This window comes from Ranitomeya variabilis, chromosome 1 (genome assembly GCF_051348905.1).
Source record: "Ranitomeya variabilis isolate aRanVar5 chromosome 1, aRanVar5.hap1, whole genome shotgun sequence".
Classification (NCBI taxonomy): domain Eukaryota; kingdom Metazoa; phylum Chordata; class Amphibia; order Anura; family Dendrobatidae; genus Ranitomeya; species Ranitomeya variabilis.
Window position 1 is genome coordinate 138713369 of NC_135232.1, and position 997413 is coordinate 139710781.

At 43.4% G+C, this 997413-nt stretch overlaps 4 protein-coding genes and 2 long non-coding RNA genes across 10 annotated transcripts in view; 3 read left to right on the top strand and 3 right to left on the bottom strand.

Annotated features, from left to right (window-relative positions):
• ARB2A (ARB2 cotranscriptional regulator A) overlaps positions 1–20609 on the bottom strand; it is a 616199-nt gene extending 595590 nt beyond the window's left edge. For both annotated transcript variants that reach the window (XM_077289153.1, XM_077289144.1), the window contains exon 1: positions 20258–20609. The gene's annotated coding sequence lies outside the window, so the exon portion shown is untranslated. The remainder of the gene's footprint in view (positions 1–20257) is intronic.
• Positions 20610–41491: 20882 nt separating this feature from the next.
• LOC143807554 (uncharacterized) lies at positions 41492–63334 on the bottom strand. Its single transcript, XR_013221765.1, has 3 exons — positions 63217–63334; positions 62838–63021; positions 41492–41603 (listed from the first exon to the last, which is right to left on the bottom strand). It is a non-coding gene; the product is annotated as an uncharacterized LOC143807554 (long non-coding RNA).
• On the top strand, positions 44335–45629 carry LOC143807532 (uncharacterized). The gene is made up of 3 exons (XM_077289165.1): positions 44335–44629; positions 44711–44867; positions 44989–45629. The coding sequence occupies exons 1-3, from the start codon at positions 44515–44517 to the stop codon at positions 45482–45484; spliced, it is 768 nt and encodes a 255-aa protein (XP_077145280.1). The 5' UTR covers positions 44335–44514; the 3' UTR covers positions 45485–45629.
• Positions 63310–191345, top strand: LOC143807550 (uncharacterized). Its single transcript, XR_013221762.1, has 4 exons — positions 63310–63431; positions 140222–140254; positions 190284–190307; positions 191303–191345. It is a non-coding gene; the product is annotated as an uncharacterized LOC143807550 (long non-coding RNA).
• On the bottom strand, positions 97823–663606 carry KIAA0825 (KIAA0825 ortholog). Of its 4 annotated transcripts, none has more exons than XM_077289188.1 (20): positions 663431–663591; positions 654200–654335; positions 628490–628652; positions 625615–626263; positions 579481–579657; positions 564102–564184; positions 559772–559996; positions 559122–559378; positions 556436–556586; positions 548698–548888; positions 531711–531893; positions 528661–528774; positions 487053–487192; positions 465177–465368; positions 455641–455862; positions 450463–450871; positions 441749–441908; positions 440136–440288; positions 437090–437184; positions 97823–99171 (listed from the first exon to the last, which is right to left on the bottom strand). In XM_077289188.1, the coding sequence occupies exons 1-20, from the start codon at positions 663546–663548 to the stop codon at positions 99066–99068; spliced, it is 3924 nt and encodes a 1307-aa protein (XP_077145303.1). In that variant the 5' UTR covers positions 663549–663591; the 3' UTR covers positions 97823–99065. The 4 variants fall into 4 exon arrangements, with proteins under 4 accessions (XP_077145303.1, XP_077145294.1, XP_077145323.1 ...); XM_077289179.1 differs by having other exon boundaries at positions 97824–99171; positions 437090–437187; positions 663431–663606; XM_077289208.1 differs by lacking the exon at positions 663431–663591 and adding an exon at positions 662089–662137 and having other exon boundaries at positions 97824–99171; positions 437090–437187.
• A 181-nt stretch (positions 663607–663787) lies between these two features.
• On the top strand, positions 663788–841992 carry SLF1 (SMC5/6 complex localization factor 1). The gene is made up of 18 exons (XM_077289233.1): positions 663788–663856; positions 687093–687214; positions 691864–691939; positions 693812–694055; positions 714461–714614; positions 727750–727839; positions 728353–728406; positions 744838–744990; positions 748495–748661; positions 749708–749851; positions 752908–753070; positions 774282–774432; positions 779841–779986; positions 794600–794772; positions 823108–823211; positions 837159–837251; positions 837588–837770; positions 839876–841992. The coding sequence occupies exons 2-18, from the start codon at positions 687101–687103 to the stop codon at positions 840349–840351; spliced, it is 2685 nt and encodes an 894-aa protein (XP_077145348.1). The 5' UTR covers positions 663788–663856; positions 687093–687100; the 3' UTR covers positions 840352–841992.
• The last annotated feature ends 155421 nt before the right edge of the window (positions 841993–997413 follow it).

The following is a 997413-nucleotide window of genomic DNA, read 5'->3' on the forward strand; positions in this document are numbered from 1 at the left end:
AATAAATAAATAAAAAACAAAGTATAAAATCACAGCACTGGGACTATGCGTTAGCTGTCGGATTTTTATACACCGATCGCATTTGAAAAGCCGGCAAATCATATGCCAGGTACAGTAAAATCACACAGAATAGAATAGAGAATAGACATATACACATAGAATACACAAACATACCATAATTTGCGGTTTATAAGACACACTGGATTATAAGATGCACCCCAAATTTTGAGGAGAAAAATAGGAAAAAAAAACTTTTTTTTAATAAAATGGTGGTGCATCTTACAATCCAGGCATCTTATTGGTTACCGGGGGTGGTGGCTGCGGTAAAGCGGGGTCCCAGGGTCGCTGCTGGTATTGGGTGGTGCAGGACGCAGTGGAGCAGGGTCACTGCTGGAGGAGGCAAGAGTGGTGCTGTGGGTGTCCGATGGTGTGGGGGCTCCGCCGACATTTTGTGAAAGCCTAGAGCCCCACGCACTGTTTATTATGCGGTGGACCCCGAGAAAATGGCTGCCGGGGCAACGCATGCGCAGATGAGATCTATTGCCGAGATCTCCATCTGCGGCACATCTGCGGTAATTTTCCTGGAGACACCACGTAGAGGCAGGCGCGGATGGAGATCTCGGCTTGCCTGTGCCAAGTTAGCAGCCAGACGCTGGACCCCGGAAGAAGAATGGCGGCTGCCATATGCCGCCGTAGGGCTACGGCTCACCTCTGTACCACCACCGCACACCGCAGGACCATCGCAACACCCCCAGCTCCGGGCCTGCAGCATCGGTAAGAACAGTGTTCGGTTTATGAGACGCACCCCCCGTGTGCGGGGTTTTGTGTGTGTGCAGGGCTGTGCGCATGCGTGCCTGAGCAGGAATCATCTGATGGGACTACTAGTCCCATCCGGCTATGCTCGCTACAGTGACAGCTAGACGATGATGGGACAGTAGTAGTCCCATCATCTGGCTACCGTGTTCAAGTGTAGGAAAAAAAAAAAAAAAAAAAAAAGACACCATACACACACATATACAGTACATACTCACCATACAGCTAATCCCCGACGCCATATATCACCTGTAAAAAAAAATAAAATAAACCAACAGTATACTCCCTGTTCCGACTTAATCCATTTATTAACATGTCCCACGATGATCTCCTGTGTAGAGCTGTCACATAGGCAGATGTGACCGCTCTCCGAGGCGTCTGGTGATACAATGACGGCAGGTATCATTCCACAGTGTATCACTCTGCCGTCAGAGTACAATGGAGTTCAAGTTGTCACTTGCGGCACTGCTGCGAGGGCAAAATTCTCATGCAGCAGTGCCATAAAGTGAGAGAATGAACTCCAGTGAACACTCAGTGATCACACTGCAGGAGCCATTATCTCCTGTCAGTGTGTGTCACTGGAGGCCCTGTAGAGCAGTCACATCTCCTGATGTGACAGCTCTACAGAGGAGATTGTCATAAGACACTTGTTATTAAATGGGCTAATCGCATGGATTAGCTGGATAATAATTTAGGGTAACTAAGTTTAGTGTTATTTCATTAAAATACTTTATTCTGGCTGTGTGTTTATTTAACCCCTTAACTAGCAATGGATAGGAGTCTTATTGATGCCTCTCCATTACTAAGCTGGCTTGATGTCACCTTACAATACAAAGGTGACATTAACCCTACAAATATTACCCCATATGCCACCGCTACAGGACAGTGGGAAGAGAGGCTAACATGCACCATTTCTGAGGCGGCTGAGAGCTGGTGTTTGCAGCCGGGGGGGGGGGGGGGGGCAACATCTATGGCCCCTTCCTAGGCTATTAAAATCAGCCCGCAGCTGTCTGCATAGCCTTTTCTGGCTATTAATTATAGGGGGACCACATGTCGTTCTTTTGGGGGGTCCAATATTTTAAATAGCCTGTAAAGGCTAAATATACAGCTGCGGACTAATATTCATAGCCTGGGAAGATCCATGGTTATTAACCCCTTCCAAGGCTATAAACATCCGGCCCCAGTCGCTGGCTTTCCCTCTCTGGTGCAGAAAATTGCGCGGGAGCCGACGCCTTTTTTTTTTTTTAAACAGATATTGCGTTTAAGGTTGGGGTCACACTTCACTCGCACTCGAGAAACTCGCACTTCAATACCCAGCACTGCCACCTGCACTCAGGACCGGAGTGTGCGGCTGCATGTATTTCTCTGCAGCTGAACACTCAGGTCCGATTGTTGGTGGCAGTGCCGGGTACTGAAATGCGAGGCTCGTGCGAGTTTCTCGCAAGTGTCACCCCGGCCTAAAGTAGAGAGTGAGTGAGTGAGTGTGTGTCTTTATTCAACTCTATGTACCATTTTATTACTAAACATTGGGCTTGGTACTATCTACCCATCTATAGATCCATCTGTTTATAGATAAATCTAATCTATTTATCTGTGTGTAAACATTATTCTTCAATGGAGTATGTAAAAGAAGAGGTTGGACAAGGAAATGACATCACAATTTTTTTTTGTTAAATATTATATCTTTATTTAGCTTACAAAAATGCATACAAATCTGCATACAAATCTGCATTAAAAAAAACGCACGAAAATCTGCATCAAAAACACGGAATTTTCAAGTGTGTTTTCTGCAAAGAGAGGAAGAATCTGTGCAGAAAATTACACCGGCAAATCTGCAATGTGTGCACATAGCCTACGAGCTCTGCGTAGAGCGCAGCATAAATGTGAGCCTAGCCTCACTGCCATTCTTGTGAGGCAGAATGAACAAATCCATAGCAGGTCAAGAATTGAATTTATTTTTTATGCTGTTCCTCGTGCGGTATAAATGATTACACAACTTTATTCTTTGAATGGGTGGGATTAAAGCGATAGTCAAAAAAAAAAAATTCTACTATCAAACACTTAACCCCTTAGTGACCACCAATAAGTCTTAACTGACCTCAGACAACCGTATCCCCCGACTGGTGAAAATGCAGCAGATGTTGACTGTACACTATAGCTGACACCTTGCGGTATCAGCTTTGATTGGTTTTGGCACCAACCATGGCTATTTAACCCATTAGATGCTGCTATCAATAGTGACTATGGCATTTAAATTGTTAACAGAGTGTGAGAGCTACCTCTTTAACCCCAGCAGTAGCCCGAGGTCACGATCATGTGGTCCTGAGAAGGGGACAAGGGGGCATCCTCTACGTCTGGAGGAAAGAAGCCTGTTTTCAACTTCCTGACCGGGCCATTTTATTCAATTCTGACCACTGTAACTTTATGAGGTCATAACTCTGAAACGCTTCAACGGATCCTGGTGATTTGGAGACTGTTTTCTCGTGACATATTGTACTTTATGATCGTGGTAAAAGTTCTTCGATATGACTTGCGTTTATTTGTGAAAAAAACGAAAATTTTTAAACTTTTAGTTTTTATGCCCTTAAATTAGAGAGTCATATCATACAAAATAGATAATAAATAACATTACCCACATGTCTGCTTTACATTAGCACAATTTTGTAAACATAATTGTTAGGAAGTTAAGGGTTAAAAGTTGACCAGTGATTTCTTATTTTTACAATAAAATTTGCAAAACCATTTTTTTCTAGGGACCACCTCATACTTAAAGTCACTTTGAGGGGTCTGTATGACAGAATGGTGTCACTTTTAGGCATTTTCTAAAAACTGCACCCTTCAAGGTACTCAAAACCACATTCAAAAAGTTTATTAACCCTTCAGGTGCTTCACAGGAATTTTTGTAATGTTTAAAAAAAAAAAAATTGAACATTTAACTTTTTTTCACAATATTTTTACTTCAGATCCACTTTGCTTTATTTTACCAAGGGTAACAGGAGAAATTGGACCCCAAAAGTTGTTGTGCAATTTGCCCTGAGTACGCTGATACCCCGTGTGTGGGGGTAAACCACTGTTTGAGTGCATGGCAGAGCTCGGAAGGGAAGGAGCGCCGTTTGACTTTTCAATGCATAATTGGCTGGAATTGAGATTGGACACCATGTCGCGTTTGGAGAGCCCCTGATGTGCCTAAACAGTGGAAACCATCCACAAGTGACCCCATTTTGGAAAGAAGACCCCATAAGGAACTTTTCTAGATGTGTGGTGAGGACTTTGAACCCCCAATTGTTTCACTAAAGTTTAGAATGTAGAGCCGTGAAAATTAAAAAAAATCATTTTTTTTTTCCACAAAATGATCTTTTAGCCCGCAATTTTTTACTTTCCCAAGGGTAACAGGAGAAATTGGACCACAAAAGTTGTTGTCCAATTTGTCCTGAGTACGCCGATACCCCATATGTGGGGGGAACCACCGTTTGGCCGCATGGCAGAGGACGGAAGGAAAGGAGCGCCATTTGGAATGCAGACTTTGATGGAATGGTCTGCGATCGAGATCGGACACCATGTCGCATTTGCAGAGCCCCTGATGTACCTAAACAGTAGAAACTCCCACAAGTGACCCCATATTGGAAACTAGACCCCACCAAGGAACTTATCTAGATGTGTTGTGAGAACTTTGAACACCCAAGTGTTTCACTACAGTTTATAACGCAGAGCCGAGAAAATAAAAAAATATCTTTTTTTTCTTTCCACAAAAATTATTTTTTAGCCCCCGGTTTTGTATTTTCCCAAGGGTAACAGGAGAAATTGGACCCCAAAAGTTGTTGTCCAATTTGTCCTGACTACACCGATACCCCATATGTTGGGGTAAACCCCTGTTTAGGCGCACGGGAGAGCTCAGAAGGGAAGGAGCACTGTTTTACTTTTTCAACGCAGAATTGGCTAGAATTGAGATCGGACGCCATGTCACGTTTGGAGAGCCCCTGATGTGCCTGAACAGTGGAAACCCCCCAATTCTAACTGAAACCCTAACCCAAACACACCCCTAACCCTAATCCCAACCATAACCCTAAACACAACCCTAATCCCAACCGTAAGTGTAATCCAAACCCTAACTTTAGCCCCAACCCTATCCCTATCTTTAGCCCCAACCCTAATGGGAAAATGGAAATAAATACATTTTTTAAAATTGTATTATTTTTCCCTAACTAAGGGGGTGATGAAGGGGGGGTTTGATTTACTTTTATAGCGGGGTTTTTTGCGGATTTTTATGATTGGTAGCCGTCACACACTAAAAGATGCTTTTTATTGCAAAAAATAGTTTCTGCATCACATTTTGAGAGCTATAACTTATCCATATTTTGGCCCACAGAGTTATGCGAGGTCTTGTTTTTTGTGGGACGAGTGGCCATTTTTATTGGTACCATTTTCGGGCACATGACATTTTTTGATCGCTTTTTATTCCGATTTTTGGGAGGCAGAATGAACAAAAACCAGCACTTCCTGAATTTCTTTTAGGGGGGCGTTTATACCGTTCCACGTGTGGTAAAATTGATAAAGCAGCTTTATTCTTCGGGTTAGTACGATTACAGCGATACCTTGTTTATATAATTTTTTATGTTTTGGCGCTTTTACACAAAAAATATTTTATATAAAAAATAATTGTTTTTGCATCGCTTTATTCTGAGAGCTATAACTTTTTTTTATTTTACTGCTGATGATGCTGTATGCCGGCTTTTTTTTGCGGAAGAAGATGACGTTTTCAGCGGTACCATGGTTATTTATATCCATGTTTTTTATCACATTTTATTGCACTTTTGTTCGGCAGTATGATAAAGCATTGTTTTTTGCCTCGTTTTTTATTTATTTTTTTTGCAGTGTTCACTGAAGGGGTTAACTAGTGGGATAGTTTTATAGAGCGGGTCGTTTCGGACGCGGCAATACCAAATGTGTACTTTTATTTTCATAAATGGATTTATTGGAAATTTGTTTTTTTTCGTTATTTGGGGATTTTTTTATTTTTTTTATACATTCTATTTTTTTTTTTACACTTTATAACATTGTCCCTTTGGGGGACATCACTATATTTCATCAGATCGCTGAGCTGACACTTTGCATAGCACTGTGTCAGATCACCGATCTGACAGGCAGTGCAGGAGGCTTTCCGGTGCCTGCTCTGAGCAGGCGCCAGCAAGCCACCTTAGTGAAGGAGCCAGAAGGAGCCCCGCAGCCATTTTGGATCCAGGGACTCCTTCGAGAAGACCGGAACAACGCGAACGCATCGCGTTGTTCCGGTGGGAGAGCGCAGGGAGCCCCCGTCCCTGAGCGATGCCCCTCTATGTCGCTGTCACTACTGACAGCGGCATCAGAGGGGTTGAATGCCCACGATCGGCGCTAGAGCCGATCGTGGGCATTGCTGCGGGGTGTCAGCTGTCACATACAGCTGACGCCCGTATGCTGCGGTGCTCACTGTGAGACCGCGTGATCGTGCCGCCGTACTAGTACTGCGGTTAGCGGGAACTCAGTTCCCGCAGAGCAGTACTAGTACGGCGCATGTCGGGAAGGGGTTAAGCATAATAACAGACGCGGATTCTATCCCTTACTGTAAGAGCAGTGAGACTATGGAACTCTCTGCCGTATGATGTTGTAATCAGTGATTCATTACTAGTGATGAGCGAGTATACTCGTTGCTCGGGTTTTCCCAAGCACGCTCGGGTGATCTCCGAGTATTTGTTATTGCTCGGAGATATAGTTTTCATCGCCTCAGTTGCATGATTTACAACTGCTGGACAGGCTGAATACATGTGGGAATTCCCTAACAAACAGGCATTCCTCATATGTATTCAGCGTATCTGAAAGCCGTAAATCATGCAACTGAGGAGATGAAAACTAAATCTCTGAGCAATAATACTGGAAGATCACCTGAGCGTGCTCGGGCAAACCCAAGCAACAAGTACACTCGCTCATCACTATTCATTACTAAAATTTAAGAGGGGACTGGATGCCTTTCTTGAAAAGTATAATGTTACAGGTTATATACACTAGGTTCCTTGATAGGGCGTTGATCCAGGTAACTAGTCCGATTGCTGAATGTAAAGTCGGGAAGGAATTTTTTTTTCCCCAATGTGGAGCTTACTGTTTTCCGCATGGAGATTTTTTGCCTTCCTCTGGATCAACATGTTAGGCTATGGGTCCAACTAGATGGAGTTAAAGTCTTCCTCCAACCTTAATTACTATGTAACTAAATAAACCCTTAATGTAAGGGGTAGAGCAAAATTGAAAAAAAAAAAAAAATCAAACCTTGATGATAAGTAGAAGTGTGAAAGAAGATATTTTAACGATCAGTAAATATAAAAACAATAATGATGTCTCAATAGAAGAAGACATAGGAGACAGACCCTAAGCGTATCGCACACGTCATAGCTTCATCGGGGGAAGAGCTTGGATATACCGAGTCTTTTCCCATCTAACTATAGATCAATCTGCTGAGCTCCCCCTGCTCTATAACATAGTGCCTGCTAATTGGCCTGCATTTTCATGGTAACAGGATCCCTTTAAGTAGATTTACAATAACAAAGAAATCAATCATTCAAGAGTCTGGTTAAGTGAGTGACAAACCAAGTGGCAGCCACACTGGTTGCTAACCATCCATATCAGAAATAAATGGCTGAACAGCACAGTTCCAGGCTTCTATAAATCAAGAAGGAATTCTCTGTGGAGTACACCCAATATTTACAGTGGGTACGGAAAGTATTCAGATCCCTTTAAATTTTTCACTTTGGTTCATTGCAGCCATTTGGTAAACTTAATTTTTTTTTCTGATTAATGTACACTCTGCACCACATCTTGACTGAAAAAAAACAAACAAAAAAACACAAAAACAGAAATGTAGTAATTTTTGCAAATTTAATAAAAAAGAAAAACTGAAATATCACATGATCATAAGTATTCAGACTTTTTGCTCAGACACTCATATTTAAGTCACATGCTGTCCATTTCCTTGTGATCCTCCTTGAGATGGTTCTACTCCTTCATTGGAGTCCAGCTGTGTTTAATTAAACTGATAGGACTTGATTTGGAAAGGCACACACCTGTCTATATAAGACCTCACAGTGCATGTCAGACCAAATGAGAATAATGAGATCAAAGGAATAGGCCAAGGAGCTCAGAGACAGAATTGTGGCAAGGCACAGATCTTGCCAAGGTTACAACAGAATTTCTGCAGTACTTAAGGTTCCTAAGAGCACTGTGGCCTCTATAATCCTTAAATGGAAGAAGTTTGGGACCACCAGAAGTCGTCCTAGGCTGGGAGAAGAGTCTTGGTGAGAGAGGTAAAGAACCACCCCAAAATCACTGTGGCTGAGATCCAGAGATGCAGTAGGGAGATGGGAGAAAATTCCACAGAGTCAACTATCACTGCAGCCCTCCACCAGTCGGACCTTTATGGCAGACTAGCCCGATGGAAACATCTCCTCAGAGCAAGACATATGAAAAACCGCATAGAGTTTGCTAAAAAAACACATGAAGGACTCCCAGACTATGAGAAATAAGATTCTCTGGTCTGAGTAGATGAAGATAGACCTTTTTGGTGATAATTCTAAGCGGTATGTGTGGAGAAAAACAGGCACTGCTCATAACTTGCCAAATACAATCCCAACAGTGAAACATGGTGGTGGCAGCATCATGCTATGGGTGTTTTCCAGCTGCAAGGACAGGAAGACTGGTTGTCATTGAAGGAAACATGAATTCGGCCAAGTACAGAGATATCTTGGATGAAAACCTCTTCCAGAGTGCTCTGGACCTCAGACTTGACTAAAGGTTCACCTTCCAACAAGACAATAACCCTAAGCACACTGCTAAAATAACAAAGAAGTGGCTTCAGAACAACTCTGTGACCATTCTTGACTGGCCCAGCCAGGGCCCTGACCTAAAGCCAATTGAGCATCTCTGGAGAGACCTGAAAATGTCTGTCCACCAACGTTCACCATCCAACCTTACAGAACTGGAGAGGATCTGAAAGAAAGAATGGCATAGGATCCCCAAAATCCAGGTGTGAAAACCTTGTTGCATCATTCCCAAGAAGACTCATGGCTGTACTAGCTCAAAAGGGTGTCAGGAACACGAGGTATTTGATTGTATATTACCATGAACACTGAGCTCTGCTTCGTCTCTTAAAGGGAACCTGCAACCTGAATTTGGCCTTGCCAAATGCCAATATTGCCTTGCGCTGGCGTGTACTCCGGAGGACAGAGAATGAACTTCAATCCAATATTGCGGCCAGCATGCAGCCAGCGAGTCAGGAAAGGGTGAATCAAACACCCGAAAACCCCGCCCATATGACCCAAAACTGGTCCCGCCAAATTCAGGTTCCCTTTAAAGCTGAACAGACACACCCGCTGCAGTTTTGACCCCCCTTTCTCTCCCTCCCCCTGAATACAACAACCAAAGCCCTATGGCAGATACACTGTGTAACTTGAAACTCTAGTGTGGGACTCTTTCCCCCCCTCCTCCTTCTCAAAGGCATGAGTGTGCAGGAATACTTTTGTCTGAAATCCATGTGCTTTCCGGCTAATGTCAACCTTAATAGAAGCCATAACTTGACCCCAATTAGTGACAGATATGGGAGTTATATATTTCTTATGTGCTTCCGCCGGGCCATCACCCAGGGTGTTTCTCAATTTCCTGTGCCCTTGGTACCCGAGAAAAAAAAAAAAGTACTGTTCACTCGCTGTGCCTAAGAAGGGCATGTTTGGTCTCCATAGAATGGTAGTCGCAAAACAAGATCAATAATAATTCCGTAATCGCTATGCGAGGTTGCATCCTGGAGCTACGGTGGATATGAATCTTCCATACCTCTGCATCCCTCTGAGAAAGTAGGATTGCATTTCATAGCTCCGCCCACTCAGTGATGTTATGAGCTAATGGAAAACCTTGAGAGCTCAGTTTTCCCTAGCCTTTGACCAGGAAGCTAGCTGAGACACACTCTGTAATGCATTCTGATGTGTGCCCCTCCCCCGAGCCACATGGTCTGCCATGAGTTGAAATGATATAAGGAACTGTGTTTTTTCTTCTGTTAGTCCCTTTTTATTTATAATTGCAATGAACATATGAATTGTCTTCTTTATAATATCTTTTAATACTTTGTAAATACTGCCTACCTTTTTAGGGAGTAAAATATATAAATTTTTACTACCTTGTCTCTTCCTGGTCTATATATGAACTCTGCGTCCTCTGAAATGAATTACACTACTGATTTGGGTTGGCTCCGGACCCTTTTATGCTGCCACCAGTTCCAATTCTTTGTTCTGTGCGATTGGCAATCTTTGTAGCGACGGCGTTGATAATTCTTTTTCCTACCTGTGTGGGAGTAAATATTATGCCCTCGCTGCATCGTGCCCAATAGCCAGTACATAGCAGGCAGCCTTTCTGGCGACTAAGTACCATAGGTGCAGTACTTAATCTGACCTGAAGGTAAAGGGGGGACAGAGAGCTGCAAGTTCCAAACCGGAACTGGGAAGTGGGGTATAGATAAATCCCCTTCAGAAGGAACCAGGGGTAATCAAACAACCCTGGTTCGTAACAAATTGGTGTGAGTAGTGGGGATGATAAAGTTGTCCTCCCCAGGATCCCTGACATATTGTTGTCAGCACGGTGTGAACCGCCACAGGGTGCTTCTACTCAATACTGAGCAAACAGTCTGAATACTTATGACCAGTGATATTTCAGTTTTTCTTTAATAAATGTGCAAAAATTTCTACATTTCTGTTTTTTTAAGTCAAGATGGGGTGCAGAGTGTACATTAATGAGAAAAAAAAATGAACTTTTTTGAATTTACCAAATGGCTGCAATGAAAGAGCGAATATGGGGATATGATTACTCTCCGTACCCACTGTATATGTGCCCCCTCCCTCCCTACGTACTGACCAGGTATAATTTTATGGTAGAAGTAAACGGATTTGGTTTGGTTGGCTTGTGAAGGGCTGCCATGATATTATCCCACTGAGAGAATGACATGTTATCACTTTAGTGACCTACAGTAGGGAACATAAGTGTTTGATACACTGCCGATTTTGCAAGTTTTCCCATGTACAAAAAATGGAGAGGTCTGTAATTTTTATAGTAGATACACTTCACCTGTTCAATCTCTTGCCTAGAAAACTCACCGCTTCCCCTCTCTGACCACAACATTCTATCCTTCACACTCACAACTCCTCGCCCACCCCAGCACCCTCCTACCTACCACATTCAGAAATCTACAAGCCATTAACCCTCATACACTTTCAGACTCCTTACACTCATCACTGTCCCCAATCTCCTCTTTTTCCTGTCCTGATCTGGCTGTACATCACTACAATGACACTCTTAGAAGCACCCTTGACCAAGTAGCTCCCCTCACCCTCAGAACCTCCAAACACAGAGTGAAACAGCCCTGGCTCACATCGCAAACCCGATTTCTCCAGCGATGCTCGAGGTGTGCTGAACGTTTATGGAGGAAAACACGCACACCAGAAGACTTCATCCACTTCAAATTTATACTAAGGACCTATAACTCTGCCCTTCACCTCGCCAAACAGTCCTACTACACCACCCTGATCTCCTCACTATCCAACAACCCCAAGAAACTTTTTAACACCTTCCACTCCCTCCTCAGGCCAAAAGCACAAGACCCTATCTCAGACATTTGTGCTGATGACCTGGCCTCCCACTTTATAGAGAAAATAGACAATATCCGTCAGGAAATCCGCTCCCAGACACCAAGTGCAATGACTCCCATTCCTCCCTGCATCTCCCCTGGCTCACTCTCCACTTTCGATCCCATCACAGAAGAAGAAGTCTCCAAGCTCCTCTCCTCTTCTCGTCCGACTACATGCACCACCGACCTTATTCCCTCACACCTCCTCCAGTCTCTCTCTCCAGTCGTCACAACTCACCTAACTACAATCTTTAATCTCTCCCTCTCCTCTGGCTTTTTTCCCTCCTCCTTCAAACACTCTATCATTACTCCATTACTAAAAAAACCCGCCCTTGACCCATCATTCACAAACAACTACAGACCGGTCTCCAATCTCCCATTCATCTCAAAACTCCTGGAGCGCCTAGTCTACTCCCGCCTTACTCGTTACCTCTCCACTCACTCCCTCCTAGACCCTTCACAGTCCGGGTTCCGCCCCCTACATTCAACAGAAACTGCACTCATCAAGGTGACCAATTACCTTCTGACAGCAAAATGTAACGGTGACCACTCTCTGCTCATTCTCCTCGATCTTTCTGCAGCTTTCGACACGGTTGACCACCCTCTCCTACTCTCTAGGCTCCAGTCACTAGGCATCAAGGACACTGCTCTCTCCTGGTTCTCTTCCTAACTTTCCGAACGCTCCTTCAGTGTTCTGTTCTCTGGCTCCACTTCATCTCCTCTTCCTCTCACTGTCGGGGTACCTCAGGGCTCAGTCCTTGGCCCCCTTCTCTTCTCCCTCTACACGGCCCCAATTGGACAGACCATCAGCAGATTTGGCTTTCAGTACTATCTTTATGCTGATGACACACAACTATACACGTCATCCCCTGACCTTACCCCCGCTGTACTGCAGAACGCTACTGACTGCCTGTCCGCAGTTTTCAACATCATGACCGCTCTCTATCTGAAACTCAACCTCTCCAAAACTGAACTTCCTCTGCTCCCGCCTTCTACTAACCTCCCTAAATCTGACATTTCTCTCTCCGTGGGTGGCACCATAACACCCCGGCAGCAGGCGCGCTGTTTGGGTGTTATGTTTGACTCCGATCTCTCCTTCACCTCCCACATACAATCTCTTGCCCGCTCGTGCCGCTTACACCTAAAGAACATGTCTAGAATCCGCCCTTTTCTCACCAAGGAGACAACAAAAACTCTCACTGTCGCCCTAATCCACTCCCATCTGGACTACTGTAATGCTCTATTAATTGGCCTCCCCCTCACGCGACTTTCCCCTCTCCAGTCTATCCTTAATGCAGCAGCCAGGGTTGTCCATCTGGCTAATCGTTACTCGGACGTGACCGCTCTTCGCCAGTCATTACACTGGCTGCCCATTCATTACAGAATCCAATTCAAAGTACTTGTTCTCACCCACAAAGCTCTCCACAGTGCGGCACCCCCTTACATCTCCTCCCTCATTTCTGTCTATCGGCCTAGCCGACCGCTGCGCTCTGCAAACGACTTTCGACTAACCTCTGCACTAATCCGTACCTCGCACTCCCGACTCCAAGACTTCTCCCGTGCTGCGCCAATCCTCTGGAATGCTCTACCCCAAGATATTAGGACCAGCCACAATTTGCATAGTTTTAGGCGCTCGCTCAAAACACATTTGTTCAGAGCGGCCTATCACGTTCCCTAATCAAACTCATTTTATGTTTGTGTGTGTGTAGCCCATTCACTATCTCCATCTACCCCCCACCCCCTGAAGATGGCTGGACCATCATTGTAAATACATCATTGTAAATACACACCTGTACTTTGTATCTCCCCCACCTCATTGTAGATTGTAAGCTCTCACGAGCAGGGTCGTTTTATTTTGTCTTATTTTGCTTTATTACTGTATTGTTAACATTGTTACCTATGACTGTTGTGTTTGAAACTGTTAAACTGTAAAGCGCTGCGGAATATGTTGGCGCTATATAAAGATTATTATTATTATTCACCTGTGAGAGACAAATATAAAAATAAAATCCAGAAAAATCACATTGTATGATTTTTAAATAAATAGCATTTTATTGCACGAAATAAGTGTTTGATCAGCAACCAACAAGCAAGAATTCAGGCTCTCACAGACATATTAGTTTTTCTTTAAGAAGCCCTCCTACTCTGCACTCATTACCTGTATTAGTTGCACCTGTCCACACACTCCAAACTCTCCACAATGACCAAGACCAAAGAGCTGACTAAAGACATCAGGGCCACAATTATAGACCTGCGCAAGGTTGCACGGCCTACAGAACAATAGGCATGAAGCTTGGAGAGAAGGCAACAAATGTTGGTGCAATTATTAGAAAATGGAAGAAACACAAGATGACTGTCAATCTACCTCAAAAATTCTAGGGCTTCATGCAATATCTCGCCTAGTGGGGTAAGGATGATACTGAGAAAGGTCAGGAATCAACCCAGAAACACACAGGAGGACCTGGTCAATGACCTGAAGAGAGCTGGGACCACAGTCTCAAACATCACCATTAGTAACACACTACTCCATGCAGGGCATGAAAGGTGCCCCTGCTCACACCAGCACATGTCCAGGCTCATTTGAAGTTCACCAATGACCATCAGGATGACCCAGAGGAGGCATGAGAGCAAATCATGTAGTCAGAGGAGACAAAAATACAACTTTTTAAGTATCAACTCCATTCGCTGTATTTGGAGGAAGAAGAAGGATGAGTACAGCTCCAAGAACACCGTCCAAACCGTGAAGCATGGTGGGGGGGAAATATACTTTGGGGTTGCTTATCTGCAAAGGCGACAGGATGACTGCATCATATAGAGGGGAGGATGGATGGGGTCATATATCGCGCTTTTGGCCAACAACTTCCCTCATTAAGAGCACTGAAGATGGGTGGTGGCTAGGTCTTCCAGGATGACAATCACCAGAAACACACAGACAGGGCAACTAAAGAATGGCTCCGTAAGAAGCATTTCAAGGTCCTGGAGTGGCCTAGCCAGTCTCCAGACCTGAACCCCACATTAACTCTTTGGAGGGATATGAAACTCAATGTTATCCAGCGACAGCCCCAAAACATGAAAGATCTGGAGAAGATCTGTATTGCGGAGTGGGGCAAAATCCCTGCTGCAGTGTGTGCAAACTTGGTCAAGAACTACAGGAAATGTCTGACCTCTGTAATTGCAAACAAAGGTTTCTGTACCAAATAAGTTACGTTTTTTTATTGTATCACATACGTATTTTATGCAATAAAAAGCAAATTAATTAAGTAAAAAAATCAAACAATGTAATTTTCTGAATTTTATTTTTAGATTCTGTCTCTCACAGTTGAAGTGTACCTATGATAAAAATTTCAGACCTCTCTATTCTTAGTGGGGGGGGGGGCAAACATGCAAGATCGTCAATGTACCAAATACTTATCTTCCCCACTGTATATACTATCGGACATGAGAGTGATAAAACTAAGAACAAAATATAGCAACTTCCCTATGGAAGAGGTAAGGCATTGTATTGTCCTCGGGTTACGAAAGTGGTTTCAGCAACATAACCTTTTATAAGTGAATCAAATCAATTTTAAGTTATGCCTGACCCAGATGCCCCCCTGGATCACACAGATCATAAAGCCGCGCCATTACCAGCAGAATACGCTCTGCACTGTCAAATGGTCAGAGGGCAGCGGATGAGGGAAATTCACAGCGATCAAACTGTATTACTCTCGTGTAATGTAATAAACATATAAGTAAATGCAAAAAGTCAAAGAAAAATCAAATTCAGGACAAAAGGTAAACTCAGATATTTCCCTCACTATATTGCAGGGAGAGTGATGGCGGTCAGAAGCAATCTAATGTATCCGCACCAGGGGATCTCAGACCACACACAAAAAGAAGAGAGCATAAAAAGTAGTCTAAGAGTATGTTCCCACGGTCAGTAAACGCTGCAGGTTGGATGCTGCGTACATCCGCAGTGTCCAGATGTTACAGCATAGTAGATGGGATTTCAAGAAATCCCATGCCCACTATGCGTGCATTGACGCCCGTGGCTTACATGCGGGGACGGACATGTAGCGCGTCTTTCCAGACTGCAGCATGTCAATTTATCTTGCGGAGACGCAAAATCACCTGCGTTCAATAGCCTGTAGCGCTTTGGACAAAGCGGACATGTGCTGCGTCCAAAGCGCTGCCGATTCCTGACTGTGGAACATACCCTTAGGCTACGTCACCATGATGAGCATTTGGTACAATTTTTCATACGAATTTGGTAAAGTTATGAAATGTCCTATAAATGTCTGTGCTGTTGAGTCGGAGTCAGGGAAATTGAGGAGTCAAATGTCTGGCTTACCAACTCCACAGCCCTGCAGCTTACCATACTTAAAAGGGGTTGTCAACTACCAGGACAACCCCTTCTTGATTGGGTGACTGGCTCATGTGTTATAGCAACCTCAGAGAGAGCCCTGGGACCGTGAGTGCTGGCACGGGAGGCAAGTATAGGCTTTTCTATTTTTTCAGGGACAAACATTTACATCAAGAAGGGGTTGTCCTATTAGTGGACAACCCCTTTACACTATCTCCAAACACTTAAGACCAGAATATGCATATTCAGATCTACTCCTTTGTGCAGGGCTCCTCACAAAATTCACCATCTGGAGACATGCTCTTCACAATGGTTTGCTAGTCCGAATGCACCAAGCTGGCAGACAACCAGCGGGCCATACATCATAGGCCTGCAAGCCACAGGTTGGGGTGCCCTGGTGATAGAAAGACAGCAGAGCTGACAAATGTACAAGTGCTTCTCACTAAATTAGAACATCAAAAATGTAATTTATTTTAGGTCTGCAATACAAAAAGTGAAACTCATTATACAGAGTGATCTATTGCAAGTATTTATTTCTGTTAATGTTGATGATTATGGCTCACGACCAATTAAAACCCAAAAGTCATTATCTCAGTAAATTAGAATGAACAAAAAACACCTGCAAAGTCTTCCTAAGCCTTTAAAAAAGTCCCTTAGTCTGTTTCAGTAGGCTTCACAATCATGGGGAAGATTGCTGACTTGACATGCCTAGAAGGCAGTCATTGACACACTCCACAAGGAGGGTAAGCCACAAAAGGTCATTGCTAAAGAAGCTGGCTGTTCACAGAGTGCTGTATCCAAGCATATTAATGGACAGTTGAGTGGAAGGAAAAAGTGTGGTGGAAAAGGTGCACAAGCAACCGGGATAACCGAAGCCTTGAAAGGATTGTTAAGAAAAGGCCATGCTCAGTGGTCCAAGGTGTTTTCAGATGAAAGTAAATTTTGAATTTCATTTGGAAATCAAGGTCCCAGAGTCCGGAGGAAGAGTGGAGAGGAACACAATACAAGCTGCTTGAGGTCTAGTATGAAGTTTACACAATCAGTGATTGTTTGGGGAGCCATGTTATCTGCTGGTGTAGGTCCACTGTGTCTTATCAAGACCAAAGTCAGCGCAGCCGTCTACAAGGAAATTTTAGAGCACTTCATGCTTCCCTCTGCCGAAAAGCTTACTGGAGATGGAAATTTAATTCTCCAGCGGGACTTGGCGCCTGTCCACACTGCCAAATGTACCAATACCTGGTTTAAAAACAACAGTATCACTGTGCTTGATTGGCCTGCAAACTCACCTGACCTTAACCCCATAGAGAATCTATGGGGTATTGTCAAGAGGAAGATGAGAGACACCAGACCCAACAATGCAGATGAGCTGAAGGCTGCTATCAAAGCAACCTGGGCTTCCATAACACCTCAGCAGTGCCGCAGGCTGATCGCCTCCATGCCACGCCACATTGATGCAGTAATTGATGCAAAAGGAGCCCTGACCAAGTACTGAGTGCATTTCCTGAACATACATTTCAGTAGGCCAACATTTCAGATTTTAAAATTATTTTCAAGCTGGTGTTATAAAGTATTCTAATTTACTGAGATAATGACTTTTGGGTTTTCATTGGCTGTAAGACAATCATCAAGATTAGCAGAAATAATCACTTGAAATAGATCACTGAAATGACTATATAATATATGAGGTTCACTTTTTGTATTGAAGAACTGAAATTAACTTTTTGATGATATTCTCATTTTGTGAGAAGCATCTTTATATCTTAGTATCATTTTAATGAGCTTCCCATGACCTTCATGCCCATATAGATGAGTGAGGATGGATAATTCTATTGACAGATTCCCTTTATAGGACAGATGTCTGTGAGCATGTACATTAGGACGCTCATCCCTCTCCTTTCATGTGTACGAACATCTGCTCCCAGTGGGTATTCTAATCTAAAACTGGAGATAGCTGGGTTGCTGAGGAATGAAGAGGCTGCTCACACTGCTATCCACCATGTCTTTACGAATGCTCAGTGGCGGATATGAACCAGAGATAATCACGTACACTCAAGGTTCTCTCTGGGTCACAGCAGCAACTGAGCATTCACAAAAACATGGTGGACAGCAGTGTAAGCAGCCTCCTCTTACCTCAGCATTCTCGGGTTCTTCGAGGTTACATCATAATTCCCACAGCTTCCTGCACATGAAGGGAGTGGAGGTTTCCTACTGCACTTGCTCACAGGCATCTGTTGGATCACATTTCCAAGACACTCTTCTGTCAGGTTAACAAAAGGAATAATTTTATTGTACTACAATGATTACCTCTGAACAAAACGAGTGCTTTACTAAAATGCATTTAAAGATGTAGTCATAATGACATTTTAAAATTGATTTTATTTTTTACTATTCCAGGATAACCCCATTAACGAACATTATATTGAAATGACCTGTTACTTTTCAAAGAATAAAAAAAATATTTGTGGTTGTGTCCGAGGCATTTCGTATGCAAACGCAACCTCACAAGCATGGCAAAACGCACGATAACGCTGCGTTTTTTTATCCACATGAACTTACGCATGATGGATAATAAAACACAATATTTGCATGCGTTTGCATGCGTTTGCGTTGCTTATGTGCATGCGTTTGTTATGAAAAATTTTTTCAAGAAGAATTTCCTTGACAAGCCCAAAGGGCGTGGCTCATGGGATTTCTGTATATAGACCCTTGTGCGCCCTGCCGCACACCGCGAAAAAACACATGCGTAAGCAGACGCGGGCGAACGGATGCAAACGCATGCACCTGCGTCTACAATGTGAAAGCTATGAAATCAAGACGCATGCTGATGTAGGAGTCAGAAACACTGCGGACACAACCGCAAATGTGAAACCAGCCTAAGGCCACATTATCATATTCAGTATTTGGTCAGTATTTTACATCAGTATTTGTAAGCCAAAATCAGGAGTGGAACAATCAGAGGAAAAGTATAATAGAAACATATGCACCACTTCTGTATTTATCGCCCACTCCTGGCTTTGGCTACAAATACTGATGTAAAATACTGACCAAATACTGAATGTGTGAACATGGCCTTATTTTGAGAATAGCTGTTGGGATTGGGATGGAGCACTACCAACGAATTGTTGCACCTGGGCTAAAATAATAATAACTCATTCACATGTCCATGTTTAAACACGTACGTGAAAAAACGGTAGCGGTATCATCAATGTATGGTACATATTTACCATCAGTGTTTTTCACAGAAGGAATAAAGAAATACATGACAAAGCTTCTCCTACACTTCGCAATGTTAGATACGGACTGTAGACTGATGCCATTCGTGTGCTGTACAGGTTTTTCACAAACCCTTAGACTTGTATTAGCATTTTTCATCTGTGCTGCTGGAAAAATCTGACATGTCTACATGTATTCTGCACAGACACACGGTCCATGAAGAAACACAGACAAGTAATCAGCACAATAGATTATAATGGGTATATGTCAGATCGGTAAAAAAAAATAAATGGATGGAACTAGTACATGGATGTGTGATTGAGGCCTCACAAAGTTACACAACAAAACCCAAACACCTTGATGGCCAAGTTCCCATTTGCATCGAAGGCTTTATCGTAAGTTTAATACAATTTACGTAGGAAGAAAAAGTGTCGCATTTTTCCCAAAAAAATGACTGATACATGAGCAGAAGCTGAATGGACGCCATTACTTCCCATGAGTCACTGTATGTGACTGTCACACAACACATCAGCTTCTTGCCGGAGTTCCTGTAGCAGAATAAAAAAGCAGAACTCCAAATGCAAGAGCGACCTCGCCCCATCGCTCTCTGCTTACTCTCATGGTTATGGAGCTGGGAAATTCTGTATGATCATACTGGAAAGCAGTGGATTATCGGAGTTTCTGGATTATTGAATGCTGGATCATAGGATTAGGACTAGTGATGAGCGAATATACTTGTTACTCGAGATTTCCTGAGCACGCTCGGGGGTCCTCCGAGTATTTTTTAGTGCTCGGAGATTTAGTTTTCATCGCCTCAGCTGAATGATTTACATCTGTTAGCCAGCCTGAGTACATGTGGGGGTTGCCTGGTTGCTAGGGAATCCCCACATGTACTTATGCTGGCTAACAGATGTAAATCATTCAGCTGCGGCAAAAAAAACTAAATCTCCAAGCACTAAAAAATACTCGGAGGACCCCCGAGCATGCTCGAGAAATCTCGAGTAACGAGTATACTCGCTCATCACTAATTAGGACTGCACGCGTCAGTCGTGTAACCACAGCGCACACACGTGACGTTTACATGCACGGACCTAATGGAAATAACGGGATATGAAATAGTACAGGCGAGCGACATCTGATAGACATGCAGCAAGTCAAGCCCCCCATGCGAAGCCCCCATGCTGGCGCTGCTGCACACTCACTTGGCCTCCCTTTTACAGGGCGCTGCACCACTTCCACGAGTGTTCACCTCCACAAAGACACAAGGCCACAATTCTTCAGTGAAATAATAAAGTGGCTACTAACACTGGGCTGTCACCACACACAGGACAGGGCACTACTGAGCCACCAGCCAGGAGGCAGATGGGGACGGCACAGCACTTCCTCCTCACAGCTCTGTTACTAAAAAAATATATATTAAAAAAATCCACTAAAATCCCCCAAATCCCAGGAAGCAGCCCCTACAGCCACTGACATGCACAGCCTGGACAGAAAGCTCATTTGAGAGGACCCGGCCGGAAGGAAGAGAAACTGGATGTGTGCGTGCCAAGCCTCGGTCTGACAGGGCACCGCCTTTTTTGTCATGTGATCAATTTTTCGCCAATGTACAAGTTAGTTACTGAATCCTAGACTGTCAGAGGACCTGGATGACGTCATGAGCAGGTGATCAGTCACGTGATGGGAGGAGTTAATCCCTGCTGGCTGCTGATGTGTACACTGTAACCACGTGAGCTGTTGACAGTGATGTAATGTGCTGAGCCCAGACTAGCACGGGGTGTGCGAGCGTGAGGCCGTGTGTGAGCGTGAGGCCGTGTGTGAGCGTCAGGCTGTGTGTGTGAGTGTCAGGCTCTGTGTGAGTGTGAGGCTCTGTGTGAGCGTCAGGCTGTGTGCGAGCGTCAGGCTGTGTGTGTGTGTCAGGCTGTGTGTGTGTGTGTCATGCTGTGTATGAGGCTCTGTGTCAGGCCGTGTGTGTGAGTGTCAGGCTGTGTGTGTCAGGCTGTGTGTGTGTGACGCTCTGTGTGAGTGTCAGGCTGTGTGTGTCAGGCTGTGTGTGTGTGTCAGGCTGTGTGTGTGACGCTCTGTGTGTGTCAGACGTGCAGCGACGGCACGCGGAGGGTGAGGGGGAGCCGAGCCATGCATACAAGATGGGACCGGGGGAGCCACACAGAGCAGGACAGGGAAGAGGGGACAATGCATATCCGGCTTATACTCGAGTCAATAAGCTTACCCAGTTTTCCGTGGCAAAATTAGGTGCCTCAGCTTGTACTCGGGTCGGCTTATACTCGAGTATATATGGTTTTTTTTTTTTTGTTAGGACGTTATAAGGGTTAAAAGTTGACCAGCAATTTCTCATTTTTACAACAAAAGTTACAAGACCATTTTTTAGGGACGTCCTCACATTTGAAGTGAGTTTGGGTGCGGGAGTCAATATAACAGAAAATACCCAAAAGTGACAACATTCTAAAAACTGCACCCCTCAAGGTGCTCAAAACCACATTCAAAAAGTTTATTAACCCTTCAGGTGCTTCACAAGAACTAAAGCAATGCAGAAGGAAAACATTTACATTTTACTTTTTTTACAGAAAATTTACTTTGGAAACATTTTTTTTATTTTCACAAGGGTATCAGGAGAAAATGGACCACAAAATTTGTTGTGCAATTTCTCCTGAGTACACCGGTACCCCATATGGGGGGGAAGCCACTGTTTGGGAGCTTGGCAGGGCTCAGAAGGGAGGGAGCACCATTTGACTTTTTGAACCCAAAATTGGCTGGAATCAGTGGTGGTGCCATGTCGCATTTGGAGACCCCCTGATGTACTTAAACAGTGGAACCCCCCCCCCCCAATTATAACTCCAACCCTAACCCCAACACACCCTTTACCCTAATCCCAACCATAACAACAACCCTAACTTTAGCCCAATCCTAACTTCAGCCCAACCCTAACTTTAGCCTAACCCTAACCTCAGCCCAACTCTAACTCTAATGGAAAAATGGAAATAAATACATTTTATTTTATTATTTTTACCTAACTAAGGGGGTGATAAAGGGGGGTTTCATTTACTATTTTTTTTTATTTTGATCACTGTGATCGGGTCTATCACAGTGATCAAAATGAACCAATAGGAAAAATTTCCTACTGTTGCCAGGTGCCAGCTGGCAGATCTTTGCGGGCGCACTGCGCATGCACTCTCAATTTTCTTCAGGAGAAAAACGCCAGCGGCCCGGGGGGATGCATGGACTCCGGAGGTACCGGGGGGGATCGGAGGACCACATTTCTCTCTCCTCTGATGTGCGATCACATCAGAGGAGAGAGAAATTAAATGCGAAATCTGACTTTTTTTTTTGCGGTCGCGGTTATTCCGTTAATAACGGTGATAACAACACTGGGGTCGGTAAAAAGCGATCCGAGTCATGTTCTCTGGGGTCTCGGCTACCCCCGGTAGCCGAAGCCCCGGAGACATTCCAACCTTGGGGGGCGCTATACACTTATTTCTCAGCGCTGTTAAAAAAGCGGAACTGAAGTAAAAGTACCCTTAACTGCCGCCATTAAAAGGTGTATCAGTGATCATTAAGGGGGTTAATTTGCCAATTAATGCGCTAATTACCTTCATCCAAAAGTTCAAATATTCAAAATTTGTATACATTTTAGCGCTTACAGAATGTTACTGTAGTAATTTATTTATGTTACCTGAATGTAGCAGAGCTCAACGTGTAATCTGTAGCTGGCAGAGCGCTACATATAATCTGTAGGTGGCAGAGCTCTGCATAAAATCTGTAGGTGGCAGAGCTCTGCATTTAATCTGTAGGTGGCAAAGCTCTACATATAATCTGTAGGTGGCAGAGCTCAGTGTATAATATGTAGGTGGCAGAGCTCAGCGTGTAATCTGTAGGTGACAGAGCTTTACCTATAATCTGTAGGTGGCAGAGCTGAGCATGTAATCTGTAGGTGGCAGAGCTCTGCGTATAATCTGTAGGTGGCAGAGCTCAGCGTGTAATCTAGGTGGTAGAGCTTTTCATATAATCTGTAGGTGGCAGAGCTGAGCATGTAATCTGTAGGTGGCAGAGCTCTGCGCATAATCTGTAGGTGGCAGAGCTCTGCGCATAATCTGTAGGTGGCAAAGCTCAGCATGTAATCTGTAGGTGGCAAAGCTCAGCATGTAATCTGTAGGTGGCAGAGCTTTACATATAATCTGTATGTGGCAGAGCTTTGTGTATCATCTGTAGGTGGCAGAGCTCTGCGTATCATCTGTAGGTGGTAGAGCTCCGTGTATCATCTGTAGGTGGCAGAGCTCTGTATAATCCATACGTTGCAGAGCTCTGCGTATAATCCATAGGTGGCAGGGCTCTGCGTATAATCCATAGGTGGCAGAGCTCTGCATATAATCTGTAGGTGGGAGAGCTCTGCCTATAATCTATACGTAGCAGAGCTCTGCGTATAATCTAGGTGGCAGAGCTCTGCGTATAATCTGTAGGTGGCAGAGCTCTGTCTATAATCTATAGGTGACAGAGCTCGGTGTTTAATCTTTAGGTGAATAAACCAACATGAGAAAAAAGGAGTGCAAATAAAGGTCTCCGAATAAACATTTTATTAATATAACTTTAACAATTGAATAAATATCAGAAGATATATATAAAAAAACAGAATGATCCTGCAACATGGTGCCAAAGCACATATTCAATGTATACCATGTAAAATAATTAGAAAAGTGTAAAGAGGTAAAGACCCTACCCTGAATACCACCACTAGAGTATGGTGCTGTGACTAATCTTAGTAAGAAAATACAATGGATGAATACTCACATAAAGATGGTATGTCAATGCAGAGGGGGGTAGAGTACATGTGCCCTGGCCAACAAACCCCAATGCACATTTCACCCAAGGCTTCGTCAGTTGAGCTCTGCTTATAATCTGTAGGTGGCAGAGCTCTGCGTATAATCTGTAGGTGCCAGAGCTCTGCGTAGAATCTGTAAGTGGCAGAGCTCAGCGTGCAATTGTAGGTGGCATTAATTAATCAGAGGCAGCAGAGACCAAAAGTAACCCTGCAGGAGCTGCAGAATTCCCAAGCAGAGACTGTAGTATTTGTCCATATGACCACAATAAGCCATACACTCCATCTAGGTGGCCTTTATGGAAGAGTGGGCCTAAAAAAGCCTTTACTTACACACAAAAAATGGAAGGTACATTTTGAGTTCGTGAAAAGACGTGGGGGACTCCCCAAATGTATGGAGGAAGGTGCTGGGTCAGATGAGACCAAAATTAAACTTTTTCGCCACCAAGGTAAATACCATGTCTGGCATCAAACCAACACAGCTCATCACTCCGACAACACCATCCCCACAGTGAAACATGGTGGTGGCAGCATCATGCTGTGGGGATGTTTTTCATCTGCAGGGACAGAGAAAATGGTCTAAGTTGAGGGGTAGATAGATGAAATACAGGGATATTCTTGATCAAAACCTGTTTGTCTGTTAGTGATTTGAGCCTGGGATAGAGGTTCAACTTCTAACTTCCTCAAGACAATGACTCAAATCATACTGCTAAAACAACACTTGAGTGGTTTAAGAGGTAACATGTATGTAAGGAAAAACACAAGAGGAGAGCCGGGGATACGGATATCGCCCTGCCGTCACCAATCTGTGACGGAGCTTACACAGTCGCATCTCTCTGGTACCCTCCTTACCCTTACCCTCAGGTCAGTCAGGGAACTGCACCTAGGATAAGTAGTCGCCGGCGAGGCTGCCCTGTCACGCACTGGTTATCGGGGCACTCTGCAGTGAGGGCGGTATATATATCCCCAGGCCAGGAATATTTATGTAAACCTCCGACCGTCACTACCAGGATCCCCCAATAACACCAGAACGGTATGTTGCCACCAGTGCCTCATTAGATATAAGCCCGTTCCATTAACAAGTTTATATCGGGTCAGAAATCAACCCCAGGTAGCGTTTAAGTACTAGCCGGACTCACGGACATGGGAAATCAGGTTTCGAGATAAAAGAACAGCCCAAAATTCATTGATATTTTAATTGCCAAAAGGCGCACTAGATAATACACATATATACAGAGTAATATACAGATATTACAGTCAGAAGTACAGATAAAAGTAGGGTACAGGTTTGGGGATAGCAGTTAGCTGTATGTGTCATGTTACCGTTTCTTGTAACTTGTGGATGGAGGGAAGCTCTCGTATCCACAGGCACCTTCGTAGTTTCCACAGGCACCTTCGTAGTTTCTGGTCCGTCTCCACATGCGACGTGACGATGCTTCCATGGCAGAACAATGACAAAGATTTGTAGCTAGCTTTTAACCCCTAGCTCGCTCGCTCCCATATTTGCCTCCGCTCCTCTGGGTTGGACTGAATTCTCCCTTGACCTCCTAGCTGAAATACCGTATATACTCGAGTATAAGCCGACCCGAGTATAAGCTGAGACCCCTAATTTTGCCACAAAAAACTAGGAAAACTTAATGACTCGAGTATAAGCCTAGGGTGGAAAATGCAGCAGCTACCGGTAAATGTCAAAAATAAAAATAGGTTCCAATAAAAGTAAAATTGATTGAGACATCAGTAGGTTGTGTTTTTGAATATCCATATTGAATCAGGAGCCCAATATAATGCTCTATACAGTTCATGATGGGCCCCATAAGATGCTCCATATTAAAATATGCCCCATATAATGCTGCACAAATGCTGATTATGGCCCCATAAGATGCTCAATACAGACATTTGCCCCATATAATGCTGCACAAATTCTGATTATGGCCCCATAAGATGCTCCATAGACACATTTGCCCCATACAATGCTGCACAAATGCTGATTATGGCCCCATAAGATGCTCCATAGACAAATGTTCCCCTTACAATGCTGCACAAATGCTGATTATGGCCCCATAAGATGCTCCATACAGATATTTGCCCCATATAATGCTGCACAAATGATCTGTATGCAGCAAGGATGGAACCATAGAGGTAGTAATCGGACCAAGGAGTTTGAGGAGCCTGGAATGTCCTCTTGTTATATATGAAAAGTCAGGTGCAATTAAACACCCGTGATATTTGAGGACCCTGTCCCTATTGGCGATTTTACACTTGGACCCATAAGTTACAACACTGTGTATATGAGTTTAAGGCCGGGATCACACATACGCGAGATACGGCCGAGTCTCGCAGGTGAAATCCCTCCTCTGGCGCCGGCACTCCGGAGCGGAGTGTGCAGCCGCACAGCAACACATGGAGCTGCACGCTCGGCTCCCAAGTGCTGGCGCCAGAGGAGAGATTTCACCTGCGAGACTCGGCCGTATCACGCGTATGTGTGATCCCGGCCTAACACTTAGGCCGGGGTCACACTTGTGAATTCAATGCACGAGTTTCTCGCATTGACCCCGGCCTTAAAGGGATACTGTGAGCCCAAAACACTTTTCAGACTAATCAAATAGGCACATTGGGAACCTTTAGTGTAGCAGGTGGCACAGTGCATTGTACTGGCTTTTCATGCGGCCGGCTCCCTGTGCCTTCATTGACATCGCCGGATTGCTCAGAGTGAGCGCTGTCTACAGAGAAGCTCTGGTTACGCCCTTAGTGTAGCAAGCGCACACAGGCTTCTCTTCAGTCTGTTTCTGCTCCATTACACTTCCAGGTGCGCTCACTCCTCACTTTTACACTGGTTTCGCTACCAGCACACTTTCAAATGATCAATTTTATTGAAATCTGGAGAATTGTGAGACCAAATAAACGCCTTTAGGCCACGTTCACACATTCAGCATTTCATCAGTATTTTACCTCAGTACTTATAAGCCAAAACCAGGAGAGGAACAATCAGAGGAAACATATAACAGAAACACGTCACCACTTCTGCATTTATCACCCACTCCAGGTTTCGGCTTACAAATATTGAGGTAAAATACTGGCCAAATACTGAACATGTGAACATGTGCATGTGGCCTAAAGGGGTTATCTAGTGCCACTCGTGTCAGCATTGGAAGTGAGCAGTGGCAATGATGTCATGACACCACACACGTGCACAATCGTCAGGTATTAGGTATTAGGAATGTGTCCTGAGCATTAGAATAGCCATTTGTGTGGTGTGATAAAGTCATTGCCAATGCACACTTCCAATGTGGAATTGAGCTGATCCAAATCATCTCTTTAAATCAGTGTGCAATACTAATGAAATTCTGAATACCTGAAGTGTTGGGGACCATGAGGACAGTGCTTGGGAAACACTGATTTAAACTTTTAATCATGTCCCTAAAATCATTCCTCAGCAATTTTACTGTGTGGGAAGGAACATTATATTCTGAAAGAGGTTACAGCCATGAGGAAATAATGTGACCATGAAGACATATAATTGGTCTGTACAATGTTAAGGTAAGTGGTGGTGTCACAGTAAAATCATCCACTATCCCCCACCTACTTGCCCTCTCCCCATAATCTGGTGCGATCTCTTCCTCAGACAAGCGACACCTATCTAGAGGTGCATTACATTTTTGGGCTTTAGAACCTAAGTAATTCATTGTGACATAACTTCCAGTGGTGTTGAAATGTTCTGCTGGGTTATTGGCGCATGTGGACAGGATTGCATCTCAGGGTTACTGCGGATTTGTTGGAAACACTGACTTGCCCAGAACAACGTGTTTGACTATTTCCCTCAAATGCTCTTCATATCAATCGTCCCCAGCCTTTTGTAGGCCATTCTCAAATATCACAGGTATTGCTGAGCCACACCTAATGTTAAATGTGAAGAAGCCAAATAAATAGCCTATTAAATTTGTCTTTTACTTTAAGGCCCCGTCTCACATAGCGAGATCGCTAGCGAGATCGCTGCTGAGTCACAAGTTTTGTGACGCAACAGCGACCTCCATAGCGATCTCGCTATGTGTGACACGTACCAGCGATCAGGCCCCTGCTGCGAGATCGCTGGTCGTGTCGGAATGGCCTGGACCTTTTTTTGGTCGTTGAGGCCCCGCTGACATCGCTGAATCGGTGTGTGTGACACCGATCCAGCGATGTCTTCACTGGTAACCAGGGTAAACATCGGGTTACTAAGCGCAGGGCCGTGCTTAGTAACCCGATGTTTACCCTGGTTACCAAAAAAAACAAACAGTACATACTCGCCTTTCGGTGTCCAGGTCCCTTGCCGTCTGCTTCCTGTTCTGACTGAGCCGCCGTACAGTGAGAAGTGAGAGCACAGCAGTGACGTCACCGCTGCGCTCTGCTCTCACTGTACGGCCGGATCTCAGTCAGAGCAGGAAGCAGACAGCAAGGGACCTGGACACCGAAAGGCGAGTATGTACTGTTTGTTTTTTTTGGTAACCAGGGTAAACATCGGGTTACTAAGCGCGGCCCTGCGCTTAGTAACCCGATGTTTACCCTGGTTACCCGGGTGCTGCAGGGGGACTTCGGCATCGTTGAAGACAGTTTCAACGATGCCGAAGTCGTTCCCCTGATCGTTGGTCGCTGGAGAGAGCGGTCTGTGTGACAGCTCCCCAGCGACCACACAGCGACTTACCAACGATCACGGCCAGGTCGTATCGCTGGTCGTGATCGTTGGTAAATCGCTTAGTGAGACGGGGCCTTTAGTGTTGACTACTAGTGATGCATCTGACCTTAGTACCAAAGTTCTAGTAATGCGAGCTGACAACAGCTGAAGAGCCACATGTGGCTTCGGAGCCATTCGATGGGGGACACTGCTTTATAGGATTAAAATCTGGGAAATGTAAATGCAGCGCCCCAGAGTCCTGGTCGTTGCAGTACTGATGCTCCGCCGCTATGGGGGGCTATGGTACGTCTGATGGCACTGAAGGAGTTCACCTGACCAGGTATCACAGACACCAATACACTTCACAGTCTGGCCTCCAGGGGGAGCTAAGGGTGCTATGTATTAGGCCACTACTCACAATCTGGTAAAACTGGGGGTTAGATAGGAAGTTAGAGAGAAGCTGACTGGGTTGGAACCAGGCAACATCCTGTGGCAGAGGGTGTTGCAGGGGAAGATTCAGGGGGGTCCCTGTCAGGGGTGGGATCCTGACAGAGGCCTAGCGAACAGGAAAGAACGTTACGGGACCGCGCCTGCACTTCATCGCGGCGGTACCCCAAGAAAGGACAAGAAGCGAGGTTTATTGTGCTGAGTGAGAAACGAGATCAACGCAACAAGGAGAAACACCAGTAGGAGTCGTGCTGTAAGACGAGGCAACATCCTACTGAGGCGCGTAGCCGGAACGCCGAGGAAGTAATGAGCTCCAGGCCTTACTTCAAACCTACGGCAGGACAGTCAGTTATAGGCGGGCTGTCTCACTCAAATCACCTAAGAAGACATAGGGGGCAACAGTTGGAGAGGGGCGATACTAGGGTCCCGGAAGAGCTCCGAGCCTACCCGTCATACGGGTGCATCCTAGCTATATCATCTGGGGGGACGAAGAAGAACATCAAAATCGAGTTGTGAGGGAACTTAAGAAACAGACACAACAGTTGTGGGGACTATCCCGTAAGCACAGCAGGGGAGGACCACAACACACAAGCGCTAGAAGGTAGGCACAGATTTCCACCCGCAAAGGGAACTCTGGAGGTGCCATCGGACCGGCCGGACTCACGCAGCCCGGTTAACCGTATTCCGGACTGAGGATCCTGAAGCCTTCAGTAAAGAGGTAAAGAGACTGCAACCTGGTGTCCTCGTTATTTACTGCGACCTGCACCGCACCATAACATCATCACCATCCACACCTTTCATTGGACGCCCCTCAGCAGGGTCACGGACTGGGTCTAGCCACCGTGACAACCCCAGAACAGAGACTCAGAGGCCCGGTACCGGGTACCCCTTGGCCCTGCGGCAGTGGGGGCGCTCCAACTTGGCGTCACGAACAGGATCTACTTAAGCCTGAAGAATCAGATCATGTGTGCCTTGGAACTGTGATTTATTGTGCTTGGACTGTGACTTATTGCAAAGACTGTGCATTGCCACTTGCCGCCAAAAGTTCCCGCTAAAACCCACCGACATTACAGCGCAGAGGAAGAAGAAGGGCGTGCCATGGGAGGAGACTACCAAAGCGGCGCCAAAAGCAGTGACCGCCCCCTCCGACTTCTGCTGCGAGATGACGACCTGCCCAGCAGCAGAGGAGAACTGCCCCCTGATTTGCAACGGCAGGAACGAGGTGAAGAGGGAGCTCGACCTCGGAGAAATGGCGGAGTCAGGTGCATGCACGGCTGCCGATCTCAAGACAGCGAAGATGACCAGCAGGTGCCCGAGCGACGACGAAGTGATCCCGGCTTGCCCTGACCCACCAGAGCTGAAGGATCTGAACTCCTTGGAGCCGCCGGCGGAGGATCCGAGCCCGCCTATCCCGACCACGGAGCCATGGCGGGCGGAGCTACATCGGGAGGCCGCCTTGGAGCCACGGTCCGGGCTGCAGCCGACTCCAGTGTCCTTGTCAACGGAACAGATCGACATCGGTGGAATCACATCAGGCGCAGGTATGGAAGGCGCCCCTACTCCCCCGAACGATCCTGCTCCCCCGACCGGTCCTGCTCCCCTGACAATAACCATTTCCTCTCGGTGGAGCGGGTGATCCTCACCCCTGACACGATGGGGAAACTGGTACCTCCACTACCGACCAAGATGGGAGAACCCATAGACGTGAGCTCAGAAGGGGTGATCCTCCAGTGGGACACCCCCTGGATCGAGCCAGATGGATCCAGGGAGGAGGGCCTCACCCTTGCTGTGCTCACTTGGGAGCAATATAAACAATGCCTCATCTTACACTGGAGAAACCGAAAAGAGACAGAACAAACTGACGCACCAAAAGTGAAACCTCCAAAGCCTGCGCACGGCAGTAAAGACGTGGTAAAGCGGGGAACTGTGCTGGCCTTTCACCCAAAGCGGGGTTGGGGCTCCATACAGGAACCGGGACTACCGACTGACGTCTTCGTTACTAGTCATGATGTGAGGACTCCTTTCCGCAACCGATATGGTGACCCGCTATTGGAAAGGGGGGACCAGGTGACCTACACCCGCCACCGGAGTGCACAAGGATGGTGCGCACGGAACGTCCAACGATGTGGGCCTGAGGGGGCGTCACCTGTTTCCTCGACCATGATTGAACCAGACTTGACAGATCTTGCTACTGTAGCCACCGTACGCTGTTATGACCCCAATGGCAGAGGGTCTCAGAAATAATTACTAAGTCTGCAAACACAAAAAACCAGCTCATAGGGCAGTGGTAACTGAGCTGACCATATATCTAATCCTAGCACCACAAATAGCAGCAGCCAGGGAACGTGCCTACGTTGGTTCTAGACGTCTCGCGCCAGCCGGAGAACTAACTAACCCTAGAAGGGAAAAGAAAGACCTTTCTTGCCTCCAGAGGAAAGACCCCAAAAGTTGGATACAAGCCCCCAACAAATAATAACGGTGAGGTAAGAGGAAAAGACAAACATAAGAATGAGCTAGGTATTTAGCAAAGAGAGGCCCACTAGCTAATAGCAGAATATAGTAAGATGACTTATATGGTCAGCAAAAACCCTATCAAAATATCCACGCTGGATATTCAAGAACCCCCGAACCGTCTAACGGCCCGGGGGGAGAACACCAGCCCCCTAGAGCTTCCAGCAAAGTCAGGAATCACATTTAGTACAAGCTGGACAAAAATAAGAGCAAGCAAATAACCAAAAAACAAAGAAGCAGGACTTAGCTTAATTTTGCACGAACAAGGAGCAGCAGACAGGAGCAAACAGAAAGGATCTGATTACAACGATGCCAGGCACTGGACTAAGGATCCAGGAAGTTTATATAGCAACACCCCTGGACTAACGACCCAGGTGGGTGCCAAACTGAGGAAAGACAATCCCAGAGTCATATCACTAGTAACCACAAGGGGGAGCCAAAAATTCTAATTCACAACAGTACCCCCCCCCTTAAGGAGGGGTCACCGAACCCTCACCAAGACCACCAGGGCGATCAGGATGAGCAGCGTGAAAGGCACAAACTAAATCGGCTGCATGCACATCAGAAGCAACCACCCAGGAATTATCCTCCTGACCATAGCCCTTCCACTTGACCAGATACTGAAGCCTCCGTCTGGAGAGACGAGAATCCAAGATCTTCTCAACCACGTACTCCAACTCGCCCTCAACCAACACCGGAGCAGGAGGCTCAACAGAAGGAACCACAGGTACAACGTACCGCCGCAACAAAGACCTATGGAACACGTTGTGAATGGCAAACGACACCGGAAGATCCAAGCGAAAGGACACAGGATTAAGGATTTCCAATATCTTGTAAGGACCGATGAAGCGAGGCTTAAATTTAGGAGAGGAGACCTTCATAGGAACAAATCGAGAAGACAGCCATACCAAATCCCCAACACGAAGTCGGGGACCCACACCGCGGCGGCGGTTGGCAAAACGCTGAGCCTTCTCCTGTGACAACTTTAAGTTGTCCACCACATGATTCCAGATCTGCTGCAACCTATCCACCACAGAATCTACCCCAGGACAGTCAGAAGGCTCCACATGTCCCGAGGAAAAACGAGGATGGAAACCAGAGTTGCAGAAAAATGGCGAAACCAAAGTAGCGGAACTAGCCCGATTATTAAGGGCAAACTCAGCCAACGGCAAGAAGGTCACCCAATCATCCTGATCTGCCGAAACAAAACACCTCAAATAAGCCTCCAGAGTCTGATTAGTTCGCTCCGTTTGTCCATTAGTCTGAGGATGAAAGGCAGACGAAAATGACAAATCAATGCCCATCCTAGCACAAAAGGATCGCCAGAACCTGGAAACAAACTGGGATCCTCTGTCAGACACAATATTCTCAGGAATGCCGTGTAAACGAACCACATTCTGAAAGAACACAGGAACCAGATCGGAAGAGGAAGGCAGCTTAGGCAAAGGCACCAAATGGACCATTTTAGAAATGCGATCACATACCACCCAGATGACAGACATGCCCTGAGACACCGGGAGATCTGAAATGAAATCCATGGAAATGTGTGTCCAAGGCCTCTTCGGGACAGGCAAGGGCAAGAGCAACCCGCTGGCACAAGAACAGCAAGGCTTAGCTCGAGCACAAGTCCCACAGGACTGCACAAATGACCGCACATCCCGTGACAAGGAAGGCCACCAAAAGGACCTAGCCACCAGATCTCTGGTGCCAAAAATTCCCGGATGCCCTGCCAACACCGAGGAATGAACCTCGGAAATGACTCTGCTGGTCCACTTATCAGGAACAAACAGTCTGTCAGGTGGACAAGAGTCAGGTCTACCAGCCTGAAATCTCTGCAACACACGTCGCAAATCAGGAGAAATGGCCGACAAGATAACTCCCTCTTTAAGAATACCAACTGGTTCTGCGACTCCAGGAGAGTCAGGCACAAAGCTCCTTGAAAGAGCATCAGCCTTCACATTCTTTGAACCTGGTAAATACGAGACCACAAAGTCAAAACGGGAGAAAAACAATGACCAGCGGGCCTGTCTAGGATTCAGGCGTTTAGCAGACTCGAGATACATCAAATTTTTGTGATCAGTCAAGACCACCACACGATGCTTAGCACCCTCGAGCCAATGACGCCACTCCTCAAATGCCCACTTCATGGCCAGCAACTCCCGATTGCCAACATCATAATTCCGCTCAGCAGGCGAAAACTTCCTAGAGAAGAAAGCACATGGTCTCATTACCGAGCAACCAGGGCCTCTCTGCGACAAAACGGCCCCTGCCCCAATCTCAGAAGCATCCACTTCGACCTGAAAGGGAAGTGAGACATCAGGCTGGCACAAAACAGGCGCCGAAGTAAACCGGCGCTTCAACTCTTGGAACGCCTCCACGGCTGCAGGAGCCCAGTTAGCAACATCAGAACCTTTCTTGGTCATATCCGTCAAAGGTTTAACAACGCTAGAAAAATTAGCGATAAAACGACGGTAGAAGTTAGCAAAACCCAAGAACTTCTGAAGACTCTTAACTGACGTGGGTTGAGTCCAATCATGAATAGCTCGGACCTTGACTGGGTCCATCTCCACAGCAGAAGGGGAAAAAATAAACCCCAAAAAGGGAACCTTCTGTACTCCAAAGAGACACTTTGAGCCCTTAACAAACAAAGCATTCTCACGCAAAACCTGAAACACCATCCTGACCTGCTCCACATGTGAGTCCCAATCTTCAGAGAAAACCAGAATATCATCCAGATAAACAATCATAAATTTATCCAGATACTTCCGGAAAATATCATGCATAAAGGACTGAAACACTGAGGGAGCATTAGAGAGCCCAAAAGGCATCACCAAGTACTCAAAATGACCTTCGGGCGTATTAAATGCTGTCTTCCATTCATCTCCTTGCTTAATGCGCACAAGGTTGTACGCACCACGAAGATCTATCTTGGTGAACCACTTGGCACCTTTAATCCGGGCAAACAAGTCCGACAACAGAGGCAAAGGATACTGAAATTTAACAGTGATTTTATTCAGAAGCCGATAGTCAATACAAGGTCTCAAAGATCCGTCCTTCTTGGCCACAAAAAAGAATCCCGCACCAAGAGGGGAAGAGGATGGACGGATATGCCCCTTCTCCAGAGACTCCTTGATATACGAACGCATTGCGGCATGCTCAGGTACAGACAGATTAAATAGTCTTCCCTTAGAAAATTTACTACCTGGAATCAAATCTATGGTGCAGTCACAGTCCCTATGAGGAGGCAGAGCACTGGACCTGGACTCGCTGAATACATCCTGATAATCAGACAAATACTCAGGAACTTCCGAAGGAGTAGAGGAAGCAATAGACACCGGCGGGGAATCAGCATGAATTCCCTGACAGCCCCAACTTGACACAGACATTGCCTTCCAATCCAAGACTGGATTGTGGGTCTGTAACCATGGCAGACCCAAAACGACCAAATCATGCATTTTATGCAGAACAAGAAAACGAATCACCTCCCGATGTTCAGGAGTCATGCACATGGTTACCTGCGTCCAAAACTGCGGTTTATTTTCCGCCAATGGCGTAGTATCAATACCTCTAAGAGGAATAGGATTTACCAACGGTTCAAGAACAAAACCACAGCGCTTGGCAAATGACAGATCCATAAGACTCAGGGCAGCACCTGAATCCACAAACACCATAACAGGGTAAGAAGACAATGAGCAAATTAAAGTCACAGACAAAATAAATTTAGGTTGCAAATTACCAATGGCGACAGGACTAACAACCCTTGTTATGCGTTTAGAGCATGCTGATATAACATGTGTAGAATCACCACAGTAAAAACACAACCCATTCTGACGTCTATGATTTTTCCGCTCATTTCTAGTCTGAATTCTATCACATTGCATTAAATCAGGTGTTTGTTCAGACAACACCACCAGAGGATTAGCGGTTTTGCGCTCCCGCAAACGCCGGTCAATTTGAATAGCCAGCGCCATGGAATCATTCAGACTTGTAGGAATGGGGAAACCCACCATCACATTCTTAATGGCTTCAGAAAGGCCATTTCTGAAATTTGCGGCCAGAGCACACTCATTCCACTGAGTAAGCACGGACCATTTGGGAAATTTTTGGCAATACACTTCAGCTTCATCCTGGCCCTGAGAAATAGCCAGCAAGGCTTTTTCTGCCTGAACTTCAAGATTGGGTTCCTCGTAAAGCAATCCAAGCGCCAGAAAAAACGCATCAATATTTGCCAATGCCGGATCTCCTGGCGCTAGCGAGAAAGCCCAATCCTGAGGGTCGCCCCATAAAAAAGAGATAACAATTCTAACTTGCTGAGCTGAATCCCCAGATGAACGGGGTCTCAGAGATAGAAACAATTTACAATTATTCCTGAAATTCCTAAACTTAAATCGGTCTCCAGAAACCAGTTCAGGAATAGGTATTTTAGGTTCAGACATTGGACTACTGGTAACAAAATCTTGTATGCCCTGCACACGAGCAGCAAGCTGGTCTACACTTGTAATCAAGGTCTGGAAATTCATGTCTGCAGCAAGCACAAGCCACTCAGAGGTAAAGGGGAGGAAGAGAGGGAAAAAAAAAAAAAAAAACTCAGAATTTCCTTTCTTATTATCCCACTTCTGCAATGCATTAAACATTCAATGTTGGCCTGGCATACTGTTATGACCCCAATGGCAGAGGGTCTCAGAAATAATTACTAAGTCTGCAAACACAAAAAACCAGCTCATAGGGCAGTGGTAACTGAGCTGACCATATATCTAATCCTAGCACCACAAATAGCAGCAGCCGGGGAACGTGCCTACGTTGGTTCTAGACGTCTCGCGCCAGCCGGAGAACTAACTAACCCTAGAAGGGAAAAGAAAGACCTTTCTTGCCTCCAGAGGAAAGACCCCAAAAGTTGGATACAAGCCCCCAACAAATAATAACGGTGAGGTAAGAGGAAAAGACAAACGTAAGAATGAGCTAGGTATTTAGCAAAGAGAGGCCCACTAGCTAATAGCAGAATATAGTAAGATGACTTATATGGTCAGCAAAAACCCTATCAAAATATCCACGCTGGATATTCAAGAACCCCCGAACCGTCTAACGGCCCGGGGGGAGAACACCAGCCCCCTAGAGCTTCCAGCAAAGTCAGGAATCACATTTAGTACAAGCTGGACAAAAATAAGAGCAAGCAAATAACCAAAAAACAAAGAAGCAGGACTTAGCTTAATTTTGCACGAACAAGGAGCAGCAGACAGGAGCAAACAGAAAGGATCTGATTACAACGATGCCAGGCACTGGACTAAGGATCCAGGAAGTTTATATAGCAACACCCCTGGACTAACGACCCAGGTGGGTGCCAAACTGAGGAAAGACAATCCCAGAGTCATATCACTAGTAACCACAAGGGGGAGCCAAAAAGTCTAATTCACAACAGTACGCCTTGTTGTGGCTCCTGAGCTCGCAGCTAGGGTTAGCCTTCGAATCCAGACACCGGGTGACCTGATTGCACCTGAGAGACCAACCACCGATACTGATACCGCATCAGCCGGAGACCAGGGACCGAAGCCGTCACGGTCAGGAGATGTCCACTACCGGCTGATGTCTTGCAATATACTATGAAGCCCTAATGTTCGACAAGGATGTAAATAGTTAACTGTTTGTCTTTCTATGTGTTCTCTTGCTGCTACAACCCGTCTAGGGTTAACTCTTAAAGGGATCCCTTTGTTTACCCGGGATCCCTTCTTTTGCTTTTGTTTCTCGTCTTATCATTGTTGAAATGAACTGCTGGATCATGAACACTGCATGATTACAAACTCATTGTAAATAGTTTGCACCTTCTTAAAGGTGCTCTCTACTGGTTTTACAAAGAAAAGGACTCTTTGCAAAGAAACTGTTCCTGGAAGCAGTATCGGAGTCCTTGCTGCATACGGACTTGCAGCTTGAGAAGTTGCACTACCTGATAGAGACTTGGTCCCCTCTTAAAGGGAACGTTCATCAATAGCACTTAAAGAATGATGATGCTTTAAAAGGAAGTACTAATAATGCTTACATATAAAAGTTATATGTAGTGAGCTAGTTAATTGTGAAAAATGTTTAATGATGTTGCTAGAAGAATGAGGACAGGAAGTGAACCCGTATGGGGTTAGTCGGTGAGTCCTCCTAGGAGCCATACCGAGATGGCTCAGTGGTCTTGAACTGAGAGAAGGTTGATAAGTTCTATACTGTGTATAGTAGCAGAGAGGCAGTAGGCCCGGGCGGAAAGGGGCGGTCCTGCAACAGAACGAGAGGCAGTAGGCCTGGGGCAGATAGACAGGCGGTCCTGCAGATGTAAGGATGGAAAGTGAAGAAAAAGTTGATTAGCCTTATAGTGTTTTATAAGAAGGTCTTTAGTGGATTCAGCGTGTACGTCCTTAAAGGCAATGTTAAATTATTGTTAAAAAAAAAATGCACTTAGTAGAATACCCGGTTGGGTAAGAAAAGTTATTTATAGTATGTTATTTAAAGTATTTAACCATGTTTGTAACGTTCAAGTGTCCTGACCTCCCATAAAGGGAAGCTCTGTTCAAATTTGCTTATTGTTATTGCATTTCAAAATTGTATGTCTTTTTGCTGACATGTATTGTTGATTTCTTCCCAGTCCAGGAGTACTGGATTTAACCGGGGGGAGTGCAGCGCCCCAGAGTCCTGGTCGTTGCAGTACTGATGCTCCGCCGCTAAGGGGGGCTATGGTACATCTGATGGCACTGAAGGAGTTCACCTGACCAGGTATCACAGACACCAATACACTTCACAGTCTGGCCTCCAGGGGGAGCTAAGGGTGCTATGTATTAGGCCACTCCTCACAATCTGGTAAAACTGGGGGTTAGATAGGAAGTTAGAGAGAAGCTGACTGGGTTGGAACCAGGCAACATCCTGTGGCAGAAGGTGTTGCAGGGGAAGATTCAGGGGGGTCCCTGTCAGGGGTGGGATCCTGACAGAGGCCTAGCGAACAGGAAAGAACGTTACGGGACCGCGCCTGCACTTCATCGCGGCGGTACCCCAAGAAAGGACAAGAAGCGAGGTTTATTGTGCTGAGTGAGAAACGAGATCAACGCAACAAGGAGAAACACCAGTAGGAGTCGTGCTGTAAGACGAGGCAACATCCTACTGAGGCGCGTAGCCGGTGGCCGGAACGCCGAGGAAGTATTGAGCTCCAGGCCTTACTTCAAACCTACGCCAGGACAGTCAGTTATAGGCGGGCTGTCTCACTCAAATCACCTAAGAAGACATAGGGGGCAACAGTTGGAGAGGGGCGACACTAGGGTCCCGGAAGAGCTCCGAGCCTACCCGTCATACGGGTGCATCCTAGCCATATCATCTGGGGGGACGAAGAAGAACATCAAAATCGAGTTGTGAGGGAACTTAAGAAACAGACACAACAGTTGTGGGGACTATCCCGTAAGCACAGCAGGGGAGGACCACAACACACAAGCGCTAGAAGGTAGGCACAGATTTCCACCTGCAAAGGGAACTCTGGAGGTGCCATCGGACCGGCCGGACTCACGCAGCCCGGTTAACCGTATTCCGGACTGAGGATCCTGAAGCCTTCAGTAAAGAGGTAAAGAGACTGCAACTTGGTGTCCTCGTTATTTACTGCGACCTGCACCGCACCCTAACATCATCACCATCCACACCTTTCATTGGACGCCCCTCAGCAGGGTCACGGACTGGGTCTAGCCACCGTGACAACCCCAGAACAGAGACTCAGAGGCTCGGTACCGGGTACCCCTCGGCCCTGCGGCAGTGGGGGCGCTCCATAAAGGCCAAGTATGTAAGGGAAACTCATTTCATGTTTCTGGAACCTATTCATAACTATACAATCCCTATGGAATGGAGCATTGTCCTGCTGAAACGGTGGCAAACAGTGAGCGGCAGGAATAGATGGATAATGTTGGTCGTCCACAATAGTTCAGTAAGCTCTACTGTACAATTGTCCATCCACAAATATCAGAAGACCCAGATTCTAGGCCTGTGTCAAGAGAACTATCTCCACACCATTAGGCGACATTCACACGCTCAGTATTTAGTCATTATTTTACATCAATACTTGTAAGTAGTGATGAACAGACATGCATGGATAATGTCTGATCCACGCATGCTCCGGTGTTATCCGAATATCTGGTTGTGCTCGCATATTATGTTTGTCCCTAACACACAGGCAACCACCACATGTGTTGTCTGTCCAACAGCCACAAATCCTGCAGCCTCAGAGACTCGAACATAATATACGAACACTCGCAGATATTCGGATAACACCGGAGCATGCGTGGATCAGACATTATCCGAGCACGTTTGCTCATCACTATTTGTAAGCCAAAGCCAGGAGAGGGTGAAAAACACAGAAGTGATGACATGTTTCTGTTATACTTTTCCTCTGATTGTTCCTCTCCTGGTTTTGATTGGTCGATGGTTTCCCCATGTTTCCTTTCTTTCTTTTTAAAAGGGAACTGTTCACCTTTTCAGCAAACGGTAAATGTTTAAATCCCCATCCATGTAGCAGTGTGACAGCATGTGTATTGTGTGTTGAGGTTTGCTTTTAATTGATGGCAATTTTAAGTGCTAAATGGAATCTGTCACTAGGTTTTTGCTACCTATTCCGAGAGCAGTATCAGGTAGACACAGGGAGCCTGATTCCAGCGATGTGTCACTTACTGGGCTGTAAGGTGTAGTTTTTATAAAATCACAGTTTTTTCTCAGAAGAGATTATTACTATAGGACTAGTAAACCTGCTTCCATATAGTACTCCATGTTCATCAGCTCTGTATAACCCGCCCCCCAATGATTGGCAGCTTTCTGCCTATGCACAGTGTACACAGAAAGCTGCCAATCAGTGGTGTGGGTGGGGTTATACAGAGCTCAGCATTCAGAGAACTGGCAGATCTTCAGCAGATAAAATAGTTTACAAGCGAAACCATGGTAAGGAGCCCAGTAAGGGATATATCACTGGAAAGAGGGTCTCTGCCCCTACATCATGCTACTATCCGACGGAGTAGCAAAAACCCGGTCACAGATTTCCTTTAACATTTTGGACATTGTAATGGTATCTTAAAACAAACATGTTATCACATTTTAAATTATGGTAGTATCGTTGGCATGGTCTATGCGCTTAGCAACAAATTTTATTTGCCTAATGTGCCATTTCTCACATGACTGCCACATTGGTTCTATTACAAAAAAGGGGGTTTTTTTTCGTACAGGCACCTACACCACCATACCACTACTTCACATTTTCAAAATGTTCAGTCATGTTTACTTTAGCTACAATAACAATTATGTTCAAAGAGATTTACAAAAATGTTTTGTTTCTGAGAGAAACTGATATCTGAACAGTATTTATCTTTACAAATACAACTGATAACATGGCTGTGGAGATGGAAGAGGAGACTACACCGAACCCCGAAACACAAAGCTCAAGTGAAACAACTGTCTCTCCAGAAGAAGCAGCCAAACTCTGGTGGCTGTAAGTTCACTATCACCAGATCATCCCCCACAAATCTGCGGAAGACAGCCCCTTTTGGATACCACAAGACTGCCTGAAACGCAGAACACAGATTGTGATTTTCAATGCCATTGAGGCATCAACCACCCACCATCAATGATCTTCTGGAGCTCTTTATGGCTGTCGACCAGTGCTCAATGAGATCAGAGGCAAGTTCTCTTGTGTCTTGTAACTCCCACCAAGAGTATAGACTTGAGTACAAATTACAGTGTGATGGAGTATGACTCTTCCTCGTTAATCTCTCAGGAGTGCATACATTTTAGGCCTCCATCATATGACCCTACAGTTTCGGAACCATCCTAACCTTTCAGCTCTAGGCAGGCTCCATATGAACATGTGAATTCTGGTGCTGGAGGTCATCCTAGGCTACCTGCTCAAAGATTCACAAATCTTTAGGTTTTATGATTCTCATTTTAATTCTTTTCAAAACTGGACAGTTTAAAAAAATCTTAGAAATTTGCAGTCAATTTTTGGCTATGTGATCGGTATCACCCTCACCATTAGTCTCTGCCCGATGGCTTCACAGGACGACCGAACAAACCCTGCAGAATTTCAAAGTGCAGGAATGCAATGAAATTTCTAGTAGTCAGGAACCTTAAAAAAAGAGAAAACAACAATGACATAAATCAAAAGCTAGATTTTAGGGTAACATTAAAGTTTTTAACATTCCTATTATTGAGAAGATTTAAGGAGTATAACATGAAAATATGATGACTTGGAAGCAGTAGCTTAGCTACTGGAAGGCAGAGGGGGTCCACTGGAAGTCATGAGGCAGAACACAGAGACGGAGACTGCATGCTGGTAAGGCTACGTTCACACTTGCGTTGTGCGCCGCAGCGTCGGCGCCGCAACGCACAACGCAAACAAAAACGCAGCAAAACGCATGCACAACGCTGCGTTTTGCGCCGCATGCGTCCTTTTTTTCATTGATTTTGGACGCAGCAAAAATGCAACTTGCTGCGTCCTCTGCGCCCGGACGCGGGCGCCGCAGGGACGCATGCGGCGCAAAACGCAAGTGCGACGCATGTCCATGCGCCCCCATGTTAAATATAGGGGCGCATGACGCATGCGGCGACGGTGCGGCGCCCGACGCTGCGGCGCAGACCGCAAATGTGAACGTAGCCTAACACAGTGGCCAGTTGCAGAGTCTCCCCCTGCAGTGAACGGTGCAGGCTTAGGCCTCTTTCACACTTCAGTCTTTCGGCGTCAGTCAAAAACCGCCATTTTCGTAAAATGGCGGATCCGTTTTTTTTTGGGGGCGGATCCGCTATTTTTCCATTGACTTGCATTAGAGACGGATTGTGGCGGATGGTCGTCCGTTCCATCCGCCTTGCGACGGATCCGTCGATATTTGGCGGACGTTGTCTAGACATTGACGGACTTTGTAACGTTTTTTGTCGCCGGCAAAAAGGCGGAACGCGGCGGATCCGTCGCGTCCGCCTTTTTTTTTAATGGGTGCCTATGGGCGACGGATCCGTCGCGATCCGTTTTTTGGCGGATCCGTCGCCTCAATCCGCTTTTTTTGATTGAGCATGCTCCAAAAAGTTGCAACTTTGCCCAGACAACCCAAAAACTATATAAAGAGGACAGGTCATTCCCAAATGTACCAGCCAGCAAGAGAGACCCTTCCATGCCCGAGAGACCCAGCCAGACCCAGCCAGCAAGACCTCTGCCAGCAAGACTTTGCCAGCCAGGCACTGCCATCCAGCCAGAGAGGCCCTGCAAGCCAGAGACACTCTGCCAGCAAGACTTTGCCAGCCAGGCACTGCCATCCAGCCAGAGAGGCCCTGCAAGCCAGAGACACTCTGCCAGCAAGACTTTGCCAGCCAGGCACTGCCATCCAGCCAGAGAGGCCCTGCAAGCCAGACCCTGCCTGAGACAGCCATGTGAGTACTGCCATCCAGCATGCATGCATGCGTGCGTGCGTGCTTGTGTGCGTGCGTGTTTGTGTGCGTGCTTGTGTGCGTGCATGCTTGTGTGCGTGCGTGCTTGTGTGCGTGCGTGCGTGCGTGCTTGCATGCTTGTGTGCGTGCGTGCGTGCTTGCATGCTTGTGTGCGTGCGTGCTTGTGTGCGTGCTTGTGTGCGTGCATGCTTGTGTGCGTGCTTGTGTGCGTGCTTGTGTGCGTGCATGCTTGTGTGCGTGCTTGTGTGCGTGCGCCTGCCTGCCCTGTTTATATGTTTTTCATACTATTAGCTGTTATTTTTTATAGCTGTGGTGTAAAATGAGTTTTGTGTGTGTGTATAAATGATGTGTGATGTGTTCTGCATTTTTGTTGTTATCCCAAATGTTATAGTATTTCAAATAAAGAGCAGTGTAGCTCCTACTGTACCATTAAAAAAAAAAAATTTTTTTTAAAAAATAGTAATAAAAATTACACAAAACTGTCAGTAGTCTCATTGCAAGATAAATGTAATATTGGGTAAACATGCAGTAAAGGTTATATATATAAATGTGTAATGCAAATCTTGTGTATAGAATATGTTATCCGGTTTTAGAAAATACAAACTGTAGGGTAATCATAATTACCAATTTTTGGAATTGGTATTTTAAGTTCGAATGAGGAACATTTTTGATAAGGTTTGATAGGTGGCTTTTACCAACATGCGCATTGCGCATATCAATTTCAGTTTTGGTGTTGCTTTAAAGGGTTCTTGGGGGGTTTTTTTGGTGGGGAAACAGGGCTAGAGGGTTTGGCAGCTTGTGCATCAAGCATATCTACCATATAAAGTATGACGGTTAGAAAAAAAATTTCATTTTGTGTGGGATGAAATGTAAAAGTTTTTAAAAAAGATGTAACTGTTAAATCCTACAGCTGCATCTATCCTTGTGTATAGTAGCTTAGAACTGTCTGTATACTTACAGATACTTGGGACCAAGAGGTACGCAAAGACCATAATGTCTTCTTCTGAGAGCCCCCCAGCACATCAGCAGCAAACTGAGGTATTGTATTTTTTTTTTTTTGTTCTGTAAAATTTTTTGGTGATACAACTATGGTCATTGTTTTTAACCCTTTATGTGTTCTGTATTCACAGGAATATGAAGCAGAGGGGCTTACAGAAGGAGACGGACAGGGTGGAGAAAGACAAGGAGCGGGAGCGCATAGTGTAAGTTTTGAACAGACCGATCCTCACATACAATGCACTACACCCAACACAAACATTCATGACAGCACACACAATACATATGCCTCAATCTAAGAACATTATTAATTTTTTTTTTTTTAATTTTTTTTATTAGTCCTCACAATCCGGGGCTCGACATAGAGTTCCTCAAAGCACCTCCCATAGTCGTCGGAATGATAATCGCGGCGGTCGCCGAAGAGTAAGTTCCTTTTTGTTTTGTTGTGTAGTAAAATGTAAAATTCATGTGTTGTAATCTTTCCCTTTTTATTGTTATATTTTTCGTAGGCTTCACAGCGTGCTCCCGAACAAGATGATGAAGAGGAGGGCATCGATGTGAACACCCTCATCGAAGCAGTACAAAGTAGGGAGCCGCTGTGGAACATGTCGGACCGCCGCCATGCTGACCAGTTAATCACCCGACGGCTATGGGAGGAAGTGTGCAGTGCTGTTATGGATAACTGGGAGGAACTCGATGCTGGGGCCCAGGATCTAGCGCGTAAGTATTCACACTTCATAACCTTATTTTAGCATGATTTAATGTGGTGTATAGTAACCAATTTTTGCTATCTCTTTCCAGGTAACAGGATTATCGTGCGGTGGCGGTCAATCAGGGATCGCTTCAAGAGGGAGTTTAATAAGGAGATGCAGGCCCCGAGTGGATCTAGAGGACGCAGGAGCAGATACAAACATGCCAGAGCCCTGTCGTTCCTACGGTCGACGCTGCTGAGCAGAAGGTAAATATTCAACACCACATATTTTCAGTCAAACTGAAAAAATGTGTAACCTTCAATTTTTTTGCAGTAAGGGCAATTGTAATATAAAGATACTAATATTTTTTTTCTTCTTCTTTAACAGCACTTTCTGCAGCACTCGGGAGCCTGCATCAGAGTTGCAGCCCTCTGGAGCGATCCCTCGAGAGTCCGCCACCGGGGACCACGTCGACCCCTCTGTTTCTGCACCTACCCTTTTGTTTGATCCCTCAGCCTCATCCACCAGCGCTGGAGCAGCAGGGCGGACTTCGTCACTTGAAGCTGCAGGTGATGAGTTAGAGTTCCCTTTACCCCACCCCTCTGCCACTGCCGCAACTTCTAGACCAACTTTGTGGTCAGGACGGCAGCGCCAGAGAGGTCAGGAAAGGAGCTATGCGCCTGACTTTTTGCATCTGAATGCATCCTTTCACAGTGCCATCAAGCTTTTGAGTGAGCAAACGTCTGCTGGCTACAATATGCTTAACAAAAGCATACTTGAACTCAGCAGTCGTCTTGATAGGATGCAATCAGATGCAAACCAGTCACCAAGGCACTGTTTTTTTTCAGGCGGTCCTCAGGCACATGGAAAATCTAACTCCTGACCTGCAGATGCATGTGATGCAAGGCTGCCACACTGCTCTAGCGCAGGCGATATCCCATGCCCCTCCACCTACCCTTCATGTGTCAACACCTTTCCCCTCTCAATCCACCGTCTATCCTCCCATCCGTCCTCCTCCTGTACGTCCTCCTCCCGTCCATTCCTTCGTCATTTGTTCCTTCCCCCCTTAGTCTTTCCCAGTTTTTAACGTCCCCCTTCCATTCTTCCCCTTTAACTTCTCCGTTATCAATCCCAGCAACACCTTCATACCTCACACACACCACATCTGCACCTCAAGTCTCTACACAACCTCATGTTTTCACCACCCATTCCACTTCTGTTCCTCCCCGTGATGTCCTGTCCCCCACTCTCGACGTGGTCCGCCCGCCTGTCAGCCCCTCCGCTACTATCTCCACCCAAAACTATGAGAATCTGTAAAAGTCAATAAATAAACAGTTGTTTGGTTTAAAAAATTTTTTATTGTCTTTCTTTTTTTTTTTCTTTTAATTTATTAAGTCACCAAGGTTATGGCAATAGTAACATTAACAGTGTTTAAAGGGTACCGTTGCAAAACATACAATGCTGCATTAAAGTAAAAAGATTTTGTATGCAAACAAAAATTGGTATTTTTACAAGTATAAAAATAAATAAATTTTTTACACCATTTCATACTGCCAGTCAACTGATCCTGCAGGAGACATGAAGTAGTCTGCAAAACTGTCCCGCATTCTGCAGACTGCAACTGGACTGCGAAAAGTGGGGTTTTGGTAATCCCGTAAGGTGCTTTCTGAAACATTATCCTCCAGGGAAACTTGTTCTTTTGATAGAACAAAATTATGCAGGACAACGCACGCTTTGACCACATCATCGACAGTTTCAGTCTGCAGTTTAATGGCAGTTAGTAGCACTCTCCATTTGGCAGTTAGGATGCCAAAGGCACATTCCACTACTCTGCGTGCTCTGGTTAAACGGTAATTGAAAATTTTCTTCCTCTGGGTCAGTCCACTACTTCCAAAGGGTTTAAGCAAATGTGGGGAAAGCTGGAAGGCATCATCTCCAACACAAACAAATGGTAACGGTGGACCGGTGGTTCCAGGGAGAGGTCTAGGGGGCGGAAAATCAAATGTCTCTCCATATAAACGGCGCCCCATTGGTGAATTTTTAAAGATTTGTGAATCATTTGCACGTCCATACGCACCTATATCCACAGCGATGAACTTGCATTGTGCGTCAGCTATGGCCATCAACACAATAGAGAAATACTTCTTATAGTTATAAAACTGTGACCCAGAGCCTGAAGGTTTGACGATCCTTATGTGCTTTCCATCAACTGCTCCAACACAATTTGGAAACTGGCAAATCTGATGAAAAATTTGGGCGATCTCCAGCCACCTCTCCTGTGATGGCTCTGGGATGTATTCCACTTGTAGGCACTCCCACAATGCCCGGCAGGTATCTCTGATGATCCCCGAGATGGTGGATATCCCAAGTCGAAATTGAAAATGGAGGGATGAGAAGGACTCTCCAGTTGCAAGGAATCTGTTAACAAAAAGAAAAGACAATACTTTATAAAAAAAATACAAAAAAAACCAACACAGTTATAAGTCTGATGAATGAGAATCATTTAATAAAAAAATGACTTACCGAATAGTCACCATGAGACGCTCTGCTGGTGATATTGAGAATCGCATCTGGGTGTCTCGTCTCCGTATACAGTCTTCCACATAGCCCAATAAAAATGCAAAATTTTCAGCTCTCATCCTCACATAATTGAAGAACTTTTGAGGGTTTTCCCTTAGTTCCATGTAAAGCGTGGAATAAACACCACGGGTCATACGTTGTGCTGTGATGGGATGGATCCACAGCCTTCTCTTACGCCGCTGCCGTAGGATTCGCAGTCTTCGTTCCTCCCTCTCTCGAACGCTGACTGCCAACTGATTTGCCTCAAAAGTAAAATCTGCATAGATCTTTGCAATGTTCGCCAGGACTCCTTCCATTTCTGCCACTTTCTCTACAACCTTTCAAAGATGTGGTGTAAATACACGCTATATATAGTTTTCCAGAAGTTTCCAGTAGCCAATCACATTGAAATCCTCCCCTTTTAAAAAACGGATCCGTCAAAAAACGGTTGCAACGGATGTAAAAACGTTCGCAACGGTTCTAACGGATCCGTTTTTTTAACGGATTAGGGCAGCTGATCCGTTAAAAAAACGGATCCGTTAGAACCGTTTTTGCATGAAATTTGACGGATCCGTCGATCCGCCACGATGTCGGACCCAACTGACGCCACACAACTGAAGTGTGAAAGAAGCCTAACTGACCTGAGGAGCTTCTGTCAGGCTGCAGTTTTGTGCACACTGGGATTGGCTCAGGCACTCTGGGTCCTAGTGCCCACTCTGACACTTCCTGGTCCTGCCTCACTGCCTGCAAACTTCATCGGTAAGTGGGGATGGAATGTATTAGATTTATTACATGAAGGCATGTCATGGTCACTGTGGAGTGAATGCGAGAGGATGAGGGTATTGTGGGAGCTGAAGTGAGGGGGACAGGGCACTGGGGGGTGTATGTGAGAGGATGGGGGTATTGTGGGGGAAGGGGGACAGGGCACTGGCGGGTGAAAGAGAGGATGGAGTATTTTGTGGGAGGGGGACAGGGCACTGGGTGGCGAGTGGGAGAGGATGAGAGTATTGTGAGGGCTGAGGTGGGGAGGGGCGACAGGGTACTGGGGGGCTGGTCATTATATTGTTTTGTTGGGAGATTATATGCACTTCATTGCGTGCTAATGGAGTGTAATCCTAAAATATTAGGTTTTATTAGACATATATTAAAAGTAGTGGTTAAAATACAGAGGCTGCTAAGCTAAATGGGGGGAACAAACAGACTGGATAAAGTGCATAAATATACACTACTTTTTTGGGCAGATATTACAATGACTCAATCATACAAAGTGCATAAAGCAAATACTGTACAAAAGGTACACTCTCCATAGAAAAAGCTGAAATAACAGTGCAGAATAACACCAAACTTCCAGGCTTTCACATCAGAGAGGCTGAATGCAGACAAGCAATGGTGTGGCCCATCTACTATATAATTGTCTAAGGGTCACTTCCGTCTGTCTGTCCTTCTGTCTGTCTGTCACGGATATTCATTGGTCGCGGCCTCTGTCATGGAAATCCAAGTCGCTGATTGGTCGTGGCAAAACGCCCACGACCAATCAGCGACGGGCACAGTCCAGCGCCAACATGGCCGCTCCTTCCTCCCCGCAGTCAGTGGCCGCTCTATAATCCCCTCCAGTCAGCGCTCACACAGGGTTAATGGCAGCGGTAACGGACCACGTTATGCCGCGGTGTAATGCACTCCGCTACCGCTGCTATTAACCCTGTGTGACCAACTTTTAACTATTGATGCTGCCTATGCGGCATCAATAGTTAAAAGATCTAATGTTAAAAATAATAATTAAAAAAAAAAAATCGTTATATACTCACCGTCCGTCGGCCCCTCGGATCAGGAACAGGCCTTCCCCGCTTCTCGCGACGCTCCGGTGACCGCTCCATGCATTGCGGTCTCGCGAGATGATGACGTAGCGGTCTCGCGAGACCGCAATACATGGAGCGGTCACCGGAGCGTCGGTAACCGCTTCGCCTGGATGCGGGGCCAACGGAACGTGAGTATATAACTATTTTTTATTTTAATTCTTTTTTTAACAGGGATATGATGCCCACATTGCTATATACTGCGTGGGCTGTGCTATATACTACGTGGGCTGTGCAATATATGTGGGCTGTGCAATATACTACGTGGGCTGCAATATAATATGTGGGCTGTGCAATATAATACGTGGGCTGTGCAATATAATACGTGGGCTGCTATATACTACGTGGGCTGTGCAATATACTACGTGGGCTGTGCAATATACTACGTGGGTTGTGCAATGTACTGTGTGGGCTGTGCAAAATACTACGTGGGCTGTGCAAAATACTACGTGGGCTGTGCAATATACTACGTGGGCTGTGCAATATAATACGTGGGCTGTGCAATATAATACATGTATCCGGAAAAGAATATAATGGGCACACTGTAGAGTTCAATGAGGAAGGTGCTGGCTAGACATCCAAAGTCAAATACACAAAAAGTAGCCGCACTCAAGTCTTGGAGATGTGGAGAATTTTCTTTGTTTTTATTCAAGTGTACAGGCACCAAGTGATTTTACAGAAACAACAAGTGGTTGCGGACCATACGGAGGAACGTTTCGACCTGACGCGGTCTTTTTCAAACCTCACTTGAGTAAGAGGAGTGGTTTAGGAGGAAAGGAAGATAGGAAGAGAGTCCCCAAGGACAGCTCACAGTAGACTTCAGGAGTAAGATGTCCGTCTTATTGGTGGTGCAGTTTGTAAAATCACTTGGTGGTGCCTGTACACTTGAATAAAAACAAAGAAAATTCTCCACATCTCCAAGACTTGAGTGCGGCTACTTTTTGTGTATTTCAATATAATACATGGGCTGTACAATATACCACGTGGGCTGTGCAATGTACTACATGGGCTGCACAATGTACTGCGTGGGCTGTGCAATATACTACGTGGACTGCAATATACTATGTGGGCTGTGCAATATACTACGTGGGCTGTGCTATACACTACGTGGCCTGTGCCACTATGTGGCCTGTGTTATACACTACGTGGGATGTGTTATTAACTACATGGGCTGTGTTATACACTACGTGGGCTGTGTTATATATTGTGTGTGTGGGCTGTTAAATACTACGTGAGCTGTGTTATATGCTACGTGGGCTGTTATATGCTATGTGGGCTGTTATACACTCCGTGGGCTGTGCTATATACTACGTGGCTGTGTTATATACTATGTGGCTGTGCTATATACTCCGTGGGCTGTGCTATATACTCCGTGGCTGTGCAATATACTACATGGCCTGTTATATACTACATGGCCTGTTATATACTACATGGCCGGCCACGAACAATCAGCGACAGGCGCAGTCCGGCTGCGAATTGGCGCAGGATTTGAACCACGCTTCGCTAATCGGTCGCGGCCGGCCGAATCCTGTGTATTCAATGTATTATTCTAAAATCTTCATAAATAAACTACATACATATTGTAGAATACCCGATGCGTTAGAATCGGGCTACCATCTAGTGGGAAATAAAAAACACTTGGTCTGCTATGACTTATAGAGGACCTGTCCCCAGGTTTGGCCGATAAGAGCCGCCACCTTTCAGGGCTGATGTACAGCATTCTATAATTCTGTATATCTGCCCCCCAACCCGACCTGGAAGAGAAGAATATACGCACCTGTGGGGCTGTCCGGCGCCTCCCTTCTTCTTGTGATGCTGCCCTCCTGCTTGCTTCATGTGGATGTCGCGTCTCCTCGCACCGTGCTCCTGCGCAGGCATACTTCTGTGCCCTGTTGAGGGCAGAGCAAAGTACTACAGTGTGCTGGTGCCAGGATAGATCAAACAGCCCCAGCGTATGCGCACTGCAGGACTTTGTTCTGCCCTCAACAGGGTAGAGAAGTACACCTGCGCAGGAGCGCTGTGCCAAGGAGACTGTGTGGATGACAAAGGGATTCGTCATCCACACAAAGCAAGCAGGGGGGCGAGGATTCGTAGGAAGAAGTGAGGCGCCAGACCAGTAAGAGTGGCACCCCTCGGACCCACCCGCAGGAGAGTAAAATAAGTTATTTTTCTTCTCTGAAAGGTGATGACTGTATCTCTTATCGGCCAAAACTGGTGACAGGTTCACTTTAAGAAAGTAAAGTAATATTACATGGGTAGGAAAATTAAAGGAAAAGTGTAGAGAATACTTACAGCGTGGTAAAGTCAGTCTGTATGAATCCCGTCGCCCCAATGCATGTTTCGTTGTTCCTTCATCAGAAGTCCTATATTAGTAGGTCATATATGTCCCGAGGGTGACAGATTCTCTTTAAAGTGCCACTTCAGCATTTTTTTTTTTATTTCACAGCTGGAGTGTCAACTTAAAATCCAAGACCTCTGTGATACTGGGGCCATTGTTTCTGTACATGGGGGCAACTCAGGGGACATTATTAAATGTTAAGTGGACACTTAAGAAGCATTTTTGTTATAGGGGCACTCAGTATTGTGACCATCAAAGTTGCATATGGGGTATTATTACTTTTTAGGGACAAATTGTGGAGGGCACTAGCACCGGGTCTCGTGCTGCGCAGTGGAACCAAAAGTGGCTGTAGGCAGCGTTTATGGAGCATCAGAATGAGGTTCCATAGCCTTTGGTTGTCTCATGCCTTCATTATCTACGAGATCCAGTTATGTAGGTAAAGTAGCGGCTTTTCTTGCTGCTGCAACTAAAAGCAATAAATAGGACTGAGCTGTAATGCTGGATACAGCTGTGATTATATGTTATATAGTCGTGTTACACTCCCCTCACTTCTTGTAACCTACAAGTGTACAAAGATGTTATACAGTCATCATGTGACAAGTGGGCCTGTGTAACTACAAATGCCAGGGCTGAATTTTAGTCCCAGTCTGGCCCTGGCTGTCAGTCACCACCTATAACTGTGCTGTGATCTCTCATATGGTGTGCAGGACTGGTATTCACCACAATATGGTCTCCATATAGTAATATCAGTGTTCGTTTTTGTATATAAGATGTATTTTCAGTCATAGTGCAGTCATCTGCTGATGGTCTCCTTTTACTCACAATTAGGGTGCACCACATAGCTGTAGTCAGAATTACCTGATTAGGGGTGGACTCTGATCCCCCCCCCAGCTGAAACCCTAGCTTCCCCTCTGCTTGGAAGGATTGTGTCAGAAGAGTTTTTCACCTCACTGTGACAATGGAGAAATAAAATGCTGCATGTGTGTGTCCTTGAAGTTAAGTCCGGGACAAAGCTCCTCCAAAGGAATATCAACGATCAGGATAGACATACAACAGAAAGAATGAAATTCTGGCGAAGATCCTGATGGAGCATATGAAAGTATCCTTTGCAGGCAGATTGAAAGACAATAGGATGGAGCCAAAACCTCCTCCTCTTCATCCTCACATCTTTCTCCAGCATCTCCGATTGCTGGCCCAATCTCAGAGAGATGAGCCAAGCGAATAAAACGTGATCACGGGGTTTGGAGCACATGATTGCAAGACAATGAAGCACCCAAACACATGGCTACAAAGCAGAGAAATCTAACAGAATAGCATCTGAGCAATTGTGACCTTCCCTTTACTGTAATTTCTTGGTTTAAAAACAAAAGTATCCGCTTCAGTAAAAATTAAAAAAAAGGATACCGAACAAAAAAAATATGTTTCTCACAGATGTAAAATACAAAATAGAAGTGTGAATGTAGCCTAATTCTGTCAGGCACAATACACTCAAATGCTTATGGTGGTTTGCAAAAGTATTCATCCCCATTTACATTTTACCTATTTTGTTAAATTGCAACCTGTTTTTAAATATTTTTGTAAATATATATACACTTTTGCAATGTAGCCCCTAAAAATATCTGGTGCAAGCAATTACCTTCATAAGTCACATGCTTAATCAGAGGAAGTCCACCTGTGCACAATCTAAGTGTCCATGGTCTGTCAGTATATACACACCTTTTCTGAAATGCCACGGAGCCGATACCACCATTATGCTAGAGGCACCACTAACCAAACAACACCATGAAGACCAAGGAAATCTCCAAACAAGTCAGGGATAAAGTTGTTGAGAAGTACAGGTGCAAGAATATATGCCAATATCTAATGATCCCCAGAGCACCATCAAATCCATTATCATCAAATGGAAAGAATATGGTACCACAACAAACCTGTCAAGAGAAGCCCGTCTACAAAAACTCTCAGTCCAGGCAAGGAGGGCATTAATCACAGGGGCTGCACAGAGACCAAAGGTCTTAGAGTTTGCCAAAGATATGTGGGAGACTCCCCAAATGTATGAATTAAGATGCTGTGGTTAGATGAGACAACAATTGAACTTTTTGGCCACCAAGGTAAATGCTGTATCTGGCGCCAAACCAACACAGCTCATCACTCCAAGAACACCATCGCGCGCAGTGAAACATAGTGATGGCAGCATCATGCTTGTGGGATTGTTTTTCTGCAGCAGGGACAGAGAAAATGGTCAGAATTGAGGGGAAGATGGATGTGAAATGCAGGGGTGTTCTTGAGCAAAACCTGTTTCAGTCTGTCAATGATGTGAGACTAGGATGGAGTTTTACCTTCCAATAACACAATGACTCGAAGTATAGTGAAAAATATTTAGAATTGAGCGTCCTCAGTGGTTGATACCTTTTAATGGCTAACTGAAAAGATGGTAACAAACTGCAAGCTTTCGAGATTACTCAGGTCTCTTCATCAGTCATAGAAGTATAATGCTAAGGCAACACTCGAGTGGTTTAAGGGGAAATGTGTAAATGTTTTGCAGTGGCCTAGTCAAAGCCCAGGCTTTAATGCAATTGACAATCTGTGGTTGAGACTTGAAGGTTGCTGTTCACCAGAGGAAACCATCTAACTTGAAGCAGGAATGGTCAAAAATCCCAGTGGCAAGAAGTAGAAAGCTCATAGAGACTTATCAAAAGCGATTTGCAGCTGTAATTGCTACAAAAGGAGGCTCTACAAAGTACTGACTTTAGGGGAGGAATAGTTATACACACTGACGTTTACTGTTATTTTATCCTATTTGCTGTTTGCTTCACAATAAAAAGAAAATCAAATGTTCAAAGTTGTAGACATGTTCTTCACATGTACTTATGCAAACCCTCCAAAAATTGTGGATTGGGAGGTAGCAAAACAAAAAATGTCAAGAGGGGTGAATACTGCTATAGCTAGCAGAGTTCTACGTGTGATCTGTAGGTAGTGGAGCTCTATGTGTAATATGTAGATAGTTAAACACTACATGAAATCTGTAGGTAGTGGAGCTCTACATGTAATCTATAGCTAGCAGAGCTCTACATGTAATCTATAGCTAGCGGAGCTCTACATGCAGGGCCGTCATCAGGGCATTACAGCCATGACTGGCGTATGGGGCCCGGTGGGCAGAGGGGGCCCGCATCGGGCCCGTCTAATCTGCTCACTGGGCCCCCCTGCAGGCGCTGCGGCACACTATTGACATGCGGGCCCATGCCCGCACGTCAATAGTTAACAGCCGCCGCCAGCCAGTCGGAGGCTGGCAGCAGACTTGAGCGGCCGCAGTGCGCAGTCGTCATCGTCAGCCGCCGGCGAGTGTGTCCTTCACCTGCGTGGAGAAAATGAGCTTCGCCCGCCGCAGGAGCACACGGCCAGGTAAGAAGTATTTTTTATTTTTTTTTTGGTAGCGGCGATCCGGGGGGGGGGGAGGAGGGGGCCCGGGGCAGTATGCTGGACACGGGGGCAGAATGCTGGACACGCTGGGGCAGAGGAGATGCTGGACACAGGGGCAGAATGCTGGACAAAGGGGCAGAAAGCTGGGCAGAGGAGATGCTGGACACAGGGGCAAAATGCTGGACAAAGGGGCAAAAAGCTGGAGACAGGCAGAGGAGATGCTGGACACAGGGGCAGAATGCTGGACAAAGGGGCAGAAAGCTGGACACAGGGGCAGAGGACATGCTGGACACGGGCAGAATGCTGGACACGGGGGCAGAATGCTGGACACGGGGGCAGAAAGCTGGACACAGGGGCAGAAAGCTGGACACAGGGGCAGAGGAGATGCTGGACACAGGGGCAGAATGCTGGACACGCTGGGGCAGAGGAGATGCTGGACACAGGGGCAGAATGCTGGACAAAGGGGCAGAAAGCTGGGCAGAGGAGATGCTGGACACAGGGGCAAAATGCTGGACAAAGGGGCAGAAAGCTGGACACGGGCAGAGGAGATGCTGGACACAGGGGCAGAATGCTGGACAAAGGGGCAGAAAGCTGGACACAGGGGCAGAGGAGATGCTGGACACGGGCATAATGCTGGACAAAGGGGCAGAAACCTGGACACAGGGGCAGAGGAGATGCTGGACACGGGGGCAGAATTCTGGACACGGGGCAGAAAGCTGGACACAGGGGCAGAGGAGATGCTGGACACAGGGGCAGAATGCTGGACACGGGGGCAGTTTGCTGGACACGGGGGCAGTTTGCTGGACACGGGGGCAGTATGCTGGACACGGGGCAGTTTGCTGGACACGGAGGCAGTATGCTGGACACAGGGGCAGTATGCTGGACACGGGGGCAGTATGCTGGACACTGGTACAGAAAGCTGAACATTGGGGCAGAAAGCTGGACATAGGGGCAGAATGGAGATACGGGGCATGATTGGAGACACAGGGGGCAGGATGAAAAACATGGCGGTATGACTGGAGACACTGGGGCATGACTGGAGACAGATGGGGCAGGATTGGAAACAGATGGGGCAGGATTGGAAACAGATGGGGCAGAATGGAGACACAGGGGACATGATTGCAGACATGGGGGCATGATTGGAGATGGGTCAGAATGGTGATACAGGCATGATTGGAGACACTGGGGGCAGGATTGGAGACAGATGGGGCAGGATGGGGAGATCATATGGGGCAGAATGGATACTCATTAGGGCAGGATGCGAGAACATATGGCTGATGCCAGGAATGAGACACACGGGGGCTAGGATGGCGAATATTATTACCATAGGGGCTAATTAAGGGATATTATTACTGCAGTGATTTATTTATTTTATTTTTTGAGTATACTGTTTTAAATGGGGGGCGGTCCTGTTACTGTGTAGAGTGATACTATGTTGCCTTCTTCATGTGGTGTAATGTAGAAGTTGGGAAAATTAAGTAATGTGTTCTGCAAGCGGAACTCGAGATAACTGTGTTATTCTCTGCAGAAACGAGTCCTGGCTGGATGAAGTGATGGCGATCTGTTCTGGATGAAAGATGAAGGACTTCACTTAGAGACGTCACTGGTGAGTCAGTGTTACCTATACACTGACACTACACTGTACACTATATACAGAGCTCCTGTGTATAATGTCACCGGTGATCACTGTATTACCTGTACACAGACACTGCATACTAAGTACAGATCTCCTGTGAATACTGGCACTGATGGTGATAGTATTGTGGGGTGTTTTTTTTACTGATCAGTATTGTAGTATTCAGTCACTATGTGGTGGTAATATGTGGTCTGGTCATGGTGTTGTGGTATTTGTTCCTTGTATTTGATATTATTCGGTCACTGTGGTGGTAATATGGTGTCTGGTCATGGTGCTGTGGTATTTGTTACTTGTATGTGGTATTATAGGTCATTTTAAAAATTGAAAAATAAATAAAAATATACCTAAATTGTATTGCATATTTTAACAAATATTTAATAGGTTACAGTAGAGTAGGGCCTGGCCAAAAGTGTCTACCTTGTCATTTTGGTGGCTTAAAAAATCTTTTGGCCAAAACAAAAGCTGCCGACTTTATGTGTGATCTGGTGATGGGAACTGTCAATGTTTGATAGGTGAGAAGTGGAGATTTTCCAAGAGAGAGCCGTGGGACTGTGGCCAGTTCAAGGGGTGGAGCGTGGAGGCGGGGCTGGGGTAGAGCCTGGGTGGAGTCTCAAGGGGGCCCCGAAAATTTTGCCAGTATGGGGCCCCGAAATTTCTAGTGGCAGCCCTGTCTACATGTAATCTGTAGGTAGCGGAGCTCTACATGTAATCTGTAGGTAGTGGAGCTCTACATGTAATCTATAGCTAGCAGAGCTCTATATGTAATCTGTATCTAGCAGAGCTCTACCTACGTGTAATCTGTAGGTAGTGGAGCTCTACATGTAATCTGTAGGTAGCGGAGCTCTACATGTAATCTGTAGGTAGAGGAGCTCTACATGTAATCTGTAGGTAGTGGAGCTCTACATGTAATCTGTAGGTAGTGGAGCTTTACATGTAATCTGTAGGTAATAATAATAATAATCATCTTTATTTATATAGCGCCAACATATTCCGCAGCGCTTTACAGTTTAACAGTTTCAAACACAACAGTAGGTAGTGGAGCTCTGCGTGTAATCTGTATCTAGCAGATCTCTACGTGTAATCTGTAGGTAGTGGAGCTCTACATGTAATCTATAGCTAGCAGAGCTCTATATGTAATCTGTATCTAGCAGAGCTCTACCTACGTGTAATCTGTAGGTAGTGCAGCTCTACATGTAATCTGTAGGTAGCGGAGCTCTACATGTAATCTGTAGGTAGTGGAGCTCTCCATGTAATCTGTAGGCAGTGGATCTCTGGGTGCAATCTGTATCTAGCAGAGCTCTACGTGTAATCTGTAGGTAGTGGAGCTCTACATGTAATCTGTAGGTAGTGGACCTCTACATGTAATCTATAGCTAGCAGAGCTCTACGTGTAATCTGTATCTAGCAGAGCTCTACGTGTACTCTGTAGGTAGTGGAAAGCTACATGTAATCTGTAGGTAGTGGAGCGCTACATGTAATCTGTAGGTAGCAGAGCTTTACGTGTAATCTGTAGGTAGCAGAGCTCTACATGTAATCTGTAGGTAGCAGAGCTGTGGAAAGTTCATACAGACTTATCCAAAGTGAATTGCAGCTGTAATTGCGGCAAAAGTAGATTCTACAAAGTACTGACATTAAGGGGGTGAATAGTTATGCACACTAAAGTTTTCAGTTATTTTGTCCTATTTGTTTGGTACACAATAAAAAGAAAATCAAATGCTCACAGTTGTAGGCATGTTCTTTACATGAACTGATGCAAACCCTCATAAATTCCAAAGGAAGTGAATTCTTTGGCAAACCATTGTATGTAGTGTAGTGTTTGACATGAGTGATCAGACTCAATCAGTAAAGTCTCAAAATATATTTAAAAATATTTAAATTAAAAACTACCCCAAATCCCATTGTCTCTATGCAAATCGTTTTAATTTAAAAACGGGGCACATAATTTGTATAGCTGTGTCTCTTACGTCTCTGCTGTAAAGTAATCATGCTTCTTACCTCACATAATAAATATTGTAAAACATGGTAGAATGGCAGAAAATAATAAAATTTCAGCTCTTTCAAAAATGTTAATAACTCTCACAATATGGAGGCAAAAAACAATCTTTTTTTTTTTAAATGTTTTATTAGGTTACTTTGATACGGCCTTAATTTTGTGAATTTAACTTGCAAATTGCCTCTTCTGAGAAAAAGAGGACTTAACTCTATAGCGCCACCTGTAACTGGAAGTAACTTGTCATTCACACCATGCGTTGAACACTGTAGAACTGAAATCTAAGTAACAAACCCCCAAAATTGCAGGATTGTGGCTATTTTTTGCCTGTCAACAAAAACAAAGATTATAAAAGCTAATCAGCTCAATATATGCATAACACAGTAGCAAATTTAAACTGTTAACTTTTGGAATCTGACAATGAAAAACAAATAAAAATGTCAAGATGTTAAGAGGTTAAAGGGAACCTGTCAGCAGCATTGTGCACAATAACCTGCATTGTGCACAGTAACCTACAGACAGTGTCAGGTCGGCAGGGCCGGACTGGCCATCGGGCATTTCTGGCAAATGCCAGAAGGGCCAGTGGCAGTCGTGGGCCACTCGCCAGCGCCGACTCACCCTCCCACTGCCGACTCACCCCCGCCAGCGTTGCCGCATTCAACTATACCAGCGTCTATGACTCCGGTTCAGTTGAATGCAATAATGGAGGAGAGCGCGTCTGCTGTCGCTGCCTCTCCCATCATTACTGATGTCACCGCTCTTCAGAGTCACCGGGTCTCGTGCTGCGCAGGTGGCTGTAGGCTACGTTTATGGAGCATCAGAATGAGGTTCCATAGGCTTTGGTCGTCTCAATCCCTTCATTATCTACGAGATCCAGTTATGTAGGTAAAGTAGCGGCTTTTCATGGTACTGCAACTAAAAGCAATAAATAGGACCGAGCTGTAATGCTGGATACAGCTGTTATATAGTCTTGTTACACTCCCCTCACTTCTTGTAACCTACAAGTGTACAAAGATATTATACAGTCACCATGTGACAAGTGGGCCTGTGTAACTTCAAATGCCAGGGCTGAATTTTAGTCCCAGTCCGGCCCTGTAGGTCGGCACCATTATACTGACACCTTTGTTGATGAAATCTGTCTTGTGGTTGCTGTTTAATCTTTATTTGTAGATTTCAGTTAGGCCGGGGTCACACTTGCGAGTGAAATGCGAGAAACTCGCACAAGTCTCTCGCATCTATACCCGGCACTGCCGCCGGCACTCGGGAACTGAGCGTTCAGCTGCATAGAAATGCATGCAGCCTCACACTCCGTTCCCGAGTGCCGGAGGCTGTGCTGGGCATTTCACTCGTAAGTGTGACCCCGGCCTTAATGAGATTCTCATGCTTCGGGCAGGGCTCTGGAGGGTCGTGCTCTGCTTAGGTATTCATTCTGATGGCTTATGACAGATGACTGATCCCTCAGTGACCTGCCCCCTGTTTTTCAAATATTGCATAGAATACTGTTGGCAGAGAAAAAAAAATTAACTTCAGCAAAATGGCAGCAGCACATGCACAGTAGCATCTATCGCTTACCAATAAATGCCACTGCGCAAGTGCCACTGGCGGCGCCATTTTTTGGAGGAAATTTTTTTTGCTGCAGCAAAATGGCGGCATAGTATCTATCGACAAGTGCACATGTGCCGCCGCCATTTTGTTGGAGGAAAAAAAATTTCGGCTGTAGCAAAAAGGCACAGATAGATGGTACTGCACAAGCGGCATTGCCATTTTGCCGCAGTTAAAAAAAATTTCCTTCAACAAAATGGTGCTGCCAGCGGAGCTTGCACAGTAGCATCCCTGGTAAAGGGAATCTTCCTTGCCTCCAAGCATGATATTACCCTCCCCGAAGGGAAGGCAATATCACTGTAACAACCGGTTACCTGGGTGTTATGATCCCTAGTGGCGGAGGATCACAAATAGATAAGCAAGTGATAAACTAAGGACGAGCTCTAGGGAGATGGTAACTGGACTGATCGCAAATCTGAACCTATCCAAAACAACTAGAGGTAGCCGGTGAACGTGCCTAAAAAATTCTTAGACGTCTCGAGCCAGCCTGAGGAACTAGCTACCCCTAAAGAGAAAGAAAGACCTCGCTTGCCTCCAGAGAAATAATCCCCAAAGATATAGAAGCCCCCAACAAATATTAACGGTGAAGTAAGAAGAAGGCACATACATAGGGATGAAATCAGATTCAGCAAAAGAGGCCCACTAGTACTAGAAAGCAGAAAATAGAGCAGGGGTCTATGCGATCAATAAAAAACCCTTACAAAATATCCATCCTGAGATTTCAAGATCCCACACACCAACTAACGGTGTGTGGGGAGAAACTCAGCCCACTAGAGCAACCAGCAAGCGAGGGAATTACATTTTAGCAAGCTGGAACAGAAAACATGATAAACACTGCTGATCAAAAAATGAGCAAACAAAATTTAGCTTATCCTGGATGGACTGGGAGCAAGGTAGTCAGAAGGAATCTGAGTAGCACTGATTACATCGACAGCCGGCCACAAGTGGAAGTAAAACAGAGCTATATAGGAACCTCCCAGAGGATAACGAACCAGCTGATAGCCAGAGACCAGCAGGATAACAAACAAAGCCACCAGGGGGAGCCCAAAGCAAAGTCACACAATACCACCAGTGACCACAAGAGGGAGCCCGAAAACAGAGTTCACAACACCTGGGGTGTTACAAGTGTTCGCTCAGCCATGCCCCTCCAGGCTCTGATTAGTCCACGGCATAGTGGGTATCCAAACCACATGCGGCACCTCCAGGCATAACAGCCATGTTTGGGAGAAATTGTATAACAAATTGTGGGGACTATTTTCTTTTACGACCCTCTATGAAAATGAAAATTTGGGGCTAAAATTACATTTAACTATAAAATATGAAATTTTGGTTTTCACATCCCAATGCTCAAAGCCAGGTTCTGAGAAGCACTTCTGGCTTCAAAATGTCCAACACCCCACTCGATGAATTCCCAAGGTCTAGTTTCCAAACTAGGGTCACTTCTGGGGGTCTCTGTTATTTTGGCGCCTCAGGCACCTCAGGCGCTATGCAAGTGTGAAAAGTGTCAGCATCTCTTCCAACCAAATTTGAGCTCTGAGCATCAAATATCACTTTTTCCCTTCTACACCCTGACGTATGACCAATAAGTAGTTTTTGAATACATATAAAATATTTCCATGATCAGAAAAAATGTGTAACAAATTGTGGGGTTCATTGTCTCTTATTACCCCCTGTGAAAATGACAAATTTGTAACAAAATCAATATTTTAGTGTAATAAATTAAACTCTTACATTTTTTTTCATTACACTTTGCATTAATTACTGTGAAGCACCTGATAGGTTAAAAAAAAATATGAAAGCATGTCAATGAAACGGAATTGTACATTTCCTTGAAGAAATTAAGTTTTGGGTTGGGGGGGACAAAACTTCTGAGTGGGCCCCTAACCAGGTAACCCTAATTACAACTAAGGAGGTCATCCTATTGGTGGATGTAGAACCTCAGCAGATAAATGCACTGTTAATGAAATTAATCTCTATACAAAGGCCAGCATTGATATTACCGCCAAATGGTGACCCTATAGTGGTGGACACAAGTCCTGCAGAACATGTAATAGATTACAGTACAGTTACAGATAGTAACTTGCAGCTTATGTTTTTTCTGATGGAATCGTTCACTTTTCCAGTCTTTTCTATCTGGCCCAGACCGGCAAGACAATTTTTCTTCTGCAGAGATTACAGCAAAGACACATTTGGTTTCTCGCATTTCCAGCAAAGTCCCCATCTATTCCCAACCTGCAGAAACTTCTCATCCTGCTGATACCCCAATACTGAGCCGCTGCTGCTGTATGTGTCACTATTACTGCATCTCCTGTGCTCCCTCTAAATGGTAAAACAGCCCTCTAGCCCTATAATGTCCCGAGTCTCCCCCGTACGGCTCCCCTCCACACAGTATGATGCTCTCTTATACACAGTATAATTCCCCCTCACTGTATACTGACTCCTTAGTAGCCCCGTTTGATGGCTCCGATACTGTATGATGGCCTCTACATTGTACAAAGACCCCACATTATCTCTCACACTGTATGATGGCCCCCTCACTGTAATCCCCACACTGTATGATGGCCCGCTAAATAGCCTCCATATAGTATAATGCCCAGATTGTCCTCAATATAGTATAATGCACTCCCTATAGACCTCTATAATATAATGCACTCTCCATAGGCCTCTATATAGTATAATGCACTCCCCATATATTACACTTCCTGGAGTGGACCCTCTGGGTCGGGATACCAGAGCCCGCTGGGCGAGCTAACCAAGTAAACCCACCCCCTATACAGGGAGTGTAAGGGGAAGGCCCAAAGGGGTTAATATCCAAACTACTGGTAACAAAGTGGTGACTCACAGCAGACAAACAGAAAATGAAACGAGGGTCCAGGGAGAGACAGAGGGTACCAGGGACCAGGAGGATGGGTCCGGAGCCGGAGGGATGGCAGAACAAGAGACGAGGAGGGAGGGAACTGGACGGAGGCTGAGAATCTGCGGTGGAAGAGGCTAGGATGAACATCAGGAACCACAGAGGACGCACCCTGTAAAACAATAGAGGACAGGGTAGCCAGTAACTGGGACAGAGCATTGGGAGGCTAAATAACAGAAGAGAACAGGAACAGCTGCATCAGGGACAAGACACGGAGAAGCTGTAAGGGGACTTGACTATAGCACAGCACAATTGCCAGCAAGGACGCCGGCAACTTGGCATACAGGAAAGATAATCATGCGCTTACCAAAGCAGGAGGCGTCCTGAAATACCCGATGGAGGCCGCCATGACAGGGTGGAGCTACCGGGTCACGACCTCCTCCCGGCATAAGGAGGTGAAGGAGTGCACGACCGACACCTACAACGCATGTGTGGACTGCAAGCTCGCTGGGAACCAGGAAGCGCCGGTAAGGAACGGTGTGGGACCCACACAGCGTCATGCAGGGGAGTGGAGGAGGCCAGGTGAGAATCCGGAGCAGCGGGCGTAACACCATATGCCTCTATATAGTATAATGCAGCCTCAATATACCTCTATATAGTATAATGCACGCTACATAAGCCTCTATATAGTATAATGCACTCCCCATAAGCCTCTATATAGTATAATGCACTCCCCATTGTCTCTATTTAGTATATTGCACTCCCATAGGTCTTCATATAGTATAATGCACTCTTAATAGGCCTCTATAGTATAATACACTCTCCATAAGCCTCTGTATAGTATAATGCCCTCCCCATAGGCACATTCTATATAGCATAATGCATTCCCCTTCGGCAGACTCTATATAGTATCATGCACCTACTTAGGCTTCCATACAGTATAATGAAATCCACATAAAAAAAACTCACCTCTGCTCCAAGCGCCCGCACATCTCAGGACAGCAGGTGCCAAGTAATAATGTCATCGCGCCTGCTGTCAGTGTCTGTGTTAGTGATGTCAGACGCAGAAGGGGAATGATGGGAGAGGGAGTGTGTCGCTCTCTCTCTGTCATCACCGCTTTCAAAAGTATCAGCATGCAGCCGATACAGTTGAACTCGACCCCGACCCCCCTGGCTCACAGGCCCCATAGCAGCCGGGTGGCTGTGTAAGGACGAAGAACGGGCTGTGGGTACCAATGAGATACTGGGTCCGGAACTGCAGAGGCCACGTACAGTGTTGCAGGGGGGAAGGAAATGGGAATGGAAAGAACCCATGATCCATGGAGAAGGGTCATGGTAAGTGAGGAGAAGAGAGAGGGTGTAGCGCGAGAAGAGGCAGAGAGTTCCCGCCGGAGAGAAGAGAGAACAGGGACCTGCTGAGCGCAGCGGAGATAGTTAGACCACGTGCTAGTGAGAGAGAACAAGGCCAGCATACGCTGACAGGGAGAGTATAATGCAAAACTCCCGACCGCAGAGTACGTTGAACGGGAGGGTGTTTTGCAGGGCTCCCGATTGCAGAGCATGCCAAGCGGGAGAGTGTGGTGCAAAACTGCAGAGTGCAGAGCACGCCGAGTGGGAGATTGTGGTAAAGGACTCCCAGCTGCAGAGCAGCGTGATGGACTAGGGGCTTAACGGGTTATACCGGTGACCGCCCTTTGCGCCAGAATAGTGTGCACAGATCTGTTGGGCGGGTTAGCCTGAAGGTAAAAGTAGAGGCATTGGTCGGCTCTCAACTTCTGTTTCTGGAGGAGTGAACACCAACAGACTCATGATAAGTGAAGCAGTTAAATGCATAGACTGCAGCCCTGAGTTCTTTGTGTTATTTAGCTTAAAAATCTGTTTAACCCCTGGTTGGCTCCCTGCGAGGAGAACCTCTATTGTGTTGATTAAACCGCACACTTGTTAACCCTTGTTCTGCATATTCTATCTGCTCTACATTTGGCGTAGTCGGCAGGATGCAGTATTCAGACACAGACACAGCAGACCAATCCATCATTAGTGCCCCGAGGTCTAGCTTGCCATTGGGGGCCATGCTCAGCAATCTAAAATTGATGGGGAGTAATATAATGCTGTGGGACTGAACCGAGCAGTTTAAAAGCATGTTGAGGATGCACCCGATGACCCCTGCTAGGCAAGCGGAGATTGCTGTGATGGCCCTGGATGGTGAGGCTCGGTACTCTGTTATCCACAACTTCAAAGAAAGTCTTTTTTCCTGCTCACCTCCTTGTTTCTCCTGCTCCCCCATGCCGTCAGCATGTCACCTTCACTGTAAGTGTTCTTAAATAAAGGATTTGGACCACGCATCTTCGGTGAGTGCTGCCGCAATTCTCTTTTGTTTACTCGGTACTCTGTTATGTTTTCTCCCCTCCATGAATGGCATACTCTGAACAAAGTGATGCAGATCCTGGAAGAAATGCATGGGGATCCCATCAATGTTGGGGAATTGCCACGTCCAGAGGGAAGGGGAGTCTGTGACCCAGTATATTAATGCACTGCAGGTGGTGAATGCGCAACACGCTAAATGGGATGATGTGGGGGCTATAGGAGTGGGATCCCCTGATGTGATCCTGGGCCTCAGGGACGTGCTGCTTAAACAAGCTTTGCGAGAGCGCCTGCGTACTAAACCGCATATGACCTGTCTAGAAATAGGGATGGCAGCGCGAGTGAGAAAGCAGGAACAGGGGATGACGGCTTTGGAAGGGATAGTCCAGAGAAATGAGGTACCCACCCCGCCCACAGCTGAACCAGAGTGGGCTCAGGAAATTCAGAAGGAAATACGGGAAATGCGAGAAGAGTGGTCCAGCCTTAGAAGAGTCCCCACTTTAGCCGAAAATACGTCAAGAGATAGAAGCGAATCAGAGTCCCGATTGTTCATTGAATCTCGTCAGGGAACGAGACAGCCCTGTACAGAATGGTATCAGACTTGTTTCAAGTGTGGGAACACTGGACATTACGCCCATGGTTATATGAGATGGGGATTATCCCTACCACAGCAGCCATTAAACTAGTGGGCTACGTGGCTGGGGGACGCAGCCCAGAGCCTGAAAGACCAAGAAGGGGAGAAGGGAGTTCCGGAGGTTTAATCTCTACAAGCGCTACCATCTGGGCTGAAGTGAATGGTCCAGAAGTTCATTGCTCAATTGATACCGGATTGCAATTGACCACCATGCCAGAAGCTTACTTTAGACGTCTTTTTCCAGAAGTGTCGCAGCCGGAGTGGGGCCCAGTGATCAGACTGACGGCAGCCAACCAGTTGCCCATCCTGGTCGCATGGGTGGTCTGGATGGAGATTAGAGTGTGTGGAAAGGATGTAGGCGGAGAAGCGGTCGTGTTAGTCGCCAGAGATGTCAGCAGCGGGCCTATTGTGACTTTCGGGATGAATGTACTTAAAGAAATCTGATCTCTCCTGATCAGTCAGCCACGAGAGGCCTTTTTGGACTGTTGGAGCCTGCGAACTCCCCAAAGAAAACTATTTCGGCAACTGATTCGAGCTGCCCAGGCTCAGGAAACATCAAGGGAAGGGAAAGTTCTAGAAAAGGTGATGTTTCCCGCAACTACTAAACTTACTCTACCACCTGGTCAGATGGTGCTCACGTTGCCAGTACGGGCCTGTACACCCCTCGATAGGGTAGAGGTGCAGATAGAGCTGACATCGGTGGATCAGGTACCCCATGGACTCCTCATAGCTTGGACATTAGCCACAGTCCATGACAGTAATGTTGTAGTGTGGTGCGTCAACCTGGGAGAAGATAGCCTCACCCACTTGCCTAAGAGTGAAGTGGCTCAGGTCCTAGGAATGCCAGAAGAACTAGTGCAACCGGAGGCCATGCAGTTGGCAGTAATGCAAGGAGACCCATGGACCCTAGCTGTTACAATTACACTGGAGCACCAGTCTGTAAGCAAAAAGAAGGGCCATTGGATCTTGGAGCAGATGTGTGCTGAATTGCCAGGACTCTCACCTCAACAGGTGCAACAGGTGGAAGCTGTGATAGAGCGCTACTAGGAGGTCTTTGCCCGCCACGAAGCTGACTTCTGGTGCACTCAAGCTATCACCCACAAAATTCGCACGGGAAGTGCTGCTCCAGTTCGGGAAAGAAATCGACAGATACTGCCTCTGATGTATAAATCAGTAAAGGAGATGCTGGCTCACATACTGCAGAGCGGAGTCATACAGAAAGTCAGAGCCCATGGGCGGCTCCCATTGTTTTAGTCCAGAAAAAGGATGGAACCCTGCGTTTCTGTGTTGATTCCAGATGACTGAATGCTTGTATAGTGCGGGACTCCTATCCATTGCCCAGAATTGAGGAATCTCTGTCTGCCATAGGAAAGGCAAAGTACTTTTCATCTCTGGATCTGGCCAGCGGGTTCTGGCAGGTGTCCATGGCTGAACATGACCAGCCAAAGACGGCATTCATACTGCCCATGGGACTGTTTGAGTTTAATAGGATATCCTTTGGCCTGACCAATGCTCCTGGGAGGTTCCTGCGGTTGATGGAGAGATGCTTGGGGGACTTTAATTTTGAAGCAACACTCATTTACCTCGATAATATTATTGTCTACGCGATCACCATTGAAGGACATCTTCAGCGGCTGGAGCAAGTGTTGAGTCAGCTGCAGAGTCATGGCCTGAAGGTGAAGTCCCAAAAATGCCACCTTTTCCAGAAACAAATTGAGTATCTGGGACACGTTGTATCCAGTGAAGGAGTGAGGCCTGCATGTGAGAAGATAGCGACCATGCAAAAATGGCCCACCCCGACAATGGTGAAAGACGTTCCGGCCTCTTGGCGCTTGCCGGGTACTACCAAAGAATCGTGAATAATTTCACTCGTTTCGCTAATCCACTGTTGGAACTGCTAAAAGGAGTGCCATCTGGTTTGAAGAATCAAGCTATTCAATGGGGAAGCTGCCAGGAAGAAGCCTTCAGAGCCTTGAAAATGGCCTTGACAGAGGCTCCAATACTCACTTATGCAGATTTCCCACAGCCCTTCATCCTTCACACTGATGAAAGTCTACATGGTCTGGGGCCGATCACAAATGCATGAAGGAAAGGAGCGAGTGATAGCCTATGCAAGCCAGTCTCTTCACGATTCGGAATGGAACCTGGACAAATACAGCTCCTTTAAGTTGGAACTGTTAGCATTGGTGTGGGCAATGACCGTAAAGTTGGCAGAGTGTTTGTCGGGGTCCGAAGTCCTGGTGATCACAGATAATAATCAATCCCCTAGCCCACCTGGAAAATGTGAAATTGGGGGCCTTAAAACATGACCGAACGTGACCGAGATCAAGAGTTGGAGGCAGAAGAGATTCCTGGTTTTTGGGACCTTGCTAGGTCATTGGTGGCGACGCAGGGACAGATCAGAGAGGCATCTGGAGAATAGGTGCTGGGACAACTTCGGGATAACTGGGTGCAACTCCAACAAGCAGAAGAACTTGCACAGCTGAGACAGTGGGTGGCCCTGAAGCAACTTCCCAGCTGGCAAAAGGGAGACGCTCTGTCCCCAGGGGCTCTGCAAATTCAGAGACAGTGGGAGAGGCTTCAGTTGGAAGATTGGTTGCTATACAGAAGAGTACAGCTACTATGAGAATTGTGGGTCACTTGACAAGTAGTGCTCCCCGAAAAGTTGATCCATGTGGTGGCTACGGAGGCCCATGAGAGAAGGGCTCACTTCAGTCCGGAAAAGACAGTCCAGTGGTTACAGAAGCTGGTATATCACTGCCTATTGAGGACTGCAGTAGAGGAGGCCTGTCAAAGATTTCTGAGCTGTGAGCTAGCTAAGCCTCCAGAACAGAAGGCTCCGACACAGACCATCGTGACTTCTGCCTCCTTGGAGATATTGATGATTGACTACTTAGCTGTAGGCCCGACACATCTCGGGTATGAACACTGTCCGGTGATGATGGACCATTTCACCAAGATCACATAAGTGACTACGACCCGGGACCAGACTGCTGAATCAGCTGCACAGGCCATTTGCTGAGACTTCATCTGGGTGTATGGTTGCCCGAAAAGGATCCATCCTGACCAGGGCGCCTGCTTCCAAGGTCTAGTGATGGAAGAGTTACATAGTTTGTACTGGATTGAGAACTCATGAACTACACCTTATCATCTTCAGGGGAATGGAGCTTGCGAATGCTTTAATCGGATGTTGATCCAGATGCTCCGCACATTGGAGGAAGATCGGAAGATACAGTGGTCTGAGTTCATAGCTGAATTGGTGTGGGTGTACAACAATCGAGTGCACAGTATAACAGGATACACCCCGTATGCTTTGCTGTTCAGGCGAAAGGGACGAGAGATCACCGAGCTGGTGTTAGACCCAGAAGAGGACTACCCTCGGATGGGGGTGCCTTCCTGGGTTTGGGAACATGGACATTGACTACAGACTCTCCACCTACTGGTGCAGACAAAGTTTCGAGAACTCCAGCACCATGAAACGACGCCTACTCGATGGACCGCTCTGAGAGCAGGAGATCGGGTGTTGATCTGGAACAAGCGGCCCTGGGGAAAACTGGAACACCGATGGAAGAAGACACCGCATCAAGTGACACACCTAGTCGGTTCTGACGGTCTGGTATATGAAGTCCAGCCTGAATTAGTAGAAGTAGCACCTACTTGGGTAGTTCACCGAAGCATGTTGCAGCCCTGCCTGTCCCAAGGACCTGAGGAAGGAAAAGAAGCGCTGAACACCACCAATGAGTCAACTTCGACAGTTCTTGAATTTGATGAAGAAGAGATGTCAGCCTCGCCCCCAGACCTTAACAATTCACCGTCTACCGCCTCCCAGGGAAGTGAGCACTGCGGTGCCAATGCTTGAAGCAACAGAAATGGCAGACTAATCAGATCAAAGTATCCCTACGCCTCCCATCAGTCAACCTGGATTACGCCGATTGGAGCGAACAACAGCTGCAGTTTCCCCCACCCGTTATGAACAAGATCAATCCATCTGGAAACAAATCATTCAAGGAGTGAAAGAATGCAAACATCTGATGAAGAAGCTCTCATCCGCGGAATGGTGATTTAGCGGAGAACGGGGGTGTAAGGAAGAAGACCGGGCTGTGGTTACCAATGAGACACCGGGTCCGGAACTGCCGAGGCCGCATCCAGTGTTGCAGGGGGAAGGAAATGGGAGACAGAAAGAACACGTGGTCCAGGGAGAAGGGACGTAGTAAGTGAGGAGAAGAGAGAGAGTTTAGTGTGGGAAGAGGCAGAGGGTTCCCGCCAGAGAGAAGAGAGAGTAGGGACCTGCTGCGAGCCACAGAAAGAGTAAGACCACGCGCTAGTGAGAAAGAACAAGGGGAACGTACACCGACCAGGAGAGTGTAGTGCAGGGCTCCCGACCGCAGAGTTTGTTGAACGGGAGGCTGTTGTTCAGGACTCCCGATTGCAGAGCGTGCCAAGCATGAGAGTGTGGTAAAGGACTCCCAGCTGCAGAGCAGAGTGATGGACTAGGTGCTCAACGGGTCAGACCAGTGACCGCCCGTTGCCACCAGAAGAGTGCGCACAGACCTGTTGGGCGGGATGCCTGAAGGTACCAATTGGCCAGCTCTCAACTTCCGTTTCTGCTGGAGCAAACAGCAACAGACTCACGATAAGTGAAGCAGTTAAATGCATAGACTGCAGCCCTGAGTTATACTGTTGTTCATGTTATTTAGCTTAAAAATCTGTTTAACCCCTGGTTGGCTCCCTGCGAGAACCCCTATTGTGTTAATTAAACCGCACCCTTGTTAACCCTTGCTCTGCACCTGTGTGTTATTGCATCCTTTTACCTGCTTTAGAGCTGTGCAGGGAGATCGCCTATACAGTTAACAGTAGTGCCGTTTTGGGTGGCCCCCTCTGCCCCCAGTAGCTGTGCTACTGCTGGTGTTATATGATCATATAATACAGATGTGTCTTACATACAATCAGGCCTGGCACATTTGTATTTTTCGCTTGTTGTACATGACAATTCCCTTTTTAATTCCTTGAGTAACAGTCACACTGGTATTACTACACTAATCCATCATTGTGATACTTTCTTAATGTGTTGGCTGCACACAATTACATTCATTTTTTGATGATTATATATATTCTACTTTTCCATATACAGTCCTATGCTGCATGACCCATGCAGGCATGTTATATGTGAGTGTATATTTGTATGTTTGGTATTTTCCATTCTCCCTGTTCGTATTACCTTGTTAGTCTGGTTGGTGTACTACGGTACACTACTACTCCCCTCTTCCCTGGGTGGGAGAAGGGTACAGACTGAGGATGGATTAGGGAACTAAGGTAAGGTACGTGGACCCAGCATCTTCACCATCAGAAGTAATCCAGAGAACGGAGCGAGCTAGGGCGCCCCCTAGCGTTAAGGACAAGGACGGAGCCCCTGACCCCGGGACACCCAATAACATAGTCGTGGCAATTAACATCCATTTCTATGGGGAGGCCACTTTTATATTAAGGCTGATAAATAACGTGTTATACGCATCTTTTCAGGGCATTTAGAAGCATTGCATTATTTTGATTAGCAGCAAATTGATTCACTGTTTACTGAACATTTTTGAGACAGACATTTCAAGGCTGGTAAATTCAAATTTCAAAATATCTTTACTTGTTACATTTAAAGACTAGAAGTCAATAGAAATCTAGCAAATGTCTCTTCCTTTTGAGGTTTCCTTAGCCATACATCACTTTATGTTTTTAATACTTACAGAAATCTAGCGGCATCACAGCACTTATTTGCATGGGGATTTCCATGTTTGTAAATGATGAATTATTTTTCTGATGTACATTTCATCTGCATAAAACATGCAATAGTTGTAAATCCAGGAATTGTGTGATGTACATATTTATCAGCCTGTAGATCCACCATTCGTGTACACATTTCAAATCTGCTGTATGTGTTGACACAGTAAATGAACGAAATGCGAACTGCGGCTAACCAAGAGTGCACATGAATATAGATTTTAGAAAAACATGTTTAAGCCCTTTCCATAATAAAGTGCACTTTAAACAACATAAAAAATACTGCGGAGGGAAACTAGTGATGTTTTACATGGCGTCTGACAGTATTATACACAGCAGATGAGAGGCGGAAAACAAATTTCAATATCGGGTTAAGAATGACACTCAGTATACAGCAATAAATCAATGGCATGCCACTTAGTAATCTAAATTATATGCTTAGTTGCACTTCATTTTCCTATAATTTAGCTGAATAGATGCGGTAACATCACCAACATACACGATAGTTAAGTTTGTTTTTTTATCCTTCAGTCTTTAGTGTTCGTGTTGCTTTTTTGTAAAAATTAACTACAGGTTGATAATGAAGAAAACTTGTGAAATAAATTAAATACATCAAAGAAAATAAGGAGCACTAATATATATTTTGTAATCTGTCAGTGTAAATATTTCTTAAAGGGGATGTCTTATCATGACATGACTATGTCAAGGAAGCTCGTTCATGAGCCAGAATAGAAAGCCACTGTGGCAGCAAACATGGCTCATCATTCATATCCGGCATATAATACTGCACATACTCAGCAGAGTCTGGGGCTTAGAGAAGTCAGATCACTGGGGATTTCTTGTCACCTCTATTTATGTTATTTTTGAAAAACAGCTCACTTAACATCAGTAAAATGTGTTGACATAAGAGGATTGTGGCCATCTAAACATATTTTGGATATTAAAAATGGTTCACCCCTGATAAAATGACAACTTTTTGTAATGTAAACAAAAACAAGAAAAATAATTTCAGAATTCAACCTTTTGGATAGGAGTCTAGCATGTGTGAGGCAGTGACCCCTGTTGCAGCTAGGGGGTGCTGTATGTTCTCCTCAGAATATTCACAGAGGCGTATTAAGGCCATGGGAGTGCATGGCAGTCTCTTGAGTAATGGTGATAGCGAGACAGTGACCGGCATCATTGTGAATGGCTGGTATGTGTCGCAGAGGAGATCCTCTGTGCTGTAAGCCAGTAATGTTACTCTGGGACCTGTAGTCCCACAAGTATTTGTTTAGTTTAAAGGGAGGCTTACAGGGATAGTCGGAGAGCTGGGTGGGACTGACTAACCACCCACACCTCCCACCTATGGGGGTGGTTACAGCTACATAATGTGACCAGGGTTTGGCTCACGTGGTCTCTGGGTTCAGAGTGTATGGACCTGAATGATCTGTGTTCTAAGGTTTTGGAAGAGGTCAGGCCTGTGTTAGGTCCGGCAAGTGGAAACTTCCTGAAGAGCACATGGAGAGACCGTGGACCTGGATAGTCTGTGTTTTAAGCTGTGTTGGAAGTGGAGACTTCTGAATAGCACGTGGTGAGACCATGTACTGGCAGAGTCTGTGACCGCACTGCATTGGGGAAGCTACCGTTCCTTCTGCCGGGTCTGGACTGTCTGGAGTGCCCTAGTCACAAGGAAGGTGATCCCAGTAAGGCAGCTTTTCCCTGGAGAGAGGCCTGACAGGAGTCCTTTATGGTAACTCCAGATAAAGGGTGTTGTAATATACGGCAGAGAGGTTTATCTGCTACATGAACAGACTGGTGGTCATGATATGTTCGTGGATGTAATGAAATGGACTTAATGTTGTGGTTTATGCAGAGTTAATAAACCAAATAGACTGTTTATGTGAGAAACCATTTCTGTGTGCTTTAATCCCGTTGCCAAGCGAGTGTTCCCCAACACACGCAGGGAGTGCTATCTTACATATGGCACATGTAGAATTGACAATCTTCACCACTCTTCTTTGAAGGAGCACTCCAAATCTGTCAGATTGTAAGGGCATCTCCTGTGTACAGCGTTCTCATCAAGTCAAACCATAGATTTTCAGTTGGATTCAGGTCAGGGCTGAGCCATTCCAAAACGGTGATCTTCTTCTGGCTAATTCATTCTTTTGTTGATTTGGAGATATTGTTCATCGTGCTGAAAGGCAAAATTGCTCTTCAGGTTTTTATCACAGGCTTTAAGATTTTGCTGCAAAATTGACTGATATTTGTTCCCCTGACAAAGCTATGCACAAAACGCGCATCAGGGTACTGGGCACTGTGAGCCATATGGTTCAATATGGCGTGCGCTGGGGACTATAACTATTCTATTTAATACAGGTGTGGTTAACCCCAATTTTCAAACTGGGGTAGTTCCATACAAGTTAGTCTATTTCATGCTATTGTTTGTGTCTTGATTTGAGGAAATCATCTATTTACCATATATACTCGAGTATAAGCTGAGTTTGTCAGCACATTTTTTGTGCTGAAAAAGCCCCCCTCGGCTTATACTTAAGTGAGGGTCCCAAAAGATAGAGGGGAAGCAGCAGGTAACAGGAGGCAGCAGCTGGCTGCTGTGGCCAAAGCCTGTGCCCACTACTAAAGAGAAATTAATATTCACTATGCGATCGGTGAATATTCATTTCTCTTCAATAGCGGGCACAGTAGTCGCAGCCGCCGGCTTCCTGCAGTGGCTGAGCGATCACATGTGCCCGCTACTTAAGTGAATGAATATTCACTTCACACCCGGCATTGTGAACATTTAACCCCTTCATGACCATGGATGTATCCATACATCCTATCTTTAATTAGGCACCACGATCGCAGTAGCGGTGATCATAATAAAGTGCCTGCTGAATCTTATAGCGAGGCACTGTGAGTCGTCGTCTCAGGGGGAGGCATTGCCCCAAGCCACTATGATCGCTGTGATTGGCTGTTCACAGCACTGATCATAAGCTGGAGCCTAGCAACAACAGATTCACCAGGACCAGCTCTGATTGGTGCGATCGGACAATGACATTGATTGCACCAGAGTGCACACATGCAATCTGACCTTATTATGACCACACTGTATGTCCTCATTCAAGCTTTAGATGTGTGCAGAGTTGTCATAGTGCTGATCTGTCATGCTAAGCTGGGCCTTGTGGTGCCACAGATTTTTGAAGCCTATAGCATCATTGCTGATGTTGCTGCTGCTGTTGAAGAAATAAGATGTTCCTGATCTATCTCTGATCCATTACTGATCTCTCATCTTTCCTAATCCACTGCAATCCCCCTTTCCACCCTTTTTTTCCTTTTTGTCCCTTTCCCTAACCCCCTCAACACTCACCTTCTGCTGATGAGCGCTGATCAGTACTTGATCACTGATCACTACTTGATCACTTGATTTGCGCTGATCAGTGACACAAATTACTGATCGACACTCGTGCTCGCTGTTTTTTTTCCCTGTTGTAGGTGGCCAACAGAGAGGATGCTGAATGAAGTATATATCTCTTCCAGATAGTTAACTTGGGTGAGATATTAAAAGCCAGGTAGTACTGTGTCATTTTTTCAATAAAAGGATTTTATTCTGGCTGTGTCTTTATTTAACAAATAACTATAGGATTAGTAATGGAGAGGTGTCTTATAACACCTACCTCAGTTTAAAGGTTCCTTCCTGAAAGTTCTTGACCTAGAATTATTGGTCCCTATAAAATAACTGCCTTCATTAATCCAGCAGTGTTTCATCTTGAGCTATCTCAGGCTCTTAAGATCCACAATGTCTTCCACAGGTCTTTGCTCAATAAGTATGTGGAACCTCTTGAGCCCTCATCTCTAACGCCACCCTCAATAATGGTTGATGAAAATCTCGAGTTTCAGATTTAGAAGATTGTAGATTTTTGCCTCCAACGTAGTTCCCTACAATACTTGGTGCACTGGAAGTGTTACGGTCCAGAGGAAAGGATGTGGGTCTTGGCATCATAGGTGAATATTCCCAGGCTGGTTCGTTCATTTCACACCTCTTATTCCGAGAAACCTGGTACTGAGTGTCCGGAGGCCACTCAAAGAAGGGGAATACTGTCATGGGTGTCAGAGGCTGCAGACAGTCACACTGCATCTAACTGCAGAAGGTCTCTGCGTTTGGCCTTGCAGATGCCTTCTTAACCCTTCTGACTCTTTTATCCAATATCAACCTTTCTCCTGCTCTAAGGCTGCTTTAACACATTAGTTTTTTTGCCATCAGGCTCAATCCGGTTGCTCGACGGATGGACGATCTGTCGTAAATTGTGAAAAACTGATTTACCCTCATTATTGTACCTGTTTTACCCAAAGTATTGTACCTGGTTGGGTTTTACCCAAAGTATTGTACCTCAGCTGTTTTCCTGACCCCTCTGGCGCTGCCGCCCAGAACCTACAGGTGTTCTAGAGATGGCAGCAGTGTCAGAGGGATGGGGTAAAGGAAAAGCTACATCCTCACCAGCAGCTTCATGTAGCAAAATCTGCCACGATGCTCCAGCGCTGGTGGATGGGATCGAGGGACCAGATGTGAGGGAAGGCTGGGAAAGTGCAGATGGGTTGGGTCTGTCGAAGTGGCCCGCGGTGGCGGACTCCTGTGGGATCTCTTCAGAAGGGATAACTCTGCAGGCTCCTAAGTGCTGCAGACGGTGCAGCATGTAAACATTTTTACTTAGTAAATGGGGTGGGTAAATATATTTACCTTCTGCTCACCTTAGGGTACTGTCACACAGTACCATTTTAATCGCTACGACGGCACGATCCGTGACGTCGCAGCGATCGTATGATTATCGCTCCAGCGTCGTAGACTGCGGTCACACGTTGCAATCACGGCGCTGGAGCGATGCCGAAGTCCCCGGGTAACCAGGGTAAACATCGGGTTACTAAGCGCAGGGCCGCGCTTAGTAACCCGATGTTTACCCTTGTTACCAGCGTAAACTTAAAAAAAACAAACACTACATACTTACATTCCGGTGTCTGTCCCCCGGCGTTCTGCTTCTCTCCACTGTGTAAGCACAGCGGCCGGAAAGCAGAGCGGTGACGTCAGACGTCACCGCTGTGCTCGCTTTCCGGCTGGCCGGCGCTCACACTGCAGAGAAGCTGAGACGCCGGAGGACAGACACCGGAATGTAAGTATGTACGGTTTGTTTTTTTTACGTTTACGCTGGTAACCAGGGTAAACATCGGGTTACTAAGCGCGGCCCTGCGCTTAGTTACCCGATGTTTACCCTGGTTACAAGCGAACACATCGCTGGATCGCTGTCACACACAACGATCCAGCGATGTCAGCGGGTGATCAAGCGACGAAAGAAAGTTCCAAACGATCTGCTACGACGTACGATTCTCAGCAGGATCCCTGATCGCTGCTGCGTGTCAGACACTGCGATATCGTAACGATATCGCTAGAACGTCACGAATCGTACCGTCGTAGCGATCAAAATGGTACTGTCTGACAGTACCCATAGTCGACCGGAGGAACGACAGGGCTCTTGCATATTTGCATTTGCTCCTGCATCCTCCCTATCCATTCGGGGCCTGCATCTCCTTGTTGAAGCGATCCCTGAGTGACCGCCACCTCTTGATAACTCTTTCCCCTGTAAAGTAAAAGCACAAATTGGTTAATATACATCACATTACATCCAGCAACATAACTTACTGAACTGTGAATACTTACGCGCTTGATTCTGGGCCCGAACATCAAGGTCCTCCCAATGGTCCACAATTTTGTGACATATTCCTCCCAGAGTGGATGGGTCACACCAAGATCTGCATGGCGGCGGTCCCCCATATTCCACAGCGGCTCCCGCTCTCGGATTAGATCGTTGAGATCGATATCTAGACCAGCCTTCTCACCATCCGAGTCCGGAGCACGCTGTGTAACCTGTTAAAAAAAAGACAAAAAACAAAAACATTACACTGAAATCCTCAACATGAAGTGGAAAAATAAAAATAAATCAATAAAAAAGGCACTTACTCGCTGGCGACCGCCCTGAGGCTCACGCCGACAACCCTGGGAGGCGCTTTTTGAGGACCTCTAGATCGAGCCCCAGAATTAGAAGACTAAAAAAAAACAAAAACCCATTATGTGCTTGGATGTAGGCTTATTTGTTGTGTGTACTGTGATATCTGTAATGATCTGTTTTTATGTGTTGTGTGTACTGTGATGTCTGTGATGTGGTTCTATGATGCATGTAAGAAACTTACCAATTGCGAGCCCGCTCCAGGTATTTCTCCACCCCATCTGTCTCATTCTGGAAGCACCTCTGATGCTGCAGCTTCCTGTTATACAAAAAATATATTATATATATATATATATATTTATATATATATATATATATATTGTGAGGCTGTGGCCTCTGATACAGCTTGGGGGAGCTGTTTGTTCTCCCCAGAATGTGCATGCAGACGAATGAAGTCCATAGGTGTGCATGAGAGTCACGGATTTCCGGTCCGGGTTTTCCATGTGGCCTAAGGCCACAGGTTTGTGTGTATTTAAAAACCCTGCAGTAAGGAAAAGGGTTTGCAGGTCAGGTGTCTGGTCAGGTGTGCGAGGTGCACGTCAGTGTCAGTCTGGTGTGTGCTGGTCTGCAGAGTGCATGGAGGCACAGGCCAGCAGAGCCAGCACCCAGGGCAGCTGAATAGCCTGGCACCCGCAGCGTACACAGAGATGCAAGTCGTCCATGATACTGGTCTTGGATGTAGACAGTCCTGTGCCCGGAGGTGGATGTCCTGTGCCCGAAGTAGTCGGATGTGGACAGTCCTGTGCCCGGAGGTGGATGTCCTGTGCCCGAAAGAGGATTAGCATGTGCAACGATTGCAAACAGGTGGATATGGTGCCCGGCTTCTTTCCGGAGGATATCCTGAACTGTGTGAGTAAAGAGTCTGTAAAGAGACTGTGATACAGCGTTGCAGGAAACCCACGAGAAGTAGTCAGAGGAGGGCTGGCGTGTGTAGTGCAACATATGAGGCTGTGTGTATGGAGACGTATAGAGACTGTGAGATGGCGTGCGGTCGCCCAGGGAAACTGGACAAGTGAAGTCTGGCCTGTTCAGGGACCGAATATCTAAAGCCATGTGATATGTATTGCTTTGAACCGGTGTAAACTGGTCACTGATAATATCCACTGAAGCTATATGCATTTATGTGAATTGGACATTAATGCTGTGAAGAAACACATTAAAAGAGACTTTTGTGTTTGAACTTGTCGGTCACTGCTTCTTCACTGCGTACGATGCTACTGTTTAGTTTGGAAAAACGAAGACTAAGGGGTGATCTTATTTTAATGTATAAATATATGAGGGGACAGTACAAATACCTTTCTGATGATCTTTTTAATCATAGACCTGAGACAGGGACAAGGGGGCATCCTCTACGTCTGGAGGAAAGAAGGTTTAAGCATAATAACAGACACGGCTTCTTTACTGTAAGAGCAGTGAGACTATGGAACTCTCTGCCGTATGATGTTGTAATGAGTGATTCATTACTTAAATTTAAGAGGGGACTGGATACCTTTCTGGAAAAGTATAATGTTACAGGGTATATACACTAGATTCCTTGATAGGGCGTTAATCCAGGGAACTAGTCTGACTGCCGTATGTGGAGTCGGGAAGGATTTTTTTCCCCCAATGTGGAGCTTACTCTTTGCCACATGGGTTTTTTTTTTTTGCTTTCCTCTGGATCAACATGTTAGGGCATGTTAGGTTAGGCTATGGGTTGAACTAGATGGACTTAAAGTCTTCCTTCAACCTTAACCCCTTAAGCCCCGAGGGTGGTTTGCACGTTAATGACCGGGCCAATTTTTACAATTCTGACCACTGTCCCTTTATGAGGCTATAACTCTGGAACGCTTTGACGGATCTTGGCGATTCTGACATTGTTTTCTCGTGACATATTGTACTTCATGTTAGTGGTAAAATTTATTCTATATAACTTGCGTTTATTTGTGAAAAAAATGGAAATTTGGCGAAAATTTTGAAAATTTCGCAATTTTCCAACTTTGAATTTTTATGCCCTTAAATCACAGACATATGTCACGCAAAATACTTCATAAGTAACATTTCCCACATGTCTACTTTACATCAGCACAATTTTGGAACCAAAATTTTTTTGTTAGGGAGTTATAAGGGTTAAAATTTGACCAGAAATTTCTCATTTTTACAACACCATTTTTTTTTAGGGACCACATCTCATTTGAAGTCATTTTGAGGGGTCTATATGATAGAAAATACCCAAGTGTGACACCATTCTAAAAAGTGCACCCCTCAAGGTGCTCAAAACCACATTCAAGAAGTTTATTAACCCTTCAGGTGTTTCACATGAATTTTTGGAATGTTTAAATAAAAATGAACATTTAACTTTTTTTCACACAAAATTAATTTCAGCTCCAATTTGTTTTATTTTACCAAGGGTAACAGGAGAAAATGGACCCCAAAAGTTGTTGTACAATTTGTCCTGAGTACGCTGATACCCCATATGTGGGTGTAAACCATTGTTTGGGCGCATGGCAGAGCTTGGAAGGGAAGGAGCGCCATTTGACTTTTCAATGCAAAATTGACTGGAATTGAGATGGGACGCCATGTTGCGTTTGGAGAGCCCCTGATGTGCCTAAACACTGAAACCCCCTATAAGTGACACCACTTTGGAAAGTAGACCCCCTAAGGAACTTATCTAGATGTGTGTTGAGCACTTTGACCCACCAAGTGCTTCACAGAAGTTTATAATGCAGAGCCGTAAAAATAAAAAATCATATTTTTTCACAAAAATGATCTTTTCGCCCCCAATTTTTTATTTTCCCAAGGGTAAGAGAAGAAATTGGACCCCAAAAAATGTTGTGCAATTTGTCCTGAGTAAGCTGATACTCCATATGTGGGTGTAAACCATTGTTTGGGCGCATGGCAGAGCTTGGAAGGGAAGGAGCACCATTTGACTTTTCAATGCAAAATTGACTGGAATTGAGATGGGACGCCATGTGGCGTTTGGAGAGCCCCTGATGTGCCTAAACATTGAAACCCCCTACAAGTGACACCATTTTGGAAAGTAGACCCCCCTAAGGAACTTATCTAGATGTGTGGTGAGCACTTTGACCCACCAAGTGCTTCACAGAAGTTTATAATGCAGAGCCGTAAAAATAAAAAATATTTTTTCACAAAAATGATCTTTTCACCCCCAATTTTTTATTTTCCCAAGGGTAAGAGAAGAAATTGGACCCCAAAAAATGTTGTGCAATTTGTCCTGAGTACGCTGATACCCCATATGTGGGAGTAAACCATTGTTTGGGTGCATGGCAGAGCTTGGAAGGGAAGGAGCGCCATTTGACTTTTCAATGCAAAATTGACTGGAATTGAGATGGGACGCCATGTTGCGTTTGGAGAGCCCCTGATGTGCCTAAACATTGAAACCCCCCACAAGTGACACCATTTTGGAAAGTAGACCCCCTAAGGAACTTATCTAGATGTGTTTTGAGAGCTTTGAACTCCCAAGTGTTTCACTACAGATTATAACGCAGAGCCGTGAAAATAATTTTTTTTTTTCTCAAAAATGATTTTTTTTTAGCCCCCAGCTTTGTATTTTTACAAGGGTAACTGAATAAATTGGACCCCAAAATTTGTTTTCCAATTTGTCCTGAGTTCGCTGATACCCCATATGTGGGGGGGAACCACTGTTTGGGCGCATGACAGAGCTCGGAAGGGAAGGAGCGCCATTTGGAATGCAGACTTAAATGGATTGGTCTGCAGGCGTCACGTTGCATTTGCAGAGCCCCTGATGTACCCAAACAGTACAAACCCCGCACAAGTGACCCCATATTGGAAACTAGACCTCCCAGGGAACTTATCTAGATGTGTTGTGAGAACTTTGAACCCCCAAATGTTTCACTACAGTTTATAACGCAGAGCCGTGAAAATAAAACATCTTTTTTTTCCCACAAAAATGATTTTTAGCCCCCCAAATTTTTATTTTCCCAAGGATAACAAGAGAACTTGGACCCAGAAGTTGTTGTTCAATTTGTCCCGAGTACGCTGATAACCCATATGTTGGGGTAAACCCCTTTTTGGGCGCACGGGAGAGCTCGGAAGGGAAGGAGCACTGTTTTACTAAATCAACGCAGAATTGGCTGGAATTGAGATTGGACGCCATGTCGCGTTTGGAGAGCCCCTGATGTGCCTGGACAGTGGAAATTCCCCAATTCTACCTGAAACCCTAACCCAAACACACCCCTAACCCTAATCCCAACGGTAACCCTAATCACACCCCTAGCCCTGACACACCCATAATTCTAATCCCAACCCTAATCCAAACCGTAAATGTAATCCAAACCCTAACCCTAACTTTAGCCCCAACCCTAACTTTACCTCCAACCCTAGCCCTAACCCTAACCCTAAACGTGACTGAAATACGTGGCACTGAAATACGTGGCACTGAAATACGTGGCACTTTAATACGTGGCACTTTAATACGTGGCACTTTAATACGTGGCTGTTATGACCCCAATGGCAGAGGGTCTCAGAAATAATTACTAAGTCTGCAAACACAAAAAAACAGCTCATAGGGCAGTGGTAACTGAGCGACCATATATCTAATCCTAGCACCACAAATAGCAGCAGCCGGGGAACGTGCCTACGTTGGTTCTAGACGTCTCGCGCCAGCCGGAGAACTAACTAACCCTAGAAGGGAAAAGAAAGACCTTTCTTGCCTCCAGAGGAAAGACCCCAAAAGTTGGATACAAGCCCCCAACAAATAATAACGGTGAGGTAAGAGGAAAAGACAAACGTAAGAATGAGCTAGGTATTTAGCAAAGAGAGGCCCACTAGCTAATAGCAGAATATAGTAAGATGACTTATATGGTCAGCAAAAACCCTATCAAAATATCCACGCTGGATATTCAAGAACCCCCGAACCGTCTAACGGCCCGGGGGGAGAACACCAGCCCCCTAGAGCTTCCAGCAAAGTCAGGAATCACATTTAGTACAAGCTGGACAAAAGTAAGAGCAAAGCAAATAACCAAAAAACAAAGAAGCAGGACTTAGCTTAATTTTGCACGAACAAGGAGCAGCAGACAGGAGCAAACAGAAAGGATCTGATTACAACGATGCCATGCACTGGACTAAGGATCCAGGAAGTTTATTTAGCAACACCCCTGGACTAACGACCCAGGTGGGTGCCAAACTGAGGAAAGACAATCCCAGAGTCATATCACTAGTAACCACAAGAGGGAGCCAAAAAGTCTAATTCACAACAGTACCCCCCCCTTAAGGAGGGGTCACCGAACCCTCACCAAGACCACCAGGGCGATCAGGATGAGCAGCGTGAAAGGCACGAACTAAATCGGCCGCATGCACATCAGAAGCAACCACCCAGGAATTATCCTCCTGACCATAGCCCTTCCACTTGACCAGATACTGAAGCCTCCGTCTGGAGAGACGAGAATCCAAGATCTTCTCCACCACGTACTCCAACTCGCCCTCAACCAACACCGGAGCAGGAGGCTCAACAGAAGGAACCACAGGTACAACGTACCGCCGCAACAAAGACCTATGGAACACGTTGTGAATGGCAAACGACACCGGAAGATCCAAGCGAAAGGACACAGGATTAAGGATTTCCAATATCTTGTAAGGACCGATGAAGCGAGGCTTAAATTTAGGAGAGGAGACCTTCATAGGAACAAATCGAGAAGACAGCCATACCAAATCCCCAACACGAAGTCGAGGACCCACACCGCGGCGGCGGTTGGCAAAACGCTGAGCCTTCTCCTGTGACAACTTTAAGTTGTCCACCACATGATTCCAGATCTGCTGCAACCTATCCACCACAGAATCTACCCCAGGACAGTCAGAAGGCTCCACATGTCCCGAGGAAAAACGAGGATGGAAACCAGAGTTGCAGAAAAATGGCGAAACCAAAGTAGCGGAACTAGCCCGATTATTAAGGGCAAACTCAGCCAACGGCAAGAAGGTCACCCAATCATCCTGATCTGCCGAAACAAAACACCTCAAATAAGCCTCCAGAGTCTGATTAGTTCGCTCCGTTTGTCCATTAGTCTGAGGATGAAAGGCAGACGAAAACGACAAATCAATGCCCATCTTAGCACAAAAGGATCGCCAGAACCTGGAAACAAACTGGGATCCTCTGTCAGACACAATATTCTCAGGAATGCCGTGTAAACGAACCACATTCTGAAAGAACACAGGAACCAGATCGGAAGAGAAAGGCAGCTTAGGCAAAGGCACCAAATGGACCATTTTAGAAAAGCGATCACATACCACCCAGATGACAGACATGCCCTGAGACACCGGGAGATCCGAAATGAAATCCATGGAAATGTGTGTCCAAGGCCTCTTCGGGACAGGCAAGGGCAAGAGCAACCCGCTGGCACGAGAACAGCAAGGCTTAGCTCGAGCACAAGTCCCACAGGACTGCACAAATGACCACACATCCCGTGACAAGGAAGGCCACCAAAAGGACCTAGCCACCAGATCTCTGGTGCCAAAAATTCCCGGATGCCCTGCCAGCACCGAGGAATGAACCTCGGAAATGACTCTGCTGGTCCACTTATCAGGAACAAACAGTCTGTCAGGTGGACAAGAGTCAGGTCTACCAGCCTGAAATCTCTGCAACACACGTCGCAAATCAGGAGAAATGGCCGACAAGATAACTCCCTCTTTAAGAATACCAACTGGTTCTGCGACTCCAGGAGAGTCAGGCACAAAGCTCCTTGAAAGAGCATCAGCCTTCACATTCTTTGAACCTGGTAAATACGAGACCACAAAGTCAAAACGGGAGAAAAACAATGACCAGCGGGCCTGTCTAGGATTCAGGCGTTTAGCAGACTCGAGATACATCAAATTTTTGTGATCAGTCAAGACCACCACACGATGCTTAGCACCCTTGAGCCAATGACGCCACTCCTCAAATGCCCACTTCATGGCCAGCAGCTCCCAATTGCCAACATCATAATTCCGCTCAGCAGGCGAAAACTTCCTAGAGAAGAAAGCACATGGTCTCATTACCGAGCAACCAGGGCCTCTCTGCGACAAAACGGCCCCTGCCCCAATCTCGGAAGCATCCACTTCGACCTGAAAGGGAAGTGAGACATCAGGCTGGCACAAAACAGGTGCTGAAGTAAACCGGCGCTTCAACTCTTGGAACGCCTCCACGGCTGCAGGAGCCCAGTTTGCAACATTAGAACCTTTCTTGGTCATATCCGTCAAAGGTTTAACAACGCTAGAAAAATTAGCGATAAAACGACGGTAGAAGTTAGCAAAACCCAAGAACTTCTGAAGACTCTTAACTGACGTGGGTTGAGTCCAATCATGAATAGCTCGGACCTTGACTGGGTCCATCTCCACAGCAGAAGGGGAAAAAATAAACCCCAAAAAGGGAACCTTCTGTACTCCAAAGAGACACTTTGAGCCCTTAACAAACAAAGCATTCTCACGCAAAACCTGAAACACCATCCTGACCTGCTCCACATGTGAGTCCCAATCTTCAGAGAAAACCAGAATATCATCCAGATAAACAATCATAAATTTATCCAGATACTTCCGGAAAATATCATGCATAAAGGACTGAAACACTGAGGGAGCATTAGAGAGCCCAAAAGGCATCACCAAGTACTCAAAATGACCTTCGGGCGTATTAAATGCTGTCTTCCATTCATCTCCTTGCTTAATGCGCACAAGGTTGTACGCACCACGAAGATCTATCTTGGTGAACCACTTGGCACCTTTAATCCGGGCAAACAAGTCCGACAACAGAGGCAAAGGATACTGAAATTTAACAGTGATTTTATTCAGAAGCCGATAGTCAATACAAGGTCTCAAAGATCCGTCCTTCTTGGCCACAAAAAAGAATCCCGCACCAAGAGGGGAAGAGGATGGACGGATATGCCCCTTCTCCAGAGACTCCTTGATATACGAACGCATTGCGGCATGCTCAGGTACAGACAGATTAAATAGTCTTCCCTTAGGAAATTTACTACCTGGAATCAAATCTATGGCGCAGTCACAGTCCCTATGAGGAGGCAGAGCACTGGACCTGGACTCGCTGAATACATCCTGATAATCAGACAAATACTCAGGAACTTCCGAAGGAGTAGAGGAAGCAATAGACACCGGCGGGGAATCAGCATGAATTCCCTGACAGCCCCAACTTGACACAGACATTGCCTTCCAATCCAAGACTGGATTGTGGGTCTGTAACCATGGCAGACCCAAAACGACCAAATCATGCATTTTATGCAGAACAAGAAAACGAATCACCTCCCGATGTTCAGGAGTCATGCACATGGTTACCTGCGTCCAAAACTGCGGTTTATTTTCCGCCAATGGCGTAGCATCAATACCTCTAAGAGGAATAGGATTTACCAACGGTTCAAGAACAAAACCACAGCGCTTGGCAAATGACAGATCCATAAGACTCAGGGCAGCACCTGAATCCACAAACGCCATAACAGGGTAAGAAGACAATGAGCAAATTAAAGTCACAGACAAAATAAATTTAGGTTGCAAATTACCAATGGCGACAGGACTAACAACCCTTGTTAGGCGTTTAGAGCATGCTGATATAACATGTGTAGAATCACCACAGTAAAAACACAACCCATTCTGACGTCTATTATTTTTCCGCTCATTTCTAGTCTGAATTCTATCACATTGCATTAAATCAGGTGTTTGTTCAGACAACACCACCAGAGGATTAGCGGTTTTGCGCTCCCGCAAACGCCGGTCAATTTGAATAGCCAGCGCCATGGAATCATTCAGACTTGTAGGAATGGGGAAACCCACCATCACATTCTTAATGGCTTCAGAAAGGCCATTTCTGAAATTTGCGGCCAGAGCACACTCATTCCACTGAGTAAGCACGGACCATTTCCGAAATTTTTGGCAATACACTTCAGCTTCATCCTGGCCCTGAGAAATAGCCAGCAAGGCTTTTTCTGCCTGAACTTCAAGATTGGGTTCCTCGTAAAGCAATCCAAGCGCCAGAAAAAACGCATCAATATTTGCCAATGCCGGATCTCCTGGCGCTAGCGAGAAAGCCCAATCCTGAGGGTCGCCCCGTAAAAAAGAGATAACAATTTTAACTTGCTGAGCTGAATCTTCAGATGAACGGGGTCTCAGAGATAGAAACAATTTACAATTATTCCTGAAATTCCTAAACTTAAATCGGTCTCCAGAAAACAGTTCAGGAATAGGTATTTTAGGTTCAGACATTGGACTACTGGTAACAAAATCTTGTATGCCCTGCACACGAGCAGCAAGCTGGTCTACACTTGTAATCAAGGTCTGGACATTCATGTCTGCAGCAAGCACAAGCCACTCAGAGGTAAAGGGGAGGAAGAGAGGAAAAAAAAAAATCTCAGAATTTCCTTTCTTATTATCCCACTTCTGCAATGCATTAAACATTCAATGTTGGCCTGGCATACTGTTATGACCCCAATGGCAGAGGGTCTCAGAAATAATTACTAAGTCTGCAAACACAAAAAAACAGCTCATAGGGCAGTGGTAACTGAGCGACCATATATCTAATCCTAGCACCACAAATAGCAGCAGCCGGGGAACGTGCCTACGTTGGTTCTAGACGCCTCGCGCCAGCCGGAGAACTAACTAATCCTAGAAGGGAAAAGAAAGACCTTTCTTGCCTCCAGAGGAAAGACCCCAAAAGTTGGATACAAGCCCCCAACAAATAATAACGGTGAGGTAAGAGGAAAAGACAAACGTAAGAATGAGCTAGGTATTTAGCAAAGAGAGGCCCACTAGCTAATAGCAGAATATAGTAAGATGACTTATATGGTCAGCAAAAACCCTATCAAAATATCCACGCTGGATATTCAAGAACCCCCGAACCGTCTAACGGCCCGGGGGGAGAACACCAGCCCCCTAGAGCTTCCAGCAAAGTCAGGAATCACATTTAGTACAAGCTGGACAAAAGTAAGAGCAAAGCAAATAACCAAAAAACAAAGAAGCAGGACTTAGCTTAATTTTGCACGAACAAGGAGCAGCAGACAGGAGCAAACAGAAAGGATCTGATTACAACGATGCCAGGCACTGGACTAAAAATCCAGGAAGTTTATATAGCAACACCCCTGGACTAACGACCCAGGTGGGTGCCAAACTGAGGAAAGACAATCCCAGAGTCATCACTAGTAACCACAAGAGGGAGCCAAAAAGTCTAATTCACAACACATGGCACTTAAATACGTGGCACTTAAATACGTGGCACTGAAATACGTAATACGTGGCACTGAAATACGTGATACGTGGCACTTAAATACGTGGCACTGAAACACGTGGCACTGAAATACGTGATACGTGGCACTGAAATACGTGGCACTGAAATACGTGGTACTGAAATACGTGGCACTGAAATACGTGGCACTGAAATACGTGGCACTGAAATACGTGCAACTGAAATACGTGGCACTTAAATACGTGGCACTTAAATATGTGGCACTGAAATACGTGATACGCGGCACTGAAATACGTGATACGTGGCACTTAAATATGTGGCACTGAAATACGTGATACGTGGCACTGAAATACGTGGCACTGAAATACGTGGCACTGAAATACGTGCCACTGAAATACGTGGCACTGAAATACGTGGCACTATGACTGTCAGAAAATGTTCATTAAACGGTTAGGGGTGAGGTTAGGGGTAGAGTTAGGGTTAGGGTTTGGATCCCTTTATCACCTTGATGGTGGTGGGTGGCTTTTCAGTGCGTTTTCTGTTTTTTTTTCGATAAAAACGCATGCGTTTTTAACGCAAACGCATGTGCTTAAAAACGCAAGAAAATACTGCAGGTTGTATTTCTGAAAATGAACGCATGCGTTTTCAATGTTAAATATAGGGAAAAAACGCTGCAGACAAAAACGCAAGTGTGAAACCAGCGACGCTTTTTATAGCAAAAAAGTTTTTGCGTCTCCACATTTTGAGACCTATAATTTTTCCACATTTTGCTCCACAGAGTCATGTGAGGTCTTGTTTTTTGCGGGACGAGCTGACGTTTTTATTGGTAACATTTTCGGACATGTGACCGTTTTTGATCACTTTTTATTCCGATTTTTGTGAGGCAGAATGACCAAAAACCTGCTATTCATGGATTTCTTTTGGGGGAGGCGTTTATACCATTCCACGTTTGGTAAAATGGATAAAGCAGTTTTATTCGTCGGGTCAGTACGATTACAGTGATACCTCATTTATATCATTTTTTTATGTTTTGGCGCTTTTATACGATAAAAACTATTTTATAGAAAAAATAATTATTTTGGTATCGCTTTATTCTCAGGACTATAACTTTTTTATTTTTTTGCTGATGATGCTGTATTGTGGCTTGTTTTTTTCGGGACAAGATGACGTTTTCAGCGGTACCATGGTTATTTATATCAGTCTTTTTGATCGCGTGTTATTCCACTTTTTGTTCGGCGGTATGGTAATAAAGCGTTGTTTTTTGCCTCGTTTTTTATTTTTTTTTCTTACGGTGTTTACTGAAGGGGTTAACTAGTGGGGCAGTTTTATAGGTTGGGTCGTTACGGACGCGGCGATACTAAATATGTGTACTTTTATTGTTTTGTTTTTTTTATTTAGATAAAGAAATGTATTTATGGGAATAATATATATATATATATTTTTTTTTTATTTAGGAATTTTTTTTTATTTTTTTTTTTACACATGTGGAAATTTTTTTTTTTTACTTTTTTACTTTGTCCCAGGGGGGGACATCACAGATCGATGATCTGATAGTGTGCACAGCACTCTGTCAGATCACCGATCTCACTTACATCGGTGCAGGCTTACCAGCGTCTGCTCTGAGCAGACACTCGGTAAGCCACCTCCTTCCCTGTAGGAACCGGATGCCGCGGCCATCTTGGATCCGGGACCTGCAGGGAGGAAGGAGGTAGGAGACCCTCGGAGCAACGCGATCACATCGCGTTGCTCCGGGGGTCTCAGGGAAGCCCGCAGGGAGCCCCCTCCCTGCGCGATGCTTCCCTATACCGCCGGTACACTGCGATCATGTTTGATCGCGGTGTGCCGGGGGTTAATGTGCCGGGGGCGGTCCGTGACCGCTCCTGGCATAGTGCCGGATGTCAGCTGCGATAGGCAGCTGACACCCGGCCGCGATCGGCCGCGCTCCCCCCGTGAGCGCGGCCGATCGCGTATGACGTACTATCCCGTCACCGGGAATTAAGTCCCAGGTCACCTTGACGGGATAGTACGTCATACGGGATTAAGGGGTTAATAACTATGTAACTATGTAACTGCAGCTTTACAACACACATACATCACCAAAAAGAAAAAAAAAACAATTATTTACCTCACAGCGCTGACGATGCGGGGGAGGGCTCCCAGAAGAAGACATGCTGTTGTTGGCTGCTGGCCTGGTAGGCTGTGGCTGGTCTGGTAGGCTGTGGCTGTTTGCTGGCAGGCTGTGGCTTGCTGGCTTGGGGCAGGTTTAAGCTCTGGTGGCAGGCTTAAGCCCGGTGGCAGGTTTAAGCTCTGGCGGCAGGTCTGTCTTGCTTGCTGGTAAATGGATGAGTGAAGCCCTACCTGGCAGGCTTTATCGCACTTTCCTAATTGGGGGCTTCCATTATAGCAAACGCCTGATGGCGCCCGATCTGGCACTGCTCAGTTTTTCGCCGGAGACAAAAAACTTTACTTTGTCAATTTTTTCCCACCACCGGATAAACAATTTTCAACGGATCCGGCGAACGACGGATGAAACGTGAGGACATCAGTCGCAATCCGTTGCTAATACAAGTCTATGAGAAAAAAACGGCTCCGGCGGCATCATTCGCTGGTTCATTTTTTTTTTCAAAATTCGCCAGATTGAGCCTGACGGCAAAAAAACTGATGTGTGAAAGCTGCCTAATTGACACACGTGGACCGGGGTGTTTATAGACACCCAGCCTGCTGCTGGGAGTTGCCGGTGATATTTCCATTTCCCCCTATTGAGGCTTGGAGCTATAGCAATCAACTATCTTCCTCTTTGGTGTTTCTGGAGGTCATCGTTGTTACATCTCTGAGTCTACTCAAGTGTTCCTCTTGTTCATCTATCCCAGCTGTCTTTAGTGGTAGTGGGGATCGACCCCATCACTCCCTAAGCAGGGCTTATAGTCAGGGACAGGCAGGGATTAGGTTCCTGCTCAGCGATAGGTGAGGAACTTATATAGGGATGTTTAGAGCAGACAGGGTGACATTAGATCTGCCTAGGTGTCTCCACTCCCCCCTTCCCTAGTGTTGGGCTCCCTTTCCCTGATCCCTTCATGTTGCACTTAGCCAGTCCTACACTGTGTGTGACAACTTTTTCTGTTACCCTTGTGAAAATAAAAAAAATTGGGGCTAAAAACATTTTTGTGGAAAAAATGTTTGCTTTTTTTTACTTTCATGGCTCAACGCACAACCCACGGAGTATATAGCACAGCCCATGGAGTATGGAGCACAGCCACGTAGTATATAACACAGCCCACGGAGTATATAGCACAGCCACGTAGTATATAGCACAGCCCACGGAGCGTATAACAGCCCACGTAGCATATAACACAGCGACGTAGTTTATAACAGCCCACATAGCATATAAAACAGCTCACGTAGTATATAACAGCCCACGCACGAAGTATATAACACAGCCCATGTAGTGTATAACACAGGCCACGTAGTGTATAACACAGGCCACGTAGTGTATAACAGCCCACGTAGTGTATAACACAGCCCAAGTAGTGTATAACACAGGCCACATAGTGTATAACACAGGCCACGTAGTGTATAACACAGGTCACGTAGTGTATAGCACAGCCCACGTAGTATATTGCACAGCCACGTAGTATGTAGCACAGCCCACGTAGTACATTGCACAGCTCACGTAGTATATTGCACAGCCCATAGTATATTGCACAGCCCACGTAGTATATTGCACAGCCCACGTAGTATATTGCACAGCCCACATATTATATTGCACAGCCCACGTATTATATTGCACAGCCCACGTAGTATATAGCACAGCCCACGCAGTATATAGCACAGACTACGGAGTATATTGCACAGCACATCATCATCTCGCGAGACCGCAATGCATGGAGCGGTCACCGGAGCGTCGCAAGGAGCGGGAAAGGCCGGTTCTGGATCCGAGGGGCCGACGGACAGTGAGTATATAACGATTTTTTTTTTAAAATTATTTTTAACATTAGATCTTTTAACTATTGATGCCGCATAGGCAGCATTGTCATGATCTCAATGGCAAGAGAACATAGCATCAGCATATATAGGAACTAGCTCTTGGAAGATGGGAACTGAGCTGACCATGAACTAAACCTAACACACAACTAGCAGTGGCCGGGTAGCATGCCTACGTTGATTCTAGATGCCCAGCACCAGCCGGAGGACTAAATAATGCTAGCAGAGGGAAATATTAGTCGTAGCTCACCTCTAGAGAAAATACCCCGAAAGGAGACAGAGGCCCCCCACATGTATTGGCGGTGAATCAAGATGAAATAACAAACGTAGTATGAAAATAGGTTTAGCAAATTTGAGGTCCACTTACTACATAGCAGAAGACAGAAAGGGCACTTTCATGGTCAGCTGAAAACCCTATCAAAACACCATCCAGAAATTACTTTAAAACTCTGGCATTAACTCATAACACCAGAGTGGCAATTCCTGTTCACAAGAGCTTTCCAGACACAGTAACGAAACTACAGCTGTGAACTGGAACAAAAATGCAAAAACAAACATGGACAAGAGTCCAACTTATCTAGTAGTTGTCTAGGAGCAGGAACAAGCACAGAGAGGCTTCTGATAACATTGTTGACCGGCAAGCAACTAACAGAGCAGCAAGGTTATATAGCGACTCCCACATCTTGATGGGAACAGGTGAACATAGAAGATGAAAACACCAGTTCAATTCCACCAGTAGCCACCGGGGGAGCCCAGAATCCAAATTCACAACAGTACCCCCCCTCAAGGAGGGGGCACCGAACCCTCACCAGAACCACCAGGGCGATCAGGATGGGTCCTATGAAAGGCACGAACCAGATCAGAGGCATGAACATCAGATGCATTCACCCAAGAATTATCCTCCTGGCCGTATCCCTTCCACTTGACCAGATACTGGAGTCTCCGTCTGGAAACACGAGAGTCTAAGATTTTCTCCACAACGTACTCCAACTCACCCTCAACCAACACCGGAGCAGGAGGCTCAACGGAAGGCACAACCGGTACCTCATACCTGCGCAATAATGACCGATGAAAAACGTTATGAATAGAAAAGGATGCAGGGAGGTCCAAACGGAAGGAAACAGGGTTAAGAATCTCCAATATCTTATACGGGCCGATGAACCGAGGCTTAAACTTAGGAGAAGAGACCCTCATAGGGACAAAACGAGAAGACAACCACACCAAATCTCCAACACAAAGCCGAGGACCAACACGACGGTGGCGGTTGGCAAAAAGCTGAGTCTTCTCCTGGGACAACCTCAAATTGTCCACCACCTGCCCCCAGATCTGATGCAATCTCTCCACCACAGCATCCACTCCAGGACAATCCGAAGATTCCACCTGACCAGAGGAAAATCGAGGATGAAACCCCGAATTACAGAAAAACGGGGACACCAAAGTGGCAGAGCTGGCCCGATTATTGAGAGCGAACTCTGCCAATGGCAAAAAAGCAACCCAATCATCCTGGTCAGCAGACACAAAACACCTCAGATATGTCTCCAGGGTCTGATTAGTCCGCTCGGTCTGGCCATTCGTCTGAGGATGGAAAGCGGACGAAAAAGACAAATCTATGCCCATCCTAGCACAGAATGCCCGCCAAAATCTAGACACGAATTGGGTCCCTCTGTCAGAAATGATATTCTCAGGAATACCATGCAAACGAACAACATTTTGAAAAAACAGAGGAACCAACTCGGAAGAAGAAGGCAACTTGGGCAGAGGAACCAAATGGACCATTTTAGAGAAACGGTCACACACCACCCAGATGACAGACATCTTCTGAGAAACAGGCAGATCTGAAATAAAATCCATCGAGATGTGCGTCCAAGGCCTCTTAGGAATAGGCAAGGGCAACAATAATCCACTAGCCCGAGAGCAACAAGGCTTGGCCCGAGCACAAACGTCACAAGACTGCACAAAGCCTCGCACATCTCGTGACAGGGAAGGCCACCAGAAGGACCTTGCCACCAAATCCCTGGTACCAAAAATGCCAGGATGACCTGCCAACGCAGAAGAATGAACCTCAGAGATGACTCTACTGGTCCAATCATCAGGAACAAACAGTTTATCAGGTGGGCAACGATCCGGTCTATCCGCCTGAAACTCCTGCAAGGCCCGCCGCAGGTCTGGAGAAACGGCTGACAATACCACTCCATCCTTAAGGATACCTGTGGGCTCAGAGTTACCAGGCGAGTCAGGCTCAAAACTCCTAGAAAGGGCATCCGCCTTAACATTCTTAGAACCCGGTAGGTATGACACCACAAAATTAAACCGAGAGAAAAATAATGACCAGCGCGCCTGTCTAGGATTCAGGCGCCTGGCGGTCTCAAGATAAATCAAGTTTTTGTGGTCAGTCAATACCACCACCTGATGTCTGGCCCCCTCAAGCCAATGGCGCCACTCCTCAAAAGCCCACTTCATGGCCAAAAGCTCCCGATTCCCAACATCATAATTCCGCTCAGCGGGCGAAAATTTACGGGAAAAGAAGGCACAAGGCCTCATCACGGAGCAGTCAGAACTTTTCTGCGACAAAACTGCCCCAGCTCCGATCTCAGAAGCGTCGACCTCAACCTGAAAAGGTAGAGCAACATCAGGCTGACGCAACACAGGAGCAGAGGAAAAACGGCGCTTAAGCTCCCGAAAGGCCTCCACAGCGTCAGGGGACCAATCAGCAACATCAGCACCCTTCTTAGTCAAATCGGTCAATGGCTTAGCAATATCCGAAAAACCAGCAATGAATCGACGATAAAAGTTAGCAAAGCCCAAAAATTTCTGAAGACTCTTAAGGGAAGAGGGCTGCGTCCAATCACAAATAGCTTGAACCTTGACAGGATCCATTTCAATGGAAGAGGGAGAAAAAATATATCCCAAAAAGGAAATCCTCTGTACCCCAAAAACACACTTAGAACCCTTCACACACAAAGAATTAGACCGCAAAACCTGGAAAACCCTCCTGACTTGCTGGACATGAGAGTCCCAGTCATCCGAAAAAATTAGAATATCATCCAGATACACAATCATAAATTTATCCAAATAATCGCGAAAAATATCATGCATAAAGGACTGGAAAACTGACGGAGCATTAGAAAGACCAAAAGGCATCACTAAATACTCAAAGTGGCCCTCGGGCGTATTAAATGCGGTTTTCCACTCATCCCCCTGCCTGATTCGCACCAAATTATACGCCCCACGAAGGTCAATCTTAGATAACCACTTGGCCCCCTTTATGCGAGCAAACAAATCAGTCAGCAACGGCAATGGGTATTGATATTTTACAGTGATTTTATTCAAAAGCCGATAATCGATACATGGTCTCAAAGAGCCGTCTTTTTTTGACACAAAGAAAAAACCGGCTCCTAAGGGAGATGACGATGGACGAATATGTCCCTTTTCCAAGGACTCCTTTATATATTCTCGCATAGCAGCATGTTCAGGCACAGACAGATTAAATAAACGACCCTTTGGGTATTTACTACCCGGGATTAAATCTATGGCACAATCGCACTCTCGGTGCGGAGGTAATGAACCAAGCTTGGATTCTTCAAAGACGTCACGATAGTCAGACAGGAACTCAGGAATTTCAGAGGGAATAGATGATGAAATGGAAACCACAGGTACATCCCCATGAGCCCCCTTACATCCCCAGCTCAACACAGACATAGCTTTCCAGTCGAGGACTGGGTTGTGAGATTGCAGCCAAGGCAATCCCAGCACCAAATCATCATGTAGATTATGCAGCACCAGAAAGCGAATAATCTCCTGGTGATCCGGATTAATACGCATAGTTACTTGTGTCCAGTATTGTGGTTTATTATTAGCCAATGGGGTGGAGTCAATCCCCTTCAGAGGAATAAGAGTCTCCAAAGGCTCTAAATCATACCCACAGCGTTTGGCAAAGGACCAATCCATAAGACTCAAAGCGGCGCCAGAGTCGACATAGGCGTCCGTGGTAATAGATGACAAAGAGCAAATCAGGGTCACAGATAGAATAAACTTAGATGGTAAGGTGCAAATGGAAACAGATTTATCAAGCTTTTTAGTGCGCTTAGAGCATGCTGATATAACATGAGTAGAATCACCACAATAGAAACACAACCCATTTTTCCGTCTAAAATTCTGCCGCTCGCTTCGGGACAGAATTCTATCACACTGCATACTCTCTGGCGACTTCTCAGTGGACACCGCCAGATGGTGCACTGGTTTGCGCTCCCGCAAACGCCTATCGATCTGAATAGCCATTGTCATGGACTCATTCAGACCCGCAGGCACAGGGAACCCCACCATAACATCCTTAATGGCATCAGAGAGACCCTCTCTGAAAGTCGCCGCCAGGGCGCACTCATTCCACTGAGTAAGCACAGACCATTTACGGAATCTTTGACAGTAAATTTCCGCTTCATCTTGCCCCTGAGATAGGGACATCAAAGTTTTTTCTGCCTGAAGCTCCAAATGAGGTTCGTCATAAAGCAACCCCAAGGCCAGAAAAAACGCATCCACATTGAGCAACGCAGGATCCCCTGGTGTCAATGAAAAAGCCCAGTCTTGAGGGTCGCCCCGGAGCAAGGAAATCACAATCCTGACCTGCTGTGCAGGGTCTCCGGCAGAGCGAAATTTCAGGGACAAAAATAATTTGCAATTATTTCGAAAATTCTGAAACCCAGATCTATTCCCCGAGAAAAATTCCGGCAAAGGAATTCTCGGCTCAGATATAGGTGCATGACAAACAAAGTCTTGCAAATTTTGTACCCTCGTAGCGAGATTATTCAAACCTGCAGTTACACTCTGAAGATCCATTACAAACAGGTGGACACAGAGCCATTCAAAGATTAGAAGGAGAAAAAAAAAAAAAAAAAAAATTCTCAGCAGACTTCTTATTTCTCTCCTTTCTCAGCCAAGGATTTTAACCCTTTAGTGGGCCGGTCAAACTGTCATGATCTCAATGGCAAGAGAACATAGCATCAGCATATATAGGAACTAGCTCTTGGAAGATGGGAACTGAGCTGACCATGAACTAAACCTAACACACAACTAGCAGTGGCCGGGTAGCATGCCTACGTTGATTCTAGATGCCCAGCACCAGCCGGAGGACTAAATAATGCTAGCAGAGGGAAATATTAGTCCTAGCTCACCTCTAGAGAAAATACCCCGAAAGGAGACAGAGGCCCCCCACATGTATTGGCGGTGAATCAAGATGAAATAACAAACGTAGTATGAAAATAGGTTTAGCAAATTTGAGGTCCACTTACTACATAGCAGAAGACAGAAAGGGCACTTTCATGGTCAGCTGAAAACCCTATCAAAACACCATCCAGAAATTACTTTAAAACTCTGGCATTAACTCATAACACCAGAGTGGCAATTCCTGTTCACAAGAGCTTTCCAGACACAGTAACGAAACTACAGCTGTGAACTGGAACAAAAATGCAAAAACAAACATGGACAAGAGTCCAACTTATCTAGTAGTTGTCTAGGAGCAGGAACAAGCACAGAGAGGCTTCTGATAACATTGTTGACCGGCAAGCAACTAACAGAGCAGCAAGGTTATATAGCGACTCCCACATCTTGATGGGAACAGGTGAACAGAGAAGATGAAAACACCAGTTCAATTCCACCAGTAGCCACCGGGGGAGCCCAGAATCCAAATTCACAACACAGCATCAATAGTAAAAAGTTGGTCACACAGGGTTAATAGCAGCGGTAACGGAGTGCGTAACCCGCAGCATAACGCGGTCTGTTACCGCTGCCATTAACCCTGTGTGAGCACTGACTGGAGGGGATTATGGAGCGGGCACTGACTGCGGGGAGTAAGGAGCGGCCATTTTGCCGCCGGTCTGTGCCCGTCGCTGATTGGTCGTGGCCGTTTTGCCGCGACCAATCAGCGACTTGGATTTTCATGACAGACAGAGGCCACGACCAATTAATATCCGTGACAGACAGACAGAAAGACAGACAGACTGAAGTGACCCTTAGACAATTATATAGTAGATGCAACAACATTATTTTACTTTTGTTATTTTTATTTTCCCCTTCAAAATGATTTTATCCTGTTTGTCAGTGGATTTATACAGATTATAGGTGACAATAAAGGTAGAAAAAGTTATGAAATGATTCTACTTGGTATGATTTTTTACATGACAACCTGGGATTTTGACTTGGGTGTGTAGACTTTTTATATACACTGTATGTAGCGGCGCCTTTCCTGTTCATGTCATAACTAAGGAAGTAAAATATTATTCATTTCATACAAAGTATCATAAAATATTACTAATTTAACCAAAGTACAGAAAAGGTATAGAAAATACAGTAATTGAGACTAAGGTGATGCTGGTGGTAACCTGTTCCTAACGGAGAGAAAATATAAACTTTTGGTGGAGCTCTCTGTGAATGCACTACACTAGGGCTACACAGTGACTCTGGCTGTGACACCGGTTGCTTGACTAAGGTTTGCTCGGTGCCGCTCCAACATTGAAGTGCCTCATAGTTGCTAGAAAATTTGGCAACTTTTGGCCTTTTACACCAGCACTAACTTTTAAAAAAAAGTGGGGTAATTTAGCAAGGAAAATACATCATTTATGCCATAAAGGTGGGTATATTACAATGGAAATTTACTCCAGTTCATGATTGTGAAGCTGTAAAATATGCCTAATTCATTTTTAGGTTCACGCTTCCTAATAAATTTGGCACATCTTACTCCAGCAGACCCTTCATTAAAACCAACAGATAAAACAGCAATCTTGATGAATATGTGTAATATTTTAACAGCATTACATTGTAAAGTAATAAATGTGTTTTTTTTATTGATAATTTATTTTAATAGGGAATAGTGATAAGAGTTTCCGGGCCCCAGATGGTGGGAGACCCATTGTAAGTGACCCTATATGCTCTCCCCATAATACTGCTCAGTGTACATACAAAATATCTGCTCATGTAGTAGGTACAATAATAACTATGTTACAAATTCAGTAATTTCAAGGGAAAAAAAGAAAAGACTTTATTTTTTACATTTACATCAAAACGGCAAATATAACATTGTTGTAAAAAGCTTAGAATAATATTAAAATGTAAACCATGACATTAAGTACTGGATGCTCATCTAGACATAGCAGGGCTATCACTGTCCTTTCTGGATTTATCTATGGATAACAAGGTTGTACATTATTTAACATCCACCATTGAACTCTTCTAGCTGGTAGTTTCTTAAGCAATCTCCAGATACAAACTTCTTGAAGTCACCATCAACGTGTTGTGGAAGGCTTGTCTCTACATCCCGTCATTCCTTTCAATTGTTCCATCAAGTCCTTTTCCTTTTCTGTAAGACTTGCTACATCTTTACTTTCCCACCTGTGGAAAAAAAAAGAATATTAGCTCTGTAATGTGTAATGCATTTTTATATAGTGCATGGGTATGAAATCACCAGGGACATGCTAACCAACAATACATGCCTAAACAAAGGCTGATACAAAGTTGTCATGTTAATGCATTGAGTTATATTTCACAAAGGGCTGAAATCCAAGCTGCTAACACTTTGTATACAGCGATAAGCTGTACTTCTAAATGGAGATAGTAAATTTAAGGGTTACTCTCAAGTTCTTCACTGGGTAAATTTGTGAAGTGCTTGTAAAATTTAGCAACTTTGCATTTTACTTCTTATTAAAAATATTCTCCGTTCTGAAGAACAGAGATTTTTTTTTGTTTTATAGTTTACTTGATCATTCCTGAAGACCGGAGATCTGTCTATCACTTTTGACTGTTTCCTAGACAAGGAGAGCAGCACTTACAAGCTCTTTATTATAGAACTTGTAAGCACTGCTCTGAAGCAGGCTGGATCGTTGGATCCAGGCCCTGCGCTCCTCTGATGTTGCAGAAGCTGCCCCTGCTCTCTGCTTGAAGGAGAGTGCACAGTTTGGGCTAGCAGAATTGGTTCAAATGATCAATTCATAAAGAGAGCACCTCCCACTCAAACCCACTCCCCACCAAGGTAGGAGGGAAGGGGGAGGTGCACTCCCGAAGGTCAGCCATGAGATAGCCCCTTCAATAAATCAATAGACATGTGGAGGAACAGCTGTCAGTAAATGAAAGAACCTTCTACAAGTATCTACAATGTTAGTATATGTAATACAAATAGTAAATAGATATCATAGCATGTTCTTTAGGTTGTGTCCAAATTCTCACTGACATCCCAAAAATCTGTTATCTTAGCTGAACAAACACCAGCTTTTCCTTAGAAAGTGTCATATAGTTTTGACATAAAATAGCATCATGAAATGCCCTCAGCCCGAATAAGTATTCCCTCCCGGGATACTGTAATATTGAGCAGAGAACATATTTATATATTAGGCTCCGGTCATATTTTTCAACACAGTGTTAGCTAAGGAGAATCTGGTGCACCAGTAGTATTAAAGCTCCCCATATTCAGTGTGTGATGGTATGTGTAGCAAGGGCATTTAGTAACCTGCACGCTCCAGTATAAGAGTATTGATATTGATATATATCTAAAATGAAGACATCTGGAGTTACATTTCCTTCTGCATAGCCAGAATGACAGCACCTCATTGTCCCTGTTTCCTGCTACTGAGATCTCACACTACTTAGTACAAGCTGCAGCTGTCAGGCTGGGTGGGAGGAAACTGAATATACATGAAGTCATGAGATCTCTCACTTTATAGCGGGAAGCATAGCATCTAGATCACATGAAGTAATTCTCCCCCTCTACTCCTCCTTGGTCAGACCTCATCTGGAATACTGTGTCCACTTCTGAGCACCTCATTTTAAAAAAGACATTGAAAAACTGGAGCAAGTTTAGAGAAGAGCGACCAGGATGGTGAGTGGACTGCAAAGTATGCCCTACGAGGAACGGTTTAAGGATCTGAGAATATTTAGCTTGGAAAAAAGAAGACTGAGAGGAGACTTAATAGCTGTCTCCAAATATCTGAAGGCATGTCACTGTGGAGGGATCATCATTATTCTCATTTGGACATTTGAAACATGAGAAGCAGTGGAATGAAACTAAAAGGGAGAAGATACAGATTAGATATTAGAAACAACTTTGTGACAGTGAGGGCGATCGATGAGTGGAACAGGCTGCCATGAGAGGTGGTGAGTTCTCCTTCAATGGAAGTCTTCAAACAGAGGCTGAACAGACATCTGTCTGGGATGATTTAGTGAATCCTGCTTAGAGCAGGGGGTTGGACCAGATGACCCAGGAGGTCCCTTCCAACTCTACCATTCTATGATTGTATAACTCTATGATTCACAAAATGCTCATCTTCAATATGAGGGTGTTAATGACATCCTAACTTGCATTTGCAAACCAAATACACCAGCTTCATCAGGTCTAACATACATAATTAATAATGTATACTGTTTCTTAAGTATAAACTTTTTTTATGCTTAGCCTGAAAACTTGTTAAAGACAATAATTTAAACACCTCTTAAAAGGGCAGAACTATAACCCCAAAAGTATGTATTTCCATTGTGTGTTCCATAGATAAAACACTTGATATCCAACCGGCGTATGCTCTTGGCTGCACATGTCCCTTTCTACACTGTGTACAATACTCTGAGACCAGGTGTCTACCTCTAAGATAATTAGTATGAATGGAGCAGAGTATCATTCCCACAAAGGTGCTTCTATAATTTCATGCACACTGGGTAAATGATTTGTAGCCAGGAGAACAGAACGCACCCCCCACAGTCTATTATGTTGTCCTTTGCTCCAGCGCTGCTACATGATTAAGTAAAGGACAGCTTGTCCTCCTCACATTGCGGAAATGTAAAGTCATATGTTGTATTCCAGTCGTAGTGGAAATCTGTTTAAAGTCTTGAGTTTCCTCTCTAAATCACTTTATTCCTCCTGAGTCTTGTGGGGCTGTCGGGTTGTCAGAAGTAGCCCATTGTGTTTAATATTAGCCAGGGATCCCTAAAGAGAACAGGTGCCATACAGAAGACAACAATGGCTAAACTGACCACTAATGTAATGCACTCCGGCTGTAGATCGCTCTCCGGGGACACCACCGGTGCGCATTTAACCAGATCTGTGACCACACTCGTAACGCTAAATATTTACACACTACTAAACGTTAATTACAACATAAAATTTCTTTATTGTATTTAGCGAATCTAAATTGCTGTAAAGAGGTTATGAAACTATTATGTTCCCCCAGTTCTATTATGTCCTTATGAAGGCTGTATCTGAGCCCTACATGTGGTTTATAAACGTCCAAACATATACATCAAATATACCAAAAAGTATCCCATACACTTGTTGGTTACCTTTTAATTAACCGTATAGGAGAGTGCAGAATAATTTTTTAGTTGTTTCTCTACAGCAGCTTGCTGGAAAAAAAACTAAGAGTACCGCACCGTATACAAGTTCAACCTAAAATCCTAATTTATTGATCCAGAGAAAGGCAACAACTCCATGTGACAGATGCTAATTGCTCCATATTAGAGGTAAAATTCCTTTGCAACTCCAGATATGAAAAGTTGACTAGTTCTCTGGATTTCAATAAAAGCATCTTTACCCTCCATGAACTTGTTTAGTGAATCGAGCATTATAAAAAGTTGTGGGAGGGGTTTAATAGTGCCACTGCTCTTACAGTAAAGAATCGCTGTCTGTTTGCCCTCAGAGATTATTATAAATAAAAGGGGGAGTTACCAGTGTGAGACATGTAGATCAAGAGAGCAGACTGTCAGCCATTACATGTCTCACACTGGTAACTCCCCTTCCATTTAAAACAATCCCTGGAGGCAGATTCTCATGGAGATCTCGGTCCGACCCATAGATCTTAACAGATCATTTAACATATAAGAAAAACGTGGATTTCTCTAGAATAAGACATGTGGCTGGTGCCACACTGGGGACATTGAGTGGTGCAATGCCATCACTTCATCGCTCCACCTGTGCCTGGTGTTAGACTGATCTTGGGAAGAGAAGCGCAATAACTGCTCGGCAGGGCGACTTGAGAATGACTTTGTATTTACTGCTTGTCTGGGACAAGTGTCCAGTATTTCAATAAGGAGGTACTAGAGGGCAGATGACAGATGAGAGTAGCGGGGCAGACAGCTGCACAAGAGATAGCACTTGGTATATACTAAACAGTAGAATATGGGGCATACTGCATTAACATACACATACTATTGTATAGAGCTCACCTTTTTATGCAGAGTAATTTTCACAATGTGAATATAAGGCTTCTGTCACCTCTATTGTTGAAGGTCAACAACACATGATTTTGCTCAACTTATATGCTTTAATGTTAGATTCATCAGCTAGAGGGAAATACCGTATTTTCCGGCGTATAAGACGACTGGGCGTATAAGACGACCCCCCAACTTTACCAGTTAAAATATAAAATCTTCTTAAAAGTCGGGGGTCTTCTTATACACCCTATGTCGTCTTATAGGGCCGGTGAATATGTGCCTTTTGGGGGGGGGGGGAGTGATCCTGATGACGAGGGGGCGTCTCACAGGAAAGTGAGTATCCCCCATTACCTTATCGTAGCGGTGCAGCGTGGGGGTCTCAGTGCTGGGAGTGGCGGCGGCGGCTGCTGTGCTCTGGTGCGGCGGCTGCTGTGCTCTGGTGCGGCGGCTCCTCTTCTGTGTGGGGCCTCTGTGCTGTGGGGTGGCGGTGGCGGCGGCATATCTTTATCCAGTTGGGGCTCCTCCGGCATCTCCTTAGCCCTGGAGGCCCCGCCGCAACTCCATCGGTGCAATGCAGCGGCCATTTTCCCGGAGGCAGCTCAATAGGTGCGATGCGGTGGCCTCCGGGAAAATGGCCGCTGCTCAGATTCAGATCTCGTCCCGAAATCTCGGGACACGAGATCTGAATCTGAGCAGCGGCCATTTTCCCGGAGGCCACCACATTGCACCGATGGAGTTGCGGCGGGGCCTCCAGGGCTAAGGAGATGCCGGAGGAGCCCCAACTGGATAAAGATACGCCGCTGCCGCCGCCACCTCACAGCACAGAGGCCCCACACAGAAGAGGAGCCGCCGCACCAGAACACAGCAGCCGCCGCCGCTCCCAGCACTGACACCCCCACGCTGCACCGCTAGGATAAGGTAATGGGGATTACTCACTTTCCTGTGAGACGCCCCCTCGTCATCAGGATCACTCCCCCTCCCCACCCACCATATACACCGGCGTACAAGACGATTCCCGGCGTATAAGACGACCCCCGACTTTTAAGAAGATTTTCGGGGGTTAAAAAGTCGTCTTATACGCCGGAAAATACGGTAACTAATATTCAGGTGCTATATCTGAGATAGACATAGTTTACATAAAAAAGTGGGTCCCTCACTATCATTGCAGTGTCTATGGGGGGAATTACTGTTATAAAAAGGTACAAAAGATGGCATTACTGTTATTAGGAGGCACAATGGGGACATTATTGTAAGGAGGCACAGGGGACGCTATTACTATAAAGAAGCAGAGGGTCATTGATTGGAGAAGTAGTTATGAAGTCGTGGGCCACATGGAAAAGCAGACAGAAAATGAACAAATACAATCAGGGGGAATGTCTCCGGTGAGTCCTTATCGGTACAGCATTCATATACAGGTCCTTCTCAAAAAATTAGCATATAGTGTTAAATTTCATTATTTACCATAATGTAATGATTACAATTAAACTTTCATATACTATAGATTCATTATCCACCAACTGAAATTTGTCAGGTCTTTTATTGTTTTAATACTGATGATTTTGGCATACAACTCCTGATAACCCAAAAAACCTGTCTCAATAAATTAGCATATTTCACCCGACCAATCAAATAAAAGTGTTTTTTAATACCAAACAAAAAAACCATCAAATAATAATGTTCAGTTATGCACTCAATACTCGGTCGGGAATCCTTTGGCAGAAATGACTGCTTCAATGCGGCGTGGCATGGAGGCAATCAGCCTGTGACACTGCTGAGATGTTATGGAGGCCCAGGATGCTTCAATAGCGGCCTTAAGCTCATCCAGAGTGTTGGGTCTTGCGTCTCTCAACTTTCTCTTCACAATATCCCACAGATTCTCTATGGGGTTCAGGTCAGGAGAGTTGGCAGGCCAATTGAGCACAGTAATACCATGGTCAGTAAACCATTTACCAGTGGTTTTGGCACTGTGAGCAGGTGCCAGGTCGTGCTGAAAAATGAAATCTTCATCTCCATAAAGCATTTCAGCCGATGGAAGCATGAAGTGCTCCAAAATCTCCTGATAGCTAGCTGCATTGACCCTGCCCTTGATGAAACACAGTGGACCAACACCAGCAGCTGACATGGCACCCCACACCATCACTGACTGTGGGTACTTGACACTGGACTTCAGGCATTTTGGCATTTCCTTCTCCCCAGTCTTCCTCCAGACTCTGGCACCTTGATTTCCGAATGACATGCAAAATTTGCTTTCATCAGAAAAAAGTACTTGGGACCACTTAGCAACAGTCCAGTGCTGCTTCTCTGTAGCCCAGGTCAGGCGCTTCTGCCGCTGTTTATGGTTCAAAAGTGGCTTTACCTGGGGAATGCGGCACCTGTAGCCCATTTCCTGCACACGCCTGTGCACGGTGGCTCTGGATGTTTCCACACCAGACTCAGTCCACTGCTTCCTCAGGTTCCGGTCACCTCTTCTCGTTGTACAGCGTTTTCTGCCACATTGTTTCCTTCCAACAGACTTACCATTGAGGTGCCTTGATACAGCACTCTGGGAACAGCCTATTTGTTGAGAAATTTCTTTCTGGGTCTTACCCTCTTGCTTGAGGGTGTCAATGATGGCCTTCTTGACATCTGTCAGGTCGCTAGTCTTACCCATGATGGGGGTTTTGAGTAATGAACCAGGCAGGGAGTTTTTAAAAGCCTCAGGTATCTTTTGCATGTGTTTAGAGTTAATTAGTTGATTCAGAAGATTAGGGTAATAGGTCATTTAGAGAACCTTTTCTTGATATGCTAATTTATTGAGACAGGTTTTTTGGGTTATCAGGAGTTGTATGCCAAAATCATCAGTATTAAAACAATAAAAGACCTGACAAATTTCAGTTGGTGGATAATGAATCTATAGTATATGAAAGTTTAATTGTAATCATTACATTATGGTAAATAATGAAATTTAACACTATATGCTAATTTTTTGAGAAGGACCTGTACATATTCTGCTGGTATACAACAGATATCTGCCATGATATGCTCCCTGTATGGTGGTAATATCAGTCGTAGTACATTAGTATGGTGGATATGCTGCATGTGTGGTTATGGTCTGGTGGCATTATATGTCTTTTATATTGCAGTATTAATGGTAACTTGGTCTCGGTACAGTTGTGTTTAGTAATGATCAGTATGTTAGCATTCCTCCCTCACTATGTCATAGCATTAATTAACCTTATATAGAAGAATTATTTGTCCTATGAGGTCAGGCAAAGTCATTTTTGTGAAAGTGACCCCGATCTGGGGAAGTGGGTGCGGGGCAGTATGGGCCTGTGTGCTTTTAAATGCTAGGGCTGCATTTAATTCCCAGTCCGACCCTGCAATAAATACATTAAACCATACCCATGAAAAGATTCTCTCCATTCACGAGAGTATGTGTTATCTTTGCTGTGATTTCCATTAGATGCAATGGTTCTGACTTTTACTTAGTGCTCTTAAGCTATTTATCTATATTATCAGGCACAATTGTTACTTTGCAGCCACAGAAAACAACACAGATCCTCAGTGGCCTTTGTTTCGAAGACAATTGTATCCAGAGAGAAGCTTCATTTTGTATCCCAGGGCAAAGGAAATAAATAGAGCAGCTTTATTATAAAATGCGTGCGTGGAAAAGAGAGAAAGAAGCCATCTGGAGGTGACGCACCTGTTTAAACTAGAAAGAAAGTATATCTAAAACCTCCTATCAGTATTAAGCATGGCGGAGAGCAGTGTTATTTACACTCCCTTTCTATAGAGATACAATAACTAGTTTATAGAGATAAAAGTTTGCTGCGCTAATATATATGTGCAGGGCTGCAGCAGAGCATTCCTGCCGAGCCGCAGACTATACACTGTGCGCAGAATTATTAGGCAAGTTGTATTTTAGAGGATTATTTTTATTATTGATCAACAACTACAGTATGTTCTCAATCAACCCAAAAGACTCATAAATATTAAAGCTTAATATTTTTGGAAGCTGCAGTGTTTTTTTTTTAGATTTGGCTATCTTAGGAGGATATCTGATTGCGCAGGTAACTATTACTGTGCAGAATTATTAGGCAACTTAATAAAAACCAAATATATTCCCATCTCACTTGTTTATTGTCACCAGGTAAACCAATATAACTGCACAAAATTTAGAAATAAACAATTCTGACATGCAAAAACAAAACGCCCAAAAATTAGTGACCAATATAGCCATCTTTCTTTATGATGACACTCAACAGCCTTCCATCCATAGATTCTGTCAGTTGCTTGATCTGTTTACAATCAACATTCTTCTTGACCTCTCTGCAGCTTTCGACACTGTTGACCACCCTCTCCTACTCTCTAGGCTCCAGTCACTAGGCATTAAGGACACTGCTCTCTCCAGGTTCTCCTCCTATCTTTCTGACCGCTCCTTTAGTGTTCTGTTCTCAGGCTCCACTTCATCTCCTCTTGAAACTGAAACTCAACCTCTCCAAAACTGAACTTCTTCTGCTCCCGCCATCTACTAACCTCCCTAAATCTGACATTTCCCTCTCCGTGGGTGGCACCATAATAACACCCCGGCAGCAGGCGGACTGTCTGGGTGTTGTTTGACTCCAATGTCTCCTTCACATCCCATATACAATCTCTTGCCTGCTCGTGCTGCTTACACCTAAAGAACATCTCTAGAATCTGTCCCTTTCTCACCATGAAAACAACAAAAACCCTCACTGTTGCCTTGATCCACTCCCGCCTGGACTACTGCAATGCTCTACTAATTTTTCTCCCCCTTACTCGACTTTCCCCCCTCCAGTCTATCCTTAATGCAGCAGCCAGGGTTGTCCATCTAGCTAATCATTACTCAGACGTGTCTGCTCTTCGCCAGTCGTTACACTGGCTGCCCATTCACTACAGGATACAATTCAAAGTACTTGTTCTCACCCACAAAGCTCTCCACAGTGCGGCACCCCCTTACATCTCCTCCCTCATTTCTGTCTATCGGCCTAACCGACCACTGCGCTCTGCAAACGACTTTCAACTAACCTCTGCACTAATCCGTACCTCCCACTCCCGACTCCAAGACTTCTCTCGTGCTGCGCCAATCCTCTGGAATGCTCTACCCCAAGATATTAGGACCATCCACAACTTGCATAGTTTTAGGTGCTCCCTCAAAACACATTTGTTCAAAGCGGCCTATCACGTTCACTAATCAAAGTCATTTTATGTTTGTGTGTATGAGTATGTGTGTGTAGCCCATTCACTATCTCCATCTATCCCCCACCCCCTGAAGATTGCTGGACCATCATTGTAAATACATCATTGTAAATACACACCTGTGCTTTGTATCTCCCCACCTCATTGTAGATTGTAAGCTCTCACGAGCAGGGACGTCTTATTTTGCTTTAATTATTGTATTGCTAACGTTGTTACTTATGACTGTTGTGTTTAAAACTGTTAAACTGTAAAGCGCTGCGGAATATGTTGGCGCTATATAAAGATTATTATTATAATTATTATTAACATTGCGTGCAGCAGCCACCACAGCCTCCCAGACACTGTTCTGAGAGGTGTACGGTTTTCCCTCCCTGTAGATCTCACATTTTATGAGGGACCACAGGTTCTCTATGGGGTTCAGATCAGGTGAACAAGGGGGCCATGTCATTATTTTTTCTTCTTTGAGACCTTTACTGGCCAGCCACACTGTGGAGTAGTTGGAGGCATGTGATGGAGCATTGTCCTGCATGAAAATCATCTTTTTCTTGAACGATACCGACTTCTTCCTGTACCACTGCTTGAAGTAGCTGTCTTCCAGAAACTGGCAGTAGGTCTTGGAGTTGAACTTGTGGGACCTTTTCTGGTTGAGGATGGAGTGCAGCTCATCTTTGATGATACCAGCCCATACCAGTACCCCACCTCCACCTTGCTGGCGTCTGAGCCAGAGTGTAGCTCTCTGCCCTTTACTGATCCAGCCTCTGGCCCATCCATCTGGCCCATCAAAAGTCACTCATTTCATCAGTCCATAAAACCTTTGAAAAGTCAGTCTTAAGATATTTCTTGGCCCAGTCTTGACGTTTTATCGAATGTTTCTTGTTCAAAGGTGGTCGTTTTTCAGCCTTCCTTACCTTGGCCATGTCCCTGAGTATCGCACACCTTGTGCTTTTTGTTACTCCAGTAACGTTGCAGCTCTGAAATATGGCAAAACTGGTGGCAAATGGCATCTTCGCAGCTTCACGCTTGATTTTCCTCAATTCATGGGCAGTTATTTTGCGCCTTTTTTGCCCAACACGCTTCTTGAGACCCTGTTGGCTATTTGCCATGAAACGCTTGATTGTTCAGTGATCACGCTTCAAAAGTTTGGCAATTTCAAGACTGCTGCATCCCTCTGCAAGACATCTCACAATTTTGGACTTTTCAGAGCCCTGCAAATCTCTCTTCTGACCCATTTTGCCAAAGGAAAGGAAGTTGCCTAATAATTAAGCACACCTCATATAGGGTTTCGATGTCATTAGACAACACCCCTCCTCATTACAGAGATGCACATCACCTGATTTACGTAATTGGTAGTTGGCTCTCAAGCCTGAACAGCTTGGAGTAGGACAACATGTATAAAAAGTATCATGTGATCAAAATACAACTTGCCTAATAATTCTGCACACAGTGTAGAGCAGAAGCGATTGTGCTTCTCTATGGCTTCGCAGTGGAAACCCGGATTTTTATTTATATAGAAACTGCAGAGTATGACGACATGTACTGAGTGTAATAAACTTGTGTAATAGATACTAAAAAAATAACTGTGATAACTGAAATAATGGCAAATATAAACATATATAAATACATTCATATATTTTACATTTCTTGGTTTAGAAAAATGTCTAATTGCAGAGGCTTAAGAGCCACATACACCTAAAGCTTCCTGCAGGTAAGGATTTGCTACAATCATATCTAATCTAAACATTACTTTTTGATCAGAAAGCGTTGACTGCACAATTATCTCTTACGTCCTAATGATTTGCTATATTGTGTCTGTATAGATAATAATTACCAAGCTTGACAGATTCATAAAGTTGCAACTTTTACTTTGGCGCACAGCAGAACCCCTGGAGCGATTTTCTGCACCAACATTAAAATGTTACTTCTTTTGTCCAAAAACATTGCAAAAATGATAAGTGACAGGAAAGAAGTCCATTTTTGACTTTACTCCAAATTCATGAATCATATGTCCAATTTTGAGGAATATGGCAAATAACATACAAGAAAAGTGACTTAAAGCCCCCCCACGCAAATGATGTGTCAGAAGCTGCAGACCATTGCACTGCGTCTGTCTGCAGAAGGTCTCAGCAGTTTGCTTTGCGGACTTCTGCCTGGTTCTTCTGACACTAGGACCCAGTGGCCACCTGAGTCAGCTCTAATGGTCACACCTGGATCGGGGTGTTTATAACTCCCAACTTCCTGTTGGGAGTTGCAGGTGATATTCCCATTTGCATTTCCCTGTTGCGGCTTGGAGCTGCAGCAGTCGGCTAGCGTCCTCTTTAGAGTTTGGAGGATGATGGTGTATCTCTCTGAGTCTACTCAAGCTAAGTGTTCCCCTTTTTATGTTTGTTTATCCCAGTTGCCTTTAGAGGTAGTGGGGATTGACTAGTGCAATCCTGTCCTGGTGGTCGGCGCTCATAGCAAGTGAGTAATTCTGCTACGTACAGGTGATCTGATCATCGCCTATATGTAGCAGAGGCGATCGGATTATGACAGCTTCTAGTCTCCCATGGAGACTATGGCAGCATGCCAAATGTAAAAAAAATGTTTTTAAAAATATAAAAAAAAATATAAAAGTTCAAATCAACCCCCTTTCGCCCCATTGAAAATAAAACAATAAAAAGAAAACCTACACATATTTGGTATCGTCGAGTTCAGAATTGTCCGATCTATCAATAAAAAAAAAATTAACCTGATCGTTAAACAGCGTAGCGATAAAAATAAGTGAAAAAGCCAGAATTTCCTTTTTTGGTAGCCACCACATTGAATTAAAATGCAATAACAGGCGTATCTGCACCATAATGGTATCATTTAAAATGTCAGCTCTGCACACAAAATTTAATCCCTCACCTAACCAAAGATCACGAAAAATGGAGACGCTATGGGTATCGGAAAATGGCGCAATTTATTTATTTATTTTTTTATTTTAGATAAAAAAGAACCTATACAGGTTTGGTGTCTCTGAACTTGTAATGACCTAGAGAATCATAATGGCAGGTCAGTTTTAGCATTTAGTAAAAATGGTAAAAAACAAACACAAAAAACAACTGTGGAATTGCACTTTTTTTGCAATTTCACCACTCTTGGAATTTTTTACCTGTTTTCCAGTACACAATATGTTAAAATCAATGGTGTCATTCAAAAGTACAACTGGTCCCGCGACAAACAAGCCCTCACATGGCCATTTTGAATGAAAAAGTTATGGGTCTGGAAAGAAGGGGAGCAAAAAATGAAAATGCAAAACCAAAAATACCTCTGGTCGTTAAGGGGTTAATAGAAGACAATATCATTAAAAGGACGTGTAATGTAGCCCTAAAAAAAGAGTGATTTCATTAAATTCTGTTCATGTATATATTCCTTTAAAAGCGATTTATTATTTTCCCATTGGCCCCTTGCAAATCTGTACAATGACTGTGCTTTAATATATTTTAAAAAAGTGTTTTGTTCAACTAATACATTGTTAAACCCCCATGCCCCAAATCATTTTATGCCCTATAAATAATAAAATAAATAATGTTTCATTCTAGTTATTAATAAGGTATCATAGCAAGAGCCAAAAATAACCTGTAAGGTAAAGTGTTGTTATGCATCTTTTGCAGCTATTTTCCGTTTTGTTTTTGTTTTTTTTAAATTATTATTATTCTCTTTATTTATTATTATTTTTATGTTATTTAAAGGGCAAAAAAACACTGCTGACAAGTGTTAATTATAAAACAAAGTATCGAAAATAATACAATCAGTGCATGTTTGTGATTTCTTTTTTTGGGGGGGACTACTGACCTTTTTAAAAACCTCTTGCAATGGCATTTAGGCTTTAGACAGTCAGACAGTAAAAGAAGCTAAAAATCATGTCTCCATAAAAAGGCCGCCACCAAAAAATGCTTAAAAATATGGAGAAAAAAATTTGCAAAAAAAACTGTGTAAAAGAAAACCTTAATGTAAATAGAAGACAAGGTATAATACCATCGGCTTTATATCTGCTTTTAATCATAATTGGAGAAACTCTAAAATTCCTTGGATTTTTCAAGGTGACAATGATCGCACATTGTGTGACTTTAGTAGAAATCAATGCGAACGGACAAATGCAAAACACTGTATGGCGGTAGCTTTTATTTTGGGACGCAGACAATAGCCAGCATATTTAGCCCGTGGCTCCTGTCTCCCGTGCATGCATAGTGAAGATGTGAAGAGCAACAATAGGTCCAATTATCTAGTAGGCTGTACATTTCACTGGATTACTCAGGATTACTCAATGTCATCAGATATCATTCTCACTGTAATTTGTAAAACAGTGTGATAAATAGTGGGGAATTATAATGTTCAGGTAGAGATAAAACAGCCCGTTAATAGTTCATTTCCCAAGTGTTCCATCCATGCCCTCAAACCATTTAGCAAAGTCAGTTCTTTACATCTAGTCTGTGAAACGCTAAGATGTTACACTTTCATATTGAAATCATAGCCGGATCACATTTCGGCAGCCTGAGCGCAGAACCTTGTTCACCAACAGAAAATGCAATTTGTAAGGGGAAAACAATCAAAGGACTGGGGAAAGATGATACCTTTGTTGGCCATATGGTATAATCAGATGGAAGCTTTCTAGAGAGTTCATGTCATTTCCTCAGGCATCTATTTATCCGAACGTCTGAGAAAGAGTGCTAGTGAATGCCACCAACGCTGTATAATCTTACCACACTCTTTGTTATCTGCTCCCTTCACAGAGATAGTAGAATCCAGCTAATTGTGTCATGTTCGGAGAATTAATACTACATGTCTACATGTCACCCGTTTCTTGAAAAATAATTCCGCTCTGCAAAGTAATAATTAACACTATCGTTCTGAATTATAAAAAAAATACATCACCGAAGTGTTCATTTTTCAAAAGGTACTTTAAAAATATAAATCAATTGATAAAAATGTATGTTTACATATATACCCTAAGCAGAGGTGTGTAATATCATTAGCATGGCCCCATCTGATTACTGGTAATTAGTAATTATACATGATGACAATTCCTGGTGATTCATTTGTGGAGTCCCTATGCTAAGTGACATTTGCAGATTCTGGGGCTCTGATGTAAATTAAAACAATGATATACCTCTGGATCCATCATACCAGCATTGTCCTATGGACCTCAGTGGTAGTAATGACCGGATCTTTTCAAGTTTGAATTCGCCGACTACGCCAAATTCAATTTGTGGCGAATACATTTGTGCAAATTTCAGTACTAGAAAACTTGTAATTGCTTGGAAAATAAACATTCAGGAGAGGAGAGAGAGGACTCCACTAACCATAAAAGCTTATACTCTACAGGAGACAGAAAGAGGACCCCGCTGACCATAGGAGTTTATACTCTACAGGAGAGAAAAATAAGACCCCGCTGACCATAATAGCTTATACCTTATAGGAGAGAGAAAGAAGACCCCGCTGACAATAAGAGTGTATACCTTATAGGAGAGAGGCCTCCGCTGACCATAGGAGCTTATACTCTAAGGAGAGAGGACTCAGCTGACCATAAGAGCTTACACCCAACAGGACAGAGAAAGAGGACCCTGCTCACCATAAGAGCTTATACCCTACGGGAGAGAGAAAAAGGACTCCGCTGACCAGAAGAGCTTACACCTTACAGGAGAGAGAAAGAAGACCCTGCTGACCATAAGAGCTTATACCTTACAGGAGAGAGAAAGAGGATACCGCTGACCATAGGAGCTTATACTCTACAGGATAGAGGACTCCGCTGACCATAGGGAGCTTATACTCTACAGGATAGAGGACTCCGCTGACCATAAGAGTTTATACCTTACAGGAGAGAGAAAGAAGACTCCGTTGACCATAAAAGCTTATACCTTACAGGAGAAAGAGGATACCGCTGACCATAGGAGCTTATACTCTACAGGAGGACTCAGCTGACCATAAGAGTTTATACCTTACAGGAGAGAGAAAGAAGACTCCGTTGACCATAAAAGCTTATACCTTACAGGACAAAGAGGATACCGCTGACCATAGGAGCTTATACCTTACAGGAGAGAGAAAGAGGATACCGCTGACCATAGGAGCTTATACTCTACAGGATAGAGGACCCTGCTGACCATAAGAGCTTATACCCTACAGGAGAGAGACGACCCTGCTGACTATAAGAACTTACACCCAACAGGACAGAGATAGAGGAGCCTGCTCACCATAAGAGCTTATACTCTACAGGTAAGGGAGAGGACGCTGCTGACCAGAAGAGCTTTTATCCTACAGGTGAGTGAGAGGATCCAACTGACCATAAAAGCCTACACTCTACAGGAGAGAGAAAAAGGACCCCAGTGACCATTAGAGCTTACACCCTGTACAAAGTATGATAGTCCGTAAGATGTCATAGCTGCAGATCATTATGGGGTGGCCTGCACGGCAGTGAATAATGACACTAACCTGCTCTCTGATGCTTCAGCAGTGTGGGAAATGGTGTTGGGCAAGTTTTTTTCTGAACTGTGAATTCACGTGAAACCACAAATTTCAGGATATTAGACCCAAACTCAGTGGGTAACCATTGGGTCAGTGATGTACCATTGTGGTAGCCTTCATTTTGATAAGACAGTATTGTGTGCTGTTATTCTTCCATTTATATGTAATAGAATCTACACAGGAGGCTATAAATGAGCCTCTGGCACAAATTGGAACATTTATATATGTATCATTAAAAAAAAAAATCATCAGAAAGTTTCAGAAGTGAAGGAACATATGGCCCAAAAGTATGCAATACTATACCTAGACCCTTGTGTACAATGCTATTGAATCCCAGTGAAAAATTATGTCTTCATTATGTAGCCAAAAAGGCATTCATATTAATGCAATACATCAATTACATGTTTAAATGTTAAATGGTCATCGCAGATGGGATAAACTTAAGCTCATCTGACGGCCAATGCAACGGTTACCAAAATTGCAAAGTAATTTATTTATTAAAAATTATGTTTTTAGCCCTGGTAAGGTATCTTTCTTCTAACTTGCAGTCAACTGCTTGTTGTCAAGTGTAATCAGTCTCCAGGAGCAGAGATGCAAAGACAGAGAGTAGGATCTTAGGGCAAACTTTCATTTTGAAGTCATAGACCAGTGACAGAGACAATACTTGCTGCTTGCTGGAAGGCGAATTAACGTCAGTTCAAGCACTCATGGTGCTGGCAAAATGTCCACTTAATAAGAATGGATGTCAAGTAATAGGGAACACGAATTAGGACAGTTCCTGGATATATTGGTCTACTATGTGCACAAAAATTTGTTTTAACTTGTTGTCGGGGATGGGGGCCGCAAGATCATGCTTTTACTTAAGATTTGTCGTGAAATGACAGGTAACAACAGGTTTAGTTAATATATATTTGGAGAGATTTTTTTAATGCTGTCGTAAAAGTGCACAAGTTTATGAGTCCTGTTGCCACCTCCTAGCTGGTATATAGGTACACAGATAGTTTGCAAATGGAACACATGTGTGAAATACGAAACATAAATAGGGTCTTATACAGCTGATAAGTTCACAAACGCACTAAAATAAGCATCCTGGCAGCTGTCTAAAAAATTCAGGCTTATTCCAAAATTATTAAAATCTACATGCAAAGCCCGAATCTTTCAGCTGACGCATTTTGGACCTTACATCAGTCCTTGGGAATGGCATGCTGTTCTTTATCTACAAGTTGTTGCCCTCTCTTAAGGCTTTTGAGAACAGGAAGAGATGTGGTGCAGGAGTGGTGAGCTGACAAACATTTTGTTACAGTCACCCCTAGCAGGTGCAACAAGTAACTACTGATACTTTGATAATGATATATGAGGAAGCTAATTTGGAATCAGTTTTGAGAAAACTAAATTAAATTATTGGTAAAAGCAAAGCACTACAGTTTTAAACCCATTAGATAATAGTATTATCCACTAACCAACACTAGACCTTCACAACTAAATTGTAATAGATACTTAACTAATACTTGTAATGTCTTCACATCCTGTTCTGTCCAGGTGTGTCCGGATCCCAGAATTCCAAGCGGCGGAAGTTCACCGACTGCCATATTGGGACACCCAAGTGATGGGTGTCTCAATATGGAAACTGCTGGTGCTACCAGCCTCTTGCGCAGTACCACCAGCAGAACACTGTCGCACCATACACACACTGTATACGCCATACGCACCACACACACAAACACACACTGTATATGCCGTACACACCACACACACACACTGTATACGCCATATGCACCACACACACACAAACACTGTATACGCCGTTCGCAGCCTCTTGCACGGTTCCACCAGCGGAACGCTGTTGCAAAAATGCGGCCGCCGGGATCAGCTTAATGATTCACTGACTTTCACCATCTTTGTACAGGAGGAGCGCATGTGCCGTTTTAATGTGACTGCCGCTATCTGTCTGCACAAAGATGGCTGCAGTCTGATTTACTGCACATGCACGAATTCCGCGCAGGAGCAGTGAATCATTTGGCTGATCCCGGCAGCAGATGCATGACGTGTCTACAGGCAGAGGAAGCCGGTCACATTAAAGCGGTTTTCCCACAAACGAAAGGGGATCACAGAGGATTCATTTTGTCAGGTAAAACAATATTTAACCTCACAAAATGTATCCTCTGCGATCTCCTGCTGTAATGTCAGTATTGTCTTTTGCTTCCTCCCCTGCGCAGGAGCTGTGGAATGTTCTGTACACGGTCAGACACAGACAATTTTTAAAATGAACTTTCATTTGTGGGAAAACCCCTTTGAAAAGCAAATATCAACGCCAACATGGCTCCTCCTAAAAAGTACGCCAATGATAATGAAAGGAAAGCAGTAAAGGGACAACGTCAAAGACAACAACGTGCAAATGAGACTCTTGAAAAGCAACAGCATCGCTGGGACAAAAACAATGCATATAAGCGTAGGCGTCAATCACATGAGTCCCCTGATGCAAAAGTCATTAGATTATCACAGGATGCCATTAGGCAACAACAGTGCTGCAAACAGAAATCTGCAGTCATAACAGCAATACCATCCTCACAAGATGACCCATTGGAACCAGCACACCACACCGCCGAGTCTACAACTTCAAAGTGTATGAGGTTAACTAAGAAGGCATTTTCCCAAAGCAAGCTACTTCAGGAACAATGTCCATTGTCCACAGCAAGAAGACTGTCACACGATGCAGAAACACACCGTCTACAGCGACAAGATGAAACACAAAGCCAGAGAGAAGTGCGACTACAACAGCTACGACAAATCAACATCCGCCAGCAAATAAGTCACATACAAAAAGAAAGACATGAACTTCAACTACAAGCAAAAAATGTAACCCATGATGAAAACATAATTCACGAACACAGCTGCAGTCCCATGAACCATTTATGTCAAAGTTGTCAATCTTTGAATTTTGGAGCTAAGATGCCTTCCGATGGAAAGTTTACTCAGTGCTGTCAGAAGGGGAAAGTCCATCTACCCATACTCCAGTATCCAGAAGAATTCAAAAAGACAGGAGAAGTCAGTACATGGGGAAAGAGAGAGTGGATAGGTGGGTGAGCACATGGGGGGAGAGATTCTCAAAGCTGCAAAGCCTGCCCCCATCGTGACATTACTGCCCTCCGGATGCGATAGCATCGGGCCTCCATCTAGTTATTACATACTAACCCATCACTCTAGTGAACCATAAATTAACATCTTCAATGCCTGAGACCACCAGAAAAATTAACCCCTTAACATCAACACCATTAAGGAAGAGTCAGACAGCTGTATAACTTGGATGAGAATCACAACTCAATGCTCGGACTGGCTGGCAGCTCTCTCGACCGAAGAGTGACAGCTACATAGAAGTACATGCTGTCATGATCCTGTTGGAAGAGCTGCCAGCCAGTCCGAGCATTGAGTTGCAATTCCTGTCCCAGTTATAAGGTCGTCTGACCTGGGTTGGTTTAAATCCTAGTACTGCAGGCCTTGATTAGTGCACCAAGCTAGCCCTGCTTTTAAACAGGCTAGGTGTTCATCTAAGCCAATCTGCTGGGGAGGCTGAGCAGACTGGAGGTGTCTTGAAGTTGAGGAAAGAAACAAGCCAGTATCTCTTTGAGAAGAGTCTGCATAACACCAATAATCCCAGTTAATGATCCACTGCTGGAATCAAGGTTTTTTAACCCATTTTACACCGCTTACAGATTGGGCAGCATAAATCTGGTGACAGATGTCAGCATGCTACAAGTGCACCCAATAATTGGAACACGCGCACCCATTATGTCTATGGGTGCGTGTGAAACATTGTACTGCACTCAGAGGTCATCCACAGACACAGAAAATGGAGAAGATGGAAAAATTTCACTAACAAAGCGATATCAAATATGTGTGTTTTTTAATGGGGGCTAAATGGGATGATTTTGTTTTTTTAAATATTTTTATACCTTTTTTCACTTCTTACTGTATTTAATAGTCCGCTAAGGGAAGCAGAGTTTGAGCCGAGTGTCATTAGCATAATCATGAGAGAATATATGGCCATAGACCCCAGCCTAAAAGCAAAACTCCAAAAATGAATGGTGGAATTGCATGTTCTTCATAATTTCTTCCCACTTGGAATTTTCTTCCAGTTTTTTTTTAGAAGAATGCATGGTAAAATGGATGACGTAAGTCAAAACTAAAATATATCTGGAAAAAACAAACTCTCACACGTCTACATCTGCAGGAAAATAATAAAATTTGTGGCTCTTGGAAAAAAGACATACACAAAAAAGAAAAATATTTTGCATTCTTAACCCCTTCCCAACATACGATGTACAGTTACAGCAGAGCTAACAGCACTGTGAGAGGAGAGCAAAAGCTGCAGATGTGTTTGTAATGAGAAAAGACTCAGCTCAGCTGTACTGTCAGTTATCACACACAGCTCTGTAGTGAGATCAGGAGAGCAGACTGTCAGTCATTACATGTCTTACACTAATTTTTTTTTTTACTTCAATACATTTTTATTGCATATTTTCAAAAAAGAAAACATATAAGCAACAACACTCCAAACGTAGGGGTTTAAACAAGGGAAACATAAGCATAAATGCGCGTACTCATAGATTGACATAATGTATAAAACAGAAAACATATCGACACTTGCATGAAAAAGCATATGAAAAAACATATCTTAAATGCAAATGGGCATACCTCTGACTAAGTAACCACGGTTCCCATATTCGATCAACCCTTTTCTTGGTAACTGACGAGTGCGTCAGAGTTGTTCATATTGACAATGTATATTGACTTTGTCCACCACTTCTCTCATGGTGAGAAGAGATATTCCCTTCCATTTAGCTGCAGAGGTGAGCCTAGCTGCAATCAGAATATGTGACACTATACCCCTGATATCTAAAGGAAAATCAGTTGTCCCTATATGCAACAGTCCCCTTGATGGTGTCAAGTTAACCTGAATCCCAGTCACCTCTCTTAACAACATATTTATAGTATTCCAAAAAACAATCGCCACCAGACAGGACCACCACATATGGATCAACGGTCCCAAACCTCCGCAACCTCTCCAGCAAGCCGAAGTCTGGTTTGGCCCATAATGTACTAGTTCTTTTGGACACCTATACCACCTAAGAAACTTTTTTTTTAACTGTTCTAAGTAACCAATACAAGATGATACTCTACGTATTTCTCTTAAACTATCCCTCCATTCCTCTTGATCCAACATTGTCCCCAACTCCTCCTCCCATTTTAGCATATATGGTAATTTAGCATCCACCTCTGGATCATTTAATACACTATAGAGGATTGAAACACCTTTGGGGCCTGATTCAGGTCGTAGGAGGAATCCCATGGCTTTATGATTCACAGGGGGTTTAAGGAAGAGGGAGTCTGGCATATTTTGGAGCAGATGTCTGATCTGTAGGTACTGGTAAAAAAACAAGTCTAATACCAGGGAATTTGGAACAGAGTTGATCGAATGGGATAACAAGAGAGCCATCTATCAGGTCTTGGAGGGATTTAACTCCTGCTGTGGACCAGCGTTGTAAGTTAATAAAGGGAATATGCATTTCCAAAGCTTTTAATGAAATATTTGTTAAAGGAATATTTAGAAGGCTTGAAGCAAATTTCCTTCAATAACGTATTGTTGTTAATGTGGTAGGTAGACACGGGGTGTAGTTACTAAATTTAATAGCTTCCATTTTTAACATAAGCCACGTCGAGGTCAATTTAGAATAAAATGACTCAATCTGAAGCCACTTATGTGTCTTATCCAATAACCACCAGTCTCTAATACCCGTTAATACTGTCGCTTTATGATAAGCATGTAAGTTAGGGGCACCCATCCCCCCAAATTCATAGGGATATGTCTCACACTAATAACGCACCTTTTTATTTAAAAAAGGCTCTGGAGCCAGATTGTCACGGAGATCTTAGCAGTTCATTTACATATTGAGAAAATTGTAGATTTCTCTGGAATAAGACTAAAGATCGAAGCTATCAAGTTATCATTTTATTCAACTTTCTATGACCTTCATGCCTATGTAGGTGGAGCGCCCGCTAGGGCCGAGGGGCGCTAGGGCCGTGAGGCACTCGGGCCGGCGGCACTTAAAGGGGTGGTCACAGCAGCGGTGACCCGGTCCGTGGCCCTGGGCGTCCAATATAAAAGTCAATTAAAGGGGAATAAAGTTTATGGGATTAAATGTTCGTGATGCCACCTGTGGTACTCGGCAAATAAGGTGTTAGCTGACGCTGCAGATTCACTCCACTAGGGTAATTGTTGATGCAGCAGAGTTGGTTCAGCTCTCCACAGGCAGAGCTATTCCCCAGGGCAGTTATGGTGTAGCAAGTGGTGCTAACGGTGCTTATAGTGCAGGCCAAGTGATGCAGGAATAAATTGGAGGACACAGCAATGTGCAGTCTTCACAGGTTTTCACAAGTCAGATGTTACAGTCCCCAGCCGGGGTGCTGCATCCTTAGGGTCTGTGATCCAGTCAGCTCCCAGGTAGTTTAGGGTGCACGTTGCCAGGGCTCCTTTTAATGTTCCCTTCCTGTCTCACTACGCTGGCTTCCGCCACTCCTGCCCTGCGTCTTCACACAGTGTCCCAAGCTAGCAGGCTTGGAACATGTCGGGTGATGTTGGTCAGACCCAAGGATCCTATATGCCTGCCTTTTTGGCGAAGTATGTGCAGATGTGGCTGTAGCACTTGCAATGCCTACCGCCTCCGGGCTGCTAGCTGAGTCCATATTTTCTCTACTAGCTGGGGCCGGTCCCCTAACTGCGACCTGGTTCCTCCAACGACCACGCCGGCGGATGCGGGCCCCACGGATGGATCTCTCACTATCCGTGCAACCAAGAACTCTTCTTCCTCTCCTCTCGAGTCTCTCTCCTTCTTCACTTCTCTCTCTGTAGTTTGGGGACAAGCTGCTCACAGCTCCAGCCCCCCTTCAAGACTGTCCTTCTGGTTTCACTCACCACTGCCTACAACCCTCTGACTCCTCCCCCTTCTCTTCTTCCTCCATCCACACCCACTACACAGCTCTCCCCCTCGACTGAGAGATCTAATGTTGGATGCAGGTGTTAGAACCCTGGAAGTGACCCTCTTCTTACCTGAGAGCAGGGTCCCACACCTCTGGATGAGGTGCAGGATCTCTGTGGTGACTGGACCCCAGGGGCGCCACCTAGGCAGCTTAGGAGGGTTGATCTCACAGACAAATCCCTTTTAACACTTTCACTGTCAAAGACATATGTAATATGGCGTGACATCTACATCCTTAATAATCAAAAGCATTTTCTGCAATTGTTCACCCCTTTCCTTTCCACCTCCATGCCATTTCTATCACAAGCAAGGGGCCGATTATCATTTTTACGTCAAGGACAAACAAAGAAACTGCAATACATTTTTGGATCGATGGACATTTTTAGATTAGCAATGATTGTGAATGCTTGGTTGAGTATTGCCCCATGTTTTTAGCTACCTTTGTCTAGACATTGATAGCAAGTGTTAGACTATATTCACATTCCTCAGTTATATTAGGAGTTATTTTTTGGAGAAGGTCTGCTCCAAAACTGTTTGGAAAACTCTTCTTATTCATTTCTATGGAAAATCCATTTTGCTGTTCATATTTAGTAGTGTTTTAACTTGGTTTTTTTTCCTAAAGAAGTAGTGCCTGTCATTTACTTGAAGCAGATCCTGATAGAATCAGCACCAAACTAGGCTTTGTCCAATGACAATGGCTAAAAAAAAAAAAACACTTTGGGAAAGGAAAATCTCTTCTAAAAACTATCCAAAAAATGAGGAGAGTTTCCTGAAGCGGTTTCCACTTGAAAAACTTGTAGATTTTAAATGCCACAAACAACTCCAAGTGAACATAGACTTAGATAGAGCTCACGTTCATTTTTGAGGTTTTCTTGTTCACAGTAAAAAATGTCCAATTTTCATCACAGATTTGTCCATGTCAGTGAAACACTCATCAGGACATCTATGTGCAGTCGGAATTTTTCATAGACTCAGATAAAAAAGGATATGTCTCTTTTTTTTTTTGCAAACACTCTGTCCATTAAAACCATGTGAACAATGGGTACACTTTCTATCCGTGAAGGACACATATAGAACATGGATGTCTGAATGAGGCATTAGCCTGGGTGCCGTGGCTTTGCTCCCCTGTTATACCACAATGCAGTATTAGGGGACAATGCTATTATCCTTGATGGTATTTTTGTCCTATTTTGCAGAGCTATATGAACAAGACAAGGATCCAGTAGGCATTTTGGAAGTCTCTATGCCTTCCACACAGCCTTGCATTAATTCACCATCTGCTGGCTTCCACTCATTTATTTGCGTTAATTGCTGGTCATTCATCTCTATGGTTTGATGAATCACTGAGAAAAGCTAGCAATATCAAAAGGATTATGTATGAGGTTTAATTTCTGTCTGAAACCATCATAGTCAGCAAGTTAATACCGCAAGCCCCCCATCCCACCCTTTAACCACCACCTACATTAACTCGTTGACTGCTGGATGGAAACGGATTATTAAGTGTTCTTCCTGCAATAGCTGCCATCTCACATATACACAGCATTATTCACAAGATATATCCTCCATTTAGCACATAATTCACCACCTTTGCCACAGTGATCCATGTACTAAAATTAAATATGAAATAAAGAAAGATTGGAGAAAATATCCCTAATGACCATCATTGATTACACCAAGACAGGTGTCTCAAGCCTGGGAATTAGTGTCAAGCGGCTCATTTTTCATCTTTAGTTGGCTTAATTTGAAAGTGTTCAATGAAAAATCTGTGTAGTATGTATTATGCAAGTATATATTATGCAGGCTATTACTATGCTGGGCAGTAAAACCTAGCCTGACAGTGAAAGTGCACCCTTATATCAGCAGATGTAGCCTAATCAATATATATTTTTTTATCTACAACGACCTCGACTCAGTGTTTTGTGCAGAATCCGCTATATCAGATCAGAATATATAACTGGAAACTGAATTTTGATAGTAAAATGATTAAAATTAATCTTAAAATAGACAGACACCCCAAAAAAATCCATGATATGCAAATGATCGTCTGTTACGGCATGGATACATTTGTGAAGATCACATAAGCAACAACTGTGATCTTATACCACGGATAATTTTCAGAATGAAGTTTCCAGTCCATTGGTCACTGGTTTGATTGGTATTCTGCTTAGAATGGGGAATCTGAATTTCAGAAATCTCTGGACAGCACTAAATGTGTTTGGGAGTTTGGTTTACCGAGCCATATAATTCTGGAAAGCAGTGGTGATCTCCAGTCTACGAAATACCTAAATCATTTCAATTATGTTCTACCTTCGACATTTTTTATCCTTCTTGCTGCTTCATCTTCGAGTGTGAGAATACCATATTAGATCCTTTTGGATTAAATTGGGGTACATATCTATGGTGGGGACAAGATAGAGTACGCAAGATTTGTGGACCATGAAGGGCCAAACTAAAGATGATTTATTGTATTACATTGTCTTGCTATTAATCTATATTACTCATGAAGCTAAAGGGGTAGATCCATACTAAGTTATGCCATATCACTGGGATATTGTCGTAACTTTAAATCAATAGGGGTTCTAAACTCTTAGACCCATACCAACCCCTAAAATTAAGAGTATATTCATAATGCATTTGTTTCCAACATTCTTTGAGTAGGTCCGCTCAAAAAAATGGTAGAAAAAATGCAAACAAAAAGAGCAAAAGAACGATCCTATTAGTCTGTATGGGAAATGACTTGCTGTTCATATGTTCAGGCTTTGGAATGTCTATTAAGTGATTCAGGATTTCAAAGACGTCATGTGGTTAAAAGAAGTAACGTACATTATTTTAGTGTTTCCTGCTAGGAAAAGGCTTTATTCTTTATAATAAAAGTCAATGAGAAGGTTAGATGCCCAGAAGATACCCAGGTATTTTTCTTAGCGTTTTGTCAGCAGCTTTGCTTCAAAAAACACTAGCGTTTCCTTTATTGTTTAATGGATTTACAAAAACAGCCATAAAACGCAAGCAAACAATACATCCAAAAAAACAATGAAAAAGATGAGAAAAATAGTCAGAAGAAAAAAATGTTGAAAAAGAGCTTAGGAGATGAGAAAAACACTAAAACAAGATGTTTCAGGTTTACGAAACTCTTGAGAAAAGAAGCGGTGGCTGAAGCACCGTCTGGTGACAAACATGGATGTTTTTGACTACTGGAAAAAGACGCAGTGTGAACATACCTTAATAAAGAAAAGCAACTTTGACTACTTTGCTGCAGTAGTTCTCTTGCTTTGTTTAAGTTCACAGAGGCAAAAAATAGAGCTGTAGAAAAGTTTTGGATGAGATTCTGAGATGACAACCATACATGAAAGAGAGGAAGAAAACACCAGGCCCCATATATATACTTTATATAGAACTAACGGCCCTCATACACATTACATCGCCATTTGGCTGATAAGAGCTATCTCTTCTGACTCCCCTACAAACAGAAAAGTCTCCTTGGCCGAGAGATTCTTTGTTTCATTCAGACATCAGTGATTTCATGTATTCCAAAAACTGGTATTAATGTCATCAGTGTTTTGGATCCATGTGCTATCAGTGTCTGATCAGTGCGTTATCAGTGTTCTTCAAGTATGCAAAAAAAATGGTAGCGATGAATTCAGGGTTTTGGATCTGTGTGTCATCAGTGTTTGGTTAATTTTACCATCAGTGTTCGGTCAGTGTTTCATCAGTGATTTTCACGTATGGATAAATTTATAAATAAATTACAAAACGTCGCTCTTTTTGCAATGTTAAACATGTATAGTCCACATATGACACACAGATGCAATGTAATGGTACTTTTCATCTGTGCTAATAGGAAAAAAAAAGTACCGTATATGTCTCCATGTTTTTGATGTGTCATGAATAGCACCATAGACTATAATGGGCACAAGTTCTATCTGTGAAAAACAGGGATAGAACACGAACATGAAATATGGATGTCTAAATGAGGCCTATGATTGAGCCTCTGCCAGTGACTTATCTCCAGCAAAAACAAAAAAGATCAACTGTTGGGATTCAACAAGTCAGATCCTTCCTGATGCCTTCATACACATTAGGCCGGAGTCACACTAGACACTAATACGGACAAGTGTTAAGCGAGAAAAAATCGCATAGCACTAGGACCAATGTTAATCTATGGGGCAGCTCCTATCATCCGTTTTTTTTCTCTACCGTATTACACTTGTGAGTGAAATGGCAGCATGCTGCGATTGTCCGCGTATCTCAGCTGAGAAATGCCAATGCAAGTCTATGGGTGTGAGAAAAAAATTGCACAGCACACGGACCATCAGTGTCACTTGCGAGAAATTCTCAGGCATTGGGCAGGTGACAGGAATGGCTCAGCCATTATTTGCTCATTTTGCAAGTGTGTTAGAAAATCTCACCATACAGATGAGAAAAAAAAGCATCCTGGCATTGCACACGGATGAGATATGGATCACCATGGGGAGAACATTTGTGCGATTCTCAGCAGACAAAATCGGGCAGATATTTTATACATTGTGTGTGACCTCGGCCTTAGACTGTTGGCCAAATGCACCGATATCTGTGGGTTCAGAAGATTTTAGACTAATATATATGGACAGTCTTAACCCCTTTCTGACATCTGACGTACTATCCCGTCGAGGTGGGGTAGGCCTGTATGACCACCGATGGGATAGTACGTCATATGCGATCGGCCGCGCTCACGGGGGGAGCGCGGCCGATCGCGGCCGGGTGTCAGCTGACTATCGCAGCTGACATCCGGCACTATGTGCTAGGAGCGGTCAAGGACCGCCCCCTGCACATTAACCCCCAGCACACTGCGATCAAACATGATCGCAGTGTTCCGGGGGTATAGGGAAGCATCGCGCAGGGAGGGGGCTCCCTGCGTGCTTCCCTGAGACCCCCTGAGCAACGCGATGTGAGTTGCTCCGAGGGTCTCTTACCTCCTCCTCCCTGCAGCAGGCCCGGATCCAAGATGGCCACGGCATCCGGGTCCTGCAGGGAGGTGGCTTCACTGCGCCTGCTCAGAGCAGGCGCCGGGAAGCAGGGAGGAGCTGTGCACGTCAGATCGCCGATCTGACAGTGCACAGCAAAGTGTCAGATCAGCGATCTTACACTATAACATGATGCCCCCCCCCCCCGGGGCAATGTTATAGTGTAAAAAAAAAAATATTCACATGTGTAAAAAAAAAAAAAAATTCAAAACAAAAAAAATATTGTTCCTGTAAATACATTTCTTTATCTAAATAAAAAAAAAACAATAAAAGTGAACATATTTAGTATCGCCGCGTCCATAACGACCCGACCTATAAAACTGTCCCACTAGTTAACCCCTTCAGTGAACACCGCAAAAAAAAAAAAAGAGGCAAAAAACAACGCTTTATTATCATACCGCCAAACAAAAAGTGGAATAACACGTGATCAATAAGACGGATATAAATAACCATGGTACCGCTGAAAACGTCATCTTGTCCCACAAAAAACGAGCCGCCAAACAGCATCAAAGAAAAAAAAAAAAAGTTATAGTCCTCAGAATAAAGCAATGCAAAAATAATTATTTTTTCTATAAAATAGTTTTTATCGTATAAAAGCGTCAAAACATTCAAAAATGATATAAATGAGGTATCGCTGTAATCGTACTGACCCAAAGAATAAAACTGCTTTATCCATTTTACCAAACGCGGAACGGTATAAACGCCTCCCCCAAAAGAAATTCATGAATAGCTGGTTTTTGGTCATTCTGCCTCACAAAAACCAGAATAAAAAGCGATCAAAAAATGTCACGTGCCCGAAAATGTTACCAAATACCAAAATATTTTTTGCAATAAAAAGCGTCTTTCAGTGTGTGATGGCTGCCAATCATTAAAATCCGCTAAAAAACCCGCTATAATAGTAAATCAAACCCCCCTTCATCACCCCCTTAGTTAGCGAAAATAAAAAAATAGATTTATTTCTATTTTCCCATTAGGGTTAGGGCTAGGGTTAGGGCTAGGGTTAGGGCTAAGGTTAGGGCAAGGGCTAGGGTTAGGGCTAGGGCAAGGGTTAGGGTTGGGGCTAGGGTTAAGGCTACAGTTAGGGTTAGGGCTAAAGTTAGGGTTAGGGTTGGGGCTAAAGTTAGGGTTCGGATTACATTTACGGTTGGGAATAGGGTTGGGATTAGGGTTAGGGGTGTGTCAGGGTTAGGGGTGTGGTTAGGGTTACCGTTGGGATTAGGGATGTGTTTGGATTAGGGTTTCAGTTATAATTGGGGGGTTTCACTGTTTAGGCATATCAGGGGCTCTCCAAACGCGACATGGCGTCCGATCTCAATTCCAGCCAATTCTGCGTTGAAAAAGTAAAACAGTGTTCCTTCCATTCCGAGCTCTTCCGTGCGCCCAAACGGGTTTACCCTAACATATGGAGTATCATCATACTCAGGACACATTGGACAACAACTTTTGGGGTCCAATTTCTCCTGTTACCCTTGGGAAAATACAAAACTGGGGGCTAAAAAATAATTTTTGTGGAAAAAAAAGATTTTTTATTTTCACAGCTCTGCGTTATAAACTGTAGTGAAACACTTGGGGGTTCAAAGTTCTCACAACACATCTAGATAAGTTCCTTGGGGGGTCTAGTTTCCAATATGGGGTCACTTGTGGGGGGTTTCTACTGTTTAGGTACATTAGGGGCTCTGCAAACGCAATGTGACGCCTGGAGACCAATCCATCTAAGTCTGCATTCCAAATGACGCTCCTTCCTTTCCGAGCTCTGCCATGCGCTCAATCGGTGGTTCCCCCCCACATATGGGGTATCAGCGTACTCAGGACAAATTGGACAACAACTTTTGGGGTCTAATTTCAACTGTTACCCTTGAAAAAATACAAAACTGGGGGCTAAAAAATAATTTTTCTGGAAAAAAATAATTTTTATTTTCACGGCTCTGCGTTATAAACTGTAGTGAAATACTTGGGGGTTCAAAGCTCTCACAACACATCTAGATAAGTTCCTTAGGGGGCCTACTTTCCAAAATGGTGTCACTTGTGGGGGGTTTCAATGTTTAGGCACATCAGGGGCTCTCCAAACGCAACATGGCGTCCCAGCTCAATTCCAGTCAATTTTGCATTGAAAAGTCAAATGGCGCTCCTTCGCTTCCGAGCTCTGCCATGCGCCCAAACAGTGGTTTACCCCCACATATGGGGTATCAGCGTACTCAGGACAAATTGTACAACAAGTTTTGGGGTCCATTTTCTCCTGTTACCCTTGGTAAAATAAAACAAATTGGAGCTGAAGTAAATTTTTTGTGAAAAAAAGTTAAATGTTCATTTTTATTTAAACATTCCAAAAATTCCTGTGAAACACCTGAAGGGTTAATAAACTTCTTGAATGTGGTTTTGAGAACCTTGAGGGGTGCACTTTTTAGAATGGTGTCACACTTGGTTATTTTCTATCATATAGACCCCTCAAAATGACTTCAAATGAGATGTGGTCCCTAAAAAAAAATGGTGTTGTAAAAATGAGAAATTGCTGGTCAACTTTTAACCCTTATAACTGCCTAACAAAAAAAATTTTGTTTCCAAAATTGTGCTGATGTAAAGTAGACATGTGGGAAATGTTACTTTTTAAGTATTTTGTGTGACATATCTCTGTGATTTAATTGCATAAAAATTCAAAGTTGGAAAATTGCAAATAAACGCAGGTAATATCAAATAAATTTTACCACTATCATAAAGTACAATATGTCACGAGAAAACAGTGTCAGAATCACCGGGATCCGTTGAAGCGTTCCAGAGTTATAACCTCATAAAGGGACAGTGGTCAGAATTGTGAAAATTGGCCCGGTCATTAACGTGCAAACCACCCTTGGGGGTAAAGGGGTTAAAAACCAGAGCTGTCGCCTCTTCATCCTGAATATTGCAGGGGTCCTGGCTGTGAGAAGCATGTTCCTCAGCTCAGGACCAAAGGTCATTTAGTAAGTGACACAGTTATGATCTGTACAGTAGAAATCAATAAACATTCTTGCTACTCAAATGTTATCTAACAGCAATCTAAAAAAAAAATTTTAAGCAAATTAAATACTGACTATAAGGGCACAGATGCATGACCGACCGGCAATACTTTTTGCTCTTCGCAATTATAGGTTTACTGGGGTCAAGTCCAACAATTTGGAACACATCAGTGGTGTCATTTGACATACTACATTTGGGCTTCAGAAAACATCTTATTTTGAGCATTTGCTGCAATATGTTTCCATGAAGGAAGCTTCTGAATGGAATCCAGCTGACGATGATTGTGGCTCCTGAAGGTATGTAACTGGCCACCGCTGCAGAATCTGTGATGAGGGACTCACGGAATAACACCTGATTAAGCATGTATGGCAACGTCAGCAACGTCCTGCCTTTCTCTGGTAACAGTCCTGTACTAAGCCCCTTATTTTCCATCAGGAACTTTGTATGATTTTTTTTTAGCTAAGGCACTTGTATTAGAAGACTAGATAAGTCGCTCATCATTTTATGTATAAAATCCTTTTATTTCACAGTTTCCATACATGGACCAGCAGACACTTCAGAGATGTATTAGGGAATGTTAGAAATGATTTCTGTGAGTCTATCAAGTACACAGTAGCCTGGGGAACTCCGCAGGGAACAGTATCAATCACAACACAGGCTCTGTAAGTGATTTATATGTTCACATACAACAAATCAATTAGTATTAAATAATCATATGCCGAGAACGGAGTTATTATGTTGCAGATCAGGCCTGAAGATCCTGAGAACGGAAAGGATAAAATAGATTACATTTTTAGGAAAACTAGTTTATACATTATTTATATTGCACTGTATCCATGTGGATGATTTTCCCTTATTAGTGCTACAAAGACTGAAGTACAGTCTGAATGATGAAACTTGGCATAATTTAAAGGGGTTGCCAGAGATATTTACCTTGATGGCCTATCCCGAGGTTAGGTCATCAATATCTGATCGGAGGGGGTGCAACAACTGTTCTCGGTGCCAGCGGAAGCCGGATGTACTCAGTTGCAGAGCAGAACTTCATAGCTCCACCAATGGCATAGTGGCCGGGATCATGTACTATACAGCCGACTCCTACTGAATCAGATAAGGGGTGGATGTGCAGTTCCTGGCCGTGACTACATACAGTTAATATTGGTTCCCAAATATCCACAGAAGAGGTGTTTTCCTAACCGAAGTCAAGTTCATACAGAAACAGTTTATATATTGTTCCACTGAAACTGCCCTAACTAAGGTCACCAATGACCTATTAACCACCAAGAGCAAGCGGCACTACTCTATCCTCCTCCTCCTGGACCTGTCCTCTGCCTTTGACACAGTGGACCATTCCCTGTTGCTGCAGACCCTCTCATCCCTTGGCATCACAGACTTGGTCCTATCCTGGATCTCGTCATACCTAACTGACCGGACATTCAGCGTCTCCCACTCACACACCACCTCCTCACCTCGCCCCCTATCTGTCGGAGTCCCGCAAGGTTCAGTTCTAGGGCCCCTGCTCTTCTCCATTTATACCTTTGGCCTGGGACAGCTCATAGAATCTCACGGCTTTCAGTATCATCTCTATGCTGACGACACACAGATCTACATCTCTGGACCAGATATCACCACCCTTCTAACCAGAATCCCTCAATGTCTATCCGCTATTTCATCCTTCTTCTCCGCTAGATTTCTAAAACTTAACATGGACAAAACAGAATTCATTGTCTTTCCCCCATCTCACACGACCTCCCCAACGAACCTATCCATTACAGTAAACGGCTGCCCACTCTCCCCAGTCCGACAAGCCCGCTGTCTTGGGGTAATCCTTGACACCGATCTCTCCTTCAAACCACACATCCAAACCCTTTCCACTTCCTGCCGCCTCCAACTCAAAAATATTTTACGGATCCGTACATTCCTAAACCAAGAATCTGCAAAAACTCTAGTCCATGCCCTCATCATCTCCCGCCTCGACTACTGTAACCTCCTGCTCTGTGGCCTCCCCTCTAACACTCTCGCACCCCTCCAATCTATTCTAAACTCTGCTGCGCAACTAATCCACCTGTCCCCCCGCTATTCCCCGGCCTCTCCCCTCTGTCAATCACTTCACTGGCTCCCCATTACCCAGAGACTCCAGTACAAAAGCCTAACCATGACATACAAAGCCATCCACAACCTGTCTCCTCCATACATCTGTGACCTCGTCTCCCGGTACTTTCCTGCACGCAACCTCCGATCCTCACAAGATCTCCTTCTCTACTCCCCTCTTATCTCCTCTTCCCACAATCGCATACAAGATTTCTCTCGTGCATCCCCCCTACTCTGGAACTCTCTACCACAACATATCAGACTCTCGCCTACCATCGAAACCTTCAAAAAGAACCTGAAGACCCACCTCTTCCGACAAGCCTACAACCTGCAGTAACCACCGATCGACCACACCACTGCACGACCAGCTCTATCCTTACCTACTGTATCCTCACCCATCCCTTGTAGATTGTGAGCCCTCGCGGACAGGGTCCTCTCTCCTCCTGTTCCAGTTGTGACTTGTATTGTTCAAGATTATTGTACTTGTTTTTATTATGTACACCCCTCCTCACATGTAAAGCACCATGGAAAAAATGGTGCTATAATAATAAATAATAATAATATATTTGTTCATAAATGCTATTTTTTGCCCATCCGATGAGGTCACTAAATGGTTTTAGTTTCTCATCAATGGCACTATTGTGTGTTTCCAGACTGTAACAGCGTGATGTAATGCAAAACTGCCAGCTAATACCTCCCTGTCCTCTTGCTGTTATAACATTTTAGAAATTATCATCATCCTTTGGCAAGTGCCTTCATAACTTGTTCCTAAAAAGATGGTGCAGTGTTTGTTATGGAGGGATTGTCCAACCCAATTGCTGAAGCTAGGTGAGCTAGGAACAGGGTGGGTTAAAGGTGCATCTGCACAGCACCAGTCAACTGGTGAAGCGATTATTACTCTTTATGCTATTTATTTTACTCACTTATGGCACCATTAATTCCACAGCACTTTGTAGACATCAGCATCACTGTCCCCATTGGGGATCACAATGTAGACTCCCTATCAGTATGTCTCTGGAGTGTGGGAAGAAACCAGAAAACTGAAGGAAATCCATGCAAACACGGGGAGAACAAACAAACTCCTTTCAGATGTTGTCCTTGGTGGGATTTGAACCCAGGACCCCAGCGTGGCAAACTAACAGTGCCACGCCATACATTGTAAGCAGTATGTAAAACTTTCCAAGGGTTGGGCAACACTTTTAATATTGTGATGAAGTAGAGACTCTATATTGCAGTATATTCTGTTTGGGTCACCACTTGTGTTACAGGGATAGCTAATCTACTTCTACTTTTCACCCTATGGCCACTAGTTTACATGAAAAGCTACATAAAAGATGACATGAATTGAAAAACAAGATCATTGAAAACAATGTCCTTTACAGAGTTTGGCCAAGTTACAATTCATCTAGTATTCTAGTATTCAGATGCCATTCACTACTGGGCCATAAACTACAAAAATAATACAGTATTGACCATTTGCAAGTATTGTTCACCAGAATTTCTGCACATTTTCTAAAGCAATAGCTATAAAGCTAACAAGTCTAAATATTACAATCATAGGCCCCAGATCATCAAACAGATTGTGTAAGAATTATAGTGTAAAACTCGTTGAAATACATAACGATTCACGTTCTCAGGTAGACATTAGGTAGCGTTTACATAGGCAATGTGGTTTGGTCCAAACGCGCAATTTTATTGCTTTCATAAAACGCAAAAAGAGATTGAAAACCAAAGTAGCCTCTTCTAGGCACAAAGGTATAACATCAAATAAACAGTTAATTCCGCAGACACATATGTCAGTGCACGCTCACCCAAACCAGTATACAGTACTTTCCACCAAAGTAAACTTTACGCACTAAAGACGTTTGGTCCTACCAGTCTCGATATCACCTTCAGCCTGAGCTCCAGCAGCTTCCAGTGCCAAACAGATGTTCAACTCCATGCACAGTTCATACTGAACAGGCTGCAGCTTCCACACGTTATTCTACAGCTAAACACACAGACCGCTCAGTTTTCCTACCTGACTCATGCACTCTCTATTCAGAGACAGATTCTGGCTTGTATCTCTTGCAGCTACAACTCACATTTTGGCTGGTCACTCACCAGCTTCACCACACTTCACTCTGCTCAACATCCAGCAGACTGACACAGGGTGAACTCATTTCCTGGTTCTTGGTCAAAGCTAGTTACGTGCATCTAATTAAGACCTGCAGTGCTATGATTTAACCCAGTCCTACCTGGCTTTGCTACAAATGTCACAAGATTTTTTCAACAATTTGTAATTACGACATGTTATTTTTACGCCAACTTCAGCAACTTTTTCAAAATGGAGATGTTAAATACAGAGCTTAGTGGGAAAGAATGTGGCCCAGCATCTCACAAATTCATGGTGTAAATTATTATATAAATGTTCCTCAGTTCTTGAGTTGCGTAAAATAGATTTCTTAAGCTTGCAAATGACAAGAAAAAAATGCAGCAAATCATGTGAACAGGATCATGAAAATAGGGGTCCTACGTACCCAAAATTAACGAGTTGATGTCGTGCATGCAAACAACTCCATGCAATGTTCATGGAAATTATGGAGATAACTGAGTACAGGACTTGGTCTATTGAAGACCCCTAATCCATAAATGACGATGAACCAAAATGTCATATTCCATTACTCTTTTATGTGCTTCTTAAAAAAAAAAAAAGCATCTTACAAAATTCCAATTTTATCCAGTCTATCGCTCTTATACCTAACTATAAACTACGGGTAATGTAAGCTAGGCGCTTTGCTTATGCCTTAACAGATCAATACATCCTCCAGAGTGATGACAACGTCCAGTCATAACGGAGATTAAGTGACTTGTGTTTATAATGTGTGTTACACATATCCATAGGTCTAAACATAATGGACTACACGGGACTTGTTTAACTACAGAAACAATAAAGTATCAGTCAATAGTAATGGAAGATCAGCCTCCCTTTTATTGATAAATCAATCGCCTCTCACTCGAGCCAACTGTAAATGTTAGTGAGTTGTCATTTGTTATTACAAGTGGTGTCTTCATGTTATAACACCGTTCTGTTCACCGTGGTCAGACAGCTCCAGGAAGCTCTTTATTAGTAATAGATTGATATCATTTTGGAATATCCAAATCAATCTTTTGCAGTAAAGTAACTCTTGAATTGAAGGCACTTTTCTGTGGTATTGATTGGCATCATATTGAGTTATTTTGTGTGGTCTCATAATTAGTCTCAGGTTTACAATTAGTAAAAAGGAGGGCGGGAGGGAGTCCGAGACACAAGGAATAAATAGAAATAAAATATAGAGTAATAGCGTATTATTCCGTGTAGTAATAGACTTAGAATTTTTTTTCTTTACAATCATTGAGCAGCTGGTTCTGCTGTGTCCATAACCCAAGTCAATGAAGACAGCAATCGCCACCTCTCCATTCCTTATCTGCCTGGATGCCACCTTACTGGGTGAATCTGGAGACAAATGTGAGTGCCACCTCTGGGATATGTACCTATTTATGCCATGTCCTGAAAATATGCCATAAATATCGAAGGAATACCCCTTAAAGTTTAAACACATAATAATATGGAGACAAGTGTTTTCTGTCAAAATTACGGATAGCACTCGTCAGATTTTTACAGTTGTGTGCACGAGCCCTTATGCTGTAACTCTGCATATTATACATTTTATATTAGGATTTTGTTAACACCATTAATTGTTTTCATTTTTAAGCCCAAACCAGGAATGTTCACAAAAAGTTATTTTCATGATATGGATCCACTACTCTTGGCTGAAAAGGAAATAATACAGGGGTGTAAAGAAGTAGGTATGCAGTTTGAATCAGGGGTGCCCAACCTTTTCTGGTCCAAGGGTCACAATGTCATGCTGAATCACTCCCAAGTGCCAGAATAAATCGTTTAGAGTTATTATCATCACAGTCATCACAGTCTTTTCTTTCACATCAAAATAATGTGCTTGATAGTAGTCCAGAAAGTGGAACATGTACCGACTGGAAGAAAGGGAATCTTCTTACCCACAGTTAGCACCTAGACGAGGGGATGGCCATGAGTGATTGTGATTCTCCCCATTGTAAACCTAAATGTCATAAATTACAAGGTAGGGAGACGCAAGCATAGATGGCCACCTGTAACTCCTATACATCTTTTAGGTGCAGGGGGGGGGGGGGTAAAGGAAGCCAATTCTCCTAAAATGTATGAAGACCACAGAGATGACTGGGTGCCACCCGGTTTTCTGTGTTTTGTAACTTACATTCAAACAGTCACACAGAGGCAGGCATTTCTGTGACCAGGGGGTGGCACAGAATATTTTAGTGGGCCATATGTGGTGCCCGGGCCGCTGGTTGCGCACTCCTGGTTTAAATAATAGTTGAAGTATAATCATGTTATCAACTTTGCATGGTTTTCTTTATTACATCTAATCTTTGATAACTTCCCAAAAACAAGAGATTATCTGGATAAGGACTAGTGACCATTGTGGCCATGCAACGAGGTGCCGTCCTGCTATCCACTAATAATAATATAAACATAATAACAACATACACTGTATGCCTACATACACTCCTGTATATTAAATTAGTGACAAAAAAAGAATAAAGTAGCTTGCCTGACAATCTAGTTAGGAACCTTCACATGCATTGAATAAAACCTAAATAAAAGGGGAGTTCAGATACTACTCACCATCTCTGAGTCCAGAACCAGCTCCCTGCTGCTCCCCCAAACCTTGATTACTAGCTGCAGCAGTGATATCAGCATTAAAGTGCCCATCACCGCTGCAGCCAATCACTGAGCTCAGGTGTTCTGCCGAGGTGGCTGGCCTGAAAGACTGAGCTCAGTGATTGGCAGAAGCAGTGGTAGGGATGTAACCGCTGGATGTAACAAATAAGCAGTGATAGAGAACCAACACCAGCACCCCACTCAAGGAGATTGAGTAATAGCTGTGTTTGCTGTTTTCAAAGTTTTTAGACTGATAGTAAAAATTCCTTTAATTAAAAAAAAATTAAAAAAAACAGCAGAAAGCTAAAATAATGTAAAAAGATGTGTGTCTGGAGGTTCTCAGAACAATAGATATGTGGGGTATAGTGGTGATCAGAGAAGTTTTTATGACCTTAAGGGGTTGTCCATGATTAGACTAACATGGCTGCTTTCTCCCAGAATCTAAGACAAATGAAAAAGAGGGTGTAAAGTAGGCGCTAGTAACCCTAAAAGATGATAAATAACCTGAAAACAGCTATATTTTTCTAATCCTGGACAACTACTACTTGCATTAAATTCGCAGTCAGAAAGTAAAAACAAGCCAGACTGTGAGTTAAGTCTGGTGGCAGAAGTCCAGATATAAGAAATGATGCTGCAATACTGAATACGACGCTGTACTGAGAGACAACTTGTACCAGTTTATTGATATGGAAAGTGAAATTTACAGAAAAGTGGTTCGCTTTCATTTCGCATCTAGCAAGTTATTCCATTAAATAGCGTCTGATTATATGTTTTCTATTCCATTGAATCGTATAACTCTACTTATCAAATACATAAATTGGCCAGTGGTAAGATGAGGACTGACCTTGACTTGTACGGGGGCAGCTTTTTCATGCCTCTTATACATCCACATCTATAAATGCATACATTGTGGCGTGCTCTTTTCAGGGAAGAAGAGGAGAATGTGTTTCTGAATGCCTGAGTTGGCGATAATAGGTTTTCCCCTTAACATACTGTCACATCCTCATCCATTTCTTTCATCTAGTTCAAGAGGCATGAACACTTAAGTGTACTGTAGTAGTTTTATTATACATGGGGAGTAATCTTTCTTTAAGGAACTGCATCTGTATATTTTATTAATGCTATTAAGAATCCCATGCCATACAAGAGCTAAAATAATGTTTATTTATAAATCTATGGAAGTTTACGTGAAGGCAAAGCAAAAACTACAAAACTAAGGGTTTTCATTCAAAAAGAAGAAAATAAAATAGAGTACAAGCAGACGGCTAGCTGTAGGAAATGGAGATTCCAGGAGAGCGTGCTGTGAATCCAACAGCTGGGACCCCATTAAACATATGTTAAATTATGAACTAACTTTTAAAAGTGGTTCTTAAAGTGATGCGTGCCTGAGTGCTCGAACATAATGGTTATTCCATACATATTACCAAGATAGAGAGCCACTTGTATGCCAACCACATAATCAGTCCTACTTTAGAAATGACTGATTCATATAAGATAGATAGAAAGGCAGATAGCTAAAGGGAGTGCGGCTGTAACAAGCACATCCAGGCACAGGTACCTAAGGGGTTCAACGTTTCACTAACCACAAAAGAAAACACAAAGTGAATGCCAAGAAAATTGAAAATAATTATGGTGAACATGCTTTATATTCTACATTAAAGCCAAGGAGCTTTATTGTATATGCAGTACATATGGACAAATGTATTGGGACACCCGGATAAGCTTTTATGACATCTCTTTCTAAATCCATGAACATTAATATGGATTTGGTCCCAACATTGCAGTTGTAGCAGCTTCCGATCTTCTGTATGAATGGGCAAAATTTCCATGGACAACTCCAAAATCTTGTAGAAAGCCTTTCCAAAAGACCATTTGGGAGCTCAGAAACTGATGCTGGACAAAAGGGCTGGGCTTACAATCTCAATTCTAGTTCATTCTAAAGATGTTCTACAGGATTAAAAGGAGAGCTCTGTGTAGTCAGTCAAATTCTACTTTGCTAAATTCACCCAACTATGCCTTTATGGATCTTGCTTTGTTCCCTGGGGCACAGTCATGATGGAAAAGAAAATGGCTTTCCCCAAACTGTTCCCACAAGTGGGAAGCTACAGTTGTCCAAAATGTTGTGGTATGCTGAAGTATTAAGGTTTCCCTTCGCTGAAACTAAGAGGCTAAGGCCGATCCCTGAAAAATAACCTGACAGCATTGTCCTGCCTCCACCAAACTTTACAGTTGGCACAATACAGTCAGGCGGGTAATGTTCTCTAGACATTTGTCAAACCCAGACTCATCCATCAGACAGGAGCGGGATTCACCAATCCACATAATTTTCTAATGCAATGCTCATGTCTAGTTGCATCTGCTTTACACCACTCCATCCGATGCCTAGCATTGTACATGGTAATGTAAGGCTGGCATGCAGCTGATCGGCCATGGAAATCCATGCCATGCAGCTCCTTGTACACAGTTTTTGTGCTAATATTAATGTCAGAGGTTAGGAGTCAAAAGAGCATGGGTGACCTTTATGCACTATAAGCCTCAGCATGCAGCGATCTCACTATGTAACTAGAGTTGATCTGGTTCCTAAACATTTCATGAAATATTTATTAGGGAATTCATTCAGACCCCAAATCATCAAGACTGGCAATTTATTTGCCGGTCGGCATGAGTAGGCATGTAAGAGACAGATGCTCCAGATTAATAGAGGGGCATACTGATTCTTAATGAATCAGAAATGTCTAAGCAGTGGCGAGTGTCTCCATGCTTTACTCCAGAAATCTTATTCCACTCAGGGACTGGAGTCCGATTTTGGGCTTGACTACACCACAGCTCTTCATGAATTGGAGAAGCTGTGGTGTCAGGCCCCTGCTGCCCCCTTTTCCATCCCAACCTCGCCCATTTTGATGGAGCTGGAAGACACTATTGTGAAAACAGAGAGAGTTGCAAAATTTTTGTGCAACTCCGAGTCACACAAAAATGTGGAGACTTTTCAAAGTAACTTAGCCAGAATTCTTAATTCTAATGTACTGACTTGTTACATTGTTGTTATCCTCCTCCTACAAGACCACGCTAGTATTCAGTGAGCTCTATAGAACGACTAATTTTTCCAGAAATGTTATTAAAGACAGACTGCATGGCGATCGGGATGAATTTTATACTCCTGTTGTAATGAGTCTGCATGATCAACATGAATTCAATGATTGAGTGTCCCAACACTTTTGCCCGTACAGCACGTACTTCTGGGCAGATGGATTGATCTGGATTTCGATGGCTGCAACTTTAACATGTATTGACAAAATGGAGTCTTTAGAATTACAGCCCTGGTTCTTCTCGTCTTGTGTCCATAAATCTAAATGGTAAATTGCATTACATAAAGAATGCTGAGAGGAATACAAGCTTTCAGCCCATCCTGTTGTGTGCAATAAATAAAGTTAAGAACAACATACATTATCAAATTAGCTGTTAGCACGAGCGGGTCCATTGTATTCAAATTATTTTAGAGATAAAATGGTTCTGTAGACTTACCTTCTAAATGGAGACATAACTATATTAATGACGCTAGTGCATGCATAAGAATAGAGGAGCTTTTATTATTAACTTCTGCCATTTGAAGTTCTGTATTGTTATTAGGAATATTACAAAGTGCAATCTACAGAGAAAATTGCAGGATTGGATCCACCCGTTTTCTCATCTGCTTCTTTTTTTTGTTTTATTTTCTTTAGAAGCAATTGGTCATCTGTGAGAACAAGTACAAGGTAAGAAACAGCGGAAGCCAAGTATGAGTGGGCCAGAAGCATGCAAAATTGTCTTCTGATATAATATAGCATGGTGATCACAGTGGTTAAAGGGTTATTTATGGTTATTTTAACAACTGTGTTTGGGACATGATTTTGTAACACTAATATAGAAGTATAAGGCCAGGTGTCAACGATCTGGACGTAGCAGTGCTTTGGATGCAGCGTATGTTCCCTGTGGCTAAAGCGCTGCCATCTATTGAACGCAGGTAAATCCGCATGTGTTCACTGAACCGTGCAGAATCACCACATTCAATGCATTTGATTGATGTAATTTCTGTTGCAAACACTAGCGTCTCTGCAAGAGAAACTTACATGCTGCGGTCTGGAGAGATGCGCCACATGTCCGTCTCCATAGGTGAACCGTGGATGTCTTATGATGCATAACGGACATGGGATTTCTTGAAATCCCATCCACTATGCTGTAACAGCTGGACATTGCACAAATATGCAGTGTCAAATCCGCAGCAGTTCCTGATAGTGGGACCGTACCCTTACAGATTCTTCGTTCTGTATTGGTTATTACAGTCTTCCCCACAGATTTCACAGCTCCTACTATTCTCAAAATGGCTGCTGATGAAGGAGCATATCAACAGATTTGTCATCAGCAATTAACACTTAACACGGGGAAGCTGCTTTTCAACTGGAGGAGGCAGATGCTTTAAAATGAAGTATGACCAGGAGAATTTTTTTTTTACTTAGTTTCTTATTCAGATAAATTTTTTGTTAGAAATACCTTAATTTCATATCTTTTGGTTAAAATATTTACATGGATCAAATAATTTACTGGAAAACTGAACCCATAAAGAGTTGTATATGTGACTTATAAATCAGTATGACATCAATACTATGTGTGGATCTGTCGCTATAATAATCACCCAGGAAATTAGATTATTATAATGAAAGTATATTTGAGAATCCTGAAACTAAAAGTACTGGGGTTCCTAGTGGCCAACACCAAATGTTTTCTTTTACTGGAGGTCCCTCATTGTTTAAGTATTTTATACTAGCTGTCCAATAGGGATCCCAATTTATGCAGAAATACCTGTATTGGTGCACTAATACTATTACACATTATATCTACAAAATGAGGTTTGAACAGTCGACAGTCTGGCTAGGCCAGTCCGACCCAGAATTGCAAATGTTGCTTTCTAAAAAAAATGATCAAAATATTCCAAGTGTCTATAGTCAATGGGAATAGGATACAGTAGTGACCAAAAGTTTTGCATTTTTTTAAAGTGAGATTATTTCTGTCTGGTGGTCGTGATGCCATTTTCCTGGTGATGTTAATGAACCAGAAGCAAATGGTCATCAGCTATAAGGATGAAAATTGTGTTTGACATTGTTTTATTCATTTATGTGTCAATTTTAAACATTTGCTGGGTCAAATGTTTTGCATATTTTGTCATGGGTAGTCAAATTTTGTCTAAAATTTTTATTTTTTGTTTGCTTCTGTGTTTTTCGATTAAAACATGGCAAAAGACAAAGCCACATTTATCATCAGATGTCAAGAAGCTTATTATTCTGAGAGTGAAGTCAGGCAAAAGCCAAAAAGAGGTACGGTATATACTCGAGTATAAGCCGAGAGTTTCAGCCCATTTTTTTAGGCTGAAATTGCCCCTCTCGGCTTATACTCGAGTCATTCCCAGGAGACGGCAGGGGAGGGGGAGCGGCAGCTGTCTAATAATACTCACCTGCTCCTGGCGCGGTCCCTGGACGTCCCTCATTCTCCGGGCGCTGACAGCTTCTTCCTGTATTGAGCGGTCACATGGTACCGCTCATTACATGTCATGTCGGACGCTGTTCAGACCAGGTCGTCCGACAGACAGCGGTAATTCCGCTTTTGTCCACTATGCGCTCATTGGCATCGGCTAGATTTTGTCTAGCTGGTCCAGGGTTAATTTACCTGGTGATCGGATTGGAAGCTGGGCCATGCCCACTGCCTTTAAATAGTTCTCCTGAACATTGGGCGTCGCCGATTATAGCTTCAGTCTTGAGCTTGGTTATCTCGGTCTTGTGTGGTGAGCTAGTGGTTGGAGTATCGTATCTGGTGGAGTATATTTCCCTTTGTCTTATTTACTCCTTCCTATATTTGTTTATTTTGCCCTGAGCATTTATAGTGTATTCCTGTTTGACTGCGGTGTGGTGTATATTTTCTGTTATCCTTGTCTGTGCTTATTGTGGGTATTGGTTTATTAACACTTCACTGGGTGGAGGGTGGTATTCTCAGCCTAGGGTTAATACAGGAGATAGGGAGAGGCTGGAGCCCTGGACATGCACACCTTCAGTGTAAACTTCAGGTAGAGGGTCAGTCAGGGTTCCCCTAGTCTGAGGGAAATCGCAGGGGCCCAGGTTATCACCTCATTCCTGCCTAGGTCTCCCGTGACATTATAATCGGCCTTAAAAAAGAAAAAAAAAAAAAAAGGGAAAAAAGGTTTCTTTTTCTTTTCTTTTTTTTTGTCATGGATTCCATGACTTCCAGAACCCGCCAGTTGGAGGCACTGTCTCTACAGGTCAATGAGCTGAAGGGGGCAGTTCAGCATCAGGGTCTAGTAGTATCTAAACTGCAAGCTGAATCTACAGGCAGTTGCTGAGCCCAAGTTTCCTTTGCCTGAAAGGTTTACTGGGGAGCGCAGTAAATTTGTTTCATTTCGTGAAGCTTGCAAACTTTATTTCCGTATGTGCCCGATCTCCTCGGGTAATGAGGCTCAGCATGTGGGCCTGGTGTTGTCATTACTGAACGGTGATCCTCAAGCATGGGCATTTTCTTTACCTTCTGATTCTGCTGCATATAACTCAGTGGAGAGTTTTTTTTCTGCTCTTGGTCTTATTTACGAAGATCCTGACAGAATGGGTTTAGCAGAAACTAAAATTCGCAATTTCTGCCAGGGGGGGCGTATGGCGGAGGAATACTGCTCTGAATTTCGCCGATGGGCGGTTGATACTCAATGGAATGATCCTGCGCTGCATAGTCAGTTTCTTCATAGGGTTTCAGGGAAGGTTAAAAAAGCCCTTCTAAGGTACGAGACTCCTGCCTCTCTAGAATCTGCTATGAGTCTTGTTATCCGCATTGATCGCCGTCTGCGTCAGGGGGTGCAAGAGACGCTGCTTATGGGAGAGAGCGTGGGTTCACGTGAGGTTGCTGCAGGTGAGCCCACGGAGCCCATGCAGATTGCAGGGGTGTCTCTTATGAAGCATCATGCTCCTTTGCTCAGGAAGCAGAGAGCCTGTTTTTGCTGTGGTAAAACTGGTCATTATGTCAATACTTGTTCTCTGCTATCTATGAAAAGTGCAACGGTGGAAAAACATTTAAGCTCAGAGGGGGTGGAGGTGGCCAGTCTGAACTTATGTCAACCCTCCGTTGTGGTCTCTAAATGCAGGCTCCCAGCCAAAGTTATGGTCGCTGGCAGAGAGCTGCCAATCACTGTGTTTGTGGATAGTGGTTCTGCCTCTAATCTTATTGATGAGGAATTTGCGCGCACAGCCGGTTTCAGGTTGGAAAAGCTGCCTCAGCCTATCCGGGTGGTCACCATCAATGCCGCTCCTCTCTCACAGGGGGAGATTACTGAGTTTGTGGCTGAGGTTAAACTCCACATTGGGGTCCTACATTCGGAGCAAGTTACATGTAGGGTGCTCAGTAATCTGCCTGCACAAGTGGTTCTGGGTTTTCCATGGTTGGCTATGCACAACCCGGTGATTGACTGGAAAACCCAGGATATCATCCAGTGGAGCGGATACTGCCAGTAGAATTGCCTGGCCACGTGTGTTTCCGCTGGGACTTCTAGTATTCCTGAGTCTCTGCTGGATTTCGCTGATATGTTTTCTGAGAGGAGTTGTTCAGAAGTGCCCCGACTTGGGTCTAAGGACTCTAAGGCGGATGCTTTGTCCAGGTGTTTTCCGGGGGAAGAACCTCAGGAAGAACCGGTTCCTGTCCTCCCTAAAGGTGTAATGGTCTCGGCGTTCACGACAGTTGTTGAGGCTGAGGTTGCCGAGGTTCAGGAGGAAGTACCACCAAAACTGTCCTCTGTCGGGAGGAAAGTAAAACAGCGTCTTTTGAGCGTGGGTGCTAAGTACAGATGTGTGGCTGACAGTAGACGTGTGCCAGGTCCGGACCTGAGGGTGGGTGACTGGGTGTGGTTGTCCACAAAAAACTTAAGACTTAAAATTCCATCTCTTAAATGGGGTCCTAGGTTTACTGGTCCATTTAGGGTCGCCGCTATCGTTAATCCGGTTGTCTACCGGTTGGAGCTCCCTACGGTTTATAAGTTTCACAACGTGTTCCACAGATCGCTATTGAAAAAGGTGGTGGGTTCTGTGGACGCTGCGGCGATGCCTCCTCCAGTCTTGGTGAATGGCAGTTTGGTGTTTGAAGTCTCCAGGGTGGTTGACTCTCGTGTGGTGCGCCGCATGTTACAGTACCTGGTGCACTGGCGTGGTTATGGGCCAGAGGAGAGGTCTTGGGTACTTACCTCGGATATACATGCGGACCAACTGGTCAGATTGTTTCACCGCCGCCATACGGACAAGCCCGGTCCTATAAGTCTTGAGGGCCCTGGGGTCCCTCGTAGAAGGCGGGGTACTGTCATGTCGGATGCTGTTCAGACCAGGTCGTCCGACAGACAGCGGTAATTCCGCTTTTGTCCACTATGCGCTCATTGGCATCGGCTAGATTTTGTCTAGCTGGTCCAGGGTTAATTTACCTGGTGATCGGATTGGAAGCTGGGCCATGCCCACTGCCTTTAAATAGTTCTCCTGAACATTGGGCGTCGCCGATTATAGCTTCAGTCTTGAGCTTGGTTATCTCGGTCTTGTGTGGTGAGCTAGTGGTTGGAGTATCGTATCTGGTGGAGTATATTTCCCTTTGTCTTATTTACTCCTTCCTATATTTGTGTTTATTTTGCCCTGAGCATTTATAGTGTATTCCTGTTTGACTGCGGTGTGGTGTATATTTTCTGTTATCCTTGTCTGTGCTTATTGTGGGTATTGGTTTATTAACACTTCACTGGGTGGAGGGTGGTATTCTCAGCCTAGGGTTAATACATGAGATAGGGAGAGGCTGGAGCCCTGGACATGCACACCTTCAGTGTAAACTTCAGGTAGAGGGTCAGTCAGGGTTCCCCTAGTCTGAGGGAAATCGCAGGGGCCCGAGTTATCACCTCATTCCTGCCTAGGTCTCCCGTGACATTACATTAATGAATATGGACCCCACTCCACTCCCATAGGGGTGGAGCCGCATATTCATTACTGTAATGAGCAGTACCATGTGACCGCTCAACACAGGAAACAGCTGCCGGCGCCCGGAGAACCAGGGACGTCCAGGGACCGCGCCGGGAGCAGGTGAGTATGGCAGGGCACTGTGCTATATTCACCTGTTCCTCGTTCCACCGTCGGCGCCGCTGTGTCTTCAGCATCCTCTGCAGTGACGCTCAGGTCAGAGGGCGCGATGACGCAATTAGTGTGCGCGCCGCCCTCTGACTTAACATCAGTGCCGAGGACAGGGAAGACACAGCGACGCTCGGCGGCGGAACAGAGGACAGGTTAATATAGCAAGTGCCGGGGGCATGAGCGACGAGAGGTGAGTATGTGATTTTTAATTTTTTTTAAAATCGCAGCAACAGCATATGGGGCAAATATCTCTATGGAGCATCTTATGGGGCCATGTACAGCGTTATATGGGGAAAATATCTCTATGGAGCATCTTATGGGGCCATGCGCAGCGTTAAATGGGGGCAAATATCTATGGAGCATCTTATGGGGCCATGTGCAGTGTTATATGAGGCAAATATCTGTATGGAGCATCTTATGGGGCCATAATCAGCATTTGTGCAGCATTATATGTGGGTAAATATCTGTATGGAGCATCTTATGGGGCCATAATCAGCATTTGTGCAGCATTATATGTGGGTAAATATCTGTATGGAGCATCTTATGGGGCCATAATCAGCATTTGTGCAGCATTATATGGGGCAAATGTCTGTATGGAGCATCCTATGGTGCCATAATCAGCATTTGTGCAGCATTGTATGGGGCAAATGTCTCTATGGAGCATCTTATGGGGTCATAGTCAACATTTGTGCAGCATTATATGGGGCATATTTTAATATGGAGCATCTTATGGGGCCCATCATAAACTGTATGGAGCATTATATGGGGCTCTTGATTCAATATGGATATTCAAAAACACTTAACCTACTGATGTCTCAATTAATTTTACTTTTATTGGTATCTATTTTTATTTTTGACATTTACCGGTAGCTGAGGCATTTTCCACCCTAGGCTTATACTCGAGTCATTACGTTTTTCCAGTTTTATGTGGCAAAATTAGGGGTCTCAGCTTATACTCGGGTCGGCTTATACTCGAGTATATACGGTAGCTGTGGAATTAAACTGCTCTCAGAGTCAAGTGTCACATATAAGAAAGAAAGAAAAAGAAGCTTATGGAACAGCGGACAACCATAAAAATGGATGACCACGGAAAACTTCCTCCAAAGTTGATCACATTATTAAGAAAAAGTCAGTATCTGATGTCCATAAAAGTGCTGTACAAATTTTGCATGATATGAACTAAGAATATGGGTTCAAAGTGAGTTGTCAAACACTGGTACTACAACTAAGACCAGTAGGGTTGAATGCACGAGTTCCAGTCAAGAAGCATTTCACCTCTGCAAAGAACCGGAAGGTCCGACCTGAGTTTGACAAAGATCTCAACAAATGGAGACAGACTGGTCTAAGGTGTTGTGGTCAGATGAATCCAAGTTCAATCTGTTTAGTAGTGATGGCAAGCACTATATACAGTATACCGCCCAATTGGAAGATGTAATGATTTAAGGTACCAAACACCTACAGTACAGAGAAACATGGTGGTGGCAGTGTCATGGTTTGGGGCTGCTTTCCTGCATCTGCCATTTGGTCCTCTGCATAGAATTAATAGAAATATTTATGCTACCATGTATTGTACAAGGTCATACTGGAGAATGTAATACTGCCACATGGTAAAACCAAAGTACACATGGGCTGAAGATTCCAGCAAGACAATGATCCTAGGCACACATCCAATTTCGTGAAAGATGGTTAGGAAAGAAAAATGTTTGCCTGTTGCAATGGATAAGCCAATCACCTGATTTAAACCCTGTTGAGCACCTTTGGGATGAGTTGGGGCCCGTACCCATAGCAATAAAGATGAATTGTTTGCAGATTTGCAAATGGAAGGGAGCAAGATCCCTCAGGATGTCCTGAATACCATAGTGGCATCAATGCTCCGTTGGTGTGGTGAATCATCCCAGACATATGTCTGTCAAACCTCTGTTTGAAGACTTCCATTGGAGGAGAACTCACCACCTCACTGTCCAAAAGTTTTTACCAATATCAAATCTGTGTCTCTGTAGCGTTATTGCTGGCGCCCCTGCATGATGTCCACTTCTCCTTCCATGCAGGAATGCTGGCATTCTCACTGTCCCAGCCCTCGGCCCAATCCCCGGCATGTTCCTGCGTGCACGCCAAAGCTCTTAAAGGGGCAGTGCACGCATTTAATAAATGCCCTCAGATTATAGGGAGTCACCAAGCAACATGTAGAGTCATTAGTGACTAAGATGTACTACTAGTGAGTTGTGAGGTCCCCTGGTCCCAATGCGGCCAGTGTCCAGAAACTGTAACCTTTTTGTCATGAATCCCCAATGGCTAGGGATAGCACAGGACAGGCAAAGTACAAATAAATAACGGACGAGCTCTAGGGTGATGGAACCTGGGCTGACCGCTGCCCTACGCCTGACAAACACAACTAGAGATAGCCAGGGAGCGTGCCTACGTTGGTTCTAGACGCCACGCACCAGCCTAAGAGCTAACTAGTACTGCAGAGAAAATAAGACCTCACTTGCCTCCAGAGGAACGAACCCCAAAAGATATAGTTGCCCCCCACATGTATTGACGGTGAAATGAGAGGAAGGCACACACATAGAGATGATATATATAGCTTTAGCAAATAGAGGCCCACTGTAAACTAGAAAGCAGAACGATACAAAAGGGGACTGAGCGGTCAGCAAAAAACCCTAATCAAAAAAAACATCCTGAGATTACAAGAACCCATGTGCCAACTCATGGCACATGGGGAGAACCTCAGTCCACTAGAGCTACCAGCTAGCATAGAGACATAATAAGCAAGCTGGACAAAAAACCAAACAACTGAAAATCAGCACTTAGCTTATCCTGAAAGATCTGGGAGCAGGTAGGCAGGAACCAAACAGAGCACATCTGAATACATTGATAGCCGGCAAGGGAATGACAGAAAGGCCAGGTAAAATAGGAAACACCCAGCCTCTGATGGACAGGTGGAAACCAAAGGCCGCAACCCACCAAAGTCACCCAGTACCAGCAGTAACCACCAGAGGGAGCCCACAAACAGAATCCACAACAGTACCCCCCCTTGAGGAGGGGTCACCGAACCCTCACGAGAACCCCCAGGGCGATCAGGGTGAGCTCTATGGAAGGTGCGGACCAAATCAGTCGCATGAACATCGGAGGCGACCACCCAGGAATTATCCTCCTGACCATAACCCTTCCACTTAACCAAATACTGGAGTTTGCGTCTGGAAACACGAGAATCCAAGATCTTTTCAACAACATACTCCAATTCTCCCTCCACCAGCACCGGAGCAGGAGGCTCAACCGAAGGAACAACGGGCACCTCATACCTCCGCAACAACGACCGATGGAACACATTATGAATAGCAAACGATGCTGGGAGATCCAAACGAAAAGATACAGGGTTAAGAATCTCCGAGATCCTATAAGGACCGATGAACCGAGGCTTGAACTTAGGAGAAGAGACCTTCATAGGGACAAAACGAGAAGCCAACCACACCAAATCCCCAACAAGAAGTCGGGGACCCACGCGGCGACGGCGATTAGCAAACTGCTGAGTCTTCTCCTGAGACAACTTCAAATTGTCCACCACCTGATTCCAAATCTGATGTAGCCTGTCCACCACCACGTCCACTCCAGGACAATCCGAAGACTCCACCTGACCAGAGGAAAAACGAGGATGAAACCCCGAATTACAAAAAAAAGGAGAGACCAACGTGGCAGAACTAGCCCGATTATTAAGAGCAAATTCGGCCAGTGGCAAAAAAGCAACCCAGTCATCTTGATCAGCAGAAACAAAACACCTCAAATAAGTTTCCAAGGTCTGATTAGTTCGCTCCGTCTGGCCATTCGTCTGAGGATGGAATGCAGACGAGAAAGACAAATCAATGCCCATCTTGGCACAAAACGTCCGCCAAAATCTAGACACAAACTGGGATCCCCTGTCAGAAACGATATTCTCCGGAATCCCATGCAAACGAACCACGTTCTGAAAAAATAAAGGAACCAACTCAGAGGAGGAGGGCAACTTAGGCAAGGGCACCAAATGAACCATCTTAGAAAAGCGGTCACACACAACCCAGATAACGGACATTTTCTGTGAAACCGGGAGATCAGAAATAAAATCCATGGAAATGTGCGTCCAAGGCCTCTTCGGGATGGGCAAGGATAACAACAACCCACTGGCCCGTGAACAGCAAGGCTTAGCTCGAGCACACACTTCACAAGACTGCACAAAGGTACGCACATCCCTAGACAAGGAAGGCCACCAAAAAGACCTGGCCACCAAGTCTCTCATGCCAAATATTCCAGGATGACCAGCCAACACAGAAGAATGGACCTCGGAGATGACTCTACTGGTCCAATCATCCGGAACAAACAGTCTTTCTGGTGGACATCGATCCGGTTTATCCACCTGAAACTCCTGCAATGCACGTCGCAAGTCTGGGGATACGGCGGACAATATTACCCCATCCCTAAGGATACCAGTAGGCCCAGTGTCTCCAGGAGAGTCAGGCACAAAACTCCTGGAAAGAGCATCTGCCTTCACATTCTTTGAACCTGGCAGGTATGAAACCACAAAATTGAAACGAGAAAAAAAATAACGACCAACGAGCCTGTCTAGGATTCAAACGCCTGGCAGACTCAAGGTAAATGAGATTCTTGTGATCAGTCAAGACCACCACACGATGTTTAGCACCCTCAAGCCAATGACGCCACTCCTCAAATGCCCACTTCATGGCCAAAAGCTCCCGATTACCCACATCATAATTGCGCTCGGCGGGCGAGAATTTTCTAGAGAAGAAAGCACATGGCTTCATCACCGAGCCATTAGAACTTCTCTGTGACAAAACCGCCCCCGCTCCAATCTCGGAAGCATCAACCTCAACCTGAAAAGGAAGTGAAACATCTGGCTGACACAACACAGGAGCAGAAGAAAACCGGCGCTTAAGTTCCCGAAAGGCCTCCACAGCCGCAGTAGACCAATCAGCAACATCAGCACCCTTTTTAGTCAAATCAGTCAAAGGTTTAACAATACTGGAAAAATTAGCAATGAACCGACGATAAAAATTAGCAAACCCCAAAAACTTCTGAAGGCTCTTAACAGATGTAGGTTGTGTCCAGTCACAAATAGCCTGAACCTTAACGGGATCCATCTCAATAGTAGAAGGAGAAAAAATGTACCCCAAAAAAGAAATCTTCTGGACTCCGAAGAGACACTTTGAGCCCTTCACAAACAGAGAATTGGCCCGCAGAACCTGAAACACCTTCCTGACCTGTAGAACATGAGACTCCCAGTCATCAGAAAACACCAAAATATCATCCAAATACACAATCATAAACTTATCCAGATATTCACGGAAAATATTGTGCATAAAGGACTGAAAGACTGACGGAGCATTGGAGAGTCCAAAAGGCATTACCAAATACTCAAAATGGCCCTCAGGCGTATTAAATGCGGTTTTCCACTCATCACCCTGTTTTATCCGCACCAGATTATACGCACCGCGAAGATCTATCTTAGTGAACCACCTAGCCCCCTTAATGCGAGCAAACAAATCAGTTAATAATGGCAATGGATACTGATATTTGACTGTAATCTTATTCAGAAGGCGATAATCTATACAAGGCCTCAGGGAACCATCTTTTTTTGCCACGAAAAAAAAACCTGCTCCCAGAGGGGATGAAGATGGACGAATATGTCCCTTTTCCAAGGACTCCTTAATATAATTCCGCATAGCAGTATGCTCTGGCAGTGACAGATTAAATAAACGACCCTTAGGGAACTTACTGCCAGGAATCAATTCTATAGCACAGTCACACTCTCTATGAGGAGGGAGCGAATTGAGCTTAGGCTCCTCAAAAACATCCCTATAGTCAGACAAAAATGCAGGGATCTCAGAAGGAGTAGATGAAGCGATTGAAATCGGAGGTGCATCATCATGTACCCCCTGACATCCCCAGCTTAGCACAGACATTGTTTTCCAGTCCAGGACAGGATTATGAGTTTGTAACTATGGCAGACCAAGCACTAGTACATCATGTAAATTATACAGTACAAGGAAGCGAATCACCTCCTGATGAACGGGAGTCATGCGCATGGTCACTTGTGTCCAATACTGCGGTTTATTCATAGCCAATGGTGTAGAGTCAATTCCCTTCAGAGGAATAGGAACTTCCAGAGGCTCCAGACTAAAACCGCAGCGTTTAGCAAATGACCAATCCATAAGACTCAGGGCAGCGCCCGAATCCACATAGGCATCGACGGAAATGGAAGACAGTGAAAAAATCAGAGTCACAGACAAAATGAACTTAGACTGCAGAGTATCAATGGCAAAAGATTTATCAACCCTTTTTGTGCGTTTAGAGCATGCTGATATAACATGAGCTGAATCACCACAATAAAAACACAATCCATTTTTCCGCCTATAATTTTGCCGTTCACTTCTGGACTGAATTCTATCACATTGCATAGTCTCAGGTGCCTGTTCAGAAGACACCGCCAACTGGTGCACGGGTTTGCGCTCCCGTAAACGCCGATCAATCTGAATGGCCATAGCCATAGACTCATTCAGACCTGTAGGCGTAGGGAACCCCACCATAATATCCTTAATGGCCTCAGAAAGACCATTTCTGAAGTTTGCAGCCAGGGCGCACTCATTCCACTGAGTAAGCACCGACCATTTCCGAAATTTCTGACAATATATTTCCGCTTCATCATGCCCCTGAGAGAGGGCTAATAAAGCCTTTTCAGCCTGAATCTCTAGGTTAGGTTCCTCATAGAGCAATCCCAGTGCCAGAAAAAACGCATCCACACTGAGCAATGCAGGATCCCCTGGTGCCAATGCAAATGCCCAATTCTGAGGGTCGCCCCGCAGGAAAGATATGACAATCTTGACCTGTTGAGCAGGGTCTCCAGAGGAGCGAGATTTTAAAGAAAGAAACAATTTACAATTGTTCCTGAAATTCAGGAAGGTAGATCTATCTCCAGAAAAAAACTCTGGAATAGGAATTCTAGGTTCAGACATGGGAGTGTGAACAACAAAATCCTGTATGTTTTGAACTTTTGCCGCAAGATTACTCAGGCTGGAAGCCAAACTCTGGACATCCATGTTAAAAAGCTAAGATCAGAGCCATTCAAGGGTTAAGAGGAGGTAAGAAGCAGCTAGACAGCAATTAAGGGCTAGGCAGCAAAACTCTGAAGGAGAAAAAAAAAAATTTCCCTTGAACACTTCTTTTCCTCCTGCTTCAGCCCAAACAATTAACACCTTGTGGGCCGGCTATACTGTCATGAATCCCCAATGGCTAGGGATAGCACAGGACAGGCAAAGTACAAATAAATAACGGACGAGCTCTAGGGTGATGGAACCTGGGCTGACCGCTGCCCTACGCCTGACAAACGCAACTAGAGATAGCCAGGGAGCGTGCCTACGTTGGTTCTAGATGCCACGCACCAGCCTAAGAGCTAACTAGTACTGCAGAGAAAATAAGACCTCACTTGCCTCCAGAGGAACGAACCCCAAAAGATATAGTTGCCCCCCACATGTATTGACGGTGAAATGAGAGGAAGGCACACACATAGAGATGATATATATAGCTTTAGCAAATAGAGGCCCGCTGTAAACTAGAAAGCAGAACGATACAAAAGGGGACTGAGCGGTCAGCAAAAAACCCTAATCAAAAAAACCATCCTGAGATTACAAGAACCCATGTGCCAACTCATGGCACATGGGGAGAACCTCAGTCCACTAGAGCTACCAGCTAGCATAGAGACATAATAAGCAAGCTGGACAAAAAACCAAACAACTGAAAATCAGCACTTAGCTTATCCTGAAAGATCTGGGAGCAGGTAGGCAGGAACCAAACAGAGCACATCTGAATACATTGATAGCCGGCAAGGGAATGACAGAAAGGCCAGGTAAAATAGGAAACACCCAGCCTCTGATGGACAGGTGGAAACCAAAGGCCGCAACCCACCAAAGTCACCCAGTACCAGCAGTAACCACCAGAGGGAGCCCACAAACAGAATCCACAACACCCTTTGTCCTGTTGTGGCCAGTCCTATATCTGTAGTAATTTGCTCCCAGAGCAGCTAGTCATATTCTTGAAGTCCCCTGGTCCCGGTTCGGCTAGTGTCCTGAACCTGTACCCCTGGTCCCAGAGCAGCCAGTGCCTAAAGCTCATCCCCTGTTCCGTGAGTGGCCAAGTCCTGATCCAGCATACTAGCCAGCATGTCTGAACCGAGCCCGAATCCATGTCAGTAACCATTCTGTAGAGGTGCCAAAACTTTCTAGTCTGAACGGAGACCTAGCCCTAATCAGTGTCAGCGTACCTCACCTCTGGGGTCAGTAGCTGCACCGGGCTCTGCCCAGGAGTGGTACCAGGCAGCTATCTACAGTCCAGTCTGTCTCCGCCATCAGGAGCCACTTAGCTATGCCTTCCTGGACAGGCCCGGCACAGTGGCACAGTGGTGACCATTGAGCATAACAGTTTGCTTGGCTATGGGCCCTGCTGATCCACAGTCCTCTATCCACTTAGAGCGGTGTTGGCAGCTGCACTATCAGCAATAGAGCGAGAAAAAAATGTTGTTACATTTGATGACACTAGATGCCCAATTGGAATCCCTGACATTTGGACAACCTGAAACTTGCACTCCTGTAATGGAACCCGTACTGTCTGATCTGTCTTGGTATTATGGGGATCTGAAGCAGTGCAGTGGGTTCTTGGAGCAGTGCATGCAGCACTATTACGTTTTTAGCCAGCAGTTTTCCTCAGATTGGGCCAAGGTAGGAATCTTGATGTCCAACCTAGCAGGAGATACCTTGTCATGGCTCATTCCCTTATGGAAGAAAGGGGATTCCTATCACCTCTGACCTGCAAGCCCTTCCTGGCGGCCTTACATATGGTCTTTTTTGAGCCGGTGCGGCCAGTGTCCTGAACTGGTAACCCTGGTCCCGGTGTGGCCAGTCCTGTATCTGTAGTCCGCTGGTCCTAGAGCAGCCAGTCCTGTTTCTGAAGTTCCCTGGATCCAGTTTGGCCAGTGTCCTGAACCTGTACCCCTGGTACCAGAGTGGCCAGTCCTGTATCCGTAGTCCCCTGGCCCTGGAGAGGCTAGTGCATGAACCTCGACCCCTGGTCCCAGATCGGCCAGTGTCTGAACCTTGTACCCTGCTCAGTGAGAGGTCAGTGAAAGAAAATTGTCCCCCGGTCTGATTGCGACCAAACCCTGATCCAGTACCCTAGACCCTAATCCACAAATCCAGTTTTTTTCATGTGTGCTGTTGCTTAGCCCTATTCCTCCTATTCTGTATATGATTTTTCATTTTTCTTGCCCAGATTTAGATCTTTTTGAATTCTCTCTCTCTTCTCTAGTATTTGCTATCCCTCCTACCTTTGTTAAATCAGCAAATGTTATCAATTTACCCTCATTTTTTCTTCATCTAAATCATTAATAAAGACGTTGAACAACATAGGGCCCAGGATAGAGCCATGTGGTACCCCACTTGAGACATTCTTCCAACTAGATGAGCTGCCATTTATGACCACTCTTTGGGTCCGATCATTAAGCCAGTTATCAATCTACCTAACAGTAGACAAGGCATGTCCATTCCGTACTTGGTCAATTTTTCAATAAGGATGGTATAAGTTACGATGTCAAATGCTTTGCTTAAGTCAAGATATACTATACCCACTGCGTTTCCCTGATGCACCCAGTCTGTGATTCTGTCAAGGGACAACATTTGCTCTTCTCCAGTCTTCTGGGACTTCTCATTTTCTCCGATAATTTTCAAATATTATGGAGAGTGGTTCAATAATTTCCTCTACTATCTCCTTCAGTACAATAGGATGTAATTCATCTGGACCTGGAGACTTGAATTCATTTATGTTAGATAAGTATTCCCTCACTATCTCTCTGTTTATAGGTAGTGTGGATTCTTCTATTCCTTCAATAGTATAGTGAAGATCAGTTAATTTATTTTCTGAGAGAAAACATGCAAAATAGGAATTTAAATGTTCGGTCTTCTCAACATAATTTTTTACCACTTAAACATTTGTATCCTCTAAAAATCCTATAGCATCTTTTCTTTTACTTTTGACACCCCCTAAGGGTATGTGCACACGTCAGAATTTCTTCCGGATTTTTTGCGTTTTTTTTGCGGAATTCCCAGATAAAAACGCTATAATACCGCATAAAAAACGCATACATTATGCATCCTATCATTTAGAATGCATTCCGCATTTTTTGTGCAAATGTTGCGTTTTTTTCAGCAAAAAAAAACGAAATCCGGAAAAAGAAGCAACATGTTCATTATTTTTGCGGATTTTTTGCGGATTTCCCATGAAATTGGAGTGTCCGGAAAAAAAAAATTCCGTAAAAAATCTGCAAAAAAACCGCACAAAAAACGCGTAAAAAACACGCAAAATCCGCAAAACAAAATGCATGCGGATTTCTGGCAGAAATGTCCGGATTTTGTCAGGAACATTTCTGCAAGAAATCCTGACGTGTGCACATACCCTAAATCCTTTTTATTGCTTTTGACGTTTCTTGCAAGCCTTAATTCATTATCAGCTTTACATAATCTGATGTGTGCCCTGCAGGTTCTGCATACAGCATTATATTCTTCTTTAGATATGTCCCACTCTTTCCATTTGATAAACATTTATTTCCTCCTTTTTAACATGTGTTTAAGTTCTGTGTTCATCCATTGTGGTTTCCTTAAGTGCTTCCTTTTTCCTTCTTTTAGGGATTGTTAACGATTGTGCTTTGAGAATCTAATTTTTCAAAATTTCCCATGTACGCTCAGAAGTTATGTCGCTTATCCATGTTATGTAAATAAAAGCTTATAAAGTGACGTTAAATTAATCAATTGGTTGTATAAAAAAAACCCAGCACCCCAGACCTTCATTTGAACTGCAACTTGAGCTGACAACATGCCACAAATCCACCTTGCGACCAAAGCCTGGATTATCAAGAGGCTGAAGACCAGATCCACTGCAGAGGTGGCTGGCACCTTTAATGTGTCTCAGCATCAAGTACAAAAAAATTAAAAAAAGATTTGAAGAGACTGGAGATGTGCCCAGGTCTGGCAGACCCCGCAAGACAACTGCTCAGGAGGAACGTTTGTTGATTAGAAAATCCAAAGCAAGCCCCTCTTCCACTGCAGCAGAGCTCCAACAGGCCTGGTCACCTCAAGTCCCTGTATCAACTAGAACAGTTTGTAGGATTCTGTCTTGAAATGGCCTCCATGGTCGAATCAGTGCCCAGAAGCCAGCACTAAACAAAAGGCAAATAAAAAAACGTGTGGCATTTGCAAAGTCCCACAGCCTGCTAAACAGATGGACGCTGGAAAAGTGGCAGAAGGTGGATTTCTCTGATGAATCTTCAGTAGAATTACACCACAGCTGACGCAAATACTGGAGACCTACTGGAGCCCGTAAGGATCCAAAATACACTGAGAAAACAGTTACATTTGGTGGTGGAAAGATCATGGTCTGGGGTTACATTCAGTATGGGGGTGTGCGAAACATTTGCAAGGTATAAGGCAATATCAATAGCCTAAAATATCAAGAAGTATTAGCTACCTCTTATATTCCAAATCATAAAAGGGGTCAAATTCTGCAGCAGGATAGTGCTCCATCTCATACATCCATCTCTACAACAAAGTTCCTCCAGGCAAAAAAGATCAAGGTGCTCAAGGACTGGCCAGCCCAGTCCCCAGACATGAACATCATTGAGCATGTTTGGGGTAGGATGAAAGAGGAAGCTTGGAAGACAAAACCAAAGAATCTAGATGAACTCTGGGAGGCATGTAAGACTGCATTCTTTGCTATTCATGATGACTTCATTAATAAATTGTATGAGTCATTGTTGAACCGCATGGATGCAGTCCTTCAAGCTCATGGAAGACACATAAAATATTAAATATGACTCTAATAGCACCACAACTTCATTCACCAACATACAGTACAGACCAACACTTTGGACACACCTTCTCATTTAAAGATTTTTCTGTATTTTCATGACTAATAACATTTCTGTCCTTAAGGACATCCAGCCATTGGATCCCTCTTATCCTGAGTCCCTTAAAATCTGCCTTTCTGAAATCCAACCTTGAAGTCTGAGTCTTTACAGGCCTTCCTCCTCTAGTTACCCAAAATTTTATGATAGCATGATCACTGCCTAATTTGTTCCCTGGAATGTAGCCTTAGGGCTCATACTCATCTTCGTTTAAATTGGGCAACTTCAATCTGATAAAAAAATCGGATTGCACTCTCACTAATGTTATTGAATGATTATGTGTTCATCTGCGATTTTTATCTCAGCTCCGATGAGACTGAGAAAAAAAATTGCAGCATGATGCGAGTGACCGCATACAGTATATCGGACAAGACTCACCAATGCAAGTCAATGGGTGAAAAAAAAATTGCACGGCACACAAACCATGCATGTAGCGTGCGAATTTATATACCCATCTCATAGTAAAACCGAAATTTCATCAGTCGAGAACAGAAAATTCACAGCGTGAACCATCAGAATAGGATAGAATATGTAAAGGTAGAATAAATAAAAATATGTCATTGAGATATATAAATAGTGCAGTGTGTATAGCATACTGTACATGTATTTAGCTAATAAATAAACTAAAGAAAAAAGTGCATTGGGTCATCCTTATTTTTCTTAACCAGCTGAGGGACAGCAGACAGCTGAGAGCTGCTCTTAATAGTTTTGGAAGGAGACAAAAAACAGGAAGCTTCCCAGGCTATTAATATCAGCTCACAGCTGTCTACTGAGCCTTTACTGGTTATTAAAAAGGGAGGCCCCAAAAAATGAAGTGAGTCCCCCCTATTTTTGATAACCAGCGAATGTTAAACAGACAGCTGCAGGCTAATAATAATAGCCTAGGAAGGGGCCATAGATATTTGCCCCCTCCCAGACTAATAACACCAGCCCTCAGCTTCCCCAGAAATGGCACATTCATTAGATGCGCCATTTCTGGCGCCTAGCCTCGGCTCTTCCTGCTTGCATTGGTGCATTGGCAAATTGAGGTAAAAGTTTTGGGGTTGATGTCAGCTTTGTAATGTCAGCTGACATCGAACCCAGGGGTTAGTAATGTAGAGGTGTCCCTACAAGAATCCTCCATTACTAACCTCATAAGTTTAAAGTAAAAAACACACAAAGAAAAGTCCTTAATTTGTACAAAGCATTCCCCAACCTTCTTTTACCCAATTATTACCTTTAACAAATCAATATTCCAAGAGGGTCTGCCGTAAATCAGGGGCTTACATAAAATTAAGGTGCCCCATAGCAAAAGTCCTAATGGGGCAACCCTCGAAAAAAAAAAAAAAATCATGGCGTAGGTTTGGACACAGTGCATAGGCACCGACATAGAAGGGCATACCTCCCATGCATTGTGGCACTTACAAAGTAATTTTGCCCCTAATGAAGCCCCTTCATATCATAGGCTCAATTCAAGGGCCCCATAGTGCCCTTGTGGTCTACCACCATTAGTGGTAATTAATAAGTATGTAAGGGGTCCACACAACTTCAATTGGTAGTGCCAAAAAGAAAAATAATAAATAACTTATAAAAAGAGTAAACTTTTGGCACAGGTAGAGAAATTACTTTATAGTTACAGAATTTATTAAGCCAATCCATATGAGACAGAGTATATGCCAACATTTCTGCCCTTCTGGCCTTTATCAAGGTTATCCTCATGTAGCACGTCACAGGGACCTCATTGGTGTCCATGGGATTATCACCATTAGTGGTAAGCTACTGTTTCAAAGAATTATTTTTTCTGGCTTTGATTTTCTCCTACATGTATTGCTGATGTCTAGCTGTTAAAGGGAACTTGTCAGGCTGTTTATGCTGCCCAACTCACGGACAGCATGATTTGCATCCTGGCTGCATGATTGTAGCTATGTGTATAATTCTTTGAAACACTGCAGTGTTTCAGAGAAAATAGAAGATCTTGCTCACCCCTGGCTGGTTTCTCCCAGCACTACACCAGGTGATTAACCTATAAAGTATATTATTATCTGGAATGCCTCAAAGTTTCAGAGGATAATACACTTGGCTGCTATTGTGCAGTCAGGATGCGATTCATGGTTTCCGTTGGTTGGATAATGTTAATCGCTTAACAGGTTCCCTTTAACAGTCTCTCTTCTTGGGGTCAGGCAAACATCTGAGGGCGAAAGTGACAAAATCAGGCAAGACATTTTTTGTGGACATTGAACCCCCATACACTTTAGGTCCCTGTCGGCTGAATGATGGTCTGGCCAATCGTTCGGCTGACCTATACACTAGAGCTCTCACTCTGCTGCTCTCTTTAAGAGAGTCACTACCAGACATCTTTGAGCCGGCGTATCTCTAGAGAACAAAAGGAGCATGAAATCCGACATGGCAGATAGCTATCTTCCCTATATCATAGGTTGGGAAGCCCCCATACACATTAGACTGTCAGCTGAGCCTGCTGATAATGGCAAGTTCAGCTGATGTTGATCTAATGTGTATGATGGTCTTTAGGGCTGCTACATTTTAGGCTGCCATCACACGATCAGTATTTGGTCAGTATTTTACCTCAGTATTTGTAAGCCAAAACCAGGAGTGGAACAATCAGAGGAAAAGTATAATAGAAACATATGCACCACTTCTGCATTTATCACCCACTCCTGGTTTTGGCTTACAAATACTGATGTAAAATACTGACCAAATACTGCTAGTGTGACGGCAGCCTTATACTGAAAAAACTCCCCACCAAACAGGCTTGCAGTGCCATAGGTTAAAAGTAGAACAAAAACTATATACCTGTATTTATGTACACACATACAAAGCAGATATTCTTGTAATATCATATATCTCCAAAGCAGGGGGAACCGTGCATTATGATGAGTCATTACGCTATGTTCAAACGTTGCATTTTTGCTGCGTTTTTTTCTGAGTTCAAAACCTGCTTTCTTGGCAGTAAAGAAACTGTTTACACAAAGCAGGTTTTGCTATATTTTTTTACTCCGATTTTTGCTGCTGTGTTTTATGCGTTTTTCAGAATCCCAAGGTTCAGCTTTACTTCCACCACAGAAGCATGAACACAGGCCACCAATGCATGACATATGTGAAACCATCCATTTTTGGAAAAAGGGCAATTTGATCAAATTATTTAGTGGAAGAAGGTTTGTCAGAAAAAATAGTGACTATTCTGAACAAAAAATGTTCATTTAGCTATGGGTTATTTTTAACTTACATAGCAATTTTACACAATATTCTTATTTGTCCATACTCACAGTTTCCTGCTTCATTATTTTATGAAGGAAAGTAAGTGACTAGTAAAATAATAATTAAAAAATCATAGCACTAAAATAGGAATAAATGCAAGAAACATACTAATTTCCGTGCTGCTTGTATACTATCACACTAGTCAAAGCATGGGATGCCTTGGTGCACGTAAAGATGTATTTCTGTGGTTGTTTTCTGCTATCAGCCCACTACCGATCAGCTTCCGCCGACGGGCTACAGCTTTCATAGGCAGACTGCAGTATTCATGCGAAATAACAATGTCACAAGATTGCTGTGGAATACAGCACTTGGAGCAGAGGGGCAGCACCGCCCAGGGAGGCATGTTTGCTTTTTGCTTATTTTATTTAATACCAAGCAGGCATTAAAAAAAGGTTGTCTAATTGGAGACATCCTCCTTAACCCCTTAAAGAAAGGGCAAATTTTCATTTTTGCACTTTTGTTTTTCTATCCCCTTACTGCAAGGCTTGTTTTTTTGCGGGATGAGTTGTACTTTTGAATGATATCATTCATTTTATCATGTGATATACTGGAAAGCCAAAAAAAAAATCCAAGTGTGGCGAAATAGCAAAAAAAATAATCTGCAATTGGTTTTTGGGCTTTTCATTTACAGCATTCATTTTATGGTAAAATTGCCCTGGCCATATGATTCTCCAGGTCAGTACAATTATAGAGATATCAAACATATATATGTTTTGTTTTACTTAAGTGGTGAAATAAAATTAAGAAATGAAAAAAAAAAAATTAGCTTGTGATGTCATTTCCCAAGCGTCGTAACGGTTTCATTTTTTGGGATATGAGGCTTGGTGAGAGCTTGTTTTTGTGCCCCAAGCTGATATTTTTATTGATATTGTTTTGAAGTAGATACATTGCCTCTTTTTGTGTTGTTGTGGCAGCAGAAAAAAAGCTATTGTGTTTTTTTTTTTTTCTTGTTATGCAGTTTACCGATCTGATTAATTTATTTTATATTTTATTAGATTTACAAAAGCAGTGATACCAAATTTGTGCATTTTTTCTTTTTCTTAAGTTTTGTATGCTGGAAAAGCGGGGGGATTTGAACTTTTATAAAAAAAAATTACTTTTACTGTATTTGCTAGTCCCCTTAAAGTAGTTTACTCATGAACTAAGGGTAATTTTAATCAATATATCCAGGAATAATAACTTTCACAATTGGATGTGCTTAAATAAAATGTTCCTGTGCTGAGATAATCTTATAAATGTGCCCCTGCTGTGTACTGTGTAATTGTAAGGGGGTCGACGAGGCAGCGGGTACCTGCGTGCCGGGTCCAGAACTGAAGGAGCTGCATCCTCTGTTTCCGGGGGAAGGCTTAAGAGAGCCAGACCTTCCCCGGTTGCAGGGGGAAGCATGAGGGAGCCGGACCAACCCTTGAACCCAGGAGGGTGGGTGGAGCCAAAAACGGGCACACAGCGACGGAGACATAAAAAGAAAAAGCGCGAGAAGCAAGTCAGTCAGGTGCCGGCTCAGAGAAGTGAGGAGGTCAGCATAGAGGGCAGGTCGCAGAACGGTGAGTGGCTCGCTCTGCTTCCCTCATCAGAGTATCAGCATGGCAACCGGCCATATAGAAGGAGCCCCCGTCGCCTGCAGAGCAGAACCGTGCAGAGCAGAGCCAAGCGCTGCAGCGCGCGGCTGAGGAGAGTGAGAGCTCCTGCTTCGGGGCAGTTAGCAGCTGAGGCACATGCCTGGTCGTGAGAGAGATGGACCACAGATACTCTGACGAGAAGCCCATTGTGTGCAGGTCGGCACCCGGGCATCGAGGTGCCAATCTCCCTGTAACAGTTAGTGTTGCGTGTGTGCCGCCTGACAAAGACTGACTGGGTACTGCTGTTTCCTGAATCCCCGGTGCATATTCATCAAGCATCGCCTAATTCTGACAGGACTGTGGCATATACCTTGCCGGCCACCGGAGTCTCTTTACTGCGGACTCCACGGGACGTTTCAAAGACTTAAAGTTGCCAGCTGGGAACGGATCATCGCCTTCTTCAGGACCACACCGGATCCACGTTGCGTCGACAGCTGTTGGCACCATTATCTACTCCGGAATCATTTCTCTCAGGAAGACATCTGATGGATAAGTGACTTTAATGAGAACAACTTTCTTTGTTTTACCTGCGTTGATTTTTCCCCAACCAAACCCCTGTATTCCCTATTCTGCCTAAATTTTACCTCAAGTTTTCCCTATTTTGACTGCATTTTACCTCACATTTTCCCTATCTCCCTGTGTGTAGTAAGACCTTGTTTATTAAAACCTGTTAACCCTTGATCTGCCTCCTGTCCATCACTGCATCCCGCAACCTGCTTACACTATGGCTGTGTCTGACTGTGCAGGAACATGGTCTGATCATATCACATGTCCTGGGGAGGGGAGGAAGCAAAAGAGTATACAGACATTACACCAGGGGATTACAGCTGATCCTTTTTTGGGTGGTAAAACATTTCCCTGCCTGTTTTTAAACAATGTTTTACTTCAAAGAAAGAATAATTTGTAATCCCCTGCTGTAATATCTGTATACTCTTTTGCTTCCTCCCCTACCTAGGAGCTGTGGTATGATCAGACCATGTCTCTGTACGGTCAGTCACAGCTATTACACAGTACACAGCAGGGGCACATGCATAAGATTATCTCAGCACAGGAACATTTTATTTAAACATATACAGTACAATTGTGGAAGTTATTATTACTGCAAGATCTATAGATTAAAATGAACTTTTTTTCGTGGAAAACGCCTTTAAGGACGTGAACTTGTGATCGTCTGATCACATATGTATAGATTGCTGTTACTGATAAGTAATCATACTTGGATAAGGTGTTATCATGCTCCTGTGCTAACCGAGTGTCTTTGGTGTGCTCGATGTTCAAGTCCCCGCGGATGCTCATCTCTTGGCTGTTAGACAGCTGCAACACATGCAGGGATCAATTGTCTGCATGTGTTGCGGCTGTCTAACGCCCGTGAGATATGTAGGTGCGAAGACTTGAACATATTTTCAAACATGCCGCAGTCACTCAGTTAGCACTGAGCATGCATGGATAACACCGTATCCAAGCACGTTTGCTCATCACTAATTGTATGTATAGCAAAAATCACAGTTCCCTATGAATAAAAACCACTGGCTGGTTTTCACAGTAGTCATGACATGACTTCAGTAGACCCCTAGCCATCATGGCAACCCATCAGTCGATCATGTCATGACTGTTGTGTTTGAAACTGCTAAACTGTAAAGCGCTGCGGAATATGTTGGCGCTATATAAATAAAGATTATTATTATTATTATTATGGGTGTGCTGATGGGGGCATAAAACAGTGCACCTCCGCCCTCTGTCGGCGAGCATTGAATGTTGCTGTAACAGATTGACAGCAGCATTTCACAGGTTAACAGCCATGGGCGGAGCACCGCACCACAGCCATCATCTGCTGGGAAAGATGCAAGCTCACACCAAAGGCAGGACAAACCCTGTAAGGCCGGTTTCACACGTCAGTGGCTCCGGTACGTGAGGTGACAGTTTCCTCACGTACCGGAGACACTGACACATGTAGACCCATAAAAATCAATGCATCTGTGCAGATGTCATTGATTTTTTGCGGACCGTGTCTCCGTGTGCCAAACACGGAGACATGTCAGTGTTCGTGGGAGCGCACGTATTACACGGACCCATTAAAGTCAATGGGTCCGTGTAAAACACGGACCACACACGGACCTTCTCCGTTTGCAGTCCGTGTGGCGTGCAGGAGACAGCGCTACAGTAAGCGCTGTCCCCCCCACTGGTGCTGAAGCCGCGATTCATATGTTCCCTGCAGCAGCGTTTGCTGCAGAGAAAATATGAATAATAGTGTTTAAAATAAAGATCTATGTGTCCCCCGCCCTCCCACCCCCTGTGCGCCCCCCCCCCCCCCGCTGTTCAGAAAATACTCACCTGCTCCCACGTTGGCTGCCGCTGCTTCCTCTCTGCCCCGCACCTTCTACTGTATGCGGTCACGTGGGGCCGCTCATTTACAATCATGAATAGTCGGCTCCGTCCCTATGGGAGGTGGAGCCGCCTATTCATGACTGTAAATGAGCGGCCCCACGTGACCGCATACAGTGGAAGCCGTGGCCAGACCAGGAAGGAGTGACAGCCAACGAGGGACACGGGTGAGTATTTTCTGAACAGCGGGGGGGGCGCACAGGGGGTGGGGGGGCGGTGGACACATAGATCTTTCATTTTAACACTATTATTCATATCTTCTATGCAGCAAACGCTGCTGCACAGAAGATATGAATCGCGGCTTCAGCACGATGCAGGGGACAGCGCTAAACTTTAGCGCTGTCTCCTGCACGCTCCGTGTGGTACCCACTCGCCACACGGGCGGCACACGTGTGCCGCACGTATGGCCTATGTGAGCTCACGGGCACACGGACACGGATAACTCCGGGACCGATTTTTTCCGGTACCGGAATTATCTGGACGTGTGGGACAGCCCTAAGTCATATGTCGTTAAGAGGTTAAAGCGAATCTGTCACCAAATTTCACAATACAAACTGCATAAATTATTAAATAGAGCTCTTAGATCTGATGAGGCAAATGTACTTACTTTGCAATTGATGCCAGAATAGCTATATAATCCTGATATTAATATAAGCATTTCTTGATTACAGCTATATCTGGACTTATAAAAATGATAATTTTAATATGCAAGTACACCAGCCACATAAGGTCTAACACATCTATTTAATATTCTATAAAGTTTGTTTTGTGAGATCTGGTGACAAATCCATTTTAAACTCTTAACCATTGCTGTCAGACATTTTTTTTTACACCCAACTACAGGGGGATTCAATATATGTTTGCATGTATAGAGTAATTCATAAGAGCTTTACAATGCCTTCTATAATAAAGATATCAATATTTCTCTTATTTTAATACATCCTCCAGAAATACATGGCACAATTACTGTTGTTAGAGAAAAGTGAATAATAATTTAATATCAGAAGATAAATACCTTTTATTATAGAGGAGCACAGCACAGAAAATGGTTAAGAGGATAATAGAAGAAAACAAAATGATATCATTCTTTCCACACAGTGTAACCTTCATGAATCCACAGTTAAAAGAAAGGTAAATTATAAAAGTGTGCATTTATTCAATCGTTACAATACTATAATTATAGAGACAGTTCATCAAAAGACTCATTAAAACCAAAAAACATTATTAATTAAACTCATATTTAAATACATGCTGTAAAACCAGAAGACACAATAAGGACCATATTGAAAATAAATACATTTTCTTCCATTAGGCTATAATTTCATCAACTTTGTATACCATTATTCATCACAGATGAACCTAAATATAAACCTACAGTATAAAACATTGATGGAAATGAATGGGAGATTGTATTCTCAATTGTAAATTAATAGGAAAAGGGAATAATATAAGAAGGTATAATGTTCATATGATTAATTGTACTGTCACAGATGAGCTGTCTCCTCTCTGAGATAAGATGGGATGGTCTTATGGTTACAATGTAATAGACAATGCGGATCAAGAAACTTCTATTATCCTTTCACACTATGCAGATACCATGAATAACAGATTTTTATGTTCAGTAATTGAATTATTGTGTCCGAGGGACATGATGTCCCATTAGTGATCCAGCCCTTCTCTAACAGGCCATTAAAAACCAACTTTTATTCTCCTCTTAAAATATACTGTGATTGTGTCAAGAATGAAAGTGAATGAAGAACTCAACTGTGTGCAATGTACCTATTCTTCTTATTCTCTTACCATTCTATAGGACTACACATAAATAAGCACGAGCAATCTGGTGTATGGATTACCAAACCAAGTATAAAAACATAATGTTTTCGCACACTGAAGTACAGGTGCTTCTCACAAAATTAGAATATGATCAAAAAGTGAATTTATTTCAGTTCTTCAATACAAAAAGTGAAACGCATATATTATATAGAGTCATTACAAACAGATTGATCTATTTCAAGTATTCATTCCTGTTAATGTTGATGATTATGGCTTACTGCGAATGAAAACCCAAAAGTCATTATCTCAGTAAATTAGAATACTTTATAACACCAGCTTGAAAAATAATTTTAAAATCCAAAATATTGGCCTACTGAAATGTATGTTCAGTAAATGCAGTCAGTACTTGGTTGGGGCTCCTTTTGCATCAATTACTGCATCAATGCGGCGTGGCATGGAGGCGATCAGCCTGTGGCACTGCTGAGATGTTATGGAAGCCCAGGTTGCTTTGATAGCAGCCTTCAGCTTGTCTGCATTGTTGGATCTGGTGTCTTTTGGCAGTGTGGACAGGTGCCAATTCCTGCTGGAGAATGAAATTTCCATCTCCAAAAAGCTTCTCGGCAGAGGGAAGTGCTCTAAAATTTCCTGGTAGACGGCTGTGCTGAGTTTGGTTTTGATAAAACACAGTGGACCTACACCAACAGATGACATGGCTCCCCAAACCATCACTGACTGTGGAAACTTCACACTAGACCTCAAGCAGCTTGGATTGTGACCTCTCCACTCTTCCTCCAGACTCTGGGACCTTGATTTCCAAATGACATGCAAAATATACGTTCATCTGAAAATAACACCTTGGACGACTAAGCAACAGTCCAGTTATTTTTCTCCTTGGCCCAGGTAAAACGCTTCTGGTATTGTCTATTGGTCAAGAGTGGCTTGACACAAGGAATGTGACTTGTAGCCCATGTCCTGGATACGTCTGTGTGTGGTGGCTCTTGAAGCAATGACTCCAGCAGCAGTCAACTCCTTGTGAACATCCCCAAAATGTTTGAATGGCCTTTTCTTAACAATCTTTTCAATGCTGTGGTTATCCCAGTTGCTTGTGCACCTTTTTCTACCACACTTTTTCCTTCCACTAAACTTTCCATTAACCCCTTCCTGGCAGCTGACAGAATAGTACGTCAGCTGGCAGTATCCCCCGCTTTGAGGTGGGCACTGGCAGTGAACCCACCTCAAAGCCATGACATGTCAGCTGTTTTCAACAGCTGACATGTGCCTGCAATGGGTGCAAGCAGAATCACGATCCGCCTGCGCCTATTAACTAGTTAAATGCCGCTGTCAAACTCTGACAGCGGCATTTAACAACTGCTGCCTGCCGCGCGGCCGGAAGTACGTGCACCGCTGACCCCACGTCACGTGATCGGGGGGTCATCGGTGCATTGCCATCACAACCATAGGTCTCCTCGAGACCTCTATGGTTGTTGATGGCAGATTGCTATGAGCGCCAACCTGTGGTCGGCGTTCATGGCAAGCCTGTAATTCTGCTGCATAGAGGTGGCCTGTGCATCACCTGAATGTAGCAGAGGCGATCGAGTAGTGGATGCTTCTCGCCTCCTATGGAGGCTATTGAAGCATGCCAAGTTTTTTAAAAAAAAGTGTTTCAAAATATTAAAAATAAAGGTTCAAATCACCCCTTTTTCACCCCAATCAAAATAAAACAATAAAAAAAAAAAATCAAACCTACACATATTAGGTATCGCTGAGTTCAGAATTGCCCCATCTATCAATAAAAAAAAAGATTAACCTGATCGCTAAATGGCGTAGAGAGAGAACATCATCCAAACACCAAAATTACGTGTTTTGGTCGCCTCGACATTGCATTAAAATTTAATAACGGACGATCAAAAGAACTTAACTGCACAAAAGTGGTATAATTAAAAACGTCAGCTTGGCTCACAAAAAATAAGCCCTCACCCGACCCCAGATAACGAAAAATGGAGACTCTACCGGTATTGGAAAATTGTGCAATTTTTTTTTTGCAAACTTTGGATTTTTTTTTCCCACTTAGGTAAATGAGAACCTAGACATCTTTGGTGTCTATGAACTCGTAATGACCTGGCGAATCATAATGACATGTCAGTTTCAGCATTTAGTGAACCTAGCAAAAAAGCCAAACAAAAAACAAGTGTGAGATTGCACTTTTTTTGTAATTTCATCGCACTTGGAATTTGTTTCCTGTTCTCTGTTACACGACATGGTAAAACCAATGGTATCGTTCAAAAGTACAACTCGTCCCTCAAAAAATAAGCCCTCACATGGCCATAATGACGGAAAAATAAAAAAGTTATGGCTCTGGAAAGAAGGGGAGCGAAAAACCAAAATGAAAAAAGCTCTGGGGGTTAATAGTACATTTTGGGGTGTGGGGCCCCCTGGGCTGTGCACCATCATTTACTCAGCTTTTCACAGGCAGGACCCAACATGTCTGTACAGGTGCAAACTAAGAGTAGCCATCTCCATATATAACCAACAAATAAAGTTGCACTTTGTAGCGCCATAGCAAGAAAATATGAAATATATGAAATTTGAATTGCATTACTGCTGTAAAAAATAGGAAAAAACGAGAATACTTAGCTCATAAATTGGCCAATTACCCGGCAGCTGCGAAAAGGCAAATCTCTTTGCTACGAACCTATCTAATGTGAATTCTCTCCTAGGCTGAAGCCTGCATTTATATGGGTAGATAGGATCCTGCTGTGATTAAAACCGCCAGAGGCTGATGGATGGAGTGCTTGGTCAGAGTCTTTGTATACAAATATCAAAAGACTGACTGTCACTTCCAAACAGAAAACAGGTGTATACAGGTGCAAAGAGTAACCATCTCCATATATAACCTGCTGCTGGGTATACATGAATTGGCCGTTTTATGCTCTAAGTATTCTCGTTTTTTCCTATTTTTTAGAGCAGGAATGCAACTCAAATTTCATATATTTCATATTTTCATGCTATAGCGCCACAGAGTGCAACTTTGTTGACTTTAACTAGAGATGGCACTGGTAAGTCGCTATATTACATGTACACTTACACTATTGATTTTATAGTATATACAGATCTCCTTTGTATATTGTCACTGGTGATCACTGTATTACCTGTACTTTGACACTATATACAGAGGCCCTGCGTATAATATCACCGGTGATCAGAGTATTACCTGTACACTGACACTATATACTGAGCTCCTGTGTATAGTGTCATTAGTGATCACTGTATTACCTGTACACTGACACTATCTACAAAGCTCCTCTGTATAATGTCACTGGTGATCCATGTATTATCTGTACACTATACACTATATACTGAGCTCCTGTGTATCATGTCACTTGTGATCCCCGTATTACCTGTACACTGACACTACATACAGAGCTCCTGTGTATAATGTCATTAGTAGTGATGAGCGAATATACTCAGTACTCGAGATTTCCCGTGCACGCTCGGGTGTCCTCCGAGTATTTGTAAGTGCTCGGAGATTTTGTTTTCTTGCCACAGCTGAATGATTTACATCTGTTAGCCAGCTTGATTACATGTGGGGATTCCCTACAACCAGGCAACCCCCACATGTACTTATGCTGGCTAACAGATGTAAATCATTCCGCTGTGGCGCTGAAAACTAAATCTCAGAGCACTTACAAATACTCGGAGGACATCTGAGCGTGCTCGGGAAATCTCGAGTACAGAGTAAATTCGCTCATCACTAGTCATTAGTGATCACTGTATTACCTGTACACTGACACTATCTACAAAGCTCCTCTGTATAATGTCACTGGTGATCCATGTATTATCTGTACACTATACACTATATACTGAGCTCCTGTGTATAATATCACCGGTAATCACTATATTACCTACACACTGACACTATCTACAAAGCTCCTCTGTATAATGTCACTGATTATTACTGTATTACCTGTATACTATATACAGAGCTCCTGTGTATAATGGCACTGATAGTAATAATAGTGTTATTACTATTGGTTGTTTGTTTTTATTAATTATCAGTATTGTAGTTTTTGGTCACTATGTGGTGGTCATGTTGTGATATTTCTCCCTTGCATGTGCTATTACTTGGTAACTATGTGGTGGTAATATGTGATCTGGTCATGGTGTGGCAATATTTATCCCTTGTATGTGGTACTATTCGGGCACTATGTGGTAGTAATATGTGGTCTGGTCATGGTGTGGTGATATTTCACCCAAATTTGGCCTCCCGAGTATACTCCCATTTAATGTATATGCAGCAATAGGATTACTCCATCCTAGGTGCATTACTATACATTTATCTTTAAAAAATCTCATTTGCTAAGTGTTTGCCCGTTTGATTGCCTTATTCAGATGGTTTTGCAATATTGTAATGTCAAGGTCAGATTTTAATATCACTTTACTTTACAATTATTAAGATTAATTTTTTATTGTGTCCAGAAAAAAAACACGTAGAAAAAAAATTGTTGGGGACAAAAATGTTTCCAAAAGACACATAGTACAAAAACAAAACTGGTTACCAGGCCAACCCTATAAATAAAATGCATAGCCTAACACAATTTATGCTATTGGTTGACTTTATTTTGATGTCTTATTAGAACAATGGAGGCCCGTGTAAAGGCATTTATGTATATGGGAGTCCGATGCCAATTGGCTGTGTGGTTTTTGTAGTACACTTTTGTTTGTGTGGGATATCATTAGGTATGAATAATAATGATGATTGGTAGTAGTGGAGATCACTGTCAGAGAACTGAGTAGGATAGAATGTTTCTAGATTATTTAGGATGCCAAAATAAATTGCGCCACCACTGCTCAGAGATGAGGAGTCATTACACAACTGGCCCTGTATAACAAAATAACCACTGGACATTCAATCTATTCTATCAAAGCACCAATGTGATATATAAAGCACATTCACAATGCTACTTATATTCATATTCATATTATGAAAATTCATCAAAGTAAGCGTAAGCAAGTGGTGGGGGAGACAGTTTTTCCCCCCTTTTAATTCTAAATCTAGGTTTCTGAAATCTGTTTTGGAGAGCAGCATGGGGCATCAGTACTTTCAGGCGCTCCACTGTGCTGCACAGAAAGCCGACAAAAGAAATTTGAATATGATTTGTATTGTATGAGGCAGCAGAGAAAAGCAGGGGGAGTCTTTATTTTATTTCATCCTGACCTCAGAACAGCAGGCGTGAGGAACTGGGAGGGAGGAGATGAGGGGAAAATTTAAAGGGATGCCCTCGATCCACAAGTAAATACCAGACAAGGAATACACACACTATATTATATATATATATATATATATATATATATATATATATATATATGTATGTTACTGTAAAAGTCAGAAGGACGGTAAAACCTAGGATTTACCAGTCAATCTGGACATTCACCGAGGCCGTCGGTAACAGCTCAAAATGAAAAGTAAAATTGGACTTTTACCGGTGAAGTCTTGGTAAATGTTAACATTTCTCAACAGCGTTGGTAAAAGTCAGAAATATCTGGTGTGAAGATGGAACATCTGATTTTAACCAAGCGCAGTTGGTAAATGTGCACATTTACCACGGCTTCTTGGTAAATGTAGCTGAGAAGGGTGTAATAAAAAGTGTAAGCAACCGCGGGCGGGGGGTATTTTCCTAAAATTACAGAATTACATAGTTTTGAAGTTGCGTTATTCTTGTATTTGTGTTAATTTATCATTTTCCGCTTATTCCTAGTCACAATTACAGAATTACATAGTTTTGAAGTTGCGTTATTCTTGTATTTGCGTTAATTTATCATTTTTGAGAAGTATTCTGCAACATAAATGTTTTTTGTTTGCATTTTCCTATTTGTCTTTGTTCATTTGCATTTGCATTTTGAAGAATAAAAATATTTCTAACGATTAAGGCCTTCATCAGAGTCGGAAATTGCGTTTAGTTTACTTTTACCACCATCATCTGCTGGTCAGAGTCAGAATTCTGTGACTCAAAGTTACTTTTACCAACACATGCTGGTAAATGTAAAGATTTACCAAATCGCCCAGGTAAAAGTCCAAAATTGCTCGTTTATATGGAATACATCTGACTTTTACCAACGCTGTTGAGAAATGTTAACATTTACCAAGACTTCACCGGTAAAAGTCCAATTTTACTTTTCATTTTGAGCTTTTACCGACGGCCTCGGTGAATGTCCAGATTGCCCGGTAAATCCTAGTTTTTACCGTCCTTCTGACTTTTACAGTAACATATATATATATATATATATATATATATACACTCACCGGCCACTTTATTAGGTACACCTGTCCAACTTCTTGTTAACACTTAATTTCTAATCAGCCAATCACATGGCGGCAACTCAGTGCATTTAGGCATGTAGACATGGTCAAGACAATCTCCTGCAGTTCAAACCGAGCATCAGTATGGGGAAGAAAGGTGATTTGAGTGCCTTTGAACGTGGCATGGTTGTTGGTGCCAGAAGGGCTGGTCTGAGTATTTCAGAAACTGCTGATCTACTGGGATTTTCACGCACAACCATCTCTAGGGTTTACAGAGAATGGTCCGAAAAAGAAAAAAAATCCAGTGAGCGGCAGTTCTGTGGGCGGAAATGCCTTGTTGATGCCAGAGGTCAGAGGAGAATGGGCAGACTGGTTCGAGCTGATAGAAAGGTGTCATGATTCTCAATGGCGAGAGAACATAGCCCAGCATATATGAGAACTAGCTCTTGGAAGATGGAAACTATACTGACCATGAACTAAACCTGCCGCACAACTAGAAGTGGCCGGGTAGCATGCCTACGTTTTTTTATCCCTAGATGCCCAGCGCCAGCCGGAGAACTACCTAATCCTAGCAGAGGAAAAGACAGTCCTGGCTCACCTCTAGAGAAATTTTCCCAAAAGGCAGACAGAGGCCCCCACATATATTGGCGGTGATTTAAGATGAAATGACAAACGTAGTATGAAAATAGGTTTAGCAAAATCGAGGTCCGCTTACTAGATAGCATGAAGACAGAAAGGGCACTTTCATGGTCAGCAGAAAACCCTATCAAAACACCATCCAGAAATTACTTTAAGACTCTAGCATTAACTCATAACACCAGAGTGGCAATTTCCGCTCACAAGAGCTTTCCAGACACAGTAACGAAACAGCAGCTGTGAACAGGAACAAAATGCAAAAACACACAAGGACAAAAGTCCAACTTAGCTGGGAGTTGTCTAGTAGCAGGAACAAGCACAGAAAGGCTACTGATTACATTGTTGACCGGCATGAAACTGACAGAGGAGCAAGGTTATATAGCAACTCCCACATCCTGATAGGAGCAGGTGAACAGAGGGGATGATGCACACAAGTTAAATTCCACAAGTGGCCACCGGGGGAGCCCAGAATCCAATTTCACAACAGTACCCCCCCCTCAAGGAGGGGGCGCCGAACCCTCACCAGAACCACCAGGGCGATCAGGATGAACCCTATGAAAGGCACGGACAAGATCGGAGGCATGAACATCAGAGGCAGTGACCCAAGAATTATCCTCCTGACCGTATCCCTTCCATTTGACCAGATACTGGAGTTTCCGTCTGGAAACACGAGAGTCCAAGATCTTTTCCACAACGTACTCCAACTCACCCTCAACCAACACCGGAGCAGGAGGCTCAACGGAAGGCACAGCTGGTACCTCATACCTGCGCAACAATGACCGATGAAAAACATTATGAATCGAAAAGGATGCAGGGAGGTCCAAACGGAAGGACACAGGGTTAAGAATCTCCAATATCTTGTACGGGCCGATGAACCGAGGCTTAAACTTAGGAGAAGAAACCCTCATAGGGACAAAACGAGAAGACAACCACACCAAGTCCCCAACACAAAGCCGAGGACCAACACGACGACGGCGGTTGGCAAAAAGCTGAGTCTTCTCCTGGGACAACTTCAAATTGTCCACCACCTGCCCCCAAATCTGATGCAACCTCTCCACCACAGCATCCACTCCAGGACAATCCGAAGATTCCACTTGACCGGAGGAAAATCGAGGATGAAACCCCGAATTACAGAAAAACGGGGACACCAAGGTGGCAGAGCTGGCCCGATTATTGAGGGCGAACTCCGCCAAAGGCAAAAAAGCAACCCAATCATCCTGATCCGCAGACACAAAACACCTCAAATATGTCTCCAAGGTCTGATTAGTCCGCTCGGTCTGGCCATTAGTCTGAGGATGGAAAGCAGACGAAAAAGACAAATCTATGCCCATCCTAGCACAGAATGCCCGCCAAAATCTAGACACGAATTGGGTCCCTCTGTCAGAAACAATATTCTCCGGAATACCATGCAAACGAACAACATTTTGAAAAAACAGAGGAACCAACTCGGAAGAAGAAGGCAACTTAGGCAAGGGAACCAGATGGACCATCTTAGAGAAACGGTCACACACCACCCAGATGACAGACATCTTCTGAGAAACAGGCAGATCCGAAATAAAATCCATCGAGATGTGCGTCCAAGGCCTCTTCGGGATAGGCAAGGGTAACAATAGTCCACTAGCCCGAGAACAACAAGGCTTGGCCCGAGCACAAACGTCACAAGACTGCACAAAGCCTCGCACATCTCGTGACAGGGAAGGCCACCAGAAGGACCTTGCCACCAAATCCCTGGTACCAAAGATTCCAGGATGACCTGCCAACGCAGAAGAATGAACCTCAGAGATGACTCTACTGGTCCAATCATCAGGAACAAACAGTCTGCTAGGTGGGCAACGATCAGGTCTATCCGCCTGAAACTCCTGCAAGGCCCGCCGCAGGTCTGGAGAAACGGCAGACAATATCACTCCATCTTTAAGGATACCTGTGGGCTCAGAATTACCAGGGGAGTCAGGCTCAAAACTCCTAGAAAGGGCATCCACCTTAACATTCTTAGAACCCGGTAGGTAAGACACCACAAAATTAAACCGAGAGAAAAACAACGACCAGCGCGCTTGTCTAGGATTCAGGCGCCTGGCAGACTCAAGGTAAATTAAATTTTTGTGGTCAGTCAATACCACCACCTGATGTCTGGCCCCCTCAAGCCAGTGACGCCACTCCTCAAAAGCCCACTTCATGGCCAAAAGCTCCCGATTCCCAATATCATAATTCCGCTCGGCGGGCGAAAATTTACGGGAAAAAAAAGCACAAGGTCTCATCACGGAGCAGTCGGAACTTCTCTGCGACAACACCGCCCCAGCTCCGATTTCAGAAGCGTCGACCTCAACCTGAAAAGGAAGAGCAACATCAGGCTGACGCAACACTGGGGCGGAAGAAAAGCGGCGCTTGAGCTCCCGAAAGGCCTCCACAGCATCAGGGGACCAATCAGCAACATCAGCACCCTTCTTAGTCAAATCAGTCAATGGTTTTACAACATCAGAAAAACCAGCAATAAATCGACGATAAAAGTTAGCAAAGCCCAAAAATTTCTGAAGACTCTTAAGAGAAGAGGGTTGCGTCCAATCACCAATAGCCTGAACCTTGACAGGATCCATCTCGATGGAAGAGGGGGAAAAAATGTATCCCAAGAAGGAAATCTTCTGAACCCCAAAAACACACTTAGAACCCTTCACACACAAGGAATTAGACCGCAAAACCTGAAAAACCCTCCTGACCTGCTGGACATGAGAGTCCCAGTCATCCGAAAAAATCAGAATATCATCCAGATACACAATCATAAATTTATCCAAATAATCGCGGAAAATGTCATGCATAAAGGACTGGAAGACTGAAGGGGCATTTGAAAGACCAAAAGGCATCACCAAATACTCAAAATGGCCCTCGGGCGTATTAAATGCGGTTTTCCACTCATCCCCCTGCTTGATTCGCACCAAATTATACGCCCCACGGAGATCAATCTTAGAGAACCACTTGGCCCCCTTTATACGAGCAAACAAATCAGTAAGCAGTGGTAACGGATATTGATATTTAACCGTGATTTTATTCAAAAGTCGATAATCAATACACGGCCTCAAAGAGCCGTCTTTCTTAGACACAAAGAAAAAACCGGCTCCTAAGGGAGATGACGAAGGATGAATATGTCCCTTTTCCAAGGACTCCTTTATATATTCTCGCATAGCAGCGTGTTCAGGCACAGACAGATTAAATAAACGACCCTTAGGGTATTTACTACCCGGGATCAAGTCTATGGCACAATCGCACTCCCGGTGCGGAGGTAGTGAACCAACCTTGGATTCTTCAAAAACGTCACGAAAGTCAGACAAGAATTCAGGAATCTCAGAGGGAATAGATGATGAAATGGAAACCAAAGGTACGTCCCCATGAGTTCCTTTACATCCCCAGCTTAACACAGACATAGCTCTCCAGTCGAGGACTGGGTTATGAGATTGCAGCCATGGCAATCCCAGCACCAAAACATCATGTAGATTATACAGCACCAGAAAGCGAATAACCTCCTGGTGATCCGGATTAACACGCATAGTCACTTGTGTCCAGTATTGTGGTTTATTACTAGCCAATGGGGTGGAGTCAATCCCTTTCAGAGGTATCGGAGCCTCCAATGGCTCCAAATCATACCCACAGCGTTTGGCAAAGGACCAATCCATAAGACTCAAAGCAGCGCCAGAGTCGACATAGGCGTCCGCGGTAATAGATGACAAAGAACAAATCAGGGTCACAGATAGAATAAACTTAGACTGTAAAGTGCTAATTGAAACAGACTTGTCAGGCTTCTTAGTACGCTTAAAGCATGCTGATATAACATGAGTTGAATCACCACAATAGAAGCACAACCCATTTTTTCGTCTAAAATTCTGCCGCTCGCTTCTGGACAGAATTCTATCACATTGCATATTTTCTGGCGTTTTCTCAGTAGACACCGCCAAATGGTGCACAGGTTTGCGCTCCCGCCTATCGATCTGAATAGCCATCGTCATGGACTCATTCAGACTCGCAGGCACAGGGAACCCCACCATAACATCCTTAATGGCATCAGAGAGACCTTCTCTGAAAATCGCCGCCAGGGCGCACTCATTCCACTGAGTAAGCACAGACCATTTGCGGAATTTTTGGCAGTATATTTCAGCTTCATCTTGCCCCTGAGACAAGGACATCAAGGCCTTTTCCGCCTGAAGCTCTAAATGAGGTTCCTCATAAAGCAACCCCAAGGCCAGAAAAAACGCATCCACATTGAGCAACGCAGGATCCCCTGGTGCCAATGCAAAAGCCCAGTCTTGAGGGTCGCCCCGGAGCAAGGAAATTACAATCCTGACCTGCTGTGCAGGGTCTCCGGCAGAGCGAGACTTCAGGGACAAAAACAATTTGCAATTATTTTTAAAATTTTGAAAGTGAGATCTATTCCCCGAGAAGAATTCAGGCAAAGGAATTCTAGGCTCAGACACAGGTGCATGAACAACAAAATCTTGCAAATTTTGTACCTTTGTGGCGAGATTATTCAAACCTGTAGCTACACTCTGAAGATCCATTTGAAACAGGTGAACACAGAGCCATTCAAGGATTAGAAGGAGAGGAAGAGAGGAAGGCTGCAGTATAGGCAGACTAGCAAGTGATTCAATTAAGAGCACACTCAGAACTAGAGGGAAAAAAAAAAAAAAAAAAATTGTAGCAGACTTCTTTTTTCTCTCCTTTCTCAGCCAGTAATTTAACCCTTTTTTGGGCCGGTCAAACTGTCATGATTCTCAATGGCGAGAGAACATAGCCCAGCATATATGAGAACTAGCTCTTGGAAGATGGAAACTATACTGACCATGAACTAAACCTGCCGCACAACTAGAAGTGGCCGGGTAGCATGCCTACGTTTTTTTATCCCTAGATGCCCAGCGCCAGCCGGAGAACTACCTAATCCTAGCAGAGGAAAAGACAGTCCTGGCTCACCTCTAGAGAAATTTTCCCAAAAGGCAGACAGGGGCCCCCACATATATTGGCGGTGATTTAAGATGAAATGACAAACGTAGTATGAAAATAGGTTTAGCAAAATCGAGGTCCGCTTACTAGATAGCATGAAGACAGAAAGGGCACTTTCATGGTCAGCAGAAAACCCTATCAAAACACCATCCAGAAATTACTTTAAGACTCTAGCATTAACTCATAACACCAGAGTGGCAATTTCCGCTCACAAGAGCTTTCCAGACACAGTAACGAAACAGCAGCTGTGAACAGGAACAAAATGCAAAAACACACAAGGACAAAAGTCCAACTTAGCTGGGAGTTGTCTAGTAGCAGGAACAAGCACAGAAAGGCTACTGATTACATTGTTGACCGGCATGAAACTGACAGAGGAGCAAGGTTATATAGCGACTCCCACATCCTGATAGGACAGTGATGGCGAACCTATGACACGCGTGTCAGTGCTGACACGCGTAGTCATTTTCAGTGACACGCCGGCCGCCGGCCGCGGCCCCATAGAAATTGCTTCTTTCCCAGGGTCTGAAGGAGAGGAAACTCTCCTTCAGGCCCTGGGAACCATATTAATATGTAAAATAAAGAATTAAAATAAAAAATATTGCTATACTCACCTGTCCGACGCAGCCTGGACGTCCGCGAGGGAACCGGCAGCGTTGTTTGCTTAAAAATCGCGGTTTTCCTTCCTTACTTGAAGTCCCGGCTTGTGATTGGTTGCGTGCCGCCCATGTGACCGAGACGCGACCAATCACAGCAAGCCGTGACGTAATTTTAGGTCCTTCAGGATTTTAAAATTACGTTCCGGCGTTGTGATTGGTTGCGTCGCCCATGTGACCGCACGCAACCAATCACAACGCCGGAACGTAATTTTAAAATCCTGAAGGACCTAAAATTACGTCACGGCTTGCTGTGATTGGTCGCGTCTCGGTCACATGGGCGGCACGCAACCAATCACAAGCCGGGACTTCAAGTAAGGAAGGAAAACCGCGATTTTTAAGCAAACAACGCTGCCGGTTCCCTCGCGGACGTCCAGGCTGCGTCGGACAGGTGAGTATAGCAATATTTTTTATTTTAATTCTTTATTTTACACACATTAATGTTGTTTCGATACCGATACCCGATACCACAAAAGTATCGGATCTCGGTATCGGAATTCCGATACAGCAAATATCGGCCGATACCCGATACTTGCGGTATCGGAATGCTAAACAATGGCATCCGATCCGATTTTTTATCGGATCGGATGCCATGCAGGAGGTCTGTGGGTCCAAACAACAGAGCTCCGGTGCAGAGCGTCTAGGCCTGGGACTTCCGGTAGGCCAGGCGCAGCTCCCGGAAGTCCCAGGCCTCTGCGTCGGATCTGTGTTGTTTGGGCGACATTGCGCTGCTCCCTGCTGCGCCGACCAGAAGTCCCAGGCTGCACCGACCAGAAGTCCCAGGCTGCACCGACCAGAAGTCCCAGGCTGCACTTCTGAGGCCTGAGGAGATAGCTGTCTGGACTCAGGCCCTGTGATAGCTGTCTGGACTCAGGCCCTGTGATAGCTGTCTGGACTCAGGCCCTGTGATTGCTGTCTGGACTCAGGCCCTGTGATTGCTGTCTGGACTCAGGCCCTGTGATTGCTGTCTGGACTCAGGCCCTGTGATTGCTGTCTGGACTCAGGCCCTGTGACTACTACAGCAACCATCATCCAGTGAACTGTGGGGTGTCATTGGCCATTACTGAGATAAGTGAGAGGGAGGCATCAGTGATGGCGAACCTGTGGCAGTCCAGCTGTTGCAAAACTACAATTCCCATCATGGCTGGCCATTCAAAGCAAAGGCTTTGGCTGTGAAGACATGATGGGAATTGTAGTTTTGCAACAGCTGGAGTGCCACAGGTTCGCCATCACTGGAAGAATTCCCCCTCCCCCTCACTTATCTTAGTTCACGGCACCCCACACAAGTTAAATAATAGCAAGACCAACAAAAGAAATCAACTGACAGATGAACAAAGAAGTCACTAAGCAGGTAAGTTAATTCTAATTATACATATTTGTTATTTAAACTATACATGTCGCAAAATTATGTTTTTTTATCAAGGTGACACACCACCCAAGTTATGCTCGGTTTTTTGGCGAATTTTGACACACCGAGCTCAAAAGGTTGCCCATCACTGTGATAGGAGCAGGTGAACAGAGGGGATGATGCACACAAGTTAAATTCCACAAGTGGCCACCGGGGGAGCCCAGAATCCAATTTCACAACAGAAAGGCAACAGTGACTCAAATCGCCACCCGTTACAACCAAGGTAGGCCTAAGAGCATCTCTGAATGCACAGTGCATCGAACTTTGAGGCAGATGGGCTACAGCAGCAGAAGACCACACCGGGTACCACTCCTTTCAGCTAAGAACAGGAAACTGAGGCTACAATTTGTACAAGCTCATCGAAATTGGACAGTAGAAGATTGGAAAAACGTTGCTTGGTCTGATGAGTCTCGATTTCTGCTGCGACATTCGGATGGTAGGGTCAGAATTTGGCGTAAACAACATGAAAGCATGGATCCATCCTGCCTTGTATGGAGCATCTTTGGGATGTGCAGCCGACAAATCTGCGGCAACTGTGTGATGCCATCATGTCAATATGGACCAAAATCTCTGAGGAATGTTTCCAGCACCTTGTTGAATCTATGCCACGAAGAATTGAGGCAGTTCTGAAGGCAAAAGGGGGTCCAACCCGTTACTAGCATGGTGTACCTAATAAAGTGGCCGGTGAGTGTATATATATATATATATATATATATATATATATATATATATATATATATATATACATACACACAGCAAAAATTATATATATATACTGGCAAAAATTAAGAGGCCACCACATTGAAACCCTGTCATGGGCAGCCCAATCTCCAGAACAGAACCCCATTGAAAACCTCTGAAATGTAATCAAGAGGATGATGGGTAGTCAAGAGCCATCAAACAAAGAAGAACTGCTTAAATGTTTGTGCCAGAAGCAGTGTGAAAGACTGGTGGAAAGCATGCTAATACACATGAAAGCTGTAACTAAAAATCATGGTTATTCCACAAAATATTGATTTCTGAACTCTTCCTGAGTTAACTCCTTCACCCCGAAGCCTGATTTCAACTTCCTGACCAGGCCATTTTTTTCAATTCTGACCACTGTCACTTTATGAGGTCATAACTCTGAAACGCTTCAACGGATCCTGGTGATTCTGAGAATGTTTTCTCGTGACATATTGTACTTTATGATAGTGGTAAAATTTCTTCGATTTGACTTGCGTTTCGTTGTGAAAAAAATGGAAATTTGTCGAAAAATTTGAAAATTTTGCAATTTTTAAACTTTTAGTTTTTATGCCCTTAAATTAGAGAGTCATATCATTCAAACTAGTTAATAAATAACATTACCTATATGTCTTCTTTACATTAGCAAAATTTTGGAAACATATTTTTTTTTATTAGGAAGTTATAAGGGTTAAAAATTGACCAGCGATTTCTCATTTTTACAACAAAATTTGCAAAGCCATTTTTTTTAAGGACCACCTCACACTTGAAGTAACTTTGAGGGGTCTATATGACAGAAAGTGCCCAAAAGTGACACCATTCTAAAAACTGCCCCCCTCAAGGTACTCAAAACCACATTCAAAAAGTTAATTAACCCTTCAGGTGCTTCACAGGAATTTTTGGAATGTTTAAAAAAAAAATTGAACATTTAACTTTATACACTGTGTTCCAAGTTATTATGCAAATTGGATTTAAGTGTCAAAACGATTTAATTGTTTTGTTTTTTAAATAAATTCATGGATGACATTGTGTCTCAGGGCTCAATGGATCACTGAAATCAATCTTAAACACGTGATAATTAGTTTTCCTGGTGATTCTAATTAAAGGAAAACTACTTAAAAATGATGTTCCACATTATTAAGCAGGCCACAGTTTTCAAGTAACATGGGAAAGAAAAAGGATCTCTCTGCTGCCGAAAAGCATCAAATAGTGCAATGCCTTAGTCAAGGGATGAAAACATTAGATATTTCTTGGAAAATGTAAGTGTGATCATCTTACTGTTAAGATATTTGTGGCTGAATCTGAGCACAGACCTGTTTGTGCTGATAAAGGCATAATGAGGAAGGTTTCTGCCAGGCAAGTTCATCGGATAAAGAGAGCAGCTGCTAAAAAGCCATTACAAACCAGCAAACAAATATTTGAAGCCGCTGATGCCTCTGGAGTCCATCGAACCTCAAGGTGTAGGATCCTTCAAAGGCTTGCTGTGATGCATAAACCTACTATTCTGCCACCCCTAAACAGTGTTCACAAGCAGAAATGGTTGTAGTGGGCCCAGACATACATGAAGACTAATTTTCAAACAGTCTTGTTTACTGATGAGTGTCGAGCAACCCTGGATGGTCCAGATGGATGGAGTAGTGGATGATTGGTGGATGGCCACCATGTCCCAACAAGGCTGCAACGTCAGCAAGGATGTGGAGGAGTCATGTTTTGGGACGGAATCATGGGGAAACAGCTGGTAGGGCCCTTTAAAGTTCATGAAGATGTGAAAATGATCTCTGCAAAGTATATAGAGTTTCTGACTAACAACTTTCTTCCATGGTTGTAATAATTATAGGGGATAACTCAGGAGACTCTTTGCGTGGAACAAGACAACTACAGGACACAGTTTTATAAGTGGTAAAGTCTATATTATCACACAGTGATTCAAACAGGTGCAGAGAGAAACTCAAGTCCACAACACTTGGTGCAAATATCAAATGCAGCTCAGCAGTCTATAGGAAACTTCAGAGGAAAATGCAATCACGCAGAAAGTCTATGAAGCACAATTATTCTTGAGGATACTTGACACGAATAAGTCCTTGCTTAGTCCAAAACACAGATAGATATGCTTATAAGGCAGTTCAAATAATATCTTAGCTCAACCAGGGAGGTCTGGGTAATAGTCTCAGGTTCTTGCAGAGCAGAAACAGCTTACATGTCCAGCAAATGCAGATGGAAGCAAACACGAGCAGCAGATGAAGGAGGATTACTGGAACTGGTGTATGCAGCAGGAACTCAGAGCAGAGTAGCAGGATAACCCCACAGGTTCACAGGAGCAGGTATATAGCCAGGGAGTCACCAGAGGTCAGGAGCTGGATGCAAGGCAGAATACTCTAGCACAGACTGAAGGCTGGGGTGGAGTTTTATAGCAGGAAGACACAGTGCACATGAGACCAAAGACGCCATCTTGGAAAAGGGCAGTAATGCACAAAAAGGTAATAAAAAATGTTCAGAGTCCTGACAATGGTATAAAAAGCAGAAACATGCCTTGAGGAGCAAAATCATCTTCATGCATGACAATGCACCATCTCATGCTGCAAAGAATACCTCTGAGTCATTGGCTGCTTTGGGAATAAAAGGAGATAAACTCATGGTGTGGCCACCATCTTCCCCTGTCCTCAACCCTATAGAGAACCTTTGTAGAATCATCAAGCAAAAGATCTATTAGGGTGGGAGGCAGTTCACATCAAAACAGCAGCTCTGGGAGGCTATCCTGACTTCATGCAAAGAAATACAAGCAGAAACTCTCCAAAAACTCACAAGTTCAATGGATGCAAGAATTGTGAAGGTGATATCAAAGAAAGGTTCCTATGTTAACATGTAACTTGGCCCGTTAGGATGTTTTGGAGTTAAATAGCTTTTTTGTTCAGTGAATGTGTCCTCCTAATGCTGCAAATTCCACAAATGAGCATTTTCAGTTCTTTAAAACATATCAAATGTCTAGAAATTCTACTGTGCCTAATAATTTGGAACAGTGCATTTTGAGGTTGTATTCAAATTGGAGATTATACTGTTATCATTGGGAGGTTTCTTCAATAAAATTCGATGTACACTCTAAAGGGTGATGACTTTTATTAGACTGACTGTCATTTGGACTGACCATTTAGGAAAATCTGAGAAAAATATAATTTGCATAATAATTTGGAACATAGTGTAATGAAGAGCTGTAAAAAAAAAATCATATTTTTTTCACAACAAATGATTTTTTCTCCTCAAATTCTTTATTTTCCCAAGGGTAAAAGGACAAATTGGACCCCAAAGTTGTTGTGCAATTTGCCCTGAGTACGCTGATACCCTGGGGGTAAACCACTGTTTGGGCACATGGCAAAGCTCGGAAGGGAAGGAGCACCGTTTGACTTTTCAATGCAAAATTGGCTGGAATTGAGATCAGAACCCATGTCGCGTTTGTAAAGCCCCTGATGTGCCTAAACAGTAGAAACCCCCACAAGTGACCCCATATTGGAAACTAGACCCCCCAAGGAACTTATTTAGATGTGTTGTGAGAACTTTGAACCCCTAAGTGTTTCACTACAGTTTATAAAGCAGAGCCGTGAAAATAAAAAATCTTTTTTTTTTCCCACAAAAATTATTTTTTAGCCCCTGGTTTTGTATTTTCCCAAGGGTAACAGGAGAAATTGGACCCCAAAATTTGTTTTCCAATTAGTCCTGAGTATGCTGATACCGCATATGTGGGGGTAAACCCCTGCTTGGGCGCACGGGAGAGCTCAGAAGGGAAGGAGCACTGTTTTAGTTTTTCAACGCAGAGTTGGCTGGAATTGAGATCGGACGCCATGTCGTGTTTGGAAAGCCCCTGATGTGCCTAAACAGTGGAAACCCCCCAATTCTAACTGAAACCCTAACCCAAACACACCCCTAATCCTAATCCCAACCATAACCCTACCCACACCCCTAACCCCAACCCTTATTCCAACCGTAAATGTAATCCAAACCCTAACTTTAGCCCCAACCTTAACTTTAGCCCCAACCCGAAACCCAACCCTAACTTTAGCCCTGTAACAGTGTCACCCCAGCCTGTACACATGGACCATACTGTAATCAGGCTTACATTAGCATTCCTTGCCCTGTATCTGGTGGGGGTATGCTTGTCTTTGTTTCCCTCTGCAGGGGGCGTCTACAGTACATAAACCTGTAGAGAGACTGGAGACAGGGTTTCTGGAACTTTCTTATTCCTTGGAGCTATGTTTAAGGGGGTGGGTGTTGGGATCAGCCCCTTCGTTGGGCAGAGATACTAAGAGTGGTAGGACAACAAGCCACATCTTCTGTTAGTCGATGCTGCTTTGAAGAGCAAGGATCTGCTGCTGCAGCTGGATCCTGGTATCATGTAGGGAGATTGGAAATCATTTTGCCACATGGAATTGTGAGGTCTCACCACCCTACTAGATTTAAGGACTGAATCTGAGGACTGTAGTTGTGAGGTGACTTGGGAAGGGCTGGGATCTTATGCTGAGGCGAGATCCTGGTGCCAGAGTGTGGAGGGTAAAAAGCTGCCACATTGGACTGTGTTGTGTCCCTCATCTGCTGGAGCCATTGAATTCACTAAAGGACTATTTCTATTTCCCTGGCGTCGGATTGCCGGGTGGCACCCCCGGATCTGCTCCCTTTGTGTGGACTCATTGTGAACTACTTACGGATACTGCAGAACTACTTTCATTTGTGTTATCCGAGTTCCCTGGTCCAATAAATCTTGTTGGATTGTCTATCGGACGGGTGTCTCTTTCTGCTCTGTCGCAAACCCCGTCACAAGCCCCAACCCTAAACCCAACCCTAACTTTAGCCCCAACCCTAATCCCAACCCTAACCCTAGCCCTAACCCTAATGAGAAAATGAAAATAAATACATTTTTTTAAAATGTTATTATTTTTCCCTAACTAAGGGGGTGATGAAGGGGGGTTTGATTTACTTTTATAGTGTTTTTTTGGTGGATTTTTATAATTGGCAGCCGTCACACACTACAAGACGCTTTTTATTGCAAAAAATAGTTTTTGCATTACCACATTTTGAAAGCTATAATTTATCCATATTTTGGCCCACAGAGTTATGTGAGGTCTTGTTTTTTGTGGGACGAGTTGACTTTTTCCGCGGTACCATGTTTATTTATATCTGTCTTTTTGATCGTGTGTTATTCCACTTTTTGTTCGCCGGTATGATAATAAAGCGTTGTTTTTTGCGTCGTTTTTTTTTTTTTTTTTTTGCAGTGTTCACTGAAGGGGTTAACTAGTGGGATAGTTTTATAGAGCGGGTCGTTACGGACGCGGCTATACCAATTATGTGCACTTTTACTGTTTTTTTTTTATTCACATAAATAAATGGATTTATTGGGAAATATTTTTTTTTCTTTATTTGGGGATTTTTTTTTTGTATATTCTATTTTTTTTTTTACTTTCTAACATTGTCTGAGCAGGCGCCGGCTAGCCACCTCACTTCATGACCCGGAAGGAGTCCCGTGGCCATCTTGGATCCATGGACTCTTTCTGGATCACTGGAGCAACGCAATCGGATCGCGTTGTTCCGGTGGGGGAGCGCAGGGAGCCCCCGTCCCTGCGCGATGCCCCTCTATGTCGCTGTCACTATTGACAGCGGAATCAGAGGGGTTAAATGCCCACGATCGGCGCTAGCTAACAATTTGCATAAATATCTATTAAGAGTGTGCGGTGTCTTCTAGATATTACTTGTACGGGGACTCTTCAGTCCATGACACCTGCACCTCACTTTCCAAATTGACTGAGTGCACACCATTGTACCTTTATTGATTCTAGTTTTCTTGGTGTTTGCACCTGTCCTCCAAATGACAACCGAAACTTTTGCCTACGATTTGGCAACTAGTACCAATATTCTGTCTCAGGTTACCAGCTCTACCGACTTCCTCAAGGTTCCTGTATTGGACCTGAGGACACGGGATTACGAAAAAGCCAAAAAGAAATTGGTCTCTTATGACCTCCATTGCACCACGTTGGCGGAATACCACCGACAAAATAAAATTCCTAGAGGGCTGAGAAGCAATCTCCGTCCCACATTGTTTTCCAACAATCAGGAATTTTGTGACAAATTCAAAAGAATTTTAAACAAGTGTTCCTTAGATATCATAATCCTTACTGTGGAATATCTCCAGAAGGAGATCATAGAGGTCCAGAAAAATATCCAGGCCATAGAGACTCAGTTGACCAGTACACTTCCTTCCTCTGAATGGTCCTCATTGAAGACTAAAACGGACAAAATTATTGAGGACTTTGAGAAAAGTTTACAGGAACGAAAGAGGATAAAATTTCAACAAGACAACGAGGACTATACAAGTAACAACGTATATAGATGGAACGACTCCTCCACCTCCAACTCCTGGCGACGTCCACCAAATCAACGAAGAGTCGATTCATTCAGCTCGGGCAGCGACTCGTCTACAGGTGCAAGCAGACCACGTTTTTTTCACAAGGGACGCAGGGGAGGGCACAACAACGCAGACCAACAAGAAGGTCACGGCGAAAGAATGGCAACAAGATCCCAGGTAAGCCATCGAACCTGGTGATAAATATCTCTAGCTACTCCCTCTCCCCTGCCGAACTGACAGTACTACAGAAGGGTTTATCCTTCTGCCCTACGCCTAAATGGGACGCGTTTCAGCTTGAAAAGGATCTACAACGGTTCTATCGATCTGTAAGGTTAAAAACTCATTTTTGTACCATACCTCATGCTCAATCGAGTGGTGGCTCCTTGATTCGAGGAAGCATGACTCCTGAGCTTTCCATTTCTACCTTGGGACTCCACAACCCAAGTACTTTCTCTCCCCCTCACACCTATCACGCCACTGAGACTTTCATTTCCTTGGTGGATCGTGAAATCAAATCTCTTGCACATGAACAGCGCCTTGGTTTTTACCCTACACATAGAAACCTCACGGTAGTTGAAAAACAGGCTTTGGACAATCTCCGCTCCAACAAGAACATCATAATAAAACCCGCAGATAAAGGGGGCACTGTGGTAGTGATGGATCGGGTCCATTATTGTAATGAAATTACGAGACAGCTCTCAGATACTGAGACATACCAAATCATTTCTAGTGACCCTACCTTCAGGATCAGGAAAAAAATCAAGGACCTTATTGATCCCTTTCTCCATGATAACACGATTGATCAAAAAACAGCCACTTTTCAGAATCAGCACCCCATCACACCTGTCTTCTACGTGTTACCCAAAATACACAAATCCCTTATTAATCCCCCAGGCAGGCCCATTGTGGCCTCCACAGACTCCATCCTCTCACCTCTTTCTGTTTTTCTGGAGAAAGTCCTCACTCCACTGACAAAAACCACTAGGGCCTTTTTACTTGACACAGGACAATTCCTTGAAATTATCAAAGGTCTTCATTGTATTCCCACCCATAGTCTCCTGGCAACGCTCGATGTCAACAGTTTGTATACTTCCATTGAACATGTGAAAGGTATTGCAACCACTAAATCCCTACTTGAGAAATCTGACATGCCCAAAAGAACCTCCCAACTTTGTCTCGAACTTCTCACACTGGTCCTTTATGAAAACTTTTTCTTATACCAAGACACGCACTATGTCCAAACACGTGGGACCGCAATGGGCTCAAACGTAGCCCCAGCTTATGCAAATGCATTTATGAATCAGTTCGAAATCGATTACATCTATGACAACGAGCTATTCTTAACCTATGCCACCAATTATGTTCGCTATATTGATGACATTTTCTTCATTTGGACAGGGACAGCAGACACTCTGCACCACTTTTTTACATACCTTAATTCCATTTCCCCCGGGCTTCAGTTTACCATCCACTATGATGCACAGAAAATTTCCTTTTTGGATACCTGGGTTATCAAAGATGATAATGGCAACCTCACAACCGACATATTTACCAAACCTACGGATTGCAACAACTTATTACATTACTCTAGCTGCCATCCTAAAACAACAAAAAATAGCCTCCCACGGTCACAATTTAAGAGTCTCTCGTATTGTCACTGATCCTGCCCTACGCCAGAATAGAATGGACACCATGGCCCTCAAATTCCAGGAGAGGGAATACCCTTTGAAACTCTTGGACCAAGAAAAATTACGCATCAATTCCCCGCATTCCCCTCCCCCTCGGGAGCGGCCTAAGGAGCGTCTACCCTTTGTGCATACGCACCATCCATTTATGCCCAAAATATACTCAGTTATTAGAAAACACTGGTCCCTCTTGCACAAAGCCTACCCTTCAGTGGAACCTTTCCAATCACCACCATTGATGAGCACAAGAAGACCAAAAAACATCAAAGATCAGCTAGTACGGGCTGACATTGGGAGTACCCAACCGCAGACTACACAGAGGCTTTTAGCCAGCCAACGGTGTGGCACTTTCCCTTGCCTTAATTGTGCAGCATGTTCAAACGTTATCAGGTCCGATAAAGTCACCCATCCTAGGACAGGGAAATCGTATCCTATTCAGGGCTTCTTTACCTGCAATACTAATTTTGCCATCTATGTGATTAAATGTCCCTGCGGCCTCCTGTATGTTGGAAAAACTACCCAACATGTTAAAGATCGGATCGCTAGCCACAAGTCTACTATCCGCTGTAGCAAAACATGGCTTCCTATCCCCGACCACTTTGTCACCTTCAAACATTCTGTGGCCCAATTAAAATTTCAAATACTTGAACAGGTTCCACGTCCCAGAAGAGGGGGCAACCATATCAAATTACTGAAAACCAGAGAGACTTTCTGGATACACACCTTAGATACTCTGGCACCGAGGGGTCTCAATAGAGAAATTGATTGGCAGGTTTGTTAAGTTGTAGTACTAACTATATCTCCCATTTTTTCCAGACCCGCTGATAACTCTACATGAAGGTGAGTGACGACTCAAAAAAAAACCCCCTCCGTCATTCATTTTTCATTTTTTTTTTTAACCGTATTATTATTATTATTATCATTGTTTTTTCAACATTATTTTTTCTCCAATTTTTTTTCAGTCGACTATTTTCTATTCATAGTTCATTCATTTATACCACCCTTTTTATTTATTTATTTTGATATTTTTATTTTTTATTTATTCCTTTTTTTATCTTTTACTTACTACTCCTACCACCCATCCTTTGTTTAGTCCTGCCAGCGCCGGGATCTCATAATTACACAAGACCCCATATCGCATAGTCCAGCCATCTATACAAACACCTACCAACATGCCCTTAGTGACACCATAACTGTATACCTTGGTTACTATTAGGGGTCGCACAAGGAGGGCTATTAGAGTGATACATATGCAGCGCACATATCCTGTAGTCACACCAAACTCTCCTCTATATAGTACGATTATCCCCTAATATTCATCCATATGCCTCTTGGAGCATTGTCACTACATTTTGCGATCACTACTAAGTTCTATATTCAAGCAGGTTACCATGGTGACACACAGGCATGCTCAGTAACTCCTTCTGGCTCCATACAGTGGGACTTCCGGTCCGGATGACGCACTTCCGGTCCGGCGGTCACCACTGCTATTTAACAGTCCCACCTTCTCCTCCTGGGCACGCCGACATCAGCAAGGCGCGGGAGCGCCGCCTTACAAGACATCCACCCCAGGTATAGTGGGACTCTGCCCCCATATCCTCTGCTTCCATATTCCCTGTTACTATATACAGGTTCCTTCCACGGGGGACGCACGAACTGCAGGCAGTGCGATCCCTCTCAACACAGGCTTCCCATTCCTCTATATGGACCCGTTCTCCTCTCCCCCAGCCAATTCCTGGACAGCCCTTTATTTTATTTTATTTTGTTTTACTCACACTCACCTTTGCCTTACATATACAGTGATTCTTATGATTCTTTACTTCGGTCCAATATAGGTTCAGCACACAGGGCAGCATACCACGATTGGCCACATACCACCTTATCTGCTAATAGGTATTGATTCAGGCTCCCCTCTTCATTTGTTTCCTATATTGACACACCGTACTTATACTTACCTCCTGTCTATCCTTTTAGCACCACCTATACCAGTAAGCAAGGAATTCGCTATGTGTATCTATCATTGCTATACCAAGGTAATGAGTGCCTATTGTCCTGTTCCCCTTCTGCTCTTGCTCCTAACCTTTTGACCTCTTGACCTCCTCTTGGATTCACATCTGATATGACTCTAGGAGTTCTATTCTATTCACTTCGGTGCATCCTTGGTGCTTGGTAATCTATTTAGTTGCCTGCCGTCCATCTTATACCTGGCATACTATTTATTGCTTCATCATGCACGGATGCTGTATATATGTATATAATTGTGTTATTTACCCTTGTTATGTTTTTTGTGTCTTTGTAGCGATATTATGATTAAGGCTCAGGAGAGCCGAAACGTCAATTGAATTGTTACTACAAGTGGTCGCTTATCCTTGAAATGTACATTGCTCCCATGTGTCACTAATGTGTAGTGTGATATTTAATAAATTTTGCACAATTTGCATAAATATCTATTAAGAGTGTGCGGTGTCTTCTAGATATTACTTGTTCAGGTCAGAGGGCGCGATGACGTATTAGTGTGCGCGCCGCCCTCTGCCTGAACAGTCACTGCAGAGAGACGGGACGCTGAGGAGCAGCGGGCAGCAACGAGAGGCGAGTATGTCATTTTTTTTTATTGCAGCAGCATTACATGTGGCACATTTTTATATGGAGCATCTTATGGGGCCATAATGAACTGTATGGAGCATTACATGTAGCACATTTTTATATGGAGCATCTTATGGGGCCATAATGAACTGTATGGAGCATTATATGTGGCACATTTTAACGCTTAACCTACTGATGTCTCAATCAATTTTACTTTTTTTGGTATCTATTTTTATTTTTGAAATGTATCAGTAGCTGCTGCATTTCCCACCCTAGGCTTAAACTCGAGTCAATAAGTTTTCCCAGTTTTAAGTGGGGCGTGCAATATTATTCGGCCCCTTTAACTTAATACTTTGTTGTGCCACCTTTTGCTGCGATTACAGCTGCAAGTCGCTTGGGGTATGTGTCTATCAGTTTTGTACATCGAGAGACTGAAATTCTTGCCCATTCTTCCTTGGCAAACAGCTCGAGCTCAGTGAGGTTTGATGGAGATCGTTTGTGAACAGCAGTTTTCAGCTCTTTCCACAGATTCTCGATTGGATTGAGGTTTGGACTTTGACTTGGTCATTCTAACACCTGGATACGTTTATTTGTTAACCATTCCATTGTAGATTTTGCTTTATGTTTGGGATCATTGTCTTGTTGGAAGACAAATCTATGTCCCAATCTCAGGTCTTTTGCAGACTCCAACAGGCTTTCTTCAAGAATGGTCCTGTATTTGGCTCCATCCATCTTCCCATCAATTTTAACCATCTTCCCTGTCCCTGCTGAAGAAAAGCAGGCCCAGACCTGCTGCCACCACCGTGTTTGACAGTGGGGATGGTGTGTTCAGGGTGATGAGCTGTGTTGCCTTTACGCCAAACATATCGTTTGGTATTGTTGCCAAAAAGTTTGATTTTGGTTTCATCTGACCAGAGCACCTTCTTCCACATGTTTGGTGCGTCTCCCAGGTGGCTTGTTGCAAACTTTAAATGGCACGTTTTATGTATATCTTTGAGAAATGGCTTTCTTCTTGCCACTCTTCCATAAAGGACAGATTTGTGCAGTGTACGACTGATTGTTGTCCTATGGACAGACTGTCCCACCTCAGCTGTAGATCTCTGCAGTTCATCCAGAGTGATCATGGGCCTCTTGGCTGCTTCTCTGATCAGTCTTCTCCTTGTTTGAGATGAAAGTTTAGAGGGACGGCCGGGTCTTGGTAGATTTGCAGTGGTATGATACTCCTTCCATTTCAATATGATCGCTTGCACAGTGCTCCTTGGGATGTATAAAGTTTAAAGAAATCATTTTGTATCCAAATCCGGCTTTAAACTTCTCCACAACAGTATCACAGACCTGCCTGTTATGTTCCTTGGTCTTCATGATGCTCTCTGTGCTTCAAACAGAACCCTGAGCCTATCACAGAGCAGGTGCATTTATACGGAGACTTGATTACACACAGGTGGCTTATATTTATCATCATTAGGCATTTAGGACAACACTGGATCGTTCAGAGATCCACAATGAACTTGTGGAGAGAGTTTGCTGCACTGAAAGTAAAGACGCTGAATAATATTGCACGTCCCACTTTTTAGTTTTTGAATTTCCACAAAAATTTAAAATAATCAATAAATTCAACTTCACAATTGTGTTTCACTTGTTGTTGATTCTTCACCAAAAATTTACATTTTGTGTCTTTATGTTTGAAGCATGATATGTGGGAGAAGGCTGAAAAGTTCCAAGGGGCCGAATACTTTCGCAACACACACACACACACACACATATATATATATATATATATATATATATATATATATATATATATATATATATATATATATATATATATATATATACACTCACTGGCCACTTTATTAGGTACACCTGTCCAACTTCTTGTTAACACTAAATTTCTAATCAGCCAATCACATGGCGGCAACTCAGTGCATTTAGGCATGTAGACATGGTCAAGACAATCTCCTGCAGTTCAAACCGAGCATCAGTATGGGGAAGAAAGGTGATTTGAGTGCCTTTGAACGTGGCATGGTTGTTGGTGCCAGAAGGGCTGGTCTGAGTATTTCAGAAACTGCTGATCTACTGGGATTTTCACGCACAACCATCTCTAGGGTTTACAGAGAATGGTCCGAAAAAGAAAAAAAATCCAGTGAGCGGCAGTTCTGTGGGCGGAAATGCCTTGTTGATGCCAGAGGTCAGAGGAGAATGGGCAGACTGGTTCGAGCTGATAGAAAGGCAACAGTGACTCAAATCGCCACCCGTTACAACCAAGGTAGGCCTAAGAGCATCTCTGAATGCACAGTGCGTCGAACTTTGAGGCAGATGGGCTACAGCAGCAGAAGACCACACCGGGTACCACTCCTTTCAGCTAAGAACAGGAAACTGAGGCTACAATTTGCACAAGCTCATCGAAATTGGACAGTAGAAGATTGGAAAAACGTTGCTTGGTCTGATGAGTCTCGATTTCTGCTGCGACATTCGGATGGTAGGGTCAGAATTTGGCGTAAACAACATGAAATCTTTGGGATGTGGTGGAACGGGAGATTCGCATCAGGGATGTGCAGCCGACAAATCTGCGGCAACTGTGTGATGCCATCATGTCAATATGGACCAAAATCTCTGAGGAATGCTTCCAGCACCTTGTTGAATCTATGCCACGAAGAATTGAGGCAGTTCTGAAGGCAAAAGGGGTCCAACCTGTTACTAGCATGGTGTACCTAATAAAGTGGCCAGTGAGTGTATATATATATATATATATATATATATATATATATATATATATATATTAGTGCAGTGGTACCACTCTGTGCAGTGATGAGGCAGTGACCCAGCAAAGTTCAAAGCAGAAGGTCTCTTTAATGTTCAACTCAAAACAACACAGCACACGATATCCTCCGGGTCACAGCCAGGAACCATATCTTCTGGGTTACAGTCACTAGACACGCCAGTCCGCCTCCTCAGCCTTCAGCCACATGGAAAACTCAACCCGGAATGAAATGGACTGTACCACTAACATACTGTAGTCTGTTTAAAAACACAAAAACCCAGAGCAGGCTTTCCCTGTCCAAGACCTATACTCACTTTAGTCTGTACTGCAACCACAGCTACATCTGTGACTGCAATGCAGTCTCATGGCCTCAGTACACCTCTGTGCGCACCCTGGGGTAACATACAGTGACCCTCACATGTAACACCAGTCACTGCCTCACTATATATATATATATCTATATATATGTGTGTATATATATATATCTATATATATATCTATATATATATATATATCTATATATATATATATATATATATATATATATATATATATATATATATATATATCTATATATATATATATATATATACCGTATTTTCCGGCGTATAAGACGACTTTTTAACCCCCGAAAATCTTCTTAAAAGTCGGGGGTCGTCTTATACGCCGGGAATCGTCTTGTACGCCGGTGTATATGGTGGGTGGGGAGGGGGAGTGATCCTGATGACGAGGGGGCGTCTCACAGGAAAGTGAGTAATCCCCATTACCTTATCCTAGCGGTGCAGCGTGGGGGTGTCAGTGCTGGGAGCGGCTGTGTTCTGGTGCGGCGGCTCCTCTTCTGTGTGGGGCCTCTGTGCTGTGAGGTGGCGGTGGCGGCGGCGTATCTTTATCCAGTTGGGGCTCCTCCGGCATCTCCTTAGCCCTGGAGGCCCCGCCGCAACTCCATCGGTGCAATGTGGTGGCCTCCGGGAAAATGGCCGCTGCTCAGATTCAGATCTCGTGTCCCGAGATTTCGGGACGAGATCTGAATCTGAGCAGCGGCCATTTTCCCGGAGGCCACCGCATTGCACCTATTGAGCTGCCTCCGGGAAAATGGCCGCTGCATTGCACCGATGGAGTTGCGGCGGGGCCTCCAGGGCTAAGGAGATGCCGGAGGAGCCCCAACTGGATAAAGATATGCCACCGCCACCTCACAGCACAGAGGCCCCACACAGAAGAGGAGCCGCCGCACCAGAGCACAGCAGCCGCCGCACCAGAGCACAGCAGCCGCCGCCGCCACTCCCAGCACTGAGACCCCCACGCTGCACCGCTACGATAAGGTAATGGGGGATACTCACTTTCCTGTGAGACGCCCCCTCGTCATCAGGATCACTCCCCCCCCCCCCAAAAGGCACATATTCACCGGCCCTATAAGACGACATAGGGTGTATAAGAAGACCCCCGACTTTTAAGAAGATTTTATATTTTAACTGGTAAAGTTGGGGGGTCGTCTTATACGCCCAGTCGTCTTATACGCCGGAAAATACGGTATATATATATATATATATATATATATATATATATATATATATATATATACCCCCTTAAATTTTTCACTCACTGTTTCATTGAAGCCATTTGGTAAATTCAAAAAAAGTTCTTTTTTTCTCATTAATGTACACTCTGCGCCCCACCCTGACTGAAAAAAAAACAACACAGAAATGTAGTAATTTTTCCAATTTATGTAAAAAGAAAAACTGAAATATCACATAGTCATAAAATTCAGACCCTTTACTCATTATTGAATAGAAGCACCCTTTTGAGCTAGTACAGCCATGAGTCTTCTTGGGAATGATGTAACAAGTTTTTCACACCTGAATTTGGGGATTCTTTGCTATTCTTCCTTGCAGATCCTCTCTAGTTCCGTCAGGTTGGATGGTGAACATTGGTGGGCAGCCATTTTCAGGTCTCTCCAGACATGCTCATTTGGGTTTAGGTCAGGGCTCTGGCTAAGCCATTCAAGAATGGTCACAGAGTTGTTCTGAAGCCACTCCTTTGTTATTTTAGCTGTGTGATTAGGGTCTTTGTCTTGCTGGAAGGTGAACCTTGGGCCAAGTCTGAGGTACAGAGCACTCTGGAAGAGGTTTTCATCCAGGAACTGTTTGTGGAACTTTCTCTCATCTCCCTACTGCATCTCTGGAGCTCAGAGTTGTGATCTTGGGGTTCTTCTTTACCTCTCTCACCAAGGCTCTTCTCCCACGATTGCTCAGTTTGGCTGGATGGCCAGGTCTAGGAAGACTTCTGGTGGTCCCAAACATCTTCCGTTTAAGGATTATTGAGGCCACTGTGCTCTTAGGAACCTTGAGTACTGCAGAAATTCTGTTGTAACCTTGGCCAGATCTGTGCCTTGCCACAATTTTGTCTCTGAGCTCTTTGGCCAGTTCCTTTGACTTCATGATTCTCATTTGGTCTGACATGCACTGTGAGGTCTTACATAGACAGGTGTGTGCCTTTCCAAATCAAGTCCTATCAGTTTAATTAAACACAGCTGGACTAAAATGAAGGAGTAGAAACATCTCAAGGAGGATCACAAGGAAATGGACAGCATGTGACAAATATGAGTGACTGAGCAAAGGGTCTGAATACTTATGACCATGTGATATTTTAGTTTTTCTTTTTTATTAAATTTGCATATATTTCTACATTTCTGTTTTTTTCAGTCAAGATGGGGAGCAGAGTGTACAATAATGTGAAAAATTTAACTTTTTTATATTTACCAAATGGCTGCAATGAAACAAAGAGTGAAATATTTAAAGGGGTCTGAATACTTTCCGTACCCACTGTATTTGGTATGTGTAACCTCTTCATGTTTAAGGTACAGTATTCAATGCATCTTCTCACAGAATTGCTGGACTTGACATTTTCATTTACCCCAATTCACATTTCCAGTACAAAATAGCATGAACAGAAATACCGTAACAGTTTTTATTTTATGTATTCCCCTCTACCAAATTGTTCCAGCAGTGATAGCACGGACCTGCTTGATTAATGTCTTGTGGGAACCTATAAATTGGCTGCCTGTTAGTGATTTTTTTTGTGCAGGAATGCCTGGGATGGTACCCTGATCCAACTCACCACCCAGGTGGCTACATTTGGACTAAATGAGCTGTGAAAGAATTTTATCTCCACCCGTCACTGCTTTAGTTCATGGAGTCCTGAGGTTTGCAGCTGTTTGCCTGGCTTGATTTGTCACATGCCATCAATACAAAGTAAATTACTGCCTTTCTCACTTGTCAATGAGCTTATCTTCACCTCCAATAGCCTAATGATTGGAGACCTGGAGGGAACATTTCCTTTTTGTTGAGGTTATTATGGCCTGGACACATTACTTTATGTGCCCTGACCAGTTTAAACATGTAGGGCGAGCAAATTAATTGGATCTTTGTGACAATGATAACAACGTTCCGCTGGAACATCACAGAAGCTCATTTTAGATACTGAGAACTGGTCCTTGTCTGATAATTATTTGCTTTCAAGGTTGTTGTTTATAGCTGCCAGGGAGGAAAATGGTCAAAGAGTCTAGATCAGGGCTCCCTACCCTGCGATAAAGCTGAACGTGAAGCTGTAAAAACAAAAAGGGCCCCAACTGGTCGAGCGGTTCTACAGCTCATAACGAGGACTGCGAGTCTACATTTACTGTCTTTGCAGCTTGTTTTCTTTATTTTCTGTACATATTTACAGCAGTTTCTTTCCAAACCCTGCTATAGTGATGGCAGTCATTTGTAAATAGGGCTCCTTGGGGTTGCGTAAACGTGTTTGACTTACAGTCTCCATGTTTCGTACATTACTGGACTGAGAATTTGCTGTGTGCAGATGGCAATACCTTTACAGGATTTCTTAGCTTATTTCAATTAAGGATGAACAAATATTACGCCCATGTTGGCATTGTTAAATCAATTAATTTATAGAGAACTTGATTATTATGGTGGAGAATATTAATTCTTATGAACCTACTAAGAATAATTTATATTATGGATTACACACAGTGTTAAGTGGTTTAGGTTGCAGAGTATAGTTTTTCAGCATTTAGAGCAAAACTTTGATGATTACAGCCAAGAGGGCAGCATTTACGAGTTGCCCGTCATCCTATAAGCTGTTATTAAAAACCATAGAACATGAAAAGAAGCAGAAGAAAAAACAGAACTAAGATGCATACATGAGCTGATCAACCTACCTGTCTACAGAGCTGGACAAGCCAACATAAGCGCAAGAGCAGTGGTGTAACTTGAAATTTGTGAGTCCCAATGCAAAATCTTTAATGGGGTGCCAACTATCACAGATCGTTATTAGTACAGGTCTTCTCATTTGTTCTAAAAGGACCTTCTGAGGCTTGGTAGACGCCAGGGCACAGGTGTGACTGCAACCCCTGAACCCACTATAGTTATGCCCTTGTACAAAATGCTCCTTCAGTAGGTTTAGCACACAACAACGATATTTGGCGTGGATTACTTGCACTTTAGATGGCTGTTGGCCAAACGAAGGTTCGACCGGCAGCTATCTTGCCAGACTCTCCGATATATAGGAATGCACTGATGTTCTCTAGAGACAGACATCTCTGGTGGTGGCTTATCTCTAAGAGAAGAAAAGGAATGGACATGCCAGATTTTTATCTTCCACCAACAATCATCTGTTGCGGACCGCCATGCACGTAAGACTGTTGACTGAACTCAACGATAATCAACGGGTTCAGCCAACGCTAATCTAATGAGGGCTTTAAGGGTCCTATTACACAGGTAAAATAATCCTTCACAAGTAGCTATTTTTGATATAGGATCTTAATCAGTGCTCGTTACACTTCCTTTACATACAGCCAACATTTGTATGTGCACACTTTATGGCAACAGTATGCCTCCAAACAGTCTGTATATTCTTGGTAGCTTGTCCTATTGATTACACAAGGGGAATAATGAATTTCAGCCCGTCATAAAAGATGTCATCAGTCAGCAAATGTCTGCTTGCTGCATGTTAACATGGGACAATGCTCAGAAAATAATATGAACAGACATTTAGTTGAACATTGGCCCCTTCTGAGAAGTGTATTTTTGATAGTTAATCACAAAAATATTATTAGATCTATTGATATATCCTCTGTGAATACTCTACAATCAGCAGTAGTTGTGCGTACGTTCTGTGCAATTATAGGGTCCGCCCTCTGGTCAGACCACAGTTCTACACTGTTCATATACAAATTTCAATGGCCTATTTCATTGTACTTGCAAATACACAGGTCTTGTAAGGTGTAATTACTGATGCTAATAATATTTGGCACCTGACAGTCAGGACAGGTTGACAACTAATCCAAAAATCATAGATTGCCAACTATTTTTGTTTTTAAGAAACAGATTGGTAAACAATGATTTATTAAGATAATGATGTATGTCTACAGCTTCGATTACGAATATAAACATCTTATCAGCATTCACCATTATCTGTAAAGTAACAAAAAATACAATCATAATAATATGGACAATGTTCTCCAACTTAAAAAAACACTGTAAAAAAAGTCTCCATTTTTTATGGCCTGTACAGAAATTTTTTTGACGGTTGTGGAGTCCCTGCTTACCAGTCCTAAATCACATTATTCTCTGCAAAATGTATTTGTCAACCTAAGCCAAAAAAGCTACAATTTGCAATAATTAAAATGCTTTTCAATGTTTAGCACTTTTGACTTAAGATCACAATGGGTGAGCAACATTTAAAGTAGGTTTGTCAGTAAGATTGTTTTATGGGAACAGAATAATCTCATTCAGTAAAAAAGGGAAAGATTTACTAAACTGTGATTTTTTTTTAGTGGAAAAATAATGAGGTATTTACAGGTCAGCCATTTGAGAGCCTAACTGTCGTGGGTATCTGGGATGCTATTCCAGGTACAACCACCAGGGGGCAAGGAAGAGCGGAGAACAGCTGCTCACCGCAAGTGAGGACTTGCAGTAGCGGGGAAACTACCGGTAGATGGCAGGAGAGAGGTCGATCACGCCGAGTCGTACACAGTCTGGAACGTAGTACCAAGGGGAGAGACAAGAGCAGAGTTGGAGACAAGTCAAAGGTCAGAAGCCGGTTGGGAGCGCAGTATCTGAATGGGGTGAGATGGGCGCGTAGTCAAAACACAAGCACAAGGGTCGGAGCTGGGTAGGACCAGAGGAAACAGACACTGAGTACAGCGGGGCAGGTTAGAGTATGAACCAGGAAATACACGGCGGGGAACAGGCACACGGAAACACACTAAAGAGGTGACCAGGAGAGAATAACACTAAGACGGGAAGTCAGAAGGCAAAGGACATGCACTGGGCACACTGGGTCAGCAGCTCAAGCCGAAAGTAGAAACTATCACTGACAAGAGCTATCAGCAACAGAGCCGAGAAATAGCCATCCCCATCCCAGAGAGAGGCAGAAAAGGTTAACCCCTACATGGCCAGGCCTGGGAACGAAAAGCAGCAGGCAAACTCGACCTGGATCATGACACTAACATGATGACTTCACTCTGATTTTGCCAACGTCTGTCATACCATTAATTCTTTCATTTTTTGTAATTCTTTTTTCAATTTCTCCATAGACTTATACAATGATGTGGTTATAAGATGTTAATAATGTAGGTAACATCACTATGTATCCACTAAACAGGACTGGATGACAGAACTTACAAAATCCACCATATATTTAAATGAGAAAAACATTACATACAACTTGTAGGGTTTGTTCATTTGTGAACCTTGAACATTTCATTTCAGGCCAAACCACATGAAATCCCCTACTAGCCCAACGTGCTTGTATTCAATGAAGAGATTTCTCCAATATTAAATTGATTTGTTATCTTTCTTTCTGCTTTATTATACAGCTGCGGTCATGTCTCTCTGATAATGAAATATTAAAAACGGATGCCAGGAAGCTACATCTGAGTCAAACACAAGTAAGATGTATCCGGAACAGCTGAATACATTTCAATATCGAGGCCAATCTATAAGGAACAGCTTGTAAATATTCATTTGATACAAGTAGAATTATTCTGTGGATGCCGGAGAATAATGTATGATCCAGAAGCTGTATTACACAACATGTGAAGATACATCTGGAAATCAAACACATGCGCTAAGTACAAAGGCTTTGGTCTAATCCTAAAGCCTGGCTCTGAGCCACTGAAGATTGAGCCTTGTACATGGATGTGCCATAGTGTGCCCTGTGGGCTACAGAGTCAGAACAAGCACATGGGGCCGCTCACTATCTCAGCAATGCAGTTGATGACTGGCAATGATTGTGACGTGTGACTTACTGAGTCCACATGGATCAGATGCAGCAAATAAACCAACGTATGTAAAATCTGAGCTGTATAATATAACGCCCACCGCAGATGAGATACTGTAGTGTGAGCATAAAAATGGATATTTTGAGTCCATATTGAAATATATGCATTCAGACCATGACAGAGCAGCATAGCTGGCCATACATTTACAGACATACAATGCTCATACTGACACAATCTTGAGAACTGTTTACTTCATTGTCTGACCTCACAAATAGTTCTCTGTTTTTCTGTTTCTTTGTTATTGTAAAACATATAGGCTTATTTAACCTCTGTCTGCTGAGGACTTATGTTACCTTGGGAGCTTTTCAATAGTGTGGGTTTATTGCCCCATTGTCTGATGTTTGCCTCATATCTCTGATTCATCTTATCCCTAAAGCTGGCCACTGGAGGGCAAGAATGAACCAGACTTAAGGTACCGTCACATTAAGCGACGCTGCAGCGATATCGACAACGATGCCGATCGCTGCAGCGTCGCTGTTTGGTCGCTGGTGAGCTGTCACACAGACAGCTCTCCAGCGACCAACGATGCCTTAGTCCCCGGGTAACCAGGGTAAACATCGGGTTACTAAGCGCATAGTAACCCGATGTTTACCCTGGTTACCAGTGTAAATGTAAAAAAAAACAAACACTACATACTTACATTGCCGTGTCTGTCGCGTCCCCTGCCTTCAGCTTCCCTGCACTGTGTAAGCGCCGGCCCTAAAGCACAGCGGTGACGTCACCGCTGTGCTTTGCTTTATGGCCGGCACTGACACATTCAGTGCAGGAAGCTCTGAGCAGCAGCGCGGACGCCGGGGGACGTGACAGACATCAGAGGGTGAGTATGTAGTGTTTTTTTTTTACTTTTACAATGGTAACCAGGGTAAATATCGGGTTACTAAGCACGGCCCTGCGCTTAGTAACCCGATATTTACCCTGGTTACCATTGTAAAACATTGCTGGCATCGTTGCTTTTGCTGTCAAACACGACGATACACGCTGATCTGACGACCAAATAAAGTTCTGGACTTTCAGCAACGACCAGCGATATCACAGCAGGATCCTGATAGCTGCTGCGTGTCAAACACAACGATATCGCTATCCAGGACACTGCAACGTCACGGATCGTTGTCGTTCACGTTGCAAAGTCGTTTAGTGTGAAGGTACCTTTACTACATAGTGAAAATCACTATATACGGCCAGAAAAACATGACTAAGATAGAAGCAGAAAGTTGGGTACCTGTACTTATACATGTTCAGTGTTGTGATACCTGCATAAGTGGGAACGTGCACGCAGTGTTGTGAATTTCCCAGGAGTTCAGTTCTCTGTCTTGGTGCTTGCTTCTCTGATATTCCAGACGGATGATGTCTAAAAGCTCCTTGGTGACGATGGGAGTATATGTACTTAATCTTTAAATGTACTTAATCTTTCTATATATACAAAAGTGTACACAATCATACTATTCCTTTAATTTAGTACTTTGAAATAAAACTGTGTTTTATCGCAAGTAGTAGCCTTCTTTAAAGTTGAATCCAAACCTTAGTGTTAAAAATGTGACAATACAGATATATACAAAACATGTCACATGTTAATTTCACATCAGCTCAGTTGTTCTTAAAAAGTCTCAACCAGTTACATAACAATTATTAACCGTAGGTATTAATCATATTAAAGGGATTTTATACTAAACTAAAAGAGAGTACATACTGTGAGCGCATTAAATACTCACATACTTTCTAGTAAAAATTAAAAAGGGCTTTTAAGCCCTTTACCCCGCAGCCCATTTTAATTTTTTAATTTCCGTTTTTTTCCTCCGCTTCTTCCCAGACCTATAACTCTTATTTTTCTGTCCACATAGACATATGAAGGCTTGTTTTTTGCTGGACGAGTTGTACTTTTGAATGACATCATTCATTTTGCCACATAGTGTACTCGAAAATGGCAAAAAAAAATTCCAAATGGGGTGAAATTGTGACAAAAACACAATTTTGCCATTATTTTTTAAAAAATTGTCTTTACAGTGTAAATTTTGTGGTAAAAATGACCTGGCAGTATTATTCTCCTCATTCAATACGATTACAGCGATACCCAACATGTCTAGTTTTTTTTATTATTTCAATGGTAAAAAAAAATATGAAGTTTGCAAAAAAATATTTGGGGAGTTGTCACGCGATTTTTCGAGACCGGTAACAGTTTTATTTTTCGGCCGATGGAGTTGTGTGATGGCTTATTTTATGTGAGGCGAGATGTCATTTTTATTAGTACCATTTTGGGATACATGTAACTTTTTGATCGCTGGTTACTAGAGTTACCGAATAAGGCCCCTTTCACAGATCAGGTTTTTGCCCTCAGGCACAATCCTGCGAATTTTGAAAAAAACGGATCCGGCAAAAGTAGCCGCCGGATCAGTTTTTTTCTCATAGACTTGTATTAGCGCCGGATGGCCTCACGTTTCATCCGTTTTTTGCCGGATCCATCTAAAAAAAAATTTCCGGCGGCGAGAGAAAACGTTTTTTGTGATGGATCTGTCGAAAAACTGATGAAACGTGAGGTGAAATTATGGATCCGGCTACAGATTCTGTTTTTTTCAAGAAATCATGCATTTTCCATTCTGGAAAAAGTCAGTCTCTCTCTCTCGTGTGAAAGGGGCCTAAGCTGCATAGGGAACCCGGCTTCCTGGATTGCGCCGGCTGATTGGCGCCGCAGCTTCATGGGTCACGGCTGTGTCACAGCACATGCATGGACAGCCCAACACACAGGCTCTCCATGCATGTGCTGTGATTGTGACACAGCAGCGACACATGCAGCTGTGGCACCGATCAGCCGGCGCAATCCAGGAAGCCGGGTTCCCTCTGCAGCTTATTCACTGAATAAAGGAGGAACCGGAACAAATTAGCTCAACTCTACTGGTTACAGCATTTTTTGTGGAATTGTGGTGACCAAAAAATGTAATTTAGAATTTTTTTCTGTTTACGATGTTTACCAATCGGGTTACGGTAATTGTTTTTATATTTTGAAAGATCAGACTTTTCTGAAAGCGGCAATACACATGTGTATTTATTTTTATATCTTTATTTCAATAGGGAGAAACGAGGGTGATTTGAACTTTTAATTTTTTTAAAATGTTTTTTAAAACTTTTTACTGTTCTTGTTAGTCTCCTTTGAAGCCTGGCCACAGGTATGGTTTCAAAAGAGTTCCATAATGACAGGCACAGGTTGTCATGGTGACCCGCAATCATGTCACGGGCACGCCGATGGGAGGAAGTAATGACGTGTTAAATGCTGCTGTCAGCATTAAATGCCTTGATTGTCAGTAGATTTATTGACAATCAAGGACAGTCTGTAATAAACAGCTAATCAATGCTTCAGCCAATCATAGACCTGCATCAGAAATTTCTGAAATGTGCATTTACTGATAGTGACAATGTCACCATGTTGCAGCGCAGACTGCTCACAGCCATACAGTCCGCTTTACATCTATTTATGAATGGTATGTATTCACTACATATCACCGCAATACAGCAAATTTCTGATGAAGGTCTATGATTGGCGAAAACATCAAATAGCTGTTTATTACGGATTGTCCTTGATTGTCAATAAATCCACAATTCCTGCATAGCACGAGTGTAGAGTCATTATACTATTTAATTTTATAGTGTATAGCACATTGCCAGGATTACTGGCCATTAGAGATGAGCGAACGTGCTCAGATATCACAGACATTTGTGCTGATGACCTGGCCTCCCATTTTATAGAGAAAAGAGATAATATCTCTCAGGAAATCCGCTCCCAGACACCAAGTGCAGTGACTCCCATCCCTCCCTGCATCTCCCCTGGCTCACTCTCCACATTCGATCCCATCACAGAAGAGGTCGCCAAACTCCTCTCTTCTTACCACTGACCCTATTCCCTCACATCTCCTCCAGTCTCTCTCCAGTCGTCACAACTCACCTAACTACAATCCTTAATCTCTCCCTCTCCTCTGGCATTTTCCCCTCCTCCTTCTATCATTACTCCATTATTAAAGAAACCCGCCCTCGACCAATCTTGCACAAACAACTACAGACCAGTCTCCAATCTCCCCTTCATCTCTAAACTCTTGGAGTGCCTGGTCTACTCCCGCCTTACTCGTTACCTCTCCACTTATTCCCTCCTAGACCCTTCACAGTCCGGTTTCCGCCCCCACATTCGTCAGAAACTGCACTCATCAAGGTGATCCACGACCTTCTGACAGCAAAATGTAATGGTGAACACTCTCTGCTTATTCTTCTCAACCTTTCTGCAGCTTTCGACACTGCTGACCACCCTCTCCTACTCTCTAGGCTCCAGTCACTAGGCATTAAGGACATTGCTCTCTCCTGGTTCTCCTCCTATCTTTCTGACCGCTCCTTCAGTGTTCTGTTCTCTGGCTCCACTTCATCTCCTCTACCTCTCACTGTCAGGGTACCTCAGGGCTCAGTCCTTGGCCCCCTTCTCTTCTCCCTCTACACAGCCCCAATTGCACAGACCCATCAGCAGATTTGGCTTTCAGTACCATCTTTATGCTGATGACACACAACTATACATGTCATCCCCTGACCTTACCCCCGCTGTACTACAGAACGCAACTGACTGTCTGTCTGCAGTCTCCAACATCATGTTCGCTCTCTATCTGAAACTCAACCTCTCCAAAGCTGAACTACTTCTGCTCCTGCCATCTACTAACCTCCCTAAATCTGACATTTCCCTCTCCGTGGGTGGCACCATAATAACACCCCGGCAGCAGCCGTGCTGTCTGGGTGTTTTGTTTGACTCAGATCTCTCCTTCACATCCCATATACAAACTCTTGCCCGCTCGTGCCGCTTACACCTAAAGAACATCTCTAGAATCCGCCCTTTTCTCACCATGGAAACAACAAAAACCCTCACTGTTGCCTTGATCCACTCCCGCCTGGACTACTGCAATGCTCTATTAATTGGCCTCCCCCTTACTCGACTTTCCCCTCTCCAGTCTATCCTTAATGCAGCAGCCAGGGTTGTCCATCTAGCTAATCGTTACTCGGATGTGTCCGCTCTTCGCCAGTCGTTACACTGGCTGCCCATTCATTACAGGATACAATTCAAAGTACTTGTTCTCACCACAAAGGTCTCCACAGTGCGGCACCCCCTTATATCTCCTCACTTTTTTCTAGCTATCGGCCTAACCGACTGCTGCGCTCTGCAAATGACTTTCGACTAACCTCTGCACTAATCCGTACCTCCCACTTCCGACTCCAAGGCTTCTCCCGTGCTGCGCCAATCCTCTGGAATCTCTACCCCAAGATATTAGGACCATCCATAATTTGCATAGTTTTAGGCGCTCCCTCAAAACACATTTGTTCAGAGAACCCTACCACGTTCATTAATCAAAGTCATTTTATGTTTGTGTGTGTGTGTGTAGCCCATTCACTATTTCCATCTATCCCCCACCCCCTGAAGATGGCTGGACCATCATTGTAAATACACACCTGTACTTTGTATCTCCCCCACCTCATTGTAGATTGTAAGCTCTCACGAGCAGGGTCGTCTTATTTTGCTTTAATTATTGTATTGTTAACGTTGTTACTTATGACTGTTGTGTTTGAAACTGTTAAACTGGAAAGCGCTGCTCAATATCCTGGCGCTATAAAAATGAAGATTATTATTATTACTGCACTATGTACACATATATACACTGCACTATGTACACATATATACACTGCACTATGTACACATATATACACTGCACTATGTACACATATATACACATATACATAGTAGCACACGGAGAGTTGTATGTGCACATAAAAGTTGCAGCATTCTCCATCGGTGGAGAGATCACTGCTTCTTGACGTGAAGCCTACGCGCAAATTAGGTAGAATATCCTCTTGCACCTTCATTACAGAAAGTATCTTTTAAGCAAGCCGAACTGTACATAATACTAAACATTACTACTTAATCACATGAAGCACTTGTAATTATCTGTTACTACAGCTACAAGGGTAGCAGATTCTTAAGATGTCAGGAATTATTCCAAAGAAAAAGAAATATTTAATTGGATAGCACTAATGTGTTGGTACAGCGACTACGCAAATAATCACGGCAATAAAAATAATAAAATAAAAATAACAATAAAACTGCACGCAGAGAAGACATTACTGATCTCTCCCTCACAGCAGAGCACAGACATAGAACCAGAAAATGCACAGGCTTAGGTCTAGCAAACGTGACTTTGGGTCTTTCTGGTGCTGCAGGGGTTAATCACGCCTGGCTGAAAACGTTTACTGAGCGTGCCCGCCTAAAGAATCGATAATATAAAGGGCGGTTTACGCTTGCGATGCATTTTTTTTGTCCAATTAATAGATTGCCTGTGTGTTGCATATTTTGCATGACAAAGGAGCGGAATATTAAACTGCCATTCATAATGAAAACGCACTTTGCAAATTAAAAGCATCGAAACAGATTTTTTTTTTCACCCTGTTTAGGAAATAAACAGTCCTTAACCAATTAAATTGCATTGTAATAATCCTATGATTTATGGCAAGTTGTTTAACTTTCAAAACTCGGCTCACCCATATTAAGGTCACAATCCATCATGTCTTGCTTGGAAAGGCAGCGAGTAATGGCTGCTGTATTAGCCGCTTTTGATGATAGTATGAAAGAAGTATTAGCGCTTGTCAACAAAACTGCTTACAACATAACATTAGCATGCATGGGCTGCTCTGCCTATTCATTATCCTGGCAGTTTCACACATATTGTTACAAGCTTATAAAACCCCGTGTTGGAGAACTGTGCGCACAGTCCGGACTGCAGATCGCCTGCGAGCCACAAATGCCTGGACGGACTGACTTAAGCGCCAGTGTAAACAGAGACACACATCCTTCAGCCGGCACTTATCGATAGCAGAAAAGAGCTGAATTATTCAGAATCGGCCCCTTCTATTTGTGTCTGTCAAAGTTATCAATTGCCCATCAGTCTCCATGTCAAAACAGAATGGATTAATGTGGCTGAAAAAAAAGACAAAAATAAATGGATACTATTACAGGGGTGCCGGCTTGCCAACTTGTCAGAGGGGAATCTAGGCTGTGACATTTTCCATCAAAAATAGGATATCTGTCTTAAGTGAGCAAACGACTCCCCACTGTGAGCCAAGAATGCACTTAGTGCACCGTAAGTAAATTAATCCACCGTCTGCGGCGAGCGCTGCATTATCAGGAGCAATGATAGCAACTAAGAAGTTATTTTTGCGATGCAGACTGTTGTACCTGGTCGTGTAAATGATTGAAATATTTGCGTGATTTAGTAATAACGGTTGACGGGGCAATAGAGGTGGTATACATATTTTACTTGGGGGGGTATAGACTTAATTCTAAGATCAAAGATTGGGTTTCAAAATAATACTATAAAAAATACTCCTGGAGAATCAACACTGGTTTCAGCTTAATGTTTCTAGAAGTCTTTACCGATAAAAAGGATGAGATTTACCCCAAGGAACATTCTGGAGAACCATTGATATTGCGTAGAGCTGAAAGGCAAATGGACTTGTTCTCATCCCAGTTTTTGATCTTATTTTTTATTAGATGTTTCTACAACCTCCTTAAACAATATGTTTCCCAATGTTACAGGACAGTAGGGCCCCTATTCATTTTGTGATATTAAAGGGGTTGTCTGACCTCACTATGTGACTGCAGACTTGTGAACCCTCAAAACGTGCGCATTGCAGGCTATGATGATTCGCTGATGTTGGAGCAGGCGGTGATGTGACCGCAAGTATGCAATTTCCAGAATTCCAGCCACATTCCAACTAGACATATAAGGCCTTGCTCAATGCAATTGCTTTGAGCAAGGCCATCACATCTGGTGGGAACAAGACTGCATGCATGTAAATCACATACTTGCAGTCACGTGCCCATCGCTCGCAGTGCCGCATGGAAGAATCCTTATCCCGGGTGCACATGATTCGGAACTAGCAGCGCTTTGGACCCAGCGCATGTTCGCTACATCCAAAGCGCTGCCCTCTATTGAACGCAGGTGAACCCGCATGTGTTCACTGAACCGTGTGGATTCACCGTGTTCAATACGTTCTATTGGTGACATTTCTCTTGCGGTTATTAGTGACACTAGTCTAAGCAAGAGAAACTGACATGCTGCGGTTCCACAAACTTTGGACTGACCTTATGTCTCATGACCCAAACTAACATCAACATAGGAATTTATTTCAGTAGATTTTCAGACAGAGATGTATTTGCAGGCACAAAACTGAGCGCACTTGACGCTTGTCAGAGCCCAGATGTAGGATGAACCAAATCTGCTAACTTTTTTTTTGAGGCGTAAAACCAAGAAACGATAATAATTACACTTGTATGGACAAGAAAAGGGAAATATTAGAGAATGTTGCTAAGTATTTTCTATAAAGTATTTAAAAAAGAAACCTGAAAAAAACCCAAATTATTTGTAACCAGATAAAAGAAACTGAAAAATAGAAATGTAGTTACTGCAGTTTCTTTCATCTAGTTACAAATAAACTGTTTCAAGTTTGTTTTTTCTTGACAACATAATCTGCTATTTCCCTTTTCTTGTACATAGAAGCGTAAATATTATCCTTTTGTTTGGTTTTATTTGTCTATAAGAAAAAGTTCCAAAAATGTAATCTATCCTATAATTGTTCTCAGACATGCACGATGTGAGCACAGCTTTGTATAACCTAATACAGCTCTGATTGTGCACCTGGCCATATAAATCCTATTTTGATGCTAGCCTGGATCAAATATGGCAAAAATACAATATAAATACAATATAAATACGATGAAATACATACATATATATATATCTGTATACTCGTTGTAAGGCAGCTACCGGATACATTTTTGATGAAATTTATGTATCACAGAAATGGTTGTCACCTATGATGTAATCATGAAGTATTGTTCTAGTTCACATAGCACTAAGAGGATTGTTTGGTGCATCTGGGCCAGGTATTACAGGTAGCCCGGAAAATAGGCGGGGTCTGGCTGCCCACATATCCCACCTCTGGGTGTGGTTAAGTTAACATGTTAAGATGGAGTCCATTGACACATGGTCTGTAAGTGGAGGAAGAAGGCCTCCTGTGTATTATCTCCAGACTGAGCCCCTGTACTGGATGCTATCCAGCCTGTGTGACCAGGACTAGCTCTGAAGAGAATTTGTCAGAGCTGTTTATTTTGTTTTGCCTGCACTGTAACGTTGTTTATTTTTCCTTTGCTTCTGATGGTTGGTTTATGAAGAAGCAACAAACCAGCATGGACATTTACACTGTGTTCCAAATTATTATGCACATAGAGTTTAGGAGTGATAAGGATAGAATTTTTTTGTTTGTCATTTAAACTCATTGATGGCAATGTGTGTCAGGGCTCTTTATATCACTGAAAGCAATTGCAGATACCTGTGCAAATTAGTTTGGAAGGTGTGTCCAAATAAAGACAAGACTACTTATGAAGGCTGTTCCACATTATTAAGCAGCCTACATTTTTTGCCAAAATGGGAAAGAAAAAGGATGTGTCGGCTGCTGAGAAGCAACAAATTGTGGAGTATTTAGGTCAAGGTATGACTACAATCAACATTGCCAAGACACTTCATCGTGATCATCGCACAATCAAGAAGTATGTAGCTGATTCCCAGCACACACGTGTGCGTGCTGATAAGGAAAAATTGAGGACTCTTTCCAACAGGCAATTGCGTAAGGTTAAAAGAGCAGCTGCAAAAATGCCTTGTCATTAGTGTTGAGCATTCCGATACCGCAAGTATCGGGTATCGGCCGATACTTGCTGTATCGGAATTCCGATACCGAGATCCGATACTTTTGTGGTATCGGGTATCGGGTATCGAAACAACATTAATGTAATAATGTGTAAAAGAGAGAATTAAAATAAAAAATATTGCTATACTCACCTCTCCGACGCAGCCCGGACCTCAGCGAGGGAACCGGCAGCGTTGTTTGTTTAAAATTCGCGCGTTTACTTGGTTACGTGAAGTCCCGGCTTGTGATTGGTCGCGGCGGCCATGTTGCCGGGACGCGGACCAATCACAGCAAGCCATGACGTAATTTCAGGTCCTTGCAGGATTTTAAAATTACGTTCCGGCGTTGTGATTGGGCGCGTCGTGGTCACATGGGCGACGTAACCAATCACAAGCCGGGACGTCACGGGAGGCTGGACACGCGCACATTTTAAAATGCGCGCGTGTCCAGCCTCCCATGACGTCCCGGCTTGTGATTGGTCGCGCCGGCCATGTTGCCGGGACGCGGACCAATCACAACGCCGGAACGTAATTTTAAAATCCTGCAGGACCTGAAATTATGTCACGGCTTGCTGTGATTGGTCCGCGTCCCGGCAACATGGCCGCCGCTACCAATCACAAGCCGTGACGTCACGGGAGGCTGGACACGCGCACATTTTAAAATGCGCGCGTCCAGCCTCCCAGCTTGTGATTGGTTGACCGCGATGCAACCAATCACAAGCCGGGACGTCACGGGAGGCTGGACACGCGCGCATTTTAAAATGGGCGCGTGTCCAGCCTCCCGTGACGTCCCGGCTTGTGATTGGTTGCGGCGCGGTCAACTAATCACAAGCCGGGAGGCTGGACACGCGCGCATTTTAAAATGGGCGCGTGTCCAGCCTCCCGTGACGTCCCGGCTTGTGATTGGTTGCGGCGCGGTCAACCAATCACAAGTGTGTACCAAGCTCACAATCAAGACCTGAGCCTCGCAATACATCAAAAAGTGCCAAGCTAAGCCAAACTACAGGGTTGAAAACATCATACTTCTGTATACATATAAATAAGTGTACAATTTGGACACGCGCGCATTTTAAAACGCATTTTAAAATGCGCGCGTGTCCAGCCTCCCGGCTTGTGATTGGTTGACCGCGCCGCAACCAATCACAAGCCGGGACGTCACGGGAGGCTGGACACGCGCCCATTTTAAAATGCGCGCGTGTCCAGCCTCCCATGACGTCACGGCTTGTGATTGGTTAATGGCGGCCATGTTGCCGGGACGCGGACCAATCACAGCAAGCCGTGACGTAATTTCGTCACGGCTTGCTGTGATTGGTCCGCGTCCCGGCAACATGGCCGCCCTGACCAATCACAAGCCGGGACTTCACGTAACCAAGTAAAAGCGCGAATTTTAAACAAACAACGCTGCCGGTTCCCTCGCTGAGGTCCAGGCTGCGTCGGACAGGTGAGTATAGCAATATTTTTTATTTTAATTCTTTATTTTACACATTTATATGGATCCCAGGGTCTGAAGGAGAGTTTCCTCTCCTTCAGACCCTGGGAACCATCAGGGATACCGTCCGATACTTGAGTCCCATTGACTTGTATTGGTATCGGGTATCGGTATCGGATTGGATCCGATACTTTGCCGGTATCGGCCGATACTTTCCGATACCGATACTTTCAAGTATCGGACGGTATCGCTCAACACTACTTGTCATAGCAGCATACAAGTTTTTGAAGCTGCTGGTGCCTCCAACGTCCCCAGAACAACAAGATGCAGGGCCCTTCAGAGGTTTGCAGCTGTGCGTAAGCCATCCTGTCGACCACCTCTATCCACTGCAACAAGCAGAAACGGCTCCAGTGGGCCAAACGATACATGAAGACTGACTTCCAAACTGTTTTGTTCACCGATGAGTGCTGTGCAACGCTCGATGGTCCAGATGGATGGAGTGGAGGATGGCTGGTTGATGGACACCCCATGAAAACACGGCTAAGGCACGAACAAGGAGGAAGTGGAGTAATGTTTTGGGCTGGAATCATGGGGAGAGAGATTGTCGGCCCCTTTATGATCCCTGAAGGGTAAAGATGAACTCTATAATCTATGTGGAGTTTCTAAAACAACAATTCCTGCCATGGTTCAAGAGGAAGAACCGTGCTTTCCGCAGCAAGATCATTTTCATGCATCATAATGCACCGTCTCATGCTGCAAAAAACACATCTGCATCTCTGGCTGCTATGGGCATAAAAAAGGACAAATTTATGGTGTGGCCACCATCTTCCCCTGGCCTCAACCCCATTGAGAACCTCTGGAGCATCATCAAAAGGAGTGTCTATGATGGCGGGAGGCAGTTCACATCTAAGCAACAGCTCTGGGAGGGTATTCTGTCCACATGCAAAACAACTGAAGCAGAAACCATCCAAAAACTGACAAATTCAATGGACGAGAGAGTTCAGAAGCTTCTTTCGAACAAGGGGTCCTATGTGCAAATGTAACATCACCTAGAATAAAGTTTTCACTTGAAAACTGTTTGATTTCATTTTGTAATAAGCTGATAATGCTTATAACTTCACAATTGACCATTTTTTTGTTCAAAATAAAAAAAAAAGGTTGAAAACTCTGCTGTGCATAATAATTTGGAACATGCATTTTGAGTGTTTATTTTTTTTAAAAAAGATACTGTTTTCATAGGCAGTTTGTTTCAAAACATTGCAATTATACTAGAATAGTAGATGACTGGAAAATAACAATGACTGCAATTCAGATAGGTAATTTAGAGAAAATATGAGGAAATATTATTTGCATAATAATTTGGAACACAGTGTAAATGGAAATGCTTCCTGTTTTGCCTCCCAACACACACAAGTGAGTAGCATTCCCACAATTGGTGTTAAAAGTGCGGGTAGCGCTCCCAGCGAACATGTGTACTGCATGTACTGGGTGAAGGCGACCATAAGCCAGCAAGCAACATCAGACAAAATGGAAGACCTGATAAAACATCTGGTGCAAGCACAGAAGCAGCAACAGCTGCCACATCAGTAGACAAGTAAGCTGCTTATGCAACAGATCCAACAAGATCAGCAGCACCAGCAGCAAATGCAGTAGCTACAAGACCAGCCCTGACAACAGCAGATTGATTTGCTCACAAAGGCAGTTTGTGGCATAGCAACAGCTCCGACTCCAAGGTCCGTGGACGACTTTTCCATCCAGAAGGCGGTAACCAGAAACCTGCAGAAAATGACCCCGGGTGATGACATAGAGACCATTTTTGAAAGGGTTGCCGAGAGGGAGAATTACGGCAGAACTATGGGGAGATGTGCTGGTGCCATACTTGACAGGGGAGCCCGAAAAGGCCTACTATGACTTGGAATTAGTGATGAGCAAGTATACTCATTACTCGAGTTTCCCCGAGCATGCTCAGGTGAACTCCGAGTATTTGGACGTGCTCGGAGATTTAGCTTTCGTCACGGCAGCTGCATGATTTGCGACTGTGGGAGTTGACTGTTTTTTAGGGAATTCCCACATGTATTCAGCCTTTCTAGCAGCCGCAAATCATGCAGTTGCAGTGAGGAAAACTAAATCTCTGAGCACTAACAAATACTCAGAGAATACCTGAGCATGCTCGGGGGAACCCGAGTAACAAGTATACTCGCTCATCACTACTTGGAATTGCAACACGCCAAAGAATATGGAAAGGTAAAAACTGAAATTTTGACTTAATAATAATAATAATAATCTTTATTTAAATAGCGCCAACATATTCAGCAGCGCTTTACAGCTTAACAGTTTCAAACACAACAGTCATAAGTAACAATGTTAACAATACAATAATTAACGCACAATAAGACTTATGATAATTATGGTGCCACCAACGGAGAGGGAAATGTCAGATTTAGGGAGGTTAGTAGATGGCGGGAGCAGAAGAAGTTCAGTTTTGGAGAGGTTGAGTTTCAGATAGAGAGCGGACATGATGTTGGAGACTGCGGACAGACAGTCAGTGGCGTTCTGTAGTACAGCGGGAGAAAGGTCAGGGGATGATGTGTATACTTGTGTGTCATCAGCATAAAGATGGTACTGAAAGCCAAATCTGCTGATGGTCTGTCCAATTGGGGCCGTGTAGAGGGAGAAGAGAAGGGGGCCAAGGACTGAGCCCTGAGGTACCCCGACAGTGAGAGGAAGAGGAGATGAAGTGGAGCCAGAGAACAGAACACTGAAGGAGCGGTCAGTAAGATAGGAAGAGAACCAGGAGAGAGCAGTGTCCTTAATGCCTAGTGACTGGAGCCTAGAGAGTAGGAGAGGGTGGTCAACAGTGTCGAAAGCTGCAGAAAGATCGAGAAGAATGAGCAGTTCACCGTTACATTTTGCTGTCAGAAGGTCATTGGTCACTTTGATGAGTGCAGTTTCTGTCGAATGTAGGGGGCGGAAACCGGACTGTGAAGGGTCTAGGAGGGAGTGAGTGGAGAGGTAACGGGTAAGGCGGGAGTAGATCAGGCGCTCCAAGAGTTTAGAGATGAAGTGGAGATTGGGGACTGGTCTGTAGTTGTTTGTTCAGGATGGGTCGAGGGAGGGTTTCTTTAGTAATGGAGTAATGATAGAGTGTTTGAAGGAGGAGGGGAAAATGCCAGAGGAGAGGGAGAGATTAAAGATTGTAGTTAGGTGAGTTGTGACGACTGGAGAGAGAGACTGGAGATGTGAGGAATGTAGTCGGACGAGAAGAAGAGAGGAGCCTGGAGACGACTTCTTCTGTAATGGGATCGAATGTGGAGAGTGAGCCAGGGGAAATGCAGGGAGGGATGAGAGTTGCTGCACTTGGTGTCTGGGAGCAGATTTCCTGACGGATGCTATCTATTTTCTCTATTAGTCCATGAGCCAAGAACCAAATTTGACGATATCGGTACCAAGCGGAGTGACTAATTCTCTTTGGTATTTTTAGGTAGATGCATGTCTGTAGTTTATTTTTTGATATGATAGCCCTTACATATACGTAGCTTATTAACCCCTTCAGCCCTAGGCCTATTTGTACCCAAGTGCCTAAGCCAATCTGACCTGTGCCACTTCATGGGCTAATAACTTTGGAACGCTTTCACCTATCCAAGCCATTCTGAGATTGTTTTCTCGTGACATATTGTACTTCACGTCAGTGCTAAATGGGAGTCAATATATTTTACCTTTCTATATAAAAAAATGCTAAATATTCGGAAATTTTGGAAAAATCGGCAATTTTTTAACTTTGAAATTCTCTGCTTTTTACAAAAATACTGATACCCCCCATAATAGTTATTAATTTACACTCCCCACATGTTTACTTCATATTGGCATCATTTTGAAAATGAAACCTTATTGTTTTACGACGTAATAGGGCTTATAGTTTTATGCGCAATTTTTCACATTTACAGCAAAACCCACTTTTCAAAGGACCAAGTCACTTCTGAAGTCACTTTAAGGGGCTTACATAACAGAAACCACCCATAAATTACCCCATTTTGCAAACTACACCCCTCAAGCTGTTCAAAACTCATTTTTAAAAACTGTTAACCCTTTAGGTGTTCCACAGGAATTTTAGCATGAGCCAAGAACCAAATATGACGATATCGGTACCACCCGGAGTGACTAGATGTAGTATTTGTAACAAAATTTAATCCAAGTTATGTAAATACACACTGAACATGTCATGTGCATATATATATATATATATATATATATATATATATATATATATATATATATATATATATGTTACTCCATAATATCTTCAACATCGGACTCTGAATCTGACTGTTGTTCTACTGGCTCGTCTTCAGTACCCTTGTTCTGGCATGTCTGTAATCTGCACATGTCTGTGCACTTCAGGCCATTGCTGAGGCAAGTACACTGAGGAAGTTCACATGACCGCACACACTTGCAGGACAGTAGCTGTATAATAGCTTCTGGTGCTGGTGCCCCTTGCATCCACTTGACAACAAGCTTTCCGTCGTTATCTATCATCCAACCGCAGTCTGTTGGGTTTGCAACCCATGGCTGGCTCTGCAGACTTCTCCTCCAGATCGCAGCCTGGTAGTTTGCACGCAGTGCATGCATGAAAAGGCAGTCCTGGCAAGGAGGGAGTTGACTTGACTCTACCACTCCACGTCTGGCACAGAACAGCTGATAACGGAGCCTGTTTACCTCAGTTGTTTGGGTAGTTGGCAGGTACATGTGGCAGGTGATTTCCTGTAACTTCTCAAAAAGTTCGGTAGACACTTCCCATGAACGACCAACTTCCTGAAAGGCATCCTGGTATGTCTTGTTCATCTTCAACTGCTTGAGTGTCGTCATCTTCCCACGGCCAGCGAATGCACTGACGGTGTCACAGCCTGTAAATGCATGCATACCAATCAATGAATCACATACGCTGCCTCCCAATGTTCGGCTCAGAGTGGTGATATCCAGGAATCTTGTCCGGTTCTGTGTACCGCATTTCTGGAACAGGTGGGATGGGATTTTGTGGCACATGCCCAGACACAGGACCATGACATCAGTATCCTCCGAAGTGATGATGACCGACTTGTAACCAGATTCTGCTGCATGAAGAGCATGGAGAAGGAGGCGTGTGTCTGCTTCTTCTTGATTTGACTTAAGGTCAGCAGCCTCTTCCCACTGTTCTTTGGTGATCTTAAAGCAGAGCTGCTCACATGTGACATACAGCTCCTTCTCCTCAAGCTTCTCCCTGTGGTGTTTCGCCTTCCATTCTTCTACCAGAAACTTTATGAGACTTGCCTTGTTGGAGGAACTACTTAGAAGCTTTTTCCACTGCTGGATGTTGTGCCCATGTTGAATGTTCTTGAAATGGATCCCTGTGCCTTCATATCTGTTGACTCTTTCTGTATCTTTGATGGATGTCTCCTTGTAGACGTCAAAGACAATATCAATGCGCTTGCTCTTAGCACCCTCATGGATAGCGCGACTCATTGCTGTGCCTGCTAGCTGGCCAAATGTTGCATTGTTTCCCTTCAGTTTCTGAACCAGGCTCATCCCATCAATGATGGTTGCAGAGGGCTCGGGGATCACTTCTGCAGGACGAGCATTCCTCTCCAACTCCCTTGCGAGGGCAGCCTTGTTGGTCTTGCGGATAGACCCATCACCATTGGCAAGTGCCCATGGCAATGGACCCAGGGGATGAGTCAAGACATCACTCATTTGTAGCTTTCTGTTCTCAGCTACAAGTATCATCTGGCCAAATAGGTTTCTGTCAGCCTTCAAAATTACCTCCTTGCCAAGACCTTGTCTGCGTGTCTTCATTTGGATGTTAGAGAACGTTTTAAGTTTGTTCTTCGTCATCTTGTCATGAAACAATGTAGTTGGCTTATCGGTACCCAAACGCTCATCCTTGAATGTTTGATATGCATCCTCTCCTATACTGTATGCCCCTTGAAGGTCTTTGGCTACATCTGGTGGTGCTACAGTCGCTGTTGACAAACTGATAAGTTCACCATTATGCTCTTTGTTGAAGGGGTTCACCCAACCTGTCTCCAGCAGTTGAACGAAAGATTGGACATCGGCTTCATCTCTTCTAATCCTAGACACCTGTAGGTCTGAATGGCTGAAGTCAGTATATTGTTGGCCTACCAGGGCCCTCAGCTGCCTCAAGTACATACTGCGGTACTCTGATGTCAGGTAGAACCTGGAAACAGCTCCAACTTTGAGGCTGAAGCCTTTTGTGCCCCCTGGTGTCTGGGTGTCTTTGTTGATTGTCTCTTCAATGGTCTGGTCCACAGGAATTCGTCCAAAAGGATTCTTGCTACCGATCTGGACCGAAAAGCCACCTTGCATGAAGTATTCATGGACCTCTGGGTGTTCTATGGGCAGCCGAGACATTGTGGCATAGTAATAGGTTAGGTATCGGGCATAGTTGACCTTGTCATAGGCAAAACACCATGGTATCATCTGTCGGATTGCTCCTAGGTGAAGCATCCAGTTGCCTTCTCTTGAAGCTCGAACCAGGGCCAGCATGGTCTCGACCATGTCCAAGTATGACATCCAGAATGCTGAGAGTTGTTCATTTCTGAGGGTCTCAAGATAAACTTGAAAGAGCTTCAGGGTAAGTGTGCAAGATTCATTATCCAAGAGCTTTTCGAAGGATCCCTGCGACACACTGATGCGAAAGTTTGTGATGTTCTTCAGTGTTTCATCCAGATGGTGAAGGTCCCTTGCATGGTTTTCTTCTAGCCATGGAAGGAAGTTTTTCCATGCAAGCCTCATAAGTGCTTCATAGACCAGCTTGTGTAGTCTCACTGCTCTGTTGTACCTCCGGCCGTCCATCACTCCAGACACTGATCCTTCAGCGATTACACCGGATTCAACACACAGATCTCTAAGGCCTGCATCCTGAAATCTGTTCCCTATGATAGAGAGGAGATTACAGATTGTGTGGAAGACACCCATTCTAATTATAATGTTCTTGAACTTCTCCTGTTTCCAGATAACCTCGGCAGCTTTGGCATAGAGTGCTTGATCAAACACACACACAATTCTGTTAAGCTTCAGGGTCTGCATGATGGCATGTGTTTGCTCCAAGACTTCATTCACAGTGGACATGGCTGTTGCAGGAGCATTGATAGTGGGCAGGTAGCTTACAGTGTCCTGGGCCACTACAATGTCGCTGCGGATTTTTATGTTGAACCCAGTCCAACTGCTGGTGGTCTGATCCTCATGGTCTGACATTCTAGCCAGAAGCCAGATATGGTTTTTGGTTTTTGAATCCTGGACCTCCTTGGTAGTGTTAACATTCGAAGTCTCAATCCTGGGTGGCTCTCCCCGCTGCCCAACATTGTATATCGGTAGCATTAATTCTGTCAGAGTTATGCTTCTTTTCTTCGACTTGGTTACATCTGGCAGGACTTTCTTTGTCACAGAGCATGCAACATTGGACTGAACAGCAATGCCATTGACTCTATGAGATGTACCTGCTCCACTTAGTGTCTCCTCAAGTCTGTCAATGTTATCCCAGGCCAGGGTTGTGAACACACCTGGGTAGATACTTGCTGGCATTGGGATGTCATCCTTTGAACATTCCAACTTCTGGATACAAAGGGCTGTATCGATCTCCTCAGCCATTGAATATGACACACAGTGGCCAAGACGATTCAGAGTTCGAATCAGTTCTGTATTGCCGGTCAAAGACTTAACTGCAAAGGATAGCAGTACGTGCTTTGGTGGCTTTGTCTTTCCATTGGTAACAGCAAAAACCAAGTCACTGCCGAAGGATGTGGCAAGACGTTGAGCTCTTTCACAGGTAGTTTGGCACTCACAATCTCCTGTAAGCAGGGTTTGCAGGAATTGAGTGACTAATGCAGGAACGACATTCTGATCTGTATTGGGAGGCCATGGCTGACTCACATCTTGCTTCTTGATCTCATTCCTTAGCTGCATTGCTGCTTTGGTTACGATATCTCCAGAGTTAGCAGCTCTTGCTTCTTGCAGATCTTTTGTCATGCTGTGTACTTGCCGGACAAGGTCGTCCATTGATAGGCTACATGGATAGACTAGAAGCTTACCTTTCTCATCTGAGAGAAAGCGGAGTGATTCCCCAATCTCTGTTTCAAGTTTTCGTCGAACATGTTTCTTTGTCGATGGTTTCAGTTGGATGATACCACGGGATATCATTAATCTCTCAAGCCTAGATGTGAGGTTTATCATAGGCAGTACTTCTGGGTTTGGGAACAATTTAGTCCTTATATACAAGAAGAGTTCTTCAAGGGCCTCTTTCTCTGCCTCTTCGTAGCGTACTTCCTCGCTTTCGACCTGATTTTCAGCTGCACTAGACCTACAGGCCACTTGGGAATCATCTTTTGTGAATAGTTTGTAGCACGACTTGTGGTAGTGCCCCTCTGCAGCAACAAGGTCTCTGCTAAGTAAACCAAGTATTCTCTGTGTGCCTTTCCTTATCGCTGCTCTGCGGATCGTCTCATCTGCTCGTAGCTCAACACACTGGACAATTGGCTCCCTTGTTTGTTTTCCTTTTAGGTACTTGCTTGACTTCTCACAGAAGATACATACTTTGGCATACACCCTGCTATCACTGGGGGCACCCCTCGGTAGCTTCCTCATGGAGATTTTGCTTGCTGTTTCGACATTGACACCCTTGCCAAGGATAGAATCCAGTGACTTCTTCATTGTAAAGATACTACGACATTTACGGTGATATTGTATGTGTGGTATTTCTCCTTCTTCAAGGCCCTTAGCTGCTACCAGGACTGATTCATGCTGCCTGATCTCTGCAGCCCTAAGCAATGTTTTCCAGGAGTCCAAATCCTTAAGGGACGCCAGATCATCGCTGTCATCATTAGAGCAGTGTATGATACAGTCGATCCGTGATTTCTTCCTTGCTGGTACTTCCATCATGCCGTTAGATAGTCAGTAAACACCTGCAAACACAAAGAAAAACATTAAAATTTTATTTACCGTATTTCCTGGCGTATAAGACGACTTTTTAGCCATGAAAAACATGGCTCCAAGAGGGCGGTTGTCTTATACGCCGAATACAGCCGCCGGGGGGAAAGGCCGCCGCGCAGGGAAGGAGGAGGCAGGGGCCCACCTTCATGAGGCGCTCGTTCTTAGAGCTGGGAGCGCTGGTGCTAGGTGACTGTTCCCCCTCTCTCCACAAGTTCCTTACCAGCAGCAGCACACAGTACAGGACTACAGGACCTGTGGTGATGTCACGGCCATGTGATCAGTCACAAGCCTGGGAGGTGTCAGCCTCTACAGAGGGAGATAGGAGCTCTGCAGAGAAGACCGGAGAGTCCTGTTCAGCACAGAACGTGTATGTGTCAGTGTGTGTGCGTGTGTTGGGGCACCTCAGGGTGTCTTCAAATGTGACATAGCCCCCTAGATTTCTTCCAGTAAAATTTGCACTCCAAAAGTCATTTGGCGCTCCTTCCCTTCCGAGGCCTGCCGTTCCCCAATACTGCAGTGTACGACAACATATCGGGTGTTGTTGTGTTCGGGAGAGATTGGTGAACAAATAGTGGGGTGCATTTTTTGCTGGTACACCTCTTAAAAATAAAAAAATGAGCCTAAAATGACACCTTCATGTAAAAAATGCACTTTTTCCATTTTCTCAACCAAGTGTTTCCAACTACTGTGAAACACTGGTTGGGTCAAAGTGGTCACTATACCCCCTAAAAGATTCCTTGGGGGTGTAGTTTCCAAAATAGGGTCACTTTTTGGGGTTTCCACTGTGGGGGTACCTCAGGCAGCCTTCAAATGTGACATGGCCCCCTAGATTTCTTCCAGTGAATCCGCCACCCAAAAACCACATAGCGCTCCTTCCGTGTTGAGCTGTGCTGTGTGCCCATACTTTAGTTTACGAGTACATGTGGGGTGTTTCTATAAACTGCAGAATTAGGGTAACCAAGTTTGGGTTTGCCGTTAACCCTTGCTAGGTTGCAGGTAAAATTGGATTACAATGTAATATCTGGAAAAAAAATGAAATTTTGAAATTTCGCCTTCATTCTGCTAAAATTCCTGTGGAACACCTAAAGGGTTAACAGTTTTTAAAAATGAGTTTTGAACAGCTTGAGGGGTGTAGTTTGCAAAATGGGGTAATTTATGGGTGGTTTCTGTTATGTAAGCCCCTTAAAGTGACTTCAGAAGTGACTTGGTCCTTTGAAAAGTGGGTTTTGCTGTAAATGTGAAAAATTGCGCATAAAACTATAAGCCCTATTACGTCGTAAAACAATAAGGTTTCATTTTCAAAATGATGCCAATATGAAGTAAACATGTGGGGAGTGTAAATTAATAACTATTATGGGGGGTATCAGTATTTTTGTAAAAAGCAGAGAATTTCAAAGTTAAAAAATTGCCGATTTTTCCAAAATTTCCGAATATTTAGCATTTTTTTATATAGAAAGGTAAAATATATTGACTCCCATTTAGCACTGACGTGAAGTACAATATGTCACGAGAAAACAATCTCAGAATGGCTTGGATAGGTGAAAGCGTTCCAAAGTTATTAGCCCATGAAGTGGCACAGGTCAGATTGGCTTAGGCACTTGGGTACAAATAGGCCTAGGGCTGAAGGGGTTAATAAGCTACGTATATGTAAGGGCTATCATATCAAAAAATAAACTACAGACATGCATCTACCTAAAAATACCAAAGAAAATTAGTCACTCCGGGTGGTACCGATATCTGGCCCGGCTCATGGACTATATAAAGTGGGAGGCCAGCTCATCAGCACAAATGTCTGTGATAGTGGCTTGTGCTTTTGGCGTGAGGAGGGAGTGAAAGGTGTCAAAAAGTCTCTTGGGGTTGTTGGATAGTGAGGAGATCAGGGTGGTGTAGTAGGTCTGTTTGGCGAGGTGAAGGGCAGAGTTATAGTTTTTTAACATAAATTTGAAGTGTATGAAGTCTTCTGGTGTGCGAGTTTTCCTCCATAAGCGTTCAGCACTCCTAGAGCATCGCAGGAGAAATCGGGTTTTGCATGAGGGTGAGGATGAATGTCAGGGTGCAGCGCGTCCACCCCTGGGTGTATCACATTGACAATCCCCCTCACTCCCAAATTGATGAACTACTGCACTTGGTCCATAACATGCATATTCAACTGAAATAGAGAGACCATGCCAGCGGCCCCATAAACGGGTTGCAATCGTCAAGGGTCTACAGTGCCTGCGGGCTGCATCTGCAGAAAGGACGCAGAGGAAACGAAGGACAGGTGACAAGAATTTTTTGATTTTTTTAGTGTATGTGAAGAGCAGCACAATAGGGGACATTACTACAATATGGGGACCAGAATCAGACATTACTATAAGAAGAGGACCAATATGGGGCATTACTATAAGAAGGGGACCAGGATGGGGAATTACTATAAGAATGGGAAGGATTGGACATTTCTATAAGAAGAGGATGAGAATGTGGCATTCATATAAGAAGGGGACAGCACTACATGAAGGGGACCAGGATAGGATATTACTATAAGAAGGTACCAGGATAGGACATACTGTACCTGTAAGAAGACCAGGATCGGACATTACTATAAGATGAGGACCAGGATGGGGACATTACTAAAAGATAAGGACCAGGATGGGGTCCTTACTACAAGATGAGGACCAGGATGGGGACATTACTACAAGATGAGGACCAGGATGGGGACATTGCTAAAAGAAGGGAAAAAAAATTGTAAAAAAAAAAAAAAATCAAAATAAAGCACTATAATATTTTGCCATTAAAAGTGCTGTTTTATATATAGACTAAAGTAAACAAAAACAAATTGCACGTTTATCACCACATCCATAACGACCCAGCCATAAATCCGTACCATAACCCATATGATGAATACCATTTAAAAAATGGTAGCACAAAAAAGTCACTTTGTACTGCAAGGAATGTGCCCCCCAAATTCACATTTTTCCTATATGCAGCCAATATACTCAGCTGAGTTTGAGGTCTCTGGTTTGGAGGATTCACCTCATCTAGTGAGCCTAAGGGTGCTTTCACATTGCGTTCTGGCACCTGTTCGGTGGCCCTGTCGGGGCTTACATCTGATCCCCCACCGTAACACAGGATTAGAGGGTATATGCAGTCCTATTACGTCTGAGTGTCTGCCACCAGTGGGCGTACAAGCTCAAAAAATGATGAACGGCAGAGCACACGTTTGCTCTGCTGGCACTATTATTGGTTATGGCCCCATTGGCGTATATGTCTGAAACCCGTTTGGTGGGGTGGAGTGTTGTGAACTCTGTTTTTGGGCTCCCTCTTGTGGTCACAAGTGGTACTGTGTGAGTTTTGTCTTTGGGCTCCCTCTGGTGGCTCTTTGTGTCATTCTGCAGGTCTGAGGTTGGATCAGCTGTCTCGTTATCTGTTAGCTGGTTCCTATTTAGTTCAGCTGGACTCTCAGTGGTTGCCTGCTGTCGTTGTATTCAGTGCTATTCTGATTGCTCCTGTCTACATCCGTTATCGGTCTCTCCAAGAGAAGCTAAGTTTTGTTTGCTTATTTTTGCTCATCTGTGTTCAAGATGTGTCCTAGTATATGATGTGTTTTGGTCCAGCTTGCTAATATGTGATTTCCCTGCTTGCTGGTGCTCTGGGGTGCTGAGTTGCTCCCCCCACATCGTTAGTTGGTGTGGGGGTTCTCGCATTCTCTGCGTGGATATTTTTGCATAGGGTTTTTTACTGACCGCACAGATCCCTTGCTATTTTCTGCTATCTAGCATTAGCGGGCCTCATTTGCTTAACCTGTTTCATCTCTGCGTTTGTCTTTTCCTCTTGACTCACCGTTATTATTTGTGGGGGGCTTCTATATCTTTGGGGTATTTCTCTGAGGCAAGTGAGGTCTTACTTTCTCTTTAGGGGTAGTCAGTTTCTCATGCCGTGAAGAGACGTCTAGGATTTCAGGAAACGTTCCATGGCTACCTTTAGTTTGTTTGGTTGGAATCAGGTTTGCGGTCAGTCCAGTTACCACATCCCCAGAGCTTGTCCTATTATCTCTGACTTAGCTGGTTAGATTTGTGATCCTAAGCCACTGGGATCATAACAGTACAGCAGGCCTGAAAAGTGTTTAATGCATCGCAGAAGTGGGATAAGAGAAGTCCTGAGTACAATTTTTTTTTTTTCCTCTCCCTTTGCTGCAGTCTGTCCAGCTTCTCTCATCCCCTTAATCTCTGGGTGGCTTTGAGTTCAGCTGCAGACATGGATATTCAGAGTCTGACTTCTAGTGTGGATCATCTTGCTGCAAGGGTGCAAAGCATTCAGGATTTTGTTGTTCACAGTCCTATGTCTGAGCCAAAAGTACCTATTCCTGAGTTGTTTTCTGGAGATAGATCTAGGTTTCTGAATTTTAAGAATAATTGTAAATTATTTCTTTCTTTGAGACCTCGTTCCTCTGGTGATTCCGCTCAGCAAGTTAGAATTGTTATCTCCCTGTTACGTGGCGACCCTCAAGATTGGGCCTTCTCCCTGGCGCCGGGAGATCCTGCATTGCTGAATGTGGATGCGTTTTTTCTGGCGCTTGGATTGCTTTATGAGGAACCTAATCTTGAGAACCAGGCAGAAAGGGCCTTGCTGGCTCTCTTTCAGGGCCAGGATGAAGCTGAGGTGTATTGTCAAAAATTTCGGAAATGGTCGGTGCTTACTCAATGGAATGAGTGTGCCCTGGCTGCAAATTTCAGAGAAGGTCTTTCTGAAGCCATTAAGAATGTTATGGTGGGGTTCCCCACGCCTGCAAGTCTGAATGACTCAATGGCTTTGGCCATTCAGATTGATCGGCGTTTGCGGGAGCGCAAGTCTGCGCACCATCTGGCGGTGTTTTCTGAACAGAGACCTGAGTCTATGCAATGTGACCGAATTCTGACCAGAATTGAGCGGCAAAATCATAGACGTCAAAATGGGTTGTGCTTTTACTGTGGTGATTCAACTCATGTTATCTCAGCATGCTCTAAGCGCGTAAAAAAAATTGCTAAATCTGTCACCATTGGTACTATACAGCCTAAATTCATTTTGTCTGTTACTGTAATTTGTTCTTTGTCATCCTACTCGGTTATGGCTTTTGTGGATTCAGGTGCTGCCCTGAACCTGATGGATTTGTCGTTTGCCAGGCGCTGTGGTTTTGTCCTGGAGCCTTTGGAATTCCCTATTCCACTGAGGGGTATTGATGCTACACCATTGGCTGAGAATAAGCCTCAGTATTGGACTCAAGTGACCATGTGCATGACTCCTGTACATCAGGAGGTGATTCGCTTTCTTGTGCTGCATAATCTGCATGATGTGGTCGTTTTGGGTCTGCCATGGCTGCAGGCCCATAATCCAGTTCTGGATTGGAAAGCTATGTCTGTTTCAAGTTGGGGTTGCCAGGGGATTCATGGCGATGCTCCTTTGGTGTCAATTGCTTCTTCCACTCCTTCTGAGGTCCCTGAGTTTTTGTCAGACTACCAGGATGTATTTGATGAGCCCAGATCCGGTGCCCTGCCTCCTCACAGGGATTGTGATTGTGCTATAAATTTGATTCCTGGTAGTAAGTTCCCTAAGGGACGACTTTTTAATTTGTCTGTACCAGAACATGCCGCAATGCGGAGTTATATAAAGGAGTCTTTAGAGAAGGGACATATTCGCCCGTCCTCCTCCCCTCTTGGTGCAGGATTCTTTTTTGTGGCCAAGACGGATGGTTCTCCGAGACCTTGTATAGATTATCGTCTTCTAAATAAAATCACGGTCAAATTTCAGAATCCTTTGCCATTATTATCTGATCTGTTTGCTCGGATTAAGGGGTCCAGTTGGTTCACAAAGATAGATCTTCGTGGTGCGTATAACCTTGTGCGTATTAAGCAGGGGGATGAATGGAAAACAGCATTTAATACGCCCGAAGGCCATTTTGAGTACTTGGTGATGCCTTTTGGACTCTCTAATGCTCCTTCTGTGTTCCAGTCCTTCATGCATCACATCTTCCGAGACATCTGTCCAAAGACATACTGATAGGGAATTTAGATTGTGAGCCCCAACAGGGACAGCGACGATAATGTGTGCAACCTGTAAAGCGCTGCAGAATATGTTAGCGCTATATAAAAATAAAAGATTATTATTATTATTATTAATATCTGGATAAATTTATGATTGTGTATCTGGATGACATTTTGGTCTTTTCTGAGGACTGGGAGTCCTATGTGAAGCAGGTCAGGATGGTATTTCAGGTCCTGCGTGCTAATGCCTTATTTGTGAAGGGCTCAAAATGTCTCTTCGGAGTACAGAAGGTTTCCTTTTTGGGTTTTATTTTTTCTCCTTCTACTATTGAGATGGACCCAGTCAAGGTCCAGGCTATTCATGACTGGACTCAGCCTACATCTGTTAAGAGTCTTCAGAAGTTCTTGGGTTTTGCTAATTTTTACCGTCGCTTCATTGCTAATTTTTCTGGCATGGTTAAACCCTTGAAGGATTTGACCAAGAAGGGTTCTGATGTGACTAATTGGTCTCCTGCGGCCGTGGAAGCCTTTCGGGAGCTGAAGCGCCGGTTTTCTTCGGCTCCAGTTTTGTGTCAGCCTGATGTCTCTCTTCCTTTTCAGGTTGAGGTTGATGCTTCTGAGATTGGAGCAGGGGCTGTTTTGTCGCAGAGAAGCTCTGATTGCTCTGTGATGAAGCCTTGTGCTTTCTTTTCAAGAAAGTTTTTGCCTGCCGAGCGGAATTATGATGTTGGTAATCGGGAGTTGTTGGCTATGAAGTGGGCATTTGAGGAGTGGCGACATTGGCTCGAGGGAGCTAAGCATCGTGTTGTGGTGGTCTTGACTGATCACAAGAATCTGATTTATCTCGAGTCTGCCAAGCGGCTGAATCCTAGACAGGCTCGTTGGTCGTTGTTTTTCTCCCGTTTCGATTTCGTGGTCTCGTACCTGCCTGGTTCGAAGAACGTGAAGGCTGATGCTCTTTCTAGGAGTTTTGTGTCTGACTCTCCGGGAGTTTCAGAGCCGGCTGGTATCCTCAGAGAGGGAGTGATCTTGTCTGCCATTTCCCCAGATTTGCGACGAGTGCTGCAGAAATTTCAGGCAGATAGACCTGACCGTTGCCCACCAGAGAGACTGTTTGTCCCAGATAGATGGACCAGCAGAGTTATTTCCGAGGTTCATTCTTCGGTGTTGGCAGGCCATCCTGGGATTTTTGGTACCAGGGATTTGGTGGCTAGGTCCTTCTGGTGGCCTTCCTTGTCGCGGGATGTGCGTTCCTTTGTGCAGTCCTGTGGGATTTGTGCTCGGGCTAAGCCTTGCTGTTCTCGTGCCAGCGGTTTGCTTTTGCCTTTGCCTGTCCCGAAGAGGCCTTGGACGCACATTTCCATGGATTTTATTTTGGATCTTCCAGTCTCTCAGAGAATGTCTGTCATCTGGGTGGTGTGTGATCGTTTTTCCAAAATGGTCCATTTGGTGCCCTTGCCTAAGTTGCCTTCCTCCTCCGATTTGGTTCCTCTATTTTTTCAGAATGTGGTTTGCTTGCACGGCATCCCTGAAAATATTGTGTCTGACAGAGGATCCCAGTTTGTGTCCAGATTTTGGCGGATCTTTTGTGGTAAGATGGGCATTGATTTGTCTTTTTCGTCGGCCTTCCATCCTCAGACGAATGGCCAAACAGAGCGAACTAATCAGACCTTGGAAACTTATTTAAGATGTTTTGTTTCTGCTGATCAGGATGATTGGGTGACTTTTTTGCCATTGGCCGAGTTTGCCCTTAATAATCGGGCTAGTTCTGCTACTTTGGTTTCGCCTTTTTTCTGCAATTCTGGTTTTCATCCTCGTTTTTCCTCGGGTCAGGTTGAGCCTTCTGACTGTCCTGGGGTGGATTCTGTGGTGGATAGGTTGCAGCAAATTTGGAACCATGTGGTGGACAATTTGAAGTTGTCACAGGAGAAGGCTCAGTGCTTTGCCAACCGCCGTCGCGGTGTGGGTCCCCGACTTCGTGTTGGGGATTTGGTATGGCTGTCTTCTCGGTATGTTCCTATGAAGGTTTCCTCTCCTAAATTCAAGCCTCGCTTCATCGGTCCTTATAAAATTTTGGAAATCCTTAACCCGGTGTCATTTCGTTTGGACCTCCCAGCGTCGTTTGCCATTCATAACGTGTTCCATAGGTTTTTGTTGCGGAGGTATGTGGTGCCTGTGGTTCCTTCTGTTGAGCCCCCTGCCCCGGTGCTGGTTGAGGGCGAATTGGAGTACGTGGTGGAGAAGATCTTGGATTCTCGTATTTCGAGACGGAGGCTTCAGTATTTGGTTAAGTGGAAGGGCTATGGTCAGGAGGATAATTCCTGGGTTGTCGCCTCTGATGTTCTTGCGGCCGATTTGGTTCATGCCTTCCATGTGGCTCATCCTGATCGCCCTGGGGGTTTTGATGAGGGTTCGGTGACCCCTCCTCAAGGGGGGGTACTGTTGTGAACTCTGTTTTTGGGCTCCGTCTTGTGGTCACAAGTGGTACTGTGTGAGTGTTGTCTTTGGGCTCCCTCTGGTGGCTCTTTGTGTCATTCTGCAGGTCTGAGGTTGGATCAGCTGTCTCGTTATCTGTTAGCTGGTTCCTATTTAGTTCAGCTGGACTCTCAGTGGTTGCCTGTTGTCGTTGTATTCAGTGCTATTCTGATTGCTCCTGTCTACATCCGTTATCAGTCTCTCCAAGAGAAGCTAAGTTTTGTTTGCTTATTTTTGCTCATCTGTGTTCAAGATGTGTCCTAGTATATGATGTGTTTTGGTCCAGCTTGCTAATATGTGATTTCCCTGCTTGCTGGTGCTCTGGGGTGCTGAGTTGCTCCCCCCACATCGTTAGTTGGTGTGGGGGTTCTCGCATTCTCTGCGTGGATATTTTTGCATAGGGTTTTTTACTGACCGCACAGATCCCTTGCTATTTTCTGCTATCTAGCGTTAGCGGGCCTCATTTGCTTAACCTGTTTCATCTCTGCGTTTGTCTTTTCCTCTTGACTCACCGTTATTATTTGTGGGGGGCTTCTATATCTTTGGGGTATTTCTCTGAGGCAAGTGAGGTCTTACTTTCTCTTTAGGGGTAGTCAGTTTCTCATGCCGTGAAGAGACGTCTAGGATTTCAGGAAACGTTCCATGGCTACCTTTAGTGTGTTTGGTTAGAATCAGGTTTGCGGTCAGTCCAGTTACCACATCCCCAGAGCTTGTCCTATTATCTCTGACTTAGCTGGTTAGATTTGTGATCCTAAGCCACTGGGATCATAACAGTGGAGCATCTTATGGGGCCACAATGTATGGAGCATCGTATGGGGCCATGTGTGGAGCATCTCATGGGGCCCCTAATGTGTGGAGCATCTCATGAGGCCCCTAATGTGTGGAGCATCTTATGGGGCCATAATGTGTGGAGCATCTCATGGGGCCCCTAATGTGTGGAGCATCTCATGAGGCCCCTAATGTGTGGAGCATCTCATGGGGCCACAATGTATGGAGCATCGTATGGGGCCATAATGTGTGGAGCATCTCATGGGGCCATAATGTGTGGAGCATCTCATGGGGCCATAATGTGTGGAGCATCTTATGGGGCCATAATGTATGGAGCATCTTATGGGGCCATAATGTGTGGAGCATCTCATGAGGCCATAATGTGTGGAGCATCTTATGGGGCCATAATGTGTGGAGCATCTTATGGGGCCATCAACCTTTATGCAGCATTGTATGGGGCAAATGTTTCTATGGAGCATCTTATGGGGCCATTACTAACCTTTGTGCAGCATTATATGGGGTATATTTTAATATGGAGCATCTTATGGGGCCCATCATGAACTGTATGGAGCATTATATGGGGCTCCTGATTCAATATGAATATTCAAAAACACTTAACCTACTGATGTCTCAATTAATTTTACTTTTATTGGTATCTATTTTTATTTTTGACATTAACCGGTAGATGCTGCATTTCCCACCCTAGGCTTATACTCGAGTCAATAAGTTTTCCCAGTTTTTTGTAGCAAAATTAGGGGGGTCGACTTATACTCGGGTCGGCTTATACTCGAGTATATACGGTAATCAGTCAGAATCTAACCTCTACAACATGGGCAAGACCAAAGAGCTTTATAAGGCTGTCAGGGACAAGATCATAGACCTGCACAAAGCTGGAATGGGCTACGAAACCATAAGTAAGATGCTAGGTGAGAACGAGACAACTGTTGGTGCAATAGTAAGAAAATGGAAGAAATATAAAATGACTGTCAATCGATATCGATCTGGGGCACCATGCAAAATCTCACCTCATGGGGTATCATTGATCATGAGGAAAGTTATAGATCAGCTTAAAACTACATGGGGGAACTTGTTAATGATCTCAAGGCAGCTGGGACCACAGTCACCAAGAAAACCATAACATATTATGCCGTAAAGGTTTAAAATTTTGCTGTGCTTGCAAGGTCCCCCTGCTCGAGAAGGAACATGTGTAGGCCCATCTGATGTTTGCCAATGAACACCTGGATGATTCTGTGAGTGACTGGGAGAAGGTGCTGTGGTCAGATGAGACAAATATTCAGCTCTTGGGCATTAACTCAACTCGCTTTTGTTTGGAGGAAGAGAAATGCTGCCAATGACCCAAAGAACACCATCCCCACTGTCAAGCCTGGAAGTGGCAACAATATGTTTTGGGGGTGTTTCTCTGCTAAGAGCACAGGACTACTTCACCACATCAATGGGCGAATGGATGGAGCAATGTACCGAAACAATCCTGAGTGACAACTTCCTTCCCTCCTCCAGGAAATTAAAAATGGGTTGTGGCTGGGACTTCCTGCATGACAATGACCCAAAACATTCAGCCAAGGCAACAAAGGAATTGCTAAAAAAGAAGCACATTAAGGTCATGGAGTGGCTTAGCCAGTCTCCAGACCTTAATCCCATAGAAAACTTATGGAGGGAGTTGGAGCTCTGAGTTGCCAAGTGACAGCCTCAAAATCTTAAATCGAACCTGTCACCCCCAAAATCAATGGTGAGGTATGCTCACCGGCATCAGGGGCTTATCTACAGCATTCTGTAATGCTGTAGATAAGCTGCCGATGTTACCTGAAAGAGTAGAAAAAGACGTTAGATTATGCTCACCCAGGGGCGGTCCCGCTCCGATGGGTGTCTCAGGTCCGGTACAGCGCCTCCCATCTTCATTCCATGACGTCCTCTTCTGGTCTTCACGCCGCTGCGCCGGCGCAGACGTACTTTGTCTGCCCTATCGAGGGCAGAGCAAAGTACTGCAGTGCGCAGGCGCCGGTAAGGTCAGAGAGGCCCGGCGCTTGCGCACTGCAGTACTTTGCTCTGCCCTCAACAGGGCAGACAAAGTGCACCGAAGCCGTGGCGCGGAAACCAGAAGAGGACGTCATAGAATGAAGATAGGAGGCGCCGGAGCGGACCTGAGAGACACCCATTTGACCGCGGACTGCAGCGGGACCGCCCAGGTGAGTATATTTTAACCTCTTTTTCTCCTCTTTCAGGTAACATCGGGGGCTTATCTACAGCATTACAGAATGCTGTAGATAAGCCCCTGATGACGGTGAGCTTACCTCACCATCGATTTTGGGGGTGACAGGTTCCCTTTAATGATTTAGAAATTATCTGCAAAGAGGAGTGGACCAAAATTCCTCCTGACGTGCGCAAACCTCATCATCAACTACAAAAAACAGGATGCAGTGGGTCCCCAAGATATAAAGGCAGGGGCAGCATAGGTGTAAAATACTGAAAACAGGCCACTTACTAACCCGCCAAACATCTGTGGGGTGGCTGCCTAGTATTATGAAAAATTTGTATTTTCTCTTTCGATGTATGTTTTTATATCGATATTAATTAATATTCAATTGAGGGAAGTTATTGTCTTCCTCATTGAAGTCACAATTAAGATACAAATATCTTGTAAAAATCATAATGTCTCTTAATTTGTTATTTATTTCCCTGTACCTGTCTATTAAACTGTCAATAACTGTTCAGAAACTCTACACTCACTTAAAAATTTTTATCTCTGAGAAGTACAGGTGCTTCTCACTAAATTAGAATATCATCAAAAAGTTAATTTATTTCAGTTGTTCAATACAAAAAGTGAAACTCCTATATTATATAGAATCATTACAAACAGAGTGATCTATTCCAAGTGTTTATTTATTTTAATGTTGATGATTATGGCTTACAGCCAATGAAAACCCAAAAGTCGTTATCTCAGTAAATTAGAATACTTTATAACACCAGCTTGAAAAATGATTTTAAAATCTGAAATGTTGGCCTACTGAAAGGTATATTCAGTAAATGCATTCAATACTTGGTCGTGGATCCTTTTGCATTAATTACTGCATCAATGCGGTGTGGCATGGAGGCAATCAGCCTGTGGCACTGCTGACATGTTATGGAAACCCAGGTTGCTTTGATAGCAACTTTCAGCTCGTCTGCATTGTTGGGTCTGGTGGCTCTCATCTTCCTCTTGACAATACTCCATAGATTCTCTATGGGGTTAAGGTCAGGCGATTTTGCTGGCCAATCAAGCACAGTGATACTGTTGCTTATAAACCAAGTCCTGCAGGAGAATGAAGTTTCCATCTCCAAAAAGCTTGTCGGCAGAGGGAAGCATTAAGTGCTCTAAAATTTCCTGGTAGATGGCTGTGCTGACTTTGGTCTTGATAAAACACAGTGGACCTACACCGGCAGATGACATGGCTCCCTGTTATCTTCTGGTGGCCCAGGAGTAGCATTGGACGTACTCTGGAGAAGGTGGTATCTATACTGACCGCGGACCCTGAACTTAACACCGCAACTAGAAGTAGCCGTGGGATGTACCTACTGATCCTAGACACCTCGACACAGCTGGAGGACTAATTAACCCTATAGATAGAAAAGGGAAAACTATCTCGCCTCAGAGAAAATTCCCAAAGGATAGGCAGCCCCCCCACAAATATTGACTGTGAGAGGAGAGGAAAAAACATACACAGGCTGAAAACAGGATTTAGCAAAGGAGGCTAATCTAGCTAAATAGGAAAGATAGGACAGAGAACTATGCGGTCAGTATTAAAATACTAGGAAATATCCACCACAGAAAATACAAAAAAACTCCACATCTAACTAAAGATATGAAGGGTATATCTGCCTCTCCAGAGATTCCAGCTTGACTGCATAAATCCTTACACAGATTAAGCTGGACAAGAAAAAACATGAAATGCACTGAACAATGAGGCCCACAACATGTGGGCTGCAAAACAAGCAGAACCTATCTTGGTGAAAAGACCAGGAAGCAGGAGAAACCATGAAGGGATGTGAATCCTCCAGAATACAATGGACAACTGGCACTGACTAAAGGGTGAGGCCAGACTAAATAGCCCAGTCCAGAGTGGACACACCTGATAATTGCTGTGAAGGACAGACAGCAGCGCTACCACTTATAACCACCGGAGGGAGCCCAAGAACAGAATTGACAACAGCTCCCCAAACCATCACTGATAGTGGAAACGTCCCACTAGACCTCAAGCAGCCTGGATTGTGGCCTCTCCACTCTTCCTCCAGACTCTGACCTTGATTTCCAAATGAAATGCTAAATTTTCTTTAATCTGAAAACAACACCTTGGACCACTGAACAACACTCCAGTTCTTTTTCTCCTTGGCTCAGGTAAGACGTTTCTGGCATTGTCTATTGGTCATGAGTGGCTGGACACAAGGAATGCGACACTTGTAGCCCATGTCCTGGATACGTCTGTGTGTGGTGGCTCTTGAAGCAATGACTCCAGCAGCAGCCCACTCCTTGTGAATATCCCCCAAATTTTTGAATGTCCTTTTCCTAACAATCCTTTCAAGGCTGCAGTTATCCCGGCTGCTTGTGCACCTTTTTCTACCACACTTTTTTCCTTCCACTCATATTTCCATTAATATGCTTGGATACAGCACTCTGACCAGCCAGCTTCTTTAGCAATGACCTTTTGTGGCTTATACTCCTTGTGGAGTGTGTGAATAACTGCCTTCTGGACATTTGTCAAGTCAGCAGTCTTCCCCATGATTGTGGAGCCTGCTGAAACTGACTAAGGGACCATTTTATATGATTAGGAAGCCTTTGCAGGTTTTTTTTGTTAATTTACTGAGATAATGACTTTTGGGTTGTCATTGGCTGTAAGCCGTAATCATCAACATTAACAGAAATAAACACTTAAAATAGATCACTCTGTTTGTAAGGACTCTATATAATATATGAGTTTCACTTTTTGTATTGAAGAACTGAAATAAATTTACTTTTCGATGATATTCTAATTTAGTGAGAAACACTTATATCTGCATGAGAGGAAACATCTGTATTTTCACTGTTTTCCTGTTAAACTTATAGCAAGTATGAAACCACTGCTTAATTCATAGCTGCACATTTCATCTTATTAGGGTCCACACCTTAGGAGCATGAAATAAAATACGCTGGTAATATGTGGTATACCGATATTTCTCGACCCTCCACTCCTGCTCCTGGTGTCTGGAATTGGCTGCGGTGCTGACGGCATGATGACAGTGCCGCAGCCAATTAGTGACCTCAGCGGCTCTGCCAGTGTAGATGGAGCACCCCCATTATAGCCACTGAGCTCACTGGGAGCAGCAAGCGACACTCACTGGTGGACCCGGGAAGGTAAGTACAGGAAAGTTTGACATCTTTTAACAAACTACACCCAGAGCACCCTTATCTGAGAAGGAACAACCCATTAAAAAAAATATGTAAACCCTCCTCCTCCCCTGAACCAAAGCCCGCCTTCTGGCAGATACACAGTAAGGCTGCGCGCACACTTTGTGTTTCTGCTGCATTTTTTTCAGTGCAGATTTTTTCACAAAATCTGAAGGGTTCCCCGATGCCAGCAAAATGACTGAGGTTGCTTATTTTTTCCTTGCAGATATAAATCTTCAGGATGTCAGTTCTTTTGTAATTTTTGCTGCAGATTATACCCATACTAATCAGTGGGGAAAATCTGCACCAAAAACGCAAGTAAAAAATGTTCATTTTTGCCGGTGCGTTTTCCCTGCCAAGAGATGCAGAAATTTCTGCACTCATTACTTTTCATGTGCACATACCCTAAGATTTGTATATATTGCATTTTTTTTATGACATAAGCATGACATTTTGTACAGTGTACTTTTGTCGTTACAGGACAGAAAGCAAAGAATTCTTTTTACTTCACTTTTCCTATTGATATCCAATAAGTGTATAGATCACATAAACCTACATCCTGCGAGTCAGGCGCATTGCTACATATACCCTAATACATGTGTCCCGGTGATGGCCTTAGGGCTTTGGTATATGGAGTACAAGATAATGATGCATGTCTCAGTCCCATTAATATGCCTGGCAATAATATGGCAGTGAAGTAATCAGGAGCTGCCGGCTTAGAGGTACATTGCTACGTAGTAGTCGCAATAACTCGCTCCTACCGTTTATTAATGGCCGCTCCTGATTTGTATTTTCTTGATTAACCTCCGATATGTTATTCCTTCTCCTAAATTAGGTTGAAATGAAGCTTAATCCTAAGCAATATTGAAATAAATATACCTGAATGTATAATGACTATTGATTGTAAAAAGGGTTAGAGGGGCTGGGAAGTATGTTATGTAGTCATATGAAGCTGCTCTTTAAAAGTCTGCAGTCGACAATCCCCCTTGCAAAATGATTTGTACTTGAGAAACCTGTGGAGTTTAAAAGTTCAATGTAATTTTGCAGTTTAAATCATTTTAACAGCTGCATTTTGTATTTACTTGAAAAATAAACTGGATTTTCCCTTTATGATGAGAGAGGTGATTGATGGCATGTGCGCTTGGTTCAGAGGTTGAGAGGTATGCATGTGAATCAGGGTTATGGAGGTGACCGAGAGACTTGCCAAGGACTTCGTTTTTGAATTATGCCTACGCTGAATGCAGAAAATAAAACAGGCTGTCTGTGACCCACTCAACCACTTGGAAATGAAGTCCAGTCCGTTTGTGTCTGGATTGGCTGCTGAGGTGTGAGCTGTTTTCGCAATGATGATAAACTTTATAATGCTTACCCCCTCTATGCCATGGTGTGGCCAGAAGGTCCTACTACAGACCGGGTAGAGGAATAAAGAATGTAACTGGAAAGGCATAGCAAGTTTCAAAAAGCTGAAATGAGTCTTTACTAGTGATGAGCGAACCTGCTCTGGTATAAGGTGTTATCTAAGCATGCTCGTTTGCTATCCGAGTATGTTTGGTGTGATCAAATAATCTATTCGAGTCCCCACGGGTCCATGTCTCGCGGCTGATCGACAGTTGCAACACATGCATGGATTGTCTAACAAACAGGCAATCTCTGCATGTGTTGAGGCTGTCAAACAGTCGCTCTGATTCAAACATATTTTTTGAGCATTCCGAAGACACTCGATTAGCACTCAAGCATGCTCGGATAACACCTTATCCGAGCACGTTCACTCATCACTAGTCTTTACCGTACCCCATAATAGGTAAATATAATCTGACACAAGGATTTTGCCACCTAATTTTTGAACAGCATAATGTAGAGGAATAGAACCTGATTCCAGTGATGTGTCATTTACTAGGCTCCTTGCTGTAGTGTTGATTATCACTAGAAGACTAGTAAACCTGCAGCAATGTTACCCTTCATATTCATAAGCTCTGCATAACTTCGCCCCCAAAACTGTTTGGCAGCTTTCTGCCTATGCACAGTGCACACAAACTGCCAGTCAGTGCTGTAGGCGAGGTTGTACAGCGGATATATCATTGGTGTTACCTGTGCAGCCGCACAGGAGCCAAGAGATAAGAGGTCCTACATCCACCTCCAATGCAGTAAGCAAATTCTTTCCTAGACAGAACAATTGGATTGTGAAGAGGCCATTAGCCTCTGTAGATATAAAAGAGACAGCCTGCTGGATCTATGGGAAAATGATCAGAACCGTCCGAAATGTCACAGAATTCAGCTTTACATCTTCCTTACAATAAAATAAACTGGGAATAAGTGCTGCTAATAAATGTATTCAGCACAGTGTATAGAAAAAAAGTAAACTTTTTTGAACAAAAATATTCTATAATTCCTTGGAGGAAAGTTATTTACATGGAATTTTTAAGGCTAATGTGGTTCCACAATTTATTTTTTGCTCTATATAAAAAAAAATACCAAAATATTTGAATACAGCAAGAATATCTAGAACATCATCCATCTTCTCTGCAGTGATTATTTGGGCCGTCTCCTGGACGCTTCATCACTTGTGACTGCACCCGTTACTCAGTCTTGCTCGCAGTGTCTCTGTAAGTCTCGGATATGTTTGTTTCTTCGTGATAGTCAGGACCTTTTTTGTGTAAAGCCTTAAATCCTGGTTACTTTGAGGATACTCTTGTTCACTTCTCTGTGAAATTCTTGGCTTTTCGATCTCATTTGTACTTAGCTGTAAGTCAGATCTGTCATGGTTCAGGTGCCAGCAGCTCACTTCACATCCTCTCCTATGTGACTATTAGGGATGTACTGGTATTTGTGCCTCCTTAATGGGAATCAAACCTGTATCCATCATGATTTAATGGGCCCATACATAATAATAAAGAGCAATGTGTGACATGTCCTTAATAATGAAGCTGCGCTGTTTCTGTCTTTCTTTTTCTCATATCTTATTTTCTACATATACTCAATGAATTTACTACAAATACAAGAACCTGAGTAGTGAGATCTGGTTTATTTCACCATAGATCTAGATAATCATTTAACCTATATTACATATTACATTATATATGTTAGAGAACTTTCACATTGCATTCCGGCTCACGTTCTGGCCTACGTCTGAATTATGGCCCCATAAGATGATCCACACATTATGGCCCCATGAGATGCTCCATACATTATGGCCCCATAAGATGCTCCACACATTATGGCCCCATACGATGCTCCATACATTGTGGCCCCATACGATGCTCCATACATTGTGGCCCCATGAGATGCTCCACACATTAGGGGCCCCATGAGATGCTCCACACATTAGGGGCCCCATGAGATGCTCCACACATTAGGGGCCCCATGAGATGCTCCACACATTAGGGGCCCCATGAGATGCTCCACACATTAGGGGCCCCATGAGATTCTCCTCATATATGCCCCATAAGATGCTCCATACATTATACCCCATAAGATGCTCCATACATCTTCCCCATTTGCTGTTGCTGCGATTAAAATAAAAAAATCACATACCTCTCTTCGCTCAGGCCCCCGGCACTTGCGATAGTCACCTTCCACATTCCACCGCTGCGTGGTGCTCTGTCTTCCATGCTCCGCACTGAATGTTCAGGCAGAGGGCGGCGCGCACACTGATTGCGTCATCGCGCCTTCTGACCTGAACAATCACAGCCAGAGGACGGAAGACAGAGCAGCGCGCAGCGATGGAACGAGGAAGGTGACTATCACGCAATGCTCCCCCTCCCCTGATATACTCACCTGCTCCCGACGTGGTCCCTGGCAGCGTCTCACTGTCAGATGGTCTCCGGGAGCCGGCGGCATCTTCCTGTGTTCAGCGGTCACTGGTACCGCTCATTACAGTAATGAATATGCGTGCATATTCATTACTGTAATGAGCGGTACCACGTGACCGCTGAACACAGGAAGAGTGGCCCGGAGATCATCGGACATGCAGGGACCGCACCAGGAACAGGTGAGTATATCACAGCCGCCGCTCACCCGCCGACCCCACACCGACACTGACTCGAGTATAAGCTGAGAGGGTCACTTTCAGCCCAAAAAAAGGGGGCTGAAAATCTCAGCTTATACTCGAGTATATACGGTAATTGAGTCTGTGGATAGGAATCTTTTATAAAGGTGACTATGTAAGACAGATGTCTTTAACCCCTTCATGACCTTGGGATTTTCCGTTTTTCCGTGTTTGTTTTTCGCTCCCCTCCTTCCCAGAGCCATAACTTTTTTATGTTTCCGTCAATATGGCCAGGTGAGGGCTTATTTTTTGTGAAACAAGTTGTACCTTTGAACAACATCATTGGTTTTAGCATGTCGTGTACTAGAAAACGGGAAAAAAATTCCAAGCGCGGTGAAATTGCAAAAAAAGTGCAATCCCACACTTGTTTTTGTTTGGCTTTTTTGCTAGGTTCACTAAATACTAAAACTGACATGCCATTATGATTCTCCAGGTCATTACGAGTTCATAAACACCTAACATGTCTAGGTTATTTCTTATCTGAGTGGTGAAAAAAAATTCCAAACTTTGCTTTAAAAAAAAAAAAAAAAAAAAAAAAAAATTGTGCCATTTTCCGATACCCATAGCGTCTCCATTTTTCATGATCTGGGGTCGGTTGAGGGCTTATTTTTTGCGTGCCAAGCTGGCGTTTTTAATGATACCATTTTGGTGCAGATACGTTCTTTTGATCGCTCGTTTTTGCATTTTAATGCAATGTCACAGCGACCAAAAATGTAATTCTGGCGTTTCAAATTTTTTTCTCTTTACGCCATTTGGCAATCAGGTTAATCCTTTTTTTATTGATAGATCGGGCAATTCTGAACGCGGTGGTACCAAATATGTGTAGGTGTTTTTTTTTTTTTATTGATTTATTTTAAATGGGGCAAAAAGGGGGGTGATTTAAACTTTTATATATTTTATTTTTTTCATATTTTTTTAACTTTTTTTTTTTTACTTTTGCCATGCTTCAATAGCCACCATAGGAGGCTAGAAGCTGGCACAACTTGATCGCCTCTGCTACATAGCAGTGATCATCAGATCGCTGCTATGTAGCTGAATTGTAGGTGTGCTATGAGCGCCGACCACAGGGTGGCACTCACAGCAGGCCGGCATCAGTAACCATAGAGGTCTCAAGGACCTCTATGGTTACTATGCAGAAGCATCGCTGACCCCCGATCATGTGATGGGGGTCGGCGATGCGCTCATTTCCGGCCGTATGGACGGAAGCACCGGTTAAATGCCGCTGTTAGCGTTTGACAGCGGCATTTAACTAGTTAATAGCGGCGGGTGAATCGCGATTTCACCCGCCGTTATTGCGGGCACATGTCAGCTGTTCAAAAAAGCTGACATGTCCCGGCTTTGATTCGGGCTCACCGCTGGAGCCCTGCATCAAAGCGGGGTATCTGACCTCGGACGTACTATCCCGTCCTAGGCCAGAAAGGGGTTAATGCAGGTAACAAATTAAGAGCGTCTAACTGGTCTGTAGGAGCCAGAACACTTAATGGTTGGTAGGGGATCAAATACTTATTTCTCACTACAAAATGCAAATAAATTTATATAATTTATACAATGTGATTTTCTGGATTTTATTTTGGATATTCTTTCTCAATGTTAAAATTATCCTACCCTTAAAATTATAGACTGTTCATGTCTTTGTCAGTGGGCAAACTTACAAAATCAGCAAGGCATCAAATACTTATTTCCTTCACTGTATCTCAGGTCAGTTTTTAGTAGTATTGGCGATCACTAAGGGGTTAAAAATGCTGCTAGCCTAGTAATGGCTTTTTTTAAAAAATTAAATATGGAAAACAACGGGAAACTATTATCATGCCCTATACATGGAGGTCTATTAGGGACTTCTTGTCACCTTGCAATAATGTTTTTTTTTTTTTTATAGCAGATCACAGTGCATTATTCACATTAGACTGTAATGAGCAACCTCTTAAATTATGTGGCAACGAACAAATATTTGCTCGCTAATACTGCAAGCTCTATTTAGTGCCATAACTCAACAAAAATAATACTCAATTTTGAATGTAAATTTTATTTGTATTTTTTTTTTCTCTGCGGTAGGCAACTAAAACACAAACAAACACATGAGATACATTAGCGGTGCAAATAATTTGCAGGTTGAGATATGCAGCGCAAGCTAAACATGAGAACATTTGCAATTTAAAGTATAATTCATGATAATGAAAATGTAAAGCAGTAGTTCTGTTTTATTCAGCATGGCAGTTTAGGAGTCCCTGTGAAGATACCGGGAAGCAAAGAGTAGATTAATAATTCAATTTAGCTCTGAAATGTGCACGTCGGGCGCCATGAGCTTTTATTCTGTTACCAGCTGCTGACCCTAATATGGATTAACCAATTAGACATCTCTATTTAATTGCCGGGTGACCCATCTATAACTCACAAGGAATGTTCATTACAAATAAGCTCAATTGCCTAAAAGAATCTAAGTTATCCCCCTACTGGAGACAAACGGTTTGATAGAGGCGCACAAAGGCTCTTCGAAAACGCTGGATCATTGCAGTCCTTGTTCAGGAACAAGCCCTACTTTTTTTTTCTCTCCAGTCCCCTTTGGCAGAGTACCAGCTCTCTCCGATAACCCCACATAAAGCAAATACCATTTGTCTGAAGTTACATTTGCTTCTTGTTATCACAACTTACGCCACTTAATTCGTTATTCAACGAATTCACTTTCTGGCTTATTAGATGCAAGGTAGCTGCTCTCCCCCGAAGGCCGTGTATGCAAAAGACTGCTTGTAATCCTGTCACTTCAAACCTCTCTAGGCTCTTACACTGCTCCAGGAATTTGAAATAAAGAAGCAAACAATTTAGATTTATTCATGACAATATTAAATCTACGGATGAAAAAAAAACGAGAGCAGCGTAGTTGCTTACAAAAAAAAAAGAAGTAAAAAGTAGTTGAGATAAATGAGCGGCTTAATAGATAAAGATTAAAAACATATATTGCCTCCAACCAAATAAAAATCAGCTCAGGTATTATTCATGTCATAAAAATGCTTCTGTTTCGACCTTCCTTTTATTGGAGTAGTTAGACCATATTTGCCAGAGAGTAATATTTCAATGTCAAGTCTAAATCAGCGCAGTGCCGCTAATGCATCGTAAGTGTCGGCAATCACCGTTATTATATTTAGTTACTGGATATCTAACCGTGCAGAGTTTTAGGACGAAAATACTTATTTAACAGAAATAAGCAATAAACAGATTTAGATATAAAATAAGTATTGAAAATATCTGATTCAGTTTGTCGTATTAAATTGTGAATAAATGAATGATCTTTTATAACCCCTTCAGGACAAAGCCAAGTAACATACAACTTATTTATTTTTTTAGCATTAGACAAATGTTATAAACATTGGTTGTTTGTAGTTTCTACATACACTATGATATTTATGTTAATATTTAATTTTTAGGTATAAAATTTTTGATGAAAAGCAAAAAAGAAGCTATTTAGGCAGACGTGTTTTCTCTTAGTTCATCACTGCGCTAAAATAAGTTTTGCCAAGATCAGATTTTCTCCTGCTAATTATCATACAGTGACCGTGTTCATTATTTTTTTCTTATTGTAATTTTTATTTAAATCAATTTTTCAATTTTTGCAGGAAAAAAATATATTTTTTAAGTCATTTTTAGTGATGAGCAAATATACTCGTTACTCGAGATTTCTCGAGCACGCTCGGGGGTCCTCCGAGTATTTTTTAGTGCTCGGAGATTTAGTTTTTCTTGCCGCAGCTGAATGATTTACATCTGATAGCCAGCAAAAGTACATGTGGGGGTTGCCTGGTTGCTAGGGAATCCCCACATGTACTTATGCTGGCTAAGAGATGTAAATCATTCAGCTGCAGCAAGAAAAAATAAATCTCTGAGCACTAAAAAATACTCGGAGGACACCCGATCATGCTGGAGAAATCTCGAGTAACGAGTATATTCGCTCATCACTAGTCATTTTAAATTTTTCACTATCATTTATAGTCAGTAAACCAATATTATTCTATAATAATTTAACTTTCAGTGAAATATTTTTAAGTATATAAAGTGTAAAAGCTCACAAACGAACAAACACAGACTCATACAAAAGGAAAAGGGGGATATGATATAGAATGTTGTGACCTAGTTATATCCATTTCAAAGAGGTCATATATTTAACATGGCCCCAAAGAAATTACAACATGACCAAATAAGGTTACATTTTTCTACAGTATTGTCATTAAGGGCTGTCCGTTACTTAAAATTCCTGATATCCTTGATGCGAGAATATACCGTATATACTCGAATATAAGCTGACCCGAGTATAAGCCGAGGCACCTAATTTTGCCAGGGAAAACTGGGTAAGCTTATTGACTCGAGTATAAGCCGGGTATGCATTGTCCCCTCATCCCTGTCCTGCTATGCTCGGCTCTCCCTATCGCCGTCCTGCTATGCGTGGCTCCCCTGTTCTGTCCTGGTATGCGTGTCTCCCCCTTCCTGTCCTGGTATGCGTGTCTCCTCCGTCCTGTCCTGGCATGCATTGCTCACCCCCGTCCTTTCCTGGCATTCATGGCTCACCCCGTCCTGTCCTGGTATGCATGGCTCACCCCCGTCCTGTCCTGGTATGCATGGCTCAACCCCGTCCTGTCCTGGTATGCATGGCTCACCCCCGTCCTGTCCTGGTATGCATGGCTCACCCCCATCCTGTCCTGGTATGCATGGCTCACCCCCGTCCTGGTATGCATGGCTCACCCTGTCCTCTCCTGGCATGCATGGCTCACACCCGTCCTGTCCTGGTACGCATGGCTCACCCCCGTCCTGGTATGCATGGCTCACCCCCGTCCTGTCCTGGTATGCATGGCTCACCCCCGTCCTGGTATGCATGGCTCACCCCCATCCTATCCTGGTATGCATGGCTCACCCCCGTCCTGTCCTGGTATGCATGGCTCACCCCCGTCCTGTTCTGGTATGCGTGGCTCCCCCATCTCATCGTTGTATGCATGGCTCCCCCGGTCCCGTTGTTGTATGCATGGCTCTCCCATCCCATCGTTGTATGCATGGTTCCCCCCATCCCGTCATTGTATGCGCAGCTCCCTGTCCCGGTTTCCTATTCCAAAAAAAGCCCCATCATACTCACCCTCCTCCGTGCCCTGCATTTCGTTGGTCCTAGCACCTGCAGCTCTTCCTGTGCCGAGAGATCAAGTGGCACCGCTCATTGAGGTAATGAATATGCACTCCACGTAATCACTCAGCACAGGAAGAGCTGCAGGCGCAAGGGACCAATGAGGTGCTGCGACGGCTCGGAGGAGGGTAAGTATGATGTCTTCTGGAAGCCGGAGGCTGCAGCGGTCACTGTGCGCTATAAGAGAAATGAATATTCATTTCTCTTTAGCAGCTGCACAGTTACAGCCACAGCCGCCGGCTCCTTCCGCTGCTCCCCTTCCCCCACCGGCGAGGGAGGTGTTTTCCTCCATTCCCTTGTAACGTCCTGTTCTGATGCCAGCAACTGATTTCAGTTGGTAAGCAGCGCATGGCAGTGATGTCATGTGTTGTTTACAAGCCGAGGACAGCTGCCAGAATACTCGCTGCTCCCCATGCCTGGGACTATGGGCGTGTGGAGTAGTGAATATTCATCTTCTTTAATAGAGGGCACACTGTTAGCCATAGTGGCTGAACAATCACGAGTGGCCCGCTACTAAAGAGAATAAGTACTCACTGCTCTCCACTTCCATGGGCGTCAGTAGTGAATATTCATTCTCTTTAATAGTGAGCACACGCAATCGTCCGGTGGCTGCGGCTAACAGTGCGCCCGCTATTAACCCCTTCATGATAGGAGGTATTTTTGTTTTTTGCTCCCCCTCTTCCCAGAGCCATAACTTTTTTATTTTGCAGTCAAAATGGCCATATAAGGGCTTTTTTTTTGCGGGAAAATTGTTCTTTTTAACAACACCACTGGTTTTAACATATCTTACACTGTAAAACAGGAAAATAATTCCAAGTGCGGTGAAATTGCAAAAAAAGTGCAATTCCACAATAGTTTTTTTTTTTATACCATGTTCACTACCTGCTAAAACTGACCTGCCTTTATGATTCTTCAGGTCATTACAAGTTCATAGAGACCAAACATGTCTAGGTTCTTTTTTTTATTGATAGATCGGGCCATTCTGAATGTGGCAATACCAAATTTGTGTACACTGTGTTCCAAATTATTATGCACAAAGAGTTTAGGAGTGATGAGGTTAGAATTTTTTTGTTTGTCATTTAAACTCATTGATGGTGATGTGTGTCAGGGCTCTTTATATCACTGAAAGCAATTGCAGATACCTGTGCACATTAGTTTGGCAGGTGTGTCCAAACAAAGGCAAAACTACTTAAGAAGGCTGTTCCACATTATTAAGCAGACTACATTTTTCGCCAAAATGTTAAAGAAAAAGGATGTGTTGGCTGCTGAGAAGCAACAAATTGTGGAGTATTTAGGTCAAGGCATGACTACAATCAACATTGCCAAGACACTTCATCGTGATCTTCGCACAATCAAGAAGTATGTAGCTGATTCCCAGCACACACGTGTGCGTGCTGATAAGGAAAAATTGAGGACTCTTTCCAACAGGCAATTGCGTAAGGTTAAAAGAGCAGCTGCAAAAATGCCTTGTCATAGCAGCAGACAAGTTTTTGAAGCTGCTGGTGCCTCCAACGTCCCCAGAACAACAAGATGCAGGGTCCTTCAGAGGTGCGCAAGCCATCCTGTTGACCACCTCTATCCACTGCACACAAGCGGAAACGGCTCCAGTAGGCCAAACGATACATGAAGACTGACTTCCAAACTGTTTTGTTCACCGATGAGTGCTGTGTAACGCTCGATGGTCCAGATGGATGGAGTGGAGGATGGCTGGTTGATGGACACCCCATGAAAACACAGCTAAGGCGCCAACAAGGAGGAGGTGGCGTAATGTTTTGGGCTGGAATCATGGGGAGAGAGATTGTCGGACCCTTTATGATCCCTGAAGGGGTAAAGATGAACTCCATAATCTATGTGGAGTTTCTAAAACAACACTTCCTGCCATGTTCAAGAGGAAGAACCGTGCTTTCCGCAGCAAGATCATTTTCATGCATGATAATGCACCGTCTCATGCTGCAAAAAATACATCTGCATCTCTGGCTGCTATGGGCATAAAAGAGGACAAACTTATGGTGTGGCCACCATCTTCCCCTGACCTCAACCCCATTGAGAACCTCTGGAGCATCATCAAAAGAAGTGTCTATGATGGCGGGAGGCAGTTCACATCTAAGCAACAGCTCTGGGAGGGTATTCTGTCTACATGCAAAACAATTGAAGCAGAAACCATCCAAAAACTGACAAATTCAATGGACGAGAGAGTTCAGAAGCTTCTTTCGAACAAGGGGTCCTATGTGCAAATGTAACATCACCTAGAATAAAGTTTTCACTTGAAAACTGTTTGATTTCATTTTGTAATACGCTGATAATGCTTAGAACTTCACTATTGACCATTTTTTTGTTCAAAATAAAAAAAAGGTTGAAAACTCTGCTGTGCATAATAATTTGGAACATGCATTTTGAGTGTTTATTTTTTTTAAAAAGATACTGTTTTCATAGGCAGTTTGTTCCAAAACACTGCAATTATACTAGAATAGTAGATGACTGGTAAATAACAATGACTGCAATTCAGATAGGCAATTTAGAGAAAATATGAGGAAATATTATTTGCATAATAATTTGGAACACAGTGTATACTTGATTTTTTTAAATTTACTTTGAATGGGGCGAAAGGGGGGTGATTTGAACTTTTATATATTTTTAAATATTCATTTGCTATGAACACCGGGCGGCACTCATAGCAATCTGTCAATGACAACCATAGACGTCTGCTTCAGACCTCTGGTTCTCATGCTGACCCATCGGTGACCCGTGATCACGTGACAGGGTCACTGATGGGCGGTATTTCCACTGCATTTACGGTAAATGCGAGTTAAATGCGGCTGTCAGGCATTGATCAAAACAGCTGACATGTGCGGGAAAGATGTTTGCTCAGCGCCGGAGCCCACATCCAAGGGAGGGATTCTGATGTGGGCGTATTATTATGCCCAACGTTGGAAAGGGGTTAAAGAAGATGAATTTTGGAGGAAAAAAGTGCATCTTATAGTTTGAAAAATACAGTATATTTCTAAAGGTGCTATTGACTTGAATTTCTCACCAGATGTTGGTAAGCATTGATGTTCGTAAATTAAGTTATATGTAATAATGAGAAATTACATAAAAGTAGTTTTTGACCATATATGGGTATCGGCGTTCTCAGGAGAAATTGCACAACGAATTGTATTGTGCATTTTCTCCTGTTATCTTTGTGAAAATGCAAAATTTGGAGTAATCAACATTTTTGAGGGAAAAATGATTTTTTATTTTCTCAGCTCAACGTTGTAAAGTTCTGTGAAGTGCCTAGGGGCTCAAAGTGCTCAAGACACGTCTATAAGAAATCCTTGAGGTGTCTAGTTTTTAAAATGATGTTAGTTACGTGGAGTCTCCACTGTTTAGGCACATCAGGGGCTATTCAAATGCAACATGCGTCCGCTAATGATTCCAGACAGTTTTGTGTTCCATAAGTCAAATGGCGCTCTTTCCCTTTCGAGCCCTGTCATGTGCCCAAACAGCAGTTTTCCTCCACATATTAGGTATTGGCGTACCCAAGGGAAACTGCACAACTAACTGTTTTGTGCATTTTTCCCTGTCACCCTTGCGAAATAACAAAATTTGGGACTTATACAACGTTTTTTTTTTAAATATTATTATTTTTTCAGCTCAACATTATAAAATTCCGTGAAGTACCTGGGGTTCAAGGTGCTCATCACACATCTAGATAAATTCCTTGATGTGTCCAATTTGGGGTCATTTGAGGGGGTTTCCACTGTTTAGGCACATCAGGGGCTCTTTAAATGCAACATGACATCAGATATCTATTGCAGACAATTTTGCGCTCCAAAATTCAAATGTCGCTTCTTCCCTTCCATGCACTTAAACTATAGTTGTCCACCACATATGGGGTATCGGTGTACTCAGGAGGAATTGCACAACAAATTGTATGGTGCAATTTCTCCTGTTACCCTTGTGAAAATACAAAATTTAGGGCTAAAATAACATATTTGTGAGAAAAAAAAGCTTTTTTGTTTTCTCGGCTGAACATTATAAAATTTTGTGAAGCACCTGGAGTTTGTACTCACCACACATCTAGATAAATTCTGGGAGTTGTATAGTTTACAAAATTGGGTCACTCGAGGGGGGTTTCCAATTATTAGGCACATCAGGGGCTCTGCAAATATGACACGGGGTCTGCTATCTTTTGAACTCCAAAATTCAAATGGCGCTCCTTCCCTTCTGAGCTCTGCCTGCACCCAAACAGTTTTCCACCACATATGTGATATTGGTGTACTCAGGAGAAATTGCACAACACATTTTATGGTTCATTTTCTCCTGTTACCCTTGTAAAAATGAAAATTTAGGGCAAAATTAACATTTTTGTGGGAAAAATTTAAATGTTCATGTTTTCCTTCTACAATACTTTATTAACCTTTTAGGTGCTTCACATTAAACAAACTTCTTGGATATGGGTTTGAGCAGTTTGATGGGTGCAGTTTTTATAATGGTGGGTATTTTCTGGCCACTCTAAGTCATTCTATTCATTGATTACTGTAAAACCCACTACAGGAGTGGCCGCCTATTCAGATCACTGTATTCAACATTTTTTATATGTTGTTAAAATTTAACAGCCATTAGCCTCCACAATATGTTTCGCCATGCAGCATCATCAGGCTGTAATGAGCTGGCTGCCTGACAGCCAGACATTTTAAAGACTTGCCTGTAACCTTACCATCAGAGGTCATCCAATTAGTCTGCTTGTCTCAGTTGGAGAAATATATAAATGAAAAACAACAACAAGTTATACAGCCCAATTTTGCAAATCATGAATCGAAACTACAGATAAATTTGTAATTCTTGAAAAAAAGAAAGGAAACATCGTAAATTCGTATGGGATCTGAGAGATTTTGAAATGGGTTTACAAAACTAAATTAAGTGGTCAAAGACAAAGAATATTGAGGTTCACAGATATCTCAGGTACTGATCAGTCCGAATCCGATAGTTCCATAGATTGGATACTAGAACATGAACTAAAAGAAAAAGTGGGTATAAAAAGAATCAGAAACAAAGGAAATTGTCCTTCTCCAAATCATGGGGAGGACAATCTTATCTGACAATCTTATTTGAAAATAAATCAAAATAGTTTCTTGGAGTCCTCTTCATCTATTTTCTCATCCACACTAGCCACTATAAGAATAGAAGCTGCTACACATGTAGCAGAAATAGTGCAATCAACAATACCTACCCTGTTTGGGCATATGATACCAACAGGGACATCAAGTATACTGCAAATGTCTGCTAAGGTGACATTACCATTAACACCAATGATAATGACACCTTATCTACCTTTGACAGGTGCCACCAGACAACCCTTTCCTTTTTAAGTGAATAAATGATATTGAGAAATTCAGATAGAATAATCAATGATGATGATTTACAAATCTTCAATTGTCAAGATATAATTTGAGTGATGTACAAATAGCACTTCTAAAGAAAGGGTTATCATTCACACGACCCCCAAATTTGATCCCTTTATATGGACGAAAGATGTTAATCTATTTTCCCGTAAATTGGCCTTACATAAATATCATGACATAAATTAATGAGACCTCCTACTCTTGAAGAGTAGAGAGGATGAGGCTATATGGGTACCCCACCTTTCTCACAGTATCCTGTGTGTACTGGCGTCACATCTTCTGAGAGAAATACTTCAGTTTCTAGAACAATTTCATGGGTGCCAACACTTTCGGCCATGACTGTTTACATCACATGCTGTGAAACTTACAACTGTACATACTTTGTAAATCCAGACATGTTGGGGCATGATTGAAAATAGGTTTTCAGAAAATAACTGAACCTAAACTAAAACACTGCTTCGAAATTAAAGAAGAAAAAATGTGCAAGACAGGAACATGCTGAACGCTGATCTGACTATATGTACCGTGTAGTGTCAACTGTTGACTCAGGCAAATTAGCTCATGGCATTCCCATGACCTGTAAGGTAGTTCCTACAGGAAGATGTTTTAATGTAATATGGTGGGTTAAATTCAGAACTGGTTTTTACCTGCATTATCTTTATACATAACAAAAAAAAGTACACCACAGTAGAAAAAAAATCCTTATTCCTCTGGCTACTAAACACTTTCAATGTCTCTCACTATGAGACCCCTGGTCTAGTGCCCAGCACCTCAAACACAACATCATAGTTGATACCATTTCTTCTGGGCATAATTGCGCCCAGATGCCATGGCACAGCCTACTCCTCAAGCAACACACCTTTTAAGAAGCTTAATCAGTCAGCTCTAAACATTCCTTGGTAGAGTGGGAGTCCACTTATCTTTCCCCCAACCAGACCTTTTTCCAAGTTTTACACTTAATCCAAATGTATAAAAAATGAATTGTTTATTCCTATTAACATAGCTGTGAGCATTTATCCAAAGCTCGTTGTACAACAATCACTCAGATAATGGAAACACATTGGTTCATGACAATTGACGATTATAGGTTTTGGAAGAGCTGACCATACAAAATTATACTTGGCTCTAGAGCCACACACAACTCAGCGCTAGCTCCTATTTCCATGAAACCACTGTAGGTAAGCTATGGCAGGGATAAAGGGATAATATTTGCAGAGAAATAGCAAGATTACTATGACAAACATGATATCTGAGGCTGACGCTGCTAAAGTTCTCCATAAAATGATGTATTAAGTTCAAGCCCTTCAGGGAATGCAAACTTGATTTTGGTGTTTAAGCTTAGCACAACTAACTTGGAATTGTATTTACATAATTAGGCTTCATTTCCTGATATAAAATAAACTGCAAATTGGGAAAGTACAACATTGTTGTCCCCAAGCTCTTACAAGCGACACTAGAAGTGTCAAGTTTTTCATCTTTACTTTAACTCTCTATTAAAGTTTGAGAACTGCAAAGTAATCTGTGTGATCACTACTTCACGTCTTTATGCAAACAGTTACTGTGAATACTTGGGGCTCACTGGGTGCTCTAGTCTGCTAGCCCGAGAGCGAATGGACCAGGGCTCATCCCAATAAATGCCCACTCTCCTTTCCCGTGGACATAATACTACTCAGACAACACAGGGTGAGGGTAAAACAGAGTGGCAATACTTTATTGAACTATCAACACACAATATATATATATATATGTCCCAGCAAAATACTATGCTCTGTCAGCAGCCAGGTCAGGGAGATTTTCTGTTTAGGGGCAATATCCTACTAATGTGTCATCCCAAGAAGCATACAAATTCTTTGTAAGTCTCAGTACAATGTTGGAACCATACAAAATGTAGAAAGGATCCATGATCATGCTAATGTGACGTCAAGAGTGCTGAAGCCATCAACTGAGCTCAGTTTCTCTGCCCAAATTTACAGACCGAGCCTCTCAAAGCCGCTGATCTCAGTGATCGGCTGCAGTGCTGTGGACGTAACATCATGGCAACAGAGAATAACAGACATGAGCATAAGCGAAGACACAGCGCTGGACCCGGGGAGGGAGAGCAAAAACCACAGTTTCTATTTTTAAAACTGCAGCTGGGGGAGTTCCAAAAATCCTGTAAACTGGAATAGACAAAAAGCATATTTTTATGATATACCTTTTATTTGTGCGCATGTACCGTATTTTCCGGCGTATAAGACGACTGGGCGTATAAGACGACCCCCCAACTTTACCAGTTAAAATATAAAATCTTCTTAAAAGTCGGGGGTCTTCTTATACACCCTATGTCGTCTTATAGGGTCGGTGAATATGTGCCTTTTTTTTTTGGGGGGGAGTGGTCCTGATGACGACGAGGGGGCATCTCACAGGAAAGTGAGTATCCCCCATTACCTCATCATAGCGCTGCAGCGTGGGGTCTCTGTGCTGGGAGCGGCGGCTGCTGTGCGGTGGGGCGGCGGCTCCTCTTTTGCAGTGTGGGGCCTCTGGTGCTGTGGGGCGGTGGTGGCGGCGTATCTTCATGCAGTCGGGGCTCCTCCGGCATCTCCGTAAAGCCCGGAGGCCCCGCTGGCAGCTCCATCGGTACAATGCGGTGGCCTCCGGGAAAATGGCCGCTGCTCAGATTCAGATCTCGTCCCGAGATCTCGGGAGACGAGATCTGAATCTGAGCAGCGGCCATTTTCCCGGAGGCAGCTCAATAGGTGCGATGCGGTGGCCTCCGGGAAAATGGCCGCTGAGGGCGGCGCATGCTCAGATTCAGATCTCGTCCCGAGATCTCGGGACACGAGATCTGAATCTGAGCAGCGGCCATTTTCCCGGAGGCCACCGCATTGTACCGATGGAGCTGCCAGCGGGGCCTCCGAGCTTTACGGAGATGCCGGAGGAGCCCCGACTGCATGAAGATACGCCGCCGCCGCCCCACAGCACCAGAGGCCCCACACTGCAGAAGAGGAGCCGCCGCCCCACAGCACAGCAGCCGCCGCTCCCAGCACAGAGACCCCACGCTGCAGCGCTATGATGAGGTAATGGGGGATACTCACTTTCCTGTGAGACGCCCCCTCGTCGTCATCAGGACCACTCCCCCCCACCCACCATATACACCCGGCGTACAAGGCGATACCCGGCGTATAAGACGACCCCCGACTTTTAAGAAGATTTTCAGGGGTTAAAAAGTCGTTTTGTACGCCGGAAAATACGGTATGTCTACAGTTTTCTTCTAGCAGTGGCATTAACACTGAACTGCCAGCAAGTTATAGGTACACAATGTGGACAAATATGTCAGATTATGCCTTATAGTAATAATAATAATAATAATTTTTATTTATATAGCGCCAACATATTCCGCAGCGCTTTACAACTTATAGAGGGGACTTGTACAGACAATAGACATTACAGCATAACAGAAATCACAGTTCAAAACAGATACCAGGAGGAATGAGGGCCCTGCTCGCAAGCTTACAAACTATGAGGAAAAGGGGAGACACGAGAGGTGGATGATAACAATTGCTTCAGTTATTTGGACCAGCCATAGTGTAAGGCTCGGGTGTTCATGTAAAGCTGCATGAACCAGTTAACTGCCTAAGTATGTGGCAGTACAGACACAGAGTGCTATTAACTGCATAAAGTGTATGAGAACATGATACGAGGAACCTGATTATGTTTTTTTTTTTTTTTTTGAATGGGCCACACAGGGATGGTTAGGTTAATGCATTGAGGCGGTAGGCCAGTCTGAACAAATTAGTTTTTAGGGCACGCTTAAAACAGTGGGGATTGGGGATTAATCGTATTAACCTAGGTAATGCATTCCAAAGAATCGGCGCAGCACGTGTAAAGTCTTGGAGACGGGAGTGGGAGGTTCTTATTATTGAGGATGCTAACCTGAGGTCATTAGCGGAGCGGAGTGCACGGGTAGGTTGGTAGACTGAGACCAGAGAGGAGATGTAGGGTGGTGCTGAGCCATGGAGTGCTTTGTGGATGAGGGTAGTAGTTTTGTACTGGATTCTGGAGTGGATGGGTAGCCAATGTAATGACTGGCACAAGGTAGAGGCATCGGTGTAACGGTTGGTGAGGAATATGATTCTGGCAGCAGCATTCAGGACAGATTGGAGCGGGGAGAGTTTGGTAAGAGGGAGGCCGATTAATGAATAAGTGAGACAGTAAGAGTTTTTGCAGAGTCGACAGTAAGAAAAAGGCGAATTCTAGAAATGTTTTTGAGATGCAGATAAGAAGAGCGAGCCAGTGATCGGATGTGGGGGGTGAATGAAAGCTCGGAATCAAGGATGACCCCAAGGCAGCGGGCATGTTGCTTTGGAGTAATGGTGGAACCTCACACGGAGATGGCAATGTCAGGCAAAGGTAGGTTAGTAGAGGGAGAGAACACGAGGAATTCAGTTTTTGACAGGTTCAGTTTCAGATAGAGGGAGGACATGATGTTAGAGACAGCGGTAAGACAATCACTGGTGTTTTCTAAAAAGGTCGGCGTGATAACAGGAGAAGAGGTGTATAATTGGGTGTCATCAGCATAGAGATGGTACTGGAACCCAAATCTACTGATTGTTTGTCCAATAGGGGCAGTATACAAAGAGAAGAGGAGGGGGCCTAGGACTGATCCTTGAGGAACCCCAACAGTAAGGGGAAGGTGAGAGGAGGAGGAACCAGCAAAACATACAGTGAAGGATCGGTCAGAGAGATAGGAGGAGAACCAAGAGAGAACGGTGTCCTTGAGGCCGATGGAGCGGAGCATAGTGAGGAGCTGATGATCCATAGTATCGAATGCTGCAGAGAGATCCAAGAGCATTAGCATGGAGTAGTGACCATTAGATTTAGCTGTTAGTAGGTCATTAGAGACTTTAGTGAGGGCAGTTTCAGTAGAGTGTAAAGAGCGGAAGCCAGATTGAAGAGGGTCGAGAAGAGAGTTATCTGAGAGATAGCGGGTAAGACAAGAGTGGACCAGGTGTTCGAGGAGTTTAGAGATGAAGGGAAGATTAGAGACAGGTCTAAAATTAGCGGCACAATTTTGGTCGAGGGAGGGTTTTTTAAGTAATGGATGTATGATGGCATGCTTAAATGAGGAGGGAAAAATACCGGAAGTGAGGGAAAGGTTGAATATTTTTGTTAGGTGAGAGGTGACAGCCGGGGAAAGGGACTGGAGATGTGACGGAATGGGGTCACTGGTGCAAGTGGTCGGGCGAGAAGATGCAAGGAGCCTGCTTACTACTTCTTCTGTAACTGGTTCAAAGTCAGAGAGTGAACTAGATGCAGTGGCGCCTGCTCTCTTGGATTGAGTAGGGACTGGAAAGTGTCAAAGAGACGCTTAGGGTTATTTGACCGTGAGGTGATGAGGGTGTTGAAATAGGTTTGTTTGGAGAGGTGAAGGGCAGAGTTGTATGTTTTTAGCATTAACTTATAATGGATGAAATCTTCGGGTAGATTAGATTTTCTCCACAGACGTTCGGCGCACCTGGAGCACCGCTGCAGGAAATGTGTTTGCAGCGTGTGCCACGGTTGTCGCCGTCTGTGCCGAGTTGTTCTATGTATAGGAGGTGCAGCTTCATCCAGGGCACTTTGCAGGGTTTCATTGTAATGCTTCAGAGCAGAATCAGGACAAGAAATGGAGGAGATTGGGGCCAATGAGGACTGCAAGTTCTTCATAAGTTTCTGGGTGTTAATGGCCTATATGTTTCTATAAGTGTGGAAAGTGGGGGTGACCTGAGCGGGATGGCAGTTCTTGATAGAGAATGAAAGAAGGTTGTGGTCAGAGAGCGGGAGAGGGGAGTTTGTGAAATCATCCACTGAGCAAAGCCGGGAGAAGACCAAGTCAAGGGAGTTTCCATCTTCATGCGTTGGAGAGTTAGTATGCTGCGAGAGGCCAAAAGAGGAGGTTAGAGATAAAAGGTGAGAAGCAGATGGGGAGAGGGGAGAAGCAATGGGGATGTTGAAATCACCCATGATAAGGGTGGGGGTGTCACAGGAGAGAAAGTGTGGAAGCCAGGTGGCAAAGTGATCCAGGAACTGATGAGAGGGGCTGGGAGGACGATACACCACCGCCACTCGCATGGAGAAGGGGACGTAGAGTCTGACAGCATGGACCTCAAACGAAGGGAATACAAGTGAGGGTACTTGGGGGATAACTTGGATGGTACATTTGGGTGAAAGGAGCAGACCAACGCCTCCACCTGCTCTGTTGTCTGATCTTGGGGTATGAGAAAAGTGTAGTCCACCATATGAAAGAGCAGCAGCAGCGGTGGTGTCTGACTGCTGGATCCAGGTTTCAGTAAGAGCCAGGAGATTAAGAGAGTTCGAAAGGAAGAAGTCATGAATGAAGGAGAGTTTATTACACACAGAGCGAGAATTCCAAAGGGCACAATTGAAAGAGGCAGAAGGCATGCAGGGAATATTAATAAGGTTAGAGGGGTTTCTGGGTGTAGCAGTTGGGAGGTTTGACTGGCTATAACATGGGGGGCCGGGGTTGGGAGAGATGTCTCCAGCGACTAGGAGAAGGAGGATAGAAAGAGTGAGCAGATGGTTAAGTGATTTGTGAGAGCGTTTCTTGTGTTGGATGGTGGGACTAAATGGATCTGCGCTGTTAAGCAATGTGAACAGAGCATGAGTGCTATACATAGGAAAGACAAGGACAGAGGGGCCGATATGGATTGAGTGTAAAGAGTTTATGCAAGGGCGGTGAATGTGAGTGAATGCAGCAGCCAGGATATAGATTATACAGATACATATGGTGAGTATTTGTTCTGTTTCAAGTGAATAGGGAATAGGTTTAGATTGTCTTACCTGTCTCCTGCCCTGTCTAACTGCCATGTTATAACTGCTCAATACTTAGAAAAAAATACTTTGAATAAAAGTACACGAATAATAGTGCATGAATGCACCCCTGCACGAATGCATCCCCAAGCTATGTCTACATTTTTAGAAGGCTAGCTCTTAGATCTCACTTTTTTATTTATTTACATTTTTTGGGGGGGTGTTTCTCCCCCTCTCGTTACAAATCAATCTAACTCAGTTGAGACAGCAGGACACAATAAATGTAGTGATCAGATAAACAAATGTCCAGGTCTACATGGATCATAAACCCCTTAGAAACAGTTATGTGATCTCTCTGCATAAGGACAAGCAGAAGTGAGTTAAATATCTATAAACACAAACAAATGCATAATAACATGACTAACATATATAGATATATGCAGGATTCAATGCTGAAGATAGAATGACTCAGATACCATTCAAGCTGCTTGCTGTCAGGGAATGGAGCAATAGACATGCAGGATATTTCAGTTCAGAGAATGAATGATATGTTTACCATTCAAGCTGCTTGCTGTCAGGGAATGGAGCAATAGACATGCAGGATAATTCAGATCAGTAATTGAATTCAGATGTTTTTTCTTTCACTCCCATACCTACAGGGGTATAAAATCGAGCACCTAGCTGAGCAGTTGGCCTCTGCAAATATTTATGATACGATGGCTGATTCTAGACAGCTCACTAAATTCTAGCATGGTCCTGTAATAGGATGTCACCATAGTAAGAAGTCAGTTTATGAAATTTCTTGCCTTCTAAATATTCCATGATCCACTGTGAGTGATATTATTGAGAAGTGGAAGCATTTACGAACTACAGCAAGTCAGTAATGAAGAAGCAGAACATGTAAAGTAAGAAAACGGGGTCGCTAAGTGCTGAGGCACATAGGGATCATTAAAACTGGCATTGCACACTCCAGTGTTAATGAAAGGGCTCGCTGGAGTACAAGGTGCCTAATTCATTAAAAGGCGCCCACCACTTAATGATTAATGTGTTTCCGTTAACCTGTGTGTGTCACAAGCAGAAATTAACACCAGTCACATTTCTCGAGCAAGTTACACCACTATTCATGAATTTGATTTCCGCCCTTTAAAATTCAATGGGCAGGGTTTACAAGGTATAAAAGTGGTCATAGATACCCCTCAAAGTGCAGTCAGATGGCTGAACAACATGGACGACGATCGAATCACAATGCTCTGACTGGCTGGTGGCTCCCATGACCCAAGCATGACAGCTGCTTAGAAATACAGGTTGTCACCCTCAGGGTCAAGAGAGCCAGTGAGAGCATTGCGATGTGACTTCTGACTGTGCCCTTAATGCCCACACAGAAAAAAATGGAGCAGTGTAAAAGTGTACTGTGCATTATGCCTCTATATCTGTCAGTCTGATGGACTAGTCTGGGTTTGGCAAATACCAGGAAAACGTTACCGTTTTTACTACATTATGCCAACTATTCAGTTTGGTGGAGGAGGGACAAGGATATGGGAGTTTTTCAGGAGTTAGTCTAGGTCTCAGCTCTACGGAAGAGAAATCGTAATGCTTCAGCTTCTAGGAGATTTTGAACAATTGTATGCTTCCTTATTTGTGGCAAAAGTTTGGGGAAGGAACCTTTCTGTTCCAGCATGACTGGACCCTGTGAATCTCCTTACCTCCGGCATTTCTGTCTCTTCTTTTGATTAGACGGGCTAGCGCGACATTGTATGTGTGTCACGTCACAATAATGATGGCGCACCATCCTAGTTAATCAAAAGAGGAGGCGAGAATTCCGGAAGGTCAGGAAATTAGAAGGTCTCCCATACAGCTCTCGCAAATTACTGACCTGGCCGATGAGTTTGTGAGAAAGTGCTTGACTAGCTCGCACTGAGCCCTGAATGTAACTCGACTGAACACCTGTGGGATGAACCAAAACAGAAATTGCAAGCCAAACTTTTTCATCCAATATCAGTGTCTGACCTCTCAATGCCCATCTGGATGAATTGGCAAAAATTCCCAGGAAAAGAGGTTTTAGCTGCAAAAGGTAAGCCTAACTCTGTATTAAAGCCTATGGATTTAAGCTGGGATGGATGGCATAAAATTTCCTGCCTGTAAGTGTCCCAATATTTTTGTCCATTTATTGTCTCTTTATCCAAATACTGAATGGATGCCCTAACAATATACAGTATGTCCAGAGAAAGTGAAGATGTAAATGGGTCACCTTTCCTTCGAAACCTTTGTTCTATAATATCCTCTGGGCTTAAAGAACATGAAGGGCTAATTATAAATACGGGCTTCTATACGATTACACTATGTTTCCATTTCCATAAATTGCTATGTATGACAATACCATGCATGATGAATTGTATTTCATCCCCTTCGAGCTTGTTATATTTGACAATGATTTCTCTGTAACCATTAACATCACCATATAACATTCTCGGGGGACACAAGATTTTAGCATACATTTTTAGTAAATATACAAAATATTCAGTAGCAAGCACATTGAAAAAAATTGAAGAATAGAATTTTTTTCATCAATGTAATTATATAGAATATAAAATTGCTAGAAGCAGGCTTATTAAAGTGAACCCTGACAGACACTCACTCGTATTTTTTGCAATTATAGCTCTATTTTGTTGACTGCAACCCACTGATAACATTACTTAAGGTCTCATTCACACGATTATCATATTCCCCTATTTTGGAATGGGATTCAAGCGGGAGAAAGTAAAACTTTTTTTTTTTTTCTTTTAACACAAATGAAAAGTAAATTTCATGGTAGGTTATATAATAGGATACCATTTTTTCTTGATATGAAAGTATTGAAAATTGCAAAATTAATTCTTAAATGCCTTAGAAATTCTACTTTTTTATGTTTAATAGGAAATCACTAAAATCTAGTTAGGTAGCAATTTTACAACAACTACAAACTCTCTAAAGCTACGGTCCCGTGATGCATTTGATGCATTTTTGATGTTGCAGGTTTTCTGCAGTATTTTTGCTCCTATTAACAAAATTAGGTTACTTAAGTTTTTTCATTGCGGTTTCAGTGATTTTTTTTTACATATATCGTTTTTATCCCTTTTTGGTATGTCATGCTTTAGATAAAGCTAATTTACTTTTGATAATTTATGGCATTTGGATTTGACAGAACATTATTGATTCAATCAAGGCATGATTACAAGCATTTTTAGTGTGTGTCCAGAGCGGGAACGAACTAAAAACACATATGCGCTATTTAGTTGTAGATTTTCTGCATCTAATGCAATTATACATAAAAAATTTGCACATAAAACTTATGATATGAGCAAGAGAAACTGACATGTTGCAGATTTCAAAAGTGCATTGGACATCAGTTTACGCAGCATAAGAAAAACATATTGGCAGGAGATTTCTGTAACTTTCATCCACTTTGCTGAAACTGTAAGACGCTGCATTTTTTGTGAAGGAAAATAGGCAGCATCAAAATCTCATTGTAGGAACTTAACCTAAGGCTATGTTGACGCATTGCGTTTTTGCTGTGCTTTTATCTGCAGGCAAAACTTGCTCTCTTGGCAGTAAAGAAGTTGCTTATAAAAAGCAGGTTTTGCTGGATTTTTATTGTCTCTTGTGCATGCTGATAAAGTTTAGACTCCCCCAAAAAACATGATTCAAATTCCTTAGGTTTTTGCACCAAAAATGCAGCAAAACCAGATACCTGCGTTTTTTGCTGCGTTTTTGTACTTACTCATTGCTTTCTGTGCACGAAAAAAACGCTGCAATAAAGCTGTAAAAAACACTGAAGGAAGCGACATCCTGCAGTTTGCAAAAACGCAGTAGTTTTCCAATTCAGTCAGGAAAAAAAAAAACTGTGTGTGCATGAGATTTCTGAAATCTCATAGCTTTTGCTGGTACTGTAAAATGCAGCTTAATATTTCCATAAAAAAAAAAAATGCAGCAAAAACGCAACGTGTGAACATAGCATAATAGTTTGAGACCCTTTTTGAAACCTTAGAAAATCTGTGCAACTTATCCTGGAATGTTGGCATCAAATCTTTAGTGGTGCACCCACGAATTTTACTAATTTAGTGGGAATCCGTTCCCTTTGGCTACAAATTTACCGTATATACTCGAGTATAAGCCGAGATTTTCAGCCCACTTTTTTGGGCTGAAAGTAACCCTCTCGGCTTATACTCGAGTCATACCCAAGGTTCGGCAGGGGAGGGGGAGCGGGGGCTGTGTAATAATACCTGCTCCTGGCGCGGTCCCTGCACATCTGTGTGCCGGCAACTTCTTCCTGTAGTGAGCGGTCACATGGTACCGCTCATTACAGCAATGAATATGCTGCTCCACCTCCCATAGGGGTGGAGGCGCATATTCATTACTGTAATGAGCGGTACCATGTGACCGCTCACTACAGGAAGAAGCTGCCAGCGCCGGGTAACAGACGTGCAGCGACGGAGCAGGTGAGTATGACGGGGCAGTCGATATTCACCTGCTCCCCGTTCCACCGTCGGCGCCGCTGCGTCTTTCGCTTCCTCTGAACCGACGCTCAGGTTACAGGGCGCGATGACGCGATTAGTGCGCGCCGCCCTCTGCCTGAATATCGGTGCAGAGGACGGGAAGACAAAGCGGGAAGACAAAGCGGCGGTCGGCGGTGGAACGCGGAGCAGGTGAATATATCAAGTGCCGGGGCCTGAGAGGTGAGTATGTGATTTTTTTAATTTTTTTAATCGCAGCAACAGCAAATGGGGCAAATATTTGTAAGGGGCATCTTATGGGGCCATGTGCAGCATTATATGGGGGCAAATATCTGTATGGAGCATCTTATGTGGCCATGTGCAGTGTATATATGGGGGCAATTATCTGTATGGAGCATCTTATGTGGCCATGTGCAGCACTATATGGGGCAAATATCTGTATGGGGCAACTTATGGGGCCATGTGCAGTGTATATATGGGGGCAATTATCTGTATGAAGCATCTCATGTGGCCATGTGCAGCACTATATGGGGCAAATATCTGTATGGAGCCATGTGCAGCATTATATGGGGCAAATATCTGTATGGGGCCATGTGCAGCATTATATGGGGCAAATATCTCTATGGAGCATCTTATGGGGCCATGTGCATTATATGGGCAAACATCTGTATGGGGCCATGTGCAGCGCTATATGGGGCAATTATCTGTATGGAGCATCTTATGGGGCCATGTGCAGCATTATATGGGGCAATTATCTGTGTGGAGCATCTTATGGGGCCATGTGCAGCATTATATGGGACAAATATCTGTATGGGGCCATGTGCAGCATTATATGGGGCAAATATCTGTATGGAACATCTTATGGGGCCATAATCAGCATTTGTGCAGCATTGTATGGGGCAAATGTCTGTATGGAGCATCTTATGGGGTCATAATCAACATTTGTGCAGCATTATATGGGGCATATTTTAATATGGAGCATCTTGTAGGGCCATCATGAACTGTGTGGAGTATTATATGGGGCTCCTGATTCAATATGGATATTCAAAAACACTTAACCTACTGATGTCTCAATTAATTTTACTTTTATTGGTATCTATTTTTATTTTTGACATTTACCAGTAGCTGCTGCATTTTCCACCCTAGGCTTATACTCGAGTCATTAAGTTTTCCTAGTTTTTGTGGCAAAATCAGGGGGGTCGGCTTATACTCGGGTTGGCTTATACTCGAGTATATACGGTATTCATTTTTTTAACCATTCATTTTTTATTACATTTTCAGAAAATTTTTGAACACACAAAGGTTCAAACAAAACCCATAAACACATACAGTAACAAAGTACAATAGGTACCTGTACACATTCTATGTATACTCATTAAAACATGACTTCTTCACCATTCATCAGTGACATCACGGGAACACCTGGGTTAACGCATGATGACATAATCCCAATAATGTAAGTTTCATAAGGCCAAATATGGTTTTTACATCTTCAGTGAAAAGGGGCTGACCTCTGGCTATCCAGCTATGGATCCCATATACCATGAATTCTCTTTTTGGCTGAGATAGAATAAGCCAACGCTAATTCATATTGGCAATGTATATTAACTTTCTCAATTACCTCTTTTATGGATGGCAAACTTGTCCCCCTCCACCTAGCCGCCAGAGCTAACCTGGCTGCAATCAAAATACTCCCATATTGCACTCCAAAACCCCAAGGACCTCTCGTATTAGATCACCAATATCTACCCAAAATTGAGCTATAACCGGACATGACCACCACATATGACCGTGTCCCTCTTTGCCTACAAACTCTCCAACACACCTGAGATTGGTTAGGACTAGTGATGAGCGAATATACTCGTTACTCGAGATTTCTCGAGCATGCTCGGGGGTCCTCCGAGTATTTTTTAGTGCTCGGAGATTTCGTTTTTCTTGCCGCAGCTGAATGATTTACATCTGTTAGCCAGCATAAGTATATGTGGGGGTTGCCTGGTTGCTAGGGAATCCCCACATGTAATCTAGCTGGCTAACAGATGTAAATCATTCAGCTGCGGCAAGTATATTCGCTCATCACTACTTAGGACCAAAATGAGCTAACAGCGCCGGACATTGGTACCACCTTAAGTGCACTTTTTTAACTGTTCCAGGTGATTTAGGCAAGATGATACTCTTTGCACCTCTCTCAAACTCTCCCTCCATGTCTCCAAGTCAAGGGATATGCCTAGCTCCCCCTCCCACCAAATCATATATGGTAATTTAGTATCAACAGTTGGTGTATTCAAAGCACTATATAGGATGGAAATCCCCCTAGATCCCGACTCCGGTCTTAGAATATACCCATTAGCCCTGTGGTCCAAGGGAGTCTTAAAAAACGACAACTCTGGTGATGTGTTGATCAGATGCCTGATTTGCAAATACTGATAAAATAGGTGTCGAATATATCCGGATGTTTTGAGGACAGATGGTCAGGGGGAGGAGGTTCAGAGCACCATCCATCAAGTGCTGAAGAGTTTCAACCCCTGCATTGATCCAGTTATGCAGACCAATGTAAGGGAAATGCTGCTCAAGAGCTTTCAAAGACACATCAGTGAGGGGGATTTTTAATATTTTTGAGTCTATTTGTCCCCAATAGTCTATGGTAACCGCCATCGTCGGAAGGGGTGAGGTAAACGAAGTTTTCATAATCGTTTCACTTTCTACTGTAAGATGGGTTGAGCCCCTACAAGCATAAAATGCTTCAATCTGTAGCCACTTATGAGCATTATCCATTAACCACCAGTCTTTTACCCCGAGGACTGCCGCCCTATGGTATGCAAGCAAGTTAGGGACTCCCATTCCTCCTGCATCATATGAGTAATAAATCAACTTTCTAGCCACCCTCGGTCTTTTATAAGCCCAAATAACCCGATTAGCCATTTTTTGAAGAGATGAGAGAAATCTAATAGGAACTTTGACTGGAATACACCTAAAATAATATAAAATCTTAGGCAGCACCACTATTTTAAAAATATTGATCCTGGCTATCCAAGACGCTAGAATATATTGAAATTAGTCTAATTCTGACTTGGTCTCTTTCAGGAGGTTGGAGAAGTTTCTATCTATAAGCTGTTTAGCGTGTGTAAGAACTATACTTAAGTATGGGATCCCTTCATCTGCCAATTTAAAAGGGCATTTACATTCCAATATTCCTTGAGTCGCAGATGGAAACAAAACAGGAAAAACTAATGATTTAGTGGCATTAAGTTTATAGTATGATACTTTAGCGAATTCTTCTAATGTGGTGACAATGGCAGGAAAGGATGATTCTATATCAGTGCACGAGATAATTACATCTTCCGCATACAGTCCAATTTTGTGAATTACCAGCCCAACTTTAATACCCACTATATTCGGAGAAGCTTGTACTTTTTCAGCTTATGGCTCCATGCACAAAGTGAAGATGATGGGAAACAAGAGGCAACCCTGACGTATTCCGTTAGTTATTGCAAATGAGTTTGACAAAAATCCCTACAACAATAACCTAGCATTGGGGTTGGAATACATGGCACAGATCACTGACAGTATTGGGCCCACGAAGCCAAACTTTGTTAAAACACTCCTAAATATCCCCAGTGCACCCTTTCAAAGGCTTTTTCAGCATCCAAAGACAGGAATGCACTGGAGAGTCCACAGATCTCCACCACTTTAATTAATTATTCTGCGTGTCCCATCTTTTGTTTCTCGACCGGCCACAAAACCAACCTGATCCAGGGAAATTAATGTGGGAATAATGTGATGTAATCTTAAAGCTAACATCTTAGAGAAAAGTTTTACATAGCAGTTTAGTAATGCAATAGGCCTAAAGTTGCCAGGACATGTTGGAGATTTTCTTGGTTTTGGCAGAGTAGAGATGGTAGCTTCTAAGTTAGTTTTAGATATAGACTCCTTATCTGGCCATAATGCATACAAATGTAGAAGAAAGGGGCACAGAATCTTCTGGAACTGACCATAGTACTCATTTGGTAACCCATCTGGATCCGGGGCCTTATGACCCTTGGTGGACCTAATGGTGGTCCAAATTTCCTCTTTAGTAAAGGGCGTGTTAAGGAAATTCAATTGTTCCTGGGAAACCTTTGGTAAGTTAATGCTCTGCAAGTACTGATCAATTGCCACGGGGGAGGGCTGGGGTGTATCAGGATCTTCCCCTAAATTGCAAAGTTAAGTATAATATCTAGCAAACTCATTCACAATCTCCACTGGGTTTCTGGTATGTTTCCCCTGGGGGTCCACAAAATGATCAGTCCTGGATCTTACTTATCTTTTCTTGACCCTACGGGCTAAAACAGCATCAGCTCTGTCCCCAGTTGCACAGAATTTTAATTTAAGCGTTAAGGTTATGTTCATACACCGACAGGAGATTCTCAATTTAAATCTAATATTGTAAATCTTCTTCTTCCGAGATGGGGATGATTTATTTAGAGAGTCTAATTGCTTAAGACGGGAAATGAGGCTGTCTCTATATTTTTCTCTGTTGCGCTTCAAATAGGATGCTTGCTGTAACAAAACCCCCCTTATAACAGCCTTATGCGCTGACCACATGGATTCATCAGTTACTTCCCCATTATCATTTTCATGGAAATAATGTGCCAGTTCCGCTGACACTCTCTTTACCACCTGTTCATCCAGAAGGAGAGACGTGTTCAGCCGCCATCTGGAGGAAGGGTTAGCCTGGTGACGCAGAGCTAATTTCAGGGATACAGGGGCATGATCCAACCATGAAATCAGACCACTATTCGCTCAAATGCATCTACCCAATGCCTTATTGTCCACTAGAAAGAAATCTATCCTACTATAAGCCCGATGACGGAAGGAATAGAAAGTATAATCCTTTTCATCAGCATGGGAATATCTCCAAAAATCATGTAGATAGTATTCATTTATTAATGATTTCAACTCCCTCCAGACTCGGACTGTCCTATTGGAACAATCTGCAACTCTGTCCACTTGGAATATTGAAGTCCCCACATATGATTTTCTCACCCTTGGCTAATTCAGATGTTTTCTGGAAAACATTACGGATGAAGGGGTATTTGTGCTTCATTTGGGGCACATAATACTACCAGAGTGTATACTTCTCCATTTAAGTACCAAATTAACCCCTTCATGACCCAGCCTATTTTGACCTTAATGACCTGGCCGTTTTTTGCAATTCTGACCAGTGTCCCTTTATGAGGTAATAACTCCGGAACGCTTCAACGGATCCTAGCGGTTCTGAGATTGTTTTTTCGTGACATATTGGGCTTCATGTTAGTGGTAAATTTAGGTCGATAATTTCTGCGTTTATTTGTGAAAAAAATGGAAATTTGGCGAAAATTTTGAAAATTTCGCAATTTTCACATTTTGAATTTTTATTCTGTTAAACCAGAGAGTTATGTGACACAAAATAGTTAATAAATAACATTTCCTACATGTCTACTTTACATCAGCACAATTTTGGAAACAAAATTTTTTTTTTGCTAGGAAGTTATAAGGGTTAAAATTTGACCAGCGATTTCTCATTTTTACAACAAAATTTACAAAACCATTTTTTTTAGGGACCACCTCACATTTGAAGTCAGTTTGTGGGTTCTATATGGCTGAAAATACCCAAAAGTGACACCATTCTAAAAACTGCACCCCTCAAGGTGCTCAAAACCACATTCAAGAAGTTTATTAACCCTTCAGGTGTTTCACAGCAGCAGAAGCAACATGGAAGGAAAAAGTGAACATTTAACTTTTTAGTCACAAAAATGATCTTTTAGCAACAATTTTTTTATTTTCCCAAGGAGAAACTGGACCACAAAAGTTGTCCAATTTGTCCTGAGTACACTGATACCTCATATGTGGGGGTAAACCACTGTTTGGGGGCACGGCAGGGCTCGGAAGCGAAGGAGCGCCATTTGACTTTTTGAATGAAAAATTGGCTCCAATCTTTAGCGGACACCATGTCGCGTTTGGAGAGCCCCCGTGTGCCTAAACATTGGAGCTCCCCCACAAGTAACCCCATTTTGGAAACTAGACGCCCCAGGGAACTTATCTAGATGCATAGTGAGCACTTTAATCCCCCAGGTGCTTCACAAATTGATCCGTAAAAATGAAAAAGTCCTTTTTTTTCACAAAAAATTTTCACATGGGCAACAGGATAAAATGGATCATAAAATTTGTTGGGCAATTTCTCCTGAGTACACCGATACCTCATATGTAGGGGTAAACCACTGTGTGGGTGCACGGCAAGGCTCGGAAGGGAAGGAGCGCCATTTGACTTTTTGAATGAAAAATTATCTCCATCGTTAGCGGACACCATGTCGCATTTGGAGAGACCCTGTGTGCCTAAACATTGAAGCTCCCCCACATGTTACCCTATTTTGGAAACTAGACCCCCCAAGGAACTTATTTAGATGCATAGTGAGCACTTTAAACCCCCAGCTGCTTCACAGAAGTTTATAACGCAGAGCCGTGAAAATAAAAAATAATTTTTCTTTCCTCAAAAATGATTTTTTAGCCCGGAATTTTTTATTTTCCCAAGGGTAACAGGAGAAATTGGAACCTAAATGTTATTTTCCAGTTTCTCCTGAGTAAGCTGATACCTCATATGTGGGGGTAAACCACTGTTTGGGCGCACGGCAGGGCTCGGAAGGGAAGGCACGCCATTTGGCTTTTTGAATGGAAAATTAGCTCCAATCATTAGCGGACACCATGTCGCGTTTGGAGAGCACCTGTGTGCCTAAAAATTGGAGCTCCCCTACAAGTGACCCCATTTTGGAAACTAGACCCCCCAAGGAACTTATCTAGATGCATAGTGAGCACTTTAAACCCCCAGCTGCTTCACAGAAGTTTATAACGCAGAGACATGAAAATAAAAAAATAATTTTTCTTTTCTCAAAAAATGATTTTTAGCCCCCAATTTTTTTATTTTCCCAAGGGTAACAAGAGAAATTTGACCCCAAAAGTTGTTGTCCAGTTTCTCCTGAGTACGCTGGTACCCCATATGTGGGGGTAAACCACTGTTTGGGCACATGCCGGGGCTCGGAAGGGAAGTAGTGACGTTTTGGAATGCAGACTTTGATGGAATGGTCTGCGGGCATCATGTTACGTTTGCAGAGCCCCTGATGAGCCTAAACAGTAGAAACCCCCCACAAGTGACCCCATTTTGGAAACTAGACCCCCCAAGGAACTTATCTAGATGTGTGGTGAGCACGTTCAACCCCCAAGTGCTTCACAGAAGTTTACAACGCAGAGCCGTGAAAATAAAAAATCATTTTTCTTTCCTCAAAAAAGATGTTTTAGCAAGCAATTTTTTATTTTCCCAAGGGTTACAGGAGAAATTTGACCCCAAAAGTTGTTGTCCAGTTTCTCCGGAGTACGCTGATACCCCATATGTGGGGGTAAACCACTGTTTGGGCGCACGTCAGGGCTCGGAAGGGAAGTAGTGACATTTTGAAATGCAGACTTTGATGGAATGCTCTGCGGGCGTCACGTTGCGTTTGCAGAGCCCCTGATGTGCCTAAACAGTAGAAACTCCCCACAAGTGACCCCATTTTGGAAACTAGACCCCCAAAGGAACTAATCTAGATGTGGGTTGAGCACTTTGAACCCCCAAGTGCTTTATAGAAGTTTATAGCGCAGAGCCATGAAAATAAAAAATAATTTTTCTTTTCTCAAAAATGATTTTTTAGCCCCCAATTTTTTATTTTCCCAAGGGTAACAGGAGAAATTTGACCCCGAAAGTTGTTGTCCAGTTTCTTTTGAGTACGCTGATACCCCATATGTGGGGGTAAACCACTGTTTGGGCACACGTTGGGGTTCGGAAGGGAAGTAGTGACTTTTTGAAATGCAGACTTTGATGGAATGCTCTGCGGGCGTCACGTTGCGTTTGCAGAGCCCCTGATGTGCCTAAACAGTAGAAACTCCCCACAAGTGACCCCATTTTGGAAAATAGACCCCCAAAGGAACTAATCTAGATGTGTGGTGAGCACTTTGAACCCCCAAGTGCTTCACAGAAGTTTATAACGCAGAGCCGTGAAAATAAAAAATCATTTTTCTTTCCTCAAAAATAATTTTTTAGCCTGCAATTTTTTATTTTCCCAAGGGTTACAGGAGAAATTGGACCCCAAAAGTTGTTGTCCAGTTTCTCCTGAGTACGCTGGTACCCCATATGTGGGGGTAAACCACTGTTTGGGCACACGTCGGGGCTCGGAAGGGAGAGAGCACCATTTGACTTTTTCAACGCAAGATTGGCTGGAATCAATAGTGGCGCCATGTCGCGTTTGGAGACCCCCTGATGTGCCTAAACAGTGGAAACCCCTCAATTCTAACTCCAACACTAACCCCAACACACTCCTAACCCTAATCCCAACCCTAACCCCAACACACCCCTAACCCTAGTCTTAACCCTAATTCCAACCCTAACTCTAATTCCAACCCTAACCCTAAGGCTATGTGCCCACGTTGCGGATTTGTGTGCGGATTTTTCCGCACTGTTTTTGAAAAATCTGCAGGTAAAACACACTGCGCTTTACGTGCTGATTTACCGTGGATTTCCAGTGTTTTTTTGTGTGGATTTCACCTGCGGATTCCTATTATGGAGCAGGTGTAAAACGCTGCGAAATCCGCACAAAGAATTGACATGCTGCGGAAAGTACAACGCAGTGTTTCCGCGCTGTATTTTCCGCACCATGGGCACAGCGGATTTGGTTTTCCATAGGTTTACGTGGTACTGTAAACGTTATGGAAAACTGCTACGAATCCGCAGCGACCAATCCGCTGCTGATCCGCAGCCAAATCTGCACCATGTGCACATAGCCTAATTCTAACCCTAATTCCAACCCTAACCCTAATTCTAACCCTAATTCTAACCCTAACCCTAAGTGCAACCCTATCCCTAAGTGCAACCCTAAGTGCAGCCCTATCTCTAAGTGCAGCCCTATCCATAAGTGCAACCCTAAGTGCAACCCTATCCCTAAGTGCAACTCTAAGTGCAACCCTATCCCTAAGTGCAACCCTATCCCTAAGTGCAACCCTAAGTGCAACCCTATCCCTAAGTGCAACCCTAAGTGCAACCGTAAGTGCAACCCTATCCCTAAGTGCAACCCTAAGTGCATCCCTAAGTGCAACACTATCCCTAAGTGCAACCCTATCCCTAAGTGCAACCCTAAGTGCATCCCTAAGTGCAACCCTCAGTGCATCCCTAAGTGCAACCTTATCCCTAAGTGCAACCCTAAGTGCATCCCTAAGTGCAACCCTAAGTGCAACCCTATCCCTAAGTGCAACCCTAAGTGCATCCCTAAGTGCAACACTATCCCTAAGTGCAACCATAAGTGCAACCCTAAGTGCATCCCTAAGTGCAACCCTAAGTGCATCCCTAAGTGCAACCCTAAGTGCAACCCTACCCCTAACCCTAATCCTAACAGAAAAACAAAAATAAATATATTTTCAGTATTTTATTATTGGCCCTACCCTACCTATGGGGGTGATAAAGGGTTTTTTTTTTTTTACTATCTTTTTTATTTTGATCGCTGTGATAGAACCTATCGCAGCGATCAAAATGTGCAAAGAACGAATCTGCCGGCCGGCAGATTCGGCCGACGCACTGCGCATGCGCCCGCCATTTTCCAAGATGGCGGCGCCCATGCGAGAAGACCGAGGACACCGGGAGGGACACCGGGACTAGGTAAGTATGGGGGGGTGCGATCGGACAGCGGGGGGGCAGAGGGGAGGGCGGGGGAGGGTCGGATGGGAGAGGAAGGCGCTTAGGACAGGACGGAGGGGTACGGAACACTGATGGCGGCTGCAGGTCGCCGCCGTCAGTCGGTGGGGTGGGCAGATCGGGGTCTCCAGCCATGGCAGATGCTATTGCAGCATCGGCCATGGCTGGATTGCAATATTTCACCATTTTCATAGGTGAAATATTGCAAATTGCTCTGATTGGCTGTTGCACTTTCAACAGCCAATCAGAGCGATCGTAGCCACGTGGGGGCAAAGCCACCCCCCCTGGGCTAAAGTACCACTCTCCCTGTCCCTGCAGATCGGGCGAAATAGGAGTTAACCCTTTCACCCGATCTGCAGGGACGCGATCCCTCCATGACGCATACGGTGCGTCACAGGTCGGATTGGCACCGACTTTCATGACGCAGCGTATGCGTCAAAGGTCGGGAAGGGGTTAATATAAAAAATCTGCTCCCGGGTCTGCATGCATATGGAGATTTTTAAAAGCAATCATATTTTTGAACATTATACAAACCCCTACTTTTTTACTCTTATTGTTAGCAAAGAATATATGAGGGAATTGCGGATGATGTATCCTGCAATTATCAGCCTCTAACAAATGCGTCTCCTGTAAACAGATAATTTCGGCCCGTGACTTCCGCACTTCCCTCCATAACATAGATCTTTCACCAGAGAATTCAGTCCCCGTTCATTCAGGAATAAAATTTGTATACTCCTGCTAAAACACAAAATTTCTCATGCCTATTCCTCTGAACCACAATTAACATTCCCCGCGAACCCACCTTCATGACCCGGTTGTGTGTACACAAGCCTACCCGAAATATACAATGCTGTGTGAAGATATCAAGTATAAAAGTAGGAGCAGGGAGGTCTGTAAAGGCCAATTTAAACAGGCTTAGGTCCAGTGTCTCAGGAGCTCTTCAGCTATGCAGCCTCCACGTTCAGCTTGCAGGCCACGCCCCGGTTACAAATTTATTATAGTACCTGATGGCTCAAAGAAAAAGAGTCAACTCTTCAGTGATGGAGCAGTATATTCAGTATATTGAGGTGACAGCATATGGCCACTTCAAATCTATACCCAATCTCCGCTAGGCCTGTCGCCTCATACCTACAGGCCCAGAGAGGCAAGTTGTGACTCCAGTTGCATAGTGAGACAGTTATGAGGTGTCCTGTATCTGGTAACATAATACTTATATCTATGAGGACATTATACAGGAGCAACCAAAAGTTTTTCATTTTTTTTAAAAAGTGTGATTATTTCTGCCTGGTTGTTGTGATTCCATTTTCCTGGTGATTTTAGTAAACCAGAAGCAAATGGTTGTCAGCTAGAAGGATGCAAATAGTGTTTATCATTGTTTTATTTCTTTATGTGTTCGTTTTCAACATTTGCTGGCACAAATGTTTTGCATATTTTGTCATGGGTAGTCAAATTTTGCCAAAATTTTTTTTCTTTTTGTTTGCATAATTTTTGGTTAAAACTTAGTAAAGACAAATACAAATTTATCACCAGATGTCAGGAAGCTTATTATTCTGAGAGTGAGGGTCAGGCAAAAGGCAAAAACAGGTAACTATGGAATTCAATTGTTCTCACAGTCAGGTGTCATGTATAATAAAGAAAGAAAGAAAAATAAGAAAAAGAAGGTTGTGGAACAGCTGACACCTAGAAGTGGACGAGCACGGAAAACTTCCTCCAAAGTTGATCACTTTATTAAGAAAAAGACAGTATCTGATGTCCATAAAAGTGCTGTACAAAATGAACCAAGAATACGAGTAGCCAAATTGTGGTGGTGGTGTGATAGCTAAGAGCGGTAGGGTTAAATGCACGGGTTCCAGTCAAGAGCCTTTAATTTCTGCAAAGAACCGGTAATTGAAGTCAGACTAGTTTGTCAAAGAACACAGCCAATGGAAAGAGTCAGATTGGTCAAAGGTGTTGTGGTCGGATGAATCCAAGTTCAATCTGTCTGACAATGATGGCAAAAACGTAATGATGTACGGTACCAAACACCTACAGTGAAACATGGTGGTGGCAATGTCATGTTTTAGGGCTGATTTTCTGCATCTGCCATTGGGCCTCTGAATAGAATTAATGGAAATATGTAGTCAAAAAACTTCTCTGGGTTTTCGCGCAGCTCGGTGTGCAATGAGTGGCTCTCTCGGACTTCAACGATGGGGTGTTGCCTGTAGCGACGACGACGTCTTCTCCGTCTTTCTCCTCTTCTTTCTTCTTCACAAGCCACAGCGAAGGAAAAAGCTATTTTCAATGACAAATCCAGATTACCATTGAAGCTCTCTGGATACAGCAGCAAAAGAAGAGGATTTCATCTGTGCAGAGTCTATATATAGAATTCCCATGAGACACGCCATTGGGCATTGGCTTGTGTCAAGGAAATTCTCCTGGAAAAGCATTGTCCGCATACCAAAATTCTCCTGGAAATATCGAACGCATGTGCATAAACAATGCAAACGCATACCAAAACGCATACAAACGAATGCACTCGTAGCTTTTATTGGTGTCATGCGTAAGCTGATGCGGATAAAAAAAGCTGCGTAAGCATGCGTTTGCGCATGCAGATATACCCTGTGCTCAGAAATGCTAATGTGAAACCGGCCTAAGGTGCCAGGTGACACCCACTGAGATGACACTTATGTATCATGTGCTGAACTACGCCTCTAATTCATTATAGTACAACACATCTAAGTTGAAAATACTTGAGATCATAACTTGAAAACCTATTATAGGTCCCGTTTCTAAAGACATATAACAGGATGGGATGTAAATGGATAAATCTCATTTGATGTAGAAAGCAGGATCTTCTTCACGTTTCTTTCCAGTGCATACAGTGTGCTAGACATTAAAATTGAGACATCCTCACCTGGTGTCCAAATAAGTCACAGTGGTGCAGGAAAGAAAAATGAATGCTCCAAATACTGCAATTACTCTCCTTTGAAGCTTGAGGCATAACAATAGTCAAACTCCGGATCCCATTTACCTTGAAAACTTTCTTGCGAGGCGCATAAGAATTTAGTCGTGCTCCTTCCACAGTTGTCCAGAACTTGAATTAAGTAATTTTATTATACCACAAATAGTCACATTTTTACAATTAAATTCATGAATTTGTTATATTTTTGTTCATATGATATCTGAGTAAAGTTTCTCCGTATGGAGAACTCCAAGTCACTGTAAGGAGTCTCTTTATGCTGACTAGATACTGTCCATAAGAATAAACTTACCCCTTAGGCTAGGGTCACAAGACTGCATGTTCTCCATCTGAGAAAAAGGTCTGCTTATGCTAATCATGTAATCAGTACACAGTCCAGTTGTTTCCATGGACCCACAGACTTGAATAGCTTACCGAGACCAGATTATCGGAGGCAAATCGTGTATGCTGTGATTTTTTTCTTTTGACAACTCGGTCCAAAGTAAAAATCGGACATGTACATGGCCTCATTGAATAACATTTGTCTAGAAAACTACGGTCGTTTGTACAGGCCCTTACAAACAGGCCTCATTGACCTCTCACGCACCCAAACCAGTTATCTCTTGCTTTACACTGATGAGTGTCAAACACTCCAAAACACATATCTACAAATGGAGTTTCTGCTGTGGCTTCCTATTCTAAGTCATGAGGCAAGGCCTTTTAAAGGGTAGATATTGACTTTTAGGATTGCTGCTAATAGTTGGCCTGTCCTCTTCCTCTCTAATGAGGCTATTTGCATGTGTTGATATGTGAAACCTAAAGGTACCTTCACACTAAACGACTTTGCAACGAGAACAACCGATCCGTGACGGTGCAGCGTCCTGGATAGCGATATCGTTGTGTTTGACATGCAGCAGCGATCTGGATCCTGCTGTGATATCGCTGGTCGTTGCTGAAAGTCCAGAACTTTATTTGGTCGTCAGATCGGCGTGTATCGTCATGTTTGACAGCAAAAGCAACGATGCCAGCAATGTTTTACATTGGTAACCAGGGTAAATATCGGGTTACTAAGCGCAGGGCTGTGCTTAGTAACCCGATATTTACCCTGGTTACCATTGTAAAAGTAAAAAAAAAAAACACTACATACTCACCCAGGGCCGGCTCCAGGTTTTTGAGGGCCCCGGGCGAAAGAGTCTCAGTGGGCCCCCCCTTTAACACATACCACGATTCATGATCGCATATAAACACAGCCATGTAGTATATAACACAGCCCACGTAGTATATAGCACAGCCACGTAGCATATAACACAGCCATGTAGTATATAACAGCCCACGTAGCATATAACACAGCCACGTAGTATATAGCACAGCCAACGTATCATATAACAGCCCATATAGTATATAGCACAGCCACATAGTATATAACAAGGCCCACATAGTTTATAGAACAGCCATTTAGTATACAGCACAGCCCACATAGTAGTATACAGCACTGCCCACACAGTAGTATACAGTACAGCCCACACAGTAGTATATAGCACAGCCCACACAGTAGTATATAGCACAGCCCACACAGTAGTATAAAGCACAGCCCACACAGTAGTATATAGCACAGCCCACACAGTAGTATATAGCACAGCCCACACAGTAGTATATAGCACAGCTCACACAGTAGTATATAGCACAGCCCACACAATAGAATACAGCACTGCCCACATAGTAGTATACAGCACTGCCCACATAGTAGTATATAGCACAGCCACACAGTAGTATACAGCACTGCCCACATAGTAGTATACAGCACTGCCTACGTAGTATATAGCAGCCCATGTAGTATATAACACTGCCCACGTAGTATATAACACTGCCCACGTAGTATATAACACAGCCCATGTAGTATATAGCAGCCCATGTAGTATATAGCAGCCCAGCCCACGTAGTATATAGCAGCCCATGTAGTATATAGCAGCCAACGTAGTATATACCAGCCCAGCCCACGTAGCATATAGCAGCGCAGCCCATGTAGTATATAGCAGCCCACATAGTATATAGCAGCCCATGTAGTATATAGCAGCCAACGTAGTATATAGCAGCCCAGCCCACGTAGCATATAGCAGCGCAGCCCATGTAGTATATAGCAGTCCACGTAGTATATAGCAGCCCAGCCCACGTAGTATATAGCAGCGCAGCCCATGTAGTATATAGCAGCCAACGTAGTATATAGCAGCCCAGCCCACATAGTATATAGCAGCGCAGCCCATGTAGTATATAGCAGCCAACGTAGTATATAGCAGCCCAGCCCACGTAGTATATAGCAGCGCAGCCCATGTAGTATATAGCAGCCAACGTAGTATATAGCACAGCCCACGTAGTATATAGCAGCGCAGCCCATGTAGCATATAGCAGCCAACGTAGTATATAGCACAGCCCACGTAGAAGTATATAGCAGCCCATGTAGAATATAGCAGCCCACCACGTAGTATATAACACAACCCAATCAGTATATAAGAGCCCATACCTTGTCCTCCCAGCCAGGCTCTGCATCCCCCCGGCCCCCGCAATCCTTTGTTCCAGGTGGCAGGTGCTGCACACTTCCTGTTTGGCGACGCTCGGCTCATTCTCCAGGCACTGGACAGTCGGAAGTCACTCTGCTCTGTGTATCCATGGCGACGGATTGTGGGCGGCTCTCCAGCAGCTGCAAAAGTCCCAGAGCTCCGTGCTGCCTCTGCCTCCTCTCTTCTAGCGTGCACCTCAGACCGCAGATGTCTGCCTCAGGGGCCACATGCGAGCAGCCTGCCCCTAACGCCGGCCTTAAATGGGCCCCCCTGTCTCGCCAGGGACCCGGCACTTGCCCGGGTACGCCGGGTGCTGACGCCAGCCCTGTACTCACCCTCTGATGTCTGTCACGTCCCCCGGCGTCCGCTCTGCTGCTCAGAGCTTCCTGCACTGAATGTGTCAGTGCCGGCCGTAAAGCAAAGCACAGCGGTGACGTCACCGCTCTGCTTTAGGGCCGGCGCTTACACAGTGCAGGGAAGCTGAAGGCGAGGGACGCGACAGACATGGCAATGTAAGTATGTAGTGTTTTTTTTTTTTTTACATTTACACTGGTAACCAGGGTAAACATCAGGTTACTAAGCGCGGCCCTGCGCTTAGTAACCCGATGTTTACCCTGGTTACCCGGGGACTTCGGCATCGTTGGTCGCTGGAGAGCTGTCTGTGTGACAGCTCTCCAGCGACCACACAGCGACGCTGCAGCGATCGGAATCGTTGTCGATATCGCTGCAGTGTCGCTTAATGTGACGGTACCTTTAGGTGTAGTATGCTATAAATCAACAGCAAGTAACAACATGAAGGCTACTCAAGAGACACAAGTAAATACCCAATGTCCAGATAGAGCAACTTGTAGCATATAAGTGACTGTAGATAGTGCCTAGGTCTTCTCTTTTGGCAGCAGTGCATTTATTACATTTTATAAACTGATAACTACATGAACAACAGTATCTCTGACTTTTGTAGAATTTTATTATCTTTGTTTTACATAAAACACTCAGTTTTCCTAATGCGAGCAGCTAATTGACAGAATCACGTTATTACCCAATTTTATGTTACTGCTGATATCTAGGACAGATAAATTTGTTCGTCATTTTGCAATTCTTGATTTTTTTTGTGCAAGTGGGAGATTTTAAAAGTCACCTAGTGATTTTTACAGTGCAGCCATATGCTAGATAAAGATATTTAAGCTGTCAGGATAAACCGCTTCTGTTTTCATTTTGCATTTATTTCACTGCCAGACTCAAGGCATAAATTTTTCATCACCTGCAATGCTATGAATAAAAGATTAAAAAAAAAGAACTGAGAAGAGATTCTAACACATGCAGTGTATGCAGGACATTGTGCAGACACAGTATGCATAACTAGATGTTTAATTTTCATTTTTTTTTCTTTACGTCAAGAATATTCTTATGTAGGTTAATATAGCACCAGGCAATTTCCAGACTGGGAAATCCTGACCCCTCTCTTTTCTCAGCCAATTATCTTCTATCTTACTAATAAAAGTCTCTTCAACACAATGAATCTAAATTGCATTATGGATGTTATTGTAGCAAAATGATGTATAAGTGACCATGGGAGGGTAAAATAACAGCTTGTTAATTAAAAAAAAGTATGGATTTCTCTTAGGAAGACTGACAACTCCAAATACAATCTAGACTAATGAAAGTGTCCCAAATGCAAGTGTTAAAGTAAGAAAAATGTTAACATTTGTATCAACACAAGTTTTATTGTCAAAATTGCTTAAGTGACAAGTGGATCTAAGTTCTCTAAAATGCAAGAGGGAGCCTAAACAAGCTGGCACATGAGGCGCCTCTTGGTTCATCACTAAGCAAGCTTTATTTATTGAATTAAAATGTAAATTAGACCACAATGTTTTCCAACAGAAGGCCCAATTTAAGTACCTATTAGTTAGATATGTGGCAGAAACAAAGTGTCTGATGATTCAGATGCCATCAAATGTTGTCCAGAAGTGTTCAAAGGACTTTAAGCTCAAGCATTAAAAATACTGTATTGCGTGTAACATGTACGTGGCATAATCAGAACCATCACATCACACATACCATCCAGAGTAAAGGTTAAATACACGGATCAACTGGTGGCATAAAACCACCATCTACTTGTTTTATGACCAGTGGTTAATAGGACGACTGTTCTTCAGATGTGCATTAAATGCTTTACATAGGCGGCCATTGTTCTTGGCTGCGTGAGTCCTATTTACACAAGACGATGTGCTTCTGAGTAGAGATGAGCGAATATTTCAATATTCAGTTCGGATTACGATCGCTGTGTTTACAATATTCGCCGAACAAAGCAGAACGCCACTGGAGTCATTGGGAGTACAGATGAGCGAATATGTTGGGAAACTATTGTCAAACATAAATTCAGCACAAATATTGTAGGAATATGGCAAATTTGGATTCAGAGATCGTTTTCTGAAAATATTTGCTCATCTCTACTTCTGAGAACCATGATCTTTTGTGCGGTACAAAAGATAATTTCACCCGACGAATAAGTGTTTTACTCATTTGTCAGGTGATCGGCAGCCTGTTTAGACTACAAGATTATCGTGAAACAAGCGATCCTAGGAACACTGGTTCATGATAATCTTGCAGTGTAAATGGATCTTCAATCAGAAGAGTTAGTTCAACATGAGCAACTTTACTTCAGATCCCACAGTCCTGTGGTGTAATGCTAAGTGCAGAAAGTCAAACTGATCCAAACAAGAAGTTGTCATCACTAATGAGCAACAATGTCGATGTTCATTCTCCCTGGTGTGATACTTTAATATTGTTTGTGTACACTTTGCTATATTTGATGCTTAGATCATGACTACAACTGGAAGGATGTTAGAATGCCATCCTAAGGGCAATTTCAGATGGCCATAGTAGGGCAGCATGTTAGTAGTTGTGTTATAGCTGGAACACTTGAATCTGATATATTCCTAGTGAACCAAACTTCTTTCAATCCAAACTTCAATATTTTATATTTCAAGTTTGGTTCAGTGGTTCCACATGGTATCTTCATTAAATGCTGTTAAAGGACAATTTCAAGAGACTGGAGCTTCTCAAAAGATCATCAATGACAGGCATAGAATTCACAAGTGGTAAGCCATGGACTTACGTGACCCATGCATTGGGCACTACTACCATACCCCAGAATTAGGGTCATGCTTCTGCCTGACTACATCAGGTATCCTCTTGTTTAGAATTGTCCAGAGTGCACCAGTAGGACCTAAAATGTGAGGTATCTGCAGTGCAGTTTCAAAAATATCATCTGGTACAAACAAGGACAGGTTAAAATGACATTTCCTTTTGTGTGATTTAATAACTAAAACTTTAATAATACATCGCAACTGACTGCACTTGAAAACCTTTTACATAATCCATACTACATACAAAAACAATTACCGTATGTACCAATACATAAAATGACCATACTTTCGGAAAATGTATAACACAACAAACACCTAGTGCATTCAATGGGAAACAGGTTAACATTCTCCTTGAAGTTCAAAGCACACAAAGTAAGTTTGTAGAAAAAAATTCAACTTGATTTAATTCCTAATTAAAGCTCATTTTGTGTTTAAAGCCGAAGGATGCGCACAATCCCGTGAGACCTATGAGCTCACACTTAAGGCATTACTTAATTTCACTCCTATGAGTTCTCATTTTTAACAGCATTTCACATTTCCATCCTTTTGGATTAACCCCTGAGAGGTCCATGGATAAGTATTCTTGTTATCACCCATATGCAGACGATATCAATGTAGCATTAATAAGATGGCATGGGATGCAACTAGTGTCTTCTTCCCGTGTCCTAAGATTTCTCAGCCCAGCACTGGTGTTAATTGACTGCATTCAAATAGGCAGTTGGCTCAAAATGCTTGGAAATTATTCAACACTTCAGAATTAATCCAAGATAAATTTTATGCCCATTAACTCCGGATATTAACTTTTCATTAACTCTTAATTGAAACAGTACCAAATGTAGTCTTTAACTTTTTTGATAATGGCTAAAAATTGACAACAGAGCAACTAGACAGGATAGATAAAGCTGATTACTTCCTTTAAAAATTAGTCTATAAACAATCAGCACTAAAAAGTATAAACAGAATTACATTCTTGAGCAAATGACCTCAAAATGTGTCATCTAACAAAGGATTTTTTAGGTGCAAGCATACAGTCATGGCCAAAAGTGTTGGCACTATTGAAATTGTTCCAGAAAATAAAGTACTTCTCCCAGAAAATGATTGCAAATACACATTTTGCTATACACATTTACTTTGTGTGTATTGGAACAACACAAAAAGAGAGAAAAAAAAGCAAATTGGACACAATTTTACACTAAACACCAAAAGTGGGCTGGACAAAATTGTTGGCCCCTTTCTAAAATTGTGAGTAAAACAACTTTGCTTCAAGCATGTGACGCTCGTTAAAACTCGCCTGTGGCAAGTAACAAGTGTGGGCAATATGAAAATCACACCTGAAGCCAGATAAAAAGGAGGTGAAGTTGACTCAATCTTTGCATTGTGTGTCTGTCAGCTGTCTCAACAAAAACTCAATCTCTGAGCACTTACAAGTACTCGGAGACCACCTGAGCAACGAGTACACTTGCTCATCACTACATACAACCATACTATACTGCAGTAAATAAGAATAGATAGCAACACTACACACAAAGATAAGGCTATATAAAAGTCTCTGATGTGGCTTCCTGGTTTTTGGGATAAGGCAACCTGTTCTCCATAACTAGCTATAGACTGTAATAGTCTATTACATTTTCTTTTAATTAAAGGGAACCTGTCACCCCCCCCCCAGTCATTTCAAACTAAAAGAGCCACCTTGTGCAGCAGTAATGCTGCATTCTGACAAGGTGGCTCTTTTAGTTCTGGGTGCTGTAACTTGAGAAATAATCAGTTTTATAATTTGTCTGAAATACCTGCTCCTCAGTCAAGTGGGCCGGCGTTTCCCCCCTGCTTCAGACAGCACACAGCTGTCTCTCACATCTTGGCGCCAGGCGCCGCCTCCTCCTCGTCGCTGTTTTCAAAAGTAGCCGGCGCCTGCGCTCTTATCCCCTGCCTGGTGCAGGCGCAGTGAGCGCTGGCCGTCTTTCCTCATATGCAGTGCAGCTGACTGCGCCTGCGCGGCCGCCCTGCTTGTGATTCCCAGCCCTGCAGTGACTTATGATTTATTTACATTGCGGGGCTGGGATTAACAAGCAGGGCGGCCACGCAGGCGCAGTCAGCTGGACTGCATATGAGGAAAGAGGGCCAGCGCTCACTGCGCCTGCACCAGGCAGGGGAAAAGAGCGCAGGCACCGGCTATTTTGAAAACAGCGATGAGGAGGAGGCAGCGCCCGGCGCCAAGAAGAGGTGAGTGACAGCTGTGTGCTGTCTGAAGCAGGGAGGAAACGCCGGCCCACTTGACTGAGGAGCAGGTATTTCAGACAAATTATAAAACTGATTATTTCTCAAGTTACAGCACCCAGACCTAAAAGAGCCACCTTGTCAGAATGCAGCATTACTGCTGCACAAGGTGGCTCTTTTAGTTTGAAACGACTGGGGGGGGGGGTGACAGGTTCCCTTTAATTCCCATCCATTGCAGTTTGCTATTGAAGGAGTATTTTGGCTCTGCTCACTTCTGCATCAGGAAGTGAGATTCATTGGTGATGTCACGTCCACAGACACATGCAGATTTCTGAGACGTGTACATGACTGGCAGTTATTGTTCATTTCCTAATGAGTTGGAGAGGTGCACGATATCTGCTGATAATGTATAAGGTATTGATAGATGTAAGATCACCAGTATTTCTCACCTATCAATGGAGAAGTGAGGAGCCCCAGAATATGCCTCTCAGCACATTCAATACAAACAATAAAGGGAGGGTGAGCTCCAATATGGCTATCCCAGCTAAGTTGTTAAAAAATAAATAAATGGCAATAAAATAAAAAATATGGGGAAGATTCATTAAAGGAATTATCTGGGAGTATTTGATTTTTTTTTGTTAACTATGGGTGTAAGAACGAACAGGCAGGTAGTTGCTAACTACCTGGCTGTTATACAGGGCCCCAACTCAGAGAGATCACAGACTGCTTCTGCTGCTTTCTGTCAACAGAGTAGCTCCTCCTCTTTCAGGCTGCTCTGTCGAAAGGGTGTGACTGCTGATGTCATACTGATTAATAGCTGGCTCCCTGCAGTTAGGCAGTGGGGAGCCAACTGTCAATCAGCATGACATTGGCATAGAAGTTCCATGAACAGACCAGAGAGGAAGAGAAGTTGCATCTCTGTGTTGCCTGTAACCACTCTGTGCTGGCAGAGATCTGTAGTTAGATATGCCTATTAGTTAGTGGCCTATATTTTATGTCAGTTTGAAACTAAAAAGTTTTGTACAAAATACGTATACCATTTTTGCAATTTTAAACCAGCTCTGTTAACTTTTTGAATACTGAGGAGAGCTTCGTGGAAAAATAAATTATTGCTGGCTTACAGCCAGGATTCTTTTTCCTTCACATAGGTAATGACTTGTAATCTCGGTACAACCCTTTTAACTGTTAAAAAAATACAAAAGGCCTCTTCTCTATCTCAGCATCGACTGTTACAGAAAAGGGGTCTGCCTCAGAAAAAGAAGTCAGTCAGTCAGCCAGCAGCCTGCAAGTATATTAATTTGTAAATTTTTAACTCCTTTAACATGTTTCAAAGTGCATTCAAATCACAAACACTAGCACACCAAGGAATAAAATTAAAAAAACAGTTTGAAATAGTGCAGTAGCTGTAGAACAAAATAATATTGCAACACTACACTTTCCTAGACCATTGTAACCGATTTAACGATCTTTAAATATTTGACTCCAATATGGGAAATCCAGTAAGTATAGAGTAACAAAGAATGATGCATACATAACCTAAGGCTGTGTGCCCACACTGCATTTTTTATGCGTTTCTGCGACAGCGGAAATGCTTAAAAACACTTTAAAAAATGCTTTAAAACCGCATTCCCATGCAATGATATGGGATTCCGCAGTTGCTGTGCCCATGCTGTGGATTTTCTCGTTGTGGAATCGTATAGCAGTAAAATCAGTAGCATATTCATTATTTCTGCAGAGTCGCGGCGATTCCGCAGCCATAGGATTGCACTGAAATGCTCACTTTACGCATGTGGCTATGCCCACCATGCGTAAAGTGAGCACTTCATGTGCGGATGGTAACCTGGTTTCGAGGAGAGGAGGCTCTCCTTCAGGCCCTGGGATCCATATTACTGTAAAAAAAAAGAATTAAAATAAAAAATAGGGACATACTTACCTTCTTATGGCCCCCGGAGTCCTCCCGGCTCTCAGCGGTGCATGCGGCAGCTTCCGTTCCCAGGGATGCATTGCGCGAATCACCTGAGATGACTTTGCGGTCACGCAACCGTGACGTCACAAAGGTCCTTCGCGCAAAGCATCCCTGGGAACGGAACGTGTAGGAAGCGCCACTGAGGAGATCGGGGGCCGTCGGAAGGTGAGAATAACCATATTTTTTATTATTTTTAACATTCCATCTTTTACTATTGATGATGCATAGGCAGCATCAATAGTAAAAAGTTGGTCACACTTGTCAAGTACATTTCCGCAGCATTTCTGCAACGTGCACACGTAGCCTTAGTGTATACCTTTATATATATTATTCTACACACTCCTCACTTAGTATTATGGACATTATAATTTGCCTTCTTTGGAATCTGCATCACGCACAAATTCTGGAACTTTTTGAATGAAACTTTTCTTGTTTATAGAGTTGTTCTTCGGCAGACAAATTGGAATAGTAACTTTGCTGTTTAGTAAAAGGGTCTCTTTCGACCCTTAAGGGTATTTGAGGATTGCATCAGTGGTTCTTTCATTAGTTTAAGATGCTTACAACTGTATTGGAAGAATGGGAATGAGCAAAACTATGAAAACGAATATAACAAAGTAATAATAGGCAGAAATCAGGTGCTGAGAAGCTGCCTCTCCATATGTCATCCTGACAGCCCACTCATAACAATGAGAAATCCTCTAGTTATGCCAGAGGGTATATTTAACACTCACGGGGTTAAGGCAACTAGCAGTAGAGACGGCTCCTGGAGGATGCTGAAAAATAATCTAAAACTGGGAACCATATGAATAAAATATGATATTAAAACTAACTTCTCTTGCTATCATTTCTAAACTAGCCCTTGTTTTTTCTTCTCTAACCCCTTGCTTTATTGTAATGGCCTAAAGTGCCTGATGAAGGCATCAGTTCAGAGCGGAATAATATTTGAAGGTTACATGTATACTTGAATGCCAAAAACTCAAAGATGTTCTTTCTTTCATAATCCACTATAATGTGGTTACAAGTGCATTGAAATTCATCTTGTTAGAATGGTAGTAATATATCCCACCAGGACTTCTGTTCCTAGTAGCAATTTAAAATAATTATTGTGAGACTTTATGCTAGACATCAGGTTTGTAACAGAATTACAATGAGGGAAGTGTATTAGAGACAAAACATTGCTGCAAGAAAACTTCATAATGGTGCAATTTGAAACCAAGCCTCAATTTTACAGTAATAGATTCTCTTTATGGTGGCACAAAGGAGTAAATGCACTTAGCAAATTTAAATCTATTACTTGCCACACTTTGCGGATTGTGGTGCAAAAAAGAAGAAAGACTAGTGAAAGGAATGAATGAAGTGGCATTACCTCTCAACATTATCCTTACATAAGCAGGTCCTTCAGTAAAGAGCAGCTCATTATAGGCAAGAAATACAGTGCCCATTACCGCAGGAGATGCTACAGGTGAAACAAATATGTATGTGTACATTGCATATTCTAATTAGAAAAGTGTGAAACCACGGAGCAGCCACAGATTCTTTACCCACAAGGAAGGTTGCTGATATCCACAAGTAGGACATATTACTTCAATCTATGGATGTCTGCAGGCAATTCCCGATTTATAGGAAAATATATTAATGCCAATGGATGTATATATACACATACACACATACTCTATTTATATATCTATCTATCTATCTATATATATACTGTATATAGATACATACATGTATATCTATAGCTATATATAGATAGACAGCTATATATATGAATAGTCATGGCCAAAAGGGTTGGCACCCTTGAAATTGTTCCAGAAAATGATGTATTTCTCCAAGAAACTTATTGCAATTACACATGTTTTGTTATATACACATTTATTTCCTTTGTGTGTATTGGAACAATACAAAAAAAGAAAAAAAAAAGCCAAATGGGGCATAATTTCTCACAAAACCACTAAAATCGGCAGGACAAAATTGTTGGCACCCTCACCTTAATATTTGGTTGCACACCCTTTGGAATAAATAGCTACAATCAATTGCTTCCTATTACCATCAACAAGCTCCTTACACCTCTCAACTAATATCTCATCTAAGATCTCTTTACAGGTGTTCTATGGGATTTAGATCCGGACTCATTGCTGTTCACATCAGAACTCACCATAGCTTTGTCTTCATCCATTTCCAAGTGCTTCTTTATGGATGTTTGGGGTCACTGTCCTGCTGGGAGACCCATGACCGAGGACACAAACCCAGCTTTCTGACACTAGGCACTACATTGAAGCCCAAAATCCTTTAGTTATCTTCAGATTTCATGATACAATGCGCACAGTCAAGGCATTCAGTGCCAGAAGTAGCAAAACTCAAAAATATTTTGAACTTCCACTATATTTGACTGTAGGTACTGTGTTCTTTTCTTTGTAAGCCTCATTTCATTTTCGGTAAACAGTAGAATGGTGTGCTTTAACCAAAAGCTCTAACTTGGTCTCATCTGTCCACAATATGCTTTCCTAGTAAAAAGGATTTTGGCTTACTCATATACATTTTGGAAAACTGCAGTCTAGCCTTTTTATGTATCTGTATCAGCAGTGCAGTCCTCCTCGGTCACCTGCTATAGCATTTAATTTCATTAAAATGTTGGCAGATAGTTTGCGTTGACACTGATGCATCCTGAGCCTGCAGGACAGCTTGAATTTCTTTAAAACTTGATTAGGCCTGCTTATCCACCATCTGGAACATCCTGTGTTACAACTTTTCATCAATTTTTCTCTGTTGTCAGCATTCAGGGTAATTCGCTACAGAGCCATGGGTTGTACACTTCTTGATTCTATTGCACACGGTGGGAAAAGGACCACCAAGATCTCTAGAGATGGACTTGGAACCGTGATATTGTTGATATTTTTCAACAATTTTGGCAGTGTTTTTCTCTTTCTGTTCTCCATGCTTAGTGTGGCACATACAGACACACAATGCAAAGATTGAGCCAACTTCTCCCTTTATCAATTGGTTTCAGGTGTAATTTCCATATTTCCCACACCTCTTACTTGCCATAGATGAGTTTGAATGAGCAACACATGCTTGAAACAAAGTTGTCAATTTTGGAAAGGTGCAAACTATTTTGTCCGCCCCATTCTTGGGGTTTTGTGTGAATTTATGTCCAATTTGCCTTTGTGTTCTAATTTTTTTTGCACTCTTCCAATACAAGCAAAGGAAATATACATACGTATAACAAAAGGTGTAATTGCAATAATTTTTATGAGACAATACTTCATTTTCGAGAACAATTTAAAGGGCGCTAATACTCACATACATTCATAAAACTGTGCAAAATTGTAATGCTGGTTTGGAAAAGTTTAATATTTGGAGTGGCCAGCCTTTGCTTCAAAAACAGAATCAATCAGAAATTTTGTAGGATTATAGTCAGCTATATGAGTAATTAATTATACCAAACAGGTGAAAATGTTAAAAAATTTTAAATGTAGGTTGAAATACAATAATTAACGGAAACAGAAATAGCTGTGTAGGGGGCTGTTAAAGATAATTTCATGTCACAGGACACAAGGTAGTTATACTACATCAGTAAGGGGTCTCCCAGAAAAAGATTTCAAAACAAACTGTTTTAATACGTACAGTTCAAGTTCTTTTGAAAAGATGTCAAGAAATAGGCAACGTAAAGGACCGCAGAAGCAGTGTCTGGATACAGAAACTCTGTGCAGTAGATAAATAACACATCAGGCATGTTTATCTTCAAAATTGTAGGGTATCCAGAAATGCCATACACAGAAACAGCAAAAACCAGTTGGACCACGCTACACGCAACTACTGTTTGGAAAGTTCTTGATAGAAGAGTTAATGGAAGAATGATGGCCATTAAGCTACACCCTTTACATGGAAACAGAATAAAACATAGGAACTAGTGTACAAAAAAACAGCAGATACTCTGGACTGATTAGACAAAATTTGAAATATTTGGCTTTAACAGTTTGTTCGACAAAAAGCTGGGGACCAGTGCAATAATGAGGGTCTACAGTCACACATGAAGCATGATGGAGGTTCCCTTCAAGTTTGTAGCTCCATTTCAGCAAATGGGGTTGGAGACTTTGTAAGGATTGATAGTGTTATCAATGTTGAGAGATACAGACAGATACTTATTCATCATGCGGTAACTTCAGGAAGGTGTCGGATTGGGTTCAATTTTATTCTGCAGCCAAACAACAACCCCAACAACAACCCCAAACATACTGCTAGTCTCATTAAGAAATATCTTCATTGTAAAGAATAAAAAAAGAGACTTGGAAGTGATGATATGGCCCCGACAGAGCTCTAATCGCAACATCATTGAGTCTGTATGTGATTACATGAAAAGAAAGAAGGATTTGGATAAGACTAAATCCACAGAAGATTTGCGGTTAGCTCTCCACGATGTTTGCAACTTCTCTGCTGAGTTTCTTCAAAAACTGTGTGCAATTGTACCTAAAAAAAAATGATGCTTTTTATGGCAAAGGGTGGTCCCACCAAATATTGATTTTATTTGGATTTCTCTTTAGTCCATTCACTTTCCATTTTGTAACTGAAAATGTTCAAACTTCTATTTTTTAAAGCATTCTTACTTTAGAGCATTTTCCCCACACATTTCTAGAACTATTGCAAATTACTCTACACACAAAATTGTTCCTTTACTGAAGTTAAAATTTTAACATAATTGACAGAGTAATAAAAAATGTGAGACGTAGTGGCAAGTCATGAAAACATTAAAATGCTCAATGTATAAAAGGTATATTCCTGCTGCTTGCAAAAATCCATGTGCTTGCTGTTGAAAAAAACACATTCAGATGTATGGAACTAACACAAAACCTATGTCAAGCAGTGAATCCGCTGAGTTTCTATGGATTTGACTGCCCCAGAGTTGTGTCCATTAAGTCTATGAACTCTGTCTCCCGTCTCAGTACTGCAAACTGGTCAGGACTGACAATTTGCCTGCAACTTGGTTCATAGTTATCAGGTTGAAGTAGGTGGCAAACAAGACACTAAATTCATGAAAGCAGCCATATCATATCCAATGGATCAAATCAAAGCATACACTTTTGCCTGTAGCAGGGAACTTTAAGCAATGAACATTTGGCAAAGGGCCATTTAAAAAACCTGGTTTGGCAGAGTATTAGTTTTGAAAAAGATTCTTGCTACACTGATCCTTTAAGAGAACCGGAGTCCAATCATATACACATTAAGGGCAGTCCTAGATGCCTCATAAGGGTAGCAGCAGGGAGGAAGTAGTTAAAAAGGCTTAAAGGGGTTGTCCACTAACTAAGACAACCCCTTCTTGATCAAAATGTTTGTCCCCCATAAAATAATAAAGCCTATACTCACCTCCCGGTCCTGCGCCGTTCATGCGGTGTCAGCAAATCTCCCTGGGGCTCTCGTGTGGTGTTGTGCCGCTGGCGCCCAATCAGCGCTGGCATCACTGTCCCTGCCTTCGGACAAATCGATTATGAAGAGGAAGTCTGGGCAGCAGCTGATCCCGGACTTTATTTTCATGTTCGATTTGTCCAAAGGAGGGGACAGTGATGCCAGGACTGATAGGGCACCAGCGTCACAACACCGCACCAGAGCCCCGGGGAGAGCTACTGCTGACACCACGTGAACGGCACAGGACTGGGAGGTGACTATAGGCTTCATTATTTAATGGTGGAAAAGCAAGGGGTAAGACAAGAAGTTGTTCAAGTAGTGGACAACTTCTTTAACAGTTAAAAAGGAATCCACTACACCCTGAAACAATACATGGTCAGTAGTGTAATGCCCTTATAGCTAGATATGGCACAGTAATTCAGAGTTAACTATTTATCTAACTTAAAAATCACTCCTATTAAGATTTGCATTCATTAAATGTGTGTACATATGCATATAATGTATAAACACAGTCTCATAGAAGTATGATAAAGGAATATATCCTCAAATATATAGTATCTACACTTCCCCAAAATCAATTAATTAGGGAAAAGAGGATCCAGTCAAAATAGATAATTTAAAATAACCAATATTTATTTCCAAAATGTAAAACAATAGTAAAAATTCCCTGGCTCCTCACATTGCTTGGAAAGCAGGACTGGAAAGCTTGCGCTCCATAGAATCCGCACGGATAAATGCGGGGACATGTGCAGTGACTGAGGGCTGACGCCTGGTTAACCCGGAAGTGGAACGGCAGCCCTTGGTTAGTGATCTACCGCAGTATGAGAAAGTTTACATCTTACATAAGCGGCCCGGATACGTGCGGGGACATGCGCAGTCACTGGATGCTCACGCCGGGTCAGGTTTTAACCCGGAAGTGGAAAGGCAATCCCTGGTGAGTGATTGGCCGCAGTATTTCGGCGTTTTAGCGCCCAATGAGCGATTGGTGCAGTAAGATGTGCGCCTCATTTGGGGCATGCGCACTTGGTATAGTGGGCGGTAGTATTGTGACAACGGATGAATTAATCAGTGGGGAGGTTTCCATGGCGGGGAGCGTGGTGAGTATAAATAGAGGCTTATATCGACCGGTAGTAAACTACTACATCTTTATCGGAACACAATATATATGGATATCGGGCCTCCTGATGAGCCTAATGAGGCGAAACGCGTTGAGGCGGTAATTGCTACGTGGCAGTGGTGGTTGAAAAATGAACAAGGGATAAGATGAGTATCGACATTATGTGTATATGATTTGCTATTGAGCATGTTCATTCACAAAGTCCTCTGCATGTTTTTGTGAAAATACTCCATGATGGAGAAGGGGTGTTTTTTGAGCTAACTGGCTTGACCCGTTTGTAGCAGGTAGGGAAGTGGAGTTACACTCCCACTGACATGTATATGAGTGTATTAGGATGCTATGTGGGCTCTAGAAACGATAAACACTAAAATAAATCAATTAATTTGATAGAGGATTTTTTATTTTTCATATTGTATATTGGTGTGGTTGATCCCTACCAACACCAATAGCTTGGTCTGGAAAAGGCTTTGTTCATTAGACAATATATGGACTATTTACCGTCGTACCACCACTTGCTATATGTGTTCAAATTTTGTTTTTAAGGGTTGGGAATCTAGAGTCTCCTTAGAATAGAATTGTTTATGTATATTGGTAGGGATCCCTTTAGAATCTGGGTAGAGGGTTTCCATAGTGGCTGCAGGGTATATCAGGGACCCTAGGGTCAGTCATCATGGAGCGGGGGCTCCGATACGTTCCCCCCTAGGGTGTCAACCTCCGCAGCCAGGTAGGTGTGAGCTTAGTCAACACACCTAGGAACTTCTAGTTTATCCCAACAGTTTTAATAGGTTTATTTGAGCACATTTTTCTTTGGTTTTTGTTTTTGTGGGTCACTTTTTGGTGTGGATTCTATTTTTGGTCCTTTTAATTAATAAAGTATATCTCTTTGATTGGGGTATGTATATGATATTGGTTAAGATCATAAGTATAATAGTATTTCAAGTATATCGCTAATAGTCCATTTTTTAATGTATATACTGTAGGTACAACCAGGAATCCCCATATAAAGTGCATGTGCCAAACAATACCAGGGCTTTTTGTGCCTAATACTATATTAAAGCAGAGAGATTGCGCTCACTTAATAGGACCAAAGTGAAAGTAAAGTGCCTTTTAATACTTACATAAAGTGCCTAGGAGCTTAAATGAGGTTGACTTGATTAAATGTCACCACCCTGACGACGCCATTTCGCCATATGCTTCTTCAAAAAGGGGGCGATAGTTTCTAACAGAACTGCCTTCTTTTTATAGACCTGTGTGAACCTCTCATTGGTGGTCAGCGTTCATTTGGCGCATGTCAGTTACATGCTGCATCCCTTGTTTAAGAAGGACTTCCGAGTCAAGCTGCACTGGAAAGCAAGCGGTCCTCAATGCGCAGGACCGGAAGTCAGCGGAGCAGCTGAATCGACATGCGCACTTTCTGACCAGAAAGGAGTGTACCTATACCGTGGCGCAGCATGCAAGGGGCGGGACTAAGTCTCGATATAACCAGAGAATATATACCGATATTATAAAGTGGAAAAAATAATAAAGAGGAAACTATAAAAGAAAATTATGTGAGAATTGTGTGAAAATTGTGTAAGGACGTGCTGAATGAATAAAGTGTACCTATATCATAGCGCAATGTGCATGGGGCGGGGCCAAATCCCAGTCTAACCAGGACATGTACACAAATAAAGATCTGATAAATATCACATAAGAATATAATGATACATACTGCAAATATACAATAGAGTAGAAATAATATACTATGACAATTAAATATTGATATTGTTATATTATATAAAACAGCACAATCTCTCTGCTCTAGTATAGTATTAGGCACAAAAAGCCCTGGTATTGTTTGGCACATGCACTTTATATGGGGATTCCTGGTTGTACCTATATACATTAAAAAATGGACTATTAGCGATATATTTGAAATATCATTATACCTATGAGCTTATATCCATTTGGATTGATTTCATTAGATGTATTGACTTGCACTTGTCACTGTTCGTTGGTCCTGCTTGAATTTTTACTATTGTTTTAAATTTTTGAAATAAATATTGGTTATTTTAAATTATCTATTTTGAATGGATCCTCTTTTCCCTAATTAATTGATTTTGGGGAAGTGTAGATAATGCACATACAGTAGTCTGAGTGTAATAACCCCTTAACGATGGCCAATATGCCTTTTAACGGTGGCAGTTAAGGGTACTTATTCCTCAGCGCTGCTTTTTACCGGCACTGAGAAATAAGTGTATAGCGCTCCCCAGAGTCGGAAAATCTCCGGGGTCTCGCCGGCACCAATAAGAGATTTTTCCTATTGGTTCATTTTTATCACTGTGATAGACCCTATATTTTTACAACAAATTTCCAGCATGTGAATGTGTCCTTATACATCATGAATGGGAAACCTGCAAAGTTGAGTAAAGGACATTTTATCACTTAAATCAAAAATAATAGTGAGGCAGTCATTTGACAGATGACCCCTGTGCCAGTTTCTTTGCCTGACCAAACAAAATAAATAAAAATAATCTGCAATGTATCAGATTGATTCTATATTGCACTGTTCATATACCATCACCATGCTTCCGTTAAATCGGTAGATAACTCTTAATAGCCAATTCATGCACCTACTATTTCAGATAATATCTAGCAAGCAAAATGTAAACATGTTTTTGACAGTCAATGGTTGCAGAAATTTCAAATGATTTTTATAGCAAAAAAGTTCATGTAGTCATCAGCCAAGATTGTTAAAATTGCCAATTTGAAGGAGGTATCTGGACTTAGCACCTGTTAAACCTCGCTGAAATTTAAATGCATCCAGAGATAAATCAATTTCTATTTGGCCTGGACTCATATAGTATTTCACCCAGACAATCAATTTGAAATGATACTACATTGGTATATATGCGGTCAATAGGGTGATATGATATCCCCCAGAACTGGTGGAAGAAAATAAAAGGTCATTCAGTTCTGTATGTACTTATAGAAAACCTGTTGGTAAGTATCATTTCCCCCCAAGCCACATATATGGGCATGCATTTCTCTGACAAATAAATTAACTGACCTCTTTATATTTTCCATCTGTTGCTGCATTCCCGAGTAATTACCTTTTTCCCACCTAGCATCAGCCTCGTTAGCTTGATTTATGGCTCGTTGTCCAGGCGCTAAGCAAGAAAAACCGACAGCGAGCTATCAGTCAAGCTAAAGAGGCTAGCACTAGGTGGGAAAATAACCTTAGGAGGCAAAGGCTAGCTAAAGAAGTCGTCCACTACTTGGACAACTTCTTGTAATTCCCCACGCTTGGTCCCGTAAAAAAAAAAAAAAGCTTATACTCACCTCCCATGCCTGCGCCGTTCCAGTATTAGCTAGGAGCAAAAAAAAAAGCGCAAATAGGGTCTTATCTGATGATAACAATTATGTCACATTAAATTATGGTAACCTGATAAGGTTGTGTGATACACGACCATGAATAAGCATGAAACAGCTGTTGCAGATCAGCGGGTCTTCCAACCAGGAAAGAGGGAAAAAAGGATGTGGTTTATCCGCGCTGCTGGTAGGCAACGAAGATCCAGAAGGAAGTATAGTAATAAAGGATTTTTATTCCATGTTTTTCAGTCCACGAGTTTCAAAGTCATTCCAGACTTCTTCCTCAGGACACAAACTGCATAGAACATGTAAGCCTGCATCCACTACCAAGATACAGAATTTTTTTTTCTTTGTTAGGAAGTTAAGCTTTTTTGACTCATGTAGCATGCATGTGATTTGTAATTTAAGGGACCACTACATATGTTGCAGAACATAGAATTATTAGGATCCTGCTTTAAGGCAGATCTTCACTGCATGCAATGAAAGGTATTCAGTAAATTTTTGTTAAGTGGCTGATATATAGTAAAATTCTGAAAATACTGTATATCTTTTGGAAATTGAAGGCCAAATAAGTGAATCTGTGCGTCATTTCCATGTTGCCTAGACTTTTAGACATTTGTTCTGAAATGCATACTTTTATTTCTCTTGTCATTTGTCATTGTCATTTCCTCCTGATTGTCTCCTTCCTTTCACCTTTTACACAACCAATATGTAACCGGCGAGCTTTTTCATTTTTTTTACTACTGCTTTCAAATGTCTTTGCTTGAAAAACTCTCTCTACCAATACCAAAATGGATACTGAATGGTAAGTTGCCATCAAAATATTCTAAATGTATACTTGGCAAGAGTAAACCAAAGAAGGACAACCTGGGAACCAGCAACAGGGTCATGGATACCAAATTCTCATCATGCTTGCAGAGAGCAAAATGTGTCCATATGCTATAGAAGAGGTACTGTAACACATAGCTAAAAAGGCAATGCCCACTATGATACATGTGAATCATGTGAATACAGTGCATTGCAGTTATGTTCGGCTTCATAGTTACGGAGAAATCAGAGTGTCTATGTTGATTTCTGTGCGTTTCCTAAAATGTCTACAATGGACATGTGAGCATCAGATCTGAAAACATGAAGTAGTGAAAGAAGGTGGAGTGGTCTCATAATTCATATTTTCTTTTAAATCTTATGGCACTATAATGCAACAGAAGAGGGAAGCACCCTGGGATGGGCAATTCATTTTCCTAAGAAGCCAAACGAGAGTCCCTGTATTCAAGGACCGAACCAATTGCCTGTACTTAGTTCTGCTCAATATAAAATGTGTTGCCTAACATTGAACAGAATTAGATATGAAAATTCGTTTCCACTGATATTACATGATAACATTTATTAAAACCACTGTTTTCTATGCAATCTATAAAAGGTAGTAAATTATACTAATCTTACTATTCAGCCTTAAAAAACACCTATAACCAATCTGGGGTAGACCTTTTTATTTAATAAAACAATGGGTAGCCTCATGTCCTGTCACTTGCTGGACTTTTTGGGGTGCTCTGAAGCCTCCTTCACAGTAATTGAACTTCTATTTTTGCAGTTTTTGATGATCTGATAAATGGTTGATTTAAGGGCAATCTTACAAGCAGCAATGCCCTTGCCTGTAAAGCCCTTTTGATGCAAAGCAATGACAACTGCACACATTTCCTTGGAGGTAACCATAGTTAATAGAAGACAATTATTTCAAACATCAGCTCTCTTTTAAAGCAACCAGTCTGCACTTATATTTCAATCAGCATGGAATAGTAATATCAGCTGCCTTGACTTCATTAACACTTTGTCCTGAACTAACAAGATAACCACTGAAATTATGTAAGTAAGTAATTATGTGTCAGGGCTCAAGTAGAAATGTTTTTTTTTTTTTTAATTAAGTTAATTTTCATGGCAAGGAATGACTTTTTTGCAATTCAGCTGCTCACTCTTGATAATAATCTAGAGTAAATGCAAATGACCACTATAAATTGTCTGAGTGGTGTCAAATTTGGTGTTAATGCCAACATTTCTGGTAATTTAGGATATTGAAACGGTCAATGGCAACTTTCTTGGCAGTCATTGGTAGTGGAGGAGATAAGGGACCTCAAAATATAGTTTGTGTTATTATGGAGCAACAACTTCTGGTTTAGCCGAGTCACATTTTATTTTTGTTTTTCAAGTCAAAAGTGGACAGTTTGTGCTTTCATTTTATTTTTGTTGCTTTCTTATGTAATTCCATTTTTCTTTTTCATTATACCATACAGTTCCAGAGATATGGGACTTTTTATTCTGTACTAACTTTCATGGTCTTTACCAAGAAGGCTTGGATAACAAGTTTCTCTGGAGGCATGCCTAAACGATGCATCATTATCCTGTGAGCCACACTGTCTTGGGAAAAGGCCATAAAAAATAGCACTAAATAAAATATCTCTGGAAGCGTATGGTGGATTTTAAAATAAAAATACAAAAAATTGAATACTTAGGGGGGGTAGGAATAAAATAAAAACAAACACTGGCCACTTTTGACCTGTTGATGGATCCTCTTTAACTGGTTAAATGTTTAACTTCAAGATAGCAACTCATAAGTGTCACTAGAGAGACTTTCTATAAGGAGCGATCTCTAGAGGAAGAATTAAGGAGAATCGGTATCTGTAAACAGTACAATTACAAAAAAAATATATAAAAATGTACAGTTTCAAAAAAAATTAAACCATGTTTGGATTTGACGGAATACAGCAGATAACACTTTCAATGTCTAGTGCTTCTTCTAAATGAAAGTTTCAGCAGTGTGGATGAAGCTACTAGTAATTTTAGTGTGACCTTTCCTAGCCACTATGCCAGCCACCTTTATCTTTTGTATACTTTTGATCTGGGTAGAGCTAATGGTCTGCTATTGATTAGTGCTTCAGAATCATTGCTATGCAGGCTGTTATTCCATCTCATTCTTACCTCTTGACTTTAAAGTGAGTTTCCTGTATGTATTTATTTTACAAATTTTTACTAGACTGTGTTGCCTTTCAATGTTGATAATACCAGGGTGTTAAATCTTATTCTAACATTGATGGATAACTAGTATAAGAATCCATCTCTCCATAGCCAAAAAGACCACCACCAACTCACGGTTTACCTATAAAAAAGCATAAAAACTAGTTGGCACTCAAAAACTAAAAAGTAATAAGTGGGGGTACTTTATTGACCTATCCCAATGCAATGTACCCCCCACTGCAGACTTTTTTATTCTATTGATCAAGGGAGAGAAAAGGGGGATATAAAACAGCACAATCCAAAAAAGTTTGGGTGCAATCCCAATTGTCCCTGGACAACTCATTACAAAAAAAAAGAACCAGCACTTTTCTTAAATTAAGTGAAACAACAGATTTTTATTTCCTGCCAATATATAAACATTTCATTGTTAGTTGTGGAACGTCATGTACACGAACACTGAATGTAAATCCTAAGAAGTTCTGTGTCCTTTGGGGTTTTGTCTTTCAGCTAAACCGGGCCCAACTGGGAAGCTACATTATAGAATTATAATATTATATATTCACTTATCTTACAATAATACAGTCTGTAGTCTCCCATATCAGGATTTCATGGAACATCCTGATGACACTGGCATCACATAGGGTTTGTGGTGTTGGCTATAATGGATGTCTCCCTATATATGCATTTTCAAAGATTTTCCTTTATACAGACAGCTAATATTTACAGAGGCACTTGTAAACTTTCTGCATACAGTCAGCTTTCGGAGTTAGTGTACAGTACAGCAGATGTCACTCCATTTGCCTAAGTCCTGCTGACATTTGGAGACGTAGATTAATTGAGCTGGAGAATGAAATTTAATTAAAATTAAATACAGGCTTGGCCATTGTATCTGTTCATTTCCAGCACTCTGGTGTGTACATTTGCAGTGAACATCACAGTTAATTTGTTTAATCAGGAGGCTATGTGAGGGAATCTGTAGTTGGTTTAAAGCAGAAAGGCTGCAATAAAGACAATCGGTGTCCTAGAATTCCTCCATTGTGAAGGAAGCTGGGTAAATCGTGGTAGGATAAAGTTCACCGAAGAACAGATATATAGACACCGCTATACCACAATATCTCCTGCAATCTGCCAAGTATGGAACAGGAAACAAACTCTGTCAAACTCAAAAGCTACATCTAGCCCTAACAGTAGATTGCGGTCTAATTTCCATTTAATAAATGTCATTATGTTATATGTTTAATTCAGGAGAGGACACAGAGAGGATGACCCTGTGCAAGAACATTATAAGGACCCTTTGCAGTCCAATAGCTCATCATAATGCACAATTCCACCTACCTTGGAGGTCGAAATGGCCACCTGTCATATTGGGCCCCATGGTGTGTCTGCCCATGGTTTAATTAATGACGTTATCTCACTTCTACAGACCCTTTATTTATGTCCTTTCAGGGAATGTTTGGATGAATTAGAGGGATTGTCCGGGACTTAAACTAACAAATTTGTGAAAGAATAAAATAAGCATTACTTTCCTATTCCCCACATACTTCAGCACCACTGCTCCATTGGTCCTCTCCATTAGTTTTTCAGCTATAACGTCAAGTCCATCATTCATATGGCCACTTTAGCCAGTTACTGGTTATGTGTGAGCATCATTGCCGAGGCTAGTATTTGGTTGCGGCAATCTTGTTAAAGAAGCTCTCCTTCCATCAAAGTTTGTATCCTCTTAATATATTGCAGTCATCAAATTATATAGCACTGTGTACCGACAATTGCTCATTTTGCCTTTCTAACCAGCTAATTCTTCTCTTTTCTCGCCTCTTTGTAGAAACAGGAAGTCTCTTGTCCCTGCAGTTATCATCCTCCTCTTCAATTCCTTACCTAGCTGCTCTGCTCCTCTGCCTACCAGGAGCTTTTGCAGTGGCTAATGACTCATACAGGGAAAATTGGCCTCCTGTTTCTACATAGAAGGTTTCAGCTAGTCAGTTTTCTCATAGACCTAATGTAAAATAGAAGAATTAGCTGGGTAGAAAGGCAAAATGAGCAATTGTAAGTACACAGTGCTACAGTGGTATGAAAAACTGTTTGCCCCCTTCCTGATTTCCTATTATTTCGCATATTGGTCACACTTAAATGTTTTAGATCACAAACAAATTTAAATATTAGACAAAAATAACACAAGTAAACAAAAAATGCAGATGCAGTTTTAAAATGAAGGTCTTTATAATTAGGGGGAGAAAAAATCCAAACCTACAGGGCCCTGTGTGAAAAAGTGATTGCCCCACCCTTTAAAACATACATTTACTAATTCCCTAGCCATACCCAGGCCTTATTACTGCCACACCTATTCTCAATCAAGAAATCTCTTAAATTGGCTCTGCCTTAGAAAGTTAAGTAGACCAAAAGATCCGCAAAAGTTAGACATCACATCATGATCCAAAAAAATTTTGGAACTAATGATTAACAAAGTAATTGAGATCTATCAGTCTGGAAAAGATTATAAAGAATTTTCTAAAGCTTTTGAACTCCAGAAAACCGCAATGAGAGCCATCCATTATCCACAAATAGCATGAAAAAATGACCTGCATGGCAGAGTTCCAAGACAGGAAACCACTGCTGAGCAATAAGAACATAAAGGCTCATATCAGTTTTGCCAGAAAATATCTTGATAATCCCCAAGACTTCTGGGAGAATGCTTTGTGGACTGACAAGATAAAAGTTTAACTTTTTGGAAGGTCTGTTTTATTACATCTGACTCCTTCCCCATAATCCTGCAGAATGTAAGCCCGCAAGGGCAGGGTCCTCGCCCCTCTGTATCAGTCTGTCATTGTAAGTTTGTTTACTGTAAGTGAAATCTGTAACTTGTATGTAACCCCTTCTCATGTACAGCACCATGGAATCAATGGTGCTTTATAAATAAATAATAATAATAATAATCTGACATAAAAGTAACACAAAGAAACATCATACCAACAGTAAAATATGGTGGTAGTAGTGTCATGATCTGGGGCTGTTTTGCTCCTTCAGGACCTGGAAGACTTGCTGTGGTAAATGGAACCATAAATTCTGCTGTGTACCAACAAATCCTGAAGGAGAATGTCCGGCCATCTGTTTGTGACCTTAAGCTAAAGCTCACTTGGTTTATGCAGCAGAACAAGGATTCAAAACACGCCAACAAGTCCACCTCTGAATGGTTTCATAAAAACAAAATTAAGACTTTGGAGTCAAAGTCCTGACCTTAATCTGATTGAGATTCTGTGACATGAACTTTAAAAAGGCAGTTCATGCTGAATTACCACAATTCTTCAAAGATGAGTGGGCCAAAATTACTCTAGAGCGTTGGAAAACACTCATTGCCAGTTATCGCAAACACTTGATTGCAACTGTTGCTGCTAAGGGTGGCCCAACCACTTATTAGGTTTAGGGGGTAATCACTTTTTCAGATAAGGCCCTGTAAGTTTGCATTTTTTTTGCCCTTAATAATAAAGACCTTCATTTAAAAACTGCATTTTGTGTTTACTTGTGTTACCTTTGTCTAATATTTAAATTAATTTTGTGAATTGAAACATTTAAGTGTGACAAACATGCAAAAGAATAAGAAATCAGGAAGGAGCAAACACTTTCACACAACAGTATATATGATGATTGCAATATATTAAGAGGTTAACCATTTTGATGGGAGAGCTATTTTAATGATGGACCTAATGTCATTGATATAAAACTGGCTTAAACCACTGGAGCATCTTGGACTTTTCTTTGGCTGGCTTCAGTCTTCTTACCACAATAGCTGATTGCTTGGGGCATTCAGGAATCTCTAGTGATTAGGTGATTTGCGGGCAAGATTTCTTCAAAAAGGTTTTGTTGAGATGAGCCACCCACTCTTACAGGGGTTTTCCGGTGTTTATACTATTTTTATAGAGCAATTTATTATGCTGGTGAAGTGCTTTTATATTGACTAAGGGGTTTCCAGATATATCAGCATTTCCCCCTTCCATTCTTCTTTTATAACCCCATTATGACCCAATCTTACTCATCTCCGGGAGTCTCTGTGTGCGTGGTTTGTGACCACTCTTGAATGCGCATTTCTTCATGAACAATTCGGTCACACTCTATTTTAAGTATGAATCAGTGTTCCTATTGCTGCTGGGCATGTGAGTTGTTGTGAAATAGGGCTGAAAAATGGTTAGCTATATTTAAATAAAGTATATTGAAGATATGCTTGCTTCAGGTACAGCAATTTCTACAACTGTAATTGATGAATAATGCCAACCCCTTTAACCACTTCATGACCTTGTGATTTTCGCATTTTTGGTTTTTGCTCCTTTTCTTCCCATAGTTTTCCGTCAGTATGGCCAGGATAGGGCTTGATTTTGCAGGATGAGTTGTACTTTTGAATGACACCACTGATTTTATCATATAGTGAACTGGAAAACGGGAAAAAAAATAATATACAGTGAGATTACAAAACAAAGTGCAATTTCACAATTTTTTTTCCTTTACCAAGTTCACTAAATGATAAAACTGACCTGTTACAATCTTTCTCCAAGTCATTGTAAGTTCTCCTAGCATTTTTTTTTGCGGATGTTTTTACTGATACCATTTTGGGATAGATACGATGCTTTAATTGCTTGGCCAGTGTTCATAGGAGATCTGCAGTGATAAGTCCGTGGGTCTTCTGCAGACCCCCGGCTGTCATGCCAACCCATCGGCACCCCGCGATCATGTGGCAGGGGTGGGGCGGGGTTTGTGACGCGCATCTAGTTTGTGCGAGTTAAATGCCGCTGTCAGAGTGGATTGTGATTCCACTCGCGGCTGTTAGGGGCACAAGTCAGCTGTCAGGAGCCGGGAAAGATACAGGCTCAGCATGAGAGCCCGCCTCAAAGGGAGGGACATGACCTAAGACGTACCTATACGTCATAGGTCGTGAAGGGGATAAAAAAATAATCGTAATTGTATTACTCCCAAATAATACAAATAAGTGTATAAATGTAGTGTTTATCAATGCAATTTTACTTTTTATTCATCTGTGATAAGATGGCAAGACAGAAGTTGTTATATATTTACAGTCATGAGAAAAGCGAAGTACACCCACTTTATATTATTTGGTTTTATGTATGATGACAAATAAAAACATCTGGTCCTTAAAAGATCTTAAGAATAGGTAAACATAACCTCAGATGAACAATACATGACAAATTATACCACCTTATTATTTAACAAAAATTAGGTTGCAATGCAAGAGTATGATAAATTAGCTACACTTTACTGCTTCCATAAACATTTAGATGGTAAGTAGCAGCCAGGTGCAGTTAGTCAACTCTTTATTAAAGACAAAAAAAAGGAGAAGCCAGCACTGCTTAAGATCAGGACACAATACATAAGGTGCACATGCACATACTAAATTCTATCTGTATTTCAAATATTTAATGTGGTGTTTCCTTTTTTTTTTTCTCACTCTTAATACATTTAGGAGGCCGTAATGGCACAATGTAAATAAAATACGTAGAGTAGGACTGCCCCATTATGAGAATGCCGTGAAGTGGCAGGGTAGCTCAAAGAATTGATCAATTGTTTGCTAAATGTCTCATATTTGAAATACAGATAGAATTTAGTATGTGCATGTGCACCTTATGTATTGTGTCCTGACCTTAAGCAGTGCTGGCTTCTCCCTTTTTTTTGTCTTTACATTGGTAAGTGGCTGACCACCACTGTTGCCGCGCACGCTGGGTTATGTACGCCATTCTTTCTGTGTTCATTGTGATTGATAGGCTGCTGTTCACACACACAGCAGCCCTGCCCTGCCTCAGGCTCTAGTTAATTGTGCATCTGTGTCTCAGCCCGTCTCACCCTTTAACTTTGGTGCTGGTTTGGCAGTGTGGAGGCCCGATCTGAAATGTCCGCACAGGACCTGATCGGCTTTTACCTGCGCTTGCCTTTCGCAGCACCAAGGGAGTGATTCTGAAATGCTCCAGGTACAGCTTGCATGTTATGGTAATGTTATTTAATGTGGTCTTTCCTTTTTTTATCTCACTCTTAATACATTTAGGAGGCCGTAATGGCACAATGTAAATAAAATACGTAGAGTAGGACTGCCCCATTATGAGAATGCCGTGAAGTGGCGGGGTAGCTCAAAGAATTGATCAATTGTTTGCTAAATGTCTCATATTTGAAATACAGATAGAATTTAGTATGTGTATGTGCACCTTATGTATTGTGTCCTGACCTTAAGCAGTGCTGGCTTCTCTTTTTTTTTTAACTCTTTATTAACTCTTCATCAGCAAGTGTGACCACTTCTATAAAAGCAGAAGGTTGTCAGTTTTCTGGTCTCAAGCATTCAGGCTTGTGTTAACCCAATGTAAAGGTGGGAAGATCAGCAATTGTTGCTGCCCATTATTCTGGGAAGGTTTATCAGGCCATTTCCAAACAATTTAGAGGCCATCACTGCACGGTGAGAAAGACTATTTACAAGTGGTAAAAATTCAATACAGCTGACCATGTTCCCAGGAGCAGATGTCCCAACAAATATATGCCAAGGTTAAACTGTGCAATGCTCAGAGAAATCGCAAAAAAGAACAAGAGCTACAGCTCAGATTCTAAAGGCCTTAGCTAGCACGTTAAATATTCATGTTCATGACAGTACAAGTAGAAAATGACTGAGCGGAGGGTTGCCGGAAGACAGCTTCTCCTTTTTTTTAAAGAACAGGATGGCATGGATGACATCTGCACAGCTGCATATGAGCAAACCACATGATTTTTGCAAAGATTTTTATGGAACAGGCTAGATCAATGTCCTGCTCAACATTGGGTGAAAACCAAACACAGCATATTATCACAAACATATCATACTACTCCACGTTGGGTTGATGATTTGGGCCCCAGGACCTTGGCACCCTGCAGTCATTGAATTGACAATTAGCTACTCTCTAACCCACTACTAAGGATCTCTGAAACAGAAAAGAATTAAGGTGTTGCAGTGGACAAGAAAAATTCCAGACAGCAACCACAATGAAGTGATGTTGTGGGGCCTTAAAGGGAACCTGTCACCCCCAAAATCGATGGTGAGGTAAGCTCACAGTCATCAGGGGCTTATCTACAGCATTCTGTAATGCTGTAGATTAGCCCCCGATGTTACCTGAAAGAGGAGAAAAAGACATTAGATTATACTCACCCAGGGGCGGTCCCGCTCCGATGGGTGTCGCAGGTCCGTTCCGGCGCCTCCTATCTTCATTCCATGACGTCCTCTCCTGGTCTTTACGCCGCAGCTCCGGCGCAGGCGTACTTTGTCTGCCCTGTTGAGGGCAGAGCAAAGTACTGCAGTGCGCAGGCGCTGGAAATGTCAGAGAGGCCCGGCACCTGCGCACTGCAGTACTTTGATCTGCCCTCAAGAGGGCAGACAAAGTTCGCCTGCGCCGGAGCTGCGGCATGAAGACAAGAAGAGGACATCATGGAATGAAGGTAGGAGGCACCGGAGCGGACCTGAGACACCCATCGGACCGGACCGCAGCGGGACCGCCCCTGGGTGAGTATAATCAAACCCGTTTTTCTCCTTTTAGGTTACATCGGGGGCTTATCCACAGCATTACAGAATGCTGTAGATAAGCCCCTGATGACGGTGGGCTTACCTCATCATCGATAGGGGTGACAGGTTCCCTTTAAGTGAGCTGTGCATAAATGAATGCCCACAAACCTCAATGAATTTATGCAAAGTTGTAAAGAAGAGTGGGATTCATTTCCTCCAGAATGATGTGAGAGACTGGTAAAATCATACAGAAACGATTAATTCAAGTTATTGCAATCAAAGCTATTGATTTATGGGGTGTTTTTAAGTTTTCACACAATGCATTTTGGCCTAGCTTTTGTTAAATAATGATTCTGTGTAATTTATTGTGTGTTGTTGTTCATCTGAGGTTGTACTTGCCTAATTTCAAGATCAGTGAAACACCAAAAGATTTATATAACACATAGTAGCACATGCCGGTAATATCATAGAATTCAAAGAGGGTGTACTTATTTGCTTACTATTTCACTTGACTGTATATGATCTACGAGAACAGAGACTAAACATTGGTAGAGTGTTTGTCAACACAAGCAATACTTGCCATTTTAGGACGGTTTCCCACATAGCATTTTTTGGCAAAACGATGCGTGTTATGCTTTGTTTTCCCTGATGTTACGTGCAGCTACACTCAGATTTTGAAAACAGTAGCGAAATGTAAATTGAAATACAAATGTTGAATTTTCTGGTTGCATTTGAGTGTTAATCATTCCTGGATTTTTTTTTTCTCAATGCAGCATGTTCTAGATATGTTTTATGCATTTTCTCAAAAATGTCTTTATAGTAAAACACATGAAAAAATGCATATATTAAAAAAAAGACAATAAAAAGAATAAAAACTGTAAAACTTTTTTTTACATGTAAAATAAATAGCGCAAAAAGGATGACTAAAACATTATTGATTTTCTGGGGGGGTTTTATATAAAAAGTTGGCACTTTCAAATCACTATTTCATATACACAATAGGAGTATATACACTTGCTCTAAAAATGGTTCCTAAGAGAAAGTTTTAGAACCACAAGCCACAATCCATGCTGACCAGGGGCAAGCTGGCAAATGTTGCCCTCCCCTAGGTGTCCAAAGCAGTGCTGCAATTACACCCTAAGTGTATGTGCACACGGTAAGTATTTGCTGTGTTTTTGTCACTTTATTATGCAGTTTTGTCACAAAAACTGAAGCATTTCCTATTACCAAAAATGATTAAGATTCCTGAACTTTCATGCACACACTGCTTTATGTGTTTTCCCTTGCAGATGTGAAGCAGTTTCATATTTGCAAAATGGCAATTCTTTAAGTGTTTTTCACTAGTGATGAGTGAGTGTACTCGTTGCTCGGGTGACCTCTGACTATTTATGACTGCTCGGAGATTTCGTTTTCAGTGCAGCAGCTGAATGATTTACAGCTACTAGCCAGGATGAGTACATGTGGGGGTTCCCTAGCAACCAGGCAACCCCCACATGTACTTAGCCTGGCTAATAGCTGTAAATCATTCAGCTGCTGCACTGAAAACGAAATCTCCGAGCAGTCATAAATACTCGGAGGTCACCCGAGTAACGAGTACACTCACTCATCACTATTTTGCACCCATAATAATGACTGAGAAAAAAAATGCATAAAAAACTCACACAAAAACTCACACATTTTGATGCAGAGTTGTCTGTAACAAATACTTGACTTGGCAAATTCCCTAAATGGAATCTATAAATAAGATAAAGCCCCCCAAACTGCACATATGGGCATACAGGGCTTTAAAATGTCAATTCATCTACACCATTTTCTCCTCTACTTGTTACTTCACTCCTTGATAACTAGCATTTTCATTCATATGTAAATGAGGTGTTAAGTTTTAATGGCATGACTGAGCACTTAAAGGGGTTGTCCACTACTAGAACAATCCCTTCTCATACCCCACACTTGGCCCCAATAAAATAAAAAAGCTTATATTCGCCTCCCGTGCACTTGCCCTACCTGGGGCTCATGTGTTGTTGCTGTTACACGTGACCCCAGCGTCCCACCAGCACTTGCGTCATTCTCCTTTTCTTCGGACACATTGAACATGAAGAGGAAGTCTGGGCTGCAGCTAATATTTGACTTCCTCTTCATGTTTAATTCAACAGCAATATTAAAGTAGAAGCTAGGAGCAAAAAAAAGCACAAATAGGGTCTTATCTGAGAATAACAATTATGTCAAATTAAATTATGGTAACCTGATAAGGTTGTGTGACACACAAACATGAATACGCATGAACAGCTGCTGCAGATCCACGGGTCTCCCAACTAGGAAAGGGGGAAAAAAAAGGAGCCAAATGTGGTTTATCCGCACTGCTGGTAGGCAATGAAGTTCCAGATGGAAGTATAATAATGAAGGATTTTTTTCCAGGTGTTTTAGTCAATGCGTTTCAAAGTCATTCAAGACTTCTTACTCAGGACTCAAACCGTATATGTTCTGACGTGCAGTAATGGAACTGTGTGTCAGTGTCATCAACCATTTCCTTTTGATGACACAAGCAGCTCAATTACTCACTTGTCCTTTACTTAGTCACACCATTTTAAGATGACATGACCAAGTCTGATCTGGGTGCTCTACCTCAGCCCGTGGTATTACTAAGACACTCTGTATGGCTTCTGTTAGCACTGCATATGTATCTTGTAGGTAAAAGACAGTGGGAATGATTTACCAAAGTGTTTACGGAAGATTTATGTGATAAAACACTTTGAAAAGTGGCTATATTTTGCAATGTTTTTGTTTTCACGCAAATCCCGACTAGCTCCACCAAAGTGGGCAGAGGATGGGTGGGAAGGGGTGTGTGTTGTGAATTCTGTCGTGGGTTCTGCTCTTGGGCTCCCTCCCTCCGGTGGTTATAAGTGGTAGTGCTGCTGTTTGTCCTTCACAGCAGTCATCAGGTGCTTCCACTTTGGACGGGGCTATTTAGTCTGGCTTCACCCTTTAGTGAGTGCCAGTTGTCCATTGGTTTTATGGAGGATTCACATCTCTGCTTGGTTTCTCCTGCTGGATTGTCCAAATCATCAAAGATAAGTCCTGGCTTTGTTTTTGCAGTCCACATGCGGTGGACTTTATAGTTCAGTGAATTGCTATGTTTTTTCTTGTCCAGCTTTGTCTGTGTAAGGATTTATTCAGCCAAGTTGGAAGCTCTGGAGTCGCAGAGTTACCCTCCATGCCTCTAGTTAGGTGTGGAGATTTTTGTATTCTCTGTGGTGGATTTTTGTAGTAATTTAATACTGACCGCACAGTACTCTGTCCTGTCTTTTCTTTCTAGGTAGCGTGGCCTCCTTTGCTAAATTCTGTTTTCAGTCTGCGTTTGTAATTTCCCTCTCCTCTCACAGTCAATATTTGTGGGGGGCTGTCTTTCCTTTGGGGATTTTCTCTGAGGCAAGATAGTTTTCCTGTTTCTTTCTTTAGGGGTAATTAGTCCTCCGGCTGTGACGAGGTGTCGAGGGAGTGACAGGAACATCCCACGGCTACTTATAGTTGCGGTGTTAAGTTCAGGGTCTGCGGTCAGTATAGAGGCCACCTACTCCAGAGCTCGTCCATGCTGCTCCTAGGCCACCAGATCATAACAGGTGTGCCGGTGGCCAGCCACCAATTAACCAGAAGTTACACCATTAGTTATGCCACAAATGTTACTCTAATTCCTCCCCAGATTAGAATTTCTGGAGAGACGCATACCACCAAGAAGTGGTGTTCACCTCTTAATCAATTGGATGCATCCTTCTCCACCTTGCCCCTTTATAAATCCTTCTCCACCATGCCCCTTTATTAAGACAAGTATGTAAGTAGTGTATCATAACCACCATTCGTCAAACTCAATCTGAGAGGTGGCCCGCCCCTATCAAGATGTATCAAAAGGGTGTAACCCCTCCTCCCCGCCCTGTCAGCAGCTGTCTCTCCTTGTCTGGCTGTCAGCTTGTGTTATAGTATGATATTGTTTGATCCCTGGATTATTATCCTAGTATTTGTTTTAATTAGATTTTGGTATTAATAGTTTGATACAGCGCATGCATTCAGTAATGAGGGCCTGTGCCCATGGTGTGTCGTATTTCTTTTATATCAACAGCCTCATTATATGGAGCTGCGACATTAAAACATTTGTTTTGGGGCATCTGTATTAAGTTTACGCTTATTTGCATGTGTTGCAGGTTTGCCGTGTTTATTTTATATCCTATGAGATTAGCTGTCAAATTCATAAGCATCTGAAAGATGAACGGCCCTAGCTAACTTGGTGTTGTAATTCGATATGGTGTTATCGGGGTAGATATTAATTGATGAATTACTGGGCAGGGTGACGAAAAAGGAGCGCGCTTCCATGGTTATATATCTGTCAACTCCGAAGCCGAGATCCAACTATTGAATTTTCGGGGTACCCCAGCCATTTGACGAGGCAGTGACTTACACCCCCGACACGTTTTTTTCTCAAAATCTTTTCTACTCTGTACACACGATTCTCATCCATAGGTATTTTTTGCAGCTCTTCCTTATAAAATGACCCCTCTACAACGTCACCGGCTAAATCAGCAATTTTATACAGAGGTTTATGAAATTTATTGGAGACTGCGGTAATTAAAAAAATCTCTTCGCTGTACGTTTTCTCATAGGCCTTACAGAATGTACCTTTATAGCGCGATATTCTGACATGATCTCCAACCTTTAACGCCGGCTTCATTGGTTTATTAGTAATAGTAGAACTGTAAATATTGCGCCAGATTTGCATAGCGTTTTTCTCTGTCACTTCAGCGGGACTACAGCGTATGGTAGAATGATAAGTATGATTGTAGCTATGCACCAAATCCGGTAAAATATCAATATACCTAAAGGTATTATGCTTCGTGAGATAGCGCCACATACGAGTTTTTAATGTGCGATTAAAGCGCTCTACGATAGCTGCTTTCACAGCATTGTTGGTAAAAAAGTGGTGAATATTATGCATATTACATAGTTGCTTGAGTTGTGAATTTATAAATTCTTTGCCACTATCCGTCTGCAATTTCTTCGGTATGCGCTTATCATTTTGAAATATTAATTCGAACGATCTCGCGACACATGCGCCGGTCTTGTTTGACAAGGCCACGCACCATGCGTATCTCGATAGAGTATCAATCACCGTCAGGATGTATTTGACATTATCATTTTCCCTTGAATAGTCAATTAAACTTACGAGATCCGCTTGCCACTGCGAATCAATATCCGAGACGTAAATTTTATTTGTCAAAAACCGTTTTCTAACGAGTTTGTGTAGAGTGTAGGTATCCTGCATATTCAGCCACTCAGACACATCAGATTTCTTTATTCCGCGATCTCTCGTCTCTCTAAATAATTTGTCTATTCCGCAAAATGATCCGGGCTCTTCAGGGGTAAAATAGTGTTTTTCTAATATGTGATCCCTGGTATTAGCCGTCATGATTGAATAAATGATTGTGTGCCTATGAAGAACAGCCTGCTTCTTTCAGAAATTCAGCTGTATAAAATTTCCTGTTTTAATCCTATATCATGCTTGAGTTGATACAAGCAATAATTGCCTGTATGGGTGTGTTCTGGATGCTAACAGAAGGCGTGTGGCTGGGGTGTAACCGGGTGTGTTTCTGACTGATAACAGAAGACGTGTGGCTGAGGGTGTAACCGGGTGTGTTTCTGTCTGATAACAGAAGACGTGTGGCTGAGGGTGTAACCGGGTGTGTTTCTGTCTGATAACAGAAGGGCTGGGTTTATGACACACAGGATAAATACAACTGTCCGGTAGTGCAGCACTCACAGCCACAAAGGCAGATCAGCCTAGACTAATCTCTACGCTATTCTAATTGTAAGTATATACATGTCTTATTATTAGCAACTGGCTAATTATATTTAACTTTGCATCTCTAAAACCATAATTAAGGCTGTTATTTGTTTAATAAGCTAGTATTACACTGATAGTTAGCGGTATTATATGCTTTATTAATTGAACCGTATATTTATTATGACATAATTTGTGTAATACACTAGTTAATAGCTGTTAATACAGCGTAACTAGCGTACTCACTCATTACCTATGTTTTGCATGACAGACATATTTATACACTAGGCGCAATTTTATTTGTTGGGGTATATAAATGAGTTTGTCTGTGTTGTAAAATTAATATAGATAGCACAAAAATTTACACAGATAATTTATTTTAGATGGATTCCCAAAATTTTTTGGATTTTCCCGATCAAGTTGAGGATGCGGTATTAGGTATGTTTCAAGCTTTATATAAATGCATCTGTTAGGGAGCCATTCTAGGTAGGGGCTGTTTTGTTTATTATTATTTATTTATTTATTTTTATATTGTTTTATTCTTTCTTGTTTAAGATGAATTTATCAGGACAATGCCCGCTGATTTTTTAAACAGCTTCAGCGTGTCTGCTCTGGATTGTGATACAGCCGGAGCTGTGTATACTAACACTAGTGACACTGACGCCGCTGTGTGGGATTTTGCGCAAGACATCATAGGTGGGTTGTGTGTCTCTGTGTATATATATATATATATATATATATATATATATATATATATATATATATATCTTTTAAGTATTTAGACGTATAAATATATATTAATTCTTTACAGATATGGACATGATTCCAGAACCCGTTACCTCGGAACACAATCAGGTGTCCACTGACGAGCTGTCGTACCAGGCCCCCACACCGAGAAACAGCCCTGTTTGTAGAGCTCCTAAAAAACCGCGAGGGACTGCGAGCAAGAAAGGGAAAGGTAGCAAGCGTATGAAAATGTGTTTTTGCACAACCGCTCTGAGAAAATCCCCAAGCGTCTCTACTAAGTCCTATGTCTTTATTTATAGCTTGTAAACTGAAGCCTAGAAGAATTTTCACAAAAGAGAATATACATCTGCTAATGGAGAACCCCACAGAAGCTCCAGAAGCCGCCACGGCAATTATCCACCCCACATCGCTAGCCCGTAAGTGTATATTTTGATATACGTGCACAATCTCTGTACAATCACTGATACACGGGCTTCTCCAATGAGGTCCTGATCCTACAAATATCTGACACATGTATAATCTTTTCCGCAGCTAAGCGCAGCGACATGCGGCGGCCTCGCACATATCTGATACATGTATAATCTTTCCTGCAGCTAGAAGCAAAGTCATGAGAAAAACACCTCCGGCCCCTCTACAGCCGCTACAGCTCTCCGAGAATGGCGCAGTACCAGTGTGGCCTGCAATACAGTCGGCTAATAGACCTGTTGGAACACCCCTGGTATCGCCAAACTGTGCTGTGCAGGGCGCAGGAAACCCTGTACCGGCGGACCAGCGTGAAATACTCCATTCAAGTACTGGACAGCCATCGACCACCCGTGTGAATGACCCCGCGGTACTATATCCAGAAGTGGTAGAGGCACCCCGAAAACATAAGCGAAAAACAAAGCATATTACAGAGCCACCGACCACAGCCAGCGCCGTGGGTACCACAGCCACGATGACTCGTGAAGAGCTTGATCGCGAGATTGATCAGCTCGCTGATGGTAAGCAATCATCCGTAGAACCGCTCATTATACGTATGCAACCGTCAGCGGCCTGTCTAACTGTACCTGCTAATACCTCTGGGGCCAGCCCCTCAGGAGCCTCTAATTTGGGCGGTACATCTCATGTCTATGTATCTAACTCTGTTAATGTTAAGAAAGGGTTAAAGAGGTCTTTAGCAGCAGATGTTAAGGTGTGTAAAAAGCTTAAGGTGTGTAAAAAGCCTAGGATTCAGGCAGCATCTACAAATCTGCGGCATGATTCCATCGGCTGGGGCACCGCTGAAATGGCGGTGTTTCAGGAACAGTTCAGCCACTACTTACGCTACAAACTCCGGGTCCCCAAAATAATGTTTTTTTGTGATACTTTTGAAAAATTATTATCAACACTAATCCCAACACATGCTAATAAGGTCGAACTATATGCACTCCGGAATCTGCAGCTGGATGGGGAGACAACATCTGCAGCTAACCCATTATGACTGGATATGGTCGGCTACGGGCTGCACAAACCACCTAAACCAGCACTACCCAGGCATAATAGGGCTAGAGTTATAAAGAGGACTCTAAAATTGTTGGTCAGCGCTAGACGCTCGCTATGCGCTAGGAGGCGTCGTGGTGGCATGTGTCCTGCAATGCCTCTACAGACACCCCAGCTGTCGTCACAAGAGTCAGAACAGCATTCACATACCCGAGACAACTCTGCAGATGTCATGCATGCATCTACACAAAATTCACAAGCCTCAGACGCTGACTTTGTCGCTGATGGTGATGTGGCGTACCCTGATCATGCAGTATTTTTGCAGCGCATCCATCATCATCAAAGGGCCCTCCGCAATTTCAACGGTCATATACATACAAATCATTTTAGATTTGTAAATTTGGAGCGTGTGCGATCATTTGAGGAGGGTGTGAATATTGTTCATGCCGGTATTCAAGCATTACTGAATAGAATCATCAGGGACATTGAACCTGGTGACTTTGTGCAGTTAAGGTTTGAAGGTAGCGATACTTTAGACCCTATTTTCACTACAAAACAAACCAGGGAAAATTTTAATTCTGAATCTTTTTTAAATGCCGTTGCCAACACACTTCAAAGTAACGCGGAATGCATATCATCCAATACGCTAAAGCTAGTCGTCACCATCATTAAAAACCGCCGCGGTGGTGTAAAAAGGCGCTTGAAAGCTATAGCGAGCAGTCAGATCATTAAACAAAAGAGGCAATGGTTGTATGATTTTAACAATTACACGACAAATCTGTGTTTGGCTGCTAGTGTGTGCGCCCTGATGGACGACACGGGTGTCGCTGATGCCGTTTTACTGAGCCGCTCTAAAAACATACACACAGCACTGGGCATCCCTGATGATCAGCTAGTGAGTTTTAGCGACATCCCGGCATTTGAAAAATATTTGGGGATTACCATTAAAGTACTGTACTATAGTCAGGGTGATTGGCGCTACTTTCAGAGCAGCAATACAGCTAATGGTAAAACCGTATTCATATTGTTCCATGATAATCACTACTACGGTATCAAAAATATGAAGGGTTTTATCGGTGCTAAGCACTTTTGTGAGCTCTGCAATTCAGTGTTTCATCACAAGAACAATCATTCCTGTCAGTATTTTTGTAAAGCCTGTCAGAGAGATGGATGTGTAGAAAGCAGTGCCGACCAGCAACCCAGGTGCCCTGTTTGCAGAGTTTATTGTCGCTCGAGCGAGTGCTTAGATTATCACAAACAATTGGCTGTAGGTGACCCAGCATTCTGCAGGCTTAAAACATTTTGTGATAAATGCAATCGTTTTGTTCTCAGAAATAGCGAAACAGAGCATAGATGTAATGGTTTGCGCTGTCCTGTATGTCGCCGACATATAAATAAATTCGATGCCCATCTTTGTTACATGCGAAAGTATGTAGCACAGGATGAGTCAGATTGTTATATCTTTTATGATTTTGAATGTATGCAGGAGACAGGCACACACATACCGAATTACATTTATGCTACGACGCTATGTGGTCACCCCTCCTGGGAGTTTGAGGGGGATACCTGTACACATGACTTTGTACAGTTCTTTACAAGCGGTAAATTTTCAGATCACACATTTATTGCCCACAATGGTGGAAGATACGACTCATACTTTATTGTTAAGGAACTGATTTCTGAAAAACTACAAGTACAGTTGATAACCCAAGGTGGCCGCCTCTTGTGTGTGACGCTACCCGATCTGGCTATAAGGTTCAAAGACTCTCTAAATTTTATCCCCATGAAACTCAGTAAATTACCACAGGCCATGGGCTTTTCAGGAGGCAAGGGCCATTTTCCACACTTTTTTAATACCAGAGAAAACCAAAACTATGTGGGCCCCATACCTGATGTAAAATATTATGGGGTGGAGTACATGTCACCTGGTGAGAAGGTAGAGTTCCTGGAGTGGAATGAGACACAGGTTAATACAACTTTTGACTTCAAGGCTGAGCTAAAATCTTATTGCAAACAAGATGTTGAAATTCTGAGACATGCCTGCGTGATCTATAGAGAGCGTATTATGCAAATGACACAGAAAAATGTCAAAAAATACTGTAAGCGTCAAAAGCAAACGATTGTAGTGAGCAGATGTGTTGATCCTTTTCAGCTCATCACCCTGGCCTCGGTGTGTATGACGATGTACAGGTTTAAATTTCTTCCAAAAAAGACAATCGCCATTTTACCCGGTGATAATTATCACAAGGCAAAAAAGCGCTACTCGTCACCCGCTATACAGTGGCTCATGTATGTAGCCCACTCCGAGAACATCGACATACAGCACGCTTTGAGAGGCGGTGAAAAACAAGTCGGGAAATATTTTCTAGATGGCTATGCCTATGTTAACGGCCAACACATAGCCTTTGAATTTCAGGGGTGTTTTTACCACGGATGTCCCGTGTTCTATAATGAAAATGACACGAATAAGGTCACAAACACCTCCTACGGTCAGTTATATTATACCTTTTTAGCTAAAAGGCGTCACTTACAGTGCTGTGGGTACACAGTAAGAGTGATGTGGGAGCATGAGTGGCATGAAATGGTTGAAAATGATTCTAACCTTCAAACATTTCTCCACCAGATGGAATTCCCCGTTCCTTTAGAACCCCGTGATGCGCTTTATGGCGGCCGAACTAATGCCATTAAGCTCTATCACCATCTGGAAGAAGGGGAGACTTTACATTACTATGATTTCACCAGTCTGTACCCCTTTGTAAACAAAACTAAAACATACCCTGTAGGCCATCCAGACATCATCTATGACAATTTTGGATTCATTAAAAAATACTTTGGCATTGCTAAAGTCAAGGTCTACCCGCCGAGAGATTTATTTTTTCCAGTTCTGCCTGTAAAACTCAACAAAAAATTAATGTTTCCCCTTTGCTACACTTGCGCTGTAAATTCCCAGACAGATGTTTGTGCTCATAGTGATGAGGAACGTGCCCTGACAGGCACCTGGTGCACTATAGAGCTCGAGATGGCGATAGAAAAAGGGTATCGGATCGCCCACATCTATGAAATATGGCATTTTCCTAAAACCACTGATGAACTGTTCGCTCCCTACATTAAATTACACCTTAGGGATAAGCAGGAAGCCTCTGGTTACCCTAGCTGGTGCACTGATGACGCCAAGAAAAGGCAGTACATTGACTCTTTTCTTGAAAAAGAAGGTGTCCAATTACGGCCTGAAAATATAGCTGTCAATCCTGCTAAGAGACAGATCTCCAAGCTTTTCTTAAATTCTTTATGGGGAAAGTTTGCTCAGAGATCTAATCTATCATGTACCAGCATTGTTAGGGATCCAGATGAGCTTTTTAAGTATTTGTTCCTGCCTTACTACGACATTTCGATGTTACATTTCCTTGATGATGACACTGCAACCATTAACTGGAAATATGCAAAAGGCCACCACACACTCAACAAAAACACAAACATTTTTATAGCGTGTTTTACAACAGCGTATGCCCGGCTAGAGCTCTATTCGCTTCTGGACCACCTGCAGGAGAGGTGCCTTTATCACGACACAGATTCTGTTATTTTTGTACAGAGAGATGGTGAGTGGCAGCCGCCTTTAGGCGATTACCTGGGGGAGCTGACCAGTGAAATACCCGATGGTACACACATCACAGAATTTGTATCCGCGGGCCCCAAAACTTACGGATACAAACTCAACACCGGTAAAACTGTCTTAAAAGTTAAGGGAATAACACTAAATGTCGGTAACTCTCAATCTATTAATTTCAACAGTTTAAAAGATCTAGTTCTGGACTACCCACGCAATTCTGCCACAGAAACTCAGAAACGTATTGTCGTACAACAGCCGTCCATTGTGAGAAATAAAAAGTACTGGGATATTGAAACAAGGCCATTACGCAAAACACAAAAGTGTGTTTATACAAAGCGACGACTATTAGACGATTTCACAACCTTACCTTTTGGGTATTAATCAAGTATTGTGGTGATGGATACGCGACTGCAACACCCATTCTCATGCATTCTAGCAGGACCGTCTAATTCTGGAAAGAGCTATTTTGTAAAACAACTGCTGTATAATATTGAAACTAATTTTTCTCAGAAACCTGATAATATTGTTTGGTTTTATTCGTGTTGGCAAAAACTATATGATGAAATCTCTCTCTCTTTTCCCAACGCCAGATTTGTGGAGGGTCTGCCGAATACATTCGTAGATGACGAATTATTCCCGCCGGAGAAGGTGAATTTGGCTATTGTTGATGATCTCATGGAGAGTGCTAGTGAAAATTGTGAGATAGAAAAAGCCTTTACCAAGTATGTGCATCACAGAAATCTCAGCATTTTCTACCTGGTACAAAACATATTTTGTCAGGGTAAGAAAAGCCGCACGATAAATTTAAACACCAAGTACATGGTGCTTTTTAATAACCCCCGAGATAAATTACAGATTTTAACTCTAGCTCGTCAGATGTATCCCGGAAAAACACGTTTTTTTCTAGAAGCTTTTGAGGATGCCACGCGGGCGCCTTATGGGTATTTGCTTGTAGATTTGAGAGCTAACACCCCTGAGGATCTGCGCTTGTTTCCACCAGCGTTGCCCGCTGTCTATGTTCAAAAGAAAAGCACGCCTAAAAAGTGAATTTCACCAGGTATCAGACATTCTACGCTGTGTGCGTTGTGATGTAAAGATGTCTGAGAGACTCCGGCGTAACTGGGCTCTCTTAAAAACTCTGGTGAAAGCAACACCCGCTGTCCAAAAGTCTATTTTGCGCAATGCAAGCAATGATTTAATTACAGCCATAGGCGAGATTGCTTTAAACATCTTAAAAGGCAGGATTCCTCTGAAAGAGCGCCAAAAAGGCATATTAAAGAAGTGGCGTAAAGCTATAAGAACCCTGAGCGACAGATCTCAGCCCATAAAGAAAAAGAAGCGGCTACTAAAGCAGGCCGGCGGGTTTATCGGTCCTCTTTTAGCTTTTGCAATACCAATAATAACAAGCCTGATCGCAGGAAGATAATGGAGCATACAGAGAAAATGTATCTAGTGCCCAAACAGGATCTAGACAAACTAAGGCCCAGTACTACAGATAACATACGCGACAGTGTTATTCGTCGCCTTGATGGTGAAATCAGCACCATTTTACAACGCCGTGACATTCCCGATGATGTGAAAATTAAAATGTATAGCTCCGTGCTACAACGCTACTTGGTACATACGAGGCACAGCTCAAAAGAAGTAGCAGCTTTAAATCTCGTTAGCACGCCTGTTCCTGGTCAGCAACAATTGCCAAATTCCGACTCTGATAAAAATCAAGAGGTCGCTGAAATTGTCAGCCATATAAACCAAAGATATAAAAAGAATGCTGAATTTTTACTAAACAAGTTATTGCATAATGAAAATGTTACAGCCTGGAATAATAAAGCCGAATTTATTTTCAGAGGAACCGTGATACCGGGGTCTAACTTGCTGGACTTGGTGCGTAGTACAACGCAGAGTCATGCTCTCCCCGGCCGGAATTTACCGCCGGGTTGGGATTCATTTATGCAGGCTATGGCCGAGCTAAATATACCGTCTACAGTTGTGGGTAATCCCACTACTAGTAAGCTTTTAGATGAATTAAAAATTTCCAGCAGTGAGACACACGCTGTATCTACGCCGCGGAAGCTAGCTCCCACACCACGTACAATTCAATCTTTACATTCACCGTCATTAGGCACCACACGTGGAACTCTGCTACCTAAAAAAAGGTCTCTACCGATGCTACAAACCATGTGGCTCACGATGTAAAGAATGTACTGGATAAATACTACATGGCTTGTTAACACAGTATTATTTATTTTGTAAAAAGTGTAATGATGTATGCTCACTGTACTTGTGATACTATTTATTTATTTTGTAAGTCGTGAGTTGATGTATGGTCATTCTACTATTTAATGTTTTTGCTTTTATACTCTGTAAGAATTTTTACAGTATTGAAATGTCTTTGAGATGTATTTATTTTACAACAATAAAATCTTTTTTTTAATTTTTATGATATCGTGTCTTTGCTTGTTTTATAAGCGTATAAAACACATCGCTTCATACTTGCGGGTGATGTAATATGGCCACATACATAATGTGCCCATTGTGCTGGCGGTGCTTTCATTCTAATTGTGTAGCGGTCAGCTCCATTGACAGCTAATCTCATAGGATATAAAATAAACACGGCAAACCTGCAACACATGCAAATAAGCGTAAACTTAATACATATGCCCCAAAACAAATGTTTTAATATCGCAGCTCCATATAATGAGGCTGTTGATATAAAAGAAATACGACACACCATGGGCACAGGCCCTCATTACTGAATGCATGCGCTGTATCAAACTATTAATACCAAAATCTAATTAAAACAAATACTAGGATAATAATCCAGGGATCAAACAATATCATACTATAACACAAGCTGACAGCCAGACAAGGAGAGACAGCTGCTGACAGGGCGGGGAGGAGGGGTTACACCCTTTTGATACATCTTGATAGGGGCGGGCCACCTGTCAGATTGAGTTTGACGAATGGTGGTTATGATACACTACTTATGTACAATGCCAGTCATAATGATTCGGCCCCAGTGCCTGCACAGTTATGTGAACTGTAAGATTAATGGACTAGGCAGTAGGTAATAAAACCATTCACTAGTGTGTTTTTTTTTTACATGCTCTATGAAATGTAAAAAAAAATGTAACTGGAGGTAAGCTTCACATTAACAGCTAAATAGGAAATTAGGTAAGCAAGTACCATATTTTGTGGACTACAAGATGCACCGGACCATAAAACGAACTCCAAAGTCTGGGGAAGAAAAAAGGAAAACATTTTTTTTAATAAAATGGTGGTGCATCTTACAGTTCACTTTTACGGTAGCTTACCGGGGGTGGATGCGGTGGAGTGGGGTCCCAGGAAGCAGGGACCCTGCTGCAAGAAGCTGAGGCAGCAGTAGGGCCATGTCGCAGGCCCTGGGCTGGGAGGAAGGAGTGTTCAGTGATGTAAGGCTGAGGCAGGCTCAGGGCTTTCAGAAAATGTCAGAGGAGTCCCTACACTTCCCTTTCTTTTCACTGAAGTGGACTTTGGGAAATTGGACGTTGGAGACAGCACATGCGCATCTCAATCTGCGCATGCGCCAACTTTGGCCTCCTCCCAGCTTGGGGCCTGCAGCATCGTCCCACTCCTGCCACAGCCAAAAGCTTCCAGCAGGCGTGACCCTACCTCCGGGGAAAAACAGTGCGTGTTATAGTAAAAAAAAAATAAAAATGAATGAATTGGCAGGATGCATGTTTTAAATCTGCAATGTTGGTTAATTGAAGCTATGGATCACATTCACAATACTGCTACTGTAATATGCAGCTGCTTTTATTCTACATCTTTATATAGTTCTATAATTAGTTCATAATAGAAGATAAAAATGTGATCAATATTGACTGGGATAAGGGATAGGAGTTTGGTGGTGTTAGGGTAATGTTTAGGGCTATGACTAGGGTTAGAGCTAAGATTAGGGTTAAAGGGAACCTTACATTCCTGATAATGCTATTGACCTACATACAGTATGTAGGGTTAATCTGCAGGTTAATAGTGTTATGAAAGTGCCCAGTCACAGGACTGAAAGTGTGGCACTTGGGAGAAAATACATTTTATTTCTCTCGCAAGCCACTGGTGTTCAGTTATGCAGATGTGCCTAAAGCAATTACAATCACCTCTCACAGCACTAAAAGTGGCAGCTGTAACCACTCCCTGGCACTGATTGACAGCCATCTCTACACAGATATCCTGCTGAGTCGGCAGTCAGTCAGTGTTGGGGCATGCTTACAGCTGCCGCTCTCAGTGGTGACTGTAATTGGCCTGGGCACAATTGTATAACTGAGAGCTGGCAGCGCTCGTGAGAAATAAAGTTGGGTGCAGGGCACCTCCACAGGGCTATTACCCTGCAGATGATTCCTATATCAGCAGGTTATTAGCATTATTGGACCTGGTATTTCCATGTAGGGAAAATACCCATCCTATGTCCTCTAATGTGGGTAAGATAGGCCCAAAAAAAAGACTGAGAACCATTGCAATATATCATGCTGAAGAAAGAAAGGTATGGCTATAATCAATCACTTTACATAGGGTTGGTGTAGCGAGTTCTGGTATATCCCTTGGGCACTAGGTTAGTGATGTTGACTTGGCGACATGATCTATTGGTTTATTAAGGAGCTCATAATAACTTGCTATTTGACTTTTTGAGGTCTGAGATTGTGAAAACAATATCCTTAATTATGGGTTCCACTCTGTCGGTATGGTGGGGAAGAATAATTGATATATACAGTATGTCTTAGATTGTAGATAAGGGAAGAATCAAAAATACATTTTTGGGTATTGAGAATTAAGTTTTGAAATAGTAAGTATATGTCTAAGTGAACGATCTAATGAATTATGAATAGATCTAAGTCCCATTTCATACCAAAAGTAAAAAGTATGATGAGATTGTCCATGTTGGAAGTTAGGGTGTTGAATTAGAGTGAGGTGGATGGAATAGTTAAGATATAACGACAACAATTGTCTGGTACTCTGCTATGCTCTCCAGGTTGTTATTAATAAAGGATTAATTCAGAGATTACAAGAGAGCGGGGAAAATGGCAGGTGAAGTGCTGATGTGAGCGATATAGGAGAGATGAACTGTTGGTCAATAGAATAATCTGAATCTAAAAGTAATATGCAGCCAGTCTGCAACCACACTGAGGAGGGAAGCCAAATGATATAGTTTTAGGTTCAGATAATATATGAAAAGGGACTGGAGGTGGCTTCCCCACCTGCACCCCACTCCCAGATAAAGGATCGATATACATAACCAATGCATTTTACTTTTTCGGCTTTAGGTACTATGGGTAGGAATTGGAGTAGGTAAAGCAATTTGGGAAATGTTACCACTTTAAGTTAATTTGCTCTACTGAAATTAGAAAGGGCATAATGGCAACATATCCTTAAAGTGGAGTCTAGTGACTGAATGTAGGGGTTAATATTAGATAATTATAATAAAAAGGGAGATCTAGTGATTTTGACTCAAATAGGTAAGAGTTTGCTTTCCAAGTCATTGGTATATTTATTAACCAAAGTGGTTGACTGGGATCTTTGAGGAGGAAAGTCTCTGACTTGTCGACAAGTTTATCCATTTAAGTCTCCCACCCTCTTAAGATCATTTAGCAGATTCATTAAGGAATGTTTGGGATTTGAAAACACTAAAATGATGTCATCCACAAAAACTGCAATCAAACTCTCCCTCACCAATTTTAAGAGCTTGAAAACTTGAGGTGTGTTGAAGATGGTAGAGTAATGGTTTGAGGGCTAAATTAAATAATAGATGACATAGGGGGCAAACCTGGAAGGTTCCACTAAACATGTATGGAGTATTTAGGCAATTCACTGTTATTCAGATCACCGCCTCTTGCTGAGTATATGTAAGGAGCTTACAGAAAGTAGCACCAAAACTGCGAAAGTGTAGCATGAAGAAAGGTCAGGACACAGTGTCAAAGGCCTACTCTCCATCAAGACCCTATAACATTGAAGGTGGATGTGACTGATCCTGAGCAAAACATTGAAGGTGGATGTGACTGATCCTGAATACAACATTGAAGGTGGATGTGACTGATTCTGAGCACAACATTGAAGGTTGATATGACTGATCCTGAACCCAACATTGAAGGTGGATGTGACTGATCCTGAGCACAACATTGAAGGTGGATGTGACTGATCCAGAGCACAACTTTGAAGGTGGATCGGACCGATCCTGAACACAACATCGAAAGTGGATAAGACTGATCCTGAGCACAACATTGAAGGTGGATGTGACTGATCCAGAGCACAACATTGAAGGTGGATGTGACTGATCCTGAGCATAACATTGAAGGTGGATGTGACTGATCCTGAACACAACATTGAATGTGGATGTGACTGATCCTGAGCACAACATGGAAGGTGGATGTGACTAATCCTGAGCACAACATTGAAGGTGGATGTGATCGATCCCGAGCACAACATTGAAGGTGGATGTGACTGATCCTGAGTATAACATTGAAGGTGGATGTGACTGATCCTGAACACAACATTGAAGGTGGATATGACCGATCCTGAGCACAACATTGAAGGTGGATGTGACTGATCCTGAACACCGCATTAAAGGGAATGTGACTGATCCTGAACACAACATTGAAGGTGGATGTGACTGATCCTGAGCACAACATTGAAGGTGGATGTGACTGTTCCTGAGCACAACATTGAAGGCAGATGTGACTGATCCTGAGCACAACATTGAAGGCACATGTGACTGATCCTGAGCACAACATTGAAGGCAGATGTGACTGATCCTGAGCATATACAGAGACTGCTATGATCTTTCCAACATTTTTAACACCTGGTCTACATTTAGTAAAGCCTTGTTGAGAACTGGATTCAAGAGAAGTGGTATGTAATTTTGGAGCCAAGACACAAGGATTTTTGACAGAAATGTATAATATTGGTTTGAGAGAGCAATGGTGCGGTAAGAACTTTTTTTTTTTTAAATTTTATAACGCATTTCAGCAAAAAAAAGCAGAAAACAATAAAGTGGTCAAAAGTCAAAACATAATAACATCAGTATTTTCTTAAACTTCAATACATGTGCTTTGGGGATAAAGGATATCATAATGGGACTGATGGAAGGGACTCAGGGGGTGGCAATGGTCCAAAGTTAGGGGGCACTGGCAACTCACGTGCTACAACTGCCTACAACTAAATGAGTTACAGAAATTAAGTGTAATGCAGTTGAAGACAAGAATCAAGGATGTCTGTTAGCTCCCAAATTACTGTACAAACAGAAAATAAATCTTTATCTTCATTATTGTGTGACAGAAGTCAAAAGTCTTTATGATGCATCCCACTATGAACATAACATGACACCTTCTTTACAATAAAAATCAAGCCATCTTTATATATAATCGTCTAAGGGGCACTTCCGTCTGTTTGTATGTTTGTCTGTCTGTCACGGAAATCCAGCATCGGTGATTGGTCACAGCCAACAGGCCGCGACCAATCAGCAACGGGCACAGTCCGGTCATGAATTCGCACCTACCTACTCTCTGTCAGTGCCCCCGCCAGTCAGCGCTCACAGTGTTAATGGCTGCGTTACACCGCAGTGTAACGCAGTCTGTTAACGTTGCTATTAACCCTGTGTGACCAACTTTTTACTATTGATGCTGCGTATGCAGCATCAATAGTAAAAATATCTAATGTTAAAAATAATAAAAAAATAAAAAATCATTATATACTCACCTTCCAGTGCCTTTCCCGCTCCTCGCGACGCTCCGGGCCATGCACTGCGGTCTCGCGAGATGATGACGTAGTGGTCTCGCGAGACCGCTACGTCATCATCTCGCGAGACCGCAAGCATTCTTGGGACCGGAGCATCGAGAGGAGAATCGCTAAACGCCTCGCCTGGATCCGGGGGCCGCCGGAAGGCGAGTATATAACTATTGTTTATTTTAATTCTTTTTTTAACAGGGATATGGTGCCCACATTGCTATATACTACGTGGGCTGTGTTATATACTACGTGGACTGTGTTATATACTGCATGGGCTGTGTTATATACTACGTCTCTGTGCTATATACTACGTGGACTGTGCTATATACTACATCGCTGTGCTGGGCTGTGTTACATACTGCGTGAGCTGAGTTATATACTGCATCTCTGTGCAATATACTACGTGGGCTGTGCAATATATTACGTGGCTGGGCAATATACTATGTGGCTGTGTTATATACTGCGTGAGCTGTGCTATATACTATGTAGCTGTGCAATATATTACGTGGCTGTGCTATATACTGCGTGAGCTGTGCTATATACTACATGGGCTGTGCTATATACTACGTGGCTGTGTTATATACTACGTGGCTGTGTTATATACTACGTGGCTGTGTTATATACTGCGTGAGCTGTGCTATATACTACGTGACTGTTATATACCACATGGGCTGTGCTATATACTACGTAGCTGTGCAATATACATTGCTGGGCAATATACTATGTGGCTGTGCTATATGCTATGTGGCTGTGTTATATGCTACGTGGGCTGTGCTATATGCTACGTGGGCTGTGCTATATGCTACGTGGGCTGTGCTATATACTATGCGGCCTGTGCTATATACTACGTGGCCTGTGCTATATACTACGTGGCTGTGCTATATGCTACATGGGCTGTGTTATATGCTACTTGGCTGTGGTATATTTATCTGCTGTATCTGTGCATCATGAATCGGGGTATGTGTTAAAGAGGGGGGCCCACTGAGACTCTTTCGCCCGGGGGCCTCAAAAACCTGGAGCCGGCCCTGGCTTCACAGATTGGTCACGCCCGGCCGGCCGCGAACAATCAGCGACAGGCGCAGTCCGGCCGCAAATTGGTGCGCAATTTGAACCACGCTTCACTAATTGGTCGCGCCCGGCCGGCCGAATCCTGTGTATAAATTGCATTATTCAGAAAACTTCATACTTAACCCCTTCCCGACATGTGACGGTATAGTACGTCACATGTCGGGACCCCCGCTTTGATGTGGGCTCCGGCAGTGAGCGCACATCAAAGTCGCGACATGTCAGCTGTTTTTTACAGCTGACATGTGCGCGCAATAGCGGCGGGTGAAATCGCGATCACCCGCCGCTATTAACTAGTTAAATGCCGCTGTAAAACGCAGACAGCGGCATTTAACTACCGCATCCGGCCGTGCGGCCGGATATGAGCGCATCGCCGACCCCCGTCACATGATCGGGGGTCGGCGATGCTTGTATATTGTAACCATAGAGGTCCTGGAGACCTCTATGGTTACTGATCGCCGGTGGCTGTGAGCGCCACCCTGTGGTCGGCGCTCACAGCACACCTGCAATTCTCCTACATAACAGCGATCTGATGATCGCTGTTATGTAGCAGAGCCGATCGGGCTGTGCCTGCTTCTAGCCTCCCATGGAGGCTATAGAAGCATGGTAAAAGTTAAAAAAAAAAAGTAAAAAAAAATGTGAAAAAAATAAAAAAAATATAAAAGTTTAAATCACCCCCCTTTCGCCCCAATCAAAATAAATCAATAAAAAAAAACCCAACCTACACATATTTGGTATCGCCGAGTTCAGAATCGCCCGATCTATCAATAAAAAAAGCATTAACCTGATCGCTAAACGGCGTAATGAGAAAAAAAATCGAAACGCCAGATTTAAGTTTTTTTGGTCGCCACGACATTGCATTAAAATGCAATAACGGGCGATCAAAAGAATGTATCTGCACCAAAATGCTATCATTAAAAATGCCAGCTCGGCACGCAAAAAATAAGCCCTCACCTGACCCCAGATCACGAAAAATGGAGACGCTACGAGTATCGGAAAATGGCGCAATTTTGTTTTGTTTTGTTTTTTGCAAAGTTTGGAATTTTTTTTCACCACTTAGGTGAAAAATAACCTAGTCATGTTAGGTGTCTATGAACTCGTACTGACCTGGAGAATCATAATGGCAGGTCAGTTTTAGCATTTAGTGAACCTAGCAAAATAGGCAAGCAAAAAACAAGTGTGGGATTGCACTTTTTTTGCAATTTCACTGCACTTGGAATTTTTTTCCCGTTTTCTAGTACACGACATGGTAAAACCAATGATGTCGTTCAAAAGTACAACTCGTCCCGCAAAAAATAAGCCCTCACATGGCCAAATTGACGGAAAAATAAAAAAGTTATGGCTCTGGGAAGGAGGGGAGCGAAAAACGAAAACGGAAAAAGCTCCAGGGGTGAAGGGGTTAAACTACATACATATTCTAGAATACCCGATGCGTTAGAATCGGGCCACCATCTAATTTTACATAATTACTTGCAAGCAGAAAACTTTATTCTAATTCACTATTCTCCATCTCTATTAATATATCACATCACAGTCCTCTACAGAAACTAATATTGCATAGGAAACTGTGCAGTGCCATGGACTTTATTTTATTATTTCTCACTTCTTGAATGATAATGGAAAATACAGAATAGCTATTACATATTGGTTCATATTCAGCATAGTAAACATATGTGAGATTCTTGCTCAATTACAACTTGTTACACAATCCCTCCTTTCCCATAGCGCCATTCATTCCATCTGATCACACAGATCAGAGCTGACTCTCAATTACATAAAATCTTTCTCAGGATATGACAGTCCAAATACAGTAGAGATAAAATATATCAGACTGTGGAATAGGTCCGTTCAGCCCGAGTGCAGCTTCATCATGAAATGATATAATTCACCGCTGCCTCTGCCTGCTCGAACATATGTTCTCTTCACAGCCCGCGTCACTCTTCATTTATAATTATTCTTCTTCCCTTTTCTCCGTCCCCTCTCGTAATATACATTGCTTGGCTGAAGACAAATAGTGAGAGGCAAGAGTATTTTCATATGATGACCTGTTCCAGGGTGTTAAACCCCTGTCAAGGTTTGATTTGAACATGGGGCATCGGAGACAGTACATCAATTCAGGGATCATGTTGTGAATTAGGCCGTATTAATTATCACTTGGGCGCACAAAGCATGAAAATGCTGTGTCACTAACTATAAGAATGTGAATTGAAAAAAACCCCTTTTTTTTTTCATTGACTGATAACAGCTGTAAGAAAAAAAACACTGATATATTATATTATTCTTCTGTTCATTTTACTATATTTTAGCTTACAATGTTTATTTTTTGACATTACAAAAATAATGCCGCTAAGTCACGATAGACCACAAATATTTGATTGGTGGGGTCCGACTCATGGAAGCTTTACGGTTCAACAGCGTAAAGGGAACAAAGCACTCCAGTTATTCTGGCCAATTCCACTACTGAGCACAACCATATAAGAACGAGTCTTTATGGCTGGGGAAATAATGAAAGTTCAATCCAATGCAACAGTATAAAAATGCTGGCATTTTCCAATATGGTAGAATTTTCCATCACCTTGGGTTTTTCCGTTTTTCAGTTTCCATTTTTGCTCCTTTCTTCCCAGAGCCATAACTTTTTTTATTTTTCTGTCAATATGGCCATGTGAAGGCTTGTTTTTGCGGGATGAGTTGTGCTTTTGAACGACATCATTGGATTTGCCATATAGTGTACTGGAAAATGTGAAAAAATTTTTAAAGTGCGGTAAAATTGCACAACTGTTTTTTTAACCAAGTTCACTAAATGCTAAAACTGACCTGCCATTATGGGTTTGTAGATACCAAACATGCATAGGTTCTTTTAAGACATTTTCTGAGACCTGTAGCGTTTCCAATTTTCGTGATCTGGGGTTGGGTGATGACGTATTTTTTGACCGCTGAGCTGATATTTTTATCGATGCCATATTGGTGTAGATACAATCTTTTGTTCACCCATTATTGCATTTTAATGCAACGTTTCAGCGACCAAAAAAATAATCATTCTGGCGTTTTTTGTTTTTTTTTCTCGTTACACTGTTTACAGATCAAATTAATTATTTTTATATATTGATTGATTGGGCAATTCTACCAATATGTGTATTTTTTTATTGTTCTATTTTGAATGGGGCGGATGGGGGGTGATTTAAACTTTTATTTTTCAAATTTTTTTATTTTACTTTACACTTGCTTCAATAGTCTCCATGGGAGACTAGAAGCTTGCTCTGTGTAGCAGAAATGCTAGCTCGCTATGAGCGCAGCCTGCTGGGCGGTGCCTATTGCTATCCGGCAATGACAACCACAGGGGTCTCCAGCAGACCCTGGGTTGTCATGCAAACCCATCGGCGACACACGGTCATGTGACAAGCCGATGGGCAGGATTAGCAATGCGCTTCCGGCACAAGCATGTTAACAGCTATTGTCAGAGATTGACTGAGGCATTTAACATGTTAACAGCCGTGGGTGGATCGAGATCCCACCTGCGGCTGTTAGGGACACATGTCAGCTAATGATGTCAGCAATGTGCCGGAACAGTTGCGGGCTCATCACCGAAGCCCGCAGCAAACAGGGGGAGCCAACCTTAGACGTAACTATACAGTTAAGGTTGAAAGGGGTTTTCCCAAAAACAAAGTACATTTTAATCAATAGATCTTGGAATGATAACTTCCACAATTGGATGTGTTTAAATAAAATGTTCCTGTGCTAAGATAATCTTATAAATGTTCCCCTTCTGAGTACTGTCTAATGGCTGTGTCTGACCGTACAGGAACATGGTCTGATCATACTATATCCTCTGGGCCTGGTAGGAATCAAAAAAGAGTATACAAATCACAGCACAGGATCACAGCTGCTTCTTTCTGTGAGACAAAACATTTTACAGCCTGTTTTCAAGCAATGGTTTACCTCAAAGAAAGAATCAGCTGTGATACCATGCTGTCTCATCCGTATACTCTCTTTTGCTTCCTCTCATGCTAAGAAAAGGGGTGGTAACATCAGACCATGTTCCTGAATGGTCAGACACAGCCATTATGCAGTACACAGTAGTGGCACATTTATGATTATGTTATCTTCTGAGCCTAGCGATTGCCTTGCAATGGAGAGTAATAAGCATCTCTAGAGTGGAACTTGCCTGAAGAATGATCCTCTCTAATTCTTTTGAAGGCTAGGCATTTTTTGAAACTTGAAGCGGTTAAAGATGTTCAAAAACGCCCGAACATAAGAACAGCAAGTGGTTTTCAAGTAGAATTGCAAATGTTAATCCTTTTAAGAATTATGCTAGCACTTTATCAGACGGGTTTCGACTCAGAGTGAATCAGCTCCAAACCTGCCACAAAAAGGTGTTATGTGAACATACCCTTACCAAGATTGTCAGATCCACCGAGACAAACTTTCAAGCACCTTAGGTATCTATGGTATTCCCAGCTTGGTTTACGGTAGGAGGGCAGCTGTTGAAAGTGATATCTGGGACTTTGTATATAAAAAAATGTGCCTAAGCCATAACAGGCAGGTAGTTAGCAAATACCTGCCTGTTGTGCTTGGTGTCATTCTTGCCAGCAATGAGTGGTCACTGATCGCTCCCGCCTGCGATTCAGCTGCTCCCTCTCAGAGCAGCTCTTCCTCATCCTGGCTGCTCTGTCGATGAGGTGAGACTGCTGATGTCATACTGATTGACAGGTATACCGACGGCTGTCAATCAGCATGACTTTGGCAGCCCCGCACTGTCAACAGAGCAGAGCGGAAAAAAAAGCTGCCGCTATGTCAACGTTAAGTCAACAGAAGCAGCTAATTCACCTACAGGAACTGTCTATGACCACTCTCTGCCGGGGAAGAAAGGCTGAGCACAACAGTGAGGTAGTTAGCAACTACCTGCATGCTACTGCTTAGGCACATTTTTTCTTTCTACATAGTCCTGGATATCCCAGTTAGGTCTGGAATAGACAACCCAGTGATATGTACACTACACCTAGCCTACAACATTGGCGGCTGAGAGGTTCACTATCTTAAAGGGAACCTGTCACCCCCAAAATGGAAGATGAGCTGCGGCCACCAGCATTCTGGAATGCTGTAGATAAGCCCCCGATGTAACCTGAAAGATGAGAAAAACAGGTTAGATTATACTCACCTGGGCGGGCAGTCAGATCAGATGGGCGTTCCGGTCCGGGGTCTCCCATCTTCTTACGATGACGTCCTCTTCTTGTCTTCATGCTGCGGCTGTGGCGCAGGCGTACTTTGTCTGCCCTATTAAGGGCAGAGCAAAGTACTGCAGTGCGCAGGCGCTGGGACAAGTCAGAGAGGCCCTGCACCTGCGCACTGCAGTACTTTGCTCTGCCCTCAACAGGGCAGACAAAGTACGCCTGCACCGGAGCCGCAGCGTGAAGACATGAAGAGGACATCATCCTATGAAGATGGGAGGCCCGGACCGGACCGCGACACCCATCGGACCGGATCGGGACCCGCCCCTGGGTGAGTATAATCTACCCTCTTTTTCTCATCTTTTAGGATACATCTGGGGCTTATCTACAGCATTCCCGAAAGCTGTAGATAAGCCCCTGATGCTGGTGGGCTTAGCTCAACTTCCATTTTGGGGGTGACTGGTTCCCTTTAATTAACTTCAAATGTTACAAAGTTCAGGTGAGTCCACAAAGTGGTTCTATCCAAATTTTGCTGCACTTTACTGAAAACTGCAGTAAAATGTTATAACAAAACACATATGTGGCATCACCCTCATTTTTAAAATAAACTACCATGTCAGGAAAATATCCCATACATTACGAATTTTAAGAGCATTTCTCTAAATTAAATATACACTGCTCAAAAAAATAAAAGGGAACACTTAAACAACAGAATATAACTCCAAGTAAATCAAACTTCTGTGAAATCAAACTGTCCACTTAGGAAGCAACAACGATTGACAATCAATTTCACATGCTGTTGTGCAAATGGAATAGATAACAGATGGAAATTATTGGCAATTATCAAGACACCCTCAATAAAGGAATGGTTCTGCAGGTGGGGACCACAGACCACATCTCAGTACCAATGCTTTCTCGCTGATGTTTTGGTCACTTTTGAATGTTGGTTGTGCTTTCACACTCATGGTAGCATGAGACGGACTGTACAACCCACTCAAGGGGCTCAGTGCAGCACATCCAGGAGGTCACATCAATGCGAGCTGTAGCAAGGTTTGCTGTGTCTGTCAGCGTAGTGTCCAGAGGCTGGAGGCACTACCAGGAGACAGGCCAGTACGCCAGGAGACGTGAAGGGGGCCGTAGGAGGGCAACAACCCAGCAGCAGGACCGCTACTTCAGCCTTTGTGCAAGGAGGAACAGGAGGAGCACTGCCAGAGCCCTGCAAAATGACTTCCAGCAGTCCACAAATGTGCATGTGTCTGCACAAACGGTTAGAAACCGACTCCATGATTATTGTCTGAGTGCCCAACGTCCACAAATGGGGGTTGTGTTCACAGCCCAACACCATGCAGGACCCTTGGCATTTGCCACAGAACACCAGGATTAGCAAATTCGCCACTGGGCGCACTGTGCTCTTCACAGATGAAAGCTGGTTCACACTGAGCACATGTAACAGACGTGACAGAGTCTGGAGATACCATGGAGAGTGATCTGATGCATGCAACATCCTTCAGCATGACTAGTTTTGCAGTGGGTCAGTAATGGTGTGGAGTGGCTTTTCTTTGGAGGGCTGCACAGCCCTCCATGTGCTCACCAGAGGTAGCCTGACTGGCATTAGCTAACGAGATGAGATCCTCAGACCCCTTGTGAGACCTTATGCTGGTGTGGTTGGCCCTGGGTTCCTCCTAATGCAGGACAATGCCAGACCTCAGTGGCTGGAGTGTGTCAGCAGTTCCTGCAAGATGAAGGCATTGAAGCTATGGACTGGGCTGCCCGTTCCCCAGACCTAAATCCGATTGAGCACATCTGGGACATCATATAATAATAATAATTTTTATTTATATAGCGCCAACATATTCCGCAGCACTTTACAACTTATAGAGGGGACTTGTACAGACAATAGACATTACAGCATAACAGAAATCACAGTTCAAAACAGATACCAGTAGGAATGAGGGCCCTGCTCGCAAGCTTACAAACTATGAGGAAAAGGGGAGACACGAGAGGTGGATGGTAACAATTGCTTTAGTTTTTTGGACCAGCCATAGTGTGAGGCTCGGGTGTTCATGTAAAGCTGCATGAACCAGTTAACAGCCTAAGTATGTAGCAATACAGACACAGAGTGCAATTAACTGCATAAAGTGTATGAGAATATGATGCAAGGAACCTGATTATGTTTTTTTTTTTTTATTAGGCCACACAGGGATAGTTAGGTTAATGCGTTGAGGCGGTAGGCCAATCTGAACAAATGTGTTTTTAGGGCACGCTTAAAACTGTGGGGATTGGGGAATAATCGTATTAACCTGGGTAGTGCATTCCAAAGAATCGGCGCAGCACGTGTAAAGTCTTGGAGACGGGAATGGGAGATTCTGATTATTGAGGATGCTAACCTGAGGTCATTAGTGGAGCGGAGGGCACGGGTAGGGTGGTAGACTGAGACCAGAGAGGAGATGTAGGGTGGTGCTGAGCCATGGAGTGCTTTGTGGAATCATGTCTCGCTTCATCCACTGTTACGTTGCACTACAGACTGTCAAGGAGTTGGCGGATGCTTTAGTCCTGGTCTGGGAGATCCCTCAGGAGACCATCCTCGCCTTATCAGGAGCATACCCAGGCGTTGTACAGTAGGGAGGTCATACAGGCAAGTGGAGGCCACACACAATACAGAGCATATTTTCCTCGTCATGAGGCATTTCCACTGAAGTTGGATCAGCCTGTAATTTGATTTTCCACTTTGATTTTGAGTATCATTCCAAATCCAGACCACCATGGGATATTCATTTTGATTTACATTGATAATTGTTCTGAACACATTCCACTATGCAATTTTTGAGTAGTGTATATTAGCATATATTACACTGTGTGCAGAATTATTAGGCAAGTTGTATTTTGATCACATGATACTTTTTATACATGTTGTCCTACTCCAAGCTGTTCAGGCTTGACAGCCAACTACCAATTAAGTAAATCAGGTGATGTGCATCTCTGTAATGAGGAGGGATGTTGTCTAATTACATCAAAACCCTATATAAGGTATGCTTAATTATTAGGCAACTTCCTTTCCTTAGCAAAATGGGTCAGAAGAGAGATTTGACGGGCTCTGAAAAGTCCAAAATTGTGAGATGTCTTGCAGAGGGATGCAGCAGTCTTGAAATTGCTAAAGTTTTGAAGCGTGATCACCGAACAATCAACCGTTTCATGGCAAATAGCCAACAGGGTCGCAAGAAGCGTGTTGGGCAAAAAAGGCGCAAAATAACTGCCCATGAATTGAGAAAAATCAAGTGTGAAGCTGCCAAGATGCCATTTGCCACCAGTTTTGCCATATTTCAGAGCTGCAATGTTACTGGAGTAACAAAAAACACAAGGTGTGCGATACTCAGGGACATGGCCAAGGTAAGGAAGGCTGAAAACGACCACCTTTGAACAAGAAACATAAGATAAAACATCAAGACTGGGCCAAGAAATATCTTAAGACTGACTTTTCAAAGGTTTTATGGACTGATGAAATGAGAGTGACTCTTGATGGGCCGGATGGATGGGCCAGAGGCTGGATCAGTAAAGGGCAGAGAGCTCCACTCAGACTCAAACGCCAGCAAGGTGGAGGTGGGGTACTGGCATGGGCTGGTACCATCAAAGATAAACTTGTGGGACCTTTTCGGGTTGAGGATGGAGCGAAGCTCAACTCCCAGACCTACTGCAAGTTTCTGGAAGACAACTTCTTCAAGCCGTGGTACAGGAAGAAGTCGGTATCGTTCAATAAAAACATGATTTTCATGCAAGACTATGCTCCATCACATGCCTCCAACTACTCCACAGCGTGGCTGGCCAGTAAATGTCTCAAAGTAGAAAAAATAATGACATGGCCCCCTTGTTCACCTGATCTGAACCCCTTAAAGAACCTGTGGTCCCTCATAAAATGTGAGATCTACAGGGAGGGAAAACAGTACACCTCTCGGAACAGTGTCTGGGAGGCTGTGGTGGCTGTTGCATGCAATGTTGATCGTAAACAGATCAAGCAACTGACAGAATCTATGGATGGAAGGCTGTTGAGTGTCATCATAAAGAAAGGTGGCTATATCGGTCACTTTTTTTTTTTTTTTTTTTTTTTCATGTCAGAAATGTTTATTTCTAAATTTTGTGCAGTTATATTGGTTTACCTGGTGAAAATAAACAAGTGAGATGGGAATATATATGGTTTTTATTAAGTTGCCTAATAATTCTGCACAGTAATAGTTACCTGCACAAACAGATATCCTCCTAAGATAGCCAAATCTAAAAAAAAAACACTCCAACTTCCAAAAATATTAAGCTTTGATATTTATGAGTCTTTTGGGTTGATTGAGAACATAATTGTTGATCAATAATAAAAATAATCCTCTACAATACAGCTTGCCTATAATAAAAATAATCCTCTACAATACAGCTTGCCTAGTAATTCTGCACACAGTGTATTCTGGGTGTTAACACACCAAGAATAATATGTTATTTAGGAAATATTACAGAAGTAAAATGCATTTTCACCTTTTTTCTTTTTCATAACTTCTTTTATATAAGTAGACATGGATACACATTTATTCAGCACACACAATCATACAAACGTGCTCAAAATGAAGATTTTAATGAAGCGGTGTCACATTCAATATATAGGCAATGTTTTCTCATTTACGAGTTGCTGAAATGTCTTGCTAAAATAGATTTTGTGAATATAGTGATTAACATTTCACAGAATGTTGGGGAAAAAATTACAAAAATGTGTCATACAACGATGTGATGAAAACAGTAATTAACAATTTTGAACAAATCCTAAACTTTAATTTAAAGGGGCAGCAAGGAACATTGATGAGCAAATATATTGCGTGCAACTTTTTGTACAGGCCATACCACTGGAATGTAGAAAACTGTAGAGAACTACTGTGCATATAGAAAAATCCTACAGCCCTAAAATGATCAAATAATTAATATTTTATTCCAATTTTCTCCATGGCCACAATTCTAGCTCATAGAACTGAATGCACATTGCAGGGTGGCTAAAGTTGAGTTTGCAAAGGTAAAAGCTACTGCTATGCCATACTGTAATATGTTTTCACCAGTGACAAGCACTGACATATTTCTCGCCCCCCGCTGTTATAGTCAGCCGCTCTGACTTTGGATTCTTATGGGTTCTATGCTGCTTGTGAAATGATCTGTAATGTGCTGTATTCCTGCTTCCCTAGTCAGTGTTATGCATCTCACTTGGGGATGTCATGTGGAGGAGAAGACTCAATTCTGAGGCATATTTTATACAGACATCAAATTGAAACAGATTTAACACAGAAAGATCTTCCAAAGAGATGATGGAGCTGGATGTCTGGCATTCTAACTCTACATTCAGTTGGATTCTTACATTTTATTTGCAGCTTAAGTAAAGTAATTAAAATGTTCTATTTAGGCTAGTTTCACACTAGCGTTTGTAGGAGCTGCGGACTTCCTCCGTGAAGCCCCGCCCTCGGCCGCACCTCCGCCGCTAGCTCCGCCTACTTCTGCATGCGGCCTGTGTACCTATCTTTAACATTAGGTACGCAGGTCGTGCGGCTGTATGCGGATGTGCCCGCATGCGTCGTTTTGAGAATGCGGAAAAAAAAAAGAAATTGCTACAAGCTGCGTTCTACGCTGGTCGCCGCATCGTCAAAACGACGCATGCGGAAGCATCCGCATACAGCCGCACGACCTGCGTACGTAATGTTAAAGATAGGTACGCAGGCCGCATGCTGTCCGCATGCAGAAGTAGGCGGAGCTAGAGGCGGAGGTGCGGCCGAGGGCGGGGCTTCACGGAGGAAGTCCGCAGCCCTCCGCAGCTCCTACAAACGCAAATGTGAAGCCGGCCTTAGAGCCAAGTATCAATAGAAACATGTGCAGTAGTCTTCTGGTCTGGACTCCGATTTCACTTACAGAGTTTAAAAGGAACCTCTCAGCTTGTTTTACATCATGAATTAGTTATATACCTTTTTTAAAGAGATCTGATTTGCCAATCATAGAAATCTAGTGTAGAATCCATATTATAAATCAGGTTGAAAGCGCTCTAGGGGTAAGCCAATGCACTTGTTACAAACCCCAGTCCAATTCCAGGGTCATTTGTACATGAGTCCTAAGCTAATTTTTTTTAATCATAAGTAGCACATTGGATCTCTATTAAAAAAAAGGATAATATGTATTGGTGGACAAGCATTTATTAAATTACTTACATATGTAAAAACATGCCAACAGATTTCCTTTAAAGGTATTTCTCAGGCTTGCCTACTGTAATTATAATAAAATTAGGTTTACACGCCCTCCACGGATACATTGTTGCTTCTCCACTGCTGGCCTCAATCGTTCTGCGGTAGTGAAAGAAAGGTACCGTATATACTCAAGTATAAGCCGACCTGAGTATAAGCCGACCCGAGTATAAGCCGACCCGAGTATAAGCCGACCCCCTTAATTTTGCCACAAAAAACTGGGAAAGCTTAATGACTCGAGTTTAAGCCTAGGGTGGAAATGCAGCAGCTACCGGTAAATGTCAAAAGTAAAAACAGATACCAATAAAAGTAAAATTAATTGAGACATCAGTAGGTTAAGTGTTTTTGAATATCCATATTGAATCAGGAGCCCAATATAATGCTCCATACAGTTCATGATGGGCTCCATAAGATGCTCCATATTAAAATATGCCCCATATAATGCTGCACAAATGTGGATTATGGCCCCATAAGATGCTCCATACAGATATTTGCCCCCATATCATGCTGCTCATGGCCCCATATCATGCTGCACATGGCCCCACACAGATATTTGCCCCCCTATCATGCTGCACATGGCCCCATATAATGCTGCACATGGCCCCATACAGATATTTGCCCCCATATCATGCTGCACATGGCCCCATATCATGCTGCACATGGCCCCGTTACCGCTTATTACAGTAATGAATATGCGGCACCACCCCTATGGGAGGTGGAGCCGCATATTCATTACTGTAATGAGCGGTACCATGTGACCGCTCACTACAGGAAGAAACTGCAGCGCCGGGAAGCAGGAACCTGCAGGGACCGCGCCAGGAGCAGGTAAGTATAATTAGACAGCCCCCGCTCCCCCTCTCCTGCCGACCCCTGGGTATGACTCGAGTATAAGCCGAGAGGGGGACTTTCAGCCCAAAAAAGTGGGCTGAAAATCTCGGCTTATACTCGAGTATATACGGTAATTGTCTTTTTTTAACAGTAGGCAAACCAGAGGAATTAAACATATTTAAATCCTGAACAACCACTTAAATAAGTTCTTACAGCTATATCAAATGTGTTATAACATGTGTTCATAGTTCCTCTGCAGCTGGAAGCATGGTAGAGAAGAGGTGAACAAAAAAGAAAAAGAATAGCATGATAGTAAGTGGAACTGAACATTCAGGTAACTTTTCAGAATAAGTTGCCATGTTTGTTCATGGTGAAGAACCCTATTTTTGGCCATTATGTGACTTATATCCTGCATTGGTCAACATTTTTTTCTTCTTCAGGCATTAACTCTAATTTGCAACTGACTAAGCTAATGGGTAGAAAATAACAGCTATGACATTTTCGTACACTAAACATGAAGTTGGATTCCTGCCCTTTTCTTTTTGACAGACAAAGACAGCACACAGCGGGATTTACCCAAAAATTTGTAATAATTATAGGGGATAACTCAGGAGACTCTTTGCGTGGAACAAGACAACTACAGGACACAGTTTTATAAGTGGTAAAGTCTATATTATCACACGGTGATTCAAACAGGTGCAGAGCAAAGCTCAAGTCCACAACACTTGGTGTAAATATAAAATGCAGCTTAACATTCTATAAGAACTTTAGAGGAAAAACGCAATCAAGCAGAAAGTCTATGAAGCACAGTTGTACTTGAGGAAACTTGACACGAATAAGTCCTTGTTTTAGTTCAAACACAGATAGATATGCTTATAAGACAGTTCAAGCAATGTCTTAGCTCAACCAGGAAGGCCTGGGTAATAGTCTCAGGTTCTTGCAGAGCAGCAACAGCTTACATGTCCAGCAAATGCAGATGGAAACAAACACAAGCAGCCAGATGGAGGAGGATTACTGGAAACTGGTGTATGCAGCAGAAACTCAGAGCTGAGTAGAAGGATCTGCACACAGGTTCACAGGAGCAGGTGCAGGTGCAAAGCCAGGGAGTCGCCAAGGTCAGGAGCTGGATGTAAGGCAGAATACTCTAGCACAGACTAAAGGCTGGGGTGGAGTTATATAGCAGGAAGACACAGTGCACATGAGAACAGAGACGCCATGTTGGAAAAGGGCAGTAATGCACAAAAGGTAATCAAAATGTTCAGAGTCCTGACAAAATTCAGCTGTACTAAGCAGTGTAGATGTGAATCTAGCTCTGGCATAAGCTAGCTAAAATCTGCACAATCTGTTTTTCTGCCTCTCATGCTGCTCTTCTCTCCTTCTTTTCCATAGAGTATAGTATGAATTATAACAAAAAAAGAAGTGAAGAAATCACTCACCATGCAGTGAATGACTAAATCTGTCCTTTGTACGCAATGGGTGCTGTTTCTGGCGCTGTGTGTGCCCTTAGTCATAGAGAATGTCTTCATGACTAAGGGCGCGTCAGAGTGCTTTTTCTATCACCTGCATGTAAATTTTAATTGTTTTATACTTACGGAATTAAATGTAAAGATTGTATCTATTTTTTGGATGGGGGGATCAGCTTTACTTTTCTTGCATGAATTATAACCTGATACATGGGTAAGCAGGCAGTCTAGCTTGTCTTTAGCAAAAAAGATGAGTATTATTTTTTTTCCTGATTGCACTATGATTTCAGGATGCAGGCAGGAGAGGAAGAAGTGGCTCATAAGTGAAAAAAGATTTATTTGACAAAATCTATTATAAAGTTTCTTATATTCAGTTTTACTATTCATTGATGCAAAATGTTCTGAAAGTACAGCTCCCTTAACTTTTTTTCATCAACATAACTGTTGTCCATAATAAATCCTTGAGAATTGAGCAAGGGTGGAGAGATACTAACCTGACCGATCCATCTACTACATGTTCACCAATTCATTTAATGTAATTTTACATTTGACCTGCAGTAGTAGAAATGTATGGTTGTTTAAACTTTCACCAGTTGAAAAATAATCTTTTCAAGAATGGTTCTCTTGATGAAACAAACCCTTTCAGGAAACTAATAATAGAAAACTGACACTTGGCTAAATTTATATGTTGAAGTTAATTTAATGCTCATGGAGAACCATCATTACCACAGGCTTATAACTGTCCGGAAGAAAATATAAACAAAAACATAATTTAAATAAAAGTTTCCAGGTTGTCACATCAAAATTTTGAAGAATTCTATTTAACCATTTTGGTATTTTTATGATGTTCTAAAAGTTACTAAGAATTACTGTAATAAAAAAATTGCTTGGATGGGTTGGCAACAGAAATATGACACTGAAAAAACGTACGCATGGTCGCCCTACTTAGACAGTTCTTCCTACTATTCCCCTTTTCTCTCCACCGTTTATCCATTACATTATGGCGAGTCCCTCACAGAGATAGTCACAGTACTGTGTTGAATGAAAAGAAAAAATATAAAGAATAAGGACATAACTGAATCACATTTAATAATATAATGCACATTATTTGTTTTAAAACACTTCAACACCACATAAAACATATGATGGACAATCCCCAATAAACGACTAGATCCAAGCACCATGATACATCCATGTTTCATGTTTGTGTTCTATGCAGATTTTAAAAGGAAAGAGCACGTACCCATTATAATCCATAAGCATGCTGACATGTCCGTAAAATAATAAAAAGCGAAGCCCGATTTGTGATTCAAAAGTGTCCATTCAAATAAATGGGTCAGGTTAAAAAACGAACAAACCACCAGACAGCAGATACCGCTTATGTTTTATCCTAGTGATCTCCTTGTTTAATGGTTAGTAGAAGCTTGGAAAGTTTTCTTTTGAATACAAGAACTGGTGCAAAAAGAGGACACATCTCAACAGATCGATGAAAATCGATTGAAAACAGTGACCAAAATCAGTTTCTCTTGTACAAAAACAAAAATGTCAGAAATAAAAATGGACACGTGATTTGAACCTACGTAATCACTTCATACTAACTAATATTAACTAACAATTTGTTGTTTTCCTTGGTAGGACAATTACGTTTTGACCACACAGTCAGGATTTGTTCTTTACATTTTCATTTTCTTTGTGCTCCTCACTTTGTTTTTTACTTCAAAACTGCTTCAGAAAACCTGAAAGTGTGACCTCACCTTTAGGCTTCATTCAGATGTTCATTTTTCACAAACTTGTCCCATTTTTTTTTTCAGATAGATCAGTTACCCATTAAAGCGAACCTGTCAGCAGGATTGGGCTCAGTAAACTACAGACACAGTCAGGCGCCGTTATACTGATTTAAATTATATATTGGTTGATGAAATCCATCTTGTGGTTGTTTAATCTTTATTTGTAGTTTTCAGTTAATGATAAGCTCATGCTTTGGGGCAGTCTGTGGGGGTCTTCATGTTGTGCTCTGACTAGGTATTCATCAGTATTGGTTAATGAGAGATCACTGATCCTTCACTGACCTGCCCCCTATTTTACATACAGCACATCATATTGTGTGCCAAAAAAAATAAAAAATACATTCAGCAAAAGGGCGCCGGCGCCGTTGCATAATACATGCCTGGTATAGATATATTCATTTATGCTTTAGTCCTATAGTATTAAGTGAAAAAAAAAATATCTTCATTATAATGGCGCTGGCGCCTGTGCAATAGCTTCTATCGCGCTAAGCCAGAGAAACCAAGGAAACATCTGCCCACAGACCGCCCCGAAGCACAAGCATGTTCCTCATCATAGAGATAGAGAGAGACATACTGTTTGTGGAACGCCCCCAGTGTAGGGCAATGGGGTACTCGGTACCGGGTCCTGCGGTTCGGGGGATGTCACGGTGGCTGACCCGGTCCGTGGCCCTCAGGGGTGTCCAGTAAAAGAGTTTATATATGGGCAAGGTGCAATAAAGAACGAGGAGACAGGTTTGCAGTCTTTTACCTTGTTTACTGAAGACTTCAGATGGTATCCTCAGCCCAGAGCGCCAGATGACAGGGCAGGCAGAGTCCGGTCAGTCTGGAGGCAATTCCAGAGTCTCCTCATCCAGGTGGAAATCAGAAGCCTTCCTACTAGCGCCTGTGTGTTGTAGTACCTCCCTGCTGAGCCTCTCGGTAAGGTCCTCACAACTCTTGTAGATGTTCTAGATGTTGTTATTTCTTCCTCTCTGTTCCCCAGATGGTATGGATAGGACAACCCGTATAACTGAGATAGCCTGGGGCTTGTTTGTAGGGACCCTAGAGACGCCCCGACCCCCACAATTTGCCACCGTGTCTTCTTAGGTATTAAGGTCGGGCAGCCAACTTGGAATTGACTGTCCTGCCGGTCTCTGAAATAATGTGTAGAGTCAATAACTCCCTCGGTGTATCTGGCTACCAGCTTCTGCGCCTCAGAAAGGAGCAGCTTGTTCCTGGATGATCTCCCTCTGATATCCCTCTCCTGTGTTCTGCTATCCTGCACACTCTCTGCAGTATGTTCACCTTTTTGTGTCTTTTCCCAGGAGTTGCAGCACTTCAGGCCAGCAGAGCTCCACTTCTTCTGTCTGCCTGACAGGAACTGAACTCTTGCTTCCTCCAGCCAGGATGTTAAATAGGGGAGTTCACCCTAAACAGGCTTAGAGTTCCCTCTTCTGGTCTGGAGTGTGAACATGTTGCATGTGTGTGATACCTGAATGTGGTTGTCTTTCATTGCCTTCAGACATGTCATCACTTCTCCCCTGATAGGATAATGACATCACTGCGACGACCACTGCGACTGGGGCGCCGCATTTGTGCTTCAGGGGCCGTCCTGTGGGCAGGTCTTTCCTTGGTTTCTCTGCCTAGAACAGGAAGATAAGACTCTGCCTAAAGTCCCGTCCCAGAGCACGGACATCTCATTAACCCCTTTCTGACGTCAGACAGGATAGTACGACCAACATAAGTATCCCCGCTTTGAGACATGTCAGCTGTTTTCAACAGAGCGATCCACCCGCGCCTATTAACTAGTTAAATGCTGATGTCATACTCTGACAGCGGCATTTAACGTGCGCTTCTGGCCACCGGGTCGTAAATATGCACACTACTAACCCCGGTCACATGATCGGGGATCATTGGTGCGTCGGCATGATAAACAGAGGTCTCCTTGAGACCTCTATAGTTGTTGATGTCAGATTGCTATGAGCGTCACCCTGTGGTCGGCGCTCATAGCAAGTCTGTAATTCTGCTACATAGAGGCGATCTGAGCATTGACTATGTAGCTGAGTCGTTTAATTTATGGCAGCTTTTAGCCTCCCATGGAGGCTATTGAAGCATGCCAAAAGTAAAAAAAAAAAAGTGATTACAAATATAAAAAAAAGTTCAAATCACCCCCCTTTCGCCCAATTCAAAATAAAACAATAAAAATAAAATCAAACACAGACATATTTGTCATCCCCGTGTTCAGAATCGCCCGATTTATCAATATAAAAAAATGATTAACGCGATCGCTAAATGGCGAATTGAGAAAAAAAAATCAAAACGCCAGAATTACATTTATTACATTTTTTGGTCGCCATGACATTGCATTAAAATGCAATAACGGGCGATCAAAAGATCATATCTGCATAAAAATGATATCACTAAAAACATCAGCTCGGCACGCAAAAAATAAGCCCTCGCTCAACCAGAGATCAAGAAAAATGGTGACACTGCGGGTCTTGGAAAATGGCACAATTTTTTTTTTTTTTTTTTTAGCAAAGTTTGGAAATTTTTTTCACCACTTAAATAAAAAAGAACGTAGACATGTTTGGTGTCTATGAACTTGTAATGACCTGGAGAATCATAATGGCAGGTCAGTTTTAGCATTTAGTGAACCTAGCAAAAAAGCCAAGCAAAAAACAAGTGTGGGATTGCACTTTTTTTGCAATTTCATCGAACTTGGAATTTTTTTCTTGTTTTCTAGTAAAAGACATGGTAAAACCAATGTTGTCGTTCAAAAGTACAACTTGTTCAGCCAAAAATAAGCCCACACATGGCTATATTGACAGACAAATAAAAAAGTTATGGCTCTGGGTCATGAAGGAGTTAACTGAAAACTTCTAACACTTACACAAGAACCACAAGATGGTTTTCTTCACCCCATGTATAATTTTCATAAGTATAACAGTGGCAACATGATAATGTCTGTAGTTTAATGAGCAAAATCCTTCTGACAGGGTTGCCTTAAAGGGAACCTGTCACCGGAATTTGGCGGGACCGGTTTTCGGTCATATGGGCGGGGTTTTCGGGTGTTTGATTCACCCTTTCCTTACCCGCTTGCTGCATGCTGGCCGCAATATTGGATTGAAGTTCATTCTCTGTCCTCCGTAGTACACGCCTGCGCAAGGCAATCTTGCCTTGCGCACGCGCAGTATGCTTTGCCCAACTGCGGGCAAAGCCGAAAAGCATTAGTGCGCATGTGCCGGCGCACTATGTCCCGGAACACAGCGAAATACTTCCGGGACATAGTGCCGGGACATCAAATTATAATATTGTTTTATATTTTATCACTTTAAAAAATTGTTTCTGTCACTATTTTGTCAGTGGAGTTGTGTGAATATATTTTGGTGAGGACAGTTACAGTTGCTTTTTTTTTCTTTAAGGAACTATATATGATGTAGAGGTTTTTTTTTTTTTGCTCCCATCCACCTTGGGGACTTTGCTGGAGCCGATTGTGGCAGTTACTGGCAGCTGTCCGCTATGTAATACAATCATCACCAGCCGATATGGAGAGATCTTATCACTGATGTGGGGATCCTCAGGCCCATGGGCTGTTTACAGCCCTCGATTACTTTTTATCCAGCCCTGGGCAGATTCCCAGAGACTGCAGTGCTTGAGCTGGCAGCTGTATTTTGACGGCCACTGGCCCATTTATTTCTTGTTACTCTTTAAAGCACACTACTGAAAGCTGAGGATCGTGTAATGAAAGATTATGTCCTGACACCAGTACCATCATTAGGACGTACCTTGTGGGCAGAGTTAGAGACCAATTTGTATGGCCCCCAAGGATGGTATCTAAATAGCCTTTGGCAGAAAAAAAGATTCCCTGCCCCCAGAGCTTAGCAAATAAATCTACTTGATACAAATGAAAGGTTTCTGAACCAAATATTAAGCTCTGTTTTTGTATTGTATAAAATACTTATTACATGCAAAAAATGCAAATAAATTGTTTAAAAAACATACAAAGTGATTTTCTGGATTGTTTTTTAAATTATGTCTCAAAGTTAAAGTGTCCCTACAATAAAAATTACCGACGTCTCCATTCTTTGTAGGTGGGAAAACTTGCAAAATTGTCAGTGTATCAAGTACTTATTTTCTCCACTGTATGTCAGACTGAAAAACCAAAGGGGGATACATACAACACATGCAAATAGACAGAAGGGAAAAAGATGAATAAAGGAGCTAGGGGGTTGAAGGGTGAAAGGAGATATATGACCTAGTGAATAAGGTTCCTAAATATTCCGAAGTACCCAAAATAAAAGTGTTGAGGATCTAATGATAGGTCTAGATCAAAGACATGTTTAATCAAAGTTTGTACATTTGTCCAGAATGGTCTTATAAGGGAGCAGTCCCAGAATAGATGGAATATAGATCCTGTCAGCAAGGCACATCTCCAACACAAGATGGAGATAGATGGATCTAATTTATGTGGAAGCTCAGGAGTGTGATACTAGAAGTGGAGGATCTCTTTATAACTGATACAAGATGCCGAAATGGCTGCTCTATACCACACAAGTCTCCAGTCAGCATCGCTTAGACTTCTACCCAAATAACTTTCCCATTTAACCCCTTAGTGACAGACCCAATTTGGTACTTAATGACCAAGCCAATTTTTACAATTCTGACCAGTGTCACTTTATGAGGTTATAACTCTGGAACGCTTTAACGGATCCCGCTGATTCTGAGATTGTTTTTTCGTGACATATTGTACTTCATATTAGTGGTAACATTTCTTCGATATTTCTTGCAATTATTTATGAAAAAAATGGAAATATGGCAAAAAAATTTAAAATTTTGCAATTTTCAAACTTTGTATTTTTATGCCCTTAAATCAGAGAGATATGTGACACAAAATAGTTAATAAATAACATTTCCCACATGACTACTTTACATCAGCACAATTTTGGAAACAAAATTTTTTTTCGTTAGGGAGTTATAAGGGTTAAAAGTTGAGCAGCAATTTCTCATTTTTACAACACCATTTTTTTTTTTAGGGACCACATCACATTTGAAGTCATTTTGAGGGGTCTATATGATAGAAAATAACCAAGTGTGACACCGTTCTAAAAACTGCACCCCTCAAGGTGCTCAAAACCAGATTCAATAAGTTTATTAACCCTTTACGTGCTTCACAGGAACTGAAGCAATGTGGAAGGAAAAAATGAACATTTAACTTTTTTTGCAAACATTTTAATTCAGAACCATATTTTTTTATTTTCACAAGTGTAAAAACAGAAATTTAACCATACATTTTGTTATGCAATTTCTCCTGAATATGCCGATACCCCATATGTGGGGATAAACCACTGTTTGGGCGCACCGCAGAGCTTGGAAGAGAAGGAGTGTCGTTTTACTTTTTCAATGTAGAATTGGCTGGAATTGAGATCGGACACCATGTCGTGTTTGGAGAGCCCCTGATGTGCCTAAACAGTACAAACTCCCCACAAGTGTCCCCATTTTGGAAACTAGACCCCTTAAGGAACTTATCTAGATGTGTGGTGAGCACTTTAAACCCCCAAGTGCTTCACAGAAATTTATAACGTAGAGCCGTGAAAATAAAAAATCCTTTTTTTTCCCTCAAAAATGATTTTTTAGCCTGCAATTTTTTATTTTCTCAAGGGTAACAGGAGACATTGGACCCCAAAATCTGTTGACCAGTTTGTCCTGAGTATGCTGATACCCCATATGACCCCCCAAGGAACTTATCTAGATGTGTTGTGAGAACTTTGAATGCCCAAGTGCTTCACAGAAGTTTATAATGCAGAGTCGTGAAAATAAAAAATATTTTTTTTCCACAAAAAAAGATTTTTAGCCTCCAAGTTTTTATTTTCACAAGGGTAACAGGAGAAATTGGACCCCAGAAGTTGTTGTCCAATTTATCCCGAGTACGCTGATGCCCCATATGTGGGGGTAAACCACTGTTTGGGCGCACGGCAGAGCTCAGAAGGAAGGGAGCACCATTTTACTTTTTGAGCGCAAAATTGGCTGTGGCCTTTAGAGACCCCTGATGTACCTAAACAGTGGAAACCCCCCAATTCTAACTCCAACCCTAACCCCAACACACCCCTAACCCTAATCCCAACCCAATCCATAATCCTAATCACAACCCTAACCCCCAAAACACCCCTAACCCTAATCCCAAAGCTAACCATAACCCTAATCAAAACCCTAAACCGAACACACCCCTAATCCAAATCTCAACCCTAACCTCAAAACCTAACCCTAATCCCAATACACCCCTATCCCTAATCCCAACCCTAGCCTTAACCCTAATCCCAAACCTAACCCTAATCCCAAATCCGGGCACCGTGCTTTGTGAAAGCTAACAGGCACTCAGCACGTCTCTGGTCACAGTCTCTGTGAGTACAAGCGGGAATACTGCTGCATGGGTCTGCACTGCTGCGGTGCTCGAGGGATGGAGCACTGCCTTCTCCTTGCTGCGCGCTGTCTGTTCCCACCAAGTCACACCGCTTCTGCACGCGCTCTGTCTTTTTTAGCTTAGCCATGCCCCCTGCAGACAAGTGCAAAGGCTAGTCCGGTTCCCTAAGCTTTCCCCCGGACAACAGAGGAGACATCCCCGACAGGTCCGGACCCAGTGCAAGAGAGGTACCCCCGATCCGGTTCTTCTTACAATGTGATAAACCACAGTTATTTTATGATTTAAGGAAGAGGGGGGGGGCAATCACTTATTGACACAGGGCCCTGTAGGTTTGAATATATTTTTCCCTTAATAAAGACCTTAATTTAAAAACTGAATTTTGTGTTTACTTGTGTTATTTTTGTCTAATATTTAAATTTGTTTGGTGATCTGAAACATTTAAGTGAGACAAACATGCAAAAAAATAGGAATTCAGAAAGGGGGCACTTTTTCACACCACTGTATATGGATGCCTAGTAAAGGAGTTTCCATTGAGGTTTTGAACAATGTTATAGAAATCAGAGATTAAGCCTTTAGTTGAGGGACTACTCAAGTTCTACTAAGCCTTTAAAAAAATGTTGGAATACAAACCTGTACACTGTGAAATAAGGATGAGGCAAAATGCCTGAACTTAATATATTGGAATAATGGGAGGAACGACTAATGTAGATTTAATTTCATCATAAGAGAACAAAGGCCTTGTTTTATAATTTGTTTGGTCTGCAAAATTAAACAATCCAGTGTGAGTCCACGATCCGGTTATAGGGGATGACAAGCTTTCAGGAAAAATTTTTGGGGGAATAGGAAGGAAGAGGGGAGTTTGTGGATTATCACTTGCATTTTTGTAGCAGGTCCTCCAGATGTCTCTGGTGAGATTCATTGGACCCATAAACTTGTTTAAAGAAGGATTTTAAAACCCATTCCATATCAGAGAATTCGGGTGGGCTGGTGCAAGCCAAAGTTTTTCACGTTCTATCCACTTTGTGTAAGTAGGTTTAGATGACCATGCAGGGATTCTGCGTGAGTAGCCCAGTAATAATGGATAAGGTGAGGGACTCCCAATCCTCCAGCATTGTTACTCATTAGCAGGATTGATGGGAGATTCTGTGGTGTTTTCCTGCCAAAATGAATTTCAAAGTGGCTCCATGTAGTGACCTTAAATCTCTGAGTGGAATATGTAAGGGTAGGGTTTCAAACAAGTAAAATCATTTTGGAAGAATGGTCATTTTTATTGCAGAGATACAACGAAATAGCGATAGGGATAAACACATTCGTCAAAAGGGTCCGAATTACTTTATATAATGAAGGGAAATTATTTTCATAGAGGGTTGAAAATTAAGATGTATTAAGAAGTATTTGAGGATTGTGTCCTTCCAATGACATTTAAAGTTATTACAGAGGAGATTCAGTTGGATATATTTAAATGGAGGCTACGAATAACTTAAGAACCGGATGTTACCATTTTCTGTTGTAAGAAGGAATTCCATATGTTTAGTGCCATAATGCCTACCGATACATCACATTAAAAAAAGAAATGAAACACCCAGTTGCCAATATAGTTACTTCCAGGAGGAATTACATGGGAGGGACACAACATAGAGTTCTAAGAAAATATTCTTCGGAACACATAGTTCCTGTGAAATACACATACTTATTAAAACAGACTAGTCAGTTGAGATTGCTTCATTTTCTAATATACCCTTAAACAAAATTTATGCACAATATTTTTTATCTATTAAGGGCAAGTAATATAAAAATTTATATAAACTAATGTTCCACTCTGTTTTTTTTCTTAGTAAAAAAACACCTAGTTCAAACACAGTACAGATATTTTTCTAAATAACTAATGAGCACCCTAAAAATGAACTCTAATTTTTCAACATAAATAGCAGTTTCAAACCATCGAAGACCGTGATAAAACTGACCGAAAAGAGTTTAAAGTGAGGGTGTCACAATTTCATTCTGTAAGTGTCAAAGTACTAACTAAATATGCAGCTAAAAAAGACCGTTCACCCCAGCAAATAAAAGAAAATCTCTCAAGGCAAGTAAAGTCTTTCATAACCAATAGTATATTTTTACATTAAGGATTCTGCAACATAAGGCTTCTTATAGATTTTATCAATCTATAAGAATCCTTATGTTTCAGGGTCCTTGAGGTCAAAGTTAGTGGGAAAGTCTAACCATAAGCAGATAATAGTAGTGCATACAAGTAAAACGCCCTAAAATTAGCACTATATTAAGGAGTAAAAAAAAGCGGACATACACAATACTGATGAACAATATGTTCATGTAAAAACAGCATGGGAGACAAACAAAGTTGTCCTTAGATCATAATTATTTCAAAAATAGCAGAAGAAAAAAAACATTGCTAGGACCGCCATACCGTGTTTTGTTGGGTGCTGCATGTACAGAACTCTTTTCTACAATTTTTATACTCTTGCTTCTTTCCACCACCTTCAAAATCAAAAACTTCTAATCCCTTTAAAGCTGAAGCGATACACTGTAATATTTGTGTATTGTAGTGTATATTGTGATGCAGCGGTATGACCATACACAGTGAAACGGCAGTGACCCAGACAAGTTCAAACAAAACGTTCTTTTATTGTGTTACTTCACACAGTCAATATAGTATACGGCTTCTTCATACAGCCCATTAATAATGCATGGCTATATGACGCAGTCAATACACAGGCCGAACTTCCCACTGTCCAGTTTCCCTGGGTGACCGCACGCCGGTAACAAGTCTCTGTACTCACTCAACGCACTGCACTCTTTATCCTCTGGAGTGCAGCTGGGTACACGTAAGACGCCCAAGACGCAGGGTGTCAGTCTCTCTGGTTCCTTTAGCCTCTGTGTTGATCCACACAGAGAGAGCTCTGCAGACAACTGCCCTGTCTGCTTCCAAGAACACACTGACACCTCCCCCACTACTACAGGGCTTTTTAATCAGTCACCGCTTCACTATTCTAATTACAGCCACACCTGTGTCTGTAGTACGCCCTCATGACCTCACTACGCTTCTATGCACATTCTGCAGAGCACATACAGCGCCCCCTAGCTGTACCAGGGGTCACTGCCTCACAATATTCACCAATATCCTATAGTACAGCTTCATAAGGCTACAAAACTGGAAGCCACAGGGGTCTTCACTAGGTCGCCTCCATCTGCCAGGATAACACATTGGCAGCACTCAGTCACCATTGGCCCCTCGTTAGTCTACTCATTTAGATGCTATGGGTGCTATTGACTGCGGCATTTATGGTAATAAACTGTCATATTTATCACTAGCATCAATCATGGCAGGTATAGGCAGGCGTCAGCTTCCTAACAGTACCAACCATGCATGTAGCGGGTTCAGCACCAATAAATGTGCAGTTCACAGAAGTTTGGAAGTGATTCAGGGTTATCAGAGCGTATTCTGCCTTAAGATGGTGGTGGTGATCTGACGTGTCTCATGGGCAGAATTTTGCAGCCCCCACAAGAGGATCATTCTGGGGGTTCTCATAAGTTCTCCAAACTAGTTGTTAAATCGACATCCAATTAGGAGAACTGGAAGAACCAAAGTTTCTGCTTTGTGCATTCAATTGCATTTACATCTTCCAGACATGAATACACCTGAAGAGATAGGCTACAGGAGAAGAGGCTACGTGTCACCTCATCACACTGCTGCCCTCACTGCTGCACTGCAGAGGCGGTGGAGATATGAGCTATGCTAAATGCTCTATAGTGGAGCAGAGAGAAAAGAGTGAGAGGGGGCACAATACAGAGAAGGGGCAGGAGGCATGTGGTAAAGGGTTCAGAATGGAGAGGGGCAGCATGGTGGGCAATGTAAAGTTTAAGCTAGCAGGAAAACAAACAGTGGAGTACATTATCGGGTATCACAGTGTGATATTTGTGGTGTTATGCAGGACTACAGGAAATTATGTCTTTAATTTTGGCTACCATTAGTTTTACTTTATAGGCGAGGACTGAATTGGTTTGAAAAGGGTAGGTTTCCACATACAAAGAGGGAACTTGTTTTTAAATATGTGAATCCCACCCCTGCAGCACCCACCTTAAAAATCTGACTCGGTAATGCCGCACATGTGTCAAAGCACATAGAGCAAGAAATCAGAAATCATTAGAAACGGAAATCATTCCACACTTGATAGATGCTGGCCATGTTACACAGCTGGCATTAGTCTATAATAACTAAACTCTGAATGCTGCCGTTTGCCATTTAGCTGTAGCTGTCAATTTCTGATAGCATTTTAACAAAGTGGTTGCTTTTGCACAAGCACACTATTTCCCATTGGCCCCCTGCAATGCGATTGTGGGGTACTGATTGGCTGCCATGGCAGTTTGTGACCTGCTTAACCCACTTATTGCTGCCAATTTGGCTATCCTGTGAAGCTCAGGGTACCGTCACACAGTGCCATTTTCATCGCTACGACGGCACGATCCGTGACGTTGCAGCGTCGTATGATTATCGCTCCAGCGTCGTAGACTGCGGTCACACTTTGCAATCACGGCGCTGGAGCGATGCCGAAGTCCCTGGGTAACCAGGGTAAACATCGGGTTACTAAGCGCAGGGCCGCGCTTAGTAACCCGATGTTTACCCTGGTTACCAGCGTAAACGTAAAAAAAACAAACAGTACATACTTACATTCCGGTGTCTGTCCCCCGGCGTTCTGCTTCTCTGCACTGTGTAAGCAGCAGAGCCGGAAAGCAGAGCGGTGACGTCACCGCTGTGCTCGCTTTCTGGCTGGCCGGCGCTCACAGTGCAGAGAAGCTGAGACGCCGGAGGACAGACACCGGAATGTGAGTATGTACTGTTTGGTTTTTTTACGTTTACGCTGGTAACCAGGGTAAACATCGGGTTACTAAGCGCGGCCCTGCGCTTAGTTACCCGATGTTTACCCTGGTTACAAGCGAACACATCGCTGGATCGGTGTCACACACAACGATCCAGTGATGTCAGCGGGTGATCAAGCGACGAAAGAAAGTTCCAAACGATCTGCTACGACGTACGATTCTCAGCGTGATGTCTGATCGCAGTAGCGTGTCAGACACTGCGATATCGTAACGATATCGCTAGAACGTCACGAATCGTACCGTCGTAGCGATGAAAATGGCACTGTGTGACGGTACCCTTAGCCATAGGACTGAGCTTGATAAGAAATTATGATTTGTCATATACAGTATACTGCAAAAAATATTAAAAAATAAAGTAAAAAAGTTTTAAAACATATAGAAGAATATAAGAATTTGAATAATCTCCTTCATTATAATTAAAAAGATGAAAAATTAAGCAACTTTGTTATTGCCCCATCTTTAAGAGTCTAGTCTATGAAAATTATCAAAACATAAAAATAATCTGTATGGTAAAGAAAAAAAAAAAGCCATAATTCAGATTTTTTGTTGTCACTTTAGCCACATAAAAAATGTAATAGAACGCTATAAAAAAAATTGGACATACCCCAAATTGGTATTAATATTACTGTCAGCTCACCACACAAAAAAATAAGCCCTCACACAGCATCATGGACAGGAAAAAAGTCTCAAAAAATGACATCACAAACCTAAAATGTATTTGATTTTTATTTACATAAATAAAAAAAATCTAATCAAATTGTAAACGCACGGACATGGGGAATTATGTTCACATATCATTTTTACCATACAATAAATACAGTAATAGCAAAGCCTCAAAACAGTGATGGAATTGTGTTTATTCATTGCAGGTTTATATTGCATTGCGGAGGGGAGCGCCATATTAATTTTCACCTCAGGCAGAAGGAAAGCTAGAATCGATCCTTAGGGGTATTACATATTAATAAAACATAAAAAAAATATTTAATTCTCTAGTTTTAGGTTTTTTTTCCAGCTAATTATTCACATAAACTATTCTGTTATTCTTTGATTTGGCCACGAAGAATATGTTTCCTCCTGTATTTTCATTTTTATTATAATACAGTGAGAAACCTACGGTATATAAAATGTGTGTGTGGCCGTTACGATGTATCTTATTGAATGCCCAAGCAGAGATTATCTCATGGCAGCTATAGGAGCCTTTGTTTGTCGATGCAGGCCATTGCCATGCTGTGTCAGCTGTCAATCAAAGTGGTTGTGCAGGCTTAGAACTATGCGTTGTGCTTTCCCTTTATTTTTCGTCCTGGAAATGTATGAATTGACAATTGTCATGATGCTTTGTGAGGATCACCATATAATGCTCTGTCGGTTGCTGTATGTACAAAGCTATTCTACAAATGGTGAAAAGCCCTAACATACAACATATGCCGACATAGAAGACAATTTTTCTGTTGATTTGTACAGAGTTAGACAAAAAAAGTCCTTATTCTTCCATATAAAGTTTAAATGTAGAGCAAGCTTCTATGCAATTCTATAAAAGTCTTATTACAAGTCCATGCAAAAAAGAGCTGTGGGCATGAGGCCTCATCTGGGAAAGAGAAGTGATAACTGAACTAGGCACTTTATCTTAAAGAGAACCGGTCACCATGAAAATGTGTCCCGGTCTGCAGGCACCATGTTATAGAGCAGGGGGAGCTGAGTAGAATGATATATAGTTTTGTCAGAAAAGATTCAGTATAACCTGTTTTTTAATCATTTATGCACACCTATACAAAGACAGCTGTCAGTCACAGTTAGGACCGCCCACTGGACACAAAATCCCAGAAGGAGGATAGGTTTAAGCTATTAGAACACAGGTGATACTGAATCTTTTCTTAGAAAGCTATATACCATTCTGCTCAGCTCCTCCTGCTCTATAACATGGTGTCTGCAGACTGAACTGCATTTTTATGCTGACAGGTTCCCTTTAAAGGAGCCAGTCACTCTATCTTTATTTTGACCTAAGTATTGGGGACGTGATTGTGTGGCACTTACCAATACACCAGTATTACATGTTCTCGTCCTGTGCTTGTTAGTACAAATACCGCACAGCTCTACTGGTCTCAGTCGGACTGTTGATGGAGGATCATGTGACCAGATCTGTCCACCAGATTCCTCCAAATGAAAAACACTTCACCAGGAAAAACTGCTTTACATTATTATTTATACAGTAAACAGCAATTCATGTACAGTATCTAATCTATAGCAATTAGAGTTAGTGTACATTTATTTGCACGTCATGTTCCATTGGTGAAGACTGTGGCGTATAGTTACTGCACCGGAGTGAAAATACGGCCTCTTACCTACTGGCATCCATAGCTCTTTTATCGATTAGCCGGCCTGGCACAACATGATTATTGCATGGTGACGCACTTGTGATGATTCAGATAATTATACTGATTCTTGATTTACAATATGTATTTGATTTTGACTTGCCTACTAATCTAACAAATCATCGGTGACCAAAAAAATCATTACCTGACCCTCAATAGACGGCAGGTATCATTTTCACATGCATCTTGTGTTCAGCCAATAAGGCCTTCTGGCTGAATATAGACCAAAGTAACTTTGCAGCTGCTTTGTCCTATTCACCCTTCAGTAAAGCTGCCCTCATGTACAGGGAGTTGTCATGATAAGGTCAGCAAACATAAAAGCATGCAATGTGTAAGCAACTTCGTGCCTTGGAGATCACACATATAAATATATACTGTGGTTCATGCTACCAAATCAAATATTTGAGCTTTAAAGGTTTTCTTTTTTTTTTCACACAAAGCGTGCCCTTCTACAAAGATTTCTGCGCAGGGCTATATTTCTATGTACAAGCCATGCATTCCTCCCGGCTTCAATTCTTTTTACTATAAAGCTATTTTATTTTTTTTTATCTCTCAGAGCAACAACTTGCTACGTGGTCGGTTGCCGATCCTAGCTGTTTTTTTTTATGAATTGGGTGTAAACTCTACAGGCATTTCAGTACATGTAAGAAAGGCCTCATAAATCATACATGGTGTACCACATTCTTTAAGTCTCAGAATAACTTCAATAAGAAGCAGCTCAAATCAAAGTGGAAAGCTGCAGAAGGGGTACAAGAGAGCATCGATATCTGAACAGCATTCAACAGTCACCAGCAGACTCCGACAACAATGTGTCAAAGCACATGCAATAGAATACATTGCTTACAAGCCGCGCACCCTTCAAAGGAACACAGCCATGTAGGACAGGGCACGAAGACTCCGCACTCTTGTGTTTGTTGACAAGGAGTCTCCGTGCCGTCGCCTAGCTGCTTGCCTCTACAGCCGGGGTAGATTCCGGATCTCTTTTATATTACATGAAGGGTTCCAATTTACCACCCAGTACAGAGTTCACGGTAGGTTCTCTGCCTTTAGTTTATTTTAAAAGCTGTTCTTTGGGGGGCGTTATAGGAGAATTCTAGTAGTTGCAGTCCTTTTTTAGGCATCGCCCAATTTCAATCTCAAGGCTGACCTACAGCGTGCAAAGTATTTTACGGAGAAGTATCACATTATGAGAAAAAAAGTCACATTAAATCAAAGAAATTCTGCACTGCAATCCATATGTCTTAGTAAGAGGAGATGATGTTTTACACTGGAAAGTTAATCTGTTGCCTGCACTTATCAGAAAATCAGTTAGATAGAAATGGTATCCCGGTTAGTTCATTAAAAAAGAAATATAAATAAATAAATAAAAAGAAAACAATTACTCAGATATTGTCTTGGCAGCCAACAATTATTCATCAAGAGCCTTTCAAACATTGATTTTTTTTTTCCACGCTGGCAAATTAAAGTGAACAAAAGAAACTTTTGTTTTAGCAAAAAGCCAGTACTTGAGCAAAATGTAGAAGAATAAGAATTAGGTTATTGTAACTGTGAGGAACCGACTTCTCCTCGTATTCACAGGTTAACATTCCAGCATATTAAGTCAGTTGTCTTTGACTTGCCAAACGACAGAATGGCTGCTAATTGTTAACAGTCAATTGTAGAAGCAAATGTGTAGATAATGTGCCGGGGAGAAAAGTACGATATTAATAAATGGAACTAATGCTATCACTATGCAAAGTAAGGGCTATTTATTGAGTAAGAATGCAATGCTTAATCAATGGAGTCTTCTATATTCTTTATACACAGTCAGGCGAGTCAGAATTAAAAATATACAATGAGAAAAAAAAAACACAACAGTATTTAAATGTCTTTGAAAATAAAGTATAAGCATACGTGTGTAGCAGAGCCAAGTTAGGCAGATGAAGAAAAGTTACACTTGTCACATGTCAAAACTCATTCAGAGAAATTCAGCTTCACTCTGTATGTGCAATAGAGCTGAACTACCTGAGGATGCAGCTACTACAAACACAGCTCTACTACATCTGACAGAGCTCTGCTACACACAGATACATATATAGCTGTACGTCTCAAGGTGAGGGGTAAATGTGGTGTATAAAATGTGTATATGTATATCACGCATACAGGCACACTCACCTTCAGACTGGACACTCTGCCAAATGACAAAACGTGTTTTATAGTTCAGAAATTGCACACATATTATATGAATACCGTATATACACACACTATGCTATACATACAGACCCACATGCATGTGGCTGTCTAATATACACACGTACAAACACCATACAATATATACAAACCCATTCATGTGTGTTTAATTAATAAGGTAATAAGCATGGGCATCATACATATAAAATACAGACAAACTTATGTGTGGTTAATTGTTAAGTAACATCAATTAAAAATAATATGTACACATCATGCATACGTATAAAGTGTACCGCACATGCAGACGCACATGCAGACACACATGCATGTGGTTGTTTAGTAATATAATTTAGAAGTAATATGTACATATTATGTTAAAACATACAAAGACTATACAACACATACAATACATACAACTATACAAATGCAGACATACACACAAGTGGTTGCTTAGTAATATAAATTAGAGTATGCACACATCATACACATATTTTACAACATATACAAACATACACAGTGTATTGTTTAGTAATATAAAAGTAATAAATACACACACCATGTATACACACAAAAAATACAAAAAGACACTTATGCAATAGTTTTGTAATATAATTTAGAATTCGGAAACACACACATCTTATATATATATATATATATATATATATATATATATATATATATATATATATATATATATATATATATATATATATATATATATATATACACACACAAACAAACAAACAATATACAATACATACATATATACATATATATGGTTAATAGCTTAGTAATATAATTTAGAAGTAACATTCACCCACATCATGTGGCATGTTTTGTAATGAAAATTACATTATGCACACCCATCAAATACACATATACTGTAAAAATACCTGCAGACACACAAAAGTGGTTCTTTAGTAATATAATTTAGAATAAATAGGCACACACATCGTATATACACATATACAAACACTACACAATATGACGAGACACACATATATGTGGGTAATTGTTTAGTAATATTATTTAGAAATAATAAGCACACATGTCGTATATACACATGTACAAACACTACACAACACCTACAGACACACATGTGGGTAAATGTTTAGTAAAGTAATTTAGAAATAATAAGCACACACCTCATATATACACATGTACAAACACTACACAACACCTACAGACACAAGTGGGTAAATGTTTAGTAATATAATTTAGAATAAATATGCACACACGTCATATATACACATATACAAACACTACACAATATGACCAGACACATATGTGGTTAATTATTTAGAAACAGGAATGGAAAAAAAGCAGAAAAAATGACACCAACACACGTACAACGCAAAATGAAGAAACATTTCTTTTCAAAGACTCAGTAACTACAACTCACAGGATAAAGGATTCTTAGTTAGCAGTGAAAATACATAGAGCAGAGTATTATAGCTGCTATCGGGGTAAACACAAAGTACGGCACATCCAGGCTGCTCCATCATTAACTGCAGCCTCCACTGCTGTGTTAAGTGCTCACCTGCATGGGTAAAGTGCTTTAGAGCGACACTTTAGCAAACTCTGCAAGTTGTTCAAATAAAGGTCTGGCCCTGTTCACTCCCACCCCTTTCATCTGCTACCAGGAGACCATTTTAATTCACTCACTAAAATAATTTCACTGAATATAGAAACATAGGAAGCAATATCCCAGCTATCAGTTTTCATACAGCCAAGCTGGACCTTTTCCATTACTGCTGCCCTACATTCATTGCTCTTTCATTGCATCTGTCAGCATTTCCTGACAGCGCATTATGGAGCACATGGCTACAAAGTCACTATCAATCAGCCGGAGACCATGCAGATAGAAGTAACAGACTATTGATAATGGATCTTAAATCAGATCATCATAGCTTTAGCCCAGAACTCTTAAAAGGCAGCAGCCCGCTGGGAATCTGCACACTCTTTCATCTGTGCCATTTGTGAGATACAAAATAAAAAAAACGTCGGCAATGTCTCCACCTTAGCAGCAGTGAGCACAAAGAAAAATGTGACCGCTGCAGGTCAGGAATCCAGCACATCACCTGCGCTGTGCACGAAACACACCTTTCTATTCATGCCATGTGCCAGTCACGGGAGAACGGTTAGCGTCTGCCAACAGGAGCTGTTTAATGAAGAACTGCATGGCTACAATACACGGATCCCTCATCAAGAGCAAATCTACACAAGCGCTGCTCCACTCTGAGCCACGAATAACACTTCACTTCAATTAAATATCATTTTTACATAGTTACATTGTTATGTGCGATGCGCTTACGGAAAATCTGCTATGAATTACAGTAGCAGCATTGTAGATGAAATGTCCCTAAATATCATCAACACATTGCGGGGGGGAAATCCGCAGCATAAACCGAGAGGAGCCGCGGATTGACAGACTGTCAGTTTGTACTGCGGCTTTACACAGCGGGCTTCACCTTTGGTAATACTAAGAATTACGGTAAATCAGCAGCTTTCTTTCAGCAAAATCCACAACTGCGGATTTACTGTAGCCTTGCTGCTCATGTCTTTATTGTGTGGCTATACGCTTATGGTATGCTCAGCGGTTCTGGCTGCCTACACCGGCAGAGCCGCTAATCTCAGTGATTGGTTGCAGTGGTGACGTGCGCTATCGACAGAGGACAGAGGGCATGGGGAGGGCGAGTTATTTTACATTGCATGAATCTTCGGAGGTCCACTTTTCTATCATTTGAATACCCCTTTAATAAGAAACCTGGAGCAGAATCTGCTTCAAACATTTACCGAGTTTCCTATTAATGCCAGTGAGAAATCAGTGCACATAGTGCTGCTTTATCCCCACTTTTTGTTTTCAGCAAGGAGAACAATAGAAATCCACATTTTTGAGGCCTTTATTAAATTTGAAAAATCTCAAAATTTGGAGTAAAGTAAAAGCAGAAAATAAAGCTGTATACACAGAAAAGCACCAAAAACACTGTTAAAAAAAACACCCAAAACCTATGGCAGATTTTTGAGCAGATAAATCCACATGAACTCTGTTAACATATGTTCTCTCCATTTTTTATGGACAGAAAATGCACACATATCCATTGGTGTATTCACAAGTCTGTTTATTTTATTGTATGCAGACCGATGGCCGAGGCATATTCAATTTTGGTCCAGTCTGCGGATAAAAAGTCCATTCTAGTTAAATGATCCATGAAAAAAATGGATAGAACTCGGATGCCATCCATCCTTTCATCTGAGTGAGGTTGATTACTACGCATAAATCGGTTGCTGAACTTTCTGTAACAAAATCCATCCAAAACCCACAACATGTGAACATATACTTAGGGTACCTGCAGGGGTTGCGGTTTACAACTATCACTTTGTAAAAGTTTATGTATATATAATAAAAACCTCACAGTGATGCTGATCTGGGAGGGGGGTCCGGCTTCTGAGACCCAAATTTGTCAAAACACCACTATGAAATGTGCAGCATGAGATCACAGTGGTTTAACGGCTGAATATTAAGTCTATGGGATTGCTAAAGAACGCAATGAATGTTTGAAATGCGTAGCTGTGTCTACACTCATGATGGAATCTATTCACATTTTTTAATGCAATACATTTTTGCAAGCTTGGAAGCTGAATCATTTCCTCTCCACTATGGGTTTGTACATCGCTGTGTGAGAGTAAGGCCGGAGTTACATTAGCGTATGGCATCCAATGTGCTATGCTAATGTCACGCGGCTTCAGCTCTGAGAATCGGAGCACAGGTGCGGAGGAGACGGAGAAAGTAATTTCTCCATCTCCTCCATTGCCAATGTCTGCGGAAATTGCACTGCACTCGGGTGATGTCCTAGCGCAGTGCGATGCTTCACAAGCACCCATAGACTTGTATGGGAGCGTGTGATCCGAATTCCGCATGCATTTGCAGCATACTGCTTCTTTTCAGTCCGATCTTGATCCAATTGGAAAAAAACGCAAATGAGCAAAGAATCATAGAATAACATTGGTCAAAATGCAATCAGATTTTTTATAGGATTGCATTTGTCCGATTTATTCGCAAGTGTGAGTGAGGCCTAAGGGTATGTGCACACATTAAGTATTTGGTGCAGAAATTTCTGCATCTCTTGGCAGGAAAAACATGGCAGCGAAACCGCACATTTTTGCAGCATTTTTTTTACTTGCTGCAGATTTTTCCCCACTCGTTAGTATGGGTGAAATCTGCAGCAAAACACTGAAATAATTGACATCCTGCAGATTTATATCTGCACGTCACAAATAAGCAGCGTGCATGAGACTTCAGTATTCTCATTCATTATGCTGGCATCAGGAATCCCTCCAGATTTTCTGACAAATCTGCTCTGAACATACGGAACAAAAAAGCAACGTGTGTACACAGCCTAAGGGTACAGACGTATAGACTATTGAGCCCATACACACCTCTGTGTTCACAGCTTTTGCAGTAGCCGCGGACATCAGCTATGTTTTGACCGAATGGTGGGGGTCTCAGTACCTGAACCCGACTAATGAGAAACATTATATAGCTTTATAAACTATAAACTTTCACAAGATGAGAGGTACACTTTTAATCAAAGTTTCAACAAGAACATTGGATTTTTGTGGATTTTGCTGCACATTTGGGTCAGATTTCACCATATACATTGCTATAGATATTACGAAAACAAATCCACTAGGACAATTTGCACCAAATACTCTTCATGTTACAGAATTTTTTGTAAAGAACTGGTTAAAGTCAGGGTCATCTCCATTATAAAATCCACATAAAACACGGGCCTTGTCTATCAAAAGTGTCTAAAAGGAAAACTGGCTTTGTTGCCCATAGCAACCAATCATAGCACAGCTTTTATTTCGCAAACTGCTCTGATAAAATGAAAGCTGTGATGTGATTGGTTGCTATGGGTAACAGACAGTTTCCCTTTTAGACGCTTTTGATAAACCTGCCCCGCATTGTTTCGTCACCGTTCTATGGCTATAGCTGGCAAACATTTTTTTAAGCACTAAATTCAGCCTGATAATTTATTATTCCTTTAAGGCCGGGGTCACACTTGCGAGTGTAATGCGAGATACTGGCACGAGTCTCTCGCATCAATACCCGGCACTGCCGCCGGCACTCGGGACTGCAGTGTGCGGCTGCATAGAAATACATGCATCCGCATGCTCCGGTCCGAGTGCCGGCGGCAGTGCCGGGTATTGATGCGAGAGACTCGTGCCAGTATCTCGCATTACACTCGCAAGTGTGACCCCGGCCTAAATGTGACATCTGCTAATGTAACACACAGCTGCATTGTTGTAGAAAAATTGCATTGTTAAAATCTATTCCTGTGTCAATACATTCGTTTGTAGAAACATTTATATTTTAAGAAACTTTTTTTTAAAAGAACATTTCAGGATCTTTAATAGATTTCTAAAAAATAAAAATGATTGTGAAAGAAAAATTAAAGAAAAATTAAGGTGATAAATATATATGTATAAAAAAAAGAGGTTGACTTGGCGTTTAGTATTCCTCCGTTATCACCATAATTGCTGCATGCCTGTCATCACTAGAAAAAGAAAAAAAAAAGTGTCTTTCTCAGCTGCTCCCCTGCTTGTTTTGTTCCCGTATTCTTGTAAAGTGGGAGAAAATATGTGTCATTTAATGAATAGTGCTATTCTTTGTCTGACAGCTTCATATCTGCTAGGTGTAGGAGGCCTAGTACTTTCCCTTTCTGATAATGTTTTTGACAGTGTGCTAAAATCCTCCCCCAAAAGGCCGGCATAGATATTCTGCTAAAAGGGGCTTCATCTTTCCTGAATGGGTGCCCTCTTTTAACCCCCTTCAGCTTCTCTTTTTCCATTAATTGAGCTGATCAGATTGAGCATATGAATTTGCCTTTGATGTATTCGCGTGTTTAGTCGACGTTGCCGTCTCTCTCATTGGCAGCGGACGAAGCTCTCAGACAAATAGGGCTGTTGCCTTGGTAACAGGCAATAGCAAGGGATCGCTTGAAAAATATTTTTATTTCAAAATTCAAAACTGGAAAATTCTCACTGGATATGAGGCCGGGTTCTCAACATGTCATATCTAATGATGAATGCAATTAGGAATCTCACTTGTGTTTTAAATAATGAATTAGGCTAATTTCCGAGACCTTTCTTGATGGCATACAAATATGCCTTTTTTTTATTATGCAGAAAGAAGAATTTATTAATCACTTTTGTTCTTCTGAGTTTATTAAGATAACTGTAGCCAGGCAGTGCGACCTTCTAAAGTGTTAAAACCATAGGCCTAAAGGTAATAATCATATTTCTAATACTCGGAGCTGCTCAGCTGTTCGGCAATTCCCTTAAAAAGCAGGTATAGGAATGACTGCCTGCATGCCTATAGCTATACTGGTGAGCGAATCTCCCAGGACACAGAGATGCCCACAGCAATTTTTAATTACTGTGCCATAAAAGTGGCTTGATGCAGAACATAAGTTTTTCAGGCCCCGATATCTTAAAATGTGAAGTTTTCTCATATTTAATTCAGCTAAAAAGGTTTGTAAAGAATGCAAGGTAATGGTTGTTATATCACTAAACCATTCTCTTTAGAAAAGAACCTAATGTTGAAATTAAATTTTGTTTTCATTTTTCAAAAATGTCTATTTTTTCCATCTTTCCCTTTGTGTACTAAACTATTTAACTCTCCCCCTATTTCCTTTTCCAGGTCATTCTGATTGACAGCCAGACCCTTGCTGCCTACCTGGAGAAACCGGCTGCCAATCAGAATGACCTCTGAAGTCCTACCCTGTCGCGTCAGTAGAGGCAGCTGAATCCCTGGCAGGAGCGGTCTGCGACAGCTCTGTACTGGGGAAGAACAGCGCCAGGGACAACAGGCAGGAAAGTTGCAATTACCTGCCTGTAGGTGCCTGGATACATTTTTTGGTTTTGTAAAGTCCTGGATACCCCCTTTAATCCCTTCATGACCGGAGCTTTTTTCGGTTTTGCGTTTTCGTTTTTCACTCCTCTCCTTCCCAGAGCCATAACTTTTTTTTTTCCGTCAATATGGCCATGTGAGGGCTTATTTTTTGCGGGACAAGTTGTACTTTTGAACAACAACATTGGTTTTACCAGGTCGTGTACTAGAAAACGGGAAAAAAATTCCCAAGTGCGGTGAAATTGCAAAAAAAAGTGCAGTCCCACACTTGTTTTTCGTTTGGCTTTTTTACTAGGTACACTAAATGCTAAAACTGACCTGCCAATATGATTCTCCAGATCATTAAGAGTTCATAGACACCAAATATGTCTAATCTCTTTTTTGAAAAAATATTCCAAAGTTTGCAAAAAAAAAATTCCGATACCCGTAGCGTCTCCACTTTTTGTGATCTCGGGTTGGGTGAGAGCTTATTTTTTGCATGCCGAGCTGATTTTAATGCAATGTTGTGGCAACAAAAAAACGTAATTCTGGAGTTTTGACTCTTTTTTTAATTGCTATGCCGTTTAGCAATCAGGTTAATCCTTTTTTTTAATTGATAGATCAGGCGATTCTGAACATGGCGATACCAAATATGTGTAGGTTTGATTTTTTTCATTGTTTTATTTTGAATGGGGCAAAAGGAGGGTGATTTGAACTTTTAGAATTTTTTAAATATTTTTTTAAACACTTTTTTTTATTGCAGCCTTCAGCTTGTCTGCATTGTTGGGTCTGCTGTCTTTCATCTTCCTCTTGACAATACCCCATAGATTCTCTATGGGATAAAGGTCAGGCAAGTTTGCTGGCCAATCAAGCACAGTGATGCTGTAGTTTTTAAACCAGGTATTGGTACTTTTGGCAGTGTGGACAGGTGCCAAGTCCCGCTGGAGAATGAAATGTCCATCTTCAAAAAGTTTGTTGGCAGAGGGAAGCATGAAGAGCTCTAAAATTTCCTGGTAGACGGCTGCACTGACTTTGATCTTGATAAAACACAGTGGACCTACACCAGCAGATGACATGGCTCCCCAAACCATCACTGATTGTGGAAACTTCACATTAGACCTCAAGCTGCTTGGATTGTGGCCTCTCCACTCTTCCTCCATACTCTGGGACCTTGATGCCCAAATGAAATGCAAAATGCACTTTCCTTGTGGAGTGTGTCAATTACTGCAGTCTGGACTTTCGCTGTGTTCCGGGACATAGTGCACCGGCGCATGCGCACTAATGCTTTTCGGCTTTGCCCGCAGTTGGGCAAAGCATAGTGTGCGTGCGCAAGGCAAAATTGCGTGTTCTATGGAGGACAGCGAATCAACTTCAAGCCAATATTGCGTCCAGCGTGCAGCCAGCGGGATAGGAAGGGGTGAATAAAACACCCGAAAACACCGCCCATCGGACCGAAAAAAGGTACTTCCGGGACATAGTGCGCCGGCGCATGCGCGCTAATGCTTTTCGGCTTTGCCTGCAGTTGGGCAAAGCATACTGTGCGTGCACAAGGCAAGATTGCCTTGCGCAGGCATGTTCTACGTAGAGGACAGCGAATCAACTTCAAGCCAATATTGCATCCAGCGTGCAGCCAGCGGGATAGGAAGGGGTGAATAAAACACCCGAAAACACCGCCCATCGGACCGAAAAAAGGTCCCGCCAAATTCAGGTGACAGGTTCCCTTTAAATGCTTAGGAAGCCTTTGCAGGTGTTTTTTTTGGCTGTAAGCCATAATCATCAACATTAACAAAAATAAACATTTGAAATAGATCACTTTGTAATGACTCAATATAATATATGAGTTTCACTTTTTGTATTGAACTGAAATAAATTAAACTTTTTGATGATATTCTAATTTTGTGAGAAGCACTAATAACTTTTAGCCCAAATACATGCATTTAAATAAAAAAAAATATTGTTCTGAATGGTGGAAGCTTCTAAAAGTGCTCGAGCAGACAAGAATATAATTGGTCCATGTGGCTACAAACTACACATGTAGAGCACACGGATCCATTATAGCCAGCATATATTACCAATTTTCTACGTGAACCAATGGTCAGCATGGAAAAAAATACAGCATGCACTTGTTTGGTCTGGAACAGAATACACATACAATGTAAATGCAGTTCCGGCAGTCGTAGGCAATGCAGATGTGCACATGATGTTACGCCGGCCACTGGCACGCCTTCTAAGCGCCATCCTACTCATCCTGTGTTTTGCTCTGCTCCACCCAGTACCTGACCATCACTTTGAGCTGCCTTGTGCTTCTCTTCCAGATCTGCTATTTGTTAGTCATGGGGGGCACGGCTGAACTCTGCAGGAATTTGTATTAATTCTGTACTGCAGATATCTGCTCATCCGGGCTATCACCTACCAGCAGGTGATATATCAAGTGATGCCATTCCTCGCCTGAACTAAGGTGCTAGAAACTCAGTCTCTAGCTACCTGTATTGGTATACTCCTGGTTTGTCTCACCTGTTATCGACCCGGCTTGCCTTCTTGTTTATCCTGATCTCTCCACTCATGACCTCGGCTACAAATTCTGAACCTGTGCTGTCTGCTTCGACCTTGGGCCTTTGAACTACACTTCTGTCTTGCCACCTGTACCCCGTACCAGAGTCTCTGACTCTCTGGTCAGCTGCTGCAGTGCCAGGGATGACCCTGGAGTGGTACCTGGTGTCTACAGGCGACCCAGCCTATCCTCACCATCAGAGACTCTATTGAATACCCGGTAGACACTTAATTACGGCCTTCCAGTGTAAGCCTAGCTGGTGGTGCAGGGGGTCCACACCCAACGGTGTTACACACAGAGTGGCACACAGAACCAGTCACTTATGCAATTTGGGACAAACCTGTCCTGTTTTTCAATGAAGGTGTCTGAACCTGACCTTAACTGTGTGTGTGTGTATTACTATGTTGCCTTATAGATGTCCAACTGTATGCTGTAACTTTAATTAACCCCTTTACCATCTCCTAATTAGAATGAAATTATAACTCTGATCACTCTGTCGGAATCTGTACAACAAAGCTGAAAAGTAACCAACAGAAAACTAAAAGTGCCCACTGTAAATACTTCACTTTTCACAACAGAGTAGGCACAAGTGTATTTTACATACTCTATAGTAATAACTGGAATATTTAAAGATAATTTAACAAAAAAATGCACAGACACTGCATTCTGTTACTGTCATTCGAACATGTGACCATTGCAGTTAATCACTGTCCAAAACAGTGACAAAAGAGTCACCAGTGCTTCCAGAGACTGGATTTAGAGGTTATAAAGACTCGGCCAGCGCTAGGATAGGAGATGCAGAGATCCATAATGTACATATGATTGCTGATTTTATTTACTCACAGAGTGCTGGAACCTTTTTGTTATATTTAATTGGAATCAGGGGGGTATAAAACTCTAATATCTTAGCCCGCTCCACAAAGAGCAGATTCTGGCTATCTTACATAGGTGGCATCTGTTATTAATAACACCAATCAGCACTACTGCTGTTAACCTGTTAAATTCCATGGTTCATCACTGGCATATAACATATATATATAACATTAACTAACCTGATTGGTGAATGCTGAAAAAGGAAAAAACAGCAGAATTTCAGCATTTTGGTTGCCGTAACAATGCAAAAAAGGCCAATGAGAAGTTGTCAAAATGTTGTATCTACCCCAAAATGGTATAAATAAAAACATTTGCTCACTACGCAAAAAAAATAAATAAAAACAATCGATTACACAGCTCCATTGATGGAAAAATAAAGTTATGGGTCTCAGTATATGTTGGCACAAACAAAAGGAGGAAATAAAATAAGTTTTAATATCACGATAATCATACATGGGAAACCATGATGTCAGGTTATTTTACTGTACAATTAACGCCATAAATATAGCCCCCCCCCCAAAAAAAAAAAATAAAAAAAAATGTTGGAATTGCATATTTTCACGAGTATTGTAATTACAAAGAAAAGCATACAAAAATGATTACAAAACACTGAGTCCTGCAATATAAACAATATAGTTATGTGAGCTATACAGTTAGTGAAAGTTTACAATCGCCATACTGCATTGTACAGTGATTCTACCAATGTATCATGGAAAATATTTTCAGCAAAGACTTACTGCTATGCTTTGTGCTAAAAAGACAGATGTGAAAACAATTTTATTATTGACACATTGAAAAAAAAGTTTTATATGTATAAATAGCTGATATGACAACCACAATAAAGGATATCCACAAATATTACTATATATGTTCTAAATGATACAACACAGTATTTTTATTATAAAAGCATGTACAGAATAGGGATGAGCGACTGTGTACTCGGATGTACTCAGCACTCGACGAGCATTGACTGGTGCTCAGATTTGAAGCTCGAATCCCTGCCCCGCATTTTTGACGCCTGTTACACACCCAATAAACATGCGGGTATTGTCTGCCAGTCACTGTAATGCCGTAGCCATCTTGGTGGTAGCATTACTGAGATTGGCGGGCCGCATTGCCTCAGAAGCTATAAAAGGACAGGCGCTGCCATGCTCGGCACACTGACACCATTGCACAGCTCAGGGACAATTTTGACTGGAGGGAGAGAGCAGTTATCCAGGCCTATGTGCACAGTTAAACTAATCAGAGTCCTCTGGTGCTGATGCTGACACATCAAACAGTCCTTCTAAGGGCTAATCTTGTGCTTTGCGGTTTATACCAGATATATTCTGCATTTAGTTTAGGGACAGTTGCAGGAGCAGGGAGAGTGGCAGAATACAGTCTCTAGGCATCGCTTAGGGCTTTGCAGTCTATTCCTAAATATACAGCTGCTGCCTGTAGCCACATTAGTTTTTTTTTTGGGGGGGTGAAAAAAATTGACTAAATTATCATCCATAGAGTATTACGTGCTTTGTGTTAAATTTCAGTGGTATATAACACTCCAAAAATGCGCTCACAAATTGTTCTGGATTTGTCATCTATGGAATATTACGTGCTTCGTGTTACATTTTGGTGGTACATAACACTCCAAAAAAAGTGTTCAAAATTTTTCTGGATTGAATTTATCATCCATAAAGTTTAACGTGATTAGCATTAGATTATGGTGGTGTATAAACCTCCAAAATAATGTTCACTTTTTTCTGAATTGAATTAGTAATCCATACAGTGTAACATGCTTAGTGGGCGACAAGGTGACAAAGATGGCAGAATCCCGCGAGACACCTGAGGGAGCGACCGGAGGAATATCAGAGCCAAACTTTGGTGGCACAACAGCAGAGGTCACAGGAGACTGTGGGGGAGAACCTACTACTTTTCCGGAACCACCAAGGCCCGGACTCAGGACACAGCCTTCACCGCTGGGGTCTTGCGGACTGCGGACAGAAGAACCAGGATCCAGCAACTGGTGAGTGGACTGCAAGGTCTAGGCTGGTCAGAAGAGAGAGAGAGGTGAGCCAGGACCAGGGCTGGAGACATGCTAGAGGGCCCGCTAGTCGCAAGGTACTGAGAATTGGCATCTTGAGGAGAGGTTGTTACGTAAGACGGGCAGCGGAGATGGGGGTCAATAGAAGAGTTTGGGACCCGTCATCACATCTTGTTCAACCAGCGTGCAGCAGTGAAGAAACACTTGCATCGAAATATGCAAGAGCTGACGGCTGGAACCAGGGTCACATTCTTCAAAATGGAGGGCGACGACATCAGAATGTGGCGGGTGTGACCTGAGAAGAAAGGGTTCAGGATGAACCTTTCTTGTGAAATGATTGGGCCTGGGAGATGCTCCTTGAGATGGGGCTAACACCCCCGAGAGATCGGACTATCCTTGGAGTTTCCCACCTCCTATTCAGGAGCAGGCGATTGTGCAGGTGACACAGGGGACTGTTGCCACATGTCAGGGGCTCCAGCACTACTCAAAGTCGGGTCACTTACAGCCCAGGCTCCTGGGAACAGTGCTCCAGGAAGAAGGTGAAGGCAGTCCCCCCAGACTCCTGAGGAAAAAGCAGACACCTGAAGAGGATTACTCTCCTTGTTTTTTCCTGGCATTGCGCAAAGCCATTATGAGTGTAGAAGTACATCACCTACACTTTCAAAATATTTGAATAAGGCCCACCAGTTGTTGCCTTCAAGGGTCTATGGATGACTGCATGACCCTCCTTATAATTATTTTGGCTTTTATGAATATAGAAGTACCACAACTACACTTTTTCCCCAATATTTGAATGGAAAACTTAAGTTGCGTTGGTGCCTTCAAGAGTGTATGGATGACCCTGCTGGTAATTTTTGCCAGTCTTTGCACTTAGTACAGTCTTTAAAAGTCTAGGAATACCACTACATGACAACTTGAATAGAATGTGTATGCGACCATCCTTTATGTCTAATACAGTGCATCTGAGTCTGAGCTGAACAGGAAGGAATGTTTCTTAACATTTTTTTTCCTGTAAACTCCAATTTCTCGTCAATTTTGAATGTTTTATTGTCAGTACTTAAAGTGGAGTAAAAGTGTGACACCATCATTCTCAGCAGCAATATGGGATTCAGAAAAGCCTCCAGGGTTCTTCCCCATGCTGTCCTCCTTCCATTCAACACTTTTTCCATCCATGTCAACATTTTCACTGTCTCCCAGATCTCCTTGTAGGGTCTGATGGAAAAATGTTTGAATTTTGCATTGACTCTTATTGTACTCGTTACTCGAAACGAACATTAGGAATTGCTTGGTTCGAGTAACAGACATCCTGGCATTTTAGTGCTCGTTCATCCCTAGTACAGAAATAAGCAAGAATATATAGCGAACCTCTCAATAAAACTCATTTATTTCAAGACCAGAGATGGATATGTTAACATCTACAATGCAAAAAAACTTTAAAAATAGCAATCTAATTACTAGAATAGGCTTGATAAAGTTTCATTATCCCTTTAACTGGAGTTAGTCAGGAGTTTTGACTTTGCAAAACTGCCGACAGTGCTAGATAGAAGAGATGAAGAGTTGTTTAACCATAACTTTAAATACCAAAGCCACATAAATATGAAAATTATAACTAATACACTGCTCCTGAGGGTGGTTCCTAAAACTGAAGTGCACTTGACTCTCTGCACAACTTCTCCCCTCTGTTAAGTGATAAATGTAGGGGGCTCCAGAATGGACGTTACAGCTGTCAATCAGGAGCAGGTGAGGGGAGCTATAGAGCCCTTAATGCAGAGAGCCAAGAGCACGTCAAGCACTATTCCAGCATTTTATTTTTTTCATCTCAGCACTGGAGCAGTGATAGTAACATAACATACCTGACGCTAGTATTATACTCACCAGCTGCCGTCTTCAGCTGTCCCAGGCGCTGTCCACTCCTAATCTGCCATCTTGTGACTGCACCTTTTGACTGACCCAAAGTCAGAGGTAACGGTCTATAAGAACCCCGTTCTGGCTCTCATAGACTTACATTGAGTTGTGACTTCTGGATCGCCCATCAAACTCTGGACCGATCCGGCAGATCGCAACCTGCAGAAGGCAAGCAGAGCGGTGCCGATAATAGAAGAAGACAGTGGCTGGTAAGTATAATACTAAATACAGGGAACTTAGATTAGTGGCACCACTCCAGTGGTAAAATAGAAAAACCTCTGCAGTGCTGCTATCAGTATTGGGCATTGCTTTCAGAGCACTAGCCCCCACAATTGAATAAAACTTTTTTTTTTCATTTGTTCTGGTGTTAAAACAGAATTAAACCGGCATGTTTAAATATCTTCACGTCTCACCTATCTAAGGCTACTTTCACACATCAGGTTTTTGGTTTCAGGCTAAATCCGGCAAATTTGCAAAAAAACAGATTCGGCGTAAATTGTGAAAAACTGATGCATCGGATCTGTTTTTTAGCTGGATCCGGCTTTCTTTACTGCGCATGGATTTTTGACTTCCTGATTCCGGGGAAAAAAAAAAAAAAAGAGAGCGAGAAAGAGAGAGAGATTTTTCCCATGCCAGAATCGAAAACAAAGCTTCTGGGCATACTCAATGTGAAAAAAACGGATTCGGTAGCCGAAACCTTTCATTCACACATCCGTTCCATGCGTTTATTGCCGGAAATGTCCCTTCAGGCTTTTTCGCCACACAGAAAAAACGTTGCAGTGAACGTTTTTTGTGTCCGGCAAAAAAGCCTGAAGGGACGGATCCAGCACAAAACGGATGAAACGCATGTCCTTCAGGCACAATCCGGCGCTAATACAACTCTATGGGAAAAAACAGATCCGTTTTTTGCAAAAATTGCCGGATTGTGCCTGAAAGAAAAAACCTGATGTGTGAAAGTAGCCTAACGCTGTTATTAGTTTTGCCGGGTCAAAACTGCTCACATAGTCAATTTCTCTGTAAATGTAGTCATATGAAAGACATTTTTGCAGGATGAGATGTATCATTTATGGGTCTATTTGGGGTTACATGCAATGCATGGAAAAGCTTCTTGTCACAATCCATTTTGGATGCGTGGCAGCTCTGGTTCCAATTTGATTTAAATGTAGCTTTTTTTCTTTTCAGGCCATGAGGGGTTAATGTCAGTTTCCCTTTCTGGCTATGAACGGCAAATGCAAAGTTGCTAGGTCAGCTGATGTGGGTGGTGAACACTCCCACCATCCTTTAAATAGTCACCTGATGCATCAGCTGTCGGTGATAGCGCAATCTATGTTGACCAGGCCTGGAGTAAGGAGCTCTCTGGCTGCAGTGGTGAATCTGCTGGTTTTATGGAGTTTGTGGTCTGGTTGCCTTTCTTCTGCTGTGTGGTGCTTTGCAGCACAGGCTTTTAAGCTAAGTTTGGTGTTTTTTTCTCGTCTATCTCGTGTTTGCCACTGTCCCCTGTGTTGTGCCATATGCAGTGGTGAGGCTAGAGCCCTTGCCGGCCAGTGCACTAGCCAGGGCAATGCTAGATGACAGCGAGGACAAGGTTCCTGATGGTGGTGGTGGGAAGGACCCACTTAGGGTGTTAGGGGAGCGCAGGGACAGGCTCAAGTTGGAGCAGGAGGTGTCCATCCCTCATTCCCTATTGGTAGGGCCTTCCTCCCCCCATTCCCATCCCACTGTGTGTGTCGTGCCATCCGCTGACTGACTCCCTGTTGGGTCGTTACATATTGTGACACTTCTACTGATCCTTTTAGGGGCAATTTCACCATCATTTTATGGGTTTGCTTTTTTCAGCATTATCTGTGAGGTATAAATGACATGTAAACTCTATTCTGCAAGTCTGTACCTTAACAAATGTCTACATTTTTATGTTTCATTACTTCTGCACAATAAAACACTTTAAAAACACACATTCTGAGAGTCAGTTTTTTTTCTTAGCAAACCTTTATGAGTCTTGGCTTCTTTACTTTTGTGAGTAGGTGGGGTGGGATGAAAGGTGTAAAATAATGTAATTTAACTTTGGGGTACACAACAAATTGAGAGCGATAATAATGTGACTACAACATTTTTTCAATAGTTAACTGAGGGAAATAAACAACATGTTAACTTAAAGTACTGTATTTTTCAGATTATAAGATGCACTTTTTCCCCCAAATCTGTGGGGAAAATGGTGGTACGTCTTATAATGCGGATATACCTTACTGGCCACAGTGGAGCAGAGTCCCAGTGTCGCTGAAGGAGGATGCACGAGTGGAGCTTTGCCGACATTTTGAGAGCTCAGAGCGCCCCCGCACTTACATGGTTTACTATGCGGTGGACTCTGGGAAAATGGCTGCCGGGGGCGGCGCATGCGCAGATGGAGATCTCGGCACCAAGATCTTGGGAGATAAGATCTTAGCGCCAAGATCTCCAACTATGCATGCGGCGCCCTTGGCAGCCATTTTCCCTGAGTCCACCACATAGTAAACCATGTAAGTGCGGGGCTCTGGGCTTTCACTGGGCCGGTGGAGCCCCCGCAGCACTGAAAACACGCAGCAGTACACATCCGAACACCCCCTCATCAGTTAGGACTGCTCTGATATGGGTATACCTTGGCGATTGGTAGAGCGGCTTAATATACATTTTTTTGCAAAAAACGTATTAACCAAATACCCTGTTTTTTCCCATCTTTTTACTAGCACTTGCTGTCCACTGTGATTTCTTTGCAACAGAGTGTTTTTGGTTTTACTGTGCTTTTTTGTGTTTTCAAGTCTCTTGGTGGTGTGAACATGTCTCTACTGGCTTGTTCACTGTGCGCACAGCTCATGTGTTCTGGTTTTAGCACCGAAAACACGCAGCAGTACACATCCGAACACCCCCTCATCCCAGCCTGCAGCAAGGCTCAATTCTTGCCTCCTTCAGCAGCAACCCTGGGACCCCGCTTCATCACAGCCACCACCCCCAGTAAGCAATAATTTTTAATCAAAATTTGGGGTGCGTCTTATAAACTGCAAAATACGGTATACAGGTGGCAATACCTATTATTATGTATAGTTTTTCATATTTGTATACAAATTTTAACTTTTTTCTTTGTGAACATTAAGAGGTTGCCGGAAATGAACAATTTATGACCTATCCATAGGATAAAGATCAGTGGAGGCCAACACTGAAGACTCAAAAGACTGGCTAAAATCTGTGTCAGCAGCGGTCCAATTTATAAGATGTTCGAAGTAGAACCCAACAGCCCCATAAACTGCTACATGGCTGCGGCCGAGTACTACATTTTACCTTCCATTCACTTGAATGTTTATCTCCCATTCAAGTAAATGGAAGCTATACAGCAGTGCTTGGCAGAGGCCATGCAGCAATGTAAGAAGCTGCTGTGCGCCACCATGAATATTGCTTATATCTGGCCTCTGCTAAAGGTGATTTTAGCTGATCTTGTGGGTGCTGGGTGTTGGACCCCCACTGAACTCATAGTGGATAGGTCATTAATTTTTCAGTCCCAAACAACCACTTTAATTCTCCCATTTAAGGTAATCCTATTTAAAGGTTCATTCCCAAAATAAAGTTATTTTCTCTCTACTGGGACCTGTAGCCTTCCTGAGAAAAGGGCTATGAGTTTGGACTCTGCAGAGCTCAGTATTGAGTGGAGGTGTGCTACTACATTCCTTATCTATGGGATTGCCAGAAATAGTGAAGCATTGTACTCTACTTTTTCCAGCAGTGGGTTGGAGGTCGAGTATGTACAGCTTCGCTCTATTCAAGACGGGCCTTTGTATAGCCAGGTTCGCAAATGCTAGAGCTCCATTCTCAGCAGTTGGTCCCTCAGCAATGAGCAAGTGATCCTTTATCTTTTGGTTAAGGAATAACTATCTTGATGATAATCATTTAAGTCAATTGGGTTCCACTGCAATAACATCTAAAGGGCAAAAGCAGACCCATTACAGCTACTTCTGGACAAACCCTTTAAGTGATCTTACTAGTTATCTTAAAATTAGAAGTAATCAAGGGCAATAACAAGCTATTTGAGAACTTTATTATTCAAGGATGTGGGTGACATACCTGTGTTTGGACTTGTTAGTTTTTTCTTCTCTCATTTACATTCTCATTGATCCTTTTAGTGACGTGACCTGTATAGTTGACTTGCATTCTGCTACTGCTCATTAAAATCCCTTCGCCTGTGTTTGCCAAGACAAGGATTTTCACATCTTTCCAACTTCTCTGCATATAACACAAGGTTGACCACAGGAATCAAGCTAAAGTCATGATACAGATGGCTGGCAAAGCAACAGAGATCCCTTGGGTACTGCTCCATCGACAGTACTGACTATACTAGAGGAACGCTAACAAGACCGTGTGAGAGATACTACATGAATGTGTGTGAATTTTTGGATAAAGCCTTCAATAGGAATAAACTACACCATCAGAACATCAATTTTCTTTCCTGTCAGACCAAAATAGACTAGGTACTCTGCGTGCAATAATATTATAGAAACAACCTACAAATAATTATCGGGCTATAATGAAGCAAATCTAAATAGAGCTATAATTTACAGATTTAATAGATAGAAATTTCAGCATAATTTGTGCAATACAGCTGCATTGTTTGGTACCAAATCACTACAGCTGTAGATGTTACATTTCTGATACTCTAATTCTCTTAATATTTAAATAATGTATTAAATTTTAATTTACAGCACCTGGAAGAATCGGTTTATGTGCCAGAAATGAGGTAGTTGGGCCTGGAGCTTCGATACATATGGGACTGAAAACAACCTATCACAAATAATTGCTAAGCTGTAGCAGCTGTAGCCACCACACTAGTCATTTAGAAAGCAGGTCAAAGTTCTAAACTGCAAGGCTTCCACAGTATATATGTATATTGTGGGTTCTAGCTGAGGGTCTTTCACAAATGCTGTTTGATGCCGTTTTTGAAGCCAGAGCAAGGGGTAGTAAAGAGAAAAATTGCATGGGAAAGACAATATACGTTTTTTTTAATCCTTTTCTAGTTTTAATTTCAAAAACTGCAAATAAGAATTGCAATAAAATGACCTTCAATTCAAAACTCCTTCACTATTTTGGGACCATATATTAAGTAATTCATTATGTGTTTTGTTTTGTTAAACAGTGTTGCATATATTCTCCATTTTTATACTGAGAATAATATTTCATTACAATCACAATTTTAAAAAATTATCATGGTATTGTGTCATTCAGTTCTGTTAAATTAAGTGGAACAAAATTGAATATTAAATAATAGAAAACATTTAAAGTTTAACCTTGCAGGTCAACATCATCAATATAGCGCATCTTCTTTACATTTTATGTCTGGTTATACATTATGAGAAATTACATATGGGCTAGTTTGGATAGAATAACTATTCTGAATTAAGGATCCTAACTTAATTATTGATTGTCAAATTTACTACCTGCCCTCCAGAAAATACTTAACATACTAGGTAAACCTCTCGCTATTAAACATTTATAAAACATATAATAAATACATATAAAATGTACCATACAAGCCATTGTATAGACATATTCAGCATATTTTTCAGTTTTGCATTTATATTATTTACATAAATAAATGTTTTTTATTAAGACATTTTCAATTTTTTTTTTATTATTCATAAATTTAAATAAATGGCCACCAACTTATCCTTAAATGAAGATGTCCAAACAACAAGTGATGGTAGAAAATATATATCTAAAATCCAAACTGCGAGGTAAGCTCCACAATTAAAGAGTGTTAATGAACACAGCCTTCAAAGGCTGATTGAGGAGGCATTGATTAGATTGCCTCTAACTTTATGTTTTGACACCTTCGTCTTTCGTGGCATTATATTGTCTTTACTCATCATACAAAGGGGGTATTTTACAAGGCCCACACATGAACAGGAGACAGCACCGCTTCTGAATGGGGCTGTCAAGGCACAGAGCCAAAATGGGACTCATTTGGATTTCAACAGAATAAAACTCCTAATGCATTTCATTACAATGTATGTGAACCAGTCAAAGGAGGAATGGATTGGGAATCTCATCCCCATTAATTTATTGAAATTGATTCAGTTTTTGCCTATGTATATTAGGAAAGACCATGTGTTTCAAGCAAGGTAACAATGTTATAGTCCTAAGGACAAAATATGCCATCATAAAAATTAATTAACAAAAGAACACTACAGGGCTTATTTTTTTGCCGATTCATAGAAATCCAAATAAAATATACATTAATGATATTTTTTAGAATCTTTATAGGACTTTTTATTAGTTATATTTAAACAGACACTTTAATAATGTTTTTTTGTTTGTCGCCCTGAGTCATAACAACCTTGTTTTGTTGTTACAGTAACTAGTCTAAAAAAGATAGATCTCTAATTAAACTATGATATATAGTTATAAATCTTTTTTTTTCTAGATCTATGTTATACATTTGTCATAAGTTGGGTGAGATTTAATTAAAAAAAATCTGGCAGTATTCTGCTGGAAATTTAACACAAAAAAAAGTATTATACCGTATGCCAATGGTTTGTATGAAGTCTTGTACCCTTTTTGACAGAGAAAGTGTTTTTTGAAAAAGAATAAAATACTTAAAATATGTTATTAATGTTTGACATATTGCCACATATTATTAGTATAAAGTACAACAGCTATGAGGTGGCATAATTGGAAGCTGACATTTCTGCAGAATGTATATGTGTGTGTATATATATATATATATATATATATATATATATATATCTTAACTCCCTGAAGAAGCAAGATTATCGCAAGTGAAACACGGCTTGCTCTGGGGCTTTTGTGTGCATCTGATCACCTGGCTTGGTGTATTCCACAATGTGTAAGGGTGCTTCTGTACTCCGATAACAAATGAATAGAGACATGCTGGGAGCGTGCTATTTATGACAGAAGTATCTACTAATTGCAATCATGCACTTTGTCTGGTGTTCAGTGGGTTCAGTTTCATGATGTTCATTGGCCAATGTGCTTTACATATGATAAAATTCCACACTCACAGCTGTATAAATTGGATACCCCTTATTGCACGTACTTTACTCAATTACTTCACAATTTTTATAGGTTACTAGAGGTTGCCAGTATTCTGGTTTTTCATCCTTTGCATTTTTAACATTTATCTATTGTATGTAAATTCTTTATATGTACATCTCTAATAAAAAGTTGATTGTTTTTAACATTTAAATACTCCTTTTCCTCTTTTTTTGCTTTATTTAAATAGTTATATACTGTATTTTGTGGATTATGAGATGCACTGGTTTATAAGACGCACCCCAAATTTTGGGGAGGAAAATTGGAAAAAATATATTTTTTTAATAAAATGGTGCATGTTATAATCGGCTTTTACAGTAACTTACTTGGGGGGCAGCAGTGGTGGAGCGGGGCCCCAGGTGACAGGGTCGCTGCTGGCGGAGGTAGGAGATGCTGTGGGCTCCAGCCTGGTTTGGACGGGGGGTTTGACGGTGGCAGGAGATGAGCCATGGCTACGGGCCCCAGGCTGGTATGACAAGGTGTTCAGTGGTAAGGGTGATCCGCAGACATTTCTTGACAGCCAGGAGCCCCACACGTTCCATACTTTCTATTGCGGTGGACTTCTAGAAAATGGCCGCCGGAGGCCATCGCAAAATGAGATCTTGGTGCCAAAACCTTAATTTGAGCATGCGCCGCCTCTGGTTGCCATTTTCCAGGACTCCACCGCACTGAAGAGTATTGAAAGTGCGGGGTTCTGGGCTTTCACAAAATGTTTGCAGAATCCCCGCACCGTCGAATACCTTGTCGTACCAGCCTGGTGTCCACAGCCCTCAGCCGACTCCTTGTTTGTTGAAAAAAAGTGCGTCTTATAAACCGAAAAATATAGTATGTATAAATTTAAAAAAATATATAAATATTCTAGAGATTCACGCTCACCAGTAGGCAGCAATGACACAGGCACTGCATTCTTGTGTCAAAACAATGTGATGTATTTTTCCACTGGTTGCACAGCACCGAAAAACAAAGCCATAAACACAAAATCCCTAGCCTTGTCATGGCACTAAAGAAAACAACTAAACAAAATAGACGCTGGTTACTCATACCAGACTGAGCAAGTCCCAGTTCGGTAAAACAAAACACTTATTGTCCATGGCAACCACTGAGGTCACCTTCCCCCAGCTGACTAAGGCTAACAGTCAACCTGGGTATATGCAGCGCCAGCCAGTTGTACCTAACCAGAACCTGTAGAGCTAGGATTTAACCTTAGCCTACCTGCCTTGGCTACATTTTTGAAGTATTGAACAGTATTGAAGAACTGAAATAAATTAACTTTTTGATGATATTCTAATTTAGTGAGAAACACTTGTATGCGAGTATCCCACAAAACAAGTTACTTTGTACCCTCGAGTACTATGAGCATGAAAGGGATGACATAGTGTTCCAGCAGGACAATGACCCATAGAATATGTTGAGATTGACAAAGAAATGATTCAATGACAGTTAAGTAGAGGTGCTGGATTGGCCTCCACAGTCCCCAGTCCTCAAACGAATCGAACACTTGTGAGTAGAGTTGAAATAAAAACTGCATGCATACGCAAGTCGACCAGTATGCAAAAACTTTGGGAATGCGTAGAAGAGACCTGGGATCAGATTGAGGTAGACACATGTTTGAAACTGATTGAGAGCATGCCTAGAAGGATTCAGGCAAGTGTTGAAAGCCAAATGTGGCTTTACACAATGCTAAGAAATTAATTAAAATGTAAATGTAAATTTTTAGGAGCAAAACCATAACAATGCAGTAACATGACAAAAATCTGCATAACTAATCATATGCTAAAAAGTTGCAAGTCAATTTATGTATGAGATAGCCAAGATGATTGTCTATAAAATGATGGCAATCTCACAATTGAAGCTGTAGTGGATGGTGAGGTTTGGAGCCAGAAAATCGAAAGTTCAAAACATTGTTACCCTTTTGCTTGTCACTGAATATTTAGATGTAAACAGGAAGTTTTGAAGCTGCATCTCTAAAGTTCTTTTAGTTTCAAATCAGCATTGATTCAAGGAGACCAAACAAGCACACTTCGGGATTTCCATAAATCTGATTAACTTTGAGAAATCCATGTCTCCAACGATGTCATCTATATTTCACCTATTAGATATTTGGGGCAAACCGTGTGGATATTTTTTTTTATAACATTTAAATATCCTTAAATTCCATTCCATTTTTTTCACAAAGAAAAAAGTATGAGAAACTGACATATTTAAGGAAAATCTTAAACACGGTTATCCTCTAATATCTTAAATAGTGTCCTTGAGTATTCGTGTACCCACTAATCAAGCAATGAATTCCTATTTTGAGGGCAGCTAAAAGGAAGGCAATGTATTTCTATTGGCAGATTAGGCATTCATGAGCAATATTACAGTTGGGCATTAAAAAGTGGCTATAGTCTGTGCAGTGTCAAATCCAAATTATTGCAATTTTTTCAACCAAATAATGTAGGGCTTGGCAAAAAGAATAATCATTTTATTACAATGGTAAAAAACGGATTTAACCACTATGAAGAAGATTTTATCACTCTTTATGACCAACACTGCCTCTGTATTTTTTAGAACAGTATTAAAAGTAACAGCAAATTTGATTTCTCCCGCATTTTGTGTTTAGTGTATAAACAAGAACTTGCATAGAAAATAACAAAATAGATATTGAGACTATTAGGTGATGCTCTGAGTGTTGATACTAAATTCTATCTAAATACAACAAATTACTTTTTAACTTAAATAGTCTATGTGTAAAGTAAAACATATCTAGATAAAGCATGGAATTTCCAGGTGCCAAGTTTTCCACTTCAGCTGGATACAACTTCTTATTATTTTTGGCTGTGGTTGAGCATAATTGGCCAACAATTCTGGGGAATAAGAAAAGCCTTGAGGGTATCTAAGGTTATGGGGTCGACCTGCCATTGTTCATGCTGTTTGTCTACAGTAATTTAACAAACCCTTTTCAGATATCTCAAATGCTTTTTTTCCTTGTGAGAAAATGTGAACATATATGAATGCACAGCTTCAATGTTACCGGGAAGAACTTCAATGTTACCGGGAATATCTATATTTAATGGGGTTCACTATCTATTGAACAGTAGTCACGAAATATTCAGATATTAATCATAATCTATGGTGAGATATTAATTTTTACATTTTTCACAATACCTTTAATTCTCTCTCGGTTTATATATTATATGAACTCAGTATTGCTAGGTTCACACTTAGGCTATGTGCACACCATGCAGATTTAGTGCAGTTCTGCAGCGTTTTTTTCTGCAGCAGAAACGCTGCAGAACTGCACTGTGATTTACAGTACAATGTAAATCAATGTGAAAAAAAAAAAGCTGTGCACATGGTGCAGAAAAATCCGTGCAGAAACGCTGCAGATTTCAAAGAAGTGCATGTCACTTATTTTGTGCAGAACTGCAGCGTTTCTGCACCCATTGACTCCCATTTTGTGGGTCAAATCCACATAAAAACTGCAGATGTAAATACCATCTGCAGATTTTATGTGGATTTGGGTGTCAAAACCGCAGCAGAAGGAAGTGACGTCAGTGATGTGGAGGAAGTGTGTGGGCGGAGTGTAGCAAAAATGGAGTCGTATGGTAGAAATGGTATGTATAGTGTCTGTGTGTCTCTGTCTGTCTGTGTGTCTGTCTGTCAGTAGTGACTCATTGTAGTCATTCGTCGGGTGGGACTACTTCTCCCATCGAAATGTGATGATGGGAGAGTTGTCCCATCGTCAGGCGACTGACTACAATGGGTTAAAAACACAAACACACATATAACATGTAGTACATACTCACCACATACGTCCCCGAAGGCCACCATCCACGATCATCCTTGTCCCAAAATAAAAAAATAAAAAATCTTTTCCGTCGTAATCCATAGTATAGGTTGTCCCACGACGTCCTCCGGTGATGCACTGCAGGAGTTAATCGCTCCTGCAGTGTATCGGAGCTGCCCGTTCGTTTCCTGGAGTTAAATGAACTCCGGGAGCTCACTTTACGGCAATTGAACTGCCGTGAAATCTCTCACGCAGCAGTGTCGTAAAGCGAGAATCCCGGAGTTCATTGAACTCTGGTAAACTCGCGCACATGCGCAGGCACACTGCAGGGGCTTTAGCTCCTGTCATTGTGTTTGGGAAGCCGTGGAGAGCAGTCACATCTCCTGGTGTGGCTGTTCTCCATGGCAGATCGTCGTGGGACACTCGATATTAATGGACTACGTCGGAAAAGACTACAGATCATCAAGGGATTTGTAAGTATGGTAAAATTTAGAATATTAAAATACTTCTTCCTATGTCTTTTTTTTGTGTTCAGTAATTTGGGGTTAATAATGGATAGGCGTCTTATAGACGCCTCTCCATTATTAACTGGGGTTAACGTCACCTTACAATGTCAAGGTGACATTAACCCCTTATTACCCCATATCCCACCGCTACACGGGAGTGGGAAGAGAGAGGCTAAGCACCAGATTTGGCGCATCTTAGAGATGCGCCATTTCTGGGGCGGCTGCAGGCTGGTAGTTGTAGCTGGGGGGGGGGGCAATATCCATGGCCCCTCTCTAGGCTATGAATATCAGCCCGCAGCTGGCTGCATAGCCTTTCTGGCTATAAAATATAGGGGGACCCCACATCATTTTTTTGGGGGGGTCCCCCTATTTTAATAGCCAGTAAAGGTTACGCAGACAGCTGCGGGCTGATATTCATAGCAGGCTACAAATATTGGCCCCCAGCCATCGGCTTTCCCCCTCTGGCGCAGAAAATTGCGCGGGAGCCCATGCCGTTTTTTTTCCATTTTTTTTTTTTTTAATTCAACGCTCATAAAGGCCTCTTTCACACTTGCGTCGGTAGGGGTCCGTCGCTATGCATCGGGCAGACGTACCGACGCACGTTGTGAAATTTGATTGAGATTGAGAAGAGGTTGGACTAGGAAATGACATCATGTAAATATTTTTTTTTTAAACTTTATTTCTTTTTATTTAGCTTTAAAAAAAGCTGACAAATCAGCATAAAAAATGCACTAAAAACACACTACAAAACTGCACCAAAACTGCACTGCAAAAAACGCACTAAAAACGTACAAAAAACGCATTAAAAACGCATATAAAATGCATTAAAAAACGCAGGAATTGTCAGCTGCGTTTTCTGCCAGAAGATGCAGATTTTGTGCAGAAAATTCTGCACCAAATCTGCATGGTGTGCACATAGCTTTATGTCACAGATTTGTTGGGAGGTTCCAATGCAAGTTCCATTATTTCCACTAAAAGAAACAACGCAGTAAGGTGCACTATTTTTTTGTTTTCATAAAAATAATAGAAACCAATTAGACCCCAATAAAGTCAATATATCTGTTGCTATTTGTGTCCATCAAGGGTCGAATCCATTTACTTCATGAGTTCTGTTTTTTTGGTTACTATAGTGGTACCGAAAAATAGAACTCCGAATTCTAGAGTAATTCTAGCCTAAGAGCCATTGAGAGTTTAGTCATCAAAGTTACTGTCTATCTTCTGAGAATGAACTTTTATGCTGCGGTGTCAGATATACTAATGAAACAGGACTGGTTGAGTGGATCTCCTCTTTCCCCAGAATAGTCCTATCTATAAGATCATCTGATCATGCATCCCTGTGCATGACTGAAAGCCACCTGCACAACAGTCCTACCATGCCGGAGATTGTAGCTAAGCTAGCAATCACATCCAGGAAAGTGTGATCAGAAGATCTAAGACAGAACTAGTCCTGGGGAAAAGATGCCAAGCTGGGCTAGTCCAGCCTCACTAGCATGTGCAACACTTCAGGATGAAGCTTCATGAAAGATTGCAGAAGGAGTAGATCATATCAAACAACTTATTAGAAAAAGGAATTGGCTTGTGTACTGCCATAATAGTGGTCGGGAAGAGTAAAAGGGACCTAACAGGATCTTTTTCAGCTGTAAAGATATACTGTTAAAAAAAGCGCTGTTCTCATCTGCATTGTACTTTCGTAAAAAATACGATACAGTGCCAGATTCATAGCCCAACGGACACTAGTGGCGCCCAGTGATTCTACTGGCTTACAATGGGTTCATCGGGTAAATGGTGCCTCTGATGCACATGTGAGCATAGGCTAATAAAATATCCAGAATGTTGTTATGAAGACACTTTTCTAAAATGTTAAGCTTTGTGTTTTATTTTTTAAATAGTTCATCTAATCTATGTCAATAAAAAGTAAAATTATAGCACAAAAAAGCAAGTAATTCGGTTAATAAGCAAAGCAAATGTGAAGCATTTAAACATGTTTTTTTCCTGGTGCGCTTCAGGACAGCTATAGCTGCACTGGGTAATCTTAAAGTTCTGATAGAAAAAAAAAAATTCTTTACATCTCTAACAAGAAGTTGGTATCCTGCTGTACTGCTCCAGGCCCAGAATTAAGGCTCGAACGGCACAGGGAATTATCGTCCAACATTTGCCTGGGCATTTTTAAGAAAAGCTATGCTTCTCCCTAGTGCTCATGACTGAGAACTATTAATAGCGGAGACACTCTGGATCTTCTTGGAGTTCCTGAGAAGTACGAAAACCATTTAACAAACTACAAAGAAATAGTTGGATGATAAATTATAATTAACCGTGAAAAAGTTAACCTTGTTAGATTTCATTCGTACAGACATACTGGATAAAAAATATCAAACATATGCTCTCAGTGCTCTTTAACACCATTAACATTTAAAAATGATTGATTGTGTTATACCAATACCATTTACAGAGTTTCAGGCAGATCTGTTTTTATGTTAATCATGCAACCTGGTACTTAAAGTAAAGGTTAAATAGACATAAAATCTTACTCTGCAGAAGTTAACAGCATATATTGCATTAGATGTCAAGTTATACTTTCCCTTCACAAAAATGAAAATTAATGTATGGCTTTAAGGGAAAGGGTGTTAAACTTTTTAGAAAAAAAAAAAGTTGTTTAGCCATCAGGAGGGAAAAGTATCTTTGTAATAGAAGCCCCCCTCACACACACACATTTTTCACAGTTTTTTTTTTTCGTTTTTCCACTGCAAAAAGCTATGTAAAGTAAGGATGTTTTATTTGGTCGTCATGGTTACGTCCATTGTCAGTGTCTTTATAGGAAAAATAAACACACACATATTAAAGTTCAAAAGCGATACATATAAAATATTTTTATTTTACTAAAAGAAAGTATACCATATACGTATTGTATATATACTTAAACATGACCACTTTATATATCCTTGGATTTGGCTATGGCAACCAACAAAAAATACTAGGTGCTTGGAGAGACCTGGATCTAATGTGTAAGAGTCTGTTTTCATCTCATCACTCACAAGGAGTCCATATTGAGAAGATATAGCCACTCATGTGCTGCAGTATGGTGCCGCCATAAGATACACTAGTATGAAACGTTTTTATGGGAGAAACTTTGAGCGCATGGGATGGGGGAAAAAACTGTTTGCAAACAAGGCCTGATTTGACAAAATTAAAAAAGAGGTTGTCACAAGATCCTTTAAATGTTGCCTAGTGCTGAGAATGTATAAAATAGATGATTACATATAGATCGGATGGGATCCAACTTCGCTGGAGTGGCAGTCCGCACTCCACAGAATAGAGTGGCAGTGAGCTCGCCACAGAATGTAGTGGCAGTGCGCTCGCCAAATAATAGAGTGGCAGTGCGCTCGCCACAGAATGAAGTGGCAGTGCGCTCGCCGCAGAATGAAGTGGTAGAGCGCACACTCAACTGCTGATCCATTCATTCTTCATGGGTCTGACATAAAAAGTGGAGTGGAGAGCTCACAGTCTTGTAGAAAATGAAAGGAACGGTGGTCAGGCAGGTGCACTGCTGCTCCATTATAACGTGACAGAATGTGCCCCAAGGTTAGGTAATAATTTCTCTTCACCATTCAAGCTCTTTAATTCCACATCAATATCATCTCATACAAGAATATTTCAATTTTTTTAAATAATTGTACAGGAGAAAGTACAAAGAAATGATACACTATGCAGTGTATTAGATAAAAACACAGCAGCATCACTTTCAAGCTATAGTATTAGACTTTAATATATACCTTAAGAGAAGCATTGGTGTAAATACACAATGCTATCGCACATTTCATCTAATATTCATAGTATGCTTGATTCTTTAGAAATCATAATTTAATCAGAATGATGCATGTCTCATGTTTTATCTTGACAGATTTTGTATATCCTAGTACTGCCTACTAAACACAAATGTTCAGCAGGTGACTTGTTGAATAATGTATTTCCACTACTTAACATTACTATGCTTTTGCCAAGATCTACACATATAAAAGGTAATACAATACTTCACAGATATGCAGCTTAGCCCCTTATTAAATTATATTTGTTATGCAGAAATATTAATTCAGCTGCATTTCCATAGCAGTAACAAGAGAGAGAGATCCAAATAACAATTAACGATATCATAAAAATAAATATAAAAAATATAAATCTATAGAGTACATTTTGATATAAATAAGATCTTTAAAATTCTGCTCAACTAGAGAAAAATATAAATTTAAATAATCTTATAATTTGGCTCAATTATTGAATGTTAATTGTTGCAGATGATTTCATTTTTCACAACAATCCTGCACGCAGTATTTTAAAATTTGGTGATATTGAACTTTTCTTGTGCAAAGCCATGAATGCGATTCCTTCTGGATTTAGGCATTTTAGTCAATAATTTGGCATACAGTTTCCAAGGGATACTTCTCCAACATTCAATTATAGTCTTAATGTGGAGAACAAAGCAGGGGACTTTTTTTCACTCTATATGGCATTAGAGATATGATTGATTCCACTGACTAAGGCAATTGCATCGGTTGTCTTAATGGCGGAGCTGTCAATGCCAAATATGTGTTTATCTTTTCATTCTGCCCATTTTGGAACACACAAATCAAATGTTTGAAGGACATTTCACTGACCTGTTACGGCCCTTCAAACACAATACTGGTATTACTCATATAAGTGCCACATTTTGGAGGCGAGAAGCTTCATCAGTGACTGTTTTGCGACATCTGGCGGTTCCTAGTATTTCTTAAAAATTAAATTACAAAAAAAAATTGTTACATGCATTTAAAGCTTTTCATATTTGTATATCCTTGTCCAAAAGGCTTTGGTACCCTCTAGCGGGGGGGGACAAAAGTAGCCCTGTCTCTAAAAACACCACTTGGACTGGCATGAATCTACATGGTGCAAAGGTCACAAATCTTGAGATGCCATGACGTGGTGACAATAGGACACTTTCCAGACAGAAGCTGACCCAGCTTGAATATAAAAAGGGCCACAATCACATGTTCCCACACATTTAAATCTATAGATATAAAGCGACGTGCAAAGCATTCAATTCATTTGCTAGGGCTCGGAATTTAACCCTGTATAATCCTGGGCTGCAAAACAAGAAAAGTAACTGTTCAGGGTTTCTTTTTTACGCACAAAATATGTATACTGGAGTTAAATTAGTTCTAGTTTAATAAAGTAGACAAGGCTCACGGCAAAGAACGGTTTTACTTTAATTTAAAGATCAGTTAATAAAGATATATCACTCCATAAATTCATAGAAGGCACAGAACATGGCCGAGAGGTAGTTCTCAAATTAAAAGTATCACTTGGTCATTTTTTAAGATTTTCACAGTACTATACCCAGTTCTCTTAGTAATTAATATACCGATGTTCACAAAATCCTAACGAAATTGAAACATTGGCATCTTTAGAATTATTGGGATAGAAAGATAAAGAAATGGATGGATAGATAAGATAGATGATAGAATCTGATCTGCCCGTTTAGTGAACACATTATTTTTCACGTTAGTTCCTGCTCATTCTGTCTTCTGCAGGTTTATTTCATAAGGGATCTGATCAGCCAGGGAATTCCTCTAATAATAGCCCTACATTGCAAATCCTTATTAAGTAAGACCTTAAATTATTATAGGTTAATGATACATACGGCTGAAGACAATAGGGGAATAATACTCGGCATGCAGAACAAAGTGAAAAGTGCAGGTGGCAAAATGCAGCTGCTAATTTCTTTAGGTAGTTAGCATTTATGAAAAAGTCTATATTAGAAAGCCATTCATCTCATCTCGCCTCTATTATACATTTGGGTGGATATTTCAGCTTAACATTTTGACCTATGTAAGAGTGGCATATTACAGATACCGGTCGGTACTGCTAGTAGTCAAAGCGGCATAAAGAGAACAGTACCTTTAGGCTAGAAGAAAGCCAAAAATATAAAAATATATTTCTAAATTTGGTGAATTCATGGAAAAAGCTCTGCCCGGACTCACACTGTGTGTATAGAGGCGCACACACCGCATATCAGCCACTGCAAAGGGGAGAAGGAGGGAAACCATGTGCCTGGTGTATTCTTAAGCACACCTATTAGCTAAATACCACTGCATTATTATGTGCCGCTAGGAGTATAGGACTGCACCCCTGCAGGATGTAGTCCATGTATATGAAATAATATTGGAAATAAGCATTAAAGTTTTATTTTCTCCATCTTGTACAAGATCCAGAAAAATTATTATAAATGTCTGGCAGGTTGGGGTCCCATACTTCCTCAAGCTTACTAACAGAGAGAACCACATATGTACGGTACATATGGCATAAAGGGATAAAATCCACTTAGCTGCTGAATCTAATCGGCTATATCCCATATTTTAGGTATATAACACGCATATATGTTTATTGTAGACTTTGTCATCTATAAAAGGGGTTCTCTCACAAGGGACATTTAAACATGTTCTGCTCCCTCATCAGTCAACAGAAAGAGGCAGCGTATGTGTGGCCACCTCTCATGTCACTACTGGCCAAGTCAATCAGAATGAGAAATGAGAAATCCTGGTTTGGAGATAGGTGTAGTCCCAAAAGTGAGATCCAAAAGTAAGACCAACATCTATTAGACATTTATAGTTTATACACAGGATAAGTTTGCTGTGAGACAACTCCTTTATAATAATATTTTTTCATTTCTATGGCATCAACATATTTCACAGATGTAAGGAGCTTTTCTGAACCATTATTTTATTTTAAGAAAATTAGGATAAATTTAAGAACTGTTTTTTAGAGCAGTTTATACTATAACATCTGTTTTTATGGATATAATGGACCTGATTTTCACATTTCTCGACAGTTTATTAAAAAACTACCAATGGCCAATGATTTTTATAGACATATTACAAAACCATAGTGGTTAATTTGTACCAAAACTCATTAAAAAAATGCAATTGATAAACTGGCAATTGGTGAATAGTCAAGTACATTCTCCAAGCTATGCATTAAAGCGCCTATGCACTATGGGGAATATTTTCTGAAAACCGAATTTCATACATTGGTCAAATTCCACTAGAGTAAAATGCATCAAATTTATTAAGAGATCAGGTCTCTAAATAACTTTGGCAAATTTTGGGCAGCCACAAACCATTATGATCTACTCTCTCGCTAAGCACCATCCATTTTGTTTAGAAACGTATGGTTTAGACTAAAATATGCACTTTTTTTTAATGCCATGGTTGTAGTGCATGGGCTTTCATAAATGTCTTCTTATAAATTTCAAGGAGATTCCTTCATATAATAATATAGCAAGCCTGTGGGAATGCTTAAAATCCATGGCTTACTTGACTGCCGGCAGACTATAGGCTGTTTAATTTTTAAATAACCTTCTCTACTACGTCATATAGATCCTGTCACTTAGCCAAAAACTTGCTTTCCAATGTTGCCACTAAAACCAAGACCTTATCTCTTGGATTCAAGTTTCTGATTTTGGCAAACCTATTACAGACCCGGCTTTGGGCCTCTTGGGCCTTCAGCATGTGCTCTCTGACAATAGGTAACACTTTTTCGATTCGGTCCTGCATCTGTGCTACGTGTTCAATAACACTTCTGGGTGCCTCCCATACACTAACTTGAATGGCATATAAACCAGTAGAGGACTGAGGTACTTCTCTCAAGGAGAACATTATAATATGGTAAAAGATAATCCCAATTACATCCATCTTTTTCCACTAGCTTTTTTAACAAGTGCTTCAGTGTCTTATTGAACCTCTCAACTTGTTCATCCATTTGAGGATGATGTACCAAAGTAAGTATGTGTGTCATCGTTCGCATTCAGCACAGCTCCTTCATTAACTTTGACATGAAGGGTGCACCTTGGTCAGTGAGGATTTCTTTCAGAATTCTCATCTGAAAAAACATAAAAAATAACTCACAGGCGATATTTTTGGATGTGGTATTTCTTAGGGGAACCGCTTCAGGATATTGCATTGTATAACTATACAACTGGCCCCACCAAATCTATCCCAATCCTCTCAAATGATATTTCAATAATAGGGAGAGGTACTAGCGTGCTGAAAAAATGGGTGTGGGAGTGCAGACATCAGGTACCAGTCATTTTTTATCACATGAAAGAAATAAAACATATGGGACCAAGGAGATCTGTCTAACTTGTATTCCTAGGCCTGGGCGCGTCTAACCTGCACCGTGGCAATAACCCCTAGGCAAGCAAGAATCTTAGCTTTCAGTTTTGCTTAGTCTTGCACATCCTGCTCACTAAGGTCATGATAGGCTTTTGAGACTCTCCTATCAAGCAGGGTGCAAGCACATCCACCCACTCTCTTTATGGGGATCTGCTCCTTTTGAGCCACCTGTTCAAAGATAGTGAGGAAAGTCTTCACGTCCTCATCTGGAGTCATTTTTTGCAGGAAGTGTTGTACCACCTCCCGATAACCCCACGACACAGGGCCCATAGCTGGTCTGGTCTTGGAGGTGCCACGATTACCTCTTTCAGCAATGCCATATGCTCCACCAATAGCTGGGTGGTCTGCTCCTGTGCATGGCGCTGTTGCTCCAAGGCTTGCTTCTGGGCCTGGGGCTGTTGCTCCATTGCTCGCTCCTAGACCTGGACCAGAGTATTAATGACTTCCTCCATAGTGTGGGCTTGTGATTGCATAGTCTTCAGCAACTGTACCCAGGACATTAACCAAACACTCCCCAAACCACAGGGTAAACGAACCTTTGGGAGCCAGCCGACTCTTCACAAACGCTACTCCTGCTTCCAGGAGTCTTTGTTAACCCGCTGATTCACAGCAACTGCAGACAGCAACCCTCACGGTTTGGTGAAGCCTTTATTTGTTACGCCATTGCCCTTAGCAACCTGCGTTACTTGCAAACTCCGCCATATTGTAACGGCGTTGTAGGTTGTGATGGTGTGATATGCTATATGGGTATCATTTTTGTGTATATTTATATTTTACTTATTTTCATCTTGTAGGATGAGTTGTTATTTGCCATCTGATATTCTCCCCACAGTTCTGTATTGTTATCTCTCCACAGGGTCAGTGAATAATGTTGTTTGCTAATATGCTAATGTCATGTTGACCTAGCTTGTTGAAACAATGAGCCCCTGTGACCCACCCCCCTAACCTGTGAATGAGGAGAGGGACTTGTAAATATCAGGGAGGTGAGACAGAGATCAGATCCAGTGTGGAACCATGATGTGAAGAGCATATCAGAGAGAAAGAAGAGTATATGGACTATGCTATCCTCTGCCTGCTGGATTGTTGAACTTTTATCCTGTTACTGAACTGCATTCGTGTTCTGGACTATTTTATCCTCAGTGTGATGGATCGTATATATGGATCTTTCGTGTTTTGCCTAAATAAAGGTTCTGGAATTGTTCACTATTCTCTTGCTCTGTTGATTGTGTGATACCGGAGAAGGAACCTGTGACATAAGGCATCGTGGCAGTGACATAGGCAGACACAGTCCATATAAAGAAAGTGTGGGGCTTTATTTTTAGCCAAAAAGGTAACAGTAAAGAAACCAAAAACAACAAAAAAGACTTGCTTAGGTACTAACTAATATACCATTCCGCACACTCATGCTACCAGGAATGTATGTAGACTTGGCTTTCCATCAATGTGGCATCTAGGACATTTAACCGCTGTGCATTTTCTCCTCAGGAACACATCATGTCAGGCCAGAGGCTATGACACATCTGTGAAATGTTTAGGAATTGCAAAAATTTTTCTACAAAATTTTCTCTCATTTCAAGGGCCCAAAAGTAAGTGGACAAATTTGCTTTACCATAAAAAAATGTTCATTTTCAATACTTTGTAGAGAATCCTTTGCAGGCAATGACTGCCTTAAGTCTGGAAGCCATGGACGTTACCAAACGCAGGGTTTCCTCCTTTCTGATGCTTTGCCAGGCCTATACTGCAGCTGACTTCAGTTATTGTCTGTTTGTGGGTCTTTCTGTCTTAAAGAGAACCTGTCAGCAGGGTTTTGCCAAGTAAACTACAGGCATTGTCATGTTGGCACGGTTACACTGATTAAAATTATACCTGTTGTGAAGAAATTCATTTTGCATTTCTTGTATAATCAGTGTTTGAAGTTTTCAGCTAATAATATGCGTGTGTTTCGGGTCAAGACTGCCAGTGAGATAGCCAGCCAAAAAGAGACATCGAAAGCAAAAAACAGAGAGAGAGCGAAAGTCAGAGAGAGAGACAGCCAGCCAAAGAGGGACAGCAAACCAGAGAGAGACAGCCATCCAGGAACAGAGAGACAGAGAGAATCTCTGGCTGGCTGTCTCTTTCCCTCTGCCTGGCTCTTTTTTTCTCTTGCTGGCTGTCTCTCTCTCGCTGGCTCTCTCTCTGGCCGGCTTTGGCTGGCTGTATCTCTCTCACTGGCTGTCTCTCTCTGACTGGCTGATGCGCTCTCTCGCTGTCTTTCTAGCTGGCGTCTGCTCTCTATTGTCTTTTGGCTGGCCCTCTCTTTGATTGGCTGTCTCTTGCTTTACTTAACAAAATCCTGCTGACATGTTTGTTTTAAGTTTTGTGTGTTTAGCATTTGAAATACATGCTCGATGGGGTTGAGATCTCGATGGACTCTGCCATAAAAGAATATTTCATTTCTTTGCCTTAAAAAACTTATGGGTTGTATTCACAATATCTTTTGGGTCATTGTCCATCTGTACTGTGCAGTGCTGTCCAATCAATCTTGCTACATTTGATTTAATCTGAGCGGAAAGTATAGCCCCCTACACTTCAGAATTCATCCGGCTGCTTCTGTCTTCAGTCACAGCATCAATAAACACTAGTAAACCCAGTGACAATGGAAGCCTAGCATGCCTATGTCATCACACTGCCACCACCATGTTTTGCAGAGGAGGTGGTATGCTGTGGATCATGAGCTTTTCCACGCTATCTCCATACTTTCTTCTTGCCATTAATCTGGCACAGGTTGATCTTTGTTTTATCTGTGAAAATAATGCTTTTCCAGAACTAAGTTAGCTTTTTCAGATGTTTTTTATTTTTTATTTTTAGCAAAGTCTAATCAGGCCTTTCTATTTTAGAGGCAGATTAAAGGTTTGCACCTTGTGTTGGATCCTCTGTATTTGCTCTCACAAAGCCTTCTCTTTATGGTAGACTTAGATACTTAAACACCTACTTCCTGGAGAGAGTTCTTCACTTGGGTGGATATTGTGAAGGGGCTTTTCTTCATGGAAAGGATTCTGCAATCATCCACCACTGTTGTCTTCCATGGACATACATTGAGAGTTCCTTTGACCACATGTTGTCGGTTCACAGCGTCAGCTTTCAAATGCACATGCCACACCTAGAATCAGCTCCTGACCTTTTACTTGCTTAATTTGTGATGGCTTAATGAGGGAATAGCCAATGCAGACCATTACATATCATTTTGAGATTATTGTCCAATTACTTTTCGTCCCTTTAAAAAGGGGCAGCTACATGTAAAAGAGCTGTAATTTCTAAACTGCCACTCCAATTAAGATGTGAATACGCTCAATTTAAAGGTGCGAGTCTTCACTTTAAACCCATATTGGTACTATAAGTATCTTGAAAGTGTTTTGGTAAACATCTAAAATGCTAAAATGTGAGCCACTGTTCAAATACTTCAGGACCCAACTTTAAACACACACATACATACATAGCAGTCTACACGAGAAAATATAGCCCCCACATCAAGGGCAAGAAGCTCAAAAGTGAAGGGGTTGTCAAATATTGCTAGTCAATTAGGAAGGCACGTTAAAGTAGCACTTTAACGAGTCTTTCAACATGACTAACTGTGTTAGACAAAAGCTTAATTTTTGGGGTAGTTGCTCTTGATGTGGTGTAATATTTCTCCTAGTGTAGACTGCTAGCTGGCGTAGAGAATCTTATAGGCCAGGCAATGCTGCTTAGGTAAAATATGTAAATTTGCTAATTTACATATCCTTTTTCCTGAGAAAGTGTTGCTTGGTCTACAAGACTCCCCCTGACAGCTGGCATACTCCAGAAGGAGCATTACTAATCCCCTAGAGTGAGGCCTCTAGGCGTACAGAAGAGCAATACTGACCTATACATATATGGGGGCCATGTCATGGATCCTTACTGACTTGTACACGACATTCAGCTAGGTAGACAGTAAAGAATTAACTGTAGTGACAATACGCTCTATGGTGAAATAATTATTTCTTTTACCAATGCAGACATGTAAAATACTCTAAATAGGATCTTAATAAGACAACAGGCATTAGAGGAAAAAGTACACATCTGCTTCAAACAAGACCCCTTACTGTGATGCCTCATACCAACACTACTTCAAAGCGATCGGCAGATGGAAAAACTGTATATTCATGACTAGTCTGAAAAATATCATATTTGTATATTAATGCAGCAGTTCTGACACTCGCTTAGATGATTTAATCATTACATATGTGCTGTTAAGTTGCATTTTCCTCCAAGTTACCCAGTTCCTCCCACCCAGAGCTCTCCTGCAGTTCTCTATTAGGCAGTCAAAATCCCAAGGATATACTTAGAAGCTTAACAGTAAAATGGCTGTGTAAGGCTCTGTGCACAGTGGATTTCAGATTAGTGTATACGTGAAATGTGTGTATAGTATTCCATTCATCCGAAGGAGACCAAAAGAGTGTCCTATGAAGCTGCACTGTATATCAAAATGAATCAGCGCGTTCTTATAGGCCACAACAACAAAAAGAATAGATTTTTATGTTTAATTCCTACAAGAGAACACTCGCAACGTATACCACCTACCTGGTATAGCCTTGGGTGTAGATTTCACAGAGTCTTGTATGCAGCAAATGTTTTAAACCACTACAACTCATTAACATCTCTCAAATCTAAGCGGCTGTGTGTCGCAGTGTTGTGCATAAGCCCAGCGTTAGAGCAGCCGGGGTAAGGTTAGTTTCACATTTGCGTTTAAAAACGCAGCGTTTTTAACGCAAACGCAGGTGGTGAAAAAACGCATGTAAACGCGTGCAAACGCTGCGTTTTTTAGACGCATGCGTTTTTGCATACGGTAAAAAAACCGCGGCGTTTTCCCGCGTTTGCATGCGTTTTTTCCTGCGTTTGCGTTTTTGAAACGCATGCTGAGAAGTGTGTGACAGCTGCCAATCATCAAAATTAGGGTTCAGCGAAACAGATCGGCCAATTTCAAAAGTCTCTATGGGGTTCAGGTCAGGAGAGTTGGCAGGCCAATTGAGCACAGTAATACCATGGTCAGTAAACCATTTACCAGTGGTTTTGGCACTGTGAGCAGGTGCCAGGAAGCATGAAGTGCTCCAAAATCTCCTGATAGCTAGCTGCATTGACCCTGCCCTTGATGAAACACAGTGGACCAACACCAGCAGCTGACATGGCACCCCACACCATCACTGACTGTGGGTACTTGACACTGGACTTCAGGCATTTTGGCATTTCCTTCTCCCCAGTCTTCCTCCAGACTCTGGCACCTTGATTTCCGAATGACATGCAAAATTTGCTTTCATCAGAAAAAAGTACTTGGGACCACTTAGCAACAGTCCAGTGCTGCTTCTCTGTAGCCCAGGTCAGGCGCTTCTGCCGCTGTTTATGGTTCAAAAGTGGCTTTACCTGGGGAATGCGGCACCTGTAGCCCATTTCCTGCACACGCCTGTGCACGGTGGCTCTGGATGTTTCCACACCAGACTCAGTCCACTGCTTCCTCAGGTTCCCCAAGGTCTGGAATCGGTCCTTCTCCACAATCTTCCTCAGGGTCCGGTCACCTCTTCTCGTTGTACAGCGTTTTCTGCCACATTGTTTCCTTCCAACAGACTTACCATTGAGGTGCCTTGATACAGCACTCTGGGAACAGCCTATTTGTTGAGAAATTTCTTTCTGGGTCTTACCCTCTTGCTTGAGGGTGTCAATGATGGCCTTCTTGACATCTGTCAGGTCGCTAGTCTTACCCATGATGGGGGTTTTGAGTAATGAACCAGGCAGGGAGTTTTTAAAAGCCTCAGGTATCTTTTGCATGTGTTTAGAGTTAATTAGTTGATTCAGAAGATTAGGGTAATAGGTCGTTTAGAGAACCTTTTCTTGATATGCTAATTTATTGAGACAGGTTTTTTGGGTTATCAGGAGTTGTAGGCCAAAATCATCAGTATTAAAACAATAAAAGACCTGACAAATTTCAGTTGGTGGATAATGAATCTATAATATATGAAAGTTTAATTGTAATCATTACATTATGGTAAATAATGAAATTTAACACTATATGCTAATTTTTTGAGAAGGACCTGTATATATATACTTATATTTACTTCAGCGCGATATAGCAGAAAAGCCGCCCTCTGCTGGATGTCCTCATGAACTGGAGCCTGGGAACTTTTTCCCACGCTCGACGTCATATGAGGACATCCAGCAGAGGGCGCATCACCGCGACTGAAGGTAACTATAGGTCATTGACTTATATTACCTTCATTCACCGGGGTTTACAGGCAGGAGCACAGCTGCATTATAGCAGAGCTCCTGCCTGTAAAATATTTTAACCCCTTCAGATGGATTTACTTCGTGGGACATTACAGATATACGGAAGGTATGTATATTGTTGGTTTATTATTTTTAATTTGTTACAGAACGATGGTCTTCAGGTGGATTGAGAGCGCAATAAAATATTACAACAACCTGTGTGTTTATTTCATTAAAATACTTTGCAATATTGTGTGTGTGTTTTTTTTTAACCATTTCATACAATTGGATTAATAATGGATAGGTGTCATAATTGACGCCTCTCCATTATTAATCTGGCTTAATGTCACCTTACAATAGCAAGGTGACATTAACCCTTCATTACCCCATATCCCACCGCTACACGGGAATGGGAAGAGAGTGGCCAAGTGCCAGAATAGGCGCATCTTACAGATGTGCCTTTTCTGGGGTGGCTGGGGGCAGATGTTTTTAGCCAGGGGGGGGCAATAACCGTGGACCCTCTCCAGGCTATTAATATCTGCCCTCAGTCACTGGCTTTACCACTCTGGCGGAGAAAATTGCGCGGGAGCCCACGCCAATTTTTTCCGCGATTTAACCCTTAACCCCTTCCTGACATCTGACGTACTATCCCGTCGAGGTGGGGTGGGCCCGTATGACCACCGACGGGATAGTACGTCATACGCGATCGGCCGCGCTCACGGGGGGAGCGCGGCCGATCGCGGCCGGGTGTCAGCTGCATATCGCAGCTGACATCCGGCACTATGTGCCAGGAGCGGTCACGGACCGCCCCCGGCACACCGCGATCAAACATGATTGCGGTGTACCGGCGGTATAGGGAAGCATCGCGCAGGGAGGGGGCTCCCTGCGGGCTTCCCTGAGACCCCCGGAGCAACGCGATGTGATCGCGTTGCTCCGAGGGTCTCCTACCTCCCTCCTCGCCGCAGGTCCCGGATCCAAGATGGCCGCGGCATCCGGGTCCTGCAGGGAGGGAGGTGGCTTACCGAGTGTCTGCTCAGAGCAGACACTTGGTAAGCCTGCAGCCCTGCACAGCAGATCGCAGATCTGGCAGAGTGCTGTGCACACTGTCAGATCAATGATCTGTGATGTCCCCCCCGGAACAAAGTAAAAAAGTAAAAAAAAATTCCCCACATGTGTAAAAAAATAAATAAAAAAAATATCCTAAATAAAGAAAAAAAAAAATATTATTCCCATAAATACATTTCTTTTGCTAAATAAAATAAAAAAAACAATAAAAGTACACATATTTAGTATTGCCGCATCCGTAACGACCCAACCTATAAAACTGCCCCACTAGTTAACCCCTTCAGTAAACACCGTAAGAAAAAAAAAAAAAAACGAGGCAAAAAACAACGCTTTATTATCATACCGCCGAACAAAAAGTGGAATAACACGCGATCAAAAAGACTGATATAAATAACCATGGTACTGCTGAAAACGTCATCTTGTCCCGCAAAAAACAAGCCGCCATACAGCATCATCTGCAAAAAAATAAAAAGTTATAGTCCTGAGAATAAAGCGATACCAAAATAATTATTTTTTCTATAAAATAGTTTTTATCGTATAAAAGCGCCAAAACATAAAAAAAAATGATATAAATGAGATATCGCTGTAATCGTACTGACTTGACGAATAAAACTGCTTTATCAATTTTACCAAACGCGGAATGGTATAAACGCCTCCCCCAAAAGAAATTCATGAATAGCCGGTTTTTGATCACTCTGCCTCACAAAAATCAAAATAAAAAGTGATCAAAAAATGTCACGTGTCCGAAAATGTTACCAATAAAAACGTCAACTCGTCCCACAAAAAACAAGATCTCACATGACTCTGTGGACTCAAATATGGAAAAATTACAGCTCTCAAAATGTGGTAACGCAAAAAATATTTTTTGCAATGAAAAGCGTCTTTCCGCTAAAAAACCCGCTATAAAAGTAAATCAAACCCCCCTTCATCACCCCCTTAGTTAGGGAAAAATTAAAAAATGTATTTATTTCCATTTTCCCATTAGGGTTAGGGTTAGGGCTAGAGTTAGGACTAGAGTTAGGACTAGAGTTAGGGCTAGAGTTAGGGCTAGAGTTAGGGCTAGAGTTAGGGCTAGAGTTAGGGCTAGAGTTAGGGCTAGAGTTAGGGCTAGAGTTAGGGCTAGAGTTAGGGCTAGAGTTAGGGCTAGAGTTAGGGCTAGAGTTAGGGCTAGAGTTAGGGTTGGGGCTAGGGTTAGGGTTGGGGCTAGGGTTATGGCTAGGGTTAGGGCTAGGGTTGGGGCTAGGGTTAGGGCTAGTGTTAGGGCTAGGGTTATTGCTAGGGTTAGGGCTAGGGTTAGGGCTAGGGTTGGGGCTAGGGTTGGGGCTAGGGTTGGGGCTAGGGTTAGGGCTACAGTTAGGGTTGGGGCTAAAAATAGGGTTAGGGTTTGGATTACATTTACGGTTGGGAATAGGGTTGGGTGTGTCTGGGTTAGAGGAGTGGTTAGGGTTACTGTTGGGATTAGGGTAAGGGGTGTGTTTGGATTAGGGTTTCAGTTATAATTGGGGGTTTCCACTGTTTAGGCACATCAGGGGCTCTCCAAACGGGACATGGCATCCGATCTGAATTCCAGCCAATTCTGCGTTGAAAAAGGAAAACAGTGCTCCTTCCCTTCAGAGCTCTCCCGTGTGCCCAAACAGGGGTTTACCCCAACATATGGGGTATCAGCGTACTCAGGACAAATTGGACATCATCTTTTGGGGTCCAAGTTCTCCTGCTACCCTTGGGAAAATACAAAACTGGGGGCCAAAAAATAAGTTTTGTGGGAAAAAAAAGATTTTTTATTTTCACGGCTCTGCGTTGTAAACTGTAGTGAAACACTTGGGGGTTCAAAATTCTCACAACACATCTAGATAAGTTCCTTGGGGGGTCTAGTTTCCGATATGGGGTCACTTGTGGGGGGTTTGTACTGTTTGGGTACATCAGGGGCTCTGCAAATGCAACGTGACGCCTGCAGACCAATCCATTTAAGTCTGCATTCCAAATGGCGCTCCTTCCCTTCCGAGCTCTGTCATGCGCCCAAACAGTGGTTCCCCCCCACATATGGGGTATCAGCGTACTCAGGACAAATTGGACAACAACTTTTGGGGTCCAATTTATCCTGATACCCTTGTGAAAATACAAAACTGGGGGCTAAAAATCATTTTTGTGAAAAAAAAAAAGGAATTTTTATTTTCACGGCTCTGCGTTATAAACTGTAGTGAAACACTTGGGGGTTCAAAGCTATCAAAACACATCTAGATAAGTTCCTTAGGGGGTCTACTTTCCAAAATGGTGTCACTTGTGGGGTTTTTTAATGTTTAGGCACATCAGGGGCTCTCCAAACGCAACATGGCATCCCATCTTAATTCCAGTCAATTTTGCATTGAAAAGTAAAATAGCGCTCCTTCCCTTCCGAGCTCTGCTATGCGCCCAAACAGTGGTTTACCCCCACATATGGGGTATCATCGTACTCAGGACAAATTGCACAACAACTTTTGTGGTCTAATTTCTTCTCTTACCCTTGGGGAAATAAAAAAATGGGGGCGAAAAGATCATTTTTGTGAAAAAATATGATTTTTTATTTTTACGGCTCTGCATTATAAACTTCTGTGAAGCACTTGTTGGGTCAAAGTGCTCAACACACATCTAGATAAGTTCCTTAAGGGGTCTACTTTCCAAAATGGTGTCACTTGTGGGGGGTTTCAATGTTTAGGCACATCAGGGGCTCTCCAAATGCAACATGGCGTCCCATCTCAATTCCAGTCAATTTTGCATTGAAAAGTCAAATGGCGCTCCTTCCCTTCCGAGCTCTGCCCTGCGCCCAAACAATGGTTTACACCCACATATGGGGTATCAGCGTACTCAGGACAAATTGCACAACAATTTTTCGGGTCCAATTTCTTCTCTTACCCTTGGGAAAATAAAAAATTGGGGGCGAAAAGATCATTTTTGTGAAAAAATATTATTTTTTATTTTTACGACTCTGCATTATAAACTTCTGTGAAGCACTTGTTGGGTCAAAGTGCTCACCACACATCTAGATAAGATCCTTAGGGGGTCTACTTTCCAAAATGGTGTCACTTTGGGGGGTTTCAATGTTTAGGCACATCAGGGGCTCTCCAAATGCAACATGGCGTCCCATCTCAATTCCAGTCAATTTTGCATTGAAAAGTCAAATGGCGCTCCTTTCCTTCCGAGCTCTGCCATGCGCCCAAACAGTGGTTTACCCCCACATATGGGGTATCAGCGTACTCAGGACAAATTGGACAACAACTTTTGGGGTCCAATTTATCCTGATACCCTTGTGAAAATACAAAACTGGGGGCTAAAAATCATTTTTGTGAAAAAAAAAAGGAATTTTTATTTTCACGGCTCTGCGTTATAAACTGTAGTGAAACACTTGGGGGTTCAAAGCTATCAAAACACATCTAGATAAGTTCCTTAGGGGGTCTACTTTCCAAAATGGTGTCACTTGTGGGGTTTTTTAATGTTTAGGCACATCAGGGGCTCTCCAAACGCAACATGGCATCCCATCTTAATTCCAGTCAATTTTGCATTGAAAAGTAAAATAGCGCTCCTTCCCTTCCGAGCTCTGCTATGCGCCCAAACAGTGGTTTACCCCCACATATGGGGTATCATCGTACTCAGGACAAATTGCACAACAACTTTTGTGGTCTAATTTCTTCTCTTACCCTTGGGGAAATAAAAAAATGGGGGCGAAAAGATCATTTTTGTGAAAAAATATGATTTTTTATTTTTACGGCTCTGCATTATAAACTTCTGTGAAGCACTTGTTGGGTCAAAGTGCTCAACACACATCTAGATAAGTTCCTTAAGGGGTCTACTTTCCAAAATGGTGTCACTTGTGGGGGGTTTCAATGTTTAGGCACATCAGGGGCTCTCCAAATGCAACATGGCGTCCCATCTCAATTCCAGTCAATTTTGCATTGAAAAGTCAAATGGCGCTCCTTCCCTTCCGAGCTCTGCCCTGCGCCCAAACAATGGTTTACACCCACATATGGGGTATCAGCGTACTCAGGACAAATTGCACAACAATTTTTCGGGTCCAATTTCTTCTCTTACCCTTGGGAAAATAAAAAATTGGGGGCGAAAAGATCATTTTTGTGAAAAAATATTATTTTTTATTTTTACGACTCTGCATTATAAACTTCTGTGAAGCACTTGTTGGGTCAAAGTGCTCACCACACATCTAGATAAGATCCTTAGGGGGTCTACTTTCCAAAATGGTGTCACTTTGGGGGGTTTCAATGTTTAGGCACATCAGGGGCTCTCCAAATGCAACATGGCGTCCCATCTCAATTCCAGTCAATTTTGCATTGAAAAGTCAAATGGCGCTCCTTTCCTTCCGAGCTCTGCCATGCGCCCAAACAGTGGTTTACCCCCACATATGGGGTATCAGCGTATTCAGGACAAATTGTACAACAAATTTTGGGGTCTATTTTCTCCTGTTACCCTTGGTAAAATAAAACAAATTGGAGCTGAAATAAATTTTGTGTGAAAAAAAGTTAAATGTTTATTTTTATTTAAACATTCCAAAAATTCCTGTGAAACACCTGAAGGGTTAATAAACTTTTTGAAAGTGGTTTTGAGTACCTTGAGGGGTGCAGTTTTTAGAATGGTGTCACACTTGGGTATTTTCTATCATATAGACCCCTCAAAATGACTTCAAATGAGATGTGGTCCCTAAAAAAAAATGGTGTTGTAAAAATGAGAAATTGCTGGTCAACTTTTAACCCTTATAACTCCGTCACAAAAAAAAATTTTGGTTCCAAAATTGTGCTGATGTAAAGTAGACATGTGGGATATGTTACTTATTAAGTATTTTGCGTGACATATGTCTGTGATTTAAGGGCATAAAAATTCAAAGTTGGAAAATTGCGAAATTTTCGCCAAATATTCGTTTTTTTCACAAATAAACGCAAGTTATATCGAAGAAATTTTACCACTATCATGAAGTACAATATGTCACGAGAAAACAATGTCTGAATCGCCAAGATCCGTTGAAGCGTTCCAGAGTTATAACCTCATAAAGGGACAGTGGTCAGAATTGTAAAAATTGGCCCGGTCATTAACGTGCAAACCACCCTTGGGGGTGAAGGGGTTAAAATTAATAGCTACAGCGCCGAAATTTTGCACATACACACTACTAACATTAGTAGTGTGGAATATGCAATAAAAAGGGGGATATGACATGGTTTACTGTATGTAAACCATGTCTCATATCATGTCGGGTTTAGGCAGGAGAAATGAAAAGCCGGCAATTGAATTACCGGCTTTAGGGTTAGGGGTAGGGTTAGGGTTTGGATCTCTTTATCACCTTGATGGTGGGGGGTGGCTTATCAGTGTGTATTCTTGTTTTTTTCTATAAAAATGCATGCGTTTTTAACGCAAACAAACGCATGTGCTTAAAAACGCATGCGTTTACATAGACAGAAATACGTTTTTTTGCCGCAAAAAAAACGCCTCTAGAAATTACTACATGTTGCATTTTCGCAACAAAACGCAAGCAAGGAAAAAACGCATGCGTTGTCAAACGCGGCAAAACGCATGCGTTTTTAATGTTAAGTATAGGGAAAAAAACGCATGCGTTTTTTTGCGGTAAAACGCAGCGGCAAAAAACGCAAATGTGAAACCAGCCTAATGCTGCCAGTATGCCTGGCTTCAGCAGCAAAGACATTGACGCATGAGTAAGATTCACAGCGCTGAGGAGATGACCTGGGCAATGCAAATAACATCAATCACGCCCACTTGTATGTGATTGCAGCAACTGAACTAGTCTCAGACGCCCCACCGGACTAGTGTTGATTAATCTGCATACGACGAGTGCCACTATGTGACTTGTTTTCTTTTTACATATATGTACATTTGTATATGATATCAAGAACATTCTTTTCAAATGTTTACACTTCTAAAGCATTATTGTGGTAATTTAGAAGTGGTGTTAAAGGGAACCTGTCATCCCCAAAATCGATGGTGAGGTAAGCTCACCATCATCAGGGGCTTATCTACAGCATTCTGTAATGCTGTAGATAAGCCCCCGATGTTACGTAAAGGAGGAGAAAAAGAGGTTAGACTATACTCACCCAGGGGCGGTCCCGCTGCGGTCTGGTCAAATGGGCGTCTCAGGTCCGCTCCGGCGCATCCTATCTTCATTCCATGACGTCCTCTTCGGGTCTTCGCGCCGCGGCTCAGGCGCAGGCAGAATGCTGTAGATAAGCCCCTGATGATGGTGAGCTTACCTCACCATCGATTTTGGGGGTGACCGATTCCCTTTAAAGGGGATGTCTCCTCGGAGCCTCCCTCTCTTTCAAAAAATGTAGGGTCAAGGGAACAGAGAAAAATGTGCAGACCACCAAATTGGGCAATACTGTGTTCAACTTGTCCTCATACTGCAGTGAGGTCAGAGCAGGTTCTCATTACATCTCACAGGAGTAGTCCAGAACAGGCAAGCTATAATCACATCCCTGATCTCACTGCAGAGAAACAAGAAGTTGAGCAGATATAGGGTAAGTGTGATAATGACATCTCCAGACAGGCAGTGTGGGGTGAGGGGCAGTACAGCAGTGCTAAGACAGGTGGAGAGCGAATACAAGGGTTTGTAATGTGACACAGCTAAACTGATCTGCACTACCCCTGTGCATACTGACTTATAAAAGAGGATAAGCCAGGAGATCAGGGCTTTCGGACATTATACATTTCACAAGCTGAGAATCCTGCCCTAAGTTATTGGGTGGGCATGTTCTTTCCAATGAGTGTTGCTGCCTGATTATGATTGGTCAGCATCATACAGAAAGAAGAAATGCACATCCCCAATGAAAACTGTCTGATATCACCCACTTGGACTTAACAGAAAAGTTAAAAGAGATTGTCACATGAACAAAGTACATTTTAATCACTACATCTGGGAATAATAATAATTTCCACAATTGGAGGTGTTACAAAAATGTCCCTGTACCAAGATAATTTTATTAATGTGCCCCTGCTGTGCAATGGCTGTGTCTGACCGTGCAGGAACATGTTCTGATCATACCACATCTCCTGGTCAGGGGAGGAAGCAAAAGAGAATATAAAGACAGGACAGAACGGGATCACAGCTGATTCTGTATGTGAGGTAAAACATTTCCTGGTCTGTTTAAAAACAATGTTTTATCTCACAGAAGAATCAGCAGTGATCCCTGCTGTGCTATACGGTATACTCTCTTTTGTTTCCCCCCATGACCAGCAGCTGTGGTATGATCAGACGATGTTCCTGCACGGTCAGACACAGCCATTACACAGTACACAGCAGGGGCACATTCATAAGATTATCTCAGCATAGGAATATTTTTTGCACACATCCAATTGTGAAAATTAGAATTATTCCAGGATCTATTGATTAAAATGTACCTTGCTCATGGGACAATCGAACTAGCCAGCATCAGGACACAATCCACTGTTACGTTCCCCACCCTGTCTTAGTATATACACAACAAAAATAGAACACTAGGGGCCAGTATGTGCAAAACAAAAATACTAATAAATGCAAAAAAAAAAACCGCAGTAAAATATAATCTTTTATTAGGTGTGCAATAACAACACATTTGCTCTCCTCGACTTTAAAGCATACCTAATTACATTTTAGTGTTTGTTTTTTTCAGGGTATGTATTGAGGATAGGTCATCAATATAATTAGCCTGGACATCCCCTTTAATATTATACTGATTCATCACATGACATCATATTGCCACAAGTAAACAATTAAACAAATGTCATAACTAAATCATTTTGTAATACTAAACTTCAATTCATGACCAACAGGTTTATCTAAATAGTAGATAATTCTGCTCTTCGATATTTCCAATCTACGGTTATATTGCCCATATAATTATCACCAGAGAAATCATTATGCTTCCTTTATTGCTAATTTGATTATCTCTCTAATGCTGTGAGTTTGCCTAAATTTAATTTGAGTTAGTCGTCTTTAATGCACACATAGGAGACATTCTACACGCACATAACATGTCAGACATTTCTTTCCAAACCATGCTCTGTAAAGTTTAGGATTTACAAACCATAGAAAATGTGCAAAAGTCATTAAAAAGAAGTTTACATTACGTCTCCGCAAAAGAAATTGACATGCTGCAGTCTTTAGAGATGCGTCACATGCTGCGGTCTTTAGAGACGCGTCGCATGTTCGTCGCCGTGGGAGTCATTGGATGCATAGTGGAGACGGGATTTCTTGAAATCTCATCCACTATGCTGTTACATCTGGCTGCTGCGGGTTGGACGCTACATAAGTATGCAGCGCCCAACCCGCAGCATTTACTGATCGTCTGCACATATCCTTAAAACTATCACAATCACGGCACCAAATGTATCACAGTTGCTCGATCAAATGATATATTTGGCAAATCTTGTACTTTTGCCTAACCTTACATAATCTTTTCATTGGCTTACTGTGCCTACAAATTTGTGACAAAATTTATCACACCCTTTGTCAAGCTAAAAAACCTAAGGGGAGACATGGGACTGTTATTTTTATTCCCTAATTTTATCTAAAACACAAAGCACATTACGTGCCAGTAGTACATAAATCGTTGGAGTATTTTATGTTAAGGTCTAAGTGTACACACTATATTATATCAGTCCTATTGTTTTGGGTGATTGACACAAGGGCTCAGATAGATGATCAATCTATCAGGCGCTTTTAAAGGGTTATTCAACACTTTTTTTGCCAATCTCAGCTGGAACAGACCGCTCCTGTGGGTAATTCAGTGACTTCCACTGATATCACACTGACAGAACAGCAACTTATTTTCGACTTAGCGCTGTTGATGGAATGTCACTACACACGTTGTGCGGAGTGACAGCCAGTTCTCCACTACCTAACTGCTAGAAGCCAGCAGTCAATCAGCATGACATTGGTAGAGCAGCCCGGAAGAACAGCTGCTTTGTTCACATGAAGTAACTGAATCACCAGCAAGAGCGGTCACGGACCAAAATGAGCTGGTGCCAGGTTCAACAGGCTGGTAGCTGTCTATGTTTGCAACTGCCTGCCTGATAGTTTTTAGGCCCATAGTAAAAACAAAATTCCTATATAAGCTCTTTAAATCATCCAAGGACCCCATAGGAACCAACTTTCGTTCTTCTTTGGTTTGTGTGCCCTGGTTCATCTTCATTTCAAAATGTTTAATAAAAGCAGGTAATATTTAAACTAAAGGACTCACACAAAAGACACTTGCAAAACATCATTGGAGTGATATGTTGAATAGTTTTTGATTTTCATAAACACGGTCTTTGTAGTGACAAGACATTGCTGTTTATCTCATCTTTTCTCATGATCCTATAAGTGGACTGAGAGATTCTCCTTTTTTACAAGCTGTTTATTCAGCACATCCTTCTGTAAAAAGTATGTCAGTATCAACCTGGGATTGTCATGTGTATATATATCACCCATTTACTAGTCCACGTTGGATAAACTATAAACTCCACTGGTGTGAACAGAAGATAAACAAGATATACGGCCACTTCGAGCCTAAGTAGAGTGTGACATGTATAACGTGAAGCTCTACTTTAGAGGATTAAATAGATGAGATGTACAGCATACATAGAAAATGGTTGTACAGGACTCTAGTGCAGAACTCCAATAGATATTATTCCTCCTCCCCCAATATGACACAATTGCAAACTTATTCATAGGGATGGTTTTGCCTTCCCATGGTGCAACACTGTAAGATATTAAATTGTGTATTGTGAACTTGATGGACTTGTGTCTTTTCAGAACCCTCTATGCTCATCTCGTGATGTGGATCCTCCGAGCCCCAGATCTGAGCGGGCACACAGGCCCCAGGTGTTGGCGCAGCAAGTGGGAAAGACAGGAAGCAAAGATTCTGCACACACAGGAGACTCAAAACCAGAAGTACAGGTGCAGAGGAAAGAAGCAAGGGTGAATGCAAAGATAGCAAAAAAAAAGGGTTAACCCATTGAGCTGTAGGTATGCAGGATCAGAGCTGTGGCGGAAATGCTAGAGCACAGCAAACACTCGAAACTAGAGTCCTAATCTAAGACACGTGTGTGTGTCTTAGCGGGTCCTAAATAGTATTAAAGAGGAGACATCACCGATCTACACTGGGCAACCAACGAAACCTGTCACGGAGCACAACCCAGGGCAGCAGATCGAGGCGAAGGAAGCAGAGAATGGGACACCCAGGACATGTGTGTAACAATTACATCATAAAAAGCAGTGGCAGCACTGAGGCGAGTGTGGTGTGGCCAAAAGTGCTGCGATTTTTAAGCCTCTTTTTATTTCATTTTTTGTGTGTTTCTAAGAAAGCACAATGATTGTTCCTTCATGCTAGAGCTTGCAGAAACTCAACAGTTTCTACTACCTGGTATAAGTGCAAACTAATGCGAAAACAGACAATGTTCATTCTACTAAAAAAAGTCACCTTTGATGGGGGCCTCACATGAGATGGAAAAATCTTATTAAAGTAACTAGAGTTGTACTACAGTAACAGAGCTCGGCCACAGCACGGCGTACAGACTTCTGCTGTTCCACTTTAGTATGCGGTTTATTTTCATCAACCAAGGGAAATGGTAACAGGTACATGATGGTATCCTGATGCCCTATGGTACGGACAGGTCATATACATCTTACTTCTGGAGAGTCCCTCTAGCTAAAATTTCCAATACAAACTAGATCCCAAGATTAATATATTTCTGCAGCATGTTTTTTTTTTTTACATTTGGGAGGCACACATTAAGAAGTGCTGCTCATAAATATATATGAACAAAAAAACAAAGTAACATATATAAATACTTTGGAGATCTATGGAGAACAATAGACACTTCCTTCTAGAAAATAAAAGTCATAGTAGCTTATGGTAACTTACATCTATCAATTCTTACTGGACCTCCCCTTTAAAAAGATATTGTTTCCGGATTGTATATTTAGGAGCAAACCGCGTCACTGACTCTCAGCTTTCTTCCTCCCAGGGAAAGGGGCAATGCGCTCCTGATGATTGACAGTTCAGGCTGGCAGCATGGCCGAGTTTTCCAGTAATACTAGCAGAGGCAGGGGCACTGAAGCTGCCAGCGTTCCAACCAGCTTCAGAACAGCGCCAGCAAACTCTAAAATAAATAGCTTGTAAGCGGGTACTCCACGCTAAGGAAAACGGTCACCTCTGGTAGACTGCAGAAGGAGCTGCTAACCTTGGCCATGAGCTAAAAGACTATAACATTTACATTTCCTCCATTCTTGACAATGGATTAAATGCAAAGTTGCTCTCTTTCTTTTTTTTTTTTTTTTAACAAGCATTTGTAGTTTCCACCATTTCATAAGATGAGACAACCTCCTTTGAGCAAGTGAGGGGAGTCTTCTTTCGGGACCTTAGTATGATGTATTCAAACCAGAAACTTTATGAGAAAAATATGAGAAAAAGCAAAATGACTGTCCACATTTCCAGTGTTACCAATTATTTAGTATGAGATTCAGAACATAATCCAGCAGGCTAGTTTGGATGTGACTTTCACAGTCTGTTGGCCATTGTGAAGAAATGTCTACACCTGTGACTGTCATTGATTAATGGGTCCTTCAGGAACTTGTCCGGCATTTTTTCAAAGCTTTCCTAGATTTCTCCCCTTCAACTGTACATTTACAGGCATGCAGCATGAAAAATATTGCTAGTGCCTTTACCCTACTGGAACAACCACTACAATACAAGGCGAGCCCTTCAACATTTCTGGATTTACAGACAGTGCAGGAGCTCAATATGTCATTTCCCAGACAAGCCACAATGTATGCAAAGGTAGACAAAAGACTTATTACAGCACCATGAATTCAGCTTTGTCATAACCCGTCAATCTCACCACTATCATAAAAGTTCATCCCCCATTACATACTGCACAGTGTCACCTTGCAGAATGACAGTCTCAAAACCAGACTTTACAGACTGAGCATTAATTTGGAGATTTTTCAGTAATCTTTTTTGTTGGAGGACAGAAATGTCTCTTTTGTCCTAAATACCTCTTCTTGTATTTTACTGACATTCTGTCATTTACAATGTGAGAAAAACGGACTAGGAATTTTTTTTTGTTCTCTACGTTTTGGACCGTGTTACAATTTTCCAACACATTTACCTACAATCGCTTATTTCGCTTTTATGTTAAGAAACTTCTTGATTGTTAACATTGTCAGCAGGGTATACCAATGTACTTAATCTTTGTCGTTGTGATATGTCCTCATCTATATGACTGATAGATGTGAACTAAGGAATCAGCTTCATAATCTGCTACATCAGAATTTATAATATTGTTATTTTATGTATTTATTATGCATTTATGGTCAAAACATAGAAACATTTTTTTTTCTGGATCAGCATTATTTCTTGTGCTGGGAGACAATGCTCACGCATCACAGGTGAATAACCTTTCTTTATCTGAAAGTAAGTTCTCCAGTGATGTGAAAGGGAAGTTGTTCTTCCATTATAAATTCTTTTTAGAAAAAAATTGGAATACAGACTACTTTTTTACAAATGCTTCGTCTCTAATGAGAAATACCTTTCTTTATACAAAAAAAAGGGGGAAGAGAAAGTCTCTAAAGTCAGCTCACCCAAATGGAGACTCAATAATCAGAAATTTCAGTGCATCAGGAAATGAGGAAAAAGAAAATCCAGCATCAGGGTCTTCCATAAAAGTACAAATTTTATTGTGAAAAAATTCCAGAAAAATAAAGAACAAATCACAACCACACACCACCAGTGCTTAAAAAAATCTTAAAATATAGGGCAAGACCGAATGTACTGTACAGCGGTGACATTTTCATTCCGGCTCACACACTGTCCTCTGTGTGATCCGGTGGCTGTGAACTTCGGTCACCGTACATCACAGTTGCAGTCTCATGGAGAACAGAGCGAGACACAGCAGTGGCTGCTGATAAACCTATGAAGCTTCATTCTCAGAACGAGGCTCCTTCGGTTTTGGACCACAAGGGACCTTGTGGGAATCCATGGACTATGGCAGACCGGTGAGGGAGTTTTTTTTTCATTTAATAAATTGGTGAAATATGGAAAGAGTCGGAGATTTTTTTTAACCCCTTACTGACCTCGGACGGGATAGTACGTCCGAGGTCAGCTCCCCTGCTTTGATGCAGGGCTCCGCGGTGAGCCCGCATCAAAGCCGGGACATGTCAGCTGTTTTGAACAGCTGACATGTGCCCGCAATAGCGGCGGGTGAAATCGCGATTCACCCGCCGCTATTAACTAGTTAAATGCTGCTGTCAAACGCAGACAGCGGCATTTAACTACCGCATCCGGCTGGGCGGCCGGATATGAGCGCATCGCCGACTCCCGTCACATGATCGGAGGTCGGCGATGCTTCTCCATTGTAACCATAGAGGTCCTTGAGACCTCTATGGTTACTGATCTCCGGCAGCTGTGAGCGCCACCCTGTGGTCGGCGCTCACAGCACACCTGATTTTCTACTACATAGCAGCGAACAGCAGATCGCTGCTATGTAGCAGAGGAGATCGTGCTGTGCCTGCTTCTAGCCTCCCATGGAGGCTATTGGCTATTGAAGCATGGCAAAAGTTTAAAAAAAAAAGTTAAAAAAAAGTGAACAAAATTAAAAAAATATAAAAGTTTAAATCACCCCCCTTTCGCCCCAATCAAAATAAATCAATAAAAAAAAATATCAAACCTACACATATTTGGTATCGCCACGTTCAGAATCGCCCGATCTATCAATAAAAAAAAGCATTAACCTGATCGCTAAACGGCGTAACGAGAAAAAAAATCGATAAGCCAGAATTACGTTTTTTTGGTCGCCGCGACATTGCATTAAAATGCAATAACGGGTGATCAAAAGAACGTATCTGCACCAAATTGGAATCATTAAAAACGCCAGCTCGGCACGCAAAAAATAAGCCCTCAACTGACCCCAGATCATGAAAAATGGAGACGCTACGAGTATCGGAAAATGGCGCAATTTTTTATTTATTTTTTTTTTTAGCAAAGTTTGGAATTTTTTTTCACCACTTAGGTAAAAAATAACCTAGTCATGTTAGGTATCTATGAACTCTTAATGATCTTGAGATTCATAATGGCAGGTCAGTTTTAGCATTTAGTGAACCTAGCAAAAAAGCCAAGCAAAAAACAAGCGTGGGATTGCACTTTTTTTGCAATTTCACCGCACTTGGAATTTTTTTCCCGTTTTCTAGTACACGACATGGTAAAACCAATGATGTCGTTCAAAAGTACAACTCGTCCCACAAAAAATAAGCCCTCACATGGCTAAATTGACGGAAAAATAAAAAAGTTATGGCTCTGGGAAGGAGGGGAGCGAAAAACGAACACGGAAAAACGAAAAATCCCAAGGTCATGAAGGGGTTAAATAAACATTTTTTTGTGTCTGTGTTTATTTCTTTCTACTACTGGGTTAGTAATTGGGGTGTCTAAGAGACACCTCCATTACTAACATCAGGGATTGAAGTCAGCCAGCTGCTGACAGCAATCCCAAAACCTATTAACCCACCTGCCACTGCACCAGGCAATCGGGAAGAGCTAGAATTGCGGCATCTAATGTAATGCACCATCCTTGGGGCAGCTGCGGCTTGGTATTTTTAAGCTGGAAAGGGCCCAATAACCAGAGACCTTCCCAGCCTTATAATATCAGCTTGCAGTTGTCAGCTTTACTTTGGCTGGTTAAAAAAATAGGGGGACCCCACACCGTTTTTTTTTACATTTATTTAATATAAAAAGCTGCTATAACGTGCTGTGGAATTGTGAAATTATCTATCAATCTATACCTTTATATTAGTTTGCTTTACCTTTTTTTCCAACTAGCTGTAAGAATATGTTCAGAGTGAGATTTTGCTGCATTTTTTTTGCTGCGTTTTTATGCAAATTAAAGGTACGCTCCCACGATCAGTGTTTGTTCAGGCTTTCACAAAGTTACATTTCCGCATGAGTCTCACACCTCACTTACGTTTTTCTGGTGTTTTTGCCGCATTAATTGTTCTCATTCTTTGGTGTGTTATTAAATGTGCAAAGACAGATAAATATGGAGTAGATAGATATGGGGTAGATAGACAGATAGATATTTATAGATAAAAAGATATCCGTGATATATATAATTAGTTTTGTGCGTGTGTAGTTTACTGTGCATGGATTAACTTAATAAATACCTGAAAATAAATAAATGAAAAAAAAGATGTGGTGTCCCCCCACTTTTTATAATCAGCAAAGGCAAGGCAGACAGCTGTGAGCTGATCTCATCAGGCTGGGAAATTCCATGGATATCTTGCCATTCCCAGCCTATTAATATCAGTCCCCAGCTGTCTGCTTTCCATTAGCTGATTATTAAAAATGGGGGGACCCCATGCTGTTTTTTACATTTATCTATTTAATACATTAAAGGATTCTGTCAGGCGGGTTGTTTTGTACTTTACTAACGACATCCTGAAAAAGAGCTTGGCCAGCCCTTTCGGGATATGTAACTTTTATTGCTCTCTCTTCTCCGGTTTTGTTGCTGTCCGCACCAGAGCCCCATGCTGCCCAGTTAAGCAGATGTAAATTAAAAATGAATAATCACTGCTCCCCACGCCCACCTCTCAGAGGCAGTTCCGTGATAGTTAAAAATCCTCACAGGTGCTGAGAGGTGGGCGTGGTGAGCAGTGAATATTCATTTTGCATTTACATCTGCCTAACTGAGCTGCCCATTTCTGGGTAGGGTCTGTCAGAAAAATGCTTGAGTTTCCCATTGAATTCCATTATACTCAATACTAAAGTTGAGCCTGTCTGAGCTGCTAAACTCGAGTACCAAGCACTTGAACATCTTAGTGCTCAATCATCACTAATGATTAGGCATAATACATACAGATGTAGCAAGTACAAAACGAAAGCTCAGTTTTGTGCACCGTGAATTCCTGTGGCCACTACAATACAGACTTAGGCTTCTTTCACACTTGCGTTGGTACGGGTCCGTCGCTAAGCGTCGGCGCGACGTACCGACGCACGTTGTGAAAATTTGGCACGACGTGGGCAGCGGATGCAGTTTTTCAACGCATCCGCTGCCCATTCTAAAGTCCGGGGATGAGGGGGTGGAGTTCCGGCCACGCATGCGCGGTAGGAAATGGCGGACGCGACGTACGAAAAAAAGGTTCCCTTGAAAGTTTTTTCGTGCCGACGGTCCGCCAAAACACGACGCATCCAGTGCACAATGGACGCGACGTATGGCCATACGTCGCGATCCGTCGGCAATACAAGTCTTTGGGCAAAAAACGCATCCTGCGGGCACATTTGCAGGATCCGTTTTTTCCCCAAAACGACGCATTGTAACGGACGTCACACGACGCAAGTGTGAAAGTAGCCTTAGTGGGCAGCCAAGCTTAGTATTGTTACATCTCTAAAAGTAAGGAATTTCAAGCAACTTATATGCTCTGCAAGCTGTTTATTACAAAATGTATACAAATATTGTGCTAACACTCTAGCAAAAATAAAGGAAAATGGTCTAAACCTACAAGTTAGAACTCAGGTTGTGAAACTGAAAGGAAACCAAATAGGCTCCTAAAGTTATTATTTCATCAATATTCAAACAAACAAATCATATATGCAAGCAACTGTTTCAACAAGCAGGAGAGGTAGGACCCAGCAGTTTTAGACCGCAACTAGATCTGATATCATGACTTATCTCCAGCTGTGGAAAGATCAAATTCATAAGAGTTCTTGCCAGGAGCAACTTAAACTGATGACATACTAGGTTTGCAAATTGCAACCACAGAACAGTTGGCAGCAATAGGAGACTCCCTGCAGATATTAAGATAGCTTGGCAATGATCTTAATATCAGAAAACTCAGTACATCTCTACGGTAAATTATATTGCTAAATACTTTTAGTAGTTCAGCTGTTAACGTGATGCTACTTTAATCTACTAAGAAAAATATTTTTTACCTTCAGAAAATTTGAGTATTCAAAACATCAAAACCTGATGTATAGCTTCTTAAATAAAGAAAAAAAAAAGGTGTCTGCTTATTTATTAGTTGTGATTGTGAACTTAAAGAAGAATTTGGGAGATTTACTAAGCTGAATGTGCCAGAATTCTGCTGCAATTTAGACTTCTGTTGAGATCCAGAAATGTTGTTGCAGAATTTCAGTGATCCAAACTGTTATTATGGAAACCTCTACAGCCAGATCTCAGATCAGAGATATCTTCCACTGGTGTCAGAGAGTGGCCAGCCATGGAAGCAGAAGAAACAGATAATGAGGTGTACACAATGGAGTCTCACAGCATATGTGATCCATTCATTATAGTAAAAGTAGGGGACTAATGAAAATATGACAAGATGGAAAATGCATTGTTCCCAATCCAGTCAAATTATGTCATTCAATACATTTGGCTATTTTTTACATTAATTCTCAAATATCAAATAAAGATCTATATAATGATCTATACAAATAAATGTATAGTATACATGTAAACATATACCTATAAAGATCTATATACAGTGGAATATAAAAGATTGAGCACCCATGGTCAAAGTTACTGTTATTGTGAAAGGTTACGCAAGTTGAAAATGAAATGATCTCTAAAAGGGCTACAGTTAAAGATGACATTTTCTTTGTATTTTTGCCACAAAAAAATATACATTGTAATTTTTTACATTTGAAAAATTACGAAAAGGAAAATGGGTGATGCAAAAGTTTGGGCACGCTTGGTGAGTTGTGTGCTCAGATAACTTTGACCAATGTTTCAGACCTGTTAGGGTTATGGCTTGTTCACCATCATCGTTAGGAAAGGCCAGGTGATGCAAATTTCCCAGCTTTATAAAAACAGCAGCTATAGGTTCTTCTAAGCAGCTGCTGAGCTCTCCAAGAATGAAAATGTTGGAGGCCCACAAAGCAGGAGAATGTTATAAGAAGATAGCAAAGCGTTTTCACATTTGCCTTCCCCTGTTAGACATGTAATTAAGAAATGGCAGATAACAGGAACAGTGGAGGTCAACATAAGGTCTGGAAGGAAGCCAAGCAAAATTTCAGTAAGAGCAGCTCTCAAGATTGCTAGAGGGACAAATCAGAACCCCCACTTGACTGCAATAGACCATCAAAAAGATTTAGCAGACTGCGGTGTTGTGGAAGAGCCATCAAAAGGAAACCTCTCCTGCGTCTTCACCATAAAACTCAGCATCAGAAGTATGCAAAAGAACATCAAAACAGTCCTGAAGCATTTTGCAAACAAGTCCTGTGGACCGGAGAGGTTAAAATAAAACTCTTAGGCCACAATGATCAAATGTATGTGTGGAGAAAAAAAGGGTACAAAATTTTAGGAAAAGAACATCTCGCCAACCATTAAGTGGATAGCCCCCAGGCGCAGGGCAGTGGGGTACCCGGTACCAGGTCCCTTCTGTCTCAGTTCTGGGGATGTCACTGTGGCCCGACCCGGTCCGTGGCCCAGCTAAGGGGCGCCCAATTAAAGGGGTGAAGTTTGTCAAGTGTTCGTGAAGCCACCTGTGGTATTCGGTCAGGATGACCGACGCTGCTGAGGGGTCCGCTGGGGTGATGTTATGGCAGCTAGATGGTATACCTTCCCATAGGTGAAGTATGTCCCCAGGGCTTCCCAGTAAGGTAGATGATGATGGTGTAGGTCGCAGTAAATAATGAGGACACAAGGTTGCAGTCTCTTTACCTTTTACTGAAGACTTCAGTATCCACAATCCAGAGCACTGCTAACAGGGCTGGCTGAATCCGGCCGGTCCGAAGGCACATCCAGAGTTCCCTTTGCAGGTGGAAATCAGTAGCCTTCCTACTTGCGCCTGTGTGTTGTAGTACCTCCCTGCTGAGCACCACGGGATAGTCCTCACAACTGTCCTGTATGTTTCTGATATTCTCTTTCTACGTCCCCCAGATGATATGGATAGGACGACCCGTATGACGGGATAGGCCTGGAGCTATTTTATAGGGACCCTAGAGACGCCCCTCTCCCACAATTTGCCTCCGTTGTCTTCATTAGGTTAAAGGTTGGGCAGCCAACTTGGAATTAACTGTCCTGCCGTAGTTTGAAGTAATGCGTAGAGCCCATTACTCCCTCGGTGTTCCGGCCACCGGCTACGCGCCTCAGAAGGATGTTGCCGATCTTAAGGCAGAACTCCTCCCGGTGTTATCTCCTTGTGCTTTGATCTCGTTTCTCACTTCTCCACAATATACTCCGCTTCTTGTCCTTTCTTAGGATGCTGCCGCAATGAGGTGCAGGCGCAGCTCCGTAACGTTCTATCTCTTGCTCAGTCTCTGCCAGGATCCCACCCCTGACAGGGACCTCTGTCTGCAGCTCAGATGTTCCTCCTTCCCTCCTTGTCTGCCTGACAGGTCTTTCCTGGGTCTCACCCAGTGGCGTTCTCCTCTAACTTCCTATCCAACCCCCAGTTTTACCCGAGTGTGAGGAGTGGCCTAATACATAGAACCCTTTGCTCCCCCTGGTGGTTGGAGTGTGAAGTGTAGTGTGTGAGTGTGATACCTGGTCAGGTGAAATTTTTGGAATGCTGTAAACAATTAAATATAACAGTGCTTCCCTTTATGGGAGGTGAGAACACTTGAACGTTACAAACAAAAACATATTTACATTGTGCTTAAGATTTTAAATGACACTTATTAAATAACTAGCTATAAATAACTATTATTACCCAGCCGGGCATACTATCTACGAAGTGCAAATACAAAACCGTATTTTTCCTTTAAGGGCGTATACCCACTAAAGGCATGCTATAAAACTCACAAGTGCAAATTAACATTTTCTTTATTTTTCTCTTTTACTTTCACATATGCAGGACTATCTGTCTACCCCTCCGGGCCAACTGCATCTTTCTTCAGCTTTTCTCTCATAAAATTCTAGTAATTACTCTAACCTCAGTTTTATTCAAAGAACATTATCAACATTTCTATTCCTTATCACTATCTTTCTAACTAAATACTACTACTATGTAAGAACATTATTACTTATCTATCTATTTAAGGCAACATTATCATGTTTTAAGCTAAGTGCAACAATTGAACATCCCCTTTAAGGGGAAACCAAGTCTCTTTTGAGGTAGTGCAAACCATCAATTTGCAAGTCTGTTTAAAGCAAGAACTTTCATGCTGTAATCAGGAACAGTCTCTTCAAAAAGCTCTTCTTTTTGTAAAACCAGTAGGGAGCACCTTTAAGAAGGTGCAAACTATATACAGCAACAGTTTGTGAATCATTCACCGTCCATGATTCCGCAGTTCTTTGGTATAAAACAACTTGTGCAAACTTGAAACAATAGGGATCCCGGGTCAACCAAGGGATCCCTTTAAGAATTAACCCTAGACGGGATTAGCAGCAAAACAGAAAAACAAACAGTTAACTATATACATACTCGTGGTTCCGAGGTTTACTTTATAAATCTGGAGGCCTACACCAGGGTTTTACGTGACAGGTAGCCCTCTGTGGTTTGGGAAGACTTGATTCCAAGTCCACTTCCGGCGCCTGGTGCACTCCATGAGTCTGTTCTTTCTTCACGACCAGGTCGTGTGCGGCAATAAAGGTCTGGGTGGTCCGATGGATGACGTCAGCGGCAAGCTCTTCCCCGATGGTTCTGGATACTGCCAGGAGAGTTGTGCATCGCTGTATATCCCGGGCCCACCAGCCATTCCCTCTCTGGTATGGGCGGTAGGTTACAGCATCTCCGGGTTTCAGGATGGGATCCGCACCGTCTCCGCTCAGGCAGGACTCCACCTCCTCCCGGGTGATGTGGACTCTCACCGACGACCCGATCTACTGCACAAACCCTTTTCCTCTCTGGGGTTGGTACACAATTACGACACCACACTTTGGCAAGGAGCCTCCCAGCATCTCGCCTCGAGCCTCCCGCTCCACTTCCCGCTGATAATCGGAGATCAGGTGGTTCCGGTACTCTCCCCAGGGGAATGGTCCGAGGTCAGGTCCCCCCGGTGGTCTGGGGTCGGGCGGTGAAGGCGCCAGGGCTTCTGCGGTCTCGGCGGTGAACGAGGCAGGTGAGAAAGGAAAGCGGACTCCCGAGACGCCGCAGCACCGGGTACCTGCGCTCGTGGCGACCCTCTCGACGCTCCTCCACTCCGCTGAGGAAAGCGCCAGGGACGGTGGTCGTGCAGGCAGCGGGTTCTCCATGGGCAACTCCGAGGGATCCAGGCTCTCCAGCGGTGGCATGTCGGAGTAATCCTCTGGTGACGGGGGTCTGTGCGGGGCCATTCTATTTCGAAAGGTCCCTTCTGGTCACCAGCTCCATTCCCTCTGAGTCATAGTTTCGTTTCTTCGGTCTCCGCCCGCCATAGAGAATTAGGAGGCGGATCTCAGGTGCTGACGGACACATCATCAGGATACAGAAATATTTAGACTGGGCGGCCATTGTTCTTCGCGCTTCTCAGTTTGTTCACGCCCACAACTCCACGCCCTTCTTCTTCTCCTGCGCTCCTCGTGGCGCTGTAATGGCGGCGGTTTTGGCGGGAATTTTTGGCGGCAAGTGACAACACACAGTCTTTGCAATAAGTCACAGTTCAAGCACAATTCTGGCACAGTTCCAAGGCACACATGACCTGATTTAAAGGCTTAAGTAGATCCTGTTCGTGACGCCAAAGTTGGATCGCCCCCAGGCGCAGGGCAGTGGGGTACTCGGTACCGGGTCCCTTCTGTCTCAGTTCTGGGGATGTCACGGTGGCCCGACCAGTCCGTGGCCCTGCTAAGGGGCGCCCAATTAAATTTGTCAAGTGTTCGTGACGCCACCTGTGGTATTCGGTCAGGATGACCGACGCTGCTGAGGGGTCCGCTGGGGCGATGTTATGGCAGCTAGATGGTATACCTTCCCACAGGTGAAGTATGTCCCCAGGGCTTCCCAGTAAGGTAGATGATGATGGTGTAGGTCACAGTAAATAATGAGGACACAAGGTTGCAGTCTCTACCTTTTACTGAAGACTTCAGCATCCACAATCCAGAGCACTGCTAACAGGGCTGGCTGAATCCGGCCGGTCCGAAGGCACATCCAGAGTTCCCTTTGCAGGTGGAAATCAGTAGCCTTCCTACTTGCGCCTGTGTGTTGTAGTACCTCCTTGCTGAGCACCACGGGATAGTCCTCACAACTGTCCTGTATGTTTCTGATATTCTCTTTCTACGTCCCCCAGATGATATGGATAGGACGACCCGTATGACGGGGTAGGCCTGGAGCTATTTTATAGGGACCCTAGAGACGCCCCTCTCCCACAATTTGCCTCCGTTGTCTTCATTAGGTTAAAGGTTGGGCAGCCAACTTGGAATTAACTGTCCTGCCGTAGTTTGAAGTAATGCGTAGAGCCCATTACTCCCTCGGTGTTCCGGCCACCGGTTACGCGCCTCAGAAGGATGTTGCCGATCTTAAGGCAGAACTCCTCCCGGTGTTATCTCCTTGTGCTTTGATCTCGTTTCTCATTTCTCCACAATATACTCTGCTTCTTGTCCTTTCTTAGGATGCTGCCGCAATGAGGTGCAGGCGCAGCTCCGTAACGTTCTATCTCTCGCTCAGTCTCTGCCAGGATCCCACCCCTGACAGGGACCTCTGTCTGCAGCTCAGATGTTCCTCCTTCTCTCCCTGTCTGCCTGACAGGTCTTTCCTGGGTCTCACCCAGTGGCGTTCTCCTCTAACTTCCTATCCAACCCTCAGTTTTACCCGAGTGTGAGGAGTGGCCTAATACATAGAACCCTTTGCTCCCCCTGGTGGTTGGAGCGTGAAGTGTAGTGTGTGACTGTGATACCTGGTCAGGTGAACTCCTTTAGTGGCATCAGACGTACCATCACTCCCCCTGGTGGAAGAGCGACAATACTGCAACGACCAGGACTCTGGGGCGCTGCATAAGCATGTGGGTAGATCAATCATGCTTTGGGGTTGTGTTGCAGCCAATGGCACGGGGGACATTTCATGGGTAGAATGGTTTGAATGAAATTTCAACACACTCTTGATGCAAACATAACACATCCATAAAAAGCTGAAGTTGAAAAAAGGATGGCTTCTACAAATGGATAATGATCCTATAATACACGTCAAATACACAATAGACTACCTCAAAAGGTGAAAGCTGAAGATTTTACAATGGCCCTCACAGTCCCCTGATCTGATCATCAATGAAAATCTGTGGCTAGACCTCAAAATAGCAGTGCACGCAAGAGGACCCAGGAATCTCACAGAACTGGAAGAATTTTCCAAGAAACAATAGATGGAAATATCTCAAACAAGAAATGAAAGACTCTTGTATGGCTCCAAAAAGCTTTTGCAAGGCGTGATACTTGCAAAAGGGGCTGCTACTAGGTGCAGACTCTTATATGGCTACAAAAAGCTTTTGCAAGGTGTGATACTTGCAAAAGGGCCTGCTACTAGGTACTAACCAAACTTTTGTGTTGAATTATTAGACTACAAATTCTAAAGATTTGCCCACATTTATCTAACAACATGAGACACTTTGATAAATTTAGTACATCTTCAACTGTCTAATCTTGTATACGCCGTCTAAAAACATAAGATTAATTAATCTGTCCCAAGGTATTTGAATTTAAGTGAAATGTGTTTTTTCAGAATTTTAAAGCACCACTCCAGGATTTTTTTTTTTTTTTTACACAGCTGGAGTGGGGCTTTAAACATAAGTCACCTGCCCCTGGCAGTATGTTCACCCTTTGGCATCTTCCCCATTTTTCAGCACAACTCCGATCCTGCGGCGCCACCTTGTGAGGGCAGCTTATGACTGGCCGGAACTCAGAAGTTATATCACAAGCTCTCAGTGCAAGTCAATGAGAGCCAGAACCAGGCTCTCATAGACTTACATTGATTAGTGACCTCTGGCTCGCTCCATGAAACACTGGAGCAGCTGGCAGGTCAAAAACAGCAGGAGCCGGACCGAATCAGGGGCGAAAACAGATAAAACCGCCGGAAGGTGAGTATCAGACAGGAGGAATGAGACTTGGATTTTAAGCACCACTCCAGTGGTAAAATAAAAAAAATACTGGAGTGGTGCTTTAAATTAATAGTGTGATATCAGAATATGCCACTAGTAGGTTATTCGTAAAGCAATGATCAATACCATGGTTAGCAGAGCGTGACACAGCAAAGTCCATGTGTATGAAAGACAGGGGGCAACATAACGAGTGTGTGAGGGGCATGGGTCACAACTAGTGTTGAGCGATACCGTCCGATACTTGAAAGTATCGGTATCGGAAAGTATCGGCCGATACCGGCAAAGTATCGGATCCAATCCGATACCGATACCCGATACCAATACAAGTCAATGGGACTCATGTATCGGACGGTATCCCTGATGGTTCCCAGGGTCTGAAGGAGAGGAAACTCTCCTTCAGGCCCTGGGAACCATATTAATGTGTAAAAGAAAGAATTAAAATAAAAAATATTGCTATACTCACCTCTCCGACGCAGCCTGGACCTTACCGAGGGAAGCGGCAGCGTTCTTTGTTTAAAATTCGCGCTTTTCTTTCCTTTACTGAAGTCCCGGCTTGTGATTGGTCGCGTGCCGACCATGTGGCCGGGACGCAACCAATCACAGCAAGCCGTGACGTAATTTCAGGTCCTTCAGGATTTTAAAATTACGTTCCGGCGTTGTGATTGGTTGCGTCGCAGTCACATGGGCAACGCAACCAATCACAGCAAGCCGTGACGTAATTTCAGGTCCTTAAGGATTTTAAAATTACGTCCCGGCTTTGTGATTGGTTGCGTCGCAGTCACATGGGAGACGCAACCAATCACAAGCCGTGACGTCACGGGAGGCTGGACACGCGCGCATTTTAAAATGAGCGCGTGTCCAGCCTCCCGTGACGTCCCGGCTTGTGATTGGTTGCCTCGCGGTCAACCAATCACAAGCCGGGAGGCTGGACACGCGCGCATTTTAAAATGAGCGCGTGTCCAGCCTCCCGTGACGTCCCGGCTTGTGATTGGTTGCCTCGCGGTCAACCAATCACAAGCCGGGAGGCTGGACACGCGCGCATTTTAAATTGCTGGTTTCGAATTTCCCTCTCAATCTCTGTTCTTTCTCCGTCGGATTATTACCGGCCCCTCTGCTGTAGCGGCGGTCGCTGTGTATACCGGTGGGGGCAGCTCTACCCCGCTGATAATACCGGGTCCTGTCCTTCCAGCTGTCTGCCCCCAAACACGGCCTCCCGTGACGTCCCGGCTTGTGATTGGTTGCGTCGCGGTCAACCAATCACAAGCCGGGAGGCTGGACACGCGCGCATTTTAAAATTTTTAAAATGCGCGCGTGTCCAGCCTCCCGGCTTGTGATTGGTTGACCGCGAGGCAACCAATCACAAGCCGGGACGTCACGGGAGGCTGGACACGCGCTCATTTTAAAATGCGCGCGTGTCCAGCCTCCCGGCTTGTGATTGGTTGATCGCGACGCAACCAATCACAAGCCGGGACGTCACGGGAGGCTGGACACGCGCCCATTTTAAAATGCGCGCGTGTCCAGCCTCCCGTGACGTCACGGCTTGTGATTGGTTGCGTCTCCCATGTGACTGCGACGCAACCAATCACAAAGCCGGGACGTAATTTTAAAATCCTTAAGGACCTGAAATTACGTCACGGCTTGCTGTGATTGGTTGCGTTGCCCATGTGGCTGCGACGCAACCAATCACAACGCCGGAACGTAATTTTAAAATCCTGAAGGACCTGAAATTACGTCACGGCTTGCTGTGATTGGTTGCGTCCCGGCCACATGGTCGGCACGCGACCAATCACAAGCCGGGACTTCAGTAAAGGAAAGAAAAGCGCGAATTTTAAACAAAGAACGCTGCCGCTTCCCTCGGTAAGGTGCAGGCTGCGTCGGAGAGGTGAGTATAGCAATATTTTTTATTTTAATTCTTTCTTTTACACATTTTTACATTAATGTTGTTTCGATACCGATACCCGATACCACAAAAATATCGGATCTCGGTATCGGAATTCCGATACAGCAAGTATCGGCCGATACCCGATACTTGCAGTATCGGAATGCTCAACACTAGTCACAACATGTGTGTGTATGAAAGATAGGGAGCAATGTAACAAGTGTGCGTGAGGGGCAGGGGGCAACATAAGTGTGTGGGACGGGCAGGGGTAACATAAGTGACTGGGATAAGCAGGGGGAAACATAACAAGTAAGTGAGATAAAGCAGGGGGGCAACTTAACGAGTGTGTGAGGGGCATGGGTCAACATAAGTGTGTGACGGGCAGGGGGCAATAGTAGGAAAGGACAGATAGAAAAATATACTTTATCAGGAGGGCTTACAAGTTATGGGTATGTTTTGTTTCAAAGAGGAAATAGAAGTAAACTGCAAACACAACATCACTCATAGCATCACTCACAGCATGTCGAAGACAGTTGACAAAAATGAAACTAATAAAGCAAAACTGTAAATCTGCCTATGCAAGAGAACTAAAGGTTGTGCAAAAGGACTAAAGACAGAGGACCCAAAGAACCTCTTAAGGCCTTAAACATATTGTCTAATTGTGACAATCATTTCTAAGTGTAAAGTTGACCGGGTTGATTATTGTAGTCTGGATTCTGAGGCCCCAGCCAATGAATTGTTTCCATGAAGTGAAGTTGGCTAGTGTGGCTAACTATATATTTCCTCTGCAGGTCAAATGGCATATTACATAGCAGTTGCTCAAATTATTGGCTGAGAATGTAACCCCTTTTATAGCTTCCTATGGGATGGTAGAGTTTGCTCATCTGTTACCTTGGGTGCTTTGCTATTCAGGATGTTGGCAAGAAAGAATATCACTCTAAAAAAAAATCATAAAACAAATAGATTTTACACAAAAAACAATCGATTGAAAAAAATACTTTTTTACCAACCAGAAACGTGCTGTTTACTGAAAACTGAATGACAAGCACCACCAAAAATGAACTCTCTCCTCCTTAAAGGGTTTCACAGGTTCAGAATGCTGATGGCCAATCCTTGTTAATATCTGACCAGTAGTGGTTTGACTCTCAGCACTCAGCTGAATAATGGTGTGAAGAGGCTGCGGAGATTGGCGAGTACTGCGGCCTCTTCTATGGTTTACCTGTAACCGGGTACATAGTAGCCTTCACTTCAATGGAACAGTGCATCGTATGTACTAATTATACCTACATGAGTAAGCATGCTGCGCTAAGATATATTATAATACCGCTATACATGAAGGCATGTGAAAATATATAAAATGTTCTTATACATTTTGATGTTCACGCATTGTTTTTGGTTAGTTATACAATTAACCCGGTTGGGTGATGTAGGGTACAAATAGAAGCTATGTGTAGTTGTGACCACCAGGGTTCAAAAGCTGCTTTTCTCCTGTATGCCATTTTGAAGACAATAATAGAAGCTAGGGTTGAGCGAAACGGATCGGACATTTTCAAAAGTCGCCGACTTTCAGCAAAGTCGGGTTTCATGAAACCCGACCCGATCCCACTGTGGGATCGGCTATGCGGTCGGCGATCTTCGCGCCAAAGTCGCGTTTCATATGACGCTTTCCCCACCATTTTTTCAGCCAATGAAGGAGTGTGGGCAGCGTGATGACATAGGTTCCGGCTTGCTTTGTGCGGCGTCACAGGGGGTAAAACCGCCATCTTAACGTTTGGGACATAGCGATTTGCAAAGTGAAACACAAACTTTGCAGGGACGGAGGAGAGAGAGAGAGAGAGAGAGAGAAAAAAAATCCCCATTGACCTGCATTGGGTTTCGTGTTTCGGTTGGCCCCCGACGTTTCACAATAATCGGCCGATTTCACACGATCCGACTTTCGAGACAGTCGGGTTTCACGAGACCCGACTCGATCCTAAAAAAGCAAAAGTCGCTCAACCCTAATAGAAGCTGCTTAGTCTTAGAGGCTGTGGCTGCTGTCCTTCATACGGATTCAGGCAGCAAGTTAGCAGAAAAAAAGATTTGAAATAGCTGTTTACTCACAATCTTTAAGAAACTTAACAAATCTAGTTGAAGAATGGTGATATTGCACTTTCCATAAGCAAAACTCCATGTGCTAAACTGACACCTATGAAGGTGTAGAGATTAGACTGAAAGAATCCATTGTATCTTTCTCTTGAGACGTCTGGCTTATCAGCAAGAAACTTGAGCAAGTTGACATTTCCTTTTTATGCACGCATTCCTTCTGTTATTATAGCCTTTTACCTACATACTAGAGGTTGTAAATTTCACAGTATAGATAAGCTTTGTAAGAGAATGTGAAATAATGAGCGCTTGTGCGCATGTCTGCAAATGCATAACTCTTTTTCTTTATAAAGGAGGGGTAAAGCCCAGAGAGTCAGACGCGCTCCTGAGCTTCCCCTGTATATGATCACACAATACTTTGTTTGCGTGTCATTTACCTGGAAGCTTACCTCCAGTAAGCCAGGGACTGAGAAGGACTTAACATTTCTTTGGCGCATCGAACAGGGACCTGAGATAAGAGTATTTGCTCGAGATTTACCTGCGGATACGGACAACGGAGATCTGGGATAATGGACGGCAAATGAACTGAAAAACCTGGCCAGGTAAGAGACATTATTAGTTCTCTTTTATCTGCCCTGTATTATCCGAAAGATCTCTATGAGCCGTGTCACGCTGGGTTAGTCTAGTAGTGAGTAGATACCTATAAAACTCGGGTTACCATATTGTATAGACTTATGAGTCCTGTCCCTGGCAGTGTGTGAACAGTGTGAAGGTTGTGGTATGTTGTGAAAGAAGAGCAAAAGTGCGTAGAAAAATAAGCCGAAATAGTTGGGGTATAAGCCTTATACACGGAAGTCAGCCTAACTGGGTCATGTGGTTGCGTTCTTCTTCTCCGCCCATGCTTGACTCTCAATTAAGTGCTTAACCTCCTTCATTTCTGGATAAGGTTTGATAGAATGAGCCCAGGACGCGGGTTTTCATGAGCCTGGGACAAGTATGCTAACTGACACAGAAAGTTTTGTGATCTGTTTGGTGTTGCTGATCCTGTTTGCGTGCATTGTAGGAATCAAGTTTATTCTGCACATTAGAAAGAATGGAGCAGATCAGCCCTTCAATATTTTAGCTCCCTAGGAGAGAAGGCAACGAGACGCCACCAACAGAGGAAGTGGTTGTCCAAACGTCACCTAGGGTAGTCATAGCTAATATTGAAAAGAAAAATGGGAAATAAACAGACCAAAACTGTCTTAGGACAAGTGGAAGCAGCAGATATCATACAGGAAAGATGTGGAAAGACAGTCAGAAGGCAGATTAGAAGGGTAAGAGGAAAATTGGGAATTTCAGAAGCACTTATGTTCAGTACAGAATGGGAAAGACTGAGTAAAGAACGAGGTGGAATTATCAAAGACAATGGGTGGGAAGAAATCATACATTGTATGATAGAGGTCTCAAAAACAGCTAAAGAGGAGAATTGGAAGTACGATCCAGACACTTCCAAATGGATCATGGGGAAGGGAAAAAGTTGTGACATAATCCCGCCACCTTACCTAGATCCAAAAGCCCAATCATTTGTACCATCTGGAAGAGCAGAAGGAGGAAAACAATTTCCAGCCTTGTATCCCAATCTTGGTGGGGTAGGAGGATGGGAATGTTCACACTGTGGACAACAAACTCCAGATTGGAGAAATGATTGCCTAGCCTGTGGTACACCTAGATATGGCGCTGTACTTGCCCCTGTTAGGGTAGTACCAAGACCTTTTAGAGAAGCTGGTGCTGACGGGGTAATGAACACCAGATATCATCAGACCAGACAATACTTTCCTTGGTCCCCTGCCGAGGGTATGTCCCTCCTGCATAATGCGCCTGATCCCACTCAATACCCCATAAGGTTTGCGCAGTATATACAACAAATCATGCAGACTCATGCTGGGGTCTGGGCGGACGGGGAAGAATTATGTAGAATGAAAATGTCCCCCGGACTTTTTCAGGAATTATTGACACACCTACAGCCCAATAGACCAGTGGCAGAAGGGGGTGCCTTACAGACAGAAGCATCAGGTACCCAGTTCACAGAGGCATTAATAATTTTCATGAGAGGAAAACAGAGGGAAAGGGGGTCTACAGGTGTGATTATGCAGAAATTTGGGCAAAGTATTGAAGAATATAGTCAAGAACTAGAAAATAGCTTTAGGGATGAAGGATTGGATTTGACTGATGCTTCAGTAAGGAGACTTTTTACAAAACAATTAATAGAGGGGCTAGATCCGAAAATCAGAGAAAAATTTAAATCCTCTACTCCAGATTGGAGAACAATTGAACAACCAAATATTGTGAAACAACGATGTTTAGGAATAGCCATGGATATGAGAGAGAATCATAAGCCTGTTAGAATAGCACAAGCTAATACAGGAGGAAGAGTGAGACACAATTTTCTTTGCCACTACTGTAAAAAGCCAGGTTATTTCCAAAGAGAGTGCAGGAAGAAGTTGGCAGATATAAAGTCAGGCAAATTTGTTCCCAGAAATAACCCTCCCCAAACGGACAACCAGCAGAAATCTACCATCATAGATGGTCCCATACCAGATTCAGATTGACTCAATGTGTTACAAACCTCCCTACCAGCTAGAAGACCTATGATACAGGTGAATGTGGGGGGGAGAGAGATTCCATTTTTGATAGATACAGGTGCAACTTCCTCAATTTTGAATCAAGATTTTCTTCCGAATCCGGAAGATATTTCAGAACAAACAACTTTTGCTGAGGGTTATGATGGGGTAATTCGAACACTGCCATATACTGTGCCCCTAGAGGTCTCATTAGGACCTAAATGTTTTGCATCCAGATTTTTGTATGCCAGAGGTGCCCCAACATGTCTGTTAGGAACTGATGTACTAAAGAAATTAGAAGCTAACATCAAATTTAGGGACGATGGCACAGTTATGCTGACTATCCCTGATGATGCAGAATCATTAGAACAATATGTCAGAATTCAGGCTTTTGAGGATTATACTGAAGAAAAAGAGTACAACACAGATCTAGACCTCTCAACGGTCCCAGAAACACTGTGGGCACAGGGTGACACTGATGTGGGATTATTGCATATTTCTCCTGTAAAATTATCTGTGCAACCAGGAGCTGTTCTCCCACAGCTCAGACAATACCCTGTGAGTGCCCAGCAGGAACTAGCGATTACAAAACAGATAGAGGGATATAGAGAGAAAGGAGTTTTGGTAGAGATACAATCACCTGCTAACACTCCTCTGTATCCAGTCAAGAAGAGAACTCTTGATAAGGGTTCCATGCCCAAATATCGTATGGTACATGATCTAAGAGAAATAAATAAAGTTCTAGATCCAATCACCCCAGTTGTACCCAATCCTCATACGTTACTATCACAGATACCAGCCAGTTCTCAAGTGTTTACTGTAATAGATCTTTCAAATGCATTTTTCTCGGTTCCTTTACACCAAGATAGTTGGCATTTGTTTGCATTTACATTTAAGGGCAAACAGTTGGCGTGGACACGCCTTCCACAGGGAATGATACACTCCCCTACTCTTTATTCAAATGCCCTACAAACAGTTCTTCAAAGGTTTGAACCTGAATCACAGGTAGTAATTTTGCAGTATGTGGATGACCTACTACTTTGCTGCCCAGATCTAGAAACTGCAGAAAGGTCCACTGTGAGTTTACTATGTTTTCTAGAAAAAGAAGGGTGTAAAGTGAATAGACAAAAGCTACAAGTTTGTCAGATCAAAGTGGTCTTTCTAGGTCATTGCATTTCTCAAGGTAAAAAGCATCTTACACCTCAAAGAACTGAAGCAATAAGACAGATGAATGAGCCTAGAAATCATAAACAGCTACGAGCATTTTTAGGAATAGTGTCTCATTGTAGACAATGGATTATACATGCCAGTCAACTAATGCAATCACTGTATGACTGTGTAAAAAGTGAACCTTATTTGTTGACAAAAGAAGGTCAGATTTCGTTCCAACAATTAAAAGATGCCCTTGTTTCAGCTCCAGCGTTAGGGCTACCAGACTACACCAAACCATTTCAGCTTATGGCTGCAGAAGTTGATTCTCATGCTACAGGAGTTCTTACCCAGAAGCATGCAGGGAAACAAAGACCAATTGCATATCTTTCAGCAAGGTTAGATCCAGTGGCTAAGGCAGCGCCAACCTGTGTACGTGTAGTTGTTGCTGTCTCACTATTGTTGGACAAAGCATCAGAAATTGTCCTAGAGCATCCACTCACAGTTCAAACTACACATGATGTTTATGGGATATTAAACCAGGTCCAACCAAAACACATTTCCATGGCCAGACATTTGCGGCTACAGTGTTCTTTGCTGCTTCCCTCTACTATCACATTTGCAAGGCTTCAGACTCTCAATTTAGCTACACTGCTACCTCTCGAGTCTGAAGGGGGGAATAAGGACACTGATCCACACGCAAATTTTTTCCCTACAGACACACATGATTGTACAGAGCTCATTTTACAAGAAACAGCAGGCTTACCCAATGTATCCGAAACACCACTTCAAAACCCAGATTTAGAGCTGTTTATAGACGGTAGTAGGTTTGCAGATGACACAGGTAACTTTCATACAGGGTATGCAGTTGTGTCAGAATCTGAAACTCTCAAAGCAGAACCTCTTCCACCGAAACAGTCTGCACAAGAAGCAGAACTAACAGCATTGATTGAAGCGCTAAAAATAGCTGAGAATCAGACAGCTAATATATACACTGATTCTAGGTATGCACATGGTATTGTGTTTGACTTTGGAGTAATCTGGAGAGCTAGAGGTTACATGACAGCGTCAGGCCAACCTGTAAAACATGCTTCTCTGATCAAACAGATCTTAGAGGCTGCACAAGAAACAAAAGAAGTAGCAGTAATTAAGGTAGCTGCACATGTGAGACTCGACACTAGGGAATCTAGGGGAAATGATAGGGCTGATAAAGCAGCCAAGGCAGCAGCGGTCAAACCCTTACAGCAGGTTCATACTGTAAACCCCACAGAAAATACTGAAGATAGACTGAGACAAGCACAGGAAGATGCAGGAGAAGAGGAGAGGGACAGGTGGAAAAAGGAAGGGGCAGAAGAACAAGCAGGAATTTGGAAGAAAGATGGACTAATATGTCTACCTAGAGCCTGGTACCCGATTGTAGTTGGTGGACTACACCACCCTACTCATGTGTCTGCAAATGCAATGACACTACTGGCAAAGCAAGTCTGGTTGGCTCCAGGTTTTGGCAACTACGCAAGAGACTATTGTGCTGCATGCGCTATATGCCTGGCACATAATCCCGGACAGACAACAAAGACCCCTATGAAGCACCACGTCCGACCTCTCTATCCGTTTCAGCGATTACAAATAGACTTTATCCAGCTGCCAAAAAGTAATGGGTATGAGTATGTGTTGGTGTGTGTGGACATGTTCTCAGGGTGGCCAGAGGCCTATCCAGTTCGGAAGGCTTCAGCTAAAAACACTGCTGTAAAGCTAGTTGCCGAACTGATACCCCGTTACGGTCTCCCTGAAGTGATCGAGTCAGATAGGGGTACTCATTTCACTGGAGAAATATTTCAAAATGTACTGAAAATGTTGGGTGTTGAAAGTCAGTTACACACTCCATACCATCCTCAAAGTTCCGGTAAGGTGGAACGCATGAATGGAACTTTAAAATTAAAAATACAGAAAGCCATGGCTGAAACAGGAAAGCCTTGGACAGAATGCCTTCCACTGGCCCTTTACTCAATACGCAATACCCCAAGGGGTAAGACTAAACTGTCTCCATATGAAATTTTGTTTGGCAGGACTGCCAATTTAGGATGTTATTTTCCACAACAACTTGTGTTAAATATTGAGTCATTGACTTCTTATGTGCAAAACCTCCAGAAACAATTAACTAAGGTGCATGCACAAGTTTTTGCTTCTCTTCCAGATCCTGACAACACTGAAGGAAGTCACAAGTTGGAACCAGGTGATCAAGTCTATGTAAAAAGACACACCAGAAAGGCTCTTGAACCAAGATTTGACGGACCCTTCCAAGTCCTGTTGACAACACCTACATCAGTCAAGCTAGAAGGAAAGGCATCATGGATACATGCAAGCCACTGCAAAAAAGCAGTACAAAACTCATGATATTGATGTTAATAATGTTAACACAGATGTGGGATAAATTAGTTAGAGCCACGGATTATCTAGATGATCAAATTTGGGATATATTGGATATACTAAACACTAGTATAGCTGTACAGAATCAGCTTATAATAGTCATCAACCAACATACTCTGGTATTGGATTACCTAACTGCCTCACAAGGAGGTATGTGTCAAATCATCGGACCCACCTGCTGTCATTGTATAGACCCGAATAGTACTATGAGTATGACATTTAAATTAGGGGACGTACAACGACTCAGAGATCAGTATGATAAAGACAATGACCAGAATAAGGATAGCTGGTGGTCTGATACTTTCTCTTTTCTCAACCCAGCCAACTGGTTCAGAGGGATTGGTGGGTGGGTTGCTGGGATTATGCAGAGCATAATACATATAGTTATGATTATTGTAGTCATATACGTACTATTCCAGATTGTGCTCAAGGGTATCTCAGTATGCACAGATAAACTTTGTGTAATAGATGCAAGAGTATAAAGTTTTTTTTTTTTTTTTTTCTTTCTCCTTTATTCTTATGTTATCCTCTAGTGATTCTGATTAATATTACTGTACTAATTTTTGTTTTTATATTTTAGTATACTGCTAAAGAAGAAAATAATTTGCAATAGAAGAATTAATACTAGATTTGATTCTCTTATTAATAATATAAGTGTGTGTATGTGTAATACCAAAAATAAAGGCTTTGTCTTTGGCCCTACGGTAATAAATAAAAGGAATATGTCAAAGGGGGGAATTGTAGAGATTAGACTGAAAGAATCCATTGTATCTTTCTCTTGAGACGTCTGGCTTATCAGCAAGAAACTTGAGCAAGTTGACATTTCCTTTTTATGCACGCATTCCTTCTGTTATTATAGCCTTTTACCTACATACTAGAGGTTGTAAATTTCACAGTATAGATAAGCTTTGTAAGAGAATGTGAAATAATGAGCGCTTGTGCGCATGTCTGCAAATGCATAACTCTTTTTCTTTATAAAGGAGGGGTAAAGCCCAGAGAGTCAGACGCGCTCCTGAGCTTCCCCTGTATATGATCACACAATACTTTGTTTGCGTGTCATTTACCTGGAAGCTTACCTCCAGTAAGCCAGGGACTGAGAAGGACTTAACAAAGGCAAACTCAAGGATGTAATTGCTGCTAAATATATAAATGGCTTACAGCAGCTGAAGAATAAAGCACTCAATTATTGCGTGTTTAATAATTGTAATCAATCACATTGTAGAAATGTGTTTTCACTTTAACGCGTCTTTTTTGCCGATTAGTGTAAAAAAAACCTAATTAAATCAAAAGAGTTGTCATAGAACAGATCACGAAAAATTTTACAGGGATAAATACTTTTTATAGTCGCTGTAGCTTTTCTAATATGTGATATGTCCCTTATAGACATTCATTGCATCACCAAGTCAGAGTGACATATAACAATATCATATGCTCGACAATCCTTTGGCTATGAATATAAATTATAAATCACATCAACTGCACTAAGCGGAACGCTACAACTACCTCTCTTCTTAGCGCAGCACAAGCAATACAATTCGGGTGGGGACCTCTTAACTTATAGGTGTAGTTGACAAGAATTTTAAATTAAATTGTTAGAGGTATATACCAGTCTGCAAACATTTTAGTCAATTGTATACAAAACACTGTAGAAAAATGCTTTGAAAAAATAGAAATGTTAATAGTTGTTTTTTCATCAATTAAGAAAAAGCTAAGTGAATGAGCAAGAGAGAAATTAACCCCTTCAAGACGCAGCCCTTTTTCGTTTTTGCATTTTCGTTTTTTTGCTCCCCTCCTTCCCAGAGCCATAACTTTTTTATTTTTCTGTCAATATGGCCATGTGAGGGCTTGTTTTTTTTGGCGGGACGAATTGTACTTTTGAATGACACCATTAATTTTACCATATAGTATACCAGCAAGTGGGAAAAAAATTCTAAGTGTGGTGAAATTGCAAAAAAAAGTGCAATCCCACTCTTTTTGTTTGGCTTTTTGCTAGGTTCACTTAATGCTAAAACTGACCTGCCGTTATGATTCTCCAGGTCATTACGAGTTCATAGACACCAAACATGTCTAGGTTATTTTTTATCTAAGAGGTGAAAAAAAAATCCAAACTTTGCTTAAAAAAAAAAAAAAAAAAAAATTGTGCAATTTTCTGACACCTATAGCGTTTCCATTTTTCGGGATCTCGGGTCGGTTTAGGGCTTATTTTTTGCGTGCCGAGGTGACGTTTTTAATGATACCTCTTTTGTGCAGGTAGGTTCTTATGATCGCCCATTATTGCATTTTAATGCAATGTCGCGGTGACCAAAACAACGTAATTCTGGTGTTTTGAATTTTTTCTTGATAGATCGGGCGATTCTGAACGCGGCGATACCAAATATGTGTAGGTTTGAATTTTTTTTTATTGTTTTATTTTTAATGGGGAGAAAGGGGAGTGATATAAACTTTTTTTTTTTTTTTTTTCATAATTTTTAAAACTTTTTTTTTTATCTTTTGCCATGCTTCAATAGCCTCTAGGGGAGGCTAGAAACTGGCATAGCCTGATCGGCTCAGCTACATAGAGGCGATGCTCAGATCGCTCCTATGTAGCTGAATCCCTGCATTGCTATGAGCGCCGACCACAGGGTGGCGCTCACAGCAGTCCGGCATCAACAACCGTAGAGGTCTCAAGGAGACCTCTGGTTGCTATGCTGACGCGTCACTGACCCCGGATCACATGACGGGGTCGGCGATGCGCACATTTCTGGCCCGATGGCTGGAAGTGGTAGTTAAATGCCGCTGTCAGCAGCAGATTTTTTTGGGGTTAATTCACTTTGCATTTTGTAAATTTATAAAAACAAATTCACAGCATTTTTTTTTTTTAAAGCTTTCTTACTTTGCAGCATTTTTAATTTTTTTTACAACACCTGCCTAAAACTTTTGCACTGTACTGTACATTTCAATTTGCTTTACCCTAATCTGGTGACCAGTCCAGTCATCTGTGGCAGCCGTTCTTCACTTCTATATCCAGAATCTTTGGTATGGCATCCTGGGAGAATCTTACTAGGCCCCGCGACATCATGGCATCACTAGAGTAAGTGCCAGAGAGGCCCAGGATGTTGGCCCACAGATGCCAACGCAAAAAGAAGACAAGTGCACATCTAACTGTTTATCTCTCGCCAGCAGATTTCACAGTATAAACTTGATAAAATGATTATTTTATTATTAGGATTGTACAGCCATTCTGACATGGATTTGTTAATAAGTACACTGTCCTCATCAAGTCGAAGAGATCTATTTAACAATGTATGCAGTTTATACTATAAAATCGGACAAATGTGGTTTAACTATTTATTTTCTGTAATGGATTATTCACTTGATTTAGAAAATTCTTGAAAGTCTACATGAAGAATGGAAAAAAAACATGAGAACAAAGAAACTGTGTAGTAATATCTTCATTATCCATGATAAATATTAAACTTCGCTCTGCTTCATATGTAGTCCATTTCCCCTCAAATTGGTTTATAACATCAAATCTCTTTTAAATTGAAGGCAGCTGTAAAAGGTCCTAATGGTCACCTGATATTAGAGAAGAAAGCTGTATGTGGCCATACATTACATCGACTATATGGTCAACCATGTAATTTACAGGATGAGTCCATCTGAGACGGGCCAGTGCTTTTTCACTTGCCATTGATGATTGAGGAGGTTCCCGAGCAATGGTCCTCAAGGACTTCAATTTGCCTTAACTGCTTAATGGGAAAACTAGTTTAAAAAGAACCTGTCAGCAGTTTCATGCAGTCCTAATCGCCAGTCACATGAAATCATACCAGGCTACCTCATTGCAGTATTCTATTTTCTTTGAAACAACACAATTGGAGATGGAACCAGAAATAGGGAGAAGAGTCAACTGAATGGCCTCCTGCCAGTTCCTCCTCACCCAACATGGCCTGATTGACAGGTTTCGACTTGTCAATCACACAAAGTGGGAAGAGAAAAAGCCAAAGAGGTTACCTGTAAAGATAACTTGTCAGTAGTTTCAAGCTACCCAAAGCTTTTCCATTCCAGTGTCCAGGCACAAGGAGAAGTGACTGCTAAAAGGTTCCCTCAGACTTCTCACCACCTGTGGAACTGGTCAGCAGACACCTCTCCACATGCCGGACACTGCAATGGGATAGCAGGAAACTGCTAAAATGTTACTTTTAACGGTAAAATCCAGTCTACATCCATATTAGAGATGATTTTAGGGAGCTGCTGTAGGAATTTCCAGAAAGTTTGCTAAATATGTATCTATAGAACATCTGAATGCATCAAGGCATAAAGAAATTATTATTTTATACAACCTCAATAAAACGAACTCCAAGCACAGATATGTAGAACAGGGTACCTGTGTAGAAGAAGTTCTCCCAAGGTCACGGGATTCACGAACAAGCAGTAAGGTAGCAGCTTTGACCAATCCCAGTTCCTTTCCATTGCGGTACACTGCTAATAAAATTGAAGGTGGATTTAATAGTAATTAATTATAACTAACGGCACCAGTAATTTATCCATTATAAACTATGGGCGAAAGGCGGGCTTGGCCTGTTAGAATAAATCAACTTCAGACAGCCTACTTTTTATTCCAATAAGACAACAATTAATTTACAAATCCACTAAGTGGTGTAGTCATTATTTATTAAAAGATAAATCAATTTTTGTACCACATTCCAACTGTTAGTGGCAATTTGCCCAACTACTTTGTCTGAGAGCTATAGTCTTTGTTTGAAAGGAGAAATAAATGGATGCCTCGAATACTCAGTAACAATTTACTATTTCCTACTGTCAGCAAGAAGTTTACCAGGAAATAAACAGAGGGGGAGCTTCGATTTATGCTGCATGATGCATCTTAATTAGAAGCAATTTTATGGTTCTAATCTAAAATTGGTATCATGGATTGAAAGAAACAGATGGTTCACATACATATTTGGGAACATCCGAGTTACAAAATCTTGTTATCTATGACCGAGAACACAATAAAATAAACTATTTATCCACTGGTTATGAGTGAAGGCTGGATGTCAGCTGAAAACACATGCAAGATTTAAAGGGAAGTATCACAAATATCTTTGTTGGGAACAAGATGTTTGATTATAACATCAATCTCAGACTAATAAGTGACGGCCCCAATTTACCAAGACCAGTGTCGTTCACGCCAACGCCGCTCAAGTAATGTCTGTGCCAGGTTTTCCATGACATTGTAACATCATGTGTGGCCTACAGCCAGTCAGCCGGTGCTAATGGGCCGCTTCACTCTCACATCTTACAGCAGTAAATAACATCCACAGGAAGTGAGAAAGCAGCCGCAGCGCTCACTTCTTCCGGATGTCAGTTTTGTCCAAAGGAAGCGATAGTGAAGCAGCTAATTACTGGCATCTGATTGGCTGCAAGGCACACGTGACATAATGATGCCGCGTTGGCTCCACGAGACCTGGTGCCAAGACCGGAGGTGAGTCCAGGCTATTTTATCATTTTACATGAGTTAATATAGTAGTTGAGTAGGGGTTGTCTGAGTAATGGACAACCCCCATTAAGAGAATGAAATACGATTTGTAGCGTAACGTATGACCATGTTCGTCATGAATTTGACAAGCAGGCGTCGCCACCACCCATCCCAGTCCATTGTGGCAAAACTGAAAATGCCCAAAATTTTTGCCCAAAGTGTTTACACAAGGATAAAAAATTAGATGAATTAGAGCTATTTTGTAAAAATAAAAAAAATCACTGCATTTAATATGTAAAATTAAAAAGTAAAAGATAAAAATGATACATTCAGCCCTTCATGACCAGAGGTATTTTTGTTTTTGCGTTTTTGGTTTTTGCTCCCCTTCTTCCCAGAGCCATAACTTTTTTATTTTTCCTCAATGTGGCCAAGTGGAGGCTTGTTTTTTTGCGGGATAAGTTGTACTTTTGATTGACACCATTGGTTTTACCATGTAGTGTACTGAAAAATGGGAAAAAAATCCAAGTGCGGTAAAATTGCAAACAAAAGTGCAATCCCACAGTTGTTTTTTGTTTAGATTTTTTACTATGTTCACTATATGCTATATGCCATTATGATTCTCCAGGTCATTATGAGTTCATAGACACCAAACATGTATAGGTTCTTTTTTATCTAAGTGGGGGGAAAAAATTCCAAACTTTGTAAAAAAAAAAAAAAAATGGTGCCATTTTCCGATACCCATAGAGTCTCCATTTTTGTGATCTCAGGTTGGGTGAGGGCTTATTTTTTGCATGTCGCGCTGACGTTTTTAATAATACCGTTTTGGTGTAGATACGATCTTTTGATGACGGCGACCAAAAAACGTAATTCTGGAATTTTGTCATGCCAACCCATTGGTGACCCGCGATCACTGATGGGCAGATTTCCGGTGTGCTTAACGGAAGCGCATGTTAAATGCCGCTGTCAGTGTTTGACAGCGGCATTTAACGGGTTACCAGCTGTGGGATGATGGCGATTCCTCCAAAGGCTGTTAGGGGCGCATGACATATGATCAGATCAGCTGTCATGTGCCGGAAAAGGTGCGGGCTCATCGCTGGAGCCCGAACCAAACAGGGGGAAGCGTCCAATGATGCATAAATCCGTTAAGGGGTTAATGGAGTGGCACCTGTGTACTGCCACTCTAACCTCCATAAAACTGCCACTTTGGAGTTCAGTTAATTTACATTGGATAAAATAAAAATAAAATATGAAAAAAAAAACACAAAACAATAGTAGATGAGTTGATCGCCAGTCTTGATGACTGGTGCTCTAAAATAAGATGTGTCATATTCATTGGGTGGCACAAGTCTCTTTAGCTGCCGTTCACCAGTGCAAGGAATGCGCTCCGGTTGGGGGCTGGAGTACATTTCAGCAGTATTTTACGCCACTTCTGCTCATTTGTCAGATGGGTCCCACCACCACTCCCAGCTAAGCTCCACAAACTTTTCAAAAAGTGGCCAAAGCTGGGTAACAATGCTAAAAGTCGCTACATTTTGGCACAACTCACAGTTGAAACAGTTTTACACCAAAACTAATTAAAACTATTTGATGAATCACGACCAAAGTACATGGACAACATATCTGATTTCAGTTTGCTAGAATTTTAGCCACAACTATTGCTAAGCTAAGTACACAACTATCGTAAGCAATCTCCAGACAGACAACAATAGAAGACAGTACAATGAAGAGCTCAATGAGTTTCGACAACTTACTGTCACAATCATGCTACTCTTACAATAAATCACTTTATAACAAGTGATGTTATTGTAGGGCGAATAATGGATTTTGCAATGAGATGTTCAAAAAGCATGTATAATGTCTGAGCGTCTACATACTATAGAATTTAGGCAATTGATTCACAATATTTGGATACTGAAATGTATCCTAATAGGTAATATTATAGTAATAATCATACCTCACTCAGCACATTCACACTTGGCAGCATGAACTTTTGAAAAGGGTTAAAGGTTGATAGCTGGTCCTCAGTAGTGACGCTCAATGTAAACGCCTTGGAACAAGTTTTATTCTTTTCAGAGTGTTCAGAAGACAAGACCTCATATAGATAATCCTAGAAAGAAACATGCATTAGTGTATATGAATAGCACAGATTGTAATACAATTATTTAACCCAAATCTCAAATTCCATTCATTAACACAATGTACATATTTTCTGCTGTTAGCAATAAACCAATTAAATAAAAACAATTTATATAGATAAAAACAAGTATTGTAACTAGTGGTTTCTCTTAAATACAACCCAAAATGGCACCTTTAATGACTAGCTCGGTCCCCTAATTATTCAATTTCATTCACACCAAGCATCCTTAGATTTTAGCACTTAGTAGAGCACCTTTGACAGTTATGATCTGGGGCAAACGTGATGCATAACCAGATATCATCTGTATACAATGTTCCTCAGAAATCTTAGTCCATTCCTCATGAGCAGTTGCCTCCAGTTCACTAATATTCTTTGGGTTTGAGTGCTGCAAATTCCTTCTTCAAATCGCACTAAAGATGTTCTTTTGGGTCCATGTCAGGTGAGTATGACTGGCACTATAGAATCTTCAAAGAATTCTTCTGAAACCAAGCCTTGGTGGTATTTGAGGTAAACTTGGGATCATTATCATAATGAAAGGTTCAATTACGCCAAAGCTTCAGCTTCTTCAAATCAGGCATGACTTTCTCTGAGGTTTTCTTGGACCTGTCTCTTGACAACCCAAAAATATAAGTAAATTGGAAGCAGTTCCTCAGGTGCCTAACTATGTTTTAAATTTGCAGCAGGTCATAACAGCTAAAAGGGTGCTCTACTAATCGCTAAAGACACGTGTCATGAAGGGGTTGATAATTTTTAAAACTACAGTATTGACATAATTGGAAACAGCAGAAAAAAAATATATTTTTTTTCTAATAAGTCCAAATTGCAAGGAGGGCTTAATCACATGGATTGCAACTTTATGGTTATCATCTACAAGGATATAGGCTAGATCAGTGTTTTACAATCAGGTTTCCAGGAATTGGTTTCCCTGAAACAATAATATACTTAATAATAATAATTAATATACTTGGCTTCACCTGTTCTATAACCTAATGTTGGCAGATCGAACTACATGCCAATGAGAAAAGTTTCCGTTAAAATTCAGATTTCACAGAAAAAATAAGAACCTCCCAGAGATTAAGGTCACGTCGCATAAGGAAAAAACATAAGAATGACTAAAATCTTTGCACTGAGTCACCTTTAAATGCAACCAATGTATTTATTATAGGCCTTTATTTTAATATCTTATCACTAAATTTCAGTTGAGGATTAATATAAAATTTATGTAATATTTTTATACAATATTGCAAATGTTCAATCAAAACTTTGAATAAAAACTGAAATAGTAAAAAAATCCAATTTCCATAGAATTTCCTAATCTGCTATTGACTTTAAAAAGTATTACCAAGTCTTTGACGAATGCTTAGCTGCCAGCACAGTCTGCCTCAACCCAATACACACCTAATTGCTCGGCAAAAAGGCAGTTTCCTTACCTCATTGAGCTGGATGATGTGATGAATTTGCCTCAGGTACTCGCTGCCACCTGGTTTGTGGCAGATATCCAGTACCATCATGTTTATTTTCTGCTCAGTCAGATCGAGCCTGCTGCCTTGGTCTTTTAATACTGAACTGTCTTCTTGCATCGCAAAATCACTGGAAAAAGAGAAAATGTTTTACATAGCCTGCAAGAAATGCGAGGAAAATAAAGAGCTGCCCCTGCCAACAGACAATATGTACATTCTGCACTCATCGCATGGATATCGGACTTTATATATTTATTTTAGCTCATCGAAATGTAAAAAAAAAAAGTATATTTTATAGGTGAAAATCTGTGAATACGAGTTTATCTGGTACACACAAGTCGTTCTTGTACATCTAGACTTGTCTATGTTATGTCTGGTGCAGCACCATTCTTTTCAAGTCCACGGAACCACGAAGGTGACAGATAGGTACTGCTGTCTTGAGCAGGATGCGTGCTTCAATTGGCTGTCTCCTTTTTCGTGTCCACACCGGAAAAAAATGCCATCAAAGGACCCAATGCTTTTGGGACTCTCAAAAAAATAATTTTGGGGCGATTTCAAAATAAATCATCATGGTACCAAAGGCTCCAGACAATCAATGGCCACAAGGATGATTCTAGAAGGTATTGCACATGATTGCTGCAGTAATTATGTGACATTATGGCAGGTCACAGTCCTTGCAAGACAGTGGCGGTTACACTTTTGGAAACATTTGCAACATTTGTTCCAGTAGGTCTATGGCTGCAATGTGATACTACACATAATCATTAGATGTAATGCTGCTTTGTTAAATTTAACTTGTCATGTCCGCAAATGCAATTAATCTGCAGATAAAAGGTTAAACTGCAGGTTAATAGCGTTTCAATGTTGTTCGACCATCATAATGAAAGCTCGGCTACTGGAAGAAAATAAACTTTATTCCTCCCAGGAGCCTCCAGGTTTCAGTCATAGAGGCGTGCCCAAAGCGGCTTTAGTCAACAGTCAGTACATTTGACAATCTGTCAATCTAGTGAAGTCTGTGTAGAAGGAGTTGCTGTAAGAAGAACAAGGAGTCCTGGAAGTACCAATATGATCTCAACATCAAGTCTCTGCGCGATTACATGAAGAGACAGAAGGATTTACACAAGCCTACCTCAATAGAAGATCTGCGGTTAGCTCTCCACGATGTTTGGATTTACCTCCCTGCTGGGTATCTTCAAAACTGTGTGTAAGTGTAACTAGAACCAATGCTTATGTGAAGGAGAAGGATGATCAAACTGAATATGGATCTGATGTTGATTTCTCTTTTGTTCATTTACCTTGTACTTGGTTGTTTGAAAAAAAACAAAAACAAACTACAGTATTAAACGCTTCTATTTTTTAAAGCATTCCAATTTTGCAGAATTTATTTTACACAGCTGCCTAAAAAACTTTTGCACTGTACTGCGTGTTTATATATATATATATATATATATATATATATATATATATATATATATATATATATATATATATATATATAATGTATGTATGTATATATGTATAGAGTAAAACGAGGTTCTCTTTCTTTTTTTCCTCTACAACAGAAATTGGTGTTTCATTTTCAATAATCGTTGTGAAAGTTATTTTTATTGTTCAGCCTATGACTAATCTGCTACTACTGCTCTTTTGAATGATTAAAATAAAGTAACAGCACATACAATGTTTTAAACTCCTACTATTTGGACTATATTAATGTGAGAATGTTGAATTTTGCTTTAGAGAATAACTGCTTCAATGAGCATGCATGTATTTTCTATAGACTTGAAAGGCCGAGCCTCATGTGCAAAACAAACCAGAGTAGGAAAGGCAGAGTTTTTCTCTGATCAGTCAGTATAAATATGTGCCAATAGTCACATTGGCTTGTATGGACCAGTGTGCTGTCTTTTAATAACAGCCACAAGTGTGAATAAAGGAGGAAAACCGATGTGCAGACGTGTTGCAGAGTTGGTGGCAGTTTGACCTCACAAATTATTCTGGAAAGACTAATATATTAAAAATCATGTAAAAAGATTAAACTCCTTGCATTCATATTTGGAGTTTAGGATTACCAAGATCAGGGGATAGAAAATGGTGCCCACTGTCCTGCACTGGTCGTATAGAACGGCATCATGAGCTATAAGAGATCCTAAGGTGTAGATTGAACTTAAATGTTTTAGGATATGGGTAAACTATAGTTATGATTGAAGAAAAAAACTGGAAAAAACAATTGCACAATAGGGTCTTATCCTGATAGGGAACATGGAAAGAAAATAGGGAACTGCTCACTTGGAAAGGTTGTATGACCACAATAACACAAAAAAACGCTTAGAAGAATTAGTGAAGAAATGGGGGGGTTTCTGAGCTGCCGGGAACACCAGTAAAGAGACCAGAGATCACCAGAGGATGGAGCCAGGAAACCAGGAGAACTTTTACTGTTGACGCGTTTCAAAGTTAATAAACTTCTTCCTCAGGACAAACAACAGTTGAGTCGATAATAAACCGCGTTGACCAATTCAAATTCTCCTAATTTCCTGGCTCCGTCCACCAGCGATTCCTGGATTCATTACTGGTGTCCCCGGTAGTCCAGAAAACCTGCATTCCTTCTCTAATTGTTCATCCTATATTACAGTTTTAGCGTCTGCTCTTAACAAGCTATAACAGCTATGTCAGCTCTGATAACACATCGCAATAAATCCTTAAGTACCCCAAAGACAGTCAAGGTTTCTGTGTTTTGACAATAAAATCCAGCATACACATACAAGCTGTCGAAACCTGCCGATACCAGCATGATCATCTGATGGTGTAATGTCTATGGGGACCTCCCGACTTTTCCGCAACATGGAAGAGAAGGCTCAGGCATTTTGAATTTCATCTGCCGATCCTTTTATTCGGCGACGAGATAAGCTGCTGCCAAACAAGTCTGGCAGCGACTCTCATACATTAGGACACAGGTAAAATAAGTACCATCTTACCAATTAGCCAAGATATCTCTAATATGCATCTCCAAATCACCACTTGTAGGTTAACTTTACATTTTAGAAAGAGAATGACTGTACCTGTGCTCTCTTCGGTTAGTTTGTATAATGAAGCCTATATGGACAAAAATGGACCTTAGCTATTCGATGCCTTATCATGAACTCCCCCTCCCTACTATCTCTCTTGAACAAGAAGCCAATAAATGTACAATATAGAACTATTACATGGACTCTATTGATGGATTAATACTAGTGTAAGTAGAACAAGTCATCAGGTTTCATCAGGTTTTGTCCTGGTGCGGTGTGTATTAGGCCATGTGTACTATGCATTCCTTGCCATATAAACATTTGCTCCAATATAAAACCTCAACATAAATGGTTTCACCTCAGTTATACATGTGGTAACAAAGGGAACACTAAGAGAACACTGTAATTTTTATTTTAAAACACAACATATCATAAAGGCTAATTGCACCTTTTAGATACTAAGCCAACCATTCCGATCTAAATTATGGCTTCTGCAAATACGCAAGCCTTTCTATGGCACAATTCAATACTACTTTTTATGGCTGGTACAAACCATCTTATTTTATCAGAGGATTTTCTATGTGTGTACGTGAAGATGACATTGAAAAAGTTGAGGGCCCTCTGACAAAGGAGTGTATCACCCGAATTGTATCCTTTCCTGTCCATCACTTTGCAGGTGAAGCAGATGATTGGATTCAGTCAGTGCTATGATTAATGAGTTCCTCTCTGTATTTGGTATAGCCTATCAATCATGTCATTAGGGAGAATGTGCCCTGGAAGAGGCAGACCTCAGCCAAGGAATAACTGCATTCATCTTAATCTGTATATGCACCCAGCCAGCCAAGTCAGGGTCACCATGATGAAAAACAATAATCTGCAACGCCACAAATTACTTTGCAAAGACGGACGTTTCCTCACTTTTTTTGGGCAGCATGTTCTCTAAACTACAAGATGACTGTTTACAGCCTGGGTGTTACTTTGTAGTGAAGGTTATTTTAATGAATAGTAATGTTTTCAGGCAGTGTACAAGACAGGCGGGACATACAGCTGCCACTTTATACAGGGGGAAGTCAAAGTCACATCTAAACTGCTTAAGATTCACTTTGCAGCAGAGGTCATCACTTGATTAAGTCTGTCTGTATTCGTATCTATAGGATCTGAAAACATTGTATTATACTATACTGTATTATTGCTGCATAGAATAATTGATGTGCCCATCGCAGGCTCTTACGGCACATACGTCCTTTATCTTTATGACCATGTGGAATAAAAGGGAACCGTTTACAAATGCAATGTGCTGAACAACAATTCATGCAAAAGGTGTAAAAAATGGGAAATATTAAAGATTAACCAAAATATGGTCTTTATTTTATATTATTATTACACACCATCCAGTGGGAAGAACATTTTTATAAATCAAAGAATTATTCCAGCTCCGCTCCATTCCGCACCGGGAGGCGAGTGGGAACAGTGACATAACGTCTAGAGATGAGCGAACCTGAACTGTAAAGTTCAGGATTCGTACTGGACACCTAGTGTTCAGTGCTTAACTCCGAACAAGGACTTCTCCTGAAAGTCATTTTAGTGTTCGGAGTTCCGAGACAAGAGATAGAAGAGAGAAACTTTGGCAGCCCCTAGGCCTTGCTACAACCATTTTACAGCACCAAAGTTCGGGTCACCATTAACTTCTATGGGGTTCTGATTCCAGAACCAAACTTTGGACTTAAGTTCAGTCAAATCGGAAGAACACAAACATCCAAGGTTTTGCTCTTCCCTAATCACATCTACTGATACCTGCCGACCGTGCATGATGTCACTTACCCTTTAAGAGTATTTCTAAAAGAGCATTTCTAGTCTTGCACCAATTTTCTACAAGACTAGATAATAGGGGTTTTAGCACAAAATGTAGAAATGTGGTTGCAGTATATGGGATTGCAAACTTAACCATTTATCACGATAGTTACTATTATTACTGTAATGACCACATACGTGCACATTAGGATTAACCTGAAGTTCTATATAACACAATATGGGAGTATTATTACTAGTTACAGAGATAGAATATAGAAATGATCTTTTCAAAAGTAAGATATTACATTGAATCTATGGATTTGTAAAAGTGTAAAAAACATCGATACATATATCTCTAATTTCATCATACAGTGCCTTGCGAAAGTATTCGCTCCCTGGAACTTTCCAACCTTTTCCCACATATCATGCTTCAAACATAAAGATACCAAGTGTAAATTTTTGGTGAAGAATCAACAAGTGGAACACAATTGTGAAGTTGAATGAAATTTATTGGTTATTTTAATTTTTAGTGGAAATTCAAAAACTGAAAAGTGGGGCGTGCAATATTATTCGGACCCTTTACTTTCAGTGCAGCAAACTCACTCCAGAAGTTCATTGTGGATCTCTGAATGATCCAATGTTGTCCTAAATGCCTAATGATGATAAATATAATCCACCTGTGTGTAATCAAGTCTCCGTATAAATGCACCTGCACTGTGATAGTCTCAGGGTTCTGTTTGTCATGAAGACCAAGGAACACAACAGGTAGGTCCGTGATACTGTTGTGGAGAGGTTTAAAGCCGGATTTGGGCACAAAATGATTTCCAAAACTTTTAAAAAAACCAAGGAGCACTGTGCAAGCGATCATATTAAAATGGAAGGAGTATCATACCACTGCAAATCTACCAAGACCAGGCCGTCCCTCTAAACTTTCATCTCAAACAAGGAGAAGACTGATCAGAGATGCAGCCAAGAGGCCCATGATCACTCTGGATGAACTGCTGAGATCTACAGCTGAGGTGGGAGTCTGTCCATAGGACAACAATCAGTCGTACACTGCACAAATCTGGCCTTTATGGAAGAGTGGCAAGAAGAAAGCCATTTCTCAAAGATATCCATAAAATGTGTAATTTAAAGTTTGCAACAAGCCACCTAGGAGACACACCAAATATGTGGAATAAGGTGCTCTGGTCAGGTGAAACCAAAATCGAACTTTTTGGCAACAATGCCAAATGATATGTTTGGCGTAAAGGCAACACAGCTCATCACCCTGAACACACCATCCCCACTGTCAAACATGGTGGTGGCAGCATCATGGTTTGGGCCTGCTTTTCTTCAGCAGGGACAGGGAAGATGGTTAAACATTGATGGGAAGATGGATGGAGCCAAATACAGGACCATTCTTGAAGAAAACCTGTTGGAGTCTGCAAAAGACCTGAGACTGGGATGGAGATTTGTCTTCCAACAAGACAATGATCCCAAACATAAAGCAAAAATGGAATGGTTCACAAATAAACGCATCCAGGTGTTAGAATGGCCAATTCAAAGTCCAGACCTCAATCCAATCAAGAATCTGTGGAAAGAGCTGAAAACTGCTGTTCACAAACGATCTCCATCAAACCTCACTGAGCTCGAGCTGTTTGCCAAGGAAGAATGGGCAAGAATTTCAGTCTCTCGATGTACAAAACTGATAGAGACATACCCCAAGAGACTTGTAGCTGTAATCACAGCAAAAGGTGGCGCAACAAAGTATTAAGTTAAAGGGGCTGAATAATATTGCACGCCACACTTTTCAGTTTTTGAATTTCCAAGAAAATTTAAAATAGCCAATAAATTTCATTCAACTTCACAATTGTGTTCCACTTGTTGATTCTTCACCAAAAATTTACATTTGGTATCTTTATGTTTGAAGCATGATATGTGGGAAAAGGTTGAAAAGTTCCAGGGAGCCGAATACTTTCGCAAGGCACTGTATATACCTAGGTTACGCACATATGTGCAGACTACAAATCATATTAGACACAAATGTACATTAGCTCTGCATTGTACAATTGGAAACAAAAAATTAGATAAGTAATTTAATTAAAGGGATGGTCCCCTACTTTAAAAATTATCCTCTATGGGCCCCGTGTAAGGAAATAAATAAACAAAAATACCTATACTCACCTCCTATACTGGCACCACTCCTTCACCCTTGCACTCTGCCCCAGAGCTGGTTTCCTCTTTGGTCAAAAAGTAAAGCCTGAAGCGGATTATAGGCGGCTGATTGGCTGCAGTGGTCATGTAATGCCCCGGGTGATGCCAGGAGACAGAGAGAATACAGTACTAAGGAATAAGGACAGGTGCAGGTCTGGAAGGTGATTATAGGTGTTTTTTATTTATTATCCCACACTGGGATTATGAAGATGAACTTTTAAAGTAGGGAACAACTCCATTCATATTAAAATTTCTTATGTAATTTCTCTTTTATATTTCCAAAATTTGTGAACTCACCATGATGCAACACTAATGAACATTTGTATCTAATTTGACTGATTACTCAATGTTTACTTGGCAAATTTGTAGGTACAGGTTTCTATTTCTTTCTGGACTTTTAGAAACCCATAAAAAAAGTTGTTGTTTTTTTTGTTTAAATAGAACCTATCTATATTCCCTACATATTACGAGATGATTGACACAATTTTAATTAAAAATTCCTTTTTCAACCTCAAGGAGTGTAACATTATGATTGTTACACAGAAATATAATTGAGAGGAATGAGAGAATAGGCAAATTAATGGAAGTCTAGTTTTAAGGGAAGCTCCACTTCCATGGATCTACCTGCAGGAGATGCTTTTCTCAGCAATTTTAAAATTAGGGGTTAGTTGAAATTCTGAAGTGATATTGTTCGGTGCTCATCTTCATCTTCCGATTTCAAAATGTGTTAAGTCAAAGGAACAGAAATCGGCTAGCGCCTTCCTCACTCCAAGCCACATTAAAAGTCTTTTATTACAAATGAGATTTTAGTCAAATTTTCACTTTTTGAATAGTGCTCAAAATGACATGGAAATAGGACAGGGTTGTACAAATCCTAAGAATTTATCCAAGAACAAATCCTTCTACAAATCTTAAAATTTTGCAGAATCCCAAACCAAATTACACATTGGGCGATTGCTTAATCATAAAGGCAAAAATGCAAATTTTGTGTGAACTGAAAATCTCAAAAGTCACATGTTAGAGGATGAATGGAGATTAAAATGAAACTCAACAGTGGGAGATCCTCACAAAATTTTGAGCTAAACTGGTATTGCAGAGCCATCACATGGCAAAATCTAACGGACCGCCAAATAGGTAGTCAATCTAAATTCTACACATTACTGGCAGTGTAGTACTCCCGAGACTTATAGATCAACAATCCTACTCTGATCTAACAGGACCAGAACGTGCAGGCACGGTAATATAGAGAAGTGTTTTTCACGAGATATTACAGAGCATCTTTGCCTTCTTTTGCATCAGTACACACTAGATGAAGACTTATCTATCTATCTACACTATATATATTTATATACACACACATATGTCTCATACACTATGACGGGCTGCTACTATAATTATCCACCTTACTGACCAACAAGTTACCCTGAAGCCAACAAATTGAGTAGAATCTCGACAGAACTGCCAGACAATAGAGACCTACATTATTAGAAGACCAGGCAGTATCTAATCCAACACTTATAGTACAAGTTTCAAAATATCTGCGATAGGCCACATGGCTGAAAAGAATGCATTGCACCATTTTCTAGTAAGCCTGCATAACCTTTTATACATTCCATTATATAATGGAAGAACTGCTCTAGGGAAGCTCTCCTTTCAGTAGATATAGATGTGTATACTATTTGTATAATAGTCTCTTACCTTACTGAGCTCAGAACTTTGGCTTTTCTTAGCTGATTCTCAATCCACTTTGGTCGGAGTCTTTCGATGTCTTCCAATACACTTTGTGCATCATCCTTGAGGTCCATGGCCTTTAATCCAATGGTCTTCTCTAAGCATCGGCACACAGTAGCAAGCCTCTCATTACTCCAACAAGACAAGGTGCTACCTGTCATTTGTTCTATGACATTTCCATCTTCTAGTATGTGACAAATAATACCAATTAAGTTCCATACAACTATACCCGAATCTTTACATACCGAGTACTGTTCTGATAATTTTCTTTCCGAGAATGAGTAGAAGTACTTTATTGGGGGAGGCAGGCATGCAATTACTGAAGGTAGCTTGCTGATCACAATGGAGACTGCTTCAGCTGTCAATCTTGTAATGTCTTGAAAAGGAAAAAGAAAAAAAAAATAATATTTTGCTGCCATGTTCTGATAACTCAGAAATATACATTTGAGGAATTTTAGGCAAATATTGCCCAATATCTAGGTGTATGTTTTATCTACATTCAACTCTGAATGATCTGTAATGGGTTTGACCACTGTGGCCAGTTATTGGCCGCAGTGGTCACTTATGTCAATGAGACACCTGCAAACCAGTGAAAGGCCCTGAGCACCAGAGCAGAGCCACTGGAGAAACATGAGATAAAACCAGTGATTAATGCTTTCTTTATTATTTTATACAATTTGCCCCATCGACAATTTTCGTTGATGCCCGGTAACCCCTGAAATATCGGAAGTGCTATATTGCATATGATGTCTGTATAATTTCCCTTTGGTTGCAAGTTATAGGCTTTCTGAAAATTATACTTGTAGGCCTGTTGACTTCAAATATAAACTGACCTTAGTTTCTATAGCTAACACTCTAATATTCCCTCAATTAAGAGCTGGTAGAAGTATGGGCCATCAAATACTGAGGAGATCTGTAGAGTAACATTACCAAAAATAGAATATTGTATGTTTTGTATTAAATCTGTTTAACAGGATTAAAACGCACATATACTATATAACATTTTTCTTCCTAAAACAATGTTACTTTGTTTATGCTATTACAGGTCAGCCTTAAAAGGTTTTTTTCCAAAATTACTTATCTCCTATATATAATACATACTAAAGGGAATAACTTGATAATCATGGGGTTACGACTACTTTAACCCTGGTGGTCCTGAGAATAGAACCAATGGAGTCAAGGGTCACATGCTCAGCCTCCGCTCCATTCACTATCAAAAGGGCTGCAGGAAGTACATGCCCCTCAATGCCTCTGCTGGGCTCTATGGCATTTACAATGAAAATTTGGAGGATAAGCAGCAAGGCCTTTCCATTGATCTCCCCCAAGTACCCTATGATCTCCTTCCTTTTTACACCCTCCATACCTGATAGTCTTACTGCAGCTATGACAGAACCACAGCACAATTATTTTATTACGTGGATATTGTAGACCCCTTTAATAGAAATATTCTTCCTTTTCAGACTCTTAGAGAGCGGTTTAAACTCCCACTTAGGACCTACTTCTCATACTTACAAATCCACCACCTGGCCTTAACTTTATATAAAAACACAATGTTCTCCACCCCCACTCCCTTTGAGCGACTCTGTAAAGGGAATCCCTCTACAAAGGGTTTGATCACAGACATTTATAGTATACTGTTCACTCCGCTGTCAAACCCCCCTCCTAAACATGCTTACATGATAAAGTGGGAGAGATACCTGGGGAGGGAACCTCAGCTTCCTATCTGGCAGGTCATATGGTCTAAGGCAGCTAAATCGTCACCATACGTAACACAAAAGGAAAATCAGTACAAGATACTGATGCATTGGTATTATACGCCGGAGGTTTTCCATAATATTTACCCTGCCACGTCGGATAAATGCTGGAGATGCCTGGGGGCTGTGGGCTCATTGCCACATATATTCTGGGATTGCCAGACTATATCCCCAGTATGAATACAACAACCACTGATGCATGTCATTTGCAGAGCTCCGTACGGAAGTAAGCTCCGCAAAAGACATAAAGGATAACAGGGAAACTCCACTAATACATAAATCCTATAGAGAAACTACGGAGTATAAATACCCAATGAATCATAAGTAAAAAATTAGCAAATTTTATTAAGCATAATTAAATCACATATATTACAAACATAACAGACAAAGTGTACGTATAATGCATGTTACATGGTTTAAAGTGCATAGTGCTACCAACAAAACGGCATGTGCCACTCCTTTCATTAATATCACTGCTCTAAAGCCAGCAGTAGGAATAAGTGCTAATCAAATATCGTTGCCAATCTTACCCCAATCTCAAATAGATGAAGAAAATAATAAAAATTTTTATTATTTTCTTCATCTATTTGGCACGGTCACTTTAGTTTCACTGCCATTACTAATAATACGTTACGTGTCTTGGTTGCCCTTAGCTCTTCCCGTGGGTAAAATGGCCGCTGGTGTATGCGCGCATGCGCGCCGCACTCTGGTCTGCCGACCATCATCCACCTGCGCTCCCCAGCGGCGGAACAGGAAACGACGTCTTGAGGATTTTCCTCTGCCTGTTCGCAGCGCCGTGAGCGCCGGGGATGATGGGTGCGGCGTCCCGGAGGTAACGGTGCGCATGCGCCAATCAAATAACGCTATGGCCGCAACAGCTGTAGGTGTTCCATAAAAGGCAGTCCATGATAGACACACAATCACGTCCCCCCGAGGAAGCTCACGCGAAACGCGCGTCGGGGCCGCCGGACACACACTGACACCAATGAGATTGGGGTAAGATTGGCAACGATATTTGATTAGCACTTATTCCTACTGCTGGCTTTAGAGCAGTGATATTAATGAAAGGAGTGGCACATGCCGTTTTGTTGGTAGCACTATGCACTTTAAACCATGTAACATGCTCCATTGAACTATCAATAGGCCTAGAGTAGGTAGCTGTGTTTGCCTTCTTTATACCCCAGGTGATACCTGTGGTGTGTTCTGTCCGCCGCACATGCATTATACGTACACTTTGTCTGTTATGTTTGTAATATATGTGATTTAATTATGCTTAATAAAATTTGCTAATTTTTTACTTATGATTCATTGGGTATTTATACTCCGTAGTTTCTCTATAGGATTTATATATCCCCAGTATGGAAGAGAGTACAGGGGTTGATTTATCAGGTGTCAGATGTAGAGATTCCTCTGGATCCTGTGAATTTTTTGCTTAATGTTCCCCCCGTGCCCATGACAAAGGGCCCTGCCGGGCTGCTCCTCCATATCCTAACATCGGAGAAGTGTCTATTAGCCTCGTACTGGAAGAAAAGATCAACTCCCACTATGAAAAAACTCCGGATGAAGATTAAAGAAATGAGACGTATGGAGAATCTTTCGGCCTGTATTAATAATCAACTTGATTTGTTCAATCGCATCTGGGCTCCATGAGATGACTATGTAACTAAGCTAACCAACTGATGTTACGTGCCTTTTTTCTTTCTTTCTGTGTCTTTTCCCCTCCCTGACTTTTTCCCTATCCCATCCCTACTCTTAGATGATGCATTAGATGTTTGCCCTAAGTTTAGTAGGAGCAGCAGTGCTGCGCACTGTGCCACTGGAAGAAACATCTAAAATGTTTTGCATTGTTTCGCTACAACTATACTTATGTTTATAATATTATTTGTATGAGAAACAGGAAAATCTTTAAAAAATAAACAGTTAAAAAAAAAAAAGGGGCTGCCGGAAATAGTCAAGTGCTATATTTGGCTTTCTCTGACAATCCCATAGACTCTATGGCATAGACAGTGACTCCCGGCAATCAGGAAGTTATCCAACATTAAAAGAATAAGATGTGATTTTGAGAAAACTCCTTTGATTACTTCGTTAGAGCACAGCTGTCATATCTAACATGGCTGATGGGCAGGTGTGGTGCTACTTTTCTAATCCTGGAATAATCCTTTTAACTACTTTATCTGCACAGCATGAAGAATGAATCCTGCTCGGAAATACAGTATATTTTAGGATATAGTATTTCAGTGTTTCAGCCTGTTTGCTTTAAATACTAGTTACAGTCTATGGTGAAGGCAGGTGCAATTTACCAGAAACAAATTATTTAAAAGAAGGGCAAATACAGAAAATCAATAATATTGAGAAAAAACTGTGAAAAATGCTGGGCTCCGTAAAGTACTGGGGCAAAATGAATATCAATACTTATTGGCTGATGACATGTCCTAACAACATACCAAGCTTTATTTCTCATTGTCTGAACTTATAATTATCTGTTTGCTGTTTTGGATAAACTGACCAAACCATCCTCCTTTCAATAAGTTCAAAGCTTCTCTGTGTGTTTCAAGAGATTAACCATGACCCCTTTTTCTGCTCACTATTCCGTGTGTGGATGTAGGTGAACTGTCTGCAGCAGAAGTCTCCCTGTGCACCATAGGACAAATGCTTACAAACCTACGCTTGGCACAAGGGGAGTAGTTTCAGTTGGCCACCGGACATGAATTCAATAGATCACCAGTAAATAGATCACCAGTAGGGTTGAGCGACCTTTAGTTTGTTAGGGTCGAGTCGGGTTTTGTGAAACCCGACTGTCTTAAAAGTCGAGTGAAATCGGCCGAAACAGGAAACCCAGTGAAGATCTCTCTCTCTCTCTCTCTCAGAACAGATAATTTCGATTTGCACATTCCAAATCGCTACTGCGCAAAAGCGATAACATGACGATAAGCGTTCACTCCCCTAACTCCTATGTCATCACTCTGCCCACGCTCATTCATTGGCTGAAAAAAAAATGGCGCTAATCGCGTCATACGAAACGCGACTTTGGCGCCAAGATCGCGTACCGCATGGCCGACCCCACACAGGGATCGGGTCGGGTTTCATGAGACGCCGACTTTGCCAAAAGTCGGCGACTTATGAAAATGAACGACCCGTTTCGCTCAACCCTAATCACCAGCAGGCTAATCTCTGTTCTTTGAAAGATTCTTGCTTCCTGTCATAGGATTTAGTGCAGAAAATGATGCAGACTAGCAAACATTGAGGACAACTATACTTCCAGTTTACTCTACTCATTCCCTTCTAGATTTAGAGTTCCTTCAAAACAAAAAAATGATCATAATTCTCAACTTTGAGAGGCAGGAAGAGCAAAACCAGTATCACAAGTACCAAGTATGATGCAGGTACTCACCTTTCTGAATTTTTTTGGTCTCTCTTAAGTTGGTAAAGCTCCATTTTTCTGGTAAGGCTTTAAGTAAGGTATCAGGAAAACTATGAATACGTGAACTGGTGAAGGAATGATTGATGGACTCATTGGAACTGACGAATGAGGTAACCTGGTTCACCAAGCCTCTCACCGATCTTATTAAGGTTCTTCTCAAATATTTGAGCACTGTGTTTTGGCAGATTTGTACTAGCAAGAAGATAAGAATTGAGTTAATCCAAATCTTATAGACACTATTTATGCATTAAGTAACTGGAAATACATGTGAAATGGAGACTATAATTATTTTCAGGGATATACATAGGAACATATAATGTATTACTCCAAGACAAAGTATAGTTTTCTAAAAAAAAAAAAAAAGAACAAAAGACTTAAAAAGGAAATCTGCAAAACGTGCATGAAATCTGTTATATATGTGAACAAAAAATATAATTATTTTTGTTGCAACTTAAAATCTTTAAATGAAATCCATCATCCATAAAAAAAATTACACAGTATGTAAAACCGTTTTTTGTAAATACTTTTCTTCTACATTTATATGGTGGGTTTATCTAATTACTACGCCCACAAAAAAAAAAAATAAATAAATAATTGGATATTCCTCATTTTCTTTATAGAGGTGAGTAACGCGTCACTGCCTTAGCCAATGATAGGGTGCAGCTGTCACAGTTTGATCTGACCAGGACAGGAAGTATATAGGCAGACGTGAAATCAGATTAGTGCCGCCGAAAAAGTAGATAGGTATTTCATTATTTCAGCAAGTTTTTTTTTATTTATTTAAGGGGTGAACTACCTGTTTAACACCACAGGATACCTACTCTTTAGGTTACATATTTATGCAACTAAACTAGGAAGCTAAAATGTAATATCTGAGGCAATAGCTTTTACTGCTCCCCAATATTAAATGTACTGAAGAAGCTTCTGCAAAATGGATGTATGAATGCATATAGGTGATCTTACGAGCATGAGAGTTGTACCCCGCATGATCACTGAAGGAGCTGGGCTTAACTGACAACCAAGATCTTGCTCCAACAGCCAGGGCCAGTGTCAGCAACATACCTGGCAGTTTGGCCAGATGGTTATATAAGTTAGGGGGGTCCCTCTTTAGCTCCATGATGCAATCACAGAGTGCCAATGGTTGCCAAGACCTCTGAATTTGCCAGATATAGCAGACTGTTAGGCCCTGCAAGGTCCAAAAGGCCTCCAGTCAATGTAATCCTGACAGGTCTGATGCAAAACAATACATAACTCCTTCCTCTGATATGCCCGAGTAGGACCAACACCGAAAAATGTATCATGTATTTACTTATAAACATTTTTTACCTTTAAAAATCCTTTGGGCAGTGTCACCTTAACCCCTTAACGCCCAAGGGTGGTTGCACGTTAATGACTGAGCCAATTTTTACAATTCTGACCACTGTCCCTTTATGAGGTTATAACTCTGGAACGCTTCAACGAATCCTGATGATTCTGACAGTGTTTTCTCGTGACATATTGTACTTCATGATAGTAGTAAAATTTATTTGATATTACTTGCGTTTATTTGTGAAAAAAAACAGAAATATGGCAAAAATTTTGAAAATTTTCCAACTTAATTTTGATGCCCTTAAATCACAGAGATATGTCACACAAAATACTTAATAAGCAAAATTTCCCACATGTCTACTTTACATCAGCACAATTTTGGAACCATTTTTTTTTTCGTTAGGGAGTTATAAGGGTTAAAAGTTGACCAGCAATTTCTCATTTTTATAACACCATTTTTTTTTAGGGACCACATCACATTTGAAGTCACTTTGAGGGGTCTACATGATAGAAAATAACCAAGTGTGGCACTATTCTAAAAACTGCACCCCTCAAGGTGCTCAAAACCACATTCAAGAAGTTTATTAACCCTTCAGGTGTTTCACAGGAATTTTTGGAATGTTTAAATAAAAATGAACATTTAACTTTTTTTCACACAAAATTTACTTCAGCTCCAATTTGTTTTATTTTACCAAGGGTAACAGGAGAAATTGGACCCCAAAAGTTTTTGTGCAATTTGTCCTGAGTATGCCGATACCCCATATGTGGGGATAAACCACTGTTTGGGCGCATGGCAGAGCTCGGAAGGGAAGGAGCGCCATTTGACTTTTCAGTGCAAAATTGACTGGAATTGAGATGGGATGCCATGTCACGTTTGGAGAGCCCCTGATGTGCCTAAACATTGAAACCCCCCACAAGTGACACCATTTTGGAAAGTAGACCCCCTAAGGAACTTATCTAGATGTGTTGTGAGAACTGTGGACCCCCAAGAGTAGGCTGATACTCCGTATGTGGGGGGAACCACTGTTTGGGTGCATGGCAGAGCTCGGAAGGGAAGGAGAACATTTGGAATGCAGACTTAGATGGATTGGTCTGCAGGAGTCACGTTGCATTTGCAGAGTCCCTGATGTACCTAAACAGTAGAAACCCCCCACAAGTGACCCCATATTGGAAACTAGATTCCCCAAGGAACTTATCTAGATGTGTTATGAGAACTTTGAACCCCCAAGTGTTTCACTACAGTTTATAACGCAGAGCCGTGAAAATGGAAAATCTTTTTTTTTTCCACAAAAATTATTTTTTTAGGAGAAATTGGCCCCCAAAGTTGTTGTCCAATTTGTTCTGAGTACGCTGACACCCCATATAACCCCTGTTTGGGTGCATGGGAGAGCTCGGAAGGGAAGGACCACTGTTTTACTTTTCCAACGCAGAATTGGCTGCGTTTGGAGAGACCCTGATGTGCCTAAACAGTGGAAACCCCCGAATTCTAACTGAAACCCTAACCCTAACCCGAACATGCCCCTAGTCCTAATCCCAACCACACCCCTAACCCTAATCCCAACCCTAACCACACCCCTAACTCCAACACCCCCCCCTAAACCCTAATCCCAACCATAACTCTAACCACACCCCTAACCCTAATCCCAACCCTAATTAGAACCGTAAATGTAATCCAAACCCTAACTTTAGCCCCATCCCTAACTTTAGCCCTAACCTTAGCCCCAACTCTAACCCTAACTTTAGCCCTAACCCCAACCCTAACTTTAGCCCCAACCCTAACCCTAATGGGAAAATGGAAATAAATAAATTTTTTAAAAATGTTATTATTTTTCCCTAACTAAGGGGGTGATGAAGAGGGGGTTTGATTTACTTTTATAGAGTGTTTTTTAGTGGATTTTTATGATTGGCAGCCGTCACACACTAAAAGACGTTTTTTATTGCAAAAAATAGTTTTTGCGTCTCCACATTTTGAGAGCTATAATTTTTCCATATTTTGGTCCACAGAATCATGGGAGGTCTTGTTTTTTGCGGGACAAGTTGACGTTTTTATTGGTACCATTTTCAGGCACGTGACATTTTTTGATTGCTTTTTATTCCGATTTTTGTGAGGCAGAATGACCAAAAACCAGCTATTCATGAATTTCTTTTTTTTTTTGGGGGGGGGCGTTTATACCGTTCCACGTTTGGTAAAATTGATAAAGCAGGTTTATTCTTGGGGTCAGTACAATTCCAGCGATACCTCATTTATATATATATTTTTAATGTTTTGGCACTTTTATACGATAAAAACTATTTTATATAAAAAATAATTATTTTTGCATCGCTTTATTCTATGAACTATAACTTTTTTATTTTTTCTCTGATGATGCTGTATGGCAGCTCGTTTTTTGCAGGACAAGATGACGTTTTCAGCGGTACCATGGTTATTTATATCCGTCTTTTTGTTCGCATGTTATTCCACTTTTTGTTAGGCGGTATGATAATAAAGCGTTGTTTTTTGCCTCGTTTTTTTCTTACGTTGTTCGCTGAAGGGGTTAACCAGAGGGACAGTTTTATAGATCGGGTCGTTACGGACGTGGTGATACTAAATATGTGTACTTTTATTGTTTTTTTTATTTAGATAAAGAAATTTATTAATTGGAACAATATATTTTTTTTTCTTTATTTAGGAATTTTTTTTTTTTTTTACACATGTATTTTTTTTTTTTTTTACATTCCCCAGGGGGGACATCACTGTATAGTAACAGATCGCTGACCTGACACTTTGCAGTGCACTGTGTCAGATAAGCAATCTGACAGGCACTGCAGGAAGGCTTCCCAGCACCTGCTCTGAGCAGGCGCTTGAGAGCCACCTCCCTGCAGGACCCGGAAGGCCCCCCGTGGCCATTTTGGGTCCGGGGCCTGCAGGGAGGAGGTAGGAGACCCTCCTCCTCCCTGCAGCAAAGCGATCACATCGTGTTGCTCTGAGGGCCTCAGGGAAGTGCGCAGGGAGCCCCCTCCCTGGGCGATGTTTCCCTGTGAAGCATGATTATTGATCTCAGTGTGCCGGGGGCTAATTGTTATGATCTGGTGGTTTAGGAGCAACATGGGACGTGCTCTGGAGGAGGTGGTACCTTTACTGACCGCAGACTCTGAACTTAACACAACACTAGAAGTAGCCGTGGGATGTTCCTGTCACTCCCTAGACACCTCGTCACAGCCGGAGGACTAAATACCCCTAAAGATAGAATCAGGAAAGCTATCTTGCCTCAGAGAAAATCCCCAAAGGATAGGCAGCCCCCCACAAATATTGACTGTGAGTGGAGAGGGAAATGACATACACAGAATGAAACCAGGATATAGCAAAGGAGGCCAATCTAGCTAGATAGATAAGACAGGACAGAATACTGTGCGGTCAGTATTAAAATACTACAAAAATCCACCACAGAGTTTACAAAAATCTCCACACCTGACTAAAGGTGTGGAGGGGAAATCTGCTTCCCAGAGCTTCCAGCTTAACTGAATAAATCCATGCTGACAAGCTGGACTAAAAAAAAAACATAAAATGTGCTGAACGATTAAGTCCACAACAAATGGACTGCAAAAGAACAAAGCAAGGACTTATCTTTGCTGAACTGGTCAGAATATCAGGGAAATCCAAGAGAGATGTGAATCCAACCAGGAACCATTGACAACTGGCACTGTCTGAAGGATAGAGCCAGGATAAATAGCCGAGCCAGAATAGACGATCAGTGGAAGCAGCTGCTGACTGCTAAATCCAAGGAGCATCAGTTCCACTTAAAACCACCGGAGGGAGCCCAAGAGCAGAACTCACAAAAGTGCCACTTACAACCACCGGAGGGAGCCCAAGAGCGGAATTCACAACAGCTAATGTGCCGGGAACGGTCAGTGACCGCTCCTCGCACATAGTGGCAGATGTCAGCTGTAATAATTAGCTGACACCCGGCGGCGATCGGACGATCGACTATGACGCACTATCCCATCACTGGGAATTAAGTCCCAGGTCACCTCGACGGGATAATACGTCATATGGGATTAAGGGTTCAATCCTGCTTATGCCTTGTACCAAAATCCCTTTTGGGATATGCAGAAGCATGCCAATGATATTTCTAACTAAACTGACTCATCAGATTAAAAAAATGTGGCCTGGTCTGGAAGGTGAAAACTGGCTTCACTGGAAAGAGATTACATAACAAAATGAAGCGATTGAATAAAGAATGTATTCTAATGAGAATGTATGTGACATCATTGCATCACTGTAGGAAAGCATAAAACACACTATTCATTGTATAATCTAGTTTTTAGTGTAAGTATTTTATACAAATAAATAAAGCGATTCGGATTCAGCAAATCACAGTTTCAAGTTTGAATTAATTTCAAAATCGCAATGGGATTGTCACATCCAGACGGAAAACATGTCCAATGAGTTCTCTTCACAAATAGCTGATCTCTCCCAGGCCGGTAAAGTGCAATCTAATTGCTGTTTTTGTTTTCTTAGTCTACTATACATATACACCCCCCTATAGATTATGCACCATGGCATAGCTGACAACATACACTGTTTAAATGCCAATTAAAATACTGAACTGAAGGACTGACATGTAACAGCATGCTTTCTGCTAAAGTTAACACACTGCAAGCCATCTGGGTTTGCATCTCTTGTAAATTAGACTGTGTTTTATGTTCTCCCATCTCATCGAGCCCCGTGTTTGACTCCTAGTAAACTGGAGTTGTGCCGTTTTGCATTTTCGAGTTTTGTGACAGCTGTTGTATCTCAACTCTACATCTCTGAAGGACTTGTTTCTGGCATGTGTGTTACATGCAGATGGAAATGCTGGTCATTTTAACAAATCCTCTCAATTGTACTAGGACTTATGTGTCGTTGGAGAATGGGAAACTTGTGCCACTTGACAAAAATGTAAGAGGTGCAATATCACTGCTTAACACAAAGGGGCAGATTTATCAAACTGTTTAATTCTGAGAGTGCAAACTTAGACTACGCAGTCATGAACTGCGCCAAATTTATCAAAACGGCTCGTGCTGTTTGATTAATCTGTTTCATTTCAACCCCTTTGCCTTCCAATTCTTGTTTATACGATTGTATTTTTCCAAGAGCCAATTCTCTTACTTGCTCTTCGACCTAACGGCATGAGGGCTTGTTTTTTTGTGAGATGAGTTGTAATTTTGAATGGCAAAATGGTGAAACAAAAATCCAACTTCACTATTGTTTTTTGGGTTTTGTTTTGATAGCTTTGGCTGTATGATAAAAATATCAATAGAAAAATACAGGGGCCGAGGGCCCAGTCAGCTCACGAACAGACCACAGGAGCACGTGAACCCGTCCTGACCCAGATGTAGCAACAGCTGAAGACGTAAGAAATGTGAAGATTGTTCCAGCTCCTTTCCGATTAAAAATCCTTTATTGATCCATATCCTTAAAAATCATCCCTGCACAAAAGGGAATGTGAACAGCGACAAAAACCTGCTAATAGCTACGCGTTTAGATCTAAAAGATCTTCATCATGGCTGAGATAAAAATGACCTAGAAACTTTATTCTCCAAGTCAGTACGATTACAGCAATACAAAAAATTCAGAAATTTGTAAAAAAATAAAATAATTTGTTTTGTATATCCATTTTTTAGACTTCTAACGTTTTTACTTTGTGTCAATTGAGCTGTGCAAGGGCTTGTTATTTGCGTGGTGAACTGACTTTTATTAAAAACAAAATGGTGTACAGATGATGTTTTGATTGATCTTTATTGCATTTTTTAGGGAGGTATGGTGGCTAAAAAACACGCAATTCTGGAGTTTTCATTTCTTTTTCTCTTTATGGTGTTTTCTGTATCTGTTGTATAACTTTCTATTTTGCTGGATTAAACTTCTACAGATGCAGAGAAATTAAATGGACTTTTTTTTTATTTTTAATAAGTAAAACAGCGGGTAGTTAGAAATTTTTTATTTTTTCTTTATTTTTTTTAAATATTTTTATTTTTTTTAGTCCCTAAAAACTTGTACCCATGATCTGCAATACTAAAGTCTCAGTCTGTATTTAAACTTGAAAGGAGTACCAAGATGGCAACAAGGTGGGTCATTAGCAGGCCCCCAGTTGACATGGTAACCAGAGTGTCCCGTGATTGCTCTATTTAGATGCTACGGTCACAGATCGACAGCAGCATTTAAATGGTTAAGGACAGGGATCAGACTTTAGCTCTTGCTGCTTCTACTAAGACACAGATAACGGTTAGGGTATATTTCCATGGTCAGGAATGGCTCATTATTTGCTCAGGATTTGACGCAAGTAAAATCTGCATCTGAGGTCACCTGCGTTTTTGATGCGTTTTTTCCGGTCCCGAGCGCTGGCGGCAGTCCCAGGTGTTGATGCGAGAGACTCGGGCGAGAGACAGAGTACTATTCTGTCCGATGGCAGAAAGGGGTTAAACACAACTGCTTACATAGTCACCTTTATAAAAGACTCCTGTCCACAGACTCCATTAATCAGTCAGACTCTAACACGTACAACATGGGCAAGACCAAAGAGCTTTCTAAGGATGTCAGGAAAAAGATCATAGACCTGCACAAAGCTGGAATGGCCTACAAAATCATAAGTGAGATGCTGGGTGAGACGGAAGCAACTGTTGGTGCAATAGTAAGAAAATGGAAGAAATACAAAATGACTGTCAATCGACATCAATCTGGTGCTCCATGCAAAATGTTACCTCATGGGGTATCCTTGATTACGAGGAAGGTGGGAGATCAGCCTAAAACTACATGGGGGAACTTGTTAATGATCTCAAGGCAGCAGGGACTACAGTCACCAAGAAAGCCATTGGTAACACATTATGACGTAAAGGTTTAAAATCCTGCAGTACCCGCAAGGTCCCCCTGCTCTAGAAGGCACATGTGCAGGCCCATCTGAAGTTTGCCAATGAACACCTGGATGATTCTGTGAGTGACTGGGAGAAGGTGCTGTGGTCAGATGAGACAAAAATTGAGATCTTTGGCATTAACTCAACTTGTTGTGTTTGGAGGAAGAGAAATACTGCCTATGACCCAAAGAACACCATCCCCACTGTCAAGCATGGAGGTGGAAACATTATGTTTTGTGTATGTTTCTCTTCTAAGGGCACAGGACTACTTCACCGCAACCTCCTTCCCTCCGCCAGGACATCAAAAATGGTTGTGGCTGGGTCTTCCAGCAAGACAATGACCCAGAACATACAGCCAAGGCAACAAAGGAGAGGCTCAATAAGGAGCACATTAAGGTCATGGAGTGGCCTAGTCGTTCTCCAGACCTTTATGCCATCGAAAACTTATGGAGGGAGATGAAGCTCCGAGTTGCCAAGCGACAGCCTCAAAATCTTAATGATTTAGAGATGATCTGAAAAAAGGAGTGAACCAAAATTCCTCCTGACATGTGCGCAAATCTCATCATCAACTACAAAAAATGTCTGACTGCTGTGCTTGCCAACAAGGGTTTTACCACCAAGTATTAAGTCTTGTTTGCCAGAGGGATCAAATACTTATTTCTTACTGCAAAATGCAAATACATTTATACAATGTGATTTTCTGGATTTTATTTTTGATATGCTATCTCTCAATGTAAAAATTAACCTACCCTTAAAATTATAGACTTTGTCAGTGGGCAAACTTACAAAATCAGCAAGGAATCAAATACTTTTTTACCCCCACTGTACATCATATAGGATACATTGACACTGATGTTTATATATCACCTAGGATACACTGGGCTGTTGTATATACAGGAGACACTGAGACTGGTGTATAAACATTACATTGGAGACACTGGGACTGTTGCATAGATATCACATAGGAGACACTGGTGTATAGACATGACATAGGAAACACTGGTGCTGCTATGCAGACATCACATAGAAGCCACAGATTGGTGCATAAACATGACAGAAGATACTGGGGCTGCCGTATAGACATCACATAGGAAAAGGCAACTGCTGCCTTCATCTTAGGGGTGGGAGCACAGTACGCGCTTATTCCCCCCACAAAAACACTCTGATGCTGGCTAGTAATCCTTCCTCGCATGCACTAAAGCATTCAGTAATGAAAGCCGCCTGAATTCAAGGGCCTGCGGTCCAAGCACTGCACTTACTCAATGAATAAAACATTTTCTGAAGAAAAAAAATATTGTATGTATCAGATCATAGAAAATGTATCCTTGTACCTGTTTGGTTACATAAAGAATCCCAAAGTTGCTCTTGATCCATATAATTCTCCAGAAGGTCAGTAAAAGACTGAAGAGACAGAGAACAATGACTGAACACCCACAGGATGGTTTCTGTGACATTTATTTCCTTGCCATCCCCATCTTCCAGCATTAACAAGTTGAAATCTTGTATTTCCTGAACCTCGGTTACTAAAATGAAAAAAATAAATATATTAAAAAATTGTTACAGCCAAAACCAACTTACATGTAGTTTCAAAATAAATAAACCCCCTACCGCCATAGCAGTGGGAGCTTAAGAGTTTAGAATACTGATTGCCTATTGTTAGCAAAGTCCATCAATTTCAGACCAGTTAGTGTCCATTCTTGTCGATCAGCAGTTTGATGTGGGCACAGCTCTCATGCGGGTGTAGAATCGTGACGTTTATCTGTGTTACCTACGTAGCAGAGTACAGGATTGACCAGCGTCTCCCTACTGAAGTAAATGGCAAATCGTTTCAATACACTGCACCATGGCTACCTACTGTAGGAGACACCATGCAGGTAGATGGAGCTGTGTAAGTAATGAACAGGCTACAGTGCTTGCCCAAGCATCACAGGCATTTAAACACAGGTGATCAGCCGGTGGGCAGTGCTGCGAGTTAGACCTTCAATAATCTTATATTTTTTAAATTGATTTTACACCTCACAGCAATTTAAAAATAATTGTGAAAAATATGAAAGTTTAGATAAAAATTCTACAAAATGTGCCACTTAAAAATTTGAATATATCTCCTTGCTAATAAGTCATACAAGTAAAATGTACAGTATTATTGAACGTTCATCATACTACCAGACCACAATAATTTGTGTTGGCAGATTTTTTTTTTCAAACACCCTTTTACTTTTTTTAGGGATTTAAAGGGAACCTATGACTTGATTCATGCTGCATAAGACTTGTTCAGCATGAATCAGAGCCTGACTGCAGGATTACAGCCAGGTCTATCTTTCTATGAAAATGTTCTGGCATTTCAGAGAAAACACGTTGAATACCCAGTTGGGAGAGATGAGTCCTACATGAGTTCTCCACGCACCGCCTCGAGGTGATTGATAAGTATTTCCTGTGTGTATGTTCATAGGGAGAGACTTGTCAATCACATGGAGGGGTTACAGAGAATCTGCAACGTACTCATATCATATCACCTGTTTGGATCTTTAAACTATGCAATCGAGCAGCCAGGCTCTGAATCATGTTTGAGTTTGAGTTTGCAGGTATCAAGTGAATAGTTTCTTTTAAAAGATTTAAATGGTAAAAAGCAATTTTATTTTAGATTTTATTTTCAAAACGTGATTTTAGGGATTAAAGAGAACCCGTCAGCAAGATTTTGTAATATAAAGTAGAGACATGGCTGTAATGGCGCTGTAATACTGATTACATTGATACTTTTGGTGAATAAATCCACTTTGTGCTTCTTCCTTAATCAACATGTGAACTTTTCTGCTAATTATATTTTGGTGCACAGGGGCCGGACTGTGCACTGGGTCTTCTCCTCCCTGTCTGTGATTCCCCGGCCCCTCCGCCTGCCTCCAGTCAGTGATTCCCCGGCCCCTCTGCCTGCCTCCAGTCAGTGATTCCCCGGCCCCTCTGCCTGCCTCCAGTCTGTGATTCCCCGGCCCCTCTGCCTGCCTCCAGTCTGTGATTCCCAGCCCCTCCACCTGCCTCTGGACTATGATTCCCCGAACCCTCCGCCTGCCTCCGGTCTGTGATCAACCAGCACTTTCACCTGCCTCCGGTCTGTGATTCCCCAGCCCCTCTGCATGCCTCCAGTCTGTGATTACCAGACCCCTCCACCTGCCACTGGTCTGTGATTCCCAGCCCTCCACCTGCCTCCGGTCTGTGATTCCCCGGTCCCTCCGCCTGTCTCCGGTCTTTGATTTCCCAGCCCCTCAGCCTGTCTATGATCTGTGAATGAGTGGCCTCCCTTGATTGAAATGTCAACAGTTATCTGTCATTCAAAGACCAGAGACAGCAGAGGGGTCGGGGAATCACAGACAGGAAGGAGAAGACCTAGTGTAGACATCATCTGCATAATAATTATAGAAAAATTCTCATATCTTCATTCCGGATAGGTAAAATGTATTAAAATTCATAGCATGAATCAGTTGTACTTAATTTTACATTGTATAGGCCTCCAATGCAACCTCCATAAATTGGCCGCACATCATAGTCAGCCAGCGTGCGAGTCCTGACTTGTGAACATGTATCACTTTCTTATTTCACACAGCTGTATTTCTAGCAATGTACAATTTATTTTTTTAGCTAGAAATGAAAAATAAAAAAAAATCCTGAAACAGTAAGCAAATATGTAAGAAACACAGATATATATTAAAAAACTAAAACAAAAACAGCAAACGGTACTGAATCATACATGACACTCCTGGACAAAGTGGGACACCTCAGGACTAAAGAAGTTAACAAGTGATTTTGTAAGTCTTTTTTTGTGCCCCGTCATCTTGGGGAGGGGTAGGAAAATGTGCACAAAAGCGTTGTGGTGTCAAATAAGGCGTGACAGGCACGAGTATGACACACTGAGGTCCATGAACATAATCCTACACAACACAGTATACAGAGTATGTGCCCACCTCCAGGGCAGCATCCCCCAGACCACTAACAGTGCATGACTTCCAAAATGAGAAGGAATCTTGTAGAAAGGTAACATTAGAGCTTTATCTAATTGATTGTACATGAGTATCTCTAACAATAGATGTGCATAGCTCCATATATACATTATCCGCAGGTATTCACACTGGAAATTCAGTTACCAAACATGTAATATACACAAAGTAGAAATGGTCTCCAGGAACAAGTGTGTGTCAGTTTTCCTTCGGCTCGCCATTCTCAGAGTTTGAGTACACAATGTCATTTGAAGGCAAATATCCTGATTCAGCTTAAGGACCTGGCCATTCAATAGATTTATGCTTTTGTCATTTTATCCATGTGATAATTAAAGCAGCTCGATGAATTCAATACAGGAGAGCACTGGGGTAGTAATGTGATCTTGATCAAACATTTGTCAGTATTTGAAGAAGATGACAGGTATTTGAATAGGTAAGTGAATGGAGTACAGTTGTGAATATGAGCGAAGGCAGAATTTCGAAGCAGTGTTATTCTTCTGACAAATGTTCGGCCACTTTACAATGACAGAAGCAAATTACTTTATATATAACAGGCTTTTCAGCCATTCCATTGTGCTTAACCCTATATAAAATAAAGGTATAAATCCTGTACATGAGCACAAAGATTTCCCCTGTTGCTACACATCAGTACTAGCATTGTAAGTGGGACAGGAACCCATAACAAGTGTTTCACTTCTAATATAACATATGGTTTACACCGCACCTGTCACCCACACAGGGTGAAGGCATCTATTTGGGGTGGGCTATGCCAACTTTCATAACGTATTGAACCAATAAGACAAACAGTTCGTGAATTATGAGGCACCGTGCATCCATGAAAAATGATGTCAGCGCAAATTACACAATGGAAAGATTTGTAAAAATATTACAAACAATATATAAAGAAGAGACATGAGCGAGCAATGATAGAGGGCTTCTTAGAGGGAATTAATGAAGTAAGCTGCTCGTGCCATCAATATGCATTCCAGTGTAACACTACATTTGTCAGGAAAATAGCCGTCTCTTCAGGATAATAACAAAGAGCAGATGCTGCACAAACCATGAGGTCATTCCTAACAGACATTACTCAAATTTTGTAGTTTCTAAGAAAAATTTGCAACATCTGTTCATATATCCTCAACTTGGGTCGATGCAAATTTCTGACATCTTTTTATTCTAAACGCTGAATTATAATGTGACTTATAATTAGACTAGATAGAGGCCCGATGCTATCGCATCGGGAGGGCGGTAATGTCACGGTGGGGGCAGGCATACGACGCTGATGTTGCCTAATGGTATCCTGTGTTAATCTACGACTTTTGCATCAGGGGACTCATGTGCTTGACGCCTACGCTTACATGCATTGTTTTTGTCCCAGCGATTGTTAGGGCTGGCGGACTGCACCGAGTATATTTAGATATAATTATTGGTGCGTTCGCAACCCGGGGCCCACCGTGCAGGAGACGAACCTGCTGCTGGCAAATGGCGGCACAATATGGCGGTATAAGCGAACTCTGTTACTTCACAGAGTCGTACAGAAGGGAAAACGCTGTGCCCTGTTAGCATCACAGGTGAACACAGCTGCCTAACAGAGCAAAAGCAATCAGTGGTCAGGGAGTAGCAAGCACACAAACACCTCCTCTCCCGTGGAGCCGGAATTCTAATGGCTTCACGCCAGCCCTGAATTCACCACACAAAACTCCTCACCGGAGGTGCCAGTATTCTAGTGGCTTATTTCAGACGGACCCGGACCACAAGCAGACAAGACCACTGAATAGCAAAAGCTCATGACATAAGCTGATCCTAGAGCATGGCCGTGCAGCCATGCAAACCTTTTATCCTTTTATAGATGCAGCAACTTCAGGACCTTCCTAGAGGACCAATGGGAGTTGCTACAGTACCTGAGCAACTTCAGGACCTTCCTAGAGGACCAATGGGAGCTGCTGCAGCACCTGAGCATGTGACCCCTGACCTCCAATGAGAGGTCTTACCTTGGGCATGCTCAGAAGGGGAAAAACAGGACTTAGTCCCAGAGACGTCTGCTCGACGCTGACCAGTACTGGCTACAATGGCTGAGCCTGGAAAGGCAGCAGTAACCATCCGCACAGTATCAGGCTCACGTCTCCGCTGAGCAGGCTCCACTGCGGCTGGAGAAGAATGGGAGACCACAGCGGAGATGGTTCGAGACACCCCCTGTGCAGAGGCGGGAACTCGACCCCTAACAGAGATGCTGTTGCTCTTCAAGAGTATAATTTGCCCTTTGTTGTCTTCGACGTTGTGCCTTTGCTGCTTTCCTTTCATTGTCATTGGCGTACTTTTTATGAGGAGCCATGTTGGCATTGATATTTGCTTTTTAAAGGGGTTTTCCCACGAACAAAAGTTAATTTTAAAAATTGTCTGTGTCTGACCGTGTACAGAACATACCACAGCTCCTGGGCAGGGGAGGAAGCAAAAGACAATACTGACATTACAGCAGGAGACCGCAGAGGATACATTTTTTAAAAGAAGTCTTTTTGTGGTTTTGATGTTAGAGTAGGATTCACAAAAAGTGAGGACCCGTGACGTGGGTTCTGAGCTTACGTATTTTGGCCAGAATATCAACTAATACCTCACATATATTGCTATGTGTTTTTTGCACTTTATATCTATTCAGGATGCAGTTGGGCCCAGATGGCTCTGTAAACTGTGGCCTGTGTTCTCATAGGATGCCTTTTTGTTAGCACTGGGCAGTCTGCCTGATCTAAGAGTATGGGCGTCATTAATAGGCTGAGAGCCAGATGCTCTGCATCTCTTATGTGTGAACATTACCACATACAGACTGTATCTTTTTGTGCACTGGTGTACCAAACGGCCAATCCCTGATGGTAGGCTGGCTGTCTCATCAGTATTACTGCACCTGTGTAGCCACCATCTTTAATTGGGTCCACTGCACCCTGTTAGTGCAATTGTTTTGAGGCCTGGGCAGGTAAGCATCTCTGCCTGTTTTTTGGTGTTTATTCCCATCCTTGTATGCATGGCTCTTTATCCCCATCCTTGTATGTGTGGCTCCTTATTCCCATCCTTGTATCTGTGGCTCCTTATTCCCATCCTTGTATGTATGAGACAATCATTGAAAAAAAAAAAAACATCCTAGTTACCTTCCCACAAGATGGCCGCGGGCTCCTTCAGGGAAGGTGGCTTCCCAGTGCCTGCTCAGAGCAGGACCTGAGATGCCTCCTTTCCTGCCTGTCAGTCACTCCTCCGATATTCTCCAGTGCAGATGCATTGCAGAACATCATGCTATACAGTAATGTTCCATCCTGGGACAATGTAAAAAAGTTAAAAAAAAAAAAAAAAAGTAAAAATATATATTTTTTTTAATCCCCAAATAAAGAAAAAACAAACAAATATTTTTCCAATACATTTATGTAAATAAAAAAATTAACAATAAACCTTTCCCACTAGTTAAACCCTTCAGTAAACACCGTAAAAAAAAAATAAAAAAATGAGGCAAAAAACAATGCTTCATCATCATAACGCCAAACAAAAGTGCAATAAAACGCGATCAAAAAGACAGATGTAAATAAAAATAGTACCGCTGAAAACGTCACCTTGTGCCACAAAAACTAAGCTGCCATAGAGCTCCATCAGCAGAAAAGTAAAAAAGGTATAGCTCTCAGAATAAAGCGATGTAAAAATAATAATTTTTTCTATAAAAGTTTTTGTTTAAAGGGAACCTGTCACCCCGTTTTTTCGGTATGAGATAAAAATACTGTTAAATAGGGCCTGAGCTGTGCATTACAATAGTGTAGTTTGTGGACCCCGATTCCCCACCTATGCTGCCGAAATACGTTACCAAAGTAGTCGTTTTCGCCTGTCAATCAGGCTGGTCTGGTCAAAAGGGCGTGTTGTCTTCCCCCAGATTTTGCGTAGTTTTCCGTTGGTGGTGTAGTGGTGTGCGCATGTCCAAGGTCCAGAATCCTCTGCCAGGGGATTTAAAAGAGCGCGCTGTTCGTTATTCATTGGTGATCGGTGGGCGCGGCCATCTTCCTTTGGCCACGCGTGCGCAGAAGCGGCGCTCTGCTGGCCGCGGCGCTCTGCTGGCCGTGGCTTCAGGAAAATGGCCGCCGCGATATCCATCTGCGCACGCGCGGCATCCCGTGGCCATTTTCCTGAAGCCGCGGCCAGCAGAGCGTCGCGGCCAGCAGAGCGCCGCTTCTGCGCACGCGCGGCCAAAGGAAGATGGCCGCGCCCACCGATCACCAATGAATAACGAACAGCGCGCTCTTTTAAATCCCCTGGCAGAGGATTCTGGACCTTGGACATGCGCACACCACTACGCCACCAACGGAAAACTACGCAAAATCTGGGGGAAGACAACACGCCCTTTTGACCAGACCAGCCTGATTGACTTGCGAAAACGACTACTTTGGTAACGTATTTCGGCAGCATAGGTGGGGAATCAGGGTCCACAAACTACACTATTGTAATGCACAGCTCAGGCCCTATTTAACAGTATTTTTATCTCATACCGAAAAAACGGGGTGACAGGTTCCCTTTAAAAGCAACAAAACATAAAAACACGATATACATTGGTTATAGCTGTAATCGTACAGACCCAAAGAATAAAGCTGCCTTACCAATTTTACTACAAGCGGAATGGTATAAAAAAAAGAGAAAAAAACCCCGCAATATCCGAATTGCTGGTTTTTGTTCATTCTGTATCCCGAAAATCAGAATAGAAAGCGATCAAAAAATGTCACGTGCCTGAAAATGGTATAAAAATAAAAATGTCAGCTTGTCCCACAAAAAGCAAGCCATAACATGACTCTGTCAGATGAAATATGGAAAAATTATAGCTCTCAAAATATGGTGATGCAAAAACTATTTTTTGCAATAAAAAGTGTCTTTTAGTGTGTGACAGCAGGCAAACATAAAAACCCAACATAAATCTGGTATCACTGTACCGACCTAAAAAGAAAAAATAAGCCTAATCACTTATACCGCACGAGGAACAGTGTAAAAAATAAACAAAATTCTTCACCTGCTGTTGATTTTTTCATTCTGCCTCCCAACGATCGTAGTAAGGCACATTTATCCTGCGCTCTGTGCTGAGCGCTTGCAGTGGGGTTTCTGTGTAAATCTCTGAAAAACGTGATTCAGATGGAACCTCTGGTGGAAGATTCCTTATAATGAGGCAGATAGAGGCACTGTGGACACCATCTGACCTATGATCTGGAGGTTTACGTCTTTATTTAGGAATGCATGAAAGTGCCATCGGCCACAATTTTGTGCACTTCTGAAAAGAAGGACACCGCTGAACAGAGGCCAGGAGAAGTTTATACTAACTCTGCTCCCTCATTATAGTGAATGGATCCCTCGGGGGTTTCATCTGAATCACGGCACTCAGAGATTTGGATGGAAACCCCAAAGTAAGTGTTCAGCATAGAGTGACGGATAAATGTGATCATAAATGTTATGTAAACTGTTACCAATAAAAGCTTCAACTCAGTCCACAAAAAAGCAAGTCTCCAGTCAGGTCTGTCATCTGTTAACAGAAATGTAGTGGCTTCCATGTTACTGGTAGCACAAAGGCTCTGGAAAAGCTAAATGACTGCTCGCCCCCCAAAAGAAATTCAGCAAATTCTCCACTCCCAATTCCAAATGCCCCCTCCCTTTTGAGCCACAGTGTGTCTAAACCACATTTAGAGCCCACTGGTTTGGCATTTCTGTAGTGAAAACATGTCTCCAGAAAATTGAGCTTGGCATAATGTACTGGTCACAACAGCGTACTGTTCACTACAATGGGAGTTTGCAGATTTCACTTAGCAACATCACCATTTGTAGATAAACTCCCAAAAGGTTGTAATTTCCAAAACGGGGTCACTTGAGGGGGGATTCTGCTCTTCTAGCACTTAGGGGCTCTTTATGAAGTCCTCAAACTATTCTAGGAAAATCTGTGCTCCAAGAGGGAAATATCGCTCCACTCTTCCAGAGTCTCTTCGTATGGCTAAGTAGTACTGTACAGCCATATATGGGGTATTGCCACGTTTAGTAGAAATTGTGGGACAAATTTTAGTGCCATTTTTACCTGTTGCCCAGTATGAAAATGTAAAAGTTGGGGCTAACACACAGCTTTGGTAGTAAAAATGTAAAATTATACCATTGAAGATAAAATAAATGTCTGTGACACTCCTGTTGTGTCAATATAATCACTGTACCCCTTGATGAATTCATTGAGAGTTTTAGTTTGTAAAATGGGGTCATTAATGGGGGGTTCTGCTGTGTTAGCATGTCAGGGGCTCTGCCAATGTAACATGGCACCCTCAAACAAGTGCAGCAAAATCTGCACTATAATATGGTGTTTCTTCCCTTCTGAGCTTTGCACTGTGCCTCAAAAGTAGTTTTCGACGACATATGGGGTATAGTTGAACTCATGAGAAATTTCACAACAAATTTTGGGGTCTATTTTCTCTTGTCACCCTTGTGAAAATACAAGCAAGCAAACAAAGATTTTTGCGGGAAAAATTTGATTTTTTTTCTATTTTCACGGCTTAACAAACTTCGGCTCAATGCACACCTAGATAAGTTCCTAAAGCGGTCTAAGTTTCCAAAATGGTGTCACTTGTTGGGGGTTTCCACTGTTTAGGCACACCAAGGGCTCTCCAAACCCGATATGAAGTCTGCTAATTATTCCAGCAAATAACATATGGGGTTTTGGCATGCTCAGGATAAATTACACAGTAAATTGAATGGTCCATTTTCTCATGTTATCCTTGCGAAAGTAAAAAAAAAAATTAGGTCTAAAGAAAAATATTTGTGAAAGAAAAGTAAAAGTTTATTTTTTCCTTACACATTCCCAAAATTTATGTGAAGCACCTGAAGGGTTAATAAATTTCTTGAATGTGGTTTTGAGTACCTTGAGGGGTGCAGTTTTTAGAATTGTGTCACTTTTGGGTATTTTCTGTCATATAGGCCCCTCAAAGTGACTCCAAATGTGAGGTGGTCCCTAAAACAATGGTTTTTCAAATCTTGTAAAAATGACAAATTGCAGTTCAACATTTAATCCTTATAACTTCCTAACAAAAAAAAAAAAAATGATGTTTCCAAAATTGTGCTGATGTAAAGTAGACAAGTGGGAAATGTTATTTATTAACGATTTTGTGCAATATGACTCTGATTTAAGGGTATAAAACTTAAAAGTTTGAATATTGCGAAATGTTCAAAATTTTTGCCAAATTTCATTTTTATTCAGAAATAAACGCAAGTCATATAGAAGAAATGTTACCACTATCATAAAGTACAATATGTCACGAGAAAACATTCTCAGAATCAGTGGGATCCATTGAAGCTTTCCATAGTTATCACCTCATAAAATGACACTGGTCAGAATTGTAAAAATTGGCTCGGTCAGGAAGGTGAATACAGGCTAGGTTGCGAAGGGGTAAAAAACTTTTCCTTTCATTTTTGAATCTGCCATTGTCTTTTCACTTATATTATATATTCAGTCAACAACACCAGAGAATAATTAACTAGTTGCTCATATGTGACTAATCACTGAATAATTGAATAAATCTACCAAGGAGTGTGAATGGACACTTATTACAACAAAGATAAAAACTGTAAGTAACCCCTTAACGACCGCCGATACGCCTTTTAACGGCGGCAGTTCAGGGTACTTAAACCACAGGCCGTTAATTAACGGCGCTGTGGAAAAAGTGAATAGCGCCCCCCAGAGTTGGATTTTCTCTGGGGTCTCGGTTACCAGGGAGAGCCGAGACCCCAGAGAACATGATTCGATTTTTTTTTACTGACCCCCGAGTTGCGATCGCCGGTAATTAACCGTTTACCGGCGGTCGCAAAAAACCCCCAAAAAACGCGATTTCCCATTTAATTTCTCTGTCTTCCGATGTGATCGCACATCAGAGGACAGAGAAATGGGGTCCACGATCGCCCCCGATACTCACCTGTCTCACTGGGTGCTCCTCGTGGCTCCCGATGGGCGCCGCCATCTTGTTCCGGCCAAAAAATGGCGGGCGCATGCGCAGTGCGTCCGCCAGCTGGCACCCGGAAGATCTTTGGGGTCTCGGCTGCCGGGGGTAGCCGAGACCCCAAAGAACATGATAGGGGTCGGATTTTACCGACCCCTGTTTTGCGATCGCCGGTAATTAACGGTTTACCGGCGACCACAAAAAAAAAAGAAAAAAAGCGATGTGTCATTCTCTGTCCTCTGATGTGATTGCACATCTGAGGACAGAGAAATAGGGGGATTCGGGGACCCTGTTATACTTATCGGTGTCCCTGGGTCCTCCTGTGTCCTCTCCTGGCCGCCGGCTTCTTCCTCCGGTAAGAAAATGGCGGGCGCATGCGCAGTGCCGGCAGCTAGAGGAGTTGAGGCTAAAATTAGGGTTAGGGTTGGGGCTAAAGTTAGGGTTGGGGCTAAATTTAGGGTTAGAGTTGGGGCTAAATTTAGGGTTAGGGTTGAGGCTAAATTTAGAGTTAGGGTTAGGGTTGGGGCTAAATTTAGGGTTAGGGTTGGGGCTAAATTTAGGGTTAGGGTTAAAGTTAGGGTTAGGGTTGGGGCTAAAGATAGGACAATGGGTTGCGGCTAAAGTTAGGGTTAGAGTTGGGATTAGGGTTGGCATTAGGGTTACGTTTGGGATTAGGGTTAGATTTGGGATTAGGGTTGATTAGGGTTAGGGGTGTATTGGGATTAGGGTTAGGTTTGAGGTTAGGGTTGAGATTAGGATTAGGGGTGTGTTGGATTTAGGGTTCTGATTAGGGTTATGGTTGTTTTGGGGTTAGGGTTGTGATTATCGTTAGGGTTGTGATTAGGATTATGGATCGGTTTGGGATTAGTGTTAGGGGTGTGTTGACGTTAGGGTTGGAGTTAGAATTTGAGGGTTTCCACTGTTTAGGTACATCAGGGGGTCTCTAAACGCCACAGCCAATTTTGCGCTCAAAAAGTCAAATGGTGCTCCCTCCCTTCTGAGCTCTGCCATGTGCCCAAACAGTGGTTTACCCCCACATATGGGGCATCAGCGTACTCGGGATAAATTGGACAACAACTTTTTGGGTCCAATTTCTCCTGTTACCCTTGTGAAAATAAAAACTTGGGGGCTAAAAAATATTTTTTGTGGAAAAAAAATATTTTTTATTTTCACGAATCTGCATTATAAACTTCTGTGAAGCACTTGGGCATTCAAAGTTCTCACCACACATCTAGATAAGTTCCTTGGGGGGTCTAGTTTCCAAAATGGTGTCACTTGTGGGGGGTCTCCACTGTTTAGGCACATCAGGGGCTCTCCAAACGCGACATGGCGTCCGATCTCAATTCCAGCCAATTCTACATTGAAAAAGTAAAACGGCACTCCTTCTCTTCCAAGCTCTGCGGTGCGCCCAAACAGTGGTTCACCCCCACATATGGGGTATCGACGTACTCAGGAGAAATTGCACAACAACTTTTGTGGTCTAATTTCTCCTGTTACCCTTGTGAAAATAAAAATTTTGGGGCAAAATTATCCTTTTTTTTTTATAGAAAAAATGTGATTTTTTATTTTCACGGCTCTACGTTATAAACTTCCGTGAAGCACCTGGGGGTTTAAAGTGCTCACGACACATCTAGATAAGCTCCTTAAGGGGTCTAGTTTCCAAAATGGGGTCACTTTTGGGGGGTTTCCACTGTTTAGGCACATCAGGGGCTCTCCAAACGCGACATGGCGTCCGATCTCAATTCCAGCCAATTCTACATTGAAAAAGTAAAACGGCACTCCTTCTCTTCCAAGCTCTGCGGTGCGCCCAAAAAGTGGTTTACCCCCACATATGGGGTATCAACGTACTCAGGAGAAATTGCACAACAACGTTTGTGGTCTAATTTCTCCTGTTTCCCTTGTGATAATAAGAATTTGTGGGCGAAAAGATCATTTTTGTGTAAACAAATGCGATTTTTTATTTTCACGGCTCTACTTTATAAACTTCTGTGAAGAACTTGGGGGCTCAAAGTGCTCACCACACATCTAGATAAGTTCCTTAAGGGGTCTAGTTTCCAAAATTGTGTCACTTGTGGGGGGTTTCAACTGTTTAGGCACATCAGGGACTCTCCAAACACGACATGGCGTCCGATCTCAATTCCAGCCAATTCTGCATTGAAAAAGTCAAACGGCGCTCCTTCTCTTCCAAGCTCTGCGGTGCGCCCAAACAGTGGTTTACCCCCACATATGGGGTATCGGCGTATTCAGGAGAAATTGCACAACAAAATTTATGGTTAAATTTCTGTTTTTACACTTGTGAAAATAAAAAAAAATGGTTCTGAAGTAAAATGTTTGCAAAAAAAAGTTAAATGTTCATTTTTTCCTTCCACATTGTTTCAGTTCCTGTGAAGCACGTAAACGGTTAATAAACTTCTTGAATGTGGTTTTGAGCATCTTTAGTGGTGCAGTTTTTAGAATGGTGTCACACTTGGTTATTTTCTATCATATAGACCCCTCAAAATGACTTCAAATGTGATGTGGTCCCTTAAAAAAAATGGTGTTGTAAAAATGAGAAATTGCTGGTCAACTTTTAACCCTTATAACTCCCTAACAAAAAAAAAAATTGTTTCCAAAATTGTGCTGATGTAAAGTAGACATGTGGGAAATGTTATTTATTAACTATTTTTGTGACATATCTCTCTGATTTAAGGGAATAAAAATACAAAGTTTGAAAATTGCAAAATTTTAAATTTTTTTGCCATATTTCTGTTTTTGTCATAAATAATTGCAAGTAATATCGAAGAAATGTTACAACTAACATGAAGTAAAATATGTCACGAAAAAACATTCTCAGAATCAGCAGGATCTGTTAAAGCATTCCAGAGTTATAACCTCATAAAGTGACAGTGGTCAGAATTGTAAAAATTGGCTCGGTCATTAAGTACCAAATTGGCTCTGTCACTAAGGGGGTAATAGACACAGTAGAATACATATAGAGAGGACATAGTCCTGTATGAAAAAATCACATAGATACGTATATGAAGTGGGCATATAAAACCATGGTGTTTGCCCTGCGTCATGTAACAAGGAGAAAGTAATGAAGGTCAATTACACACTTGGATTTATTATGTGATATTTATTTAAGTGGTTAAATAAATGACCTAATCATGTGTGGATATCACCATTAAATCAATACATACAAATATATTCTATTGGAGCAGAGAGAGTGTATTACCAGATGTATGAAACCTGGAACTCCAACGTACGTTTCGCCAGGTGGCTTTCTCAAGGAGTAAAGAGTAGTAACATTTCTAATCACCATTTGAACACCAATAAAAATAAAAAATAAAATATATATATATATATATATATATATATATATATATATATATATATATATATATATATATATACACACGTGGTATTGATGTATCCATAGAAGTATGAGCAATCAAAATATAGAATTATCTAACCAAATCGGTAGACACCAAAAAGAAAAACAATAAACAAAATGAAAGAAGAAAATGTTAAGTCCCTTGAAAAATGGCAAGACAAGCAAAATTTCTTCTTTCTTTTTTTAGAAACGCTACGCGTGTTTGGTATCTCTATAGTTGTCCTCACCTGAAGGAAAATAATGTCAGGTAATTTTAAGTAATGTCTAATGAATGTCATAAAAACAAAACTCAAGAAACAATAGCGGAATTGGACTTTTTTCACTGCACTTGGATTTTTTTTTTCCTGTTTTCCAGCAAATTGCATCGTAAAAAGAATGGTGTAAAAAAAAAAAAAAACGCACAAGCTTCCTTATGGATATATATCAATGGAAAAATAAAAAAAAATGATGGCTCTTGTGAGAAGGGGAGAAAAAAACTGAAGTGCAAGCACAAAGTATTCATAGTAATGTCATCCAGTATAACACATTGACTTACTAATGACAAATACCGTAAGTAGCTCAAAGAACAGTTACACTGACTGAACTTTCAGAAACCAGCTCGGTGTGGGTCAAATGGTTCATATCTACCATGAGAATGGAAAGCACGAAAAAGTGCTGATCAGGTATCAAAATCATTACACCCGGCAACTGCACATTCGCTATTGCACACGATTGAGGAGGTAGTTGTTAATGTTAACATAAAACAGAGCAGCAAAGTTGCTTTAATTATATTAATGTGCAGATGGCTTGCTAACACTTTTTGCATTGAAATGTCAACTTTAAATTATCTTCTTGGCCTGGTCGATGTAAGGCGAGAAGTTACTTGATGAAATCAAATCTAGAACAGATTGTTCATTCTCTACTTGCAGAACCAGCCAAGCTTTTTCTTAATAGGATTATTCAGTTAAATGAAACATATTCCTTTACTACAAGACCCCGAAATTCCAAATGGTTATTGGTTCTCAGTTTCTATGCCCGTTTCTCATGTGTAGTTACACGGTTTTATTTGTGCGAGATAAGACCACAAGCTTACAAAATATCACAAACTACAAAAAATCCTGAAGCAACTGAACATGTTAGATTTTAATATGCTGATCCTTTGTTGCCCTGAGAGACAGATTAGCTAAGGGCTTATTTCACCTCCCCACTTAAAGATGCACTACTACAAAACTTTTAGTGCCTAAACCGGTCTAAATGTCCATGCAGCATAGTTTTAGTGCAGTAATATACGCGCCAGTCGCTGTCCTCCACGTTTCCAGCACCACTGAGATACAGTAGGGTTTATGTCCGAACTAGAAGTGGCTTTTACAATGTAAGTCTATAGAGAGTCAGAACAAGACTCCATAGACTTACATTGTAAGGGCTGATTTCCACTTGCGAGAGAAAAAACGGTCCGTAATCTGGACCGAAAAAACGGATGTAACGTATGCGAGTGTTATGCAAGTGCAATGCGATTTTTCAATCGCACCATCCGTTTTACATCCGTATGACATCCGTATGCAATCCGTTTTTTTTCTCTGCAACTATTTTTCTACAGTCATTTACAGGACCATTTACAGTGTTCTATGCCACAGAATGGTAAGGTATCCGTAAAAAATGGACGGAATACAGATGGTTCATATTCCAAGAGTTTTTTTCTCACACCCATTGACTTGCATTGGCTTGTCTCGTCTGAGAATTGCAGCAATACGCAGCATGCTGCGATTTTTTTTCTCAGTCTGATTTCGGCTGAGAAAAAAATCGCAAATGAAAAGACACCTATTGAATAACATTGGCTCGAGTGCAATCCGATTTTTTTATTGGATTGCACTCATCCGTTTTCCTCACCAGTGGAAACGAGCCCTAAAAGTGATTTCTGGCTCACACATAGACCTCAGTGTAATCCAGCAAGTTAGAATAGGAGTCACAGTAGCCAGAAGAGGATCATAGCGGCACTGGACAGCGGGGTAGATGGCGATCGGTGACTGTATTACCAGGGCTGTGGAGTTGGAGCCCATTTTGGTGGAGTCGGAATCATGGAAATTGAGGAGTCGGAGGTCTGGCTTACTGACTCCACAGCCCTGTGTATTACTGCACTTATACAACGTAACATATACATTTAGACAGGCTTAGGCAACTGCAAGTCTTGTGTGGGACTGCCACTTTAAAGAAACATGACAAGGAGAATAATAGCAGATATTCCAGTGAGAAAAGTGAATCAGATGTTTACGGATGACAAAAAATTAACAATCGCACAGAGTAAGATGGAGTCATCATGAGATGGTTACTGCTATATGAGCTTAGTGGAAAGACATGCTCCTAAATTCGTTATTTTGCGGTTTTTGTGTTTTCTTACTGCTATGTATCTAGTAACTGGTGATGTTTTACTATTATGGGATGTGTGGTTGAACAGTGCACTGAGATCACTTCATTTTCTTTTTGTACATGACGCAACTTACACACTCAATTCCACGGCCGATAATTTGTTTCCTGTGTAAATAATTTAGATAAAACAAAGAGCGTTTGCCGTGCAGATAAAACTGAAGATGTTAATTAACTGGGTATTGAAATAACAAATGGCACCGAGGGCTTTGAAGGTCATGTAACACTAATGAGAAAAACTATTCGGATATCACAATCTAGCAAAGTAGAAACTTTGCACAGTCAAAGCTGTCAGCAAACACTTTTCACCATGTACTCCCCCCGTAATTCTAAGTGCTCATTCATTTGTCCATTTTCTACAAATATGTGTAAACAAGTAGGGAAGTACTAAAATACTGAACCATTATTGGGGACACACTCTCCTGTACCATCAAGCAACTGAAAGTTAGTCATGGAGCAAAGTTTTGGTAGTAAGACTAAATTCAAGCAATTTTAAGAATTTAGGTACAATTACCAAGTTATTTTCTCCCTTTAAAGGGGTTGTTTGGCCTTAGACTACAAGTCAGCAGCCAGTTGTTGGGCGCGTGATATGTATACGATTTGCATACATGCGGTCACAAGAAGACTAGACTCAATGCAAGTGTATTAAGTGAGGCATGCCACATCTAAATAAACACACGTCATATCAAAGAAATTTTACCACTACCATAAAGTGCAACATGCCATGAGAAAACACTCTCAGAATCAGTGGGATCCATTGAAGCGTTCCAGAGCTATAATATCATAAAGTGACAGTGGTCAAAATTGTATACACCATAAAATCAACACATTGAAATATATTCTGTTGGAGAAGAGAGAGTGTATTACCAGATGTATGAAACCAGGGACTCCAAAGTATGTGTCGCCAGGTGGCTTTCTCAAGGAGTAAAGAGTAGTAACATTTCTAGTCACCAATTTTACACCATTAAAAATAATGTGGTCGGAGCTCATAGCAAGTGAGCAATTCTGCTACATACAGACGATCTGATCATCGCTTGTATGTAGCAGAGCCAATCAGATTATAGCAGCTTCTAGTCTCTCATGGAGACTATTGAAGCATGCCAAAACTAAAAAAAAAAATGCTTTTAAAAATATGAAAAAAATAAAAAAAATTATATAAAACTTCAAATCACCCCCCTTTCACCCCATTCAAAATAATATAATATTAATAATAATAATAATTAAAAAAAAAACAACTATACACATATTTGGTATCACTGGGTTCAGAATCACCCGATCTATCAATATAATATAAGAATAAACACGACCGCTAAACCGCGTAACGAGAAAGAAGTCAAAACGCCAGAGTTATGCTTTTTTTGGTCACCGCAACATTGAATTAAAAAGCAATAATGGGCAATCAAAGGAACGTATCTGCACTGAAATGGGTACCGGAAAATAGCGCAATTTTTAAATTTTTTTAAACAAATTCTTTTTTTCCACTACTTAAAATAAGAATCTAGAAATGTTTGGTTTCTATGAACTCAATGACCTGGAGAATCACAAAGGCAGGTCAGTTTTAGCATTTAGTAAACATGGTAAAAAAAACAAACCTGTAGGATTGCACTTTTTTTTTAAATTTCACAGCACTTGGAATTTTTTTTCCCATTTTCGAGTACCCAACATGGCAAATAAGAATGCAAAACCAAAAATACCTCTGGTTGTTAAGGGTTTGATAAGTTCCTATGAAGTCTATTTGGGGCATTTTTATGCTGTGTATTTTTCCTGAGCAAGAAAAAGCAGAGCATTACAGTGCCTGCAAAGTGTATGTGATTCATATAAATCTCATACCCACTTTGCTTTTTTTTTCATGTCGTGGAAACTGAGCTGTGGTGTGATTTTAGGCTACGTTCACATTTGCGGCCAGCGCCGCAGCGTCGGGCGCCGCAGCGGCGCCGCATGCGTCATGCGCCCCTATATTTAACATGGGGGCGCATGGACATGCGGCGCACTTGCGTTTTGCGCTGCATGCGTCGCTGCGGCGCCCGCGTCGGGGCGCAGAGGACGCAGCAAGTTGCATTTTTGCTGCGTCCAAATTCAATGAAAAAAACGACGCATGCGGCGCAAAACGCAGCGTTGTGCATGCGTTTTGCTGCGTTTTTGTTTGCGTTGTGCGCTGCGGCGCCGACGCTGCGGCGCACAACGCAAATGTGAACGTAGCCTTATTTGCATATTTTCCCTGTAGACTTCGATGTGAATACTTTTGTGCCCAATGATGACAGAAGTATTCTAGGAGTGATACCTTTATTGGCTAACCAGAAAATAATATGTTTGCAAGGATTTATGAGTCACTACATGGATACAATTCACACCTCCACCAGATGGACTCCAGATAACTAAGAACATTATTCCCACTGCCTCTCCATGTAAGAAAATGCCTAATTTGATTACCTTGGCTTATCTATGGACTCATCACACTTCCCACCCCCTAACAAATGTCCTCCTGTAGTATTCTTTAAATGTTGTGCTTGTTTCTTATTAATCTATTTGTAACCTTGCCTGAAGAAGGAGCCACTGTGCTCTGAAAGCTTGCAAACATATTATTTTCTGGTTAGCCAATAAAGGTATCACTCGTAGAATACTTCTGTCATCATTGGGCAGAAAAGTATTCACATCGATTTTTCTGGCTAACACGGTACCACAATACAATTTGTTATTGTACTTCCCTGTAGACTTAAAAGAGATGAGAAATCCAATCTACACATGGTTATATCAATAAAGATTTATCATAGCTAAGTAACAAAGTTTCCAAAACAAAGTAGTTTTCTTTTAAGTTGGAAATACAGTACCAGAAAGTGCAAAAACTGCAGCTGTAAAAACACAATAAGGGTACGTTCACACAGGACTTTTTTGCTGCTTTTTTTATGCTAATTTAGGTGCGTTTTTTTGGTGCGTATTTGGTGCGTTTTTTGGGTACGTTCACACAGGACTTTTTTGCTGCAGATTTTTGCTGCAGTTTTTTGCTGCAGATTTTTGCTGCAGTTTTTTTTTTATGCCAATTTTCAGCTGCTAGGACACCTCACAATGGCTCTTCACACCTCACAATGGCTCTTCACACCTTACTACCAGGAACTCCCTCACAATAGATCACAATCAGGACACCTCACAATGGCTCTTCACACCTCACAATGGCTCACAATGGCTCTTCACACCTCACTAACCACACCCCTAAGCTCTTGGCTGTGAGATCCCTTCCTGCTGGCCATGATTTTCTGCACGAAAAACGCAGCAAATAATGCTACATGCGTTTTTGCAGCGTTTTTGCAGCGTTTTTTTCATCACCCATTCAAGTCAATGGGTGAAAAAACGCAGCAAAAACGCAGCAAAAACGCTGAAAGAAGTGACATGCCCTATGTCCAAAAAAAGCAGCAAAGCAGAAAATACTGATCAAACAAAAAACCAACGTGTGTGCATGAGATTTCTGAAATCTCATAGGCTTTAATGGTACTGTAAAAAGCAGCTGAAAATTAGCATAAAAAAGCAGCAAAAAAAAGCAGCAAAAAAGTCCTGTGTGAACGTACCCTAAAACCGCATGTAATAAAAAACATCAAAAAGGCATTGAAAAAAAAACAAGTAGCAGTAATGTGCAAACGTGCCTGGATAAGGTGTTATAAGAGCATGATCCTGTGCTAACCGAGTGTCTTCGGCGTGCTCTAAAAATATGTTCGAGTCCCCACAGCTGTTAGACAGCCGCAACGCATGTAGGGGTTGCCTATTTGTTAGGCAATGCCTGCATGTGTTGTGGCTAACAGCCTCGAGACATGCAGTCACAGAGACTCCAACATATTTTTAGAGAACGCCGAAAACACTCGGTTAGCACACGAGCATGCTTTTATAACACCTTATCTGAGTACGCTGTATGTCATCATGTTCCAAATACTAAACTTTCTTTCAAATTTCAGACTATCGTCTAATGAGAAAGCTAATGCAGTTGGATATAAGCAATTCTCATTAAATGCCCTAATGACTGCTAATAGTGCTTCTAATTAATTCTACTCATAGCACATTATTCACACAAAACTGGATAACCAGTCAGATTATTATGTGGCAGGATGAGTGGGAAGTATAACAAAGTGTTCTTAAAACTAAAGTTAAATCTACTACAAATCCTCCAAACAGAAGATAATTATAGAACAGAAACGGCCATTTTGAACAAGTGTCTGACTTGTTAGCACTTCTCAGTGCATAATACTGAAAAAAACAAAACAAAATAGGTAACGTCTGGTGCGGTTACTAGTTGTTCTGTCTGTTGGGCAATCATATTACATTACTCCAATTCTCTTTTTTCGCAAATATGAAGGCATCTCAGTAGGTCCAGAGGGTTTACATTTCCGCAGGAAAACTGAAGACTATGAAAAGCGTCTCTTTTGGATGTATATAAGACTAAAGAGCTATCAACTTTATAACCTTTGATGTCTCATTCTGTATATTTATTAGGGCATTTCCAGTAATGGTCATTACCTATATGTAAGTATGGATCCCTTTTCTAGCAAGCATGGCATATCTTTATGTTTGGCATCATTTTCCAGAGTTTCACACCAATAATTTCATTTCATCTCCTCCCTGTTGGCTTGAGGACAACTAATCAATTTGCCCTTACCGCTTGGAAAATATCCATATGCAGTCACCGGTCGTAAATATTATATAGGTTTGGCTACATTTTATGTGCTAAAAACTGAAAAATTACAATATACAGTATTTGGGACCCACAAAAATGGTGGCTGAAGGTTTCATTTAACATCATAAGGAATGAACACGTGCGTTCTTTATTTTTCCCTAGGAAAACAGCTAACAAATCAGTGGTCGCAAGTTCTACGAAATATTTAATCAATGGTCAATCACTGACTCTTAATTACGCTGTTGGGCATTACATTTACTGTCCAATGGTTATTAACCTGGTAATCCTAATAACCCTATATCTAATCAGTATATTGACTTACTTTGTGCTTGTCTTCTATATACATATATATCATTTTTCTTTACGATGCCACTTACGAGCTACAATTTTCTAATAAAACATACCAGGCATCTATAAAGTCTTATCAGCCACTAAAGGAGAAAACATAACAATGATCGAATACACACAGCAAATTACACAATTTATTTTCAAACCATAGCCTTTGTGTTATTATTATAATTAGCATATTCACAATCAGAAAATCATTTACCAAGACCCTAATCAGATCCTAGCAGTAAAACCATTTCTGTTTTGTATTAGATTGGATTTCAGCCCCACTACCCTCAATAGACCCGCCTGATTATAAACTTTATACCGCAAATTGTAATTACTTAGCCATCAGAGGGGCTTAAAGGGTTGTTTTTGGATCACATACAATTATGACCTTTACATACCTAAATAAGAAGTCACTTTTATTGTGTGCTACATAAACTGCCCATTTCCATACTGTAAGACATGCATGAAATAGCAGATGTACTTACTTGAGCAAGTCAGCAAAGTTCTAGCGATGAGACAATCAGGATGCAGCAGCGTTTCGAGCAGCAAGTTCCAATTACAGCATGGTTGGGATAAGAGCAGTTTGAGCTGACCCTGGACTGCCATTTCTTCTGCTGATGGAGTTCTTTCAAAACGTAAGATAAAGAGAGAATAATGTAGTTAATTTATCTATGAAATGAATAGCCTTAAAGTGCAGATGTAATGCTAACTCATTTAAATGTCAATTCCTCCCAGATTACTCAGAAAATGCTTTCATGCTTGCTTACTTTAAAACTGCTCAGGGAAGGAATTACATTTAATCTCAAGTAGCTAAGAGCAAATTAACATTTGGTACGCTGCCAGATATGTTACTGACACAAAGTAACTTCACTCATCCATTGTGTAGAGCCATGTAGGTTCTTGTTGTAGAAGGTAAAAATTAGAACTTTTTGTGCATGAATAAATCTGCCTACACTAAGCTTTACCTCCGTGTCACAATACCCGGGAGGTGCACTCAAATTAATTCAGTTTACAGAAAATTATTCTGACAAGTGAGGGGCTAATCTAAAATATAGCATTCAGTGATTCATTGCTATACAGTGCCAAATACCGCTACGTGAGTTTGAAAGAGCAATGGTACCTTCCAGAGCGCCCCATTCTAGGCGTATAGCGATGGACTCACACAGGAATTTAGCTAAATTAAGGGGTTAAATCTTTAGTATAGTGTTTTTTTTATATAATAAATATTAATGTGGCAGTTTGTGAGTAGAAGGGAGAAGAGGATTCACAAAAATGAAAAAAAAAAAAATTCTACTCTGCTGAAGAACCTCATAATACAACCTCAGCTGCAGCAGAACTTGATAATACAACCTCAGCTGCGGCAGAACTTGATAATATGCATCTCACCTGCTGCAGAACATCATAACACACATCAAAGATGCAGGATCTTATAATATACCTCAGGTAACCACAGAACCTCAGGAAACATCTCAGCTGCTGCAAAACATCATAATACACCTCAGCAGCTGCAGAACCTCATAATACACCTAAGTTGCTGCCGAAACTCATAATACACCTCAGCTGCGGCAGAATCTCATAACACACCTCAGCTGCTGCAGATCCCAATTATACTCACATCAGCTTCTGCAGGACCTCAAAATACACACCATAGCTTCTGCAGAGCCTCAAAATAAACAATTCAGCTGCCGCAGAAGCTCATATTACACATCCCACATTTTGCAGAACCTAATACCCACCTCAACTGCTGCAGAACCTGATAACATAAATCTCATCTGCTGCAGAACATCATAACACACCATTAAAATACACCTCAGCTAACGACAGAACCTCAGGATACATCTCAGCTGCTTCAAAACCGCATGATACATCTCAAACTGCAGAACATCATAATACACCTCAGCTGCTGCAGAACTTCATAATACACCTTAGCTGCTGCAGAACCTCATAATACATGTCAGCTTCTGCAGAACCTCATCATACACACCTCAGCTTCTGCAGAATCTCACACCTCAGCTGCTGCAGAACCTGATAATATACATCAAACCTGCTGCAGAACATCATAATACACATTAACAGATGCAGAATCCTATAACATACCTCAAATAACCACAGAACCTCAGGATAAATCTCAGCTGCTGCAGAACATCATAATGAACCCCAGCTGCTGCAGAACCTCATAATACACCTAAGTTGCTGCTGAACCTCAATACACCCCTAAGCTGTTGCAGAACCTCATAATACACACCTCATCTACTACAGAGTCTCATAATACAGTTCAGCTGCCAACATTGCATTGAACTGATAGAATGGCTTTTATTTCCACAATAAACCATTTCATGTGATCTGCAGTGAGGCCAAGTAGGGGATAAGGTCGAGGCTTCCAAGGTTATTTTGCCATGATATAAAATAACCTGATAGCTGATGTCTCCAGCACAAACTACAGGCAGCATGAATAAGACATTGGCTCCATTATTGCAGCTGTGAATGTTTTACTCCAAATGCTGTGGCATTAAAGAGAAAACATGGATTTAATATCCTACCAGGTATGATGTGACCAGGGTGACTAGCCCAAGAGGCCGATGAACAACAGCTTCTCACTGCTCTGCTATCCTAGACTGACAGGTGACCCCCTGGATTTGTAATTCTACAAATTGACATGCCAAATCCTAAAGATGTGAAATGTACATTGTTAGTATGTCACTCTGCTTGCCGGATTGAGTTATTGTCACATGGTCGATCACATGAGATTTGCAGACTTATAGTCATGTGTAGAGATGAGCGAGTATGTTCGGAAAACGATTGCCAAACAAATTCAGCACGAACATAGCACATTCGGATTCGTTATCAGAAACACGAGCATTTTCCTTAAAATCGGAAAAAGTCGGTAAAATTCTGTAAAAGTGTGGAATATAATTGCGTTGCCACTAAAGTAGATAACAGATAGATAAAAAGCCAGCAATTCAGCAGCCACGAACAGTAAAATCACAGCAGGACCCACAGCATGGCATAGATGGATTACATACAGTATATACACATAGAATAGATAGATATATATAGGTCAGTGTGACATATACAATTATTACAGCGTTTGCAGCTTACTGTACATGTATTTAATAAAGGATTATTTTTCTGAAAAATTTTCTTAAACAGCAGAGGGAAAGCCGATGGCTGGGGGCAGATATTTATAATTAGAAAATGTCCAGCTTCACCGAATCCGTGAAAAAAAAGTTTTCTTTATTCAAAAACTTAAACATGGAGGATACAAACTTCAGCACAAACCATATGGGTAAGAATCTCAATGCATTTCTGGAGACTAAGCTCCCTTAATCATGACAACATGATCATGTTGTCATGATTAAGGGAGCTTAGTCTCCAGAAACGCGTTGAGATTCTTACCACATATGGTTTGTGCTGAAGTTTGTATCCTCCATGTTTAGGTTTGTGAATAAAGAAAACTTTTTTCACGGATTCGGTGAAGCTGGACATTTTCTTCTTTTGGATTCTACACGCCTGGACACAGCGGGTCCGTGCTCCCAAAATTTGGCTTATGCATCACGGGTGAGCTGGGTTATATTCCTTCTTTGCAGATATTTATAGCCTGGGAAGGGGGTAATAACCATGAAGCTTCCCAGGCTATTATTATCAGCTCAAGCGGTACGCTTAGCCTTTACTGGCTATTAAAATGGGAGACCCCCCAAAAAATATGACGTAGAGTCCCCCTATAATTAAAAACCATCAAAGGCTAAGCAGACAGCTGCAGGCCATGTTCGCTTGCGCTTGACAAGTCTAACATCCTTGGCCGTTTCTGCCTCCTGTCCCTTGGGGGCAGATGCCATCTACGCAAAGTCAGTCCTGGTGTAGCAGCTGGTCCCGCATCCCTCTTATCTTTGGATCGCGGTATCATCAGCCGCCGTGCATCTGAGTTCAGACTTGGTGAGGCAACTAGTCACGCCCCTCCACTTTCCTCAGAACATGGCACAGTGATTCCACCACCCAATCCATTACACATTAGTCCTCCATAGAGTATTATGTGCTTTGTGTTAGATTTCTTTGGTATATAACACTCAAAAAAAAGGGTTTAAACATTTTTCAGGATTGAATTAGCAATCCATACAGTGTAAAGTGCTTAGTGGGTAACAAAGATGGCAGAATCTCGTTAGACTCCCAAAGAAGCGTCCGGAGGAACACCGGAGCCAGACCAAAAGCTGGCACATCAGCGAAATTGGCCTATGGTCCGGAACCACAAAGGCCTGAACCCAGGCCTTCACCGCTAGGGTTCTTGCGTACTGCAGATGAGAGAGCCAGGATCCAGCATCAAGAGAGCGGACAATGGGGCCTAGGCTGGTCGAAAGAGAGGAGACGAGCCAGGACCAGGGCTGGAAACATGCTACCTAACCACAAGGTACGAAGAGTTGGCATTCTGGGGAAGGTCGTTACGTACGACCGACAGAAGAGATTGCGGTCCATAGAAATGTTTGTGACCCAATATCACATCCAGTTCAACCAGCAGGGAGTACAGACGGAACACTGCAAGAGTTTATGGTTGGAACCAGGGTGCCATTCCTCAAAATGGAGGGCAACATCGCTGATATTTAATGGGCGTGATCCAAGAAGGAAGAGACCAATATGAACCCTTCCAGTGAAATGAATAGGCGTGCGAGAGGCTCCTTGAGGCAGCTCGAGATGGGGCTACCACTTCAAGGGATCAGACTGTACTTGGGGTTCCCCATTTTCTATGTGGGAGCAGGTCGCACAGGGGGATGTCACCCATTTATACATGTTGGGGGCTCCAGCACTACCCGAAGCCGGGCCACTTACAGCCTAGGCACCTAGGAATTGGGCTCCAGGAAGCAGTCTCCCCAGTCTCCCAAGGAAGGAGAAGAAGTGAACACCTGAGAAAGGTTACTGTATTACGCTTCTTACAATTGTTTCCTGGCTTTGCACTTTGTGCAAAGTCTTTAATAGTGAAGAAGTTCCACAACTACACTTTCCTAAAAAATTTTTATGAGGCAGTCCAGTTGATGCCTTGAACAGTGTATGGATGATACTGCTTGTAATTTTTGGCAGGCTTTGCACGTGTGCAGAGTTTTTATGAGTATAGTAGCACCATAACCACACTTTGGTAATATTTGAATGAGGTATTACAGTTGGTGCCTTCAAAGGACTGTGGATGACTCTCCTTATAATTTCTTCTGATTTTTCACTTTGTGCAAAGCTTTTGAGTGTAAATGTGAGTGTAAAAATTTAAGCTCAAAAAAATTTCTGGAATTAATTTGTCACCCATAGAGTATTACTTGCTTTGTGTTACATTACGGTAATATCTAAAAGTAAAGTAAACGGTTTAAAATTATGTTATTGATTGAAACTGATGTCCATAGAGAACTACTTTGCTTTGCTTTACATTTCAGTGTATTGACGCCATTGTTCCATCCCCTGAACAAAGTGGTGAAGCATGTTGCGGGGACAAGTGCTATAATCTTGCTTGTCCTATTGTGCCAATTTGTGTTGTCATCCCGGGGTGTCATCCTATCCATACTCCTAAACATATCGTCAAAGAGGGGGTGGAGGGACCGCCAGGAAAAGTCAAAGTCCTGACCCTGGTGGGGACTCTATGTTTAAAAAACCTGGGCTGGTTCAGTGTTTGGAGGTGTCGTGAGTTCAGTCATGTCATGGCTCAGTGTCCTTTAGGCCTAAACCCCAAGGAATGTGACACCAGCTGGAGCTAGTCCCTGTTTGTCATTCCCTTCTGTTTGGCCACACCTGGACTACAGACTAAGCCAAAAGTGTGTAAAATCAGGCTGAAGGGTTGTCTTGTCACCGCCCTGCTAGACTACAGTAGTCTTGTAACACCAGTACATGACAGCCTCATACCCGTGGGTCATATACCCGACAGATTCATAAGTGTGGTGTGTATCCAAGCTAACACCAAAATGTATCCTGTGGCAAAAATATAAACATCTTATGGGATAATGGACTATGAACTGAGTGTGGCTCTTATGAATAATGTAATCTTGGGCGACGATTTTCCCTTGTTTTGGAAGATGTGAGGGAAAGGTTCAGGTGCTGAGGAAAGTCCCAGTACTGGCCCAGGTGAAGAGGGTGAAAATTCTCCATTGCAGGATTTTGTAGAGAAGACAAAATTCTCCATGATTCCCCAGTGATACTTGAGGTAGAGGAAACACGGGATAAGTTTGGTATGGCTCAATTGAAGGATGACACCCTTAGGCTACGTTCACATTTGCATTGTGCGGCGCAGCGTCGGCGACGCAACGCACAACGCATGCAAAACGCATGCACAACGCAGCATTTTGTGATGCATGCGTTCATTTTTTACATGATTTTTGGCGCAGAAAAAACTGCATCATGCAGCGTCCTCAGCGCCCTGACAGTTGCGCCAAAATGACGCATGCGTCAAAAAACGCAAGACAACGCATGTCCATGCGCCCCCATGTTAAATATAGGGGCACATGACGAATGCGGCGCCGCGGCTGCGCCCGACGCTGCGCCGCACAACGCTAATGTGAACGTAGCCTTAGATATGCAATGGAGAAAGTTGTCATTGTTAATGGAGTTTCACAATATCCAGGAGCAGGCAAACGGTTTCTCCATATTGCAATGAATAATGAGATATTATATAATGTGATCAAGGAGAAGATCTGAAAATCATTGAGCAATTGCTAGTCCCTAACGCTCATCAGCGCAGGGTTTTTGATATTGCCTCATAGTCATGTTCTGGGAGACACTTGGGACCGGGAAGACGCAGGAGAGAATTCTCTAGAGACTCTTCTGGATGGGGATGTACAAGGAGATTGAGGATTCCTGCCCCATATACCAAATAACTGCACCTGTGGCCCATTTTAGCAGCTGGCTACTACCTATCCCCATCATTGAAAAACCCTTTGAGAGTATTTGGATGGTTTTGGTGGGGCCAATTGTAAAATCAGCTTGGGGGCACCAGTATATCCCTGTCGTAGTAGATTATGCAATGCACTAGCCTGAAGTGGTTCCCCTATATACCTGTATACTAAATACCACATCCAAAAGTATTGCCCGTGAGTTATTTTCTATGTTTTCTTGGACGAGGATTCTGAAAGAAATCCTTACTGATCAAGGCACATCCTTCATGTCAAAGGTAATGGAGGAGCGTGTGCCGAATGCTGAATATGGTGCACACACGTACTTTGGTATATCATCCCCAAACGGATGGACTAGTTTAGAGGTTCAGTAAGTGTCATGCGGGTACTGGGTAGACTACAGCTGATTACCCGGGCCTCTGCGATATCCCTCAGACTAGGGAAAACCCTGTCTGTCCCTCTCCCAGAATTTACACTGATGGTGTGCTTGTCTGGGCTGCCAGGCCTGGCCCTGACTCCTGTGTCAGTCCTGTGCTGAAACCTCCACCCACCACCCAGTGATTAGACCACACACCAACCCCTACAGAAAGCACAGACAGGGAAAACTAAAAACGCACCACGCCGCAGACTCGCAGGAAAACACTATAATGTGCACAGGGCAAAACAAATACAAATATAGGTAGGAGAAATATGACAAAGGATAATACACCACCAGATACGATATTTTTTCTCCTAGACCACCACTCCAGACCGAGATCACCAGGCACAAGACACAAGCTATAATCGGCGACGCCCAAAGTCCAGAAAGACTATTTAAAGGCCACGGGCGTGACCCAGCCTCCAACCAGATTACCAGCTAGATTAACCCCGGACAACCTGGATAAAATCTAGCCGGCGCCACTGAGCGTATAGTGAACGAATGTGGAATTACCGCTGTCTGTCGGACGCCCTAGTGTGAATAGCGTCCGACATGACAGTAAGATGCCGAAACACATGTTAAAAAAGGTAGTGGAAAAAGATGGAAGTAATTGGGATGATCTTTTACTATACTTAATGCTCTCTGTGAGAGAAGTACTGCAGACCTCTAATGGTTTCTCGCCTTTCAAGTTAGTGTATGGGAGGCACCCAAGAGGTCTGCTGTATACAGAGAAAAGAAACATAGGACATTGAGGCTACCCCATATAGAAGTGTTAATGAACATGTAGCGCAGATGCAGGACTGAATCGAAAATTGAATTGAATTGAAAAGTGTTACCTTTTGTCAGAGAGCACATGCAGAAGGTCCAAGAGGCTCAAAGCAGAGTCAATAATAGGACGACCAAAATCAGAAATGTCAATCCAGGATTAGGCTCTTGTTCTTAGTGCCGACAGTTGAAAGAAAGATTCTGGAGAAGTGGCAGGGTCCATATGAGGTAGTAGAGAAGGTGGGAGAAGTAGATAGTAAGGTACATCAACCAGGAAGACATAAGACATACCAGCTGCATCATGTGAATCTACTTAGACCTTGGAAAGACAGGGAATCATTGGGTGCTGCCAGGCTACAGCGTAGTATGTTACACAACCGGTTCCAGAGATGATATTAGGGTATACCCTTTCAAAGGTCCAACGACAGGAAGCACAACAATTGCTCCAGAAGAACAAAACAATGTTCTCTGACTTGTCTGGTATTACTCATCTAATAAACCACGATACAGTTACTGAACCAGTTAAGAAAGCAAGCTCAACTGAAGTCAAACGTATGCTGGAGCAGGGTGTGATCAAAGAGTCCGAAGTGAATGTTCTAGCCCGGTTGTTTTGATTCCCAAACCAAAAGGGCCCTTAACCCCTTAGTGACAGAGCCAATTTGGTACTTAATGACCGAGCCAATTTTTACAATTCTGACCACTGTCACTTTAAGAGGTTATAACTCTGGAACGCTTTATCGGATACCGCTGATTCTGAGACTGTTTTTTCGTGACATATTGTACTTCAAGTTAGTGGTAACATTTCTTCGATATTACTTGCGATTATTTATGAAAAAAATGGAAATATGGCGAAAATTTTTAAAATTTTGCAATTTTCAAACTTTGTATTTTTATGCCCTAAAATCAGAGAGATATGTCACACAAAATAGTTAATAAATAACATTTCCCACATGTCTACTTTACATCAGCACAATTTTGGAAACAATTTTTTTTTTTGTTAGGGAGTTATAAGGGTTAAAATTTGACCAGCAATTTCTCATTTTTACAACACCATGTTTTTTTTAGGGACCACATCACCTTTGAAGTCATTTTGAGGGGTCTATATGATAGAAAATAACCAAGTGTGACACCATTCTAAAAACTGCACCCCTCAAGCTGCTCAAAACCACATTCAAAAAGTTTATTAACCCTTTACGTACTTCACAGGAACTGAAACAATGTGGAAGAAAAAAATGAACATTTAACTTTTTTTTGCAAACATTTTACTTCAGAACCATTTTTTTTTAATTTTCACAAGTGTAAAAACAGAAATTTAACCACAAATTTTGTTGTGCAATTTTTCCTGAGTACGCCGATACCCCATATGTGGAGGTAAACCACTGTTTGGGCGCACCGCAGAGCTTGGAAGTGAAGGAGCACCGCTTGACTGTTTCAATGCAGAATTGGCTGGAATTGAGATCAGACGCCATGTCGCGTTTGGAGAGCCCCTAATGTGCCTAAACAGTGGAAACCCCCACAAGTGATACCATTTTGGAAACTAGACCCCTTAAGGAACTTATCTAGATGTGTGGTGAGCACTTTGAACCCCCAAGTGCTTCACAGAAGTTTATAACGTAGAGCCGTGAAAATAAAAAATCGCATTTGTTTTCACAAAAATGATTTTTTCGCCCACAAATTCTTATTTTCACAAGTGTAACAGGAGAAATTAGACCACAAAAGTTGTTGTGCAATTTCTCCTGAGTACGTCGATACCCCATATGTGGAGGTAAACCACTGTTTGGGCGCACCGCAGAGCTTGGAAGTGAAGGAGTACCGTTTGACTTTTTCAATGCAGAATTGGCTGGAATTGAGATCGGATGCCATGTCGCGTTTGGAGAGCCCCTGATGTGCCTAAACAGTGGAAACCCCCCACAAGTGATACCATTTTGGAAACTAGACCCCTTAAGGAACTTATCTAGATGTGTGGTGAGCACTTTGAACCCCCAAGTGCTTCACAGAAGTTTATAACGTAGAGCCGTGAAAATAAAAAATCGCATTTTTTCTACAAAAATGATCTTTTTGCCCCCAAATTTTTATTTTTACAAGGGTAAGGCTAGGTTCAGATTGCGTTAGTGCAATCCGTTTAGCGCGAGCGCTAGTGGATTGCGCTAACGCAATGTCTTTTTCGGGGCCGCGTTCAGGGGTCGCGTTAACGTCCCCGCTCTCGCAGATCCCCGATCTGCGAGAGCGGGGAACGGACCTCTGGCGCGCCGCGGACGCTGCAAGCAGCGTCCGAGGCGCGCTACAAAAGACCGGCACATCGCTAGCGCGTGCCGAAAATGACACGCGCTAGCAATGCGCTCTAACATTGCCGGCAATGGGAGCGCTAACGGACGCGGTGCACGGCGTTAATTTCGCCGTGCAACGTTGTCCGTTAGCGCTATCCCATTAACGCAATGGGAACCTAGCCTAACAGGAGAAATTAGACCACAAAAGTTGTTGTGCAATTTCTCCTGAGTACGTCGATACCCCATTTGTGGAGGTAAACCACTGTTTGGGCGCACCGCAGAGCTTGGAAGAGCAGGAGTGTCGTTTTACTTTTTCAATGTAGAATTGGCTGGAATTGAGATCGGATGCCATGTCACGTTTGGAGAGCCGCTGATGTGCCTAAACAGTGGAGACCCCCCACAAATGACACCATTTTGGAAATTAGACCCCTTAAGGAACTTATCTAGATGTGTGGTGAGCACTTTAAACCCCCAGGTGCTTCACAGAAGTTTATAACGTAGAGCCGTGAAAATAAAAAAATCGCATTTTTTCTACAAAAATGATCTTTTTGCCTCCAAATTTTTATTTTACCAAGGGTAACAGGAGAAAATGGACCCCAGAAGTTGTTGTACAATTTGTCTTGAGTACGCCGACACCCCATATGTGGGGGTAAACCACTGTTTGGGCGCATGGCTGAGCTCGGAAGCAAAGGAGCGCCATTTGACTTTTCAATGCAAAATTGACTGGAATTGAGATCGGACGCCATGTCGCGTTTGGAGAGCCCCTGATGTGCCTAAACAGTAGAAACCCCCCAAAAGTGACCCCATTTTGGAAACTAGACCCCCCATGGAACTTATCTAGATGTGTAGTGAGAACTTTGAATGCCCAAGTGCATCACAGAAGTTTATAATGCAGAGTCGTGAAAATAAAAAATATTTTTTTTTAACAATAAAGATTTTTTAGCCCCCAAGTTTTTATTTTCACAAGGGTAACAAGAGAAATTGGACCCCAAAAGTTGTTGTCCAATTTGTCCTGAGTATGCTGGTACCCCATATGTGGGGGTAAACCACTGTTTGGGCGCACGGCAGAGCTCGGAAGGGAAGGAGCGCCATTTTGGAATGCAGACTTTGATAGAATTGTCTGCGGGCGTTATGTTGCGTTTGCAGACCCCTATTGTACCTAAACAGTAGAAACCCCCAACAAGTGACCCCATTTTGGAAAATAGACCCCCCCAAGGAACTTATCTAGATATGTGGTGAGAACTTTGAATGCCCAAGTGCTTCACAGAAGTTTATAATGCAGAGTAGTGAAAATAAAAAATATTTTTTTTCCCACAAAAAAGATTTTTTTAGCCCCCAAATTTTTATTTTCACAAGGGTAACAAGAGAAATTGGACCCAAAAAGTTGTTGTCCAATTTGTCCTGAGTATGCTGGTACCCAATATGTGGGGGTAAACCACTGTTTAGGCGCACGGCAGAGCTCGGAAGGGAAGGAGCGCCATTTTGAAATGCAGGCTTTGATAGAATGGTCTGCGGGCGTTATGTTGCGTTTGCGGAGCCACTGATGTACCTGAACAGTAGAAACCCCCCACAAGTGACCCCATTTTGAAAACTAGACCCCCCAAGGAACTTATCTAGATATGTGGTGAGAACTTTGAATGCCCAAGTGCTTCACAGAAGTTTATAATGCAGAGTAGTGAAAATAGAAAATATTTTTTTTTTTTCACAAAAAAGATTTTTTAGCCCCCAAGTTTTTATTTTCACAAGGGTAACAGGAGAAATTGGACCCCAAAAGTTGTTGTCCAATTTATTCCGAGTACGCTGATGCCCCATATGTGGGGGTAAACCACTGTTTGGGCGCACGGCAGAGCTCAGAAGGGAGGGAGCACCATTTGACTTTTTTAGCGCAAAATTGGCTGTCGTGTTTGGAGACCCCCTGATGTACCTAAACAGTGGAAACCCCCAAATTATAACTCCAACCCTAACTCCAACACACCCCTAACCCTAATCTTAACCCGATCCATAATCCTAATCACAACCCTAACGATAATCACAACCCTAACACCAAAACAACCCTAATCTCAACCCTAACCATAACCCTAATCAAAACCCTAAATCCAACACACCCCTAACCCTAATCCCAAACGTAACCCTAATCCCAACCCTAATCCCAAACGTAACCCTAATCCCAACCCTAATCCAAACCCTAATCCCAACTCTAACCCTAACTTTAGCCCCAACCCTAACCCTAACTTTAGCCCCAACCCTAACCATAACTTTAGCCCCGTCGTCACAAAAAAAGTTCAATGTAACCTTTTTTTTGTACGTCGCGTCCGCCATTTCCGCGCATGCGTGGCCGTAACTCTGCCCCCTCCTCCCCAGGATATAGACTGGGCAGCGGATGCGTTGAAAAACTGCATCCGCTGCCCACATTGTGCACAATTTTCACAACGTGCGTCGGTACGTCGGGCCGACGCATTGCGACCGCCCCGTACCGACGCAAGTGTGAAAGAAGCCTAAGGCTACTTTCACACTTGCGTCGTACTCGGCCCATCGCAGTGTGTCGGGCCGACGTACCGACGCTAGCGTTGTAAGCGCCACACAACGGGTGCAGCGGATGCTGTTTTTTCAACGCATCCGCTGCCCCATTGTGAGGTGCAGGGAGGCGGGGGCGGAGTTCCGGCCGCGCATGCGCGGTCGGAAATGGCGGACACGTCGCACAAAAAAGTTACATGTAGCTTTTTTCTGCCGACGGTCCGCCAAAGCACGACGCATCCGTCGCACGACGGATGCGACATGTGGCAATCCGTCGCAATGCGTCGCTAATGCAAGCCAATGGAGAAAAAACGCATCCTGCAAGCACTTTTGCAGGATGCGTTTTTTCTCAAACGACGCATTGCGACGGAAGCCAAAAAACGCTAGTGTGAAAGTAGCCTAACCCTAACCCTAGCCCTAACCCTAAATTTAGCCCCAACCCTAACCCTAACTCTAACCCTAACCCTAACCCTAACTCTAACCCTAACTCTAACCCTAACCCTAGCCCTAACCCTAACCCTAACCCTAATTTTAGCCCCAACTCGTCTCTCCTGCCGGCCGGCAGATGGCAGCAGATGGCGGGCGCACTGCGCATGCGCCCGCCATTTTCTTTCCCGACGAAGAAGCCGACCGGCAAGAGGAGACACAGGAGGACCCAGGGACACCGGGTGAGTATTATAGGGTCCCCGAATCCCCCTATTTCTCTGTCCTCTGATGTGCGATCACATCAGAGGACAGAGAATTACAGATCGCTTTTTTTTTTTTTTTTTGCGGTCGCCGGTAAACTGTTAATTACCAGCGATCGCAAAACAGGGGTCGGTGCAAACCAACCCCGATCATGTTCTTTGGGGTCTCGGCTACCCCCGGCAGCCGAGACCCCAAAGATCTTCCGGGTGCCGGGCGTACTGCGCGTGCGCCCGCCATTTTTTCCCGGAAAAAAGATGGCGGCGCCCATCGGGAGCCACGAGGAGCACCGGGGGAGATAGGTGAGTTTTGGGGGGCTATCGGGGGCCCTATTTCTCTGTCCTCCGATGTGCGATCACATCGGAGGACAGAGAAATTAAAAGGCAAATCGCGGTTTTTTTTTTGTTGCGACCGCCGGTAAACGGTTAATTACCGGCGATCGCAACTCGGGGGTCGGTAAAAACCCCCCGAATCATGTTCTCTGGTGTCTTGGCTACCCTCGGCAACTGAGACCCCAGAGAAAATCCGACTCTGGGAGGCGCTATTCACTTTTTCCACAGCGCCGTTAATTAACGGCGCTGTGGTTTAAGTACCCTTAGCGGCCGCCGTTAAAAGGCGTATCGGCGGTCGTTAAGGGGTTAAGGATTTGCAGTGATTTTCTAAATTTAACTGAAATCTCTAAATTTTATGCATATCCCATGCCCAGAGTAGATTAATTAATTGACCAACTTGTTAATGCCAGATACACAATGACTCTAGATCTTAACAAGGGTTATCGGGAAATTCCATTAACCAAGAGGGCCAAATAAAACTGATTTTTCCACCCCAGAGGGTATATACCAATACAAGGATATGCAGTTTAGTCTACACGAAGAGCCCACAACCTTTAAGAGATTGATGAATTTAATTTTGAGGCCAAATAATAGCTACACAGAAGCTTACCTAGATGATGTGGTTATCTTCAGTGCAGACTAGGGAAGCCATCTGTGTAAAGTGCAAGCCGTGCTAGATGCTATTAGCGGGGCAAGTCTCACAATAAGTTTGGAAAAATGTGCTTTAGGACTAGACGAGGCCAAGTACCTAGGGTTTGTTATTGGCAGGAGCAAGATCAAACCTCAAATTAACAAAGTTGAGGCTATACAGAGTTGGCCTAGACCGGTTACTAAAAAACAAGTGCAGGCCGTTTTATGTATCAATGGCCACTATAGGAGGTTCGTACCAAATTTAGCCTCAAAAGCAGGCCCATTGATGAACCTGACAACAGGAGGGAAATCTGTAATGGTGTCATGGTCTCCCAAAGCGGATGAAGCCCTTCAATGCCTTAAGTCAGCACTGTGTAAACAACCTGTGTGAATTACACCAGGTTTTAAAAAAAGATTTTGTGGTTCAGATAGATGCCTCGGACAAGGGGTTGGGAGCTGTATAGTCTTAAACTGTAAATGGAGAACACCCCGTACCTTGTATGAGCAGGAAGTTGACTCCGACGGGGAAAAACTATGCCATTGTAAAGTGTGAATGCTTAGCTGTAAAGAGGGAACTAGAATCTTTGAAGTATTACCTCTTGTGTAGAAAATTTAAGCTTTTGTCAGATCATGCCCCTCTGATGTGGATGAAACATAATAAGGAATAAACGCTAGGGTGACAAGGTGGTTTCTTTCAATGCAGAATTTTAATTTCTCCATAGAACATAGACTACGGAAATCAGAGGGGAATGCAGATGCATTATCAAGAATTCATTGTATGATGGCCCAAAATTTCCAGATCTGCGGTCTGTTAAAGAAGGGAGGCATATACATGCGGCTGACAGGGAAGATACTGGATGGGGTGCATCTCTCTCCCAGAAAGTTAAGCTGGGTGAGATATTAAAACTGGGTAGTACTGGTTTGTGCAGCAGCTTGCGTGACCTCAAAAGCAGATCATTCACAATGTCATTTACAAATGTACTGAAAGGAACATTGGTCTGTAATCCAAGTACTCTTTAGCTTGAAACCGAAAAATACAATTGATGCAACTCATCTAAATTGATGAATGGAAGGTCAGTGACATCTAGAATCTGACTAGTCGCAGTGAATGACTCGTCCATTTTATCCTTGCAGTAATTGGATAAATGTCCATTACATTATTATAGTTGAACCAAGTACTACAAAAAAAACATAACTGCACCAAAAATGTGTTTGGCAGGAAAAAAGCAGCATAAAATACCGGTGTTTTGTTGCATTTTTTACTTGGGTTGTTTTCCCATGCATTGGACTGGATGAAAAAAACACTGCAACACTGAAAGAACTGACATGGTGCAGATTTGAAATTGCTTCAAATCTGCAAAGAAAAATAAACAACGTGTTGGTGAGACTTCAGGAATCTCAACCACTTTTTTGGAACTAGGAAATTCTTCCGTTTGTGACAAAACTGACCGGTGAAAAAAGGTGACAAAACGCAGAAAAAAATTAACATGTGCACATGCCATAAAATCTGCGTGATTTGCAGAGTTTGAATCTCCCCAGATTCCCTAACATTTACTTTTCACACTTTTCTTCAAAGTGTGCCAACACAGAGGACTGAGTGCGGGTTGTGGTTCTCCCTAGAGATTCTAGTATACATGTAAGTGACTTCTCAATTAAAATCTATTTCAATAATTAGACACTTTAAATATTCTCAGTAAAGTGGTACTGACTTATTTGGTGATTATGATACAGTGGGGAAAAATTATTTAGTTAGCAAGCAATTGAGCAAGTTCTCACATTTAAAAAGATGAAAGAGAACTGTAATTGACATCATAGGTAGACCACAACTATGAGAGTCAAAATTAGAAACCAAATCCAGAAAATCACCTTGTCTGATTTTGCAAGATTTATTTAGCAAAATATGGTGGAAAATAAGTATTTGGTCATTAACCCCTTCACCCCCAAGGGTGGTTTGCACGTTCATGACCGGGCCAATTCTTACAATTCTGACCACTGTCCATTTATGAAGTTATAACTCTGGAACGCTTCAATGGATCTTGGCGATTCTAACATTGTTTTCTCGTGACATATTGTACTTCATGATAGTGGTAAAATTTCTTCGATATAACTTGCGTTTATTTGTGAAAAAAACAGATATTTGGTGAAAATTTTGAAAATTTCGCAATTTTCCAACTTTTAATTTTTATGCCCTTAAATCACAGAGATATGTCACGCAAAATACTTAATAAGTAACATTTCCCACATGTCTACTTTACATCAGCACAATTTTGGAACCAAATTTTTTTTTTGTTAGGGAGTTATAAGGGTTAAAAGTTGACCAGAAATTTCTCATTTTTACAACACCATTTTTTTTTAGGGACAACATCTCATTTGAAGTCATTTTGAGGGGTCTATATGATAGAAAATACCCAAGTGTGACACCATTCTAAAAACTGCACCCCTCAAGGTGCTTAAAACCACATTCAAGAAGTTTATTAACCCTTCAGGTGTTTCACAGGAATTTTTGGAATGTTTAAATAAAAATGAACATTTAACTTTTTTTCACACAAAATTTATTTCAGCTCCAATTTGTTTTATTTTACCAAGGGTAACAGGAAAAAATGGACCCCAAAAGTTGTTGTACAATTTGTCCTGAGTACGCTGATACCCCACATGTGGGGGTAAACCACTGTTTGGGCGCATGGCAGAGCTTGGAAGGAAAGGAGCGCCATTTGACTTTTCAATGCAAAATTGACTGGAATTGAGATGGGACGCCATGTTGCATTTGGAGAGCCCCTGATGTGCCTAAACATTGAAACCCCCCACAAGTGACACCATTTTGGAAAGTAGACCCCCTAAGGAACTTATCTAGATGTGTCGTGAGCACTTTGACCCCGCGAGTGCTTCACAGAAGTTTATAATGGAGAGCCGTAAAAATAAAAAATCATATTTTTTCACAAAAATGATCTTTTCGCCCCCAATTTTTTATTTTCCCAAGGGTAAGAGAAGAAATTAGACCCCAAAAGTTGTTGTCCAATTTGTCCTGAGTACGCTGATACCCCATATATGGGGGGGAACCACTGTTTGGGCGCATGACAGAGCTCGGAAGGGAAGGAGCGCCATTTGGAATGCAGACTTAAATGGATTGGTCTGCAGGCGTCATGTTGCATTTGCAGAGCCCCTGATGTACCCAAACAGTACAAACCCCCCACAAGTGACCCCATATTGGAAACTAGACCTCCCAAGGAACTTATCTAGATGTGTTGTGAGAACTTTGAACCCCCAAGTGTTTCACTACAGTTTATAACGCAGAGCCGTGAAAATAAAAATTCTTTTTTTTTTTAACAAAAATGATATTTTAGCCCCCAGTTTTGTATTTTCACAAGGGTAACAGGATAAATTGGACCCCAGAAGTTTTTGTACAATTTGTCCTGAGTACGCTGATACCCAATATGTGGGGGGGAACCACTGTTTGGGCGCATGACAGAGCTCGGAAGGGAAGGAGCGCCATTTAGAATGCAGACTTAAATGGATTGGTCTGCAGGCGTCACATTGCATTTGCAGAGCCCCTGATGTACCCAAACAGTAGAAACCCCCACAAGTCACCCCATATTGGAAACTAGACCTCCCAAGGAACTTATCTAGATGTGTTGTGAGAACTTTGAACCCCCAAGTGTTTCACTACAGTTTACAACGCAGAGCCGTGAAAATAAAAAATATTTTTTTTTCCCACAAAAATGATTTTTAGCCCCCCAAATTTTTATTTTCCCAAGGATAACAAGAGAACTTGGACCCCAAAAGTTGTTGTCCAATTTTTCCCGAGTACGCTGATACCTCATATGTTGGGGTAAACCCCTGTTTGGGCGCACGGGAGAGCTCGGAAGGGAAGGAGCACTGTTTTACTTTTTCAACGCAGAATTGGCTGGAATTGAGATCGGAGTGTTGAGCAATACCGTCCGATACTTGAAAGTATTGGTATCGGATAGTATCGGCCGATACCCGAAAAGTATCGGATATCGCCGATACCCGATACCAATACAAGTCAATGGGACACCAAGTATCGGAAGGTATCCTGATGGTTCCCAGGGTCTGAAGGAGAGGAAACTCTCCTTCAGGCCCTGGGATCCATATTACTGTGTAAAATAAAGAATTAAAATAAAAAATATTGATATACTCACCTCTCCGGAGGCCCCTGGACATCACCGCTGGTAACCGGCAGCCTTCTTTGCTTAAAATGAGCGCGTTTAGGGCCTTCCATGACGTCACGGCTTCTGATTGGTCGTGTGCCGCTCATGTGACCGCCACGCGACCAATCACAAGCCGCGACGTCATTCTCAGGTCCTAAATTCCTAGAATGAGGAGTTTAGGGCCTGAGAATGACGTCACGGCTTGTGATTGGTCGCGTGGCGGTCACATGAGCGGCACGCGACCAATCAGAAGCCGTGACGTCATGGAAGGCCCTAAACGCGCTCATTTTAAGCAAAGAAGGTTGCCGGTTACTAGCGGTGATGTCCAGGGGCCTCCGGAGAGGTGAGTATATCAATATTTTTATTTTACTTCTTTATTTTACACAGTAATATGGATCCGATACCGATTCCCGATACCATAAAAGTATCGGATCTCGGTATCGGAATTCCGATACCGCAAGTATCGGCCGATACCCGATACTTGCGGTATCGGAATGCTCAACACTAGATCGGACGCCATGTCGCGTTTGGAGAGCCCCTGATGTGCCTGAACAGTGGAAACTCCCCAATTCTACCTGAAACCCTAATACAAACACACCCCTAACCCTAATCCCAACGGTAACCCTAACCACACCCCTAACCCTGACACACCCATAATTCTAATCCCAACCCTAATCCCAACCGTAAATGTAATCCAAACCCTAACCCTAACTTTAGCCCCAACCCTAACCCTATCTTTAGCCCCAACCCTAACCCTAACTTTACCTCCAACCCTAGCCCCAACCCTAGCCCTAGCCCTAACCCTAGCCCTAACCCTAACTTTACCTCCAACCCTAGCCCCAACCCTAGCCCTAACCCTAATGGGAAAATGGAAATAAATACATTTTTTTAAATTTATTATTCTTCCCTAACTAAGGCGGTGATGAAGGGGGGTTTGATTTACTTTTATAGCGTTATTTTATATCGGATTTTTATGATTGGCAGCTGTCACACACTAAAAGATGCTTTTTATAGCAAAAAAGTTTTTGCGTCTCCACATTTTGAGACCTATCATTTTTCCATATTTTGGTCCACAGAGTCATGTGAGGTCTTGTTTTTTGCGGGACGAGTTGACATTTTTATTGGTAACATTTTCGGACACGTGACAGTTTTTGATCGCTTTTTATTCCGATTTTTGTGAGGCAGAATGACCAAAAACAAGCTATTCATGAATTTATTTTGGGTGTGGCGTTTATACCGTTCCACGTTTGGTAAAATTGATGAAGCAGTTTTATTCTTCAGGTCAGTACGATTACAGCGATACCTCATTTATATCTTTTTTTCATGTTTTGGCGCTTTTATACGATAAAAGCTATTTTATAGAAAAAATAATTATTTTGGCATCGCTTTATTCTGAGGACTATAACTTTTTTATTTTTTTGCTTATGATGCTGTATGGCGGCTTGTTTTTTGCGGGATAAGATGACGTTTTCAGCGGTACCATGGTTGTTTATATCCGTCTTTTTGATCGCGTGTTATTCCACTTTTTGTTTGGCGGTATGATAATAAAGCGTTGTTTTTTGGCTCGTTTTTTTTTTTTTTTTCTTACGGTGTTCACTGAAGGGGTTAACTAGTGGGACCGTTTTATAGGTTGGGTCGTTACGGACGCGGCGATACTAAATATGTGTACTTTTATTGTTTTTCTTTTTTTTTTTTAGATAAAGAAATGTATTTATGGGAATAATATATATATATTTTTTCTTTATTTAGGAATTTTTTTTTTTTTTTTTTTTACAAGTGGAAATTTTTTTTTTAACTTTTTTACTTTGTCCCAGGGGGGGGACATCACAGATCGCCGATCTCACAGTTTGCATAGCACTCTGTGAGATCGGCGATCTCACTCATCGCTGCAGGCTTACAGAGCTGCAGCTGCAGCCTGCTCCTGACCCGGAAGTCCTCCCTGCTGGACCCGGATGCAGCCCCGCGGCCATTTTGGATCCGGGGACTGCAGGGAGAAGACGCTCAGTACAAGGTGAGTACATTCCCTTGTACCGATCGTCTCAGGGAAGCCCGCAGGGAGCCCCCTCCCTGCGCGATGCTTCCCTATACTGCCGGTACACCGCGATCATGTTTGATCGCGGTGTGCCGGGGGTTAATGTGCCGGGGGCGGTCCGTGACCGCTCCTGGCACATAGTGCCGGATGTCAGCTGCGATAGGCAGCTGACACCCGGCCGCGATCGGCCGCGCTCCCCCCGTGAGCGCGGCCGATCGCATATGACGTACTATCCCGTCGGTGGTCATACGGGCCCACCCCACCTCGACGGGATAGTACGTCAGATGTCAGAAAGGGGTTAACAGAAGTTCATCTTCTTGTTATATATCCTTTGTTAGCAATGGCAGTAGTCTCAAACATTTTCAGTAAGTCTTCACAAGGTTGGCACACACTCTTAGCGGTATGTTGACCCATTCCTCCATGCAAATCTCTTCTAGAGCAGTGATGTTTTGGGTCTGTCGCCGGGCAACACGGACTTTCAACTCCCTCCAAAGGTTTTCTATGTGATTAAGATCTGGAGACTGGCTAGGCCACTCCAGGACCTTCTTATTCTTCTTATGAAGCCACTCCTTCGTTGCCCTGGCAGTGTGCTTGGGATCATTATCATCTTGAAAGACCCATCCACGTTTCATCTTCAATGCCCTTGCTGATGGAAGGTTTGCACTCAAAATCTCATTCCATGTAAATAGATCAATTGTCCCGGTCCCTTTGCAGAGAAACAGCCACAAAGCATGATGTTGCCACCCCCATGCTTCACATTAGGTATGGTGTTCTTTGGTTGCAACTTAGCATTCTGTCTCCTCCAAACACGACAAGTTTTGTTTCTACCAAACCGCTCTACTTTGGTTTCATCAGACCATATGACATTCTCTCAATACTCTTCTGGATAATCCAAATGCTCTCTAGCAAACTTCAGACGGGCCCAGACATGTACTAGCTTAAGCAGGGGGACACGTCTGGCACTGCAGGATCTGAGACCCTGGCGGCGTAGTGTGATACTGATGGTAGCCTTTGTTACAGTGGTCCAAGCTCTATGCAGGTCATTCACTAGGCCCCCCGTGTGGTTCTGGGATTTTTGTTCATCGTTCTTGTGATCATTTTGACCCCACGGGGTGAGATCTCGCTTGGAGCCCCAGATCGAGGGAGATTATCAGTGGTCTTGTATGTCTTCCATTTTCTTATTATTGCTCCCACAGTTGATTTCATCACACCAAGATGCTTGCCTAATGCATATTCAGTCTTCCCATCCTGGTGCAGGGCTACAATTTTGTTTCTGGTGTCCTTCAACAGCTTTTTGGTCTTCACTATAGTGGAGTCTGGAGTGTGACTGTTTGAGGTTGTAGACAGGTGTCTTTTATTCTGATAACACATTCAAACAGGTGCCATTACTACAGGTAATGAGTGGAGGACAGAGGAGCCTCTTAAAGAAGTTACAGCCAGAAATCTTGCATATTTTTAGGTGACCGGTAGTGAAATATGTATAGGTATATATGTATGAAGTGAAATATATATAGGTTTATATGTGTACTGAAATATGTATAGGATTATATGTGTGACCAGCAGTAGCTTAACATCTGCCCTGGAACTGCAGGTCTCACAAAGGTCACAACATATGGTATCTTGATCAAGCAGTCTAATGTCTCCAATCTCGACAGGGGGTCTGCTGGGAACCAGGAAGAAGGGAAAACATTTCACATCTTCTAGCTCTTTTGAAGAGAGATGTCAATTACAGCATGACACTATATATCTGTGGGAAACTTTACACCAAAAATTTCAGAGAAAATAATATATTCATTGGAGTGGCCATGGACCAATGAAAAAACAAGCAATTATAATATTAACCTGAGAGACTGGTCTAGAAGTCTGACCTCCAGGGTGACTCTATAAATCAGGCCTGTATACATAGAATCAGGGTAACAGATTGAGGGCAGAAGAGCTGATGTGATCCAGTCCATCCATTCCCCCCTCAGGGAGCAGAAAGCAGACTACAAAGTTAGCTATTTCTGTAAGTTTTCTCCTGTTTATTTTTATAACTGTTTTGCATATTTGTATGTCTTTATATTACTATATTTTTATACCTTTTTCTTTATTGTAAGCACTGTACCCTTTTGTATTAAAGCATAAAACTTTAACAAGTTGAACCTGGTATGTTCTAAAGAATCCATAGCCTTAAACTGTGTGATCCTTATGATTGGCAAACAGTAGTAGTAATATTTCCGGGACTCATTGCCCATGTGTTCGGTGAGTGGTGGCAGCGTGTATGAGCTGGTGTGTGGCCTGGGTCAGTGTGTGATTTATGCTCCCATTACAGCATAGGACAGAGGTTGAATGCTGGACTGAGAAAGGGGAGATAAATTAACCCTTGCAGGCGCAATCCCAAGTCGCGTGCTGAGAAGTGGGTATGTGACAAATTGGTGACAGCACGGTGGGATCCGTGACAATTGACCAAATACTTATTTTCCACCATATTTTGCTAAATAAATCTTGCAAAATCAGACAAGGTGATTTTCTGCATTTATTTTCTCATTTTGACACTCATAGTTGTGGTCTACCAATGTTGTCAATTACAGGCCTCTCTCGTATTTTTAAGTGGAAGAACTTGAAAAATTGGTTGCTGACTAAATACTTTTTTCCCCACTGTATACCTGACTAACATGATGGGAATGTCAATTCCTGGAAATTTTATAATTCCCAATAGACAAACACAGATATGAATTAAAGGAAATCTGTTGGAAGGTTTTTGCTAGGTAATCTGAATACAGCAGGAGATAGGGGCTGTGACATAGATTTCATCAATGTGTCAATTTTTTGGCTCTGTGCTGTTTACTTACGGTGAAGATTTTATCATCATGAGATTATCACTGCCCAGACTACAGCTCACAGGACTGCTAGACCGACCACGTCCCCTCCCGTGATAAGCAGTTCACTGTCAATAGACAATGTACACAGAGAGCCTGGTTTGCATGGGGGCAGCTTACTGAGCTCTGCTTCATGCTACATATAAAGACTCTCATTGTGCACTCAGCACTCAGTAATCTAAGTGATACATCGCTGGAATCAGGGTCTCTTTTACTACATTATGCTTCTCTCAAATAAAATAGCAAAAACCTGGTGACAGATTCCATTTAAGCTTGGTGGTGGCCAGTAGGCAAAATATCTGATGGCGGTCCCAATCCTACCTCTCTTGGATTCAGACACCCCACTTGAACTGATCCCTATCACAACCACTTATAGGAGAGGGGGCCAACAATATTCCTGTGTTCTGAAATTAATGGCCATTTTGAAATAGATGAGGTAGAAACTACCGTACAATAGGATGAAAATGGCCACATGCATGCCTGGACACTACAGGTGCCCCTTGTGCCCTCCCCATAAACTAGCCCTGGATAAAAGACTAGATAAATAATTCATTCTGCTAAAATAAAAATAGCCATTGAAAGCCCCTGTTCAAATTTCTTTTAATACTCTGGGCAACAATTTTATTTTGTAATAATCCAACACTCAAAATAGTGTGTCAGACATAGGTATGCATACAGAAAAAAAAATAATAATTAATAGATAACATACAAATGGGTTATACCCATATGCTTTTCTTATATTTTTATGACATTAGGAATATTTACCAGGAAAGATTAGAGGCATATAATCTCTGCTAAACACAGACCCAATGGGAAATAGAAGCTTGGGCTCTGTGTGTATACTTTACTTACAAAATCTGCATTTAAGAATTGAGTCGTAAACTCCAAAATTACTAAAATGAAAAAGGTTCCACAAGCTGAATATGATTCTCTCTCTTTGAAACACAAGTCATATGTAATCATTATGATGCTGACAGCAGACTGAAGTGAATGACATTTTACTTTTGTCTGATATGTACACAAAGCTCCTGACGCCAGCAAAAAAAAAAAGTCATGTATATTATTAAGTGGAACCATTGTATTGCTTATTGGTATAATTACATTTCATATGCACATGAAGTCCAGGTCAGATTAAGTCTATAAAATATAGCCGAAATTCAGAAGCAAAGATTTAATTTTTTCTAATGGAGTCTGAGTCTACAGCAGATTTCAAGCCTTTCATATATTTGTTATTGGCCTTTGAATTGAAGCAAATAACATATTGGTGCTTTGATATTCCAGAATCAGCATTTCGAGCAGCTACAGAATATTTATATATACAATTCCTTGATATAAAGAATATAGATACAGCTATCATAACGTATGCCTCAATGTTTTTTTTTTACTTGTACTGCCTACCCTAAAAAAAACACATAAAATTCACTCTAAGTTACATTAAATCTGCATTACATTCATCCTGATGTTATAGGAAATGTATGATATAAACATTGATATGAGATTACAATGCGCATGGTTATTGGCTATAAGAAAAACTATATTTTATATGATTGTAAGTTGGTGACCATTGGAAAAAAGCTCCCGAATATCGGTGTAAAGTCTCATCAGGGAATGTTACAGATACAGAACAAATACCAGACATCTCTCTTGTAATGAACTGTACATCTGAGTGTCATCACAAGGCTAGATTAACAGGAAAGGAGAGATCTGAGAAACTAGGAAGAACTGGTACACAAAGTAGAAAATGTCAACTTTTTATAACAGAAGCTGCAAATTGTCTCTTCAGAGAGGAAGAGGACTAGAGCTTTAGAACCACCTATAGGATGTGGCAATCCTAGAAGTCAATGTCGACCCTTTAACGAGACTTGTCACATGACTTAGGCTAAAAGCCAAATCAAAATCTCAATTTGCAGACACTGTGTGTCAGGGTACTGCCTCTCCTCCCTGTCATTACAAGATATAATCTGTCTTAAAACCATAATAAAATCATTAAAGAGCTTATCCAAGACAAATATGTTTTTTTACAATACGCCTACAAAATAATAGGCAGGTAGTTGCTATCATAGGCAACTACCTGCCTGTTCACAAACCGCTCCTGTTGGCAGTTCAGCTGCCCCACATCAATAGAGCAGTTCTACTTCTTCCGGGCAGCTCTATTGATAGTGCGTGACTGTGACTGCCAATGTTATGCTGATTGACAAACAGCTCCCCGCAGTTAGGCAGCTGGGGTCGGCTGTCAATCAGCTTAACATCAACATTTACATCCCATCAACAGAGTAAAGGATGAGAAGCCACTGTGCTATCGACGTGATGTCAGAAGAAGTGCTCTGTGACTGCTACGTACCGGCAAACATCAGAGCCAGGCACAAAAAACAAGTAGTTATTAGGCCTGTAGTGAAAAAAAAAATTATATAGTCCTGGATAAACCCTTACATGATAATACAAAGTGCATCCAAAGACTGTGGTTTTTACTCTATAAATGTAGACTGTCTTGAGGCCCTTGTACAAATATGGCTGATGCTGGCTGAATCTCCTGATATTGGCGGGCTCAGCCAACAGTCTATTATGTATGGCTGCCTCTCGACTCTTTCGCTGACAGATGATGTCGGGGGAGATAAGGATCTGGCATGTCCTATATTAAACGGGGGATCCTTTTGTTCTCGATGACATAAGCCAAGGCCAGAGGATATCTGCTAGTAGCTCTCTCCTACAGAACACAGGAGTGATCAGCATAGCGAGCACTCCTGTATAGGGTGAGTCGTAAGAGAAAGCGGTCAGTTAAATAATCGGCCAAGAGCTATTTATTGTGCACCGAGTCCCTTATAGCAAGTGTCACTAAGTCAAAATGGAAAAAATGGAGGTATTAACATGGAAGCAAAAAACAATTAGACACTATAATCTGATAATGGTGGCGGTACCATCGCCCTATCACCAATATTGTAGAGTGGGTATTATTTAGACTCCCCAACCAGTGCCATGAAAGCCAAATGCAACTTTTGAGCACTCTGTACACCATGTTCCAAAATATTATGCAAATTGGATTTAAGTGTCAAAGATATCCTCCCTGTCTCACAACCCTAAACAGTTATTCAACACCTTCAACTCTCTCCTCCGTCCCCAGCACCTCCTACCTCCCCACTCATCTCAGCTGAAGACTTTGCATCATTTTTCAAGCAGAAGTTTGAGAACATCAGAGACAGTTTTAGTCGACAACCCCCAGAGCCCTTCCTCCCAACTACCCAGCCTTCTATCTCCAAAACCAACTTCACCATTACAGAAGATCGACTCTCCACTCTACTCTCAAGATCGCATCTCACCACCTGTGCACTTGACCCAATCCCTTCCCACTTCATCCCAAACCTCGCCACAGTCTTCATCCCAATCCTAACCCATCTCTTCAACCTATCACTAACAACTGGTGTTTTCCCCTCAAGCTTTAAACATGCCTCAATCACACCTATCCTCAAAAAGCCTTCTCTTGACCCATCCTCTGTATCGAGCTATCGCCCTATATCACTTCTCCCCTATGCCTCAAAACTACTGGAACAACACGTCCATCTTGAACTGTCCTCCCATCTATCTTCCTGCTCCCTCTTCGACCGCTTACAATCAGGCTTCTGGTCACACCAATCCACTGAAACTGCCCTAACTAAGGTCACCAATGACCTATTAACAACAAGCGACACTACTCTATCCACCTCCTCCTGGACCTGTCCTCTGCCTTTGACAGCGGACCATTCCCTGTTGATGCGGACCCTCTCATCCCTTGGCATCACAGAGCTGGCCCTATCCTGGATCTCGTCATACCTAACTGACCGGACATTCAGCGTCTCCCAATCACACACCACCTCCTCATCTCGCCACCTATCTGTCGGAGTCCCACAAGGCTCAATTCTAGGGCCCCTGCTCTTCTCCATTTACACTTTTGGCCTGGGACAGCTCATAGAATCTCATGGTTTTCAGTATCATCTCTATGCTGACGACACACAGATCTACATCTCTGGACCAGATATCACCACCCTACTAACCAGAATCACTCAATGTCTATCCGCTATTTCATCCTTCTTCTCCGCTAGATTTCTAAAACTTAACATGAACGAAATAGAATTCATCGTCTTTCCCCCATCTCACGCGACCCCCCTAACGAACCTATCCATTACCGTAAATGGCTGCCCACTCTCCCCAGTCCCACAAGCTCGCTGTCTCGGGGTAATCCTTGACACTGATCTCTCTTTCAAACCGCATATCCAAGCCCTCTCCACTTCCTGCTGCCTTCAACTCAAAAATATTTCATGGATCCGTACATTCCTAAACCAAGAATCTGCAAAAACCCTAGTCCATGCCCTCATCATCTCCCGCCTCGACTACTGTAACCTCCTGCTCTGTGGCCTCCCCTCTAACACTCTCGCATCCCTTCAATCTAGTCTAAACTCAGCTGCCCGACTAATCCACCTGTCCCCCCGCTATTCCCCGGCCTCTCGCCTCTGTCAATCCCTTCACTGGCTCCCCATTACCCAGAGACTCCAGTACAAAAGCCTAACCATGACATAAAAAGCCATACACAACCTGTGTCCTCCATACATATGTGACCTCGTCTCCCGGTACTTTCCTGCACGCAACCTCCGATCCTCAGAAGATCTCCTTCTCTACTCCCCTCTTATATCCTCTTCCCATAATCGCATACAAGATTTCTGTCGCACATCACCCCTACTCTGGAACTCTCTACCGCAACATATCACACTCTCACCTACCATTGAAACCTTCAAAAAGAACCTGAAGACCTACCTCTTCCAGCAAGCCTACAACCTGCAGTAACCTAACCACCGATCGACCAAACCACTGCACGACCAGCTCTATCCTCACCTACTGTATCCTCACCCATCCCTTGTAGACTGTGAGCCCTCGCGGGCAGGGTCCTCTCTCCTCCTGTACCAGTTGTGAATTGTATTGTGCAAGATTATTGTACTTGTTTTTACTATGTATACCCCTCCTCACATGTAAAGCACCATGGAATAAATGGCGCTATAATAAATAATAATAATAATTTACCGTATATACTCGAGTATAAGCCGACCCGAGTATAAGCCGACCCCCCTAATTTTGCCACAAAAAACTGGGAAAACTTATTGACTCGAGTATAAGCCTAGGGTGGAAAATGCAGCAGGTACCGGTGAATTTCAAAATTAGAAATAGATACTCCATACCATTGATTATGGCCCCATAGATGCTCCACATAAAGCTGTGCCATATAGAATGCTCTGCACCGTTCATTATGGCCCCATAGATACTCCACATAAAGCTGTGCCATATATACAATGCTCTGCACCGTTGCCCCATAGATAGCTGTGCCATATATATAATGCTCTGCACCGTTGCCCCATAGCTGTGCCATATAGTGCTCTGCACCGTTGCCCCATAGCTGTGCCATATAGTGCTCTGCACCGTTGCCCCATAGCTGTGCCATATAGTGCTCTGCACCATTGCCCCATAGCTCTGCCATATAGTGCTCTGCACTGTTGCCCCATACCTGTGCCATATAGTGCTCTGCACCATTGCCCCATAGCTCTGCCATATAGTGCTCTGCACCATTGCCCCATAGCTCTGCCATATAGTGCTCTGCACCATTGCCCCATAGCTGTGCCATATAGTGCTCTGCACCGTTGCCCCATAGCTGTGCCATATAGTGCTCTGCACCGTTGCCCCATAGCTCTGCCATATAGTGCTCTGCACCATTGCCCCATAGCTCTGCCATATAGTGCTCTGCACCGTTGCCCCATAGCTGTGCCATATAGTGCTCTGCACCGTTGCCCCATAGCTGTGCCATATAGTGCTCTGCACCGTTGCCCCATACCTGTGCCATATAGTGCTCTGCACCATTGCCCCATAGCTGTGCCATATAGTGCTCTGCACCATTGCCCCATAGCTCTGCCATATAGTGCTCTGCACTGTTGCCCCATACCTGTGCCATATAGTGCTGTGCACCATTGCCCCATAGCTCTGCCATATAGTGCTCTGCACCATTGCCCCATAGCTCTGCCATATAGTGCTCTGCACTGTAGCCCCATAGCTCTGCCATATAGTGCTCTGCACTGTTGCCCCATAGATGCTCCACATAAATCTGTGCTGCTGCAATAAACAAAATAAAACACATACTCACCTGTCTTGCTTGCAGCTCCTCGGCGCCATCTTCCCGGCGTCTCTCCGCACTGACAGATCAGGCAGAGGGCGGCGCGCACACTATATGCGTCATCGCGCCCTCTGCCTGAACAGTCAGTGCGGAGAGACGCCGGGAAGATGACGCGACGCCCGGCGTGTGGAACGAGGACAGGTGAATATGCGATACTTACCTGCTCCCGGCGTCCCGCTCCTTCCCCCTGCCTGTCTTCGGTGCCGCAGCCTCTTTCTCTGTCAGCGGTCACCGGCACCGCTTCATTAGAGAAATGAATATGCGGCTCCGCCCCTATGGGGGGTGGAGCAGCCTATTCATTTCTCTAATGAGCGGTCCCACGTGACCGCTCAGGGGAAGAGGCTGCGGCACCCGGAGACAGTGGGACGTGCAGGGGGAGCGCCAGGACCCCCGGAAGCAGGTAAGTATATGACCGTGCTCACCCGCCGACCCCACCACCGATCATGACTCGAGTATAAGCCGAGGGGGCACTTTCAGCCCAAAAATTTGGGCTGAAAATCTCGGCTTATACTCGAGTATATACGGTAATTGTTTTGTTTTTCAAATAAACTCGTGGGTGGTATTGTGTCTCAGGGCTCAATGGATCACTGAAATCAATCTTAAACACAACGTGATAATTAGTTTTCCAGGTGACTCTAATTAAAGGAAAACTACTTAAAAATGATATTCCACATTATTAAGCAGGCCACAGGTTTCAAGTAATATGGGAAATAAAAAGGATCTCTCTGCTGCTGAAAAGCATTAAATAGTGCAATGCCTTGGACAAGGGATGAAAACATTAGATATTTCACGAATACATAAGAGTGATCATCATACTGTGAAAAGATTTGTGACTGAAACAGAGCACAGACAGAGTTCATGCAGAGAAAGTCATAATGAGGAAGGTTTCTGCCTGACAAATTCATTGGATTAAGAGAGCAGCTGCCAAAATACCATTACAAAGCAGCAAACACTTATTTGAAGCTGCTGGTGACTCTGGAGTCCCTCGAGCCTCAAGGTTTAGGATCCTTCAAAAGCTTGCTGTGGTGCATAAACCTACTATTCGGCCACCCCTAAACAGTGTTCATAAGCAGAAACGGTTGCAGTGGGCCCAGACATACATGAAGACTAATTTTCAAACAGTCTTGTTTACTGATGAGCGTCGAGCAACCCTGGATGGTCCAGATGGATGGAGTAGTGGATGGTTGGTAGATGGCCAACATGTCTCAACAACGCTAGGACGTCAGCAAGGAGGTAGAGGAGTCATATTTTGGGCCAGAATCATGGGGAAACAGCTGGTAGGGCCCTTTAAAGTTCCTGAAGATGTGAAAATTACCTCTGCAAAGTATACAGAGTTTCTGACTGACAACTTTCTTCCATGGCATAAAAAGCAGAAACATGCCTTCAGGAGCAAAATCATCTTCATGCTGACAATGCACCATCTCATGCTGCAAAGAATACCTCTGAGTAATTGGCTGCTATGGGCATAAAAGGAGATAAAATCATGGTGTGGCCACCATCTTCCCCTGACCTCAACCCTATAGAGAACCTTTGGAGTATCATCAAGCAAAAGATCTATGAGGGTGGGAGGCAGTTCACATCAAAACAGCAGCTCTGGGAGGCTATTCTGACTTCATGCAAAGAAATACAGGCAGAAATTCTCTAAAAACTCACAAGTTCAATGGATGCAAGAATTGTGAAGGTGATATCAAAGAAGGGTTTCTACGTTAACATGTAACTTGGCCTGTTAGGATATTTTGGAGTTAAATTGCTTTTTTGTTCAGTGAATGTGACCTCCTAATGCTGCAAATTCCACAAATGAGCATTTTCAGTTCTTTAAAACATATCAAATGTTTAGAAATTCTACTGTGCCTAATAATTTGGAACAGTGCATTTTGAGTTTTTATTCATTTTGGAGATTATACTGTTATCATTGGGATGTTCCTTCAATAAAATTTGATGCATACTCTAACGGGTGATTACTTTTATTAGACTGACTGTCATTTGCACCGATCATTTAGGAAAATCCGAGAAAAATGTCATTTGCATAATAATTTGGAACATGGTGTACTCTCAAAAATACCATTGTACTCTAGTGTCTTGGGGCTATCATAGCATTACTTATATTAAACTGAGTATATAGGTAGTGAGGGGACATAAACTCTATTATTCATTTTTCGCTGCCTCTGTTGTGAGTTTATCAACTTTGTTCTACATATTAATTAGGGTGAATAGAAAAATTGCTTTCAATCTGTCAATCCTTTCCTTGTCCAGGTTGGGTGAGGTGTTAAGCCGCAGTGAGGAAAAGCGATGGAGTGCATCGCTCTGCCCACTGATTTATTACATGTGCACCCCTTCCTGTCTGGCGACTTACAGCACTCGATTCCCAGAAAGAGCACTGTCTGCAGTCTAAACTCCACGCACACACAGATTTCCCTTCTGTCTTCTGATGCCACTCGTTACACCCAGAAGTGCCAGGTCTCAGTAGCTTTGTCTGTGCGTGCACACTTGTATGTCAGTGATATCCTATGCTACATGTCTAATTCATTAAAAATACTTGCAACAAAGACAGAATGGTGAAAAGCAGTACAAAAAATGGCAAACAGAAGAACACACACATGGCCAGGAATCAATGTGCAAGTAAACAACAAGGGAAAAGGGAAAGAAGCCCCTAAACAAACCAACCTCATAACACAATACATAATATCTACAGCTACCGTTGTGATGGCAATACCTGGACACGTCAACCCAAATCATAAACCAATATATAGCGTTATCAAGAGGGTTTACGTGTCCAGGTATTGCCATCACAACAGTAGCTGAAGAGATAGATAGATAGATAGATAGATAGATAGATAGATAGATAGATAGATAGATAGATAGATAGATAGATAGACACACAAGAAAATAATACTAAATAGCAGCCGGTACATGACAGTATGACTATTTAAGGATCATGTGAAAAGTGCATTTTTTTGCACGTTTTCATTTCAAATCTCCACTGCAAAGAGCAATAGCTAAAATTCAGTAGCTGTAAATGACGTTATGTGTTATGCAACACTTAGTGAAAAACTTCCCATATGCATCTGCTTAAATGGAATTAATAAAAAAGTAATTTATAGAATATTCTGTTACAAATATAGTTTTTTTTTCCGTAACCAGATGGCGAATGATCAAGTTGCAATATATACAAATTTCTGGCACTTAAAAGTAGATGCAGATTGAAATATTCACAGGAAAGTGATTCGCTCTAAAGGGAGAAATTACATGCTGTAAGAAAAACCTTGGCCACCGAACGACCACCGATAGCTGTATGGAGTGGTTCTATGGTGGACATATGGAGAGGCATATGCTAGCTCATTCTCATAACTAATACAGCTCTGTGTGAGCAAGATGAGCCTCATAAATGCAAGAAGAGAAATCTCATGGAACAGAACAGGGCTATAATTTTAACTAAAGCGAATATCAACCAGAGAAAGAAAAAGCATTTACTCTTTTCGCTGAAAATTACAACAGATGTAAGGAGAAAATAGGTTATACGGAACGGCGCTATAAAGCAAATTAAGGTAAAGTAAAGGCACCGTTAGATAGTTCAGTTAATACAACAAAAGGACAAGCTCTACATAGGAAGACAACAATGAAAATATTTTTTAGACTGGAATTTATTGATATTTTTTCATATACAACTAATGGGCGTTGTAAAATTACACACAGCATCAATTGGTTCAGTAAACTTAGAAAATGTATTTAGAGGTTTGGTCATATAAGCACAATACAGAGATCAATGCATTTTTATTACATGTCCTTTGTTCCTTATGATCAATAAAATCATATGATAATGAAAGGATCCTATTTTGTTGAGCAAGGAATCTGATCAGTGGGCAGCGTGTTATACAGCAGGAGGAGCCGAGCAGATTGCTGTATAGTTTTGTAGGAAACATTTTATTTAACATTTATTATTTCAGTCCCTCCTCATTCTTGGCTAGAACGTCCAGTGGGTGTCTCTCAATGACTGACAACTCTCTGTATCTGTACTCCTCGATGGAAGGTTGTCAATCACTGATACAACCACCGGACCTCCTAGTCAAGAACAAGCATGGATTTAAATTACGGTAATAACATGTATACAATTTTATATCAATCTGATCAAATCCATTGCCCTATAACATAATGTCAGATTATTGCACAATTTTTTTATGGTTACAGGTTCCCTTTAATTTACACAGCCATAATGCTCACATAAATGACATAGTTACATAATATGGATAAAACAAAGACACATGTCCGTCAAGTTCAAAGGAGGGATAGGAGAGGATAAATGAAAGGGGTATAGCTAAATCTATAATGCTTGATCCAGTTTGCCCTAAAGAGCAAGTTTTTTACCCTAAACCCGAGTGTCAATTGACTGGATCAACATTCAGGACAAACATATTTTCTGCATGTACATAAGTACTGTATGTTATTTTCTTTAAAAAAAAAATAATTCTAAACTGTTTTCTAAACCATCGATGGCTCCCGCTGTGGTCAGCTCCTGAGGGAGGCTGGTCCACAGATTAATATGGTAGCTCTCATGGTAAAGAAGCCTTGTCTCCTCTGGAGTTTGAATCCTTTCTCCTCCTGATGGAGGGAATTCTCTCTTGTCGCTTGAAGGATTTTACATGAAAAAGTTTACACCATATTTTTTATGGGACAATTATGTAATTGTACAAGTTAATAATGTCCTTAGACATCTATTCTCAAGATGAAATAAACACAATTCTTGTAATCTTTCTTCAGAACTAAGATCCATAGTCCTGATTAGATTGTGCCTTTTCTTCCTACCTTTTTTGTGGGGTCCATTATATTGTAGGGAGCACTACGTGGGGCCCATTATACTGTATGGAGCACTATGTGGGGCCCGTTATACTGCATGGAGCACTATGTGGGGCCCATTATACTGCATGGAGCACTATGTGGGGTCCATTATACTGTATGGAGCACTATGTGGGGCCCATTATACTGCATGGAGCACTATGTGGGGCCCATTATACTGCATGGAGCACTATGTGGCAGGGCCGGACTGGGACTAAAATTCAGCCCTGGCATTTGAAGTTACATAGGCCCACTTGTCACATGGTGACTGTATACTATCTTTATACACTTGTAGGCAGGGCCGGTTTTAGGCAAAGTGGGGCCCTACGCCTAGGCAAAGGTTAAAATGGGGCCCCAAATGCTAACATACTGCACATCACACAAAAGCATTTCGGTTGTATTTACAAGCGCTGAGTTCAGGCCGCTAAATGAGTTTGATCAACAATACAGAAGTTGTTCAACGCTTGTTTCCCGGCCTCTTTCCACCAGCTGAGGAATAATGATGGGACAGAACGATCACTAATAGATCACTAACAGATCACCATACAGTATCATGTTATCAGCAGCACATATACAGTTTACACCGGCGATGTCCTGCTGAGAACAATGATTTTTGTTCCGGCAAAAACAATCTGAATATGCAGCATTTTACTTGTTTAGTAAAATACACCACATAGTCCTTCATATATTATAATGTGCTCCACAGTCCTCCATATAGTATAATACACTCCCTATAGTCCTCCATATATTAAAATACACTGCTCAGTCCTCCATATAGCATAATGCACTCCTTATAGTGCTCCATATAGCATAATGCACCGCCATAGTCATCCATGTTGTACAATTCACTTCCCATAGTATAATGCACCCCATAATTCTTCATATAGTATAACGTAACGTATTCCCCATAGTCCTCGATACAGTATAATGCAGCCCACATATAGTATAATGCAGCCACCACCCTACAGAGTATAATGCAGCCACCCCAGAGTATAATGCAGCCACCCCACAGAGTATAAGGCAGCCACCCCAGAGTATAATGCAGCCACCTCACAGAGTATAATGCAGCCACCCCAGAGTATAATGCAGCCACCCCACAGAGTATAATGCAGCCACCCCAGAGTATAATGTAACCCCATAGAATATAATACAGCCCACCTCCCCATAATATATAATGTAGCCCCAGATAGAATATAATGCAGCCCCCCATAGTATATAACAGTCTCCCCCATAGAATATAATATACCCTGACAATAGTATATAACACAGCCACATAGTACATAACATGGCCTCCCCATAGAATATAATATACTCCCCATAGTATATAGCAAAGCCCGCATAGTATATAGCACAACCCGCATAGTATATAGCACAGCCTGCATAATATAGCACAGCCCGTGTAGTAGATAACACAGCCCACACAGCAGTATACAGCACAGCCCACACAGTAGTATACAGCACAGACCACACAGTAGTATACAGCACAGCCCGTGTAGTAGTATAGAGCACAGCCCGTGTAGTAGTATACAGAACAGCCCGCATAGTAGTATACAGCACAGCCCACACAGCAGTATATACAGCACAGCCCACACAGTAGTATATACAGCACAGCCCACACAGTACTATATACAGCACAGCCCACACAGTACTATACAGCACAGACCGCGTAGTAGTATACAGCACAGCCCACACAGTACTATATACAGCACAGCCCACACAGTAGTATACAGCACAGACCGCGTAGTAGTATACAGCACAGCCCACACAGTACTATATACAGCACAGCCCACACAGTAGTATACAGCACAGCCCACACAGTACTACATACAGCACAGCCCACACAGTAGTATACAGCACAGCCCGCATCTATTCTACTCCTCCCCCCCCGAGAATGGCCCCACAGTCCGGTAAAAAAAACAAAACACACTCCTCACCTCTCCTCGTGCGCCGCGTTGCTTCCTGCTCTTGTCTCAGCGGCTGCAGTCTGCCCGGGACACAGCAGGTGCGCGATGATATGACGTCATCGCGCACCCGCAGTGTCAGAGGCAGAGCGGGGAATTATGGGAGAGGGAGCGTCTGTAGACGCTCTCTCCTCCATCATTGCATTCAACTGTACCGGTGGTTGAATGCGACGGCGGGGGGGGGGGGTGAGTCGGCAGCGGCGGGGGGAGGCGGATCGAGCGGCCCACTACTGGCACCTGCCCTTCTGGCATTTGCCAGAAGTGCCCAATGGCCAGTCCAGCCCTGCTTATTACTGTGATTTTTTTTTTTTACAACAGTTTTTTGGGTCTTACTGTGCTCTTCTGTGTCTTCAAATTTCTTGGTGGTGTGTGAACATGTTCCTACAGACTTGTTCATAATGTGCAAGTAGCCCATGTGTTTCGGTTTCCATAATTGTTCTCTTGTGTCTACAAGACTGGGGAGGTATCCACCACTCCTTGTGGGTCATTTGCACAAAAGCTGTTCCATTCAACGTGTCCACATGGACATTCCCTGTCTGAACCCTGCTTATACAGGTAATATACAGATGACCAGGATTTAAATACATCAGATATGGATTACATACATCAGTTAGGACTGCTCTATATGGGTATACCTTGATGTTTGGTGGAGCACCTTAGTATAATTTTTTTTTGCAAAAAAACGTATCAACCAAATACCCTGTTTTTTCCATCTTTTTACTAGCAGTTGCTTATTACTGTGATTTTATTTTTTACAACAGTGTTTTTGGTCTTACTGTGCTCTTTTGTGTCTTCAAGTTTCTTGGTGGTGTGTGAACATGTTCCTACAGACTTGTTCATAACATGCAAGAAGCCCATGTGTTTCAGTTTCCACTAGTGTGAATAGTGGCAGAGAGTAACCGGGTTCCAACTGGACTCCCAGCTTTGGAGGAACTTAAAAAATGTAAAAGGACCAGCTGCCAATGTCTTGGTGCCAGACATTACAGGGCTCTTCTCCAGGTCTTGTCGAGTTCAGTCCTCAAATGTTCAGCACAAAGGGAACCAACATAAGATTTGTGATGTGAATGTGATGTTACATATCCATCATGTACACTACATTCATCAGCACATACGGTATAAGGGAAGATAAAAAATAAGTTTTCGTTATTTTTACTCTTTATTTGCATATTGCTGACATATGTTGCAGTGCTGTACAACCAGGTGCACGACAAGCACACACAAAAACAAGAAAATAACGAGAAAAACAGAAGGTGAGGAGATTCTTAGCATCTTCAAATCAAATACAGAATTGTAAATTTGTTGTCTCGAGACTGAAGAAAACCATATCACTAATGCTACCTATTGATATCAGCTAGCGAGACAGTCTCCTCCCTTCTGGGAGAGAGCTAATTTTTATACATTTTCACATGAAGCATTAGTAATAAGACTCTTTACATAACTAGTACCCCCCACCAGCGATCAAATACTTATCACCAATTCTTAGGATCTGGCCTTATACAAAGAGGTGGACTTTTTCTATAGGTACCATCACACTAAACAACTTTACAACGAGAACGACAACGATCTGTGACGTTGCAGCGTCCTGGATAGCGATCTCGTTGTGTTTGACACGCAGCAGCGATCTGGATCCCGCTGTGATATCGCTGGTCGGAGCTAGAAGTCCAGAACTTTATTTGGTCGTCAGATCGGCGTGTATCGTCGTGTTTGACAGCAAAAGCAATGATGTCAGCAATGTTAAACATGGAGCTAACGAACTGTGAGAACGATAAGTGAGTCACCGCTACGTCACAGGATCGCTCCTGCATCGTTGTGGAGCTGCTGTGTTACATCTCTACAGCGACCTAAACAGCGACACTGCAGCGATCGGCTCGTTGTCTATATTGCTGCAGCGTCGCTGAGTGTGACAGTACCTTAAATCACCCAGCAAATGAGAACATCACAGAGATCCTTCATCTATTGATAGACGCCTGGTTCTGCAGATCCTAGCTATAACAACAGCTGCGGTTACTACAGCTGTTGTGTGGATGTGGTCAGTAAGTACAAGAGCAAGCAGTTGTCTCAATGATCCAGGAGAACATTGCTGGAGCAATTGTATTGTATATGTTTTGGCCCATGTTTGTTTTTGGGGTGACTTATTGTTGGTTAGCCTCTAGTGTAAATACTTGTTCTGTTGCTTCATTTTGTCATCTTTCTGCAGGGGCTTCAATGTCAGTGCGGTAGTCATCTAGAGTAGATTGGTCACCTTGAACCCTACCTAGTCTGTAGGGCCTTGGAATCAACTCTGAAGACCCAGTTGTGATTGAGAACTCAACCTGATGCTAAAAAGGTGAAGCAAACACCAGAGATGGAGACTATTGAGGTAAACCCTACTCTTCTATCCTTTCCAACTCACCAACATTGGTCTCAACGATGGTATGATTTTGGAATCTGAACAGGGGCATAGCTAGAAGGGAGGAGAGATAGGAGACTCACTTGGTTCCTGGTGCCTAAGTGTTGCAGGTGCTCATATGCCCTTCTGTCACACCAATGTTATAAATTACACGTTATTAAAATTTTGCTTCTGCGCCTAGTATATTTATATTATAGATCTGAGTCTGAAAAATCCACTTTAGATAGTTTTGGATCTAGTGATTGCTTCTCTTGGAGTATAAGGATCATCTGTTCTGCTCCATCCAAATATTCAGATGGTGTTGGACAGAAGATCATTAACATCAGTGGAGAACATATATTTGGCTAGACATCCCTGGTGGTGGGGAAATAGATTCTTCACCCGTAATATGTCAGTACATAGGTGTTTGATGTTCACTAGATATTTTCTCCCTCTAGACGTTCTAACATCTCCCAGGCTTGGTCTATTCTGGCATTCACCTCCTTGCAGCTAATGTAGTAATGTGCTGAGAGTCGACCATCACTTTTGTTCACACTCACCAACTCTCCTGAAATGTGTGGGTGACCACAGAGGGGAGACCACCCAGACTGCCGGAAAAGCTGGAAGATCTCAGAGATATTGCAGAAGTCTCCCAAAACTTCAGCAGATCTTTTCACAGTCATGACACTGATCTCCAGTATCCAGAGACACCTTCATGGGGCTGGAACATGGCATGATATGGATGGGGGTGTTATGACAGAAAGAGGCATGGTGATGCAAATAAAAATTTGGAGGCCATTTTGCTCTCTGAAATTCAACAAGATGCTTTCATTGCTTGCTCTTAAGCCTTTCTCATGTCCTTGGATTATTCTCTTGTTGTCTGCACTGAGTAGTAACCATTATAAATGCAAACAATGATAATAATAACCAGACCAACCTGGTCAAATGCCAGGACCCACTGGGCTTGTGGTCTTTAGATGTCATTGCTCCTCAAGTAATTGTGGGGGGCATCAGATTGTTTTACATAATGTACCTCTCCACGCATAGTGGACACGGGATTTCACAAAATCCCCTCCACTATGCTGGAACATCTGGACGCTGCGTGTTTGCCGCTGCAGCGTCAATCACGCAGCGTTTACTTACCGTGGACACGTACCCTTAGTGGTGTGGGAGCAGAGTGGACACAGCTTTTTTTTTTCTTCTTAATTCTATTTATGCTTGCCTTTCAACAGTTTCTTTTCTCCTAGGTAAAACTCCGGGGCTTTCTGTTCTTCTGCTCAGGACCCTCGTTTATCAGCAGCTCCTAAATCTTTTCTGTCCCTGCCACCGCGCTGGACAGGAGGAAGTGGGCGGTCCGATGTCCTGATCACAAACAGCAGTAAGTGCAGGTGGCTGGGTCGGAGCTGCACAGAAAAGCGGAGCGCGCCCCCCTCCCCCTGCCTGTCTCAGTTACCTCACTGCTGCTTGTGACCAGGACATCAGAGGGCCGCTGCAAACTTCATCCTGTGTGGTGATTTTAATAGAGCAGGGCAGCTCGATCGCTTCCGACTGCAGGAGCTGACAGCATGAAGGGGGGCAAAAGATCGAGCGGCCCACTACAGGGACCGGCCGTTCTGGCATTTGCCAGAACTGCCCGATGGCCAGTCCGGCCCTGCTATGTGGGGTCCATTATACTGTATGGAGTGCTATATGGGGCACAGTATACTGTATAGAGCACATTGTTGGGCCATTATACTGTATGGAGGACTATGTGGGGCACATTATACTGCTTGGAGGACGATGTGGGGCCATTATACCGTATGGAGCACTATGTGGGGCCCATTATAATGTATGGAGCACTATGTGGGACATATATTATATGGGGTCCATTATACTGTATAAATGACTATGTAGGGGCCATTATACTGAATGGAGGACTATTTGTGCTCGATTATACTGTATGGAGGACTATGTGAGGACCATTATAATGTGTGGAGGGCTGTCTTGGGTTTACAGTTGGGGAATCATACTATGATTTACTTAATCATACTGTGATTTAAAGAAGCCTTCTAAATTTTCCAATATACTCAAACATTGTATCATATCATGTATTATACCAAAATTATGCTGAATTTATAAAGCACTTACAATCTAAACTACTTAAGACATTCACTTGTTGTCAATGGGTACAGAAAGTGTATCACCAATCCCTCCCATCATGAAAACTGGCGGTCAGTTGCCCACTGTGAGTGAAGCACAGAAGAACTCAATTCAAACTACATGGGACTGAAAGATAGCCAACTACTGTGAATGGCTATATTTATCAGTCATATACCCATTCACTTATAAAAACTAAACTTTCTCCTCACTGAAAGATCGAATTACATGCTACCTATGGAAGTCTATACATAGTGGAATTAAATATGCAAATTGCCTCTACTGAGAAAAAGAGGACTTAAACTCTATAGCGCCACCTTATACATAGGGGAGGGAGATGTTGGAGGAGATGGACAGAGAGACTCTTAAAGTTGCTGCTCCCTCTGATGATGTGGGTTTGCTTCAGGTACTTCAGTTCCCTTCACATACCATAAAAAATACTTGGAGGCTAAGGCTATGTGCACACGTCAGGAATCTTTGCAGAATTTTCCTGACCCAAACCGGACTTTTTCTGCAGGAAATCCACATGCATTTTTTGCCCGTTTTTTTCCGGAGCTTCCTCAATGCAATATATAGCGACAAACACGTGAAAAATCCGCAAAATTAATGAACATGATGCGTTTTTTACAGGGAAAAAAAGCAACATGCACAAAATTTAAGGACTGCATTCTATTAATAGGATGCTTAATGTATGCGTTTTTTCGCGGTTTTATCGCATTTTTATAGCGAAAAAAACGTGAAAAATCGGGAACGTGTACACACAGCCTAATTTGGAAAGTGAGACCCAAAAAGGGGTGATCTCTGTATAGTGCTGTGGAAGCTGTTGGCGTTATATAAAAATGCACTAAATGCAATACGATCATTAATAATAAATTGGTTATATGTAAGTTTTCCTTCCATAAAACAGATCTTCAATACATTTATGTATGAATAATCATGAATTCATCATTGTAGCCCAACTATAATGAGATAGAAATGTATTATAGCTTGAGATAAAATAAATTGTCTCGAAGCATAAAAACACACAGATAAAAGAGAACAAGATATTTCAAACACACATCAAAGTTTGCAGTAATAAAACAAAGGACACTTACTTAGACAAAGAAGGGAATAGGTTTGGATTAATAAAAGTGAGCCAGAATAAAAAGTCTTCTGAAGCTGGATCTGAAGAAAGTGACTGAAACTCGGACAAACTCTTCTTGATAGTTCTGGAAAGACATTACTTGCAATGAGAAATTAAAACAATACAATCTTCTTATTAGAACTGAAACGCTCTTCTAATAGTTGCAGCAATTTTATATCATGAATAAATATTCTTCAAAGAACAGTTTAACATAGATTTTCTTTGAATTAATTCAAAGTAAAATGACACAAAAGAACAAAACTTTCCAGTGAAGTCTAAACTTAATGTCCTAATACTAGTGGTTGAGGTCCTCAATACCTTCACTATGAGTAAATAACAGATAAAGTTATTGGAGTTAAATAGAATCCCGCACAAACCCATTCTGGGGCATGAGTCAATGCAGTTATTTCCGAGATGTGCCGTAATTCCAATTATCTATTACACCCTGTAACGAACGGGCAATTTTTCATTTTTCTGCGCTTTTGTTTTTTCCGAACAATTTTGTAAAAGCGATAACTTTTTAATGTTTTGATCGACATAGCCATTTGAGAGCTTGTTGTTTTAAGGGAGGAATGTAGTTTTAAAGGACATCATTCATTTTTTTATAAAAGTGTAATGAAGCAGTTAAATGAAACACAATCCTCCCTTGCTTTTTTGAGTTTAGTTTTAAGGCCATGTGCACACGTTGCGGTTTTTACTGCGGATCCGCAGCGTTTTTGACGCTGCGGATCCGCAGCAGTTTTCCATGCGGTGTACAGTACCATGTTAACCTATGGAAAATAAAAACACCAAATGGTGTCAATAAGTATTACTTACTGAAGACTTTTTTTTTCCAAATCTATGTGAAAAAAACTGTGTGAACACCCTGAGAACCAAGTTTGCACAACTGTGTGAATGTGCACCAGATAGATACCATTGAAACTATTACTGTAATGGACAGTACATGCTGTGATTTTTCAGATCTATCATGTATACTACGTTGGTCAGTGTGTTGCCCGAGTGTGGTCCTTTGCGACACAGACAGTATACTAACCAAAAATATGCTGCTGTGCGCTGACCCATTCACTGTCGCCTACATTGTATGTTGGTCCTGGGCCAGATCGCCTTTGGAGGAGCACAGATGTAAATCATTTCAGACATTGAGTTGTCTTAGACATGGTGCAGCAGTCACGACCGTGATCAAAGCGTTTACACTGGAAAACGTGCTTCTAATTATTCCAGGATCAGTAAGTATTTTCAGATATGAATTCCTGATACTTTAACTCTTAACCAAATCTATTTATTGACTTATCAGTTATGCCTGTCCAACTATAACTTATAATAATTTTTTTTGCATTCAATCTGCTGCCTGAGTGAAGGGTGAGAGTGACATTAAGCTGTGGGGTGGTTACCATTCACTGGAGAAATATATGTTCAGCTCCTACATGGCTCCAAATGTGAATCGAATGTCGAAGAAAGGACACAACTTCAGGCTGGAATCAGGTTAAGGCTGCGATCACACCATCAGTATTTGGTCAGTATTTTACATCAGTATTTGTAAGCCAAAACCTGGAGTGGGTGATAAATGCAGAAGTGGTGCATATGTTTCTATTATACTTTTCCTCTAATTGTTCCACTCCTGGTTTTGGCTTACAGATACTGATGTAAAATACTGACCAAATACTGCTAGTGTCACGGCAGCCTAAGATTGTCATTTCACAAGACCAGATACTCCCAAACAAATGTATCTTAAAATAGTAGTTTACTATTAGTCGTCCTAAAAAAAGATAGTTCTATACAGTTAATATTGGGACATCCTGAAGATAAATAGAACACTAAGGCTGGTTTCACATATGCGGTCGGGAGGGCTGCGGATGGCAGCGTGCTTCCTCCCTTCTTCCTCCTTGAAGCTCCCCCTACTCTGCATGTGTCCTGCATACCTATCTGTAACATTGGGTACACAGGGACGTGTTTTGTATGCGGATGCGCCCGCATGCGGCGATTTGATGTGTGCGGCGACTGCACGGAAACGTCAATATCGGCCTGAACAATTTTGATGGTCTTGATGAATTTGGACCCAAGTGTTGGGATTTTTTAGCCAGCTTGTAGAGTGAGGGTATTAAGATGTTGTCTCATGAAGAAAACCACATTTCATATGTCGTATTACACTATAAGGGGTCAGGTCTCCCATTTTGGACCCACCCCAGGAGACAGAATGGAAAGCATTAAAAAAAAGAACAGTTCTCACTTTGGTGGAACACTTCTCACATGGTTCACCCTTTATTTCAATGGCCACTATGCTGTACTAAATTTGGCACTGCAGAGAACATCTATGATGATAAACAGCCCTCCTTAGTAAGAACAGCTGATTTATTGGGGCTTCTAAATCATTTAATTATGGTAATTTCAATCAAAAAATGTATTTTTAAAAAAAAATATGAAAGTCTTACAGCTAAAGTATAGGTCACTCCTACTTTAACGGTTTTAAAAAAATTCTGCAAAAGGAAAGTGGCTAAGAGGAGTGTTAAAATGTGTCACAATAATGATCCAAGGGTAGTTATCCTATATAAGGAAGCTATGCTAATCTTAAAGGGGTTGGCCACCTTGCCTTTATTTTAATAGATGTTTTGGGGACATGATTTGGTGGCACTTACTAATATATATCTATTACATGTTCTCCCTCCTCACCGACAGCAGAGTACGTCTCTCCACAAAATGTCGGCTGATGGAGGAGAATGAGACCATTCCTATCTATCTGCCTCCTCCAATTGAAAAGCAGCGTTCTCATGTGCAGGGTTTTCGATTGGTGGAAGCTGAAGGACAGGTCTGGCCACATGATCTTCCATTAAAAGCCATTGTGAGAACAGCAGTGTAAGGCGGAGGGGTTTCTCTAAGATATAAAAAAAAAAACTAAGAAAAGGAAAAAGATGATCGAGTACATTTAATTTTGAGCCGGACAAAGTTTAAGAAAAAAGTTTGATTGCCAAAAAGTTGTGGCGAAAGAGCAACAATGGGCTAGACCACACACAAGCAGATACTTACTGTGTCAAACATTCCAGGGGTGCTGATAATACGCTCATAGTTGTAAGCAGGCTGTTACAGTGATTGTGTATCTTATAGACTGTGCTGTTAGGATTACGAGTTGTTGGTACAAGTTCTTCAACACTGGTGCATACCGACCACAGAAAGTTTTCTACACAAGATAGGATAGCCAGGACATCAACTCTGTAGCGAAGATAAAATAAAAAGTCACAGAAACGAAAAGTAACTAATAAAATTAACTGTAATATATCTGGTCATTGAAACTGTTTTTTAAACTGTACATCATAAGTGTTTACTACCTCCCCCCCAAATCACGCTATATGGACTTTTATAGGAGTGTGCAGATAGGAAATCATTTATGGAAGAAAGCAGTCATGTTATCTAACGACTCAATCAGACATCCCTGGCAATAGAATCGAAGAATACAAAAACTAGTGTGACATTGTCACATTAAAGCAAAGTCTAGAAATAAAAAGGCAATAGTGTGACAATTTCAATACATTATTTTTTTTTTCTTCACAGCTTTTGACTTGATGAATAAACGATTTGCAAGAAGATCGATCTTGTGCAAGGCTAGAAAGTTCCAACAGGGTCTTTGCATTGTTATGTTGATAGTATCAAGTCATTGGGTTGTTGGTCTACCTCTTCTTCTTGTTCCTGCTATTCTTCTGACCATGATGTCCTTCTCCAGTGATTAATGTCTTTGTACGAAGTGTCCAAAGCAGACAAGTCTGAGCTTGGTGATCTTTCCTTTGAGTGACATGCCTGGCTTGGTTTCTTCCAACATTGATTTGTTTGTTCTTCTTGCCATCCATGGTACTGATAACATCCTCTTCAGCACCACATTTCTAACGCGCTGATTCTTCTTCTATCTTGTTTCTTTATCTCAATCAAGAGAACCAATGGAAGTTTTATAAAAATTAACAAACTTTATTAATGACAATATACATAGTAAAAACACAAGCACGTCAGAAACTGACTGTGCGATGGACAATAAAGTGCAAATAAAGACACCAGACAAATGAGGTCTGCCACACGGTAAACACTGTATGCTCACATTTACATTGTACATGCAGACAAAAATATTCCAACCGAAAGCCCAAAGGCTATTTGTCTCATTGGGGGTAAACCATAATTTTTTAAAACCATAAGCCCCAAATGATAGCCATGTGGGAGATTCCCCTTATCCGGTACACTTAATGAATGTCAGGCACAAATCCATAATCATTGCCCCATATTGTGTCCGTGAAAAAGGGATAGTTAGAAAACCATGTCTCACCTAGTGCAGGTAGACCTCTGCACGCACCGACGCGCGTTTCGCTGCCGTTAGCCTCGCTTTCTCAAGGGGAAGTGTGAAAGCGAGGCTAACGGCAGCGAAACGCGCGTCGGGGTGCATGCAGAGGTCTACCTGCACTAGGTGAGACATGGTTTTCTAACTATCCCTTTTTCACGGACACACTATGGGGCAATGATTATGGATTTGTGCCTGACATTCATTAAGTGTACCGGATAAGGGGAATCTCCCACATGGCTATCATTTGGGGCTCATGGTTTTAAAAAATTATGGTTTACCCCCAATGAGACTAATAGCCTTTGGGCTTTCGGTTGGAATATTTTTGTCTGCATGTACAATGTAATTGTGAGCATACAGTGTTTACCGTGTGGCAGACCTCATTTGTCTGGTGTCTTTATTTGCACTTTATGGTCCATCGCACAGTCAGTTTCTGACATGTGCTTGTGTTTTTACTATGTATATTGTCATTAATAAAGTTTGTTAATTTTTATAAAACTTCCACTGGTTCTCCTGATTGATATAGCTATTTTATGGAGGTAAATGTGATGGTTGGGTGACGGACAGTAGTCACCATAATGAATCTGGAAATTTTTGTACTTGTTTCTTTATCTTCCAGGTTTCGTATCCGCATGTCACCATAGACAAGATCAAACTATGTACGAGCCATGCCTTCCTCGACAATGAAATGTCCAGCGACTTGTGATTTTCCCTATCCTATTGTCTTCCGGTATCATCGCTGCATCTTGAGTGATCATTGATCTGAGTAGTTTAAACTCCTTTACAACTTCCAGTTCATTACGGTCCACTTCAAATGTGTCCCGGTCATACCTGGCAGTAGTCAATATCTTTGTCTTCTTTGTAATGAGTAGCAGGCCCATGTTCAAGCTTTACAGGTTAATAATAAGCATGAACATGAGTGACGTCATCAAAACGTATATTGTCTAAAACTAAAGGCAAAAACTGATATGGCATCACAACATTTGAAGAAATCTTTTAAATACAGACAAAGGCTATATGCATATGTGGCACTGCCGTTATTACTATGTAATTAAAATAAAATACAGCCTTGGAATTAAAAGGGGTTTTTAATTTTCTGGAAAGTGGACGCTTTAAAATACCAATAAGAGCATGTATTTGCCTTTCCTGGGTCCAGATCCATGGAACTCAATGTTGGTTGCAGCAGTGACATCACTCCGACAGCGCACATCACCGCTGAGGCGGATCACTGAGCCCGCACTTGTACTTTACATCACTATGTTCTGATGGAAAAAAATCCCCTAAGAAAATCATTTGCAAGGGATTATAATTCTTCATGCAAAAGTTTGGACACACCTTCTCATTTAAACATTTTTCTGTATTTTCATGACTATGAAAATTGTACATCCACACTGAAGGCATCAAAACTATTAATTAACACACGTGGAATTGTATACTTAACAAAAAAGTGTGAAACAACTGAAATTATGTCTTATATTCTAGGTTCTTCAAAGTAGCCACCTTTTTCTTTGATGACTGCTTTGCACACTCTTGGTATTCTCTTGATGAGCTTCAAGAGGTAGCCACCGGGAATGGTTTTCACTTCACAGGTGTGCCCTGTCAGGTTTAATAAGTGGGATTTCTTACCTTATAAATAGGGTTGGGACCATCAGTTGTGTTGTGCAGAAGTCTGGTGGATACACAGCTGATAGTCCTACTGAATAGACTGTTAGCATTTGTATTATGGCAAGAAAAAAGCAGATAAGTAAAGAAAAACGAGTGGCCATCATTACTGTAAGAAATGAAGGTCAGTCAATCCAAAAAATTGGGAAAACTTTGAAAGTGTCCCCAAGTACAGTGGCAAAAACCATCAAGCGCCACAAAGAAACTGGCTCACATGAGGACCGCCCCAGGAAAGGAAGACCAAGAGTCACCTCTGCTTCTGAGGATAAGTTTATCCGAGTTACCAGCCTCAGAAATCGCAGGTTAACAGCAGCTCAGATTAGAGAGCAGGTCAATGCCACACAGAGTTCTAGCAGCAGACACATCTCTACAACAACTGTTAAGAGGAGACTTTGTGCAGCAGGCCTTCATGGTAAAATAGCTGCTAGGAAACCACTGCTAAGGACAGGCAACAAGCAGAAGAGACTTGCTTGGGTTGAAGAACATAAGGAATGGACATTAGACCAGTGGAAATCTGTGCTTTGGTCTGATGAGTACAAATTTGAGATCTTTGGTTCCAACCACCGTGTTTTTGGACGACGCAGAAAAGGTGAACGGATGGACTCTACATGCCTGATTCCCACCGTGAAGCATGGAGGAGGAGGTGTGATAGTGTGGGGGATTCTTTGCTGGTGACACTGTTGGGGATTTATTCAAAATTGAAGGCCTACTAAATCAGCATGGCTACCACAGCATCTTGCAGTGGCATGCTATTCCATCCGGTTTGCGTTTAGTTGGACGATCATTTATTTTTCAACAGGACAATGACCCCAAACACACCTCCAGGCTGTGTAAGGGCTATTTGACCAAGAAGGAGAGTGATGGGGTGCTACGCCAGATGACCTGGCCTCCACAGTCACCAGACCTGAACCCAATCGAGATGGTTTGGGGTGAGCTGGACCGCAGAGTGAAGGCAAAAGGGCCAACAAGTGCTAAGCATCTCTGGGAACTCCTTCAAGATTGTTGGAAGACCATTCCCGGTGACTACCTCTTGAAGCTCATCAAGAGAATGCCAAGAGTGTGCAAAGCAGTCATCAAACAAAAGGTGGATACTTTGAAGAACCTAAAATATAAGACATAATTTCAGTTGTTTCACACTTTTTTGTTAAGTATATAATTCCACATGTGTTAATTCATAGTTCTGATGCCTTCAATGTGAATGTACAATTTTCATAGCCAGGAAAATACAGAAAAATCTTTAAATGAGATGATGTGTCCAAACTTTCGGTCTGTACTGTATACTGTATATACACATTAGTCTTAAATAATAAATTGTATGTGCATAGACTGCCACTGTCCCTGGCAGCACATGTCCTAGTAACACAGCACGATGACTATGAGGCGCTACACGAGAGCCCACTGCAATCAGGTTTTTAAGAATCTATGGCAGTAATTGTAAAGGAGCAAGCACTGCAATTTTCAGTGAGGTTCTCATTGACATCTGTCAGATTACTTAATTTGTACAAAAAAGCAGTAGAAGGATATAATGCAAATCAATGAATAATTAGAAGTGTCTGAGCATGGAGTGTGGTGCGTCTAGTGTATGTATAAATAAGCCGCACAGCAATCCCAATACATTATTATGTACTGTACATCAAAATGTCAGGAAGAATTTGTAACACATCAATGCTTGATTTATGGAGAACGGTTTATTCACTTCTCTGCAGGAAATATAAACACTGCATTACTAAATGATGAAGCATGACAACTCCATTCTCTTTTACATATTCAACATAAATACAGTAAATATAGAAAATGCCGACATAAACATTATTCCACCTCCACTACCAGCAGAGAATTGTCTAGAGAAGCTCGGACCACATACTTTCCTCGTACAGTACTGTTCAGTGAGCAGACCTGGGGTTCACCTATTATCACATCTAGACAAGAACATGATTAAGTTTTTTTTTTTTTACGGAAATTAGTATGAGGACTGAGTGATATTCTGATCATTTCACTGTAAAATAACAGCCAGCCTTCACCTATAAGAAGTGATGAACGTTCAATCACAAGAAAGTGAATCCATTTAAATGGAATCTCTTACCAGGCTTTTGCCATCTAATCTGCGACCAGTATAATGTAGAGACAGAGAACCTGATTCCAGTGATGTGTCACTTACTGGGCTGCATGCTATAGATTTGATAAAATCACTTTTATCAGCAGGAGACTATCACTAGAGGACTATTAAACCGGCCGCCATGTAGTCCTTCATATTCAAAAGCTCTACATAATCCCTATCTCACCACTGATTGGCAGCTTTCTGCCTATGCACAGTGCACATAGAAAGCTGGACTTGGCACCTGTCCACACTGCCAAAAGTACCAATATCTGGTTTAAAAACAACTGTATCACTGTCATTGATTGGCCAGCAAACTCAGAGGAAGATGAGAGACACCAGACCCAACAATGCTGACAAGCTGAAGGCTGCTATCAAAGCAACCTGGGCTTCCATAACACCTCAGCAGTGCCACAGGCTGATCACCTCCATGCCACGCCGCATTGATGCAGTAAATGATGCAAAAAGGAGCCCAGACCAAGTACTGAGTGCATTACTGAACATACAATTCAGTAGCCAAAATTTCGGATTTTAAAATCATTTTTCAAGCTGGTGTTATAAAGTATTCTAATTTACTGAGATAATGACTTTGGGGTTTTAATTGGCTGTAAGCCATAATCATCAACATTAACAGAAATAAACACTTAGAATAGATCACTCTGTTTGTAATGACCTCTATATAATATAGGAGTTTCACTTTTTGTATTGAAGAACTGAAATAGATTTACTTTTTGATGATATTCTAATTTTGCGAGAAGCATCTGTAGATAGTAAATGACCAAAATATACCATATATTATTTTGTTCCTCACTGCTCCCGAATAGACTGTTCTTGTTTTTTTCCTTAAAAATCTGATACACTGTTATAGAGATTTTGGCACTTTTATTTAGCGTTGCAATACATGCTAATTTCTATGATGTTAACCAATGGGGCGTTACTTACAGGATCCTCTGGGGCGTCTTTAATTTGAGCTGCATAATTACCCTCTAAACAACGCCCCCTTGTTAAAATCTATAAAGATAAGCATAATTTGAGTGCTAAATAAAAAGGGACATATTTTTGGAGCCATATAGAAGATTTTTAAGGAAACAAGTATGGAAGATGTAAGCTCCTACATTCGCAGTAGTGTTAAGAGGAAAATGTAATTCCACAAAGAGGCTTTCTCCGGTTCACTGTCACTCTTTAGTAAGAGCAGCACGACACAGATCTAGTGAACAGTTTACCTTTCTATTATCTATATAGAAATAAGATATTGGGAATAATGTGGTCTGCTCTATACAAATGTCCCAGACAAGTCCAGTACATGACATCTCACAATAACACCACTTCTCCACACCAGACTGATCAAATTAATAACACTTGTTACTTTGTGCTATGTGTCTTATACGCCGATCCCCAGCAGAGAGCCTCGGTACATGGTCACTAATGGCTGAAGACAGCAGAGCATTGTTCTCAGTGTTTACTGGAGCATAGCACCTGGACTGGGGCAGCGAGCGCTTGGTCCCAACACCACATTACGACTCCCCCAGTTAGAGCGTAACGTTACCATCATGTCACATATATATACTACATCTGCTCCCTCATCGCGGTCTACCTCCCTACCCATGCCCTCCATTCCGCAAATGACAGAATACGAACATCCTCCACAATCCGATACTCCCGCTGCCGTTTCCATGACTTTTCTCATGCTGCAAAGGTTCTTGGAATGCGCTACTCCATCCAATTAACTCCCAGCGCCCACAGTATGAACCCTCCCAACATGTGATGTACTGGTACATGCAATGCTGGGTCCATGTGTATGATGTGGTCTCATGAGCCGAGTTCGCACCGTATTCAGTACATGCTGGCTGCTGAATACTGCTTCTGTTAACCCATTCTGGGAACGCACCATTATATTTGCCCCCTGCCTTCACTCACATAATGGGATTGCACTGTAATGATTCACTTGTAAAGCGCCATGGAATAAATGGCGCTATAACAATAAATAATAATAAATAATAAAATGATGGACTGCTGCAGTGGCCATGAATTTTAAGCAAAAAAACAAAAACAAAGTGTCATTAAAAAAAAGCCTTGAATTTTTTTTTTGTTATGGAAAAATAAAAAGTTATATCTGTTGGAAGAAGGCGGAAAAAACCCCCCCAACATAGAGCAACTATAAGTGCACCATAAAGACACAGCTTGTTAGTCAGTCCCATCACATTACCATTATGATCTAACTTCTCCTAATTCTCCCTTCCAACATTCCTCAGAATCTGATCCTTTCTACCGTCTGCTCCCACACACTCCATGCACTCGAAAGCAATTTGTATCTGGACACAGACAGATCCTAGCTGGTGACCGATGACTGTAGCTTTACATGAATATCCTTATATAATTATTATAAAATGGCTAATACACTAATGCTACACTGTGATGTCTGGTATCATCTGGACATGTTCCTTCTGAATTGTAAAGTGTTGTGGAACCTGAAACTGCTCCTGGCAATACAAATGAGAGTTTCTGCCCAGTCTAAGGTTATGTGCACAAATTTAGGAATTTTCGCATTTTTTCGCGAAAAAAAAAAACGCATACATTAAGCATCCTATTATTAGAATGCAATCTGCAATTTTTGTGCGTTTTTTTCCGCGGCGGAATCGCATTCCGGAAAAAAACGCAGCATGTTCATTAAAGTGCGGAATCGCAGGGATTCCGCCCACATAGGAGTGCATTGATCCGCTTACTCTCTGCATGTGACTATCCCCACCATACGGGAAGTAAGCAGGCCATGTGCGGTTGGTACCCAGGGTGGAGGAGAGGAGACTTTCCTCCAGGTCCTGGGAACCATATAATTGTTAAAAAAAAAAAAGAATTAAAATAAATAAATAATGATATTCTCACCTTCCGGCGTCCCCGGCAGTCTTCCCGCTCCTCGCGATGCTCCCGTTCCCAGGGATGCTTTGCGAAAATGACTTGTGATGACATACGGTCTCGCGAGACCGCTACGTCATCTGGGGTCATGCCACAAAGCATAACTGGGACAAGAGCATCGTGAGGAGCGGGAAAACTGCCGGGGACGCCGGAAGGTGAGAATATCACGATTTATTTTTTATTATTTTTAACGTCCTATCTTTTTACTATTGATGCTGCATAGGCAGCATCAATAGTAAAAGTTGGTCACACTTGTTGGACAAGTGTGACCAACCTGTCAATCAGTTTTCCAAATGATGCTACAGATCGCTTGGAAAACCCTAGCATTCTGCAAGCTAATTATGCTTGCAAAACGCTAGTGTTTAGCGGGAATATGCATGCCAATTCCGCATGCGATATACCCGCGGCAGGAGTTGCAGAATTGCCGCGGAAATTTCCGCGCAAATCTGCAATGTGATCACTTAGCCTTAAGTGGCAACATAGTGCAGACCTTAGAAGTCTTTTTTCCACAGTGGTAGAAGAGCACTGACTCCATATGGCGGTGACTGTAATACAGGCTGCAGTGACGGTGACTATATACAGGCACATACAGCAGGAGCCGCATAGAGAAGAGCACTAATTATCCAGCGTTCTGCAGCGAGTACATGACAATACAGCAGGATCCCGGCTGACACAGCATTTGTGAATGAGGCTCGGTGTAAATACATGCAGAGCTTGAATGAAGAGAGATCTTCTGCAAAAAGGTAAATATTGAATATGATTTTTTACAAGACTTGGCATCAGATTTCACTCTGCAAATTAGATTTGGCAGTAGATTTGGCTCTGTAAAACAGTTTTGTCTCCACATACGAGTGTGCACATTAGACTTGATGCCAGGCGCTGCACGCAGCAAGATTGTAGAGGCGGGGGAGTCCCAAAAGCATGGCTGCTCACAATGGTCCCCCTCGTGTCCTCTTCACACCCTGCACAATACTTTGCCAAATTTTGACATGTGTAGATTTTGTTTTCTAAATAAATGGTCTGTGAGGGATTTATTCACACTCTGGGATGTTTCTAAGATCAGCAAATCAGTCTATAACTTGGGGAAAAAAAAGAATTAGTATTGATATGCATAATACAGGGTGGTACAGGATGGTTATGGGTTAGTATCCAGTTGGGCAACGTACTCTGCAGTAGGATATTGGTTCAATCTCTGTATTCACAATTGCTAGGAAAAAAATCCTGTATGAGAGAAAAAAACAAAACAAAAAAGCGCGACTACCACCAAACAAACGCGTTAAATCAGAAACTTATGTCTACCTGCAGGAGCCACTAGGGGGAGCTAGCAGCATTAGGAGTTATACAGCAGTGTTCTAGTTCTTGTGGTGACACCAGGGGGTTTCCAAATACTAAGAAACCCCCTCCCCTTGTTTGCTCAGGAACTGGACTTTAAAGTTTTTTTTTTCTTTTTTTTTTTTTGTTACAATTGACACAATTCTAGGGGTCCCACTGCAGGGTCAGCTGTCAATCAATAAAACAGGTGTTTCTTTACATTTATTACCTTTTTAAAAGGAGTGGTCGGGCACGTGCTTGACCACCAATCAACCCATACTTCTCGCCTTTGCAGCCGTGCATGATGGCAGTAAGGAGAAATGTTGGGGGGTTTGGAACCCATAGCGATCAGTTGACCCCATAATTATCAGACATGTATCACCCATCCCGTAGAGAGGCAACAATTGTCAATTATGAAAAAAGCCCTTAACCCCTTCCTGACAATTGTAAGACTGGAGCAGGGTTCCTCTCAATTTGTAGCACTAGAATAGATCAGTAGAAGTGACTATGGCTACAGCATAATTGTATCACACGTACTAAGCTGTGTGCAACATCGTTACATAAAACTTCTGTCATAGCTTTGAATTTACGACATACAATTAATACGTTTGTGACCTGTTTTCTGTATGTGCAGACGTTTTTCAGGATTTCCACGTGTAAATCTAATAGTGTGAGCCACCAGTTTGACCATTTCATTATTTCTAATTGTCCAATGCATACAAGGTAAAAGAACAAACAAACCTTATACCTAAATAGTTTTGTGTTTTGTGTCCACAGCTCTCATGTGGACCTGGGTCTTCATAGTAACAGACTAGTCACAAAGTTTGCGATTAAGCAATCCTACTCCGGTTTGGCTGTTCCCTAATTTTACAACATACACTTGGCCTCCCAGTTATCAGACATTTATAATCTATCCCCTCCATAGGGAATGCATCTCAGTTAGGGGAAAAAATGTTGAAGACCAGGCCATTTAACCCATTCCTGACCTGGCACATTTTTTGAATTTTTTATACGTGCAGTTTAAGGGTATGTGCACACGCTGCGGATTTTGCTGCGGATCGGAGCGGATTGGACGCTGTGGACTTGCAGCAGTTTTCCCTGAGTTTACAGTACCATGTAAACCTATGGAAAACAAAATCCGCAGTGCACATGCTGCGGAAAAAAACCACGCTGAAACGTAGCGTTGTTTATTCCGCAGCATGTTCATTCTTTGTTCAGATTCTGCAGCGGTTTATACCTGCTCCATTATAGGAATCCACAGGTTTAAATCCGCAGGTGGAATCCGCACAAAATCCACAAAAAAATTGCGGCAAATCCACGGTAATTCCGCAGTGCGGTTTACCTGCGGATTTAGCAAAACCAGTCCGGAAAAATCCGCAGAGTAATCCGCAGCGTGTGCACATGCCCTCAAGAGCTGTAAAAATGTGAAAATATAGGAAATACCTGCCTGTTTTCTCCTTTTTAAGGACCACAAAGGACTACAGAAATACATTTAAAATTTGTTTCCATCTCTATCAATTGTTTGTAGACATTTTTTTTCTTCACTTGAGAAAGCACCAGCAATTTGGATTGTCAGTGGCTTTTTTTTTTTAATTTTTTTTCAAACGTTTTTTTTCGGATTTACGTATTATGCTTCCTATGAGGTCATAAAAGACCTTTGGGGGTATTTCAACCTCTTTATATATTCTTTTTCTAAATCTGAATGTGTTTGCAATTTGGGTTGTTACAGTGGAAACGTAGCATAGCAGAGCTTAAAGTTTTTTGTAAGAACCAACAGCTCCTGCTCCGTCCCTACACCCGGAAATCAAATGATCACTGGTCCGAATGAGGAAGTCGCAGTTAGCGCTTATCATTATTAGAGCGATTGTTCAGCATTGGGTATATAAATAAGGCAGAGATGGTAATAAACCATTGGCGCCTTCTCTGTGGAACTGTGACTGTGTCTGAAAGTCAGTTCCCCGCAGCTGAACGACAGTGTGTATTATTATTATTATTATTATTTATTTATATAGCACCATTGATTCCATGGTGCTGTGCATGAGAAGGGGTTACATACAAATTATAGATATCACTTACAGTAAGCATACTAACATTGGTAGGCTGGTACAGTGGGAAGAGGACCCTGCCCTTGCGGGCTTACATTCTACAGGATTATGGGGAAGGAGGCAGTAGGTCGGGGGTTGCAGTAGCTCCTGTGGTGTTTAGGTGGCCCCGTGGTCATTGCAGGTTGTAAGCTTTTTTTGAAGAGGTGGGTTTTCATGTTCCAACTGAAGGATCCAAATGTGGTGGATAACCGGACGTGTTGGGGCACAGAATTCCAGAGGATGGGGTATACCCGGGAGAAATCTTGATGCTTTTGAATATTACTGCAGAGCAGAATGTGGACCCCCAGGACATTTATCGCGTTTGAGTGGTCCCAGAAGTAGATAAAGAGAACCTTTCACTTATGTTTTAAATTTAAACTGAGTACCTCTTCCAACTGGCGCTGTTCCACTGATTCTGGAATAGCTTTTATTGTTTTTTTTTCTGGGACCCTCTTTTCCAAAGTCATGCCTCCTTGTAATAAAGATGCTAATTTTCTCTTCAACCAACTAGACGTATATTACATAATTTTTGTCACAGAGGAGAAAAACTAAACGCCGTTTGGTGAAGTTCTGTGGTTGAAAGGATAACTTGCATCTTTATTACTGGGTGGGGAACATAACTTTGGAACGGACGGTCACAGAATAAAAGAAAAACTGTTCCAGAATCAGTTGAACAACGGCAAATGAAGGGAGGACTCCATTTAAATTGAAAGGTCCTCTTTGAACAACAGTAGATAACTCTAAGATTAGGACCAGGATTCCTCTCCATTTATAGAACTTGGGTAAGTTTGCAAATGTGAATATTTTTCAGGGTACAGTAAATGTACTAAACTGTATGACACACTGTTAAATACTGATCAACAACTCCCAGATTATACCGCCAGTCAAATTGATTTTAGCAAAAGAATTTAGACTACTAAACATATGCCATGCTATTAAAGTCATACATTTAATCCTATTTTCTGTCCCCAATTTCCAATATGCATTAATTCCAAGACAAATTCTATGTAACCAATTAGACAGTCTGTATGGTAGAAATCAAATGAAGTATTGCTCAGCTACAGAACGTGAAGAATGAACCAGCTAATCCTCATTAAGTGCAGAATCCTTCCTAAAGAGAGTGTGCATGAAAGCATCAGTGTCACTTATTCCTAGGATCCTGGTCACCCATAGGACGAGTGTCACCAACATGCAGCAATAATGAGTACTAACAGGCAATAAGAAGGACTTAGATGTGTAGCTATAAAGTCACTATTGTAACACAGCTTAAGAAAAGTGCTTTGTCCTTTTGCAATATATTCCTGCAACATTGTAATCTACCTGTAACCTTGTTATATAGTACATTTGCATTCATGACACATCCTTAACTTCACATCATTTTTTCACAATGTGCAGGAAGATTTGAAAATTTCTGTAACATGTAAGTGGAATGCTCACCTCCGTTTTACTTTTTATTATCTCATGAAAAAAAAGAACTACCTTAACTTTCCAAATAATAATAGTTAAAAATCTCTAATTGATTTGTGTCTACAGCTCCCATGCAGACATTACTGTCTCCATAGAAACAGACTACAAACAAACCTTGTGTAGTCTGAGTCTGCAGTTAGCCTTCCTTTTTGCTGCCCCTTAATTTTTAAAAACATACACTTGGCTAATTTGTAGTACACTACTCAACATTGTAACACCGAGGAAAAAAAAGTTTTAGAATTATGGATATCAGGATGGATAGTCATATGATATGATATGGATATGTTAAAAAAAATAGAATCAAAATGTTCAAAACATTTCAATATATTCAGTATCAAGTACGAATTCTAAGTGAAGAAACACAGTCCAAGCATTTACACAGATGGCTGCTATGAATGGGGTTATTAATGGTTGTCTGAGGATTGTTCTGCAGCGCTGAATGCACAAGGTTATAGAGGGAATGGCTGGCCTACAGGACCAAGACAGGTTATTAAACTTGTAAGGGAGGCCTCCACCCCTCTTTTTTTGAGCTGTGCGCACAGGAGCCGTTCTGTCCAGCATGTCCACATGGACATTCCTTTTCTGAATCCTGCTCATACAGGTAATGTACATATGACCAGGTTTTAAATACATCAGATAGGGATTACATACATTAGTTAGGACTGCTCTGATATGGGTATACCTTGGCGATTGGTAGAGCGGCTTAATATACATTTTTTGCAAAAAACGTATCAACCAAATACCCTGTTTTTTCCATCTTTTTACTAGCACTTGCTGTCCACTGTGATTTTTTTGCAACAGAGTGGTTTTGGTTTTACTGTGCTTTTTTGTGTTTTCAGGCTATTAAACTTGGAGTTTTTCACTTTGGAATAAGAAAGCTTGGGGGTGAATGTATTACAATGTACAAATATATGAGGGGACATTACAGATATCTTTCATCTTTTTACACTTGGGCCAGCGACGGTGACAAGGGGGCAACTTCTACGTCTAGTGGAAAGAAGGTTTAAATCATATTCATAGAAGGTTATTCTTTACTGTAAGAGCAGAAAGGCCATGGAACTCTACTACATGATGTTGTAATCATTAATTCACTAATTCTATTACAGGTTATGGGACATTGATGCAGGGATCTAGTGTGATTGTCATATGAGGAGCTGGGAAGAAATTTTACACTAATATGGGGCATCTGCCTTATTGGGATTTTGCCTTCCTCTTGAACATGCTAGGTCAGGGGTGGGGAAACTCACCTTTTCTCCAGCCCATGGGCAGATTCCTGGGGACTCGGCCAGCGAACAAGTTTTACAGTCCCTTTAATTTATCCATGCACTGCGAGCATACACACAGAGTTTTCACTAATGAACGCTGAGTCTCATGCAATGAAAGATTACGTCCTGATGCTGAACAGTGCCAGAGTCAGAACGCACTCTGTGGGCAGAGCTAGCAGGCAATGTGCTCCCATCCCACAGATGAAGACAGCAGTGGCAGCCCCAGCATCTCCAGGGAGGTCTCTGCTTCTGCCCCATCGTCTCCTAGGAGTTCTCTACTCCTGCCCCAGCGTCTCCTGTGAGGTTTCTTCTTCTGCCCATTCATCTCCTGTAAGGTCTCTGCTTCTGCCTCAGTGTCTCAAGTCATGTCTCTGCTCCTGCCCCAATGTCTCTGCTCCTGCCAGTATTTAGGTTATAGATTGAACTCCATGGATTTATGTCTACTTTCAGACTTAAAATCTATGAAACTAAGAAACTTGGGACCGAAAATCTTCAATATTTGCTGTCAGCAGCTTCCTTTGCAATTACCGACCAATGACATTGCTTGAGACGTAAATCTGGAGATGCTGCAGGCCATGGCACCATGTTTAGCCCACACAGGCTTCTCAAAATAGCATGAGCAACATGCGGCTTGGAGTTATCATGACGAAAAATTGGCTCATGGGGCACTTTGAAGAAATGGTCGCTCTACTGGTTCCATAATATATCTGTTCTGTACTGCAAACGGAACACCATTTAACATGCAAAAGGCTCTAAGCAGTGTCTTCAAAAACCATCAGAAAGTGTATGCATCACATCTGGCCACAAGCCAGACATCCAGCTACAGGTGTTCCATTGACCTTATGCCACTGCTGTCAAACACTATCATGGTGCAGAATGAGACAGGAATGGAGGTTGGAATGGAGGTCTATCATATTCAGCAATGAGTCACATTTTCTGTAATGACAGCTGAAGATTGATCCGAAGACCACATAGGTACCACCATGAAGAGGCATTCATTAGTCAACGTCATACCAGTCACACTCCAAGGGTTACTGAGTGAGGGTGGCATAATGTATGGTAGCTATATCTTTGCTCCTGCCCCAGTGTCTCCTGTGAGTTCTCTGTTCCTGCCTCAGTATCTACTGTGATGTCTTTGTTCCTGCCCCACAGTTTCCTTTGAGGTCTCTGCTCCTGCTCCACAGTTTCCTTTGAGGTCCCTGCTCCTGCCCTAGCGCCTCCAGTAATGCAAATGCTCCAGCCCCCATCATCTCCAACTGACTGCAGTTAGCCGTTCTTTATAAAACTTATTATAAAAGAAAATTGATTGTGCTCCAAAACAACGGAAACCTGGAAAAGCAGTTGCAAGTAGAACCTTGATCAACACCACCTAATATTATACGCCGCATAAAAGAGAAGTAGTTCCAGCCATCACAAATTATTTGACCAAATGTAGCAGGATCATTTTCAAGTTGATAATTTTGTGCAATTCTTTATAAATATCCAAATGGCCCTTGGCAAAAAAAGGTTCCCACCCCCTATATTAGGTTATAGGTTGAACTCCATGGATTTAGGTCTACTTTCAGACTTAAAATCTATGAAATTAAGAAACTTGGGAATGAAAATCCTAAATATTCGCTGTTAGCAGCTTCATTTGCTATTACCGACCAATGACATTGCTTGTCTAGATGAGACGTAAATCTGGAGATGCTGCAGGCCATGGCAGCACATTTAGCCAACACAGGCTACTCATAATAGCATGAGCAACATGCGGCTTGGAGTTATCATGATGAAAAATTGGCTCATAGGGACTTTGAAGAAATGGCCGTTCTACTAGTTCCATAATATATCTGTTCTATACTGCAAACAGAACACCATTTAACATACAAAAGGCTCTAAGCAGTGTCTACAAAAACCATCAGTAAGCGTATGCATCACATTTGGCCACAAGCCAAACATCCAGCCACAGGTGTTCCACTGACCTTATGTCACCGCTGTCAAACACTATCATGGTGTAGAACGAGACAGCAATGGAGATTGGAATGGATGTCTATCTTCTCAAGGAATCACGCCTTTTGTAATGATAGCTGAAGATTGGTCCAAAGATCACATGGGTACCACCATGAAGAGGCTCTTATGAGTCAACGTGATACCAGTCACACTCCAAAGATTACTGAGTGGAGGTGTCATAACGTACGGTAGGTGCCCCCTTTAGTCTTCATTCTAGATATACTAACAACTTAGCGTTACCTGGATTTTGTGGTGGAAGCAGCAAATTTGCCATTCTCCAAAGTGTTCTGAGAGCCGCTATTCAAAAAAGACAACACCAAGCTGCATGGGCCTCATGATACTGTCAGCAGCCTGCATGGCCTAGTCATGCTATAATGGCCTGCAGCATCTATGGACTTGTCTCCAATCGGTCACATCTGGAATGTCATTGAATGGCAAAGGCAAAGAAAGCTCAAGCAGCGGATCTTGATGATTTATGTGACCAAGTGCAATCCTAATTGTTAGAAATTACTCAGACAACAATTGATACATGTGTTGGCTGCTATCAATAATAATAGATTAAGTGCGTGCATTTCCGAGCATGGTGTTCATACGTGATACTGAATACATCAAGATTTATTGAAAATGTTCTTGCCATTTTTTTTTATCATTCACAGTAATTGATGCGATTTCCATAATTCCATGAGTCTTCCTACTTGGAGCTGCAATTTTAATGTTGAGGAATGTATGTTACATCGGAGAAACATAGGTCTGCATGGGAGCATTACATGGAGAACAATAGATTTTTAATTTAGAATATCTGATTATCATATTAGATGCTTTTAGCAGAGGTGGATATTCCTTTTAAACATACTGACTATATATCGTTTCTATCAAGATAATAATTTTAGCATGTGGTAATAAGTGATTTTACCGTATCTGTGATGCCCGCTTGTAGTTAGGATGAACCTGGGCATATCTGAAGGTCAACAAAGCTAACGTTTCTTCCAAAACTTCTGAAAAAATCTTGTGTCCATGAAATGGTGGGACATTGGTCCAGAGATCATGGCGGAGTCCACTACAGAAGTAATGCCACATTTGGATGGAAAATGAACACCGTTCCCCCTTCATAAATATAAAATGATTGTAAATATTAGAATAAAAACAAGTCAATCTATATTCAACACATTAAAATCAGGGGAAATAACATGAAAAGTGGTGCTGACATCCAAACCATAACCATCAGTTCAGAGAAGTGTTCCACAAAATAAATTCTTATTTTATTATTCATTTTTTAGTAATGAAACAATTTGTGTTATATCACTTATTTATGTGAAAAAAATAATCAGACAGCAGTGCTATGCCATTGATTCAGTAATGCAGGAAAAGGCCAGGAGTGGGGCCTCATGGGTAAGATAGGGTAGCGTGGTGGCTCAGTGGTTTGCACTGATGGTTAGCAGCGCTGTAATCCTGTTTTCAAATTCTACCAAGGACAATATCTGCAAGGAGTTTGTATGTTCTCCCCGTATTTTCGTGGGTTTCCTCAGGGTCCTCGGGTTTCTTCTGGGTTCTCGGTTTTCCTCTCACCCTCCAGCACTACTGATATGTAATTTAGATTGTGACCCCCATTGGGGACATTGCTAGGGAATATCATAGTGCTACATCAGCAATGCATAATAAGTAAATAAAGATGTACCCAGGGCAGAAGTCCTCAAACTCTGGTACTTTGAAATGTAACAGTTTGCGCTGAGCCGCAAGTAAAGCATAAAAGCCACATTTGGATCTTAAGAACCTGGTTGTGTACTGATCTAGGGACCTGTCAATCCAGGACAGTGGGCAGGAGAAGAAACCGGGAATCCAACTGTCTGACTAGTTTCCAACGCGGGTCGACCCTTGGGGATATTAACGTATGTTTTGCTCTGAAATACCGCAGAGTTTCAGAGTCAAAAATACCTGTCTGAGTTCATACAGCCAGTGCCTGATACATGTTGTCCCTGGATTGGGCAGCATATGTCACCTGTCGGATTCACCTTAACCCCTTTCCAACATTGGGCATAATAGTACGCCCAAGTCGGACTCCCTCCCTTTGATGTGGGCTCCGGCGGTGAGCCCACATCTTTCCCAGGACATGTCAGCTGTTTTGAACAGCTGACATGTGGCCAAAAAATCGGCAAGTGGAATTGCAATCCACCCGTGGCTTTTAACCCATTAAATGCCGCTATCAAACTCGGACAGCGGCATTCAACAAGCGCTTCTGGCCATCTCGCCGGAAATCCGCCCACCGATGACCCCGTCACGTGATCGCGGGTCACCGGTGGATTTGCATGACAACCAGAGACCTCAACGATTGTCACTGCTGGCTATCTGTGAGCACCGCCCAGTGGTAGGCGCTCATTGCAAGTGAGTAATTCAGCTATATATAGGCGATCTGATCATCGGCTGAATGTAGCAGAGACGATCGGGTCATGGCAGCATGCCAAAAGTAAAAAAAAATGTTTCTAAAAATGTAGAAAAAAACTAAAAAATAAAGTTCAAATCACCCCCCTTTCGCCCAATTAAAAATAAAAATCAAATACACACATATTTGGTATCGCCGCATTCAGAATCGCCCAAACTATCAATAAAAAAAAAAGGATTAACCTGAACTCTAAATGGCGTGGTGAGAAAAAAAAAAGTAAAAACGCCAGAATTACAATTTTTTGGTCGCCACGACATTGCATTAAAATGTGATAATGGGCGATCAAAAGATTGTATCTGCACCAAAGTGGTATTATTATAAACATCAGCTCGGCACAAAAAAAAGGCCTCACACAACTCGAGATAAAAAAAATGGAAACGATATAGGTATTGGAAAATGGCACAATTTTTTTTTTTCATTTTACACAAAGTTTGGAATTTTTTTCACCACTTAGATAAAAAAAGAACCTAGACATGTTTGGTGTCTATGAACTCAATGACCTGGAGAATCATAATGGCAGATCAATTTTAGCATTTAAAGAACCTAGTAAAAAACAGCCAAACAAAAAACAAGTGAGGGATTGCACATTTTTATGCAATTTCACTGCACTTGGAATTTTTTTCCCGTTTTCTAGTACAGGAAATGGTAAAACCAATGGTTGGTATGCATGGCGCCCTCATCCCTATCCTGGTATGCGTGGCCCCCTTATCCCTATCCTGGTATGCAAGGCGCACAGTGTCAGCTGGAGCATTCCTGCAGCTGTCGGCAGTCACGTGTGCTGCTATACTTAAGAGTAATGAATATTCACCGCATTCCACTCCCATGGGCACGGAATGCAATAAAATATCCCATGCAATAAAATGCAAATGAATTATGTAAAAATCATAACAGTATGATTTTCTGGATTTTTTTAACTCCATTCTTTGTAGATGGGGAAACTTGCAGTGTATCAAATACTTATTTTTATTTAGGGGAGTAAGGCATATGTCTTAATTTACACTTCTTTTGTTTTTAAAGAGATTCTCCAAGAATGTGAATAAGATGTCTCTCATCAAAGTCATGTTTCAGGACAGGCTGCAGTCTGAAAAAAAAACACAGCTCCCAGGACCTGTATCAACTGACAGAGGAGCTGGATTGTAAGCACACATACAGATATGTTGCCAGAGAAGGGCTAAAACAGGAGAAAAAAAAAAATAATCTTCTTGGTTGGCTACAAACAGAGGACTGAGGCTGGAGAAGAAATTCTTTGTGCTTAGTCAGCCAAGGAGAATATTTATTCTTTCTGATGTCACAGCCCTTCTCCTTAACTTACGGAGTTATGTGTGCTTATGATACTGGTTTTCTGTCAGTTGAGGCACAGGTCTCGAGAGTTTTGTTTCTCCAGATTGCAACCTGTCTCGACACAACTAGGAAGGGCTGTCATTTGAATTACACGATATGAGCCATTTTATTACATTCTTGGAGAACCACTTTAAGGTAAAATTCAGTATCCAACACTTTTAAATGGTGTTTCAAGGCCTGTTAAATTGTTGGCTATTAAATTAAAGGGTCGCCATCTCCAACAGGTGGCATTAGAGACAGTCCTCTTTCTTCTGGACAATACAGTATTTCATTGGAGAAACATGGAGACAAGTCCTTTTTTAAACATCAACCTTGTCTGTGTTACTCTTCCAGTAATATATTCTTGCTTCATTGTGCACTCTCAGCTCTATCCTAATTTTATTGTCCAAGATTTATTAAACTCCTGGTTATGGAAGTTGTTCTTATCTTCCAGATCTGGACCTCATAAAAGAAAAAGCTAACAAGATAACGGTGCACAACTGTTAGGCATGACCCGATGATGCCATTTTAACAGAAACATTATTGGAGTTGTTCAGGCAACTACATTTGTGTAGATTCATTAGCATTACTAATGGACTTTTATGAACTTCTTCCAGTGTATTATGAAAGGGCAGAGGAATAAAATTAACCACACAACTCCACTCACATAAATATGTATTCATGTGAGAGCATAGGCCATGGAACATCTTTAAGATGTGTCAAGACGTTTCACCTATTACATGCACTAAAACGGATTTTTATGACTTTATGAGGAATTGGCAGATGTTCTAATAGATTAAGATGACCTCATTTCTTCCTGACCAGATCAGAAGATTAGTGTAATTTCCGGGACTTCTTAAATAAAATCAGCCCATGCTATTATACTGAGAATAATGCATTCTAATACGAACAGAGATTCATCAATATAGATTTTATTCAGCTCCAGGTTTACTCTGCAGCTCATGATCAAACATGCAAAGCCTATTACTGAGGTAGTTATTTCCTTACAATTTATCCATCTCAGACTGCTTATGAAATTTGTTCGGTTACATTATGTCAGGTCACAGTGACCTGCATTCATTATCAAACATGTGGCTTCCAGGTCCTGTCTGACCGTCTAAAGTCAGTCTTGCATCTCATTAATTACACATGTGACCATGAATTTGTCTTGTGTGTTTCCTTTATATATACACACACACATGATTATATCTAATGATCTGTTATTCTAAAAAAAAAATAGATCTACAGCTTACCACCACGTGGTATTCAGCGCACTGAAGAATACAGCCAAATTTTGCCATACCTTTATAACAGTGCCACACTTCGGGTCAACAACTTCACTTAGCTATACCAAAACAATGTGGTCACAGACGGTCATGTATGCTAGAAGAAGGAGCATGCTCCGCTATTTGGTTAGCTAACATGACAAGCACAACGGTGGAAATGTGACAAACCCCATGAAAATCAAATGGGTGCACCGGCAGCTATTCAGGTGTCACATGACTGATTTGGCACTGCCGATATCTTCAATGCTCCATCAAAGAAAAACATAAAACAGAAATGGAGCAGGATTCTTTGAACTGGCACCTCCGGATCTAATCACAGATGAATTTGAATGGTCCACAGACAGACGAAGAGGTGTCACACCCCAGACTGGAGTGGGACCACATATCTTCATGTCGGTTTGCTGTATATTATTTGATTCCATATAGCACTTTAGAGCATCGCTTTTTATCTACATAGAAATATGAACCTAGTACTAAATGGGTTGTCCACGACTTATTCTGCTTTAAAAATGGCCAATCTGCGTCTGGAAAATACCCATTGATAAGATACATGGAAGCTGATCAACTGCCACTAAATAGCCTATTTAGACAGGCTGAGCGTACAGCCATGTGCACAGAATAATCCTTAAAGGGGTTGTCCACTACTAGGACAACCCCTTCTTGATCTAAATGTTTGGCCCCAATAAAATAAAAAAGCCTATTCTCACCTTCCGGGCTGGCACCATTACTGTGGTATTGGCACTCGCAGCCTCGGGGGCTCCTGTGAGGTTGTTACGACATGAACCCGATGCCCAGTCAGTGCTGGCGTCACTGTCTCCGCCTTCGTACGAACATGAAGAGGAAGCCAGGGCTGCAGCTGATCTCTGACTTCCTTTTCATGTTCAATCCATAGGAATGAGGGGACAGTGATGACAGCGCTGATTGAGTGCCGGGCTCCCATGTCATAACAACCGCATGAGAGCCCCGGGACTGCGAGTGCCGACACCCTGCCGGAATGGAGCAAATATGGGAGGCGAGTATAAGCTTTTATGTTTTATCGGGGCCAAATATTTAGATTAAAAGGAGTTGTCCTAGTAGTGGACAACCCCTTTAATACAATTTTTCTATACAAACAGAATATCATTGCTCTCAGCAACATATCTACACAGGATGACGTGCCACCGAGAACGTTGATTTTTAAGCATGCTTAAAAATCAATTCACCTGATGTTTGCTTGTTTTTTGTGATTGGCAGCCTGTGTTGATTCAGGATTAACGGGAACAAGCAGTGTAAACGCACACTGATTACCTACACCCAGTCCACACCGATCAGCTGATCTCTGCCCTGGCAGCGGTTTCATGTAAGAAATGTGTTATACTCATGTCTCAGGTATATAGGGCTTCGCTCCCTTCACCTCAGTCCGCTGCCCTCTGTCGTGCTCCACATCGTGTTTTTCAGGTTGGCTTAGAGATATCATCCCCATGATCCTATTTAAGGCTCATTAAGACACACGTGGTTCTTTGGATTGTGATTGAAGACTCTAGTTGTGTGTACTTCACCTCTTGACCACACCGTTCTAAACTCGATTCTATTTCTGCTAACTACACTTCATCCGCCCTGCTGCTCCCAAGATTCCAGGGTGTTCCGTGTCCTCGCTCCATGTGAGTTTATTCTGCCAGTTGCACCAATGCCTTGGGTTTGTGTTCCCACCTGGAACTGGGGTTTAGTGAGTCTACCTAACCTGGTGAGCCTTAACAAAATGGAGAGGAACACCACAACTCCATACATTGGTCAGAGGCTGCTGCTGAATCTGCCGTTTGTCTCACATTCACTTAAATAGGAGAAGAACTACAGTACTCGGCAGCGTTTTGCTGCAGTATTAAGCTCCACATTTTGCTTACCTCCAGCTACTGCTAAAGAAGGTATCAGTTGATTAGTAGGGGTGACACGTGTCCGGCTCCAACAGATCTTACATTGCTGCCCTATCCTGTACTTAGGTCATAAATATACGAATCCCATAAAATCCCAATTGTGGCAGAGAAGATGGACAGAATACAAGATGGGGACGGCGGGTTTTGGACTCCAAGTGATCTGATAACCAGTTCTAAGGCTAGGACTCATCAATATCCCAAGTTTAGACACGGTGAGTAACTGCATGTAAATATCTGTTGTAGGATTAAGCAGCAGTGCATGATCATGAATTAATGGTGGACTGCGGAATATTTGTACAGTACGGCCACTACTGTAGTCCACGGCCAAGGTTGAGACTTTTTACACTTTTGAAAATCATGATTTAAACTATGCTTCCCTGAGTTGAAGATATTATGAACTATGGTACCACTAATAGATATGTTCTATCGTGTGACAACAAGTACATAGCCTAGACAGCCGTGCTGTTTTATCATGATCACTTGTCTACACTCATTCACTTCTTCTGACCTTTTTGTTATTCTTAACCACTTTCTCCTCATTAACATCTGCTCTTGTTGTAAGCTAGTACAGCATAAACAGATGTGAGGTTTTACTTTGCTTCTACACCAAGAAAGTAACATCTGGGATTTATCATATAAACCTCCAAAATATTATCTTTACACAGACCATTATTTATCCATTTGACAAGTGCAATGCTACAATAATTATAGGAAGGGACCTAGTAGAACATTATCTTTTGGGAATGTATGAAAAGCAGTGTCTTTGTATGAAAAAGATTCCACCAGCCAGGTGATTACTCGGATGCCAAACCATTTTTTCACCTGTCCAAAAGCAAAACTGTGTGTTAATGTCCTACGGTCCACAACACTACACTGGCTGCTGAAGAATAAAAAACAATATGTCCGGAGGGAAGCTCAAATGGCAGAAGTGGTCACTCCAACTGATGACTTGTAAGAAAACACAAGCCATGAAAAAGTCTACATTGGGAGACTATGGATCTTATATAACTAACTCTCAACCTTACAGAGGAAACAGACCACTAATGACAATGATGGGCTGCAGCGGTCATGTGCGCATGTAAGCAGAGATCAGCGTGGACCATCCGAGCAGCAGTAATGAGGCCAAAAGGACATGGACAGAGAGGAGTTGAGGTTCCTGCCCCTTTTGGCTAATAAATCTAGATTTAGGAACAAAGAAAGATCAAAATGTCAAATTCAGGAAAACAGCTGTTGTCCCCTTTTTAAACATACAAGATTTTAACTAGATTCTAGTATTTAGTCGAGGCAAAAAAAAAGACATTTATGATAAGTGAGAAGTCCTCTTTAAAGGAAGACTTGTTTTTGGAAGCCACTTACAATGCAAACTATGTGGATTTAGATCCTGTGTATCGGGGCATCTAATACTGGCATTATGCACATACTTGAGGGAATACTAAATAAAGTACAAATGTGTATTCAAACTGCGCTAAAAAAAAAAAGTGGAAAACTAGTGCTGACCATCTATTTTTCCTTAAGCTTTTACAATAATATAATGTTGGTATTATTCCTACAGAGTCAGGATACAAGTATCTGTCTATAGAATAAATGTGTCTCTTGCGCGTGGCGGGCCAGCAGGAGAGCTAATGGTCTGAATTCCCTCGAACATGGCCAATGAAATGTAACAGAATCAATCACGGGACGTTGTCGTCACACTCGCACCTCATAAAAAGCTTTGTTGTCTTCCCAGTGGTGACTCTCCGCATCCATGAAAAGGCTCGTAGCACAAACATTCACACAGTAACTTGTTACGTGAATCTGGAGATCGCTGATAAAATCCTGATATCGCTTTATCACTGCTAGAAACAAGGGTCTATGGAAAAAGAGATGATGATCAGAATGGATACATGAAATAGCTGTGAAGAACATGGTCATAACGTCAGGCAACATGCTCGCCATACCAGTGTAAACATTTAGCAAAATAAAAGTCTGCCTGATCAGTGGATTTCTTATTTTTTTGTATCGTATGAGATAACAATCAATTTTATATCCGAGACTGAAGTAACTGGACCAGCTGTTTTATGTGGACGCTCTCCAGAGTTGACAGATTTGGAAAGATTCCCATACTTGATCCCTAAGATACATGGAAAAACTACATCCCTCTTTAGAAGATAACACATATTTGATGCATACTGATTTTGGTTGCGTGAAGTGATAGAAGAACTGTTGATGAAGCCTATAGCGTGTTCATAGAAAAGAGAGGGCCAGACTACTCTTTTATGCCCACCTAAAAAATGGACCCTGTCAGTACGGAGGACAGAAGGACACAGTGACTCAGACTGCCCCACTATAGTGAATGGCCCCACCGGAGGAGCCATCCAAGTCTCTGTTTTAAGGGCTTCAGACAAAAGACACTAGTATATGGCTCAAACACAATATGAACCCGTCCTCAGAGGATCCATGATGTGCCAAAAAACCTTCCCCATCCAACGGTGTTAATTCACTCATGGTGTCTGTTATTCTTTTAATGTTTTTCACATACATAGAAAACTGGTAGTGGGATAATCACTGTTTTGGATTCATGTGTCACCAGTGTTTTATCTGGGACTTTCATGTATGGAATACAATGAATAAATTACAAATCTTCTATACTATCAATTACAATGTTAATTACGGACAGCACACAAACTGTATACTGACTCCATTCGTGTGCTGTACGTGTTTTTATGGACTCAGACTTGTATTGGCATTTTTAATCTGTGCTGCTGGAAAAAAAATAGACAAATCTAAGTGATATTTGCACAGACACACAGTCAGCGAAAAAACACAGACATGTGAAAATCACCTTAGATTATAATTAGTGATGAGCGAGTATACTCGTTGCTCGGGTTTTCCAGAGCATGCTCGGGTGGTCTCCGAGTATTTGTTAGTGTTCGGAGAATAAGTTTTCATCGCCTCAGCTGAATGATTTACAGCTACTAGCCAGCTTGATTACATGTGAGGATTCCCTAGCAATGCTTTCATTATCTGATGTGACCTCCTTGTGCAGCAAAAACTGCATCTAAACTTTTCTGCTAAATAAGTCATCTGCACATCAGAAACCTATTCGTCCCTATAAAAAAGCTTTAACTATGTTATATTGGTGGGTATTCTCCTATAAACTGCCCACTCTTTGTCCTTCCAAGACATTTGTATTGGACTTGGCTATTCCAAACCTTTATCTTTATTCTTCTTTAATAGTGATGAGCGAGTATACTCATTGCTCGGGCGGTCTCCGAGTATTTGTGACTGCTGCAGCAGAATGATTTACAGCTACTAGCCAGCCTGAGTACATGTGGGGTTGCCTGGTTTCTCGGAAATCCCCACATGTAATCAAGCTGTCTAGTAGCCGCAAATCATGCAGCTGTGGCAAGGAAAACTAAATCTCCGAGTAGTCACAGATACTCGGAGACCACCCGAGCGTGCTCAGTAAAACCCAAGCAACGAGTACACTAATTCATCACTAATTATAATAACTATGTGTTCTAGAACAATTCCTGATCTCCTCCTTTGTTCTTTTTGCAGAAAAATAACATTTCGCTGGGTGTTTTTATTTTATCCCATTACTCTGAATACTCCACGGTTTTAATACACTGGCCAAGGATAGTGTAGCACTGATGAGCATGACTCATCACAGATCACTTTTCCCATGTAGATTCACACTAAAACGTGTCTAGGAAGTTCACCGCGAGACACTGAGCAGCGGTATCAGACGCTGCTCAGTGTCTCTGCTGGATGACAGGCTGTATGGTCGCATTATGCAACTATGCAGCCTGCCAACTAGATGTAATAGAGCTAGACCCGTTGTGGGAAAAATCGTCGAAAAGGTGAAAAATATTGTTGTTTGTTATTTTAATTCTCTTGCAAGGGAAAATGGTGTTACTGGAATAGATGATGCAGTAATTATGGTTAAATAAACATTTGTTAAAAAAAAGTCTGTTATCTTTTCAATTAAAAGACTTTATTTTGTGTGTGTGTGTGTTTTTATACAATAGGATTATGGGATTAGTAATGGGGGCATCTTATAGTGTCTTGGACTATGCCTGTCATCTCTTTTGTAAGGGAATGAATGAATGGGGCTAAGGTGCAAAACAAGGAATATCCTATGATGAAAAGTGGTGCTTTCCATTGGTTTAAAAAAAATTACAGACATTTTGTGTGTTTTTAACTCATAAGAAAAGTCCTATGCGTGTAACTTTAACAAATCATCTACCAAAAGGAATTTTTGATCCTTAAACTGGTGCATGTCAGTTGAATGATATGTGCAAATTTCTGTGGTTTTTTTCATCAAAATAGTACAGTAAAAGCTATGAACCTTTCATCCCTTTAGAGGTAATATGAACACAGTGTAAGAAAAAGTCACCTTTACCTCTTACTCATCTGCTCATTATAGTGTGATGCATGATATAAGACGTGGATGGCAGAAGACAGGACAATAAGGGCAGTGCTGACAGGAGCGCTATCTGGCACTCGTGAACTCCATTCTTCCAGTCTGGTAAGGACTGAAGTTGCCGTTTTGATAAACGCATCCACAAAGTGACTCCTTATTTCATGTAGTGAATCAGACATGCATGCCAAAGCCAGCAGGAACAGCTTGTCATATTCTTCCATGATGTCGAAGCAAAACTGGGGATAAAATTATTGATTTAGTCATTACCATATTTAAGCTACAATCATGGCTACTATCAAGTCACAAAAGACAATGACTACAAAAAATCAGTTACAATTACTTCAAAACAGATGTGTCCCCAGATTTCACGATGCTGTATACACTATTAAATTAAATAGATCTTTTAGACCTGATGAGGCTAGTGTACCTACTTGGAAGTTTCATACTAGGATGGCTGTGCTATCCTGATTTTGAGAGGAGCATTTTAGGAGTTGGGAATTGACAAGTTATGAATAGATTGTGTAGTTTTTACCACATGAAGCAGCCCAAAAGAGAAAATCAATTCATGTGGGGTTTACTAATAATGCTTGTAGATATGTTCCAACTTGTAGATGTGTTCCAAATCTTACCTTAGCAACTTTTTTGGGCTTTTGGTTTTCTGAGATGGTTCCATAGTACTCATAATTCTTGGAAATGTGTACAAGGTCCATTTGGGACCTTCCTGTTTCAGAACGTTGTGCCTGACCACTCTGGAGAACACAAGTGGTTGCCATTTCCAGTTCACTCCTAATACTATTCATTAGGGGAACTGACAGTTGTTGAAGATTGTTCCTCCAACCAAATTTCAAGGAAGGCTAAAATACAAATTGTACAAAAAAAACAATATGAAAGTATGAACTCAAGGGACATAATCAGAATACATGAAGAGCACTGCCATCTTACTCTACAGCTAAATGGTCTTAGATTATGCATAAAGCTGCATGTATGTCTGTACCTCTCTACTATACAAAGAGGATCACTGTTAATTATATTCTTCATACCCTCTTGGTCTGGTGTATGGCCATCTTCTTCCCTACCCCAGCAGACTACTTAGATGGGGGATTAGCTCTTCTGGTCACTGTAAGTGAACGTGTTCAATCTCTGAATTAAGGGTGTCATCATTTTATGATTGGTGGGGGACCGACCTGCGGAACCCACTGATTCAGAGAAAGAAGTGGCTACAACGTATATTTAGCATACAAACGAGCTGCTCCAAACTAGGAACTCCCATTACTTCATTTTTCGCCCTGAAGAAACATCAGAAGAGGCGATGAGGTCACTTTCCCTAATGACGTCCTGTTTCAGTAGTAGTGAAGTGACCGTAGCTTCTCTCATGCCCAACCTGCATTTTCAGTCAACACAGTTACTGCCCAGCTACCTTGTTCACTGAAACGAGACGTCACCAGGAAAAAGTGATAAAAGCAGAGTGACTGATAGCTATGTCGCCTCATGATGACTCTTCGTTTTATAGTGGTGACAGAAGTCGACAACTTGGTTCAATGATTGGGGGAACAGGAACAGACGCAGGGTGACATGAGAGAAGCAGCAGTCACGTCTCCATCACCACTACTGAAACAAAACATCATCAGAGGACAGCAGCGACAGAAATTGTGTTAAGTGACCGCAGCGCCACTGAGGAATCCCAAGTACATACAGGGAAACTCAAACGGTCATCAGAAGTAAGAAAGAAAACACAGACAGAAAGTAATTATAAAGAAGGAACTGTGGGGAATTTTTAATTGAAGTACACTAGAAAAGTGGTTAGACTGACTGTTTTGGACAACCCCTTAAATACCCTTCTTATTTTCCCTGCATAGAGGTACTCCAATATACTAAAAAACCCGCCAATGCAAGGTATAATGAAAGAGAGGATCCAAAGCAAATCCGTGGAGTGCGCTGCACCCGCTCTAGATACAACTAGCTTTTCATGGATAGGGAATGGGTGTGCAGCTACGTACCTGTTACAGTGTTTCGGGGACAGGCCCCTTTTTCAAGCATAGTCCACAAATTTGCTTTGAATCTTCTCACAGGACTCACTGGTGATACCAGATTTTAAGTCTATTCTATGCAGCAAGTATTTGCCTTGTATCCATGCAAATATCCGTGAAATATTTTCTCCTGTACTTTCTTGTTGGAATGCTTACTAGAAGTAAATAAAAGAAGCTTAAAAACTAATCGAGACTTGTGTCCTTTTCATTATACCTTGCATATTTGTTATTTAGTGTATGATTTATGTGGTTTTTGGGAGCCATTTTGCCCACATTTTGCTGCACCACTATTGTGTCACTTTTCCACTGCTTGTTCCGAGGCATTCCCAGCCACCCAGCAGTGAACGCTGCTGGTCCATTTACTTGGATAATAATAATAATAATCTTTATTTATATAGCGCCAACATATTCCGCAGCGCTTTACAGTTTCAAGCACAACAGTCATAGGTAACAATGTTAACAATACAGTAATAAAGCAAAATAAGACAAAATAAGACGACCCTGCTCGTGAGAGCTTACAATCTACAATGAGGTGGGGAGATACAAAGCACAGGTGTGTATTTACAATGATGTATTTACAATGATGGTCCAGCCATCTTCAGGGGGTGGGGGGTAGATGGAGATAGTGAATGGGCTACACACACACAAACATAAAATGAGTTTGATTAGGGAACGTGATAGGCCGCTCTGAACAAATTAGTTTTGAGCGAGCGCCTAAAACTATGCAAGTTGTGGATGGTCCTAATATCTTGGGGTTGAGCATTCCAGAGGATTGGCGCAGCACGGGAGAAGTCTTGGAGTCGGGAGTGGGAGGTACGGATTAGTGCAGAGGTTAGTCGATCGTCGTTTGTAGAGCGTAGTGTTCGGCTAGGCCGATAGACAGAAATGAGGGAGGAGATGTAAGGGGGTGCCGCACTGTGGAGAGCTTTGTGGGTGAGAGCAAGTACTTTGAATTGTATCCTGTAATGCATGGGCAGCCAGTGTAACGACTGGCGAAGAGCGGACGCGTCCGAGTAACGATTAGCCAGATGGACGACCCTGGCTGCTGCATTAAGGATAGACTGGAGAGGGGAAAGTCGCGTGAGGGGGAGGCCAATTAGTAGAGCGTTACAGTAGTCCAGACGGGAGTGGATTAGGGCGACAGTGAGAGTTTTTGTTGTCTCCATGGTGAGGAAAGGGCGGATTCTAGAGATGTTCTTTAGGTGTAAGCGGCACGAGCGGGCAAGAGATTGTATGTGGGAGGTGAAGGAGAGATCGGAGTCAAACATAACACCCAGACAGCGTGCCTGCTGCCGGGGTGTTATTATGGTGCCACCCACGGAGAGGGAAATGTCAGATTTAGGGAGGTTAGTAGAAGGCGGAAGCAGAAGAAGTTCAGTTTTGGAGAGGTTGAGTTTCAGATAGAGAGCGGACATGATGTCAGAGACTGCGGACAGACAGTCAGTGGCGTTCTGTAGTACAGCGGGGGTAAGGTCAGGGGATGATGTGTATACTTGTGTGTCATCAGCATAAAGATGGTACTGAAAGCCAAATCTGCTGATGGTCTGTCCAATTGGGGCCGTGTAGAGGGAGAAGAGAAGGGGGCCAAGGACTGAACCCTGAGGTACCCCGACAGTGAGAGGAAGAGGAGATGAAGTGGAGCCGGAGAACAGAACACTGAAGGAGCGTTCAGAAAGATAGGAAGAGAACCAGGAGAGAGCAGTGTCCTTAATGCCTAGTGACTGGAGCCTAGAGAGTAGGAGCGGGTGGTCAACCGTGTCAAAAGCTGCAGAAAGATCGAGGAAAATGAGCAGAGAGTGGTCACCGTTACATTTTGCTGTCAGAAGGTCATTGGTCACCTTGATGAGTGCAGTTTCTGTCGAATGTAGGGGGCGGAACCCGGACTGTGAAGGGTCTAGGAGGGAATGAGTGGAGAGGTAACGGGTAAGGCGGGAGTAGACAAGGCGCTCCAGGAGTTTTGAGATGAAGGGGAGATTGGAGACCGGTCTGTAGTTGTTTGTGCAGGATGGGTCAAGGGCGGGTTTTTTTTAGTAATGGAGTAATGATAGAGTGTTTGAAGGAAGAGAGAAAAATACCAGAGGAAAGGGAAAGATTAAAAATTGTAGTTAGGTGAGTTGTGACGACTGGAGAGAGAGACTGGAGGAGGTGTGAGGGAATGGGGTCTGTGGTGCATGTAGTCGGACGAGAAGAGGAGCTTGGAGACTTCTTCTTCTGTGATGGGATCGAATGTGGAGAGTGAGCCAGGGGAGATGCAGGGAGGAATGGGAGTCATTGCACTTGGTGTCTGGGAGCGGATTTCCTGCCGGACTTGGATGAGGTCGCACTGCAACAGTGAAGAAGACACAGTGCTGAACCTCGTCACCATCATTCTCAGTATCAGGGACCGATTCAGATTTCGGACCAGACTCAATATTAACATCCACTTTCACTACATCTGTTCAGAAAGGCTCTTTAACACACCAAGTGTAATGTATGCGAGAAACAAGCCCAATTCTCTTATTAGAACCTTGAGTCTATTTAGTTTATATGGACCAATCCTATGGGGCTAATTCACCTACAAATTACAGCTAAAAGAGCCTATAATTGTGAGATCATTTTTTTATGGCCTATGGTTTGCCACTAAATCTTCAAGTTGGCTACGGACATGTAATCTAGTTCTTCATTTACATGGGTAGGAACACTCCTTAACAATTATGGGTCCATGTAAACATGACAGATTACCCAGCAAACTAGAAAACCGCTCATTTGTAGGACGATCATATAGATTATGCCGATAAAAAAGAATCATTACTGTCAAAACCAAAAGACACAATGAGCATATTAGCGATGTGTGAACAAGATGGTAAACAAGAACCAATGGACACGTATATAGTCAATTGGAGCTGCAATAATGCCCCAAAAACTACATCATAACAGGCTCCAATAATCATACCATTTCATTCATTAGCAAGGAACTTTCATCCAGGATAACGTTTTCTCTCATGTTATCATCATTGGCATCCATTCTCCGACTCCCTAAACACAAAAAAGGAGCATTGCTGATTTGGGAATTTTACAATTGTGGTAGTTATATAGAATATATTCAATATTTAGTACATTTTTATCTGGTATTTGATACTGTGGTATACCATGTTGTCGCATTTTGTGGTTTTTTGTATATGGTAAGTCCTGTGCTTCATGAAAGTCTGATTAGAAATACACTTTATCCCTTTATATTTTTATTTTTAAGCACAATATATTGTCCCTATCACAAGATTGACATCTCTAGATGTGTTAAAATTTCAGTAATAAGCTGCTCCAATAAAATTACTGCTAAAAATAAGTTATAGAGGATTCAGCAATCACGTGTTCCTACAGACCCTTATTCTACCAGGCTTCTGATCACACCTACTATGGCAGCTTACACAAATAGAAAACTTCTAATCCCTTATCAAATCCTTAGTGAAAATTTAAGATGCTGGCAGGCAAGAAGTACCTGGATTTTTATCTCTCCAAGCAGTATGAGATTATTCTCAAAATTCATTTGTAGGACAAAGATACAGAGACCTTTCTGTCTTGACAATGTGAAAGCAGCAATAACACTTTTTTCCCCTTTTTCTTATCATTAGAGGTTATCTCTTGGGAAGCAATTGCCTTCTTAACAGATTCTTTTAATCCAACCTCAGTAGAGACCTTTATTAAGTTTTTAAAGAACACTGAAAGCTCTAAACAGGCAATATGACTGCCATCATTCTATATTCTCTGTTCATTTGTGATGACTTTTTACAATAGGAAAATGTTACCACTGATAAAAGGGCAGAAAGAGCAAGGCTGCCTCTGCCTATCCCATGGTACCTCTTGGGAAAAATCTTTCTATTATAACAATTCCTTTCACCTAAGGAAGATTAGGAAAAGCAGGTTCTACTTAAAACATCCTGCCTACATTTTTTGTTATAAACCAAGATAAAGGTGAACATTCGTCTTTACTTTAGTATTTAGAACAATGCAATACAATAATGAATATAAAATCCATTGTTCACATTTATACAGATCAGAAAAGTAAAACTATTCTTCATTATCGCATTTGACATTTTATATCTTTTCCCTGTATAGTTCTCAAAAAGGATTTGATGCCTAATAAAAAAATTCAATATAGAACATACGAGAAAACTAGTTAAATTCTATTCTGATCTCACATCACAACACACGTTCTCAATCCAATTAATGATTTTTATCACAAGATCAAAATGTAGAAAATTGCAGAGTTCCTAAATGGATCATCTAATTCTATGCACAAACAAAACTTTATCATTGGATAAGGGAGAAAATCTGTCAAGATTAATTCAAGGGAAAATTTGCAAAAAGCAACCACACAAATTCCAGCTTACATCTTGTGGGCTCCTGTAATTATCAAAGCATCATCCCCATTGGTTACTTATTGGTACTCCCTTCATTTCCCATAGTTTTCATTAACACTTATTTCAGTGGTGTCCTGTCATTTTTTTTAATGCCCGTACGTACCAGATACCACCAATATCCCACTAAGGTCAGGTTCAGATAAACATTGTTATGTTAGGGCTAGAGGAACGCACCAAATTAATATATAGATTTTATTATGATGATGCGTTCGCAGCCTGGGGTCCACCGTGCAGGAGAACCTGCTGCTAGCAAATAGCGGAACTAAATGGCGGTGTTAGCTAACTCTGTTACTTCACAGAGCAGCCGTGAACTCAAAGCACTGCGCCCTGTTAGACTCCACAGAGGCACAGGCTAACTGCCTAAACAAGAGCAGTCAGTGGCCATGCATGCACACGAAACTCCTCCCCGGAGGTGCCAGCATTCTCAGGGCTTATTTCGGCCAGGTCCCTGAAAACCCAAGCATACAAACTCCTCGCCGGAGGTGCCAGCATTCTAGGGGCTTATTTCAGCCGGGTCCCTGAACACACTCATACAAGACCACACTGGCGCAAAGTACATAAATAAAGAGCAATTCACATGTAAAGCGCCATGGAATAAATGGCGCTATAACAATAAATAATAATAATACTACTGGCCATGCGAGCCTTAAATAGTTGCAGCACGAACAGGACCTTCCTGGAAGGACCAATGAGAGGCTGCCACAGAGGGTGAGCACCTACAGGACCTTAGCTGCAGTGTCTGATCATGTGACCCTCAATCTCTACTGAGAGATCTTACTCTGGGCATGCTCAGAGCGAGAAAAGCAGGACTTAGTCCCAGAAGCGTCTGCTCGCCGCTGCCCGGCACTGACTTCAATGGCAGAAGCAGGAAAAGCAGCAGTAACTCTCTGTACAGAGTCAGACTCAGCAAGACGCTGGGACCGATGTCTCCACTGAGCAGACTCCACTGCGGCAGGAGAAGAATGGGAGACCGCAGCGGAGATGGCACGAGATTCCCCCTGTGCAGAGATGGGAACTCGACACCTAACATTACCCCCCCTCCGAGGGCCCCCCCCTCCTTGGACCTCGCTACGCTCGAAGGCAGCAATGAGCTGCGGAGCCCGAATGCGCTCAGCAGGCTCCCAGGACCTATCCTCAGGACCGTAACCCTTCCAGTCCACCAAATAAAAATTTTTGCCACGAACCACCTTGCACCCCAAAATAGCGTTCACCTCGTAATCGTCCGTAGACGAACCCGATGTCCCGGCAGATGACTCGGAAAACCGGGACATGTATACAGGTTTCAAGAGGGACACATGAAGGGTGTCGGTGATACCCAGGCGTGGCGGAAGGGCTAAACAATAGACCACAGGGTTAACCTGTTTGAGGACCTTGAAAGGACCCAAGTAGCGAGGTGCAAACTTAGTGGACTCTACACGCAGCCTGATGTTACGGGCGGAGAGCCACACTAAGTCGCCAGGAGCAAAGGTCGGAGCGGGGCGCCAATGTGCATCGGCGGAGGACCTCATTCTCTCCTTGGAGGCCTGAATGGCATTCTGAGTGTGGTCCCAAATATCCCGTGCTTCCACAGCCCAGTCTGCCACCCTGGAGTTGGCAGAAGACGCGGGCATAGGCACAGGTACCCGCGGATGCTGACCATAGTTGAGGAGGAATGGGGTTTGTCCAGTGGAGTCGGCTACCACATTGTTCAGCGCAAACTCTGCCCACGGTAGCAAGGATGCCCAGTCATCCTGCCTGGCTGAGACAAAATGTCGCAGATATGTGACCAAGGTCTGATTGGTCCTCTCTACCAATCCATTCATCTCGGGATGATATGCGGAAGAGAGATTTAACTCAATGCTGAGAAGACGACAAAGCTCTCTCCAGAACCGAGACGCAAACTGGGGACCCCGGTCACTGACAATTTTGTCTGGCATACCATGTAGGCGGAAGATGTGCTTTATGAACAACGCTGTCAAGGCCCGTGCCGAAGGTAACCGTGGAAGAGGCAGCAAATGCAACATTTTGGAAAAATGATCAGTGATAACCCAAATGATGGTACAGCCCCGAGACTTGGGCAAACCCACCACAAAGTCCATCCCGACCATCTCCCAGGGCCTGTCTGCCACCGCCAATGGATAGAGTAACCCAGCTGGCCGTTGTCGAGGAGACTTATTTTTGGCGCAGGAGACACACACCTGAATATAATCCCTGACATCACGGACCATATGTGGCCACCAGTACATCCTCGCCAACAGCTCAGATGTCCTTTTTGTCCCAAAATATCCACCCACCCTGGACGAATGAGCCCACGAGAGAACCTCCGGTCGCAAACTAATGGGTACAAAAGTCTTGCCCGGAGGCACAGACTCTAGCGAAACCGGAGCTACGGTTCTCAGACTCTCAGTGGGGACAATAAGCCAAGGCTCCTCTTCCTCCTCCACAGATGACACAACGGAGCGAGAGAGAGCGTCGGCACGAATGTTCTTCTCCCCCGAAAGAAAATGGAGGGTGAAATGGAACCGGGAGAAGAACAAGGACCATCTAGCCTGGCGAGAATTTAACCGCTGGGCTGTCTGCAGGTACACCAAATTTTTATGGTCTGTGAAGACTTGGAAAGGAAAACGAGCTCCCTCCAAGAGATGTCTCCACTCCGAGAAAGCCAACTTCATGGCCAGCAACTCCCTGTCCCCGATGGAATAATTCCTCTCTGCTGGTGAGAAGGTCTTAGAAAAGAAGAAGCAAGGATGCTTCCGACCCTGAGCATCTTTTTGGAAGAGGACTGCTCCAGCACCAACAGATGAGGCTTCCACCTCCATGATAAATGGTTTGTCTACATCGGGGCGATGTAGGATGGGAACGCTAGCGAAGTGTGACTTTATGGAATTAAAGGCCTTGGAGACCTCCTCAGACCACAATTTGGGATTTGCTCCCTTCTTGGTAAGGGCAACCAAGGGAGTTACCAAAGTTGAGAAGTGTGGAATGAACTGTCGATAGTAGTTAATGAACCCCATAAAGTGCTGCACCGCCTTAAGAGAATGGGGTTCCTCCCAGTCCATCACAGCCTGTAGCTTGGCAGGATCCATAGCCAAACCCTGGGCAGAGATGATATAACCAAGGAATGGCAAGGACTCCTGCTCAAACACGCACTTCTCCAACTTGGCGTAGAGGGAGTTTGCCCGTAAGAGGTCAAAGATTTTGCGAACATCTCTCCGATGGGAGTCAATATCTGGAGAGTAGATGAGAATATCATCCAGATAGACTACGACCGAGGTGGTGAGCATATCCGGAAAGATGTCGTTCACAAAGTCTTGGAAAACGGCTGGGGCATTACAGAGCCCGAAGGGCATCACCAGATACTCATAGTGCCCATCCCTGGTGTTAAAAGCAGTCTTCCATTCGTCCCCCTCATGGATGCGGATCAGGTTGTAAGCACCCCGCAGATCTAATTTTGTAAATACCCTTGCTCCCCGTAGCCTATCAAAAAGCTCAGATATCAGGGGTAATGGGTACTTGTTCTTAACGGTGATGGCGTTAAGACCCCAGTAATCTATACATGGACACAGTTCTCCATTCTTCTTCTGAACAAAGAAGAACCCAGCCCCAGCAGGCGACATTGACTTCCTGATGAACCCTCTTGCCAGATTCTCTTGGATGTACTGAGACATAGCCTCCGTCTCCGGGAGAGATAACGGATAAACTCGACCCCGGGGAATCTCAGCACCAGGCAAGAGGTCAATAGGACAGTCATAGGGGCGGTGAGGCGGAAGGGTCTCCGCCGCCTTTTTGGAGAACACGTACGCATGAGACCAGTATTGCTTTGGGAGAGAGGATAGATCTGCGGGTACCTCTGTAGTAGCAACCTGAACGCACTCCCTTTGACACCTACCCTCACAAGACTCACCCCATCCCAAAATTCTGCCTGAGGACCACTCGATATGTGGAGAGTGGTACGGTAACCAAGGTATCCCCAACAGGACCTCATCAATTCCCTCAGGTATGACGAGCAGAGATATTGTCTCCTGATGGGATGGCGACATGGACAGAGTAAAAGGAATGGTCTGGTGAGTTATCTGTGAGGGCAGTGTCGACCTATTCACCACTCGTACCGTGACTGGTTGCGCTAGCATAACCAGGGGTATTGCATGATGTTGGGTGAAGGCGGAAGACATAAAATTGCCCTCCGCCCAAGAATCCACGCAGAACTCTACTGAGTGGGAAGATGAGCCAATAATAATTGTCCCCTTAAAGGACAATTTTGAGGCAAACATCGCCGTATCTAGTGTACCTCCACCGACTACCACTAGAGACTGACGTCTCCTCGACTGCTGGGAACATCTGGTGGCAAGATGTCCAGACTGCTGGCAAACATGACAGACCTTGGGTGCCCAAGCGGTCCGGGACTTAGAACCCGCTCGAGACACCTCCCTGGACTCATGTGACCCAGGAACCTGGACCGGAGATTCCAGAGGTTTGGTGAAGGTGGGAGCCAGCCGAAACCTCCGCCTACACTGGGCTCGCTCTAACCTCCGCTCGTTAAAACGGAGGTCAATACGGGTAGAGACAGTTATTAACTCCTCCAGTGTGGCTGGAATCTCCCTAGTGGCCAGAGCGTCCTTAACGTGATCAGCCAGCCCCCTCCAAAATATGGGGATAAGGGCTTTATCCGACCACTCCAGCTCTGAAGCTAAAGTTCGGAAACGGATGGCAAGTTGGCTGACCAAGGACTCACCCTGAGTTAATGCCAGCAGTTGGAGCGCCATATCATGGGTGACTTGAGGTCCTAGGAAGACCTGTTTCAGAGTGCTCAGAAACAACGGAGCACTCTGCACCACACGATCGTCACGCTCCCACAGCGGCTTAGCTCATTCCAACGCCCAGTCCGACAAAAGGGACACAATAAATCCCACCTTAGCCCGCTCTGTGGGAAAACGTGCAGCCAGTAGCTCGAGGTGAATAGAGCACTGACTCACAAATCCCCTACAAGATCTGCTTTCTCCAGAAAATTTTTCTGGCAGCGGGAGGCGCGAAAATGTCGGAACAGGGGTGGCAGTGGACAAGGTTGCTGCAGCCATGCTAGCAGCCTGTACAGCAACTGCGGAAATATCCACAGCTGAGGTTGAGCTCTCGAGAGCCGCCAACCTACCCTCCAGCTGCTGGATATACCGCAAAGATTGCTGTATGTCCGCCATTTACTAGCCAGACCCTGGCGCTAGTATTAAGTTATGTTAGGGCTAGCGGAACACACCAAATGAATATATAGATTTTATTATGATAGATGCGTTCGCAGCCCGGGGTCCACCGTGCAGGAGAACCTGCTGCTAGCAAATAGCGGAACTAAATGGTGGTGTTAGCTAACTGTTACTTCACAGAGCAGCCGTGAACTCAAAGCGCTGCACCCTGTTAGACTCCACAGAGGCACAGGCTAACTGCCTAAACAAGAGCAGTCAGTGGTCATGCATGCACACAAAACTTCTCGCCGGAGGTGCCAGCATTCTAGGGGCTTATTTCGGCCAGGTCCCTGAATACCCAAGCATACAAACTCATCGCCGGAGGTGCCAGCATTCTAGGGGCTTATTTCAGCCGGGTCCCTGAACACACTCATACAAGACCACACTGGCGCAAAGTACATAAATAAAGAGCAATACTAGCGCATGGCCGTGTGGCCATACGAGCCTTAAATAGTTGCAGCACGAACAGGACCTTCCTGGAAGGACCAATGAGAGGCTGCCACAGAGCGTGAGCACCTACAGGACCTTAGCTGCAGTGTCTGATCATGTGACCCTCGATCTCCACTGAGAGATCTTACTCTGGGCATGCTCAGAACGAGAAAAGCAGGACTTAGTCCCAGAAGCATCTGCTCGCCGCTGCCCAGCACTGACTTCAATGGCAGAAGCAGGAAAAGCAGCAGTAACTCTCTGTACAGAGTCAGACTGAGCGAGACGCTGGGACCGACGTCTCCGCTGAGCAGACTCCACTGCGGCAGGAGAAGAATGGGAGACCGCAGCGGAGATGGCCCGAGATTCCCCCTGTGCAGAGACGGGAACTCTACCCCTAACAAACATATTTCAAAGTCCGTTCCTAGACTGCAATCCTTCAACAGACCACGAGTGTCCCAAACCATACTTACAATCTCACAGACACATAAGAGGTTGTAAGTTCAGTTCTCAAAACCTATGATTGGTCCGAGCATTGAAGTCCCCATATTGACCATGACCGTCTGACCCCGGGCCTTATACACCAGTTCATCGTCCATAGTGAGACACAAAGAGGAGGTTTAATGCAGTGATAATTTGTCCACACTGGAAACATTCTGTACCACAACTGATGCCACTGAACATAAAAACTGTTCACATAGCAAATTGTCAAATCAATTTCCCTCGTTGTTGTTTTTTGGGAATATGTCAAAATAATGACAAAAGGCCAGATATATAAATTCATCTTAGCACCTAAAAAGGGTGTAAAATACCTAGGACATGCCTATATCTTTAGTATGTTTGACTGACTTAAGACACATCAAAGTGTGACTAAAAGGTGACAAAGAAAATCATAATAAAAATGTATAAGAAATAATCTTGAGTCCTTTAGGTGAAACAACGCAAATACAAATGATATTTTACCAAGCTCGAACTAGCCCACTGGAGAGCTGGTAAATCCCATGGTGGGCCCAATTGTCAGGTCAGCACCAACAAGCAATGGAAGGACCTTTTGTCTAATTTATCACAATATAAAATTAGTTACACTGTACTTTATATGACAAATAAAAAATCGAACATCAGAAGTCGCTGCCACATTTCCCCAAAAAATGCAATAAAAACAAATCAAAATGTTATATGTACCCCAAACTGGTATCAATAGATTTATAAGCTCAGAGAGCAAAAACCAAGCTCCCACTCATTTACATCAATGAAGAAAAAAGTTATGGGTCTTAGAAAATGTTGACACTAACACATTTTTTTTACCCCTGGAATAATAATAATAATAAAAAAAAAAAAACTGGACAAGCTTAGTATCTCTGTAATTATACTGACATCGAGGATCATCATGCAAGATCATATTTATCACCCAATGAATGCTGTTAAAACAAAACCCAAAAAACAAGGGTAGAATTGTGTTTTGGTTTTTTTTGCTCTTTCACCTCACTTGGAATTTTTTTCCTGTTTCCAGTAGATTGTATGGTAAAGTGAAAGATCTGATTCAAAACAACAACTTTTCTGCAAATAAAACAAGCCCTCATATGGCGATGTTGACAGAAAAATAAAAAATGTATGGCTGTTGAAATCAAGGGAAAATAAAATGAAAGCACTAAGATGAAACCTTCCCTCGTAATTAAAGGGTTAACGGGTTTGACAGGTGCCCTGAAAGAAAACAAAAAAACAACAACATATACTTACCTACAGGACCCTTGCAGTCTTCCAGGTCTGCTACCCATGTCTCCACTTGTGTTCTCAAGTCACAATGGTCTTCTTAGGCTACTTTCACACTAGCGTTAACTGCAATCCACCACAATGCGTCATTTTGCCGAAAAAACGCATCCTGCAAAAGTGCTTGCAGGATGCGTTTTTTCCCCATAGACTTACATTAAGCGACGTATTGCGACGGATTGACACACGTCGCAACCGTCGTGCGACGGTTGCGCCGTGTTGTGACGGACCGTCGGGACCAAAAAACGCTACATGTAACATTTTTTGCTCACGACGGTCCGCTTTTTCCGACCGCGCATGCGCGGCCGGAACTCCGCCCCCACCTCCCCGCACTTCCCCACACCTCACAATGGGGCAGCGGATGCGCTGGAAAAATGCATCCGCTGCCCCCGTTGTGCGGCGGAGACAACGCTAGCGTCGGGAACCTCAGCCCGACGCACCGTGACGGGCCGAGCCCGACGCTAGTGTGAAAGTAGCCTTAGTCAGCTCGAAGAATTCAGTGACATCTATAGATCCTGTAGAGGATGGCGCTTCTTGGGAAAGGTGGTGTAGGTGAGCACAGCCAGAAAATTCAATATAATATACTTCACAAAAGTGGTATAAATATAAGAGAAATGTACCGTATATATATTTCTTGTAGTGGTATAAGAAAGCTGAGAAATGTTCCAAATCAGAGGTGTAGCTCAGGTTTTGCTTCAGGGGGTGGCACAAAACTTCTGACAGAGCTCCTAACTTTTAACCCTGAATACAACTATGGTGTCGCACCCTAATAGTGGATGTTTGTTTAGATCTTTTTGAATCCGCTCACTCTCTTCTCTAGTGTTACCTTATCACTCCTAGCTTTGTGTCATAAGCAAATTCAATTTATCCTCAATTCCTTCATCTAAATGATTAAATATAATCTAAATACGGTATCTAAATATAATCTTCATCTAAATCATTTAGTATAATGCACTCCACATAGTCCTCCATATAGAATAATGCACTCCAATATCTTAAAATATCTTAACGCCTTCACCCCCAAGGGTGGTTTGCACGTTAATGACCAGGCCAATTTTTACAATTCTGACCACTGTCCCTTTATGAGGTTATAACTCTGGAACGCTTCAACGGATCTTGGCGATTCTGACATTGTTTTCTCGTGACATATTGTACTTCATGATAGTGGTAAAATTTCTTTGATATTACCTGCGTTTATTTGCAAAAAAAATGGAAATTTGGCGAAAATTTTGAAAATTTTGCAATTTTCCAACTTTGAATTTTTATGCCCTTAAATCACAGAGACATGTCACACAAAATACTTAATAAGTAACATTTCCCACATGTCTACTTTACATCAGCACAATTTTGGAACCAAAATTTTTTTTTGTTAGGGAGTTATAAGGGTTAAAAGTTGACCAGCAATTTCTCATTTTTACAACACCATTTTTTTTTAGGGACCACATCTCATTTGAAGTCATTTTGAGGGGTCTATATGATAGAAAATACCCAAGTGTGACACCATTCTAAAAACTGCACCCCTCAAGGTGCTCAAAACCATATTCAAGAAGTTTATTAACCCTTCTGGTGCTTCACAGGAATTTTTGGAATGTTTAAATAAAAATGAACATTTAACTTTTTTTCACAAAAAATTTACTTCAGCTCCAATTTGTTTTATTTTACCAAGGGTAACAGGAGAAAATGGACCCCAAAAGTTGTTGTACAATTTGTCCTGAGTACGCCGATACCCCATATGTGGGGGTAAACCACTGTTTGGGCGCATGAGAGAGCTCGGAAGCGAAGGAGCGCCATTTGACTTTTCAATGCAAAATTGACTGGAATTGAGATGGGACGCCATGTTGCGTTTGGGGAGCCCCTGATGTGCCTAAACATTGAAACCCCCCACAAGTGACACCATTTTGGAAAGTAGACCCCCTAAGGAACTTATCTAGAGGTGTGGTGAGCACTTTGACCCACCAAGTGCTTCACAGAAGTTTATAATGCAGAACCGTAAAAATAAAAAATCATATTTTTTCACAAAAATTATTTTTCGCCCCCAATTTTTTATTTTCCCAAGGGTAAGAGAAGAAATTGGACCCCAAAAGTTGTTGTACAATTTGTCCTGAGTACGCTGATACCCCATATGTGGGGATAAACCACTGTTTGGGCGCATGGGAGACCTCGGAAGGGAAGGAGCGCCGTTTGACTTTTCAATGCAAAATTGACAGGAATTGAGATGGGACGTCATGTTGCGTTTGGAGAGCCCCTGATGTGCGTAAACATTGAAACCCCCCACAAGTGACACCATTTTGGAAAGTAGACCCCCTAAGGAACTTATCTAGAGGTGTGGTGAGCACTTTGACCCACCAAGTGCTTCACAGAAGTTTATAATGCAGAACCGTAAAAATAAAAAATCATATTTTTTCCCAAAAATTATCTTTTCACCCCCAATTTTATATTTTCCCAAGGGTAAGAGAAGAAATTGGACCCCAAAAGTTGTTGTACAATTTGTCCTGAGTACGCTGATACCCCATATGTGGGGGTAAACCACTGTTTGGGCGCATGGGAGAGCTCGGAAGGGAAGTAGCACCGTTTGACTTTTCAATGCAAAATTGACAGGAATTGAGATGGGACGCCATGTTGCGTTTGGAGAGCCACTGATGTGCCTAAACATTGAAACCCCCCACAAGTGACACCATTTTGGAAAGTAGACCCCCTAAGGAACTTATATAGATGTGTTTTGAGCGCTTTGACCCACCAAGGGCTTCACAGAAGTTAATAATGCAGAGCCGTAAAAATAAAACAAAAATTTTTTCCCACAAAAATTATTTTTTTAGCCCCCAGTTTTGTATTTTCCCGAGGGCAGCAGGAGAAATTGGACCCCAAAATTTGTTGTCCAATTTGTCCTGAGTGCGCTGATACCCCATATGTGGGGGGGAACCACCGTTTGGACGCATGGAAGGGCTCGGAAGTGAAGGAGCGCCATTTGGAATGCAGACTTAGATGGAATGGTCTGCAGGCGTCACATTGCGTTTGCAGAGCCCCTAATGTACCTAAACAGTAGAAACCCCCCACAAGTGACACCATGTTGGAAAGTAGACCCCTAAGGAACTTATCTAGATGTGTGGTGAGTGCTTTGACCCACCAAGGGCTTCACAGAAGTTTATAATGCAGAGCCGTAAAAATAAAACAAAAATTTTTTTCCCACAAAAATTATTTTTCAGCCCCCAGTTTTGTATTTTCCCGAGGGTAACAGGAGAAATTGGACCCCAAAAGTTGTTGTCCAATTTGTCCTGAGTGCGCTGATACCCCATATGGATGCATGGGAGGGCTCGGAAGGGAAGGAGCGCCATTTGGAATGCAGACTTAGATGGAATGGTCTGCAGGCGTCACATTGCGTTTGCAGAGCCCCTAATGTACCTAAACAGTAGAAGCCCCGTACAAGTGACCCCATTTTGGAAACTAGACCCCCCAAGGAACTTATCTAGATGTGTTGTAAGAACTTTGAACCCCCAAGTGTTTCACTACAGTTTATAACGCAGAGCCGTGAAAATAAAAAATCCTTTTTTTTCCCACAAAAATTATTTTTTAGCCCCCAGTTTTGTATTTTCCCAGGGGTAACAGGAGAAATTGGACCCCAAAGGTTGTTGTCCTATTTGTCCTGAGTACGCTGATACCCCATATGTTGGGGTAAACCCCTGTTTGGGCACACGGGAGAGCTCGGAAGGGAAGGAGCACTGTTTTACTTTTTCAACGCAGAATTGGCTGGAATTGAGATCGGACGCCATGTCGCGTTTGGAGAGCCCCTGATGTGCCGAAACAGTGGAAACCCCCCAATTATAACTGAAACCCTAATCCAAACACACCCCTAACCCTAATCCCAACAGTAACCCTAACCACACCTCTAACCCTGACACACCCCTAACCCTAATCCCAACCCTATTCCCAACCGTAAATGTAATCTAAACCCTAACCGTAACTTTAGCCCCAACCCTAACCCTAACTTTAGCCCCAACCCTAACTGTAGCCTTAACCCTAGCCCCAACCCTAGCCCTAACCCTAACCCTAATGGGAAAATGGAAATAAATACATTTTTTTTATTTTTCCCTAACTAAGGGGGTGATGAAGGGGGGTTTGATTTACTTTTATAGCGAGTTTTTTAGCGGATTTTTATGATTGGCAGCCGTCACACACTGAAAGACGCTTTTTATTGCAAAAAATATTTTTTGCGTTACCACATTTTGAGAGCTATAAATTTTCCATATTTTGGTCCACAGAGTCATGTGAGGTCTTGTTTTTTGCGGGACGAGTTGACGAGTTGACGTTTTTATTGGTAACTTTTTGGCCACGTCACATTTTTTGATCGCTTTTTATTCCGATTTTTGTGAGGCAGAATGACCAAAAACCAGCTATTCATGAATTTCTTTTGGGAGAGGCGTTTATACTGTTCCGCGTTTGGTAAAATTGATAAAGCAGTTTTATTCCTTGAGTCAGTACGATTACAGCGATACCTCATTTATATAATTTTTTTTATGTTTTGGCGCTTTTATACGATAAAAACTATTTTATGGAAAAAATAATTATTTTTGCATCGCTTTATTCTCAGGACTATAACTTTTTTATTTTTTTGCTGATCATGCTGTATGGCGGCTCGTTATTTGCGGGACAAGATGACGCTTTCAGCGGTACCATGGTTATTTATATCTGTCTTTTTGATCGCGTGTTATTCCACTTTTTGTTCGGCGGTATGATAAAGCGTTGTCTTTTTTTTTTTTTTCTTACGGTGTTTACTGAAGGGGTTAACTAGTGGGCCAGTTTTATAGGTCGGGTCGTTACGAACGCGGCGATACTAAATATGTGTACTTTTATTGTTTTTTTTTTTATTTAGATAAAGAAATGTATTTATGGGAATAATATATATTTTTTTTTCATTATTTTGGAATATATTTTTTTATTTTTTTTTACACATTTGGAAATTTTTTTTTTTTACCTTTTTACTTTGCCCCAGGGGGGGACAATACAGATCGGTGATCTGCCAGTTTGCATAGCACTCTGACAGATCAACGATCTGAGAGAAGTGCAGGCTGCTTCACAGTGCCTGCTCTGAGCAGGCTTCTGTGAAGCCACCTCCCTCCCTGCAGGACCCGGATCCGCGGCCATCTTGGATCCGGGTCTGGAGCAGGCAGGGAGGGAGGTAAGACCCTCGCAGCAACGCGATCACATCGCGTTGCTGCGGGGGGCTCAGGGAAGCCCGCAGGGAGCCCCCTCCCTGCGCGATGCTTCCCTGCACCGCCGGCACATCGCGATCATGTTTGATCGCGGTGTGCCGGGGGTTAATGTGCCGGGAGCGGTCCGTGACCGCTCCTGGCACATAGTGCCGGATGTCAGCTGCGATAGGCAGCTGACACCCGGCCGCGATCGGCCCCGCTCCCCCCGTGAGCGCCGCCGATCGCGCTGGACGTACTATCCCGTCGGCGGTCATACGGGCCCACCCCACCTCGACGGGATAGTACGTCCAATGTCAGAAAGGGGTTAAAGAAAAAATATTGTTTTTGCATTGCTATATTCTGAGAGCTTTATCTTTTTTTATTTCTCCACAGACGGAGCTGTAGGTTGGCTTGTTTTTTTGCAGGGCAAGATGACGTTTTCAGCTATACCATTTTTATTCCCATTTGACTTTTTGATCGCATTGTATTCCAGTTTTTATTAAGGGGTATGGTGAAAAAGTATTGTTTTTTCCTGAGAGCTGAAAGACCGCTGACTGAAAACATCAACGCTGCACAAAGCCCATCAAGCGCTGACATTTATCTATAGTGGGTGGCCGCGAAGCGGTTAACTGGAATTCAAGGAAATGTTGGTCATGATGCAAGACAACAACCCAAAGTTGTTCCCTAGAAACTAGGCAACCCCCACATGTACTCAGGCTGGCTAGTAGCTGTAAATCATGCAGATGCGTCAGCAAAAACTAAATCTCCGAGAAGTCACAAATACTCGGAGCCCACCGGAGCAATAAGTATACTCGCTCATCACTATTACAGAAGAATAAAGATAAAGGTTTGGAATAGCCAAGTCCAATACAAATGTCTTGGAAGGACAAAGAGTGGGCAGTTTATAGGAGAAAACCCACCAATATAACAGAGTTAAAGCTGTTTTATAGGGACGAATAGGTTTCTGATGTGCAAATGACTTAATTACCAGAAAAGTTTAGATGCAGTTATTGCTGCACCTGGAGGTCACAGCAGATAATGAAAGCAAAGGTTCACATACATTTGCCACTCTCAGACGCGAAATTTGATAATTTTCCTCATGTCCTAAAATTGACAAATTCTAATATTTTGTCTTATTTGTTTAATTTGGTTTTCTTTATTTTCTTTTTAGGACAACTTTAGGCAGAAATAAGACAAATTCTGAAGGGTGCACACCACTGTAATAGCAGTACCAAGGAATATCCAATGTGAATATAATCCTGTACACGACCACAATTCATATACATTATGACAAATTTCATATGAATATTGGTTTAACATATTACCTTGTACCTTTCCTTTTATTTCTGGATAACAAGATGGAGACAGGGTTTCTGAAGTCGTCTTCTCCACATTTTTTTCAAGCCACAAAAAAAGGTCAATAAAGGTTGACAGGTATTTCAGTTGACTCAGCTGTAAGGGGGCATCAAGAGCTTTTTTCTGCGGATCTTCTGTATTCAGGGCTAAAAATAGAAAATGCTATAGGTTTATAATACAGTAAATGAACCTTTGTTTGGTGCCAATATTATGGGCATTTTGCTCTGTGCGAGAGCACACAGTGATGAAGCCCAACACTGGACCTGTCAACCAACGGCTACCTGTAGGAGTTGGAGTTTGCCTATGCAAGCCAGAGCACTTGCTGGATTTGGGACTGCCTTCACTTGCCATTAGGATCTATTTCTTATGGAATAAGTAAACACTAAGCCTATTTTACCTTATTATTGATATATCCTGTGTGTGTAATAGACCAATAAAGTTTATAGTGTAATTGTAAGTAGACATTCACATTCTAAAAATGGGGCGGGGAGGAAGGAACCCTAGTCTGACACTGAGGAAATGCGGTGTAGATAACATATAGGCTAAAACTGAACAAAGTTGGTAAAGTTTATTAATCATCTGTCACATAGAGAATAAAAAAACAATTGTATTAGCTCCCTTAGACAATGGTGCAGGAAGTCTCATCATCCAGACAATAAAAATGTGTTACCAGAGGAGTCATGTATAGGAGCGGAATTTTTTTGATGAAAAACACTGGCATAATCAAAAGGCTTCTGCACGCCCTAAGGAATCCAATTTAAGATTAAATTCTCCGAGTACATTTGTAGACACTACTTCATCTTGAAGCAAATTCCAAAGTCTGATTACTTTTTTGGGAGAGGAAAAGCTTTCTTGTTAGAAAGTTGAACCTTTGCTTGACCCACAATACGTTAGATATCTTCCTTTTCTTAGATTTCACTTCTGCACTAACAAGACCTCATTTGTTTCCCTGTATTCACAATTTATATTTATACACTAAAACCCATACTCTGTCTCCGGATTTTATTTTTTTTCTAAATGAAACCTGGTTATTCGGGTTAAAAACAATTCAGGGGTCATCTGTTCCTTGGACCTATACAATTATAATTTGTCCAGAACTGTGTTGGATATAATTTGCAGTGAGGATATGGCAACTAGTAATATCACACAATACATTTACACAGCACTGGTTTACTGGCATTGCCCATAACAACTGTAACATACAAGAAAATGATTGCAAGACCACAGAGGGCAAAAAGGAAAGCACCGTGATGGAATTGAATTCACCAGCTCCTCAACTAATACAGTTTTATGGCTATTGTTGGATTATCATCCAATAATGAGTAGTCGTTCTACAACTGCCAGAGGGCAAAATGCGTTCCTCCGCTCATTAGAACTACGCAATTTGGGTCAAAATAGTGATAGTCGCTTTATTACCAAGTAATTTGGTAGAAATGTCGCCAGTGTAATCTGTATTTAGCTCAAGCACAAAAAAGTATAACCAAAGTGCCTAAATGAAGAGAACATACAGAAAAGCCTCATACAGATTTACAGATCTGTGAAATTGGACACAATCCTATGGAATGATGGAGGCAGCGGAGCAAGTAGCTGCGATAAAATCTGCAGCCTTCAACTAAAAATGAGACCCTCCAGACTAATAATAATAGATTACATGTGCACTTACATGTTCCTGTAAATACAATAGCAGTTTTTGCCTCTGAGCAGATCTTCTTAAAGGGAACCTGTCACCCCCAAAATCAAAGGTGAGCTAAGCCCACCGGCATCAGGGGCTTATCTACAGCATTCTGTAATGCTGTAGATAAGCCCCCGATGTATCCTGAAAGATGAGGAAAAAGAGGTTGGATTACACTCACCCAGGGGCGGTCCGGTTCTGGTCCGTTGGGCGTCGCGGTCCGGGGCCTCCCATCTTCTTATGATGACGTCCTCTTCTTGTCTTCAAGCTGCGACTCCGGCGCAGGCGAACTTTGTCTGCCCTGTTGAGGGCAGAGCAAAGTACTGCAGTGCACAGGCGCCGGGAAAGGTCAGAGAGGCCCGGCACCTGCCTTTGAAAAGCCGGTAATTCATGTGCTGCATACAGTAAAATCACACTGACAGTATACTATACAGTATACAATATACCGTATTTTTCGGACTATAAGACGCACCTGATTATAAGACGCACCCCCAAATTTGGTGAAGAAAAGGAGAAAAAAATATTTTTTTATGTTAAATGGGGGTCTGTCTTATAATGCCAGTGTCCGTCTTACAAATCATATGTCCCTCATCCTGGTATCTATATAACCCCCAAACTTGTGCTGGCACATGCCCCCCTGTGCTGCTGTCAGGCACATGCCCCACCTGGTCACTATATGCCCCCCTGTACTGCTGGCAGACACATGCCCCCCCTTTGCTGCTGGCAGGCACATGCCCCCCGGTCACAATATGCCCCCTTGTGCTGGCAGGGACATGCCCCCCTGTGCTGCTGGCAGGCACATGCCCCCCCCAGTCACAATATGCCCCCCCTGGGCTGCTGATAGGTACAGCCCCCCGGTCACTATATGCCTCCCAGTGCTGCTGGCAGGTACAGGCCCCCCAGTCACTATATGCCCCACAGTGCTGCTGGCAAACACATGCCCCCCCGTGCTGCTGGCAAACACATGCCCCGCGGTGCTGCTGGCAGACACATGCCCCCCCTGTGCTGCTGGCAGACACATGCCCCCCTGTGCTGCTGGCAGACACATGCCCCCCTTGTGCTGCTGGCAGACACATGCCCCCCTGTGCTGCTGGCAGACAGCTTTTCCCCTGTGCTGCTGGCAGACACATGCCACCCCCTGTGCTGCTGGCAGACACATGCCACCCCCCTGCTGCTGGCAGACACATGATTCCCCCCCCTGCTGCTGGCAGGCACATGCCACCCCCCTGCTGCTGGCAGACACATGCTCCCCCCTCTGCTGCTGGCAGGCACATGCTTCCCCCTCCCTGTGCTGATGGCAGGCACATGCTCCCCCCTGTGCTGCTGGCAGGCACATGATAAAATAACAAAAACTTAACTCACCTTTCCCTGACGGCTCTGTGCTCACAGCTCCTCGGTTGCGCTTCCTGTTTCCCAGGCATCGGATCGTGTGACCTGGGCACACAGTGATGTCATCACTGTGCTGTGCCGATCACATGATCGGATGTCAGCACAGACACAGGAAGCAACCGAGGAGCTGTGAGCACGGAGCCATCAGGGGAAGGTGAGTTAAGTGTTTGTTGATTTATCATGTGCCTGCCAGCAGCACCGGGGGAGCATGTGCCTGCCAGCAGCACAGGGAGGGGGAAGCATGTGCCTGCCAGCAGCACAGGGGGGGAATATAAGAGTGACTGGGGGCCATATCCATGATGGGAGTGGGGGGAAGATGCAGGCACATGTAATATTCGCTGCTCCCCTGTGAATCAACTCAGCACAGGTTCAGCACCGAGGTGATGGACAGCAGGTGCAGTGAATATTACATGAGGCTAATGAGCAGGAGCACAGAACTTCCTGCTGTCTCAGCAGCCTGCAGGCAGCCCACCCCAGCCCCCTGACACCACTCCAGAGCCGCCCCCCTCCTCTACAGCATAGCACAGCACACAGATTCGGATTATAAGACGCACCCCCCACTTTCCCCAAAAATTTTGGGGAACAAAAGTGCGTCTTATAGTCCCTAAAAATACAGTATATATACACAGCTCTGGCAAAAATTAAGAGACCACTGCAAAATGTTCAGTTTGTCTAATTTTTCTCTTTAAAGGTATATTTTTGAGTAAAATGTAAAAAAAAATTTTATTCTAAAAACTTCTGATAACATGTCTCCGAAGTTCCAACCAATAAATTTTATTTTTTCTGACAAAGAAAAATGGTCAAAATAAAAAAAAAAAAACAATGCTTTCAGACCTCAAATAATGGAAAGAAAACAAGTTCATCATCATTTAGAAACAACAATACTAATGTTTCAACACTCGGGAAGAGTTCAGAAATCAATATTTTGTGGAATAACCAAGATTTTTAATCACAGCTTTCATGCGTCTTGGCATGCTTTCCACCAGTCTTTCACAATGCTTCTGGAGAAAAAATTTAAGCAGTTCTTCTTTGTTTGATGGCTTGTGACTATCCATCATCCTCCTGATTACATTCCAGAGGTTTTCAATGGGTTTCAGGTCTGGAGATTGGGCTGCCCATGACAGGGTTTTGATGTGGTGGTCTCTAAATTTTTGCCAGAGCTGTATATACATGTCAGTAACACACACAAATATATATATATGTATTTACAGTGGGGCAAAAAAGTATTTAGTCAGTCAGCAATAGTGCAAGTTCCACCACTTAAAAAGATGAGAGGCGTCTGTAATTTACATCATAGGTAGACCTCAACTATGGGAGACAAACTGAGAACAAAAATCCAGAAAATCACATTGTCTGTTTTTTTTATCATTTTATTTGCATATTATGGTGGAAAATAAGTATTTGGTCAGAAACAAAATTTCATCTCAATACTTTGTAATACATCCTTTGTTGGCAATGACAGAGGTCAAACGTTTTCTGTAAGTCTTCACAAGGTTGCCACACACTGTTGTTGGTATGTTGGCCCATTCCTCCATGCAGATCTCCTCTAGAGCAGTGATGTTTTTGGCTCTTCGCTTGGCAACACGGACTTTCAACTCCCTCCAAAGGTTTTCTATAGGGTTGAGATCTGGAGACTGGCTAGGCCACTCCAGGACCTTGAAATGCTTCTTACGAAGCCACTCCTTCGTTGCCCTGGCGGTGTGCTTTGGATCATTGTCATGTTGAAAGACCCAGCCACGTTTCATCTTCAATGCCCTTGCTGATGGAAGGAGGTTAGCACTCAAAATCTCACGATACATGGCCCCATTCATTCTTTCATGTACCCGGATCAGTCGTCCTGGCCCCTTTGCAGAGAAACAGCCCCAAAGCATGATGTTTCCACCACCATGCTTTACAGTAGGTATGGTGTTTGATGGATGCAACTCAGTATTCTTTTTCCTCCAAACACGACAAGTTGTGTTTCTACCAAACAGTTCCAGTTTGGTTTCATCAGACCATAGGACATTCTCCCAAAACTCCTCTGGATCATCCAAATGCTCTCTAGCAAACTTCAGACGGGCCCGGATATGTACTGGCTTAAGCAGTGGGACACGTCTGGCACTGCAGGATCTGAGTCCATGGTGGCGTAGTGTGTTACTTATGGTAGGCCTTGTTACATTGGTCCCAGCTCTCTGCAGTTCATTCACTAGGTCCCCCCGCATGGTTCTGGGATTTTTGCTCACCGTTCTTGTGATCATTCTGACCCCACGGGGTGGGATTTTGCGTGGAGCCCCAGATCGAGGGAGATTATCAGTGGTCTTGAATGTCTTCCATTTTCTAATTATTGCTCCCACTGTTGATTTCTTCACTCCAAGCTGGTTGGCTATTGCAGATTCAGTCTTCCCAGCCTGGTGCAGGGCAACAATTTTGTTTCTGGTGTCCTTTGACAGCTCTTTGGTCTTCACCATAGTGGAGTTTGGAGTCAGACTGTTTGAGGGTGTGCACAGGTGTCTTTTTATACTGATAACAAGTTTAAACAGGTGCCATTACTACAGGTAATGAGTGGAGGAAAGAGGAGACTCTTAAAGAAGAAGTTACAGGTCTGTGAGAGCCAGAAATCTTGATTGTTTGTTTCTGACCAAATACTTATTTTCCACCATAATATGCAAATAAAATGATAAAAAAAACAGACAATGTGATTTTCTGGATTTTTGTTTCTCAGTTTGTCTCCCATAGTTGAGGTCTACCTATGATGTAAATTACAGACACCTCTCATCTTTTTAAGTGGTGGAACTTGCACTATTGCTGACTGACTAAATACTTTTTTGCCCCACTGTATATTGCACAGAAAGATAGAAGAAAAGCAGGTAATTCATCTGCCGGTTTCTGTAAAGTCACTGCAGGAGCCGACAGGATACAAGAGATGGATTACATACAGTAAATACATATAGAATAGGTAGATATATAGATGTCAGTGACAAATACAATTAGTACAGTGTGTGTGTGCGTGTGTGTGTGCAAATTACTTTACATGTATTTAATAAAAGGCTCCCACACAATTTTCAAAACCAGCAGTGGGAAAGCCAGCAACTGGGGGCAGATGTTATAGCCTGGGAAGGGGGTAATACCCATGGAGCTTCCCATGGCTATGAATATCAGCTCACAACTGTATACTTAGCCTTTAATGGCTATTAAAATAGGGGAGCCCCGCCAAAAAAATGATGTTGAGACCCCTATAGTTAACAATTAGCAAAGGCTATGCATACAGCTGCGGGCTGATATTAATAGCCTAGGAAGGGGCCATGGACATTGCCCCCCCTGGCTAAAAACATCAGCACTCAGTCGCCCCAGAAAAGGCGCATCTCTAAGATGCGCCTATTCTGGCACTTAACCTCGCTCTTCCCACTTGCCCTGTAGTAGTGGCAAGTGGGGTAATAGTTGGGGGGGTTGATGTCACCGTTAGGTGACATCAAGCCCACGGCTTAGTAATGGAGAAGTGTCTATAAGACACCTATCCATTACTAATCTTATATTTGTATGGTAAATAAAGACACAGCCAGAATAAAGTCCTTTATTTGAAAGAAACACACAGACTCCTTTATTATTCTTAATTAAACCATTCTTACGATCTCACCTAATTCCTGCAAAGCCCTCGATCTCCTGTAATAAAAGTAAAATAACAAACCAACAATATACCATACCTGTCCGTCGTTGTGTCCCATGCAGTAATCCATATCTGGGGAACATACAGTTTTCAACCTGGGCGGTGCAAAGATGCGACCGTCCCGGTTGAAAACCACTAGTGAATGAGGTGCTGCGAGAGCAGCTTCAGTGACTAGCGGTGACGTCACTGAGGCGGCGCTCCCTCACAGCCTGAACTGCGGTGATACAATCACATAATAAATGTGATTGTAATGTAAGTAAGACAATTTTTTTTAACAAACAGAACCATAATTCCGGTGTATTTGGTGAAGAAACTATCCCAAATGGTGTGGTATAAAATTAAATTTTTGGCAGAAAAAAAATGCAGTACATATGCATGTACCCCAACATCAACAAAAAAAACCAACTACCCACTACCTACCTCTACTACTATTAATAGGATTGGAGAAGCAAGATGACTTTCTTCTGTGTTTGGGGTTGAGGCTCAGCCTCATTCATTTCAGTTGAGCTTTATCTGCAATACCAGGCCCAACCTTTGGATCAAAAGTGGTGGTTTTTAAAAAAACAAATAACTGCAAAGTTCCTAAGTGAATATGGTTATCTTTACCTTTTTGCATGTTCTATAACATGCCTGTGATTTATTCGGCCTTTTCGGGGTTATATCTTTTATTTTTACACATTTTATGTTTTGCACTCCCACCAATAATATGCATTCTCATATACCTGGACTTTCTTGAAACATTGTCATTCGCAGTGCCCGCAGATTGTCTTTGCCATGCAACAATATTTACATTTTGGATCTCGTCAGTGATGTTTTTAGCTTCAGATTAGAACACCATCAATCAATTAAAAGGACGTGCTGCCAATTAATTTAGAAACCACTTAACAGAAAAGTGATGATATAGAATTTCATAGAAAATAATGCTGTAGCATCATCCATTTCCAAGCACTTTAGTAAAGGCTAGTATTAAATCGGCAAGTCAGAGAATTCAAATCATGTTAACCACTGTGCCATATCGCCTTTTCTTGCAATTAAGAGTCAAGAATGTGCGTTTCCATGGAGAACGCTCCATTTTTCACGACTTCAGAGTTCAGTGTTGCATGTGCACTCAGCAAATAAGGTGTTAAGGATGTAATATGTTTGACCCCTTCAAAGTAGAAGTGGGCTGCAAAGCATTACCCCTGCACTCAAGTGGATAATGGCTTTCTAGTGGTTGTCGTACACCACATGATACGCCGAGACGCCAGAAATCAAACTAGCTCATTTGATACGTACTAGAATCCCCCACTCCACCATAGCTATTTCTAATGTTTGATTTCTGGCAGTATCTGAAAATGCCATTGTGCATGTAAATATACTTGGGGAGAAAGCAAAAAAAAGAAAAAGAAATAAAGGTTAATTAATCGAATAAAAACAACCATAAATGCCAAGTTGTGAACAATAAAATGTTGCGGGGAAGAATGTAACTTCGGTCGGACTACAATTGAAAAGGAGGCTGTTTAATAAAAGAAAAGCAATTTAACTGGCCTATTTTGAATTTCAGGACATTAAGGGGTACATTTTCCAAGCAGTGCATGGGGAGTTACGTGCGCAAATCCCATTAACATTAATGTGTTCCTTTGCTCTCAATGATATTAAGTTTTAAGTGATGCTATAACTATTATAACAATCCTCTGTGACAGCGCTCATCTGTACAGTGTATCTCCCGAATATGCCTGGTTACACAAGATACTATCTCACGTCTAATGAAACGTTCGTGTCGAGAGGAGATAATAACTAACAGGCTCACACTGTTTCCAGCGCATTTCATTGCCCCCTCCTCTTTTTTTCTCCTCATATTCCATATTTCACATAATCTGACTAAGCTTGGTCTTAAACACCAAATTTTGCCGCCTCAAAAAAGAGAGAGAGAGAAAAAAAAAAAAGGAAAGTAGCCACCTTAATATTTCAGTACACCAGCTGGATTACGACAAACTAAATTATTACCGAAGGTGCCGGCAGTTTTCTATACGCGGTGCTTAAGATAATTATAAAAAATCATCTTCATTACGGCACGCAAGCACATTTTTAACAGTTTCATTTGGACAGGTTACAAAATACATTGGAATTGCGTCGATATAATTACTCCGAGTCTTGGAAGCAATAAAATCTTCCCAACCAAATCCCTTTGACCCTGTTAATGTCTGTTCCTTGTTAATCTTAGGCAAACATTGTTTGTAGCGCGGGGTTTTTTATAGAATATGATAAAAAGAAAAGAATTCCCTTAGCGGTTGTTATTGATTCCGGCGTTTACCGGCTGAGCGTTAAGTGCCGCTTACAAAACAGAACAGATGCAGATGCTGACAGAAAGGTAAACAATTGTTGTGTGGCTCGCTGCCAGACATGGAGGCGATATATTAAACTCCAAGTGAAGCACATTTCCCCTATGGATTACACTTATTGCCACTTCATTTCCTATGTGCTCCGTCTCTCTAGTGCTCTGCCTAGTGCTAAGCTATTTCCAGTCCTCTCGCTGACCCCCGAGGCCCGGTGCTACCTCACACCGCCATTAGTGAAGGGAATTGCATGTGTCTGACACAGGCTGAAACCAATTATTAGATATTTTCTTCAGAATGATGCCCAACTCTGTTGGGAATGAGCAATCATGAAATAATTTACCTCCTGATTTAATTTTTTCCTGCACAAATTAGTTGTAGTGAGAGGCAGGGCCGGTACACAGCTGCTTGTGACACGGTGTATCTCTGTCTTATCAAGCGGAGACTAGACGCTAAGGGAAGGAGAGGGGGGAAGTGGAGGTTTGGCGAGGGGCTGAATAGGTTGGGGAATCCGGCTTTGAAAGAAAAGAAGTTTATCAGATATACTGATCACAAGTGCTCCTGGATGATTAGAAATGACAGGGACGTAAAGAGATATGGGAGAGGGGGGAGCCAGGCCTTTCCGGGGTCTCGTGTTTTATACACCTTTCTGCTATCCAATTTACTTCTGCTGTGTGAGGCTTTAAAAGCCCTGAGCGTGTCGAGAAAAGAACAGATGAGTATGACAAAGGCACAAGGGAAGAAATAATATTGTGGGGCTGATGACTTATTACTCCTTTATTATGGAATGCCAACCCATTGTTATTGTGTTATAGTGGATTCAGTATGGAGGGATTCCAGAAAGGCACAACCCACCTCGGCATTTTCACCAGACTTTCCCTTCAGAAGCTCTAGAGTTGTGGTGCACTACATTTTTGGGATTGAGAGCCACATCGCCATAAAACTTTTGCCTTCCCGTTTTCCAACAATTATAACATTTATTACCCATTTACACACACAGTATATCAGGACTTAATCTTAGCATCACAACGACTAGTATTATTTAATACTTTATTCAATAGTGCCAGTTTGAGGTCCATATAAAATAGCGTGTAGAATAGTATTTAAAGGTAACCTGTCACATAAAAAAACGCTAACCTGCAGATATGGGGTTAATCTACAGATTAATAGCGTTCTGAACCTGCCTGACGACTACACTTTGAGCCCCACTGCTGGTAGGAAATTAACTGTATTCCCCCCAGCAACGGTTGGCGTTCGGTCATAGTGGTGGCATCGGCGTGGGTTCAGTCACCGCTCTGGGAATAGATTAACACTACATTTTCTGGTTAATAACTTTTTTACGTGACAGGTTCACTTTAACTCTAATTTGTTTTGGTGGTTTGGCTTGTCTAAAAGGTGTTGTTCAACCTTAAACTACAAATTTGCTGTCACTATATGTGTAGACCTGTGAATCCTTACATCACTGTGAGGAATCTCCTGTGTCAGCGCCGAAAGCAGGCGGTAATTTGACGGCAAGTATGTAAAATGCATATTCCCAGCCACATTCAGACTAAATGGGTGCGGCCTCGAAATATGCAAGTGTATTGAGCGAGGCTGGAAACAGTCTAGTCGGAATGTGGCCAGGACTATGCATGTCACATACGTCTGGTCACAGAACCACCTGCTCCTGATGTCAGAGAATCCTCACAGCGCGAGTGTCAGTAATGTCTGCAAACACATAGGGACAACTAAAAATAAAAAAATCTGCCATTGGGTTTTAGTATTCTTTTGTTTACACAATTTACTGGCAATAACTGGGTAATGGGTAGGCATAGCTACTACAGTATGTCCACACTGTCACTATGCCATACATTTATTACTCTAGTACGCAAAGGGGTTATTCCCTATGAATTAACGAGAGGGGTCTGTTCACTGAAATCCTCAGTGATCCCAAGAACTGGACTCCGAAACTATGAAAACAGTGCCCTGTCCTGAATCATTGAATGGCGCGGCAATGCACGATCTCAAACTCCGCTCCATTCATTGCATATGGAACTGCTGGAGATAGTGGAGAACAGCTACGGATAAGAGAAAATCTGCAATTCTAGGAACACTCCTTCAAAGCAGTTTTTGACTATGAGCTAATTCATTATTGCATTAACACCATTTCCTGTCTAGTTTTATTTTTATATACAGCTCTGGCAAAAATTAAGAGACCACTGCAAAATATTCAGTTTGATTTTTCTCTTTATAGGTATAATTTTTAGTAAAACGTAAATTGTTCTTTTATTTTATAAACTTCTGACATGTCTACGAATTTCCAAGCAATACATTTTGTATTTTTTCTCTAAAAAGGAGAAATGTTTAAAATTAAAAATCAAAAACAAAAAAAAACCAATGCTTTCAGACCTCAAATAATGCAAAGAAAACAAGTTCATAATCATTTAGAAACAACAATACTAATGTTTTAATTCAAGAAGAGTTCAGAAATCAATATTTTGTGGAATAACCATGATTTTTAATCACAGCTTTCATGCGTCTGGGCATGCTTTCTACCAATCTTTCACACTGCTTCTGGCACAGAAATGTAAGCATTTCTTCTTTGTTTGATGGCTTGTGAATTTCCATCATCCTCCTGATTACATTCCAGAGGTTTTCAATGGTTTCAGGTCTGGAGATTGGGCTGCCCATGACAGGGTTTTGATGTGGTGGTCTCTAAATTTTTGCCAGAGCTGTACATTTTGAACTTGCACCAAAATCTACTTTTTCTTTTCATCTTTTTGAAGCCTATTGTATGTGTTTGTTTTTCTTTATGTTTGCTACTATGTGCAAAGTTTTCATTTTCAAGATGTTTGTGGCCAATTCATCCATTTTGACTTCAGTGCTGGAATCATAAAACTCAACTGTTTAGTGAATCAATATCATGTCCTTAATGCTCAAGGTGTTCCGTGTACTCATCTGGCTTGTTATATTCTTGGTTTTTAATGCTGATTCAATAAATGAGTTTTATGATTCTGGTGCTGGATCCCACTACCTTTTTCCATATGGTTTGCTTATGGATTCCGGCCCCGTGGATCTGTGCATCGAATACTTTCCGAATTCATGGGTATTCTCTATCATGGTCGGTAAGCTGCTGATATTTTTTTTCTTTTTCATTACAATATTTTTACACAAATGTTCTCCAGGCACCCACTGAAGTAATTATATGTACACATAAAATGTTTAGTGCAAATGTTGTGACATTTTAGCAGAACATGCAACTCTTAGCTCTAAACAGGTGAAAAAAAACCCACAAAAATAAAGAGCATTTTTGCTTTTGTGCAAAATTAATGAAGAGTTTGGAGCAAAAAGAGTAAATTAAGGCAAATGAATCAAATACTATGTGTTTATTTTAAGCATGCACTTCTTCCTTTGTAAAGTGCCACCCCTTTGTTAGCACAAATGTTATCTGTAAAAACTCACTTTCTCTGGCAGCAGGTACACCCACAGGCACATAGTGTCTTGTTCACACAGGAAGATTTATTAGGGTATGATCCCACAGTCCGTAAACGCTGCAGGTTGAACCCTGCGTACATCTGCAGTGTCCAACCTGCAGCGGCCAGATGTTACAGCATAGTGGTTGGGATTTCGAGAAATCCTATGTCCACTATGCGTGCTGAGATGCCTGCGGATCACCTGCGGAGACAGACATGTGGAGCATCTTTCCAGACTGCAGCATGTCTACTTATCTTGCGGAGACGCTAGTCTCCGCAAGATAAATAACACCCGTACAATGTATTGGGCGCAGTGATTCCGCATGTTTCAATAAACCAATGCGGAATCACCAGCCTTCAAAAGCCGGCAGCGCTTTGAACGCAGTGTACATATGCTGAGTCCAAAGCGCTGGCCAATACTGAAGGACTGCACATACCCTTGAAGTTCATAGTCTTCCAGCATAAAGAAAAACAGTCTTTTCATCAGCATAAAGACCAGCAAAGGAAAAACAAAATAGTCCATATCATAAAACGGGCTCACTCGATTAGAGTAACGTTCAGACTTTCAGAACAGAAAGAGGTATTTCTGCCTCTCACTCACAGACCCGGACTAAGGCAGCTGAGCAGACTTAAATAGGCTGTTCAAAACTTGGAAGTGGAGATAAGGTAATGATCAGTCCTACCCAGCCCCCCTGGCCATTCCTAAAACCCAGGCCCAAAATCCAAGCTCATTAAAAAAAAACCTCAGCACTATCGGTGCTGGAGACTGCTTTTCTGGGCTTCACATCACCGAGGCTGACCACTTTTGTGACACATATCTCCAGTGCAGGATCTGTCCATCTTGCTACTTTACATATCACAGACTGAACAATGGCTGTTGGAAAAGAAGAATTTGACAAAATGAGCCCTTCAACAACATCCATTGAAGAACACAGCATATGTGCCATTTTCCCTTGCACATTGTTCTTTAGGACAAGTTTGGTGATAACTTACCTTTATCTGCGTCACATATCAGGGCGAGCACACAGTGCAGACAGTAAAGCTTATTAAGTTAACAAGGACATAATAAAAGAAAGAAATCAGCACTGATCTTCTACAGTATTTTCTAGAGCAGAGGTTATGTGCCCCATCTCTAGAAAATTACTTACTAGGCAGTGCTCAAATACACAAATGGCACCACAAACACCACATGCAGGACACAGTATGTAGTTAGAAGCACATTAACAGAACAAAGATAGGCATACACACTCAGAGATTAATAGAGTCATCTTACCCTAATAGGAAAACAAAGGTTCTGCAATCCCTGGAGAGCAGTAGGGTATAATAAGGTAGACAGAAGACCAGAAAAAAAAAAAGTGCTACATAGGGCAAGTACATCAATGGAAAATAAAAGTCAAAGAAAATGAAAAAAAGCTAAATAAAAATGGATGTGGAAAATGAAGCTGATTTTTTCAAAATCCCTAGGCATTGGTTGCCAGTCTAGCCCTGGATAATCTAACTGAAGAAAAAGAGGGCAAAACCAAAAGAATTGGAAAATCCCATCCCTCCCCCCCAAAAAAAATAAATAAATAAATAAATAGAAAAATTAGTTGTTTAGTCTATAAGACCTTGCTGTGCACATTGGCTAAATTTATTGAATAATCATGGTCATGGCTGGGAAATGGTAACAAAAACGTACAAAAAATATATAACAAAATACTTGTGAAACGAAATAAAAAACAATTGGCTAAAAATAGCTTCGGAGTACACATACACACACAGGATTTTGCTTAGATATTTCACAGGTTCTTGAAAACAAAATAAACGGAATAAAGGGAGAAACAGAATAATAGGACAGATACTACGTGTCAATTTTTTATTAACTTTCTGCTTTTATTTCAAAATCTGGACAAAAACTGAAGAAATTCTCCATGTGCTCTGGTTGACCAGAAAACTCCACACTCAGCTTCTTCTTCTCAATGGGAGCTGCATAACACCCCACCTTCCCTGTGGTGACTGCTGGGAATGGGAACATCTACTGTCTGGTTTCCTTACAGATTACAAAGGATCAAGGGAAAGTCTAAATATTTTATTACTGCAGTAATACTCTTTCGAGAGCTGTTGGATGAGCACTCATTCAGGCCAACAACTATTCCTTCCAACCCCCATACACATGCACAAATGGTTTAGCTAAGCATACAAGTGTTCTGATTGGGTAGAAGAGTGTACGATTTGGATCTAGATCAGGCCTAAAACCCAACCAGTACACATTTTTACATTTCTCAGCATGCCATTATATGTAAAAAAAAATATTAAATCCAAAATAAAACAGATACTTATATATAATGCGGCTCACTCGGCTGCACACGAAGGTAGACACAGGTACACTGCCTCTTAAAGCTCTCACTGGTTTATTATGAGTGCTGCATAAGCCAGTGCAGAGATAGCAAACATAAACAGGGCCTTTCTGGCCTAAGGAAAACAAAACATAACACACAGCACAGTCCATGTTGTCACACAATGGTTCAGCCTTCCTTATGAGAACACACAGCCCTAGAGTTCCACTCTCCAGGCCTACTGAACACTGAATGCCTGAGAAGGCAGACTATTTAAACCCCAGACTACACCCAGGACTAGAGATAAGGTGAACAACCTTCTACCCGCTCTATGGGTTATCCACAAAAACCCAGCCCTTAAAATGGCCTTTTAGCCCCTCTCACCTAATAGTGTGCTGGAGCAAACTTCTGGGTTTCAAATCACCGAAGCTAAGAGTCTCAGTGAAAAATATCTCCCCTCCAGCAACTTGCCAGTGACTTTGTCACAAAACATAATAGTTAATGATATTCTAATAATTCAAACAATTAAATGAGTAAAGCAGGTCACTGACAAGCAACTCACATTAAGGCCTCATTCAGATGTCAGTTTTCCACACACAATTTCTATACGTAATTTTCACATAGAAGTTGATCTATAACAGTCTATTGGGTTGATAACACATCTGATTCCTTTTGTTGGACCCAGTGGTCGGGGCAAAATTGCAGAGACATAACTGATATTGATCTGAGCGTTGGTGAATGAAAAAGAATCAGAAAACACTTAGATGCCAATCAAGAACTGTCTATTTTTAACGACCAACTAGAAGAAAACTTTTCAAGAAAAATTGATGTTACTTGGACCAAACACACTATTGACACAACTCAGTCCATTTTTCTCGGCGGTGAAGAAAAATTGGATGTTTTAAAGAGGCCTAAAAGGAAATCTGTCAGCACAAAATGCTCAAACCAAGCACAGTTGTCCAGTGCGTGGCTTGAATAGTCATTTTGTGCTGACAGACTCCGTTTAAAGACCCAATTACAATATTCCCCCACATTGAATAAAACCACCTTATACTCACCTTTCATGCCTGACCAATTCCAGCAATGTTGGCGTCAGGATTCCCAAAGCTCATGTGCCGTTATTATGTCTTGAAGGCCCTGCAACCATTCAGCGGCCTTTTATGGGCAGAATTTATTCTCACTTCTTTCCGACGAAACTGACATTCGGAAGTGAGAGCTGCTGCTATTTCCTCCAGAAATTAAAGGCATTGTATCTAGAACTCTTAAGCTATGTTCACACATGGCGTTTTATTTATGCCTTTTTCATGCAAATTTTTAGCTGCGTTTTACAGGACTAGCAAAGTCTATGAGCTTTTAGAAATCTCATGCACACACATTGTTTTTATTTGTCCTCAGTACTTTGTGCTTTGCATGGTTTTCACAGAATAGATCATGCCACTTCTTTCTTAGTTTTTCACTCATTGAAATTAATAGGTGGTGAAAAAAACAGGGCTGTGCAGTCGGAGACGTGGAGTTGGAGTCAGAGCCCATTTTGATGGAGTCGGAGTTGGTGTCACGGAAATTGAGGAGTCGGAGGTTTGACTTACCGACTCCACAGCCCTGGAAAAAAACCTGAAAAACGCAGGTATCAACCTGATGACGCAGAATGAGATTTTTTTTTGGTTATTAAACTTCATCACCATGCACAAGAGACAAATGTAGCATGACAAAATCACAACAAAAACGCAATAAAAACCAAGCAAACCCTGCAAAATGCAGCAAAAACACAATATGTGAACACAGCCTTATGGGTAGAGCAGTTAATGGCAATATTTGGATAAACTATAACTTCTTACAGTGTTATAGCTCTCCTTCTGCAGCAGTTGGCACTGCATCTTGTAGAGGATAAAGCTCAGCTGCTGCAAAACATCTTTTTTTTTTTTCAAAATAAATGGAAGGTCCAATTTGAATTTTGTACAACTATTTCATAGCAGCTGGAGAACCTGACCTGGCATGCTTCAGCTACTAACTCTTCATATTAAACAATTACGGATATGCTGTTCTTCTTTACACTTTACAAAGAAGTTCTTCAGCAGCTAAATGTGTACACACCTTTAAATTATTGCCTTCTATGCTTTAATGGTCCTGGAATCTCTCAGCAACTTCTAACAGAATTCACAGAATGTATAATTTAATTATCCCTTATATACATACACAAGTAATCTAATAGCGCCCCTCGTAATTTCATTACTGACATTCTTTTGTGAAATAATTACATTTTTTAATATAATTAATGAATGCTGTCAGCCTCGCACACAGATGTTTCTTGTTGAACCAAAGCTCGGCACAGATGCAAACATTTCTTGGCCCTTTCACATTTATCTTCTATATGCTGAATTCAAATATTCATTATCTATAGTTTATCTAATTATTAGTACAATTTAATAGAGCATTCCCTGGATCACAACGTATCACTTTTCTATAGGACTGGATCCACAAGGTAAGTAATAAGTGTCTGATCATTGGAAGTCCGAATGCCGGGATCCCAACCAAACAAAAGGCCAGCGGTCCCATGTCCCCTAGTTGAGTGAAGCAATAGTCAAGCATGCACACTAGAGATTAGCGGGGGATAGACGCGAGTCCTGCGAATCTCTTACCTTTCGGCATCCTCATTGTGACATTTAATTTATCATGGCTGGCGCAACATCACTCGGAAGATGACAGTGTCTTTTTGAGCATTTTGCCAACTTGAAAACTGTTGAATTCGTTAACCAAAAACATACAGAAACTGCATTTAAAAAGACGCCCCAAAATTGGTGAGAAAAAAAACTTATTGGTGGCTAAAAACATTACAAAAGCTCTCAGGAGACGACAAAAAAAAAAAAAAAAACTGATAAAAAAGGCGCTTCAGAAGAAAAAAAACAAAAAAAAAAACACTTGAACTCCCTGAATCATCTTCACCTTGGAAAATTAGGCAGGTTCACCATCTTGGAAAACAAGTCATGTGCACATAACCTTAAGGTACTTGCTCATTGGATTTTTCAGAAAATCGGCAGCGAACTCATTGATGGCAAAAACTGCTGCTTGACCTGCTGCAGATTTCAAATTCACAGTGATTATCAAATTCCACTGTGGATATTCTCTGCAAATTTTTAGTGGAAATTAGAGGGGTTGTCCAGGACTATTTTATTTTTTTTACTATGGGCCTAAAAACTAACAGGCAGGTAGTTGCTGACAGAGGCAACTATACCTACCTATTCAACCCGTCAACAGCTCCTGCTGGCGATTCAGCTGCTGCCCCACGGCAACAGGTCTCCTCCTCGTCTTCCAAGCTGCTCTGTTGATGGGGAGTTATGGCTGATGTAATTCTGATTGACAGCCAGATTCCCAGTTATACAGTTGGGCAGCAGGGACCAGCATGACGTTGGCAGTCACACCCAGCCAAAAGAGAAGAGCGGAAATTGCTCTGACGACAAGATGTCAGAGGAAGCAACTGAATCACTGATAGGAGAGGTCTGCCAATGCTCTGAGCCGGCAGAGATCAGCGGCGGGCCGAACAGGGAGGGAGTTAGTAATTATCTGCCTGTTAGTTATTAGGTCCATAGTAAAAAAAACCATTAAAATAATTCCAGGTAACCCCTTTAATAATATTCTAATAATTGCAAAGACATACTGATAGGGAATTTAGATTGTGAGCCCCAATGGGGACAGCGATGATAATGTGTGCAAACTGTAAAGCACTGCGGAATATGTTAGCGCCATATAAAAATAAAGATTATTATTATTCAACCAATTAAATTAGTACATATTCCATCTCTGTGCCCATACCTTACGGGTGCCATATTTCCGGTCTATACAATTTTGGATTTATAACGAGCAGTGATACAGACATGTGCAAGAGCCGAATTACTGAATAAAGGAAAAAAACAATGCTTATGTTTCAATGACAATTTAAAAAAATGCAAGGTTTAGTAATGAAATCATAAACAAAATAGTTGAAATGGGGACAAAAAAAATAATAGAGCAATAATTTATAGAAAAGCCATTTACATCAGAAAAGCTTTGGGAGCAAACAAGAAAAATTACCGAGCAACACATACTGTATGTCTTAAAAGCAAAGTGTGAATGATGGCAGATAAGCAGCCATTCTTGTTACACCAGTGAAACACAATTAAGTACAATTGCCCTCGACCCGCCACTTCTGTCTGACCCGTCCATACAGTAAATAATGCCCTCCTGGATCACAGGCGCCTTCATCTCTACATGACTTATCGACCATTACCAGACTTATCTTCTGCTTGTTTAGCTTTGGATTCGTCGACGGCTGACGGTATGTTTTCTGTCTGTTCGGTTTATCTAGTATAATAATACATTTTCATTTGATAGGACTCCGATCCGCTACGGAAAGGTATAAATATTATGTGACACGAGGACTGTGAAACCTATTAGTTCCTCTAGCGCAGGAAAAAAAAAAATAATAATTTGCTGCTGCTGCATTCAATATAGATTGAGTTGTATGTAGGCTACAATGAATTACTCAGAAATTATTTTGTCAGGTGGTTCATTGACATTATAAAACATAAAAGTGATGCTCAAGTGGTTTGAGTGCTGTCAAAAAAACAAACAGGATGGAATTATTTCCTGCCAATCCACTTGTGTCCTATTTATTATACGGAATGATATACAGTATGTTTGTTAATCCTGATTTTTTATTAACTCATTTCTCTTTCTCTTTCCAGCTTGTATTTCAGACTAATTGGGTTCATATAAAAAGTCAAATAAAAGAAGGTTTCCAGCTAACGGAAAAGCGGAGCGAAAGTTGTAGAGAGACAGAAATATTTCTACAAGTGTGAATTATGAAGTGGCGCTATCACCCCAGGGCAAAAGGATTTATAACTTGAACATCTCTGGGAAATTATAATATTGTAATAAGGTATGAATCTCCTTGCTGGGTTCTCAAATAGGTTTATCTTTATTGCAAAAAATACATCAAAATAATGGGGTAGAAACAAAGTAAATGACCCACAATAGGATCCCAAATTTCTACGTCTACCAACACTCTGCTGAAAATGGATTTTCTGTCTCGCTGAGGGTAATCATAAGGTCACTGTCCAACCCAGAACTGCTGATTATGGAAAAAATATATAATTATAATCCGCTTACAAGATGCTTATTCAGGACATTTCAATATATTGCAGTCTTCTACATTTCAGGGCTTCTATATTACATTCGTTAAATTGAGCGTAACGATTTCCTATATCTGCAGACTGATTTTTTTTTTTTTAATTATTTTGTTGAAATTTTATTTGTATTTTGGATTTATTTGGATCACTTTTTACTATTTTTATATTTGAGCTTTCCATTTCTTTCCCATCCTAGGGCATGTTTACAAGCCAACTAAGGGGAAGGAAAAACCAGACATAGATTTGCAAGAGAATCTGGGGCAGTAATCAGGACTCTCATAATGTGGCACGGGCGTGCAGTTTGATATCATGCAGATAGGCATGTAGATCAGCTCCACTCAGCAGGGTTAGTCAGACTGTCCGAATGGCTACATTTATATTTTCCAGCAATGTGAATTTTAAGAGAAACTTTCATTTGGGTAACAATCAAAAAAAAATTTGTGAACATTTTTAGGTCTCACCTCTGGGAATAATTCCCTTTGGTGTGACTGTAACATACATAAAATGTCATAATATTGCAACATTGTTTACTGGTGGCTCAATCATCACAAAACTAACAATTATTAGTAAAAAGGGTCTTGCAGCAAAGTTCATGTACAATTTTGCAGTGGTTTCATTTTTTTTGTTTATTAATAAAATACGTTTTATTTGGTTCAGGATGGTCATGGCGATGCTTCTCCACACACTGGAGAATAAATGGTTTCCGGTCTTCTTGAGTGCTCAGTGACAAATTGAATGTAGCCATAAGTGCAATGGAGCGTTCGGCGGCAAAATTAACGATTTTCAATCCATCGACTTTTGAGGATGCATCGATGTAACGTGCATTAATAAGGCACAGATAAAGATCTTGATAAAGAAAATCTTTATTTCCAGTGCAACTAACAGTTTTCTTTCTGTTGGATGACATGAAGGGATGACAATTCTTGTGTGACAAAGTCTTTGGCAAGCTGAACACGAGTTGAGCAGACATCGTTGCCTTCCTTCTGCAGAGCCAGTACCATCCCAACCTTTTCTGCGGTTAGTACCTCACTGAAAAAATAAAAAAGTCAGATCCACCATAGTCTCATTAAGGAACCAGAAGTGTCTGTTGAAAGCTTTTATTGCTGCCTTAGCAACAAGTCTGAAATGTCAAGTCATTTTGCAGCGATATGGCTGGGATCTATCAGTATTTGGTCAATATTTCACATCAGTATTTGGACGCCAAAACCAGGAGTGGGTGATAAATGCAGAAGTGGTGCATATGTTTCTATTATACTTTTCCTCTGATTATTTCACTCCTGGTTTTGGCTTACAAATACTGATGTAAAATACTGATCAAACACCGACAGTGTGAATGTGGCCTAAGCGGACAGTAAAAGTGCAAAATTGTCAGATTTTTATTTTTTTTTTAACTCTGTCAAAGTTTAACTGCCGTAAATTGGTGACAAAACATGAAGATCTTCAGAGCGTATATCACTTTGACCATCCGTCGGGCCCGATGGTAGGTGCCTGGAGTATTGATGTGTACGTCTGTGTTTGCCGGTGAAGCAAGGATCAGGAGTGCCAGCGTTAACAATTCCTTGTAATCATCTCTTTGATGGCATTGTGCAAGCTGGTTGGTGCAAAATTCAACTAGACACTCCTTAAGTGGACCTTACTCTGTTGAAACGGTCATCTCCCATTCCAGCAAAAAACTTGGTTTTGTCCAGTTCATTCCAGGCAGCTGAAAATCTCGTGAACAACTTTATAATTGAACCTGTTGATGCCGGCCACGTTATCAAACACTCTTGCAATAATTAGCTTGCAAATGTGCCTACATGGCAAACTCAGTAGTTCTTTCTGCACTTTATGTTGCTAGAGGACACACGCACCAGCCTTTGTATCGGTGTTACCACTGGTCGTGTCGAATGACAAACTTCACTTTATCCAAGAGCTGCCAATCCTGCAGAACCTCGAATACAGCCTTAGATTGTGCTGCTCCTGTGATGTTGGGTATGTCTGGCACTGACAACTTCTCAGTTCCTCCTCCTGACACTAGTACTGCCAGTCACTCAGCAGTTTATTTGCAGTTTTGGCTTGTATACCTTTTCCCATCCGGGTATACAGTCAGTGGACCACTGCTACCAAAGGAGGCTTTAATAGCATTTGATGCAATCTCTCGATGCTGGTGACAAGCCTGTCTGATGGATTCCCTATTCAATGTGAGACTGGATCATGGCCAAGAGACTGAGAAGTAAGAGCAAGCAGGTAGGTTGCTTTTTTTTATCACTGATATATTAGTTCTGTCTAGAGCTGCAACAATTTCCGGAGTCACAATGTTGACAGATCTTACTGACTTACGTTTCTTGGGACTGTGATGTTGGAAGCGCCATTGTCGCTGCAACTGCAAACTTCAGCGATGCTGTCGACTGCTGAACTCGCTCAGTTTCCTTTTTTATCCATTTCTCTACCTGTAATGCTCTCATAAACCTTCTTTCCTCGATCTTGGCCAGCTTTCTGTCTAATGGTCACATGCTTCCATGATGACCTTGAAGTCTTATAAATTTCATGGCATCAGCATGAGCGACAGAAAACAAATCAAAGTTTATTACGAATTCCTTCTCCTTGGATTCTTGTGTTTTGGTTTGCCGTTTAGCATTCTTCGTCAGACTCTTCAATTGACCAAACAGACTCTTCACCTTACTGATCGAGTGATGTTGCTTCCTTATCGGGATTCTCGTTTTTTCCCAGAACCAAAGTACTTCATTTACGGCGATGGTAGCACTGGTATATGTTGGTTGCGATTCTATACAGTGCAGGAAATAAAACCTGGCCAACACCTGCCGATTCGATGGCAGCTTAGAACTGGCAGTACTGCCTGGTCCTTATAATTAAACACATTCCTCTAACACTGCAATTTGAAGACACTGTTTTTTCTGATAGCCATGACTAAACCTGTGGGAGGCCTAAACAGTAAACATAAAACCAAGTTTCATACGTTGCTGCTAGGGATGAGCGAATCCCTGTGTATTTGGCTGTGCACCTTCTCCTTAGCAACCTATGCTGATGACAGAGGGGCTACAGCCACAAAGTTTGTTGATTGGTTGCCCTGCACTTAGCCTTTCAACAAACATTATTGTCCGTGACAGAGGACGGAATAGTGAATGAAGCGCTACTGCGTGCTCGCCCTCCGCTCCATTCACTTGTAGTGCGGGATGGACAGCGGTCGAAGCCGAATACACAGGGATTCGCTCATCCCTAGTTACTGCAAATCACCCTAATATCGCTCATCAACATTTGCAAATTACTATTATAAACTAAGCGAATTTCAGGCAAAAATTTAACTAGACAGTAAAAGACATTGGAGTGGTGTAGGCTGCTGCACAAATATTTAGAGATTAGGCTTACCTAAAACAGCGAATAATAATAATGAATACTGTCTGCAATCTGGCAAATTTACTTTGAAATAGGAAATATAAACTAAAAATATAAAAAAATGTACAAATTAGTAAATTGGAGAGAATATCAAGGAGCAGTGGGCCCTTATTGATGCTCTATTATTAAAACTGCCCAAATGTTATTTTATCAGTTATTACGTGTTCATGGGCTGACATTGAGACACCTTAAAACACAACCAAAACAAGTTTTTAAAGGATATTACAGATCATTATGTGTAACAATTATAGGGGGTGAGACTTAGATTAAAAACTAATTTTTATTTTAATCATAGAACGCATTGTCACCCTACCTGTCATGTCAAAAAATATTAACCTGTAGATATGGGGTTAATCTGAAAATTACAAGTATACTAAATCCCGGCGGCAAGGAGAAAATGAAATTTATTCCTCCTGGCAGCCTCCAGTTTTCAGTCAGAGGCACGGCTTCAGTCACCGCACCACGGCACTGACTGACAGAGCTGGCTGTCAGTCAGTGCCGGGCATGGTTACAGCAGATGCCCACTATGTACTGAGCGGTGACTGAAGCTGCGCTTCTGACTATAAGCTCGATTTTTCTTCCTGGTCTGCGGGCTGTCAGTGCGGCAGCTGCACAATTAAGCTGAAGATTAAAGGGACCCTGTACGCAAGTTTTCCCACCTCGTCTAAGTGCAGCCTGATGCAGCCTAGGCAAAGCGAAGCTAAATTCAACAATTTATCACTTAGATTACTGGGGTGCAGCCGTTCTGACACAAATGAGAACTTTCAGACTTAGCAATGCGGCAAAGCTGAGAAAGCTTCCCACCACTCCCACACCGGACTAGTCCTGCAACATTAATCTCTTAGTGATAAATCCTTCACAGTTAATAAACAATAGCATGCACTTTCACAAGTGAAACATCCCTGAATTGTGTCTCAGCCGCTATCTCCTTATCTCCTGCTGTCTCCAGATTAAATAGCGAAAACCTGCTGACAGATTCATATTAACATATACCTGCAGATGACTAATTTTTTTTTTTCTTTTTTAGACATGACATGTTTCCCTTGAATTCCTTGCTGTTTGAACAATGACACATTTTCCATTGCAATCAATAGATGGTAGATATTACAGGGATATTATGCTGACCTTGGAAGGGAATACATATGAAAAAGTTTTCATAAAAAAGTAGTGTGCGAACATGCCCTTAGTATTTTACCGACTGACCACTATTACCGTACTTTGTGTCACACACCTGTCTCACTGCTAGGGTAAGGTTCTGCTCGGTTTGCCTATGGCCAAAGCACTTTACTGTGCTCAAAATTGGGTTTAACAATTTGTCCGGTCAACTTCAGTGACATCATCTCACAAGGCCTTTTATATAGAGTAAGTAAGCCTTGAACTTTTTACCTTCTGTCAAGGAGTTTTTCTATCCGGCTTACTCAGCTGGGATCATCTCTTTAAACTCTTGTGTGAGTATGCAATCTGCATTTGTTTCCTGGCTGGGATCTGCTTATTAACCTTTCATCTGCTGTAAGCATAACAAACTTCTCACTAGTGACTGTTCACATTACTAATGCTACTGCTATAGAATATCTTCTCTAAAAACAGGTTTGCATCTTCATATATGCTGAAATAGCCATCCATAGTTTGGCTATTAACTCTTCGTCTACTGAAAGCATTATGAACGTACCTCTAGACTAGTTAATGTTACAAAATGCTGCTGCTACACCTGGACTATATGTACATTTTCAGTTCGTGCACTTGTCTACTCCCTGGCACTGAGTGTTCTGGTATGTCTGGCTATGCTTGTCTGTCTGCTGTCCTGGTTGTTGGCATTCAATGTGACATCCAGCAAGTTCACGCCGCTGTGCTATTATCCTTGGTTCATATGTTCACCCTGACCAGTGACGTGGTGATTCCAGCTCACCAGTAACTTTTGTATATTATTACCTCGGTAAAGGTACCATCACAATAAGCGACTTTGCAGCGAGAACGACGACGATCCGTGACGTTGCAGCGTCCTGGATAGCGATCTCGTTGTGTTTGACACGCAGCAGCGATCTGGATCCCGCTGTGATATCGCTGGTCGGAGCTAGAAGTCCAGAACTTTATTTCGTCGCCGATCACCCGCTGTCATCGCTGGATCGGTGTGTGTGACACCGATCCAGCGATGTGTTCACTTGTAACCAGGGTAAATATTGGGTTACTAAGCGCAGGGCGGCGCTTAGTAACCCGATATTTACCCTGGTTACCATTGTAAAAGTAAAAAAAAACACTACATACTCACCTTCTGATGTCTGTCACATCCCCCGCCAGCGGCTTCCCTGCACTGAATGTGTCAGCGCCGGCCGGCCGTAAAGCAGAGCACAGCGGTGACATCACCGCTGCTGCCGGCGCTGACACATTCAGTCAGTACAGGAAGCTCTCGGCAGCAGCGCGTAACCCTGTGGACGCCGGGGGACGTGACAGACATCAGAATGTGAGTATGTAGTGTTTTTTTTTTACTTTTACAATGGTAACCAGGGTAAATATCGAGTTACTAAGTGCGGCCCTGCGCTTAGTAACCCGATGTTTACCCTGGTTACCCGGGTGCTGCAGGGGGACTTCGGCATCGTTGAAGACAGTTTCAACGATGCCGAAGTCTTTCCCCTGATCGTTGGTCGCTGGAGAGAGCTGTCTGTGTGACAGCTCCCCAGCGACCACACAACGACTTACCAACGATCGCATCGCTGGTCGGGATCGTTGGTAAGTCGTTTAGTGTAACGGTACCCTTAATGTCCTAAAATTAAGTTCCCATAAATAAAAAAGAATTAAGATGTATGCAATCAAAGGAACACATTATGAAGCATACAAAGTCAATCAGCTGCTTTCAGAGCCAGCAGGACAAAGCCATGTATTAAAAAAAGACACAAGACAGGCAGGGATAGAATACTACCCCTTCACAAAGCGCTTCTGAAACCTCATGTGGAATATGCAGTTCAAGTTCTGGGCACCAGCTCATAGAAAGGATGCCCTGGAGTTAGAAAAGGTATAAAGAACACAGGCAAAACTGATCTGAGGATGATGGTTATAAGAAAAAGATTATAATTATAGAATTTATTTAGTCTTGAGAAGAGATGAATAAAAAAGGGGCATGGTTAACCTGTACATGTAAATACAGTGGCTTGCGAATGTATTCACGTTCCTTGGCATTTTCGTGCTTTGCTGCCTCACAACCTGGAATTTTCTTGTTTTTTTTAGGGTTTGCATTTAGTTCATGTACAGAACATGCCTACAACTGTGAACATTTGGTTTCTTTTTTATTGTGAAGCAAACAACAAATAGGACAAAAAACTTGAAAACTTCAACGTGCGTTACTAATCACCCGCTAAAGTCAGTACTTTGTAGAGCCTCCTTTTGGGCCAACTACAGCTGAATGTCGCTTTGGATAAGTCTCTATGAGGTTTCCACATCTTGCCACAGGGATTTTTGCCCATTCCTCAAAGCAAAACTGCTCCAGCTCCTTCAAGTAGATGGTTTCATCTGGTGAACAATCATCTTCAAGTCTGACCACAATTGGATTAAGGTCTGGGCTACTTTAGCAGTATGCTTTGAGTCATTGTCTTATTGGAAGTGGAATCTCCGTCCCTGTTTCAAATGTGTTGGCCTGGCGCCAGATATAGCGTTTATCTTGGTGGCCAAAAAGTTCAAATTTGGTCTCATCTGCAAACAGCACCTTCCTCCATCCATTTTAGAAGTGTCGCACATGTCTTTTGGCAAACTCAAAACAAGCCTTATAATTTTTGTGGTGACCAGAAAAATGCACACAGGAAAATTGCACACAGGAAAATTGCCCACATGAAAAATGCACACAGGAAAAATGCACACAGGAAAATTCCCAAAAGGAAAATTCCCAACACGGAAAATTCCCCACATGGAAAATTGTCAATTACAGCATCACAAAAGTTTCAGATCTATGATATTTCAGGTGCAAGGTGAGGATGTTCACATAATATGTGATCAACTTGTGATTTACAGTTGACCTAGTGCAAAACTGCAAAAATGATGATCTGTGATTTGCAGCAGTCTGTCATTATCAGCAATAGATAGATCTAGTCTGCTCTCTTCTCTCACTGATTCTGCCTTACTCCTCCCACCAGCCCAGAGCAGCAGCACATGCAGAACCAGCAGCAGTGTGATCCAGAGGAGCCATCACTGCTATCAGTGCTCACAAAAGAATCACTGCTGCTGGCAGAGATATTTGGTCCTGGAAGCCCAGAAGGCACCGCAGAAAGGTGAGATTCTGTCACTTGTACCACTTTGTGTTCTTGCTGAGAATGTATGATGTGCTTTTGCAGTGGAGTCCGATGGGCCCCAGTGCGAAATTTGGCCCTTCCCCCCCCCACACACACACACACTTTCGTCAGATGTATGGCCCCTGTAGTGTTCTAAATTCTATAAAGACGTATGAATTGCTCCCCCCTTCATTATGTAGTAATGCCCCCCATACTGGTATATATGCCCATCATCCTGGTGAATATGTCTGCATCCTGGTATATATGTCCTAATGCTGGTATATATGGTCCCCCATCCTAGTATGTATGGTCCACATGATCTCCATCCTGGTATTTATGCCCCCTTTCTGGTATATATGTCCCTATCCTGGTTTACGTGGTCCCCAATCCTAGGCTATGTGCACACGTAGGAAATGTGGTGCAGAATTTTCTGCACTAAATCTGCATCTCCTGGCAGAATCCACAGGTGCGTTTTTTATGCATTTTTAGTGCGTTTTTATGCAGTTTTTGTGCAGATTTTACCACTGCAGATTTCTATTAATGGAGGGGTGCAGAAACGCTGCATAAACGCACAAAAGAAGTGACATGCACTTCTTTGAAATCTCCAGCATTTCTGCGCAGATTTTTCTGCACCATGTGCACAGCTTTTTTTTTTCACATTGATTTACATTGTACTGTAAATCACCAGCATTAGGACATATATACCAGGATGCAGACATTCACCAGGATGATGGGCATATGTACCAGTATGGGGGACATTACTACATAATGAAGGGGGAGGGGGGCAATTCATACGTGTTTATAGAATTTAGAACACTACAGGGGCCCATACATCTGACCAATGTGTGTGTGTGGGGGGGGGGGGAGGGTCAAATTTTGCACTGGGGCCCATCGGACTCCACTGCAAAAGCACATCATACATTCTCAGCAAGAACACAAAGTGGTACAAGTGACAGAATCTCACCTTTCTGCTATGCCTTCTGGGCTTCCAGGACCAAATATCTCTGCCAGCAGCAGTGATTCTTTTGTGGGTACTGATAGCAGTGATGGCTCCTCTGGATCACACTGCTGCTGGTTCTGCATGTGCTGCTGCTCTGGGCTGGTGGGAGGAGTAAGGCAGAATCAGTGAGAGATGAGAGCAGACTAGATCTATCTATTGCTGAGAATGACAAACTGCTGCAAACCACAGATCATCATTTTTGCAGTTTTGCACTAGGTCAACTGTAAATCACAAGTTGATCACATATTATGTAAACATCCTCACCTTGCACCTGAAATATCATACATCTGAAACTTTTGTGATGCTGTAATTGACAATTTTCCACGTGGGGAATTTTCCGTGTGGGGAATTTTCCGTGTGGGGAATATTCCGTGTGGGGAATTTTCCGTGTGGGGAATTTTCCGTGTGGGGAATTTTCCTGTGGGCATTTTTCCTGTGTGCATTTTCATGTGCGCAATTTTCCTGTGTGCATTTTTCAGGGAACCGTACTGCCTCTCTGATTAATGCCCTCCTTGCCCAGGATGAGAATTTTGGTGGGCGGCCCTCTTTTGGCATGTTTGTTGTGGTACCATGTTCTTTACAGTTGATGATAATGGATTTGATGGTGCTCCGGGGGATCATCAGAGATTGAGATATTTTTATTAACCCATCCCTGACTTGCATTTCTCAACAACGTTGCCCCTCATTTGTTTAGAGATCTACTTTGTCTTCTTGGTGTTGTTTGGTTAGTGGTGCCTCATGCTTAATGGTGTTGCAGCCTCTGTGACCTCTCAGAAAAGTTGTGTATATACTGACAGACCATGTGATACTTCGATTGCACACAGGTGGGCTTCCTTTTACAAACATGTGACTTATGTAGGTAACAGCTTGCACCAGAAATCTTTAGGTGCTTCATAGTGAAATACACATGCCAGATTTTAGTTATTTGATATATATTTGAATATAACGGTGGGAGAGTCACTCTGTCCGAAGCCTTTATAGACTAAGCAAGCGCGACGCACCGCGCCTGCGCAGTCTGGACCAGAGTGACGCAGCCGAACTTACTTATTCCCCCCCAATATACCGGCCATGGGGGCTCCACACACCCGCGTATCCCCCATAATATAGCGGCCATGGGGGCTCCACACATCCGCGTATCCCCCATAATATACCTGCCATGGGGGCTCCACACACACCTGTATCCCCCCTAATATACCTGCCATGGGGGCTCCGTGCTCTGCAGCTCCAGTCAGGTTAGCTGTAGAGCCCAGTGGAGTTCCAGGACCTTCGATGATGTCACCACCAGCATGTGACCAGTGACGCGAGTGGGCGGAGTCAGCCCTCGCTGTGCTGGCTGCAGGGGTGCTGTATCCATTATAGCCAGCGCCGCAGTAAGTACAGCCGCCCGCACTCAACACAGCCACGCACAGCCGCCCGCACTCAGCACAGCCGCCCGCACTCAGCACAGCCGCCCGCACTCAGCACAGCCGCCCGCACTCAGCACAGCCGCCCGCACTCAGCACAGCCGCCCGCACTCAGCACAGCCGCCCGCACTCAGCACAGCCGCCCGCACTCAGCACAGCCGCCCGCACTCAGCACAGCCGCCCGCACTCAGCACAGCCGCCCGCACTCAGCACAGCCGCCCGCACTCAGCACAGCGGCACTCGGGCAGTAGAGCCGGAGAGAGAAAGATGGGAGCAACATATGGCAGAATGGAAACAGGAACAGGCAGAATGGGTGCAGCACATTACAACAGAATGGGGGCACAGGATGGGAGCAGCACATGACAGAATGGGGGCGCAGGATGGGAACAGCACATGACAGAATGATAGCGCACGATGGGAGCAGCACATGACAGAATGGGGGTGCAGGATGGGAGCAGCACATGTCAGAATGGGGGCGCACACATGACAGGATGGGGGTGCAGGATGCGAGCACGTGACAGGATGGGGGCGCAGGATGGGAGCACATGACAGGATGGGGACGCAGGATGGAGCAGCACATGATAGGATGGGGGCGCAGGATGGGAGCAGCACATGACAGAATGGGGCACAGGATGGGAGCAGCACATGACAGAATGGGGCACAGGATGGGAGCAGCACATGACAGAATGGGGGCGCACATGACAGGATGGGGGTGCAGGATGGGAGCAGCACATGACAGGATGGGGGCGCAGGATGGGAGCACATGACAGGATGGGGACGCAGGATGGAGCAGCACATGACAGGATGGGGATGCAGGATGGAGCAGCACATGACAGGATGGGGGCGCAGGATGGAGCAGCACATGACAGGATGGGAGAGCAAGATAGGAGCAGCACATAATAATAATAATTTTATTTATATAGTGCCAACATATTCCGCAGCGCTTTACAAATTATAGAAGGGAATTGTACAGACAATAGACATTACAGCATAACGGAAATCACAGTTCAAAATAGATACCAGGAGGAATGAGGGCCCTGCTCGCAAGCTTACAAACTGAGGAAAAGGGAGACACGAGAGGTGGATGGTAACAATTGCCAGGATACCAGGATGGAGACCATATACCAATATAAATGATCGCCACCCGGGCGTAGAACGGGTTCAATAGCTAGTTATACTATATGAGTGCAATGAAAGGGGAATCTAGGGCTCCAGTAGACGGAAAATTAGAGAGCACACAGTACCAAACAGTAGGTGCAGTAACAGGGATGCATGGCAGCAGTGGCTCAGCATTGGGGTATCAGCAGGATAAGGAGGTTGTGCAGGTTGGGAACAGATGAGAGTGGTGACGGAAATGTGAGAAGTCAGATGTGTCTTTGTTGTAATCTCTGCACGCAAGTCTTGGCTGAAGAAGTCATGCTGGTGTGGGCCGGAAGGAAAAGACGGGAAATGTGAATGGCTCCACCAACTCACCATCAATAACTATACTGGGATATCTTATATGTTCTGCAGCACTGGCATCTACCAATATAATAATAATAATCTTTATCCATATGGCGGTACTCAATGTTGGTGTTTATATAGAGATTATTTTCAGTAACAGTGCGGTCATCTGCTGAGGTCTTCCTACGTCCACTATTAGGGTGCACCACCATAATTGTTACTATGGTTACCTGGTTAGGGGCCCACTCAGAAGTTTCGCCCCCCTGAAACAGAAATCCTAGCTATTTGCTCTGAATACTATAGATATCGTTTTTAGCTACTAGCACCTCTGTGTGATCTAATGGTTGCTGCAGTTTCAAAATAGGAAAAAAAAAATTGGCACTGCGATTTGCTTTGATAGAGGCTTATCTTTTAATTGTGCAATCCAAACAAAAGAGTTTGTGCATGCATATGAATATTGTGGTGAAACACTGAAGAAGGAGGGATATAAATCGCTGGTGCTGGCGAGTCAGGACCAGTCTTCCTTGGATGTATTAAATAATGGCTGACACCAGCAAGTCATGCCAACCGCTTTTTCCTCTGATTAAACTGCAACACTGCTCTACTTGGTGAATACTTTGCTTTTTATGCCTTTCAGATTTCACTAGATCCCACCTTATTTCAAGTTCTTTGTGTTTAATTAAAAAAAAACAACCTTATTGAACCATAAAATCGACTGCGCCAAAATGACGGTGAATTTAGTACATCTAATGCAGCCTCCTATGTGTATTGATATTTTCATGCAGCCGGTCTTAGTCCTGCAGCTATTCGGCCGAGTCATACACTATATTCTGCATCCTAGGCCATAAACAAGTGATGGAAGCAGAGTAATAACACGAAGGTTAAAATATGGCATATCGTGATTATATGCTACATCCACAACTGTGATGATGCAACTGAACATGACTACAGTCCTGACAGTATTACAGCCTCCATGAATTACGTTATGGCTAGAACGTGTCTCATAAATATCGTGGAGCGTATGTTCTGCCTTAGCTGCAACCCCAGACAGCAGCCATACATCTGTGTTACATTTACATGGGTCACTGTTGGATTACTCCATTTTATGCATCCACCAGGATCAGTTACTGTGGTTGCATTTCCCTGTACGCTACTTAGTGAAACAAACATTAAGCCGGCCACCAACTCCGTCTCACGGCAAGGACTTTTCACAATTAACTTTTATCTTACTTAAGGTAATGTAAGATAGTTACAGTATATATACACGTGTATATAGATATGTACATCTATATATCTATATACACTATGTAGCAATGCTAGGTCGGCTAGAGTTAAATCCTAGCGCTGCAGGCTTTGATTATATACAGAGCTAGCCAGGTGCACTAAACAGGCTACGTGTTCATCTAAGCCAGTCTGCAGGGGAGGCTGAGCAGACTGGATGTGTCTTGAAGATGAAGAGAGAGACAGGCCAGAATCTCTGTAAAGGTACCTTCACACTCAGCAACTTTACAACGAGAACGACAACGATCTGTGATGTTGCAGCGTCCTGGTTAGCGATCTTGTTGTGTTTGACACGCAGCAGCGATCTGGATCCTGCTGTGATATCGCTGGTCGGAGCTAGAAGTCCAGAACTTTATTTGGTCGTCAGGTCGGCGTGTATCGTCGTGTTTGACAGCAAAAGCAACGAAGCCAGCAATGTTTTACATGGAGCTAACGACCTGTGAGAACGAGAAGTGAGTCGCCGTTACATCACTGGATCGCTCCTGCATCGTTCTGGAGCTGCTGTGTTTGACGTCTCTACAGCGACCTAAACAGCGACGCTGCAGCGATCGGCTCGTTGTCTATATCGCTGCAGCGTCGCTGAGTGTGACGGTACCTTAAGTCTGCACAGGGCGTGTGCACCAAACTGCAAGTATCAATGGTTCCAATGGATAATAGCCGTTTTGTTTATCCAGTGCTAGCTCAGCAGTGTCTCTAATAGTCAGGGTCTATATTCTTTAGTTAGTGCCTGGACAAGGATAAGGATTTATGTTTATGAATTTGTTGTTCTGGTGCTGTGCAACCTGGTGAAAGCAATAAAAACTGCACGTGTTTGGACCAAAACTGCATTGCCTGTGTGAAAACTACCAAAGGTCTAATGTCTACCACTGCGAGTAAATCCCTACAAAACATATACACATACAGTGGGTGAAATAGGTATTGAACACGTCACCATTCTTTTAAGTAAATATATTTCTAACGGTGGTATTGACATGAATTTCTCACCAGATGATGGTAACAACCCATCAAAACCACAGAGGTAAAGAATTCAAACAGTAGATGTCCATAATTTAAGTTATGTGCAATAATGAGAAATGACACAAGGAAAAAGTATTGAAGACAGAAAAATGCAAAAAGCCATGGAAAGTCATGACACCAGCTGAAATCAATCAGTTATTAGAAAGCAATTCTGCCAATTAGTGAAGAATAATATTAGCTGGTTCAACTGAGGGCCTATAAAATAGTGTCTCATTACAAAAGGTAACATACAAGAAACATTTTGTAATGGATATATCAGTGAGCCGTCAAGACCTTTGCAGCCTTATTGTTGCAAAACATGCTGATTACATTGGTTACAAAAGAATTGCTAAACTACTGCACGTTCCAGTGAGCACTGTTGGGGCCACAATACAGAAGTGGTAAGAACATCATTTCACTATAAACCAGCCACGACCAGGTGCTCCCTGCAAGATTTCAGACAGAGGAGTGAAAATAATTATCAGAATAATTGTCCAATAGCCAGGACCACCTGTGGATAGCTACATAAAAACCTGGAATCAGCAGGTACAATTATTTCAAATAAAACTATAAGTATTGCACTCGACCTCCATGGCCTGTATGTACGCTCACCAAGAAAGACTCCATTGCTGAGCAAAAAGCATGTTCAATAAGAATGGTCCAAAATCACACCTGAGCAATGCATGCAACTAGTTTCTCCATACAGCAGGCTTTTGGAAGCTGTCATCACCAACAAATTGCTTTTGTACAAAGTATGAAATACATTTCAGTAAGCATGGTCAATACTTTTTCCCTGTGTCATTTCTCATTATCTCACAAAACTTAATTTATGCACATCTATGGCTGATTTTTTTGCCTGTGTGGATTGGATGGGTTGTCAGACATGTGATGAGAATTTCATGTCAATAGCACCTTTAGAAATACATGTACTTAGAAAATTGGTGACGTGTTCAATATTTATTCCACTCGCAGAGTATGTATGTATATATATATATATATATATATATATATATATATATATATATATATATATATATATATATATATATATATATATATAGATAGATAGATAGATAGATAGATATGTAGAGTAAAGGTTTAACTTTAATTTAAAATTATGTTTTAGCTCCGTTCAAATGAGGCCGGCGTCACACTAGCGAGTTTTACGGACGTAAGAGCGCAGAAAATACGTCCGTAAAACTCGCCAAACAAACGGCACAATTATTCTCAATGGGGCTGCTCCTATCAGCCGTATATTACGGTTCAGTATTATACGGCTTTCTACGGCCGTACAAAATCGCAGCATGCTGCGTTTGTCAGCATATTGCGTAAAAAAACGCCAATGAAAGTCTATGGGGGCAAGAAAAATACGGATTCCACACGGACCAGCAGTGTGACTTGCGAGAAATATGCAGCGGTGTCAGTGAAAAGCCGGTAATTCAATTGCCGGCTTTTCATTTCTCCTTCCCAAACCCGACAGGATATGAGACATGGTTTACATACAGTAAACCATCTCATATCCCCTTTTTTTTTTTGCATATTCCACACTACTAATGTTAGTAGTGTGTATGTGCAAAATTTGGGCGCTGTAGCTGCTAAAATAAAGGGTTAAATCGCAGAAAAAATTGGCGTGGGCTCCCGTGCAATTTTCTCCGCCAGAGCGGTAAAGCCAGTGACTGAGGGCAGATATTAATAGCCAGGAGAGGGTCCATGGTTATTGGCCCCTCCGTGGCTAAAAACATCTTCCCCCAGCCACCCCAGAAAAGGCACATCTGGAAGATGCGCCTATTCTGGCACTTGGCCACTCTCTTCCCACTCCCGTGTAGCGGTGGGATATGGGGTAATGAAGGGTTAATGCCACCTTGCTATTGTAAGGTGACATTAAGCCAGATTAATAATGGAGAGGCGTCAATTATGTCACCTATCCATTATTAATCCAATTGTCTGAAAGGGTTAAAACACACACATTATTAAAAATTATTTTAATGAAATAAACACACAGGTTGTTTTAATATTTTATTGCTCTCTCAATCCACCCAAGACCCTCGCTTGGCAAAATAATAAACCCACAATATACATACCTTCTGATGAACTGTCACGTCCCACGAGGTAATCCATCTGAAGGGGTTAAAATATTTTACAAGCAGGAGCTCTGCAATAATGCAGCTGTGCTCGTGCTTGTAAGCCCCGGCGAATGAAGGAAATGTAGGTCAATTACCTATAGTTACCTTCAGTCGCGGTGATGCGCCCCCTGCAGGTTGTCCTCATGAACTGCAGCCTGGGAACTTTTTCCCACGCTCCAGGTCATATGAGGACATCCAGCAGGGGGCGCATCACCGCGACTGAAGGTAACTATAGGTAATTGACCTACATTTCCTTCATTCGCGGGGCTTACAAGCACAAGCACAGCTGCATTAGCTGTTGGCCAGGTTTTATTTCCTGCACTGTATAGAATCACAACCAACATATACCAGTGCTACCATCGCAGCCAATGAAGTACTTCTGGGAAAAAACGAGAATCCCGATAAGGAAGCAATATCATTCGATCAGTAAGGTGAAGAGTCTGTTTGGTCAATGGAAGAGTCTGAAGAAGAATGCTAAACGGCAAACCAAAACACAAGAATCCAAGGAGAAGGAATTCGTAATAAACTTTGATTTGTTTGCTGTCGCTCATGCTGATGCCATGAAATTTATAAGACTTCAAGGTCATCATGGAAGCATGTGACCATTAGACAGAAAGCTGGCCAAGGTCGAGGAAAGAAGATTTATGAGAGAATTAGAGGGAGAGAAATGGATTAAAAAGGAAACAACATCTGTACATACATTGAGTCACGGTGAGGCGCCCTCTGCTGGATGAACTCATATGAACTCGAGCGTGGGAACTTTTCCAAGGCTCCAGTTCATGAGGACATCCAGCAGAGGGCGCCTCACCGCGACTCAATGTAAGTACAGATCACCCAGCTTTCCTTTCAGCACCCGGGGTTTACAGGCACGAGCGAGTGCTTAAGCACAGCTCCTGCCTGTAAATTGATTTAACCCCTTCAGATGGATTTACTTCGTGGGATGTGACAGTTCATCAGAAGGTATGTATATTGTTGGTTTATTATTTTGCAGAGCGAGGGTCTTCAGGTGGATTGAGAGAGCAATAAAATATTAAGACAACCTGTGTGTTTATTTCATTAAAATAATTTTTAATAATGTGTGTGTGTGTGTGTGTGTGTGTGTGTGTGTGTGTGTGTGTGTGTGTGTGTGTGTGTGTGTGTGTGTGTGTGTGTGTGTGTGTGTTTTAAACCTTTCAGACAATTGGAATAATAATGGATAGGTGACATAATTGACGCCTCTCCATTATTAATCTGGCTTAATGTCACCTTACAATAGCAAGGTGGCATTAACCCTTCATTACCCCATATCCCACCGCTACACGGGAGTGGGAAGAGAGTGGCCAAGTGCCAGAATAGGCGCATCTTCCAGATGTGCCTTTTCTGGGGTGGCTGGGGGAAGATGTTTTTAGCCACGGGGGGGCCAATAACCATGGACCCTCTCCTGGCTATTAATATCTGCCCTCAGTCACTGGCTTTACCGCTCTGGCGGAGAAAATTGCGCGGGAGCCCACGCCAATTTTTTCCGCGATTTAACCCATTATTTTAGCAGCTACAGCGCCCAAATTTTGCAAATACACACTACTAACATTAGTAGTGTGGAATATGCAAAAAAAAAGGGGATATGAGATGGTTTACTGTATGTAAACCATGTCTCATATCCTGTCGGGTTTGGGAAGGAGAAATGAAAAGCTGGCAATTGAATTATTGGCTTTTCACATACATCGCGCTGAAGTAAATATAAATACAGAATATATGTGTCTCAATGACATTATGTATATATACAAATAAATATATATATATATATATATATATATATATATATATATATATATATATATATATATATATATATATATATATATATATATATATATATATATATATATATATATATATATATATATATATACACACGTTTTACCGAACATTTGAGCACATAAGTCCATTTAGATGTCGGTTTTGCAAGCCTGCGAGAAAATATCGCAGTACGGATGCCATACGGATTACATACGGAGGATGCCATGCGCAAAATACGCTGACACACCCTGCCTACGGATCACTATTTTGGGAACATTTCTCCGTATTACGGCCGTATTACGGCCGTAAAAAACGGACCGTATTGTCTTACGTCGAGTGTGACGCCGGCCTAAGTGTTACAAGTTTTGACAGACATTTCAGTATTTTTGATAGCAAAGACTGCAATTAAATTATGTCACTTAGCTCACAGGTATCCCCCTATTCCTATTTCTCAATAAAACTTACTCTTTGTTTAAACTCCAATAAAAACCTTAATAACTTTAATACTTAGCATCATACCATCACCCAAAGAAGAAAAACAACCAGGGGGAGTGCCTACCCCTACACTGGCCTAGCTCAACCTACCTACCAGCGGAGGTTGGCAGTCTGAACCTGCGCACTGGCGCCCCCGCTCCTCGATGGCTCTCCCTGCTCACCCTATTGGGCCCTATAATGGCAGGGAGTGAGGTAGATGGTGAATAGGTAGGTGAGAAAGAGGATATATGTGTGCTTTTATATAGGTAGCTGGAGCAATTATAGTTAGCTTATTGCCCAGGCCAAATATTTTGATAATATTGGCAAAATGCTGTACTACAAAAACTACCGTAAGTAAAGATGGATATTGCTGATACCTAACTAGAAGATTATTCCATCTGTAACTAGCATCGCTCAGCTAAATGTTTGTAGTGTAATAAATGATGTCTTAAACCTACATATAACAAGGATATATAGAATATTCTTCTACACCCTCATAGATCTAAGCCTGAGCAGTGTGTACAGAGAAATATCCTACATACTTTACTATACCCTCTATGTGTAGAGATACCAATATGTGGCCACTAACGATTAGTTAGACCGCAGACTAACCATGTGAATATGTACTTATAATACCATAACAGATACTTAGTGTCCTAAGTCATATATCCACATACAGGACACCTATAGTATAGATAAAGACCGAATTACAACCACAAGAGGGGTTACTACACACGTATAATGGCCAGAGGATCATCAGGAGAAGGATATAACCAAGGTACTTATCTCATGGATGGATTTGATGAGATAGAGAGTGGTGGAGACAATCCTCCATTCATGATGAATGGAGGATTGTCTCCACCACTCTCTTTCTATCTCATCAAATCCATTCACCTTGGCTCATGTTCGCAGTAATGAGATAAGTACCTTGGTTATATCCTTCTCCTGATGAACCTCGGCAGAGGGGAAACGCATCGAGTAATGTAACTCAACCTGGTACATGACCTAATAGGATATATGTTTTGGGAGTCGTTATTTAACTCTAATAATTAGATTCTAATGTTATATAGAGCCTCATGGGCTTTCTGAATTGGGAGTTGTCATTTGATCTATGATGTTTTTATAGTTTTGCGGGTGATGGTTTTTTGGTTTGGTTTTTGTTTAATTATCTTTCTGGCCATTATACGTGTGTAGTAACCCCTCTTGTGGTTGTAATTCGGTCTTTATCTATACTATAGGTGTCCTGTATGTGGATATATGACTTTGGACACCAAGTATCTGTTATGGTATTATCTACTATATAATTGCCTAAGGGTACTTCCGTCTTTCTGTCCTTCTGTCACGGTTATTCGTTCGCTGATTGGTCTCGGCAGCTGCCTGTCATGGCTGCCGCGACCAATCAGCGACGCGCACAGTCCAGAAAAAAATGGCCGCTCCTTACTCCCGGCACTCACTGCCCGGCGCCCGCAAACACCACTCACACAGGGTTAATGCCGGCGGTAACGGACCGCGTTATGCCGCGGGTAACGCACTCCGTTACCGCCGCTATTAACCCTGTGTGTCCCCAACTTTGTACTATTGACGCTGCCTATGCGGCATCAATAGTACAAAATGTAATGTTAAAAATAATAAATTAAAAAAAAAAAAAACCTGCTATACTCACCCTCTGTAGTCCGCTGAGCCACTCGCGCAGCCCGCCATCTTCCGTTGCAGCTTGCGGTGGCAAAGATGGTATGGTAGCAGGACCTGCCATGACGTCACGGTCATGTGACCGCGACGTCATCACAAGTCATGCGCGGCAAGGACCTGATGTAACGTCACGGTCATGTGACCGCTACACGGTCATGTGACCGTGACGTCATCACAGGACCTGCGCTCAGACCAACCCTGGGACCGGAAGCTGCCGTGGACTACAAGGGGCCCTCGGAAAGGTGAGTATATGTTTATTTTTTATTTTTTAACGTGTGACAAACGTGGCAGGGCAATATACTACGTGACTGGCTAATATACTACGTGGCTCTGTGCTCTATACTACTTCGCTGTGCAATATACTACGTGGCTCTGTGCTGTATACTACGTCACTGAGCAATATACTATGTAACTGGGCAGTATACTACGTGACTGGGCAATATACTACGTCGCTGGGCAATATACTACGTAACTGGGCAATATACTACAGCGCTGAGCAATATACTACGTCGCTGGGCAATATACTAAATACTACGTCGCTGGGCAATATACTACGTGAATGGGCAATATACTACGTGGCTGGCCAATATACTACGTGGCTGGGCAATATACTACGTGGCTGGGCAATATACTACGTGGCTGGGCAATATACTACGTGGACATGCATATTCTAGAATACCCGATGCGTTAGAATCGGGCCACCATCTAGTAAGTACAGTGGGGCAAAAAAGTATTTAGTCAGTCAGCAATAGTGCAAGTTCCACCACTTAAAAAGATGAGAGGCGTCTGTAATTTACATCATAGGTAGACCTCAACTATGGGAGACAAACTGAGAAACAAAAATCCAGAAAATCACATTGTCTGTTTTTTTATCATTTTATTTGCATATTATGGTGGAAAATAAGTATTTGGTCAGAAACAAACAATCAAGATTTCTGGCTCTCACAGACCTGTAACTTCTTCTTTAAGAGTCTCCTCTTTCCTCCACTCATTACCTGTAGTAATGGCACCTGTTTAAACTTGTTATCAGTATAAAAAGACACCTGTGCACACCTTCAAACAGTCTGACTCCAAACTCCACTATGGTGAAGACCAAAGAGCTGTCAAAGGACACCAGAAACAAAATTGTAGCCCTGCACCAGGCTGGGAAGACTGAATCTGCAATAGCCAACCAGCTTGGAGTGAAGAAATCAACAGTGGGAGCAATAATTAGAAAATGGAAGACATACAAGACCACTGATAATCTCCCTCGATCTGGGGCTCCACGCAAAATCCCACCCCGTGGGGTCAGAATGATCACAAGAACGGTGAGCAAAAATCCCAGAACCACGCGGGGGGACCTAGTGAATGAACTGCAGAGAGCTGGGACCAATGTAACAAGGCCTACCATAAGTAACACACTACGCCACCATGGACTCAGATCCTGCAGTGCCAGACGTGTCCCACTGCTTAAGCCAGTACATGTCCGGGCCCGTCTGAAGTTTGCTAGAGAGCATTTGGATGATCCAGAGGAGTTTTGGGAGAATGTCCTATGGTCTGATGAAACCAAACTGGAACTGTTTGGTAGAAACACAACTTGTCGTGTTTGGAGGAAAAAGAATACTGAGTTGCATCCATCAAACACCATACCTACTGTAAAGCATGGTGGTGGAAACATCATGCTTTGGGGCTGTTTCTCTGCAAAGGGGCCAGGACGACTGATCCGGGTACATGAAAGAAAGAATGGGGCCATGTATCGTGAGATTTTGAGTGCAAACCTCCTTCCATCAGCAAGGGCATTGAAGATGAAACGTGGCTGGGTCTTTCAACATGACAATGATCCAAAGCACACCGCCAGGGCAACGAAGGAGTGGCTTCGTAAGAAGCATTTCAAGGTCCTGGAGTGGCCTAGCCAGTCTCCAGATCTCAACCCTATAGAAAACCTTTGGAGGGAGTTGAAAGTCCGTGTTGCCAAGCGAAAAGCCAAAAACATCACTGCTCTAGAGGAGATCTGCATGGAGGAATGGGCCAACATACCAACAACAGTGTGTGGCAACCTTGTGAAGACTTACAGAAAATGTTTGACCTCTGTCATTGCCAACAAAGGATATATTACAAAGTATTGAGATGAAATTTTGTTTCTGACCAAATACTTATTTTCCACCATAATATGCAAATAAAATGATAAAAAACCAGACAATGTGATTTTCTGGATTTTTTTTTCTCAGTTTGTCTCCCATAGTTGAGGTCTACCTATGATGTAAATTACAGACGCCTCTCATCTTTTTAAGTGGTGGAACTTGCACTATTGCTGACTGACTAAATACTTTTTTGCCCCACTGTACATATTCACATGGTTAGTCTGCGGTCTAACTAATCGTTAGTGGCCACATATTGGTATCTCTACACATAGAGGGTATAGTAAAGTATGTAGGATATTTCTCTGTACACACTGCTCAGGCTTAGATCTATGAGGGTGTAGAAGAATATTCTATATATCCTTGTTATATGTAGGTTTAAGACATCATTTATTACACTACAAACATTTAGCTGAGCGATGCTAGTTACAGATGGAATAATCTTCTAGTTAGGTATCAGCAATATCCATCTTTACTTACGGTAGTTTTTGTAGTACAGCATTTTGCCAATATTATCAAAATATTTGGCCTGGGCAATAAGCTAACTATAATTGCTCCAGCTACCTATATAAAAGCACACACATATCTCCTCTTTCTCACCTACCTATTCACCATCTACCTCACTCCCTGCCATTATAGGACCCAATAGGGTGAGCAGGGAGAGCCATCGAGGAGCGGGGGCGCCAGTGCGCAGGTTCAGGGTGCCAACCTCCGCTGGTAGGTAGGTTGAGCTAGGCCAGTGTAGGGGTAGGCACTCCCCCTGGTTGTTTTTCTTCTTTGGGTGATGGTATGATGCTAAGTATTAAAGTTATTAAGGTTTTTATTGGAGTTTAAACAAAGAGTAAGTTTTATTGAGAAATAGGAATAGGGGGATACCTGTGAGCTAAGTGACAAGTTTATCCCTCTGACATATTTACGTTAAGCTGTGACGCAATTAAATTATGTCTTTCAAAATACTGGAGCCCGCACAGACCAGAAGGCAATTTATCCTTCCGACATTTACTTTGTGAAAGTATCTAAAATAACAAACTCAGCAGGTACTCGGCGTCCCTGAGACCAGCACCGGCTTCCCGTGCTGCTCCGGTATCAGTGATTTGGCTGCAGCGCCATGCAGCAGCGCATGTCTAGCTAATCTCCGAGCTCAGCAGATGTGCCAAGGCTGACAGCAAGAGCCGCTAAGCTCAGTTATGTTCCTGAGCGGGAACGCACTCTGGTGATGTGACGTCATGGCTTCAGCCAAATTACTGAGACTGGATCAGTAACAAGGAATTGGCTGTGGACCCCAAAAATTTGAGTAACTGATGAGTTTATTTCAGATATTTTCCAAACTTTGGCGCCCCCTTGCCTGACAGAGGACAATCCCTTTTATGACTGTGATGCCTTGTTTGGCTGCCTGTATGCTAGGATTAGAAAATGACCTCTGGTTATATACTGGAGCACATTCCGGCTATAATGTACGTCACTTTCCAAAACGTTTCCGAACATGACATAAAACCACCAAAAGTTGTAAAATTGTTGTGCAAAAAAATTGTGACTTTTTAAGGCCTTTTTCCCTGGTATAACATACTTCATGAATTGGCACCTATGTGTTTAGATGGATTGGCATGAAGATCAAAACAGCATCATCGCTTTAAGCCATAAACAATAGCCATGACACTAGTGTGAATGAGACCGAAGGTTTTTTGCCATCTATTCTGCGAGCAGCATGATGCCGATTCAAGCGCTGTATAATTTACTGGGCTACTTGCTGTAGTTTTGACAAAATAACTTATCAGCAGATTATCACTAGAGGACTAGAAAACACATGGCCATGTAGTCTAATCACATTCCCTCCAATGATTGGCAGCTTTCTGCCTACGCACAGTGTACACAGAGAGCTGCGAATCAGTGGTGTGGGTGGGGTTATACAGAGCTCAGTACAAAACTTCTAGATCTGCAGAAGTGAAAACCGCTTTTAATCAAAATTACAGCATCTAGTAAAGAAATCAGGGTCTCTGCCCCTACATCATGCTGCTCTCAAATGCGGTAGCAAAAACCTGGCGACTAGTAGTAACTAGGGTTGAGCGAAACGGGTCGGCCATTTTCAGAAGTCGCCGACTTTTGGCAAAGTCGGGTTTCATGAAACCCGACCCGACCCCTGTGTGGGGTCGGCCATGAGGTTGGCGATCTTCTGAATCTGCTATCGGAATTCCGATACCGAGTTCCGATATGTTTGCGATATCGGGAATCGGTATCGGAATCCATATTTAAGTGTTAAATAAAGAATCAAAATAAAAAATATTGATATACTCACCCTCGGACGCGCCCTGGTACTAAACGGCAGCCTTCCTTCCGAAGGATGAGCGCGTGAATGACCTGCGGTGACGTCGCGGGCGGTCACGCGACCAATCACAAGCCGCGACGTCATCTAAGGTTCTTCACGCGCTCATTCTTAGGAAGGAAGGCTGCCGGAAAGAAGCAGGGTGCGTCCGAGGGTGAGTATATTCCTATTAGGTATATATTTCTGCTACATACAGGTGATCTGATCATTGCCTGTATGTAGCAGAGCCGATCTGCTTAAGGCATGCCAACAGTTAAAAAAAATGTTTTTAAAAATATAAAAAACAAAATATAAGCTCAAATCACCCCCATTTAGCCAAATTCAAAATAAAGCAATAAAAAAATCAAACATACACATATTTGGTATCGCTGTAATTAGAATCGCCCGATCAATAAAAAAAAAAAAAAAAGAATCTGATTGTTAAACGGCGTAATGATAAAAAAAAGTCAAAACGCCAGAATTACGTTTTTTTGGTCGCCCCAACATTGCATTAAAATGCAATAACGGGCAAGCAAAAGATTGTACCTGCCCTAAAATTGTATCCTTAAAAATGTCAGCTCGGCGCGCAAAAAATAAGCCCTCACCCAGCCCGAGATCACGAAAAATGGAGACGCTACGGGTATTGGAAAATGACGCAATTTATTTTATTTTATTTTTTCTTAACAAACTTTGGAATTTTTTTTCAGCACAAATAAAAAAATAACCTAGACATGTTTGGTGTCTGTGAACTCGTAATGACCTGGAAAATCATAATGGCAGGTCAGTTTTAGCATTTAGTGAACATGGTTAATAAAACTGTGGGATTGCACTTTTCTTGCAATTTCACCGCACTTCACTTGGAATTTTTTTCCTGTTTTTCAGTACGTGATATGTTAAAACCACTGACGTCATTCAAAAGTACAACTCGTCCCGCAAAAAACAAGCCCTCACATGGCCATATTGCCGGAAAAATAAAAAAGTTATGGCTTTGGGAAGAAGGGGAGCAAAAAAAGAAAAAGCTAAACTGGAAAATGGCCAGGGGGTTAAGGGGTTAACTGACTGTAAACTTGCAAAAACATTACACAATTCCAACAAAATATTCTCACCATTCTTTCTTCTCATCACTGTATACAGCACAATGCCAATGTTGCAAGTATTGTAGTATCCATTTGGTCACAGGTATATTATGAAGTATTTGTAACATCAATAAGAATCCGTGCTGGCACAGCTGGTTATTCCTCAGCTCACTAGATACATATATATATATTTTTTTACTTTGTGGTTAAAGGGAACCTGTCACCCCCCCTGGCATTTTTAACTAAAAGAGCCACCTTGTGCAGCACTAATGCTGCATTCTGTCAAGGTGGCTCTTATTTTGGGGGGGTCTCTTCCAACGCTGCAATATCACTTTTTATAATTTGCCCGTCATACCTTTAGTCTGTCCGGGGGGCACGTCTTTTCCCCCCCGACACAAACGCCTCCCAGCTATCTCTTGGCCCCACTGTGCGCCGCCTCCTCTGCCTTCATTAACGTCCCCGGCGCCTGCGCTGTAAGTTCCCATCATGTGATGTGAGACCACTAGAATAAGGATCGCTTAATTAATTAACTAAATGAATTAGGCGCCACTTTCCATGCTCTACCCATCTTGGCGAAGCTGGCCAAACTGGCAAAAAATTGAGACACTTGTCATTTTTACATCAAATTTGAGTTTTGCTAAAATGTTGTGACATTTGAAGGTGTTTTATGCCAAAAAAAATGGCAAAAAGACCTTCATGAATTGGGTCCTGTGTGACCAGAAGTTGGCATTGCCCTCACAGATGTTGTATTTCAATTTTGCTGTGCAAAGATGTCCAAAGAAGAACAAGTTGTCAAATTCAGTTTCTAGAGTTATGTATTGTAACCACTTACCAAGGGCATGCACCCTCTGTTTATGCCGTTTCTTGTTTAGCCTCGCTGGCTGGAGACCCCGCTCCTCTGTGCTGGATTCATAAAGTATATCAAAGAAGGTTTTCATCTCCTCAGTGATCGCTTCAAAGAAAGTCTCATTGATAAACTTAATTATTGATGAAGAGTCTATAACACGGCTTAATACAAACAAATCTTCTTTTATCATGGAGTACACCCTGGGAATAGCCTTCTGGTATGCCCCAAGTACACTTTCTATCTTCCTTTCACTAAAGTCATGGAGAAGCTCAACAACAAAATTCTGTTGGATATTCTGATATTTAACGAGGACATCAGACTCAGGATAAAGGAAGAGAAGGCGCTGCAAGCACTGGGCTTTGAAACTAATCCTAGGTTGATTGTTACAGGTGTCAAAACTGGTTTGCAATTTTCCAACTAGATGGCGTCGTAAATGCAGTCTTACATCATCCCATAAAGCTTGAAGATCCATGGAAGACTCATCATCAATGGCATGTAGTGAAGTCTGAGACGTGCACTGAAAACTGCTCCCACTTGGAGATGAAGGAAACGTTATACCGCAACGACTGTGGAGGTCCATCAGAAACTGAAGAATCAAGTCTTCCTGGTTTTCACGGTTCTTCAGATAATGTTGCTACAATAAGAACAGATATCTTTAAACAATTGGGCATTGTATCAAGAAAACATGAGAAACTATAGTAGATGCCAGTTATAAATCACACGTGGAAACACACGGGATATCAAAATGGGGGACATTATCAATACGTTGGGATGACATATGGATGACATTTGCTACGAGAAATTATTACACGCTGTAGGGATTCACTTACTCTGGTAGGCATAAGGCCTTAGGTAGTGTTCACACAGGCAATGAAGGTTGGTGCACAAGGCCTGTGCAGACTCCTCTCAAAGAGATTCTGGCCTGTCTCTCTCCATCTTCAAGACACATCCAGTCTGCTCAGCCTCCCCAGCAGACTGACTTAGATGAACACCTAGCCTGCTTATATGCAGAGCTAGCCAGGTGCACTTATCAAAGTCTGCAGCTCTAGGATTTAAGCCTAGCCTACCTGGCATTGCCATAGTGCCTTATGGTCTTGTGGAAGAAGGAATTTCACATGGCTGGTGGCATTAACCCATTATCTACCAATGTCCTTTGTTTGGGACGCCTAATCTTTTGCTTCTAGCAACTAAGATTTTATAATTTTTATAATAAGGTCTAATTTTTTGTGTTGTGTTTGTAAAATGAATGTTTTCAAAATAGGAAATCATGTCATTGTCATTTTTAATTGAATATTGGGATGCCCTTTTCTGAAAAATCCGTACTTGTAAAAATTTTAATTTGGCAAGTAATGGGTTGAAGAAAACTAAGTCTTACTAAAACGCTGCTAAACTTTTTTGAAAAATAAAACTAAACACAGAAAATAAAAATAATAAAAAAAATAATAAAAAGATATCCTAACAACTGCTTCCTTAAAGGGATTGTCCACTACTAGGACAACCCCTTCTTAAACTAAATGTTCGGCCCTGATAAAATAATAAAGCCTTTAATCTCATCCTTTTCTTTAATCCTATTTTGTCTCAAAGCTGAGACATATATAATTAAATCTGTGTCAGGAGATCATCAATGTTTCCCCTTCTCCTCTTCACTCTCCTTTGCATGGCTGTAAGACAACTGGCTGCAGCAGAAACTTCCCTAATGTGCACATTCTGCAAAACATTAGTTCCCTCTTGGGTAAGGGGCACGGCTTCGGTGGACCAGCAGTCAAACATGGAGCTAATCAGCAGGAGATTAAGCCCTGTGCGCTGCAGGATTTATACAAGCATGACTGTACAGGGATCATGGAGTCATGCAGAAAATGCTTGTAACAAAACCATCAAAGCAAATGTACTTGTTTCATTTACAGCAAATATTAATTTCTAGGTTTAGTGTTCCTTTAAAGGTCAGCTCCATCTTTCAATATCATTTAAAGTTTATACTTATAAAAGTATATAAAAATTAGTACATTGAATTACTTATTTCGCACATAATCTATAGTTTAGCTTTCATTTTAGCTCAAAGCTTAATCAAGAGTTTGGTAATGACAACGGTCAGCAAGATTGTAATAAAAAATTATGAAATAAATTAGCTGAGCTCATATAACGCAGTGAGACAGTTAATATTTTCTATATCAGATTACTGTTAATTAAATGGTGAAAAAGCCACATTTACCAGAATGGAAATCACTAGCCAATCTCTGTTCCGACACTAAATCAGCAGAGATATTTTATAACCAAAGCCTGCAGAATTGTGAATGCAGCTCTGGGTTATAATATAAGCTGTAACTATGGATCAGAGTGAGATTATTAATGTAATGTATTTATACAACTACTTGACCTCGTATGCAGCCGAGCACTACTACCAATGGAAGTGTTCATCTCAAAAATTGAGATGGTTCCATAACTTCCACCTTATGCTTAGTTACAATGATTACTTACAACTTGATAAGACATTCCATAATAGATGATTAAGGGGATGCCACAAAAGACATTGATGGCATATTCTTTTGATATGACATAATTATCCGATAGATTAAGTTCCTTATCTCCAGAACATGGGTCCCCCTGTCGAAGCTGGTGTCCAACCATCCGTGAGAGGAGAGGTGGCAGCACATACTCCGGCTCTCTCCATTCATATGACATGGAAGATTAGAATATGGTTGAGAGTATTTCCTCAGTTTTATCCAGCATGAGCTGCCACCTTTCTTCTCACTGGTGGTTGACTACCAGCTCGAATGGAGGATTGGGAGACCCCCCATTCTAGAAATAATTGTGGATCACAAAGGTGAGACAAATTTTTAAAAATACTAATTTTTCACTTTACCAAAGCCTTGAGGAATATCATCACTTCAGTGTGAGGGGTATCATACAATCTCCAGGATGTCGTATTTCTCGGCCACTGGAAGCAGTCCACAATGTTTGGTAATATATCAGCAGTGCCAAAACTATGAACTTCGTGTTGAGGGTTTTCCAAACACTTTTCAATGCTAAATAAACACACAAAAATGAAGATAAATTAAAATAAAATCCCACAAAAAACATAAGTTGAGCAAAAATTTTTTTAAATAAAACTGTGTAAAAAAAAAAGGGAAATAAAACCCTAATAAGAATTTTAACAGTAGGCTGCCTAAGTGTAAGTACTTGAGCGTAGCAATAGTGGTAACAGCCGTGTTATAGACGTTGCCTACATGCTATGCGGATGGCTATTGTAAAGCAGTTTAGATCTCATACATGTGGAGATTTTAGAGGGAACCTGTCATTTGATTCCTGTTGTCTATGGAGATCAAGACTGAGTGCCTGGTTATGTGATTGCAGACGGTTACTGTATTCTGAAACGCTGCACCAATTTTGAAAAGACGACTAGGGCGAGATCTGATTAATCTGCGGTCCCCATCCAGACATAAGGAGAGGCCTGTCACTCAACTGCAATGGGGCGGGAAAAAGTCACTTGGAGACTGCATCGAAATGGTCAGCTAAGACATACCTAGATAAAAAAAAAGCTTGGCACTCTTTCATATTGCAAGGTATAGTTCTTCCGTTTACTGGTCAGCTATCCAAAAATGTGACATTCTGGTCAGCTTACAAGACCTTTCTCAAACATTAGATTGTAGGAGCTTATTACAATGAGTGGCAGTATAACTGATCTGTAAGAGGCAGTGTGTGTTTGAGAAAAGTCATAAAATCTGACCAGACTAGAGTGTCGCATTCTCTTTTCAGCCAAGGCATAGAATCCATGATTCATCAAAGCTATTTTGCCAGAATTTTAGCATTATTTGTTTTAAAAAGTAGCATAATTTGTGAGTAACTCAAAGATGCACCAAAAATTTGCGAATTTTGGAGTTTTCTGCCAAATTAGGCAGAGCTGGGGCAGGACTAGGGTACGACAGGGGCCTGAAACCACAGCTCATCTAATTCATGAGGAGCTGTGAAGTTTCTTATGTTAAAAATCTTACTCCAGTCTCTCAAATAGAAAAAAGGGGTTTTAATGAACCAAGAGAGTCAGACTCCAACATGCCCCCTCATCACGGCCAGTGAGAAAATCGATGGTCTTGCTGAATCGGGGTCAGAGTCCCTGGCAGGCGTTTCATATTAAGTTTACTGAAAAATGCCACAACCTTAAAAACATATTGAGCAGCAATCATGCAGTCGGTGTCTGATTCCGGAAGCCCATCGTTCGGACAGGACAGCAAGAATCCAATGGCAGGTTCACTTAAATATGGTATGCTCAAAACTCAGATTCATGACTTTTTGCACAGAATATCTGCAGTACAGCAATATGCGAGTAAAGGCGTTATGAGAAATCCATTTGTATGGATTTTAATACCTGCAGCATGCTTATTTTGTTTCAGATTTGTAAACCAAAGATATCGGTCAGACGCCGCTCACACAGCCAAACCAGATCTCACACTTTGCACTGACGAGGGGCAGGACCCCGAAACACAGTGTCTGCAAACCGAGATTCTGGTTTGGCTTTTATCCTAAGTCATGTGACAAGGCTTATTAAAGGGTCGACATTGACTGTTAGGATTGCTGCTTCCAATAGGTGGAACTAGAGTTCTAGTCCTCTTTCTCTCTGAAGAGACAATTTGCATAAAGCAAAGAGTGAAACCCACAGAAAAATCCATACATATCACATACAGATTTTATTGTGGACCTACAGCAAAGTGTACACTGAAAAGAATCTGTGTCACCTAAACAAACCCTAATGATTGAAAATTATAAGCAAGGAAATCATGGAATGGAACTGGCATACTTTAATTTTGGTGCTTACAAATCCAGCCTTATAGTTTTATGTATTGTCTTATCCTGTCAGCAGGATTTAACACTCCAAACTATTCATATGTGCATGTAGCTCTTCAAAGACAAGTCCAGCAATACCTTTACATGGCCGGTCAGTTTGCTCCTCCTACCTTTGCCTGAAGTCACACATCATAGAGGTAATCAGTAAAGCAGGGGCGAGGAATAGTGTTGAGCATTCCGATACCGCAAATATCGGGTATTGGCCGATATTTGCGGTATCGGAATTCCGATACCGAGTTCCGATATTTTCAGTATATCGGATACCGGAATTGGAAGTTCACACAATTCAAAGTGCCCGAATACAGCCAATGAGGAATAATTAGAAGTGTGGGCATATCCTGTTCTGCATGGTGGGCATGGAAGTACTGCCATGGCTGTGATTGGCTGCTGAAATGGTGTCATGATGCACTATAAAAGTCGCTGCCGCCATTTAGGGCTCACTCTGCTGTGAATTCAGTTAGGGACAGGACGCTGTGTTCTGACTGAGGGACAGTTTAGAGATAGCGATTTGCTTCATTGTGCTTTACCAAGGCTAATTTAGCAACCGCTGTGTGAGATCCTTGCTTTTGCCTTGCAGCGCTGTTCACAGCTGTCTGCAAGATCTCTGTGTGTGTGAGTGCACATCGCTCTGTAGTCTGTCTGCAGCCACAGCCGGTTGTAGTCAGCTCAGAGTGCGTCACTGCCTCATACTGTTTTATCCATTGTCATTTTTTGCAATTAGTGCAGCCTGCTGCACATTTTTTCAAATATTTCCTATTAGTGGCTTTCCATCCGTATCCAGCTAAATTGTGGAAAAACACTACATAGGATTACATAGAGCAGCTTTCTTTGGCCTTGCAGCGCCGTTTACGGCTGTCTGCACGGTCGCTGTGTGAGTGCACATCGCTCTGTAGTCTGTCCGCAGCCACAGCCGATTGCAGTCAGCTCAGAGTGCGTCACTGCCTCACACCGTTCCATTGTCTGTTTCTCAATTGGTGCAGCCTGCTGCACATTTTTTCAAATTTATCCTATTAGTGGCTTTCCCTCCGTATCCTGATGGATTGTGGAACAACACTAAATAGGATTATATAGAGGAGCTTGTTTTGGCCTTGCAGCGCCATTCACGGCTGTCTGCATGGTCTGTGTGTGAGTGCAGCTCACTCTGTACTCAGTTCTGCAAAAAAAAAAATAATAATTAATAAAGTTCACCAAACACACCACTTTACAGTTGTGTAGGCCACATTAGCTCATATTAAAGTCTAGTCCACACTTTAGAAAATTAGTGTTTCTTATACCCGTTAGGAGCTGTTCAGGAATAAGCACACTAAGCTCTTAGTACTATTCTGCTTATCTTTTATCAGTCAACCAAGATGAAGAAGGCAGGGAGTAAGGCACGTGGGCGTGGAGCAGGGAGAGGAAGTGGGGATTCTGTGCCTGCTGCGGGCACCGGTGACTCATCATCACCCAGTTTCAGCAGAGAACAGTCCTTCATGCGCAGCTTTGTAGGAGATCGCCGTACACCGCTGCTGCGTGAAGAACAAATTGAAGCCGTTGTCGGATGGATGGCAGCTAACGCATCGACTTCAATTAGTGCCACATCCTCTCAGGCACAGAGCACTGGAGAGCACCCATCCGTCTCTTCACCACCTGCCAAATTGCCCAGGCAGTCAGAGAGCCCAGGACAGGAGCCATCTCTACTTCTGTTCTCTGAATCTCTTGGCTTGGAAACAGGGGGCCAGCCAAGCAGCATTGGAGAAATGTATGGTATGCAGTGATGCCCAACTGCTTTGTCTCTCTGACTCTGAAGAGACGGGTGGGCCAGTGCCTCCGGTCACCACACCGCAGTACGCATCTGATGAGGAGACTCAGGTGCCACTTTCTGGTGCCACTTTCTGGTGCGTACTGTGCTGCCGAGACTACCCAGGAGAAGCAGTTGGTGGCAGAGGGTAGTGTAGATGATGAGGTCCTTGACCCATTGTGGCGTGAGCTACAGGAAGGTGGTGGGAGCAGCTCTGAGGAAGAGATTCCCCGAACGGGCCAAAGAGGGAGAGGGAGGGGGAAGACTGCGGTTCCTGTAGCCTCCACTTCGGCACCCGTTAGGAGCATGCCTCTTCCAAAAGCCAAAACGGGCGCAACCAAGACTTGCAGTGCCTGGTCCTTTTTTGACACAGTTGCAGATGACATTTGCTTTGTCAAATGCAAGGTGTGTCATCAGAAAGTCAAAAGAGGGAAAAATGTCAGCAACCTCAATACCACAAATATGTGGAAACATGTGCGGACCAAGCACGCGGTGGAGTTACAAAAACACACTGAAGACCTAGGCCAACCAACAGCGGCACCTACCACCTCTTCAGCTCGTGTTGTTGCCTCTTCCTCCAGCTCACACACAGCTGGTTCGGCTTCCTCACAGGATCGCCATGGAAGAACCTCTGGCACTGTTGTCCAGAGACCCAGTGTAATTCCACTACATTCCCAGTCATCCTCACACTCCCAGCCCAGTCTACAGCCATCGGTAGCACAGGCATGGGAGAAAAGGCGGCCATTCTCGGCAAACCACCCCCGAGCACAGGCTCTGAATGCTGGCATTGCAAAACTACTGTCCCTTGAAATGCTGTCATTCAGGCTGGTGGAGACTGACAGCTTCCGTAACTTGATGGCATTGGCAGTCCCACAATACAATGTGCCCAGCCGCTTTTATTTCAGCAGGCAAGCCATCCCTGCCCTGCACAAGCATGTGGAGGGACATATAAAACGCCGTCAGTAGCAAGGTCCACCTCACCACCGATGTGTGGACCAGTCACCATGGACAGGGGCAATACATTTCCCTCACTGCCCATTGGGTTAATGTTGTTGAGCTGGGTACAGATCGTGCGAGTGGCGCAGGACGTGTTCTGCCATCTCCAAGGATTGCAGGAATCCAGTCTGTACGCATTGACTCCTCATACACAAGTTCCTCAGAATCATCGCTGCAGGAGCCGTCACAGTCCACCTCCACATGGACCCGTGAACGTTTACCTGTTACGACCGACATGAGCACAGCCGTGGCCAAACGTCAACAGGCCATCTTGAAATTAATTTCTTTGGGGAATCGAAGCCACACAGCGCAGGAGCTCTGGAATGCCATCAAGCAGGAGAGCGACGTGTGGTTTGTGCCAGCGAATCTCCAGCCTGGCATGATAGTGTGTGACAATGGCCGAAATCTGGTGGCAGCTCTTGCCCTAGGCAACCTCACTCACATCCCATGTCTGGCACATGTGCTCAACTTGGTCGTGCAGAGTTTTTTGAGGGACTATCCGGATCTTGATGCACTGCTGCACAAGGTCCGCCTAGAGTGTGCTCACTTGCGGCGTTCCAGCATGGCAAGATCACGCATTGCAGCTCTGCAGCGCCGATTCCGCCTTCTGGAACATCAAATCATATGTGACCTACCCACCAGGTGGAATTCCACGTTACATATGTTGCAGCGGTTGTGTGAGCAGCAGCCAGCAGTAATGGAGTACCAGCTGCATCAGGCGCAAAGAAATCGCACTCCGCGCCGTTCAGACTTCACAACCACTGAGTGGGCCACTATGAAGGACGTCTGCCAGGTTTTGCGTTCCTTCGATGATTTCACGCGGATGGCGAGTGCAGATGATGCACTAGTCAGCATGACTGTCCCCCTTATCTGCCTGCTTCAACAAACACTGCAAGCGCTAAGGGATGATGTTGTGGAAGAGGTGGAGGATGAGGAGTCACCAATTCCATCAGCTTCTGGACAGTCAGCGCTACGTGGTTCCTCACAAAGGCCTAGGCAGGGGACACTTTGTGAGGAGGATGAGGAGGAGTCAATGGAGGAGGAAGACATCGGTCCAGAGGAGGGAGTTACACAATTCTCCAGTAGTCAGTGTGTAGAGCGAGGGTGGGGTGATGCAGAGCAGGCAGAGATCACGCCTCAAGCAGGGGACAGCGTTTCTTGGCCAGTTGGCAGTGTGCAGCACATGGCTGATTACATGCTGCAGTGCCTGAGAAACGACTGCCGCATCGCCCGCATTCTCAACACGGCTGATTATTGGGTGTACACCCTCCTAGATCCTTGCTACCGGGACAACTTACAAAGCCTCATAACCTTGTTGAACCTGGAGCGTAAAATGCGGGAGTACCAAGACACACTGGTGAATTCCATCATCTTCTCCAGTCCAAATGAGAGCAGTGCTGCTAGTGCTTTACAAAGCAGCTCAGTGCGTCGAGGCAGTGGAGGAAGCTCTGCACAAAGAGGGAGCAGAAGCAGTGCCTCAGCACAAGGCAAGACCAGTATGGCCCAACTGTGGCACAGTTTTGTGTGCCTGCCACACATGTCTACACCATCACAGACCGCTCCAGTCAGCAGGAGGCAACGTTTCCGTCAAATGGTGACAGAGTACATGTCTTGCCCTTTTACTGTACTCCCAGACGGCTCTTCCCCCTTCAAATTTTGGGTCTCTAAGCTGGATACATGGCCAGAGCTAAGCCAGTATGCATTGGAGGCGCTGGCTTGCCCTGCTGCTAGTGTATTATCGGAACGCGTCTTTAGTGCCGCAGGTGGTGTACTAACAGACCGTCGCATGCGACTATCCTCCGATAACGTTGACCGGCTTACTTTTCTGAAAATGAACAAGGCCTGGATCTCGCAGGAATTTTCCACTCCTCTTCCTGATTAAATAATTGGTTGTCTACAGTATCCAGGTCTCCTGTTGCGTTCATGTTTCTACCACCTGAACTGTAATCCCTGGACTCCAACACCGCCAGTTGATGCTCAGAAGTGCCGTCTGCACAGTCAAAACATACGACCCAGTGTTATTGGGTTTCAGTAACGTCAGCTGATCCCCAGCTGTGTAGCCGGCAATGTGTCCTGAGACCGCCACGCTGACACAACCACTGAAATTTAAGGGAACCTGTCGCCCCCCAGGTGTTCGTTACTGAAAGAGCCACCTTGTGCAGCAGTAATGCTGCACAAGGAAAAGGTAGCTCTTTTACTTTAGCTCCTTGCGCACGCAGAACTTAACACTTATATAAAATGTGTCCCCTCATACCGTCAGACCGTCCCGGAGGTGGGACTTTCCTTCGTAATGGGACGCAGAACAGCCGTCATTCCTACCCGCTTGGTGCCGTGCGCCGCCTCCTCAGCGTTGTTTGAATCTGTCCCGTAGCCTGCGCTGTTATGTTCAACCTTGGCCATGCGCAGTTATCGCTGCCCGTCTTCTGACATCATTTGTTGTCAGGCTGCCTGCGCCTGTGCGGCCGTGCTGCCCGAGATCCCACCTCGCAGTCTCTTCTGATTTAATCACACTGCGGGCCTGGGATCCATGGGCATGCGCAGTGCATATCTTCAACTCAGGCTCTCACTCATCTCCCTCCGCCTTCTTCAGAATGTGCGCCGTCAGCTGATGCCTAATAGCATGCCACGGCCGTGACGCCGCACAGTCTGAAGAAGCCGGAAGGAGGGGAGTGAGAGGCAAAGATATGCACTGCACATGCCCATGGATCCCAGGCCTGCAGTATGATTACATTAGACGACACTGCGAGGTGGGATCTCGGGCAGCGCGTCCGCGCAGGCGCAGCCAGCCTGACAACAAATGATGTCAGAAGACGGGCAGCGCTAACTGCGTATGGCCAAGGGATAACATAACAGCGCAGGCTACGGGACAGATTCAAACAACGCTGAGGAGGCGGCGCACGGCACCAAGGGGGTAGGAATGATGGCTGTGCTGCGTCCCATTATGAAGGAAAGTCCAACCTCCGGGACGGTTTCACGGTACCAGGGGACACATTTTATAAGTGTTTAGTTCTGCGTTTGCAAGGAGCATAATTAAAAGAGCCACCTTTTCCTTTTGCATCATTTGTGCTGCACAAGGTGGCTCTTACAGCTACAAACGCCTGGGGGGGTTAAAGGTTCCCTTTCAACTTGCTGCAATTAAGCCTCGGCCTACACTCTGCTTCTCCTGCATTCCCTGGGCTCCAACACCGCCAGTTGCTGTCCAGAAGTGCTGTCTGCACAGTCAACAGTTGCTCCTCTGTTATTGGGGTTCAGTAACGCCAGCTGTTCCCCTGCTGTGTAGCCGGCATCGTGTCCTGCAAACGCCACGCAGACACAAAGCTGCCGCCAGTGCAGGCTTCGGCCTACACTCTGCTCCCTCTCCTCCTGCTGTCCCTGGGCTCTAACACCGTCAGTTGGTGCCCGGAAGTGCTGGCTGCACAGAGAAAAACACCAGCCAATGTGTCAGTGTGGTTCAGTAACGCCAGCTGTTCCCCTGCTGTGTAGCCGGCAACGTGTCCTGCAAATGCCACGCAGACACAACAGACACTAAGCTGCCTTCAGTGCAGGCTTTGGCCTACACTCTACTCCTCCTTGATTCCCTGGGCTCTAACACCGCCAGTTGGTGCTCGTAAGTGATGGCTGCACAGAGAAATACACTCGCCACTGTGTCAGTGGGGTTCAGTAACGCCAGCTGTTCCCCTGCTATGTAGCCGGCAACGTGTCCTGCAAATGCCATGCAGACACAACAGACACTAAGCTGCCTCTAGTGCAGGCTTCGGCCTACGCTCTGCTCCCCCTGCTGACCCTTGGCTCCAACACCGCTAGTTGGGGCTCTAGGAAGACAATCTTGAATAGGTCCCCCTGGTTCCAGTACCGTCAGCTGGTTCAGGGCAGAGCCTTTGGCTTAGGTGCCTCCTTCTGGGTATCCGAGTTCCACCAACGTCAGGTGGTCCTTGGTAGTGCTTTCTGGCACAGGTACCTCCTGCTTAGTAACCGGGTTCCAGTAACGTCAGCTGGTCCTCGGTAGTTCCATTGGCTCTTGGACCTTCGGCTACCCATCCGGGTTCCAGTACCGTCAGCTGATTCTCGGCAGTGTCTTTTGCTCTTGTACCTTCTGCTCCCCATCCTGGTTCCAGTACCGTCAGCTGGTTTCGGGCAGAGCCTTTGGCTTAGGTGCCTCCTTCTGGGTATCCGAGTTCCACCAACGTCAGGTGGTCCTTGGTAGTGCTTTCTGGCACGGGTACTTCCTGCTTAGTAACCGGGTTCCAGTAACGTCAGCTGGTCCTCGGTAGTTCCATTGGCTCTTGGACCTTCAGGTAGCCATCCGAGTTCTGGATCCATCAGCTGGTTCTCTGCATTTTCTCAGCCTTCTTGTACTTTCTGCTACATTTCCAAGTTCAAGACCCTAAAGACGACGACCCGGAAGACCGAGAAGCAGAAAAACAAGAGGCTGCAGAACAAAGAGCAGAATAACATTAAGCATAAGACTAAGTGCAGCGCCCCAGAGTCCTGGTCGTTGCAGTACTGATGCTCCGCCGCTAAGGGGGGCTATGATACGTCTGATGGCACTGAAGGAGTTCACCTGACCAGGTATCACAGACACCAATACACTTCACAGTCTGGCCTCCAGGGGGAGCTAAGGGTGCTATGTATTAGGCCACTCCTCACAATCTGGTAAAACTGGGGGTTAGATAGGAAGTTAGTCAGAAGCTGACTGGGTTGGAAACAGTCAACATCCTGTGGCAGAGGGTGTTGCAGGGGAAGATTCAGGGGGGTCCCTGTCAGGGGTGGGATCCTGACAGAGGCCTAGCGAACAGAAAGAACGTTACAGGACCGCGCCTGCACTTCATTGCGGCGGTACCCCAAGAAAGGACAAGAAGCGAGGTTTATTGTGCCGAGTGAGAAACGAGATCAACGCAACAAGGAGAATCACCAGTAGGAGTCGTGCTGTAAGACGAGGCAACATCCTACTGAGGCGCGTAGCCGGTGGCCGGAACGCCGAGGAAGTATTGAGCTCCAGGCCTTACTTCAAACCTACGGCAGGACAGTCAGTTCTAGGCGGGCTGTCTCACCCAAAATCACCTAAGCAGACACAGGGGGCAACATCTGGAGAGGGGCGACTCTAGGGTCCCAGAAGACCTCCGAGCCTACCCATCATACGGGTGCGTCCTAGCCATATCATCTGGGAGGACGAAGAAGAACATCATAATCGAGTTGTGAGGGAACTTCAGAAACAGACACAACAGTTGTGAGGACTATCCCGTAAGCACAGCAGGGAAGGACCACAACACAACAAGCGCTAGAAGGTAGGCACAGATTTCCACCTGCAAAGGAAACTCTGGAGGTGCCATCAGACCGGCCGGACTCACGCAGCCCGGTTAACCGTATTCCGGACTGAGGATCCTGGAGCCTTCAGTAAAGAGGTAAAGAGACTGCAACCTGGTGTCCTTGTTATTTACTGCGACCGGCACCACACCACAACAGCATCACTCTCCACCTTCATTGGACGCCCCTCAGCAGGGTCACGGGCCGGGTCTAGCCACCGTGACAACCCCAGAACTGAGACAGAGAGGCCCGGTACCGGGTACCCCTCGGCCCTGCGGCAGTGGGGGCGCTCCATAAACATCAGAGCAAATGATATTATCTAAATTATAAGCAGACGAAGACTAAGCAGTGTATGGGGGTGAGTCCGTTCCTCCTCGTGGTGCCCCTGGAAAAAGCCTGCTGCTGCAGGCCTAACTGAACGCGGACAAATCCTGTTGTAACTCTTTTGTGACAGGCAGAACGTAAGGTGTAATCTTCAAACTTTTATAGATAACTACAGGAATGCCTGTCACAAATAAGAATATGATGAAGAAGTAGAATATGAAGAAGAATAATAGTTTAATAAAAAGAATATGAAGAATGTAACAAAAAATAATACGTAGAAGATGAAGAAGAAGATGAATAAGGTGAAGAAGAAGTTGATGTCAAAGATGCTGCTGCTGAGGATGATGAAGAAGAAAGTGTGGGAGAAGTAAAAAAGAAGGTAAAGGGCATGGAAGTAGTGAAACATCAATATCTGAAAAAATAAAAAAAATCTTACCATAGTCAATATCTTTGTAACTCCGAACGTCTTAAAAAAAAAAAAAAATCCTGCTATTCTATTTGATTGGGCTAAATCTATATGCCTTTAATGTCTCCGCTACCTTCCCCAATACATCCTACATTATTCTTAGTTGTTTTCCTTCATGTAGAATGAACCTACAAGGAAAGAAAGGGTTTATTTTAATTACGATATTTTGGTCCCATTGACTTGCATTGGTATCGGTATCGGCGATATCCGATATTTTTTGAATATCGGCCGATCCAATCCGATACCGATACTTTCCGATATCGGAAGGTATCGCTCAACACTAGCGAGGAATAGAGCTGGAGTGTCAAAGGCTTCAGATTAATTTGCCTATCAATTCAAATGCTGATTTCTCTGTAATAGAGGAACGGACTTGACCATGTAAAAGGTATTGCTGGACTTGTCTTTGAAAGATCTACATGCACATATAAATGTTTTGGAGTGTGAAATCCTGCTGACAGATTCCCTTTAAAAATTATCCAATCGAAAAAGGCCTCATCGAGAAACAATGATCCATGAAATGACTTTTGCTGTAAATATTTATTTTACTAACTTACATAGCGCCATCTATTCTACATCGCTTTACAGACATCATCACTGTCCACATTGGGGCTCACAATCTCGATTACCTATCAATATGTCTTTGAAGGGTGGGAGGAAAACGGGAAAACACGGGGAGAACATACAAACTCCTTGAAGATGTTGCCCTTGGTGGGAGAACCCAGGACCCCAGTGGCTGCTATGCTAACCACTGAGCTGCCCTGATCATTTTTAATTAAGTGAGAATAATAAGTGTACAACTATAATGTAGTTCTGATACATATTCAGCATACTGGCAACCGTTATGTAAGAGTATCAGTAAAGGTTTGCCAAGTAACAAAAAAGCCAGTGTGTCAATTTTTCTTTTTATAAGGTGGTCTTGATCCAGTCCACTCCAAAAAGACATCTTAATTTTGTCAGAATTAAAGAAAAGATGACTGGGTTTGGATTGACTGATTTGTGTATTATGCTTTTCTAAAGAGAACTAGTCCATATTAGTAAGAGATATTTTGTCTCTCTATTCAGCTTACTTTTATCAATATTAGAAATTTAAGAACTATAAGAATTTAATTTTGCCACAAAGGAGCGAGTGAATGTCTTGTAAAATGAGCTCCAAATGCATGTGTGTAATTGGTACTTTGATTTTAATGGGAAAAAAAATCTGTTTTAGTTTAGAGGAAACAAATGTGGATAAAAGGTTAAAGGGAACCTGTCACCCCAAAAATCGTATCTGAGCTAAGCCCACCGGCATCAGGGGCTTATCTACAGCATTCTGTAATGCTGTAGATAAGTCCCCGATGTAACCTGAAAGATAAGAAAAACAGGTTATATTATACTCACCCAGGGGTGGTCCCAGTTCGTTTCGGGTCTGGCGCCTCCTATCTTCATACGATGATATCCTCTTCTTGTCTTCCTGCCACGGCTCTGGCGCAGGCGTACTTTGTCTGCCCTGTTGAGGGCAAAGCAAAGTACTGCAGTGCTCAGGACCCGGGACTTTGCTCTGCCCGCGGCAGGAAGACAAGAAGAGGACGTCATCGTATGAAGATAGGAGGCACCAGACCCGGACCGCGACACCCATCGGACCCGAAACGAACCAGGACCGCCCCTGGGTAAGTATAATATAACCTATTTTTCTTACTTTTCAGGTTACATTGGGGGCTTATCTACAGCATTACAGAATGCTGTAGATAAGCCCTGATGCCGGTGGCCTTAGCTCATATACGATTTTTGGGGTGACAGATTCCCTTTAAGATAAAAACAACACCAAAAACAAAACAAATAAATAAGCAAATTATATTTTGTTTATAAACATATAAGCAAATATCCCATTTAAAGTTTCAAGAACAGAACCCTAAAAAACACTAGGAATAAAAAACGGGTACTACAATTGAAGCAAAAAAATTATCCAATTATTCCAGATTTTAACAGAGCAAAAGCAAAAACTGAAAATAAATACCACAAATATCCTTCAATATGATTGCTGGAGATGCACTTTAAGATCAGTGTGTAGGTCTCTCCAAAATGAATGAAGGCTGGGTGGGCTGGAAAACACCATAGAGAAGGTAAAGAAAAGACCTTTTCAAGAAAACTCCAAGCATGAGTGAGTTTAAAATGGAGTGTAGTGAAACGAATATCTTCTCATTATCAAACAGGCTTTTCATGAAGGCTGAGCACTTTCATGAGAAAGAATACCTCCCTGCCTGCGGCCCATTCAGATCTCTGATGGGACAGCCCCAATTGTGAGCAGTAGCTCTGAGAATGACAAAAGATTGGCATGTATCTTCTTAACTTGTGTAAACTCTTCTCAGGACTGCGAAATGCGATGCTCCATCCATACACCTTGGCTCTAGGGATTCGGTATGAAAAACGTCTATTGTGGTATCATGAAGTGTCTCAATCAGTGAAACCTAACCGATCACACTGCGCTGGATGGTGCCGGCCTTTCTTGTGGTAACCTACATAAATCTGATTCAATTACCAATGGACTAAAACTAATCTCTGACATCGAAATCTGGATGCTGGCCAAAGACAACACTCCATGAATAGTGGATAAAAAGTAAAGAAAAAAATTCCTAATACTTAGGAAATTTGCCTTGATATTAAAATTAAAGGCTGGAGTGTAATAAAAATACAAATGTTAGTGTGGAATTACATTGAATTTTTTATAAATATTTTCAAAACTTTCTGTGGCATTAGTATGTAACATATCAAATGGAAATTAACACATCTATCACTTATACATGAATTTGCTTATTTGGACATTGTACTTTCAGACAACTTGATATAAAAAGTAATAGCTTCGCAATCTGCAAATCACTTTAGGTTTTCTTACCACAAAAAAAATCTCTCAAAAGCGCTGATAATCAAGCGTCTCGCTTTTGTCTAACTTCTTGTCCACTGCCTGTTGTCAAGTGGAATCAGTCTCTAGGATCAGTGACAGACGAATTACAGGAAGCAGGGGATTATTATTGTCTCTGCTCCTCTCTTCTGTCTTACTGCATAAATACATATCATAGAAGAGCAGTGCATGATGGGAGGTGAGGAACAGGTAGTTTCAGCAGTTATCATGCTGGCACAATATTAAATAATAAAGAACCACCAACTCATAAAAAGAAAATCCTGATATCTCCAGTATCAGATCAGAAAGATATGGTGGACAGCAGTGTGAGCAGCCTCTTCTTGCATCAGCATCCCAGGTATCTCCAGTATTAGGTCAGAAAGACAGGGTGGACAGCAGTGTGAGCAGCCTCTTCTTGCATCAGCCCCCTGGTATCTCCAGTATTAGACCAGAAAGACAGGGTGGACAGCAGTGTGAGCAGCCTCTTCTTGCCTTAGCCCCCTGGTATCTCCAGTATTAGACCAGAAAGACAGGGCGGACAGCAGTGTGAGCAGCCTCTTCTTGCCTTAGCCCCCTGGTATCTCCAGTTTTAGACCAGAAAGACAGGGTGGACAGCAGTGTGAGCAGACTATTACCTCAGCATCTTGGTATCTCCAGTATTAGACCAGAAAGGCAGGGTGGACAGCAGTGTCAGCAGACTATTTACCTCAGCATCTTGGTATCTCCAGTATTAGACCAGAAAGGCAGGGTGGATAGCAGTGTCAGCAGACTATTTACCTCAGCATCTTGGTATCTCATGTACTAGATCAGAATATCCACTGTAAGGACATATTCTTGCACATCAATGGAGTGGGTTCTTACTGCAAATGCTCATGCTATATTGCGTCCTAATAACATAGCTCTAGTATAGGTTAATGTCAGTGTAATAATTTACTTTTCTTATTTATTTTTGTTTCTGGAAAACGCCTTCACCAACCCTTTAGAAGGTGTTAAAAAAAAACAAAACCTCCTGCTGCAGCACCATTCACCTTCCGGTCTCCTGGCATTGACACCCAGTGGGTGCATCACGCAAATGCTGTACCCTTCACATGTTTTCAGAGAAGAAAAACAGTGCTATGGGAGGTAAAGCAACAAGACTACACTTTTCTTCAAGTTTTGTGGAAAGGATGGAAATGCTGTAAATAAGTAGCCTGAGGGCGACTCAAAACTTGGGGCCCGGACTGGCTGGTGCTAGTAGCTCATACCGTTGTCACAATAAATGGCTACCTTTCATATTGGCTTAAGTTGTAGCCTTGTCCTGGCGAGAAGGCATCTGGCAAAGTAGCCTCTGCCCACTGACAATTTTGGTCTTGATAATGATAGTGAGGCGGTGACCACTATCATAATTTCGATCTTGACGCCAAAAAAAATGTAGCGGGATGGCACAGCTGGTGAAATCACAGCTTGCCCACTCAAGGCTGATAAGCTTGCCTTGAAGTGGAGCCCTTGGGGAACAGAGTCTAGGAAATTACATGAACTATAAAATGGTATAAATGGAAAAAAACAACAATAAAACCCTTATTTTTTAATGGAGCATGTAAAGGACTTAAAATGACTCTTTAAAATTAAAGGCCGACATACCAACATAGGGGGAAGGCCAAGGCCAAGAGACCAACCGAAGTTTGGTTTCTTCAGTGGAAGAAGTACAATTTGCACCAAAAGACGAGGGGAATGGTAATACATGGGGCCACGGAAAAAAAACCTGGATAAGGAAATGGACAGGACACGGCTACAAAATGTCATGAAACCTCATGTCCATGTAATAGCAAGAGGCTCCTAACATAAAACCGTATAAAGTGTTTGTCATACATAACAATACATACAGGACTGGTAATAAATTGCAGAGGAATAGCCAGGCTTACGTGTTATTATAATGCCGCGTCCTACGGAGGCTCATTACTCATTCCATTTACTGTAAGCTACAATGAGAAAATAACCATTTACGCTCTGAACACAGAGATTGCTATTCAACCGCAGCTATCGAATGCTCCTGACAACAAGCCTATTTTAATACAGATTATTGAGCTGTTTAGTTATATGAAATGATCGGTATAACCTACGGGGAAACGAGCAGCTGAATTATTTAGAGATATTGGGCAGAGTAAAATATAAGCCTACTGAGTGGATAACCTGTTTTCTAGATGCCATATCTTTTTCGTTGGGTGTGAACCTAATGTGGAAATTCTTCTTTATTCAGCCCATTGTTTGCCGTTTCAAACAGGTTATCCAACCTTTAAAATTATATTTCAAAAGCTGTATTGTGGCCAAAAATATATCCCTACTAATACACACCCATTACCAAACATGCCCCGGAGATTTGTCTGAATTGTAGTTTTAAGGGGTAATGTTTCTCCTTATGGAGAGTGACAAGCCAGGCCCGGCATGTCAGAGTGAGGAGACTTATAAGCCATGCATGCTCCTCTGGGAAATTAAATATGCAAATTGTCTCTTCAGAGAGGAAAAGGACTAGAACTCTTGCGCCACCTATTGGAAGCAGTGATCCTAAAAATCAATATCAACACTTTAATGAGCCTTGCCTTTATGGGGGACATAGGCAAGAAAAGTGTATGGGGAAATTTATTCAAGCATTTGTCCACTACTCAGTTTGACAGGGCTGGAGCAGTGGCATCAATGATCCTCAGAGTAGGTTATCAATATCCTAAAAGTGGACTGCCCCATTAAATTTTGGGCAGATACATCATTTGAACAAGAAGATAATTTTTCTTAAGGAAAAAAAAAAAAAGATAATGAGGCTTATAGGGAAATCTGTCACCAGGTTTTTGCAATGTAATCTGAGAGCAGCATGTTGTAGGGACTGAGACCCTGATTCCAGTAAACTGTCAGCTATTAGGCTGCTTGTGATCGTTTCAATCAAATTAGTGTTTTACTAGAAGGAGATTATCACTAGAGGACTAGTTCTCTCATACCATGCAGTCTTCCTGCTGTGTTACCCACACGCCACTGCCGTTTGAAAGCAAGGAATCGTAGGACATATAGTTTTCATTACATCAGTGCTCACAGAAAACTTCTTCTTAAGGTGCCAACTTGCAGGTATTACATACTGGTAAAATATATATATATATATATATATATATATATATATATATATATATATATATATATATATATATATATATATATATTTTAGATGGCAATATCAAGTAACAGTGTCAGACAGGCCGACCAGAGGACCGGAGAATCCGGTGAACCTTGGCCTCACCTTCAGACATTAGGGCAGACCTCAGGGCTACTACGGGGCCCCAGAGTGAGAGGGTACCGATATTGCATATGGGGAGCTGTGGGGACCCACGCTGTACATAAGGGAGCAGTGGAGTCACCACACGTTATATAGTGGAGCTGAATACAGTATACCGTACTGCATTTGGTATAATTGCATTAAAATGTGAATAGGTCATCATACCATGTTATAGGGAGCTGTAGGGGCCATCATACTATGTATGAGGAGCTGTGGGGGCCATCAAACTGTGTGTAAGGAGCTGAGGGGCCATAATGCTGTATGTAGGGCGCTGTAGAGACATCATATTGTATTCAGGGGATCTGTTGTAACTGTATGGAGAGCTGTGGGGACCATCATACTGTATATTGCAAGCTTTGGGGACATCATGCTATATATGGGAGGCTGTGAACCAGTGTGCTTGGGTGGTGGTATACATGGTGGAGATATACTGTATATAGGGGAGTTTGTGGGGGACATCATCCTGCATATAGGGGATCTGTGAGGCATCATACTGTATGTATATAGGGAGCTGTGGACCATTATACAGTGTGCTTGAGTCATCATACTGTGCTTGTGTGGTGGAATACATGTTGGGGATATCATACTGTATATAGGGGTGTTTGTGGGGGACATCATACTGTATATAGGGGAGCTGTGGGGCATCATACTGCATATAGGGAGCTGTGGACCATTATACAGTGTGACTGGGTCATCATACTGTGCTTTATTATAGGACCATTTATTCCATTCCGTTGTACATGTGAAAAGGGGCATACATAGACAAGTACAATAAACATGAGCAATAAAAGGCACACACAAGTACAGAAGGAGAGAGGACCCTGCCAGTGAGGGATCAGTCTACAGGGGATGGGTGAGGATACACAAGGAGAGGGTAGAGCTGGTCGTGTGGTTCAGTAGACTGAGGATCACTACAGGTTGTAGGCTTGTCGGAAGAGGTGAGTCTTCAGGTTCTTTTTGAAGGTTTCTATGGTAGGCGAGAGTCTGATGTGTTGGGGTAGAGAGTTCCAGAGTATGGGGGAAGCATGGGAGAAGTCTTGGATGCGGTTGTGGGAAGAAGAGATGAGAGGGGAGTAGAGAAGGAGGTCCTGAGAGGATCGGAGGTTGCGTGTAGGCAAGTACCGGGAGACGAGGTCACAGATGTATGGAGGAGACAGGTTGTGGATGCTTTGTATGTCATAGTTAGGGTTTTGAACTGGAGCCTCTGGGCAATAGGACTTATGTGCTTGGATACATGGTGATGATAGCATACTATCTGTGCGAGGTGCACATATGCAAAGGAAGCCATGAAAGGTGTATCGTAATCGGTTAAAACACTCAGCGGTTTCTCTGGGCTAATTAAAGATGTTTTCCAGGAAAAGGATAATATTCTTCTGATTATATTATGCCGAATCCTAGCAAGGTGTACACTTGGCTCTGCTTGCCAGTTTCATCAGTCGTCGCGTGATCACTCATATGCTGACTAACTTTTATACTGCATCTATCAATGCTTTACCATTAACATTCAGAGAAGCAGGAGGATTAGCTAGTTGGAAAGAGCACAAGTATGCAAATCTCAAATAATCAAACCGGCAAGCAGAGCCGAATCCTGATATTGTGCCTTACAGAAATACCGTGAGATACACTCCCTGACGAAAATTACTCCTGGTCCCCCCCAAAAAAACCTTAATAATAATGCACATTAGTTTTGCACAGATGAAATGTGGGCCCTCAGAATTAAGTTCTTGTGTGGGCCCAATGTTCCCCAGTCAGACACTGTCAAGCAGCCTCCCATTAATATGGCATAGGACGAGACATTTACAGGTTGAGATCTTCATAAATCACCCGATTTCGTTAAAGGAATATTCCCATCTTGCACATGTGTGGCACCCACTCATGCTTTCACAGTAAACGTGTCTGTGATGATAACAGTAGACTGCTGAGAAGTGGTACAGAGTAACAAGTGTCGGTCAGTGTAAAATTGTAAGAAGGAATAGTTTAAATTGTACAAGTATTATTTTTCTTACCACTTATACCTGTAAAAAATACACTTTGGGGGATTTTTTTTTTTTTCTTCAAAAAATAATGCATGTGCAACCACCTGACAGCCATGACATGAGGCTGGACCAAGGCCACCGAAGTGGTCAGAACCACATTCAACAAACATTTAAAGCAAGAGAGAACTGTACACACTATGGCGCTCGCCACAAGGGGGGGGGGGGGGGGAACACAAGTTGGTGGCAGGGAGAGTGGGCAGTGGAATGGAATACCCCTAGCTGCTGGAACCACCCAGGATCTGTGCCTATCCTGGGAAGGAAATGTAGGTAATAAAATATCGCTATGCGAATAAGGTGGACCGCGCTCAGGGGTTCGTGTACTATGATAATGGACAGTGGGAGGCTAATGATAGCATACGATAAATGGTGCTTAAATCGCTACTTAATGCATACACCTGCTGTAGATGACATACGAGTCAAAATGTATTAGATGTACATGCCAGTGTCGGCTATGCAGAAGGTGCTTACTTGTGATTGCTGCGCTATTCCAGCGTCCTGAATGGACCCCGATCTGGAGTCCGCTGTGAGGTGAGATGCGGCGTCCGTGCAGGGCGGGGGGGTTGTTGAAGGAGGACTCGGCAGCTGTAGCGGTACCTGGGAGCCCCGGCCGAGGCGTCCCTGGCAACCGCGAGGAGAAAAAAGATGGCCGCTAGCGCCGGCTCACTGTTGCCTACAAAGTGACGTCACTAAGGTACGGAGCGGCGTTGGAGCCAAAAAGGTGGCGACAAACCAACGCGTTTCGAAGGTGCTCGGCCTTCTTCGTCAGGGTTACCGCATGTCTATACCTAGGCTCCCTTTATACGCTGCAGATAAGATGGATCCCCGCCCTCGGTCCGCCTCCACATGAAATTACCTCGGACAGCTAGAGTGTGTTCATGAGATGATGCGAGGGGCAACTAGAGTGTGTACACAGGATGATGCGAAGGGCAAGGCTCAGTATATATATGCCTGTATATGCCTATATATTTATATTTAATGCATCTAGGGTATGGCTGGTACAGGACCATAAAAACATTTGCAACCACATAGATAAGTGGTTACTGATAAAAACTACTTTATTAGAATTACATGGTAAAAACAAATAACCTCTGTTGCAAAAGCATAACGCTCGGGCACTTATAAAAACTAGCTATTAAAAAAGAGAAGAAGAAGCGGCTTGCTTGGAATAAAATCTATATACACATGTAAATGTGTAAATTATGCTAAAAAGAGGGTACTGCTGTGACTGTACGAGGATAACTGCGACAAGGGTGTATCCCTATTATAGGAATGGGATGAGGTGGTGTCCCCTAAATTTCAATGTATATCCCTATTACGGGGATGAACAGGGGTAAACACATGAATACCCTGGCAGTTGTGCGAAAAGGGAGGGGGGAAAAAAGGGGAGGGGTTGTTATAGAAGGGGTTAAAATAGAGGGATAAAAAGCTGGTATAGGGGTAGGTGAACTACCGCAAAGGGATAATTCCCCTGAGTTAGAATGTATAAAAATTAATTTAAAAACCATCCATTTTAGAGAGCATATAATTCTAACTCGTGATTAAGACCCCTCGGAGCTAGGCTATCCAGTGAAAATATCCATTGGGACTCGATCCTTGACATCTGTTTAAGGAAGTCCCCTTTTCTGGCATTCGGCTGGATTTTCTGGATGCCACAGAAAAATACGTCTTTTACTTTCTTCCCATGATGCTCCACAAAGTGCCGTGATAAGGGGTGTCCCATGTATCCCTTCTGGATGTTAGTGAGATGCTCCTTAATTCGTACCCTGAGTTCCCGCTTGGTTCGACCAACATATAATTTCTTACATGGGCACACGATAATATATATAACCCCCGTTGAGAAGCAGGAAATTTTATTTTTAATCTTGAAGGACTTGGTATTACTACTATCCATAAACTGGATTTGGCGGGTTTTCTTGAATGTTGTATTGATGCAGTTGAAACACCTACCGCAAGGTGTAAACCCCACGTCTGCACTTGGGGGAGCTCCAGTATGCTGTGTTGACTTGTTGAGGGCTAATTTGCTTGTTGGGGCAAGAAGATTGCCCAAGTTTTGGGCTTTCTTGAAAACGAACCTAGGGCGCGGTGGTAGAAACTCCCCCACCACTTTATCCCTTGACAGGATTGCCCAATGTTTGCGTATAATGCTCTGGAACCTCCTGTAACCTGTGTGAAATTGAGTCACAATTGGTAGATTTTTTATTTGTTCAGAAATACTGGCCATCTCCCCCACTGTGGGTTTATTCCCGCCTATTATTGAATCTCTTGGTGTGTCCCTTACTTCAGTTCTAGCTCTCTCCAGGGCGGTTAGGGAATACACGAGCGAATTAGTTATTCTGGATGAGTATAATTCTGCGGATATCCAAGAGGAGAGGGACATTTCAATCAACCTCTCGTGTGCCAACTCAAACTCTACACAATATACGCCGGTACGCAGAAGGGACCAACCCCACTCTACTCATCTATTGGATTATGAAACGTCCGAGGTGGGCGGGACATACAAACCACATAGTCCAGATAGAACCTTGGAGTTTTCGGTATATTTGGATACACCATCTGAGGCACATTCAAGCCCGTGCGTGGGCAGAAGCATCCCTATCTCCCTATCTACCCAAGATACCAATAGATATTCCCCCCTTATGAGATGTGGAGAGTTGGACCAGGAAGAAGGGACACCAGTTTGTTCTAGTACTACCCCAGCACCAACAATTCTCCACACAAAAAGGATAAGTAGGGAGACACAGAGGAATATTAAGACCTTCCTCCCGGCTAGGATTCTAACTCCAGCAGTAAGTAAAACAAGCAAAACTGATAATAACACGGGTTGCAATATGATCAGTAAGAGCAAAAGTGTAATCATCAACAACAGTAAGAAAATCTCAGGCCCAGCTCAGAAGAGAAAAGCAAATAATCCAACCACACTCCTGAATCGGGATTTTTTTCGGGTAGGAAACAACAAAAAACCAAAAGAGGCAAGAGAGGCAGGCAACTCTCCAAAAAGAAAATAAATTCATCTCGAGAGACCCAGGAAATCCACAACCTTAGTTCATATCAGTTGACGGACGTAGAGACTGCCCTGCTGCAAAGAGGATTGAAGTTTGCCCCTACAAACTCAGCCAGACCATTTAACCTATATGCAAGCACGAAAAAGTACTTACGCAATTTAGCGTTGAAGAAGTTCTTCATGAAAAAAGAACAGGCCAGAATTAGAAATAACACCCAGGCTCCATCCAAGTTCGTTCACACATCACTGGCTAACCCCTCTACGTTTAACCTGGTACAGGAATACTCCAATGCGTTTCACACATTCGAAACGCTGGTAACAGCAGATATTAGGAAATTACATCACAAGAAGCAAGGGTCCACATATGCCTCTCATAATCTGAATCAGAAAGAGAGAAAGTCCTTGAAAATGCTCCAGACCAATAATGACATCATTGTTCGCCCAGCGGACAAAGGAGGGGGGATTGTGGTCCTCAATCGCACAATGTACCAGGAGGAAGCTGAGAGAATTCTGAGTGATGGAACGACATACAAGAAACTACTAGGAGACCCAACCCCACACTATGTCAGCAAACTTAAGGTTTTATGCATGAGGGGAAAAACTCAGGGTATCCTTAATAAAAAAGAATACCAGTTTGTGTATAGGGAAAACCCAAGTATAGCCGTGTTCTACCATATACCAAAGCTACACAAGAGCAAAACGAAACCACCGGGAAGACCAATTATTTCCGGGATAGATAGCCTGACGGCAAATCTATCCCGATATGTGGATACTCATTTGCAGAAATGCATGTCGCTCATCCCAGCATATCTGAAGGACACAGGACACGTGCTACAGGTTCTAAGCACAATTTCTTGGAAACCATAATACATGCTAGCAACCCTGGATATAAAATCCCTATACACTGTGATTAACCAAGAAAAAGGGTGTCTAGCGGCGGGTGTTTTCCTCCAGAAACTGGGAATTTATCAAGAAAATCAGATCCGGTTCATCCAGGAAGGAATCACCTTCATCACTAAACACAACTACTTCATGTATGAGGACGGTTTCTTTCTGCAAACATGGGGGACCGCGATGGGCACGCGTTTTGCGCCCAGTTTCGCAAACATATATGTAGCGGAGTGGGAGGCATCCCATATATATGAGAACGGACATCTACATGAGGGCTTGATACTATGGCGTAGGTTCATAGACGACGTAATAATTATCTGGGACGGCTCATGTGAGTCGCTGGAAACATTTTTGTCTAATCTTAATAACAATGACTTCGGTCTCGAATTTACGCCTACTATAAGCTCTAGTAGTATTAACTTCTTGGACCTCACCATATACATTGAAGAAGGCCAATTGCATACGAAATGCTATCGCAAGGAGGTCGATGCGAATAGCTACATCCATTTAACTAGTTGCCACCTGCCAGTCTGGCTCAATAACATTCCCAAGGGCCAGTTCACCAGAGTCCGACGAAATTGCACGAACATAAAGGACTATGAGTACGAATCAGAATACCTGAAACAGCAATTCATGGAGAAAGGGTATTCCCTAACCGCCCTGGAGAGAGCTAGAACTGAAGTAAGGGACACACCAAGAGATTCAATAATAGGCGGGAATAAACCCACAGTGGGGGAGATGGCCAGTATTTCTGAACAAATAAAAAATCTACCAATTGTGACTCAATTTCACACAGGTTACAGGAGGTTCCAGAGCATTATACGCAAACATTTGGCAATCCTGTCAAGGGATAAAGTGGTGGGGGAGTTTCTACCACCGCGCCCTAGGTTCGTTTTCAAGAAAGCCCAAAACTTGGGCAATCTTCTTGCCCCAACAAGCAAATTAGCCCTCAACAAGTCAACACAGCATACTGGAGCTCCCCCAAGTGCAGACGTGGGGTTTACACCTTGCGGTAGGTGTTTCAACTGCATCAATACAACATTCAAGAAAACCCGCCAAATCCAGTTTATGGATAGTAGTAATACCAAGTCCTTCAAGATTAAAAATAAAATTTCCTGCTTCTCAACGGGGGTTATATATATTATCGTGTGCCCATGTAAGAAATTATATGTTGGTCGAACCAAGCGGGAACTCAGGGTACGAATTAAGGAGCATCTCACTAACATCCAGAAGGGATACATGGGACACCCCTTATCACGGCACTTTGTGGAGCATCATGGGAAGAAAGTAAAAGACGTATTTTTCTGTGGCATCCAGAAAATCCAGCCGAATGCCAGAAAAGGGGACTTCCTTAAACAGATGTCAAGGATCGAGTCCCAATGGATATTTTCACTGGATAGCCTAGCTCCGAGGGGTCTTAATCACGAGTTAGAATTATATGCTCTCTAAAATGGATGGTTTTTAAATTAATTTTTATACATTCTAACTCAGGGGAATTATCCCTTTGCGGTAGTTCACCTACCCCTATACCAGCTTTTTATCCCTCTATTTTAACCCCTTCTATAACAACCCCTCCCCTTTTTTCCCCCCTCCCTTTTCGCACAACTGCCAGGGTATTCATGTGTTTACCCCTGTTCATCCCCGTAATAGGGATATACATTGAAATTTAGGGGACACCACCTCATCCCATTCCTATAATAGGGATACACCCTTGTCGCAGTTATCCTCGTACAGTCACAGCAGTACCCTCTTTTTAGCATAATTTACACATTTACATGTGTATATAGATTTTATTCCAAGCAAGCCGCTTCTTCTTCTCTTTTTTAATAGCTAGTTTTTATAAGTGCCCGAGCGTTATGCTTTTGCAACAGAGGTTATTTGTTTTTACCATGTAATTCTAATAAAGTAGTTTTTATCAGTAACCACTTATCTATGTGGTTGCAAATGTTTTTATGGTCCTGTACCAGCCATACCCTAGATGCATTAAATATAAATATATAGGCATATACAGGCATATATATACTGAGCCTTGCCCTTCGCATCATCCTATGTACACACTCTAGTTGCCCCTCGCATCATCTCATGAACACACTCTAGCTGTCCGAGGTAATTTCATGTGGAGGCGGACCGAGGGCGGGGATCCATCTTATCTGCAGCGTATAAAGGGAGCCTAGGTATAGACATGCGGTAACCCTGACGAAGAAGGCCGAGCACCTTCGAAACGCGTTGGTTTGTCGCCACCTTTTTGGCTCCAACGCCGCTCCGTACCTTAGTGACGTCACTTTGTAGGCAACAGTGAGCCGGCGCTAGCGGCCATCTTTTTTCTCCTCGCGGTTGCCAGGGACGCCTCGGCCGGGGCTCCCAGGTACCGCTACAGCTGCCGAGTCCTCCTTCAACAACCCCCCCGCCCTGCACGGACGCCGCATCTCACCTCACAGCGGACTCCAGATCGGGGTCCATTCAGGACGCTGGAATAGCGCAGCAATCACAAGTAAGCACCTTCTGCATAGCCGACACTGGCATGTACATCTAATACATTTTGACTCGTATGTCATCTACAGCAGGTGTATGCATTAAGTAGCGATTTAAGCACCATTTATCGTATGCTATCATTAGCCTCCCACTGTCCATTATCATAGTACACGAACCCCTGAGCGCGGTCCACCTTATTCGCATAGCGATATTTTATTACCAACATTTAAAGCATATCTTGACCCACAAAAATGGGTTAAGATTAATCTATTAATGCTAAATATTACCGTTCATTACCTCTGAGCATTTTCTTTTAGCTTTTCATCAAGGTCATTCAGAATTTGTTGACATTCTGCATGTCCGGGGAACATGTCTAACACACAATCCAGTAAAGAAAAGCTGAGCTGGTCTTCTCCTCCCTCCATGTTGGATTCTGCAAAAATAAACCAAATGATACTAACAAAATCACAAAATAGGATTATGATAATGTAAAAAAATCAGAAACGTCAGATAAGTTATCCAAATGCGGTCAAATTTTTTTCACGGACCCATAAAAATGAATGGGCGAGTGGCATCCACTTCTCAGAGGCAAATCGTAAAATTGTATATGCTGGCACTTGGTTCAAGGAAAAAATTTGACATGTACCATCGCTGATGGTTTGTCAAGACAGCAGGGAGTCAGCTGAGGCCCCCCCTGTGGCTGTCATTACAGAGCTCCCTTGATGTGGCCGGGCTTCAAAGGAGATGGAACTTCTGTTATATACACTGATGCTGTGGCATTCCTGCATATAGTAAAAGCGATCAGATGATCACATCATCAAGACTAATAAAAAAAATGTTAAAAGAAAATATGAACCCCCCTGTGAAGAAACCAGATTATATTTGAATTACCCAGATGACTGTTTTGCAAACCAAGAAGAATTGACTTTTTATCTGTATGTTGATTTCTGGTGGGTCAAGGAAACAGACTTTTGTTTGGGTATGCCTGGAATATTTACTTGTAAGCTGATATTTCATATAACACACTGTGCACTTATCTTTTATGACTAGTGATGGTTGTTGATATGCTAATTGTGCCTTGAATTATGGAACCTGTTTGTTGACTTTGAAAGCAGAGGGGAAAGACTGAGCTAATAGATTGAATGGTCAAGTAGTGCTACTTGATCTCATCACCATTATTTCCATTATCTGTAAGGGTGGACTGAAGGACACTGGGTAAATCTAAAAATAGGTTACATGCCTCTGTAAAAAAAGACTCCGAGACAGCGACACAGCCGGACATTTTGTGGAAACATCCAGAGAACCAGAGGCAGGACAGCAGCCAATCCATCATGGCACCATCATGAGGGACACGGACTATCATTCTATAAGAAACAACCTAAAGGTTTTCGGCTTTGGTTGGAAGGTTACAGATCTGCTCCACTGACCATGGATGAGCCATAAATACGTTTGGAGAAAGCCAGGATTGGGACACGCTGGTCGCCTGGCTCCATGGAGATGTTCAGATAAGCCAGGTGGTGAGTTGTGTCAACTGGCCTTGTATCTTGTATGGACTCAATGGACTGTCATCTTCCTATGCTTGTCGTTAACTCCTCTCTGTGTGTATCACAGGAGGGGTAATAAACCCTGGGAGCTCTGACGTAACATCTGCCATTATCCCGGCCAGTCAGTGGAAGGGTGAGACTCTGTAATTGGCACCATCTTGGGGTATCTTGCTGGAACTGTTCTATGTGTTATCTGCCTGTTTTGTGGTTCAATAAAACATTGCCACACTATTTTACCCTCACCCTGTGTTGTCCGAGTAGCATTATGCCCACGTTAACGGGAGAGCGGGCATTAGGCGGGGCGATCCCTAGTCCAGGCGGTTCCCCACACTCCCGCCCCTCCACCAAAAAAAAACAACAAAGTTTATTTAAATCACACTGCTTTTCCCCCCATTGAAAAGAAAGATATTTAAAAAACATACAAAAATTACACATGATGGTATCGCCACATTCAGGAAAGTCCGATCAAAATATAAAAACAATTAGCCTGATCGTTAAGTTTATTTATTTTTTTGGCTGCTGCAATTGCACAAAAAAAAAAAAAGACTAACAAGCGATCAAAAAGCCATATCTATCCCATAATAGTATTAATAAAAAATGTTGTCTTGCCCCACAAAAAAATAATTCATAACACAGCTCCTTCGGGAGAAAAATAAAAATGTTACGAGTCTCGTAAAATGGCGACACAATGCCCCCATTTTTTTTTAAAACTTCTAATTTTTTTTCACTGCTAAAGCAGAAAAACTGGACATGTTGGGTATCGCCCTAATCGTATTAAAGGGAACCTGTCACCTGAATTTGGCGGGACCTTTTTTCGGTCCGATGGGCGGTGTTTTCGGGTGTTTTATTCACCCCTTCCTTTCCCGCTGGCTGCACGCTGGCCGCAATATTGGCTTGAAGTTGATTCGCTGTTCTCCGTAGAACACGCCTGCGCAAGGCCATCTTGCCTTGCGCAAGCGCAGTATGCTTTGCCCAACTGCGGGCAAAGCCTAAAAGCATTTGTGCGCATGCGCCGGCGCACTATGTCCCGGAAGTATTTCGCTGTGTTCAGGGACAAAGTGCGGTGGCTTCAGGGACAATATTGCGGCCAGCGTGCAGCCAGCGGGAAAGGAAGGGGTGAATAAAACACCCGAAAACACCGCCCATCGGACTGAAAAAAGGTCCCGCCAAATTCAGGTGACAGGTTCCCTTTAATGAGGAAAATCATATTGCAATGTCATTTTTACTACAAAATGTACACCGTAAACATAATTCCCAAAAACATTGGCAGAACTGCATTTTTTTTTTTCAAAATTGCATCGCACTTTTTTTCCCATTTTCCAGTACGCTATGCGAAGAAATGAATAATGTTTTTCAAAAGTAAAACTTGTCCTTCTACAAACAAGCCCTAATTCATCTATGTGGACAGAAAAATAAAAAATTATAGCTCAGGGAGGAAAAAACAGAGATGCAAAAAACGGTAACTGGACCTGTTGTGAAAGGGATAATAATGATTTGGATATGGGAAGAAAAAAAAAACACATTGCCAAAAAAACAAAAATAACAAAAACCTGATTTATAAACCAGGTAATTTTCGGATGACTCATTGACCTAAATCAATGTGAACCTTGTCCTACTCTTTATGCACAGTCGTAGTCATGCGCTTGTACAAGGATTCCTGCATGCAACATGCGGTAAAATCATTCCATAGCCGGGTGCGAGCTACAATATACATTTTCAGCAGGAAGCTACAAATTGCTGTGTCAAATAGACATTTTAAGCATGAAACTCTGATTACATCACAGACTGTGGGATTCTGCTCAGCACTTTTCCAGCAGAGGAAAAAAAGAAAAAAAACATTTTGTAAACATGACAGCTTCGTTTGCATATACGTTTTCCTCTTAGACATCTATGTCATTTTTTCAGTTAACTTGTCAAAACAATTTATTTGCTTGCCTGGGATTTGCATGATCTGGTTAGCCTATGAAAATCAAACCGCATTCATTCAGTTTGGCAAATCATCACTTCAAATGGCCAATAATCGTACTTCCCGAATCCCAACTAGATGAGCCGTGCGCCCGGGACGTGAAGACTGATGTACAAACACAGGAGCACAGAGTAAGCGGAACCGTCCCCCCATGTCGTGTGCGTTACATCGGCTTTATCTCATACGATCCACTCTATATAGAAAAAAAATGGATATATAACAAACAAAAAAGAAAACATATACATGCTGTGTGTTGTGGGTTTTTTACTGGACTCTCACAAACCTAATTGGTTACTTTGATTGGTTCCACAATCAATTGACTGGTTATGTACAAAAGCAATAACACTAGTGAGACACAAAAAGAAAAAAAGACCCCCATACCAAACAATGCTACAGCCGATCATCCGGCCAACAGCCATCTCTGCCATACACAAGAGCGCTGTTCTCTATGAGGGAGCCACAGCCAGACATCTCTGCCATACACAGGAGCGCTGTTCTCTATGAGGGAGCCACTGCCAGACATCTCTGCCATACACAGGAGCGCTGTTCTCTATGAGGGAGCCACTGCCAGACATCTCTGCCATACACAGGAGCGCTGTTCTCTATGAGGGAGCCACTGCCAGACATCTCTGCCATACACAGGAGCGCTGTTCCCTATGAGGGGGCCACTGCCAGACATCTCTGCCATACACAGGAGCGCTGTTCCCTATGAGGGAGCCACTGCCAGACATCTCTGCCATACACAGGAGCGCTGTTCTCTATGAGGGAGCCACTGCCAGACATCTCTGCCATACACAGGAGCGCTGTTCCCTATGAGGGGGCCACTGCCAGACATCTCTGCCATACACAGGAGCGCTGTTCTCTATGAGGGGGCCACTGCCAGACATCTCTGCCATACACAGGAGCGCTGTTCTCTATGAGGGAGCCACTGCCAGACATCTCTGCCATACACAGGAGCGTTGTTCCCTATGAGGGAGCCACTGCCAGACATCTCTGCCATACACAGGAGCGCTGTTCTCTATGAGGGAGCCACTGCCAGACACCTCTGCCATACACAGGAGCGCTGTTCTCTATGAGGGAGCCACTGCCAGACACCTCTGCCATACACAGGAGCGCTGTTCCCTATGAGGGGGCCACTGCCAGACATCTCTGCCATACACAGGAGCGCTGTTCTCTATGAGGGAGCCACTGCCAGACATCTCTCCCCACACAGGAGCGCTGTTCTCTATGAGGGAGCCACTGCCAGACATCTCTGCCATACACAGGAGCGCTGTTCTCTATGAGGGAGCCACTGCCAGACATCTCTGCCATACACAGGAGCGCTGTTCCCTATGAGGGGGCCACTGCCAGACATCTCTGCCATACACAGGAGCGCTGTTCTCTATGAGGGGGCCACTGCCAGACATCTCTGCCATACACAGGAGCGCTGTTCTCTATGAGGGAGCCACTGCCAGACATCTCTGCCATACACAGGAGCGTTGTTCCCTATGAGGGAGCCACTGCCAGACATCTCTGCCATACACAGGAGCGCTGTTCTCTATGAGGGAGCCACTGCCAGACACCTCTGCCATACACAGGAGCGCTGTTCTCTATGAGGGAGCCACTGCCAGACACCTCTGCCATACACAGGAGCGCTGTTCCCTATGAGGGGGCCACTGCCAGACATCTCTGCCATACACAGGAGCGCTGTTCTCTATGAGGGAGCCACTGCCAGACATCTCTCCCCACACAGGAGCGCTGTTCTCTATGAGGGAGCCACTGCCAGACATCTCTGCCATACACAGGAGCGCTGTTCCCTATGAGGGAGCCACCACCAGACATCTCTGCTGGTGGCTTATCTCTGGGAGAACAAAGCAATCAGCAGTCTGAAATAGGATACAACTGATCAATATCTTCCTAGACAGTCAGTAGTTGCCCCCCACACACGTTAGGGTGTCAGCTCTACTGATTGATATCGGTGGGGGTGGCTCATAATAGTTAGTGATGAGCTTATATACTCGTTACTCAAGATTTCTCGAGCACGCTCGGGTGTCCTCCGAGTATTTTTTAGTGCTCGGAGATTTAGTTTTCATTGCCGCAGCTGAATGATTTACATCTGTTAGCCAGCATAAGTACATGTGGGGGTTGCCTGGTTGCTAGGGAATCCCCACATGTACTTATGCTGGCTAACAGATGTAAATCATTCAGCTGCAGCAATGAAAACTAAATCTCCGAGCACTAAAAAATACTCGGAGGACACCCGAGCATGCTCAAGAAATCTGGAGCAACGAGTATATTCGCTCATCACTAATAATACTCTAATGTGTTTGGGGGGGCTTTGGTTGGGCACACGACATTCAGATTGCTGTTATACATATAAGCACTTATATTGCGAACAGTGAGGTTTTGCTGCATAATCACTAATAATCTAAGAGAGCGTTTCATTAAGGCATTTATAGCAGAAATTAGGAAACATTAATAAAAGTTCCATTACTTTTGTGCAACTTGAAAGTTTTGCGCCTTTTTGCATTTAGAGCACCCTATTTGCAATGTATGAAGGCAGCCTCGTGGCATAATTGCCAACATTTCTAGGTCCTTTTAATCCATGCCTCCATCCCTCCCAGGAGCTCCTCTCCTAGCCACAGCTCTGGGTTTCCTTGAATGCCCACGTTTGCGAGGGCCTTTACATAAACTTTGCCCACTTTAGCTTTGGTGCCCTGGGAAATCTAGGACAGGTGGCAAATACAGTTGAGGTGCTCACACCCACAATTAACGCGGCTCCCATAACCATGAGGCTCTGGTCACATGACCCGTCCTAGCGCTGTCCGTGTTATTCTCGGATACTGACCCATAGAGCGTCGCTGATCCACCTCTGCCTTAACACCAGATCCGGGTGTCTGTCCCGTGTCGGTGGGGCTCAGAGCACGTCCTCTTCTCGTCCAGTTTGCAGGTCACACTCTATTCACCCCCTAATTTCTGCTTGTGTTTTCTTTTTTTTTTTCCTCCTTTTTCAAATAGCCATAACTTTTGTAATTTTTGCCAATGTACGAGAGCTTAATTTTTTGAGGACCAACTTGTAGTTTTGGATGACATTATTAATTTATCATATAAAATAAGAAAAAATTGTAATGAAACAATGAAGTGGTAGAAAAATGCTAATTTGGAGGTTTAATTTTTAAGTCGGAAATCCAGAGTTTTGATTTTTCTCCTCTTTACAACATTTATCGATAAAGTTCATTTATTTTATATTTTGGTCATTCAGACTTATACAGAAGCGGTTTTATAAATGTGCATTTTGGGGCACAATCCTCACCAAAATCTACGTGGTGGAGACGCTGCAGACCACCTAATGCTGTAACACAGAGAGATGGCGGGGAGGCTGGAGACGTCAATGTATAATAGCTATATAATATAGGCCCCTTGAGAAAGGAGTCCGAAACGCGTGTCGGGGCGGACGTGCGGGCCCAGGCAATAGCGGGTAATCCACATCCCAGCCTTCTTAAGGTAATTGTACCGGTCCATTGACCGCCTGTATTAGAACCTTTGGTGCGGTATATTTCTATGTCATGGTGGTGTGTTAGGCTGTTAGTGGTGTGGTACACCTAAGTATATGGGTCCACACTGTTGTGATTTTCTATCTTGATATTATATATCATTATCCATATATAGAACAACTGATATAACTATTTGGGTGTCCAGCCAGGATTGTTGGATGTGGAATATATCTGTTTTTGCTTGTTGCCGCACGTCTACATTAGTTAACAGTGGGGGATGCTGTTTTACTCCCCAAATCTGGCAATATGTTTTTAAAAATTTGTAGTATTTCAATAAAATTTTCTATTTGATATGAAAAATTGCCTTATGATCATCTTTTTTTGGATATCTATGTAGTAGTTGATGATAGGCTATTATAGTCCTGTTGTTTGCATGGTAGTTAATGGTTGATGTACTTTCATTATACCATGCTTTACTGTCATTTGTGTTTATGAATGTATAATAGCTACAGATCACACAGCAGAGGACAACTCCCCAGCTCCACTGCTGCGTCCTCAGTAACCATGGTAACCGCACTACACGGGGTCTCCTGCCCATCAGCAGGGCAGACCGCGCATCATGGACCAGCTCTGCAGGTAAGGCTACGTTCACATTTGCGGTCCTCGCCGCAGCGTCGGGCGCCGCAGCGGCGCCGCATGCGTCATGCGCCCCTATATTTAACATGGGGGCGCATGGACATGCGGCGCACTTGCGTTTTGCGCCGCATGCGTCGCTGCGGCGCCCGCGTCCGGGCGCAGAGGACGCAGCAAGTTGCATTTTTGCTGCGTCCAAATTCAATGAAAAAAACGACGCATGCGGCGCAAAACGCAGCGTTGTGCATGCGTTTTGCTGCGTTTTTAGTTGCGTTGTGCGTTGCGGCGCCGACGCTGCGGCGCACAACGCAAATGTGAACGTAGCCTAAGTCACTACTACTGTCAGCAGACCACAAGCCTCAGCAGACCACAAGCCTCAGCTCAACATCCCACCCGTGCATTATACAGAGCAAACTCCTCCCCTGGACTCATCACTCTCACATCTCCACCAAACCCTGATGTGGCAGATAACAGCGAGTAATTGCACTGCACGCTGTACAGGAGAATGCCCGTATGAGATGCACATACCTAGAGCAGCTCCCCAGTCACTCAGCCAGAGCGCTCATTCACATGTAGCGAGCGGCAACATCCTGTTCCTCCATCTGAGCATGCGCAGTCACTGAGTACACGCCTACAGTGCTGCCTGCTGTGATTGGCAGTGTACAGATGAGGCTGCCTCCGCCATCTTTAACAAGGGCATCTCATAGAGGAGTAATACAAAACTGCCCATAAGCAAAATACAACTTAAAATACATGGACTATACAGTAATACATGAACGAAATAATGCAGGGAGGTCACCATGGTAACGGACAACAGATTATAGTGCGTTCTCTGAAGCACAAAAGCCATGCTGCCAGCTATAACTAATAATGTGGTCGCAGCGATTTCGGCTGACTTTCAGGTCGTGATTATGGCAGCGATCTCATGTCGTGCGACTAAAAATCTCTGTAACCCTGGATTGATGATCATCCACCTCTTATACAGGATAGTGGGCCTCCTGCTACACATACTGGAACTCCTTCAGGGGAAGCTGTCACCATGAAGTGCTGTCTGATCTGCAGGCAGGATGTGACAGAGCCGAGGGGCTGATCAGACTGGCAGACATTTTCATTCTGTTTGTCCAGTGGGCGGTGCTATCAGTGAGTGACAGGCTTCCCTGTATAACAGTGCATGCAGGGGTAGCGCTCAGCCACTAATAGCCCCGCCCACTGGACTCTGCAGCACACTCACACTCCAGGGGTTGCAATGAATAAATACAAGTTATTCTGAAGCTTTTCCAACCCCCTCGACACACGGTTCGGCGTCTCCTTCTCTATTCCCTGCTGTCCACCGATCAGACTGCATGCACCACGTGACAGGAGCTCTGGAAAGGCGGTGTCCGGTGCCGGTAACGGCCGCATTGCTGGTGGTGTTGTGTCTGCAGATGACATGGAATATTCGCTGTCCCCTCAGCTTTCTGTGACTTGTATAACCACGCACAGGCTCACAGGGGGCCTTACATAGGGGCCACAGGGGGGCTTATATAGGGGCTGTCCAGGCCACTGTCTCCTGTATGGGCTGTGACATGGGGTCTGTACCTGACAGGACAATGACTGTCACCTCTCCAGTAGCACTGGACAATCCCTTTAAGGGGCTCTGTGCCATAGAAGCAGGGGGTCACAGGACACTGAGGTGACTGCTGCTAGCCGCTATCATTTACATTACACTGTATCATACTCCTCTTGCCTGCTGCAGAACCTCTTTTTGGAGTATGGGGGCTTTTTGTCCTCTAGAGATGTATGAGAGGCACCGATGAATGCAGATTTTCTCAGAACTCTCATATACACACTGCAGCGGCTGTAGAACCTCTTTCATAACTTCATGACAGTACAACTAAAAGCAGATACATGCCAGTGAGATGCCAGAGATTACCTGTAATGTGGCCACTGTCCCTGTGATGGAGGGTTAGTCGCGATATAGGCGGAGTCTGAGAGTGCAGACAGCTGTCACATCTACAGCACGTGCTCGGTGATGTGTTTACAGTTACCATAGTAACCGTCCCGGCAGTCCCATCGGCTCCCCTCAGTCTGGCCGTGCCCTGTACATGTGGGGCGGAGAGCTCCGCTGCACACATGGCTTTAACTTTTTCTACGTCTTTGCTTATGGGCAATTTTGCGTTATTTGTATATGTGATGCCCTCATTACATATGGCTGCAACAGCCTCATTCATTCTCAGCCAATCACAGCAGGCAGCGCCGTGGGCGTGCGTACAGTGACTGCGCATGCTCAGATGGCGGAACAGGATGTTGTTTGTCGCTTACACGTGAGTTCGCAGGCTGAGTGACCGGGCGGCTGTAGGTACGTGTGCAGACAGTGCGGGCAGGCTGCGGCATTACTGTTACGCGTCATCACTGCTCAGACGTCGCGTTTTGTGCACAGGAAGTTTTTATGTTGAATATAAATGTGTGCGATTACAATATATCTGCTATTATTGTACAGAGCTCTGATGGGAGTCGTAGTAGTGTAAATGATCATGTATATTTTATGGTAGCGTGTACACATATGTGCTCCAGCTGGTATGTCTGCTCAGTGCTGCTGTAGTCTGTGTCATACAGGTAGCGGGATCGGCCCACTGTGCAGGAAGCTGGGAGCAACCACCCACTGCAGGAAGCAGGGACCAACCACCCACTGTGCAGGAAGCAGGGACCAACCACCCACTGTGCAGGAAGCAGGGACCAACCACCCACTGCAGGAAGCAGGGACCAACCACCCACTGTGCAGGAAGCAGGGACCAACTACCCACTGTGCAGGAAGCAGGGACCAACCACCCACTGTGCAGGAAGCCAGGGACCAACCACCCACTGTGCAGGAAGCCAGGGACCAACCACCCACTGTGCAGGAAGCAGGGACCAACTACCCACTGTGCAGGAAGCCAGGGACCAACCACCCACTGTGCAGGAAGCAGGGACCAACCACCCACTGTGCAGGAAGCAGGGACCAACCACCCACTGTGCAGGAAGCAGGGACCAACCACCCACTGTGCAGGAAGCAGGGACCAACTACCCACTGTGCAGGAAGCCAGGGACCAACCACCCACTGTGCAGGAAGCCAGGGACCAACCACCCACTGTGCAGGAAGCCAGGGACCAACCACCCACTGTGCAGGAAGCCAGGGACCAACCACCCACTGTGCAGGAAGCAGGGACCAACCACCCACTGTGCAGGAAGCAGGGACCAGCCACCCACTGTGCAGGAAGCAGGGACCAACCACCCACTGTGCAGGAAGCAGGGACCAGCCACCCACTGTGCAGGTAGTCAGGGACCAGCCCACTGTGCAGGAAGCAGGGACCAACCACCCACTGTGCAGAAAGCAGGGACCAACCACCCAGTGTGCAGGAAGCAGGGACCAGCCACCCACTGTGCAGGTAGTCAGGGACCAGCCCACTGTGCAGGTAGTCAGGGACCAGCCCACTGTGCAGGAAGCCAGGGACCAACCACCCACTTTGCAGGAAGCAGGGACCAACTACCCACTGTGCAGGAAGCAGGGACCAACCACCCACTGTACAGGAAGCAGGGACCAACCACCCACTGTACAGGAAGCAAGGACCAACCACCCACTGTGCAGGAAGCAGGGACCAACTACTCACTGTGCAGGAAGCAGGGACCAACCACCCACTGTGCAGGAAGCAGGGACCCACCACCCACTGTGCAGGAAGCCAGGGACCAACCACCCACTGTGCAGGAAGCCAGGGACCAACCACCCACTGTGCAGGAAGCCAGGGACCAACCACCCACTGTGCAGGAAGCCAGGGACCAACCACCCACTGTGCAGGAAGCCAGGGACCAACCACCCACTGTGCAGGAAGCCAGGGACCACCCACTGTGCAGGAAGCCAGGGACCAACCACCCACTGTGCAGGAAGCTAGGGACCAACCACCCACCCACTGTGCAGGAAGCAGGGACCAACCACCCACTGTGCAGGAAGCAGGGACCAACCACCCACTGTGCAGGAAGCAGGGACCAGCCACCCAGTGTGCAGGAAGCAGGGACCAACCACCCAGTGTGCAGGAAGCAGGGACTAACCACCCAGTGTGCAGGAAGCAGGGACCAACCACCCACTGTGCAGGGAGCAGGGAACGACCCACTCTGCAGGTAGTCGGGGACCAGCCCACTGTGCAGGTAGTCAGGGACCAACCACCCACTGTGCCGGGAGCAGGGACTGGCCCATTGTGCAGGTAGCAGGGAATGGCCCACTGTGCAGGGAGCAAGAAGGTCCGCCACTGTGCAGGGTGAAGGGACCGGTCCACTGTGCAGTTAGCAGGGACCGGCCCACTGCGCAGGTAGCAGGATCCGACCGCCCACTGTGCAGGTAGTCAGGACCAGCCCACTGTGCAGGTAGCAGGAAATGACCACTATGCAGGGAGCAGGGACCCGCCACTGTGCAGGGAGCAAGGACCAACCACTGTGCAGGTAGCAGGGACTTGCCCACTGTGCAGGTAGCTGGGACTGGCCCACTGTGCATGGAGCAAAGACCGGTCCACTGTGCAGGTAGCGGGGACCGTCCACTGTGCAGGTAGTCAGGGACCTGCCCACTGTGCAGGGTAGTGGGGGCTGTTACTTTGGATATAATGGGGTTGGCCACTGTGCAGAGAATGGGCTGAGCACTTGGAGATAGTAGGGCCGGGCGGGCTCTGTGCAGAGAATGGATCTGACCATTTAACTTAAAAAATATATATATATAAAAAAAAAAATTCAGAATTAAATTTTTCTATTTTGACAAGGGTAACAGAAAAAAATAGACCCCAAAATTTGTGCAACTTCTCCTGAGCATGCTGATACCCCATATGAAGGAGAAAACCACTGTTTGTGCGCATGGCAGGGCTCAGAAGGGAAGGAGCGTCATTTGACTTTTTGAATGTAAAATTTCCTGGAATCATTTACAGATGTCATGTCCCGTTTAGAGAGCCCCTGATGTGTCTAAACAGTGGAAACCCCACAAGTGGCTTGTAAACTAGACCCCTCAAGGAATGTATGTAGATGTGTATTGAGCACCTTGAACCCCCTGATGCTTCATAGAAGTCTAACGATGAGCCGTGAAAATAATAAAATCAGTTTCCCCACAAAAATGTTATTTTAGCCTCAAATATAGCATTTTCATAAGGGTAACAGGAGAAATTGCACCATACAATTTGTAGTACAATTTCTCCTGAGTACGCCGATACCTCATATGTGGGGGAATACTCAGAATGGAAGAGGTGCCATATTGGAGTTTAGATTTTGCTGGAATGGTTTGAGGGTGCCATGTCACATTGGCAGAGCCCCTGAGGTGCCAGAAGAACAGAAACCCCCTATATGTGAACTCATTTTACAAACTACACTCCCAAATGAATTAATCTAGGGGTGCAGTGATCATAACACCACATGTGCCTCACAGAATGTTATACCATTGAGCAATGAAGAAAGAATAAATTACATTTTTACCACTAAAATATTGTTTTAGCTCCAACTTTTTAATTCTTCTAAAGACATTTTTTTACACCAAACTGAGGTCCAGTTTTTCTTGAGTGTGCCAATACCCTACATGTAATCGGGAAATACTTTTCAGGCATAGTGCTAAGCTCAGAAGGCAATGAGTGGCAGATTTTACTGTTATGGTTTGCAGGTGCCATGACCCACTGGGAGAGCCCATGAGGTGCCAGAACAGTAGACTCCACCATAAGTGACCCCATTTTGCAAACTACACCTCTCAATGAATTCATCTAGGGGTGCAGTGATCATAGTGACACCACGGGTGAGTCACAGAATTTTATACCATTGGCAGTGAAGAAAAAATACATTTTTACCACCCAAATTTTGCTTTAGCCCCAGATTTTACATTTTCACACGAAGTGAGTAAAAATGGCACCAAAATTTGTCCCTCAATTTCTGCTGAATGTGGCAGTATCCTATATGTGGCTGTAGAGAACTACTTAGCCATACGGAGAGACTCTGGAGGAACGGGGCTCTATTTGCCTCCTGGAGTGCAGATGTTCCTAGAGTACATTGTGGACTCCATATACAGAGCCCCTAGTTGCTAGAAGAGCAGAATCCCCCCTCAAGTGACCCCATTGTGGAAATTTTAACCCTTTGGGAATTAATCTATAGTTGTAGTGACGATTTTGACTCCCTGTATATTTTTCAGAAACAAGCAGCAATGAATGTTGCCTGGTGAAAATTGGAAACTGCCGTTTTAGTGGCCAGTACACTGTAGCGACCAGTACGTTGCAGTCACCAGTACGTTATGCCTAACCAGTGCCTCTGGAGGCATGCACCCGTAAGTTAGGTGGGCTCTCATCGGTTCAGAAATGCAGATACCTGTGCAAATTAGTTTGGCAGGTGTGTCCAAATAAAGGCAAGACTACTTAAGAAGGCTGTTCCACATTATTAAGCAGAAATGCCAAATGTGGACGCAATATGTGGTTTAGGTACACTTTGGGGTTCAGAAGGGAGAGGGGCATTTGGATTTGGGAGCGCAGAAATTGGAGAATTTCTTTTGGAGGGTGAGGAGCCATTTCGCTTTTCCAGAGCCTTTGTACTAGCCATAACATGGAAGCCACTTATATTTCCATTAACAGATGATGGACCTGAGTGAGGACTTGCTTTTTTTGTGGATTGAGTTGAAGCTTTCTTGGGAACATTTTACATAACATTTAGGATCACATTTATTCAGCGCTCTACGCTGAGTACTTTGGGGTTTCTATGTAAATCTCTGAGTGACGTGACAGATGAAACCCATGAGGGATCCAATTACTATAATGAGGCAGCAGAGTTACCCTGGACTCTGTCTGGCCTCTATTCAGTTGTGCCCTCCTTTTCAGAAGTGCACAAAACTGTGGCCAACGGTACTTTTATGCAGTCTTAAAAAGACGTACAGCAATGGATCACAGGTCCTATAGCATTCACAGTGGCTCCATCTGCCTCATTATAGGGAATCTTCCACTGGGGGCTGCATTTGAATCATATATTCCAGAGATTTGCACAGAAACCCCTGTGTAAGTGCTCAGTGTAGAGCACAGGATAAATGTGCTCTGAGCCTTACTGCTATCTTTGGGAGGCAGGATGAAAAAAAACAGCAGGAGAAAAATTGATTTTATTTATTTTTTTACGCCATTCCTCATGCGGTATAAATGATTAGGCAACTTTATTCTTCGGGTCTGTGTGATTACAGCGATACCAGATTTATATCGGGTTTTTATGTTTGGCTGCTGTCACACACTAAAAGATGCTTTTTATTGCAAAAACTACACTGTGTTCCAAATTATTATGCACATAGAGTTTAGGAGTGATAAGGTTAGAATTTTTTTGTTTGTCATTTAAACTCATTGATGGTGATGTGTGTCAGGGCTCTTTATATCACTGAAAGCAATTGCAGATACCTGTGCAAATTAGTTTGGCAGGTGTGTCCAAATAAAGGCAAGACTACTTAAGAAGGCTGTTCCACATTATTAAGCAGCCTACATTTTTTGCCAAAATGGGAAAGAAAAAGGATGAGTCGGCTGCTGAGAAGCAACAAATTGTGGAGTATTTAGGTCAAGGCATGACTACAATGAACATTGCCAAGACACTTCATCGTGATCATCGCACAATCTAGAAAGTATGTAGCTGATTCCCAGCACACACGTGTGCGTGCTGATAAGGAAAAATTGAGGACTCTTTCCAACAGGCAATTGCGTAAGGTTAAAAGAGCAGCTGCAAAAATGCCTTGTCATAGCAGCAGACAAGTTTTTGAACTGCTGGTGCCTCCAACGTCCCCCAGAACAACAAGATGCAGGGTCCTTCAGAGGTTTGCAGCTGTGCGTAAGCCATCCTGTCGACCACCTCTATCCACTGCACACAAGCAGAAACTGCTCCAGTGGGCCAAACGATACATGAAGACTGACTTCCAAACTGTTTTGTTCACCGATGAGTGCCGCGCAACGCTCGATGGTCCAGATGGATGGAGTGGAGGATGGCTGGTTGATGGACACCCCGTGAAAACACGGCTAAGGCGCCAACAAGGAGGAGGTGGAGTAATGTTTTGGGCTGGAATCATGGGGAGAGAGATGGTCAGCCCCTTTATGATCCCTGAAGGACTAAAGATGAACTCCATAAGCTATGTGGAGTTTCTAAGACAACACTTCCTGCCATGGTTCAAGAGGAAGAACCGTGCTTTCCGCAGCAAGATCCTTTTCATGCATGATAATGCACCGTCTCATGCTGCAAAAAACACATCTGCATCTCTGGCTGCTATGGGCATAAAAGAGGACAAACTTATGGTGTGGCCACCATCTTCCCCGGACCTCAACCCCATTGAGAACCTCTGGAGCATCATCAAAAGGAGTGTCTATGATGGCGGGAGGCAGTTCACATCTAAGCAACAGCTCTGGGAGGGTATTCTGTCCACATGCAAAACAATTGAAGCAGAAACCATCCAAAAACTGACAAATTCAATGGACGAGAGAGTTCAGAAGCTTCTTTCGAACAAGGGGTCCTATGTGCAAATGTAACCTCACCTAGAATAAAGTTTTCACTTGAAAACTGTTTGATTTCATTTTGTAATAAGCTGATAATGCTTATAACTTCACAATTGATCATTTTTTTGTTTAAAATAAAAAAAAAAAAGGTTGAAAACTCTGCTGTGCATAATAATTTGAAACATGCATTTTGAGTGTTTATTTTTTTTTTTAAAGATACTGTTTTCATAGACAGTTTGTTCCAAAACATTGCAATTATACTAGAATAGTAGATGACTGGAAAATAACAATGACTGCAATTCAGATAGGCAATTTAGAGAAAATATGAGGAAATATTATTTGCATAATAATTTGGAACACAGTGTAGCTTCTCCTTCGCCTCATAGGGGGACACAGACCGTGGGGTGTATGCTGCTGCCACTCGGAGGCTGACACTAAGTGATACAAAGAAAGTTCTCTCCTCCCCTGCAGTATACACCCTACTGCTGGCTCTCAGCTAACCAGTTCTTGCTTAGTGTCCGTAGGAGGCACACGGACGGGTCTGCTATTCAGACCCCAAAAACTCTTTTTACCGTTACAACGGACGAATGGGGCGACGGATTCTTTCATGTTCCGAATTCCCCGAACCAACAACAGGCGAGCACGGGTATTTTACCTCTCCGTATCCTCTCCTGCGACGTGGGAAGCCACTGCCTGAGCTGATTCTAGGGGCGACGGGCCCCTTCAAGGGCACCGATCTCCCCCCTCCCTTATCAGACGAGCACTGGAGTGTCACCTCCAGTATCCTCTTCTGCAGCCAGGCCTATTGCCGGACATTCAGCCCTGCCCACCAGGTCTCACCCTCTGCTGTTCAGAGGCACTCTCCAGCAGCCCCCACTGCACCACCACTATTAAGAGCGGATGGTACAAGGAGCGGACGGTTCCTCTCCACCTCCCTGCTAAACGGGACAATGGATTGAGGACTTTTCTTATCCCTGCACCGTCCAAACAGCAGCAACAGCACAGGATCTTTTTTCTTCCTTCTGACCTGCTGAACAAAGCTGCATACTGGGGTAAGTGCCGGGACTCGAGCGGTTGGAGGGCTCTGCGCATCCGGCGTTTTTTTCCCTCGTTCGGCGCCGGCTGGCTTCAAAAATTTAGCCCCCGGCTTTGGGTTTGTGTAGGCCGCAACCCGGAACTCCGCCCATGCTAGGCCACGCTTCAGGCTCCGCCCCCCTATTCAGGCGCCTCTCATTCAGGACGAGAACTCTATTCTCGGCGGCCATCTTCATCCTCCTGCCATTTCCGGACATGAGCTCATCCGGAAGTGGCTGCTGCATCGCACCGGCGGTATTCAGCACTGAACTCCACGCTGTTCCAGACGGGGGACTCAGAATCTCGGTAAGGAGAATCCTCCCTCCGCACCCCTCCACCGCACGCACCCCGGCAGCATAAAGGGACTAGCGTTCCCTGTTTTTAATACTTAAGACCTGCAATCTCTGGTTGTCTAGCAGCACGGGTCTTAAGGGTACATGACCAGCATACCCTGGTCTTAAAGGTTCCCTAGTTTAAAAGGGGCACATTACCAGCATTCTCTGCTCTTTAAGTCATGACCAGCCAGAAGCCGGTCACCTTTCCCAGAGTACTTAATTCAATTGAGCTCAGGAGCCCTCCGCCGCCGCCGATCCCGGCTCTTCCCAGAGTAAATGTGCAGAAAGAAAAGGCATGCATTGACTAAGATCGGGTACGATCGAAACGCGTGGCATGTACTCTGTACTTGGACTTTTGCGCTAAGGCAAGGACTGTTTGTACTACACCAATTTTTAATGGAGAAATAAAGCATTTGAATTTTATGGAGCTGGAACGCCTTCCTTTCTTCCCAGAGTACCTAGTTCCCCTTAAGGGGCTTCACCTCTGGCGTAAACCTTGAAAAATGCCCCAGTCTTAAAGGCACATGACCAGCATGCCCTGGTCTTAAAGGGACTCTGTCGCCTGAATTTGGAGGGAACAATTTTCAGCCATAGGGGCGGGGTTTTCGGGTGTTTGATTCACCCTTTCCTTACCCGCTGGCTGCATGCTGGCTGCAATATTGGATTGAAGTTCATTCTCTGTCCTCCGTAGTACATGACTGCACAAGGCAATCTTGCCTTACGCAGGCGTGTACTATGGAGGACAGAGAATGAACTTCAATCCAATATTGCAGCCAGCATGCAGTCAGCGGGTAAGGAAAGGGTAAATCAAACACCCGAAAACCCCGCCCCTATGGCTGAAAATTGTTCCCTCCAAATTCAGGTGACAGAGTCCCTTTAAACGCACATGACCAGTATGCCCTGGTCTTAAAAGCACATGACCAGTATGCCCTGGTCTTAAAGGCACATGACCAGTATGCCCTCGTCTTAAAGGCACATGACCAGTATGCCCTAGTCTAAAAGGCACATGACCAGGATGCCCTGGTCTTAGAGGCACATGACCAGTAGGCCCTGGTTCTTAAAGGCACATGACCAGTAGGCCCTGGTTCTTAAAGGCACATGAACAGTATGCCCTCCTAAAGGCACAAGACCAGTATTCCCTAGTCTTAAAGGCGCATGACCAGTATTCACTGGTCTTAAGGGCACATGATCAATCCGAAGCTGGTCACCCTAACTGAGCTCTGGAGCCCTCCGCCGCTGATCCCAGTTTATCCCAGAGTACCTAGGCCCCTCAGAGGACTTTGTCACTAACCGCAACCCATTGTTTCTCTGACCAAGAGATTGAATCCCTCTGTGAACCCTCTGTGGCTCGGAGTGCTCGCAGGACCGATATACATGGACCCTCTCCTACAATGGGAGCCGTCTCCTAGCAGGGGCCGCAAGTATTCTAGAAAAACGTACAGGCGTCTAGAAAACGGAAGTTTAATTTCCTGATCTCTCCCCTATGATTTGTTGAGAACAACGCTCTGAATATGGATCGGATATTGCCTTGGATTGCCAGAGCTTCAGAAAAAGAGGGACTCGCCTATTTATATCATCAACAAATTGATGAGCGATTCACTGGACAGAAGCCTCTACGTGGGATGCCATACCTGGTCTGATTTTTAAGGGCGACGGGTCCTTTAAAGGGCATCAATCCCCCCTTCCCCACCATTAACAGACGAGCACATGCAATGTCGCCTCCATGTATCCTCTTCTGCATCCAGGCCTAAAGCCAAACAACCTGCCCTGTCCACCCGGAGACCTGAACTCTATGGATGTACAGAGGCACCCCTTTTTGGCATCCGAGCACCCCCCTTTGTATCACCACTATTTAGCGGCTGATGCAAGAAAGCGGACGATTCCTCTCCACGTCCCTGTTAAGAGGATGGTGGATCGAGGGTTCCTAATTTTCTACTGTGCACGACGATGGCAAGAGACTGTTTTTTTTTTTCTGACCTGCTGGATGCAGCCCCGCATTCTGCCACTTGGCAGACTAACCGGGTAGAATTTCTTGTGGTATACCTACCAGTATCCCTGTCCGATGTATCATCAATTAAAATACCACAGACGGTCAGATAGCAAATCTGGTTCGTTCCGTCCTGTGGATTCGGGTTCAGCGTTCTACCCTTCCTTAGCCGCCACATGGGTTGCTTGACCAATAGTCTCCTGGTCAGAGACTTTACTTCGATTCACACAAGTAACCTTTCCCCGAAGACAGTACAGCTGGCCAATCAAATCTTCTGAGCGGGAGACTAACAAGGGATCGTATCTTTTCTACAGACCCAACCAGCAGTGGAAGCGTTGTCCAGGTCAGTCTAGATCTAAGGGATCTTGGTTCGAAAAAGGGGAATGAAAAGTAAGACCATTCCTGGACCTCTAACTTCTAACAACCTTTGACAAGGTCCTCCTTTTTCAGATGGAGTTCCTCCGCTCAGCCATTACTTCAACAGAAAAAGGTGGAGTTTCTGGCATCCATCAACATTCGGGATTCTTACCCTCACATTCCTATTTTTCCCTCTACAATATTCCCTTCGCCTTTCTATTCGCGAACAGCATTTTTCAAGTCACGACCTTGCCCTTCGGCCTGGCTACCGCACCAGAGTGGTCGCAAGGGTCATGGCAGTTGTCATGTGCCTCTTGCACCCTAGAAGCATGGTCGTCCTGCCGTATTTGGTCGACTTTCTAGCCGCTCTTCCAGGACTACAGTGAGTCATCTATAGCACTTGCAATACCCTCTCACTCGGGCTTGCAGCTAAACTTAGACAAGTTTTTCCTCATTCCCAGCACAGCAGATCCTTTTTGAGGATGATCCTGCACAAGAAGGATGGTAATTCTCTCTCGAGTCAAGGTCGTGGCCCTTCAACAGGGAACTCGTGCACTTGATCATTCATTCCCTCGGTTCATTCAATTCGCTAGGAGGGTTCTGAGGAAAAAGACAACAATGGAAGCAGTTTCTTTCGCTCCGCTCGTTTTCAGCAAGTCAATCAGGTTTTCAAAGGGTAGTCTCTGTGCTCCTTCCTCATCCAGAGCCTTCTCCTGGTCCAATGGTTATTAGGGAATACCAATGCCAGTTTTCTTCTCCCGATTATTGCTCTGGGGAACCGAATGGTACGGCTAATCCTACAGCAGGTCCACTGCCTTCAGTTGGGTCAACCATCCGTCTTCAGTTGGATAATGCCACGGCTGTGCCATACGTCAACCATCTAGCAGGTACCCACAGTCAAGCGCCATGGCCGAGGTACCTCGCACTCTCTGATGGGCCGAGATCTATCATTCGGTGATCTCAGCAGTACATATCCCTGGAGTAGAACACTGGGCGGCAGACATATTCAGCCGTCAGGGTTTCTCCTCAAATGAGTGGGAACTTCACTCGGAAGTCTTCCATCAGATCTGCCTTCACTGGAGTACTCCAGATGTAGGTCGGATGGCGTCCAAACTGAACGCCAATGTACTCCAGGTCATGGTTTGGCCTCGAGATCCAAGACCATTGCAGTGCATGCTCTGTTCTTCCATGGTACCAATTTCCATAACCCCTCTTCCACTACTTCTGAGATCTTTTTGGAATCAGGAATGGCCCCAGTGATACCGGGAGACCCGCACTGACCATGTCATGTTTTCTCGCTTGCGGTACTAGTATTTGTCCGTCTTATTGCAACAAAACTGCAAATATGGACTTTCTCGCAGAAGTCTTCACCTGTAGTTCTTCCCTACCGCGTACCGTTAGATCTGTGGGACCTTAATGGTCCTGGGGATCTTACAGTAGACTCCTTTTTGATCCGGACAGACTTTACTATCAGGGAAGGTCGCTCCCCTTTTTTCTCTGCGTTCCTGTCATCCTGATGAGTCTTTAGAGCTCACCGCTCTGTTCTTTCAGACTTTTTTCCTTATTACCATCAAGGCAAGGTTGCCCTCAGGCCATCCCCTTCCCTCATTACCAAGGTGGTATTGTATTCCCACTGTTGCAGGGGCATCGTCCTTCTCTCATCTCTTTCTGCTCCAGTCCACAAAACGGAATGGGTTCTCCATAATCTGGAAGAAGTGAATGCTCCGAGTGGGTACGTATCGAGGACGGCGTCCTTCTGAAGGTTGGACACTTTACTTGGGCTTCTCGATGGTAAGAAGGCTTCCTGACGGTCACAGGAAGGGTTTAGCCGTTTCATCAGCCATGTTAGCCTGGTGGATTCTTTTCACCATCCAGGAGTCCTTCCGTGCTAGATGTCAGCCTATCTCCCTGTCTGAGGGCTCTAGGCACCAGACGTCGGCAAGCACGGCCGCAAGCTTGCGAATTCCTCCAGTCCGCATGCATTCTTGAAGCACTGTAATTCCCACAATTCCACAGATGTGAGTCTGGGCAGGTGGACTCTGCAGGCCGCGGTGGCGCACTTGTAAGTAGCGGTTACACGGCCTGATCTGATGTTGTCTCCACCCAGGGACTGCTTTGGGACGTCCCACGGTCTGTGTCCCCCAATGAGGCGAAGGAGAAATAAGGATTTGTGTACTCACTGTAAAATCCTTTTCTCCGAGCCATTCATTGGGGGACACAGCTCCCTCCCTATTATTAGTTTGTGCTTGTTTTATAATTTGACATGCTATACTCTCATGTATAATGTGACATGCTATATGCTCATATGTTGTTATTGATCTCCTACTGCTTTTGCACCGAACTGGTTAGCTGAGAGCCAGCAGGAGGGTGTATACTGCAGAGGAGGAGCTAACTTTCTTTGTATCACTTAGTGGCAGCCTCCTAGTGGCAGCAGCATACACCCCACGGTCTGTGTCCCCCAATGAATGGCTCGGAGAAAAGGATTTTACGGTGAGTACACAAAAATCCTTATTTTGCATCACCATGTTTTGAGAGCTATAATTTTTCTATATTTTTGTCCATAGTCATGTGAGGGCTTTTTTTTTGCAAGACGAATTGACGTTTTTATTGGTACCATTTTCAGACACATGACATTTTTTGATAGCTTTCTATTCCGATTTTTGGGTGGAAGAATGAACAAAAATCAGCAACCCGGTATTTTTTTTTGGGGGGGTGGTTATGTTGTTCCACATGTGGTAAAATTGATAAGGGTATGTTTCCACGTTCAGGAAACTTTGCGTGTTTGACGCTGCATAGAGCTGCAGCGTCAAACACGCAGCTCCAGATGTTACAGCATAGTGGAGGGGATTTCATGAAATCCCGTCTCCACTATGCATTAAAAGACGCATGCGGCAGACCCGCGGAAACAGACATGCGGCGCGTCTTTTAAGAACGCAGCATGTCCTTACAGTGCTGAAACAACGCAAGGACAACGCAGGTGACCTGCCAGTGACCTCAGGTGCAGATTTGGTCAGGATTTTATCTGCATAAAATCCTGACCAAATCCTGATGCAATCCTAAACATGGACACATACCCTAAGGCTACTTTCACACTAGCGTCGGGCTCGGCCCTTCGCTGTGCGTCGGGCCGACGTTCCTGACGCTAGCGTTGTCTCCGCCGCACAACGGGGGCAGCGGATGCATTTTTCCAGCGCATCCGCTGCCCCATTGTGAGGTGCAGGGAGGTGGGGGCGGAGTTCCGGCCGCGCATGCGCTGTCGGAAAAGACGTTTACGACGGAGCAAAAAACGTTGCAAGCAACGTTTTTTGCTCCCGACGGTCCGCCACTGCACGACGCATCCGTCGCACGACGGGTGCGACGTGTGGCAATCCGTCACAATGCGTCGCTTAATGTTAATCAATGGTGAAAAAACGCATCCTGCAAACACTTTTGCAGGATGCGTTTTTTCGGCAAAACGACGCATTGTGACGGAATGCAGTTAACGCTAGTGTGAAAGTAGCCTAAGGCAGCTTTATTTTTCCAGTCAGTACGATCACAGCGAAACCACATTTATATTTTTTTTTATGTTTTAGCACTTTTAGACAATAAAAACTTTTATAGAAAAAACAATTATTTTTGCATCGCTTTATTCTGAGAGCTATAACTTTTTTTTTCCCGCTGATGACGCTGTATGGCAGCTTGTTTTTGTGGGACAAGATGATGTTTTCAGCGGTGCCATGTTTATTTATATTTGTCTTTTTGATTGCCTTTTATTCCACTTTTTGTTCGTCGGTATGATGATAAAACATTGTTTTTTTGCCTTGGTTTTTTTTTCTACAGTTTTATAGGTTGGGTCTTTCCGGACGCTGCGATACCAAATATGTGTACTTTTGGGGTTTTTTTCGTTTGTTTTTTTTTTCATACAAATATTTATTTATAAATACAATATCTTTTTATTTTGTTATTTTTTCATTTTTAAAAAATATTTTTGCAATTATGTAAAAAAAAAAATTTAAGTTTGTTCCACTGTGGGACTATCATTTTTTGCAGGCTGATTGCTTGTATATCATGGAAATGCAGCAGCATCCCTATGCTATGTAAACTGTCATCTCTGCACTGACAGATAAAGTTGCTGATTATGCTCTGAGCATGATCTAGCAACTTTACTAGCTCTGGTGACCCGGATGTCGCCATGATGGCAACGATCGGAACCCCGCAATGACGCAGTGGGGTCTCTGATCTAAGGGCAGAGGGGCTATCTTCCCTTTGCCTGGTCCCGGAATGCTGTGATTGAGTTTGATCACAGCATTTAGAGGGTCAAAGTGCCGGGAGCGGTGCGCGACCGCTCCTGGCACTTTGTGCCTGGTGTCAGCTGTCAGAATGAGCTGACAACTGACGGCGATTGCTCGTGCACAGCCTGTGTGCACTCACAATCGGCTGGACATACCCGTCCGTCCCAGGTCAATAAGACCCAGGTCACAGGGATGTATGTATATATCCAAGGTGGGAAAGGGGTTAAAATTTGAGAGTCCTGAGTGGTTGATACCTTTTAACTGCTATCTTAAAAGATGGTAACAAATTGCAAGCTTTTGAGACTATTCAGGTCCCTTCATCGGGCAGTGTTTTCCGGGCACCCAGCACCTACATCAGTCAGTATAATATTTAAATAAAGTAATTTGCCAACTACCTGTCTCACATTATTGAATGAGAGCAAGTGGTCTGAAATTATAATGACCATTTACATTTTAATTGCAAGTGGATCGGCTTAGTAAGATAAGCTATTCAAGAAATGTTATGACTTTTTTTATACCTTTCAGCCGTGTTTTGATGAAGTTAACCTAAACGCCTCCATACACATTAGACTAAATTTGGTGACTTTGATACCGGCAGGATGATCCCAATCTAATGTGTATGGGGAGCATCAAAACTCTCTTTGGACATATGATGCAGGTGTAGAGAAGGATCCGGCAGGCCAATGCAGGAGCTCTTGATAGGGCTGAGCGCCCCTGTGAAGGGGAGACTCAGGATTGATAGCTGTCAGCTCAATGATTGGCTAAATGATTGTTCTGTCAACGGCTACTGACTGTTTATGGGAGCATAAGACCAATATTCCTGAAAAGCTTTTGCAATGGTTGTAGTTGTTGACAATATATGGAAATTCCATAAATGGAATGGTATTAAAGGGAACCTGTCACCCCGTTTTTGCGATATAAGATAAAAATATGACTCAATAGGGCCTGAGCTCTGCTTTACATCAGTACTTTTCATATCCCCCGATTCCCCACCTTTGCTGCGAAAATACCTTAGTAATATCTTTGTTTTCGTCTGTCAATCACCCCGGTCCGATGGACGGGGCCTAATCGCCGTTTCTCCCCACCTCCTGCCTTGCTCTACGAATCTTCGCCGTGGCATGCGATTAGGGATCAGCTAACGCCGCACAGTCTGAAGATGGCGGAGGGAGATGAGTGAGAGGCGAAGATATGCACTGCGCATGCCCATGAATCCCAGCCCCGCGGTGTGAATAAATCAGAAGACACTGCGGGGCGGGATCTCGGGCAGCGCGACCGCACAGGCGCAGTCAGCCTGACATCAAATGATGTCAGAAGACGGGCAGCGCTAACTGCGTATACCCAAGGGATAACTTAACAGCGCAGGCTCCGGGACAGATTCAAACAACGCTGAGGAGGCGGCGCACGGCGCCAAGGGGATTAGGAAGGAAAGACCCGCCTCCCTGGCGATTTCACGGGGCACATTTTATAAGTGTTTATTTCAGCGTGTGAAAGGAGCATAACTAAAAGAGCCACCTTGTCCAAATGCAGCATTAGTGCTGCTCAAGGTGGCTCTTTTAGTTACAAACGCCTGGGGGGGGGGTGACGGGTTCCCTTTAAATCACCTTGTCTGATTAGGCAAGATTTATTTTGCAAATTATGGTGAAAAATAAGTATTTGGTCACCTAAAAACACGCAAGATTTCAGGCTCTCACAGAGCTATAACTTCTTTAAGAAGCTCCTCTGTCCTCCACTGATTACCTGTAGTAATGGCATCTGTTTGAACTTGTTAAAAGTGAAAAAAAAAAACCTGTCCACAACCTCAAACAGTCACACTCCAAACCCCACTATGGTGAAGACCAAAGAGCTGTTGAAGGACACCAGAAAGAAAATTGTAGCCGTGCACCAGGCTGGGAATACTGAATCTGCAATAGGCAAGCAGCTTGGTGTGATTAAATCAACTGTGGGAGCAATAGAAAATGGGAGACATACAAGACCACTGATAATCTCCCTCAATCTGGGGCTCCACGCAAGATCTCACCCTGTGGGGTCAAAATGATCACAAGAAGGGTGAGCAAAAATCCCAGAACCACACGGGTGGACCTAATGAATGACGTGCATAGAGCTGGGACCACCATAGCAAAGGCTACCATCAGTAACACACTACGACACCGGGGACTCAGATCCTGCAGTGCCAGACATATCATTCTGCTTAAGCCAGTACATGTCCTGGCCCGTCTGAAGTTTGCTAGAGAGCATTTGGATTATCCAGAAGAGTATTGGGAGAATATTATATGGTCTGATGAAACCAAAGTAGAACTGTTTGGTAGAAAGAAAACTTGTTGTATTTGGATGAGACAGAATGCTGAGTTGCATCCAAAGAACACCATACCTACTGTGAAGCATGGGAGTGGCAACATCATGCTTTGGGGCTGTTTCTCTGCATAGGGACCAGTACGACTGATCCATGTACATCAAAGACTGAATGAGGCCATGTATCGTGAGATTTTGAGTGCAAACCTTCCATCAGCAAGGTCATTGAAGATGAAATATGGATGGGTCTTTCAGCATGATAATGATCCCAAGCACAATGCCAGGGCAACAAAAGAGTGGCTTCATAAGAAGCATATGAAGGTCCTGGAGTGGCCTAGCCAGTCTCCAGATCTCAACCCCATAGAAAATCTTCGGAGGGAGTTGAAAGTCTGTGTCACCCAGCGACGGGCCCAAAACATCACTGCTCTAGAGGAGATCTGCATGGAGGAATGGTCCAACATACCACCAACAGTGTGTGCCAACCTTGTGAAGACTTACAGAAAACGTTTGAGCTCTGTCATTACCAACAAAGGATATATAACAAAATATTGAGGTGAACTTTTGTTAATGACTAGTGATGAGCGAGTGTGCTCGTTACTCGTTTTTTCCAAGCATGCTTGGGTGGTCTCCATGTATTTATGGCAAGCTCTGAGATTAGGTTTCAGTTGCCGCAGCTGCATGATTTGCCTCCGCTTGACAGCCTGAATGCATGTGGGGATTCCCTACCAAACAGGCAACCCCCACATGTATTCAGGCTGTCAAGCAGCTGTAAATCATGCAGCTGCGGGCGACTCAAACCTAATCTCCGAGCATGCTATAAATACTCGGAGACCACCCAATCATGCTCGGAAAGGCCAAGTAATCACTATTAATGACCAAATACTTATTTTCCACCATTATTTGCAAAATAAATCTTGCCAAATCAGACAAGGTGATTTTCTGGATTTGTTTTCTCATTTTGACTCTCATAGTTGTGGTCTACCTATGATGTCAATGACAGGCCTCTCTCATCTTTTTAAGTGGGAGAACTTGCACGATTGGTGGCTGACGAAATACTTTTTTCCCCACTATATACAGTATATATAACCACAGTGGATAAGATGTCTAATAAAGATCTAGTAAGATTCATGTGGTATTGTTAGAATTAGTCCATAGCTCATGGTTATTGACAGAGTGGCTGATAGTAAAACGTAAGAGGTAACACAAGTGAATTAAAGTATTTGATGTGTTTCGCACTTTCTTCATCAGGGGACATGCTTATGTAGGGAGAGACCTGGGGCTAGGAGAAGCCAGCCAGGATCTGCATAGAACTAGTCCCATCTCACCCTATTGTCCTTTCCAAACAATGTTTTTCTGAACCATCAGAACATTTCGGAGTAAAACACACCTGGCTACAATCACACACCCATTCTCAGATTCAATTTGCCTGTGGTTTAGGCGGCATGAATCTAATAACTGTTTCTCCTTAACTCCCGTAATCTAAGTCCAGCACCACAAAACCACCAGAACCATGTAAGCAGAATCACATTGTGAAATAGTAGATATATATAATGTGTGTGTGATCGGATACAGAAGCCTGATATTGTGCTTACGGTTTTGTAAGTCTCCAAAGGGAAATACTAGTCTATCACAATTCCAGTTGTTGCGCTTCTAATCCTGCAACTCAATCTACAGTGAACAAGAAGCTGATATCAAGCCCTTGGCAGCTCGAGTTAAAATTAAAAGGCATACTTAACTGTGGAGACTGTCAAGTGTGGAAATAATATTTGTCCAGCTGGACAGCTTTCTTTTGTAGTGTCTAAATGAATGTTGAGATTCTGTCTTCTTGAAAGCTCCGGTGTCAGGAATGTAATGTGGACTGTTTGTGGTTTGACAGGGATTATTAAAATCAGATGAAGTGAAGGGAAACGAATGTGAGAAGGCAAAATTGACAGTGACACTCTCCATTATTCGGAGCTAGGATCATGATGACTTTTTTGATATGAAGGCTTCTAAATGTTAGATTTCCTGTTAAGAATTGTTAACCAGCAAACAAAAGTCACATTTATTTTCCCGTTATGTTCTTTATGATTTCACAGATAAACTCCGTGCTAAATGATTATTTTCATATAGGGTTAGTCTTCCATTATTATATCTTAACATTAGGGCTTATTGTCTGGCTGCAAAGAAACAAGTGAAGCATGACGCAAACTGTATATTAAAAGGGTTTTCAGACCTCAGTTTGGTATTTCTTTCTTTTTTTTTTGAGTCCCGAAGCTGCCATAAGGCTCCAATATTGCTCCTCCACCCAACTACCTTTTTCCAAGTTTCTTGGTGTCCAAATTTCTATTTCCTTCCACTTTATCATCACATTTCCTTCTGTTTAATTCCTGGAAGGGCATTTTCTGTCTTCCACCATGATGCATAGCTGAAGGTAGTCATCTGACCGCCCTCTCTGGCCATCTTTACATTACCTTCTTTAGCAGAAGTGCTGGATCGCTGCCCCCATGCGGTTTTCTTCTTCCACTCCTCCTCATTTGGATTGCTATATGTCCCGATCACTTTATCTGCTCCTACAGTCTCAGCGGTCACTAGTCATGTGAGCTGGATTGATATCGGCTGGAGACACTCTGCATCTCCTGAACATGCTCTGTAAGCAAAGTTCAGCTTTCACTGCCTTGCGCAGAAGAAGCAGTTGGTCTTCAGCCTGTCGAGCCTATTAATCATACTGAGACGGAGGGAGGACCATATAGAGCTCAGTGGTTGGGACTTCAGTGGAAGTGGAAAAATCCAAAATATTGCTGGTTATGTGATAAATAGTGAAAACATTTTAGCCCACAATATATTATATAAGATTTATTAAAGGACCTCTATCACCATGTTTATCCCTCTCAATCTGAGGGCAGCATCCCATATGAACACAGACCATGATTCCAGCACTGTGTCACTCAATAGGCTTCTTGATGTAGTTTTGATTTAAAACATTTTATTTGCTGCAGCTCTGCTAGTCTTCTCAATGATGATCTCTGCCTCATGCTACCAATACCATTGATTGACAGCTTTCTCCTTAACAATGGTGCGGTTAGCCAGAGTTCATGAATATTGAGGACTTCATAGCTGGAGCTCATCATTGGCAGGACTAGAAAGTTTGGAGCAGATAAAACTGCATTTTATCAAACCCCAGTAATTGACGAAGCATTGTCAGGGTCTCTACCCCTACATCATGCTGCTCTCAGATTGGTCACAGATTTCTTTTAGCATGTCCCCAAATAATCCCTTCAATACCCACCCCTAAAACACATACATTTCAGCTTTTGCCCATGTGTTCTGTTCTCTGCTGCCTCCTATGCCATTGGTTTAGGCTACCTTCCCACTATGAGCTTTTGGTGAGTTTTTGATGCTATGTTTTAAACGGTTTTATGGTGTTTTGCACCAAAATCCAAGTCAATAATTATGTGAACATTCTACTTCTTTGTCTATAAGTCCAAAATTGAGGTATACAGGTATTTTTGGGTAATCTCTTTTCATCGGTCATCATAATATGAGAATGATGATGGACATCAGGATAAGAGCCTATTGTTTTTACTTGCACAATTTTATCAGAATCTAGAACATTTGCCACTATCCAATTAGGGACATGACATCTTATCTCTAATAGGCCCTTGTTAAAAGCTTTATTCTCATTTTTCCTTTCCTATCTGCAATGTCGTCTTCAAAGTGAACTTTCTAGCACAGTTCACAGTTTCACATAAATCACTTTAAAAGTAATTGATTTTTCTGATGAACTTGACAGTAGTTGAATAATTAGTGCTTTATTTAAAGCTTGCATATGTCAATCAAATACCTTAGATTACTTAAAAAGGAGATATTAACTCCTTCTGCCGCTTTTTATATCAGCAGTCAACTATGAATCAGTTGAGCATTCACAATTTCAGATAGATGAATTAATAAAATGTCAGGTTGGGTAATACTGATGAATTAATATTCGCTTTCTAAGTATTTCACATAGAACTATGGAATTTTGCATGTGGGTAGAGACTTTTTTTTTATATTGTCCATTTTAAGGTATTGAACCCAAAATAGGGTGTTAAATTATTTTGGGAGGTGGTAAGAGTAATTCCAATGATAGAGCTAAGAGGCAGTGATGATATTGCATTTATTGCAGTCACCAAAAGCAGTTAACAGCAGCCCGTATTCTGTGAATAAGGGAGACGCACAAGGGACTCTCTGTTTTTACCAGTAGTTACATTCTTTCACTCCACCATGCAGCCAATGTAGAATTTGTTTCCTCCTAACGTTCTCATTACTTACAACAGTCTCCCCCATTTAACCAATTCACAAACGTAGTCCTCTTCCCCTTCTAATGTCCCCACTAGTCACACCAGCCCCCAATTTATCAATAGACAGTGCAGTGTTCTCCCCACTTAACTTCGCCAGTAGTCATCCCCCGGTTTAACCATTAGACAATGCATTTCTCGTCCCCACACCAGTAACACTAGCCCCATACTTACTTTACCAATACACACTGCACTGCTCCCTTGACCCCCCAGTAATCAAAAGATCTCCCCAAATTTACCCAATAGACAATGCAGTATGATTTCCCTCCTAATGTCCCCAGTTTGTACAGCAGCCCCCCATTTACCCAATAGATAATGTAGTCTGCCTTCCCTCTTATCGCTATGATCAGTAGTCACAGTAGCCCAGCTCCTAACTTCTTCATAGTAGTTACAGCTTTTCCTTCTCTTCTACTAATGATCACGGCCGTAGACGAATTCTTCATCGACCTCATATTAGCGTAAGGCATCCCCCTCCCACTTGGTGCCGGAGACTCCCCCCACACATCATGTGTTCACCTCCACACCCTTATGTGGTTAGTCCTGTGCAGACAGGTAGCAACATAAGTTATCTTTATAACCTAATACTGTCATGTAGACCTAAGCAAATGTAGCAGGTTTTGTATCAAAATTCTCCCCACAAAGTTTTTGGATTTAAAAAAAATCATGCAACTAAATAGTGGAACAATGTTTTTCCGCTATTCGTCTAGTTTTAGGATTCCCTAATAGTAAAGAAGCAAGCTTGGGAACCAGCCTACATGACCCTTATACGGTTGCAAGAAGCCCTGTTTGTAACTTTGCATCCTCTCATTTTCCCATTTTGTGGCACACACAGTGTCTATAGCTCAGGACACAGCTGCACGGAGCCCTCTTTTCATTAAATATAGACCTTTTGGCGGGTTATGCGTGCAGGAAGGTATATTCAAAGAGTGAAATAAAATGGACAGATTTTACTTCCCGGAGAAATGTAAAAGCCAAGTTCATCGCAGTCTTTTCTTTCTGTACGCTCTTCTGTGCTGGTCATGACCTCACTGATTTCAATCGACTTTTTTTTCTTTTTGGCAAATGCTTGTAATAGTGTAGACCACTGTATCCTGTGAGTCACTGGCTTTGTAGAGGAAGTGAGGTATGTGTTACTGCGCATGCAGCGGTCAGTGATGTGAAACCGGAATGTTTTTGTGTTTCCAGCACACTAGGTGCTGAATGGCCATCTACAGAGTTCAATGGGCTGGTTTTATGTGAGCACCCGCAGTGCCCTTTCCCTGCAGGACCTGCAAGTGCTTGAGGACCTGCAGTGAGGTCACGATCACGTGACCAGTACATGTGATATATACCTGGACCTGTGGTTTATTCTGTGTGTGTCTTGGGAGAGGAAGCACTCCCATGTAGCTCTAAGGAGGAGCTGAGGACAGTGTGTTGTGTCTGCGGGTTGAAACATGCAGAGAAAGGACTGCCTTGGTCTATGCGGACTTTAATAAACCAGCAGGTGTTTTACCACCAAAGTGTTCCTGCGTCTACTTGAGGAAGCAGCTAAGCGTGGCAACTAGTGATGAGCGAGTATGCTCGTTACTCGAGTTTCTCCGAGCTTGCTCGGGTGGACTCCGAGTGGCAACCCCTCACATCTGCTATAGTAGTCCACCCCGCAAACATCCATTAGAATTTAATTAAAAAAAACAATTTAGTCTAGGTTCAAAATGCCATGATAAATTTTGTTCTTCTTTTCCATCATAGGAACAGAAAAATGTAATTCATAGCTTTAATGGATCAGTCCTAAACCCCCCCCTATACCCCTATACATACGCACAAGACGTCTGTCGCACGAGTAGGGTGTATGTTGGGATGGGGCTAGCGGACTCATCAGCTCTGTTCAAATGTCTGTCTTAGTTAATACAGGTGCTGCTCACAAAATTAGAATATCTAAGAAAAATTAATTTATTTCAGTTCTTCAATACAAAATATGAAACTCCTATATTATATAGAGTCATTACATACAGTGACCTGTTTCAAGAGTTTATTTCTGTTAATGTTGATGATTATGGCTTACAGCCAATGAAAACCCCAAAAATAGTAATTAGTAATCATCGTTTCTCAGAACTCTGCATTGTGTTATTCATCTATTATTCCTCCTGGATGGAAATGTTTGAATAATTCTACACCAGGCATTACCATCCGTGGAGCCAGAATGGTGTGAGCCTACATAGTCTCTCACTGTCAACACCGATAGGACAAGGTTAGGCTTTGTAGGGACACACCTTATTGGAAAGAGCAATGGTAACTCCCAATTGTCCATTTAGTCATACATTTAGATGAGGATTAATTTTATATTTATACTCCGGCTATCATTTGGGGCTTGCGGTCACAATTTTGGAATAAGATTACCTTCTAAAGAGCAGTCAATGATAATGCTGCACCATGCCTGATGTTTTTCCGTTCTTCATAATTTTTATAATTTTTTCATTCTTTATTTCATTTCTTAGATGGCAAGATGGCAGTGGCTCTGAGTTCTCAAATTGTCCAGATAACTGGTTTTAGCGATACGGAGAGCGAAACCCTGACCCGGCTACTCAGCGAGCTGCCTTGTATTTTTATAGATTCTGAGGTGAGATAATTATTGTGTCAGTATTTTGTATCTATCTATATCAGGGGTGCACAACTTGCTGTCTGAGAGCCACATGTGACCTCCATGCCATTTTGTGATTATACAGTAGTTTTCATGTCAGAGCGAAGAAGAGTAGCAAAATTACAAAAATCCAGCTCACCTCTTCTATATGACTGAGATCCTCGGCATGGGGGATGTATCCTCGTTGTATACATCCAATAGAAAAACTCCTCCAGCCAAAAATTCATGTGAAAAATAGAGCTTTGTTGCAGTGAGGTTAGAAAATTATGACTTCAGAGTGCAATCATTGGGAGCTCATGACATCACTGCCATGGGCCCAAGTCATGTTCATCCCGATGTCAGCTGATGGCCTGTGATTGGTCAAGCAGAGCGTATTGCCACGCACAGACCAGGTGGGTCTGTGCTCCGCAATACACTTCAACTGGATGTGCGTCCAAGGGTGTACATCCAGCTGAAGTATTTGCTGGCGTCAGCGGGCTCCTCACTCACTGGGCCCGGTCGCAGTGACCACTGTGACTGTGGTAGTTACGCCCCTGTCAAAGTCTATGTTTTGTGGGAATACATTGTTTTAGGGTACGTTCACACAGGACTTTTTTGCTGCTTTTTTTTGCTGCTTTTTTTAATGCTAATATAGGTGCGTTTTTTTGGTGCGTTTTTGGTGCGTTTTTTGGGTACGTTCACACAGGACTTTTTTGCTGCAGATTTTTGCTGCAGATTTTTGCTGCTTTTTTTATGCCAACTTTCAGCTGCTAGGACACCTCACAATGGCTCTTCACACCTTACTACCAGGAACTCCCTCACAATAGATCACAATCAGGACACCTCACAATGGCTCTTCACACCTCACAATGGCTCACAATGGCTCTTCACACCTCACTACCAGGAACTCCCTCACAATAGATCACAAACAGGACACCTCACAATGGCTCTTTACACCTCACAATGGCTCTTCACACCTCACTAACCACACCCCTAAGCTCTTGGCTGTGAGATCCCTTCCTGCTGGCCATGATTTTCTGCACAAAAAACGCAGCAAATAATGCTACATGCGTTTTTTAAGCGTTTTTGCAGCGTTTTTTTCATCACCCATTCAAGTCAATGGGTGAAAAAACGCTGCAAAAACGCAGCAAAAACGCTGAAAGAAGTGACATGCCCTATGTCCAAAAAAAGCAGCAAAGCAGAAAAAACTGATCAAACAAAAAACCAACGTGTGTGCATGAGATTTCTGAAATCTCATAGGCTTTACTGGTACTGTAAAAAGCAGCTGAAAATTAGCATAAAAAAAAGCAGCAAAAAAAAGCAGCAAAAAAGTCCTGTGTGAACGTACCCTAAGGGTACGTTCACACAGGACTTTTTTGCTGCTTTTTTTTGCTGCTTTTTTTTATGCTAATTTAGGTGCGTTTTTTTGGTGCGTTTTTGGTGCGTTTTTTGGGTATGTTCACACAGGACTTTTTTGCTGCAGATTTTTGCTGCAGATTTTTGCTGCTTTTTTTTATGCCAATTTTCAGCTGCTAGGACACCTCATAATGGCTCTTTACACCTTACTACCAGGAACTCCCTCACAATAGATCACAATCAGGACACCTCACAATGGCTCTTCACACCTCACAATGGCTCACAATGGCTCTTCACACCTCACTACCAGGAACTCCCTCACAATAGATCACAATCAGGACACCTCACAATGGCTCTTCACACCTGACAATGGCTCACAATGGCTCTTCACACCTCACTACCAGGAACTCCCTCACAATAGATCACAATCAGGACACCTCACAATGGCTCTTCACACCTCACAATGGCTCACAATGGCTCTTCACACCTCACTAACCACACCCCTAAGCTCTTGGCTGTGAGATCCCTTCCTGCTGGCCATGATTTTCTGCACAAAAAAAGCAGCAAATAATGCTACATGCGTTTTTTCAGCGTTTTTGCAGCGTTTTTTTCATCACCCATTCAAGTCAATGGGTGAAAAAACGCTGCAAAAACGCTGAAAGAAGTGACATGCCCTATGTCCAAAAAAAGCAGCAAAGCAGAAAAAACTGATCAAACAAAAAACCAACGTGTGTGCATGAGATTTCTGAAATCTCATAGGCTTTACTGGTACTGTAAAAAGCAGCTGAAAATTAGCATAAAAAAAAGCAGCAAAAAAAAGCAGCAAAAAAGTCCTGTGTGAACGTACCCTTATGTTGGGTTATGTAAATGAGTATGATATGGTTATAAAATTAACATTTACTTTTCTTCATTTTTTTCCCTTTTCCCAATTCAGCCATTGCACAATTGTTTTTAACAACGAGTTATTGAGGAAGCTGTTTTTTTTTACTTGAAATTTAATTCTGTATTCAGCCAATCAATATACAGCGGGAAGTTAATTAATCTGCCAATACTTGTAATGATAAAGTTAAAATGAAGCTGTCAGGATGACTTGACTAGGGAAAGTAGTGGTATGGCTGTATAGATCCTAGAATAGTGATGGCGAACCTTTTAGAGACCGAGTGCCCAAACTGCAATCCAAAACCCACTTATTTATCGCAAAGTGCCAACATGGCAAGTTAACCTGAATACTGAGGTTTTAGATTAAAAAAACAACTTGTACAAAAGCGCGATATAGAGTGTATAGCAAAGAGCTTGTAAGCGCTGCACTCCAAGCCTAAGACACTGGCCACCGATTGCAGTGGTGGTCTGTTCTTGAGAATGGAGAGGATTTTGAATCAAAAGTAAAATTGCAAAGTTGTTTGTTTTTACAACCTCTTTGCAATTGTAAGGGTACCGTCACACAGTGCCATTTTGATCGCTACGACGGCACGATCCGTGACGTCGCAGCGATCGTATGATTATCGCTCCAGCGTCGTAGACTGCGGTCACACGTTGCAATCACGGCGCTGGAGCGATGCCGAAGTCCCCGGGTAACCAGGGTAAACATCAGGTTACTAAGCGCAGGGCCAAACAGTACATACTTACATTCCGGTGTCTGTCCTCCGGCGTTCTGCTTCTCTGCACTGTGTAAGCAGCAGAGCCAGAAAGCACAGCGGTGACGTCAGACGTCACCGCTGTGCTCGCTTTCTGGCCGGCCGGCGCTCACAGTGCAGAGAAGCTGAGACGCCGGAGGACAGACACCGGAATGTGAGTATGTACTGTTTGTTTTTTTTACGTTTACGCTGGTAACCAGGGTAAACATCGGGTTACTAAGCGCGGCCCTGCGCTTAGTTACCCGATGTTTACCCTGGTTACAAGCGAACACATCGCTGGATCGCTGTCACACACAACGATCCAGCGGTCAGCGGGTGATCAAGCGACGAAAGAAAGTTCCAAACGATCTGCTACGACGTACGATTCTCAGCAGGATCCCTGATCGCTGCTGCGTGTCAGACACTGCGATATCGTAACGATATCGCTAGAACGTCACGAATCGTACCGTCGTAGCGATCAAAATGGCACTGTGTGACAGTACCCTAACCCCTGATCATGATAAGAATAACCCTTTCAGCAAGCACTATAGCTTGCCGGATAAGCCCTGACCCGATCAAATTCGCTCAACTCTAGTTACGACCACTCATGTAGTGACAGTTAGTTGTTAGTGGTTGTAACTATTAATATCTAAGCTACTATAGTGCCCTGCACATGGGGTAAGCGACATCGGAAGAACTATACCACATTTCTAATTGGAGGTGTTTGCTAATCTTATTAATATTAGACTTACTTCATATAGGGATAGGATCTTGGAGATTGTAATACCCCTTTAATGTCGCAGAGGTGCTCATTTTCTACCTTCACTCCATTCCTAGTCTTTAGTACAGCCAGAATCTCAGGATTACCGTATATAGTCAGACTCTCTGCAATTGGAAAGCTATCAGCTATCCTACAAATAGGTCATAACTTAATATTTTGAGAATAACATTTTAAAAACAGACTGGTTAAACTACCAGGCCAACTGCTCCTGCACATGGCTATATTACATCTACATACATTCGCTGTTTATTCACTGACGGGAGCTATACCAAATACATTCCTGGGAAGTCAGGAAAAGCTTTCGTCGTCTCACAAGATGAGATCAGCTCCTAATTGTAGACACTAAATATGCAGCTAGTACATGGTGATATAGTGTGTAAGGGTCTAGTTCACACTTTTCATTTTTATATGGTTTTGTAGGCACAACCTAGCATGACTTAAAGGGGTTGTCTGGCTTTGGGGTACACGTCTGTAGTGACTCTGTGTGACTGCAAACTTGTGAATTCTCACAGTGTGCATTGTGAGGATTTGACCTTGCAGGGAGTGGAGGTCATAAAACCACAAGAATGCAGTGTTAATACTGTCCGTCACATTCCGACTAGACTTGTCCTACCTCGCTCGATTCACTTGTATTAAGCGAGGCTGTGCACGTCTTGTTGGCATGTGACTGCATGTATACAATGTGCATACGCACCCGCCCATCACCAGAGAATCCTCACAGCACACAGTGTGCACATAGTGACTGTAGACGTGTATCTCAAGGCCAGACAACCTTTTGATTACAAACTATAGTATGTTTTATGCTGCTAATTTGATCTTTATGCTCTAAAATCATCTAGAAAAATACATATATGAACAGGATATAGCCATTAGAATTTTTTTTCTACCTTGCTTTTCAGAAGTTTGAAAACTGTACACACCTGATTGCAAAAAGACCAAGTAGAAGTGAAAAGTGGCTAGCAGCTTGTGCAGCAGGTCAGTCCTATCTCAGTTCTTCCAGCACCTGGCTACTTCAGTATGAATGGCTCTTGTCAAATACTATAAAAAGTAATGTATGACCATAGATATCTGTGATCAACCTAAAGTGGGTGAAGGAAAGCATGGTGGAACTGTCCTCGCCACCCACAACATGCTAATATCAGCATGAAGTTTCTCGATTGAGATGCTCTTTCACTTACCATGTTCTGCTTTATCAGCATTCTGCTGCACTATAGGTGTTGGAACTTCCTTTCCGTCACTCCACTGCATGCTGTGCACCTACCATTGTCCAATGGCTTTTCTGCCCCTAGCTAACAGCCCACCTCTCTATTATGTCTGTGTGGCAGTCAGGAGAGCAAGTTTAGGGAGACAAAGACCAGCGTCACCTTCTATATTCGGTCTCCTCCTCCTTGCTGTCAGAGATAGGTTACGCTTGGCGACATGCATAGAGGAAGTTACACAGTATGGAGACCCCTAGTGGCTTTACTTTTGAGTGATTTTTTTTTGGGGGGGATGGCGGGGGGTAAATAATATTGGATGTACCTGGTACAGTATAGCATAGCAGTCACCGGACCCCTGAGGCCAGTCATAAGCCTGAGCGATCAGGGGTCTGCAGTACCAGATCTCCTTGCTACCTGTTCAGCAGCCGACCACAGGAATGGCCTGCGTTGGATCCACGGGGGCTGCAGCTGGTGAACAAACATACTTTTATTATGTTCTAGATACTCTTGCAGTTTGGAACATTTTTTTTATGTCAGCCAATTATTTTAATCCCTCGAGTTTATGTTTTAATCCTATTATTTGCCACATATCCTATAATAGCCTATTCCAGGGACCGTGCACCATTTTAGTTGATGCTTTATTTTAGAACTAAAATAGAAATAAAAAAGCAATAAAAATGCTTCCTGCACTCAGTGAACTTATGTGTCCGGCCTACCCTGCCCATACAGAGGGAATGATGGCCTTCACGGTATGAATTTGTGTAATAGGATAGTTGCTCTAGTTGCCTCCTCGGACCTATAATGCCCAAATTAAAGGGGTTGTGTGGCCTTTTGATAAGTCTGAAGTCATTTTGTAACTGCAGAATCCTCACAATGCGCACACTGCACACTGTCAGGATTCTTCAGTGTCTGCGGCGAGACCGGATGGTCATGTGACTGCAAGTATATGATTTGCACACTTCCGGCCGCTAGATGTGCTCCCACACACTTGTATTGATCGAGGCCGAGTTTGTCTAGTTGGAGTGTGGCTGGGAATATGCTAATCACAGAGTGCAGTGACATGACTGCCTGCTCTCACTGCAGACACTGAAGAATCCTGACAGCGTGGGGTGTGCGTGCAGTGAGAATTCAGAAGTCTGCAGTCATATAGCGGAACTGCAGACGTTTAGTAAAATAATGAACAACCCCTTTAAGGTTGTTCAACTTGCACTTTCTATTAGGAAACTGCATATACGGCATTGATATAATGTATAAATGTTTTCATCATTGTAGCCTGTGTCATATTGCTCTAATAGTGAAGCAGGAGTATGGACCGGGTGGGCTCCCTGCAGTGCAGTTTCTTTTGCTGCACTTTTTGCTAGGACCCATAAATTTGCTATCTACCAATTCAATATCTTATTCTCAGGAATTATGTCAATTTTATTTCTTTTTTTTAGTTTTTTAAAATTATTATTTATATTCTTTTTAATTTGTTGTATATGTAAGATCCAAACCCAAATCAATAAGGATATTAGAGGCCCATGTTCCGTAATTGCCTGAAAGAGGGTAAGATTTAATTGGTGTTCTGATCATCCTTTTTTTATTAACTATTTGTACCCACTATTTTTTTTTTTTTCTTTTCTTGGCTCACAATTCATTTACTTTCCAGGAAAGTGGGTACTGACTAAAGAGTACGTAATTAACAGTGCAGAAAGCGGCAGATGGCTTGATGAGACGACTTTCGAATGGGGATATAAAATGGAAAACGACGCCCATTATTCACCTCAGATGCAATCTGCACCAAAAAGATGGCGCGAACACCTGACACACACTGGTGCTCTGGGGGCTTTCAGCAGATGGAAAGTGACCCTTCTGATTGAGAAAGCCGATAAAGAAAGGGAGGCTTTTTTAAGGTAGGATATAATGCCTCTTTCTTAAAACCAGAAGATAAAAGATCTCATAAAGTGGCCGTCACTACTATCGTTCAAGGTTTTTGGCTTTTTTTTTTAGTCAGCAAATTCTGCATAAAAGTTTTGACAGTTTACAAATCATGTACATCATGGCATATTCCATTAATAGGAGAAAGCGACAGAGGGAAAACAGGAAACTGCTGGCTTGTGCTTCCACTTAAAAAATAAAATTATTATTATCTACTATATAATTGTCTAAGGGTCACTTCCGTCTGTCCTTCTGTCTGTAATGGTTATTCGTTCGCTGATTGGTCTCGCCAGCTGCCTGTCATGGCTGCCGCTACCAATCAGCGACGCGCACAGTCCGGAAGAAAATGGCCGCTCCTTACTCCCCGCACTCACTGCCTGGCGCCCGCATACACCCCTCCGCTCACACAGGGTTAATGCCGGCGGTAACGGACCGCGTTATGCTGCGGGTAATGCACTCTGTTACCGCTGCTATTAACTCTATGTGACCAAGTTTTTTACTATTGACGCAGCCGACAAGGACCTGCCGTGATGTCACGGTCATGTGACCGCGACATGGTCACGTGACCGCGACTTCATCACACCCTGGGACCGGAAGATGCCGCCTGCACCCCACACAGGCGACAGTGCTACAACGCGCTTGCGGAAGGTGAGTATATGTTTATTTTTTATTTTTTTAACCTGTGTCATACGTGGCTGGGCAATATACTACGTGGCTGGGCAATATATTACATAGGCTGTGCAATATACTACGTGGCTCTGTGCTGTATACTACATCACTGGGCAATATACTACATCACTGGGCAATATACTACGTCACTGGGCAATATACTATGTGGCTCTGCTAGAAAAAGTTACAAAAGAACAACCCAAAGAAAATTGTGAAAAGCTATATATAATTAATCATATATATAAAATGACATTTAGCTCACCCGGGTGTCTTTTGAAAAAAGAAAAAAAGTGGAAACCACTTAGACCAAGAACCAAAACCAAACACCAAAGCAACGGATGCACCGAGAAGACCAAATTGGATCAATCATATTCCTTTATTAATATAATATTTAGCAGCGATACAAAATATTTAATATTAAAATAAAAATTACAATATCTCATACAACAAAAAGTGTGCAGTACGGACGGCATATAACAGTAAATATACGGATACCCACATGCACACTGGAATCACATATGTCTCTGTGCAAGGTAAATATTCCCCCCCATATAGGGGTATATTAATTCACTAGGAGATAAGTAAAACAAAGTGAAATATAGTAAAAACTCCAAGATTTTGTGCAATATCTGCAAAAAGTGCTTTAAAGTGCAATGAAAAGAGAAGTTATTATTGGATATCAGGGTTTTATCAGACCCTGCACAGTGCTGAAAAAGTATACAAAGTGCTAAGTGCTGAACATAAAAAATATAAAAAATCCCAGGAACCAATATATATAGTAGATATTACCTTGGGGTACCGTTCCGTCCTGAATACACACACACACCCTTATGTTATGTGGCTCTGCTGTATACTACGTCACTGGGCAATATACTACGTCACTGGGCAATATACTACGTGGCTGGGCAATATACTACGTGGCTGGGCAATATACTACGTGGCTGGGCAATATACGTGGCTGGGCAATATACTATGTGGCTCTGCTGTATACTACGTCACTGGGCAACATGCTACGTCACTGGGCAATATACTACGTCACTGGGCAATATACTATGTGGCTCTGCTGTATACTACGTGGCTGGGCAATATACTACGTGGCTGGGCAATATACTACGTGACGGCAATATACTACGTGGCTGGGCAATATACTACGTGGCTGGGCAATATACCACTCGTGGTTAGTGGTTGGGTGAAGCCATTTATTGTCAAACTACTGAGAGTCCTGACAGGGTGAAGCGTTGCAATATATTAGTATTGCAGTGTAATGTGCCAGGGAAGGGTCACATGTAAGAAAAAGTTTAAATGTTTTTTAAAAATATTTAAAAAAAATCTAGAGTATAAAATAGTTTTATGTGACTTTTCAAAATAAGTATGTGGAATACGCCAACCACACTCCCTTTGCCACACCTTCACTTCTTTTACATGCTCCTGATGCCCCAAATTCGTCCTAATTCTTTATATTAAATATAGACTTGACTAACCCCCCCTTGGGTGCCTTTTCCCCCTCCTTTACCCTCTACTCCTTCTCGTCAGTTATGTTAAACCCTCCCCTTGTACTCCACCCATCTAAATGTTTGTTTTCTTTTTGATCACTGCAATGTACCTGTTTGTTATTTGTATAATTCTTTAATAAAAATCTATTTTTGAAAAAAAAAAAAACAGCATCAGCATAGAGTACATTATCCAGCAGTACTGAGCAGTGTAGATGTGAATCCAGTGTTGGGGCGAGATATAAAACAGGAAAATCAGCAGCGCCAGTTGTGTGTGTATATGTTGTCTCACTCTCTGCATTTCCCTCCTACTCCTCCTCTCCTATCCATAGACTTCAATAAGCAGCTGTAATCTAGTACCTTAGTCAGCTGGCGAGCTGTCAAACTTTTTTTTTTGTCCAAGAATGATTTTACCAGCTTTGTTTGTATTCTCATTATAATTTATAATGAAGTTACGGTACTAATATTTTGTTCCATCTTTAATTTATGCAAAGTTACCGCAGTTAAAACTACAATGGCAATTTAAAATCATCCCCTTCTTCCATTTCCATTTATTAAATGAAAATCTAAAAAAAATTGAAAAAATATAATTGAGGATCTCTGCAATCTAAAAGTTTGAATTATTGTACACAATACTTATCCCGTATTTTAAAATGCCACTAAAAAAAGCAAAATATTGTATATATCACAAATGAGACCAATAAAAACAAAAGCTTTTCACACAAATCGCAGGTCCTCAAATGGCTTCATCAATGAAGGAAAAAAACCTATGGCCCTCAGAATATAGAAACATAAAACAAACTATGCAAATGTAGTATCACTGTTAATATACCGGCCCACAGAATAAAGTTAATATGTCGCTGTTACTGCAAATTGGATGGTGTCAAATGAAACCTAAAAAACAATGTCAGAATTGCTGTTTCTTTTTTTTTCACTACATTCCACAACTCTTTTTTTTCTGTTCATTTGCTGATAAATTAAATGGTGCAAATGTCCACATACATTAAAAACGACAGTGTTAAGGCGTTTATGCACCACTCCAGCATTTCTTTTTTTAATTTCAGCCCTGGATTGGTGCCACTAATGTAAGTTCCCTCCCCCTGGTATTATACTGACCAGTTGCCGTCTTCTTCTGTTCTCAGTGCCACTTCAGTCGTCTTCTGCATGTCATGACCTGCCAGAGTGACCCAGTGTTTGCTGGGCGATCCGGAGGTCACTACTCATTGTAAGTCTATGAGAGACAGAATGAGGCCAGACCGTTACCTCTGACTGCCGGTCAGTCAGAAGTGGCGGCACAGGACCGGAGCGGGGCCGGGAAGAGCTGAAGACGGCAGCTGCTAGGTATAATGCTAAGGTCAGGGAAATTAGGTTAGTGCCACCAGTCCAGCACTGAAGTAGATAAAAAATGCTGGAGTGGTGCTATTAGAGCAATAATCACATTAATCGCATACCATAACACCTCTCTTTTGCATTTCATATGATGACACCCCTGACTGTTGTTATGAATTATTGTGAATTTAGTATAGCTTAGTCAAGCTAGCAAACTAAATGGTAATATAGGTAAATGGATGCCTAAAAAAATCAGACATTTTGTCTATTATTGTGCTGCAATTCTTTTTTTTTTGTTTTAATAAACTTTATTTGATTTTTAACATATATCAATTTAAGAAAAACCCATCCCACACAGGGGAGGTAACATATTTAACACTTTCAACAAAGAAATAAGAAAATTATCCAGCTCTATACATATAAGGACAAGACAGTAACAAAAGGGGGATGGAAAAAACATTAGGTGGGGGGATATACATTTCTATTAAAGATCTGCAATCGCTCATCTGCTCCTATACTTAAAACCTTAACATTATTTGAGTAAAAAAAAAAAACAGATAATGGGAAATCTCCATAATTCTCCTGCGAGGGTAAAGAATGAATACTGAAATTATAGAGGACGATGATCAATAAAGGTAGTTTTCCATGTCTTTTCATATATAGGTAATGGTTTTATGGCGATAGCGTGAGAGCTTGAGTTAGGCATGCGCTATGGTCCAGATCCAGCCAGGGAGTCCATGTTTGAAAGAATGTATTCCAATTATCAGTTCTAGTAGCTTGAATACGCTCATATAGCATAATCGCATTCATTCTATCCCTGACCAAGTACATAGAGAGTGACGTGGTCCTCCACTTAGATGCAATATGTATTTTAGTTGCCATACAAAGTAAATTCATCAGCCTATGCGAGTTCTTAGAAAATCCAGGGTGCTTAGGCTACGTTCACATTTGCGGTCAGCGCCGCAGCGTCGGGCGCCGCAGCGGCGCCGCATGCGTCATGCGCCCCTATATTTAACATGGGGGCGCATGGACATGCGTTGTGCTGCGTTTTGCGCCGCATGGCCGCAAGCGTTGGACGCAAGAAACGCTTCAAGTTGCATTTTTTTTGCGTCCAACTTTCGGCCAAAAAGGACGCATGCGGCGCAAAACGCAGCGTTTTAGCGTGCGTTTTGCCGCGTTTTTGTTTGCGTTGTGCGCTGCGGCGCCGACGCTGCGGCGCACAACGCAAATGTGAACGTAGCCTTAGATCCTCATAGAAAAACAGATGGGTCAAGTTGGATTACTGTATTAAACATTTGTTCAGCTGTAAGTTTTACTTCTTGCCATAGAGCAGAGACTACAGTGCAGCTCCACCATGTATGCACCATGTCACCAGGAGTGTTGCATCCTCTAAAACACATATTAGATACATGGGGATAAATGACATGGAGCTTCGCTGGGACCAGATAGGTTATATGTAGGACCTTAATGGATGATTCCACCAAGGAAACCTGATGGCTACCCCTAGACAAGTTATCACAACATCTACGCCACTCCTCTAGCGGCATATCGATTCCCAGGTCTTCCTCCCATTGTTTCATAAACTTTAATTTGTCCTCATCTTGTATAGCATTAATTCTAGAGTATAATAAAGAAATGGTTCCCCTACCCAAAGGATCATTCACACATATTTGTTCAAAGCCTGATATAGAGAAGGGGTTTCTATTCAGCAGATTCTGTTTTACAAAATTAAAAATTTGGTTCATACGAAAAGCTTCCCCAAATGGTGGGTTATGTTTTCGGGTGAATTCTTGCATGGTTAATAATGTGTTGAATGGGGTGCATAGGTGTTTTAACATTATTATGCCATTTAGTATCCACCAAGAGTAAGGGCAGGGGTCTAGGCCTGGTAAAAACATTGGATTGTTAAATATACTTTGTAATGGGGTACATTTAGACTGAAGTCCATGTTTAAATCTTTCTTTCCTCCAGAGAATCAATGAGTGAGCGGCAAAAGGCGCTCTAACAGAAATGTCTCGCGGGGGCTTCTCTGTGGACCATAGTAGGCCTGGTAATGAGTAGGGTTTTAATAAGTGCGATTCTAAGTAGACCCATCTAGGTTTGTTATTAGTAGAACAAACTTTGGTTAATTGAGCAATTTGTGCCGATTTAAAATAGGCAATAAAATTAGGCAGGGACAGACCTCCCATTTTTCTATGTGCAAACATTTTTCTCTGTTTAATTCTCGGTTTCTTCCCCTGCCATATAAACTTTGAGATTATGGTATGTATGTCCCGAAACGCTTTGGGGTGTATCATAATAGGAAGGGAACGGAATAAGTATAAAAATCGTGGAAGGGTCACCATCTTTATGGCGTTTAATCTCCCCAACCAAGACAGTGTCATTGAGGACCATCTGGTCACATCTTTCTGGAGATTTCGAATCAATGGGATATAGTTCCACTTATATAATGATGCTTTAGTGGTTGTGAGGTTTGTCCCTAAGTAAGTCAAAAAGTGCTCTCTTTTTGTGAACCCAAATTGAGAGGTCAGGCTCAGCTGTATCTCTTCAGGGATATTTATGAATAAGGCTTCTGACTTTTCAACATTTATTTTCAGGCCTGAAATTGATTCAAAATCGCGGAGTAACGAGAACAGCCTGGGGAGAGTAGTGTGCGGACTGGTGATGGTCAAAAGAAGATCATCCGCGAAGAGGCTAACTTTATACTGACTTCCGAGGTCCTCTTGGCCTAATATATCAGGATTATTCCTTATAGCTTCTGCCAGAGGTTCCATAGCTAGGACAAATAATGCTGGTGATAGAGGACATCCCTGCCTAGTTCCTCTCTGTATGGTTATTGGGAGCGGTTTTAATGAGGGCAGTTTGAGATATGCGGTCGGGCTATCATATAGCAAATGAAGACATGAAAGTAGCTTACAGGGGAGGCCAAATTTGGATAGGACTTTAAAGAGGTATGACCAGGATACTGTTTCGAAGGCTTTTTCTATGTCTAATGCTAATAGCATAGTTGATCTTTGCGAATTATGTGCTGAGTGAATAATGTTTAAATTCCTTCTTATGTTGTCTGGCCCTTGCCTCACGGGAATGAATCCCACTTGACCTCTATGTATTAATGAGGGGAGTATCTTGTTAATTCTGTCAGTGATAATTGAGGTAAATATTTTAAGGTCAACATTTAGTAGTGAAATGGGCCTATAATTTTTGGTTAATAGATGATCTCTTTTCGGCTTGGGAATCGGTCACGTGCGCGGTATAGAATTCGGGGGGCATTTGGGATCCATTTAAAAGGGAATTGCAGAAGTTTTTTATGTGGGGCATGAGTGAATCGCTAAATTTTTTATAATAAAGAGCCGTAAGGCCATCTGGTCCAGGTGCCTTGCCAGTTTTCACATTTTTAATTATTGATTATACTTCTTCCTCATTTATTTCTGCTTGAAGTTGTTGGGATGTGTGTTCGTTGATCTTGGGAAGCGGTAGGTTTTGTAAAAAAGATTGTAGATGGTGTGGAGGGGGGGATTGTGGAGAAGAATAAAGTTTTTGATAGTAGTCGTGAAATTCCTTATAGATAATTTCGGGGTGTGCCGAGACGTGACCTTTTTTATCTTTAATTGATGGAATAGTGTTTAATAGTTCTTTCGTCCTTACTTGTCGCGCCAACATTCTACTTGGTTTATTTGCCTCTCTATAAAAAGTGGCTCTGGTCCAAGCCAAGGCCCTCTCTGTTCTGTTGGTAAGGGTGGCATGTAATTGCAATTTGGTATCATGTATTTGTTTAATCAAGTAACGGGAGGTAGATACCGTATATACTCGAGTATAAGCCGACCCGAGTATAAGCCGACCCCCCTAATTTTGCCACAAAAAACTGGGAAAACTTATTGACTCGAGTATAAGCCTAGGGTGGAAAATGCAGCAGGTATCGGTGAATTTCAAAATTAAAAATAGATACTCCATACCATTCATTATGGCCCCATAGACGCTCCACATAAAGCTGCCCCATATATAATGCTCTGCACTGTTCATTATGGCCCCATAGATGCTCCACATAAAGCTGTGCCACATATAATGCTCTGCACAGTTTATTATGGCCCCATAGATGCTCCACATAAAGCTGTGCCACATATAATGCTCTGCACCGTTTATTATGGCCCCATAGATGCTCCATAGAAAGCTGTGCCATATACAATGCTCTGCACCGTTGCCCCATAGATACTCCACATAAAGCTGTGCCATATATACAATGCTCTGCACCGTTGTCCCATAGATAGCTGTGCCATATATATAATGCTCTGCACCGTTGCCCCATAGCTGTGCCATATATATAATGCTCTGCACCGTTGCCCCATAGCTGTGCCATATATATAATGCTCTGCACCGTTGCCCCATAGCTGTGCCATATATATAATGCTCTGCACCGTTGCCCCATAGCTGTGCCATATATATAATGCTCTGCACCGTTGCCCCATAGCTGTGCCATATATATAGTGCTCTGCACCGTTGCCCCATAGCTGTGCCATATAGTGCTCTGCACCGTTGCCCCATAGCTGTGCCATATAGTGCTCTGCACCGTTGCCCCATAGCTGTGCCATATAGTGCTCTGCACCGTTGCCCCATAGCTGTGCCATATAGTGCTCTGCACCGTTGCCCCATAGCTGTGCCATATATATAATGCTCTGCACCGTTGCCCCATAGCTGTGCCATATATATAATGCTCTGCACCGTTGCCCCATAGCTGTGCCATATATATAGTGCTCTGCACCGTTGCCCCATAGCTGTGCCATATATATAGTGCTCTGCACCGTTGCCCCATAGCTGTGCCATATAGTGCTCTGCACCGTTGCCCCATAGCTGTGCCATATAGTGCTCTGCACCGTTGCCCCATAGCTGTGCCATATAGTGCTCTGCACCGTTGCCCCATAGCTGTGCCATATAGTGCTCTGCACCGTTGCCCCATAGCTGTGCCATATAGTGCTCTGCACCGTTGCCCCATAGCTGTGCCATATAGTGCTCTGCACCGTTGCCCCATAGCTGTGCCATATAGTGCTCTGCACCGTTGCCCCATAGCTGTGCCATATAGTGCTCTGCACCGTTGCCCCATAGCTGTGCCATATAGTGCTCTGCACCGTTGCCCCATAGCTGTGCCATATAGTGCTCTGCACCGTTGCCCCATAGCTGTGCCATATAGTGCTCTGCACCGTTGCCCCATAGCTGTGCCATATAGTGCTCTGCACCGTTGCCCCATAGATACTCCACATAAACCTGTGCCATTGCTGCTGCTGCAATAAAAAAAAAAAACAACACATACTCACCTCTCTTGCTTGCAGCTCCTCGGCGTCCCGTCCCGGCATCTCTCCGCACTGACTGATCAGGCAGAGGGCGGCGCGCACACTATATGCGTCATCGCGCCCTCTGACCTGCACAGTCAGTGCGGAGAGACGCCGGGAAGATGGAGCGGCGCCCGGCGTGTGGAACGCGGACAGGTGAATATGCCATACTTACCTGCTCCCGGCGTCCCGCTCCTTTCCCCGGACAGCTGGTCTTCGGTGCCGCAGCCTCTTCCTCTATCAGCTGTCACCGTTACCGCTGATTAGAGAAATGAATTATGCGGCTCCGCCCCTATGGGAGGTGGAGCAGCCTATTCATTTCTCTAATGAGCGGACCCACGTGACCGCTCAGGGGAAGAGGCTGCGGCACCCGCAGACCGTGGGACGGGCAGGGGGAGCGTCAGGAGCGCCGGGACTAGGTAAGTATGCCTCAGCGCCCTCTCCCCCTCACCCGCCGACTGTGACTCGAGTATAAGCCGAGAGGGGCACTTTCAGCCCAAAAATTTGGGCTGAAAATCTCGGCTTATACTCGAGTATATACGGTAATTGATTTGCTTGTTCGAGCTTCATCAGTTTGTTTTCTAGCTTAGTTTGGAGCTCTGATCTCTTTTTCTTTTTGTTCGCCGCTATTTTAATAAACGTTCCAGTAATGTATTTTTTATGGGCTAGCCACACATTTCCAGGGCTCGAATATTCTGTGACATTAGATTGGAAATAGAATCTTAACTCCTCCTTGATTTGAGTAGCTACCTTGGGATCTACAATTAGGGACTCATTTAATCTCCACCGAAACAGGCGAGATGTCGCTATATTGAAGTTAAACACAGAAAGAACTGCATCATGATCGGACCACGAAGATGGGAAGTGGCGCGAAAACAATACAGCTGGAAGTGAATTTGTTGTGGTTATATGCAGAGCAATTCTCGAGTACGATTTGTGTATGGAGGAAAAGCATGTGTAGCCTCTCGCCGAATCATTAGTCTCCCTCCACACGTCCACCAGTCTGTTCTCGCCCATCAAGCGAAGGATTTTTTTTTCTATCTGCTTTGGTGATATCTGACCGTTTCAGAGCACTGCTGTCTAAGCTTGGGTTTAGGGTAAAGTTGAAGTCTCCACACCATATCAGATGTTGGTATGGGATTGAAGATATTTTAGACAAAATTAATTTAAAAACCAAAGCTTGAGTGTTAGTGGGTAAGTAGCAATTCACTATGCAGATATTTTGGCCTTGTAAGGAGCCTTGTTTAATTTTATCCTGCCCTCAGGGTCTGAGTATGTGTTGCTTATTTGGAGTGGTAGACTATTTCTAATAAATATGGCTACACCACTAGTTTTACGTTCCCAGGATGCTAAAAAGAAACGCGAAAAATGTGAATCAAAATATTTAGGGCTTGAGGACTTAGAGAAGTGGGTTTCCTGTAAGCATATAATATCAGGTTTTTGTTTATGGAAACATATAAAAGCCTTTCTGCGTTTCAAAGGGGAGTTAAATCCTCGCACATTATGGGAAAGGATTCTACACATGGTAATATAGCCGTTTACTGCTGAATGACGGAGACTCCTGGGGTCTCGACTCTAATCTTGCCTCGAAGTACCAGAACAGGGACAAACGATAGTTATAGATGTAAACATTTTTCTAGGGAGACAATAGGGAAGCGACAAAACAGGGGGAGACAAAGAACAAACAACCAAAAATTAATTGGGTTGAGAACCCAAATTGTATGGTGAACTGGGGCTCCATATTATTGGGAACACCAAATATCACCAAGGTTGGACAGCATGCTATGTGCCCGAGTGCCTTACCCCTATATGATAGTGCCTTTATGCGGGAGAGAGGAAAAAAAAAAAAAGGGGAGAAGGAAAGGTGGAGAGGGTGGGGCAGTTAGAGTGAAAAGAGGGGAAGGAAGGGGGGGATTAAGGGGATAGCAAGAAGGGGGAATGGGAAGAAGGAGGAGTAAAGGCGAGGTAAGGGGGGTAGGAAGGTAAGGGGATAGATTTAGCGGATAGGTACGGAAGGGGAGGAGAAGAGTAAGTTAGGGCATATGGTACTTTACTCGGAATTAATGTCCGATATAAATATTATAGACATTCTACCACTTTTAAGGTCTGATGGTGTAAGACCCAGTAATAAGGTTATGAACCTTCATTTTCATGAGGACTATTCGGAAAAAAAACATATTAATATTAACATCTTCAGAACCACATAGATTCAAATAGCAAAATATTTAAGACATGTTCAAGTGACCTGCATGTTCTGGCTCCTGGTTCTGGGCACGAACTTCCAATCTTTAATTGGACGTGGTCTCCGCTGTGGCTGAGGTGGTACTGCCTCCAGAGCCAGAATCCCAGCACGATCAAGGGCTTTCTTGCCATCTTCCAGTGAACGACAAACAAACAGCTCATTGTTATATGTGAATGAGAGTGCAAAGGGAAAACCCCATCTGTACTTTACTTGCATTGCCTGAAGTGCAGCAGTGATTGGCTTAAGGGCCCTTCTCCTAGCCAGCGTAGATGGGGAGATATCAGCATATAAGCGCACTGACTCTGGCAGACCTGGCAGGGAGGCTAGTTCTCTAGTGGCAGTCAGGATAAGGTCTCTAGACTCCTCATGATGCATTTTGAGAACCACATCTCTAGGGAAATCTGCTGAGCGCGGTCTGCCCAAGGCTCTATGTATCCTTGTGATGTGCAGCAAGGATGGGTCCAGATCCGGCAGCAGCGTTTTAAACAGTGCCGAGGCCGTGTCTTTAAGCGCCAGTATAGTTTCAGGGAGACCTATTCTCATAGTCTTCACACTTTAATTCAAGATCTACAATGCGTTCTGTGTGCTGCTTAGTAGTTTCTTGGTCCTCCTCGAGAGCCTCAGCTGTGGCATCCATTTTTTCCTCCAGGTTGGAGGTGCGTTGAGCTGTGTCTTGCATCTGGGCAGAGATGCTTTGCATGGCTGAGGTGAGCTCAGCTTTGAAAGTCTCCTGAAACGCTTTAATAAGCGCTGCTGTAGGGATTACAGCTCCCTCAGTCGCTGCCAGTTCATCGGGACCAGCCTCACTAGTGAGCGATGCAGGAGAGACTGATGGGGAATAAGTGACGGCGGCCATTTTGCCAGCTCCACCGCTCACGAGGATGTCAGCTATTGTGCGGCTTACCGGCTGACTGGCGCTGCCTTTCTTTGGCATTTCAGTCCGTACTGGTCCCAGTGGCAGATGCGGTCCGTTCAGGGTGAGTCCACGATAATTCCGGTGGTCTGTGGGGTAATGGCGGCAGGTTCGGGTTGTGGAGCTCAGCAGAGCATGTCTGACTCCGTCAAGGTCCGCGCATGCGCCCCGTGCTGCAATTCTTATGGCCCATCCTACTATAGGGCTTTTCCAAGAAATACTTTGTTTTATTCCATGGGTTTGTAGAGTTCACAAATGTCAATTTACTCACAATCCCGACTATTCCATGATTGGCTGCAGTCGTCACGTAAGCTTTAGTCTTGGCATCACCATAGGAGCCCTCAGCGTTTAGGCAGCTCTGGGTCTTAGGTGGAAAGGTAAAGCTGCACCTTTCATTTTCTGCTAGTATTGCAATCTTCATTACTTTTAAATATTGTTTTAAATGATCGGTATTGTTAGTAATTGGGTTGGTACGTATTTATACAATTAAAGGGGTATTCCCATCTCCAAGATCCTATCCCAATATGTAGTAAGTGTAATAATAATAATGATATTAGCAAATACCTCCAATTAGAAATGAAGAATAGTCCTTCTGATTCGCTATGTTCCTTACCCCATGTGCAGGGCATTGCAGTAGCTCTGGGTTTTTTATAGTTACAACAACTGGTATAGTGACAGTTTCTAGTGGTTCTAACCATGGATACCTAAGCTACTGCAATGCCCTGCGCATGCGGTACGCGGCATAGCATATCAGAAGAACTATACTACATTTCTAATTGGAGGTATTTGCTATTATTATTATTATTATTATTATTATACCTACTACATATTGGGATAGGATCTTGAAGGCGGAAATACCCCGTTAGGTGTTAAAAGAGTTGTCTACTAACAGCCTCTTCAAGATGATCCTCAAAGATCAGCAGATTGTCAGGGGTCAGACTCTCTACCAGTCGCTTTGTATGTAATGATACATGGAAACCATAAACGTGAATCTAACAGAGCCAGAGCCGCTACATATTGGTATTGGCTATATACTCCATCACTTCTTGTACTGAAAACCTGCAGCAACAGTGGTGTTGGGAAATGGAGTGGGAGGAAGAGTAGAGTACGGATGGAGAGGAAGGCGATAACAATTGTGACTAGATGGGTATTTCCTGAAGGAACTACAGATAGTGCTTTGGAATGGTGCCCGGGCTGCCCCTGCAAGACTTTCACACTTGGGTGCCCCTCAGGCGCTGGTTTGGTAGTTGTAGCCCCTCAGGGTTGAGGCTTGGTGGGCCGGGTCACTCTGGGTCCGATTTGGTGGGCCGGGTCACTCTGGGTCCCATTTGGTGGGCCGGGTCACTCTGGGTCCCATTTGGTGGGCCGGGTCACTCTGGGTCCCATTTGGTGGGCCGGGTCACTCTGGGTCCCATTTGGTGGGCCGGGTCACTCTGGGTCCCATTTGGTGGGCCGGGTCACTCTGGGTCCCATTTGGTGGGCCGGGTCACTCTGGGTCCCATTTGGTGGGCCGGGTCACTCTGGGTCCCATTTGGTGGGCCGGGTCACTCTGGGTCCCATTTGGTGGGCCGGGTCACTCTGGGTCCCATTTGGTGGGCCGGGTCACTCTGGGTCCCATTTGGTGGGCCGGGTCACTCTGGGTCCCATTTGGTGGGCCGGGTCACTCTGGGTCCCATTTGGTGGGCCGGGTCACTCTGGGTCCCATTTGGTGGGCCGGGTCACTCTGGGTCCCATTTGGTGGCCCAGGTCACTCTGGGTCCCATTTGGTGGCCCGGGTCACTCTGGGCCCGATTTGGTGGCCCGGGTCACTCTGGGCCCGATTTGGTCAACCCGGGTCACTCTGGGCCCGATTTGGTGGCCCGGGTCACTCTGGGCCCGATTTGGTGGCCCGGGTCACTCTGGGCCCGATTTGGTGGCCGGGGTCACTCTGGGTCCGATTTGGTGGCCCGGGTCACTCTGGGTCCGATTTGGCAAGCGGGGGCACTCTGGTCCGATTTGGTGGGCTGGGTCCGATTTGGTGAGCGGGGCAATAATGATAAGACTACAGATAGTGCTTTGTAATTGTGCTGTACTGTCACTTTAAGAGCTGATATTATCTGACAAAACTTGTGACCTGGTGGGCTGGTAGAGTTTATAGGCGTTGGCATAGTAACTGGGTCTCACTGCGCATATCAATGAGGTAATCAGCCAGGTGGTAGTTATTTTTAGAAATTGCCTCAGAAATCAGGCCCATTATAAACGTATTGGAAAATTTCCCTATTGAAATGCATTGAGACACTTTTTTCAAACGCAAATTGCGCCAAAACTACAAATCCGATCGACACGAAAAATACTTAGCACACCTCTCAGGAACGCTGGCTTCGAAATGACACCTCACTGGAGTCTGTGAGTTTAGCGGTTCGGGCCGCATTACGTGCGGACTGAATAATAATAATAAGAACTAGATGGGTATTTCCTGAAGGAACTACAGATAGTGCTTTGGAATGGTGCCCGGGCTGCCCCTGCAAGACTTTCACACTTGGGTGCCCCTCAGGCGCTGGTTTGGTAGTTGTAGCCCCTCAGGGTTGAGGCTTGGTGGGCCGGGTCACTCTGGGTCCGATTTGGTGGCCCGGGTCACTCTGGGCCCGATTTGGTGGCCCGGGTCACTCTGGGCCCGATTTGGTCAACCCGGGTCACTCTGGGCCCGATTTGGTGGCCCGGGTCAATCTGGGCCCGATTTGGTGGCCCGGGTCACTCTGGGGCCGATTTGGTGGCCCGGGTCACTCTGGGTCCGATTTGGTGGCCCGGGTCACTCTGGGTCCGATTTGGTGGCCCGGGTCACTCTGGGTCCGATTTGGTGGCCCGGGTCACTCTGGGTCCGATTTGGTGGCCCGGGTCACTCTGGGTCCGATTTGGTGGCCCCGGGTCACTCTGGGTCCGATTTGGTGGCCCGGGTCACTCTGGGTCCGATTTGGTGGCCCGGGTCACTCTGGGTCCGATTTGGTGGCCCGGGTCACTCTGGGTCCGATTTGGTGGCCCGGGTCACTCTGGGTCCGATTTGGTGGCCCGGGTCACTCTGTGTCCGATTTGGTGGCCCGGGTCACTCTGGGTCCGATTTGATGGCCCGGGTCACTCTGGGTCCGATTTGGTGGCCCGGGTCACTCTGGGTCCGATTTGGTGGCCCGGGTCACTCTGGGTCCGATTTGGTGGCCCGGGTCACTCTGGGTCCGATTTGACGGGCGGCGCCACTCTGGGTCCGATTTGACGGGCGGCGCCACTCTGGGTCCGACTTGGCGGGCGGCGCCACTCTGGGTCCGACTTGGCGCGCGGCGCCACTCTGGGTCCGACTTGGCGGGCGGCGCCACTCTGGGTCCGACTTGGCGGGCGGCGCCACTCTGGGTCCGATTTGGCGGGCCGGGTCACTCTGGGTCCGATTTGGCGGGCCGGGTCACTCTGGGTCCGATTTGGCGGGCCGGGTCACTCTGGGTCCGATTTGGCGGGCCGGGTCACTCTGGGTCCGATTTGGCGGGCCGGGTCACTCTGGGTCCGATTTGGCGGGCCGGGTCACTCTGGGTCCGATTTGGCGGGCCGGGTCACTCTGGGTCCGATTTGGCGGGCGGCGCCACTCTGGGTCCGATTTGGCGGGCGGCGCCACTCTGGGTCCGATTTGGCGGGCGGCGCCACTCTGGGTCCGATTTGGCGGGCGGCGCCACTCTGGGTCCGATTTGGCGGCCCGGGTCACTCTGGGTCCGATTTGGCGGGTGGCGCCACTCTGGGTCCGATTTGGCGGGCGGCGCCACTCTGGGTCCGATTTGGCGGGTGGCGCCACTCTGGGTCCGATTTGGCGGGCGGCGCCACTCTGGGTCCGATTTGGCGGGCGGCGCCACTCTGGGTCCGATTTGGTGGGCGGCGCCACTCTGGGTCCGATTTGGCGGCCCGGGTCACTCTGGGTCCGATTTGGCGGCCCGGGTCACTCTGGGTCCGATTTGGCGGCCCGGGTCACTCTGGGTCCGATTTGGCGGGCGGCGCCACTCTGGGTCCGATTTTGCGGGCGGCGCCACTCTGGGTCCGATTTGGCGGGCGGCGCCTCTCTGGGTCCGATTTGGCGGGCGGCGCAACTTTGTGTCCGATTTGGCGGGCGGCGCCACTCTGGGTCCGATTTGGCGGGCGGCGCCACTCTGGGTCCGATTTGGCGGGCGGCGCCACTCTGGGTCCGATTTGGCGGGCGGCGCCACTCGGTCCGATTTGGCGGGCGGCGCCACTCTGGGTCCGATTTGGCGGGCGGCGCCACTCTGGGTCCGATTTGGCGGGCGGCGCCACTCTGGGTCCGACTTGACGGGCGGCGCCACTCTGGGTCCGATTTGGCGGGCGGGGGCACTCTGGGTCCGATTTGGCAAGCGGGGGCACTCTGGTCCGATTTGGTGGGCTGGGTCCGATTTGGTGAGCGGGGCAATAATGATAAGACTACAGATAGTGCTTTGTAATTGTGCTGTACTGTCACTTTAAGAGCTGATATTATCTGACAAAACTTGTGACCTGGTGGGCTGGTAGAGTTTATAGGCGTTGGCATAGTAACTGGGTCTCACTGCGCATATCAATGAGGTAATCAGCCAGGTGGCAGTTATTTTTAGAAATTGCCTCAGAAATCAGGCCCATTATAAACGTATTGGAAAATTTCCCTATTGAAATGCATTGAGACACTTTTTTCAAACGCAAATTGCGCCAAAACTACAAATCCGATCGACACGAAAAATACTTAGCACACCTCTCAGGAACGCTGGCTTCGAAATGACACCTCACTGGAGTCTGTGAGTTTAGCGGTTCGGGCCGCATTACGTGCGGACTGAATAATAATAATAAGAACTAGATGGGTATTTCCTGAAGGAACTACAGATAGTGCTTTGGAATGGTGCCCGGGTTGCCCCAGCAAGACTTTCACACTTGGGTGCCCCTCAGGCGCTGTTTTGGTAGTTGTAGCCACTCTGGGTCCGATTTGGCGGGCGGCGCCACTCTGGGTCCGATTTGGCAGGCGGCGCCACTCCGGGTCCGATTTGGTGAGCGGCGCCACTCCGGGTCTGATTTGGCGGGTGGCGCCACTCCGGGGCCGATTTGGCGGGCGGCGCCACTCCGGGGCCGATTTGGCGGGCGACGCCACTCTGGCGGGCGGCGCCACTCCGGGTCCGATTTGGCGGGCGGCGCCACTCCGGGTCCGATTTGGCGGGCTTCGCCACTCCGGGTCCGATTTGGCGGGCGGCACCACTCTGGGTCCGATTTGGCGGGCGGCGCTACTCTGGGTCCGATTTGGCGGGCGGCGCCACTCCGGGTCCGAATTGGCGGGCGGCGCCACTCCGGGTCCGACTTGGCGGGCGGCGCCACTCTGGGTCCGATTTGGCGGGCGGCGCCACTCTGGGTCCGACTTGGCGGGCGGCGCCACTCTGGGCCCGATTTGGCGGGCGGCACCACTCTGGGCCCGATTTGGCGGGCGGTGCCACTCTGGGTCCGATTTGGCGGGCGGCGCCACTCTGGGTCCGATTTGGCGGGCGGCGCCACTCTGGGTCCGATTTGGTGGGCGGGGACACTCTGGGTCCGATTTGGTGGGCGGGGCCCCTCGGGTTCCGAATTGGTGAGCGGGGTAATCTACTATATAATTGTCTAAGGGCACTTCCGTCTTTCTGTCTCACAACACCGCTACGTCATCATCTCGTGAGACCGCAATGCACTCTTGGGACCGGAGCGCGCAACAAGCATCGGGTACCGGCCACTCCAGGTGCAACAAGCATCGTGTACCGGCCGCTCTAGGAGGTGCAACAACCATCAGATACCGGCCGCTCCAGGAGGTGAGTATATAACTTTTTTATTTTAATTCTTTTTTTTTTTTTAACAGGGATATGCAGTATACTATGTGACTGGACAATATACTATGTGACTGGGCAGTATAACTACGTGGCTCTGCGCTGTATACTGCGTGGCTCTGCGCTGTATACTGCGTGGCTCTGCGCTGTATACTACGCGGCTCTGCGCTGTATACTACGCGGCTCTGCGCTGTATACTGCGCGGCTCTGCGCTGTATACTGCGCGGCTCTGCGCTGTATACTTCGCGGCTCTGCGCTTTGTACTGCGCGGCTCTGCGCTATATACTGCGTGGCTCTTCGCTGTATACTACGCGGCTCTGCGCTGTGTACTGCGCGGCTCTACGCTGTGTACTGCGCGTGTCCGTGCTGTGTACTGCGTGTGTCTGCGCTGTATACTGCGCGGCTCTGCGCTGTGTACTGCGCGGCTCTGCACTGTGTACTGCACGGCTCTGCGCTGTATACTGCGGGGCTCTGCACTGTATACTGCGGGGCTCTGCGCTATATACTACGCGGCTCTGCGCTGTATACTGCGCGGCTCTGCGCTGTATACTGCGTGGCTCTATGCTGTGTACTGCGCGGCTCTGCGCTGTGTACTGCACGGCTCTGCGCTGTGTACTGCGCGGCTCTGCGCTGTGTACTGCGCGGCTCTGCACTGTGTACTGCGCGGCTCTGCGCTTTATACTGCACGGCTCTGCGCTGTGTACTGCGCGGCTCTGCGCTGTGTACTGCGCGGCTCTGCGCGGTATACTGCGCGGCTCTGCGCTTTATACTGTGCGGCTCTGCGCTCTGTACTGCGCGGCTCTGTGCTCTGTACTGCGCGGCTCTGCGCTGTATACTGCGCGGCTCTGCACTGTGTACTGCGCGGCTCTGCGCTGTGTACTGCGCGGCTCTGCGCTGTGTACTGCGCGGCTCTGCGCTGTGTACTGCGCGGCTCTGAGCTGTGTACTGCGCGGCTCTGCACTTTATACTGCGCGGCTCTGCGCTTTGTACTGCGCGGCTCTGCGCTGTGTACTGCGCGGCTCTGCGCTGTGTACTGCGCGGCTCTGCGCTGTGTACTGCGCGGCTCTGCGCTGTGTACTGCGCGGCTCTGCGCTTTATACTGCGCGACTCTGCGCTTTGTACTGCGCGGCTCTGAGCTGTGTACTGCGCGGCTCTGCGCTGTGTACTGCGCGGCTCTGCGCTGTGTACTGCGCGGCTCTGCGCACTGCGCGGCTCTGCGCTGTGTACTGCGCGGCTCTGCGCTGTGTACTGCGCGGCTCTGCGCTGTGTACTGCGCAGCTCGGCACTGTATACTGCGTGGCTGTGCAATATACTACGTGGACATGCATATTCTAGAATACCCGATGAGTTAGAATCGGGCCACCATCTAATAATCATAAGACTACAGATAGTGGTTTGGAATTGTGCTGTACTGTCACTTTAAGAGCTGATATTATCTGACAAAACTTGTGAGCTGGTGAACTGATGTAGAGTTCATAGGCGTTGGCATAGTAACTGTGTCTGACTGCGCATATCAATGAGCTAATCAGCCAGGTGGCAGTTATTTTTAGAAATTGCCTCAGAAACCAGCCCATTATAAACGTATAGGAAAATTTCCCTATTGAAACGCATTGAAAGACTTTTTTCAAACACAAATTGCGCAAAAACTACAAATCCGATCGGCACGAAAAATACTTAGCACACCTCTTGGGGACGCTGGCTTCGAAATGACACCTCACTGGAGTCTGTGAGTTTAGCGGTTCGGGCCGCATTACGTGCGGACTGAATAATAAGAATAAGAAGTTTACCACGGTGGAATAACAGTATAGTGCTTTGTTCCAAAGCACTATAATAAGAAGTTTACCACGGTGGAATAACAGTATAGTGCTTTGTTCCAAAGCACTATAATAAGAAGTTTACCACGGTGGAATAACAGTATAGTGCTTTGTTCCAAAGCACTATAATTAGATCTACTTTTTTCGTGACTTACCTGGGACTGAAACAAATTGGAATTGCTTGTGGACGTTTGGTGACTATGGAAGCGTTGCTGTAGTCAGTAGGTGACTGTGATGGATCAATGCACTTCCATTAAGACCAGTGTAGTAGATGAGCGGCTGATTTGTATTTATGATACTTTACTGGGGAACATATTTTTGAATCCCCAGTAGAAAAATATTTTTTCTACTTTTTATTTATATTTTTAAATCTGCTGCAACTTAGGAAATAGTATTTGTGCGGGCTAGAAGGAGAGATTCTGTGTGACACAAATCTAAACTTGAGCACACACACAATCTAATATTTTGTTAGTTTGATTACCCATCAATGATATTGCCATCAGATGCTAGTGAAGTATGTGTGGTTTGTTTTCTATGTCGCTGCTATGCTGCATATTCTGGGGCTTGGTGTCAGTGAATGAGATCACTCGTCTACTGCCTTCTCTTTGCCCCCTATTAAAGTGTGGGTAATGTTAATGTATAATCTACCCCTCCATTCATCAGACTTGGCCAAGTGGTGATGAGGAGCGGCAGTGAGGTTTACTATCCAGGCACATTAACATCCATCTGCTACTCTTCTCTTATATTATCTCATTCTTTCTTCTCTTACAGAGTTCTTACAGCCGGTCACGCCGTAATACACGATCCAACCAGTCTGGAAGGGGAGATAACGCATGTGTTCACTAATAATAAAGTCCTCTTGCAAGATAGAGACCATAGTGCTCCGTATTACTCCGTGCTGTACCTCGGCAATTATCTTTTAGAGGTACGTTTATTGTTTCTGTTCATCCATATTGTATTATCTTTTGCCTCTGAAGGATTTTGGAAGTCCTGTAGTGATCCTACTGAAAATGAATGTAAGGCAAAAGAACGGCGCTATAAATCACAGACAAAAAGAGACTAATCTCATCTTCCCGGATGTGTAACAGTGGAGCTACACTTTATGTAGAAAAAAGAAAAATCATAATTCTTCAAAATAGAAAAAAAAAGTTGCACTCACTAAGTTTGTAGTATTTAATATATTCATGCCAAAAATACAAGGTGAATATGCCTTCTTCACGTATTTTCAAAACAGTCAATGCCTTAAAAACTGTATTTCAGTGTCAAGCAACCCCTTTAATGTTAGGGGTTTTTTTAAACATTTTTATTGCATTTTTTTAACCTTTTTTTATCCCAACTGTGGTGATTTGAAAATGTAATTGTTTGATCATATGTATAATTCACTGCAATACTGGGATAGCGAACCAATGGGCTTACAGAGGCCAATGATTGGTTTACTCCGTTTTGGGCCATTGCAGTAACCGTGACAAACGGTTCCCTTTCATATGCTCCCTTATAGGACCTCACAGTACAACTGTCCCCCTTTGGGCAGTACACAGTAATGACACAAACCTATGGCCCCATAATTTCATAGAGCCCTCTCTGTGCTACACGGTGTAATAGTGTTCCAACACAGTAATGATGCCCCCTTAGTGTCTCCACACAGTCCTGATGCCCCATAAGTGCCTCCCTTACCTGAATCATGCCTATTTTGTGTCCTGTATGTCCCCCTTTTATGCTCCATGCTTAGTAATAGTGTCCCCCTTTGTGCCACACAGCATCTGTGCCCCTGTTCAGTAATGGTGTCCTCATTGGGCTGCACGGTATGGTGCTCACCTCTTGCAGTGCTTGGCTGTTTGGACCTGACACTAATGAATTTCTGGCTTGACTTTCCCTCTCCTCTCGTGTCCTCCCTCTCTTACTGACCTGTTACACTACAACCAAGCTTGTATCGCTCCTCTAGTGTCCTCCCACATAACAACCCTCTCGTCAAGTATTCTCCATGTACCCACATCCCAGCCTTGATCAGTCCTGCATCTTGACTCCTCTTGCAACAGAGAAAAGACATCGAGAATGGTTGTCGCTTCTTGGGGTAAGGTCAGCGATGTTGAGTAAATGGTGGATCATGGACATGGTGGCTTGCTGCTCATCCATTATATTTAAATGCATCTGTGTGCTGCAGACACAGATACCGTTGAAATTATGTCACCGGCCAGGGTTGGGTCAGTTTGACACCTCATCTACAGTACAGACCAAAAGTTTGGACACACCTTCTCATTTAAAGATCTTTCTGTATTTTCATGACTATGAAAATTGTACATTCACACTGAAGGCATCAAAACTATGAATTAACATATGTGGAATTATATACTTAACAAAAAAGTTTGAAACAACTGAAAATATGTCTTATATTCTAGGTTCTTCAAAGTAGCCACCTTTTGCTTTGATGACTGCTTTGCACACTCTTGGCATTCTCTTCATGAGCTTCAAGAGGTAGTCACCGGAAATGGTCTTCCAACAATCTTGAAGGAGTTCCCAGAGATGCTTAGCACTTGTTGGCCCTTTTGCCTTCACTCTGCGGTCCAGCTCACCCCAAACCATCTCGATTGGGTTCAGGTCTGGTGACTGTGGAGGCCAGGTCATCTGGTGTAGCACCCCATCACTCTCCTTCTTGGTCAAATAGCCCTTACACAGCCTGGAGGTGTGTTTGGGGTCATTGTCCTGATGAAAAATAAATGATGGTCCAACTAAACGCAAACCGGATGGAATAGCATGCCACTGCAAGATGCTGTGGTAGCCATGCTGGTTCAGTATGCCTTCAATTTTGAATAAATCCCTAACAGTGTCACCAGCAAAGCACCCCCACACCATCACACCTCCTCCTCCATGCTTCACGGTGGGAACCAGGCATGAGTCTATCCGTATTCCGTTCACCTTTTCTGCGTCACACAGACATGGTGGTTGGAACCAAAAATCTCAAATTTGGACTCATCAGACCAAAGCTCAGATTTCCACTGGTCTAATGTCCATTCCTTGTGTTCTTTGGCCCAAACAAGTCTCTTCTGTTTGTTGCCTGTTTTTAGCAGTGGTTTCCTAGCAGCTATTTTACCATGAAGGCCTGCTGCACAAAGTCTCCTCTTAACAGTTGTTGTAGAGATGTGTCTGCTGCTAGAACTGTGTGTGGCATTGACCTGGTCTCTAATCTGAGCTGCTGTTAACCTGCGATTTCTGAGGCTGGTGACTCGGATAAACTTATTTTCAGAAGCAGAGGTGACTCTTGGTCTTCCTTTCCTGGGGCGGTCCTCATGTGAGCCAGTTTCTTTGTAGTGCTTGATGGTTTTTGCCACTGCACTTGGGGACACTTTCCGTTTTTTTTTTTTTTATTCTTGCCATAATACAAATTCTAACAGTCTATTCAGTCGGACTATCAGCTGTGTATCCACCAGACTTCTGCTCAACACAGCTGATGGTCCCAACCCCATTTATAAGGCAAGAAATCCCACTTATTAAACCTGACAGGGCACATCTGTGAAGTGAAAACCATTCCCGGGGTCTACCTCTTGAAGCTCATCAAGAGAATGCCAAGAGTGTGCAAAGCAGTTATCAAAGCAAAAGGTGGCTACTTTGAAGAACCTAGAATATAAGACATATTTTCAGTTGTTTCACACTTTTTTGTTAAGTATATAACTCCACATGTGTTAATTCATAGTTTTGATGCCTTCAGTGTGAATTTACAATTTTCATAGTCATGAAAATACAGAAAAATCTTTAAATGAGAAGGTGTGTCCAAACTTTTGGTCTATACTGTACCTCCAGGTCACAGCTCCATAATGTCTGTGTTGTCTGCTGCCATTGGTGCTCGGCATTATCCTGTACAATTATGAATGCCGTCTGTAGCAGCACCTTTCAGGCTATGTTGCCACGATCAGGAAGTAGCAGCGCTTTGGCCGCAGCATATCTTCGCTGCGTTCTAATCATACCGGTAAATCCGCATGTGTTCACTGAACCGTGCAGATTTACCAATTCCGATACATTCTATAGTGGAAATTTCTGTTGCGGAGACTAGTGTCTCTGCAACAGAACTTATTGTGGTGCGGCTTGTAAACCCGCACCGCCGATGATTTTACGCCACGTCAAATAGAAGCACAGTGGGCATGGGATTTATAGAAATCCCATCCACTATGCTTTTACTGTACAAAGTACGCTGTGTTCAAAACGCTGCTATTCCTGATCGTGGGCACGCACACTAAGAAGTGAGGGTGCCAAGCCTCCTTGCTACATACTAAACCATCTAGATAAAAAAGATAATAAAGAGAAGCCCATTTGGCGACATTTCGGTTCCAATACGTGAACCTTTTTCATGCAGCATTTTATCTAGATTTATTCTGGATATAAACCGTAAAATGTGTAACGGGAGATTTAAAAAGGATGGCACAAAATGACCGCCTCAGTGTTCATAACCTAGAGAACATGACACAAATTTATTAACATGAAAAAACTCATCATCTATCCAAGTTTTATTTATACACTACAGATGACAAGTGATGTGTTGTCTCGGATTGATTCACCAATGGTCTACTGGCCTCCATGATTTCTAGATCTAACACCCTGGAGCTTATTTCTGTGTTTCTACAGGTGTTTATCACAAAATTAGAATATCATCAAAATGGTAATTTATTTCAGTTCTTCAATACAAAAAGTGAACCTCATATATTATATAGAGTCATCACAAACAGAGTGATCTATTTCAAGTGTTTATTTCTGTTAATGTTGATGATTATGACTTACAGCCAACGAAAACCCAAAAGTCATTATCTTAGTAAATTAGAATACTTTATAACACCAGCTTGAAAAATGATTTTAAAATATGAAATGTTGGCCTTCTGAAATGTATGTTCAGTAAATGCACTCAATACTTGGCCGGGAATACTTTTGCATCAATTACTGCATCAGTGTTGCCTGGCATGGAGGCGATCAGCCTGTGGCACTGCTGAGGTGTTATGGAAGCCCACTTTGATAGCAGCCTTCATCTCGTCTTCATTGTTGGGTCTGGTGTCCTCATCTTCCTCTTGACAATTCCCCATAGATTCTCCATGGGCTTAAGGTCAGGCGAGTTTGCTGGGCAATCAAGCACAGTGATATTGTCATTTTTAAACCAGATATTGGTACTTTTGGCAGTGTGGATAGGTGCCAAGTCCTGCTTGAGAATGAAATTTCCAGATACAATTATATTGTTGCTGGCGCACAGCAATTAGCACAATAACCTGTAAACAACCATGGGGGTGCAAACTAAGTGGTTAATCAAAAACAAAGATTTGCAAAGTGGAGGGCATGGAGTGTGCAGGAGAGAAACGGCAAACGACGGCCGTTTCAACAGGATTATGGTAAAAAAGGATTTCTGAATCACATACTTGGTGAGTGCCGCTTTTCACTCTTTTTCTGGATGCATGTCAATCGTATTTGGACTAGGCAAAGTCATGCTGGACTCATCCTTCATCATTTGCATATGGCATATGGTTCTGGTACACAAGTAGTTGGCCTGGGACAACAAATACATTATTAGATTTCAGAAAAAGGGATCTAAAGTAGACCTGGGTAAAGTCCGGCCAATAGGCCACATCTGGCGAAATGGCTCACAAACCAGGGGAGTCGAAGGGCTGAAAACGGCGGTGTCCCTGCTGTGAGTTGGGGGTGCCCAGTGTCAAACTTTGATCTCCCTGTCCGGTGTCTCGATTTTAGCTATGGTGGAATAAGGAAACTGGACTCACTGTTCTACCAACCAGCCTGTGCGTCTCAGTTTCAGCACAGCAGGTGCGATCACGTCTCATGAGCCTGCTGCAGAGCCTCGGTCTACATGACGCACAGACCAAAGACCACTGTGTAGAGATGTGGGGGACAGCATAATGTGTGTATGGGAACATACTGTTTGGGCATAGCTGTTGACAAAGGTACAAAGTCTCACTTAGGCAATGTTCACACGCAGGCTCGGACTGGCCCACAGGGAAACAAGGGAATCCCCCGGTGGGCCCCAGTGGAGATCTAGGCCCCCAACCTTACTGTATGGGAAGTATTATCATATTATCATAATTCACTTGATTCTCTCTGCACAGAAAAACGCAGAATCCCATCATTCATTAACAAAACTACCCAGTGCATTATTATATAGAGATGTAGGTAAATTTGTGAACCAGGGTCAAGTAATGTTTGTATGCAGGTTAAAAGTGGGCCCCCAAAGTCAATTTTACTGGTGGGCCCTTGGCACCCCAGTCCGACACACGTTAAATTTTTTATGCAAATTTCAAGATGCGTTTTACAGTACCAGCAAAAGCGATGAGATTTCAGAAATCTCATGCACACATATTGGTTTCTTTCCTGACTGAATTGAAAAACTGATGCGTTTACAAACTACAGCATGTCGCTTCTTTTAGCGTTTTTTCACCCATAAAAAGCAATAAGTGCAAAACAGCAGCAAAAACAGAGGTATCAGGTTTTGCTGCATTTTTGGAGCAGAAAACTCAGGGTGTTGCATCATATTTCTTGAGGGCACTAAGCTACCAGCATGCACAAGAGACGACTGTCACTGAGAAATACGCAGGAAAAAAATGCTTTTTGTAAGCAGCTCAATTGCTGACAAGAGGGAAGGTTTAGCCTGCAGAAAAAAAAATGCAGCAAAAGCGCAACATGTGAACATAACCTAACAGGAGAAGAATGATTTATTGGTTTTAATAAACTGTATAAAAGGCAATTAATTATATGGTTTTGAATAGCTGCAGCGCCTTACAATAAGCCCTACTGTAACATGTAATAGCAGTAACAGCGAGTCAGCAGACTTAATTCTGCTCAATATTAACAGATAAATAATAAAAGTAATATTGCGCAAAATTAATTCAGCCAATTGGTTTAGCCTTCTACAACAGTCACAGTCTCTCAGGTGTAAATCCCAATCTAAACTGAATCTGGCACTTTGGAAGGTTTGAGTGACCTCACTGGTTCCCGTTGAGCCTCATGTTTGGTTCCCCCATTTGATCATAAGATCAAGGGCTTTTAGAAGGTTTGTTTAATGGCAAAACTATGTACTTTAAGTGCAAAGAATATAATGCATTAGCAGACATGCACTAAAAGGAATCTATCGCCAGGTTTTTGCTGTCCCAACTGAGGGCATCATAATGTAGGAGAAGAGACCATGATTCCAGCAGTGTGCCACTTACTATACCCCTTCAAAGTGAGCCAAGAGCTGTTTTTTTCAACAACACAATGCCAGGCCACGTGTTACTCGTGCTACTGTGAGCAGCCTGTGTGGCCTCAACGTGCTACCACGGCATGCAGTATCTCTGGACTTGTGTTCCATTGCGCTCATATGGGATATCGTTGGTTACTAATTGCACATGGGAGCTGCCAGCAGTGGATCTTGATGATTCAGAGAAGCAGAACATTTCTCAGACAGCCATTAATAACCCCACTGTTAGCAGCCAAGGTGTGTAACAGCGGGAATTTCTGTGTATGGCGCTCATACACCACAGTGAATATAAATAGTCATTTTGAGCTGTTTCCATTTTTTCATTATTTGTATCTCATTAACATGTCTGTCCATCCTGTGATTACCATACGTCAATGACTTTTCCTTCTTCATGATGTAATTTCAATGTATATACAGGTGCTGCTCACAAAATTCGAATATCATCAAAAAGTTAATTTATTTCAGTTCTTTAAAACAAAAAACAAAACTGATATATAAAGTCATTACAAAGAGAGTGATCTATTTCAAGTGTTTATTTCTGTTAATGGTGATTATCATGACTTACAGCCAATGAAAACCCAAAAGTCATTATCTCAGCAAATTAGAATGAACAAAAAACACCTGCAAAGGCTTCCTAAGTGTTTATAAAGGTCCCATAGTCTGTTTCAGTAGGCTCCACAATCATGGGGAAGACTGTTGACTTGACAGATGTCCAGAAGGCAGTCATTGACACACTCCATAAGGAGGGTAAGCCACAAAAGGTAATTGCTAAAGAAGCTGGCTGATCAGAGTGCTGTATCCCAGCATATTAATGGAAAGCTGAGTGGAAGGAAAAAGTGTGGTAGAAAAAGTTGCACAAGCAACCGGGATAACTGCAGTCTTGAAAGGATTGTTAAGAAAAGGCCATTCAAACTTTGGGGGAGATTCACAAGGAGTGGACTGCTGCTGGAGTCATTACTTCAAGAGCCACCACACACAGATGTATCCAGGACATGGGCTACAAGTGTCGCATTCCTTGTGTCAAGCCACTCATGACCAATGGATAACGCCAGAAGCGTCTTTCCTGGGCCAAGGAGAAAAGGAACTGGACTGTTGCTCAGTGGTACAAGGTGTTGTTTTAAGATGAAAGGAAATTTAGCATTTAATTTGGAAATCAAGGTCCAGAGTCTGGAGGAAGAGTGGAGAGGCCACAATCCAAGCTGCTTGAGGTCTAGTGTGAAGTTTCCACAATCAGTGATGGTTTGGGGAGCCATGTCATCTGCTGGTGTAGGTTCAATGTGTTTTATCAAGACCAAAGTCAGCGCAGCCGTCTACCAGGAAATTTTAGAGCACTTCATGCTTCCCTCTGCTGACAAACTATTTGGAGATGGAAATTTAATTCTGGCAATGAGGAGATAGGAAAAGAACCACTTATAAAGTATGCACACCACCTATGATAATGTAAAAACAGAAAACTTTATTGACAAAAGTACTAAAAACAGTTAAAAACAATGTGTCAAAATCCCTCATGAAGCCTGCTTCCATAAACATCAAAATAGTATAAACCCGTAATACTTAGGTAGAACGCATGGCAGCCCAAGAAATATATATATATATATACATATATATATATATATACATATATATATATATATATATATATATATATATATATATATATATATATATATATATATATATATATATATAGCCAAAGAAACCTCTTAAACATACTTATATCCACCTGATGGGCTACGATTAGCCCGTACAAGGAAGAAATATACCCACTCAGAGCAACATGTTCATAGAAAGAGACCAGAGTTCTTTTGGGTATGCAAAGATAAAAAACAAAAGTTTATTGAAAGTTCACACTACATATTAATACCAATAGTATAAAGAGAAACCCAGTAAAGTGACATATGCGCAGAACAGCAACAGGGCAACCAGAAGCCCCCAAAAACTTAAGCCCCCTTGTGCCTCACATCATGATCATATATAAAGTGCACGTGCAGTGAGATCAAGCACAGGTAAGCTGGCATAGCTCATATATGTACCATTGGCCCCAATAGGGAAAGAATCATATATAATATAAACAGAGTAACAGTTCAATATCATACAGAGCCAGCCAGTACTCACCACGGGCAGAAGTAGGGAGGGTTCCGGGGCCGGGTGTAAAGAAAGCCCCCCGACGTGCGTTTCGCGTCCACAACAGACCGCTTTCTCAAGGGATATATACAGTGGGGCAAAAAAGTATTTAGTCATTCAGCAATAGTGCAAGTTCCACCACTTAAAAAGATGAGAGGCGTCTGTAATTTACATCATAGGTAGACCTCAACTATGGGAGACAAACTGCGAAAAAAAATTCCAGAAAATCACATTGTCTGTTTTTTTATCATTTTATTTGCATATTATGGTGGAAAATAAGTATTTGGTCAGAAACAAACAATCAAGATTTCTGGCTCTCACAGACCTGTAACTTCTTCTTTAAGAGTCTCCTCTTTCCTCCACTCATTACCTGTAGTAATGGCACCTGTTTAAACTTGTTATCAGTATAAAAAGACACCTGTGCACACCCTCAAACAGTCTGACTCCAAACTCCACTATGGTGAAGACCAAAGAGCTGTCAAAGGACACCAGAAACAAAATTCTAGCCCTGCACCAGGCTGGGAAGACTGAATCTGCAATAGCCAACCAGCTTGGAGTGAAGAAATCAACAGTGGGAGCAATAATTAGAAAATGGAAGACATTCAAGACCACTGATAACCTCCCTCGATCTGGGGCTCCACGCAAAATCCCACCCCGTGGGGTCAGAATGATCACAAGAACGGTGAGCAAAAATCCCAGAACCACGCGGGGGGACCTAGTGAATGAACTGCAGAGAGCTGGGACCAATGTAACAAGGCCTACCATAAGTAACACACTACGCCACCATGGACTCAGATCCTGCAGTGCCAGACGTGTCCCACTGCTTAAGCCAGTACATGTCCGGGCCCGTCTGAAGTTTGCTAGAGAGCATTTGGATGATCCAGAGGAGTTTTGGGAGAATGTCCTATGGTCTGATGAAACCAAACTGGAACTGTTTGGTAGAAACACAACTTGTCGTGTTTGGAGGAAAAAGAATACTGAGTTGCATCCATCAAACACCATACCTACTGTAAAGCATGGTGGTGGAAACATCATGCTTTGGGGCTGTTTCTCTGCAAAGGGGCCAGGACGACTGATCCGGGTACATGAAAGAATGAATGGGGCCATGTATCGTGAGATTTTGAGTGCAAACCTCCTTCCATCAGCAAGGGCATTGAAGATGAAACGTGGCTGGGTCTTTCAACATGACAATGATCCAAAGCACACCGCCAGGGCAACGAAGGAGTGGCTTCGTAAGAAGCATTTCAAGGTCCTGGAGTGGCCTAGCCAGTCTCCAGATCTCAACCCTATAGAAAACCTTTGGAGGGAGTTGAAAGTCCGTGTTGCCAAGCGAAAAGCCAAAAACATCACTGCTCTAGAGGAGATCTGCATGGAGGAATGGGCCAACATACCAACAACAGTGTGTGGCAACCTTGTGAAGACTTACAGAAAACGTTTGACCTCTGTCATTGCCAACAAAGGATATATTACAAAGTATTGAGATTAAATTTTGTTTCTGACCAAATACTTATTTTCCACCATAATATGCAAATAAAATGATAAAAAAACAGACAATGTGATTTTCTGGATTTTTTTTTCTCAGTTTGTCTCCCATAGTTGAGGTCTACCTATGATGTAAATTACAGACGCCTCTCATCTTTTTAAGTGGTGGAACTTGCACTTTTGCTGAATGACTAAATACTTTTTTGCCCCACTGTATATATATATATATATATATATATATATATATATATATATATATATATATATATATATATATATATATATATATAGTGTATTTAGTATGCACGCAAATCACAACATACAGCTAGACAAAAATAGTCAATAGAGTATGCAAAAACACCCAAACAAAGATAAACTGAGAGAATATTAACCCCCAATAATATAGCCAGATGCAGAGAGGCCCGGCGCCTGCGCACTGCAGTACTTTGCTCTGCCCTCAACAGGGCAGACAAAGTACGCCTACGCCAGTGCCGCAGCGTGAAGACAAGAAGAGGACGTCATCGTAAGAAGATGGGAGGCCCCGGACCGCGACACTCATTGTACCGGGACCGCCCCTGGGTGAGTATAATCTAACCTCTTTCTCATCTTTCAGGACACATCGGGGGCTTATCTACAGCATTACAGAATGCTGTAGATAAGCCCCTGATGCCGGTGGCCTTAGCTCATCTTCGATTTTGGGGGTGACAGGTTCCCTTTAATGTTATATATATATATATATATATATATATATATATATATATATATATATATATATATATATATATATATATTGCCTTAGAGCGGCTACAAGCCTGTGTCCAGGTTGAATAGTATACTCATGGAGCACGCTAGTCCTCCACAAACATATACATGGATATGAGAAGAGGTTGCAGGTATGCAGTACCACCACCCTAAGGGCTTGTTTCCACTTGAGAGAAACACGTCCGTGTCTCGCATGTGGAAACCAAGCTCTGGTGCCGAGACTTTGGAGCGGAGCTGTGCAGCTCCATGTGTTCCTATGCGGCCGCACGCTCCGCTCTGGAGTGCCGGCACCAGAGCTTGGTTACCAAATGCGAGACACGGACGTGTTTCTCGCAAGTGGAAACAAGCCCTAACGTGCGTTTCGGCTGGTGTGCCTTCTTCTGGAGGAGTCATACTAGCCTATTGGATGTATGCTGGGAGCAAATGGGGGGAATGACTGTTCTACAAACACTAAAATTATATATATTATATGATATTTTAAATATAAACTAAAAAAAGAACCATGCCAATGAGGTATTTTTTAATTACCTCTCCAATAGCAATCAGTAGTGTGTGTACAGTGTGTTTTGTTGCTCCAATTAATCTAGATAAAAAAAGCCATTTTTTAAAGTTTTTTTATCCCCCCCTCTATTAGCCATCAGTAATTTATGTACAGTTTGTGCATGCAAATACTTACCCAAAACTTTCTTAGGCTATGTGCACACGTTGCGGATTGAGGTGCAGAATTTTCTGCACAAAATCTGCATCTCCTGGCAGATTTGATGCGTTTTTTATTCAGATTTTGTGCATTTTTGTTGCGGATTTTGGGCGGATTTCATGCGTTTTTTACCCCTGCGGATTTCTATAATGGAAGGGTGCAGAAACGCTGCAGATCCGCACAAAAGTAGTGACATGCTCCTTCTTTCAATCCGCTGCGTTGTCCATGCGGAATTTTCTGCACCATGTGCACAGCATTTTTTTTTTTTCCTATTGATTTACATTGTACTGTAAATCTCTTTGCGGATCTGCAGCGTTTCTGCGCGGAAAAAAACGCTGCGAATCCGCAGTAAATCCGCATCGTGTGCACATAGCCTTAGGCCATTTCCATCGCTGCTTCGGACTGTGCATCATGTGCCTGCAGGTCTGATGTAGCAACGTCTCGCTGTGGACCGTCACTTTTTTTCCTAATGAAAGCCTAAGGGTATGTTCATATTTTAACAGTTTTCTAGAAACAGTTCTGCACCAAAAATGTATCTGTTGGCAGAAAAAACACAGCTTAAAATACGTGAATTTATTAATGCGTTGCTTTACTTGAGTTTTTTCTCATGCATTGGAATGGGTGAAAAATGCTGGAAGAATTGAAAAGGAAAAAATAAAGTTGGCATGAAACGTCAGGAATACCATTCACTTTGCTGCTACAAGGAAATGCTTCAATTTATGTGGAAAAGTTGCATGGAAAAAATGCAGCAAATACCGTGTGCACATACCCAATTTATAGGGCCTTGTTCTGAGTCTCATAGACCTACCTTGAGTAAGTGACTGCCAGTCCAAACAGAAGGCTCTGTGAAAGCCGACCGGTCACAACTGCGGTCACATGATGCAGGCGGGCATCGGGGCAGCGCTGTAAACGGCAGAAGACTGCAAGTGGTAAGTATTTAAAGCCCACACTGTACTCACATTATTGATGGCAATAAGAAAAAACTTCAACAAAACGCTCGACGTTAGGCCCATCACTGTAATATTTCCTTCAGGCACTTCTGATTACTATACTGGCACTAGCGGGGGTCTGTAGTATTTCCTGCTAGGTCACAAGTCCTTAGTAAAGAAATAGTTCCCTATGTGTGTTCCTCACAATGGGCATCGCCGGTCCCTTCTGCAACCTGGCCCGTGCCCTGTAGCGTACGTCTACACTGGATGTAATGGCCCTGTTCACTTGAGTCTCCTGGTCAGCAAAGCAGACGTCTGGCCCTGTACGGTAGCGTTCTACCTTCAGTCCTTGACTTGCAGCGTCCGGATATTAGGGTCTTGACTGGCGAAGTCAGTGTGTTGGTTCTTGATCGGCTTAGTCTGGACTTTAGATGTCACGCTGGTCTCTGGTTTCAACCACTCTTCAGTCGCACTGACTCTACGTTCCACTACTCACACGTTCTCCCTTTTTCACAGATTGACGCCACCTCTCTTCCCGCCCTATCACTCTGGCCTTTCATATTTGATAATTGCACCACAGCTACCACCTGACCCGGTGTCCCCATCAATTTCCTCCCTCCAGAAAGTGCTTCCTCCATCATCTAGTTCCACCTTATTCAGCACAGTCAACAGATTGCAACATTTGGTCGGGAGTGCGAAAAAAAGCATTAATGAATCACATCTTCGGCTCCCCTCCCACTTACAAGTGCACCTGTTGGACATCAAAATGTTTGGTTAATGCTATGTTTAGATCAAAGTCCTGTCCACCATTAATGTAAGTTTTTAAAGTAAAGTTTTGTGTAATTTACAGGATACAATAAATGGTACACCAGAAGATATGACGGAGGAGCAGATTGCAGAATTAAAGATCTCCGTATGGAAACGCGTGTGTCTGGCACAGGTTGGTTATTTACTCTAGAAAGTGAAAATATAAAAAAACTTGTTGCGATTGTGATAAATTCCTATGTGGATACTTATACATGTAGACGGGGCTCCGCTTTCCTGCCAACAGGGTCACAATACGTCACTCTACATTCTGTCGGGTTTCAATTTTTTATGGCAAGATTAGTGCAGTGTGCATTGTGTAAAAAGACAATGGACACTCGGCGGTAACCTGCCAGACGTCTCTGTATAACAGTGGGATCTGTCAGAGCTGTCACGGCCTTATTGAGCATTATTATAATCATTAATAATCATTATAGATTGTAAGGCGATGATGCATAGATGTCTATCAATGAAGAAACTGGTGAGCATCAGCACCCAAATGTCTTGTGTCCCTGCAGCAGTAAGGATGATTTTTGTAGACTGAAAAAAAATGAAAAGGAATGACAAACATTTGGGACAAAAATATTTTTGTGCCTTGATTATTTCTACCCTCACAGAAATATAGTAATCAGCGGGATTTTATTTTCAGGCATCTCACCACAGATTTCCAGAAAAATTTAATGGACATTTTGAAAAACCTAAGGTAAGAGTAGGTGCCACTGCTGCTGCCACCACATGTCGTTCTTTATGGCAAGGCATGTGAAAATTGCGTTATGTCTTATGAAAGCATTATATGCCAAATTACTTTTTTGACTTTATACCAGCATTAATGGGACTTTTGCAAATTATGATCTGGTAATAAACAAGAAAGGGAGTGCTGTGGTCTTTCAGTGAATCTAATTTAACACCATCAATATCTTTTAGTTCACCACTGTGGACAACCTTGGTAATTAACTCTTGGAAGTTTTACAAGACTTAAAGGCAATGTGACAGCTGATTCATGCTGCCCAGTGTACAGGCAGCATGAATCTGAGATTGGCTTCATCAGTTTAGGGTGGCATGTTTTACTTTGAAATGCCGACGGAAATCGGAGAAAATATACATTTAAAAGCCCATCAGGTGACTAGTCCAAGGGGTGTGTGCCCATACACATCCATAGGAAGAGACCAGTGACGTGGTCCCTGGCCGGCTTTTATTTGTATTCTTTCTCTGAAATGCAGCAATGTTTCAGATTAAGATACATAGTACCTTATTATTATTAGTAGTAGTACCTGTCTGAAATGGAAGATCAGTGTATGATCCATGCTGCCTCTGGGTATCACATATCAGTTTTCAGGCTTACTTTAATGAAGGTTCATTGCAATAGCCGTATGGGAGTAGAGAAGATTTGAAAAGTTTTTCTTCCCGCCCTCTCTTCCTCCTTTGATTCTCTTAAAGGGAACCTGTCACCCCGTTTTTTCCGTATGAGATAAAAATACCGTTAAATAGGGCCTGAGCTGTGCATTACCATAGTGTATTTTGTGGACCCCGATTCCCCACCTATGCTGCCAAAATACGTTACCAAAGTAGCCGTTTTCGCCTGTCAATCAGGCTGGTCTGGTCAAAAGGGCGTGGTGTCTTCCCCCAGATCTTGCTTAGTTTTCCGTTGATGGCGTAGTGGTTTGCGCATGCCCAAGGTCCCGAATCCACACAGGGGAGTGAAAACAGCGCGATGTGCGTTATTTCCCTGTTGATCGTGGGGGCGGCCATCTTCCTTTGGCCGCGCGTGCGCAGATGGAGCGCTCTGCTGCCCTCGGCTTCAGGAAAATGGCCGCCGCGATCTCCATCTGCGCACGCACGGCATCCCGCGGCCATTTTCCTGAAGCCGAGGGCAGCAGAGCGCTCCATCTGCGCACGCGCGGCCAAAGGAAGATGGCCACCCCCACCGATCAACAGGGAAATAACGCACATCGCGCTCTTTTAACTCCCCTGTGCAGTAGATTCGGGACCTTGGGCATGCGCAAACCACTACGCCACCAACGGAAAACTAAGCAAGAGCTGGGGGAAGACACCACACCCATCTGACCAGACCAGCCTGATTGACAGGCGAAAACGGCTACTTTGGTAACGTATTTTGGCAGCATAGGTGGGGAATCGGGGTCCACAAAATACACTGTTGTAATGCACAGCTCAGGCCCTATTTAACAGTATTTTTATCTCATACGGAAAAAACGGGGTGACAGGTTCCCTTTAAGGCCTCGTTCACATGTCCCTGTTTCACGTACATGTTCTGTCCATGTTTTTCATGCTTAGAACATTTAGACATAATAGTATATGGGGCCATTCACATGAGCATTTTTTTTCCGAATGATTGCCACAAAAATGTTTTTGATTTGATTTATGTATTAACCTCGCCTATTCTGGAGAATATGTCTTTGAAATAAATGCACAGCACACATATGCCTTCCATGTATTGTTATAGTGCTGCCTGTTTTCTGTTTATTGGGTAGGAGAAGTTTGGGCATTTTGTAAATATATATATATATATATATATATATATATATAGTACAGTTGGGAAAATAAGTATATGACGTGCTGACGATTTTGCATGCTTTCCCACCTACAAAGAATAGAGAGGTCTGTAATTTTTATCGTAGGTACACTTCAACTGTGAGAGACAGAATCTAATAATAAAAAAACAGAAAATCACATTGTATAATTTTTACTTTGTAGGTGGCAAAATCGACAGTGTATCAAACACTTATCAGCCCTTGTGGCATGGTGACTTTTCGTTTGCAGTGAACCTTTTTCAAGGTTTGAAATATTAAGACTGAATAGAATAATATCTATATTGAATCCTTTTTCAATCTTTATATATTTTGCTTCAGAGATCCTGCACCCACTACTTTTGTTTCACTAGTGTGTACTGTTCTAGTTCTCTAGTTTTCTATTCTTTATATATATATATATATATATAATAGGGTGCTGAATATGCCATGCCACCCATATTCAGCACCCTATTGTATTATGACTTTTTCTTTATTGTTACATTTTACATAATTCTGATGAAAGTGGTCAACGTCAGACCTGGGATGTGCAGTAAGGTCTTACACCGCCAGTCCCGTTCATCAACCTACTGTGAATTTAAATATTCTGGGACATAAAACAATGCGGAAAATGCTGGAATATATAATGGAAAGCTGCTACCGCACTAACATGCTCAGTATGTAAATCAGCAAAACAAAAGATTAATACTCCTTACTTTGGAGATTCTGCCAGAAGCTCATAAACACCTCACAAGAACATCAAAGGGTTTCTGTTAACAAAAACTAAATATCAAAGGAATCAGTCCCAAATAGGCTGCTACCCTTAAATTCATGCATAGTATACATGAGCTGCAAGTAACAGGATTTCATGGGAACCAGAGGAGCAATAAGAAACATTGATTATTTACTCTGACTTCCTTCGAGGGCTGATAACAGATGTTCTTATGAACACATACAAGATTGTCTTGTGATCCGTTTTCCATTACCTTATGTATAGATCTGGTAGAAATGTTCCTGTCCTCATCTAATCAGCTGACTGCAATTCTGCCGATTAGGGCAAATATAAATGGGGTTTAATCCATTCAGGAGTCATGATGTATATACACGTCATGGTGCAGTTGTTGGGAGTTGGCCGAGGAGCTGAGCCTGCACACATCGGGCAGGAGCTGGCTGTGTTATACGGGCGGAACCTGCCTCCAACAGCTGTGATTAGAGCAACCACTTAAATGCCACTGTGTGGTGTGATCACAGCAGGGCATCCGTTCAAGGGTCAATTGGCCCAGACCAAATACCCCTGGGGTGGCAATGGGGTTTCATGACAGATTGGGGAACTGTTAAAAGACCCCCATTCTTATTGCCGCCCTCTAAGTGTTCCTGTTTGACTGTTTGAATTATAAAAGAAAATGTTTAGTTTTTTTTAAATAAATACAAGAACGAAACTAAAAAATACATAAACGTTTTAATTGTCCCCCTTTTCCCCATCCAAAAATGATGAAATAAAAAAATAGGAAATAAGCATAATCTGTATTGCTGTGTTTGGAAAAGTCCAATATATCAAAATATAAAATGTATCAAACATCAAAGATAAATTATTGTAAAGGGCAAAAAAGACAAAAGTCAAGAATTGCCATTTTCAGTCACAGCCACCTCTGCCGAAAATCGCAGTACAGTGTTATCAAAACATTTTATCCACACCAAAAATGGTACCAATAAAAACAACATCTTGTCATACAAAATAAAAGCCGTCGCACAGCCCCCTCAGTGGAGAAATAAGCAAGTTATTGATACTGGAAAATAGTAACACAGGGGGTTGTCCAGTCCAAATCAATAAGTATGCAGTGCCTCTGTGGGACTGTTGACTTATGAATCCCCCCCCCAGCGATTGCACTGTAGGGATTCGCCGCTTTCTGAGCCGGGACTGGAGGGTATGTACGCGTTATACATAATCCAGGCCAGAGCCCGTCTATTGGGTGTGGCCTCGCTCTGTACACTTGTATGGAGTGAGTCCACACTCTCTAGTCGACCATGCCCACCGGACGGCTGTGTAACTAATCGGGGGCGGCCTCGCTTAATACAAGTCCTCACACTGTGTGCTGTTACGATTCTCTTGTGCCAGTGGCGAGACCAGGCGGTCAGATGACCACAAGTATGTGATATGCATACTCTGGACCACATTCCGACTAGACGTGCACGGTCTCGCTCAATGCACTTTTATGTATTGAGTTAGGCCAGGCAAGTCTAGTCGGGATGTGCCCGGATGCATTTATATCACATACTTATGGTCAGATGACCACCTACTCATGGTGACGCCTCTTCAGAATCCTGACAGTATGTGCTGTGAGGATTTGCAAGTTTTCAGTTACATACAGTGACTGCAGACCTTTGTGCCAAACATGACCAACCTCTTTATGGTCTGCATGATATCATTGAATCTTAGGAGTCACAAGTCTTTTCATCTTACAGAAGTTGTCCTCTACTTCAGCATTGATGACCTATCCTTAGGACACCCTGCTCCCTCCGCCGATCAGCTTTTGTCAGTGTTGGCTTTCGGCCGGAAGCACTCACTTGTGAAGCTGGCCGTCTTCTGATAGTGGCCGTGGCTTGATGCTACACATCCACCTTCTGTTGATTTGAATAGGAGGCAGTACCCTCTGGAGGGCACGGTCAGAAGACGGCCAGCTCCAGTGAGTATTTCTGCCCGACACTGATGACAGCTGATCAGCGGGGGTGCCAGGTGTCCGACTATGAGCAGTCAGACATAGATGACCTATCCTAAGGATGGGTCATCAATGCTAAAGTAGTGGGAAACCTCTTTAACCTCGAAGTAGTGAATCCTCAGGCTTTGAGTCTATAACTTCGTATCATGGTAAAATATGAAACAGTTTTTTGTTGTAAAGTGAATCATTTGTTTTAGTTTTCTTTTGATATGAACTTTAATGGGTTTTCCAGGAATAGAAAAAATGAAATGAAATATCCTTTTATATGCATTTTTAAATACCTTGATTAGAAAATCTTAATCATTTTCTCTAGGGAGATAATCGCTACATAATTAAAATGGTCACTGTCTTGTTACATTAATAGAAACCTTACTTAGAATATACAGGCCCTATGAGCATGTGAAGTAGAAAGCTACGCTCCCTCCCTTTATGTGTGGGAAGATGGGCTCTTAGTGGATATTTTGATATATTTTTCACGCCTATGGGAGTGGATAGAGGTGAATATTCATTACCTTAATGAGCAGGTCCCCGTGGAAAATATCTATTTCTAAGAATAGTGTTGTACCTCAATCTTGTGAGATTTTCTTAGCCTTTAAAAGCATAAACTATACATACATATTTCAGATATTTGTATAGCTATTATTATGGCCTTTATTACTTTTCTACATTGGGGCTAGTGCTCCTGTAGTCAGGGCTGCCACTAGAAATTCCAGGGCCCCATACTGGTAAAATTTTCGGAGCCCCCTTGAGACTCCGCCCAGGCTCCACCCCTCGAACTGTCCACAGTCCCACCGCTCTCTCTTGGAAAATCTCCACTTCTCACCTATAACACATTAACAGTTCCCATCACCAGATCACACATATAGCCGGCAGCTTTTGATTTGGCCAAAAGATTTTTTAAGCCACCACCATAACACGGTAGACACTTTTGGCCGGGCCCTACTCTACTGTAACCTACTAAATATTTGTTAAAATATGCAATACAATTTAGGTATATTTTTATTTATTTTTACATTTTTAAAATTACCAATAATATCACATACAACGAACAAATACAACACCATCACTAGACCACATATTACAACCACAGTGATCGAATAATATCACATACAAAGAACAAATACCGCTACACCATGACCAGACAACATATTACCACCACAAAGTGACCAAATAGCACATAAAAGGGACAAATACCGCAACACCATGTCCAGACCACATATTACCACCACATAGTGACTGAATACTACAATACTGATGAGTAATAAAAAAAACAATACTATCACCATCAGTGCCATTATACACAGGAGATCTGTACTTAGTATGCAGTGTCTGTGTACAGAGAATACAGTGATCACCAGTGACATTATACACAGGAGCTCTATATAATGTATAGGTAATACAGTAATCTCTGGTGACATTATACTCAGGAGCTCTGTATATAGTATACAGTGTATAGTGTCAGTGTATAGGTAACACACTGACTCACCAGTGACGTCTCTAGGTGAAGTCCTTCATCTTTGTTTTTCATCTTTCATCCAGCACAGACCGCCATCACTTCTTCCAGCCAGGGCTCGTCTCTACAGGTGATAACACAGTTATCTCGAGCTCCGCTTGCAGAACACATTACTTAATTTTTCCCAACTTCTACATTACACCACATGAAGAAAAAAAGACGACATAGTATCACTCTACACAGTAACAGGACCGCCCCCCATTTAAAACAGTATCCTCAAAAAATAAAATGGATACATGACTGCAGTAATATCCCTTAATTAGCCCCTATGGTAATAATATTCCCCATCCTGGGCCCCATGTGTCTCATTCCAGCCATATGTTCTCCCATCCTGCCCTCATGAGTATCCATTTTGCCCCTTCTGATCTCCCCATCCTGCCCCTTCTGTCTCCATTGTATCCATCCTGCCCCATGATCCAATCTTGCCCCCATGTCTTTCATTCTGCCCCGTGTCTCCAATCATGCCCCATATCTCCATTCTTGCCCCACCTTTCTCCAGTCCTGCCCCCAGTGTGTCCAGCATTCTGCCCCCAGTGTGTCCAGCATTCTGCCCCCAGTGTGTCCAGCATTCTGCCCCCAGTGTGTCCAGCATTCTGACCCTAGTGTGTCCAGCATTCTGACCCTAGTGTGTCCAGCATTCTGCCCCCAGTGTGTCCAGCATTCTGCCCCCAGTGTGTCCAGCATTCTGCCCCAGTGTGTCCAGCATTCTGCCCCAGTGTGTCCAGCATTCTGCCCCCAATGTGTCCAGCATTCTGCCCCCAATGTGTCCAGCATTCTGCCCCCAGTTTGTCCAGCATTCTGCCCCCAGTTTGTCCAGCATTCTGCCCCCAGTGTGTCCAGCATTCTGACCCTAGTGTGTCCAGCATTCTGACCCTAGTGTGTCCAGCATTCTGCCCCCAGTGTGTCCAGCATTCTGCCCCCAGTGTGTCCAGCATTCTGCCCCAGTGTGTCCAGCATTCTGCCCCAGTGTGTCCAGCATTCTGCCCCCAATGTGTCCAGCATTCTGCCCCCAGTTTGTCCAGCATTCTGCCCCCAGTGTGTCCAGCATTCTGCCCCCAGTGTGTCCAGCATTCTGCCCCCAGTGTGTCCAGCATTCTGCCCCCAGTGTGTCCAGCATTCTGCCCCCAGTGTGTCCAGCATTCTGCCCCCAGTGTGTCCAGCATTCTGCCCCAGTGTGTCCAGCATTCTGCCCCAGTGTGTCCAGCATTCTGCCCCAGTGTGTCCAGCATTCTGCTCCCAGTGCTCCAGCATTCTGCCCCAGTGTGTCCAGCATTCTGCCCCCAGTGTGTCCAGCATTCTGCCCCCAGTGTGTCCAGCATTCTGCCCCGGGCCCCCCGGATCACCGCTCTCAATAATAATAATAATAAAAAAGTTCTTCTTACCTGGCCGCGCTCCTGCGGCGAAGGCGAAGCTCCCTTCCCTAAGCTGAAGCGCGCACTCACCGGTGACTGACAATGACGTCAGACGCCGGCAACGTGCGAGCTGCGGCTGATGTCAGCTGCCAGCCTCCGATTGGCTGGCGGCTGTTAACTATTGACGTGCGGGCCCGCACCCGCACGTCAATAGTGTTGCCGCAGCGCCGCTAAGGGCCCGGTTTAGCCTGTTGGTAGGGGCCCGATGAGCAGATGAGATGGGGCCCGATACGGGCCCCCTCTGCCCACCAGGCCCCATACGCCAGTCAGGGCAGTAATGCCCTGATGGCGGCCCTGCCTGTATGTGATGGCCACAATTTGGCTCTATGAATAATACATGCACTCCCATTTCTTACAGGGTGCCTGTGTATGTTGTGTGTTGTGAATTCTGCTTTTGGGTTCCCTCCGGTGGTTGTAGGTGGTAATGCAGTTGTCCCTGAGTTGCAGTCCTGGTCAGGTGTATCTGCTGATTGCAGTTCTGACTGGGGTATTTAGGCGTGCAGGATTCATTAGTCCTTGCCAGTTGTCCATGGTTGTTGGGAGGTTTTGGTCCTGGTTTGGTTCCTTCTGCCAAATCAGCAAAGATAAGTGTCTGGTTTTGGTTTCTGTGGCACACATGCTGTGTGCTTAATAATTCTGTGCTATTCAGTGTTTTTTTTTGTCCAGCTTAGATTGTGTCAGTATTTTCTCAGTCTTGTTGAATTCTCTGGAGTGGCAGATATACATTCCATGTCTTTAGTTAGATTGTGGAACTTTTTGTATTATCTGCTGTGGATATTTTTGGAAGGGTTTTAATACTGACCGCTTAGTATTCTGTCCTATCTTTCCCTATTTAGCTAGAGTGGCCTCTTTTGCTGAATCCTGTTTTCTGCCTGTGTGTGTCTTTCCTCTCCTACTCACAGTCAATATTCGTGGGGGGCTGCCTATCCTTTGGGGTTCTGCTCTGAGGCAAGGTAGTATTCCTATTTCCATCTATAGGGGTATTTAGTCCTCCGGCTGTGTCGAGGTGTCTAGGGTTTGTTAGGCACACCCCACGGCTACTTCTAGTTGCAGGGTTAGTTCAGGTTTTGCGGTCAGTACAGTTTCCACCTACTCCAGAGAAAGTTCATGCGGCTCCAAAGTCACCGGATCATAACAGTACAACTGGCCCACTATCAGTTAAATGCATCTCAGAAGAAGGGAAGAAAGGTGTTGAGTCATTTTTTTTTCTGTAGTTTGCTTTGCCTTTTCTTCCCTCTTTTTCTCTGGGTGGCTAAGGAGTCTTGTGTTAGCATGGATGTTCAGGAATTAGCTTCTCGTGTAGACCAGCTTGCTGCTAGGGTACAGGGAATTTCTGATTATATTGTTCAGACTCCTGTTTTAGAGCCGAAGATTCCTACTCCTGATTTGTTTTTTGGTGACAGGTCCAAATTTTTGAGTTTTAAAAACAACTGTAAACTGTTTTTTGCTTTGAGACCTCGATTCTCTGGGGATTCTATTCAGCAGGTTAAAATCGTCATTTCCCTGCTGCGTGGTGATCCACAGGATTGGGCATTTTCCCTGGAATCTGGGAATCCGGCTTTGCTTAATGTAGATTCCTTTTTTCAGGCTTGAGGACTATTATATGATGAACCTAATTCTGTGGATCAAGCGGAGAAGACCTTGTTGGCCCTATCTCAGGGTCAAGAGGGGGCAGAATTGTATTGTCAGAAATTTAGAAAATGGTCAGTGTTGACTAAATGGAATGATGATGCTTTGACTGCAATTTTCAGAAAGGGTCTTTCTGAATCCGTTAAAGATGTTATGGTGGGGTTTCCCACGCCCGTCGGTCTGAGTGATTCTATGTCTTTGGCCATTCAGATTGATCGGCGCTTTCGGGAGCGCAGAACTGTGCGCGCTGTGGCGTTGTCCTCAGAGCAGAGTCCTGAGCCAATGCAGTGTGATAGGATTCTGTCTAGGACAGAACGACAAGGACTCAGACGTCAGAATAGGTTGTGTTATTATTGTGGCGACGCTTCTCATGTCATTTCAGTCTGCCCTAAACGGACAAAGAGGATCACTAGTTCATTTACCATCAGTACTGTACAACCTAAATTTCTGTTATCGGTGTCCCTGATCTGCTCATTGTCATCATTTTCTGTCTTGGCGTTTGTGGATTCAGGCGCCGCTTTGAATTTAATGGACCTTGAGTTTGCCAGGCGTTGTGGTTTCCCCTTGCAGCCCTTGCAAAACCTTATTCCTTTAAGGGGCATTGATGCTACACCTTTGGCTAAAAATAAGCCCCAGTTTTGGACACAGGTGACCATGCGCATGGCGCCAGCCCATCAGGAAGATTGTCGATTTCTGGTGTTGCATAATTTGCATGATGTTATCGTGCTGGGTTTCCCGTGGTTGCAGGTACATAATCCTGTGTTGGATTGGAAGTCTATGTCTGTGACTAGTTGGGGTTGTCAGGGGGTTCATAATGATGTTCCTTTAATGTCCATCTCCTCTTCTTCCTCTTACGAAATTCCAGAGTTTTTGTCTGATTTTCAGGATGTATTCGATGAGCCCAAGTCCAGTTCTCTTCCACCACACAGGGACTGTGATTGTGCTATTGATTTGATTCCAGGCTGTAAGTTTCCTAAGGGCCGACTCTTCAACCTGTCTGTGCCGGAACATACCGCTATGCGGAGTTATGTTAAGGAGTCTTTGGAGAAAGGGCATATTCGGCCATCTTCTTCACCGATGGGAGCGGAATTTTTTTTTGTTGCTAAGAAGGATTGCTCCTTGAGACCCTGTATTGATTATCGCTTCTTGAATAAGATCACGGTCAAGTTTCAATACCCTTCACCTTTGCTTTCCGATTTGTTTGCTAGGATTAAGGGGGCTAGTTGGTTTACGAAGATTGACCTTCGGGGGGCGTATAATCTTGTTCGTATTATGCAGGGTGATGAATGGAAAACTGCGTTCAATACGCCCGAAGGCCATTTTGAATACCTTGTGATGCCGTTCGGGCTCACTAATGCTCCATCTGTTTTTCAATCTTTCATGCATGATATCTTCCGGACTTATATTGATAAATTCTTGATTGTATATTTGGACGATATTTTGATTTTTTCTGATGATTGGGAGTCTCATGTGGAACAGGTCAGGATGGTATTTCAGATCCTTCGTGACAATGCTTTGTTTGTGAAGGGGTCTAAGTGTCTCTTTGGGGTGCAGAAGGTTTCTTTTTTGGGTTTTATTTTTTCTCCGTCATCTATTGAGATGGATCCGGTTAAGGTTCAGGCCATTCATGATTGGATTCAACCCACGTCCGTAAAGAGTCTTCAGAAATTTGTGGGTTTTGCAAATTTTTATTGCCGTTTCATTGTTAACTTTTCCAGCGTGGTTAAACCCTTGACCGATTTGACCAAAAAAGGCGCTGATGTGGCGAATTGGTCCTCTGCGGCTGTTTCTGCCTTTCAGGAGCTTAAACGTCGATTTACTTCTGCTCCGGTGTTGCGCCAACCTGATGTTTCCCTTCCGTTTCAGGTTGAGATTAACGCTTCTGAGATTGGCGCAGGGGCCGCTTTGTCCCAGAGGGATCATGTTGGTTCCTTGACGAAACCGTGTGCATTCTTTTCCCGTAAATTTTCGCCTGCTGAACGCAATTATGATGTCGGCAATCGGGAGTTGTTGGCTATGAAGTGGGCATTTGAGGAGTGGCGACATTGGCTTGAGGGAGCTAAGCACCGTATTGTGGTCTTGACCGATCATAAGAATTTGGTTTACCTCGAGTCTGCCAAGGGGCTGAATCCTAGACAGGCTCGATGGTCCTTGTTTTTTTCCCGTTTTGATTTTGTGGTCTCGTATCTTCCGGGTTCCAAGAATATTAAGGCTGATGCCCTTTCTAGGAGTTTTTTGCCTGATTCTCCTGAGGTCCTTGAACCGGTCGGCATTCTGAAAGAAGGGGTGGTTCTTTCTGCTATTTCCCCTGATTTACGACGGGTTCTTCAGGAATTTCAGGCTGACAGACCTGATCGTTGTCCAGTGGGGAAACTGTTTGTTCCTGACAGATGGACTAGTAGAGTGATTTCTGAGGTTCACTGTTCTGTGTTGGCTGGTCATCCTGGTATTTTTGGTACCAGAGACTTGGTTGGTAGGTCCTTTTGGTGGCCTTCATTGTCACGTGATGTGCGTTCTTTTGTGCAGTCCTGTGGGACTTGTGCGCGGGCCAAGCCTTGTTGTTCCCGTGCTAGTGGGTTGCTTTTGCCATTGCCGGTCCCTGAGAGGCCCTGGACGCATATTTCTATGGATTTTATTTCTGATCTTCCGGTTTCCCAGAGGATGTCGGTTATCTGGGTTGTTTGTGACCGGTTTTCTAAGATGGTTCATTTGGTGCCTTTGCCTAAATTGCCTTCCTCTTCAGATTTAGTTTTGTTGTTTTTTCAGCATGTGGTTCGTTTGCATCGTATTCCGGAGAATATTGTGTCTGACAGAGGTTCCCAGTTTGTTTCTAGGTTTTGGTGGGCCTTTTGTGCTAGGCTGGGCATTGATTTATCTTTTTCCTCTGCATTTCATCCTCAGACAAATGGCCAAACCGAGCAAACTAATCAGACCTTGGAGACTTATTTGAGATGCTTTGTGTCTGCTGATCAGGATGATTGGGTGGCCTTTTTGCCATTGGCCGAGTTTGCCCTTAATAATCGGGCTAGTTCGGCTACTTTGGTTTCGCCTTTTTTTTTTAATTTTTGTTTTCATCCTCGTTTTTCTTCTGGGCAGGTTGAGCCTTCTGACTGTCCTGGTGTGGATTCGGTGGTTGACAGGTTGCAGCAGATTTGGGCTCATGTGGTGGACAATTTGGTGTTGTCTCAGGAGGAGGCTCAACATTTTGCTAACCGTCGTCGGTGTGTTGGTTCCCGGCTTCAGGTTGGGGATCTGGTCTGGTTGTCTTCCCATCATGTTCCTATGAAGGTTTCTTCTAAGTTTAAGCCTCGGTTTATTGGTCCTTATAGGATTTCTGGGATTATTAATCCTGTGTCTTTTCAATTGGCGCTTCCGGCCTCTTTTGCTATCCATAATGTCTTCCATAGATCTTTATTGCGGAAATATTTGGTACCCGTTGTTCCCTCTGTTGATCCTCCGGCCCCTGTGTTGGTTGATGGGGAGTTGGAGTATGTGGTTGAGAAGATTTTGGATTCTCGTTTTTCGAGGCGGAGGCTTCAGTATCTTGTCAAATGGAAGGGTTATGGCCAGGAGGATAATTCTTGGGTTTTTGCCTCTGATGTCCATGCTGCTGATTTGGTTCATGCTTTTCATCTGGCTCGTCCTGATCGGCCCGGGGGCTCTGGTGAGGGTTCGGTGACCCCTCCTCAAGAGGTGGGTACTGTTGTGAATTCTGCTTTTGGGTTCCCTCCAGTGGTTGTAGGTGGTAATGCAGTTGTCCCTAAGTTGCAGTCCTGGTCAGGTGTATCTGCTGATTGCAGTTCTGACTGGGGTATTTAGGCGTGCAGGATTCATTAGTCCTTGCCAGTTCATGGTTGTTGGGAGGTTTTGGTCCTGGTTTGGTTCCTTCTGCCAAATCAGCAAATATAAGTGTCTGGTTTTGGTTTCTGTGGCACACATGCTGTGTGCTTAATAATTCTGTGCTATTCAGTGTTTTTTTTTTGTCCAGCTTAGATTGTGTCAGTATTTTCTCAGTCTTGTTGGATTCTCTGGAGTGGCAGATATACATTCCATGTCTTTAGTTAGATTGTGGAACTTTTTGTATTATCTGCTGTGGATATTTTTGGAAGGGTTTTAATACTGACCGCTTAGTATTCTGTCCTATCTTTCCCTATTTAGCTAGAGTGGCCTCTTTTGCTGAATCCTGTTTTCTGCCTGTGTGTGTCTTTCCTCTCCTACTCACAGTCAATATTCGTGGGGGGCTGCCTATCCTTTGGGGTTCTGCTCTGAGGCAAGGTAGTATTCCTATTTCCATCTATAGGGGTATTTAGTCCTCCGGCTGTGTCGAGGTGTCTAGGGTTTGTTAGGCACACCCCACGGCTACTTCTAGTTGCGGTGTTAGTTCAGGTTTTGCGGTCAGTACAGTTTCCACCTACTCCAGAGAACGTTCATGCGGCTCCAAAGTCACCGGATCATAACAGTTGTGGTTCCATACAATATTTTTGTAGATGTATGGTCATTGTATGGTGGATAACAGATGTATCTTTATTGGATATCAGAGACAACATTCAGAAAAGACACAGTGTCAGTAATTTGAAATATTGTGTATTTTTTCTTTCTTTCACTTCGAGAAATGCCCCTTGATAAGAAAAATGAAAATAATAACAACATAGTATAAAAAATTGTGTAAAGCATAGGGGCGCACATTTGTCTGTTTTTGGTATGTAACATCCACTATCTGGTGTTGCCAGGGTATATATTACGCGGGCTGTCTTTCCCTATTAGAGTACTGACTGTTGAGTCGGACATGCTGTCATGTTTTGGAAATTTGCTTATGAATGTGGTGCAGAATGTTTAACAAGTTTCATAGTTAATTCTGCAGCCCAAAATCCTTAAGCACTGAAGTGTATTCAGGGCCTCATTTAATAGTAATTGACTGATAACTAGATGGCTCTTACTGGACGTGATTTATGGTTTCCTGAAGAATTTTCTGAAGGTAATAATTTGCCTTAAAACCTTGATTGCCTTCTGTCTGAGGCTGCCCTGGTATGTAGTCTGCATATAACCCAGCATTGATCATTGACTTCATTATATAGAATTAAAAAGGAAGATAACACTGACGGTAAGAGTGGTGTGAGCGCCGTAGTCCCGGCAAGAAGTGTATGCCGAGATAAGCTAAGCTCAGCCAAGAGCTCTGCTTTTAACTAACCTTTGTATTAAAGTGCTGGCGTTTTACTATCATATGGTTGCCCTCTGAAGACCTTTTTCTCTTTACTGAAATTTGTATTATATTTTGATATGGACAATTAACAAGGACTGTAGTTCACTCTGGAAAGATGTTTCTGAATGTTCTAATTTGGGATCGGTAGCATTTTCTGTAAAAAAAAAAAAAAAAGAACATTTTCGGTGCCATTTCACATTTTTGAAAATAAGGATTTCTTTAATTCTACAGCCTCTTATTTATATATTATTTTATAAATCAACACAGACTATCAATATACGGTATTGTGGATATTCAGGGGACCAGAAAGCAATTAAAGATGTTATCCAGGAGTTTTTTATTATTTTATTTTTTTTGCTATGTGCCTACAAGCAAACAGACAATTGCTAGCTACCTCCCTGCCCGCCGCCGACCTTTGCAGGCTCAGAGTTTTGTGGCTTCCACTCTTATTAGGTCGACAAAGCAGCTGCTTCTCTTCTGCTCTGCTCTGTTGACTCTTTATGACTGCTGATATCATGCTGATTGACAGCTTACCCCCTGTGCTTAACTGCAGGAAGCCAGCTATCAATCAGCATGACATCAACAGAGCAGCCAGGAAGTGGAAGAGCTCCTTTGTTGACTTTACGCTGCAGAATCGCCTGCAGGAGCTGTCCGTGACGGCTCTGAGCAAGCTTTGGATAGAACAGACTCTACTACTACCCGCCCGTTAGTTCTTAAGCCCATTGTTAAAAACTAAAATAGTTCCAACTACTTTAAAGGTAGTCTGTCAAAACAGAACTGTTCAAGCTAAGTTGAGACTCTCGGTACATCATGGCGATGCCAAACACCTAAGGTGCCCCATCCCACCTGCTCGTTATCCATCTACCTAAGCGTTTCTCTGGCCGTATCCAAAGGGAAAACAAGGAGGCGGGAAGGAGTAGTTAATTGTTTGGCCATGCCATGAAGCACCAAGAGCCAGTACTTGGTATGAACAGTCCTTCTGTGCTGACAAGTCCATTTAGATAATTTCCCTTGTTTAAAAATACACTGCTTATAATACTTATTTTGAGGTGTAGGCGGGGGGTTCAGCAGTGACTTCACGCTACCATCGTGCGTCATCGCTGCAGTGACACACGATGCACAAGTCTCTGAGATTAGAGATTGGCTGCAGAAGTGATGTGAACTACTGCAGCCAAACCCCAGAGACTGGAGCAGTGGTAGAGAGCCAAGGAGGGTGAGCATTAACTCATTTGTTATTTTTTTTCGTTTGAAAGTGGAACCCCTTCTAGCACGCATGGCTTGTCATATTTCTGTAATCATCGTGTGGTCCTAGATTTTTGAAGGTTTTTCCGAGATATGTTAGCACATTAGATAGTTGTCAACACAGTGATAATTTGGCTCCTTATGAGAAAGCCAGATTCCTAGTGGTGGCTGATATCCAGGGGAATAAAGGAATCTGCCGCTTAAATTCAGCAGACTCGATACTTCTCTTTCTTGACATCATCTATCAGGATAGGTTCAGGAGGCCCCCATATATATTAGACTTTTGGCTGATTCTGCTGATATTGACAGGTTGGATTGACTTCTATATTAGTGTATGAAGCGACTAGTTGTCTGGCTAATTACATTAAGCAGCCCCCTTCTTTGCCTTGCCTGGAGACTAAGGACAGCCAGCCATTTTTATACATATCATTGACACAGATAAGGGGAGGAAGCCGTTGTTTCAGAGCCACAGCTCAGCAGAAGTTCTGAACATCTAGAACCACGTTTTGGCCTCTGAAATAAGATAATTCTCTAAGTTTCGAAAATCGCAGTAAGTTGCTGATGGAGGAGCACAAGGCCAGACCTGTCAATCTTCTCCAGTTGGAAAACACCTTTACCATGTGCAGTGTCTTATTAGTTGAAGGAGACTGATGGACATGGTGGATCCCACGCCTCTGTATCTGCAGCCATTTCAGGATAGAGCTTGCGCAGTCCTTAAAGAAGGCTGAACTTACAAGTGGCGGTGCTTCATAGAAGAGAGGAACCTGTGTTCTGAATTGTGCTCCCCCAACAAATTTATTGAACTGAAATAGCCTCCCATATCATTGTAGTATTGGTAATCCCTGGTTTTAGTTTGTCTGAATGCTATTACTTACCAAACTTTTTGACATTTGTAGTTGAAAGGTGAAGTTGGCAGAACGAGTCTGAATAGAATCGAAGAGCTTATTGAAGGACAATTTTTTCTAGAAGCATTTTGGGAGATTGAATGCCTTACTCCTTTGGTCTTACCTCAGCATTTTTTTGAGTTGCTCCTCAAGCACTTCATACAGGTAAAATGCTTTAAATGTTGGATGCGTCATTAAATCGGTGGAAATTTAAATTTAGAGTGTAAACTGGAACCCATTGGAATACCTTTTCTTACATGTGAGCGCTTAGTAAATGCTCAAAAACCCTCATTTACTGCAAAATCCATCCAGAGAAACAGTAAGTGCTAGAAAGCTTGGGTGGAACTGCAGTGCTGCAGGGCATCTGCAACTATAGTTTGTTTTTCACATGATCAGCTTGACTGTGTTAAAAATAATAAAATAAGCCAATAACTAACTTGGTGCCTACATTGACAAAGCCGCTGTGTCCAGTGCAGGGCAGCCAACCTGATTTTTCTTTATCCTGGAAAACTTGATCAAAATTCACAAATTGCCCAATTTTTTTTTACAAACACATTGGGAAAACCATAATAGATTATTAAGATTTTAAATTACTGCTCTATACAGCCTATAATTTTAATACTCATAAACTTACATCATTTACTGTTAATTATAACATGATGAAAATTATGCTCTCATTATATTCTGCACTAACTTCGCAAAATCATGGGCGCACAAATTTTTGTTTACGGTTGGGAAAAGTATTCTGTTGTTATACACTATCCAGGGATTTTTGGGCAGTTGGCAACTCTAGTCCAGTGATTGGCTGGAGCAATCATGCCCGCTAATATCATGATGTCACCACTAGTGATGGGTGGAGCTGTGGATTTTCGGGTCCGTCGTGTTCAGCCAAACATTAAAAACAAGTTCAGTTTGAGTACCAGAACAGCACATGAACTCGAACCCAGACACCATTCAAATGAATGGGGGCCGAACATCCAGCGTTTCCCATGATGTGTGACAGTGCCAAAAACACTGGCTCTCATTGGCAGTAAGTTTGTTACTGCTGGCCAGAGCGCTGTGGTTCCCATGCTGTCATACAGATGTGAGACAACTGTGGCCGGCGGTAAAAGTTACTGCCGGGCACAGGCGTCTCCTGATGTGAGTACTACTCTTATCATCATACGCCTGGTCTTGCTGTTAGCAGGTGTACGATAATGAGTATTTACCAGCTGACGCCTATGCAATAAAGAAAGAAAATAAAAAATTGTCATGGGGTCTCCTCTATTTTTGATAACCAGTGCAAGTAAAGCTAACAGCTACAAGGTTATCTTGGCTGGTTATCAAAAATAGAGGAGTCCCCACGTCTTTTTTTTTTTAAATGATTTAAATAAATAATTTTTAAAAAATGACATAGGGTCCCTACCCATTTTTGTCACCCAGCCAAGCTAAAGTTGACAGCTGGGGGCTGGTATTCTCAGACTGGGAAGGGCCATGGATATGGCCCACCTCAGCCTAAATATAGCAGCCTGCAGCCGCCTCAGAAAAGGCTCATCTATTAGTTGCGCCAAGTCTGTCACTTTGCCTGACTCTTCCATCTTGCCTTGGTGTGGTGGCAAGTGAGGCAATAGTTGTGGGGTTGATTTCAGCTTTGCAATGTCCGTGACATCAAGCCCATGGGTTAGTAATGGAGAGGCATCTATAACACATCCCCATTATTAACACCATAGTCAAATGTAATAAAGACAGAGTAAAATCCTTTAATTGAAATAACTTCCTCACACTCTTTTACCCATTTATTAAGGTAAAAATAAAAAATAAACTCACCTTTCCGCCGATAATCCGTTAAGGACTATGTCCCACGATGATCTGACTGCTCTCCACACCAGCCAGAACACACTGAGCAGAGCGTGAGAAGCTCTGCCTGTGACTGCGGTTACCTTAATGACATTACCGCCCGTCACATGCAGCCAAGTTCTCAAGCTCAGCATTTCCTGGATGCACTGCTAAGCAGTCGCATCATGCCACCGCTCAGCAATGTATCCAGGTGTGGTAGATTTGGAGCACATCGTGGGACATATGGATTATCAGCGGACAGATAATAAATGCTGTGATTTTTTTATTCTTACAGTAATAAATGGGTAAAAGAGTGTGGGGAGTGTTTATTTCAAATAAAGAAGTTTTTTCTGTGTGTTTATTTTAATTACAGAACTTTTTCTGTGTGTGTGTCTTTATTTAATTTTCACTACAGGGTTACTAATGGGGGTGTCTTATAACCCTTGGGCCTGATTTCAGCTGACATGACAAAGATGACATCAACAGCAATATTATTACTTCACTTATAGTAATGGAGATAGATGCCTCTCCATTACTAACCAGTGGGCTTAATGTCAGCTGCCATAAAATAGCTGATCTCAACTCCACAACTATTACCCCACTTGCCACCGCACCAGTGCAATTGGCAAGAACCGGGCAAAGTGCCAGAATTGGCACATCTAATGGATGCTCTTTTTCTGGGGCGGCTGCATGCTGCTATTTTAGGCTGAGGAAGACCAATATCCATGGCCACTTCCCAGCCTGAGAATACCAGCCCCAGCTGTCTGCTTTAGCTTGGCTGGATATCAAAAATGGGGGGGGACCCCACGCCTTTTTTTTTTTTTTTTTTAATTATTTAACTGAAAAAAAAAACCTGCTTGGAGACCCTCTATTTTTGATAACCAGCCATGTTAAAGCTCACAGCTGGGGCCTGCTCTGGTTATCAAAAATAGACGAGACATCATCTTAATTTTTTTTATTTACGCAGTGTGCGCCAGCCTGTCACAGCCATGCCAATACTTGCCGGAAGTGCCCACACAGTAAAGCTTGTTGATTGGCTGCGCTGCAACCTTTCAATAAGCTTTGTTCAGGCTGCCAAATTTGAACAGTAACACTGAGTGCGGTGCATGGACACTAGGTGTTCGTAACGGACCGTTCGGGTTCGCCAATCCCTAGTCACCACTACAGTCTGTCAACCTAAGAATGCTGATTTTATTATTTTTAAGACATGGCAGTGAGGTGAAATGATTTTTAGCTTGGGCAACCCTTTTAAACTCCTCCACATCTAAAGAAAAAGAGTGAATTTTGTACCCTGTAAAGAAACTTTTACAACATTTTTTTTTCTCAAGACATCTGAAATGAAAAATGAGGCAAATTTGCAATAGGTATCAGTTCAGACTTTGCAATTAGTATCCTTCTACAGCTGCCATTAGTCTCCATGTTAACAGACAACAAATACTGTCTGTGTAGTTTAATTATGCTGATTTATATTTCCTTCTATTTGTCCCTTACTTTTGTGCTAACATACATCTGGTGGAGTAGCCAAAAGCAAAGGACAGTTATTAGGGAATACGACAGCAAGATCAGACTACACAGTTTGTTTGTTGTCTGTTACCATGGAGATGCCCCGTTTGTCTAGGAGCTGTAGAAACAACATCTGGAGACCTTGCTAAAATGATACTACTTTGATGTTCTCACACCATTTTCACCCAACTTTGACAATGTGGATGGGCATGGACAAGGGGGTGGCGCCACAAATCTTACTGAACAGCGACTGGAATAGGATTTGTGGCAAGGTGCAAATATGCCATCCAGATAGTTGTTGCAGCTAGTATTTCATATTATTTAATTTTTTTCTATCCTGTCTTCATTTAGGGAAATGTAGATATCCAAATCTTTGGTCAGTTTTCAGATATATTGTCCAATTTTTTGCATCACTGTCCTCCATGGGAATCCACTAAGATGGTGCAGTACTACCTTACTGTTCTCCAGTGCCCAGTTTGCAAGAAGGGAACGTGGTCCTTCATTGATACTTTTATAAGGTATGCAGCATTTGAACACTTCGTAGATGTATTAAAAAATCATTTAGTGTGTAAGGCCTCTGTCGTACTTTTTTTTTTTTGGGGGGGGACCTGCATGCAATAAGAAAACAGACTCTTTTTCATCAGTGTGCTGGACCCAATCTTAATTCATTTTTGGTCCATGAGTCCATATTTATTATTTTATTAGGTTATTTTACTCATTAAAAAGTAAAAAAAACTGGATGAAAGATGGATGGCATGGCTGTGAAAAATGGGCGTCTGGATCAGGCCTAACAAATAAACCATATGATGGACATTTTAAAGTTATTACTTATAAGTTGGTTCTGTATAAGATAGTAACCTTTAGCTATGAGTGGGTGTGCTCGCCACTTGATCGCGCATCGGGGTGCTCGGGTACACATCAAGTATCGCTGGTGCTCGAACACCATGTTTGAGTCCCCACCCCGCATGCTCATGACTGTTAGACAACCACTAAGCATGCAGGGATTGCCTGCCATACACTTAATGCTGTAGACAACATGGGTACGACATTACCGTGTATGGCAGGCAATCCCCAGGGCATGCAGGGCAGGAGATCGAGCACCCGCTATACTCGATATGTACCCGATGGACGAATAAGTGGCGAGCACGCTCGCTCTTCATGGCTTCCGTCTCCAACTGAAGTCATGGCGCTGAATGTTTATGAATGCTTGCAACCTCATTGACTTAAAATAGCGCTCATCAGATTTCCTAAATTTTGTATGCAATAATAGCTATGTGGTCTGCACTATTTTTGTAATTAAAGACGGAAACCAATTATGTCCATATATACAGAAAGGATACCTATTTGTTACATTAACCAGGTACATTAGTTGTCATCCTGTGCTTCCCCAGCTCACTGATAGCAGTTGTGTATCGACTACGCCGGGTCATAAAGGACAATATCTCCAATAGATTCCTTTTTGGAGAGATGATAAAATGCTGTACTGTGTAACAAGCGTGAACAGCCAGACAGTGCAGAACAGTTGTTGTTTTCATTGCGGTTTGCCTTCCTTTCCTTTTTCTAGGTGTTTTCTAGAGGACAGATTCTGCTTATGCCATGAAACATCTGATATGGAAATTGACAGTCATAAAAGGAGGAAAATTGTGGCAACAATACTGAAATTTCTGTCAAGTGTGATGCAAGAAGAAGCGAAAGCTCTTAGTAAAAGGTGAGTTTTTAATCCTGATTTGTCCATAAGGTCATAACTTTATCATGTTTATGAACTCAACAAAGTGTCTGCTATTAGTTTTCTTCTTGGGATACCCATGCAAATTGTCTCTTCAGAGAGGAAAGGACTAGAACTCTAGTGCCACCTATTGGAAGTAGCAATCCTAACAGTCAATGTCAACCCTTTAACGAGCCTTGTCACATGACTTATGATAAGAGCCAAACCAAATCTCAATTTGCAGACACTGTGTTTCGGGGTACTGCCCCTCGTCAGTGCTGAGTGGAGATCTGGTTTGGCCGATTGAGAGGCGTCTGACCGGGATCCAAGAAGTATCGTTTCTCCTTGCGGAGAGTAACATGTTAAGAGGGAAAACTCTGTGTTGACTCCCTTTACAGGGAGGTGCCAATCAGGTGAGTGATTCATGCTGCCCAAGCCTATATGTTTTCTGAAACGCTCCATCCTGGTACTGTAGCCAAAGACCGAACTTGTCCTGCACTGCCCCCTGCTGACTATTACCATCGCGGCTGCCCATTATTGACAGGTTTTTCCCTTGCATGTACATAGGGAGAGACTATTTCTTACCGTCAATTACTTGGAGCGGCACTGGGAGAAGCCATTTGGAGGCAGTGCTAGGCTAGTCTTGTTTCCAGCTATGATTTCCGCCTGGATCCTCAAAGTATATTTTCCCGAAGTGCTGGAGCGCTTCACAGAATAATATTCGTGGCTGCAATTGTACACCCAGGCTACAATTCATGCTGCCCATAAATTGGACAGTATGACTCGCCTAACAGGTTCCCTTTAACCCCTTTTCAATGTTGGGCGTAATAATACTCCCATGTCGGAATCCCTCCCTTTGATGTGGGTTCTGGCGCTGAACCCACATCTTTCCCTGCACATGTCAGCTGCTTTGAACAGTTGACATGTGCCTCTTAACAGCCGCGGGTGGATCGCGATCCACCCACGACTGTTTACCTGTTAAATTCCACTGTCAATCTCTGACAGCGGCATTTAACTCGCCCTTACAGGAAGCGCGCCGGAAGTCTGCCCCTCGGTGACCCCGTCACATGATCGCAGGTAACCGATGAGTTGGCATGACAATCAGAGGTCTCCAGCAGACCTCTATGGCTGTTATAGCCGGATTGCCATGAGCGCCTCCCGGTAGTCGGCGCTCATAGCAAGTGAGCATTTCTGCTACACACAAGTGATCTGATCATCGCCTGTGTGTAGCAGAGGCGATCAGACAACTGCAGCTTCTAGACTATTGAAACATGCAAAAAGTAAAAAAAAAAAAAAAAATGTTTTAAAAAATATAACGATCAAATCACCCCCCTTTCACCACATTCAAAATAAAACAATAAAAAAACCTCAAACATACACATATTTGTGTTCAGAATCGCCCAATCTATCAATATATAAAAGTAATTAACCCGATCACTAAATGGCATATCGAGAAAAAAATTTAAAATGTCAGAGATAGGCTATGTGCACACGTCAGGATTTTCTGCAGAATTTTCCTTAGCAAAATCGGACTTTTTCTGCAGGAAATCCGCATGCGTTTTTTTCACGTTTTTACCGCCTTTTTTTTTTTTTGCCTTTTTTTTCCTGGAACTTTCCCAATGCAATTAAATAGCGCTAAAAACGCGAAAAATCCGCAAAATTAATGAACATGCTGCGTTTTTTACCACGTTGCATTTTTTTCCACGGAAAAAAACGCAACATATGCACAAAAATTGTGGAATGCATTATAAATGATGGGATGCATATGTATGCGTTTTTTAAGCGTTTTTATAGCGAACAAAACGTGACAAAATTCTGAACGTGTGCACACAGCATTACGGTTTTTTGGTTGCCGCTACATTGCAATAAAATTCAATAACGGGCGATCAAAAGATGAAATCTACACCAAAATAGTATCAATAAAAACATCAGCTCGGCGCACAAAAGATAAGCCTTCACCGAACCCCAGATCACGAAAAATGGAGATGCTACCGGTCTCGGAAAATGGCGCCTTTTTTTTTTTTTTTTACTAAAGTTTGGATTTTTTTTCCACCACAAATAAAAAAGAACCTAGACATTTTTGCTGTCTATGAACTCTTAATGACCTGGAGAATCTTAATGGCAGGTCAGTTTTAGCATTTAGTGAACATTGTAAAAAAAAACAAAAAAAAAACACTTTTTTGCAATTTCACCGCACTTGGAATTTTTTCCCTGTTTTCCAGTACACGATATGTTGAAACCAATGGTGTCGTTCAAAAGTACAACTCGTCCCGCAAAAAACAAGGTTTCACATTTTGACCCAAAAATAAAAAAGTTATGTCTCTGGGAAGAAGGGGAGCAAAAAACGAAAACGCAAAAACTAAAATACCTCTGGTCATGAACGGTTTAATATTTTCCAAATTCAATCCTCACCGATGCTAGTGAGGTGAAATATTGATTAACCCCTTTTTGACATGTGTACATGTACGTCACATGTTTTATGCTGATGTGTGAAGGCGGCTCAGCAGCTGAACCAGCTCCGTACATGTTGGATGCTGGCCATTACAAATACCTATAACATTAGTGATCAGCGCTAGCTCCAATCTCTGCAGCTGAACATCATAGATTTGGAGGTCAATAGCAACTAGTGCATTTAGGTGATTTTGAGGAGGTCAGGGCCTCCCCTTTGTCACTCCCATTGTGCTCCCCCACCTCATTTTTTTAGGCAACATTACACTGTAATACAGGAGTATTTCAGTGTATTGTACCTGTGATTGATAGTTCAAGTCTATGGGGGCTAAAAAAGGTTTAAAATAGCCTTTCATTTCCCAATCTGTAAATAAAAATAAATATTTTTATCATCAATTAAGTTACAGGTGTCAGAATATGGCGATGCAAAATATATATGTGTGTGCGAGTGTGTATACATATTATTAATGTGTGTATGTGTACGTATTTGTGTATTCATATATATCAGTGCATTTCAATATCAGTACATTTCATATCGAGATAAACTGCATATTTTTTTAAAGTAGCAGCCAGACCTAACTAATACAGTTCCCACCTTTCCTCTATTGTAGACTGTGTGAACAGACAGACTTTTCTCGCAAAACATTGTTTCCATCCTTTATTGTTGGAATATTTTGGCCCGAAACCAGAACAATGGTCTTCTTAACCAAGAATATCAGTGCCTTGACCGATCTTTTAATGATGTGTCATAAGATGATGCACCATGTAGATAAGGTGAGTGTTATGACGATAGCCATATATACAGATCATGCGGAACTGTCAGAGGTTAGCATTACTCCATGCTCTCTATATTGATCCTTCCAACTCCAGATAGATTATTGATGGCATTGGCTTACAGTAGACATTGTCCTTCATGGAAAAGTGAACAGGAAAAAGCCTTTACTTACACACAAAATTGTAAGGCTTGTTTTGAGTTTGCCAAAAGACCTGTGTAAGACTCCCCAAATGCATGGAGGAAGGTGCTTTGGTCAGATGAGACCAAAATTGAACTTATTAGCCACCACGGTAATCGCTATGTCTGGTGCCAAACCAACAAAACTCATCACCACAAGAAAACTATCCCCACAGTGAAACATGTTGGTGGCAGCATCATGCTGTGATGATATTTTTCGGGAGCAAGGACAGGTAAAATGGGCTGAGTCGAGGGAAAGATGGATGGTGCAAAATACATGGATATCCTTGAGCAAAACTTGTTTGAAAGTGATTTGAGATTGGGACAGAGTTTCACCCTCCTACAAAACAATGACCCAAAGCATACTGCTAAAGCAACAGTCGAGAGGTGTAAATGGAAACGTGTAAATGTTTTGAAGTGGCCTAGTCTAAGCCCAGACCTTAATCCAATTGAGAATCTGTGGTCAGACTTGAAGATTGCTGTTGACCAGAGGAAACCATCTACCTTGAAGGAGCTGGAGCAGTTTTGCCTTGAGTAATGGGCAAAAATCCCCATGGCAAGATGTGGAAAGCTCATAGAGACTTATCCAAACCGACTTGGAGCTGTAATTGCCGCAAAAGGAAGGCTCTACAAAGTACTGACTTTTTTTGGGGGTGAATAGTTATGCACACTAAAGTTTTCAGTTATTTTGTCCTTTTTGCCGTTTGCTTCACAATAAAAAGAAAAACTAATGTTCACAGTTGTAGGCATGTTCTTTACATGAACCTGATGCAAAGCCTCCAAAAAAACAGTGAAATTCCAGATTGTGATGCAGCAAAACACGAAAAATGCCAATGGGGTGAATACTGTATATACTCGAGTATAAGCCGACCCGAGTATAAGCCGACCCCCCTAATTTTGCCACAAAAAACTGGGAAAACTTATTGCCTCGAGTATAAGCCTAGGGTGGAAAATGCAGCAGCTACCGGTGAATTTCAAAAATAAAAATAGATGCTCCATACCGTTCATTATGGCCCCATAGCTGTGCCATATAGTGCTCTGCACCGTTCATTATTGCCCCATAGCTGTGCCATATAGTGCTCTGCACCGTTCATAATTGCCCCATAGCTGTGCCATATAGTGCTCTGCGCCGTTCATTATTTCCCCATAGCTGTGCCATATAGTGCTCTGCGCCGTTGATTATTGCCCCATAGCTGTGCCATATAGTGCTCTGCGCCGTTCATTATTTCCCCATAGCTGTGCCATATAGTGCTCTGCACCGTTCATTATTGCCCCCATAGCTGTACCATATAGTGCTCTGCACCGTTCATAATTGCTCCATAGCTGTGCCATATAGTGCTCTGCGCCGTTCATTATTGCCCCATAGGATGTGCCATAGAAAGCTGTGCTGCTGCAATAAAAATAATAAAACACATACTCACCTCTCTTGCTTGCAGCTCCTCAGCGTCCCGTCCCGGCGTCTCTCTGCACTGACTGATCGGGCAGAGGGCGGCGCGCACACTATATGCGTCATCGCGCCCTCTGACCTGTACAGTCAGTGCGGAGAGAGAGACGCTGGGAAGACAGAGCGGCGCCCGGCGTGTGGAACGCGGACAGGTAAATATGACATACTTACCTGCTCCCGGCGTCCCGCTCCTTCCCCCGGACAGCTGGTCTTCGGTGCCGCAGCCTCTTCCTCTGTCAGCGGTCACCGTTATTGCTGATTAGAGAAATGAATGGGAGTGGAGTGGAGTCCATATTCATTTCTCTAATGAGCGGTCCCACATGACCGCTGAACAGGGGAAGAGCTGCGGCACCCGGCAGGTAAGTATACCTCAGCGCCCTCTCCCCCTCACCCGCCGACCGTGACTCGAGTATAAGCCGAGAGGGGCACTTTCAGCCCAAAAATTTGGGCTGAAAATCTCGGCTTATACTCGAGTATATACGGTACTTTAGCAAGCCGGTATAGCAGTTGGAAAGGGTTCAAGGTATAAAATTTTACTTGAACGGCCCTCATAAAGTTTTCTAAATTGGGTTTATAGTAAAACAAACAAACAAACAAAAAACTGCCATATGTATTAGATGAGTGTTAATGGCACATTCACAAGTAACGCTCGATTTGGGCTTAATGAAAGTTATTAGCAATCTGACTATACATGATCATTGTTGATACTGACAGTAATAGAGAGATGGTCCTGACCAGATAAAAATCTGTTACATCATTTAAAATTATTATAGGTCCTTGACTAATGGCAATAAATGCTCTGATAACCAGACAAGAAAACACATGAGACTGCGCAGAGGAATGATGTCTGCAGTATCAAATATAAAATTTTTATTTGTTATGTCTTTTGTACTAAAACTTTATCCTCCAGTCACCTGTACAATAAATAGAATCAATGTCATCCGAACTGTTAACATTATTTAATACAGTGGGGAAAAAAGTATTTAGTCAGCCACCAATTGTGCAAGTTCTCCCACTTAAAAAGATGAGAGAGGCCTGTAATTGACATCATAGGTAGACCACAACTATAGAGTCAAAATGAGAAAACAAATCCAGAAAATCACCTTGTCTGATTTGGCAAGATTTATTTTGCAAATTATGGTGGAAAATAAGTATTTGGTCATTAACCCCTTAAGCCCCGAGGATGGTTTGCACGTTAATGACCGGGCCAATTTTTACAATTCTGACCACTGTCCCTTTATGAGGTAGGAACTCTGGAACGCTTCAACGGATCCCGGTGATTCTGACATTGTTTTCTCGTGACATATTGTACTTCATGGTAGTGGTAAAATTTCTTTGATATTACCTGCGTTTATTTATGAAAAAAACGGAAATTTGGCGAAAATTTAGAAAATTTCGCAATTTTCCAACTTTGAATTTTTATACAATTAAATCACAGAGATATGTCACACAAAATACTTAATAAGTAACATTTCCCACATGTCTACTTTACATCAGCACAATTTTGGAACCAAAATTTTTTTTTGCTAGGGAGTTATAAGGGTTAAAAGTTGACCAGCAATTTCTCATTTTTACAACACCATTTTTTTTTAGGGACCACATCTCATTTGAAGTAATTTTGAGGGGTCTACATGATGGAAAATACCCAAGTGCGACACCATTCTAAAAACTGCACCCCTCAAGGTGCTCAAAGCCATATTCAAGAAGTTTATTAACCCTTCAGGTGTTTCACAGGAATTTTTGGAATGTTTAAATAAAAATGAACATTTAACTTTTTTACACAAAAAATTTACTTCAGCTCCAATTTGTTTTATTTTACCAAGGGTAACAGGAGAAAATGGACCACAAAAGTTGTTGTACAATTTGTCCTGAGTACGCCGATACCCCATATGTGGGGGTAAACCACTGTTTGGGTGCATGGCAGAGCTCGGAAGCGAAGGAGCGCCATTTGACTTTTCAATGCAAAATTGACTGGAATTCAGATAGGACGCCATGTTGCGTTTGGAGAGCCCCTGATGTGCTTAAACATTGAAACCCCCCACAAGTGACACCATTTTGGAAAGTAGACCCCCTAAGGAACTTATCTAGATGTGTTGTGAGAGCTTTGAGCCCCCAAGTGTTTCACTACAGTTTATAACGCAGAGCCATGAAAATAAAAATCCTTTTTTTTCCACAAAAATTATTTTTTAGCCACCAGTTTTGTATTTTCCCAAGGGTAACAGGAGAAATTGGACCCCAAAAGTTGTTGTCCAATGTGTCCTGAGTACGCTGATACCCCATGTGTTGGGGTAAACCCCTGTTTGTGCGCACGGGAGAGCTCGGAAGGGAAGGAGCACTGTTTTACTTTTTCAACGCAGAATTGGCTGGAATTGAGATCGGACGCAATGTCGTATTTGGAGAGCCCCTAATGTGCCTAAACAGTGGAAACCCCCCAATTATAACTGAAACTCTAATCCAAACACACCCCTAACCCTAATCTCAACTGTAACCCTAACCACACCCCTAACCCTGACACACCCCTAACCCTAATCCCAACCCTATTCCCAACCGTAAATGTAATCTAAACCCTAACTTTAGCCCCAACCCTAACTTTAGCCCCAACCCTAACCCTAGCCCCAACCCTAGCCCTAACCCTAATGGGAAAATGGAAATAAATACATTTTTTTAATTTTTTAATTTTTCGTAACTAAGGGGGTGATGAAGGGGGGGTTTGAGTTACTATTTATAGCGTGTTTTCTAGCGGATTTTTGATTGGCAGCCGTCACACACTAAAAGACGCTTTTTATTGCAACAAATGTTTTTTGCGATACCACATTTTGAGTGCTATAATTTTTCCATATTTTGGTCCACAGATTTTTAGTGGTAACATTTTCGGGCACGTGACTTTTTTGATCGCTTTTTATTCCGATTTTTGTGAGGCAGAATGGCCAAAAACCAGCTATTCATTAATTTCTTTTGGGGGGGGCGTTTATACTGTTCCGCATTTGGTAAAATGGATAAAGCCGTTTTATTCTTCGGGTCAGTACGATTACAGCGATACCTCATTTACAGTTATATGAAAAAGTTTGGGCACCCCTATTAATCTTAAGCTTAATGTTTTATAAAAATTGTTTTTTGCAGCAGCTATTTCAGTTTCATATATCTAATAACTGTTGGACACAGTAATGTTTCTGCCTTGAAATGAGGTTTATTGTACTAACAGAAAATGTGCAATCTGCATTCAAACAAAATTTGACAGGTGCATAAGTATGGGCACCCTTATCATTTTCTTGTTTTAAATACTCCTACCTACTTTTTACTGACTTACTAAAGCACTTTTTTTTGGTTTTGTAACCTCATTGAGCTTTGAACTTCATAGCCAGGTGTATGCAATCATGAGAAAAGCTACTTAAAGTGGCCACTTGCAAGTTGTTCTCCTGTTTGAATCTCCTCTGAAGAGTGGCATCATGGGCTCCTCAAAACAACTGTCAAGTGATCTGAAAACAAAGATTATTCAACATCGTTGTTCAGGGGAAGGATACAAAAAGCTGTCTCAGAGATTTAACCTGTCAATTTCCACTGTGAGGAACATAGTAAGGAAATGGAAGAACACAGGTACAGTTCTTGTTAAGGCCAGAAGTGGCAGGCCAAGAAAAACATCAGAAAGGCAGAGAAGAAGAATGGTGAGATCAGTCAAGGACAATCCTCAGACCATCTCCAGAGAGCTGCAGCATCAACTTGCTGCAGATGGTGTCACTGTGCATCAGTCAACTATTCAACGCACTGTGTTTTTTTGCCACCATGCATAACGCCTTTTTGTATGACCAAACAACTCAATCTTGGTTTCATCAGTCCACAGGACCTTCTTCCAAAAAGAAATTGGCTTCTCCAAATGTGCTTTTGCATACCTCAGCCGACTCTGTTTGTGGCGTGCTTGCAGAAACGGCTTCTTTCGCATCACTCTCCCATACAGCTTATCCTTGTTCAAAGTGCGTTGTATAGTTGACCGAGGCACAGTGAAACCATCTGCAGCAAGTTGATGCTGCAGCTCTCTGGAGGTGGTCTGAGGATTGTCCTTGACTGATCTCACCATTCTTCTTTGCCTTTCTGATGTTTTTCTTGGCCTGCCACTTCTGGCCTTAACAAGAACTGTACCTGTGTTCTTCCATTTCCTTACTATGTTCCTCACAGTGGAAATTGGCAGTTTAAATCTCTGAGACAGCTTTTTGTATCCTTCCCCTGAACAACTATGTTGAATAATCTTTGTTTTCAGATCACTTGACAGTTGTTTTGAGGAGCCCATGATGCCACTCTTCAGAGGAGATTCAAACAGGAAAACAACTTGCAAGTGGCCACTTTAAGTAGCTTTTCTCATGATTGCATACACCTGGCTGTGAAGTTAAAAGCTCAATGAGGATACAAAACCAAAAAAAGTGCTTTAGTAAGTCAGTAAAAAGTAGGTAGGAGTATTTAAAACAAGAAAATGATAAGGGTGCCCATACTTATGCACCTGTCAAATTTTGTTTGAATGCAGATTGTACATTTTCTGTTAGTACAATAAACCTCATTTCAACGCAGAAACATTGCTGTGTCCAACAGTTATTAGATATATGAAACTGAAATAGCTGTTGCAAAAAAAACAATTTTTATAAAACATTAAGCTTAAGATTAATAGGGGTGCCCAAACTTTTTCATATAACTGTATATCTTTTTTTTATGTTTTGGCGCTTTTATACGATAAAAACTCTTTTATAGAAAAAATAATTATTTTTGCATCGCTTTATTCTGAGGACTATAACTTTTTTATTTTTTCGCTGATGATGCTGTATGGCGGCTCGTTTTTTGCGGGACAAGATTACGTTTTCAGCGGTACCATGGTTATTTATTTCTGTCTGTTTGATCGCGTGCTATTCCACTTTTTGTTCGGCGGTATGATAATAAAGCATTGTTTTTTGCCTCGGTTTTTTTTTTACGGTGTTCACTGAAGTGGTTAACTAGTTTTATAGGTCGGGTCGTTACGGAAGCGGCAATGCTAAATATGTGTACTTTTATTGTTTTGGTTTTTTTTATTTAGCTAAAGGAAAATATTTATTGGAACAATATATATTTTTATTATTATTATTTATTTAGGAATTTTTTTTTTTTTTTTACACATGTAATTTTTTTTTTTTTTTACATTTTTACTTTGCCCCAGGAGGGGGTATCACAGTAAAGTGACAGATCGCCGATCTGACACTTTGCTGTGCACTGTGTCAGATCGGCGATCTGAAGTGCACAGAAGGGAGACTTCCCGGTGCCTGCTCTGAGCAGGCACTGTGACGTCACCTCCCTGCAGGACCCGGATGCAGCCCGCGGCCATTTTGGATCCGGGGCTTGCAGGGAGGAGACGCTCGGTACAAGGTGAGCACATCGCCTTGTACCGATCGTCTCAGGGAAGCCCGCAGGGAGCCCCCTCCCTGCGCGATGCTTCCCTGTCCCGCCGTACACTGCGATCATGTTTGATCGCAGTGTGTCGGGGGTTAATGTGCCGGGGGCGGTCCGTGACCACTCCTGGCACATAATGCCGGATGTCAGCTGCGATAGTCAGCTGACACCCAGCCGCGATCGGCCGCGATCGGCCGCGCTCCCCCCGAGAGCGCGGCCAATCGCTATGACGTACTATCCCGTCGGTGGGAATTAAGGCCCACCCCACCTCGACGGGATAGTACGTCATATGGGATTAAGGGGTTAACAAAAGTTCATCTCAATATTTTGTTATATATCCTTTGTTGGCAATGACAGTGGTCAAACGTTTTGTGTAAGTCTTCACAAGGTTGGCACACACTGTTGGTATGTTGGCTCATTCCTCCATGCAGATCTCCTCTAGAGCAGTGATATTTTGGGCCTGTCGCTGGGCAACACGGACTTTCAACTCCCTCCAAAGGTTTTCTCTGGGGTTGAGATCTGGAGACTGGCTAGGCCACTCTAGGACCTTCATATGCTTCGAAGCCACTCCTACCTTGTCCTGGCTATGTGCTTGGGATCATTATCATGGTGAAAGACCCATCCACGGTTCATCTTCAATGACCTTGCTGATGGAAGGAGGTTTGCACTCAAAATCTCACGATACATGGCCCCATTCATTCTTTTCATGTACACTGATCAGTCGTCCTGGTCCCTTTGCAGAGAAACAGCCCCAAAGCATGATGTTGCCACCCCCATGCTTCTCAGTAGGTGTGGTGTGTTTTGGATGCAACTCAGCATTCTGTGTCCTCCAAACATGACGAGTTTGGTTTCATCAGACCATATGACATTCTCCCAATACTCTTCTGGATAATCCAAATGCTCTCTAGCAAACTTCAGACGGGCCCGGACATGTACTGGCTTAAGCAGGGGGACATGTCTGGCACTGCAGGATCTGAGTCCCTGGTGGTGTAGTGTGTTACTGATGGTAGCCTTTGTTATGGTGGTCCCATAATAATTGCTAGGAGTTCAAGTCCACTAATGTTTCCAAAATTTCCTAAAAACGTTCATTGATAGTTATAAAAAGACAGGCTAAGTTATATAACATATTAAATAATGTGTGCAAAAACTGTAAACCGCTGCGTAATATGTTGGCTCTATTTAAATAAAGAGATTGTTTTTATTATAAAGAGGTCAATTGCAAAGACGCAGGTGTTTGCGGCTGTAGATCCACAATAAAGTAACAGGCAGAATTAGTGTAGATCCGCAATATACATAGAAAAAATCACCCAAAGTAATAATATCACTGTATGCATTCATGGGAGATTGGGATTGAGAAAGTGAGCAAATCAAGAAGTGATAATAGTCCATATATTCTCAAAACTATTAAAGGATCAGTTTGTAGAGTGCTGGTGCATATATGGCTATATTGTGTATATACATAAATTTAGTTAAATTATTGTATACTAGTATTACCCTCTATAACCGGCATGATTAAGCAAAAAAAGATTACCCATATATAGGGTCATAAGTCTAAGATGTACAGTGGGGGAAATAAGTATTTGATCCCTTGTTGATTTTGTAAGTTTGCCCACTGAAAAAGACATAAATAGTCTATCATTTTAAGGGTAGGTTAATTTTAACATTGAGAGATAGAATATAAAAATAATCCAGATAATCATAGTGTATAAATTAAATTTATTTGCATTTTGCAGTGAGAAGTATTTGACCCCCTACCAACCATTAAGAGTTCTGGCTCCTAAGGGCCAGTCAGACGCTCCTAATCAACTTGTTGCCTGCATTAAAGACAGCTGTCCTACATAGTCACCTTTATAAAAGACTCCTGTCCACAGACTCAATTAATCAGACTTCAACCTCTACAACATGGGCAAGACCAAAGAGCTTCCTAAAGATGTCAGGGACAAGATCATAGACCTGCACAAAGCTGGAATGGGCTAAAAAACCATAATTAAGACGCTTGGTGAGAAGGAGACAACTGTTGGTGCAATAGTAAGAAAATAGAAGAAATACAAAATGACTGTCAATCAACATCGATCTGGGACACCAAGCAAAATCTCACCTCGTGGGGTATCCTTCCTCATGAGGAAGGTGACAGATCAGCCTAAAACTACACAGAGGCAACTTGTTAATGATCTCAAGGCAGCTGGGACCACAGTCACCAAAAAAACCATTGCTAACACATTACTTCATAAAGGTTTAAAAACCTGTAGTGCCTGCAAGGTCCCCCTGCTCAAGAAGGCACATGTGCAGGCCCATCTGAAGTTTGCCAGTGAACACCTGGATGATTCTATGAGTGATTGGGAGAAGGTGCTGTGGTCAGATGAGACAAAAATTGAGGTCTTTGGCATTAACTCAACTTGCTGTGTTTGAAGAAAGAGAAATGCTGCCTATGACCCAAAGAACACCGTCCCCACTGTTAAGCATGGAGGTGGAAACATGTTTTGGGGTGTTTCTCTGCTAAAGGAAGAGGACTACTTCACCGCATCAATGGGAGAATGGATGGAGCCATGTACCATATAATCCTGAGTGACAACCTCCTTCCTTCCGCCAGGACATTAAAAATGGGTCGTGGCTGGGTCTTCCAGCAAGACAATGACCCAAAACATAAACCTAAGGCAACAAAGGAGTGGCTCAAAAAGAAGCACATTAAGGTCATGGAGTGGCCTAGCCAGTCTCCAGACCTTAATCCCATAGAAAACGTATGGAGGGAGTTGGAGCTCCGAGTTGCCAAGCAGCAGCCTCAAAAGCTTAATAATTTAGAGATGATCTGCAAAGAGGAGTGACCCAAAATTCCTCCTGACATGTGCGCAAACCTCATCATCAACTACAAAAAATGTCCAACTGCTGTGCTTACCACCATGGGTTTTGCCACCAAGTATTAAGTCTTGTTTGCCATAGGGATCAAATACTTATTTCTCACTGCAAATTGCAAATAAATTTATATAATTTATACAATGTGATTTTCTGGATTTTATTTTTGATATTCTATCTAACAAGCCTTGGATTACAAAAGAACTGAAATACTTACTAAACAACAAAAACCAAGCATTTAAAATGAAGGTTTCAAAGAAACTGAACAGATACAAATTGGCTTAAAGGGAAAAAGTAAGAATGCCTGTGAGGCGTTCCGAATTAAATCCGAAAATAAATTGTCACACAACAATTCCATTGAGGAGTGGTCAGGCATGAAGCAGTTAACTGGGTTTAAGACAAGGCCGGAGCGTGGGGAAGTGGATCTGCTCATGGCTAATGAAATGAAGGCATTTTTCAATAGATTCATCAAAAAATGCGCAGCGTCATCAGGAATGGGGGATGGAGCAGGTGAACGATCGTCAGCATTGACATTGGAGGATAATCTGTCTGCTTTCACTGTCTCCCCAAGCGATGTGAGGAAACAGTTTAGTAAACCAAGTCATTGGCAAAGCAGCTAGGCCCGATTTCCTCAGTTTATGTGTCCTCAGAACGTGCGCAAACCAACTGTGTACTGTCTTCCAGCTCCTGTTTAACAGGAGCCTACAATTTCAGAGAGTATGAATACTGTGGAAGACCACCTGCCTGGTTCCGGTTCCCAAGATCACTTTTCTGACTTCCTTACACAGCTATCGTCCAGTGGCCTTAACATCGCATGCTATGAAGTCCTTGGAGAGAATAGTACTTGTCTACTTGTGCCAGAGGGTGAGGGCCTACACTGACCTCCTATAGTTTGCGTACCAGCAGAGATTGGGGGTGGATGATGCGGTAGTGTCTCTGCTACATACAGTACATTCATTCTTGGTCAATGATGGACCTGCAGTGTGCACCATGTTCTTTGACTTCTCAAGTGCTTTCAATACCTTACAGCCGCCCTTACTACGAAATAAGTTGACTGATATGGCGGTAGATGAAGGGATGGTGAACTGGATAAACGACTACCTAACGGACAGGCCGCAGTTTGTAAGGATGAGGGAGGTGGTATCTGGCAGTGTATGGAGCAGTGTTGGAGCCCCTCAGGGTACAGTGTTGTCGAACTTCCCCTTCACATTGTATACAGCTGGCTTTCAGTATAAATCAGATCTCGGAATGGAAAATATATATTTTGTAGCGGCGCTTAATGTAGGTGCATAAAATCAGCTGCAGGTGTTATCCCAAAACCACATAGGGAGATGATAAAACTACAAGAAGATATACATTGTAACACCCGCGCTTGAAGGGTAATATGCACTAATGGGATACCAATATACACGAACAATCTTACAAATAATTACCTGCTTAGTGTATAAAGAGCTGTCTGACGTTGTCTGCTGAGAGGGGAAATTTCAATAGGGTATATGTTGACTCAACTAGAGTAAAAGAAGGGGGTAATTACTACACACACATCTTGACCAAATGGCATACGGTGATTAGGAAACACTAGAGCAGGTATATCTTATATGCGAATCACGCTTTACTATTTGCATATAAATGTGAAAGGGCTTACATAGAGAGCGGATAAGACTTAGTGAGGGAAAAGACTTATGGAAGTACAATAAGAAGGGCGGAACTTCTGTTAATAAAGAACTGGTACCTGTGGTTCAAGGTACACGCTGTATCCGAAAAAGATGAAATCAGATCTCTTTCACCTCCAAAAATTCTCAGATAACGCAGTGATGGTAGGGGTCATATTGGGAGGGCCAGGGGGAGGAGGAATATAGAAGAGTGGTTTCTGACTTTGTGGATTGGTGCCAGACTAAAGGTACCTTCACACGAAACGACTTTGTAACGATATCGCTAGCGATCCGTGACGTTGCAGCGTCCTCGCTAGCGATATCGTTTCGTTTGACACGCAGCAGCGATCAGGATCCTGCTGTGATGTCGCTGGTCGCTGAATAAAGTCCAGAACTTTATTTGGTCGTCCGATCGCCGTGTATCGTTGTGTTTGACAGCAAAAGCAACGATACCAGCGATGTTTTACACTGGTAACCAGGGTAAAAGTAAAAAAAACAAACAGTACATACTCACCTGCGCGTCCCCCAGCGTCTGCTTCCTGACACTTACTGAGCGCCGGCCCTAAAGTGAAAGTGAAAGCACAGCGGTGACGTCACCGCTGTGCTGTTAGGGCCGGAGCTCAGTCAGTGTCAGGAAGCAGACGCTGGGGGACGCGCAGGTGAGTATGTACTGTTTGTTTTTTTTACTTTTACGCTGGTAACCAGGGTAAACATCGGGTTACTAAGCGCGGCCCTGCGCTTAGCAACCCGATGTTTACCCTGGTTACCCGGGGACCTCGGCATCGTTGGTCGCTGGAGAGCGGTCTGTGTGACAGCTCTCCAGTGACCAAACAGCGACGCTGCAGCTATCGGCATCGTTGTCTGTATCGCTGCAGCGTCGCTTCGTGTGAAGGTACCTTAACTGTCTAGAACTAAATGTGAAGAAAACCAAGGAGATGGTGGTGAGTTATAGAAGGAAAAAGGATGATTACTTACCGATTACTATTGCTGGCCAGGAGGTGGAGATGGTTGAGAGCTACAAATATTTGGGGATTCACCTTGACTGCAAACTTGATTGGAGGTTTCATACAGAGAAGGTTTACAATAAGGGAATGAGCAGACTGTACTTTTTACGGAAGCTCAGGTCGTTCAGTGTGTGCAGTAAAATGCTCTAAATGTTTTACCAGTCCGTTGTGGCAAGCGCCATCTTTTTTGCTATTATATGCTGGGGCAGTAGTGTGCGAGTGGCTGATGCTAATAAGCTCAACTTATCAAGAAGGCAAGTGCGGCTGTTGGCCTCCATCTTGACTCTTTTGAGGAGGTAGTGGAAGATAGGATTCAGATGAAGTGCAGGGCTATAATGAACAATAATACACACCCACTATACGAGCTGTTCTTGAAGCAAAAGAACACATTCAGCAGTCGTCTAATCCTACTTAGGTGCAAGAAGGAGAAATTCAGGAAATCGTTTGTGCCTACTGCTATGGGGATATATAACAATTTCCTAAGGGTGAAAGACGACAATGACCTATGGCTGGTGCACTAATGGCAATGATCAGAGATTTAAGTACCTACATTCACCCAAATTTGTTTGTTACGTAATGTGGTTAGTCATGTGCAAGGTCTGTATCTAGTAATTACTTTCTATAATGCTGTTTGTAATGTTTGAAATCCTGTTTTGTAACGCTGCTGTAATACCATAATTTCCCTCGGGATCAATAAAATGTATCGTATCGTATCTCTCAATGTTAAAATTAACTTACCCTTAAAATTATAGACTGTTCATGTCTTTGTCAGTGGACAGACTTACAAAATCAGCAAGGGATCAAATTCTTATTTCCCCCACTGTATATGTTACAAGTAAAAAGATCATCACTAATCTAGATATATACATTGGATCACCTTGCCTATCATTCGCCTGTGCGGATCAACTGTACCAGTAGCCCCAACGTGCGTTTTCCTTGGGCTTCCCCAGAGTGCTGTAACTCACTGTGTGTCCATCTTATATATGAGCATATATGAAGTGCAAGTATAGTGTTAATGTACACGTAGTAAAATATTAAGCCGTGCATCTCACATGAGAATATCGGAGAGTGGGAATCAGAATAGATGTGTTAAGTGTCATACAGAGATGATATACCCCAAATATTAAATAGCAATAAATGAAGATATATATCTATATTACGTTAGATAAGTATGTGATAACAAAATAAGTGCATTGTGATCAGTGAAATATAGGTAAGATGAAAAATAGTGAGCAACTTAATGAATAGTGAATAAATTATGTACAACAATATAAACGTGCCAAACACATGTAAAAACAAATATCCTATTAAAGATGGTACATACATTTCACCACTTCTTGCCATTCAACCCGTATAGCGAGATTCCCACATAATATGGTGATCAGATCCATAGATAGACCTTTGATGTGATGAAGGTAACTTCAGATAGTAGACATTCAAAATTCATTAAGAATGTTAAAAAGTAAAACATGATGAAATAAAAAGCACACAGATTAAAATGCAAATCAGGGATATAATATTCATAAAAATGAAACAAATCTTAGTTGTTCATTAAGACTGGCTGGTATCATGGTACAAAAAATTGTGATCCATCAGCACTCTAGTTGTGCTAATGTACGAGTCATGTCTCCACCCCTAATGTCACTTCATATTTTCTCTATACCTCTGATTTTTAGATAATTTGAGTTACAGTTGTGGTAATTCCTAAAACATCTTGTGATTGTTTTTATCATAGCCATGTTCCCCACCTCCCGAGCAGCCATAATGTCTTGCACATACGGGTGCATACCCGAACCTCTTTATGAGGTGAGCCCCACATGTATCAGGTCACTTGTATTCTTTCTGAACATCCGCAGAGGTGAAAGACGTGGCACGTGTCAGATTTCTTCAAGCCAGACAGTCTCCACAAGGAAAACATCCCCACTTCTGTCTCCCTGCATCAAAGAAATCCCAGGATTTTGCCACATAGTGGCTTCTCACCGGGATATTTCTGAGGTTTTTACTTCTCCTAGCAGTCACTAAGGGTATACCGGAGAGGTGTCTCAACAGGGTGGGTTCCGTTTTTAAAATCGCCCAGTGCCTATGGAGAATTTTTCCCCTTGTTTCCCATTGATGATTGTAAGTGGAAATATAGCGGATTGCAAAATCACCAGATTTTTTAACTCTAGTTGAGGTGAACATATCACTCCTCGAATGTTCCTTGCCCATAAGTAACCATTTTTAATGAATCTTTTGCTATATCCTCTAGCTAAAAATTTCTACCCAAGGTCCACAGCTTGATTCTCCAAACATCTTTTCTGAGGTACATATCCTTAACCGGAGGAATTGCCCAGTGGGAGCTGCTTGAATGTTTTTTCCTGAATGGGCGGAAGAGGCATGTAATGGTGCGTTTACCGATGTCTCTTTACGAAAAAGATCTGTGTGTATATATATATATATATATATATATATATATATATATATAAATATGTAAATATTTATATATATATAAACACACATGTATGTATATATATATATAAATATGTAAATATTTATATATATATAAACACACATGTATGTATATATATATATATATATATCCATCATCTTGTACCTTCAACTTAATGTCCAAGAACGGGACCTCTCAATGGGGGTATAATATATATATATATATATATATATATATATATATATATATATATATATATATATATATATATACTGTTTGTATATATATATATATATATATATATATATTATATAGGGGTTGGACAAAATAATGGAAACACCTGGAAAGATCAACAAAAGTTAGTTTAATATGGTGTAGGTCCACCTTTTGCGGCGATTACAGCCTCAATTCTCCGAGGTATGGATTCATACAAGGTGTGAGTTGTTTCCAAAGGAATTTTAGCCCATTCTGCAGATAAAACACCCTCCAGTTCTTTGAGCGACGATGGTGGCGGAAATCGACGTCTAACTTGAATGCTAACTGATGCTTTAACGATTCTAGCTGTATGAATTGGTGCATTGTCATCCTGAAAGATGGCGTTCCCCTCCGGGAACAGTGCTTGAACCATTGGATGCACTTGGTCGCCCAAAATGCCTAAATAATCTCGGCTGTTAATTCTTCCATGAAGGGATATCATTGGCCCGGCGGATCTCCATGAAATAGCACCCCAGATCATCACAGAATCTACGCCATGTTTTACGGGTGGGAGAAGGCAGTCTGGATGGAATGCTTCTTTCCGCTGTCTCCAAATGTACACTCGGCCGGAGGTCGGAAATAGGGTAAACGATGATTTTTCTGAGAATATCATATGTTTCCACTGCTCGAGGGCCAATTCTGGAGGTTTCTACACCAATCTAAACGCTTGGAAACATTTGTCATTGAGAGCAGCGGTTTTCTAATTGCAGCTCTAACGTGTAATCCAGATTTGTGCAGCTCCCGACGAACAGTTTTCATGGAAACTGGGTTCTGTAGGTGTTCATTGAGCTCAGCAGTGATTTTCGGAGCCGTGGTCTTGCGATCCTCTCTCACAATTCGCTTTAGAGTCCGACGGTCTCTCTCAGTCAACTTTGACTTTCGGCCGGACCTGTGCTTTACTGCGGACGTTTTTCCTTCTCTTTCAAACGCAGTCATTACTTTGGAGACAGTACCTCTTGACACACCAAGCATTCGGGCACTTTCTGTTACACTAGCGTCTGCCATAAGAGCACCAACAATTTGGCCTCTTTGAAAATCCGAGAGGTCTGCCATTGGTATCAGGTTCTCATCAATGTTCTTACAATTATGCAAAACAAACAGTTAATTTACATACACATATCACATAACACAAATAATCAACTACAAAACATTACCATGTGTCACGGTCTGCATGTTTATAACATGTTCTAAGATTATGATGCCAAAACGTTAGGTGTTACCATTATTTTGTCCAAACCCATATATATATATATATATATATATATATATATATATATATATATATATATATATATATATATATATATATATATACACACACAGTATAGACCAAAAGTTTGGATACACCTCATTTAAAGATTTTTCTGTATTTTCATGACTATGAAAGTTGTACATTCACACTGAAGGCATCAAAACTATGAATTACCACATGTGGAATTATATACTTAAATACTTAACAAAAAAATTGTGAAACAACTGAAATTATGTCTTATATTCTAGGTTCTTCAAAGTAGCCACCTTTTGCTTTGATGACTGCTTTGCACACTCTTGGCATTCTCTTGAAGAGGTAGTCAAGAGGTAGTCACCGGGAATGGTCTTGCAACAATCTTGAAGGAGTTCCCAGAGATGCTTAGCACTTGTTGGCCCTTTTGCCTTCATTTTGCAGTCCACCCACCCCAAACCATCTTGATTGGGTTCAGGTCTCGTGACTGTGGAGGACAGGTCATCTGACGTAGCACCCCATCACTCTCCTTCTTGGTCAAATAGCCCTTACACAGCCTGGAGGAGTGTTTGGGGTCATTGTCCGGTTGAAAAATAAATGATGGTCCAACTAAACGCAAACCGGATGGAATAGCATGCCGCTGCAAGATGCTGTGGTAGCCATGCTGGCTCAGTATGCCTTCAGTTTTTAATAAATCCCCAACAGTGTCACCAGCAAAGCACCCCCACACCATCACGCCTCCTCCTCCATGCTTCACGGTGGGAACCAGGCATGTAGAGTCCATCCGTTTACCTTTTCTGCGTCACACAAACACACGGTGGTTGGAACCAAAGATCTCAAATTTGGACCCATCAGACCAAAGCACAGATTTCCACTGGTCTAATGTCCATTCCTTGTGTTCTTTAGCCCAGACAAGTCTCTTCTGCTTGTTGCCTGTGTCCTTAGCAGTGGTTTCCTAGCAGATATTTTACCATGAAGGCCTGCTGCACCAAGTCTCCTCTTAACGGTTGTTGTAGAGATGTGTCTGCTGCTAGAACTCTATGTGGCATTGACCTGGTCTAATCTGAGCTGCTGTTAACCTGTGATTTCTGAGTCTAGTGACTCGGATAAACTTATCCTCAGAAGCAGAGGTGACTCTTGGTCTTCCTTTCCTGGGGCGGTCCTCATGTGAGCCAGTTTCTTTGTAGCGCTTGATGGTTTTTGCCACTGCACTTGGGGACACTTTCAAAGTTTGCCCAATTTTTTGGACTGACTGACCTTCATTTCTTAAAGTAATGATGGCCACTCGTTTTTCTTTACTTAGTTGCTTTTTTCTTGCCATAATACAAATTCTAACAGTCTATTCAGTAGGACTATCAGCTGTGTATCCACCAGACTTCTGCACAACAGAACTGATGGTCCCAACCCCATTTTTAAGGCAAGAAATCCCACTTATTAAACCTGACAGGGCACACCTGTGAAGTGAAAACCATTCCCGGTGACTACCTCTTGAAGCTCATCTAGAGAATGCCAAGAGTGTGCAAAGCAGTCATCAAAGCAAAAGGTGGCTACTTTGAGGAACCTAGGATATAAGACATAATTTCAGTTGTTTCACACTTTTTTGTTAAGTATATAATTCAACATGTGTTAATTCATAGTTTTGATGCCTTCAGTGTGAATGCACAATTTTCATAGTCATGAAAATACAGAAAAATCTTTAAATGAGAAGCTGTATCCAAACTTTTGGTCTGTACTGTATATATATATATATATATATATATATATATATATATATATATATATATATATATATATATATATATATACTGCTCAAAAATAAAGGGAGTGGTTAAACAACAGAATATAACTCCAAATAAATCAGACTTCTGTGAAATCAAACTAACTACTTAGGAAGCAACACTGTTTGACAATCAATTTCACATGCTGTTGTGCAAATGGAATAGACAACAGATGGAAATTATTGGTAATTATCAAGACATGCTCAATAAAGGAGTGGTTCTGTAGGTGGGGACCACAGACCACATCTCAGTAGCAATGCTTTCTGGCTTATGTTTTGGTCACTTTTGAATGTTGGTTGTGCTTTCACACTTGTGGGAGTATGAGACGGACTCTACAACCCACACAAGTGGTTCAGGTAGTGCATGTGAGCTGTGGCAAGAAGATTTGCTGTGTCTGTTAGCGTAGTATCCAGAGGCTGGAGGCGCTACCAGGAGACAGGCCAGTACACCCGGAGACGTGGAGGGGGCCGTAGGAGGGCAACAACCCAGCAGCAGGACCGCTACCTCAGCCTTTGTGCAAGGAGGAACAGGAGGAGAACTGCCAGAGCTCTGCCAGAACCTCCAGCAGGCCACAAATGTGCATGTGTCTGCACAAACGGTTAGAAGCCGACTCCATGAGGATGGTCTGAGTGCCCGACGTCCACAGATGGGGGTTGTGCTCAAAGGCCAACACCGTGCAGGATGATTGGCATTTGCCACAGAACACCACGATTGGCAAATTCGCCACTGGTGCCATGTGGTCTTCACAGATGAAAGCAGGTTCACACTGAGCACATGTGACAGACATGACAGAGTCTGGAGACGCCATGGAGAGCGATCTGCTGCTTGCAACATCCTTCAGCATGACCGGTTTGGCAGTGGGTCAGTAATGGTGTGGGGTGACATTTCTTTGGAGGGCCGCACAGCGCTCCATTTGCTCGCCAGACGTAGCCTGACTGCCATTAGGTACCGAGATGAGATCCTCAGTCCCCTTATGAGACCTTGCGGTTGGCCCTGGGTTCCTCCTAATGCAGGACAATGCCAGACCTCATGAGGCTGAAGTGTGTCAGCAGTTCATGCAAGATGAAGGCATTGAAGCTATCGACTCGCCCGCCCGTTCCCCAGACCTGAATCCGATAGAACACATCTGGGACATCATGTCTCGCACCATCCACCAACGTCACGTTGCACCACAGACTGTCCAGGAGTTGGTGGATGCTTTAGTCCAGGTCTGTTAGGAGATCCCTCAGGAGACCATCCGCCGCCTCATCAGGAGCATGTCCAGGCGTTGTAGGGAGATCATACAGGCACATGGAGGCAACACACACACACAACTGAACAGCATTTCCTTGTCTTGAGGCATTTCCAGTGAAGTTGAATCAGCCTGTAATTTGATTTTCCACTTTGATTTTGAGTATCATTCCAAATCCAGACTTCCATGGGATATTCATTTTGATTTACATTGATCATTTTTATGTTTTATTGATCTCAACACTTTCCACTATGTAATGAATAAAGATTTGCAAATGAAATATTTAATTCAGTGATATCTAGGTTGTGGTATTTTAGTGTTCCCTTTATTTTTTTTGAGCAGTGTATAGATAGATAGATAAAAATGAACACAGCAGCACATGTGCATGAATCTAGGCAACGTGCACGTGTTCACATTAGGAGTGCTGGTTGTTTTTTTTCTCTCTCTCTCTCTCTATGTATATATGTAATCCAGATGCTGGAGTCACTGCGATTCAGTGCTGACATAAGTTGGAGGTCATTGGCAGAGCCCTGCCAAACAAACAGGTTATCCTCTATGTATCAATACTATCCGATGATCTGGGGAGCGACGTGAGCGCCCCCATGAAGTATGCCCCTCTCCTAGTGTCCCAGGACGAATTTGAGGGTGCAAACGCCGCTCCCATAGCTGTTCCCTGTTTTTGCAGAAAAATATCAGTCTTCGAATGTAAAAAAGTTATGTGAGCACGAATTGCAGCAGTTCCAGCACCAGGCTCCTTGTCTCCCAATGTATTTTGCTAGATTCAAGATAGAATCGCACTGCCTCTAGACCGTCCTCGTGGCTGATGCAGGTATAAAGCGACTCTACATCCGCTGTGGGTAGGAGCATGTCGCGCTCAAGATGGATATCATCCAGGCGTTTCAGGACATCCATGGTGTCCCTGACATAGGAGGGCAGTGTCTCCACCTGTGGTCTCAGGTAATGTTCAATGAGTTTGCATTTTGGATCGCATAGCCCTCCTATGCCAGAGACAATCGGACACCCTGCGGAATTGATTGAATTCTTATGGACCTTGGGGAGAGGATAGAAGGTGGGGATAACAGGATATTTCACAATCAACCCATCAAGGATTATTTTGCTATTTACCCCCCTCTCAAAACCTCTCTCCAATGTAACCTTTAAGGCTGTAAAATGCTCAAAATTGTTAGATGGTGCAAATTGTTGTGCATTTGTGATAACATGAGAGGATAGATTACATCAGGGACATTTGTTTGGGTTTTTTATTTTTGTACAAAAAAATTGAAAAAACAAACAAACATAAGATGAGAATGAAGCGTAACTTGAACTTTCAGAGTTGACTGGAGAGGAATTGCAACCGTTTTTTACAAAGTCCTTCTATTTTCATAGTTTCAAAAGATTTTGGACAAACTAAACGATTACAACAATGAGGAAACCGCTCTGTTTGCAGTCGCTATACGTTTTGGTTCATTATCCATCTGTAGTGTGAAGCAATGTCCTATTCGACTGAATCTGACCAGAATTTATCATTTTTTACACTCCATAAGCCATCCCGCTACTTCTATCCACAGTAAGATCATCAATGAACACCAGTGGTGGCCATACGTGCTCATTCCATAACACAGCCACCACTATGTTATATTATGTGTCTATATTCACTGTATAGGCAGCCTATGTCTCGAAGTCTGCACTTCAATCTCATGTTATTTTCTTTGCTACTGATGTACTATGAGTGTTAGTAAATTCACGTTCATGTTTTATACTTGTAGAAGGCATTATCCCCAGAGATGATGGCACACCTGAATGGGATGCTCACTGCCGTGGTGGAGTATTGGATACTACTTGGCTTCTATCTGAACAAAAACTTGCTCCATCAGGTGGCAAATGACTTTGTATTCTACATCTCCATTTCTTGTGAAGGTATTTAATAGTAGTATCCTCTCTTAGATTCCTAAGTTTAACAGAAATGTTTAATTATTAAAAAAGTTTAAAAAAAAAAAAACAAGGAACTAATGTTGTAATATTAGAACATCTTACTTGTCATTTCTGTCCTGAGCTTAGATCTGGGATGCACGCACACTACAGCTCAAACTTTGGATGGGGTTGACACAGGGCAGTATGCAACCAGTCAAGTTCCTCCACACCGAACTCCCCCAACCTTGTATTTATGGACCTGGGGTTACAGTCATGCCGGCACAGAAAAGGGCCTTTCCCAAACTGTTACCACACAATTAGAATCTACAATTGTCCAAAATGAATTGTATGATGAAGCACTAAGGTTTTTATGATGGGCTTAGGCTGACCCATGAAATATAACCTCGTCCATCCCCAACCAAACGTCGCAACTAATAGAATGCAGTCCAGCAGATAATGTTCTCACGGCATTCACCAAACCATTATACTGCCGGATAGTGTGTGATGTATCTTTCCACGGAACATGTGTCCACCCTCCAGAGTCCAGTGCTTTATATCACTTCATTCAACACATGGCATTGTGCTTGGTGATGCAAGACTTGCATACAGCGTCATGGTAATGTAGACCCATGTCGTGAATCTCCTGGCATGGGCACAGATTTTGTGCTGATGATCATGCCAGTTGAGGCTTGGGTCACTGCACATCTCTGGTGACTTCTATGCACCTCATCACATGACAAGCCCGCTCTGTAAGGGTATGTGCACAAGTTGCGGATTTGCATGCGGTTGTTTCTGCACAGAATCTGCATCTCTTGGCAGAAAACGCAGGTAAAAATCAGTGCGGTTTTTTTGTGTTTTTTTTGTGCGGATTTGATGCCTTTTTTATGTGTTTTTTTATGACTTTTTGTATGCATTTTTGAAAGCTAAATAAAGATCTATTATTGAACAAAGAAAAAAAAGATTTCTATTGTCATTTCTTGTCCAACCTCCTCTTTTACATTCATCCAACCTACATTCTATTACAGATAGACAGATAGATAGATATGGAATAGATAGATAGATAGATCTATAGATAGGTAGATAGATAATTCCGCACTGTGTGCGGAATTATTAGGCAAGTTGTATTTTGATCACATGATACTTTTTATACATGTTGTCCTACTCCAAGCTGTTCAGGCTTGAGAGCCAACTACCAATTAAGTAAATCAGGTGATGTGCATCTCTGTAATGAGGAGGGATGTTGTCTAATTACATCAAAACCCTATATAAGGTATGCTTAATTATTAGGCAACTTCCTTTCCTTAGCAAAATGGGTCAGAAGAGAGATTTGCCAGGCTCTGAAAAGTCCAAAATTGTGAGCTGTCTTGCAGAGGGATGCAGCTGTCTTGAAATTGCCAAACTTTTGAAGCGTGATCACCGAACAATCAAGCTTTTCATGGCAAATAGCCAACAGGGTCGCAAGAAGCGTGCTGGGCAAAAAAGGCGCAAAATAACTGCCCATGAATTGAAGAAAATCAAGCGTCAAGATGCCATGTGCCACCAGTTTTGCCATATTTCAGAGCTGCAACGTTACTGGAGTAACAAAATGCGAAAGGTGTGCGATACTCAGGGACATGGCCAAGGTAAGGAAGGCTGAAAAACGACCACCTTTGAACAAGAAACATAAGATAAAACGTCAAGACTGGGCCAAGAAATATCTTAAGACTGACTTTTCAAAGGTTTTATATGGACTGATGAAATGAGAGTGACTCTTGATGGGCCAGATGGATGGGCCAGAGGCTGGATCAGTAAAGGGCAGAGAGCTCCACTCCGACTCAGATGCCAGCAAGGTGGAGGTGGGGTACTGGTATGGGCTGGTATCATCAAAGATGAACTTGTGGGACCTTTTCGGGTTGAGGATCGAGTGAAGCTCAACTCACAGAACTACTGCCAGTTACTGGAAGACAACTTCTTCAAGCAGTGGTACAGGAAGAAGTCGGTACCGTTCAAGAAAAACATGATTTTCATGCAGGACAATGCTCCATCACATGCCTCCAACTACTCCACAGCGTGGCTGGCCAGTAAAGGTCTCAAAGAAGAAAAAATAATGACATGGCCCCCTTGTTCACCTGATCTGAACCCCATAGAAAACCTGTTGTCCCTCATAAAATGTGAGATCTACAGGGAGGAAAAACAGTCCACCTCTCGGAACAGTGTCTGGGAGGCTGTAGTGGCTGCTGCACGCAATGTTGATCGTAAACAGATCAAGTAACTGACAGAATCTATGGATGGAAGACTGCTGAGTGTTATCATAAAGAAAGGTGGCTATATTGGTCACTAATTTTGGGGGCTTTTGTTTTTGCATGTCAGAAATGTTTATTTCTAAATTTTGTGCAGTTATATTGGTTTGCCAGGTGAAAATAAACAAGTGAGATAGGAATGTATTTGGTTTTTATTAAGTTGCCTAATAATTCTGCACAGTAATAGTTACCTGCACAAACAGATATCCTCTTAAGATAGCTAAATCTAAAAAAAAAACACTCCAACTTCCAAAAATATTAAGCTTTGATATTTATGAGTTTTTTGGGTTGATTGAGAACATAGTTGTTGATCAATAATAAAAATAATCCTCTAAAATACAACTTGCCTAATAATTCTGCACACAGTGTAGATGGATAGATCTATAGATAATATCTATCGATCTATGTATAGAAATATCTATCTCATTCCTTCTATCTATATATAGATATATCGATCATCTATTTCATTCCATCTATCTATCATCTATCTCATTCCATCTATCTATCTATCTATCTATCTATCTATCTATCTCATTCTATCTATAGATATATAGTTAGATAGCTAGATAGATATGGGATAGATAGATAGATAGATAGATAGATAGATGGAAGGAATGAGATAGATAGATGGATGATAGATAGATCTATAGATAGATATATAGAAGGAATGAGAGATAGCTGATAGATAGAAGGAATGAGATAGATAGATAGCTACATACATAGATAGAAGGAATGAGATAGATAGATAGAAGGAATGAGATCAATAGATCTATAGATAGATAGATCTATATATAGACCTATAGATGCATAGATATATCTGTTCATATATCTATCTATAGATATATCTATGGATAGATATATCTATGGATAGATGTAGATAGACATATGGATAGTTAGATAGATATATGGATAGACATATCTATGTATCTATAAATATATCTATAGATTGCTAGATATATCTATAGATAGACATATCCATATCTATCTCTATAGATATATTCATAGTTATATCTATAGATACATCCATATATATATATATATATATATATTTATAGATATGTAATAGCAAGGCCCATGTTTATTAATGAACAATATGTTTTATAAAAATAAAAAAAAACGGGAGAAAAATGGCGTGGGCAATTTTCTGCGCCAGAGGGGGAAAGCCGACGGTCGGGGGTCAATATTTGTAGCCTGGGAAGGGGGTAATACCCATGGCCCCTTCCCAGGCTATGAATATCAGCCCGCAGTTGTCTGCATAGCCTTTACTGGCTATTAAAATAGGGGGACTCCCCCCAAAAATTAGGTGGGGGTCCCCTATATTTTATAGCCAGAATGGCTACGCATACAGCTGTGGGCTGATATTCATAGCTTAGGAAGGGGCCATGGACATTGCCCCCCCCCCGGCTACAAACTCCAGCCCGCAACCGCCCCAGAAATGGCGCATCTGTACTATGCGCCAATTCTGGCACTTAGCCCCTCTCTTCTAACTGCCGTGTTGCCGTGGCATATGGGGTAATAAGGGGTTAATGTCACCTTGCTATTGTAAGGTGGCATTAAGCCCGGTTAATAATGGAGAGGCGTCAATAAGATGCCTATCCATTATTAATCTTATAGTAAGAAAGGGTTAAAAAAAAACACACACATAAGAATAAAGTATTTTAATGAAATAAAACAACACAGTTTTTCATAGTTTTTATTATACTCCTATATCCATTCGAAGAATGTAGTGCTGCAAAGTGACATGTGAAATTCGGTGACCTGTCGGCGGCAGAGTGATACGATGCGGAGGATTATCTGTGTCATTGTATCACAGGAGCCCCTGGAGAGTGGTCGCATCAGCTGATGTGACAGCTCTCCACGGGAGATCGTCGTGGGACAATCATATTAATTGGATTACGTCGGACCCAGGGAGTATATTGTTGGTTTATTATTTTAATTTTTTTCAGGTGAGCGAGGGCTTCGGGGATTAGGTGTAGATGGTGAGCATGAACTATATATGTACTGTATGTGTTTTGTTTAGTTTTTTACATTCAACACATTAGCCCTTATGATAGGACTACTACTCTCCCATCATTGGCTAATGTGTGAATCACTGTCACTGTAGCAGGCATAGCCAGATGGGACTTGTAGTCCCGTTGGATGATGCCTGCACACAGACACACACACACAGCCCCGGCAGACCCCCGGACAGCCACGGCAGACCCCTGCAGATCCACGGACAGCACTGCAGACCTCCCGCACACAGCCTCGCCGACCCAGGCACACAGACCCTGCCCGCACACACAGACATGCACACAGTCACCGCCCACACATTTCCCTCCTCCCAGGCCACTGCGTTTCTCGCATTCACATTCACAGCAAACCTGCAGATCTTTTTTACATCTGCGGTTTTGCTGCGGATTGGCCTGACACAATGGAAGTCAATGAGTGCAGAAACGCTGCAGTTCTGCACAAAGAATTAACATGCTGTGAGAAAAAAAAGCTGCAAATCTGCACCTTTTTTTCCGCAGCATGTGCACAGCGTTTTTGAATTTCCCATTGATTAACACTGTGTGTACAATGCACTGCGGATTGGAGGCATTCCGCGTGTCCAAAAACGCCACGGAAACGCATCAAAAACCGCAACATGTGCACATAGCCTAAATGACATTGTCTGACTCTTTATGACTCAATTGCTGTGGTTCAGAATAGTGATGAGCGAGTGTACTTATTGCTCGGGTTTTCCAGAGCACGCTCGGGTGGTCTCCCGAGTATTTATGACTGCTCAGAGATTTCGTTTTCTTTGCTGCAGCTAGATGCTTTGTGGCTACTAGACAGCTTGATTACATGTGGGGATTCCCTAGCAACCAGGCAACCCCCACATGTACTCACGCTGGCTAACAGCCATAAATCATCCAGCTGAGGCAAGGAAAACTAAATCTCCGAACAGTCATATATACTTGGAGGTCACCCGAGTGTGCTCTGGAAAACCCGAGCAACGAGTACACTCGCTCATCACTAGTTCAGAAACATTTTCATTTCTCAATAATATCACTCACAGTGGATCAAGGAATATTTAGGCAGAAAGACATTTCATGTATATTGGCTACTTTCTAAGATATCACGTTTGTAATGTGTGTTTTATCTGTGTTCTAGAGTTTACAGCAGAGCAAAAAAAACAGTTTGTTTCTTCCATTGTGTCCCCGTGGCTCCAGATGTTGGTTGCCGAAGGAATTTTTAAGAACTTTTACGCAGAAAGCAACATCCAAATGTCTACCGAGCCATTATGCTTACAAAAACTGGTGCGTATTGGTTACCTTGTGCTGTACCAGTCTACGTTTATTTAGCACACAGTCAGTTTTTTCTTTACCTCTTTTGTATTTTACATATTAAGCAAGGGCGGACATATAATATGTGCAGCCACACAGGGGCCCAAAAACTTAGGGGACCCATTGCCACCTCCAAATCAGGTGGAATTGTACATTATGATGAGCTATTGGGCTGCAAAGTGCTCATATATTGTGTTTGTATGGGGTCCGTCTTCTGTCTGGGTTCGCCAGTGACAATACCCATAGAGGCTTGACAGGTTGCAAAATATCTGCAATTTTCTGCTACTGACCTGGATTAAGACATTACAAGTAAGTTAAATAGGTATTCCAGTGGAAAACGCCTATCCACTGGAAAAGGGATAAGTGTTGGAGGAGGCATGATACCATAACCACCACCAACCAGTTGAATGTGGGTCCCCTGGCCCACCTAAAATGTCAGCAGTTGGGAAGGCTACCACTACATTCGCCTCTAAGGGAATTGCAGAGAGTGAGCTTGATTTGGTAGTTGGTTTATAATTGTTGCCCCCTGAAATACCCCTATAAAATTTGAAATCTAACCAAAATAGCAAATTTGGGTCAAGGAGAGAGGTGCCAAACCTTTTTGCACATGACAAATAAAAGCTATATATATGTGTCTGGGTGTATATGTATAGTTATATATATCTATATATATAATTTATATTTTTTTATCGCTATGACAAATTAATCTAGTATTGGTGCAGGGATATTGTATAGCTAAATACATTTGATGTATCTTCTTACCATTTCTGCACAATTTGTGTTAATTTATCTTTTCATGTAATCTTCTTCGTGGTGTTCAAACTTATGCATAATTCTGTATATTGTATATTATGGTACATAAAGCCATTGGCTTCAAAGCATTAACTTGGTAGCTGATAAAGTATCCTAGCGTATGTGGCCCAAGAACAACTCTAATGCCCAATAATTACCCATGTGAAAATGATAGGATCATTATGAGGGATTCTTCTATTATAGATGGCACTGGAGTGCAGATGGCCTCTGTAAAATTAATTCTCAGCCCACAGGTCTTGTCTTGTCTGGACATTAATCCTGTTGCCTAACATTTGAGTCAAATAGGGGGAGCGGGTCCTCTGTGGCCGGCCAAAGTGTCTCCAACGCCCTAATCACCTCTAGATGCTGAGAGCCATTTACCATAACCGAGCGTGGCAAGCAGGCACTTATTATCACTCAAGCTGTCCTGGCACTCGTCACAGTTCACTGCACATAGTTAACCTTTAGTGCTGGGAGAAAGTGATGAGTTTTTAAACGCGGCATTTGGTCCACAGAGCGGTGGAAACACTTCTAGCACATGAATATCACATCATCATTTCATCATGTTTGTAGATCTAAAACCTATATGAAAAATGGCTGCGACCTACTGAGCCGATCTTTTATTTCTTGCACTGAACTACATGTCCCACTTCCCTTTAATTATCTGTTTTGTGTATTTATGGACACTTAACATTGAATGGTAAAAGTACCATACCTCCATATTTATGTGTAAATGGATTTTCAGTTTATATATATAAAAAAATTCATTCTATAACGGAAAGTCTTGTAATATCGCCATTTTCTAGACTCTTGCCTTCTCTCAACTTTTCACTGAAAGCTTGCCACCATAGCATCCAGTTTTAGGCTAGGTTCACACTTGTATCTTGCTCTTCACTGAGCCCTAAGTCAGGTTTTTTTTTTGAATCCCTGAAAAACTGGATTCCAACAGGAACCATGACGGAGTCCTGACTGCATCACTCAGGTCAATGAAGCTGACCTCATCAATGTGGACACGGTCTGTTCTCTGTCCTGTCAATGTGCCTCTTTTTCAGACAAGCACAAGAAAACATTGCTGACCCCATCATTAATGTGAGTGTTTACACTCATAGTTGATTGACCAGATTCAGTACAGTATATAAAAGAGCTTGTAAGCACCGCACGTGTTCAACCACTGCTGCGGTCGGTCCCCAAGGCAATGACAAGTAAACATTAACATAAAAAACTATAGATTTGGGAAGAAAAGGGCAATATTTTTATCCTAAATTGCTAAGTTTTACAAGCACCTTGCCCATTTACCAATTTTAGGAAAAGGAGGTTACCCTTTAATTATTAATGTTAGCGATTTACAAAATTCTAAAAGTATGATAAATCTTATCTACGCCCAAAGTTGATTTTTTTTCCATTATCATCATGAAGGTTAAATATTTTCTTATAAAATTAGTTTGTTGATAAACTGTAACACTATCCCCCAAAATAATTCACCTAAAAAAATTACTCCCTAAAGTGTGCCTCCAGGATACTTCCTCCTGATCTGATAACGGCTTGTAGAGACACAATTGCACGCTGGGCTGTACAGTGATCGAGGCAAATGTCTGACGTCCAGCAAATATTGTGCAGTGGTTGTATTATTCGTATAAGACCCTGGCAATAGACTTGAGAATGAGACTTTATATCTGATCAGGTGGGAGAGTAGTCCTGGAGGAGCATTTAATTTCATATGTTCTCCAGTAAGCTGTACTCTGAGTTATAAGAAGAGAGATGGGTCAGTCCTCATTGTTAGTTTGCTTTTGGAGGTGACTGTTGGGGTATATACACACATTGAGTATTTGCAGCAGATTTTTCCTTTGGCTGGAAAAATGCTGCGTAAAGTGAGCACATTTTTTACACCTTTTTACCCCGTTCATTTGAATGGGTGAAAATCACTGAAATAATTGACACACTGCAGATTGAGGGGAAAAAAACAACTTTGGTTCAAATTTGCAAGGGAAAATATGCAGCATGTGCATGGGATTTCAGAAATGTAATTCACTTTGGTAAAACGCTTGGGAAGAAACTCGGCATATGAACAAGCCCTTAACCCCTTCATGACCTTGGGATTTTTCGTTTTTTCGTGTTCGTTTTTCACTCCCCTCCTTCCCAGAGCCATAACTTTTTTATTTTTCCGTCAATTTGGCCATGTGAGGGCTTATTTTTTGCGGGGCGAGTTGTACTTTTGAACGACATCATTGGTTTTACCATGTCTTGTACTAGAAAACGGGAAAAAAATTCCAAGTGCGGTGAAATTGCAAAAAAAGTGCAATCCCACGCTGGTTTTTTGCTTGGCTTTTTTGCTAGGTTCACTAAATGCTAAAACTGACCAGCCATTATGATTCTCCAGGTCACTACGAGTTCATAGACAGCTAACATGACTAGGTTATTTTTTACCTAAGTGGTGAAAAAAAATTCCAAACTTTGCTAAAAAAAAAAAAAAAATTGCGCCATTTTCCGATACTCGTAGCGTCTCCATTTTTCATGATCTGGGGTCGGTTGAGGGCTTATTTTTTGCGTGCCGAGCTGGCGTTTTTAATGATTCCAATTCGGTGGAGATACGTTTTTTTGATCGCCCGTTATTGCATTTTAATGCAATGTCACGGCGACAAAAAAAAACGTAATTCTGGCGTTTCGATTTTTTTTCTCGTTACGCCGTTTAGCGACCAGGTTAATGCTTTTTTTTTATTGATAGATCGGGCAATTCTGAACGTGGCGATACCAAATATGTGTAGGTTTGATTTTTTTTTTAATTGATTTATTTTGATTGGGGCGAAAGGGGGGGGGGTGATTTAAACTTTTATATTTTTTTTTTTCACATTTTTTTTAACTTTTTTTTTTTACTTTTGCCATGCTTCAATAGCCTCCATGGGAGGCTAGAAGCAGGCACAGCACGATCGCCTCTGCTACATAGCAGCGATCTGCTGTTCGCTGCTATGTAGTAGAAAATCAGGTGTGCTGTGAGCGCCGACCACAGGGTGGCGCTCACAGCTACCGGCGATCAGTAACCATAGAGGTCTCAAGGACCTCTATGGTTACAATGGAGAAGCATCGCCGACCTCCGATCATGTGACGGGGGTCGGCGATGCGCTCATTTCCGGCCTCCCGGCCGGATGCGGTAGTTAAATGCCGCTGTCTGCGTTTGACAGCGGCATTTAACTAGTTAATAGCGGCGGGTGAATCGCGATTTCACCCGCCGCTATTGCGGGCACATGTCAGCTGTTCAAAACAGCTGACATGTCCCGGCTTTGATGCGGGCTCACCGCGGAGCCCTGCATCAAAGCAGGGGAGCTGACCTCGGACGTACTATCCCGTCCGAGGTCAGTAAGGGGTTAAAGGGTTTTTCCCACAAACAAAAGTAAATTTTAATGAACATTTTAATTAATAGATCTTGGAATAATAATAAGTTCCTCAATTGAATGTGTTTAAAAATAATGTTCCTGTGCTGAGATAATCTTATAAATGTGTACTGTGTAATGGCTGTGTCTGACCGTACAGGAACATGGTCTGATCATACCACAGCTCCTGGGCAGGGGAGGACTCAAAAACATGTACAGATGTTACAAGATCACAGCTGATTCTTTCTTTTTGGAAAAACATTGCTTAAAAACAGGCAGGGAATGGTTTTAACTCGGAATCAGCTGTGATTCCCTGCTGTATACTCTCTTTTGCTCCCTCCTCTGCCCTGGAGCTGCGGTATGATCAGACCATGTTCCTGCACAGTGAGACACAACCATTACACAGTACACAGCAGGAGCTCATTTATAAGATTATTTCAGCACAGGAACATTTTATTTAAACACAACCAACTGTGAAAGATCTAATTCCAAGATCTATTAGTTAAAATGTACTTTTTGTTAGTGGGAAAAACCCCTTAACCCCTTCGCAACATTCTCCATACTAGTACTGCTCTGCAGGAGGTGCGTTCGCTCATCTCGCACTACTAGTATGGCACACCGATCGCGCGGCCTCACGATGAGCGCCGCGGTGATCGGGTGCGGGTGTCAGCTGTATGTGACAGCTGACACCCCTCAGCAACGCCCACGATCGGTGGTAGCACTGTCTCTGCTCTCTATCTAACTTCACCACCTCCCCTCTCCCTCTATCCGACCACCATCTGCTCACTTTCTCATCCCTGTCCTCCTCACCGGTCACCCATGTCCAGCAACATGCGCACCCCCGCAGAAACCTTGCACACCTAGACACCCACACACTCTCTGACTCCATCCTACCAGTGGCATCCATATCCTCACTCCATGACACAGACAGTGCCGCTGCTTTCTATAATGCCACTCTCGCATCAGCTATTGACACGGTTGCCCCTCTCGTCCATGGCAGAGTGCGACGTATCAATAGACAACCTTGGCACAATAACACCACTAAAAAGCTCCGGCAAGTGTCCAGGGTTGCAGAGCGGCATTGGAAGAAAACACACTCGCAAGATGACTTCACTGTATTCAAACAAGCAACACTCGCTTTTAAATCTGCTCTCACCTCTGCTAAACAGGCCTACTTCACAACCCTCGTATCTTCCTTATCCTACAACCCCAAACAGTTATTCAAAACCTTTAACTCCCTCTTCTGCCCCCCACTGCCCCCTCCAACCTACCTCATCTCTGCTGAGGACTTTGCTGCACACTTTAAAAATAAGATCGACCAGACAAGGCAAGTCTTCATTGTTCAACCACCACAACCCCTTTGTATACCAGACCAGTGCTCAAACCCCATAACCTTCCTATCTAACATCACTGAAGGTGGGCTTAAATTGTCTCCTCTCCAAATCACACCTCACCACCTGTGCGCTCGACCTCCTCCCCAACCTCACCACCACACTTATCCCATCCCTAACCCACCTCTTCAACCTAACTTCTGGCACCTGCACTTCTGCTTTCAAACACGCCACAATCACGTCTATCCTTAAAAAGCCAACCCTCGATCCAACTGCTATGTCCAGCTATCACCCAATATCGCTGCTGCCACTCACGTCAAAACTCCTGGAGCAGCACGTCCATTCTGAACTTTCCTCCCACCTCTCAGCTAACTTGCTCTTTGACAATCTACAATCTGGTTTCTGCCCCATCACTCAACTGAGACAGCCCTGACCAAAATCACTAACAACCTACTTACCGCCAAAGCTAACTGACAATACTCTGTACTCCTCCTTCTAGACCTGTCCTCTGCTTTCGACACAGTTGACCACTGCCTCCTACTACAGATGCTCTCCTCCTTTGGCATCAAAGACCTCGCCCTATCCTGGATCTCCTACCTTTCCAACCGCACATTCAGCGTCTCCCACTCCCACACTACCTCCTCATCCCACCCTCTCTCTCTGTTGGAGTTCCCCAAGGCTCTGTTCTAGGACCCCTACTCTTCTCAATATATACACTTGGCCTGGGACAACTCATAAAGTCCCATGGATTCTAGTACCACCTCTATGCTGATGACACTCAGATCTACCTCTCTGGCCCAGACGTCACCGCTCTTCTGTCCAGAATCCCAGAGTGCCTATCAGCCATATCCTCCTTCTTCTCCTCTCGCTTCCTCAAACTCAATGTGGACAAATCTGAATTCATCATCTTTCCGCCATCCCATAGATCTTCCTTGCCTGACCAATCTATAGCAATCAACGACATCATGCTTTCCCCCGTCCCGGAAGTCCGCTGCCTCGGAGTAACCTTTGACTCTGCCCTGTCCATCAAACCGCACATCCAAGCTCTGTCCACCTGTCGCCTCCAGCTCAAAAATATCTCCAGAATCCGTCCTTTCCTCAACCGTCAATCCACTAAAATGCTTGTGCATGCCCTCATCATCTCCCACCTTGACTACTGCAACATCCTTTTCTGCGGCCTCCCTGCTAACACCCTTGCACCTCTCCAGTCCATCCTTAACTCTGCTGCCTGACTAATTCATCTTGCTACTCCTCTGCTTCCCCCCCTCTGCAAATCTCTTCACTGGCTCCCATTCCCTCAGCATATCCATTTCAAATTACTAATACTGACCTACAAAGCCATCCATAACCTGTCTCCTCCATATATCTCTGAACTAATCTCCCGATATCTTCCCTCATGTAATCTCCGATCCTCCCAAGACCTCCTTCTCTCCTCCACACTTATTCGCTCCTCATCCAACCGCCTCCAAGATTTCTCCAGAATATCCCCCATCCTCTGGAATTCTCTGGCCCAACACGTCCGACTATCAACCACATTCGGATCCTTCAGACGGAACCTGAAAACCCATCTCTTCAGGAAAGCCTGCAGCCTGCATTGACCCCGCTGCCTCCTCATCACTACCGGAGATACTGCCTCACCAACACTGGAGCTTCTGCAACCCTCAACCTATTGTCTCCTTCCCCATAATCCTGTAGAATGTAAGCCCGCAAGGGCAGGGTCCTCGCCCCTCTGTATCAGTCTGTCATTGTTAGTTTGTTTACTGTAAGTGATATCTGTAACTTGTATGTAACCCATTCTCATGTACAGCACCATGGAATCAATGGTGCTATATAAATAAATAATAATAATAATTTAACCCCTCTGATGCTGCTGTCAGTAGTGACAGCGGCATAGAGAAGCATCGTCCAGGGAGGGTTTCCTGGCGCTCTTCCATTGGGACAACGCAATGTGATTGCGCTGTCCTCATGGTCTCCATTGAGACCCCTGGCTCCAAGATGGCCGCGGGGTCCTGCAGTGAAGGTGGCTTGTGAGCGCCTGCTGAGAGCAGGTGCTGGCATGCCTCCTTACCTGCAGTGCAGAATATCAGATCAGCAATCTGATGTTATATAGTAATGTCCCATACTGGAACAATGTAAAAAAATACATAGGTATATGTTACAAAGTTCAAAAATATTTTTTTATAAATCCCTAAATAAAGAAAAATATAAATATTTTTCCAATAAATACATTTATTTATGTAAGTAAAAAAAAACAATAAAAGTACATATATTTGGTATCGCCGTGTCCGTAACAACCCGCTTTATAAAACTGTCCCACTAGTTAACCCCTTCAGTAAACACCTTAAAAAAATAAAAAATGAGGCAAAAAAAAATCCTTTATCATCATACTGCAGAACAAAAAGTGCAATACAACGCGATCAAAAAGACGGATGTAAATAAAAATGGTACAGCTGAAAACGTCATCTTCTCCCGCAAAAAAACAAGCCGCCATACAGCGCCATCAGCAAAAAAAACTAAAAAAAATATAGCTCTCAGAATAAAGCGATGCAAAAAATAATTATTTTTTCTATAAAATAGTTTTTATTGTGTAAAAGTGCCAAAACTTAAAAAAAGCTATAAATGAGGTATCGCTGTAATCGTACTGACCCGTAGAATAATTTTACCACACGCTGAACGGTATTTTTTAAAAAAAAATAAGCAATTCCTGAATTGCTGGTTTTTGTTCATTCTGTCTCCCAAAAATGGAATAGAAAGTGATCAAAAAATGTCATGTCTGAAAATGGTACCAATAGAAACGTTAACTCTTCCTGCAAAAAACAAGCCCTCACATTACTCTATCGGCCGAAATATGAAAAAATTATAGCTCTCAAAATATGGTGATGTAAAAACTAGTTTTCGCAATAAAAGCGTATTTTAGTGTGTGACAGCAGCCAAACATAAAAACCCAATATAAATCTGATATTGATGTAATTGCACCGACCTGAAGAAAAAAGTCACCGAATCACTTATACCGCACGAGGAGTGCCATAAAAAATATATAAAACCAATTATTCACATCCTGTTGATTATTTCATTCTGCTTCCCAAAGTGCACAGTAAATGGGGTCACTTGAGGGGGGATTCTGCTTTTCTAGCACTTAAGGGCTCGAAATATATAGAGTCAACAAACTATCTAGGAAAATCTGCATTCCAGGAGGCAAACAGTAGTATTCCCTACATATTGGGTATCTGCGCACTCAGTTGCACAACAAATTATATGGAGTAATTTCTCCTGTTATCCTTATGAAAATGCTAAATGTGGAGCTAAAAAAGATTTATTTCGGAAAAATTTGATTTTTTTATTTCCACGGCTCTATGTTATAAACTTATGTGAAACACCTGTGGGTTCAAGGTGCTTAATATAGATCTAGATAAGTTCCCTAAGGGGTCTAGTTTCCAAAATGGTTTCACTTGTGGGTGGTTTCCACTGGTTAGGCACATCAGGGGCTCCTCAAGCGCGACAAGGCAACAGCTAATTCCAACATATTTTGCATTCAAAAAGTCAAATGGCACTCCTTCCCTTCCAAGCCCTGCCGTGCTCCCAAACAGTAGATTTCCCCCACATATGAGGTATCGGCATGCTCAGGAGAAATTGCACAGCAAAATGTAAGTACCTGGATAAGAATGAAGTGATTAAACAGAGTCAGCATGGGTTTGTAACTAATAAGTCATGTCAGACTAACTTAATTTCCTTCTATGGCAGAATCACTGACTGGGTGTATCAGGGAAATGCTGTAGATATAGTATATCTTGACTTCAGCAAAGCATTAGACAAAGTATCTCACGCAATCCTTATTGAAAAAATGACTACGTTTGGAATGGACAAGGCAACTGTTAGGTGGATTCATAACTGGCTTAGTGATCGGACCCAAAGAGTGGTCGTAAATGACTGCACATCCAGTTGGAAGAATGTCTCAAGTGGGGTACCACAGGGCTCTGTCCTGGGCCCTGTATTGTTCAACATCTTTATCAATGACTTAGATGAAGGAATTGAGAGTAAACTGATTAAATTTGCTGATGACACAAAGCTAGGAGGGATAGCTAATACTAGAGAAGAGAGAAAGTGGATTCAAAAAATATAAATAAACTGGAGCAGTGGGCAGCAACTAACAGAATGATTTTTAACAGGGAAAAATGAAAAGTACTACATCTGGGCAATAAAAATGAAAAAAGCATATACAGAATGGGAGGAATAGTGCTAAGCAACAGCACATGTGAAAAAGACTTGGGTATACTAATAGATCACAGACTGAACATGAGTCAACAGTGTGATGCAGCAGCAAAAAGGGCAAATACAATTCTGTGATGTATTAACAGAAGCATGCAGTCTAGATCACGCAAAGTCATTATTGCCCTCTACTCCACTTTGGTCAGACCTCATCTGAATACTGTGTCCAGTTTTGGGCACCACATTTTAAAAAAGACATCTACAAACTGGAACAAGTTCAGAGAAGAGCGACCAGAATGGTGACCGGTCAGCAAACCATGTCCTATGAGGAACGTTTACAGGATTTAGGAATGTTTAGCTTGCAAAAAAGAAGACTGAGAGGAGACTTAATAGCTGTCTACAAATATCTCAAGGGCTGTCACATTGTAGAAGGATCATCTTTATTCTCATTTGCACAAGGAAAGACTAGAAGCAATGGGATGAAACTGAATGGGAGGAGACACAGATTAGATATTAGAAAAAACTTTTTGACGGTTAGGGTGATCAATGAGTGGAACAGGCTGCCACGAGAGGTGGTGAGTTCTGCTTCAATGGAAGTCTACAAACAGAGGCTAGATAGACATCTGTCTGGGATGATTTAGTGAATCCTGCGTTGAGCAGGGGGTTGGACCAGATGACCCAGGAGGTCCCTTCCAACTCTAACATTCTATGAATCTATGTATGGTCCATTTCCTCCTGTTACCCTAAATGTTTATTTTTTCCTTCCAATTCCAAAAATTCCTGTGAAGCACCTGAAGGGTTAATGAGCTTTTTGAATGTGGTTTTGAGCACCTTGAAGGGTGCAGTTTTTAGAATGATGTCACATTTGGGTAGTTTCTGTCATAGGCCCCTCAAAGTCACTTCAAGTGTGAGGTGGTCACTAAAAAATTGTTTTGTAAATTTCGTTGTAAAAATGAGAAATCGCTGGTCAACGCTTAACACTTACAACGTCCTAACAAGAAAAAATTGTTTCTAAAATTGTGCTGTAAAGTAGACATGTGGGAAATGTTATTTATTAACTATTTTGTGCGACATAACTCTCTGATTTAAGAGCATAAAAATTAAAATTTTGCAAATTGCAAAATTTTCTACATTTTTGCCAAATTTCCGTTTTGTTTCACAAATAAACGCAAGTCATATCAAAGAAATTTTACCGCTATCATGAAGTACAATATGTCACGAGAAAACATTCTTAGAATCACCGGGATCCATGGAAGCGTTCCAGAGTTATGACCTCATATAGTGACAATGGTCAGAGTTGTAAAAATTGGCCTGGTCAGGAAGGTGAAAACAGGCTTCGGGGTGAAGGGGTTAAAGGAAGATGTGAAGATTGTTCCAGCTCCTTTCCGATTAAAAATCCTTTATTGATCCATATCCAGGTTTTTGTCGCTGTTCACATTCCCTTTTGTGCAGGGATGATTTTTAAGGATATGGATCAATAAAGGATTTTTAATCGGAAAGGAGCTGGAACAATCTTCACATTTCTTATATCTTCAGCTGTTGCTACGTCTGGGTCAGTACGGGTTCACGTGCTCCTGTGATCTGTTGGTGAGCTGACTGGGCCCTTGGCCCCCGCATTTTTCTATTGATATTTTATTAAAGGAAGATGCAGTGAGCAATGCCAGTTGAATATTGAGTGTGTATCCTTTCCTTTGAATCACTAATTGTCAACAATCAAAAAGATGTCTTTGTTTTCAGGAATGCAGCAAAACTGCCGCAATCCGAGTTATTTCTTGCTGATCCGTCCTTCATTAACCCCTTAATCCCATATGATGTACTATCCCGTCGAGGTTGGGTGGGCCCGTATGACCACCGACTGGATAGTACGTCATATGCTATCGGCCGCGCTCACGGGGGGAGCACGGCCGGGTGTCAGCTGACTATCGCTGCTGACATCCGGCACTTGCTCTGAGCAAGCGCTGGTAAGCCTGTAAGCCCTGCTGTCAGATCGCTGATCTGACACAGTCCTGTGCATAGTGTCAGATCAGCGATCTGACCCTATAACATGATGCCCCCCTGGGGCAATATTATAAAGTAAAAAAAAAAATATTCACATGTGTAAAAAAAGAATAATAATAATTCCTAAATAAAGAAAAAAATATATTGTTCCCATAAATACATTTCTTTATCTAAATAATTAAAAAAAAAAACAATTTTTGTGCAATTCTGCGTTATAAACTGTAGTGAAACACTTGGGGGTTCAAAGTTCTCACAGCACATCTAGATAAGTTCCTTGGGGGGTCTAGTTTCCAATATGGGGTCACTTGTGGGGGGTTTCTCTTGTTTAGGTACATTAGGGGCTCTGCAAACGCAATGTGACGCCTGCAGACCAATCAATGTAAGTCTGCATTCCAGATGGCGCTCTTTCCCTTCCGAGCTGCCATGCGCCCAAACAGTGGTTCCCCCCCCCCACATATGAGGTATCAGCATACTCAGGACAAATTGGACAACAACTTTTGGGGTCCAATTTCTCCTGTTACCCTTGGGAAAATACAAAACTGGGGGCTAAAAAATAATTTTTGTGGTAAAAAAATAATTTTTCACGGCTCTGCGTTATAAACTGTAGTGAAACACTTGGGGGTTCAAAGCTCTCACAACACATATAGAAAAGTTCCTTAGGGGGTCTACTTTGCAAAATTGTGTCACTTCTGGGGGGTTTCTTGTTACCCTTGGGAAAATAAAAATTTGGGGGGCTAAAAAAACATTTTGTGGGGAAAAAATGATTTTTTTATTTTCACGGCTCTGTGTTATAAACTGTAGTGAAACACTTGGAAGTTCAAAGTTCTCACAGCACATCTAGATAAGTTCCTTGGGGGGGTCTAGTTTCTAATATGGGGGGTTTCTACTGTTTAGGCACATCAGTGGCTCTCCAAATGCAACATGTTGTCCCATCTCAATTCCAGTCAATTTTGCATTGAAAAGTCAAACGGCGTTCCTTCCCTTCCGAGCTCTGCCATGCTCCCAAACAGTGGTTTACCCCCACATATGGGGTATCGGCGTACTCAGGACAAATTGCACAACAACTTTTGGGGTCCAATTTCTTCTCTTACCCTTGGGAAAATAAAAAATTGGGGGCAAAAAGATCATTTTTGTGAAAAAATATGATTTTTTATTTTTACGGCTCTGCATTATAACTCCCTAACAAAAAAAAAAATTGGTTCCAAAATTGTGCTAATGTAAAGTAGACATGTGAGAAATGTTACTTAAAGGGAACCTGTCACCACGTTTTTGGAAGATGGGATAAAAATAGCGTTAAATAGGGGCAGAGGTGGGCATTACATTAGTGTGTTTGTTATGCGTTTATTACCCACCTAAGTTGCCGAAATACCTTTGCAAAGTCTCCGTTTTCGCCTGTCAATCAGGCTGGTCTGGTCAAAAGGGCGTGTTGTCTTCTCCCAGATTTTGCGTAGTTTTATGTTGGTGGCGTAGTGGTGTGCGCATGCCCAAGGTCCCGAATCCTCTGCCAGGGGATTTAAAAGAGCGCGCTGTTCGTTTTCATTGGTGATCGGTGGGCGCGGCCATCTTCCTTTGGCCGCGCGTGCGCAGAAGCGGCGCTCTGCTGGCCGCGGCTTCAGGAAAATGGCCGCCGCGATATCCATCTGCGCACGCGCGGCATCCCGTGGCCATTTTCCTGAAGCCGCGGCCAGCAGAGCGCCGCTTCTGCGCACGCGCGGCCAAAGGAAGATGGCCGCGCCCACCGATCACCAATGAAAACGAACAGCGCGCTCTTTTAAATCCCCTGGCAGAGGATTCGGGACCTTGAGCATGCGCACACCACTACGCCACCAACGGAAAACTACGCAAAATCTGGGGAAGACAAGACGCCCTTTTGACCAGACCACCCTGATTGACAGGCGAAAACGGAGACTTTGCAAAGGTATTTCGGCAACTTAGGTGGGTAATAAACGCATAACAAACACACTAATGTAATGCCCACCTCTGCCCCTATTTAACGCTATTTTTATCCCATCTTCCAAAAACGTGGTGACAGGTTCCCTTTAAGTATTTTGTGAGACATATCTCTGTGATTTAAGGGCATAAAAATTCAAAGTTGGAAAATTGCAAAATTTTCCACATTTTTGCCAAATTTCGTTTTTTTCACAAATAAACGCAAGTGTTATCGAAGAAATTTTACCACTATCATGAAGTACAATATGTCACGAGAAAACAGTGTCAGAATCATCAGGATCCGTTGAAGCGTTCCAGAGTTATAACCTCATAAAGGGACAGTGGTCAGAATTGTAAAAATTGGCCCGGTCATTAACGTGCAAACCACCCTTGGGGCTTAAGGGGTTAAATATAACTCAATATCCAAGTTTTGCCATATCTGTTGTATGATACTGAATATTTTATAAATTAATAAGGTCTGTAAGAAATGAAGTCATGGGAACAATGGATGTAATACGTGACGGTCACAGTGACTGACTGCTTTGCTGCTTTACTGATCAAAAAAATAAAAAATTAATCTCCAAATGGGTCACTGGTCTTTTTCCTTAAATAAAAGGTGACAGGCTAATGCTTTAGGGCCCCTGTTATATGACATGAATTAGTTCTGTTAATTCCCCTGGGGTTGTCCGGACTCGTGTTCCTTTTTATCATGAGACCATTATACATCCTTTTTTTTCTGCTGTGTGAAATTCGCAGAACTCCCTGATGTCCGTTAAAAGTGATGTTTGAGGTTTTCTGTAATTGTAGGTGCCCATATAAATGATTAATACTAGTCACAGGCCAGGGTGCATGAAACTTGCTTTGATGTGTCTTAGGTCCTGTGCACTAATTGAATCCTTTGTGCTCTCCATATATTTTGCTTTTGTTCTAGTCGATTTGTCTTGATATAATATTTCTGCCATCAGATCTCTACATACATCCCAATGTTATGGACGGCGGTTGCATGTGGCGATGAAAAAGTCCAGAAACTCAGAAGGAAAAGGAATATAGGGCAGCGGCCTTGCCTGGAGTCTCAAAGGGCTTTACTGATGCTAAATGGTGAAAATCAAAACCAAGGCGATGTGCTGCTTGATCTGCCGTAAGTAATACCTATAACATCACCATTTTTCTGCTTTGGGGGACAGCTCCTGACCTGACACATATCTTGAACTTTGTCTGACCTTTGTTATTGTCTGGAAATGAATCTGACTGTCAGAAAGCCTTTTTGTGTTTGACCTACAACACGTCCCTGTCGTCTCTGATGAATTGCTCCGGAAGAGCCTGAAAACCCGAGGAGGGCACGCCGCAACGTTCACTGCAGCGTACTCTGCAAATCAGACCATTTCTAAGCACATGTTGACTAATTGCAGGCTATATGATCCTAATATGTGCAGATAGATATGTATTACTGTGTATTATTAATAGTTAAAGGGGTCTTGATCTTTTTTTGTATTTTTATTTACAATTGGCTGATACTATATAATAAAAAAAGCTCTGCTTACAAACATCATCTTCCACTGTATTATTATTATTATTTATTTATATAGCACCATTAATTCCATGGTGCTGTACATGAGAAGGGGGTTACATCAAAATACAAATATCACTTACAGTAAACAAAACTAACAATGACAGACTGCTACAGAGGGAAGAGGACCCTGCCCTTGCGGGCTTACATTCTACAGGATTATGGGGAAGGAGACAGTAGGTCGAGGGTTGCGGTAGCTCCAATGGTGTTGAGGTGGCCGTGTGGTCTTAACAGGCTGTTAGCTTCTTTGAAGAGGTGGGTTTTCAGGTTTCTTTTGAAGGATCCAAAAGTAGAGGATAACCGGATGTGTTGGGGCACTGAATTCCAGAGGATGGGGGATATTCGGGAGAAGTCTTGGAGGTGATTGGGTGAGGAGCGAATAAGCGTGGAGGAGAGGAGGAGGTCTTGGGAGGACCGGAGATTATGTGAGGGAAGATATTGAGAGATTAGGGTGGAAATATACGGAGGAGAAAGATTATGGATGGCTTTGTAGGTCAGTGTTAGTAATTTAAACTGGAAATTGGGAGCCAGTGAAGGGATTTGCAAAGAGGGAAGCAGGAGTGTAGCGAGGAGAGAGATTAATTAGTCGGGCAGCAGAGTTAAGGATGGACTGGAGGGGTGCGAGAGTGTTAGAAGGTAGGCCACAGAGGAGTATGTTGCAATAGTCGAGGCGGGAAATGATTAGGGCATGCACAAGCATTTTGGTAGAGTGTGGGTTGAGGAAAGAACGGATTCTGGAAATATTTTTGAACTGGAGGCGACAGGAGGTGGCCAGAGCTTGGATGTGCGGTTTGAAGGAGAGGGCAGAGTCAAGGGTTACTCCGAGGCAGCGGATTTTGTGGACAGGGGAAAGTGTGATTTCATTTATTTTGATAGATAGATCAGGTAGGGAAGATATGCGTGATGGAGGAAAGATAATGAGTTCAGATTTGTCCACATTGAGCTTGAGGAAGCGAGAGGAGAAGAAGGAGGATATGGCTGATAGACACTCTGGGATTCTGGAGAGCAGAGAGGTGACATCTGGGCCAGAGAGGTAGATCTGAGTGTCATCGGCATATAGATGGTACTGGAAGCCATAGGACCTTATGAGTTGTCCCAGGCCGAGTGTATAGATTGAGAAGAGTAAGGGTCCTAGGACAGAGCCTTGGGGGACTCCAACAGAGAGGAGGCGAGATGAAGAGGTAGTATGGGAGTAGGAAACGCTAAATGTGCGGTTGGCAAGGTATGAGGAGATCCAAGATAGGGCAAGGTCTTTGACCCCAAAGGAAGAGAGGATCTGTAGTAGGAGGCAGTGGTCAACTGTGTCAAAGGCAGAGGACAGGTCTAGGAGGAGGAGTATAGAGAATTGTCTGTTAGCTTTGGCTGTAAGTAAGTCGTTAGTAATTTTGGTCAGGGCAGTCTCAGTGGAATGGTGGGGACGGAAGCCAGATTGTAGGTTGTCGAAGAGAGAGTTAGATGCAAAGTGAGAGGAAAGTTCAGCATGGACGTGCTGCTCAAGTGTGGGTGGCTGAGGAGGACCATTGAGTAAGTCCAAAGGATGAAGTAAGGGACAGGAGTTTGGAGGCTGCTGACTGGTGGGTGTCAATGGGGATGTTGAAGTCACCCATGATGATGGTGAGAACGTCAGCAGACAGAAAGTGAAGGAGCCAGGAGGAGAATTGGTCAATAAAGGCAGTGATCGGGCCCGGAGATCGGTATATGATGGCCATTTGGAGGTTGTAGGGGGAGTAGATGCGGACAGAGTGGACTTCAAAAGGGAGAATAAGGGAGGGTAGAGGTGGGATTGGGTTAAAGGTACAGTTGGAAGAAAGGAGAAGGCCCACTCCTCCACCATGTTTGTTGCCAGGGCGAGGAGTGTGAGTGAAGTGGAGGCCACCGTAACATAGTGCGGCAGGGGAGGCTATGTCAGAGGGTGTCAGCCATGTTTCGGTGATGCCCAGAAGTAAAAGATTACGAGAGTTAAAGAGGTTGTGAATCACGTGGAGTTTATTGTAGATGGAGCGGGCATTCCATAGTGATCCAGAGAGAGGGTGCAGGGGGGAGGGCGTCATGGGTACGGATTTGAGGTGGGCAAGATTTCGGGTGTTTATATTGGGTTGGGAGCGATAGGAGGGGGTAGTAATGGGAGGTATGAGCTGTGGGGGCCCAGGGTTGGGTGATATGTCGGCAGCAGTGAGGAGAAGCAGAGAGAGACAGAGCAGGTGGGAGAAGGAGAGTGGGCGGCTTGCTTTGTGTGTTATTAGGAGAGATCTGAGGTTGAGGAGCAGGTCAGCGGAGGAGGTCAGGTGGGGAGGCAGGAGGGAAGGAGAGATTATTACTTGGTTAGGGGGTGCTGGGGTTTGAGGATAGCGAAGGAGAGTGAGGAGTAATGGAGCCAATCAAAGCATTTCTGGTTCCCCACTGATTTCTTGTCACCTGCCATCTCGACACGTGACTATCTGCAGCGGTAACCTCAGTGGTGTGTCCTGGAGTCAACTGAACATTGACTGGGGGAGACCAGGGGACATCAACACAATTGGTAAGGTCAGAATTACTTCTTTACTTCCTTTAAACTTTTGTCAGGTATTTAGGAAACCCCGTTTAAGGCTGTGTTCACAAAATGCTGCGGCTGTGTTCTGGCAAAAACATTACCGTTCTACCTTGGTCACAGTAAAAAAGAAAACCACAAAGTGTTAATGGCGCCTGATAGTGTTTTAAATTTGTTTCTTCTCCTAACATTATTTGTTTTGGATTTGTCAAATCTACACATTTATACCTATTTAATGACTGACTAGCCTGAGCTTTTTTTCCCTTATTAAGTACGTCTGTTCTAATAAGCCGGAGTCACACTAAATGTATAATAATTGGTCCGATTCTCAGTGCTGAGAGTCGCACGAGTGTAATGTGCGTACAATCCGATTTTTTTTACACCTAGCATCCGATTTACATCTGAATGCAGTGCGATTGCTATCCGATTGCAATGCGATTTTAGTTTCAATAAATTTTATAAACCCCTTAACGACCGCCGATACGCCTTTTAACGGCAGCAGTTAAGGTTACTTAAACCACAGCGCCGTTAATTAACGGCGCTGTGGAAAAAGTGAATAGCGCCCCCCAGAGTCGGATTTTCTCTGGGGTCTCGGTTGCCGAGGGTAGCCGAGACCCCAGAGAACATGATTCGGGGGGTTTTTACCGACCCCCGAGTTGCGATCGCCGGTAATTAACCGTTTACCGGCGGTCGCAACAACAACAAAAAAAGCGATTTGCCATTTAATTTCTCTGTCCTCCGATGTGATTGCACATCGGAGGACAGAGAAATAGTGTCCCCGAAGGCCCCCAATAGCCCCCCAATACTCACCTATCTCCCCCGGTGCTCCTCGTGGCTCCCGATGGGCGCTGCCATCTTTTTTCCGGGAAAAAATGGCGGGCGCATGCGCAGTGCGCCCGACACCCGGAAGATCTTTGGGGTCTCGGCTGCCGGGGGTAGCCGAGACCCCAAAGAACATGATCGGGGTCGGTTTTTACCGACCCCTGTTTTGCGATCGCCGGTAATTAACTGTTTACCGGCGACCGCAAAAAAAAAAAGCGATCTGTAATTCTCTGTCCTCTGATGTGATCGCACATCAGACGACAGAGAAATAGGGGGATTCGGGGACCCTATCATACTCACCCGGTGTCCCCGGGTCCTCCTGCGTCTCCTCTTGCCGGCCGGCTTCTTCCTCTGCAAAGAAAATGGCGGGCGCATGCGCAGTGCACCCGCCATCTGCTGCCATCTGCCGGCCGGCAGGAGAGACGAGTTGGGGCTAAAATTAGGGTTAGGGTTAGGGCTTGGGTTAGGGCTAGGGTTGGGGCTAAATTTAGGGTTAGGGCTAGGGTTAGGCTACTTTCACACTAGCGTTTTTTGGCTTCCGTCGCAATGCGTCGTTGGAGAAAAAACGCATCCTGCAAAAGTGCTTGCAGGATGCGTTTTTTTCTCCATTGACTTGCATTAGCGACACATTGCGACGGATTGCCACACGTCGCATCCGTCGTGCGACGGATGCGTCGTGCTTTGGCGGACCGTCGGCACAAAAAAACGCTACATGTAACTTTTTTTGTGCGACGTGTCTGACATTTCCGACCGCGCATGCGCGGCCGGAACTCCGCCCCCACCTCCCCGCACCTCACAATGGGGCAGCGGATGCGTTGAAAAAACAGCATCCACTGCACCCGTTGTGCGGCGCTTACAAAGCTAGCGTTGGTACGTCGGCCCGACACACTGCGATGGGCCGAGTACGACGCTAGTGTGAAAGTAGCCTTAGGCTTCTTTCACACTTGCGTCGGTACGGGGCGGTCGCAATGCGTCAGCCCGACGTACCGACGCACGTTGTGAAAATTGTGCACAACGTGGGCAGTGGATGCAGTTTTTCAACGCATCTGCTGCCTAGTCTATGTCTTGGGGAGGAGGGGGCAGAGTTACGGCCACGCATGCGCGGAAATGGCGGACGCGACGTACAAAAAAAAGGTTACATTGAACTTTTTTTGTGACGACGGTCCGCCAAAACACAACGGATCCAGTGCACGATGGACGCGACGTGTGGCCATCCATCGGTAATACAAGTCTATGGGCAAAAAAGGCATCCTGTGGGCACATTTGCAGGATCCGTTTTTTGTCCAAAACGACGGATTGTGACGGATGCCACACGACGCAAGTGTGAAAATAGCCTTAGGGTTGGGGCTAAAGTTAGGGTTAGGGTTAAATTTAGAGTTAGGATTAGGGCTAAAGTTAGGGTTAGGGCTAGGGTTGGGGCTAAAATTAGGGTTAGGGTTGGGGCTACAGTTAGGGATAGAGTTGGGATTAGGGTTGGGGTTTGGATTAGGGTTGGTATTAGGGTTACGGTTGGGATTAGGGTTACGTTTGGGATTAGGGTTGGGATTAGGGTTGGGATTAGGGTTAAGGTTAGGGTTGGGATTAGGGTTAGGGGTGTATTGGGATTAGGGTTAGGTTTGAGGTTAGGGTTGAGATTAGGGTTAGGGGTGTGTTGGATTTAGGGTTTTGATTAGGGTTATGGTTAGAGTTGAGATTAGGGCTGTTTTGGGGTTAGGGTTGTGATTATCGTTAGGGTTGTGATTAGGATTATGGATCGGGTTGAGATTAGGGTTAGGGGTGTGTTGGAGTTAGGGTTGGAGTTAGAATTGGGGGGTTTCCACTGTTTAGGTACATCAGGGGGTCTCCAAACACGACAATTTTGCGCTAAAAAAGTCAAATGGTGCTCCCTCCCTTCTGAGCTCTGCCGTGTGCCCAAACAGTGGTTTACCCCCACATATGGGGCATCAGCGTACTCGGGATAAAGTGGACAACAACTTTTGGGGTCCAATTTCTCCTGTTACCCTTGTGAAAATAAAAACTTGGGGGCTAAAAATCTTTTGTGGGAAAAAAAATATTTTTTTATTTTCACTACTCTGCATTATAAACTTCTGTGAAGCACTTGAGCATTCAAAGTTCTCACCACATATCTAGATAAGTTCCTTAGGGGGTCTAGTTTCCAAAATTTGGTCACTTGTGGGGGGTTTCTACTGTTTAGGTACATCAGGGGCTCTGCAAACGCAACATAACACCCACAGACAATTCTATCAAAGTCTGAATTCCAAAATGGCGCTCCTTCTCTTCCGAGCTCTGCCGTGTGCCCAAACAGTGGTTTACCCCCACATATGGGGTACCAGCATACTCAGGACAAATTGGAGAACAAATATTGGTGTCCAATTTCTCTTGTTACCCTTGTGAAAATAAAAACTTGGGGGCTAAAAAATCTTTTTTGTGGAAAAAAAATAATATTTTTTATTTTCACTACTCTGCATTATAAACTTCTGTGAAGCACTTGGGCATTCAAAGTTCTCACCACATATCTAGATAAGTTCCCTGGGGGGTCTAGTTTCCAAAATGGGGTCACTTGTGGGGGGTTTCTACTGTTTAGGTACATCAGTGGCTCTGCAAACGCAACATAACGCCCGCAGAAGACCATTCTATCAAAGCCTGCATTCCAAAATGGCGCTCCTTCCCTTCCGAGCTCTGCCGTGCGCCCAAACAGTGGTTTACCCCCACATATTGGGTACCAGCATACTCAGGACAAATTAGACAACAACTTTTGGGGTCCAATTTCTCTTGTTACCCTTGTGAAAATAAAAATTTGGGGGCTAAAAAATCTTTTTTGTGGGAAAAAAATATATTTTTTTTTTTCACTACTCTGCATTATAAACTTCTGTGAAGCACTTGGGCATTCAAAGTTCTCACCACATATCTAGATAAGTTCCTTGGGGGGTCTATTTTCCAAAATGGGGTCACTTGTTGGGGGTTTCTACTGTTTAGGCACATCAGGGGCTCTCCAAACGCGACATGGCGTCCGATCTCAATTCCAGTCAATTTTGCATTGAAAAGTCAAATGGCGCTCCTTTGCTTCCGAGCTCAGCCATGCGCCCTATCAGTGGTTTACCCCCACATATGGGGTGTCGGCGTACTCAGGACAAATTGTACAACAACCACATGTATGCAGTCCTTGACCAGCCGGTCGAGGGTGCATACTGCTGTGCGAGATGTGAGCACATTGTGCATTTGGAAACCCAGATACTGGATCTAAATGTGCAGCTGGCAACACTGAGATCCATAGACAATATGGAGAGGAGTCTTCTGCTCACAGAGCAGACGCTCAATGGGATAGATGAGGAGGGGGATGGTAGGATGGAGCTGCAGGACAGTGTAGCAGTTAGCTGGGTGACAGATAGAAGGCGGGGTAGAGGGAAGAGTGCCAGGGAGGCTAGTCCTGATCTGGCACACCCCAATAAGTTTGCTAAGTTGGCAGATGAGGGGGGTGCCAGTACAGGGGTAGCACTGCTGCAGCCAGGCATGTCCTCTGAAAGCCGGAGGAGTGACTGCTCCAGTAAGGAGGGAAATAGGAGAGCAGGGCAGGCCAGACAGGTGCTGGTAGTGGGGGACTCAATTATTAGGGGAACAGATAGGGCAATCTGTCACAAAGACAGGGATCGTCGGACGGTGTGCTGCCTACCTGGCGCTCGAGTCCGACACATCGCTGATCGGGTGGACAGATTACTGGGAGGGGCTGGTGAGGACCCAGCGGTCATGGTGCACATTGGCACAAATGACAAAGTTAGAGGTAGGTGGAAGGTCCTTAAAGATGTTTTCAGGGAATTAGGCTGCAAGCTGAAAGCAAGGACCTCCAACGTGGTATTTTCCGAAATACTGCCTGTACCACGTGCCACGCCACAGAGGCAACGGGAGATTAGGGAGGTTAATAAGTGGCTCAAGAATTGGTGTAGGAAGGAGGGGTTTGGGTTCCTGCAGAACTGGGCCGACTTCTCAGTTGGCTACAGGCTCTACGCTAGGGACGTGCTGCACCTCAATGGGGAAGGTGCAGCTGTGCTGGGGGAGAAAATGGTTAGAAGGTTGGAGGAGTGTTTAAACTAGGGATTGGGGGGGAGGGTACTCATTTTATAGGAGGGGAAGATAGTGCAGATAGAGACCTGGGCACAAATAAGGAAGTTGGGGGTGGCGTTGGCATGGGGGGTGGGGTTAGAACAGTTAGTAATTTAAGAAAGAATAGAGGTACAGAGAGTAACATCAAGTGCATGTATACTAATGCCAGAAGCCTCGCCAACAAAATGGATGAATTAGAACTAATGTTGTTGGAGCATAATTATGACATGGTGGGGATATCTGAAACATGGCTGGATGAGAGCCATGACTGGGCTGTTAACTTGCAGGGCTATAGCCTGTTCAGAAATGACCGTACAGATAAGAGAGGGGGAGGGGTGTGTCTATATGTAAAATCTTCCTTAAAACCCATCCTGCGTGATAATATAGGTGAATTTAATGAAAATGTAGAGTCCCTGTGGGTGGAGATAAGGGGAGGGGGAAAAAATAATAAATTACTGATAGGGGTTTGTTATAAATCTCCAAAACTAATGGAAGCAATGGAGAATATCCTCATAAAGCAAATAGATGAAGCTGCGACTCAAGGAGAAGTCATTATTATGGGGGACTTCAACTACCCTGAAATAGATTGGGGAACAGAAACCTGCAGTTCCAGCAAAGGTAATCGGTTTTTGACAACTATGAGAGACAATTACCTTTCACAACTGGTTCAGGACCCAACAAGGAGGGGGGCACTGCTAGACCTAATATTAACCAACAGGCCAGACCGCATATCAAATATAAGGGTTGGGGGTCACTTGGGGAATAGTGATCACAAAATAATAAGTTTTCATGTCTCCTTTAATAAGATGTGTAGTAGAGGGGTGACAAGGACACTAAACTTCAGGAGGGCAAATTTCCAACGGATGAGAGAGGATCTTGGTGCAATTAACTGGGATGATATCCTGAGACACAAAAATACACAAAGAAAATGGGAGACGTTTATTAGCATCCTGGATAGGACCTGTGCACAGTATATACCGTATGGGAATAAACATACTAGAAATAGGAGGAAACCAATATGGCTAAATAGAGCTGTAAGGGGCGCGATAAGGGACAAAAAGAAAGCATTTAGAGAATTAAAGGAAGTAGGTAGTGAAGAGGCATTAAATAAATACAGAAAATTAAATAAATTCTGTAAAAAGCAAATCAAGGCAGCAAAGATTGAGACAGAGAGACTCATTGCCAGAGAGAGTAAAAATAATCCCAAAATATTCTTTAACTATATAAATAGTAAGAAACTAAAAAATGACAGTGTTGGCCCCCTTAAAAATAGTCTGGGTGAAATGGTGGATGAGGATGAGGAAAAAGCCAATATGCTAAATGACTTTTTTTCATCAGTATTTACAAAAGAATATCCCATGGCAGACAAAATGACTAGAGATAAAAATTCCCAATTAAATGTCACCTGCTTAACCCAGCAGGAAGTACAGCGGCGTCTAAAAATCACTAAAATTGACAAATCTCCGGGCCCGGATGGGATACACCCCCGAGTACTGCAGGAACTAAGTACAGTCATTGATAGACCATTATTTTTAATCTTTAAAGACTCCATAATAACAGGGTCTGTACCACAGGACTGGCGTATAGCAAATGTGGTGCCAATATTCAAAAAAGGGGCAAAAACTGAACTTGGTAATTATAGGCCAGTAAGCTTAACCTCTACTGTGGGTAAAATCCTGGAGGGCATTCTAAGGGATACTATACTGGAGTATCTGAAGAGGAATAACCTTATGACCCAGTATCAGCACGGGTTTACTAGGGACCGTTCATGTCAGACTAATTTGATCAGCTTCTATGAAGAGGTAAGTTCCGGACTGGACAAAGGGAACCCAGTGGACGTAGTGTATATGGACTTTTCCAAAGCTTTTGATACGGTGCCACACAAAAGGTTGTTACATAAAATGAGAGTAATGGGGATAGGGGAAAATATGTGTAAGTGGGTTGAGAGCTGGCTCAGGGATAGGAAACAAAGGGTGGTTATTAATGGAGCACACTCGGACTGGGTCGCGGTTAGCAGTGGGGTACCACAGGGGTCAGTATTGGGCCCTCTTCTTTTTAACATATTTATTAATGACCTTGTAGGGGGCATTCAGAGTAGAATTTCAATATTTGCAGATGACACTAAACTCTGCAGGGTAATCAAGACAGAGGAGGACAATTTTGTATTACAGGATGATTTATGTAAACTAGAAGCTTGGGCTGATAAATGGCAAATGAGCTTTAATGGGGATAAATGTAAGGTCATGCACTTGGGTAGAAGTAATAAGATGTATAACTATATGCTTAATTCGAAAACTCTGGGCAAAACCGTCAATGAAAAAGACCTGGGTGTATGGGTGGATGACAAACTCATATTCAGTGGCCAGTGTCAGGCAACTGCTACAAAGGCAAATAAAATAATGGGATGTATTAAAAGAGGCATAGATGCTCATGAGGAGAACATAATTTTACCTCTATACAAGTCACTAGTTAGACCACACTTAGAATACTGTGCACAGTTCTGGTCTCCGGTGTATAAGAAAGACATAGCTGAACTGGAGCGGGTGCAGAGAAGAGCGACCAAGGTTATTAGAGGACTGGGGGGTCTGCCATACCAAGACAGGTTATTACACTTGGGGCTATTTAGTTTGGAAAAACGAAGACTAAGGGGTGATCTTATTTTAATGTATAAATATATGAGGGGACAGTACAAAGACCTTTCTGATGATCTTTTTAATCATAGACCTGAGACAGGGACAAGGGGGCATCCTCTACGTCTGGAGGAAAGAAGGTTTAAGCATAATAACAGACGTGGATTCTTTACTGTAAGAGCAGTGAGACTATGGAACTCTCTGCCGTATGATGTTGTAATGAGTGATTCATTAATTAAATTTAAGAGGGGACTGGATACCTTTCTGGAAAAGTATAATGTTACAGGTTATATAGTAGATTCCTTGATAAGGCGTTGATCCAGGGAACTATTCTGATTGCCGTATGTGGAGTCGGGAAGGAATTTTTTTCCCCATGGTGGAGTTACTCTTTGCCACATGGGTTTTTTTTGCCTTCCTCTGGATCAACATGTTAGAGCATGTTAGGTTAGACTATGGGTTGAACTAGATGGACTTACAGTCTTCCTTCAACCTAAATAACTATGTAACTATGTAACTGCTGGGGTCCATTTTCTCCTGTTACCCTTGGTAAAATAAAAATTTTGAGGCAAAAAGATCATTTTTGTATAAAAAATGCGATTTTTTTATTTTCACGGCTCTACGTTATAAACTTCTGTGAAGCACCTTGGGGTTTAAAGTGCTCACCACACATCTAGATAAGTTCCTTAAGGGGTCTAGTTTCCAAAATGGTATCACTTGTGGGGGGTTTCCACTGTTTAGGCACATCAGGGGCTCTCCAAACGTGACATGGCATCCGATCTCAATTCCAGCCAATTCTGCACTGAAAAAGTGAAACGGTGCTCCTTCACTTCCAAGCTCTGCGGTGCGCCCAAACAGTGGTTTACCCCCACATATGGGGTATCGACGTACTCAGGAGACATTGCACAACAACTTTTGTGGTCTAATTTCTCCTGTTACCCTTGTGAAAATAAGAATTTGTGGGCGAAAAAATAATTTTTGTGAAAACAAATGCGATTTTTTATTTTCACGGCTCTACGTTATAAACTTCTGTGAAGCACTTGGGGGTTCAAAGTGCTCACCACACATCTAGATAAGTTCATTAAGGGGTCTAGTTTCCAAAATGGTGTCACTTGTGGGGGGTTTCCACTGTTTAGGCACATCAGGGGCTCTCCAAACGCGACATGGCGTCCGATCTCAATTCCAGTCAATTTTGCATTGAAAAGTCAAATGGCGCTCCTTTGCTTCCGAGCTCAGCCATGCGCCCAAACAGTGGTTTACCTCCACATATGGGGTATCGGCGTACTCAGGAGAAATTGCACAACTAAATTTGTGGTTAAATTTCTGTTTTTACACTTGTGAAAATTAAAAAAAATGGTTCTGAAGTAAAATGTTTGCAAAAAATAGTTAAATGTTCATTTTTTTCTTCCACATTGTTTCAGTTCCTGTGAAGTACGTAAAGGGTTAATAAACTTCTTGAATGTGGTTTTGAGCAGCTTGAGGGGTGCAGTTTTTAGAATGGTGTCACACTTGGTTATTTTCTATCATATAGACCCCTCAAAATGACTTCAAAGGTGATGTGGTCCCTAAAAAAAAACATGGTGTTGTAAAAATAACTCCCTAACCAAAAAAAAAATTTGTTTCCAAAATTGTGCTGATGTAAAGTAGACATGTGGGAAATGTTATTTATTAACTATTTTTCGTGACATATCTCTCTGTTTTAAGGGCATAAAAATACAAAGTTTGAAAATTGCAAAATTTTAAAAATTTTCGCCATATTTCCATTTTTTTCATAAATAATCGCAAGTAATATCGAAGAAATGTTACCTCTAACTTGAAGTACAATATGTTACGAAAAAACAATCTCAGAATCAGCGGGATCCGATAAAGCGTTCCAGAGTTATAACCTCATAAAGTGACAGTGGTCAGAATTGTAAAAATTGGCTCGGTCATTAAGTACCAAATTGGCTCTGTCACTAAGGGGTTAAGATACTTGGTGTTAAACAATATATAGTGATAAACAAAGAAAACACAATACCATATCTACACACGGGGGGGGGGGGGACAAGACAAAAACAAGGGATCAATAACACTAAAGGGAAGCAAATTGGAGTTTTAACATGAGCTTTTACATACAGCAATTCTCTCTGTCATTTACACATCTTTTTCAAAGGAAATATTCTTCTAAACACACACATATATAATAAAAGCCGGCAATTCAGCAGCCGCGCACTGTAAAAATACAGCAGGACCCGACAAGATAGAAAAGATGAGATCCCTTGCTGATTTTGTTTGCCCAGTGATAAAGACATGAACAGTCTATAATTTTAACCCCTTAGTGACGGAGCCACATTTTTGAAATCTGACCAGTGTCACTTTATGTGGTAATAACTCTGCAACACTTCAACAAATCCCAGTGATTTTGAGATTGTTTTTTCGTGACACATTATACTATATGATACTATACTATATGATAATGGTAAATTTAGGTCAATATGTTTTGTGTTTATTTATAAAAAATATCAAAAATTTGCTAAAAATGTAAAAAAAATTTGCAATTTTCAAAATTTGAATGATTATCCCTTTAATCCAGATAGTCATACCACAGCAAACCATTAATAAATAACATTTCCCACATGTCAGCTTTACATCAGCACCATTTATAAAATGTTATTTTATTTTGTTAGCATTTTAGGAGGTTTAAAAATGTAGCAGCAAATTTTATTTTTTTTAAGGAAATTTGCAACATTTATTCTTTTACGGGCCTATCCAGGTTTAAAGTGACTTTAAGGGTCCCATATATTGGGAAACCCCCAAACGTGATACCATTTTAAAAACAGCACCCCCTGACATATTGAAAACTGCTGTCAGGTAGTTTATTAACCCTTCCGGTGATTTTCAGGAAATAATGCAAAGTGGCATGACAGAAATGAAAATGTGTATATTTACCACATAAATGCTGCTAACTTCTGAACAGGTTATAACAGGCGGCAGACTCTAAGGGTATGTGTCCACGTTCAGGTTTGCTTCAGGCTTTGGTCAGGATTTTATGCAGGTAAAATCCTGACCATAAATGCACCTGAGGTCACTGGCAGGTCACCTGCGGGGTTCCTGCGTGTTTTGCTCATTGTAGCAACATGCTGCGTTCTGAAAAAACGCACCGCATGTGCGTTTTTGCGGGAAAAATGCATGCGTTTTTTAATGCACAGTGGAGACGGGATTTCATGAAATCCCCTCCACTATGCTGTAACATCTGGACGCTGCGTTTTTGACGCTGCGGCTCATCACTGCGTCAAAAACGCAGCGTTTCCTGAACGTGGACACATACCCTTAGGCCGCTATTTGGTCATGAATTGCCATCGCAAACATCAGGACAACACAATCATGATCTGAGGGCACCAAGTGGGATAAAGAGCAAGCCCCCACACTCTGTTAACCATTTATAATGATGTAGTCACTATTGACAGCAGCATCTCAGGGGTTAAACAGATTTGGACGGTGCAAACACTGATCGTGGCTGATACAGCAAGTTGTTGTATGGGGAGGCTATTCTCTTATATCTCAGGTCAGTTAAAAGACGTATTGGCTGTCATTAAGGGGTTAAGGGTAGGTTAATTATAACATTGAGAGACAGAATATCAAAAATGAAATCCAGAAAATCACATTGTATAAATTACATAAATTTATTTGCATTTTGCAGTGAGAAATAAGTATTTGCTCCCCTACCAACCATTCAGAGTTCTGGCTCCTACAGACCAGTTAGACGCTCTTAATCAACTCATTACCTGCATTAAATACCGCTGTCTTACATATTCACCTTTATAAAAGACTCCTGTCCATAGACTCAATCAGTCATGAGAAAAGGAGGAGGAGGGTGCACTGCTAGCAATATTACACAAAGAAGTAGAAATGGGGTGCAGTACCTAGTCTGTATGTAAATAGTACCAAAAAGAGAAAAAGACTAGACTAATAAGGGTATGCACATCCACATAATAATGAAATACAAAAAACCTTTATTTAACCTTGAACAATAAGCCTAAAAACATTTAAAATACATGACACTGAGCCAATAACCAACACCGCCAATAATGAAGCCAAACGGGCTTTTTGAGTGAAAGTACACAATATATATGCAAAACTGTAAGCGCTGCAGAATATGTTAGCGCTATATAAGCAATGCATAATAAATAAATATATCAAATATGAGCTGGCTGTGATAGAAAATACATATGAAATGTACAGGACCATATAATAATACATGCATGTGATTAAAGTATGTATACCGATATTGATCAATACATGCTAAAAGGTCGAACTGCAATAACCTGAAGGCTACACATGTATGTATACAATTCCAATTTGTGACCCAAAATCACTGGAAATAAACCATATGCAGTGAGCACAAATACGGGAAAGATAAAGGTCATGGGCCTGAGAGCTCTCATAGCCTTAGCCAAAAAGGTGCAAATACAACCTGATAGCTGATCACTGGGTCATTCACAGAAAGGAGTGAGCATGCTGAATAGCCAGTGAGATGTGAACCATGATCGCCATGTTGCCAGCTCAAACACAGGGCTCATAAATGGAGCCAAATGGGTACCAAGATCCAATGAAAGTAGGGGGCGAGGAAAGGGCCCCACACGTATCGCTGCCGCAGCAGCTTCGCCAGGGGTTAATCAGACTGACTCTAACCTCTACAACATGGGCAAGACCAAAGAGGTTTATAAGGATGTCAGGGACAAGATCATAGACCTGCACAAAGCTGGAATGGGATGCAAAACCATAAGCAAGACGCGGGGTGAGAATGAGACAACTGTTGGTACAATAGTAAGAAAATGGAAGAAATACAAAATGACAGTCCATCAACATCGATCTGGGGCACCATGCAAAATCTCACCTCGTGGGGTATCATTGATCATGAGGAAGATGAGAGATCAGCCTATAACTACTGTACACTGGGGGAACTTGTTAATGATCTCAAGGCAGCTGGGACCACAGTCACCAAGAAAATCATTGGTAACATATTACGCCGTAAAGGTTTAAAATCCTGCAGTGCCTGCAAGGTCCCCCTGGCTCAAGAAGGCACATGTGCTGGCCCATCTGAAGTTTGCCAATGAACACCTGGATAATTCTTTGAGTGATTGGGAGAAAGTGCTGTGGCCAGATGAGACAAAAATTGAGGTCTTTGGCATTAACTCGCCGTGTTTGGAGGAAAAGAAATGCTGCCTATGATGCAAAGAACATCATCCCCACTGTCAAGCATGAAGGTTGAAACATTATGTTTTGGGGGCCTTTCTCTGCTAAGGGCACAGGACTACTTCACCGCATCAATGGGAGAATGGATATAGCCATGAACCGTAAAATCCTGATTGACAACCTCCATCCCTCTGCCAGGACATTAAAAATGGGTCGTGGCTGGGTCTTCCAGCAAGACAATGACCCAAAACATACAGCCAAGGCAACAAAAAGGTGGCTCAAAAAGAAGCACATTAAGGTCATGGAGTGGCCTAGCCAGTCTCCAGACCTTAATCCCATAGAAAACTTATAGAGGGAGTTGAAGCTCCGAGTTGCCAAGCGACAGCCTCAAAATGTTAATGATTTAGAGATGATCTCCAAAGAAAAGTGGACCAAAACTCCTCCTGACATGTGCGCAAACCTCATCATCAACTACAAAAAACGTCTGACTGCTGTGCTTGCCACCAAGTATTAAGTCTTGGTTTCCAGAGGGATCAAATACTTATTTCTCACTGCAAAATGCAAATAAATTTATATAATTTATACAATGTGATTTTCTGGATTTTGTTTTTGATATTCTATCTCTCAATGTTAAAATTAACCTACCCTTACAATTATAGACTGTTCATGTCTTTGTCAGTGGGCAAACTTACAAAATCAGCAAGGGATCAAATAATTTCATTCAGCGTTTCATAGCGTTTGCTGGTTAATAATTATAGGGGGACTCTACGTCATTTCTTTGGGGGTGCCCCATTTTAATAGCCAGTAAAGGCTTAGTATTAAAGATGTGAGCGTATATTATTAGCCTGGGAAGCTCCATGGGTATTACCCTCTTCCCAGGCTAAAAACATCAGCCCTCAACTGTCAGCTTTCCCTTTGTTGGTTAAGAAAATTACGCTGGAGCTCACACCATTTTTTTTCAGAAAAATAAACTTTTAATTAAATACATGTACAGTAAGCTGCACACTCACTGTAATAATTGTATATTTCACTGACTTCTATCTATCTATTTTATGTGAATATGCTATATGTAATTCATCTATTCTATCCTGCTGTATTTTACTGTACTCAGAAGCTGAATTGCCAGCTTTTACTCTGTCATCTATATATCTATTCTCTGTGTATGTATTTGTTCTATCTATTCTATTCTAACCTGTCACACTATGATTTTACTGTAAGCCGCAGATAAATTGTCACCTTCTCAAAGCAGATCAGTGCATACAAATCCAAATGCTGTGTGATTTTTTTCCTCCCACCCATAGACTTGCATTGGTGAGTCTTGGCCAAGTCTCGGTGACAATCACAGCATGCTGCGATTTTACATGCACGTTGAATATACCTGAGAAATAATACGGTGATGTGAGCTGCTCCATAGATTAACACTGGTCCGAGTGCTATGCGATGTTTTCTCGTATAGCACTCGGCTATATTCTACGGTAGTGTCACTCCGGCCTTAGGATGAGTTCACATATATATAATAAGGATTTTATTGCAGATTTAGCTTTTATAATCTACAGATGTTACCAGGTTCATGGGATTGTTCACATTGAGTTTTTTTTTTCATGTGTTTGTGCGGCGGGAAAAAATGCAGTGTTTTATAGTAGCAAAATGAATGGCATTTCTGAAATCTCATGCACATGCTGCTTATTTATTTTCAGCCTCCAGATTTGAAGGTTCAAAGCGGTTTTTTTTTTCCAGTCCGCTGCATGTCAGTTTTATCAGCCTTTTTGTAGCGTTTTTCTCCACTCAAATGAATGGGGGAAAAGGGCGTGCAAGAACCTGTTTGTTAGGTGTATATTTTTTTTGTTTGTTCTGCAGATCTATTTTGCAAAGTGCCACCTACAAGAGGTAGCTACCCTATAAATTAATGTCTAACTCTTTAAGTAGGTTTGCAACATCACCAATTTAGAAATTCATCTACAGAATGTTCCAGGGTTTTTGCCCCTCATCAGTGTATAGTAGGTTAGGTGAGTGCGATGCAAAGGACACACTGAGGGGGATGTACTGGTTTTCATTAAAGGGAACCTGTCACCCACCATCATCAGGGGCTTATCTACAACATTCTGTAATGCTGTAGATAAGCCCCCAATGTATCCTGAAAGATGAGAAAAAGAGGTTAGATTATACTCACCCAGGGGCGGTCCCGGTACGGTGGGCGGCGCGGTCCGGGTCCGGCGCCTCCCATCTTCTTACGATGACGTCCTCTTCTTGCATTCACGCTCCGGCTCCGGCGTACTTTGCCATGTTGAGGGCAGAGCAAAGTCCTGCAGTGCACAGGAGCTGGGCCTCTCTGACCTTTCCCAGCGCCTGCGCACTGCAGTACTTTGTTCTGCCTTCAACAGGGCAGACAAAGTACGCCGGAGCCGGAGCAGCAGTGTGACTACAAGAAGAGGACATCATCATAAGAAGATGGGAGGCCCCGGACCGCGATGCCCATCTGACCGGACCGCAGCGGGAATGCCCCTGGGTGAGTATAATCTATCCTCTTTTTCTCATCTTTCAGGATACATCGGGGGCTTGTCTACAGCATTCCAGAATGCTGTAGATAAGCCCCTGATGCCGGTGGGCTTAGCTCTCCTTCGATTTTGGGGGTGACAGGTTCCCTTTAAAGAGACGAGCTCATTTGAATACATTTCTTGAATGGAGCTTTAACTGTAACATAGTAACATAGTTATTAAGGTTGAAGGAAGACTTTAAGTCCATCTAGTTCAACCCATAGCCTAACATACCCTAACATGTTGATCCAGAGGAAGGCAAAAAAAAAAACATGTGGCAAATAGTAAGCTCCACTTTGGGGAAAAAAATTCCTTCCCGACTCCAAATACGGCAATCAGACTAGTTCCCTGGATCAACGCCCCTATAGTATGTATGCCCTGTAACATTATACTTTTCCAGAAAGGTATCCAGCCAGTCCCATCTTAAATTTAAGTAATGAATCACTCATTACAACATCATTCGGCAGAGAGTTCCATAGTCTCACTGTTCTTACAGTTAAGAACCCGCGTCTGCTATTATGCTTAAACCTTCTTTCCTCTAGACGTAGAGGATGCCCCCTTGTCCCTGTCTCAGATCTATGATTAAAAAGATCATCAGAAAGGTCTTTGTACTGTCCCCTCATATATTTATACATTAAAATAAGATCTCCCCTTAGTCTTCGTTTTTCCAAACTAAATAGCCCCAAGTGTAATAACCTATCTTGGTATTGCAGGCCCCCCAGTCCTCTAATAACCTTGGTCGCTCTTCTCTGCACCCGCTCTAGTTCAGCTATGTTTTATACACTGGAGACCAGAACTATGCACAGTATTCTAAGTGTGGTCGAACTAGTGACTTGTATAGAGGTAAAATTATGTTCTCCTCATGTGCATCTATGCCTCTTTTAATGCATCCCATTATTTTATTTGCCTTTGTAGCAGCTGCCTGACACTGGCCACTGAATATGAGTTTGTCATCCACCCATACACCCAGGTCTTTTTCATTGACGGTTTTGCCCAGAGTTTTAGAATTAAGCACATAGTTATTCATCTTATTACTTCTACCCAAGTCCATGACCTAACATTTATCCCCATTAAAGCTCATTTGTCATTTATCAGCCCAAGCTTCTAGTTTACATAAATCATCCTGTAATATAAAATTGACCTCCCCTGTATTGATCACCCTGCAGAGTTTAGTGTCATCTGCAAATATTTAAATTCTGCTCTGAATGCCCCCTACAAGGTCATTAATAAATATGTTAAAAAGAAGAGGGCCCAATACTGACCCCTGTGGTACCTCACTACTAACCGCGACCCAGTCCGAGTGTGCTCCATTAACCCCTTTCTGACATTGGACGTACTATTCCGTTGAGGTGGGGTGGGCCCGTATGACCACCGACGGGATAGTACCGTCATATGCGATCGGCCACGCTCACGGGGGGAGCGCGGCCGATTGCGGCCGGGTGTCAGCTGACTATCGCAGCTGACAACCGGCACTATGTGCCAGGAGAGGTCACGGACCGCCCCGGCACATTAACCCCCGGCACACTGCGATCAAACATGATCGCAGTGTTCCGGCGGTATAGGGAAGCATCACGCAGGGAGGGGGCTCCCTGCGGGCTTCCCTGAGACCCCCGGAGCAACGCGATGTGATCACGTTGCTCCGAGGGTCTTTTACCTCCTCCCTGCAGCAGGCCCGGATCCAAAATGGCCGCGGCATGCGGGTCCTGCAGGGAGGTGGCTTCACAGCGCCTGCTCAGAGCAGGCCCAGGAAGCCTGGAGGAGCTGTGCACGTCAGATCGCCGATCTGACAGAGTGCTGTGCAAACTGTCAGATCAGCGATCTTACACTATAACATGATGACACACCCCCCCCCCCCCCCCCCCCCCCGGGGCAATGTTATAGTGTAAGAAAAAATATTCACATGTGTAAAAAAAAAAAAAATTCCCCCCCCCCCAAAAAAAAAAATATATTGTTCCTATAAATACATTTCTTTATCTAAATAAAAAAAAACAATAAAAGTACACATATTTAGTATCGCCGCGTCCGTAACGACCCGACCTATAAAACTGTCCCACTAGTTAACCCCTTCAGTGAACACCGCAAAAAAAAAGGCAAAAAACAACGCTTTATTATCATACCGCCCAACAAAAAGTGGAATAACACGCGATCCAAAAGACGGATATAAATAACCATGGTACCGCTGAAAACGTCATCTTGTCCCGCAAAAAACGAGCTGCCATACAGCATCATCAAAGAAAAAAGTTATAGTCCTCAGAATAAAGCAAAGCAAAAATAATAATTTTTTCTATAAAATAGTTTTTATCGTATAAAAGCGCCAAAACTTAAAAAAATGATATAAATGAGGTATCGCTGTAATCGTACTGACCCTAAGAATAAAACTGCTTTATCCATTTTACCAAACGCGGAACGGTATAAACGCCTCCCCCAAAAGAAATTCATAAATAGCTGGTTTTTAGTCATTCTGCCTCACAAAAATCGGAATAAAAAGCGATCAAAAAATGTCACTTGCCCGAAAATGTTACCAATAAAAACGTCTACTCATCCCGCAAAAAACAAGACCTCACATGACTCTGTGGACCAAAATATGGAAAAATTATAGCTCTCAAAATGTGGTAACGTAAAAAATATTTTTTGCAATAAAAAGAATCTTTCAGTGTGTGACGGCTGCCAATCATAAAAATCCGCTAAAAAACCCGCTATAAAAGTAAATCAAACCGCCCTTCATCACCCCCTTAGTTAGCGAAAAATTAAAAAAACAAAAAAAATGTATTTATTTCTACTTTCCGGTTAGGGTTAGGGCTATGGTTAGGGTTGGGGCTAGGGTTAAGGCTACAGTTAGGGTTGGGGCTAAAGTTAGGGTTAGAGTTGGGGCTAAAGTTAGGGTTAGGGTTTGGATTACATTTACGGTTGGAAATAGGGTTGGGATTAGGGTTAGGGGTGTGTCAGGGTTAGGGGTGTGGTTAGGGTTACCGTTGGGATTAGGGTTAGGGATGTGTTTGCATTAGGGTTTCAGTTATAATTGGGGGGTTTCCACTGTTTAGGCACATCAGGGGCTCTCCAAACGCGACATGGCGTCCGATCTCAATTCCAGCCAATTCTGCGTTGAAAAAGTAAAACAGTGCTCCTTCCCTTCCGAGCTCTCCCGTGCGCCCAAACAGGGGTTTACCCCCAACATATGGGGTATCAGCGTCGTCAGGACACATTGGACAACAACGTTTGGGGTCCAATTTCTCCTGTTACCCTTGGGAAAATACAAAACTGGGGGCTAAAAAAGAATTTTTGTGGAAAAAAGAAAGAATTTTTATTTTCACGCCTCTGCGTTATAAACTGTAGTGAAACACTTGGGGGTTCAAAGTTCTCACAACACATCTAGATAAGTTCCTTGGGGGGTCTAGTTTCCAATATGGGGTCACTTGTGGGGGGTTTCTACTGTTTAGGTACATTAGGGGCTCTGCAAACGCAATATGACGCCTGCAGACCAATCCATCTAAGTCGGCATTCCAAATGACGCTCCTTCCCTTCCGAGCTCTGCCATGCGCTAAAACGGTGGTTCCCCCCCCACATATGGGGTATCAGCGTACTCAGGACAAATTGGACAACAACTTTTGGGGTCCAATTTCAACTGTTACCCTTGGAAAAATACAAACCTGGGGGCTAAAATATAATTTTTGTGGAAAAAAAAAAGAATTTTTATTTTCACGGCTCTGCGTTATAAACTGTAGTGATACACTTGGGGGTTCAAAGCTCTCACAACACATCTAGATGAGTTCCTTAGGGGGTCTACTTTCCAAAATGGTGTCACTTGTGGGGGGTTTCAATGTTTAGGCCCATCAGTGGCTCTCCAAACGCAACATGGCGTCCCATCTCAATTCCTGTCAATTTTGCATTGAAAAGTCAAACGGCGCTCCTTCCCTTCCGAGCTCTCCCATGCGCCCAAACAGTGGTTTACCCCCACATATGGGGTATCAGCGCACTCAGGACAAATTGTACAACAACTTTTGGGGTCCAATTTTTTCTCTTACCCTTGGGAAAATAAAAAATTGGGGACGAAAAGATCATTTTTGTGAAAAAATATGATTTTTTATTTTTACGGCTCTGCATTATAAACTTCTGTGAATCACTTATTAATAATAATAATAATAATAATAATATTTTTTTTATTTATATAGCGCCAACATATTCCGCAGCGCTTTACAACTTATAGAGGAGACTTGTACAGACAACAGACATTACAGCATAACAGAAATCACAGTTCAAAACAGATACCAGTAGGAATGAGGGCCCTGCTCGCAAGCTTACAAACTATGAGGAAAAGGGGAGACACGAGAGGTGGATGGTAACAATTGCTTTAGTTATTTGGACCAGCCATAGTGTAAGGCTCGGGTGTTCATGTAAAGCTGCATGAACCAGTTAAGTGCCTAAGTATGTAGCAGTACAGACACAGAGGGCTATTAACTGCATAAAGTGTATGAGAACATGATGCGAGGAACCTGATTATGGTTTTTTTTGGGGTTTTTTTTTTTAATGGGCCACACAGGGATGGTTAGGTTATTGCATTGAGGCGGTAGGCCAGTCTGAGCAAATTATTTTTAGGGCACGCTTAAAACTGTGGGGATTGGGGATTAATCGTATTAACCTAGGTAATGCATTCCAAAGAATCGGCGCAGCACGTGTAAAGTCTTGGAGACGGGAGTGGAAGGTTCTGATTATTGAGGATGCTAACCTGAGGTCATTAGCGGAGCGGAGGGCACGGGTAGGGTGGTAGACTGAGACCAGAGAGGAGATGTAGGGTGGTGCTGAGCCATGGAGTGCTTTGTGGATGAGGGTAGTAGTTTTGTACTGGATTCTGGAGTGGATGGGTAGCCAATGTAATGACTGGCACAAGGTAGAGGCATCGGTGTAAAGGTTGGTGAGGAATATGATTCTGGCAGCAGCATTCAGGACAGATTGGAGCGGGGAGAGTTTGGTAAGAGGGAGGCCGATTAGTAGAGAGTTACAATAGTCCAGACGAGAATGAATAAGTGAGACAGTAAGAGTTTTTGCAGAGTCAAAAGTAAGAAAAGGGCGAATTCTAGAAATGTTTTTGAGATGCAGATAAGAAGAGCGAGCTAGTGATCGGATGTGGGGGGTGAATGAAAGCTCGGAATCAAGGATGACCCCAAGGCAGCGGGCATGTTGCTTTGGAGTAATGGTGGAACCACACACGGAGATGGCAATGTCAGGCAAAGGTAGGTTATTAGAGGGAGAGAACACGAGGAGTTCAGTTTTTGACAGGTTCAGTTTCAGATAGAGGGAGGACATGAGGTTAGAGACAGCGGTAAGACAATCACTGGTGTTTTCTAAAAAGGTCGGAGTGATAACAGGAGAAGAGGTGTATAATTGGGTGTCGTCAGCATAGAGATGGTACTGGAAACCAAATCTACTGATTGTTTGTCCAATAGGGGCAGTATACAAAGAGAAGAGGAGGGGGCCTAGAACTGATCCTTGAGGAACCCCAACAGTAAGGGGAAGGTGAGAGGAGGAGGAACCAGCAAAACATACAGTGAAGGATCGGTCAGAGAGATAGGAGGAGAACCAAGAGAGAACGGCGTCCTTGAGGCCGATGGAGCGGAGCATAGTGAGGAGGAGCTGATGATGCACAGTATCGAATGCTGCAGAGAGATCCAAGAGAATTAGCATGGAGTAGTTACCATTAGATTTAGCTGTTAGTAGGTCATTAGAGACTTTAGTGAGGGCAGTTTCAGTAGAGTGTAAAGAGCGGAAGCCAGATTGAAGAGGGTCGAGAAGAGAGTTATCTGAGAGATAGCGGGTAAGACGGGAGTGGACCAGGCGTTCGAGGAGTTTAGAGATGAAGGGAAGATTAGAGACAGGTCTATAATTAGCGGCACAATTTTGGTCGAGGGAGGGTTTTTTAAGTAATGGATGTATAATGGCATGCTTAAATGAGGAGGGAAAAATACCGGAAGTGAGGGAAAGGTTGAATATTTTTGTTAGGTGAGAGGTGACAGCCGGGGAAAGGGACTGGAGGAGATGTGACGAAATGGGGTCACTGGTGCAAGTGGTCGGGCGAGAAGATGCAAGGAGCCTGCTTACTTCTTCTGTAACTGGTTCAAAGTCAGAGAGTGAACTAGATGCAGTGGGGGAGGGAGGACAGTGCATGGTATGAAGAGATTGGGAGATAATTTCCTGTCGAATGTGGTCAATGGGTCAAAGTGCTCACCACACATCTAGATAAGTTCCTTAGGGGGTCTACTTTACAAAATGGTGTCACTTGTGGGGGGTTTCAATGTTTAGGCACATCAGTGGCTTTCCAAACGCAACATGGCGTCCCATCTCAATTCCTGTCAATTTTTCATTGAAAAGATAAAATGGCGCTCCTTCCCTTCCGAGCTCTCCCATGCGCCCAAACAGTGGTTTACCCCCACATATGGGGTATCAGCGTACTCAGGACAAATTGGACAACAACTTTTGGGGTCCAATTTCTTCTCTTACCCTTGGGAAAATAAAAAAATTGGGGGCGAAAAGATCACTTTTGTGAAAAAATATGATTTTTTATTTTTACGGCTCTGCATTATAAACTTCTGTGAATCACTTAATGGGTCAAAGTGCTCACCACACATCTAGATAAGTTCCTTAGGGGGTCTACTTTCCAAAATGGTGTCACTTGTGGGGGGGTTTCAATGTTTAGGCACATCAGGGGCTCTCCAAACGCAACATGGCGTCCCATCTCAATTCCAGTCAATTTTGCATTGAAAAGTCAAATGGCGCTCCTTCGCTTCCGAGCTCTGCCATGCGCCCAAATAGTGGTTTACCCCCACATATGGGATATCGGCGTACTCAGGACAAATTGTGCAACAACTTTTGAGGTCCATTTTCTCCTGTTACCCTTGGTAAAATAATAAAACAAATTGGAGCTGAAGTTCATTTTTTGTGAAAAAAAAGTTAAATGTTCATTTTTATTTAAACATTCCAAAAATTCCTGTGAAATACCTGAAGGGTTAATAAACTTCTTGAATGTGGTTTTGAGCACCTTGAGGGGTGCAGTTTTTAGAATGGTGTCACACTTGGTTATTTTCTATCATATAGACCCCTCAAAATGACTTCAAATGAGATGTGGTCCCTAAAAAAAAATGGCGTTGTAACAATGAGAAATTGCTGGTCAACTTTTAACCCTTATAGCTACCTAGCAAAAAAAAATTTTGGTTCCAAAATTGTGCTGATGTAAAGTAGACATGTGGGAAATGTTACTTAAGTATTTTGTGTGACATATCTCTGTGATTTAATTGCATAAAAATTCAAAGTTGGAAAATTGCGAAATTTTCAAAATTTTCTCCAAATTTCCGTTTTTTTTCACAAATAAACGCAGGTAATATCAAAGAAATGTTACCACTATCATGAAGTACAATATGTCTCGAGAAAACAGTGTCAGAATCACCGGGATTCGATGAAGCGTTCCAGAGTTATAACCTCATAAAGGGACAGTGGTCAGAATTGTAAAAATTGGCCTGGTCATTAACGTGCAAACCACCCTTGGGGGTAAAGGGGTTAATAACCACCCTTTGTTTCCTATCCCTGAGCCAGCTCTTAACCCACTTACAAATATTTTCCCCTATCCCCATTATTCTCATTTTATGTATCAACCTTTTGTGTGGCACCATATCAAAAGCTTTGGAAAAGTCCTTATACACTACATCTACTGGGTTCCCTTGGTCCAGTCCGGAACTTACCTCTTCATAGAAGCTGATCAGATTAGTCTGACATGAACGGTCCCTAGTAAACCCATGTTGGTGTTGGGTCATGAGGTTATTCCTCTTCAGATACTCCAGTATAGTATCCCTTAGAATGCCCTCCAGGATTTTACCCACAGTAGAGGTTACGCTTATTGGCCTATAATTACCGAGTTTAGTTTTTGTCCCCATTTTGAATATTGGCACCACATTTGCTATACACCAGTCCTGTGGTACAGACCCTGTTATTATGGACTCTTTAAAGATTAAAAATAATGGTCTATCAATGACTGTACTTAGTTCCTGCAGTACTCGGGGGTGTATCCCATCCGGGCCCGGAGATTTGTCAATTTTAGTGATTTTTAGACGCCGCCGTACTTCCTGCTGGGTTAAGCAGGTGACACTTAATGGGGAATTTTTATCACTAGTCATATTGGCTGCCATGGGATTTTCTTGTGTAAATACTGATGAAAAAAAGTCATTTAGCATATTGGCTTTTTCCTCATCCTCATCCACCATTTCACCCAGACTATGTTTAAGGGGGCCAACACTATCATTTTTTAGTTTCTTACTATTTATGTAGTTAAAGAATATTTTGGGATTATTTTTGCTCTCTCTGGCAATGAGTCTCTCTGTCTCAATCTTTGCTGCCTTGATTTGCTTTTTACAGAATTTATTTAATTTTCTGTATTTGTTTAATGCCTCATCACTACCGACGTCCTTTAGTTCTCTAAATGCTTTCTTTTTGTCACTTATTGCGCCCCTTACAGCTCTATTTAGCCATATTGGTTTCCTCCTATTTCTAGTATGTTTATTCCCATACGGTATATACTGTGCACAGGTCCTATCCAGGATGCTAATAAACGTCTGCTAATAAGGCTCCATACTCAGCTGTTCTCTTAAAGCAGAAACCATATTTTTCCCAAGTAGCAAAGCATTAAATTCATGATGTGTTCTGCACAATTTCTGCAGAGATTAGATGAGTTCTCATCCATTTAACTGGTACTGTATCATGCTGCATATTCTCCACGTACAAACAAAATCCATGGCTTAATATACAATGTGTGAATATCCCCTTAAATCCGCTAACATTCTGCATCCGGAGCTAGGTAATAGCGGGAAACTCTTTGTGCAATATACAGCATTTTCTGTATTCTACACCGAAAAGCTCAATGTAGCCCTACTGAGTGACCGGCCCAGTGCTGGCACATCGTTGCCGAAATCATAGTGTCAGTGTATTTTGCTGTGGAATTTTAATAAAATACAGACAAATCCTGAATGTGTAAACTCATCTTTAAAGGTGTAATCCAGCTCCACTCACTCCCGCGTTGGCTCTGCTGGTGATGACACGTCTGCAGGTATCTGCTAGCTCGCGAGCGCAGGCAACAGGCATTGTGCACTTGTCCTGTTTATTCCCAATGCGGAAGTATGCGGTAAATATTGATTTATATGTGGCACTAAGATGAAATCTACTATTTATGCATACTTTTATAATCGCATTTTGTATATATTTGATCTTTACATATATTGTGGAATAAGTCTGTAAAGAAGGAATGAGAGCTATAGAAACCCTTGTAGCGACCATCCGTGCATGGACAATAAGTTGTAAAGTATCCGGTGCTTAGCTGGAGAAAGCGTATACATGGTTTCAGGTGCGGATTTGCCGATGTGTCTGACATGTGCACATTCTTTACTAATTAAGATCTTCAGGCAAGACGTGCAATAGAATAAATGAATGCTTCTCCATCAGACGGCAGGCAGGATGTAAGGTGGCGTCATAGCTTACAGGTGTGGAACTATTCCGATTCTTCCCAGGATATATAACCTGTCTCCGAACCCTTCATGACCCTAAACTAATATCCATGCCTGCAGGTGCGTGTTTGTGTGAGAACAATCCTGGAGAAGTTTTACACAGCTTTCAGTAGTCAAGTGAATGCCGGTCCCAGGTTATGTGTCAAACCTGGTAATTTATTGTTTAACCCCCTCCAGTCTGCAAAGTTTATTATTATTTTTTTTTTAGATTTTTTTCCTTGAGCTATGTTTACAAATTCGGATAAAATCTGTGCAATAGGAAAGATAGAAAAGTTGCCCATAGTGACCCTATTCTTGTTCTCAGTTTTCATTGACAGGTTAAATAAAAAAGTGGAACCTGGGATTGTTGCTGTGGGCATCGGCTTCAGTTTCTGTATAAGTTTGGAAGATTTTTGCATTGTTACCATGTAGCATCAGAACCTGTTTTTTTTTTTATTGTTATTTTACAATAGACCTATGGGTGACTTGTTAGGCTTTTTTTTCCCCTTATGTGTATTGTAGAAAAAATGGCATTGAATTGTTGTAATTGCGTTGTGTGTATAGGTTTAATATAAAATGTTTATTAATATACTTGAATTGAACAGAATTGTTGCAAATTTAAGAGGAAGAAGACAAACCATGGAGGCATCAAGGTGTATCCAGAAGCTTCGAAGCAGTCAAGAATCCAGAAGTGGTCAAGACACAAGAGGTACGATATAAGCTTCTAAGTTATCATAGATTCTTTAAGAATTTTTATTATGTTGTAAAAAATGCCTTTTCTTTTGATACAATTGTTTTTGTTAGAGGGCTAGTTTGATTTGGATTGTTTGATAGGCAAGACATGCAGCTGCGGGGATTCGAACATATTATTTCAGCAAGCCGAAGACACTCAGCTAGTACCCGAGCATGCTCGGATAACACCTTATCCAAGCACGTTCGCTTATCACTAGTACTTAACAATTAAGAGGGCACAAGCCCCTGAGCTCAGTGAATAGATCGGGCAGTGATGAGCAATGTCAGTGTGACCTGAGCGTTGCAGCCAAAATGCCGAGACATTGGCAGCGACCAGAAACCTGCTCTAGACCTGGAGAGGGCAATTACCTGCCATGTTTGTTACTTTAGATGTCTTAGAACATCTGGGGTCCACTTTCCAGAAAGTGAAAAATACCTTTAAAGAGAACCTTTTTCCAGTTTTAGTATGTTAATTTGTCCACACTGTTGAATAGTTTCTGCTGAGCTGAAAAAAACATAGTTTTTATTCTTTCATTTCACCTCTACATTGGGAAGATAATAGTTTGTAAAATGTAGGTTATACTTTATGATAAGTCCATATCTCCTGTATGAGATATAATGACACAGCCTTGCTTTTAGCCTTGATCTCTGCACCTAATGGGTAGAGTAGAGAAGACTTGGTTGTGATTACAAACACCTCCAACAGCATTCATCTCACAGCAGTTAGTGTGGGGGGAGTGTTGATCTGAGGTATATGTCACTACAAACACCTCTGTAGCTCTCCTCGCAGTGCTGTCAGCTTTGACCCCTGCCACATTGCTGAAAGCTGTAGTTGTTTGTACTCACACTCTGCTCTGCTGTACTCTACAGGGTACATAAAAGGATCAGGGCTGAAATCATGGCTGTCTGGACTTACATGTCTCAAAACGAGAAGGCATATCCTTCTGACCTTTTCGGGGTACATTTTTCTTTTGCCTACATGACGCTTCCTGCTTCGGATTGGTCAACCTCATACAAGGGATAAAGTACTAGCCCCTAGAGAAGAATCTTTGGTAACACCCTGTTGGACTTATCAATAATAACCTAAACTTTACAAGAAACTGAGAGGTAAAATTAAAAAATAAAACAAATATTTAGTTTGCTCTGCAGCTACTATTCCAACATATGTCCAGTTTAAGTCCCAGACAATCACATTAAATATAATATTTAGATGATAGATAATTTGAGTCCAGAGCAGGGTGAAGGAATTTTGCTCCGCTGACAATATAGTTTGATTAGTAAATGTTCAGTCCAGAGAACGTTCTGTAAAGACACTGAGCCAGCAGGGTATTCTGGGAAATTTCTTCTCTTAAAGGAGGTATCCGGGACTTAAAAAAAAATGTATCTAAGCACTAATTGCATCTTACCTACCTGTTGTGTCCTGTGCCGTTCTTCCTCGAAACAGAGCAGGTACAGACTTCTGCTGCCATTCAGTTCCCTCTGCTGACACGACGGGATGGGACTTCCGAGGTCAGTCAGATTGACAGCTGGCAACCCCAATTAGGCAGCGGGGATCTGGCTGTCAATCAGAATGACGCTGGAAGTCCCGCCCCGTCTAAAGAGTGGACCAGCAAAGAAGTGAGCACTTCGTCAGCACAAAGTCACGTCAACAGAGGCTTCTGAATCCCGGCGTTCTGTGCCGGTGAAGAACGGCACCAGGCACAACAGGCAGGTAAACTGCAATTAACTGCTTGTTAGTGCTTAGGTACATTTCTTGTTTTTATGAAATGTCCCAGATACCCGCTTTACTAACTGTGAATGCTGCTCTGGACAATACTGACTAATACAATGTATTTGTATAGTTGTAATTCTTTATGTAAAGGTGTTGAGAGGTTGACAGTGCTTGTAAGCTCACTCTAATGTAGAGTAGTGCCTATGTTTGACATTAAAATATCATATTTATATGCAATTTTGGGTTGCTTTCCCACAACAACATTGGTGCCGCATCTGTCCTGATAAGAGTTGTAGCCATCATCTGATTTGGTAGTATAATGCCGTCTATCTGTGTCAGGCCTAGACATTCTGTGAACAAAGGCTGTGTCTTGTTAGTCTGCTGAGATGTCACATACAGACTGCTTTACTTCAGGCACCGAGCCCAGACCACATCACCCTTGGCTTCATTTACTCTCTGTTGATGCCCATGGACTGCATTGACCCAACACATACACAAGACACTGAAGTCGAGAACTTCCTCAGTACTTGGTGAATGTGCTTTCATTAAATGCCTTTTCTATGTGTAATTATATCATGAGTGACATTAGACTCTAAGAACAATATGATGCAGTATTAACCCTGCACCGATGTGATAAACAGAGCTGCAGCAGAATTTTTTTTTTGTGGAGTATATATGCTATTAAAATAGTGCAACTGATGAATTTTCAGAAAAAAACAAAAAAATCAATCATGCGTGAACTATCGTGGATGTTCTACTGCAGTTTAAGGGGTTCTTCAAGTTTTTACTTCTCCCATGTTAATTGATAGGTGTCTGACTGCTAGGACCTGCACCAATTTGCTGAACTTTTATTCCTGATGGGGATTTTTTGTCATTAGAAGGGAGCAGCAGAGTTCTTGCCCAAATGCCTCCCCATTTATTTCCTATGGGGCTGCCCAGCACTGTACTCATATTCTTGTTCCCAGCAGCCCCATAAGGAATGAATGGCTCGTTGATCAAGCAAGCACACTGCTGCTTCATTCTAACAAGGATGAAAGTTTCTCATTCTGCCGATCAGTGCAGATTCCAGCAGTCGCAAACCCACCAATCTATATGTTGACACCATAATCCTCTGCTATTTGCATCAACAGAGCAGCATTTATCATTTCTCATGACTGATCTCAGCAGCAGGGTCCGCTCTGTATTGCCTAGTAATTACATGCTTCATTGTGGAGGAGTGCAGGAGAATTGAGCTTTGCTAGAATCCAGGTAACATTGATGTAAAACCACACATGCGGCTATACTGGTGTACATGGCAGAAGATAAATTTGGTCAGGCAGGGTACTTTACAGGAGTAGAGAGGGCACAGAAGCATAAGGTGAGTTTTAGAGTAACTTGATTAGAACTCGGAGAATTGTGAATAGTCAAGAGCACATAAAGGACAGAGGAAGTGGTGTACATTACTGAGGAGAAGTAAGCGCCTCTGGGAAATGTAGTTTTATCGGTATAGGACCACCCATTCAGCTATATGTAGTAGGATGCACGGAGGTGGCAGGAGGGGTGCAGCTAGAACTGAAAAAAGACACTAAGGTACAGGAAAGGTTATGTTGAACTCAGTCTGAATATTAGCAATACCTATGTATTTATTGTTTTTTGTGAAAACTCATGATTGTGGGAGTTCCGATGATCTACCCGGCGCACTAGGCAATATGCTGCTCTGTGGGGTTCTGTTTCAATCCGCTCTGTTGGTCTTAAGGTATCATCCGCTTCTCTCTCTGGGGTTGTGCAATTACCAAGTGGGGTGGACCGCTGTGCAGCCGTTGCTCGGTGACGCTGCCTGTGCCCTTGCGTGGCAGTCTTATGGGGCTAGCATTGCTGCTACTGCTGTTGAGACAGTGCTGTAGTTAATCTTCTGTCGCGCTGCTGGTCACTCAGATTCTCTGGTGTGCCGTCTCCATTCAGTGCAGCCAAACGCGTCAACCTATCAGCCGCATTATCCGGCGCCCACAACTTTCTTTTCCAGCAGTGCTATATAGTGCGGCAGTATTTTTAATATGGTGGGTGTGTGGGATCCTCACTGGTGCCATCCTGCTTCTGGCACTCACAGGAGAGCAACTGACAGCTAAAACACAGTTGTGCTTTTCTGGGACCGGTGACAGGGTAGGCTGTTGACATCTGGTTTCTCATATTTGATTCTCCTCAGCAACTTTTCTTAAAGCACTGCTCCCTGCTGTTTGTTCCTCACTCCCTGGCTCTTGCAATTGTTGAACCGAAAGAAGACTGTGCACGCCCATAGGCGCAGCTCGCACTAGTCACTTATCATGCATGTTTAGTCTGTAATAATAAGTTTTTCTCAGGGCTATTGGTGGCCTTCTGTACCTCTTGTACTCCTCCGCCATCCTCCCTGCTTAAACCTGCTCATGGGACCTCTATAATGTTAGTGTAGAGAATATAGCCCTGCCTGCTCGGGCTCATGATCTAGCCCAGTCAATAGCCGAACTAACCAGGGTGTCCATAATGCTGGTTACTGTTGTGGAGCGTTTGCTAATGGCGTCTGTTTCCCTGGGAGCTCCGACCACCGCTGTGAGTGAATCAGACCCTCCTACCACGCTGTCTCAGTATGGCCGGTCTCGATCGTGATCCAACCTCGCTTTACCTCATCCTCCATTATCACCCTTTCGGGGGAAGATGTCAAAGATCTTTCTCCCCCTCTCAAGAAGTACACTCGCCGCAACTCTCAGAGTCTGTGTTAGACCCATATTGGACAGGGAAATTGAGGAAGGTGGTTTAAAGTCTGATGACCCTCCAGTGAAACGGGGTTCTTTAGGAGACGCAAGTGCGTGGCTAGGTCTTTTTCTAATCACGAGGAATTTGGGGAACTACTACAGAAGGCATGGGAACCCCTGACAGTCGTTTTCAGCCTATTTATACCTATTTCCAGTACAGTAGGTGGCATCCTGGTCCACTTCACCTGTGGTAGATTCTCGCCTATCTAGGACCATTACCTTACCTCTTGCTGAAGTAGTGGCACTTAGAGACTCTGCAGACAGCGATATAGAGTCTGTGGCTGAGTCCACCTTTGAATCATCGGGCTTTGCCCTCTGCTCTGTTTTAGCTGCTACTTGGCTAACCTGGGCATTTACTGCTTGAGCGAAACATTTACGGCATAGTATTCTGGCTGGTTCACAGGAGGCGGAGCTAGGGCATACTGCGGATCAGATCATCTTATGGCTTAAAGTATGGAGAGCAGATTTGGCTTCAAAAAAGTCTCTTACAGGTTTACCTTTCCAGGGGTCGTTTCTGTTTGGTACTAATTTGGACTAGATCATTGCTGCTTTTCCAGGCCAGGCCCAGCCGTCCATTTTGAAGATGAGGGGCTTTGTAGTTCCATCTTTTTTGTCAGCTTCCAGCACCAGAGGATCCCAGCCATCAGATCAGATCCAGTGTCTCCCAAAGATCAAGGAAATCATTCTGCGTTCCCTCGGTTTGAGTGGTAAACCCTCTGGTTCCAGAGTTAGTAGAGGAGGCAGCCCCACTCGGGGATTCTTGCCGAGTGGGTGGTCTCCTCCTTCTCTTCAGGGAGGCGTGGGTGGGGGCAGTCAGCGATTAATGGATCAGAGAGATTGTCTCTCCTGGCTACAGGACAGAGTTTGTTGCTCTTCCACGAGATAGTTTTTTCAGATCTCATTCCCCCAGTAAAATAGCTAGTTTCTGTCAAGTCATAGCATCCCTGCTTTAAGCAGGAGTAATCATGAGGGTTCCTCCTTCAGAACTCTTTAGAGGGTTTTACCCAAATTTGTTTGTCATCCTCATAAAGGTTTGGTACGACCCATTCTGAATCTAAGATGGCTGAACAAATAGGTGCGGCTGCTTCACTTCCGGGTGGAGTCGCTCTGGTCAACTGCTGCATCCTTGGAGGTCGGGTAGTTTCTGTCCTCAATAGACCATTCAAGACGCCCCTTTTTTAATTTACCTAGCATACCAGCTCATCAGCTACTTCTTTGCTTTTCAGTCAGCCATGATCACTTTCAGTCCAGAGCGCTTCCCTTTCAGCTGGTGACAGCGCCCAGGGTGTTTACGAAGGTTCTGTCCTCAGTTATGGCTTTACTTTAGACGAGGGGGCTGATGGTAATTCCCTACGTGGACGATATTCTGGTGCCTTCCTTTTTCCAGAATCTGGAGAGTTTGCAGATTGTTCTAGTATAGTGTCAGTCTTCCTTCCAGAGGAGAAGAGGCTAGCGCCACAATCCTCTGTCCAAATTCTGAAGCGGCCAGAGAGACATTCTCTCCAGTTTTGAAAATAGTAGCAATGTTTGAAGCAGTCCCGTTTGCACAATTTCATTCAAGACCCCCTGCAGAACACACTGTTGACCTCTTGGGACCGGTTGATACATCTCTTGACTGTCTAGTCCTCCTTCCATTTCGCTGTCGCCAGTTTCTCAGGTGGTGGTTGACATTGCCCCTATTAATCCAGGGTTGCTTCTTCCGCCCCATCCAGTGACGGGTTCTGACCAGGGGTAACAACTTTATCGGATGGGGGTTATCTTCCGCCGCTTGTCGGTTCTGGAATCCTGCAACAGTCAGGATCGACTCCTTCTGATCAGTGTATTGGAGCTCAGAAACGGGGTTTATCCAGACAAAACATAGCCACATGTAAGTAATCCCATGCCTTAGAGCCTCTCAGGCCTGGTTCTTTGCAGTTAAACATTTGCACTTTAGTCTCAATGCCTTAATATACTTTTTATATACTCCACTCTGCAAATTATTATTAGGAATTTTTCCTGCCTGTGTTATTTTGACTGAATAAGTGTTGTATAGCTATTTGTATCTATTTGGCAGTTGGTTAATTTGATATAGCCTAAAATTTTGATATATTTGTGCAAATAGATACTGATAAAGCTCTTGTAGCAATTTTGGCAGGTACTTTTTTGTACTACGCACCTGTATTTCCCTGTATTCTGCCTAGCAGTCTCTGTATTTTTGTTGTAAATTTTAACTTAATTCAATAAAAGTGTTCTTTTTGGACTATACTCCTTGAGCCCTCAGCTGTATATTTTTCAATATCTTACTTATAATGTAGCTTTCCTCTAGTCTATTAGAAGAGTATCGGAGCTTGCGGCTCTTTCTTGTCGCGCTCCTTACCTTATCCTCCTTATCCTGCACCAAGATAAGGTATTGTTGAGACCTGTTCCGTCCTTCCGCCTCAAGGTGGTTTTGACTTTTCACCTTAACGAGGACATTGTCTTGATTTCTTTTTGCCTTGCATCTTGTCATCCAATTGAGAACGCTCTGCATAAATTAGATGTTGTCAGGGATGTACAGTGTTATTTATCAGCCACCGAAACATTAGAAGATCCTGTTTGTTTGTCATACCAGACGACCCTCGCAGGAGCCTGGCCGACTCTTAAGGCAACTATGGCTTGTTGGATTAAAACAGTCACCATTCCGTCCTATAAGGCACAGACCAGGGTGCCTCCTTTTAGAGTTAAAGCTCACTCTACATGGGCAGTGGGGGATTCCTGGCCGGTTTACCGTCATGCATCTGTCTTGCAACTCTATAAAGCAGCTACTTGGTTATCAGTACATACCTTCTCTAAGTTTTACAGGCTCCACACCTGTGTTTTTTCAGATGCAAGTCTTGGTAGGAAGATTTTGCAGGCGGCAGTTACTCAGGCTTTGGCCTGAGCAAGAGTGCAGAATTTGGTAGTAACAGTATATTATTTATTTTCCCACCCCAGGGACAGCTTTAGAGGACGTCCCATGGTTCTCTGTATCCCCCAATGAAGTGGACGAGAAATTAAAATTTTTGGTATCGTAAAATTGGTTTCTCTGTAGTCTTCATTGCGGAACACAGCACCCACCCATCGTTGGGCATGCATTTATGTTGTTTTCCTCTGTCAGGGTGTAAGTGAATTATTTTTCCAAATACTTTAATGGCTTTTTGCTTCTACTGCTTTCTCACTAAACTGAGGGAGCCTAGCAGGCAAGGTGTAGTCTGCTGGGGAGGGACAGATTTTCATTTAGGATGTAATAATACTGCCAGCCTTCAGGTGAAAGCAGACTATCCTGTGGTTCCCTGTGTTCCCAATGAAGACTACCGAGAAACAGATTTTACGGTGATTACCAAAAATCTTAATTTTCCTAAGAGGCCCTTCTTGAAGCATCCATTCAGAGGGGTAGAAGACAGGTGTTTCCCTTGTCATCCGTCCTATGTGATATAGTTCTAGAGCCAATGTAAGATCCATTAAAGACAAAGTTATTTATTATGATACCACAGTTGGCCACAGCGAGGTTAAACTTGCCCTTTATTCAAATATTATACTTTTCATGGCCAAACCATAAACCTTTAATCCCTATTGTTACTTATTCACGCTTATGAACTTTTTGGGGTTTTTACGTTAATTCCGCCAAAGGTGAAGTTTGAGAATTAAGCTCCCCATGTACCACACAGTTCTAACAGGGATTAGATTTGAGAACAAACTCCGTTTTCAGTCTGTCCTGGCATATTTGGTGATGCACGGAATGAAGCAGGCAGTCTGTCCCGTTAGTTGAGCATATATAAAATAATTGTTCTAGCACTTGTTTAAAGATTCAGAGTTTTAAAAAAGAGACTTATTTCAACTATTAAAATCAATCCATACAAAAATGAAAAAAAAAACGTAGAGTCTAAGTGTTTCGAAACATGTAACAAACACAACGTTTTTTGTTTTTTTAATGGATTTTAATAGTTGACATTAATCATTGTTTTTAAACTCTGGATCTTTGGACAAGTGATGGAACAATCTTGGTGAATATACGCTATACACTTTAAAGCATCGCAATTTTTATTAAACAATCAAATGTATCCCAAATGAATTCAGCTTTTATTACATTCATCTGGCTAGGAAAAAGGGCCTACATTGCATTTAGAAATTGTTAGCTAATGCAAATGGAGAGGTACATTTTCTTAATATCGTAGGGCACATGATCTAACCTGTTTGATGCACCACATCCATTCTTGGAGAGGATCCATGAAATCGATATTTTCTCCAACATTTGTAAGCAAACTTGGCTGCACCCTGAGGTCTGGAAAGAAATTAGGAAAATGTTTACATTTTCACTTGGTTATTGTCGTGTTGCCCAACCCTTGCTTGAGGTCATTTAAGTCTGCTCTTAAATCCTTCTATAAAATATTGTTATACAGCTATTAATTCATTGTTACCTTAACGATTTACCCAACGCAATTTTTTAATTTTTTTTAGTATGGGCCAAAACAATTAACAGGCAGGTAGTTGTTGACTGAGGCAACTACCTGCCTGTTCTACCCCACACCTGCTCAGAGCGGTTACTGAACGTTCCTGCCCGTAATTCAGCTGCTCCACATCTACAAATAAGCTCTTCATCTTCCAGGCTTCTCTGTTGACGGGGCATGACTGCAGACATTTGCGCAAGGAAAGAGACACTGATTAGATATTAGAAAAAACTTTTTGACAGTTAGGGTGATCAATGAGTAGAACAGGCTGCCACGAGAGGTGGTGAGTTCTCCTTCCATGGAAGTCTTCAAACAGAGGCTGGACAGACATCTGTCTGAGATGATTTAGTGAATCCTGCTTTGAGCAGGGGGTTGGACCAGATGACCCAGGAGGTCCCTTCCAACTCTACCATTCTATGATCATACTGATTGACTGCCGACTACCCGCAGTTAGGCAGTGGGGAGCTGACTGTCGATCAGCATGATATCGGCAGTCACCATCCATCAACAGAGCAGAGGCTAAAGGTACCTTCACACGAAGCGACGCTGCAGCGATAGCGACAACGATGCCGATCGCTGCAGCGTCGCTGTTTGATCGCTGGGGAGCTGTCACACAGACCGCTCTCCAGCGACCAACGATGCCGAGGTCCCCGGGTAACCAGGGTAAACATCGGGTTGCTAAGCGCAGGGCCGCGCTTAGTAACCCGATGTTTACCCTGGTTACCAGCGTAAAAGTAAAAAAAACAAACAGTACATGCTCACCTGCGCGTCCCCCAGCGTCTGCTTCCTGACACTGACTGAGCTCCGGCCCTAACAGCACAGCGGTGACGTCACCGCTGTGCTTTCACTTTAGGGCCGGCGCTCAGTAAGTGTCAGGAAGCAGACGCTGGGGGACGCGCAGGTGAGTATGTACTGTTTGTTTTTTTTACTTTTACGCTGGTAACCAGGGTAAACATCGGGTTACTAAGCGCGGCCCTGCGCTTAGTAACCCGATGTTTACCCTGGTTACCAGTGTAAAATATCGCTGGTATCGTTGCTTTTGCTTTCAAACACAACGATACACGGCGATCGGACGACCAAATAAAGTTCTGGACTTTATTCAGCGACCAGCGACATCACAGCAGGATCCTGATCACTGCTGCGTGTCAAACTAAACGATATCGCTAGCGAGGACGCTGCAACGTCACGGATCGCTAGCAATATCGTTACAAAGTCGTTTCGTGTGAAGGTACCTTTAGAGAAGCTGCTGCTCTGTCAACTTGATGTCAGCGGAAGCCACTGGATCGTCAGCAGGAGCGGTCTGTGATCGTTCTTCGCCGACTCCGGCACAACAGACAGGTAGTTAGCAGCTACCTGCCTGTTAGTTCTTAGGCCCGTAGTAAAAAATATATATATATAGTCTTGGATAACCACTTTAAAGATTATAAGGTGCAGCCCCAAACCACCATGCTCCTTACAGTTTAAAGGACTTTAGTAAAGGTACCTTCACACGAAACGACTTTGTAACGATATCGCTAGCGATCCGTGACGTTGCAGCGTCCTCGCTAGCGATATTGTTTAGTTTGACACGCAGCAGCGATCAGGATCCTTCTGTGATGTCGCTGGTCGCTGAATAAAGTCCAGAACTTTATTTGGTCGTCCGATCGCCGTGTATCGTTGTGTTTGAAAGCAAAAGCAACGATACCAGCGATATTTTACACTGGTAACCAGGGTAAACATCGGGTTACTAAGCGCAGGGCCGCACTTAGTAACCCGATGTTTACCCTGGTTACCAGCGTAAAAGTTAAAAAAACAAACAGTACATACTCACCTGCGCGTCCCCTGCCGTCTGCTTCCTGACACTTACTGAGCGCCGGCCCTAAAGTGAAAGTGAAAGCACAGCGGTGACGTCACCGCTGTGCTGTTAGGGCCGCAGCTCAGTCAGTGTCAGGAAGCAGACGCTGGGGGACGCGCAGGTGAGCATGTACTGTTTGTTTTTTTTACTTTTACGCTGGTAACCAGGGTAAACATCGGGTTACTAAGCGCGGCCCTGCGCTTAGCAACCCGATGTTTACCCTGGTTACCCGGGGACCTCGGCATCGTTGGCCGCTGGAGAGCGGTCTGTGTGACAGCTCCCCAGCGATCAAACAGCGACGCTGCAGCGATCGGCATCGTTGTCGCTATCGCTGCAGCGTCGCTTCGTGTGAAGGTACCTTAAAGTCTCTTGTTGTTACTTTTGGGTTTTATCTCATCTCTTTCAGGATTGCTCTGTGTGCTTTGAGAGTGATCTTAACAGGATCGCACACACTCCAAGGAAGTAGGGAGGGAGTAGCAACAATCATATTCTCTAGTTGTAGACAGTTTGTCCAACTTTGGTTTGAAGTATACCAGGTCTTTAGCAATGCTTTATAGCTATTTCTGGCTTCATGTGCCTCTATAACATGCCTTCTAAAAGTGATGTGCCTCAAGGCATGGTTTAGGCTGGGTTCACACTGGTATATTTCATTGTTTGTATATAAGGACTACATTGCCCAGTGTGAATACAGGTCTCCTGATCCAAACTTGTATCATAGATATATACAGTGGCTTGCAAAATTATTAACACACCCCCATCCCTTGACATTTTACGTGTTTTGCTAGTTAACAACCTGGAATTTCACAGTTTTTTTGAGTGGTTGCATCAGTTCATGTAAACAACATGCCTACAACTGTGAACATTTGGTTCTCTTTTTATTGTAAAGCAAACAACAAATAGGACAAAATAACTGAAAACTTCAGTGTGCATCACCCCCCTAAAGTGAGTACTTTGTAGTCCTCCTTTTGCTATAGTTACAGCTGCAAGTCACTTTGGATAAGCCTATGAACTTTCAACATTTTGCGACTGGGCTTTTTGCCCATTCATTAAGGCAAAACTGCTCCATCTCCTTCAAGTTAGATGGTTTCCTCTGGTGAACAGCAGTCTTCAAGTCTGACCACAGATTCTCAATTGCATTAAGGTCTGGACTTTGACTAGGCAACTTCAAAACATTTACATGTTTCCCCTTAAACCACTCAAGTGTTGGTTTAGCAGTATGCTTTGGGTCATTGTCTTGTTGAAAAATTAATCTCCCTCCCAGTCTCAAATCACTTACTGACTGAAACAGGTTTTGCTCAAGAATATCCCTGTATTTCGCACCGTCAATCTTCCCCTTGCCTTGGTCCATTTTCCCTCTCCCTGCTGCTGAAAAACATCCCCACAGCATGATGCTGCCACCACCATGTTTCACTGTGGGGATGGTGTTCTTGGGGTGATGAGCTGTGTCAGTTTGGCGCCAGATATAGCCTCTACCTTGGTGGACAAAAAGTTTGACCCCAGCACCTTCCTCCATACATTTGGGGCGTCTCCCACATGTCTTTTAGCAAACGCAAAACGTGCCTTACAATTTTTGTATGTAAGTAAAGGGTTTTTTGTGCCCACTCTTCCATAAAGGCCACCTCTATGGAGTGCATGGCTTATTGTGGCCTTATGGACAGATACTCCAGTGTCTGCTTGGGAACTCTGCAGCTTCTTCAGGATTACCTTTGGTCTCTGTACTACATCTTTGATTAATAGCCTCCTTGACCGGGCTGAGAGTTTTGGTGGATGGCCCTCTCTTGCCTGGTTTGTTGTGTTACTATGTTCTCTCTGTTTGATGATAATGGATTTGATGGTGCTCCAGGGGATCATCAGAGACCGGGATTTTTTTTTATAGCTTGTACTTCTCAATAACTTTGTCCCTGACTTGTTTTGAGAGCTCCTTGGTCTTTATGGTGTTTGGTTAGTGGTGCCTCTTGCTTAATGGTGTTACAGCCTCTGTTGCCTTTCAGAAAAGGTGTGTATGCCACAAATATTACACCACCAGGAACTGGAATAGGAATAGAGGCAAGGCACACACCTTGGTGTACACTCTTCATGAATCGGGAGCCTCTGATTCCAGCACATCTCATCAACATTGGCATGAATAACGTTGGTCTTGATGAACTGGGCCTATGTGTGAGCTGGAAATCACTTTTACAAGGTAAACCTGTAGAGCATCAGAACGAGACCCTGTAGGCTTACAATGTAAAAGCAACTTAGAGCATAGTGTGATCCGGAGAGTCGGAATAGAAGTCACGTGAGTGAGAAGACAATTGGAGCAGTGCTGAAATCCAAGGAAGATTGCTATCTGGTATTATAATCAACATATATTAATATATATAATATTAGTTTTGTTGAGTTTCTTTTCCAAGTCATAAATATAGATAATCAGTGATCAGTGTAGAAATATAAGGCATGGTGAAGGGTTCACATACTTTTTTCTTGGAGCAGTGCACTTCTTCTCCATAGTGCTGGAGCTATACTCTCATCCCGTGCCGTCCAGTTTTCTTCCTCAGCTATTGGCTGAATACAGAAAACAGCAGTAAATTCTAGCGGGCTTGTCATTTCAGCGTTCATTTTAAATGTCTAGATTTATATTGTCCCCTTCTCTGCACATTATTCGCAGCGTGTCTCTGTAGTCAAGGCAGCTTACCGAGGAGCAGCAAACCATCTGCTGAAGGATCTGAAATTGTGAATTATCCCTTACTGTGTGGAGGCACTCGTGCTTGGCCAGAGACATTCATTTGAATTAAGCTATAAATGCTGTGTAAAAGGACGACTCGTGTAATAGAGGTTCATGAATAATTTTAAGGGAAGGGCAACTGCACACTCTAAACTTTTATTGCCTCCAAACCGAGTGTTTTTGGAGTTCACTGTTCATTTTGAGTTTTTATTGTAAGTCATAGAAGCTTTAAAAGCTAAAGGAGGAGGATTAGGGGAGACAATCCGACAGCTAGGCAGGCACTGGGCTGCAGTCTGACTGCTCACTTTACTATACATCATTGGCACCGGCTTTGGACTGTGATTTATTTATTTATTTCTGCTTTAATCAAAAATTCCTGATCATAAAATGGCACTTGGATTTGTCCGATAGGCCGCTTTATACACCTTGCCACCAGTTAATGTACCAATGCGTTTTATGTGACAGGAGAAACAGCCATGCATAAAGCTTGCCGAAGCAACAATGTCAAGAGGCTGCACGTCCAGCTCTCCATTCCTGGAAATGATATTAATGCAAAAGGTGAGCGATTCTGTTGGTTTCTTTTTCTCCTCCTGTTAAACTCTGACAGAAGCTTCCTGTTGTGTTTTTCTGTCTTCTAGTATTGAATTCAAACTGGTAGGAGCCAGATTAGTTTTTTAAAGTGTGCACCATGTGCTAAGATGAGCAGTGATACTGACAATATTGATTTTCCTCCTCTATCCTTGGTTTCTCTTATGATTGTTTATCACAGACCGTGCACACAGCGAAGTTCTGCTGCCTTTTATTTATTTTTTCTCTTTTCCTCTCTCCATAATGTAGGCTGTGTACAGTGTTTTAGATGGATTCTCTTTTAATTGTTGCTGATTTATATCCCAGACAATGCAGGCTGGACACCGTTACATGAGGCTTGTAACCATGGCAGCGCAGAATGTGTCCGCGAAATCTTGCAGCGCTGCCCAGAAGTCGACTTGCTCAGTCATGTGGATGGTGTGACTCCCCTACACGATGCTCTACAAAACGGACACACCGAGATTGGCAAAATGCTACTTCGGCACGGGGGTAAGGAAACAGAAACGCACCCTTACTGAGTTTTACTGTATAACGTGTGCATATATATATATATATATATATACATATACATACATATATATATACACATATATTTATTTTTATATTTCATTTTACACTCCTTTAGACTTTTGTGTTTTGCTGATTTTAAGAATTTATCTTTTCATAAATTAAATTGTAACTCTGTATTGAACCACTCCCAAGTATGGCATAACTAAGATCGTCTACATCAAGGCAACGATATATATATATATATATATATATATATATATATATATATATATATATATATATATACACATATATGTGTGTGTGTATGTATATATATATATATATATATATATATATATATATGAGTGTGTGTGTATATATATATTTTTTTCCTCAATTTTACAGCTTAAAATCTCTTCTAGATACAAAGTTGCAATTGTTTTGTGTCTTCCTGTCCCATTGAATGAGGCATTAGTGTAGGCTGATGTGTGTGTGTGTGTGTATGTGTATATATATATATATATATATATATATATATATATATATATATATATATATATATATATATATATATATATATATAATTTTTTTTATCTATTTTACGGCATAAAATGTCGTCTTGATGTAAAATTGCAGTTGTTTTGTGTATTCCTAGCATTGGATAAAGCATTGGTGTAGGCTAATGTGTGTTGCATGATTGCGAGATGTTAGTGACAATTTGTATACGTTGTTGACAAGACTGTAATGATTTTCACCTCTTCTATGGTTGCATGGTGCCAGTTGAAATCTCTTCTAAGCTACCACAGGACGCATTTTCTGGCCCTTAAATCTCCATTGTCGGTTCCTGCTCTCCTTTTCGTAGACTTCTCCTGCCCTCTAAAGGCCACTTGATGTGTGTGTCACCGTCTCGCTCAGGCGTCTTCGTTCCCCATGGCTGGGATTTATTGAAGAGTGTTTGTCTGTCTTCTAGGTGTTTTATTTATCAACAGAGACAACTGGAGCCAATACCGGGCTGCTCTTCAATCAGTCTCAGTGATGCAGCCGCCGATATTAGATTAGACGCTGCTCCTCTGTAGGAAGAAGCAGTGGTGCAGTGGGGTTTTTTCTTTTTCTTTTTTATGGGCTGATGTGAAGAATTGGTAAGGGATGATTTTCTTATCCTATGGGAGGAGATCTAGTTGAACTTGCATTCATCAAGTTCATCTCGCACCAGTTTGCAGACTCATCTCTGGCACTGTCACTATCTGGTGATTGGTCTGTCCAGCGTGCGGAAAATTCATTGGAAATTCTTGTGCAGCTTTTATACCATTTTTGCATATTTGATGTCCCAAATACTAACATAACACTTGTTAATGGTCTTTATTACATGATCATTGATGTGTACGTCACTTCTCTCTAAAATGTTCTTTTAGCACACAACACTCCTCTTGCAGTGACATTATATTAGTTACTTATATTCTGTTATTTGCCGCAAGCTGCCGTCATTGTAAACATTAAAGATTCCATTCTCGCGGGAAAACAGAAACGTTTGATAAAATGTGGTCTCCGTGGATTGAATTGGGGTAGGGTAGGTAAAGGGAACGGGAAGCTAAAGGCCTTTGACTGGTGAAAATTGCTGGATGATTAGGCGGCCTTAAGTGAGTTGAGTGGACTAAAGATTCATTAATTCATTAATATTTTGATAGAGAAGTTCTAATGGAGATGAGCTGTCCTTTGGGGGCTGGGTGGGATTTATTGGGAATGTTGGGGGTTTCTAAAACTGGAAAATTTTGTATGTAACATTTTGAAATATGGTGGATAATGTAATGTTTATTCTTAATAAAAACCTACTTAAATTAAAAAAAAAAAAGATTCCATTCTACTTGTCGTAGCCACATACATGTAGATAGGTACAGTATATGTTGTAAGATGTCAAACATTTGGCTGCTATTTCAGGTTTTTATAGGGGTTGTCGGCAAACTCTGTCAGCCTAAATAGCCAATCTGCCTTATTATGGTGTACAGAGAATAGGGATGTGTAGTTCACATTTCAGGTAAAATTGTATGGTTTGGTAAAGTCTTGGTTCCATAATGCTCCCCGCATGATCAATCTCTTTGTCGTTGCAGGAGCGATCATTTTAAAGCAGCAAGATTCTGAGGGGAAGTTTCCGCTGGATTATGTCTCTTCTGCACAACTCAAAAATGAACTTTTCGAAATAGTTCAATTGGACGAAACTATTGAGGATTTTCACAAAAATGTCATTCAACTCTCTGATAAGCAAAAGCTAGAATTTAGTGCTTTTCTCCTGCTCAGAATGTTGGTCAGTTTGATTTCTGCGTATGGTTTACCTTCAGATACCGTTACTGCCCAAGCACTATATCCCAATTCTGCTTCATTAGCTGGTCATGTAAAAAGTACTCGGCCTTCCTTCAGCAGTTCAGTGGTGATATGCTACCTGGAAGCCCTAGCTACAATGCAAAATTTGGAAGACTTTTTACAGTCTGTCCCAGAGTACCTTCACGAGAACCCTGGATTTAATATGCAGGTTCTATTCTCCATCCTTTATACTTTGGCCTCCTCTACGCCACGTTTTAAAACCTAGAAAATAAGCATCTATTTAGCTTCACATGTCTTAAAGGGGTTCTCCAGTTTTGAAATAACCCTTATCTTGGTTAAAGTTTGCTTTAAAAAACAAACAACAGGTTTTTTTACCTACCGTCCTTTGGACGAGCCTTTAACTTGAGCACGGCCGCTGAGCTCAGTTATTGGCTGCAGTGCTATCAACATTCCCGTCTGAGCTCAGTTATTGGCTGCAGTGCCATCAACATTCTCGTCGGAGCTCAGTTATTGGCTGCAGTGCTATCAACATTCCCGTCTGAGCTCAGTTATTGGCTGCAGTGCTATCAACATTCTGGTCTGAGCTCAGTTATTGGCTGCAGTGCTATCAACATTCTCGTCTGAGCTCAGTTATTGGCTGCAGTGCTATCAACATTCCCGTCTGAGCTCAGTTATTGGCTGCAGTGCCATCAACATTCTCGTCGGAGCTCAGTTATTGGCTGCAGTGCCATCAACATTCCCGTCTGAGCTCAGTTATTGGCTGCAGTGCTATCAACATTCCCGTCTGAGTTCAGTTATTGGCTGCAGTTCTATCAACATTCCCGTCTGAGCTCAGTTATTGGCTGCAGTGCTATCAACATTCCCGTCTGAGCTCAGTTATTGGCTGCAGTGCTATCAACACTCCATCAGCGCTGCAGACAATAACAGGCACTGGGAGCCGCAGCGGGGACTCGGTGCTGGACCTGGGAAGGGTGGGTAAAACTTAGTTTGTTTGTTGTTTTTTTTAAACAAACATTAAATTGGAGATGGGTTCCGAAGCCAGAAAATGCCTTTTAAGGCACTGTTATACTAAAAGTGAAAACATATGCAATGGGTAGCAATAAGACTTCATGATGTTCATTATCTGTGTAAAAGTAGAAAATCTGATACAATATAGCGTCTGAGTGGGCGAACCAAACGTCTATGTTTGGTGTCCTTTGAATCCTCATGTCACACTCCGCCCTCTTGTACCTTCCAGTACGCACAGCACAGGGTGTTGCTTTTTACTGGAGTTTTAAGGAGTTTGAACATGTCCAGCAAAGTCTCATTGACATGAGAGCACATGCACACATTTTAGTATACTTGGTGACCAACCAAACCATATTTTCAGTATTTTATAGTTTTATATTTTAAAGTTGACATTCTACTTAAACATAACTACATTTTCTACACTATTTATGGTATGTCAAGTCTATGGCGTTCTTCAATAATGTTGTTATAGAACAATTCATTGTAGGACTAGGCATATTTGCTGTTATTATAGCTGGTTCCCAGCTCTTTGAGGAATAGATATGACTAAAAAGAAAAAAAACTAAACATTTTTTTAGGAATGTTTTGGAAAATGCTGGGTTTATGAAGCCTAATTGCGTTAATTTAATAATTATTAGAGTAAACCATTATGTATATATTGTTGCAATGTGTTTAGATTTTTTTATTGGAATTTTATCGGAATGTAAAGATTTTGGTGATAAGTTAAAAAGATTATATAGTGTTATAATATGGTTTCTAATCAAAGTAATAGCACCTTGTAAACCTTGAAATGGAGAGTGACAGCAGTAAGCGTATCTACTCAAATGATCCATATTTCTTTATTGGGGAAATGTAAGCACTTTTTTTTTTTACACATGCGGCACACAATTGTTTTCTGAAAAAAGAAAAAATGTATACATATAGCCTATCTCCAGTTAAAACTTAAAGGGAACCTGTCACCCCCAAAATCAAAGGTGAGCTAAGCCCACCAGCATCAGGGGCTTATCTACAGGATTCTGTAATGCTGTAGATAAGGCCCCGATGTACCCTGAAAGATGAGAAAAAGAGGTTAGATTATACTCACCCAGGGGCGGTCCCGGTCCGGTTCGGGTCCGATGGGCGTCGCGGTCCGGGGCCTCCCATCTTCTTACGATGACGTCCTCTTCTTGTATTCACGCTGCAGCCTCTCTGACCTTTCCCGGCACCTGCGCACTGCAGTACTTTGCTCTGCCCTCAACAGTGCAGACAAAGTATGACCGCGCCGCAGCGTGACTACAAGAAGAGGATGTCATCGTAAGAAGATGGGAGACCCCGGACCGCGACGCCCATCGGACCAGGACCGCCCCTGGGTGAGTGTAATCTAACCTCTTTTTCTCATCTTTCAGGATACATCAGGGGCTTATCTACAGCATTTCAGAATGCTGTAGATAAGCCCCTAATGCTGGTGGGCTTAGCTCACCTTCGATTTTGAGGGTGACAGGTTCCCTTTAAGTATTTTGTTTTGACTCATTTAAAGGGGTTTTCTGGGACTTAAATGTTGATTTCCTGCTCTTGGTATTGGTCACCCTTATTAGATTGGTGGCTGTCTGATTTCCATAAGCGTAAATGTGTGGTGGCACTCCGAAAGTCGCACTGCTCCACACATTGCGTGATGGCCTAAATTAGTACTGCAAGCTCTCTCCCATCCAAGTAAATAATGGAGAACTGGTGCTAGAATTCCTGGCCACTAAATAATGTACAATGCTGTGCCGCTTTTGGTTTGCATCCCTAATTTGCTAATCTGATATTGATGACCTAGCCTAAAGGGCCTCATACACATTAGACTGGTGTCAACTGAACTCACCGATATCAACAGGTTTTGGCAATGGTCTAATGTGTCAGCCGACTGATGGTCAAGGGTGATGTTGATCACACACATCTGATTTCGGACTGCCGATTGTATTGATCTTAGAGATAGGTGGCCAAACAAGCATTCCTGTGTATAGGAGAGTCGCCTGAGATGGCTACTGGCCAAAGCATCGGTCAGCTGACAGTCATCTAATATGTACAGCCAGCTTAAGGCTTTCGGCCTGACTTCGCTTTTAATGATGCTTTGGCTGGCAGCTATCTCGGCAACCTCTCCCATACACAGACCACTTGTTTAGCTGAGCGCTCTTGTGTTCTCTATGAGAGCCGCCAGCTGATGAGTCAGTCGGCAGCTTATCTCCAGAAGAGCAATGTGATCGGCAGTCCAAAATCGGACACGTGCGATCGACATCTCCCCGATTATCAGTTGTCCACCACGCTCATACACATTAGATTTTTGGCTGAACCCTTCAATATTGGAGGGGTCAGTCAACATGTGTATGGGGTCCTTAAATCCTAAATATTAAAATCTCAGAAAACCCTTTTAAAAACATAATCCCCCCATCCCCAACCTCCTAATTGATATTTTCGAGAATTAAGGGAGCTGAGCCCTATGCTGCTCTTTGCAGACACAAATGGAACCACGTCATTATGACATTTTCCTTAGCATTCAGGGCCTCTTTGGTCTACAGGTGAATAAAGTATTTAAAGTCTCTGCAGAGCCGCTGTTTGTGGGTCTAGTATTAGATGATGCAAAATTAAGTACTAATTATTGTTTGTTTTATGCAGATTGTCATTACATTTTTTCTTTAGACTTTTACAAGTGTAGAAAGGATAAATCAGCATATGGTCGCCCCCAGTGTTTTCTTATTCTTTGGCTCAGTGATGTAGATTGTGAGAATATAGTAGTTAGTCTCAAATCTTAAATGTCTCCCGTTGGTCATATAGAAAAGGTTTGCGTCAATTGTTGATATTTTAGCATTCTCACTCAAATTATTGGTTTACTGCTAAGAAGTAGGTACGGTATGACAGATTCAGAAGGAAATAGCAGGGTTTACGTGAGACTTTCATACCGTGCCATTCATAAATGTTCTAACCTGATATTTTGTCTTGCTTTACATCACCGCAGTTGGACGGCTTTTCTTATTTCCAGACTGCAGTGATTCATAAAAATCTGTTGCTCTTGCTTAGTGACAGCACCCAATTAATGCTAGTAAAACACATTTGGGTTTCATATCCTGAAAGTCTTAGTATGTTCTGTAATACTGCACCAAATATTCTTTCACAACAGAAGCCCACTCAAGCATCTGTGCACAGAATGTCTGAGAGGACGGCTGAATTGTTCTTGATGAGCAGAACGTCTGACACAGATTCTTCTGAGAAAAGAGTTTTCTGTGAAAGACTGACAAAGGAGTCATCCGAATGTCATAATACTCTGCGACTGCCTACATGTGCTAAATCATCCAGGATTCCCTGGAAATCACATCATGGACCAACAGATGAGGTGAAGCTGTGGTCTCATTATGTGATAGTCACACGCGGTAATGGATGGGCCTCAAATTAACACCATTCATCACTTACTGTTGACACAAAATACTAAAGTATTTCATGGCATACTGTTCTCTGACTCCCACAATGCACAAAAGAACCATATTGGACTGTAATAATCTACATTCAGAGGGAGATAGAGATGTTAAGAATTTACTTAAAACAAAGCAAAAAAATGTTTTTAGGAAATTGGGTAGCACAAAGCTGGTAAGAATGCCCAGCAGCTGGTGTTGGTATCGACTATGTGACAGTACTATTTATATAGCATGTATATTGGAAATGATATACGATACTTTCACTAGTGCACACGTAGGCTTCTACATAGCACAGAAATCTGAGAATATACTACGGCGCTCAATCTCCATTCTTCTATTAGACACAAAAGGATTATGTGCCATAGAGTATGGAGCCTTCCACTACACCATTGCATTAAAGTCCAGGAGAACTTTCCTGATTAGTAAAATATAAGTATAATGGTCAGTTACTACTATTAGACCCCAATGATATTACTCTGATAATAGGTGCTCTTATACACTGTTGGCCCTTCACGTTATAGTGGACTGAATTGCTAATAGTTTGGGTAAGTTTTCCTGTCCACGCCAGTAATTACCTCTTTTTCTGATCTATGGTTTTTGTCTGGAAATTAACCCCCCAGACTTTCCTCATCTTGCCATCTGCGTGCATTGAGCACATAATGCACAGAGATATTTGCTCCTTTTCAGTTTATTTTTATTGCTTTCCACTGTAAATACTCGAAAAAGAAAGTCCAGAGCTCTCGTTGCTGCTGGTCTGGAGGTGATGTCAGAGCAGGGGGCTTCCTTTAACCTCAGGCCCGCGGGCCATTTGCAGCCCACGATGACCATTTCCCCTGCCCCTTGGCAGATTCCTGAGGACCACTGCTTGGACCAGCAGCTGTTTTTTGATGTCCACCACCCTTTTCATTTCTTTTTGCTCTGTGCACATGCAGCAATCATTACTGAACGCTGAGGAGCATGGAATGAAAGATTACATCCTGACACCACTGCCAGCGTCAAGACACAGTTAGTGCACAATTTGTACGCCCCCGAAAGATAGTTTAAATGTCCAAATACCAGGCAGAAAACAGGTTCCCCACCCTTGTTTTAGGTTCATTCTCAGCCTCTTTGTCATTCATTGTGAAATTGATGACTTATAGTAAAAATAAGGAGAACCTTGAAAACTTGTGCTAATGGCAAGTAGGAAAATAGATAGCCAAGGATGTCAAATGACCATAGTCATAGACCATAAGACCTATTTTTATTAACATTTTTGACTCTTTCTGGACTGGAGAATTAGGATGTCCACTTTTCACATACAAGTGCCATCTGTGGTTTTCACAGGTGATAGTCTATGTGGCCATTCACATGTCCACAGAAAATCATGGACGCATCCGATTTTGATCCGAGGGTCGGGTCAAAATCGGCAATGCATGTATATAGGTCCATGAAAAAAATCGGAGTGTCTGTTTTTCTCCACACACACAACAAAAACTGAATGCGCATGGTATACTCTGATTAATGTCTGCTCAAATAATCAGTCTGATTTTTCTTACCTGAAAAAATGAGACGTCTGAATAAGGCCTTCAGTGTTTGCTGCTACGGTTAAGCGATTGCACCTTTTGGCTACTCTTAGGTCATTTCATATATACAACATTCACGGTCCGGGAAGGGATTTCAAGGCAGATATACTCAGTACCAGGAGAACATTCAACTTCTCTCACCCGTATCCAGCCTGTACATTGCAGTCCATGCTTGGACAGTGAACGTTAGATCTGTGAAATCGGCCTAAGCCTTATAGTGGCTGTATTTGTTTTGTTTGTTTTTTTTCACTTATTTTATTGCCATGAATGTAATAAAAGTATTGTTTTGTTCGTTTTATAATTAAAAAAAAAAAAAAAAAGCTTTCACCAAAGTTATGGAAATTTTTGAGCCAACTTCTTTGGTAGGAGAATTGTAATATATTTTCCTTTGTTACATATTTGAATATTGAATGTTCGTTTTAAGGTTTAAATGTTTTGTATGTTTATTAAAAGTAGATTTAGATCTTTATTCTGCCATCTGTGTCATAATTTTTGTTAAAGAGAACCTGTCACAGTGTACATTCAGTGCTATGTGTGGAGATGTTATAGAGCAGGAGGAGCCATGCAGATGCATATTGTTTTGTGGGAAAATAATTAGTATGTATTGTATTTTATTCATTTTGATTTCCTGCTATTTCTATCCATGGTGATTGACAGCTCTCTCTAATCCAGAAAAGGTTCTCAGTCACTCTTTGGACCATCACCAGGGCTCCTACTGTGTTTACACAAAAATAAGCCCTAGCATGATTTTACAGGATTTTTGCAGTATGTTTGAAATATAAGCCCTACTCCAAAAATAATGCCCAGCGGGGATGGGCAATTTCTCAGGGCAGCCACTTTCTTAAAGCGAACCTGTCAGCAGGATTTTGCTAAGTAAACTATATGCATTGTTAGGATAAGTTCACATGTTGCAGAATTTCCGCGGAAATTTCCGCGGCAATTCTGCGCCTCCTGCCGCGGGTATATCGCATGCAGAATTAGCATGCATATACCCGCAGAAAACTAGCGTTTTGCAAGCATAATTAGCTTGCAGAATGCTAGAGTTTTCCAAGCGATCTGTAGCATCGCTTGGAAAACTGACTGACAGGTTGGTCACACTTGTCAAACATAGTGTTTGACAAGTGTGACCAACTTTTTACTATAGATGCTGCTTATGCAGCATCTATAGTAAAAGATCGAATGTTTAAAAAAAAAAAAAAACATGGTTATACTCACCTGCAGACCTTAGCGGCGTCCGTTCCTATAGCTGGAGTGCAGTGAAGGGCCTGCGATGACGTCACTGTCTTGTGATTGGTCGCGTGAGTCACATGAGCGGTCACGCGACCAATCACAAGACAGTGACGTCATCACAGGTCCTGAACCACATCATCTATAGCAGTGATGGCGAACCTATGACACGCGTGTCAGTGCTGACACGCGTAGTCATTTTCAGTGACACGCCGGCCGCGGCCCCATAGAAATTGCATCTTTACATTGCATGGCATCTGATCCGATTTTTTTATCGGATCGGATGCCATGCAGGAGGTCTGTGGGTCCAAACAACGGAGCTCCGGCACAGAGCGTCTAGGCCTGGGACTTCCGGTAGGCCCGGCACAGCTCCCGGAAGTCCCAGGCCTCCGTGCGGGTCGGATGCCATGCAGGAGGTCTGTGGGCCCAAACAACAGAGCTTCGGTGCAGAGCGTCTAGGCCTGGGACTTCCGGTAGGCCAGGCGCAGCTCCCGGAAGTCCCAGGCCTCTGCGTCGGAGCTGTGTTGTTTGGGCGGCTTTGCACTGCTCCCTGCTTCGCCGGCCGGAAAGATCGGACCTACCGGTCCCATGCCTAGAGTCCGCTCTGCGCCCTAGCTCTGTTATTTGGGTGGCAATGCGCTGCTCCCTGCTGCACCGGCCAGAAGTCCCAGGCTGCACTTCTGAGGCCTGAGGAGATCGCTGTCTGCAGGCCCTGTGATTGCTGTCTGCAGGCCCTGTGACTACTACAGCAACCATCATCCAGTGAACTGTGGGGTGTCATTGGCCATTACTAAGATAAGTGAGGGGGAGGCTGGAAGAGGCCTGTGCTATGGGTGCCGTTTCCCGCCATTAGGAACGCCATCTTGCACCATAGTACAGACTCCATTTCACCACCATTACTGTTTGTGGTGCATCCTTATTAACCCCTATTTCTGCTAATTGCCTGCAGGGCTAACTATAAATCTTCTCTCATGGAGAAGCCACAAAATAAAAAACCAAAGTTAAGTAAAGGGAGTGGTAGTAGCAGTAGCCGACCCTTTCAAGAGACATGGACTGAGATGTATGGCATTATAGAAAAAAATGGCAGATCATTTTGCGTTCTATGTAGTGAAACGGTAGTAAGCAGAACGTGGAATGTAAATAGACATTTTGAAACTAATCATTCCCAGGGAATTCTTGCGATGGCGAACCTGTGGCAGTCCAGCTATTGCAAAACTACAATTCCCATCATGCCTGGCCATTCCAAGCAAAAGCTTTGGCTGTGAAGACATGATGGGAATTGTAGTTTTGCAACAGCTGGAGTGCCACAGGTTCGCCATCGCAAGAATTCCCCCTCCCCCTCACTTATCTTAGTTCACGGCACCCCACACAAGTTAAAATAATAGCAAGACCAACAAAAGAAACCAACTGACAGATGAACAAAGAAGTCACTAAGCAGGTAAGTTAAATAATTATAATTATACATATTTGTTATTTACACTATACATGTCGCAAAATTATGGTTTTTTATCAAGGTGACACACCACCCAAGTTATGCTCGGTTTTTTGGCGAATTTTGACACACCAAGCTCAAAAGGTTGCCCATCACTGATCTATAGGAACGGAAGAGAGATCATGCACCGGAGAGGCGGGAACACTTCGGGGGCCATCAGAGGGTGAGTATAGGACTATTTTTTATTTTAATTCTTTATTTTTTACCAATTATATGGTGCCCAGTCCGTGGAGGAGAGTCTCCTCTCCTCCACCCTGGGTACCAACCGCACATGATCTGCTTGCTTCCCGCATGGTGTGCACAGCCCCGTGCGGGAAGTAAGCAGATCAATGCACTCCTATGGGTGCAGAATCGCCGCGATTCCACAATTTTAATGAACATGCTGCGTTTTTTTCTGGAATGCGATTCCGCTCAGGAAAAAAATGCAGCATGTGCACAAAAAATGCGGAATGCATTCTATTACATAGGATGCTTAATGTAAGCGTTTTTTTTTTTTGCGGTTTTATAGCGTTTTTATAGCGAAAAACCGCAAAAAAAATACGAAAAATATGCTACGTGTGCACACAGCCTTGTTGGTACACTGACTAAAATGATACCTGGGGTGAAGAAATCTTGTAGTTCTTGTGTAATCTGTGTTAGGGCTCATACTCACTTGCGAGAAACTCGGATGAGTCTCGCACGTCAATACCCAGCTCTGCACCCGGCACTCAAGAGCGGAGCGTTCAGCTTCATGTATTGCTATGCGGCCGCACGCTCTGCTCCTGACTGCCGGGTGCAGGGCCGGGTATTGACATGCGAGACTCATCCGAGTTTCACGCAAGTGAGTATGAGCCCTTAGTCTTATCTTTTCGCTCTAGGCCAGAAGTCTAGAAAAACTGAAGTGGAGACAGGCTGGAATGTTCCTTATGTTCTATGTTTGTATGTACGTGTGTGTGATAGCATGATTTATATTTGAATAAATGTGGATTGTTGTTCATGGGAAAAAACATCCCCTGAAAGACCCATCCCAGCTGTTGGAGGAAAAAATAATATGACTCTATTTCTCTATCTTATTTTGAGGGAAACATGGTAGTTACAGAAAGGGCAAGTAATGCTTATTGATAAAATAAAAATTGTGCCGAAATATTTTTTGCATTTAATCAATGAATATGTACCCTAAATTACCAATAAAAAGTAAACTTTCCCACGAAAAAAAGCAAGCTGTCATACCATGGTGATGGAAAAGCAAAACAATTATGGATCTTGTAATGCTGCAACATAAATCAACAATTTTCTCAACAAAAAAAAACATGTTTTATTGTGCAAAAATACTAAAATTTCAATATACTTCAAATCCTATTCTTGTTCTTGTTTTGCATCACAGCATTTGTACCAACCTGTAGAATTAATGTAAAGGGGTATGTCGGACACATTAAGTTAGTTTTATTACTGTGTAAAATTGAAGAAAGATCCAATAATACTTCATTAAAGGGAAACTGTCACCCCTAAAATCGAAGGTGAGCTAAGCCCACCGGCATCAGGGGCTTATCCACAGCATTCTGTAATGCTGTAGATAAGCCCCCAATGTAACCTGAAAGATGAGAAAAAGAGGTTAGATTATACTCACCCAGGGGCGGTCCGATCCGATGGGCGTCGCGGTCCAGTCCGGGGCCTCCCATCTTCATAGGATGACATCCTCTTCTTGGCTTCACGCTCCGGCGCAGGCGTACTTTGCCCTGTTGAGAGCAGAGCAAAGTACTGCAGTGCGCAGGCGCCAGGCCTCTCTGACCTTTCACAACACCTGCGCACTGCAGTACTTTGCTCTGCCCTCAACAGGGCAGACAAAGTACGCCTGCGCCGGAGCCGCAGCGTGAAGACAAGAAGAGGACGTCATCGTAAGAAGATGGGAGGGACCGGACCGCGACGCCCATCGGACCGGACAGCAGCGGGATCGCCCCTGGGTGAGTATAATCTAATCTTTTTCTCATCTTTCAGGATACATTGGCCTGCACATGCGCATGAAATGGCGGCGCTCGACATGACGCCAGCAGAGGTAACACGCTACAGGAAATGGAGGGGAGGAGCATGTACATGGCACAATCGGCGGGGGACATAAAAGGAGGTTGGTACCGCTTGGCATTGAGCTATTCCTTGTGACACAAAATATCACATCGGGCCTTCTGATGAGCCTAAGCAGGCGAAACGCGTTGAGGCGCTAACATTCAAGGGCAGATGGTGTATGAGGTTCCGTGAAATGCAGATGAGTATCAATGGTTTCCACGTTTTTTCTGGCTATTAGGCATCATTACCGGGTACACATATCGATGGACTATCTGGTGTATCTGTGATAAAACAAACTGCTATGGGTATCTGACCTATGTACTAAATCTGTGTTGTGTGCTTACGGTTTCTACCCTGGGTCTATCGGCTGTGATGCACTTGGCACCGGTTATTCATTTATTTATACTTATTGCCAAATCATTAGATGGGTCCTTCTGAATCTTGAATAGACCCCTGATTATAAGGGTCCGAGGCACAAAACAAAATAAGTATGGAAACTTTATTGGGTTCATTTAACCCTTGATATGGTGGGGGTATATGTTTAATACCAGCCACCTAAGTGGTAACTATTATCTGCTGATATCAACCATTTACTACACCAGTTATTGCCCTTTTTGTGTTCATGTTGTTTTTATGTCTTTTGGGGTTCTAGTTTTTCCTTAGGATAGTACCTACTTGTCTAGCTATAGAGGCCCTGTAGTCTGTGGGTAGAGGGTCTCACTAGTGGATGCAGGGTGCATCATGGCCCCTAGGGTCAGTCATTGTGGAGCAGGGGCACCAATACGTTCCCCCCTAGGGTGTCAACCTCTGCTGACAGGTAGGGCTTATCTAGGTTCCTATCTAGGGATTTCTAGCATTACCCTATAGATTTTATTGGGTTGAACACTTTTTGGTTTGTTTTGTTTGGTCACTACTTGTCTAGCTATAGAGGCCCTGTAGTCTGTGGGTAGAGGGTCTCACTAGTGGATTCAGGGTGCATCAGGGCACCTAGGGCAGAGGTGTCAAACTGCATTCCTCGAGGGCCGTCAACAGGTCATGTTTTCAGGATTTCCTTGTATTACACAGGTGATAATTTAATCACCTGCACAGAATGATTCCAGCACCTTGTGGAATGCTAAGGAAATCCTGAAAACATAACCTGTTGGCGGCCCTCGAGGAATGCAGTTTGACACCTCTGCCCTAGGGTCAGTCATCGTGGAGCAGGGGTGCCAATACGTTCCCCCCTAGGGTGTCAACCTCTGCTGACAGGTAGGGCTTATCTAGGTTCCTATCTAGGGATTTCTAGCATTACCCTATAGATTTTATTGGGTTGAACATTTTTTGGTTTGTTTTGTTTGGTCACTACTGGTGGCATGGTTTGCCCATGTTATAACAATAAAGATTTTTGGGTATTTACATGATTTTTGCTGTTATAAAATTAGAAATCGTTTTTTCTACTTCGGACTTACATAATATGTCTTGAAGTAAATTCTCATTTAGACACCATGAAAAGCCCGATTTTGTACTTGGATGTAACAAAATTGAAAAATATATTGGGGCGTGATCTGACCACAGAATCGAACCCACGTCAACCTCCACTGGTAGATCTAATAGGTTATGTGAGATAAAGAAATAATCTATTCTGCTATAAGTGTTGTGTATTTGTGAGTAAAAGCTATAGTCCCTAGTGTCAGGGTGAAGAATCCTCCATATGTCCACCAGTCTCAATTCATACACCTGTTTCCTTATTTGACTAATGAAGAGGAGGAGTATGAAGTCTTACCTGAGGAGACGTCCACTGCAGGGTTCATGGGGATGTTGAAGTCACCTCCTAGTATCACAGGAGAGGAGCCAGCGAACTCCCTAAGGCATCTTTTGCACTCTGCCCCGAATTTCTGTTGTCCTTGATTTGGAAAATATACATTAGTTATGACCAACTGACCATACAGCCCATGAAATTTTTAAAAAGATATATCTACCATCTGGGTCTATTAAGGAGTTCAAAACCTCAAGCATAAAAGTTTTATGAAAAGCTATCGATACTCCCTTGGACTTGGCATATGGATTAGAACTGTGATACCATTTGGGATAATATTTTGAGATACATTGTGGTATAACTCCAGTTTTAAAATGGGTCTCCTGGAGCAATAAAACCAAGACTTGCTGTCTATGGCTTGTAAATAGAACCGGTCTTCTTTTTTCAGGAATATTTAGCCCCTTGACATTAAAGGAGCAGAACTTTAATTTATCCATAATCTAGACATTCCAGGCTGTAATGAATTTTCAGAAACCTGCCCGACGAAGGGACCCATGGGATTATAAGATGTTTAAGTGGGAAGAAGGATAAGACAAAAAAGAAAAGAAGAGAAAAGAGAAGTATAGGATAGAGAGGAAGAAAGGTAAAGAAAGAAAGGAACATGGCAACAATTACAGTGGAGCTAGTGCTCCCTATTTCTTGCATCACTGAAATATATTTTGGTAGCGCACTACCCAAGAACCCGGGAGAAAGGAAGCCTAGAGCGGACTATACACCCCCTCCCCCATCCCGAAGAATCATGGACAAAGATTTGTCAACTCTACTAATTGGAAATATTACAGATGTATATAAAATAATGAAATATTCATGGGGATACTTCAGTACAGAATTAAAATTGTTTTTTATGCTATATAGAATGCTAGTATAGACATCTTTACACAAAAGGGTATAGCCTGATTGGACGGGTCATATTGATCTGGTCTAGGTTGAGGCATCACCTTCGGCCTGATCCTAGCAAAGAAAATGATTATACAACTGTAAATCTATAACCCTCTAAGACCCTTATTATCTGTACTTAAGATACTGGATATACTAAGATGAAGTCTAAACAAAATAAAACTATGCAATGATTGCAAAACATCTGTGTTGCACATAACATAGAAAGAAGAAAGTCTAGGCTATATGGAGCCTCCAGGCGAAGATGGTTCCATCTATGTTCAAGATTAACGCGACAAGGAACACAGACAAAAATAAGAAGTCCTCATGTAAGATCGGATGAGACTCTTTTGTTGTCACGTTTTTTGGTCTGAACTTTAAGCCAGCTTGGTGGGGCTTCTGGGAGCATTGGACTCAGGGGCCACACTGGAAGATCTATCAATGGGAGTTCGAAAGTTCCCAGACAATTGGTCAAATCACCCATCCGTCTAAAAGAAGCCGTTTTGCCTCCCTTGAAAGCCGTTAGTTGGAAGGGGAACCCCCATCTATATGGGATGTCTCTCTTTTTAAGTTCAGCTAACAACGGTTTCAGGGCTCTACGTAGTAGCAGTGTGTGTCTGGACAGATCCGATAGGATTAAAATTTGGTGGCCTTCAAATCGAAGGGTCTCTCTCTTTCTCGAGGCCATCATTATGGCTTCTTTAATTCTGTAGTAATGAATTCTACATATGACATCGCGAGGGCGTGTATCAGAAGTGGGTTTGGGACCCAGAGATCTGTGAATCCTGTCAAACTCAATAGAATTGCCCTCTGTCATCTAGTATATCTAGAAAAATCTCAGATATGGCTTTTTGTTTGCCACTCTGCCCTGAAGGCCAGCATCCCGGAGTCACGTCTTCACTTTAGATGTTGACACCGTCGTTTTGCGTGTACTATTTAATGAAGCTGCCAGTTGAAGACCTGTGAGGCGTCGATTTCTCAAACTACAGACTCTAATGTACTTGTCTTGTTGCTCAGTTGTACAGCGGGGCCTCCCATTTCTCTTTCTACTCTGGTTAGAGCCTGTTTGTGCTCTCCTCTGAAGGGAGTAGTAGGAAATCAGTTTCTTGGCAATTTCTCCCATGGAATAGCCTTCTTTTCTAAGAACAAAAATAGACTGTCGAGTTTCACATGAAAGTTCTTTTTTTCTGGCCATTTTGAGAGTTTAATGGAACCAACAAATGTAATGCTCCAGTTTCTCAACGAGCTCAAAGGAAGGTCGGGTTTATAGGTTCTCTAATCAGCCAAACTGTTTTCAGCTGGGCTAACATACTTGCACAAGGGTTTTCAAGGGTATTCTATCCATCCATTTGCCTTCTTACACAGATAGCAAACACAAAGTACCATAAGAACACTGGAGTGATGGTTGTTAGAAATGGGGCGCTATATGAAGATATTGCATTACAAACCAGTCGTTTGCAGCTAGAGTAGTCATTTACCACATTAGCAATGTATAGAGAGTGTATTTATGAATCATTTAATGATTCATAGCTTCATTGGAAAAAACTGCTTTTCTTTAAAAAATTAGGAAATGTCTAAGTGACCCTAATCGTTTGAACGGTAGTGTATGTTCCAGAAAATAGTTCTACTGAAAACTACAACTTGTCCCACAAAATTATTATTATTAGACATTTTTACAGTGACAATTTTCAATGGCACGTTACATGTGAAAAGGGGCAAATATAGTACAATAAATGAGCAAAAACAAGGCACACAAGTACAGAAGGAGAGAGGACCCTGCCCGTGAGGGCTCACAGTATACAGGGGATGGGTGAGGATACACTAGGAGAGGGTAGAGCTTGTCGTGCGACGGTTCAGAAGACTAAGGATCACTGTAGGCCTGTCAGAAGAGGTGGGTGTTCAGGTTCTTTTTGAAGGTTTCTGTGGTAGGCGAGAGTCTGATGTGTTGGAGTAGAGAGTTCCAGAATATGAGCGAAGCACGGGAGAAGTCTTGTATATGGTTGTGGGAAGAAGAGATGAGAGGAGAGTAAAGGAGGAGATCTTCAGAGGATTGAAGGTTGCGTGTAGGTAAGTACCGGGAGACCATGTCGCAGATGTATAGAGGAGACAGGTTGTGGATGGCTTTGTATGTCACAGTTAGGATTTTGAACTGGAGCCTCTGGACAATAGGAAGCCAGTGAAGGGCTTGGCAGAGAGGAGAGGCTGGGGAATAGCATGGAGACAGGTGGATTAGTCAGGCAGCAGAGTGTAGTATGGATTGGAGTGGTGCTAGAGGGGAGGCCAGAGAGTAGGGGGTTGCAGTTGTCGAGACGAGAGATAAGGGCGTGCACTAGTGTTTTTGTGGTTTTGTGGTCAAGGAATGTGTGGGTCCGGGAAATATTTTAGAGTTTGAGACGGCAGGAGGAGGCGCAAGGGCTTAGATACGTTGCTTGAAGGAGAGGGCGGAGTCGAGGATCACCCCGAGGCACCGAGCATGCAGGACTGGGGAAAGTGAGCAGCCATTGACACTGATGGATAGGTTTGGTGGAGGGGTAGAGTGAGAAGGGGGAAAGATGATGAATTCTGTTTTGTCCATGTTCAGTTTTAGAAAGCGAGCAGAAAAGAAAGCTGTAATAGCTGACAGACATTGTGGGATTTTGGTCAGTAAGGAGATGAGGTCAGGTCCAGATAGGTAGATCTGCGTGTCATCGGCATAGAGATGATACTGCAAACCGTGGGATTCTATGAGCTGTCCCAGGCCAAAGGTGTAGATGGAGAAGAATAGGGGTCCAAGAACTGAGCCTTGAGGAACACAGACGGGGCGAGGTGCGGAGGTGGTGTGGGAGAGGGAGGCACTGAATGTACGGTCTGTTAGATATGATGAGATCCAGGATAGGGCCAAGTCTGTGATACCAAGAGATGACAGAATCTGTAGCGGGAAGGAATGGTCCACAGTGTCGAAGGCAGAAGACAGGTCCAGGAGAAGGAGGACAGAGTAGTGTCGCTTGCTCTTGGCAAAAAATAAGCTCTCACATAGCTCCATTGACCAAAAACTGTAAAATGTATAGCTCTTTAAATTTATAGTGACACAAAAACAAATGGTTTTTTTTCAAGCACTATATTTATTGTACAAAAGTAGTGAAACACAAAATATAAATTTGGTAACACCATAATAGTGCTGACCCACAAAATAAATATAAAACCTTATTTGTTCAGTGCATGAACAGCGGAAAATACAAAACATCAAAAAATAACAACAGAACTGCTGTTTTTTTTCTATTTCTCCCCATTAAGAGTTAATAAAAATTAGGTAATAAGTTCCAAGTACCGTACATACTCGAGTATAAGTCGACCCGAGTATAAGCTGAGGCACCTAATTTTGCCACGGAAAACTGGGTAAGCTTTTTGACTCGAGTATAAGCCAGGTATGCATTGTCCCCTCATCCCTGTCCTGCTCTGTGTGGCTCCCCCAGTCCCCTCAGTGTATGCGTGGCTCCCTCATTCCCCTCGTATGCGTGGCTCCCCCGTCCTCCCCATCATATGCGTGGCTCCCCCTTCCTCCACGTCATATGCTTCCCTGTCATATGCGTGGCTCCCCCGTCCTCCCCCATAATATGCGTGGCTTTCCCGTCATACTCACCCTCCTCGGTCCGTTGCTGCACGTACCAGAATCTTCGTTGTCGCGGCGCAGCATGTGCTACCGCTCACTAAGACAATGAATATGTGCTCCATGCCTATGGGAGTGGAGACGCGTACATATTCATTACCTTAATGAGCGGCACCACGTGACCACTCAACACAGGAAGAGATGCAGGGATGGGACAGAGATGCAGGGATGTTCAGCGACGGAGTGATGAGGGCAAGTATGATGTCATAGCCGCCGGCTCCTGCCGCTGCTCCACCGCTTCACTCCCGACTTTCTGGGTCAATGACTCGTGTTAAAGCTGAGGGGGGCATTTTCAGCACAAAAAAATGTGCTGAAAATCTCTGCTTATACAACACGAGTATATACGGTACCACAAATGCTACTACTGACAAATACAGCTCATCATGAAAAAACAAGCCTTCTTACAGCTATGTTTTACAAAAAAATAATGGTAATCGTCTGCCTCCTTTAAGGAGACAATGAAAGAACAAAAAAAATTACTTTGTCCTAAAATCCCCAAATTTGCATTTTTTCATATTAGTTAATATTTTTTCATATTAGTTAAATTAATAAATATTTACTATTGCCTCAATAGAAGTAAAGAGGAAGACTTTTTCGTAGAAAATATTGAAATGAACGACAAGATTACTTTTTTGTACTGCGGAAAATGACAATACTGGGCTGTTCATGGCCTGGTCACAACCATTTTCATATTATGTATGAGATATGAAATGCCTTAGGTGTAAGTCCAAATGCTGGAATACCAGCGGCAGTGCCTAAGGAGCTCTGACCACTGGGCTCGGCAAGGAGTGCTTAAGGGGGAATTTTAAAGCAGTATACATAGTTGAAATTGAAGTATGATGTGCTGTGAAAAAACAAGGTTAAAATAAGAAATCACTTTAAAGTGACCTAATCTAGACAACTACAAACTACTTTGTGATACTTGCAAACAAAATGCTGTCATTATATTCAGTAGGGTGTGTGTCTCTACCTGATTGCTGTCACAGGCAGATTCATGCACACCTTTCATATTTTAAAAAGATAGTAAACTTTTTCCTAGTTAACTGAGCCTAATAGCTTTTAGAAATGTGGTCACCAAAGCTAAGTACAAGCTGTTTGTAGTTTACATATAAAGGGCCCAGTAACTGTTCTTGCACAGGGGCATCTTCTGTCTGTAATTTCAGAAAAAAACGACTTAAAAAATATATAAAGAAATAAATACCATCAATTAATTCCATAAAAATAATAAATTTAGGTTTTATTAAATCACTCCCTGATGATTCAATGTGTGAAACACACCTTGGAGTGTAGGGTGGCAGTGCCAGCACATGCAGCATGAGCTACGGTTAGTATTACCTCTCTTTCATTAATACCTTTGATAATATATTTTCATGTTATATAGCGCTGTGAACTTTTGTCTACCGGTGATGATATACATGGAGAGGTGTAATTATTACTGATTGAACCTGTGACATGAACTCTTGAGTAGATTTATGGAACTAATAAATACACTCACTGGCCACTTTATTAGGTACACCTGTCCAACTTCTTGTTAACACTTAATTTCTAATCAGCCAATCACATGGCGGCAACTCAGTGCATTTAGGCATGTAGACATGGTCAAGACAATCTCCTGCAGTTCAAACCGAGCATCAGTATGGGGAAGAAAGGTGATTTGAGTGCCTTTGAACGTGGCATGGTTGTTGGTGCCAGAAGGGCTGGTCTGAGTATTTCAGAAACTGCTGATCTACTGGGATTTTCACGCACAACCATCTCTAGGGTTTACAGAGAATGGTCCGAAAAAGAAAAAAAATTCAGTGAGCGGCAGTTCTGTGGGCGGAAATGCCTTGTTGATGCCAGAGGTCAGAGGAGAATGGGCAGACTGGTTCGAGCTGATAAAAAGGCAACAGTGACTCAAATCGCCACCCGTTACAACCAAGGTAGGCCTAAGAGCATCTCTGAACGCACAGTGCGTCGAACTTTGAGGCAGATGGGCTACAGCAGCAGAAGACCACACCGGGTACCACTCCTTTCAGCTAAGAACAGGAAACTGAGGCTACAATTTGTACAAGCTCATCGAAATTGGACAGTAGAAGATTGGAAAAACGTTGCTTGATCTGATGAGTCTCGATTTCTGCTGCGACATTCGGATGGTAGGGTCAGAATTTGGCGTAAACAACATGAAAGCATGGATCCATCCTGCCTTGTATGGAGCATCTTTGGGATGTGCAGCCGACAAATCTGCGGCAACTGTGTGATGCCATCATGTCAATATGGACCAAAATCTCTGAGGAATGCTTCCAGCACCTTGTTGAATCTATGCCACGAAGAATTGAGGCAGTTCTGAAGGCAAAAGGGGGTCCAACCCGTTACTAGCATGGTGTACCTAATAAAGTGGCCGGTGAGTGTATAACTTAACTACTCACTATGTAACAATAATTTTTTTTTGTTCCTGGGTACAAAGTGTGTTTTCTTAACCTGCTATGCCTAAAACAAATAGAAAATAGTTGTTGTTCCACAAAAACTTTGCTTCTGTGATCAGGACAATGACATTTTGAAATGTGTCTGTTTTCGGGAAAATTCTCGATTCGTATTCAATACTGAGTAGTCTTCTAGAATATTGTTGAACTGCTAGAATTGTGCAGAAGTTTCTACAATTGATACCTATAGCCCGAGTGAATCGCGCCTATTCATAGACATTTCATCCCGGAGCCTCAAAGCCGTACTGCTTCACAACGGAAACAACTACCCGTCTCTCCCTATGGCTCACTCTGTGTATCTCAAAGAGGACTACACCAGTGTCAAGGTGTTGCTGAGTGCCTTGAAGTATGACGACTATGGATGGGAGGTCATCGGAGACTTCAAAATGATGTCATTCCTGATGGGCCTTCAAGGCGGTTTCACAAAATTTCCTTTGCCTCTGGGACAGCCGTGACACTAAGGCACACTATCACAGAAAGGACTGGCCACAGCAGACCTAATTCTCTGGGGAAGAGCAACGTCAAGTGGGAGCCGCTGATAGAACCTCTGAAGGTGCTGATGCCACCACTGCACATCACGTTAGGCCTCATCAAGCAATTTGTCACGGCTCTTGACAAGGAGTCAGCAGCTTTCAAGTACCTCCAAGATCTCTTTCCAAAGCTGTCCAAGGCAAAGGTCAAGGCTGATATCTTCTTCAGACCGCAGATAAAGAAGAACATAGAATGTGACGAGTTCGCCAAACTGCTGAAGAGGACGGAGAAAGCGGCTTGGAACAGTTTTGTTGCAGTGGTTCATGGCTTCCTGAGAAATCACAAGGCTGAAAACTATGTGCAGTTGGTTCAGTCTCTCATAAAGAATTACGCCTTAATGGGATGCAGAATGTCTCTCAAAGTCCATATCCTTGACGCTCATCTTGACAAGTTCAAGGAGAACATGGGATCTTACTCAGAGGAGCAAGGCAAGCGCTTTCATCAAGATATATTGGACTTTGAACGTCGTTACCAAGGACAGTATAATGAAAACATGATGGGGGACTACATTTGGGGGCTTTTATGAGAAAGCGATTTGCAGTACACTCGCAAATCTAGAAAAACTACTCATTTCTGAACCCTTTTGAGTGATTTTTGACTGTCTTTGTCTATTTACCATAAAAGTGTTGTTTTTTTTTATCTGACCGAATGAACGAAAATATAATAATTTCCTTTTTTTGTCACAATAAATACAGAATCAAAGTTTGTGCTGAATGTAGTCGTTTTTCCATAGTCTTTAAATATAAGCAGTTGAAATATTATACTTGGAAGCCAGGAACACAAATTGTGTTACATTATCATTTCAACTTATTTTCTACGTTGCACTGCACTTTATATATTTTTTAGGTGATTACATACATATAATTCTTATTCCAACTTTTTTGGGGTGTTTGTGCCACAGTTTCTAACCTCTAGTGTTTACATTTGGTATATGGTCATTACTAATAGTGCTGTATGTGCTGACCCGCTCCCCTTAGCTTTTAACCCCTTAATCCCATATGATGTACTATCCCCGTCAAGGTGACCTGGGACTTAATTCCGAGTGACGGGATAGTACGTCATATGCGATCGGCCGTGCTAACGGGGGGAGTGCGGCTGATCGCGGCTGGGTGTCAGCTGACTATCGCAACTGACATCCAGCACTATGTGCTAGGAGCGGTCACGGACCGCCCCCGACACATTAACCCCCGGCTCACTGCGATCAAACATGATCGCAGTGTTCCGGCGGTACAGGGAGGCATCGCGCTCGGAGGGAGCTCCCTGCGTGCTTCCCTGAGACGATCGGTACAAGGCGATGTGCTCACCTTGTACTGAGCGTCTCCTTCCTGCAAGCCCCGGATCCAAAATGGCCGCGGGGCTACTTCCGGGTCCTGCAGGGAGGTGGCTTACCAAGTGCCTGCTCAGAGCAGGCGCTGGTAAGCCAGGAGTGCTGCATGTCACATCGCTGATCTGACACAGTGCTCTGCAAAGTGTCAGATCAGCGATCTGGCACTATACAGTGATGTCCCCCTTGGGACAAAGTAAAAAAAAAAATTTTGTAAATGTGTAAAAGAAAAAAAAATTCCTAAATAAAGAAAAAAATATGTATATTGTTCCCATAAATACATTTATTTATCTAAATAAAAAAACAATAAAAGTACACATATTTAGTATCGCCGAGTCTGTAACGACCCTACCTATAAAACTGTCCCACTAGTTAACCCCTTCAGTGAACACCGTTATAAAAAAAGAGGCAAAAAACAACGCTTTATTATCATACCGCCGAACAAAAAGTGGAATAACACGCGATCAAAAAGACGGATATAAATAACCATGGTACCGCTGAAAACGTCATCGTCCCGCAAAAAACGAGCCGCCATACAGCATCATCAGCAAAAAAATAAAAAAGTTATAGTCCTCAGAATAAAGAGATGCAAAAGTATTTTTTCTATAAAATAGTTTTTATCGTATAAAAGCGCCAAACAGTGACGCTGCTACCATGAGGCGACTTGAGCTCTTTGGCTCAGGCGGCAGAAGAGAGGGGGCGGCAGATTCTGTAACTGGATTTGCGCTGCTAGGTTTTTTTTTTTGTTGTTTTTTTTTTAAACTCAGGGGTCAAGTGCCCGCTCCCTCCCTCCTTCCCTCCCTCCCTCCTTCCCTCCTTCCCTCCTCCTAGACTTCTGACTTCTCACAGTGCGCACTGCACGCTGTCAGGATTCTCTGGTGCTGGTGATTTACATACATGCGGTCACATGCTGACTAGACATGTGTGGCCTCACTCAATGAAAATGAACCGAGTGAGGCCAGGCACGTCTAGTCGGAATGTGGTCAGAAGTATACAAATCACATGCTTGTGCTGACATGACCGTCCACCGGCAAGGGAGAATCCTAAAAGTGTGCAGTGCATTAGTTGTGAGAATTCAGAAGCCTGCGATGTCAGGATTCAGCTCTGCAGGTTCCAGTCGTCACATGGACACGTCACTCATATGCGATTTTCATACTCATGGTCCTGTGACAACGAGCTTCTCTTCTGCTTCTCTCAGTTTTTCACTGAACATTGAGAGCATTAGGGAGAGGAGCTCGTGGGTACATGACTGAGTGTGCAAATCGCATATGTCCTTGGCGGAGGGGGGGGCACCAAAATGAATTCTTGCCCCTGGTGCCAGAAACCCTAGATCCCTCCACCGAACCCGGTAATCGCCGCTCACAGTAGCATACCAGCAGAGGTGTACTCTGCTGGTATGCTACTGTGAGCGGCGATTACCGGGTTCGGTGGAGGGATGTGTGTGCACAGGCAGTGAGACAGGGACTGTGTGTGTGGGGGGGGCGCCATTTTTCCTTTCGCCTCAGGCAGCAGAGAGGCTAGGTTCACCCCTGGCGCCAAAACATAAAAAAGTTATGTAAATTAGGTATCGCTGTAATCGTACTGACCCGAAGAATAACACTGCTTTATCCTTTTTACCAAACATGGAACGGTATAAACACCCCCCCCCAAAAAAAAAAAAAAAAAAAAGAAATTCATGAATAGCTGGTGTTTGGTCATTCTGCCTCACAAAAATCGGAATAAAAAGTGATCAAAAATGTCTCATGCCCAAAAATGGTACCAATAAAAACGTCAACTCGTCCCACAAAAAACAAGACCTCACGTGACACTGTGGACCAAAATATGGAAAAATTATAGGTCTCAAAATGTGGTAACGCAAAAAATATTTTTTGCAATAAAAAGCGTCTTTTAATGTGTGACAGCTGCCAATCATAAAAATCCTGTATTCAGGCCTTGTTTTAAGTGGTTTTATCATGTGTTTGTCTTTTTTGAGGTGCAATTAAAGTTTGATATATTTCTTGTAAATTCTATGGGTGTGCATACCATTATTGGTCCAGTCTTTTCTCTCTTGTGGTTCTGCTGCAAGAACTCTGTATGGCATTGACCTGGTCTCTAATCTGAGCTGCTGGTAACCTGCGATTTCTGAGGCTGGTGACTCGGATAAACTTATCCTGAGAAGCAGAGGTGACTTTTGGTCTTCCTTTCCTGGGGCGTTCCTCATGTGAGCCAGTTTCTTTGTAGTGTTTGATGGTTTTTGCCACTGCACTTGGGGACACTTTCAAAGTTTTCCCAATTTTTCGGACTGACTGACCTTCATTTCTTAAAGTAATGATGGCCACTCGTTTTTATTTACTTAGCTGCTTTTTTCTTGCCATAATACAAATTCTAACAGTCTATTCAGTAGGACTATCAGCTGTGTATCCACCAGTAGTGGTGAGCGATACCGTCCGATACTTGAAAGTATCGGTATCGGACAGTATCGGCCGATACCCGAAAAGTATCGGATATCGCCGATACCCGATACCAATACAAGTCAATGGGACACCAAGTATCGGAAGGTATCCTGTATGGTTTCCAGGGTCTGAAGGAGAGGAAACTCTCCTTCAGGCCCTGGGATCCATATTAATGTGTAAAATAAAGAATAAAAATAAAAAAATATTGATATACTCACCTCTCCGACGCAGCCTGGACCTTACCGATGTAACCGGCATCTTCCGTTCCTAAGAATGAGCGCTTGAAAGACCTTAGATGACGTCGCGGCTTGTGATTGGTCGCGTGGCGATCACGTGACCGCTCACGCGACCAATCACAAGCCGCGATGTCATCTAAGGTCTTTCAAGCGCTCATTCTTAGGAATGGAAGATGCCGGTTACATCGGTAAGGTCCAGGCTGCGTCGGAGAGGTGAGTATATCAATATTTTTTATTTTTATTTATTTTACACATTAATATCGATCCCGATACCGATTCCCGATATCACAAAAGTATCGGATCTCGGTATCGGAATTCCGATACAGCAAATATCGGCCAATACCCGATACTTGCGGTATCGGAATGCTCAACACTATCAACCAGACTTCTGCACAACACAACTGATGGTCCCAACCCCATTTATAAGGCAAGAAATCCCACTTATTAAACCTGACAGGGCACACCTGTGAAGTGAAAACCATTCCCGGTGACTACCTCTTGAAGCTCATCAAGAGAATGCCAAGAGTGTGCAAAGCAGTCATCAAAGCAAAAGGTGGCTACTTTGAAGAATCTAGAATATAAGACATATTTTTTAGTTGTTTCACACTTTTTTGTTAAGTATATAATTCCATATGTGTTAATTCATAGTTTTGATGTCTTCAGTGTGAATGTACAATTTTCATAGTCATGAAAATACAGAAAAATCTTTAAATGAGGTGTGTCCAAACGTTTGGTCTGTACTGTACATCAGACATTTTTTACCAATTTTAGCAGCAAAAATTTAAAAAATTCAACTTTTTGCTCTAAAAAGTCACAAAATTTGTTATATAGGAAAAAAGACAATTTTTGACATTGTGTAAAATTCATTAACCATGTTCACCATTTTGAAAATATCAATTAGTAGCACAAGATAAAAAAAAAAGAAATGCGACAAAAAAAAACAAATGATGTATCGGTTCTTAGTTTTCTAAATGATAAAAATACTTTATAAATTACTGGTGGAAAAAAATATCTCACTTTTGTTTCAAGAAAGGGGTTCTGCATCAGCTGATGTGTTTTAACCCCTTCACAACATCTGCTGTACATGTTCAGCGAATGTTGGAAGTGTATGGATCGGGCGCCCGCAGCGAACCCACGCCATACCTGGCAGGTGATAGTTTCGTATTGGGCCTGGAGATATCCGTGTCCATGTGTTCTTACAAACATGTGCTGCATCAGTATCACACGGACGGATGCTGGGGAACAAGCGCTATAGTAAACGCTGTTCCCTGGCGGTGGGTGCTGCAGATGGCTCTCATCATTCTCCCCTGCTCTGCCAGCGATAGGCGCGAGCATAGAAGAAAAATTTTTGAAAGTTATACTAAAGTCAAAATGATGACAGCAGGTGGGGTCTTTTGAGACTATTATTCCCATCATCCGACACCTGCTGCCGCTAATAACAGTGACAGCAGGAGCGAATGATCGGGGCATTCCTCACCCGCTGCTTGCGATATAACGAAACAAATGAATGAAAAACCCAGCGTGGGTTCCCCCCTATTTTCTTTAACCAACCAGGCAAAATTCAGAGCTGGGGGCTGCAATCCTCAGCTGTCAGCTTCAGCAAGGTTGCTTATCGAGAATAGATGGGTCACCACGCTGTTTTTTAAATTATTTAAAGAAATAATTTAAAAAAACAGCGTGGGGTCCCTCCCCATTTTTGACAACCAGCCTTGCTAAAGCCGACAGCTGGGGGCTGGTATTCTCAGGCTGGTAATGGGCCATTGATATAGGCCCCCCAGCCTAAAAACAGCAGCCCGCATCTGTCCAGAAATGGCACATCTATTAGATGTGCCCATTCTGGCGCTTTGTCCAGTTCTTCCCACTTGCCCTGCAGCGGTGGCAAGTGGGGTTCATAGAGCTCTGACAAAAATTAAGAGACCATTGCAAAATTTTCTCTGATTTTTCTCTTTATAAGTATATTTTTGAGTAAAATGTAAATTGGTCTTTTATTCTATAAACTTCTGACAACATGTCTCCGAATTTCCAAACAATAAATTTTGTTTGTTCTTTTCTGAAAAGGAGAAATGTTCAAAATAAAAAAACAAAACTGTGCTTTCAGACCTCAAATAATGCAAAGAAAACAAGTTCATAATCATGTAGAATCAACAATACTAATGTTTTAACTCAGGAAGAGTTCAGAAATCAATATTTTGTGGAATAACCACGAGTTTTAGTCACAGCTTTCATGCGTCTTGGCATGCTTTCCACCAGTCTTTCACACTGCTTCTGGCACAAAAATTTATGCAGTTCTTCTTTGTTTGATGGCTTGTGACTATCCATCATCCTTTTGATTACATTTCAGAGGTTGTCAGTGGGGTTCAGGTCTGGAGATTGGGTTGCCCATGACAGGGTTTTGATGTGGTGGTCTTTTGTTTTTTTGCCAGAGCTGCATTTGTGGGGTTGATGTGACCTTTGTCTTATCAGGTGACCTCAAGCCCACTGCTTAGTAATGGAGAGGTGTCTATAAGACCCTATCCATTTGCAGCGCCCCAGAGTCCTGGTCGTTGCAGTAATGTCATTCTTCCACCAGGGGGAGTGATATTACGTCTGATGGCAATAAAGGAGATCTTCCTACCAGGTATCACAAACCATACACCACACTTCACACTACAGACCACCAGGGGGAGCCTTGCTCCTATCTACTAGGGCATTCCTCACAGAAGGGTAAAACTGGTGGGCTGGATAAAAAGTTAGAGAGAAGCTGGCTGGGCTTTGCCCAGGCAACACCTGTCAGGTAGACAGGGGGAAAGGAGGAACATCGGAGCTGCAGACAGAGGGCCCCTGGCAGGGGTAGCTAGAACAGAAAGACACGGAGCTGCGCCTGCCCCACGTGCGGCAGCATCCTAAGAATGGACACGAAGAGAACTGTGTTGTAGAGGGTGAGAAACAAAGTCATAGCACAAGGAGAAAACACCAGGAGGAGTTCTGCCCTGAAATAGGCTGCCTCCTTCTGAGGCGCGTAGCCGGTGGCCGGAACACGAGGGAGTAATTGTCTCTACGCTTTACTTCAGAGACCGGCAGGACAGTCAATTCCAAGTTGGCTGCCCAACCTTAATACCTAAGAAGACACATTGGCAACTTGTGGGGGTCGGGGTGTCTCTAGGGTCCCTATAAACAAGCCTCAGGCCATCAGTCTTACGGGTTTGTCCTATCCACACCATCTGGGGGACAGAGAGGAAGAAATAACATCTAGAACATCTACAAGAGTTGTGAGGACCTTTACCGGGAAGCTCAGCAGGGAGGTACTACAACACACAGGCACTAGTACTGATTTCCACCTGGATAAGAGGACTCTGGATTTGCCTTCGGACCGGCTGGACTCTGCCTACCCTGTGGTCTGTACCCTGGACTGTGGATGCTGAAGCCTCCAGTAAAGGTAAAGAGAATGCAACCTTGTGTCCTCATTATTCTCCGCACCTTACATCATCCACCATCACCATCTACACATCTGGGAAGCCCTGGGGAAACACTTCACCTGTGGGAAGGTATACCATCTAGCTGCCATCATATCACCCCAGCGGACCCCTAAGCAGCGTCGGTCACCCTGACCGAATACCACAGGTGGCGTCACGAACTATCCCTTTAAAGACCTTTCCCAAAACCATTAAAAAAACTATTCCTTTTATCGGACGTCCCTCCAAGGGCCACGGACCGGGTCGGGCCACCGTGACGTCCCCCGAACCGAAGGACCCGGTGCCGAGTACCCCATTGCCCTTGCGTGGGGGCGCTCCACATTACTAATCCTATAGTTATATGGTAAATAAAGACACAGCCAGAACCCTCTGTACCAGTCTGTGATTGTAAATTTGTTTACTGTTAACGATATCTATAACCCTGTATGTAACCCCTTTTCACATGTACGTCACCATAGAATTAATGGTGCTATATGAATAAATAATAATAATTGAAAAAATGACACAGACTTCTTTAATAATCTCAATTAAACCATACTTACGACCTCGCCTAATTCCACCGGAGCGCTCGATCTCCTGTAATAAAAGTAAAATAAAAAAGCAACAATATACCATCGCATCTTGGCACTGCCCAGGTTCAAAACTATTTAGCCCCCCAGACATGGATTATGGTGCAGGACAGAACGACGGAAACGTATGGTATATTGTTTTTAATTTTACTTTTATTACAGGAGATCGAGGGCTTTGGTGGAATTAGGCGAGGTCATAAGTATGGTTTAATTGACATTATTAAAGGAGTCTGTGTCATTTTTTCAATTGAAGGACTTTGTTCTTGGTGTCTGTGTTTTCATACAATGTGTCTATGGGGCTAGTAATGGGGGTGTCTTATAGATGCCTCTACATTACTAACCTCAGGGCTTGATGTCACCGGACAATACAAAGGTGACATCAACCCCCCCTATCACCCCACTTGCCACCGCTACAGGGCAAGTGGGAAGAACTGGGCAAAGTGCCAGAATTAGCGCATCTAATAGGTGCATCTTTTCTGGGCAGCTGCGGGCTGCTATTTTTATGCTTGGGGACCTAGATCAATGGCCCCTTACCAGCCTGAGAATACCATCCCCCAGCTGTGAGCTTTAGCAAGGCTGGTTGACAAAAATGGGGGGGACCCCACGCCATTTTTTTAAAATTATTTACTTAAATAATTTAAAAAAACAGCGTGGTGACCCCTCTATTCTTGATAACTAACCTTCCTGACAGCTGAGGGTTGCAGCCCCCAGATGTGAGCTTTGCCTGGTTAGTTAAAGAAAATAGCCACACCGGGTTTTTCATTAATTTATTTTGTCACATCGCAGGCAGCGGGTGAAGAATACCCCGATCATCTGCTCCTGCTGTCACTGTTATTAGCGGCAGCAGGTGTTGGATGATGGAAATAATAGTCCCAAAAGCCCCCACCTGCTGTCATCGTTCTGACTTTAATATAACTCTCATTATTCTCCTCTGCTCCCACTGATCGCTGGTAGAGCAGGGGAGAATGATGAGCGCCATCTTCAGCACCTGCTACCAAGGAACAGCTCTTTCTGTGGCGCTTCTTCCCCAGTGCCGATGCGTGTCACACAGATGACATCATTTTGTGTTCTACTTGTGCTTGACGTTTTTTCCGCCTGTACTGACGGTAAAAAATGGACATGTCTATATGTGGGGCACACGGACACACAGTCAGTGGAAACACACTGACATGTGCACTGATGTGTGTCAATGTGTCCGGTATATGTGAAAACTGTCACCACACGTACCGGAGATACGGATGTGTGAAAGAGGCGTGACAAACAGGACCATCCGCTAACAATTGCGGGTGGAGCAGTGCTTGTTAAATGCCACTGTCAATCTCCAACAGTGACATTTAACACACACCGACGTGCGTGTCATTTTCTCCACCCCTCAAGGATTGCCCATGGTTTGTCATGAAGACGGGGGTCAGCTGATGACCCTGTGCATGTCATTACAGATCTCCTTTGAAACCCTGCCTGTGACCACGATTTCTGCTATATGCTGTGCCATCGCTGTATTTAGCACAAGCTATCAGACAATGGCATTGTAATAACTATGTAGGTACTAAGGAATCTAATAGCGTGGGATAAAGCCAATCCGAGAACAAAGCTGCAGCAAAAAGATGTATTTACACAAAACAGAAATGCAAACAGAACTTACACAGATATTCCCGCAATAGTAACCTGGTGCTCAGCACAATATAGTAAGTCACAGCAAACTGAAAAGTAAACAGAACTAACACAGATATTCTACAATAGTAAAGAGATGCACAGAACTATATAGTGAATCACAGCAAGCTGAATAGCGGGGCGCGACTGCTAATACGAACCAGTCCAGCAAGGAAATTATTTGGAAGCGATCAAGACACTTAAACGAGGAAGTCCAGTAAGGTAATTAGTGCGAATGCACACAGTACTTAAATGAGGAAGTCCAGCAAAGCTTGATCACACGTGCGCACAGTACTCAGACCTCCCAACCGTCCCGGATCCAGCAAGACAGTCCCGATTTTGAGACTCTGTCCCTGCCGGGATCTTACTTTTCCTGCACTGCACAGCGAGCAGGATGGGATCACTCGGGAGGAGGAGCGGAGGCTGCATCGCGGCAATCGGTAGGCAGCGGCGGCCTGTACACGGTCTGGGGCTGCACATGGAGCGGGCGCTCTGCAGGATGTGGGCTTGTGGGTCCTGCAATGCTCTGCAGCAGTGGTGGGGGTCTGGGGGAAGGGGGAGCCCTGCACACTTCCTGGCTCTTGTGTGTGCAGCATGGGTCACTGATAAGTGACCATTGGGGAATGTTGCAGACCCCAAAGTCATTGGGGAATGTTGTCACATTGTGAAAATGCTACAAATGGCAGTAAAGTGCTACGAGAACAGCACAGCAGCTGTATGTCTGCTGCACTCTGGAAGGAGAGCACCAGGAGTTACAGGCGATATACAGAGATCTTGTCTGTGCTGTCGGTAAGCAGGGACTTGTGTGTGGTGCATGGACTCCCCATGATGACTAGTGCATTTATACTGCACCCAGCATCATATGGGCCCATTATACTGTACCCAGCATCATGTGAGGCCATTATACTGTACGCATCATGTGCGGCCATTATTCTGTACGCATTATCGTGGGGCCATTATACTGTACCCAGCATCATGTAGGGCCATTATACTGTATCCAGCATCATGTGGGGCCATTATACAGTATGGAGCATCATGTGGGGCCATTATACTTTATGCATCATCATGTGATGCCATTATACTGTACCCAGCATCATGTGGGGCCATTATACTGTACCCAGCATCATGTGGGGCCATTATACAGTATGGAGCATCATGTGGGGCCGTTATACTGTACGCATCATGTGGGGCCATTATACTGGACCCAGCATCATGTGGGGCTATTATACAGTATGGAGCACTGTGTGGCCATTATACATTATGGAGCATCATGTGTGACCATTATACTGTACGCAGCATCGTGTGGGGCCATTATACTGTATGGAGCATCATGTGGGGCCATTATACAGTATGGAGCACCATGTGTGGCCATTATACTGCATGCAGCATCACGTGGGGCCATTATACTGTATGCAGCACCATGTGGGGCCATTATACAGTATGGAGCACCATGTGTGGCCAATATACTGCACGCCACATCATGTGGGGTCATTATACAGTATGGAGCACTGTGTGGCTATATTTTTGTCTGTTTATTGTTTATGAAGCAGTGTGATCAGCAGTGCTAAATGGGTGTGGTTGGGGCCTGGCTATGGGTGGGGCTAGTTGTGAAATGGGTGTGGCCTTAAGTTTGCTGCTCTGCGCGCCACAACCTTTGTCCCTCTTTCCCTTCTTCAAAAGTTGGGAGGTATGCATTACTTGTTAGTGGGAGTCCAATAATTCGCAGATGGTGCATTGTGTGAATGAAGTCCTGGGAAAGTGAGAATGAGGAGAAAAAGGGAGGGCACTATCTAAGCGTAGTAGATGAGTAAATCTTTCTTGGTGAGAAAAGCACAACTTGAATCTTGCTCACCTGGTGTGGTTGTGCAAAGAGGCACAACACTGGGAAAAGTTTTGCAAACAAGGGTGATCCTTCCACTGGTGTGCTGCTTGTCGCAGCAGTTCCAGAGACGAGAGGTAACTGAGAGGGGCGAGGCAGACCACCGAGTAGTGAGCAGCAGAAGCAGGGAGTTCACCAGCAAACAGGCAGAAGCTCAGGAGCCAGCAGCACAAAATACTCAGGCACAGGAGAACACAAGACCCGGACTTAAAGGGAACCTGTCACCTGAATTTGGCGTTACCAGTTTTGGGTCATATGGGCGGGGTTTTCGGGTGCTGGCCGCAATATTGGATTGAAGTTCATTCTCTGTCCTCCGGAGTAAACTGCTGCACTCAGTCAGTGTGACACATCATTGGAATCAGGGTCTCTGCCCCTACATTATACTATCTACCCGGAATCTGGCTTGACAGATGCCCAAATAACACTATTTACCAGAATACTTAGTGACTATTGTAAAATTTAGCAAAGATATGGAGTTATTTTTCATGGTTTAGACAATGACATTTTTCAGTCAGCAGTAATGTTAATGCTATATCATACACAAACATTTTAGAAAATTTTATGCTTCCTGTTTGCTAACGAATTTTAGGGGAGGCCATTTCAGATCAATTGAAACAGCAATTCAGAACCATATATAGTTGTGTGAAAAAGTGTTTGCCCCTTCCCGCTTTCTTATGCTTTTGCCTGTTTGTCACAATTAAATGTTCCAGATCACCAAACAAATGTAAATATTAGACAAAGATAACACAAGTAACCACAAAATGCAGTTTTTAAATGAAGGCCTTTATTAATAAGGGAAAAAGAAATCCAAACCTACAGGGCCCTGTGTGAAAAAGTGATCTATGTGTGAGTGTGTGGATTTATGGTAGCTTGTAATGGGCAGAAGCACATGTAATACGTGTAAACACGATACATCTTATTACAATAAACATGGAAGAGCGCAGCATGAGAAGCACCAGGTGGTTTGATTGGGATGTTGCAATGGAAGGTGGGGGGATTAGCCTCTCACCTGGAAGGGTTGTGCACCCCTGCACAACACCAGTAGCGGACCTCTCCGTGCAATCCTGCTGTGTTCCTCTGAGACTGCTCTTGTGCTGTGCTTCCTGGTCTGGTCACATGGGCCCAAGATCCAGTCATGTGATGCCACTTCACAGGATGTGACTTCACTTCAGGTCCTGACAGAGGGAAAGGAAGGGAGAGGAGCCCTGTGGCCTAAAGTGGTGCAGCTCCTAGTAAACAGACGAATAGAAAGCCGAACAGATTGCAGAGAGCGTGAAGGAAGTCCTAGCAAAGGAGTGGATACCAGAAGGGGACCAGCCCTACACAGGCTGCCTCCTTCTGAGGTGCAGAATCCCGGTAGCCGGAAAACTGAGGGAGCAACGACCCTTTATTCCTTGCTCCAGAGACTGGCAGGACAGCTAATTTCACGTTACCTGTTCGCCCGACACCCAGGAGGCACGGTGGCACCCCTTAGAGGCTGGGGCATGATAGAGTCCCTATAAACCGCTTCAAGCCACCAGTCATACGGGTTTGTCCTATCCTATATGGGGGACAGAGAGAGACATTACATCTGTGAGGACCTTATGTGAAGCCTTAGGCAGTAAGGAACTACAACACCACGGCGCTAGAGGAAGGCTACTGATTTCCAACTGGACAAGGGGACTCTGGACTTGCCTCCAAACCAGCTGGACTCTGCCTGCCCTGTGGTCTGGTGCCCTGGACTGTGGATGCTGAAGTCCTCAGTAAAGGTAAAGAGAATGCAACCTTGTGTCCTCGTTCTTCACTGCGCCTCTCACCATCCACCATCTACACACTGGGAAGCCCTGGGGACATACTTCACCTGTGGGAAGGTATACTGTTGTGAATTCCGTTCTCGGGCTCCCTCCTGTGGTCATGAGTGGTACTGTGTGAGTTTGTTCTTGGGCTCCCTCTGGTGGCCTTTAGCGATATGGCTGGGCTCAGCTGCTTCATTTCCTTCTATGCTGGGCCTATTTAACTCACCTGGACCTTCATTTGTTGCCTGCTGTCGGTGTATTCAGTCCTGTTTCTGAGAGCTCCTGAATATTCCTTGTGACCAGTCTCCTGCTGTAGAAATTAAATTTGTTTGTTCATTTTGCTAATTATTTCCTTGAAAACGTTTCTCTGTATATGATGAGTTCAGTCCAGCTTGCTTATATGTGATTTTTCGCTTGCTGGTTAGTTCTTGGGTGCAGAGTGCGCCCCTCACATCGTGAGTCGGTGTGGGGGTTCTTGTATTCTCTGCGTGGTTTATTTTTGATAGTTTTGTACTGACCGCACAGACTCCTATCTATTTTCAGTCTATCTAGTGTTAGCGGGCCTCATTTGCTGAACCTGTTTCATTTCTACGTTTGTCTTTTCCCCTTAACTCACCGTTATTATTTGTGGGGGGCTGACTATAACTTTGGGGTTATTTCTCTGAGGCAAGTGAGGTCTTTGCTTTCTCTCTAGGGGTAGTCAGTTTCTCAGGCTGTGAACGAGGCGTCTAGGATGTTAGGAACGCTCCACAGCTGCCTTTAGTGTTTGTGGATAGGATCAGGATTGCGGTCAGTATAGCTTCCACATCCCCAGAACTTGTCCTATATTCTGGTCATATGTGTCAGGTCAGTTTTGAGATCCTACCACCGGATCATAACAGTACAGCAGGCCAGAAAAGTGTTAATGCAGCAGAAGAGGGAGAAGAGAAATCCTGAAGTCATTTTTTTTTTCCTCTGCACTGTGTTTAGTTTCTCTCCTCCCCTTAATCTCTGGGTGGTTCTGAACTCAGCTGCAGATATGGACATTCAGAGTCTGTCTTCTAGTGTGGATCATCTCACTGCAAGGGTACAGGGCATTCAGGATTATGTAGTCCGCAGTCCTATGTCAAAGCCTAAAATACCAATTCCTGAGCTGTTTTCCGGAGATAGATCTAGGTTTTTGAACTTTAAGAATAATTGTAAGTTATTCCTTTCTCTGAGACCTCGCTCCTCTGGTGATTCTGTTCAGCAAGTTAAAATTGTTATTTCTTTGTTACGCGGTGACCCTCAAGATTGGGCATTCTCTCTGGCGCCAGGAGATCCTGCATTGCTAAATGTGGATGCGTTTTTTCTGGCGCTTGGAGTGCTTTATGAGGAACCTAATCTGGTAGACCAAGCAGAGAAGGTTTTGCTGGCTCTCTCTCAGGGTCAAGATGAAGCAGAGGATTACTGTCAGAAGTTTAGGAAGTGGTCTGTGCTCACTCAATGGAATGAATGCGCCCTGGTGGCGATTTTCAGAAAGGGTCTTTCGGAAGCCCTTAAAGATGTTATGGTGGGGTTCCCCACGCCTGTGGGTCTGAATGAGTCAATGTCTTTGGCCATTCAGATAGATTGGCGTCTGCGGGAGCGCGAACCTGTGCACCATCTGGCGGTATTTTCTGAGCAGAAACCTGAGCCTATGCAATGCGACAGGATTCTGACCAGAGTTCAACAGCAAAACCACAGACGTCAGAATGGGTTGTGCTTTTACTGTGGTGATTCTACTCATGTTATCTCAGAGTGTTCTAAGCGCACAAAAAGGTTCGCCAAGTCTGTCACCATTGGTACTGTACAACCTAAATTCATTTTGTCTGTTACTTTGATTTGCTCTCTGTCATCCTACTCAGTTATGGCTTTTGTGGATTCAGGTGCCGCCCTGAATTTGATGGATTTGTCATTTGCCAGGCGCTGTGGTTTTATCTTGGAGCCTTTACAGTTCCCTATCCCACTAAAGGGAATTGATGCTACGCCATTGGCCAAAAATAAGCTTCAGTACTGGACCCAAGTGACCATGTGCATGGCTCCTGCACATCAGGAGGTGATTCGCTTTCTTGTGCTACATAATTTGCATGATGTTGTTGTGTTGGGTCTGCCATGGCTGCAGGCTCATAATCCAGTCCTGGATTGGAAAGCTATGTCTGTGTCAAGTTGGGGTTGCCAGGGAATTCATGGCGATGCTCCTTTGGTGTCAATTGCTTCTTCTACTCCTTCTGAAGTCCCTGAATTTTTGTCGGACTGCCAGGATGTATTTGATGAGCCCAAATCTAGTGCTCTACCTCCTCATAGGGATTGTGATTGTGCTATAAATCTGATTCCTGGTAGTAAGTTCCCTAAGGGACGACTTTTTAATTTATCTGTACCAGAACATGCCGCTATGCGGAGTTATATAAAGGAGTCCTTGGAGAAGGGGCATATTCGTCCGTCCTCGTCCCCTTTAGGTGCCGGGTTTTTTTTGTGGCCAAGAAGGATGGTTCTCTGAGACCCTGTATAGATTATCGCCTTCTAAATAACATCACGGTCAAATTTCAGTACCCCTTGCCACTGTTGTCCGATCTGTTTGCCCGGATTAGGGGGGCCAGTTGGTTCACCAAGATAGATCTTCGAGGAGCGTATAATCTTGTGCGCATAAAGCAGGGCGATGAATGGAAAACAGCATTTAATACGCCCGAAGGCCATTTTGAGTACTTGGTGATGCCTTTTGGGCTTTCTAATGCCCCCTCTGTGTTTCAGTCCTTCATGCACGACATCTTCCGAGAGTATCTGGATAGATTTATGATTGTGTACTGGATGATATTTTGGTCTTTTCTGATGATTGGGAGTCTCATGTGAAGCAGGTCAGGATGGTATTTCAGGTCCTGCGTGCCAATGCCTTGTTTGTGAAGGGCTCTAAATGTCTCTTCGGAGTCCAGAAAATTTCCTTTTTGGGCTTTATTTTTTCTCCTTCTACTATTGAGATGGATCCAGTTACGGTCCAGGCTATTCATGACTGGACTCAACCTACATCTGTGAAGAGTCTTCAGTCGTTCTTGGGTTTTGCTAATTTTTACCGTCGCTTCATCAATAATTTTTCTGGCGTGGTTAAGCCTTTGACGGATTTGACCAAGAAGGGTTCTAATGTGACGAATTGGTCTCCTGCGGCCGTGGAGGCCTTTCAGGAGCTGAAACGTCGGTTTTCTTCGGCTCCTGTCTTGCGCCAGCCCGATGTCTCTCTTCCCTTTCAGATCGAGGTTGATGCTTCTGAGATTGGAGCAGGGGCTGTCTTGTCGCAGAGAAGCTCTGATGGCTCTGTGATGAGACCATGTGCTTTCTTTTCAAGAAAGTTTTCGCCTGCCGAGCGGAATTATGATGTCGGTAATCGTGAGTTGTTGGCAATGAAGTGGGCATTTGAGGAGTGGCGTCATTGGCTTGAGGGAGCCAAGCATCGTGTGGTGGTCTTGACTGATCACAAGAATTTGACTTATCTCGAGTCTGCCAAATGGTTGAATCCGAGACAGGCTCGATGGTCGCTGTTTTTCTCTCGTTTCGATTTCGTGGTTTCATATCTTCCGGGTTCGAAAAACGTGAAGGCTGATGCCCTTTCTAGGAGTTTTGTCCCTGACTCCCTGGAGGTTTCTGAACCGACTGGTGTCCTCAAAGAGGGGGTGATTTTGTCTGCCATCTCTCCTGATCTGCGACGGGTGTTGCAGGAGTTTCAGGCCAATAGACCTGACCGTTGTCCTCCGGAGAGACTGTTTGTCCCGGACAGATGGACCAGTAGAGTTATTTCCGAGGTTCATTCTTCAGTGTTGGCGGGTCATCCTGGGATTTTTGGTACCAGGGATTTGGTGGCGAGGTCCTTTTGGTGGCCTTCCTTGTCGCGGGATGTGCGTTCCTTTGTGCAGTCCTGTGGGATTTGTGCTCGGGCTAAGCCTTGCTGTTCTCGTGCCAGTGGATTGCTTTTGCCTTTGCCTGTCCCGAAGAGGCCTTGGACGCATATTTCCATGGATTTTATTTCGGATCTTCCTGTCTCTCAGAGGATGTCTGTCATCTGGGTGGTTTGTGATCGTTTTTCTAAAATGGTCCATTTGGTACCCTTGCCTAAGCTGCCTTCCTCTTCCGATTTGGTGCCACTATTTTTTCAGAATGTGGTTCGTTTACATGGTATTCCGGAGAACATTGTGTCTGACAGAGGATCCCAGTTTGTGTCCAGATTTTGGCGGTCCTTTTGTGCTAAGATGGGCATTGAATTGTCCTTTTCATCGGCCTTCCATCCTCAGACGAATGGCCAAACCGAACGAACTAATCAGACCTTGGAAACTTATTTGAGATGTTTTGTTTCTGCTGATCAGGATGATTGGGTGACTTTTCTGCCATTGGCTGAGTTCGCCCTCAATAATCGGGCTAGTTCTGCTACTTTGGTTTCACCGTTCTTTTGCAATTCTGGGTTTCATCCTTGTTTTTCCTCGGGTCAGGTTGAGCCCTCTGACTGTCCTGGGGTGGATTCTGTGGTGGATAGGTTGCAGCAGATTTGGAACCATGTGGTGGACAATTTGACGTTGTCCCAGGAGAAGGCTCAGCGCTTTTCTAACCGCCGTCGCTGTGTGGGTCCCCGACTTCGTGTGGGGGATTTGGTATGGTTGTCTTCTCGTTATGTCCCGATGAAGGTTTCCTCTCCGAAGTTCAAGCCTCGTTTCATCGGTTTTTATAAGATTTTGGAAATCCTCAACCCTGTGTCATTTCGGTTGGACCTCCCAACATCGTTTGCCATTCATAATGTGTTCTATAGGTCATTGTTGCGGAGATGCGTGGTGCCTGTGGTCCCTTCTGTTGATCCTCCTGCTCCGGTCTTGGTCGAGGGGGAGTTGGAGTATGTGGTGGAGAAGATCTTGGATTCTCGTATTTCGAGACGGAAGCTTCAGTACTTAGTTAAATGGAAGGGCTATGGTCAGGAGGATAATTCCTGGGTTGTCGCCTCCGATGTCCATGCGACCGATTTGGTTCGTGCCTTTCATTCGGCTCGTCCTGATCGGCCTGGGAGCTCTGGTGAGGGTTCGGTGACCCCTTCTCAAGGAGGGGGTACTGTTGTGAATTCCGTTCTCGGGCTCCCTCCTGTGGTCATGAGTGGTACTGTGTGAGTTTGTTCTTGGGCTCCCTCTGGTGGCCTTTAGCGATATGGCTGGGCTCAGCTGCTTCATTTCCTTCTATGCTGGGCCTATTTAACTCACCTGGACCTTCATTTGTTGCCTGCTGTCGGTGTATTCAGTCCTGTTTCTGAGAGCTCCTGAATATTCCTTGTGACCAGTCTCCTGCTGGAGAAGTTAAGTTTGTTTGTTCATTTTGCTCATTATTTCCTTGAAAACATTTCTCTGTATATGATGAGTTCAGTCCAGCTTGCTTATATGTGATTTTTCGCTTGCTGGTTAGTTCTGGGGTGCAGAGTGCGCCCCTCACATCGTGAGTCGGTGTGGGGGTTCTTGTATTCTCTGCGTGGTTTATTTTTGATAGTTTTGTACTGACCGCACAGACTCCTATCTATTTTCAGTCTATCTAGTGTTAGCGGGCCTCATTTGCTGAACCTGTTTCATTTCTACATTTGTCTTTTCCCCTTAACTCACCGTTATTATTTGTGGGGGGCTGACTATAACTTTGGGGTTATTTCTCTGAGGCAAGTGAGGTCTTTGCTTTCTCTCTAGGGGTAGTCAGTTTCTCAGGCTGTGAACGAGGCGTCTAGGATGTTAGGAACGCTCCACAGCTGCCTTTACTGTTTGTGGATAGGATCAGGATTGCGGTCAGTATAGCTTCCACATCCCCAGAACTTGTCCTATATTCTGGTCATATGTGTCAGGTCAGTTTTGAGATCCTACCACCGGATCATAACAGTATACCATCTAGCTGCCATAACATCACCCCAGTGGACCCCTTAAAGCAGCATCGGTCACCCTGACCGAATACCACAGGTGGCGTCACGAACATTTCCCCTTTAAAGACCTTTCCCTTTTACACGGAAGTCCCAGGGCCACGGACCAGGTCAGCCACCGAGACGTCCCCCCGTGAACCGAAGGACCCGGTACCGAGTACCCCACGGCCCCATGGGGGCGCTCCACATGCATCCCCTGATTGGGCTGTGGGCAGTGTTTCACCGCATGTCACAGCCCAGTATTCAGCGTGCTGTTGAAGCCAATGAGAGGAGAGAGGGAAGGTGCGCCCTGGATACTGGGCTGTGACATGCGGCAAAACACTGCCCTCAGCCCAGTCAATCAGGGCGATGCATGCGCCCGTGTCACTCCTGGCTGAATCACTTGATGCGGACTGAGCAAGCAATGATTGCGACACTCATAGGCACATATGGCAGCAGAAGGTATTTAAAAAAAATACTTTGTGTGGTGCAGTGACCAATGTTACAGCCAGGGGGCGCTGTGTGTGCGCTGCAGGATGCACTTGGATGTATAACTGTGGTCGTGAGAGAAAGTCCGGCAGGATTATAAATGGCCGGTATGTGTGTCACAGAGGAGGAGACTCTGCACTGTCAGTCTAAAGATATGTTGTGCTCTGGGACCTGTAGTCCCACAAGTAATTGTATAGTTCTAATGGGAGACTGGCGGGGCTAGTTGTGAGAGATGGGAGGGTCAAACTAGCCACACACCCATGGGAGTGGTTACAGGTAGATAATGTGACCAAGGTATGGGTCACATGGTTCTGGGAGGTTCCTGTGTATGGAACCGTTTGTTCCTGTACAAGGTCCTGGACGGTCAGTGTTGGAGACTCCTGGGAGTGGAGTCGTCCTGGAAGCACCTGGAGACCGTAGACCTGGGTGGTCTGTGTTGAGGACCTAAAGAGTATAGGAAAAATCAGCCGCACTCAATTGGTTGAAAGTTCAGCAAACTGTGTAGTTTCTTTATTAACATATACAATAAACATCACCAGGTGCTTTTTTAGGAGGTAAATGGGTGGCGGACTATTCAATTCGGGTAACGTTTCGACCCCAGCGGGTCTTTATCAAAACCTCACTTATGCCAAAGAGGTAGAGGAGAGGAGAAAGAGCCGAGTTCCCATAGGGCAGCTCTGGTGGAGTTGTGTGGAAGCGCGTCCGCCTGGTGGGTGATGTGAGGACCTGGAGAGGTAACCCCGGACAAGGGGATTATAATGTACGGCAGAGAAGCCCATCTGCTACATGAACTGTCTGATGTCTTTAATGTTTCGTGGCTGTATTGAAATGGACTTCACCCTATATGGTTTATGTGCAGTTTAAATAAACCATACGGACAGATTTGTGTGAGGAACCGTGCCTGTCTATGATGATTCTGCTGCCAAGCGAGTGTCCCCAAGACCCGTAGCGGGTGAAACGCTACAATTGGTGTTTCGAATGCGGGCAGTGATCCAAGGAGCACATGTTGCAGTGCTGGCTGGTCTGAGCCAGAAGGGTGGACAGTCTTGACAACCATGTGTAAAACTGACCAGGGTCAGTGGAAATTGTTGTTTGTGGGATACCTTCGAGGAGAAGAGGGATCTGGGAACCTGTGTGGCAATGACAGGTAACGGATGGAGATCCGTGGTGTACTGACTGGGGTCAGAGTGGAAGGAAAAGAGAGACATTGCGTCTGGGCACCTCTGAGGCCGAGGGGTGTCCAGGAACCCGTAAAAGTTGCCAATGGATAACGGTCTGAAAACCGTGTATTATGCTGGTCGGGATCAGTGAGAAACTGTGTTTGGGCTGTAAAGCCGGGTGTGTAACAGACAGAAGTCTGTGCTGTACTGACCGGGGTCAGTGAGAGACTGTTTTTTTTTCTGAGAGCTTGCTGTGGCTCAGTAGGGTCACAAAGTTTGCTCTGGATCGGCGGGTCCACAAAGGTGACAAGCGGCTTGCTGTGGATCGGCGGGTCCACGAAGGTGACAAGCGGCTTGCTGTGGATCGGCGGGTCCACGAAGTCTGCGGTTGAGCCGTGCAGTGGTGGTAGCAGCAGCTTGTGATCAGCACCCGGAGGTGCCAGTGATTTGGGACTGCAGCAGGAGCTGTAGCAGTGCCAGCAAGAGCTGGTGAAGGTTGAAGAAAAAAAAATAAAAAATTTTGTGCTCCAGGTTATGCAGACTCTTAAAGGGCCAATGCAAGCCCAGGGACATTCTGGTGCATGGTGCGAACTGGTGCCTGAATGTACTGTGGGAAGTCCACAGGGTGTACCCCAGGGAAGGGGTGGTGTCCCTAATAGGGTGGTGTCCCAAAAAGGGGGCGGTAACCCAAACAGGGATGGTTGTTAAAAAAGGGGCGGAGTCCCTAAAGGGGGCAGAGTCCCAAAAAGAGGCATCATTGGACTGTAGCCAGGGACAATGGTACTATGCATGTCCAATCTGCCAAGTACTACCCTCCTGGTGAAAGGCTACGTGGGTGTGTTCTGGAGTTAAACGCAGAGGTAGAAGAAGTTTTTGGTTTGGTCGATTCGGGGAGCTCGGTGACCTTGGTAAAGTCTGCGGAAGATCAATTTGTAAGGTCTGAAAAGATCGAGGTCACCTGCATCCATGGGGACACTAAGGTTTATTCAGTGACCCGGGTGTACCTTGAGACGGTCAGGGGCTATACAAATCTTGAGGCCGCCATTGTTGCAAACTTACCTTGTCCGGTGATAGTAGGCCGGGACTGTAAGTTATTCTCAGACTTGTGGGAGGAGGGTGTTCCTCTACAGCAGGAGGATGGAAGTCTCTCTGTTGTTGCAGGGGCATACGTTAAGTCAGTAATGGGTCCCAAAATTGACGGGTCAGACATCGGGGTGACCAGTGTGAAGGGTTCCTCTGCCCAACTTACCGACATGATGTCACCTAACGTGTACACCAAAATGACTGACAGTGATCTGGTAAATAAAACCTGTGAAGCTGACACCCTGTTAGAAAGGAACTTGAGGGTTCACCGTAGTGTGGGGTGTGACACAGACTCCGGGGGTGACTGTGACGTGTCATTACCAGTAGCAACCACTAATGCTGAGTACGAGGTTGTGCGGACAGAAACACTGACACAGGGGAACGACAGTGCTCCCCAAGGTAAAGTCAGGATGGCAGGGGCAGCCATAACAGAAATTATGACCTGTGTAAGAGGCGACTGCAGGTTACAGGATGACCGATTGGGTGGTGGTGACTCCCATTCAGACAAGGACGCCAGTGGGAAAGAGTGCAGTATAGCTGACTCAAGTACAAGTGGCAAGTCTTCCTCCCGGAGACGTAAAAGAGGAAAAGGGGCTGAACAAATTGCACCCGGTGAGAAGGTTGATAAAGAGGAGGTCCAGGATCTCGCTAATGAGTTGTCTCATGAGAAGCAGAGGGTAACAGATTTACAGGCCGAGTTAAGGCATATGAGACAAGCAGCTGAGCACCGGGTAGGTGAACTAGAGAAGGAAGTCTCGGAGCTCAAACATCACCTGTCAACCTGGCAAAGTGTGAATAAAGCCTTAAGGGAAAATGTGGAAGGGCTCAGAGAAGCATTAAGTGGTCTTCTGCAAGAGAAGAAGATGCTGGTCACAGACTCACAGCGGCGGTACCAGAGTGGTAACGAGGTGAAGATGCCAGTGCCCATCCTGGCCAGAGATCTGGAAGAGTGTAAAGTGGAGGAAGAATTGACACTAAAAGCAGAACAAGACAGTCACCCGGACGTGACAGACGTCTTGGTGGAAAGGTCAGAGGCAAAAAGGGAGCCGTCTGTCTATGAAGAGAGTGAGACCCCGCTCTTCAAGACCATGATTGATGTACCCGAAGAGGTGCAAGAAGCCTGTACCGGTGAAGGTGTGCATGAGGCCTTTAGAAAAGCAGTAGAAGCATGTAGTGTGCACTGGGCACCAGAGACGAAACAGTTGGTGATACTGTCGACTAGGGAAGTCACAGTGAAGCGGGTGGCTATCCTGAAGGATATGCACCTACAATGTCTCCGTACAAAACAGATGATCTTGTTGAGAAATAAGGAAGCCGCTAGACGTTTGGAGCATACCAGGAAAGTTCAAAGTCGGCTGGGCTTTGTGGAAGACATTGTTCAAGTACCCAGAAGTCTGGTGGGGAAAGTCATTGGAAGATTTGGAAAAGTGATGCAGGACCTGGTGAATAGATCCGGTGTGGTAAGACTGAGGATTCCGGATAATGGTGAAGTCCAGGTAACTGGTGAAGATGAGATGGTTCCATTTGCTGTAGTTGGCTCAGTAGATAGCCTTAGGAGCATTCGAGTGCTTCTTGAATACCGGGTGACGTATCTAAAGGAGATAGAGCAGCTAAGACTGGAACGTCTGAAGATTAATAAACAGCTGCAGAATATAAGATGGCGACCACTTCCAACCCAGGGTATGGAGATACAAAAAGATACCCTAAAGAATAGAAGAGTCCAAAGAAGTGACTTCTCTGTTAGCTCAGGGCTGAGTGACCGAGGTAGGAGACCTGGTAGCAGACGTAGTAGTGAAGGGTCAGACTCAGACCAGACAGTCAGCTTGACTGTAAGTGGGTTGACCAAAAAGGGTCTTCTGACACAGATGGATGGTGACTCAAAGGTTGAAGCCCAGGGCAGACAAACTGACTGCTGGGGGTGGGGAAGGCCTATCAAAGGTGACGTGGGTTCCCGGTATCAGAACCCCAGGTTTATGTCATGTGTCCACCCCGATAGGGTGAACAAAGGGGGGAGGTATGTGGTGCAGTGACCAATGTTACAGCCAGGGGGCGCTGTGTGTGCGCTGCAGGATGCGCTTGGATGTATAACTGTGGTGGTGAGAGAAAGTCCGGCAGGATTATAAATGGCCGGTATGTGTGTCGCAGAGGAGGAGACTCTGCACTGTCAGTCTAAAGATATGTTGTGTTCTGGGACCTGTAGTCCCACAAGTAATTGTATAGTTCTAATGGGAGACTGGCGGGGCTAGTTGTGAGAGATGGGAGGGTCAAACTAGCCACACACCCATGGGAGTGGTTACAGGTAGATAATGTGACCAAGGTATGGGTCACATGGTTCTGGGAGGTTCCAATAACCATGGTCCCTCTCTAGGCTATTAATAGCTGCCCTCAGTCACTGGCTTTCCCACTCTGGCGGAGAAAATTGCGCGGGAGCCCACGCCAATTTTTTCCGGGATTTAACCCTTTAATTTAATAGCTAGAGACCCCAAATTTTACACAGAGACACTTCTTACATTAGTAAAGAAGAATATGTAATAAAAGAAGGGATATGAGATGGTTTACTGTATGTAAACCATGTCTCATATCCTGTCGGGTTTGTGAAGGACATAGCAAAAGCCGGCAATTGAATTACCAGCTTTTCTGCTATCTAGCGCTGAATTAAATATAAATATATATATATATATATGTGTCTCACTGCTGACATATATATATATATATATATATATATATATATATATATATATATATATATATATATACCTATTCTATGTGTACACATTTATTCTACCTATTCTATTCTATTCTATTCTGTTCTATTCTGTCAGTGTGATTTTACTGTACACCGCACTGAATTACCGGCTTTTCTATAGAACACCGGTGCGTATTTCTCGCAAGTCACACGCATGGTCCGTGTGTAATCCGTAATTTTCTCGCCCCCATAGACTTTCATTGGCGGATTTTTTGCACAATACGCTAACAAACGCAGCATGCTGCGATTTTCTACACCCGTAACATACCGTATATTACGGATGCGTAAGATACGGCAGATAGGAGCTGGGATATAGAGAATCAATGGGCCGTGTGCAATGCGTATTTTCTGGACGTATTTTCTGCGCTCATACGTTTGTAAAACTCGCTAGTGTGTCGCCGGCCTAACACCATCATCCCCCCATGATCTTAATTGTGGGTGCTGATCGTGTCCATGGTGCCCCAAGGTCGTCTGATGACCTCAGGGTATGGTGGCCTGTTAGGCCCAGGTATATGCTGGTTCTAACAGGCTGAATCAGCATAGAATTAACAGGTCTCAGGCATTGCTGCAGTACACAAGTCCTGCAGTGTATGAGACCAGCAATCAAAGTACAAAATGTTCATGTCCCACAGTGGGACTAAGTAATAAAGTAAAAAGAAGTTAAATAAAATATGAAAAAAAATGTTTTTTAAAATCCACTCAAAACGCACAAAAATTACAAAAGCTGTTTCACCACTAAAAACGTAGCCTTTGTGTTAAAGTAAAAAAAAAAGTACACATAATTGGTACACATGTGGAACAATCCGAACTATAAAAGTGTCATGTTATTTGTACCATATAGTGAAAAAGTTAATAAAAAGCACAAAAAAATGACATTTTTTCATCATACTGACATACAAAAGATTGAATGAAAAGTGATTAAAAAAAAAAGTCATGTGCAAAAAAAATTATATAAATGAAAACTAAATTGTCCAGCAAAAAACAAGCCCTCATTTAGCTCATTCAGCAAAAGAATTTTAAAAAGTTACACCTCTCAGAATATGGCGATCGAAAAACAAATTTATTTTTGTAAAATATTGTTTTTAGTCTGTAAAAAGTAGCAAAGCATAAAAAAACTATATAAATCTGGTATCACTGTTATCTTACTTGCATGAAAAATAAAGTCGTCTTATCACTTTTACCGCACGGTGAATGGCGTAAAAAAAATATAAAAACAATAATTGAATTGCTGATTTTTATTTATTCTGCCTCTGAAAAATCTGGATAAAAAGTGATCAAAATGTTGCATACCATTTTTTTAGCTTTTTTTATTCAGATTTTTCAGACGCAAAATGGTACCAAATAATCTTCAACTAGTTGTAAAAAAATAATCCCTCATACAGCTCTGTTCGCCCAAAAAATAAAAAAATTTCAGTTCTCAGAATATGGTGACAAAAATACAAATAAAAAAGTATTTTCACTGTAGGATACTAGCAAAACGATGTAAACAAATAAATCCACCTTATCACTTATACTTCACAGTGAATTGTGCAAAAATAAAAATAAAAACAATTCTTGCACTGCTGTCTTTTTGTTTAATGCGCTTCCGAAAAATCGGAGCAAGGCTCAGCACACATTTCTCCTGAGCTCGCCACTGAGCGCTTACACCAAGATTCCTGTGTCAATCCCCAAAACTGTGATAATCTGTGACGGAATGCTCAGGGGAAGGGGTGTGTCGACTTCATTCACCTCTGGCGAGAGGAGAGAAGGACCAAGCAGGGATCGGCTCTCTGGCACCACCACTTACAGCAGGTCAGTCAGGGAACTGCACCGAGTACAAATAGTCGCCGGAAAGGCTTCCCTTATAGGTATGATTTATTGAGGCACTCCCAGTGAGGGGGGATATACATCACCAGTCCAGGCTGGGTATATATATATAAACCTCCTGACTATCACTGTCATGGCTCCTCACTAACATAGTACGGTATGCTGCCACCAGTTCCTCGTTCGATACAAGCCCCGTCCCTTAGCTTATATCTGGTCAGAAACCAACTCGGGTAGCGTATAATAACCAACTGAGCATGTGGATGTGGGGATTCATGAATCGAGATAAAAGAGAAGCCCAAGATTAATTTTATATTTAATCTCTGGAAGGCGCACTAGAAAAATACAGGTATATATTTACAAGAACAGATATGCAAGTATACAGTCAAGAGTGTAGTACAAGGGTAGGGTATAGATAGGTTGCAACTACCATGTTATGTAGCATGTGACCACAGGGAGGCGCTGATGGATCACAGGTCCAAATCTGTTACATGATTCTCTGGCCGGGTCAGCTAAAGGGCCTCCTGCCAGTAGAAAGACTGTGTCCAAAATGAGGAGCTGCCTATTATCCCCTAGGCCGCCCCCTCCCACACGCTGCACCAGCTCCTGGGCTGTGCAGCCTCCCTCCTCCCATATCTGAGAGTATGGTTTTCCAGGCCAGAACTGTTGAGGTCCATAACTCTCCACCCGAAGCTCTAAATGGAACGGCAGCGGCGCCGCTGGATTATGCTGGATTTTATCTGTGCAGGGGGACCAAATATGATATGCCTACCATATGTAAATCCTGGTAGCTATGCTTTACAACTCAATAATGCAGAGTTCTACAGGAATTCCGGTTATGTGCTCGGTTAGGCTCAGAGATATTGCATTTTGTTATTATAGGTCATTTCCCAGTTTCAATATCTCAGAGCCTTGTGCTGGTTTAGTCTGGTATCTGTATTGCTACAATGTGTCTGAGTCAAACAAAGGAGCCAGTTGGCTAGTAGCTGCAGAAGAGTTCACACCCCCGTGATAATTGCAGAACTTGGTGCCGGGAGACACAGGATCTATGCCTTTCAGGCCCCCCTGTAGAGCGCTTCAAAGGCCTGTTTGCTTGGGCTAATTAAAGAAAAACATAGGTCTTGGGGAATTCCAAGGGTGGGGGCTGAGTTTGGGAGCAAGTACTTTGGGCCAAAGCATCTGACAGGGAATTCTATAAGATATCAAAATGATATCATTTTCTCATATCTCACACCAGGGTTGCTGTGTCAATCCCCAAAACTGTGATTGATATGAAACCCGTGACGAAGCCACTAGCTTATGAGGCAGATAGAGTCATTTTGGGCTCCATCTGGTCTGTGTTCCGACGATGTCTCATCATTTTAGGAGTTTTTGTGTGGATGACAATAGTTCTGTGCACTCTTAAAAAGAAGGATACAACCGGAGCAGACACCAAACGGACTCCAAAGTGTCTCAAAAGTGTCTCCATCTGCTTCGATACGGTGGGTGGTTCTATCGGGGGTATCGTCTGAATCACATTTTTGTGAGATTTAAACAAAAATCACCTACGTAAGTGCTCATCGTAGCACACAAGAATGTGATACCAGCCTTATACTGAAAAAGATAAAAAAATGTTATGTACCCCAAAATGTTACCAATAAACCCCACTAACTTATCCTGCACAAAACCAGCCCCCACTTAGGCAGGGGCGAACATACCACCGGTAAAGCCTGTGCAGCTGTACAGGCACATCGAAGGAGTGGGGCCCTGATCAACTGCTGAAATGTTTTGTTATTTCATAGAGCCAGCGGCAGCATCTCCACTAAGGAGAGAGGAAGGGAGCCGGTACCTGGGTCATTTTCCATCAGAGAAGGATGTGCACTCTGCAGAAGATGCTGGAAGGGGTCCTCTTCCTCTCCTCTTGCTGCTGCTGCTGGCTCTATGATGCAGGAGAAGCACAGCATCACTTCACAATTCCACATGCAGGGGCAAGGCTAGACAGTGTATATATTTTAAATATAGTTTGTTTTGTTTGAAAACTTGCATAGCGTCGACACCACCTCGGGCGTATATTCAGTTGAAATATTTTGCAGCACAGGGTTTCCACCGACTCCCTGCGCTGCAATACATGCTGCTGACAAATAAGAGGCCAGCAGCTGACCTTGCCTTGCCCGTGACTGTGGGCACAAAGCAGTGACATCATGTGCCATGGTAGGATGCCAAAGTCAGCTGGTGGATCCGGCGCTGTCTGCAAAAGAGTATATTGCATGGCGTGGGAGTCTTCCTTGAAGCCCAGACACAGCTGAGTTTTAACCCTGCTGTTGTCTTTGGTCAAAAACGACCAATTTTGAACTTTAATATTTTTTAAAATATTCAAGATGCGATTCTGAAACTTGTGGTTGATTGACTTATCCTCATTTGAGGGGTTCTTACTATGCGTATTGTTATATATATTTTTTTATGTTTACTTTTTGCTCCACAATTTTTTATACACTTGTTCTCTTCGGTCAAAAATGACCGATAGCCTTTTATAGTGATCTCCAGCCATTTTATGAGTAAAATAAAAGAGCTATAATCTCATTTTGGACTATATATTACATCTACTACTATTTATCAATTTATTTAGGTCCTTTTGGTCCATGCAGCTTTACACATACATACATTTTCTCATTACAATACTGCTGATAGATTACCTTCCAGTATAGTTATGTGCCAAATATTTTTACCCTGCTGTTCCTGTAAAATAGTTCAATTCAGTTCACATGCGACAATTTTTTTACATCATATCAATTAGGGCAGATGTTGATGAAAAGAAAAATGACCATGTTGGGTACTATTAGAAAAAATAAGCCAGAACTGCCGCAAGGTATTCTCAGTAAGAGAGACATTTATAGTTCTCTGTTTTATTTTACTAAGGATACCACAGTAGTTTCTTACGTCCCAAAGAAACACAAGCAGGTAATTCTGATGAGCACAATGCATCATGATAGTGAAATCAGTAATAGAGATGATAGAAAACCGGACATCATTTTAGAATATAATGCTACAAAAGGGGCTGTTGATACTCTAGATCAACTGATAGGCACTTACACCTGTAAGCGCAAAACAAATCGGTGGCCAATGGTGATTTTTTACAATATGCTTGATGTGTCAGCATACAATGCATTCGTGCTATGGAAGGAAAAAGACCCAAATTGGAACAAAAATAAACTATATAAGAGAAGACTTTTTATAGAGGAGTTGGGAAAATCACTGGTTAGCCCATATATTGAAGAACGAAAGGTAACACCCAGAGCTGATGGAGCGGCAGCCATTGTCCACAGGATCCAACAGCAAGATAAAGAAAGTGAACCAACAGCTTACACCAGCACTGCTACAATACCCACGGACGCCACCAGCAACGCAACCAGCCTAAAACGGAAACAATGCGACTTCTGTCCAACATCAAGCAATCACAAATCAAATGTGATATGTTACAGATGTGAAAAATATTTATGCAAAAGACATGTCAATCATACCTGTGACAGTTGCAAAGAGTAAATTTTGCACCGTGTGACTTATTTATCATTTTACATAAAAAAAACTGAACTGTTAATTTTTGGTTGTTTTTTTTTTGCTGGAAAATAATATAATTACATTTAGTTTATTGTTATTAGTTATAGTTTACAGTTGGATAAATAATTATTTTTGTATGTGCAAATATGCAATATGCATAAATATTCCAATAAAGCCATGTTAAATGTTTTGACACACAAAAAAATAAAAATTAAGTTTTTCTTTCCATTTTTCATTTGTTTATAAACAATCAGGTTCACATACAATATAATACTGCAAAAATTATTCAATTAAAGCACTTAAATTAGCTAAAAATCAAGACTTTATTAGGTCCGGTCAAAAATGACCGGAAGATAACAAGTGTATAGTGGTAACCAGGAGAATAGCAGGGTTTTAATAGAGCTCTGTGATGGCAGGCATGGAGTTTTTTAACAGACTCCCTGCAGTCATAAATGACTAGAACCCCGCGATCACGTCACAGGGTGGCCGATGGGCGCTCATAGTATAGGGGTTGTCCAGTCTTTTGGCTAAAACGCTACAGTCACTGTATGTGACTGTGACTTCTGAATCATTTCATCACATGGGGCACAAATTGTGAGGATTCTCTGGTGTTAGCAATAAGTGTGGACAGTCATGTGGCCACAAATATGTGATTTCCATAATTCCGGCCATATTCAGACTAGACATGCATGGCCTCGCTCAGTGGACGCCATCGTTAACACCACAGGATCTTCACAACATGTGCTGCATGCGATGAAATGATTCAGAAGTCACAGTCACATACAGTGACTATAGCGTTTTAGCAAAAAGACTGGACAACCCCTTTAACAATGTGCGCCCATCGGCCGTCCTGTGATGTGATCGCTGGGCTCTAATAATTTATGACAGCAGGGAGTCTGTTACAGACCCCCATTCCTGCCATCACAGAGCTCTGTTGAAACACAGTTGTGTCTTGGCTTCAAAGACAATACTGAGGTAATACAGTTTATAGCACGTGATCAGTGAAACCCAGGTTTAGGTCACCTAAAGGGGCTAATAAATACAGTAAAAAGTAAAAAAAAAAAGTTTAAAAAAAAAGAGGAATCTTGACTTGGAGTTATGGAATGTAGATTTGCATTCTTTTTTGTATATAGTTATAATATAGAAATATAGAAGTTAATGACAATGAGACAGACTTGATGACAAATATTTCTATAACTAATCATAGATCTGTCTATGTTCTTTGTTCCCTTTACCCTCCCTATTCCCTTTCCCTATATGTCATATTTCACGCTGTTCATAATAATAATATTTAAAACGTGGTTGAAATTCATAAAAGTTCAATAAAAACACTTAAACAAAAAAAAAAAAAAAAGGGAAAAAGTAAAATTATCCCATTTCTTAATTAAAACTATAAAATGGAAAAAAATACACATGCGAAAATGCCGCTTCCATAACAGTACAATCTATCAATGAATAAACTTAAAGCACCTGTCCAGCATTTATTTTATATTGCAGTGCTGGAGTGGTGCTACTAATATAAGTTCCCTGCCCCTAGTCTTAGGCCACGTGCACACATTGAGTATTTGTTCAGTATTTTACATCAGGATTTGAAAGCCAAAACCAGTAGTAGGCGAAAAATGCAGAAGTGAACGTGGTCAGATAAGAATACTCGGGTGCTAACCGAGAGTCTTCTCCGTGCTCGAAAAATATGTTCAAGCCCCGCGGCTGCTTGTCTTGCAGTCAAGCAGCCTCGAGACATGCAGCCGCAGGGACTCAAACAGCACCAAAGCATTATGAAAATAAATGTCATCTTGCCCCACAATAAATATGGAGTCACACAGCTCCATCGACTGAAAAAAAAAACATTAAGCGTCTCTGGAAATGGTGACACAATAAAAATATATATATTTTGCAAATATCCAGTTTTTCTTTTCACAACAAAAATATTTTAAAACCTGAGCAAATTTGGTATCGCCATAATCGGACTGATGAGGAGACTAAACTATACTATATATGAGGGGGTGTGCGTGCCATCATACTATATACAATTGTGTGAAAAAGTGCTTGCCCCCTTCCTGATTTGCTATTGTCAAACTTAAATGTTTCAGATCCCCACCAAAAGTAAATGTTAGACAAAAATAACACAAATAAAAACAGAATGCAATTTTTAATTGAAGCTCGTTATTATTAAGGGAAAAATAAATTCAAACCTGCAGTGCCCTTTGTGAAAAAGGGATTGCCCCCCAAAACATACAGTGACTTGGGAAAGTATTAGGCTTTTCAACTCTTTCCACAGATTCTCAATTGGATTGAGGTCTGGACTTTGACTTGGCCATTCTAACACCTGGATACGTTTATCTGTGAACCATTCCATTGTAGATTTTTGCATTATGATTGGGATGATTGTCTTGTTGGAAGACAAACCTCCGTCCCAGTCTCAGGTTTTTTGCAGACTCCTACAGGTTTTCTTCAAGAATGGTCCTGTATTTGGCTCCATCCATCTTCCCATCAACTGTAACCATCTTCACTGTCCCTGCTGAAGAAAAGCAGGCCCAAACCATGATGCTGCCACTACCATGTTTGACAGTGGGGATGGTGTGTTCAGGGTGATGAGCTGTATTGCCTTTACGCCAAACATATCGTTTGGCATTGTTGCCAAAAAGTTCGATTTTGGTTTCATCTGACCAGAGCACCTTCTTCCACATGTTTGGTGTGTGTCCCAGGTGTCTTGTTGCAAACTTTAAATACATTTTTATGGATATCTTTGAGAAATGGCATTCTTCTTGCCACTCTTCCATAAAGGCCAGATTTGTGCAGTGTAAGACTGATTGTTGTCCTATGGACAGACTGTCCAACCTCAGCTGTAGATCTCTGCAGTTCATCCAGAGTGATCATGGGCCTCTTGGCTGCATCTCTGATCAGTCTTCTCCATGTTTGAGATGAAAGTATAGAGGGACGGCCGGGTCTTGGTAGATTTCCAGTGGTATGATACTCCTTCCATTTCAATATGATCGCTTGCACAGTGCTCCTTAGGATGTTTAAAGTTTTGGAAATCATTTTGTATCCAAATCCGGCTTTAAACTTTTCCACAACAGTATCACGGACCTGCCTGTTGTGTTCCTTGGTCTTCATGATGCTCTCTGTGTTTCAAACAGAACCCTAAGACTATCACAGAGCAGATGCATTTATACTTAATTATACACAGGTGGATTATATTTATCATCATTAGGCATTTAGGACAACATTGGATCAGTCAGAGATCCGCAATGCACTTCTGGAGTGAGTTTGCTGCACTGAAAGTAAAGGGGCTGAATAATATTGCACGCCCCTGCTCTTCTGTTTTTGAATTTCCACAAAAATTTAAAATAACCAATAAACTTCGTTCAACTTCACAATTGTGTTCCACTTGTTGTTGATTCTCACCAAAAATTTACATTTGGTATCTTTATGTTTGAAGCATGATATGTGGGAAAAAGTTGAAAAGTTCCAGGGAGCCAAATACTTTCACAAGGCACTGTAAATTAACTATTGTTCACATCTTTGGGAAGATGAGTTCAAATTCCCCAGCCACACCCAAGCCTAATTACTGCCACACCTGTTCTCAATCAAGAAATCACTTAAATAGGACATGTGTGACAAAATGAAGTAGACCAAAAGGTGCTCAAAAGCTAGACTTCCTGCCACGATCAAAATAAATTCTGTAACAATTGAAAAATAAAGTAATTGAGATCTATCAGTCTGGAAAAGGTTACAAAGCCATTTCTAAAGCTTTGCGACGCCAACAAACCATAGTGAGACCCATTATACACAAACGGCAAATACATGGAACAGTGGTGAACCTTGGCAGGATTTGCCGACTGAAAAAAACTACCCCAAGAGCCCCGCGACAACTTATCCAAGAAGTCACAAAGGACCCCACAACAGCATCCAAAGAACTGCAGGCATCACTTGCCTCAGTTAAGTTCAGTGTTCATGACTCCACCATAAAAAAGAGACTGGGCAAAAATGACCAACATGGCAGAATTCCAAGACTAAAACCACTGCTGAGCAATAAGAACATAAAAGCTCATCTCAGTTTTGCTAGAAAACATCTTGATGAACCCAGAGACTTTGGGGAGAATACTCTATGGACTGACAAGATAAAAGTTGAACTTTTTGGAAGGTGTATGTCCCATTACATCTGACATAGATGTAACACAGCATTTCAGAAAAGGAACATCTTACTAACTATAAAATATGATGGCTGGTAGTTTGGTACTATGGTGCTGTTTTGCTGCTTCAGGACTTGGAAGACTTGCTCTGGTAAATGGAACTGTGAATTCTGCTGTGTACCAAAAAATCCTAAAGTAGAATGTCTGGCCATCTGTTTGTTAGTTCAAGCTGGGGCAAACTTTGGTTATGCAGCAGGACAATGATCCAAAACACACCAAGTCCAACTCTGAATCGCTTAAGAAAAACACAATTAAGATTTTGGAGTGGCCTAGTCAAAGTCCTGACCTTAATCCAATTGAGATGCTGTGGCATGACCTTAAAAAGGCAGTTCATGCTCGGAAACCCTTCAATGTGGCTGAATTAGAACAATTCTGCAAAGATTAGAGGGACAAAATTCCTCCAGAGCATTGGAAAAGAGTCATTGCCAGTTATCACAAACGCTTGATTGTAGTTGATGCTGCTAACAGTGGCTCAACCAGTTATTAAGTTTAGGGGGCAATCACTTTTTCACACAGGGCCTTGTAGGTTTGGATTTCTTGTTCCCTTAATAATAAAGACCTTCATTTACAAAAATGCATTTTGTGTTTACTTGTTTTATTTTAGTCTAATATTTAAATTTGTTCGGTGATCTGAAACATTTAAGTGTGACAAACATGCAAAAGAATAGTAAATTACACAACTGTATAAAGGGCTATGGGGGTCATCATGTTATATGTAAGGAGCAGTGGGGCCATGATAGTAGATATAAGGGGGAGTGGGTGTGATAATATAGTGTATAAGGGGCTGTGCTGCCATCATACAGTATATAGGGAGCTGTGGGGGCCATAATATAGTGTACAAGGGGGTGGGGGTGCCATCATACAGCATATATTGGGCTGTTGGGGCCATCATACAGTATATAGAGAGCTGTGGGGCCTACATATAGTGTTTCAAGGGATGTGGGTGCCATCATATAGTGTATAGGGAACTGTGGGGTTGGGGACTATCATACTGGGTAAAGGAAGCTGTGCGGACCATGATATAGTGCATAGCTGTGTTGACAATCTTACAGTGTATAGGGGGTTGTGGTCACCATCATACAGTGTGTAGAGAGCTGTAGTGACCTTCTTACAGTGCATAGGAAGCTGTGGGTACCATCATACAGTGCATATGGAGCTGTGGCGACCATCATGCAATGTGTAGGGAGCTGTGGGGGCCATCATACAGTGTGTAGGGAGCTGTGTGGACCATCATGCAGAATGTATGGAGCTGTGGGGGCCATCATACAGTGCATATGGAGATGTGGGGGCCATCATACAGTGTGTAGGGAGCTATGGGTCCATCATACAGTGTGTAGGGAGCTGTGGGGAAAATCATCCAGTGTGTAGGGAGCTGTGGGGGCCATCATACAGCGCGTAGGGAGCTGTGGGCATCATTATGAGTGTGTAGAGAGCTGTGCAGACCATCATAAAGTGTATACACTGCTATGAGGACCATCATACAGTGTATAGGGAGCTGTTGGGACCATATTACAGTGCATATAGAGCTGTGGGGACCATCATACAGTGTATAGGGAGCTGTGACCATTTTATAGTGTATTTGGAGCTGTGGTGACCATCTTATAGTGTATGGGGAGTTGTGGTAACCATCTTACAGTGCATAGGAAGCTGTGGGTGCCATCATACAGTGTGTAGGGAGCTGAGGGTACCATTATGCAGTGTGTAGGGAGCTGTGGGGGCCATCATACAGCACGTAAGGAGCTGTGGGCATCATTATGAGTGTGTAGAGAGCTGTGCAGACCATCATAAAGTGTATACACTGCTATGAGGACCATCATACAGTGTATAGGGAGCTGTTGGGACCATATTACAGTGCATATAGAGCTGTGGGGACCATCATACAGTGTATAGGGAGCTGTGACCATTTTATAGTGTATTTGGAGCTGTGGTGACCATCTTATAGTGTATGGGGAGTTGTGGTAACCATCTTACAGTGCATAGGAAGCTGTGGGTGCCATCATACAGTGTGTAGGGAGCTGAGGGTACCATTATGAGTGTGTAGGGAGCTGTGCGGACCATCATAAGGTGTATACACTGCTATGAGGACCATCATACAGTGTATAGGGAGCTGTTGGGACCATCATACAGTTCATAGGAAGCTGTGGTGACCATCATACAGTGTATATGGAGCTGTTGGGACCATCATACAGTTCATAGGAAGCTGTGGGTACCATCATACAGTGTGTAGAAAGCTGTGGGGGCCATCATACAGTGTGTAGGGAGCTGTGTGGACCATCATACAGCGTATAGGGAGCTGTTGGAACCATATTACAGTGCATATAGAGCTGTGGGGACCATCATACAGTGTATAGGGAGCTGTGACCATTTTATAGTGTATTTGGAGCTGTGGTGACCATCTTATAGTGTATAGGGAGTTGTGGTAACCATCTTACAGTGCATAGGAAGCTGTGGGTGCCATCATACAGTGTGTAGGGAGCTGAGGGTACCATTATGCAGTGTGTAGGGAGCTGTGGGGGCCATCATACAGTGATTATGGAGCTGTAGGGACCATCATGCAGTGTGTAGGGAGCTGTGTGGGCCATCATACAGTGTATAGGGAGCTGTGTGGGCCATCATACAGTGTATATGGAGTTGTGTGGACCATCATGCAGTGTGTAGGGAGCTGTGTGGGCCATCATACAGTGTATATGGAGCTGTGTGGACCATCATGCAGAGCGTAGGGAGCTGTAGGGGCCATCATACAGTGCATAGGGAGCTGTGGGGACCATCATACAGTGTGTAGGGAGCTATAGGGGCCATCATACAGTGTGTAGGGAGCTATGGGGGACATCATACAGTGCATATGGAGCTGTGGGGACCATTGTACAGTGTGTAGGGGGCTGTGGGGGCCATCATACAGTGTTTAGGAGCTGTGGGGACCATCATACAGTGTGTAGGGAGCTATGGGGCCATTATACAGTGTATAGGGAGCTGTGGGGACCATCATGCAGTGTGTAGGGAACTGTGGGGACCATCATACAGTGCGTAGGGAGCTGTGGGGATCATTATGCAGTGTGTAGGAAGCTGTGTGGATCAAGCAGTGTGTAGGGAGCTGTGAGGGCCATCATACTGTGCGTAGGGAGCTGTGGGGATCTTTATGCAGTGTGTAGGAAGCTGTGGGGATCATGCAGTGTGTAGGGAGCTGTGAGGGCCATCATACTGTGTGTAGTGAGCTGTGGAGACCATCATGCAGCGTATGGGTAGCTATGGGAATTATATAGTGTATAGGGAGCTATGCAGTCCATGATGCAGTGTGTAGGGAGCTGTGGGGGCCTTCATACAGTGCATAGGGAGCTGTGGGGATCATTATGCAGTGTGTAGGGAGCTATGGGGACCATCATACAGTGTATAGGGAGCTATGGGGATCATCATACAGTGTATAGAGTGCTGTTGGGACAATCATACAGTGTATGTGGAGCTGTGGGGACCATCATACATTGTATAGCGAACTGTGGGGACCATCATACATTATGTAGGGAGCTGTGGGACTATCATACAGTATATAGGGGGCCTGTGGGGGCACTCAACACATTACCTCTTTTAAAATGGGTGCATTATTAGTTTTGATTGTGACTTTGAGGGGACATTTTTTTTAAACCTTGTTTTTATTGAATACAAAGATTGTTTCCTTACATACTGTACATAAATTAATGCAAACATTACCTGCAACATATATGTCAAAACATCTATTCCAGAAATTGCATTCACAGGAGAATAAGCCAAAGCCAAAAAAAAGAGGGGGGAAAAAGTATGTCAGAAACAGGTACATTTTTTACCTGTCGGACACCAGGGTGCTTAACTTTAAGCTCAGGACCCAATGACACCGGAGTAGACCCCCAACATCCAGAAGTGACTCCAGAAATATCACTATATAGATGTCTCTCCTAGTAGTAGCTGTTCTTGATACTAGACTGTTGGCTGAAAACAAGTTTTAATGTCATCCTGGATACGTTGTAGAAGCAAAGAGATGAAGCTTTCCCAAGTTTCAAAAAAGGACTGCACCCTTCCCTCTTTATGCAAGGAAGCCTCAACCCAATCCATCTGAAGCAGAAACTACAGTTTTTCTATAAAGATCTTGAAAGCAGGGGCATGGTCGTAGTTCCATGTCTGCAGAAGAGTCAGAACTGTCAGCGCATCTTCTGCCATGCCTTCTATGTAGTAATCAGAAGTGGGTTAACTCTTACTTCAGCTGGCAATTCAGTATAAGGGTACGTTCACACAGGACTTTTTTGCTGCTTTTTTTTGCTGCTTTTTTTAATGCTAATTTAGGTGCGTTTTTTTGGTGCGTTTTTGGTGCGTTTTTTGGGTACGTTCACACAGGACTTTTTTGCTGCAGATTTTTGCTGCTTTTTTTATGCCAATTTTCAGCTGCTAGGACACCTCACAATGGCTCTTCACACCTTACTACCAGGAACTCCCTCACAATAGATCACAATCAGGACACCTCACAATGGCTCTTCACACCTCACAATGGCTCTTCACACCTCACTACCAGGAACTCCCTCACAATAGATCACAAACAGGACACCTCACAATGGCTCTTCACACCTCACTAACCACACCCCTAAGCTCTTGGCTGTGAGATCCCTTCCTGCTGGCCATGATTTTCTGCACAAAAAACGCAGCAAATAATGCTACATGCGTTTTTTCAGCGTTTTTGCAGCGTTTTTTTCATCACCCATTCAAGTCAATGGGTGAAAAAACGCTGCAAAAACGCAGCAAAAACGCTGAAAGAAGTGACATGCCCTATGTCCAAAAAAAGCAGCAAAGCAGAAAAAACTGATCAAACAAAAAACCAACGTGTGTGCATGAGATTTCTGAAATCTCATAGGCTTTACTGGTACTGTAAAAAGCAGCTGAAAATTAGCATAAAAAAAAGCAGCAAAAAAGTCCTGTGTGAACGTACCCTAAGGGAGGTGTAAGAGGGCAGGGAGAACTAGCCCCGGGGTGAGACAGCACACCAAGTCGTATTGGACGTAACAAGACGTCCCTCTCAGCCAGTCCACCACCACCCGAAATAGGGATGCTAGGTTATAGTGTCTAATATCAGGGACGTTTATCCCCCTATTTCCTCTCAACTGTTGGAGTAATTTAAAAGCTATTCGGGGCTTTTTTTCCTCCCAGATAAATGAGTGGTACAAATAATTGATATGTTTCTCTTCTTTAGGAGCTAAATAAATTGGGAGAGAAGACGTGGAAATTCTGTCATTTTAATTAAATTGGCTCTGCCTAGGAATGACGAGCTAAAATCCTTCAATTTGGCTAAGGTGGATTCTAAGTTTTTGAGATATGAATTAATATTGGTTTTGTATAATTTGGCTGGGTGTCTTGTCACCTGTATTCCCAAGTATTTTATTGAGCCAGTAGTAAACTGACATGGGAACTTTGATACCCATAAAGGTCTGAGGGGCCACGCAGCCACATCTCTTCTGTTTTATCCCAGTTAACATTGTAGCCCAACAGACCTCCCACATCATCCAACTCTCGTATAAGGGAGTGTAGGACCTGTTTGGGGTTAGTTACTACCAGCAGAATATCATCTGCAAATGCCGCAGCCTTTAATTCTCTAGAGCCCATCGCAAGCCCCCTAAAATAGACATACTGTAGGAACCTCAATCCGAAATTTCCCCTGCCCAGGACTTCATATAGGAAAGGCCATGCCACTTTATCAAAGGCATTTTCGGCATCCAAACTCATCAACATTGCAGGTGGTCTTGAAGCGTCTTGGGCCAGGACCGCGGCTGCGACCGCCATACATATATTTGTTTTGTCACACTGCTCCATCCCTGGGTAAAGCCTGTCTGAGCCTCACATAAAAGGCCAGGCAGCAATATTTGCAGATGGTTTGCTAGGATCTTTGCCAAGAGTTTATATCCGTGGTTGAGGAGTGAGATTGGGCGGTAAGATTGTGGCAATAATGGGTCTCTATTAGATTTAAAGATCACTATTGTGCGTGAGTGTGTAAATTGGTTGATAGAAGCTCCTTGAAGAAAAGCTTTGTTAAAAAGGCTAGTCAAAATGGGCACTAAATCAGGGGAGAGAGGGAATCTTATAATATTCAGCGGAGAGACCATCAGGGCCTGGGGTCTTACCGTTAGATGCATCTGCTGTAGCTTGTCTCACTTCGTCCTCTGCTAAGTTTGAGTCTAAAATCATTTGTTGTTCATTGGTCAGAGATGGTAGATAGTAAAGCTCAAAAAGGAATTAATTGTGGGGAGATTGGCAGAGAACACATTATTACTTTTGGGGAGGGGCATTGTTACATAAAGGAATACTCAAGGGTATTTGTTGCATGGAGGGGACACTTCGGATATTATAACTTTCAGAAGACCATATCTAGCATTATTACTTGCTTGGAACTTTGGGAACTTTACTACTTTCTATGGGATGCTATTATTTTTATAGGCCCCCTATATCTGGCACATTGTCTTTGTAGCACTAATTTGTGGAGGGGTAATCATAGTAATGACATTTGAAATATTGGGGTTACTGTTCCACTCTGGAAGAGCAGGCAGCATAGGGAGGTTGTGCAGGTTTGGGATAGATAGGGACGGTGCTGTAAATGTGAGAAGTTATATATGTCTATGTTATAATCTCTGCAGAGGTTCCCAGCTGGAACAAGTCGTTATATCAGTCGGGACCAAATGAAAAAGACGAGAAAAGTGAACGACTAATTCAGAAAGAATGTCATCTGTAACTCCCTATACTGTATGTAATTGTACTGTAACCTCCTTAATATACAGCTCTGGCAAAAATTAAGAGACCACCACATCAAAACCCTGTCATGGGCAGCCCAATCTCCAGACCTGAAACCCATTGAAAACCTCTGGAATGTAATCAAGAGGATGATGGATAGTCACAAGCCATCAAACAAAGAAGAATTAAATTTCTGTGCCAGGAGCAGTGTGTACGACTGGTGGAAAGCATGCCAAGACGCATGAAAGCTGTGATTAAAAATCATGGTTATTCCACAAAATATTGTTTTCTCAACTCTTCCTGAGTTAAAACATTAGTATTGTTGTTTCTAAATGATTATGAACTTGTTTTCTTTGCATTATTTGAGGTCTAAAAGCACAGTTTTTTTGTGTGGGGGGGGGGGTTTGACAATCTCTCCTTTCAAGAAAATAAAATATAAAATTTATTGCTTGGAAACTCGGAGACATGTCAGAAGTTTATAAAATAATTGAACAATTTACATTTTACTAAAAAATATATACCTATAAAGACAAAAATCAGACAAACTGAACATTTTGCAGTGGCCTCTTAATTTTTACCAGAGCTGTAGTTGACATGACTGGTATCTACCACCATATGGTCACCGTGTGTTAGTATTATCGGTCTTTTTAACAGCGTTTTTTTTAAATTTAGTAACAGCTTAATGCATTTCAATCATGCAGTGGTGCTTATATGGCAGTATTATTTGTCTTTGTACAGTGTGTTATGTAGAGGCAGGCAATGGTTATATTAGAATATTATGCAGTCGTTGTGTACTGGGGATGATAGAGGACATTGTGTAGCTGTATTATTTAGGCCTTGTATAACAGTAATGTTGGTAACATTGATCTTTGCATTGTGTATTTTAGGTTAGCAACAGTGGTATACTGTAATTGTATACAGTATGTATAGATCCTCTTTTAAGTGGCGGCAGGGCCGGACTGGCCATCTGACAATTCTGGCAAATGCCAAAAGGGCCTGTCTGGTTGTGGGCTGCCTTGCCTGCTACATTGTTAGCAGAATCTGCATCCCCAAGATGCAAATACTGTTAACTGTTGTGATGGAGCACAAAGTCTCTGGCACTGTCACTTTCCCCAGCAGGCCGCTGGCATCCTTTCTGGCTGTAACCAGATGATGTCGGCGGTGCAATGATGTCACTGCATCGTGCTCCAGCATCCACTGCTAGAATGGATAAAACAGTAGTCAGATGCTGAGGAGGATGAGGTGTCTGGATTGGGTGAGTATAGGGATTTTTTCATTTTTGTGCAGTTGTGGGGGATGGTCATCACACTATATAGGGCAATGGGAGTCGGACCATCATAGTATGTAAGTAGCTGTGGGGTGGACCCCCATACTATATGGGGGACTGTGAGGTGGACCATCATACTATAAGGGGGCTATGGTGTGAACCATCATACTGTATAGGGTGCTGATGGAGGTACCTTCATACTAAATAGGAGCTGTGATGTGTACCATCGTAATATATAAGGCACTGTGGGTTGCACCATCATACTCTATGGGGGATGGAGTTGGGGGGACCATCATAAGATATAGCGGGCTGGTGGATGGGCCATCATACTTTATGGGGGCTGTGAGGTGGACCGTTATACTACATAGGGGGCTATGAGGTGAAACATCATAATATATTGGGGATTCTTGGGGGTACCATCATACTAGATAGGGGCTGTGAAGTGTTCCATCATAACATATAATGAGCTGTGAGGTGTACCATCATACTATATGTGGTTGTTGGGGGACCATCATGCTATATCGGTGGCTGTTGAAGGGACCATCATACTATATGGGCGGCTGTGTGGTGGACAATTATACTATAAAGGGGGCTGTGGGAGGACTATCATACAGTATTGGGGCTATAGGGATCTTCATAGTGTATGGAGGATCTATCATACTGTGTGGGGAGGCTGTGAGGGGACCAGCTTACTGTTTAGGGTGGTTGTGGTGGACATCATATTGTGTGGGGTTGCTGTGGTGGACATTATAGTATCTGGAGGTCTATGGGGTACATTATACTATGTTGGGGGCTGTGGTGACCATCATACTGTATGGGATGGTTATGGGGGACATCATACTGTATGGGGCTGTGGCATCCTGTGATGGACATCATACTGTGTGAGGGTCTGTGGTGCCTCTCATACTGTATATTGGGGGCTGTGGTGGATACCATACTGTATGGGAGGCTATGGTGGCAATCTTACTGTGTGGGGTGTTGTGGGGCATCATACTTTGTGTAAGCTTTGTGGGGCAATCATATTGTGTGGGCTCATCTTACTTTGTGGGGGCATAATACTCTATGGTGATGTGATAAGACTTTTTCTATGGGACGCCTGTTATTTCTATGTACGCCGCTGCTCAGGAGCCATATTACAATAAAGAGACACTGAGGGTCATTATTATAATAATAATCTTTATTTATATAGCGCCAACATATTCCATAGGACATTACAGTTTAACAGTTTCAAACACAAGTCATAAGTAACAACGTTAAAAATACAATAATTAAAGCACGATAAGACGACCGTGCTAGTGAGTGCTTGCAATCTATAATGAGGTGGGGGAGATACAAAGTACAGGAGCTTATTTACAATGATGTATTTACAATGATGGTCCAGCCATCTTGAGGGAGTGGGGGATAGATGGAGATTGTGAATGGGCTACACACACACCCTTACACATAAAATGACTGATTAGGGAACGTGATAGGTCACTCTGAACAAATGTTTTGAGGGCGCGCCTAAAACTATGCAAATTGTGGATGGTCCTAATATCTTGGGGTAGAGCATTCCAGAGGATTGGTGCAGTGCCGGAAAAGTCTTGGAGATGGAAGTGAGAGATACGGATTAGTGTAGAGGTTAGTCGAAAGTCGTTTGCAGAGCGCAGTGGTTGATTAGGCTGATAGACAGAAATGAGGGAGGAGATGTAAGGGGGTGCCGCACTGTGAAGAGCTTTGTGGTTGAGAACAAGTGCTTTCAATTGGATCCTACAATGAATGTGCAGCCAGTGTAATGACTGGCGAAGAGCGGCTGCATCTGAATACCAATTAGCCAGGTAGACAACCCTGGCTGCTGCATTAAGGATAGACTGGAGAGGGGAAAGTCAAGTGAGGGGGAGGCCAATTAATAGAGCATTACAGTAGCCCAGGCGGGAGTGGATCAATGCGACAGTGAGGGTTTTTGTTGTTTCCATGGTGAGAAAAGGGCAGATACTAGAGATGTTCTTAAGGTGTAAGCGGCACGAGCGGGCAAGAGATTGTATATGGGAGGTGAAGGAGAGATTGATGTCAGACGTAACACCCAGACAGCGCGCCTGCTGCCGGGGTGTTATTATGGTGCCACACATGGAGAGGGAAATGTCAGATTTAGGGAAGTTAGTAGATGGTGGGAGCAGAAGAAGTTCAGCTTTGGAAAGGTTGAGTTTCAGATAAAGGGCGGACATGATGTTAGAGACTGTGGACAGACAGTCACTGACGTTCTGTAGTACAGGTAAGGTCAGGGGATGACGTATATAGTTGTCTGTCATCGGCATAAAGATGGTACTGAAAGCTAAATCTGCTGATGGTCTGTCCAATTGGGGCCATGTAGAGAGAGAAGAGAAGGGGGCCAAGGACTGAGCCCTGAGGTACCCCAACAGTGAGAGGAAGAGGAGATGAAGTGGAGCCAAAGAACGATACACTGAAGGAGCGGTCAGAAAGATAGGACAAGAGCCAGGAGAGGGCAGTATCCTTACTGCCTAGTGACTGTAGCCTAGAGAGTAGGAGAGGGTGGTCAACAGGGTCAAAAGCTGCAGAGAGGTCAAGAAGAATGAGCAGAGAGTGGTCACCGTTACACTTTGCTGTCAGAAGGTCATTGGTCACTTTGATGCGTGCAATATTATAAGAAGGCACAATGGGGGATTGTTACTATTATGGAGTAAGCAAGGAGTCATTATTATTATTAATATAAGAAACTAAAGGGGATATCTCTGTTATTATGAGTAGGTGCAGCATCCTTCTTATAAGAGGTAAGGGGGGAGTATTATTAAAGGAGGGACAGGGGAATTATTATAAGGTAGCACCAGTTGTGGTTTGTGTAGAGGTAGTAGAATGTGAGGAGGGTCCTGGAAAATGAGTAAAGTGAAGATATCCGTGTGTTACATTTTGCAGGGATGAATTATGGATGGAAGAAGAGATCATGGTGATCTGGACCAAATGCACAGGAAAAGGGGAAAATAAATGACAACAATCAGGGAGACATCATGGTGTGAACCTGCACAAAATACACATATATGGTCTGTAGAACACTGGTGTAAAACTGACATCACCGTTTTATGGTCACTGTATGGCGGTAATATCAGTCTTAGTGCAGTGGTTTTGGTTAAAGTAGTTGTCCAAGCTTGTAAATAAAGTATGCAGTGACTCTATGCGACTTCTGATTTCTCTAAGAGCTTGTGAGGATTCTCTGGTGCTGGCACTGGGAGTTGGTGATCATGTGCAGTTGCATAACTTTAACAGTAACAGCATGAGTCCCAGAGCAAAAGCTTTAATGGGGTTCCCAATTATTGCACGTATTTAATAGCATTTGTCTTTTTATATAGGCCAAAGGGACTTTTGGGTCCCCCTAGGCTCAATTGCGGCCCTTCCATCTACTGTAGTTACGCCCCTGATCATGTTACCACAAGTATACAATTTGCATACATGCGGGAACCTGCTAACTAGACGTGCACAGCCTCGCTCAATACAAGTGAAATTAGCAAGTTAGTTAGTACGATTAGTTGGAATGTGGATGGAGGTGTGAGAATCCCATACTTGCCGGCACCTGGAGAATCCTTAGGGTACCGTCACACAGTGCAATTTTGATCGCTACAACGGTACGATTCGTGACGTTCTAGCGATATCGTTACGATATCGCAGTGTCTGACACGCAGCAGCGATCAGGGATCCTGCTGAGAATCGTACGTCGTAGCAGATCGTTTGGAACTTTCTTTCGTCGCTTGATCACCCGCTGACATCGCTGGATCATTGTGTGTGACAGCGATCCAGCGATGCGTTCGCTGGTAACCAGGGTAAACATCGGGTAACTAAGCGCAGGGCCGCGCTTAGTAACCCGATGTTTACCGTGGTTACCAGCATAAAAGTAAAAAAAAAAAAACCGTACATGCTCACCATCTGATGTCCGTCCGGTCCCTTGCCGTCCGCTTCCCGCTCTGACTGTCTGCCGGCCGGAAAGTGAGAGCAGATCACAGCGGTGACGTCACCGCTGCACTCTGCTCTCACTGTACGGCCGGATCTGTCAGAGCAGGAAGCGGACGGCAAGGGACCGGACGGACATCAGATGGTGAGCATGTACGGTTTGTTTTTTTTTACTTTTACGCTGGTAACCACGGTAAACATCGGGTTACTAAGCGCGGCCCTGCGCTTAGTAACCCGATGTTTACCCTGGTTACCCGGGGACTTCGGCATCGCTCCAGCGCCGTGATTGCAACGTGTGACCGCAGTCTACGACGCTGGAGCGATAATCATACGATCGCTGCGACGTCACGGATCGTGCCGTCGTAGCGATCAAAATTGCACTGTGTGACGGTACCCTTACAGTATGCGCTCTGAGGATTCAGAAGTCTGTAGTTACTTATACTTTAACCTCAACCCCTGTAACAATCAGTATGGTGGTATTATTTACATATTATAATTATGCAATCTTATATAGCAATATTATTGGTCTTATTAGAAATTTTGGTCTTACTCCAGGCAGGGTAATATAAGTAACATATCCTCATCTGGTGCTGAGGTGCAGTGACACCATGGGCCTGTGTGATTTCAAATGCCGGGGCTGAATTTCAGTCCCAGTCCGTCCCTGAGTGGCGGGGGAGGTTGTATGGGGAAAAACACACTTTGGAGCTTGGGCCCCTCATCTTTTAGGCCCTAGCAACGCCCCTTATTTACACAGACACAAATCTTGGAAACTTTGTGGATAGGGATGAGCGGACCCAAACTTTAAATTTTTGCATTCGTACCCAACAGTTACTGTCTGGAGCTAGACGCCGAACATGGACTTTCCCTGGAAATTCATTGCAATATTCCGAGTGCCAGGTTATGTCTGTGAGAGATGGAGAGAGAGAAAATATTTTCCAGTTCGAAAGTCTTGGTCCCATTGTTCTGGGGTTCTGGTTCAAGTTCAGGTACAGTTTATCACATAGGTTAAACTCTTGTGAACGCAGCTCTATAATTCTCAAACATTTTTCTTCCAACTGTCACAGAAAAATGAGCTAATCACTCACATCTTGACGGTATGTAGGAGCTGAACCTGTTAGTAGCAATAAGACAGCGAGATGCTGAGATGAACAATAAAGTTTATTGACTATCAAAAGTTATTGTTAGTGCTCCTCTTTTATGACTGTAGTTCTGACAACTTTCAATTCATCCAGATAGTGAGTATATCCACACGGATATTAATAGGTGACAGGTCTTTCTTGACAGGTACAGAAATAGCCATTTCTCCATTAAAATTTTTGGCTTGAACTGTTGCCCATGATTGTTCCTAACAACGTAAGAAGGGAATATAAAACAAACAATTTTTTCAGACTTTCAAGGGACCTCTTAGGAAAGAGCATCTTTGGTCAGACGGTTTATGCTGGACAGAGCTGAGTGTTTTTAATAGTTTATACCACCAATAACACTTGACACAAATGTTGGGCCCTTTATTTTACAGGATTGATTCCTTGAAACAGGTGTATAATAAAAGTAGAATTCTGATGTGGGTCGCCATTAAGGTGTTTTTTTTTGGAATTCCTTTGTTTTAATTTTTATTGAATAAGAAATTTGACGTTTTTGTGACATATACAGCTGCAGGTGTCAGTAAGCGAAACTGGTGATTCCTGTGCACCACGCAGCAACTTTTCCCTTTGAGCTAGTCAGCTCTCTGGACAGACCCTTGTAAACGCTGTGGTTGGATGCTGCGTACAACCGCAGCGTTCAACCAGCGGCCAGATGTTACAGCATAGTGGATGGGAATTCATGAAATCCCATCTCCACTATGCTTGCAGGGACGCCTCTGGCATAAACGGACATGCGGCGTGTCTTTCCAGACCGCAGCATGTCAATTTATGTAGCGTAGACGCTCAGTCTATGCTGTGTAAATTACCCATACACTTTCATTAGATGGGGTAAAACCACATTATCTTCCTAGTCACAAGCGTATTAAGTGCGGAAACACGCACAGAAATGCATACGCAAACACGGACATGTAGACCTGCACACAGGCAGATGCGCACGCGTACACACACAGACATGTACAGAGAATCTTATGCACAAACACATACAGATTCATATAAACATACACAAATATTAGGCTTGTCTCTTCTACGGCGGGAAGCAGCAGTGCAGGGCGCATGGCGTGAGATAACTTTTGGCAAACGTGTCTGCTGTGACTCGGCCATACACGCGACCCGGCTCCTCCTGGCTCTTGAGCTATGTGCACGCACCCAGGTGCTTCAAAAGGTGCCTGCAGCCATGTTTGTGTAGTACTCTCAGGAACATGGGATGTTGCCACTGACAGGAGGCAGATCAAGAGTTTGCACTTTTATTTAACAACAACACACACTCCACCCAGGGAGTGATAGATTGCAAGAGGGTGATGGGTTGCAGGATAGTGATAGGGAGCGGGACGGAACTGGAGAGGGGCAGATGGGGACAGGGACGAACGTAAGTTCAGTAACTAGAGAGGTGAAACTTATCAGACTCTAGTCTTCATTTGTGCGGCATCTCAGGGTTCCAATGGTCGCATTTTGAGACTCTGTCCCGATGTCCTAGCCGGGATCTTACTTTTCCCGCACTGCACTGAGGTTGTACCAGCTTCAGCAGAAACTACAGAAGCAGCGAGCGCACGGACACGTGGGTCACATGACTGTGATAAGTCAGAACTTGTCTAGTCGGGAACTTGAACCCCGCCCCCTCTAGTGATGTCACTCACCTATTTCAGCCGCATCCGGAAGCTGCAGGAGCTGAGTCACTGATGAGGAGTCTTCATTCTCCTCACATATGCCCGGTCTGCCCGTCCTGTGGCATCTGTCTCTATTACCGGGGGTGCTGTGTAGTTACTGGTGCCACTCCTGACGTGCTCCCTCCTGAAATGAAGACGCTTACAACCTGGAGTGAGGTGTGTGTGGGGGTGTCCGGGGTCACATGGTGTAAACATCAGTGTCATTTTACCATAGATTACTAGCAGAGCATGCAGTGTCAGTAATCTGTGGTAAAACTACTACTCCCAGCATGCAGTGTTAGTAATCTATGATAAATCTACTACTCCCAGCATGCAGTGTCAGTAATCTGTGATAAAGCTACTACTCCCAGCATGCAGTGTCAGTAATCTGTGGTAAAACTACTACTCCCAGCATGCAGTGTCAGTAATCTGTGGTAAAACTACTACTCTCAGCATGTAGTGTCAGTAATCTGTGGTAAAGCTACTACTCCCAGCATGCTGTGCTTGTAATCCATGATAAAACTACTACTCCCAGCATGATAAAACTACTACTCCTAGCATGGTAAAACTACTACTCAGGGAGTAGTAGTTTTATCATGTATCACTGATGGGGAATGGGGGCATGTATGGGATGGAATGAGGGGTATGTACAAGAAAACAGTATGGGGGAATGGGGGCATGTACGAGAAAACAGTACGGGGGAATGGGGGCATGTATGAGAAAACAGTACGGGGGAATGGGGGCATGTATGAGAAAACAGTACGGGGGAATGGGGGCATGTATGAGAAAACAGTACGGGGGAATGGGGGCATGTATGAGAAAACAGTACGGGGGAATGGGGGCATGTATAAGGAAACAGTATGGGGGGATGGATGCAGAAACAGTGGTGATTGAGGAGGGGTGCAGACAGTATGGGGAGCGAATGGGGAATGTATGCAGACACAGTATGAGTAGTGATGTGAAAAATGTATGTGGACAGAGTATGGGGAGTGAGGTTGATGGGATGTGTGCAGACACAGTATGGAGAGTCAGGGGTATGTGTGAGCTGAGCAGGCAATATAGAAAGTGAGGGGGTAAATATATGAGAAGACAGTATAGTAATCACCAATCTACTCCTAGCATGCAGTGTCAGTAATCTGTGGTAAAACTACTACTCCCAGCATGCAGTGTCAGTAATCTGTGGTAAAACTACTACTCCCAGCATGCAGTGTCAGTAATCTGTGGTAAAACTACTACTCTCAGCATGCTGTGCTTGTAATCCGTGATAAAACTACTACTCCCAGCATGGTAAAACTACTACTCAGGAAGTAGTAGTTTTATCATGTATCACTGATGGGGAATGGGGGCGTGTATGGAGTGGAATGGGGGGCATGTATGAGAAAACAGTACGGGGAATGGGGGCATGTGCAAGAAAACAGTATGGGGGAATGGGGGCATGTACGAGAAAACAGTACGGGGGAATGGGGGCATGTACGAGAAAACAGTACAGGGGAATGGGGGCATGTATGAGGAAACAGTATGGGGGATGGATGCAGAAACAGTTGTGATTGAGGAGGGATGCAGACAGTATGAGGAGCGAACGGGGAATGTATGCGGACACAGTATGAGTAGTGATGTGAAAAATGCATGTGGACAGAGTATGGGAAGTGAGGGTGAAGGGGTGTGTGCAGACACAGTATGGAGAGTCAGGGGTATGTGTGAGCTGAGCAGCCAATATAGAAAGTGAGAGGGAAAATATATGAGAAGACAGTATGGTGAACAGGGGGATGTGAGAGAAGACAGTATGAGGAGGGAGGGGAATAGTGTGAGGAGACAGTATGGGGGAGAAAAGTGAGTGGGCACAGAAAAGAAACTGAGTAGTGGGGGCATAGCATTTACTTTAATTCATTACTTGTAAATAAATTTATTTTTTTCTGTTTATAGTTATTGTTTATGAAACGGTGTGATCAGCAGTGCTAAATAGGTGCGGCTGGGGCGTAGATATGTGTGTGACTAGTTGTGAAATGGGTGTCATCAGGGTCGTGGCCTTAAATTTCCCTCTTTCCCTTCTTCAAAAGTTGGGAGTAGGGTTGAGCGAAACGGGTCGATCATTTTCAAAAGTCGCCGACTTTTGGCTAAGTCGGCGTCTCATGAAACCCGATCCGACCCCTGTGCTTGTCGGCCATGCGGTACGCGACTTTCGCGCCAAAGTCGCGTTTCAATGACGCGAAAAGCGCCATTTCTCAGCCAATGAAGGTGAACGCAGAGTGTGGGCAGCGTGATGACATAGATCCTGGTCCCCACCATCTTAGAGAAGGGCATTGCAGTGATTGGCTTGCTGTCTGCGGCGTCACAGGGGCTATAAAGGGGCGTTCCCGCCGACCGCCATCTTACTGCTGCTGATCTGAGCTTAGGGACAGGTTGCTGCCGCTTCGTCAGAAGCAGGGAGAGCGTTAGGCAGGGTCCACTAACCACCAAACCGCTTGTGCTGCAGCGATTTCCACTGTCCAACACCACCTTCGGTGTGCAGGGACTGTGGAAGCTATTTTTATTTTTTTTTTCCCCTCAGCGCTGTAGCTCATTGGGCTGCCCTAGAAGGCTCCGTGATAGCTGTATTGCTGTGTGTACGCCACTGTGGAAACCAACTGCTTTTTTCAAAGCACATATCCTCTTGTTCCTTCCTTTCTGCACAGCTATCTTTTTTGTTTGTCCACACTTTTTATTTAATTTGTGCATCAGTCCACTCCTATTGCTGCCTGCCATACCTGGCTTAGATTACTGCAGGGAGATAGTAATTGTAGGACAGTCCCTGTTTTTTTTTTGTTTTTTTTGTGGGAGATTAAGATTGGCATTTCTGCTACAGTGCCATCCCTGTGTGTGCCATCTCTCACTGAGTGGGCCATAGAAAGCCTATTTATTTTTTCCGTGATTTGTGTTCTAAATTCTACCTCAACACAAAAACACTACATCAATCAGTGGGAGAAAAATATTGGCCTCAGTCAGGGCTTGTGTGCCACTGCTGTGTGTGCTATCTCTCATTCAGTGGGCTATAGAAAGCCTATTTTTTTTTTATTTTTTTTTTTAATATTATTTGGTTTCTAAAGTCTCCCTGAAAAAAAAAAAAATACCTAAAAAAACAGTGGGAGAGTAATATTGCCCTTTCAGCTTGTGTGCCAGTCTTGACTCCTGGGTGTGCCACCTCTCTCTCTCATTCAGTGGGCCATAGAAAGGCTATTTTTTTTTTTTGGTTTTTTTAATATTATTTGGTTTCTAAAGTCTCCCTGAAAAAAAAAAAAAAACATAAAAAAACAGTGGGAGAGTAATATTGCCCTTTCAGCTTGTGTGCCAGTCTTGACTCCTGGGTGTGCCACCTCTCTCCCTCTCATTCAGTGGGCCATAGAAAGCCTATTTATTTTTTTTTTTAAATATTATTGGGTTTCTAAAGTCTCCCTTAAAAAACAAAAAATACATAAAAAAACAGTGGGAGAGTAATATTGCCCTTTCAGCTTGTGTGCCAGGCTTGACTCCTGGGTGTGCCACCTCTCTCCCTCTCATTCAGTGGGCCATAGAAAGCCTATTTATTTTTTTTTAAAAATATTATTGGGTTTCTAAAGTCTCCCTTAAAAAACCAAAAATACATAAAAAAACAGTGGGAGAGTAATATTGCCCTTTCAGCTTGTGTGCCAGTCTTGACTCCTGGGTGTGCCACCTCTCTCTCATTCAGTGGGCCATAGAAAGCATTTTTTTTTTTTTCCTTGATTTGTGTTCTAAAATCTACCTCAACACAAAAACACTACATCAATCAGTGGGAGAAAAATATTGGCCTCAGTCAGGGCTTGTGTGCCACTGCTGTGTGTGCTATCTCTCATTCAGTGGGCTATAGAAAGCCTATTTATTTATTTATTTTTTTTCTTATTATTTGGTTTCTAAAGTCTCCCTGAAAAAAAAAAAAAAAACATAAAAAAACAGTGGGAGAGTAATATTGCCCTTTCAGCTTGTGTGCCAGTCTTGACTCCTGGGTGTGCCACCTCTCTCCCTCTCATTCAGTGGGCCATAGAAAGCCTATTTATTTATTTTTTTAAATATTATTGGGTTTCTAAAGTCTCCCTTAAAAAACCAAAAATACATAAAAAAACAGTGGGAGAGTAATATTGCCCTTTCAGCTTGTGTGCCAGTCTTGACTCCTGGGTGTGCCACCTCTCTCTCATTCAGTGGGCCATAGAAAGCATTTTTTTTTTTCCTTGATTTGTGTTCTAAAATCTACCTCAACACAAAAACACTACATCAATCAGTGGGAGAAAAATATTGGCCTCAGTCAGGGCTTGTGTGCCACTGCTGTGTGTGCTATCTCTCATTCAGTGGGCTATAGAAAGCCTATTTATTTATTTTTTTTTTTTCTTATTATTTGGTTTCTAAAGTCTCCCTTAAAAAAACAAAAATACATAAAAAAACAGTGGGAGAGTAATATTGCCCTTTCAGCTTGTGCGCCAGTCTTGACTCCTGGGTGTGCCACCTCTCTCTCTCTAATTGTGGGCCATAGAAAGCCTTTTTTTTTTTAATATTATTTGGTTTCTAAAGTCTCCCTGAGAAAAAAAAAAAAAAAAATTAGGTGGGAGATTAATATTGACATTAGTGCTTGAGTGACAGTCCTGCGTGTGTGTCATCTCTGTGATTTTGTGCCACAGAAAACAGAGTGTGTAACATTGTGCCTGATTTTCCTTGTGGTCTCACCAACTTGTTAAGGGATATTGAAATCATACTGAAGTTATAGCTCACCGTGTAAGTTGTTTGACAGCAACAAATAAAGTTACTTTGGTTAAGATTTTAAAACAATGAGGAAGTCTGGTGCAAGAGGTCGTCGTGGGCGTTCATTGTCAGCTGGTAATGATGGTAGTGGTAGTGGAGCATCAGGTGGTCGTGGGGATAAAAATATTCCACCTAAGTCTGGAGCTGTGGAGCCAGTTTCGTCGTCAGGCTACACAAGGCCTCGAACGCTCTCTTTTCTGGGAGTAGGAAAAACGCTTTTAAAGGCGGAGCAGCAACAGCAAGTTTTGGCTTACATTGCAGACTCAGCCTCTAGCTCTTTTGCCTCCTCTTCCGAAACTGGTAAATGTAAAAGCAGCGCGTCGCTTGTGGATGTTCACGGTCAGGGACAAGTCGCTTCCTTGTCCTCCTCAGCAAAAACTACAACAAGAGAGAAGGATGCAGCAGGCGACACAACGGGTCACTCCATGGAGCTCTTTACACATACCGTCCCTGGCTTAGAAAGTGAAACATTTAACAGGCCATGCCCATTACAAGTATATTCTGACATGGAGTGCACTGATGCACAGCCACAGCCAGAGTACTATGCTGCTCCTTTGACTCAGACCACCACATTGCCCTCTCAGGGTACAGATCCACAATCAGACCCTGATGAGACTATGTTGCCCCGCCACGAACGCTATACCACCGACCGACACAGTGACACAGACGAAGTTGCACACGAGCTCGAAGAGGAGGTAATAGATGACCCAGTTATTGACCCCGATTGGCAGCCATTGGGGGAACAGGGTGCAGGCGGCAGTAGTTCAGAAGCGGAGGTGGAGGAGGGGCCGCAGCAGGCATCAACATCGCAACAGGTTCCATCTGCCGGGCCCGTATCTGGCCCAAAACGCGTGTCAAAGCCAAAACCTGTTGGAGCACAGCGTTGCCATCCGGTTAAAGCTCAGTCTGCAATCCCTGAAAAGGGATCCGAGTCTAGGAAGAGTGCAGTCTGGCATTTTTTTAAACAACATCCAACTGATCAGCGCAAAGTCATCTGTCAAAAATGTTCAACTAGCTTAAGCAGAGGTCAGAATCTGAAAAGTCTAAATACTAGTTGCATGCATAGACACTTAACCACCATGCATTTTCAAGCCTGGACTAACTACCAAACGTCCCTCAAGGTTGTAGCACCCTCGGCCAATGAAGCTAGTCAGCAACGCAACATCCCTTCCGTCACTGTAAGGCCACCATTTTCCGCACCACCGGCAGTATCTGTGCAGGTTTCTTTGCCAGCCAAAAGCAGTCAGGGTCAGGGAATCACCAGTTTTGTAGGAGGAAATATTGCATCTAGGGCACCGGCGGAAACAATACCGTCTCCAACCGTCTCTCAGTCTGCCATGTACACCGGCACACCCGAAAGTTCCACGATCTCCAGCTCTCCAGTCCAGCTCACCCTACATGAGACTCTGGTTAGAAAAAGGAAGTACTTATCCTCGCATCCGCGTACACAGTGTTTTAACGCCCACATAGCTAGACTAATCTCGTTAGAGATGATGCCCTACCGGTTAGTTGAAAGCGAAGCTTTCAAAGCCCTGATGGAGTACGCTGAACCACGATACGAGCTACCCAGTCGACACTTTTTTTCCAGAAAAGCCATCCCAGCCCTGCACCAGCATGTTAAACAGCGCATCGTCCATGCACTCAGGCAATCTGTGAGTACAAAGGTGCACCTGACTACAGATGCATGGACCAGTAGGCATGGCCAGGGACGTTATGTGTCCATCACGGCACACTGGGTGAATGTGGTGGATGCAGGGTCCACAGGCGACATCAATTTAGGGACAGTTGTGCCTAGCCCACGGTCTAGGAAACAGTTGGCTGTAGGCGTTCGCACCCCCTCCTCCTCCTCCTCCTCGTCCTCCTGCAGAAGCTACAGCTCTTCCACAGAACGCAGTCTGCCAACCACTCCATCGGCAGATGACACTGTTGCACACCAGTTGTCCCATTATGGGCCAGCTACTGCCAAGCGTCAGCAGGCTGTATTGGCTATGAAGTGCTTGGGCGACAACAGACACACCGCGGAAGTTCTGTCCGAGTTCTTGCAACAAGAAACGCAGTCGTGGCTGGGCACAGTAGATCTTGAGGCAGGCAAGGTAGTGAGTGATAACGGAAGGAATTTCATGGCTGCCATCTCCCTTTCCCAACTGAAACACATTCCTTGCCTGGCTCACACCTTAAACCTGGTGGTGCAGTGCTTATTGAAAACTTATCCTGGGTTCTCCGACCTGCTCCTCAAAGTGCGTGCACTTTGCTCACATATCCGACGTTCGCCTGTACACGCCAGCCGTATGCAGACCTATCAGCGGTCTTTGAACCTTCCCCAGCATCGTCTAATCATAGACGTTGCAACAAGGTGGAACTCAACACTGCACATGCTTCAGAGACTGTGCGAACAGAGGCGTGCTGTTATTTATTTGTGGGAGGATACACGGGCAGGCAGTAGGATGGCAGACATGGAGTTGTCAGGTGTGCAGTGGTCTAAGATACAAGACATGTGTCAAGTCCTTCAGTGTTTTGAGGAATGCACACGGCTGGTTAGTGCAGACAACGCCGTAATAAGCATGAGCATCCCCCTAATGCGTCTGCTGATGCAAAGTTTGACGCACATAAAGGAGCAGGCGTCTGCACCAGAGGAAGAGGAAAGCCTTGATGACAGTCAGCCATTGTCTGGTCAGGGCAGTGTACAGGACGAGGTAGCGGGCGAAGAGGAGGTGGAGGACGAGGAGGATGATGGGGATGAGTATATTTTTAATGCCGAACCTTTCCCGGGGGCACAGGAAATTGGTTGCGTGTCACGGCCGGGTTCTGTTTTTTTGAGGGACACAAGTGACGTAGATTTGCCTGCAACTGCCCCTCAACCAATCACAACCGGAGATTTGACAACTGGAACTTTGGCCCACATGGCGGATTATGCCTTACGTATCCTAAAAAGGGACACACGCATTACGAAAATGATGAACGATGACGATTACTGGTTGACCTGCCTCCTTGATCCACGCTATAAAGGCAAATTGCAAAATATTATGCCACATGAGAACTTGGAACTAATATTAGCAACCAAACAATCAACTCTTGTTGACCGTTTGCTTCAGGCATTCCCAGCACACAGCGCACGTGATCGTTCTCACACGAGCTCCAGGGGGCAGCAGACTAGGAGTGTTAGGGGTGCACACATCAGAAGTGGCGTTGGACAGAGGGGTTTTCTGACCAGGTTGTGGAGTGATTTTGCTATGACCGCAGACAGGACAGGTACTGCTGCATCAATTGAAAGTGACAGGAGACAACATTTGTCCAGTATGGTTACTAACTATTTTTCATCCCTTATCGATGTTCTCCCTCAACCGTCATTCCCATTTGATTACTGGGCCTCCAAATTAGACACCTGGCCAGAATTGGCAGAATATGCATTGCAGGAGCTTGCTTGCCCGGCAGCAAGTGTCCTATCAGAAAGAGTATTCAGTGCTGCAGGTTCAATATTAACCGAAAAAAGGACTCGTCTGGCTACCCAAAATGTTGACGGTCTAACATTCATTAAAATGAACCACAACTGGATTTCGAAATCTTTTGCCCCACCTTGCCCGGCCGACACCTAGCTTTCCTATGAAAAGCTCTTGCCTGTGAATTACTTTTCTAATGTCTAATTTGCTGCAGCTGATTGTACAGCATACGACATGTTTACACCTCCCTAAATGGCCAAACTCCCCACACGGGGCCGTGGTATCGCGACTTGGCGCAAGCTCCCGTGAGACTGCTGTTTGTCTGAAGAGGTGGGTGTGCTCGCTTTTGGTTGACGGCATTGCTACTGGGTCCCTCATAGTACAATGTAGTGTCTCTGGCGGTGGTGGTGCGCACCCAACGTCAGACACACCGTTGTAACATGAGGGGCCCTGGGGCGGTCCCGCCGGCCTCTAGAGAGTTCCCCCCTACCCCAGCTCAAAATGTGCTCTACCACATGCAAAATTATGTCGCACAGCTCCACCAATCTTTAGTCTATTCGCTGACATCATTCAATGTCTGGCACTGACAATACAAATTTGTAGACATCTATGATGCAACTTAAAGTAGTCTGTGTCTGTGTCCTATATTGGCACCATTAAATAGTTACTGCCAAATTACTATGTCAGAAACTCAGCAGATGAGCCCACCCCTGTACCTAAGTATGCCACCTTTTTTTTTGTTTTGGTTGTTTTGCGAGACATTAACATCTATTTATATTTTGGGAGTACTGGGACAGACACTCCTTGCACTACTCCTCCACTCACCACCAAGCTGCCCGTGTATCCATGTAACCGCTGTAAAACTGCCATGAGCCTATTGTTTGTTATGTTAGGCCTTTGAAGCCTGTCTGCGGTCCCTCCTTCCACTAGTCCTCCACTGGCCAGACCACTGCTGCCCGTGTACCCCTGGAACCAATTATAAAGTGCCTACAGCCAGCCCATTTTTTTATGTTAGGCCTTTGAAGCCTGTCTGCGGTCCCTCCTTCCACTAGTCCTCCACTGGCTAGACCACTGCTGCCCGTGTACCCCTGGAACCAATTATAAAGTGCCTACAGCCAGTCCATTTTTTTATGTTAGGCCTTTGAAGCCTGTCTGCGGTCCCTCCTTCCACTAGTCCTCCACTGACCAGACCACTGCTGCCCGTGTACCCCTGGAACCAATTATAAAGTGCCTACAGCCAGCCCATTTTTTTATGTTAGGCCTTTGAAGCCTGTCTGCGGTCCCTCCTTCCACTAGTCCTCCACTGGCCAGACCACTGCTGCCCGTGTACCCCTGGAACCAATTATAAAGTGCCTACAGCCAGCCCATTTTTTTATGTTAGGCCTTTGAAGCCTGTCTGCGGTCCCTCCTTCCACTAGTCCTCCACTGACCAGACCACTGCTGCCCGTGTACCCCTGGAACCAATTATAAAGTGCCTACAGCCAGCCCATTTTTTTATGTTAGGCCTTTGAAGCCTGTCTGCGGTCCCTCCTTCCACTAGTCCTCCACTGGCCAGACCACTGCTGCCCGTGTACCCCTGGAACCAATTATAAAGTGCCTACAGCCAGCCCATTTTCTTATGTTAGGCCTTTGAAGCCTGTCTGCGGTCCCTACTTTAAATACTCCTCCACTGACCACCAAGCTGCCTGCCCGTGTATCCATGTAACCGCTGTAAAACTGCCATGAGCCTATTGTTTGTTATGTTAGGCCTTTGATAGCCTGTCTGCGGTCCCTACTTTAAATACTCCTCCACTCACCACCAAGCTGCCTGCCCGTCTATCCATGTAACCGCTGTAAAACTGCAATGAGCCTATTGTTTGTTATTTTAGGCCTTTGATAGCCTGTCTGCGGCCCCTACTTGCAATACTCCTCCACTGACCACAATGCTGCCTGGAGTGCCTGCCTGTGTATCCATGTAACCGATGTAAAACTGCCATGACTGCCTACTGTTTGTTATTTTAGGCCTTTGATAGCCTGTCTGCGGCCCCTACTTGCAATACTCCTCCACTGACCACAATGCTGCCTGGAGTGCCTGCCTGTGTATCCATGTAACCGATGTAAAACTGCCATGACTGCCTACTGTTTGTTATTTTAGGCCTTTGATAGCCTGTCTGCGGCCCCTACTTGCAATACTCCTCCACTGACCACAATGCTGCCTGGAGTGCCTGCCTGTGTATCCATGTAACCTGTTGTGAATTTGCTTTTTGCTCCCTCTAGTGGTTACTAGTTTTTTGACTCTGGTTTTTCTGTCATTCCTTTTATCCGCACCTGGGTCGTTAGTTAGGGGTGTTGCTATATAAGCTCCCTGGACCTTCAGTTCAATGCCTGGCAACGTAGTTATCAGAGCTAGTCTGCTGTGCTCTTGTCTACTGATCCTGGTTCCAGTTATATCAGCTAAGTCTGCCTTTTGCTTTTTGCTATTTGTTTTGGTTTTGTATTTTTGTCCAGCTTGTTCCAAATCTATAGCCTGACCTTTGCTGGAAGCTCTAGGGGGCTGGTGTTCTCCCCCCGGACCGTTAGACGGTTCGGGGGTTCTTGAATTTCCAGTGTGGATTTTGATAGGGTTTTTGTTGACCATATAAGTTACCTTTCTTTATTCTGCTATCAGTAAGCGGGCCTCTCTGTGCTAAACCTGGTTCATTTCTGTGTTTGTCATTTCCTCTTACCTAACCGTCATTATTTGTGGGGGGCTTCTATCCAGCTTTGGGGTCCCCTTCTCTGGAGGCAAGAAAGGTCTTTTGTTTTCCTCTACTAGGGGTAGCTAGATTCTCCGGATGGCGCGTGTCATCTAGAATCAACGTAGGAATGATCCCCGGCTACTTCTAGTGTTGGCGTTAGGAGTAGATATATGGTCAACCCAGTTACCACTGCCCTATGAGCTGGATTTTTGTACTCTGCAGACTTCCACGTTCCTCTGAGACCCTCGCCATTGGGGTCATAACAGTTTGCCAGGCCAGTATTAAATGTTTAATGCATTGCAGAAGAGGGATTATAAGAAAGAAGATTCTGAGTTTTTTTTTTTTTTTTTTTTTCTTCTTCCCCTTTACCTCAGAGTGGCTATGCTTGCTGCAGACATGAATGTCCAGACCTTGATTACAAGTGTGGACCAGCTGGCTACTCGTGTGCAGGGCATACAAGACTATGTTATCAGAAATCCTAGGTCAGAACCTAAAATACCGATTCCTGAACTGTTTTCCGGAGACAGGTTTAAGTTTAGGAATTTCGTGAATAATTGTAAATTGTTTTTGTCCCTGAGACCCTGTTCATCTGGAGATTCTGCTCAGCAAGTAAAAATTGTTATTTCGTTCTTAAGGGGCGACCCTCAGGATTGGGCTTTTTCGCTGGCGCCAGGAGATCCGGCATTGGCTGATCTTGATGCGTTTTTTCTGGCGCTCGGTTTACTTTATGAGGAACCCAATCTTGAGATTCAGGCAGAAAAGGCCTTGCTGGCTATGTCTCAGGGGCAGGACGAGGCTGAAGTGTATTGCCAAAAATTTCGGAAATGGTCCGTGCTGACACATTGGAACGAGTGTGCACTGGCCGCTAATTTTAGAAATGGCCTTTCTGAAGCCATTAAGAATGTTATGGTGGGTTTTCCCATTCCCACAGGTCTGAATGATACTATGGCACTGGCTATTCAAATTGACCGGCGGTTGCGGGAGCGCAAAACCGCAAATTCCCTCATGGTGTTGTCTGAACAGACACCTAATTCGGTGCAATGTGATAGAAAAACCGCAAATTCCCTCATGGTGTTGTCTGAACAGACACCTGATTTAATGCAATGTGATAGAATCCTGACTAGAAATGAGCGGAAAATTCATAGACGCCGGAATGGCTTGTGCTACTACTGTGGTGATTCTACACATGTTATCTCAGCATGCTCTAAACGTATAGCTAAGGTTGTTAGTCCTGTCACCGTTGGTAATTTGCAACCTAAATTTATTCTGTCTGTAACTTTGATTTGCTCACTGTCATCTTATCCTGTCATGGCGTTTGTAGATTCTGGTGCTGCCCTGAGTCTCATGGATCTCTCATTTGCTAAGCGCTGTGGTTTTACTCTTGAACCATTAGAAAATCCTATTCCTCTTAGGGGTATTGATGCTACACCATTGGCAGCAAATAAACCGCAGTATTGGACACAGGTTACCATGTGCATGACTCCTGAACACCGCGAGGTGATACGTTTCCTGGTTTTACATAAAATGCATGATTTGGTTGTTTTAGGGCTGCCATGGTTACAGACCCATAATCCAGTCCTGGACTGGAAGGCTATGTCAGTCTCAAGTTGGGGCTGTCGTGGTATTCATGGGGATTCCCTGCCTGTGTCTATTGCTTCTTCTACGCCTTCGGAAGTTCCGGAGTATTTGTCTGATTATCAGGATGTCTTCAGTGAGTCTGAGTCCAGTGCACTGCCTCCTCATAGGGACTGTGACTGTGCTATAGATTTGATCCCAGGCAGTAAATTTCCTAAGGGAAGACTGTTTAATCTGTCGGTACCTGAACATACCGCTATGCGTTCATATATCAAAGAGTCTCTGGAGAAAGGACATATTCGTCCGTCTTCTTCCCCTCTTGGTGCGGGATTCTTTTTTGTGGCAAAAAAGGACGGATCTTTGAGACCTTGTATTGATTATCGGCTTTTAAATAAGATCACTGTCAAATTTCAGTATCCTTTACCGCTTTACCGTCTGACTTGTTTGCCCGGATTAAGGGTGCCAAGTGGTTCACCAAGATAGACCTTCGTGGTGCGTACAACCTTGTGCGCATTAAGCAAGGTGATGAATGGAAAACCGCATTCAATACGCCCGAAGGTCATTTTGAGTACTTGGTGATGCCTTTTGGGCTCTCCAATGCGCCTTCAGTTTTTCAGTCCTTTATGCATGACATTTTCCGGAAGTATCTGGATAAATTTTTGATTGTTTATCTGGATGATATTTTGGTTTTTTCTGATAATTGGGATTCGCATGTGGAGCAGGTCAGGTTGGTCTTTAAAATTTTGCGTGAAAATTCTTTGTTTGTCAAGGGCTCAAAGTGTCTCTTTGGTGTACAGAAGGTTCCCTTTTTGGGGTTCATTTTTTCCCCTTCTGCTGTGGAGATGGACCCAGTCAAGGTCCGAGCTATTCTTGATTGGACTCAGCCCTCGTCAGTTAAGAGTCTTCAGAAGTTCTTGGGCTTCGCTAACTTCTACCGTCGTTTTATCGCTAATTTTTCTAGCATTGTGAAACCTTTGACGGATATGACCAAGAAGGGCTCCGATGTAGCTAACTGGGCTCCTGCTGCCGTGGAGGCTTTCCAGGAGTTGAAACGCCGGTTTACTTCGGCGCCTGTTTTGTGCCAGCCTGACGTCTCACTTCCCTTTCAGGTTGAGGTGGATGCTTCGGAGATTGGGGCAGGGGCCGTTTTGTCGCAGAGAGGCCCTGGTTGCTCTGTTATGAAACCTTGTGCCTTTTTCTCTAGGAAGTTTTCGCCTGCCGAGCGAAATTATGATGTGGGCAATCGGGAGTTGTTGGCCATGAAATGGGCATTTGAGGAGTGGCGTCATTGGCTCGAGGGTGCTAAGCATCGTGTGGTGGTCTTGACTGATCACAAAAATCTGATGTATCTCGAGTCTGCTAAACGCCTTAATCCGAGACAGGCCCGCTGGTCATTGTTTTTCTCCCGCTTTGATTTTGTTGTCTCGTATTTACCAGGTTCAAAGAATGTGAAGGCCGATGCTCTTTCTAGGAGCTTTGTGCCTGATGCTCCTGGAGTCGCTGATCCTGTTGGTATTCTTAAAGATGGAGTTATCTTGTCAGCTATTTCTCCGGATCTGCGACGTGTGTTGCAGAGATTTCAGGCTGATAGGCCTGAGTCTTGTCCACCTGACAGACTGTTTGTCCCGGATAAGTGGACCAGCAGAGTCATTTCCGAGGTTCATTCCTCGGTGTTGGCAGGTCACCCGGGAATTTTTGGCACCAGAGATCTGGTGGCCAGGTCCTTTTGGTGGCCTTCCTTGTCAAGGGATGTGCGGTCATTTGTGCAGTCCTGTGGGACTTGTGCTCGAGCTAAGCCTTGCTGTTCTCGTGCCAGCGGTTTGCTCTTGCCCTTGCCTGTCCCGAAGAGACCTTGGACACATATCTCCATGGATTTCATTTCTGATCTTCCGCTATCTCAGGGCATGTCCGTTATCTGGGTGATATGTGATCGCTTCTCCAAGATGGTCCATTTGGTTCCTTTGCCTAAGCTGCCTTCCTCTTCCGATCTGGTTCCTGTGTTTTTCCAGAACGTGGTTCGTTTGCACGGCATCCCTGAGAATATTGTGTCAGACAGAGGATCCCAGTTCGTTTCCAGGTTCTGGCGATCCTTTTGTAGTAGGATGGGCATTGATTTGTCGTTTTCGTCTGCTTTCCATCCTCAGACTAATGGACAGACGGAGCGAACCAATCAGACTTTGGAGGCTTATTTGAGGTGTTTTGTCTCTGCTGATCAGGACGATTGGGTGACATTCTTGCCGTTGGCTGAGTTTGCCCTTAATAATCGGGCTAGTTCCGCCACCTTGGTTTCGCCTTTTTTCTGCAACTCTGGTTTCCATCCTCGCTTTTCTTCGGGTCATGTGGAGCCTTCTGACTGTCCTGGGGTGGATTCTGTGGTGGATAGGTTGCAGCAGATCTGGAATCATGTGGTGGACAACTTGAAGTTGTCACAGGAGAAGGCTCAGCGCTTTGCCAACCGCCGCCGCGGTGTGGGTCCCCGACTACGCGTTGGGGATTTGGTATGGCTTTCTTCCCGCTTTGTTCCTATGAAGGTCTCCTCTCCCAAATTTAAACCTCGTTTTATTGGGCCTTACAAGATATTGGAAATCCTTAATCCTGTATCTTTTCGTCTGGATCTTCCTGTGTCGTTTGCTATTCACAATGTATTTCATAGGTCCTTGTTGCGGCGGTACATTGTGCCTGTAGTTCCTTCTGCTGAGCCTCCTGCTCCGGTGTTGGTTGAGGGCGAGTTGGAGTACGTGGTGGAGAAGATCTTGGATTCTCGCCTCTCCAGGCGGAGGCTTCAGTACCTGGTCAAGTGGAAGGGCTATGGTCAGGAGGATAATTCCTGGGTGGTCGCCTCTGATGTTCATGCGGCCGATTTAGTTCGTGCCTTTCATGCCGCTCATCCTGATCGCCCTGGTGGTCGTGGTGAGGGTTCGGTGACCCCTCACTAAGGGGGGGGTACTGTTGTGAATTTGCTTTTTGCTCCCTCTAGTGGTTACTAGTTTTTTGACTCTGGTTTTTCTGTCATTCCTTTTATCCGCACCTGGGTCGTTAGTTAGGGGTGTTGCTATATAAGCTCCCTGGACCTTCAGTTCAATGCCTGGCAACGTAGTTATCAGAGCTAGTCTGCTGTGCTCTTGTCTACTGATCCTGGTTCCAGTTATATCAGCTAAGTCTGCCTTTTGCTTTTTGCTATTTGTTTTGGTTTTGTATTTTTGTCCAGCTTGTTCCAAACCTATATCCTGACCTTTGCTGGAAGCTCTAGGGGGCTGGTGTTCTCCCCCCGGACCGTTAGACGGTTCGGGGGTTCTTGAATTTCCAGTGTGGATTTTGATAGGGTTTTTGTTGACCATATAAGTTACCTTTCTTTATTCTGCTATCAGTAAGCGGGCCTCTCTGTGCTAAACCTGGTTCATTTCTGTGTTTGTCATTTCCTCTTACCTAACCGTCATTATTTGTGGGGGGCTTCTATCCAGCTTTGGGGTCCCCTTCTCTGGAGGCAAGAAAGGTCTTTTGTTTTCCTCTACTAGGGGTAGCTAGATTCTCCGGATGGCGCGTGTCATCTAGAATCAACGTAGGAATGATCCCCGGCTACTTCTAGTGTTGGCGTTAGGAGTAGATATATGGTCAACCCAGTTACCACTGCCCTATGAGCTGGATTTTTGTACTCTGCAGACTTCCACGTTCCTCTGAGACCCTCGCCATTGGGGTCATAACAGTAACCGATGTAAAACTGCCATGACTGCCTACTGTTTGTTATTTTAGGCCTTTGATAGCCTGTCTGCGGCCCCTACTTGCAATACTCCTCCACTGACCACAATGCTGCCTGGAGTGCCTGCCTGTGTTTCCATGTAACCGATGTAAAACTGCCATGACTGCCTACTGTTTGTTATTTTAGGCCTTTGATAGCCTGTCTGCAGCCCCTACTTGCAATACTCCTCCACTGACCACACCAATGCTGCCCGTGTACCCCTGGAACCTATTTAAAAGTTCATAGAGCCTAGTTATATATTTTATTTACTATTAATAAGGCCATGATGGACTACGCTGTACCACGCTACAAGCTAACCAGTCGACACTTCTTTTGCGAGAAAAGCCATCCCAACCCTCCACCAGCATGTAGAAGACCGCATTGTCCATGCACTCTGGCAATCTGTGAGTACAAAGGTGCACCTGACAACAGACGCATGGACCTGTAGGCATGGCCACGGAAGATTACGTGTCCATTACGGCGCAATGGGTTAATGTGGTGGATGCATGGTCCACAGGGGACAGCCTACTAAGTCTGTCTGCAGTCCCTAATTCAAATTGTCCTCCACTGTCTAAATCGGAGCTTCCACCTTCTGGCTTTCGGCCTATAGTATCAGAAATTAAACTGCATTTGGCCTTCAACTTTGGTTAGGGCCTACTAACGGCTTCTGCCCCTCCCTGGTGTTGCCCTCAATTAAATAAAGCTGAGCTTCAACCTTCTGCTCCAAATTACCATTTTAAAAAATGCAATAGGCTTTTCCGGCCTACTAAAGGTGTCTGTCTGTGTGCCCCTGCCTGGTGTTGTCCTCAACTAAATAAAGCTGAGCTTCAACCTTCTGCTCCAAATTACCATTTTAAAAAATGCAATAGGCTTTTCCGGCCTACTAAAGGTGTCTGTCTGTGTGCCCCTGCCTGGTGTTGTCCTCAACTAAATAAAGCTGAGCTTCAACCTTCTGCTCCAAATTACCATTTTAAAAAATGCAATAGGCTTTTCCGGCCTACTAAAGGTGTCTGTCTGTGTGCCCCTGCCTGGTGTTGTCCTCAACTAAATAAAGCTGAGCTTCAACCTTCTGCTCCAAATTACCATTTTAAAAAATGCAATAGGCTTTTCCGGCCTACTAAAGGTGTCTGTCTGTGTGCCCCTGCCTGGTGTTGCCCTCAACTAAATAAAGCTGAGCTTCAACCTTCTGCTCCAAATTACCATTTTAAAAAATGCAATAGGCTTTTCCGGCCTACTAAAGGTGTCTGTCTGTGTGCCCCTGCCTGGTGTTGCCCTCAACTAAATAAAGCTGAGCTTCAACCTTCTGCTCCAAATTACCATTTTAAAAAATGCAATAGGCTTTTCCGGCCTACTAAAGGTGTCTGTCTGTGTGCCCCTGCCTGGTGTTGTCCTCAACTAAATAAAGCTGAGCTTCAACCTTCTGCTCCAAATTACCATTTTAAAAAATGCAATAGGCTTTTCCGGCCTACTAAAGGTGTCTGTCTGTGTGCCCCTGCCTGGTGTTGTCCTCAACTAAATAAAGCTGAGCTTCAACCTTCTGCTCCAAATTACCATTTTAAAAAATGCAATAGGCTTTTCCGGCCTACTAAAGGTGTCTGTCTGTGTGCCCCTGCCTGGTGTTGCCCTCAACTAAATAAAGCTGAGCTTCAACCTTCTGCTCCAAATTACCATTTTAAAAAATGCAATAGGCTTTTCCGGCCTACTAAAGGTGTCTGTCTGTGTGCCCCTGCCTGGTGTTGTCCTCAACTAAATAAAGCTGAGCTTCAACCTTCTGCTCCAAATTACCATTTTAAAAAATGCAATAGGCTTTTCCGGCCTACTAAAGGTGTCTGTCTGTGTGCCCCTGCCTGGTGTTGTCCTCAACTAAATAAAGCTGAGCTTCAACCTTCTGCTCCAAATTACCATTTTAAAAAATGCAATAGGCTTTTCCGGCCTACTAAAGGTGTCTGTCTGTGTGCCCCTGCCTGGTGTTGTCCTCAACTAAATAAAGCTGAGCTTCAACCTTCTGCTCCAAATTACCATTTTAAAAAATGCAATAGGCTTTTCCGGCCTACTAAAGGTGTCTGTCTGTGTGCCCCTGCCTGGTGTTGCCCTCAACTAAATAAAGCTGAGCTTCAACCTTCTGCTCCAAATTACCATTTTAAAAAATGCAATAGGCTTTTCCGGCCTACTAAAGGTGTCTGTCTGTGTGCCCCTGCCTGGTGTTGTCCTCAACTAAATAAAGCTGAGCTTCAACCTTCTGCTCCAAATTACCATTTTAAAAAATGCAATAGGCTTTTCCGGCCTACTAAAGGTGTCTGTCTGTGTGCCCCTGCCTGGTGTTGTCCTCAACTAAATAAAGCTGAGCTTCAACCTTCTGCTCCAAATTACCATTTTAAAAAATGCAATAGGCTTTTCCGGCCTACTAAAGGTGTCTGTCTGTGTGCCCCTGCCTGGTGTTGTCCTCAACTAAATAAAGCTGAGCTTCAACCTTCTGCTCCAAATTACCATTTTAAAAAATGCAATAGGCTTTTCCGGCCTACTAAAGGTGTCTGTCTGTGTGCCCCTGCCTGGTGTTGTCCTCAACTAAATAAAGCTGAGCTTCAACCTTCTGCTCCAAATTACCATTTTAAAAAATGCAATAGGCTTTTCCGGCCTACTAAAGGTGTCTGTCTGTGTGCCCCTGCCTGGTGTTGTCCTCAACTAAATAAAGCTGAGCTTCAACCTTCTGCTCCAAATTACCATTTTAAAAAATGCAATAGGCTTTTCCGGCCTACTAAAGGTGTCTGTCTGTGTGCCCCTGCCTGGTGTTGTCCTCAACTAAATAAAGCTGAGCTTCAACCTTCTGCTCCAAATTACCATTTTAAAAAATGCAATAGGCTTTTCCGGCCTACTAAAGGTGTCTGTCTGTGTGCCCCTGCCTGGTGTTGTCCTCAACTAAATAAAGCTGAGCTTCAACCTTCCTTCTGCTCCAAATTACCATTTTAAAAAATGCAATAGGCTTTTCCGGCCTACTAAAGGTGTCTGCCCCTCCCTGGTGTTGTCCTCAACTGAACAAAGCTGAGCTTCCACATTCTGGCTTTCGCCCTATACTATCAGATATTAAACTGCATTTGGCCTACTAGTGTGGTTAGGCCCTTGAAACAGTGTCTGCTGCTCTTGGGTTTGCTACTCCACTGAACAAAGCAATGCCGCCTGTTTAGTCCTGTTACCAATTTTGAACTGCATTTAGCCTACTTTATTCTTTGGCCCTATATCTGTTTCCTCCTCATCCTGCCCATTGCCCAGCCACTGCTAAATGAGTCTGCTGGTACATTGACCTAGACCACTACATTCCCCTTGTACTCTACACAGCCAGAATCTGACCCTGCTGAAAGTAAGGTTCCCCTTCCCGCATGTTATACCACCTTACACAGGGACAAAGAGGAAGGTGCAGATGAAAGTGCAGGTTCCTTCATCAGGTGGGGGGGCATACTCGTTGGCGACGTCACTGGCACAGGGCCCCTCAGAGTACGCAAAAGTGTCGCTGCTGGTGGGAGGCGCCCCCGCCATGCAAACACACCGCCGTACTTTGAGGGGCCCTGTGCCAGTGGCAATGCGAACGAGTGGGCCCCCCCCTGCTTGCTCAGGATCACAGCACTTGCAACGTTTAAATACTTACCTTTCCCTGCAACACCGCCGTGACGTAGTCCGCATTTCCTGGGCCCACGAAAAACTTGAGCCAGCCCTACTCCCCCCACAACTTTCCCCCAATTCCCTATGCCCAACTATTATTATACAGTTAATTAAGATTGGCAAGCTTCAGAAACAAGAATGGATGTTTTTGGCATTAAAATGGGCACTGTAGGTGTTTTCCTGGCCTCCACTCACTGCCGACTATGCTTCCCCATTGACTTGCATTGGGTTTCGTGTTTCGGTCGATCCCCGACTTTTTGCGATAATCGGCCGACTGCACTCGACTCGACTCTGGACAAAATCGGGTTTCCCAAAACCCTACTCGATCTTAAAAAAATGAAAGTCGCTCAACCCTAGTTGGGAGGTATGGGCACCGGCACCAGCGGCACTTGATGTCTCGATGAAGTCTGTGACGAACAGGGAATCCAACGGTGGCACCAACAACAGTGGCGAGTGACGCCTTGGCGCAGTCTGTGAGGAGACCGTCACTTTCCCATGCCCACCTGTGTCTGGCACGGTACCGAGTCCAACTTACGAGACCGCCGAAATGAGACGTCGCTCTGCGGTGTACACCTGGGTGGCAGTCACTGGCCTAGACACCTCCCTCTCACGGTGTCGCGCACCTGGTCCAGTCTCTGATGTCGAGTCTGGGTCTGGTGTCTCTTCCAGACACGGAGGATCGCGGGGAAATGTCAGCTAATAGTCCACCAGCGGTCATCCTCTGCGAGAGGGTACTGTTAGGTCGGCCTGTATTCATGGTCCCCTCTGTCCTGTCAGCAGACACAGCACCTGACTCACCCTCAGCTTTCCTGCCCGTGCTCTGACACTTTTACCGCACGCAGTGCTATTTATCCCAGCCCCACCTATCACAGTCACATGCAAGGGTCTGTCCTAGAAAGAATGTATTCCCTCCTGCAGCATTGGTGACAGTCCCAGCAGTTCCGGAGCTGGCATGAGAAAGGTATCCCCGTACTGGTTCTTCCCCTTACATTTGCAACCCTGGCTCCCATGGCTGTTGAGCACTGTGTGCATGCCCAGGCGCTTCAAAAGGTCCCGCGGCTGTGCATGTGACCCTTGCTCCCCAGCTTCCCTGGCCCAGCCCGCCACTGTCCTGAGTGTTGCACGCACACACCTGCACTTTTAAAGGACCCGCGGCCACAAATATAAATGTATTTATATATACTTTTTCTCTCTCTCAAGGGCCTACTGGGGATTTCCTCAATACCCCTTCAAGCCAGTCTGTCCCTGCCTAGAATATATTGCCCACATTTTGCTCCCTAGAAAGTAATAATACCCTGTGTCCCCTTTAACAGTCACAATAGCCTGAGTGCCTCTGGTAAGTGCCCATTAAACATTTAATAATGTCCAGTCTCCCCCTGTACAGCTCCCCTATACACAATATTATGTCCCTATAGTTCCCCTCTACACAGTATGATGCTCTCCTATATGCAGTATAATGGCCCTTTGACAGTCACAATAGCCTGAGTGCCCCTATAACAATAAGTGCACACTCAACATTTTATAATGTCCTGAGTCTCCTCTATACGTATTATGTCCCCACAGTTCCCCTCTAGACAGTATGATGCCCCACACTGTATAATGGCCCCTTAGTAGTCCCCCACACAGTTTACTGGCATCTCAAACTGTTTGTTCCCAACACGGTATGATGGGTTCCACACCCTATAATGGCCCTAAAAGTAGCCCCTGTTCTTTATCATGGCCCCTTTAGTAGCCCCCACTCTGTATCATGGCCCCTTTAGAAGCCCCCACACTGTATCATGGCACCCTTAATAGCCCCCACACTGTATTATGCACCCCTCAGTAGCTCCCACACTGTATCATGTACCCCCTCAGTAGCCCTCACACTGTATGATAGCCCCTCAGAGCTCAGTAGCTACCACACTATAACATGACCTCCTAAGTAGCCCCCACTCTATATCATGGCCACCTTAGTAGCCCTCGGACTGTATCCCCTCAGTATTATCCACTCTGTATCATGGCCTTCTTAGTAGCCCCCCACTATGATGGCCCTTTAAGTAGCCCGGACTATGTATGAAGGTCTCCTTTTAGTAGCCCTCATTATTTATGAAAGCTCCCTTAGTAGTCCCCACTATTTACAGGGGCCTCTTAGTAGCCCAAACTATTTTGTGCGACCCCTTAGTAGCCTCTACTATTTATGCAGGCCTCCTTAGTAGCCCCCACTATTTTGTGGGGCCCCTTAGTAGCCCCTACTGTTTATGCAGGCCTTCTTAGTAGCCCCCACTATTTATGACAGCCCCCCATTAGTAGCCTCCACACGTAATAGTTACCACACAATTTTAAAAGAAAATAATAAACACTATATACTCACATTACCCCAGCAAGTCCAGCAGCAGACAGCCACAGGTTCTGGACGGAGCGGCCACGGCGCAATGACATCAGCACATTATTATGCTCTGGACCTGCCGTTTTGTTGGCTGTGTACAAAAAGGAGAGTAGCAGTGCAGGGAGATTGTGTCTCTGCTCTGCGCATGCCGATGCACTTAAGAGTAGCAGGGGCTCTGCCCCCATTTACTGAGTGCTATATACTCCCCTTTTTTATTTTTGAATGTTACACGTAGTATCTTGCAAATAAATTTACAATTTTATGTAATGATGAACAAACAACGCAGCCAAAAAATCTTTATCTCACTTTTTTAGTATGTCTGTCAATTATTCATTCTAACAATATGTTGAAACTTTAGTGTTAGATTGGCTCTAGGCATTGTCTATTATTTATTAGCTGATATTGTTTTACTTTTAAATGATAAAATGGAATCCTAACCACTTTCTCTTCATTGTCATTTTCTAAAAAAGGATAAAAGCAGTAATTCAATTTATTAGCAGCATGTGTATCTAAGCACTTCAAAGACATCTTCTATGTATGAGGTGTATGATCTAAGAAATGGTAATTTCAGGTTTCACTAAGGGAATGTTAAGTCTTCTTTTGTTTTAGGAGACTCTAACCATTTTTATTGTATTATTTATGTCAGGAACTACTAGGCACTTAGTAATTTGCAAGAGATTTATAAGTTTTTCTACATATCTGAAATACCATGTAGAATGAACTTAATGTATCTATTCTGTACTTTTGACTGTCCATATCAATTATACTATATATGAATCTGAAGGATACTGAAAAGTAAACTTTATGTCCTCCTATAATTCCTTCACTATGCATAAAATGATACAATTAAAGCCAGAGGTCTATCTAGGTATCCAGCATCTGGGGCAAGAATTCAGTTTGACGACCCACCAAACCCAAGCGGTTTGTGTAGACGTCACCTTTTTCCAGCACGAGTACAGTGAATTGTCACTGGCCTCTATTCCTACCAAATATAGGGTTATTTTTCAGCAGAGTAGGCATAAAATGAAACATAACCTTTATTCATTATTATAAAATTCAGACCAATATTCAACAATGCAGACAAGACATAAAGTGCTAGTGCTCATAATGACCAGTGCTCATCTAAAAATGGTTTGGTCTCACCAAAGTACACCAAGAACAGAAGCAGGAGGAGAGCGAAAGTTGCAGAGGGGAGATAAATCACCAACTTATTCTATAACTCCTTGTCGTGCCCCTGCAATGCTCCCGCCCTTACAAGGGCAGTATCCAAGTATAGCCTGTTCAAATCTACCCAAAATAAAGGGGGAATTGTGTGACCTTCCAACATTCGTGGGAGGTACAGCAGTACAGAAATTCATCCGTTTAACTCCCATTAGTAGAGAAACACAGCATGAAATCCCTCATCAGTAAAGGAATACATCACGATAACTTCCATTAGTAAAGGAATACATCACAAGAACCATCATCAGTAAACTAATACATTAGAAAAACCACCATCAGTACAAGAATGCATCAGGAAAACCACCATTAATACATGAATAGATCACTAAGACCACCATGAGTACATGAATTCAGCACCAGAGCCACAATCAGTATATCAATTGTATTGTCATGTGTTACTGTAATAATTATAGGGGATAACTCAGGAGACTCTTTGCGTGGAACAAGACAACTACAGGACACAGTTTTATAAGTGGTAAAGTCTATATTATCACACGGTGATTCAAACAGGTGCAGAGAGAAACTCAAGTCCACAACACTTGGTGCAAATAATAAACGCAGCTTAGCAGTCTATAGGAAACTTCAGAGGAAAATGCAATCAAGCAGAAAGTCTATGAAGCACAGTTATTCTTGAGGATACTTGACATGAATAAATCCTTGTCTTAGTCAAGGCACAGATAGATATGCTTATTAGGCAGTTCAAATCATATCTTAGCTCAAAAAGGGAGGCCTGGTTAATAGTCTCAGGTTATTGCAAAGCAGAAACTACTTCCATCTGCATTTGCTGGACATGTAAGCTAACATGAACAGCAGATGAAGGAGGATTACTGGAAACGTGTGTATGCAGCAGGAGCTCAGAGCAGAGTAGCAGGATCACCACACAGGTTCACAGGAGCAGGTGTATAGCCAGGGAGTAATCAGAGGTCAGGAGCTGGATGCAAGGCAGAATACTCTAGCACAGACTGAAGGCTGGGGTGGAGTTTTATAGCAGGAAGACACAGTGCACATGAGACCAAAGACGCCATCTTGGAAAAGGGCAGTAATGCACAAAAGGTAAAAAATGTTCAGAGTCCTGACATTACTCCCTCCTTAGAAGCGGCCTCAGGACGATCCTGGACCTGGTTTCTCAGGGAATCTCTGATGAAAACAAGAAATCTTCTGTTGGGCATTGATGTTTTCCACAGGTTCCCAAGAGTCTTCCTCAGGGGGATATCCCTGCCATCTTATCAGATATTGGAGCCGATTCCTGCGAATCCTGGAATCAATAATTTCCTCCACCACGAATTGTTCTTGCCCATCAATCAACACAGGCTGCGGAGGTGGCACAACACATCCCTGGAAGGTATTAGGAGATACAGGCTTTAGTAACGATACATGAAAAACTGGGTGTACCTTCATTGTCCTAGGCAGCTTCAGCCGGCAGGCCACAGAGCTCACAATACCGTTGATCTTGAAAGGGCCAATGAATTTCTGTCCAAGTATTTGTGAAGGAACGTTTAACTTCAGATTCTTAGTTGCTAACCACACGGAATCTCCTACCTTGAACATGGGTACAGGTTTACGGAATCTATCAGCCGATCTCTTATAACGTTCTTGAGCTGTGGTCAGGGATTCCTTCAGAACCTCCAGATTCTGTCTCATTGCAGTCAGCCTTTCCTCCACTGTATCTTCCCGGGTTCCCCGATGGGACTCCCGCTCTGTGCCGGCTCCACGCTTTCTGGATGCAGCCTCTGCTCCTCCTGCCTCAGCTGCTTCCTGGCATGCAGCCAGAAGGTTCTCGAGCAGAGTACTTAGGTCGCTCGCACGCTCACTCCCTGTCTCTTAAAGAGACAGCGCACATTTTTAAAAAGTTCTTCTGACCAATGGTGTGTTAGTGATCACTATTTCTAGCCCCTCCACCATAGGGAGGGCGCCGGAGCAACAAGTATCCACTGTTGCTTACTTCCGGTTCCTGTCTGCACGTGCTCCTGTTTCTGAAGTTCTTTTGCTAGTACTCCGCTTATACAGTCTGTTTCTACAGATCATCAGCTACCTGTTACCTGGCTATCCTGGACGACGACAGTTCAATCTACGCAATCCCGTCTCGTCCCATCAGTCAGCCATCTACCTCTTCGGACAACGCCAGACTCGCTGGTACCAGCTCTTATCTGTATATGCGGTATCATCTGGTTAGCTGTTCATCTTTCGCTAACTCTGCTTGTCCGTCTGTTCCCCTGGGACAGCAGCCATGAGTACGGGGTCTAACTGGAGGTAGCACCCGTGTTCCCCAGGCATTCCATTCTGACCCTGTTCGAGGGGACATACTACGGGTGTCTGGTGCTCACGTAGTCACTCCCCCTTCGGAGCCCCCTGGACCGTGGTCCTGAGGTTCCGCATTAAACTTGAATAAAAACGAATGTGAACTTCATCTTCTGTGCCTCCGTTTCCATTCGTTACATCAGGTTAGACCCATATATAGTCATGACCAAAAGTATTGGCACCCTTAAAGTTGTTCCAGAAAATTATTGCAATTACACACAAAAAAAGGCAAATTGGACATAATTTCACACAAAATCTCAAAAATGGGCTGGACAAAATGGTTGTCACCTTTCCAAAATTGTGGTTAAACAACTTTGTTTCAAGCATGTGATGCTCATTCAAACTAACCTGTGGCAAGTAACAGGTGTGGGCAAAATGAAAATGTTGGTTTGCCAAAATGTACGTGAGTAATCCAAAATTATTCTGGGAAGCGTCTTGCGGACAGCTGAGACGAGAGCAAGATAGAGCTTTTTGATAAAGCATATCATTCTACTGTTTACTAAATATGGAATGAGGCCTACAAAGAAAAGAACACAGTACATAAGGTCAAATTTGGTGGAGATTCAAAAATGTTTTGGGGTTGTTTTGCTGTCTCTGCAACTGGGTGCCTTGACTGTGTGAATGGCATGTTGAATTCTGAAGATTACCAAAGGATTTTGGGCTCGCAATGTAGTACCCAGTATTGGAAAGCTGGATTTGTGTCCTAGGTTATGGGTTTTCCAGCAGGAATGACCCCAAACATATTTAGAAGCATCCATAAATGGATGGAAACAAAGCGCTGGAGAGTTCTGAAGTGCCCAGCAATGAGTCCAAGACTAAATCCCATTGACCACCTTGGATAGATCTTAAAATTGCTATTGGGAGATGGTACCCTTCAAATACAAGAGACCTTGAGCAGTTTGCATAAGAAGAGTGGTCCAAAAGTTCAGCTGAGAGGTGTAAGAAGTTTGTTGATGGTTATAGGAATGCAGTTATTTATTCCAAAGGATGTGAAACCAAATAAGTTGAGAATCATGAAGGTATAATCCAGCTCAGAAAGGTCCGTAAACAAAATGTTTTAAATCTTTATTACAAAAATATCTTTCATAAAAAAGTTACATATCTTAAAAAAATCACAACCTCCATATGGGAATGTAATGTGGGCAGACGCTTTTTGAACAACAGTTCTTAGTCTTTGCATGAATAAGTTGAGGTTGCCAACAAATTTGCCAAGCACAGTTTAAGGGTTTTGAGTGACATTATTTCCAATTTGCCTTTTTTCCTGTGTTTTTTTGCGCTGTTCTATTACAAACAAAAGAAATAATCGTGTGTATAACAAAACAAGTGCAATTGCAATAATGTTATGGGAGAAATACTTCATTTTCAGGAACAACATTAACCTTCAACTTCCACTACAGCCTTAACAATGGTAAGGAGATACTGGGAGTTGTTGCCATCAGTTATCATCAGACTACAGAACCTCTGGAACCTACAAGAACCACAGTACTGATGAGAATTAGTCAGTATTATAAAAGAAATTACATCCAGATAACTTATGGATGACATTGTTTCTGATTGGAGTTTTTCTCTTTGTTTCTTCATTTTGTCCAGACACCATGGTGACTTCTTACAGTCACAGCTCGTTTCATCAGACTTTGATCTTCTCCGGTTTTGGGTAGCACATCGCGACACAATACCATTAAAAATAGGTAATTGTAATAATAATAAAAATATATTTCCTACATTGAGTCCCTGAAAAATAATTGCCCCTAACTATATTTCCTCCACAAAATATGACCCACACATTGTACCTCTTATTGAACATGCCCTCCTCACTGCCCTCTCCTTTTCACACTAGGCCCCCACTTCACACTATCCTCTCTCACTGTGTCCCACTTATAGGGCCCGGTCTATATAAAGAGCTCCTTCATTACACTCCCCCTCCTTGGCATGTTATCCCCTCCTGACTGTGCCCTTACACTGTTCTCCATGCTAACTCCCCAAATTACTCAGTCTCTATTCTGTGCCCACTCACACTTTTCTCCCCCTATATTGTCTCATCACACTATTCCTCTCAATAGTTTCCTCACACATTTCCCCCTCCCTCCTCATACTGTCTCCTCTCACATCCCACATGCTTCCCATTCTGTTCTACATACATTCTTCCTCTCACTCCTCATACTGTGTCGGCATATATTTCCCCTTCACTACTTATACTATGTCAGCAACCATCCCCCCCACTCACAATTTTTAGCTCAATACACCTCTGTTAAAATGGTTACCCTCTCGCCTTATTACATTATATAATGTCTCTATTCTCAAAATCGTGATGGATGTCTGTACACTATAATCTGCTCATGGCGTTATGGAAATCTACTCTTTCTGGTCAACCTGAGTTGTGTTTTAGTTTAAACAGAGCTCAACAGGCAGAGAGCAACAGATTGGATCAATGACAAGACAGTAGGAGTGTCTCTGTACCTTAGACTAACTTTAGGCATAGTAGTTAAACTTAGTCACAGGTCACAGACTAGTTTACATCACCAATAGTTACTAATTTACACTTTTTTAAAGGGAACCTGTCACCTGAATTTGGCGGGACCAGTTTTGGGTCATATGGGCGGGGTTTTCGGGTGTTTGATTCACCCTTTCCTTACCCGCTGGCTGCATGCTGGCTGCAATATTGGATTGAAGTTAATTCTCTGTCCTCTGGAGTACACGCCTGCGTAAGGCAAGATTGCCTTGTGCAGGCATGTACTACGGAGGACAGAGAATGAACTTCAATCCAATATTGCAGCCAGCATGCAGCCAGCGGGTAAGGAAAGGGTGAATCAAACACCCAAAAACCCCGCCCATATGACCCAAAACTGGTCCCGCCAAATTCAGGTGACAGGTTCCCTTTAACTTAAATGTGTGGACTCCCTTTAGGTTAGGGCTAGATATAGACATGTGATGCCCGACAGCAGCAAAAAACATCTGTGAGGTTGCTGTTGAATAAATTACCAAATCATAGAGAAGTCACATGCAAGCTGCAGTTTAATGTGACTGCGTTGAAGTTTGTGGCAAGCGATTCACGTGCAACTTGTGACCAGCGACAAAAAATACAACACATTTGGAAACATTTGTGCCTTTACAGTTTCAGGAGGTCACAAACTGAAAAAATTAATGCGATTTCAGTGTCACGCGACACGTCACCATGTCCCAGGCCTTATTCTATTTTCTGGTCCTGTGACATATTCAAGTAGAAAATAATTTTTACTTGTAATTTGGCATGTGATTGTCAAATTTCTTCACTGAGTGTTCCCCTATTTAGTCAAACCATTAGCTGTATTCTACATATCCCTGTACAAGTTACATGACTAGTCCAGATAAATTCTAGTTAGGCTTTTTTTATGGCTTTTGGCTTGATCTTGAGCCATGTCAACTTAATGGATGAATGATCTGTAGGAAGATTAATCTTGTGTAAAATGTGTAGAGTAATAAAAACCTCAGATATGGCCATGTGCATTCCAACAATATAATAGGGAGAAAAATACACGCACTCTTGATATAATGGAGGTGCAGGCTGGACGTGTATTTAATCCACAAACGACATCATAGAGATAAACAATCGCACTCAAAAAATCATATCTTTAGTAAAGAAAAAGATTTATTTCAATCACAAAAAAGTGCAATAAATTCACCGCAGTCAGGTCAAATGAGGAAGGCAAAGGTAACGTTTCAACCCTATCTTAAATCTTTTTCAAACCTTGCTCACATGGAAGGTCATAAAGAGAAATTGTGCACAAATAGTACAAGAATCTCATTAGGGGCTTGTGATACACGTTGAGGTAAACTCCACCGCAGCTGTCTACCTCAACTTTAAAGTAGTATGGATCGATTTGCAATCTCCATGCTTTTCTCATGGTCAACTTTATATGGCCCGTTCAAGAGTTGGGACTGCCAAAAATCTGTTCATCTTCGCATCGGAAGGAAAAACCAAAAATGTTATCAAAAGGCTGTTGAATGAGTTGAAAATAAAATACTATCAATACTTAGGTAATCATTTAGTTAATTTGTGTTGCAAATCTCTAGTGTTGAATATATGCTGTGAAATGTTTTTATGTGCAATATAATCATTGTAATTTGTCATAACTAACCACAGTTAGTTACTATGCCCAGGCAATGCCAGGCTTTTCAGCTAGTTAAGGGCTTGCGATATGCGTTGAGGTAGACAGCTGCGGTGGAGTCTACCTCAACGCATATTGCAAGCCCATAACGGGATTCTTGTACCATTTGTGCACAATTTCTCTTCATGACCTTCCATATGAGCAAGGTTTAAAAAAGACCCAGGATAGGGTCGAAACTTTACCTTTGTCTTCCTCATTTGACATGACTGTGGTGAATTTATTGCACTTTTTGTGATTGCTATAAATCTTTTTCTTTACTAAAGATATTCCAACAATATAGTCATACTAGCTGAAGAGCCCAGCATTGCTCGGGCATAGTAACTAACTGTGGTTAGTTATAACAAATTACAATGATTATATTGCACATAAAAACATTTCACAGCATATATTCAACACTAGAGATTTGCAACACAAATTAACTACACGATTACCTAAGTATTGACAGTATTTTATTTTCAACTTATTCAAAAGCCTTTTGATTAACAACATTTTTGGTTTTTCCTTCCGATGCAAAGATGAACAGATTTTAGCAGTTCCAACTCTTGAACAGGCCATGTAAAGTTGACCATGAGAAAAGCATGGAGATTGTAAATCGATCCCTACTACTTTAAAGGACTGTCCCTGAGCCTTGTTAATGGACGTTGCAAATGCCAGTCGAACTGGAAACTGGAGGCGTTTAAAATCAAAAGGCAAATCAGATAGAATGAGAGGAATTCTTGGAATGAAATGGTCCTCTCCTTTGGCATATCCTGTTGCTGAGCTGTGTATCTAATCCTATCCTGTGTGATACCATCTGCTGAGCTGTGTACCTAATCCTATCTTGTGTGATACTGTCTCCTGAGCTATGTATCTAATCCTATCCTGTGTGTTACCGTCTGCTGAGCTGTGTATCTAATCCTATCCTGTGTGATACTGACTGCTGAGCTGTGTATCTAATCCTATCCTGTGTGATACAGTCTGCTGAGCTGTGTATCAAATCCTATCCTGTGTGATACTCTTTGCTGAGCCGTATATCTAATCTTATCCTGTGATACAGTCTGCTGAGCCGTGTATCTAATCCTATCCTGTGTGATACTGTCTGCTGAGCTGTGTATCTAATCCTATCCTGTGTGATACTATCTGCTGAGCCTTGTATCTATTCCTATTCTGTGTGATACTGTCTGCTGAGCCGTGTATCTAATCCTATCCTGTGTGATACAGTGTGCTAAGCCGTGTCTCTAATCCTATCCTGTGTGATACTAACTGCTGAGCCATGTATCTAATCCTATCCTGTGTGATACAGTCTGTTGAGCCATGTATCTAATCCTATCCTGTGTGATAGTCTGCTGAGCCGTGTATCTAATCTTATCCTGTGCGATACAGTCTGCTGAGCCGTGTATCTAATCCTATCCTGTGTGATACTGTCTGCTGAGCTGTGTATCTAATCCTATCCTGTGTTATACTGTCTGTTGAGCCGTGTATCTAATCCTATCCTGTGTGATACTGTCTGCTGAGCTGTGTATCTAATCCTATCCTGTTTGATACTGTGTGCTGAGCCGTGTATCTAATCCTATCCTGTGTGATACTGTCTGCTGAGCCGTGTAACTAATCTTCTCCGGTGTGATACAGTCTGCTGAGCTGTGTATCTAATCCTATCCTGTGTTCTACAATCTGCTGAGCTGTGTATCTAATTCTATCCTGTGTGTTACTGTCTGCTGAGCCGTGAATCTAATCCTATCCTGTGTGATACTGTCTGCTGAGCCTTGTATCTAATCCTATCCTGTGTGATACTGTCTGCTGAGCTGTGTATCTAATCCTCTCCTGTGTGATACTGTCTGCTAAGCCGTGTCTCTAATCCTATCCTGTGTGATACTGACTGCTGAGCCATGTATCTGATCCTATCCTGTGTGATACAGTCTGCTGAGCTGTGTATCTAATCCTATTCTGTGTGATACTGTGTGCTGAGCCGTGTATCTAATCCTATCCTGTGTGATACTGTGTGCTGAGTGTTATGATCCGGTGACCTTGGAGCCGCATGAAACTTTCTCTGGAGTAGGTGGAAACTATACTGACTGCAGATCCTGAACTAAAGGTACCGTCACACTAAGCGACGCTGCAGCGATAGCGACAGCAATGCCGATCGCTGCAGCGTCGCTGTGTGGTCGCTGGAGAGCTGTCACACAGACCGCTCTCCAGCGACCAGCGATGCCGAGGTCCCCGGGTAACCAGGGTAAACATCGGGTTGCTAAGCGCAGGGCCGCGCTTAGTAACCCGATGTTTACCCTGGTTACCAGCGTAAAAGTTAAAAAAACAAACAGTACATGCTCACCTGAGCGTCCCCCAGCCTCTGCATCCTGACGCTGACTGAGCTCCGGCCCTAACAGCAGAGCGGTGACGTCACCGCTGTTGCTTTCACTTTCAGTTTAGGGCCGGCGCTTTAGTGTCAGGAAGCAGAGGCTGGGGGACGCGCAGGTGAGTATGTACTGTTTGTTTTTTTAACTTTTACGCTGGTAACCAGGGTAAACATCGGGTTACTAAGCGCGGCCCTGCGCTTAGTAACCCGATGTTTACCCTGGTTACCAGTGTAAAATATCGCTGGTATCGTCGCTTTTGCTGTCAAACATGGCGATACACGGCGACCTAGCGACCAAATAATGTGCAGACCTTCTAGCAGCGACCAGCAATTTCACAGCGGGATCCAGATCGCTGCTGCGTGTCAAATACAGCGATATCGCCATCCAGGTCGCTGCAACGTCACGGATCGCTGGCGATATCGCCTAGTGTGACGGTACCTTAACACCGCAACTAGAAGTAGCCGTGGGGTGTGCCTAACAAACCCTAGACACCTCGACACAGCCGGAGGACTAAATACCCCTATAGATTGAAATAGGAATACTACCTTGCCTCAGAGCAGAACGCCAAAGGATAGGCAGCCCCCACGAATATTGACTGTGAGTAGGAGAAGAAAAGACACACGCAGGCAGAAAACAAGATTTAGCAAAAGAGGCCACTCTAGCTAAATAGGAAAGGATAGGACAGAATACTAGGCGGTCAGTATTAAAACCCTTCAAAAAATATCCACAGCAGATAATACAAAAAATTCCACAATCTAACTAAAGACGTGGAATGAATATCTGCAACCCCAGAGAATCCAACAAGACTGAGAAAATACTGACACAATCTAAGCTGGACAAGTAAACACAAAAGAATAGCACTGAATCATGAAGCACACAGCATGTGTGCCACAGAAACAAAACCAGACACTTATCTTTGCTGATTTGGCAGAAAGGCAGGAGGAACCAGGCAGAGGTCCAACACCTCCCAACAACAATTGACAACTGGCAAGGACTAATGAATCCTGCACACCTAAATACCCCAGTCAGAACTGCAATCAGCAGAAACACCTGACCAGGACTGAAACCCAGGGACAACTGCATTACCACCTACCACCACCGGAGGGAACCCAAAAGCAGAATTCACAACAGCTGAGCCGTGTATCTAATCCTATTCTGTGTGATATTGTCTGCTGAGCCGTGTAACTAATTTTCTCCTGTGTGATACAGTCTGCTGAGCTGTGTATCTAATCTTATCCTGTGTGATACAATCTGCTCAGCTGTGTATCTAATTCTGTCCTGTGTGTTACTGTCTGCTGAGCCGTGAATCTAATCCTATCCTGTGTGATACTGTCTGCTCAGCCTTGTATCTAATCCTATCCTGTGTGATACTGTCTGCTGAGCCATGTATCTAATCCTATCCTGTGTGATACTGTCTGCTAAGCCGTGTCTCTAATCCTATCCTGTGTGATACTGACTGCTGAGCCATGTATCTAATCCTATCCTGTGTGATACTCTTTGCTGAGCAGTGTATCTAATCTTATCCTGTGCGATACAGTCTGCTGAGCCGTGTATCTAATCTTATCCTGTGTGATACAGTCTGCTGAGCCGTGTATCTAATCCTATCCTGTGTGATACTCTTTGCTGAACAGTGTATCTAATCTTATCCTGTGTGATACAGTCTGCTGAGCCTTGTATCTAATCTTATCCTGTGTGATACTGTCTGCTGAGCTGTGTGTCTAATCCTATCCTGTGTGATACTGTCTGCTGAGCTGTGTATCTAATCCTATCCTGTGTGATACTGTCTGCTGAGCTGTGTACAGTGGCGTATCTAGGGGTGGGCAGCCGGGGCATGTGCCCCGGGCGCAGCCGGCAGGGGGGCAGTCGGGCCGCCTAATTCGGCGGTCCGCAGTGTCTCCCACGGCGGCGGCATTCTGCCGCCCCCGGTCTGGGAGTCAGCTGTTCTCTGTGCCAACTGTCAAGCTGACAGCCGGCACAGAGAAGCTGCAGAGTGCCGGCTCCCAATGTGTGCAGAGGGGGAGGGGAGCCCCTGCAGAGTGGCTGCGGCGGGCAGGGAGAAATCCCTGCAGCTCCGCTGCCCAGCAATCTGTCTTCCTGCTTCCTCTCACACAGACGCGCCGCTGGATGACGTCATCATTCAGCGTCCGGCTGTGTCAGAGGAAGGCGATGGAGCTGCTGTGGCAGAGCGCGAGGAGAGATGAGAGGTGTGTGTGAATGTGTGTGTATGTGAGTGTGTGTGTGTATGTGTGTGTGTATGTGTGTGTGTGAAAGTGTGTTTGTGCGTGTGTGTGTGTGTGAATGTGTGTGTGTGTGTGTGTATGTGTGTGTGTGTGAATGTGTGTGTGTGAATGTGTGTATGTGTGTGTGTGAATGTGTGTATGTGAGTGTGTGTGTGTGTGTGAATGTGTGTGTGTGTGAATGTGTGTATGTGAGTGTGTATGTGTGTGTGTGAATGTGTGTGTGTGTGTGTGGCTCAGTATTGGGTGTGTGTGTGTATCGCGCTGCAGGGGAATGTGCAGAGAAGTGAATGGTGGGTGTGTGGGGGGAGGGGAGGGCAATGATGGGGCTGACGGGGGGCATATGTCCTTGGGGGGGGGGGGGCGGGGGAGCGCCAAAATGAATTCTTGCCCCGGGTGCCAGAAACGCTAGATACACCTCTGGCTGTGTATCTAATCCTATCCTGTGTGATACAGTCTGCTGAGTCATGATCTAATCCTATCATGTGTGATACTGTCTGCTGAGCCGTGTATCTAATCCTATCCTGTGTGATAAAGTCTGCTGAGTCGTGATCTAATCCTATCATGTGTGATACTGTCTGCTGAGCCGTGTATCTAATCCTGTCCTGTGTGATACAGTCTGCTGAGACGTGTATCTAATCCTGTCCTGTGTGATACAATCTGCTGAGCTGTGTATCTAATCCTATCCTGTGTGATACAGTCTGCTGAGATGTGTTTTTAATCCTATCCTGTATGATACTGTCTGCTGAGCCGTGTATCTAATCCTGTCCTGTGTGATACTGTCTGCTGAGCCGTGTATCTAATCCTGTCCTGTGTGATACAGTCTGCTGAGCAGTGTATCTAATCCTATCTTGTGTGATACAGTCTGCTGAGCTGTGTATTTAATCCTATCCTGTATGATACTGTCTGCTGAGAGCTGTGTATCTAATCCTATCTTGTGTGATACTGGGCCGTGTTTCTAATCCTATCCTGTGTGATATAGTCTGCTGAGCCTTGCATCTAATCCTATCTTGTGTGATTCTGGGCTCCCCCTGCAGTCTGTGTCAGAGGGTGGTCTGTGTTGGCACGGTAATAAATTGTGTTATTTCCAGCATTACAGAAGGACAATAACACCATAGAAGTGATAAGATTAATAGGCCTCAGTTACCACAACTTTATACAAGGAAAACTGTTGCTCACAGCAACCAATCACAGCTCAGCTTTGTATAAACAGCTCTGGTGAAATGAAAGATGCTTAGTGATTGGTTGCCAATACACACACACACACTCATTTTTATATATACCGTATTTTCCGGCGTATAAGACGACTTTTTAACCCCTGAAAATCTTCTTAAAAGTCCGGGGTCGTCTTATACGCCGGGTATCGTCTTGTACGCCGGGTGTATATGGTGGGTGGGTGGGGGGAGTGGTCCCGATGACGAAGAGGGGGCGTCTCACAGGAAAGTGTGAGTGGAGTATGCCCCATTACCTCATTGTAGCTGCAGCGTCAGCGTGGGGTGCTGGGGAGCAGCGGCGGCTGCTCCTCTTTGTGCCGCGTGGGTGCTGTGGGGCGGCGGCTCCTCTTCGTGCAGCGTCGGGGCTCTGTGCTGTGTGGCGTCGGCGTATCTTCATGCAGAGTCAGTCTGAGCTCCTCCGGCATCTCCTCAAAGCCCGGAGGCACCGGCAGCTCCATTGCTGCGATGCGGTGGCCTCCGGGAAAATGGCCGCTGGGGGCGGCGCATGCTCAGATTCAGATCTCGTCTCCCGAGGCATCTCCTCAAAGCCCGGAGGCACCGGCAGCTCCATTGCTGCGATGCTGTGGCCTCCGGGAAAATGGCCGCTGGGGGCGGCGCATGCTCAGATTCAGATCTCGTCTCCCGAGCTTTGAGGAGATGCCGGAGGAGCCCAGACTGACTCTGCATGAAGATACGCCGACGCCCCACAGCACAGAGCCCCGACGCTGCATGAAGAGGAGCCGCCGCCTCACAGCACCCACGCGGCACAAAAAGGAGCAGCCGCCGCCGCTCCCCAGCACCCCAAGCTGACGCTGCAGCTACAATGAGGTAATGGGGCATACTCCACTCACACTTTCCTGTGAGACGCCCCCTCTTCGTCATCGGGACCACTCCCCCCACCCAAAAGGCACATTAGTCACCGGCCCTATAAGACGACATACAGCGTATAAGACCACCCCCGACTTTTAAGAAGATTTTATATTTTAACTGGAAAAGTTGGGGGGTCGTCTTATACGCCCAGTCGTCTTATACGCCGGAAAATACGGTATATAGATTCACACCTCCATGTCATGTCAACTGGAAATTGGCCAGGAGCCTTAAGGGTATGTGCACACGTTCAGGAATTTTCGTGTTTTTTTTGCGATAAAAACGCATTAAAAACGCGTACATATGCATCCCATCATTTAGAATGCATTTCGCAATTTTTGTGCACATGATGAATTTTTTTCCGCGAAAAAAACGCATCGAGGTAAAAAAAGCAGCATGTTCATTAATTTTTTTTGCGTTTTTCCCGCTATTTAATGCATTGGAAAAAAATGCGAAAAAAGTTTAAAAACCGCACAAAAAAAACGCAAAAAAAACCGCATGCGGATTTCTGGCAGAAAATGTTTTTGTCAGGAAATTTCTGCAAGAAATCCTGACGTGTGCACATAGCCTTAATGTTTCAGAATATTGTGCGACTAGTTGCAAATTGTATTACCTTTATTTAACGTAATGCCAAGCAAATATATATTTTCTGCCTGTGAATAATGTAAATGGTCTCTTCTTTCCCTAGTGCTAAAGCGATGTGTTCTGGATACACTACTGGATGCCACTTAACTAAAACTTTTATAATATAAATAAGTTCATGTCACCAGTACGGAGCCTTTTATATGCCTATGTCACATTCCATCATCTTTATATACAGGTTAAAGGAGGCGGGTGCAGATGTCATTCGGTTTGATGGCCCTGATAAAAGTTATTAATCCAAACACTTGCAGTAATCTGATTTTGCATTATAATTCTCATAAAAGGCAAGAGCTACTATGTAACTCAAAAGAAATGTGGCATTTATAATGCTTCCTTTGATAGTCTTGTAATTGCACGCATCTACGTATGACATATATCTGCTCAGTAATATTCCTGCTGCATGCTGCTTTTCTCGTGATCAGGCTTACTCTGTGCCATATAATTGCAATATTTTCTGACTACATTTACAATGGACAGGAAGAGGTGGAAGGTGCCCTTGAAAAACAAATATTTATCCTATGTATTTTTTCATCTTGTGATCTTTTAGGTGCAAATATAGCGTGCAGCAGCGTGATGAGGTCACTTGATAATGCTGACTTCACTTCTGAGCTGCAGCGGCAACAAAATAAGCAGGAAAGAAAGCTTTTTTTAGCGGAGTTTAAGATATCAGGGGTTTTAGGCCATGTTCACACTTTGCGGTGTGCTCTGCAGGTTTATCCCGCAGCGGAATTGATAAATCTGCAGGGCAAAACCGCTGCGGTTATCCCTGCAGATTTATCGCGGTTTGTTCCGCGGTTTCCGCTGCGGGATTACTCCTGTACTATTGATGCTGCATATGCAGCAATATGCAGCATCAATAGTAATGATAAAAATAATAAAAATTGGTTATACTCACCCTCCGATGTGCGGATGTCCTCGGCGCTGCACGCGGCGCTCCGATTCCAAAGATGCTGTGCCGAGAAGGACCTTCGTGACGTCACAGTCATGTGACCGCGTCGTCATCACGGTCATGTGACCGCGACGTCACCACAGGTCCTGCTCACACAGCAAACCGAAGACCGGCCGGCCGCGGGCAGCGCTGAGAGGTGAGTATAACATCATTTTTTATTTTAATTCTTTTTTTTTTTACACTATTTATGGTTCCCAGGGCCTGGAGGAGAGTCTCCTCTCCTCCACCCCGGGTACCACCCGCACATTATCCGCTTACTTCCCGCAACGTGGGCACAGCCCCATGCGGGAAGTAAGCGGTTCAATGCATTTCTATGGGTGCAGAATCGCTGCGATTCTGCACAAAGAAGTGACATGCTGCGGGTTGTAAACCGCTGCGTTTCTGCGCGGTTTTTCCCGCAGCATGTGCACTGCGGTTTGCGGTTTCCATAAGGTTTACATGTTAATGTAAACGCTATGGAAACTGCTACGGACCCGCAGCATCAAAATCGCCACGGATCCGCGGTAAAAACCGCAAAGTGTGAACATGGCCTTAATGTACAGAGAGGGGTTAGTGTAAGGGCACAGTATGAAGAAATAGTATGGAGCAGTAGATAGGAGAAGTGTGAGAGGGTAAGTATGAAGAGGCAGCATGGGGGGGACTGTTTAGATTTAGGGATGTCATGGTTCCACCTCTCAGTGTGTCTGGGATACAGTTATTGATAGCTCAGCCATCCAATCTGGTACAAAGGCGTGCTGAGCTCTTAGTAAGTTGATTTACATTTGAGACTGGGAAGCGCTGGCTGTCTCCAAATGTTCATTATCCCAGGTGATTGCCATGCTACTTAACTGAGCTGTTTCTCTCAGACCTCTGCCAGATGTACATTCAGCTAAGTGTGGTTTGTTTCCTTTGTGCCTTGACTTTTATAAGACCACAACAAAAAAACGATGATCAAAAGGTCAAATTTTCTCACTGTACACTTATTTAAACCGTGGGTCCAGGCGTTGACGTCGCTTATTATCCATCACACTATGTGTACATGCAGCACCCCAGAGTCCTGGTTGTTGCAGTACTGTGGCTCCGCCACTATGGGGAGCTGTGGTACGTCTGATTGCACTAAAGGAGTTTCTCTGACCAGGTACACTCACACCACACTTCACACTCCGGCCACCAGGGGGGGTGGTCCTATCTAGTAGGCCACTCCTCACAACTCTGGTAAAACTGGGGGTTGGACAGGAAGACAGGGAGAAGTAGCTGGGAAGAGCTAGTGAGAGGACCTGTCAGGGATGGGATCCTGGCAGACTCCTCAGAGCAGAACTAACCAGTAAACAACGGGAATACAGTAAAGGAGAAATACCAGAAGGGGTCCTGCTGTTAGACCGAGGCAACATCCTTCTGAGGCGCAAACAGTCGGTGGCCGGAACGCCGAGCAAGTAAGAGACTTTAAGTACATTGCAAACCACGGCCGGACAGCTAATTACAGGTTGGCTGTCTCACTTAACACCTAAGCAGACAACGGAGGCAGCTGTGGGAGAGGGGCGACTCTAGGGTCCCGGAAGAACTCCAGGCCTACCCCGTCATACGGGTGCGTCCTACCATATCATCTGGAGGACGGAGAAAGAACAGTAGAGACAGAAAGAAACAGTTGTGAGGACTATCCCGGGAGCTCAGCAGGGAAGAACTACAACACACAGCGCTAGAAGGTAGATACTGATTCCCACCTGTAAGGAGGAACTCCTGATGTGTCGTTGGACCGGCCGGTCTCTGAAAACCCAGTTAACAGCGCTCTGGACTGAGGTCTCCAACATCTTCAGTAAAGAGGTAAAGAGACTGCAACCTGGTGTCTTCATTATTTACCGCGACCTGCACCGTTACAACACCGCTTATTGCACCGGACGTCCCCCACTGACAGACAGGGCCACGGACCGGGTCTAGCCACCGTGACAACCCCAGGACTGAAACTCAGAGGCCCGGCTCCGGGTATCCCCTCGGCCCTGCGGTGGTGTGGGGGCGCTCCAACTTGGCGTCACGAACAGGATTTACTTAAGCCTGAAGAATCAGGTCATGTGTGCCTTGGAACTGTGATTTATCGTGCTTGGACTGTACTTTATTGAGAGAACTGTGTGCTACTGCTTGCCGCGGAAAGTTACCGCCAAAATTCGCCATTGCCGCGCGCGGAGGGAGGAGCCTTAGCTACGTGGGCGGGATCAGCCAAAAGAAGCGCGGAACGGAAAGCGCGGTGAGACGCCAATCCCGGAAGAGGAACTCCGACCTCCAGCAGGTTAGTGGGAGGAAGGGACGGCCATGTCCGAGTCGGGAGGAGAGGAGGTGGCGGTCGCAGCCGCGGACGCAGGGGCAGCTCCGGTCCCCGCAGCGGCCGAAGCCGCGGCCCTAATACCACCACTGGCTGCCGCAGAACCCGCTGCCCCCATCAGCCAGTCGGACACTGCCGCTAATGCGAAAGCCATAATGCCCTTCTCCATGCCCTACCTGCCCGGAGCGGCCTGGCTCCCACGATATTCTGGGGAGGCGCATACGTTCACTGACTTTAAAGAAGGGCTCTGCAGCCTGCTCGAGTTCTATCCCCTAACCGAGCCCCAGAAGGTCCATATGATAACCGGCCAACTCTTTGGGGCGGCTCTGAGAGAAGTGAAATCCTGGCCCGCTGAGGATAAAGGAACTGCACAACAGATTTTTGCCAAGCTTAAAGCCACCTTTGATACTCGCACTGCCACAGAGATTAAACTGACTTTCTATGGATGCAAACAGAGGTCGCAGGATAGCTTACGGGACTATGCCCTTGATCTCCAGGAAGCGATGCGGGCCATTAAGCAGAGTGACCCCGGCAGCATGCAGGATGAGGATAAAATCCTGAAGGAGCGGTTCATTGAGGGGCTCCTGTGCAGTCACCAGCGGGGCCAATTGCACTTCCTGGCCATGCAAAATCCAGACTTGACTTTTGCGCAGTTTAAAGATAAAGCTATCCAGGCATTGCAGGAGCGACAGCCCAGCCGCGCAGTACCACCCAGGCGCCCCGCTCTCACCTACCACCAGGAGGTGGCATCGGATACCCCAGTTGCCGCGGAGGCCGACGCCCAGAGCTTCGAGGACGACTCCCCTGCAGGACTCCGTCTCCAGATGCAAGAGCTAACCAAGAGCGTTGCTGCCCTGGCCCGGACGGTGCAGTCCCTGCAGGAGGCTCCCAAAGAGAAGATCCAGTTGGCTTCCAGCCCGGAGGATGTCCCTTGGATGCGACGGAGGAGGACTCCGCCGACCAGGAGCCGGCCCGACGATCGCTTCCACCAGGATGGACGACCCATCTGCCGCCGCTGTCACCAGGTGGGCCATCTTGCAAGGTACTGTCCTTTAAACGAGCAACCCCTGGGGCAAAGGGCCAACCCCCAGGAGTAGGACGGTCAGGCCCGCAGCATTGGAGAACCAAGTATATTGGAGGACGACCAGTTCTCCCTGTAGTGATTGATGGAATCCCCTTGAATGCTTTGCTGGACACCGGTTCTCAGGTGACGACTATACCTCACGTGCTCTACAAACGGTATTGGGAGGACGCTGATATTACTCGTGGCTAGTGTTGAGCGATACTTTCCGATATCGGAAAGTATCGGTATCGGAAAGTATCGGCCGATACCGTCAAAATATCGGATCCAATCCGATACCGATACCCGATCCAAATGCAAGTCAATGGGACGAAAATATCGGAATTAAAAGAAACCCTTTATACACTTGTAGGTTCATTCTACATGAAGGAAAACAACTAAGAATAATGTAGGATGTATTGGGGGACGTGGCGGAGATATTAAAGGCACAGAGGTTTAGCCCAATGTAATAGAATAGCAGGATTTTGCGTTTTTTTTTATGACGTTCGGCGTTAGAAAGAATTTGACTATGTTAATTTTTTTTTTAATGTCAGATATTGATGTTTCACTGCTTCCACGCCCTTCACCTTTTTTTTTACTTCTCCCACGCTTTCTTCTTAATTATCCTCATCATCAGCTTCTTTGACATCAACTTCTTCACCTTATTCATCTTCTTCTTCATCTTCTACCTATTATTTTTTGGGTTACATTGTTCATATTGTTTTTAGTTTACTATTATCTTCATCATATTCTACTTCTTCATCATATTCTTATTTGTGACAGGCATTCCCGTAGTTGTTATCTATAAAAGTTTGAAGATTACACCTTCCGTTCTGCCTGTCACAAAACAGTTACATTTGTCCGCGTTCAGTTTGGCCTGCAGCATCAGGCTTTATCCAGGGGCACCACGAGGAGGAACGGACTCACCCCCATACACTGCTTAGTCTTCTTCTGCTTATAATTTACATAATATTTTTTGCTCTGATATTTTGTGTTATGCTTAATGTCCTTCTGCTCTTTGTTCTGCAGCCTCTTGTTCTTCTGCTTCTCGGTCTTCCAGGTCGTCGTCGTCTCCAGGGTCGTCGTCTCCGGGGTCGTCGTCATCGGGGTGGTCTCCGGGGTCGTCGTCATCGGGGTGGTCTTCAGGGTCATCGTCTCCAGGGTCGTCGTCATCACGGTGGTTGTCGTCTCTGGTGTCGTCGTCATCTTAGGGGTGGTCTTCCGGGTCATCGTGTTTAGTCTCTTGAACTTGGAAATGTAGCAGAAGGTACAAGAAGGCTGAGAAAATGCCGAGAACCAGCTGATGGAACTGGAACTCGGATGGCTACCCGAAGGTCCAAGAGCCAATGGAACGACCGAGGACCAGCTGACGTTACTGGAACCCGGTTACTAAGCAGGAGGTACCTGTGCTGAAAGCACTACCAAGGACCACCTGACGTTGGTGGAACTCAGATACCCAGAGGGAGGCACCTAAGCCAAAGGCTCTGCCCGGAACCAGCTGACGGTACTGGAACCAGGATGGGGAGCAGAAGGTACAAGAGCAAAAGACACTGCCGAGAACCAGCTGACGGTGCTGGAACCCGGATGGGTAGCCGAAGGTCCAAGAGCCAATGGAACTACCGAGGACCAGCTGACGTTACTGGAACCCGGTTACTAAGCAGGAGGTACCCGTGCCTGAAAGCAATACCAAGGACCACCTGACGTTGGTGGAACTCGGATACCAAAGGGAGGCACCTAAGCCAAAGGCTCTGCCCGGAACCAGCTGACGGTACTGGAACCAGGATGGGGAGCAGAAGGTCCAAGAGCAAGTGTCTGCGTGGCTTTTGCAGGACACGTTGCCGGCTGCACAGCAGGGGAACAGCTGGCGGTGCTGGACCCCACTGACACATTGGCTGGTGTTTTTCTCTGTGCAGCTAGCACATCTGGGCCCCAACTGGCGGTTTGTTAGAGCCCAGGGTCAGCAGGAGGAGGAGGAGCAGGAGCAGGGGGAGGGGAGTGTAGGCCGAAGCCTGCACTGGCGGCAGCTTTGGGTCTGTTGTGTCTGCGTGGCGGTCGCAGGACACGTTGCCGGCTACACAGCAGGGGAACAGCTGGCGGTGCTGGACCCCACTGACACATTGGCGAGGTGTTTGGCTCTGTGCAGCCAGCACTTCCGGACAGCAACTAGCGGTGTTGGAGCCCGGGCTCTGCAGGGGGAGCAGAGTGTAGGCCGAAGCCTACTTGAACCAATTTCAAAGGTAACCTTTAACCCCCCCTCAGGGGTTAGAAAGTAGAAGAGCCACAGCTTATGCAGCAGTAGTGCTGCACAAGTCAAAGGTTGCTCTTTTAATTTCGCTCCTTGCACACGCTGAATGAAACACGTATAACATTTAGCCCTTTATACAGTCAAACTGTGTTGGAGGCGCGAGTTCCCTTTGTAATGAGACGCAGCACAGATGTCAAGAATCCCACCTTGGTGCTGGGTGCAGCCTCCTGAGCGTTGTTATTTGCTGTACAGGAGTCTGCGCTGTCGTGTTATCCCCTGGCCTAGCGCTGTTAGCGCTGCCCATCTTCTGACATCATTTAATGTCGGCCGGTGCGGTTCGCGATGACCATGAATCCCAGCCCCGCAGTGTCTTAACATTGTAAAAACACTGCGGGGCTGGGATTCAGGGCCTGGCGCAGCACATATGTTGGCCTCTCACACTCGGGTCCTTACACCCGCTTCAGACTGTGCGGCGTCATCTGATCCCTTATCGCATGCCACGGCCATGAAGCCGCACAGTCCGAAGAAGGCGGAAGGAGAGGAGGGACAGGCGAACTGATGCACTGATCCTGCCCATCAATCACACCCTCGCAGTCCCAATAAATAAGACACCGAGGGGCGTTGTGTGGGTCAGGGCGGCCGCAGAGGCGCAGCCAGCCAAACAATGATGCCAGAAGACGGGCAGCGCTACCAAGGGGGTTGCAGCGTGTCATTACAAAGGAAAGTCACACCACCGGGACGGTTAAATGGTCACACAGAGGACACATTGCAGACGTGTTTTCAGTTCCACATGTGCGAGGAGAATACGTTTCTGAGCCACCTTGCACACATGCAGCATTACCGCTGTACAAGGTGGCTGGATAACGTAAAAACGCCTGGGGGAGGGGGGACAGGTTCCCTTCAATTTCAGTTCTTGTGTCTGCGTGGCTTTTGCAGGACACGTTGCCGGCTGCACAGCAGGGGAACAGCTGGCGGTGCTGGACCCCACTGACACATTGGCTGGTGTTTTTCTCTGTGCAGCTAGCACATCTGGGCCCCAACTGGCGGTTTGTTAGAGCCCAGGGTCAGCAGGAGGAGGAGGAGCAGGAGCAGGGGGAGGGGAGTGTAGGCCGAAGCCTGCACTGGCGGCAGCTTTGGGTCTGTTGTGTCTGCGTGGCGGTCGCAGGACACGTTGCCGGCTACACAGCAGGGGAACAGCTGGCGGTGCTGGACCCCACTGACACATTGGCGAGGTGTTTGGCTCTGTGCAGCCAGCACTTCCGGACAGCAACTAGCGGTGTTGGAGCCCGGGCTCTGCAGGGGGAGCAGAGTGTAGGCCGAAGCCTACTTGAACCAATTTCAAAGGTAACCTTTAACCCCCCCTCAGGGGTTAGAAAGTAGAAGAGCCACAGCTTATGCAGCAGTAGTGCTGCACAAGTCAAAGGTTGCTCTTTTAATTTCGCTCCTTGCACACACTGAATGAAACACGTATAACATTTAGCCCTTTATACAGTCAAACTGTGTTGGAGGCGCGAGTTCCCTTTGTAATGAGACGCAGCACAGATGTCAAGAATCCCACCTTGGTGCTGGGTGCAGCCTCCTGAGCGTTGTTATTTGCTGTACAGGAGTCTGCGCTGTCGTGTTATCCCCTGGCCTAGCGCTGTTAGCGCTGCCCATCTTCTGACATCATTTAATGTCGGCCGGTGCGGTTCGCGATGACCATGAATCCCAGCCCCGCAGTGTCTTAACATTGTAAAAACACTGCGGGGCTGGGATTCAGGGCCTGGCGCAGCACATATGTTGGCCTCTCACACTCGGGTCCTTACACCCGCTTCAGACTGTGCGGCGTCATCTGATCCCTTATCGCATACCACGGCCATGAAGCCGCACAGTCCGAAGAAGGCGGAAGGAGAGGAGGGACAGGCGAACTGATGCACTGATCCTGCCCATAAATCACACCCTCGCAGTCCCAATAAATAAGACACCGAGGGGCGTTGTGTGGGTCAGGGCGGCCGCAGAGGCGCAGCCAGCCAAACAATGATGCCAGAAGACGGGCAGCGCTACCAAGGGGGTTGCAGCGTGTCATTACAAAGGAAAGTCACACCACCGGGACGGTTAAATGGTCACACAGAGGACACATTGCAGACGTGTTTTCAGTTCCACATGTGCGAGGAGAATACGTTTCTGAGCCACCTTGCACACATGCAGCATTACCGCTGTACAAGGTGGCTGGATAACGTAAAAACGCCTGGGGGAGGGGGGACAGGTTCCCTTCAATTTCAGTTCTTGTGTCTGCGTGGCTTTTGCAGGACACGTTGCCGGCTGCACAGCAGGGGAACAGCTGGCGGTGCTGGACCCCACTGACACATTGGCTGGTGTTTTTCTCTGTGCAGCTAGCACATCTGGGCCCCAACTGGCGGTTTGTTAGAGCCCAGGGTCAGCAGGAGGAGGAGGAGCAGGAGCAGGGGGAGGGGAGTGTAGGCCGAAGCCTGCACTGGCGGCAGCTTTGGGTCTGTTGTGTCTGCGTGGCGGTCGCAGGACACGTTGCCGGCTACACAGCAGGGGAACAGCTGGCGGTGCTGGACCCCACTGACACATTGGCGAGGTGTTTGGCTCTGTGCAGCCAGCACTTCCGGACAGCAACTAGCGGTGTTGGAGCCCGGGCTCTGCAGGGGGAGCAGAGTGTAGGCCGAAGCCTACTTGAACCAATTTCAAAGGTAACCTTTAACCCCCCCTCAGGGGTTAGAAAGTAGAAGAGCCACAGCTTATGCAGCAGTAGTGCTGCACAAGTCAAAGGTTGCTCTTTTAATTTCGCTCCTTGCACACGCTGAATGAAACACGTATAACATTTAGCCCTTTATACAGTCAAACTGTGTTGGAGGCGCGAGTTCCCTTTGTAATGAGACGCAGCACAGATGTCAAGAATCCCACCTTGGTGCTGGGTGCAGCCTCATGAGCGTTGTTATTTGCTGTACAGGAGTCTGCGCTGTCGTGTTATCCCCTGGCCTAGCGCTGTTAGCGCTGCCCATCTTCTGACATCATTTAATGTCGGCCGGTGCGGTTCGCGATGACCATGAATCCCAGCCCCGCAGTGTCTTAACATTGTAAAAACACTGCGGGGCTGGGATTCAGGGCCTGGCGCAGCACATATGTTGGCCTCTCACACTCGGGTCCTTACACCCGCTTCAGACTGTGCGGCGTCATCTGATCCCTTATCGCATGCCACGGCCATGAAGCCGCACAGTCCGAAGAAGGCGGAAGGAGAGGAGGGACAGGCGAACTGATGCACTGATCCTGCCCATCAATCACACCCTCGCAGTCCCAATAAATAAGACACCGAGGGGCGTTGTGTGGGTCAGGGCGGCCGCAGAGGCGCAGCCAGCCAAACAATGATGCCAGAAGACGGGCAGCGCTACCAAGGGGGTTGCAGCGTGTCATTACAAAGGAAAGTCACACCACCGGGACGGTTAAATGGTCACACAGAGGACACATTGCAGACGTGTTTTCAGTTCCACATGTGCGAGGAGAATACGTTTCTGAGCCACCTTGCACACATGCAGCATTACCGCTGTACAAGGTGGCTGGATAACGTAAAAACTCCTGGGGGAGGGGGGACAGGTTCCCTTCAATTTCAGTTCTTGTGTCTGCGTGGCTTTTGCAGGACACGTTGCCGGCTGCACAGCAGGGGAACAGCTGGCGGTGCTGGACCCCACTGACACATTGGCTGGTGTTTTTCTCTGTGCAGCTAGCACATCTGGGCCCCAACTGGCGGTTTGTTAGAGCCCAGGGTCAGCAGGAGGAGGAGGAGCAGGAGCAGGGGGAGGGGAGTGTAGGCCGAAGCCTGCACTGGCGGCAGCTTTGGGTCTGTTGTGTCTGCGTGGCGGTCGCAGGACACGTTGCCGGCTACACAGCAGGGGAACAGCTGGCGGTGCTGGACCCCACTGACACATTGGCGAGGTGTTTGGCTCTGTGCAGCCAGCACTTCCGGACAGCAACTAGCGGTGTTGGAGCCCGGGCTCTGCAGGGGGAGCAGAGTGTAGGCCGAAGCCTACTTGAACCAATTTCAAAGGTAACCTTTAACCCCCCCTCAGGGGTTAGAAAGTAGAAGAGCCACAGCTTATGCAGCAGTAGTGCTGCACAAGTCAAAGGTTGCTCTTTTAATTTCGCTCCTTGCACACGCTGAATGAAACACGTATAACATTTAGCCCTTTATACAGTCAAACTGTGTTGGAGGCGCGAGTTCCCTTTGTAATGAGACGCAGCACAGATGTCAAGAATCCCACCTTGGTGCTGGGTGCAGCCTCATGAGCGTTGTTATTTGCTGTACAGGAGTCTGCGCTGTCGTGTTATCCCCTGGCCTAGCGCTGTTAGCGCTGCCCATCTTCTGACATCATTTAATGTCGGCCGGTGCGGTTCGCGATGACCATGAATCCCAGCCCCGCAGTGTCTTAACATTGTAAAAACACTGCGGGGCTGGGATTCAGGGCCTGGCGCAGCACATATGTTGGCCTCTCACACTCGGGTCCTTACACCCGCTTCAGACTGTGCGGCGTCATCTGATCCCTTATCGCATGCCACGGCCATGAAGCCGCACAGTCCGAAGAAGGCGGAAGGAGAGGAGGGACAGGCGAACTGATGCACTGATCCTGCCCATCAATCACACCCTCGCAGTCCCAATAAATAAGACACCGAGGGGCGTTGTGTGGGTCAGGGCGGCCGCAGAGGCGCAGCCAGCCAAACAATGATGCCAGAAGACGGGCAGCGCTACCAAGGGGGTTGCAGCGTGTCATTACAAAGGAAAGTCACACCACCGGGACGGTTAAATGGTCACACAGAGGACACATTGCAGACGTGTTTTCAGTTCCACATGTGCGAGGAGAATACGTTTCTGAGCCACCTTGCACACATGCAGCATTACCGCTGTACAAGGTGGCTGGATAACGTAAAAACGCCTGGGGGAGGGGGGACAGGTTCCCTTCAATTTCAGTTCTTGTGTCTGCGTGGCTTTTGCAGGACACGTTGCCGGCTGCACAGCAGGGGAACAGCTGGCGGTGCTGGACCCCACTGACACATTGGCTGGTGTTTTTCTCTGTGCAGCTAGCACATCTGGGCCCCAACTGGTGGTTTGTTAGAGCCCAGGGTCAGCAGGAGGAGGAGGAGCAGGAGCAGGGGGAGGGGAGTGTAGGCCGAAGCCTGCACTGGCGGCAGCTTTGGGTCTGTTGTGTCTGCGTGGCGGTCGCAGGACACGTTGCCGGCTACACAGCAGGGGAACAGCTGGCGGTGCTGGACCCCACTGACACATTGGCGAGGTGTTTGGCTCTGTGCAGCCAGCACTTCCGGACAGCAACTAGCGGTGTTGGAGCCCGGGCTCTGCAGGGGGAGCAGAGTGTAGGCCGAAGCCTACTTGAACCAATTTCAAAGGTAACCTTTAACCCCCCCTCAGGGGTTAGAAAGTAGAAGAGCCACAGCTTATGCAGCAGTAGTGCTGCACAAGTCAAAGGTTGCTCTTTTAATTTCGCTCCTTGCACACGCTGAATGAAACACGTATAACATTTAGCCCTTTATACAGTCAAACTGTGTTGGAGGCGCGAGTTCCCTTTGTAATGAGACGCAGCACAGATGTCAAGAATCCCACCTTGGTGCTGGGTGCAGCCTCCTGAGCGTTGTTATTTGCTGTACAGGAGTCTGCGCTGTCGTGTTATCCCCTGGCCTAGCGCTGTTAGCGCTGCCCATCTTCTGACATCATTTAATGTCGGCCGGTGCGGTTCGCGATGACCATGAATCCCAGCCCCGCAGTGTCTTAACATTGTAAAAACACTGCGGGGCTGGGATTCAGGGCCTGGCGCAGCACATATGTTGGCCTCTCACACTCGGGTCCTTACACCCGCTTCAGACTGTGCGGCGTCATCTGATCCCTTATCGCATGCCACGGCCATGAAGCCGCACAGTCCGAAGAAGGCGGAAGGAGAGGAGGGACAGGCGAACTGATGCACTGATCCTGCCCATCAATCACACCCTCGCAGTCCCAATAAATAAGACACCGAGGGGCGTTGTGAGGGTCAGGGCGGCCGCAGAGGCGCAGCCAGCCAAACAATGATGCCAGAAGACGGGCAGCGCTACCAAGGGGGTTGCAGCGTGTCATTACAAAGGAAAGTCACACCACCGGGACGGTTAAATGGTCACACAGAGGACACATTGCAGACGTGTTTTCAGTTCCACATGTGCGAGGAGAATACGTTTCTGAGCCACCTTGCACACATGCAGCATTACCGCTGTACAAGGTGGCTGGATAACGTAAAAACGCCTGGGGGAGGGGGGACAGGTTCCCTTCAATTTCAGTTCTTGTGTCTGCGTGGCTTTTGCAGGACACGTTGCCGGCTGCACAGCAGGGGAACAGCTGGCGGTGCTGGACCCCACTGACACATTGGCTGGTGTTTTTCTCTGTGCAGCTAGCACATCTGGGCCCCAACTGGCGGTTTGTTAGAGCCCAGGGTCAGCAGGAGGAGGAGGAGCAGGAGCAGGGGGAGGGGAGTGTAGGCCGAAGCCTGCACTGGCGGCAGCTTTGGGTCTGTTGTGTCTGCGTGGCGGTCGCAGGACACGTTGCCGGCTACACAGCAGGGGAACAGCTGGCGGTGCTGGACCCCACTGACACATTGGCGAGGTGTTTGGCTCTGTGCAGCCAGCACTTCCGGACAGCAACTAGCGGTGTTGGAGCCCGGGCTCTGCAGGGGGAGCAGAGTGTAGGCCGAAGCCTACTTGAACCAATTTCAAAGGTAACCTTTAACCCCCCCTCAGGGGTTAGAAAGTAGAAGAGCCACAGCTTATGCAGCAGTAGTGCTGCACAAGTCAAAGGTTGCTCTTTTAATTTCGCTCCTTGCACACGCTGAATGAAACACGTATAACATTTAGCCCTTTATACAGTCAAACTGTGTTGGAGGCGCGAGTTCCCTTTGTAATGAGACGCAGCACAGATGTCAAGAATCCCACCTTGGTGCTGGGTGCAGCCTCATGAGCGTTGTTATTTGCTGTACAGGAGTCTGCGCTGTCGTGTTATCCCCTGGCCTAGCGCTGTTAGCGCTGCCCATCTTCTGACATCATTTAATGTCGGCCGGTGCGGTTCGCGATGACCATGAATCCCAGCCCCGCAGTGTCTTAACATTGTAAAAACACTGCGGGGCTGGGATTCAGGGCCTGGCGCAGCACATATGTTGGCCTCTCACACTCGGGTCCTTACACCCGCTTCAGACTGTGCGGCGTCATCTGATCCCTTATCGCATGCCACGGCCATGAAGCCGCACAGTCCGAAGAAGGCGGAAGGAGAGGAGGGACAGGCGAACTGATGCACTGATCCTGCCCATCAATCACACCCTCGCAGTCCCAATAAATAAGACACCGAGGGGCGTTGTGTGGGTCAGGGCGGCCGCAGAGGCGCAGCCAGCCAAACAATGATGCCAGAAGACGGGCAGCGCTACCAAGGGGGTTGCAGCGTGTCATTACAAAGGAAAGTCACACCACCGGGACGGTTAAATGGTCACACAGAGGACACATTGCAGACGTGTTTTCAGTTCCACATGTGCGAGGAGAATACGTTTCTGAGCCACCTTGCACACATGCAGCATTACCGCTGTACAAGGTGGCTGGATAACGTAAAAACGCCTGGGGGAGGGGGGACAGGTTCCCTTCAATTTCAGTTCTTGTGTCTGCGTGGCTTTTGCAGGACACGTTGCCGGCTGCACAGCAGGGGAACAGCTGGCGGTGCTGGACCCCACTGACACATTGGCTGGTGTTTTTCTCTGTGCAGCTAGCACATCTGGGCCCCAACTGGCGGTTTGTTAGAGCCCAGGGTCAGCAGGAGGAGGAGGAGCAGGAGCAGGGGGAGGGGAGTGTAGGCCGAAGCCTGCACTGGCGGCAGCTTTGGGTCTGTTGTGTCTGCGTGGCGGTCGCAGGACACGTTGCCGGCTACACAGCAGGGGAACAGCTGGCGGTGCTGGACCCCACTGACACATTGGCGAGGTGTTTGGCTCTGTGCAGCCAGCACTTCCGGACAGCAACTAGCGGTGTTGGAGCCCGGGCTCTGCAGGGGGAGCAGAGTGTAGGCCGAAGCCTACTTGAACCAATTTCAAAGGTAACCTTTAACCCCCCCTCAGGGGTTAGAAAGTAGAAGAGCCACAGCTTATGCAGCAGTAGTGCTGCACAAGTCAAAGGTTGCTCTTTTAATTTCGCTCCTTGCACATGCTGAATGAAACACGTATAACATTTAGCCCTTTATACAGTCAAACTGTGTTGGAGGCGCGAGTTCCCTTTGTAATGAGACGCAGCACAGATGTCAAGAATCCCACCTTGGTGCTGGGTGCAGCCTCCTGAGCGTTGTTATTTGCTGTACAGGAGTCTGCGCTGTCGTGTTATCCCCTGGCCTAGCGCTGTTAGCGCTGCCCATCTTCTGACATCATTTAATGTCGGCCGGTGCGGTTCGCGATGACCATGAATCCCAGCCCCGCAGTGTCTTAACATTGTAAAAACACTGCGGGGCTGGGATTCAGGGCCTGGCGCAGCACATATGTTGGCCTCTCACACTCGGGTCCTTACACCCGCTTCAGACTGTGCGGCGTCATCTGATCCCTTATCGCATGCCACGGCCATGAAGCCGCACAGTCCGAAGAAGGCGGAAGGAGAGGAGGGACAGGCGAACTGATGCACTGATCCTGCCCATCAATCACACCCTCGCAGTCCCAATAAATAAGACACCGAGGGGCGTTGTGTGGGTCAGGGCGGCCGCAGAGGCGCAGCCAGCCAAACAATGATGCCAGAAGACGGGCAGCGCTACCAAGGGGGTTGCAGCGTGTCATTACAAAGGAAAGTCACACCACCGGGACGGTTAAATGGTCACACAGAGGACACATTGCAGACGTGTTTTCAGTTCCACATGTGCGAGGAGAATACGTTTCTGAGCCACCTTGCACACATGCAGCATTACCGCTGTACAAGGTGGCTGGATAACGTAAAAACGCCTGGGGGAGGGGGGACAGGTTCCCTTCAATTTCAGTTCTTGTGTCTGCGTGGCTTTTGCAGGACACGTTGCCGGCTGCACAGCAGGGGAACAGCTGGCGGTGCTGGACCCCACTGACACATTGGCTGGTGTTTTTCTCTGTGCAGCTAGCACATCTGGGCCCCAACTGGCGGTTTGTTAGAGCCCAGGGTCAGCAGGAGGAGGAGGAGCAGGAGCAGGGGGAGGGGAGTGTAGGCCGAAGCCTGCACTGGCGGCAGCTTTGGGTCTGTTGTGTCTGCGTGGCGGTCGCAGGACACGTTGCCGGCTACACAGCAGGGGAACAGCTGGCGGTGCTGGACCCCACTGACACATTGGCGAGGTGTTTGGCTCTGTGCAGCCAGCACTTCCGGACAGCAACTAGCGGTGTTGGAGCCCGGGCTCTGCAGGGGGAGCAGAGTGTAGGCCGAAGCCTACTTGAACCAATTTCAAAGGTAACCTTTAACCCCCCCTCAGGGGTTAGAAAGTAGAAGAGCCACAGCTTATGCAGCAGTAGTGCTGCACAAGTCAAAGGTTGCTCTTTTAATTTCGCTCCTTGCACACGCTGAATGAAACACGTATAACATTTAGCCCTTTATACAGTCAAACTGTGTTGGAGGCGCGAGTTCCCTTTGTAATGAGACGCAGCACAGATGTCAAGAATCCCACCTTGGTGCTGGGTGCAGCCTCATGAGCGTTGTTATTTGCTGTACAGGAGTCTGCGCTGTCGTGTTATCCCCTGGCCTAGCGCTGTTAGCGCTGCCCATCTTCTGACATCATTTAATGTCGGCCGGTGCGGTTCGCGATGACCATGAATCCCAGCCCCGCAGTGTCTTAACATTGTAAAAACACTGCGGGGCTGGGATTCAGGGCCTGGCGCAGCACATATGTTGGCCTCTCACACTCGGGTCCTTACACCCGCTTCAGACTGTGCGGCGTCATCTGATCCCTTATCGCATGCCACGGCCATGAAGCCGCACAGTCCGAAGAAGGCGGAAGGAGAGGAGGGACAGGCGAACTGATGCACTGATCCTGCCCATCAATCACACCCTCGCAGTCCCAATAAATAAGACACCGAGGGGCGTTGTGTGGGTCAGGGCGGCCGCAGAGGCGCAGCCAGCCAAACAATGATGCCAGAAGACGGGCAGCGCTACCAAGGGGGTTGCAGCGTGTCATTACAAAGGAAAGTCACACCACCGGGACGGTTAAATGGTCACACAGAGGACACATTGCAGACGTGTTTTCAGTTCCACATGTGCGAGGAGAATACGTTTCTGAGCCACCTTGCACACATGCAGCATTACCGCTGTACAAGGTGGCTGGATAACGTAAAAACGCCTGGGGGAGGGGGGACAGGTTCCCTTCAATTTCAGTTCTTGTGTCTGCGTGGCTTTTGCAGGACACGTTGCCGGCTGCACAGCAGGGGAACAGCTGGCGGTGCTGGACCCCACTGACACATTGGCTGGTGTTTTTCTCTGTGCAGCTAGCACATCTGGGCCCCAACTGGCGGTTTGTTAGAGCCCAGGGTCAGCAGGAGGAGGAGGAGCAGGAGCAGGGGGAGGGGAGTGTAGGCCGAAGCCTGCACTGGCGGCAGCTTTGGGTCTGTTGTGTCTGCGTGGCGGTCGCAGGACACGTTGCCGGCTGCACAGCAGGGGACCAGCTGGCGGTGCTGGACCCCACTGACACATTGGCTGGTGTTTTTCTCTGTGCAGCTAGCACATCTGGGCCCCAACTGGCGGTTTGTTAGAGCCCAGGGTCAGCAGGAGGAGGAGGAGCAGGAGCAGGGGGAGGGGAGTGTAGGCCGAAGCCTGCACTGGCGGCAGCTTTGGGTCTGTTGTGTCTGCGTGGCGGTCGCAGGACACGTTGCCGGCTACACAGCAGGGGAACAGCTGGCGGTGCTGGACCCCACTGACACATTGGCGAGGTGTTTGGCTCTGTGCAGCCAGCACTTCCGGACAGCAACTAGCGGTGTTGGAGCCCGGGCTCTGCAGGGGGAGCAGAGTGTAGGCCGAAGCCTACTTGAACCAATTTCAAAGGTAACCTTTAACCCCCCCTCAGGGGTTAGAAAGTAGAAGAGCCACAGCTTATGCAGCAGTAGTGCTGCACAAGTCAAAGGTTGCTCTTTTAATTTCGCTCCTTGCACACGCTGAATGAAACACGTATAACATTTAGCCCTTTATACAGTCAAACTGTGTTGGAGGCGCGAGTTCCCTTTGTAATGAGACGCAGCACAGATGTCAAGAATCCCACCTTGGTGCTGGGTGCAGCCTCATGAGCGTTGTTATTTGCTGTACAGGAGTCTGCGCTGTCGTGTTATCCCCTGGCCTAGCGCTGTTAGCGCTGCCCATCTTCTGACATCATTTAATGTCGGCCGGTGCGGTTCGCGATGACCATGAATCCCAGCCCCGCAGTGTCTTAACATTGTAAAAACACTGCGGGGCTGGGATTCAGGGCCTGGCGCAGCACATATGTTGGCCTCTCACACTCGGGTCCTTACACCCGCTTCAGACTGTGCGGCGTCATCTGATCCCTTATCGCATGCCACGGCCATGAAGCCGCACAGTCCGAAGAAGGCGGAAGGAGAGGAGGGACAGGCGAACTGATGCACTGATCCTGCCCATCAATCACACCCTCGCAGTCCCAATAAATAAGACACCGAGGGGCGTTGTGTGGGTCAGGGCGGCCGCAGAGGCGCAGCCAGCCAAACAATGATGCCAGAAGACGGGCAGCGCTACCAAGGGGGTTGCAGCGTGTCATTACAAAGGAAAGTCACACCACCGGGACGGTTAAATGGTCACACAGAGGACACATTGCAGACGTGTTTTCAGTTCCACATGTGCGAGGAGAATACGTTTCTGAGCCACCTTGCACACATGCAGCATTACCGCTGTACAAGGTGGCTGGATAACGTAAAAACGCCTGGGGGAGGGGGGACAGGTTCCCTTCAATTTCAGTTCTTGTGTCTGCGTGGCTTTTGCAGGACACGTTGCCGGCTGCACAGCAGGGGAACAGCTGGCGGTGCTGGACCCCACTGACACATTGGCTGGTGTTTTTCTCTGTGCAGCTAGCACATCTGGGCCCCAACTGGCGGTTTGTTAGAGCCCAGGGTCAGCAGGAGGAGCAGGGGGAGCGGAGTGTAGGCCGAAGCCTGCACTGGAGCAAGTTGAAAGGAAACCTTTAACCCCCCCCCAGGCGTTTGTAGCTGGAAGAGCCATCGTGTACAGCACTAATGCTGGAAAAGGTAAACTTAGCTCTTTTAATTATGGTCCTTGCAGATGCTGAACCTAACACTTATGAAATGTGTCCCCTCACAGCGTTCAACCGTCCGGTAGGTGGAACTTTCCTTTGTCATGTGACGCAGCACAGCCGTCATTTTTACCCCCTTGGGGCCGTGCGCCGCCTCCTCAGCGTTGTTTGAATCTGTCCCGGAGCCTGCGCTGTTAGGTTACCCCTTGGCCATGCACACATTTTGCGCTGCCCGTCTTCTGACATCATTTGCTGTCAGGCTGGCTGCGCCTGTGCGGGTGCGCTGTCCGAGATTCAGCCTCGCGGTGTCGTCTAATGTAATCCCACCGCGGGCCTGGGATCCGTGTCCATGCGCAGTGCATATCCTCGCCTCTCACTCCCCTCCCTACGGCTTCTTAAGACTGTGCGGTGTCACGGCCGTGGCATGCTATTAGGGATCAGCTGACACCGAACAGTCTTTAGAAGCCGTAGGGAGGGGAGTGAGAGGCGAGGATATGCACTACGCATGGACACGGATCCCAGGCCCCCGGTGGGATTACATTAGACGACACCGTGAGGCTGAATCTCGGACAGCGCACCCGCACAGGCGCAGCCAGCCTGACAGCAAATGATGTCAGAAGACGGGCAGCGCAAAATGTGTGCATGGCCAAGGGGTAACCTAACAGCGCAGGCTCCGGGACAGATTCAAACAACGCTGAGGAGGCGGCGCACGGCGCCAAGGGGGTAAAAATGACGGCTGTGCTGCGTCACATGACAAAGGAAAGTTCCACCTACCGGACGGTTGAACGCTGTGAGGATACACATTTCATAAGTGTTAGGTTCAGCATCTGCAAGGAGCACCACGAAAAGAGGAACTTTTTCCCTTTGCATCATTACTGCTGCACAAGGTGGCTCCTTCAGTAACAAACGCCTGGGGGGGGGGGGGACAGGTTCCCTTAAATTTAACTTGTTGTGCCTGCGTGGCGGTCGCAGTACACGTTGCCGTATACACAGCAGGGGAACAGCTGGCGGTGCTGAACCCCACTAACACATTGGCGAGGTGTTTGGCTCTGTGCGTACAGCACTTCTGGACGGCAACTGGCGGTGTTGGAGCCCAGGGACAGGTGGAGGAGGAGGAGGTTGGAGGAGGTAGGAGGGATTGCCACACACACAGCAGGGGAACAGCTGACGTTACTGAACCCCAATAACAGAGGAGCGACTGTTGACTGTGCGTACAGCACTTCTGGACGGCAACTGGCGGTGTTGGAGCCCAGGGACAGGTGGAGGAGGAGGTTGGAGGAGGTAGGAGGGATTGCCACACACACAGCAGGGGAACAGCTGACGTTACTGAACCCCAATAACAGAGGAGCGACTGTTGACTGTGCGTACAGCACTTCTGGACGGCAACTGGCGGTGTTGGAGCCCAGGGACAGGTGGAGGAGGAGGAGGTTGGAGGAGGTAGGAGGGATTGCCACACACACAGCAGGGGAACAGCTGACGTTACTGAACCCCAATAACAGAGGAGGGACTGTTGACTGTGCGTACAGCACTTCTGGATGGCAACTGGCGGTGTTGGAGCCCAGGGACAGGTGGAGGAGGAGGAGGAGGTTGGAGGAGGTAGGAGGGATTGCCACACACACAGCAGGGGAACAGCTGACGTTACTGAACCCCAATAACAGAGGAGCGACTGTTGACTGTGCGTACAGCACTTCTGGACGGCAACTGGCGGTGTTGGAGCCCAGGGACAGGTGGAGGAGGAGGAGGTTGGAGGAGGTAGGAGGGATTGCCACACACACAGCAGGGGAACAGCTGACGTTACTGAACCCCAATAACAGAGGAGGGACTGTTGACTGTGCGTACAGCACTTCTGGACGGCAACTGGCGGTGTTGGAGCCCAGGGACAGGTGGAGGAGGAGGAGGTTGGAGGAGGTAGGAGGGATTGCCACACACACAGCAGGGGAACAGCTGACGTTACTGAACCCCAATAACAGAGGAGGGACTGTTGACTGTGCGTACAGCACTTCTGGACGGCAACTGGCGGTGTTGGAGCCCAGGGACAGGTGGAGGAGGAGGAGGTTGGAGGAGGTAGGAGGGATTGCCACACACACAGCAGGGGAACAGCTGACGTTACTGAACCCCAATAACAGAGGAGCGACTGTTGACTGTGCGTACAGCACTTCTGGACGGCAACTGGCGGTGTTGGAGCCCAGGGACAGGTGGAGGAGGAGGAGGTAGGAGGGATTGCCACACACACAGCAGGGGAACAGCTGACGTTACTGAACCCCAATAACAGAGGAGGGACTGTTGACTGTGCGTACAGCACTTCTGGACGGCAACTGGCGGTGTTGGAGCCCAGGGACAGGTGGAGGAGGAGGAGGTTGGAGGAGGTAGGAGGGATTGCCACACACACAGCAGGGGAACAGCTGATGTTACTGAACCCCAATAACAGAGGAGGGACTGTTGACTGTGCGTACAGCACTTCTGGACGGCAACTGGCGGTGTTGGAGCCCAGGGACAGGTGGAGGAGGAGGAGGTTGGAGGAGGTAGGAGGGATTGCCACACACACAGCAGGGGAACAGCTGACGTTACTGAACCCCAATAACAGAGGAGCGACTGTTGACTGTGCGTACAGCACTTCTGGACGGCAACTGGCGGTGTTGGAGCCCAGGGACAGGTGGAAAAGCAGAGGAACACAATGTAGGCCGAAGCCTGAGAAAGTCGAAAGGGAACCTTTAACCCCCCCCCAAGGCGTTTGTAGCTGAAAGAGCCAGCTTGTGCAGCACAAAAGATGCAAAAGGAAAAGGTGGCTCTTTTCATCATGCTCCTTGCAAACACAGAACTAAACACTTATAAAATGTGTCCCCTGCAACCGTAAAACCGTCCCGGAGGTGGGACTTTCCTTCGTAATGTGACGCAGCACAGCCGTCATTCCTACCCCCCCGGCGCCGCGCACCGGCTCCTCAGCGTTGTTTTATTCCGTCCCGGAGCCTGCGCTGTTATGTTATCCCGTGGCCAGGCACACTTAGCGCTGCCCGTCTTCTGGCATCATTTGGTGTCAGGATGGCTGCGCCTGTGCAGCCGCGCTGGCAGAGAGCCCGCCTCGCAGTGTCTTCTGATTTAATCCCACTGGGGGCCTGGGATCCATGGACATGCGCAGTGCATATCCTCGCCTCTCACTCCCCTCCCTACGGCTTCTTAAGACTGTGCGGTGTCACGGCCGTGGCATGCTATTAGGGACCAGCTGACACCGAACAGTCTGAAGAAGCCATAGGGAAATGAGTGAGAGGTGGAGGTTCAGATATGCACTGCGCATGTCCATGGATCCCAGGCCCCCAGTGGGATTAAATCAGAAGACACTGCGAGGCGGGCTCTCTGCCAGCGCGGCCGCACAGGCGCAGCCATCCTGACACCAAATGATGCCAGAAGACGGGCAGCGCTAAGTGTGCCTGGCCACGGGATAACATAACAGCGCAGGCTCCGGGACGGAATAAAACAACGCTGAGGAGCCGGTGCGCGGCGCCGGGGGGGCAGGAATGACGGCTGTGCTGCGTCACATTACGAAGGAAATTCCCACCTCCGGGACGGTTTTACGGTTGCAGGGGACACATTTTATAAGTGTTAAGTTCTGCGTGTGCAAGGAGCTAAACAAAAATAGCTACCTTTTCCTTGTGCAGCATTACTGCTGCACAAGGTGGCTCTTTCAGTAACAAACGCCTTGGGGGGGGGACAGATTCCCTTACATTTCAGTTGTTGTGTCAGCGTGGCGGTCGCAGGACACATTGCCGGCTACACAGCTGGGGATCAGCTGACGTTACTGAAACCCAATAACACTGGGTCGTATGTTTTGACTGTGCAGACGGCACTTCTGAGCCTCAACTGGCGGTGTTGGAGCACAGGAATTTAAGTTCAGGTGGTAGAAAGATGAACACAACAGGAGACCTGGATAACGTATACAGTGACCTAATTATTTAATCAGGAGGAGGAGTGGCAAATTCCTGCGAGATCCAGGCCTTGTTCATTTTCAGGAAAGTAAGCCGGTCAACGTTATCGGAGGATAGTCGCATGCGACGGTCAGTTAGTACACCACCTGCAGCACTAAAGACACGTTCCGATAATACACTGGCCGCAGGGCAAGACAGCACCTCCAATGCATACTGGCTTAGCTCTGGCCATGTATCCAGCTTTGAGACCCAAAACTTGAAAGGGGAAGAGCCGTCTGGGAGTACAGCAAGAGGGCAAGACATGTAGTCTGTCACCATCTGACGGAACCGTTGCCTCCTGCTGACTGGAGCCGTCTGTGATGGTGTAGACTTTTGTGGGGGGCACAGAAAACTGTGCCACAGTTGGGCCATACTGGTCTTGCCTTGGGCAGAGGCACTGCTTCTGCTCCCTCTTTGTGCAGAGCCTCCACCACTGCCTGGACGCACTGAGCTGCTTTGGAATGCACTAGCAGCACTTCTCTCAGTTGGAATGGAGAAGATGATGGAATTGACCAGTGTGTCTTGGTACTCCCGCATTTTTCGCTCCCGGTTCAACGGTGTGATGAGGCTTTCTACGTTGTCCCGGTAGCGAGGATCGAGGAGGGTGAACACCCAATAATCAGACATGTTGAGAATGTGGGCGATGCGGCGGTCGTTTCTCAGGCACTGCAGCATGTAATCCACCATGTGCTGCAGACTGCCAACTGCCCAAGAAACGCTGTCCCCTGCTGGAGGCGTGATCTCTGCTCGCTCGTCATCACCCCACCCTCGCTGTACACACTGAGTACTGGACAATTCGGTAACTCCCTCCTCTGGACGGATGTCTTCCTCCTCCATTGACTCCTCCTCATCCTCCTCACAAACTGTCCCCTGCCTAAGCGTTTGTGAGGAACCACGTGGCGCTGACTGTCCAGAAGATGATGGAAATGGTGAATCCTCATCCTCCACCTCTTCCACAACATCATCCCTTAGCGCTTGCAGTGATTTTTCAAGCAGGCAGATAAGGGGGACAGTCATGCTGACTAGTGCATCATCTGCACTCGCCATCCGCGTGGAATAATCAAAGGGACGCAAAACCTGGCAGACGTCATTCATAGTGGCCCACTCTGTGGTTGTGAAGTCTGTACGGCGCTGACTGCGACTTTTTTGCGCCTGAAGCAGCTGGTACTCCATTACAGCTTGCTGCTGCTCACACAACCGCTCCAACATATGTAACGTGGAATTCCACCTGGTAGGTAGGTCACATATGATGCGATGTTCCGGCAGGCGGTGTCGGCGCTGCAGAGCCGCAATGCGCGCTTTTGCCGTGCTGGAACGCCGCAAGTGAGCACACTCTAGGCGGACCTTGTGCAGCAGTGCATCAAGATCCGGATAGTCCCTCAAAAAGCTCTGCACGACCAAATTGAGCACATGTGCCAGACATGGGATGTGAGTGAGGTTGCCGAGGCCCAGAGCTGCCACCAGATTTCGGCCATTATCACACACTACCATGCCTGGCTGGAGATTCGCTGGCACAAACCACACATCGCTCTCCTGCTTGATGGCATTCCAGAGCTCCTGCGCTGTGTGGCTACGATTCCCCAAAAAAATTAATTTCAAGACGGCCTGTTGACGTTTGGCCACGGCTGTGCTCATGTCGGTCGTAACAGGTACACGTTCATCACGGGTCCATGTGGAGGTGGACTGTGACGGCTCCTGCAGCGATGATTCTGAGGAACTGGTGTAAGAGGAGGAGTCAATGCGTACAGAATGGATTCCTGCAATCCTTGGAGTGGGCAGGACACGTCCTGCGCCACTCGCACGGTCTGTACCCGGCTCAACGACATTAACCCAATGGGCAGTGAGGGAAAGGTATCGCCCCTGTCCATGTTGACTGGTCCACGCATCGGTGGTGAGGTGGACCTTGCTACTGACGGCGTTCAGTAGCGCGTGTTTTATGTGTCCCTCCACATGCTTGTGCAGGGCAGGGACGGCTTGCCTGCTGAAGTAAAAGCGGCTGGGCACATTGTACTGTGGGACTGCCAATGACATCAAGTCACGGAAGCTGTCAGTCTCCACCAGCCTGAATGACAGCATTTCCAGTGAAAGAAGTTTGGCAATGCCTGCAGTCAGAGCCTGTGCTCGTGGGTGGTTTGACGAGAAAGGCCGCCTTTTCTCCCATGCCTGTACTACCGATGGCTGTAGACTGGGCTGGGAGTGTGTGGATGACTGGGAAAGTGGTGCTGCGGGTGGAATTACAGCGGGTCTCTGGACAACAGGGCCAGAGGTTCTTCCACGGCGATCCTGGGAGGAAGCCGAACCAGCTGCGTGTGAGCTAGAGGAAGAGGCAACACGAGCTGAAGAGGTGGTAGCTGCCGCTGTTGGTTGGCCTACCTCTTCAGTGTGTTTTTCTAACAACGCCGGGTGCCTGGTGCGCACATGTTTCCACATGTTGGAGGTATTGAGGCTGCTGACATTTCGACCTCTTTTGACTTTGTGATGACACACGTTGCATCTGACATAGCAAATGTCATCTGCAACTGTGTCAAAAAAGGACCAGGCACTGCAAGTCTTGGGAGCGCCCTTTTTGGCTTTTGGAAGAGACATGCTCCTAACGGGTGCCAAAGCGGAGGCTGCAGGATCCGCAGTCTTCCCCCTCCCTCTCCCTCTTTGGGCCGTACGGGGAATCTCTTCCTCAGAGCTGCTCCCACCACCTTCCTGTCCCTCACGCCAAGATGGGTCGAGGACCTCATCATCTACACTACCCTCTGCCCCCAACTGCTCCTCCTGGGTAGTCTCAGCAGCAGAGCACGCACCAGTAAGTGGCACCTGAGTGTCATCATCAGCTGATGCGGCCTGCGATGTGGTGACCGGAGCCACTGGCCCACCCGCCTCTTCAGAGGAAGACAGAAAAAGCTGTTGGGCATCACTGCACCCTGCCTCTTCTTCCATTTCTCCAATGCTGCTTGGCTGGCCCCCTGTTTCCAAGCCAAGAGATTCAGAGAACAGAAGTAGAGACGGCTCCTGTCCTGGGCTCTCTGTCTGCCTGGGCAATTTGGCAGGTGGTGAAGAGACAGATGGCTGCTCTCCAGTGCTCTGTGTCTGAGAGGATGTGGCACTAATGGAAGTTGATGCATTAGCTGCCATCCATCCGACAACAGCTTCAATTTGGTCTTGACGCAGCAGCGGTGTACGGCGCTCTGACACAAAGCTGCGCATGAACGACTGTTGCCTGGTGAAAGTGGGTGCTGATGAGTCACCGGTGCCCGCAGCAGGCACAGAATCCCCACGTCCCCTCCCTGCTCCGCGCCCACGCCCACGTGCCTTACTCACTGCCTTCTTCATCTTGGTTGACTGATAAAGATAAGCAGAAAAGTACTAACGGATTTGTGTGCTTATTCCTGAGCAACTCCTCCTAACAGGTATAAGAAACACTAATTTTCTAAAGTGTGGACTAGACTTTAATATGAGCTAATGTGGCCTACACAAATGTAAAGTGGTGTAACTGGTGTGTTTGGTGAACTTTATTATTTATTTCTTTTTTGGGGGCTGAACTGACAACAGATAGAGCTGCAGTCACACAGAGACCGTGCAGACAGACGTAAACGGCGCTGCAAGGCCCAAAAACCCTCCTCTACTTTATCCTATGTAGTGTTTTTCCACAAATTAGCTGGAGACGGGTGGAAAGACACTAATAGGATTTTTTTAAATTAATTAGCAGCAGACTACACTACTTGAAAAAAAAATTAAAATTGATTTGGCGGTATGACGCAGTGAACAACCCTGAGCTGGAGACAACCAGGCTACGGCTGCTCACAGACTACAGGGCGAGCTGCAGTCACACGGAGACCGTGCAGACAGCCGTAAACGGCGCTGCAAGGCCCAAAAACCCTCCTCTACTTTATCCTATGTAGTGTTTTTCCACAAATTAGCTGGAGACGGGTGGAAAGACACTAATAGGATTTTTTTAAATTAATTAGCAGCAGACTACACTACTTGAAAAAAAATTAAAATTGATTTGGCGGTATGACGCAGTGAACAACCCTGAGCTGGAGACAACCAGGCTACGGCTGCTCACAGACTACAGGGCGAGCTGCAGTCACACGGAGACCGTGCAGACAGCCGTAAACGGCGCTGCAAGGCCCAAAAACCCTCCTCTACTTTATCCTATGTAGTGTTTTTCCACAAATTAGCTGGAGACGGGTGGAAAGACACTAATAGGATTTTTTTAAATTAATTAGCAGCAGACTACACTACTTGAAAAAAAATTAAAATTGATTTGGCGGTATGACGCAGTGAACAACCCTGAGCTGCAGACAACCAGGCTACGGCTGCTCACAGACTACAGGGCGAGCTGCAGTCACACGGAGACCGTGCAGACAGCCGTAAACGGCGCTGCAAGGCCCAAAAACCCTCCTCTACTTTATCCTATGTAGTGTTTTTCCACAAATTAGCTGGAGATAGGTGGAAAGACACTAATAGGATTTTTTTTAATAAATTAGCAGCAGACTACACTACTTGAAAAAAAAAAAAAAAAAAAAGAACAGTATGAGGCAATGAACCACCCTCCCTGAACTGAATACAACCAGCTATGGATGGCCTATGTGGCTGCACTCAGACTAGAGAGTGGGCTGCACTCACACACACACACACACAGACCTTGCAGATCGCTGTGAAAACAGCGCTACAAGGCAAAAGCAAGGTGAATAGTAGGTGAACACAGCGGTTGCTAAATTAGCCTTTGGAAAGCACAAAGAAGCAAATCGCTATCTCTAAACTGTCCCTCAGTCAGCAAACAGCGTCCTGTCACTAACTGAATTCACAGCAGAGTGATCGCAAAATGGCGCCAGCGACTTTTAAACTGCATCATGACATCATTTCAGCAGCCAATCACAGCCTTGCCAGTACTTTCATGCCCTCCATGCTAAACAGGATGTGCCCACACTTGGAATCATTCTCATTGGCTGAATTTCTGAATTTTGAATCTTGGAACTTCCGATTCCGGTATCCGATACGCGGCAAGTATCGGAATACCGGTATCGGAATTCCGATACCGCAAGTATCGGCCGATACCCGATACTTGCGGTATCGGAATGCTCAACACTACTCGTGGCCCTGACGATGATTTCGCCATAATCGCCAGTAATGGTCAGCCGTTGCCACAAGTGGGGTATAAGGAGGTCACCATCAAAGTGGGGCGGGTGGAATTGAAAGCCCAAGGGATTGTGATTGTAGATATTGATCGTCGAGAATGTAATCCCATGATGACTCTTGGTACTAATGTTATAGAAAATTGTCTTGCAGAAGTGATTGTTTTGTTGCAACAGGTGGCAGAAAACGCTGGCCACAGTGAGCAACGTGCCCTGCAGAAGGAAATCAGGGCTCTGATGCAGAGACAGCAGGTAGAGCTGACTGGTGGCGAGATTGGTCGTGTCACTGTAAGTGATTCAAACCCCATCGCGATACCTCCCAAGAGTGAAATGTTAATATGGTGTCGAGCAGCCATAGGCCTCAGGGGTAGGGACTACCAGGCCTTGGTAGAACCTGTATATTCAGACAATAGGCCTACTGTTCTGACAGCTCGGGGGGTGGTCGACGTCCGACAGGGGAGAGTGCCCGTACGTGTCCTCAATTGTGGGGAGGAAGAGGTCCACCTAACCAAGTATACCACGCTCGCCAAACTGTTCACTGTCAATAATAGTGTAATACAGACACCTGAACCCTTGGTCCCGTCAAACGTGGCGGAGAACAAAGGTTCTGCAGAGCACTCGAAAGACTGGTGTCGGGAATTGCATGTGGGCACTGACTCTACCCCATCTCATCAAATACAGGGGGCTTACAGGGTAGTACACGAGTACGAGCAGGTATTCAGCAAACACCCCTCAGATTTTGGGCAGGTGAAAGGGATCCAACATCACATCCCCACGGGAGATCACCGACCCATAAAAGAGAGATATCGCCCTGTACCCCCAGCTCATTACCAGTGTGCCAAGGACATGTTGCGGGAAATGAAGGAGGCTGGGGTGGTGAGAGACAGCTGTAGCCCCTGGGCAGCTCCGTTAGTCCTCGTTAAAAAGAAAGATGGTACAATGAGGATGTGTGTTGATTACAGACAGTTGAATCGCATTACACATAAGGACGCATACCCACTGCCCAGGATAGAGGAGTCCCTGGCTGCCTTAAAATCTGCTAACTATTTCTCTACCTTAGATCTCACCAGTGGGTACTGGCAGGTTCCTGTGGCGGAGGCGGACAAAGAGAAGACGGCCTTCACGACGCCAATGGGCCTCTGTGAGTTCAACTACATGCCCTTCGGATTGTGCAATGCTCCCGGAACGTTCCAGAGGATGATGGAGAGCTGCCTGGGACACCTGAACTTTGAAACCGTGCTGCTATATCTGGATGACGTCATAGTCTTCTCTAAAACCTACGAAGACCATCTGAAGCACCTGGCCGAGGTGTTCGAAGCCTTGTCCAACTTCGGCCTAAAGGTGAAACCGTCCAAGTGTCATCTGCTGAAACCTAAAGTGCAGTACCTGGGCCATGTGGTGAGCGCTGAAGGAGTGGCCCCAGACTCCGACAAGGTCACAGTGATCAAGGACTGGCCAAAGCCCAGTGACCTCCACGAAGTCCGGCAGTTCCTCGGGTTGGTAGGTTACTATCGGAGATTCATTAAGGATTTCACCAAGAAGGCCGCACCCTTGCAAAATCTGCTGGTGGGCCAACCAAAGAAGACCAAGGGGAGGAAAACCCCCTTTGATTGGAACGAAGAGCTGGAGGAATCCTTCACCTGTTTGAAGTCGGCACTGACGGGAGAAGAGATACTGGCTTACCCCGAATACGATCAACCGTTTGTGCTGTACACAGATGCCAGTAATGTGGGATTAGGAGCCGTGCTGTCCCAGGTTCAGAACGGCAAAGAAAGGGTGATCGCTTACGCCAGCAGGAAACTCCGTCCCACGGAAAGGAACCCTGACAACTACAGTTCCTTCAAACTGGAATTCCTTGCCCTTGTCTGGGCAGTGACAGAGAGGTTTAAGCACTACCTGGCCTCTGCGAAATTCACCGTCTTCACAGACAACAATCCGCTAACGCATCTGGATACTGCCAAACTCGGGGCTTTGGAACAGCGGTGGATGGCCCGGCTGTCCAACTATGATTTCACCATCAAATATCGGGCAGGACACCAGAATGCCAATGCCGATGCTCTGTCCCGAATGCCCAATCTACCAGAAGTGGGAGAAGACCCGGAGGCACTTGAAGAGGTGGAGCTGCCTGCCTTCCATCGCCCCAAAGCCACTCAGAACTCTCACCATGTGAAGAACAGGCACAAGAACCAACCGGATGCCACGCTGAATCCCCTGCCCCACCACGGATGGGCAGAAACCCAGGATAGTGACCCCGCGGTCCGTCAGGTGAAGGAACTCTTGACGCAGGCTGGGTTGCACCCTGGCCCAGATGATCCACAAGAAACTCAACAGCTGTGGAAGGGGAGAAGCAAACTGTTTATCCATGATGGCAAGTTGTGCAGGAGGAGCATCGACCCACGTACTCATGAATTGGTGTGGCAGATAGTGGTGCCAAGGCGAGATGCGCCCATGGTTCTGGGAGCCTACCATGATGGAGCCGGACACTTCGGATGGAGGAAGCTGGAGAAGCTGCTCCGAGGGAGGTTCTATTGGATTGGCATGAAGAGAACCATTGAGAAGTGGTGTCGAGAGTGTGGTCCGTGTAGTCTGCGAAGGAAGGACCGTGACAGTCAACGGGCTCCCCTGCGGCCTATCATCACCAAACGGCCGCTCGAACTGGTCGCGCTGGATCATGTGAAGCTGACGCCTAGCCGGTCGGGCTATATCTACGCCCTTACCATCGTGGACCACTACTCCAGGTTTTTGGTGGTTGTGCCTGTCAAGGATCTAACAGCTAGGACTGCCGCCAGGGCCTTCCAGCAGCACTTTTGTAGACCCCATGGCTACCCAGAGAAAGTACTGACCGATCAGGGGCCTGCATTCGAAGCGGAAGTGTTCCAAGAATTCTGCCAGTTGTACGGGTGTAAGAAGATCAGAACTACACCGTACCACCCTCAAACTAACGGGATGTGCGAGAAGATGAACCAGGTAGTAATCGATTTGTTGAAGACCTTGCCTGTGGAGGAACGGAATCTGTGGCCGACAAAGTTGCCTGACTTAGTGGATATGTACAACCACATCCCAGTAAGTTCCACCAACTGTACTCCAGCGTACCTGATGCGAGGAAGGTCTAGTCGGTTACCCGTTGATCTGGACATGGGGGTCCTAGTACCCGAAGATACCTCGCCGGATGCAGATTGGGATGCAGAAAGGCAGCGAAGGTACCGCGAAGTACAGGAGTGTGTAGAGAGAAGTCTCGCCCAGGCTAGGCAGAAGCAAGAAAGGGACTACAACCAACACGCTCCTGCGATTCCCCTGTCACCTGGTGAGCAAGTGCTTAAACGAAAGAGGAGGTTACACAAGCTCGATGACCAATGGGAAGCGGAACCGTATACCATCTTGCCATCCGACTTCGACAACACTAAGGTCTGTCTCATCAGCAAGGACAGAGGGGAGACCTCGACAGCGGTATCCAGGGATCACCTTAAGGTCTGCCCCGATAAGTTGAAAGAGAGGGGCACGGCCCCAGAAATCTCCCCGCCGGTGGAAAAGGAGAAGATGTTCCATACTGTCCTTGGTGACTTTCCCCAGTCCTGGACTCAGATAAATCAGGCCATCGCGGTACCTGTTCTAACGTTTCCACAGCCGGACCCACCAGAAACAATGGTGGTACCAGATCATCCGGCCCCGCAACCTCAACAAGCCTTGCCTGAAGAAGCCATGCCAACCGTTGAACCGGCAAATCCTCCCTCTGCTATCAGTGAGCCTGCCGTACCCACTGTTGATAGCAGCAGCTCTGAGAGCCCCAACCTGCCAGTGCTACCCAGACTCACTAGAAGTGTAGTTAGAAGACAGTGCACTACACCAGCGGTAGCAAGCATAGCGGGCCCTGTTAGGCCAATAGCAACCCCTGCGCTGCGAAGGTCCACACGCAGCACTCAAAATCAAACTCCCCTCCGCTACAAACTTTGGAGGTATTAATAAGGGCTGCTATTTAATTGAAAATGTTGTATATATATCTTTTTGTTACAGGTTTTTAAATGGACAATAGAGTAATGGACGGTGAATTGCTCAAAAACTTTCAAAAAGGGGGGCCCCTTTGTTTACCCGGGGTCCCCGCTGTTTCAATCACTGAACTGAGAGTCATAAACTGTGCATGACCTAACTTTTGCAACGTTCAAGAATCCTCACCTCCCGTAAAGGGAAGCCTTGTTATGTTCAATTGTTATGCTATTTCAAAAGTTTGTGTGTTTCCTGTTAACATGTATTATTGTTCTTGTTTTCCCAGTCCCGGAGTACTGGATTTAACCGGGGGGGAGTGCAGCACCCCAGAGTCCTGGTTGTTGCAGTACTGTGGCTCCGCCACTATGGGGAGCTGTGGTACGTCTGATTGCACTAAAGGAGTTTCTCTGACCAGGTACACTCACACCACACTTCACACTCCGGCCACCAGGGGGGGTGGTCCTATCTAGTAGGCCACTCCTCACAACTCTGGTAAAACTGGGGGTTGGACAGGAAGACAGGGAGAAGTAGCTGGGAAGAGCTAGTGAGAGGACCTGTCAGGGATGGGATCCTGGCAGACTCCTCAGAGCAGAACTAACCAGTAAACAACGGGAATACAGTAAAGGAGAAATACCAGAAGGGGTCCTGCTGTTAGACCGAGGCAACATCCTTCTGAGGCGCAAACAGTCGGTGGCCGGAACGCCGAGCAAGTAAGAGACTTTAAGTACATTGCAAACCACGGCCGGACAGCTAATTACAGGTTGGCTGTCTCACTTAACACCTAAGCAGACAACGGAGGCAGCTGTGGGAGAGGGGCGACTCTAGGGTCCCGGAAGAACTCCAGGCCTACCCCGTCATACGGGTGCGTCCTACCATATCATCTGGAGGACGGAGAAAGAACAGTAGAGACAGAAAGAAACAGTTGTGAGGACTATCCCGGGAGCTCAGCAGGGAAGAACTACAACACACAGCGCTAGAAGGTAGATACTGATTCCCACCTGTAAGGAGGAACTCCTGATGTGTCGTTGGACCGGCCGGTCTCTGAAAACCCAGTTAACAGCGCTCTGGACTGAGGTCTCCAACATCTTCAGTAAAGAGGTAAAGAGACTGCAACCTGGTGTCTTCATTATTTACCGCGACCTGCACCGTTACAACACCGCTTATTGCACCGGACGTCCCCCACTGACAGACAGGGCCACGGACCGGGTCTAGCCACCGTGACAACCCCAGGACTGAAACTCAGAGGCCCGGCTCCGGGTATCCCCTCGGCCCTGCGGTGGTGTGGGGGCGCTCCATACATGTTGTTCTATTTTTCACCTTCTTCTCCTAATATGGTGGTATGTGTTTTAAACTTGAGGTTTGTTGTTTAATAAAATTTATATAGATTTTTGAGAAAATTTTACCTTTTGATCATCATTTTTTTGTTGTGCTCTTATAGATATCTGATGATAGGTCTGATAATCCGGGGGACACATGGAATGGGTTAATGATAAGTGAAAAATTGGCATCATGTGTCCCAGTTATACTTGCTATATTTGTGGCTTGACTTTTGTTTATTGATCTTTCCTTGCCTGACCTTGGACTCGTTCTGCCCATCCATCTGTTACACACCTTCTGCTCTGATCTGCTATCTTCCTGGTATTCTGACCTCAGAATGTTACCTACGCTTTTGTCTCTTCCTTCTGTTTATGATGTGCAATCCTGGCTTCTGACCTTGGACTCTTTGACTATCCTGATTCAAGGCTTGGCCTTGAGAAGTGACAACCGTCACAAGAGACAGCATGAGGTTGGATAGTATGAAGTGGCAGTGTGGAAAGGGGGCATATTATAGAGAGGGGAAGTGTAGGTGAAATACAGAAAATAGTGGAGAAATAGTATGAAGAGGATGCAGCATGGGGTTGCAGTGAGAGGGCACAGTGTGAAGAACGGGCTGCATGGGTGGGCAGTGTTGAGATGGGAACATCATTGGTGGAAACAGTGGAGAAAGGACAGCGTGAAGCTGAGAGAGTGTGGCAGTTATAATTCATGAGGGAGAAAAGTGCGGCAGTGTTAGTTCATACGATTGAACAGTGTGGTGGTTATATTTCCTAAGGAAGGATGCTGTGGCAGTTATTGTTCATAATGGAGGGCAGTGTGGTGGACATACAGTGTTGTGGTTATAGTTCATAAAGACAGATAGTGTGGGGCAATATATTATAGGAGAGGACACTACGGAGACAATGGGCATTGCATCATTAGAAGGACAGTGTAGGAGTCATATTTTGTGCAGTCAGTACAGTGTTGGGCAATTATTTATTAAGGGGCATGGCATGGACAGGTATTTTCATACACAGGTCATTATAATGAAACTTATTTTTAAGGCCAGTGTGTAGGGATGTGCTTCAAAAAACCAGAGAAATGGGAAGTCTGCAGAGTTGAGCTGTGTATGTAAATAGTCTGGACAAGATTAAGAATAAAGGAAAGAGAACAACTGCAATCAGAGAAGATGTCACCTATAAAATACTTGGCTGCAAATGTTTGCTTGTAGTACCAACTGCATCTCATCAGTACTGTGGTTCCTGTATGGTACGCAGTCTGTTGATGGCTGGTAACACCTCCCAGCATCTTACCATTGCTAAGAACATACTGTGAGTTGTAGGTTTATTCGATACAAATATATATGATAGTGGATGACCTGACATTGCAGTTTATTGCAATGTACTAATGGTTGCTCTGATTATGTATTCAGGAGCTGAGAGTGATTTTGGTGATTTATTCCCATACTAATGATGGTTCTGGTATAGTATTCTTGTACTGATGATAGTTCTGGTACTGTATTCCTGTATTGATGGTGGTTCTACTGATGTATTCATGCACTGTTGGCAGTTCTGGCAATGTGTTCATGCACTGATTGTGGTTCTGGGGCTGTATTTCTGTGCTGATGAAGGTTTAGGGGCTGTATTCCATGCACCAATGGAGGATCTCATTATATATTCCTGTACTATTGGTGGGTCTGGTGATATATTCATGTACCGTTGGTGGTTCTGTGATGTATTCATGTACTGATGGTGGTTCTGGTGTTGTATTCATGTATTAATGGTGGTTGTGGTGCTCTATGCATTTACTAATGGTGGTTTTGGTGCGATTTTCCTGCACTGATCTAATGGTGTGTTTCTGTAATAATTGTTGTTCTGGTGCTGTAATCATATACTCATGATTGATATTTTACTGTATTCATGTACTAAAAGCAGTTCTTATAATGTATGCATGTATTGATGGTGGTTCTCGTTGATGTATTCATGTACTGATGGTAGTTATACCGATGTATTTATTGACAAAAAAATCTATTCAAGTTTCTTATTGCTTTAATCGCACTTGACTAAAGAATCATATTCAAGGGTCACTTTCAGTATACAATGGGTGCCGTAAAATCAAATCTCTAAAAAACAATTATTGCTTTTATTCACTGCAGGTTTATATTGAACTGCGGAGAGGAGCAATTTTCACCTCTGATACCAGGAAAGCTACAATCGGCCCTGCATACATATAAATTTATAGATGAAAATTCATACTAGATAGCTGTAAGTTGAACAACTTCAGTATTAAAGCATATTCATTTTTATTTGTATATGCTGATAAGAGTTTTAAAATTTCTACTGTTTTGCATATTCACATAATTTTTGTCTTTTTTTTTAGGACTAAATTTCACATCATTTTTATATTTGTATTTTTTTTATTTTTTTGGAAAATGTTAAGATAATAAGGAAATGTGCATCTGCTCTTAACATTTTTTTTAAAGGGAACCAGGTTTTTCTCATATAACCTACAGCCACCACCTTTCAACCCCATGTGACAGCTTTGTAAAATGCTGTATATATGACTCAACTTCGCTCAGCAAGGCAAAAAAACCCTTTTATTATACTCACCTGCGGGCTAGGTTGGTCCATTGAGCATCGCTGGTCTTCATCCTGTGTCTCCTCTCTTCTTGCGATGCTGTCCTTTTTCTCTGCTTTGTGTGGCTGACATGTCCCTATATCACCCACACAGTGTCCCCCTTCGCGCTCTTGCGCAGACACACTTCTCTCTAGTGTCAGCAGAGCAAGGTACTTTTCTGCACATGTGTTGGAAGAAGGCCAAAGAGTGCCTTTTTTTACCTTGCAGGGGTGAATTGGAGTCATATATACAGCATTTTAGAATGCTGTCACATGGGGCTAAAATGTGATGGCTGTAGGTTATACGGTAAAAACCTGGTGACAGGTTCCCTTTTAAAGTTTTATGAACACAAAGAAAATCAAAATACATTTTAAATTGTATTCTCCTTTCCATAACATTTTTTTAATATCGAGTAAATATTTTTCTGTAATCATCAGGGGCGATGCTTAAAACAGCAATTTAAATTGTCAGTGGCTTATATTTTATTTATTTCTAGCTATTTTTATTTATTATTTTTTTAAATTTATTTCACATTTCTTGCCTCAATCCCCAATAAGGCCATAAAAGACCTTTGGCTTTCATTTTAACATTTAAATTATGTATTTTACCGATTATAAAATGCTGCAGATTATAAGACGCACCCCAAATTTTGAGGAGAAAAATAGGAATTTTTTTTTTAATAAAATGGTGGTGCTTCTTATAATCCATGCGCCTTATTGCTTACTGGGGGGGTGGTTGCTGCGGTGAAGCGGGGACCCAGGGTTGCTGCTGGAGGAGGAAAGAGTGGGGTGATACTGCAGGCCGCAGGCTGGGATGACGGGGTGTTCCGATGTGCTCCGTGGGTGTCTCCGGTGCTGCGCGGGTGTCTCCAGTGCTGCGGGGGGCTCTGCCAACATTTTGTGAAAGGCCAGAGCCCCTGCAGTTCCATGGTTTCCTATGCGGTGGACTCCAAGAAAATGGCTGCCGGAGGGTGGCGCATGAGCAGATGGAGATCTCGGCACCAAGATCTCGGGAGATGAGATCTCAGAGATTTCAATTAATCTGCACTGATCATATTGACACCACAGATGTGTTACAAAATTGTATACCATTGGGCAATGAAGAATTTTTTTTTTAATTTTCAGGTCTGGGCAAGCACACAAGACTAAGGGGGGGCAGCATTGAGAAAAAAGGGGGGAAGGGAAGGGGGAAAAAAGAAGGGGAGGAGGGAAGGTGGGGTGTATGGGTGGGAGTGAAAGGTACATGTCGAGATATACTGTATCACCATGACATTACCATTTCTGTTGATATGAATTAGAATCTCGTTAATCTACGGAATGATAAAACAAAAGATCCCCACAACTTATCTGATATAAAACTTACAGATTTTATGACTGGTCTAACATATCTAACATTTAACGTTGCCTATTTTATTATAGGCCTGTATTGATTGCCTGTCCTACATCATTATAGGTCTGTATTGCCTGTCCTATGTCATTATAGGCCTGTATTGCCTGTCCTATTTCATTATAGGCCTGCATTGCCTGTCCTATTTCATTATAGGCCTGTATTGTCTGCATATTTCATTATAACTCACTTTTAAAATTAAAAGAAAAATAATGGATATAAGACAAAGGGAAAAAATGATAAAACACACAGAGAAGACTACAAAGGCACAAATATTAAAAACAAGAAAAAGTGTGGCTGAGGAGCCAATGGGGCGAAGCTACCATCTGTGGGATTATGATGGAATGCCTCTAAGTCAGAATCCCCCCTAAACAATAACGATACCGATACCGATACCGCAGTGCCGAGGAGCCCATCCCGGCTAGGGATAGTCAGGTGTCCCCGAGCCTCCAGCGAGTAACGCCGCATGCCCCGTGGATTCGAGAGCAGCCGGAAGGCCCCCCCCCTTACTCTCTCAGAGCGCACAGCAAGTTTCACTGGGAACCCGGTGCTAAATCATTTGTAGACGACCTACTTCTGTCTCAGGGTTGCGTACATAGCAGAGCATCTCCCCTCTAACCTGTGAGAGGCTGCCGCAGGACTGCCAGTAATTATAAAGGTACCCAGGACTATCCACGGACCATCCCTGACAAAGGAATTCATGAATTCTGAAACGCGTAGGAAGATTGGTCCACCGTGCTCTCCGTAGCCAGTCACGTGAATCAACACGTGACCGTGACGTCACAAAAGGTCCTGTTCTCACAGTGTACCTACTGGCATTTACGGCGGTATCCGACTCTCGCTTCATGCGGGTTCAGTTTACCGAGGAACGCTTGTCACTGGCCGTGACAGCGACCCGGGACACCCGGCCTTTACACGAATTTTATCGAATGTGAATGAACTAGGAGTGGAAATCACAGACATCAGCATTTCGAAGGAAGTCACAGACAGCAGGTGTTTTCTTTCATTAGAACGGGCGAGATCCCATTCACTTTCTCATTGTTTTTTTTTATCATATTTTATTGACATCCATAGGCAGCCTTTGTAACGAGTGTTATACTAATTCAGTGTGAGTGGTAGCTAAAGCCATGAATGTTCTATATTTGCGGGCTGCACAATGAGCCAGTACATTTATTGTTCAAGCAGACTGAGGCTGCCGTCACACTAGCAGTATTTGGTCAGTATTTTACATCAGTATCTGTAAGCCAAAACCAGGAGTGGGTGATAAATGCAGAAGTGGTGAATGTGTTTCTATTATACTTTTCCTCCATTTGTTCCACTCTTGGTTTTGGCTTACAAATACTGATGTAAAATACTGATCAAATACTGCTAGTGTGACGGCAGCCTGAGAGGCAGTCATATAGGTCACACCCTAGTGCAAATTTATAATTTTCTATATCTCAATTTTGTTTATTGGGACAAATGAGTGGTATTGTCCTATAATTTGCAGCAGGGGCTCCAAATTACGCTAGCGCCACTGGTTTCATCTATATTTATTTAAAAACAAGAAAAAGCCTAGGAAACGCAATGACCCAACGTAGAGCAAATTTGGAAAAGAATCTTTTTCTAACTTACAAGTATATTGCAAAAATAATAACATTACATTATTGAGTTTATTGCATTTATTTTATTAGACAAGCAACAAGTGAATACATAATTTATAGGAAGCAAGCAATAAAGCCAGTCTACTGCAAAGAATAAAGGTGATGGGCACAGCTGCCGTGCATATTGTACACAATTCCAGACTTAGGCCGATCTTCGTTCCACTGTGAATCTCAATTCCCATATAGAACCAATCTGGCTCACCAATTATGGCTTCACAGGTTTAGATCAGAGACCGGAGCCCTGGGACAATGGATAGCACATCTATAAGGCTCGAAAGGATATGGCTTAGTAATATTATCCCCTGTCCTCAGAGGGTAAGAGGGTCACCATGGAAAATAAATAGGTTACAGTGCAGGCAACAGTGCAAGCATCTGGTTAATATCATTTTATTACAATGTCTTTATTAACACAATTGTAAAATAAACCCTAAATAGTTGTTTTAAAAATAAATTCCTTGTAAATTGTTGATAAATAGTAATACTATGAAAGAGTCAACGCACAAAGACATATATTTGACATCAAAGGGACATGCAGCATATCAGACAGTGAGCTTGTAGCTAGTAAATGGTTGGAGCCGTCTTTAGCTTCTCAAACATTTCCATTTACATCTGGTACTAAATAAATGTGCTGCTTCTGTTCACACTCATATCCCACACAAACTCTGGGGGTAATGTGATCTTTGGTGAACGATTTCTAGAGTAATCTAATGTTTATTTGAAATTGACAATTATGAAGAACATTGAAAAATATCACATTTATTCCAAGAAAATAATATATTTTTAATTTGGTCATATTAGACTAGTATATTAGTACATACATATCAGTACACATTAGTCTACACTCACAGCAAAATGGCCTTCAGGGCTCATGCACATGGCTGTATATAAGAGCAGAGTTGCATGGAGTGGCAATATGGCATCCAAAGAGATCAGTGGGCCCGTGCTGCACCTCCTTGTGCCTCTGCTTTCACACATAGTAACAAGGATGTTTTGGTGTTTTGTTTTAATCACACAATCATTTAGAATTGAATGCTATGTTATCAAGGAGCTTTTTTAACCATAACCATAACACGGCACATGAAGAGACTACAATTATTGAAGCGAAGATCAAGATAATAAGTCCTCCAGCCGTATTCAGATAAAATGGTAGACTTCATCCAAACAAATGTGAAAGGTAGACATCCACCGGTATATCCAAAACTGTAGATTCTTACCCTATGCGTTTCAGACTGCAGTTCAGTCCTTGTTCATGGATAATAATTTGACAACCCATGAATGAGTACTAAGCTGCAGTCCGAAACATGTAGGAAAGAATATATCATTTTGAATATACTTGGGGATTTCTACCTTTTAAATTTGTTGGATTACAATTTAATCTGGAATACGGCTGGAGAACTTTTAATCTTGATCTTTATTGTGCCACATCAGGCAAGAGTGGATTCCTCCGTGCCGAGGATTGTAGTAGCCTCATCAAGGGTGGATGCGCTAGTCGTTCTATACCATTTTTGCAATTATTAAATTGACTATGTTGAATGATTTGTGCTGCCCGAACCAAGGGCAGTAGGAATCAGAGACTGGCTCCCTCTTTACAAAAATCTTTGCACTGAAACGCTGAAGTGTTTCAAAGAAAAACATAGTTGAAAACGAGGCTGCAGACAAGGTGACAAGTCTTGGAGGTATGTTGCTCCTGGCTTTTCATCAGATTGAAAGGCTTCTAACTACACACACGTAGAGAGACACCTATTAGTCTCACTGAGTGGGTGGGGGCAAGCTGCCAAGAACCCACCTCCAGTACTCCTGACCCATCTCCAGCCTAGTTGCAATAGTATTTTCCTCTGAAATTCCACAGTGTTTTCTTTCTGAGTAAAACATGTGTTTTGAATGCAGATGGTTGTCTGTGCTTCGTGCTGCCCGTGGTGTGGGCATCATTACTCATGTGACAGCTTCCCTTTGAATGCAGAGCCAATTTTTATGACTTGACATCAGTTTGCTGGGTTCCAACTACAGAAAATATGATACCAGCAAATTTCTCCAGGAGCAGTGGTCTTCATACCTGGTTTAAACCTGGTACTACTAGCAAGCATGCCAAATGGATAAGCTATATAATAGAGAAAAGGCACTTCATGGGGGAACACAGTCAGAATGGGAAGGTGGGTGTATCCATTACCTAACTCCTTTCCCTAAATAGTCCTGCTCACCATGATGGTATATTACGGACACAACACCTTTTTCCAGCCTATAGTAATAATGCGTAAGCTGCCTCAGTCACCCCTCCCAGTTGGTCCGTATTCAGACAGAACTGCAAGCTTTGTTAAAATGAGGGTTTGTTCAGTCATGCTGCTACCATCAGACATACGATGTAACAGATTTCTTCAATCTTAATGATATGTTTAACAGTTTAATCTGTTAACATGTTTCACAGTAGTATGTTTGACAGTAGTCCAGACCCATTCTTCATTTATCACACAATCCCAATTTTAGCGGATAACAACAATCATACATAGGTCTCCTATTGACTATTCAGCCAATATCCAGGCCTTTCTGGTACATACTGGTGTCCATAGTTGTGGTATCAATACAAACTAAACAGTCCAGTCTGAAACTACAAGTCTGCAGTTACTCTATGTGGCTGCAGTCTTGTGAATGCTCACATCGCATGCACTGCTCGCTAAGGGGATTCTTCGTTGCCATACGTCATGTGACTGCAAGTATACGATACGCTTACTCCCGGCCACACTCTAACTAGATGGACGGGGTCTCACTCAAAGCAAGTGAATTGAACGAGGCCAGAAACCGTCTAATCAGAATGTGGCCGGGAGTATGCGTATCACATACTTGCAGTCACATGACTGCAGTCCCCAGAGAATCCTCATGGCGAGCACAATGTAAAGATTCACAAGTCTGCAGTCCAATAGACTAGTAGTGTAAGACCGGACTAAGAGTATCAGGATTTCCACCAGTAAATACAAATCGGGTAACATTTTTAACTTCATACATAGCTGTGATTTTCTATCTGTTTTAATGTTCGTATGTATTGAGCTTATGATCCATTTTTTATCCTATTTATTACTTTTTGAGAAGTTAACGCACAGGACCATGTTACACTGGCTCTTGCATCAGTTTGACACCATTTGTTATATACACTTTAGTTTTAGTTGTATTGTTGATGATATGATAAATTGTCTTCACGAAGGGGGTCTGCGTGACCCTGAAACACGTTGACAGATTAACTAATATACAATTTGTATTGAAGAAATCTGCTACATCACATACCTGTAGAAGCGTGACCGAATGAACCCTCATTTTAATAAACCTTGCCCTTCTTAGTACGCATGGACAGCTATATGTGGACCAGGTGGAGTCAAAGTTTGTAGACCACTGTTCTAGAGACTTATAAGATATCCTGTCAATGTTGGGGCCTTTATAAAAATAAAAAAAAGTCCAGTGAATAAAATAGTGGCATACTATAGTGGTAAAATAATCTGAGATTCTAATCCAGCTTCCTATGCATGACAGGTAGAGGCCCAACAGAATACACCTGAACTATGCATGGCGGGTGGTGCTATGATGCATCATAAAATCTGTACATTGATGTTCACGTGCTGTACGTAGACCTACAGTATAGCACAAAGTTACCATCTATGGTGGCTAGTAATATTTGGGGTACTGGGTGTAGGACCAGGTAGACATTTAGGCATTTTTCGATCCAAATATATAAAAAAAGCATAAAAAAATGCTATTCTCCTGTAGTAAGGCTATTATGATTTTTGTTCCAACAGCTTTTGGATTTTTAATATGTTCTAAAAGTACATAAAAACTGCATATACATATACATGGAAAGATACATGATGATATATGATGCCTGTACTTAAGTTTGTCAACTATTTAATCTATGGCTTTCCCCATATATAAGTCCAGTGCACTACGTATTAGCCCATAGCCACTCAATGACAAGTCTACCAGTTGACATCAGTGCTATCTTTACTAGTAATAGTGGTATAGTCACTTACAAGGGTTTTTCCAATCCCTCAACATTGTTAATAATCTAGCGTCTAATGGCTAACACGGTACAAAGATATGTATAATGTACGTTGCAGAATCAAGTCATCTACAATTTAATATGGAAAAATACATTTTTTTTACAAAAACATAATCCTATAAGGGTCGTATGTTTTGCATTTTTTCTTTGCAGCAATTATTTGTCTTTTTACAAAACTGCCCTTACTAACTCATCATTTGACTTTTGAAGTACTTATTAGTAAATATTATAATAATGGCCAGTTATGGGCTAGGAGTATGACAAGAGTTTACTGCATTGGACAGGGACGTAGGCACAAAACATACTAATATAATCATTATTAATTGCAATCAAGCTACAAAGAGTAATAAAAAGTAGAGAAAATGTCTAATTACAACAATATATTACAAAAGAAAATTCCCTTTTTGTGCAGAATTCTGTCTTACTTATGGCCATTCTTCAACGGTTATTACATATTATTACAAAGTAATTATTCATGTATATAAACATAAAACTGTAGTTTGGCAACTGTTTACAAGGAAAGTATTTACCTGGTACAGTCATTACAAGAAAAGGTGCAAGATTACACAGGACAGGATTTTCTGGCTCACTGTAGAGGTAGAGGAGCTGTGGTAGGCTAGTTCATTTACACATCACATATGGATTTCTTGCAAACAGAATCACTTTATGGATAACTCAATACAAATAAAATGGAAATATACAGATTACGTCTAATTGCTGTATCTTTATTTAAGGTTATTCCCAAAAGTGCATCTCATTATAAAGGGTTCTCTAAATACAAATTATATTTTTGGGGGAGTTTGGAAAAACTCATATGCTTTATCTGGGCATATAGATGGAGGACTCAGTTCTAGTAACCTAGGTATTATAAAAATCAGCCCATCCTCAGGGTAACTCCAGCACTCCATGACCAGGTTTCATTGGAGGACTCGTATTTGCTAAGAGAGTGTTCACACAAGTCAACTTTTTAAGTTAAAGTTGGCGCAGATGTTTTTACAGTTATTACAAATGTTCTGCAGTAATTTGATCCGAAAAGCAGATTCAACGACGGTTGCTCAAGGCGCCAATGTGCTTGTATACATAAGATCTTAGTATAAAAAACTGGAAAGACAATAGCGAAATAGGGTGTTATCTGTCAAAATGTGATGAAAAGATGAGAAATTGCTCACCTGGTTAAGGTTGTGCATCCACAACCATAGATATTGCTGGAAAACCAGCTGGCATAGACGCACAAGGTCAGTGCTTGAGGAAAGGAAGGGGTTAAAACTGTGCTGCCGAATGGAGATTCGTGGATGAATGGAGCCAGGCACTTGATGGAATACAAATGTAGTCTTATTGTCAACGCGTTTAGAAGTTACACTAAAGTTTGGCATAACTGCGAAACAATGACAATAAAGCTACATTCGTGTTCCATCAAGTGCCTGGTTCCATTCGTCCACGAATCTCCATTAGGCAGCACAGTTTTAACCTCTTCTTTTCCTCAAGTACATATAATCTTAGGCATAGATTTCATATCTGTAGACAACCAAACCGTCAACACCTGTAATTGTACTTCACGAAATCTGCTATTGAGGACTAATTAACTGATTAAAATATTTGTGTCCAGCTATATGCACCTGATATGATGATCTATGTATACTGTATTCTAACATTCTATGAAACCCTTTACAGAAATTTGATATAATTAGGCAAATAAAAACAAATGATCAATTGATAGTTGGTCTATAATGTCCCATTATCAAAGTCATTTATATGTGATTCCAATGTCCCAAAACTTTAAATCACTAAACCCTCTATATTTTATTGATCTTCATTTTGAAAACATTTCTCTCCGATACTACCAGATTATAAAGATAGTATTTTTTTAACCTATCCAGATTCAATCAAATTTAATGTATTAGTATAATTCCCTCAATTACACAATATCCCTCAATAGACAATTAGGCCGGTTTCACACGTCCAAATAATTCCGGTACTGGAGAAATCGGTACCGGAGTTATCCATGTCCGTGTGTCCGTGTGCTCACGTGGCACATCCGTGTGGCACACGTGCGGCAGCCGTGTGCCGCCCGTGGACCACACGGACCGTGCAGGAGAGACAGCGCTACAGTAAGCGCTGTCCCCACTGCGTGTGGTGCTGAAGGCGGCATTCATCTCTTCTCCCCCGCAGGAGAGAAGAGATGAAAGATCAAGATTTTTATCTTGTTTGTTAAAAATAAAGTTTGCAGGTGACCTCCCGCCTCCCATCCCCAGTGCGCCGCCCGGCCCCTTGCAGAGAAATACTCATCCAGCTCCCGCGATGTCTCCTCTCAGCGCTGGCAGCTTGTCCTGTGTGAGCGGTCACGTGGGACCGCTCATTACAGTGGTGAATATGCACATATTCATCAATGTAATGAGCGGTCCCACGTGACCGCTCACACAGGACAGGCTGCTGGCGCTGAGAGGAGAGTGGAGACATCGCTGGAGCTGGGTGAGTATTTCTCTGCAAGGGGCCGGGTGGCGCACTGGGGATGGGAGGCGGGAGGTCACCTGCAAACTTTATTTTTAACAAAAAGGATTAAAAACTTGATATTTCATCTCTTCTCTCCTGCAGGGGAGAAGAGATGAATGCCGCCTTCAGCACCACACGTGGGTGGCACAGCGCTTACTGTAGCACTGTCTCTACTGCGGGCAGTACGTGCACACGGAGGAGAGTGCACACTGTTCTCCGTGTGCACGTGTGCAGGACGTATTGCTGTACGTGCTGCCGGAGATAAGCGGACATGTCTCCGTGTTTTCAACACGGACACACGGTCCGTGAAAACACGGAGACATGTGCATAGACCCATTCATTTGAATGGGTCTACGTGTGTCAGTGTCTCCGGTACGTGAGGAAACTGTCAGTACACGTACCGGAAACACTGACGTGCGAAAGAGGCCTTAGAGTGATATTATTCTGGCACAACGGGAAAAAATACGTTTAGTCATTCGACTTTCAAAAAATTTATATGATAAGATAATGTTATAATTTCTTATAAGTTCTTATCATATAATAAATATATAAATATAATAAAATGCCACCACTTTTTTAATCTAAAGTGTATAGAGGCATCTAGGCTAAATCCCCTTTTACTGGTTAATTACAAAGTACATATTTCTAGTGTGTATTGCAGTGTATTTCTTCTGAGCTGGATGTGATGTTACTAGATCCAGATATCTGTAAACTTACTAACGAATATGTAAGAAAGGGGTACAAATATATTGATCTTGATTGTGAAAGGGGTTGTCTGCTTCCCACTAGCTCGATTAGGGCGTGTGAGGGGGTCACACAAGAAGGACCCCTATTAGCCATTTGAATGAATATGTCCAATTCTCTCTCTAAAAGACTTGTAGGCTTGTAGCATCCAAAAATTACACATATATCTATGTAAAGGGATTATATTAATAGGGCTTTCCATAACAAAACAATAAATACAATAAATCTAACTTTAGTGTATTTGAAATGTGTAGAGGAATGAAATTTCCAAATGAATTGAAAGCTTAGTCAGTGGCATGGATGCACAGACACACGGAGAAAATAACTGAATAGATGACTGGAGGAGAGAGGCTGACGTAGGCACAGGTTGTTAAACTGTTAGATATAGAACAAAGTCATAAAGCTTGATACATTGTTCTCGTATTGATAGCGATTATGTACACTAGGTCATGTGTGGTATTGTAAAAATCTTTGATGTAAGGAAATATAGCATGATCATCTTCCAGCTTGTATTACATCTATAACTCTTTTATTTTAGCATTATGTAAAATATTCCCCCTTCCACAAAAGACAACAATTTGCTAAGGTTTCAAACTCCTCATATAAAAGTTACATTAACAGCTTACAAATAATTGGTAAGTCAAAGTGGTGTGGGTTATAGAGAGCCTCACCATAAGGCCATGTTCAAGTGTTCCGTATTTGGTCAGTATTTTACATCAGTATTTGTAAGCCAAAACCAGGAGTGGGTGATAAATGCAGAAGTGGTGACGTGTTTCTATTATACTTTTCCCCTGATTTTTCCACTCCTGATTTGGCCTTACAAATACTGATGTAAAATACTGACCAAATACTAAGCTTGTGAACGTGGCCTAATGCAGGACAATTTGGATCTTCATTTAGACCAACTATTTCCATATTTGCCTTAAACAAACATTTCACATTAGAGAAGGTACGATTCAATTCAAAGGCCTCAGTCCAACGACCACGTCTGTAACCTGTGGGTGGCGGACAGGCGCCCTGTGAACTGTCTCTTAAGGTACCTTCACACGAAACAACTTTACAACGAGAACGACAACGATTTGATCGCTGCAGTGTTGCTGTTTAGGTCGCTGTAGAGATGTCAAACACAGCAGCTCCAGAACGACGCAGGAGCGATCCTGTGACGTAGCGGTGACACACTTATCGTTCTCACAGGTCGTTAGCTCCATGTTTAACATTGCTGGCATCGTTGCTTTTGCTGTCAAACACGACGATACACGCCGATCTGACGACCAAAGAAAGTTCTGAACTTTAATCAACGACCAGCGATATCACAGCAGGATCCAGATCGCTGCTGCATGTCAAACACAACGATATCGCTATCCAGGACGCTGCAACGTCACGGATCGTTGTCGTTCTCGTTGCAAAGTCGTTTCGTGTGAAGGTACCTTTACTTGACGCATCCGCGGTTCCTCTCTTGATTAGCTGGCTTTGCTCAATGCCATCATTGCTTGCATCATTGCTTGCAATGCACATACAGGTTCTGTCGCACCAGACTGGCTAATCAAAAGAAGAGCTGTGGCTGGCAGGTAGAAGGTGGTTCCCTGGGCTCCTCTGCAGTGGCCATATTCTACTTGAGTGGCCGCTGGACCGGGTCCTCCAAATGGATGTGCGCTGTTTCTACTTATCACTTATCCAGACTATAGATGATAAGTGTATGAGATTGCTTTGTGTCCAACCCTGGGACACTGCACATATGTGAATAGAGCCATAGTGCACAAGTGTGACCAGTGCTTTATTCTCTGTCTCTCAGAGTAGGGGTCATACATGTGCTCTGTCACTTCCATGGATTCACAGTGGTTAACAGAGCGATGGCCACACATGTGCACTACCGCTCCATGCACTTGTGACTTGGGGACATCCGTTCATGTGATCATATTGACCACCGACAGTCATATATTTATCATTTATCCTGTGCACAGGGAATCATTTTTTTTGTGGTACATCTCCTTCAATGTAAGCAAAGTTTATTCCTTTATACATCCAATGTGATATATAGTCAGTTTAGTAAATTTCAATTTTTATAACAAAAAAATCTGAAAGACTTCAGTAACCTGAGGCACACTGGCTGATAGTCAAATGTTGCATAAAAACACCACTGGTTGATAGGCATCTATCCATAACAACCAGTATGTTTACAATAACTCCGCCATTTATCTAGGCCGTCCTGTGCTGGGGAGAAGAGTAAATGCAGCTTGGCAGTAGTCTGGCCCTATCGTCCTCACCACTTTGCTCATATATAAATTTATTTTGAGCATGGGTTAACAGTTGGAAAACATTTTACATTACGTATAAACACCCATATAAAAATTTTTGAGCAATTCTGCAGATACATTGAATTATCATACTGAGCTTGCACTGATGCTACGTTGTAATGTGTATAATTGTCCAGAGCTGCATTCACAATTCTGCTACCTTCTATTTGAACTAGACATATCATTAGTAGCTTAGCTGTTTAGCAATGCCATATGTTACACTGCATTCTGAGATAGAGATTTTTTGCTCCCAAGAGCCCATGCATTATGTATTATGGATGCATAATACTACAACATAGCCTGCGTTAGGTCACTATGGCATTTCCATGTTTCCATGGGATACCAAACTTATAGGAAAGCAATCAAGATTTTTCCCAATAGGAGTGCTTGAGGAATAAAAGGTGTGGAATATTCCAGCACGTGTTGTACTACTGACAACACTAAATGGAATACTGTTTCCTTATGAAGTCACTATACGACAGCTTACAACATGCTCGTGCTCTATTATAGGAAAGGTTAGAGAATCATGGTCTTTCCTTTGCAGAACAACAAATCAGAGTCTGCTATAAAGAATACACTTTAATGCATTAAACAAGCAGGGATTGCCAGAAGAGCCGGCTCAAGAGTCTGCAGAATTCTGATTGCAGATGTGGATTTAGCACTTTACTCTGGTACATAATAAATAAATGTATGTGCAATGCTTATATACACTGCTAAAAAAAATAAAGGGAACACTTAAACAACACAATGTAACTCCAAGTCACTCTCACTTATGTGAAACCAACCTGTCCAGTTATGAAGCAACACTGATTGTGAATCAATTTCTCCTGCTGCTGTGCAAATGAAACAGACAACAGGTAGACATGATAGGCAATTAGCAAGTCAATCCCTATAATGGAGTGGTTCTGCAGGGAGCGATCATAGACCATTTCTCTATTCTCATTTTTTTGGCTGTTGTTTTTTTCGCTTTTGCATTTTGTCATTGTTCTCACCCCTAGAGGTATTGTACAGTAGGATGAGGCGGTGTCTACAACCCACAGAAGTTGTTCAGGTAGTGCAGCTCCTGCAGGATGGCACATCAATGCGAGCTGTTGTAAGAAGGGTAGCTGTGTCTGTCAGCGTAATGTCCAGAGCATGGAGCAAATACCAGGAGACAGACCAGGACACCAGGAAATGTGGAAGAGGCTGTAGGGAGACAACAACCAGCAGCAGGACTGCTACCTCCTCCTTTGTGCGAGGAGGAACAGGAGCAGCAGTGACAGAGTCCTGCAAAATGACCTCCAGCAGGCCACTAACATCCATGTGTCTGCTCAAACTGTCAGAAACAGACTTCATGAGGGTGGTATGAGGGCCACAAGTGGGTGTTGTGCTTACAGTCCAACACTGTGCAAGGCATTTGCCAGAGAACACCGAGATTGGCAGATTCCATATTGGCACCTTGTACTCTTCAAGGATGAGAAATTCAGCAAGGAGAGAGTATAATGCAGTTAAATATGACTTTTAATTATATCATATAAAGGTGCTAGTACTCAGTATAACCAGTGGTCAAGATAAAAATTGGTCTGGTCTCACCAATGTTCAAGGTTGTTCTATCCATCGCAGGCCCCTCCTATATAATATTGTGTACCCATTTATTCCCTAATCTCCCCTGATGAACCCTCTAAACAGAGGGGGAAAAGCGTAGGGAGGCTACATACTTATTTGTGGGTATTATCTAACAGGTCTACACTTAGGGACTGCCCTTGTCAGGGCAGGAGCAAGCAGGGGTACAACAGGGAATAATAAAGGAAAGGAAATCTCTTTTCCCTACCCCTATTACCATGCTTGTTCTCTGCTCCTGCTTCATAAGATTAATGGATAGAACAACCTTGAACGTTGGTGAGATCAAGCAAATGTTTATTTTGAGCACTGGTTATACTGAGCACTAGCACTTTATACACTGTTTTGGTTGTCTGTTGGTCATCAGTTGACGTTCTATTTTATATGGTATAATTAAAAGTTATAATTTAATGCATTATACTCTCTCCTTTCTGAATTCTATTGTCTCTACTGAGAGGTTCATATTGGTTGGTTACAAATATCATATATATGCTGATTTTTTTCACGGATGAGAGCAGGTTCACACTGAGCACATGTGACAGATGTGACAGGGTCAGGAGACACTGTGGAGCAGGACCTCTAGCACGACTGGTTTGGCAGTGGGTCAGTAATGGTGTGGGGAGGCATTTCTTTGGAGTGCTGCACAGCCCTCCATGTGCTAACTAGAGGTACCCTGACTGCTATTAGGTGCCAGGATGAGACCCTCAGACCATTGTGAGGCCATACGCAGGTGCACTGGGCTCTGGGTTCCTTCTGATGCATGACAATGCTAAGCCTCATGTAGCTGAAGTGTGTCAGCAGTTCCTGCATGATGACGGCATTGATGCTATGCACTGGCCCGCCCGTTCCCCAGACCTGAAACCAATCGAGCACATCTGAGACATCATGTCTCGTTCCATTGACCAATGCCACATTGCATCACAGACTGTCCAGGAGTTGACTGATGCTTTAATTCAGGTCTGGTGGGAGATCCCTCAGGAGAACATCTACCACCTCATCAGAACCATGCCCAGGCATTGTAGGGAGGGCATACAGGCACATGGAGGCCACACACACTATTAAGAATAATTTCCTTGTCTTGAGGCATTTCCACTGAAGTTGGATCAGCCTGTAATTTGATTTTCAC

Coding starts and splice junctions, on each gene's coding strand:
- LOC143807532 (XM_077289165.1), top strand. CDS start 44,515: ATGTCGGACCGCCGCCATGCTGACCAGTTAATCACCCGACGGCTATGG. Junction 44,630..44,710: donor TGGGGCCCAGGATCTAGCGC/GTAAGTATTCAC, acceptor ATCTCTTTCCAG/GTAACAGGATTATCGTGCGG. Junction 44,868..44,988: donor TCGACGCTGCTGAGCAGAAG/GTAAATATTCAA, acceptor CTTCTTTAACAG/CACTTTCTGCAGCACTCGGG.
- KIAA0825 (XM_077289179.1), bottom strand. CDS start 663,548: ATGGTAACTGTAAACACATCACCGAGCACGTGCTGTAGATGTGACAGC. Junction 628,653..654,199: donor CTAAAAGAAAATGCTCAGAG/GTAATGAACGGT, acceptor GTGTTTATTTAG/CATTGAAAAGTGTTTGGAAA. Junction 487,193..528,660: donor CTATTCCCTTCTTTGTCTAA/GTAAGTGTCCTT, acceptor ACGTTTTGAAAG/AACTCCATCAGCAGAAGAAA.
- SLF1 (XM_077289233.1), top strand. CDS start 687,101: ATGGCAGTGGCTCTGAGTTCTCAAATTGTCCAGATAACTGGTTTTAGC. Junction 774,433..779,840: donor CATCTCCATTTCTTGTGAAG/GTATTTAATAGT, acceptor TCTGTGTTCTAG/AGTTTACAGCAGAGCAAAAA. Junction 837,771..839,875: donor AATGCTACTTCGGCACGGGG/GTAAGGAAACAG, acceptor TTGTCGTTGCAG/GAGCGATCATTTTAAAGCAG.